Source organism: Dasypus novemcinctus, chromosome 11 (assembly GCF_030445035.2).
Source record: "Dasypus novemcinctus isolate mDasNov1 chromosome 11, mDasNov1.1.hap2, whole genome shotgun sequence".
Taxonomy (NCBI): Eukaryota; Metazoa; Chordata; class Mammalia; order Cingulata; family Dasypodidae; genus Dasypus; species Dasypus novemcinctus.
This window is the reverse complement of record NC_080683.1, coordinates 39,730,247-40,883,679: the sequence shown is the minus strand read 5'-3', so window position 1 is coordinate 40,883,679 and position 1,153,433 is coordinate 39,730,247. Positions and strand designations below refer to the sequence as shown.

Here is a 1,153,433-nt window from a genome sequence, read left to right as displayed (position 1 = left end):
CTCTTCTCTTCTCTTTTCTTTTCTTTTCTTTTCTTTTTTCTTTTCTTTTCAGGCTCTAGCATACCCTTTAGAATTTCTTGAAAATCTGGTCTCTTGGTTAAAAATTCTCTCAGTTCCTGTTTATCTCTGAATAATCTAAACTCGCCCTCATATTTGAAAGACAATCTTGCTGGATATAAGATTCTTGGCTGCAAGTTTTTCTCTTGTAGTATCTTAAATACATCACACCACTGTCTTCTTGCATTCATGGTTTCTGGTGAGAAATCAGCACTTAACTTATTGGGTATCCCTTATATGTTATGCATTGCTTTTCTCTTGCTGTTCTCAGAATTCTCTCTTTGTCTTTGGCACTTGACATTCTGATTAGTATGTGTCTCAGAGTTAGTCTATTGGGATTTTTTTGCATGGGAGTATGTTATGTTTCTTGGACATGGATATCTATGTCATTCAATAGGGTTGGGAAATTTTCTACCATTATTTCTTCAGATATTCCTTCTGCCCCTTTTCCCTTTTTTTCTCCTTCTGGGACACCCATGACACATATATTTGCATGTCTTTTGCTATCATTTAGTTCCCTGAGAACTTGTTCAATTTTTTCCATTCTTTTCTATGTTCATTTTCAGAGGCCATTTCTTCAGGCTTACCTATCTTTTCTTCTGTCTCTTCAAGTCTGCTATTATATGATTCCAAAGATTTTTAAAATTTCATTTCTGTGCCTTTCATTCCCATAAGATCTGCTATTTTTTTACATATGCTTTCAAATTCTTCTTTGTGCTCATCCAATGTCTTCTTAATATCCTTAATCTCTTTAACCAACTCACTGAATTTATTAAGGAGATTTATTTGAACATCTATGATAAGTTGTTTCAACTCCTTTATGTCATCTGGAGGCTTATATTGTTCCTTTAACTGGGTCATATCTTCCTGTTTCTTGGTGTGGATTGTGATTTTTTGTTGGTGTCTTGGCTCCTGGCTTACTAGAGTATTTATTCTGGGTGCAGTTTTCTCTTTAGTTTAGGGCTTCCTGCTATTTCTCTCTTGCTGGTTGTGCAGTAGGAACCAAGGATGTAGTTAGTGCTATAAGCTGTGGAGGCTCAAGCTGCCCTCATTACCCTAGGTACTGATAAAGCATCTCCCAACTTTCTCCTTTGCCAGGGGCAGGGATAGAGTCAAAGCTGTGTGGAATAATCTAAGTCAGGCAGGCCTAGACTGTAGTTGCCCAGAGAGACTGATGAAGTTTCATGTCCCTTTCTCCCCTGCCAGGGGTGGGGATGGAGCTGCAGGTATGGGTAGCAATCTAGGCAGTGGGGGTCCAAGATGATCATGGTTACCCCAATAGACTTCCAATTATTTAGTCTGTGGCAGCCAAATGTACCTGCAGTTACCTAGAGAGGCTGGTGCTGGGCCCACCAGCCTCCTTTCTGCCAGAGATAGGGCTGATGCCTAGGCTGGGACTGCAGGCTGATCTGGGTGAAAGAAACTGGTTCCCACCGTCACTGTGATTTTCGGTCAGCCCAGCTTCCCCACATGCTGGGGGTGGAGTCAAAATGGTGGCAACGGACCTCTTTCTGACCTGGACAAGTTCAAACTTTAGCTGTTCTAAGGATTATACTCTAGCCAGCCGAATCCACCAATCAGTAGCTGAAATCAGTGACCAACCATCTTCTCCTCCCCTGTTTTTGGGAAATGGGGCTTCCAATTCCAGGCACAGAATAGCTCCTGGGACAGCTTGTGCTGCCAAAGTAGGATGATCACTGGCCTCTGAGACTTGGCCAATAATTTCCTGGAGAGGCTGGTACAGGTCTCCGTAGCTTCTTCCCTGCTGGAGGTGGTACTGGGGCCTAAGCTAGAGCTGCAATCTGATCTGGATGGAAAGAAGCTGGTCCCCACCAGCACTGTGATTTTTCAGTCCACCCCCACTTCCCTTCTTGCCAGATGTGGAGTTAAGATGGCAGCTCCTGGTCTCTTTCTGACTTAGACAGGATCAAACTTTAGCTGTTCTCAGGATTATACTTTAGTCTGCTAAATTTACTCATCAGTAGCTGAAGTTGGTACGCAACTGTCTCTTCCTCCCCCATTTTTGGGAGGTGGAACTTTCAATTCCAGCCACAGAACAGCTCCTGAGGTGACTTGTGCCTCTAGTGGAGGATGGGCACTGGCCTCTGTGGCGTGGAGCACTCTACTTGCAAGTCTTCTCTGCAGATGGGCAGTCTCCTCCTTCCATTCCTTCAAGGATGTTGCAGGATGCTCTTCTGGTTTCCCAGAGGCCCCAAACAGGTGCTTCAGCTAGCTCCAGATAGCTCTGGGTGTTTACTAACTGCCCTGTAGCAGGAACTGACTCTAGGAGCTCCTTACTCCACTGCCATCTTGCTTGTTCTCTCATCTAATGTGTTCTTAATCTCATCCATTGTGTCTTTCTTTCCTATACGTGCTGTTATTTTTCTATTCAGATTTTCAAATTTTTCTTTGTGCTTTCCCAATGTCTCTCTGATACCATTTATCTCATATTATCTTTCAACTCATTGATTTGATTTAGGAGATGTGCATGAATCTCATTAGTTAGTTGTCTCAAATCCTGTGTCTCATTTGGGATTTTGATATATTTCTTTGCTTGGTACATATCTTTTTTTTTCTTAGTATGGCTTGTAATTTTTTTTTTATTTTTTATGTCCAGATATCTGATTATGATGGTGAGTTTACTCTGGTACTCAATTTCTTTCTCTTGCATAGGGATTTAATGGCAGGAGCCTGGGTATTACTGCTCTCCTTTGAATCTTGGTTTAGCATGTTCTAGCTCTTTAGGATTGTCCCTGTTCAGTTGTTCAAATTCAGGCCATGGGCCCAGTAATGTGTTGCAGAGCTGTTTTGAAGGGCCTTGGGAAGGGAAGCTGTAACGTTCCCCCAAAATCTCTTTTATTTATTTACTTTTATTTCCTTGCACACACTTTCTTAATCTTCCAGCAGATGACACTCTTGGGCAGACCTCTCAGCTCAAACCCTGGTCAGAATGCTTTTGCTGTAACCCCATCCAAAACAATATAACAGAAGATTCTGCCTCAGGGCTATTCTGAGCATCATAATTCAAACTTTCTCAGACATTGTCCTCCTCCCTTTGCCAGCAGCCTCCTCTCTTTTCCCAAGTAGGAAATAAATCCACTCTCCTCTGAATCCTCAACCAGTCCCAGTTAGTAGGGAGCGTGTTTGAGAGGGTTGGATCTCATTAGTCCCCTGTGGACTTCCAGGGCTAACAATGGTGTGGCCCCCTGGCCTGGAAGTGCTCATGGGACACAGCATACCAAATTTGTTGGCCAAAAGGTGAATTAGCCTTAGCCTGCATTTTTCTGTCTCCACGTTTCTCAGGAAATGGACCCCTGAGGCTCCAGAAGTGGGGGTCTCAAATCTGTCTGCTGCAAGGGTGGGGGGATTAGTGCTGGCAGGTGCAGTTTTTACTCACATATTTTTCCATTCAAGATTCTTTTTCTTTTTCCAGTCGAGATTCTTCTCTCTTATGAGTAATGTACAAGACATACAAATAAAGTCTTGGAGTGAGAAGTAAGGATTTTTGTTGCAGCCCATATAGCAAACACTCTGACTAGTTTAAGGAGAAAGGCTTAAATGGCTGAAAGAATCACTGGAAGTACTGGAGAAACAAAACTTAGGTCGAGGTTCCAGGAAACACCTAAAACCATACAGTGGAACTGGCCTGGAAAGGGGCTGCTGCCATGTGTAAGTAGCCACTGTTGTGAACCTTAAAACCGTAGAACAATTGCTGCCACTACCCCCAAACAGCACTGCTTCTCCCTGCACCCACACCAGCAAAATGGAGAAACTGTACTCATATAAGTAACTTTTGAAGCAAAGCCTCATGCAGGTGTGTTAACTGCAGAATCTGTCACAGGCCCACATCATTACAATAAATTTAAGGAGTAGCCTAGGAAGATTAATTTTAGTTGGGGGACAGCTAGAGGATAATATTGGGAATGTATAACAATGATTTTGGCAGTTGATGAGGATTGTGGTTAATTATTTAAATATAGGAGTGTTACTACAGGGTGTTAAGAATGTGGTGATACATGGGAAAAATAGAACTAATGTAATAATGTGATTTATGATCTATAGTTAACCACAACATTTAAATATTTCTGTAGGAAAAACGAAGTTGGTACTTGAATGCTAAAGGTCAAAAAAAAAAAAAAAAGGAGTATGGGGTGTTGTTTTGTGAGATATACAATTAAGTATGTTGTTCTATTCTTCGGTTTTTTCATTAATAAGGAGACCTTGACTATGACATTTAACTAATGTGTTCATCTGTGTATCTTTCTGAACACTAGAGGAAAAACTGAGTAGTTGTAATTAGATGAGATAAAAGTGCCTGGAAAGAACTTTTTAAAAGCAATGTTTCCATAACTTGTTGAGTTGCCTTTTTCTGTTATTTTAATTTTTTAGAATTTGGAATAAAGTTATTAAAAAATAAAATAAAATAAATTTAACTTTTGGAATCCCATGTTGGGAAGGAGTGATTCACACTGTGGAAAACCATTCAAATACCAACAGATTTTTCAAAAATTTTGAGCAGTTATCAATGACAATTGTCAACTTAAAAACTCAACTGCATTTGTATGGAATATTTTCCCTGAATCCTTTGCTCTTGGGACAGTATGAGGGTATTTTGCTTTAAGGAAATACTTAAGCAAACTTGAGTTTAAAATAATCATGGCATACTTTTTATCTTTCAGCAGGTACCTAAGATTAATAAACACATTCAATAAGTATAAATTAGCTACCTACTATTTGTTGTCAAGCATAACGTAGTGCTATTTAAGTCAGATTTGGTTGTAAACTGGCAAACAAAACAGTATCTACTGCCTAATATGGATACTAATATGAATCAAGGATCACATCAAAACATACAAGATTACAAGTGTGAAAGGCACAATGAAGGAGTAGTAGGTGACCCAGGGACTCCCATACCAGCTAGGAACTAGAAATGCCTTAATCAGGTAGTCCTGGGAAGACTCTGGGTGTGTAATCTGAAGGACGATAAGGTAGGTGAGGACAGTCCAGGCAGAGGGAATACCCTGAGCATATGCCGTGGTGAGGGCAGGCAGGGTGGGAGCTTGGAGTGTTTACAGAGGTGAAAGTCTGTGTGCTGGTGTGGAGGGAGGAGGGGAGGAAGCAGCCGATGTGCAGAAGTATTGGTTTACATGGCAGGAATTGTGTGGATTGGCACAAAACATGTTAGAATAGATACTAGCTCTTCCAAAGAAGAGGACTTAAAAAAATAAGATAGAAAGTAAAAAGATAAAAAGCCCATGCTGTTAAGGGGATTTGTAGATTACCTACTGGCACTTCAGATAGTTCCCCTGGATTTCATTTGAGTTTCAATTGCTTATTTTTCAGATATCCCATAAAGACAGAGGAGATGGATTGCTTAGCTATAAGTTAGATTAGATTTGGGAAGAGGAAATCAGATGTCATGTAGGGAGGACATTTCTGGGCTCAAATCCTAGAGGAAATGGACTTGGATCTATTAATTTATTCACATAAGAAACAAGTGTCACATTTGCTCCTACAGGTTTTTCTGTCAGGACATGAACTCTTGAAACTGTGTGAATATTTCATTCTCTGACTTTGGCCAGGTCTCTCTGACTGCCAGTTACCAGTGAGACAATATTCCACCAATCGAAGATCAACATCTGTTTTACCTGAGGAAAAAAAACTTTAAATTCCTTTCTCTGAGGGAAAGGGTATCAGCAGTCTGTGAAATTGCTTCTTTAAAATCAGAGAGGGAAGCAGATGTGGCTCAAACGATAGCGCCTCCACCTACCGCATGGGAGGACCGAGGTTAAATCCCTGGAACCTCCTGGTGAAAAAGAAGAGAAAGCATGTCTGCGCGGTGACCCAGTGTCCACCCAGTGAGCCAAGTGCCTGCATGGGTGCCTGTGTGGTGAGCTGAGTGCCCACACGAGTGCCTGTGCAATGAGCTGAGTGCCTGTGCAAGTGAGGCACACAGCAAGATGATGACACAACAGAAGAGAGGTGAAGGGGAGAGTCACGGAGAAGCACAGCAGAGACCAGGAACTGAGGTGGCGCAGTTGACATTGAACCTCAATCCACATCAGAGGGCCCAGGATCGAATCCCAGTGAATCCTAGAGAGAAAGACAAGAAGAGAAGACAAAAAGAAAAACAGATAAAGAAGATCACACAGCGAATGGACACAGACAGCAAAAACAGCAGAGTGGGGAGGGGGAGGGGGAGAGGGATGGGAAGGAAAAAAAATCAGAGAAAGGTTTTACTTTTTGGACCAGCTCATTGGTCCTCAGAAGTTACTGAATTCTTGAAAGTAATATTGGCTAATGTAAAATTTTACTTTTCTATGTGATTGAAGGTGGCTTATGAAAATTCTCAAATGGAAAACTTAACATTTTCATATAATTACAAAATAATATATACATATTGCATAAAAGTTAGAAAATACAGAGTACAAGGAAGATAATCACTTATAAATAAGAATGACTTATATACTGGAGATTTTATATCTATACATATATATACACACACACACACACAAAAATCTCCAGAATACATACATGTTATTCTAAGTATTTAAATCATATATTGCCTCATTTAATTTTTGTGACAACTCAATGAGGCAAATTCTCTTGTCATTTTACAGCTGAGAGTGGCTAAATGATTAGACCAAATTCTTATAGGGAAGCAGATTTGGCTCAACTGATAGAGCATCCACGTACCACATGGGAGGTCCAGGGTTCAAACCCAGGGCCTCCTGACCCATGTGGTGAGCTGGCCCATGCACAGTGCTGATGCGTGCAAGGAGTACCATGCCATGTGGGGATGTCCCCCATGTAGGGGAGCCCCACACACAAGGAGTGCACCCCACAAGGAGAGCCACCCCATGCAGAAAAATGCAGCCCACCTAAGAGGGGCACTGCACACATGGAGAGTTGATGCAGCAAGATGATGCAACAAAAAGAGACACAGATTCCCGGTGCTGCTGACAAGAATGTGAGCGGATACAGAAGAACACACAATGAATGGACACAGAGAGGAGACAATGGAGGCGGGGGGAAGGGGGAGAAATGAAAAATAAATCCTTAAAAAAAATTCGTATAGAAAGTTTTGGAATCTGAATTTGAACTCAGGGAGTGTGATTCTCAATTCTGTTCTTTTAACCACTACATTGTGTGTGTGTGGGTTTGTTGTGAGTGTGTGCATCTGTGTGCAGACATTTAAGGACATGCTGTATATACTCTGTGTTAAGCTACATTTTTCATTGATTATAAATATTTCCTGGTATCATTAAATGTTTTTTCTATGACATACTTTTTGGGTAATGCACAGTCATTCATTGTAAAGCATAATTTGTTTCTCTATTAATAAAATCTTATGTTTGTATGTTAAAGAAATTATTTTATGAATAATACTCATAAGCATAACAATTTCTGTAGAAGACATTTTTAGAAGAAAATTGCTTGGTTAGATAGTATGCATTTTTAAGGCTTTCAATATACATTGGACAAGTTTTTCTCCACAATTGTTGCAATTTTCCCTTTTTTCAGTGGATTACTCCTGATTTTTTTATTTGCCATTTTGTCTAAGAGTTCTTCATATAGTAAAGATATTTACATATTGCCTGTTTTATATTTCTCTTTGAGTCATCTTTTTAGATTATTTACAATGGATCTTGATTTACAGCAGGCTTTAGTTATTTTGGAGTGGAATCTACCAATTTTTTTTTCATTTAAGATTACTTCCTTCAGTTAAGTGATGCTTAGGAAGCCCTGTCTCACTTTGTGCTTTGTATATGTTACAGATATTTTTACCACTCTGTTTTAGAGTTTATTCATTTGTTCATTCATTTATTATTGTTAACACTTTAAATAATCTGGGATTTATTTTGGATAAGGAAATAAACTAAGGAGCTAGTTTGATATCTGGACAGTTATGTAATTATTCCTGCATCATTGATTAGGCAATCCTTTCTTTTGCTGCTTATTGAAAATTCTCCTTTAGCACATGGTAAATTTTGCTCTACATTAGAGTCTTCTTCTAACTTAGGTGATTATTGACAAATTCTGTCTTTCTCATTTTATTTACTAAATTCTTACTCTGTTTTAATTAGTGAAAAAAATCCCCTCATTACTATTTATTTATATAATATTTATTTATTTTGCCTCTTCCAACCTGTTTGTTCTTTCAGATGAATGAACTTTGGAATCACTTTTCCAAGTTTCAAAAAATCACTTGGGATTTCGATAGGATTTTCATTACAGCAATACATTAACTTGGGATCATCGAAACATTTATAATATTATCTTCCTATTTAGTCTGTATTTTTGGGTGTATGAGAAGTATTTTGTAATTTTTACAATATAGAATCTGCACATATTTTCAAATGTTTATTACTAGGTATACTCAATTTTCTTGTGTTAATAAACTTTTATCCCATTACATTTTCTAACAGGAATTGCTGATATTTTAAAAACCTTTCATTTTTGGATTAGCCATCTTTATGCATTCTCTTAATACTTTAAAGTTACTCTTCAGTTGATTCATTTGAATTTTCTAAATGGGCAGTCTTTCACACTATCATACTTGTGATTTAATCATTTTATAGCATCAGCCAGAGATTCTAGCTAGTGCCAAGTAATAGCAGAATCTGTGTGCATCCTAGTGATGCACTGCTCCTCACTTTAAAGTAATTCCTCTAATGTTCTTAGTTAAATATGAGGTTGGCTGCTGGGTTGAGATATGCTTTCTAAATCACATTAAGGGAGTTTTCTACTATTCCTATTTTACTACTGATTTTGTTGCTTAAAATCAGGAATATTTATTGAAAATTAGCAAATCTGTCAACTCAGTATTTCAATCTGACCTTTTCTATATGTTATATTACAGAGGAGAATATACTTAAAAGTCTCTAATATTAAATCATCTTTGTTTTCATGAAATAAACCCTACTAATGGTGTGGTATCATTCTTTTAATATAGTGTTAAATTTTCTCTAATAGCATTTTATTTATGATTTTTATAACTATATTTATGGTGAAATGGATTGCGATTTTATTTTTGTTTTATCCTTAATAAGTGTTGTTATTACATTTACACCAGCTTGCTATAATAAACTCAGAAGACTGCATCTTATTATTATTATTTTTTAACATTCTGGAACAGTATATATAGCATGAAAGTCACCTTAAAGTTTAATAAAACTTATCAGTAAATTCTTTGTATCTAGTGTTTTTTAGGTTGCCAATAATGCCTTAATTTTTTCCTTTGATTATTGATTTCTTACCTAACTTTTTAAAAATTAACTTAGAATGTGGATTTAGCTCAGTGGTTGAGCTTCTGCTTCACATGTACGAGGTCCCAGGTTCAATCCCCAGTACTACTAAGGAAAAAAAAAGAAGAAACGGTAAAAGGCAGGCCCAGTCAGAATATGGTGGACTGTCCTAAGAACACAGCTTGAGGAGGACAGAACTTGTATTCAGGTAAACTTTATCTCTTGTTCTCAGTACCATCCTCCTGTTCTCAATGGCCCCTGGTATCTGCCACCCTCTGCTGTACTCTTGCTGGGGAGGAAAAAGCCTCAATCTTCTGCTGGGTAGGAGAGAAGCAGTTGTTTGGTTGTGAGGAGGAAACCACTGGTCTACTTCTTAAATAGGCTTAGGATCATTTTTTTTGCATTTGTTAGTCCCATCTTCATACCCCCTGAGCACCTGCTTTTAGAGGTCCCTAGTACTGCCAATGCCTGGTGGGCCTTTGGGAGGATTCAGTACTAGCTGGCTTTACCCACTCTTGGCTTAAGATTCAGCTTTTTGGATCTGTTCAGTTTGTTACCACTCATCCATCTGCTTTCCACTTTCCCAAGTGCTGTTACTACTGCAGATATCTTTGTTCTTAGGGATTTATCCTTTTAGTGGGATTTTGTGAGACGATGAAACTAGATGCATTATTCCTTATTTTTGGTGGTTTACTCTTTTTAAACTGTTTATATTGTAAATTGCAATTGTACAGAAAAGTTTCAAGAACATGCACATAGATTCACCAATTGTTAACATTTTTATATTTGCTTTCTCTCTAATCTTGCTACATATGTATATGTACATTATTATTATTTTTTGGTGAACGATTTAAGAATAAATTGTAGGCATCATGACCCTTCACTCCTAGAAGCTTCAACAGCAATGTCCCTTATAGAAATTCAGGATCTTATACTGCATCTAGTTGTCATCGCTGTTTCGTCTTCTTTAATGTCTGTCTATTCCTTTCATTTGGAAAGCTTCCTTAGCCTTTCTCTATAAGGACATTTGCAGCTTTGAATAGTACTGGCCAGCTGTTTGTAGTGTTACTCAGTTGGGTTTATCTGATTAAAGTGACTAATTCAGGGTTAGCATTTCAGCCAAGAATGCTACGTATATGATGCTGTGTCCTTCTGAGTGTATCACATCAGGAGGCACATGCTGTCAGTTTGTCCCATTTTGGTGTGGTTAAATTTTACCACTTAGTTAAGGCAATATTAGCAAGATTTCTCTATTCCAAAGGCAATTTTATTTCCCTTTGTAATTAATAAGCAATATCTGAGGAGAGACATTAAGGTTGTATTAATGTCCTATTTCCCAAAGGACTTTCCCTAAATGGCATTAGCATCCACTGGCGATTCTTACCTGAAACTATTATTAATATGGTGATTGCAAAATGGTGATTTTCTGTGTCTGTCATTTCTTCTACCTTTAATAGTTGGCAATCTTCTATTACCTCTCTTGTTTACTCACTTCTTATTTATTTAGTCAGTATGGCCTCCAAGATACTTTGACTCAATATGTAATATTTTTTACTAATTATTTGTTTGGATGACCAAAATGTCCTAGATATACCCTGTGGCAACCCTTTCAGACTGACTCCTTACTTTCTGGTACAACAATGTGTTCCAGGTTCAACTTATATTTTCCCTACCCCATGCTTGGAATTAGCTATTTCTCCAAGGAACCAAAGTTCCTTGTAATGGTAAGCTAGTTGTGAAATTGCTGAGATTCTTTGTTGCTAGGCTATTTTGGCAGACAGAGCCAGGAAATATATATATGTTTAATAAGTAATAACTTCCTACCAATACTTCAAATTCTAACCCAGCACCATAGAGTTTTTTCCTCTCATTCCTCCATTTCAGTTTGATTTAGATTTTCTTTTGATTGCTTTGATTTGCCAATTAAATAAAAAGTGAAATCAAGATCAGATGAGCTCAAGGAGGTAAAAGAAACTGTTGGAGTTTTGGGGTAAAAGAAGATGTGAAATATAATTTAAGAGTGAAGGAGTGAATTGATTATAAGAATATAATAGAATTATGGAATATGCCTGAAGGTTCACTTAAGGTTTGGAGTAATAAACACAAAGTTGGTCTAGTCAACATATTTGTGTAGTTTTTACAAGTCAAGGTCTACAGCTCCAGAACAATCATGGAGTAAACAGAGAATTGGTTTCCTCAAGTTTGGAATTTTTAGACAAGTTTGATGAAGAAGAGCATCAAGGATGTTGAAAGTGTATGAAAGGGAGTGATCATGGAATATAAGCAACACATGGGAGGAGGTGAACTTGGAGACAGACAGTGAAAAAGTGACAGAGTAAATGGATTGGATGGTGAGAGGACAGTGGAAGCTGGCTGAAAAGGTAAATGGTGGTGATCAGAGAGGCAGACCCTTCAGACAAACCAAGGAGCTACTGCTGATATATTTTTAAAAATATTTTATTTATTTGTTTGTTTATTTATTTCTCCTCTCTCCCTCCATTGCTCTCTGTGTCCATTCACCATGTGTTCTTCTGTGTCTGCTTGTATTCTCATTAGGCAGCTCTGGGAACCAATCCTGGGACCTTCCAAAGTGAGAGAGAGGAGATCACTCTCTTGCATCACCTCAGTTCCCTGATCTGCTGCATCTCTTATTGTTTCTCCTTTGTGTCTCTTTTTGTTGCATCATCTTGTTGTGCCAGCTCTCTGCCTGGGCCAGCGCTACTGTTCGGGGCATCACTCCATGCAGGTCAGCACTCTGTGTGGGCCAGCTTGCCACACAGGCCAGTTTGCCTTCACCAGGAGGCTCTGCTGATTGAACCCTGGACCTCATATATGGTAGACAGGAGCCTGTTGTGGGAAACTGGCTTACCTGTTTCTTACTGTAAATGTTATACCTGTTCTATTGTAGATGTGGTAGTTGTTAGATGTTGCAGTTGTTCCCTACTATAGATGATGTTGCAATTCTAATAGCAACCAGCTGCTTGGTAGTTTCCTATAAATAGGAGGTGGAAACTAGGGTAGAGGCTCTCAGTTCCAGAAGCTGTGAGTCCCCTGGTTCCATCTTTATCTCCTCTCTTTCTCTCTGTCCTTTATTTCTTTAAGTTCTACATTGCCTTCCTTTCATGCAAACCCATTGTGAGCTGATTGCAGCAACTGGTGCCCAACATGGGGCATGAAGGGAAGAAGGCTCACAGCAACTGGAGGCCCAAATAGGGGCACAAAGGGAAGAAGGATCGCTTTGTAGCAAAACTAAAGTGGTTGTAACAGGGCAGAGTCCCGAGTGGTTTGGAAAGCCTTTGAAGTCCTCGAGGGTTTGCTTGTATTTCCCCAGGAGATGGAGAATGTCCTGTGTGGGTACTAGTTCATTGGATAAAGTCATACCATGAACGCCAAGAGACGAGGAAATTTCCTATAGAATCTAGAACCTCCGGGCATGCAGATGGAGTGATGGATGCTGGAAAATGTCTGGCTGGGTCTCATTCCAAAGACTAGAATGGACTTATATCAAATTATCTAAACTACAGAACATGTTCAAGCATAGCATCATAAAGCAAGTATGCCTTGGAGACAGAAAAAGATTAAGAAAGAAATTGAGAGGAGGAAAACTGGAAAAGAAATGCTGAATTATAAAAGGAAGCAATGAAGAAATTCTAGATTAACAGATTTGGAACTGCTTTTGTGTTTGTTCAATGTCAGTGTGTGTGTTGTAATTGTTTCAGTGTGGGTGAAAGAAAAAAAGAAAGGAAGACAAAAAGAAAAAGAGAAAGGAAGGCAAAAAGAAAGAGAAAGGAAGAAAAAAGAGAAAGGAAAGAAAAAAGAGAAAGGAAGGAATAAAGAGAAAGAGAAAGGAAGGAAAAAAGAGAAAGAAAGGAAGGAAAAAAGAGAAAGAAAGGAAGGAAAAAAGAAAGAGAAAGAAAAGCAAAAAAAGAAAGAGAAAGAGAAAGGAAGGAAAAAAGAAAGAGAAAGAGAAAGGAAGAAAAAAGAGAAAGAGAGAAAGGAAGGCAAAAAGAAAGAGAAAGAAAAAAGAGAGAGGGAGGAAAAAAGAGAAAGAGAAAGGAAGGAAAAGAGAAAGAGAAAGGAAGGAAAAGAGAAAGAGAAAGGAAGAAAAGAGAAAGAGAAAGGGAAAGGAAGAAAAAAGAAAGAGAAAGGGGAAAGGAAGAAAAAAGAGAAAGAGAAAGGGGAAAGGAAGAAAAAAGAGAAAGAGAAAGGGAAAGGAAGAAAAAAAGAGAAAGAAAAAGGGAAAGGAAGGAAAAAAGAAAAAGAGCAGGGTGGGTGCTAAGAACAGGGTGGGTGCCCAGAAAGAAAGAGAAAAAGAGAGAAAGAGAAAGGATAAAATGAAAGATGTAAAAGTTAAGCAAACATTGAAAATGTAAAATGTTTGTGGGAATGCTAACTGAACTTTAAGGTGTATTTTGTTTTAAAATAAAATGGTTTTATAAAATCAGAAAATGGAGATATGTGGGACAGAATTAGTATGTATATAGTAAGTTGTAAATGTGTTGTGATAATATTCAGTAAGACAATGTGTTTTGTAAAAGTAAAACAAGCCTGAATGAATACAAAAAGTGCAACAATTGTGTGAAAAGGTCAGCAGTGGAATTTTGCTCTTCTTTAAGGCTTTCTGCCCTGGCCTGATGGCAATGAATCTGGCTGCATAGGAGAAACCTGTGGCAGTGACCCTACTAAGAAACATCAGAGCAATGGTATTTTAAGGGCCTGGAATAGGCAAACAATTGGGACAAGCTTGTACAATCTACAGCAGTTATGGACTATGTATAAAATGCTTGAATACTAAACAGAACTTTCATGAAACATTTTGCATACTTAAGTGATTTGATGAACTGTGATATATAAATGTACTTGAATGTATTGAGAAAAAATTTAATGAGTATTGTTCAAACCTAAAAGTGAAAAAATCCTGCAGGAAGCTTTGTTAATCAGTGAAATGTTATTTGCATAGACTTTGCAAAAACAAAAAGGGGGAAATGTTGTGGGAAACTGGCTTACCTGTTCCTTACTGTAAATGTTACACCTGTTCTATTGTAGCTGTTGCAGTTGTTAGATGTTGCAGTGGTTCATTATTATTGTAGATGATGTTGCAGTTCTAATAGCAAACAGCAGCTTGGTGGTTTCCAATAAATAGGAGGTGGAAACTAAGGTAGAGGCTCTCAGTTCCAGAAGCTGTGAGTCCCCTGGTCCCATCTTTATTTCCTCTCTTTCTCTCTGCCCTTTATTTCTTTAAGTTCTGCATTGCCTTCCCTTTGTGCAAACCCATTGTGAGCTGATTGCAGCAGGAGCCCAATTGCTTAAGCCACAACCACTTCCCCTACTGCTGATATTGACAATGTCAAAGTTTGCCTGAGTGGGTGGATGGTTGAGGTGGACTGTAGGAAAAGATTGTTGGAAGAAAGAACATACAGGAATTGAGAGGCCAGGGTATAGAGTGGCCCATCCATCTGGGTACTGAAGTAACAAATTATCACCACAGTGGTGGTAGAAAGGAAAATCATGAAGAAGGAGCTAACACCTGAAGGCAGGCTGACTAGAGGGTTAGTAGAAGACTCCAACAGATGGCACATGCTTCAAAGAAGCCAAGATATAAGAGAAATGAGAAAGAAAATTTGTAGGTGGCACAGGGAACAAAGAGAACCCCTATCCTACCTCCAGATCTTGAAGTATGTGCAGTGTTGGAGGAAAAAATTCACTACTGAAGCAGGCTACAGGTAAAGTTCTCAGGGTAGTGCCAAATTTGAGTTTCAACAAATGAAACAAATGTTCAGTTATTTTGAGAATGAGGGAGTTTTGCTGATGCTAAGCTTTGAGTTACTGAAGTCCCAGTAGCCCAGCTTAGAAGGTTTGAGAGTAGTGGGAGATAAGGTCTCATTAGGGGGTCTACTGAACTGTGTATATGAGAACAGAGATGATGAATTCTTGGATTGAGGAAACTTCTAATGCTTTTTTAGGGGAAGAACTACACCAAGTTTACTTTTGCACCTTAGAGACTTTAAACATCGAAAACCATGTTATTTAACTTGGAATAAATATAGGTGAGAAAAATAAAACTGAATTCTGATAACATGAGATAAACTCTGACAGTGCATATTTGTGGGCAAAACACATACAAGAATCATGTCTTATATATTCTTGATTACTGAACGTTAAGCCAGTACAATTGAAATAACTTTACATGGTCTTTACAAACTGGATATTCTCTAATATGAAATGTAAGCCTTTATTATGAGCTATTATTTTAAAATGCTGTCTACTGAATTATTTCATTCAAAATAATTTGCTAAAGTAAAACTGATATGTAGTGAAATCAGATGAGGGCAACTTATAAGAATAACAGAGTAAACAAAATCACATCTAGAAACAATAGTGTCAACATTTTATTTATGGATTTAAGGAGGTATCAGAAATAATATTTAGAAACAATTTGCATTTATTTCCATAGCTTTTTTTTTTTTTTTAAGAAAACACACTCCTGTCTGTCTTATGCTTTCTTTTTGTTACCAGAGTCTGACTTTTTGACTTTTATAGCATACTGTCCTTTTAGCCTTCTTTGTAGTGTTGAGGTTTTGAGGGTTGGGACTTAGGAAAGGAAGAGGAAAATCTCATTAATAGTAATGACACAGTTTGATTGCCCCCCTAAATTTAGGAGTCCAGCACTTTGCTGATAATCTTTTACACTATAATTAGATTTACAAAAATCTTATTGTCACCTGTGAATGTCAAATATGCCTCCACACTGTTTTACATTTTGTCTTCAGAGACAGTGCATCCAGGAAACAACCAGTTTAAAGATGTGCAAATTCACACTCCTGAACTGCTGAGAAATCCTTTAGCCCTAACTGAGTAACTGTCAGAGTGAGCTATATTTGCTCTCCTCGACTGACATGTAACAGGGAGTTCAAGAAGTCACTTGTTTTTCATTCGGTTCTTACAAACGTGACTAAAAATAGAAGTCCAAGGCGGGGTTTTCACTCCTCAGCGAGGAGCACCTGCCACGTGGAGCGTGGCTAATCAGCCTGGCGGTGCCAGCTGGCCTTTCCTGGACTGCTGAGGGCATCCAGACAGCCAGTGAGGGGTCCAGGATCCCCTGAGCAGGAGAGCCTGCGGGGGAGTGCTTTCCTTTGGCTAAGAGGATTCGCTGTCCAAAGTGGGGGTGCTGGGTCGTTGCATTAGGGCAGGGTGCTCTTCTGCACAATTTTAATTTAGTTACAGTCTCCAAGGTATTTCTTCGTGGCACTGACATTTCCTGAGAGTAATTTGAGAGCGTGGAGGCATAATCAAGGAAATGAAGTATTCTACTTCTCTACTAACTTTAGAACCGTAGAGGCGATAAATGCCAACACTGAAATCTTGCAGGAAGGCTGAGTGTTCCCAGAAGAGAAGTAGTTGTCACTTGATAAGGATGAGAGAGACTGAGGAGGAGGTTATCTAACTGCAGACAGATCGCGAAATTGAGCTCAAGGTTAGGCACTCTGTTGGCCTCCCATCTACCTTCAACGTTTAGTTCAGATTTGTTTTGTGATGTGCAATGGGGCAAGAGTTTAGTCTAGGAATAAGGTAAATGTGTATGCAAACAGCTGGATCTTACAAGTTATAACTCTTAGTATGGTGACAGTTCACATCAGACAAGAAGACTCCAGCTTAAGTAATGGTGGGGAAAAGGAGCTGGTGAAGCAAAGGAGAAGAGAGCAAATGGAAAGTGGGGCCTCTGAAATAAATGTGTTTTTTTTTTCTCCTTTTTCTGAGCAGTTATATAGAATTCATGCTGTTGGATTACATGCTAAAGTAGCACCTAATAAAATGGTTCCCTCTGCTCCACCTCTCCCACCCCACTCATTCCCTTCCTCCCTTCCTTTTCTCTCTCTCTTTTTCTTTCCACCAGAGAGCATAGATTAGATTACCACATGGTGAAGTGTGGGGTCAATCTTTGGTACAGTATTACATTGGGGTCAAGCTAGTTTCATTCAGTAGATAAAGGATGTGTGTTCAGGCTTCATTTTCCATTTCTTCTACCTCATCCTCTTCCAAATGCAGAATGGCCTTTTATTTTCTTTACTTTCCACTGCTCTACAAACTTGTTCACTTTACTCATCAACAGTGACACTATTGTCTAAATCAATCTCTCTAGAACAGTCTTTTTCAAACTGCAGGTCCTGGCCTGTTAGTTGGTCTTGAAATCAATTTAGCAGGTTCCAACCAGTGGTATTAAAAAAGAAAAGGAATAGACAATATTAGAATATAGTGTACACAGGAAAGTTGAGTTTTGTTTGTATGAAATTGGATTTAGTTAAATGTGTGAGTATATACTAGATTACTGTGTAAGATACTGTCCTTAATGTGGGACACAGATAAGAAAGATTGTAGAATGCTGCAGAAGAGTGGTGGGATTCACTTTTGGCCACTGTGGGGTCTGCAGGGAGAGTGACCACAGTGTCCCACAAGCCTGCTGCCTGGAAGAGCCACTGCAGTGTCTTGTCCAGATGCTGTACCTCTGCTTCCTGACCTTCTGGGAGTTGCATTAGCTTCTGTCTGTTTTCCATACTTTCTCCTTTAAGGCAGTTTTTATGAGTGCCTAGTATCATTCCAATAAATTCTTTTGCTGCTTAAGCGAACCACAGTTGGGTTCTGTTACTTGCAAAAGTCCTTGATGGATGCTCTATTATAGAAGAGTTAAGTGTTAATCCACCTGATACTATTAGTGATACAAATCCAAAATTAATGTGGTTTCCTTCCTTTCCCCCTTTTTTCCTCCTCAGGAAATAATAATAATAATAATGAAAAAAGTCAAGTTGAGTTCACTAATTAGGGTCAAACAGATCCTCAGAGTCTCAGTATTCTGATTATTGTTAATGACATTGAGAATTTTAATGAAATGTAATATGCCATATCACCCTTAATTAACATTCTCTGAGGGCCTACTGTTATACTTGGCAATTACAGTTGGAAAGGATTGTAAAGGATAAAGTTACCAGATGAAATGGTTTCAAGAATGATAGTGTGCCTCTGTGCTGACATTTCAATAACTATATTAAACAATTATTATTGACTTAGGTTATAAACAGAGTACTGGTTAGAAGTATTACATATATTACTTTAGTTATAATGACACAAGATGAGAAACAATCTAAATATTCATCGATAGGGGATTTTAACATTTAATTGTATATCTATTGATTTTCATGCAGTAAAAAAAGAAAGTCCTCTTTTATGGACATGAAACAATCTCTGTGATGAATTAAGGGAAAGAAGAAAAATGCAGAATGATGTTTTTACTAAGGCTTATTTTGTTAAAAACAAAAGAGAAAATTACATATTTGATGCGTGTGCATCAAAATATCTGAAAAGATCCACGGGAAACTGAAACTTTAGCATGGGAAAGTGGCTTGGGGACGCAGAGGCTATTTTTCCAATTACCTTTGGAATCTTTTGAAATTTGTGTTAAAAAAATTGTTAAATTTAAAATGAAGTAGTCTGTTTTATCTAATGATCTTTAACTCTAGTTACTGTTTTTTTCTTCATTTATTTTCTCATTTCATTTTCTCTTTGCCTGAGCCTCAACACGATGGGAATTACAGACCCTAAAACTGTCTGTTTTGGGAGAGTGTGGCGCTGAGAAGGAGTAATTAGCCTTGATGAATCCTGGGTTACTAGGAATCCGACAGCTCTTAACTTTCCGGGGTGAAATCTGGCCCTCATCACTTGGACCGAGTGTGTTTTGACATACTGTGAGTGAGCAAGAACATCTGTTTTATTATTTTGCCTGAAGTATGACCACTTGTGTTTCTACAAATGGTGGGTATTTAAAATATGACACAAAGTGTGCACAGATGATAACTCTTCAGTGATGGGGACGCAATTGCTGTCATAACTTATTGGTGCTTCTGAAATTGACCCTTTTGTGGTATCCATGATATCATCTGGTAAGAGAAATTCTTGCTAGTGTGCACTTCTCATCACAGGCACTGCTAAGAATATACTTGATGAATAAATTTTTAAAAAAATTTATGACACAAATGAAACAGTCTGGTATTATATTCTAATTTTTAAAAAGGCACCATAATCTACAGTAACAATAACACTTGGATCGTGATCTTCTGATGAACCCAAGAGAAAAGAAAATAATTAAGTGGCTTTAATAGGGTACATATTTTTGTATTACTTTAATAATTAAAATGCCTATGATTACTATAAGTTCTAGTTTTCTATTTCTCCGAACCTTTCCAGTACCCAGAGTAAAATAAATCCAAGATGGCTCTCTATTTCCTGAATAAGCAAATACACTTATTCAAATATTAGCATATGATGTATAGAGATAAATATCACTATTTCATAGTATATTTCAAGAATGTCATCTTACGTTTTTAAAATATACTGTCAAAATGGGTGCATTAATAATATTGTATATGCTGCTTGGTTTTATTATTGGAGGATATTGGAAGATAAGGCCAGTTTAAACTTTCAGGTTCAACCCAATGTTATCTAATTCATTGTAGGCATTTTAAAGTGTCATGTTTTCCACTGACATAACTTGTGTGCCATCTGTCTGGTGAGGGGATATTTGAACTCATGCCAGTTGGCAGCAATGATTATTGCTGAGGCTAAAATTTGCCACTCTCCTTCTCTACCTTTACCACTTGTGCAGTCATCCATAAATAAATACACGTGAGCTACAGTGGACAGGGTTAAACAGTTCTACCACCACCCGAGTTTCCCTCCCTCCCTTACTCCCACCCTTTTCTTTCTCTTTCCCTCTCTCTTTCTCTATCTCTCACTCTCTCCCTCTCCCTGTATCTCTGAATCTCTTGTAGATAGTGGTCATGGTAGATTCTGGAGTAAAAACAAATATCCTTTCCAATGTTACCTATGAATTTTAGAATAGAAAATGTTATATTACTACAGAGTGAGATTCCAGAAGAAGGCATCAGGAGGCATAAAGCAGTAGTGTCAGGAGTAATGAAAATTCCAGGTTGAGGTACTGGTGATTCTGGACAAAATAAGAGAGGAAGGAAGAGAGAGGCAATTCGTGCAGTAACAGATGTCTTAAGACTGAAATAGATCTTGGGTTTGGCAAGAATTTATAAAAGCTTCAGCGATAACCTATGCTACCAAAGTTGACATTTTTCTTTCTTGCCCAGCAGTTGGTTGACTTCAGTTAACTTCAGCAGTATTAGCAAGATGGTCCAAAAATTTGGCGGGGAATCTTATTTAACGCAGAATACAGATATTAACTGGTAAACAGAAACACCCTTAGATTCTGTCTGGTTGCAAAATTATTTTAGATAATGCAAACAAATGAAAAATTCAAATTATGTATTGCCAACATTATTACACTTTCTTCCTGGCAATAATGCATGCTTAATCATGTTTTGTGGGTTCCGAATTCTTTCAATGGTTATTGTTTCTGGGCCTTTGGCTTCCTCATAAACTGTGCTAAATAAGACAGCAATACTAAACCAGAAAAATGGTTAGTCCTTTTCTACTGAGACATTTACATTTGTTTCTCCATTTGTGCTTTCAAACATAAAAAACTCCCATGTGGATACCATTGATTATTTCATGTAGAAAAGTGGTAAGACTATGCCCTTGATATTGATTAGGTGCAATGATATCTTGGACTAGACTCAGAGAAAACACTCTACCAGTTCCTCCATTACATACACGAAACAGGGAGTTTTCTTCAGTTTTGTTTTTGATAGTGACATACTCTGACTTATTTTTTTATGTCTATGTAGAGACACACTTCAATATCTAGAGAGTGGAGCCTAAGAATTAGAAGTATGAGCTTTGGAATAGAGTAAATATTTAGTTCCGATCTCAGCTTGCCTACTTATTGGCTCTGTGACTTTGGGCAAGTTACTTAATTTCTTCCTGAGTGTCAGTTTTTCATCTGTAAAATGGAGGAAATAATTATACCTACATCAAAGATAGTATGAAATGAGTTATGTGTAATTGATTTTTTCCTCTTGTGGTCAGTACATTTCCTTTGCTAATGTTTCACTCAACAGCTTAGTGCTTTTTTTACTGTAATTATTTTTAATAGAATGCTAATAAATCATTTTATTTGTTGTAAACACTTATCTCAAATTCTTGGTCTTGCATTTTGTTTATGATATTTTAAATGTGCAGTTTTAGAAGTTGAAAGTTGACAAACTTCTCTATGATCCTCAGAATATTTCCTCCATTGCATTTTATGTTAATAAAGTCCTTCCTTATTCAGAAACAAGACCATCCCAGATATATACATATTTTTTCTTGATTTTTATGCTTTAGTTTTGCATTTATTTATTTCTTCAATTTATTTGTAATATATTTTGAATATGATGTAAAGGGTCATCTTAAATAAATCGTTCTTCCAAATAGTTAATTTACCCAATGCCATTAATTGCATAATTCTCCCACTTTTTCATGTTCTTTAAAATCGTTTACTCAGTTCTTATTTTGCTTAGATTGGCTTCTAAGCAATTTTTCCAGTTACATTGATCTCTGTTAATTCTTCTGTCAGTTCTTCACTGTTGAGAGTTTTCTATGTTTATAGCAGGCTTTACCATCTGGTCAGGCCAGTTCTCCTTCATTAGACTTTATCAAAATCTGGCTTTTTTTTCCTCCTGTTTTTCCAGACATGCTTTACAATGCATGATATTTTGAATATTTTTATTATTATGTTTTGGAAAAGTAGTACATGTACATGGTAAAAAGACAAACAATAAAGTAAATAGTAAATATTTTTACCCAACCTTGCCTCTAGGTTTCCCTCCTCAAAGGCACTTTTAACTTAGCCATTAAAAGTACTGGCTCTGGAGTCAGAATGGCTGGGTTAAAATCACAGAAGTGTAACCTTGGGCAACTTACTTAATCTCTTTGTGCCTCAGTTTCCTCATCTGAATAATGGGGATAATAATAGTTCCTACTTCATTTAATTGATTGGAGGCTTAAGTAATATAAGGAAACCACCTAGAACAACTCCTGCCCCTTTGTAAGGGCTCAGTAAAATAGCTATTGCTCCGACAAGTTTCTTATGAATCCTTCTAGAGGTATTCTATCTAGATTAAAGGACATGTGCATTATACAAACATGGGAAGCAAACAGGACATTCTTCTATATATCTTTTTGAAATTAATAATACAGTGAAGAGATCATGAATGTATTATCTATATCTTTATATATGATATTGGTATCTATAGAACTTTCTTACTCTTTTTTGTTTGATTTTAAAAAAATTTTATCTAGTAACATTAAAACAACCTAAAACTTCCCCTTTTAACCACATTTGAATATATAATTCAGTGCTGTTAATTATGTTCACAATGTTGTGCTACCATCACCACATTTTCCATCAACCCAAATAGAAATTCTATCAGATTTAACCATTAACTATCCATTCCCTAATCTCACGCAGGCCCATGGTAACCTATATTCTAGTTTCCGATACTATGAATTTACTCACTCTAATTAATTCATATCAGTGAGATCATACAATAGTTGTCCTTTTGTATCTGGCCTCTTTTACTCAAAATGTTGTCTTCAAAGTTCGTCTATGTTGTCACACATTCCAGAACTTCGTTCCTTTTTATGGATGAATAATATTAAATTATTTGTGTATAATACTTTTTGTTTATCCATTCATCAGCTGATGGACATTTGGATTGCTTCTATCTTTTGGCAATTGTGAATAATACTATGAAAAGTAGTGTACAGATATCTGTTCCAACTTATTCACTGCTGGTGGGAATGTAGAATGGTGCAGTCATTGTGGAGGACTATTTGGCAGTTCCTCGGGAAGCTAACTATAGAACTGCCACATGATCCAGCAATTCCATCACTGGGTGTATACTCAGAAGAAATGAAAGCAGGGACAAGAACAGATAGCTGCATGCCAATGTTCACAGCGGCATTATTCTCTATTGCCAAAAGTTGGAAGCAACCCCAGTGTCTATCAACAAATGAATGGAAGAGCAAATTGTGGTATATACATACAAAGGAATATTACTCAGCTGTAAGAAGGAATGCAGCATTAACACACAGGATGATATGGATGAATCTTGAAGACCTTATGTTGAGTGAAGTAAACCAGGCACTGAAGGACAAATATTATATTACCTCACTTTTATGAATTAAGCAAATTGAGCAGACTCAGGGATCTCGAGTCTGGAAGACAGGTTTAAAGGAGACAGAAAGGGAATAGAGAGTGGTGAGCTGATACACATATGGGCAAAATCTATGATAGCGTGGAAGAGTGTAGTTGTGCAGTAGATAAGCCTGACAGTGGTGCAACGATGTGATTGGGTTCGGCAGTGCTGGTCTGTGATGGGGAGTAGGGTGGGGTGTAGGGTTGGACTATCCATAAACTGGGCGGAGGGTCAGGAGAAGGAGCATTTACTCTGGGGATTTGCACGTCTGTGGTTAAAAGTGCAATGCTGGAAATGTTCTTTTGGCAATTATGGCAGGAGAGGGTTACTGGTATAGGGTGTTGGGTATGGGGGTTATGTAAGACAGTGCATACCTGGGGCAGCCTTCTATGGGATATGGCAGTGTTCATCTTGTCATAGTGTGTTGTATCAGTAGGTGGAGACCCACACAATAAACACGAAAATATTAAACTCATATCCTGGGGAGTCCTGCTATGCTCTCAATTAGAGGGCCAAGAATCCCTTGAGAACACAGACAGTGCCTAATAAAAGAAAACAGACCGATGTGTCAAACCCTCAATATTATTGCAAGTAACTATGAACATTATTCTTTAAAAATTGAAAAGTAATGGTTACCATAGATTCTGAGGGGAGGGTAAGGGAAGAATTGAATAGATGGAACATAGGGCATTTTTAGAGCATTAGAATTATTTAGCATGATCTTGTAATAACAGATACAGGCCACTTCAAGTTACATCAAAACCTATAAAAGTGTATGATCCAAAATGTAAACCATAATGTAAACCATCAACCATAGTTAGTAGCAATGCTTCCATATTTGTACATCAGTTGTAACAAATGTACCATCCACATGTAAAATGTTATTAATAGGAGAAAGGGGAAAAGTGGAAAGATGTTGGGTAAGATTTCTTTATGTACTCTGGATATTAAATCCTTATCTGATTGCGGTTTCTGAAAATTTTCTTCCATTGTGTAAGTTGTCATTTTACTTTTATAATAAAGTCCTTTGATGTACAAAAGTTTTTAATTTTGATGAGGTCCCATTTATCTATTTTTCTTTTGTTGCTTCTGCTTTGGATGTAAAGTCTAAGAAACCATTGCCTAACACATGGTCCAGAAGATGCTTCCTTATATTTTCTTCTGGTAGTTTTATAGATATTGCTATTATAATTAGGTCATTGATCCATTTTGAGTTGATATTTGATATGGTGTGAGGTAGGGTTCCACCTTCATTCTTTTGCAAATGGCGATCCAGTTTTCCCAGTACTATTCTTTCCAAGTTAGTGGACCTGATACCCTTTTCAAATATCAGTTAGCCATAAACATTAGGATTGATTTCTGAACTCTCAATTCAGTTCTATTAGTCTGTCTTTCCTTGTCCAGTTCCATGCACTTTTGATTATTGTGGCTTTGTAATCTTTTTTTAAGATGACGTTAGCTATTTGGAGCCCTTATCCCTCCATATCACTTTGATGATTGCCATTCCCAGTTCTGAAAAGAAGCTGTTGGAATTTCAATTGGGATTGCATTGAATGTATAAATTGCTTTGGGTAGAATTGAATCTTAACAAAATTTAGTCTTCCCATCCATGAACATGGAATGTCTTTCCATTTATTTAAGTTTTCCTTGATTTCTTTTAGCAACATTTTGTAGATTTCTGTGTACAAGTCCTTTATATCCTGGATTACATTTATTATAGATATTTAATTCTTTTAGTTGTTTTTGTGAATGAAAGTTTTTCTTGATTTCTTCTTCAAATTGTACATTTTTAATGTATAGAAATACTACTGAGTTTTGCATGTTGATTTTGTACCCCATCACTTTGCTGAATTCATTTGTTAGCTCTTAGAACTTTGTTCTGGACTTTTCACAACTTTCTGTAGATAGGATCGTGTCATCTGCAAATAGAGAACATTTCACCTCTTTTCCAATTTGGATGCCTTTTTTTCTTTCTCTTGCTCAATTGCTCTAGCTAGAATTTCCAGTACAATGCTGAATAGCAGTGGTGACAGTGAGCATCCATATCTTGTTCCTGATCTTAGAGGGAAAATGTTAAGTCTTTACCATTGAGAGTATAATGTTAGCTGAAGGTTTTTCAAAAATCTGTTAATATTTTTTCATATATCATGGGGTCTACTGTTAGATGCATATATATTTATAATTGTTAGGCCTTCCTGTTGAATTGTCCCTTTTATCACTATATAATGATTTTCTTTGCTCTGTGTAACAGTTTAACAGTTTTTGTCATAAAGTTATTTTATCTGATATTAGCACAGCTATCACACCTCTCTTTTGGTTTGTAATTTTGTTTTTTCCATCCTTTCACATTCTATCACCTTCAACATACCTATGCTTTTGAATTTAAGGTGAGTTTCCTCTGAACATCATATGGTTCAGTTGTGTTTTTCTACCCATTCCTCTATTCTCTGTATTTTGACTGCAGAGTTTAATTCATTTACATTTAAAGTCATTACTAATAAATAATGCAGGAAATTTTCCTGCCATTATATTATTTTGTCTTTGTAAATCTCATTTCTTTTTTGACCCCCAATTCTTCCATCTATGCTTACTTCCATATTTGTGTTTTTGTATTGTATCATCTTGAGCCCCTTCTTTCTTTTGAATATCTTTCATGTATTTTGCTTGTGGTTACCATGGGTCTAAAATTTAACATCCTAAATCTATAACAATATTTGATTTGAGACCAACTCATCTTCAGTAGTACACATATACACTGTTCCTTGCCCCTCCCCCCATTTTTTTTTGGTACTTGTTACAAATTTTATCTTTTTATACTGTATGTACAAATCATACAATGGTCTCTTGAGGTCTGTTTTTTTTTTTACCATTACTTTTTATGCATCTGCACCTGTAAAAAAATAAAGTACAATAGTATTAGCATTTGTGATTACCCATAAGATGACCTTTACTGGAGTTTTCTAGTCTTTTATGCTGATTTGATCCACTGTCCTTGACCCACTGTCCTTTAATTAGTGCACTTTCCTTTCAGACTGAAGAACTCCCTTTAGCATTACTTGTAGGGCAGGTCTAGTTATAAAGGCCAGCTTTTATCTGGGACTGTTTTAATCTTTCCCTTGTTTTTTGAAAGAGAGTCTTGCTGGATATAAAATTATTGGTTGACAGTTGCTTTCTCTTAGTATTTCAACCTACTGGTTACTGATGAGTAATCAACACTTAATCTAATTGGGCTCTCTTGTATATAACACATTGCTTTTCTCTTGCAGCTTTCAGTTCTCTCTTCTTGTTCTTGGCATTGAACAATATGTGTCTGGGAATGGTTCTCTTTGAGTATATCCTGTTTGGGGTTTGTTGGGTTTCTGAATGTGTGCATTCTTGTCTTTCATTAAATTTGTAAAGTTTTCTGAAATTATTTCTTTTAGCATCCTTTTTGCCCCCTTTTTCTCTTTCTGGGACCCTTTCTGGGACATCTGTTGGTACAATGATGGTGTCCTGCTGGTTTCTTAGGGTCTTTTAATTATTTTTTATTGTTTTTTTCTATCTACTCCTCAGCCTGAGTAATTTCAACTGTCTTGATTTTGAGATCACTGATTCTTTTTCTTCACCCACCTTGAATCTTCTGTTGAAACCATCTAGAAAGGTAATCACTGTCACTTCTATTACGGTAGTGAGTTTAGAAGGTACTTTTCTACAGAATTGATTATGGCTGGTAGAGTGCCAAAGCCATGGGCCATGAAATAGAACTCTGGTATTAGTTATTAGAATTAATTTCTTAGTTTGCCATTATATATCAGAGACTTTCAGTAAAAGTGAAAAATCTCTTTTTAAATTTATATTTGTTATTTTATATTTTTTATATTTATATGTTTATATTACTAAATTGTCATTGTAGATGAAAAAGAGATATTTCTCACTTTGTTTATTAGAGAGTCTTTTCCAATGTATCAGTTCTAACAATGCTCTTTTTTTTTCTCTTTATTTTTTTTAAAGTGTTAAATTAAAAAAATATAAGAGGGAAGCGGACTTGGCCCAGTGGTAAGGGCATCCGTCTACCACATGGGAGGTCCATGGTTCAAACCCTGGGTCTTCTTAACCCGTATGGAGCTGGCCCAGCACAGTGCTGATGTGTGCAAGGAGTGCCGTGCCACGCAGGGGTGTCCCTGCGTAGGGGAGCCCCATGCGCAAGGAGTGCACCCTGTAAGGAGAGCCACCCAGCATGAAAGAAAGTGCAGCCTGCCCAGGAATGGCGCCACACATACGGAGAGCTGACGCAACAAGATGATGCAACAACAACAACAACAAAAAAGAAACAAGATTCCCGTGCCACTAACAACAACAGAAGCAGACAAAGAACACGCAGCGAATAGACACAGAGAACAGACAACTGGGGGAGAGGGAAAGAGAGAGAAATTTTAAAAAGAATATGAGGTCCACATATACCTCCACCCCCCTCACCCCACTCCTCCCACATCAACAACCTCTTTCATCATGGGACATTCACTGCATTTAGTGAATACATTTTGGAGCACTGCTGCACCACATGGATAATGGTTTATATTGTAGTTTACACTCTCCCCCAGTCCACACAGTGGGCCATGGTAAGACATGCAATGTCCAGCATCTGTCCCTGCAGTACCAACCAGGACAACTCCAAGTTCTGATGCCCCTACATCATATCTCTTCTTCCTTCTCTCTACTCTCAGCAGCTACCATGTCCACTTTCTTTACATCACTGCTACAATTATGAACCTGTGTGCCTGAAATATGAACTAGGCCTAGGGCTGCTGGGTGCCTAAGAGTTACCTCCTGAGAGCCTCCATGTTGCTCAAATGTGGCCACTCTCTATGCCAAACTCAGCATGTAAATGCATTACCTTCTCCCCAGCACGGGACGTGACTCCCAGGAATGAGCCTCGCTGACATTGAGGGATTACTACCAAACAGCAACTGATGATGTAACTAGAAAAAGACCTTGAATAAAAGGGTCAACTCAGACCAGCAGAATATCCCAGCTTACATGTAATATCAGGTGTTAAAAACTGCTTTTTGACCTTGAATAAAAGGGGAAAATGGAAAGGACAAATGAGTTTATATGGCTGTGAGTCTCCAAAAAAGAGTTGGGAGGTCATCAGAGGGGTCACACTTATGCATGCCTCGGCAGGGCCCTAGAGACAGCCAAAGTAGATAAAACCCCAGGTACTGGTTCTCCTGAGGGCTCCAGAGACCCAAAGGTTCTATGGTCATGCAGATGGCTCTGGAATTCAGTGCGATGTCTGTTGGCCCTACTTTGGAGTTTGTGTTCCTGTGTGTGATAGAGTTGGACTCAGATATGACCTTTCTACACATGCCTCTTCTGTCACTTTTAACAGACCTGTGGTTGGCATTGGGGTTGGTATATACTCAGGAGGCCTGAATCTCTGGACTACCCATGTGACAACCAGGCTCTGAGCCTTAGCAGACTTGCATCTCCTACTTTCTGGTTTATTGGCCAGCTAACAGGGAGGTGAAGAAGGTCAACCACCACACCAGGGAGCCAAAAGAGCCTACAACTGCAAGCAGGAGAATTGCATCCATCATCCATGTGGAATCTAAGACCCCTCTTGATATAGAGGTGGAGTGGACATAACCATCCCGAGGTCCACAGGATGGAGGAATAGAGTGTGGATTAGAGTGGACTTACTGATACTCTATTATGGGACTATTGTGATTGTGTTGTCTGCTTGCCTTACTGAAAAGGATGTTGTAAAAGAAAATATAGGGCACTTGAATGGTTTCTCTGCAGTATTGAATAAGTATATCAAGGTATAATATATATGACTTTGTATTTTCCCATAGCCCTTCTAGTTCTTTCCCCTTCTAGTCACAGCTGCATTTCATTTCTTAATAGTTACACAGCAAGCCTTGAGAAATAACTGTTTGTGAGCTCATGACTGATAAAACTTGTATGCTTATACTTCTCTAGAAACTCTAAGAATATTCTGATCTGTGAACTGCTTAACCACCTTTGTACCAGTAGATCCCTCATATAATTACTGTAAAGATATATTTCAGTCTGATCACAAACATTATAAATGCTCATTTTATGTAGTTACTGTGAAGTGTAACTCCTACCCTGCTGAGAAACCCTGTGAATGTTGGTTCCTTGATTTCTGTCCTAGGTACTGCTTTTTTTTTTTAAGGAAGTACCAGGGATTGATCCTGGGACCCTGTACTTGAGAAGCAGGTGCTCAACCACTTGAGCTACAACCACTCCCCTAGTACTACACTTTTTAATCATGATACCTTCCTCACGTGTCTTCCCCATCTGCACATAGACATGTAGTATAAAAGATCACTTTTGCTCTGTGGCAAGTGTTGCTTGAGCCTATGTACCCCATGTTCTCCGCCCACGATCACCAATAAGGATTTAGGCTATGACCAGGTTCAGTCTCTCTGTGAGAGAGGACTCTCTTCCAGACCATCGAGGGCAAGGCCCCACACAAGGTCCCTATTAAGCACTCTTTTGCTTGCCCAGCTAGACTTTTCCAAATCTTCCTTTGGTCTGTCATATTCCCCTGTTAGGTGTGAAGCTGTCATTTTACATGGCTCCTTGTTATACTTGAAACAAAGAAGATGGATTTATGTTTTTTTATACATGAATAAAGGGCTCATTACTCTATCCAAGTAGACATAATAACATAAGCATAATGCCTTTTAAAAAATTTCTTGAAAACTCTGCTCTTGGAATTGCTTCACCGGGCTTTGAGCATGATTGTCCTTATTACTGTATGGTTGGGAATTGAATCATGTCCCCCCAAAAGATAAGTTCAGGTTCCAAATCCTGGTCCTATGGATGGGAACCCATTTATAAACAGGAGATTCGAAGATGTTATTAGTTAAGGTGTGCCCACACTGAATCTCGATGGCCCTAATCCAATAAGCTTGAAGTCCTTATAAGTTAAGGAAAATGGATGCAGAAAAAGAAGCCACAAGGAGTAGCCAGTAGCTAGAAGTCAATGGAACCTGGAAGAGAAAGGAGGACACTGTCACGTACATTGCCATGTGACAGAAAGTCAAGGACCAAGGATCACCAGCTGGCAGCCCAAGAATGCTACAGCCTTTGAGGAGAAAGTATTGCCTTACTGAATCTTGATTTTGGTCTTCTCTTAGCCTCAAAATCATGAGCCAATAAAATCCTATTGTTTAAAAGAACCCATTTTTTGGTATTTGGTGTAGCAGCCAGGAAACTAAAACATGCACCCAATTTCCTTTTCTTTTACTATGAAATTTTCCTAAAACCATTCAACTTAATGAAAGCTAAACTCATTTAAAAATAATCTTAGAAAATTTGAAAATCAGAAAAAGCTCAAAGAAAATAATAAGCACTATATTGTTCAGTTATTTACCTTGGCATCTTAGCAGCTACACAGTGTTCTTTATAGTTGTCTCTTATAACCTAATTAACTATTCTCTTTCTTTTGAGTATTTAAATTATTTCCAGGATTTTACTTTTATAATCAATATGAGAGAGAACATGATTTACATATAATTTTTTTGCCTACTTGATAAATTATTTTCTTTGGACAAATTACTAAAAGGGAAAATTTTCATCAGAGAATAGGCATATTTTAAGGCCTTTGATACCTATATATATATTGTCCTGTAAGATTTGTGTAAATTGATACCAGCAGTTAATGAGAGTGCCCTTTCCTAGAGTCCCTGTTGACTCTGAATATGGACTTTTTAAAATTCTATGACAATTTGAAGGGTGAAAAAATATTCCCATTGGTGTTATAATTTGCATTTTAATGTGGTTAAAGCTATTTTCATTTGTTGCATTTCTTCTTTTAGGAAATGACTATGTACTTAAATCATATTTTATTTTGTGGTGTTTGATTTTTTATTATTTATAAGAGCTCATTATTTACTAAGGATATTAATTCTTCATCTGTCATGTAATATAGTGAATGCTCAACAATCCAAATTTGCCCCTAGTTTTTATTAATATATTTGTTATTACATACTCATATATGCATATTACATGACAATATATAAAATATGCTTTACATATATATGAACACATCAATTTTATTTTAAATGTAAGGTAAGAAATTTAGATTTTAGATTTAGATTTAGATTTTAGATAACAATGTAATTCAAAAGGATAGTAATTAACTGAGGGGTATTATTTTAAAATTTATTTTTCAAATAGTATCTTTATAGACCTCTTTGTTAATTTGTTATTTTTTAGTGTAAGTTTTAGGAGTAGTGTCCTACTAAACTTGTATTGAGGATTAAGGATTTATTTTAGGCTGAGATGAATGATTTTATTTTTATGCTTATTTTTTAATTTTTAAAAAGGTAATACATGCACATAGGATGAAATTCAAGTTTTACAGTCTAGAATCCATTGAGAATTAAATCTGTTTTCTACGCCCATTCCTAGTTTCTCAGTATCCCTCCAGAGAGTTAACACTTACTTGTAAATCCTTCCAGAGATACTCTGTGCATAGACAAGCATTTATAAACAACTAATCCTTTTTGTAGGATTAATGATGTTTTGCCTCAGTATTTCATTGTTTTCAATTATCATCAGAGTTCTAATATAGTGTTGCTTCAGATGCTTTCCTTAATTAAGAACTCAATTAAATAAGAGTTAACGTATTTTGAAGAATGCTTCTTTAGTTACTTTCAGGATGAAATTTCTCCTACCTTATGCTTAAGTACTTTATGTAGAATTTTGAAACTGAAAGATGCTTTGAAAAGGATTCTTCATATTGTGCATGTTCAATGTTCTTAAAACAAATCATTATGTTAGAAGCTTATAACTTGGTTATCTATTTCACAAAATATGCCTTATTGATCAATTTAAAGTCATTTTCCTGTCTTTATTTTTGATTCATGCCTCAAGGTTATAAGGGTCAGTTTATTAAATGTGTCTACTAGTACTTAATGTGGATTTCATACTTACACTGTGCCAGGCAGTGTTCCAAGTACTTTCTGTATATCATCATTTAGTCCTCACAAAATTCTGTGAAGTAAGTTATATTATTACCCCCAAGTTATAGAGGAGGGCATTTAGGCACAGCAGGGTGGGGTGGGGTGGAAGGATAAGTTGCCCAAGGACAGACAGCTGGAAAAGACAGGATTAGAGATACAGAAATGCAAATGAATTAGAAAATTGTATTTTTATGTAAAATCTCCAGTTTTTTTCATGTTGGCAACTGATTCAAGGAAATTTTAAATATTTGTTATCAAAATGCAGGCAAAAGATAACATATCTGCTGGCTGAATGCAGCCCATGGCTACCATTTTGTGACTTCACACTTACGGGATCCCTTGCTCATTGATATCTTTCAGGTATCTCTGTTTTTTCCCAATACCACTTCCTTTTCTGGATCTTTCTACAGGATGTTTTCATTTTTTGGTCTCTACATTATTAAATTGAGCTTGTTCACTTGTTTCTCCTCCCATTCTTGCATGTAATTGAAAAAGACAAATTTGCACATCTGACACAGAAAAGTAGAGAAATAGAAGCTTTATTCAATTGTAGTACACCGAAACAGAAAGTCTTTTGATGAAGAATTCAGGGAAATGAAAACATTCTTCTGAGGAGAATCAGGCAGTCTTCCAAAGACGCTGTTACTTTCCTCTTATCCTCATTAGAGCTCCTATGGGCCTAAATACTAGGATCCTCTACTTCATTACTAGTTGGCATTATATGTACTGTAGCTTTAGTTATTGCTTATCTCCATCCTGTTGTCTACAGCCTTCTTTATAGTTTGAAAACTCCTTGTTGAAATTCTTTCCCCATGTTCTTTCTTGTGTGACATTGGTCACAATTTTGTCCTTTTCTTTTTTTCTTGGCATATCTATTGCAAGTGGTACTGGCTTTCACACTTCAACTGTACTTTAATTGGGATATTTCATTTGAATCCTTAAGCTTGTCAGTTTTATGCTTTCTTGCTCACAACATCCAGCAGAGAAATCAGTCCCATCAGCTCTCTCTTCTCAGAGTTGACATAGTTGAAGGCAAGGGATTCTTTTATTCCAGAAATAGAGAGAAACTTCATGAACTGAAGGGCCTGTATGTGACCTGCAAAAGTGAAAATGGGACTGACTAAACTGGGACATCTCTGCCTCCTCCTGCTGCACTAAAATAGAAAATATTCAGCTGACCCCATTTGTAGTCTGTGTTTGAGTGCTCCTGTAATAAGGGATACATAATGATAGGAATAACAGCTAAAAGATCTCTAGGATTTTATATATATATTTATTTATGGAATCCCTTTAAAGAGATAATTGATGTCATATTATATTAAAATTTCCTAAAACACCATAATTTAGAATTTTTTTTTCTAGTTATAAAAAAACCTTTTTGTCTCAATTTTTGCAAAAGAGCCCTTTTGACTGCTACACAATGCTGAGCAAGCAGTTATATAATAAAAATGGTACATTTTCTTTATTTTCTAATTTTCCATTTATATTTGTTTAATATTTGGGGGATAAAAAAACTTTTATGGTCAAAATAAAGGTGTTGAGAGTGGGGCAGAAAGGAACTTATTGAATTATTTATTGTTGTCTGCAATAGCCTCTGCAAAGAGCAAATGATGAACTACCCACAAGAACCATCCCAAACAAGAATAATGATAATAATCCTAGTAATCTTAAAATGAGTAGTTGCTGTTTTCTTAATATTATGTAAAATGCAAATAAATGTGCCTTTAGAAAACGTAACTCTGTTTTTTGGTCCCAAACAATATGATATGATTAAAGCCAAAGCACTTGCCTGCAAATGCCATTTCAAAATGAGGGCCCTTAGTCCTCCCTTCTAATTAGATTACTGCTCTTTGTCACTCCTGTTTAGTGGACAAGGAAAAGTTACATTGGGTAGCTTCAGTTTTCTGAGGAAATTAGAAGATGGCTCACTGGTTAAGATTCATGAGCTAAAAAAAAAAGAGGAAAAGAAAGGAAAAGATGTCTGAAGAAGCAGTGAAAAACTGCATATAAATAAAATGAATTTGAATAATGTGATTTGTAGGTTTTCTCAGCTCTTGCTATGATATGTCACTCTTTTACTTTCTTACCAACAGTAACAATAATAATTTTTGCTACTCCCCTGAAAATTCATCCATTTAGATTGCAAACTACTATTAGGTCATGAGCTATTGCTATGATTATTTGTGTGATTTTTTTGTGTACATGGTACTATTAACCTACAATACAAGCAGAAGTATACAGCATTGAGCCACCTGGATGAATATTAATGTTCTGATGAAAGAGTATTTCAAATATAGGGTTGAGATAATGGGGTTCCTTAATTACACTGGAAAGAAGTCAAGAGCTGGGCATGACAAAGAATCTAATGTTCTAGGTAGGTTATTGCTGTTAGCGGCGATTCTGTACTGGGACCTAGATGATAATAAACTATTACCTGTCTGTCTAAGGAAGGTAATTGTTAAATCTAATGACTGCTTTAGGGAAGAATAGGATGGCAATTCTTAGGGGAAGTGATGCTTCTATTCTGATGCAGGTCTGGGACTAGGAATTTAGTGGGTGTGACAGCTCCTTTGCTGTAGAACACTGCTTATTAGCCCTGGAGTCAGGAGGTACTTGAGCGACCAGGTAACATTTGAGTTCTATTTTTTTTCAATCAGTGAGAAAGAAAATGCAACGGCTCTGTCTGGGAAGAGGACAATGTGATATAGTCAACCATGGGGGAAAAGCAATAGTAAAACAGTCAAGCCTGAAATACGAGGTATATTATATATAACGGTAAAATCTATCCCATACAAAACCCCAAAATATCCAGAGTTAGACACCAGCTTTTCTGCCTCTTGGTTATTCTCCTCATTCCAGGTGAAGTGTCCTCCCTCTGTAACTCAGGGGACCGGAATCCCTCACTGAGGATCTCACCTTTAGACCTGCATTTTGTGGGACGCTTCTAGACCTAGTATGCTTGTCTTCCTTATTGAGATCATCTGGTTTTCTTCTCACATCATGAAGTCACATTGGGGAAATAATTTTGTAAGAATTTCTCTCTAAGGTCTTAACTAAGTAACAAATGCATTACTAACCACTGTACCAGATGTTCCACATTTCTTGGCAGTTGGAGACATCTTTTATATCTGCAGTTGGGGAGTTAAAGTTGAAATGGAAAACGGGAAGTTTTGTTGAAAATCTGTTTATAGGGTCGTTAGACCCTCACCATTATCACCTCACATGTGTGCAACTATTCCAGCTAAAGACAAAAGGCTTATGTAGAAGCAGTTGACTCAGAGATCTAAACTGTGGGGGCAGAAAACACAGCTGATGGCAGGGATGAGGCACTGTAGTAAATAGTTGAATAAGTGAAAATATAAGAGTAAAATGATGAGACTACCCCAGCCACCAAAATTCTTCCTTTCTCAGCTCTCAGAATGTTGTCAACCAGGCTTTTTATATCCATCTCCATCCAGGCATGAGATTGTAGGGTTCTTCTCATTAGAACCTGTTCAGCCCAATAGAAAATATCTACAGTTTTTTTTAAACCATTAGAGATCCTCCGATGAAGAAGCTGGTTGTCAATGTCACAAGAGGCAATTCTAAGGGACCCCAAATAACTCTTCAGTGCCTCATTCTTTAAATTAAAGAAAAAAAAAAGTCTATCTCATGAAAGGCAGAGACCAAGAGAAAAGAACAAACAGAACAAGACAAAACAAAAAGAACCTGTGAAATAAACTCCAGAGACAAAGCAGGGACCAATGGAGGCTTCCACAAATTCTGTAATATCCACATAAAAATCTAAGCAGATATTGCAATAAAATAAAAAGTAACTGCAAAAAAAGAGAAATAAGAAATAAGAAAGAGGTCTCTGATATTAAAAATATGATAGTAGAAATAAAGCAAAATTAAAGATGGGCATAGACGTTTGAAAACTTTTTTCCAGAAAAAGAAACAAAAGACATAGAGATGGAAAATAGAAGAGAATAATTTTTTTTAAAATCAGAGGATCAATCCAGCTGGTCTAACATTTGATGAATAAGGGTTTCCAACAGGAAAATCAATAAATGAAAGAGAAGAGACAATGTAGAAATAACACTTGGAAATTTTCCAGACCCGAAGTAGTTTCCTTTTTGAAGGAACCAGCTAGTACCCACTCAAATTGTCAGTCAATTCTGAGGACAGAACAAAAATATTTTCATACATGCAGAATCTGAAAAAATTATCTTCTAAGTACTTAGGAAGTTACTGGAGGGAGTGTTCTACCAAAATTAGAGAGCAGACAATTCAAGAGGAAGTCATGGAATCCAAAGAAGAAAGGATCCTAACAAAGCAAAGAAGCAAGGGGAATTCTAAGCTTGAAGATGAAGAGAAGTCCCAGGATCTCAACTGGAAAGCAAGGCTGGACCTTGGGTCGAGATTAGAGAAGGAGAACAAGGCTACCAGGGTCTCTGCAAAAGACCTAATGAGCTCATGGATTACTTGATGTGTTTACACTGAGATGAATTTGAAAGGTCATTAGGAGATTTTCTTGGGTAAATTGTTATGGATACACAGTAAACAAATAACAGCAACAACAAAAGTAAATGTTGCAAATAGTCATAGTATACTCCATAAATTAACAATGTAGATCGAATACAATTTTGTTGAAAATTAATTTTGAATATCAAAAATTATGAAATAGCCATATTGTGAGAATAAGATGAGCTAAATGCATATATGTGTTTGGTGGTATAAGAGAATTAAAAGATATACTTTCATAGTAGGATGTCAATTGATAATGTCTAATGAACACTTGCGATATAATAAAATAATCCTGCTATTTAGCATTAGGAAGTAAAAGAAAAGTAAAATAAAAAGTTAATAGAGTTTAAAATGATTACCTTTTGGTAGTGGTTGTAAGTATTAAGGAAGGATGATGGGGCAGGACACGGCAGGTTTGTATGTGTGTATATTTTACAATAGTATTCAACTTTAAAAATGTATACATATATTATTTTGAAGAGAGAAATAAGGAAGGAAGAAGAGAGATAGAAGGAAAAAGTAAAAGAAAGAGGGAAAAAGAAGGAAAGAAGAAAGAAATAAAAGACAGGAAGAAATTGGCAGGGTAGTAATAGACAAATAATAGTGTGCCATGTATTTGAAACTTGTAGGATACACCAGTTATTTGTGTGTGTGTTGGGAGAGGATGTGTAGAGAGGAAGGCATGGTATGTCCTCTATTTTTTCCTATTAGGAACTACTCATTCCCAAATCCTTGTGTTTATGCCAGGGAGTTCATCATGCAGCCATATCTTCTTTGAAACAGAGGAAGCACACAACCCTAGGCTAACCGCTGTATCCCATGATCTGGACAGACAGATTATTGGCTCAAAGATATTGTTGATGTGGATAGATATGGAAACCAAAGGAGAATGTCTTATCCTTTTCTCTTCTAGCTATACCTCTGGTGTGGTTGGGTGATATCTTTGCTATCTTATGATAGAGTCTTCCTGGAATAAAGTAAACACAGAGGAAAACAGAGGGTAAAAATGTAGAAAGTTTCAGATATGTGTCGATGTACCTGGATTAAGCTATGCCTGAATCAGGTCCAAGTAATTCTGAGTGATCTGAGCCCATATAGCTCTTTTGTGTGTTAGCTAGTTAAGTTAGTTTCCGTTACTTGTCACCAAAAGACTCCTGAGTAACACAGAGGTATCTCCAGTTTTTGGCCCCTTTTCTCTTTGTCCCTGACTTGTTTGCCCCAGTAGTTTCAGGCAGTCATACAATTCCTGTATGAAAATCCACTTTCAAAACACAGCAGCCTAAACTTTATTTTGAGTGTAAATTGATAGATTATCTCACCCAGGAGCTTTTGAATATTTATATGGCATGAAATAGGAGGTAAATATTGGGGTGTTCTTTTGTATTTGATTTTATCTCTCTTAAGATAGTTTAATTGTCTGGCAGTCTAAATGATCTTTAGACAACATCATCTTTTAAATTGTAACTTTTAAAAATTGTTTATAAAATAAACAAGAGTATGTTTAATTCTTGCAAAAAAATTTAGATCAATTTAGCAAAGACTGAAGTTGGGGACAACCTGCAAGATGGTGGTGGAGTAAGGAGCTCCTAGAGTCAGCTCCTGCTGCAGGGCAGTTAGTAAACACCCAGAGCTCTCTGGAGCTAGCTGAAGCACCTGTTTGGGGACTCCACTCACTATTGCAGGGGGGTGGGAATGTAGAGAAGCATGGGAAAGATACAACTGGAGTGACCTATGAAGTGTGGGTAACAGTAATAATGTAACATTCTTTCATCTATGCCAAAGATGTACTGTTTTGAAAATGCGGGAGTATGGAAAATGTGTGCCAAGTGTACACTATGGACCTGATAATAATCTGTTGATATTATCTCATAATCTGTAACAAATGTTCCACTATGGTGTGGTGTGTTGACAGGGGGGTGTTTGGGAATCCTGCACATGTGCATGATTGTTTTGTAAGTTTACATCTTCTGTTATAAAAAAATTTGTTTAAAAAATAATATTAGGGTGGGTTGTGGGAAAATACACCAAATGTAATATAAGGACTATAATTAGTAGTAAGATTTTGACTATATTTTTTCATAGTTTGTAACAAATGTCTCACAACAATGTAAGGTTTTGGTGGTGGGTTGATGTATGTCACCTCTGTATGACATCACGTATGTTTGCTTTGTAAGTTTATAACTTTTACTGTATACTTATTGTTTATGTATGTTCATGTATAAATTATATAATAATCATAGGGTGGGTTGGGGAAAAAATACTTGGGTTAGTGGTAATATTTTGAGGATGCTCTTTAATCATTAGTTAAAAATATTTAACAACAATGTAGGGTATGGGTGGTAGGGTGAGGTATAAGAGCCCTGTATGATGTTATGTATGTTTGTTTTGCAAGTTCACAATGATTGCTATACACTTATTGTTTATGTATGTTCATGTATGAGTGATATACTTCAATAAATTAAAAAACAAAACCAAAAAAACAAAGTTGGCTTTCAAGTGGTGATGTCATGCTTATGTTTAAAAGACCACTTAATTCAGGCAGTTACTATTATTTTTTCTAGAGTAAAATCATACATCTAAAAACCTGTAAATAGCCAGATTACTTACTGATTTTTTAAAAATTCAAATATAAGGAGTGGATATAGCTCAAGCAGTTGAGCACCTGCCTCCCACATGGGAAGTCCTGGGTTCAGCTCCTAATGCCTCCTAAAGAAAACAAACAACAAGCAGACAATGAGCAAAAACAATGAGGAAACAGAGGGAAGCCAAGTCAAGGGGTGTATGTGACACAATGGTTGAGCACTGGCCTTCCACATACAAGATCCTGGGTTCAATCCCTTGTCCTGGTATATAAAAAAAAAATCAAATACATATTTTCCAAATATTTCTCTTTTCAGTCATTCTCTCACCCTTCCTATCACTGCTAAAAATTTTAAGCCAGATAAAGATTCATATTATTTTTCTCCTCATTCTCTTGTTTAGCATGAGGATCTTGATGGCAATGATGACAGGGGCTGTGAAATACATTCCTTGGCTGCTATCATGTTTGTTCAACAGATCAGTTTCTTGAATGAACATTTCTGGCTAAAAGTAAGCAGAAAGGGCACTTAATGGCATATTAACAGAAGCATTTTATGGTCTCTTAAAATAATCTGTAACAAATATTCCACCATGGTGGAACACATTAATCAAAAGGAAGTCACTGAATTGAGCTACTTTTTTTTTTTCATTTAAAGGATCTCAGAAATCAACTTTAATGTAATTCCCACTTGGAAAACGTAAAGATCAGCAAAGCTGAAAACTTTCTCTAGATCAATGTATTCAAACTTATTTTACCCATACTGAGTATAGTTGAAAAATATCTGTTACAAATATGGTGAAATTTTTTGGTGCCTTGGCATAAATGTACATGTTTACTGCTGATTGTCTTTATTTAAATTTTATAATCTCTTAAATTTAATGATTTAGGTCTGAAACATTTTCTTTTGTGAATGAGAAGTTTATCAGTTCACAAGTATAACATTTTTGTTGAGTATTATTATAACACAATCTCCTTCCTGTAATATGTAAAGGTCAAGTTCATACAGACAAAGGTCAGACTGGAACTGAGTCATCATGTACTTTATGCAGAGGTAAAATGTCAGAAACTTTATGCAGAGAATAGTGGAACTTATCCCCATGATATAGCAGTGACCCCATTACTCTTGAATGGAACTACAAATTCGTAATGAGGACACCTCTGTGTCTAATGAATGCTAATTCCCAGCATACAATATTTGTGACATATTCAATTTATGTTCTCCATATTTAAATTTTCCCAGAGTTTAAATTTAGTGATAGCTTCTCCAATCTCCTCACTCTCTGGGTGCAGTCTTGTGTCAGAATTGATCTTCAGGAGTATGAAGGAAAAAAGAAAAAGGGAAGTTCTCTTTTCATATTTAACCTACAATCGTAGAGAAATGACTTCTCTTTTCATTGCCTCAGTTTCACATCTTGCTCTCTCCACATCACATCTCTCCACATCACAGAGACTTCTAACAATAATCAAGTTAGCAAAAATAGAATCTTATGTATTATTTAATTACAAAGTTGTTATTAAGGAATAAGTTTCCCAGAGTCATTGAAAACAGAATCAAAGAATCTTAATTCTTAAGGGACCTCCTACAGGCAAACTTCTTGGACAATTTTCTCCAAAACCGTAGGACCTCAAACAGATTATCCTGCATCCTAGGCTAAGGATCCCTGAAGATGGAGATTTTATTAATTTCTACAGAAGCCTCTTTTTGAATTTTATAATCTCTACAGATAAAGCTTCCTTATCTCTAGTGCAAATCTCTTTTCAATAACTATTTAAACCCATTTTCCACTTAAGTAGCTTCTACAGCTATGGGAAAAACTGGTAAGTATCCTCTTTATTAAAAATCTTTTACATTTATAAGTAGTCATCATCTGATTACCTCCCTTTCTGCAGATTAAATAACTCCAATTTCTTTATCCTTTCTTAGGAGGTTTTATTTTATTTTCTACCCCTCCTTTTGGTCTGCTTCTCCAGAGTGCTTTTCATATTCTCCAAATTCCTCTTAAAATATGGAGACCAACATTAAGCTTATTCAAAATACAGGAGAATCATTGCCTGTTCTCATTTGGTCAACTTCCCCCAAGTATACAATTTTTAAAGAACTCATTGTTAACTTGTAATAAACTCACGGTCTGTTATCAGTTACAAAATTTTAAAATGTGGTTCTAATGTATAGTCAGTGATTTCCTTGTTTAAGGTTGAGTTTGGTTTAGGATTCAAAGGGTTTGTGGATGCCTGGTAAATTCTTTTTTTCCTGGCCTGAGATGCATGATGTACTGTACCCCCATTGGGAAACTGACAAATCTCTTCATTCTTCATTGATGAAGATGGCCCCATTAAGAACATGAAATGTTTACATATTCAAGGAAGAGAAAAGCTATTTGTCAGCCCAGATGACATTACTATATAAAGATAGTTCCTAATAAGTAGAAGTCAGTGGTTAAGTTTCACAAAAATGGTCAGCCTTAACTCTTCTCAGTTAAGATTTATTGTACAATAATTGTATAATTTGTATACAATTATATACAATTTATACAGTAATGAATTTATGATAGTAACACATATTTATGCTTATTTTGAGTGATCATGTGCTCGGCAATATTCCCGACCCCCAACACCTTGTAACATTGAAGCATGTCACAAATAGAATGTGTGTGTATAAATATAGTTACATGTATTTTAAAAAATTTTGCTTCTATATTTTTGCTTTGTTTTTAATTTTTCTTAATAAGAAAAGTCAAGTAGACATACAGAACATTGTGAAGCACATGTGTCTAAATGTGAGACATCTTACTCCTTTCCAAACTCATACTTTTTATGACATGATCTTGAATTTCAAAAAGAGTTTTAATGAAGTGGGAATGATGGTTTAGCAGATGGCAGATGGAGACTTGTTCTAGGTTTTTTGAAATAGTATAAACTATCCTGTTAAGTATCTATAGGAGAAGAGAGACAGAAGGGGAGATGAGTGGTATTTCTTGATTAGTGCATGGGAAGCAGGTGGGAAAAATGATGGAGGTGATATAGGTAGGCGGATTGAACAGAGTGACATGGACACCCAGACTGATTAACAAGCAGGTTGGAGTACTACTGAAAACCCTTGAGGAGAAAGATAAATTTTGCAGCAGCAAAAGCAGAAAAACTGTTGTTAGCTAAAAGAAGACAGAATACAGAAAGTAGGAGAGAAGTCTTGGCAGATGGTGAGCCCTCAACCCAAGAGAAATCATGCCAACATAACCCTCCCATTGTTCATTTTCTCACCCAAGAGTAGCCTCTGAACCAAATGCAATGACAAGCAAGCTTAACTGAAGAGTCTCTGCTTTTGAAAAGCACACTCGATAAGCACCCCAACCTATGTATTCTACAACACATTGCACTGTGTTTACACTGGTAAACAAAGCAATGATGGTCCAAGTTCTCAGCAATCTTCTAGTTTATTTGGGGAAGGATGAAAAAAAAAGTAAGCAAACAAGAAAATACATTACGAATTGGGAAAGATGATATAAAGGGGAAAGAGCAATGTAAAATAAGAGGGACTATCTGGAAACGTAGGTGATGAGAAAACAACTTCAGATAAAATCATGGTAATGAAAGCTTCTCTAAGGAGGTAAAATTTTTTATTAGACATGAAACTAGAGTTAGGAGTACGGGTAAGAGTGTCCAGATAGAAGGAACAGCCTTTTTGAGGACCTTAAGGAAGGAAAGAGCTCAGTGTGTTTGAAAATTTATAGAAGACAAGTATGGCCAGAACACAGGGCTTAAAAAAAGAATGATGAAAGATGAGACTGGGCTAGATCCTGAAGATCCTTTAGGACATATTAAAAATGTTTTATTTCACTCTAAGTAAAATGGGAAGCCATTGGAGGGATTTAAGTGCGATGTGGTGTTTCAGATTTGCGTTTTTAGTTTTGGCTACTCTATTAAAAATGGATAGGGGGAAGTGAATGTGGCTTAAGGGACTCAACTTCTGCCTACCACATGGGAGGTCCTGGTTCGGTTCCCGGTGCCTCTGGATAAGATGAACAAGACAGTGAGGTGGTGACACAAGACACAAAGAGGAAACACAATGAGAGAGACAACAAAGCAGGAAGTGAGGTGGCTCAATCGCGTGTCCCTCTCCCACATGGGGTTTAGTTCCCAGTGCTTCCTAAAGAGAAGACAAGCAGACACAGAGAGTACACATCAAATGGATGCAGAGAGCAGACAGGGAGCACAAAATAATGAGGTGGGTGGGTGGGTAAATAAATAAATCTTTTTAAAAAATGGATGGGGCAAAGTAAGCAGGATTATAAATTAACTGCTCTTGTAATAATTTAGGCAAGAGGTGATGATGGATTTCATTATGACAGTAGCAGTTGAGATGAAGAAAATTTAATGTGGTCAAGATAATGTTTTGTAGTTGGACTGGCAGGACTTGGAAGTGGATTAGATATGACTGATTAGAACGGAGGGATTGAAAAAAGTTCTCTGGTTTGAGAAATTAGTAAGTGTTTGACAGTGCCATCTTTGGAGATGTGGAAGTCACATGGGAAAAAATGGTGACGTTTCAGTACAGGTACATTTTTTTTTTTTAGATATATGAAATTTGAGATACCTATAAGACACCCAGCTGGAGATGTCAAATAGCTGTTTAATATGTGAAGAGATGTCTGAATTACAATATGTATTTGGAAGTTATCAGCAGATAGATGGTAAATGGAACATTTATAGGGACATATTCATACAGAATACACCTATTCTGTGGAAATGAAATATCCAGGATGAGGATGTAAAAACAAATACATTTTATTATAAAGTCAAAATTGTCATTTTTGATGTCTCGGGTCATATGGGCTTTAGATTTTATTCAGAATGAGTATTAGTACTTTGCTTAATTTTACTTAAAGAAAGTTTTGTGGAGTTCACAGGATCCATTTGAAGACAGTGCCTAATAAGTATTGAGGAATTATGGTCTGACAGCAAAAGGCGAGTGAACTCAATTAGGATTCTCCAGTGCGAAACTTGAGCCCTCATCAGTTTCTCATTTGCTTCTTTCCTTCTGCCGTTGGGCCCAGAGGATTTTTTTTTTCTTTACCCTATTCACAAATGTCTAAGGACATCTTCTCTGTTATTAAGTAACCAATTAGGATCACTGTATTATTCTTCTTCCCTCTTGGCTATTGTAATAATAATCACAATTAGCATTGTGGAGTCATCCTTTATTCCTTCAAATTGTTTTTAAAAACACTACCTAATTATTCCTCAGTACACTCTTGTGTAAAAGGAAATGGTTTTACTGACGCAAGAATGGAAGAAGAGGCAAATCAATACCATTATGACAGCTGTTGTTTATTCAAACCTTATCTGAACTTATTTGCTGGGTGAAATGTCTCAGCCAGTGAGTACCTAGCATTTTATTTTTAAAGAACAGATGTAGTGAATTACAGTCTATGTAATTTTATCACTATATCTGTATATGTGTCTATATGCTCACGCAGGCACCCCATACTTACACATATACACACATATAATACAAGTAAAGGTTGCCTCTTTATCAGATTTGGAATGCCTTAACCATTTTACATAAAATATGCTAAAATACATTTCTACCTTCTTAATCAGAACAGACTGAATATAATTTAGCCTTCTCTAGATGATTTAGCATTACCACATAAAAGCAATTATTGTACTGCCCAAGAATAAACGTTCTAGGAGCTATGGGGGTAAGATCCTCATCTCTCCACAAGAGGGCCACGGATGGCTACACTGTTCCCTTTATCCTTTTTCATTTCTCATTGCTGTCCCTGTTCCTGTCTACAGCTCTTTCTCTAACTTGTCTTTCATTTGCTTTTTTCTTATTAGTCTCATCAGACTAAGTCAATGTCTAAGGAACATTATTAAGGCAAAAATCCATGAAAATTAAGGACTTGTTAATTTATTTTGGTTACTTTTTATTATTTACTTGTTTTTTTTATTAAGCTCCTTGGCTCTGTGTAGTGAAATGAGTTTTAATAGAATAATATCAATCCATCATATTACTCACTTATATACATACAGAATGATTCTAGACTGCTATATCTAGATTCTCATTTGGACTAACCTCATGGTACCCAAACCCCTAGGTTATATAGAAAACTGTCTGGCATAGTTAATGCCATTCAGGCATGAAAGCAGATAATTTAAAATTTTGCAGAAAGTGGAGTGGCTCAAGCAATTGAGCTCCCACCTACCACATGGGAGGTCCCGGGTTTGGTTCCCAGTGCCTCCTGGAGAGATGAGCAAGACAGCAAGCTGGCATGACAGGCAGGTACGGCAAGCTGATGTAGCAAGGAGACTCAAAGAGGAAAGATAATACGAGACACAACGCAGCAGTGAGCTGAGGTGGCTCAAGTGATTGAGTGCCTCCCTCCCACATGGGGGTCTCAGGTTCGGTTCTTGGTACCTCCTAAAAAGAAGATGAGCAGACACAGAGAGCATACAGCGAATGGACTCAGAGAGCAGATAGTGAGCACAAATAATTGGGAGGGGAATTAATAAATAAAAGAGATCTTAAAAATTTTGCTCACTCTCTCTGGGTGATCTTGAGTCCAAAATCCATGGCTCCTTTATTTCATTAAATTGCCTCCATAAACCATTTAACAAATTAAAGAATAATTGATTTCAATTCTCAAGTTTTAATACCGAAGTATTTAGAGTTCAGTTGAAGAGAGAATTAGTAAATATAGGAAGTTGAATGTTTGTTATTATCAAATCTAAGAAAAGTAAATTTACTTTATAGTCCTATTTAAAATCCCTTCCATGTCTTAATTATGAAAGAGTGCTTATAAAATCTCTAGAAGCTAAAAGTTGCAAATATTCTTGCATACATCATCTCTAATGTTATCTGGATATTGGCCAAATGCAATGAATGCATTAACCATTAAATATTTGAAAACATAAATAGTTGAATCTGAAAATTATGAATTAATCTCTTTTTTTATCTTAAGTCAAAATATTTTGGTGCAGGTTGACTATTATGAGTTGATTTTTTGTGGGGGTTGTTTAAAAATAAGTATTAAGCTTGTTCCCAGAAAAAATAAACTAATAATATAATGGAGAAAATATATAAACATAGTCAGTACAATATTTTGTTATTTCTGATATCTGCATTCCAAAATATTCCATCCATTTTTGATGATGTAGTGCAAAATGTGTGACTAGAACTACACAAAGAAGGGTCATAGAGTTGAATAGCACATTTTCTGTTGTTCTGAAAGAACCAATAAAATGTTTACAAGATTCCAAAAGACTTTATTGTTCTTTTACCAATGCTCTGGTTTCTGGGTCATAAGCATTCAGTAATGTAGCTATAAAAATGAATCAATATGCAAATATTGGCCTTATACCCTGAATATAAATCACTCAAAAGGTTCAGCATTTTAATAAACTGTAAATTCAAAGAACTTTTCAGGGTACATTTCTGTCTTATGACACTGACAACCATAAGTTCAGACTAGAAGCTATATTTTCCCTTTTGTTTTGAAAATTGTCACTGTTGGTGATTTGTGGAGAATATTTAAGCCAGATGAAGTTTTGTGTATTAGTGATGAACATTATGATTTGAAAATGTTCAGTATAGCTTAGTTGCTTTATTTTGTATCCTGAAGATCATGTTGGATAAATCTGCTGTCAGGTTCAAAGGCATATAGTTAATCCCATGAGTGCTGATATGAATACTCTTATTTCTTGCCTGGATACTTTGTCTACAATTAGTGTTAACTACTCTGTAAGGCGGACTGTGTACATTATAGTAGAGATAGCCAGGATTTACCCAGGAAGACATAGATGAATTACCTTGACTGTGAGGCATACTCCTATGGGATTGCATTCCTAGATTTGGGAAACATTAGTCCAGGATTAGGAGAACTGAAGCAATCAAAGGCCTTCTTGCATTAACAGTTGGCACTGTCGAATCTGGCTTTTTCATGGTGAAGAAAAAGAGGCTTAATTTTAATTTTTACACATTGTGAGGGGATAAGCAGGGTTGGATAACTTCTAGATGCCTGGTTGTGTCTGTTAGGAGAAAAAGGTATGCATTTTGAGTTTGGGGTTTGGGTTTCAGGCCAAGGGAGTGATAGCCAAATGGGGACACTCCCCGTGCCCTCCCCCATGTCATTCAATTACCACTTAAAGCATTGGCCCTATTTTGGAATAGTAATAATAATTGGAGCTATTGCTTACTGAGCACTAATCCAGAAAACTGTGCCTTAACCTAGTTGGTTAAATGAGGTTAATTGAAGTGGACTTCTTTCAGCTTAAGATGGCTTATTTTTTACTTGTTTGTCTTGTTTTTGCATGTAGCTACGAAGCATAGGCTTGGACAAACATGGCATCAGGAAAATCATTTATGTTCATATACTATTTTACACTTGTAAAATTCTCTTGATCCTTGTACTGTTCATTCATTTATTACTCTTTTAAAATATATTTCTCATATACAAAACATAGGTAACAAATTATGAGTTACGAAGCTTAACAATAATGCAAATCACAGAGAATACACTTCCCCGCTACCAATTTAAGATCTAGAACATTACTTTGGTTCTATCTACCCATGTGATTCCCCTAACCAACCTCTTCCTTATTGCCAGAGGTAATCACTTTCCTGAATTTTGTATTTATTATTTTCCCTTTTTAATATTATAGTCTTAATAGAAATATGTATCTATATATACATGGGTGTATATACACATATTAAACTATATTTTTAAATATGTGTTCTGTAACTATATATGTATATATATATAGATGTATCTAAGACTAAATTAGATAGCTTCTACTTGTTCTTGTGTTTATAAAAGTATCATAACATGTACTCTTTTGGAACTTACTTCACTTTATATTATATTTCTAAGGTCTTTCATTCCTAATGTTGCTTAGTTTCACTTTTTGTTCATTTTCCTTGATGATTTTTGTGAAGAGTTTATCAATATTTTTTATTTTGTCCAATTAACAACTTGATTTTGTTGGTGCTTTCTTTGAATCTTTGTTTTCTACTTCATTGGCTTTGTTCTTATTTCATTATCTTATTTCCTTTACTTCATTTGGATTTATTCCGCAATTTTTCTCTAACATCTTAGTTTGGATATGTAAGCTCATTATGTTCAGTAATTTTTCTTTTCTAATTTAAATATTTAAAGCCATAAATTCCCTCAAAATAGCACCTAAACTACTTTCTCAAACTTTGATATGTAGCATTTTCATTAACATTTAGTTGAAGTATCTTTAAAATTTCCATTACAATTTTTCTTTAACCCATGAAGTATTTAGAAATGTCTTTTTTTTTTACTTTGAAAAATGATTTTTTTTCCTGTTGTCATTTTATTATTGATTTCTAACTTACTTAACACTGTGGTCAGATAATGTGGTCTGTGTGAAACAAACTCTGAATTGTGTTAGGATTTGCTTTGTGGCCAACTCTGGTCAATTTTTCATAAATGTTCCAAGCTGTTTGAAAAAAATATGGATTCTCTAATTGCAATATTCAGTTATATCCAGTATGTGTTTATATCCATTACATCAAACTTGTCTTACATTTTATGTGTGGTTGATTACTAAATGAGGGTATTATTTTAAAATCTCTTGTTAGGATAGAGGCTTATTAATTTCTTCCTGAAGATTTGTCAGTGTATTTTTTTTTTAAGATTTATTATTCTTTTAAATTTATTTCTCTCCCTCCCTTCCCGCCCCACCTCCGTTGTCTGCTCTCTGTGTCCATTTGCTGTGTGTTCTTGCATTCTTGTAGGTGGCACCGGGAATCTGTGTCTCCTTTAGTTGCATCATCTGACTGCATCAGCTCTCTGTGTGTGCGGTGCCACTCCTGGGCAGGCTGCGCTTTTATTGTGTGGGGTGGCTCTCCTTGCAGGGTATACTCCTTGCACGTGGGGCTTCCCTATGGGGGGGACACCCCTGTGTGGCATGGCACTCCTTGTATGTGGCAGCACTGCACGTGGGACAGCTCACCACATGGGTCAGGAGGCCCTGGGTACCGAACCCTGGATCTCTCATATGGTAGGTGGATGCTCTATCAGTTGAGCCACATCTGCTTCCCTGTCAGTGTATTTTGATATCATTTTATTAAACAGACAAAAGTTTAATATTGTTATAGCTTCCTGGTGAATGGTAATGTTCATTGTTTTATAATGACCCTATCTATCCTAGTCACATGTTTTTTGTCTTAAAGTACATTTTGTTTGTCAATATAATTTTTTAAAACTACCAACTACATCAGCTTTCTTTCAGTGAGTATAGGTCTCATAAACCTTTATACATGTTTTCATGTTCAGTATTTTGGTGTCCTTTTGTTTCAGATGAGGCTCTTTAAAGAGCGTAAAGCTAGATTTTTGCTTTTATTTATTCTGGCAATGTCTACCTTTTACTGGTGAAATAGTTTATTTAAAAATGTGATTTCTAATAATATCAGTAATATGTATTAGATATGTTTCTACCATATTTTTTTCTCTATGACTCACTTTTTCTATGATATTTTTCTCCATTCTTGCCCTTTTGTGGTTTACATTTTTTGTCATTATTTTTACTATTTCACTTTTTTATTTATTCTAATTTGAATTTATACACTATATTTTCTTTCAATAGTTATCTTTGAAATGTTGTTATGAATATTTATTATAAACTAGTCTAAAAGTAAATAATGTTTTAACTACTCTCCCGGAATAATAAAAGATACTGAAAAGGTTTTTCACATCTATACCCTCTCTTGAATTCCATGCAGATATTGCCTGTGTATTGTACTTCTGAGTTCATTTTCCTTCCTTCCAGAAGTATGTCCTTCAGAATTTCCTTTAGTGGGTTCTTTTTTGTGGAAAATAATTTCATTTTTGTTAATCTGAAAATATCTTGATCTTTATTCTAGTTCTAAAAAAATAATTTTGATTCCAAAATTTGTTTTCTCAACATATTGAAGATTATTTCACTGTCTTCAAGTTTCCATTGATGCTGCTGAGAAATCTGCTGATAGTGTAATTATTGTTTCTTTGTATACAGTCTCTCTGTTATCTTGGTTGCCTTTAAGATATTCTATTTGTCTTCTTTCCTGTTCTGCAAAAACATTACAATGGCTGTATGTTAGTAATTCCTTTTCATATTAGCCTAATTCTGGTCTGAAAAATCCCTATTATTGCTGGAAGTATCTCTCCCCTATGTATTTTTATTCTTTATTTCAACAATTCCAATTAGATGTATATTTGGTCTTATAGTTCAAATTCCCATATTTCTTAACTTCATTTTCACATTTTGATCTCTGTCTCTGTCTTATATGCTATATAATTTCCTTAGAGATATGCTCTAGTTCACTAATTATTTCCTTACCTTTATCTAATCTTCTATTTATTTATTTCAATCTTTTAAAACGTTGACAGTTATATATTACTAGGAGTTCCATTTGGTTCTTATTCAAAATGCCTAATAATTCCTGCAAGTGTCATGAAGATTGCATAAATGTATTTATATATATTCTATTTTCTGTATTTATTCAACAAGTATTTATTAAGCAACTACATGTCATGCATTGTCCTATGTCCTGGGACAAAACACTAAATAAAATAAAATTCTCCCTAAAGGTAGATCTCATAATTCAAAAAATTAAAAAATAAAAAGTTATATTTTATATTAGAAAGTAATGAAAAAAGAAAGCAGAAGACAGAAGTGGGTGGTGCTGGGAAGGGTACTGAAATTTTAAATAGACTTCATTTTAAATGAAGATAAGGCACACTGAGAAGGTGACATTTAAGGAAAGACTTGGAAGAGATGGCATGAGTAATCACAGAATGTTTGAAAGATAGAGGAAACTGCAAACAGTGCTAATGTGCTTGGCATTTTGAGGAACAAGAAGGTCACTGTGGTGGAATGAAGTATATGAAAAGGAGAATAGTAAGAGATTTGTGGTCAGAGAGGTAATGAGAGGGGAAGTCAATTATTATAGTTACTTATAGGTCATTGAAAAAACTTTGAATTTACTTTAAATCAGATGTGAGTCATTAGAAGTTTTCCAGCAGATATATAACATGATCTCACTTAGGGTTTAATAGCATCATTCTGGCTGCTGTGCTAAGAGCAGGGCATGGGTGGAGGGAGCAGAGAGATTTAATACAATGAGGCTATTGCAGTAATCCAGGTAAGAATAGACGATGGCTTGAACCAGGGTATTAGAAGCTGAGGTTTTGAAAAATGGGCAGATTTTGGATATTTTTTGAAGGTAAAGCAACCAAGATTTGTTGATGAGCTATGAAAAAAAAAAAAAAGAGAACAGTCAAAGAGAACTCCAAGATATTTTGCCTGAGTAATTAGAAGAGTAGAATTAGCATTAACTAAGGTAAGGAAGACTATTGGTGCCACAGTGTTTGGAGGTAAATTTCAGGAGTTTTTTGGGGGGGACAGGTTATGTTCGAGATGGTTATTGTCTTTGTTTGCCACAGGGTTGCCAATACAAAGTATCAGAAATAAGTTGGCTTTTATAATGGGAATTTTATTAGGGGAAAATCTTACAGTTCTGAGACTGTGAAATGTCCAAATCAAGGCACCATCAGAGATGATTTCTCATCAAAGTCAGCTACTAGTAATCCTGTTATCCTGTCACAAGGTGAAGCAAGATGGTGGACAATCTCTGCTGAGGTCCCTGCCTTTCCCTCCAGGATCACCGTCTCTTCAGCTTTTAGCTGTTCTGTGGGTCCAGCCTTTTGGGGGCTTCATGCTTCAACTTCAACTGCTAATGAGCCTCTAACTCTTTCTCTCACACAGGTGGGCGAAAATGTCAGAGTTCCCTTTTCTGTCTGTGTCTCTCTCTGTGTCTGCATTTATTTAAGAGGTGGAGACCCAACCTGAGTCATGCCTCACTGATGTAGTCCAATCAAAAGCAATCTAATCAAGTGATCTTCAGTGACTCTAATACAATCAAAGGGTACCACACCCACAGGAATAGATTGGTTTAAGAATATAATCTTTTGGGATTCAAAAAAATAACTTCAAAGTGTCACAGTTATTAACTATCCACCTGGAGATATAGAATTGTTAGTTGGAAATGAGGTTCCAGAGTTCAGAGGGGAATCTGGGCTACAGATAGGAATTTGGAAGTCATTGATACATAGATGGTATTTAAAGGCTAAAAGATTGGACCAGATCACAAGGCCTTGAGTGTTGAGAGAAAGCAGAAAAGGCATGAGGCCCAGGAGCTTTCCCATGTTGGGGTTGGAGACCTAAGGACAGACCAGGAAAAGAGATTTAAAATGAGCAGTTAGTAAAGCAGGAGAACTGCTAGGAGAATGCACTGTTCAAGACACCAAGTGAGCAATGTATTTCATGAAGAAAGAAATGATTGACTGTGCTGCTGATAGATCTAGTAAGAGTGGGACAGGGTATGGACATTCTGATTTAGCAATGTATAGGTTATCAATGTCCTTGACAAGAGCTACTTTGGGGGCATTTGGGGAGCAAAATCCTGATTAGAGTAGGTTTAAGAGACCAAAATCAGGAAGGGAAATAGAGGCTGTAGGCTGTATATAGAAAACCATTTTTTAAAAATAAAGGATCTTTATATAGAGGGAAGCAGAGGATGTGGGCAATTGGAAGGGTAAGCAGCATCAGAAGAATTTTTTCCTCAAGATAGGAAATTATAACACAATTTTTGTAGGCTGTTTAGAATGGTCACAAAGAGATAGAAAAGGTGTTGATGACAGGAAGAAAGTTAGGATAATAGGTGTTGACGTTGGTAGGTGACTAGATGTGTGTGGGAGTGGGGAGGCTGGCTCATGGACATTTGCTTAGTCTTCGTTTAATTTTTTCAATGAAATAGCACTAAAGTCATTGTTTGTGTCTAAGAAAAGCAATATCTTTATTTCATGGGGTTATTCAACTGTTGTTTCTCTTTTCTATTAACTTTTATTCATGGTGATGGTGAATTTTGATTGTGAGTTTATTCTTGGCCTTAATTTTGGTGTCATCTCTAAATCAGGCAGGCTTTCATCCAGGGAGGATTTGATTTACCTTTGCTTCTGAGGAGCACTGGGAACGCCACTTTACTCCTTCCTGGAGACTGAAGTTCAATGCTGGGGATGGGGAGGACATTGCTGTGCCAGGTGCACCTCACTGATGGACTTAGGTTCCGGGTTCTGACTGTGGCAGAGGGAAACGCCTCTCCTCTTGTCTACCTACCAATCACTACCTACTCTGGCTCTAGCCCCAGGCAATTTTGTTTTGTTTTCATTTTTGGAAACACCACCCCCATATTAATATTCTCTCTCTTCTCTCACTCTTTCTCTTCTTTCTCTCTGTCCCCTCACATATAGTCGGTAATACAGTAAAGTACCTTAAACAAAAAAAGATTTATTTGTTTATTTTTTCCCCCTTCACCTCTTCCCACCCTGCTGTTTTTGCTTTCTGTGTTGTCTTCTCTTCTCATTTTCTCTCCTTTAGGATTCATCAGGATTCGATCCTGGAGACCTCTGATATGAAGAGAGGTTCCCTGTCAATTGTGCCACCTCAGTTCCTGGTGAAGCTGGGCTTCACCTTGACTCTCCCCTTGTCTCTCTTTTGATGCATCATCATCATGCTGCGTGGGCGCTGGCTCACCACCCGGGCACTCATGCAGGCACTGGCTTGCCACGCGGACACGCTTTCTCTTCTTTTTTTCACCAGGAGATCCCAGGTATTGAACCCAGGTCCTCCCTTATGATAGGTGGAAGTTCTACTTGAGCCACATCTGCTTCCCAGTAAAGTGCTTTTAAAAAAAAGTATTTTGGCATAGAAGGGTCTCTTAGAACACTGAACTGACCATACTGCCAAATGCAGAAGTCTTCCCACTTGATCTTCAAAAAAAAACACCTCTGAAGCAAGGAGAGAATGTATATGTTTTTGTTCCTATTTTATTCACTAGGAAACAGAGATTCAGAAAATTAAAAAGACCTGTGCAGTCCCATGCTATAGGAAAGTGTTGGCTTAAATATCAAGCCCAGACCTTGTGATTCCATGTTCCACATTATTTGCAACACTGCTAACACTATCTATGTATCTTGTGACTGGCAGCCTTTTTCCAGACAGCATCTTTGAAAGTATATTTAATCTGGTCAGAGAAAATCCTGTGGGGCTTTGGTGGAGGAAGAAGAATTGAAATTCTGGGTGAGGGACCTTCTCTTCTTGGTGGGAATCCTTAAAGATTCTGACCAGGCAGAAGAAACTGAGAAATGGAAAAAAATCACTAGATTTTGTAGGGAGACCCACATTTTTCCTTCTTTGATGAGAGAGGAATGATTTTCCTTCTTTCGAAGAAGACACACATCTACTTCCTCTTGCTAGTTGTTTTTTTTTTTTTTTTGAAGCAAGAGCTTTGTTCATTCTTGTTTACCCACAAGTAACTTCCCATATCTTACTCTAAGATTTCTCCTTGCTTGCTTCTGTTAAATACCTCAAAGTAACAAAAATGTAATCTCAGTGTATGGCAGAACATTATGATTAAAAATAAATGTACAGTGGTTTTACCACATAGGTGTAGAATTTAGATAATTTGGTTCATTGTGCTCCAAGTGTGGACCTATCAGAAAAGAAGGGGGCAGTGTTGTTATTTATTATATTTGAAACGTGTCATTTATTATTGGCTAATTGTTGTAAACTTAGGCACATCATTTTCATTTATAGAATGAAAATAATGATGGTGCCTACTTCATTGGGTTGTTGTGACACATTTAGTACAAGGTATGGGAAGTAGTAATACACAACAGGCAGGTGATAAAATTCTTTTCTTCTTAAAATTTTAGCAAGGTTTTATTTTCACAAAGGTCCTTTCCAGAGGTCAGGGACCATATATATAGAATTTCTTGGTAAAATTCCCAATACTGCACAATGTGGCTAAAAGCTTCTGATAAATGCTGTTCGATCTTGTGACTCTGAATGAACAGGTGAGAGGGATTCAGAATTTAGGAGCTTTCTGGTGCCACCGATGAATGAGTCAGTAGAAAGTAAAGCAGTAATACATTCAAAGAATTCCATGGCATAATTTAGTAGCCTTTCAATGATCTGCTAACTGTTCTTTGATAATGGTAGTGTCTTGCCTTAAGCAAATTTACTACTGACATCAAGCAGGCATATTAAATTTCTGTGGTTATCAATATCCTAGTGCTTAGCATCAAAAGGACAGCTTTGTGTTTGGTAGGAGTGAGGTGCTGATGAAAGACCCGACAGTTTAAAAGAAGGGGTTCTCATTTTTAAGAAGACCTTCAATTGAACATGGGTTAGTGCCAGCAGCTACTCACAGGCATTTTTATTCCTGTGTTTTAAAGGTTTCTTTGCAAATACATACACAATTTCGTGCTCCTCAAAAAAAAAAAAAAAAAAAAAAGAATAAAAACCCAAATCATTGTAATAGAATGGAAGGGAAAGTCACAACCTCAATGGAAAATATTCAACTTCAGCTCTGCAGGGATAGAACACATCGATGCTATAACTGTGAGCATTTTGTAATCCTTATATAAACATAAAATCAGCATATTGTTTTATTTTTAAGTCCAGGCATCAAATACCTTTTGGATATTTTGGTCACTCTGTTTACTAAGAAACGGTGAAGTCTTACAATTAGCAAATCTACAATTTACATAGGAAAGTCTTATATTTTCTTGTGACTTCTTTAGCTATCAACCCGGATAAACTGAGATAATAGTTGTATTTACTTAGTTTTAAGGCTTTCTGTTACTCCCTGCAGGCCAAATTTTCCAAAATCATGTGCTTAATACAAAGTTTAATTTTTAACCTCAAAATGAATTTAAAATCTTTTGAGAATTTCTTAGTAGGTCCTTGAGGTTATTGTGAAGAATTACTTCTTATGACTAAAAAACAAAACAAATGAATCTTTTAAATTGCACATGCATTTAAAAATGTTAAGATTCATATTTGTGTAGCAAATTCCTATTAAAAGCAAGAAATTAATTTGGCACCAAGTATTGAATAGAAATCTTAATGTATGTGGGTTTTTAATGTTTTGGTGCCAAATCAAATCATGTATGTGTATATACAAGTCATAGAAATTCCAAATGTATTTCATATTTTTTAAAAATTCTAGTGAATAGAATGTGTATATGTGTTTGTATGTATATATATAGTTATTGTAGAATTTTTTTTTACTTTTTATTATCTTTTTTAAAAAATACATAGATCACACAAAATATTACATTAAAAAATATAAGAGTTTCCCATATACTCCACTTCCCACACCCCCCCCACTCCTCCCACATCAACAACTTCTTTTATTAGTGTGGTACATTCATTGCATTGATGAATATATTTTGGAGCCCTGCCACACAGTATGGATTAGAGTTTACATTGTAGTTTACACTCTCTCCCAGTCCATTCAGCAGATTATGGAAGGATATACAATGTCTTGCATCTGTCCCTGCAATATCATTCAGGACAATTCCAAGTCCCAAAAATGCCCTCATATCACACCTTTTTTTCCCTCTCCCTGCCTTCAGCAACTCCTGCAGCCACTGTCTTCACATCAGTGATGTAATACCTTCCATTGCTAGAGTCACAATAATTCTATAGTAGAATACCAGTAAGTCCACTCTAATCCATATTTTATTCCTCTATCCTGAGGACACTGGGATGGTGATGCCCACTGTATCTCCAAATTGAGAGGGGGCTTAGATCCTACATGGCTGATGGATGGGATTCTCCTGCTTGCAGTTGTAGACTCTCTTGGTTCCTTGGGATGGTGGTTGACCATCTTCACCTCCCTGTTAGCTAACCTGGGTAAGTCCAATGAACTGGAGAGTAGGTGTTGTAACTCTGTTGAAGCTCAGGACCTAGCTGGCACATGGACAGTGAGCAATTAAAGCTTCCTGAGCATACACCAACCCCAGGGCCAACCACAGGTTCAGTAAAAGTGACAGAAGAGGCATGTGTAGAGAAGACACATCTGAGTCCCACTCCATCACACTCGGGAGTATAAATTCCAAAGTAGGGCCCCCTGGCAAGGCACTGAACTCCAGAGCCATCTGCCATGACCATAGGACCTGGGTGTCTCCAGAGCCCTCAGGAGTACCACTACCTTGGGTTGTATCTACTTTGGCTGTCTCAGAGATCCTGCTGACATGTGTGTAAGCGCAACCCCTCTGCTGACCTTCCAACTCATTTTAAACTCTCTTAGCCATATATACTCATTTGTCTTTACCATGTCCCCCTTTTATTTAAGGTCTTTTTCTAGTTGCATCACCAGCTGGTGCTTTGTAGTAATCCCTCGGCACCAGGGAGGCTCATCCCCGGGAGTCATGTCCCATGCTGGGGGGAAGGTGATGTATTTATATGCTGAGTTTGGCTTAGATAGTGGTCACATTTCAGCAACATGGAGGTTCTCAGGAGGTAACACTTAAGCACCCTGTAGCTCTAGGCCAAATTGAAATTTAAGCACATAGGCTCATAAGCATAGTCCTCAGTATCAACGGCCCATTATTGGACCGTCCTTCTTCACTGGTCTTTGCCCTTGCACTGGGGGATTGTTGCTATTCCACTGGGGAATGAAAGAGTATTTTAAAAATTAATTAAAACAACATAACTCCAGGACTTAGAGACATACATTGTTTTAAAACATGTATTTCCTTCCAGTCTTTTTTAAAAAAGATTTCTTTTGGTTTTTTTAAAAAATGAGACCATTCTTTTTATGCTCTATTATACCTGCCCTTTTTCACTTAAAATTATATCATTGGCATGTTCCCATATCATTAAATATCCTTCCAAAATCTGATTTTAATAACTTTATGGTTGTGATCTTTTGAATTCACTGCAAGTGGTTTACCTAATTTGCAGTTGTTAGATATTTAAATGGTCTCCATCTTCTTACTAGATTAATTTTTAATCAATCTTATATACATATATAATAATTTCTTTAGAATAAATGTTTAGAAATGACATGGTCAATCATCATTTAAAAGAGCAAAAGCATTTCTAAATCTTTTGATAAATGTTTCAAATTATCTTCCAAAAGAATATTCCATTACCAATAGAGTATTTCCATTTAAAAAATATCTTATATAATTTGATTCATGAAAGGTTTCTTCTCTTTTTAAAAATAAAAAAGTACTTATTTGAATGCTAATGAAATAAAACCTTTTTGGTATGTTAGTAGTAAAAATCCTTTATTATTAGTTTATAAAAACACATTTTATACTAAGGATTTGACATTTTGTTTTGAATTTATATTGTTTTGTCTGGCATGATGCTGGCATGTCATAAGCATTCAACAAATGATTCTTGAGTGTTGACATTTTTCTTCTAATTTTTTAAAAATAACATAGGAAAAGGGTATATGAATATATATACATACATATATATATACTTGGTTTGTTCCAGTTGATAAAGAGAGGAGATATTGTGGTTTTTTGTGGGTTTTTTTGGTTGTTTATTTTTGTTTTCTGTTTTTGGATAAGTTGTTTTGGACTGTGTGCAGGACATCTAGTTGGAGTTGTCCACTACAGTAATCTTTAGAGAGGGATGTGGATACTCATTAAAGGATAAAAGGAAAACATTGGAATCTGTATGTTTTTATTTTTTAATTAAAAATAAACTATTATCTGTGTAGTGCAGCAGTGCCCCAAAATGTGTTCACTGAGTGTGAGGAGTGTGCCGCAATGATGAGGGAGGTTGTTGGTGTGGGAGGAGTGGGGGTGGGGGTGTGGGGGTATACAGGAACCTCTTTTATTTTTTAGTGTCAGTTTTTTTGTGTGATGTATATATCTTCAAAAAAATACAATTTACAAAAATGATGTGGTGGGGCGTGGGGAGTAGGTTATATGGGAACCTCTTATGTTTCTCGTTTTTATATGTTTTTTAATGTAACATTCCTTGTGACCTATTAACTTTAATTTAAAAAATAAAAATAATAAATCTAATAACAAATTAAAAAAAAATAAGCCATTAGTTTTAAGCTCTAATAATTGTCACATATGGATATTGTGTACCAGGATGGTTGAGCTATATTCAGAGAGGTTACCTGCAATAAAAGTTAGTTATGCACTGTGGGTAGCTTCCTCACTTGTCTAATCAGTGCACTGCCCACTGTAACACAATTGATAAAATGGGTTTCAAGAATTTATTCTCAAGTTTGAACTATATATACTTTAGGAAATGGGTAAGAGGCTTAAAATATTATATTTTGACAGAAATCATAGTTGAAAATGATACTGATACTATTAGCATTCATGTACCACAAGAGAGTGTTAAAGCTGCCACTTCCCCTTGGAGAAACTTATAGTCAGCCACACTGCATAGCAAAAACAATGATGATCTACTCAGATCTAATACTGTCTGCCAAAAATATCCATGTTTAGGTTTTGTATGAACAATGAGTGAGAAAATAAACTGCCTTTGTGTCATGAAGGAATATGTTGAAAATGGACATTTGGAACTCTTTTGATCATTTCAACAATAAGTGTCCCATTTATAAAGATACATATACACATTTAAGATACTTGGAACATACTTTTCTAAATGGTGTAACTTTTTTTTATGCTTTATTGGCCTTTTGAACCACTTGTTGAATATATAAATGTGCAACACTGTAATGAATTTTCAAGGACAGCTGATTGACATCAGGGAAGATGGGTATTTGTTAACTGAATATTTGCTTTAAATGACTGTCATCACCAAATGAAAGATACCTCACACAGATATAAAATAAACTGAACTTAGAATCAAATCTAGAATCCAATTGCTGTATAAAAAAGTAGTAAATGAAGATTTTAAAAATAAGGCAGCATATTCAATCACATCACACTTAAGAATATATTTCAGCAATATTACTAATTAAAATTATATTGAAGGGGAGCAGATGTGGCTCAGGCCATTGGGCACTCACCTCTATTGTATGAGGTGCTGGGTTTGGTTCCCAGTGCCTCCTGGAGGAGGCAAGCAAACAATGAGCAGACTGAGGAGACAACCATCTGGGGAAGGGGGGATAAATAAAGAAAAATAAATGTAAACAAACAATCTTTTTTAAAAATTGTATTGAAAATGTTCTTTATTTCATCTCTATTGGATTAACTGTTTAAACCTGTGTGTAAATGTTATAATATATGCAATAATTTAATTAGGATAAAATTATAAATAGATAAATTTTCATATATTCAGGCTGCGGGATCAACATTTTCTACTGACAGGAGGGCATTATATAAAAGGAAATTGGAAAAGTTAGAATGAGTTATTACTCATTTGAAGTTTATTGGGTCATTAAAGTCAGACAGGGACTACACATTGAATAAGAAAAAGACTGATCAGAAAGCTACTCTGTCCCATTATCAGAATAGAATTATAGAGTAGAAATCCATGGGAAACACAATTCCTAGAATCTATACTAGAAACCAGTATGAAAATGCAAAGGGCTCCATGTCCATCAGGCCTTAGTTTTAATTCTGCCTCCAGCATTGATTAGCTATAAAATCTGCGCATCTTATTTCTTAGGAACTCAAGCTCCATATACATAAAATGTGCATTATACCAAGTTTTTAGGATTACTGTGAACATTATCTGAGATTGTGTGTGTGGACCTTGCCTTCTGCCTGACACACAACTCAACAAATATCAGTTTCCATTATGACATTCATCAGGGCACATTTTCAGTAGCCCCTTTACTCAATGTGATATTATTGTTTGAGAAACTGAATTTCCTAATAATGATCAGATGAGGGTAAATTTCATTTGAGAATAAAAGTCACTCCCATTTCTTTTGTTATATTTTTATTACGATAGTGATGTGAGCTGGTATTTACTCTAATTTTGTGTTTTGGGATGGATGTATTCTATTCAGCTGATAAGGTTATAAAAGATTCATTTTACCTGTGGTGTGCTCCCAAAATCACTTATGTTTAATTTTATCCCTGATCCCAGTCCAACTTGCATCTTAAATCCTCTTATTAGACATCACATCCTCCTTTATTTCCCCTTCCAGTTTATTAAATCATTTTGCTTTATAAAAATATCCCCGTGCTCTCTCATCTTGCCCTCCCATCTTTCCATCCATCTCCACTGTGCTCAAGACACTACTTTTATACCATCTGTTCTTTGGGCAGAAACCTACTGCCAAACAGTGCTGCCCACCTACCAGGAAATTTTAAAAACATCTTTTGTAGGCAATCCAGTTTACCGGCAGGTGCTTAGAAATGCATACTTTATCAACCCCGAGGGTCCAAATGCTATTCAGAAAGCCCAGCCTTCAACCAAGTTTTGCAATTAATTATTGCTGTCAGTCACCTATCAGCCCAAGTGGTGTGCTTGTCTTTGGCTTTTTCATCTAAAAACCTAAGAGACTGGATGAAGACAAGCAAAACAATTAGGGCAAGGATAGTGGCAGGCTGATCTGTCTCCCCCAAGAGATCACTGGCTGTTCTCTTTGCACTCAGGTTTTTCCCATCGCCTGGTAGCATCCTCATTTCGTGGCTCCTGTGGCTGCCATCCTAGCCTGCCTCCCCCGTAGACCTGAGGTCTTCGCTGACTCCCAGCCCTCAAACCGTGATGTGGGTCAGAGGCAAACAGGAACCTGCAGCAGCAGGAATTCTCTTTTTAGGGTGGGAGAGGGTTTTAAATTCCATTTAAAAAATATTCCAAATGGAATAGTTTTACCTGTTTATTTATTTGTTAACAACTACTCGTATTATACATTATATTAATTTATATCTCCTTCCTCTAAGATCTTAGTCCAAATTCCCTAGGAGGGACTCACGAAAAAACTAGAGAGGCACTTGCATTATTATGACTGAAGTACATGGTTCCTAAGCCTGGATGCACATTAAAATCACTTTGGAAATTTTTTTGAAATTACATGTCATGGGACCCTTCCCTAAAGTTACTGAACAGGAATCTCTGGGATAGGCCCTGTGAATCCCCATCTAACATTTCACCCCTTACTGAAAATCAACATGTATTTCTGAGAAGTGTCTCAGAACCATATTTTTCTCCTATCTCAGAGCAGGTCTATTCTCCCTTATTCACCTCTACTCTTTAGAGCTTTCTGATAACTGGACTCTAAACCTCTCTTCTTTCTCATTGCACATCAATATGTTATGTAGGGAAGTGGCCTTGGCCCAATGGATAGGGTGTCCACTTAACACATGGGAGGTCCGTGGTTCAAACCCCAGGCCTCCTTGATCTGCGTGGAGCTGGCCCATGCGCAGTGCTGATGTGCTCAAGGAGTGCCCTGCCATGCAGGGGTGTCCCCTGCATAGGGGAGCCCCATGTGCAAGGAGTGCACCCCAGAAGGAGAGCCGCCCAATGTGAAAGAAAGTGCAGCCTGCCCAAGAATGGCACTGCACACACGGAGAGCTGACACAGCAAGATGATGCACCAAGAAGAGACACAGATTCCTGGTGCCGCATATAAGGATAGAAGCAGTCACAGAAGAACACACAGTGAATGGACACAGAGAGCAGACAACGGGGGGTTGGGGGGGCGGGGGAGTGAAGGAGAGAGAAATAGATAAAAAATAAATCCTAAAAAAAAATATGTAGAACAACGATACTAAAGTCAAAGTGTATGCAGTTAAAGGAGGGTTCATAAAGAAGGAAACAGTGTTTATTATAAATAAGAGAAATTTAACTGATTGGAAGAAGTGAGAAAGAGAAATATGGTGGAGTGGACATACTAGAATATCTAGGAGTAGTTAGGGCAGAAGTTTAGAGTTGATATAAGGACTATTGTGTTAAAATAAAAGCAAGATTTTCAGTTAACCAAGATAGAGGCGTAAGATGCTCCAAGGTATTGTTCCTCCAGAATCTTTGAACAATTACTGAAACTGAGAGCCATCTTCCTCATAATTCTGGAAAACAGTTACAGGGATAGGGATATAGTAACTGGATGAGTGTCAAATCCAGTAAATATCCCTTTAAAAACAGTGGGAGATATAAAATGGCCTGTATCTGCTGTGGGAATGAACATGCCACACTAACGAAGGATGTTGTTTATATGGAAAGGTGTGGAAGGTATGGGGAGTGGTGCATATGGGAACCCTTATATTTTCTGTGTAACATTAATGTAATCTAAGTATCTTTTAAAAGTAAAAATATATATATATATGTTATTAAAAAAAAATAAAGCCAAAAACAAAACAAAAAAACAGTGCGGAGAAGCTCATGGTGCTCTTGCTGGCTCCTCTCCCTGTTGGGGGTCAGTGGCCTTGTTCCAGAGGGAGCAGAGTAACCCATTTGTGCACACTGGGGTACCTGTATGTTGGGGTTAATCTATCAGATAGCATCTTGAAAGATTTGACCTGGAAACTCATCCCTGGTTTACTTCCAGAACATGCCCTATAGGCAGAAGGAGCATGCAGACAGGTAAAATAATTTAGGAAACAATCAAGTGAAAGCAGGCTGAAACAAAGAATTACCAGCTTTAAGACTTACAATGGAGCACCCTGGAAATGGGGAGCATCTATTTCAGAGGGAGTAGCAGGGATATTCCAACTTCTGTAAAGTGGGGGAATTCCTAAGGCCAGAAGCAAATACATACCCTTGACAAGAAGCAGGCTCAGAACAGACACTTAACTTTTGCCTTGGTCTAATCTTGATAGGGAGACTAAACTCTGAAGGAGAGCACCAGTCAACACAGACAATGTGCAAAGATGGTGGAAGGTGTTTTTTTGCATTGGTTGGTTTGTTTTTGTTAGCTCCTGGCACTCAGAGAAATCTCTGTCATATTACTAGCTAGATACAAATATAAGCAACAGACGCCTCAGTGACTAAATTAACAAATTGAGGCAACACATTAAAATATTGAAATATACGTGTGTAACAACAGAGTGTAAGACAAACAAAGAATCAGCAAATGATGGCCAAATCAGGAAATGTGATAAAAATTCAGAAACTATCAATGCAGAATGCCAGATTTTTGACAAACTGGACAAAGGCTTGGAAAAAAAATTTTTTTGGTATGCTCAAGGAAATAAAGGAAACCATGAAGAAAGAACTAAAGGATATCAGGAAAATGATGCATGAATGATACGAGAATTTCAATAAAGAGAAACTTAAAATGAGACCATACACAAATACTGGAGTTGAAGAACACAAAAAATGAAATGAAAAATTCCCTAAAGGATTTCAACAGGAGGTTGGACCTGGCTGAAGAATGAATTAGAGAACTCAAAGACAAGAGAATTAAAATTATTCATGCTAAGAGGCAGAGAAGAATAAGAATGCAAAAAAGTAAGCACAGCTTAAAAAATCTACTGGGATACCATCAAGCATACCAATATATACATTATGGGAATTCCTGAAGGAAAAGAGAGAAAGGTTCAGAAGACGTATTCAAAGAAATAATGGCAGAAAACTCCTCAAATTCAAGACATGAACATACATATTATCCTAAAGAGGATAAACTCCAAGAAAGCCATGCCCAGACATATAGTGGTCAAACTGTGGTATGCCAGGGACAAGGTGAGAGTTCTGGAAGCTGCAATAGAAAAGCACAATGAGATTAATGCCAATTTCTCATCAGAAGCCATGGAAGCAAGAAGGCAGTGGGATGAAATATTTAAAGTGCTGAAAGAAAACAATTCCTAACCAAGAATTTTATATCTAGAGAGGCCATCTTTCAAAAATGAGCGAGAAATAAAGACAATCCAGGATAAAATTTGAGGGAGTCAATCACACTAGACCTGGCCTATAAGCAATGCTAAAAGGACTTTTTAAAAATAAAAGGAAAGGAAAATAGAAAGTAGATCAAAGTGACCAAAGAAATAAAAATATCTGCTAAAGGTAACCATGTAGGTAATGTAATGCCAGTGTTGTTGTATTGCATTTTTTGGTATGTATCTATATTTTTTACTTCTTACAGTTCTAAAATAGAAAAGCATAAAAGATAATGATAAATCTATAGTTTGGGATATACAATGAATAAAGATATAATTTGTAACAAGTATAACAATAAGGGGGGGAATTGTAGGGCTATAGGAACATACTTTCGTTAGCTATTGAAGTTAAGTTGGCATCAAATCGAACATGATTGTAATAGATTTAGGATGTTAAATTTAAGCACCATGGTACCCACAAAAAATCTGAAAAATGTATACAGAAGGAAATGAAAAGGAACTCAAAATGGTACACTACCCAGAAATCAAATAAATGTGAAGGTAGGCATTAATGGAAGAATTGAGGGTGAGAAAAGAAGTAAGATTTATAAAGACCAAATAGTAAAATGACAGAAAAATGCCCTACATTCTACTTTAAATGTAAATTGATAAAACTCTATAGTCAACAGACAGAAATTGGCAGAAGGAATATAAAAGCATGACCAAACTATTTGCTGTTTACAAGAGATTTAACTTAAATTCAAAGACACAAGTAGGTTGAAATTGAAACGCTGGAAAAATATATACCATGCAAATAGTAACCAAAAGAGAATTGGGGTAGCTATACTAATATCAGATAAAATAGACTTGGAGTGAAAAAACTGTTATGAGGGACAAATAAGGTCACTATATACTTAAGGGGTCAATTCAACAAGAAGACATAGCAATTATAAATATATATGCATCTAACAGTGGAGCCCCAAATATGAAGCAAATATTGGCAGTTTGAAAGGAGAAATAGATGGCTCTACATTAATTATAGAAGACTTCAATGTACCACTTTCAATAATGAATATAACATCTAGGCAGAAAATCAATAAGGAAATAGAAGACTTGAACGATACTATAAACCAACTAGACTTAACAGCCATATATAGTAACATTTTATCCAGTAACAGCAGAAAGCACATTCTTCTCAAGTGCAGGTGGATAGTTCTCCAGGACATAAGTTAGGTTACAAAACAAGTCTCAAGGAATTTTAAAATATTGAAATTACACAATATACCTTTCCAACCACAAGGGAATGAAGCTAGAAATCAATAACAAAGGGATAAATGAAAATTTCAAAATTATGTAAAATTAAACAATGCACTCTGAAAAAACTAAGAGGTCAAAGAATAAGTCATAAGTTAGGAAACATTTTGAGGTAAATGAAAATTAAAACACAACATACCAAAACTTATGGGGTGTAACAAAGGAAGTGCTGAGAGGAATATTTATAGCTCCAAATGCTTACATTATGAAAGAAGAAAGATCTCAAGGATGTGGAGAAGAAATAGGAACACTCATACATTGTTGGGAGCCACTGTGGAAAACAGTTTGGCAGGTCCTCAGAAGTATAAGTACAGAGTTACCATATGACCTGACAATCCCACTTCTAGTTATATTCCCAAAAGAACTGAAAGCAGGGACTCAACAGATGTTTGCACACCAGTGTACTATTATTCATAATAATGTTACCAGTGACATTATTCATAATTGCCAAAATATGGAAGTAATCCAAGTGTCAATTCACAGTTGAATGGATAAACAATGGGATATTATTCAGACATAAAAAGGAATGCAGTTCTGATACATGTGGCAACATAGATGGACTTTGAAGACATAGTTGAGTGAATGAAGCCAGATGCAAAAGGACAAACATTGTATGATCTCAGGATATGAAATAATTAGAACTAAGCAAATTCACAGAGTCAGAAAATTAGAACACTGGTTGCTAGAGACCAACGTGGGCATAAGGAATGAAGAGTTAATTCTTCACTGACACAGAATTTCTGTTTGGGCTGATGGAAAAGTTTTGGTAATGGATGGTAGTGATGGAAGCACAACATTGTGAATGTAATTAACACCACTGAATTATGTATCTGACTGTCTTTAAAAGGGAAACTTTGGGTTTTATATTATTACTAGAATAAAATAAAATTTAAAAACCCATAGGGCTGTACAGCAGAAACAGTAAATCACATGCAAACTATGGACTACAGTTAATAGTATAATTATAATGATATTGTTTCATTAATTATAACAAGGTACCACACTAGTAAAAGTGTTGATAATACAAGCCATATATTTGTGCGAGGGGGGTGGAGTAGTTACATGGAACTTGGTATTTTCTGCATGATTTTTCTGTAAACCTACAACTTCTCTGTTAAAAAATGCATTAATTAAAAAAATAAAACACAATGCCTTTTTATTTTGCAGTAGAGGTCAGAGAGAGGAATATTCTGCAGGCTAAAACTTTCCTGGTATTGGCCAGGGCGGGGCTGAAAGCATGAAGCAAGGTAAAGGAGTAAGATTTCCTTTTCAAGCCAGGGCCCATGCAAATGATGCAAGTAGTCATAACTTAATGGCATATTCTATTTAGGAAAGAGAAAATTTCGGATAAGTACTTCAAAAAAAAAAACAACTACAAGTGACAATGAAATCAAAAGAATTTGAACAAACTGTTCAGTAAAACTGGAATAATAAGCCTTTGGAGATGAGGACAGGAACAATTTGACTAAAACAAATATAAGACTTAAGAGCCATTCTGTTCCTCTGCCATCTGACAAGTTTCTGTTTCTTCCATGATTTCACTTCCTTCTGCAGACAGGCAACCGTCTGCCTTCCGAGGGGAGGTTGGCCATAGAGCTACCTCAAATTATAAGTGCAAAGAATTGGGAGTCATCCACCTTACTGTGCTCAAAAAATCAGTTCTCTTATGTCTCTTACTCAATTCTCCCTTCAGCAGATCCTGGCAAGTGTCTATAGGTAGTCTTCTGGCTAAACAGAGAAATAAATTCATTTTAAGAATGTTCTAAGAAGACCACTGCTGTAAGCTAATATGAATTCATCAGTGTACATATCACCACACCATTTAAGGACTGCAAGTTGGGTTTATACAAATGGTCCTTCGTCTTGTGGAAAGCAAGATCTAAACTACTTCCTTCAGTTTGAGGGGGCAAACTGCCTGGATGTTGGTTCAGGAAATGTTTGAGCTCTGACACTGGAGACTTCAACAAGTCAGTGCATTCTATTTATTAGAAAAGACAAGTATAAACAGAATCTGATTTGCTTCTTTTCCCTCAGTTTAAATATATCTGTCTAATGTGATATCACTCAGGCAGAAGGTATGGCTATGTAGCTTCCAGGACCACAAGCAGTTCATAAACAACAGTGTTAAAAGAAGAACTTGAATGTAGCATTTCACTCACTTCAGTCAGAGCATGGCATGTTTGTCAAATTTACCATACAAGATGGTAATGTGCATTGTTTCATGAGGGTTTTACTAGGCAGCACATAATTGTTTGCCTAAATGTCCATCATGTACAGTTTTGAATGACTTCACGTGGGAGATATCTTCCTTGGGCTAGTTTATACATTATGATTGGAACACATTTCTGAATTTAGAGAACTGTGGGCTCATTGGAAAGTATGGCTCACTTTTGTCCAAACCAATTCAAATAAATTCATGACATATTTTTGTTACCTATAGTATGGGGACACTGTAAATAAACATACTATGAAAGAAATGATCCCAATCTTTTAAAAGTCTATATTCTCACTGGGAATCTAAGACCAAAACACTTGACTCAAAGAAAAAATAAACACAGCATTCACTCTCAGTTGTCCAAATATATTGTACCTAATTTATATTGGAAAAAATGAAGTAAAATGCTTTAGAGTGTGGCTAGAACAGCAACTGATTTGAATAATTAGTAAAATGTGGCCGAGTCAAGGAGGAGAGAGTCCAACATGAGCTAACAGTGTGAGCAAAAGAATGGAGATGGGAATAAACACAGCCAATTCAGCAAGATTTAAAGATATTGGCTTGTATGGAAGGGAAATTTCCACTTGGGAAATGTGTAAGTTAGGATTAAGTACTGTTAAAAGTGACAGAAAAATCTTAATTAACAGAAGCTAAACATAGAATTTTATTTCTTACTCTATAAAAATCCATAGGTATGTGGTCTGGGGATAGTAGAAACACTTTGATGTCTGAAATCCAGCATCTTTCTTTCTTGTTCCTCTGCCATATCCAATGTCATCTTACTGTGCAGAATGGCTTCCCCAGTTATGTTGACATCACTCTAGCTAGAAGGAAGGAGGCAAGAGTAGAAGGGCACATTTCCTTTCTTTAAGGATACTTCCTATAAGTTGCACACACAAGTTGTTGGCTGGCTACACCAAGGTACAAGGGAAGCTGAGAAATACAGTCTGTATTTCTGGCAGCCATGTGCTTAAAAAATAAATAAATAAAAGGCTTTATTACTGCACAAGAAGATAAGAATGGATATAGGGAACAACGAACCATCAGTGCCACAGAGAGTGATAAGGAATGAGGTTGTGTACTGTGAATGGGTCTAAATCAGGGGTCAGCAAACATTTTCTGTAAAGGGATAGATATTTTAGGCTCTGTGGGCCATTTGGTCCCTGCTGCAACTACTCAACTCTGTCATTATAGTGCAAAAGCAGAAATAGACAATAAATAAGCAAATGAATATAGCTTTGTTCCAATAAAACATTATTTACAAAAATAGATGGAAAACTAGAGCTGGGCCACAAGCTATAGTTTTCTGATCTCTGATCTAGATTATGAATTTAACTTGATCAATGACAGTTTTTGAAAATTTCATGAGATGGGAGAACTAAGAAGAGTTAGAAGGGACACTGAGCTATTATATGGGAAATCTCGGGGTCCAGTCTCTATCTTGTCACACTTAAATTTGCAAAATCGAGAGTCATTTGATACCACAAGATAACAGTTTTCTCAATTACCTAATGAAAGAGTTGAACCAAAACTCTCTAAAGTTATTAAAAAAGACTGTGGAGACACTGGAATTAAGAAAGCTAATTAAAAATTTTTGCAGATGTATAGTGGTGAAATGGAAATGGAAAGAAAATTTCAAATAATTTTTTTTGAAAGAAAAACTATTTTATTAAAAAAGAAGGGGGAGGGGAAGTCTGGAGGGAAATATTAGTCCATTCAAGCCTTCAGTGTCCTGGTGGTGATTTAGTCCTTCTCAATGATGTGACCAATGACTCCCATCCCTGACACGGCATCCTGGTGCACAGAATTCAGTTCAAATGCATTTTAAGGAAAGTTCAACAAAAAAAGAAAATAGTGATGAATTAGATAAAGGGGTTAAGGAACAAGAAGAGGCACAAATTGTCTGGTAGGTTTTAAGCAGGGGGGTTGAGGAGGGAATGGTGTTCCCACATCAAGAATAGAAATATGAGGCCAGATTCCATCTCCAGGAAGAATCTCATTTCTTTGGAAGGGATTCTGTTGAGGAGAAAGCATTCTCTCCCATCTAGATGCTTCCATGTCAGTGTAAAGGGATGAAACAGCAAATATTTTAAGTTTTGTGGGTCATACAATCTCTGTCACAACTACTGAAATCTGTCACTGTAATGTGAGAGCAGCCACAGATAATATGTAAACAAAAGGTGTGGCTGTGTTCCAATAAATCTTCTTATTGACATTGAAATTTGAATTTCACATAATGTTCATGTGTCACAAAACATTCTTCTTCTGATTTTTCCAATCATTAAAAAATGTCAGAACTACTCTTAGCTTGAGGGCTGGCCAACAATCAGGACTATAATTTGCCTACTCCTGTTCTATGTGGAAGCAGTTCTCTAGTAATAAGATTCTCAACTTCTGCCAATATTGTCACTCTGTTTAGAGAGAAAAACGGCATGTTAGATCTAGCCCATCCTCTTATTTATGCTAGCTGCATACTTCATTCTGCCAATTTGGGGATAATGGACTGGAAGCCTTCCTGGGCAGGGTAAGTCTGTTGATTTCTGTGATCTAGTATTGGAAGACTCACTTGCTCACAGATATAAACAATGTCCTGAAACCCAGATTTATCTGATTGATATTTTTTTTACCCCTGACATATTTGTCTTATTTGGCTCAGAATTTGGACAGGAAGAGGAAATCTATTTATCAGTCCTCCTCAAAGACCTTTGGATTTGATTTCTGTTCCCAGACACTGCAAGTTTTTATTTCAGAGACTTGGCCACAGACATTAGAGACCAGGGAAAATGCCTGTAACACATTAGTTAATGGGTGAATGAACGAATGTATAAAACTAAAGATTTGGAAGGTCTAACTTGATACAAGGAATAGGACTCTGAAATGGAGGTTGGAGGACAGAGGTAGGTTGACTCTGCCAAAGCTGGGGTTACACACATGCAGTTTTGAAACTGCCTATCAGCTGATGAGCACAGTTACCAATAGGTTTTACTCAAGCTATTAGTATTGGTAAGAAATATTGAGACAAGTGAAAACTTAATTTAAACCATTGGACCCTTTCTATTACAGAAATATTGAATTTACTTCAGAGGCAATAAACATAAGTAATATGTATTTTTTAACTCTTGAGGATCTGTTTGAAAAAATATAGTTAATTTTCTTTTAATAAAAGGTGTGCTATTGCACATTCCAGAAGCAGAGAGGGAGAGAGAAAATCCATGGGAAAAGATTTACTTGGATTCTTAATGAATGTAAATCAAGCAAGCAAATTGATAGCAATTATTGGAACTGCCATCCAGATTTAAAATGAGTACTAAAGGACTTTGCATTTTAGCTTTGTAAGCAATCTAATCTTACCTTTTCAGTCACTTCTTAAGATTTCCCTTTCTTCTAGCCTAGTTGGTCCAGAAAAGACATTGTACCTGTATCTTGCCATGGGTTTCTGTGCATAATATTTCCCTGAATTTGCACATACTCCACCTTGACTGTCCAAATCCCACCCATTCTTCAATCTGCAGCCTGATTTCTACCTCCTCTAGGATGTCTTCCCTAACTACCCTAACCCTCATTCCTTTTCACTTTCTCCATACCCTTACCGGCCTTAAATTGAATGTTATTAACATTCAAGACCTACTCCCATCAGCATAGTTAGACTTTGACTGAACTCTACAAGTATTTTCTGGGTCTTCAAACTTGTTTTGTTGCACAGTATTTATAAAACTATTTTAGATGTATTGAATAACTAATGCACCAAAAGCAATTACTCTTGGTGACATTGGACCTAATTAGGATATATCACAGATTTTCTTCCATCTCCAGGGTTTTAAGGTAATTTCATCCTTTTCTCTCCTACTTAAGAAAGCCTAGGTGAATGTAGGTAAAACCGTAGTTTATTATATGGGGTATACTCCAGTTATCTATTGATGAGTAACAAAGCATTCCAAAATTTAGTGGCTAAAAACAATGGTTTGTTGGGGGTGGGTCCACTCAGTGTCAGCTGGGGTGGTTCGATGGTCTTCGGGGTCTACTGCCCAGATGACTCACTCACACGGCTGGCAGGTTGGTGCTGGCTGATGGCTGAGCGCTAAGCCAGGGCTGTGGACTGGGGTCTCAGTTGCTTTCCATGTGTACCTCTCCATGGGCTGATTGGGCTTCCTCAGAGATAGTAACTCGTTCCTAAGAACAAATTTCCCATGAGAACGAGGCAAAAGTGCATGGCCTTTATCTGATTTTGCCTCAGGAAGGCATGGTGTCTGTGACCTATGTGAGGCAGTCACAGAAGCTTATCCAGGCTCAAGGGGAGGGGACTAACTGCTACATTCCAATAGGGAGTGATGAGATTCTGGAAGAGTATATAAGGTGGTAGATATTATGGCAGGCATCTTTAGGAAAGACAATCTACCACAGTGGGGTTTATTTTAAATGAAACTAATAACTGATTATAACATACAAGCATTTTATTTTTATTTTTTTATTTTTTAAAGATTTATTTTCATTTATTTCTCTCCCCTTCCCTCCATTGTCTGCTCTCTGTGTTGACTTGCTGTGTGTTCTTCTGTGTCCCCTTGCACTCTTGGTGGCACCGGGAAAATATGTCCTCTTGCTGCATCATCTTCTCCTTGCAGTGTGCACTCCTTGTGCATTGGGCACCCTCACACAGGTGCACTCCTGCGAGGCACGGCACTCCTTGCTCATGGCAGCTCCGTGCATGAGCCAGCTCACCACAAGGGTCAGGAGGCCCTGGGTGTCAAGCCCTGGACCCTCCTGTTTGGTAGGCAGATGCTCTATCAGCTGAGCCACATCCACTTCCCTAACACACAAGCATTTTAACCACACTTCGGTTTATAACCCAGAATTCTAGATTTACTTTTAAAATGGTCTTTAATTATTTTCTTATTGTTTGATGTGTATATACTTTATACCCCAAATGAGATTAAAGAGAAAGGACTGTTCTTATAGTTTTTAACTATCCACAATGGTTGGCAGAGCAGCAGAAAATAAGTGTTTCAGGAAATACTTGTAAGGTTAGCAAAGAAAGGTTTGTGCCATAAATTCTGTCTAAATAAAGGAGTAAGACTGGTGTTTTAAGCAAGACCTGAATTAAACACCCAATCAGTATTATCCTTCAAGGCAGCCATGGTGGGAGACGCCAAACATTTTTCCAAGTTGGTCTTGCTTGTAACACTTAAAAATTTAAAAATTTCTCATTAGTACTTGTTTCTTAGGCTCTAGTAGATGCCTGGAGATGTCTGAGGATGCAGGGTTTAGGATGCAGCATAAGGGTAGAATAACCAGTCACAACTTCGCCTACAGCCTGGCCTGGAAATACCATTTTCGGTATGTTTGGATGTGCATACAGGTAAATAGGTAGATGAAAAATAGATGATAGATAGATGACAGATACATAGATATGAGTAGCTACCTAGTCGTAGCAGAGAGTGCATGGTAGATGCTCTCTTCTCACCACATCCAGTCCTGCCCTCCTCAACCAAACCACCATCATCGCTCACCATTCCCTTCCTCACTGGTCCTTGTGTTGCCTGTCTTGCACTCTTAAGTGAGTTTATAACATAGAAACAATAATGGTATTTTAAAACTGTAAATCATATTATATGTTTTGTCATTTAAAACCTCAAATGGTTTTAAGCCTTCAGATCTCTACTCTGTTGTTCATCTTCCTGTACTCTTAGGGAAGATCTGGATCCCTTACCATGACCTGGATCTTACCGGGAGTGATCTGCTTCTGCTCACCCTCTGGCCTCTCCGCTTGCCCTGGGGGGGCCCTAGCTCCGTAGCTGGGCTGTCCTTCACATGGGTTTGTGTTGTTCCTCAGGACTCTTTCTCTTGCTGTGCCCTTGTCTGGAATGCTCATCTCCCCCAGGATTTTGCATCCCTCACACCCTTATTTCCTTCAGATCTTTGCTCAGTTGTTACCTTCACTGAGAGACATTTTCTGACACTCCTATTTACAATAGACTTTCACTACTTCATAGCTCTTTACCCCCTGCCTAGCTTTAACTTTCTTCAAAGCAATATCACTGACACCATATTATAAACGTTTTATGTTTATTTTCTGTTGCCCCAAGCAGAGTGCAAGCTCTCTAAGGTCAAGGACTTGCCTGTCTTGTTCATGACTGTATCCCCAATGCCCAGAACAGTGCTTGAATGAAGGAAGGAATAAAATAAAAACATTCCCTTATGTTTCTGTGGTACTTAAATAATTTTAAATGTTTGAAAGAATACCCTCAAAATAATTTAGGGATATATCCTCAAAATACTCCTGGGGGGTTATCAGGGATATAAAGTGTACTTTAAATAGAATCACTGGTGATATTTATGTCTAGCGCGTGTTAATACATGGTTTTAATCATTACCACCATTCCTCCTTATTGTCTGCTTACAATTTGATAGGCACTTAGGTAAGATCTTTATATGTATTATCTTATAAACTCCCTTACTATAAATGTGTAAAGTACATAAACTATTTGTATTTTAGAGATGAGAAAATTAGGCTGAAAGCATTACTTAGCTAGTGGCACTGATGTGAACCCAAATGGCTACCCTCTACATTAGTCACAAATAGATGCTAAGAAGAATGATCATGGCTATGACCTTGAATGACTAGAGGAGTTTAAAAATGTACTGATCATTATGCTTCAAACTCAGACCTATGTGCCAGATTAACATTTTGAATTAAGAACTACAGAATTCCCTGACCCCAATTTTTTCTTTTGCTTTTTCCACGCTCAGAGCTCAGAAGGAAGAAGTTATTTGAAGCCCTGAATGGATTCCTCTATTTCAAAGCAGCAACAGTAAATTGAAAAATGAACCTTACTATTGTGATTTTCAATTCCAAAACCAAACCAAACCAACCAATAAAAGAACCCCAAATCCTTGATTTGGAATACCAGGATCCACATTTATGAAATAAAGTTCATAATCAAATTAAACCATAAGCAATAAACTAGTAAAAGAATAGACAAGGAGCCTATTACTCCTCCATGGAGAAAAGGTAAGAGTTGAATTTTTGAGTTTAGGGGCAGAAAAGACTTGACCCACACACTCTCTCCCTCTCTTTCCTCCTGTTATGGGGTTTGTCTCCTAAACTATGGGAAATGTAAAGCATTGCAGAATTCGCAAAGCATTTATGATGGAGCAACAGTGCAGGCCAATCACTAATACATTTGTAATTATTAAAGCAAATCTCAATCTTAACATCTTCAAGAAAATGAAACACGCAACTCTGCTTCGGGACATAAATAACCACCCCAAATCAGGTAATCAACTGGATATATAGTTTCTCTTACAGCATACATCAGTCCTTTCCTGAAAAGTGCCCATTAATGAAAAACTACTATTGGATTGAAAAAAATAAAATGAACTGAATTTTAAAGTACTGCTTTTTCAGTATGAATTATTTCGGAGCTTAATGTACTGAGTTCCATGTTCAGGATTCTTCAGGTGTCAAGTCTTGGTAGAATCTTTCCAAAGTATTTTCTACTTTGTTTTGTTTTGTTCTGCCATTCATTGAGTGGTAAAAATTCATGTTTGACCTCAGTGATAGTCCTGTCAAACTATATTATAGGGAAATTGTCAGTTGAATAGAAAGTAGTACATGTAAGAACAAGAATGTAGATAGTTTTGGGCATAAGTCACTTGTGCTAGTGATCTCTTCTGTAGGCACCTATGCATGTATGTACGTGTGCAGTTCCCATAGCAACAAGAATCTACAATTTGCAAAAAGTTCCTTACCACTATCTTTGGAAATTCTCCCTCCAAAATCATGTGAGAGGAAATGTAAAAAAATATGGATTACCTCCAACTCCCATTAGAGAATTATAGTCCAGTGATATTAAAATGATGATCATCTGAAATGCCAGTTTCTCATTATTTTTCACAAATCTTGGCTCTCCCAATCAAAATTTTAAAATTAGGTTTTATTTGACTTCCTTTGGTTAGATGAAAGAGAGCTTCTAATGTGTAAAACTACATAAGGAGGAGTGAAAAACTTTGAAAAAGCAAGAATAAATTAGTTGTACACCTATAATGGTCTTTGCCTTGTATAAATTTTTTAAATAAATGCAGATCCTTCATCACTGAAAATATTTATTCTGTACTATTTGTGCCAGATTCATATTGTTTAACAGTCTTACCCTGTGAACTAAATATTTCCAGGGACATAACTGTTATGACTGACTTATTAAGATACCCTCACAGGAAAAATAAAAAAGAATTATTGCTCTTCATTGATGACACTTTGTTTAATGGGGCAATATTTTTCCTTGCAGACAATATTGCTTTCTGACTAAGGGTTAATGAGTATATATACAGGCAGAGCTGTATTGTGATATTAATTATTTTTAGGGTGTGAAGGGTAGGAAATTTCTTCTCAATGTCAAATGTAATTGACAGAGGGAATAAAGCTGCTACATTGGAAAGGCTTACTGTTTTCTGTTTTTGTTTTCACTGAACTAATATGAACAGTACAATATAAATCAATATGTAGAATTGGTATAAAAACATGAAGAGGATTAATAAGCCTTTTCATTACTTAGGATTAATAGACTCTTTTCCTTCAGCTCTCATAAGAAACACTAATATTCATCTTTATATGTATATAACTTATTGGGTTTATTAGTAATCATTGATTATAGAAAAGTTAGCAGATACAAATATGAAAACAAAAATGGCCCATTATCTCATTGCTCAGAGATAACTACCATACGATTTTCTGGCATAAATCTGTGTGTGTGTATGTAAACAGCTGAGCCACTTACTGTCTAATCTTAGGCAAGTGACTCAATCTATCTGTGTCTTGGTTTTCCTATCTGTAAAATGGTGATAATAATAGCATTTTTATAGGATTTTTATGAAGATAAAAATAAATTTATATACATATATGTTTGACATAAAGGGCATGATTCTTATTATATATACATAAGTCTATTCAAATTGAGGCTTATATTGTCCATATAATTTAAAAGCTGTAACAATATCTGAAAAACATTATTTCAGTTCATTAAATAGTCATATAGGATATGATTTTATTTTATTATTATTATTTTTAAAGATTTATTTATTTATTTATTTATTTCTCTCTCTTTCCCCCTCCCCACCCTGGTTGTCTGTTCTCTGTGTCTATTTGCTGCGTCTTCTTAGGCCACTTGTGTTGTTGTCAGTGGCACAGGAATCTGTGTTTCTTTTTGTTGCATTGTCTTGTGTCAGCTCTCCGTGTGTGTGGTGCCATTCTTGGGCAGGCTGTACTTTCTTTCGCGTTGGGCGGCTCTCCTTAAGGGGTACACTCCTTGCGTGTGGGGCTCCCCTACACAGGGACACCCCTGTGTGGCACGGCACTTCTTGCGCCCATCAGCACTGTGCATGGGTCAGCTCCACATGGGTCAAGGAGGCCTGGGGTTTGAACCGCGGACCTCCCATGTGGTAGACAGATGCCCTAACCACTGGGCCAAGTCCGCCACCCGGATATGATTTTAAATGACTTGATAGTATTTTGTCATAAGATGTATCACAATTTATTTAACAAATTCCTTATTATTAGATGTATCATTTTTGGCATTAAAATAATGCCATAATCAACTCTTTTTATCTCCACCTTTACCACAGATCTTTAAAATGAACATATAGAGCAGACATTCTTAGATCAAATGGCATTCATGGTATAAATATTTTAAAAATATAATAGTGCCAAATTGCTCACCAGTTTATATCTCACATGGGCAATCTGCTTTTTCCTGAATCCAAAAACAAAACAAAAAAATCCTCTCCTCTCCCTTATCCCTCAAAATACCAAAACCTAAATCAAAACCAAAGACTTAAATTTGATATGGTTATAAATAATATCTTGTTGTTTTAACTTCTATTTATTACTAGTGAAGTTGAATTTTATGTATTTATTGATCATTTCTAATTCTTTTATTTGTTTATTTTTGTTCTGGGCAGCATCTTTGAATGTCCTTGGATATAAATTTAGGGATACTGATAAAGGAAATATTTTTATATCTTTGATCAAGGACATATGGCCAATGCCACAGCAACCTGCTCTTCTGTTAAAACACAGGTAATATTAGATTCAAGAATTTTCAGCATAACTAAAAGCTGAAAATGATTAATGAATTGGTTGATGTCTGTCTGAAGTGAACAGATTCAAAAACAAAATGTAAGTGCAGGCTTTGGGCAATCTGCTTCCACATGAGGGCTTTTAATGATGCTAAACTTCATTTCTGGAGGAAAATTTCCTATTTAGAATAGATACTAACGTGAAGATTTCTGTAATAGTCAGTAATTCCATTTTGATGATTGACCTTGGCCTTTAGAAATGTTCCTCTATTCCAGATAAAATATAATGTAAAGGAAAATGTCACAGATGACATGGTTAGCTACACAGAAATTCCGAGATTCTGCAGACAAACTATAAAAACACAGAAATCAGATCAGCAAATTTGCTTGTTACCAAAATCAATACACAAAACTCAACAGCATTTCTAAACACCATCAAAACCAATTAGAATATGCAGTATACAAGCTCAGTCAATATAGCAAAAAATCTATATAGTTTCTGGAATAAATATAACAAAAATTAATCAGGTCTTTTCTGAAGAAAATCTTAAACCTTTATTGAAGTTAGATCTAAATAAATGGAGAGAAATACCATGTTAAGGGTTGAAAAATTCACCATTGTAATTATTTCTTTTTTGCCCCCATATAATCCATAAATTCAACACTATTGCAATCAAAATCCCCAAAGTACTTTTCATTGAACTTGAGAAGTTGATCCTAAAATTCAGATGGAAGAATGAAGGGCAAAATGGTCAAGACAATTTTGAAGGGGAAGAAGGAGAAAAAGGAGATGGGGAAATGTTTATCTACCCTACCAGATTCAAGGCTTGTTATTAAACTATAAATAAAACTGTGGATATTAGTACTGAATTAGACAAATGGCCCAAATTGAATTGAATTTTAAAAATCCAGAAATTGACATATGTTTATGAAAGCTAGTTAAAGGATGAGTGTGCATTATAAAATAGTGGAGAAAGATTTACTATTTACTGTAAGGTTCAGGGACAAAATTGCTATCTGGAAAAAATAAAATAACATTTCCAAATTGTACTTTATTCACACAAAAATTCCAGGTGTATTAAAACTTAAATATTAAGAAAAGCAAAATTCTAAATTTTTGAAGAAAAAAATAGGAGATGACTTTTATGACATTAAGGATAATGAAGGGTTTCTCAAATAAGACCCAAAATGCACAACCTATAAATGAAAATATTGATCAATTTCTCTAAGGCAATATTGAATGTGAAGATAACCAACATATTTGGAAAAGATAATTGCAAAGCATAGATCTCAAAAGAGATTAGTGTCCAGAATAAAGAACATCTATCCCTCCAACAAAAGCATCTATCTATTATCATCTACCTACCTATCACCTATCGTCTATATACGTATCCACCTATCTGTCTGTGAGTCACAGAGAAACGCTGAATGGCCAGCACAAATGTGAAAAGATGTTCAACTTCACTGTTTATACCAATAAGGATCCATTAAGGAGACATTAACCACATCATTTATATGAACAGGGAAAATTTAATATGCAGAATTAGATAGTAAAAAGTGGTTAACTACTAAAAGAAGTAAAACAGCATATTTAATACATTCATAATGAAACATAACTTGCAGATTGGTACTAGTAAATTGGTATGATCTAGTTGAAATAGTCAAATGAGAATTGTTTCAAGTGGTTTTGCTATTATTTACATAAATACCTATAATCAGAATTCAAGTTGTGAGACTCATTGGTGTGCATTTTTAGTTTGTTTTCCATGATATTTTGGAAGCTATTTAAGAAAACAAAACATGAGGTAGGCAAAAGTGAGGTCTAGAGATAAAAGCAAAATATTTTGAGGCAAATATTGTCTTTGTGATGAAAAAAGATAAGGGAAGGCATAAATTCAGAGAAACCAAACTTTTTAAAAAATGATTGGTTTAAATTTGAGGCATGGGCACCAAAAGCCATGCCCATATCATGAATCTGGAGGATAAGAAATTTGTTTTAATTCTTACATTTTTATGGGGATGCAGCAGTATTTCAGTTACAGAATCAAATTCATGATAGTTTTTGTTTAATCATTGTTAGTTGTATGTATTTTAAAAATACCTCGTATTGTGGTTAACAACAACAAAAAATTCTGGCTTGGGAAGTGATAAAATTCAGGCCACAGAGAGCAGTGCTCTATGAAATTGCCAAGGAGACAGTCACAGACCCATTTTCAAGTGGTTGCAGTTCCTATGTTTCTGTTACATCTGTATTGAAGGTCACGCTCCTTCTGTACAACATAATGTACTTTAACATTAAAAATGAGTAGCCTTCTTTTAATTTTAACTTACCTAACATTTTATTGCAATATCTGCGAGGGAAGTCATTTTAAAGGTGATTTCAAAAATATGACCAAACCAGAAATAGAGATCATTATCCAAAGGCTAGTGCAAGTTTAAAGAGGTCAAAAGCTCTTTAGAAGCATTAATTAAAATTTGTAGCTCTCTAGAGTATAAATAAATATTATTTTTTCTTATGGAACGGTAATCTTGACCAAGAAAAGGGTTGTGTTGGCATCAACCTTAGCACAAAGTCAAACAGTGAGTCATTTTTTAGGATGCACAAGAAACTCAGGATTCTCCTTCATATTCCCTTGCTAAGCTACTGCACCTCTAAGTTTCTAACTGCTAATTGAGGAAACAAAACAAAAAAAATCAAACAACAAAAAAGACAAATGAAATCTAGAACTAACTCTGACAATCTTCAGAATGAAGCATTTACTTATTCGAAAGGGTGTTCATCTAGTTTAACTATTATGGTCCTGTATCCCTAGTTTTATTTTTCCTGAGTATAGTTTGATGATGATGGTTATTGCTAAGTACCTTTTAGACAGTCTCAGTTTATGGCATAACACATAAAACATGTTTAGCTTTGGGGAAAAAAACTTGCTCTAGAAATATGAAGTTCATTTCAGATGATGAAGCAGATAATACATCTACCAAAATAAATTGCTCATTAAAAGCATATGTATGGTTATGTTCACACTAAAGTGAAACTATTCTTAATAAGGAAGCTTTAAAATTTACATAAACACTTGAAAAATATTGTCTTTAGAGCATTTTAAATGCAAATCATTATTATTCAGGATGAAAGGGTACTTTTTTTCAGGCTCTCTGATCTATGATCAGTATTCATTCAACAGTATTGATATTTGGTCAGATATATAATTAATCCACTGCAAAATTATAGAGTTGGCAATAAAGAACAAGGTAAATATTAACTACAGTTTGGGTTGGCGATGGAAGATTTCATAATGCTCCACTAAGTGACGATCACCTGCTAAAGTTCATGAACCAGATGAGGTAATTATTAATAAATCAAATATTAAATCAGTAGATATTGTTCAGGGCCTTCATTCAGGAGTTTATTTTCTTGAAAATGCATTAAACCAACCAATTTAAAAACTAAACATGGAATCCAATGAGTGGAGAGAGAAATCTGTTTCCTGGGAGGTAGAGGGGGCATCGAAACTGATGTTAGCAGGGGAACTCCTAAAGCCACTAGCAAGCACAAACCCAGGACAAGACGCAGGCCCAGAAAAGACAGGGAGGATCCTGCACTAAGCAATCACCTTGGGCTGACCTTCGTGATAGGAGGGCTAACCTCTGACAGAAATCACTAATACAAAGCCACTTTACAAAGACTGTGAAAAGTGATTTTTGCTTAGGTTTGCTTTTTTTTCAGCTTTTGATACTCAAGAAATTCTGTCACATCACTAGCTGGATACAAACACAAGAAACAGACATCTTGGGGAATAAACCCTAGAGTTAACATTTGTACAGTGTGCAAGAAAAGATTACAAAACAAAGAAAGAGAAAATGATTACCCATCAAAGGAAGAGGGTAAAAATCTAGAAAAAAACAATGAAGAACAAGTGGTAGGCATCCCAGACAAAGACTTTTAAAGAATGATTTTCAATATGCTCAAGGAGTTGAATGAAAATATGATGAAAGAACTAAAGAATATCAGGAAAACAATGAATGAACAATATTAGAACCTCAATAAAGAGATTAAAAAAATATAAAAGGAACCAAACAGAATTACTAGAGTTGAAGATCATAAATGAAATGAGAAAGTACCAAGAGGGTTTCAACAGCAGATTGGAGGTAGCAGAAGAAAGAATCATGAACTTGAGAGCAACAAAACAGAAATGAGCCAGGTTGGAAAACGGAAAGAAAAATCAATTATAAAAAACAAAATAGACTGAGAGACCTTTGGGACCATCATCAATTATACCAGTGTACACATTGGGAGTGCCAAAAGGAGAAGAAAGAGAGAAAGTGGCAGAAGAGTTATTCAAAGAAATAACAGAAAACTTCCCAAACTTAGAAAATGTTTGATTATGCACAATGAAGAAGACCAGAGAACACCAAACAGGATAAATTTGAAGAAAAACATGCTCTGTCGCATACCAATTATAATGTTGAAAACAAAGGACAAGGAGAGAATTTTAAAAGTTACAAGAGAAAAGCAACATTTATGTGCAAGAGAACCCCAATTAGATCATTGATTTCTCATCAGAAACAATGGAGAGAAGGCAGTGGTTGAAATATTAAAGTACTGAGTGAAAACAACTTATCAACCAAGAATTTTATATTTAGCAAGATTATTTCAAAAATTAGGGAGATATTAAGATATTCCCAAATAAAGAAAAGCTGAGGGAGTTCATTAGCACTAAATTTGTCCTAATTTAGCTAAAGGGAATTCTTCAGTCTGAAAGGAAAGAAAAATAGACTGGTTCAAAGCAGCATAAAAAAGTAAGGATCTCCAGTAAAGGGTAATAATAAATGCTAATAGTAATGAATTGTGTTTTTTTGTTATGTAACTCTACTTCTCACTTCCTACAGTTGCTAAAATGCAAATGCATAAACGTATCCTAAATCTATGGTTTTGGACACACAGATATAATTTATAACATATACACAAAAAGGTGGAGAGACAGAGGAGTATAGAAATAGAGTATATATGTTATTGAAGTCAAATTGGTATCAAATAAAATGATTGTTAAGCATTTAAGGTGTTAAATATCAACCCCTTGGCAACCACAAGGAAAATATATGAACAATATATCCAGGTAGAAAGGAGATGGTACTCAATATAGTACAATACAAAACAAACAAACAAATATGAAAGTAGGTATTAACAGAAGAAGTGAGGGAGAAAGAAGTTTTTAGGTGCACAAAAACTAAGTAGCAAAATGGCAAAAGAAATTATTACATTATCAATAATGACTGTAGGGGGCGGACTTGGCCTAGTGGTTAGGGCGTCCGTCTACCACATGGGAGGTCCGTGGTTCAAACTCCGGGCCTCCTTGACCCATGTGGAGCTGGCCCATGCGCAGTGCTAATGTGCGCAAGGAGTGCCGTGCCACGCAGGGGTGTCCCCTGCATAGGGGAGCTCCATTCGCAAGGAGTGCGCCCCGTAAGGAGAGCTGCCCAGTGCGAAAGAAAGTGCAGCCTGCCCAGGAATGTGTGTGTGCCACACACACAGAGAGCTGACACAAAAAGATGACGCAACAAAAAGAAACACAGATTCCTGTGCCGCTGACAACAGAAGCAGACAAAGAAGACGACACAGAGCAAATAGACACAAAGAACAGACAACCGAGGTGGGGGGATAAGGGGAGAGAAATAAATAAATAAATCTTTAAAAAATCACTTTAAATATAAATGGAAAGTGTGGGAGAGGTAAGGAGTGGGGCATATGGGAATCCCCTACCTTTTTTATGTAACATTTGTGTAATCTAATTTTCTTTAAATAGATAGTTAGATAGATGTTTACACTTTATCAAATATAACCATGACCTAGGCAATCTTTTGAACCTTTTTGCCCTCTGAATATTATATTGCTAAGATGCAGCCATGCTTTGAACATTGTCATTATTTATTTTTATTCTTGTGAAATATTACATTCTGTAATATACCATAGTTGATTTCATCACCCTACTATTAAAGGACCTTGGTTCCTTCCTCAAAAAAAAATATATATATACATATATACACACACACACAAATATACATGGATTAATCTCTCCAATCAAAAGGCAAATTGGCAGAATGGATAAAGAAGCATGACACAACTATATGCTACTTATAAGAGCCACACAAAACTATATATACTATGCAAGTAGTAACCAAAAGAGAGCTGGGTAGCTGTATAAATATCAGATAAAATAGACTTTAAGTCAAAAACTGTTATGAAGGGCAAAGGTGATCATTGTTTATCAATAAAAGGATCAACCCAAAAAGAAGACATAGCTATACATATAGTTGCACCTAACAGCAAAGCCCCAAAATTTATGAGGATGTACGTATAGATCTGAAGGGAGAAATTGGCTGTTCTATATCAATAGTAGTATTATTCACAATTGGAAAAATGGAAAATTCACAAACATGTGGAATTTAAGCAACATACTTTTAAACAACCAATGGAGTAAAGAGGAAATCACAAGGGAAATTAGAAAATATCTTGAGACAAATAAAAATAAAAACACAACATAATACAACTTGAGAGAAGCAGCAAAGGCAGTGCTGAGAGAAAAATTTATAGTTCTAAATGCTTACATTAAAAAAGAAGAAAGATTTCAAATCAGAGACCTAATCTCTAAACTGCAAGAACTAGGAAAAAACTAAATCCAAATTGAGCAGAAGGAAGGAAATAATAATGATTAGAGTAGAGTTAGACAATAAAAAACAATAGAGAGAATCAATAAAATTAACAAACTTTTAGCTAGACAGAAGAAGACAAAAGAAAGGAAACAAACAACTGAAAACAGAAATGAAACAGGAAATAATACTACCAGCTCCACAAAAATACAAAGGACTATGGGAGTATACTATGATCAACTGAATACAAGAAATTAGATGACCTAGATGAAATGGACAAAGTCCTGGAAACACACAAACTACCTATACTGACTCAAGAAAAAATAAAAGATCTTGACAAACAAATAACTAGAAAAGAGATTGTATCATCAATCTAAAACCTCCCAACAAGGGAAAGCTCAGAAGCAGATGGCTTCACAGGGCAAACATTCCAAGGGGAATTAACACCAATCCTGATCACACTCTTTGCAAATATTGAAGAGGAGGGAACATTCTCTAATCCATTCTATGAAACCAATATCACCTTCATATCAAAGCCAGTTGGTAAACTGGTAAAGATGCCACAAGAAAATAAAACTACAGACCAATCTCTTATGAATATGCTAGCAAACAGACTCAAACAAAATATTCAAAGAATTATGTACAGTGATCTTGTGGGATTTATCCCAGTTTGCAAAGAGTGATTCAACATAAGAAAATCACTAATGTAATACACCATATTAACAGAATGAAGGAAAAAACCACATGATCATTGCAATTGATGCAAGAAAGGCACTTCAAAAACCCAGAAACAGTTCTTAAAGTAATGCTTAGAAAACTAGGAATAAAAGGAAAATTCCTCAACAAGAAAAACCCACAGCTAACACCATACTCTCAATGTTGAAAGACTGAAAGCTTTCCCTCTTAGATCAGGAATAAGACAAGGAGGCCCACTGTGATGACTGTTGAGCAGCATTTTACTGGAAGTTCTATTCAGAGCTATTAGGCAAGAAAAAGAAATAAAAGGCATCCAAATTGGAAAGAAGAAAGTGAAACTTTTCCTATTTGCAGATGACATGATCCTATACAGAAAATTCTGAAAACTCTACAACAAAACTCCAAAAGATAATATATAAATTCAGCAAAGTGTCAGGGTACAAGATCAATGTGCAAAAGTAAGTAGAGTTTCCATACACTAGTAATTTACAACTGGAAGAAGAAATCAAGAAAAAATTTCATTCACAATAGCAACTAAAAGAATCAAATATCTATGAATATATTTAACCTAGGATGTAAAGAACTTGTGCACTGAAATCTACAAAAAGAAATCAAGGAAAACCTAAATAAATGGAAGGATATTTTGTATTCATGGATTGGAAGACTAAATTTTGTTAAGATGTCAATTTTATCCAGAGTAATTTACAGATTCAAGGTAATCTCAATAAAATATCTGATAACTTTCTTTGCAGTAATAGAAAAGGCAATCATCAAATTTATATTGAAAGGTCAGAGTCTCAAATAGACAAAGCCATCTTGAAAATGAGAAATGAAGTAGGAGGACTCATATTTCCAGATCTTAAAATTTATTACAAAACTACAGTAATCAAAACAGCATGGTACTGGCACAAGAACAGATGTATAGGCCAATTGAATTAAATTGAGAAGCCAGGAATTAATGCTTACACATGGCCAAATGATTTTTGACAAGGGGGCACAGACCATTCAATTGGGAAAGATAATCCTTCAACAAATGGTGCTGGTAAAACTAGATCTTCATATGCAAAAGAATTAAGGTGCACCTCTACATTACACCATATACAAAAATCAACTCAAATGGATCAAAGACCTAGATGTAAGAGCAGGAACTATAAAACTCCTAGAAGAAAATGTAGGGCAGCATCTTCAGGACGTTGTGTGAGGCAATGGTTTCTTAGACTTTACATCCAGAGTTCAAGCAACAAAAAAAAAAAATAGATGAATGCAACCTCATCAAAAGAAAAACTTTTGTACCTCAAAGAACTTTATCATGAAAGTAAAACAACAACCTACACAATGGGAGAAAATATTTGGAAACCACATATCTGATAATGGTTTAATACCTGCAGCATATAAAGAAATCCTTCAGCTCAACAACAAGAGAAACAACCTGATTAAAAAATGGGCAAAAGACTTGAATAGACATTTTTCTGATGATGATACACAAATAGCCAAAAAGCACATGAAAAGATGCTCAGCATCATTAATCATTAGGGCAATGCAAATCAAAATCAAAACAGGGAAGTGGGCATGGTTCAACTGATAGAACATCCATCTACCATATGGAGGGTTCAGGGTTCAATCCCCAGGGCCTCCTGACCCATGTGGTAAGCTGGCTCACATGCAGTGCTGCGGCGTGCAAGGAGTGCTGTGCCATGCAGGGGAGAGCACCCTGCAAAGGAAGCCATCATGTGAGAAAAAAGTGCAGCCCATGCAGGAGTGGCACTGCACACACAGAGAGCTGACGCAGCAAGATAACGCAAAAAAAAAAAAAAAACCAGACACAGTTTCCCGGTACCCCTAGATAACCCAAATGGATGCAGAAGAACACACAGTGAATGGACACAGAGAGCAGACAACGGGGGGTGGGGGGCAGGATGGGAGAGAAATAAATAAAAAATAAATCTTAAAAAAAAACAAAAGATACCATATCATACCCACTAGAATGACTCCTATTAACAAAAAGGAAAATTATGAGTGTTGAAGAAGATTGGCAAAATAGAAACACTCATTGATTGCTCATTTGTTGCTGCTGATGGGACTGTAAAATGATACATTTGCTGTGAAAGACAGTTTGATGGTTCCTCAGAAAGTTAAGTATTGAATTGCCATATAACTCAGCAATTCCACTACTCAGAATATACCCAAAAGAATTGAAAGCAGGGACTCAAATAAATATTTTCACACCTATATTCATAGTGGCATTATTCACAATTGCCAAAAGATGGAAGCGACCCAATTGTCCATCAACCAATGAACAGACAAATGAAATGTGTTATGCACACAATGGAATATTATTCAGCCATGAAAAGGATTGTAGTCCTGATATGTGTGACAATATGGATGGACCTGGGAGACATCATGTTGAGTGAAATAAGCGAGACACAAAAGGACATATATTGTATGATCTCACTGATATGAAATTATTGGATTAAACAAACTCAGATTCTAACTCCAGAATATAAGTTTGAGAGGACAGTGTGGGGGTAGAGAGTAAGGAGTTAAGTTTTAAAATGTGAAGAGTTTCTATTTAGGACGACAGAAAAGTTTTGGTAATTGATAGTGGTGATGGTCGCACAACATTGTGAACAACTACCAGAATCTGAATATATTTAAAGGAGGGAATTTTATGTCATATAAATGTTACTAGAATAAAAATTAAAAAAAAATATATCCATGGAACTGCACAATACAGAGAGTGAACCCTATATTAAACAGTGGGCTATATTTAACAGTACAATTATGAAGAAATGTTTTCATCAATTGAAATAAATGTACCACACCAATGTAAGGTATTAATAATAGGTTGGTATATGGAAAGCCTGTACTTTATGCATGATTTTTCTGTAAAATAAAACATTAATTCAATGGTTTGACCATGATGTTGACAATGCCTCTTCTTCCATGGTGCCAAAATTGGAATCTCATAAGCGCATCTGTCAGCTAGTTTAGAAACACTGAATGTGGGGAGTTTCCTTTTAGGCTCTGTACTGTGCACTTTCCTCTTGCTCAAGCACTTTTCCTGTTTCCTCAGCACGGTTACTTCTAAACCTATACTGGGAATAGTCTAAACCTAGACTGGGAAAGTCCCATAGTCAGTATCACAACCACAATCTTAGGTTGCTTATCTGAAACCTGGACTCAAGTGACAATAAACAATTCATGATTTTGCCACAGAATGGGGAATTTCTCACTTTTGATCTGAAGCCTCCACTTTATCTTCCTTCTTTTTGGGTGACTTTTCTGAATTTCTCTCAACCTAGACCTTTAGTAACTGGCAGAAAATGTTATTCAGTGATGAGAGGAGGCATTTCTCCTTAGCCAAACTGTAGTCTCTTTTTCCTAAAGTACTTTCCGAAGTGTTATTGGCAAATTAGGCTTTAGGATTACTCATTACCCATTACCCAAGGACAATTTAAGCCTGAACTTCTAAGAGGCCTTTAGGTTTACAAATCCATCAGCAGAATATAGGATTGGACAGAGAAGTGTCAACCTCAGCATTTCACTAATTTGTCGGTACACATGAACCTGTTCAAACTGTAGTCTATGAATGGCTGTCACAAATATGAGCATCTCTATGAACATTATGAGCTAGAATTTACAAGTATATTTTCAAAATTTATAAAACCCAGAAACATGATTCATATTTATTTTCATAACGGTGGCTGTTGCTCTGCTTCATATATCTTCTAATTCCAGCACCTACCATGAAGGGATGGTCCTGATTTGGGATATGCTGGTTTTGTGGCAAAGGGGAAAAGACAAGGCTGCTGGAGGAAAGTCATGTTGCCTTTTAAAGTTGCCAGGAGCTTCAATGTCACTTAAGAGCTTGTTAGAATACAGCCTCTCAGGCCCCACTCCTGACCTACTGAATAAGAGTCTCAATTTTTAACAGCATCTTCAGGTAATTCCTAGGCCTCCCACTATCTTGGTGAATTAGCCAGTGTTCTTTAGAGAAACAGGACTGAAAGGAAAGATTTGTAAATATTATAAGATCTTTATAAGAATTATCTCTGTGACCATGAGTATAGACAAATCCAAATGCTGTAGGACAGCCTGCAGGCTGGGAACTCTGATGAAAGTTTTCAATGAATTCTCCAGCAGAAGCTATACATAAATAAACAAATATACTCATAGAAAACAAGGAAGAAATGTTTCTAGCTATTACAGTCCTTGTTCTGAAACTGGTCACATGATTGTAGCTCATATTTATAACTACCTTTCCCCACTATTATTCCATATTCTCTTTAACCTCAGCAAGCATCTCAGGTGGCTATGTTTCTTTGGCTGGTGGGGTGACCCAAACCTTCATTCCTAACATTTCTGGGGTACTGGTAGTACCTGGATTGGGGTCTTCATTACCTTAAATAACACAGCATAGCAGTACTAAGAGACACCCAGGGGATCTCTTACACTCCAGGAAAACCCTTCTTTACCTCTGTTGTGTAGTTAAAGTCCCATTTCCCCTAATAGTCATAATCAATTACCCCAGCACAGTACAGTAATTCCCTTCTGTACCTGTTGATTCAGAGGAATGAGGATCTCAAAGTGGCCAGGTGGCAACTTAACTTCCAGTTCAATGGAATGATTGCTGTGTAACTACTCCTCCTTTTGGAGCTAAGACCTGTAGCCTAGCAGAGACTAGGATTGCAAAGAGAGGAGGCAAAATATTTTCTGGTGGATCACGAAGGGGAACAGTGAGTGATGCCACTCCCATTTCCACCCCTTGATTCCTGGACTGGTGAATCTTTGCTGTGAGAGAAATAGCACTATAGAGTGGATGCTGATTTAGAGCATATACAGCACCCCTGGAGAACATTGCTCCAGCCCTGCAAGGTATTGCCCATAGTTGGCACCATAATTGAGTCTTCAAAAGACCATTTCACTATTCCATCAATCTAGCTGTTTCAGGAAGACGTGGCCCATGGTGAGACCAGTGAATTCCATGAGCATGTGCCCATTCCCACACTTCATTTGCTATGGAGTTCCTTGATCAGATGCAACATTGTGTGAAATAGCACACCAATGAATAAGGCATTCTGTAAGTTCATGGATGGTAGTTCTGACAGAAGCATTGCACACAGGGAAGACAAACCTATATCCAGAGTATGTATTAATTCCAGTTAGAACAAAATGCTGCCCCTCCATGATGGAAGTGGTCCAATGTAATCAAATTGCCAATAGGTAGCAGGCTGATTCTGCCAGGAAATAGTGCCATATTGGGACCTGAATGTGGGACTCTGCTGCTGGCAGATTGTGCACTAATCAGTGGTGGTAGCCAGGTCAGCCTTGGGGAGAAGAAGTCCATGTTGCTGAGAGCATGCATAACCTCCATCCCTACCACCATGGATGCTTAGTTCTTGAGCCCTTGGACAATGATAGGAATAGCTGGGGAAAGAGGCTGACTGGTTTCCACAGAATGCATCATTTTATCCACTTGATTATTAACATCTTCTGCTGCTGAAATCACCCTCTGGAGAGCGGATTCAGGTGGGACATAAATATTTTCATGTTTTTTGCCCAGTCAGAAAGGTCTATCCACATACCTCTTCCCCAGACCTCTTTGTTACTAATTTTCCAATCATGTTCCTTCCAAGTCCCTAACTATCTAGCCAAACCATTGGCCACAACCCATGAATCAGTATACAAACGAACCTCTAGCCATTTCTTCTTCTAAGCAAAATGAACAACCAGGTGCACTACTCAAAGTCCCACTCACTGGGAGGATTTCCCCTCACCACTGGCCTTCAGGAATGCCATAGAAAAGGACTACAGTGCTTCAGTTTTCCACTTTAAAGTGGTATCTGTAAATCATGGAGAACCATCAGTAAACCAAGCCTGAGTTTGCTCCTTCTCAGTCAACTGATTATAAAGAACTTTGCAAAAGATCATAGCTAAATGCTGGGAAGGAAAAGGTAATGTGGCTGACATGGGACCATGGGCATTTGGGCCACTTCCTCACATAACTTACTTGTGCTTTAAGCACATGCTCAAGACTTATTTAGAGAATACTATTTCCGTTTTATGTTGGAGTGCTGATGTGCTTGGTCAAGTCTATAGTTTGGTGTGTCAGGCAACATCCAGTTCACAATAGGGAACTCAGGTCTGATGGGTACTTGGTGGGCCATGGTTAAGCATTCAATCTCTACTAAGGCCCACCAGCATGGCAAAAACTTTGAAAAAAAGAAAGTAGTTATCTGCAGTTATGGCAGGGCTTTTCTCCCAAGTCCTACAGGTCTGCATTGTGATTCTCCTATATAGGTCTGCCAAAGGCTCCGGATGGCATTTCTATTAATACTTGCCACTGACACATCCAGCACCATTAGATCTGCTGGAACGTATGGTCCAAGTGGCAGTGCAACTTTCATGGCAGCCTTGACCTGTCACAAAGCCTCTTCTTATTCTGGTCCCCATTAAAAACTAGCAGCTTTTCTGGTCATTTCAGTAAATGGGCCAGAATAGCAACCCAAGTGAGGACTATGTTGTCTCCAAAATCCAAAGAGGCCAACTAGGAATAGTACCTCTTTTTTGGTTGTAGGAGGGACCAGATGAAACAGCACATCATTCACATTAGAAGAGATATCTCCACATGCCCCACACCACCAGGCACCTCAAAATTTCACCCAAGGTAGAAGTCCCCTGAATTTGTTGGATGTATCTCCCACCCTCTGACATACAGGTGCCTTACCAATTAGTTTAGAGTAGTCGATTACATCTTGCTCACTAGATCCAACCAAAAGGATATCATCAATATAATGGACCAGTGTGATATCTTGTAGAAGGGAGATGGTCAAGGTCCCTGATGACTAAATTATGACAAAGGGTTGAAGAGTTCATATATGCTTGAGGAAGGACAGGGAAGGTGCATTGATGTCCTTGCCAGCTGAAAACAAACTGCTTCTTGTCATCTTTACTCACAGCAATTGAGGGGGAAATGTATTGTCAGATCAATAGCTGCATACCAGGAGCCAGGGGCTTTGTTAATCTGCTCAAGCAAGGATACCATATCTGGAACAGCAGCTGCAATTTGACTTACCACCTGATTGGGTTTATGATAATCCACTGTCATCCCCCAAGATCCATCTGTTTTCTGCACAAGCCAAACAGGAGAGTAGAATGGGGATATGGTGAGAATCACCACCTTTACCTTTGCATCCTTCTAGTCCTTAATGGTGGCACTAATCTCTGCATTCCCACCAGGAATCTGGTATTGTTTTTTATTTGCTATTTTGACAGGTAGGGGAATTTTAGTGACTCTCACTTGTCCTTTCCTACCATAGTAGCTCTCACTCCACATGTCCATGTGGGGATCCTACCAGTTGCTAAGTGTATCTATTCTAATTAGCATACCAGAACTGGGAAAATAATCACAGAATGGGTCTGGAGACATATTGGACCTAGTGTGAGATGGGCCTGAGCTAAAACTCCATTGATCACCTGACCTCCATAAGGCCCTATTCTCACTGGTGGATCCAGTGTCATTTTGGGTCTCCTGGAGTTAATATCACTTCTGAACCAGGGTAGGATAATCCCCAAAACATCTGATAACTTCCTAGCATACCTCCTTCTTGGTTATACTTTGCACCACACCTTTTGGGGTCTGTCAGGATTTCCGTCTAGTTATATGTCTGAAAGAAACAAGGTTGGTAAAGATGGGTTGTGACTTTTCTTGCAAGTCAACTACCTCAGGGCATTGCATTGTGGTTTCATCAGGTCAAATTGAATTAATCTCTTCAGACAGAGGAGTGAAGGCTGTTTGCTCAGAGGAAGTGGATACAAGGTTACCAGGCACAGCAGGGTTAATATCTTCAGGTGGGGCATTAGATTTCTCTGGGCAGACTGGAGGTTAGAAGGCTGGTTCATCAGGGAAGACAGGAGGTTGGGTAGTTGCTTCCCTCAGGAAGATCATTATAGGTTTATATTGCGAAGAGTAGAATCTAGGGTTTCAAAATCCCACTGCGATCATTATTAACCCATTTGTCCCCTTTCAACTTTCAGGATCCCATTTCTTTCCAGTAAATGCCCTCACTTTAACATCAGGCAACCTGCAAGGCTGGGAATTTCGTTTACATTGTAATTCAGTCACTTGCACAATGAGACTCTGGGTCTAGTATTCAGAAATGTCAAGTCTGCAGATACACAAACCAAGATTTTATTTAAAGGTATATATAGAATCTTTCACATCCTTCATGCAATACTTAAGTTGTGAATCTGAAGCCTTGAGTTGATCCTTTTTTTTTTTAATTGAATTCAGTGTATTTAGGAACAGCCAAACAACAAAACTCTTTTTAACTCCACAAACCTCTTTTTTTAGCAAATCAATTTTACTGATACATATTAATAAAATAAACAATTTTCCAACATGTACAATGAATGGTATTTGTTTTAATCACATGGTTGTGCAGTCATCACTATTAAATTCATCATTATTAAAGTGTTTTCATTATTTCAATAATAATAATAATAAGACACAAACAAGAAAATTCTTCACCTCTCAATCTCTCTCTGTTTTCCCTGCTGTACATAGCTGCTATTCCTGGCTATTCTTGAACAATTATTTAATTATTTATTTATTTAGCAGTTTTATTGAGATATATTCACATAGTATATGATCTATCTGAAGTGTTTAATCAATGGTTTTTAGTATAATCACAATGTTGTGCATTTATAAACCCAAAAAATATTAGAATTATTTCATTACTCCAAAAAGAAAAACTCCACACCCCTTAGCATACCTTCCCTAACCCAAACATAACCACTAATCAAATTTCACCTTTATAAATCGATTTATATTTATATTTTATATAAATGGAATCATACAGTATGTTACACAATATATTTAGTTCATAGTAACACAATCATACAGTATTTGTCCTTTTGTGTCTGACTTCCTTCATTCAACATAATGTTCTCCAAGTTCATCCATGTTGTTATATTTTTCACAACTTCATTTCTTATTAGAGCTGTGTAATATTTCATCATGGAAATATACCACAATTTGTTTATCCATTCATTGGTTGAAGGACACATGGGATGTTTTGAACTTTTGGCAATCATAAATAGTGTTGCTATGAACATAGGTGTGCAGATATCTATTCACATCACTGCTCTCAGTTCTTCTGGGTATGTACCCAGGAGTGGTATTGCAGGGTCATGTGGCAAATCTATATTCAACTTTAGGAATATAGTCCTCCACAGGGGCTGTACCATTCTGCATCCCCAACAGTGAATAAGTGTTCCTATGTCTCTGCATCTTCTCCAACACTTGTAACTCTCTGTCTTTTTAATAGTGGCCATTCTGATAGGTGGGAAATGATATCTCATTGTAGTTTTGAATTGTATTTCCCTAATCATTAGTGATGTTGAACATTTTTTCATGTGTTGTTTTTTTTTTGTCATTTGTATTTCTTCTTTGGACAAATGTCTATTCAAGTCTATTGCCCATTTTTTAAAAAGGTCGTTTGTCTTTTTATTATTGAGTTGTAACATCATGGATATTAAACCCTTATCAGACACATGATTTCCAAATATTTTCTCCCATTGAGTAAGCTGCCTTTTCATCCTTTTGACAAAGTCTTGGGAGGTGGAAATATGTTTAATTTTGAGGAGATCCCATTTATCTATTTTTTCTTTTGTTGTGTGTGCTTTGGGTGTAAGGTCCAAAAAACCACCACCAACCACAAGGTCTTAAAGATGTTTCCCTACATTTTTTTTCTAGTAGTTTTATGGTCCTGGCTTTTATATTTAGGTCTTTGATCCATTTTAAGTTGATTCTTGCATAGAGAGTGAGATAGGAGTCCTCTTTCATTCTTTTAGTAATAGATATCCAGTTCTCCCAGCGACATTTGGTAAAGAGACTATTTTGTTCTGTTAATATGGACTTGGTAGGTTTGTCAAAAACCAGTTGACTGTAGAGATGAAGATTTATTTCTGGGCTCTTAATTCCATTCCATTGATCAATGTGTCTATCTTTATGCCAGTACCATGCTGTTCCTCCCTGCCAGCTGTTACAAGGGAAAAGGGAGGGGGAGCCAGGAGGATTTTCTGTGAATTCAGTGAATTCAGCTAGTAGAGTCTGCTTTGAATTTTGTCTCCAGACAGACCAAAACAAAGGAAAACAGAGAGATACACCTCTGTGGAAAGGTGCACCATTGAGCATCCTGTACTGGCAGGCTTGGAAATTACATGGACAAAAACTGCTATTGGGTTTCTGAGGCCTTAACTACTTGTAGAAAGTCTGCATCTCATTAGTGAGTCCCTGGCACAACTTTGATAACTTCAGCTGGGCAATTTTAAAGACTGTAGCAGTTTGGTATGGTTATGAATTCCAAAAATAGACATTGGATTATGTTTGTAATCTGAGCTGTACCTGGGAATGATTGATTTATGATTAGGGCATTGAGTCCCCACCCACCAAGGCATGGCAAAGAACAGAGTTGGGGACTTCTGATGTTGGCGTTCTGATGTTGGAGTTTGATGCTGAAGACTTATGCTGTAGCCCTGGGAAGTTAGCACACAGAGGAAAGAGAAACAAGCCTCAAGAAGAAAGGAACCATGAACCCAGAGAAAAGCAAGCCCCAGGAACATAGGAACCCAGGAAGCCTGAACCCTCACAGACATTGGTAGCCACCTTGCTCCAAATAGACTTTGGTGAGGGAAGTAACTTATGCTTTATGGCCTGGTGTCTGTAGGCTCCTACCCCAATAAATACACTTTATAAAAACCAACCAATTTCTGGTATTTTGCATCAGCACCCTTTGACTGAGTAATACAAAGACTTAGGATAAGCTGAACCAAATATCAAAGAAGAGCTGTGAAAAAATAATAATAGGCAAGAGAGAGAAATTGGTCGTCAGAGTAAATTCACCAACATGTTCAGATGCCTAGACATCAGCAAAAGATTACAAGCCATACTGGGAAACAGGAAGAGATGGCCCATCAAAGAAATAAACCAAATATCCTGAAGAGATAAAGGACTTAAGATAATCAATGATAATCATACAAATCTCCCAAATTAATTTAAAGAATTGAAAGAGAAATATGACTCAACAGATAAAAGATATTAAGAAGACACTCAGTGAGTGTAAAGAACAAATTATAAGTATGTAAAGAAATGTGACAGAACTTTTGGAAATGAAAGACATGACAGGTGACATTAAAAATACATTTGAGTCACTAGGGGAGCAGCGACAGTCTCCCAGGTGCAGCAGCAAGGACCGGGAAGGAATGAGGGTCCAACAGTGAGCCCCTGACGCTAATGACTATGCTTGTGAGCTGATATGCCTGAAATAAAAACAAGGCCTAGGGAAGCATTGTGCCTGGGAATTTCCTCCTGACAGCCTTCACGTTACTCAAATGTGGCCAGTCTCGAAGCCAAACTCAGCATGTAAATGCAATGCCTTCCCCCCAGCGTGGGACATGACACCCGGGGATGAGCCTCCCTGGCACCGAGGGATCACTATCAACTACCAACTGATGATGCAACTGGAAAATGACCTTGAATAGAAGGTTCAATGCGGATCAGCAGAATATCCCTGTCTACATAAAATAACATGACTTTAAAATGCTGTTTGACCTAATGTAAGGGGGAAATGGAAAGGAGAAATGAGTTTATGTGGCTACGAGTCTCTAAAAAAGAGTCTGGAGGCTGTCAGAAGGATTGCCCTTATGCACAACTGAGCAGAGTCTAAGAGACAGATAAAGTAGATACAACCCCCAGGTATTGGTTCCTTTGAGGGCTAAAGGGACCCACGGGTTCTACGGTCATGGCAGATAGGGTTCACTGCCATGTCAGATGGCCCTTCTATGGAGCTGGTGTTTCTGCATGATGAAACTGGACCCAGAGGGGATCTCTTTTCATAAGACTATCATGCTACTTTACTGGAATTGTAGTTGGTATTGGGGTTTAAGATATATTTAGGGGATTGAATATTTTTACTGACAATATGATAGCCAGGCCCTGAGCCTCAACAGACTCCAGCACCTACAATCTGATTTATTGGACTCACCTCACTCAGCTAAGATGGAGTTGAAGAAGGGCAACCACCACACCATGGAGCCTAGAGTGCCTACAACTGAAAGTGGGAGGATTGCATCCAGTATCCATGTGGAATCTGAGCCTCCTCTTGACATAGAGGTGCAATGGACACAACCAATCCAATGTCCACAGAGAAAAGGTGGCTTTGGAGTGGGAAAAGTGGACATGGTGGCTAATGGGTATGGGGACTGACAGGAAGAGATGAGATGTGGAGGCATCTTTGGGACTTGGAGCTGCCCTGGATGGTGCTTCAGGGGCAATCACTGGACATTGTAAACCCTCACAGGGCCCACTGGATGTAATGGGGGAGAGTATGGGCCATGATGTGGACCATTGACCATGAGGTGCAGAGGTGCCCAGAGATGTACTTACCAAATGCAATGGATGTGTCATGATGATGGGAATGAGTGTTGTTGGGGGGGGAGTGGTGGGTGGGGGTGGTGGGGTTGAATGGGTCCTCATATATATATTTTTTAATGTAATATTTTTACAGAATTAATAATAAAAAAATAAATTATTAAAAAAAATACATTTGAGGAACATAAGAGCAGATTTTAATTACTCCATGACAGAATTAGTGATTTTGAATACAGAAAACCTGAACTGGAAAATACAGGGGAACAGAAAGAGACGAGAATGGAAAAAAATGGAACAGGGTCTCTGAGAATTGAATGAAAACATGAAATGCAAAAAATAGGCATTATAGGTGTCCCAAGAGAAGAAAAAATGGAAAAGGGGCAGAAAAAATATCTGAGGAAATAGTGACTGAAAACTTCCTTACCCTTATGAAAGACATACATATCAATATCTAAGAAGGACAATGCACACCAAATAGAACAAACCCCAATAGACCTACCCCAAGACACCTACTATTCAGAATGACAAATATCAGAGATAAAGAGAAGATTCTGAAAGCAACAAGAGAAAAGCAAAGCATCACATAGAAAGGAACTTTGGTAAGATTAAGTGCTGATCTCTCATAAGAAACCATGGAGCAGAGAAGAAGGTTGCATGATCTATTTAAGGTACTGAAAATGAAAAACTGCCAGCCAAGAATTCTGTATCTGGCAAGGCTATCCTTCAAATATGAAGGAGAATTTGAAGTCTTCACAGACAAACAAAAACTGATAGAATATGTAACCATAAGACCAAGCTTACAAGAGATACTGAAGAGTGCAGCAGCCTGAAAGGAGAAAAACAAGGGAGAGGGACTTGGAAAAGAGTGTAGAAATGAAGATTATTAGAAAGGGTAAATTAAAGGGTAAAAAGGCAATAGCACAATATGACTACATCAAAATGAAGTAAGTAATGACTGTACAGTAATAACATTGAATGTTAATGGCTTGAACTCTCCAATCAAAAGACATAGACTGATAGAATGGCCAAAAAGAAATGTGAGCTAGCTATATGTTGTATACAAGAGACTCACCTCAGACATAAGGAAGTAACCAAGTTAAAAGTGAAAGTTTGGAAAAAGACATTCCATGCAAATAGTAACCAAAGAGGAGCTGGAGTAGTGATACTAATATCAGACAAAACAGATTTTAAATGTAAAACTGTTACAAGGGATGAGGATCATTATATATTAATAAAAGGGACAAATCAACAAGAAGAAATAACTATACTAAAATGCATTTAACATCCATGCCCCAAGTTACATGAAGCACACATTGGTAAAACTGAAGGGAGAAATAGATGCCTCTACAATAATAGTTGGTGACACCACTCTCTGTCTTGGATAGAACATCTGGACAGAGGATAAAGAAACAGAGAGCTTGAATAATATGATAAATGAACTAGGCCTAACAGACATCTATAGAGAGTTGCACCCCAAAACAGCAGGATATGCATTTTTTCAAGTGCCCATGTATCTTTCTTCAAGATAGACCATATGTTGGTTCAGAAGACAAGTCTCAATAAATTTAATACAAAACACTCTCTCTGGTCATAATGGAATGAAGCTAGAAATCAATAATAGATGGAAAAAGGGAAAGTTCATAAATATATGGAGATTAAACAACACACTCTTAAATAACCAGTGGGTCAAGGAAGAAATTGCAAGAGAATTCAGCAAATAACCTGAGATGAATGAAAATAAGAACACAACATATCAAAACCTATGGGACACCACAAAGGCAGTGCTGAGAGGAAAATTTATAGCCCTCAATACTTACATTAAAAAAGATGAAAGAGCTAAAATTGAAGACCTAACTGCACACCTGGGGGAACTAGCAAAAGAACAGCAAACTAATCCAAAACCAAACTAAAGGAAATAAATAGTAAAGATCAGATCAGAAATAAATGAAATCAACAACAAAAACACAATACCTAGAGAATCAGCAAAACCAAAAGTTGGTTCTTCGAGAAGATCAACAAAACTGACAAAATTTTAGGTAGATTGACAAAGAAAAAAAAGAGAAGATACAAATAAATAAAATCAGAAATGAGAAGAAAGACATTACCACTCATCTTGCAGAAATAAAAGAAATCATAAAAGGATACTATGAACAACTGTATGCCAAAAAACTAGTAAATGCAGATGAGATGGACAAATTCCTAGAAACACACAAACCACCCATACTGATCCTAGAAGAAGTAGACCTCAACAAACCAATCATAAGTGAAGAGATTAAAACAGTCATCAACTGTTTCAACTCCCAAAGGTGAAAAGCCTGGGACCAGATGGCTTCCCAGGTGAGTTCTACCAATCATTCAAAGACAAACTAATACTGATCTTGCTTAAGCTCTTCTAAAAAACTGAACAGGAAAGAATGATACCAAGCTCATTTTATGAAGCCAATATCACCCTAATACCAAACCCAAATAAAGATATTATGAAAAAAGAAAATTACAGGCCAATATCTCTAAAGAATATAGATGCAAATATCCTCAAAAAGTACTTTGAAACAGAATTCAAAAGCACATTAAATAAATTATACATGGGTACCTAAGTGGCCCGAGAAGCAGCTGCACTGATGGCCTGCAGCTGCATCACACCCAGGTCTCCAGCATGATGGAGCTGAGACACACATAGATGGGAGAGCCTGGCACAGCACCCAAGGACAAGAATAGAGATGCCTGACTAGGGAATGATTAGAGTACCTGTAGACACCAGAGGACTTCTGATTTTCTGTGGCATTGCCCTAATGGTGGAAGAAATGGAAAAACATGTGACATCATCAGAACAGAATTGTGGGCAGAGCTTCCAGTGGACCAAGAAGTCAGAAGCAAAGGAAGATGGAGAGAGACCATTGGACAGTGAGGGTCATGCAGAACCCACTCCCCACCAACCTCTGCAGATGATACCCCAGAGGTCTTCTACAGGCCCATTGCAATTTTTCTCAAGATGGAAGAACTAGTGGGTGAGAGGCATCCTAATGATAGCCATGATTGTGTTTTTCTTCATCATCATTTCCCTGGGACTAATGGCTTTAATGTTGATCATGCTGTATGTCCAGATTAAGTGTTTCCATGAGATAATCACTATTAGCTATAATGTGTACCACTCCTATGACCTGCCCTGGTTTCAGACCTTCAGCTGGTACTTCCTCTTGTGTGTAAATTGCCATGAGATGGTGATGAATTACTTCTTCACTCTGGTCCAGAGAGAGGAACCCTTGCACATCATCAATAAATACCACCAATTCATCTCCTTCACTCTCTGCCTTACAGGATTCTTCATGTTTGTGCTCAGAGTGGTCAAGAAGCATTATTAGAGGTGGGGCAAGATGGTGTCTGAGTGAGTGCACCTCATAATCTCTCCTGCAAAGAAGCAGCTGAGTAGAGTTAGAGTCCTACTGGACTAGGCTGTTTTGAGGGCTTGCAGGCAAGAGGTGTCTGGATGTCGATTTGGTGAGACAGTGACAGAAGATATTCTTGCAAGAGGTGGAATTTTGGGCTTCTGACACAGAGGCCAGAAGTTGGGGTGGGACCCCTCCACCTAGGGCTGGTGGCCCAGCTGCGGTGATTCCTGAAAACTTTGTTGTGCTGCAGTGTTCCCAAACCCCATGTTTACTGGATACGTGGTTCCCAGGTCTGTATCCCCTAAACCCTGGTAGCCCACATTCCAGAGACTCACACACCTTGAGTCTGCAATATCACGGACTTCCCATTCCCAAATCCACTGTGCCCTGAGGTCCATCTGAGGTCCTTGATTACCCTAGCCCTCTGCATTTTTTTTTTTTCTCCTTGAGCTTGGAGAAGTATACCACTGAACTGGGGGGAGTCTGGGAAGAAAGGAGAGGCAAATTTGCTGAGGAAGTCCAATTTACCTAAATGTTCTGGGATAGGAAACTTGGTCTGGGAGAAGGTGGAGTCAGAAAATCAATTAGACCTCCCCTAGCACACCTAAGGGGAGGGACAGTAGGATATGCTATCCAAGCTTCCAATAGCATATTTGGGGTTTCTGGTGAGGTGTAGGTGCTCTCATGTGTTGAGTTGGTTCAACAAGGACCCACTTGAATCTCCTACAGGAGATTGAAAACTCCTCATGCAGTTTTCCTGCTGCCCTGGGAGAGAGAGGTGAGGAAAAGAGAAAGGGGGAATGTCAGATCCCTAAGCATTTTATTTAATTGCAAAGAGGATTCCTAGCTTGAAACTTTGGTTCTTTTTTTTTTTTTTTTTTTTTTTGTCATGGTTGCTACTGTTGCATTGTCTCTGGTTTTTTCTCCCATTTTATCACCCAAGGACCTTTTTCATTTATTTAGTTTTTTTCTCTTTTTCTTTTTCTTGATTGTCCCCCCCCTTTTATTTGCCCCCCCCTTTTTCCCTTTTTTATTTTATTTTCTTTATATAATAGGTGCTGCAGGGTGCATTCACATTTCCTGTGTTTCCTCATCCTCCACTTCCTCTTTTCTGTGTGTATTGATTTTGGCCACCTACTATTCCCTTTCCTCTACATTTTTCTATCCTCCATCATCTACTTTTTCTCTTACATTCCACCTCCCTTCCTTTGGCCCCCCAAATTGTCTGACTTTTTCTTTCTAATACCTTTGTTCTGATTTCTGTCTTTTATCCACTCTTGATATTATTGTCTTTCTTTTCTCTTTCCCTCACTCATGAAAACACTGCCCTTTTAATTCATACTATATTCCTCCCCATATTCAGTTGACTGTCTCATTATAGGAACTCTACTTACTGTTATAACTCTACACAACTTATATGAGTCTAATATCCATTCTCCTAGATCTCATGTTGTTGCTCTGTTAACATTTATTACCAATACTACTTTATACATTGTCTTTTCTTACTCATTTTTTGCTTTCCCTGGCCCTAATATTTTCCTTCAAATTGAACTTAGCCACCAACAAGAAAATGGAGTAAGAAGAACAAAGTGACAAAAAGAAGACATAACACTTACACATGAACAACAACTAATTAATCCCCAAGACTAGACAAAGAAGCTAAGGAACTGATTAAACCCATCAAGATAAAATGATGACCAGACAGCAACAAAAACTACGAACCAAACCAATGATCAGGAAAACATGGCTGAATCCAATGAACAAACTAAAAACCAGGAAGAGGAGCAGAACATCGGACAAGTAATTAAAGCTCTCAAAACATATAGTAGAGACCAACTTAATGAAGTAAAGGAAGAAATTAACAATATGAAGAAAGCACTTGGAGAGAATACAGAAGAAATTGCAGTCATACACAAAAAGATAACAGATATCATGGTGATGAACACCACAGTTCAAAAAATCAAAAATACACTCTCAGCAAATAGCAGCAGATTAAAAGAGGCAGAGGAGAGAATTAGTGACATGGAAGACAGAACATTTGAAATCAAACAAATAGTAGAACTGATCGATAAAAAGATAGAAAAAATCCAGTTGGAACTTAGGGACCTGAATGACAATGCAAAACACACAAACATATGTATTATAGGCATCCCAGAAGGAGAAGAGAAGGGAAAGGAGTCAGAAGGGGTGTTGGAGGAAATAATGGCTGTAAACATCCCAAATCTACTGAGGGAGATGGATGTACATGTCCAGGAAGCACAATGTACCCCAAACACCATAAATCCCAGCAGGCCTACCTCAAGACATATACTTGTCAAATTATCCAATGCTCAAGACAAAGAGAAAATTCTAAAAGCAGCAAGAGAAAGGAGAACCATCACATACAAGGGAGGCTCCATAAAGTTAAGTGCCGATTTTCTCATCTGAAACCATGGAACTACCATGGAAGTTCTCCAGGGCATATATCCAGGGTACATAAAACTGTTTGGATATTTTCATAGTGGTTACAATTAAAAACAACAACTGAGGGAGTGCTGAATTCCTAGCCAGGGGAGTTCTATCACAGTCCCTAAAGGAATGACAACAATCCCCCAAGTGCAACGGCAAAGACCAAAAAAGAAAGAAGGTCCAACAATGAGCCCTTGATACTAATGACTATGCTTGTGAGCCTGTGCACCTGAAATAAGAACAAGGCCTAGAGCTGCAGGGTGCCTAAGAGTTACCTCCTGAGAGCCTCTGTGTTGCTCAAATGTGGCCAGTCTCAAAGCCAAACTCAGCATGTAAATGCGTTGCCTTCCCCCCAGCATGGGATATGACTGCCGGGAATGAGCCTCCCTGGCGCTGAGGGATTACTACCAAGTACCAGCTGATGATGTAACTAGAAAATGACTTGAATAAAAGAGTCAATTCAGACCAGCAGAATATCTCGGTCTACATAAAATATCAGGAATTAAAAATGCTTTTTCACCTGAATCAAAGGGAGAAATGGAAAGGACAAATGAGTTTATATGGCTATGTGTCTCCAAAAAAAGCCAGGAGCTTATCAGAGGTGTTGCCCTTATGCACACCTGAGCAGAGTCCCAGAGAGGGATAAAGTAGATACAACCTCAGGTATTGGTTCTTCTGAGGGCTACAGAGACCCACAGGTTCTATGGTCATGGCAGATGGAGTTCAGTGCCATGTCAGTTGGCCCTACTTTGGAGTTTGTGTTTCTGCGTAATGGAGCTGGGCTCAGATGTGGTCTTTGTTCACAAGCCTCTCCTGTTACTTTTACCAGATCTGTAATTGGTGCTGGGCTTTAGTGTATACCCAGGAGACCTAAATCTCTGGACTGACCATGTGATAGCCAGACCCTGAGCTTCAACAGACTTGAACGCCTACACTCTGGTTTATTGGACTTACTCCACTCAGCTAACATGGAGGTGAAGAAGGTCAACCACCACACCAGGGAGCCAAGAGTGCCTACAACTGAAAACAGGAGAATTTCATCCAGCATCCATGTGGAATCTAAGCCCTCTCTTGATATAGATGTGGAGTGGACACAACCATTCTAAGGTCCACAGGATGAAGGAATAGAATATGGATTAGAGTGGACTTAATGATATTCTGTTCATGAACTATTGTGATTGGTAATCAAAGAAAATGTGGCATTGGTGTGGATAAAGTGGCCATGGTGGCTGCTGGGGGTAGGGAGTGGGAGGAAGAGATGTGATGGGGGGGTGCATTTTCGGGACTTGGAGTTGGCCTGGGTGGTACTGCGGAGACAGTTACCAGACATTGTATGTCCTCCCATGGCCCACTGGTTGGACTACGGGAGAGTGTGGGCTATGGTGTGGACCATTGACCATGAAGTGCAGCGGTGCTCAGAGATGTATTCACCAAGTGCAATTAATGTCTCATGGTGATGGAGGAGGTTGTTGTTATGGGGGGAGGAGTGGGATGAGGGGGTTGGAGGATATATGGGGACCTCATATTTTTTAATGTAACATTAAAAATTAAAGTGAAGGCCTAAAAAAATATACACTTGGCTGGGTCCATGTAATGTTGATGATTTTCATAACCCAGTCATACCTTGTTATTTACGACTTGTTTGAAGGAATGATCTGGTTCATTGTCCCCATCTCCTGTGTGATCTGTAACAACATCATGGACTATATGTTTGGTTTTTTCTTTAGCTCAACCCTGCTCATCAAGCTCTCTCCAAAGAAGACCTGGAAAGGTTTCATCAGGGGCTTTTTCCCCACTGTAGTGCTTGGCCTTCTACTGTCCTACATGATGTTTGGGTATAGATGCTTCATCTGTCCCATGGAGTATAGAAATGATACCAACAGCTTCACTGTGGACTGTGAGCCCTCAGACCTGTTTTGCCTGCAGGAGTACAGCATTCCAGGGGTGGTCCAGTCAGCCACTGGCTGGAAAACAGTCCAGATGTACCCATTCCAGATTCACAGCTTTCCTTTCTCCATCTTCACTTCACTCATTGGCCCTTTTGGAGGGTTCTTTGCAAGCAGATTCAAATGAGCCTTTAAAGTCAAAGACTTTGCCAACACCTTTCCTGGCCATGGAGGTATCATGGATTACTTTGACAGCCAGTACCTGATGGCCATTTTCATCAATGTCTACATCGCCACCTTTATGAGGACCCCCAAATCGAGCAAGTTGATTCATCAGCTCCTCACCTTGAGTCCAGAGCAGCAGCTCCACCTCTTCAACATGCTCAAGCCTCACCTGATGGAAAGGGATGCTCACAGCCACCACGGAGGATGAGTAGGGGTTGGGGGAGCAAGAGCAGGATTGAGCAAGGGGCAGGTTCCCTAGGTGAGCCCGGCTGCAGTGACTTAGATGATGACAAGGCTGCCACTCACTTTTTCTTTTTTCTTTTTGTAGTATTTTTTCATTGAGAGTTTTTAAAAAATCTGTACATACAGTCTGTTTGTTTATGGTTTGGGTTATGTGAGTAAACTACAGCTTTGAGTTGGAAAGATGTCACAGTTGATAAAACCATTTGGGCTTTTTAAACAAACAAGAAAATTTAACGACCCAGAAGACAGTGTTGCCTAGTGTGGGAGTTTCTGCTTGCTGGTTCTAGTCCCCCTCAAGTGAACTGTTTCTGGGTTCAACAAGGGCAGGGAGCCTGCCAGCAGGAAGGACGGGGAAGTGCACAGCTTGGCTGTCTTTGCTGCTCTGGAGAGTTGTCACCTGCCTACTTCTCTAGTAACACTTGCCTTGTTTTTTGGGAAGGTTGCCTTCTACTAGGCTGGAGGGATGAGGGCATATTAGTCATAGAAGCATTTTACCTGCACCCAAATTCTGCAAAGTAAGCCCTGCTTTATAACAACTTAGTTTCACCTTATATTATCACAGGCTGAAAGTTTCCCATTTTTAATTTTGCAAAAGCATGAAAAATTATCATTTTCTGAAAAAAAAAACCACTGTACTATTTCAAATGTATGCAATAGGCTGTACTGTAAGTGAGCTCTTTCCTACATTTTTAAGGTTCAAGTGTCCTCTGTAGGGCAGTCCAGCTGCCTATGGTGTCAAGGATGGCTGTTGAAGTGTGAGCAGCACACTTGCTGCTGCTGGCTTGTTCCTGGGAGCATTCCCAGGAGGCAGGGAGCAGAGAGAATTAGCTTCTGGTCTGTGCACTCTTTTTCCAACCCACCATTAGTTGCCATATTGCATATTTAAGGTATGTGTCTATGTATTTGTGTTTAAAAACCCCGTATTTCTTGTAGTGATTTCAATTGTACAATGATTACTTCCTTTTCACCACAAAGTCCTGCTTTAAATCTATGGAAAACCAAACTCAATCAGAAGTTTGACTGTTCTGAAGATTAAATGTATACTTTTATATTCTGTGAAAAAAATTAAGAATTATACAGCATAATCAAGTGGGTTTTATCCCAGGTTTGCAAGGGTATTTCAACACAAGAAAACCAATTAGTGTAATAAACCACATTGATACACTGAAAAAGAAAAATCACATGATCCTCTCTATTGATGTAGAAAAGGCATTTGACAAAGTACCGCATCCTTTCTTAGTGAAAACACAGCAAAAGATAGGAATAGAAGGAAACTTTCTCAATATGGTAAAGTGCATATATGAGAAACCTACATCTAGCATTGTACTCAACAGTGAAAGACTGAATGCTTTCCTGCCGAGATCAGGAGAAAAGCGAGGATGCCCACTGTCACCATTATTATTCAGTATTGTGCTAGAATTTCTAGCTAGAGAAATAAAAGGCACTTAAATAGGAAAGGAAGAAGTAAAACTTGCATTATTTGCTGATGACATGATCCTATGTCTCGAAAATCCTGAAAAATCTACAACAAAACTCCTAGAATTATTAGACAATCTCAGCAAAGTTGCAGGATACAAAATTAATATGCCAAAGGAAATGGCATTGCTAATCTTTATTATTTCTTTCCTTTTTTTGCTTTGGGAGAAGTTTGCTGTTCTTTTACAAGTTTCTCTAGTTGTTCAGTTAAATCTTTGAGTTTTAACTATTTCTTCTTTTTTAATATAGGCATTTAGGGTTATAAATTTCTCTCTCAAGACTGCCTTTGCTGTATTCCATAAGTTTTGATAAGTTGTTTTCTTGTTTTCATTTGTTTCAATATATTTACTAATTTCAACTAAAATTTCTTCTTTGACCCACTGATTATTTAGAAGTGTGTTGTTTAGCCTCCACAGATTTGTAGAATTTCCCCTTTCTTGTCTATTATTTATTTTTTAAAAGATTTGTTTTATTTATTTCATGCAGAGCAGCTCTCCTTGCAGGATTCAGTCCTTGCTCATGGGGCTCCCCTATATGGGGGACACCCCTGCATGGCACGGCACTCCTTGTGCACAGCAGCACTGCGTATGGGCCAGCTCACCACACAGGTCAGGAGGCCGTGGGTTTGAACCCTGGACCCTCCATATGGTAGGCAGATGCTCTATCAGTTGAGCCACATCTGCTTCCCTCTTGTCTATTATAGATGTCCAATTTCATTTCATTATGATCTGAGAAGGTGCTTTGAATAATTTCAATCTTTTTATACTTATTGAGACCTTCCTTATGACCCAATATATGATCTATCCTGGAGAAAGAGCCATGAGCACTTGAAAAGAATGTATAACTCATTGGTATTAGTCAGGGTTCTCTAGGGAAATAGAATCAACAAGAGATATCTGTCAAAAGTATGAGAGTCTATAAGAGTCTCTCATGCAGCCATGGGGATGCACAAGTCCAGGTTCTGCAGGCAGGCTGCAACCAGGGGCTGCAATGAAAGTCCAATGAAGGTTCTTGATGAGTTCTGGGAGATGTTGGCTGTCCAAAGATGAGCTGGGAAATTCTCTCTCAATGCTGGACTCATTTCCCCTTTTAAGGCATTCAACTGATTGGGTTAAGCATCACTCATTGCTGATGGCAATCTCCCTGATTTATGTAATTATAACCAACTATCTATGATTTGCTGTATCCTGTAAGTTTTGATAAGTTGTTTTCTTGTTTTCATTTGTCTCAATATATTTACTAATTTCAACTAAAATTTCTTCTTTGACCCACTGATTATTTAGGAGTGTGTTGTTTAGCCTCTACAGATTTGTAAAATTTCCCCTTTCTTGTCTATTATTTATTTTTAAAATATTTGTTTTATTTATTTCATCCCTTGTATGTGATGGTTTGCTTCTCCCTTACTGCTTTCAGAATTTTCTCTTTATCTTTGCCATTTGACAATCTGTGCAGCATGTGTCTTGGAATAGGTCAATTCAGACTTATTCCGATTGGGGTACAGTGCCCTTCTTGGACATGTAAGTTCATTTCTTTCATGAGAGTTGGGAAATTTGCAGCTGTTATTTCCTCAAACATTCTTTTCATTCCCTGTTCTCTTCTCTTCTTTTCTTTCTAGAACTCCCATGACATGTATGCTGTTGCATTTCACATTGTCATTCAACTCCCTGATCCCCTGCTCAATTTTTTCCGACCTTTTCTCTCTTTAATTTCAGCTGTTCTGTCTTTGGTATCACTTATTCTTCCTTCTATCATTTCGAGTCTCATGTTGTGCACCTCTAATGTGTTTTTAATCTCACTTATTGTGTCTTTCATTCCCATGAGCTCTGTTATTTACTTTTCAGGATTTCAAACTCTTCCTTATGCTAACTCAATGTCTTCTTTTTCTTTCCTCAAAGATCTATTTTTATTTATTTATTTCTCCACCCTTCCCCCTGTTGTCTGCTCTTTGTGTCCCCCCACTGTGTATTCCCCTGTGTCTGCTTATATTCTCACCAGGCAGCTCTGGGAACCAATCCTGGGACCTGCCAGAGTGGAAGAGAGTTGATCATTCTCTTGCACTACCTCAGCCCCCTGATCTGCTGTATCCTTTATTATTCCCTCCTTTGTATCTCTTTTTGTTCCATCATCTTGCCACACCAGCTCTCCACATGGGCCAGCACTCCTGTGCTAGGCTGCACTCCTGCATAGGGCAGCACTCCTGCGCAAGCAGTACTCTGTGCAGGCCAGCACTCTGCATGGGCCAAATTGCCTTCACCAGGAGGTCCTGGGCCTGAAACCCTAAACATCCTATGTTGTTTATCTCTTTAAGCATATTGTCTTTCAACTCATTAATTTGATTTTGGAAATTTGTGAGCACCTTGTTAATTAATTATCTCAAATCCTGCATCTCCACTGGGGCTTTGATATATTCCTTTTACTGGGCCATGTCCTCCATTTTCTTAGCGTGGCTAGCAATTTTTTCCTGATGTCTAGGCATCTGATTAGGATGGTAGTTTACTCAGATGCTCAATTTCCTTCTCTTTTGTAGGGATTTAGTGGTAGTAGTCTGTGTGTTAACTGCTGCTCTTTGATTCTTGTTTTAAACTGGATCATTAGAATTGTCCCTGTTAGTACTCAAAACTGGGCTCTGGACCCAGTAATGGGGTTGCACACCTACTTCCTAGGATCTGGAGAGGGACGCTACAAAGGTCAGAAAAATTCTCTTATTTACTTTTAATTTTCTCACCTGTACTTCCTTGGTCTGCCAGAAAATGGCACTCTTTGGCAACCCCCTCAGTTCAATTCCTAGTTAGAATGTGTTTGCTGCAACACAGACTCAATCAATGTGATAGAGGTTCTTGTCTGGAGGCTAAGAGCCTCGTAATTCAAACTTTTTTGCAGACAGTTCTCCAGCCTTCTTTGGCTGCCCCCTCTCTTTTACCAGGCAGGAAATAATTCCACTCCCCTCTGCATCCTCAGCAGTCAGTTCTGGTTAGTAGAGAGGAATATTGGGAGAGTAGAATCTCTTTAGTTCCTTGCTGGCTCCCAAGGCAGAAAATGGCATGGCCTCACTTGGCCTTGAAGGGTTCATGGGACACAGCAGACCAAATGTGTGGGTCAGCCTTTCATTTGTGTTCCTCTCTCTCCCCTTTCCAGAGGGGGGGTGGAGGAGAGTGGATCCCTGGAGCTCCCTTTGTCTGTAGTCTGCTCAGAGGCCTGAGAATTCTAAAAAGTCTTTAGTGTGAGGGAGAGGGCTGGCAGTAACAGCTGCTGGTTTCAATTTACAGTTCAGCCGTTGTGATTCTCCTTTTTCCTCTCTCTTTTGTGGGGTGTCCAGTCTTTGCCTTGTGTCCTAAACCCTAGAAGATCTTTTTCCAGGATAAGACTTTCTTCACTGTTGAAAGCAATCTTCAGTTGATTGTAGATCTAATCAGCCACAGATGTAATCAATTTACTGATTATTTAAATCCACAGAATATTCTCACAGTAACAGTTAGGCCATTGCTTGCTTGACCAAACAACTGGACACCAAAACCTGTGCAAGCTAACACATGAACTTAACCATTTCACTTTATATCACTGCTTTGTACCCAAGCTACTTAGGTTTGGCAACTAGAATTGAGTCTGACCCTCTAGGTATTTGCCCAGCATAGAGAAGATTGGGGCAATTTATCTTTTTTTGATCAGTATATAATACTTCCATAATCTACAATCCATTCAGTTAATAGCAATTGTATCATCCTGTTGGCTTATAGTGTGCTTGTGCCAACATCCTAGGGCTTTTTCATATAAGCTGCTGTCACACTATTGCTTTTCAATTCTCTATCCAAGCAGTTGATTATTTGAACTTGATATTAGGACTTCACATTCATTCTTATAAATTAATCTTGTAGTTTTGACTCATTCTTTTGGGACTGAATATTTTAAAACTCCAGAATCCATTCAGTTATAAATTAAATATCCCATCCAATTTTGATTTACCTATGGATATAATAATCAAGTACACATTTGGTGAAGGCCATATCCTGGTTTGGGGAGCCTGAAGCTTAATAGATAATTCTAGGGATCCTCTTTAAGAAAAAGAGCACCAAAATATCTTTTACAAATTTCATAAAAGCAACACTAGGCTTTCTCAGAAAGCTTTGAAAGTGAGCTGGGGAAGTAAAGGACCCTGAAATTTAATCATCATTAACGTTACAGTAATTCTGTTGCTGAACTTGGGATATGATATATAAGAAATTGAGGAGTTGAAGTGTCACAAAAGAAGGTCCAATAAAAATTAAAAAAAAATAAAAACTAGCTTCATAAATGACAGTATAGGAAGAAGAATATGAGAAGAGATGAGTAAAAAGTGTTACCCACAAAGCTAAAATCAGAAGCCTGGGTGAAATAAGGAGTTACAGAAGGCTTAACATCCAGTCCTTACTAAATCTTCCAGATTATGAATGAAAATTATAAACCAAACAGGGCTACTAGAAAGTTGAGTTTTTTGTTTTTTTTTAAAGATTTATTTATTTTTCCCCCTCCTACCTCACTGTCTGCTTTCTGTGTCCATTTGCTGTGTGTTCTTCTGTGTCTGCTTGTATTCTCATTCGGCATCTCTGGGAACAGATCCTGGGCCCTCCCAGAGTGGGCAAGAGGTGATCATTCTCTTGCACCACCTCAGCTCCTTGATCTGCTGTGTCTCTTATTGTATCTCCTATGTGTCTCTTTTTGTTGTGTCATCTTGCCTTGCCAGCTCTGTACATGGGCCAGCACTCCTGTGTGGGGCAGCACTCCTGTGTGGGGCAACACTCCTGCATGGGGCAGCACTCCACGCAGGCCAGCACTCCGCATGGGCCAGTTCACCACATGGGCCAGCTTGCCTTCACCAGGAGGCCTTGGGCATTGAACCCTGGACCTCCTATATGGTAGACAGGAGCCCACTTGCTTGAGCCACATCTGCTTCCCTAAAGTTAAGTGTTAAGGAGTTCATTAAGAAAATCAAGGTTCTGCTTGAAATTTTCTCTTTTCTTTCATTCTTTTATAGTCCTGTTATTTTGGTCAGCAAATTCTTTTCAAACTATTAACTGGACTTTATGCAAAGCAATCCATCCCATGCTAAAAGCCCATCTTTCTAATGACATATTTTTTTAAATCAAAAACACACATTTGTGCTTTCTTTCAGTACAATCATAATATAACTTTTTCTTTTACTATCACGATCATAAACTTGAAGAAGACTTAAAAAACATTTATATACCTAGCTTTTGTTAGCTACTCAGGACTCTGAAGTCTTGAGAACTATGTTTCATATTCATTCTTAGATTTTTATGACTCCTCATTATTGGATTGAACCCAAACTGTCACAGAGCATTTGACAAAACTCATGAAGCCCACCTTTTGAGCCATTTCTGCTGATTCATATAGGAGATACAATTTTATAACCAGCAAGTATTCTTTGATGATACATAAATCTGAGGTGATGAAGTTGATGAATCAAGATGTGGGTTGCACTAGTCTTGTCAAATGTTCTGAGACACTTGGGAGTGTCTGGGATTATCATTTTTTCTAAGATGTCAGACTACCAAATATGTAAAACCATGTAATTAATGGGAGAGATCCTGACTGCTGGAACTAATGTGACACAACATTTAATCCCTGTCCCTCATGTATGGGGAAGTTGAGGCATCAGTGTGTGAAAGTTTACCAGCGTGGATGGAAAGGCATATAAGCATAGACTTCAAAAGTACACATGCAAAAATAAATAAATTAACTAAATAATTTTTTAACAAGTTCACATGTAGGGGAGTGGATGTAACTCAAGTGGTTGAGCATCTGCTCCCCATGTTCCAGCTTTAATCCCTGATACCTCCTAAAAACAAACAAACCAACAAATAAAAAAACAATTCATTGTGGAGTAGATGTAGCTCAGTGGTTGAGTGCCTGCTTCCTATTTACGAGTTCTTGAGTTCATTCCTCAATACCTCCTGAAAAAAAAATGTACACACACAAAACCTGAAAGACACATAATGCTATAAAATACACAAATAGATTAATGTGTTTTTTTAAAAAAATTATTTATTTCTCTCCCATTTCCCCCCACCCCGGTTGTCTGTTCTCTGCGTCTATTTGCTGCGTCTTCTTTGTCCGCTTCTGTTGTCGTCAGCGGCATGGGAATCTGTGTTTCTTTTTGTTACGTCATCTTGTGTCAGCTCTCCGTGTGTGCGGCACCATTCCTGAGCAGGCTGCACTTTCTTTTGCGCTGGGTGACTCTCCTTATGGGGCGCACTCCTTGCGCGTGGGGTTCCCCTATGTGGGGGACACCCCTGCATGGCATGGCACTCCTTGCGTGCAGCAGCACTGCGCATGGGCCAGCTCCACATGGGTCAAGGAGGCCTGGGATTTGAACCATGGACCTCCCATGTGGTAGATGGACACCCTAACCACTGGGCCAAGTCTGCCGCCCAACATTTAGATTCTGGTTCTTTAGACTACGTAACGTATGGGAAAAGCCACAATAGGAGAATTTTAGCTCATGTTTTGTTCCCTACCCTGAATTTTATTAAACACCCCTAACCATCTTGATTGAATAAAAAGTTGTATGTGTACTCCAATAAATTTTGCCTAATATTTGAGAAACTGGGCCCCTTTGTTACAAGTTTCCACAACCCACCTTTCAAAATATACATGTACCACTCTCCAGCAGACAGCCACACTTGGTGGGCAATGGAGCTTCCTCCTGGACCATCAGAGCAAGTGCTCTCACCGCCAACACTTATTTTCTGCCAGGCAGCTTGTTTATTGAAATCTGGAGTTTGCTGTTGTCTGACGAATCTTCCCAATATTGTGAAACAGATCGCCAAACAGAGGGATTGCTGATCATCAAGGGAATGGTGTGAGAAAGTGGAAAGGAAATGTGCTGTGATTCACTGCCATTGGCTGCTCCTTTTCCTGATATTCAGTAGAGATGGCAAGCTTCATAACTATCCCGCAACAGAGTGTTATCAACCACCATCACTTAGCTTTTTCTTATAAGAGGAAATAAGAATCTCTGGTTAGTGCCTAAATATTTTTTCCTATAAATTCTTCAGAAGCTGCATATTTACCCTCTGCAAACTGAACCTCACACTTATTTTGTGATGGTCTCTTTTCTGCTGAATCACATTAGTTTATTCTCTGACTTTTAAAAAAGTACTATCATTCCCCTCCACAACCTCAAAATTATTTTCTTCATGAATTTCTCCCCTCAATTGCAGAACTTTCTTGTTTTTGCAGTGCACATGACCATTGACAAGGCAACTATTATTTCTAATTATTGTGATGGATTATATTAATATTAATACCATTTACCAGTGCCAGGCCCTGTACAAAGTACCTAAGATATATTACCTTGTTTAAATCTTTACATTAATCATGAGAATAGGTACTATTATCCCAATTTACAGCTGAGGCAACTGAGGTACAGAGGGGCTGAGTGAAGTGATGAATTGAAACAACATTAAAAGGGGAACTCTACAGACAATAGCAACAAGAGCAAACCTTTTCATGGACTGCTTGTTATGCTGACTGGTCCATGTCATTTGTTCTCCTCATTGTAATATCTAATTTTTGACATGACCACACTGGTATATGTCATGAGAGGAACATTCCTTTTTTTAGCTTTAAGGGCCACATTGCTTTGTGAAGAGACTCCTGGTGACCATCCATAGCCCAGATTTCAGAACTCTAAAGCAAGGATCTCTTTACAACAATGAATTCTATATCAAATCGACTCCTGTTTAATAGCTGAAAAATCACTTTCTTTGGGATTACAGGGGACAGTTTCCATTCAAAAAGAAGTTTCAGAGAGCTCTTGTTGCTTTAAAAGGGATGGAAAATATAGTTGGGTTTAAATGCTCACATAGTACTGCACTCAGTTTCAAAGACCCCCTTGCACCCTTTTGGCTGTTGCATGACTTAATCTCTAAAGCTGCCTGCAGTGTAGGGATAGTCTCTGTTACATAGTGGTTAAGTGTGCAGGCTCTCAAGTTACCTTGTACCCTCCCTTCATCACATGTGAAGCTTGAGTGGATTTCTTACCATATCTCATAAAATTGTTGCATAGATTTATTAAAATAATATATATATAAAGCATTTAGTAAAGTGCCTGACTTATCAGAAGCACTCAAAAATATTAGACTCTATCACCATCATTAGTATTAAGCATATACTTACACTCCTTGATGCAGGACACAGTGATTTAGAGAGTGGGTTCCAGAGCCGGTTCCACATTTGCTGGCTTGTGTGACTTGAAGAAAGCTCCTTAACCTGCTTGACTTTCAGCTTCCTTATCTGTATAGTGGAGACAATAAGAGTACGTACTTTATAGGGTAGTGGGAAATTATTTGAATTAGATAATATACGTAAAGCACTTGCTTAAAAACTCAATGACTATAGCTATTGTTATTCTTATCTTAAAGCTTTCCTTCCCGTATCCGTCTATGATATTTTTCTCCCATTAACGTGTAATGAGTATACCATTTATTTCAGCAAATAGCACATGTTGAGCTGCATGATTTATCTTGTTATATGTATATCTTCCCTTCTCCCCCCATCTAGGTTGTAAGTCCCTGGATGGAACTGTTTGTTAACAGTGCCTTTCACATAAACTGTCCTACACATATCTTCATCTAATAAATACTTGTATGTGATTGGTTGTGGGGTGCATATACTACATGTATAAGAACACTCAGGGACATCATCGTGTTTTATTGAATGAGTAGTAAAATCTTCGTTTATTAAACACACGTTTTAAGCACCCACTGTGTGCCAGGCACTTTTTTAGGCCCTGGAGTTATCACAGCAAACAAAGAGGATTCATTTCAAAGAATGAGGCTTTGCCTATTTCCCTTCTGTGGCACTTTGGGGTTGAGAACATGCTGGTGAAATGAAAAGTGAAAGTGGGATGATGGGGCTGAAAAATTGTTGGTGTTGAGATGGTGAGACAGAACACATGAGAGGTCAAGATGTCAATTATGTTACAGGGAAGCCTGAGGCGTTGTTCTTTCAAGTCATGAACTGCTGCATCATGTTCCCTTTAGTGTCTGAGATTTTTGATTGCCTTTCTCATTACGGCAATTCTGCCCCCCGTCCTGCCTGTCTCCTTTTCCATCAATCATCCCTACGGCACTTTTGGACTTCTCATAGTGATTCAGATGATGGCCTAAATTGTGTCTCTCCTTTGTGTTTATCTGATATTTTCATGTCATAAAAGAGAGAGAGAGAGAGAAATGGTCTAGCCATTCTTAGGATCCAAAATTATTGATCAGAGGTAATCTATAAAAGAAAGGTGAGGCTGGGGTAATTAAATCCACTGCATATGCTGTTTTAGTTCATATAATCACTATCTGTATAGTTTCTGAAGTCAAATCTATGCTTAAAGTACCAAATAAAATGCACAGTACTACATATGAATGGATCATTTGAATTCTCTTGGTATTGTTTGGTAGAGAATAGGGGTGGAGAGGATAGATTACAAGATAATGAGATGTTCTTGAAAGCAGACATGTAAGCTTCTGGACAGCCAGGGACTGAGGGGGGCTTTTCCCCAGGATCAGTGAAAAATCTGCAGAGAGATGTTCCATTTTATTCATAAGAATTTTGGGCTGACATGCTGCACAACTATAGTTCTATCATCTTCCAATTTTATCATATAATTTCTCTCATCTAGCATTATCTGTTTCCTGTTATTTTCCATTCATTTCTTTGTATCCTGAGGCATGGATTATGATATTCAAATATTTAATATTTGCTAGAAAAATTAGTAGTACTGAATAACATCCTTATTGATCCCTCTGATGTTTAATGGCATAAAGATACTGTTTCAGCTTCTACTTCCAGTTCTGATCTAGCCAGTCCCTCTATTTCCATCTCTCCCACTGCAAAAGGGATGAACCTTAGCAGTCTTCTCTTTCTTTCCCCAACCATCTCTACTCCTTCTGAATAACATACCCAAAAGGAAAAATCCAATGCCTATTTCTTTCCATAGTGCCTCAAGTACAAATGGGGCATAGTCCCTCCTAAGTACAAATGGGACATTTCCAAACATACATTATATACTCATAAAGCTGAGACTGGGCTTAATCTATAAACTTAAAATATTTCAGTGGAACTCACTGAAAACCCACAGGAAGTCAAACAGTTTACTTTAACATTAAAAAGAAGACAGATTATGAGGTTGAGTGGCTGTATATTAAACATACATTATAGCCAAGTCTAATATGTTGCCAGTCATCAGATATTTTCAGCTTGGCCAAGTCAACAAGCACATTGGAAGTCTTATAAAAAATACAGAATAAATTTAGGATGTTGGGTTTGAGGTGGCAGTGACGGGAATCCTGGAATTCTTCCCTTTTCTGTAGCTGACTTTCAGGAGTCATGACTGAGGATATTCCATCATGTCTATAAAAATCTAATTGATTCTTTAAGATTTTGGAAGATCAAATTACCCAGTGTAATGATTTATTTTTAGGCCTTGGCTGATTGCATTAGTTGTTAATGATAATCCAATAACTGATTTCTTAAAATTTGATTCATGACAGAGATTTGTATGTTTATGTTATTTTAGGGCAGCAATTTAGAACTTCATTTTTAGTATTAGAGTACAGAATATTTTAAAACAAAATGTTAAATGGAAAATTATCAAACTCATAAACAAGGGGCTACTCTCCTGCTTCCCATGACATTCCCTGGGACACATATGAAGAACCCCAGAGCTCTGTCAACAAAAGTTTCAAATTCACTATCCCAGGATTTAAATTCCTAACAGCCTACATAGACCAGTGGTCATGAGGACAAGATCTGAAGGCAGATGGATTTATTGGTCTTGTGAACTTGGGCAAGTCATTCAACATTCTATGCTTCATGTGGTAGTTTGAAGCTGTATGAACCCCAGAAAAATATGTTCTTAAGTTTCACTAATTCAATGGTTTATACCCATTGTAAATAGGATGTTTTGATGAGGTTACCTCAGGTAAGGTAAAAGGATTAAGGATATGGGGATTTTCCAGCTTCTTTCTGTTATGTACTTTCAGTTTAATGATATTGTGTTCTGACAACTTATTTTGTATGACATCTATTCTTTTTATTTTTTAAGGTGTGCTTTAGGGCCTAGAATGTAGTCTACCTCAGTGAATGTTCCATGTCAGCTTTAGAAAAATGTGTCTTCTGCTGTTGTTGAATGAAATATTCTATAAATTAGATCCACCTGATGGATGGTGCTGCATAGTTTAACTATATTCTTATGGATTTTCTATCTCCTGGTTTCACTGATTTCTGATAGAAGGATGTTGAAGTCTCTACCATGTTTTAAACTGTTTTCAATTCATTGCATTTGTTCTTTTTTTTCCTTTTTCTGTATTCCTGGTTTTAATTGAGAATTTTATATGATTTCATTTTATCTCAATTTATCAATTATACTTATTTAAACATTTTATAGTGACTGCTTAGTTTCTAATGTTCATTTTTAATTAATCTACATCAATCTTCAAATAACACCATACTGCTTCACAGTTTATATAGATATCTCAGAGTATTCTCAATTCCTTATTCCTGTCTCTTATTAAATTTCTGTCATCATTTCACTTAACCATATACTATATTTTCCCAAAGCATTGTTTTTAATGTTAATGTGCATAAGCAATTACCACAATTACTAGATCAATTAAGAATAAGAAAAATATTTTTTAACCTTCATTTATTCCTTTCCTTAAGCTCCTGCTTTCTTTATGTGGATGTTTCTGACCTGTATCACTTTCCTTATTCCTGAAGAATTCTTTTAACATTTCTTACAGGGCAGGTCTACTGACAGTGATTTTTTCCTCAGAATTTATTTGCCTATGTCTTTACATAGCCTTTACATTTGAAGGCTAAATTTGTACAAAACAGAATTGTAGGTTAGTGGGTTTTTTCTTTGAAAACTCCCAATATTTCACTACATTCTTCTTGCTTGCATGGTTTCAAATGAGATGTCTACTGCAAATCTTATCTTTGTTTTTCTATAGTTAGTGTATTATTTTTCCACCTCTTCATATCAGATTGAAAAGTTTCTATGGAAAAAATTTCAATCTCACTGATTCTACCTCTGCTGTGTTAAGTCAACTGATGAGCCTAAAAGCCTTCATTTCTGTTACAATATTTTTTTTATTTTTTGAATTTTCTTTTGATTCTTTCTTAGTGTTATACTAACTCTGCTAACATTACCCATTTTTTTTGCTTGTTATTTAAATTTGTTCTAATATAGCCCATATATATTAATCAGAGTGATTTTAAATTCCCTATCAATTTCAAAATCTGTGTTATATCTGAGTTGGGTTCTAATGTTTTTCTCTTTAGACTTTATTTTTCCACATTATTTTATGGTGCCATATAATTTTTGTAGAAAGATAGACATGATGTATGGGGTCGCAGAAACTGAGGTATATAGGCCTTTGATGTGAGGTTTTATGTTAATCTGGCTTGGAAATAGGCTGTGTTTAATGTTTTCTATAGCTATAGGTGCCAGTAATTCTGTTTCCTCTGGTGTCTTTTTTTTGTTTGTTTCTGCTGTTGTCTTTGGGTTTCCCTAAGTGCTCCTTCTTAGGGAACCCACTGTTACACCAGAGCTCTGTTGATGTGATGGTAAGGTATGGGGCAGAGAAGTGTTCTACACACTTATGATTAAATCTCAGTCTTTCTGTGGTCCTGTGTTCCTGGGCGTGACTGGGACCTTCCAAGTGAGATATAAGGCTAGGGAGGGCTGAAGTCAGAGAAATGCCTTTCCCTTAGGTCAAATAAGGATCTTTTAATATCTTTTCCCTTGTAAAGCAGCACATTGTTATGGAAGAAGCTCAGGACTTATATTTAAATGGCTACTTTTCTCCTCCTAACAGAAACAAGAGGTGATTTTCTTAGATCTTCACCATAAGAGTTCCTGGAGGAAAAATTCATGAATATTTGGAGGGCCCCCTTAAGACTGGACCCCCACAGGTGTTCTCACTTTCAAACTAGCCCTTAGTCAGCCTGCAGCAACTTGCCAAAATTACCATTTAAGTGTTCCTACCAGTTTATGACTTCAATAGTTTATGATTCATGTTAGCTAGTCTCAGCAGTGATTCCCTGTATTTGGCATTCTCTTCAAATTTCAGAGTGGTGGTTTGCCTTCTTACTTCAATTCTCTGATATGTCTATGAAAAGTCATCGGTTTTCAGTTTGTTCAGCTTTTTCTTATAAGGATGTCAGTGTTAGGGCTATACCTAGAACAGGGGTTCTGAACTAGGGGTCCATGAGCTTGAGTTGAAATTCAAAAAACCATTATTCTTGTGGGGACATGTTGGTGTGTGTATGATATATTTATTAAATAATACACAGAATAGCTTGGACTTAGTAAGAGGTGTGTGGTTTTCACCTGACTGGCAAAGGGGTCCATGGAACAAAAAAGGTTAAGAATCCCTGACCTAGAAGTTTGAATATATTTTTTATAAATTAAAAAAAATAAGCCTTTTTCTTTTCTTCAATATTGTTACTAATATAAATTATTCATAGTCTTAATCATGAAGATTTGTGGAGAGAGCAGATCAGCTGAGCCCTGAGAGAATCAAGCCCAGGGAGAGAGATGAGACTTATCCCAGCCTACAGCTGATATTGTAAGAAGTTGGGTCCATGGAGATTTAAGAGGAAGAGAAACCCTGAACTCTTGCAAGTATGGGCAGCCATATTGTTCCAATATGAGGCCACAGGCTTTGGTAAGGAAAGTAACTTACACTTTATGGCCTGGTCACTGTAAACTTCTACCCCAAATAAATACACTTTCTAAAAACTAACTGATTTCTAGTATTTTGCATCAGCACCCCTTTAGTTGACTAATACAAACCATTTCTGTTACAATTTGATTCCACTAAGAAGAGTTATACATTAACATCTGGGATGCTGTCAGTTCCTATGAGTTATATCATCAGATTTTTAAATTTTTTCCTGTTGATTACCAAGTGATATCCTTGAAGCTTACTCTTTTGTCTGAAGAGATTAGTATAAGCTAATTTGAAAAGCAAATAAAATGCTTCCATAAACATTAATGGTTAATTGACACTATAGTTCTGTGGATCACATTGATAAGAAATTCAAGTATCATCATTCCAAGCAATTTTTAAAAATTCTCTATGTGTTAGTTATCTATTGCTGCATTTGAAAACACCAAAATTTAGTAGCTTAAAATGGCAATGATCATTTCTTATCTCTCATGGTTTCTGCAGGTCAGGAATTTGGGAAGGGCTTAGCCAGGCAATTCTTTTTAGTGTCTCTCATGCAGCTGTAGTCTCAAAGCTTGCCTGGGGATGGAGGATCTTTTGTAAGGTGACTTACTAACATGGTGGCATGTTGGTCAGAAACCTCAGCTCCTTGCACCTGAGGTTCTCCATGGGGTATCTTGAGCATCCTCATGGCATAATGGCTAGCTTCCCCCACAGTAAGTGAATCAAATACCCAAAGCCCAAGTTGGAAACTGCAATGTCTTTTATAACCTACCCTTGAAACTTATGGTAACTTCCACTGCATTCTATTAATCAAAGGTGTCAGCCTTGATTCAAATGGGAGAGCTCTTGCAAGGAAATAAATAGCAGGAGGCATGGATCATTAGGGTTCAACTTGGAGGCTGACTACCACTCATATATCCTTTTCTTACTTTTAGAGAGGTATATAATATCTTTCAATACAAAAAAAAAGTTTATTTTCCATGAATCGCATTTCCCTTCACAACAATTCCTTAGAAGTAATCCGATCTCTATTGTTCAACATTTTTTTTAAATTTTTAATTATTTTATCTTTCTATAGTACCAATAGCCTAATGGTTTAAATTATATGGTTTTTCTCTCTTTAATATTTTTCCTAAAATTTAAGTGGAAAAAGGTCTCTCTGTAATAGTGATGAAAATCTAGTCAGAGTCATCTACTCAAACTCAGTCTGTGTCTTCAAGAATACAGTCTTTGGCTGTATTTCCCAAGGGATTATATTCTGTGCAAAAAGTTCCAAGGTCACAAACAGTTGTGATATTTTGTCTTTACAAAGTTAAACATGCTTTTTTGTTTTCTGGCTGTCTATTTTCACAGCCTTAGCCTTTAATATACTATGGTCACTACTGTCTCCAAGAGGAGTATAGAATATGCAGTTTCCCAAACTTTTTGGAATATGGAACATTTTGCCTTCGGGACATTTTCCACTGGTATTTCATGAAACATACTTTAGGAAGTGCTAAATATTTTATTTCATCCACATCTTCTCTGTTTAGTATTACCAGCAGTGTTGAGGTCTAAACCAACCCCAGCATCCACCAAGGCCCCCTGCAATTCAAGGATTCCTCTTTCCTACAGCCAGGATGTTATTTTTTAAATGCAAATCTGATTCTATCACCTAGATACTTATTATCTTCAAATAGCCTTTCAGTTTTTCTTACAAACCAGTCTCCTTAATTAGACGTTGCATGGTCCTCTCATGTCTCACTAGCCTTATACCTTGCACCCCTTTCTCACTCTCTCTGCACTCGGGCACAGTAGCCATCTCTCAATATCTACTACTTGTCATGCTACTGTCACCACAAGGATTTTCCATTTGGTCTACCATCTGGCCAGAAGCTTCTTCTGAAGCTTCCTTCTTTATCTGGCTAATTCTAACTCATCCTTCAGATCAAGTGTTAGTTGAAGTTGTCCCTCACCAGTCTGACTGTGTCAAACCCTGCAATTATAATTATGAAATCCTCTTTGAAGCACTTATAATATTTGAGTTTGGTATGAATTTGTATGATTATTTAATTACACTAAGTTCTAAGATACACCTATTAGATGCTCCATGAATACATTCAATTCTCATTATTCATGATAGTTATGTTCTATAAAGTTGCCATGAACACTGTATTTGCAAACACTGAGCCATTGCTCATAGGGAAAAAAGGTTAGGTTCCTCTGAGCCTTTGGTCACTACATTTTCATCAACCAGTCAATATATAACCTAAACTTACAGTTATTTCTGTTTAAAGACACCTTATTTAATATATAATGTTGATTCATTAACAATGAATTCATGTTAGCACTATAATCCTGCCTGAATTAAGCTTATTTAATACACATACTTTGTCTACAAGGCACATCACAGACTTTTTGCACTAGGGAACAGTAGACAGAACTTCAGGACTATGCTTAAGAGTCTTTTTAAACAGCAAAATTACCAACAAAAAAACATAAAGAAATGAGACATGTAGCATTAAATGTACTATGAAAAGGATACCTGTTTGTAGTGTGAGAGCTGAAACAAGAAGACAGAGCATGGCCTTATTGGACTTTCCTGGGAACGTGAATGTTGGGCCACTCAATTTTTGCCACTATATTTATATCTGTGAATGACTGTGAAAGCACAATGAGTATTGGTTTTGGGTTGCAAGTAAGTTTTAGCAAATAGGAAAATTAGCAAATGTGGAATCTGAGAATGAGGAAGATCTGCTGAACTTCATAAATAAATAAATTATTAACTGCCCTTAGGGAGTCCACTGTGCTCTCTGTCAACACCCGGGCTCAGGTCTTCATCACTTCATCTTTTCATTGCTGCTGTCATCTCCTAACAGATTTCTTTCATTCCAGTTTATCTACTTTCTAGTTCTTCATAAACACCATAGCCAGACCCCTTTTCTGAAACCACTATATTCTACATGTTATTCTACTCCAATGCTTTAAACAGCCTCCCACTATTCAGAGCAGGAATTGCAAACCCAAATGATGAGACTAAAAGAGGGAAACATTTGTAGCTGGTGAGGCACACAGGCCCCCTGTGACTGATTTAGATTATATATGCATAGTGTGTCTCAGTTCCTTAGTTTTGTACTCAAGACGCTTTTAGATCTGGATTTAACTTGAATTTCCAGTTCTAATTTTTTCAACTTGTGTGTCAACCCAATTTACTAAAAATTGGCCACTCTGATCTCCTGAACAGCTAATTACTTTCACCTTAACTCTTGGGAATCTAAGTCTCTGATACCCACATTCTTTTTACCTATAAGCCTTTTCTTCTAAACCTATACTCTCAGATATAGTTTCCTATATCCCAAATCACCATGCCAGCTAATAGTGATCTCTGTCCCCTAGTTGCTGTACAAAGATATTTTGTACAAAGATATTTGTTGGACAAAGATATTGAGGGATAATGTGGTTTTATATATTTACAATTTACAACAAAAATTATTACTATTATTTGCATATCTTATTACCCAAAATATGCCTGTCATTTAGTAAATGCATAATAAATATTTGTTGATTGCTTTCTTTAACAATCAGTAGCTACTGTCACCAGATGAAAAGGTAGAGAAAGCTCTTGGAGATATATGTTAGACTGAAACCGATCTTGAGATGAATAACTTGTCTTTTATACTTGGGGTTCTCTTACTCGGTGGAGCTGTCAAAGCCATCTTCTTTAATTTCCCCATTATAAATACAAATACATATTCCTTCCATTAACCGCATTAGGAAGTTGAAGAGTTACATAAAATTTTTAAAAGTTTTAAAATAAAACAGCAAAGAGTGCTGCCATCCCATCCATGGAAAACAATGGAGAAATTACTTATATTATTTTTGATGGTCCTAGGAAAAAGAATGTTAGAAATGATTCTGAGGTAGAAGATTGTAAATGATGATTGTCTGGGATATGTGGGAAATACTGGACAGATTAACAAACCTATTTCCAAAGAATGTGCCAAAAGGACCCTGGAAATAATCCAGTGGTAAAACATTGTGAGCTGTGCTGGCAGTTCCATCAGTGATTGAATGGAATCTGAGAGGACTGGTGTGGAAGAAAATGCAGCAATAGCAGAGAGTAATATCAAGTCAGTATTTGGAGTTACTGTTGGATCCTGGGATCATTGAACTATAAAACCTGTCCTGAGGAAATGAATAAAATATTTGCCCACTTTCACTTTATATGCTCTTTCTGAGCTTGGTTTTGAACAACTACAATCTCAACTTAGAGCAGAGTCACCTCATGGATAGAGGTACTTAGAATTTATCGATCGCTGTGCCTGTGGCATTGAGCCAGTCATTCTGAATGTCTAGGCCTTTATTTCACGCACTGAAGTAAGCACATAGCAACTGTTCATCAAAGTGTCTTCCTTTGCCAGGCTTCTCTGATAAATACACACATAATGGTTGGGCTTAACAGGAACTTATTGGCTCACAGTTTGGAAGGTTAGAAGTCCAAAATCAAGGTGTCAGCAAGGCAATTCTTTGTCCCCAAAATCTGTAGCCTTCTGGCACTGGCTTGTCACAATTCTTGGGGTTCTTGACCTGCACCTCTACCTCCTGTCATATGCCATTCTCTCCTGGGTCTGCTCTCCTGGTTTCTGCTCACTTCTAGCTTCTTCCCGCAGCCTTCTCTGAATCAGTTGGGCTATACCATAATTAAAAATAACACCTTCAAAAGGTCCTATTTGTAAATGGGTTCACATCCATAGGAATGCAGATTAAAATTAAGGGCATGTCTTTTGAGGGGCTACATAATTCGATCTATCACAAAAAGTTCTTAAAATCCTGTGAGATTTTGAAGTGGAAATTTTATATATCGCTTTTGTGAATGGAGACAGCAAGACCAGCATTTATATTTATACGGGACCTATCAAATCTAACATCGTGCTTCTATAGCTCACAGAAGTTGTAGCTGTTATATACTATTTACAAGAACAAGTATGATTAATAAATAGCTCATTTCTATGCTCTACTTTCATTTTTGGTTTTTGCCTGAAAACAATCTTGAAATTTGTTGTTGTTGGAAAGAAAAAGTTTTGTTTTATAAATACCGTACTTGTTTAAACCTCTTTCCATTAGTAGGTATCCATTAAAAAATAAAAATAAAACATGTTTTATTGTTTGCAATATATGCATACTATTTTATTGATTTTTGCATCTGAAGTCAGTTTGCTTATTTTCTTACACTGATGCTGAGTAAATTATGATGAATTTCTACCACCTTTTCTTCTTGCTAAAATCTAGTTATTATTCCACTCTGGTGGCATATCAACCAGATTGGTCTAAGCTCAGTACATTCTACCCCTCTTCTATTTGGCCTCCCTGTACTACAGAAATTGGCCAACTACAAATTACATTTTGAGACTGCCTTATAACTGGGGTTCTGCATATCTTTAGGATCTTCCAAGCAGATACATCTACAGAAAACCTGGAGGAAGAAGTGAGCAATGAGAAGGGTGGTACCACAAGAGAAGAGGCAATAGAGGCAAGCAACAAGGACAATGTGCTGGGGCATGACAAAGAAGGGGATTTGAATAGGAGAACAGGTTGGGGAAGGAATGGATAGACATATTCTTCTGGTCCTGATAAGTGATTTTAAAGCATCTGGTACTTATTTTGAGTGAGATTGGAAACCACTGGAAGAATCTGAACAGACAGATATCATCAACTTTGCATTTTAAAGGGATTGCTTTGTCTCTCTGTTAGGTTGAAAAGAGATTGTAAAATGGCAAGGGTAAAAGCAGGGAAGCCAGTCATCGCAATAATCCAAAATAGAGGTGACTGGAACTCCAACTGGACGTGAACAATGGTGATGGCAGATATAGTGAGATCCTGGATATATTTTGAAAGCAATTCCAAGGCATTTCCTAGGTTGGATGTGGTAGAGTGGAGTTGCCATAAATCAAGTGTTTCAAGGAAGAGAGTGTGCTCACCCATGTCAAATGCTGCCCATAAACTGAAGAGGGTGAGGAATAGAATTGTATATTGGATTATGCAATTTGGAAGTCATAGGTGAACTAGATAAGAGCAGTTTGGTAAAGTTTGGTATAAAAGTGATCCTGGAGTGTGTGTAAAAAGCCTGGGAAGAGAGTAATTGGAGATCATGATTATACTCAACAATTTCAACAAGTTTTGTTCTAGGGGAACAGAAAAATCAATTGGTCCCCTGGCAGGGGATAGAGTAAGGAAAGACATATATATACATATAACTTAGGAGAAATACAGTCCATTTGTATGCTAATGAGTCTAGTAGAGAAAAAGACCCATGTCTCCATATAAGAGACAGGAGAGAGTTACTAGAATGGTGTCGTTGGTAGGAAAGGAGGGATGGGATCCAGTGCTCAAGTGGTGGTCTGGCTTTAGATAGGTGCTGGGATAGTTCACTTCTAGTAACAGGCAAAGCCAAAGTGTGTGAGTGTAGATGCAGGCAGGGAAATAAATATGGTAGTAGAACTGTGGAAGTTCTCTAATGTCATCAATTTCATGAGAAAATTAAGAACACTGGAAGTTCTCTAATGTCATCAATTTCATGAGAAAATTAAGACCCAAGTCCAAAAGCTGAAAATGAGTGTGGGGTGTTTAATGGATCAGTGAATAATCAGGCAGGTAGTGATGTTAGCAATTTTACTGAGAGGATATAGGTAAGAACTAGGAAGGGCAACAGGACCCCAGTCAAGAAAACTGTGGCTCAAGGTAGGCACTGATTACAGCAGTGGGTGGAATCTGGGAAACAGAAAATCAAGCCATGAGGAATAACAAGGGAGAGGACTCAGCTCAGCATGTAGGGTGTAGAGAACCCATCCCCATTAGAGCCAGGTACCAGCAGAAACACCAGCTCCAGACATTAGTTCTGATTCTAGGAGGTCTGAGCCCACCTGTGGAAGCCCTTTGTTGCTTAGAGCTTGATACTGTTAGGATGGACAGAAAATTATAGAATCCAGCTTGTTTTTAGATCTGTCTACATAATGCCAAATCATGGAATACTAATAATTACATTAATGTTTTGTCCACACAAGCATATTAGTTTGACCAAATAAGTGCATATTGGTTTTTTTCCAACATGGTCTCCTGATATCTCAAAATGAGGTAGTAATTATTAAATGAAGCAGAGAACAAAATGTTGTGATAGTGTGTTTCTTTTAAACAATTCAAAATGCTTATATACATTATAACATGTTATTCTATGAGATAAATGCCATATTATTATATGAGAACACTATGTGATAGAAAAGCAAAATATCCAAGATCGTTAAGTAGTGAATGGCAGACTCAGAACTCAATTCTGATTTTGATTCAATGAGCACTTAGTTGCTGTGTGGCAGTCAAATGGCAGAGTATTTTGCCTTCGCTCTAAAAAAAGAAAAATCCTATAAAATTTTGATCACTAAAAAATTACTTTTTTCTTTATACTAACCAATATGAAATAATGCTCATGCCCTATGTTTATCAATATATTCCCATTATTTTCACTAATCAGTGATTTCAACATAAATCTGCAAGTATTTTGTGATGAGCTAGAACCACTTATCCTGCAGAATTCTACTACCCATGTTCCAATATTTCATTTTAAAATATCGTCTTCTAGAAGAGTCTTTTATAAAACAAAGACTATTTTCAATTTGTTTGTCAAAGAAGTAAAGTGTTGGTGTTGTTGGTGGTAAGACAATTAATACCAGGGAATTCATGTCCTAGCATTTCTCCAATGAAAAATGTTTTGTTTTGTTTTTTTACATTTAAAAAAATTTATTGAAGTATATCACTCATACATAAAAACATAATAATAACTGTATAATAATAATAAGTGTATAATAATAGTTGTGAACTTACAAAACATATATAACATCATACAGGACTCTCATAACTCATCCTATCACCAATGCCTTGCATTGCTGTTAAACCTGTTTAACAATGATTAAAAAGCATTGTCAAAATATTACTACTAACCAAAGTATTTTCCCCCAATGCATCCTATTATTATCTTTATATCATTTATATATGAACATACATAAACAATAACTGTATAGTAGAAGTTGTGAACTTAAAAATCAAACATGCATAACGTCATACATGGGTCCCATATATCAACCCTCCACCAACACCTTGCATTGTTGTGAGAAGTCTGTTACAAATTATGAAAGAATATTGTCAAAATCTTACCACTAATTATAGTCCTTATCTTATGTTGGTGTGTTTTTCCCCCAACTCACCCTATTATTTTTTAAATACATTTTTTATGACAGAAGTTGTAAACTTAAAAAACAATCATGCACATGTGCGGAATTCCCTAACAATGCCCCTCTATCAAAACAACACATTGTGGTGGAACATTTGTTACAGATAAGATAATGTCATCTGATTGTTACCACGTCCATAGTGTACATTTGGCTAACATTTTCCACACTGCCTCATTATCAACACGGTACATCTTTCGCATAAATGCAAGGCTATTATATTATTACTGCTAACCACAGTCCATAGGTAACCCAGCTGTATTTTCCCCATGCTTCTCCACATTCCCACCACCCTGCAATAGTGATGTACATTTGCTCTAGCTCACAAAGGACACTCTTGCATCTGTACCATCAGCCACAATTCTCATCCACCTCTTGCTTTACTGTTCTTTTCAGTTCCTAGATTATTCTCTAGCATTCTGTCAATTGGCATTTACATCCCTAAACTACTAGTTTCAGCCACATCGCCATGTATAAAATAGCTGTTACTCAATAGTAGTTACCATCTACTCTATACATTTCCACACTTTTACAGTAAAGCTAATTACAACTTCTACATACATTAAACACCAGTAGTCCACTCAGTCCTTCTCTTATCTCCTTTAAGAATCCACCACCTACCACCAGATCTTGAAGATATTTTCCAATAGTTTCTTCTAGAAGTTTCATGGTTCTTGCTTTTATTTTTAAGTTTTTTATCCATTTTGAGTTAATTTTTGGATAAGGTGTGAGATAGGGGTCCTCTTTCCTTCTTTCAGCTACGGATGTCCAATTTTTTCAGCACCATTTATTGAATGGACTTTTCTGCCCCAGCTGTGTGGGTTTGACAAGTTAGTAAAAATCACTTGACCATACATGTGAGGGTCTGTTTCTGAACCATTAGTTTGGTTCCATTGGTCTATATATCTGTTTTTATGTCAGTATAATGCTCTTTTTATCACTATAGCTAGGTACTATGCTTTAAAGTCTGGAAATGAGGGTTTGTCTTTCCTTTTTACAATGTTTCTGGCACTTCAGGGACTCTTACTCTTCCAAATAATTTTGGTAATAGTGTTTTTAATTTTTTAAAAAAGCTTGTGGAATTTTTATCGGGATTGCATTGAATCTGTATATCAATTTGAGAAGAATTGACATCTTAATGATATTTAGTCTTCCAATCCATGAGCATGGAATGTTCTTCCATTTATTTAGGCCTTTTTAAAATTTCTTTCAACATTGAGTTGCCATTTTCTGAATAAAAGTGCTTTACATCATTGATTAAGTTTATTCCTGACTATTTGAGTTTTATCCATCATGTTTTATTTTTACCACTCTTTTGACACATTTAGTTACTTTTATTGATATAATCTTCATTTCTAGACTCTCTTCCAGGCCTCTCCCTCCTGTGTTTTCTTTTCAGGATCTAGCACACCCTTTAATATTTCCTGAAAACCTGGTTTTTGCTTAGAAATTCTCTCAGTTTCTGTTTATCTGTGAATGTTCTAATCTCACCCTCATTTTTGAAAGACAGTCTTGCTGGATATAAGATTCTTGGCTGGAAGTTTTTCTCTTGTAGTATCTTAAATATATCAGACCACCATCTTCTTGTCTCCATGGTTTCTGGTTGGAAATTAGCTCCTAAACTTATTGGGTATCCCTTATATGTTATGCATTGCTTTTCTTGTGCTGTTCTCAGAATTCTCTCCTTATCTTTGGCATTTGACATTTTGATTAGCATGTGTCTCGAGTTTGTCTATTTGGATTTTTTCGGATAGGGTACATTGTGTTTCTTGGACATGGATATCTATGTCATTCAATAGGGTTGGGAAATTTTCTACCATTATTTTTTCAATTATTCTTTCTGCCCCTTTTCCCTTCTCTTCTTCTGGGACACCCATGACTCATATGTTTGAATGCCTTTTGCTGTCATTTAGTTCCTTTAGACCTTGTTCAATGTTTCCCCTTCTTTTCTTCATCTGTTCTTTTGTATGTTTACTTTCAGAGACCATTTCTTTAAGCTCACCAATCCTTTCTTCTGCCTCCTCAAATCTGCTATTATATGAGTCCAATGTTTTTAAAATTTCATTTATTGTACCTTTCATTTCCATAAGATCTGCTATTTTTCTATGTATCCTTTCAAATTCTTCTTTTTGTTCATCCAGTGTCTTCTTAATATCCTTAATCTCTTTAGCCATCTCATTGAATTGATTTGTTTAAACATCTATGATTAGTTGTCTCAACTCCTTTATGTCATCTGGAGGCTTATCTTGTTCCTTTATCTGGGTCACATCTTCCTGTTTCTTGGTGTGGATTGTAATTTTTTTGTTGGTGTCTTGGCATCTGGCTTACTAGAGTATTTATTCTTGGTGCAATTTTTGTCTTTAGTTTAAGACTTCCTGCCATTTCTCCCTTGCTGGTTGTGCAGTAGGAACCAAGGATGTAGTTGGTGCTATAAACTGTGAAGGCTCAAGCTCCCCTCATTGATGAAACTTTTCCCAACTTTCTCCTTTGCCAGGGGTAGGAACAGAGTCACAGCTGTGTGGAGAAATCCAAGTCATGCAGGCCTAGACTGTGGTTGCTCAGAAAGACTGATGAAGCTTCACACCGTTTTCTCCCTTGCTTGGGGTGGGGATGGAGCTGCCAGTGTAGGCAGTAATCTATGCAGTGTAGGTCCAAGACGACCGCAGTTGCCCAGATAGATTTCTGATTATTCAGTCTGCACCAGCCAAAGGAGTTACTTGGATAGGGTGGTACAGGTCCTGCCAGCCTCCTTCCTGCCAGAGGTGGGGTGAAGCATAGACTAAGGCTGCGGGCAATTTGGGTGAAAGAATCCGGTTCCTATCGTCACTGTGATTTTCGGTCAGCCTGGCTTCCCCTCATGCTGAGGGTGGAGGGTGGGGGTGGAGGCAAATGGCAGCCACTGGCCTCTTTCAGACTTGGATGGATTCACACCCTAGCTGTTCTTAGGGTCATACCTTAGCAAGCAGAGTCTACTAATCAGTAGCCGAAATTGGTGGCTAGCCATTTCCTCCTCCCCTGTTTTTGGGAAATGGAGGTTCCAATTCCAGCCACAGAATAGCTCCTGGGGCAGCTTGGCTGCCAGAGTGGGATAATCACTGGCCTCCGCGACTTGGCTGATAATTTCCCGGAGAGGCTGGCGCAGGTCCCCACAGCTTCCTCCCTGTCGGAGGTGGGGCTGTGGCCTAGGCTAGAGCTGCAATCTGGCCTGGATGGAAATAAGCTGGTCCCCAACAGCACTGGGATTTTCAGTCCACCCCACTTGCCTTCGTGCCAGGCGTGGAATTAAGATGGTGGCTACCCACCTCTTTCTGACCTGGACAGGCTCAAACTTAAGCAGTTCTTAGGGTTTATACTTTAGCCCACTGAATTTACTAATCAGTAGCTGAAGTTGGTGCCCAACTGTCTCTTCTTCCCCAGTTTTTGGGAAGTGGAGCTCTCAGTTCCAGTCGCAAAACAGCTCGCAAGGCACCTTCTCTGCCTCCTCTGGAGAATGGGCACTGTCCTCCGTGGTGTGAATGGTGCTACTTATGAATCTTCTCTGCAGAAGGGCAGTCTCCTCCTTTCATTCTTTCAAGGATGTGGCAGGATGCTCTTCTTGTCTCATGGGGTCCCCAAACAGGTGCTTCAGCTAACTCCAGAGAGCTCTGGGTGTTTGCTAACTGCCCTGTGGCAGGAGCCAACTCTAGGAGCTCCTTATTCCACTGCCATCTTGCTGGCTGTCTTCCAGTGAATACTGTTTTTTTCTGCAGACCAGTGAAGCATAACAGAAAAATAGGAGGTGGTGAAAAAAACGGTGCCACTTTTGCCCATGCATTCATCTTGTAGGCAGGTGTTTATAGCCATTTTAAATGATATTCGGATAATATGGTAGGTACACTTTGTCATCACTATGCCGGAGCAAGAAATCAGACTCAGGAAAGAGATCTGAGCTTAAAGAAATCTGTTGATAAGTTGACAAAGTTGAACCCTATAAAGGGCTAACAGGCTTGACTGTTTAAGTGCTTGCTTGGGAGAGCATTATGAAGACAAAATTTCAAACAATGCCACTGGCAGTGTAGGACTAAAGCTTCAGTTATTTACTGTACTAGTATTTTAAGATCAATATTCCTTTGATTTCTACAGCTTACAAACCAAGATGGGACTTTATGCTCAGTAGTTCACCCTACCATCTGGAGAAAGTTATTTTTTAAGAATGTAATTCCTTTTGTACATTCCATTATGATATCTGAAACCTGGCATGGCTGATAATGAAACATATATATTAAAAGTCTCTCTTTAGGGAACATGGGACCATAAATGTGTACACTTGTTATATTCTAAGTGTATTGATCAAGATCTCTGATTTCCCTTTGCCTAACCTTGTTGCTTTTCTGAAACCTGAATGGCTTCTTAATAGAACAGTACAAGTACCAAAAGGCATAGTTACTTTAATAAAAAGCTCACACATTAGAGAGAATCCCAAAGGAATTTTCAGAGATCCTTATTTTAAACTGTTTTTTAGTTCAAAAACCTAAACAAACTGAACTGAATGACCAATCTATTCTAACGCTAAAGAAGATAATTCCCTTTGCTTAAAAAAAAAAAAAAAAACAAGTAGTTTCTCCTGGGCCTCCCACACTGTCAGTGTGCCTGCCTCATTCCTTTAAAATTTTATACTGTTTGGGAAGCAGATGTGGCTTAAATGATTGGGCTCCCGCCTACCACATGGGAGGTCCATAGTTGGGTTCTCAGTGCCTCTTAAAGAAGAAAGTGAGCTGGAGCAACAGGCAGGCATGGCAAGCTGACAAACGAAGATGACACAACAAGAGACACATGAAGAAAAACATAATGAGAGACACAACAAAGCAGGGAGAAGAGGTTCTGGTGCCTCCTAAAGACGAAGAGCAGGACAGTGAGCTGGTGCAATGGGCAGGCATGGTGAGCTGATGCAACAAGGAGATGCAACAAGAGACACAAGATGAAAAACATAATGAATGAGAGACATAACAAAGCAGGGAATGGAGGTGGCTTAAGTGATTAGGTGCCTGCTTCTCACATTGGAGGTCCCAAGTTCAGTTTCCAGTGCCTCTTGCAGAAACAAAAGAAGACGAACTGACACAGCAAGTGCAAACAAGGACGGGGGTATAGAGAAATAAATAAATAAAATAAAATAAAAATTTTATACTGTTTTAACTTCATTCACACTTTCAATGAATATTTTCACTGGGTTCAAACATCAAAAAAATAGAGGGATACATTGAGAAGTTTTGTTCCTACCCATCCTTGCCCTCTTTCCTTCCATTTTCTAATATTTTATTCTTTTTCTTGTGTATCCTTTCAGTGTTTTAATGCAAACACCATCAAATATTAATATAGATGTTTAATTCCTCATCTACTTTCTTACTCTGCCCTGAATCTTGAGTTTTTCAATGAATTTATTCTGGAGGTATTTCCACATCAGTCTGTAGAGGGTTTCATCATTTTTTTGTAGCTGTATAGCATTTCACTACATGGGTAGAGCATAATGTCTTTATTATTATTATTATTATTATTAAACAAACCAATTTAATAATCTTTTGTGATGGTTAGGCTCATGTGTCAACTTGGCCAGGTAATAGTGCCCTGTTGTTTGGTCAATAAAGTATGGGTCTAATTGTACTATGAGGACATTTCATGGACTGAATTCAGTAAGTTGATTGAACATATGGCTGATTATATCCACTATCAACTGAGGAGATTTCCTTGGCTGATTATATCCACAATCAACTGAGGAGATTTCCTTCAGTTATGACAGACTCTCATCTAATCAATTGAAGACCTTAATAGGAGAAATGATTTCAGCAGTCAGAGAAAGAATTCCCATCATCTACTTCAGACAGACAGCTTCTCCTGGGGAGATCATCAAGAACCTTCATCAGAGTTCCTGGCTAGTAGCCTTCCTTATGAAATCTGGACATCTGCATCCGCATGGTCACATGTGGAAATTTTATAAAATTGTATAATATTTACAGATATCTCTTGCCAGTTCTATTTCCCTAGAGAACCCTGACTAACATAGCTTGGTACCGGGAGTGGTTCTTGAGAAATAGAACCTTGAAAATGGATTTCTCAATTTGTTCTGGGGTTTTTAAAATTGATTCTTTACTCTGATTAGATTCAAAGACACTAATAACTATGTTTTCAATAATCAAGAGGCCATTGATAATCCATGGAGTGAGTTGGCAATAGAGATATGCAAAATATTCCCACTGGATATGGCTTCACACATATATGTAAGAGACAAAGCTCTGTGTGAGAGTATTTTTGACACTTTGATAGAGATTTTTGGAGTTAAAAGGTACAAGGATGTTGACTGGTTGCTCCTAAATACACTGGCTAGACTTAAATAAAGAGATGAGCTGAAGGCTTCAAAATTTGCAACTTAAGCATTGCATGAATGATGTGAAAGTTTCTATGTATGCCCTGAAAGAAAATCTTGTTTCATGCAACCACAGACTTGAGGTGTCTGAAAACCAGACCCAGAGTCTCACTGTGTGAGTAGCAGAGTTACAAGGGAAACTAAAATCTCAACCTTGCAGAATGTCTGCTGTTAAAGTAAGGGCATTGATTAGAAAGGAATGGGATGCTCAAAATTGGGATGGGGACATATGGGATGATAATGATGATAGTGGAGACAATGACCCTAAATTCTGATAGTTTTTGCCAGATAAACCTAAAATGGTCTACCCTGAGGAAGAATCTTCCTGACCTCCAGTCTGCCCCGAGGGAACAGCCACCTGACCTCCATTCTGTCCCAAAGAGTCTGCCATCCAAACTCCACCAGAAGAAATTAATCTTGTCTCAACAGATGAAACTGCAGTGGAATACCTCGAGGAAATTGGCTTGCAAGATACTTCTAATCCTTCTCCTTATCACCCCCACCACTTCTCTCTTTACTTATAACTAGACTAAAGTTACAAAAAGCCCCTAAAGGTGAAGTGCAAAGTGTGATGCATGAGGAAGTGTACTATACTCCAAAAGAACTGCATGAGTTCCCCAATTTATATAGACTGATATCAGGGAATATGTGTGCGAGTGGATATTAAGAGGGTGGGATAATGGTGGTAGGAATATAAAGTTGTATCAAGCTCTCTTTCTTGATATGGGCCCACAAAACAAAGATTCTGGATTTAATGTTATAGCTCAAGGGGTTAGAAAGGGCTCTAATAGTTTGTTAGGGTGGCTGGCTGAAACATGGATCAAAAGATGGCCAACATATTCTAAGGTTGAAACGCCAGAACTGCCTGGTATACTTTAGATGAAGTGAAAAAAATCTTGGAGAGATTGGAATATCAGAATAGATGTATCGTCTAAGACTGCCCACTTACCCCAAGAATGTGCAGAGGACACACCATTCACCAGCACCATGGTGAATAAATTCATGAGAATAGCTCCATCTTCCCTAAAGAACTATGCGGTTGCCCTTCTCTAAAGGTCAGGAACTGTTGTCCCTCAACTGGGATCCTTAGGTACTATGGGTTGGCAGAAGCCAAGTGGCAGCACTTAATCATGGAAGACAAGATGGGCATGGCTACCACAGTGAAAAACAGACTCAAAGCAGCAATCAAAATAATATGAGTCACAGATACCTATGGGGTTGGCTAACAGATCATGGAATACCTAGAAGTTAGATGAGCAGACTACTAAATTCCTACTTGATCTGTATAAGCAGAAGCATTCTATATCAAGTGAACAAAAGTTTACCTTGATTACAGAAACAGGCCAGGGGCCCTTACGCAGTTCCCAGACATGAGACAGTTTACAGACCCAGACCCAGAGCCCCTTGAATGAAGGGAAGGCTGGGTCCCTCTGGGGAAGGACCCTGTTACACTGCCAAAAATTTATACTGTTAAAACTCTTCCCAGCCTTCCCCAATGAGACTTATGGCCTTTTACCAGGGTTAACATGCATTGGGGAAAAGGAAAAATTATTAGACACTAGCTCAGATGTGACATTAATTCCAGGAGAACAAATCGTCACTGTGGTTCACCAGTCAGAGTAGGGGCTTATAGAGGTCAGGTCATTGATGGCGTTTTAGCTGAGGTCTGTCTCCAGTGTGGGTCCAGTGGGTCCCCAGACCTATTCTGTGGTTATTTCTAGTTCTGGAACACATAATTGGAAGACACAAACTCAACTGGCAGATTCCCCACATTGGCTCCTTGACTTGTGGAGTGAGGGTTATTATGGTAGGAAAGACCAAGTGGAAGCCACTAGAACAGCCCCATCCTAGCAAAACAGTAAATCAAGTGCAATAACAGATTCCTGGAGGGACTGCAGAAGTCAGTGCCACAATCAAGGACTTGAGAAGGATGCAGGGGCAGTGATTCCCACCACATACCCATTCAACTCTCCTATTTGTTCTGTGTAGAAAACAGGTAGATCTTGGAAGATGACATGGATTATTATAAACTCAACCAAGTGGTGACTCCAATTGCAGCTGCTATTTCAGATAGGGTATCAATGCTTGAGCAATCAACATATGCCCTGGTTCCAGGCATGCAACTATTGATCTGGCAAATGCTTTTTCTCAGTTGGCATTAGTAAGGACCACCAGAGTTTGCTTTCAGCTGGCAAGGCCATAGTATCACTGTCCTGCCTCAAGGGTATATCAACTCTCCAACCCTGTCACAATGTTGTCGACAGGTTTCTTTACTGTTTCTACCTTCATAGGACATCACACTGGTCCATTACATTAATGATATTATGTTGATTGGACCTAACGAGCAAGAAGTAACAACTATTGTAGACTTATTGGTAAGGCATTTGCGTGGCAGAGGATGGATGATAAATCCAATAAAAATACAGGGACCTTCAACCTTGGTGAAATTTCTAGGTGTCCAGTGGTGTGGGGCATATCAAGATATCCCTTCTGATGTGAATGATAAGCTGTTGCATCTGGACCCTCCTATGACCAAAAACAGAAGCACAATGCCTAACTGGCCTCTTTGCATTTTGATGACAGCATATTCCTCATTTGACTGTACTACTCTAGTCAATTTACTGAAATGACCAGAAAAGCTTCAAATTTTGAATGGGGACCAGAACAAGAGGAGGCTCTGTGACAGGTCAAGGCCACCGTGAAAGTTGCACTACCACTTGGGCCATATGATCCAGCAGATCCAATGGTGTTGGAAGTGTCAGGGGCAAGTAGAGATGCCATCTGGAGCCTTTGGCAGTCCCCTATTGGAGAATCACAATGCAGACCCTTAGGATTTTGGAGCAAAGCCCTGCAATCCCCTGCAGATAACTACTCTCCTTTTGAGAGACAGCTTTTGCCATGCTATTTGGACTTAGTAGAGACTGAACACTTAACCATGGGCCACTAAGTTACCATGAGACCCAGATTGCCTATGATGAGCTGTGTGTTTTCTGACCTTCCAAACCATAAAGTTTGGCTTGCATGGCAGCAATCCATCATAAAGTGGAAGAGGATTCTACTAAATAGGCATGGAGTGGGTCCTGAAGGCACAAATAATTTATATGAAAAAGAGGCACAGATGCCCATGGTCCACATTCCTGCCACATTACCTTCTCTTTCTCAGCCCATAGCTATCACCTCTTGGGGAGTTCCTAACAACCAATTGACTGAGGAGGAGAAAACTCAGGCCTGGTTTACAGATGGTTCTCCATGATTTATAGGTACCACATGAAAGTAAATGACTACTGCCCTATAGCCCCTTTCTGTGACATCCCTGAAGGACAGTGGTAAGGGGAAATCCTTGCAGGTGCTGGTACTTTGAGCAGAGCACTTGGTTTTTCATTTTGCTTGGTAGAGAAATGGCCAGAGGTGTGTTTGTACACTGATTCATGGGCTGTCACCACATTTGGCAGGACGGTCAGGAACTTGATTGGAAAATTGGTGACAAAGAGGCCTGGGGCAAAGTATGTGAATAGACCTTTCTGACTGGGCAAAAAACATAAAGATATTTGTGTCCCATCTGAATGCTCACCAAAGGGCGACTTCAGCAGAGGAAGACTTTAATAATCGAATGTATACGATGACGCATTCTGTGGATACCAGTTAGCCTCTTTCCTCAGCCTTTTCTGTCATTACCCGAAGGACTCATGAACAAAGTGGTCATGGAGGTAGGGATAGAGTTATGCATGGACTCAGAAAAGTGAGCTTCCCCTCCCCAAGTCTGACCTAGCTATTGCCACTGCTGTCTGCCCAATCTGCCAGCAGCAGGGACATTCAGGCCCTGATATGGCACCATTCCCTGAGGTGATCAACCTGCTACCTGGTGGCAGGTTACTCACAGTATTGCACTTCTATCATGGAATAAGCAGTGATTTGTTCTCTCTGGAATAGACACGTATTCCAGATATGGATTTGCCTTCTCTGAACTTAATACTTCTTCCAAAACTACCATCCATAGACTCACCAAATGTCTTATCCATGGCCATTTTCTTGCACACAGCACAGCATTGCTTTTGACAAAGGAACCCACTTCACTACAAATGAAGTGTAGGAATGGGCTTATGGAATTCACTGGCCTCCCCATATTCTCCATCATCCTGAAGTAACTGGATTGATAGAATAGTGGAATGGCCTTTGAAGACTCAATTATGGAGTTAACCAGGTGGCAATACTTTGCAGGGCTGGGACAATGTTCTCCAAGAGGCTAAATATGCTTAAATCAGCATCCTCTCTATGGTGCAATTTCTCCCACACCAAGATTCACAAGACCAGGAATCAAGGACTGGAAATTAGAGTAGCACCATTCACTATTACCCCTAGAGATCCACTTGGAAAATTTTTGCCTCCTGTCCCTGCAAACCTAATCTCTGCTGGTCTCCATGTCTTAGGTACAAAGGAAGAGTACTGAAAATTTGAGCATTTTTTGACAGGTGTGAAAAAATATCTAAATAAAAACAGTAAAAGACATATAAGTAGGGTTTAAGGTGATGCATATGGCTGCCAAGTTGACAAGGGATGACAGTGATGGTTAGGCTCATGTGTCCACTTGGTCAAGTAATGGTGCCCAGTTCTTTGATCAAGCCAGCACTGGACTGACTGACCGTCCTGTAAGAATATTTCATGGACTTAAGTCAGTGAGTTGATTGAACTTAGGCTGAGGAGATTGCCTTCAGCAATGAGAGATATCTGATCCAATTGATTGAAGGCCTTAAAAGGGGAATTGATTTCAGCAGAAACAGAATTCCTATCTCTGCTTCAGACAGCCGACTTTTCAATTCTTCAAGAACCTTCATTGGAGTTCCTGCCTTGCAGGCTCCCCTACAGAATTTGGACCAATGCGTTCCCATGTTTGCATGAGATAATTTTATAAAGTCGCTTAATAGTTATAGATATCCCCCATCAGGTCTGTTTCCCTAGAAAACCTTGACTAATACATCTATTTTTTTTTTTTAATTTTTTAATTTTTTATTGACTTTGTAATAATATTACATTAAAAATATATATGTGAGGTCCCATTCAATTCCACCCCCCCACCCCCCCTCTGTCCCCCCCCCAACAACACTCGTTCCCATCATCATGACACATCCATTGGATTTGGTAAGTACATCTTTGGGCACCTCTGCACCTCATATACATTGGTTCACATCATGGCCCATACTCTCCTCTATTCCATCATGTAGGCCCTGTGAGGATTTACAATGTCCGGTGATTACCTCTGAAGCACCATCCAGGGCAGCTCCATGTCCCGAAGATGCCTCCACCTCTCATCTCTTCCTGCCTTTCCCCATACCCTTTGTCCATTATGTCCACTTTTCCCAATCCAATGCCACCTCTTCTATGTGGACACTGGATTGGTTGTGTCCATTGCACCTTTATGTCAAGAGGAGGCTCAGATTCCACCTGGATGCTGGATGCAATCCTCCCATTTTCAGTTGTAATCACTCTAGGCTCCATGGTGTGGTGGTTGTCCTTCTTCACCTCCATCTTAGCTGAGTGTGGTAAGTCCAATAAATCAGATTGTAGGTGCTGGAGTCTGTTGAGGCTCAGGATCTAGCTATCACATTGTCAGTCCAGAGATTCAAATCCCCTAAATATATCTTAAACCCCAACATTAACTGCACCTCCAGCACATTAGCATGAAAGTCTTATGAAGGGAGATCCCATCTGAGTCCAGATTCATCACACATAAACACCATTTCCAAAGAGGGGCCATCTGCCCTGGTAGTTAACCCCATCTGCCATGACCATAACTCCCATGGGTCTCTTTAGCCCTCAAAGGAACCAATATCTGGGGGTTGTATCTGCTTTATCTGTCTCTCTGACTCTGCTCAGTTGTGCATGAGGGCAAACCTTCTGCCAGCCTCCAGACTCTTTTTTAGAAACTCGTAGCCATATAAACTCATTTCTCCTTTCCATTTCCCCCTTACTTTAGGTCAAACAGCATTTTAAAGTCATGGTATTTTATGTAGACATGGATATTCTGCTGATCCGCATTGAACCTTCCGTATAAGGTCATTTTCCAGTTGCATCATCAGTTGGTAGTTGATAGTGGTCCCTCGTTGCCAGGGAGGCTCATCCCCGGGTGTCATGTCCCACGCTGGGGGGAAGGCATTGCATTTACATGCTGAGTTTGGCTTCGAGACTGGCCACATTTGAGTAACATGAAGGCTGACAGAAGGAAATTCCCAGGCACAAAGTTGCTCTAGGCCTTGTTATTATTTTGGGTTTATCAGCTCACAAGCATAGTCATTAGTATCAGGGGCTCACTGTTGAACCCTCACTCCCTCCCGGTCCCCACCACTGTATCTGGGAGACTGTCGCTGCTCCCCTAGGGACCACGACAGAGCACCACTGGCCAGGAACCCAGTACCCCCCCTACTGTGGTTTTTAATTGTTGCCACTATGAGTATATCCAAACATTACCATGCACCCTGGACATATGCTCTGTACAGCTCCCTGTCAGTCATATATCACCTGTCATTGGTATCCCATACCAGTATCCCTCCATTGCCATTGTTGAAACACTCTGTGATCCAGAACTCCCCGAAATTTGAAGCCCAATATAATGTCATGGTCCCTTACTAGGGAATGGCATATAGCGATGAGTTTAAAGGATAGATAAAGAACTTGGATAAAGTTAGATAAAGAACTTAGATAAAGAATGTTGACTTGAAAAAATTCCACATCCTATTTTTTTCTTTTTTTTTTTTTTCTTTTCCCCCCCCCCCCCTAATTATTCAGCTTTTCTTCACAGGAGTCCTAGACCACAGCAATGTATATATATAATATACAGCACTCCCACACATCCACCAGAAAACCTTTTCCCTTCCATAGTGATACTCTTACGCCCTATTCATATCATATTTACTTAAAGTGATGTACAGAGTCTGAGACATTAGCTTTCTAACAAGGTGATATCTGTGTTTACATTATGGTGCATACTTTAGGATACACAGTTCTTTACATTTTTAGTTATCCTATGTTTTACATTATGGTTTACATTATCAGTCTGTCATCTCCTATATGTTATGGTGTAATATTACATGTTTTATATCCATCCTTGTGTACTCTCAAGAAACTCCTCTCTTACCCCCCATTTACTTTGGTTCCACACATTTAACGTCCATTTTCCCTTCCATCTTGGTGCCCTCAGTGATAGCCAACCTCCGTTTCCTGAGGAGCCACTTCCAGAGATAGATGGAATAGTGTTCAGGGCCTAACTTGCTCAACTGCCCCAATGCCCTGGGAGCCACCCTTTCTCTCGAGGGATACAGTTCCCTCTATTGGATGGCATTAGTCCTCCCCAGGATGTGGGTCCACCCCCACTCTCACTACTTGGGTTTCTACCCCATGGTGTCACCCACTCTGGCAGAATGAGCATTTAGACATTCCCCAGGAGCCCGTCCTGCATCAGACCCTCCCCTCCGAGCATTCTAAACAGGTAACCCTCTTTATTATATTTTGATATGATTTTCTCAGCATTTTACTCTCCACCAACACCTGACCCTCTCCTGGTTCGTATGCTACCCCTCCCTCCCCCCACTTTTGGGCAACGTTACCCACCCGTCCCTCCCCAGCCACCCTCAAACCCGCAAAGCCCCAAGCAAAGGCAACCCCTTGCCCCCCTTTTATCTCTTCTTTGTGTTCATACTTACCACCATCTCGTCTTAAATTCCACCCCTGCAGACATCGGCTCATATCCTTCCTCCACCCTCCGATTTCCTGCAAGCCTATCGTTCAGTCTCTTGCTATCTAGGGCAGCTTGTTTATTTCATATCATTGAGGTCATGTAGTATTTGTCCTTCAATGTCTGGGTTGCTTCACTCAACATAAGGTTCTCAAGATTCATCCATGTTATCACATGTGTTTGTAGTGTGTTTGTTCTTACAGCCGAGTAGTATTCCATTGTGTGTATATACCACATTTTATTGATCCACTCGTCTGTTGATGGGCATTTGGGTTGATTCCAACTTTTGGCAATAGTGAACAATGCTGCTATGAACATTGGTGTACATATATTGGTTTGTGTTCTTGTTTTCAGTTCTGCTGGGTATATTCCCAGCAGTGGTATTGCTGGGTCATATGGCAAATCTATGGCTAGTTTTTTGAGAAACCGCCATACTGTTCTCCAGAATGGTTGGATCCTTCTGCATTCCCACCAGCAGTGGATGAGTGTTCCCCTTCCTTCACATCCTCTCCAGCACTTGTATTCTTCTGTTTTTTTCATAGCTGCCAATCTTATGGGTGTAAGATGGTATCTCATTGTGGTTTTGATTTGCATTTCCCTGATAGCTAGAGATTTGGAACATTTTTTCATGTGCTTTCTTGCCATTTGTATTTCTTCTTTGGAGAAGTGTCTGTTTAAGTCTTTTTCCCATTTTTTAAATGGATTGTTTATCTTTTTATTTTCAAGATGTAGGAGTTCTTTATATATGCAAGTTATAAGTTTCTTATCAGATATATGATTGCCAAATATTTTCTCCCACTGTGTGGGCTCCCTTTTTACTTTCTTGACAAACTCCTTTGAGGTGCAGAAGGCTTTAATTTTGAGGAAGTCCCATTTATCTATTAGTTCTTTTGCTGCTCGTGCTTTTGGTGAGATATTCATAAATCCATTACCTATTACAAGGTCCTGTAGATGTTTCCCTACACTGCTTTCTAAGGTTTTTATGGTCTTGGCTCTTATATTTAGGTCTTTGATCCATCTTGAGTTGATCTTTGTATAAGGTGTGAGATGGTAATCCTCTTTCATTCTTCTACATATGGCTATCCAGTTCTCCAGACACCATTTGTTGAATAGGCCACTCTCTCCCAGTTGAGAGGGTTTGGTGGCTTTATCGAATATTATGTGGTTGTATATGTGAGGTTCTATATCAGAGCTTTCAATTCGATTCCATTGGTCTATATGTCTCTCCTTATGCCAATACCATGCTGTTTTCACCACCGTAGCTTTATAGTATGTTTTGAAGTCAGGTAGTGTGATTCCTCCAATTTCGTTTTTCTTTTTCAGTATGTCTTTGGCTATTCGGGGTCTCTTTCCTTTCCAAATAAATTTCATAGTTAGTTTTTCTAGTTCCTTAAAGAAGGCTGCATTGATTTTTATTGGGATTGCATTGAATGTGTAGATCAATTTTGGTAGGATAGACATCTTAATAATGTTCAGTCTTCCTATCCATGAACAAGGAATAGTCTTCCATTTATTTAGGTCTTCTTTGATTTCCTTGAACAATCTTGTATAGTTCTCAGTGTATAAGTTCTTTACCTCTTTAGTTAAATTTATTCCTAAGTATTTGATTTTTTTATTTACTATTGTGAATGGTATTTGTTTCTTGATTTCCTCCTGATCTTGCTCATTATTGGTGTACAGAAATGCTACTGATTTTTGCGCATTGATCTTATAACCTGCGACTTTACTAAACTCATTTATGAGTTCTAGAATCTTCGTTGTAGATCTCTCAGGGTTTTCTATGTATAGGATCATGTCATCTGCAAATAATGAAATTTTGACTTCTTCCTTTCCAATTTGAATGCCTTTTATTTCTGGTTCTTGCCTCAGTGCTCGAGCAAGTACTTCTAAGACAATGTTAAATAGGAGCGGCGACAGTGGGCATCCTTGTCTTGTTCCTGAGTTTAGAGGGAAGGAGTCTAGGATTTCTCCATTGTAAACAATATTGGCTTTAGGTTTTTCATATATACTCTTTATCATGTTCAAAAAATTTCCTTGTATTCCAATCATTTGGAGTGTTTTTATCAAGAAAGGGTGCTGTATTTTGTCAAATGCTTTTTCTGCATCAATAGATATAATCATGTGATTTTTTTCCTTCAATCTGTTTATATGGTGTATTACGTTGATTGATTTTCTTATGTTGAACCATCCTTGCATACCTGGGATGAATCCCACTTGGTCGTGGTGTATAATTCGTTTAATGTGTTGTTGAATACGATTAGCAAGTATTTTGTTAAGTATTTTTGCGTCTAGGTTCATTAGAGAAATTGGTCTGTAATTTTCCTTTCTTGTGATGTCTTTGTTTGGCTTTGGTACTAGGGTAATGTTGGCATCATAGAAGGAGTTGGGTAATGTTCTTTCTGTTTCGATGGTTTGGAATAGTTTCAGCAGTATTGGTGTCAGTTCTTTCCGGAATGTTTTATAGAATTCACCTGTGAAGCCATCTGTCCCTGGGCTCTTCTTAGTTGGGAGATTTTTAATAACTGATTCTATCTCTCTGCTTGTGATTGGTTTGTTAAGATCATCAATTTCTTCTTTTGTCAATATGGGCTGTTTATGTGTTTCTAGGAATTTGTCCATTTCCTCTAGATTGTCATTTTTGTTGGAATATAGTTTTTCAAAATATCCTCTTATGATAGTCTTTATTTCTGTGGGGTCAGTGGTGATATCGCCTTTCTCATTTCTTATTTTGTGTATTTGCATCTTCTCTCTTTTTTTCTTTGTTAGTGTTGCTAAAGGTTTGTCAATTTTGTTAATCTTCTCAAAAAACCAGCTCTTGGTCTTGTTTATCTGTTCAAGTGCTTTCTTATTTTCTATTTCATTTAGTTCTGCTCTTATCTTTGTTATTTCCTTCCTTCTTCTTCCTGTTGGGTTACTTTGTTGTTGTTTTTCTAATTCCTTCAAATGTGCAGTTGGTTCTTCGATTTTTGCTCTTTCTTCTTTTTTGATATATGAATTTATGGCTATAAACTTCCCTCTCAGTACTGCTTTTGCTGCATCCCATAAATTTTGGTATGTTGTGTTATCATTATCATTTGTTTCAAGGTAGTCATTGATTTCTTTTGAGATTTCCTCTTTGACCCACTGTTTTTCTAAGAGTGTGCTGTTTAATTTCCAAATCTTGGTGTGAAATCTGGGCTTCTGTCCCTTGCAAATCTCCAGCTTGACTCCACTGTGGTCAGAGATAATGTTTTGTATGATTTCAATCTTTCTGAATTCGTTCAGCCTTTCTTTGTGGCCTAGCATATGATCTATCTTGGAGAATGATCCATGTGCGCTTGAGAAAAATGTATATCCTGCTGTGTTTGGGTGTAGCGATCTATATATGTCTATTAGATCGAGCTCCTCTAATATACTATTCAGATGTTTTGTTTCTTTGGTGATTCTCTTTTGAGATGTTCTGTCCAGAGTTGATAGTGGTGTATTAAAATCCCCCACTATAATTGTAGATGTATCTATTCTTTCACTTAGTTTTTCCAGCGTTTGCCTGACGTATTTAGAGGCACCCTTGTTAGGGGCATAGATATTTATGATTGTTCGATCTTCTTGACAGATTTTCCCTTTGACTAAAATGTAGTATCCTTCTTTGTCTCTCACAATTGTTTCACATTTAAAGTCTATTTTGTCTGATATTAATATAGCTACTCCTGCCTTTTTTTGGTTATTGTTAGCTTGTATGATTGTTTTCCAGCCATTCACTTTCAATCTCCATGCGTCTCTGGGTCTAAGATGTGTCTCTTGTAGACAGCATATGGATGGGTCATATTTCCTTATCCAGTGTCCCAGTCTGAATCTTTTGATAGGTGAGTTTAATCCATTGACATTCAGTGTTATTACTATCAAGGAATTATTTGTGTTAGCCATATTTTGATTGGATTTGTGTTTGTCATATTTTGTTTGTATATATTTTTTTGTCTTTTTTGTTGTTGTTGTTGTTCTTATACTCTCCTCCAACTTTGCCTTTCCTGTTTTTTCCTTTCTTCCTGCAGAACTCCCTTTAGAATTTCTTGAAGGGGAGGTTTCTTGTTGGTATACTCTTTCAGTTTCTGTTTGTCTGCGAATATTTTGAACTCTCCATCATGTTTGAATGCTAGTTTAGCTGGATAGAGTATTCTTGGTTGGAAATTTTTTTCCTTTAGTACCTTGACTATATCATACCACTGTCTTCTTGCCTCCATGGTTTCAGAAGAGAAATCAGCACTTAATCTAATTGAGCTTCCCTTGTATGTGATGGTTTTCTTTTCTCTTGCTGCTTTTAGGATTTTCTCTTTGTCTTGAGCATTGGATAATTTGACAAGTATATGTCTTGGGGTGGGCCTGTTGGGGTTTATGACTTGTGGAGTGCGCTGTGCTTCTTGGATATGTACATCTGTCTCTTTCAGTAGATTTGGGAAGTTTTCAGCCATTATTTCCTGCAACACTCTTTCTGACCCCTTTCCCTTCTCTTCACCTTCTGGAATGCCTATAATACGTATGTTTGAGCGTTTTGCATTGTCATTCAGGTCCCTAAATCCTAATTGGATTTTTTCTATCTTCTTATTGACCCCTTCTACTATCTGTTTGATTTCTGATGTACTGTCTTCCACATCACTAATTCTCTGCTCTGTCTCTTCTAGTCTGCTGATATTTGCTGCAAGTGTATTTTTAATTTCTTGAACTGTGGTGTTCATTCCCATCATATCTGTTATGTTTTTGCGTATGTCTGCAATTTCCCCTCCAAGTGATGTCTTCATGTTGTTAACCTCTTTCATTACTGCATCAAATTTGTCGGTGATAAATGTTCTGAGATCTTTCATTGCTTGTGCCAAGTTTTGCTCCCCTTCGTGATTATTGGTTTGTTGATTGGATTCAGCCATGTTTTCCTGATTATTGGTTTGGTTCGTAGATTTTTGTTGCTTTCTGGTCATCTCTTTATTTTGACGAATTTAATCAGTTCCTTAGCTTCTTTGTCTGCTCTTGGAGGTTAATTAGTTGTTATTTTTGCACAGGTGTTATATCTTCTCTTTGTCACTTTTTTCTTCTTATTCTAGTTACTTGTTGTTGGTTAAGTTCACTTTAGAGGAAAGTATTAGTGTTGGGGAAAGGCAATTGTGTAAGCAAGGAAAAAGTGTAAAGTTGTATTGGTGATGTATGTTAATAAAGCAGGAATATGAGATCTGGAAGGATGGAGGTTAGATTCATGTAGATTGTATAGAGTTATAGCTGTAGGTAGAGTACCTTTTATGAAGTTGATGACTGAATTTGGGAGGAATATGGTATGAACTACACAGCTATTGTTTTCATGAGAGAGGGAAAAAGAAAAGAAAGGTAATAGTTTCAAGAGTGGATAATAGACAGAAAACAGAACAAAGGTATTAGAAATTAAGAGTTAGACACTTTGTGGATCAAAGAACGGGAGGTGGGGGGTGGAATATAGGAGAGACAGTAGATGATAGTGGATATCAAGATGCTGGGGAAGGGGGATAGTGTAGGTAGCCTAAATCAGTTCACACAGAAATGAGGCAGTGGAGGATGGGAAAACCCAGCAAATGTGAGGTGTTCCCTGTAGCACCTATTGTATACTTGAGTTAAAGTAAAAATAAGTGGAAGATGAGGGACAAGAGGGAAAGAGAAAACCGAAAAAAAAAAAAAAAAACTAATTATAATAAAGAAAAACGAAAGGCAAGAAGAACGGAAGAAAGAAAAAGAGGATGGGCAAACGGTGGGGAACGGATAGGGAGAAGAGAGATACAGGTACACACGTGTCACAATTGCAACACTATCTAAAACAACAACTTCCCCCCGCTTTGCCCTAAAATCCCCCCGTCTGTCTGCCCAAATGGGTCTGCAAGCACCTCCCTTCCCACAAACCCCCAATAGGCCGCCCAGGGCCCACGAACTCCCCAGTACTGCAGATGCTCAAAAAAAAAAAAAAAAAAATTAAGTAAAATTAAAAAAAAAACAAAAAAACAAAAACGGAGGCTTGGACCGGCTCTGCCCGGCTCCTCACGCCGCCTTGGCCTGGCCTGGCTCCGCCCAGCTCCGCTCGCTACATCGGCCCAGCCGGCTCCGGCGTCCACCTCCCGCCACCGCGGCCTGGACCGGCCCTGCCCGGCTCCGTACCCGCCGCGGCCTGACCCGGGCCCGCCCGGCTCCAAACGCTACCGCGGCCCGCAGCCGGGGCCTGCACCGGCCCCGCCCGGCTCCAAGCGCTACCGCGGCCCGCAGCCGGGGCCTCCACCGGCCCCGCCCGGCTCCAAGCGCTACCGCGGCCCGCCGCCGGGGCCTGCACCGGCCCCGCCCGGCTCCAAGCGCTACCGCGGCCCGCAGCCGGGGCCTCCACCGGCCCCGCCCGGCTCCAAGCGCTACCGCGGCCCGCCGCCGGGGCCTGCACCGGCCCCGCCCGGCTCCAAGCGCTACCGCGGCCCGCCGCCGGGGCCTGCACCGGCCCCGCCCGGCTCCAAGCGCTACCGCGGCCCGCTGCCGGGGCCTGCACCGGCCCCGCCCGGCTCCAAGCGCTACCGCGGCCCGCAGCCGGGGCCTGCAGCGGCCCCGCCCGGCTCCAAACGCTACCGCGGCCCGGCTCGGCCTGGCTCAGCCTCACCGAGCGGGGCTAGATGCCTCGTCTCCGCCTACCCAAGAAGGGAATCCTCTACAGGTAGCTGGGATCTCCGTGTATATTTCACAGACGAATCCTCTCTGTTACTTTCCCTCCAAATCGATGTCCAGACACCTCCGGACCAGCAAAAATCCCGAAACAATCCGGTCCCAAAGAGTCTCCAACGCCGCCCAGCCGATTCCCTGCAGAAGACTCTAACAGGGATGTTCACTCAGCCGCCATCTTGCCCCCTCCCCTAATACATCTATTAATGAACATTTGGGTTGTTTCCATTTTTCAATCTTATAAACAAAGTTACAATGTATAAATGCTTGTTATATCACTTTGTATTGTGCAAATATATCTATGATAAATTCCAAGAAACCTAGTCCCTTTCTAACTTGCTGCTTCCAGTCAGTCTGTGGAGGAATCAGTAATCAGAAAACCATCAAATAATGAGGCAACTGAGTTTAAAAAGTAATATATTACCTGTGAGCCAATTATTTAAGCTGATGAAGGTGATTTAAACTCATATATATAAGTATTCTCACACCCCAACTGTCAGTTAAATTGTGAAGGAAATATAAAAAGCCATTGAAAAACATCAGAGTAGGCACTGGAAAACAGGAAAGTATACCATGAACAAGCCATCTCTCTTCAAGATGTGGTACAGAGAGGGCCAGATTGAAGAAAACTAACAGCCACAATGAAACACATTTGAAGGAAAATCCAGCTTGAGTATAAGAAAATTTTATCTCTAGCAGTAATCACAAAACCTCTCCTAGGTTAGAGGCAGTGGCTGAGGAGAAGAGGAGATCAGGGAGCGAAAGCAAGGAAGTAGGGGTCTTGCCAGTAAACACAAGTCCAATTAAGTCATTCCCTTCTTTAAAACTCTTCTCTGGCTTCCCACTGCTCTTGGAATAATATAAAGATCTTTAACATGGCAGACAAGATGCTGTCTACCTCTCTAGTCTCTTGAGTCATTCTCCCCTTTACTTATTCCCATTATCCAATATACATGTTCCTTCCATACAAGAGGCTCCTTATCTTTCAGTTCTCATCTTAAGTGTCACTTCCCTAGACAAACCTTTTCTGTCCCCCCAGGTAACTGGGTCAGATATGATTTTAAATACTTTTAATGTCTGCTGGAACTTTCCTGTATTGTGTTCATCATAACCAGATTAGGTAGTTATTTGCTTAATTTCTATCTTCCTCTCAAGACTGTAAACTTCAGGAGGTCAGGGAAACGGGTTTATTTTACTGGTATAACCCCAGTATCTTGTGATGTGGCATGTATCTGTGTACTTCAACAAGGTTCAACTTAATAAAGATTTATACAATTGCTACTCATTGAAACAATTAGCAAGGACATTCATAATTTACTTGGCTTCACCTGGAACGGAACCTCTTTGAGAAAGATTGCAGCACTGCTAGATAAGTTAGAGATACACAACAAATATTACCACTAAGAGAAAAAAGTTTTTCTTCGCAGCTGTTCCTTGCTGTCATCGAAGTGCCCTTTTTTTACTGCTCAAGAAAAACCACAAAAAATGTAAAGTTTTCCCTTTCCTTCCTTTTGTTTGAGTAACAACATGGACATATCTCCAATAGTGGAAAAGTATGCCTCTCTAAGGATTTGTAAATACAACAAAATCACTGCATAATGTGAAATGATTCAACAGTTCAAAGCCAGAACACAACTCAGAGAAAATGGCCCCTTTGGAGCTGATTTAAAAGGAAAAAAAAAAAAAAGATAGTTTTAAAAAACCCCAATGTGTCTACTAAACAAGATTCAAGGTGACATTGTATTTATATAATTTTAAAAATCTGAAACTAGGAAAGATTTATTTCAGAAGATTCATGATTACTGAATCTGAAAAAGCAATAGAATCACTGAACAGCAGGTTAGATAACACTAAAAATAGAATCAGTGGATACGGAGCTCAAGAAATTGTCTGAAAACTCAGAGGAAGAAAATAAAGGAGTTATTACAGGGAACTGAGCATTAAAAACAGGGAGGACGGGTCCAGAAATCCAATATAGGTATAATGAGAAATCCATCAAACTATTTCCCAAACTTGCCTGAGTATAATAGGGGCCCAGAATCTTGTTTAAAATTGTGATTTCTGGTGTCCCTTGCTTAGAGATGATGGTTCACTAAGTCTGAGACTGGACCTAAGTATCTATATTTTTCAAAATAAGTACTTTAAGTGATGTTAGTTATATAGCAACTTTGGGAAATTACCACAAAGGAAAAAAAAACCCAAGAAGACAAAGAAATCTTAAAAATATATATAAAATAAAAGATAATTTCCAAGAATGTTAAAAAGGCTTGGTCTTCTTATTAAAAGGGCCCATAAAATACCAATCAAAATTAAAAGAGATATAGTTTAGCAAATTGAATTTCAGGAAGAAAGGGGAAATCTTTCAAGCACCCAGTCAGAAAAACTTAAAAAGGACAAAATAGAAGAGGTCCCAAATCAAATATCGGCAAGGCTTGCTTTCTTCCAGAAGACTGTAGTATTGTCATACTTCTCTGCAAAACTAAGTGTTAGAAAATGAAGAAATGTCAACTGAGTTACAGCAGAAAATAATGATATTCCCTGGCAAGTTCTTGTTTAATGCAGGAGAAACAGAGAGGAGGTTCTAGACAAGCAACAGCTCAAAAAAAGGATTTTATCTACTTACTGTACTGAATTATTGCCTAAAGAAGTATGCTAATTAAAAATTTTAAATGGAGAAAATGTGACAAAATGCTGTTAACCTAAACTTAATGTCAAAAATATTTATTGAAATAGAAGATACATGATATATAAAAAGAAAAGGTTAATAATTAAAATGTAGATTTTTAAAAACATATTTCAATGAACTTGAAGAGGGGAAGAAAGGGAACTGAAAGTGTATTAATCTTTCACTTTACATGTGAATATCCATAAACATTGTTTATTTTTGACATTGATAGAAAAATATATGTTAAAATATAATTAAAATTTGAAGGTGACTATCAGGCAGCTGAATACCTGGCACCTGGGATAAAAACTATATTTTCCAGGCTTTGCTGCAGCTAGCTGTAGCCATGTTGCCAGAATCTGAGGGGAAAATTTCCTTGAAAGGGAAGTGTCTTAATTTGCCAGAACTACTATCACAAATACCACAAACTGATTTGGGCCTAACAAAAGGAATTTATTGGCTTATGGCTTTGAGGCTAGAAGAGGTCCTGAATCAAATATCAGCAAGGCTTGCTTTCTTCCAGAAGACTGTAGTATTCTCTGCTGGTTACTGGCAATCCTTGGGAGTTCCTTGTTTTTTTCTCTGCTTCCCACGATGACTCTTTCTTTCTGCTGCTCTTTCTGTTTCCACTGACTTCCAGCTTCTGCCTTCTCCCATGGCTTTCTCTTTATTAAGACCTCCAGTTCCAGATGAAGGCTGACCTTCATTCAGGTGGGCTACACCTTAACTCAAAATATCATGTTCAAAAGGTCCTATTTACAATGAGTTCACACCCACAGGGGCATGGATTAAGATTAAGAACATAAAACAAAAACAACAGCAACAAAAAGATTAAGAACGTGTGTTTGTTAGGGTAGTTAATTCAACCTTCCACAGTGAGAAGACATACAGAGGCAGAAGCCTCAAATCTGGCACAAATTCTCCTCAAATCATTGTCTGACTCCAGCACTGCACTAGCATGGAACTAGTGTCCAAGGCAGCCAGAGGAAAACAGCAGCTAGAAAGCTAAAAAAGAGGCGCAGAGATTTTAGCAGTTGCCTAAATGCTGGGAAGATGGAGCGTGAAGTTAAGTTACCACCAATTTAGAGGTATTTGGAAAACACCTCAGGCTTTCCAAAGAACACAAGGGGCCATTGTTTGGGAATAAGAACCATGTCTCAGGAGTAAAGGCAAAACAGAAATGGACCTGCCTTAACAAAGCCTGGAACCACGAGTCTGTAATAGCAAGGTGATCCTCCACTAATTTAATTGTCTGCTGGAACAAAAATACTCTTTAAAGGAAGATTGCTCTTGAATTGGGGGCCAAATAGGCAACTAGATCAATATGATGCAATCATTGAAAAACAAATTCAAGTAAACATTTTGCATTAGGTAGTACTAGCTTCAGCTGCATTTAAGAATAAAAAAACCTTAAAATTACATGGATTTAAACAACTCTACAATTTTAGTAGATAGCAAAGAAATTTCTAGTTATATGAAGAGGGGAAAATGTGACTCATAATAAAAATATATATAGTTAACAGAAACAGAACAAAAGCTGGTCTAGATGATGAAGTTAGCAGACAAGGACTTTATTATTTTTTTCAAAGATTTATTTATTTTATTTATTTCTCTCCCCTTCCCACCCCCCGCCCCAGCTGTTTGTTCTCTTCGTCTATTTGCTGTGTGTTCTTCTTTGTCAACTTCTGTTGTCAGTGGCATGGGAATCTGTGTCTATTTTTGTTGCGTCATCTTGTTGTGTCAGCTCTCCGTGCGTGCAGTGCCATTCTTGGGCAGGCTGCACTTTCTTTCGCGCTGGGCAACTCTCCTTACGGGGTGCACTCCTTGCGCGTGGGGCTCCCCTACGCAGGGACACCCCTGCGTGGCATGCACTCCTTGTGCGCATCAGCACTGTGCATGGGCCAGCTCCACACGGGTCAAGGAGGCCCGGAGTTTGAACTGTGGACCTCCCATATGGTAGACGGGCCAAGTCGGCTTCCCGACAAGGACTTTAAAATAGCTATGATTAACAAGTTAATAAATGTATAGGAAAAATGGAAGTAATACAAAGAAACTGGGGAATTTCAGGAGCGATATATAAAGTCTAAAGAGGACCAGATGCAAATGGGAATCCTAGAACTTTTAAAAAAAATACAATATCTGAAAAAAATTAGTATGCTATTAGTGAATAGAAGGAATGACTGGTTAATTGTTTGAGAAAAAATAACATTAGACTTCTACCGGACACCTTAGAGCAGATTTAAATGTAAAAACATGTCTATTTAAAATATTTATAGTAATATCATTAAATATTAGACAGAAATGTAGGTGATATTTATATTAAGTTGAGGTGAAGAAGGTCATTCTAAACATGGCACTGAATGTAGAAACTATTTTAACAGGAGGGAAAGATTTGATGAATTTTTAAATTTTTATATTAAAAATGATACCCACAACATTGCGGATGTGGCTCAAGTGATAGAACTTCTGCCTACCATATAGGAGGACCCAGGTTCAATCCCTGGGGCCTCCTGGTGAAAAAGAAGAGAAAGCATGCCTGTGTGGCAAGCCAGTGCCCATGCAAGTACCTGCGTGGTGAGCCGGTGCCAGCATAATGCCTGCATGAGTACCCACATGGTGAGCCAGTGCCCTGTGCAAGTGAGTCACACAGCAAGATGATGATGCATCAAAAAGAGAGACAAGGGGAGAGTCAAGGTGAAGCAGAGCAGAAACCAGGAACTGAGGTGGTGCAATTAACAGGGAAACTCTCTCCCCATCAGAGGTCTCCAGGATTGAATCCCGGTGAATCCTAGAGGAGAGAAAATGAGAAGAAAAGACAACAGAGACAGGAAAAAACAGTAGGGTGGGAGGAGAGGAAGGGGGGAAATAAATAAATCTTTAAAAAAATTAAAACATTTACAATATGAATTATAAAAAATGAAAAATGTTTGTAGCATATATATATTGCTGTTTGTAATATAAAAATCAATTAATGTAAAAGTCAAAGTTCTAATAGCAAAATTGGCAAAGGAAACTTGAAAATAAAGAAATACAAATGGTCAGAAATGCAGAAAATGTTCAGTTTCAGCAACAGTAAACAATGTAACTGAAAATAAATGAGATGCCATTGTTTGCCTATTAGAATAAAGTTTACAAAGTGTAAAAAATAAGTTGACAGCGACCTGGGGAACTTTAATGCAGTTAAAAACAAGGTAGTACAGCCTTTCTGAAAGGCATTTTGTGAGGATGTATATCAATATCATTGCAAGGGCAAAAGGCATTCCCTTTGACGTAAAAGTTGAATTCTAGAAATTTATCCAAAGGAAACAAGTACATAAAAACAGATATTCAAGGATATATGTATACTTAAAATTGAAGAAAAAAGAAATGATCTAAATGTTCTAAAATAAAGGTAGATATATATTTCTTGAATTGAATCTATAATACATTAAATGAAGAAAAGCAGGTTTCAAAACAAAATGCATAGTATAATCATACTTTTGTAAAAATACACGTATACACATGCATTTATATATGCTTCCACAGAAAAAGTCTCAAATAACATGCATTACAATGTTAAATAGTTATACATGACTGGCGTTATTGCAAGTGATGTCTGCCTTGTTAATCTGGGTTTCCTAATCAAAACAGTACAGGTTAAAGAAAGAATCGGTGGTATTTTTATAACCCTCCTGTGTTTTGTCTACATTCCCTGTTGTGATAAATCTTTAGAAAAATGAAGTGTTACCACCTGTTAAGCTGTACTCTGGGTTAAATAGGTCTCTGTGGGCTGGCCTTTCCACCTTGTATAATGCTGAGAGTAGGAGAAAGGTATTTGGGGTTCAACCAATATTCTCTGGAATAAAACATATTAAAGGATGGAGACTTCTTGTTCTGTTCTAGTCACTCTGCCCCTTTGTTAATCATTTGGTCTTTTGGGCCATCATAAGTCTTTGAATAAACAAGAGACCATCTGAGTTTATACTCTTGAGAGGCAAGTTTAATTCAGACTATCTGCACATTTGAGGGAAAGATTCCATCAACTCCCTCCATGCTCTTTTTACCTTCAAGTTGGCCAAAGCTCTTCCAGTCGTTCCACAGCCATGGTTTGACTCAAATGTGTGTACATAAAGTTCTCTTGGCACAGTTTATCCAATGAGAATCCAATGGAACTCAGTCAACTGTAAGCCCTTGAAAGCTCTTTTTAGAATCACATCTCTGGTTTCCTGGGAGATGTAGACATCTGCACTCATGTGACAACAATACACAACTTTATTACCAGAAGGGTAAGCTACTTGAGTTCTGTACAGGAAGGAAGAAAATCAGAACCTGCACAGTATTTAGATTAAGTTTCCAGAAGAAAATTGTGGGGAATAAACTGAGAAAATATTATCTTGTGTAGAAATATTAAGATTGAATGTCCATGGAGGCCGTGTAATCAAATCCCAATGCACGAGTAAAGTTCTTTCTCTCCAGTTTGCAAATAGACCCCTAGTGGAAAACTACAGCTATTGGTATGGGAAAAAATATCTTGTTAATACAGGCAGTCCTTGCTTTCTATGGCAGTGTGAAAACACAGCAATGTCTTGCAAACTGAAACCATATACAGCAAACTTAATAATGAATGGGAAATAGTATGATTGTTCCATGACTTTTAGAAATTTTAAATGCATACTGTTGGTTTTAAGTGCATAGGGAAATAAAAAACAGTAAACCAAATATTTATTTAGTACACTGTAATTTAAAATATTAGTAACATTGTTAGAGTGTTTTATTTCTTTGTATAAATTTTATCAAGAGTAGTCAATAGTGCTTGCCTTCCTCTCAAAGTATAACTTGTGATGTGGAGTGGCAAACTTTCTTATTTCTTTCTAAGTATGGGTCAACTTCCAATATTTTATCCTTTGAGATTTCAAAATTGTGAAGTATCTCTGAGAGTTCCTTTAATGTGAAGTTTTTTTGCCAATGTCACTTCCTCTGGGACACTATCTTTTTCATCACAACCACTTTCCTTACATATGTCGATAGATAGGTTTACTTTAGTGTGTTCTTCTGGCTGTGTATAAGAGTCCCTCCAGTGGTGGCAGTGTCAACATTCCCATGATCAGCTCTTTCTTCTATAACTCCATTTACATTCAATTCAGATTTCACTCCCAATGCTATCATTTTCGGTTTCTTTACTGCACTTTCACCTTTGTAGGCCAATTCCCTCTTTTGAGTATCCATTTATTGTGTGTGAAATGTCACATGGGGTTAAAACTGGGAGACAAGGAAGCAACATAAGCTCATGCCTGTTTACTGCTTGTGTATGAAGTGACAAGGAGATACATAGTGACCAATCATCACAAACAAATTTTGAGAGAAGAGACATGATTGGTCACTGAGCATGATGTGCACCTGTTACTTAGTGATTTGTGGACTGAAGAGCTAGCAAAGTTTGTACTTTATATAATTATTCACAGCTATTCAGTATTATGTTTACTGAAATTTGAACTGCATTTTGGGGGAGACGTGTTATTTATTTAATTGAACTGTGCTTACTGAAATTCATGCAGTGAGGACTGTCTACAAGGAATCCAGTTCATACCCTCGAAACTTAGATGTTAGGGCACAAAGCTCTGAGAGAAAAACCAGGGCTGTTTTTCAACTTCTAGTGGCACAACTTTTCTGAACTATTTTATCTGTATTTGAACCAGTCCATTTTGATGATAGCACAATTGAAAAGACTCAGTTGCATTAAATGAATTGATATACATATGGACTGCAGCTGATGAGGAGGACTGAAACTAACACTGAGTGGGTTTATTGGCAGTTTTGAGGAAATAGGAAAGAGTTGGTTGTCTGTTGGTAATCAGAGGGAAAGAAGGAAAATACTTGGAAAAATTGTTCAGTGGTTCTAAACATGACAAGAAAAGTAGAGATACTCTGATTTCAACCAGTTTTTTAACAAGAGTTTTCCTACAGGGGTCGTCAATAAGTGGGCTGATCATATTAACATTTTCTTTCATAGCTTATGTTTTCCTTATGGCACAGTGAATTCTTTTCCCAAGGTCAGAAAATCATGCCAAAATATAATATATTTGTTAAAAATTAAGTGGAAAACAATATCTAGATGACTAGAGTAACACTCGAAAGAAGTTTATTTATAAAAATGGCAAGATTGTGTAGTGACCATGGGGACTTATTAAGTGTGTTATGCTTGTTTAAATCAATTAGCAAATACATTTATTATTTCAGAGTATGAAAGGATTTGTTAAAATAGCTTTTAGGAAAATAACAAGAATGCTCAAGAATACTTTAAATAGAATTAAGAGATCAGATCCATGTTTTAATACATTTTGTGAATCAATTTTAGAAATAATGAAAGGGAAAAACTCCATGCTGCATAGAATTGTTATCTGCGGTTTCATGAAAGGTAAGTAAACATGTGAACCTAATATTAGAAGAAAATTATAGAAAAATCTATACATATAGAAGCAATAAGTAAAGTGATTATATTATGAGAAAAGAAGAATAAATTTTATTTCATCTTCAATTTTTTCTTTCATTCTCAGTGGTATTAGTAATATATAGAAGGTGGCTCTGCACCTGACGTTTGCTTGAATAACTTTTAGCATATCTTGTGAATTGGACTTATTTCCCAAACTGTGTTTACCAGGCTTGAAGAAGAGCAGTTGGGGATATTGCAATCTGGCTGATGAACCAGAGCCTGATGATAAATATGAGTAGGTCCAGTTGTAGGTGGGAAGTTGCTGGTGGGGAGCCTCAGTAGTTGCTATTAGATAGGATCATAATTAGCATTTTTATTATGGAACCTGAATAAGAAGTAAACATCAAATTAATGAAGCAGCTAAAAAATGAACTAGAAACATTAGTTTACAGCAGTGGGAATGTAATAAAATACAGGTAATAGAAAATGAAGATGTATAGTGAGGAAAAGAAAAGGAATGAAAAGGAAAGGAAGGGCAGGGCAGGGAAGAGAATGGGAAGGAAACAGGAATACAATTTAGTAAAATGATGAATCATTTCCACAAGGATTTTAATCTAAAACTGAAGTATAAAGTGCTCTGAAATTGTATAACAACAACTAAGTTGCCTACATAGAATGTAAACTTGGGTATTTTAAGTTGTGATTGGAGTTCTGCCATCCCAATAACTTGTTCTGCTTGCCTAAGCCTCTATCTCATCTATAGTAAGTCAATGCTGTAAAGGAATCCCTGGATTGGAGGCTTTGGGCCAGAATATTATATTTATTCTCTCTCTCTCCCCCTCTCCCTTTCTTCCTCCACTTCCTTCTCCTCCTTCTCTCTCTCTCTGTCTAACACACACATGCACAAATAAGTGTCAACAAAGTGAGCATGTTAAAAAATTCTATCAATTATGAAGTAGTACTGGACTCCCTTTTTCTAGCCACAAATGTAGTAAATAACCATAGTTTCATTCTAATGCAGAGATGTCTAGAGACACATAGCTGAAAAAGGTTTGATGAGCTCACATTCAGCCAGCTGTGCCTCACTCAGCTAGCTCCCTTCGTTTACATTTTTGTTAACTACCTACTTAAGACTTTAAAGACCTATCTCATTAAATTTTTTTCTTTTTTTATTAGAGAGATTATAGGTTTACAGAAAAATCATGCAGAAAATGCAGAGTTCCTATATACCAGCCCCATTATTAATACCTGCATTAGTATGGTGTATTTGTTACAAATGATGAAAGAATATTATTATAATTGCATTATTAACTACAGTCCAGGGTTTGCATTGGGATTCACTGTCTGATGGTGTTTTAAAAAAATTGTTTTGTTCTAGTAACATATATGCAACCTAAAATTTCCCCCTTTAAACCACATTCAAATATATAATCCAGTGCTATTAATTACATTCACAATGTCATGCTACCATCACCACCATCTATTACCAAAGGTTTTCATCAGCCCAATTAGAAACTCTGTGCAATTTAAGCATTAACTCAAGAGACAATGTAATCTTAATTAGGACTGAAAGAAATGAGGTTCAGTGATTCAAAAGGTTCACTGGCAATTCTGAGTAGGACTCTGCACTGCTAGGTGAAACTCGGAGTTGATTCTGTTTTCAACCTTCTAGTTGTGCTCTAATCTCATACACCACTGGATGCATATTTATATGGCATTGCCTAAGCTCTGCAGAGTAAACAATTGGATAGGGGTCTGTTTAGTGGGCAGATTTATGTTAAAATATGATTGACAGAAAGGTCTTTGGCATTCTTGCACCTGGAAGAAAGAGGTCAACTGATTGAAGACCTTAATACATACCCTAAATCTTTTTGCCATGTAAAGTAATTATCAGGAGTATGATATCGTATACTATTCACAGTCCTGCCCACACTCAAAGGGAGGTATGTAAACCAAGGGGCAGAATCTTTGGGGTTAGAATTCTGCCTATCACAGGGAAGGAGAAACTCCCATGAAATTATTATTGCTTCATGTGTAATGGAAAAAAAATCCTGATGGCTACGTCTGTAGACTGACAATGTTGAACCTTATCTGGGCCTTGTGATCCTGGAAAACAGCTCTGGTTAAGAAATCCCCCCACCATTTTGTGTAATGGGAAACACTTACTGCAAAGAACCACCTTCCCCTTACGACTTAGATAACTAATGGATGCTTCCCTTGTTTAGCTATGACAAGGCCAGACACAGAACTTCCAAATTCCCATTTTTGCCTCAAAATGATTACCTGAACTGTTGTGTTCCCATTGATCACTTGGAACAAAACTCTTGTCATTCAAACTTTGGTTAAGATTTTCTTTTTCCCCCAGGCTCCTGAATTTTGGGGCACTCTCACACTGAGCCAGCAAAAATCCTTCCCTAGAGTAGGCTGACATTCTTTGATCACCGTGCAATCACAGCTCACCATCCCCCCCCCCCAAACACACACTCCCTCATTCCATTCATTCTTCTTCCCGATACCAGGTTCCCTCCAGCCACTTCAGTGCCTAATTTATAGACATTTGCTAATCTTACAAGTTAAAGCATTCTCCCTATGCAATAGTCCCTTAACCCCTCAAGCAACAATCCTTTCAAATAAAGTCTCTCCTTACTTTAGTCCAGGTTTGTTTTCGATTTGACACATCTGTGTACTATAATGCACTGACTCGTGAAATAATTTTTAAAACCTTTGCTGCAAAGACAGAACAATTAGCCCTCCATCTTTGCTGCTGGGCATGGAGACAGTGACCCAAGTGAGTGGTGTAGAAATCTCCATACAGCCATAGTTTTCTTTCTATGGAACAGTTAATTAAATTACTCCTCTCAGACTCCAGTGGATTTACTCTGGATAGTTTAAATTAACACTGAACTAAAATTAAATCGTTAAATTTTTGGCAAAGATAACTTCAAGGAAAGGTCAAAATAGTTTTATAGTAATATTCCTATAAATGTTGCAGCATGGTAAAACTACTTTTATTTAGAGTCCAGATCAGGATGAAAGATATCCTTAATCCTATAATTTGGTTGTGCCCTGGGAATCATAGGAAGTTAAGCAAAACTCACTAAATCCATGGGCTTCTATAGAAATTATTAGTCGCACTACTTATTCATTTGGGACTTTTTATAGTCCTGATAAACAAAGATCTGAAATTATAACTGGGTTTTAATACTTTCTTCATTATAAACTAAGCATTTTACCTTTCCCCCACACTAACAGTCCTTTGCTTGGTTGTTACTACATTATTTAATCATCAACCCTCCTATGAGTCACAAGCAGAAGATATCTTAGTTAAAGTTTAAAGGGAACTAACTTATTTTGTTTTAATGTTAGGTGGGCTCAAGTTTTTCATTATTTTATTAATTCAAGTTTGAATTAATAAAACTCTGGGTTATTGAGAAAATTTAAACTTTGCTTTTCAAAGGGTAAACATTCTGATCAGATTTTAAATGTTCCATGTCTATCCAAGAGAGTCCATTTGCCAGAGTTAGAGATTTAAAAAGCAAAACAGGATTGGAGCTTAGAATTTATGGATGAAAGCAAATTTTAAAATCCCTACTGGCTTGAATTATTAGTATACAAACACTAGATTTTAGGTTTGAACAATGTCAGTATTTGATCTGTTTTGGTTTCCCACCTATTAAAACAAATACCATGCAATAAGTTGGCCTAAACCACAGGAATTTTTTGGATCACAGTTTGAGGCCAGGAGCAGTTCAAAATCAAGGTGTCATGAAGTGTTTTCTCCCAGAAAACTGTGGCATTCTGGGCTGGCTGCCAGTGATCCTTGCTCCTTGGCTTCTCTGTCACATGGCAATGCACATGGCAGCTTGTCTTGACTTCTCTCTTCTCTTCTGGGTTCTGTTGACTGTCAGCTTCTGCCTCCTCCCTGTGACTTTCTCTCCCTCTTTGATCTTCCCTATAAGGCCTTCATTAATATGATTTAAGACCAAGCCTGATTACTCTGGGCCACACCTTAACTGAAGGCGCCTCATCAAAAGGTCCTATTTACAAGTGTTCACATCCACAGGAATGGATTAAGTTTAAGAATGTATTTTTCTGGGGTACAGAGCTCCAAGCCACCACAATATCTATATTCTAGTTTAGAAGTAGAAAAGAAAAATAAAAATAAATTACCTAATGTATGTGTGGTTTCTCTAGCCAAAAGCAATCTACTTGGAAATCTACTCAGTTTAACATGTGTCTTACCACATTTTAACATAATCCTAATGGTAATTTGATAAAGGTTGTTTTATAGGGAATCCACATTTAATGGCGATTAAATATGTGTGTCAGTTCAGGCTATTACAATCTTCATCCATTTTTTCTTTTCTAGCTCAGAACCAATGTTTGAAGACAATAAAAACACTCAATCTGTAAGGTGATATGATGACTTAATTGTAAGAGGTTCCCCCTTACAAGGTTTGCAATGATTAACAGGTCATAAGACCGTGCTGTGACTCAATTCCCACCCCACCCCCCACATAAATTGATGAAAGGCGACCTCCAACCATAACCAATTGAGCAGGTCATAGCCTATGGACTAGGAGGTCACCCATCCCCTCCCAAGAATGAACGAAGTGGAGCACATAAGGGCCTTCACCCCTTCTGGGCCCAGGCATCCCCAACCCCTCCCACATTCCAAAACACTCTACCTCCTAGTCCGCTGCCCAGTCGCCATTTGGCCTCAGGCTGTACTCGGTTTCCACCTATTAATGTGCTGTATAAGGTCACATCCACCACTGTCCAGGGGTGGGCTGAAGGCTATTCTTCAGAACCCCTCTGTTGGGGGAGCTTCCCAATAAACTTTCTGCCACTAATCATCAATCTCCGTGTCCCAGTGAGCATAGCTTTTCTCCAACATTAATACTGAATTATTTGGGTACATACATATTTGAACAGTTCTATACTCTCTAAATTTCATTAGCCCTGCATATCAGATGACAATTTTGTGGATTAAAAAAAAAAGGAAATACACAAGCATAGTGATATTTTTGATACACTAGGACTAGAAAAATAAAGCCAAATTTGTTTCTAAAATGCAATATTTCAGATAACGTTTCAGAAAGAACAGTGAAAGGAATCGACCTGTTTAAACATTTCCAAATATTAGAAATATCAGTATTTTCTTTTAATATTAAACCTGTGGATCTGTTACCATGATCCAGCATGGTGCTATGCTGATGTCTATAGCATCATTGCTTGGTGTCAGGTACAGCCAGGTCCATCAGCATTTCACGTTGTCTGCTCTTAGCTGGACCCACATACATTCAGCAATCCTTTCTTCACCTTTAAATGTCCATTGCACTCATTTCCCATTTTTACTTGGTAATTTTCTATTTTCCTCCAAACTCAATCACATTCCTATCTTCTTCACTCTTTGCAAATTATGCTCTGATTTGAATTTCTATTTTTCTTAAAGAAACTCATTTACATTTTATATTTAAGGTCTCAGCTTTGCAATTTACAGAGATAATACACCTGAGTCTTAGTAAATAAAAATGAATGAGCATCACTAACACATTTTGTTACCAGTTTTCTCCCTCTTCTGGGAGAAATCCTTGGTGTTAGTTTGAACAAGTCATTAAACACAGGGAAGGAAAAAGTCACAGTCTCCATATTTGGCTCTATACAACTTATTTTGTGATGAAAAATGATGTTGCAGCAAATTAGCTGTTTGGAAGTCTGATGATTACAGGACAAAGACCTGCCTGAAAGAGAAGAAAAGGATCAGATGAATGGATGCTGGATTTCCCAAATTTAAAGTGGCAAGATGATCGATCAGTTGAGTGTTACCAAAAAAGAACAATGACCATATAAATCAGGGATTCTTAACCAGGGGTCCACGGACCCCCAAGAAGTCTGCGGAAAAATTTTGGGGGGTGGGAAGCATATGCGACTCAAGTGATAGGCCTCTGCCTACCAAATCAGAGGACTGGGGTTCGATCCCTGGGGTTTCCTGGTGAAAAAAAGAAGAGAAAGTGTGTTTGCATGGCAAGCCAGTACATGCATGGAGAGCCAAGTGCCTGCGTGGTGAGCCAAGTATCTGCATGGTGAGCCAAGTGCCTGCATGGGTGCCTGTTCAGTGAGCTGAGTGCCCGTGCAGTGAGCGGAGTGCCCATGCTAGTGCCCGCATGGTGAGCCGAGTGCCCGTGTGGCGAGCCAGTTCCTTTGCGATGAGCCAGGGCCCATGTGACAAGCTGAGTGCCTGCACAGCAAAGCAGAGTGCCCTCACAGTGATGCAGTGCCTGTGCAAGTGAGTCATGCAGCAAGATGATGACACAACAAAAGAGAGACGAAGGGGAGAGTCAAGGTGAAGCACAGCAGAGACCAGGAACTGAGGTGGCACAATCGACAGGGAATCTCTCTCCACATCAGAGGTCCCCAGGATTGAATCCCAGTGAATCCTCGAGGAGACAGATGAGAAGATGAAAAGAGAAATAGATGCAGAAGATCACACAATGAACAGACACAGACAGTAAAAACAGCAGGGCAGGGAAGGAGAAAAAAAATTTCAGGGGGTCCGTGAACTTGAATATTAAAAAAATCAACTTACTGTCTTTATTTTCTCTGACCTCCGATGTTGAGTGTCATCAAATGATCTGCTGCTACATTCTGAGAAGGGGTCCATGGTTTTCACCTGACTGACAGTGGGATGTGTAGAACAAAAAAAGGTTAAGAACTTCTGCTGAAAAGGAAATATAGTTTCTTTTAATGTCATAGTCACATGTAATATGGTCTCCTGAAGAGTTACATAGGACAACATTGATTATTTATTTATTTATTTATTCAAGAAGTATTTATTGAGCACCTTTTCTGTGCCATGCACTATTCTAGGCACTAGGTATACAATGATTAAACAAGGCACACAAAGCACTTGCCTATATGAGGCTCACATTCTCTAAAGGACAGCAATATATTTGGACTTCAGGATATGGCTGTTTTTCAGGCTCACAAATGGTGCTTATAAAAATGATTACCATCTCTCTGTGCATGTAGCAGTACGTATGGTCTAAGAGAAAGTGGTGTTTACTCGGCAAATTTTACTGCAGAAGCAAGATCGTGTGGGTTTCTATTGCATATATATCTATTTTCGCAGAAGCATTGAGGCCTGGTCATACGGGGTGGGCTCACCAGCCTTTTTTCTTCTGTCCAAAGAGGAATTATAAAATTTATTTTCCAAATTCAGAAGCCTTGGAAGGTGAAAGGAGACACAATATTAGTAATTATGCCGGGACAACAAGTATGAAGAGGGACTGCTCTTGGCAAAACAGAATACAGTGATCCTATCTCGCTGCTCTAAGTCTGCCCTGTGCCCATTACCTCTGACCACCACATTAGCCCTTCTCTCCAGGTCACTTATCCCTGTCAGCTAATTCTGTAATCCGGTGCCACTTGGCAAGACCCCTGAGTTTCAAAAAAGCTAGCTGAGACAAAAGAGGCTCAGGTTTTAACTTTTCCCGTTCATAGAACTAGACAAAACTGTCAGTACGGAATTCTTGATATTTTGACAGCCTCGTCCCCAGTTCCACGAAGGAGATGTTCTCTCTAAAGTAAAGGCCAATCTTTCTTGCCTTATGAGCTTCAAAGGATGAAGGACATGTTTGAGTTCTTGGATCTTGGGGTCCTGGAAGTTAAGGGTGAATTGTGTGAGCTCCCTATCGCACCCCTGCTGGACAATCAAGCACATCTGCAAAATCCCCTAGGTGGCCACTCCACCACGAGATTATGATTTATAATCATAATCATAATCTTTCTATTTCTAATTTTTATGATGTAATATGTAATGCTTTATAAACGTGACACTTTTACAAGTTCTTATAATAAAACATGTAATCATTTTCCTTGACAAATGTTGGTGCAGATTAACGGCTTCTGAATGTGTTATTATTTATTATTATTTAACCTTAATTGATTTCCAATAGTATGGCTATTCATAAGACACATTTCATGTGCTTTAAGAAACACCTGTGATGTGATTTTAAACTCACGTGCACCTATGTAGAAGTTTGGGGGCTGGGACAGGGTGGGGGAGATACAGGGAGAATTTTGCTTTATTTGGAGCTAAACATATTAATTTTAATTCATCTATGAATTAACCTACATTCCCTTTGACTGTGCTTGATTGGGCCTCTTTCTGGGCACTTTTCCCCAGGAAATCTATATTCCTCGTCACTGGGCTTTAGACATTTCCTAGAATATCCTGGAAGACCTTTTCTGTCTTGTTCCCTATTGAAGCCCCAAAACCTTGTCCAGCTCATGACACACTTGTTACCTGATGCATAAACAAACAAAATTTTTAGTAATTATATGGGCTGATAAAGTGTGGGACGTTATCAACATTGAAACACAGGAGTTGCCAAAATATGATCTATAATCTGGGAAATTATCTGAACACACTGTTTTCGTAGAGGTATGTACAATTTCATTTAACAAGTCGCTTTCTTCTATACATTGAGATTTAATTGAGGTATGTCTAGCAAACATCTCTAAAGCATCAACCTTAATCTGTTATTTTGGTTTGTTTTAAAATGAAGGATTTTCTTCAGGAGTACCTCATTAAATTGCAAATAAATCTGTGGCTGTCAATAATTCCCATGACTGAGATTAGATCCCCAGGGAGTATGAGCCAGGAAAGGGAAGGTGTCCACTGCACTGTTTGCCTGGGGTTTGCCAGACAATGGTCCCAAAAGCAACATTTTTATATAGGTTCCACAATACTTGAAAATTTGTAGCTTTGTGGGGAAAAGACTCTCAAATTAATCAATATAAAACATATTCAAGATTACAGAACTTGCTAAATAGCAACCACAGTCATTTGTTTTTCTTTTATGAATCTACAGCTGTGTAGGGGATAACAACCATGGATCAAAGGGAGGAAAGGATTTAGTTCTTCTTTCAAATTAAGAGAATCATCATCAGTTTTTAGAAAAACTATACATGGCAGTATCTGTACTATATTGGAGTTTTGTGCTTTTAATTTGTCTCTTTAATTTTCTTGGTGACTTTATTTAGATAGTGAAGATGAGGTTTTGATACTGGGATGAGGAGTTGTTTATGCCCTTGGAAAATATGTTTACTTTTCAGGCATTCAAATTTCTCATGGTAACATTGATAATTTGGAGAAAGTTAGGAGTTCTCAAGTTAGGTTCTCCGTTACATGAGTGAAGAACAGAAGGTAGAGTCTGGGACCATCAGATTTTCCTGTCTGCTTATGGAAACAGTTGCCACTTGAATCTATAATTCAATTGCTTTGCTTAATTAGGAAAGTGCTGTTGGAGATGTGTCTCCTCTAAGCCCATGGTGAATACATTGTCTAAAACTAAACTACTTTAATATATACTATTGATTAATGGACATATTAAAATGAAAATGAAATATTGAATCAAGAAATTACAAAGGCATTATAAAGCACCTAGTGGAGGATGGTTTATAAAGAGTTTAGAAAATTTCTGATGACATGGACAATGTACCAAGGGTAAAGGAAAGTCACAAAATTAAAATTATGAATCACCCTTTTCACATAAATTAATTGAGCTAATTAACATTATGATATCTTTTGCATTTTATACATTGACAGGAATGATGTACAACTATTTTCACCTAAGGCATTACCACTGTTGCCATTTCGACATTTTTCCTTGTATTCTGCTTGCCTCTACAACATTTCCCAAGCCCACACATTCGATTTTCATCCAAATGTAATGGAGCCAAAAATACGTCACCTGACTTAGAAGAATGTCAGCCCTGAGTTCATCTCATCTTCCTCTCTAGTGGTGAATTTCTTATGTCCTGTGAAAAGAAGATAAGCTTACATCTGAAATTATTGGGTGGTGATATGACAAACCACCTAATAAAGTAAAGCATAATTCTGGTCTATTTATTAAGATGAAAGATAAAGCAACATGAAAAGCAATTATGTGAAATGTAAAATAAAGTCCCTGTTCCATTTTAGTTTATGGACCATTCCTTAAATAAAATCTTACTATTCTTCTGGCTCTAAGAGAAGGGTTTTAGCTTTTATTTTATTTTTGAAACATATGCATGCCTCAGTTACTCTTCAATCTGTTTTCTCCTTGAATTACCATATCATGGAAAAGGGGATGCCAAGGATATGCTAAGGCCATGCCCACTCAATGTGGTATTCTAAAATACATATAAAAATAACTCTTAAGAAACTGCAGAAGAAAGGAATTCTGGATCTTGGAGCAAAAACAGAGTCTTCTGTCACTTTTCTACCACTTGTCTCTTCCGGGCTTGTGTAAAATATAGAATGAATTTGGAATTTTTGTACAATATAATAGTAGAGCTTCAGAAATAAATGGATGAACTGAACCAGAGAGATTTGATTTCAATGATCTCTTTTTCCATACCGTGTTCTTCTTTGGGATTGAATTTATTTTTTATCCCCAGCACTTAGCAAGGTGTTTTGGGTACATAAAAAGTAGGAATTCAAAAAATGTTCAGATGAAAGAATACATAAATATGTAGAGATTTTAATTAATAAGAATGACTGAGACTAGGAAAAGTGTAGGTGACAAGCAAAGGAGCCAGCCAAAGTTGCAACTCTTTACTAACATACCTCTTAAACGTGAGTCTGTGAGTGTCCTTAACAGGAAAGTTTTGGCCCCCAGGTTTTCTGTCTTCTGCTTTTTATCTTTATGGAAAAACAAAGCACCTTTGCTTCAGTCTTGTTTTTGCCAGTTGTCTGCTGCCTGGAGGCTCAGACTCCTGTTCCAAAAGAAAGTGTATTCATCTGCTTTTGTTTTTTTCCCCCAGAAGGACCGTTCTTCCTAAGGTATATCACAATTACCTTGACTCTGACCTGCATGCAATAGGTTCTTGCGATGATGACTTAGGAGAGATTATGAACGTAATATTACTAAACAAATCTAATTTTGCTCAAGTGTTTTCAGTGATCTATTTCCAGCTAAAGTCCTGCAGGTAATGCTGTTTTTCCCCATATACTTTTTATCGGCGTACTAGCAGAGAATCACAACTTTGGTTTTTCTGCTTCCGTGGAGAATTTCATGATGAGAGCATCATCTTGAATACCTTACATTTAACAGCTATTTCCTCGAGAAAGCTGTGTCATAAGTGGGTTTTTTTGTTCACATTTCATGATTTTTTTTCTTTACAACTTTATTGAGGTATAATTGGGATACAATCACTGTATACCTATTTAAAGTATACATTTGGTGAAGTTTTGACTTACGCATATATAGTGAGACCATCACCATAATCAAGATAATGAACATGTCCATCACTCCCAAATTGTTTTTTGGTTTCCAGGTCTATTCTCTTTCAGGGACTGGGACCATTTCAGAAAGAAGTGAGGTAAAGGAGTGCACACAATTTTTGTTATTCTGCCTGCCTTTTTCCATTCCTGGAGTGTTACTATAACTTAGAAAAGGACTGTCCTTTATACAGTTTAGTATAATTTTATTATTTCTTCTATGCAACACTGCTGAGAATCATTCTGGGTTTTTCTTAATGCAAAGACAGCTAGTTGTTCCCCAAAACCCACTATTACTTTAGTAATAGATACCCTGAGTTTTAGCTGGATACATGACCTCCCATCTCACAGACACATTTTCCAGCCCCCTCGCAGCTAGATGTGACCAAGATCTGTCCAATGTGTCATGAGCAGATGTGATCAGTACAACTACCAGTTGCTCCCTTAGTTCCTTTAAGGGAAGCAGTGTTTATGTATTTCCCTTCTCCCCTTCTGATTGGTTGGAATGCAGTTGGAATGATTGGAGCTGGAGCACCCATTTTAGTCCACAAGGTAGAACCTGCATGTGGAACACGGCAAAGTTAAAAAACAGAAGGTACGATATCAACCCTGGACTTCTTATACTTAGGCTGTTATATGGGAGAGAAAGAACTTTATATATTGTTTAAGACATTGTTACTTGGGGTTTTTGGTTACTACATCCAAACCTAAATTCTAATTAATAGACTCCTATTCTGAAAAATAGGGACAATTTGGACATAAGTGAACAAAACCATGATTTGAGCCCTTATATTATAATGATTATTTGCTTCTTTAAAAATAACCTCAAGGATAGAGAGCAGGCATTTGAAAGTGTTTCCAACGAATGTTATAGAATCTCAGACATTTATTTAGGAAAATGTTTTAGCAAGGTTGGCAACCTGCAATACTTCCATACTTGCTTCTGTTCAATCTTAAATGTAGTTCCATACAAGTCTGCTCTTATTTATTGCATCCAGAATATTAATATTATTCTATTTTCTAGAATAGAAAATATTGCAATTTTACCTTCATTGTAGTGGCAGTTAGAAACTTTCCTGGATTGATAACAAGACTTGATTTGATGTCATCAAGTAAGTAGTTCTGGCACGATGCTTTTTCAGGGCTCTGCCAGGAAGGATTGAGTGTTAAATATGTCATTATTTTATGTCTTTTTTATATGCAGAAAGCCTAATTTAACATTATCACAGTGCCACAGCTGCATTGATTTTCCTAGTTACCTTCACACCCCTCAACATTTGGAGCTCCTTTATTATAATGGCAGATATTATGTAATGAAGGTAGTCCAAAAAGGCAATAACACAGAAGTTTACTGCTACTGAATTGAAATATCAGGCTCAGCAGATGAACATGTTGCCTAGCAACTGATACTGCAAGCTCGAGCGACTGCTCATGCCCACTGAGATTGACACGGGAGCCATCACTGGCTGCCTGCGCCTTCCTATTTAGCAATTCTGACAGGGAAACAAAAACTCCCAAAAGGGGGGAGGGATGAAATATTAACATGTAAAGAGAGAATACATACACCTATATATATAATATAGTTAAAAACTTTGCTTAGAGAAATGCTGTATCAATTTCAAAAGAGAGAGGGGAAGTAGAAAAAAATAGGACTTGAAAAAGAGCAAGATGGAAAATGGACCTACTGCGGTCTTTGGCTTTCCATTTCATATTGAGATGCAGTTTATTTTGGCTGAAAAGCATGTTTAGTACATGCATGACTAGACATGTCCAGAAAAATTTTTCTTAGCTTTTAACAACCATGACATGACTTTTGAATATCTAAGCATGTGGAGCTTCACGTTTCCATATATTATTTTATATGCAATCAGACTTATTATGTGTTGTATTCAAATTGTCGAACATTACTAACAGGCTGTTTTAGCAGTACAGGTTTTCATCCACTGGGAATGAGATTTTATTATTTTTACAGTCTAAATAATTAACTCTTACGGAGCATTCCTTTGCTGCACTGTTTCACAGATTGCATTTATTTTCTGGGATTTGTGAAATATGTAAACATGAAGCACCATTCAAAATGTACCACTTTAAAATAAATTTGGGTGTCTATTGTTCATGGCTATCCTTTAGTGAAATATTCAAGGAAGGAATTTCAACCTCTTTTGCTTCAGTAAGAATGAAAGAATTCATTTTAAGACCCTTCATACTTTGGAGGCAAAAAATTAAATTATATCTCTTCTCCCATTTGAAATAAAATTAACTTGATGTTTTGTTATAAATTACATCTAGAAATTAATCAATTTGTTTTCATGGATTTAAAGGTCATGGCCCAGCTAGCATATTTTAAAAATACATATCCCTTCTGACCTAGTAATTCCACTAGTAGGAATTTATATTAGAAAAGGCTCCTGCTGCATGGAAATATGTAGTTTCAAGGACACTCATTGCAATAATGATTTTAAGAGCACAAGCCTGGTAGCAACCTAAATGCCCATTAATAGGGTATGGGTGACAAGAATTACATACAGCCATAAAATGGAATACCAGGTACCCATCAAAAATAAACAGATGTGTGTTTTGCAGGAAATATATCCAAGATATATTGTTAAGTAGGCAAAATTTGAAAAAGACAATGTGTAGAAATATCCTAATTTTTTCCAAAAAATCCAGAATACATGTTTATATATGGATACTTTTGGGAAACAGGGTTAGGATATATTGGGAAGTGGGGCAGGGAAGAGGGTTTTGCTGCTTACCATATACCCTTTAGCCCTTTTAAAAAATCACAATGTATTACATTTAAAATTTAAAACACTAAAGCATGTTCCTTCAGACCAGTGCTATGCAATATATTATTTCATTTCTGCTTTGTGCAGACGTACATGAACTGAAAACAAGTTTTTCGCATCACTTTAGAATTATCTTGTCTTCAACAATCCAGTTAGGAAAAAGATTACAGATGGAGTCCCCAGGTCTTCTCTGGGTCTTACGTGTGTTTCTAGGGTCTTAAGTAAATTAACTCTTGAACTCTTTGAATTACAGGCAAATATCTATTGGAAAATCCTGAGAAGAGTTAGGGGATTAAAAGGAACAAAGGTAATACTGATCCCTTTCTTTCTTTTCTTCTTTGAAGCTCCAAAGCCCCAATAATATAATTATCTTCTATGAAGTCCACTTCATCCTCCAGTAAAATAATGAAGCAAATATTAATGAAGTTGAGTTATTATATGTCTTGTATAATCTGAAATGCAAAGAGTATTCATGCATTGATCTATAGAATAAATATTCTGTTTTGTGGGAAAATGATTGCTTGCCTTGCAATGCTTTCCATCAGACTTTTCCAATGGAAACAGCACTTACGTGTTTATTAGAGAAAGTGATGACTTGGTTGCTAGGAAGTTGAGAGTTTAAGAGACTAGATTAAATTTATGATGGTTTCATAACCCTGTTTCAAAAAGACAAATCAAATACAATCAGTTTGGATTTTTAATAATGATAAGAGGGGCAGGCTTCTGTTTACCAAAGGTTTTCTGAGAAGAAGGTTAAAATATAGAGGCCCCTGAAGTAACTGTGGTAGCGAATTCATAGAAGAGCTAAAGAGAAACTTGTCAGTTACTTAAAAACCTGCGCATTGCCAATGCCAACCAAATACATTGCCTTTGAAAAATGGATTCAATTCCACCTTCTTGCTTCCTATACAAATGACCTGGGTTTTTGTCCTGTTTTTTTTTTTTGCCCCAGCCATTAAGATCTGATAGCTCCAGACATCCCTACCCGAAAGCAAATGCTCTTGCAACACAACCTGCACTAAGTAACCCTGAGCATCTCACTCCAGAAAGCTTATGAAGCATATAACTTAAAGAATCCTTAATCACTCTGGGTCTTGTCCTTTTCTCTTTCCCTCACCATGTGGCTGAGCAGTGCTGCTCATTATAATAATATCATAAAGGAGGAAGAATATGCAATGTTTGCAAGTCTTTGTTTCATTCCTGTATTTACTATTAAGGCACTGAACTTTAAAAGAGCCATGATCTAAGGCACTTTGGCCAAGACTTGACGAAATCACTTAAGCTTGGTTCAACTGTCTCCTCTGTTGTCTTGGTCTTGACCACACTCTTCCCAAGGACACAGGTTTTGAAGCCAGAAAGATTTGGGTTTAAGCTTTGACTTTCAATTTATGGGGATAATAACAAAAATGTCATTGGACTCTTCTGAGAATTAAATAACACTTGTTAAAGTGCACCAGCACAGTGGTTAGTAGACATTAGGCAACTGTACTTTCTCCTTCCTTGAGAAAATACTTTTGTTTTTCCAAAAGGAAGAAAAGCAAGCTAAGCAAAGCTATTTTACATTATCTTGACTATTTTTAAAATATTGATGTTGTTTATTTTACAATGTTTGTAACTGGCAGTGAGTTTGGCTCCCCATGACCAGTTCTCTAAATGGCCAAATTTGACTCCCACTGCTGGGCATTTTTTGCGTTCTCCAGTTCAGCAAGCCTCCTGACTCCCACGTCCTTGAGCACATCTCTTCCTCTATGCCTTTGTTCATGCTATTTTTCCCTCCCACAGTAACCATCTCCTTTTCTTTCAACCCCTCAGATCCTTATTCATTCTAAAGGTCCAGGCCAGGTTTCACTTTTTCCATGAAACCTTCTTGGTAGACTAGCAATGAAATTCATCTCTACTTCTTTTACTCCTATAGAAGAAAAGAGCAGGGCTTTGCCTCCTCATTCTGCTCCACTTCTTGCAGTGCTGCTAGAGTTCTCTTGGCATAACCTCCTTGTTTCCCCTACACAGAAACCAATGTACCCAGAAACGAACCAGGCTCCCATTTCATAATTCCTTTGTCTTTGCCTCATGTATTTATTTTGCTTAGAATGTCCTTTATTTCTGTTTCTACCTGGAAAAAAAATCATTCTTCAAGGTTTCAGTGACAACTTCTATGTGACTGTTTCTTTCCCTTGCCATGGCAGACCTGCCCTCGTAGTCTCGTGGTTCCATCATATTTTGTTCATATCTCTGCTATAGCACTTGCATCACTATAACATGGCACTTTACCCGACTGCACATGTATGATGTGAGCCCCTCATAGGCAGGGTCTGTGTGTCATTCTTTTTTTTTTTCTTTTTATCTCTGGGGCTTGCTCCTCAGGATAGAATAGATGCATTTGGCTTTCAGGGTTCTTTGATTAATTGTGATGTGTACTCGACCCATCTCTGAAAGATTCTTGACAGCAGGATCCAAATCCAAGACCATCACACTATCTAGCATGAGATGGCACATAGTAGGCATTCAATAAACACTTGCAGGTGTATTATCAATTACTACCATCTAGTGCTAGCTGCACATCTAGAGTAATTACTGTTTACTTGTTTTTCTCCAGTAGAGGTGCATGGAATCCAGAGAGAACTTCACATCTTTGATAACATTATCCCCTAGGCCTTGGCCCACAGGAGCTAGCAGCACTTAGGGACCTGGCTTTCTTGTTTACAGGAAACCACATTTTTACTTTAACTTATTAATTTAAAGAAAAGAAGCACTAGACTGTGGCAACATGCATTTATTAAACAAGAGGATAAAACTATAAAGGGCAAAATCTGCTTAGAAATTGCTATTTATTATGTATGTTTAAGGATTACACATAATGGACTATAATTTTCCTAAAGTGGTAAAAGTTATTATCTACTTGAAAATCTATGGCACGAGAATAAAAAGAATGCCTTAATTTCTGTTGCCAATTTTAGAAATAGCTTGGGGCAGTTTTTATACAGCACAGGTGCCAGCCTCACATACTATCTCATATTCCTTTGCAATATCCAGGTTGTCCCATGTACATTTACATCTGTAGCTGAGCGTGAGGGTTTCGACCTTGCTCAGGCCCAAGAGTCGGGGGGGCTTGCTCCTGCCAGGCAGCCGGCGGGGGGTGCTCCGAAAGGAAGCACCGGTTCTCCAGGCGTGGGGGACGCGCGGTTGGGAAAAAACCACGGAGACCGCTTGAGCGCAAGAACAGGTCTGCTTTATTACAGAAGTACACTTAGTTATATAGGATTGGGTAGAGGGAGGGGCGTGATGAAGGGAGGGCTGGCTAAGGGGCAGCTGTGGACAGGCTGAAGCTGATGGATAGACCTGAGGTAAGCAGTTACTGGGGCAGAGGGCGGATTGTAAGTTGGCAATATGGGCGGGACTGGCGGGAAGGACGGCGGGGGCTGAAAGGGGAGGAGGGGTGGAGAAAGGCGGTAACAATTGCTCCTTTTGTTTTAAAAAGAAATAGAAGCAACAAGTTTTGGTGCGCACAGTGGGTGTGAATGACTCGGTGTGCGCAGCAACAAAAGACAAGGATTATGAAGAGGAGGAGGAGGAAAAAGAGGTCATAGGGACGGGCATTAGGATAAGACGAGGGGTGGGGGGAGACCACGAGGACCGGCGGTCGTGAGCGGACAACATAGCATCTGGCCAGGATGCATGTGCCCGCCATTAGGGTCGGCGCACGCCGGCGCCTGGCGTGCGCCGAGCCTTGCCAGCGAAACGGGCCTGTGATGCCCCTGTACCCCTCGCCTGAGGGGGAGGAGTAGTTGGGGAGAAGTAAGGAGAGGAAGACAAGAAGCTATAGGCGTGCGGTCTGGAGTAGGTGGAGAAACCTGTGGCAGCGGGGTTGTGTCCCCCCCACTCATAAGACGGAAGGTTCGTGCGTCCAGTGAGGTTGGCGACATCAGTAGTGAAAGAGGGGGCGGAGGCGGTTACGTTCGAGGCAAGGAGCCTTTTTTGTTGCCAGAGGGAGAGGGTCCAATTGAAGGGCTGGTGACTCGGGTTGGCAGCGGCTGGGAGAGCGAGGGAAGCCAGGACGAAGAGAACGGCTGCGAGGCTGTGTAGAGGCATCATCTGACGGTGCGGCATCTGTGGAGAAAACTCCTCGCTCTCCACACTTGGCGAGCGGGCAGCATGAGGGGGGTAAGGAGAGCGGGGTAAGGGTCTGAAACGTTTTAAGAAGGGGCGTTCCTTGATGATGGCTGGTGCTGGTGGTGAACGGGGCGACCTCTGGGCCGTATCCACTGTCAATGTTATCTCCTCACCGAAGGCATAGGGTGCTGATCGTTCGGTGGAACTAATGGGTCAGTGGCGGGCCGAATGCAACGCCCAGGAACCCAGAGCGGCTGCGGCTCAGAATCTGGAAAGGCGCAAGCAAAGCCCCTCCCCTGTGCTAGGAGGGGAGCTGGATCTTGCCAACGATTTGTGGCAGGGTCTTTCCAATGGACAAGGGGAACTTGCGAGGGCTGCCACATGGGTCCCCAGTGCTTATGGGTAGGGGAGAGTCCACGGTCATCGAAGGTTAGGAGATTGTGATGAATGAGGCAGGCAGTCACGACGTTGGCGGGGGCCTTGTGGGGAGAGGAGGCCCTTTCTTTTTGAATGAGTAGCTTGAGCTGTTGGTGAGTGCGCTCGACGATTCCTTGCCCCTGTGGATTGTATGGAATGCCAAAATGATGCGTGATGTGATACATCTGCACGAAGCTGGCGAAGGCGGCACTGCGATATGCTGGTCCGTTGTCCGTTTTGAGATCCCATGGAATTCCCATGAACAAAATAGCTTGGCGAAGCGCTTGGACGCAGTGTTTAGCACTTTCCCCCGCAAGAGGGACTGCATAGCACAGATGCGAGAAGGTGTCAATTGCTACATGAAGATATTTGAGGCGGCCAAATGCACTGACATGAGTGACAATCTAATTGCCACCTTGAGTTCGGGCGGAGGCCGCGGGGGTTAACACCTTGAGGCTGCAAAGGTCCAAGTGGCAGCAAGGGCACGCAAGTTCGGCACGCACGCACAAGGTGCTTGCAAGTCTCAATGGGTATGTCTGGAAAGAGCTTTTGGATGGACCGCGCAGAGAAATGAAATTGGGAATGTAAGAGCTTAGCTTGATTGACAAAGTCCCCAAGCCGCCGCCTGTCGGCAGGGCTTTCATGGAGGAGGACTGGGTTTACCTGGCGGCTTGACACAGAAGCATCAGTGAGGTCATTCCTTAGAGCCAGTGGTCCTGGTAGGCCAGAATGGCTTCTGATATGAGCAATGAACCAGGGCTGCTGCCTCGCCTCAAGCAGTCACTGTACGAAGGCGAGTGCCCGATCGATGTTTGAGTCACCTGGTAGGAAAGTAGCAAGCGGGAGGCTGCGACACACCTGAAGAGTGTATAGGCTGTCAGTAAAGATGTTGAGAGGCTGGTCTGGGTGGAGATTGAGGACTGCAGCGACAGCTAGAAGCTCGCCCACTTGAACAGAAAAGTCATTTGCGAACAGCAGTTGCCGTGGCTCAGGATTCTCAGGAGTGTATATGATGGCAGCAAACGCCGTTTTTGAGGCATCTGTGAAGGCGTGATGGCTGAAGGGATCGGGTTCCGTGCGGGCAATGGCCGGAACGGGTTGGAAAACGCCAATTGAGACATTCCCTGCAGCAATCGGTGATGAGGATAGTGGTTGTCAAAGGAGCCGCGAAAGAGCTCTACCAGGCTCTGCATTTGGGCATTGTTCATGATGAGGGAGGTAACTTCCTTGGCATCTAAAGGCCAGACAATGGTGTGTGGCGGAATACCATACGTCTGTATGGAGAGAAGTACTAAATCAGTGGCCAGCGCGATCCAGGCCCTTATGAAAGGGCAGATTTTTGGGAGCTTGCTTTTTGACGTATGAAGAAAGAGGAGGGGGCCATCTTGCCATAAGAGACCCGTGGGAGTGACCGGCGTTGGCAGAACTAAAGCCAAAATTGGGAGGTCAGGGGAGAACCGCTCTAGGCGGCATTGCTGCAGAGCGGCGCTGACCTGTTGGACGGCTTCTCAGGCAGCGGGGGTGATGGTGATGCTGCGAGTGACTGCAGTTGGTGGGCTATCCTTGGTCTGCAAGAGCTCGAAGAGGGGCTGCATTTGCGCTGTTGTGATGGGAAGCGCCGAGCGAAGCCAATTGATTTGCCCGCAAAGTTGCTGGAGCTCGGTTAGCGTCATCTTATCAGAAAGGTGGATTTTTGGGCTTGCGGGTTGGATGAACCGATGAAAATGAAAGCCTAGGAATTGAAAAGGAGGCTGGAGGTTTATTTTGTCAGACTGCACAGTAAGCCCGAGGCTGGAGAGGTTTGTTATTATCGCCGAGAGCAGATCATTGAGGAGCGCACTGGAGCTCGCTGCTTAAAGGAGGTCATCCATGTAGTGGAGGATGTATGTGTGCTCCGGATTGAACTTGGAGCGCAGCGGCTCAACAGCATGGTTGACATACAGTTGGCACATAGTCGGGCTGTTGCGCATGCCTTGAGGCAATACTCGCCGCTGATATCGTTGAGCTGCGCCTTGGTTGTTGATGCGTGGAACTGTGAACGCGAATCGTGGACAGTCCCGGGGGTGAAGAGGAATAGAGAAAAAGCAGTTCTTGATGTCAATGGTTGCTGCATGAAAATGCTGGGGGACTGCAGTGGGGTGCGGGCATACTGGCTGAGGTGACCCCACTGGCTTGATATGCTTGTTGATTTCGCGGAGATCGTGGAAAAGGCGGTATTTGCCGGTGCTCTTTTTACTGATGACAAAAACTGGTGAATTGTAGGGACTAGTGGATGACTCTATATGCCCCGCCTGTAGCTGCTCTTGGACGAGGGCGGAGAGAGCTTGTAATTTGTGAGCTGGTAAGGGCCACTGCTCGACCCAGATGGGCTCCTCTGTGTCCCATTCCAGAGGGATAGGGTCAGGTTTTGAGATGGGAGCAGTGGCCCCTAGTGGGGGGGGCAGCGCAGCTGAGAAGTCCTCTGTGGTAATTCGGGCTTTTAACTGGCTGAGAACATCTCTCCCCCACAAGATGGTTTGGACAGATGAAAGGACGAGTGGGCAAATTTGGCCTTCGTGGCCTTCTCGGTCGCTCCAATGCAGAGGCTGGGACGTTTTCCAGGAGGTAGCGGCTCCTGTGGCGCCGATGACTTGAGGGCCGGTCTCTAGGGGCCAGTGATTGAACGCAGCGACTTTGAAGGAGACTTCAGCGCCAGAATACAGGAGCCCATCGAGCCATTGCCCATCGATTTTAAGCTCTAATGAGGGTCTCTGGCGGCGCGTGATGGGCATCGTCCACATTATGGCTTGGGAATTCTCCTGGGGGCCTCTTGAGGGTGGGGCTGAGGCCTGCCCCGCTGGGAGTTTAAAGGCTGCTGGGAACTCTGAACGGCACGGCAGTCGCGGGCCCAGTGATATCCTTTCCCACAACGTGGACATGGTGTAGGAGGGCCCCTTGGTCGTCGCAACGGCGGGTCTGAGCGGGGCGCTGGGCCTGGCTGGGAGCACTCGTGGACGAAGTGGCCGGGCTGGCCGCATCGAAAGCAGACAGGAGTGGGGGCGGATGAAACAGCCATGGCAGAGGCAAAGGCAGCGGTGAGTGTTTTGACTTGTGGGTCGACATCACGGCAAGCAAGGACCCATTCGTGCAGAGCTTTGTCGCGTATGGGAAGGATTACGGCCCGGAACGGCGCAAGGCACCCGTCAATGACTAACTCTTTGGCTAACGCAAACTGGGCATTCTCATCAGAAATTTTTCGCTGACAAGCCTCGAGGACGCGGGCGACAAACGCTGGGAAGGTCTCGCTAGAGTCTTGAAGCAGCTGCACGAGCTTAGTGGGCTGCTTGGTGGAAACTAGAGAGAATGACCGCTGGACGAGGACTTTTACCCGGTGCCAAAACCCTGGGTCAATTTGGAGATAAGAACGAGGGTCTGCATAGTTGTTGGTCCCCGTGTATGCATCGGAGGGATCGAGGACGCCAGCTTGGGCATTCTCCACAATTTGCCGGTCAACAGCCGCTTGGTAATGGGCGCGCCATTCAATAAATTGACCCGGCATCAGGATGGCACGGGCTAGTGCAATCCAGTCATATGGGAGAACAAGTTGGGTCCCCAACTCCTCAAGTAGTTGCTGCACATAAGGGCTGCCAATTCCGTCTTCCTTTACAGCTTTGCGGAGGGTCCTGACCTCTTCTGCTGTAAAGGGTAGCCAAGTTTGGGGTCGCTGCGGCATGGGCTGCGGATTTAGTGGATACAGCTGGGGGGTTTGAGAAGACGTGGCACCGGGGACTGATGGAGCAGCCAAGGCAGGTGAAGGACTATTGCCGTACGGCGGCGGCAAGGGATAAGCGGAACACGGGTGAGAAAATGGCGGCTTAGCGGCTTCCGGGCGACAACAAAATGGCGGCGGGACCCTTCCGGGCGCCGGCGAAGATGGCGGAGCAGCGACATCCGGCAGCGGACAAGATGGCGCGAGGGGCGCTTCCAGTTTAGTGGAAGATGGCAACCATGCAGTTTCCGGGCCCGAACCGGATGCTGACTGGGCAGGAAGAGGCGGGTAGAGGCGGGAGGAGGACACCGGCGAAGAAGAAGCCGGATGCGCGCCATCTTGGGCAGAAGTGGGGGAAGAAGGCGGAAGTCCGCCATCTTGGGGAGCGGCAGGAGTGGTTTCTGTCTGCTGCGGGGAGCTCGGGCAGGGAGGTTCGCACTCGAGAGCAGCAGCAAGTTGGTTAGACAAAGAGTCAGTGTCGGCGGACTCATCGGGATCACAGTCTAGAGGCTGTTTGGGAGAAGCTTCATAAACGGCTTCGGTCGGAGCGCCAAGGAGACAAGCGCGAATGGCCACGAGAACGGGTAAGAGGCCTGCTGGGAAGGTGCGTTTCTCGTGCTCCATGGCGGAGGTGACTCGATCTATGAGTCGCGAGTATGTGTCCGGGCTCCAGAGTTGGCAGGTGGAGAGCCACGGATTAAAAGGGAGCAAGAGATCCCAGTACTTTTGGAGCTGCCGCAAGGAGACGCGGACTCCATTGGCATTGAGCAGGGCAGCGAGGGCCCTGACTTGCGGCACCTGACGCAATGACAAAGAGGCGCCCATGACGGGATAGGGACGGGACGATGGCGAGGGGTCCCTTGGGGCTCGTCCGGGCGAGGGGTCCCTACCTGGAGAGGAGGACGATCACAGCAGCAGCAGCAGCAGAGAGGGGCCGGGGGAGGAGCCGCCACGTTGGGCGCCAGTTGTAGCTGAGCGTGAGGGTTTCAACCTTGCTCAGGCCCAAGAGTCGGGGGGGCTTGCTCCTGACAGGCAGCTGGCGGGGGGTGCTCCGAAAGGAAGCACCGGTTCTCCAGGCGTGGGGGACGCGCGGTTGGGAAAAAACCACGGAGACTGCTTGAGTGCAAGAACAGGTCTGCTTTATTACGGAAGTACACTTAGTTATATAGGGTTGGGTAGAGGGAAGGGTGTGATGAAGGGAGGGCTGGCTAAGGGGCGGCTGTGGATAGGCTGAAGCTGATGGACAGACCTGAGGTAAGCAGTTACTGGGGAAGAGGGCGGATTGTAAGTTGGCAATATGGGCGGGACTGGCGGGAAGGACGGCGGGGGCTGAAAGGGGAGGAGGGGTGGAGAAAGGCGGTAACATACATCTATCAATATAAAATGAATGAATAATGTAGTTTAAATTTTCCAGTACAATACTGATACTGGAGCCTGCCTTAAAGTACTCTGAGGTTTCTCAAGCATGGAAAGGTCTACAGTAAACCACGTGCCTTGTAGAAGGTTTGTTCCCACTCTGTCTGCACCTTCTTAATATATAGCATATATGGCCTTTCTGAGGTTTCCCCATACAGATCTAACACTTTTCTTTATAAACATAAACAAGGTAAGCTTTTGTTATTCTATCTTGGTTATCATTGCTACGTAACAAACTCCTCCAAAACTTCAACAACAGCCATTTTTAATTGTACTCAGAGAGTCTGTGGGTCAAGACATTGGACAGGTCACAGTAGGGATGGCTTGTCTTTGCTCCCTGAAGCCTGGGATCTCAGCTGAGAGGACTCAAAGGTTGGAGATGACTCACTGGCTGGGCGCTAGATTCATTAGGAAGCTCCTTCACTCACATGTCTGGGCTGGGGTGACTCAAAGACTAAAACTGACAACTAGAATGTCAATAACAGACCTTTCCATGTGACTTGGCTTCCTCCCAACATGGTGGCTTGAGAGTGGTTAGACTCTGGGCTCTAAATGCAAGACTTCAAGCATACAGGCAGAAGCTTTACATCACTTCTTATGAGCCAGCCTCACAGTGTCACCTTGCTTTATTTTATTTTATCATACATTTTTTTAAAGATTTATTTTATTTATTTATTTCTCTCCCCTCCCCCCCCACCCCAGCTGTCTGTTCTGTGTCTATTTGCTGCATCTTCTTTGTCCACTTCTGTTGTTGTCAGTGGCACGAGAATCTGTGTCTCTTTTGTTGCATCGTCTTGTTGTGTCAACTCTCCGTGTGGGCGGCACCATTCCTGGGCAGGCTGCACTTTCTTTCGCATTGGGTGGCTCTCCTTACGGGGCGCACTCCTTGCGCATGGGGTTCCCCTACGCGGGGGACACCATGCAGGGCACTCCTTGTGCGCATCAGCACTGCGCATGGGCCAGCTCCACACAGGTCAAGGAGGCCCGGAGTTTGAACTGCAGACCTCCCATGTGGTAGACGGACACCCTAACCACTGGGCCAAGTCTGCTTCCCATTGCTGTACTTTATTATTCCATGTAGACACAGCCTGCATAGATTCTAGGTGTTGGGACATAGATCATAACGATCAATCCAAGGAGTGTCAAGTAATTCTAAGGCCACATTTCATTACATTCTCACCTATAGAAACACATTAATACATCATATTGGCCGATGGAAGTCTCTGAACATAAAGTAATCTCATCCATAATCAGACCATGTATCTCGCCCACAGGGCAGATAGCCTAAGTGGAGCCACTGGTGCCCTTCTCTGAAATGAGTGATGAGCAGATTTCCTGGGAGGAAGGGGGGTTTGGGAGGGGTAGGGTGGTTTCTTTGCAGTGAGTTTAGCCAGCTGGGCCACCCTTGAATATCAGAAAGGATCCCGAGTCGACAGGGAAAGGGGAGGGCATCTCTTCAGGCAGGTTGTCATGCCCAGCCATCTAGGAAAAGAGAGGAATTACATTAGAGAGGAGGCAGAGGCCGTGACTGATCAGGACTATGGCAGACTTCAGGGAATCTAATCTGCCTGAGGGAAAAGGGGCAGATAGCCTTCCAAAAGGATAATCGCTGTAAGAAGAGAGATAACCTCAGTGGAAAAATTCCTTCCTCGCATGTGTACGATGTTCCTTGTTTGATTCCTGGCTCTTCTTAGAACACTGAGCCATCAGATTATCAAGCATCCAGCTGAAAATTTATGAAAGGGGACTTAGACATTCTCTTTGTTATTAGCTTTTTCGGATCTCCAGCTTTTTTTAAAGATTCCTTTTAAAATTTTCCTTATTTTACTCACTAAAACCCAGTTCAAAACCTGCAGAGGTCAGGCTGCAGAACGATTGATAGATAGCAGCCTGGGAAGATCTTTAGGGGTCAAGAAAGAACACTGTTTTTCTGTCTTTATTTTCGGTTTTTGGACTTTTTTTCCCCTCTCTTCTTCTTTTTTAAAATGAGTTGCTTCTGTCTTCTTTATTGTTTGTTGTGCTTCCCCTTCCTTTATTTCTGTTTAGTTTTTTTTTCTTTTTTCTTTCATTTACCATTTTCTCTAACTATGCTATTTCTTTTCTCTCCATCATCTATGTATCTTCTGTTTTCTGTTGTTGTTCTTTCATTCCACCTCTTTTTGTTTGGTCATCAACTTTTCTTGCTTTTGTTTTTCTCTCTCTTTTTTGTCTGTTATCTTTCTTTTTTACTTTTTTCTTTCTTTCTTTTCTTTTGTCTTTTCCCTTCTTATCACTCTGGCCTTGTAATTCATTCTACATATATTTCTCTATTCTGTCTCTTGTTTCATTGTTTCTATTCCAGTTATAAACTTAATTCTCTGCACTTCTTACTCATGTTAATTTTTCAATTTTTTCTAGGTCTTAGAGAGTTCCTCTCCTACTTTCTACTGTAATTATCACTATTATTCTTTTTCTTTTCCAATCTCTTTCCTTTTCTAGGGCCCTAATTTTTTTTTAGGGATCATAGACCACAACAAGGAAATAGAATATGAGGAATGAAGTGTCAAAGTGAAAACTTACCACACATACAAAAACAACAGCAACAAAATAAAACCATAGAATAGAGAGAGAAGCTAATCAACTGAATAAACCCATCAGGATAACCTGATGCTTAGACATCAACAAAAAATTACAAGTCATACTAAGAAACAGGAAGACATGGCCCAGTCCAATGAAAAAACTGAAAACCAGGAGAAGATGCAGAATATGGAACAACTAATCAGAGATGTCCAAACAAGTATCATGAATCGTCTTAATGAAGTGAAGGAAGAGATTAAGGATATTTAGAGACACTGGGAGAACATGCTGAAGAAATTGTAAATATACATAAAAAGATAGCAGATATGATGGTGATGAATAGCACAATCCAAGAGATCAAAATACACTGGAAGCACATAACAGCAGGTTTGAACAAGCAGAGGAAATAATCAGTGATGTGGAAGACAGCACATCTGAAATCAAATAGACAATAAAACAAATAGATAAAAAGATAGAAAAAATCAAGCAGGGACTTAGGAATTTGAATGACAACACAAAACACACAAACATACTTATTATAGCCATCCCAGGGGATGAAGAGAAGGGAAAGGGGACAGAAGGATTAGTGGAGGAAATAATGACTGAAAACTTTCCATCCTTAATGAGGGAGATGGATATACATATCCAGGAAGTGCAGCATACCCCAAACAATATAAATCCTAATAGACCTACTCCAAGACATATACTTGTCAAATTGTCCAATGCTCAAGACAAATAGAGAATATTAAAAGCAGCAAGAAAAAAAGAGATCCATACATACAAGAGAAGTTCAATTAGATTAACTGCTGATTTCTCATCTGAAACCATGGAGGCAAGAAAGCAGTGGCATGACACAGTTAAGGTGCTAAAAGAAAAAAAAAACAAAAACTTCCAGGTAAGAACTCTTTCTTGCAAAGCTGGCATTCAAAAATGAGTGAGAGTTCAAAATATTCATAGATAAACAGAAATTAAGAGAGTATGCCAATAAGAAACTTGCCCTTCAAGAAATCCTAAAGGGATTCTGTAGATTAAAAGGAAAAAACAGGTGAGAGAGAGTTGTAGGTGAGTGTAAGAACAACTAAAAAGATAAAAAGAAATAAAAATAACATATAGCATACAAAAACCTAAAGAAAATATGACTAATGTAAGTAATTCCTTGACAGTAATAGCATTGACTGTTAGTGGATTAAACTGACCAGTGAAGAGACACAGATTGGCAGAATGTATAAGGAAATATGACCCAGGCTGAAAGTGAATGGTTGGAAAACAATTTTAAAAGCCAACAATAAACAAAAGTGTGTGGGAATAGCTATATTGATATTGGACAAAATAGACCTTACATACAAAACTACAGTAAGAGACAAAGAAGTACACTATATATTAATAAAATGGGTAATTTACCAAGAAGAAAGAACAATTATAAACATTACGCACCTAATCAGGGCACCTCAAAATACATGAGGCAAACACTGAATAAAACTGTGGAGATATAGATGCCTCTACAATTATAGTGGGGGACTTTAATACACCATTATCACAATTAATCAGAACATTATGACAGAGAATCAAAAAAGATACAAAGACTTTGAATAGCATATTAGAGGACCTGGACCTAATAGACATATACAAAACATTACACCCAAACACAGTGGGATACACATTCTTCTCGAGTGTATGCGGAGCATCCTCCAGAATATACCACATGCTAGGCCAGAGAACAAAACTCAATGAATTGAGAAAGATTGAAATTATACAAAGTAATGTCTCTGACAACAATGGAATGAAGCTGGAAATCAGTAAGGGACAGAGAACCAGATTAGGCACAAAGATATGGAAGTTAAACAACACACTTAAACAAACAGGGGGTCAAGGAGGAACTCTCAAAGGAAACCAGTAGCTACCTTGAAATGAATGAAAATGACAGCACAACGTATCAAAACCTATGGGATGCAGCAAAAGCTGAACTGAGAGGGAATTCATAGCCATAAAGGCCTATATTTAAAAAAAAGAAGAAAGAACTAAAATCAAAGATCTAATAACACATCTAGAAGAATTAGAAAAAGAACAACAAAATCCCAAAGGAAGTAGAAGGAAAGAAATAACAAAGATTAGAGCAGACTAAATGACATTGAAAATAAGAAAGCACTAAAAAAAGTAAAAACAAAAGCTGGTTCTTCAAGAAGACTAATAAAATTGACAAACCCTTAGCTAGACTAACAAAGAATAAAAGAGAAAAGATGCAAATACATAAAATAAGAACTGAGGAAGGGGATATAACCACTGACCACAAAGAAATAGAGTGTCATAAGAGGATACTTTGAAAAAATTATATGCCAACAAGATGGATAATTTAGAGGAAATAGACAAATTCCTAGAAACACACAAGCAGCCTACCTTGTCAAAAGAAGAAATGGATAAACTCAACAGACCAAGCACTAGTAAAGAGATAGAATTAGTCATCCAAATCCTCCCAACTAAGAAGAACCCAGGACCAAATGTTTTCACAGGAGAATTCTACCAAACATTTCAGAAAGAACTAACACCAATCCTATTTAAACTATTCTGAAAAATATAGGTGAAGGGAACATGGTCTAACTCATTTTATGATACCAACATCACCCTAATACCAAAACCAAACAAAGATGCCACAAGAAAGGAAAACTATAGACCAATCCCTCAAATGACCCTAGATGCTAAAATCCTCAACAAAATACTTGCTAATCATATTCAACAGCACATCAAATGAATTATACACCATGACCAAGTGGGTTTCATCCTTAGTATGCAAGGATAGTTCAACATAAAAAAATTAATCAATAACGTCACATAAACATATCAAAAGAATAAAAACACATAATCATCTCTATAGACACAGAAAAGACATTAGACAAAATACAGTACCCTTTCTTGATGAAAACACTACAAAAGATAGGAATAGAAGAAAACTTCCTCAACCTGATAAAGGGTATATATGAAAAACCCACAGCTAACATCATATTCAACAGTGAAATCCTAAAAGCTTCTCTTTAAGATCAGGAACAAGACAAGGAGGCCCACTGTTACAGTTATTACTTAACATTGTGTTAGAAGTACTTGTTCGAGCACTTAGGCAATAAAAAGATATAAAAGGCACCCAGATTGGAAAGGAAGAAGTAAAAATTTCACTATTTGCAGATGACATGATCCTATACACAGAAAATCCTGAGAAAAGCTTCTAGAGCTTATAAATGAGTTCAGTAAAGTCACTGGTTATAACTTCGATATGCAAAAATCAGTAGCATTTCTGTATACCAATAATGAGCAATCTGAGGATGAAATCAAGAAAAAAATCCCACTTAAAACAGCAACTAAAAGAATCAAATACCTAGGAATAAATTTAACTAAAGATGTAAATGACTTATATGCAAAAAACTACATAACACTGTTAAAGGAAATCAAAGACAGCTTAAATGGAAGAATATTCCCTGTTCATGGATAGGAAGACTAAACATTATTAAGATATCCATCCTACCCAAACTGATCCACAGATTTAATGCAATCCCAATAGAAATCACCACAGCATTTTTTTACTGAATTGGAAAAACAAACTATTTGTAAGGGCAAGAAGCCCTGAATAGCCAAAGACATATTGAAAAAGAAAAGTAAAATTGGGAGAATCACACTACCTGACTTTAAAACATACTACAGTGGTCAAAATTTCATGATATTGGCACAAGGAAAGACTTACTGACCAATGGAATTGAATAGAGACTTCTGATATAAATCCTCACATATACTGTCATCTGATATTCGACAAGACCACCAAGCCATTCAGTGGCCTCTTCGACAAATGGCACTTGAAGAACTGGATATCCATGTCAAAAAGAATGGAGAGAGAAACACCAGCTCATACCTTATACAAAAATTAACTCAAGATGGATCAAAGATCTAAATATAAGAGCTGAAACCATAAAGATCTTGGAAGAAATGTACGGAAGCATTTACAGGATCTTGTGTAGGAAATAGTTTCATGGACTTTACACCTAAAGCAAGAACAATGAAAGAAAAAATAGATAAATGGGACCTTCTCAAAATTAAAACCTTTTGCACCACAAAGGAGTTTGTCAAGAAGGTGAAAAGGCAGCCTAGTTAATGGGAGAAAATACTTGGTAACCATAAGAGCCTAATATCCAGCATATATAAAGAAATCTTACACCTCAAAAATAAAAAGACAAACAACCCACATAAAAAATGACCAAGTGATTTGAATAGATACTTCTTCAAAGAAAAAATACAAATAACTAAAAAGCACTTGAAGATCTAGATGCTCAACATCACTAGCTATTAGGGAAATGCAAATCAAAACTACAATGAGAGGGAAGCGGATTTGGCTCAACTGAAAGAGCGTTCACCTACCATATGGGAGATCAAGTGTTCAAACCCAGGGCTTCCTGATCCATGTAGTGAGCTGGCCCATGTGCAGTGCTGATGCGCACAAGGAGTGCCATGCTACACAGGGGTGTCCCCCACATAGGGATGTCCCACATGCAAGGAGTGTGCCCCATAAGGAGAGCGCCCCATGTGAAAAAAGCACAGCCTGCCTAAGAATGGCACTGCACACATGAAGTGACGCAGCAAGATGATGCAACAAAAAGAGACACAGGTTCTTGGTGCCACTGACAAGAATGCAAGCAGACAATGAAGAACACACAGCAACTGGACACAGAGAGCAGACAATGGGGGCGGGGAGGGGAAAGGAGAGAGAAATAAATAAAAAATAAATATTTAACAAAAAAAACTACAATGAGATATCATCATAAAGCCATTAGACTGATGGCTATTAAAAAACACAGGACTATAAGTATTGGAGAAGTTGGGGAGGAATGGGAACCCTCATCCACTACTGGTGGGACTGTAGAATGGTGCAGCCATTGTGGAGCACAGAATAGTGGTTCCTCAGAAAACTAACTATAGAACTGCCATATGATCCAGCAATTTCACTGCTGAATATATAGCCAGAAGAACTGAAAGCAAGGACAAGAACAGATATATGCACACTAATGTTCATAGCAGCATTATTTACTATTGTGAAAAGTTGGAATCAACCCTAATGCCAATCAACAGATGAATGTATAAATAAATTGTGGTATAGACACAAGATGGACTATTACTTGAGTGTAAGAAGGAATATAGTACTAACACACAGGATAACATGGATGAATCTTGAGGACCTTACATTGAGTGAAGCAAGCCAGGCACTGAAGGACAAATATTACATGACCTCACTGATATGAATTAAGCAAATTGAGCAGACTCACAGAGCTAGAGTCTGGAAGATAGGTTTACAGGAGACAAACATGGAGAAGAAGGTTGTGAGCCAATGTTCATACAGACAAAATCTATGATAAGGTAGAAGTATGTAGTTGTGTAGTGGAAGAGCATGACAGTGGTGCAGTGATACTATTGGGTTAGATGGTGCTGGTTTTTTAGGGGGTTGGGTGGGGAGGGTGGATTGGACTGTCCATGGAACTGTGAGAAGGGTTGGGGGAGAGAACAGGTGAACACTGGGGATTGGTGGGTATGTGGCTGAAACTACAGTGTTGGAAATGCTCTTTTGGCAATATAGCAAGTGAGGGTTACTGGTTTAGGGTGTTGGATGTAGGGCCATTCAGGAGAGGGCACACCTGGGACAAGTTTCTAGGGAGTGTGTGAGTGTTTGTCTTACTATAGTGTGTTATATTAGTGAGTGGAGATGCATATAATGAGTGGGAAGTTAGTGGACTCCCATCCTGGAGAGTTCTCAAATAAAGGGGCAAGTGTCCCTCAAGAGCATGGACAGGGAAGCGGGCTTGGCTGAGTGGTTAGGGCATCTGTCTACCACATGGGAGGTCCATGGTTCAACCCCAGGTCTCCTTGACCCATGTGGAGCTGGCCCATGCACAATGCTGATGCACACAAGGAGTGCCCTGCCATGCAGGGGTGTCCCCGCATAGGGGAGCTCTGTGCACATGGAGTATGCCCCGTAAGGAGAGGCACCCAGTGCAAAAGAAAGTTTAGCCTGCCCAAGAATGGTGCTGCACACACGGAGAGTTGACACAACCAGATGACGCAACAAAAAGAGAACATAGATTCCTGTGCCACTGACAACAACAGAAGTGGACAAAGAAGAACATGCAGCAAATAGACACAGAGAACAGACAACTGGGGTGGAGAGGGGGTGGAGGTGAAATAAAATAAAATAAATAAATCTTAAAAAATAAAAGAGCATGGACAGTGCCTAATAGGGGAGGATAGACCAGTGTGCCAAGCCCTCAGTGTTGTTCCCAGTAACAATGAATCTTGTCTTTCAAGGACAGAAGCCTAGTGGTTGCCATGGGTCCCAAGGGGAGGGGGAGGGTGGAATGGAATAAATGGAATGTAGGGCATTTTGGGGGCAATGGAAGTGTTCTACATGATCTTGCTATGATGGATACAGGCCACGTTGAATTTCATCAAAATTTGTTGAAGTGTATAAACCTAAATGTAAACCATAATGTAAACCACTGATCATGGCTAATTGCTATGTTTCAGTAGTTGTACATCAGTTGTAAAAAACATACCATCCACTTATACAATGTTATTAATAGGGGAAGGGGGAGAAATGGGAGGATATTGGGTATATGGGAGTCCCCTGTACTCAGTATATGACTTTTCTGCAACTAAAACTTCTCTGAAGACAAAATGAAAAAAGTAAGACACTGGGGGGAAAAAATGGAAGAAAATGTCACTGTACATGCAGGACAACAGATCTTACCAAGATAAAAGGCAAAATGTCAAAAAAAAAACTATCATTATTTTTTATTATCCCAAAATTTCTTCTTCACTTTTATCTTTTTAAGTTTTTTTGCATTTTATTTTTTATTTTTGAAACTATCACTATTATTTCATTCTCTTATTAATTGTATTTGGCGATTTTATGGGCTTCATTTTTGAAGAGGTTCCGGATCAAAGAAGGGTTACAACTGTGGCAGGGGAGAATCATTAGTGCAGGGTGTCAGTGATGGGAGATGAGAGGAAGCTAACCTGGTAATACATATAAGGCATATAAATGTGTTCAAATGTTCATGGGGCATGTCACAGTGTGTAGAGATTCACACAATAACATAAAGAATATTGAATTCCTATCCTGGGGAGCTCTGCCATATTCTCTAATGCAACACAAAGAATCCCCTGAATACAGGGGTAATGGCTAGTGAAGGAGGAAGGTCCATTGGACAGGCCCTTGATATTCATGACCATGCTTATGAACCTTTACTCTTGAAATTGAAACATAGTCTAGTATCGTAGAGTACCTAAGAATTACCTTCTGAGAGTCTCCTTGTTGCTCAAATGTGGCCTCTCTCTAAGCTGAACTCGGCATATAAATACATTCCCTTCCCTCTAGCATGGGACATGACTCCTGGGGATGAGCCTTCCTGGCACTGAGAGATTACTACCAAGTACCAACTAGCAATGCAACTGGAAAAAGACTTTGGCCAAAAGGGGGAAAATATAAAGACAAATGAATTTATATGGCTAAGAGACTTCAAAGTGAGTCAGGAGGTCATACCAGAGGTTACACTTATGCACATCTCAGCAGAATCTCATTGACTGCCAAAGTAGATACTAACTCCAAATAGCAGGACTCCTGAGGCTCTGGAGATATCCAGACATTATAGTCAGGACAGACAGCTCAGGAGTTAGGTGCCTCGCCAGTGTACCTTACTTTGGAATTTATGTTCCCCAGTGTGATAGAGTTGGACTCAGTTGTGGTTTCCCTACACATGGCTTTTCCATCCTTCTATTTGAAACTATAATTAGTACTAGAGTTGTTGGTGTATGTCCAAGAGACTTAAATCTTTGGGTTGTCCATGTACCAACTGGGCCCTGAATCTCAACAGAGTTGCAACACCTACTCTCCAGTTCATTGGTCTCACCCAGGGCAACCAAAAAGGAGGTGATGATGGACAACCACCATACCAAGTAACCAAGAGAGTCTACAACTGCAAGCAAGAGAGTCCCATCCACCTGTCCTATAGGATTGAAGCCCCCTTCAAATAGAAGTGGGGTGGACATCATCATCCCAGAATTCTCTGGATTGGCAAATGAAATATGGACTAAAGTAGACTTACAGGTATTCTTCTATAGACTTACTTTGATTCTAGCAATGAAAGAAATGATATTATTGATGTGGAGGTAGTGACATTGCAATGACAGATACAGGCCATTATATATCTTGCCATAACCTATAGAACTGGGTGGCAGAGAGTGTAAATTACAATGTAAACTGTAATCCATGCTTAGCAGCAATTATCCAAAATGTGTTCATCAATTGCAATCAATGCAGCACACTAATGAGGGATGTTCTCAATGTGGGAAAGTATGGGAGATGTGGGGAGCAGTACATATGGGAATCCCCCATATTTTTAATGTAACATTTATGTAATCTAAATATCTTTTTAAAAATTAAAATTAAAAAAAGAAAATATAGGGGATTCCCATATGCCCCAACTCTGCACACCCTCTCCCCTATTAATAATATCTTATATGAGTATGGTGCAGTTGTTACAATTGGTGTACAAATATTGAAGCACTACTACTAACCAGGGTTGATGATTTACATTATGGTTTATATTTTGCACTGTACACTTACAGGTTTTGACAAAATATAGAGTGGCCTGTATCCATCATTGCAAGATCACGCAGATCAGTTCCAAAACACTACAAATGCCCTATGTTCCATCTATTCTATTTTTCCTTCCCTCTTCCCTTTGAAACTATGTTAACCACTAAGTTTCATTTTTTGAAGAATAAGGTTCATAGTTACATGCAATAATATTGAGGGCTTGACATAATGGTCTGTTTTATTAGGCACTGCCTATGTTCTCAAGCAGTTATTGCCTCTCTGATGGAGAACATAGTAGGACCCTCCAGGTTGGGAGTTTAATATTCTGTTTATTGTGTGGGTCTCCACCCACTGACATAACACACTATGACAAGATGAACATTTTCATATTCCATAGAAGCATGCCCCAGGTGTACCCTATCCTGCATATCTCCCCACCACAAATGCCCCGCACCAGTAACCCTCCTCTGCCATATTTGCCGAAAGAACATTTCCATCTTTATAGATTTAACCACAGACATACAAAGGTTCCAGAACTGAATTCATCACCCCACATTTGGGTTGGTTAGTGTGTAATCAACCAACTTAAAAATTACTTCCTTCGACCTGGACAATACATTTCTATTAATTAGCCCAAGATTGCATTTGCTATTTCAGTCAGTCTTATCCTACAACTGGCTCAGCATTGTTCATATTAGAAGCATTGCCTAGTGATTTATTGTGTGGCTTCAGAGGCCAGGTGACTTGGTTTCAAATCCTGGATCCATCACTTCTAGAGGTTTGACTTTAGACTAAAAACTCTATGCCTCAGTTTTCTCATCTGTAAAATGAGGATGTTAATGGTATTGCTGTGAGTGCAAAATAGTGACACTGCATATAAAGCATTCGACACTCTACCTGGCACAGAATCTATAGTTGTTCAGTAATAGTTATTTTACTCAACTAAATTCACACAAACGGATATTAAATCAGATCCCTCCTTGTACTCTCCTCTTGACACTTGTACTAGTCAGTGTTTTTACCATTAACTGCCTATCTTCAAATTATTCCTGTATATTCCACTGGGTTAGATGGAAATCAAACGTACTGATAAATTTTTTTTTTTTTCTTATTCTACCTTAGGTATTTCAGAATAGATCTGGCACATAGCAGTCACTTGAAAAAGAACTGAACCAGCACTGCAATCGAAGTACTATGGAAACACAAAGGAGACCGTTATTAGTTTGGCCTTTGGGAATCTAGGAAGACTTCTCAGAGGTGGCAATATTTGAGCTGAGCCTAAGAATTAAGGTGTTACAGGTGGTGTTGGTGTGTGTAAAAACAGTAATTCCAGATCCAGAGGGAATCCCCTATGCTAGGGCTCTGAAAGAGTAAGTGTTTAGTGTTTGTATTTATTTAGGAAAGTTAGCTTGGGTGATTGAAGCACAGGGAGTGAGTGAGTGTGCTTCTGTCTGTGGAAGGAGGGAGCTGGGTGGGGGGGGTGGATAATAAGTCACTAGAAATATAGCAAACGGGGTAGGAGAAAAGGCTGGAAAAGTAGAACTCAATTCTTAAGGGCTTTGAAAGCTTTTTTAAAAAGGTGACTTTCACTCCATAGGCAGAGTGGAAACAGGGAAGATTTTCTAAAGTATGGTAGTGACATAATTAGATTTTTGTTTTGGAAAGATAACTGCAGACAAGAACAGATAGGGGACTTAACTAGAGCAGTGGCAGAGGGGAAGGAGATAATGGGATTGACTGATTCGAAAGAATTTTGGAAGTGACTAACTGAGGCATCTAGCTTGATTAGACTGATGGTTGAAGATGATGATATCACTGAATAGGGTAGGGTAGTGGGTGTTGGGAAAGACAAGGTTTTCAATTTTATTCCCAGTGATTCTGAGATAGTCATGCATAGTAGGCAGATAGAAATGTAATCAGGAGCTCAGAGTGGGGCAGGAGTACATCTTTTAAAGGAGTTCATAGTAACCAGCACAGATGGGAGGAGCCTGAAAACGTAGCATTCTGCGGTGTGTGCTGTTTCCCTGGCTTGCTCATGGCAGCAGAATCTTAACTACAGTCATCAAGATGTCTTCTCCTAAAACCACACCTAAGGGGATATTTCCTCAGGATTTTAGGAAGAAAATAGAAGCAGAAATAGAAAATAACTGAATTGGGAGTCGGACTTGGCCCAGTGGTTAGGGCGTTCGTCTACCACATGGGAGGTCCGCGGTTCAAGCCCCGGGCCTCCTTGACCCGTGTGGAGCTGACCCATGTGCAGTGCTGATGTGCGCAAGGAGTGCCCTGCCACGCAGGGGTGTCCCCCGCGTAGGGGAGCCCCACGCACAAGGAGTGTGCCCCGTAAGGAGAGCCGCCCAGCGCGAAACCAGGAATGGCGCCACCCACACGGAGAGCTGACACAATAAGATGACGCAGCCAAAAGAAACACAGATTCCCATGCTGCTGACAACAGAAGCAGACAAAGAAGAAAGACGCAGCAAATAGACACAGAGAACAGACAACCAGGGCGGGGGTGGGGGAAAAGGGGAGAGAAATAAATAATTAATCTTAAAAAAAAAAAACTGAATCTACACCAAGTAATAAGAACTAAATGCAGTTCATTTCAACGTAATCTCATGAGCAGTCTCTAAATAATAAGCTTGAACTGTGATGTACAAGCATATCCAAGTCTAGGTTTTTCTCATGAAAAAAACAGGTGAAAACCTTCAGCAGATGTGGTGAAGGTAGTGATTTGTCTTCCTGCAGGCTCTCTTGGTCCTGTTCTCATATGTTCCGTGTTGTTTTTTGTGCCACGCTGTAAGTACTACCCATAAATTCCTCTGTAATTTCTCAAAGCTCACTTTCAGAACAGGGCCGTTATTATAATATTGATAGATTTTTTTTTTTCAAATACTTTCTGCTAAATATCTGCTCCTAGTTATTATTAGTCCCAGAATTGCTTCTTTTTCTACGTCACTGGTTTGCTCCTATCTCTTTCTGCCACTTAACTACCGTTTGTTTTGTCCTTGTGTGTGATGGCTCTGTATTCAGTTCCAAGGGCAGTGTGTTGAGAGACAGAGTTGCTAAGAAATATTGGGTGGGGAAGAGAGAAGTGTCTCCCCCCTCTACACAGGCAGATTAACTTCCCAATTAACCTACCACTTTCTAAATTGGAAAAGGTTACCTCCCTGGTCTGATATTTGCACACTATAATGCTTCCTGCATTACTGTATTAAAATTCTTCTCTATCTCTTGTACTTTAGGGATTTTTTTTTTTTAATCATCTCGTTGGCCATCCTTGAGTAGTTGCAGTTAAAGCCATGAATGCATATGAGATATCCTTGTTGAGGAGAATGTAGAGTGAGCAGAGGATCTTGATTATGGAATCCTGGTAAAAACCAAGACTTAAGAAAGAAGAACTGGCAGGTGAGAGTAAGTAGTAATGTACAGCATTCCATTCTGGTACTTGGAGGTCATCAATTGGCCTCTGCCCTTTTTTTCTAAAATGTTCATTTGTCATTGATTTAATAATCCATTCTAGAATTTTGCTGGAGATAATGTTCAGTTCACCAATCTACAGTTTCTGGAATTTCTGAGAATTCTGGAATACTGTCTGCCCATAGCACTCCTGGCACATCTCCAGGCGGAGATATTTCTCAGTGATTACATTGAAAGGCTCTGAGTTCTCAGAATTTCTAAGCATCATGCATCTGTTACCTGAGACTGGTGTCCATTTAAAGGACTGGGTGCTCTATCACTATTCTCTCACCTCTCTTCTTCTGAAATCTAAATTCTGAATTTTCTTAAAACTGTAGAAGCTATTCTAACTCTGTATAAATGATATGTTAGGAAAAAGTGAGAAGTTTTAAAACTCTATTGAAAACAAATAAAATGGGACATGAAACACAAAAGTTATTTGGTCTACTCATATTAAATTTAACACTACAGAGTTGACTAATTTTACAGAGAATAAAATCTTTCCTCGTTTCCATTTTATTTAATGTTCTTTTACAATATTATTCTTTTAAACTATCAATTACCATTATCCTTCTTCACCCTTAACATCTCACCTGGATTTTACTCTGCCATAAATCCTTCTCAGGCCTTCTTAGGACTGGGCCCAGCTACATATTTATCTACTGGACTAAAAACCCATCAAGACAATAGCTTAAATCCAGACATTTATATTTTCACAAGTGAAAGAAGCCCAGTGGCAGAAGGGGACTCCCATGGTGGCTCTACAGTCATCAGAGCCTCAGGTGCCTTATCTCTTACTGTTTCTTTCTTCTTTTTTGGGGGGGTAAAATATATTTTCGCCTGCTTTATGTCTTGGCACTGTTGATATATGCATAGATTACCTGTCCACCACTTTCCTGCCTTAAAAGACACCAAATCACTGAACATGTTTGCTGAATGATTATTTTCATACTTGAAAAATGATATGCTTCACATCAATACAATTATTTTCATTTAAAAAAAGTATCTAAGATGCAGCTTACATATATGACAATTCTGCATTATCCCTAAAAGTAGATTATACAACAGTTTTAGGAAACACATTGGTTACTTTCAAACAGCAAAATGACAATGATCTACAGCTACAGTTTTAAGGCATATCAGCATATTTTAAAATTAAGAAATAGACAAAAATTCTAATGCTCTTCACAGCTTAATTTTCAATTTATTTAAAAAATTCCCTCCATACCTATATGCAATCTAAACTTTGTAGGTCAAAATATCCACTAAAGAGTCATCACATACGTGTCCTGTCAATGGAACCAGGACTTTTGGAAGCTGAAACTTGACAATCTCAGATGGTTGCAAAAGGCAAAACAAAGGGATCTAAATGCACAGTTTTGGTAGGACCACACAGAGACAGTATGATGTGAGTTGGTAAACAGCTGAAAAACCTGACTCAGCAGTTTGTATGTGAACGATTTGTTCCTTTATTCTTTTTTTTTTTTAAGAATTTATTTTTATTTATTTCTCTCCTCTCCCCCCCCACCCCCACCCAGCTGTCTGTTCTCTGTGTCCATTTGCTGCATGTTCTTCTTTGTCCGCTTCTATAGTCAGTTGCAGGGGAATCTGTGTCTCTTTTTGTTGCATCACCTTGCATCAGTTCTCCGTGTGTAGGGTGCCATTCCTGGGCAGGCTGTACTTTCTTTCGTGCTGGGTGGCTCTCCTTACAGGGCACACTCCTTGCATGTGGGGCTCCCCTACATGGGGGACACCCCTGGGTGGCACGGCACTCCTTGTGCACATCAGCACTGTGCGTGGGCCAGCTCCACACGGGTCAAGGGGGCCCGGGGTTTGAACCACGGATCTCTCATGTGGTAGGCAGATTCCCTATCCATTGGGCCAAGTCTGCCTCCTTTATTCTTAACATTTAGTTTCATGGCCTATAATGGCTGCTTCAGTGTCAGCTTTCAAGTTTATGTCCCAACTAAAAGGAAAGGGGAAAGAATGACACTCTCTTACTTTCAGGAGACTTTCTAGAAGTCTCTATGCAATATAGTACTTATACTCCCATCTCATGCCAAAGTTTAGTCACATGGTCACATATTGCTGTAAGAGAGGCTAAAAAAAATGTAGTTCTTTAACTGGATGACATTGTAATCAATTAAAAAGCTAGGCTTTATTTGAGAAAGAAAAGGAGAATAGATATATATCTTTGCCACATTATCTTTCTTGAATTCATTTTATTCTTAACATTTATTTAAGACTTATTTTAATCAGGCTTGAAGTTTTGGTTATTTTTTACATACAGACAAGTTATCTCTTGAACTTGATCATAACTCTTCTATTGAAAATCTTAAACTGCCTTTTATTTTTTTTTTTTGAGCTATCAGGGAAGGAGGCACTTAATTGCTTGAGCCATGTCTGCTCCCAAGTCTTATACTTCTTTACACAAGATGTCCAGGGTCAAAACTGCTTCTTAGCTCAGTACAGAATGTTTGTGGATATGTGAATCCCAACTATTTGCATCACTGTTCATCAATCTTTTATTGGAGTCAGAAACACTGATTCTTATTTAAGGTATCCAAGGACAAAACGGAATATTTAATCTCTTTGAGTGGCAAAATATTCCTATTTGGACTTGGCAAACACTGGAGGACAAGCCATTAAAGAAAAGTAACATTTTTCATCTCCCACAGATTTTATTCTATTCCATAAAATCTGAACCATTACTAATGTGAAAATATGCTGGACGTTGTTTCCCCTCTTCTGATAAAATATGGTGTTGCCACAGCATCCTATTTTCCCTTTCTGCTTTGGCTATTGTACCTCTGAAGCTATTATGGCTCTCTGTCTTCTATCTTGTCATTACATGCCAGAGATCATAGTTCCTAAGAACTTTTCTCTCCAGAGTCTACTCTCTGGGAGATGGCATTTAGTCTACAGATTCAATCACCACCCTTGAGTAGATGGCTTACATCTGTATTTCTCCAGTGTAAACTGATCTGTAAACTGAGTACTGATCTCCCTACCTGGCATCTTCTTTTGAATATCCCAAAGACACTCCAACTCTAACAAGGTCAGTTGAACTCATCATCTCCAGCCCTTCATTCCTATCCCTTCACCCTGAAACCATCTTTAGATGTTGTCCATTCAGTGATTACCACCCCCATCCATGTGGGTGCCAAAGCTAGACATCAAGTAGTCACCTTTGACACGTCCCTTTTCTTCCCTCCACATATCTAATCCATCCTAACGTCTGTTCATCTTACCACCTGAGTATAACTTAAATTTATCATTTCTCTCCATCTTTGTGGCCACCATCTTATTTCAGGTGATGGACACCTTTCACCTACTCCCAGCTTCCTCACTTGACTTTCTCATTTACCTCTTCCCCCTCAGCCCATTCTCAATAATACAACCCGAATGATGTTTTCAAAGGGCAGATCAGATCACTCACTCCCCTACTAAAATATTTCAAAGCTTTCTTATTTTCCCTTTGAATGAAGACAAAGCCCATAATATGACCTACAATGTGCCATTTGGTCTGGCTATTGCTGAGACTCACATCCTTCTCTTGACACTTCATCCTCGGTCTGCCTCTCCCATCACAAGACCTTTGTACATGGTCTTCTTTGCGTGTCTTCGAGCTCTGCTCAGTCATCATTGTTTATGGACGTATTCCTCAAGTGCAAACCTCTCTCTTAGGTGCTTTCGCGGCACTGTGTCATAGTACTTCTCTCCTTCATAGCACTTACTTATCTCAGGAATCCCTGATGAGCAGCGATCCTCACCACTAACCCATATAACTCATAAGGTCTGGGACCACACATGTTGCCACATATCCTGTGTTGCCAGTCTCAGAACAGCTCCTGGCACATAGGAGGCATTCAATACCTATTCAGTGAATGACTGAATGAATGAACATTCTAATAACTATGATAAATCCTTTCATCCTTTTTGATGATGTGGATGAGGTTAAAGCAAATCTCCTAAATCTAGTGAAGCAGTGTTGGTTTGTACGTGTGTGGGCTGGGCTTTGTATGTACCAGCAGGCAACAGCACGGCTATTATGGCTTCTAATTGTCCATAGACAGATGACAAGTAAGCAGAGTTGATGCTAAGACAAATTGTGAAGCTTTTTTGTGCCCTGTGTCCTTTCACAGCCTCTGTTTCAGGCCCTTTTAGCCTCCTCTTGTAAAACTCCTTCCCTTCTATTAAAACAGAAAAGCACCAGATAGTTAAACTTATTTTCATTGTCAGTTTTCACTTTCTATACCATTTTTTTCCTTTAGGTATTGATCCTGTGTCTTTTCACCTGCAGTCCTTCTCATTTTTATTATCTGTCTCCTATTAAAACAGGTATGATTCTGATATTGGCCATTTTCACACTGCCTTTCTTTTTTTCTGATCTCTGTTCTAGAAGGGAACTGGGAGACGGCTGGGCTAAGTCTGCTGGAAACTCATTTTCTGGGCATCTGGAGGTCTTTCTCAAACTACGAATTGTTCTCTCCCTCGGATCATGTCCTTCTTTCTCTCATTCTTTCCCTCTCAACCCCAAAATTCATGTTTTCTACCAATTTTCACACTACTTTTATATTTATATTTTAAAAATTTATATTTTATTTAATTTATAGTTCCTTATATTTCTTTCTAGAAATTTGCATTTTATTCTTATGAACATGATGCATGCCCAGAATTGAAGTCAAACGGTTCTACAAGTCAAACGATTTCTACAAAGAGAAAAGGCAGACTCTTGCCGTGACGCCTCCACAGTTTCCTGCTCCCCATTCAAACATATATTCAGTACATATTTATTAAGCATCTTCTATATGCCACGTGCTGCTGAGGTGCTTGGGATACATCAGGGAATAAAGTCAACACAAATCTCTGTCCGTGTGGAATTTATATACCAGCAGAGTGAGGCGGCATAGACAAAAAACAACAAGCATAATAAACAAGTGGATTATATAATGTGAGAATGTGATAGAAACTGTGTGTGGGGGGGGGGGGCAGGGGGACAGAGCAAGGTGGGGGGAATCTTGAGTACAGGAAGGAGGTTCAGAGAGAGTACTCACATGAGCCTCACTGAGAAAGTCCTGAGTTAAGGAGAGTTAGCGATGAAGATTTCTGGGCATGCGTGGTCCAGACCGAGGCTCTAAGCAGGGACGAATGCCTGGTATGATGCACAGGAAACCTAATTAGCCAGTGGGGCTGGAGCGGTGACAACAAAAGGGAGAAGAAGAGATGAGCCCAGATAAGTGAGGCAGGAGGAAATCATGTAGAGCACTGTCAGTTAGAATAACAACTTTCAACTCTTGTAGCAGTTTCTTTTGCAATTTACCACCGTTTGTGAAGTAAAATTATTATATTCCTTGACTATTTTTAGTTTTAAATTTTAGTTATTACTTTATTTCTCATTTAAGATGATAAGGGTTTAACTCTTTCACCTTTCCACATCCACATAGTGATATTGTAATTTCATTTAGATTTTAATAGAAATGATTCCATTACTAGAACCATGTAAATGCTATCCACAGTTGAGCTGTGTAGTATATTTTCTCTCTGTCATTTGATTTTTATGGAAGTTTTGCTATCCCAGTAGTTTTCAAGGGGGTGGTACCTTGAATCTTGAGAATCCCCAAGGCCTTTTCAGGGGGTCTACAAAGTCAAAACTGCTTTTGCAATAACACTAAGTCATCATTTGCCTTTTTCACTGTGTACATCTTTGCACTAATGGTATAAAAACAACAGTGGCATAATTTCTGGTGCTTTTAGTGTGTACCAAAGCAATGACATCAAACTGTACTGTAAGTCACCGTGGTGTTCTTTAGTTCCAGACACTCTCGATAGCAAAACAAAATCAAAAGATGAAACAGTAAAATACCCAGTTTCACATGGGAACACCATTAATGAAGCAGTAAAAATTAGTAACTGTTAAATCTCAATCTTTAAGTACATGTCCTTTTAGTATTCTTGTGGGGAGCCACCGCTGTGAGACCTATTTACAACCTGCCACAACATGGCGGATCTCACAACATGGCGGAGTTCACAAATCTGCCCTGTCATTTCCTTGTTCTTCTTCCTCTTTGTTTCTTTGTTCTCCCCTTCCCGCCGCAATTCTTTTTGTTTCTTTGTTCTCCCCTTCCCGCCGCAACTCTGGTGACCACAGCAATACGCATGCGCAAGGCCGAGATTCCGCAGACCCCACGCGACTGTCCGCCAATCCCCTCCTTGGACATCTGCCACCCACAAAACCAGCCTATCACCTATGTACACGTTCCCTTCCCTCCCTATAAATTCCCGTGTTTTAACCCCAATAAACGAGACTTGATCAGAATCCTGTCTTGTCTCCATTCTTCTCTCGACTCCTGCCCCACCCTGCTTCTTTCCACAGGTCCCTGAATTTGCCCCCACCGGCTGGAGCATATTCCGTGTCAAGAAATGAGGAGTATGCATAAAGCACTTCTGAGGCCTGCAGCAGTATGTACTATGCTTATCCCAAGAAATAAATACTTTGTGATTGAGTTGCAAGATGACTTAGCTACTTTTTTTATGGAGTAACATATTTACTTAAAAGAATAAATGATAAACAAATGTTCCCTTTGGGTATTTGGGAGACATTTTCTTGAAACTGAACCAAGTGAGCCTGCCACTTCAAGGAAACCAATAGGAAGTATTTGTTGCCAATGATAAAATTCATGCTTTCAAATGAAAATTAGAATTTTGGATAACTTGTACGGGTCTCTACCATCATGAGTTTGACAGCTTCCCCAATATTTAAGGACTTTTCTGACAATTAATGAATGTGCTATTTTTTTATATTATATAAGTGAAATGTTTTAATACTTGGAAGATCTGAATAACTCAAACCAATATTTTCCAAATGATCAAGTCATGATATTACAAAATTATGTGGGGTATGAGATCCATACATAGTACAGGATAGACCTGTACTATGTAACAGAGTATGAAAGTCTTTTTCATGTGGTATTCATGTAACAGAGTATGAAAATCTTATAAATATGACTTCAGAGTCCCACATTTCAACCAACTTTTAAGAACGTTTGATTGCTGAGTTTTAGTGTAGAATCAAAGAGCAATGTCCAAAATTATCTTAAAAGCTATTAAAAGACTTCTTCCTTTCCCAATTACATATCTGTGTGAGGCCTGATTTTCATTATATACTTCAACCAAACGAACATATCACAAAGCATTGAATACAGAAGCAGATAAGAGAACCCATCTGTCTTCTATTAAGCCAGACAGTCAAGAGATTTGCAAAAATGTAAAATAATGCTGTTCTCACTGAATATTTTTTCTGTTTTAGAAAACAGGTTATTTTGGTTCCTTAAAATATGGTTTTTATTTTAACAGGTAATAGGAACATTATTATAATTTTAAAATAAATTGATATATATTTTTAAATTATCCTTTTCAAGTTCTAATATCTACATTTAAAATATTTTAATAAACAAAATCTTTTTGGGGTGTTCAATAATTTTTAAGAGTATAAAGGTTCCCTTAGCCCAAGAACAGTTTGAGAACCACTGTGGTACAGGATGCCTTGGGGGTGGATGACCTCTCTGCACACACTTGCAACACTTCCCTCCTTCTACCCTCTGAGAAATAAGTATACAGCATATTGGCTCTCTCGGAGCTGTAAAAGGAAGAGGTACTTAAAGCTTCTTAGAGATTGTTGGACTTTTTGATTATTAAAAAACCTGGGGAAGCGGCTGTGGCTCAATCAGTTGGACTCCCATCTACAATATGAGAGGCCCTGGATTCGCGTCCCGGGGCCTCCTTGTGAAGGCAGGCTCACCCACACGCTGCTGAGAGCCGACTGAGCAAGGTGACACAACAAAAGAGGGAGACAAGCAAAAACGCAGAAGAACGCGCAGCAAATGGACACAGAAAGCAGACAGCAAGCAAAAAAAGGTGCAAGGGGGTAGGGGGTGGATAAAAAAAAACAAAAACCTGAAAATGATTTGCGAATTGGGCAGAATCATGACCTGAGTCCCCGCCACTCCCTGAGTTCTATTTGGTTGTGCTTCATATGGAACACAAGCATGTACTACTTCCACAGCTAAAGAGAAGCAGAAATGTGAATCAATTTGCCATAAACTGTTTCTACCTTTAATTATCCTTTAATTGTTTTCCTAAATATCTCTTTCATTAGAACATAATTTAGAATCAATTTTCTTATCAGTATGCTTTCTTATTTTATTTTTTCAAATACTTGCATGATGAAGGTGGGAGGTGGGATACATGCTATGGAAAGTTTTTGTTCTAGCATAATTTGTACTGGTATCATTTTGAGTTTAATGAAAATATTTTCTTTCAGAAATTGGAAAAATAAAGTTGGGACTACACTTGTCATAAAATTGTGGTGAAATAATCTCTCAAGCCCTAACTTCAAGCATTTGATGAAAAGCAAGTTGCCAAATGAAAACTACATTTTGTGATGGGTACATCTTCCTAAAGGTTCTGCTAGAGAATGCAGGGGCAAACATAAATCAAAAGAGGCTTAATTATCCCTTTTGAAAATAAGGGAAGTGGCCCCATCCCCTTTTCTTTCAATTTTTTCTTTAGAATACTTGTAATTATAAGTTCCTTCTCTGTCTCTTTGAAATATATGTAAATCTTTTTAAAGGTCTCTTTTTTTTAAAAAGCTTCTTGCAAATTTCACAATTTACAATTGATTTACAATTGGACCTGGGAGCCATTTCTTTGAAATGTAATAATTTAGGAAGGATAGAGTTGATTTCCCAGTTCTAAGAGAGCAGATGAGCCAGATACTTGACTCCAAGTCACAAACCTACCTCCACTGTAAAGACATAAACAATTAATAATGGTTTATCTTAAGAACATGTATGTAATGGGATGTATCCACTTAGCTACATAAAATGGTTGAGATTTCTTTCTGTCTTACCATCTCTTTAATGGATTGCTTCTCATATATATCACATTCTCGTTTTATGCTGATTCAATATTAAAATTGGTTTCTTTCTCTTCTGCCTTTGTGAAGAGGTTTTTCTGGATTTGCAGGAGATTTTGTTTTTAATTATAATTCCCCAAGAAGAACTAAATTGTTTTGTGGGAATGCTTATCTATTCTTACTAACTCCATGTCCTTGACAGTGACATTATAGGCAGAGTACCTGAATATAAGCTGTGCTCTATTTTAATAATTTAAAGAATTCAAGTACCTCTCTTTTATGTAAAGTTAAAACATAATTTAGGGTAAAAAAAAAAAAGCAAAATTATTATCTGAAAATCTTTCAAAGTGTTCAAAAAGGTCTAGTCTGCAGGAAAAGAAGTGTTCTAGTATTGAGTTTTTTTGTTTTTTTTTTTTTGTTTTTTACATGGAAGAAGAGACATTGAAGCTATTTCAATACTTTTTATTATTAGACTGTGTCATGGTTAAGTTCATGTGTCAACTTGGCCAGGTTTTGGCATCCTGGAGTTTGGTCAAGCAAGCACTGGCCTGACTGCTACCTTGGGGATATTTCACGAATCTAAATCATCAATAAATTGATTGCATCAGTGGCTGATTGCATTTACAATCAATTAAGAAGATTGCTTCCAACAATGAGGGAAATCTCATCCAATCAGTTGAAGGCCTTAAAGGGAGAACTGATGATTTCTTTTTTTTTTTTAAAGATTTATTTATTTATTTAATTCTCCCCCCCCCCCTCCCCCGGTTGTCTGTTCTCTGTGTCTATTTGCTGCGTCTTGTTTCTTTTTCCGCTTCTGTTGTCATCAGCGGCACAGGAAGTGTGGGCGGCGCCATTCCTGGGCAGGCTGCACTTTCTTTCGCGCTGGGCGGCTCTCCTTACGGGGCCCAATCCTTGCGCATGGGGCTCCCCTATGCGCGGGACACCCCTGCGTGGCAGGGCACTCCTTGCGCGCATCAGCACTGCACATGGGCCAGCTCCACATGGGTCAAGGAGGCCCGGGGTTTGAACCGCGGGCCTCCCATGTGGTAGACGGATGCCCTAACCACTGGGCCAAGTCCGTTTCACAGAACTGATGATTTCAGCAGTCAGAAGGAAGAGTGTCCATTTCTACATCAAACAGCCAGCTTCTGGGGAATTCATCAAACACTTCCATAGGAATTCTCAGCCTGGGGATGCCTTAAGGAATTTGGTCTTGCCCATTCCCACAGTCACATGGGCCAATTCCTATAATAAGTCCTAATAATATTTACATTATATATATTTCTGTAGGTTTTGTTTCCCTTAGAGAATTCTAATATGGATTGTTACATAACATTCTTAAAGGCCAGCACCTTCAAACATTTCTTACAGCACTGTGGGAATAACTGAGTAACTGAGGGAATTCTGTGCATTACTGTGTAGTTCAAGGTCCAACAAGCCTATCTATAGGTGTATTTTCAACTGAACATTAACAAGTATTGTTTTAGTCCCATGTTCTTTTGGGAATAAGAGATCCTTTGGCTTCTTTTAGAAATAACAGAGCAAACTCTGAAGTCAGCAAAACAGGAATGATTGCTTGTGTAGTTTGCAAATGTTCCATTGTGAGAGGAACCTGGGGTTAGTCAGGCACTAGAGAAGCTATTCTAGAATGTTCCCAATGTTGGTATAATAGTCAAGGTGGGGTCAGTCAAGGTCTGAGAATTGCACCTATGTCCTGCTGAGTCTCACAACTTTTCAGAAGAGGAGAAAGCAAGGGTAAGCAAGCCTCAACTCACCAGGAGTTGACTTTAGGCTGAAAAAAAAATCACTTACACTGAACACTACCAATTTGCTTTAGGAAAATTGATATGAGAAGCCAGGTTCAACTTGGAATCATGCTGAGAAACAGCTTTTTACAGATAGGGCAGAGTAAATGAACATGCCTGATGTTTTAGTTTGCCAAAGGGCTGCCAGTGCAAAGTACCAGAAATGTGTTGGCTTTCATAAAGGGTAGTTATTTGTAGTAGAAGCTCCCAGTTCCAAGGCCATGAAAAGTCCAGCTCAAGGCAGCTTAAGAGGTTCTTTCTCATCAAAATTAGCTACAGTTGATCCTGGCGTTGTTGCCTCATGGTGAAGCAAGACGGCTGTCAATCTCTGTGGTGTTCTATGCTTCCCCCCACCAGAATCTACTGTCTCTTGGAGCTCAACTTTGAGCAATCAGGCATAGGACTTGTTTATTTCTGGGCCTCCTATATCAGTCTCAGCTGTTCTGCTCTTTTCTCAAGTTCAGCTGTAAGCTATCGTGCATATAGCAGGGCTAGTCTACTCTTGAGCTGTTCTGTGAGCCCAGCCTCTTGGGGTCTTTGTGCTTAAGCAGTCCTCTCTTACACAATGCAGAACCAAATATGCTGGCTCCCTTTTTCCTCTCTCCTTTTATATCAGATCCAGCAAGAGGGGGGAGATGCAACACGAATCAGTGGTATAATCCAGTCAAAGGGTACTACACCTAGAGGAATAGACTAGTTTACAAACTTTTAATCTTTCTCTTTTTGGGATTCATAAAATAATCTCAAACTGCCATGCCTGACAAGGGCTTTGTTTTGTTTTGTTTTTAGCATCCTGTTATCAACCAATATTAGAGATATGCGGCTTTCTTTTCAAATTCTTTCTCATTGACATCCCAAGCTGGCCTTTCAGTTTTTCTGATTGCATCAGGAAATGACTCTTAGCTGATAATCTTCTTCTTAATTCCTTAATTCTTTATTTTTATTTTTAGCAGCATACACTAGGTATATGAAATCTGTCATAGCCATATACCGTGCCTATGAGTTATTTTTGTCTCTTTTGTTAGGAAAACATCATCCATATCTTCTACCTACCAAGTGACCTGTAGCACACTCTTCAAAGTAAATACATTTCCTCTTATTACTGCCTTAGTTCTTAATTGCTTTAGTTACCCTATTCAGAAAGGAAAACATTTTTTAAAATTATTATTCTCAGTAAAAGGAGTAAATGTTGCTGCTGCTTACCAGTGAGTATACTGGGCCAGATGAATCTTAGCATAAATTTCAATATCTTCTTAGTCTTCATAGAGAAAGTATTTTTATATGGTACTTCCTATAAGATAAATTAACCAGGTAGTGTTACTAAAGCAGCAATGGACTGTGTGCTGTTTCCTGTAATGGGATGATGTGCAATGATGACTACAAACTGATAACTTTTTTCTCTCTCCTTTCAGAAGAATTTGGAAGCATTCATTGTTTCACTTTCATTTTTTAAAAAATGACTAAAAGAAAAAAAAAAGAGAATGTTGTAAATTTTCAAAAGTCCTGCCAAATAGGAAATGAGGCATGCCTCATGAACTTTCCCCTAAGGACAAATACTTGGGACACTTTTGTGACACTTACAAACCAGGGGCTGATGAACAGATGGCATTCCAATGGAGAAGATTTATGGTCCAGAAACTACTGCTGTGGAATACAGAATCAGATAGCTTCTTTATTGACATACGTTTCCCTAATATTATCTATATATACTTTGTTAATATGACTAATCTTATAGTTTATAAATTTTCTAGGTCAAAATCCTTCATAAGAATCATACTCTTTAAGTTAGAGAAGACCTCGGGAGATGATCAAATTCAACAGTCTTTTAGATAATATTTATTGTTAGCCCTATTTTGCTGTCCTACTTCCTATATAACCAGAAAATAATTATGACCATGAATAAATGGCCCATCCTGTTTTCCTTATCCTTATTGTTTCTCTTTCCCTCTGCCACATATTTTCTCCTCCCACAGATTCTTTTCATCTCTTACACACAAGAAATCAGAGCAACTGTTCCTTTGGGCCACTGGGAATAGAGTGCTTGTTTTTATAACAAGTCAAAAATTCAGGCTGAGTGAACTCCTAATCCTAATCTTGATCAGCACTTTGGCAAAATACAAAAATGCACTTCAAGCACATTGAAAAACACAGATATTTTCTCAAGATAGTCACAATATTTCTATGATACCATAAATATGTTTCCTCAAGGAATTTATGCTATCTACTAGAGAACCAATTTTCCCTAGACACATAGGTGAAAAATCTTTAATAGAAAGAAATTAAGAAATCTTATTCATTATTGATAGAAACAACTGGCTGCCAGCAGGAAAACCACTGGAAACCAGCCTTTACACAAGGCAACTTACAGCGGAATAACCTTGTCATACCTCTGCATCTCCGTTACCTGCTGCTTTTCTTACCTTTTCAGTGGCCTGTCATGCCTTACCATTCACTACATTTACAATGCCTTCTGCCCTTTCTTTTTATACAATGTTTGCACCAAAGACTAGATGCTTTGTAATCACCATGAGTCTTAACTTGCTTTTGGCTAGTAGAGATGCACATATTTGTATTCTTGTCCCCGAATCATTTTCTGCATGTCTTTTATATTTCTCTCAATTTAGCTGTCAAGTCTTTCTCATTCTCTCTACCTTCCTCCCTCCCTCTGACTCTGTTTATCTCTCCTTCTTCTCATCCACTAGACCCTAAAAATAATGATCATGTTTTTAAAAACATGTTGCTGAAAGAGAAAAAAACAATCACCAGGCAGAATGGTATGCTGATTTTCATTCTTTATATTTTTTTGGAAATTTCTTTTCTACCTGTAACTTTTAAAAAAATTAACAGCAGAAAAATTTCTTATATGTATAAATTTGAAATACATAGCCTTATGTAAGCATAACTTGATGTTTAGGAGAATGGGAGCCATTTTTCAATAACATTTTATCCACCATATGTGGCTGTGGGCAAGAAGTGGAATGTATTGTTCAATATCCTTTACTTTCAACATAGCAAATATTTCTGGGCCAGTTTTTGCTTAATCAGAGAACATGTAAACATACTTTTTTTTTTTTTTTTTTGCAGGAATATGATCGAAAGCTAGGTAGGTGCCTGCATATGCTGATTAACTTTTCTTGGCTGCCTAGTTAAAGAAAGCAATGTTAAATCAGGATGATTTCTTCCAATGATGAAGTAATTTTCAGAGATTTTCTCTTTGAGTCTCAAGTGATAAATTCTGAAAAATCTGCCATGCTAGAACTATAACTTTGGATGTTAATTATACTAATTAAAATAGGGTCTGGAAGGTCTCTGCACAGCTGTGGTGAAGTGAAGCATTTGAAATTGTGGACATGGGCTAGCATCCTGCTATATAAACACATGGTTGTCATAATGTCGATGTCAACAGAAAGATGTGCAACCTCAGCTCAGAACTGCCCCAGAAAACATGTCGGGTAAACCCTCAAGTAGAGAGTCTGCGCTTCGTTTTCTTAGTAATCTGTATTTTATGTGGTTATTAATAATTTCTTGACTAATACACAATAGCACTTATCCCATACAATTACCTTTTTGTTTTCAATATACAGAACACTCTCTAGGATAAGATGCATTTTTGAAGCCTTGAAAAAAATAAAAAAATAAAAACCCACAACCCTAGTTATAGTTCAAGTATTTTTAATACCCTAATTAAATTTTTTCATCAGATAAATGATCTGCTGCTCAATCAAAGAAATGGTGCTGATGACAAATGCCTGGTCCCTGTTCAGGAGGCCACAGAACGGATTTCTATGAAGTGCTCTCTAATCCACTGCCAAACTTGGCAGGGAAAGAGGTTTGTTTTGGCCTCTCATTCCCTGCTTTTCTGTGGCAAGAGAAAAGTGCTTGGCCCATGCTTGAGGCTGGTGCTTCATCCACAAGCACCACTCTATCTGAGTCAAATAACCCAGTATGGTTTCATATGCTGCCTCACATTTTCCTTTTTTAGTGCAGCCTAGTAAATGAGCTTCCCAGCAAATGATACAGAGGTCAGTAAAATTGGGAGAATGTGACCACGATGGAGAGCCTCAATTGAAAGCAAGGTAAGTGAGGAAGAGAGGGTCCTGTTCTCACCATCTTATCAATGACCCAGGGTAATGATTTCTCCAAAGCCTCCCATCAGATGGGCTAGTTCATATTCCTGGTCGATGGGTCTAAGGACTTCTGGAAATGAAAGGAAAGAGATCGTTGCCTCAGTGCTGGCCACCACCCAATACCCTAAAACAAAGAGCAAAGAGATGTCCCAGGCAGAGTGGCATCATGAAGAGGCTGATTGCTCAGTGATCTGTGGACCATCCCTGTTCTTAGGAAAGTTTGGCAGCCAAATCTGTCTGCCACAGTGATGAGAGGGTTAGATTCTGAGGGAAGAGTAGGCACTGCTATGAATTTGCTCCATTATTTATTCTGCTTTTCTGATCTTGGGTACCTGGGATAGAATGGCCCTTCCAGTTGCTTCTACTTCTCAGTTTCCCTCTGCTCCCATGAAGGGAGGAGCCACGTGAAAGCCCTGGGCCATCCCCACTGCAGGTTGAGTCTTGAGAGCCACCAGGCACGTCCTTAGCTGTTCTTTCTTATTAAAGGCATCAGATGGCTAGAGTCTGTGCAGAAATATATCTAAGGGTGTGTAACTCGGAGGTCAACCATGTATCAAAAGTGTATCAAAGACTCAGAGGAGTGGCGTCATCAAGACGGAAGCGGCGTAAGACACATGGTGGCCGCTTCCCCTTAGAACCAGCAATAAAAAGGGCAGAATCAGCGATCTCGAAACTCTGGAAGATGATCGAAATTACAGAGCAACTCAAAGAACGTTGAGTGGGAGCAAACTTTACGGGTCCGGGCCCCTCCCGCACGCTCGGATCCCCGCGGCAGTTTCCACGCTCCACAGAGGCTTGGAGGCCCCAGAGCAAGCTAAGGGGGTCCCTCGGGTCTGACTGACATTCAGCGGCGGGAGGGTGTTGCGGGTGCATTTCCAGCGCGAGTCCTGAGGCTTGACCCACGCACAATGTGACCGCCAGCCCCTGCGTTCCTGCGCAATCCCGGAGGCTCACCCGCTCAGCTGGGTTTGCTGCCTGCAGGCATTCCCAGTCCAGGTCCCTGGAGCCTGATTACAGGTGCCCTCAAAGTTAAAAACTGGGTGTCTTTGTATATCGACCCAACGACTGGCTCGGTGGAAGACAGGCGAGGAGCTGTATCCCCTAACCCTGAGGTTACCACCGGGGTGTTAAAGGCAGAGAAAGAGAAGCTGAACTGAGGAACTGCATCCGCAGTGCTGAAAGCTAGAGAGAAAGGCAGGCAACAGGACAGGAAGCAAAGCAGAACAGATAGCAACTGCTGGGAGGAGAAACTAATAGAAACGAAACAGCACAGCTCTAGGCCCCAGGAGGAGAAGCTGGGGAGAGGAACTCCTGTCTTGGAGGGGACCCGGTCACACATACTAATTCTTACTGTACAAGACACAGGCTCAGAGAGACCTGAGGTTTTTTCACCTACTACCAATCATAGACTGTTCTGTAGATTCAGTATAAACTAGGCTAAGCATCTAAGGCAGTCTCAGCACACAGTCAGTCTACACTGAAACCTCAGGTAAGAGGGAGAATGATTTCCAGAGTTACCACATCAAAATAATCAAATGCCAAACTTCAACGGAAGATCACAAGAACATACAAAGAAACATGAAGAGGCCCACTCAAAGGAACAAAATAAAAACAGAGGAAGCACAGACATTGGAATAAATAATCAAATGTTCAGTCATTTGATTCGAACTAAGTAAGTTCGAGCTAAAGGAAATCAAGAAGATGATTCATGAACAAAGGGGGGATTAGAAATTTAAAAAGAAATTTGTACAAAACTTCATCTGTAAATATACCTAGCAAGTTTGGCATTGGTATTCTCAGATTTAATATTAGACCTGCCAGTGTCTAATGTTGAAGAAAGCTATTGCATAATGGTAAAATCATTCTTCTTCCCCACCCCCCCCCCTTTTTTTTTTTTGGACAACTTGCTACTCTGCCTAAAATTAGAACTATTAATTGAGAGGTTTTTTTTTTATCAGAAACACATGGCAGACAACCAGCAAGGTGGTGGTGGAGTAAGGAGCTCCTAGAGTCAGCTCCTTCTACAGGGCAGTTAGTAAACACCCAGAGCTCTCTGGAGCTAGCTGAAGCACCTGTCTGGGGGGTCCAGGAGACCAGAAGAACATCCTGCAACGTCTTTGATGGAGTGGGAGATGCCCGTCTGCAGAGAAGACTCATAAGTAGAGTGCTCCAAGCCACGGAGGCCAGTGCCCATCCTCCACTGGAGGCACAAGCCACCTCGGGAGCTGTTCCTCGGCTGGAATGGAAAGCTCCACTTCCCCAAAACGAGGGAGGAAGAGACGGTTGGGCACCAATTTCAGCTATTGATGAGGAAATTCAGTGGACTACAGTATAATCCTGAAAACAGCTAAAGCTTGAGCCTGTTCAAGCCAGAAAGAGGCCAGGAGCCGCCATCTTAACTCCGCGCCTGGCACAAGGGGAAGTGGGGCGTACTGGAAATCCAGTGCTGGTGGGGACCGGCTTCTTCCCATCCAGATCATATTATAGGTCTATCCTATGGTCCCAGTGCCACCTCCAGCAGGGAGGAAGCTGCGGGGACCTGTGCCAGCCCCTCCGGAAATTACCAGGCAAGCTGTGGAGGCCACTAATTATTTAACTCTGACGGTAGAAGTCGCCCCAGGAGCTGTTCTGTGACGGGAATTGGAAGCTCCATTTCTCAGAAACGGGAGGAGACGGTTGGCTGCTGATTCTGGCTACTGATTGGTAGACTTGGCTGGCTAGGAGATAACCCTGGGAAAATGGGGTGAGAACCAGCCCAAGTCAGAAAGGGGCCAGTAGCCATGATTCTGACTCTACCCCCAGCCTAAGGGGAAGCCAGGCTGACTGAAACTCTCAGTGTTGGCAGGCACCAGTTTCTTTCACTCAGATGAGCCTGCAGCCTGACTAGGCTTCAGCCCCGCCTCTGGTGAGTAGGAGGCTGAGGAACCCTGCACCAGCCTATATAGGTAACTGCAGGTAACTTTGGCTGCCATAGACTGAAAATCAGAAATCTACCAGGGCAACTGTGGTCATCTTGGACCCGCACTGCATAGACTGCTGCTCACACCTGCAGCCCCATCCCTGCCCCGGGCAGGGGAGAAAGGAATGTGAAGCTTCATCAGTCTCTCTGGGCATCTAGAGTCTAGGCCTGCAGGTGGATTATCCCACATAGCTGTGACTCTGTTCCTACCCCTGGCAAAGGAGAAAGTTGGAAGAAGCATCAATGGTCCCTGGTGCAATGAGGGCAGCTTGAGCCTCCACAGCTTATAGCACCACCTACATGCTTGGCTCCTACTGAACAACCACAAGGGAGAAATGATAGGAAGCTCTAAACTAAAGAGAAAAACTGCACCCAAAATAAGTACTCTAGGAAGCCAGATGCAAAGACACCAACAAACAATTACAATCCACACCAAGAAACAGGAAGCTATGGTCCAGTTAAAGGAAAAAGATAAGCCTCCAGATGACATAAAGGAGTTGAGACAACTAATTATAGATGTTCAAACAAATCTCTTTAATAAATTTAATGAGATGACTAAAGAGATTAAGGATATTAAGAAGACACTGGATGAGCACAAAGAAGAATTTGAAAGCATACATAGAAAAATAGCAGATCTTATGGGAATGAAAGACACAACAAATGAAATTAGAAAAACATTGGAATCATGCAATTGCAGATTTGAGGAAGCAGAAGAAAGGATTGGTGAGCTTGAAGAAATGGCTTCTGAAAGTGAACATACAAAAGAACAGATGAAGAAAAGAATGAAAAAATTGAACAAGGTCTCAGGGAACTAAATGACAGCCAGAGATGTGCAAACATGCATGTCATGGGTGTCCCAGAAGGAGAAGAGAAGGGAAAAGGGGCAGAAGGTGTATTTAAAGAAATAATATTAGAAAATTTCCCAACCCAACTGAAGGATATAGATATTGTTGTCCAAGAAGCACAACGTACTCCCATCCGAAAAAATCCAAATAGACCAACTCCAAGACATATACTCATCAGAATGTCAAAGGCCAAAGACAAAGAGAGAATTCAGAGAACAGCAAGAGGAAAGCAATGCATAACATACAAGGGATATCCAATAAGATCAAGTGCTGATTTCTCACCAGAAACCATGGAGGCAAGAAGACAGTGGTCTGATATATTTAAGATACTACAAGAGAAAAACTTCCAGCCAAGAATCTTATATCCAGCAAGACTCTCTTTCAAAAATGAGGGCGAAATTAGAATATTCACAGATAAACAGAAACAGAGAGTTTCTAAGCAAGAGACCAGATTTTCAGGAAATACTAAAGGGTGTGCTAGAGCCTGAGAAGAAAAGACAGGAGAGAGGGGCCTGGAAGAGAGTCTAGAAATGAAGATTATATCAATAAAAGTAACTAAAAGTGTCAAAAGAGTGGGGAAAATAAAATATGACAGATAAAACTCAAATAGTCAGGAATAAACTTAACCAATGATGTAAAGCACTTGTATTCAGAAAACTGCAACTCAGTGTTAAAACAAATTTAAAAAGCCCTAAATAACTGGAAGAACATTCCGTGCTCATGGATTGGAAGACTAAATATCATTAAAATGTCAATTCTACTCAAACTAATATACAGATTTAGTGCAACCCCAGTAAGAATAACACAAGCATTGAAGAAAAAATTGAAAACATGATCATTAAATTTATTTGGAAGGGTAAGGAGTCCTGAATAGCCAGAAACATCATAAAAAGGAAAAGTGAACCCTCATCTCCAGACTTTAAATCGTAATGCCTACCTATAGTGGTAAAAACAACATAGTACTAGCCTAAAGACAGACACAATAGACTAGTGGAATCAAATTTATGGTTCAGAAACAGACCCTCACAGGTATGGTCAAGTGATTTTTGACTAGCCTGTCAAACTCACACAACTCAGGCAAAACAATCCATTCAACAAATGGTGCTGAAAAAATTGGACATCCACAGCTGAAAGAAGGAAAGAGGACCCCTCTCTCACACCTTTTCCAAAAATTAACTCAAAATGGATCAAAAAACTGAAAATAAAAGCAAGAACCTTAAAACTTCTAGAAGAAATTATTGGAAAATATCTTCAAGACCTGGTGGTAGGTGGTGGATTCTTAAAGGAGATAAGAGGAGAACTGAGTGGACTGCTGACGTTTAATGTATGTAGAAGTTTTAATTAGCTTACTGTAAAATTGTGGAAATGTATGGAGTAGATGGTAATACACAGTGAGTAACAGCTAGTTACTGTTGTAACTAGTGGGGATGTGACTGAAAATGGTAGTCTAGTTATGTAAATACCAATTGATAAAATGCTTGAGAATAATCTGGGACCTGGATAGCACAGTAAACCAAGAGGTCAGTGAGAATTGTGGCTGATGGCACAGATGCAAGAGCAGCCTTTGTTAGCTAGAACAAATGTATATCACTACTGCAGGGTGGTGGGAATGTGAAGAAGCTTGGGAAAAATACAGCTGGAGTGACCTATGGACTGTGGTTAGTAGTAATAATATACTATTCTTGTGTCTATGCAAAAGATGTACTGTGTTGATACTGAGGCAGTATGGAAAATGTGAGCCAAGTGTACACTATGGACATGGTAACAATCAGATATTATTTTAACTGTAGCAAATGATGCGCTGTATTGTGGTGTGTTGAAGGAGGGATGTTGTTTGGGAATTCTGCACATGTGCATGATTGTTTTGTAAGTTTACAATTCTGTCATAAAAAAATATATTTAAAAAATAATAATAGGGTGGGTTGGGGGGAAAACACACCAAATGTAAGATAAGGACTATGATTAGTAGTAAGATTTTGACAGCGTTCTTTCATAGTTTGTAACAAATATCTCATGACAATGCAAGGTGTTGGTGGAGGGTTGATGTGTGGGACCCTTGTATGATATTTTGCATGTTTGCTTTGTAAGTTCACCCTTTTACTGTACACTTAATTGTGTTTTTTTTTAAAGATTTATTTTTATTTTTTTAATTTATTTCTCTCCCCTCACCCCCCCCCCCACCCCCCAAGTTGTCTGTTGTCTGTGTCCATTTACTGTATGTTCTTCTTTTGGTCTGCTTCTGTTGTCAGTGGCACTGGGAATCTGTGTTTCTTTTTGTTGCATCATCTTGTGTCAGCTCTCTGTGTGTGTGGTGCCATTCCTGGGCAGGCTGCACTTTCTTTCACACTGGGCGACTCTCCTTACGGGGCACACTCCTTGCACGAGGGGCTCCCCTACACGGGGGCACCCCCGCATGGCAGGACACTCCTTGCGTGCATCAGCACTGCACGTGGGCCAGCTCCACACGGGTCAAGGAGGCCCGGGGTTTGAACTGTGGACCTCCCATGTGGTAGACGGACGCCCTAACCACTGGGCCAAGTCTGCTTCCCACACTTAATTGTTTATGTATGTTCATATATAAATGATATAAAGATAATAACAACTGGATTGGTTAGGGGAAAACTTATTTAGTAGTAATATTTTGACAATGCTCTTTAATCATTAATTTAAAATTTTAAAAACAATGCAAGATATTGGTGGTGGGTGAGATGTTATATATGTTTATTTGATGTTATATATGTTTGGTTTGTAAGTTCCCAACTAATTATTTATGTATGAGTGATATATTTCAATAAATTTTTTAAAAAAGGAAAAACAAACAAAAACAATGGCAGATTCCGTGAGGAAAAAAAATAACAAGTCTGGGATTCTGGGGCCGATATTCAACTTGAAATACTTTTGAGCTCTGGATATCCAGTTCATCCTCCTGACTTTCAGCTCTTTTTCACTTGATGGAAATTAATATGAGGGTAAAATAAATCTGAGACTATCTGCAGTTTTTATTCACCTTTCTCTGAATAACTCAAGTTAAGGAATATAAACTCTATATGATTCACTGGCTAATGATGTTATACATAACCTATGTCTTAACTCTACCTTGAGAGTCAGGGTTTAAGAAATAGTCCCCTCACAAGTCCAATAATTCACAATGGGACAAAACTGAGCATCCTAGGTCTTCTTAATATCAATCACTTGGTACCACTTCTTCATGAACCAGGTATGTTACCATCGGCAATGGTTTGAAACTGTATATATCCCAAGAAAATCACGCTTTTAAAGCTAATCTATTCCTGTGGGTGTAAACATATTTTAAGTAGGGTCTTTTGGTTGGGTTACTTTATGTAAGCATGGCCCAGAGTGGGTTTTAATCCTCTTACTGGTGTCATTTTATAAATGGGATGAACATAAAAAAGAGAGAGGGAGAGATCCAAGGGAAGGAAGAAGCTGAAAGCAAGGAAATGCAGAAGAGAAGGGAAAGACCAGCAGATGCCTTCAAGTGCCTTGCCATGTGACAGAAGTGACCAGGATTCCTGGCAGCCAGTCTTTGGGAAGAAAGCATTGCCTGATGATGCCTTGCTTTGGACATTTTCTCATCCTCAAAACTGTAAACTTGTAAGCTAATAAATTCGTATCATTAAAGCCAACACATTTCATGGGTATCTGCTTTGAGCAGCTTGGCAAATTAAAACACTGTCGTCTCTCCCTCTACTCTCCAATTTACAGAACAGAAAGAGATAAAGTCTCCTGTAATACACATCTCCCCCTTTATTACATGAATTTTTGATCATGACATAATACAGCATTGATAGATATCTGGTCCTCCATTGTAATCATTACCTGCAAGCATCATTTAATATTTACCATTGTCATTGTCAAGAAATATCTAATTGACTAATTAATAGTAATTAATAATTTGGATTGTATTTTGCAACCACTTTATCCTAAAATGGTCAGTGGAAAATTAAGTCACTTAAAGTTAGATGTTCTATGGATACTCTTTTTAATAAGAACGCTTTTTATGAACAGAACATGCTTTAATAAACTGATGATAATATTCTCTAAGCAAGTCATTTCAACATTACCATTTCAACTTTGGCTTCTCAGTCTCTCACATGCTCTTGGGTTGAGCCAAACTCAGATTTGTCTGAGGAAGTTCTTGGAGTCTTCTTCATCAGCACTCTCCTGCGTGGAGGGGGAGTGGCTTTCTGGATATCTGCTTGATTCTGCAGACTCTAGAGCTTACAGATCTGCCCCTATTCCATCCCAAATGCCTGCCAGAGAATTTAACTCTGAACTTTCTGCTGCCTATAAATTATTCAGCTTTCAGCAGAATGATTGGGACTTAGATGCTGAGTGTTATAGCTATCAAATTTTGTGTGTGTGCTGCCTTGGCATCTATCTCATGTTGGCGTAGCCACTTGCCCTAACACTGGCCTTTGGTCTAGTTAAAAAAAAAGCTTTCCATCCCCAATGCATAAACTCCCCCAGAGCCTAAACGTGTATCAGCAACCACAACCCAAAACACCTACACACTTCACCCCAAACCCACAGTTGATCCCAAATGATGAGCTAATCATCTCCATCCCCCACGAACCCCCACTGCATGTGCTTTAAACTGAACAATCTTTGACTTCCCCAGCAAATCTACTAAATTCCACTCCTGGACCACAATAAAGGCACGAGCCCATGGGTCCTACCTGCTCTGCCTGTGTGCTCCAACTTGCTCATGGAACCTCCTGAGCTGGTGGGGCTTCCTGTTGACCTTTCATGGCATCCCTCTCTCTCTCTGGGATCTGTGAGTAATAAATTATCTTTTCTCATGCATTATGGCCCTGGTTTTCCATTGTGTTGCATCTGGCCTTTACCCAGACCCAAATTTAAGTCCATCTTAACTAATTTGGAGCACTGAGGCTAAACTATGAGGCTTAATTCTGGCTCTGCCATTATCTTGTGTGTCATTAGAGAAATTATGTTCCTCAGTTTATTTATTTAAAATGACAATAAAGATAGAATTTGCTTCATAGGTCTATTTGGAGGATTAAATAACTGTTTATACACAAAGTATTCATAAGCACCCAAAAAGAGTTTAGAATTATCACCAAAAGCTTGATTGTTAGAAATCATATCTGTGGGTGAATTCCTGAAGTAGAATGGATGATCTAGTTGCTTTGTTTTGGGGTTTTTTTTTGTTTTTGTTTTTTGGTAGGAAAAAAGGCAGGTAATGGGAGAGATTTGTGTTTAAAGCAAATAATTTTGGCCCTGTGAAAACCAACTTTTGGTGACTGCATGTAGGTCAACCTTCAAGAACAGACCTAAGATTTATCTCTATAAAACTCATGGAATTTATAAGGTTGCTTTTCATATAGAATTTATCAGGTAATTAAGTATGAAGTTCACAGGAGGCATTTCTTGGTTTTTCTGCTTCCACAGAGGAAATGTTTGATTTTACCTTCAGGGCACTGTGAACTACACAACTAATTATAGTTTCTATGTTTGCACTGGTTGCTAGGATGCTCAGAGCCATCATGTGATACAGTTTCAGAAAGCAAGTTGAAAACCTGGCATACACTTTAGCTGCTAAATTAGCCTCTTTATCACCTTGTTTATTTTTCCTCCTATTTTTAAATGACATATATATTATTGCCTTTTCCAAGTGTTCCCCTAGCATACCATTTTAGTTTTCCACAGAAGTCCATCAAGTTATTAAAATTCTGTTTCTTGGTCTGATGTGTTCCCAAAGATGGTAAATCCCTTGAGAATAGGGACTGGGTTTTTTTCACTTTTGAATCACCAGATCCTAACACAGCACCTGGACTGCAACTGGTTCTAAATAAATACTTGTTGAATGCATGAATTAATGTATATATCTTTACAACCTACCTTGTCTACTTAAGAATAAAAAAACATATTTACTAAATAAAATTATATTTTGGTTTATACATAATATCCTTTATGAATTTTAGAAGTGGAATTCCAGATTTGAGAGATACAGAAAAAGAGAGGAAGCTAGGTAATGCTAGGCATTCATCTGAAAAGTTGATAGAAACTTTGAGCTGGGAAAAACAAAAGAATAGAAATTGAATTGCTGGTCCTCAAATTAACCTTTGTCATTCTTTTGGTGATAATCACTTATTAAAGGAGAGCTGACCCCTCTTCCTGGAGGTTTTTTTATTTTTATTTAAATTTTTTATGAGGAGGGAAGTATAGAACTCCTCAATTGGATTTTAGGACTCTCATTTACATCGGTAGTTACAATGAATTATCTTGATATAAGGGTAAAAATTGAGAAATGTTTCTGGCTGGATGCTTTGAGGTGAGGGCACTTCAGTGGCTTAAGCTCATGGAAGGGTCTGTTTTCACTTGCCACTCTACTAGTTTATCTGGGGGTCAGGTCTATGGACACTGATTTGTGTTAGTAACATTTAGTGACTGATATATGAACCAAAGAGCCAAATTTTATATTTTAGAAGGATAAATATTTTTGAACCAGCATCTAAATATTGGCAAATTGTATGTCATAATGGTACTAGCAGGAGCCCAAATCAGGAGATGTATAGTAAACTCAGAATTAAAGAAAATAAGATGTTCTTTCATAGCTTGTAGTATTTACCACTTTTCACTTTGGAATGATTTCTGTTTACAAAACCCTGACTATTTGTTTAATATGAGAAAATCTTTTCCCTTAGTTATTTCTGGCTGAACACTGGCAAATTTTGAGAAAAACAAAACAAAACACACAAAAAAACCCCACTTCTCATTCCATGGGCTTTGCTTCTTCACCTGTAATAATGCTGAACTTTACCTGGGTCCTGTGTTCCTGAAAAACAGCATCCATCAAGAAATACCCCACCCTTTTATGTTCTGGGAAATTGCTTACTGCAAAGAAGCACCCTTCTCCATATGACTTAGATAAGACTCATGGATGAACCTGTTGTTTATCTGTAAGAGCAGACCCAGAGCCTCCAAATTCCAATACAGTCTCATAATTGACAGGCTAAACTGTTTGCCCCTTTGGCCAATCTAGACCAAACTTCAATCTGGCTTCCCTCTTTCCCCTCAGTCCCCTGAATTTCAGCCCACGCTTGAGTTAATACAGAACAACCTTCCTTAAGTTCCCCTTTTAAGAATGGCCTGACTCTGAAGAAAGATATTTCCTGCTCAGCTACCTGATAATGACACCTGCTCACCCCACTCACCTAAACCTGGCTCTCTTCATAGCCCTTTTTCCTCTGTCCTATAAAAGAAACCCTTTTGTGTCTGACCTCTGCTATGCTTAGAGACCTTACAGTCCTTCTTTCTATTGCAAGAGTCTTTTCAAATATAGTCTTTCCTTACCTAAGTCTGATTTTTTTTTACTTGACACCTGAAAATGATCATTTCATTAATTGCTGAGGTTTCTACTATCTCTAACATTCTATGGTTCTTAGCTCTTATATCTCTTTTCTGCTGTATTACCCTAGTTACAAATTTTATTACAGAAGTGTTCCAGAAGGCAAGATGATTTTGCTGCTGTGGAAAACTTTGTGTAGCAACGTACTAGAGACATATGTGTTTCATATTCTTCTATGAAGTACTACAAAATTGTAGCGTTTAATTGAAGCTTTGCTAAGCTGACGATGATTCAAAGTTTATAAACTAAACTTTCTGAAACAAAGTTTTGTTGACTGTGATGTCTTTCATTGTATCTTTATGCTTATACTTTAAATAGTGTCTGAAACCAATATGAAAATTTAGGTTAGCTTTTCTCTTCCATCTCCTTTAATGTGTGTTCAGGTAATAACGAAATTAGCAAAATATTAACTACATTTAAAGTGAATCTGAAAAGTAAAGCAGGTGCACATAGACCCACACAATGGACTACAGAACCAAATATATTTAAAATCACCTATTACTTTGGATCAGCCATAGTTTTTGCTACAATCAGGTACGGAAATCACCACCCCCATGACAGCTGATGCATGTGTCCCATTTTATGGCTCTTCTCCCTCACCTGAGAATTTCTTCTTGGAACTTGTCATTATTTGATTTGGAGGCTTTAATAATCTAGAAGGAGCATGTGGAAACACATGGTATCATGGTAGTGATCAGAGTAGGAATCTTAAAACCCAGGCTTTCACTTATTTGTGATGATCTTGGTTAGGTCACATAACCTCCATTCCTTTAGGATTATTCATTACTACCTCATGCAATAGTCTTAAGGACAAAAAAGAGATAATGCGGGATAATAAAATACTAAAGATTTATTCATATTTAAATATTATTTACTTATTTTACATGTATATCTTATATCCTCAATAGATTGTGAGCTACCTAAAACAGAGGGCCTTCAGTCCCGACTGTCTAGCATAGCAATAAACACATATTAGCTGTGCAGCAAACACTTTTGTGTGTGTCACTTGATATGGAAGATTGCAAACAATACTAAAATAAATTCCATGAATACATTTATTCTGTTGACATTACTGTGCTAGATCTCTTAAGAAATACAAAAATCAATCAAACACGAATCCTGCTCTCCAGGCACTTACAGTCCATCAGAGGATATCAGAAATGTGTATAAATAACAAGCTGAAATATTTTTAAAAGATCCTAAGAGACGTACAGTTTTCATAATTGGGGATTTATGAGCCACTTTGTGAAGATGAAAAATAAGCTGAACTTTGAAGCTTAAGTAAAATTTGGATGTGGGGGAGGGGAAGGACTTTCAGCCCGAGGGCAGAAGACTCCAACAGATCAGGAGCACAATGGGCTGGGAAGGAGACAGTCTGCTGGAGAAGAGTCAAACTCAGGTTGGCTGAGAGGGAGAGGGAGGGGGAGAAGCATGTGGGTGTGTTTATGTGCAGTGGAAATTTTAAAGGAGTGAACCAGCAGAAGACTTCCTAAAAAATCACCATTCCTTGGTACTTACCCTTCTTTATTCTTTTCTTGTAGATTAAAAAACAGATGAAAAAATACCACCACTATAATTTGGCATCATTCTTATACTAACCAAAAACTTGTCCCTGACATTTTGAAGTATAAAATTTTTGGTTAACCTAATATTGAGTTGCTAGAACTAAAAGAAAAATGGAAGTGAAACAATGTGAGATTTTATTTTAGTATAGTGAATACTACACAGTTTTAGAAGAAATATTAGTTTAATGTATAGAATTATATGCTTTAAAAACATACTGAATTATATGTTTTTTGAACATATGCTTAGGGTGGGTTTTTTTCCACCAAGGTTTTACAATTTGGAATGGGTGACTTCATATATGAGCTGTATTCACAACTATAATTTACTGAGATGGTGCTGGGCTTTATGATTTTACACATACAGACACACACACAGTGAGAGTGAGCATAAGAGAGATTTTCCAAATATTATTCCTATCACCAGAAAGTCATCTTATAGATTTAATATTTTAAAATTACATAAACAATCATTTATTTTGATGAAAAATCAAACCTTATTTTGTTAAACTTTTTTTTGCATAATGATGGCACTTTAATTTTTTTAATTCCATTTTAAAAAAATACTTTTAACATCTTTTCACTGAGAACTTGTTAAGTATCTGGCAGGAGTTAAGCCTGAGTTGTGTGGCTTTTAAGGCTGTAGTTTGTGGCACACTTGAGTGCTGAAGCACCTTTGCCTCTGTCTCATTACCCAAGGTCAAGGTCGTGGGGAGCAGGAGCTCACTCAATTTCTGGCAGACTACAGAAGACCCTGCAGCTCAGGTTTAACCACAAACTCATGCAAACAAACACTGGAACTTTGAAGACTCCAATCTCCCCCTCACCCTCCCTTCGCATCATTCAGACTTAAAAATAGAATCTCAAATCACCAAAAGGATAACAGAATTGCTGCATTTCTTCCCACCGTCTTCCCTTTAATGAGGATCTGAAGGACGGAGAGACATCACCAGTGTGGCTTTAACACAAGAAAGAATACAAGGGACCGTTTGTGCAGTCTGCTTACCCCTGTTTTCCCACTTTTCAAACCAGAGATAAACTCCCCCTTTCTGAATGCTAGAGAATATATATAAGGTTTTCAAAGATCCTGAATAAGTTCAATTTTTGTATGCTGTGAAGAACTGCAGTACAAGTATTTTCTTTTGTGAAACATGCATCAAACTTCATTAGTTAAAATAAACATTTTCCCTGTATATTTTTTTGTATGGTAACTTACTGTTTTCTACTAGTTGCCTTTTTTTTGGTCAAAAGATAGAAAAACATAGTATTTATGTAAGAGAATGATGGCAGCAGACTTCTGACAAGTCCCATTTACATGGTACATTGTTCCAAAGAGTGTCTGAGTAGAAAATACAGAAGCACTATACAAACCTACTATTACATTTGAGAAATCATTAGCCTCAAAGGAATAATATTAGTATGCTATTAAAACTGTGAATACATTTCAGTATCTGCATTAAAATAAACTTTATAAATATGTGAATTCCTGTTCAACAAATCCAAAATAAATTGCACTAAAACACTGTTATGTAGACAAAAGTTTATTTACACCATACAACATTTTAAATATTTTATACACAGCTGCAGCAGAGAAAGCTACTCAGAGCTTTCTAGAGAAAACTGCAATAATAAAGATGTGAAATATATTATTCATATAAAAGTGAGATTATTACTTTATTGCATTTAAAGCAATGAAGAATGTAGCTCAACAAACATTCATTTAATGACAAAAACTTTGCTTTTATATTATAAAGTAAAAAGTGTAGTAATGGCCAAACAGACTGTTATAAACTTTAAAAACTGCATAAATATATACATTGTGCTTCATGGTGAAGTTTTTGAAAACTAAACCATATGAAGCGGTTACAACATGAATCGTTGCTTGAGGTTTATCTATAAAGATTACCTTACAAATCCATTCCACGGGTACTTACAACACAGGATGGTCAGAACTGTACACCTGGTCCTCTCTCACTAGCCTGACCAGTGAGAAGTTACCATACGAAAACACCACTGACGTTTGGCACATGAAGGTCCTGACATGGGATAGTCACACCGTCCAGATAGAGCTGTCAGGCTTCCCCAGTCATAAGTGTCAGTGCAATAAATTGTTTTGTCTCCCCCTCAATCCTTTTTGATTTTGTTAAACTTCTGTTTGAAAGTCACCCTCTTGCACATCCAGGGGCAAATTCAGACACTTCTCCCACTCTGCTGGCCTTAGTTCCAGAGCATCCTTTGCCTCTGTATCTAAGACATTGATTGTGGTATAATGTTGGTATTCACTGGGGTTTTTGAAAGTGTCCCATGGATTCTTGTTTGGTGTTGGGTTTTCCTATTGGGGAGAAAAAGAAGAGAGCCATTTATTTGATGACTAAGATCTCTGGTTGGAGTTTTCAGGAGGAGAATATGTTTGTAAGTGTTATCCAGTCTATGTGATTACAGAGATGATTTGAAATTGTAGCCAGCTGCAGGAAATAGCCTGGATTTTAGTTTTCTTTCATTGAACCAACTGATGAACACCTTCTCCAAGTTATCCTAAATGTTCCCAGGAATCAAAGAAAGTGAATAATATTATAAAACATAAAGTAGATCATATTTTGTTGGGTGGACATCATGTTAAATGTCAGTATGGCTGTACATTCATGTGGGAGGGACAGTATAAGTCACTGCTAAAATTAAATGTAGAAAATTTAAATATTGTGGCATAATTTTGGTAGGAGAAATAGAATTTGAGAATATTTAATGGTTCAGTTACTTAATAAGTAAATAATTATCCAAACTGGCAGGATTTTTGCAAAACAGAATTTTAGGTCACTATTTTGCTCAATTTTTCTTAATAAATTACACTTTTTGGAGTCTATAATACTTCTCTATTCCCTTGATTGGTGATGTATTTTTTATGCTATACATTCCCCATAATTTTCTATATATTTTAGTGGCACACCAATTTAGCAAAAATTCTTCCCTCAAAGCCCATGTTTGTTTGTTATTGTTGTTGTTTTGGCATACATACCCAGCAATACAAGAGGGTCTTTGAAACTATCCACAAACTGTCATTCCTTACTATGGTTCACTGCACATGCCTTACTATTATTTAAGTTTCAAGATTTGCCTAATCACGACCCCACTTAGACCAGACATCTTGTAAATATGGGTAGACTCCATTTGAGGTTTCTATAACCTGATATTTTGCCAAGATTTAGCAGGGGCTTTGCTTTATTTTAAATAAATGTTTACAGATTTTTGTAAAGTGAAAAAATGTGAATGGGATAGATTAAACTGAGTATCATCAAAGAATGAGAATGAAATAATAACTGAAAGCTTCTTGGAAAAAAGAAGTATACACCAAAACAACCAGTGGGTGACAGATGGGTTCAAAATTATGAAAAGGGTTGATTAAAACTGAATTTATTTATTTTTGTAAAGGGAAAGACTGAGTAGAAACTGCCATTTTCCCACTGGTCTGGGTTCTAAGTTCAATAAGTTAATCGTTATTCATGAATAAGAAAATTGAACTCCATTTCTCTTAATAATGTTTCTACTTTTAATTTTATTCCAAGAAAATCTAGCAATCTTTAAAGGGGGGTTTCTCTTGAAAAACACTACATTTTAATTTCTATTAGCTCTTGATTTTCATCCTTTCAGATTATTAAAATGGTTAAAAAACCTAATATTTCTTTTTTTATCATCATTTCTCATGCTAGAATGTTAGGTTTAGTAAGACTACTATATTTGTTGAATGTTCGCTTCCCCACTAAACCTGGCATTTAACTGTTTATAATCAGCAGGCGAAACATACAACAGGTTCTTGAATTGTTTTCTGGGTCCTACTCAGTATATTAAATATGATCTCAAGATAAGTTTGTTAAAAAAAACAGCTATGGGTAAGCAAAGAAGAAAAATCTATAGAAATACCTATTATAGTTAGACATTAAATTACTAAAATCCTCAATATAGTATATGTTCTCACCATTTATTAGCCTTAATCATGAAGGGGCACTCAAAAGAAAAAAAATAAGAAGTTAACTTTTAGGATATGAGCAGATTAATTCTGCTTTAGTCTAATAAATTCTCATGAATCATTTTGTATTATCATGAACTAACTCTTTCTCTCCATTCTTTTTTCATTCTCTCTTTACTTGCCTCCCTTATAGCAATATTTATTTATGTGTTCCTTTGTGCTGGATGCTGTATTCAGCCTCAGTGAGACAAAGTGATAAATCAAATATGGAAATCAGAGTTGTCCACTAAAAAGCATAGATTAAAGCCTGATTTGAATCCCAGTTCCTTCACTTCATAAGAATGTGACTTTGAACAATTTAATTAATTTCTCTGAACCTCAACTTTAATATCTGCAAAACAGGGATATGCTTTGTATTATGGGCCAAAAGAGTTGGCAAATGATGCAGATCGATATTTTCCTTGTGGGGTTGCAAAAATTAAAAAATGTGGAGTAGCCTAGCATAGTGCCTGGAATTTAATAATTGCTCACCATGTAGTAATCATACTATGTAAGGTGCTTCTAGTTAATAGAACATATAAGATTTATTTATTTATCTCATCTATATAACTATTTATGATCAAGGAAAAGTGCTAAGGGAGTTACAGGATGGAGGGATGACTCTTTTGTGGGAAGCACATAAACCTTTCTAAGAAAAGTGATATTGGACTAGCATAGGATGGGCTTGATCTAGTAGCTGCACAGAGAAGGAGGTAAAAATCCAGATAGTATGGGGCTGGAAAACTTTGGGAAGAATAGCCAATTTATGTTAGTTGGAGTGAAAAATCATAACAGAAAAAACAGATGGAAGGTGAACTGGAATCTGATCATAAGAGGCTCTGAATGCCAGGCTACTACTTAATTTGGAATTTATTTTGTAGGCAAGAGGGAATTGTTGAATGTTTTGGGTCACTACAGTGACCTGGATCATCAATCATCAAATGAACGTTTCACTGGTGTGACCTCTGCTGAATCATGTCCATACAGTGATCTTATCCATCTTAGACAAGGGCTGTGTCTAAAGGAAATTTCTGGGAATCCTTAATTTGACAGAAAAGTTCAATTAGTTCAACCCTAAAAGGATTCAAAAGTCATGTAAAGGATAGTTCATTTACTTGAAAAAGGGGCTCCTGAATTTCTAAGATCAAGCTCCATGGATACATGAACTCAAATGGCTACTTTTAAATTGTCAGAATTATCTTAGATCTTAATTCAAAGAATATTATTCAATTAGTAAATGAAATGACTGCATTTCTGAGAGAGTCTAATAGCAGTAATAAATTAATTCAGATAAGGTTGGCTTCATTGTTGATCTTCTATGGCATCCCATTCCCAGATGAACTGTGGTTCTCGCCATTGTTCAGAAATGTGTGGGCACCCGTGTGGGCAGAGGACCCAGCTTCTTTAGTGAAGAACTACTGCATCCAGCAATTGGAGTGGGAGCGGGAACTGTAGGTGGTCAGTGGAGGGTGCCCACAAGCCACTGATCTTCCTGTCAGGTTGGGTGTGACATGAAAGGAGCCTGCAGACTCTCCTGTAGAAAAGTGTAACATTTTCCAATGATCCAAATGAATGGTAAACGGTGGAAGGGCCCAAAGGTTCACTGCACTTAAAAGTGAGAGCTATAGAGGCTGGAAAAGACTTCAACGGAGGCCTGAATCTTATGATTAAAAAATAAGTATAAATTTCTGAATTTGTACAATTGTTTTTTGTTTGTTTATTTTTTGAACTCTTGTACAGAATAGAGGAAATATAGCTAAAGTGAAGCATGTGTGATAAAGTCCTAATAAATTATAAATTCAAGATAAGCCAACACATTATGAGGTCTCCAAAAATGCAAATATGATGATCTTAAACTTGCATCAGCAGCAATAGAATATTCAGATGAAGTGTTAGCTAAATATGAAAATTCAGAGCCACCCCAAATATGGCAAGGCTGCCTAAGCATTTCCCATAGCTGTCTTCTGATAGACAAAACCCCCTTTCATTGCCCTCTTTTTCTTCCTCTTTCTTTCCCTTTCGTTGTTCTCCCCTCCCTCCCTTCTTTCCTTACTTTCTTCTTCCACCTACTAATATTTGGAGACAAAGCAAAAGAGAATGGATTTATTAAAAAATAGCAAGCTGTTCAGGGGAAAGAAGTCTGATCTGGGAATGGTTTGTGAGGTATACTCAAAGTAATAGAGCTCTTTCTCTGGATATTGTTAAATGATGCCTTTCTTCTACAGTGTAACTTAAAAATGCTGTCCTGCCTAGAAACAGGGTAATGGGCTAAATAGTCTCTTGGTTTTCCTTCAGTTCCTGAAATTCTATTATACTACATAATTACTATCATTTGTAGGGCTAGGCAGGTGTTGTGATTTAGTAGCCAGTAAAAAAAGGGAAAACACTTTGAGGTGTTTTTTTTTAATCATTCTCCATTCAATTTTGCAATTTTTCATTAGCAAAATGCCACTACAAATTATGTGACTGAATTAAGGATAATGAACTCACTCACATGGTCATTAATAATCAAAATTGAATAAAGGACTCCTGTTTTGTTTTGTTTTTTCTGTTCTCAGATATTTAGGATAAGTCAAGCAGCAATGACAACTCTATCCTCCCCAGTGGTAAATATTTACAAATCTTTTCTAGAAAAGGCATGCTGCTGCAGAGATGTAGTATAATTAGTAGACTATTTAGGTTGCCAGGAAACTGTGATACAGATATTTGTACCATTAATGATTTAATACCCAGACCATACAACAAGGGGAAATTACAATCATATTATTACAGACAGCCAGATGAATCTGTTGCATAAGCCTTTCTGATTTGTATACAAAACCTCCCTCTATCTTCAAACAAATGAAGTTTCTTCAATTTATTTCAACGTTAGCTTTTGATATTCTAAAATGAGTAGCTGGTGCGTTCAGGTCTAATCTCAATAGTGTAATTCTCATTTGCTTGTGAGGTGGAAATTAATGACAATATTTGGAGGAGTAGCTGGGAAAGAATTCCTTGCTCACATTTGAAGGGTCTTTATATGCCCAGCATTGTTTCTGTGATAGAAATAATGCATGATCCTGCTTCAAGGAAGAAAATAGACTGGTCTATACATGGACTATTTACAGACCAATTAAGAGTTAAACTGTATAGAATTTCTTATAACCTTCATTTAACCAATACTGGTTGAACCATATCCAGCATTATATTAGTACTGAGAGGAATAAAAGAAAAACACAAAGATATAACAATTCTTGCTATTCGTAAGCTAATGTCACTGATCAGGAAGCTAGGCTAAGATTTGTAAGACACATAGGGAAGAATCACTAGAGTTAGAATGTGATCAAATATCACGTACTGGAGAGCAGTGTGTGTGTGTATGCGCGCGCGTGTGTGTGTGTGTCAGTGCTCTAGATGTTGAGTGGAGGGGCAGGAGAAAAAGGTTGCAGAGTGTATGAGGCAAAGAAAGAGCACCAGATTTGGAATGAAGATTTGGAGTTGGATGACTGCAGAGTCCACTTCTTAGTGCTGAGCTTCAGCTTCCTAACCTGTGAAGTTCCCTATCTGCTTCTGAAAGTATTGTGAGGACCAAAAGATGCATATTAATTAGTTTTGTGTACTCAAATTAGGAGGATGAAATTGAAGTTTAGATATGTATACCTAAACTCTTAACACAAAATATGTGATTCTCCTGGAGACACAAACATACTCCTCTGGTTTTAGGTAGCAACTTAATATACATAAAATAACTACGTTTTATGGCTTTACATGCCAGGCATTCAAGTAAACACAAGAAAATTGGTCAACTATTTGAACATTTGAATGGACTGAATTTTAACTTTGATGCTAAAATGGCCAGATGAAGGTAACACATTTTTAATATACAATTACTTCTAATTAAAGTTTATAAATGCAGACATCTGGAGTATGAAGAAAAATGTTTTAAGAGTCTATCATTCCTAATTTGTGTTCCTTACCAGCCATTCCCAAATGCATTTTGTAGGGTTTATTATTTTTTCTATGTGTGAGAGTCTTGAGTTACCAAGATGATTAGGAGCTCCTGGAGGGCAGGGATAACACCCAGTAACACATACCAGCGAGCGTGGCACCAGGCACTAATGAAGCAAAGCATACTTACCATACTGCTTGTATTTGGTATATCCCGAAATCTGTCCAAAGTTTGAAATTTCTGATTTAGTTCCTGAAACAGTTCCATATGCCTTTTTCTTGTATGCATGACCTTCTGCAAAAGAGAACGGGATGGTTTTCACTCCTAATTTGATTTATGCACTAAAAAAAGAGATTTAATACTTTTACTTTACTAATAAAGGAAATCAAGTATGGCAGGAACCAGAAGGTCCCAGAAGATGCCATAAATGCAAATGAGGTGCACTACTCCTTGTCTCATATTCAGCACTTCTTGGAAATGAAGAATTGGTTTTTTTCTTTGACTTACAAGATTACCAAAAAAATAGTTTTCTCTTGTGGTTGCATTAAAATGTAGCAGTCATCCTTGGGTAAGATTTTCATCATTCAAAAGTTAAAGCTGCTTTACAAAATTGTTGCAATAAAAAAAATGTTTAAAATTTGGACTTGTAAACCACCCAAGTTCCTTAATGTTCATCATGGGAAATATTACTTTTTTATGTTTTATTTCTATAAACACTAAAATCCTAGCTGGTTGTACTAAAGTGGGAGCAAAATCCCGGACACTGCCATTAAGACTGACTCAAAGCACCCAAGTGTCTTAAATATATGTGGGATCTAAAACCTTGCACTTTCCATGTGAATAATGATTGACTTTCAAAGAAGGAAAATCTGACCCATAGGTTTCATATATTTGTTTACTAGATGGTACAGATTCTTAACAATTAGGGTTCAGGGCATAGATTGTGAAGTAGATGAGCTTCTAAAATCACAGATACAAATATATTAATGCCGTTCATCCCTGGTTAAACTCTTCACTCCCAACTCCATCATAATGCAAAAGTCATAAATAAAAATCACCTTGGATAAGTATCACAGACTGAATCTTTTTCTATTATAGAACATTTAAAAGAGTGCTAACAAAGAATTAGATCAGTACTCTGGATATACAAGTGTTATTTTAAAGGAGAAAACATCTTTAGATTTAGATTTTTAAAAATTAAAAATCAGTATTTCAGTTATTACCCAAGACTGTGGTTTCATGCTTGTGTAAGATTTTATAGCATTTTTAAGCATATGCTTCATAAGACACTGCTCATGTGGACTGTAACGGTTAATTATATCCATGTCTAAATTGTGATTTGAATGCTTAGTCCATTCTTTTAATTACCAAATAGTTCTAAATGTAGGGTTTGTTTTGAAAAAGAAATATATCTTTGGGGGATCTATTATATCTACTTTTCTTCTAAAAAGACACTTGTGGTGAATACATAACTCTTTGAGAAAAAATATAAAGGTCAAAAAAGAAATGCACATTTAATCTTTAGCATATTAACAAAGGCTTACTCTCTTCTATGCTAACTTTAATTTCCTATATTCAATGAGTTTATATCTAGGCAGTAATTTGTTTAGCTAATTTCTTCTATTTTCATTAATTTACTTTTATATGAGATAAAACTGCCATTTTAAGTCTTGCATAATCAGATTACTCCCATCTTTGCTCTCCTAGCTCTAGGAATTGCCTGTGGAAGAATCAGGTGTTTGAGGACTAGAATGTGGCCACATTACTCATGATAGGGGCAAGAAACATAGCATGCAATTATAGAGTGATTAACTCCCCATCAGTTTTGGGGCGAGTACAGGAAACAGATCTGCAGGATTTACAGAGAAACACCAGGCAAACATAATTTGACTAGGGATGGTTGGTGGAGATTTATGAGAGGGAGGATTTGCATAAGTAACTCAATGGAGGGATTCTGAGGACCATGCAGCTGGCAAGCATAATGCAGTGCAGTCTATCCTTGAAGAAACAAATACTCCCATATAGGACCAAGTCCTAAGAAGATACCAATTAAAATATAGCCTTGTGTCACAAGGGGTAATTTTCTTTATATTTATAATAGAACAGTGACTCTGGCTCTAATCCACAAAATGTGTTTTTCATAGTTCTGTGCCTTTCATAGTATGCATTTTTCTTAGTTACAAATGGAGTTACTTTCTTCTGGGGTACACTAGGAATGATACTGTAACACTGATAATTCTTTAGGAATATTTCATTCTGTCATTTAATACATATTGTTGAGCCCCACATATTGTGCTTGATACTGGGGTAACAAAGTTGCACATTTTCTGCTAACTCCCTGCCCTCTTATAGTTTAAGGACAAATTGAGGACAGAGGAAGTAATCGAATAATAACTCAAATAAATGCAAAATTATAACTGTGATGAGGAAAACCAATAGTGCTCCTATGAGAACAAGTAAAAGGAGTATTTGTTAAGATAAGTCCAAGTGAGCTGGAGCCCCAACTTTTTACATAGTCATATTTGAGTTGAAAATTCTCAAATCAGTTATTCTCCTGATCTTATTTATTTTCTTTCTTCCTTTTTCTAGAATCCAGACAATTTCTAGTTCAATTTTCAACCCTATACCTGAACCTATTCTCCATAATGAGATCTTTCCTTTTCGAAAACAAGAAACTTACTCTCTTCGAAGGTAGCTGATACCATTGGCACAGCTCACTTGTTTTGAGGTAGGCATCTGATGCTTTTGTCTATGCAACCTCAATTTACCCTTCATCATATGAGAAGACCCCAGGTTTGCTTTGGGGAGGTATAGTTTCCTAAGTTATTGGAACTGGCAAACAAGTTCCCTACCATCCCCTTCCCAAGAGGTGACTTATTCTATTTCCTTCCAACAAAAATCTCTTTTGTTTGACAGTCAAAGTCACTCTGTGTCTCTTGCAACCAAATACCTCTATTAGATAAAGGACATTTAAAGAAGCAAGCCAAATGTCACTTATGTCCTATGGAAAAGAAGATATACCTACTGGTTGGAATTTTTTAATCATATTCTTAGCGAATGGGTAGCCCTGATTCTGAACTGAGTTGATTGTATTTTGAGGAGTTGGATTGCTAGGATATACTAAGAAATATACAAGTTAATATAAAGTTATGGTGCACACTGATCTTATACAACAAAAACACGTTCTGCAAGATTCTACATAGGTTCATGAAAGCTATTTTGAAAAATAAAGTTCAAGGATTCTGAAATGAATGTGGAAGTGGATGAAAAAATTGGATGCTGAAATTTGGGGCCTTTCCTACTTAAAAACATTAATTGCAGATACATCGTCATGCCAGATAGTCATTCTAATTTGAAATTGCCACATTGACACAGCCAAAAATCACCATAGTAATGATAGCCTGGTGGTTCTGGCAGAAGTGTCACATTAGAGCTGCCAACCGACAGCCTGCAAATCTGTCATGGGTTCAGTTTGATTTTCCATGTAGGATTCCTTCTTCCTAGACTCGAATAATACTTCTTCCAGCCTTTACAGCGGGGAAGGTTCCATCAACCAGAAAGTCAACATCACAGCAAGCACTGAGGAGTTTCTAACCCAGCAATGTTCTGGGATCAAAGCTTAGCCAAAGTTGTGTTGGTAATTATTAATTTGCAGCGTTTCTTCCTTTGATAGTCTTAACTACCTAATTAGAAGTTTTCATGCTTATAAACTTTATTGGTTCACTTCAATGGCTATTTATGTATCTTTATTGACACTTGGGTTTATGCTTTTCACTTTTTTGTGACTTGAAGAACCTGACTCCTGTGAAGAACTCAATTAAGAACTCAGATTTCTAAAATCTTATCAAGATGATAAAACTCTTAACTCCTGGGAATTCTCTGTTTTAAAAATCTAAGTTATATTCTGATAGGTGATCTCCATAAAATTGAGGTGCCTGTCAAATATTAGTCATTTTTACAATAAAGATAAATGCTTGGTAATGTTCCCTCCTATTTAGATTAATATCATTCAAAATTTTTGAAGCTGTGTATGAAACCTCAACCTGAGAGGATCATCAGTCTGCACAGAAATATACTCTTTTGTATGGCTTATTTCAAAATATGACCCTTGTCTTTCATTTTATACTGTAGTAACTCAAGGGAGACAGTCTTTGCAATACTTAATTTGTAGATAGAGAAAAAGTGACAAGTTGTGAAGCGCTTTCATGATATTTCAGATGTTTTTGATAAAAACGAGGATGCAAAGAAACGTGTACACCTTGAGCATCTATTGTATCCCAGGTACTCTCCTAGACACTTTATGTAAAGGGAGCACATCTGGATCTGGACCAACTTGGGTTTCAAGCTCAATTCTATTACCTGCAAGTTACATGGTTTGAGGCAAGGAAGTCAATCTCCTACTAGTCCCAGTTTCAGCAATCAGATTTGCCTTGCATGATGGTTTTGAAGATTTAAAAAGGGATGCAGAGCAGATAAGAGCCACTTAAGAAATGGTTTTCTTAATCCTCATGGGAAATGTGGGAGGTAAGAAGCATTATCTCCACTGTACTGACTGGGAAATTGAAGCTCAAGGAAGTTAAGTAAGTTTCCCAAACTTATAGATTTGGTAAGAGACCTAGATTTTTTTTCTGAATCAAAAGTCAATTTTCTTTGCCTGCATTGATCTTAGGTGTATCCCATCAATCAAGCTATTATACTGGCTCCCCAGATTCAGGGAACATCCTCTTTTAGACTATTCAAGTTTGTGATTATGCCTTGTTCAGATGGAAGAGGAGACGGAATAAATCAGGGGGAGTAAGTGCCTTCAGGAGTGAACTTGGATAGCTTTGGCTAGTGACCTGTAACCATCCCATAATACTGAAATTATCTTTTTCAGGTCTGGTCTTCATACCTTGTCTCTGAATACCTCAGTGGCAGGGACTTAATTGTCTTTGTATCCCCAACATCTAGTGTAATGTTTGCCAATTGGCAGGTGCTCAATAAATGTTTACTGAATGAATGAATGAATGAATAAATGAATGAAATGGCATAGGTATATAGACCAAGGAAAATGCCTACAACGTGAAAGGACATCAAAAATATTGTTTTCCCTCCTACACAAGAGGTCTCCCCACTAGAAGGAAATTTCAATTTAATGTCCCAAAACTGGTGTGCTTTATAATTCTTCCATCTCCTTTAGTGCCTGCTTTCCTTCTATGATTTTATGGAACTCTCTTCTTTTTTAATACAACTGTTTTATAAAGGGTCAATGGGTGGGCATAGAATAACTGTTTCCCTAACTCTGGGAAGGTTTTCACTTCTAAATTCTGCAGTATGTGTGAACCACAGAGTTGGGTTTTCTTTAAGTCTGAATTCTAGATAAACGAGGCTTTACCATATGCAGACTTTTAGAAATGGAGAAATTATTAGAGAAAATTGGGGAATCTCCTGACCATAAACTTTAGCGTATGTGTCCTGAAAATTGTGTTGATGAGGAATTAGAAACCACTCTGCCTGAATTACCTTTTCCAGCCTCAGAATTTTTTGCACCTATACTGCCATTGTTCATATTCAGTGGGATAAAACCGTGGTCATTTTTTCCCTCTTTACTGCTTTCCATATGTGTCCTCTCTCCAGAGTGGCCTGTTCAGTGCTAGCCTGAAGTATGTATCAAAGTTTGTATTAAGAAAGCAATGCACAATATGGGAATTAATCTTAATTCCTAAAGACCTATTGTAGGAGGGGAATAATTTCAGTACCCAGTCTTGGTCAGAGTCCCACTGTCTCCATAAGACAGACATGTAGCTCCCAAGAAGGTTGTCTGACATTACAGTGTCTATTTAACTTTCAAATACATTTCTATTTGAATAAATAAGTACCCACTGCTTACGAGAAACTAGAAAAGGGGTCTGAGAAAATGGAATGAGATACATATTTTTATTTTGTCATGTCATTCAAGAGTATACTTGGTTGCAAATACGTAATTTTTTCAGCTGTTTAACTTCAGTAATACAGAAAAGATGGATATAGCCTAAGATTGGGTTGCTCGAATTTTCCTCCCAAAGTGCCCTGAATGCCTAAAGAGTGCTGCAGTCTGTGAACAAAGCAGGAAGGGGCCTATTGTGAATGAGTCTAAGGGTTTATATTTAGAAATTAATACAATTTTTTATCTTTTATGTCCTAATTTAGCTGTGTTTGTAGTAATATAAAATTTATATAAAATAACATTTTATATGACTTTACTATGCTCCTCCAAATATTCCAATAAAAACTCAAGTTCCCAGACAACTGGACCAAGATTATGCTGAGTCTGTATTTTCTTGTGTACCTTCTTTCCTCCATAACCCCACTACACACATACACATCTGAGAAGCATGGGTTTAATAGATACTTGGGGCTCATCAATAACTTCAAAGAAACATTCTAAAATGTGAAGAGACTACATGGTTCTTAGGCGTTGGGGATTGAATCATGTCCACATGGTCCTGTGGGTGTGAACCCATTTATAAATGGGACCTTGAAGGTGTTATTGAAGTGTGCCCAAACCAAACGAAGGTGTTCCTTAATCCAATATTGCTGAAATCCTGTAAGAAAAGGAAATTGGATACAGAGAGAGAGAGAGAAGCCACGGGAGATGCAAGCAGCTGGAAGTCAGTGGAACCCAGACGAGAAAGAGGATCATACCATGGCATTGCCATGTGACAGAGAAGCCAAAGAACATCAATTATTGCCAGTCAGACAGAAGATACCAATCCCTGGAGGAGGTAAGCTTTCTAAACTCTGAAACTGTGAGCCAGTAAATTCGCTATGTTGAGCCAATCTGTTGTATATTTGTTTTAGCAGCTAGGAAACTATAGCACCATGAAGAAATGAGACAAGGTTTATCCCCATGTTTTTTGAAGAGTGGGTAAAAATAAATACCACTCTTTCCATATATTTTTTTAATATGGAATAGATAATATATTTTAGTTTCAGAATGAATGTCTGTGATTACTTTCCTAGGAATTCCTTGAGTTTTCTCATCAACCAAAACAGACAATTTAACCTATCTCCTCATATTTCAGTTGTAATCTCATCTCATAATAGGCAATTTAAACTCCCAAGTATGAAAATGGAACTCATCCTTATCAATGCCTCCTTGATCTCCCTGGTTCTGTTAATGGTACTAGCAGAAACTCAGGCTCAGCACTGCAGTCATCTTTTTCTGCTCCCTTACCCTTTCACCCTATGTTCAGTTAAGAAACAAATCCCATAGATGACTCTGCAATGTCCCTTTCTTCCCTTTCTTTCCCTACAGAAGTGGGTCCTCTTTACTACTTTCCTAGACTAGTGCCTACTAATTAGTCTTTCAACTTCCTCTTTCATCCTCCTACAATCAATCCTTTCTATTACTGTCAAATTCCTCTTTCTAAATCCCAGGAAAAATCATTCCTTACTAAAAACAAACAAAATAAAACACAACAGAAAATCTTTAGCAACTTTTAGTAAATTAGGTAAAAACTCCTCCCTGTGGGTTTCTAAATTACCTACAACGTCTCTCCTTTCTTTCACAGACCTCATGTTTCAGTGAAGTTTGACTTCCTTCCTGTTTCTTAAATATACCACACATTAGCAAATCTCCATGCCTTTTCCTCTTTCTGGAATTTCCACCTACGATGTCCACTTCCTTTACCAGCATATCTTTGAAGAATCACCTCCACAGTTGTCCATTTTTCTATGCTAGTCTCTGTCCCAACTCAGATAGAGTGTTCTTTAATTTTGTCAAAGTAAACCAGATAGAAAAATAATTCAATATTTTATCATTCATTCAACAAAAATACATTGAACACTTATTGTACACTAGGATCTCTTATTGGAACTGAGAATACAAATTCAGTAAGGGATCTGATCATGGAATATAGGAATATCACTATGGTATACTTTCTAGAAAGCAAAAAGTATTGTTTCTTCATTTCATGACTAGTCAGCCATTTGCTCTATATGTTTCAGGAATGCAATATTGTCTTGGAGATTGGCTACATGGAAAGGTATGTTCCAGAAATATAATATTAACTATATGCAAGGTTTCTAAAGACATATCAGTTGGCAGAATATTATTGTGTACAGACTCTATGAAGTATGGTGAGGCTAATGCCTGAAGGGAAGATGCTTCCAGGAATCCAAGAAACAATGTTTGCCAGTGGTAAGTTGTCTAAATTGAAGGCGATTGAGGTATGTGTATGCCGGGAAGCTTGATGTAAGCTAAAGTAATTCAGATTCTTCCTCAAGGACCATCCGCAAAGTGCAACTTGATCGTATTGAAATTCACTAGTGTTTAAATCTGGCAATATTTTTTTTTTGGACACAACCCATGAGATATCTGCCATGTAAATGTAGTTGCCCATGAGATGAAGGGGAGTAGCACTAAGCTGTTCCTGAAGAAGAAATAGTACCTCGAAGTAGCCCCCACATCAAATTTTAACACCTAAAACAATCATGAAATAAATATAGTAATTAAAGAGAAAAATGCTCAAGGTTTTTAATGTGTAACTCCTTTCCATTACCAGAAAACATTTTGATAATACTCTGGTTATATGTGTGCAACAGTAAGTGTGAGAAGAAGTACCAGCTGAAGGAAACTCGCTACTAGTTACCATAGAGAATATATAAAAAAAGAACAGTTTTCTAATGCTCCAAATGACACAGTATGATTAGAAATCTTTTCAGTGCTTGTGATTACGTAACTGTGGATGGCTGCACTGAGGCTTAATTTTAGATCTAGGTTTTTACTATATTTTGTCACTGATGCCTAGGGAGTAATTCCTGCTTCCTTTCCTTTGTGTTAATATAACAACTTACTGATTTCAAGACAACAAAAATATACAGCATTTTCCCCCATTTTGGGCTACCTGAAGAATTAATAGAAGAAAAAACTAAATAATCACTGAAAAGTTACTAAAGGATCTAAAGATTGCTGAACATTTTCTATTAGAATTTTTAAGCTAAAAGTTACGATATAATGAAATTTTTATCTCATATCAGGTTGCTACAATTAAGGCTGCATCTTTATTAAAACTTGCTACATAATCATCTAGGCCAGGTTCTTTATCATTAATTTGTATCTTGGCGTCTGAAATATAACTGAGTACAACCAATTCTCTTTAGACCCTGTTCAGGGTAAAACCACAGCTTGTTCACTATTGTAGTACATAAAATCCAAAAAGCCTCAATTCTGAGAGATGATATACACTGCCAAGATATAATATCCATCTATATAATGAAATGATTAAATTATGAGTTTTCACATTCTGGGAGGCTCCTGTTATTTTAGAAATATCAACTAAGAGTACTGAGTTCCATGCAGGCATCACAAGGGTACAAAAATGCTAGAGAAATTTATAATGTATTATATTCAATTATGTCAGCAGGCTATGAATCAAAGCCAATTATGAAGATGCATAAGTACATTTTATGTGACGCTCAAACATCATTAATTCTGTGCTTAGCATAAGCTGCTCAAATGGCATGATTTCAGTAATTTCCAGCATCAACATTACAGCATCAATATAATTTCAACATAAATTGGAAAAATGAATATCTTTATCTTGTTCATATCTTTGAAAAGACATTTACTAAACACAGGAGCACAGTGAAGCAACACTTGCTATTGGAATAAGGAATCAGAATGTACCACAGAGAATGTAAATAATAGGATTCGGGAAACAAGGCAACTAAGTCCCCAAGAAATCCTAGCCAACCAGACAAAGAAGCATCACAAGACCACAAGTTCTCCTTAGCTGCCACCTAATAGTAGGTGTCACTGAAGTAAAAATAAGATAATTGTTTTAAATGTGAAAAATCAGGGAATCAACATTTCCACCTCCCCACAAACTGAATGGACCAAGTTCAACTCCTATCATAAACTGCCCACTTGTTTTACTGTTTATAAAATAGATTCCTACTTGTCCTGAAAAATCTCATACAGTTTAGTATACAGTTAAAGCAACTGGAACTTTAAAATTTTTGTCTACAACTAGTTATGCAGCATGAATTTTAACTGAAAAAATGTTTGACTTCTCATTTAATTTTTAAAAGTAGTATCCCTACATAGCTGCAGAAAGCAATATGTTTACATGATTATATATTGGTGTTGAATTCCAGTAATTAAGATTATAAAATAATTCACAGTGACTTACCTCAAAGTCAAGGTCTGAATATCGTGATTTTCTTCTCTATGAGATGTATTTAAAAAGGAAAAAGAAAAATGAATAAATTTGTTTAGTCATTCAAACATTTTCAATAGATAATCCTGCCTCTCTCTGTGTTACACATATTTCCCTCACATAAGAGCATGTGGAAATTTTTATGATTTCAAAATATTCTACTCTCATTACTGGACTTTCTTAAGTTGAAGAATATAAAAATACAAAATATTTCTCATCTTGACCTCTTAACTCTAATTTCTAAGTGAGAAGAGATTTTTTTTCTATGAAAATTCACACAATACTTTCAATCTTGAAAGAGACTTTAAGGCTATCAAAGCAAAACTACAAAAACAGAGGCTTGAAGGTTGCATAGAAAAAATAAGGAAGCCACCTCAAGACCTTCCCACCAACCAACTCTTTGCATTCTTTTCTACCAAATTTTGTTTGTCCCTCTAAGTCCCAAAATTTTATGTGTCTCACCCATAAATGTATGGTCTTTGGTAGTCCTCTATGAAGGGAAAGCCCTTCTAATTGCTTGTTCTTAGGAACTAAAATATTTATCCTAACTCAGTAAAACAAACAACAAATATTCCACATCCCAGCAAAATGCAATGTACCTGTAAATGTCTTGTGTTGTTTCCTCTATGGCTACACTCTGTACACAGTTTCTGAATCTATTTACAGATAACCATGCATTAATAAAATAAAATAATTAGCAGAAGGGCTAATAAAATCAGGAAACATGATTAAAATGAAATGAATGTAATTTCCTGTCAATGATATTAGTGTTGGGAAGGTATTCTTAGAATCTGTTCCACCAGGTCATTGGGTTCTTACACAGTTTAAATATGAAGGGAGAGGTCCAGTAAATGTGGGAAGAGTACTTCAGAATTTTAGAGAATAAAGTCAGTTTCCAATGTAGATTTTTTCCCCCCTCAATTTGACTTTTGTGGTTTGTGTATGGGGGAGGAGTGTAGTGGAAAGAACTTAAAAAATATTAAAAACAAGTCATATATGAGCAGTTGGAAAAGAACATGTAAATCTTTGGGCAAATTTCTTCTGCCTGACTTTTCTTCTTCTGCCATTCTAATACCTATAATCTTAACTGCAATAACCTAAAAGGGAATCACAACCAAGACAGACCGCAGACTCCATTGTAATTGCTGAAAGTTAGGGGAGAAGGAAAGGCAATAATGTAGTTTACTGAAAAATATGACTAAGTTTCAGCAGCTAGAGTCAAAGTTGTCATTATAAAAGCAGAACCTCCCTGTAATTAATCAAATCGCCATAGCATGTTTCAGTAGATACAAGGTAATATATGAAAAGGTTTTCTTTTTTAAAAAAAAGTAACTGAAGGAAAAATTGTGAAATTATTTTGGTGGAGGTGTTTAAGATTGAGAGCCCAGCCTCCAAGAACAGTCAAGGAGAGGGCTGAGGATACTTCTCTATTAAATAGAAACCTTAATCTTGTTTTTTGCTCCTTGTCTCCAACATCACCCAAGGGTAGCCCTAGAGACATCCCAGAAGAAGAAAGGTGTGTGGGAAGACATTTAACCCAGCCCCCTTTCCCAAGTCCCTGCCACTATTGTTATCTATCTGTGCTATATAAAAATTAGGCTTCAACGTACTGCACCACACTTTGCTGCCATATGTTAGACAAAATGTCACTGTTTCCATTCTGTTCTTGGATGCTTCCCCTTTCTGGCACAGTGACTCAGCAGGACATTTTTGTAAGTATATGTTAAGCAAAATTCTTTCCTAATGCAGAAAAATTCAAGCATGGAAACATTTAGTTTTAAGCAATTATTATAGAACATTAGTCATGAGCTTTGCATCCCATTTGAAAATGAAATAGCGAAATCTTTTGAGAAATGTTCTGCTAAATAGAAGAGTAAGAGATCCTTCTGCTGGGGTGCTGAAGGGTTCTCTGTTGCCAAAGGTCATAACAGCCACGAGTTGCCCTGTTGTTTCTGAATTCAAAGCTGTGTTGCCTAAGAAGTGGAAATGTTGATGTATTTGTGTGGCTAAAGGTATCTATCTCAGGAGTAGTAAAATATGGGAACCCAGAAAAACCAGGGACAGATTCTGCTTCTGAGAGACTCTCACCTATATCATTGTGAAATAGGGAAAAGAAAATGGATACACTCCTACAAATAGATCTTTCTCTCTCTTCTATTCAATTTCATTAAAATTAAATTCTAAAACAGGGGTTCTTGCCCTTTTTTGTTCCATGGACCCCTTTGCCAGATAAGAAACCCTTACTAAGTCCACACTATACTGTGTATTATTTAATAAATATATCACATCTGCACTAACACATCCCCACAAGAATAATATTTTTTTGAATTTCAGTTCAAGCTCATGGACCCCTTGTTAAGAACCCCTGTTCTAAAATAAGGGTGTAGCAGAAATGGCAGCCTTGAAGGATAAGAGTAAGGAATAAACACATGAAGAAAACAGATTTTAATTAAAAGAGCCTAAAGATGGGGGCTAAAAAATCAAGCAGGGAAGATTTAAAAAGAGAAAAGTGAAAAAAAAAATTGAGGCAAAAATGAGAGTCCAAGGAAGTAAAAATCTGTTTAACACTGTTAATGTCCCCATTATACTGACCAAGTGTTCTAACCCTTTATAGATTTCAAAGTGCTTTCACATTTGAACATGGTGGCTGCTCTGTGCTATGGTCAAGGGAATATTATTTATCATCCCTATTTTATGAATGAGGAAAATTGAGGACTAGTGGAGTTAAAGTAACTTGGCCACTTCGCCTACTTAATAAGCAAATGAACTGGCATCCAAATCTAGGTCTTTTGACCCCAAACCCAGTGTTTTTTTCACTACAAGATGGAGGGATATTTTGCTGATTGTTACTAGAACTCAGCAAGAATAACATTAAATGACCCAGCCAAAGACTGATGCAGTGGGACTAATATGCTTTTTAAATATAAAGCAAGGCTTTTAAATATAAAGCTTTTACTTATCAATTGAATTTTAAAGGAGAAAAAAGTATCAATATGATAATAATACTAATTTGAGAGAAAATCTGATGTCAATAAAGAATAATCTGTTTGGAGTAAAACAATTTTTAAAACATTGTAATATAGGACAGGTTATAGACAATCTTCACCTCCATGATGTGATACTCCCATTGCAAATCCTAGTATATCTTAAAGAAGTATCTGATGCTGGGAAATGGGTAGTGTAAGGGAAGAAACAGAATTTTCAATTCTGTTCAGTTACTTTATTCCTTCCTTTGTGATGCCACACTCCCCTGGCTTTCTTCTTACTTTGCTGCAGCAACTTCTCCAGACTCCTATGTTGAGTTCCTGAGTTCTTTTATTTTTCATATTCTCTACTGGATGACATAATTCACTACCATGGTTTTAAAGACCACTTCTTAAATCCCATACACACTTTTCTTCTACAAGTCATTTCCATCACAGAAAACGTTAGATTATCTAGTTGGTGAAGTCAGAGACTCAGGAGTTATCCTTGGTACTGCCCTATCCCTTATTTTACACATCAAATCCACCAGTAAATATGCCTGTCCTACCACTGAAACACATCTCAATCCATTCACTCTTCTCCATCTCCACTTTCACTTCTATAGTCAGACACTCTCATCTCTTTACTGGTTTACTTCCTTAGCCTCCCAACCTCTAGCTTTCTGCCACACTCCCTCTCCCACTACCACTGGCCCTAAATATTTTCTTTTTCAAAATTCCCTAACCCCTATGGATGGAAAGAAGGAAACAAGGGAGCAAGGAAGGAAAGAAAGATAGAGAAATGATCATGACAATCTTTTGTTTAAAAGTCTTTATTTGCATTCATAGTTCTATAAATTCCACCAAATCTGGTCTATTTTTCCTAATCCAACTCTATTTTAGGACTTCTCCCCCTTGCAACACAGGTATTCTGATTCTATGAGAATGTGCCAAGCTCCTTCATAGATTAGGATCTCTGTATTTCCAGTTTCCTTTGCCTGAAAGATCATCTTACCCTCAGCTCTTTACGAGCCATGTTCCTTCTCAACTTTTACTTCCTAAGCTCTATATCACTTCAGAAGGATCCAAGAACACCTTATCTAAAGAAGTTTCTCTTTTATTTTCCACAGTTACTGTCTACTACAGGATAGTATATTAGATTATGTGCTCATCTCTCTTTCCCATAGAGTTTATTCTCCATGGAGTGAAGAACCATGACTGTCTTGCTCACTTTCACATTACCAGCATCTAGCAGAGGACCTGGCACAACAGTAGACATCAAAAAAATATAGATGAGTGAATAATGAGCTGCAATAGCACAGCCAACCAAATCCCAAAAGATGTGATTTTTGTTTTTGTTTTGCTTTGTTGTTGTTTCATGAGAATGCTCTGGGAGAATTTGTATAAACAGGTAGATGAGGTGCACAAAGAGAACCATTAAGAGGGACCAACTGGCAGCCAAGGGGTTAAAGACATTTTACAGGAATGCATGTTTATCACTAATAGAAGGAAAAAATTCTTTAGCATGATTTAAGAGTAAGAAAATACATGATGGTAAGAAGCTATTCAGAATAACAGAGTGTATGCATAGAGGTGTCTCTCCATATTTAAGTCTTGTAGAATGATGAATAATTTCTCAAAGGGAATACTTCATTGTTTGTGTCACTGCAAATTAAGCTAGACAAGACACTAGAAGTTTCAAAATAAGGAATAAATTCCACTAACTAATGAACGGCAATGTGATGCCATTAAAAATTTCTGTTGCTGTGTGAGCAAAAAACCCACTCAGAAAGAGAAAGCTTTGATACCAAATACATGCAAAATATCTATGGAAATGAAATCTGAAAATAATTAATTTTTTAAAATGACTTTTGTTTGAGCTACTTTTGTTTGTATGCTGGCATAAAAGACAAAATTCCCCAATCAAGGAACAAAAACAAAGGAGTAAGGAAGGGCACATCTTCATTTCAGGAGAGTTACACAAGAAAGAAATTGAAAAACAAAACAAAACTTTGTTTGCACACAATGGTCAGTTCCATAACAGCTTTTGGGAGTGAGGAAGTTTCCTAGTTCCCAACTGAGGTCATAACATTTTGTCTAATATCCTGACTAATGATTTAGTACAGCATTCAACAGAAATTGAAGGCATCACAATAATGAATTAATAATAATATAACCTTATGTGTGAAGTTATCCTTAAAAATTTTCAAAGGGTTTTCACATACATTATCTAATTTGATCCTAATGACAACTGTAAAGGAGGCAGCTATGATGTGACATTGCAGCTAAAACATTTTACCTTTAAAAACCATTACTCTCAGAGCTCTAAATTTCATGTCCAGAGGAAATCAGGCACACAAAATTTAGCCTAGAATGGTGGCCCTTTCCACTGAGTTACACACTGAGAGAGATTAATTTGAGTATGTCATCATATACAGGTCAGTTTATGCTTAGTCAGAAAAGCTGGAGCAACAAATCTTTCTGTTTTTCATAAAACAATTTTGTAATCTTATATCTAACTCCTTCAGTGATTAAGGCATTTTTTATTAATATGAAAAACATAAGTCAAAATTTGTCTGGGGAATTACAAACCACTTACTGTGTTTACATTTCAGCAAATTGTTTTTACAATAATTCTAGCAATAGAGAAGTAGAGTAACCCTTTAGGTAGCATGAGTTACCCAGGAACTAGCAGGAGAGGAAGCTACTGTTCTCACGCTGGAGGGAGAAAGGGAGATGGTCGGGGGACCTCGACTCCAAGTGGGGGTTAAGGGGATTGGAACCTGGCAGAGCAGGAAGCAGGACAGGAGCTGTAGCTAAAGAGACACAGGATGCAGCCCAAAGCAGAATGGGTGAGAAAGAAATATCTTGGCTTCTTATTTCTACCCTCCAATCTCCTACCATACAGAAGCCTGGATAATTTAGCTTGCAGGAATCAACACTGAGTGGTACAGGATAAAAGGACAAAGCCTGGATCATGTACCAACCTCAAGAGCTTGAGAACGATACCAATTTTCCCCCTTTTGCTCCATGGCCTCTAGTGTTTTATTTTGTTTCTCCAAAACTTGTCATGCACGCAACACATTTTGCTCATTAATTGAAACTTGAATGACTTAGGTGCTAGTGACAACTTCATTGTTTTTAGCCTTAAGCAAAGTAGTTAGAAGACATTTAAGATCTAGAGTCATTGTTGTGAACATTCTACCACATTAATATTGTAATTATCCCATAATTATGGAAACTCTCCATCTGAAAACTTTAGAATTGCTTATTAAGTCACTCTGGAAATGGCAACAGTTTTGAAGATAATATATTATAGGAAAAAAAGAAAGTTTGGGTAGGCTTTTATGCCAAGAATCTTCATACACTTATTCAACTTTTTACACCCAAACTGGTGGTTAACAGAAAAGATTTCCCTGGAGGCTGCAGCCTTTTCTGTATTACTGTTTTCAGGGCTGGGAAGCCTCCCTATTTCTTTGTTGCCTCCTGCCTATTTGAATAAACACTTCTACCCACTCACCGCTCAATTCTCTTTGGCTTCCCTTTCCTCCCCTTCCCTGTTAAGTCAAGCTTACCTGAGGAAATAACCTATCTAATACTCAGATAAAACACTTTAAGTCCTTTTGCATAAAAGCACCGTTTGACTCCCCACTCTTCTTTCCTCTGTATAAAAGGGACCCAAAAATTCTATTTGGGACTCGGTTTTTATTAGAACAGGAGTCTGCTGTGTCCGTGTCTGGGCAGTCGAAATAAACCATCTTCCTTCTCAGAGTTCTCATGTCCTGGCCTTCAATACCACGTACACCTACCTGGCTTCTCTGCACTACATCCCTTCAACCCTTGATTTTCCTGGCTTGTACCATATTCTGTGTGAAAATGGGTAGCTCTTATCCTCTTCTTTCTTTCCTCCATTACTTTCCACCTTGACAAGTTGTGAAAGCCCATTCCTTTATAGGCAACTTCCTGAATTAATATGCATCTTTACATTTTATCCTTGAAAGGAAAATTAGGTACCTGACCTACCTCTGTTGCCCCAGCTCCCCAGGTTGGATGCTCCTGTGGCTCTAACTTCTTTCTCCACTCAGAGGGGGAATAGACTCACATTGTCCCATGACTTAGGCCTCATGTCAAACGTGCCTTCACTCACTTTAATCAATCTCCACATTATCCACTAAGACTCAAGATACCTCCTGGCCATTGTTGATGGCTACTCTCCATGTAGATACTCAAGTCATCTCACTGCTTCCTTATTATTGTCAGAATATCATTTTCCCCACTGGTTAACTCTGCGGATACATTCTGGCAGAGTTGATAACTCCAGCTGACAATGCAGCTATCTGCTCAAAGAGAATGCTATATCATGGACTTTTTCTTCTTGATCCACAGTTCTCACTTAGAAATTTGTTGGTAGTATGCCTTAGAGGACAAGGACTTTATCCATTTTATTTCTTTATTTACCATGAGGCAAAATGTCTGTCAGGGGTTAAAAGGAACTTTAAAGTTACCTTCATGCTCATTATTTTTCTTCCAGAATTGGCAAAAAATTGATCAGGACAGAAAAGATTCTATTCTTAGATTTGCTATGCACTTGCTCTGTAACCTTGTACAAATGACTTTACTTTGAGGATTATAACAAGTTATCCATTGCACAGGGGTGTTGTGAAGATTAATTAATTCATACTTTTAAGGTGATTCGAGGATCTGCTAATGAAAGATGTTATATAAATGCTAATTTTTATTATTCATTCCCATATCTATATATTCTCTTTCAGCTGTCTCCTAAAATGATCACCCCAAGCAATTATTAACTATTAAACTCTTATAAAGAATGAAAATGAAGAACTGGAATTTCATTCTGAATCCTGAATTTCCTTCCTTTTCAAGATGTAAGGCTTGTGATCTCTAAGTCATTTAAATGCAGATCTTTTGGTTGAATTGCAGTTAAATATGATGCTTATACTTAATCAGGATATGGAAATTTAGAAAAAAATACAAACTGAACAAAGCAGCACTTGGAAATGCAGTCTATTGTTCAAACACAGACAACCTGTACTATGTCAAGTCAAGCAAGGCTCTCAGGCTTTTAACTGTAAGGCATTTCTATAAGAACCAAAATATTTTAATGCAGTTCTTTTCAAGCCTCTTTAGCATATCTTAAAAAGTCTTTCAACATAGAAAACTCATATGGCCATTATAATTACTTATGATGTTATGTTATTATATGTACACATTGAAAATCCTTTTAAGGGAAACGGACTTTGGCCCAGTGGTTAGGGCGTCCGTCTACCATATGGGAGGTCCGCGGTTCAAACCCTGGGCCTCCTTGACCCGTGTGGAGCTGGCCATGCGCAGTGCTGATGCACGCAAGGAGTGCCCTGCCACGCAGGGTGTCCCCCGCGTAGGGGAGCCCCACGCGCAAGGAGTGCACCCATACGGAGAGGCGCCCAGCGCAAAAGAAAGTGCAGCCTGCCCAGGAATGGCACCGCCCACACTTCCCGTGCCGCTGACGACAACAGAAGCGGACAAAGAAACAAGACGCAGCAAATAGACACTGAGAACAGACAACCAGGGGAGGGGGGGGAAATTAAATAAATAAAATAAATCTTTAAAAAAAAAACAGAAAAAAAAATAATACCACAAGAAAAGAAAAAAAAAAAGAAAATCCTTTTAAAAATCTCTGTGATTTTGTATAAACAGTATGTAGTTTGTGCTTATATGGTCATTATTGTAGTAGATCTGCTAGTCTCCTGGATATGCAAGTTACACTTGGGGAAAAGCAGCTATTCTGCTAAGTTAAAATGAATAAATGCTTTTGTCCAGATGGATGCTCTGTCTACTCCGGAGTGAATTTGGCATCACTGCCCCTACGGCTTTGGTTCTGAGGGATTGTTTTAATTGCTAATTGTCCTCAGAAACCCTTTTTTATTTGAGGCTGACCCAAAATTTAGGAATCTCTTCTAGATCCTATCTATGTTCCCATTGCATCCAGAATTTCCTTGATCCAGTTGGGAAAATCTCAAAATGACACCATTCGCCAAGTTACTTTAGCCTCTCAGGGTCACTCTCTGTTTTGACCTAGTAGCAAGCACGATTTTGTGAGGTGGGGGGTGTACAGATGTCTCAGAGCACTTTTAAACAGTGGACCAAACAATTGCCAGCATGCTTTTGATGGAAAGAATAGGCAATCAACCACTGTGTCTTCTCCTAAATAGTGTTTTCTACAATAATCTATTATATCAAAACTGGCAATGCATATAAAATAGTGCATGTATTATATTCCATACTGAATATATACAATATTTTAGAGGTGGCTTTAGAGTAAAATCTCATGGTAAAGGATATAAAATCTACATCCAAATCAGTAACAGCATATATATCAAAAGAAAGTAAGACATGATATTCTCTAGATCTTACTTGATCAGTTCTAATACAACATGAATGGTAGCTGTTGGCTAAACTCTACTTTACTTCCAGTGTACAAAAGAAAGCTGAGGGCAATTTATTTTTTACTTCTGCTGGTCTTATGAAGCAGCATAGCATGGTGGTTGGACCCCAGAGTCCTGACACAGCCTGCTCAATTTACATCCCTCCTAACAATTCATAGTTGAAACCCCCAAATGTTAGTGGCTTTCATTCTGTAAGAGCTAAGAGCAAGGCATTTATTCTGAAAGATAGTCATCAAGTGTAATAGTAATAAGAGTTTATAATCAGTGTAACAGTGAAACTCTGAGAAAGATTCACATTTTGCTATTTTAATGGCAGCCCTCACAGAAAATTCAGATCTCATCTAAGATTTATAATGCCATCCAATAACTAGTTTGCATACCAAAAGGACCTCTGGTACGAGAAACACAAAAAAATCTTCTGTTTGTAATGTGTGTTTTAATTAATTCCCATTTTGACAGAATTATGAGTGATACTTTCTTTTTTTTTTTTAAATGTAGAGGTCTCCATTTTTAGCATCCTCTTAGATAAGGGGTTGCTGATATATCACTGGAAAAACCATATGCCCAGAATCTTAATGTCAACATGTCGAAAATTCCAATATGGTCTATAACTACAAAAGCTCATGTGAATCTTTTCTCCCAACACCCAGTGTCATGTGAGTCAATCTATATTTATTTCAAATACCAAGGAACTGGTTCTTCTTCTGTTGCTCACCTCTAAGGAACTCATTGATATTGTTGATCCAGTTTCACTTCTTGATAGCCCTGCATTATCATCCAGCTCAGAAGCCATGAAATTCTTCACAGCTGTGCGAGGCTCAAAGGGCAAATTCTGCATATGTTCCTGGGGTGCAAGATGTTGATCTAAGTTCATATTGAACTGGTCCATTACAGGGGGATTCATGTTGAATTCAGGATTCACTTTGTAGTGCAATAGCCTTTCGTGTGGCAAGGTTTCCATGCCAATATTCATTTTGCTTTCCTCTTTCATTGATGGCTGGGTATTTACAGAACTTCTGGGCATCACAATATAGTCACTTTCCATCATTCTCTCTTGAGGATGGACTATGTCCATGTCAGCCCCTCTCAAGTTATCATCTGTACATAAATACACAGTTCTCCGCAATTCACTGTTCTCTTTTTTTAAACATTGATTGCTCAGCTCATTCATACCCATGGGCATGTGCAGACCTGTGGGTTGCTGGATGATGACCTTGGAAATGACATTTCCAGGCAGTGTGGAATAGCTTAGCCCTTCCGGGTTTGTCCCCTTTTCTTCTTCGTCATCATTTAGAGAAATCCTAGAGAGTGTTCCTGTTATCGTTGCTGCTCGGCAAGGGCCAATATCCTTATGCAGAACTGTGAATTGGAATATAAAAGACCATAAAAGGAAATTAATGTATTCTTATTATTTTTCATTATTGTATCTATTGACTTTCTTCTTTGACAAAAAAAAAAAACAAAAACGTTTAAAAAGTTACATATTTGTTCGTACATGGTCCCAAAACTAGACCCAGGTGACTCAATCACTCTTTATGGATCCGATATATATTCATAGATATCAGGTAGCCCACAGCTAAAACATACCTGAAAGTTGCTGAATGGCCTTTCAACTACCTCAGTGCCCTGCTCTTAAACAATCTACATAACTTTTCAGGGGAAAAGTAGATTACCAGGGAAGATCTCTCCAACAATCTATTCCAAAGGGCTTTTGTAATACTATCGATGTATTCATTCAACTGTAACATTCTCTTACAGGCTTTCCCCCTAAAGTATTCTACTAGTCTTATTCATTAAAATTTTTTTTGGTATACATATAATGGAGTATCATTCAGCTGGTAGAAGGAATGAAGTTCTGGTACATAAGACAACATGGAAGAATCCTGAAGGCATCATGTTGAGGGCAATGAGCCAGACACAAAATGACAAATACTGTGTGATCTCATTGATATGAAATAATTTGAATGAGCAAACTCATAGAGTCAGAATCTAGAATATAGATTACTAGAGGAAAGGATGGTGTAGGGAAAAAGGGTTACAGATTAAATTATATAGAGCTTCTATTTGGGGTGATGGGAAAGTTTTGGTAATGAGATGGTGATTGTAGCACAACATTGTGAACACAATTAATAGCACTGAATTATATATTCAAATGTGGTTAAAAGGGGGAAAATTTTAGGTTGTATATATGTTACCAGAATAAAAATTTTTTAAAAATCCATGGAACTGTACAACACAGTGAATCCTAAAGTAAACAATGGATTAGAGTTAGTAGTACAATTATAAAAATGTGCTTTCATCAATTGTAACAAATATACTATATTAATGCAAGGTGTTAATAACAGGATATATATGGGTAGCCTATATTTTATGCATGATTTTTCTGTAAACCCACAACTACTTTAATAAAAATAAATTCATCTTAAAGGAGGTAATCAATGAGAACTTCATTCTACTCCATCAGAAATCTCTAAAAACATATGCATTTTGAAAATTAATGAACATTTATCTATTGAAGTCCATATGGTTAAGGTAGATAAAAGGTTCAAGAGTATTTAACATTTCAGTTCCAGTCAAAAAAAAAAGAGTTTTTAACAAGACAAATCCATATGCTCAAATATTCCTGAGGAGGTATTACAATTGCCAGCTGAGTTTAAGCAAAAAAAAAGGTATGAACCTCTGAAACTTCCCTTCCAGTTTAAGCCTGAAAAATAGTGATTTAGAAAAAGAAATTAAAAGTGCATAATAACTTGTGGTACAAGAGGGAATAAAATGAAAACACAAAGTAAACCAAACAAAAACAAACTGATTAACAAAAGACTTCAGAATTCTTTATTAAAATATATATTGGGGTTTTTTTTTTTTTTGTGTGTGTGTGTGTGTGTGTTTTTTTATCCTCTACATAAAAAGAAAGCTGTGTTTTATGGCCAGGAGAAACAGAATGACTCAAATCATGGTTAGCTGTGAAAAACTGTCAGTTTTGAAGTATACAAAAATAAAATTCTGAAGAAATAGTCTTGGTAACTCTGGTCTATGAAAGAACACAGAATAGCACTGTGGGTGTTTAGCTCAGCATGTGCTCCAAATCCTACCCTATTACAAGCAGGCAACTGCTATTTAAATTTTAATTAGGCATGGATAAATATTTGGTTTATTGTCTCCTCATAAAAAGTTGCAGATATATTGAATTTCACCCATTATTATCCAATTTTCAAAGAGAATCATAACTTTTATGCTTTAAACAGAGGTTGAAAAATAGATTATGAATATCTTTCCCCATTACAACCTATTAGAAAGAGCCTTTAAAAATTTCTCAAAACAACATCATTCATCTAGTATATTTTATCTTCATAAATACTGAATCTAGTTATTGTGTTAGGTCTCTTTGTTTTGTGACTTTTTGTATTTATCTATTATATGAAAGAGTGGAATAATTCCGTTTTAAAAAGTTCTTTCCAAACCTCTTAAAATAATAGATCCATAATAAATTGTGGTTGCCAGGAGAAATTACACATGAAAAATATTAAAAAGCATATATTTGAAATTATTTGGTTTAATGAAATTCTAAATAAAATTCTTAGAAAACATCAGAGAAACCCTAACAGCTCCTATGAAAAATCTTAGGGGTTTTAGTTGACCATAAATTCAATGACAGCTAGGCCATAACAGCAGCTATGAAATCAGATGCAAATGTAGATAACATTAATATGAATAAAGAGCCAACTGTGATGAATACTGGACTTGTACTAACCAGATGAATGTTGGGTAAGTGTGTATGCCTTTGGGAACTATAATTTAAAATTATTGATAAAACAGAGTGTCTGGGGCAACAGGTCTGAGAGGATGAAATGAGGAAGGAATGATGAAACATCGTTTGTTTAGTCTGGGGAAAAAAGACTTGATTGGGCAATATAAGAATAATTGCTTCCAAATATTTGGAGCATTGTCATCTTTAAGATGACATAAAGATCCACTCGTTCCAGAAGGCAGCAATAAAACCATTTTATCAAAAAGGTAAAATAAGTAAATTCTGCCCCAATATAATGGAGCATTTTCCCACAACTGGGACTATACAAAAAATGTTACACATAGTCTCTTTTAAAACTCCTGAGCCATTTTCTCTGGTGAGGGTTTAGCCACAGGCAAGTGGACAACTGTGAGGACACTGTCGATGGGATTTAAAGCAGGAAATGTGGCACAGTCTCCCCTAGACCCCTCTAACAATAAAGTAACAACAACTCATACACACACAATGCAGGCACATATAAATATAAATAATACTTCTATTTCATCCTAATAACAGCCCATATTTCATAGATGATGAAACTGAGGCACAGAGCAGCTAAATTGCCCGGCCTTACACCAGACAGCAATAATTGATGGAATGAGAGTCTCCATCTCCAAATTGTTGTTTTCCTGCTCTGCCACAGTTGTTCCCACCTTAATCACTGTGAGTTTAATTCTCTCTGTTCATCCCTCTCTCTCTTGTTCTTTCTCTGCACATGCACACAAACACACACACACAAAACACAAATATTTCTGCTATGTTTCCCACTGAAAGATTCTATTTACCCATCTATATGAATATGTGATGTGTAAACCACAGAATTTTTTCAAAAATAAAAATTCATAGAAATAATATAACATCCCTAACAATTATGTTTTCAGAATCCAAATATTCTTACCTGATCGGCAAGCAATGTCTACATCCTTTTCAAAATCTGTCTGTAATGATAAGGCATAGAACCATCATTAAATTAACACCCCGAGTGACTTTTACTAATCAAATTATCTTGAATTTACAGGTATCTGACTTGACAGAAAGTCAATGAATCTTTATCCTCATTTGTGTGCAAGGATGAAAATGCTCTGCTATATTGCATAGGATCCCCATACTCCACACCCCAGGGGCCAATATAGATCCTGGACTCCCAAGAAATCCAGATGAAATACTTACCTGGTGTCAGATTTCTACGAGCCTTTTAATGAACTGAAGCCAAACTCATTCAAATTGGGACTTTGGTACTAAAGTCATTAGTTTATTCCTTTGCAAAATCACAACTTAGTTAACAATCAAAGGGAAAATAAAAGCTCACCATGATTTGAGCATGCCCATTAGGAAAAGAACTTGAAGAATCAGCATTGATTGGATCCTGACAGTTTCTCAATCGGCATCTAAATGCATCCTGAACCTATGAAAGAAAAGACATACACTTTTTTTTGTCTTGATAATGATCAGATACTGTCTATATTAGCAATCAACTATGAGAAAGGAATTATCACTGCTCTGATGATCCAATATTCATTTTGTTTACTTCATAATACAAATACCAGTATTATGTGGACTTTGTGCTATGACAAGGAAATTTATCACTTGCCATAATCTATAGAGGGAAGTGCTGGGAACTCCTTTACTATCAAAGCGGCTGTATCTGGCTCAACACTAATAATTCTCGCCTGAAGGCAGATTTATTTCTACTGTTACAAACAATATGTGTGTCTTTCATGGGGGATTTACTATTTGTTATGGTATAATCTTCAGAACAGCTTTAAGTATTGTGAAAAATGAGATTACTCTATGTTCTTTTAACTGGAATTGATTCGGGATTTTCTTTTTATGACTTACGTAAGGGCTCTTTGGGGAGAATATCTCGTCTGCCTGCAGTGTTTTGTGTTCTGATATATAAACAAAACAAAATTAAGCAAAAGGAAAATAAAAAAGCTCTGTTTCTGGTTGATTGGGGAAAATAAGGTCACTTTGCAAAGCCAAACTTTCTTAATATCCATTCACAATTGGAGTCTGAGTAAAGAACAAGCATATCACAAGGAACTGTTAAATAACATAAAATCCTTTATTAAAAAGCAAATCAACAGCCATGAATAGTTGATTAGCAAATATACAAGGCAATTAATAGATATTCTGATAATATGATACCTCAGAATTAACATGTTCATTCCACTTTCTGGGGCTCATTAGGCTCCTAAGAAGCTGTTGGTAGATATCTTTACAAGGAACTACTTTTTTCAAGTCAGTGATAAGATCATTTTACTAATACCTTGTTTTTCCTACTTCACATTATTGATATTCCCTTTCTCATTTATTGTAATCTGTTTTATTGAATTAAAAAAGCATAGAAATGTTACATTTCCCCTATTAAAATGAAGCAACATTATAGAGACTGCCAAAATAATTACCTTTCTTTTTGAAAAACCCTGATATAAAAATCCCCATCACCATTTTGAGGTGAGATGTGTATCATTGATATGTTGGCCAGAAAAAAAAAAGGGGGGGCCTGTTAAGTTGTTTATTGTTTCCTCCTAATTTTCTTCCCTTTTTCAGAGTCATTAGTGCCTCTTTCCCAAATTGCAGGATTTAGAAGTAATATAGAATTTAGTCATCACCACAGAGTCCTGTCCAACCAATCCACTAATGAGATCTTTGTCCACTTGCATTTTCATTTATCCACCTGAGGGTTTAATCCAGGTGATATGACAATTACAGCTGTGAAATAAGGCAGTGAAAGAATGCACTTAATGTTTTCTGAACTCTCTTGTATTCTATGATTCTAATATTTCTAAACCCAGGATTTCCTTGAAAAAAAAGAATGATTTCTTATATCCTCTTTCATACATTTCAATAAAAGTTACACCATCAGTGAAATTTAGCCTTATCATCTTTTCCTGAAGAACTGGATAAATATTTAGGACTAAAATAATCCAGATTCTCCCTGTGAAGAAGACACTATCAGAAAAAATTTACACTCTAGATGTGAATGCTTTCAGGCTCCTCCATCTTAGGTTACAAAGGCATAGCTATAGGTTATAAGATAGCACATTAAGAATTAAAAATGCTAATGAATATAGTGTTTGCAAGATCATTACTTTTTCTATCATGCAGAAATATGAACTGGGGACACCACTAAGAAAAATTAAAAGAATCAATGTCAGAAAAGTAGGTACAGGTTAATTTTCTATTTGTGCCCTGGGGCAACTGACAAAGAAGCACAATTATAAAGGAAGATAAACAATGTGATAGAACTAGTGCCTTCCAGAAGCTTGTCACATGAAGGGTTTTTTTTTCCAAATCTTTTTCTAAATACTAGCATATATAATGTATGAAAGGTGGCACTTGGTCATACCAAATATTAATTTAACAGGTCTTCACTAACCACACTCTTATTTTCAGACGTTCAAAGTATGGTTGTCATGATATTTTGGGCTGACAATGAAATATGGAGAAGCAACTTTTGCAAATTCTTCTTCCAAATCCACTCTCTGATTGCTTGAAGGAAGTGTAAAAGAAACCTAACTTTCTTCAGAACATATACACAAAATCAATAGCTTAAATTACTAAACTTCCAAATATGACAATGATCTAAGGGCATTTCTAGACGGGAGAATGATGTCATCTTCATGAATCAGTCAAAGCTGCTCAGAAGAAACATAAAAGAGAAAAGAATAGAAATTCTCCAGGAAATTCAAGGTCATTTTTTATGGGTAAATAAATGTCATAATCTAAATGTTAGATTCCCTGACACTTTAGTGGCTCTAATTTGGAAAGATTGGCAATAGAAATTCCATGTGATTATAAATGCTTCCATATGATTTTAAAAATCCTAAAAATGCATAGGGGCTATCTAGATGAATTAACCTTAAATATTTGTTCAACACTGCCAGAAAAAAATGATTAGACTAGATTTCACACTGCCTATTACTTCTTTTTTTTTTTTTTTTTTTTTGTTTGTTTGTTTAATTTTTTTATTTTTTATTGACTTTGTAATAATATTACATTAAAAATATATATGTGAGGTCCCATTCAACCCCACCCCCCCACCCCCCCTCTCCCCCCCCCCCAACAACACTCGTTCCCATCATCATGACACATCCATTGGATTTGGTAAGTACATCTTTGGGCACCTCTGCACCTCATATACATTGGTTCACATCATGGCCCATACTCTCCTCTATTCCATCATGTAGGCCCTGTGAGGATTTACAATGTCCGGTGATTACCTCTGAAGCACTTCTGACAGAAGAGAGTGCCTCAGGTAAGACAATACCTAGAAAATGAATCTGCAGCTATTTGGAAAGATTTTGATGTTTAAATGAATTTTCTATTAGGTAAACAAATAGACTTTTGTCTTTGGTGAATCAATGTGAATAATACTGATGAAGAACAACTGGTATTTTTTAAAAAGTAAGCCTATAAGGACCTTAATCCTGGACAAGGAGAAAGCATAAAGAAACCAAAATGAAGCAAAACAGAATCTAGATCTGGTTCATCCCATCCAAAAATTAAAACATCCTGCCCCACTAGTCATTTTTACAACACAGGACAACAGTCTTGGCATCTTCCTTGCCTTGTAATTAAGACTTAAGAAAAACAATTATTTAAGAAATTCAAATGTTTGCTATTGAAGTTCTTTAAGCTGACTTACTATTTGTAGAGAATAAGTCAATTATTTTAGGTAGCACTTAATTTACTTTTAGAAATTAAAATCATTGTAACTCTGAGTTCTTGCAAAATTACCCATTTTTAAACTTTAAGGAAACCTGATGTTATGTTGTGAAATGAGAAAAGAATAGCAAGAAAAACATCTTCAAAAATAAGGTAAGGTGAGAACAAAAACTATCAAGGTTGTTCTGAAAGTATCCAACTAAGATGCAACCTAAGTTGTCCTGACTGGTTCCTGCTGGGCACTGCTCTAAAAACTCATGAAAAAAAGCTATAAGCCTTTCTTATTGTGGATGGATTCTTGGATGAGACAAGAGTTCAAAGAGGTTTGCAGGGGTGTGTCTTGCTCCTGTCACTCCCCCACAGAGAGAGCCATTCGGTTAGTCACAGCAGCAGCAAGCAGAGAGCTTCAGAGCTTCTCCATTGGTCCTCTTTCCGAAGGCAGCTGGCAGAGTTTCACTGTGAAAGTTGGTGCCAAATTTAGAGATTGCTCAGGAAGAGCACCGAGGAATGTTTGGCAGCGTTGCAATTTAGAAACACCTCACAAGAAAGAGCTGCACAGTTTGAAATGCACCCTGTGTTTAGCTATGGAGCAACTCAAACCCCAAATCTTCACCTTTTAAGAGACAGATTTGCCTCCAGTTATTCTTCTTGACTTCCTATTCCACATAATCAGTTGAAGCCAGGAAAGGAAATAAGTTGCATACTTATAATTGTTTGAGATTGTTATCTTTGGTGGGAGTAGAGAATTTCTCGTGTGTTCTGCTTTTTCTGAATCTTAGTCCTACTATTCTTTCATATTTGAACAAATATCTTAGCTCTTTTTAATTATATTAAATTTGATATAATTTGCTCTTTAAAAAGAATGAGTAAGACTCTTCTCAATCTCACATGTATTATGCTTTTCAACATAAGCAACATTAATGATATCGTATTACTAAAATGTTACCTGACTTCTCTGGTGTCAAAGAAAATAAAACATTTAAACGTTTGTCATTTGCTATGCAATGAAGGAAAAATACGGGCCCACATTTTGTTCCTTATGACTTTTTTTGGAATCCTCCAAAACTTGAAATTATTACTTACTCTCTAAAATTGTTGTAGATTTTTTATCTTCAAATAACTTTTTTGAATCAGAGTTTTAGGGTTATATAAGCTTCTCTAGACCACTTTTCACATACATGATCTGAATATAATGTAGCAGCATTTATTTGGCATGCAAATAAGAAAGGAAGGAAAGGAAATTATTTGCCAGACATCATGGCCTGTGGCTTCACATATGAAATTTCATTTCAGCCTCAGGCCATCCTCTTTGAGGCAGGCATTATCCCAGTGTCGTAGATGAGGACCCTGGAGCTTAGAGAGCTTAAGATTTGCTCAAAATAAGTGGTAGAGATGGCAGTGGGCCACTAGTCTTGAAAGCTAGCCTCCTTTGCATCACACCACTCTCCTTCTGCCCTCACTGCCTTGATGAACAAAGAATAAGAAATTTAAATGAAGGATCGAGCTAAAACAATTAATCACAAACTGGTCAAAAATGAAGTTGTTATACCATAATCATCCATCTTTTATGATTAACAAAAATATAAGAGGTGATGACATAGACATTAGTTTTAAATTGTTATTCCAGACATATTTAACTTCCTGAGACCAGTTTAACAATATTGAAAGAGGGAACTCTGTGGATCTGAATGAGATGGAGATAGGACTTGTGCATCCATAGGTTCCCCTTCCGATTATGGGGCAGAAGCAACCATGCCACTACCCAGAGTGAGGAACAGCTGGGAGGGAGGTATGAGGCTCCTGTAGAAGAATTTTGGGTAATAGCAGGTCACAGTTGGCTGTTGGATATACTGGGCAGATATGCCAGAGTTGACCAGTCTCCATCATAAACTCTACCCCTCTGAATTTGTTCATTTCTATCATCTTACTCAATCAATACAATGATCTTGTTAACCTCTTAAACCTCTACATGGACTTGGAGAACCACATGTGTAGATTAAGACTGACTGATAGAAATATTCATGACATAATTGCAATTAAGCTCTAATCAGAAAAACCCAATCTGGAAGGAGAGGCAAGGGTTATGTTCCTTGCCTAAGAAACACTTTGGCTATTGGATGAAGTCAGGCTGGTGATTTCTGGAAAAAGTACCTAAGAATATGAATAAATTGTTCTTTTGCCTTGCTTAGGGTATGCCCCATGTCTCTGTTTAAAGGTAGTCTTTGTATTCCCCCCTCTCTCTTTATCAATAATATCTAGCTTTGCCGCTACCTTTAGCCATTCTCCCACTTTGGGATACACATTCTATTAAAATCAAAATGAACAAACAAAAAAATCATTAAATGTACTTTTTTTTTCTGAACCTCCAACTCAACCCGACAAAGATAGTAAAAACCTACCATCATCCTCTTTAAATCTTGTACATACACACCTTCTGAGTACCTTAAAAGTATTAGGATCGATACCTTGGCCCTCCCCAACCAGGGCCACTTGTTCACTCTCTAGAATCTACCTAAATTTCTTCATGATACAACCCACAGAGACTTCTTATCATACCCACTGATAACACTGACCAGAAAACTCTGAAATGCCACTTAATCAGTGCTATGCCCTTGAAGGTTGTCATTTGAAAATTGTTATCTTCTCGGTGTTGCAGTCATGGCCACTGTAAAAAAATCACTCATGTCTCCATGATCACATCGCTTTACACCTGCATGGGCTCTATGTGAACCCAGAGAGGAATCAAACCGTCTACCATTCACCAGAGGCACGGTTCCATGGAAACCATCTGTCCTACTGCAACTTTCGCATCTTCCTGTGCCTGAAACCCTCATTTCTGTTATCCTCCAACCCCATTTTTATCTTAGGGCCCTGTTAAGTTCTGAAGTCTCCTAACACCCATTGCTTCGTTTTCTAAGACCAATTGAAACCTCTGCCCAACTTCTCATTAAGGGAGGGCACAAATATGTTCTTGCATACTAACGGGCCATATCTGATTTCCTTGGGAATAGCGAGCTTGAGATTCACACAATTCTTCATCTGAACTATATTAGACACAGTATGGGCCTTTTCAAATTGCTGTCTAGTTATTTCATTACTACTGGCTTGATTTATTTTTTAAAATGGCTTATTTGGGGAAAATGTGGTTTTAGATTAGACAGATAAGCAAGGATGCTTGTCTGAGGTGCATATTCACTGCTGTATGTTTGGAAATAATTCTATTTATCTGCATTCTTTATGGAAAAATGAGACTTAATGGGAAACTGACCAAAAAATAGGTAAAGGGGAGTGGAAGAAAGAAGAAAGGAAGGAAAGGGAAAATAGGAAAAGAAAGCAAGCAAGGAAAATTGTTCATGAATATTTTAAGCACTTTGCTACAAAATTGCTTTTGCCAGGTTTGGAGGAAGATTTTGGGGACCTCATCTGGTGCAGCCCAGACCTCCTGCCAGTGCTTGGGAAAGATACAAAGGGAGTCTGGCCCTGTTACCTCTGACTCTTACAGAACAGCCACAGGATCCTCACACACTGATAACAACAAAATTATGCATTGTAGCACTTTCTTTTTTTCCTTCCATTTAGTGAAAGGGTTATACTGTGGCTTACTTGGTATCACAATCCTGTTATTTTCCCCCTCTAACATGGAACTGTAAGATTGTTTTAGAACCAGGCACAGCCAGAAACAGATGAGAAGAATGTGCAGGCACCAAGAAAGGGTATCCTAGCAACAGTAACTATTTCAAAGGTTTCATAACTCTGGGGTAGTTTAGAATTTCCATAGCAATGTGGAATAGTAAATAGTATATGTTGCTATCTGCTTAATCCAAATGAATTCTAATCAACAAATCATGGAAAAATGAAGGAAGAATCTGTATGTGTTTTCCTAGACTCTATTTTATTAGGTATTATACATATTAGAGTCTAAGAGCTGGGTTTTGTGGCTGAAAATAATATGATAAATCAGATGGTTTAATTCTTTTTTCATTCTTATTTCCTTTTTTCTTTTCACATCTTTTAGAGCCATTTCTTACAGCACTTCAAAAGAGAAAGACGCTCCAGAAGAAGAAATTGTATTTTCATATTTTATGAATTTTTTATATTTTATGAAATTAAAACATTATGAAATTTAATTATTAAGAAGCCATCTCTGGCGATCACAACATATTGTTATCTAAATAATTACTTTGGTTCATTTTTTTTAAGTGGAAGATAGTTGGCATTATCAGACTGATCATTTCTCCCTTCACCCCTGATTCGATATGATTTTAGTTTTAAAATTGGACCTGATGACACTTATAAAACAAGCTATGTCCCATTCACATTACATGTAAAATGCCATGGTATATCTTTTATTTTCTCCTTCTTAACCTGTAAGGCTATATTATATTACCCCCTTGTGTATTTCCACCTTCTTCATAGTAAGTTTGCAAAACTAAATATGTGTAAAGACTTTTGATTTCACACTGGGAAAAATCGTTAAAGACTAAACTCTACTAAATTCGGTGAGTCCATGCCAAAAATACATTAGAAATAGCAATATGTATAGATGTATCAACCTATCTCTATATAAAAAATATTTCTTAAATTGCTTATACATATTTAAGAAAGAAAAATCTATGTGAATTATCTTGAGATACCATGAAGGAAATGTTTTAAAGTGAAATATCAGCAGAGATAAACCTATATTCCCAGATCTACTATCAGATTATCAAGTAGATTAAGAGATATGAGTCATTACCCAATAGTTGACAAGTAGCTATGTATTCCATTTTTCTTTTGCATATTTTTATAGAACTTTGTTCACAGGAGACATAGAGGATATGGAAAGATGTTTCAGAATTATTCTCTCAAACTATGTTAATGTTAGGGCAATGAGATAACAAATAATTAGAGGTAGACTCATTAGTAGTTTCAGGTTATATACATTTAGAAGGTCAAAAGAATTTCTGAGAGAACGACAGGCCTCCTTATGATGTGGTCTTGGGATCTGAAAAACTCTTTTAAACAAAGTTCTTTAGGTTTTTCAATAATAACTTCCTTTAAGGAATTCTGAAAGAGATTTGCTCTATACCTGAAATCTGCTCTGTGTATTTATAGAAATGTTATAGGATATTTTTAAGCATCGATGCAAATGTCATTTCAGTGTTGGGACTACAGGGAGTTCTGACACTCTGCTATTAATTTATGAGCTATAAAATTATTCAATTTGAACTAATCATTTATAATGCAATAATAACAGAGCCAATATCCACATATTTATTCCCCATTAAGAGAGAAAACATATTTATAACACCTACTTTAGCAGAAGCAATTACATGGTTTGATTATTTATCCTTATATCATGACTGACAGTTAATAGACTAATTAGCAAGTATGGACAAGTTCTGATGGAAATATATATATTTTTTACCAAATATTTTTCATGTAAGCAGAAAAAAATTTGATAATAAGCCATTATAATAATATCTGCCACTTAAAAACCTGCATATTTTACCATAGCTAAAGGTAATCTGGAAAGCTTATTTCTGAAGAAAAGGAGAGACTTATTTAGAGAAGGGCACTTTCCCTCTTTTTCTACTCTTTAACATATGGGGTATTAGTGTCTTTTAAAACTGAGCGTAGGTATATCACATATTTTGCTTAAAACCCATTCCTAATTGTTAACCAATAAGGCATTGTATGTCTACTTACTAAGAACAATTTTGTTTCTGAAATACATTTAAGATAATTTTAATATAGAAGAGCCTCAAGATACATATGGTTGGAGAAGAATATAATCCTAAATTACTATTCAATTTTCTTTTGACTTTTATTCATCTTGATGTATTAGTTTCTTAGCTGCTAAAACAAATACCATACAATAGGTTGATTTAACAACAGGGATTTATGGGCTACAGTTTCAGAGGCTAGAAAGTTTGCCTCCTCCAGAACTGGTCTCTTCTGTCTGGCCAGCTGTCTTTGGCTTTCCTTGACTTTCTGTCATATACACATGGCAATGTCTTCTCCTTTCTCCTCCAGGTTCCTTTGACTTCTGGCTTCTGGCTGCTCCCTGTGACCTCTCTTTCCATATCCAATTTCTTTTGCTTATAAGGACTGCAGCATATTGGATAAAGATCCAGCCTCATCATTTTGGGCACCTCTTAAATAGTAACATCTTCAAAGGTCCTATTTATAAATGAGTCCACACCCACAGGGCCAGGGGTTAGATCTGAACATGATTTTGGTGGGGGACATGATTCAATCCCTAACTTGGTATATAAAGAATTTAGTACTTGGAAGGTTTTTATTCCTGACATTCTAGGTAGAAATCTGTGATGAGGGACTAGTAAGACTTTGCACCTGTAAGCCAAATCAGAGATTTAAAATGATGACATACCCCCAAATCCCTTTGCAATGTGAATTCACTCTTCATCTATTTTCATTGCTTTTCATCATATAATGTTTTAGGACACATTGCTGACATCTGTATTTAATTGAAGTTGTCAGAAATACTGTTCTCTCCACCTAGCAAGCCAGCTACAGGCCTTTGGTTACTTGACACATCACTTTAAAACTATGTGGCGTGTACTCATATGTATATGTATCTTTTTGCAATGTGCACATCAGATAATAAAGTTCTCATACAAGCTAGAAAATATGAAATAACAGAGTATAATGTTCTCTCAAAACCACCAGCAAGGCGCAATGTCTTGAGTTCTAATCACTACTCATCCACAGAGTAAATGCTAAAATAAACCTTGTAAGTACTGTGGCAGTGCTATAACCACTCAGAGTAATTTTCCCACAGGTTGGAAAGTAATAATTTATTTCTAAACAATTCAAGTCTGAAATCTATCACTATTCTGGATAGGGCTGGCACAGTTTAGTATGAAAGATGACTTTTTCCTTCCCTCACTGTTGACAATAAACCTCAAATACAATCTGAGAAATGCATGCAATTTATTTAGATTATATGTAGATTATAGGTCTACAGTTCTTTGGGACAAATACTGTCTACTTGCCCGTATATACATTTATTCTTATGTTCTGAACATAAATATCTGTATTAACATCATTAAACTTTTGTATACTTTGCCATAATTTCGTTTAGAAACAAAAGAACTGTTCATTAGTCTTCAACATGTTCTATCTAAAATGAAACTAATTAAGTATAAAGAATGAGGATATGCTGTGTGTAGAAGCACAAGTTAGGAAATGGGTTTAAGAACTATCATTATATTATTCTTTAAATTATACCATTAAAAAATGTACCACCCTATTCTCTTAGTCACCAGTTTTTCTAATAGAATACACCAATCACTCCATTATAATCTCTCTTGAATCCACGCTCCCTGATTCTCGGCACATGGAGCTGTGTTCTCCCTTGTGTAGTCTCATCTGTTTTAATCTGTAATGCTCAGAGTCCCAAGGTTCCTTTTGAACTATGCCTTAAAGCTTCCCTTTAGCTTGGATTCCTTCAGCACTGACTCCTTTACAGAAGGTCAATTTTAATCTGAAGATCATAATATTAAAATATATACATATAAACATACATCACACTTGTTAGCAAGAAAGAGACCTTCCCACACAAGAATACTTCTTACCTCCCTCCGAAGAATGCAGTGGACCATGACAATAACAAAGCCTTGCAATGAATCAAACACAGCGAACAGTATTTGAAACAAGATGGAGCGTTTATCTGTCATAGCCAGAACTGCAGACATCCATGTCAGAGCCAGAAGCGGCAGCACCACACAGGAGCTCCAAAGAGATGCCCTGTTGAAATCAGAGAAAGGAACATTACGTAGCTGCATGTCACACCCAGGCAATAACTGAACCCCCATTCAACAAAGCAATTTTATGTGTGGCACCAAGGCCATTTCATTAACTTGGACACCACAAAGCATATAACATTTGAGAGTTTTACTTATTTTTTAATAGATTAGCCCACAATAGTTAGAAAGGCAGTTGACAATTATAAATATTTTAAAATATGTTCTTAGTCTAGTATTAGCAATTACAACTTTTTTCAATCATAGCATTTTCTTACATGCACTGTAAAAGAATTGTAACAAGAAGATGTAAATGATTGGGACTAACATGGCGTTACTGGCGGTGGTGGCTGACAAAGCTGTTGTTGAAACTACTCCACACTTGGCACATTTGAGCGTCAAACCGCTATGAGGCTCACTCATCTGACTGCAAACAAACAGAACACCCACAAAAAGAACAAAATGTTGAATTGTCACCAAAAAAAAAGTGCTGCTGCAAGTTAGCTTTTAAATACGATTTCATGCAGAAAATAAGTATACTTATCAAAGATGAATGCTTTAGGCTGTTTTAAAGATGCATTTATACTACATATTTTGCAACATTTACTTTTTAACAATATGGGCCTTTGTTGCATGGGAAACATATTTCTGTCATTTAGACCATAGATGGCCCTTGTGTCTACAGATCAAAGTTGCTTATTACATTGAGTTAAACATAAGCATGGGCTTGTATAGACATACGGTGAAAACCCTTTATTCAGACCTCTAATAATCAAACATATCAAGACTCCTAGCTTCAGGAATTTTCATTGCAATTTCAGAAGGTACACAGTATCAGTTAAAACCTTCTGAAACGTAAACATATTTTTCAGAAGTTTAATATAAGAAGATAGATATTTTAAGAGTTTTCATTTATGGAAGATGTAGCTTCTACTTCAACAGACTAATATTTTGAAAATATCTTATAACATCAATGTATTAAATATATTTTAGGATGATCTGAATATAAGGGGTGATGAAATTTGATGAATTATTAGTTGATAATAAAAAGGGTGATTGTTCTCTATTTTAATACAACACATTTAACATAATAAATATCTTTTTTGAATCTTTTGAGATAAATGCCAATCTCACAGCATTTATATGCTCTATTGTGTTATGAGGATTTTGCAGATAAAGTCAGATTCACCTAATTCAGATTCAGTTTACTGCATCACGGAAGTAAAGTCACACTATTTAGAAAATTTTATATATTCTACTTCAGAAAATAATCCCCTGAAAATGACTGGTTCATTAGAACATGATACTCTTAGGAAAATAAAAAAGAAATTGCATGAATCAAAATTCAAAACACCTTAAAGTAATATTTTGTGGTGTGTTTCTCTTTTCCATCCCTAAATAGCGATTATGTCTAGAAGATAAGTTTTTCCTGTAGGTTTCCTATAATATAATATAGAAGTTGCATAACTATGTGTATAAAAAAATAGCAGAAGAGAGAGAGAATTGTAAGACGTTCATAATTGAGGATTTAGGTTTCTTTTAAATAACATTCTCATTTGTGAAAGGTGCTTGGATGAGGTAATAAGTCTAAGAGCTATTAAATAAGTAGATTGATCAGTACAGGTCGTGAGAAAAAATTAAAGCTTTCAGACTTGGGTGTCGGTGTTGGGAATATCATACTAAATCATTTACTTTACTGCTCTAACCGAGGGCATATTACCAGTCACATATGTCCAAAATAATATGTTTCAAAATAATATGTAACCAATAGTCTACCTCCTTTAGTTCATGAATGTCTCAATGGCCATGCCAAATGTGTTAGAAACAACTCTCAAAGAGGTACCTCCACACTGGCTGCATAACTGGCCTCAACTCAAATACTGTAATTCAATGGGACCCAGACATCTAAGCTTCATTAATTATACTTATGAAAAAGCAGAGTTGAGCATCACTGACTTAACTAATATATGTATACATATTTATATATATTAATATTTCGATCTTGTTAAGTCCCATTGGGTTAATATTCAAGAGGCATGTCTTATTTATTGTTTCCTTTTTCACAAAATATAGGCTAGTTGGCATCTGTGCTTTGGACACAACTATCTTTGATTATTTTAGGATAATTTGGCTCTAGGCTCTGAAACAAGATTGAAATGCTCAGGATTAATTTTAAAACGAACAAACAAACACACACTCACAAAACGAAAACAATTTTAAGTGCACAATGTAAGCAAGGAGTTTGACCCTGAAAAACTTTAATTTAATCTAAATATGGGTTTTTCTGAAAATAAATTGTAAACCAGTATTCAAAATACTCACAGCTCTTTATCTGAAATTATTCTGAGACTAACTAAAAGGCCTGTATATAGTGCCCTTAGCCAAAGCTGACTGTTGAAAACCATGCTTAATGCAAACTGATTATACACCCTTGGATTTCTCATGATTAGATATCAATTGAGCAGAGGAAAGATAGGTTACCTAGACAGATATAATACTTTTTCCTACTTTGCATGACCACTATTAAAATTAATATAATATAAAGAACATATATTCTAAGATTTCATGCTAAATTGAGTTACTGCAATGAAAAATAAAATATTTTTTGTTATAGAGGAATTTTTGCATTTATAAAATAAGAAGTGCTAACAGTTAAAAAATAATTGAATTGCCTATAACTTTAAATACACTGAATACCCACCAGGGCCAGGGTAGGAACACGGATCATTTTACAACAGCCTCTCCAGATAGTTCTGTCTATTCCTGCAGTTACTATGAGCCTTAAAGTCTCCAGTCTGTAGTTCCCTTTCCAATTTTCTTTTCTTTAGGAAAAAAAAAATATATCTTTTTTGTCTGGTAGACTTGTTATTATACTGTGCAAACTTCCCTGGACAGAAAATGTAACCTTCCTTGGAAAACTCTCCTGAGAGTTTTATAAAGGATCCTGTTAAATTAGTTTCCTTAATTTCAGGTAGATAAGAAAACAGTAGACAAGAAAGGTCCATTGTAGAAAATGAGAGTAAATTAAATTTTCCATTTAAGATGTTCAAAAAAGACACATGCTATTTTATCTTGTTTTCTGACTTTTCCAATGACCATTTTATATGTGTTGATATTTGCAATAAATCTCCTTGTGGTATATATATGTTTTACGTGTCAAAAGAATTTAATCTAGTTTGAGTGTTATGAAATTTGTTAAGCTACTGTATTATCTATTAAATATTAATTAAGTCAATCCTTTATAAATATTTATTGAACACAAACTATATGCCTGGCAGTTTCTAATAATTGACTACAAAAGTAAAAATGAGAACAAAGGGACAGAGAAAATGGGAGAAGAAACTTCTTGGCACCTTACCGAACTCTAAATAATAAACAGTTTCAAAAGAAACTCTTTCTATATATATTTGAAAAACCAGAAATGGTCAATTTCTACAATACCAGAGATGATTTAAGTCAATCAATTAGACTCCTGCTCAATGTTTCTTTAGTTAATTCTTATTATTTGTAATTCATTGAAGTCTTCCTTATAACTGTCCTCACTTCTCTGTGCACTAATATTAGCCTTAACTACCCTTATTTTCTAAAAAATTCCCTTCATTCACACCCTGGAATAGAAAGCAAAGCTCAGTCTATTAAGCTAAATATAGCATTTACATAATAGAAATCTGGGGGGAAAAAGCAAAAATCTAGAGCCAGTAATTTGTTAATAGTGTCTTCTACTTTGACAGTAACCAACATTCTGCTTTTATAATAAATATTAACAACATTTCTGTTTCTTCAGCAATGGCCTTTGGATCAGAAAAACACTGTTTGACTCAGTTATGCCAGTGAAGCATACGTAACTTCTAAGAATACTTTTAGAACTGTGAGATTGATGCGCTTTCTACTGTGATAATGAGCCATCTTACTTTTAGAATTAAAGGTTTAAGAATTGTCTTTGTTAATGCATAGCTTAAAACGGATAATTTCCAAATTAATAATATGACAATATTGTTATTTCTCCTAAACTTATATTTTTTGCAAAGACCTGTGTGGATCAAGCCAGACATTACATATAAAATAATTAAACAAGAAAAATACTGACTGTGCATTTAATAAATCCTCAGCATAGTACTCCTTCTGATCTCTTTTTATCTGCACTCAATGTCATGAATGGTGGACTCATGGACCCTTGATTGATATAGAGGCAGGTACCCCTGAAAACAACCTATCTGGTGTGTCCTCCTCATTTCATTGATCATAAGAATAGTCATTGGTTGAGTGAGTGCTTGCTACTTGCTAGAACTTCTAATGAATGGCTTTATAAACAAGGTGCTTCATAAACTATATGAGGTAAGAGTTGTTACCCCCATTTAAAAAGTAAGGAAACAGAGTCAGAAAAAAATTAAGTATCATGCCCCAAAACACACAGCTAGTAAATTGATATTGAGTGTGGCTTTGTTTGATTTCAAAGCTTTATCCTAACTATTAAAACCCCAAGAACTTAAAAGAATAAAACTTATACAAGTTTACACCTGTATGACCAGAGCTGTGATTTTATACCCTGTGCACTGTATGATCAGTTATTCTTACATGATTAATCTGAAAAGAAATAACTGAAAAAGTTATTACTGCAACTCAGACCATTTCAGCAGTCTAATGAGTAATGGCATGAAAGTGTCATTCCAAATATATAGAAAGCTCAGTTTCTGTACTAAATTGAAGCAAGTCTATTTGAGGATTTTATGGTAACGCATCTGAAGTGAAAAATATCTATCCTAAATGGCAAGTGATACCTCCTGCCCCAGGAAAGACTCTTCAATGTGTTTTTTTTTTAAATCAAACAATTGCAGTACTAATGTTTGAGATGAATGGTACCAAATTCTTGTATTTAGGGTCACAGACTTAGTCCTTTACTAGGGGGAAAAATTCCCAGACTATTTCATTCTATAAATCATTATATAAATTATAAAAACACAAAGGTCTTTTAAAATTTTCACCAGTAGGTGATCATATATTACAGTTATCAAATAGTAACATAAATTATTAAAGAAAAGAGAAGAATAATTGCAAGGTGAGTTTTGAACTAAGGTACGATTTAACAGAAAGAAGAAAGCTATGAACTTTTTATAGGAAAAGATACCAAATGACCATTAATATTTCATTCAAGTTTTTACAAATTGGTATATGAGGTGACAATATAACCTTTAAAAGTTGTCATCAATCTGCATATGAAATGTCTTCATTAAGTCATTAGACTTGATGATATTACAGTAACAAAATTAAGGGAGATGTTTTTCTAAAATTTTTTCTATATTTTGTAATGTGGTTAAAATATGCAAGCAAAAATTTGAATGACTCTTGCTAGCAAGGTATAGTCAAAACGTCATAAAGAATGAAAATATACAAGAATAGTGCTTGATAAGTGATTAAAGTGAAGAACTTTGCTGATATATACAATAATCAATAAATCATTGAAAATACAGTCATTTCACCCTATTTAGGTTTGCTTGTCCCCTTTCTGTTCTGTCACATGCCTGCATTGTATTCAATCTACCTTCCTGTCCTGTGTGACCAAAACTAGGAAAGCTTTGAAAACCCTTACCTGAGGGCTACTATTTTAAGTTTAGCCTTAATATTTAATCTTCTTGCTTTATAAGTAGGCCATATGCACAAATCAACCTAGATTTTCTTAATGGTCTCTTTTATTATTTTTAGATTTTGGTCACTTTACTTAAGAATAGTACATTGAATATTTTTGAACGGCCGAATCTACAGACACATCGGTATATCAAGAACAAAATTCAAGACACAGTCAAAATGTAATCAATGATGAACTGGAATTGGAGTATGGGATTTACTGGTAAAGAACCTTCAAAATCCACCAATTGCAGCTTACCCGGCTCTGTGTTTGAGCTTTTTATCTAGGATCCCATCTCTGGAAACAAGTTTATTAAATACCAAAATGCCAATCACCATGTTGACCTGTCAAACAGAAACAAAGGTTGACCTTTCAATGAAATTGGAGGGAATCAGGTCCCTGTTTTTCTTGAAAAAAAAAAATCTTTTACCAATGTATAACCACCAAAAAATCATAAGCTCACAATAGTAGTGACATGAAGCATTCCTCAAATATTTTATAAGTACATAAAGGAATATGGATCAACTGAATAGTGGTGTGTTATTCTAAAAGTTTAAGTATAGTTAATTTCTAGGCTTTGCAGTTAACACAGGGGAAATTAGCATTTAATTGCCTAACTTTTAAATTGTACCATGCTATGCCAAACTGGCATTCTTCTCTCTTTCTGAGTCACTTTTGAATAAAATCATTTGGCTAAATGATTTTTACTCTATGACTGAGCGCCAAAAGATTCTTAGAGTGTGAGGCTAGGGTGAGCCCTGGAAGCCAAAGGTACTAAAGATGTGACATTGCCCCAGCAGGGAGGATGGGATGCCTAAATTCCTCATGCTGTGGGGCTAGTATCACCTGTGGGGGTGGGTGGGTGAGGGTGCATTTTTATACACTATTTTTTTCCAGGCAAAAGAGAAAGCCTTTAAGAAATGGACACTCAAGGTACTGTACTGAACACATGATTTTTTCTAAGATTCACTTGCTCTCACTTAAAAGGTCTTTTGCATAGTACTGGTGAAATGAAATTGCACATTTTTCTTTCTCAAATGAAATTGCAGAAAGCTGTAAAGATAGCTGTGATCTATTTGTAGCAGCTTGTAATAATGAGGTCCCATGGTTTTCTAACCTACTAATGATAAAGTAATTCCATCCAATGCTGAAACCAAAATAACCATTGAAAAATACATCCTTCTTTTTGTCGTCCTCATCCCTTACCCTTCGTGATCCCTGGGAAACAGAATCTTGGTGAGCCCCAGGGCAAATATGAAACCTTTACATTGAAACTATTAGTTCATATACATCTGTTTTAAATTAAGCAGGATAACTAGTTAAGAGGAAAGAAAAAAAAAAAAACTACTGCCTTCAATACACCCTGGCCAGATGAAATATATAGGTGAAATCTCTGTAACTGTTGTATAAGGACAATCCCAATGGATAGGGCATCCGCCTACCACATGGGAGGTCCGCGGTTCAAACCCCGGGCCTCCTTGACCTGTGTGGAGCTGGCCCATGCACAGTGCTGATGTGCACAAGGAGTGCTGAGCCACACAAGGGTGTCCCTCGCATAGGGAAGCCCCACGCACAAGGTGTGCACCCCATAAGGAGAGCCGCCCAGCATGAAAGAAAATGCAGCCTACCCAAGAATGGCACCACACACGTGGAGAGCTGACACAAGATGATGCAACAAAAAGAAACACAGATTCCTGGTGCCACTGATAAGGATAGAAGCAGTCACAGAAGAACACACAGCAAATGGACACAGAGAGCAGACTACTGGGGGTGGGGGGGTGGGGGGAAGATGAGAGAAATAAATAATAAATAAATAAATCTTTTTTAAAAAAGTGTCATTCTTCATAGTTTGCTTCCTGACATGATACCATTTAATAAAGAGAAAGACTTACTCTTTTTCAGACTTCTAATTATTTGAACTAAGAAAAAAAAAATGTATTCCATGGATTCTATTAATCTACTACTTAAACATGAGGGAATTCATCTCCACTTCAAAGACCTTACTTTCATATTTCAATTATACATGTATTCTTTGTTCTTTTTTTCATTTCAGAGTTAGATGCATATTAGCTTAGTACTTGAAGGAAATAATTCAATTGATTAAATAAAAATTCAATGCAGAAGACAAATTGTGTCTAATACCTCCGATTTCTGTATGCTCTTTTCTAACACTACTGCCTAGATTTTATTTTTCTTATGTACCATGGATAATTCCTGCTTCATGCTACAGTTTAGAGGAGGAAGAACAAACACAAAAGGAAGAAAAAGTTACATGGAGTTATTATGAAAGATGTTTCCAACTTATTGAAGGAATCAGTCAAGGCACCAAAAAGTAATTTTCTAATTAGAAATCTAATTGAATAGTGATATGGATCTTTGTATTTAATTCAGATCATTTCTTTCCTCCTCTATTTCCAAAGATTCATGGGATAAGAAAGATTGGTTATCAATAAATTCAGAGAGGCAAAGACAAGTAGGTAGGAAATGTTATATGGTAACATAATTTTAAAGGTTAAGGAATATCTCTGTGATTACATGAAGAAAAAATTTAAACCCCTACGCCTAACCTTCTCAAGCAGGTATGATTTTAACCCTCAGGGGACATTGGGCAATGCCTAGAGACATTTTTGATTGCCACAACCTGGGGGTTTACTGGGCGGTAAGCAGTGGCCAGGAAAGCTACTAAACATCCCACCATGCGCAGGACAGCCCCCTGCAACAAGGAAATATTCAGTCCAAAATGTCAGTAGCACCAAGGGGTAGAAAACTCTGACGTATGGTTAGAAAATTTTTAGCTGGAGCCTTCAAGTTATCTTCCTATTAAGAACTATGTAAATTGTTCAGAGGAGTGTAAATGTGAAATGATATTAAATGACATTCTACACATTAAAGAGAAAGAATTTATTCAAGTGAACTCAAACTTTTTCATAAATTACTGTACGAAGAATTACTCTGAAGTTTAATATTCTTCAGTATTCACAAGATTATTTCACAGTATTAAATGACTTAACAGGAATTGATATTCAAATTAAATAGTCCACTGAACTTTGAAATTTCTGCACAGCAAAAACAATACAACCAAAACTGTCACCTGGCTTGAATTGGAACAAATCATTTTTTCTTTGCTAAAATAACAAAGTAATCGATTTTTGTGTTTACCAGGACAACAGCGGCTGCAGGTCCAACAAAAGCGTAGAGTAGTCCACCTTCAAGAGAGAGCCAGCAGCTGCAAAAAACATTCAATAAAAACTAACAAAAATTAGTGATAAGTGTTAAACCATGGAAGTGTGACACAAACAACTTAGACTCTGCATTGAGTGCTGGAATTTTTGCACATTTTAAAGGTGTATAATTTTAAAATATTCTTAGAAGCTATGGAAAAGGCATTTTATGTGTGAACAACGGTATAGTTCTCGCTGAAAAACTATGAGGCCTTACTTAAGGCAGTTAAAACATTTTAGACAAATTACTTTTTCCATGGGATTTCTATATTTCCTTTCAGTACAAAGGTGACTATTACGTTTTATAAAAATGCTGCTTTAGATACATTATGGAGTTTTTCTAATATACATTTAAGCAAGAACAGTGTGTTGTTGGAGTCTTACGTATGCCCTTTACCTGTTCATCCTTGAGGCTATTGAGATACTGGAAGAAACTGGATTAAAACTTACTGCAGGGAATGGATAATCTACGTTTTGCATGCTTATTTACTTCTTATTTTCTTTTCTTTTTCCCCAGACCACTAAGAAAATTCACTGAGGATAAGCTTTTGCATAAAAGTAAGTGTGGCTGTGTTTATTTCAATCATTAAATTAACCAGGAAAGGTGAGATTGAATTGAGAGAGACACAGTAATCCATTTAAGTAAAAACATTCCTTCCCTCACAGCAGAGGGGGTGAAGGGAACAGGGGGCTTGTCACTGGAGGCCTTGAAAGGAAGCATGCCTTGCAGGCACAATCCAGGAAAGGCATCATGAGGGGAGTGAGGGAGCTATGTCATCATTGCTGGGGCAAGTAGGCATCCCCTTAATATTTGACCCTTTCAGTATCTGACCCTTTCAGTATTTCTTCTCATGCTGCCCTTAAAATCACCAGCAGTAAACAATAATTGTTCTATATCTGTGCTAACTTACTGACCTATTGTCAGTTTGTGGTGGTGGTCGCATCACTCTATGCATTTATCAAAACTCACAAAAGTGTATACGAAATAGAGACTACTACCCTATGTAGATTATACCTTAATTACAGTTTTAAACCTAGTAATTATGTCTACATGTATACATAATACATATATCTACATATACAAACACAAATGTGTGTGTATCCAAAGTCTGCATTAGTTATTGTTCTTGCAATAGTAGTGGACAGATAAAATCCACTTTTCCACTTTAGGAAATCCAATTTAACACTGATTTTCTTTGAAAAGACCCTTATTCTGATAAAGGCTTTAGTTTGGTGTTTCTGAAATGACACTAAATTTCTACTGAATTTTTCTTTAAACTAATCTTCAAACTGACAGTTATTGCTCCATTTGTTCTATTTTGCTTTATAGATAAGCTACTTGAAAGTAGGAACCATATCATTTATAATCCTTCCTATTTACACATTCTCAAGAAAATACTTTTCAAATACAAGATTTACACCAAGAATAGTTAAGATTTTACAAAAAGTAATAAAAAATAACAGTTCCATAGTAAGCACTACAATACAATATTTGGTATCAGATAATTTTAGATTATATAGATTGCATGAGGAAAATAAATATTCTGATGGCATGAATTCTTTAAGTCCTTTGAGAGTGTCTTTTGGATGGGCAGGTGATATCTCTTGGCATACTTCCAAATTGGATGAACCCACCAGATGGCCTAATTAGCAGTGATTCCTACTTCAATCCTGATGACAATTAAGTAGAACTACACATAGCACTTTAAACATTATGCCTAATAAAATGAGCATCTCTTTCCCAATTTCTCAATTATTTTTCAGTTTTAAAGAGATGAAGCAAAATATGAAAATGCATTGTTTTAAATTGGAAATATTAAATATAAACTTTTCTTGTAAATTCTTTCATAGAATTTATCAGTATTACAGTTATGATTAAGATTGACTGATGCCATACTCCATTTTCTCCATTTTAATTTCTTCCACAACCCAGGCATTTTCTAAGGTGGAATCTATTGATTATCCTGATGTATAATTTTTAGTATGTATTACTGTAACAGCAACAATACTTTAACTAACATGACAAAACTTGGCTGATGCCAATATGCAGTATCATCCATTAAATTAAAAGCTCAGCTCAGAATTGCATTATAAAAGCTCAATATGTCAAGGTTTATACAGTTCTAAAAAAAGTATTTGACGATGAACATGCAAAGTAAACAGTAAACACTGAAATATTTAAAAAGTCAAAGACACTGATCTCATTTAAAAATGCAAAATTGAAACAAGGATTCTGAACAGTGCTATAGCATTTAGTTTATAATCGTTGTGCATTTAAGCTGGCTTACATTATTCCCAACTAATGCAATTTCTACCATTGTTAATGACTCACTGACAAAATGCAACCCTTCAGCAGTGCCAACTAAGGCTGATGAAACCGAGTTGATGATTTGCTTAATTAAAAACATGATTTATCGCTGTGGATGGACTTACTAGTGATCAGTGCCATATCCTTTCGTCCTGGTGAAGCCTACTGATGTGGCCACTACCAATGCTGGTAAACCTGTAAAAAAAGCATTGCTACGTTTCATACTCAGCTATAACCACTGTGCATACTGGCCCAAGAAAAGGTAGGGCTTTTCATATGTCTAAATCAGAACAACTACCCTTGGAAGAATCATTCCAGAAAATATCTTTCCATTAAAAGGTTGCTTTCAAGTACAAAATTATGAGAGCGACAGCTGGGTTAACTCAGTGCATTTCTCTGATGTTGCTAGGATACCATCACATTTGACATAGGTTTAAAGGGAACTAATAAGAGAGATTTAGTATATCTTTTAAGATATTTTTTCTTAGGAGATTTATACTGTTCTAAAGGAAATATAGAATTATAGTCAGAAAGTGAAAAAAAAAAGGATGCTCTGGTGTGATGGATGATCACAGAAGATGAACATTTGGTCTGTCATATATTGATCCACATCAGGTTGTACTTATGAAATAAATGTGAAATATTTTTTTATGAAAAAAAATAAATCTTATCAGTTCTTTCTTCATAATTTACTTAAAATAACAAGAATGTAGGAACAGGGTCAAGGGGACCTACGGGAATGGTTTTTGGGCTTCCTGGTCATCTTTCTTTAACAATCCTGGATGAAGGTCAGAACTATCTCCGTTTCTCTTCACGGACACTTAGATATGCATTACTCCATGCATTGCCCAGTCCCTCTCTGAATTCAATTACCTGCTTATCTGCACCAATTCTCACATACCATCTTTTAGTTTATTTTATGTGAATCACACTTGGCTCATTCAAGTTCAGTGGAACTCTGTGTGTTTTGACGAATAAAGCTCAGGCTAATCTACACTGTTAATTTTCTTTCCTGTATCTTCCTTTCATGTTTACCTTTTTAGGCTGAAAAATCCATCATCTAATCACTTTCTTGCTTCCCAACACACACATCTACCTTCTATCTTTCTACTATTTCCCCTCCTTCCTGCTATTCTCTTTCCACTGTGAACTTTATCTAGTGTCATCACATTCCTTTATGAGGCTCAATGACAAGAACTATGGAAAGCATCTCAGGAGGGGCACGCCATATTTTTGAACAAATACTAAGGTGTGTATATATATATATATACACCTTAGTCTTCATTTTCTTTTTCTTCATGTAGGCATGTCATTTGTTGACTCTGGGTTTTAGTGGTATTCTAGACCAAGTTCATTAGAAAAAAATTCTCTTGGGTCATAACTGAATACTTCATAGTCTTCATTCCCTACAATTTTTTTTTTTTTAAATCTTTCTAAATTCATTATGTTGCACTTTCCCATAATGAAAATTATACCATTTTTCTGCCCACTCATAGACTTTCTAACAGTCTGGTGCCATGAATTTGACTTTTGCTACACCAAATAGTTTAATATTCACTGTAAACCTGAAGACTAGCTGTGATCCCTCCTCAAGATATTTGATAACAATGTTAAATTAAGAGAGATGCTAGTCCTGCAAATTGCTACTCTTTATACTTCATCAAGAAAAGTGTTCATTTACCTGAATCCTATTTTTCTTGGATTTATAGTACTAACTCATGACCAAAAAAAATCTGATTATTAGCTCAACTTCAAAAATCACTGCCATGGAAAGTTGTATGAAAGTCTAAGTAGAATGCATTTTCCAATGTCATCTTAACTGTTTTCCCTTTTGTCTTGGCAAAGAGTCCTAATATATCAGTCAGACATGATAGACTCTTCCTAAAATCTAGACGATAATTTTGTGTTCATGATTCTATTTTTCCAGAATGAATTATTCTGTTATTACAATAAGTACATTTATTTGCAATTTCCTACATTCCCTCAAGAATGCTACTTTATGGTCTTTTAATACACCAGGGTTTAATCTATATTTTGACCTAAAATTCCCCCATTTTTCAGTGGAGGCAGTTTAAAACTCAAAGTCAAACATGACAAAATCCTGTGTGTTTTTCTAACCTAGGTTCTTAAATTTATTAGACTATCATTACAATTGGCCCTATGAAATGTATAGATCTTCAAGATGTCCACAGCATGAGACAATTTGAGAAAAATTTTACATAATAAAGACAGGCAAAGAATTAATTCTCAGTCTCTCAAAAATTCTATTTTTTCACTTTAAGAAACCCTCTGAAACAGTGAAGTTTCATTCATTCCCTAAATGGCTTTCTCCTTTCATATAAATAGCATTAGTCTTTAATTTTTTTGAGGACTCTTTGAATGAGAGCCTCAAAGTTTTCTTGGGGGGAGGGGAGCGCATGCCTACTTGACCATCTCGCTTTGGACCCTGAACATTTTACATTTTCAGAAGTTATTGACAGAGAGCAATTTTGCTTTTCTGCTTGTAGAAATCTCAAGTCTCATCTCATATCATGTAGCTCTGACTAGCCACATGGCCATTAAATACTTATAAAGTTCCAAATGACCAATAAGTGTTAGAAAATGACTATGTCCATATATTTCAAATTCCATACATCAAGTTGGTCACAAAGAAAAGTAGCATGGCAATACTCACTGTCTACTACTTCACAATGTAAGTGTTAAAGGTAAAAGTATATGAATATGCTTACCCCATCCTAGGCACAAAAAGCGTTTCCTTATAAGCCGAGTTCTAATTTTTCCAGTTACAGCCATATATGACTGCCACGCCTCAGTCAAAACCCAACAGAATGAAGCCAGGAAGAAAAAGTGCAAAAATGCAGTGGTGGTTGTACAGATGCTCTGTGGAAATAGCAAAGACTTACAATGAATATGGGGGAACAAATCATTTCTTCTTCAGAAGACTGTTAATCTCCAACAATGCTTTTCGTTCAAATATCTACTACACCTCTGTGACAGAAATCAGAAACCATGCAGTCTTTATGTTGTATAGAGCAGCAATGATAGAAAAAATATGCCCTGATTCCACTGATGCATTCGATTTTTAATAAGGAGAACATAAATTTATATTCAAGAGAGATTAAAATTACTGCTGTAATTTTAATTGTTTTTTCCTTGAATTATAATTACAGGAATGGTCCTTTCTTTGGTTTAATTTAAGTTACAGACATCTCACATAATTATTTTGGCTACAATCTTTACATCCTTTCTTTTTAACTGAGAATTCTTCTTTGTTGTTTTCTCTAATGTTGATATTAATATTACATTTACAAGCACAACAGTCTTTCTAAAGGAAAAATGTCCACCATTACTTTATTTTTATACAAGTGTGATATTTGAGGTATAAGAGCAAAGTATAAAATGAGGTTTGGCTAATAGCCTAGCACAAAAAAATAACGTATGTATTTTAAAGCTTAATATATTGATTCTGTTTTATTACATTGCAATGTGTGTCCTAATCAAATCATGTTGAAAAGTGAAATCAAGTCACTGGCAGCACACAGCTATGATTTCACAGATGTTTCTTTTTTAAGGAAATTTAATCAGTCTGAACATATCCACCATTAGTTACTTGTGGCTTGTCTACTAGAGGTCTACAGCTTCATTTTGGTAAAAGCTACTACTTATTTCACTTTTGGTATAATATCTTTGTTTAAATCTTGTTAGAATACAGGTCTTTGTAATCCAGAACAACAACCATAACTAACTGGATAGCAACAAAACAAAGAGAGTGGGACTAAAAACAAAACAAAACAAAAATCATAGAAAAAGGAAATCACAAACCGAAAAATAAAAATACAACCTCATCCTCCCACCTCCATCTTATTCTATAGCTAAAGCAGAATCTCTTTTAAAATTTTTTATATGCTGGACAAAATTATTCATATTTGTTCATTAGTGTTGACATTCATGAGATGTTAACTTAGCTTTTCACTTCTTTTAATTCTATAAAAAGAACTTTATTACGTTTGCTTCACTCAGTTGTTGCGATGATGAGAGAAGGTATGGAAACTGCTTAGCACTGTGCTAGGCCCATAGTAGGTTCTCAAACAATACTGGCTATTACCATCATTACTACAAATAGTACCATAAAAGCTGTTACCCTTTTTCAGCACTTGATTCCGTATCTCATGTAGTACACAAATCTACTTCATACTTAAATTTATGCTCATAAAAGTGGCAACTTTGAGTATGATGAAGTAATGGTTTCTTGAATACTTTTTTCTACCTTTTTTCCTGTCTCAGGCATACCTTAGTAACCATTAACCAACTGTGATTCCTTTCATCACTTGAAACATTGAGACTTCTTTTTCCAAGTGAATGTTAAAATACTTGTGTGCTAACTTGTCTCATTCTTGATATGCAGTACCTGATCTCAATTTGAATTTCAAAGACAACTCTTCCATTAAATACCTTGAGACTAGTTAACACTTTCTAATTCACATTTCATTTCTTTCCATGATTTTATTTCATCTCAATTGTGTTATGTGCTAGCACAGCTATTCCTTCCCCATTTTTAAATCATCAACATCAGGCTATATCAAACAATGTGAAAATGGCTTGAAACTTTAGACTCTATGAGCTTGGTGCACAAAATTTTATGGGAAATAAGAATATGATGTTCAATATTTGCTTTTAATTTGCTCTCTCTATATTATGCCTGTTACTTTGGGATTTCCTGATACTTTAAATCTAATATAAATTAAGGTACATGTAATTTTGGGCTACTAACATTACTTTAATAATTCATGTTTTCTTGAACAAAAATATGGCCACAACTTTTGTGGGTAAATGTATTGTAATTACAGAAATGAGGCATATGCCTATAGGCAATAGCATTCTCCTATTGTCTGGTGAATATTAAAATATGCCTGGAAAATGCTCCATGTTTGGAGATAAGGTGTCTGAACCACAGAAAAGAGAAAGAAAGAGAGAAAAAGAGAAAGAGGGAGAGGCAGAGAGAGAGGAAGAGGGAGAGGGAGCGTGTATATGTGTGTGTGGATTAAAGACATCAAAAATCACAACACTAATATTGTATGAAGAGTGTAGCAAAATCTATGAGGCCAGGAAATAGAGAAAGGGCACTACATTTTACTTATCATCATGTGAGGAATCAGCATAAAATTGGGATACTCCACATGAAACACACACACTAATTTTCTACTGATGTTTTATTTGCTAAGTTGTAATAATGCAAATAGACTTTTTTACAATACAATTTTTGCAAATAGCAATATTCAGATGAACTTCATTATTTACCTCAAGTGCATTATTACTATCCACAAAGGTGGCTATTCCAATGTTCTGGTCTCAGGATTCTTTGATCTCTGATTAGATATAACCTAAATTTCACATCAGTAACCCCCACCACTCAACCATTCCTTGGATTCCCTGAGTATGGGGAATTTTTCCACTTACAAAGTGCCAGTTCTCATTTTCCTTATCTATATACAGTTTAATATTTTTGAATTATGTCCCCTACGAAAGGCACTTTCAAATACCAATTCCTGGTTCTGTGGGTGTGAACCCATTTATAAAGAGGGTCTTCAAGATGTTAGTAGATAAGGTATGCCCAAACTGAATGAGGGTGGGCCCTAATCCAATATGATTCAAGTCTTTATAAGCAAAGGAAATTGGACAAGGAAGGAGAAGCCACTGGCAGAAGCAAGAAGCTACAAGTCAATGGAACACGGAAGAGAAAGGAGAAGATATGACTACCCTGTGCACTGCCATGTGATAGAAAAGCCAAGGATCCCCAAAGATTGCTGTCCAGTAAGAAGGTACCAGACCCAGAAGAAAGCATGCCTTGTAGCCTCTGAAATTATGAGCCAATAAATTCCTGTTATTAAACCAACCCATTTTATGTTATTTGTTGTAGTAACTAGAAAACTAAGAGTTTATTGGTACTAGAAAGTGGGGTACTATTATGATAAATAGCTCAAAAATGTGGAAATAGTTTTGGAATTGAGGAATGAATGGGTAAAGGCTGGAAGAAGTGTGAGGTTCTTGATAGATTGCTTTAAAGAGACTGTTGGTAGAAATATGGGTCAATATTTCTGACGAGGGCTTAGAAGGAAAAGAATAAGTTACTGGAAACTGGAGAAAGGCGATCTTTGGCAGAAGAACTTGGCAAAAATATATTCTGATGTTGAATGGAAGGCAGAACTCGAAAATGATGAACTTGAATATTTAGCTGAGCAGACTTCCATGCTAAGTGTGGGTACAGCTTGGTTTTTCCTTGCAGCTTATAGTAAAATGAGAGAGGAAAGAGATAAACTGAGGATTGATCTGTTGAGCACAAAGTAACTTAGAATTAACGGTTTGGAAAATTCTCAGTCTATTCAGATATTGTGCTCTGCAACTAGGATCAGAAATGGCTCTATCAGGGACCTTCCTGAGTTTTCAGGAAGTAAGTCCTCAGAGGATAGGGCTCATGAGGGTTTAAGTGAACAACTCTTTTGCTAAAGAAGATATGGCTGAACATGGATCCAATCAGCAATTTCACTGGATGTCAAGATTTGAAATGCAAGTATTCAGGAAGGATCTTCTGAATCCTAGAAATGCATGCAAAGCTGATGAGGTTTCTGCAAAATTTGTCTGAGTAGAACCACTGCCAGCATGTATTGAAAGGGACAGACTTCAAGGGCCGAACAATGGAAGGAAATGTCTGGATCAAATATATCTCCTCAGGCCAATAGAGTGGGTCCACTCATGTTTATGGAAAAGAAGGGCCCAGCCCTGTGTTTGGAGGAGTCAGGCTATCTTCCCCAGTACTTGGAGAAGGTGGGGCCTACACCCCAGTATCCAGGGGGGGAATGGCCCTTGGCCCTTGTGCAAAGGCAGGAAGGGGTGGGACTGCCATTCCAACATGCCTGAAGGACAAAACATCAACCCACAGGTGGCTCTCAGAACTTGAGATCTAATGGTGTTTGCCCTGCTAGGTTTCAACAAGTTGGGGCCTGTGACCCTGGGTTTCCTTCAATTTATCTCTTCTGGAATGGAAAGTTATCCTATACTTGTTGTGGCAGTTTGGGACTATTTATGAATCCCAAAAAGAGAAAGATCATGTTTTTAAACGAATCTATTTTGGGTGTGATACCCTTTGATTATATTGGATTCCATTCAGGGACCCTTGATTAAATTGCCTGTTAAGATTAGTGCTTTGATTTGACTATGTCAGTAAGGCATGACTCAGGTTGAGTCCCCACCACCTTGGTGGACTTATATAAATGAACACTCACTCAAGAAGACACACAGAAGAGAGAGAACTCTGTCAAAAGACACAAGCCCTAACCAGGAGAAAGAGAGGACTGGAAACCTGGAGAAAAAGGAGAGACCAGGCAAAGATCAGTGCCATCTTTCTTCCACATGTGGCAACTGACTCTGGTGAGAAAGCAACCTTGAGTTGGATTCTTTAAGGCCTTGTAACTGTAAGCTTTCACTCCAAATAAATAACCTTTATGAAAGCCAACAGATTTTTGGTACTTTGTATCAGAACCCCTTTGGCAGACTAATACACCTGTCACACCATTGTATATTGGGAGCAGATTACTTGTTTTCTAGATTTTATAGGGCTATTGGAGATTAATTTTGTCCCAAATGTACCACACCCATAAGTGATTCTGATAAGGTTTTATACTTAGCATTGTTATGGAAATGATTTAAGGCTTTTGATATGTTGTGATGGAAGGAATGTATTTTGCACTTGAAAACATTTTTGGGGATCTAGAGTGCAGACTATTGGGGATTGGCTCATACCCACAAAAGGCATGTTCAAGTCCCAACCCATAGTCCTGAGGGTGTGAACCTATTTGTAAACAGAGTCTTTGAAGATTTTATTCATTAAAGAGTGTCTAAACTGAATAAGGGTGGGCCTTGATCCAATATAGCTGAAGGAAGATATGGACAGAAAAGCAATGGAGAAGCAAGAAGTTGGAAGTCAATGGAACTCCAAAGAGAAATGAGAAGACACTGTCATGTGAATTGCCATGTGATAGTAAAGCCAAGGTGCCCAAAAAAATTCCATCCAGCTACAAGATACTAGTCCCTAGGGGGAAGCAAGTGTGTTAGTCTCTGAAACAATGAGCCAATAAATTCCTTTTGTTAAGTCAACCCATTTTATGTTGTTATAGCAGCTAGGAAACTAAAAACACACCTGTTCAATTATCACTACCAATTTTACAGCTTCTCCTTATTCAGACTCATTGTGAGTATCCTTGACTCTCATGATAGTAGGGACCTCACAGTTCACTATTCCAAATATTAGACTAACTAGCACCCACATGTTCTTCATCCAATTTTTTTGTTATACCTGCCTTACCAAACCCCACCCAATCTGGTCTTGCTTCAGAGCTGATGAGTGTTGTTGACAAACATTTCAGAATTTGAAAAAGGATTTCATTTGGTAAACTGAGACCCATTTATACCTGTCATCCTGAAGTATACCCTCACCCCAAATCCCTTGAAACAAAAAGATATTTCTTAAAATGGTTGCTTTTAATAAAAAAATAAGAAGTATAAACTTGGTGGACTAGAAATTATGAGAAATCCCTGAAAAACAGAAATCAGATAAGAGTAGACGTTGCTGATAAAGGTAGGATTTAGTTTTACTGGAACTAGATATTGGGAGTAGGTATGAAGACATGAAAAGCATTAAAGAGTTATGTTTTAAGGGTAGACTCAGAAGTTCTAATGTCTGCCTAAAAGTAATTCCAGAAGGAGGAAATAAGAGAAAATTGGGAGAAAAGTCAGCATTTAAAAATTTATTGTGGTAGATTCTTTCCTAACTGCAGGATAAATTAAAGAGATAAACACACATACAGGCACAGACACACACACACACGGCTAGACACATTGTGATGAAATTTATGAACATCAAGAACAAAGAAAAAATACTTAAAAGCTGTCAGAATGAAAAGACAGATGACTTCCAAAGAAATGAGTCAGACAGACATCAGACTCCTTGCAAGCAACCCAGGATACAAGAAGACAGTGGAATAATATCCTTGCTATTTTAAGACAAAATAACTTTGAAGGCAGAATTCTACACCCAGTAAAACTATTATTCAAGTAAGAGTCAGAAATAAAGATATTTTTAGAATTTAAAGGAACTTTGAAGTTTACTACTTCAAGATCCTCTCTCAAAGAATTATGACAATATAAACCAATAAGAAGAAAAAGAAATACAAGAAGAGGGAATGAGATAAGAGAAGCAGTATATAGCAAAGAAAGTAATAAGATATAAAGTCTAAATAAATTCTTATTTTAAATTAAAAAAAAATCACCTGGATATAAAATTCTAAATAATACTGATGAAAGTTAAAAGGTGGAAGGGGTAAGAGTTACAAAAGAGCAGAGGGAAATAAAAGTATGCTAAGCATCTTTTGTTTAAAAGTATACTTAGAATATCACAAATACTCATTTATTCTAGATGACAGAAAAATATGAACATTTATATTAAGAATGTTATGGTAACCACAATAAAGTAGAAACAAATAAAATACTTGTAAACTAGTAAAGGAAAAATAGAACCAAGAGATATCTATCGTCCAATAAAAGATAGCCAAAGGAAAAGCAAAAACTAAAATAACCTGATAAATACAAAAAACAATTAAGAGGGAAGAACTAATTCCAAATATATCAGAAATAACAATAAATAAGAATGCTTTAAATTCACTGATTAATAGTTAAGAATTCTAAAATGGATTAAAAGGATCAGTGCCCATTAATACTAGAAGACATACCTCAAAAACCCAATGGCACAGGAAGATTGAGAAGGGAAGATGATAAAAGATACATTATTAAGCAAATGCCAAAATGCAAAAATTAGGTAACAGAATGTTAATATTGGGAAGAGCATTATGAGATGAGCAAGGGTTTTTTTCATACTGATATAAGGAGGACGCCATGAAGAAGATTCAGAAGTAATACCTCTATGAAACTAATAATACTTTTCCAGTATATATGAGGGCAAAAATTGAGATATTGTCAAACTAAGATTATAAGGAAAGCCATAGAAAAACTGCAAAAATAATAATAATAATAATATGGAAGATTTGACTAATGCAATAAAAATAAACTGAGCTAATTTCTCTTTCTTTAGAATATTATCCCTAAGAAACAGCATACACAGTTCTTTAAAATAAAAATGGAACATTTACAGAAACTAGGCTTAGGTCACACAGGACCTTTTCATAGACCACAGTGTAATAAAATTAGAAATCAAAATTAAAATTCTCTAACACTGGAAATGAAAAAAAAAACCCTTTTAAATATTCATGAAGCAAAGGAGAATTAAAATCCTCAATTACAAACCATTTAGAACTGATTACCAATGAAGGTAGTATATAGGACAATATTTGGGACATTTATAACCTTACACAGATAGAAAATAAGAGAAAATGAAAACTGGGCTACCTAAAGAAATCAGAAGGAAGGATTTAATAAAGGTAAAAATAGAAATTAAGAAAACTGAAAATAAGAGTAATATTAATCCATGAAAGCTAAGCTGACTCTAAAGGTATGATGAAACAGCTAAACATTTGATAACTGCATTTTTTTTTTAAAGTTGTGGGGAGAAAGTAAATTAAATAACATTAGAAATGAAAAAGCCTATTAAAAGCATGGAAGAATAGCATGTATTATATGTACATAAAAGTGAAAACCTACAGAAAATAGGCATTCTTCGAGAAAACATAAATTATCAAAATTGTCCCAAGAAACCAAACTAATAATTGTATACAAAATTGAATGGTAATAAAAGAAGTAACCCTTCAAAAAAGACAAACATGTTCAGAAAAATTTACAGGCAAATTCTTACAAACTTAAGGAACATAATTGCCATTTCATAATTTTTTCCAGGACAATGAAAAAGATTAAAAGCATCCAACTCATTTTGAAAGGCCAGCATAACACTGATACTAAAATGAGTGCAAGGGAAGCAGATTTGGTTCAACTGATAGAGTGCCCATCTACCACATAGGCAGTCCAGGGTTCAAATCCAGGGCCTCCCCGTCCATGTGGTGAACTGGCTCATGTGCAGTGCTGATGCACGCAAGAAGTGCCATGCCACGCAGGGGTGTACCCTGTGTATGGGAGCCCATGTGCAAGGAGTGCACCCCTCAAGGAGAGCTGCCCCATGTGAAAAAGCACAGCCTTCCCAGGAGTGGCGCCGCACACACGGAGAGCTGATGCAACAGAAAGACACAGATTCCCAGTGCAGCATGACAAGAATGCAAGGCAGACATAGAACAGAAGAACGCAAAGTGAATGGACACAGAAAGCAGACATGGGGGGGGTGGGGGGACAAGGGGAGAGAAATAAATCTTTAAAAATAAATAAATAAAATGAGTGCAAAAAAACCCCTATAAGCCACTCTCACTTCTCAACATAAATGTAAAAGTAGTAAATAAAAGACGAAAACCAGAAATACAGCAAAAGGATAATAAATCACTATCAAATAAGAATGTGTCCATTAATACAAGATGACTCAACATTAAAAAGGACCTATATATTTTTTATTATATTAGCAGATTAAATAAAGTGAAACCATGTGACCATATCAATAAATGTAAAAGCATTTGATAAAACTCAATTCCCAACTATCATTTTTTTAGATTTTCCAAATTCATTTTATTAGTACAGTATCATTCAAATGATAATAATATTACAATTTATTTACCTATTCTATTTATAGGCATTTATATTTATATATTTTATATATATATATATATTTTAATCTCTCTCGCTCTGGGAAACCAATTAATTTTTTCCTACCCAGAGGATGGGAGTACAGTGCTTTACTTGGTGAATTATTGTGTTTTCTCAGATTTCTTGTGGGTTAAAGATTTTTTTTACAGTTTTTTAAATTAGAGAAGTTGTAGGTTTACAGAAAAATAATGCATAAAATGTAGAGTTCCCATATACTATGCTATAATTAACACATTATATCAATGCATTACATTTGTTAAAATTCATGGAAGAACATTTTTGTAACTGTATTATTAACTATAGTTCAAGGTTTACATTAGGGTTCACTGTGTTGGACTGTCCTTTGCTCATTTTTCTTTTTTTAGTTTTATTTTAGTAACATATATACAACCTAAAATTTCTCCTTTTAACCACATTCAAATATATAATTTAGTGCTGTTTATTACATTCACAATGTTGTGCTATCATCACTATCATTCATTCCCAAAACTTTTCCATTGCCCCAAATAGAAACTCCATACAATTTAAGCATTAAATCCCCACTCCCTACTCCCACCCTGGCCCTTGGTAACCTATAATCTAGTTTCTGACTCCATTAATTTGCTTATTCTAATTATTTCATATAGTGAGATCATACAGTATTTGTATGATCCTTTTGCAGTGGGCTTATTTCACTCAGCATGATGGCTTCAAGGTTCATCCACATTGTCACAGGTATCAGAACTCTGCCCTTTTCCATTGTAGGTATATATAGCACATTTTGTTTATCTTTTAATCGGTTGATGGGCAGTTAGATTAGTTACATCTTTTGGTAACTGTGAATAATAACGTTATGAAAACTGGTGTGCAAATATCTGTTTGAGTCCCTGCTTTCAGTTCTTTGGGGTACATACCTAGAAGTGGGATTGCTGGGTTATATGGTAATTCTCTACTTAACTTTCTGAGGAACTGCCAAACTGTTTTACACCACAGTTGCACCATTTTGCATACCCACCAACAATGGACGAGGGTTCCTATTTCTCTATCCTTGTCAACACTTATTTCCATTTTCTAAAATAATGGCAATTATATATACATATTTTAAATCTTTCCAAATTATGAATAGAAAAAAATTCTCTTGCTTATTAAAGGTTCTCTCTCCAAAACCTATAATGAAAATCATATTTATTAGCGAAATATTAGAAACATTCTCATCATTCATGAATAGAGAAGTATGACCACTGTCACCTCTACTATTCTAAACGGTACTGTCAGCAAAACAATACAAGAAATAGAAACAGATAGGAAGAGACATTCCATTATTGCAGAGAATCTGTCTCCTTATTAGAAAATCCAAGAGAATTAAGTTTTAAACTATTAGAAATGAAATAAGAATAAACATGATTGCTGGATATAAGATCAGTATGCAAAAATTATATTTACTGTACATTGACTTATACACAAAACGAATTTCCCTATTCTCCAACAATATCAGTTGGAAAATATAATATAGAATTTCTAATTAAACCTGGAAGATACGGCTTTCTTCTCTGTCCCAAACCATGCTAAATGATAAAGTTACTAATCCACAAGGAAAAAGATAATAGGCAGTAGATAACAGTGAACTCAAGATGTTGACAAATTTGGAAGCCTTTGAGAGAATGCTCAATTGACTTAGAGATGAAGCCTATGTTCCTTTGAAGGGTGGTGGGTAGTTATGGAAAAACTGATTATAATGGAGCCAATTCACTCCACAGACCTTCTGAAGAGTTGAATACTTAGAAACAGGATCAGGACAAAATATTGAATGGGGCTGAAAATTGGGGATGGTTGAAAAATCTACATACAGAATGGTTGGAATTCTGTTGCCTCCCCCGCTGAACACAGCCAAGCAGTGTCACAGGGAGGTTTAGTCTCTGGAGAAATCGAAAGCGTTGGAGTTTCGATTCATGTACTAGGCACACTAGTGCATAGGTATGCAGGGCGGGGGAAAGTTTAAGTATCAAAACATGAGGTCCTCCATTCCTTTCTCCCCTTTATTCCAGGAATGCCAGCAGGCCAGAGATCAAAATTATCTCCCAGAGGGAAAAAATCCTCAGACACCACCTCATCCTTTATTAACCTACTGTAAAACCAAAGTTTTGATAAGCCCACTCACCCAAAACCACACCAAGCTTCAAGACACTTTTTAGAGTCTTGCTCTTATATATCAATAGACAACCAAGAAAGAGAAAACATACAAGAGGAAACAGAAAACATACAAGAGGAAGAAAGAGACAATGGAGGTAAAAACCAAAAAACCTAAAAAACTTCAAAGAGAGTAAATATGAGCTCTTTAGGAACTGAGAGGAAAAATTGTTTAACACTAAAGTACTAGGGGAAACATCCTATAAAAGAAAAGATTATACTCATAATAAAAACAAAAAAAAAACTATAAAGTACCTTGAAATAAATTTAATAAAAATGTTCAGGAACTTCATGTAGAAGTTTCAATTAAAACATAATTGAAAGACATAAAAGAAGACCTGAGTAAATGGAAAATATACCATGTACATGAGTCAGTAGACAGGATACCATATATAAATATCAATTGTTCCCATATTAAATAAAATAGTCAATGCAATTCCAACCAAACCCTAATCATATTTTTTTCAGTTTGATAAGCCTATTCTAAAATTCATTTTAAAAAATTCAAAGAATAGTTCTGAAAATCCGAAAAGAAGAAGAAAGCAGGATAGAGTGTTCTCTAATGATAACAGCAGAGTAGTAATATGTTATCATTAGAGGCTAAGTAACTTGGCCAATTTTACATGGTTAAGAAATGGGAAGCAAAAGTCGAAACATGCTCTGACTCCAGAGTTTGACTACTTCCTTAACTACCTCACAACGTCATTTGATATTTTTTACTCCTTGTGTATTCTAATCCCCACAATCATTTTCAACCTTCTCAAACTCCAATTTTCCTCCTTTCTCCCTAATATCAGATGGCCTTGCTTTCTATATCCTGAGGGGGTACAAACCATCCATGTTATCAATATCTTTGTAAGCCTTCTTTCGTTCTCACTTGAAATTTCCCCTTCATCCATTCCTCCTCCTTCCCCAAGCAGACTCCTCCTCTAACAGGAAATGGTGTAATAGGTACGTGTCATTTTCTTCACTACCTGCTCATCTCTTTTCTTGCCATCTAGCATCTCCCTTGCATTGCCCTCCCAAAGGAATCACCTATGGCCCCTTAATTTCCAAAGTTAATGAATAAGAATTTCTGCTTGCCATATAAAAATTGGGCCTCAACATTATCACTTTTACTATAAGGTCCTTAAAGGCTTTTCTAGCTCTAACATTCTATAATACAGTGAATTCTCCTTAATTAAAGATTTCATCAGGTTATTAATTTCTTCTGGAATGAAATTTGGCAATTTATATTCTCCCAGGAAATTATCCATTTCAATTATATTTCCCAAGGTATTACTATATGATTGTATATACTATTCTAAATTTTAAGAAATATTATTTTCTACTTCTGAAGTGGTCTGCCTGTTTTGTTTCTTATTAGATTTATCAGAAATGCTGTTTTCCTATTTTTTCAAACTTTAATAATTCATTACTTCTACCTTGAAAAAATATTGCATTACTATAGTGAGAAGTTTCTTAGAATGTTAATATAACCATTTACTGCTTTCATTTGACAGGTTATCAAGAATTCTAAAAGCAAAATAAAGAATATTATGTTTACATTATTCCTAACATTCAAATGAATCAAAGAAAGTGTATTTGCATGTAAAAAATGAGCAAACTTGATACCTAATCTGTAAGCATTTCAAAAACTAAAAGAGAAAATGTTTTCTATGAGACATCTGATGTAAGAAACTTCCATGGAATATATTAATACAATGTGGAAAAGCTTGCATTTGGTAGGAAAACAAAAAAGCAGAATATTGAGATAAAGCTCTTCAATGGAATGTGTAGAAATTCTCAAATTATACCAGTATCAATACTTGCAGTTTTATGTAGAAATCAAGTTATTTGCAGCTATCTCAGCATTTCAATACTCACAAACTAAAACAATTCCTCCACATGAAGCAATTTTTATTTGAATTATTTAGATAATTTCCTCCGTTCACACACTTTGTTTTTATAATAAATTAGCATTACATATATTTTGCTACTCACATGAAATAAAAACACATATATAGCATATATGATAAAATACCGGTGACACTAGTAACTCTTTACAGACCAAGCCTTGGAAAGCAATTCTAGTTCATCATCACAATGATTTCAAAGCCAGTCCTTTAATGGCTTCACTGTATTAATTGCACATTTACATTATTCAGAAGGAGGAGGTTCTTAAGGATAAAAAATGAGTTATTATAAGTATTAAATGGATAATGAATTAAAAAGTGCTTTGCGCAAAGGTCAAGCATAACATCATATGCTGTAAGCATTCAATAAAAAATAGCTTTTTAAAATATTGCAATTAAAAGCTTAGTCAAATATATGAAGTGATTTTTTTATCTGGCCAAATAAATGTATTTGGAAATATTTACCAAGCATTACTCTGTCTTAAACATCAATTTCAAAGCAATGCTACAGGGCAAAGATTTTATAAAGGAGAAAATGAAACTGCTTTGTGTTGTCTTGTGTTATAAAGGACCCCAGTTTAGCTACTATTTATTTTTACATGGTTATATTTTCATATTTAAGTCACTTCAAATTATTTTTGAAATACAGTGTATAGATGATAATTAGATATTATAATTTAAAAAACATGATAAATCTTTACTTTTCAAATTGCGACCAACTAAAACAGAAAAATGCACCATTTCCAAATATATTTTTGTTTATTTAGAGGCAATCAACAATGTGAAAATGTACTTTGATGTTATCTGGACAGAGTATCTGAATCTCATTGAGATAAATCATTAAAATCATAAGCAGACATCATGACCACAAGCTTCACAATTTCATAAAATTAAATTAAAACCTCTATGGTATTAAGGATTCAATCAGAAGCTTTTTGTTAACGTAACTTTATTCAATCTCTCTTATTCCATAGCTGTTGTTAAATGCTACACTGATGGCAATTCCATTTTTAGGCAGTTGACAAATACACCCAAATATGTAGCCTATACATTCTTCCCATTAACTATAGTGGAAAATATCAGGAGAAGATATATTATGGGCTTTAGTTTTTTTCTAGAAACTTTTGGTCCACCATTAAACACAAGTTACAGGAAGCAGATTTGGCCCAATGGATAGGGCATCCACCTACCACATGGGAGGTCCAAGGTTCAAACCTAGGACCTCCTGACCCATGTCGAACTGGCCCATGTGCAGTGCTGATGTGCGCAAGGAGTGCTGTGCCACACAGGGGTTTCCCCCACGTAGGGGAGCCCCGCGCGCAAGGAATGTGCCCTGTAAGGAGAGCCTCCCCGTGTGAAAAAAGTGCAGCCTGCCCAGGAATGGCGCCATACACATGGAGAGCTCACACAGCAAGATGATGCAACAAAGAGAGACACAGTTTCTGTGTGCTGCTCAGAAGAACAGGGGGAAGGAGAGAGAAATTAAAAAAAAAAAAAAAAATCTTTAAAAAAAAAAACAAAACAAAACCAAAAACACAAGTTATAATACTTGCTTAAAAGCTATGACCCAACCTATGACAGGGAAACATATTCTCTCTTCAACTCATCTTTCTGAAAATGCTCGGGCTGGTTATTTTCTGCATAATTAAAATCTCTTAACACAAGGCAGACTCTAATAAACAGAAGAATGTGCCAATATAAAGATTTTTATGATAAGAAATAATTAGAGTGAAGAAACAATAAAATCAGTTGTAAATATAAGTACTCAAACGATTGCAACTTGAATTTGCTAGATTTTTATAATGTCATTAAAATAATGCAGCACTATTAAAAAAAATAATAAATGCTAGATAGATGTCAGTGGAGATAAAAATCTGCTCCACAGATGTTAAAACTATGTATCTTGCAAAAAACATGTTCATAATTTGAAGACCTGGGAAAGTTTATCACACATAGGAAAATCTGAGTTTTTTGAAATGTGTCCTTTGGAAATCCAAACATTTGTACGTTAAAAACAGCAGATGCTTCATTTAGATACTGTTATCTCCAGGTATGGGAAAATAATAAATTTATTCACAATGAAATATAATTAAGTCACTTGCTAAATAAGACCAAGAGTTCAAGTTAACTCTTTACTAAGGATTTAGAAACTTCAACATGTCTTATAAGTTCTAACGTACCTACAGGAACTCATCTACACTGTGTTTTATATCTGTAGAGGAAATTATTTGTCAGTAGGTTTATACCTTCTGGGGTGTGTTCAGATATCCCTTCCCAGCTTGCAAGCACCATATTAGATGACTCAAAACAGATGTAAAATGGTAATGTAAACATAAAGTTGCCTTTAACTTGTGACAAACAAAGCAAACAAAACCCTGTAGCTTGGTTGTGGGTATTTCTAGGCTTTGAAAATCTTTCTTTGAATATTTTAGAAGGCAGAGGAAGATAACATTTTCTACCAGGATGATATTAATTTATACTCTTTATCAAGTTTAATGAAGGGTCCTATTGGAGTCACAAGATTGTTTAAATGCGGAATGAAAACAAGTTTTGAATCAGAAGCAGCATGGTATAAAAAGGTCCTAGGTTTTAGATATGGGCCAGTGTTTCTCCAACCTTGGCTGCACACTGATATCACCTGGGGAGCTCCGAAAACTACGGCTCCATTAGTGCTATCCCCCCAAGGTTCTGCTATAATTGGTCTGGATTGCAGACTGGGCATTGGAATTGTTATGACTCCCCAGGTAATTTTAATGTGCATTCAGGGCTCAGAATCAGCAACTTAGAAATGGACTGACTCTTGGAAGCTAAATCTACCAAATGTGTGTTCTTGGACAAATTAACCAACTTCTCACAGCTCCGTCTTTTAACTGTATGATTATTCAGAATTACTGTAAGAAATACATATAAATGTAAAGTGACTTGTTCTTTGTATTAACCATAATAACTATTCATGCATACTCTCAGTCATGATAGTAACTTACCCTAAAGCTCTACAAAGAATTGGGGAAAAAAGAGGAGACTTTCAGGAAGATAGAGGGCTAGAGAGGCAGAGGGATCACTTATCTTCTAGAAAAACTAGCTAGAAGACAGGCAGAGTGTGTCCGGGGGACTGCTCTAGGGCTTAGAACACCAGGGGATGGGATATGCCACCCAGAAGAGAGAGGAGCAAAGGAAAGGAGTTTCAGCTGGCTGGAAAAATCTAGTACCTAAAGCTGCAGCAGCAGCTAGTGGTGCTGATCCCCCCCACCCTTGGAGCAAACAGCAATCTACAGATTGCAGAGGATGTGGACTGCAGCAACTGCAGACTGAGGGTGTTGCAGGGGTCCTCTTACCCAGGAGACTGGAGAGGGAAAGACAAAGCCCATAACAAATTTAGAGTTTGGCCAGCAAACTTGTTCTGCTGCACTGGAGGGGTTGCATACTTCCAGGCAGGGTGGGGCTATGACATTGTTTGCCTTGAGAGCTTACAGGGAACTAAAGATAATTTGCCTGCTCAAAGAACCTCCCTACTGCCCTGGGCAAGTTGCTAGGGTGGAAGAGGATGCGAGGTTGCAGCCTGCCCTCCAGTGAGTTACACTGAATGCCTTTCCCACCAGCATCTGGGGTCTGAGCTGAGAGGTCTGCCAAAGAGTATCATAAGCTGGCAAAAGTACATGGAAAAAAAGGGGAAATAATAGTAAACAAATAAAAGAGGTAATTACATGCCTTTACTGCTTCCCTCTCCAAGACCCTTGGAAACTGGCCTGCACCCCATTCCTGGGTTCTTACCCCTGGATTAGGCAGTTAAACAAGGGCAATCTAAATATCTAAAACAAGTTGAATCAAGATTCAAAGAACAATGGTAGCACACAGACACTTAACAGTAAATCCTTAGGCAAGAGAGAGAAACTGAACATCAAAGTAAACTCAGCACTAGAATCAGATGCCTAGACACCAACAAAAAATTAAAGTCATATGAAGAAAAAGGAAGAGATAACTCAGGAAAAGGAAGAAATTAAAGCTCCAGATGAGATGCAGGACTTGAAACAACTAATCAATGAGGTACATACAAATCTCCTAAATCAAATCATGGAGTTGAAGGACAGCATGGCTAAATAAATAAAAGACATTAAGAAGACACTTAAGAATTGTGGAGGATGGCATCAGATTAGACAAACAAGGCTAAGCTCTCTCCCAAAAATAACAGAGAAAGAGACAAAAGCTGCCTGAGTGATCTGCTTTGGGGGTTAGGAGACCAGGACATCAGCGCCCAGGAGGGTGAGGGGCAGAGAGATGAAGAACCCAAAACAACAAACTGTGAGTTACTAAACTTCCCAGCCATCAGGAAGGGCTCCTTTCCCCCACCCCCAAGATATTAAGTTGAGGTAAAACCCCTGGCTCATTGTAGCTGACTGAGAGGGGAGCAGACATCTTCCTCCCTGTGAGCTGTTACAAGGGAAAACAGATGGGAAGTTGGGAGGCTTTTCTTCAATAAATTTGGTCAGCAGAGCCCACTTTGTATTTCAGCTCAGGCCAGACCAAAACAAAGAGAAACCAAGAGAGACACCTCTGAGGAAAGGTGTGTCAGTGAGTGCCATCTGTTGGATGGTCTATAAATTGCATGGACAAAACTGCAATTGGGTCTCTCTGTTCCCTAACTTCTGGGAGAAAATCTAAGCCCCATTCGTTAGTCCCTGGAATGATTCTGATAACTTAAACTGGGAAATTTTAAAGACTTAGGATAAGTTGAACCAAATATCAAAAAAGAGCTGTGAAAAAAATAATAGCAATAGGCAAGAGAGAGAAAATTCACCAACATATTCAGATGCCTAGATATCAGCAAAAAATTACAAGCCATACTAGGAAACAAGAGAGAGATGGTCCAGCTAAAGGAACAAACCAAATACCCTGAAGAGATATAGGATTTAAGACAATTAATCAAAGATAATCACACAACTCTACTAAATCAATTTAAAGAAATAAAGGAAAACATGACTAAAGAGATAAAGGATATTAAGAAGACACGGAGGGTGGTATAAAGAACAATTTAAAAGCTTTCAAAGAAAAGTAATAGACCTTATGGGAATGAAAGACACAATGGAGAGATTAAAAATGCATTTGAGGCACATAAGAGCAGATTTGAATTGTTCAAAGACAGAATTAGTGATTTTGAAAACTGGACATCTGAATGGAAAATAAAGGAGAACAGAAAAAGAGAATGGAAAAAATGGAACAGGTAGTTAGGGAAGTGGATGACAATGCAAAACACAAAAACATTGGCATTATTGGCGTCTCAGAACAAGAAGAGAATGGAAAAGGGGCAGAAAGAATATTTGAGGAAATAATGACTGAAAACTTCCCTACCCTTAAAAAAGACACGAATATAGATATTCAAGAAGGAACAATACACCCCAAACAGAATAAATCTGAATAGACCTACCCTGAGACACCTACTATTCAGAGTGACAAAATCAGAGATAAACGATTCTGAAACAGCAAGAGAAAAACATACATCACATAAAAGGGAAACTCGATATTATTAAGTGCGAACCACTTAACCATGGAGAAGAGAAGAAAGTGGTATGATGTATTTAAGGTACTGAAAGAGAAAATGCCAGCCAAGAATTCTGTATTGGGCAAAACTCTCCTTCAAAAATGAAGGAAGGGAGGGTCTGTCTCAAGAGCATGGGTGGCTCCCGATGGGGGACAGCAAACTAGTGTGTCAAGCCCTCAGCATTGTTGCAGATATCTATGAATCTTGTCCTTCAAGTAGTGAAGCTTGAGTGTCACTGTGGGCCCCAAGAGGAGGGGGAGAGAGGAATACAATAGATGGAAGAGGGGGTGACTGGGGGGCATTGGAAGTGTTCCGCATGATTGTGCAATGATGGATACAGGCAATGTTAAATTTCAGCAAAAATTTATAAAAGTATATAGTCTAAAATGTAAACCATAATGCAAACAAAAATTTATGAAAGTGTGTAATCTAAAATGTAAACCATAATGTAAACCATAATGGAACCATGGTTAGTAGCTATGTTTCAATATTTGTACATCAGCTGTAGCAAATGTAATATCCACATGTAAAAAGATCAGTGCTGGGAAAGGGGGAAAAGGGGTAGGATGTTGGGTATATGGGAGTCCCCTATATTCTATGTGTGACTTTCCTATGACCTAAAAATTTTGAAGACATAATTAACAACAACAACAAAAAAGTAAGACACTGAGAAAAAATGGAGGAGATTGCCTTGCCACTGTACATACAGGACACCTATGACAGTGATAAAAGGCAAAATGTCAAAAAAATTTTATGATATTTTTCATTGTTTTAATACCTCTATTTTTTATTTATTTTAGTTTTTCTAAATTATTATTATTTTATTTCTAATCTTTAAACCTATCATTATTATTTCATTTTCCTATTAATTGAATTTGGCAATATATTAGGCTTTATTTTCATTTTGACCACTTTCAGATTACAAAATGGTTCAATGATGGCAGGGGAGGAGCATTGGTGTGGGGTGTCATTGATGGGAGATGCGTGGGTGGAGGGAGTTTGCCAGGGCATGCATATAGAATATATAGATATGTTCATTGGTTCACTGGGTATTGACATAGTGGGTAGAGTTTCACAAGATAACTGAGGGACTGCTGAGTTCCCATCCTAGGGAACTCTGTTGCATTCCCCAATGGAATAGCAACAATCCCTCAGTGCAAGGGCAAAGATCAGTGAAGGATGGTCCAATGATGATGGACCCTTGATACTGATAACTATGCCTATGAGCCTGTGTGCTTGAAATTTCAACTTGGCCAAGAGCTGTAGGGTGCCTAAGAGTTACCTCCTGAGAGCCCCCATGTTGCTCAAATGTGATCACTATCTAAGCCAAACTTGGCATATAAATGCACTACCTTCCCCCCAGCATGGGACATGACTCCTGGGGATGAGCCTCCCTGACATCAAGGGATTACTACCAAGTACCAGCTGGTGATGCAACTAGAAAAAGACCTTGAATAAAAGAAAAATGGTAAAGACAAATGAGTTTATATGGCAAAATGAGTTGGGAGGTCATCAGAGAGGTTGCCCTTATGCACGACTTGGCAGGATCTCAGAGACAGTCAAAGTAGATACAACTCCAGGTAGTGGTGTTCCTGAGGGCTATGGAGACACCCAGGTCCTATGGTCATGGCAGATGGCTCTGGAGTTCAGTGCCTTGGCAGTGAGTCCTATTTTGGAATTTATGCTCCTGAGTATAATGGAGTTGGACTCAGATATGACTTCTCTACACGTGCCTCTTTTGTCACTTTTACTGAACCTGTGGTTGGCGCTGGGATTGGTGTATGCCCAGGAGACTTGAATCTCTGAACTGTCCATATGCCAGCTGGGTCCTGAGCCTCAGCAGAGTTACAATACCTACTCTCTGGTTCACTGGACTTACCCAGGTCAGTTAACAGGCTGGTGAGGATGGTCAACCACCACACCAGGGAACTGAGAGAGCCTACAACTGCAAGCAGGAGAATCCCATCCATCAGCCATGTGGGATCTAAGCCCCCCTCTCAATTTAGAGGTGGAGTGGGCATAACCATCCCAGGATGCTCAGGATAGAGGAATAAAATATGGATTAGAGTGGACTTACTGGTATTCTAGTATAGACTTATTGTGACTCAACAATGGAAGAAGTTATATCATTGATGTAGAGACAGTGGCCACAGGAGTTGCTGAAGGCAGGGAGAGGGAGAAAGAGGTGTGATACCGGGGGGGCGGGGGGGGGGGGGGTGGTTTATTTTCAGGACTTGGAGTCATCCTGAATGATACTGCAGGGACAGATCCAGGACATTATATATTATATATCCTGCCACAACCCAGTGAATGGGATGGATATGTAAACTATAATCCATGCTATGTAGCAGTGCTCCAAAATGTATTCATCAAATGCAATGAATGTACCACACTAATGAAAGAAATTGTTCATGTAGGAGGAGTGCGGGGTGTGGGGAGTGGGGTATATGGGAACCTCTTATATTTTTTAATGTAACATTTTGTGTGATCTATGTATCTTTTAAAAAGTTAATAAATAAAATGGTGAAAAGAGAAAAAGAAATGAAGGGGAGTTCAGAGTCTTCACAGACAAACAAAAATCTGATAGAATATGTTACCAAAAGACCAGAATTACTAAAGGCAGTGCTGCAGCCTGAATGGAAAAAACAAGGGTGAGAGACATGGAGAAGAGTTTAGAAGTAAAGATTATTAGAAGGGGTAAATTAAAGGGTAAAAAGCTAGACAATAGTATGATATGACAATAGAAAGCAAAAGGTTAAAATGGATGAAGTAAATAATGCCTTTACAGTAATAACATTGAATGTGAATGGAGTGAACTCCCAATCAAAAGACATAGATCAGTAGAGGTGATAAAAAAAAATGAGTCGTCTATATGCTGTTTACAAGAGACTCATCTCAGACATAAGGGCACAACCAGATTAAAGGTGAAAGGTTGGAAAAAGATAATCCATACAAATAATACCCAAAAAAGAGCTGGAGTAGTGATGCTAATATGGGACAAAATAGATTTCAAATGTAAAACTGTTATAAGGGATGAAGAAGGCCATTATATATTAATAAAAGTGGCAATTCACCTAATTCATCAAGAAGAAATACTAAGTATTTATTCACCTAACCTCAGGGTCCCAAGACACATGAGGCACACACTGGCAAAGCTGAAGGGAGAAATAGATGACTCTAAAATAATAGTTAGAAACTTCAATATACCACTTTCAGTATTGGATAGAACATCTGGACAGAAGATAAATAAAGAAACAGAGAGCTTGACTAATACAATAAATGAACTAGACTTAACAGACATCTATGGAAGACTGCATCCCAAAACAGCAGGATATACATCTTTTTATTTATTTTTTTAAAGATTTATTTTTATTTCTCTCCCCTCACCCCCCCCCCCCGCCCCAGTTGTCTGTTCTCTGTGTCTATTTGCTGCATGTTCTTCTTTGTCCGCTTCTGTTGTTGTCAGCAGCACAGGAATCTGTGTCTCTTTTTGTTGTGTCATCTTGCTGTGTCAACTCTCCGTGTGTGTGGTGCCATTCTTGTGCAGGCGGAACTTCTTTTGCGCGGGGACGCTCTCCTTATAGGGTGCACTCCTTGCATGTGGGGTTCCCCTACACCTGTGTGGCATGGCACTCCTTGCGTGCATCAGCACTGCAAGTGAGCCAGCTCCACACAGGTCAAGGAGACCCAGGTTTGAACCATGGACCTCCCATGTGGTAGATGGATGCCCTATCCACTGGGTCAAGTCCACTTCCCTCTACATTCTTTTTAAGTGCTCATGGATCCTTATCCGAAATAGATCATTTGTTGGGTCACAAGACAATTCTCAATAAATTTAAAAAGATTGAAATTATACAAAATATTTTCTCTAATCATAATGGAATGAAGGTAGAAATCAATAATGAATAGGAAAAAAAGATTCACAAATATATGGAGATTAAACAACATACTCTTAAATAACAAATGGGTCAAAAAGGAAATTGTAAGAGAATTCAGTACATTGAGATGGATGAAAAGGAGAACACAACATATCAAAACCAATGGGACATCACAAAGGCAGTACTGAGAGGGAAATTTATAGCCATCAATGCTCATATTAAAAAAGAAGAAAGAGTTAAAATGAAGACCCAACTACACACCTGGAGCAACTAGAAAAAGAACAGCAAACTAATCCCAAACCAAGCCAAAGGAAAGAAATAGTAAAGATCAGAGCAAAAACAAAAGAAATCACAAACAAAAAAATAACAGAATCAACAAAACCAAGAATTGGTTCTTTGAGAAGATCAACAAAATAAAAAAAAAAAAAACCTTAAGTAGACTGACAAAGAAAAAAAAAAGAGAGAAGACACAAATAAGTAAAATAAAAAATGAGAGGGGGGACGTCACCGCCAAACCCATCGAAATGAAAGATTATAAGAAGATACTATGAACAACTGTATGCCAAAAAAACCTAGAAAATGTAGATGAGATGGACAAATTCCTAGAAACACATAGACTACTTACATTGACCCTAGAAGAAATAGAAGACCTCAACAAATCAATCACAAGTGAAGAGACTAAATCAGTCACCAAAACCCCCCAAAAAATGAAAAGCCCAGAACCAGGTGGCTTCACAGGTGAATTCTACCAGTCATTCAAAGACAATCTAATACCGATCTTGCTCAAGCTCTTCCAAAACATTGACCAGGAAAAATGCTACCAAACTCATTCTATGAAGCCAACATCACCCTAATACCAAAACCAGATAAAGATACCACAAAAAAGAAAATTACAGACCAATATCTCTAATGAATATAGATATAAAAATCCTCAACAAAATATTTGCAAACAGAATCCAAAAGCATATTGAAAGAATTATATACCATGATCAAGTGGGTTTTATCCCAGGTATGAAAGGGTGGTTCAAGGCAAGAATATCAATTAGAGTAATAAATCACATTGAAAATTGAAGAAAATCTCATGATCCTCTCTATTGATGCAGAAAAGGCATTTAACAAAATACAGACCCTTTATTGATAAAAACACTCCAACAGATAGGAATAGAAGGAAGCTTTCTCAATATGGGAAATTGCATATATGAAAAACTATTATTATTCAATATTGTGCTAGAAGTTCTATCTAGAGCAATTAGGCTAGACAAAGAAATAAAAGGCACTCAACAGAAAAGGAAGAAGTGAAACTTTCACTATTCACTGATATTAAATGAAAAGCATAAATGAAAATCCTATAGCCAACATCATACTCAATGGAGAGAGGTTGAAAACTTTTCCACTGAGATCAGGAACAAGACAAAGATGCCCATTGTCACCATTACTATTCAACACTGTGCTAGAACTTCTAGCTAGGGCAGTTTGGCTAGACAAAGAAATAAAAGGCACCCAAATAAAAAAGGAAGAAGTAAAACTTGCACTATTCACTGATGACATGATCCTGTATTTAGAAAATCCTGAAAAATCCACAAACAAAGCTACTAGAATTAATAGACAAGTTCAGCAAAGTGGCAGGAAACAAGATTAATACACAAAAATCAAGTGTTTCTATACAATACTGATGTGCAATCTGAAGAGTAAAATCAGGAAAAAATCTCCATTTATAATAGCAACTAAAACAATCAAATATTTAGGGAGAAACTTAACCAAGGATATAAAGGATCCGTATTCAGAAAACTAAAAAACAATGCTAAAAGCAACCAAAGGAGACTTAAATAAATGGAAAGACATTCCGTGTTCATGTACTGGGAGACTAAATATCATTAAGATGTCAATTCTACCCAAACTGACTTACAGATTCAATGCAATTCCAATAAAAATCCCAAGAGCATTTTTTTGTGTGTGTGCAGAAATTGAAAAGCCAATAATCAAATTTACTTAGAAGTCCTAAGGAAGTTAGATATAGATCTAACATGTGACCCAGCAACCCCCTATAAGATATATCCCCAGAAGATCTGAGAGCAGTGATACGAACAGACATCTACACACTGATGTTCACAGAAGCATTATCCACGATTGCCAAAAGTTGGAAACAGCCCAGGTGTCCATCAATCGATGAATGGATAAACAAACTATGGTGTATATATATGATGGAATATTATTCAGTTGAAAAAAGAAATGAAGTCATGAAGCCTATGAATATATGGATGAACCTGGAGGACAACATGTTGAGTGAAGCAAGTTGGGCACAAAAGGATAGAGATTGTATGATTTTGGTATTATGAACTGAACATATTGAGCAAACTCATGGAGTTAATAGTGAGAATATAAGTACTAGAGAATAGAATGTGGCTTCAGAGAATGGAAAGCTAAGGTTTAACCTGTGTAGATTTGGTAAAAAAGTTGTTTGCAAATGTTTTGAAATGAATAGAAATGGTGAAAACATATAATAAGATTTGTAATTAGTAGCACTAACTTATGGATATGATAGTGGTTTATTTTCTGTTGTTTGTCTTTTTTTGGAGTAATGAAAATGCTCTACTATTGATTGAAGTGATGAATGCACAACTCTTTGATTATACCAAATGCCACTGATTGCACACATTAGATAAATTGCATGTTTATGAAAAAAAAAATAGTGTGTGTGTTAGAAGAAAAATACACCAAATGTAAGATATAGGCTATAGTTAATAGTAATACTTTGATGATGCTCTCTCATAATTTGTTACAAACGTTTCACAACAAATTAAGGTATTTGTGATAGAGTGATATATGGGAGCCCTGTATGATGTTATGCATATTTAATTTGTAAGTTCACAACTTTTACTATTTAGTTGTTCTTTATGTTTATTCATAAATGAATGCTATTCTTCAATAATTTTTTTAAATGTAGAAAGGAGCTTTCTGCTATGCATTCATGTTTTCATTTAGAACACCACTGAATTGACAGACTTCTGCGTAGAGACTGCTATGAAAACAGAATCAAATGGCTAATATTTGGAAGAATTTTCTAACAACAAAAGGTGTTTAAAAAACAAAAAAGAACAAATGCAGAGTAACACTGTCTCTGGCCATGTTCATGAAGAAGGCAGGCTATCATTTGCTCCTGCCCTGTAGCCTGGTCCAGACATCGGAGAGAATAAGCCTGCTGTTGCTGAACAACCACCATAGTTAGATTTTCCTAAATGCTGTCACTGGATTATGGAGTTAAGAGAGGAAACCTTTGTAAAGATCTCAAAGAAAATCTCCAAAATATCATTTTGAAACCTCAGATTGGTTATAATATTTGTGTCAACTTTTTAAATCCCTACCTGCAAATTTCTGAGTCACCTTACCTCAGATGTTTCAAACCCAACATATTGAAAATAAACACTTCAGCTCTCCCTTTAAGCCAGTTCCACTTTCTGTGTTTGCAATCAATGAAAGAACACAGTCATTCCCAACCAGGAATCTGGATGTCTTCCTGTAATACTCCCATATCCAAACACTTACCAATTCCTATTTGATTTTATCTACTAATCTCATCTGGCAGAACCATTGCTCACCCTCTCCTGGATCATAGTGGACAGGTGACATTCCTGTGGGGAGACTACCCCTCACCTGGTTCCACCTCCATTGGCAGGAGTGAAGGGGATGCTCCAGAGGTAGGCATGCTCCTGGTGAGACCCCCTGCTCTGTCTCCTCATACTCAAAGATAACTGGAGACATTGGTACTAATTCTTTAATTCTGTGTAAATCAGTTACCAGGAAATTCCACAGTCATCCATTATTACCTAGATTCTAGTATATGGCCCTTTGTTAGACAGAATCTCGGTGTGATCATCTTGACTAAGCCTTGAAAAGCCTGGGAATCAAACTGACCATAACCTATACCCCCTACTTCAAGAAGAATGAATTCCTCTCTCCATCCTCTGCTGATCCGCTCTTTGGCACAATGTAAATATCAAGAAATATTTATGAAGTTAATGTGGTCTTTTCACTTTGCTGGTGTGATAGCAGGCAAAGACTTGTCCTCTTTGCCTCAGTTTCTTAATCTGTAAAATGGGGATAATAATACAACCTACCTCATAGGGTTATTGTAAGAATTAAACAAGTAATAAAAAGTAAGGTCTTGGGAAATGGGGGAGGCTCGACCAGTTGGGCAGCTGCCCACTGCATGGGAGGTCCAGGATTCAGGTTCTAGTGCCTCCTAAAGAAGACAAGCAGATGCTGTACCTGCCACAATGAGCTAGACACTGCACCCATCACAAAGAACAGGCACCTAAATGAGCAGACCCTGCAGCCCAGTATCACCGGACACTTGCCTCCCATGTGGGAGGTCCTGGGTTCAGTTCCTGGTGCCTCCTGGAGAAGGTGAGCAAACAACCACCAGACAGATTAGAGAACCATCTAGGGGAGGGCAAGGATAAAAATAAACAAATAAATAAAGAAGTAAATGAATCTTAAACACATACACATAAAGGAAGCTGTCTTTTTGATCCTCCATGTGAGGGAAAGGAGAGAGGACTCCAGTTTCATTTACTGCTGCAGAAAGGCCTAGAAGCCCCAAGAGGCTAAGAGAGGCCCCAGAGACTGTAATCATCAGAGGACAGAGGCACAGAGGGAGGCCACAGATGGAATGGATAGATGGAGCAGTTCAAGGCTGAGGAAATGTGCCTGATCACTACGTGGTAAGAGGCCAAGATTACCAGTTGCTAACTTTGGTGAGAAAACATCTTATATTAATATAAGGTAATATTCATTAGTTCTTGGATTAGGACATGGACATTTATGAGCAATTCTTATCAAGCCTGCCACTCCAGGGGACCCAACATCTATAGCATCAACTCCTGGGAAAAGGCCATCTTTCTCCATCCTGTAAGTGATGAGGCAGCAGCTCTCTGACACACTGTGTGGTACTCAATTTGAAAGGCACTTTTGAAACCAGGCAGGCACTCAGACCTGAGTTCAAATCCTGATCCACTTGTTAGCTCCGTACCTGTACACATGTTAAATGTACAATTTCTAATCCTCAGTTCCCTTAGCTATAAAATGAAGACAGTAACATACTCTGCACACTTATGGAGAGATTGAAGATAAAGTATATAGCACTGTGGCCAGCAAATAGTAACTGGTGCTTAATACATGAAGATTTGGAAGATTTCTAGGGAGCTTCATGTAAGTGGAAGTGGTACTGTTCCCCAGCCTTGTGTGCAGGTTGGGTGGTGTCTTGAAGGGTACTTATCGGGTTATTAAAAAATAAACAATATTGCAAACTATGGACTATAGTAAATAGTACAATGATAATATTCTTTCATCTATTTTGAGAAAAGTACCACACTAATATAAAATGTTAATAATGAGGGCAGGATATGGCAATTCTGTATTTGCTGCCTGACTTTTCTGTAAATCTGTATTTCAAAAAAAATAATAAATAAAAAGTTCTCCATATAAAAAATAAATGAATAAATCTTAAAAAAGATAAAGAAAGGTCTTAGGATATGCCTGGCATACATTAAGTGATATGAGTTGCAATTATCAGTATTTTAAAGTTATTTAAAGTGGATAATGGGTACAGGTCTTTTTTATAATAGGAAATATTAGAGTATTATTAAATATCAAGTGAAGAGTCAAATAGAGACAGAAACTAATGAATCAGGAGTAAGAGAGAACAATTGCTGACATCAAATTCTGAAGAAGTCTGATAGAAAGGAAATAGAAAGAACATGAGGAGGACTGGCCTTAAAAAAGAGGAAAGTTTTCTCTTCAATTGAAACAAGGAGGAAGGAAGACTGGGTGAGACACAGATAAGTTAGTGTACAAGTGGTGGTAAGTTGAAAGCGTTCCTGTCTGTGATAGCTACCAAATTCTTTGTGGAATAAAAGTGTGTCAGATGCTAAAGCTAAAGAGTCGGAAAGAGAACAGAGGTTCAGTAGATACGAACAAGTTGGAAATTGTCTTTGTTGAGAACTGGAAAGCCAGATAACACTGAATCACAAGGCTGCACTGAGGGCTCTTTTGAACTGACTGATTATACAATTCTCAGCTAATTATCACTGGAAAACCAAAAGACCTCTAGTATAGACCCAGTCTAACTCGGAAACCATGGATTCCAGTCCTCTGAAAAGTAGGAAAGCATTGGCTTTGTTGTTTTACTCTTTAAGATCTTCTCTTGGTTCCTCTTTTAATGGACCATCCCAATGCTTGTTTCCATTACCTTCCCCCTTTGACTTCTGGTGCATTTACTTACGCCTGCTTTGTGGAAACAATTCAAGCAATCGGCAGGAATGCATCAAGGTTTCAGTCCATTCATTAGCAAATGTCTAAATCACACTTTAGCAAATCTTTTATTCTGAACAAGATGGAAGGCGTGTCTCAAGATGCTCCTTATCTTTTTAAATAAATGATTACTTTTGAAAGTTTGGAACCCTACCAGGCTAGGTTCTCTGTTTGCTAATATGAGGGAAAGACAGCTATGGTAAGGATACTGAAGTCCAGACTGGACAAAAATAACAAATGGAAAAATGAACTATTTCTAGTGCACTATTTTAGAAATAATGACTATGAATACCTTTTGGAAGATATCCATATATCAGGAAATAAAAACTCAGAACAAACGAACTCTTGGTGATCTTTTTCTTTATCAAGTCTTAATGGGTCTTAATTAGGAATTCAGGGTCACAATATTTATTGAGTATTCAATGCATGGAAAACCTTATATTTGGCAAATTTTAAAGGTTTTAGCAAAAAAAAAAGATAATTGTAAAAACATATCTGCAACCAATTAAGACACACACATGCTTTCAGAATGCATTAGTGGAATGACTAAGGTCAAGAAGATAAGGATACTTAAAATTCTGAATTTATATTGAGAGCTTTTTTGCATGAAATGGTCAGATACCTAAAATTATTATACTTAATTTCTTTCTCTTATCAATACAGAATACAGCTGAGTTTTATTAATACAACTCACATCTAAATCTGTAGCTTAAAAGGGGCTAACAGAAAGTTTGACTGAAAAGAGGGAGGAAGTAAACCATCATTTTACTTATTTTTAGAACATGAAAAAATTAGTAGTGTATTTCACAAAAATCCCTTAGTTTGTTTGGAAGTGATGACAACTGAATCACAATGTTTCTGGATTGAGCCAAAGCTTTATTGTTAAGCTCCTCTGGCTTCAATAAGACATGTCATGCATTATATTGTTTCCTCCTATCATATTTTAAATCTTTACTTTAAGCCAAAATAGGAAAAAGTGTCAACAAGGAGAAAGAAGCAAAATCCAAAAGACCATTAAGTCAAAAATAGATCTTACCAAATATTTTAAGTATAGTCTTTTATTCTTATATCGACTGTAAATTATATAGTTTAAAGTAATGTGGATGAGATGAGAAACTCCCTCCATTTTTACACACAAACATAAAAGTAGAGTAGGGAGAGAAAGAAAAATCTGAGCCCAAAGTTGAGAAGGAGAGGGTGGAGAGGGGTGGAGAACGAGGTGAAATGTGTTCCCGGTCTTCTCCTGAGAGCTATAATTTTATTCCCTTCATTTTAAGTGGGTGAAAACTGTTCCTCTCACCCACCTCCAACCTTGCCTACCAGTCTTTTTCATACATTTTTCCCTTCTGAGGAGAGGCGTGACTGTAGTCAGAGCTGGTACTGGAACAGGAAAGAGCAGAAAGAGAAACTATTTGCAAGCATCTGCCCTCCTAATTTGACCCTAATACCTTAATGCCAGAATTCCACAAGACAGAAAGCCTTACTGAAGAATCTATTTGATGTAAAAATGGACCAAACTCTGTATAAATAATTAAATCAATTCAAATCAAGCTAATATTATGTGAACAATATCTGTCTTTGTCTAAGTACCTATTTATCTCCCTTATTCAATTCAACTTGAATATACCAAGTTTATATTTCTAAGAGAAATCAGATTATTATTCCTATTCAGTTCTCAGTTACATTCTCTCACAGTATGAAATAGCCTCTTATAGTAAATGTGGCTCTTTGAGAAGAAGACACATTCTTTCAGGTTTCTAGGTTGCCATTTAATGTGTAACTATAGCCAATATGACAGCACCTCAGAATAATATAACATTTTCCTTGCCTTCTGTGATTTAAAAAACACTTTCTCTTGTAGCACCATATTATCCATTGGAAATGGTTATGCTCATTTTTGCTTATTTTATGTTCATTTCACAGATTATAGCTGGATCTATGAATAGATAAATGTGTTTTCACCTTTTGATGTCCAGTGGAATATCTGGTACATTGTTTGTACCCAGTAAATATCTGTTGTATGAAAATTTAAGAAAACAGCTTTATTATCAACAATTTCAGAGGAGGCTTTGGTCTGAATATTCATGATCTTTCCTACTGGTCAATAAGTGAGAAAGAGCTCTAAAATTATTGCTGTTGTGGAGATGGCTAGCTTCCCCCAATATTTGTTCTCTCCTTTTTTCCTCATAACAGAATCTTAAAAAAAACAACAACAACACCTGGTCACATGGTCCCCAGGATAAAAACTGAACTGCCCCTCTTCTCTTTCAGTTAAGTTCATATGATTAGATTCTTGCCAATGGGAGGCAAGCAGGAATAGTATGAGCAACTTTGGAGGTACCTTTCTCTTTCCTCTTCCTCCTTGCCTTCAGATGCAATGTGAACATGATTGGAGGTGGACCTTGAGGTGGAAATGGAATGCTTCCTATGGCAAAACTAACAGTTAGAAAGAAATGGATCCCTAATGATCACAGAGCTGCCAAAATGTGAGAATGAAATAAACTTTTATCAATTTTTATGTCACTCTTGAGTTGTTACATAACTCAGAGCCAAAATTTAACCCTAAATATTATATTTCATATCAATACAGAGAAAATAGAAACATACCATAAAGTTCTTAATTGATAAAATATTATATAGTATAAAAGCAATCTGTGAACCAAAACCTGGTATAAGTTACACTAATTTGTCAAACTCTGAACTCAATCCAAATATTTAGACTTCATTTAATAAAGTATTCAATGAATCATATTTTCTTCACATCTACTAAATTCCCTTCTCTTATAAATAGTGATATCTATAAAGTATGGCAGGGTTTACATCATATTTTAATACTCGTTCATTTGATTGTTATGCTCAACAAGAAAGGTAGGTATGATTCCTTTTATTTTTACTTTACTGATGAATGAAACATTTTCATTGATTAAATGATTTTCTCAAGATGAGGAACAAGGGCAGAGTCAGGATCCAACTTTATGCCTTTTGATTTATTTCAGGTCTCTTTGGCTTTCCTTTACACTAGTTGAATTGGTAATGACTTAGCTCTTCTAAAATTATTAAATTGGAATAGATACAGACTTTCAAAACTTCTAGCTAAACTAAATTTTCACTTTGTTCCTTATTGTTGCTGTTCAACATTGCAACCCCAGAATTGAGCCATGAGCCTGTCTTGTGTTAAGAAATAAAAACATAGTTGCTGAATGAATGAGTGAGTGAACCAGTGAATTACTGGATGAAGGGGCACTTTCCGTCTTTGCATTTCAATATTTATAGTTATCGATGTGCCTGGCTTTTCTCCCTTAAAGTAACCTTCCTGGGGAGCAGGTGTAGCTCAGCGGTTGAGCCCTGCTTCCCATGTGCAAGGTTCTGGGTTCAATCCAGCTACCTCCTAAAAATAATTTTTTAAAAAAAAAAAAAAGCTCTATGAGTTACATCATTAAAAAAAATAATAAAGTAAACTTCCTGATAAAGTTCTATTTCCAATTCATTTCTCTATATGTTACCATGCCTAACACACAGGTTTCTACACTAATGTTTGTGAATTTAAAGAATGCATGAAAATGCAATAGTATTCTTTTTTTTTTTTTCCTTCTCTCCATTAATGAGAAGAGGCAACATGTTAGTCTATGTATGATTGAGATTGGAGACTGGATTAAAGGCAAAGCATGATAAATGTAAGTGGTCTTGATTTTAAAGAGAAATTATGTATTGAATGGGAATACATCAGGACATCAGTTGAACTTTGTAGTTAATAATATGATGGTGTCAGATAATTCATTGATACACTCTAAAGTTTTGGGTTATAAAAGATTCATGGCAATTTACTACTTCATACTCTTGTCTCAATACCAAAATATATTCCAAATCAATGTTAGCACAATATTAGAAAGCCTGAAAAATAAGAGAGAGCTCTTTGGTCAAGGAAATACCCCACTGCAAATTATTGACATAAGTCTGAGGCCAACAAGTTAGCTAGAGTCACGCAAATGTGGCCAAGGCTGTAGGTATGATTCCCACATGGTTTTGTTTCCCTTCCCCCAGGCTTTAAATGCTGACTCACTAATCTTAATTGTCCCCAGGGTAAGTGGGAAGGAGCCTATGTGTAGAAAGGTAAATTTCTAACTTTAGCTCTAGAAAAGAGATTTAAAATTAGTTAGGAACATCACTTTTATATCTGAAAGGAAGCAATTTGCAAATGTGAAAGATGATCTTACAATTCTAAGAAGGAACTCACATTCAATCAATCAGGAATCATTGTTAACCAGCAATGTAAATTTTGTGAGAATAATAATAATCACGGTGGGTAATAATGGTTTCATGGCACTATCACAATTTGAATGCCTTATGATAAACAATCAGAGAAGGCTTGCATGATGTCTTTTTGTTTTAGGATTAAGAATATTAAGAATAAGTATAATTTAAGAAAATTGTATTTTCAATGTCAATCAAAATCCCTGGGTGCTTTTTGTTTGTTTGTTTTTAATTTGTTTTGTTTTGAATGACTGCTATTGTCAGGCATTGTGCTAGGGATTTTGCCTGCATTATTTTCAGTTTTTACAATAGCCTTTCCAGGAGGTAATGCTGTTTGTTATTATTACCACTACACAGATAAGGTTCAGATAGATTAAGAATTATGATCAAGGCTTGGTAAAATGTAACAAGCCATGCTGGGATTCAAACTCAGGCCTATCTAACTGTTCAGTCCATACTAACTATATGACCCTCTACCCTCTCTTGTATAGTTGAAAATTATTGATTCATATATGGTCTACAGAAGATTTGGAGAACAGAACGTGCTAGAGTCAGAACCCTTCATTCTCAAACAATTGTAGAAAATAGACTAGATCATGGCTTCAAAACTGAGAATGCTTATAGAAAACTCTCACCTTTCTTTTGAGGCAGATAAAGTGAGACAAATGAAGAAATGTTGTGCTTATGAAGACATGACAAGTCAGAGAGGGTGTCAAAGCTAGATTCATTGCTAAGTTCTGCACAGTTAACTGCTGCATTCAATATGGTAAAAACAAAGCAGTAAAAGAAACAATTGGTCATATAATTTTGAACATATAACTTTGACAAAACCTAACTGTCATGGAAGCAAAACTAAAACTATTACATGTGTTTAATATAGCTAAGATTCCAAATCAATATAGCTAAAATATAAAGAAGACAGAAAGTTATAGTGTCTAAGATATTTAGTTTCATTTTAATTAAGATTTAGTATCTCTAATGTTTCTACACTCCACTCCCACCTCTAGTAGGAAAAGACTCTAAGAGATATATTATCCAGGAAAAGAGAGACTATGTAAATTCATTTGTAAAATATATCTTTAAATATATATGTTTATTTTATGTGGATGCCATATTTTTGTTCTTATTTGAAGGCTGTAGAAAATAAATGGGGTTTTCCATGATGATTTAATTATTCATTCAAAATAATTGAGAAGAAAGTCTACAACTTCAACAACGAAAGGATAAAAAAATTGTCTTGCTTTGCTATTCTGTTATATAAACCAAGGGTGGTAAGAATTTGGTTCAACTTGGAAATTAGAATTAAGTGTATAACCTTGATTTTTAAAAACTTTAAAAAAAGTTTCTGCTTGGCGGCGGACTTGGCCCAATGGTTAGGGCATCCGTCTACCACATGGGAGGTCCGCGGTTCAGACCCCGGGCCTCCTTGACCTGTGTGTAGCTGGCCCACGCGTAGTGCTGATGCATGCAAGGAGTGCCTTGCCACAAAGGGGTGTCCCCCGCGTAGGGGAGCCCCACGCGCAAGGAGTACACCCTGGAAGGAGAGCTGCCCAGCGCGAAAGAAAGTGCAGCCTGCCCAGGAATGGTGTCGCACACATGGAGAGCTGACACAAGATGATGCAGCAAAAAGAAACTGTGCTGCTGACAACAACAGAAGCGGACAAAGAAGCCGCAGCAAAACAGACACGGAGAACAACAACAGGGATGGGGGAGAGGGGAGAGAAATAAATAAATAAATAAATATTTTTTAAAAAAAGTTTCTGCTTAGAATAAGATTTTGGAGGAAGAAAAGCATAGAAAGCTGTTTTAATTTCCTAACTGCTAACACAGATACCGTACAATGGGTTGGCTTATCAACAGGAATGTATTGGCTCATGGTCTCAGAGACTAGAAGGCTAGATTTCTTCAGGGGTTGCTACCTTCTGGCTGGCCAGCAATTTTGGGGGTTCCTTGGCTTTTCAGTCACATGGCAATGCACCTGGAGGTGTCTTGTTCCACTGACTTCCAGCTTCTGGCTGCTCCCATGTCTTCTCTCTCTGTGCCCTTCCTTTTGAGGTCTCCAGAACTAGGGCTGAAAGCATCCTAATTTAGTTGGGCCACACCTTATCTGAAGCAACCTCATCAAAAGCTCTACTTACAATGGGTTCACACCCACAGTAATGGATTAAGACTAAGAACATGTTTTTTTCTGGAGTACATAATTCAAAGCTACCATAAAAGGAAAGTGAAAGCAGATGAAAGTCTAAGGTGAACCCACAATAGTGTAAGATCCCTGACTACTTGGAGAGGCTCTGAGGCTTAAAAAGTAGTCTAGGTCAAAGAAAATATCTTCCAGAAAAGGATTATCATTTACAGGAGGTAATTATTAGTAAACAAAAATGGTGTATTAATTTATGATGTAGCCAAATTCCAAATTTTTGATAAATAAAAGCTACTCTTCCCAGGCCTTCTATTAAACAAAGAATCCTTTAGAGGTAGGTACTTTTCTGTTTGTCTTTTTGCTTTTTTAAAGATTTATTTTTATTTATTTCTCTCCCCTTTCCCCCCATTGTCTGCTGTCTTGTGTCCATTGGCTGTGTGCTCTTCTGCATTCGCTTGCACTGTCAGACGGCACTGGGAAACCACATCTCTTTTTTGTTATGTCATCTTGTTACATCAGCTCTCTGTGTGTGCGGTGCCACTCCTGGGCAGGCTATGTTTTTTTTTTTCACACAGGGCAGCTCTCCTTGCAGGGTACACTCTTTGTGTGTGGGGTACCCCTTCACGGGGGTACCCCTGTATGGCATTGCACTCTTTGTACATGGCAGCATTGTGCATGGGCCAGCTTACCACACAGGTCAGGAGGCCCTGAGTATTAAACTCTGGATCCTCTATATGGTAGGTGGACACTCTACCAGGTGAGTCATGTTCACTTCCTGAGACAGGTAAGTTTTAAGTACAATTTTTAAATAATGCAGGGAAAATATGTCTGCCATTATGTAAGAGGGAAGAGCCACAGTAAAAATGAGCAGAAAAGAAAGAAAAGCTTGAGATGAGATAGAATACAAAGGATTCAAATGATATAAGAGGAACTAAATAAAGGTCGAAATTTTGTGAGAGGGAAGCATGTTGAATGTGAGGGACCACTGGCCATGCATGGTGTATTAGTCAGCCAAAATTGTGCTGATGCAAAATACCAGAAATCTGCTGGCTGTTATAAAGGGTATTTCTTTGGGGTAGGAACTTACAGTTACTAGGCCATAAAGCATAAGTTACTTCCCTCACCAAAGCCTATTTCCATGTGTTGGAGCAAGATGGCTACCAATGTCTGCAAGGGTTCAGGCTTCCTGGGTTACTCTGGGCTCAGCTCCTCTGTTTTCTCCACAAGGTCAGCTGTAGACTATGAGCCTCTCTAGACTTTGCGTCTCTCTACAAGGTCAGCTATAGACTATCAGATGAACAGCACTGTCTCTCTCCCTGGGTTTCTGCCATTTCTAAGGAGCTGTCTCCATTCTTCTGTGTTCTTCTCCTGGCTCAGGGCCTCTCTTCCCAGGGCTTGCTTCTCTTTCCTCTGTGTGCTTACTTCCTGGGGCTCCAGCTTAAGACTTCAGCATCAAACTCCAACACTGAAACTCCAGCATCAAAACTCCAACATCAACAACCCTCCAACTCTGTCTTTTGCCATGCTTTTTGTCTGTGAGTCCCCACCCACCAAGGGGTGGGTCTAAACATCTTAATGACATGGCCCAATCAAAGCCTGGATCATAACTTAATCATGCCCAGGTACAGGCCAGATTACAAACACAATCCAATATCTATTTTTGGAATTCACAACTATATCAAACTGCTACACATGGCACAGTCAGCGGAAGGGGAAGGGGCTTAGTATTACTGAGTGCCTAAATGTTTGGTCATGAGTGATTGTCATACTAGGTCCACAAAGGAGTAAGGACACATAAAGTTCCAGGGGCCATAAAGCAAAAGTAAATATACTTGGAAAGTGGTGGAGAATCTGAGGGGCCTTGTAGGAAAAGTAAATATACTTGGAAAGTGGTAGAAAAGCAATTCAAACCATGAGCTCTCTCTGCTAAGTAAAGATCTTTCTATTTTCTTTATATAAGGGGGGAAAAAACTAGTGACAGAAATGATTCATGTAAAATATGCAATTTGACAGACATCTATTTTTTTAAATGTATATTTTTCTTATTAAAATAGGCATGCATCATAAACAAAAGTGAATTTTCTATTTTGAGTCCAACTGTATGTATTTTTATTATTAACTTGCTTGGTTACTTCTCCCATTTTTAGGAGTTCTAATATAACAAATGATGCTCTTCTTTCTCAGTGCATCTTGTATGACTTGCAAACCATTGCAGCAGTTTGATATTATTGATGAATTCCAAAAAGAAATATTGGATTATGTTTGTACACTGGTCTTTTCCTCCTGGGCATTTTAGAGTGTATTAAACTCAGAGGTTTTACTTTTACTTCGTTAAAACAATGATGAAGGCTTTGATTGGGCCACATCAGTGGGATGTTGCATCCCTGCCCCCTAGGTGGGCAGGGACTCACAGAGAAACTGTACTTCAGAGAAGGGGGGTTGGACTTTTGAGCTGGAACCCCAGGAAGTAAGCACACAGCAGAGCCAAAGAGCTGAGCCTGGAAAGAATCAAGCCCCAGAGAGAGACAGAACCAGTTACTTGATAGTCTACAGCTGGCCTTTTGGAGAGAGGCAAAGCCTAGAGAGCCTCATAGTCTACAGCTGACCTTGTGGAGAAAACAGCAGCTGAGCCTGGAGAGAAATACAGGCTCATGAAGAGAGGAACCCAGGAAGCCTGAACCCTGGCTAACATCGACAGTCATCTTGCTCCGGCACATGGAAATAGATTTTGGTGAGGGAAGTAAGTTATGCTTTATGGCCTGGTAACTGTAAGCTCCTACCCCAAATAAACATCCTTTATAAAAACCAACTGATTTCTGATATTTTGCATCAGCACTCCTTTGGCTGACTAACACAACCACCATTTGAAATTGTTCCATTTTCCTTTCATTTAAAGTCTATGATATGTAACTTTTTTTTTTTCCAGCTTCAGCAACCTGATTGCTTAGGGTGAAAAGTTCAGAACTATTATCACTTTTGCTTCCCTTATACCTTAATGATAGGAAACGAGGGTACTTTTAGGAAGCTGTACATCAAAAAGCATCCTCTAAGCATGTTTCCTTAAGTTCTTCTATTTGGTCTGTAGTATGGAATGAACAGAAAGTATGAAATAATTTACATAGCAAACTTCCTTTAGCATTTATTGGGTTGGTATATAGTGATTCTATTAGCTTTATACCTTGACAATCTCCCTCCACTGCAAACAACCATGACCTCCACTATCATCACAACTCAAAGCACCAAGGGTTCTGACCATATGCTTCAGTTTCTTCTTGATGAAAGTCAGAGAGATGGGAGTTAGAACAAATGTTGTTTCAATGTGGCAAGACTATTAATATAACCAAACCCTGATTTTAGCTTCTTGACACACACTTTTGCTTCCTTCTTGTCCATCTTTTTAAGATGGGCAAGAAATTTTCAGAGAAGAACAATGTCTATACACAGATCAGTGTTAAACCTCTTGGGGAATCAAAGATCCATGGGATACCTTGAAGGTGAAGATGACAAGTTCAGAGGATCGATTCAGATTTTTCTGCAGTGGGCCCTATAAAGCATCGTCACTCAGTCTCTTATCTCCCTCATAGGAATGGTATGAAGAAAACATGGCATAATTCAAGCATCTAGATATTGAAGTACAAGCTTAGTAAATAAGGAAAATAATTTTTTTAAGGAAAATTATTTATTTACCAGGAAAATGACTGTCCATTTCCTAAAAACTCAGCAAGAACATGACTATTCACTTCACATGTAGTAATTTTCAAATAATATGTTTCTATCACCTCCTGCACTGGAACATTACTTGAGCGGAAAGACCCTCTGTCTCATAATTATCTGGCATGTGTAGGGCTCAGATTTCCAAGGAAGACATCAGTTCATATTAACATTTGAAAAATGTTGCCATGTCCCAAAATGGGAATGTGGGAGATAGGGAGAAGTGGGATAAGCAAACAAAACTAAAATAAGTGAGTAAATAATGATGAGATAGAAACACTGCTGAGTCTTTTGTTTGCATTGCAATGTGGCTAGGAAATAACTATTCATACTCATTATTCATCATGATTAACTTTCATGGGTCTATTTAATTCCTTGAAATTTATAATGCAATTCTGTCAATTGTACTTAGTATAGCCATTAAAATAATAAGTCTCTCTTACTTTGGATTTTCATCAATTTAGTTAATATAGATTTTATGACAAAACATTCCAGGTTTGGTGGCAGTCACCAACAAAGCACATTGTTTAAAATTCACTGTTTACAAAATTCATTGTTTAGCCTGGATGAAAATAGAAGCAGTATGAGTAACAAGTAAACAAACTAGCTGGAAGGTATTGCAAACTATTTTATATTTACACACAGGATGTGACTAGTCCATAAAGTGGGATATATGTACTCTCTGATTTTTCCCCAAGATGTCAACAAGATTTCTAGTTATAGACATTGTCTAGTGTGTTCCCTCCCCCCACTTGTGACGAAGTGCACCATGTCAACATTTGGAATAGAGCAAACAATTAGAGACCATAAATATAAACAATCAACTCTTCATGGCATTGGGGTTGATTATATGGTTTGCAGTTTATTGACTTTCCTTCACTGACTCCATTGAGATTGGTCCAGCTACTGCCAAAAGGGCAAGTAGAATGTTGCAGATCTTTAATAGCTCAGGTGTGATTGTTTGAATGTGGGAATTTCTGTTAACAGGATGGAGAAGCTTTGTCATAACACCTGCAGTCCTTCTAGTCACCTCTTAGTCTTTTTCCCTTTCCTCCCACTATTGATTGTAAGGTGTTAAATATTACTGTTTCCAGGTAGCCTGCCCTTTTTATCAGTCTTTGAATCAATTTGCCCATTCTCCCCTTGATACTCTATGCAAGTCTGCTCCTGTTGTGAGAAGGCTCAAGATTTTCCAGCTGCTCTTTCTGCATTGTCTGGGAGATGAAGTTCAATTTGGAGATGGTGGGGGAAGCAGGATGCCCAATTATTTAGAACTGAAGGCCAGATTCCTCAATCCAGCTCTACAGCCACAATCTTGATCTAAGGATTAAATCTGTTTTTCATTTGGAGGCAATATGATGACTACCTTAGAAATGCTGGCTTAAAATCACAAGAAAAGCAACTATTGATCACATCAGAAGCTCTATTATTTTGTTTCTGTTGTTGCCTTGTTATATACAGATTAGATCAGGATTTCAGAGATCCCTGTGTCTACTGACTTGGATAATTGAAAATTGGCTGTAGTTTTTAGTAACATTAGACAGTAAAGTTGATTACTTTCTTATTCCCTCTATGACCAAATCTTGGCAGTGTCTGCTAGGTCCAGTCAGTGAGCAGGATTGCTGCAGGGAGAGAGCATTACAAGCAAACACACAAGGCAGGAGTGGGAGAACATCACCAAATAGACCCTTTGTTTCTCTCGGTAACAGCTCTCGGTGATGAGCTGGACAGGTGATATAAAATATGTTGTTTCGTCACTCAAATCAAGGATTATTTTTTAAAACATAAACTTATTTGCTAGAAGAAAGAATCAAGGAACAGATGTCAGCTATATAGCAGGTACTTTTGCATTCCAGGAAAAAACCAACCAACCAACCAAACCTAGGAATTGAATTGTTATATAATGCAGGCAGTATTTCCCCTCAAGCATTATCAAGAGACCAATTGTGAACATTTCCAGCCCCACTGCATGGGTTTTATCTTCATTATATAAGTACCATATGTGTAAATCTTATTTTAAGAGTTAGCAGTGCACTGCCCTAGTAGAATGACACGTGAAAAAGATCCAATGTGGGAAGTGTCAGAGATGATTGTAGAGAACCCAAAGGCTGCAGCTTGCCATCAAAGACTATATTAGGTAAGACACAGCATTTAGTTGAATCACTATCACTTTCCTGCCCCTCTGCCTGGTGTGATGAAATATTCCACTTCTATTTTTCTCCATCTGTCCTATTTACCTTGTAATTCCACATGCAAATTTAGGTACAGCTAAATATATAATGCCTTTTGAAATATGACTTATGAAATATGCACGTGTTAGGAAAAGATTTAGATTGTCAGAAAACATTTTATACTTCTGAATCTATCTTTGTAATGGGACATATTCTCTTTAGTTCAGATCAATGTGGCCAAAATTATACTGAACATATCACTGCAATCCAATGCTTTTAAAAAACTTTTTAAACAAGCTATATCAATCAGAGTACAGTCAGGGAAACAGATACCTCTCTAGGTGTTTTATTTGAGGGAATTTAAAACAGGGAATTGGTCAAAGAGGTGATAGAAGAGAGAAGACAAATGGGACAGTGATATAACTCAGAGATTGACAATAGTAGGAAAATGCTACCTCTATTATCCTGGCAAGATCCCTTCAAATCTTTAGACTTGGGTCCCCTGCTCATGCTTTAGATGGCCCCACGGTGGTCTCCCCAACAGAAAGAAACTTCTGGGTCAGGATGATATACCCACCCATATTCCATAGCCCATGCTCCAGGTGTATAAGTCCTTAGTCTTTAGACAGAAGTCTCTAGACTTCACCCACTTGAGTAGGGGCTTTCCCCTCAGGGGCTTTCTCCTGCGTCTATCTTCCCTTCAGCAGCATAGATCTCTAGGACTAACAGGTGGCCAAAGAGGGGCAGCTGTTTGGGGTAGTGGGTACAACCTAGACCAGCTGGAGTAAGGAAAACATCTTGGTTTCTCCATTCAGAAGATTCTCAGTTCCTGGACCACAAGGATAGGAAGGACTGATAGGTGGGTAAGAAGCCAAGCACTGGGTGTGAGAAATATTGAGCCCCCACTCTACTCATAAAGAGGGAGAGAAAATGGGTGATTATTCTATGGTTTTCCCAAACAAGTGATTAAAAATTTTTTTTTTTTTTGTCATTGTGGAGGTGTATTTGTCTAGGTAGGAAAATGGAAACTATTTTAGTGGTTTGATAATTTGATTTACAAGTTTTAAATATTGGATATAAACGTGTGGGCCCTTTTGTACTCTTGCCCTGGGCCCTATAAATGTTGGGGCAGCTGCGGCCAGCTAATGGAGCTAGACCCATGGAGGGGAGCTGCCAGGAGAAATATGGGACCACGACAGAAGGGGCAGCTCAACAGGAGTCAGAATCAGAGGAGATATAGCCACTCTAAGCATAGAAAAAGGTTGAGAGAAATATCCTAATGTGACACCTGCTTCTCCTTCTAGTTTTCCTCAGTGCTTTCCACTGGTGAAATATGCACAGAAGCCAGAGTCCTAGGAAGTCTGAGAAATTCAATTCCTTATGACCCGGAGCATAGTAAAAGGGTTGGGAGTGGAAGTGAGGATAGACAAAAGATGCCATGTGAAACAAAGAAATTAATGAATTCTTTTGTAGGCTCCTCAATTTGGTTCAGAGTTCAGAGATTCTCTGAGTGCAAAGAATACATACTATGAGTGCTGGTTTGCCTTTTGTGGACCCCATACCTGTGCCTGTAAACACAGCATTGATGGGATCTTTTGATTAGATTCTGTTAAGGAGCATTGATTAAATCACTTGATTAAATGGCTTTAGGACCTTCGATTGGACTATGTCAGTGAGGTATGACTCAGGTTGGGTCCCCACCCTCTTGCTAGGGTCTTCTATAAACTGAACACAGGAAGCAGAAATATACAGAGAAAGATAATTACCATTTTGGTCCTGTCATGGGAGAAAGAAGGCAGAGACAGGCCGCCATCTTGCCTTGCCACATGATGGGACTCCAGGATCTACCAGCAGCCAACCTTTGCTGAAACAGCATTTCTGATGATGCCTTGGTCTGGACATTTTCATAACCTCAGAACTGCAATTTTTTTATCCTAATAAATTCCCTTTATAAAAGCTAACCTAGTTCTGGTAATTCTACATTGACAACCTTAGTAGACCAAGACACTATGCCTTTCTTTGTCTTAACCATCACTTGTTTTCTGAATATAGGAAGGAGAATTGGGGTGATCTGGAGAAAAATTTGCAACATCTTACTGAACCTCTTGTTAACAGTTATTTATTCCACCATCTCTGTAAATGTTTGTCACGAGGTTAGGGACAGCTACAGACCTAACTCACTGAAAAAAAACACAATAAATGCAAGGCTGGGCAGCTTCTCTAAAGTGGGCTTCAGGTTAAGGACTACAGAAAATATTGTTGTGAGTAATCCTATTCTGAATATTAAAAATAAATTCAGTTACTGGGAAGTGGATGTGGCTCAACCAGTTGGGCCTACCACATGGGAGGTCCTGCGTTCTGGTCCCAGTACCTCCTAAAGAAGATGAGCAGATGCCCCACCTGCGGCAATGAGCTAGACATGGCAACTGGCTGCAAGCCACTGCAACAAGCTAGACACTGCACCCACAGCAAAGAGCAGGATGCCGCAACCCACTACAACAAGCTAGGAGCTGCACCTGCCCAAACAAATTAGATGCCAGAAGCTAGCAGATGCCACAGCCTGCAGAGAGCAGATGTGGTTCAGGCTGCTGGGCACTTGCCTCCCATGAGAGAGGTTCTGAGTTCAGATTCCAGTGCTTCCTGGAGAAGATGAGCAGACACAGCAAGCAAAGAAAAAGCAGACAGACAAGCGAACCATGGGGGAGGGAGGGACGTTAAATAAAATAAAATAGAAAAATAAATAAATAAATTAATTAATTAATGCAGTTACCTAGTGCTGACATTATTATAAAAGTTGGAATTGATCATCAACATTATCACGTAACTCAGAAGCAGCTGGATGTTGTGGAAAAACCCTGGATTTCTACATTCGAATCTTAGTTCTCTCACTTGTTAATGATTATTGTATTTCAGGAATTACTAAACCTACTTGAGCCTCAGTTCTCTCTTTCAAATAAGGAAAATAACTTTAACTTTATTTAGTTGTGAGCTATCATTAATACATGTAAATACCCTAGCACATCTCTGTCATTTGGTAGATGCTCAGTTAAAGCTTAATAGTAAAGGTGATGGTGTTAATCACAGTAATAATAAAATGAGCATTGGTGGAATCTTAAGCCTTATATGAAGGAAGGCACATACCTAAAGGGCTAAAATAGTCCACAGTTCTTTTTTCCAGCAAAGCAAATTAAGACAATCTCAGAAAAATTAATCTAAGGAACATTAAGAAGAGGATGAGGTTTCCTTTAGAAACCCATTTCAAGTTTTAAATATTTTATTCCTCATTACTAATCTTAATGCTTGACTCAGACTTTTTCTCTCTGTACAATCTGATATGACTGAAAGTGAAAGGTGAACATGAATGGAATATGTATGATTATCAGATATCATTATAGTTTTGGACAAGAATTATAATAAGAAAAGAATACCAGACATTCAGAAAACCTATTTTAAGTAAAGATCAGCCGTATTATGTAGTTCTTTGAGATGTTGTCAAGTGTTAACTTAAACTTTAATGTATCTTTAAAAAATAGTAATAATAGTTATTATCATTATTTCCTTAGGAAGTGTAATAACAGTACCTGGGGTACTGTTCTATATGGTAGACACAATGGTTAGAAAATTCATTAAGCAGGGCTTATTTAAACTTTACTAAGAAATTTACTTGTTTAAAATACTCTGCTAGAGTGTTTACTAGAGTATTTCATGTTTGTTAGAGAAAAATAATGAGGTAGACATGTATATGGATATTTGCAAATCACCCATTCTGAATTAAGAAGGCATATGCATATACTGATAAGTACAATTACAGACTTAGAATCTGACTCAGGATCATAAGCAGTTAGCTTTCATTACAGCAGAGCCAGAACTTGAATGGAAATCACAAGTGACCTATATTTGGGTTGCTGTATGGTTTCTCTCTCTTCCTCTCTCAGCCTTCCTCACCTCCAGCCCTCAAAGGTTAATGTTTTGGCAACTCCACCTCAGCCCTGGTTACTAATTATTCTAGAACTACCACTGCAGCAAGTTCTGCTTGGTGTGATTGTTGCTTTCCTGTTTCTGTCACTCCCTTCTGTAATTAACCTTGCTATTCTTAGCTACAAAGCACATATCTTGTGCCAGGAGTCTTCAGGATTGTATTTTATATTTCAATGGCCAGTTACTGTCTGATTTTCTCCTGGGAAAGGGTCTATAATTACTCAGTTATATTAATGATGAGGATGACTCAATCCTTCTTCATGGCTCCCCTTTCATTCTGATAATATTCAGTGCAATTAATCCTCCAAGTTTAGCAAGTTGAATTGAATTTGTGGTCTGACCTACTGCAACTCTGGTCCTGAGGTGTGTGTGCATCAGTACCCAGTCAAAATTAAAGCTTCCACTAAGAATATCCAGTGTTTCTGTGGATTTTTAACAGGTTTCTTTCCTCACAATTTGGAAGCCACGTGCATGCCTGAGAAGATGAGTTGACTCTCACCTTGCCCCACACCTACGTACATCACTGTGGCTTGCCAATTGTGCATGGTACTCGGCAAATAAGATGTGGCGGGACATGGTGCGATTTGTCAGTGGTGGACATGACTGAAAAAGCACAGCTGAAAGCCAGAGACACTCTGCTTTCTGGTCTCAGGCTGTTTAGGCACCTATTTGTAGCGGATGTGAAAGTGCCTGGCCAAGGGCATTTATGGGGACAAGAAAGCGCTGGTTTGCCCCAGATCAAATGCATTGGGCCTGACTTGTCATTTCCAGGCACACCTAACTAAAGCTCTCCTTGGTGCCACAGGCATGCAAGTGTCAATGAGGCATCAATAGGACTGTACAGTTGAGTGGACAGGTCTGGCTATAAGAAAAGTCTATGTCAGAACTAAAAGGAATTCACCTAAATCTCTGTAAGCCTGAAATAAAATCTATTCTTACTGAATTGTGAAAGGGCAGGGGAAATGAAAAAAATCCTCCCTTTTTTATTGGGTGGGGAGCAAGGGTCAGAGTTTTATTTAAGTGCTGAAATGGGTTTCTTGGTTGTTTTGGTAAGCTGGGCTTTTACTGAGGTACACATCTTCTCCAGTGGTCAATGTTTGAGTTAGGGCCTCCAGTATTCCAAAATTATCTCTTTATTCATTGCTGTGCTGCCTATCACCTTCGCACTTGATTTAAGATTCACACTGTTCATACTACTGCCTTGATAGAAAACGGAACTCTGTCAGAAAGACACTTCTGAAATGTCCCGACTCTCTCCTCTCCAATTATTTTATTATTTCATTAGCTTTCTTTTTTTCTTGAAAGTAAAGGAACTACATATAAGACAAAGACATTTTATGTTGGGAGGTAGGGGGTGTGCATGCAAATGCAATGTCATGGAAAAGGAAGTTTTGAGTTCAAAGGGGGACTGTATTCCTTTGAATGAGAGTTGGCTCTGCTTGTACCAATAGTGCCACCTTGACGTATAGAGGGAACGAATTAACTAGAGATTCTCCTTTCCCTATAATTCCACATTTAGAATTGCCACTGATAGCAACAGACATTTTGCCATAGACCTGAAGGTAGGCTCTTCTATTAAAAATAAATAAATAAACAACTGCACTGGGACAGCTAAAATCAATCACTTGCCCAGAAAGTATACCGGTGTTTAAACTGATAACTCCCTTGGGGACACATATGTGCAAGAATTACCATTGGATTGTTGAACCTTAAACTAGTCTATTAAGTATAACAATGTAAAAAGATCTGAGTGAGATTTTGTTTTCAGTTCCTAGAGAATGTAAGTAGTGAATTCTAAGGAAAGAAAACTGCTTCAATTGCAGTATCATAGGCACTGTCAGAGACCAAGTTTTATTGCTTGTTTTAGCCACCCAGATAAGAGAACACACTGAGAATTCAAATCTCCATATTTTTTTTAAAAGTAGGTTTCTAGCAATTCCTATATATTTTAAAATAATTTTCTCTGAACTAGAGAAAACAAGAATCACTAGTATTGAAATGCCTGGATCTATCATATCTTGACTAGATTTTAAATTCATAGAAAAGATTCGAATCAAAATTCAGGAAATAACACAAGTCATTTTCATCCACAAGACCAGTTTGATTTGACACCATTAGAAGAGAAATTGAGGCAAACTACTATTTAAAGAAATGTCTATAGTTAACATTGACTCTGTCGTTTATTAGCTCTGTGACCTTGACCTTCATGATCCTAGTTTCCTCAATTGTAAAATATGGGGACAATTATACTCTCACTCTGTCGTTGTGAAGTTCCAATATATCAACATTTTTTAGGGCACTGGGCTTAATGCTGGCTACATAATAGGATCAGTTTTTACTTTCTTACTACAATAATTTCTTCCATGAGAATTAGAATTCACATAGTAAATTTTCTTCTTTTGTTTCCCCACCCCAGAGGAAACCTCAATTCATTTGGGGACTGAAGGAGTTCTGCCACTTCCTTTTCACTTACAGTCATTCCCTGCTCTTGAGATTAAGTATTAAAAAGCAGACACAGAATGCCCTCAGAAGTTGAAAAACAAGCAACATAATTTTGGAAGAGAGGTAAAATGTGCACGCATACAAACAATATGCACACCAAACACAAATACTCAAAAACTTTTCTTTTCAAACTATTTCCTTCATTTCCTTTAAAGCCACATTATAATTTTCATACAGTGCAAAATACTGTATGATGTGAGTGTAGGAGCTGCAAGCTTTGAAATTGCTGCTTATATGGAGTGGTTCAATAGACTCTACAGAACTGCATGCATTAGAAGAGCGTAATAATTATTAGATTGAAGAAAATCAGCAGTGCAACTAGTCACATTAAGCCTAATCTTATCAGAGAAGGTAACATAGTTGATCATTGACATAAAACATATTTAATAGTACAGGTATTAGACAGTAATTTAATCCCTAACAGAATGTGAAGCTTTCAAAAGAACGTGATATATTTCCTTTCTTTTAAGAATTAGAATCTTGATTATCTTTCCTTATATATGCTGATCTCAAACTGAGAGATGAATTTTAAACATGGTGAATTTTTAAATATTGTATTTATCCAAGTTTCCAGTTTTGAAAAGACTCCAACACATTTCCTCTGCAGTCTAATATTTGTGATGGCAAAAGCTGCATTCTCTACTTGGATCCAGAGTCATTTTTTGGCAGGCCGTCCTCTGGACCTGGGTATGTGCTTCTCATTCTTGCCTCAGCCTGCCAGTCTAGTCTCGTTACACCTAGATGTCTGGCACACATCACCTTTGGTGATAGCACAGTTAGAAAGGGCCAGATTAATAGCACCTCTTCTGTAAATTGGGGCTGCCACATTGCTGCCAGGAATGAGTAACTGAAAGTAGGAAATAAGAGGCTCCAGAGTAAATGGAGAAGGAAAGAGGAGGGACAAACAGGAAGAGGAACATATTAAAACATGGGATTAAGACAGAAGGAGAGAGGGGTAAATTAGATGATGGAGAAAAGGATTAAGTAAATGTTAAAGAGAGGTGAGAAAACACAAGATTTAGAAATGAAGGATTTATTTCTGAAAAGTGTCTGGAACCAGGGAAGAAAAAGAGAGAGATGAAGATAGTATGAGGACTGGCATGAAAAGGTAGCTGATGGCAGACTTGGCCTAGACAAATAGTTTCTTGTTTCTTCAGCAGCCTGTTTCAGAGAAGCAGGAGTGGAACAGAAATTGGCAAAGGTAACTGGATGCCCAAGGTTTAGATGTGAGATACTAAGTGTGGACAGGAGGAACAGAGGGAAGCAGAGTCCCATCTCCTTTGACTCCTTTCACCAGGGAAGCATTTTAATGAAGGTAAAACTCTTGTTCTTACCTAGACCTGAAAGACCTATACTGGTCTTCTCAGAGGTAATGGCTGAAAAGAGATGTCAGACTCAAGCAGGTCTGTGTTGGAAGGATGTGAACTTGGATAGGGGTGTAGAGTGGAGAGATTATACAGAATCTTAACATTCAGTTAGAGGGCTGGAACTTGCTGCTGCAAGTAGCGCTTGAGTAACAAACTGTCACAAGGAAAATATTATCTTCAGAAGATTACTGCAAGAATCAGGTGGAAGATGATTTGGGAGTAGATGCAAATAAGAGACTTTTGCAGCAAGCCAGCCTTGCATGGATGGAGGTGAGGAGAACTAGACTACAAATACACTTATCAAGAGGCTGGTCATAGACCAGTTAATGTTCACTTTCCTACCTAGTCAGTCTATAGGAACAAAGTCATTTCTGTTCTGTTCAGCAGACCCTCACTTTAGAATTCTTGATAATAGGAGCTGGTACCACTACCTCGAACCCTATGGATTATTTAAACATTTATGTCTTTCGGGCAATAAAACCTAAAGTAAGACATAAATTCTAAAGTTTTCTTTGAGCATCTTACTACTCCCCAAAGGTATATATGGGCTTTTTTTTTATTGTCAACTTTAAACATGTTTTCATTTTCTATGAATAACTGTATTCTTAATGCTTTTTCTCTGCAGTTTCTTGTCAATTTCATTTGTTAAATCAAACTCTATTTTATTTCTTTAGTGTTTTCTTTTACTTCTCAATCCTCCCTGCTGATTTTCTGTACCTACTCTAAAGCCCATTATAATGATTCATTTTTCTTTCCCTCTATGTTTTTAATGGAGAAATTTTAAATAGGAGCTCAAAAAAAATTAGTTACATGCTAATGACTTAGACATTTCAGGAAGCACCTTTAGCAGTTTGTCAGGTTAAGTGGCGATGTTAAAATGTATCTAAATAAACACAGTTATTTTTGAGGGCAAGATATATAATGTCGAGAGAGAAAGTCCTGCTCCAATTTGCATTTCTATTCCTTTTAGAAAGATTCAGAGAAAAGGCCAGGTGTTGAAAAGCAATAACCTGGGCTCCTTGCCCCATCTGATATGATGTCTATAAATCTTTGCTGTGGGCCTGGCCAAGCTTCAAGTCTTAATTCTGACCGTTGGGCCCTTTCATGTGGCCAGGGTGGGAATCACGATGCTGGTAGGGAAACAGATCAAGTCAACTGATAGGATTCTATTCTGACCTTTACCAAGAATACAACAGGGATCAATTATTTTCATTGCCCAGTGGAGTCCAGAGAAAAGCTAGACTACAAACGTAGTGGGGAAAAATATGATGAATGTGCAAAGTATGGGCATAAAGACAGTTTGCCAGAGAGAAGAGATGAAAGGTGGGCAAGTGGGCAGGAGGATAAGGGCAACAGAGACAAACTCAGGAATCTGTTTCAGGCCAGTGCTGCCAAGAAAGGTGAATGGTGACAGTTGAGCAATCCTACTCTCCTTTTATTCTATGGGAATCCTGTATTTTATGCACTATTGTTTTGTATACTCATAATTTATTTCTCTAAAAAAGAAAAATATATAAGTAAGTAAATAAATAAATAAGAATAATGGAGATTGAGGCTCCCTCTTCACCTATATAGAACAGAAGCAAAAATCATTTTGGGTAAAAGAAAGAGGCACTGTTCCAGCACCCCTTAAGTGGAATAACCAGGAGTCCACAAATGGTTGTGTGGTATTTTTTTTTTTTTTCTCTTTTTAGGGAAGGGATTACAGATTATAGTAACTGTCTCATGCTGCTGCATTTTAATGGGGGGTGATAAGTACAGAGCTCAGGCTTTCACTTGCCACCACCTTGCCTAAACATGCTTTGTTTGACCTAGTAATGTCACAGTTGAAAAAGCTAATACCTTTATCTGCTTGTGCTGAAAACTTCTTTCAGATTATTGGTGAATCTATTTGATTGTACATCAAATAACGTAGAGAACACATTGGTTTATTGAAAAGAATGTTTATGAATCCAAAGTCAACTTAATGTCCCTATAACTCCTATTTGTAATTATAGCTACAGGATTATTGCTCTTTCACCAGGTGCCAGGGAATGTGGTAAGCTTTCATCACAACAAAAGAAGAAAACTGAGGTGTGAAGAGGGCAGGCAACTTGTCCAAATTCACAAAGTCACAATTTGAATATAAGTCATACCACAAGGTACCAAAACAGTGTCCAACTTCTCCAGAAAGAGAGAAGGTGTAAAGAAGCCCTACCTCCCACCTGACCAAGGTCAGAGAATCTCCCCCACAATATGGCAACTTATACACAGTCAGTGGGCAGGCAGGGAGCTTTGTCTGTCACCCCTAAGAAAGAAGGTGGAGTGTGAAATTGTCTGGGGGCCCCCAGGCTTGGCTGCTTTCTGGGTTCTCCTCTGTATATCAGTTTTACTTGATTTTCCATTACAATCTAATCTCTTTGCTGAAACATTTTCTAATTGTGTCACTACCCTGTGGCAAAACAAAAGCAAAAACAGCTATTTTTAAAGATATATTTCAGCTTCCCTGGCAATTTCCTAGAGAATAAATTTCCAATTATTTTTCCAGGCTTATCTCCCTTGGCTCCACTTCTGACATCTCGTGCTTGGACTACTGAACTGCTTAAAATCACTTTCTTGGCTTCCTGCCTTTGCACCATTGCTTCTCATTGACTTACCTGTATCTTTGCCCCCACCCATTCTTTCCATACTAGGGCAAATGTCCTTGATGCATCATCACCCTTTACTTGTACTCTCACAGAATTTTTCCTAAACTCCTATCATCTGTGTATCTTACAGTGCTTTGAATCATAAGATTTATGGTCATGACTTCCCTTCAAAATTGTAAGCTACTAAAGGGAAAGAATTGTGCTATGCTCACTTTTGTATCTCTTACACAGTATTCAACTAACCTAGTGACTGATTATTAATGTAATGATCTTATTTGCTATATTCCCACCTCACGGAGACTAATTTAGTTCTATGCAACTATGACCACCCAATAAATGATCAATTCTAAACTCAAAAGTCCCATTAGTAATCCTTTTACATATTTCTAACCCCTGTCTTCTATTTAAAATACAAGACAATCTTTATCATAACTCTGACTTAAGCCTTTGAAGATACTTTTTGAAATCAAGAGGTTTTTGAAAATCAAATTTCTAAGAAGCATATTACTTCAATAGAGCAGCCTAAGTACATTTAAATTCACATTTACAAAAGTATTGTCTCCCCAGTGCTGTCATTAAGTTTCTCTTTTTTCTTTTTTGAAATTTATTTTTATTAACTTGTAGCTATGCAAGGGTTAGGGCATTTTTAGTGCTTCTTTATGCTGGTGTCTATTATTCTTTCTGTTTCACAAAGTCTATCTCATTTTTAGTTTTGGGGGCTAAATATCAAGAGTCTTATGCCTTCTGAAAGCTGTGGGTGGGTTTCCAAGTAGGGAGTTTTTTAAATCAGGTGTTCAAATTCTGATACTCATGCTCTTTGTCAAATGATTCTCATTGGGAGACACTTCTCTTGAGAACATTGTGTGGATGGTAGAAGCAAGACACTTTGTGGGGACTGAGAGCATGAACAGCTTTCCATCCTAAGATCTAGGTACATAATAATAATATAAGAGAACTCTTTGGAGAGAACACAAGGGGAGCCACACTTTACTCTTTGTGAGCCTTGCATGCTAGACTATGGATAATGGGAAATGTCCTTACTGATGTTTTGCTCTTTCTCCTTCCCATTATCGTGCCTGAATTAGGATGCCACTAATTTCTTAAAGAAGTTAGCTTAGCTTGGCCATCAAGGAATTCATGTTTTCTTTCAGTGACAAGACATGCCGTGCTAAATTTAATAAAACTTTATTTCACTCCTTACCATAGCTATCCATTATGTAGTTTCAATTGGCACCCAACACAGAGAAAGGCTTTTGTATTTGCCTAAAAGAGTGGTTTCTCCCCAAATGAGCTCTTTTTCAGTAGGTTCAGCTATCTAATCCTTCTTGGACCTTGGCAGAATGGGATCTGCTGTAATCCAGAAGTTTTGCCAGTGCTGTGAGAGAACTTAGAGCAGTGCGGGCTGGGATGTGGCAAGTGCAGTTGGGCTGAAGGTATTCCAGAATGGTAGAGACCCTCCCTGCCTACCTGAGCCAGGCCTATGAGGTTTGCAAAGAGAGGAGGAGTAGCTCTATGCTGGGTGCATTTCTTCTAAGCTAGTTTTCTACAAGCACCAAAACATTCATACATGGGTGAAAAACTGTTTAAGGATCTCTCTCAACACCAAAGGTTTCCTCTAGTTTCCCTCTAACTCAATTGAATTTTCCTGGAAAGTCAGTGAAAGTGCTAACGTTCTATGAATCAGTATTTGTGTCTGAAGACAGGCTCAAATTCTTTAATAAATATGGGCAAGAGCCTTGTAGTACAGCTCTGTGGTATCCACTGTGTGGGTGGAGCATGCTTTTTTCTACTTCAGAATACTTTTGACCAGCAGAAAAGACCTGAATCAGACAACACGCTCCAGTGGAGATGTATGCTCTAAATTACCAAACAAAGTTGTTCCTTGCTCTGTGGCTTAATTAAATGCTGTGAGGCTGACTGTATTGCTCAGTTCTCCAGGTAGCATTGTCCTTTTGACTAAGCTTTCATACTAATTAATTGGCCTGCTGCTGTATTTCAGGAGGGGATTCATAAAGATTGGTTACTAGGACATTTTAGTCTGATAGAAAGGAGATCCCACTGAGATTCAGTTTTCCTGTCACAGATAGTTTTTTTGCCATTTTTCCCCCATGATACTTCTCATACTTTTGTGTATGTGTGTAGTTACAGAAGCATACAATTTTCTTCTGCCACGGAAGCCTGCCTGGGGTATTTGCCATTTAGAGTCATTGAATAGCTTTGTCTTTGAGAACTAGATTAGATATTCATATTATGTGCCAGGCATTGTGTTGGGTTCTTGAGATTAGAGAAATTGATAAAAATCTGTTCTTTACCCCCAAGAAATAAAAGCAAATCCCTGGATGGCACTTACTACACACCAGGCACTCTTATCAGTGCTTTACATATATTAACTCATTTAATCTTCATATCACCATGGGTTGAATACTATTATTAAGATTTCCATTTTACAGATGAGGTAAGTAGGTACAGAGAGTTTAAAACACCTGCCCAAGGTCACACAGCAAAGCAGTGATGCAGGCAAAACTGCCTCTCAGGAAGCCATAGATTAGAAACAAATATCTATACTGCAGTGAGGTAGTGAGATAGGTTCTCCAACAGTGGTTGGGGTTACAAAACTGTTATGAGTTCAATTCTACCTGGCGAGATCAGGGAAAGATTTAGGACTGGTTAACCTCAAATGCCGAGAGTTTTATAGTTGCCTCAGCCAGTGTATAGCAGAATAGAGGGCAAACTTGAAAACCAGGCACATAATATTTTTAAAGTCTCACTGCCTTGCCCTCCCTCACTGCTCTGGCTGTCATCTCCCTCCTGGAATGCATCTCCTACCATCACTGGGAAGCCTGACCATGGACATGAGCACAACTAGGGGAAGTCACTGATTATAGCAGCTAAACATGGTAGGAGGCTATCTCTGATATATATATTTTCCCCCTTGGAGATTTTTGTTGAAGAGAAGCTACAAAGAGGGAGTACTGGCTGCCTAGTGTACAAGAATGAAACATAAATGTAGTTTCAGTTGAGTATTAGTGAACAGGTTCTTCCCTGATTCTTCCATTTGTTCCCTCCTTCATTTCTAGGTTGAGAAAAAAGTTAGTGTCTCTCCTTAGATGGGCTGGATTCCATAGACATTGGGAATATACAAGCAGGCCAGTTGGGGTCTATATTTTAATTAAATTAGATAAGGAAGCAGATATTGACCTGGAAATTGGTGATGTCAGAGTGAAGTATATATCTTCAAAATTTGAAAAGTAGACACTCTAGGTGGTCCCACAAAATAAAATAATAAACAAACCCATAATATGTATATGTATAGGCACACACATAATTAATATCTGATGGATCAGAATCAGCTAGAGTCAATTTTTAAAATGTAGGTGTGAAGGCATCGTGATTTAAGAAATAGCTAGGTACATATATATATTTCAAAGTGCCATGAGGCATCATGTCATTCAAAGTTTCAAGGGGCATGTGAAGTGAATTAATAGAATTCTGAAGATCACAACATTAAAATTATTTTAAATTTTCTTTTCCAACTATACACTAAATTCCTGGTATTAATGATATTAAAATATAATGGGCACTTTCTTTGTGCCAGGGACTGCTAAGTGTTTTTATATATCCTTTCTTTTTTACATTTAATCCTTACTGAAACCCTCTAAAACAGGTCTATTATTACTCCCAGTTTATAGATGAGGAATCTGAGGCCAAATTAGATTCAGTAAGAAGGCAAGGACAGAGGAATTTGAACCCTGAATCCAACCTCTTTACCAGGACACTCTTTTGGTACCTAGAGCAGACAATGAATACATGCTTACTGATCTTTCAGTAAATCTAGTTGTCATTTCCTCGGTCCAAGAGATACACAGGTACAGGAGGGTTAATAAAGAATTTATTGCACTGGTGCTTATGATTACCTATCCATGCTATTCATCAAAAAAACAGATCAGGAAAGGAGAAGAGAGTTGGTAATATAATGAACAATGAAGAGAGTAATTTATGAGATAATAGGAGAATTCTAATATTTCTATTGTCATACTGAATTAATTCATCACTAATATACTACTGCTATGCATCACAAGGAATTTATCAGAGTTCACTAAATTATAACCTCTGATGAATAACCCTTTTTTTTTTTTTAATGCCTGGATGAAAGGAGGAAGATGTTATAGCAAATTGTTGCCTTCTCATAAAAGCAATTGATCAAAATGTAGGAATACTTTTGTTGAATGAATAAATTAAATCTTTTTTTCCAGGATGCCACACTGTATGGAAAATGCTAAAGACCAGACATTTTAAAAATATTTCTATGGAAAATGCATATTGGAAATCTGTGACTGTGGTTATGAATTCTATATCTAAAAACACTATTCTTTGAGGAAACATACTATTTTCCCTCAAAAACACATTCACAAAGCATCAGTAAGGAAAAGGAAACCTTGTGTGCCAATCAGTACAAATGTCTCCAAGGCACACAACATGGTTCCTAATATGTGATGCAATAATGAAATAGCAGTAACAATAATAGCTAACATCTAACAAATTCTCACCAGATGTTACTTTTTAAGCACTTCACCTGTATTGTCTCATTTAATCTTTACAACAGTGCTGTGAAGTAGGTACTGTTAATATCTCCATTTCACAGATTCTAAAACTGAAGCACAAAAGTGACCAATTTCCCTGAAGTTTCAGAGCAAGTGGCGGAACCAGGGAACCATGTTTCAGAGCGTGTGCTCTAAAATACCATTTGTTCTGTTTCCTAATAAAGATGATGATAACAATGGTGACAGTAATAGTAATTAATAATATTGGTAGACCAACTCTATAGAAATCATTTACAACAAATCACAACTTTGAAATGAGGTTAATGGTGCTCCCTGAAAGTTGACATCATGGCAATTTATGAAGTGACTGCCAAACCCTTAGGTGTCTTTTGGGAAAGCTTACTCTACATACCCTCGGCTCCTCCTTGAGCCAGCCAACTCCATGACTGCTCTATGTAATCCAGTATCTTGAATTTACCAGTGGATCAAAGGTGCTGATGCTGGATACATATGTAACAAAGGACTCTGCTCCCCAGAGCTGTGGTGACTGGTGTAGATCAATGTTACACAAGTCAATGCTTAAGTGTGGATGGGTGGAGTAGGATTTTAAGGCTGAAATAAAGATTTTGTGGACTTAAATCACCCTGTGAACAGGCAGGCCCAAAAAGCCAAACGTCCTCAGGGAGACAATCTGTGTGAGATGAAGCAGTGAAGGGGGCTAATTTACCACTGCATGTGTTCTGGCTATTTATTCTTTCTCAGAAAAGCCCCCCAGATCCTCCCTAATGGTTTATATGAAAGTGGAAATCCCTCTCGGGCCCCAGAAGAAGAAGGGTTAAAATTAGAAGCCTTACCACAATATTGTATATGTTTATTATTATATTTTAAGTCCTTGATAGGAGCTTCTTCAAACATTTCTCTTACAGGGGACTTCCTTCCTCCCACCTGTCCTGAGGAATTTTGCTTTCCTTTTTTAAATTTCAGAGTGATGCAGATTTGGAATGACATACTTGAGAAGCTGTTTACTTATTTCTTTTTCAAAACTCATTTGAATGTCCCCTGACCTCAGCCTGGATTTGTAAGGTTGCTTATTTTAAATTTTTTCTTCCTTATTTGCCCTTTCATTAACATCTAGATACTTAGTATCACTTGTGAATATTAAAAAAATGGTTCCAATTTTCCTCTTCCCAGTGGTGTCCACTCAGACTGCCTAAGCATAAATGAAGACATTTTACAGAAATAGGTAAATACTCAGAGTAATCCATCATTATTCAATTTTTGTACAGTTCTGTCTGCCTTTTTTGCTTTGTGGGGACCAATATCTTTGCCAAATTTAAATGAAGTGAAAATTTTATTATTTTTAATATCTGCATTTAATACCATGCAAACAACTACAATAAGATGCTGAGTTACCATGGAGGTACTGCAATTTTAATTAAAAGGAAAAATGGGTAGAATTGGTAGGTCTTACTTGGATCTGATGACATTGAAAGAAACTTTACTGCACGTGTGTTGACTATGACATTTCTCTTATTTTTTATGAATTCTCCTATCTTCCATAAAGGACTGGCCCTTGAAACTCAGGGACAGTCATTCCATTAACCTTAAAATAATCAGAGGACACCATAAATAAGTAATTTCATCTAATCCCACTTACTGAGAAAATGCTAAATTTTATAGAATTATACCTAGCCTTATTTTTATTATTTGACATATTATTCCCAATTTTAAGTAACACAGGAAAGAATCACTTCATGTCTGTCTTAGGAAAAGGTTTTCTGAATACGTAACAGTGATGCCATGGTCATATATAACAATCTCAATTACTCCCCCATATTAAGAAAAAAAGTTAAAAATATGCCCTGCATGGAGTTCATATTTGAGATTGCTAGACCAATGAAGAATATTTATTAGTACAGTAATATTTTCCGTCTCTCTCTCTTGTCTTCCCTTTCATCTTTCCTTCCTTCCCTCCTTTCTTTTTTTACTTTTTAAAAAAGAAGAGCAGTTTTTCTAAAGAATTTCAGTTGAAGTAAAGATATAAGGGGAGACTATAAAGTAAAGCTCTGAAGCACTTTTGAGATTTTACACAAAGAATTCAAGCTATTCAGTGTAGTCAGACTGTGAGATTCTAGGGAGGTAATAGCCATCAGGTTTCAGTGCTCTTGGCATGCCACTCCTATATCGCAAAACTGGGAAGCATAAGAGAGGCATAGGGTGTTCAGACTCAAAGAATCTATAATATCCCCAGGGGTCCACAATCCTTTTCAAAATCAGTGAGGAGTGGGTAATAGTTAATAATAGAGTCCACCAAAGGAAGAATGCAAAATGGGAATGTTTCTAGGACTTGATTTCATTTCTTGGCCAAAGTTTCCATTGATGTTTTACAGCTGATCTGCCCAGACTCTCCTTCAGTGAGAGTAGATAAGAAGAGAGCACAAAGGGCAATTAAGCACCTTACTGTAGCCTGACTCATTTCTTTCAGTTCACAGCCTCATCTTTCTTACTGTATTCAACATTCTATATTGGCAAGATAAAAAAGAGAGAAAGAAAAACAAAAACAGACTGCAACCACCACAATGAAAGACAGCCTCTTTCTCAGTGTAAGTTATATCCCACACTACTGAGTTCTGCTTCTACAATGAGCTCTAAAGTGCTTTGCTTCTTCGTGTGAACACTGCTGGTCAGGTAAAAATATTTAGCTCTTTGTGACCTTAGGATTGAAGGGTAAAACTCACAAAATTGGTTTGACTTAGAAACCAAAGAGTTTACCTATAGGTGAAAGGTTTGAATACCTGTGCAGCAAGCGCTGATTTTTGTTTTTTCCCTTCTCCGACATTTTAAAGTGCAACATGGAACTGTGAACACTTCTGTGTTTGGATAATCTTTCCATCTATATGACCTTGTTTTGCTCAAAATGCCTATCTCAGTTCCTTAGGTTCAAACAGAGATTTGTTGACTCAAGATGTTGCTATTCACATTTTTACCCCACCCCCTGAATATATTCACCACCACAACAGCCCCACTCCAATTCCTATATATACAACTTAGCTTTCAGAGTTGCCTTTAATTTCCAGTACAGTGTATCATCTATATTCTAGGTGGCTGGTGACTGGTGACTGGTGAGAATTTGCTCCCAGTGATACATTGCTTTCCACAATCATAGTCCATATGGTGGAAATACAGAGATGAAACTCAATAAACCACAGGTCTCCTTCACAATGGTAGAACCACTTTGCACCTGAGATACCCACATCCCATCCACAACTACTCAAGGTTGTCTTGTTTTCCCTTGTATTAGTGGTTCAGTAGAGATACACGAAGAAACTCAAAAGCTGCCACATTATTTTTTTTTAGCATGTAACATTCTCAAAATGGACCTATAAAGAAAATGATTGAAAACAAGAGAAGAGAATGCTTTTAATTCTTGTCGTTCCTTACCCTAATTCACTGCTTTACCGTCTACATACTAGCTCCAATTGCTGTCATGATGTTTAAAAAAATTCTTGAATATTACAAACAGCCAACACAAAGACCTTCCAGGTTTATAACACAATCCACAGGCAACCAAATTTTTCCTTTTTCTAGATTGCACACATTTACATTTTTTGCTATGTTGTATGTCATCAGAACATTTGCTATTCTGAAGTGGCCTCATACACCTTTTCAGAGAACTCAAAGTGATAAATTTAATTTACCTTTCTTTCCATATGAAAACAATAAACTTTGATTAGCAGAACCTAACTAAACCCAAACCTTCACAGAAATAGATTTTTATGTATGAGCATTTTGTTTAAACAGGATAATAAGGCAAATAGTTATCAGGAATATTAAAGAGGAGGAATTTTCAGACTCACTCAATAATTAAAAAAATAATTGTCAGCCCAGCTCATACTGTGGAATAGCTGAAAGTGCTGTTCTCTTTACCGCACAACCACCAATCTCTTTATGGTTGCTCTAGTTGGTAACTGGCTCTCACCCGTCTGTTCTAACAGACTTGTACTTCATTTCCCCATCTTCAGTCTCTCCTCATTTTAAAGCATCCCTTACACTGCAGCCAGCTTTGTTTCTCTAAAGCACAGTTCTCATCCAACATCCTTACCATGGCATTTAAGGCCTATCCCAGTCTAGTTCCACGTTTCCCCTTCTTTCCCTATATACTATGTTGTAATTGTACCAAAATGCTAGTTATTGTCTACCCCAAGTCCTTCTCCATATGCTTTTCTCACTTGGGCAAATCCTTATTTATACATCAATTGCTTTCCCAATTTCATGATCTCTATGGAGCTTTGCCTAATGTTTCCTCTTGAGTCTCACATTCATCATGCAAAATTATTTCCTTCCTTCTTGCTTGATCTGGGCAATTACCATGCTGTGTCCTAATTATCTGCTGCCCTGCCTGTCTTTTCCAGGGTAGGGACTAACATCCATTTGTCTCTGCAGCCCAAGCACCTCACGGTGGAGGGGAGATGAAAGAAAGAGGGGCTACAACAATAAATCTCAGAACTTATTCCAAATTTAGATTAGAATTCCAAAAGCTAAGCGGTGCAAATTCCTACATCTTATCTACTGGCCAGGATTGTGTGTGTGTGAGCATGTGTGTACATGTACTTTTGCTGTTTTGTTTTTCATGGGCTTTTACTTCTTGGCTATTTATTAATTTTGTTCTTAATGTATTTCAGAATTTTTTGTGAGCTGATTTTTAGCTTCAGATAAGTAAATACGTTTGGTGTACACACAACCATGCACACAAATACATTATCCAACAATAAGAAATGGTATGTTTAAGAACTGTAATTTTAACAATAGCAAGGAAAGAGTCAGGTGCTTTTAATATTCTGTAGGAATACTGCAGGAAACATAACTGAAGCAGAAAGTCTTTCTGGTTAATCAGAAACGCTGGAGAGATCTGCTAATGACACAATTTGTAGCTGTCCCTAGTTGATTCAACTTCCTTGTTACCTTTATGGTAACTGATTGTTTGAAGGAGAAAGTTGTCAATTGCTCTGAAACCAAACACCAGAAAACTGTCATGCTACCAATTTACTGGACTGCCTGAAAAAAAAAATGACTGTATCGTACAATTTTTTATTTAAAATATTGTTAGGTACATATACTATAAGAATAGTATAAGAAAACAAAAATAAATATTTAGAAATTAATTTAAGTTTACACTGTCACTGACTTAATCTGTGTATTATATCAAATGAACCTGGGAAAAAGCCATTCTTAACCCAATAATGGGACAGTGAGATCAATTTGAGATCCCAGTCCCTTTCCTCTCTATGATTTGTAGTATGACTATGGAATATGAATTCAAAGTGTTACTAAAAGGGACCTGTGTATTTGATTGACTCAAATTAACTAATGGATTAGGGGGTTTTTTCAGTATGCTTTAATTTTTCTCTCAGTAATATGAATATAATCATCTCTATTTCCCATAAAAGAACATTGTGATTACTTTGAAATTCTTAAAGATTCCTTCCAAATAATATTTATAGTTATTTTCTTTTATCAACATCAAGATTGAATATAATGACGGACTTATTGTGAAAATATTTATAATTTCATTTTTTTCATGTCCACAATCTACTCTTAAAACTAAGTCCTATAAATTCACATGAGAGAAACTTTTTTTAAAAAAAAAAAGAGTGGATTTTTAAAAAGAGCAAGAAAGTATTCTAAATCCGAAAGTTTATCTCTCTGACTGCCTTTCTTCTTATTGCTGTGTTACCAACAATATGCTCATTTACAATTATTCATTTAACTGATGAATGCACTTGACATTATGTATGTAAAGTTCTAATCATGGAGAGCCTAGTGATCTAAAGTCCATCTTTGACAAGAATTCACCGCTGGAAGTCTAATATCAAAATGTCAGCCATAGTGGTGGAACCATGCTCCTTAAGTGTAATAAATCCATCACAGACTCCAAAAACTACCATAACCATGCATGTAACTCTGATAAGCCAACATGTAAAGATGAGAAACACAGTGTTTTATACATTTGTGTTATAGAAGACCGACCCTTAATTAACAAAATAGCTCTCAAATGTTTAATTTTAATCTTTACTAGTGTGTTAATACTACAAATGATTTTCTAATATGGGGTTAAAAGATGATTCTATACGACTGTGAAGTGCAATTTAGCTTCTACAGTACTTAATTTATTTTAGATTTTAAAAAGAAAGTTATTATAAAGGCAATCCTATTTGAAAAACCAAGAGTAACAAGAATATGATATGCAAACTAAATGAAAACATGTATTAATATAAATTTTACTTTTTAAACCATTTCTTGGCACTCTTTTCAAATCATACGTTACTACAAAATGACCGTTTCTCTGGGCACACCAGTTTTGATATCCCATGATTTTGATTTGAAATGTAAAAGATCTGGGAAGCAGACTTGGCCCAGTGGTTAGGGTGTCCGTCTACCACATGGGAGGTCCGCTGTTCAAACCCCCAGCCTCCTTGACCTGTGTGGAGCTGGCCCATGCGCAGTGCTGATGCGCACAAGGAGTGCCCTGCCAAGCAGGGGTGTCCCCGCGTAGGGGAGCCTCACGCACAAGGAGTGCGTCCTCTAAGGAGAGCCGCCCAGTGCGAAAGAAAGTACAGCCTGCCTAAGAATGACGCCACCCACAGGGAGAGCTGACGCAACAAAAAGAAACAAAAAGAAATAGAGATTCCTGTGCCGCTGACAACAACAGAATTGGACAAAGAAGATTTGCAGTAAATAGACATAAAGAACAGACAACCAGGGTGGGGGAAGGGTAAATAAATAAATAAATCTTTAAAAAAAAAAGAAATGTAAAAGATAAAAGATCTAGTGCTAGTACTGACTCTTTTAGAAATACTGAGGCTTAATTTAATGCTAATTAAAGATATACAAAATCATTTGATAGATACATATTTTATGCAATTCAAACTCTGATTAAGGAGAAACACTTGAAGTAAAACTAATGTAAAATGCACAATTAGAATTGTAAACAACTTTGTCAAAAAGTACATATCATCTTAGTTTCAAATGACAGAAGTAACTATCAATTTAAGATGAATTTTTTTTACATTTAAAACATGTTTAAATCATCAGGGATTTTTAATGTTTTTTAAAACTCTTCAAATTGACTGTCAAGAACACCTATATTTACTGAAGACAATTTTTAATACATCATTTTTTTTCCTTCTGAATAAATAAATACCTCTTGTATTCTGTTGCAGCTAAGAATATTGTTTATAGAATCAGACATACTTAAGTTCAATATTCGGTTCTGCCTTGTACCAGCTGTGTGACGTTGGATAAGATATTTAACATTTATAAGCTTCAGCTTTCTCATTTCCAAAGTGGGGAAAAATAAAAGAATCTATATTATTAATGAGGAGTAAATGTGAGAAGTTATATAAATTGGTTAGTATACTGTCTCACAGAAGGTAAATACTCAATAAATGTTGGGTATGATATACTTATGATGATCACCATAAGTAATAGGAATAGCAGGAGTAGTAGTCCAAATTGCCCAAGAGAATCAGAAAAAGTCTGTGGATATCTATTCACCTATAAAAGGAAAAAAATGAGGCCCAGATAGCTCCAGGGACATCCTCAGGTCCTACAGCTCTTTCAGTCCCTGTAAAGATACCCACCCTGCCCCCAGTCCCTCCCAACCCATTTTAGGAGTGGATAACACAGGAGAAGTAGTGCTAATGTCAAGGTGAAAAGAGGCTTTTCTCTAATGAACAGAGAGAAATCATGCATGACGGGAAGAGCAAAATTAAATCACTCCATTGATTCCTCAGAAAATCGATATGACGTTTCTATCCAAAAGCGGCTTCCATGCTGAGAGCAAGAGGTCTCAAGGCTAGGAATAAAGGGCACAAGCCCCCAGGACAGGATGTGTCAATATTTGTGTGCACAGGCTCACAATGCCCTCCAGTAGTCTGAAAATGTTAGTGGGGTCATCCTGTCAAAACCGTGATGCTTAGAGAGAAGTCTAATAGCAGAAGCAATACATTCAACTGAATTTAATGTCATAACTGCTTAATGTAAAACACTGGAAATGATTTTAACTCACCCCAAAAGCAGTAGGCTTTTTGAGAGGACTCAGTTTAATAATAAGGTAAAAAAATAAGATACAATTATTTCTTAGCTTTCAAATAATTACACAGTTAATTTGGAATTTAATTGTAAAATTGCACCATATTGGAAAAAATGTATGATGAATCTCCAGTTACATTTCTGAATTTACATTATTTTTATTATTTTTAATATGATTTATGAAGTATAAAAATAATACAAACACATATAATGTATTTCTTAAAAGATTCTAAATGATCTTTTAAGGTCAGTAAAAAAAAAGAACCTTAAAATCTTCATCATTTACAAATTGGTATAAAAATTATTTGGAATTGAGTAGTATGCTTTGTGTTTACAAATAATATAGTCCAGATTCATGTGTATCTTAATATAAATCAGAAATACACAACTGTAGTGAAACAGATTTACTTATAGATGAATCAACCATTATTCTTACCCTCATGCCATAATTTCCAGAGCTGCACTTAAGATTTTACAGTTGTCAAAGTGACTGATGGCAACAGTGCCAATGGATTTACCATCCAATGGTCAGACAGTAAACATCAAACACTTTTGTCAGGATGACATGAATCCAAATTAGTTAGAAATTGCTTAATTTAAATCTCATTGAAAATTAAATGAAACTACAATAAATTTTCAATTCAGTTTTAAAAAACACTCTTTATTGTGTTATAGCAATATTTTTATGCCTTAAGTGGCTTCTGTGTAAACGAAGGATTTTATTTGATATATCCCAATATATGTTTTTGATATATATATAAAATATGGCTTCTAAAAATGATCTAATATGAAAAAATTATTAGATATATTACTAAAATGCAACACTGAAATTGATTAATAGATTAATGCCCTGACAATTACAAACGACTTTTATGTTCTATCTGTCATAATAAATCTTTTGTAGACTGGGATTTACCTTTTGTGCCAAGATCTCGAGAGATAGTAATATTCATTGGCCTTCAAGGGGAAATACTCTATCTACATCTAACTAAAGCCTATAGAGAGTTTGGGCTGTTCTTTTCACTGTTATGAAGTGTTCCAAACACTGAAAATCTAAAAGAAGTACCCTGATAATAATAATAAAAACCATAAAAATATATCCAAGTATTTTTTTAAACATTGCTCTGACAAGAGATAATTAACACCCTACATAGTCCTTTGAAGATAAGTACACAAATTTCTAATTATTCTGTAAATATTTCATGTCAGTAGCTCTGAGCCATATCTTTCTTTTCCTTTTTAAAAATTTTCACACAGTAAAAAAATGAAAAAGAAAACTTGCTGGCATAAAACACTGTCCTTTCAAAAAAATAAAAAATAAAAAAATATATCCGCAAACTCCCCTTTACCTTAATATACTTTCTGAAAGGATCCAAGTAATTTGAAGCACTTCTGTAAGTTTTTTATGTTATTAAACATGCAAATAATCAGCCATGGAATGAAATAGGAACTGAGGTAAACAAACTACAATTTCCCCGGAGGAGTCATTTCTCTTTGGTAGATGAGCAAGGAAGTACCAAAAGGATACCTCAGTCTACCGAGATTTGGGTCAAGTTAATTGAAAATGTGTTTCAGGACACACAACGAGATAGTATTTGGGGGAAAACAGAATGATAGAAAGAAAATGACCAGGAGAAATTTTTATTTTAGGAATTAACCAATGTCTCAGGTTTTTTAGGTTACTAGAATTAACAAGTACTCATCACTATATTACATTTTACTATTAATGGAACCTGGCAATATATTGGGCTTCACTTTTGAAGCAGTTTTGGATCACAGAGAGGTTCAACAATGGAGGGGAGGAATACTGGTGTGGGATGTTATTGACAGGGGACACATGGTTGGTAGGGAGTTCTACAGGGCATATATCCAGGGTACATAAAAATGTTTGGATATTTTCATAGTGGTTACAATTAAAAACAACAACTGAGGGAGTGCTGAATTCTTACCCAGGGGAGCTCCATCACAGTCCCTAAAGGAACAGCAACAATCCCCCAAGTGCAACAGCAAAGACCAAAAAAGAATGAGGGTAAAACAATGCGCCCTTGATACTAATGACTTTGCTTGTGAGCCTGTGCACTTGAAATAAGAACAAGGACTAGAGCTGCAGGGTGTCTAAGAGTTACCTCCTGAGAGCCTCCATGTTGCTCAAATGTGGCCAGTTTCAAAGCCAAACTCAGCATGTAAATGTGTTGCCTTCCCCTAGCATGGGACATGACTCCCAGGGATGAGCCTCCCTGGAGCCGAGGGATTACTACCAAGCCAACTGATGATGTAACTAGAAAATGACCGTGAATAAAAGGGTCAACTCGGACCAGCAGAATATCTCAATCTACATATAATACCAGGAGTTGAAAATGCTTTTTGATCTGAAGAAAAGGGATAAATGGAAAGGACAAATGAGTTTATATGGCTATGAGTCTCCAAAAAGGGCCGGGAGTTTATCAGAAGGAATGCCCTTATGCACACCTCAGCAGAGTCTCAGAGACAGATAAAGTAGATACAACCCCAGGTATTGGTTCTGCTGAGGGCTACAGAGACCCACAGGTTGTTCTATGGTCATGGCAGATGGAGTTCAGTGCCTTCTCAGTTGGCCCTACTTTGGAATGTGTGTTTCTGTGCGATGGAGCTGGACTCAGATGTGATCTTTGTCCACAAGTTTCTCCTTTTACTTTTATTGGAACTGTAGTTGGTGCTGGGATTTGGTGTATACCCAGGGGACCTGAATCTCTGGACTGACCATGTGATAGTCAGGCCCTGAGCCTCAACAGACTTGCAACTCCACACTCTGGTTTATTGGACATACCCCACTCATCTAACATGGAGGTGAAGAAGGTCAACCACCACACCAGGGAGCCAAGACTGCCTGCAACTGAAAGCAGGATAATTGCATCCGGCATCCATCTGGAATCTAAGCCCCTTCTTGATATAGATGTGGAGTGGACACAACCATTCTAAGGTCCACAGGATGAAGGAATAGATTATGGATTAGAGTGGACTTAATGATATTCTATTCATGAACTATTGTGATTAGTAATCGAAGAAAATGTGGCATTGGTGTGGAGAAAGTAGAAATGGTGGCTGCTGGGGGTAGGGAGTGGGAGGAAGAGATGAGATGTGGAGGCATTTTTAGGACTTGGAGTTGTCCTGTGTGGTGCTGCAGGGACAGTTACCGGACATTGTATGTCCTCCCGTGGCCCACTGGGTGGAATGTGGGAGAGTGTGGGCTATGATGTGGACCATTGACCATGAGGTACAGTGGTGCTCAGAGATGTATTCACCAAATGTAATGAATGTCTCATGATGATGGAGGAGATTGTTGTTACAGTGGGAGGAGTGGGGTGAGGGGAGTGGGGGGCATATGGGGACCTCATATTTTTTTAATGTAATATTAAAAAAATAAATAAAGATGGGATGTTTTACAAACTTGGACCAAAACTTTTTATTTTCTTGGAACATGTAATTTGATAATTTTCAATCTAAATCAGATTAAAGATGCTTTCATAATTAAATTAAATCATTAAATTTTATATTTACTTAAAAAAATCACTACATAACTTTGGGGGGAGGATATGTAAAGATATTTACATTTTATCCTATGACAGCTGACCAATTATTCCATCTAAGTCAAACCATACTGTCACCTTATAAAGTCTCTTCTAGATAGCAGTGGATAAGCTTTGTGGCTTACCTGGTTGCACATCAACCACTTGTGATGCTTCTTACAAGTGTAATTCCCTGACCTCAACCTCAGAGGTTCTAAAACACTCAATTTCATTACTGAGTCAAGGATGTCTAGCTTTAACAAGATCTATGGGTGATCCTAATAACCAAGCAGAGTTGAGAACCACACTGTATGGCAATGCTCCAGTTTATTTGCTCCTCGTTAAAGGCTATCATGAGTGCTTCAATAAGAAACAGAAAAAGGGGGAAAGGTAGAGAGAAAAAGAAGGCTAATTATATTTTGGACAATAAAATTACTAGGAGAGAAACCAATAGGACCATGTTTCTTAAACAGCAATTCAGGTTTCCCAGAAATTTAATGCCTCAGTGAAATAAAACAATGAAGAAGACCCTGAGACTACTGTAGGACAGCTAGTTTAGAAACAAATAGTTTCCTGGCAACTATGTAAAGATATTTCTTTTTACTGTTGAAAAGAGCTTTTCTTACAATTTGTTGTTTTCTTATAGGGTAGTTTGGTGGGTGTGCAGAGGGAGTGTTTGATGAGGGCCATTCAAAGGCACATTTGTGAGAAGAAGCTCTCCAGTGAGAATGTAAGTAAGACTGTCCAAGCAGGATAATGAGATAGGACCTGCAGCACCAAAATGGCTTTGGTAGCAAAATACTCAAGTTATAGCATGAACAAATGAGAGAAAGAGAGAGAGACAGAGAGAAGATATGCATCTTAAGTGAGAAAAATGTTTGCAGTACAAAGAAGAATAAAAATCAGGCAGGGGGTGGGGCTGTGGATAAATGTTAAAGTAAAGAAGATACAGCACTGAAACCTGAAGAGAAGTGAGAAACAGATTTTTACGACTAGCAATTCAAGTTAAGACTGATCATGCTGATAGTTTTTCATGTAGGAAAGCAAAACCCTGCTGGGCCCAAATAGCTGTGCTGGTTTCTAGGTATAATTCTCCTTAGTCTATAGATCACATATACCCTAATTGTATTTAACTTTTGCATTTCAAGTAAAATAAATCTCCCTAGAGAGATTCTTCCTCACTTTGTAAAGTGGCTTTTCCTAAGTAAGGAGAACTTTTAATTGGATGTAGTTTTCTTATCATGTTTATCTTTGACCTGGTAACTAACAGGGTTGAGCTGTGAATAAGGATAGCAATATATAACCCCATTTATGGGTGAGAGCATTTCTGAGCACAGGAACGCTGTCCCTGCAGCCTTTGACAAATTTGACTTGTGTATCATCTCTTCAAAGAGCCAGCTCTGAATTTTAAGGATTTATATAAAATAAAGGAATATTTTATTTATCAGATATCTAAATGAGGTTCACTTGAGCATCAAATAGCCCAAGAAAGGAGAGTTCTTGTTCCAGCTCTGCTAATCATTTTCTTTAATCAGTTCTCTCAGTCTCAGTTTCTTCATCTATAAAGTGAGGGGTTTGAATGAAATTAATCATTAAGACTTTTCAAACACAATATTGTATGAATTCCTATGACACACCATATTTATCTCGCTGACCATTAAATATGCCTGAAATTTCACTTTCTCCATGAAGTGAAATTAACTAAAGAAAAGCAGACAACTGGTCGACCCACATTTCAAGATGGACTTAAAAAAAAAAAAAAAATTCCACGCTGCACCTTAAAACTTGAGCTTCAATTTTTAAACATAAAATTAAAATATGCTGGACTTAAACATGAGGCATGAGGCAAATAGGACACATGTGCTCCTGCTAGATCATTGTGGATTCCTGAGGGTTGTGCTCAACACTAGGTTCTTAGGAAACATGAAAGCTGCTTGACAGAAACAATACTAATACAGAGTGTTAATAACAAGAGGGTTTGAGGAAAAAGCACACCAAATGGAAGATATGGGTTATAGTTAGTAGTAATATTTTCGTGATGCTGTTTCATAGTTTGTAACAAATGTTTCCCAACAATGCAAGGTTTTGGTGGTAGGATGGGAACCCTGTGTGGTGATATTGTTGTGTAAGTTCACAAAATTTATTATACACTTATTGTTTATGTATGTTCACGTATGAATGACATACTTCAATAAAATTTTGTTTAAAACAATAAGACCAAAGGGAGCAAGGATAAGGAAAAAATGAAAATTACTCCTCAAAAGCATATGCCTTTCATATACTTTCATGCCTATTTATCTTTTCTCCTAAAGGACTTCCAGTTTCTCAAGTGCTAAAAATTTAAATATGTCTAGAGAAAATGCGATGAAGAGTTAAGAATAAGCAGGCAAATAAAATTATCCTTGTTTCTTTAAGATAGGTACTTTATGCATCACAATGAAACTCTAAATACTGTTTTCTGTAGCACAAACCAGACTTCAGTAAAAGGTCCATGAATCTTGGACCCCATCCAAGGTGTGATAACTTAAAGACAAAAGAGGGCTGACTATTTCTAGCCTTAAGTGAAACATCAAGTTACTGTTTTTCCTATAAACATATTTGTGTTTTCATAGGAGACATATAATGCAGTAAACTCAAGATAGGCGAACACTGATTGTAAATGCTTATAACCTGTTAAAAAACCAGACCTTTTAATTTGATCTAAATTGCTTTCATAAAACATTCTCTAATTTTGTATGTATTCTAGTACTAAAAAACACATATGGAATTCACAACTAACCTTTAGTTATTCCAATTCTGGTCATATTTATGTACACTATACAGTTATATTTAACTGATAAGTGTAAAAATATTTTGGCCTTCACTAGAAATTTTCAATTTAGTTAGTTGAAGTAAATGCTATATAACATAACCCAAAAATTTACAGCAAAGGCTCAAATGTTAAGTATAACTGTACATAATGGCTTAGAAGATAATTCCAACTCAAGAAACAGATTCACATATATAAACATGTTTATTCATTTAGGGCTTTCTCAATTTACAGTTTTTGAATAAAAGTATAAAAAGGGCTTCTTGAAAAATACTTGAACGATTTTACCAGAGTGCTACAATTTTCAACTAAATGAAATCAAATATAGAAATCAGTCTGTTTTATAACAATTCTGATTATATTCAGCACACCCTGGACACAACTTGTTTGACTTGGGGTCAAACCTATTATTTTCAGTTTCAACAACTGTTGACTCTTCATTCTAGATGAACTTTGAAGCCAAAGGAATATCCGAAAGACGTTTTTTCATTCTGCATATAAAACCTATACATCTATTGTAGGCTAAGTTTAAGGCATTTCTGAAATTCTATCAGTTTTAACAGCTTGAGACCTTTTTCTTACAAAAACATGCATTTCTCTGTAGCATTCTGAAAAGTTTTCTAGCAACACTCATTAAGAAAGGCCACAGTTGTAGATTAGCTTTGCTGCTACCATTCCCTTGTAAAGTATTTTTTGGTGACAATTTTCTATTAGTACAACTGCATGTAATTATTCAAATACACAAAAGCCTGTTGTAAAAGAAGGTGGAGATAATGGTAAAAACACCCAAATGCAAAATAACTGCTATGACTTTAGACACAATTTTGTTCTTCACTGTATTTACTGACAATTACCATTAGGAAGGATCTTTGTGTAGGAAACCGAGGGCAGATTTGGTCCGTTTGCAGGGAGATAGTGTTCCTAAATACATTTTAGACCGGTTCAGATATATAGTAAACAAAATAATTCTAATCTTTAGCATATTGGCGTCGCATTGTTAAATTGTTGGGAAAAAATACAATAGAAATTGCTAATGCCCATACTTTTATACAAGGATATAGGGAAATTTGAGCATATTGATAAAAATAGATGCTGGTAAAAAAATATATATATACTTGTATAGGATAGAATTTATGGAAATTACAATAGAAATACTGGAAAAGAAAGAAAATCTTTTTTAAAAATTTTCTAGCCAAGTATCCTAGAATGTTGGTGCTATAAGGAAATTAAAGGTTTGTATTTATCCCCTCCCAGCAGTCCATCCTTCTCATACTCTACCTCAACCACCCACCCTCCACCAACATATACATTCATATTAGAAAATTAGTGTTGAGATAGGCTGAGTGAGTTGCTCAAGATCATCTCCTGGTTGGTGATAGTGTTAACATTTGAGACCAGAACTCTTTTGTTATGCTGAGTTAACTCTGAAACAGTATCTAGAAGGAAGTTTGGATTCTAGGACAGAGAGTATCAGTTTATTTCTGCTCTCAATGAGAGTGCCACTCTCCTGTCCCTTGCACTGCTCAAAGAAAGACAAATGCACTTATAGCATAGGGCCTATTAACTACATGTATCTGAATTTACTATTGGAAGATAGGACACTAAAGCCTAATGAAACACGTGAAAGTACATAGTTTCACCACATAACAAATGGACACAAAATATTTTCCCCAAAAGCTTTATCCAGCTTGGCCTACTGTAAAGTAAAAGGAGATAATACATTAAAAAATTGTCTGATGTTTAATATGTCACTCTCTCACATCCTCTCTCACATCTCATAAAATGAGGATTATGAATACAAAAAATCCATAACTGAGTATAAATCACATTACACACACAAGTTTTTGTGTACAATTAAAGAACAGACTTTAGGAAGTAGATGTGGCTCAAGCTATTGAGCTCCTGTCTACCACATGGGGGGTCCCGGGTTCAGTTCCCGGGGCCTTCTGGAGAAAACAAGCAAGACACCAAGTTGGCATGATGGGCTGGCATGATGGTCTGGCAAGACAGGCTGGTGTGGTGACCTGACACTACAAGATGACGCAATAAGGAGAAACAAAGAAGAAACACAGTGAGAGATACAACAAAACAGGGAGCAGAAGTGGTTCAAGCATTTGAGCACCTCTCTCCCACATGAGAGCTCACAGGTTCAGTTCCCAGTACCCTAAAAAAAGAGAAGATGAGCAGACACAGAGAGCACAGAGCAAATGGACACAGACAGCAGACAATGAATGCAAAACAATGAGAGAGGGGGACTAAATAAATAAAAATAAAAAATCTTTTTTTTAAAAAAGAACAGGCTTTTTACAAGGCATCTGTATGCAAGAGATGGTTTTTGAGAATGTGAATTTGAGTTAAACAAGATCTTTTTTAACCCCAGTTAACTCTTTTCTGCTGTTGCTAATTGTAATTTCATAGTTGGGAAAATATGGCTATTTACAACCCAAAAGGAAAACTTTTCTAGTTTAAAGAACTCCATCTTTTGTTATTAATCTATGATAGAGCAAAGCTTTCCATGTATCCATGCAAACAATATTTGCTGGATTACACTCCAAGATGTTATTGCTAATAGAGAAGAGGGGGAAAAACTATTAATATCTTCTTGTTTAACCTTTCCAAGGTTAAAACTGGCCATATGTTCTTGAACACAAGCACAGGAGGGAACATTAAAGTAATGCCGTAGGAGGGCTTATAAAATTGGCTGCAACAAGGTTAGTCATTGAAGACTTATAAGCTATCTATTACTTAAAATTATTCTCCTTGTAGGCCCAGCTTTTTGTTGAATCTCATCTGCTTGGAGCTGAGAACTTGCATTAATTTACACTGTACTGACTCATTTTGTTATTAAGTAAATTTGAAATGATATGATATTTTTGGCTTTGCCAGATTCCTTTTTCTTAATATCTCATGTTTTTCTCTGGAAAGTTCAAAGAATTTAATATTAATTTTCATAACATTGCTTTATTATGTTCTAGCCTTTACTTGACATACATTAAAACTGAGGTATGCAGAAGATTACATGGAATAGGCTGACACAGGTAAAAAGAGTACTGCCAGCTGTACTTCAGCCTTCTCTTTCTTAAGCAGGTTCCCATTTTCTGCTTCAAACTCTGATAGGAGTGGTTCTAAACTGGGAAAGCTATCAGAATCACTGTGTAGCAATTTCAATCTATTCATATTATTCCCAAGGGCATAGGAGAATTTGGATAGGATGGGAGCATATGGATTGAAAACTCAGTGGTTCTAAATGCCCCATCTCCTTTACTGAAGTTGCGAACCACTATCATTTAGTATAGTTTCCTAATTTATGCACTCTAGTTCTCAGTTATATTTCCTTTTATAAATCATCTCCTTTAAAATGCTTGTTCCATTATAGCAAAAGAATAATTCCTACTTTGGGACACTGGCCTATGCACTCTTTAATCTTTAGAAAAATGGCTGTAAGCACTAAAATTTTTTGACAAAGTTAATTCATTTCTTTAAAATCTTTGTAGTTTCCCACTTTGCTGACTGTATTAACTTTACATAATGCTTTCTAATCAGGACAATTCACAACTGATCTTCACTTCTACATACATGTGAATTCAATATGCAGACATTTTTCATGTAGACAAGTAATTCCCTTTTATCAGTTTTCTATGAAAAGGAAACCAACAAAATACAACACAATACATTCCTTCCAAGGGCCAAGGGAAAGAAAAAATCATGACGGGATGGGATTTTAAGAGTATAAAAATCAACTCCTTCTTACCAACATTCTTTTCAACTCTGTAACTTTCTAGTTTTCCTTTAATCCTCAAGAATTCCTTTTGGGTTTTCTTAGAATTCTCCCTACCAGTAGAAATAATTGTTTGTTTTTATCTTTTTCTGTGAATATAATTCCTTTGCTGAAAATGGAGCTTTAGTATTCTCTTCTATAAATTGCTAGCTGCAGAGATTTCATTCAAATTTCCCTTTCCCAACAAATGGGCTCTGGAAGCTTAACAAGGATCCTCTTTATAACTGGACATGAGTCTAGGGAAGCAGCAAATATACTCTAGCAGTTTCCGCTACAGAATAACAACCATACTTCTACAAATAGATCTGTCAACAAGCATTACAGGTACAGTGATGAGCTATCCTGCATGATACCCTGAAGAATCAAGTTTTCCTTTGATGTACACAGCTAAGCTCTATTATCACCAAAAGAAATTTCAAATGAGTGAGTATCAAGGGGAGATGTACTCAGAAAAAGTGCACTTCTCTCACAAAATTCATACCTTTCTACTTTGAGACACTCATGCTGACCAATCAATTAAATCTTTAACTGATCAGTATTAAATGTTACCCCATCTGTGTAACTCATTTTTCTATTTGTTTTCAATTACATTTATCACCACTTCCTACCAGTAGAAATAAATAAACAGCATTTTGTTACTTCAGAAGGCAAATGTTTTTGTTGCTATTTTTTTCTTTTTTTCTTACAACAAATAGCTAATGCGGTCAAATGAGAGAGGGCTCCACTGGGTGAAAGATGGAATACAAAGTGTTCCAGGAAAAAAACAGCCCGTATTAAATATGGGAAATCATTCAATAAAGTAAATCTGGGAAATAATTGCAAAATGAATGGTTTCAGGATTTAAAGACAAATAATAAAATACATCACTTTTTCTTAATAATATAGAAAGTAAAAGAAAAAAGACAACTAATTTAGAAATAGTTATGTAAAACAACATTTCCCTATCACTGAAAAACTTTCCCAGGGAAAATCATAAGCTCTCTAATAGTAAAATACAATTCATACACTACAAGATACTTTCTAGTATTTGGAAAAAATAGGTATTCTCATGTTGTTACTTTTAAGTAAGTAAGGCTAGGTTCTATTAATGACTCATGGGTAACGATCTTATTTTACCTTTTGAAAAACAACATTCATTATGTTTCCATTAATAGGCAAAAGAACAGCTGTTTTCAGATATTTGGATGCTGAGCAGTTTAAAAGTCAGATACAGAATCTAGCATGTGCGTTTTTAAATCCTAGTCAGTGAAATTTAAAACCTAAATGATTTCTAGACTGAACATTCACTAATGGGTTTGAAAATGAGTTCTCATTCATTGGAAATGAAGTCAAAGGGTTTGGTTTAAGTTCTGGTCTTTCTACTCTTTTTTTTTTCCTCCTTAATTTGAGAAATTTTTTTGCTCCCATGCAAGGAGTGTGCCACCTGCCTCCAACTACCTGCAGGGGAACACTGTTGCCCACTGAACTGTCTATAAATACTCTTTGAGGCCTCATCATAAAGGGCATGCCTTCCTACAAGCCTAAAGAGAAAAGTGGCCCATAAGTTTCTAATCTCAGAAATGCTTTTGCCTGCAGTTGGTAGATAAGAAGTTCTAGAAATACAAAGAAAATAAATTCAGTTCCTAATTGCATCATATGTTTTGAAGAAAATACTTTTAGGTGGTAATCAAGAGGTCTCCACTGAAAAATCCAAAAAGAGCAAGGGATTGAAAGGACAAGACCAAATAAACTATTGCTTAGAGCAGGATATTTCACCTCGAGAAGGATTTAGCTCCTCCTACAGACTCCTGATTTTCCCTTGACTGTTTCTCCAGTTTAGAACATGAGCATCATGTCCCAAAGGAATACTGCAATATGTGATGTCCCCTTCTTTCTTTGCATCATCATCCACTAGCCATAAAACTTAATGATTATATTTCATGAAGTCAAACCATATCAAGTACCACTGTCAATAACTTAATAATAGTAATAACAACAACAATATACATCAGTTCTTTCCCAAATTTACCTTTGGTTTCAATGCAATCCCAACAACATTCTAAGAGACTTTTTGTAGAAAGTGACAAGTAGATTTTAAAATTTATTTGTATACCAGAAGGACCTAGAGTAGATAAAATAATCTTAAAAAAAAAAGAAGAAGAAGAATGAAGTTAAAAATACTCACACTCTTTGATTTCCAGATTTACTATAAAGCAACAGTAATAAAGATTGTGGTGTTGGTTTATAAGGATAGACATTTACATCAACAAAACAGAATCCCAAAAAAGTCCCACACATATATACCCAATTTATTTTTGACAAAGGTACAGAGGCAATTCAATGGGAAAAGGAAAGTCTTTTCAACACAAGGTGTCAGGACAACTGGATAGCCATATGGAATAAAATGAACCCTTCTCCCACCTCATATCACACACAAAAATTAATTTGAGATGGATCATAGAACTACATAGAAGATAAAACTACAAGTCTTATGGAAGAAAAAATAAAAGAATATCTTTGTGAACTGGAGGAGTAGGCAAAGATCTCTTACAGAGGATTCAAAAAACACAAACTATAAAAGAAAAATAGGATAAATTGGACTTCAAAATTTGCCATCGAAAAGGCAAACCACAGTGTGAGAGAAAATATTCATAAAGGGCTTGTACCCAGAATATAAAACCCTCTTACAAAGCATTACTAAAAAGACAAACAACCCAATTAAAAAGGGGGGAAAGATGTAAACAGACATTTCACAACATTAAGATATAAAATGACCAATGAGCACATGAAGAGGTACTAAACCTCATTAGGGAAAAGTATATTGAAATCTTAATTAGAACCTACTTTAAATCTACTAGAATGACTGACAACACTATGCTGGCAAGAATGTGGAACAACTAAAACTATCACAGATTGCTGGTAAGAGTATAAAATGATACAACCATTTGGGAAAAACTTTAGCATTTTTCTAAAGTTATAAATGCATCTACTTTTCCATTAATCCAGCATACCTACTCCTAGCTATTTACCCAAGAGAAATGAAAACCTGTGTCCCCACAAAAGATTTGTACAAGAAGTATAAGCAACTTATTCATAAGCACAAAATAATGGAAGAAAACCCAAATGTCTATCAATTGGAGAATGGATAAACAAATTGTGGCATAGTTATACAATTATGCAATAATACCTCGCAATGTAAAAAGCATAAAGTATTTATACATGCAATAATATGGTTGCATCACAAAAACAGTATGTTGCCTATAAAAGGCCAGAACAACAAAGTGTTCACTTCTATGATTCTATTTATAAGAAATTCAGAACCAGAGAAAACTAATGTATAGAGACAGAAATCAGAACAATGGTTTCCAATGGGATGGGGATTGACTGGAAGAGAATAAGAGGGGATTGTCAAGGGTGATGGCAAAGTTCCATATCTTAATTGGGGTTTGGGTTACCCAGATATAATTGGGCAAAACTCACTGAATTATTCATTTAAGAGCTGAACATTTAATGATAAGTAAATTTTACTTCAATTTTTAAAAGACCTATTAAAAAACCCATTATGGTGTGAGAGACACTGTTCTAGCTGAAATATCTTACTTGATATTCTTAACAACTACCTACCCACCCCCTTTCTCTACTAAATAACAGTGACAACTACTACTGAGGCTTAGACAATTTGTTCATTTAAAAATATTTAATGCTATGTGTCAGGCACTGCACCAGGCACTGGGTATACAGTGTAAATCAAACAGATAATACTCCTTCCCATCTGAGCTTAAAGATACAAATTAAAGTAATGGCTATGATGGAAACAAAAACAAACCCTCGGGTTTCTTCAGAAAGAATGATGGAGAAAGTATTACAGTATTCTTTTTTTGTTTGTGGGAATGGGGTTTAGTGAAGGCCTCTCTGAGGAAATGATATTTGAATGGCAGTGCATGTATTAGTGAACTAGGCTAGGCTAAGAATGGAAAAAGACTCTAGTAGTGGTGGACAGAGGAAAGCATGAGAAAAACCTAAGCCCATGAAGAAAAAAGCTATATGCCAGGCAAAGTATAAAATTGATGGGACCCTTTCAAAAGTGTCCCTGTTAATTATCCCAAGAGGACAACAGGGGCAAATGAAGAGGACATTTGGTCACCTGGTGATGGCATGTTGGCTACTCCTACAGTATCTCTGATGGAAGGCCAGCATGACAGGAATATAATTAAAGAAAGGAAAAGTCATGCAGATGAGGTGGTAAGGTGGTAGAAGTAGGGGCCAGGTCCTCTTGGGGCTTGTGGGCCATGTTATAGAGTTTGCATGTCATTCCAGGTATAATGGAAGCATCACTTATTCCAACCCAAGCTTTTTAAGCAGACAGCAATTGTCATTATCTGATTAACAATTTTAAAAGATCATTAGGCTGGTGTGTGGGAATGGTTAAGTATCTGGACAAAGGGCACACATTTGCCATTAAGCAGCAGAACTTAAAACCCCTCATTTAAAATTAGTGCAGCTTTCAACACACCTGGAATGATCAGTAACCTTACCATGGATCCTCTACCCCAATCAAGTCTTCAAATAACTACGGCTCAGATGCATCTAGACTGCAGCTTCGTGAGAAACTCTGAACCAGAACTGCCCAACTAGATTGCTCCCAAATTCCTGGCTTACAGAAACTGTGAGTATAGTAAATATTGAACGTTGTGGGTTTTTTTTAAAGATTTATTTTTATTTATTTCTCTCCCCTTCTCCCCGGCCCCCCAGTTGTCTGTTCTCTGTGTCCATTTGCTGCGTGTTCTTCTTTGTCCGCTTCTGTTGTTGTCAGCGGCACAGGAATCTCTGTTTCTTTTTCGTTGCATCATCTTGCTGTGTCAGCTCTCCATGTGTGCAGCGCCATTCCTGGGCAGGCTGCACTTTCTTTTGTGCTGGGCGGCTCTCCTTACGGTGTGCACTCCTTGCGTGTGGGGCTCCCGCACGGCACTCCTTGTGCGCATCAGCACTGCGCATGGGCCAGCTCCACACAGGTCAAGTAGGCCTGGGGTTTGAACTGCGGACCTCCCATGTGGTGGACAGACGCCCTATCCATTTGGCCAAGTCCGCTTTCCTGAACATTGTTTTAACCTACTAAGATTTGAGGTAATGTTTTATGCAGCAAAGAATAACTAATAAAGATTATTCTTTTCAGCTCTATAAAGACAGCTCTTCTTTAAGTATCCAGGTTCACTTTTTAACTTTATTTTGGAGGTTAGGAAAATATAAAACAAAAATTTTAAACCAAAAAATAGATGCTCTTATTTCTAATAAAAAGAAAACAGCAAAAATAAGTACAGGAGAAAGAAAACCAGAAAACTAGGACTAATTTATATTTTGTAAAAGCAATATACATCATTCCTACTCATTAGGAAAAATCACTTAAAAAATACAAAAATAGAATGTAATTAGCAATAGGAATGTAAAATAGGTAACAAATAAGATTCATTTAAAAAATCCTTTGTAGTTCTAATTGTGTGTATAAAATGATGTATTATCTATCCACTCACAAAGACACATGGAGATATATATAAAACTCTGGATATTGTAGTTGAACATAGAACTTTTGTATAGGCCCTCATCCTGAATTAAGCTTCTGTTTCTATTCTGTTGTTAATCATTTCTTCTTTAAATTACAATTGAAACCTTAATCTTTGATTCAGTTCACTAGTGGTCTAGGATAAGGATAAGTATTTGATTTTAACTCCCTTTGAATGTGAATTTCACACATCTTAAATTTCACAGTTAAGACCTAGACTCAACTCAATCACATGCCTACTTCTTTCTTCAAGGCTTAAGATTTAAAATTAACTGACTAGTCTTTGCAAAAGAAGTGAAAAACAGTCTTTAGTCTGCAAACATGTCTTTTTCACCCTGATAATAGGCATTTGTGTTTGGTCATTAGTTTGAAGATTTGCCATAGCAATTCTTATAATCCTATATACATAATAATAATCCAACTTTTAGAATAGAGTAAGGACAGAGGCAGAGAAGAAAAAAGAGGACTTTGTTTTGGCTGAATTTAGTTGGGCATTAGCTGGGCTCTGCAGTCCCTATTTTCAGCTTCAGAAGTTATTTCTTTGCCCAAAACAGTGAGATGAGAGCTTTTCTACAACAGGGGCTTTACTATTTATTGCGATACTTTAAGAAGTTTTCTTCCACAAAGAGATCCTATTTGTTGTCTCATGCATTGGACATTTGTTAGCTTCTTTTAGCTTCTTCAATTCATAAAAGGCTTTGCTTAGTCATGAGTGATTTGATTAATGTTTTTATCTTTTTTAAATACTGGCAACTGATAGTCACCATAAAGGAAGAAGTTCTAAAGAAAGAATTCAAAGTGCTTTGTACCCCATTTTAACTCTGCAGAAGACTTTTCAAAAACTTTCAAAGTTCCTCTATTCCAGTTCTGCAAGGCTACACAGGCCAAATCTTGGCTACACACTTCAAGACTGGGGGTCCTTTTTACAAAAAGTATTATAGCCAAAGAGCATTTACAGGGTGATCCTTTTGTTTGTGTGTACATTTGATTTGATTGATTCTAGAAAATCCAGAATGCCCCAGTGTAGTAGGTTGCATAAAGTCCCCCCCAAATTCATGTCCATCCAGAACCCTGGAATAAGACCTTACTTGGAAATAGGGTTCTTGCAGATCTAATCAGTTAATCATAGTGGAGTAGAAATGGTTCCTATCCAATAACTGGTGTCCTTATAAGAAAACAAAACAGAGACACAGAAGGACATACAGAGAGGAGAATGCCGTGTAAGGAGAGTTAAAGAGATCTGAGTGAGAGTTACAGAGATTTGGAGGGATGCGTCTATAAGCCAAGGAACACCAGAGATTGGCAGCAACACCAGAAGCTCCAGAGTCATGAAACAAGTTCTCTCTCGGAGCCTCAGAAGGCAACAACTGTTGATACCTTGATTTCAGATTTCTAGTCTCCAGAACCGTGAGAGAATAAATTTCTACTGTTTTAAGCTATCTAGCTTGTGGCGCTTTGTTGCAGCAGTCCTAGAAAACTAATACTCAGGTTTGGCAAACTACAGCTCCAGGCCACACCCATTCCTTTATTTCTAGGGTTGCTTTCAAGCTACAAAAGTAGAGTTCAGTAGTTGCAACAAAGACCATATGGCCCTCAAAGCCTAAAATGTTTACCACATGGCCCTTTAACCAAAACGCTTGCCAATCTCTGAATTAGATTATGTAGTATTTCTGAAAAGAGTTCTCTTCTATATTGTCCACCCCATCCCAATCTCCCACAAAGACAAATTTTGCCTTTGTCAAATGATCTTTAGTGATCAATTTAGATTCTAGCTTATTCATCTTACACTTCACCCCACAGAAGTATAGCCTTAAAGCTAGAAAAGTGGCCATTGAAAACCCATTTATAATCTCATCTCAAGGACCTTTCGTTTTTGTGAGAATATCTGTAAATTAAAATAATTCACCTTATGTGTGTTTATTTAGAGCTTCTGTACTTCACAGTGTATTAAGGATTCTCATAAACATTATCATCCATAATTACCTACAATGTGGCTCCTTTGTTGACATGAGCCAAACATCTGACCAGTTCATATTATTTATCGACTTCCAGGGGAGGAAAACAGATCTTCAGCCTTTCTGTAAAATACTTAGAGAACCACTCAACCTCTCAAATTCTCTTTTAGATATTCCTGTACCTAGATAAAATATGACTTAACCATATCTTATCAAAGGAAGGTCTCAAAAGTATTCTTAAAATCTACAGTGTTGTCCTCAACCCCCTTCTCTCATCATAAAACAATAATAAAAATCTGAAATTCTCATTTAGATATTTCTGCCACTAGATAAAATCTGTCTTAAGTCAACCATATCTCATCAAAAGAGGATCTCAAATGTATTCTTAAAATCTAAAGTGTTTTTCTCAACCCCCTTTTCTCATTATAAAACAATAATAAAAAAATTGACCTGAGTTGCATTATTCCAGGTGATTTCCAATGGGAAGTGACTGAACTCCTATTTTATATCCCTCATTTCATGGCTAGAGCTACAACCTCATTCATTTACTAATTCATTTACTATTTATTGATTTCCATATGATGTATAAAATTAATACTGGTATGAGTAGAAACAAGACAAAAAACATCATCCTTGAAAATTACACTACCTTGGGCAAGGTTGATCAGCAAATGAGCTGTTATAAAATGATGGGAAAAACAAAATTATGTTATTGGTGCTAACATAAGGGTATATACCACGTGCTATGGAAGCAGAAAGGAATATTGAAGATGCTTCACTAAGAGGATTTACAAAAAACTACATTGTAATTTATAATCCACACTTAGTGGCGATGCTACAAAATATGTTCATCCACTATAAAAAAATGTACCACACTAGTGAATGATGTTGTTAAGGTGGGAAAATGTGTGTGGGGGGGTAGGAAGCAGGGCATAAGGGAATCCCCTATATTTTTTATGTAACATTTATGTAATCTAAGTATCATTTTTTTAAATTAAAAATTATATTACAAAAAAAGATGATTTACAAAAGCCAATTCTGAAAGTATGGATAGGAGTTTATCAGGCAAATGAGGAGCAAAGACAAAAGCACAGAGGAAAGTGTTACTCTGTGGACATAGAAAGCACAGAGACAAGCCCCAGCAGGGTGCAGAAAGGAGAGGCTGAAACCCAGCACTTATTGCCAAGCCAGAAGACCCACAATATCAGCCTGAAGGAAGGGAAGTATTTTTATAATTAATCCACCCACAAAGAGTGTCTTGTGTCCTAGAGGGAGCTCTGAATGTGAGTGATGTTCAGGACATGAAACAAATCTCATGCATCCTGCAGACCCATTGTAAAGTTTTAAGCAGGTAAAAGACATAATCAAGTTTTTTAAAAGATCTTTTTCAAAGTAATGTGAAAGATGTAGAAGATAGGCTAATGCACACAAAAGGCTAAAAGAAGCAGACAAACGTTAGAGAAAGATGTCATAATAGTTCAGCTGAGAAATAATAAAGGCCATATTGAAAGCAGGAGTGATGGGGATGGAGCATGTGCATTAAGTCAAGTCTAGGAAGTCTTCTAAGAAGGATTCTCTTTCCATTGCCTTAAGGACACTTTTGTACAGTTACCTAGGAATAAATGAACACAAGGTAATCAGGGTTGAGAGGGTGGATAATTCAAAACAATGATCAGCATATGAGACTGAGACTGTGTTCCACTTCTCCTCTGGGAGCTACGCCCAGCTTAGAGGGTGGACCCAAGAACACTCGCTGACCACCCAAACTAGCCTTCTTAGCCCTCAAGATTATTTGGCTCCTCATTTCTTAGCCATTTTAGTAACTCCTTATTCTAGTAATTCTACTCTCCTTTATCTCAAACTCACCCTTCATATTAATCTTTTATCTTATTTTTAAAATTGACTCAATAATGTGGGCTCTGGATCCCACCACAACAAACTGGAGATGTAGTCAGGGACTACAAGGTTACAGTGGGCCAAGGGCGTCTCTCCACCACCACCATCTCTCACCTTGCTAAACCCATACCAACAGAAAAAGATAATCCTTCATTGCCTGGAGCCGGGGGAAATAAAAAAACTAAACAACCATTTGGTTCCCTGGTTTAATAAAGGTTTTCAGGTATACAGAAGAACCCTGGCAGAGTTAGGAAGGTATCTCAAAATGGACTTAAATGAATCACACATAAGCTTATTACATTTAAATCCTTTTATAGACATCACAGCCAGTCAATAAATTAGATTTTAATAAATCTCAATAGGAGACTTAGCTTTAGCCTTTGAATCACACACAGATTTGAGGTATAATAAACACATTTTTAAATAAAAAATAAATAAACACATTTGAGACATCATTGGCCTGGATATTACTTTTATGAGAGGAAATTTAAACAAGCATATTTCTTTTGAAGGTTATAAACATTATTTTTGTGAGTTATCAAGTGAGAAGATTTACATTTTTTAGGTTTCAGGGTCTCTTTAACTAAAATCCAGGAACCGGATCACCTTTAAAGAACACCAGAGCTTAAATGAGGCCTCAGGAAATTAGTCTTTATCACCATAATGCCTTAGACCTTGTCTGGAAGGAGGGACCCTAATCCTTATAAAACTAACTCCTGCTGTTATTCCCACATGTATAAACCTAAATGATGGATTACAATAGATTTACTCATTGAAAAACATTTATTAAATGCTTACTATACTATACACAGGTAATATGCTGGGCAATGAGATTACAAATGAATTTAATATAGCCCTGCACTAAGAAATGTACAGTCTGTTTGGGAATAGGTGATATAAGACAGTATATATGCACTGGCAGTCATGGAACCCCAGAGCAAGTGTGCTTAAGGGTGGAAGATGCAGGAAGAAGATGAAGAAAGACATTACGGATGGTTCTTAGAGTTCTAGCTTGAGTAACTGGGTCAGAAGTTGCAGGTGATGCATTCAGTGTATACATAATATGTTGGCATGGAGGTGGGGCAGGAATACAAGTGGTAAATTTGTGAGCAGGAATCTGGACAGGTGGGACTTGGAGGTCAGCAAAAAAGGTGGAATCAGATGTACATCTGGGAGTCATCATTATCATCATCACCATAATCTCAGTTACTATTTATGGAGTGCTTAAAGAGTGCTGGGCTCTGGGCTAAATGCTTTATATGTACTATCTGACATAACTTTGACAACAGCATTGTAAGGGGGATATTATTCTGCTTAATCCTATTCATACAACTAGGAAGCAGCAGACTTAGGATGCTTAGGTCTATGTGGCTCAAAACCTCTGCTCTTCACCATCACCTCCTCAGGGATTGATATCTGTTAGGGAACAGCATAGGTCATAGAATCTCAAGGTAGAGGGCAGATCGTTTCAGAGAGTATAATGAGGTCAGAAGGGAAAACATATATCCAATATTTCTTCTTAGAAGTTGAAAATACATATAGTTTCAGAGGTCAGGCACGCAAATCAATGTGTGAAGTAACTGGGTGTATGGCAAAAGAAAGGTATGAGGGAACTAGGCAAATTAGAGAGTGCTTGGCTCAAGTCAAAGTATTCAAATTTAAGGCTTTCTTTTCTTTGTAAACACAATTCTGCCAAAACAAAAAGCAGCCTCCATTAAGTTGACCACAACCTTCTAAATATGGCCCACCTTCATTAAGTATCTCTAAACTAATTGCGGAACAAAAACATGACAGCATCCTTACAAAGGTAAGTAAACACAAGGTGAAGTAAGACAATTTTGTAGGTATGTGAGTTTTAAAAAGTGCTCCAAGACAAAAAATAGTGATGAGTACTAATATTTAATGACAAGCTATGGAAGAAGAGTTCTACAAAGAGACCAAAAATAATGGATGGAGAGGAATAAATACATTCCAAGGAGTAAGTGCCTCAAAAGTGAAAAACCTAGAGACTAACAAGGATTAAGAAGTGAGCAAACCATAAGAAAAAGACTGAAAATAAAATGGAAAAGAACGTATTCCCTTTGGATTTGGTAATATAGAAGTCATTGGAGGTGTGAAGGGAGTCGTAGAGGGAAGGGCTATCAAGCAGAAGCTAGACTGCCTCAGGAAGCAGAACCTACAGAAAGCAGGGGAGTGAGGCATTCACATAACAAATCTTTGTTATGACACCTGATATTTGAGAATGACAGTCTAATCCTCTCTACCCTCCAGACAGCTGGGGTGGGGGTGGGGGTGGGATTCTGGAGAGGCCTTGTCCATTTACCTTTGCATGCATACAAATAAACACAGTTTCTATGAATGCCAGGCTATAAAGAAGGCTGACAGGCCTAAGCTAAGAGACATTGTACTTCTTTCTGTAACTTAGTTTTCAGTGGTTCTCAACCAGGAGTCTACTAACTGTGCGGAATACAGCATATAGGATTGAAACAGTAACTGGGTCAGGTGTCAGGGATGTTAACCATCCTGGAACATATCAGACAGTCCCACACATCACAGTGTCTAACCTCATATGCAACGAGTGTCCAATGTTGAAAAACACTGGCCCATCATCAGGGAGCAGCAAACCTTTTTTTTTACTCTTCTCAAAAACACTTCCAGCAAATTGAGCTATCATTATGGTGATTATAAGAAAACCACTTTGAAGAATAGTTTTGCTCCTTTTGCAAGACTAGATTAAACAACATAGTCCATTAGGTAACTCAGTGCGCTATACATAAAGATCCATGAGATAAATTCCTCACAAATAGTGCTAAGGAAATATTCGCACATCTTGAGGAATTTGGAAGCATATCTATCACTGAGGACTTTTGCTGGAACTTCTATGTTTTTTAGGACTAAATTTAATGTCTGTGTCCTCAGATTTGTTTCCATTACTTTTCAGAATATTTAATTTTATGTGCTTGTTAGGATGTCTGTAATTTACCTTACAATATGCAGGTATTCTCATGTGCCAGATAGTTCTAACTTTTAATTCTTGGAGAGGTCTAGGAATGCACAGATTGGGTTGGTCAACTGGCATTAATTAGAGATGGTGACTATAAGTTCTGATTTAGGTGTACCTATCCATAAAAAACACTACTCATTAACAATGAATTTCAAAGATGTATCTTAATTGGTGAAGTAATGTCTAGTTAATTATTATGATGGATGTACTAATGTGTTCTTTTTGGTGAAAGTAAGGTCATTGAGGATATGTGGCTTGGCTAATATATTAAACATTTCTTACTCTTGAAAGAACTGTATATAAGATTCCACTGAGGCTTATATCTTGTACTTCTTATATTTAGGGCCCATGATTTTATCCCTAACCATTTGTGTCCAGCCATTGGTGTAGGAGGATTTCTAATAGAACGATACTGACTAAAGAGCTAAGAATCCTCCTGTGACCACAAAAGTGTATGTTGCATTCAGAATGTGGTCAAAATATCTAAAGGGACAAAGAGCTAAGATTCCATTGAGCTTACACAACACGTTTTCCCCCTGATTTGCTAATGGGTGTCTATCTAATAAACATCTAATAAATAAGTGACAGAATTTGGACTTAGGCTTGCCTTCATTATAACCTGATGGTAAAGCTGTAGGTGAGAAGCTAACTTTCAACATTTACAACTTTTTGACTGGCCGCCATTATCTAACCTTTACAACCAAGAGTTTTGTCACATTTAACTCCAGTTAATTAAAAAGATGCTTTGCATTCCTTAATAAAATAAAGCGCCCCAAAGCCTTTTGGGGAGAAACAGATATATATATATTTATATGATAATAAAATACTATTCTCTAATTTTATCTGTTTCCAATTATAATCATTGCTTTCTGTAAACCAGTAGTACCAGAAATGGCCTACACATCACAACAAAAGACATGCACATACTTTAAGGTACAAAGAAAACTCTTCACAAATAAGCAATATTTAAGAAATACTTGAATACCCTGGTTAAAATTTTCAGTGCACAAAGAGATCAATGGGAATAGTACTTTATAAAAAAGTTCAAAATATAATAAAGTGGGTTATAATTAAATTTTACAACTGCATTTTAAGAAGAGATATATGAAATTGCATTTGATTTCTTTCTTTGCTGCCAGCAATTGAATCTACAGTTTAAAGGTTTGAATATATCATATTCTAAACAATGGGTTATTTCAGATTATTTCTATCCAAACTCAAAAAGAAGCAGAGACACTCAGTAGTGAGACAACCAGGTCAATTATATTTCCACTAGCAATTCAGAGAAAAATCCCAGTCTGATACTTCAAAACTATTCTGGATATCAGCATCAAATACCAGTTTTCACAGAAGCTATCCATGGCAAATCTCAGAGGCTGTACTAAAAAACTCATCCATCAATAAACTCTCTCTGATGTTTCCATTTTTTCAAGTACGGAATACTAAAGTATAAATCAAAACTTATCAGGAATCTGATTAATTACAAAATGCCCACAGCAGCAAAAGGGTCCTACATACAAACTAAATCAAATATAGTAGTCACTGATCTATATTTTACATTTTTAAAATATGCTTTCTTGGAACAGTCTTCATAAGTTTACACAAAGATCATGCATTCCTTATTTTTTCCCTTCCATTTTTTTTTCTGAGAAATCATTAATCCCAAGTACAGTAAAAGAGATGTAACCTTTCACACAACAAAATCTCACATATAAAATGAAATAGGGTCAATTTAATTCAATTCAGCACATATATCATAATAGAAAAATGATTTCCCCCTTTGGAAACTTGATATTGCTGAGAATGACTAAGAATAAAAACCCAGTGTTTTGTAGGCTTAGACACTCTTAGTGAATTGTTCTTGCCTTGCAAGATCACCTTCTCAGAGCTGGTAGAACAAAACTAACATAGCATGAGAGAAAACCAACAATTTTTCATTTTCCTCATCATCTCTGTTACACACCATCCATCCCTCCATCCATCCACCAGCATCAATAACTGAAGGGAACAGATCCATTATGGTTCTAAAACCATGAGGAATCTGTTCTGCAATTAGCTATCGAGGGAGAAACCAAATTAAACCAAACTTTTTTTTTTCTTTTTAAATAAGCACATACCAGCCATTCCTCATAATTAGAAATGAAAAGTAAAACTAAACTTGTCTTATCTTGCCTTTGGTAATCATAATATTCACAGATATCAAAAAGACATTTTCATGAAAAATCAGGACACTGAAACTTGAGGAAAGCAAAAATGGGTAAGCCAAATGTAATTTCTTAAGACTATTTTAGTTCTTGAATATAGTTACCATTTAGATCTGTGCTGTCCAATATGGTAGTTACTAGCTGCATTTAGCTACTGAACACTTGAAATGTGACTAGTCCAAATGGAGATGTAAGTATAAAAATCATTCCAGATTCCAGAGGCTTAATTTTTTTAAAAAAAGTGATTATATGTTGAAATAGTAGTAGTTGGATAAATTAAACTAAATAAAATATATTAATTAAATATAATTTTTAACATAGGACTTTTTACTGTTTTTCATTTGGCTACTAGAAAGCTTAAAATTACATATGTAGCTTACACTTATGGCTTGCATTATATTTCTATTGGACAGTGCAGATTTAGACAATAATCGCTATAATAGATAGTATAACCTTATGGAGAATCCTACTATTCTACCATTTGAGTCAGAACTTGTAAAAATTTGTGCCATATAGCATGAGACAGTTTTCAAAAGAGAATTTCCAACTGAAGATCATGCAGTTTCCATAATCTAATGACGGGCATAACTCAAGGGTGTTAGGTGGGTAAAAATGACAGAAAGGAAGATTTTGGTGGGACAAACTTCAACTTTAGGCTCAAACTGACTCTAGATTTGATTTCTTCTGGTACCCAGACCCGATAAATAATTCCTGCTTTAAAGGGAAGCTCTCCTTTTCTGGGTGGAGATTTAAGGATAAACAGTTAAAGAATTATGAATAGACATGAATTAGAAAATGAACATTTCTAAGGGTCTAAAGCTCAGTCCAAGTGAACAACCAAAAGTGGAGGGATGACATGAGTAATTTAATAACTTCTCAGGACCTGGAGTCTAGTTTTCTCTCCTTCATCTCCCCCTTCCCACTCACTTGCGCCTTGTTCCCAGCTCCTGCCCATGCTCACAGCATGTTGTCTCCACTGCTTATTCTGCAATTTTCTTTTTCTTCTTTCCCAAATCAAACTGGTATCTCCCTCACCTTTGTTCCTTTTCCTATATCCCTGTTTTTCCTTTTCTGATGTGCTTCTTTTTAAAATTAGTATAAAATGTTCATAACATGGCCTGGAGCATATTTTAATAGACTTTATATTCTCTCACCTTCTTTCCTTAAGAAGAAAAGAGGAAAGAAATGAGAATAACAAAACAAATCAGCCCAAGCATTCAAATCATTAAATTATTTTTACTTTACTGGTCTGTTTTAGTTTTGGCCTTAAGGATTAGTGGCCTGTCCCCATGTTTCCTCACGATGGCCTCGGACAATGTGGTTCAAGAAGAAACCTTCATGGGAATCACTTAAACAGCTTGCCAGGCCCAACCCAGAACCAGAATCAGATACGTTAGGTGAAAATCACCAATGTCAGGAATGCAGCTTTGCAAAATAAATAGAATGTCCAAAATTATTGAGGTTAATATCTAATATATTAAAAGTACCCACTGAAAACTGCATGTGATTTTTTAAAAAGGGAAAGTTGTTTAAAAGAAGAAACATTAATTATTGGATTTAGTATTTAGAAAAACAAGTTGATAAAAGAATAGGCCTGAAACTATACAACTGATTGACAAATAAATTTTCAAAGGAGTATAACAATCCCTTCATGACTGAGGTAAATTCAAGATTGCTATTATGGGTTTCTTGGAATGTATTTCAGAATAGTTTGGTAAAAAAGACTTGACAGTCATTTCTGGAAAAAGACATGAGCATTCAACCAAACCTAATTCATAAAAATAGGATGTATACTTTTATTCCACTATAAGTACTATGGCATTAAATTACTGCCACATTGGCCAAATATGAAATACTTTGTGGTTAACTACAATTTTTTGGAAGGCATGAAATCTAGAATAGCTTTCACCTAGTAGTCTTTTCCATTAGCATGATATTTTTGGGGTGGATTTTGAAAAGTGATGTTATAAGCAATTGAGAGCTGTCTTTTAAGATCAGCATGTTAATAAATTTTACCCAAACATAGGCAATCCTATTGCAACAGGATAATGAGTTCGAATTTCTTTGTGCTTTTGATTTCCCAAGGTTCAAAAGCAACTCACAGAGCTTTCATATAACGTTCCACAAACACGTATTTTTAAAAATTAAAAACAACCTCTTAACCTCCAAGAAACTAAGTCAAGAGAATGTATTCCTGGACTAAAATCGGTAAGACTTTTATCCAGAAATCAATAAAAAAATTTTGTTCTTAAAAATAATTTTATCAGAAGGTCTCCATTTTATCTAGAGTTAATGTTTAAATTCTCAATAACAAACTTTACTTCAAAGCATAAACACACAAAGAGAATTAGAATAATTACCAGTCATACCTTATTATGAGTCTGAGTCTGTCCGACCAGTATAAGGATGTTGGATGAGATGATAGACAGGCAGAAGTTAATTAGAATTATGGACCGCTCAGAACGTATATACCTAACCAGAGAGAGAAAGAATGTACAACTTTAGAATTAGATGGAAAGATGCAGAATTCTGTTTTGTGCAAATTGGTGGAATTTATCCAAAAAAAGAAACAAACACTAAAACAGAGTCTTTACAGAAGACAAAATATGAAAAACAGTTTTTCTAGAGACCGATTGTATAGTCATATGACATATGCCAGAGTTTTTCTTATATATTTATGTACTCAACATGGTATTTCTTTAGAGTCCAAGTTGCACATTTGTTTTCAGTATAATTTTTTACTAGAAATATGAATTTCTGGGAAATATATTAGTATAGTATACCTTTATATAGATACCTGTGTATAATATAGTAATAATTATGATATAAATCAACCAGTAGAGACTTTGAAAACCAAAAACCAAAACAAAATCCACACTAATTCTGAAACATTACCCTCAACTATTAGAAGGAAGCCATACTTTCATGGAACCATGAATATTTTTTTCATCCCTCATTCCATACACTCAAGCATTTTTATGTAGTCAGGCTGTTATTTTTTATAGTTTTCTTTTCTTGAATAATTGTTCCAAAAAATAAAATAAATCTTTATCTCTAAAAACTAACACAATTCATAAATGGCATTTTTACTATTAGCCTGGAAAATTACATGGTGCCTGCCATATTTTACCCTCATGCAGAAGTGCTTATATATAGTTCTGTTATATAATTTTTTAGTGCACCAAGATTGTGAGCCATTGAGTAAATTACTCAGGATCAGATGTTCTACTACCTGAAAGGGTAACAGCTATTTTGCTGTGGCAAATCATTGAGTGACAATAACAAAAAGACATGCTTGTCCTTGCTGTGTGTTTAAGCCTACTCAATTTGTTTTAGAACATGGAATCACTTTCCACAGTAGGCATGGGCTCTCCTGTGCAGTGTGAGATACCACAAAAAGCCAGAGATCTGGAGGCACTCCTTGGTAAGTAAATTCTATCACAGTATTCTGTCTTTCTTTGAGGAATATTTAGGCAGAAACCCCACATTCCATTGAGTCATTCAGGAGAGAAAGGAAAACAAAAAACAACAGCAACAATAAAATACGAAAGGCAGTTTTTGTAATACAAAAGAAATTTCTTTTTTTCTTCATAAAACAAACCCAAACAACCTAGACTGATTCTCAGCAAAAAATGGCCTCAGGAGTTGTTTAACCTTGCCCCTGCAGTATCAATAACTAAAAATACAATAAACCACTCACTGGGACACACTAGGATCCTGAAGACATCAACGAATATTAAATTGTTCCCTTTTTGGGGGTGGAGGGGATACAACATAAAAAGTTTAAGGTCTGTGCCACATAAGGAGATTGACTCCTTATGTGATTTTAATGGCTTTCACGACATCACAAGCACAGAAATGACATTATTAAAAGGGTTTCAGTCATATTACTGTTTCATAAATGAAGAAAATCATAGTAATAGAAGACCCAGAACTAACCATCCTGAGATGACTTTAGCTGTTTCCATTTCATCAATATTGAGTTATATTGTTCCCTAAAACATTACTATAAGATGTCTCAATTTTTAAAACTTTTTAGACCACATTTGATGTTTAAAACAAAATTTATAAATGCATAATTTCAAATACACTGATTAAAAGGGCATGCTCAATCGCTTTTTTGTAATAATAAACTTTATTTTTAGAGAAGTTTTAGATTACAGAAGAGTTGTGTCAAAAGTATAGGAAATTCCCATATAACCCACTTCCCTCCCTTCCTGCATTTTCACCTTTTAATAACAATTAAAATCAATCGCTTTTTGATGTAACAAGATAACTCTACAAAGCAACACTGGAGATGAAGAGAATAGCACAAAATAATTCTGACACTTATCATTTTACAAATCATTAGAAAATCAAAAGTTTTGTACTTTTTAATTGGAAAAAAGAGAAGGTTCCTAAAATACTTATTATTATAAAGTAATGCTACAGGTATATTTGGCATTTATAAAATGCACTGGATTCATCAAGATTCATTTAATAACTCATGCCACTTGATGTGTCCATCAAACTATTAATACTACTTCAATTATTTTATTTTATCAGACACACACATTTGGACAACATGTAAAACAGGCAATAAATCTATGATGACTAATTCTTAGGAACTCATATTTCTGTTGTTTCTTGGTACCCTCATCTATACTTCTCAATTTGATGTCAAATTTTGATAGCTCTTTTAAGGCATCTTGGTAATTCCTAGAAAACTATTATAATAGGTGATTTTCCTGGATTTCCTGGATTAAAAAACTTTATTATGGACTAAATAATTCTGTATTTCTTTGTCAATTTTATCTGTCATTTATACTGGCAGTGTTGTTCTTGATTTAGCTACATGTATTCGGGGATGAGGAGGAAGAGGACTTCATGATGCCTGATCCCTAAGTGCTGAGAAATGGAATTTTGTTATAAATACTTCAGTGAGTATAAATTATGATGATATTGTGATTATCTAAATCCTGACCCATGCACATTGCTTCATTTTTCAAGAAGTGCCATTCGGGTAATTGTAAGAGAGAGAGTTGTCTTTTTCTACACTTAATCCATTTCATTCTTGCATTACCAAGATAACACCTGTTTCCATATGTCCGGAACCCAGGATTCTGTTGCCTATAATGCCCTGTATAGGCTAACTAAATACGTCTTTCATTTCCTGGGATTGGCCATGTTTTATCAGATTGCCCCACTTTATCAGGGTTTCACCACCAGATAAGACCTCTGTAGAAAAGCAGAATTTCTGTTAAGTACCTATGCCAATGGATCAAGAATTTGTACATATTTTGTTTGAAGTATGAAACATATTAATAGCTTTGACAACTTAAATATCCCTGATCAATGAATTCTTGTCCTCAAGATAGGAAAATTGTAATGGAGAACAATGCTTAAAAAAAAAAAAAGATGCTTAATCAAATGGCCTTTCCTTATTAAATTCTAATTACTTTTTCAATTGAATTGTTTTTATCTTAATTTTTGACTTACTAGGACTGGGAGATCTCTGCAGGAATAACATCTACTTTTACAAATTTAATATGCAAACATTCAGGAAATAGTGGGTAATTATATATCTACTAAGATAGTAACTATGTTTCTAGACCATTTATAATAACAAAAATATTAAATATTAAATAAAAATTTTAAAATCCATTAGGAAATTAAGACCACATGGTATATGTACTTGTTCTCATCATGTGGAATTATAATAAACCTTGCAGTTATAATTCTTATTAATAAAATGTACCTAAGAAATACTAAATTTTTGTTTAAAATCAAGTGGATGAAATTTTAAATCCTGTAGAACAAATTTTTTAAATCATTTTCCCTTGTCTAAGTATTTTTCTGACTTCCTCTAATCAATATGTCAAAATCTGATTTATTGGAAGCCCTCAACCCAAAGGCCTTTTCTAGAGCATTATGGTATTATGATGGTGCTTTAATCTTACAGAAGGTTTTGCTCGTTGCCTTTGACATACTGAAAGCATGTGTTTGAAACTTAAGAATTAGAGAACCATATTTCTGTAACAGAGAAATTAATTTGACTTTACCAATTAAATTATCAGCCTCAATAGCAATCAGAATAAATAGGAACTACACACAGACCTGAAGTTAGGGTAAGAATATGAGGGTTGGAGGTAAGCAACATGTTGAAGTCTGGCATCATATGAATAGAAAATAAAAGTGCATGTGTGTTTTATTTATTTTCTCACCACAGGACATACAGGCAGGAAAATTAGGTAAAAACATCTCATTTATTATAGCTCAATCACAATTATAACTCTGTTGTGAAAATATTGCTTTCAGTAAATTAAGAAGACAGGAAACATATAAGGGTTATCACACTCTCTAATTTTAACTCCAAACACCTGAACATTCCAAGTGTATCAACTGGCTACATACCTCCATAATGCTGCATAGACAACTGCTAGTGTGACCAAGGCCAAGCAAGAAAGTCCACTGCCTACTATGAGGGTGACTGAAGGTGCACCAGAGGATTCCATGATCTGTAAATTAAACAGAAAAAAGAAAAAAAAAAAGAGAGAAAAAATTTATATATTAAAATGATTACTTCTAAACTCATCAAAACTAACCTATCCCTCAAAAATAGCCAATACAGTTGTGGTAGTTACCAGATATTTACTCGTGGAAACATTTTGTTTCCATATACTCAAGCTCTAAAATGGCTCATTATAGTTCTCCCCTCTCTTTCACTCTGAAATAGTAAAGGCCTTAGAGTTTTAATTGCTTGATTAGTTATATTGCTTACTTAATGCTTTCTAAAATAAAAATCGAAATTATAACTTAGTGAACATTTATGTTAAATTGTTCTCCAGCTGAAATTTGAAGCAGCATTCAATTTTCTTTAAGTATATCCATTTTAGTCACTTCACAGTATTATATTTTTGTAAAATTTATCTTAATCCTCCCATTTACAACTCATTATGTTACTCAAATCTGGTATACACACATGGAAAAATTTCCAAACTTTCTGACTCTTGACAACTTTGTCCAAAGTCAAGTATTCTCTCATTTAATCTTGGCCTCTAAGGATATAGAAGAAAATCTAATTTTAAATGCAAGACTTTAGAAAGTATTTTATTATTTTTTCTATGACCAAATATGTAGAAATAGTTTTCACAATTCAGTATCATTCTCCAAATACATGACCTTGAAAAATAAGCTTATATTTTACAAACATATATCAAGATCATAAGCATTCACTGATCTGATGTTTTAAACACTAATATGCCATTAACTAAGAGTGTGTTCTTTTGCATATTTTAAATATTTTAAGCTTGAAGGAAAACACTTTGAGATCAAGTGTGTCTAAATCCTTAGTATGCACATCAAATTATATTAGATTATTCTTTTATCATCAAAATAAGTGAGAAGAGTGAGGCACATTTAGGCCAAATTTAGGCAGAAAGTCACATTTATCCTCCTAATTGTTTTTCAGTACTTCAATTTTTGAAGTAATTTCTCAAAATACACTTAATGTGGGCATTATTTTTCTTTTAGATAGTTCTATACAGCTGCCTCTTCAGAAACTATTTTTACAAGCCTATAATAATTTTACAGTTTCTGACAGTCCATGCTTTCATGAAAACTTGATTTATATATATATATCCAAGGACATCCCAGAAAACCCGTACTGAAAATATCCAATGCAGATATGCAATGTGTTTGGCTAAAGTGTCTGGGGTCCACATTCTATGGCCAACAGAATCCTCACAAATTCTCCCAGAACAGCATTCCAGCTGTAAAATAAAGGTTAATTTGGCAATTATTTTTATTTGAAAGTTGGCAGCATATTACTAATATGACTAGAGAACATCCTCGAAACTATATTGCAGAAATTTCAAGTTAGAAGACATAAAATTGAGTAGAATTTAGTTATACCAAACCAACTACAATTCGTTTCACTAAGCTACTGTAGCTAACTAAGGAGAGACGAACCCAATTTTGCCACCCTGCAACATTTTCCATTTCCCCATTTAAAATGCAGTTCCCTAGAGAAACACTCGCCACAAAGTCCCTGCCTTTGCATTAAAGCCGTGTTTTCCCTTTGTTACTTACTATTTCTCTAGGTTGCTGAGCCAAAATGGCGAAGGTAGAGAGACGATCACATAAGCATTTCGTATGGGATGCATCGGTAAGCACAGTTTTACATCCCTGGGTGGACCACGTTCCCAAAGACTCGTTCCTGCAAAGGGGGTGGGGGGAATCGGGATAAATACGCCTGTCGGCCAAATTCGTAAAGAAGAAAATGCAGTTTAATTGAGAGAATCGTCTACTGTAATTCCCGTACAGGAAAAAAAAAATCTACTTGTTGTTGAACAGGATGTAATTTAGATGCATCTCCAGTAAGGCAAAGCTAGAGTGGGAAAAAGCAAGCAGGCAGCGGTGCGGCGTGCAGAGAGCTGTCCAGCGCCGGAGGTGCTGAAACCGGGACAAGCTCTGTCCAGCCCTCTGCGAGGAACGGCGGCGGCGGCGGTGGCGGCGGCAGCACCGCCAGAGCGTTGGCAGCCACTTCCTATGCTCATCGGATCATTTCAAACACTCAGGGTGTAAAGAGGCTTTTCATATTTTCATACCAGCTCTGATTCCCGTCCCGTATTTTGGACCGTGAATGCTGGTTTTTAAAATGCGGATTTCCCTGAAAATCTGCCTAAAAGGTTACATAGCTTGGTCGGGGGGATAGGATCTTCTCCGCTGCTGGTTAGGGATTTTTCCTCCCTTTAGAATTAGCTGCTGTGAAAATTTCACCGTGGAAACGGGAAGCAGCAGCAGCGGCATCAGCTGGTTCCGACTCTCACTGCCTTTGCCTGGTATCTGGGAGGGTGGGGGGTGGGTGGGTTTCAGACACAAGCTTCCTGCTCCACACTTCACTCAGCCCAACTCGCCTCTGAAGCCCCTGACATTTCCTCCCTTTACTCCCCTCTTTGCTTGCCCCAGGGCATCAGCATTAAGTTAATCCCAAATCAGCTAGAACATTTGGAGGAATAACCTAACCCACAAAGTCCAGTGGGAAAGGGGAAAGAGGCCCTGGTTTAATTTTCTATTTGGCTTAACCTTTCAAAATGATAAAATATACAGTTTATATCCCACACCAGAAGGACAATAAAAATTTTATCAACCTATGTTTTCTGAATGGGGGTCCAGGGTGGGGGAGAACACTTTTATCCCAGCTGAACAGGAAGAGGAAGAAAAGGGGGAAAAAAAGCCATACAGTTCAGCCAATCAACTTAATTATCATTACATGTGTTATCAACTGAATGCACCAATTGCCATCCCCCCTCCTCCCAGACAGGGAAACTTCCAGCTAGCAAACCTTTGTTTATGTGTCTTTAAATTCCAAACCAAGTTATTATCTGTGTTTAAAAACTGAACCTAAAACTTGAAGAAGAGAAAAACACACAGTTTGATGTCAATTTTTATTTCCCCTCCTCCATCTCTGAATACCTAAAGCTATTGGGTTAAATACATATGCAGTCTGTTTCTGAGAGATTTCCATGAGAGGGGCTTCTCTATAACAGTTGGACTTCCAAATTGAGCTACAGAATATAATTCATCCTATTGTCTTTTGATATTTAGAAGCAATATATTTTAACATTCATCATTCAATATATTTAATATTCATGATACAAAATACTCTCAATTAAAGCTTGTTTTAAGAAGGAATACTGAATTTGGGGAGAGCTACGAAAAGTTACATCCAAGTTCAAAACTTGATAGGTCTCTTTTCTTTTCCATGTCACACATTTCTGCAACACCAATAAAATTCCAATTCAATATAACCATAGCAGGACATCAATTTACTTCATTAGTTGTCTGTGTCTTATCTCCTTGTGGCAAACAGTTAAAGTCAAATGAAAAACATTTATCTCAGCTGGTTAAAGTTTAAAAAAATATATACACATAAGAGAAACTGACATGTTTTAAAACATAACATCTGCATTATTTATACTGGATGGCGACTTTAAGGTAGTTTTGTGCTTTCAAAATGTAGTCCAGTACTTACACTTTTAACATAATGCTGTTATGACCAATAAACCAATTCAATGTCTTAATAAGGAAAAAAACCTTCCTGTAAATAAGAATCATTTGAGACAAATTTTCATATTTATATCCATGTAGTGAGAATTTATTTATTTGAGACAATGGAGCATTGCTAAACTTTGGCTAAGTGCCAGCTATAAAGTCCATGTTCAATAAAATAATGTTGATAAACTCTGAAGATCATGTGAATTTTATATGACATCCTTAGAAAAGTAGGTGACTTTACCTTATTTTGGACAGTGATTACATTGCTGACCTGACCTAGTCCCAAGGAAAACAGTGAAGTCACTCTAGTCTTTAATAATGCCTCTTTGGCCCATGTTTTAGTCCTTCATTTCCCTTTTCCATGTGTAACTTTTTCTTGGGTCTCTATCATAGCTCTCTTTACTTTTCATTGACTTTATATGATGAAGTTGGTCTATGAGTTAGAGTGTACAGCTTGATGTGCTCTTACAAGTTTAAAGATGTATAAGCACAAAAGCATGCATTGATAGAAGAACATGAGATTCTATAGCAGGTGAGTAGAAGAGATGATTTTGGAAGGTAAGGGAGATAAACACCAACTTCTGCATTTGACCATCCACAAGAGTTGTGTAATAAGAACTGAGATGCCACTGTGATGCAAAGTTTACCTTGTTTTATGAACTCTCTTGATAGCTTAAAATCATATAAGACTCTCGTAAGTAGTTTTTTAAAAATCACAAGCACAACACATATCTCATTTTTACAACTCTTCCAAATTTTTCATAGCTTATTCCTACTGTAAAAAGTTCTTTAAAATCATAGTACATGTGCCTGATTGATTTCCGGGAAAGTGTGTAAAGCATACTGCTCTGTGGTAGAGTTAATGTGAAGCAAAACAGGTCTCTACCTGCACAGAATAAAGTTTTTAAACATGGATCATTCCAGCATTCACACTATTCTTCCAAATGTCATGGTTTTGCACACTCTAATAATGGTTTATCTGTGAATTATTCTTAGTCATTAGGTCTAGATTGTCATCAATAGGCAAACAAATACAGTGAAATAGGAATGAAAATTGCTGATATACTAAGAATAAATGATGATATCAGAAGCAAAACACAGAAAGATGATACAGACATAAACATTAAGCTGTAAATCACATATTTACTTTTCTTCATGTCTTTTCTGGGCTTTAAGTCATTTTTTCAAATACTTTTCAAAAATAACTAGGCCTGCAGAAATTCCATACAACCAGCACATTCTTTGTTGGCTACACCTACATTCACCCATGTTTGCTGTTAGCTGTCATCTCTACCTCTTTTCTTTCTCCCTATTATTAGACTGGCTAAAAGAAGGAAAGCAATTGCCTGTCCCAAGTATTCAAAAGTACATACCACCAAACACAGAATTCTTTAAAAATATAAGCCACAAAATCTGTTATTTTCCAGCTTAATATTTATTTGAGGACTTCCCTCAATTTTCTAAAGTCTACACAATTGCTTTTTGTATCTGAGTATGGTGTTCACTTCTTTTTATTTCATGGCACCTTTAAATAATATAGCATGTGACTATATTTCTCTAGTATTTAAAATTAAAGGGAAAATTATCTGTTAGTTCCAATGAAATACTGTTCAGTAAAAAAATGAAAGCAAAAATTTATGGTGACACATTTCAAAACTGTTTTAAGAAATCAAACATTTATCTTCTGATATACCAATACTACTAAATATTCTACTTGAATCAGTGTTTTATAAAACTATCTATTCTACTTCATAATAAATTGGTGTATAAATTATTTATTAAGAATAAGAGGGAGGCAGATGTGGCTCAACTGATAGAGCATCTGCCTACCATATAGGAGATCCAGGGTTCAAACCCAGGGCCTCCTGGCTTGTGTGGTGAGTTGGGCCACGTGCAGTGCTGTCGCGTGCAAGGAGTGCCATGCCTCACAGGGGAGTCCCCCACATAGGGGAGCCCACGTGCAAGGAGTGCGCCCCACAAGGAGAGTCACCCCATTTGAAAAAGTCACAGCCCACCCAGGAGTGGCACCGCACACATTCACAGAGAGCTGATGGAGCAAAATGACACAACAAAAAGAGACACAGATTTCCGGTTAGCCAAACACAGTGAATGGATACAAGAGAGCAGACAATAGTGGGGGGAGGAGGGGGGGAGGCAAGAAATAAATAAAATAAATCTTTAAAAATAAAAAGAATAAGGCATACACTTTAGGAAGTCTATTAACATTAAAGATACTAAATGTTCATTTATTTAAAATCAAAGTAGCTACAAGAGCAAATTTTTAAAGCATTTTACACATAAATTCTGAGCACACTGTCTTTATAGTTTATGCACACTGTTCTGAGAGTATTTGCTTCCTAATCATAACCATTGCTCATTTCTAAGAAATAGGTGAATCGATGTTATTGTTTAAATCACGTCACACCCAAATGAATGATGTATATTTGACTCTTGTAGATTATTCTCAAAATACAAAAAAAAAAAAAAATTGAAATGCAGATGAGAAAAATGTCCCCAATTGTGAGTAGAAACAATCTTTGGCGGTAATTTCTAGTTTCAGGATATTGCAAAAACTGAGAACACTGTTAATCGCTAGCAACTGTTACTGTGTCAAAACACAGTGAATCATAAAATTAGAGAGTTTTACTAGAAGTAACCTTTGTTACTAGCCCACTGGTTTTCAATTCTTTTTGTACATTAGAATTATCTTAAGAGCTTTAAAAATTAAACCCTAGGGTGGGGACTGGGCATTATTACCTTTTTTTTTTTTAACACTCTCCAGGTGATTCTAGTGTGCAGCCAGGGTTGAGAACTACTGATCTATTCCAACCACTTGGTTTAATAGAAGAGGAAAGTGAAGTGCAGTGAATTTTAAAAATCCATTCTAAGCCGCAGGGTCAGAAGCAAAGATATAACTCCCAGGGACTCATTCCCAGACTAGAGATATTTTGTTGCTAAAATTTTATTGTAATCTGTTTTGAAACAAAATGCAATGTATGTGTCCTATGAAGTTTAAAGAAGATTTGTGTGTGAGACTTATTTAAACTCACAAACAATGGAAACCAGTGTCATAGTTTTATTAAAGAACCAATGGATAAAATTAGCTAAAAATAGTCTGATCATGTTCTTTCATAATCTGTAACAAATGTTCCACAACAATGAAAGGTGTTTGGTGGAAGGGTGATGTGCGGGAATTCTGCACATTATGAATGATTGTAAGCTCACAACTTCTCTAATTTTAAAAAATGAAAAAAATTAAAGATGTTTTGCCATACATTTTGGTTTACATGCTGTTTTTTAAAGTGGTATACCCTATGATATACTAAAGAAATAAACTGATTTTAACCCAACTTTTTATGATAAAAAGCACCTCCCATTTCTTTGGTGAGGTCATTTACTACTTGAGATGATACAAGTCTTTAAATTTCAAATTTTGTAAACCTGATAATGGATTAAAGTTATAAGTTCTTTATTCCATTTAAAAACTATATGCTCTGTATTTTAATTCAAAGGAAGATCATGATTCAAAGTTATATTTATATAATCCACATCTGTATATATTATTTATATTACTATGGATATGTTATCATAAAAGGAGTAACACCAACACAAAGCATGTATCTTTCACTTATTGGGACAAGATTTACAAAAGGGTACTTTCCTACCACCATAGAAAACACTTTTTATCCACTATGTTGCTGGGATGGATTTAACAGTGGCCCCTCCATATCATAACAACAGAGTTCCAATTTGTTATCCGGAAATGAACTAGTTTCATGAGCAGTCTAAAAATGTCTCCATTTTCCTCTGAGCCTATTAATACTTTCTATCTTATACTAGAATGTTAGTTGATCAATGTGCTCTGTTTTCCTCGTTTATAAAGTTAACATTAGGATATTAGGGTTCTTTAGGAGAACTGTATCTTGCTTGAATTTGAATCCTCAATATTCCTCTTTAAATTTTTTTTTTTTATTTAGGAGGCACTTAATGATAAATGCCTTTCCAGTTAGTTGAATAATTATTTACAGTTTAAGTGATAGCTTTTAATACTGAGTTTGATCCAGACAGTTTCTTCTAGCTCTAATTCATTTGCTGTCCTTCAGCATATAGCAGTAATGCAACCTGAAGATTATCAATGGATTTCTGGCTCACTGACCCAATACTCTACTAGCTTTTGGTATTCAACTGTCATTTGATGATAAACTCTGAAAAGACTCAGTATCCTATGTGGATTAAGTTCAGTCCAGAAGTTAGGCCTTAGTCTTCACCAATCAGTTGATAAGTATTAAGGAAGTGAGAATAAAAAATATGTAAAAAATGCCAAGTGAGGATAAAAAATATGTAAAAAATAAATAAATAAATAAATAAATAAATAAATAAAAACATAAATTCTTTTTTAGAGAAGCTGACAATCTGGTTGGGAAGAACAAACAATACAAGATCCAGGAGTATTTTCTACCTTGTCAAGTCTACAAATTATTCCAGAAAACACTGTCATTTCTACCCTCCTTTTCAAGCTACCATCACCTCTTGCTTAGATTATTGCAGTAGTCTCCTCATGGGGTACCTTGCTTCTGTTTTGCCACTTATTCTGAAATTCACTTTCCACACAATAGTCAGAGGGGTCCTTTTAGCATACATATCAGATCATGTCACTCTTTAAAATTTCTCCAATAGCTATTTCTATTCCACTCAGAATAAGAGACAAAGCCTTTACAGTGGTCTACAAAACTCTACACTACCTAATCCCTCACTACCTCTCTACCTTCACCTCCCATCACACTTGTCTTTAGACCACCGTTTCCAACCACACTGGCCTCCTTGTTTGCATGCCTTGGCAATTTTGTGCTGGCTCTCCTTCAACCCAGCATGCATGCATCCCAGATACCCATACTGCTTGCTCCCTCACATCATGCTGTCTGCAATAACTATCTAATATAAGATGGTAGCTTCCCATCTGTAGTTGGCTAAAAATGGCTATAAATTTTATACAACTGTTCTCATCAAGTGGTGGAATCTATTTCCCCTTCTTCTGAATCTAGGTAAGACTTGTGACTTTATTCGATCAGAAGAATGTAATGGAAGTGACACTATATGACTTCTGGTCTTAGGCCTCAAAGAGGTCTTGCAGCTTCCACTCTTATCATGCTATGACATGAAGTAGTACAGGCTAGCCTCATTGAGGATGAGCTATTTGCACCAACCACCAGACCTGAGAGAGGTATCTTAGTCCATGTAGACCCAGCTGAACTGCTAGATGACTGTTGCCTCATGAATGACCCCAGATGAGATTAGCAGAAGAACCAACCAGCTGAGCCCAACTCAAAGAGCTGGCACACAGAACTGTGGGCAAATGAATGGTTGTGGTTTTAAGCCACTACAATTTGAGGTGGTATGCTATAAAGTAATTGATATACTATCTATGTACTTTCCACTTGCCCTTTGCTCTTATCCTGATCTGTTGTTGCCCACATAGCACTTACACATTGATAAATAAATATTTTTAAAATTTTATTGCCTGTCTTTCCTCATTAGAATGTAAGTTTGATGAGGACCACGAGAGAGTTATGCTTACTTTGGTATTCTCATACTCTAAAACAGTCCTTGGCACACAGTAAGTGTTCAATGAATATTTGTTGAATAGATGCCCAGTATGGAATTTGACCTGAAATAAGTGGGCTCTCCTGCATCATTAATTGATTTATTTATTCAACAAACAGCTTTTCAGCATCAAATATGAGACAGGCATCATGTTAGGCTATTTTTTTGGCCATAGCAGAGTTCTCCTTTGCATTTGGAAGCTTGAGAGCATCAATGGAAATTATTTTACAGGTGTAGTGTCACTGCTTCTTTGTCATAAAATGCACATTAAACAAAGGATCTGTCACTTTTGGGGTCACTGTATATCATTTACAAGAATAGAAACACAGTTTTATTGCCAATAACATTTTTTATTTCTCTTTCTTTCTCCTTTCTTATTTTTATTTGGGGGGGGTGGTTGTTTTTTAAATTGGGGATAATGAGAGTAGAAAAAATATAGGAAAGAATAACATTAAGGAAGCTTATTCACAGGGCTATAAATATGTATGACTATCTTCATCATGATTTATTAATAATTAAAGGTTAAAATATGCTAGCTGCCATCATTAATTAGTCAATAGGCAAATAATAATAATGACACTAATGAAAATAACAGCTAACATTTATGGGGTGTCTACTCAATGTAGATGCTTTGGTAGATACTTTAAACACATTTTTTAAAACAACCTTAAACTAAATTTCAAGGTAGATGCTATTACTATTTTCTCAGATAAAAAATCTGAACCAAAATGAACTCCTGCCTCCATCTAGGATCCTGAACACCCTAGAGATGATAGAACCTGGAGCTGGAAGTTGTCCTGGTATCTGTGTAATCACCATGCAAGCCCTGCAATGTTTATCTTTGACATTATTATTTTGTTTAAAAAATCAGTGGAGCCAAGAGTTTGGGATTTTTCAAAGGTGATCAAGCTGGTAAAGGGCTGAGTCAGGAATTGAGCCCATGTAATTGACTCAAAAGCAGATTCCCCTACCTCTGTTCTCTTAGTGAGGGGAACCCAACTAAGCAACATGCAGGAGAGCACTCAGAAAGGGTGATAGAGCATGGGAACTAAAATCTCACAGCAAATAAGTGGGGAGAATTTAAAGTAAAAGTGATTGGTCAACAAGTCAAATATGCAAGAGAACAAAAGGATGTGGCTAGCAGGTCAAATATGCTAGAGAACAAAAGGCCGTGGCTTGAGTATGCCCATTCAATTTGGCAGGGAAGAGGCCACTGAGGACCTTTGTGAGAATAATTTTAGTAGAGGGTTCAGAAGAGAATTTGATTGCCAGAAGTTAAAAAATCAAAGAAATCAAAGAGTTTAGCAACAAAAGGAAAATCAAATGCCTGTGAGTTGAGAGCAGAGATAAACTATTGTCAAGTATGATTTTATTTTGAGGTGGGGCTTAATCCCCTAACATTTTTCAATGTAGACCTAAAACAATTCACAGAGAGAACTTATGACAGGATATAGTAATCATTAGACAAAACCATGATTTGATTAATTGAGTAATGACAAGGGTGTTTAATAATATTAGGACGAAGGAGAGAAAAAGAAAACTTCTATTAGTACTAAAATTGCAAGGGGAAAGCATTATTTCTCTCAAGAATAAGTAAGAAAATCGAAGCTTCATTTATATGTCACCTTAAGCCTTTTTTCCCCAGAAATTTTCCAAAAATTCATGTAGATCACTTAAAAATAAATAAATAAATAAATAAATAAATAAATAAATAAATAAATAAATAAATAAGCAGAGTCTGGTGTGGGCAGAGAAAGGACAGTTTGGGGATATGGAAATAGAATTTTGAATGGAACTGAAGAGGACATCTCCTATATACTTCAGCTAATTGCTGAATTACTGGCAGGTATGTCTAATAAAATGGCAAAATAAATTGCAGTTTTGTACATAACTAGGTTAAGAAAGTTTTCCAAAGTCATAAAAGGTAGGGGTAGGTCATAAACTATTTCTCTTCTTTTCAAAGGACTTTAAAATACCTTAAAATTGGAGTATTTGTTAGTCAAACCTAACAAAGTAATTCATTCAGTTTGGAAAGTTTCTCCCTTAAAAAACTGTTTATCTGAGCTAGAAACCAATTTTTAGTCCAATAGAATTCACAACAGCTAAGATGCACAACTCTGGAAGAGTAGAATTATTGACATAATATGCGACAAATTTATACATCTGTTACTTTCTACACTAGTTCTCAAATATTCTGGACAAAAAATCAGTCCTGGGATATGATTGGAACACTGAAAAATTTACAAAATAGTACTGTGCATCCAAGATCTCATTTTTTTAATTAAATTTTTTAAATTTTTTAAATTTAAAATCAACTTGCTAATTTCCTGAGACTAATGGCTTTTGTTTTACATTCCTTTTGAAGAGAACTAATTCCCAAGATATGAAATACACCTAGAAAAAAGATTGCAAAGAGACTTGGCAAGATAATTAACAGTAATTGTTTCTGAGTGTTGTGTTATGGGTATTATTTTCCTGTTTCTTAAAAATTTTTCTACCTTTCAGTTTTCCAATGTAACTATGTTACCTTTATTATCAGAAAAATTTTTCTATTGAGATCCAAAATTAATATTTTATGAAATAATATGAAGCTAACATAATTCTATGAGACTAATTCTTTAATAGTCTGTATTTATAGGAGATGATTATTTCTTTTTAAGTACTTTCATAACTTGATCTAAAATTATCTGCTTACCAGATATCAATGAGATATCTTTATGGAAAATATGTATATACTTAGGAATAAAATAGAGTTTCATTTTCAAATGGATTCTCTTAGTCTTTCATTCTTGGATATCAAGAGCTATTTTGTAACATATAAATATTTTCTCTTAAACTATAATAACATTATGGTGCATTGAATTGAATTAATGATATGTGGGCTCATAGATTGATATTGATTTTATTACCTTCCACTATTCAGCAAGGAGTTATAATCTTATGTAATCTTTTGCTAAATGTTATATAAATAATATATCCAGATTTATGCCAATAAGGCAGACTTTACAAATTGATAATTAACCACTCACTTTTCTTTTAAGCTTTAACCATTACTTTGCAGAAAACCCAGCAAAAGGACAACTTACAGCAATTATAGGCCTGCAAGTCAAGGTCAACTGTTTCTTCTAAGGTTTTAAACCATACAGCTTGGGAGGAGCATACGAAAGAGTTGTGGAATATTCCATAGTTCCAAACAACTTTACGTCAAATCACTATAACATTAAACATTTTCTACCAAAAATGTTTCCTATAATATTTTACTTAGATTGTAAAAGGGGTATCTATGATGCACAGCAGTCTTCTATAGTTGGCGCAAATATTTCAACCACAGAATCACTGCATAAGCCTGTTTAACATCTATTTGTATTTCACAACCAGTTTCTCCCTTTCCATTTGCGGTTATAATTATGGTGTGGCTTGGTTGGAAACTGATATAATCATACTTTTGGCTCTAGGTTAGAGGTTAGCTGTTTTCTAAGTTAATACTTTTGAGTATAAGCCAGCAATGTTACCCCAAACTGGAAGAATAGTTCTCAACTATTTAATGGACAGAAATATCAACTAGGGGTGAAGCTTAATTTGCTCAATATTCTGATGCAGTAGTTCTAGGATGGGGCCAGGAATATGTCATTTTGGTACCAGAGTTATTAGTTTCAAGAATTAGAATTTATAAATCCTGAATTAATCATACTTCAAAAAATATGATTAGTCATTGCCTGCATAGAAAATGCAAAAATTAGGGAGCATTGGACACTTACATAGCTTAAATAACTGTTTAGATGACATGATATTCTTAGAACTCTGAAAAAGGCAGTGTTGAGTACAGCAAGGATGGTTCTGTGATCAGTTCCTCAGTGTATTATTTGCAATCTGGGAAACTGGATACCAACAGAGAGGAAATAGGGATGACTGGAGTGGTTGAACAAAGTATTATTATATACAAATATATAGAAAGGAAATAGAGTGATATCTTCCTATAGGAAAAAAGTGAATCAATGAAAACATAAACCAAGAAAACAATCTTTCACCTGAAACCAAGTGGTTCATAGTCATATGTTCATTCAACTGACATATCAGTTTGATACCAGCCCCAATATCACTCATTTGCAACAACCGAATTATTTAAAAACTAATCAATTTCCCAGCACTGCAGTTTTTAAAGCAAGAGCCATGCTGGAAATATTGTGTGCCTACTTGATGGCAGAGATATAAGTACACCCACCAAATCACACTTCATTATAATGGCTTCAGCGAAAGTAGGGAAAATTTTTTTCCATTTTTTTCTTCTAATTAAAATTACACTTTGGGCTCTCTTGTGATCAATTTCAAAAGAGCTTGCCAATTTTCTTCCCTTTCAAATCAACTGTAAAATCTGTGTGAAAACAAGTATCTTGTCCTCCATATATAGTTTTATTTTCTTTTATTTTAAGTCATAGATAAGGCAACGGTAAACTTGGCTTCCTGTTTCAGCTGTACCACCAGAATGCTGTCATTTGGTGTAAATCACCAACCTAACCTCAGACTCAGTTAAAATTAAACATGCTCTACCTATCTTATAGGAATACAATGTTAATAAAAATAAAGATAATGAAAATCCTTACCAATTATTTATTGAATGCTTATTGTGGGTCCCACATTTCGTGGGAATGGAAATACTCGTACTAAAAGTTGGGTTTTACATAGATGCAATATATTATCATGATGATCATATGTATCATTTTATTGACAAACACTTGTCAGAGGGGTCAAGTGACATCAACAAGATTATCAAAGGTCATCTCTCTTGCAGTGGCACCATAACATTTCCAGGTTTGAGAGGGGGAATTCCAGATTCCAGGTTTGGAAAACCTCAAATTAAAAGAGCTAAAGTAATTGACATCCCTGATGAAGAAGAAAAGAAATAATGTAAGTTGATTTTTTATCATAAATTTTCTTGTGCCCTATAAAGATTTTAAGAAATAGAAACAAAGCTCCAGATCTCTTTGGCATTGCACAGTCACACAGCGAACTGCTAAAGCCTGTACTTCTTTAAGCCATGGATAGCCAGCAAAATATCAAGAGAAAAATTAAATACTCCCAGGAGAAGAATCCATGTCATAACCTGTCATGAAATGCAAAGAATGTAAACTTTCTATTTCTTAAATATTTTCATTACCAAAAAACTATCAATGAACACCTTCCATTCAAAATACTCTCTTTGGAACCTAGGAGTATTTTAAAGTAAATGCCTTGAAAGTATGTTCAAGAACAGGGTACAAAATTAAATAAATGTATTGATTTCTATAAACTTCTGGCTCTTTAGCGAGAGATTGAAGATATTCTCTTTTCTGGGAAACTGTTATTTGCCCCTTACAGAACAAAAAGATATGAAGTAAGTGAGTGTAGAGAGCTGGCACCTTGTTTAACGTCCCAAAATACCCTGTACTGCCTATCTGGCCAGCCAGCGAATTGCCATGCTATGTGCTTTTGCCTACACAGCAACTAATGATGGAAGCAGTGATTAATTCCTCGATAGTAACACATGAAGAAAAAGTAATAAAGAGACAGGAGTGTCTTTAGATGAATTATGCAGCATGGCAGTATAAGTTCAGTCAAGTTGATTTTTAAAATTCTGATATAAAATTCTTAAGAGCAGTGTTTTCAGTGAATTTATGGGTAGGTGAAATTAAAGTTTTTTAGGTCTGATTTAGCTACCCCTAAACACTGACTCTCATAATTTAGAGAATATATTTTTAAATTTATATAAAATATTTTAGTGCCTTTTTGTATTAGGCACAGTACTAGGCATGGTCCTAGGCACTGAGTTTTCAAAGAGTAAAAATTTCTTTTTGGAGTAATGGAATTTTCTAAAATTTTTATGGTGATGAATAGGCAACATTGTGATGATATTAAAAGCCATTGATTATATACTTTGGTAGCTCATATGGTACATGAATATATCTCAATAAAACAAGAAAGAGAGGAGAGAGAGAGAGGAGAGAGAGGGGGGAGAAAGAGAGAGAGAAAGAGAGGGGGGAGGGAGGGAGAGAAGGAGGGAGGGAGGGAGGGAGGGAGAGAGAGAAAACGAAAGAATGAATTGTATAAGAATAGCAAGAAATAGCAGTTATGTATAGCAGGGGAAGCATAGACAGATTGAGAGGTAAAAATTTTCTTGTTTGTTTTTCGTTCATTATTATTATTGAAATAATGAAAATGTTCTAATAGTGACTGAAGTGATAAATGCACAACAGATGATTACACCAAATACCATTGATTGTACACTCTGGATGAACTGTATGCTCTATTAATATGTATCAGTAAAAATGATTTGTTAAAAAAACAAAAGTAAAAGCAGTCCTTGTCCTCAAGTATAATGTGGAGACAAATATACAGTGTACCACCACACTCCTGATTTTTTAAAAAACAACAAAATTTATAATCCAATTAGTAATTGTAGGGGTGTGGCTGGTGCTGGGATTACAAAGGGAAAGAAGTGCTTAAGTGCGTTTCTCAAAAAGCTTGGCATTTAAAGAAATTTGCATTGGCCTGTATTTAACTAAATGTGCATTGTATTTTCCTATCCTATAGTTGCTCCTTTGCTACCATGGCTTCTTAATACGATAATAAGGCAAGCTGTGAAAATTCCTGGCTGAAGGGCACCTCAGAAACCTCAATGGCATAATTAACATTTTAATGAGCAGTCAAGGCCTTTCCTATTTTGGATCTCAACCGTGTGTCTCCTGAGTGGATCTCAATCTGCTGAGCTCAGAGAATGAGGTGCTTCTCTTAGTGAGATTTTAAACAAAAGTAGATCACCATCGCTTAGGCCAGTGTTTCAGCTTGCTGCTGTGCTACTGATCCTTCCTTTTTTAACAAAGTTCACTTACAATCAGATGTGTCTTGTCTAAGTTCAACAAGTAGTTTTCAGCTCTGGTTTCTTTGTAGCAGATCCTAAAACTGTACTCATAACAGTCAGTTCACAATCTAGACGTGGTTAATTTAAAGCAGCTGACCAACTAATAATTGCAATTTACCTCATTTACAAGGTGAGGTGGGCTAACTGCCATTCAGACACCATTATTTGTAGAAGAAGCATGGGGTAATGCTTGTATTTTAATTATTTGAAATCAAACTTTGCCTAATGTACTACTTTATTGGAGAGAAGTTTGAAGGTCATTAAAAAGCTGCTTGTTTTGAGCTTTCAGAAAATAAAGTACCTGAAAAAATACTCTAATGGATAGAAAAACATTTTTATTCCCAGGCAAAATCTTTCAAAAACATTAAAAACCAATCTCATTATTTTCATTACTTGGCAAAAACAAAAACAAAAAAAAAAAACGTCTTGAGAAAAATTCCTGTGGAAGAGTTTCAAGTATCTTGAAAATGAGGCTTATAATGGAAAGACCTTCTCTGTCATAATTAGTATAGCATCACTGATAGTCTGGGCCTTTTCCCATCTTTATATCTCATTTCTCACTGCTACAGTTATCTAGCTATAATGTAGCTTGCCCATATAATACAATATATGTTATCTTATTATTAGGTAAAAGCTGCAGAATTTCAGGGAATTTTGACACTTATTTCTTGATGACAAGAAAGCATAGCTCAAATTATCTCTAAAGAGAGATGTTAGCATTAATAATCCATATGCATATAGAAGTAGTCAACCGCTACTTTAAATTTTGCTTACTGATTCAGTCATAAAACCAAGGACACCACGCACATTTACTTATGAGTTACATAATTCTTTAGCAAAGTTGCAAATTCCAGTTGTGTTCCTAGTGTCCTTCAATTCTCTTGTTTCTGTCTTAACCACTGTCAAAAAGAAAAAAAGCTTAGAAATGTTTGCCATTATTAGTTGATTGATTATATGAAGTATACTTGTCACATGGTATCTGTCACTGATGTAAATTTCATTTGGAGAAGAGGACTCCAAGTTCCCAGAGAGAATCAGACATCCACATAGTGTTCCACAATATAAACATCTTATTTTTTTATAGTCAACTATCTAGGATAAATTCGAAAACCATGGGAGGTCAGAAATTTTCCTTATCAAGGACACATTTGGTATGACTGGAATGAAGATTATTTCTTCTCAGAGTGGCACATAAAATTTACTTTGCTAATAATACAATTTCCAACTTCACAATTTCAAGACTTAGGCCATTAAAAGTATTTTCATTGTCCTAGAATTTAATTGTGGTCATTCCTGTGGATAGACTCAGGTTAAATAAGTGTAATAACTACAGTCTGGGGCAGTAGTTTTGTACTACTAAGTGGCTTTCATACTTTTTAATTCATGAGTGAAATACTGTTAGAAATCCATAGTGATGATATTTTATGAATGAACTTAACTTTGTGAAAATAAGATTAAGTACTCAGTAGATATACAGAAAATCCATTGTATTCTTATTTGGCTTAAACTTTGTCTAGTGACCTCAATTTTCCTTCACTTCTTGAACTTTCCTCACCTACTTATACAACTTTTGCTACCAGACTTGCAGAACAAAGCAGCCTATCAAAGCATAGATTGTCTATGGAAAGTCCAGAACAAAAGAACAGAAGAGGAGGAAGAATTTGCTTCTTTAGTCCCCTGCCGAAATTCTACTGGTTCATTATTTCTTTTAGGTCCTCGGTACACATGCACTTACAGTAGTTTATTTATTCATATCCTTTTGAATTAGGGTATTTTTTCATTCATATCTTACAAGACAACACAGATACACTATTGTTCAGTGTCATACAGCTATTCGCCCTCTTGTCCATTTTCCCAGAGAGCCAAATTACAGACAGAAGTGACTTTTCTATATATGTCTATACAAGGACATAAACTGCAGAGGGCCACAGTTTATATGGATTCCTGATAATAATGGGATAATTATAGATTTAAAAATATTACTAATGATTGCTAAGACCAGGCTCTGGTTTCATATAGGAGTAACATCTTTTGGTACCTGAATTGGTGCTGACATTATGGGGTTCCACATATTCAACTGCCAAGTACTAATGGATCACTTTGGGTGAAAGGTTTCATATAAATATAAAAATGACTTCTTCAGTTTGCTATGTAGTATTTGAAGGGCGTTGATTTTTTTCTCTTTTTTTTTCACATGGAGGGAAGGTTTTATATGTGCACTGCAAAAAGAACTCACTAAAGACCATCTCTTGGCGGTAAGAAGGTATTGCATTCCTCTGTAAGAGTGGTTTCTCTGAGCTAAACGCTCCATCATCGACATCATACCCTTTTCACTTTTTAGAAAAGTAACTACCTATCTAGCTCCAAAGATGTAAGGAAAAAAAAAAAAAAGACTATAGCCACATTCTTCTTAATTCCACTGGGTTCAAATCTTACTGTCAGATACACCTCAACAAGGATTCAAGGACGGAATGCTTTCTGCCGGACAGTTGAGGGGACTGTGTAGAGAAGCGAATCACGGTTTTGATCATCACCCCAGCACAAAGGCAAGAATGTGCTAACACCAAATCATCCATCTCCCACTGCATCTTTCAGCCAAATTGAAGGCCCTGCCAGAGCTGAGATATGCTGCAGCCTAGAGGACCCTGGGTGACACAATGCTTCCTTCCCCTTGTAGCCAGGCCACCTTGACTAAGGCACTGCATTGCTGCTGTATCACATAGTCTTCCTTATCAGACATGCTACTGAACTATAGATAATTTATGTCTGCACTGCTCAGAAAAAAGGGAATGGAAAAGCAGATACTCAAGGCTGGGTTTTGCCAGTTTTATTTTGTTTGCTGCCTATTATTTCATTTTTTTTCCTCCTCCAGACAAGTTTTAATTGCAATCATTGTATATATGTGTCTTAAAACTGTCAGTATCTCAGAACTTGCCTTCAGCACAAGAACTGATAAGCCCCCTTAGCTTCTTGATGACTGCTGTCAGGACTCGGCCTGGCCTTCAGAGGCCTGGCCTTCACAAGGTCCTCACAAGGACCACACTGCTGCCATGTCTCCAGAGGCATCTCTAGTAAGGCCGCCTCCTGGATAGGCCTTTGCATCATTCACTCAGGACTCAGGGAAGTTGAGTATCCCCTCTTCTCAGAGCCATTTGGTTGTACTAGATCTAAAGAGACTGAAATGAGGTGCTGTGATTTACATATCCCCATGGGTTCAGGAATAAAAATCACACCCCTTAAGTGCCTTTTTCCTTTTTCTTCAATACCCCACAGTTTCAGGACAAGGCAGGCTGCAGGTGGAGGTGAGGGCAGGAGTGGGATTTGGGCCAGCAACTCTGCATGCTCTTCATCTTCAAACCTAAAGGCATGCAGGCCTTTACCCAGATTGACAGCTGATTTCATTATCCCACTGAAGACCATAATTTAAACAACAAAGCCACTAGGGTCCCCTGAAATCTGATCACTTTCATTCCAAGGCCAATGGACAGGCTCCCTCTCCTTATCCTGTCGGAGCAGATTCTTTCTTCTTCGGGAATCCACAAGCTCCTTCTAGGACTCCCTAGGCTGTTTTTCTGTTTCTGCAGAACTCACTTCCTCAGGAGGTTCATTTTATGTATTCTTGGAATGGTCCTGCTCAGGGGCTCTATAGGCAGTGTTTTCTCTCTCTTCAAGCCTGTCCCCATGGATTCCACAGTCGTAGACTTTTATGCAGTCCAAGCCTTACTCATAGGTATTACTTACATTTGTGTTCTTTGCTTAGACTGGTGGTATCAGGAGCACCCACCAATAATCCCAACAAGGCCCAGGATGTCACTTTCTTTAACAAGGTATTAAAAGCCCTTCAAATTACTTAGTTTCTCTATGGGAACCTTGATCCAAAATCAGTCTTAAGCAAATTTTCTCACTAATTCTGGGTATTCAAATGCAAATGACTCCGGGCACTATAGTCTTTGGAGATAGAAAGCAGTTTGTTTAGACCCATTAGGGTTTCTCAATCAGCTAAATCCTCTAGCCTTGAGCTTTCTATCCAATCACTTAATAAATTAAGTGCCTACTATTGTCAAGCCTTTATTAGGTACTTGAGATAAAAAAGATATTGGGTGGTTGAATCCATCATAGTATTTAAAATAAGGTCCGTATTTAGTAGCAGCCTAAAAAATAATGCTGGGCAGAATACACATTTATTTGGATTATAATCTCCTATTTAAATAGAAGTTTATGAAATTAATCTGTATTTCAGAAAGTGGTCAAGGAGATAAATCAGTTCAGGAGATTTGAATTCATTTTAACAACCTGGATCAACTGTTAAAAAAAGATTAAAGGGGTTAGCAGTGTTCTGCTTGAGGATTATCAGGATCTAAGAAATTTTTTGTTTTTCATTGTGTGAAAGGGCCACCCACGTGTCACCCCTCTAACAAGAAATTTTGTTATAACTGTGGGAGGAGACCTTTAAAAGAGCCAAAGAATGTTATTATCAGAGAATGGGCAAAGCCACCACTAATAACCTCTGGAATGTTTTGGTTTTCTTTCCTTAAAATCTTTAAAATGTCTGTGATGAGAAATGTGGATATAGGCTAAATCAGGCCTCTTATAAGTCTTATAACCCTTTATTCTAGCAAAAAGGCTTGAGTTTATTTTCCTGAAAAGAAAATGTCTCATTTTTTAAAACAATGGCCATTTCATAAGATGGGAAGATGGAATGATACATATTCATATCTATATCTATAGATATGTATCTATATCTCTATCTATGCACAAGGATGTAGGTATATGTTTCTATTCATTTTGTGGACCTTTTCTTTTGATTTACATTAGTAAAACTGGCTAGTAAGATAGGGAATCAATAGATGGATCTGAAACCTGGCAAGAAGTCCACATGGACATTTATAACCCCAAGATGGCTGCTGGAAGACCTCTCATCCCAAGATTCTGCCATTTAGAACAATATTTCCTCTGGAAACCAGGAGAAGCCCCAGATATTCCCCAAGGACTTTATTATTGGGTCCTTGTGGGGGATTGATGGGTGGGGTAATCAATCAAAACAGTAAATAGCTGGGACTCCTCCTATGCCATTAGCAAAGGGGTGGAATAATTAACAGTTCAAAAATCAGGCATGAGGCCTGAAATTGCTCTTGCCTTTGGACCCCAATTCTGGCCACCTTCTCTCCTTGCTAGGATCATTACACAAGTAAACTTGGGGATTTATAATCTATAATGAGAAACTGTAGTCTGTAAATCAGTCCTCTTCATCACTTTTCAGCCCCATCCTCTTCACCTGAGACCCATGATCTGTTATTTTCTCCCATTTCTCTTTCCTCCCTACCTGAGTAAATTACTGGCCTAACTCAGCTGATGTGCTCTTGAAATTCATTTCTGCAGCATAGTCAAGAACCTAGACAAAATTCACTAACATTTGGTGAGCCAGCCAGGAGCTTATTAGTGAGTGAAACTATGGCCTACTGTGTTCAATGCCTTCCTTTGGTTCTCCATTTTAAACTGGTTTGCCTACGAGCCCCCACAGGATATAATTCCAGGAGGGAAGAAGCTGGGGCACAGGAATTCTCTGCTTCTGTGCTGCACACCCAGCCTTGTTAGATCTGACCCCAGCTGGGATGGCTGGGGCATAGTACAGTGACTCGAATCATGGCCCTGCCAGGACAGAGGCTCCCCAGTAGAACATTAGGCACTGCAAACCTTTTTCAAGCCCTTTTTGGAGCCACCGGCTTTGCCCTTGGGCCTGCCTGCCATTGCCTTCTCCAGCCCTCTCCCTTCAGCAGCAGCATGGCAGTGGCAGAGTGCTGGGGGCTTGCTCCTTCCGGGGGGTCATCACCTTTGCAAGTGGTCTTCCTATCTGACCACACCCAGCTAGCTGGGGGATGAAATGGGAAGGAGGTAGGCAGAGCCAAAACGGATGCCTTGGGAGTTCCCTTCCCCAGAGGTCACAGGCCAGGATACCCTTGCATAATTAACTTTCACCCATGTTTTGTCTTCCCACTTCTTGCTGATGAATTTCTCATTAAAGGTTTGTGTTAAAATGCTTTAGAATGCCTTAAAAACCATAAAACCAAAAATGTCTTTGCTAGCTAGGAAGTGATTACCTCAGGGCCCCAAGGCTTGTTAGCTAAAATGATTAATCTCTAATCACTTAATGGCCTTTTGATGGCTGGTCTAACTGGGGAACTCCTAGACAGTAAAGTCATAAAACTAAAATGGCTTTAAAAACCTCTGAAAAATAGGAATAAGCAGTTTTTTTGCACCTTCTCCAAGGAGGAGCCATATTCAGCTTGGCAGCCTCAGGTTAAAATCTATTGGACCCTGAGACTTATTTGGCCTGTCTCTCAAGTCCAGAACAGCCCCAGAAATGTCCAGCAGTAAGGTCTCTCTGATTCCTGGGGTGGCAGGCATTAGAGAGCAGCCAAACATTTCTTGAGATTTCTCTTTGGGTAACAGTACTTTCAGTCTCAGACCCTGGAATGTCAGGGATGCCAAAAACCAGAGCAGTAAACTCTGAATGGCCTCCATTCCTTGGGCCCTTCCATTCAGAGGACAGCCAAATATTCCCTGAGACTTATCACAGGCACCAGGATTTGGGGTAACTGCTCAGAACATCTCCCATAAGCTTGATTGGGTTCATTCGTCTGAGTTCAGGAATTTAATCAGACATCCCCCCAAACCTAGGTCACTCAGAGGGATGCCTATAAGCCAGGTTGTGAAATTTAAAATTGTTAGAATGCTGAGAACAGAGCATCAGCTCCAAATTATGTGGAGTGGTCAACGTTTTAGTCAGATGAGGACTCTGGGATGCCAGATCAGTCAACTAAAAAGTGCTTCATTCTTCCTAGAAGAATGTAGGCTTGAGCATACCAGTAAACTCCCCATAGGAGTATCTTCTCAAGAATCAGGAAAATCTGCCTACTACTGGTCCACATGGCCACAGCACAGCCAAAAGCAGCAGCGGTATGAAACCCTGAATTCCAGTTAAACCAGTGTAGGAAAAGAGTAAAGATAGATCTGAGACCCAGAAACCTCATGTCGTGTCTCCTTAAGGAAATAAGGAAATATACCTCAAACTTCCATCAGTTTAAACTCATTTGTGCCTATAAAAGGTGTGAATATAAATCAAGATCCAGACTGGTTACTAAACCTCTCTTGGAAAGTAAGAAACTGCATGTGCCATCAATTAAAATCAGAGTTCCTAGAAATGCTGAGTATAAAATTTTGTCTTCTGTTTTAATCTGTGCTTAACTTTGTGTTCAACTTTGATATCTGTGTTTAACTTTGTTAATTTGCTTGAACCTAGAAAATCAGATTTAGGGTTCACCTGTTACAAATTGAATAACAGTTAAAGGTAACCTAAAAATGAATCTTTAAATGTCAATGTCAATACTGTCTTGTGAGTGGATTTAATGTATAAATCACAAGTAGAATTTATTCAATTGCTAGAAAATGAGAGAAATGTCGCAAAGTTGCTCAAGAGGTAGACTTCAGCATTGTCAAACTCTCTTGTGCATTCAAACCAGGTCTTGAATATACTGCAGGTTATCTCTCCATATAAGTTATTGGCTAGGTTAGTCACTAATCCCTAAAAAATAAAGGTATCTATTACTTCTCTGGTTGTGCTCCTAAAGTCAATGGAGACTACATTGCAATTTAAAACTCCTACAGCAGCCAACAATGGCTCAATAAAACCAAATGTACAATGTATATCGCCTCCAGACTGGCACTGTTTCTTAGTGTTAAAGGGTGTTATACACCAGGCTGGTGGAATACAGGAGCCTACCTTCCTACCTACTCTCTAGAGTTAATGGTACTGCAGTTTGCTGGCTGTGTGAGGAACATACGAAGTGGAGCATTGATCACCAGAGTACTATGAGTAGAACTTAAACACAACTGGCATTATGGCCTGCTCCCATGGAGAGATACATGTAAGGTATTGCAAACCTGGAACTTAAATCTATTGTAGCTCAAAGAGAAACTTATGCATTGCGTAGTGCATTAATTAGTATTAAGTACTATACCTATATCCTATTATAGATATATGTCTAACGGTTATGGTGATATCTTCTTTCTATTTTAAACAATATGCAGAGAAATATTAAGCATGTTAAAAGTCCTGGTAAACTTTATTTTCTAAATAGTTAATAAACATGTCTATAAAATTAAGAAATAGCCACCTTGCCTAAGAACAGTGAGAGCAACAGCTCTTTTAATTAAAAAAAAAAATGACCAAATTAATTTGGGACCAATCTCTCAGTCTTCACCCCACACAGGGTGGAAGACATACTTAGTCCAAGTCTCCCATCTACCCTTATTTCAAAACATGTCACACTCATATCCTGGGGAGAACTGGCAGATCCACATGTCATCCTACCAGGGCTAAGCATTTTCCACCAGAAGGAAAATGGCAAACGAAGTGGTTGGGACCCACATCAGCTTAGGCCCTTTGAAATGGTCCATGGGCAATCTTTCCTCATTCAGAACCTACAAACCAGGTTCTAATCAAAACTTGGCAAGAAAATGAGCCTCACTCTCAATTAGAGCCAAAGTGGGAAAAACTTTGTAGTTCTGATCACTCCCATAGCTATTAAAGTTAAACAGTTTTTCAGCTGGGTGTACTAATCCTGAGTGAAGCCAGCTGCCCAAGAAATGCCAGTTCACCAGAAGCACCTGATGGGATGTACGAATGCCAGTCATTGAATGGCCAGAAATACCTCTTCAAGAGGAAAATCTAAGTAGTGTCTATGTCAAAGTCTGCTGTTCCCTCTAACTCTAGCCCAAATGTATATTGTTAGGGGGAGGGCAAACCAGATATCCCTTTAAGAGATCTTGATCTTGTCTGTTTTCATTTTCTATAACCTAACTAGAAAGGGCAATGCCTCTTCTCATTCCTCTCCTTTACCATAGGAACAAGGATTGGCAATTTATACAAAGCCCCATTATCTATTGCAATCTCTCTCTCCAGAATTAACCAACAGCATGAAATAACTCAAGGAAGAATATTTGCCCACCAACTTTGGAAAAATGCAGTGTTTGCAGGCACATGACCTTTTCTACTTTTGTGGTCCAGTATCCTCTTAGTGGAACCATATATTCTTAAAATTCTAATCAAGTTTATTTCTTCCAAAATCAACTAACATCTTGTTAGCCGTATAAAGACTTCATCCAGCTTCACCCAAGATGCCAGATCCATCTTTCTCCAACTGAGATAGACTAGCAGGAGAGTTTTACATCTTGTCAGGTAGGGCCTACTGCACCTAACCAGCAGGAAGTAGCTACAAAAGAAGGATAATCTTCCTTTAGCACCCCTTTAAGAATAAAGATGTAAACCCTCTGTGAGGGGAGTAAAGCCAGCTAGTAAGATGGGAAATCAATAGATAGATCTGGAGTCTGGCAAAAAGTCCAGAGAGAACTCAATAGTCCCAAGATGGCTGCTGAAAAACCTTCCCCAAGATTCTGCCATTCTGCCATTATCACTGGGCCCTCATGGGGGATTAATGGGTAGAATAATCAATCAAAACAGCAAACAGCTGGAACTCCTCCCCTGTCATTAACAAAGGGGTGGAGCAATTAATGGTTCAAAAAGCAGGCACAAGGTCTGAACTTGTGCTCTCTTTCCCCTTTGAGCCCCCCAGCTGCTTTCTCCCCAACATGGATCAAAACACAAGTAAAACCTGTGCATTTATAATCTACAATGGGAAATTGTAGTCTGTAAATCAGCCCACTTTATCACTTTTCAGTCCTTTCCTCTCTACCTGGAACCCATGAACTGTTATTTTCTCCCATTTCTCTTACTTCCCTACCTTAATAAATTACTAACCTAACTCACCTGATGTGCTCTTGAAATTAATTTCTGCAGCATAGTCAAAAACCTAAACAAAATCCAGTACCATTATGACAAAGAAGATAAAAATAGAAATGGCAAAGGGCCATGATTAATATTTTCTCTATTTTTTTAAACTTTTTATTTTGAAATAGACTTGTAAAAGTTTCAAAACAGTGCACAGAATTCCTGTATACTCATCACTCCACTTACACTAAAATTAAGATCTGGCATAAGCATAGTAAAATTAATCTAAGTCACGAAATTAACCTTGGCACTTATTAGTAACTAATTTACAAACTTCATCCAAAATCTACTAGTTGTGCCTGTAATGTCCTTGTTGTGATACAACTTCCAATCTAGGAACCTGCACTGCATTTATTTACCAAAGCTTCCTTAGTCTCCTCCAATCTGGGACAGTTTCTCAGTTTTTGTCTTTCATGACCTTGACAATATTTGACTACTATCTTTTTTGTAGACTGTCCCTCAATTTAGGTCTGTCTGATGTTTTCTCAAGAGTAGGTTGAGGTTATGCACTTTTTGTCAGGAATAACACAGACTTGATGGCTTGCTTTTCTTGTTGCATCATACCAGGAAGTACAGGAATTCCATATGTCTTATTACTGGTGGTGTTAATAATAACTACTGGCTAAAGCTGCACCTGCCAGGGGTTTCTATGCTTTTTTCCTTTGCAATGAACAAGTATTTTGTGAGGAGACATATTTTCTTTTGAGGATATGAGCTCTGCTGAGACTAGCTCAGCAACAGGTTTGCATGAAGGGAAGGCGACGCAGAACTGAAGAAATAAAAGGACAGAAAGAAAGACACAAGAGAGGAATCAAAGATGGGACCAGGGAACTTCACAGCTTTTGAAACTGAGAGCTTTAATTTTAGTTTCTCCATGTATTTATTTAAAAGATAACAAGCAGCTGTGGGCTACAAGAAGCAACTTGCAACATCTACAATAAGGTAATTTACACTAACAAGAGGCAACTCAGAACATCTTGTACCATAACAAAAAACAACTAATAGGTAAGCCAGTTTCCCACAACAAGAGGTCTTTTCAGGCATGGGTGATTCTGGGGGGACCTCTTATAAATATGATAGGAAGGTTCTTATTTTCTCTGGGAAACTTGGCATGCTTCAGGGCCATCTGCCCCCCACGCCCCTTCGTGGAAAGTGCTCATCTTAATTTTAAAGCTAAGCAGATTTTAGGAGTCAAGTTTATACAGTTACTGTCACCAGCTTGGCTGCTGTTTTAGACACTTTTTCTGGTTGATATTTACCAGAATTTGCTGCTAGTAATATAGTATAGCTCTTGAATACAAAGCTTGCTCCAATAATATAAAGGCAGGGTTTTTTTTGCCTAGCAGAAATAATGGATCTGAATTACATCATGAATGGAGGCTGCTTTAGCTCAGTACCTAGTCAAAGTAGTACTGAGTGAAAACCCGTACAGGGTACCATACATAGTCATTTATCACTAACCCGATGCCCTGATGGGATACCACTGCAAACTGACAACTGGAAGACAAAGGGAATGAAAGACTTTCAAATTCATCCGTACATTCATGTCTCTCTGTGCATTTACTAAGGCTATTCCCCTCCCTGGCCTTCACCCTCCTTTTTGCGTTGTCCTTCCCCAGCGCAGGTCAAATATCATCTCCTCTGTGAAACTTTAATATCTCATACCCCAAGGCTGTCCAAGGCCCTTGGAGCTCTGTCAAAATTCTTTATACTTTGCATATTGCAAATAGTATATCATACAATTGTTAATTGTGGTAGTTCCTTCCCTACTCAATTTTCAGCAACATAATGTCAAAGTATATTATTCTACTTGCAGTCTTAATATATATCTTTAAACATATTGGGTTGTAATTTGTGATCTCTGGGTAAAAACTACAAAATTCAAAAATATTAGAACATTAAATGCTGCATAACTTTCTATTGATCCATTTATCATAAGGAGAGTCTTAAATAAAGACAATCAAAGCTAAAAGCAATAGTAAACAAAAAGAGATATGAAAAAGTAAGGAGCCAAGAGTATATCAAGTGAAATGCATGTTATAATATCCTGAAATTTCTTAGAAGATGGGCTCCCAATTAAGACTTATGATAAATGTGAAAAAATAGTTCTAAAAATGCCATGAAACCCACTTAACCATGCTGTGTAGCCACAAAATGTTCTGTGTGAAGATTTCTTTACTCAAAAGTCAATATATGAGAAATATTAAATTTCTGAAGACAAAACACAGCAATAATCATGAACTAGGCAAAAGCATTTAGAGATTGCAAGGCAAGGTTGAAGCAGTATATATACTTGTCTCTTGTTTGCATCAGCGTTTGTGATTTTAGAACAAAGCACTCTGGGAGCCCATAAGGTAAATGCAATGAGAGAATTCAGTACAAATTTTTATCATTTCTAGAACTGATTTATAGGGAAGAAATTTATATCCATTTGGAAGCTTTTTCAAGAGGTAGAGTGAGGAGAATGAGATATGAACATATAGCTGAATTTTTTCATGTGCACGGACTTTAATTTTGTGACAAGTATTCATATTCATCAGAAAGCAGAGTGAATTCTTGTGACACAAATGCCTTCTCTATAGCTCGCACCTACTCTTGTATCTCATTAGATTAGTGGGTTACACTGAAACATTTGATCATATTACAGAAACACTTTTGCCAAGCTATGCATCAGCTTTGTTACACAAGATAATATCATTTTTTTCTTCTCACTCCTTTATAAATTTAAGACTAAAATAAGATCTGCTACCTCCTACCATCTATCTACTGTTGTAAAGAGAGGCATCTCAGGCCCACAAATCAACGAGAAAATTCTAAAAAAAGCAAGATGAAAAGCTGGTTCTGACTTGCTGATAAAGGTTACATAAAAAGATCCTTAATCAAACACTATCCATTCTTCTTTTCTAACACATTAAATTTTCTTGCCAAACGAGTAGTTTCATTGTCTGCACTGGGATTTGAAGTAGGAATAACTGGTCAATTAAATATTTCAAATATTCTGCCTATCAAATCAAGGAAGGAGCAGGATAATCAAGGAGTGTTATTTTATGAATGTTCATTAGTCTGGAAGAATAAAAGAAAAGGATATATTTCAGTTTCTACTCGGATTTTTTTTCCCTTTTTTTTTAAAAAAAAGGAAAATAAAATAATCACTCCTAACCTTAAGTCAATTTAGAAAATGCTGTAAATTAGCTTTGTTAAGTCATTTTTTGAGAAATTCTATGCTCTACATAGAATAGGAAGCCAAATAGTGTCATCTGAATTACTCTAAAATAAAATGTCTTAAATTTCTTCTATTTCAGGCTGAATGGACTTGTGTGTCCATTTAATTTTTTAAAATATATCTGCATGTGATTTATATTTTCATCAATTCAGCAATGCTATTTAGAAGGCAGTATTAGAAAAGTAATCATAAAACACATTTCATAGGCAAATAAGCAACAAGGAGAATAGTTCTGATGCTTTAAAAATGCTTTATTGTTCTTAGATTACAGGAACCTTATTTGATTTCCTGCAAATTTTTAGGTTCACTACATTAGTCCTGGAAATGAATGGCACTCCTATATCTGAATTTATAGAGACCAGAAAATATTAAACTTCTTTTATATCTGAGAATAAAATCAAGTCCATTAAATAGACTAATAAAGAATATTATTGAACTTGACTCTTGTTAAATTTTTTTGGATTATGCAATTTCTAAATATTTACCCTATAACTGAAAAAAATACTAGAATATATATAAAATACATACAACCAAGTTGAAATCCATACAGAACTGCTATAGAAGATGAAATAGTAGATAGAAATATAATTTGGTGGTTAATGGTATTGTTTTTGTAGTTATTGACCCATTTTTTCAACAAATACTACCCCATGCCCAGTTCTCTCTTCTGAGGATATGGCAGTGAAAAAAGCAAAATCCATATCAAAAAGCAGATCAAATGATGCAATATACAATTAGATGCACTCAAAAGGTATTAAAGATTTACAGCCAAATAATATTCTCTCTCAGATAAAATCTGAAGGAAGGTGTCCCCGGGCTGGTATGAGGTTCCTCTGTGTCAGGGACCCATGTGCTCCTCTTTTATTGCTTTACATGCTTGGCCTCCAGTTCAATAGTTACCTCAACCCCAAGACCCAAAATGGTTCCACCTCTGGGCATCACATATGCATTTCAACTAGCAAGAAAAAGTTAATGGAAGGAGAACTCCCCCCTTTCTTAAGGTTACTTACTAAAAGTCACATATACCATGTGATATTGTAGTGCTATATGTACTCCCAGAAAAACATGGTCTTAAACTTAATCCATTCCCGTGGATGTGAACCCAATGTAAGTAGGAACTTTTGATGAGGTTACTTCAGTTAAGGAGTGACCCACAATCAGGAAGCATCTTAATACTATTACTAGAGTCCTTTATAGTGGCATGAAATTGACAGAGACAGAGAAAGCCAGAGGGAGCAGCCAGAAGCTGAACATCAATGGAACCACGAAGAGAAAGGTGAGACGATGCAATGCTGCCACATGTCTAGCTATGTGACAAAATAAGGACCAAAGATCACCAGCAGCCAGTCCCAGAATGCCAGTCTTCAGGGAGAAAACATCACCTTGATGATGCCTTAATTTGTCCTTTTTCCTAACCTTAATACCATGAGTGAATACATTCCCATTGTTTAGCTTGACCCATTACATGGTATTTGCTTGACCAACCAAGGAAACTAAAACATTCTACTTCTGTTTTTATCTCATTGAGTAAAACATGGTCATACAGCCAAGTTTAGGTGAAAGGAAGGCTAGGAAATGTTTTCCTCCCTTTAAACCATGATCTTACGATTCCAGCTAAAAAAGTAAGGCGGTCTCTTACTATAGAGCAAAGAGAGGATATTAGTGGATAATTAGCTATCTCGGCCTGAGATATAGGGGTCAGCATAATTGGGGAGGTTTATTTTATTTTATTTTATTTTATTTTATTTTATTTTATTTATTTATTTATTAAGATTTATTTTTGTTTCTCTCCTCTCCCCCAACCCCTGTCGTTGTCCGCTCTGTGTCCATTTGCTATGTGTTCTTCTGTGTTCACTTGCATTCTCAGTGGCACTGGGAATCTGTGTCTCTGTTGCATCATCTTGCTGTGTCAGCTCTCTGTCTGTGTGTGGCGTCATCCCTGGGTGGGCTGCACTTTTTTCACATAGGGCAGCTCTCCTTGCGGGGTGCGCTCCTTGCATATGGGGTTCCCCTACATGAGAGACACACACATGTGGCATGGCACTCCTTGTGTGCATCAGCACTGTGAGTGGGCCAGCTCACAGGTCAGGAGGCCCTGGGTTTGAACCCTAGACCTCCTATATGGTAGGCAGATGCTCTATCAGTTGAGCCACATCTGCTTCCCAGAGGTTTATTTTAATGAAGAACCTCAAGCAAGAAGAATCTCTAAATGTGCTTTGAAACTCTCCTAATACCTTCTTGGAGGGTGGGAAAGATGTTGCAGATGACTTGAGTTAGATAAAACTTTCATGTATTGAGAGGATATTAGCTGACTATTTGAATCAATATTTAGATGGTATGAATGAGTGCTAAGAAATATCTTGTTCTACTTACACACTTCTGTCTTAATGAGACTTATTTCTGGCTGGGTTTGCTATATGGTAAAATGTACACAATATTTTTTAGCATTTATGAGGTGATGTTGCAACTGAATAAAATATTACATATTACATGAAAAGACTTTTTAACCTAATATAAAATGAATACTGTTTTACTGAACTAGGTTTTGCTGAAATTACATTTGGAACATGTTAATAAGCACACCATGGTTTTTAGAAATTGAAAATTCTATTAAAGTACACATAACCTATGATCTAGTTTAGGTTCATCCATTAGTATTGAGGCTGGAAGGGATACTAGAGATAATTTAAAACAATTCTCTAATTTTAAAGTCTTGGAAACTGGGGACTCAGGGAGGTTGGAGGATTTGTTCAAGGAAAAACAAAATGGTGACAAATAGAAGATAAGTGTTCTGATTTCTAGATAAGTTGCCTTATAAAAAACAAAAATTGGGCATCTCTCCCCTCAAGAAAATGAAACTAAGTGGATGAATTTATGAACCCAGCTCTTCTTACCATCAAATTTAGAAAATGTAAATCAGGAGAAGGGGACATATAAGACATTCAGATACCATAATGGTATGTATCTGCCTCAATTTTTAATAAATTGTTCATTATGGTGAATAGCTACTTTGAATTTTTTTGTAATTAAGAATTTAGTCATTGTCATTACTGTTACAGGAAAAAGAAAAATGATTTAAGTGTCAACTGAAAATATAATGTCCAATGAAAACACATTTGCCTCATGGAATAGGGAACATTATTATTATGTTTTTAAAGATTTATTTATTTAATTAATTCTACCCACCCCCGACCCCCCCCCCCCCCCGCCGTTGTCTGTTCTCTGTGTCTATTTGCTGCGTCTTGTTTCTTTGTCCGCTTCTGTTGTCGTCAGCGGCACGGGAAGTGTGGGCAGCGCCATTCCTGGGCAGGCTGCACTTTCTTTCGCGCTGGGCGGCTCTCTTTACAGGGCGCAGTCCTTGCGCATGGGGCTCCCCTACACGGGGGACACCCCTGCGTGGCAGGGCACTCCTTGCGTGCATCAGCACTGCGTGTGGGCCAGCTGCACCCGGGGTTTGAACCGCGGACCTCCCATGTGGTAGACAGACGCCCTAACCACTGGGCCAAGTCCGTTTCCCCAGGGAAAATTATTTTGAGGCTCTGGTGTTTTATATTTCACATAGAACATTAAGGTTTGAAAGTCATGCCAAATATAAGAAAAGCTTTGAAGTTTAAATTAAATTAATGTGTCCAGAATAAAGGTTAGTGCTTACTCTTACTGCACCACCAGTGAGCCAGTCGGTCGGTCAATATCACTTACTGAAAACTGTTTAAGCTTTGGAAATGTTAAAAAATAAATGGTATCTCTGATTCTCATATCAGAACTACTAATCACCTTCAGAATTACATAAAAAAGTGCACACATGCAAAAGTTGACATGGAATAAAACAAATATAAACAAAACTAGTGACAGCCCTCTTGGCTTCTGTACATTATAACAGAAGGATCTTTGCAGATACACAGAGTCAAAACTTTGATAGCAAATTGAAGGAAGGTAACCATGAGATTGAAATTGCTGCATTCTTTTAGAAGAGATTTCCAGGTCTTCAGAACAGCATCTAATGATGCTCAGTTTTCGTGGGTTATGTATGACAATGCTGATAAGTTTGCTAACTTAGTAAAAAGAAAAAGCCATAATGAAAAGTCAGAGTAATAAAATGCTGCAGAAAATAATGTATGAGGTAGACAGACTGTGGCTAGAGAAACTATCCAGTGGCAATTACTGAAAGAACTTAAGGGTCACATTTCCAAGATTGGTTTTTATCTCATAGGTGATGCAAAAACAGTGAAAGATATTAAGGGATAGTGACATGACTTCTACCAACTCCAGTAATTCCTAGCATGTCTACAATCATACTATAGTTAAGAAAGGGGAAAATGGAGAGCGAAAATTAGAAGGAATAAAGGAAGCACAAGAGAAAGGGCTCTGTTATTTTTTGTCCCTAAAATCAAGATCTCTACACATTCCTAACAATGGAAGATGGCTTATAACAAGGTGTAATTGCTCAAAAACTACTCAATAATAATTCAACAGTAATGATAAATTATGGCAATGATGATCTGATGATCTGATAATGCCCTTATACTTTCCAAGATTAAGGTATAATATAAAATGTTTTTCACAACCTCTTTGAAAACGCTGTGCTAATTTTATAAATGCTTTTTTTTTTTTTAAATCAAATCTCAGTAGTTTTAACTGAGCTCCTCTCGGGCACCAGTACCCTATCTTTTAATAGCTGTGATCAATATGTTATGTTATCATGATTACTATCTGTCACGGTGTTAATCTTCCCGTAGTATTTGCTGTTATGATTATGCATTAGCAGCTGGGAAGGCTAATTTATTACTTGGTTATTATCATTGAAGGTCATGTAACTCCAATGTCCTATTAAAGCATTTGATCACATCTTGCATGCTCTGCCAGAGAAAGACTCTCTTCTGGCAACTCTACAGGCTGCTGTGGAATTTATCACTTTTCCAACCAGCAATGTTGAAGTGAATAGCTACTTACTTATAGTGGCTGTCAATAGTATTTGATTTCTCAAATGCTATCTGTTCTCATATCCATATTTTCTTAATTCAGTAGTTGTAATAAATGGTGTTCATGAAAATTCAGTTTCCTACATACTCAGTCCTCAAATATCAGCTGTAGACTAATTTAAGTTCTAAACATTACCTTTAAATTTAAGTTCTAAATATTACCTTTAAATCTCAAACACAAAGAAGTATTATTTTAGGTACATAGAAAAAAACTTTCAGTTCTACCTATGAAAAAGCCTATTATTCTGTCTATGTAGCTATATATGTAGTTATCTATCATCTCTCTGTATATGAGTAAATAAATGGAGAGGACAGTTTGGATTGAGTTGTTGTAGAATATAAGATAAATAGGATAAAGCAACTGGTTAAGGGTTTATGCCTAGATCTGAGAGAAAAGAGAGTCAACATCTACTAAGTATATAGAAAAGTATATACTTTTGGTATTGATGGATACTGTAGATAACTTTTCAATTAGATATTAGGTCAATCTCAGAATTATTCTTAACATTGAAAGGCAAACTGGAAACCTAAAGCATCAATTTAATGAAACAACATGTCGTCATTAGAATCGTTATAACTAAAACATAGCCTCACTTGATTAAACATTTGTGCATTAACAGAGAAAATATATCCGCAAGACAAGCCCAAGTTCACCTTCTGTGTTGTAGAAGACTCTTGGAAAACAGAAAATCACAGTGGAAGATCAAGTTGGCAGGCAGTAACTGCATCCTACTGACATACTCAGAACAGAGTTCAAAATACAAACAGCTCAAAACAGAGCTCAGTTTTTCCTGGATAAGACTTTGAAGTGATGATGACTATGCCTTACTTCTGGAGACCTTATTTGTGTAATTGCAGTCATAAGGGTAGACAGTAGAAGATAAATTGTGTTTGATGAATGACAGACTGGATTAGAGAGTGGTGGGAATATCTTGTAAAAGGATAAAATAGTCTATTCAGGAAAAGAATTATATTCCAGATAGAAACTTTGGTATATGAGAATTTCGGAAAAAGAGATACAGGTTAGGACATACTTAATGTCAATGACACCTCTGTTTAAAATTCTGGAATGGATAGGAAAATGATGATGCTGATAATGATGAAGTTAAGAACCTAGGAATATAAGATAAAAGTGTCCACTTCTGATATTTTAAATCAATAAAGGAGAAAATTTATAGAAGATAATAAAACCCCAAGAAAAGAACTCTAGGAAATGCCCATTTTAGGAGTTAGAGAATTGAAGGACCAAAGAAATTAAGAAAGGTGGAGAAGTCAGAGAGAAAAATAAGAATGAGGCAAGATAAGAAAAGAAAAGGAGGTTGGAGAAATCAGTACAGAATTTCAAGAAATGGGTAGTCAATAGTACAAAATGTCACAGAGAGAAGTCCAGGAAGAAACAGCTAAGACCAAGTCCTGGGAACTGGAAACTTTAAGATGCCAGAGGAATAAGTCAGACCCAGACTGGTAAAGTGGATTAATAGGCAGTGAGTGCAGACAATCGTGTGAAAATTTTTTTCAGTAAAGCACTTCAAGAAATAAGATTGCATTTTAGGAGAAATACGGGACATATTTTAAGAGCAGGGATAAAAATCAGGTTTGTGTTTTTGTTTCTTCAGAAGGAAAGAAACTGGAATGGTGTGCCTGAAGAAATAGAGGAAGTAGATGATTTATGGGGCAAAGTCCCACAAGGGAAGACAAAGAATGGAACAACAGTAGTTGATTTCTGTGTTAAGGCTATGAAGTCATAGGCTCAGTGAAGAATTTCTGTCAATGTATGTTACTTACTAAATAAAATTGTTTGCATTCTTTATAAAATCAATAATGGTGGAAAATGTGCTCTAAGACCTTCTGAACTGCACAAGCAATGGTTACTAGCTTTGGTTTAGTAAAACTTCTTTGCCATTTCACCTTTTATTTCTGTTTTTGAAATTCCAACTTTAGGGATCCAGGAATTGGCTCCTTCTAGTTTTCCAAAAGCCACATGCTTGTTGATTCTTGGTTAGTTTTTGTCTATAGTACAGCTTATTAAAGCCGTGTGTTTCTCCAAGGCAATGCAGTGGAGTAGCCTTGCAGAAGCCTTGACGATCTCACAACTGCTTCCATCAGATCATAATGGACACTTGCTTTTCTACAGCAAATCAGATTCCTGATATTTTATTTTTTGTCAGAACCTTCAGTTGAATAAAAATTGCATGCACACAACACCATGTAGGTGGCTCAGACTGACACTCACCATTTGTCTGAAGTGTCACCAGGGTTTATGTTCTCCGGCCTCTGCCCCTTTCTGATCCACTCATTTCTCCTTTTAGTAATCTCATCTGTCAATGTGGGTTTAATTTCATTTGTATACTGATGACAACAGATTGATGATATAAAATTAGCCTTAATGTTCTCTCTGCCACATCTGTGCTATATGCTTGCCAAACTAACGTCAAGGATAGGGTATCCAGAGATTTTCTTTAAGTTACCACTACCAAATAGTTGTACTTTGAAATGCAGGCACCACTCAGTTGTTTAATTTTTTCTCCCTTAGTTTATTTAAATTTCATCATATTGTAAACCCACATCTTGAATAAGAGACTACCAGGTCCAACAAAGTCTCCTCTATTTTTCTAATTAAAAATTCCTTTGTGATTTAAAAAATAAAAGTGTATGTAAACCAGAAAGTAAATAACATCAAGTTCTAACAATCTAAATTGAGAAAGAATGCTTTATTTCTACTTCAGAAAACAAATGCCAGAACTATGGGTCTGATCATTTTAAGAAACATTCTCTTTTTAAAAAATCATTTTACGAAACTTGAGAGAACTCTTTCTCCAGAATACTATTGCAGTATCCAAGGTAGTGTTAGCAGATATGTGCTGAGTAATGAAAAAGAAAAGTGAGGGAAATAAGGTTTTCAGAGCAAGTCGATCTACTTTAGAGATATTTACTGCCACATACATAGTTGCTTGGTAGTGCATCAACCGTTGGCACATTTCTGCTTCACTTCTACCAGTGCCCTCTTGTCCACTTTGGCGGGACCGAGTAATGAATCTGTATTTAGTTGCATACTCACTCAGTTGTCTCTAAGTCTTCATCATTTGCTCCAATGGGCCCAGTCCTTGAGCTAGATTCATATTAAATGATCTGATTTCTTTTAGATTTTGATAGATGGTGTGATTAGGATGTAGAAAATGATATTATAACAATTAATCAGTTAATTGCTCCTAAATAAATGTACTTGGATCATACCATATTTAGGACCATCAACTCACTGATTCACTTTTTCATTCATTCACTGGAATCCAAACATATCCAAAACAAAACCCAAATTCTTTTCAGATACTTACAATGTCCTACATCATCTGGCCCCTATTGATTATTCTACAATTGTCTTACCAATTTCCCCTGTGGTTCTTGATTTGCTTTCTTTCTGTTAAACATGCCAAATTTATTCCTGTCTTAGAGCCTTTGCAATTGCTGCTACCATTGCCAGAATGACTACCGCTTCAGAATCCTCAGATGCCTACTCCATCACTTGGTTTAGGTATCAGCTCAAGTATCACTTCTTCCCAGAGGCCCTTCTCATCACCTTTCCTCTAATGCCATCCCACTCTATCCCTTCACTTTGCTTTATCTCCATACTGTGTGTCCTAATTGATAAATAGATAAAGAGTGTGGACATATATTTTATTCCCATTTGTCCACACTAGAATATAAACTCGTGATAGTAGGGCCTATGTCAGTCTCAATTACCTCTTTATCATCAGCGCTCTGGAGAGGGCTTGGCTTACTTTAGGTGCTCATCTTGAGTGCCTAGTTTATTCCAGGCACTACTCTAGATCCTGGATTACAGTTATGAGAATGAACATGACCAACAAAGTCCTGTTCTCATGGTGCTTATATTCTAGTAGAGAAGATGAATAATAAATTATTTTAATATGCCAGAAGATAATGAATTAAATAACTGAATACTTATAATACATAGCACTATTAAGAGGTTCAGAAATACAGAAGTAGTAGTAAATATCATTGCTATCCTGAATTACTTAAAATTGTTAATATAATCACAAAGGAATCAAATGGTAAGAAAAGGAAGATAAATTAATGATTAGGAAGGAGTAAGGGTGTTAGGGAATCAGAGGTGGTAAATGTTGAATTAAGTAAGGGAAGATATGGTGGGTGGGTGGAAGGGTAGAGGGAGAAAAAGCTCCATGAACATCACATAAATATTTTTCAGAGTAATTTATAAAACTTTAACTGTTTCAGATTGTCTAATTTTCTCCCCGTTTTAAATTGCTTTGCCACTTACCACTGATTGACATTATACCCACTTCAATAAAATGCTTTACACATGATATTATTTGTAAACTAAAGGTTTAATTTATACATGACCCCATAATTTTTCTGTGCCTCAGCTGTAGAACACGAATTACATGACAGAAAGGATCTGGAGCCCCACATTTAGACTATGTAAAGTTGTAAAAATCAGTAGAGGTGAGGTGGGGCAAAATGGCAGCTAGTAAGAAGCTCCAAGAGTTAGCTCCTGCTATAGGGCAGTTAGTAAATACCCAGAGCTATCTAAAGCACCTGACTGGGGGGGCCCAGGAGACCAGAAAAGCATCCTGCAACATTTTTGAAAGAAAAGAAGGAGGAAACTACCCAACTGCAGTGAAGTTGTGTGATTAGAGCACCCAACGCCATGGAGGCCAGTCCCCACCCTTCCCTGGCGGAGAAATCCACCTCTGGTGCTATTCCCTGGTTGGAGTTGGAGGCTCCATTTCACAAAAACGGGGGAGGAAGAGACAGTTGGCCACAGAGTTCACTTACTGATTAGTAAATTCAGCAGGCTAATGTATACTCATATGAACAACTAAAGTTTGAACCTGTCTAAGTCAGAAAAAGGCCGGTAGCCATCATTTTAACTCCACCCCTGGCATGAGAGGAAGTAGGACTGATTGAAAATCACGGTGAAGGTAGGAATCGGCTTCTTTCTGCCCAGACTGTATTGCAGCCCTAGCTGAGGCTCCAGCCTCACCACCAGGAAGAAGCTGGGGGGCCTGCACCAGCCTCTACAGGTGACTGAAGATGCATTCAGCTTGCATATACTGAATAATCAGATACATGCACCCCAATAGGATAAGAGAGGAGCTGTGTTTCCTTGGTCTCTCTGGGCAACTGCAGGAGCTTTCAACCTGTACAGACTGGATATACAAGACACTTGCACCTGCATCCTGGTCCCCTAATAGGATAGGAGGGGAGCTGTGTTTCCCTAGCCTCTCGGGGCAACTGTAAGCACTTTCAGTCCATAGGAAATGATTTATTAAAGAACTTTGCTCCATCTCCATCTTGGCCCTCTTATAGGATAGGAGGGGGATGGTATTTTTCCTCAGCCTCTCAGGACAAGTGCAGGCACTTTTGGCTTGCACAAATTCAACTATTGAATGCTTATGGCTCTACACCCACTCCTGATGGGACAAGAGGGGGTGATGTATCCTCAGCCTTTCTGCATAACTGCAGGTGCTTTTGGCCCACAAAGATTGCCTAATTGGATGCCTATAGCTCCATCCCCATCCCCAAGTAGGATAGGAGGGGAGCTGTGTTTCTTTAGCCTTTCCAGGCAAAGACAGGTACTTTTGGCTGGCACAGACTGGACTGTTGAGTACCTGGGAATCCACCACTATCTCCCAATAGGTTAGGAGGGGGCTAGTGTTTTTTAGCTTTTCAGGCAGGCACTTTCAGTCTACATGGACTGAATTGTTGGGCGCCTGTGGGTCCATCCTCCACCCTCAACCCCCAATAAGATGGGGAGGGGGGCTGTGTTTTCTCAGCCTCTCCAGGCAACAGCAGGCACTTTTGACCTACATGGACTGAACTGTTGGGCACTTGTGGTTCCACCCCCAACTCCTAAAGGGCAGAAGGCACATTATTCTCTCAGCCTCTAAGGACAACTGCAGGCATATTCACCCACACAGATTAGACTGATGGACACTCTAGAGGGACCAACCACACCTCTGGCAGGGGAGAAGGGGGCCAGTACTATGTTAGTCTACCTGGGCATGGTCACTTTGGACCCACATGGCATAGATTGCTGCCCACACTTGCAGGTTCATCTCCACCTCAGGCAGGGGAAGAAGGGATATGAAGCTTCATCAATCTTTCTAAGCAACTACAGATGATCTTGGCCTGCACAATTTGGATTATTACACATGGCTGCAGCTCTATCCTACCTCTGGCAGAAGAGAATGGTGGGAGAAGCTTCACTGATTCCTGGGGCAAAGTAGGCAGCTTTAGCTTGTACAGCTTACAGTACTAACTACATCCTTGGCACCTACTACCCAACCAACAAGGGAGAAAGAACAAGGAAACTTTAAACTAAAGAGAGAAACTGTGCCCAGAATAAATACATTTAGTAAGCCATACCAAGAAAGAGGAAGATCCATACTAAGAAAGAGGAAGATATGGGGAAGTGGATGTGGCTTGAGTGATAAGACCTCCACTTACCATATGGGAGGACCTGGGTTCAATCCCTGGGGCCTCCTGGTGAAAAAGAAGAAGAGAAAGTGTGCCAGCATGATGAGTCAGTGCCTGCATAGTGAGCTGAGTGGTTGTGTGGTGAGCCAAGTGCCCACTTGGTGAGCCAAGTGCCTGTGTGGTGAACTGAGTGCCCATGTGAGTGTCCCATGGCAAGCTGAGTGCCCATGTGGTGAGCCGAGTGCCTATGTGAGTGTCTGTGTGGCAAGCTGGGTGCTCATGTGGTGAGCTGAGTGCCTGCGTCAATGCCTGTGTGGTGAACCAGTGCCTGCGTGGTGACTCAAGTATACATGCAGCAAGCTGAGTGCCCATGTGGTGAGCCAGTGCCCACATGAGTGAGTCAAGCAGCAAGATGATGATGCAACGAAAGAGAGACAAAGGGGGGAATCAAGGGGAAGTGCATCAGAGACCAGGAATTGAGGTGTTGCAACTGTCAGGGAACATCTCTCCACAATGGAGGTTCCCAGGATAGAATACTGGTGAATCCTAGAGGAGAAAAACAAGAAGAGAAGACAAAAAAAAAAAAAAGAAAGAGAGAGATAGATACAGAAGATCACAGCAAATGGACATAGACAGCAAAAACAGCAGGGCAGGGGAAGGGGAGGGAAAAAAAAAACAGGAAGAAATGGCCTGGTCAAAGGAACAGGAGAAGCCTCCAGATGACAAAAGGAGTTGAGAAAACTAATCATAGATATTCAAACAAATTTCCTTAGTAAATTCAATGAGATGGCTAAAGAGATCAAGGATATTAAGAAGGCACTGGGTGAGGGAGTGGATGTGACTCAGTTGGGTGCCTGCCTCCCACATGGGGGTCCCAAGTTTGGTTCTTGGTGCCTCCTGTAGAAGACAAGCAGAGACAGCAAGAAGACACAACAAGTGGAGATTTTTTTAAAGAAGACACTGGGTGAGCACAAAGAAGAATTTGAAAGAATACACAGAAAAATAGCAGAACTTATGGGAATGAAAGGTACAATAAATGAAATTACAAATATACTGGAAGCATATAACGACAGATTTGAAGAAGAAGAAAGGACAGTGAGCTTGAAGACATGGCCTCTGAAAGTGAACATACTAAAGAATAGATGAAGAAAGGAAAAAAAAATTGAACAGGGTCTCAGGGAACTAAATGACAGCAAGAGTCATGCAAACACACATGTCATGTGTGTCCCAGAAGGAGAAGAGAAGGAATACGGGGCAGAAGAGTTATTTGAAGATATAATGGTAGAAAATTTCCCAACCCTATTGAAGAACATAGATATACATGTCCAAGAAGAACAAAATACTTCCATCTGAATAAATCTGAATAGACCAACTCCAAGACAGATATTAAACAGAATGTCAAATGCCAAAGAAAAAGAGAGAATTCTGAGAGTAGCAAGAAAAAGTGATGCATAACATATAAGGAATAGACAATAAGATTAAATGCTGATTTCTTGTGAGAAACCATGGAGGCAAGAGGGCAATGGTATGGCATATTTAAGATACTGCAAGAGAAAAACTTCCAGCCAAGAATCTTATATCGAGCATGATTGTCTTTCAAAAATGAGGGTAAATTTAAAATATTCACAGATAAAAAAGAGACCAGCTTTGCGGGAAATACTAAATGGAGTACTACACCTTGAAAAGAAAAGACAAGAGAAAGAGGCTTGGAAGAGAGACTAGAAATGAAGATTATATCAGTAAAATTAACTAAAAGTGTAAAAAGAGTGTTGAAAATAAAATATGGCAGATAAAACCCAAAGATCAAAATGGGTGAATAAGAACTGCCTTTACAATAATAACATTGAATGTTATTGGATCAAAAGAATCAGACTGGCAGAATGGATAAGAAAATATGAGCCATCTTTATGCTGTCTACTAGAGACTCACCTTATATACAAGGATAACAATAGATTTCAAGTGAAAGGCTGGAAAAAGATATTCCATGCATGTAGTAACTAAAAAAAAAAAAAAAAAAAAGCCAGAGTAGCTATACTTATATCAGATGAAATAGACTTTAAAAGCAGAACTGTTATTAGAGATAAGAAAAGACATTATATATTAATAAAAAGGACAAGTCACCAGAGAGAAATAACAATCATAAATGTATATGCACCTAACAGCATGCTCCAAGATACATGAGGCAAACACAGGCAAAACTGAGGGAAAAAATAGGTATCTCTACAATAATAGTTGGTTACTTCAATATACCACTCTCAGTGTTGGAGAGAACATCTGGGCGGAGGATCAATAAAGAAAGAGAACATTGCACACCCAAACAGCAGGATATTCATTCTTTTCAAGTGCTCATGGATCTTTCTCCAGGATAGACCATATATTGGGTCACAAAACAGATTTCAATATATTCAACAAGATAAAAATTATACAAAGCACTTTCTCTGATCATAATGGAATAAAGTTAGAACTCAATAAGAGGTGGAAAAAGGAAAACTCAGAAATATATGGAGATTAAACAATATACTTTTAAATAATCAAACAACACATTCTTGAATAATCAGTGGGTCAAAGAAGAAATTGTGAGAGAAATCAATGAATATCTTGAGATGAATGAAAATGAGAACACACGATATCATAACCTATGGGATGAAGCAAAGGCGGTGCTGAGAGGAAAATTCATAGCCCTCAGTGCTTACATTAAAAAAGAAGAAAGATCCACAATCAATGACTTAAATACATAGATGGAGGTACTAGAAAAGGCATAGTAAACTATTCCCAAAGCAAGTAGAAGGAATGAAATAAAAATAAAAGAGCAGAAATAAATGGAATTAAGAACAAAAAGAAATGGAGAATTAATAAAATCAAAAGTTGGTTCTTTGAGAAGTTGAACAAAATTGGCAAACCCTTAGCTAGATGGACAAAGAAAATAAGAGAGAATATATAAATAAATGAAATCAGAAATGAGAGGGGGCACATTACTACTGACCCCACAGAAATAAGAGATCATAAGAGGATATATGAAAACTGAATGTGAAAAAACTAGACAATTGAGATAAAATTGAAAAATTCTTAGGAACCTATGAATAACCTACAATGACCCTAGAAGAAATAGAAGACCTCAACAAACCAATCACAAGAGATTGAAGCAGTAATCAAACAACTCCCCAAAATGAAAAGTCCAGGACCAGATGGTCTCACAGGAGAGTTCTACCAAGCATTCAAAGATGATTTAATACCAATCTTAATGAAGCCCTTCCAAAAAATTGAACAAGAAGGAATACTACCAAACTCAATCTATGAAGCTAAAATCATCTAAATACCAAAGCCAGGTAAGATATTATGAAAAAAGAAAATTAACGACCCATTTCCCTAATGAATAAAGATGCAAAAATCCTCAGGTTTTTAATCAAATCCAACAACACATTACAAAAATTCATCATTCCCAGAGACAGCCAAAGTTTATACAACCCCAGGTAGTGGTGCTCCTGAGAGTTACAGAGACACGCATGTTCTATGGTCATGGCAGATGACTCTGGAGTTCAGTGCCTTGCCAGTGGGCCCTACTTTGGAATTTGTGCTCCTGAGTGTGATGGAGTTGGACTCAGATGTGACCTCTCTACACATGCCTCTTCTGTCACTTTTACTGAACCTGTGGTTGGTGCTGGAGTTGGTGTATGCATGGGAGACTTATATCTCTGGACTGTCCATGTGCCAGCTGGGCCCTTAGCCTCAGCAGAGTTGCGACACCTGCTCTGCAGTTCGTTGGACTTACCCAAGTCAACTAACAGGGAGGTGAGGATGGTCAACCACCACACCAGGGAACCGAGAGATTCTACAACTCCAAGCAGGAGAATCACATCCATCTGTCATGTGGGATCTAAGCCCCCTCTCGATTTAAAGGTGCAGTGGATATTACCACCCCAGGGTCCACAGGAAGGAGGAGTAAAATATTTATTTGGGTGAACTGACTGGTATTCTACTATAGAACTATTGTGACTCTAGCAATGGAAGAAATTGGATCATTAATGTGGAGACAGTGGCCACGGGAGTTGCTGAGGGCAGGGAGAGGGAAGAAGAGGTGTGATGTGGGGGCGTTTTCAGGACTTGAAGTTGTCCTGAATGATATTGCAGGGACAGATGCAGGACATTATATATCCTGCTATAACCCACTGAATGGACTGGTGGGGAGTGTAAACTACAATATAAACTATATCCTTGTGGTGTAGCAGGGTCCAAAATATATTCATCAAATGCAATGAATGTGCCACACTGATGAAGGAAGTTGTTGAATGGAGTGGTGTGGGTGGGGAGTGGGGTAGATGGAAACCTCATGTTTTTTAATGTAACATCTTGTGTGATCTATGTATCTTGAAAAAAAAGACAATAAAAAATAAAAAAAAACAACAACAAAGAACTCATCATGATCAAGTGGTTTTAGACCAGGCATGCAAGGGTGGTTCAACACAAGAAAATCAATCATGTAATATACCACATTAATAAATCAAAGAAGAAAAATCACATGCTCTTACCTATTGATGCAGAAAAGACTTTTGACAAAATACAGCATTCTTTCTTGATGAAAATACTACAAAAGATAGGAACTGAAGGAAACTTTCTCAGCAGGATAAAGGCCATGTATGAAAAGCCCAAAGCCAACATTACACCCAGTGGTGGAAGACTGAAACCTTTCCCATTGAATTCAGGAACAAGATAAGAATGTTCACTTTCACCACTGTTGTTCAATATAGTACTAGAGGTTCTAGCTAGAGCAATCATGCAAGTAAAAGAAATAAAAGGCATCTAAATCAGAAAGGAAAAACTTTCACTGTTCACATGTGATATGATCCTATACCTAGAAAGCCTTGAAAAATCTACAACAAAGGTGCTAGAGGTGATAAGTGATTTCAGTAGAGTTTCAGTAAACAAGATCAACATGCAAAAATCAGTGGTGTTTCTATGCACTAGTAATTCGCAATATGAGGAGGAAATCGGGGGAAAAATCCATTTACAATAGTGACTAAAAGAATCAGATATTTAGGAAAAAACTTAACCAATGATGTAAAGCACTTGTATGCAGAAAACTACAATGCATTGTTAAAAGAAATAAAAAAGACCTAAATAATTGGAAGAACATTCCATGCTCATGGATTGGAAGACTAAATATCATTAAGATGTCATTTCTACCCAAATTGATACACAAATTGATGCAAACCTGATAAAAATTCCACCAGCCTTTTTTTTAACAAATGGAGAACAGAATTACCAAAATTATTTGGAAGGTTATGAGGCCCCAAATAGCCAGAAACATCTTAAAACAAAAAGGCAAAGTTAGAGGACTCCCGCTTCCAGACTTTAAATCATATTACCTAACTACAGTGGTAAAAACAGCATGGTACTGGCTGACAAATGATAGACAAAAGATAGACACATAGACGAATGTAACCAAAGTGATGATTCAGAAACAGACCCTCACATCTTACAGTCAAGTGATCTTTGACAAGCCTGTCAAACCCACCCAGCTGGGGCAGAACAGTCTATTCAAGAAATGGTGCTGGGAGAACTGGATATCCATAGCCAAAAGAAAGAAAGAGGACCCCTTTCAAACACAATACACAAAAATTAACTCAAAATGAATCAAAGACTGAAAGATAAAAAACTAGAACCATAAAGCTCCTAGAAGAAAATGTAGGAAAAATCTTCAAGACCTGGTGGTAGCTGGTAGATTCTTAAACCTTATACTAAAAGCATGAGCAACAAAAGAAAATATGGATAAATGGGACCTCCTCAAAATTAAACACTTACGTGATTCAAAGTACTTTGTCAAGAAGGTGAAATGGCAGCCCTCTCAATGGGAGAAAATATTTGGAAACCATATATCTGATATATTTCCATTCTATATAAAGAGATCATACAATTCAACAATAAAAGAGCAAGTAATCTAGTTCTTTTAAAAAAGAGCAAGCAATCCAATTAAAAATGGGCAAAAGACTTAAATAGATGTTTTTCTAAAGAGATAATACAAATAGCCAAAAGGCACATGAAAAGTGCTCAACATCACTAGCTATTAGGAAATTGCAAATCAAAATGACAATGAGATATTGTCTTACACTGCACAGAACAGCCATGATTAGTAAAAGAGAAAACAAAATGTGCCGGAGAGGGTGTGGAAAAATAGGAGCACTACTTCACTGTTAGTGAGAAATGGTGCAGTCTCCTGGAATACAATTTGGCAGTTCCTCAGGAAGCTAAATATTGAACTGCCATACATTTCCACAATTCCTCTATTAGGAATGTATTCAGAAGAACTGAAATCTGTGACACAAACAGATAGTTTCACAGATTTTCATAGTGGCATTATTAATTGCCAGAAGATGGAAACAACCGAAGTGTCCACTAACCAATGAATGAATAAACAAAATATTATATATACATACAATGGAATACTATACTGCAGTGGAAGGAAGTGAAATTAAAACACATATGATAATATGGATGAATTTTGAAGGCATGCTAAGTGAACACAAAAGGATAAATATTGGTCTCACTACTCAAATATACACAAATATGGTCTTACTACTATGAACTAAACATGAAGAATAAATGCATGTAGTTAAAATCTAAAGAATAGGTTATTAGGAGATAAGAGGAACATTCTGACGCTTAATGTATGTAGAAGTTTTAATTAATTTGATATAAAAGTGTGGAAATGGATAGAGTTATGGTAACATGGTAGAGTGAATAGCAGCTGGTATATAAACGGATTGTGGCTGAACACAATAGCCTAGAGATGTAAATGTCAATTCAAAGAAAGCTAGAGAATTATTCAGGGGCTGAATAACACATTGAGCCCAGAGGTGGATGATGATTGTGGTTAATAGTACAAATGCAAGAATGTCCTTCTGTGAATTAGAATGGATCTATGTCATTATTGCAGGGTGGGAGAATGTGGAGAAGCATGGGAAAAATACAATTAATGTAACCTAGGACTATAGTTAACAGTAATACCGTAATATTCTTGCATCAATGCCAAAAATGTACTGGGTTAGTAATACGGGGGCATGAAAAAATATGCCAGAATATCCTATGGACCATAGTTAGTGGCAATAGTATGATGATACTATCTCACAATTTTAACACTACAATGGTGTGGTATGTTGGTGAAGGGGTGCTGTATGGGTATTCTACACATATGCATGATCATTTTGTAAGTTCATAACTTCTGTAATAAATATATATTTTTTAAAAATCAGTGGAGGTAACAAATGAATATCCTTGTTTATAGGAAATGTACATGGAAGTATTACGTTCAAGGACTATAATGTGTACAACCTGCTCTTAAATGTTCAGATAGGTAGATAAACAGACACATAGACCTATAGATAGTATCATATGGCAAAGGTGTAAACATGTGGGATCTAAAGGGATGAGGATATGTTGGAGTTCTCTGGATGAGGTTTGTATTATTTTTGCAACTAATTATTTCAAAATAAAAAGTTAAAAAAAAAATCATTGGACATTAAATTGAATGTGGCATGTTTGAGTTGTTTCCATGCACTAGCATGTCCAAGAATATATGTACTTGTGCACATTTTCATATTCTGAAGTCCTGACATGAGTTAAAGTTTTATCATAGTTTTTCACTTAAGTGTGTAGGTGGGTATGGTGGTTTGAAGCTGGATGGACCCCAGAAGATGATGTTCTTAAAGTTAATCCATTCCTGCGGGTATGGACCTATTGTAGGTAGGACTTTTTGATTAGGTTACTTCAGTTAAAAAAGTTTTTATTAGGTAGCTTCGATTAAGTCCAGGGTGGGTCTTAATCCTCTTGCTGGAGAAATTTATAAATGGGAAAAATTACAGAGAGAGACAGAGAGAGAAGGCCACAGAAGCTGAGAAAGAGAAAGCCATGGAACCAAGAACCTGAAAGCAATGAAACCCAAAACCCAGGAGGGAAGAGAGAGACCAGCAAATACCATCATTGCCTTGCCATGCAACAATGGGGTCCAGGATTGCAGCAGCCAGTCTTTGGGGAGATGTGTTGCCTGATGATGCCTTGATTTGGACATTTTCACAGCCTCAGAACTATAAGCTTGTAAGCAAAGAAATCCCCATTGTAAAAGCCAGCCCATTTCTGGTATATTGCATTTTGGCAGCCTAGCAAATGAAAAATGGGTGACTGGAAAAATCCAGTATTGGTCTTCAGACCAATGATCATAAAATACTTTGCTCTCAAAATTTAGGCCAAAACATAAATCCACTTGGACAATATAACATAAGTGTATGTACATGGAACATGATAAGTAATCATTGCAAGTAAAATACATAAATTTTAAAATAAAAATGCTAATTTTTTTTAGAAAACCAGGAATGCACTAGGTGAATACTAACACCATTAAATAAGAAAACAGAGTATTTAGTAGACTAGTAAAATTTCAATTTAGACTAAAATATACTAGTAGAATTTTTATCTTTTATCTTCTAGCTTGTACTTAGGAGACAGTAGTATATATAACGTTAATATTAACAATATAGGGAAATGGACTTGGCCCAGTGGTTAGGGCGTCCGTCTACCACATGGGAGGTCCCCGGTTCAAACCCCGGGCCTCCTTGACCCGTGTGGAGCTGGCCCATGCGCAGTGCTGATGCGCGCAGGGAGTGCCGTGCCATGCAGGGGTGTCCCCCGCGTAGGGGAGCCCCACGCACAAGGAGTGCGCCCCGTAAGGAGAGCCGCCCAGCGTGAAAGAAAGTGCAGCCTGCCCAGGAATGGCACCGCCCACACTTCCCATGCCGCTGATGACAATGACAACAGAAGCGGACTAAGAAACAAGACGAAGCAAACAGACACAGAGAACAGACCTCCGGGGGAGGAGAAGGGAGGGGTGATTAAATAAATAAATAAATTAAACAAAAAAAGAAAGACTCTGGAACCTTTGATTCCAGTTAGTTCTTTAAAAAAAAAAAATTAACAATATAATTAGACAAACATCTACATATTGTTGGCAGAGTGCTAAGTGCAATTATTTCCAGTTCTCATAACAACCCATCGAGCTAGGAGTATCTCTATGTTCCATATGAAAAAATTGGGTTCTGAGATTAAAGTAACTTGTTTGCAACAATGCATACAAACTCAGCTCTGCCTGACCTTAAAGCCTGTGCCCCTTCCACTAGACCATACTGCCTCTCAGTAGATGACAAATCATCCTTTGTCAAAGAATTATCTCTTTAAATAAAAATAAAACAAGATGTGTGTAGTGGATGTGACTCAAGTGATAGAGCTTCTGCCTACCATATGGGAGGACCTGGGTTCAATTCCTGGGGCCTCCTGGTGAAAAAGAAGAAGAGAAAGCGTGCCTGTGTGGCGAGCCAGCACCTGCCAGCGCCTGTGGAAGTGCCTGCATGGTGAGCCAGCACCTATGTGAATGCCCGCATGGTGAGTGCAAGTGCCTATGTGGTGAGTGCAAGTGCCCATGTGGTGGTGCAAGTGCCCGTTGGTGATTCAGTGCCCTGAGCAAGTGAGTCACACAGCAATATAATGACACTACAAAAGAGAGACAAGGGGACAGTCAAGGGGAAGTGCAGCAGAGACCAGGAACTGAGGTGCTGCAATTGACAGGGAACCTCTCTCCACATCAGGAGCTCCAGGATCAAATCCTGGTGAATCCTAGAGGGGAGAAACTGAGAAGAGAAAACAACAAAGACAGCAAAAACAGCGGGGAGTGGGGGGGAGGGGAAGGGAAGGGGGGGGAATCTTTAAGAACAAAACAAAACAAAATACAAAAACAAGATGATAACAGAGCCCTTATTTGCTCTGCTCTCTTGTCCTGTAAAGTTGACCAGTTTGCCATTGTATGAAGACTGACAGGATGAATTTACAGGGAACTCCAGTTAGCACTTTAATTCACATGGAATTGGCAAGGGAGAAAATTTCTATAATGCAAAAGTTTATGAGTTTAGGCTATTTTCTTTCCACCATCTTGGAGCCTGTGGAACAGGACATCTAAAACAGTAAATGTGGCTGGAAGGCTGTGGTGCAAAGCCACTTCTGGTGGCTATAAGAGGGCGGGGGCTCCGGAACCACAGGGAGCACACAGCTTTTAAAATTGAAGGTGTTTATACCCGAGATGAAATGGAATTCTGTTTTGGCAAAAGATGTGTTTATGTGTACAAAGCAAACAAACAAACAAACAAATACAACTCCTGGAGGCAAACCTAATAAAACCAGAGTAATCTGGGGAAAGTTAACTCATGCCCATGGAAATAGTGGCATGGTTTGTGCTAAATTCCAAAGCAACCTTCCTGCTAAGGTCACTGGACAACAAATCTGTGTGATGCTGTACCTCTCAAGGATTTAAACTTATTGAAGAGTAAATAAATAAAATTGTGGATTTTTCTCTTGTAAAAAAACAATTTATGAGTTTACACACCTGTGCATTACATTATAACCATCATAAGATTAATGGAAACTTTGTTAAGAAATAATTTGAGAATCTCTGGGCAGTATACAACTTTTATCAATAGAATATTAATTTTTCCTTTAAAATAAATAGCTGTTTCTCAAACTCCAAAAGATAAATAAGGCCTTGTTATATATGACATTTATGGCTTGGTGAAGCATAAAAAAAAAGGAGTTGATTTAAATTGTTTAGAAAGGGCATGGACCAGATAGGGATTGTGGTTACCACCAGGACTCTGCTTAGTTTGGTCTTGAGTAGCCTTGTCTATATAAAATCTCTTTGTATATTGGGTTTTCCAAACAGAAAACCAATATTTGAACACCTGACTTCCCTCAAGGGGAGGGAAAAGAAGATATGGAGGAAGAGTGAAAGAATAATGGGTGAAATCGGTCTTTCTATTACTGATCTATCAGCCAGTCTCTGAAACTTTGAAGAGCAGTCTCTGCAATTTTTGCAGCTTTGAAGTAGTTTTATTAATGTAACTCTGAATTCCTAGAAAGGGTTCAAATCTGAGGTTTCCAATAAGGGCCAAGTGAGAAGTAATAACGTCATCTTAATTTGTGCTATGCCTCATAGTTCACATAGCACTTTTGCCTTGCTTCCTAGAACAATCCTATGACATACTCTGAGTAGGTTATTATTTTACTTTATAAGTGTGAAAATTGAGATTCAAAGGTATAAGTAGTATTTCAAAGGTCACACAGCTAATTAGTGGCAGAGTTCAGGTGTTCTAACTACAAACTGTTCTTTCTACTACTCTGCAATGTACTTTCCTTGTTTTCTTTTTCTTTTTTTTTGTCTGCAATATAGCTTTATGAAATGCAGTGTCATAGTGTCAGGAAAGGTGAAATACATCTTAGTCCTCAACATCTTGGTGTCTCCATCTCTGTCTGTCTCTCTGCCTCTCTCTCTTTCTCCTGATTTTGCATGAAATTGACATGATAACAGATGCCTAAGAAAAGTACAAACACAAAGGCACATCCACTAATAGATATGTATTTCCTCTCATAAAATTATGTTCTGATCAAGATAATGAATATGAAGAAGGCTCAAAGGATCACAGAAAATAGTTTTTGTTTCAGTGGCAAGTACCAGCAATCTAATCATCACTTTGTCTCATATCACTCATGTTTAATGCCTGAGAAGAAGAGGGGAGATGAGCAGAAGACGGAATGCTGAGTTTGTGGAAGACAGCTAGATCTGGGAGGGTGAAATTGGTTGTGGGATGGGATGGGATGAATATGAAAGCTAGAAGCAGGAAGTCTTGATGACTATCTGGCAGAGGGTATTCCACACAAGAAGTTCAGAGAGTAAATTCAAGTCTTGACTTAAAAGCAGAAAAGTTATCTATTTTAAGATACCTTAAATTGATGGTTTAGAAATCATGTTATCAGAAAGTAAGAGAAAGAATAACCATCAACTTCAGTTCCTCCATGTAAGTTCTAGGAAAATAGTAACTTAGCCAAGTCTATGCTTCCCCCAAAACTAACTTTCTTAAGAAAATGCTGTATTCATCAGTGAAAAATTATGATTAATAGATGTAGGTAAAAACTCTAAGTGGGGCAAGGACGTTTTTGTCTTGTTTATTATTGTATCCATTCCATGTCCTTTAGTGTAGAATATAATAGGCCTCAAAAATTTCTGTTTAATGAATAAAAGACTACAAAGTAAAAAATAGATAAGTCTTATAATTCTCACAGTATAAGTAAGATCTCTTAAAAAAAGAGCAGCACTATAGACACCCAGAAATTTGATTACCCAACTCGGTCTACTTTCAAATGAGAAAAATAAATAATTAATAAACTCAAAGTTTTAGACCTATTTTACCATTCTGTACTGTAGATTAGAGAAAACTCCTAGGCCAAAACTCATCAGACTAAATATTAGACCACCAGAACCTTGCCTGCCAAGTTGTCCTTCTCTTACTTGCCACCAACCTAGTTTTTAATTCCCTACTCTAGACTTAAAGAAACATTCACTCCTAATTGTCCCAGAAGTATGTGCAGCCTGCTTCTAACCTGCACCTCTTATACTTTCAAATCATAACACTCATCATATTGCATTGTCATTATTTCTTTACTTGTTTAATTGTCTTCTTCCTCAGCCCCCTACTTAAGCTTTTTGTCCCAGGTAGGACTGTGTCTTGCTTATTCACAGCTCTATCTCCAGCACATAGTAAGTTGATTGGCACATAGTAGGCCCTCAACAAATATTTATTGAGTGAATTAAAATGTATTTCAAAGATGCTTCTCTTGCTGGACTTTGGGATTCCCAAAACTTCCTTCATCAGCTATGCATTGTATCATAAGGAAAAATGAGCACAAAGTAATTACTTAGGGTAACCTATTGTGATGCTTAAGTTCAGGTGTCAACTTACCAAGATTATGGTATCTGGTGTTTTGTTTAGCAAGCACTGGTCTGATTGTTACTGTGAATATATTTCATGGACTTAAATAATAAGTAGATTGCAGCTATGGCTGATTATATCTCCAGTCAACTGAGGAGACTATCTTCAACAATAAGAAAAGTCTCATCCAATCAATTAAAATGTCTTAAAAGGAGAAATGGTCCAAGGTGACACATGAACTTAACCATCACTGTCCACCCCTTGAACAGTGTGTGACATCCACACACCTCACTTTAAACTATATTTAAATCCTTAAATAAAAAGAATAACAGTCTTATTTTTGCCTAATAATACTTAACTGTCCTTCATACAATGGAAAAATGCACTAACTCTCCTTAGAAGAGAGTGTAAGTCCTTGGGTAACAGTCATTCAATCTTAATATCCTGTAACTTAAGTACTATGATAAAATTGCTACAACTTATGTTGTATGATAAGATGATAAGATAGGGAAGAAAGCAAAGATATTTGCCTATGTATATATACAAATACATACTCATATCGAGAGAAGGAAAAATATTCATAACCATTATAGACATCATTTCTGTAACTGGTAATGTGGTCATAGCTCATATTTGTAACTACCTTCTTCCACTACATATTCAAGATTCCCTTAATCTTGAGCAAGCACCTCAGTTGGCTGTGGTTCTTTGCCTACTAGATCTTCGTTCCTGAAGTTTGTGGGCCATTAGTAGTCCTTCCTGGATTAGGTTGTTACATTTTTTCCCTTGACTTTAATCACAGGGCATAGTAGTACTAAGAAAAGCCTGAGGGGATCTCCTGTATTCCAGGCATACTTATCTTTACCTCCATTGTATAGTACAGTCCTATTTTCCCTTGAAAACCAGACCAATCACATCAGCTAGTACAGTGATTTCTTTTTTACCTGTTGATTCAGAGGCATGAGAAGCCCAAAGTGGCCAGGTGGCAGTCTTTACTTCCAGTTCAGTAGAATAATTGTTGTGTCTCTTGGTGGGAACACACCTGCTCTTGCAACAAAGAGATGTACACCAGAAGAGCTTATAGTTCCAGGGGCAGGAAGCAAAAATTTTCTAATGGATCACTAGGGATAATAGTGAGTGGTACTATTCTCCTGTCTACCGTTTGATTCCTGTGTCCATGAATCCTGGTTCTGGGAGAAACAGTACCATTGAGTGGATACTGACTCAGAAGAGTACATTAAGCCTCCTGGAGAAAATTGCCCCCATACTGCAAAGTATTTCCCCCCAGTTGGTGCCATAATTGAGTCTTCAAAAGACCATTCCACTGTTCTATTAATTCAGCTGCTTCAGAATTATGGAGAACATGGTAAAATCAGTGAATTCCATAAGCAAGTACCCATTCCTGCACTTCATTTCCATGAATTGGGTTCTTTGAGCAAAAGCAATGCTGTGTGGAATACCGTGATCGGGCAAAAAGTATTCTGTAAGTCCATGGATTGTAATTTTGGCAGAAGTATTACATGCAGGAAAGGCAAAACCATATCCAGACTATGTGCATATTTCAGTTAGAAGAAAATGTTCTCCCTTCCATGATGGAAGTGGTCCAATATAATCAACTTGCCACCAAGCAGCAGGCTGATTACCTTGGGGAATGGTGCCATATTGGATGCTGAGTGTTGGTCTCTCCTACTGGCAGATTGGACACTCAGTAGTGACTGAGGCCAGGTTGGCCTCGGTGAGTGGAAGTCTATGTTGTTGAACCCATGCATAACCTCCATCCCTGGCAACAAGGTTACTTTGTTCATGAGCCCATTGGGCAATAACAGGAGTGGCTGGGGAAAGAAACTGACTGGCATCCACAGACCAGGTCATCCTATCTACTTGATTTTTTTTTTAAGATTTATTTTATTTATTTATTCTCCCCTCTCCCCTTGTTATTTGTGTTCACCGTCTACTCTCTGTGTCCATTTGCTGTGTGTTCTGTCTGTCTGCTTGTTTTCTCTTTAGGAGGGACCAGGAACTGAACCTGGGACCTCCCATGTGGGAGAGAGATGCTCAATCACTTGAGCCACCTTAGCTCCCTGGTTCGTTGTGTCTCCCATTGTCTTTCTTCTTTGTGTATCTTTGTTGTGTCATCTTATTGCTTCAGCTCACCATGCTTGCCCATTGCGCCAGCTCACTGTCTTGCTCATCTTCTCCAGGAGGCACTGGAAAGCGAACCTGGGACTCCCATGTGGTAGGTTGGAGCTCAGTTGCTTGAGCCACATCTGCTTCTCCAACTTGATTATTAAAATCTTTCTTTCCTGATGTCTGGTGAGCATTCACATGAGACACAGATATCTTTATGCTTTTTGCTCACATACCTCCGCAACAGATCTCTTTGTCACCAATTTTCTAATCATGTTCCTTCCAAGTACCTGATCACCCAGCCAAACCCTTGGTCACAGTCTATGAATCAGTTTATTTACATAATATGTATATATAGATATAGATAAATAGATACAGTTATCTTCTGTCAGTTCTATTTCCCTAGAGAACTAATACATATATTAAAGTTTATTTATTATGCAAACATAGGTATAAATAATACTATTACTATTATTATGAGTCATATGAAAGTAACATTTGAATAACATATCAGCATTAATAATTTTATAAAAATGCTAAGCAAAGAATCAATGACTATATTGAAATATTTGCCAAAAATATATATATTAGTTTGTGATTTTCATTATTTTCCTGGATTTTAGATAAAGGCCACAACTTTCAAAACATTCTTTTAGAAATAAATCCCTTCATACCTGAAAAAAGCTCTAATTATTATTACATTTGGAATTGTTATAACTGACCACAAGTAGAAGTAGCAAGGTGGAGTGGAAAAAACATTGAACCAGGAGTCAGAAGCTATGGGTACCAGTCTTAGAGTCACCATTACTAACTGTATGATCTCAAAGAAAATTTATAATATTTGGAGACAAGTATTTAACTTTTAGAAGGTAATAATATTTGTTGAGAGGAAAAGATGGGATTAAGTACATGAAAGCATTTGGTAAACTCAACAGAACTATACAAATATAAGTCATTATTATGGTTACAGTCTGCAAAAGACTTTTCTATCTTAAAATAAGGTTACCCTATATTAGCAAATAAAATTAAAAATGCTGTATAGATCTTACAAAGTAAAGAGACTAGAATTTTATTGATGAGCAAGCTAAGGTCAACTGCTGACTCACTTTAGCAGAAATTGGCCTAAAAGATAATAGATGTGACTATTTATTATTCTGAAAGGTTCCCTAAGGAGAATCATATTGAACTAGATGGTATTTTTACCAGACAGGGTTCTTTCCCACAGAAATGAATGTGAATATTATTATGTGCATGACTTTGGTTATAGTTAACATAAATAGTTCCATAATATTCCTAACAAAGCAATAATGAAAGAAGTTTACTTCCTTTCTTGTGCTGAGTCAATAGTAAATCTTGAAATCTTTCATTGCTGATGCAAAATCTTTAATATGGAACAGTGGTAAGAATTCTTAGTATGGAAAGTGCTATGTAAATATAAACATCAAAATACAATTCAACTGATAATAATTCCTAGGTGAATAGTTCCCAAATGAAGTGACCACAGAAGTACTGGATCAAATACTGATATACCATTCAAGTCTCTGTTCTGTTTCCACTATAGAGAAGATGTTGTTATTAATAAATCTAAGTCTGACATTTTTATGTTATCCCCAGATTGTGGAACTGTATTTTTTTTGTCTTTGTTTTATTTTAATGTTATATTTTAAAAAATGAGGTCCCCATATACCTCCCACCCCTTCACCCCACTCCTCCCATATCAACAATCATGGGACATTCATTGCATTTGGTGAATACATTTTTGAGCACTGCTGTACCACATCGATAATGGTTTACATTATAGCTTACACTTCCCCTTAGTCCACCCAGTGGGCCATGGCAGGACATACGATGTCCAGCAGCTATCCCTGCAGTACCACCCAGGACAACTCCAAGTCCTGAAAATGCCCCCACATCATATCTCTTCTTCCTTCTCCCTACCTTCAGCAGCTAACAAGGCCACTTTCTCCACATCAATGCTACATTTTCTTTCATTACTAATCACAGTAGTTCCAGAATAGAAGTAAGTCCACTCTAATCTGTACTCTATTCCTCCATCCTGTGGACCCTGGGATGGTTATGTCCATTCCACCTCTATATCGAGAGGGGGCTTAGATTCCATATGGATGATGGATGCAATTCTCCTGCTTGCAGTTGTAGGCACTCTTGGCTCCCTGGTGTGATGGTTGATCTTCTTCACCTGTTAGAAGGTCTGGGGTAAATCCAATAAACCAGAGGGTAGGAGTTGAAAGTCTGTTGAGGCTCAGGGCCTGGCTATCACATGGACGGTCCAGAGATACAGGTCCCCTCAGTATACATCAAACCCCAGCACCAAACACAGGTCTGGTAAAAGTGACAGGAGAGGCTTGTGAACAAAGATTACATCTGAGTCCAACTCCATCACACTCAGGAACACAAACTCCAATGTAGGACCAGCTGACATGGCACTGAACTCCATTGGCCATGACCAGAGAACATGTGGGTCTCTGTAGCCCTCAGAAGAACCAATACCTGGGCTTGTATCTACTTTGGCTGTCTCTGGGACCCTGCTGAGGCATGAGTAAGAGCGACCCCTTTGATGACCTCCCGACTCTTTTTTGGGGACTCGTAACAATTTTTTGCTTCCATTTCTAAGTGTTTTTAAAGTACATGCAGGGTTCCAGAAGAAATGATGTTAAATTCAATGGCTATCATCTCAGAAAGGGACTACAAAGAGAAAGAACATACAGATACTTCCTGTACAATTAACTTTTAAAGTTTACTTTAAAATTTACTCTTGTAAAATACAAGAGAGCATTTGTGACACTATTTTATCTTACTGTGGCTACTTAACTTTACTATGCAGGAAGAAGCACTTATAATCAAATCTCATGGTTATTTGTGAAGTCCAAGACAGATACATGGAGACAAATGGTTTCTCTAGATACACATATGCCAAACAAATTACCCTGTTATAATTCAAATATTTAAAATTATTAATACCATTCACATAGATATTTTTAATGAGTTTTGTGTTTTTTCTTTTCTTTACTATTAAGATCTTGGACAAGTGATGGTTCATAAAAATGAATCTGTTGTAGAAAGTCATGAAATACAAACCAGAATCTATAATAAGGTGGATCAGAGAGATTGTTTGTGACAATGGTAATGGTGGTACAGTGATGTGAGTGGGATTGTAGATGCTGGAGTGTGAGAGTGAGAAGAGTTAGAGGTGGGTGGTTTGGGCTATCCACAGAGCTAGGGGGAAGGCTGGAGGGAGAAACAGGTGAACTTTGGGGAGGTTGAGGACTGTAGTTGAGAATACAATTTTGGGAGTGTTATTTTGGCAACTGTGGCAGGGGAGGTTTCACTGGTACAGGGTGTCAGTGGTTGGGAGATAAATGGGGAAAAGTGCACCTGGGGCATGCCTCTATGGAATATAAATGTGTTCATTTCAGCATAGGGAGTTATCTCATTGGGTGGAGAACCACACAATAACCAACAAAATATTAAATTCTCATCCTGGGAAGTCCAACTGCATTCTCTAATAGAGAGGCAAGAATCTTTAGAGTACATAGGCACTTCCTAATAAAAGAACACACACCAATATGCCAAGCCCTTGATATTAATGGTGGTACTTATGAAGCTTATTCTTATAAAATTGAAACTTAGCCTAATAATATCTATACCTAATAATATGCCTCAGATTACCTTCTGAAAACCTTGTTATTCAAATGTGGCCTCTCTCTATGCCATACTCAGCAAATAAACTCACTATCTTCCTCTTCCCCGCTCCCTCCCTCCCCCAGCATGTGACATGACTCCTGGGGATGAGACTCCCTGGCACAGAGGGATTAATACCAAGCACCAACCAGCAATGCATTTGGAAAAAGACCTTGCCCAAAAGGAGGAAATGTTAAATACAAGAGAGTTTTTATGGCTAAGAGATTTCAAAGTGAGTCAACAGGAGGTCATTTGAGAGGTTACACATACACATGTCTCAGGAGGATCTCACTAACTGCACCCTCAAACAGCGGTGATCCCGAGGTCTCTAGAGGCACCTGGACACTATAGGCAAGGCATAAAACTCCATGAAATCAGCATCCCATCAGTGGGCCTTACCTTGAAATATATGATAATCTATTTCCCCAATGTAAAAGAGTGAGACTCATTTATTTATAAGTTCTCTACACATGATTCTTCTATACCTTTTATTTGAACCTATAATTAATACTATCCCCATTAAATATATGTCCTAGAAACTTAAATCTTCATTCTGTTCATATTCTGGTTGAGCCCTGAATCTCAGCAGAGTTGTAGCCAACACTTACTCTCCAGTTCATTGGACTCACCCAGGACAACTAACAAAATGATAGTGATGGACAACCTTCAACCCCAAAAGCAAAGAGTATCTACAAATGCAAGCAACACAGTTCCTTTCATCTGCCCCATAAGATCTAAGCCCCTCTCAATCTGAAGCATAGTGAGCATCACCATCCCCAAACCCTCAAAACTGAGGAATAAAAAACATACAGGGGGAATGCAATCACAGGTCAAAGTAGATTTATTATTATTGTAGTAACAGAAGAACTTACAACCTTGTTATAAAGATAGTGGTGACCGGAGGTTCTGAGGGGAGGGAGAGTAATGAAGAGTTGGAACACAGGGCATTGGATTTGCTCTGCATGATATTACAATGATGGACACAGGCCACTATTCATTTTGTCAAAAACTATAAAATTGTATGGTGCAAAGTGTAAACCATAATGTAAACTAAAGACCATGGTTAGTAGCAATGCTTCAATATCTGTTCATCAATTGAAACACATGACCATGCTAATGTAAGATATTATTAATAGGGAAAATGTGAGAGGGAGAGGGGTGGGATATAATGGAATCCCTTATATCTCTGATGTAAGTTTTCTGTAATATACAATTTCTTTAAAAATAAAGTTAAAAAAGAAAAAGAAACTCAGGAGAGTAGCATAGGGAAAATAGTCTTAGAATATTTCTTAGACTTTAATTTCCAGGAAAAATAAAAGACATTTATAGAGTAAGGCAGTATTAATCACATAATAGCTATAAGAGGATAGAATTTGAGAGAAAAAGACCTGTTATCACAGAAAATATCTTGACATGAGTTCTGCAAAGAACTACGATCTATAGTTTACCACCAGTTTAAAGGAACTTGGCAGCCTGCAGGTCCTTTTCCATATTTGCTGATCTCAGGACTCTCTGGACAAGCAGAACTTGGAGACCAGCCAGTGCTTGGCTCACACAGCATCTCTAGTTGTTTTTTCCCTTCACATCCACCATACTTCCAATCTCATTTCAAGAGCCAGTTCTGTCAAAACCTGGGAAAGCTTCATAGAAAGATGGGCTCTTAAAAGTACCTATATGTAGAATATCTACCTAAAAATGTCCTTCTTTGATTTGTGTTGAACTTAAAGTAACTGATTGCTACTCTGCTTTTAAATTTTTTAAATTGGCTAAGCTCCAGGAAACAAAACTCAGGAAGTAACACACTCAAAAAACATGAATAGTGCTATATGAAATTATCATCGATGGTACATTACTGCCTGAATTTGAATATTTCCTGAGCCACATAATTTCACTTTAAACATGAAAACATCCTTCAGTAGAGACTTAATATAATACAAGTTATTGTCCATTAGGACTGTAAGATATCATCATTATACAGATGTGCAATTGCAATTTTAGCACATCACTAGGCAGCCTTGTACAAATGAGTGGATTTTATTACCCTAAGCCTGATATCTGGTTACAATCTTATTTCTGGCCCTAAGGCTTCAGATTCAACATTATGGGTAAATATCTTAAATTTTTATTTCACAATTCTTACTTAAATTAATTACTTAGCAGAATTTCAAAAGCAAAAATGATTTTGTTCTGTCTTTTTTAACTCTCCATGTATTAATACATGCACAGACTGCATAACACAAAGCAATATACTATTAAAAAGTAAATATTGTTTTTGAATTCCTTATTATTTCAGAAGAGAATGGGATAAAATCAGAGAGAAAAAAAACACATTTCAAATGTTTAACTTACCATCCTAATTTATTATTGTCTCACAGGTGAACCTAGATATTGAAGAATCAATTGGGCTACATATTTTCTTTAAAAAAATCTTGCTATGAGGCTATGTGTGATTAGAGGCCTAAGCAATTTGTAACAGAACAAACTAGTTGAAAGGAAAATGTATGCACACATACATCCTCAGACATGTATCAAGAACTGGCTTTTCATATTTTACAGACTGAAATTCAGTTTGGTTCTAGTATAGTCCTGAAAGGCAGATTCAAGGAAACAGTGTTGGTCAAGGCCATCTCTTATTAAGAAGCCCATTTTTATGCAATAACTTGGAGATTCTAGCTTATTTTGTTTAATTCTTCATATATTCAAACCATTCATTTAAAAATAGCTCTTATTATGTGCCAGGTATTATTTAAGGTAGTAGGGATATAATGATCAATGCTGCCTTCTAATATTGCTTCTATGAAAAAGATGAATAAAATGTGGTAAGACCTATTAGTCATAATATAAGAGTCATGGGGTCTGATTGTCTAGTAAGGACAAAGATAAAGATAACATATAAAGTTCTACTTCATTAGTAAAGGATTGTGAGCCAGTTACCAGTTTCATTTGTTTGTTTGTTTGCTATTCCATTTGTAGTCATATTTGATCAGTTACTTGAACGTCCAATGGAGGATACCCAGCTTCTTTTATGCTTCCAAGCAGACTTTGCCCAATTTCCATGTTCAAGATCAAACCTATAACAGTGCAAACTGATTCCCTACCCTCTACCCCAAACCTCATATATTTATAAGTCTAGAGTTCTAATTTATTTCCTTTTACTCAGTTCTATCACATTGGTCCTTTTGCTTATCCTGACATGATGGGTTTTCTACTAAAAAAGGGACTTTTTACTACACAGATATTTTATTGGAAATATCAATTCAAAATGCATTAGATACAGATTTTTTTTGTATAAGGTTGTCATTTAACATTTGGTAATTCACAATAAGCTAATTGCTTCTCAGAACATACAGAAGTCATCATGTATTCTTTGCAACTTAAAATTCAATGATAAGTAGTTTCTGCCTTTGAAAGATAAGACACCTACATATATTTTATTTCCTTCAATTACATGAATTGAGACCTAAATAGAATCTCCTGAAATAAAAATCTACCTATGTCCCTTGTAAAAGAAATGGTAAGAATGAAAGAGGGCCTTTAAGAATTCAGAAAGCATTTCACTATTCAGAGGGCATATAGTCTGAACGGCAGTAGATAAAACGAAAGCAAAGATTCTAAGAGAAAGAACTCTAGTACTTGATACCAATATGCCATGCTCTGTTCTGTGCTGAAAAGGTTCCTGGATCTGCCTAATCTGGTACTTCAGTAATGTAGTAGCTTTCCTTTCTTGAAAGATATTGGAGGATTTTTACACTCTCCTAACAGTGAGAGGCTAAGAGGAGCTAGTCAAAATTTAAAAATAAATACATCATGAATAATAAGAGTGCAAATCTACAGGAAGGGTTTTCATGCTATAGCTCCTCTGTTCCAGCTAGATCATGTGCATTTTACGAATAATAGAATTAGATGAGGCACATTATATATACAACTATAGGTTTTGAATTTGCCTTAGATTTCTCTCCTGAAATGGTTAATACAAGTAAAGATATACTTATTACCCAGGTTCTTTCATACACAAATCATTTTCCTATAAGGAAGAATTTAATGGCTAATCCCAGTATAGAAAATTAGAAAAGAATTTATGCAATATTAAAAATGAAAAAATGAATTAAGGATATGAACTCTTTGATAAGTCTAATTCTATGTGTATATAATGCATGGATGGTTTCTTGTGTTTAATTTACAAAAATCACTGTCATACAGAGAATATCCTTTTCCTTCCATTGCATTTGAAAAAAAAGTTCAAAACTTCAAAGTAAGACATTTAAAAAACAAATTCTCAAACAGTCTGGAAGTTTTAGGGCATATTACATACTACCTCAACATATATGCCCCATGAAAACTGTGAATTTACGACAAGGATATTCCTCAGCACATTTTCATTTACAGTATTTATGTTTCCATTAGGAGTTCTTCTTCTGGGTTTATATCAAAATATCTCTTATCCTTTAATAGATACATGTGCTTTTGTTTTTTTAAAAGAAACCAGTAAGATAAAATATCTTTAAAAGTCAAATTTCTCCAATAAAGCAATAATGTCATACCAGTTAACAATTTTAAAAATAAATTTAATGCTGCCTTTGGATTTTTTTGTGCTTTAGAATTGTAAATTATGTGTGTGACAGAAAATTACAAAATTCCACATACAACTTAGTACATGCACAATTAGTTAATATATTCTGCCTATTTTTAAAAAAATTATTTTTAACAAACTTTTTTTTGGTTGTGATAGTAGCACTGGTTTGTGTGGTTTGATTTTTATTGTATTTGGAGGCAAGGAAAATTACATTTTTACATTTTTTTCCAAGTCATATTTGTGAAGACAAACCATCATATTCATGTGTTTCTTATGAAACTTAGGACACATGTATACCAAGTGACAGAAATGGTATTAGAAACTGGCAAATAGGAATTTACTTCTTTGTAAAGAATGCACCTACTGATTAAAGACACTGATTTCAATCCATGACTTGCTAGAGCCATGAGGAGGTATGGGTACCTTGAAATTAATGAATCCATTTTTTTATGGGACAAACATAAAATGTCATAGCAACCAGACTCAATTGTTATTTGACTTAAGAAGATTTAAAATTTTTTACTATCTCTTTTGCCTACATACATTAACATGTTCTAGAGTTATTATACTTGAGTTTTACAAACCTATTTTATTCCAGCTGGAATAAACCAACTGTGTTAATAAATTTTAAATTAATAATAACTATTGCTATAATATAAGGAAGATTAAGGATACTATTTATTTATATTGTCTACATCCATGAAGTAGTAGATATAATTTTAAGGAGTGCTTCTTTCATAAAGGTGAGGTTTTTTTTTTCATACCTATTCAATTTATTTTCATTCATGTCTTTTCAAGTAGTGTTTTAGAAAGTCTGCTATAAATCTATATATTTTAAATGATTTAAAATTTAAGGATATGAATTAATATTTAAGAATAAAATATGGACCAGGCTTTATTCTTTAATGTTTAATTCTTTCATGCAATGTTTCATGTAATGTTTAATTCTTTCATGTAAGTTCTTAACTGCAGATACAGAAGAAAAATAGAATCAGTAATCTGGCCTTGTCCTCTGAAGATTAGTTGAAGGATTTTTAATGTTTTAGAAGTATTCTGGCAAGGAGCTTTGTACGAGAATCTTGAGTCTACAGCATTCAGCAATTTAAAGTTACTGGAGCACTTCACAAATTGGAATCTCAATTTGAAAGAATGAATGTGTCCTAAAAATCTGAAGCACTTCAATAATTTTAAATTATTTTCTACTTTGTAAGTTGAGAGTCCCTAATACTTATAAAGAGAGACACTTACATCAAAAAGGAAAGTACCACAATAATTTCAAATCTCCATGTATAGTGCAGGGCAATTTTAAGGCGCTGGACTACTTATAGCTTTTCCTATTTCATTAGAAGGTTTTCAATTTGACAGTAAGTCAAGAAACATCTATAATGTAACAACTCAGAGCATATTGAGTGATTTCAAATTTAACAAAAACTATGGCAAAATAAAGTGCATATAGTTAGAAAAATATATAACACATAAAATAATGTGTATCTACTAAAACATAAAAGTTAAACTGAGCAACCAGCAAGATGGTGGCAGAGAGAGGAGCTCCTAGAGTTAGTTCCTGCTATCAGGCAGTTAGTAATCATCCTGAGCTATCTAAAGCACCTGTTTGGGAGTTCTGGGAGACCAGAAGAGCATACTGGAATATCCTTGAAAGAATGGAAAGATGAGACTGCTATCTGCAGTGAAGATTTATAAGTAGAGCACCCCACTCCATGGAGGCTGATACCCACCCTCCATTGGCAGCACAAGGTGCCCTGGGAGCTATTCCATGGCTGGAACTGGAAGCTCCATTTCCCAAAAAATGGGGGAGTAAGAGTGGTTGGGCACAAACTTCAGCTACTGATCAGTAAATTTGGTGGGCTAACGTATAATCTTAAGAACAGTTAAAATTTGAACCTGCCCAATTCAGAAAGCACCTGGTAGCCACCATTTTAACTCCACATCTGGCATGAGGGGAAGCAGGGAGGACTGAAAAGCACAGTGAAAGTAGGGACTGGATTCTTTCCATCCAGATCAGATTGCAACTCTAGCCTAAGTCCAGACCCATTTCTGGCCAGGAAGGACGCTGGAGACCTAAAGCAGCCTCTCTGGGAAAATACAGGTCATGCTGCAGAGGCTGGTGATAACCTACTCTGGCGGCACAAGCCACCTCAGAAGCTATTCTGTGGCTGGAGTTGGAAGCTCCATGTCCCAAAAACAGGGAAGAAAGAGATGATTGGTCACTGACTTCAGCGACTGGTTAGTAAATTCAGCTGGCTAAAGTAAAACCCTAAAAACAGTTAAAATTTGAACCTGTCCAATTCAGAAAGAGGCTAGTAGCTGTCATTTTGACTTTGACCCTGGCATGAGGGGGAGCCAGGCTGATTGAAAATCACAGTGATGGTAGGGACCAGCTTCTTTCCCCCCATTTCTTACTGCAGCCTGAATCTAGACTCCAGTCCCACTTCTGGCAGGGAAGAAGCTGGTGAGACCTGCACCAGTCTCTCTGGTTAACTGCAGGTACATTCAATTGGCACAGATTAAAAAGTCAGAAATCTACTGGGGCAAATGTGGTCATTTTGGATCTGTATGGCATAGACTGATGCCCATACTTGACAGCTCCATCCCCATCTCAGGAAGGCGAGGAAGGGATGTGAAGCTTCATCAGTCTCTCTGAGCAACTACAGTCTAGGCTTCACAACTTGGATTATTATACATGGCTGTGGCCCTGTCCTTACCATGGGCAAAGGAAAAAGGTAGGAGAAGCTTCACTGGTTTCTGGGGTAAGGCAGACACCTGGTGCCTCCACAACTTATAGTACCGACAACATCCTTGACTCCTACTACATAATCAGCAAGGGAGAAAGGGCAAGAAAGCCCTAAACTAAATAGGGAAACTGCACACAGAATAAATATATCTAGTAAGCCAGATGCCAAGACACCAACAAAAAATTATAATCCATACGAACAAAAATGTAGATATGGCCCAGTTAAAGGAAAAAGATAAGCTTCCAGATGACGTAAAGGAGTTGAGACAACTAATAATAGATATTCATACAACTCTTCTTAATAGGGAAACGGACTGGGCCCAGTGGTTAGGGTGTCCGTCTACCACCTGGGAGGTCCGCGGTTCAAACCCCGGGCCTCCTTGGCCCGTGTGGAGCTGGCCCATGCACAGTGTTGATGTGCACAAGGAGTGCCGTGCCACGCAGGGGTGTCCCCTGCGTAGGGGAGCCCCACGCGCAAGGAGTGCATCCCGTAAGGAGAGCCGCCCAGCACGAAAGAAAGTGCAGCCTGCCCAGGAATGACACTGCCCATACTTCCCATGCCGCTGACAACAACAGAAGCGGACAAAGAAACAAGACGCAGCAAGTAGACACAGAGAACAGACAACCGGGGGAGGGGGGGATTAAATAAATAAATAAATCTTTAAAAAAAAAACTTCTTAATAAATTCAGTGAGATGGCTAAAGAGATTAAGGGTATTAAGAAGATACCTTAATACCCTTGAACACAAAGAAGAATTTGAAAGCATACATAGAAAAATAGCAGATCTTATGGGAATGAAAGGTGCAATAAATGAAATTAAAAATACACTGGGGGGAAGTGACTGTGGCTCAATCAGTTGGGCTCCTGTCTACCATATGGAAGGCCCTGGGTTTGTGTTCTGGGGCCTCCTTGTGAAGGCAGGCTCACCTGCACACTACGGAAAGTCACCGGCCCAGGTGCCATGTAGTGCTGCTGTCCCGCAAGCGCCGTGGAGTGCTGCAGCCCACAAGTACTGCAGAGAGTCAATTCAGCAAGATGATGCAACAGAAAGGGAGACAAGCAAAAACGTGGAAGAACACGCAACAAATGGACACAGAGAGCAGACAGCAAGCAAGCCACAAAGGGGGGGGGGAGTAAATAAATAAAAATAAATACAGACACAGAAGAACGTACAGTGAATGGACACAGAAAGCAGACAGCAAGCAAAAAAGCAGTGGGGGTGGGGGGTAGGAATAAAAAAAATACACTGGAATCCTGTAACATCAGATTTGAGGAGGGAGAAGAAAGGATTGGTAAGTGTGAAGAAATGGTCCTTGTAAGTGAACATAGGAAAGAACAGGTGACGGAAAGAATGGAAAAAATTGAACAAGGTCTCAGGGAACTAAGTGACAGCAAGAGATTGCAAACATGTCATGGATGTCCCAGAAGGAGAAGAGAAGGGAAGAGGGGCAGAAGGAATATTTGAAGAAATAATGGTAGAAAATTTCTCAATACCATTGAAGGACATAGATATCTGCATCCATGAAGCACAACATACTCCCATCCATATAAATCCTAATAGACAAACTCTGAGAAACATACTAATTAGAATGTCAAATGCCAAAGTCAAAGAAAGAATTCTGGAGCAGCAAGAGAAAAGCAATGCATAATATATAAAGGATATCCAATAAGATTAAGTGCCAATTTCTCATCAGAAACCATGGAGGCAAGAAGACAGTGGTATGATATATTTAAGATACTGCAATAGAAAGAGTTCCAGCCAAAAAGCTTATATCCAGCAAGATTGTCTTTCAAAAATGAGAGTTAGTTTAAAATATTCACTGATAAACAGAAATAGAGAGTTTGTAACCAAGAGACTTACTTTGCAGGAAATACTAACGGGTGTCCTACAGTCTGAAAAGAAAAGACAGGAAATAGAGGCTGAGAAGAGAGTCTAGAAATGAAGATTATATCAATAAAAGTAACTAAAAATCTCAAGAATGTTGAAAATAAGATATGACAGATAAAACCCAAAGGCCAATGGGTGAAAAAAGACCTGCCTTTATCATAATAACACTGAATGTTAATGGATTAAACTTCTCAATCAAAAGACAAGGCCTGACAGTATGGATAAGAAAATATGAGCCCCCTATATGCTGCCTGAAACAGACTCACCCTACATCCAAAGATACCCATAGATTGAAAGTGAAAGGCTAGAAAAAGATATTCCATGCATTCAGTAACCAAAAAAACCCCACAAAAACAAAAACAAAAAACAAATGGGTGTAGCTATATTTATATCAGATGAAAAGACTTTAAAAGGCAAGTAATGTGCAATCTGAGGAGGAAGGCAGGGAAAAAAGTCCATTTACAATAGTGACTAGAAAACTCAAATATTTAGGAACAGACTTAACCAATGATACAAAGCACTTGTATTCAGAAAACTACAATGTGCTGTTAAAATAAATAAAAAAAGACCTAAATAATTGGAAGAACATTCCATGCTCATGGATTGGAAGACTAAATATCATTAAGCTGTCAATTCTCCCCAAATTGCTTTACAGATTCAATGCAATCCCAATAAAAATTCCACCAGCATTTTAAAAATAAATGGAACACATAATTATCAAATTTATTTGGAAGGGCAAGGGGTCCTGAATAGCCATAAACATTTTATAAAGGAGAAATGAAGCTGAGGGCTCTCACTTCTGGACTTTATTATCATATTACCTAGCTATAGTCATAAAAACAGCATGTCACTGGCATAAAGACACATAGATCAATGGAACAAAACAGATGGTCTAGAGACAGACCCTACCATGTATGGTCAAGTGATTTTTGACAATCTTGTCAAACTCACCCAGCTTGGGCAGAATAGTCCATTCAATAAATGATGTTAGGAGAACTGGATGGATATCCATAGCCAAAAATACAAAGAGGACTCCTATCTCACACTTTATGGAAAAATTAACTCTATATGGATATTTTTAAAAAACCTAAATATAAAAGAAAGAACTATAAAGCTTCTAGAAGAAAATGTAAGAAAACATCTTCAAGACCTGGTGGTAGGTGGTGGATTCTTAAAGGAGATAAGAGGAGGACTGAGATGGACTACTGAAGCTTAATGTATATAGAATTTTCAATTAGCTTTACTGTAAAAGGGTGAAAATGTATAGAGTGGATTGTAATACATTATAGTAAGTAACAGCTGGTTTATAAATTGGAATGTGGCTTGAAAGGGTAGTCTAGGGATGTAAATGTCAATTGAAAGAGAGCTAGAGAATAATCTAGGGAGTAAATAATACTGTAAACCCAGAGGTGGATGAGAATTGTTGCTGATGGTTAAGATGCCAAGTGTCTTTTGTGAGCTAAAGTAGATGTACATCACTATTGCAGGGTGAATGTGGAGAAGCAGGGGAAAAGTATGACTGAAGAAACCTATGGACTGTGCTTAACATTAGTACTATAATATTCATGCTTCTATGCCAAAATATACTGCATTGATAATGGGGAGTATGGAAAAAGTGTCCAAATGTACTCTATGGACTATAGTTAGTGGTAATATTCTGATATTATCTCATATTCTGTAACAAATGTTCCACCATAGTGTGTTGTGTTGAGAGAGGACTGTTGTATGGGAATTTTGCACATGAAGAGATTGCTTTGTAAGTTCACAACCTCTGTAATAAAAATACATTAAGTTTTTTTCATTATACTGCATAGCTGGTTACTGTTTCACTGATTTTTCCACACTACATTATACCAATTTCCCTTAGTCCAGCCTCAGTAGCAATTTTCTTCATTGTGTTTCCAGCCTTCATTAGTTGACTTACTAACTTTGCATCCTCTGCCTGATCCCAAATCCATTGTTTTAAGTTTTTGTTGCAGCAGCATTCCTTTTCCAACTTCTGTTTCAGTTTTGTAATGCTGTATAACAAACGACCCTTTTCTTATTTAAGTAACTTTAAACAATAATTTATTTTTTCTCCTGATTCCATAGGTTTGGCATTCTGAATGGTTCTACTGGTCATACTGAGGCAGGGTAGACTAGGGAGAGGGGGGCTCAAGGAGGAAGGGAAGATGGGGAGGAGGTAGAAAAACACAGGTAACCAACTGAGCAAAGAGAGTAGGGCATTCTGCATGATGAAAATTAGTTGCTCAGAACAAAACAAAAGGAGCAAAACACCTTGACCGGCCTATCTGAGAAACAATCTGGGTACAAGGGAAACTATAGGAATGTGCTAAGCAGACCCTACCTCCTAAGTCCTGTTTGCCCTCCCTCAGGGGTGCCTCTTCCCTTAGAGGTACCCACAGTATCTGTGCTGTGCTTAATAAATGCTTTAAAATATATATAAATATATATACACACACACATATATATTAAAAAAATAATAGGGAAAACTATACCAAATATAAGATATGGTCTATAGTTAATAGTAAGATTTTCACAATATTCTTTCATAATTTGTAACAATTGTATCACAACAATGCAAGGTGTTGGTGGTGTGTTGATGCATGGGACACCCATATGATGTTATTCATGTTTGTTGTGTACGTTCACAACTTTTACTATACACTTATTGGTTAGTTATGTTAGTGTATAAATGATATAAAAAGTAATAATGGGGTGGGTTGGGGGAAAATACACCAAATGTAAGATTAAAAAAAGGAAATTAAATTGTCCTATAAATTGTTTAGTTGGTATAAAATGGTGGGATGGGAGTAGGAGGGTAACATCCATATGACAGTAATATATTTCTAAAGTAATAACTCAAAGTAACTTGACTTTTATAATGAAGGACTTAAAAAGTAACAAGAGCTACACCTAAAGATTAATATTTCATTTACTGGTAGGTTGGAGCTGTTTCATACTAGCTCAGGGGAGTCGACTGTACACATCTTTATAGTTCTGCATTGTTCTATAACATTTCGGTACTTTGAAATCAGCTATGGTGAGAGTATTTATACCATGGAAACTGACAATGCACAAAGCAGGTCTCCCCTCTTCCATCCTCCTCAGTTAAACATTTATCAGCATACAACTGGTTATTTAAATTTTGTTTCTACGCTAGTCTCTTTCATTTGTAAGCAATCATGACTCACTCAGGTTACCTCAAATAATGGGAGGGAAAAGAGAATATTGGTGGTACTGGGAAAAATAAGGGAAAAAAAGAAAAGACTCTTAGCTACAAGACCATAGAGTCCGGATTTTGAGGCTTAGTGGGAAGAGCAGGAATCAAATCCAGTAGGGTACCAGTGAAATGTGAAAACAAAGATCAGAGGTTCAGAATCCAAGGCAGCTCTAGGTTCCTCAGCAGGGGGATCTTAGGATTCCGTAGCTAGATTTCTGCTTACGTATGCACCTTTCTGCTTATTTTTATACTATTAACTGGCTTCTTCATACTCTACTCTGAAACTGTTCTCCATTTTAAAGTTTATGCTTACTTATGGATTTTGAATCACTCACATCTTCATTTTATATATGTTTCTTTAAATACATTTTCTATCTCACGTGTGCCTCTTCTCACTTTCAGCCCTTGCTACCAAATAGTTGATTTATTCCATATTTCTAAGTCAAAACTATTGAGCTTGGTAAATCTGGTGAACTCATCTCTATTGGTCCTGGTTTTTGGTGCTAACCACTCAGTCCATGGGTGGGCTGTTATTAACTAATAGACTCATCCCTGATCAAATCAGCTAAGGTCCAGGGGACAGTGGGTCACATGGTACAGAACACATACCTAGGATGTCTCCTCAAGTGAAGAAATGCTTAGGAGGTATTTCTCCTAAGAAAGAAACTGTGATTATGGCAGACACTAAGATTGTCTAGGAGAGTTGTCAATTTCTGTGATGCACATTTGCCATGCACGTTTTCTTATTGGGATCATTGAATTTTATGCAATTTAACAATTTATTGAATACCTACTGTAGATATTCCTGGAAATAGAATGCTAAGTAAGATGATCCCTAAACACAAGAATCTATCAAACTAGTTGACTATAAAAAATTCTAGTTGATCAAATGACTATAGTAAAAAATGGAATAAAATAAGCACAATAGAAGTGGTACAAACATAGTGTTATGAATATTCAAAGGGAGAATATATTTCTGGTGGCCATGTGATTAAGGAGAGTATAAAAGTGAAGAGTTTTAAATGGCCTTCACAGATGGATACCTATTGATAAAACAAACATAAAAAGGACAATCTAGGCAGAGGGAAGAACTTGAAAGCTGTTGGGAACCAACTCGGGTGCAAATGAAAGGCATGCTCACTGTCCACTATAATAGTTTTGGGTTCTCTTGTAACACAACTTCCTGTGATTACAGCTATTATCTGACCCTCTTCAAGCCAACCTGTGTGAAGTGGGGCTTAAGAAACAGGCATAAAAATGATGAGACTCTGCTACTGCTTTTGTAGTGAGTAAAAACTGTTTTTCATCTTTGACTTAGGAGTCTCATGTATTCTACCAGCATCTATAAACTGTAGCAGGCTAACTTGTTAGACTTCGGGTAGGGGAAAATCTGAGACTCATTTCTTGACAGAAGGGAGCCACAACAGGTCCTTTTGTACATATAGGCTGGGATGGGATATGGGGGACTTATAGGGAATACTGGGAAATATATCTACCATGATCCACTTAGGCTTTGATTGTCAGGATAAGGCATTTGTACCGAATTAAGTGGTCAGTGCTGAGCCACCGGGAGGTTGTTTGAGTGGAGAAGTGGTATCAGAGACATACTGGAGAAAGAATAGTCTGACAATAATGTGTGTATAGGACTGATTTGAGTGGGGAGAGGAGGAATTAGGGAGTCTAGAGAGTCTACTGATGGAATTACGAATTATAGGTAATTTAGGCCTCAAGTTGGGTAGTGGCTGAAGGAATGAAGAGACAGGGCTAAACGTGAGACTCAGGGCAGAAATGAGATTTACAGGATTAAGCTATTAGCCAAATTTAAGAAGGGAAGAAATAAAACAAAGACAGGGTCAAGAAAAATTAAAAAAAAAGACTTTAAAAAGCCACACTTTTGACTCAATAAATATGCTTTTGGGAATGAAAACGAAGGAAACAATCTTGATAGGGAGACAGTTTTTTCCACAAAGATGGTTATCACAACATTATTTTTATAGTAAAAATTTTTTTAAAGTAAAAATTCAAGATTTAAGAAGTCAATAATACAACTATCCAGTAGCTATGCAACTATAAAAAATATTATCCACCATAAAATTCTGTCAATGAAAATACTTTAAAAATATATGACTATGTTTATTTGATAATGATATGAAATTAAAGCAAAACCAAATTTTTAGAAATGGCATGATCTCAGTTGTATAAAAATATTTAAAGGTAAATTCAAAGAAAATTTTGCCAAAGGGTTTGCCACTAAGTAATGGAATTATGGTTATGTTCAACTTTGACATCTTAAGGACTTAAAAATATTTTTATAATGCATATGTAGTACTTTATAATAATTTAAGAATTATTTAAACAAAATGATGAGTATATGAATTCAACCTATGTGACTGGCAGAATGTAGTACTATTAAAAAACACACACAAAGCATAAGAACATTATGAGGAAGAGTAAATGTGAAGTCTATATATTCTCAATAAAACATCAATAAAAGTAAATGAGCCATTTCATTTAAAATAATGAGAGTTTTATTACTTACAAGTAAGTGATAGAAGAAGATCCTTTTCTCTAGCTATCTCAACCTTGATTTTATCAGCTAAATTATTTTGTCCAACTTGGCTTGCTCAAAATTCTGATTCTTCCTTTTCTGCATTGAATTTCTTTTGTTTCTGCCCAGTCATAAAACCCTGTGGAGTGCTCTTACTGTTGTTTCATTTTCTCAGCATCCTCTGGATGTCTCTTAGCTGCCCTGAATCTTCTTACATAATGTTCCATTCTCTAACCCTTTTTCCTCCACTTACCATTATAAATCCATCATTTTTCCCACTCCCTCCAGGCCTTGTTCTTTGCTCGATGAGGACAGAGAGTAGTAATGGCTTACAATCAGATAAAAAAATCAATGCCACAAGATTAATTAACTATTGTAATGTCCCTTCCATTTACCCAGTGCTTTAATTGCATAAAAATGGATGTGTCCATCTTTGTCTTCACTGCTATCATCTTAATCTAAGTTACTATTATTTTTTAACTAGGCTACTGCAAGTAATTTTCTTGCTCCTGTCTTATTTAGTAAGTGATCCATAATAATATAAATTTGTAAGTAAATAAAAGAAAAAATAAACCAGACCTTTTATTCTCCTGTTTAAAAAACATATCCAGTGGTTTTCCAGTCCCTTAGAAAAGAATCCAAATTACTCTCCTGGCCTGAAGAGCCTTACATGATCAAGACCATATTTGGATCTTCTCTTTATCACTCCTTATCACTCAGGGCATTCTAGGCATACTAGTCTTTTTTCACATTCCCCAAACAAGCCATGCTGCATCTATCTAGTTCTTTTTGCTCTGGCTGCTCTCTAAGTTTGGTGGGCTTGGCCCTGATCTTTATTTGCTAGGCCCTTTCTTGTCCTGTTTGCTACAGCTCCAATGTCTGCTCCTCAAGGAGGCCTCCCCTGACTGCCAAAAGTAGATCTTCTCATTGATCCCACCTTAATCAGAAAGTATCTCTTCTGCTTGTTTAGTTGTTGTTGTTTCTCTTTAGAAAAACAACATTAGAAGAGATATTTCCTGAGAGCAGGGAACTTGTTTGTATTGGTCACTGCTAACACCCACAGAAGTAGGGCATGATTAGGCTTGGCTGTTCTATACCATAAAGGACTCAAAATATCAATGGCTGTGGAAAAAGTTTTAATGTGACTAATAGAAAATTAAAAACTATATATGTGGCTTCCATTTTATTTGTACTGAATGTACTGATCAAAGAAATATTCATCTCCTAAGGTATTGCCTTATGTGAACTCCTCACCTTGATTGCCTTTCCATTTAAGCAAAACTGAACAATTTCCAACTGACATGCTCTAATTTCATATCTGAATTCCCTATTCCTACTTACTTTTCAAGATTATGTTCCAATGCCATCTCTTCCATGAAGCCTTGCCATGATTCATTCCCAGTTGGCTGCCACATCTTCCCGTTCTCTGACTACCATACAACTTTATCTGAGCATTTTTTATGGCAAATATCACCCTTTGCTTTATGTTACAGTGAGTTGTTTAGATGTTTTAACACCTTAATTAGACTTCATACTTTTTTTTTCTGGGCAGAGATTATGCTTCTAAATCTTTCCTTAACCCCTTAGCTGTGATAAGAGCTTAACAAAATAAATACTGGAGGATGAGAGAAAAAAATAGTGCTGTTGTGAGAAAGAAAAGAGACCAATAGGTATATTCTGGGGGGGGGGGGGGGGGGGAACCTAAAAAACAGAAATTAGAGTAAGTAGTAGAGAAAGAGCCAGGGCTCTGAGGGCTTTTGAAAGTGATGAAATAGTAACTGTGTGGGGTAAAGAAAAGAATACTTTTCATGAAAGCTAAAAGTATGTAGAGGAGAATGCCCATCATTCAAACAACCTAGATAGAGGGGCTTTTTACCAAAATACTATGCATTTTCAACAAACACTTGAATGGAAATGGTCCATGGGAAAAAAGCCTTAGACTTCGAACTCATTGTAGAAATTTGGAAAATTACTTCTGAGCATTTCATAGCAATTCAGTCTAAAATAACTAGTAAAATGTTCACAACACTTCAGTGTTCTTGAGTTCCTTGAGAGCAAGGGCAATGAAAATTCATCTAAAGCTTCTCTTTAAGGTCAACTTTCCCTCATCAGAAGTGCTCTGAACAAAGAGCGCTTCCTGGAGCCTGGATAGTCTTGAGCTGACGTCTTGGTGGAATTACTAGGTACCAAGTATCCACTAGAGAACTTTCTCAGCCAATTCTAAGTTTTTTTTCAGTCACCTGGCCATGGATCTCAAGGCTACTTAGATAGAACAGAGGCTGTGCATAATAATCTAATTCAAGGTCAAGCTAAACTATCAAGCAGTTACTAGGAGAAGTTCATGAGCTGCTGATTAGAAAAGGTTGAACACTTAATTGAAATGAATAGCTATAGAATATTTTCCTTCTCTGTTTTTGCTCAGAAAATCTTGTTTATATTTAAGGTCAAAACTATTACCATCAGCAGAGATTCATACTTGCAGAGTTTTTGTTTTGTTTTTCCAAGATACTCAATACCTATAGTATTCGATTAATGTATTCCATATTTTTAAACTAAAGTGTTTTGAGATGGTTTATAAATAAGCAAATAAGATTGTAAGACAATCTAAATTTTTAAAAAAAGAAATAGGCAAAGAAAATAAAGATGGGTGAGTAAACCGTAGTACAAAGTTACACTGAGCACGGTGTACATGCCATGAAGTCCTGTGCACTTACTAGATGTGGGCCATATATTTGAAAATAAGCTACATTTCTAGTAGCAAGTTGTAAAATGGTATAATGAGGATTTTATTTTTTCATCCATCTCTGTGGTCTCTTTTAAGGTATATTTGTCCCTGGACTAAATGACTAGTGAAGAGCTGTCTTTCGGTTTGCATTAACTTTCATATGATTTCTTTAATATAGCAGATTCCCATTATGTTACTGGAAAAAGTAAAGTGAAAGTCAATCCCTTTAAAATAGGTCAAATTTTCTTAGAAAATATTTTAAAAAAAATTAATTTTGGGGGAAGCTGATGTGGCTCAACCAGCTGGGCACCTGCTTACCACATGGGAGGTCTGGGGCTTGGGTCCCATTGCCTCCTAAAAGAAGACGAGCAGATGTCATCCCCACAGCACATGAGCTGGACGCTGTCCCATATCAAATGAGCTGGATGCTGTCCCAGCTGCATCAAGCTGGACGCTGCCCCTGCTGCAATGATTAGAGGCCACAAGCCAGTGGATGCCACAGCCCACCGGGAGCAGATGTGACTCAGGCTGTTGGGCACTCACCTCTCATGTGGGAGGTCCCGGGTTCAGTTCCCAGTGCCTCCTGGAGAAGGTGAGCACACAATGAGCAATAAGCAAACAATGAGCAGACAGATGAGAGAACCATCTGGGGGAGGGGGGATAAAGAAAAAAAAAGTAAATAAATAAATCTTTAAAAAACAAAAAAAAATTAATTTTGATTGTTATTTTAAAGTAAAGGATTCAACTTAGGATACTTTTATACTGTATTTAATAAAGTTTATGGTTCAACTATGCATTAATTCTTGCAACTGTAGATTGAATCAAATGCTGATTTTTTTCCAACAAAAATTTACAAAATGGTGAACTGTCAATGGTTTTGTATGATATGACTAATCCTATGACATTAATTAAAGAAACGTCATGAAATCTTACCTTGCAAATTTCAAATTTTCAATTTGGAATTAATTTGCATTAAAACTGAATTTTAAGTTGGATAGTACTATGAGCTGTAATCAGAGAGAAACTGACTAATAAAAACTTTGACTGACCTATTGGGATGAATACTACTGTGAATTGAGTGGGGTGTTTACTGAGGACTAGCTTAAGGGAATATTAAGTTTACTAGAGAAAACTTTCCCTTTTAAAAAACCTTTGGATCTCTATCAACATCATGACATGGGTACTCAGATACTGATTATTTGGAAAATCATCATATCTCTATAGTAACTAGTCAATTAACTTATTTGTTCTTTCTCCATAAATTTGCTTTCCCATGTCAGAATTTTACTTTTAATTCACTTTAAATTATTGAGATAACTACATCCATATTAGCCTAAAACTACTTTATAGCTGATGAAGTTGAACCTGGCATATTCACTGTTCTCACCTACTTGGTGGCAAAGTATAATCTACTGATTAAACAACAACTTTCCTTGATAGTCACTGACTCTCAAAATTTATTGGATTTTAAACTAAGCAGCAGACTAGAATTTCAGGTCACAAAGTTAAGAATAGATGATGTGTAAACTGGCAATCAAGAATTCTATGAGACTTAGTCCCTCTTAGTTCTATGAGGCTTAGTCCCTCTGCCTGTCTGTAATACATGCTGACCAGCCATTCTGTGCTGGAATCTCCATGCCTTGCTGGAAAGCAGAAGAATTCTGGGACAGACTCTTTTTCTGGACTTTTCTCAGAAATGTGACATATGTCCCTTCTGTTCTTAGATTCTTAAACATATCAGGGAAGTATGTTATTCCTGCATTGAGGAAGACAGTATTTAGCATTGGTGTGAGTCCAACTCTATCACACTCAGAAACAGAAATTCTGGTTCGTTGTACTTACCCAGGTCAACTAACGGGAGGCGAAGATGGTCAACCCCACACCAGGGAACCGAGAGTGCCTAAAACTGCAAGCAGGAGAATTGCATCCATCATCCATATGGGATCTAAGCCCTCATGGAGTGGACATCATCATCCCAGGGTCCACAGGATGGAGGAATAAACTATAGATCAGAGTGGAATTACTGATATTCTACTACAGAACTATTGTGACTAATAATGGAAGAAATTGTAGCATTGATGTGGAGAAAGTGGCCACGGTAGTTGCTGAAGGCAGGGAAAGAGAAGAAGAGGTGTGATGTGAGGGCATTTTTGGGACTTGGAGTTGTCCTAAATGTTATTGCAGGGACAGATGCTGGACATTATATATCCTGCCATAACCCACTGAATGGACTTGGGGAGAGTGTAAACTACAATGCAAACTATTGTTCATGTGGTGCAGCAGTGTTCCAAAATGTATTCACCAAAATGCAATGAATGTGCCACAATGATGAAAGACGTTGTTGATGTGGGAGGAGTGTGGTGGGAGGGGGAATATGGGAACCTCTTGTATTTTTTAATATGACATTTTCTGTGACCTATGTATCTTCAAAAAAATACAATAAAAAAATTGATGTGGGTGGGGGGTGTGGAGAGTGGGGTATACGGGAACCTCATGTTTTTAATGTAACATTTTGTGTGATCTACTAACTTTAAAAAAAGGATAATTAAAAAATAAAATAAAATTAAAAAAAAAAGGAAAAGAAAGTTTATTTGTTGTACACTTGAGTTTTTGTCTGGAAATCTCTACCTTCTAAAAATATTTACCTGATTATGCCACTTCTTGTGCTAAAGAATGTTTGACTTCCTAATAAATACAGAATAAAGTTCATACTCCTCCTATTGATCTTCAAAATCCACCTGGCTTGGCTCCAAGCTACATTTTTAGGCCACTCCTAGACTATAAACTGCAAGCTGCAAACACAATGCTCTATTTGCCAATTTGTGAATATGTACTAGGGCATACCTCTACTCAAACTGCCCTCTATAGGTGTTAAATGGGACTGGCAATGAAATGCCCAAGAACTTGGGAAGAGAGAAGTAAGGCTGCATGCTTTCTTAAGAGTTAAACTCTAAATAAACATGCAGAACAGAGAAGGTATGCAAAATTTTCTTAAAGGGACAGAATGTCATCAGACCAAGACAAATAATGCAATTGTTGAAATGAACATCATCAAAAATTTCTTAAATCTAAAGATTTATCCCTAGAGTATTGACAGAGAAGGGATACTGACTCAGATTCACAGTACTACTCAAGGCAGGGAGGGCCAATCACTATCAGCATATGACAGGGTTGCCCCTATAATGCAGATAGATGGGTGGACCTACCAGGACTAATGATTCTATGTGCTCCCAGCAATCTTTTAATTATGATGTAGCATCTCATACAGATTTGACAACATGGAGTGAATGATAAATGAATAAAGTAGCATGCTAATTTTTATATATTGGTTTCTTATGAATTTATTTAAATTGAAAGAAACTTCTAAAAACTGATGGCCCCTAGAGGCACTATATTCAAATTTGAACATCTTCAGAGCTCAGATTTTGTGTACTTGGGGATCTTTCTGAGAGGCCAAGTCATCTCCCCTAGATGATTCCTGCTGCATTGTATACTTTCTCCAAGCTATGGACCCTCTCACTTCCATCATATTCGCACATAGACAAGTCCCTCCCAGAAGTCTTCCCATGGCTACCCTCATCTGCAGTCATATTTTGCAGAAATGTTGAAAGGTTTAAAGGGATTAAATAGAGGGGCTGCTTCCCCTCTGTTAAAAGAGAAAACTAACAGCCATCTTACTGAACTGTGGTGAATATTAGTAATAATATACTGTAAAATTCCAAGCACACAGTAAGGTTAGCAGCACAGCAAATGGTCACTATCATAAGTATTTTTTGGTAGCTTGGATTTTAACCAGGGTTTCTTAATTTGCAGTTCCTATATCTCTATAGGGCTTAGAAAATGTGCTTCAGGAAAAACATATACTCCTAGAAATCAGATACAAAATTTTTTGTGCATATGTACTTTATGTGGGGACACATTCCATGGTTTTCATCAGATTTTCAAAAGGATGTGTGTCCCAAAATTGAAGTACCATTGTCAGTCATTGAGGTTGATATTAAAGGATTTTATGCAGGATTGGATTTAGTTTTAAAAGGGTCCCTCTAGTGGCAGTGTGGAAGAAGACAGTCTGGAAGAGATTTGGAAAGAGGCTTTAGGATCCTTTGCAAAGGTGGGCAGAGATGACAGTCTGAGGGAGGAGGGACAGTGGGCATGAAAAGGAGAGATGACCACTCTCCACTTGGTATTAGAGTGATTCATTCATTGTCCAAGGATATGTTGAATGCCTACTATATGTCTGGCTGTGCTGGGTGCTGTGGATGGGGAATCCTGACCTTTCACGGAGCTTTGAAACTAAAAGAGAAAAGAAATGGAAAATTATCTGATTATAATTGTGATGAAACCAAAGCGTCCCCCTAAAGTGGAAGTTTTCAGAGTTCAGGGACTATGGCATTCAGCATTAGGCAAAAAGGAAGGGCTCAGCGAATGCCTAGTGGAATAAATTGTGCCTCATTTTGTGATGCTGTGAGCTATTATCTGTCCTGACAGTAGACAACTATACAGGCTGCAGGGCTGGCATTAATGCTTATAAAACCCCTTTTCCTTTATTTATCTTTTAACAACAAGGTCATGTTCTGAGAGACCAATCCTATGTTAACCTAAAGTTTGCAAGTTGCAAAATAATGTATCAATTTCTTCAGGTTGTTCAGGAATCATTTTAAGGTCTGGCATACATGACTACATCTTTTTGCTTCTAGTTCTACATATATATTTTTTATTCCCCCCCTCCTTTGTTGCTTGCTTGCTCTCTACTCTCTGGGTCGATTCACTGTGTGTTCTTCTGTGTCTGCTTGTCTCCCTTTGTTGCGTCATCTTGCTGCATCAGCTCTCCAATGGCATGGGCTGACAGTTCTCTGCTGCCGTGGGCCAGCTTGCCTTCACAAGGAGGCCCTGGGATGTGAACCCAGGGCCTTCCATATGGTAGATGGGAGCCCAACTGATTGAGCCACAGGTGCTTCCCTGATTCTTCATATTTTTATTCATCTAGTCATTTTCTTTGTGAGTTTTATTACAGGAGAAGGAAAATAACGTGTGTCTGATTTGTCCTCTTTCTCCTTTGGTCTTCCCCTCTCTCTTCATTCAGCAAATACCATTTAGTTACAGTCATAACCCAGCACTGTGCTTGGTTCAGGGGAAAAAAAGATAAAGAGTACCCAGGACCTACCCACAAGCAGTCCTTGCCTTAGGTGGTGAGGACAAAGATATACATGGACAAGTAATTATGAAAAAAAGAAGTGTGAGAACAGAGGAAGAGTAAGGTGATTGTTTCCAGGGAAGAAGGGAAAAAATATTGGTGATACAAACCTGAATTAGAAACTACCTTCCCTTAAAGTCTCACAACAAGATGGATGATTTCTTCTTTAAGAGAGGTAGGGACTACTAAAAGAGGAGCAGGTTCATACCTGAAAGGTATCTCACTAGGCAATTAAAAATTAGACCTGGAATTTAGGAGAAAGTCATGGTTGAATGTAGAAATGGTTCAAATAATGCAATATTTAAAGGAGCTTACTCTGAACACAGTATGAAAAGTTTTAAAAAGGCAATTAGCATTTCAAATGATCAGTGGATTTTCCCTGTAGAATTAAAGCAAGATAATTCTGTATGAAGTATTAGTTGTTAATTATTTTTTAATTTAGTACTGCAGAAACTATAGCCAGCCTCTTCCCTGAAAGTGTTACACTGTATCTACAATTCAACTAGCTAATTTATCTATCCTCAAGCAATCCTGATGAGCACCTACCTGCCCATTATTTCACCTGGGCTTTGTCTCATTTGGAAGTAGTTTGTTTTATATCTACGATTCCCTAGCTGAACTGATTAGCAATGGTTAGGCCAACTTGAAAATGTACCTTGTTTCTGCCTCTTTGAGGTTTTTTCATATGATTTGCACTCATTTTCTGAGTAGTAGCTTAAACTTTTCAAAATTGTGTGCATTTTTACTTTGTTGAACATTAATCATTTATTCCATGGTAATATTGGCAGGGAGGAGGATGGTACCTGGTTGAAGTAAAGGTGGAGAAAAATTACTTTGCTTAAGTAAAGAATCAGGTCTTTGATGTACTTTGGATGCATTAGCTAACTTTTCCATTGCTGTTGCTACTGCAGTGAGCCGCTGAAGTAGTGCTGAGGAAATTGATGACCTGAAGCCTGTCTTGGTCTGATGTGATGGGGAATGGTTAGGGCTTCTCTGCTCGCTTCTCTTTCTTTGAGATGATTAAGAGAATTGATAACAGGTAGAACTAAATGTCAGCCAAAATCAATAAATGAGAGGTGAAGTGAATTGACTTCAGACAAATAAGTAGACCAAGGGAACAGATTTCTCAATCAGAGAGACTAAGCTGTCCCCTGGTGCTGCAAAAGATAATTTAAAACTTTCAGTTGGAAGTAGATAACACTGACTCCAGAGTCTAGGTGGGAACTGTTGACGAGGTCAAGCAGGGTCATATGACAGCTTCTTGACGGAGAGTCTCAGCTGGACTCTCAAGAGTTTGAAAAAATATAATTAGGGCACTGTATTCCCATGCAAAAATATCCCTATTAAAATAATGTCCTGATCTACTTAGACATTTTCCCATAGTTTTAAAACCATTTACTTCTGCCTTGATTTAAATTCATTTTCACCTCATTTGATGAAATTATTATCCAGTTTTTATGTTGATTTTTCTAGCAACTTTAATAGTTTATTGTGTCCTTGATTATATTATTAACTTGCCGGATAGTCTAGTTTTCAGAGCGAGAGAGGGGTGTGTTTGAATGACTGTGCTTATGTGATTAGAGCCATCAGTTGCCTTCAGCCTAGAATGTTGTTAGTGGACAAGCCCAAAGTATCTTTCCTGATGATACATCAGGTCTCCACGCTTCAGAATCTCTTGATTTAAATGTGTGCCTAATGGTAAATAAAGGGACAAAATGGTATTGAAATCATTGATGGAGCTTAGCTCTACACAGTTATTTTTATTATCAAATTTCTCTTGTATAGATGAGCTTTATAAAAAATGAATAAGTATAGTTCTTTAAATGTTGATTAAAAGTATTAATTTTCTGGGAAGTGGATGTGGCTCAACTGATAGAGCTTTTGCCTACCATATAGGAGGTCCAGGATTCAATACCCAGGGCCTCCTGGCCTGTGTGGCAAGTTGGACCACGTGGAGGGCTGCCGCATGCAAGGAGTGTTGCCACACACAGGGGTGCCCCCCATGCAAGGAGTGCCCCCCCATGCAAGGAATGTAGTCCTGCACAGGAGGGCAGACCATGTAGGAGTGGTGCCACCCACACAGAGAGCTGACGCAGCAAGATGATGCAACAAAAATGAGACACAGAGAAGAGACAATATGAGGCACAGTCAACTAGGGAGTTGAGATGGAGCAAGAGAATGATTGCCTCTCTCACTCTGGAAGGTCCCAGGGTGGGTTCCTGGAGATGCTAATGAGAACACAACAGACTCAGAAGAACACACAGTGAATGGACACAGAGAGCAGACAACAGAGAGGGGGGAAGGGAGAGAAATAAGAAAAAATAAATAAAAGTATTAATTTTCTAAACATAAAAGAATATTAATAAATGTCATTGTATAGATGACCACAGCAGCTTCCTAAATAGTCTCATCTCTATTTTCAGTGCCACTTGATATAGGTTTCATCCATGCTATCACCTGCTCAAAACCCCCCAAACCAGCAGGACCACCATGATCTTGACCACCAATAATTTCCACCACTAGTATAATTCTTGAGCTGGATTTAGTGACTCATTTCTCCCAAACAATGTGGCAGATCTAATGGGAAGTCACTTCTAAGATTAGTTACAAAAAGACTGTGGTATTCATTTTGGAGGCTCTTTCTTGTTCTTCTGCTTTTTCAGTTCTTCAGCTGCCATGTTGTGAGTTGCCCTACGAAGAGGCCATGTGTTGAGGAACTGACAGAACTCTTCAACTAAATTCCAGCACGGAATTGAGGCCTTCAGTCCAACAGCTTGAGAGGAATTGAATTCTGCCCCAAAATTTATAGGTGAATTTGGAAACTATCCTCCTCAAGTTGAGCCTTCAGATGAGACCAGAGCCCACCTTGACTTCCTGATTGCAAACTGCACATGGGTTCTTGACTCACAAAATCTGTGAGATAACAAACATCTATTGATTTAAGCCAGCAAGTTTTGAAGTCATTTGTTATCCAGCAATGGATAATGAATATACCTGGAAACTTGTTAGAAGTGCAAATTCTGAAGATCTACCCAGTCCTACTGATCAGAAACTTTAGGGGTGGTTCCAAACAATTTGTAGTTAAACAAGTCCTCCAGGTGATTCTGATATATGCTCGAGTTTGAGAACTACTGCTTTACAGGATAAAGTTTAAACCATTTAGCTAAGTATACAAGGTCTTTTCTATGGCTTTCTCTTTTTTTTTTTTACCTTTGTTCCTTCATCTTGTGCAATTCATCCCTAAGCATTTTACATTCCAACCAATTTCAACAGTAATGGCTGCAACTAAAGAAGCTTTAGCATTTACCAACTGTATTACTGGCTGCCAAAACTATGTTAAGTAAATGATTTATATATTATTTCATTTATTAATAATTATTATAATGAAATTAATGATCGGTACCACTATTATAACCACTCTCTATGCCGTGTTTCACAAGATTTCTGTAACTGTATTCTATGAGTTTGATATTATTATTAATATCTTTTCCATTTTACAACTGAGGAAAACAAATTTCAGAGAGATAAAGTAACCTGCCCGAGATCACTTGGTCAGTAACTGGCGGAGCCTAGATCTGACCTCAGTCCAACTGCAGAGTTGACATTAAGTTGATAGATCATACTACCTCCTAGGATGCATAGTTTACCTTTCCTTGAGCTTCTTATGCTCTCTCAAGTCTCAAGACCTCTTGTTCAGAGTGAGTTCAGAGGCAACTGACTTTATGAAACTTTCCTTGACTCTCTGGCAGAGATATATACTCATTCATTTATTCAACAGATAGTTACTGAATGCTTATTATATGCCTGGCAACATTCCAGATGCCATAAATATAGCAGTGGAAGAAATAAAGAAACTACAGACATTGCTTTGGAGCTTACATTCTAGTGAGGGTGGGGATAACCTAAAAATAAATGATTGATAAAAAATAATTATTCTAGACAATAACGAAATGGTGTAAAATAAAGCAAGGAAGGGTTTCAGAGAATCTGGTCATGGTGGTGGGAGGGAGTGCCAGTATGAAATATAGTGGTCAGGAAGGTGCTCATGAAAGAAAGATTTATGCAAAGTCCTCAGAGGGAAGCTAGTTTGTGGCTTGGGTAGTGTAATACCACAAGTGGAGATAAGCAAGTACAAAGGTACTGAGGTGGGAGAGTGCCTGCCATGTTGGAGGAACATCAAGAGGATATTTGCGTCTGGGATACAGTGAGTTAAAGGGCAAGTGGCAGGAATTGAGATCAGAGATGCAAGGGAGGAGCAGGGAGATATGAAGGGCTATGTAATATATTGAAAGTAATCTGGGTTTATCTCTGCATGGGAAGGAATGACATGGAAGGGTCTGATGTATATTTCAACACATCACTCCGGTGGATTAGTTGAGAATAGACTCTAGGGGCAAGGGTGAAAATCAGAAGTCCAATTAGTACACTTACAAGCCATTTCAATAACCTAGGGTCTAGATCATTGATCATGATTGCTTGTGCCATGATGATAGCAGTGGAAGTGGTGAGAAGTGGTTAAACTCTGGATACATTTTAAAGGCACAGCTGGCAGTATTTATTAAAAGATTTGATATGGCACAGTATGAAAGAGAGAAGTCAACTTTTTTTTGCATGAGCCACTGGAAAAGATGAAGTTGTCTTGCTGAGATAGGGCAGAATGTGTGAGCTGTAGGTTTTATGGAATTGTTTGGGAATTTGGGTTTGGGTTTGGGTCTGTGATGTTAAGTTTTTGAAATATATTAGATGTGCAAGTGAAAATGCACAAGTAGAAATCAGATATATGGAAAAATTCAGAAGAGTAGTTGAGGCCAAACAGTTTAAAACCATGAGACTGAATGGGATGATCAAGGAAATGAGTATAAGTAGATGAGTATATAGATTAATACCTTGGGATTCCTTGAACAAATATGTGTGCTCAGTTATATCCCTTTCTAACCCCTTTGTTTCCTTAAACTTTTATAGGTATCTATTACATGACTGGCAACCAGCTAGACCTGGTTTGTTTGCTTCTCTGTCTCCCCAACTAGAGTGAGAGCCCATTGTGTCTGCGATTGCTTATGTTCACCTTTGAATTCCAGGTGACTGGCATTCAAGGGTTTTTAATCCATGTTTTTGAACAATCTATTAACTGCATTCAACTCTGCTAATACTTGAGGTAAGAAGAATAAAACACAGAAATCAGAAAATCAATAATAGCCCATATATAATTTGATGACCACGGTTAAAATGCCAATGGAGTGTAAGAAAAAGTCCTCCGTTTTACTTTGGAACTCCTAAATTCTACTTAATCATGAAAGACTCTTTGGGATATGGTACTTAAAAGTCTGGTAGGAAGGCAAGCCAGTATATGGAAAGAATTTCAAGAATAAAATTAAGAAATGCATTTGAGGGAGTTGGGAAATAGGCCTAGTTATTTATAAGTGTCCACATTTCAGATTCCATGTAGGAATCCAAAGGATGTCTTGAAACTTCAGATATTAGACTAAAGTCATACTTTCTCATTGTTCTGTACCTGATAAAATCTGAGAAGAATTACATAAGACATGGCAGAGAGGAGGAAGTTTGGAACCTGGGAGAAATAAGAGAAGATGAATTATGCTATAAGAAAACTATGGAATTAGGAGCTCAATTCTGCCTTATTCAGATGTTCAAAAAGATTGAAAAATTGTAATAATCAAATGATATTATAGTCTGCATTACTATATTCTTTTCTTCAGAGTTGAGAGAAGACCAGTTCACTCTAGAAAGTGCTCTTATGCTCACTTTGAAGTAGATGAGAAAAAGCTGAGTGGAAACAAATGAAGAAAATAATATCTTCAAGCTGTTTTCAGAGAAATCTGTCACAATACATTAGCTATGGTGAAAGACTTAGGGTAGAGGAATATTGCCCCCACCCATACACAATATCCTGTAATGAGAAGTTTCAATTAGGAAACTTTATCAATATTGTAAATTAAAAATAAGTTTTTTTTCCCTTTTCCCTTTTTTTTATGAGGTTATATTTAATCTGAGTGAAGCATAACTCTTGGCCAGGATGTGTTTTGATGGGAGCAATATTCATCTATTCATATTAATTCTGAGATTGCTCAGGTCTTATTTTGAATTGCTTTCTTTTACTGAACTTTAGCTGAGGATGAGAAAATAATTAATGTAATATGTGTTTTGCAATCTAAGGATAATTATCTTAGGTCATATGGAATTAGAGTTATAAGAGATGGGGGAAGAAAGAGTCAATTATCCAAACTTATTCAATACAATTCAATAAACATTAATCAAGTTAATTTAGTACTCAGGGAAATTCAGCAAATGTTGTTAGGGGAAGAGGAGGAAACAAGTAAAAAACAAGCCCTGATATCAAATTATTTACAATCTAGTAGGTTTCACAGTAAAGAAAAGCATCATAAAATGCCATTAGGGTTCAGATATCTTTTGCTTATATAATAACATTAAGCCAGAGATCTAGCATTAGAGAGATCTAATTAATATATTAATATTTGTTGAAAAAATGAGTGATCAAGGAGAGGGTATCAAACAGTATGACCCTACTGCATTTCTAAAAGAGGCTTAAATAAGAAGCATTTTAAAATAAATTTCACTTAAAATGAACTGTAGAGTAGGTAGTTCCATGGCTGGATAATTCAATAGCTCAACTATTTTAGGTGTCCAGTTACTCTGTAATACACATGTACTTTTTCTCATGATCACAACATGGCTATCACTGTTCCAACCATCAAATCTTCTTACAGAAATATCCAAAATAACGATGGGGCAAAGAGAATCTTCTCAGAAGTATTCCTTTTTTATTAAAGAGGTAATCAGTAGTTTGTCCCCCATTCTCCACCACCCTCCCTGACTCCATATACATATGTTACACTAGAGTCTTTTGCCAGAATTAGATGTTCAAGTCCAGAAATGAAACCTGGGAAAGAATGTATGTGGCATTTGTGCTTCTGCACGTATGTGTGATATGAGCTCTAAATGAAAGCAGAAGGAAGAGAAATGGCTGTTGGGTAGGAAGAAAAAAGCAGATGTACCCAGGAATGTCATCATCAAATAATTTCTTTGAGCAATGTACAGTTTTCATAGGTCCTACTCCTGGACATGCCCTCCCAAATGCTACAATGTAGCTACAGTTTCTTGACACATGGTGCTTGCAATATTTGTCGCCTCTGTGCTTCAGTGGTCTACTCTTAAGGTATTTAGTAAACATTTTATAGTACTTAGGTATTCTGAATACATTACAAATATTAACTCATGTAGTTCTCATATAAAACCTATAAGGCAGGTATTATCATCATGTCTGCTTAAAGATAAGAAAACGGAGGCCCAGAGAGGTTAAATAATTTGTTCACAGGTACCCAGCCAGTAAAGCAAAAAACAGGTAATTTGGATCCTGGATCCAGAGTCGTACCTTTATCACTTTGTTGTGCTATGTCCTCAATGACTGATAGAAACTTGGTGTTTTTTCTGACTTGCAAACTCAGCGCTCCCAGAAGGTGGGCTGTGTAATAGACATTGTTAGTATTCAAATTGCTTCTCTCACATGATTTCGCGTTTGAAGCTTCCAAATGAAGAAAAATACATTCCATTTCACTGAATAACATATATCTTTTTCAAGAAGCAGATGAAATTTATGTATTTTGTAGAAACAAGGTAGCCTATGGAAAAGTTTTCAAAATGACAGAGATTATTTGTACCCTGTGGTCTGCTTTAGAAATAACTCCAATACTTGATGGCAACAGTTAGATTGACTGAATGGGATTGATGGTGGTAGCTGGCTGTTCTGAATTCTCTATCCTGAGATGATGTCAACATCTAATAAGTCTTTAAAGATACCATTGACTGAATTTTGTAAAAATCTAGAGTATATAATATGCTTTTGATTAAGAGAAAAGTGTATTCACTGCTGTTGGCGATGATGTAATGTCATATTTTGTATTTTCTTGGAATCTCTTTTCTTTGATTTTCTTGGAAGTAAACAAAACATTGTGAATAGGGAACAAGCACACACAACCTGCTTGGTGGCCTATACCACCAAACATCATAAAATCATAAACATCATAAAAATGTTGATATCTATCTTGTCTCAAAATTTAATGGAGTTAATGGAGGTGATATTTTGGGAGATGTGGTTAGGAAGGGCAAACATTACCAAATTATGAGATACTCAGTTTGTTCCTACTTCTCCTCTTATTAGATAGATTGGACATCTCCACATGAAGTAATTTGTCATACTAGATTATTAGCAGTATGAGAATTAGCTATCAAATCCAACTTAATAAATCAGGTCTTAGATTTTAGAATACTTGTAAAGGCTATTAAGATTTTCAGTGCTACTTAAATAACCAGATGTGGGCAAATGCCTTTTTAAAGTTCTCTGTTCAATTTATCATGTTTAAAGTACCAAAGCTACTGCAATTTTAAAACTTGTAAGCTGATCATTCTTTAGTTAAAAGAAAATGCTCTCTCAGCAAGCAAGGCCTTGGTAAATATAGTACCTGTTGTTTGAATGAATCAGTGGATTGATGGGTAAATTTATTGTGGCAGACTCAGGTAAACTGTGCAATTCAGCTCAAAATACCTTTAATATGCATCCATTTTGAACTAGGCACTATGCTAGGCCCTGGGGAAATCAAGTTGAAAGGGCAAGGCTCCAATCTTTAGACCTTTACTCTGGTGGGAGAATGCCACTAATACAGAAGCTCATTACCAGATGCTATGAGCTAAGTTTTAAAGGTAGACAAAGGCTGCTTTGGGAAAAGAGAGAGTAGGGCCAGGAGTCATGACCTAAATTTGTCAGACAAAGTGAAAGGATCTGGAGAGGACTATTCTAGTCAGATGGAACAGAATGAAGAAAGGTGTGAAATCCTGCAGCATGTTGGGGAAACTAAAAATGGCAGTAGTTTCTGGAATGAGAAGACAGACTTGCTGAAGAGGAAGAGAAAATAATGGGAGATGAGACTGCAAGTCATTGAGGGCCTCATAAATCATGCTGAGGAGCCTGGGCTTTATCTACAAAGATGAGGGAGAAAGTATTCTGGTAGAAAATGGAAGACAGAGCCAAGAAGACAATGAGGGAGTCAAATCATGTCTCCTACTACAATTATTGATGATAAAGGTAGGTCTTTCATCACAACATGAAAACCAAGAGCCATCCTTATACCCACACATTGTTCTATTACAGAATTAATAAGCAAAGCAATGTGGACAAAGAAAGGGAATATAAAAAAATGAAGTAACAAGGGACCAGTTTTGATGCGTGGTTCCAGGAGCCAGGCTCATTATGGCATATTACTGCTCATTTTGTTTTATTAAAATTATGCTAGGCCCACTTTTGAAACTACATCTTCAATGTAATTTAAGTACTCTTATCATCAAATTCTAATAATGAACTTTTTTAAAGGTGGAAGGGGCTTTTTGGAGATAAGTCAAATAAGATTTATCTGATGGATTCCATCTGAAATTTTCCACATTTAAAAATTTTACGTGACATTAAATGTAGCTAAATCTTCCTTAATACAAGCCTATCATGTTACACCTTGTTGAAAAAGAGCTTTCCATTTCTATGAAAGACTGCATTTTGGTGCTTAAAGAGTGTTACCCTCTGTCATACTTTCTGGTTTTCTCCACTTACTTTTCAGTCTATTCTTTTACAATGCTTCTGCTGCTTTCTCCCCTGCTCTTCAAAATCCCTTTCCTATTTATTCCATCTGTTTATGTGTCTCTAAGTCTTTAGGTGTATCTTGAAAAAAGGCCACAAGGCAACTCCATGGATCTCAAAGGCATGAAGAAGGGGGGAAAGCTTCGTGAGTCTTTAAGGGAACTTTATTATAGTCCTCCCTCTTGTCATCTGCCATGGGTAAATTCTACCTGTCCCCCTGCCCCTGCCAATAATATTCTCTCTCCATCCTCCCTCTTGCTTTTATTTAACTTTCTACCTTTTTAAAAGAGTTTAGAATTGAAAATCACAGTCTTAATTCAGGGTTCCAATAAGGTTTCTCAAATGTCCTACATTTTAGAGATTTTCCGCTTAATTCCTAGGCAGACACTGCATGAGGAATATACTTCAACAACAACCTACTATGGGTTGGGACTCTAAGCTCAGCACCTGACAAGTTTTATAATCTTTTCCTTAACACTATGACTCAAGTATTTCTTAGGAAATAAGTGAAATAATAAACAAAGTACCTTAAAACAGTACTGGGTCCCTCATTTTAGCCAGAGAGATATAAATGACCCCTTTTATAACTTATTCAGGTATTTCCCTTACTGTTATGATTGGTATAAAAGAAACATGCAAACACAATTTCTCTGCTTGCTCCACCAGCTTTATGGACATTCAACCAAATACTTTTGTAAAATAAGATCAGTTTCATTGTGCCACCAAAACATTTCTTAAATTCATGTTTCTGTTAAGGGTCAACTTTGATATTTATAAAACGAAAACACATACCAGTTCTGCTTATGAATTCAGGTACTTAATCCACTTGTGGATTTAAAATTTGTGTAGGCAACACAACTGCCCCTAAGAATGACTTGGTATGCAAAGAATTAGCTATTTGTCTCCTTACTGGGGCAACATCTGTAATTAACCACCTGCTCACCTAATTACAGACACGCAGATTAGATATTCTGGAAAGCAATTGGCTTTCCACATTTCAGATTAAAGACACAGATTTACATAATAGGAGAACATTTATTCCATTAATGGCTTCTAATAAATTCACACTCAATTTGCATTAAGGAAAGTCACATTTGGGACCAGAATTTAAACAGTAACTTTTCAAGATTCTCTTTGCTTGCTGTGGAAGCAACAAGAAGCATTGGCCCCACAAGATAAATCCATTTTGAGGGAATATTTAGGGAATAATGTATGTATTCTTGACAAATAAGAACTTTGCTTAGAGCTTGAATGAAATGAGATTATTCTTTCCTTACTCCAAACACTGGCTTTAAAAAACAAAAATAGAATGCACTAGTGTGATTTTGTTGGGTTCTTTGGAATAATATAACTCATCAAACTGTTCATGGTATGAGAAAGACATAGACAGGAGTCCCTAGGCAGGATTGCTAAGACAAAGATAAATTTCATTCACCAAACATTTAATGAGCACCTACTCTGTGCCAGGCATTGCTTTAGATGTGTCAGTGAATAAAAAAGACATAAATCCCTCCCCTAATGGAGCTTGCCTTGAGGTAGTAAAGTAATAATCAGAATAAATAAGTAAAATATATAGTATTTGGACAGTAATTGCTAAGAGAAATAAATAAAGCAGAAAAGAGATATGAAAATTCAGAGTGGGGGACTGGGGTTAAATTTCAGTGGGGATGGCCAGAGTATGCCTCTCTGAGAAGATGATACTTGAGTAGAGATAACCCAAAATGAGAAAGCAATCCACACAGGTATCTGGAGAGAAAACTTTCCAGTCAGTACAAAGACACTATTTGAGACAGTGCTTGGTACATGGAAAGATAATCAAAGAAGCCAGAGTGATGTGGAGAGCAAAGCCATAAGAAAGCAAATAAGAGAGGTAACTAGAAAGGAGGCAGTTTATGGAAAACCTTGAAAATCACAGCACAGACATGATGTTTACTTTGGGTGAACAGTCTTAGGGGACTTAGTAGCATAGTGTCTTAGTTTTCCAAAACCGTTATCATAAGTACCACAGACTGGTTTGACTTCATGGGAATTTATAGGCTCGTGTTTTTGAGGCTAGGAGAAGTCCAAAATTGAGGAATCAGCAAAGCAATGCCTTCTCCCACAATCTGTAACATTCTGGTTCTGGCTGCTGGCAGGGGAGCTCCTTGGCTTGGAGCCCTGCCCTTTGGTTAACTTGGTGACATACTCTCTCTTTCAGTTTCCACTGACAACCAGTTTCTGGCTCCTCCCTGTGGCTTTCTCTGACCATGTCTGAAATTTTTTTCCTGCTTATAAAGGACTCCAGTAACCCAGATTAAGGCCCATTCTCCCTCAACTGGGTCACAACATCACTAAAATAGCATCTTTAAGAGGTCCCACTAAAATGGGTTTACACCCATAGGAATGTGTATTAAGATTAAGAACATGTCTAAACTTGGGTACATAATTCAACCTACCCCACATAGGCAAATAAATGATAGGCTGTGAATTTTTAGGAATTTAGAAATTGAGGTATCTTAGTTATGACCACTGTAAGTAGTCCATTTTAAAACGAGAAAATCAAAACCCATAGCAGCTGGGATTTGCCCAGGTGTAGCTGGTAAGGAGCCGAGTTGGGACTCGAAGCAAATTCCTTAATTCAATCAGTTATATTGACTCAAAGTTTCATGAACAAGATTTAGGAAGAAGTGTGTCTTAGCTTCAAGGAGACCAGAGATTGATTCTGATGAGTTTAGAATACCTGACCCTAAGCGGAACAACCACATTAACAAAGTGTTGGGGAGAAATGGAATTCCCTAACATTGTGTTTTGATCTTGATTTTCGCCAGTATTTCATTTATTGAAAGTCTTTATTCAGAGCATGTTCCATGAGCAAGAGTTCAAGTGGTTAAATTGATGTGTACTTACATTTTCTTTTTGGAGATTAATTTAGGATTGTCTGTAAAATTGGTTTAGGGAACATATAATACTCTTCTGAGATTTGCCTATATGAAGTGCATCTGTATTTTGCTTTTGTGGTGTATGAGTTTAAGCACAGGCCGGGCTTCAGGGCAAAAATGTTCTATGGCCATTTAGTTTAGGCAGGTAAGGCTTGAAACTAATTAAGTTGAGAGCATGAGTTCCTCCCCATATGGGCTTGCACCTTGGCCTCATCTGAGCTGCGGAATGCATCCCAAACTCTGGCCAACTGTCTTGGGAATGCATGCTGTTAGTCATAAAAAGGGCAGAGCCCCACAAATCAGTTGCTGCTGGTGGAAAAAAATTGTTCAGAGCACATGCTGTACTAACAGTGGGTCAGCAGCAACCACTTAATACTCATGGGAAACCCATCGATTAGTCTCACATTGGGGTGCATCTGGTTATTTCCCTGGCTCATGGCAACAAAGGCAGATGAAGAGCAATTTTGTTTTTTGGTGTGAGTGTCTCTTTATGTTTGCGGGGGCCTCTGCTGAGAGTTTCTCTCTTTGTGTGGGAGTATGCACATGCTCTAATCTAGGATGTGATCGAAAAAGACTTCTTTTTTTGTTGTTTGTTTTTCCTCTGTGCTGTTCTTGAAAGGCTGAGTCCAGCACAATTCTCATGAATTGCCCTATTCACTCTATTAGGCATTAGAGCTTTTGAATTTGGAGCATAAACTTAAACGCTATAATATTGACAATCAGTATGTTGTTATTAAGTTTAGAGTCTACACATTTGCCAAGACACTATGCTTCGTTTCATGCTGAAAGGACAAATTTTGAGAGACCAGTTCTAAAATGGCATAATCGATGAATCATCTAGGCTACAGAATAGGAGGCAGTATGTTGTAGAGGCAAGGCAAGAATACTCACTCTAGCTCTAGTTTCTGTTATGCTGCTAACCAGTTAGGTTACCTTGAAGATTGAGTTTCATTTCGGTAATAACTGCTTTAGGCAAGGTGTTTCCTTCAAAATCTAAAAAGTTTCTAATTTGTTTACTTCATATTGAGTATCAAAATGAAAATACGTATTTGAAGTCAGGATAGGTGAGTTGTGGTTAAAACAATGGGCGTTGACCCCTGACAGAACTGTATTCTAAGCTTGTCTGCCCACTTATTGTGTTGTTGGGTGAGCTTGTGTAATTTACGTATCTTTAAACCCATCTTCTCGTTTGTAAAGCAAGGATGAAAATAGATAAACTATTTTTGGGAGGACTAATTTAGGTAACATATACTTAGGTGAATGACACATAATGTGTAGTCTAAAATGTTAACTATCATTATTTAAATATCTACCCATTTATATGATTCTATTACTGTCCATTCTATTAGTATTGTAAAAATAACTGCAAAATGTTCTTCACATAAAAAGTAAATCTTCCAAAAAGAAATATGTCATACTTTGAGAGACAATAAAGATACACCCATAATGAAATAGCTCCTTCACTGATGCAGAATGCCTGAAATTCTTGCATCAGCAGGTACCTTTTGCACTAACAGGACACTGAAGAAACGATCCTAATATCAGAGAGTCACACAAGCATTGTTTGCTCCATTGCCTGTAGGAAGCAAGGTCTTGGGGGACTGTGATCAGGCCAGGTAAGTGTTGAACAGAGGAGAGGTGAGTAGGTGAGTACAGAGAAGCAGTACGGAACCCAGGTTGGAAGGGAAAGACCTGGCAAAGCACCATCTTGGGGAAGTTGTACACTGTCAGCTATAGCCAGGTATATGATGTGGGGAGGGATGAGGAGTAGAGACACATAAAGATGGGTGAACAACTCCAAAAATACCAAGGTCACTGAAGGCCAAGTAACATGTGATAATGCACCTGCTTCCTTAGCAATAGCCACGCATAGATGGGAGTAGCAGTTATCTCGGGTTGAGTCATTTTTCTCAGTAATGGTCAGTTTTGAAAAACAGAAATTCTTGGACTTAGAATAAACTCAGAAACCAGGATCTGCTCATTCTGAATAGAATCATGCACTTGTTAATTTTAAAGTCAAATAATATTTTCCTCTAGGGTTTTTTGATGGGCATAAAGCAATTTTTCTCACATTATCATTTTTCCTCTTATAACCTTTGCATTTCCTTGAATTATAATGTGAATTTCATCATACAGCTCTCTCTTTCAGTCTTAATGGCAGCTTTACAATAGAACATTCTTATTGCTTATTATAATTCATTAACTTAGCATTTTATAAACATAATATTGTAAATATTAATTTGGAATTCAGGGAAGGAAAAAATAGCAATCTCCCATAAAAAATAATTCATGGCATCTGATAACTCATTTTAACCACTGAAGAACCTGACACTGAATCAGCCTCCTTCCCCAAGAAGAGAACTTATAAAAGAATCAAATAACTGATCCGTGGATGTGTGGAGGGTGGAGGTTATTAAAGCTTGTTTTAAATCTCACTCTCATCTTGGCCTATTTGCACAGCATCAGTAAGCTTGGATTCTGGCAGCCACAAAATAAGTGTATCAGTAACTTATGATAAAATGATGGTACTGTATCAGGACCATGAGTAGGTATGCTGAGAGTCCCAAATCAACTATGAAAATTGGTATCTGAATATATATCTGGCACACCTAAGACCTTAAGATAGTTAACCACAAACTGCTATAGCGAGTGCCTCCCTATCCCTATTCTGGGTCAATATTTTTGAATAAAGTCGATGTGACAGAGTGTTAGTTGTTCTCCAAAAATGTGTTTCTTTTTCTTCTTCTCCTGAGAACACAGTACATGATATGTTTCAGTTGGGTATGACCATGTGATGCAGTTTAAGCCAATGGTAGGTTCATAGAACTCAATTAATACCATTTCCAAGTCTGGGCCATTAAAATCTGTCTACACTTGCTCTTTTATGTTACTCATCCCTTTCTACTGGCTGGAATGAACCTTACCCTAAAGCAAACTGGGAAAATAAGGTGGAAGAGTTTTCATCATTCTAAGTCACTGAATGAAAGCTTGGAAGAAGGCTCCTCTGCCAACCTCTTCACCTATTTGTTCTGCTAATGTGAGGAAAATAAATTTATTTATTGTGTTTGAGCCATTATACATTAACTGGCTTTTTTTTCCCTACAGCAGTTGACATATCTGAAGTAGTACAGTGAATATTGCAGGTTGAAAAATACCGTGTTCCTCTATGAAAGACCCTCAATGGCCAACTTGTTACAGGGAAGATCCTGAACACAAGGACAGGGCCTCATGTTGATCCAAGAAGCATTGGAACATGAAAAAAGAAATTAGCCACTGCTTAACAAAATCTATCCAAACTTGTTCCCTGGAAATGTATTTTCCAGGGAACAAGCTACAGAAAATGTATTTTCATAAGTTCACTTGATCATTTTGTGAATTGAGGGGATTTTTAACAGAGGAGGAAATCACTGAAAATATATACAAATAGAATCTGCTGGGGAAAGTGTAACATAGTTATTTAAGAGAAAAACAAGTATGCAGAGACAAGGGGAAAGAATATTAGACATGTATGTACTTTTGTATTAGGATTCCATACCACACACTCTCAGAATTGCAGGGATTGTAAAGGACAACATTGGTCATCTAGTTTAATTTCATATTTGAGGTTCAAAATAAGTATACAATAAAGAAGCTATTACATCAGTAGGGTGAGGGAGGGATTTTTCTAATGACAAAATATATCTTTTAAAAAGAAACAAAGGAAAAAGAATAAAGTTCTAACAGTGAAGATTAAAATCTGTTCTGTACTCATTTAAATCATTGGCTTTATAGAAGATATTATTTATTCATTGGAGATAATGTGTTTATACAACCAGCACATGCCATGAAAAGCTAAGCATTATTCAAAATAGAAAGAGATATTCTTTTTTAGATGGACACCATCATTGTTATAGTCTTTTACTGAAGTTCTGAGTTCTATATATTGTTATGGCTAATAAAGGAAATTAAGAAGTTACAGAGAAGACGACCTAAAATGATGAAAGGATAAACAGGTAAACACTGAAGAAACACACACACACACATACACACATGTATATTCATACTCTCTAATGGCATATTTCTGAAACATTTTTTTTTCATTAAAGAGTATGCTAGAAAAGAGAGATCATGACTTATTTCTTAATATCTGATTTCTACCCCCTTCCTCAGTGGAGTCTAAATCAAACCTGTATTTTCTTGCATTTCATTTCAATTGCACAGGGAATCTGTTGTAGAGGGAACATTTTCTGTTTTACTTTCTGTTTATTGCCACAGACTTAACCTGTTATGACTTTTCCAAATTTAACACTTGGCATTTTGTTCTTCTCCTAATTGTCCCTGTAGTCTCTTTGGCTGGATATTATGGACCTTATATCCTCAGGCATATTTCTGATAATCATTAGTCAAAAAACATGAGTTGCTGAATTTTCCAAGTCAGAGTGAAACCTAGTCCTTTGGTATCATTTAGACAGAAGAAACTGCAAATTCCTAGTAATTAATATGCTCTAACTTGAGCTAAGAGGAGAATCTTTTTTAAGTAATGATATAAAAAGTATAAATACGGTGTTGACTATATTTACAAAATTTATATGTAGGAATTAACTTTTCTTTTCCCTTGCCTAATATGGTATACATTTCATTTTTTTTAAATTAAGATAATATCTTTTTAAAAGATAAGTACATTTATCTGGGCATTTAATCAGTTTTTAGAGGACATTTTATGGGCCCTATTAAAATCAATGTCACCAGTTGAAAATATGAAAATACTCCATTAAAAGAGGACTAATGAAATGTGTACAAATCCTTACTAAATAAAAGGTAGTTGTGATTTTTGCTGAATAGTACCTGTATCTCCTAAGCAACTTCCAGAACAAAACAGAAGAAATCTGTAATGGACAACAAATGTTGTGATTTAGCGTGATCAGTTCCCTTACTTATTTGAAACACAAAGCTGCTGCTTCTTTTTTTTTAACATTAATATGGGGAGGTGGTCCTTCATGTTTCCTGGGATTATCCAGGGTTCTTCTAAAATGAAATTCTGATTGTACTGTAATTTACACCCCTCAGAAAATACTGTGAAAATAGGTACTCTTTACAGAAAACTAAAAAGAACATCATCAGTCTGGGCTTTTTGTACACCAAAGGTGAACTGTACACTTAGAAAAAATGCAAATGAAACTAGTACCTTTGTAGTCAACCTTCTCTGACTTAATGTATTCAGTAGAGAAGTTACTCTTCAAATTGTTTTCGTAATCTAGCGGTCTAGCTTGTATTTCCTTATTGTCGATATGCTTGTGTAGGATCTTAAAACTGTTTTCCTATCATTTTAGGTGTATATGTGTCTATGCCTCTCAATCAGAAAACCTTCCTAAGTTCATGAAAGCAGAAACTGTTTTTTCCGTTTCCTCATACCCTCCTGTACTCCTGCTCTTTTGAGTTGCATATTTATTACTGTTGGACAAAGAAACTGGTAAAAAAAAAAAAAGTGTGTTCAGTGCAGCACACAAGGAGCCATGGGGGTTACAAAGAAGTAAAAGTCATAGACCTTCATCTGAAAAATTGTCTCTGGTGGCGGACTTGGCCTAGTGGTTAGGGCGTCTGTCTACCATATGGGAGGTTCCCGGTTCAAACCCCAGGCCTCCTTGACCCATGTGGAGCTTTGCCATGCGCAATGCTGATGCATGCAAGGAGTGCCCTGCCACGCAGGGGTGTCCCCCATGTAGGGGAGCCCCCCAAGCGCAAGGAGTGCACCCCGTAAGGAGAGCTGCCCAGAGCGAAAGAAAGAGCAGCCTGCCCAGGAATGGCACCAAACACACGGAGAGCTGACACAAGATGATGCAACAAAAAGAAACACAGATTCCCATGCCACTGACAACAACAGAAGCGGACAAAGAAGACGCAGCAAATAGACACAGAGAACAGACAACTGGGGTGGGGGGGGAAGGGGAGAGAAATAAATAAATCTTAAAAAAAAATTGTCTCATATGAAAAGTTAGCTGATGCAACAATGTAGTATGTGATGGACAGTATAAAAAATAGATGCTATGGTCAACTTTCTCCCACTCCCACTCCAGAAGGTCCCAGGATAGTTTCCCAATGCCTCCTAATGAGAATACAACAGACACCGAAGAACACACAGCGAATGGACACAGAGAGCAGACAATAGGGGGAACAGGGGAACGGCAGGTAGAAATGAAGAAAAAAGGCTAAAAAAAATAGATGCTATATCAGATACAGGACATTATGGTGACTAGAAAAAGCTTTCAGGAGTAAACGGACTTGATCTGATCCCATACACTCTCAATATAAGAAGTGAATTGGTAAAGAAAAGTAGAGAAAGAACAAATGGTGACATCAAAGGGCAAGGACTGGTGAGAATGGTTTGTAGGAGAGGGCTTTTTTTTTTTTTAAGCATATGTGTCAGTAACAATTTTCAGAGTCCCTGTTAAATCCTCTTGGTTGAACTCTGAAGACATACATGGAAACATGCTCCTTCAGATAATACATCATGGATTGGCAAAACTGAACTTAAAAAACTACTTTCTTCAGTGGTACTTGATGCTAAACATAATGAGAATTTTCACTATCATCTTTCTACCCCATTTTATTTGAACATACTTTCCTACTTTCCAATATTAGTTTTCAGGATTATACCATTTGACTTCCATGATTTCTAATTAAAGGTGTTATACTTAATGGATATTGAGCTAAAAACTCTTTTTCTAATTTATAACTTTTTAATACATCTTGATCTTGAAATAATTAATGGCTATCTCCCAACACTTGAAATCCATGGCCTCTTTTCAAAACATCTTTCTATTTTCCTGGTTCTTAAGTCTTGTCTGGAGATTTCATTTTCATAGGAAAATACAATTAAAATTTTGGGGAAAATTAGCCAAAAAAAACCCACCCCAAAATAAAACAAAACAAAACCCATGTCCTGCATCATTCAACAGTGAATATAGAATAAAACCAACATGGCAAAGAGACAGCTATAGTAGTTAACTGATTGGAAGAACAATTAAAGCATGTATTTCAAGAAGAAATAGGAAAGAGTGAAACTCAGAAAGGAGTGAGGAGCAAAGAATTTGTTAATCATGTGCAGATTTAAAAATAATGGCTAACTACACTCTGAGAAAACAGAAGAAAGGAATATATAACTTTTAAAACTAGAAAAGGGGGAAAAATCAAAATGTCTCAAATAACTCAAAAATTTTTTAAAAATTTAAAAAAGAGAGAAAGGAGAAAAGAAGCATGGGAGGATAAAGCTCTTCCAAATCTACTTTACTCCTTCCATATTCAGAATACCACCTTCATTTCAAATTCAGAATATCACCTTTTCCTCCCTTGGAAGGATACTTGTGTTCCTGAGAGATACTGCGCATATGGGACAAATATGTTTTGGGATTAAAAATTTGTTCTGAATTGGACATGTGAAGGTGATCAAAACAGTGGGATAGTTCAATCGCCCTCTAGGGACTTATGAATGGAGTTTAAATGAGAAGTCAGAGATGAGTTATGGGAATCATCAGCACAGAGAATGAAAGTAGAAGTTGTGAGATTTCATAAGCATCCTGATATGGTGTATACAAGGAAAAAAAAACTTGCATGGTCAAATCTTGAGGCATGCTTATAATGAGGGAATAAAGATAAATGAAAAAGTTAGAAATAAGCTAAGAAAAAAGCCAGAGAACCATCAAATTTCTGATTGTGAGATAAAAAGACAAAGTTTTAAAATGAATAGGGGGATCAGTACCAAATATATCAGAGAATCATAAAGGAATAAAACGTCATAGGATTTGCTGAAAAAGTCAATGTGGTTGGGTAATTTGTCCCTGAAATTCAACTGTTTCAATAATTTATCTTTCCTAATGACTAGAGATGAAGCTATTGTTGAATATTTTCATTTTGACTAAAAATTACTACAAATAGCAAAGAATAGGCAAGTAAAGAGATTTCAGTTACTTGTTAGGTGGTAAATAGGTAAGAAACAAAATATAAACACATTTTGGGTCTCACAACCTCAAAAATAATATGCATTTCATTAGAATGAAATAGAAATAAAACCAAAAACACCCCACAGGGTTTGCTATTAGAAAATTTGAATTACAGAGACCTGTGCTCTATCCCAGCTATGAAATTGGGAAAGTTCCTTAATTTATCTGAACCTTGCAGGTAAAAAAGAACCTAACTTACAGAACTTTTGTGTGTTTTAAATGAGATGAAAGTTGAAGATTACATGGGTAAACTGAAAAATGCAAATATATGCTAATTTATATGATCAAGGGGAGGACTTGTAAATGATAATACACAGAAGGAGGTAAGAGGCATGTTTACTAGAACTTTGTGTGATACAAAAAATAACCAGGGCTCTCCCATCATCTCTGTGACCAACCAGACATTTCTAAAACTTTCTACAGAAATTGGTCTCAAATAATTAAAGCAGATTTATTGGGAAGGGAAATCTGGTAATGAGACAGAGTTTGGGAAATAAATTCAAAGGGAGTATTGATAGTGTGTTTCTGTACCAAAAAGAATCCTTCGATTACATTTCTTTTTCAGATTTTGTACAATGTGAAGATTCTGAGAATAGTAAAAAGACATCAACAGCTGTAGTCCAATAAAATGTTTCCACCTTTTATCTGACCCCAACAGGCATCTGATGTTAATTCACATGGGACCAAAACTAGGAGACTGAGGAGTGGGTGTAACCTGGGAAGCAATCAATTAACAGCAAGTACATAGCTCTTTTAAGAATAAAACTTTATTTTATGCTCTTCAATTTGTAATACTTTTTCAGCTCATCAATAATGATTTCTCAGGCATTTTCTGTTCAATATGCTCTTCTTCCACTGATCTTTTCTTTTTCTTTTTCAAGCACACTCTTTTTTTTTTTAACTCTTTTCACCTACATTTACCAGTAATCCTTTCATTTGTGCTAATTTCCTTCTTCACTATTTCTTTCTTTCTTTTTTCTTTTTTTATCTCGCCATCCCCTTGTCACCTGCACGTGCTCTGTCTGCTCTCTATCCACTCTATCCACTGCATGCTCTTCTGTGTCTACTTGTCTTCTCATCTTCTCTTTAGGAGGCACCGGGAACCAATCCTCAGAACTCTGACGTGGGAGAGTCACTCAGTCGCTTAAGCCACCTCAGCTCCCTGGTCTGTGGCGTCTCTCACAGTCTTTCCTCTGCATCTTCCTTTGTTGTGTTATCTTGCTGCACCAGCTCAGCTCTCCTCAGGGCAGGTTGCCAGCTCTCCTTGTTGCACCAGCTTGCCTTCACCAGGAGGCTCCGGGAATGGAACTGGGGAGCTCCCATATGGTAGATGAGAGCCTAATCACTTGAGCCACATCTACTTCCCTTCCTGTTTCTTAATCCCCCTTCTTTCTTTCATGCTGTTCTTGGACTTCCTTATTCTACATCATTCTCTTTCACTTTTTTGTTTTCATCTGCATCACCTACAATTTTGAAAAGTGCCATTAGGATATACAGGAGCTTATTTAATTCCATATACATACACTAAATTCCTACCCACCACTGGTAGGCAGGGTTTAAATTTTTGTTCTTTCATATATTTATTGTGTGGTTTTGGCCAAGTTACTCACTTTCTCTATGCTTCAGTCTACTCATCTGTAAAATGAAGATAATTCCTACCTCTTAAATTAGGATATAAATTAGTATATATATAATATATATAATAAATGAATATATATTAATTTATAATTAATAATAGATAACATCTATAATTCCCTTTGTTTTTGTTATCTATTATTAAATGCTCCAGGCACTTTGTTGGGGAGAATTTGAAATCTAGTAGTGTCCCTGAAAGGTTAATCATTTACCATAAGAATAGGCTAAATGAAATGCAGACCACATGGAGATGGAATTCATAACTCATAGCAGGAAGACTTAGATGGACCTAACTGACTGCTAATTTAGCAACCAGGAGTGGGAAGATATCTCAGGTTGATCTTTAGATGTTTATAAAGGCCAAGTATTCTGATGCTAAAAGAAACATATAGTTATAATTAATGTGAAATTGGGGTATGAAGGCCCCAAATTGGAATAACTAAGTTCGCTGAAGGTGGTACAAAAATAAACAATTTAAACAGTACCAAACTTATGCTGTGAAAAAAACAGTCTGGGGAGAACATAACACCATTCCATTTACATTTTTATTGTGTGGCTGGTTGAGAAACTACTAAGAATAGATTGCTTGGCTTCAAGCCTAGATCAATGATTCCTGGAGGGTTTTGGTGTTGTTGTTTTTTTTTCACTTTTCCTTTAGTGGAGGTTTGGGTTGGGGGTGAGTCTATATCTACTATATGATTCACCACGTGGCAGAAAAAAGATTTTAGATAAAAGTTCTATGATTACAGTTACTATACATTAAAGGCAGGAAAGGACACTTAAAATTACCAGTATTATTCCTGCAGAATAAATACTTGTCTTCAAATCATGGACCACAGCTCTCTTCACTTAAACTGAGGCTTTAAATTTTAATAAATGACTCTGAGCTGTGGATTTTGTCATTTTGGCTTCGGGGCATCAAGTCTTTAAGTAAAATTGATATGGCGTAGATACAGAAATCCATTTTACTTTCAAATAATGGGAAGGCTCTTGGATACTTTTTCTTATGAACAGACAAGTGACAGTGAGCCAAAGATGTGTCTTAAATACTGATAAGAAGCACAGAGAGCTCACAGTCATCCTGTACTTTTTATAGACAGAGTATACCTTACCTACAATTTCTCACTGGAAATGGAATAACCAGGATTTTTAAAAATTGAGATTTTATCCATATATGAACACATTCTGGTGACTCTTAGCATTCAATTTCTTTTTTCTGTAGGGAGACAACTCCAGTACCCCTTCTGGAATCAGCGTGTGGTGATGATGGTGGTTGTTTATGTAGGAGACCTTCAAATGCATCTGTGTCCAAATGCCATGCCAGAAGGACCACCTATAATCTTGGCTATAGCTCTGCTCTGTGGATCCTGCCTCATACAAAGCCTCAGGCCATTGGAGGACTCACATCAGCAAAGCTTTAAAATTCACAGTGAGAAAATCTGATTCTCACCTTGGTACTAAGGTGTTCTAAATATCAAGAATTTTTGAAAAACATTACACCTAAATAAAAGCTTGATCTTCTTTTCTGGATTAAAGCTAGATTTTCTACAGTAACATAAAAGAGAAGAAGGAAGGTTAAGTTTTTTGAATACTAACATGACCCAACTGATTTTAGTACACTGAATTTAATGTACTTTGAGTGGTTAGTACTATTATCTTCATTTTTATAGCAGAGAATAGTAACACACAGAAAGGTCAAATGACATGTTTGAAAGTCATTGGATTAGAGGCTGTTTGTCCGACTTCAAATCCTATTTTCCTCACTCTGCAACATTATGGGCTAGTGGCTCTTTTAATCCATTTATTCATGTTCCACAGAATATTCTTCCACCTTATTGTAAATTCTATGTTGGCAAAGGCTGAACCTTAAACTTTTTCTGTGCTCTCCATTGAGGGTACATTAAGAAGTCATGAATTAAGATTTGTTTGGGGCAGCGGACTTGGCCCAGTGGTTAGGGCGTCCGTCTACCACATGGGAGGTCTGCGGTTCAAACCCCGGGCCTCCTTGACCCAAGTGGAGCTGGCCCACGCGCAGTGCTGATGCGTGCAAGGAGTGCCGTGCCACGCAGGGGTGTCCCCACGTAGGGGAGCCACACGCACAAGGAGTGTACCTGAGAGGAGAGCTGCCCAGCGTGAAAGAAAGTGCAACCTGCTCAGGAATGGTGCCGCACACACGGAGAGCTGATGCAACAAGATGATGCAACAAAAAGAAACACAGATTCTCATGCTGCTGACAACCACAGAAGTGGGCAAAGGAGATGCAGCAAAAATAGACACAGAGAACAGACAACCAGGGTGAGGGGGGGAGGGGAGAGAAATAAATAAATAAATCTTAAAAAAAAAACATGGATTGCTTAAAAAAAAAAAAGATTTGTTTCGTTATTGAAAGTATGGGGTAATGGTTTGGATGCCACATATTCACTCTCTAAACACCCTGCTTAAAAGTCACTTCTGTTGCTTCATCACTCAAGCTGAAAACAATATCTTATTCTTTTTGAACTTCCCTTCTGGCCCTTGTCATTTTCTACCTAGCACTATAATGATTTCTATGGGGAAAACAGAACTTTTCTCTCCTTCCTGAATGTAAAGAAGAGGAAAAGAATATGCTGTAAAACCTTTTTGATCTGTCAAATCAAGGCCTCAAGTAAACTCTAGTTTAATGCCAGCAGTGAACTTTAAAATGACCTAGTCTCTTCTCTTGAAATTTAAATATTTTTAAAATGACATTCATCTTACTAGGCTGGACATTTAAAAAGTCACAATGCCAAATTAAAATCTCAGGTCTAACTATTTCCATTCTCAGTCTACATTCCATGTTTTCTCCAGTTCTACCCTCCCCGCCCCCATGTATTTCTTCCCTCCATTTTATAATTTTTCAGATACTGATTTCCCCCATTACAAGATACTTGATGAAGAGTCAATTTTTTATTCTAGTTTAGTGTTTTCCATATAGTAAGACTCAAAAATGCGACATTAGCAAAATTAAATATTTGTAGTTTCAAACCAAGAGAAATAACCAGTCCATATGGTTATATAACCTGTACCATCATCTTATGGCAAATAGTCTGATTTAGCCAAATGTTCCCGAGTGGCATAAACTGTTGTTTAACCTGACTTATTTCATGGTATTTGCTTAAGGGATCTAGGAACCTAAAACAGTGACTCATCTAATGTCTGTATTTCCCTGCTTTCCTTGCTGCTAGTTGTGACCAACTGACTTAAGTTCTGGCCAATGGGAGATGAGTGGAAATGATGTGGGAAAACCTCTAGTTGTTGTCATTCAAGAGAGTAACATGCCCTCCTCTTCCCTTTTCTATCTTTTCAGTAGCTACTGAAAAGGTGATGGTGGGTCTCAGAGCACTCACTTGGGAACCATGTGATGGCAGTCACATGTTGCAGGTGACAGAACAAAACATCAAAGAAAGCCTAATACCATGGTGATTGTGAAGCTTCCATTCTAGCCTTTGATTTTTATGAGAAAAAAATTTTAGCCCTATCTTTTACGAGAAAGGAAAATAAATGTTGCTCTTATTAAATTACTACTTTGGTGTAGGCTCTGTTACAGGCTGCTGATAAATATAAGGAAACAAAGTAATATCCCTCCTACCAACTCACCCCCCCTCAAAAAAAAATTATACATCGAAGAGAAGGGATTCCTTACCAAAGAAACTGGTTCTCAACAAGCAAAACACTGACTTAAATAAAGCAGTCTATTCTTAGCATGGCAGTCAAAGTGATGTTTCAGAATATTTGATTACATCCTTTTTCTGCTCTAAAGAATGGCTTTCCATTCTACTCTAAGAAAAACACCCTTACAATGGTAATAAGGCCCAACAAGATCTGGCTCCTTGGTACCAATCTGAATTCATCTCTGGCTGTTCTTCTCCATGCCCACTCGGCTCTGACTACATTTGCCACCTTCTGTGGACAGGCAGGATATGCTTCTCCTCAGAGCCTGTGCAGTTTCTGCCTAGAAGGCTCTTTCCTGAAACATGCCCCAAACATTTCCTACAAATCTTTGCTCAAATGGGAGTTTCTCTTTGAGGTCTACCCTAACCATCTTATTTAATAGTAGAAATTTCTCTCTACCTTCAGCACTTCTTATTGCCCTTTTCCTGCTCTGCTTTTTTTTTTTCCCCCTTACAGCATCATCATTTTCTAGCATACTAAATATAATTCACTTATTTATTATAAGTGCTTATTTTCTGTTCCCCTAATAGACGTCATCATCATCATCATCATCATCATTGTGAATATGTATTTTATAATTACTTATGACTAAATTAAGGTTTTCACTATAAACTACTTCATTTAATGCTTGCTATTACTTCATAGAGAAGAAGATTTCTGGATAGCTTAATGGAAGACGAAAGAGTCACTGAAGGTATGTGATTTGTTTGCTGTTACTCAGCTGTCAAGTGACAGAGCTAAGGGGTGAAATGCATCCTTTCCTATCCCAGGTAACCTCTGTTCTCCATCTGAAAGAGAATGATAATGTATAGAGCAAATAAGAGTGTGGACAACTGATGCTTATGATTCTTCTTGAATTTGTAATTCACACTTGTCTAGACATAAGGTGAAAATATGGCTGGGGAAGACTTGTGAACTCTCTAGGCAAGCACATCTTCACTTGGTGGCTAAAGAAAGGGTTACTTTGACTGACTGCATGTATTTAAGACACAGGGAAAATTTCCCACACAGGAGGCTCAGCCTGTGTTTGTGAATGTGAAACCAGAGAAGCATACATAAATGACAAATGACTTGAGTTTTACAAGAGCAGTTATTTCCTTTAGGCTACGGAAAAAAATAAATATTATGGAAGAAAGTCTCCATTTAAGAGTAGAGAAAAGAATATGGTTATTTCTCTTTTAGTATTTTTAAAGTAAGAGAATCTATCAAGACTTGACTATGATTATAAAGGGCATAATTATTATCTGTGGAACAAAAAGCATGAGGGAAATTTTTATTACAGATTTAGACATTATGTGATATTAAGGCTTCAAACCTCAAAAACAATTTTGTGTAGTTTATGGGTCAGACTGACCTGTACAGGATCAACTTTAATAAGAGTCAGAGATCAGAAATAGACTTAAAAAGAGAAAAAGAATACAGCTCAGGAACTGTCATGATAGAAATAAACATGTAATTTTGAACCAAAAAGAAATTTGCATAAAGTGCTATTCACTTCTTTCTTCATACAACAGATGGTGAAAAATCTAGTTTGGGAATTACAATTTAGGAATACCATCTTCGATGACAAATGCTCAGATACAAAGGCAAGAAATGCAAAGTTTGACTTATTTCAAATTCAAGTCAGTTGATCTATGTGCAAATACCAACTAATAGTAGGATGTCAAGCAGGAAATGATCCTGTATTGCTTTACCTTTCCCTTCCAGTATTGAATCAACTAAGATTTCCTGATTTCCTGAAATATGCTAAGGCAAAACCTGGCCAAAATGTGAACTAGAGTAATAATAAATAAAATATGTATTGAGGGTTCATAGTGAATTATTTTAATGCCCCTTTAGAACCTCATTTTTAGGAATGAAATGGGAAAAGGAAGCTCACATTTTAATCTCCCTTTCAATTTTTAAAGGTATGAGATAAAGTGTTTAGGGCATATCATGAATGATGTTTGACCAGTCCATGTGATAACTATACCTGGCCTGAGAGGTTGCTAGAAAATTTATTAATTGCCATGATAATGCCTAATTCCCAATTCAGTGGGAGACACATTTGTAAATTTTCTCTCTTAGCATTGAAACACAATATACTATTAAGTTAATGATAAATAGGTATTTTAATTCAGAAAAACATTTTAAAATCTCCCTACTGCAATGCATATCAATCTGGATACTAAAAGAACAAATTATATACTCTACACTCAAATATGGAGAACATGAAACTTCTTTATGTATATATTTTAGAATTGTGCTTATTTTCTTTGCATTGTCTCAATCCTAATCAATAGTAGTTTTCAGTAAGAAAGTCAAATTCATTTTATTCTTATAAATAAATAAATGTACTTCAGCCCTATAATTGTTTCAGTCTCTTCAAAATTAAAATTTAGTGACCTTTGGGTAATTATTCAGTCATATTTAAACATTCCTTTGATCTCTCTCTCAAAACTTCCTTTCCTTCTATTCTTACCTGATCAAAATCTTTCAGGTTGGAATTCAGGGTATGCACACAAGGGGAGCTAGGTCACATTCTTCATTTGTTGAAAACCTGAAGGTCATAAGTCTGGTTCTGGCTAATTCTCAGTTGGTTTCAGCTGCTGGCTTCTTCACTTCATCTGGCCCATGAGTACATTCAGCTTCTGGCTCTGTGCCCTATTTGATGATTTGGGGGCATAAATCTGAGCACTGTCTACAGCTTCCTGATACTATGTGTTCTCCTGAAGCATGTCCATGACCTGTCCCCACCCTTGATGGGCAGTCTACCCCCTTGCCTGTATGGAGTTCCTTTGCATCACTGGGCAGCACCTTGGTGTCCCAGCTTGCACCTTCACTATCTCAGGCCCAAAGAATATTCAGAATCTGCATCATGTTCATTTTGACTTTTCAGGAAACTGGGGAAAAGGCGATTTTTAACCTTTATCAATTTATTTTTCCAATCTCTAATTTCCCTAAGGTCATTTAATGAACTTTCAAGGTGTTGTGGGAACAGATTTGGAAGTGTTTGCAACCGGTAAATTCTAGCAATGCTAATCCCCCAAGTTCCTGAAAATCTGAAATGTGCCAGGCAGACATGTCCAACACATATTCTCATGAATGGAAACAGGGAAGTTTAACTTATCTTAATTTGCTCCTCATCTACTGTTTTCAAAAGTTTCTCTTCTCTCTCTATCCTCCAACCCAATCCCACTTCTCTATACTCTCATTTTTTCCCAGGGGCAAACCTCAGTAAATCAGTTCTGCCTCATATTTAACCAGTGAAGAGAACAGTCAGACTGGAAAAAAGGTTCTTTAATTTATAGCTGAAGAATTTAACCCTTATTATTTTCAACCTGGACATCACTTTACAGCAATCCAGCACACATGCCCTAGAGTTTGAAGGGCCAAACTCTAAGGGCAGAGGAGAAAGGGAATTTCCCAATGATATGTACCTCTTCATGTTTGTAAGGCCTTAGAACTCAGCCAGTCTTATTTCATATTTAGATATAGTGGCTGAGACAAACAGCATAGGGAAATACAAATGAAAAGAGGTGGACTTGATTTTGGCTCAAAATAGTAGTCACAACACAAGTTTCTTCATCCCTTCATTGCACCTCCAAATCACTGAAATGACATGTACTGGGAAGCAGACTTGGCCCAGTGGATACGGTGTCTGTCTATCACATGGGAGGTCCATGGTTCAAACCCTGGGCCTTCCTGGCCTGTGTGGAGTGGGCCCACGCACAGTGCTGATGTGCTCAAGGAGTGCTCTGCCATGCCAGTGTGCTCCCCCAATAGGAGTGCCCCACGCACAAGGAGTGCGCCCCCTAAGGAGAGCTGCCCAGCGTGAAAGAAAGTGCAGCCTGCCCAGGAATGGCACCACACACACGGAGAGCTGACACAACAAGATGATGCAACAACAAGAAAGACAGATTCCCATGCCGCTGACAACAGAAGCGGACAAAAAGAACACACCGCAAATGGACACAGAGAACAGACAACTGGGGCGGGGTGGGGGAGGGTAGGGAAGGGAAGAGAAAAAAAAATAACGGATCCTAAGTGCCAAGTAGAAATTTTGAGGACATATACAACTGCAAATAGGATGATGGAAAAACCAGAACAGCACAAACCGCCTTCTAAGAGAGAAGTATTTTTGATTTTAAAGTGCAGAGAAATTCTAGAGTCATTAAAAAAAATTAAAAGATTGTTGCCCATCTTCCTCTTTCGACATATATAAAGTAATCCAGTTAAGGCCTGAGAAGTCTCTAAAGAAAGTGCATGATTTGTTTGGGAAGGACTCTTTGTATGAGTTTGGTTGCTGAAGAGAGAATTGAAGCGGGGGCTATGGGAAACTTATACTTCCACAAATTACATAGAAGAAAGACACAGACAAAGAAATGTAGTATGTTCAAGAGAGACATTAGCTTGGTAATTGTGTGCTTTGTCTGCTTGTTCTTGCCTATGTACCCCTGAAGAAGGCTGCCTGTTAACACTTCTGTCTGGTTACACAAATAATACAGTCAGCCTTCTTCCCGGAGGCTCTAACTGGAGGAGAAACAGACCTGCATCATACAAAGGAATCCCTACTGTCAGCTGTCAACATACTAAAAAACACATCCTTCACCCATCAGTATGTACTAACAACAGAGGATAGCAAGGCATTTGGAGAAAGATATTGGCAAAAAAGAAACACACCAAGAAATAGATAGAGTGACAGAAGCTAGAGGAAATAGAAGTAATTAATTTAAGGGAAACAAAAAACTTCAAATTCTTCTACTAATTGTTTTCTTCAGGAAAATTTGATGGCATAACTGCAGAAATGAAAAAAAGGAATAAGCTGCTATGTAGAAGGAATGAGTCAAAAAGTGATAAAACATTCTTGAAATTTGAAATTATAATTGTCTTAAATGTAAAAAATAACACATGATCTTCCCAATAAGAGAATGGAGATAACTGAACACTGAATTAGTGATCTGGAGGATAAATACCTAAAAATAATTTATTGCTTAATATGAAGTCCTTTAAACTTCACACCATCCCTAGATTGTAGTTATTATTATTCTCACTTTCTAGATGAAGAAACACAGACACAAGAGATTAAGTAACTAGTCCAAGGTCATAGAACAAGTAAGTGGTCGATAAAGAATTCTGACTTGTCAATGTAATATAAAAAGGATCAAAATTTGGAATTAGGAAAGGGAAAATTAGACAAATGGAAAGATCCAGAGTACTTCAAATATCGTACAGGAATATTAGGGAGTATGAGAAAATGAGGGTAACAGTCAAAGAAATAATAGAAGAAATATTCATTGGGTTGAAAAAAGATCAAAATCTTTAGCTACTTGGGAGTTATTATTAGAAAATTGAAAAAAAAAGACCCACCTGGATATATATTTCCAAAATTCAAAGATAATGAGAAATTCTAAAAGATTGTGGAGAGTTAAAAATACCTCCAAAGTTTATAGGGAACACAATTTAACCCTAGAAGTTTATATTCAGGAAGTATTGGATGAAAATGCAAAAGAAAGAGCCCTTAGATGGAAACTAGCACTTCCAAGTCCTCTCTGTCCAAAATCCTCCAGAGGTCCCTATTTTACTCCAAGAAAAACCTAAAGTCTTACAAACTCCCACAAGGCTCTCAACACTTTAGATCTTATTGTTCTCATATACTAAATTTCTTTTTTATCACTCCACTCTGCTCATACTGGCCACTGACCTACTCTAAGAAAATGCCAGAGACTTCCATTTTAGACCTTTGCAGTCCCTCTTCCTGGAACTGTCTCCCCAGCTATGCACATCACTCACTTCTGTGAGATATAGACTCAGGTCACTTTCTCGGTGATTCCTTCCTTAGCCACTTTATTTATTTTTAAAAGATTTATTATTTATTTATTTATCTCACCACCCCCTCCCCCTGAGTTGTCTGTTCTCTGTGTCCATTCCCTTTGTGTTCTTCTGTGACCGCTTCTATCCTTATCAGCAGCCCTGGGAATCTGTGTTTCTTTTTGTTGCGTCATCTTGTTGTGTCAGCTCTCCGTGTGTGTGGCACCATTCTTGGGCAGGCTGCACTTTCTTTCGTGCTGGGCGGCTCTCCTTACGGGGCGTGCTCCTTGCGCGTGGGTCTCCCCTATGCGGGGGACACCCCTGCATGGCATGGTGCACACATCAGCACTGCGCATGGGCCAGCTCCACACAGGTCAAGGAGGCCAGGGGTTTGAACCGCGGACCTCCCATGTGGTAGGTGGATGCCCTATCCATTGGGCCAAGCCGGCTTCCCTCACCAATTTATTTAAATTGCCCTCCTTCATTATTAATATCCCTCCTGCCTACTTTGTCTTTCTCCATAGCATTGATTATATATCAGATCAAGCATATTTTATAATTTATTGATCCTGTTAATTGTTTGCCTCTATCCATTGGAATGTGTTATGTAAGGGTAGTTTTTAAAATCTATTTACTTCACTGTTATATCCCCAGCAGCTAGAATGGTGCCAGGCACATACTAGATGCTCACTATATATTTGCTGAATAAAGTTACACAATCTGTGACACTATGATTGATTTGATAATTTCAGAGCAGAAAGTAAAGGTTTCCAAACTGGGTAAATAAGATTTGTCTTAAGTTGCACTGATATGAAATGAAACTTTTTTAACACTGTTATTTGGTTATATATATGTGTGTGTATGTGTTTACTTATGTCCATACATACATACATATGTATATATAACCTTGATTCTCTACTGAATGTACAAAAATTCAAAATAGTTAATTTATAATTTCCCAGCACAGTGATGTTGGTCCATAGTATGCAAATTTATTCATTTATATGTAGCACATAATAGCTTTCCTAATCAGAAATCTAGAATAATGAAGATCAGCATGGCTAACTATTAGCTGAACACTTCATCAGAAGTCAGTATGGCAGAATCAAGTTGGTTTCAAATGTATTTTTTGTTAAAACAAGACCAGAGGAGAGGCTTTTTATTGGCCTTAAATATAAAAACCCATATAATAAGCCCTGCAAGTCTTAAAATATTGCTTTGCCACCATATAGGCTTGGTCTGATCAAATAGCCTGAATATATTTTCTTATAGCAAAATGACAAACTAATGCATTTTCCTGGGAAAATACTTCCAAGACTTCATCTCCCCTTTATTTTGACTTTATCTGCAGACTTCTACAAAGCTCATAGTGTACTACAAAGCTACTTCTTTGTGAAGTAGGAAATACAAACCTGAAGACTGCAAACCAAATTTAAGCAGATGTACAAAGATATAATAACTGAATAAACGTAGATAATTAAATTTATATTGAAACCACTTTTCCTTATTATAGTCAAAAGTACAGATTTCTCTTTCCTTTCTATGCTCAAGTAAAGAAATTATTAAATACACGCAGTCACATTTCTACCAAATCACACAAGAACGCCATCAACCTGCTCATCGATAAAGTCATCTTTATTACTTATGTATTAAAGTCTAGCAAAACTCTGATTTTCCATGTAATTATTATTGTTCCTTCTTGAAAACAAGAGAGCATTAGATACAAATTCTGTTGTATTATGCTCATCTCCAGTCTTGCATCTCCCATCAAAAGGAAGGTTGTTAACCTACTTTGTTTTATCTGGCTCCTCATGTCAATCCTTACCATTACCATTGACCATAAAAAGATAAAGAAAAGATGCAGGTAGAGTGACTGCCTTGCCCCAAGTCCATCACAGTCTGAATCCAGGTCTTCTAACTATAGCACATGATGTTCCTACTCACCATGTATCCCTAGCCCTTAGCAGGGATACGTAGTGGTTCTCAAACTTCAGTGCACATCAGAATCACCTGGTGGGTTGGTTAAAGCACAGATTGCCGGGTCCCATTCCCAGAGTTTGGGAATCAGAAATGTAAATTCTTGGACCCCATCAGGCTGGGATGGGGTCCAAGAATTTACATTTCTAACAAGTTCTCAAATGATGCTGATGTTGCTAGTCCAGGGGTCACACTTTGAGAAGCACTGCAATATACAACCATATATATACCAGCCTTTAGCAAAATAATGCTGAACTTCCATTTCTGCCTCCAAACCCTCATTCTACTTGCAGCTTTCTCTAGCTCACTTAATAGCAATTCTACTCTTTCAGGAATCACACCAAAGTCGTTGAAGCCATTCTTAAACCCCCATTTCCCTTACACTCTATATCCAATCCTTCTAGCTACATCCAGAATCTGATTCCTTTTCACTATTTGGTGTAGCCACCACGATGGTGACACTGTTATCTCTTACACTGAATCCTGTCTGGTCTCCTTGCTTCTGTCCCTCCCTACCTACAGCCTGTTGTCAATACAGCAGCTGCTGCAAGATTCTTTCAAAATGTCAGTGTGTATATCTCCTCTGCTCAAAATTCTGAAGTTACTCCCCATTTATTCAGCATCAAATTCCAGGTCCTGATACTGGCATAGGAGACCCTTTAGGATCTAGGCTTCTGAGCGCTCTTGAGGTCTTCTCCTTAGAGTCTTCCACTGCTCCCTGCACCCTGGCCATACCTGTCTCCTTGCTCTTCCTGGAGCAAGCCAATGATGCCCTCATAGCGCTTTGCATCACAGCTGTTCCCTCTGCCTGGAATGCTCCCCTCCAGGTGTTGACTCATTTCTTACAAGTCTTTGCTCAAATTGCCTTTCTCAGTGAGGACTTTGAGGACCACCCCCCACCGCACCCCCCGCCCCACATCACCTTGCTCTCCTTTTAATTTTTTCTTAGTGTATATTACTTTCTCTGATGTAAATTGCTTATTATTATGTTTCTTGCTTATTGTCACTCTCTCCCTTCTAGAATATAGGCGTCAAAAGGATAAGATTCTTTGTTTATTTTGCTCATGGATATATTCCAAACTTCTACTATGTGCCTATAGTACACACAAATAAGTGTGTACTATTTGCTGATGAATGAATGGATAATTCTTCCTATTCAGCTAATATTTTCCTAGACTGATAAATTCCATGCTAATGATTTGCTCTTAGAGTCAGACATAATGCTGTCTCTGAAATAACTTTATAGCTAAGTTAGAAACAAAAAATATAATTATCAATAATTTCTGAATTCTCTGGAAATCAGACAGTTCTATGACAGTAACTAACTGATAGAGTATTATTTATATAGTGGCATGTGGACTCAAAATGCTATTAACAACAAGCATTGGCTTAGAGAAGTCTATAATGTAAAGCTCCAGTATAAGCGCATCACAACAGCAGCTCTAATTCTTTTTGCGTGGAATAGCATATGAACAAAATTACAGCTTAACTCATATTTTTAGGGCATATTTATCATACACTCTTCATTTCAAAGAAAAATGATATTTAGAATATTACTACCAAAAGCAAATATAAATCTGATTATTAACCATTAAATAATCACATTCAAGATTTTATACAGTAATGTGTTCCCTTGTAAAATAAGTATATGTATTTACTAAAACCTGAAAGCATATTTCTTTAATAAAGCAGTGGCTTATTTATGGCTTTCTGGTACCAATCTGATTCTGAGATTGTCTGGAGCAGATACTGTGATCTGACACTCTCATCTAAAGCAATCTTTTGTCTACTACTGTAGAGGATGGAGATCTAAAATGTGACATATCCTAAAGGCCCTTTGCAGTTAGGGTTCCAAATGTGACTTAGGTTTCACCAACCAGGTGCACCCAGTTGAGGCCTGTATCTGCAACTGATATAAATGAGGAGAGAGGGAGGGCACCAGGTATCCAATTTATGGGTGCAGATTGTATCTGGGTTTTTACTCTGCTAGTCTGTGACTTTTTCTCTGTGTACGTAGCCCCTTAACTGTAGCAGGAGCAGCACTGATGAGGTGGTGGCCAAGTTCTATGTTGAGGTTTTGGGAGTCCTTTTATAAGTTAAGCCCAGTTGACTCAATAAGCCATTCTGTATCCTATTAATTTATTATTGAACATGAATTGTTTCTTGGCAATTTGACTCTGACCAGTACAGAATCCCAAGACTTGCACTCAGTCACCAATGCATGAGCTAAAAGAAACAGCTTCTAGTCTCCAAGGAGGAGGGCTTTAGAATTATACCTTATCTGGAAGGATTTCAACACTTATTTCGTTCAACCACTTCATTTTATAGGTGATAAAACTGGGAACCAATGACTGCCAAGTTTACTGATAAGAGAGCCATATCTAGGTTCTAGGTGCCCTTGACTAGCTATACAGGTTAATTTTGTTGCTATATCATCATACATCCAGACCTAAAAATGTTAATTGCCCAGTTATCTTTGTGACTTTAGAAAATGCATAAATTGGTAGAAAAGTAAGAAAAACTAGGGAGGAAAATTTGTATGTTGTAATCAGACAATACTTTTCTCATTTTTATGTTTTGAGATAGTCATTTTAGAAATGACTTTACATTTCTAGAAATAAATTTATAATACGGACGTTAGCAATTCATAAAACAGGCAATAGTGAAGAAAAAGTATGTTCTTTGGAGACTACTGCATAATAATCTCCCAAACTTAATTTTAATATAATTCAATAAAACACATAACATGCAGACACAAGAAGACAAGACAATATTAAGAGGGCACTGAAAACTTTGCTTGGATTTCTGGTCTGCTGCCTTAACACTCATAATAATGAAACATTTCCAAACAGGCTGTCCTTGAATCATCACTCTTCTTTCTGAACTTGTTGAGATAATACAATTTTTAAACTAATGTTTACTCTTGCAGTATTAACTATTGCCTCTAAGCATGTGCACCAGTAACTGTGGTGTAATTACAGGTACATTCATGCATACATACATATCCATATTTTTTGCTTACCTTTTTTTCTAAATTTTATTCAGGGAATATGTATTACATTTGCAATAAAAAACATATTCAGTAGTTGGAGGTAGAGAATTATCTCCAGAGCTTTCACTTCTGAAGTCAGCAAGGCTCAGCAGGAAAGCAGGGGCATGTGAGGAAGCAGGCTGTATAGAGGCCCCCCAGCAAAGGACCACGACTGCACTGCCGAGTCCCACTTGGAAGGCACTAACGAGGCCCGCATATCGGTGAGGCCCATCTGTAGGCCCAGCATGCCCACTGCCATAACGTGCTTTCAAAAAGCTCTACCCCAGGCAATGAGGACCTGCCCAAGAATTGTCAGTTTGTTAATGGAAGTTTTCAACCGAATATCATATACCTTCATCTCACCCCAGCAGTGTTAACCTTAAAGAAGGCACAGCTATTGATTAATACTATTCTTTTCAGAAAGTACACCATCTTAATACCATCTGGGGCAAGAAATTGCATTCGGGTTTACTGCAGTCAGGAGAAATAAGCATTCACAATCCCTTATTTTTCTTGATTCATCCTATGGCTTAGATGGACATTATCAAAGACAATCTTATTTCTCACAACTTTGCTTTATGTTTATGTATTAAAAAATAATTTTTATGTCCAGCCTTCTCATAGTCCTATGCAAGTTGAGAGAAGCCTGAAGATGGTTTCTCTAATTGAATTTTAGTTTGTGTCCTTATTGCATAAAAAGATTGGTTAGGGGTGAAAGCAGGTGTGTAAGGGTGGAATTTGAAAATCTTCTTTTATCTAGATGTAAGCAAGGATTCTGTAATTTTCAAGAGTTTTGGAATCCGACAAAGGAGGGGGGAAACTTGGTCCTGCCTTGCACTTTACATTTTCACACCTCGTTTCCTATCTGTAAAATGATGATAATAGCACTTACTTTAGGCCTGTTTTAAGGATTAAATGTGCAGCACTTAGAACAGTGCTTGAGACAGGGTGAGTACTCAGGGAAAAGTAGATTAAAGAAAAAACCTGTTATGTCAAGCTGCTATTGGGATAATCCATTTTTCCTCTCAGAATGTCATTGTAATGGGCCTTTCTCTGGGTCTAGAAACTCCACAGGGCTCATACCCTAGCAATACCTTGGGAACACGGGAGATCAGATAATGCAATCTCTCTTTTTACGTGCACATGGAAGAGAACTACTAACTCTTTATAAGCTCTGCACCCAGGCTGACTCAGGTACTGTGATTAATGGCTGTCTAAACAGACCTAAAGTAATAATCACTCAATTATTTGAAACTGAAAACATTATTAGGAAAAGTCATAAAGATAAAAACTAAGCCCACTATTGCTCACAAATAGGCTTTGAATAAATCCCTTCCCCGAAGCAAAATAATTGACTGATTGTCTCTACTATGTAAGTTTTATCCTTCCTGCATTTTCAGGCCAGAAAATGTAACAAATAATATAAATTTCTGAACTTAGGTAATATGGTGTTATACTTGGTAGTTTTGTACAAATATTTATAATCTACTGAGATGAAAATTTGCTCTTCCCACTTAATTTACCAAGAATTATAAATGGACTGCTATTATGCATTCTATTGTGGTTATTAATTGTAATTGTATTTTATATTTTAGAGCTCGAATTTAGGTTAATTTGTAAAGTCACATGAGGATTCAAACAAGCAGGAATTCTATAGAGAGTAACTGCAGGGAGATGTGTATGTATAAATACACACAGATATGGTTATGGAGATATATGTACATACGAGAAGAATATTTTCTTGTATTTATGTTATGGAAGCATGAAGTATGCTTGCATTGCATACTCAAGTTGTCCCCAAAATATGCTCTCATCTCTTTATTATCAGTCTCCTAAAGAGTTTTGGCCAAAGACTACTTTCCCCAGCCTTTATTGCAATCGGGTGGATCATGTAATTTTGACTAAGTTTTGGTCAATGGGATGCAAGTGGACGCAATGTGAACAGCTACCAAATCACAATTTATACAGAAAATTGCATACTCTTCACTTCCTTTCTTTCCCCTTCTCTGCTGGCTGGGAAAGGTTGACAAATGGAGCATCTGCCTTGGATCTAGAGCCAGAACTTCCATGGTACAGGATGGCAAAGTTGCACTGCCAGCTGGGGGAACCTCGGTGACTTTGTGGACCAGAGCCATTGCCTCTCTCAAAACTGCCCATTTCCCCAGGGACTGTTGACGAGGGAAGAGGAAACATCTTCCTTGCTGAGCCCCTGCATTTTTAGATCGGTTTATTACAGACACTTAATCTATTTCCTAAATATTACAGAGTCCATTGCAATCAGGAGATTTGTGTCCTCAAATGATTTGATAGGTTTTGCCCATGAAAGGATTTCAAACCAATGGAACTATAAATGATCATTTCATGTCAATAGAAAATGACCCATACTCCAACACATACCCAATGTGCCACCAACTGGAAATGATTCTTTCACAATTTCTTTCAAAGTTATTATACAATGGTTTTTGATCCAGATGGCTTACATGTGCTCAACTGTTTTTGTTTATTCTGCTTTTCACAAGTCTGAGGTGAAATGACATTTTCATTAAAAATAGTTAACAGTATCAATTCCAATGATCTTGGCTTCACGTCACAGAAAACTCAACTCAAACTGACTAACAATTAAAGGAACATGCTGGCTTACTTAACTGAAGAATTCAGAGATAGTGCTAATTTTAAGTGTGGCTTGAGACAGAAACTCCACAGGGTTCCAAGGATGTGATTTCCTTCTATATGTCCATGTGCGTTCCCTACTTGGTAGTTGCAGACTAATGCTGCTTACCCCAAGATCCCAAGATGGCTGCAGGCAGCAACAAAGCTATATGCTGTCTTATTCATGGCCACTACAAAGGGAGATCTGCTGTCCCAGAAAAAGTCATAAGGTATGATTTGATAAGACTGATTCAGGTCATATGCCTACCCAAACAAATTGTATGGCCCAGGCAATGGGTTTAAGCAAGTCGGTATAGCTCATCTTTTGGGTTAGGGATGGGGTCAATATCGCACAAATCACATGACTTTATATGGAAGGATGAGTGGTTTTGCTAAGGACAGTTGTGCTATTCTTTCCAGAAGGAATGGGAATATATGCTGGGCAGCAATATATTTCAATCACAGTTTATATGGAAAGCCCCTAAGTAATTTTAATGTGTGTAAATGGGATATGAGTCTAATAATGTTTCTGAGCATATAAACTGTTGATAAATGCTAGAATATTTTAACACAGTATTTAATTAAAAGCTAAATTATTAAAAAGCAACCAAATCCATTTGACATTCTGAATAAAAATGAAAAACAAACATTTATTTTCAAAGAAAATTTTCTAAATGTATTCTCTAATTTTGTGAGGTTGAATGTTTCCACAAATGAAAAGGTTAATCATGCATATCCCACTGAAAAGCAAAAGAACTAGATTTCAAAATGTTTACCATATGTAAAATGAAGATAACCAATATCAACATTAAGAAGGGTGTTCATCTTGCTTTCTTTATAAGCCTTGGATACTATCAACAGCCTGAAATATATATACTAAATGCTTATATGTCACCATTTTTGATGGACATTGTATCATTAAATAAAACAGGTGTTCCTCTCCCCCATGATTGTTGCTTTTTAAAATAAATTCTTATCTTCTAGCACTCTAATCAGGAAAAGGAGAAAGATAAGGATGAAACAAGTTTCAGGAGGAATGTGAAGGCCTTGATTGTATACTTATTACTCAAAAAAAATTCTACAATGCTCAATGGGACTTCACCAAATAAGAGACTTTTAAACTTCTTTATAGTAGGTTCTATTCGTCAGTTATTTCTTAACCAACTAATGATGGCTTTTTTTTCTCTTTTTTTGACAAAATTAGAGTGACTAGGTAATCATAAATTGCTCACTACTGTTAGGGATATTATGTCCAAAATATTACGGCCTATTCCATCTTTAACTCAACACATGGAATATTATAAATTCCATTATATTAAGCATGGGAGCTATTTCAGCATTAAAACACAGCCTTAAAAATCCAGCAGTAGTTCATCTGATAAAATATAATGCAATTATAATGTCACTATGCAATATCCATTATATAATGTGTTTAATAGCTATAAATAATAATGACAATGCCACCTCAAAATAACCAAAGTCTCTTATAACACCATTTACTACCTCATGGAATTGGCCTTAGAAACAAGACTAGGTAGGCTAATCTCATCAAATAGTAGTCAGTCTTATCCACCTTTCAACCCTCTTTCTGTACTACCAAAATGTAGTTCTGAATAGTCACTATTCTGCCATGCCCAGTATATGGATTTGGAGCAGGGACTCTGCCATCACATGATGAGGGGATGAATTTCAATTCTTTATTAACTAGTTTTGTAAAATTGGGCAAGTCATCTAACCCCTACAAGCCTCATTTTTTTCATCTGTAAAATAAGATTAATAATACCTACCTCATAGTTTGAGAACTAAGTAAGATAATGAATCTTATGGCATGCTTTCTGGCACACAGTAAGTACTCAATATTATTATTAGTAGTAGTATTTTTTATGGAGCCTTGTGGGGAGTAGTAGAACCACATACTCAGGTACAAAGGAACAAAGAAAATGCAGTATTTGAAGGGGTAGGGCTGGTAGACACTTGATTTTATGCTGCTCACTTCGCCTAGATAACTGGTTTTGGAAGCACAACCCAAGAGCAGGCAGCAATAAAAAACTCGCGCATCCCTTCACAAGGTTCAAAAAGTACTGTGTTGCTGTCCTTGTGGAAAACTCTTAGCATATTTGCTAAATGTAGTTTTTAACTGTATTATAATGTATATCTGATATATTTAAATAACATGTGTTTGAAAGTGATCCTTAAACATACATCAGTGCACTAAAAAATAAATTTGTTAATTTAGGAAACCCAGATTTTAAAAAATCCCAAGGCCATATATCTAAGAAGAAATGCACTTAAGGTTTTTGCTATTAAAAACAAGCCTAATTAATAAGAAAGCATACTTACACACACCATGTAATTTTCTTACAGAAGCTTAACAAAGATTAGTCATAGAGTCTATTGTTTTGCTATTTAGAAAGAACATCACAGATTTATTTAGATATCCTTGGGGAAGAAAATTATTGAACAGATTTATGCATAATAGTGGTATAGACATCCCAGATGAAGTTAGGCAAATTTTCAGACTCTAGAATTTGGCAAGATTTATGTTGAAGGGAGCTAGCATGACTGGCCCAAAATTTCTTCCATCTTGGTTTTGGAAGGTCTAGAGTTCTACTGTGATGCTCCCCTAGTGGAAGACTCTAAGCATATTTAAATCCTGAGGAGATTTGCCTTCAGCTACTTAGACATTCAGTTTGTCTTTTACATGATCATTAGCACACTGGTCATTTCTAAACTACCAGGTAGTGCAGGTGGGAACAAATAATTCATGATGATTTTTTTGCCTGAAACAAGGTCCTTAAATTCCCTTGAGGAAAGTGCCTTTTCTAATTTGACCATATAGAACACCACTAAAGACTCTAGATAACTGCAGAATCCACTGAGTTCTCATGGCCAAAGCATGGCTCTAAACAGGGATGGTAATTGAAATGAGCCTGAGTGGGGAAAAAAACACTTTCACTTACTCAGATACTCTTCAAAGGGAGGAGAGGAAATGATACTTAATCACGTTTTCTCACATTTTAAGTACTAGTTGGAATAGGAATAGGAAAAATAAGTCTGTATAAAAGTGGTAGGTGGCAGAGGTAAAACTTCAATGTGAGGCTCTGCTCACCACCATTCAGGGCAAGGCTCGGAAGGTAACCAAGTATCATTGGGATACACGTTATTAGGAAACTGGCACAAGACAGTGCCCAAATCTGGGCTGTGCCAGTTACTAGTGGTATGGCCTTGGCATGTACTCAATCTGTCTTATCCTTATTTTTCCATCCATAAAAGGGTGATAAATAGTAGTATCGCTATCATAGGATTTAGCATTGACTGGGTTTTCTTTGATAAAAAGTCCAAATTCACAGAGGAAGAATACTAGACCCAGAAAGTAAGGGACTGGGAGTGGGTGAAAGACATGAAGATATGAAAGAGGGAGGGTGGGAGAAGCTTTCTCAAGACTAGGAAGGAGGTAGAGGCCCTGTAGGCATGGGCAGTGCTCCCTCACATCAATACTGAAAGAGGGCAAGAAGTTAGGTCAATGGCTGTGTGGTACATAAGTAGGCCTGGACCCAGAACTGGGAAGGATTTCCATGCCAAGGAGGCAAAGGAAGCAGCAGGGACCCTTGATGAAATCATTCCAGTGGAAGACTCCAAAAGCTTCCATTTCACTTTAGAGGCTGGGATGAGCAGGTGGGTGAGGTGGGAGAAAGAAAAGTGCAGTGCAATAACAGAGGATTGAATTTCCAGAGACCCCAGCAGAATAGGGCCCTGGAATAAGTTTACATTTTATTTTGAGAAAATGAATGATGAGACATTTCTTGCAATCCAGAGTTTGTGGAGCAGAAGTTATATCCACTATATATATACAGAAACATTCCTATATCTCTACCTACCATTACTGACTATCTTCCTATCTCAATGATTTGAAGATCTATTTTTAAGCCATTTGATAAAAACTGATGCTTAAGTAAGCTCAAATTTCAAAGGTTACCAAAAACATGAGAAAGTCATATATTAATTGTGATATTGCAGGCTCTCAATAATATAATATTTTAAAAGAAAGAGATCATTTGGTTGAAAATGACAGATATGAGAAAATAAAACAGAATAGACATATTTACTTAAACTTCTTTGAAGCAGGCAAATTAGTATGAATATGAATTTTTCCTAGAAATTTCCAAGCAAATGAGTTACCAGAAAATTGGAAGATAAAATAGTGAAATATTGAATTATCAAGCAAATAGTGAAATATTAAATTATCAAGCAATGTTATTTGTGGCTTCCTTACTTAAAAAGTTGTTGGTTAGGAGTTTCTACCCTTTCCCTTATTATATTATAGAAAAGTAAAGCATATTCTTTCACTAATATTTCATTATTTTTATATATTTTATCAAAAGAGTGAAAACAATCTAATAAAGACAAAAAATGTCCCATACTATAATTTAAAAACAAGCAGAACTTATGTCCTGTCCTACACCTTGAGCACATTAAACAGGAAGTCAGGGAATCTAAGATATGAGCAAAAATTCCAGCTTCATGATACATTATTATTCAGTTTCTCACATTCTCAAGTATAATTTAAATATTAATAACAGCACCCATGAAGTCTTCTGAAAGAGAGGGCCTAATTGTTAATTAGTTTGCCTATAAGTTCTCCCACTGTCACTACCTGATAATTCTTATATGTGAGTGCTTCTGCCTTTTATTTGCTACTTGATAATTACACATATATTTTGCATAAACTCACATGGATGCATAGATGACCAACCGAGCTTTCTTGCACACAGATGTGAAAGGAGTCATACAATTATCTTCTTCATTGCTTTTTTTTTTTAAAAGATTTATTTATTTACTTATTTAATTCCCCCCTTGTGGCTTGTTCCTTTCTTTGCTGTCTCTTCTCTGTGTCCATTTGCTGCGTATTTTTCCTGTATCTGCGTGTCTCCCTTTGTTGTGTCATCTTGTTGCGCCAGCTCTCTGTGGCACATGGGCCGTTAGCTCTCTGCAGTGCATGGGCCGTCAGCTCTCCGTGGTTCATGGGCCAGCTTGCCTTCACAAGGAGGCCCCAGGACATGCCAGGGCCTCCCATATGAGAGACGGGAGCCCAACTGATTGAGCCACAGCCGCTTCCCCTTCTTCATTACTTTTGCAATTCACTACAGGATGGTATTAAGGATGACAGGCACAGAAAAGACTACTTAAACCTTTAAGACATTTTAAGAGATAACATTAATAGAAAGATTTTTTTAATTGGCTAAAAGCCATGGCTTTGTCATAATTACTAAATAACTAAAGGCTTATTGCCAAATGAGACATATTTTTTGTGTGTAACCAATATATTAAGTAAATATGCTTATGGAGATTGAAGGTGAGAGCCTTGTACTAGACTGACAATTGGCACATACTAGTTATGACAGGTATAACTAAATCTATAAAAACAACTTGTTAATATAGTCTTTTAAGCAGAAATATATAAAATAGTTTTCCCAATACTTACTTTGCCCAATAGAAATGAGTTTTTCTTTATAAATTGGTCTGATCCAAATTCTATTTCAGCAAAAACTGTAACAATTGCTGTGTTATGGCTCACTTATTTTAACTGACTATAGGAGGATTTCAATATACTAGAAATATTTGAGCACTTCCTAAAGATGAGTATAGCTGGAATTTCTTGTGTACATGCCCCAACAAGGGCTATCATCAACAGTTGTTTTTTCATTTGTTTTTTTTTTAAGATTTATTTATTCCCCCCTTTTCCCCCATCCCACTGTCTGTTTTCTGTGTCCATTTGCTGTGTGTTCTTCTATCTGCTTGTATTTTCATTAGGCAGCTCCAGGAACCAATCCTGGGACCTTCCAGAGTGGGAGAGAGGCAATCATTCTCTTGCATCCCCTCAGCTCCCTGAGCTGCTGTGGCTCTCCTCTGTGTTTCTTTTTGTTGCATCATCTTGCCACGCCAGCTCTTAGCATGGGCCAGCACTCCTGCGTGGGGCAGTACTCCATGCGGGCCAGCACTCTGTGCAGGCCAGCACTCTGTGTGGGCCAAATTGCCACACAGGCCAGCTTGCCTCCACCAAGAGGTCCTGGGCATCGAACACTGGACCTCCTATATAGTAAACGGGAGCTCAATTGCTTGAGCCACATCCACTTCCCTTTTATTTTGAGTTCAATATCTAAAAACTTTGAAAGTTTTATATTAAAAATACCATGAAAATGAGTTCATTCAGACATTTTTCTAGTTAGAACTGTTGTCATGAGAATGAATATACAATATAACAAATGCCTTCATTTATTTGTTTATTTAGACAATATAGCAGGAAAGGAGGAAGAAATGAATGAAATAAATTACCATCTGGACTTATGGTTTCCTGTCCTTTATGAAGAAATTTGAATAAATCTAAACATTTTAAGAATGAGCTCCAGGATAATACGAAAAACTGCATAGCGATAATTTATTCATAAGCCCACACATGAAATACATCAAAAAAGGTTGTGAATCCTTTTGAAAGAGGTCAGTTATATCTGAACTCTCATTATAAGTCCAATCTGTTCTATAAATCAGATGTGGCACCAGGTAGACTCTTTTCTACCAAGTAATCAGTATGAAATTACTGAAGCTCTCTTTTCCATTTGGGCTCCACTAGTCTTACCTTGGCAGTCCTGCTGCTCACTGATGCGTACCTTGACATCAGCTTATATTCATGGTGACATGAGTGCTTCTGCTCCTGGTTAGCCCAGGGAACGTGACCTCAATCACAATGTCAGTGACCTCGAATCCCTAATGTCATGTGTTTAAAAGGCTGCTTCTTAATAGCTGAACTATATAGAACAAATTGATCTTTCTTGAATAAACTTCTAGTTGTACATGAAAAACATGAAAAATGCACAAAAATAGAAATATCTGAAATATCTTTGAAGACTTATTCTAGGTGCTCTCCATATTAATTTTTGTTCTATTTCAATATATTCAAGTAAGGTGATTCTCTGCTGTTTGGGAATCACTTTTCTAAATTCATAACAGCAAATTAAAATGATTTCAATATGAAGGCCTTAAACCCACTGCCAATGTAAATTTTTTATTGAATATTTTTGAAATAGAGATTCTTAATATACTATCTTAGGGGGCAAAACAGTATGCATGCTGGCATGTCTGAGTTCAAATCCCAATCTACTCTCACTAACTTGGTTACCGAACAAGTTTTTGCCTCTTGGGCTTCATTTCCCATTATGTAAAATGGGGATGATTCGCTCATGTAAAGTTTCATGAGATGAAATATATTTATACATGAAGAATTCTGGGAACAATACCCTGCAAAAGTAAGTATCATGCAAATTTTTCTTATATAGTATGGGTCAACAAATAAATACTTTAGGAATTTAAAAAATATTTAAAAATTATGTTTAGTCTACTTTTTAAAGAAAATTCAATGTCAAATAACACCCCCCCAAACAAACAAACAAACAAACAAAAAAAAACAGCTAAGCAACTTGCAGGATTTGTCTGTTCAGTGCCAATTCAACTCAGACTCCAGTATTTTCTATGTTTGCCCACTGTTCTGTAGTAATTGTACATTATACTTAAGGTAATATTTTCACTGATGATCCTTAGGGTCCTCTCATTACCAAAATAATCTTCTGAGTAAAAACAAAGAGATAAAATTGTTTTTTAAAAAATTTAGGCAAAATTTCATATTTCTGTCTTATAGACCTTTGAAGTTCATCAGTCCATGCATGCGATAGACATAACCACAATATTCATTTAAGCAGAGATTTTCACTATGCAAGTATTTTGGATTACTTGGGGGAGTTGCTACATATCACAGAAACTACTGTAAGGTGACCAGATCCAAGTTGCCTTGGAAATGAGGTAGGAAAGGAAATCTCATTTAGAAATTCAGGGAATGTTTTACCTCCTGTTTCCATGATCAAAATAGCAGCAAATCAATGTTCTCTAAGTGTCTGGGATGCCCATACAGGTCACAAACTGCAGCCGGGGACTACCAGGTCTGTCCTTCCACTCTTCCTCCTTCCCTTCCTGCCCCTTTCCCTCCCCCCTTTCTTTTCTTCCAGCAGTAATATTTCTGGAATTATTATATATACTTTAAGGTACATTTTGGAAAAGTTCTAGCAATTGGAATAGTATTTTAGACAAGAAGCCAGTATGTAATTTCAGACAGGTCTGTTTATATTCCTATTGACCTGTACAGCCAAAAAGCATTTAATACAAGAGAAAGTCAACTCTCATTTAAGTAAAAACTGTCCAGTTTCTAATTACAAAATTGGAGAATTTAGTTTTTGCCTTTATCCCTCCATCTACCTCTTCTTCTCTCCTGAAACAAAAGCAACTTGTTATAGGGAGCTGAGTCAGAGAGAAAAACGATTAGTCGAGAGAAGTATGCATTTCTCATCTTTTATGCTGGGTGCTGAGATTCATAGCTATGAACTCCATTTTCTCTATAGCTATTGCTCTAAGCATAGAGATCCTGAAAGATACTGCGCTAAATTGGATGCACCTCTCAATTGTACAAAAAAATAAACAGAAGGATAAAATTTGTTGGAGGTTATTTATTTCTCAGAGTATAAATAAATTTTGGGATTCATTTTCAAGACACTGTTTTCCCAATGAACATTTTATGGATCAAAACAAATATTTTTTGGTTTTTATTTTTAAGCAATTCTGTATTCATTTATAACACTCCAGGTGAATAATAAATAATATGTGTGTTTCACAGAATGTAAAGAAAAAAACAATCAAAACTAGTAAGGAAGATTAATAAAGTTAATATATGCAATATATTAAAAATTATAGATATATAAAGAATGATTTACAGGGAATTCCACACTATAACTCAGAGAAACACATTCACATATATTCCTCTGCAAGTATGTACTGTCATAAAAGTTAAACTAATATCTGAGAGAGGCCAGTAGGTGTTGTTTTTCATAGAAAGTACTATTTTTTAATGTATTCAAGTATAAATCACTGATGTGTCCAAGTCTAAAGAAAGGTTTATAAAATAGACTTAAAAATATTTTCTATAACTGTAGTTACTCCACATTTTCCTAACTTGTTCTTTACATATTTTTATGCCAAACCACAAATAATCATATAAATAAATGAAGAACTGTAAAATATTGCATATTCCATACACAAATCCCTATGCTGTGATTTCATTAAGCCTAATTTACTTAGTACAGCTTCCAGGTACTAGGCAAGAAATGGTTAAGCAGACTTAGAACTTGAACAGTTTTCCGCAGGGTATGGAATAACACTTAACTGGTGATCAAGAACACATTTCTGCCCTGTGGGAGTGAAGGATATCTATCTTCAGTTCAGATTCCAATTTAGTAAACACAAATGTAGTTAGAGTACATACTGTAGAGAATTAATCACTAAACACTTAGTAGTTAAAAAGACTGCACAGCGGAGAGAGGGAGGTCACCATTTTGTAGATCATATTGGAAGGAGGTAAAGTCTCCCTAGGATACCATGGATAAGGTTTTACTTAAAAGGAACCTTGGGCTTTCTGGTAATAATATGTGTCCTTAAAACACGTAATTTCCATAGATAATTAAATATATAGTAGACACCAAATGTTTTAGTAGAAAACTTAGTAGAACTTGAAAGCCCAGAAATTTAGGCTTAATTAGAAAAGAAGCTGTTATTCTCCTAGACAATTTTACTATATGGTGTTACCAGTTCCTTAGGGTAAATTTTAAAAAGGGTTTAAATGCATTTCTCAGCCTCATCACTATTGCCATTTTCAACTGGACAATTCTTTTCTGTTGGGGGACTATACTGTGCATTGCAGGCTTTTTAGCAGTACCCCTGGCCTTATGCACTACATGCCAGCAGCAACCCCTCCAGTTGTGACAATGAAAAATGTTTCCAGACATTGCCAGATGTCCACTGGGTGGACAAAATCTACTGGAAGGCGCTTCATATATTAATATCAAACTTGGAGAATTCATAGTTTATAGTGTGTTATTTATTTTTGAAATAGATTTATTAGTTTTCTCTCTTCATAGGGTCCAATTTAATAATGCTTATACTAGATGGTCTGTTTCAGCTATGAATTTGGTGTCCAAAGGAGTAAAACTTGGTAAGTTGTACCTCTGCATGTGTGAAGTATCACAGAAGAAAAGAGAGGAAAGTTGAGGCAGTTTATTTAGTCAGATGTTATTCCCAGTGTAATTCAAGAAAATAACCTATTTTCACCTACATAATCTAAATTACAACTGTGTAAATTAAGCCACAGAAAATCTGGTTTTATTAATGCTGGCACAATTATGTTTATACCATTTTCTTTTTGTATGGATTACTACAACTCTTCCATTTAAAATAACTCATAGATGTTTAAATTAAAGATTTTTATCTGTTTCTTAGTTCTCTGGAGGGAAGACTATGCAGCTATGGCGAGTATATTCGCATATTTAAAATTATGGGAAATACTTGCAAAGTGCTTAGGATATCTAGATTTTTCCAGCATCGGCAGCAATCTACAGTATGTGTGTGTGTAAATCATAATCATTTTGTAATGCAATAGCTCCTTACCATGGCCAAGAAAGGTAGAATCTATTCAGACAAATTATCTCAAGCACATGGATAGGATAGGTGTCTGGGAATATTGCAATTGGCTATGCAGGAAATGCTGTTTATTTAACAATTCTAAACAAGTTATAGTCCTCAAAGATCACCAAAAATGCAATGTGCCCTTACCAAAAGATTAATTAATTCATCTATGATCTAGTGGTTATTTAAAAAAATACTTTCTTTTAGTGAAATATTTGTCTTGAAGCTGTTTATTTAGTAATATTGTCATTCATTTGAAATGTTTAAATCCAGAGGTATATTTGTATTATTTATATTAAGCTGGTCATCAGGTATAACTTAATCTGAATCACAGATATTCTAATCTTGTAAAGAAGTAAGTGGCATCGGCATGACCTATTTTTAAAAATTATAGAATATTTCCAAAGATAAAATTAAACAGATTGTAATATTTATCTCTCATTACCAATTCACCCAATTCATAGCTTTTAAAGTGAAATTGCTTTCTTAGCATCCTCTTTTACTCGAATGATAGAGGACATCAGGGTCAATTGCTAGTATTTATATAAGGCAGGAATTCAAATAGCCTAACTTAGAGAGAATGTGAGTTCACTTTCTTTCAAAGACTCAGTGCAAATTCCATTTGAATTCTTGAGAGACCTTGCAATTCACTTCACATTTCACTTGAAATGAAGTGTGTGGTATGCTCAAAATACTGTAGAACACAAGTTCTTGGAGCCTTAACTGTTCTCTAAGATTAAGTGAGGCACTTATAGAGGTTAAAAAGGTATTGTCATCTTCCATGGCGAAGTTGAGACTTAATATTTTTGGACAGGATGTGCCAGTGGCGTTTAAAATTAGCAGCTCAATCTATGAGAGCAGGGTCATATGAGCAGAAAGGACTAGAAGCTAAGATTTTGAAAAGATAAAAAGTTAAGCACAAACTATAAGCAAAATTATGGTGACGTTACCATAAAATCAGTTCAGGCAAATATCAGATTTTAAGTTAAAAAACTACAAGCTTAGTATTTAAAATAAGATAATGGAAAAAAAAATAAGATAATGGGGGAGCTAATTTTAGAGAGACTTTTTTTATTAATAAATGTTTTAGTCATCAAATAGTATAATTATTAATGCTTTTCTTGCTTTTAGGGAAAATCTGAATGTGCATAATAGATGCATATAATAGATAACACATTTAATAGTAATGAACAAGGAAAGGAAAGAAATCCTCTCCTCTCTTTCTAGAACAGAATAAAATTGTCTTCAATTAAAGTAGGTTCACATAGCTTTGGGACTTGGGTTTGTTTTATATACTGCTGCCTGGCCTTCCCATATTAAAATGGTAAATTAAATTTTAAACTTTTGACTATAACAGTTTGTATTGAAAAATTAGGAAAGCTAAAATATTCATTTATCACCAAAAGGGATTTTCAGACTTTGTCATACTAGAAACATTGTGGCTGGGGTATTTTAAAAGTTCCAGGAAGAAATGGAAAACATCACTAAAAAATGCAATATGAATTACAGAAATCTGAGGTTAAACAGTGAATGTGTGCTGATTTATTTTTATTTTTATTTTTTATTTAATTTTTATTGAAGTATAGGTTATAAGGAGATAAGAGGAGAATTGAGAAGAACTATGGATGCTTAATATATGTAGAAGTTTTAATTAACCTGAGTGTAAAAGTGTGGAGATGGATAGAGTTGCTGAATACATTATAGTGAGTAACAACTGGCTTATAAAAGGGATAGTGACTGAAAAAGGTAGTCTGGGGTGTAAATGTCAATAGCAAGAAAGCTAAAGAATAATCTAGGGACTGAATAGCACAGCCAGCCCAGAGGCGGTTGAGAATTGTGGTTAAGGATACAAATGCAAGAGAGTCCTTCTGTGAGCTAGAGCAGATGAACATCACTATTGCGGAGTGATGGAAATATGAAGAAACATGGGAAAACTACAATTGGTGTGACTTATACACTGTGGTTAACAGCAATACTATAATATCCTTGCATTAATGCCAAGCTATATTGTATTGATAATGGAAGTGTATAGAAAAAGTGTGCCAAATGTATGCTATGGACCATGATTAGTGGTAATAGTCTGATGATATTATCTCATAATCTGTAACAAATGTTCCACCAGGGAGTGGAGTTATATGTGTTGATTTTTAATTGTCTTTTATAGGTATTTTAGGCATCTGATCTTCCATTAGAAAACTTATTTACATATGCTCTGTGTCAATTCAACATTAACAAAGAAATAGTCAAAGATTTTGTGATAGTGCTAGGACATATAGGGATAAATATAATTCTAAATGAACAGTACAAACAAGTCAAGTAAATGTATGTATGTGTGTGTATGAATGGTATACTATCCCATGATATTAAAGCAATAAATTTCAATAGGCCTCTCGCTTTGCTTAGTTCAGGAAACCACTTTGCAACTACTTTGTGACTTAAATACATATCTTTCATGTGCCTAGAACTCATGAACTAAAAGATAAAGAACCAAAGATAAAACCCTTAAAAAACAAAGTATTGAACTTTCCTCAAGAGAGACAAAGCTAGTAAAACATCTAGGCAAATTGGAAAATCTAATTGTTAAATCCAATTTTCTCAGCCTGGATATTAATATTGTTCACCAATCAGACTTCCCTGCCTAATCAGCCTAATATTCATTTTTTTCATTAACTAAATATATTGGTTATACTTATGAACAAATTTTCTGTTCCTCCCTCAATATGCCCCTTCAATTATGCCTTCCAGCTTCCTCTCTATTTGTGCTGATATAGAGTACTCTAACCTCCCAAAATCTAGTTCAGAACTCTTCTTTGCTGAGAGTCCACTGTGAACAAATTTCCCTAGTCTGTCTGCAATTTTAAAACAATTAGAATAACTGCAAAAACAATTCAGTAAATCTTCAGTTCTTCTACTTATTCATGCCAGATTCTTAAATGTTAGAACAGCCTGTGGGCATATGTGAAAAGCAGACTGTAGAAAATAAAAGGGCCATTCAAAGTCTCTGGGTTTATTAGTTCTGACTGGGACTAATTAGAACAAAGGAATATACCCCCAAGAAGGAGTTATGGAGTATTTCTGCACTTAACAGAGTCCTAAAATCTACATGCCATATTAGGGCCTTCTAAAAGAGTCATAGATTTTGCTGCCTTCATGTATATTGTGATTCCCATCATTTTAAGCCCTCTTAGAAATGTGCTGATACTTGAATTTTGAAATGCTCTAAAAAGTTCTTCTGCCTCAGAGAGGGTAAGTCTAGTATCTTTCTGCAAATGGGAAAGCATAAAAATAAAGATTTTATCCTGTATTATCTGACTATAGATTTAGATTTTCATTTCATCTGAGCCATTTAATTAAAAAACTTTAACTTATGTTCTATATGGATAGCTAACGTGAAGATTTTAATGACATATGAGAATGAAAATAAGTTCCATAGAATAATGAAAGCAAATATCTGATAACCACAGTTATAAACACACCAAGGCACATACCCTTCAGCAACAGCTGAATCGATTCAATCTTTTGTTTCCTGAGTACCAATTTAATTGGGATATTCGTATAAATTTACATTTTGGTCAGGGTACTATTTGTGGGAAGTTAGAGTTTGGCATTATAAGCATCACTGCCAACAACTTTGTTAGGAAACACAGTAGCAACCAGTAAATGAATAGTTCTGGAAGAACTTTTACCTGTAATCATTTCAAAAATTATTAGATTCTTGGTTAAAGCATAAGAAAGTCATTAATTTTGATATCTCATCAAAAGACATCTACTGAATTTCTTCCAAAAATAGAATGAGTCACCAAAAAAGAGGTTGTATAATTCCTCATTAGAACATTATATGGGCCTCCCTGAGAGCAACCCTTGTCTCTTCTCCCTTCCTCTGTCCCATGTCCAGTCAGTCACCAAGTTCTGTTGGTTTTCTGTCATGGACACCTCTCAAATCTGACCATATCTCTCCATCTTCACCACCACTGCCTAAACCACTTAATACTAGGGACTTCTGGTACCATTCTGAGCAGTCTCCTTACCTCCAGTCTAATTCCTCTGGTCCAGTCTCCATCCCTACCTGTTTTTGCTTTTAAAAAATACATTTCCCTGCTTTAAATAATTGTAGTGGCTTTCCATAATCTTTAGGAAAAATTGCAAACTCCCTAGCAATGGAAACATAGTTCTATTTCCGGTCCCATCTACCTTTACCTCTTAGGTCTACTCACGACGTCCAGCCATTGAACTAAGGCTCCAAGGCATTTGCAACAAGTTCTGTACTCTAACAAGATCCTCGGTAACAACACACATGATGACTTTTCTGCCTTGAAAGTTTCCCCTCCCCTTGATCCCCTGTCTATTCAATGGGATAACACTTCAGGAATCAATTCAGACATCATGTCTTTTGAGGGATCTTCCCTGGTTCCCATAATCTGATAGGTTCTAACCTATGTGCACTCTTGCTTATCAACTATATTCATCTCTTTACTTTCCTGTTTTCACCACTCACTATAAATTCTTAAGGGAATGATCGTTGTCTATTAATTTATATGTTCTCATTTCTCAGAGGAACTAAGGACTAAAGTAAACTTATTATTACTCTAGCAATGGAAGGTCTTATAATATTAATATAAAGGCAGTGGTCATGAGAGGTTCTGAAGGGAGGGTGAGGGAAGAATAGGTATAACATGGGGCATTTTTGGGACATTGGAATTGTTCTGAATGACATTGCAATGACAGATTCAGGCCATTATATATTTTGTCAAAACCTATGAAAAATATGTGGTGCAAAGTGTGAACTATAATGTAACTATTGACCATGACTAGTTTCAATATGTGTTCATCAATTGTAAAAAATGTACCATGCTAATAAAAGATGTTGTTAATGGGGGAAAGTGTGGGAGCAGGAGGGGGTGGGGTATAGGGGAATCTCCTATATTTTCAATGTATCATCTATGTAACCTAAAGCTTCTTTAAAAATAGTATAAAATAAATAAAAAAGGCAAGTCATTGGCTTTGAAGTAGAGTAGATAGAACAGGACAGATAACTCAAGTCTGGAGGATGGCTACAAAATTTAAATAGGCTAAAAGAAGTTTATTTATTTTAGAGGTAAAATGAACTTGAGGAGCTTTTCTGGCAAAGGGGGAAATCTAGTGGGTAGAGCAAGGCTGCAGAAACAGGAGAGGGAGGGCATTCCTGCTAGCAGAAGGCCCTGAGAGAAACTGGAGGAAGGGAATCCAGGGCCCAGGAGAAGAGGCTCCTCCCAGGGACTGCTTAAAAGGAAATAGGCTACAGACAGCAACTTAAACAAATGGGTTCTTCCATGATTATTTTCTACTTTCCTAATTAAAAGTTAATTTATTTTTGTATTTTCTAATTTTATCCAAAATACCCCAAATTTTTAACATAATGATTTTTTATTTGAAACAAATCTAATCATCAGAATCTTTTTTGATTTTTACCATGTGCAAAGGTAGGTGCAGGTGTGGGGCGGAGGCCAGAGGTGGATAGTAAATGTTATTTTTATACATCCTTTTGCCTCTAGAATTAAACCATTATGTTAATTTAATTCAATTTCAGGGAAATTTCTTCTCCCTAATAGCAAGAATACAGGAAACATGTTTATAGTACTGTTTATCTAATATCCCCTACAGTGTTGATTGTGACCAGGGCAAACATTAGGTACCAAATTATCATTTCTGGACAATCAGGTTCTATCTCTTTTGCCAAACAGTTGAGCTGCTAATTAACCTCCTGTAGCTGGCTATCTCAGTTGCAATCCATTGCTAATGAAGATCATGATCTTATTCCTCAAGCAGGCTTTACTGATTTTGTGAACACATCGCTAATGTTTCCCCTGTAGATTAAAAGTTCTATATCTTGCTTACTATTTGTGTTCCCCACCCCTCCATGCCCACAATTAACAGAGTGCTTGACATATCATAGCTGTTCAATAAATAGTTCTTGATTAAATGAATGCAGGAATGCATTAAATAAATTAATAACTGGATAAATGAGGGAGTGAGTGAATGGGCGAATAAATGGAAGTTATACTCCATCCATCAGGACTGCTATTTATTTGATCAGATGGAGAAAATTTGTCAAAGTACTGAAAGGAAAAACAAAAGTGCACTTCCATCCAGAGGGTATTCTGTCCAGTGTTCTCATCCATAACCTTGAAATAGACATCACAATTTAGCCAAATTTCACTTTGGTCTGGCTTCCTAACAGGCTCAGCCACAGCTTACAGTCCAAAGGTACTGAGGAAATTCACTATTTCAAGACTATGCACGTGGAGGAGAGGTATTGAGTAACTCACAGAATCAACAGGGGGTTAGAAATATGTGTAAAATTAAGGTTAGAGAGTCACTATGGCTATTTGGTTTTGTACAATGGCAACAGAAGTTCAGGAAATGAATCAATTAAACTGATTCTCAAATTTAGTGTGTGTTAGACCTATTTGGGAAGTTTAACATTCTACAAAAGCACATAGTATTGACATGGCCCCCAGAGGTTGTGATTCAATAGTTCTGAGTTGGAGACCAGAATCTGCTTTAAAACTTCTCCTATATCAACAATTTTAGACTGGGTACAATTTTGACGCATCCACCCCTCCCCCCCCCCCCCCCAGGGCACATTTGGCAATGTCTGGAGACATTTTTGGTTGTCACAACTGGGAGGTGGCGCTACTGACATCTATGGATAGAGGCCAGGGATGCTGCTCAACCTCCTACAATGCTGAAGTTGAGAGACACAGGGCAGCTCTGCTACCTCAACATGGGCCATGGTCTTGGTACTGATGTATGGAAGTGAAGTGCATCCTAGAATGTTTTAGAGTAAATGAGTGAGAATGCAAAATATAAAAGAGATAAGCTTTGCTTAACTGGAAATGTCTTTACCAGGGTACTTCATTCCTCAGTGATGCAGGATAAATGAGGCATCAATGAATCACTAATTTACCTAACTTTAGCAATAGAGGCTCAGAAGAATTAGTGATATTCTCAGGTGTCCTGCACGGGAGATCTGGCTCAGAAAAAAATGACATAAATGTTCATTCACTTCTAAATATTCCTTTTAATATACATTTATGGAGCACCTAATTTCCATGTATCAGAAAAAAATCTGGAATATTACACTTTCCTTATGACATCAATGATTAAACCTATATTCAAAGTAGGTCTCAATAAATATATATTCATATTCACATTTTTTGGCAATTTTTACTATAGTTTGAACTGGTTTTCTGTCTGCTTATATCTTGCAGTACTCCTCATTCAAAAATACTATTGTCTACTATAAATAATAGTAGAAATCTGTAAATGACTTTAACGAGCATGTTAAATATCAAAAAGCAATAAGATACTTGCCCTTCAGAGTTACAAAGGAATTCCACTAATTGACCCTTTGTCTCCTTAAAATTAAATTATCACTTCCTAGCATTTCAAACAACTGTAAGCCTCCTTTACTAAATTTGTAATATCAACACATAAGAATTGCTTCTTTTACCAACAGTGGTTGATTTACCATTTAGCAGAACAAATTAAGAACTTATCAGTAATTATGAAAATAATTTCCTTCTTTTATTGAAATACTTTGCAGGCACTGCAGCTTAGCACATTATTATTCTGGGTGGCGTAGGTGTTGTTGAAAGGCAGTGTGAAAATAAGAGCCTGAATTATGAATTCCTCCCATGAACATTGAATCACTTTGTATTTTCTGCAGTAAAAAGAACTTATTTCTCTCTTGAAAAAAAAGGAAGAATAAGAACATCTTAATTTTCAGGAACATATAAGATCGCTATTCAATTTATACTGAACCAGATGACCTCTCAACCCTGAAATACTATTTTATTCTTTATTTATATCTACCCATAAAACTTAACATTTTTTTGTGGAACATATGCAATGAGACCAACAAGAAAATAAAATACATAAATTTACTATAATACTGAATGAGTCATTCAGATTCAATTAAGCAAGTATTTATGAAATACCTACTCTGTTCCAGGAACCATGCTAGGTGTCAGAGAAAACAAAATGGGGTTATAAAGTAAGGAATCCAGGGATGAAGGGAGGCCTCCCTGAGAAATACAGTAAAATTCAAGATAATCCATAATTTCTGAACAGTAAAACATATATTTTTGTGTTTAAGTTTAAAAGGGGATCTTATTTTTCAGCAACTCATGATCTGTGCTCAGGTCAGACTGAAAAGATCACTCATTGAGCTGAGGCATCAATATTTTTTATTATAAAAACTATTCAAAGGATAGTTGATCATCTGTGACATAGATTGGTGCATGGTTTGAGGTCTTTCTGAACAAAGACATCGTATTTCATTTAGCTTCAAAACAGCCTGTTGGCTATAAGCTATTTTCCAGTTCGTTCTACCTAAACCTTTTGCATAAAGTTTCTTCTGACTTTCCAACATCCATTCTATATGTAACAGTAGTTTGGAAACCAGGTATTCTTTTATTTTCTTCATGGTCCTAGCTTAGGAGAGATGGAGGTGACCAATTTGGAAAAGTATTGATGAACTCTCTACCTCCTAAGTCTCAGTGAACTCTCCCTGAAACTTGAAGTCAATAAAAATTACAAAATAAATGAGAGTCCCTCTTTAGGTCAGGGGAATGGAGATGGTCCTTCTTTTGACTTCCAATTGTAGCCTAGGCGCATGTTACAAAATGTAAAAGATCCATGTATGTGTATGATTCCAGAAAAGAAGCTCACCTGTTGTCAATGTTGGTAAGTAGTACATTGTTGGAAATACTTGTCTATGTGATACAATATTACAACTGTGTTTTTAATAAAATAGCTCAGGCTCTGTACAAAGTGTTTCTTGCAGACCAGAGAACATTTTTTTGTATGTTGCTGAGTTAATAAGAGTTCAGAATCTTCTTAGTTGAATGTATATTTCAAATACACAAACATCCACATACAGCAATTCCTGGGTAGCTGCCATTATGATGCTTGAAAATGGTTAAAAATACAATTGGTTGGAAGACTTTCTTCAATGCCACTCCTATTTCCCCTTTTCCCTCTCCAAATAGACCAACCAAACAAAACAAAAACCTTGGCACCAGGTTTCAAGTGCCTGGCTGGATTCTTAAATAGAGTTTCATAAAATCTGGTAAACAAAACTGCACTTTTATAAAACATAACCAGAATCTACTAGTGATACAAAACAGTGCCATCCACTTTGCACAGTATCTTGGCATAGTACTGGCTTAGGAATATTCTGGGCAACAAATATAGCTTTTAAAAAAATATTGTGGTTATAGTTTTCCCTTGATTCACAACGTCCTTATGTCCATTATATGTTTGTTTATTTAAACAAATGAAAAGGATTAAATAGCAGTTTTTTAAAAAATTAAGTTAATTACTACTACAGCATTGTTGTCCTGTTGCATTTCCTTAATGACTCCTGAAAGTTGGATCTGTTACCTATGTATTTACTACCAAAGTTTAAAATATTTTTTTACATTTATCTTGCACTTACTAATGTTATTCAATTCTATATTTGAAATAACTTAGGTAATATTAGTAAGGGATTCAAGATATATTTACAAATATACACTGGATTGTTTGGTTAACAGTGTCTAAGAGGTGATGTTAGCTACCTTTAATTACTGAGTATCTTTAACACCAAAGCTGTAAAATAGTTATTTACTATGGCACAAGTGGACACTTTTGAGGCTTAAAATAAGAAAATGAAATAATAAATTAAATATTAAGAAAAATGTCCAGTCTATTGTTTATAGGATATATAAGAGGGAGAAATTTTAGCCTGAGTCATTCAAAAGACTGAAAAAACACAGTTCTAAAATTACCAGATATGATTTGTTATCAATTTGAAGCCTAGACATTTTTGGAAGTAAAAGCACAGCCATTAGCAAATTAAGAGAGGTTCACGAGGGGCCTGTCATTGTCAGCCAGCAGTAGGCTGCTCTTAATAAAACAATATCCATCAATATTTTAACATAATTTTAAAAATCCTTTAAAAAGGGTCTCTTAGAATTATCCCTAAGCGTCTATTAACAATATAAATTCTTGAGGAATACAGGATGAATTCCCAGTTCTGTTATTTTTGATTTTTAAAATATTACTTTAAGTAAACATTTTGAATTTACTTTCAATTACTTTCTGGGAATGAGAGGGAAAAAGAGGGTAGATGGGACAAGGTGCAGAGCACACATTTCACACGGCATAGACACTGAGGAGAGCTTTCTCAGGCACCTACAAGTCTCCTGGCTCTATTTCTTGGCCTTACTTTATCCAGGTTTGTTTGTTTGTTTGTTTGTTTTTCCTTTCCACTCTCATAATCTGTGTAAGATGTCTAACACATTTAAAAAATGACTTTCCCAGATAGATGAAGCCCACTGTTCAGTCAAGGGGATATGAATGGCTATCCTTCCCTTTTGGAATTTCCCACTAACTGAACCAGACAACCACCTATTCCCACAAACCTTTACTGAGCACCTGCCATGTGTAGTCACTGGACCAAGCATTGTTAGAATGCTTTTTCTGTTGTTCTTCATGACCACCCTGTGCGATAGGCAATATAAGGCCCATTTTAATTTTTAAGAAATCCAAAGCTTAAAGTAATTTGATATGTTGCAGTTACTTTTATTATCACATTTTTTCCACTTTACTGGCTAGAAAGTGGAAGCTAATTTTCAGCCATATCCTCAAATAGATAGGTAGGATTTACTGGCAAGTTGGGAGCCTTATCTCACACAATATTTTCATTGAACTATATAGAGAAATATTGGACATATTTTTTCAAAAATTGTTAAGTTTCCATATCGTTTTTCATATGGAAAATGGTTAACTAAAAAAGCAGAAATCTAGAAATCATTGATAATATTTTAGATTTAGAAATATATATTAAGAAGATAAGAGGCTTTCTACTTTAGAATTTTAATAGTATGCTTAAGAATGAAAATTAGAGAGTGGATTTTGTCTCTTTAGTTTTTTTTTTTTTAATAGACATGGCTTCTTGATTTTATAAACCCTTTCTTTTATATAAAAAATATCTTTTGGCAAGAATTACTAGAATTCTTAATTGTTTTCATTTTAAAACATTTAGCATTCATGTCAAATGTTTTATCTACCACTTATCAGGCATTACACAATTTAATAGCATGATTGGGATGATAACACCTGTGAGGCCAGAGGGACAGACGTTTAGACCACAGACAGAGTAAGGATGAAGATGGAGGGCCAAACACTTGAGGAAAACTAAGTGGAATGGACAGAGAACTAGCCAGCTAGTTACATGGCTTAGGAAAGCAAAGATCAAAAACACGAGGAACCAGAGATGGATCCTGAGCTGATACTTCACACATTTTTGGAAAAAAATGAATGTTGCAATCTTGGAATAAGGCAAGCATAGGCATACAATTGAATAAGTCAACTTTAATGGCATTCTCCGTTCTCTTTACCTTGATCCCAACCCTAATCAAATTTTGACCTTTTTTTCACACTATATAATTTAGATTTCTATTATATTTATATTTTTATCATATTCCCATTCCCCATCCCCCCTCCTAAGCTCCATAAGCATGTATTCTTGTCTCTTCACCAATATTTGAGCCTGGCACCAACAACAGCAGAGCAAATAATAGGTTCTCAAAAAATAATTGTCAAATAAATGAATAATTTACTAGCTAATTGCAAAACTCTTTGTTAAGCATAGCAGAATTTACAAAGATGAATGTGAGACATTTCCAGTCCTGAAGGTTCTTAAGTCTACAGGGGAATATCAAATTGTTATACTAGAAGACAGAAAATAGAAGGGTGATGAAAGATATGTTCAAAAGTTGCTTTAGGGCAGCACCTCCCAATAGGTATGCTGTGGCACCAATGGCATGCTATTAAAGGCTTACAAGTCTGAGGAAATATTTCCATATCTAGGGATGACAATTTATTTTTTTTTCAGATAACTTTCCCATTTAAATACTGATAGAAATAAGGAACCTATGTGAAAAAAAAAAGTTTTACAACAATCTAGCCCCCATGTTCATTTGCAGCCTGGGTTCACATAACCTGGGTGGCTTAGGAAACTTCTAGACTGACCCTAGTTAGGGACCCTCATTTAATTAATAGTCTTGTGTGCATATCTGTCTTGCCAGGAAGTATATTTATTCTAGACCTCGAAGAATTCTCATAAATATTTTTTTGATGACAATTATGAGAGAGAATTCAAAGAAATAAAAGAAAGCAGAAATAGACCCACAATTATTTCCAATACTGAAATTATCAGGCACAGATTATAAAACAATTATGCTTACTAGATTGAAAAAATAAAACATAATCTCAAATATGTCTACATAAAGTAGGAAATTCTAAAAAACAAACTTAGTAGATTAAAAAACTAACAAATGGCAAACCTAGAAATGAAAATAATATAATAATAACTGAAATCTAAGATAAATTTAATAGCAGGTTTAGACACAATGAAAAAAGAATCCATAAACTTAAGGACAGGTTAAAAAAAATAACCAAAATGTGTCACTGGGAAAGAAAAGAGCAGAAAATGTGGAAGACAGGTTATGACACAAGAAGGCTAGGGAACCACTTTCATTAGAGTTCCAAATGAAGATGAGAGAGATTATGGGTAAGAATCAATGACGGAAATACTATTTTGGATAAGAATTGTTCTTTTTCCTGTAAATGACCAGATAGTAAATGTTTTAGGCTTTGTGGGACATTACAGTCTCTGTTGCAACAACTCAACTCTGCAGTTACATCACAAAAGCAGCCACAGACAATACATAAACAAAAAGGTGCACAGCATTCTAGCATTCTGATACAACTTGACTTCTGCAAAACTTGCAGCAGGCTGGACTTGTTCCACAGCCTGTAACTTGCCAACCCCTACTTTAGGGGATCAAGAGAAACATTCAAAATAAAATTAAATAAAAATAGTGGTGCCATTTTGCTCCAAATGTTAGCCCTCAGCAGACATGTGGAAGGAATAATGTAATGTTTCTTGAACTTTACATGCTCACTTTAATGGACATAATAGGTTGTTAATAGTATTAGAGATTCTTATGTAAACCTTATCAGTTCAAAAGAAATAGTTTATATGCCAACTAATCCAGGAATACAGCTTCAGGAAACTAGGAACTTAAGATGCAATTCCAGGGAAGCGGATTTGGCTCAACTGATAGAGCGTCCGCCTACCACATGGGACATCCAGGGTTCAAACCCAGGGCCTCCTGACCCATGTGGTGAGCTGGCCCACAAGCAATGCTGATGCGCTCAAGGAGTGCCATGTCACACAGGGGTGTCCCCCGCTTAGGGGAGTCCCACGCACAAGGAATGTGCCCCACAGGGAGAGCCACCCTGTGCAGTGAAAGCACAGCCTGCCCAGGAGTGGTGCCACACACATGGAGAGCTGACTCAGCAAGATAACACAACAAAAAAAGAGACACAGATTCCTGGTGCAGCTGACAAGAATGCAAGTAGACACAGAACACACAGCAAATGGACATAGCAGACAATGGGGGGGAGGGGAGAAGGGGAGAGAAATAAATAAATAAATATATTTCTTTAAAAAAGATACAATTCCATAAAATATTCCAAGTAAAATTTAAAGCATTTTAAGGGATAAAAAAGAAAATTTTCCCTAAAGAAAGGTAAAACAAGGTCATTCTGAATTATAAAGTTTTATTAGAAAACAATTGTGGATAAAACAAAACTTTAAAAAGTAAGGCAGAAAAGCAAACATTAAAGAAAGCTTCATTTAGCTCTTACCAAAGAATCCTTAATCATATTGCTATTTTCTTAGGAAATTAAGATTTTTTTCTCTTGAATTTTGTAGAATTTTTTTTATAAACCATGTTTCTTTTGCAAACAGAAGCAAAAATTCAATCAACAATAAATCTGAAAAACAATAACTGGTCGAAATTTGGGCATTATTATTTTTGTCTATGATTAAGACTTGATGTTTTGGAGATTGGGTAAATTTTACTTTAACTTACAAGGACTAGTGTTTTGGTAATTTAAAGATCTAATGTTCTCATTTCTGTCAGCATGAATATAATCAAGAGACAAGAAGCATAAAATAGTATTATATAATTTGAGAATTGACCATTGGACCTGAATGGATAGGGGAAATTCCTTGGAATCCTGCCATCTTACATGAAAACTACAAATATTTAACCTTGTGCTTCTGCAGTTGAATTTATGCTGGACATACTGAACATCCCCACTGAGGCAGGATTACACAAGTGTTAGCCAGAAATAGTTATTTCTTACCACTCAAATTACAGAAAAGCAAACATGACCTAAGGCACCAGCCAATAAAAATGAACATGAGATTATATGTTGAACATATTAGAAGTTGCACATACTGTTAATTTGGATGCTTGGACATCATATTCTTGTCATATTATCATGTAATTTCTTTCCAAGGAATTGAATATTGTGATATAGTCACTTACATTTGAATATATTTTAAACACATCAATCTGTGCAATAAAAGTAACATTATTTGAAGTTAAATAATTGTTTACTATTTAACAATCACTAAGAAATTCCAGGAATAGTGATCTATTAGAAACATAACTAATAGTATCCTGAATATTTTGAATATAGACTTATTTATATTTTTCATTGCTGCCCAAGAAAAGGCTGCATTTGGTAACTGCAGGTATATAAAGAATGCTTCCATATTTGCTGAAGAAAACAATGACTCTCATATAACTTCTCTACATAGTTAATTGTTCTTTGTCCATTTACTTTCTTAACTATTATATAAACTAAGTCAACAACAATATCTCTTCCTTGATTTTTTTTCCTTTACTATAATTTTAAGAAAATAAAGTTCTGTCTGTATCAGTTAGCTCCCAGTCTAGCATAAGGTGAATAGAGCCTTATAAAAGACCTTTATAATTTGGTTATTACTTGGAGAAGAAAGGCTGGCTATCCAATAATGGTAAAGCTTTGTATAATTGCTTTGAACTTCTAAGACCTAACAGACCTTTCCTAGAGTGTATGTTGCTAAAAGTACAATATTGAGTCTCCTTAATGGTATTGATTATGTCAGTCCCTGAAGAGCAAAGTAGTAGCGCAAACTCCCAGAGTAATGGAATGAGACTGGGGTGTTAGTTTTATATTTGCTAGGACTCATACTGTGAGGGAAATGAAATGGTGGCTACCAATATGAACAAAAAAGAAGAAGTTGTTCAGAGTATGGAGAAATAAGGACAACAGGAGCACAGCAGAGGGATCACTGCAACTCATTATCTGACTCTGAGATAAACAAGCCTGTGTCAATGTCTGTTAAGATATGACTTTTGCTACTCTCAACTCCAATAAATCAACTTGATATGTAGAAAAATCCCAATTCTTAGGAGCTGTTCTTTTCAATGGCAGGATAGACAAATAAATAACAAGTGGCTTGAAAAACTGTTTAGCATGCAGTGAAAACCCTGAAACATCTTCTGAAAACAAACATGATCCTTCGCAGACATGAAGACATCATCTAATGTTATCGAGACATAGAGAAAGACCACCTGTTTATTTAAGTGAAAGATTATAGGTCTTTCAGGAATGTAGTCACTTGTGATCTACTCAAAATCCAAATTTAGAGTAACACAAAGAAGGTGAAAATTATCAATTACTCAAATGAAAACTGTAAGAAGACACTTTTAAAAAGGAAACAGTCCTCCTACCTAAAATGGGCTTGATTTTGAAGTGAGGAAATTATTTTCAATTTATTTCATGAGTCAGCTGTGATGAAGCATTTTCTTGATCCTCTTAATTAGTTAGCCAAAGCAAGATCAAAATATGTTATTAAAAACGCCTGGAACTGTTGTGTCTAATGAGAATAGAATAGAATGCCTTTGTTTTGGATCATCAGGGCTAATAGATTACCTTTAGAAATTAAATTAGTTGTTTATAAAAGAACACAATATCCTAAATGGTTGAAACATTCTCCCTTAAACTTCCAGTATCAGGTCTAATAATTAATAGATATATGTAAGTCAACTGATAAAATGAAACAGAAATGGAATGATTCCTAAATAGAAAGGGCACCTGAGGAACATATAAAACATTCTTGCAAAAAACTAACCAATAAATATTTGTTGAATGCTTCTATGTGCAGCTGTTGTACTAGGCACTGAGAGTACAGTGGTAGAAAAGAAAGTGGTAAATAAATATGACACTTGTGTTCTAGTGGGAGAAATAGACAATAAACAAAAAGAACCATAAATAAGAAAGTAGACATGCATACCATGAAGAATATTAAATAAGGTGGCATAAAGAGAATGACACTTTGGATGGCACCTTGGGTGGCATGGTCAGGGAAATTCTCAAGAAGGGATGTGCAAGGAAATACACAGAAGCACAGTTAATGAAATAAATTAATTGGAAACCATGTCAATGGTCATCAATATAGGAATACCAGATAAATTATGACATAATTTATACATTGCAGAAGGCACAAGAAAGAGGCTATAGATAGTATAGTATACAAAGAGGATATAGATAGTATAGATTACAAAGTGTTACAAACAGTATGATAACATTTATACAAAAATAATATTGGTTTCTAGGGATACATACATAAATCAATGCAGAGATGGATGGATGAAAATATACACCATAAAATGTTATTAGAGATGACCCTGGAGAGGCAGGTAGGTGAAAAGACCGGAAGTGGTAATGATCAATGGGGTCCCTGGCCTTAGCAGCAATGTTTTAAAGCATGCAAAAAACCAAGAAAGTAATGCTTTAAAGTAGCGATATCTCTTAACTATTCTCTATTTCTGAAGGACTTATATTCAAAATTAAAATTATTGCATTAGTTTGAACATGTTCAAAACAGAAGAGATATGAGGAGCATTAATAAAGTTGTCGTAATCTTCATTGTTTAAAAACACACCCCAAAACAATTTTAATGACAAAACAATTTAGAAAAAAAGTGTGATGGGACAGAAGTTCTCTCATGGTGCAAAGATTTTTTTTAATCACTTTTCAGATACATCAAGGAATATGAACGACACCGATATCTTGAGGTAATCTACTTTGAAAGGCTGCTAAGTATACCTCCTTCTCTCTCTAAATAGTTTTCTTCAAGGACAGCTTAGAAGTTGAATTTTGTAAAGTAAGATGTGCTTTTTGTGACTTATAAGAGACACATTATCTGCAGATGTTAGGAAAAGTAGAGTGTGATTGATTCTTAAGGTTAATTCTGATTTCATATAATAACATTTCAAATAAAACTCAACACCTTATACTGTCCCAGAAAGGAAAACAAGAGGAGACATGTAATAGGGGAATGGTATCTCTTCTTGCAGTGTCCTTTTAACAGTCCTAAAGAGTTCTGGGAGGAAAACGGACTTTGGCCCAGTGGTTAGGGCGTCCGTCTACCCGCGGTTCAAGCCCCGGGCCTCCTTGACCCGTGTGGAGCTGGCCCATGCGCAGCGCTGATGCGCGCAAGGAGTGCCGGTGCCACGAAGGGGTGTCCCCGGCGTAGGGGAGCCCCATGCGCAAGGAGTGCACCCGTAAGGAGAGCCGCCCAGCACAAAGGAGGGAGCAGCCTGCCGAGGAATGGCGCCGCCCACACTTCCCGTGCCGCTGACGACAACAGAAGCGGACAAAGAAACAAGACAACCAGGGGAGAGGAGGGGAATTAAATAAATAAAAAATAAATCTTTAAAAAAAAAAGAGTTCTGGGAATTAGTAATTCTGTCCTCTGCTTGGATCAGCATAGAAGCAAATAGTACCCACTAAAAGATAATAAACATATACATTTGGTTATTATTTGTGAATATATGTAAATATAATAGCTATAATCTAGTATTCAAGAAAGCATATTTCTCTTGAGCAGAAAACATTCAATTAGATTTTTATAGCATTTTAGTTTCTCTTGGTTATATAACATACTAAGCAATGTCTTAGAATATATACCAGAGTCTTCTCTGGATATTGTTAGAGAGAGGGAAGTTCACAAAAATTTTATGAACATAAGTTTCTTTATGTGATTCCATGGGAATTTCAAAGATAGAAAATAATAATGACATCAGAGATGGTGTGTAAATTATATTATCAACAGGCAAAATTGGAATTCTCCTTATGATACAAGGATTCCTAGAAGAGAATTCCTAGAATATCAGGACCTTTAGCAGAACATATGCTTAATAGCATTGAATGTCACCCACATAAAGATATTTGTAGCTTAAATTATATTACTATCCTAGGACTGAGCAAATTGCCTGTGGATTTACTCCTTTTTTAGAAATTCTAAGAATGTTCCTTGTTTAGATTCTCCAATTGTTTAAAAGCACACCCCAAGACAATTTTAGTGACAAAACAATCTAGAAAAAAGGTGCAGTGGGACAGAAGTTCTCTCATCATGGGACGTTCTTTGATCATTTTTAAGATACATCAAGGAACATGAATGACACTGATCTCTTGAGATAATCTAGTTTGAAAGGCTGCTAAATACGCCTCCTCCTCTCTCCGGATAGTTTTCATCAAGAACAGTGAAGCCCTTGGTGAGACACAATTAACATCATAAAAACTCAGATGTGGACCATATTTAGCGTGAAGAACGGTGGGAGAATTCTTAAAAATATATCAAACTCAATAACATGGTGCCTTATCTGACAGTATGCACATAGTTGTGTTAGTTTATAAGACTGATATTTCTCTCCCTTTCATCCAAAAAAAAAAAAAAATTGCAGCACCTAACTATATCACTGAAATAAACCTTATATGATTATTTAGCATATAGAAGTTTAATTAAGACCTTACCAAGGATACTCTGCTCTTTAAGATACTAAAGTCTCACAGAAGTATCAATGAAATGAAATTGCTTTGACCAAATATATTGCAATTACTTGCATAAATAAAGGGATATATGCAAGAGTTCCTCATCCTTATTAAATGCAATTATCTTTTCGTCTTCATTAATTCATATACACAAATGCAAACAATTAAATGTCACTCAAAGTCTTTATAACAAAATAAGTTGGAAAAGCCATATTAATATTACATTACACTCATAATAGATTCAAGGTCATGCAAATAATGTATTGGTCAAATTACCACAGAAATTGATATTTTAATCTGCAATGCAAAGCTGAATTACTAGGGCAAGATGTTGAAATACCATTTGAGCTCCTATAATTTTAAAATATCAGAGCTTTTGAAAAATTTTCATGGAATCTGCATTGCAATGTGCCTTACACATTCAGTAATACAGTCCTATCTTGGGATGTAACCTGATGGCACCACACAAACACATTCATCATGCTGTCCAGCAGATTCAAAAAAAGAGAATGTTTCTCTCAAAGTGTAATTCACATCCCACTGATCTATCATATAACTGTTGACTAGGCAGCTGAAATAACTTAATGTGCTTTGAATATTTAGTCCAAAGAAATGTAAGAAAACATCTGTCACTTACGTTCTTGAGTCATCCCACAACACACAATAGGGATTCAAAGTACCCTAAAAATAAGCAGAGAAAGAATGAATACATCTTGAATGCATACACAAACAATTCAGTGATTATGTGAAAAGCAAACAGAATGGGGGATTTCTTATTTTGCAGTAAGATAATTTAAAGATTCTTTCTTGATTTTTTTCTGCATAAGAAATTTACATTTCCTCTCTCACAGATTCAGGGCTCCATTTTATGAAATCCCAGTCATGAAAACAAGATATTTATTCCAAATGTCAAAAATCAAAAGTAAAGCTCTCATATGCTATGAGATAGGTATTTTGGGTGATTTCTATTTCACTGTTCTTTTTTCTAAACTATTAATGGCTGGATTGCTTTAAGAAGACCAAAGTATTCACAATATTTAAATCACAGTGAAACATCCTGTATTTTGCATATGTATAGCCACTATCACTACCCCCTTCTCTGTCTCTAGTTGGTAAGTTTACTAGAGGTAAGAGATGGTTTCATTAACTGTCAATTTCCAGAGAGCATGTTGACTTGTGATATCTTCTTAATCAACAAATCATATCTTATAAAACTGTAAGAAAAAGTGCTAAATTTTCATTTGGTTCAAGTAGTTATATATTTATTACTGTTAGAGCTCTCCTCTCACTAGATTTACAATAATTAACAAGCTGTGACTCAGTTCCCCCTGACATGCATTGAAGAAAGACAAGCCTCCCTCCCCCCATAAGCCTATGTGTCTGAAAGCATGGCACTTTCCCAAAGGTTAAACAAATAAACCGCATGGCAACAAGAGTAAAGGGAGATAGAGACCTTCACTCCCTGCAGATCAAAATAACACCTGCTCCTCCAGCATTCCAAGAAAACATAACTCCCTAGCCCACTACCCTCTAGCCATTCAAGGGAAAATTTTCACCTCTAGGGCTTTCTATTGGCCCCTGCACTTCCCTCAGACCCTCAACCACCCTCCTACGCTATCATTTCTCTGCCTAGGAATGTACTGTACAAATTCAAATCCCCCCTTTCCAGAAGTGTGCTGAAGTCTCTCTTCAGACCCCCACCATGCCGGCAGGGAGGCTGAAGTCTTTCCAATAAACTTTCCCAGTGAGTGCCCTCCTTTTCTCCAACAATCACCCATCATGACATTCAGAAAAACACGTTTTCCACACTGGGCTATTGAAGGAAGTACTTTTTGTTTTGAGAAATATTAATTTTTAGAAAGTTGTTTTCTTTCTGTCTGTTTACATTGCATGGGCCTTATTTTGCCCTTTGAAACTAACCAAATAATTCTTCCTTTAAGGGATTTCTTTAGAAATCTACAGAGTCTATCATATACCTGAACAGTCTTTTCTTCTCCATTAAATACACTTTGTGGTCTATCTTCAATGTCACTCATTTCCTGAAGCACACACTTTAAAACTGTGTTTGGTGAAATCATACACTTGTGTCTGATAAGTGGAGAGCAATGTGGTACTATTGCATCTCTAATTTAGGTTCCATATTCCTAATCTTGCAAGCTATGGTTGAATCAGATATTTTGGTAGTTTATTGCAGAACTTGACATGTATTACTCATACATTCCAATCTCTGGGGAGTTTATGAATCCTGATTTTGGCATTCCACACATTTACTATTGTATATAAGCTTTGCGTCATTTGAGGATTAAGAAACGAACATGTATCACTGTCTTCATCCAACCAAGTCATTGATGAAAAATGATGGATATAACAAGTCAAACAGAGGAGAGAATTCTGAAACAGGTCACTGGCTCCCTCAACAGACTGACATTCTCTCTTAGTGACAGTTAGCCTTGACCTGCTTCTCATGCCTCTATCTTGTCTATAAGTTGTTAATCACTGGGGTATATCTGGAAAAGCAACATCTTTGAGAGTCTAGGAGGGTTTGTTTTTGTTAGGCATGTGTTTCAGATGTTGTTTGCTTAAGTTCATTCTAGAATTTGGCTAGAAATAAAAATTAATCTCACTTACTCTAAAATTTGTGAAATCTACCCCACCCTTATTTATTATTTTTATTTTAATTAGGACAGTTGATAAATTACAATACTGTAGCAACCTTACCATTTTTCAAAATTCTTCAAAGACCACATATCTAAAATATCTTACATTGTAGCATATCCTCACACTCCTAAACTATGCTGGTTAGAGCATAAAAACACCCCCTTCCCTGAAAAGGGTTATAATCTTACAGAGGTAGATGAGGAACACATATATGAAATGTTTGTAAAAAAATCAGGAAGTGCTCATATAAATGTCACTGGTCATACTTTAATATAAGGGACAAACGAGGAACAGAGCATCATGGCCTATGCTGGTCAGAATAAGTTTCAGGGAAGAAGCGGGTCCATATCTAGTTCTTACAGGAAGCATAGATCAGGGTGTTCAGGGCATGGGGTGGAGAATAGTGTTTCAAACTGGTTTCTTACTCAACCCTATGAAGCTCCATCTGGTTTAACTGGCTTTTCATTCAGCTTGTGACTTTCTGAGAATGTCTCAGCACTCCTACAATGTTGTATCTTAAAATTATGCTATCCTTATCTAGGGGTTTGTTCTAAGAAGCCCAGAGCACTTTATAAACAGAAATTTATCCTTGAAATACCACAATTAAAGATTTGGGAGAATGCATTTCATGGATATAGAAGCCAAGTGTAGATAAGAAAGCTGAGATAACAGCCTCTAAATGAGTTCACTCCTTTTAGGAATTTATGAATTAGATTAAAATAATCTCTATATAAACCAAAGGCAAGCCACTGATGCCAGAATTAATAATTCATCATTACTGTTTAACAGGTTATAATAAAATAAAATAATATTAGAAAATAAATAGAGTATGAACTTTGATGTCTAGGTACTTTTCTTTTCTTTTTTGTTTCCACTTTCAATGAATAAATATAAAAATGCTTCCTTTACTTTAATCCCAAGTCTATGTCAACACTTAGTTTTACCCTCTACCTTCCCCATACCTCCTTCATTTCTTAGACCTTACCACATGCTTCTCTCTCTTTCTTTCTGACTTTGAGAAAATTTGAACAGCATTCATGTGAGAATAATTGAGTTCCAAACTCAACACCCAATCTTGTGTTTCACCATATATTTCAAGAAGTCCAAAGAGACAGCCAGCCATTTGTGAGCATTTATTTTAGTATAGTCACAAATTTATATACAAGAGCTGTCACACATTTCAGGTTTAGATAAATAAGCACAACAAGCTATTTAAAATAATCTTAGTATCTGGATGAACTAGTCACTTAAGGAGTAAGTATGTGAGATGGGAAACATAAAGTAAAAAACCAAAAGATGAATTAACTCTAAAGTTTGTTGTTTTTTTTTTAACTGGCTGAAACATTCTGCTGAGAAACCACTTGTAAAATATTTTTTTATAATTTTCAGATTCTTTTTCCAAAGGGACCCTGCTACAAGATATGTTATGAGGAACTTACAGGAAATCAATAGCAGGAAATGCTGAGACCAACAGAAAGAGGTAACAAAAAAGGCAGACAGAAAATGAGCTAGCTGTGAATTAACCTTTAGAAGCAGACCTAAGAAATGCATTGAATTAAGAATATACAGATTGTCAGGTAAATGAGACAGATAGGCTAAAAAAAGATTAATTTACCAAGCTATCAATATAATTGGACATAAAGATATTAAAACTGAATGTATTTGAAAAATTTTAGAAAGTGTATGCCATCTTTGACAAAAAAATTTTGGCAACAACAACAAAAAAAATCTGTCTCTCTTGACTCTATTCAAAATAGCAGTTGAACATGCTCTTTCCTAAAAATTTAACATTAGTACTCACACATTTTTAGGCATTTAAAAAATGTACCATGATCCAAATTTCCTAATTACCATAGATGTTCTACAATCACTTTCAAGTGATTTAATAGTCTTTTCAAGTATATTTAATACTTTGCTATTTTTCAACCAAACCAATATATCTATTTAGTAGTAGACTACATCACTAGCTTTGTCAATAAATTCTTATCTTTGGTTCCCTATTCTCCCCTGGTCTGTATAATTCTTATGTTATAAATAAGGAAGCAGACATATTATGACATTCATTCTAGCCCCAGATATCAATGATTCTGGAATTACAGTCATAAGTGAATCCTTTTTCTTCTTTTGAAACTCTCTTCCGCATCTTTTTTTCCTGCGGAATATTTCAAAAAATAAACTTGAATACTGCATAGTACTCTTGCAAAGCTTAGAAATCAGAAAAAAAGAGCCAGGAAGATGATCAAAACAAATTTATCTATTTTTTCATTCATTCACTCATGCTAAAATCATTTAGTGAATGCCTATTACATCCACTCTTCAAGGCACTGGGGATATATTATTGAATTTGTGGAACTAAGACTATGTTGAAGGGGACAGGGAGATAGACAAAAACACACAAGGGCATAAATACATAATATGTCAGGTGGTAACATATGTTGTGGTGAAAAGTAAATCACTGTGAGTGGGAAACACTTAGGAAGTGGCCTGGATTGCAATTTTTTATACTAGGAAGTCCTCACCAATGCAATGATATATGAGCAGTGATATGAAGGACGTTAGTTATAGTCAAGATAACATTAAATTCACAATGAAAATGAATGATTACCAAGTTTCTCTAGTTTTTTTGGTTGCCTTTAGGTTAATGAATAAACTCAACTTACATGCTGTCTTAATTACACTCTTGATATCTCAATCATTTGTTTCAAAGTACGGTCTGGGTGTACTGTAGAATTCTCTGGATGCTTATTAAAAATGTAGATACCTGGATTCCATAAATCTTGAGATTAGGGCTAGACACAGGAATCTGCATTTCAGTAACTCTTCCCTTCTACTCACCATAATTTTTATGCACAAGAAAGTGAGAATCACTGCTTAAGATGCACACAACAGAAATAACATGTTTCCTTTATTCTGTTTTTCCTCAGATTTTCTTGTGCATAGTGCTAATCTAGAAACATCTCAATAATCTTGTACCTTTCCTAGCTCTCTTAAAATAAGAATAACCTCTTGTCTGTAGAGGCAAAACAAGCACATAAAAAAGGAACTAAGGGTGGCAGACTTGGCCCAGTGGTTAGGGCGTCCGTCTACCACATGGCAGGTCCACGGTTCAAACACCGGGCCTCCTTGACCCATATGGAGCTGGCCCATGCGCAGTGCTGATGCACGCAAGGAATGCTGTGCCATGCAGAGGTGTCCCCCCATAGGGTAGCTGCACGTGCAAGGAGTGCGCCCCGTAAGGAGAGCCGCCCAGCATGAAAGAAAGTGCAGCCTGCCCAGGAATGGCGCCGCACACATGGAGAGCTGACACAACAAGATGACGCAAGAAAAAGAAATACAGATTCCCGTGCCACTGAGAACAACAGAAGCAGACAAAGAAGACGCAGCAAATAGACACAGAGAACAGACAACTGGGGTGGTGGGGGAAGGGGAGAGAAATAAATAAATCTTTAAAAAAAAAAAACTAAGGTCAGAAAAAGGGCAGTAATTTCGCCATAACTATTTAAACATTTCCAGTGCTCTGAGTCAGATGTTTCTGGATGATTCTCTGTTTCATCTTCAAGTGAACTGGACATTGAGTCCTTGAGTGTGAATGGGAGAAAGACTACTCTGCTGACATTAAATGTCCCTCTTTCATTTCTTAATTCTTAGATGTCAAGGAATTACATAAAAATAACCTAGATTTTGCTGAGTTTATCCCTCTTTCTTTCCCCACCAAAGTTTAAACATTATTATACGTAATTACACAAAGAGATTTAAAGGATTCCTTAAGAACAAATCCAACATGAATGGCCTGACCGGCTAAAGACTAATTCTTAGCCTGCATACAATTCTAGTACTACATAAGAAAGTGCACATTAAAATATCTTTGGAATGAATGCACTTAGTAAATAGATGTTATAAATTAATTCCATAGTCAGATTTATGATGGGTTACTAAAACCTGGTCAGCGGAGGGAATCCTTTCAGGTTATATCTTCTAAGACATAAATAGCTAAATAGTTCCTGAAAGTGGGAATGATATAGTTGAAACTCAACAGAAGGAAATAGTCTGTTTCCAATCCTCTTCCCATAGTTATGGTAAATACTGTTCCTTACTTTAATATTTCAGAAGAAACTTAAAAAGATCTAAATTCTATCTGGTTCTTTTTTTTTTTTTTTTTTTTTTGAAGGGGGAGATGGTATGTATGTACCTGATAGAACCTCGTTGAGAAACTGAGAATAAACTGCAGTCTTATTAAATAAGAGTATGGAGAGATGGAATTTTTGAATGGGCTAAAAATGGTTCTATATAAAGCATTGCATCAAGAACAAGTCAAATCTAGGAGATAGAAAATGAAGAGTTGGCTTTAGCTAAAGCAGAATGATATAAAGTTTCACTGAAGCAAGAACTGCTGAGTATTGTTTTATCAAGAGGGATTGCACTCATGTTACATGGCTCTTTTTAGGGAATTGGCTATGATTTAACTGGAACACAAGAGGACATATATTTAATTCATCTCCTGCTATAGGGCTACTTGGTAGGCCACGTTAAGCAGATGACACTGTTTTGATGGATGTGATTTAAGCTTGATTCTCTAATTTCTGAGATATATCATTAACTAGATTGTACACTATTTTCTGATGAACACTTTCTGTTTGACAAACGGGAAGCAGTATAACACAGAACCACCATCAGGAGGTTTTTATATGTGTATCTTTCAAAGAAAGTCCTTGCTGCCACATATTGCCTTAGAGTGCCTTATTCATACATGATCGCATCATTTCCAACAAGGGGCATGGGTGCACCTCTCAACTACAAATGGGTTAAAAATGGAAGTATTACCTACAAGTTGAAGTGACAATTTAATATACAAATGTTTAAGTAACTGGAATCCATAGAGATAAAGTACATGCCTTAAAGCTTTTCTCTTCACATTCAGTAAGACAGGATAATGTTTCATAAAAATAATGTGGGGGTTGTAGCAAGGAATGGGCAGGGAGAGGTGTTTTCCACTGCTTCAGTCGATAAGCTGCCAGAAAAAAATTTCACTAAGCTGTTTCAACAGCATCAATATATGCAAACATCAGAGTCACGTTTGACATCCATCACCTGGTTTCATGTGGTCCTTCTTGTGGCTGCCTAAATGGTGATCTACTGTGGAACTCCTCCAATTTTCCCTGTATCCCAACTACCTCTTTATAATGGCCATTCTCACTCTTTGGTAATTCTTTTAATTGTGTTCAGAAAGTGCTGGTATATAAATTTCCATAACAATATGTACCCTCTAGTTGCTAATTGATATTCACTGAACAATGTTGCAAGTATTAGAGTGTATCTGATTCAAAATGGCACTATATTTTCATCATTTAAGGCTGGATTTAACAATGCTTCAAAGCAAGGTATATTAGTTTTCTATTGCTATTGTAACAAATTACCACAAATTTTGCAGCTTAAAACACACAAATTTATCTCACAGTTTCTGTAGAATAGAAGTCCAGTGGGCTTGACTGGGTCTCTGCTTAGAGTTTGAAAAGGCTATACTCAGTATTGGCAAGGCTGTACTCCTTTCTGGAAGCTCTAGGGATGAATCTGCTTCCAGGATCTTTCAGATTGTTGTCAGAATTGTTTCTTGAAACTGTGGGACTGATGTTCCCATTTCCTTATGGTCTGGCAACTCAGGGTTTTTCTTAGCTTTTAGAAGCCACCCACATTTTGACTTGTAGTCTCTCTTATTCCTCCTTCTTCAAAGCCAGCAATGACAGGTCAAGTACTCCTCATACTGCATCTTTCTAACAATAACCAGAAAACATTCTCCTCTTTGCTCAGGTGATTACTTACAGGATAAACTCCCTATCTCAGGATACCTCCCCATCTCAAGTTTCTTTCTCTTAATCATATCTGCAAAGTCCATTTTGCCAGGTAATGTAACATATTCATATGTTCCAGGGATGAAGATGTGGGAGAGTGCATTATTCTGTCTACAATACAGGAGTTGGCAAATTATTGCCCATAGGCTACCACCCGTATTTGTAAATAAAATTTTATTGGAGCACAGTCATCCACATTTGTTTCCATTGTGTCTATGGTGCTGTCAAACTACAACAGAAGGGTTGAGTAGATGCAACAGAGAGCATTACGGCTTGCAAAACTCAAATATTTACAACCTGCCTCTTTACACAAAAAGTTTGCTAACCCCTGCTTTAACAGACAGCACAATTATTCTAAAATATTTTTGAAGGGCATCGATTATGTATTATGAACAAAAATCATCTGAATTTGAAGTGCAAGTGGGAAGGATGGTTAGTCAAGCTTAGGAATTCAGGATATAACAAAAATGTAGCCAGGGAACAATTTCTATCTCAGTTTCAGCATTGGCAGAGCCATTAATCTGCTTGTCTAGTGAGCATTTCAATGCTTTCCCATAAACATTACCAAGAGCTTTAAGCAGGCAAACTGTCTAAAATCTCCTCCAAATTGACAAAAGTTAGGGTAGAAAAGTACTTAAGAAGTAAAAGGATACAAACACCCCTTTGTAGAAATTATGGATGCATAGATTGGACTTCTTTAAGCTTTGCCAACTAATTTTTAATTCCTTAGGTTGCTATTAGCCTTTGATATTCATGAAAATGACCACTGATGAATGCTGGAATCTCTTTTTATTGTTTCTCATGCTAATCTAATTGTAGTAAGCATATTCATTAGTCTTCCACTGTGTTTTCCACTATATTTACAATGGCCATGGCTTATAATTAATTTTAGTTTAAATCCATGAAACAAACTCCTTAATTTGTTAGCTTGATCCTGTTAGTATGCGTGACAAACAAGGCAAAGTAAACAAAACCCACAAGCCCAAATTCCCCTGAGATTCTTCAGGTATATGGTCAATTTGAGAAGTACAAATAAACCTGGCCGGTTTTCCTCAACCCTGAAAGACAGCATTACTAATGCCCTACCTAGACCACTACAGTTACTGCCCAGAGAAAGAAATAAAAGAAAGCCAGACAAGACTGCAGGCCAGCATGTCCCAATTTGTCTTTCCACTCGAAACAGAACTACACAAAGACTTTTTGTTTGGAAAAAGAATATCATTCCAGGCTGGCAAAATTGATAGAGCATGAAGTAACTGAAATGCACTTATTTCCCTCTTCTTCTAATACAACTTTGAAGATAAGGATGTTATTTGGGTCAAATCTGTAAGGTCCAAGGCACTGTAATACTGTAGTATGCGGTCACCCCTCGGGCTGAAGTGTGGTTTGCTGGCCTGGCGGGGGAGCAGCCGCGGCAGGCCAAGCCGCTGCCCCCATAATAGGGTGGCTGGTCGGACTCACCGCCACCCCTGAAGGGAGCTCGGCATGGGCGCAGAGTGCCCTCGGGTCTCCCCTTCTCGGCAGCCATGCTTCCGCGGCCGCCCCTCCTCCCGGATGGCGCCACACGATGCCTGTAGGGCGGCACCCTTCTTCTTCTTTCTCCCTGCGCAGGCGCAGGGCGGAAAATTCCAGTCTGCCCTTTTCCCCTCCCCCGACAGCAGCAACAGCCAGGCGTGGGCGGGAAACTCCAGTCTGCCCTCCACCCCAGCAACAGCAGCCACCAATCCCTAAACCCTGCCCCTTCCCCCAGCAACAGCGACGGCCAATCCCTAACCACCACTCCTCCCCCGTCCGGTACCGCCCACTGACCTTTCGCTGGCAACCAATCAGAACAGGGCGTGGCTTCGACCAATCAGCCTTCCCCAGCCCCTATAAAACTGTTGCCTCTCCCTCAGTAAAGTGGACTTGCGTGTTTACCTTGTCTCCGCGGTAGTTTTTCTGCCGTGCGCCCTCCAGTCCTGAGAGCCCCCGACAAGGGCCTGGCCTCCCTTGTCCCCAGTTCGTCGCCTGCTTCTCCGGGCGACCCCTTCGTCGCCGGCTTTGCCGGGCGACCCCGTCAGCCGAACCGCGCAACCCCTTGTGAGACCGATCCCTCGTCTGCTGCCGGACCGACCCCTCGTCCCAAGTGGGACTGACCCCTCGTCCCAAGCGGGACCGACCCCTCGTCCAGAGCTGGACCGACCCCTCGTCCGCAGCCAGACCCCACCTCTACCGACCGAGCAAGCCGCCGCAGTAGTACATGCATGTGTGTGCACACATGTGCATGTTGTATGCGTGGACACATACAGATCCATTCTAGTGTACTTACTTGTCAAGAATTACTCTCAATTGAATCATTAGTTTTCTGTATGTATCACTGAGTACAGAAACGTTGATAAGTATAAATGATTCACAGAAGAAACTAAGTAATATAAAAATGAAACTCTATTGCTTTACCAAAGTGCTAAGGACCAAAAGCCATGCCTTTATAGGCTATAACAATGAAGCCATAAGCCCCCCAAAACTGAACAAATAACAGTAATTTACTCATAAGTGACTTATGAGCTCGTTAAAACTACAACTGGCTTTGCTAAATGCAATTTGGAGTTTCAAGCTTCCACATTCTATTATGTGTTCCTATTAATTCCCAAGGGCCTAATTATATTTAACAAATTGTAACTGCTATTCATTAAAAAGCTTTAAAAAAACACACACATTTTGGCTAGAAAATGTTAACAGGTTTCCCCCTTCACTCACTGTAACTGTTAATTCCCAGTTCTCATTTTATCTACATGGTATATGAAACAGACATAATTTGCAAGGTATTATTCTTTTTGAGTTTCAGGAAAGTGCAGAAGACACTTTTGATATAAGAAAATAGGCAAACACAGAATTCATATTAGTTATATGTCACATCTAAAATAGTTCAATGTTTAAGGCAATAGTAATGGTTAAAAAATTTCAGGTTGTGCTAATCAATTTCAATCTTCATATTTAAGAATATCTTTTCTTCACATTTTCGGATTGCTATATTTATTGCTCTATTAGTATTGTTATACTTCAGTGGAGGCTTTTTTGGTTATCTCCTTGGTGGAAAATAACCTAATACCAGTATATAGAACATATCTTTATAAAAGTAGTATAGTATACAATACTAAGATACTCAATAAATCAGCCACCTATTCCTTCAGTGCATAATAAAGTTTTTAAAAAATATATCATTTATGTGATAAAATAAATACAAATATAACAAGCATTAGAAATTCAAAACAGCCAGGCATGAAGGACTGTAAACATTGTATAGATAACAAATATGATTGGTAATTAAATTAAAAGGAAGCTCTATGGGCTAGAGCAGTACAGAGAGGCCCCACTGTGAGCTGGGAACTGGGGTGGCCTCTGAGGACAGGAACAGGTGGATGCTACAAGTGAGGGGAGAAATGGAATGAATGAAAGCACTTTCCAGTTATTTCTTCTCCAGCCTAAATTTTTCTTCTTTTCCTCCCCTCATCCCTTTACGATAACAGATTTGTCTATATTCTCAGTTCTGGGCTTTCAAAGTAGAGATAGTATTCTTTTGAGGGACTGGTCAATTCACTCACACAAAATATTAAAAGGAATGGAATTAATTCAAATGACTTAGGATAGTTATTTCACTATTCCCATATGCTTTCATTGCCACCACGGTTATCTGATGCTTCATAACATTTGTTAGTTTTTTTATATTGATGTCTATATGTAGAAAAAATATGTTTGTGCACAGTTTAACTCTTTGGTAAATTAGCTGACACTTTTGTAAAGAAAAGTTTGACTCAAAGATACATATGTTTATTTCAAGTATTTTTATTGAATTAACACTATATTTATTAACACTATTTTTGAGACTACCCTTTTTCAACTTATCAAAATTTTTTCTTTTAATTAATATGTCATTTAAAGTTTAAATAATGATTTTATTTCTACTTAAGAAGCTTTTATGAATGTTCACTTATAGAAGAGTCTTCCCTATAAGGAACATAGCACACATTATGACACTGTATTGCTTTTCCAGTAATTCTATAATTTTGATGCTGAGAATTAATGTTTCTTACTGTTGTCCCCAATGCTTGTAACTGGATAACATCACCAAGAAGAGCATTTTTTAAAAAATCAAATAAATAAATAAACATTTTTAAAACAAAGTTTTGAGCAAACAAATAAATAAATTTCTTATTCAGAAAGAATATAAAAGTACTCCCCATTTTCAGAGTAGTGAAGAGTTTAAGTCTATGCTAAGGTTTGAGGAGGTGGATACTATTGATGTTAGCTAGAGCCAGTGTGGTCACATCTCAGCAAAAGTAGGAAAACACCTAGGTAGTTTAAGTATTATTGGTGAAGTTTGAAAGTTATTGCTGAGAGATTTGCAGTTTTCATTAAATAATCTGGAAAGCCTGAGGCATCTTAGTAAAAACTGGTTCAGAGGGAAGATCAATGACATTTTTTAAAAAACCATGGTTGATTTCTTTGGGAAACCAGTAACTATACAAGAGCAGAAAACACACTGGCTTTGTAGCCTAAGGATATGAGTATAAATTCTGTTATGCCTTTTAATAACTATATGAACTTAGGAAGATACCTTAATCACTTTATCCTTAAATTTTCTTGTATATAAAGGTCAACATCTGGAAATTTTGCAAGGAATGAACAAATATGTACCTGTGAAGCACAAGACTGGTTTATTTCAATACAAGTTTTAATAAGAATCACCTTCCTTGCCCTTGCCCAACAATGATCTAAGTATTTAAAAAGAACATATAAATGATAAGGATATTTTAAATTTTTATATAGGAATGAGCAAGATCCAAAGAATTTCTATTGCAACTGAATGGATTTAAGAAAGAATTCTTGTCATTGTGGATTGAAGGTTTAGATTTAGGTCACCTGTACACCCACGTATATATCAGGAGCTTTTTTAGTACTTTTACATGCCGGCCACTTGCCCACCCTCCTGTTAATCAATTCCCCTTCTTATGTTTATAATTTCTATTGCCACATGTATCTTAAATTATGTTTTACTTGCCAGTCTTCCCCACCACCTAGTGATGCTGATTCATTCATCTTGTTCTTCCCCAGTGGCTAGCACAGATATGTCTCTCTATGTGTATATGTATGTGTATGTGTATGTGTATGTGTATGTGTATGTGTATGTCTATGTCTATGTCTATGTCTATGTCTATGTCTATGTCCATCCACATCCACATCCACATCCATATCCATATATATGTATAAATATATCTACAACCCTGAATACATTGAAGGTAGTTTTATAATGAAAAAAAGCATAGAATTATATGACATTCTGTTTCTATATAATATAGACTCATAACAAATTAATTAATCTGTAATTACAAAAATTCTAAACAAAAATGTGTCCTGGTCTTATAGGTCAAAGAATGATTGTTAATGTTCCTTAAAAAATATATTCTAAAAGCAGCTCAATGCCAGGTGGATGATACTTACATTAGCCAAATGTGCAAGTTCTATCTCCAGGAACGAATCAGTTGTTTTGGGTTCAGGCCTTATTGTGACCACGATGATTTTGGAATTAATGACAGTATAATTTCTGAAACAGATTAAGTATATTTTAAAAAGAGAAAGGACTGATATAAAATATGAATTATTACTGTCCAATATATGTTGGAATGACATGTTAAATAAATGCATCTTACAGAAAAATACAGACAGTTTAGACAAGTATATTTAAAAGGTAATACCAATATCACAGTATTTTCCATGGAGGTACTTTACATTTATTGTTACAAACAAACCCAGTCAGGAACTAGAAAACTTGGGGAAAAAAGCTATTGCTAAATGTTACCATTTTAGATGCAGGAAAGATAAAAAAGCAACAGCACTGACAAGCTTTCAATTACATAAATCTGATTCTTCTACAAGAGAGATGGATTGTAATTTCAAACCTTCAGGCAATGTTTAAATGAATATAATTCATTTATCTCAAGGTGGACCTAAGGGTTTGGTTCTCTAGGAAAACAAATATTCTTACAAAGTACTATCATGGCACTTTTTAGACTAGTTCTAAAATATATTAAGATGAATGATTGCTTTGGGGTATAGCAGGAAATCAAATAGCATTTAAAAATAAATAAATGCTATCACTAATTATTGATTTTCATTCATTACATCAATATTTACAGGCCACTGCTTTCTCTAAATATATTCAGTGTGAGGAACACATTGACCTTTTGAAATATCTTACCAAGTAGAGTTGACTCACAAAGAAGTTTTAATCGTATTTATAAGCTACAAAAATTATCCATAAATGTAATTTAACATATAAAACTTCATCAACTCTGTACTGCACATGTAAGTGGGTGTATAAAGCACTCCAGATGCTATTATTTAGGGATATAAAGATATACTTGTACTATTTGAAGAATATATTCATCTCCCTTTTTTGATTCAAAATAAATCAACTGTTCTTCCTTAGGGCATGTACTATTGTGGGGAATTCATATCAGGTATGAAATATAGGGTCATTTAACTTTTCTTCTTTTTTGTCTATTAAAGTATCATTTACAGATAATAAAATTCACCAATTTTAAGTGTGTGGGTTTAATGCTTTTTATAATTGTGTACAACTATTCACCACCACAATCAAGGCAGAGAATCAATTCCTTACCCTAAATAGTTTTCCCTTGAGTCACTTTGTACTCAATGCGTTCCCCGCATCTGTGTTTCCAGGTAACCATGGATATGCTGTCAAAAAATTTGCCTTTTCTGGAATTTCATGTAAATGGAATCATAAACTACACAGACTTTTTTGTTTGAATTCTGTGGTAGATTGAACTATGTACCCCAGAAAGGAGGGATAAATTTTTTATCTTGATCCATCCCTGTAGGTGTGAACCCATTGTAAATAGGAACTTTTGAAGATGATATTTTTAGTTAAGGTGTGGCCAACTGAATCAGTACACATCTTAATTCTCTTACTTGAGGCCTTTTAGAGAAGGTCACAGGGAAGAAACCACAGTGAGGAGCAGGAAGCTGGAAGTCAATGAAACCAGGAAGAGACAAGGGAAGATATCACCATGTGAGGGGAAAGCTACGGAATCCTAGGATTGCCTGCCAGCCAAAACTGTGGCTAACCTCTGGGGGAAGCCCGTGCTTTGACTTCTGTTGTGTGGTATTTGTCATATGGCTAGGAAACAGAAACAACTTCATTTACTTAGTGTAATGGTTCATTTTATTTATTTTTATTGTAATATTCCATGGTACTGACATACCACAATTTGTTGATCTATTCACTATTTAATGAATATAATTCCCTATAAAGAATAATTTTATGTAGACATATATTTTCATACATCCTGGGTAAATATTGAGGAGTGGAATTGCTGGGTCATGTAGAAAAGGCATGTTTAATACTGTAATTTACTGTCATACTATTTTCTAATGTGGCTGCACCATTGAATTCATTTAATTTTTATTTCATAGACAGTGTTGAATCTCACATTCTTTGTGATAATGTTTTCTATAATGGAATGGTCTTCAGAGGAAGATTTCAATAGTAAAGAATGCTGAGGTATGAAAACTCATTGCTGTAATTGTGGGAATTTACTGCATTCAATAAACTGCAATGGTAAACTATAGTAAACTAGATTCAGGAACTATAAACATTTTGAGTGGGATTAAAATTTTTAAAAACATTTTTATGTTTTTGCTTTAATACTGTCAAATAATAATTATTAAACACTAAGGAAACTGTGTGGTATTCAGTCTAATAGTAAATAGTAAAAAACAAAGCAAAAATGTGTTTGTGTTTTCCTTAGGGAGAAGGTAATTGCACACAGGAGCAGGTTAACTATCCTTTGTTTTACTTAATAGTAAATGAGTTAATTGAAGGTAAGCTGCTTTGAGAAGGATATAAAACTAAATCCTAAATACCAAGCTCTTTTTGCCAACTTATTCTTCCTTGTTTCTCTATTGAGTAAAAGAGATCAGGGGATCAAAGGAAGATAGGAATGAACACATCTGGGAGGTGAGAATGGGTACCTGATTCTACAGGTAGAGCTGACAGGGATCCCAAGAATGACAAGATATATGTGCCTTGGAATTGGAGAGAATACCTTCCTATCTCCACCAAAAAATTATGGAGGTTTATCCCAGAAAATAATAGCTCCTGAACACACAAATGCAAGCGACTTTTTCAGATTGACCTGAAAATATTTGATTTCTGGTTTGGTTACTTGAAACAAAAATATTTACATATCACCCAAATTCCATCTGCTCCTTTCTTCTCGTATTGTTTAATCCCATTTCCATGCTACAAATAAAACTCAATGGGGAACTGGATTTGGCTCAATGGATAGAGCATCTGCCTACCACATGGGAGGTCCAGGGTTCAAACCCTGTGATGAACTGGCCCACGTGCACTGCTGATGTGCACAAGGAGTGCCATGCCACACAGGGGTGTCCCCCGTGTAGGGGAGCCCCACATGCAAGGAGTACACCCCGTAAGGAGAGCTGCCAAGCATGAAAGAATTGCAGCCTGCCCAGGAGCGGTGCCGTGCACAAGGAGAGCTGACACAGCAAGATGATGCAACAAAAAGAAACACAGATTCCTGGTGCTGTGGACAAGAATACAAGCAGATGCAGAAGAACACACAACGAAGGGGCAGAGAGCAGACAACTGGGGGGAGGGCAATGGGCAGGGAAGGGGAGGGAAATAAAAAAATAAATCTTTAAAAAAAAGTAAGTCAATGACTGATAATTTTGATTAACAATTATTAGGTAACTTTGATAGCATACAAAAGTGTAAAGTTTATTGGAAAATACTGATGTGGATATTCTATACACAGTTTTGTTTTACTTTGTCAAAGATTTATTAAGTTCTTTTTGTGTGTTTGGCTTTGTGGAGATTTTGGTCCAGATCATCTGGCAAGCAAAATAGCTAAGATATGCAGCCCTCTGCAGGGTAGGTTATATGGTCTCAGATTCATCAACTACTCACCCGGTCCAGTGGAAAAACGTTCTTAGGGGACGTAGTCTACCATATGGCATTTGTTGTGTGTGCATGTATGTGTGTGTGTTTAGGGTGTACATGTTTGGAATACAATTAGGAAGGGATATGTTTAAATGCATTTACATAAATGATCTGCTTATCTCATTAGAGTGTGAGTACTCTCCCCTTTCTGTCACAACACAGTATCATGTGTTTTTCTCTACCACAGCATCCAGCAGGACTGTATTTCCTTCTACAATATTGTAAGCTCAATGAGGGCAAGATTTGTATCTATCATTTATTACCTCTCCATTCACATAAAACTTGCCACATTTTAGTTCTCAATACATGTTTGAATGGCTTGCTAAGTAATTACATACTAAAAAATATATTGAAACTTTGTTATTTTAAAATTTAATGTCAACATTATGATATTAAGATGCTTAATAAAGGAAATGAAAGCAAACTTGCGCTATGCAACAGCTTTCATTTAAAAAGTGTACAGTGTACAAAATTATCTTTAATTTATTCCATCAATTTATTCTAATTTGTATAAGTGAAAAGCTGGCTTCTAATGTGCCATGCATCTACTAATGCTTCCTGGCTTGGTATACGTTTGTATTCACGGCTAGGAAAGCAGAACTTATAGCCAAATGCATTTCATGACTAAAGTAATTAAGTTCTTTCTTGTCCTTGAAATTTGTGCTAACATTTAATATATGTGAGTTGTTCATTCAAAGGAGATGCTGCTTTTCTTCACAATTTTTGCAGTGGTAAGTTGCATAGGATACATGAACTCTCTCACAAAGAGTAAAAAAATGATTACAAAATGCAATCCACTGTTATAGACCATACATCAGTGGAGGGGACTATGGCACTAATAGTACAAATAAAGTATAGTCAGATAAGGTACAGAAAAATGACTTAATGATTTACTGAAAATTATTCAAATTACAGTAATTTCTTTTCATCTTTAGAATTATAGTTTTTATAACTTAAAAATTGAGAGTTTTTGAAAAGTTCCCCAACTTAAATAAAACCAGAATAAAATAATTTCATATAGTCTGGAAAGTAGGGGACTTCATCAAAATTAAGTATTTGCTCTTAAAACTAAAATCAGCTGATGGCTGCCAAGGTGCAGTATTGGTCTGACTCAGAGCTTTGAAAATTAATTTGACTTTTAGGTCACGTTTGCTAAGATTAGAACCTAATACAACAAAAACACTAAGTGATCAGAAATTTAAATTCACTTTCAAAAGCTGTGGCCAATTTAGGCTCAGATTCTTATAAATAATATGCTGATTATTATATACCTACATAATAATATACTATTTTAATAATATTACTTATGCAAATTTGTTATTTCCAAGGATAATGGATAATTTTAATTTCTAATGTCATCATTATAGGACACTATGAAAAGTTATAGAATGTCACAAAACAACAACATCTCTTTGCAAGCAAGATCTAAAGTTTAGGTCTTGAAGCTAAAGAACATGGCATTTAGAGAGAGCTGACTACTTCAGGCCAATTGCCTTCAGAGAGCAATGGTTTAATAGTAATTCTGTCTTCGTTTTTCTATTATTTCCAATATTATTTAGTTCAATTGCTTATCCCATTTGATTTTAATTCCTATAATATTAGGAACTCAAATGAGTTCATTTCCCAAATATGAAGAAATTTCAGCATCATTTATCTTTATTAGGTTGGTACGTTTGACAGCAAATTCATGTGATTTTGCATTATTGAAATTTGTTCCATTTTTAGAAAACAATTTTTGAACTACAATTGGCTTATGAGAAGGTTGGAGTTTTTCATTCATCTGTATATTTCCTGGCATTTTAATACTAAAGGGGAATTGGAATATGATCTTAGTTAGATTCTTTATAACATTTTGAATATTAATAGCTACATTAAATTGCCTTTTTTACAGGGCTACATTTTCATATGTATTATCAAGAAAATTACACATTGCTCACATATTCAGATATAAGACAGCTTTCCCCATAAAACTAGAACCTGCATTTATTAAAGAAATCAGAGAATGGATTGCTTACAACAGATTTTTGAGCCCTTGGCTTGAGTGTATGCTAGGGGACACTATTTTTTAGAGAACTAATTTCTTTAAGATAAATTCTTAGAAACGAAATTGTTGTGTCAATGACAATGCATTCTTAAGCCTCTTAATATTGTCAAATTAGTCTCAGTAAAGGTTATTCTTGTTAAAATTCTCACCAGCAGTTTATGAACTTGCCAGGCTGTGGGTATGCATGAATTACTTAATGTGAATATGGCCTGTCTTTAGGTAGCCTCACTTCCCCAAAGGACCCACTGGTCTGGGCAGGATCTCCACGATGGGAAGCACTTCCCTTGGACAGCCTTCATCTCTCAGGTCCCAAAATCATGAGGGTGTAAAGGAAGAGTGACAGCTTTAGGCCTTGGCCTCAACAGCCTGAGCTGGGGCCACTGGGCAGACCCTAGGACTCTCTGAATATACCCAGGCTTGGCCACCTGGTCACCTCCTTTCAATATTTTCTGTAGAAGATATGTGTGTATTCATTTACTAACTGTGGTAGTTTGAAGCTGTATGTATCCAGGAAAAACATGTTCTTAAACCCAATCCATTCCTATGGGTGTGACTGTATGGTAAGTAGGAAGATATGATGACGTTACAGCAGTTAAAGTGTGGCCCACCCACCTCAGACACCATGGGTCTTCATCTTGTTACTGGAGTCCTTCATAAGCAGAATGAAATCTATACATAGAGAGAGAAAGCCATAGAGGGAATAGCCAGAAGCTAAAACCAGTGGAACCCGGAGGGATAGGTAGAGCTCAGAAGAGGCTGCCCGGTTCCTTGCCATGTGACAAGTAATGGGCCCAGCCCTAGAAGGCCAATTTTCAGGGGAGAAAGCATTGCCTTGATGATGCCCTGATTTTGACTTTCTCTTAGCCTCAAAACATAAGCAAATAAATTATCACTGCATAAGCCAAACTATTGCATGGTATTTGCTTGAGCAGTTCAGGAAACTAAAACACTAACGAAGAAGGGCATGGTTTGCGTTGCTTAAAAGAATCAGGATCAGCTGCCATAGAGATAGGGAAATATAGAGGAAGATTCCTGCTTTAGGCAGACAGAAGACTTGAGTTACATTAGAACCCCATCACCTACTAACCCTATAACCTTAGGCCAGTTACTTAAATAATACAAATTTCAGTTTTCTCATTTCTAAAATGAGAATTCTGCATGAAACATACCTTTAAAGTGCCTTAGAGCACTGATATACTGTTTATAATTCTATATATACTGATATAATTTTTAATCTTAAGAGATTATTCTGAAGAAGAATAAAAGTGGGAGGCTGAGAATAGCACAGAGAATAGCCTTGAAAAGAGTTAATATCTTTTAATTAAAGGGCCAATTTGATCTTAATTGGAAGAAAGAAGACAGTGAAACAGTAAAATAAAAATGGTGGCTTGAAGTATAGTTGAATGCATTTTAGGGCAATAGAAGAAAAAGAATCTAAAAAGAGAATCAACATGCAGTTATTTTTGTTTTTTGTATGAAGGGAAATTTCTAATTTATATCTTTTCAAAACATTACATCAAATTCTCCTTCATAGTCCCCGTGAGGAAAATTTGCAAAATATTGTTTTAAAATGATGATATCAAAACATCACATTTCTGGAAACCTAACAGCAAACTTAAGATTTTTCTCTATATGGAAACTTGGCTTCAGAATCTCATCAGATAATTAGGAAGATGATTGCTGAGGAAAATATTTCACTAAAATTTGGTACATAATAACTAGCCATAAAGAACAAATCTATAATTTTTGTTTCTGTGTTGGATAAGGAGATATTTCTTTTTCTATTGGGTTCAGTTCACATAGTAAAACACATACTACAAAATGAATGAAATAAATGAATTTTATTAATCTGCTCCTGAATTTTTTTTATAGTATCAAAACCCTTTTTTTTTTTTTCAGCTTTTATGTACCTTATTCTTAAAAATGGTTTATAAAGGATATTCTTTCAGGATAGAAAACTTTTTTCCAAATACAGTATATAGTACTTTCTCGAAGAAATTTTTTAAAATGAGAAAATCAAGCCCAAGAGTGTTTGGTGGGTACATTGTTTATGCTCTATGAAAAAAGAAAAAGAAAAATGAGAAAAAAAAAAAAAATGAGAAGCAAAAGCTAGTATTTCACCTTTCTAAAAGTACAAACAAATATTTCATCCTCAGTATTTTATTGTCATCATTTCTGGTTAATGAGTCTAAAGGCGAATATAGTTTTCCTAGGAAGAGCTATTTTCAACTGTAATCATTTACCCAATTACTTTATACATAGGAAGAAAAGGTATACATGTTATAATTTTCATATATAAATTACAAGGGCCTCAGTCTGAAGAATATGTCAGAAACCACAATTTCACTACAATAAAGATAGGCACTGTTTGAAGTTGGAAAGAACCTTTGTGTTCATGCCCTACATTTTACATATAAAGGAAGTCAATGACTTGCCCAAGGGTTGATCTGAGTCCATTTGTGTCACAGAAGAGATTTGAATTTACTTCTCCCAATTATTCCCTGCTGTGTCCAGTAAATCATGGCGCTACTTTCTACCTACAAGGGGCAGTGGCCACTGCTTCTGCCAAGATTTTAAAAAAAAAGGACTGAACCACTACAAGGCTAATATTCCTAGATACAATGCCAGTTTCCTTGACTGCATCACTTCATGCACCTTGGAAATCCTGACTTCCTTTGTAAAGGTGAATGAGTTCTGTGGTTTAATATAAAACCAATTAATCATAATGCAACATTGTTGGAAAACTAGGAGGGTAACTAATTCACAATCTAAAGCATTTTATGTCGAATATTTCATTTGCATTTACTATATTCCTCAGCAGTTAACAGGGTGAACATAAATGTGCTTCTATTTTAAAGCTGAACTGGAGGCAGAAAATTCCTGAGTGACCTCGGTAAGTGGATAAAACTCTCATCACTTTAAAATTGAAATTAAAACCTGTCATCTGATTTTAAGCTAACATCTAGTCTAGAATTCTAAAAAGATAAGTTTTACACAAACAAGACCCCTTTAGAAATAAGCGTTTAAATTTGAGTATCTGGGAACTTTTACATTTAGCACACCTCTCCTCACATGAACATCATAAGCTAAGGCAATGCAACTATACATTGACTTTATCTGTGAGTTACTGTATATATCATCGTATTTTAATAGAAAGCTTTGGAAAAGTTCAAGTGAAGTCATTAGATTTAAAAAAAAATTATATTAATAAACAGACATAAACCAGTCTAAATTCAGGAAGACTAAATTCCATTGAGAGGAGAAGGAAATTAAGGAAAAGGCTACACTCTCCCTTGGTTCTCTCTGGTTAAAGGAGAACCTGTTTTGCGTCATGGATTTTCAATGACTCATCAACTATATAAAGTGATTCACAAAGAAGGATTTTCTCCAAAGAATTGTGACTACTCCCTGTAATTGCACAAAATGTTGCTGCTTCCTTGGGAGACATTTTCCTGCTGGACTGAATTCTAATTGTTTTTATTTATTAGACTATTTGTTATGCCCTGGTATAACTCTGCACATCATTCAGTCTCTCCTCTCTAATATCTTGAAGCTTTAAAGATTCATGAGGGCATAAGACTCTGCAAACATGGCTGTATTTAAGGAGGATGCAACTTTGTCTCAGGACTCCAAGATGAGGTGTGAAGGAAACAGGTAGTTGTCAATGACACTGTTGTTCAAATAGATGTGAATGATGTTCTCTGTGAGACTTGGTAAAATAGCAGACAGTAAATAAAATAAATTAATGTTGATAGAATTACTATTTGTAATTGTTTCTGTTATGGTCTGGTAGGAAAGAAATCAATGGATTTCTTCCAAAAAGAGTCCCCTAATTGAACAATAGCATTTTCTTCTTAATGTAGTTGTCATTGAAAATTTATTTAGAAGCAAATTGAGATCTTGTGTAAATGAAGAACAAAAGCATGTATTCCCAGTCATTGTGACAGTGCTTTAATTTTGTGTAATGTTGATAAAGAGTAACATTAAGTATAAATAGAGAAGACAAATTAATTTTACAATGACCCATTCTATTATAGAGACTCAGAGTTTTTCTTTTTTCTTTTTTCAATCTTAAGGCAAGTCATGATTAGTTACAAAAGAATCGCAGGGCTATAATCAGACACCAAAATTGTCTTATCTAGTTGTTTTGAAATGCATAATATGCTAACGACCTGTTCATTAAATTGGTGTTTTCTATTTCATTTCAGATAAATCCCTTTGTCTTAGGAAAGCTTATTTGACTGTTTTCATAGAATGAGTTAAAATCACATTTTTAGAATAATTTTTAAAAGATTACAACAATTTATTACTTTGTAGCTTACCTCAACGTGGGCAAAATAAGATCTAAGTTTTTGTATAGCACTGCTCCAAGTACAAACACAGATGATTCATCTAATTCTAGAAAGAAGAAAATGTTTTAAAAATTAGCAAAAAAAAAAATACTATGTCTTAAAAAACTTTAATCTGTTAATTATAAGGGATTCCAGTACTTGCTGATGCAAAACTGAAGCCAGGTAGAAGAAATGCCTTCCTAATCACGCAAGGGCAACGTTAGCCCACACACCCCATATACCCTGCACATTAATGGCTCTGGAAGATGAGTTCTCAGTGGTCTGCATCATGAAGTAGCTTTCTTCCACCAGGATGAGACCAGAAGCTGCTTTAGTTGCAGCTAAAGAGTTCAAATTTCCAGTGATATGGGGGAGGGAGTCAATTATCTTCTGGAGCATGGCCAAAATCTCTAAGGTGAGAATTAGCTCACAGTGTTCCTTTGAAAAAGCCAAATAATTTTAAAGATGATTGAAGATGTTCTTAATGATTTTTTTCTTAAATTTACTTGTGCACACCAAAATTGCATCCACAAATCAAAGTAAATTTTAATGAGGCAGAGATAAAAATGATTTGCATGGAAGATGTATCACTTTGATACCTAAAGTTAAAATATAAGTGCTTTGCACTGGAATAAGATTGTCAACACTGGAACTTGACCACGTCAAGCTTAGGTCTATAATTTGTATTTATATTCTGATTTTTTATTTTATTTTTTACCATTTTAATAGGCCCTTTCTGGTAGTAAATCTAGAAGTTTAAAGATCAGTTCTCTATATTTCTAAAATTAGCTTGGAATCATGATTTCAAACCATGACTAAATTATTTGATGTATGGCATTTATAGCTAGTTTCTTATTAAATAACCTTATCATAAAATATTTTGTACAAAGCTCAACTTATTTTATATATTTACCTTTTGATGACACTGGAGTGAAGATACTTTTTGGAATCACTACTCTATCTTCTGAGTTTCTTGCCCAGTCAACCATTCCTTTCCGTCCTTTCATTGGGAAGTTGATGTCTGTTAGAACAGAGGCTGCAGGTAGCTTCTGAATGCTAGCCACTAATAAAAGGAAAAAGAAAAACACAGTCATATAAAATCTTGCTTTCTTTTTCAGTGTAATAACAATAAGACAAATTAAACTTTAAGGTATACATAAAATAATATTTCAATTCAAAATTATGGTTGGCACAGTCACAAGGTCGACCTCTTTCTTTTTATTAAAGATCAGTTTTAGATTTCCATTCCAATTGCTAGCAGATCATAATGTATTTTGTTCATTACCACACCTGACTAATAGATTGAAATTTGCATTTAAATCTGAACTTTTTCTTCTGAACACATTTTCTGCATTTACATTTGAATGTTGTCTTTGGAACAATTTTTAACCAATTAGATGGAGCACCATGAAGACATGGAGAATAAAGACATACTGCTCTAGGAGACAAAACTGTCAGAATCCATATAAGGAAGCACAAATAATGCCATAACCACTGAGTCAATATTATGTGGTAATATTCATCAAATAGGTTAATAATAAAAAACAATTCTTAAAACTTGCCCTTACAACCAAATGTAAGAAATGTATATGTGTCAGTGGAGAACCATGTCTTTACTAAAAATAAAGATTTTAACATGCATTGAGAAAACTCGTGGATGATATATGTTTTGGTGACGTCTGAATATATATTTTAATGTATATTAGTTATATATTATATGTAATAATATATAATAAAACTATATGATACTACTTCAGCATTTATAGATAATATATATTTTCAATTAAGAAAGATAATTTGTAAAACTTTTACGTACTTACGCTACATTAATGTTTACAAATGCCTGATGGAGGATTTAAATAAAAAGGTGATGGGGAAAACTATAAAAGCCATCACAATAGGAAAGTTAAAGTAGGAAACAATTAGCCTTCTCATAAGTGGATTTTATTTTTGAAGGTACTTGTAATTTAAATCAAGAGAGGATGAAAATTAAGAATTTAACAATATTATATGTTTAAATATATTACTGTACCACTAGCTTAATTCCAAATTAAATTGGTTATGTATTACGGTGTCACATTAATGAAATCTGAAATCGTATTTTGTTGAAGCTCTTCCAGGCTATTATACACAGCCATTATCAGCACAGGAAGGAATTTCATTTGGCTTCTAATTTGACATACTAAGCTTAAAAGAGGATTTTGTAACGGAAAATTGAAGGAAAAAGCGTTCTGGGTACCAAAGAAGAATGTTAAATGCTGCTTTGGGATAACAGCTCTAATTATTTTAGTTCCTTTAACTTTTGAAAAAATATGCTCCTTGCTGTCCATAATTAGCTCACTCATGTGTCCCCAAAGAGCCTAAATCCCCACTCACTTAGTGGACAGATCAGCACATGGGTGGCACATCCTTTCTTAACAGCCCCAATGTAAAAAACTAAGTTCATCCACTTTGAAATTCCTTAACTCTAACCTTGGTTGCCTTGTGAGCTAGAAATTTATTTCAGCTCACTGATGTGAAAACTGAGGAAAAGAAAGGGAAGTTTTCTGGATTGTCACATAAATATATTCTATTATAAAGTAAAATAAACATGGGATAAATTGTCAGGTCCTGATGTCTACTAATTTCTCTCTTTCTACACACATTGGATACAAAGCAAGCAAACAAACAAAAAGCGATTAACAAATGGAGGAAGCATATTTCTATACTAACTATTCATCACTTTCTCCTGAGCTAGTCTAATATGCTACATTAAATCTATAAAAATGTTATCGTTATATATGCATTAACTCACTTAATGAAATGCCATCTATACTTCAATTAGTTGTTCACTGGCCTTTAAATTATGACTGCATAGATTAGATTGTACCTGTAAACATAGTCTTGATTAAAAAAAAATATAAATCAATTAGAATCACTTGAATTTGTTCAACATAGTCCTTTAAATTACATACTACTAAGAATATTACATGTGTTTTATTTGCACAAAAACACACATTCATTCATTCATTATTCTAGGAATGCAATCCTTAAAGTGAGATTAAATTTTCAGTAATTCCATTATAAAAAGGGATATGACATCATAGACCGATGGGATTCAAATACTTGCCTTCAAGTTACCAATATACATGTTTTTAAATATCTGAAGTATTTAAAATTATAAATCTTTACCCCAAACCTGCATAGGCAGAAGCCTAGAACCACACCATGGTTCTTCATGACCAAGTGATTAATGAGAAAATGTATTTCCATATAATAAACGTAACTTAAAGATGATTTTTATTTCTTCTTTCCTTTAGTTCCTATACTAGACTCTTAGACCAATCCCCAATCTCTTCCCTTCTTTGCTGAGTTTAATTGTTCAAAATCCTTAGGTAAAAGTTAGATACAGTTAGAGTTAAGGCTTATATAGTAAGTGAATACCAAATAGGTAAGTTTCCAAAATTAATGCTTTTAACTATATTTAGACTATATATATGTCATGTCCAGTGCTGACAAAGGAACATAAATGCAAAATGTAAGTGTACAATCTACATATGTAGTTTCTGCATAACTGATGCATTAAAACCAATTACTGTGGGAATTTAGATGATGAGGCATCTTTCCTCAAAAACTGAGAAAATATCTCTTTTTTTTAAAGAAGAGTACAAAAGCACTTAGAAAAAAACTCAAAGGACACCGTGTCCCTGAACAAATAGGCACATCTGGAATGCTCCAAGAATTATTCTAAATTCACTGTATCGTGTTTTCACTATAACACTAGATTTGATTTCTTATGCAATAAAAACAGGTGATTCATCATTGATAAACCTTGGAACAAAAGCAGCTTCACTTCCATTTTGCAATTTTAATACTTTCATTTTGAATTTGGATTCACAATGAAAAAATTCATTTGAAAACATCATGACTGTTATTGGTCAATCTCTTACAGGATTCAGATTCGGTATTGATATTTGCTCAACAGAGAGCAGAAGGGAAATTTTACAAATGGGGCTAAAAGCTCATGAAACACTTTACATGGGAACCCCTAAGCCTCTCCCCTTTGGCTCATCAAAGCAAGCGGGTACTACTAATCTTGTTCCTGAGGGAAATCATGAGGTTTTTGCCCTTATTGAACTCCTGGATGGTGGGGACTCTGTCTTATTCATCCTTGTATGAAAAGCTACACATAGAAGTTAAAGTTTGTTAATTTGATACTTCAGCTGAATAATGGGCAGGAATGGAAGGTAAAGACTAGAGAACAAGCAAGCAAGAGGACATAGGTGAATACTGTGGGGATGAGTGAAATAAATGGACCGATAGAGGCCAATAGAGGAAAATGGCAGGATACAAGAGTGGCTTATGTGTGACTCTGGATTTGGAGACTGGATTCATATCCCTGAATTTTTAAGGTAACCATATATCATAGTTTTCATGAGCCAAGTCCCCATTTATCCCAGCTGTTTTGCATAATTATCAATAGCATCCTCTTTCATTCTCAAAATTCTCTCTTTAGAAGATAAATTATTCATTCAGCTTAAAAACGGTGGCCCCAGGCAAGTTGCCTCTCCTCTTTGTGCCTCAGTTTCCTCTTCTGTAACATGAGAATAATAATATTATCTATCTCCTTGGGGCTGTTAGCAGATTAACTATTTCGTTTTCAGTATGTGGGTAATCTCATTCCTAAGGTCACTAACTTTAACACAATATGGAACATACACTGAGGTGGCTCAAATGGACCTGAATATGGGAAAACCTGTTCTAATAACAATAGCCAACACTTACCCAGCACTGCCCATGTACAAGCACCTCACATTCTGTAGCACTCAATTAAAATGATTAGAGAAAATACAAGGGCAACAGTGCCTCATACCATAAACAAAGGTGTTGGGAGATATAAAAGAAATTTAAAGGCTGCTTCAAAACTTCACTTTTTATTGTTTCCTTATATTGATGTTCTTGATATATTTAAAGTTCGCATCATTTTTCATATGGATTCAGAAGGAACAAGTTACAATCTGAGTCTAGATTCATTAATATTAGAAAATTGCCCAGTCATCAAAAAGGAATTGTTAGTGGAGGGCATCACTTAACATCACTAGATGGTCAACTGCACAGTTTGAAATCTAGTAAGAAAAATCTAGAGGGGGATATGATACACTGTCCCAGTGGATCAAAAGCAACTATTAGTTTTATTTGTGTACCCAAAGAAAGCACATGGGGTTGTGCCAGTCATACATGCAGTGTAACCCTTTGGAATTTGATAGTTTAAAAACCCATGATTTTTGTATTTATATGTCATTATCGAATGCCTCATAAAATACTAGAAGCATTTGGGAGGGAAAGAAGGAATAGTGGATATTTACTGAGCAGATGCCTTGACCTTAACACTCTTCACTCATTCCTTAATTCAATCAATAAGAATTGATCAAATGCCTCCCTCCTCTATGCCAGGCCATGTTCTTAGCACAGAACTTGGCCAGGTGCTTTACCTAGGATATCTTATATGATATTCAAAAAAAACTCCACGAGACATTGTTATTATCAATATCCTCATTGTAATCAGTACCTTCAGGAAAAATCAGGAAGCAGAGACTTTGTTTAAGTCACTTCCCCAAAGTCATGCAGGTCATAAGGTATAACACTGTGATTCAAACCCCAGCTGGCCTGGGATTTGTCCAGGAGCCTGGATTCATATCCTTGATATTTTAGGGGAACCACACATCTTAGTTTTCATGGGCTAGTCCCCTTTCACCCCTGCTGTTTTGTAGAGTTGTAATAATACCCTCTTTCACTCTCAAAATTCTCTCTTTAGAACATAAATTATACATTCAGCTAATAGGTTGCATGACTCTGGGCTAGTTGCCTAAACCTCATTGTGCCTCAGTTTCTTCTTCTATAACATAATAATAATAATATTATCTATCTTATTGGACTGTTCTTTTCAGTGTGAAAATAAAAAAATCATATACACTATTTGTGGAATACCAACTTCAAATTCTGTTCTTTAGTTTTTTAATCCCTCAGTCATGACTCTGGGCAGCAGGTCATATTCTAATTTCTGTTCATTGTCTTTCTGGCAGATTTATAGTGCTTTCTATGGAGGACTTCCTCGACTTCCTCTCAGGTGAATCTCCTACCTCCCCACCATGTACTAAAGCCCTACACATGGCTCTTGCTCAAGCTGAACTGCCCTGTACAGGGGTTGGCGAACTACAACTCACAGTCCAAATCTATCCCACAGGGTATTTTTGTTTTTTGTTTGTTTGGTTTGTAAATTAAGAATGGTTTTCACATTTTTAAATGATTGAAAAAATTAAAAAAAATATTATTTCTTGACATGTGAAAGTTATGTGAAAGTCAAATTTTAGTGTCCATAAATAAAAATTTTTTTGGAGTACAGCCACACTTTTTGTTTCCTTACTGGCTATGGCTACTTTTGTGTTACAATGGAAGAGTCAAATAGTTGCAGCAGAGACTGTATGGCCACTGGTAAGGTGGGATTTATGCAAATCCTAAAGTATTTACTACCTGTCCTTTTACAGAAAAAGTTTGCTGATGCCTGTTCTAACCATACTTTAGATAAGGTATTTTTGAATATGATAATTTTTCTTTAAAGAAAAATATATTATAAAAGCATCTCATTTTCTGCATTTATTCTTTTATCTATTGCATGTTCTTTGTATTGCCTTATTTTTTCTATGCTTCACAGTACAGAGCAGGGAAATTTAAGCTGATTACACCAATTTCCTTTTGATTTTCCAAAAGGGCATGTTTTATGGCTTTTCAGAAACAGGCACTTATGAATGTTAATCTTCTCTACACAGGTAGGTCATGATTTTTGCTTCTAACATGAATAAAATATAAAATGTGATACAGGAAGTAGCAAAAGTAAAAAGTCAATATTGAAAATGCTTTTGGAAATAACTTGTCCCTACCTCCCATTATCTGACCAATGGAATTAAGGAAAGAAGTCCTGCAGTAAGGAACATCAAGTGATAATCAACCAACTATTTTTAAAAATGAGAGTTTTTAATGCAGAATTTTTGACTGTAGATATATGAAGTTATTATATGCTATACCATTTCTGAGGTTTAAGGATGCTTAAATCTTATTAGAATAACAAGTTAGGGACATATGAAGAATTAGTTACCCAAAAGACAGAAATCAACAAGGGAAGGCAACAAGATAAAGGGCTTCTCAAAGTAGTGAATGAGCCCCTTCTAGAACAGGAGCAATGGCAAGTTCTATGACTTGACAAGAGAAAAGAGATCATTCATCCAGTAAATTTTTATTGACCCTTTAGATTATTCTAAGCACAATGCTAGTATCTGAGAATTTAACAATTGAACAATAGAAACAAAGTCTTTAACCTTAAAAAGCTCATAGTCTAGTGGGGAAAAAACTATTGGTAGGTAAATAAACAATTCAGACAATTCTAGATATGCGATGGTTGCCATAAAGGAAATGATGAGATGGAGCCCTGGCTGGGCCAAGAGAGGCCTCTCTGAGGAGGTATCATCTGGCCTTATATCTGAGGAGAAGTATGAAGTGTGGGAGGAGGAAACAGCCTAGGAGATCCATATTATGTTCCTAAAGAATCTGAATAGCTAAGAGAATGGAAAAGGCATCCAGGTAGAAGGATGGGCATGGGCAAAGGCCCCAGACCAGGAAGCTTAAGGTAACTTGAGGAAATAGCTAGAAACCTTTTTTTTCAAAGGCAAAAAAATTAGGTAGAGAAGAAGCAGAATAAAAGGCTAAGAATACTATTATAGACTAAATCATCTGAAAATCAATCACACTTAAATTGGGTGTCTTCTAATTAGAAGTAATAGTTGATAATGTAGATATAGATATGTTCTCCTAAACACAGAAGTCAATGGACAGATTCATTCATTAAACACACATTAATTAACCCCCAATACATGCCAGTCACAGTTCTAGGCACTGCGAATACACCAGTGAACAAAACAAAGTCCCTGTCCTCTTGGAGCTGACATGCTATTTGAGGATCTCTAATAAACAAAACCAGATAGAATATCAGTAACAATAAATGAGGTGATAAATAATGAAGGATGGGGTTTGGAAGCTACATTAAAGAGGAAAGCTATCAGTAAGGTGGGACTTAGGCAGACATCAGAATGAAGTGAGGTGGTGAGCTAGGCAGATATAGAGATGGCAGCAAAAAGACGAGAAGTGAAGATTAGGAAAGGTCCACTTTTAGAGGATGAAGAGAAATAAACAGGGAAAGAGAAAATAAATGATCAGAGAAAGAGTGAAGACAATCCAGGAATGGAGAGATGTATTTTAATAATGAGAGAATAATCACAAGAACCAATAGAGATTATGGAGAATGAAGAAAGGACACTGTACTTAAAAAAGATGAAGACCATACACTAAAATTAGTTTGAAGCTATGCTATAAACAGAAGTCAGCAAAATTTTTCTATAAAGGATAAAAAAGTAAATATTTTCAGCTTTGCAGGCCACTTGAGCCCATTCGTTACCATGTACCTCCACCATCATGGTGTGACAGCAGCTATAGACAATATGTAATGAATAATCAAGGTAAGGAAATGTAACATTTAATCATATAAAAAATTGCATTACATGGCCAATATTAAGTGCTTCTATAGCAACATTTGAGCAAATGTTTACTGGGAAGAATCCTTGATTTCCCCCACCAATGCATTTTCTTACCTAGTCTCCTTCATTTTACTGGAAGGGGTCACCACCTGTGCAGATCTTCAAACAAAAATCTGGGAGTTATTCTTAACTAGTGGCTTTCCCTCAATCTGTCAAACCATCTTCTCAGTACTATTCCTAAAATGTGCCCTAAGTCACCGTTCTTCCCTTCATCTCCATCCCACAATGTCCTGGAAGCCATCAGCATCTCTTACCTGGAGTAATTCAAGAGGTACTTGACTGGCCTTCTTGATTTCTACACGTCCCCTTAATTCCTTCTTCTCTCAGAAACCAGAGTGACCTTCTAAGCATGTAAATCAGATGATGTTGTTCCCTGACTTGAAACAATTCTGTCTTGTTTAGTAACTTTTAGTAACTCTGATCATACTATGCAGGTCTTTTCATTCTTACCACAGGATTTTTACCCTCTGTCTAGAACATTATTTACTTATTATCCTCAGGGCCCTGCTTCATTAATTCCTTAGCCTGGGCTTCCCTATACATCCCAGCTAAAGAGATCCAATTTCTCAGTTCTGTTATTTCTTCCTGTTTACAGTTAGTATTGTCCAGTTTATGTATACTTGCTTATTATCTGCCTCCCACTCTAGACTTCGGTTCCAAAACGGCAGGCATTTTCCCCTTATATTTTTGCATGCTATATGCATCTTAGCATATAGTCAGTGTGACATAAAACTGCACATCTTTTTAGGATGTGACCTACCAAAGGCCCAATAGGAGGCAGAAGGTTGTGTTTTAGGTGATAACTTTATACCCTGGACTCAAACAGGCCTAGATTTCCATTTACTTTATGAGGTTTGGCAAATCATTTAATTGCTCTTTTGTTTATCCATCTACAAAAATAGAAGATTAAGCCTAATGCAGTTTAGCTCTCTCCCTATACTCAGTAGGGCCTAATAACTTGCCAATTTGCTTCTATTCTTCATCTCAACCCTTCTCTGCCTCGTGTAATATACTGTGAAAGATCCAAAGTTAAAGAGAAAGTGTTTTTACATGGAAAGAGATTACAATCTAATCAAAGAACTATTTTACACAAATATCATCAGAATGAGCAAAACTGGTAAAGGAGTTTTTCTTCTGATCTCCAGACCTGTCTGCCTGACCTTTCAATTGAGTGTCTTCAACCTCAACCACAGCATATTCAAAGAATAACTGTTTATTTCCACTTATCCTTCATCAAACTGTGCATGACCTATGCAATTTTTACCATGTCTTTAAAGAGTACCTCCATCTACCCTCTTTCAAGACAGCACCTACAGGTTATCTGTGACAAGTCCACATGCTCACCCACTGAATCTTATTCATCACTCTGCTTGCCATTTCTGCTCCTGAACTATATCATAAAGTTGTTTTTAATTTCCGTCATCACTGCTTCACATTTGTCCATCAAATCTTGTGTCAATTAAAAAAACTCTGTATGTTCTCTGCTTCCATTTTTGTTCCTTTTCCATCCACTCTCCAAAATGCAGTCAGAATAATTTTAAATCATAACTTGAATGATGTTATTCTCCAATGGTTTCCTGTCACATTTGTTTATGATACAAAATCCTTTCCATGTCCTGGCACTTGACTTCTTCAATGTTAGTTCATGACTTTTTCCTTTAACAACTATCTTCTAATTCATATTTGCCTTCTTTTATTCCATACCAACTAGTTTCCAGCTAATTCTTACTTAACTTTCAGAGTCTTGGCTTCAAGATATTGGGTAGTAGTTGCAACCAGTTTTGTAGCTAGTGCCACAAAGTTCACTGTAATTAAGTTAGAATTCTTGGTTGGTATCTCATATCATTTATCACAATTTTAATTGTATCTATGTATCTATTTATCTATCTATATGTATTTTAGATTAAGTTCTTTTTCTTCATATCAGCACAATGTTAATTATTTGAATTATTTATTCATTTATCTATATCAATTTTTGCATTTAATAGTTTAATATCTGTCTTCCCCACCAGAGCATGAGCTCTATCAGGGCAGAGATTGGGCCTATTCAGTTCATCACTTTGCTCTCAGAGCTTAGTTGGTACATGGCGGGTATTTAATATATACTGGTTAAATATAATGAATGAAAAAAAATGAAAAGCAGAAGATAGGGGAAGGAAATTGAGCATGGTTCAGTCCATGATCTATGGGGAAAGATTATGAAAATAAGATCAGGGAGGTGATTTTGGGTTGTTCCTACAATTTAAGCCATTTCTTGTCACCAAAAAGAAACAGTGAGCTTTATGCATTTTTCAAAATAGGGAGAATCAGGTCAGGTACATGTGCCATTGTAATTTTCTGAAGAAAGAGGAGGGGGAAAAAGCAGTAACAGAAGTACCATTTACTTAATATGTCAGCACCAAGCACGAGTGCTTGACCTCATTTGATCCCATAGCACTCTCTGAACCAAGCACAGCTAACTGTATTTCATAGATTATTTTTTTTAAATCATTATGCTACATATTTTAGATCCTAATTATATGATAGAAGAGATCCATGAGTTTCAAGCTAGAATTAAAAACAAACCAAAAAATGACTATTGAAAAAATTATTACATCTACTCTATATTTGTAAACATCATTTCTTTCCCATCTCAGTGAACAATCTCATTAAGGTAACTGAAGATCAGAAAATAGTTTTTGGTTTTTAATTACCAAACCAAAAATACCCCCCCCCACAAAAAAAATGGTTTACCCACCCCTCACAAACATATAAAAACACACCCTCAAAGATTAAATTGAATGCTCTGTTACACTAAAAATAAATTATACTAACTTAAAAAGGGCATTTCACCCGATTACAATTTTGCTTCAGCTATATAATCTATATTATAGTACACAATAATACATGTTTACTTTTCTATTAAGAAATTGTTATTTTCAAAATATCCCATAATACTACGATGGTGTATTCTAAAAAATAAAAAAGATTTTCAGAATGAACTTTAAAGGCGTTAGAAGTTATTATAATTAGTAGAATGTTATTCTTCTTTAAGGACAAGGACAAGGAAAGAATTTGGCAGAGTTAAGAAAAGCTAGAAAAGAAATAATAAGGCAGTGAGTTTGGAGAAAGTAAAAGGAAACTACATAGAAAAAAAACTGAGAGTGGAGTTAAGGCTCTCAAATAATGGAGACAGATTCTTCAAAAGGAGGAAGGTTCCTATTTCAAAGAGGAATAATGTAGCCCAAATGGATATTGAAGATGACTATTAAAGGTTTTCTTTCATAATGGCAAAGAAAATGCTTTGGTATCTTAGTCTCAATTATTTCCCTATGTACCCCTACTGCAATTTAGAACTCTATTAACTTCAATGAATCAGGTTTTGTTTGAATTCAGACTATATATTTGGAAAAATAACCTATTTATCCACTGTAAATCATTCCCTTATGAACCATTCAGTCCCAACAACTATAATATTCTATTTTATAGTATACTCAGCTATTCCTTGAATATAATACTGCCCAGCATATAAAATATACACTTAAAAGCTTATTATTTTTAGATTTTTAATTCCATTTACTTTTAATTTAAAAGCATCTTCCTTTTTAACATAACTTTAAAATGTATCTTAATTTTCCCCTAAATACAAAGTATGAGTTTTAATGGTATTAAAACAACTGTATTCCAGGTTCAAACACTGATAGATATTCTAGAAAAGACACACACAAACACATATACACATGCTTACATATGCTCTATCACTCAAGAGATACATTTTTCACAGACAAAAACAAAGACCAAATTAAAGGAAACACTTTAAACTCACTATGTAAATAACTGTTTTGTAACTGTGGTTAATAACCACATTTGATGGATTACATGTTAATAAGCAGAAATTATAAAATTAAAGTAAAAAAGATTCATCTCAATGAATCATTCAAGGTAGCTAGGATATGATTAATGGTAAGTAAATACACAGAAGAGGGAAGTAGCTTCTAAAGGAAGCAAAATGTCAAATATCATAACCAAATTTTTTTGGTGAGCCTTCAGGGTTATTATACCACAAACGGCACTGGTGTACTATATTCTTTTTAAAATATAGAGACAGACATACATGGTTTTCTATCTCTAGTTATATTATCTTCCAAGAACTCTGGAATACTCTGCTTTGTGACATAAATATTAAGGATAAAATTGACACACAAATACCCATAGGGTATCAAATTTAAATAGTAATTTTAAAAACTCCTTAGAGGAGACGACTGTGGTCCAAGAGACTGAGTTACTTGACCAAAGTCACACACCCAATCAGGAACAGATATAACCCTGTGTATTTCCACTACCAATTATTGAGGATCTGTTATGTGCCAGATGCTAAATATTATCTCCAATCTTTAACAAAACTTTAGAGGGGAGATTTTATTATCTCTAGAGATGAGCAAATTGAGGAAATAAGAGATGAAATAACTTGCAGAATGGAAGTTAATTATGAAATAGTTAAAGTCTGCAACCAGATATACCATACAAAATGGTACCCTGCTTACACTGACATAGACTACCAGTCTTTAATTTGAGTCTGCTTTTCTATTTGTCAAAATTTATATTTATTTTGAAGGGCAAATTTAATTTAATTTTTTTCAATGGCAAAATTAATTTCATTTCTACTTGAAATTTAGTGAAGGATGCATTGGAGAAGAGGATTAATTTTGCATAGAATTCTTGGTATAATAAAATAAAATAAGAGTTTTTTAAAAAAGCAAAACCATAAAAATAGAAAAATGAAATAAAGTTGATAAATTTTTAAAAAAAGACGCAGTTCCTCTTTTCTTACACTGGTTATTGTTATAAAGGCAGACTACTATTGCCATAGAGATAAGCAATTATTACCATAGAGACAGTTGAAATGGAAAATTTTTTTTCTTATTCACATATTTTCACTATAAAATCTTTCCAAATCAGCTCATAGCAAATTGGAAAGGACATTCAGTATACATACCAATTTTAGTCATTCCAAAGACTTATCTCTTATACCACAGAGATCAGAGATAATATTCTACAAAATTCAAAATTAATTTTCATTTGACTTTAGATTTTATTTTTGCATTTACAGATATGCCTGAGTCTATTGGGGAAAAAAAAAAGATGTAGTCAAGACCTATTTTCAAGTTCCAAGGTCTATAGGGATCTAAGAAGCCTGTAAATTTCCCATATGGTCCTCAGGCTCAATCCCCTCTGTGAAAGCCTTTCTCTAGTTAGAACCCTCTGCCAGTTCTCTTGAACTGTAGAAAGCACTTATGCTCACTTGCTCTTCAAATCTTCCCTTAAGCATAGAAGTAATCAACACCTTCTGTGAAGAAATTCAGGTTCTTTATAGAGAATAATTAAAGAAAACTTGAACCCAAAATGTCTGTGGCTAAGCCTATGTGTCAACATGTGAAAAACCTAAGAATTTTGGCCTCTATTCTTACCAGTAATTCCAATATTTGAAAACTATGGTTTTTGATTTGAGGACAGCTTTCACAGTCCACATCCAATACACCAAGATGTACCAGCAAAATGTGAATCTTTACCATCTCTTCTATATTCATCTCATCCTTTAGGCCTTAAATTACTTTCTCATGGGCATGCACAGCTATGGTGGACATCAACTTTTACTCTGCTTTTCTTAATTATATTACCAATGCTGAATTATTGTGCATTCTATACATGGTACAATTTTCTTTGAGTTTTGTGTGGCCTCTGTAAGGTTTTCTACCCCATGAGCACTTTCCCCAGTAAATACAAAATAATGCAAAAGAAATGATGTGGCTCGGAGACAAAGATTTGTTCTTCTCTCTTGGCATTCTACATTAGATGATAATGAAGGGAAAGGGCCTGGATAAATAACAAGTTCACAAAAGTTCATGTCTAAGATTTCCTGAAAGGTATATATATCCTTTAAAATGTGTAATTAGCCAGAAAAAAACAATTTTAAATTTCCTATTATGTAGGCATACATGAAGAATATTACAACAAAAGCAAAAATGGTCAGGAGTTATTTTACCTTGATATAGAGATACAGAATATAAGAGAAAGATCTCCCTAGAGTCACACAAAAAAACTACACTGAAGTTCTTTATAAAACAGAAGTAGGTTAAAGCGTGGTTGGCTGAGCAAGATAATGAAACAAATCTTTAACTTTCAATTACTAAAGCCCAAAGGGGGGGAAATGCATCCACTCTGAATGAGAATCACTGACATAGGAAAAATTGCGAGAGTGACCTTAAAACTCAGGCGTCAAGGTTGTTAGGAGTAAATGGTATTGTGAATTCATGATAGCATTAATTTGGAGAATGTGATATAATATGCTGGTCAGATACAAGGGATACTTTACCAAAACCTTTTCTTGGAAAACTTGAAGAATAAAAGGAAGAAAAAAAAAACAAAACATTTTTCCATACATTGTACTTAAAAGCCACTACTGGCAAGAGTTTCTTAGCATGATAGCTAGTGTCTGATACTAGAGAATTTTCATTAAAATATATAATCAAATAAAGTACCCATAAGGTACTGCAAGAAAGAAGGCTCTCCAAAGTAAAAATATGTAGATTCTATTCTTTCTTACTGATAAGTTAAACCAGGATTTAAAAAGTAAAAGCTGTTAAAACAAGATCTGGAGCCTATTTAAAAGATTCACAGCAGAGGAGTTGTTAGGATTAGACTAGAATTGTGGATAATATAGGAAAAGTTTAGGGCATTGGGTTATTCAAAATGAAGAAGAATGTTTCTAGTTTGGAAGAATTTTTCAAGGACAGGATATATTATTTAATGATTCCATGAATGCTTGTGTACTTGAATATCTAATTCCTATAAAACAGATTTGATAAACCTGGAAATATTTATATAACTTTTTTTCTCACCCCAGTTAACTTCTAAAAGAAAACAGGCTTGCTGATAATTTGAAACACCATAATAAGATTAGTGTTTTTTAACAAGAATTAAGGTCAAGGGATATAACTAAGGTAGTAGTACTTTTATAAGTAACACCCTTTTAAAGCTATAAAATAAAGATGCCTTGCAAAGACCTTTTCAATATAGATAATACAGTTTGTTTTTAAAAAATTCAAAGCAGTTTAAGAAAGTAGAATGGAGCTGTCTGGTTTATGGTTAGACTTGGATGACTCTTAAGATTTCACCCATTTTTGAGGCTCCGTGACTTTACAAATAGAAGAGAAACAAAAAACTGGTAGGGAAAATAGGACCTATTTCATTTAATTGGCAGCTCAAGCTGAGTTAAATCTTTACAAAGTAGTTTTGATGAAAAATTTTATTCTAGCCTCAGCACAAGGTTTTGGATGGTAGAATGGTGACAGGATTCTGACAGTGTCTAAGGATAAACTGTTCCACCTCACTGAGACAGTTAAAAATGAAATTGGCTTAACTGTAAGAGCAAGGATTTGTGTTGGACTCAGGACAAAGAACAAATAAAAAAACATGAAAACAAGCTTGCTTTTAACTTTAGAAACATTTAAGTCATTGCCAAAGCAAGTCTTTGGTATTTGTTTCTGGTATGGCTTTCACACACTGTCCTATGTATGAAGCTGAGTTCTTAGAGATGCAGTAGAGACGTTTCCTTGAATCCTCTCTTACACTATTTCTCCTAGTGAACCCTGTTAGATCAACCATCAAAGAACATCCAGCATCTGCCCTCTTCTTAACATTTCCACTGCCACCTAGTCTCTCACCTGGCTCATTGATACAAACTCCTCTCTGGTCTTTCTGTATCCACTCGTGCTCCCTACAGTATTATTCCTACTCAGTAGTCAGAATTATACTTTCAGAACATAAATCAGATATTTCACTTTTCTGTTCAAGTCCTCCAGTGTCTTTGCCTCCCATTCAGACCTATAGAAGAAGGCCCTCCACCATCTGAATTCTCACTCCTTCTCTGACTTTCTATCCTTCCTCTGTCCCTCCAGTACCACTGGCTTCCTCTGGTTCCCCCAATATATCAAGCACATGGATGCATGACAGCCTTTGTACTTTCTATTTCTTCTCCTTGCGGGGTCCTGACATATCACTCTGTCTCATGTTTTCAAGGCATCCAAGTATATATTCAAATATCACTTCTCAGATGAGAGGCTTTCCCTGACTATTCTATCTAAATTAGCACTTCTCTCTTCAATCTCCAACTCCTTATTTCTCTTTATAGCTCTTATAATTGCTGGATATGTTAGATTGCATTTGTTTGATGTGTGTCTCTGCACTATAGAATGTAAGTTTCACAAGAGTGAAAGATTTGTCGTTTTTTTTTTTTTTTTTTTACTGCTAAACCCTCAGAACATAGTGCATAGTTGTGAAAGAATGTCTGAGATCTCATAAAGACAATTTAATTCACGAATCATTCTCAATATATTATACTGACATTAGGGGCCATTTAAAACTAGGGTTCTAAAATGAATGGAAGAGAGACAATCCACATTCCCTCAAAAGTATGCTTCACTTGCCACTAGCAGAATCTGATATGGCCTTTCACAGCAATCTACCCAGTGTCTCCACCTCCAACATTTTGGAATATGTGGGCCACAGAAAATACAATGAGATAATTCCTATTAAATGAGAAATAATTGAAGAACTCATGGTGCAGCATACCATTCCAGGTCATAATTTAAAACTATGCTTAAACTACTTATTGTCTCAAGGGAGTCAGCATGTTAGCACCACAGAGGAACAGGTATTTTTAGTTTTCTCTTTTTGACCTACAGAAAAACATGCCACTTTCTTCACGTGTCTAGCAAGAGTGGTAGAAAGGCAATAGGTGGAGGTAGAACTTGATACTTTCAAATGCAAGTCTAGCTGACTGAACAGACGTCAGGTGCTACAAATAAACCAAAAAGATGTTAAATCATGTATTTCTCAGTCTTGGTGTAAACTGATTACAAGTGTCTTATTTTTAAAAGAAAGAAAGTTAAACAAGTGATGGAGATGTGTGAACCACAAAACTAAGCAGTAAAAAAAAGGAAAATAAGCCTGGAAAGAGAAGCAACTTTATTTTATAATTACATCATCATATTGAAGGTTGGTTTCTCTATTGAAGAACAAGATATTTACTCAAAGAAATGATTAAATTTTACCAGTGGATGTAAGAAGTCACATAGATTTGATGTTGACGAGAAGGCATTGTGCAGCCAGTGGAGATGTCAAAATTGTATTATACCTTTTCTTCAGATTAAATTTGGATTCAATTTTAGAAAATATCAGGTATGAATGTTTATTTGGAAAAGCCCATTATTTCATATTTCTAAACCAAGAATCAACAGTGATATTTAGCTAGGCAAAGAAAAATATCTTAACCCTAATGTTTTCAAGGCACCAGCCTTATTCGATTACTAGAGAAGAAATGAACCTATATATTTCAGAATCTTATGTTTGTTAAGGCTTATACATACCAGCAATTTTTGAAATTTCTTATAGCTAATAATTATATCGTTTTGTACATGGGGATATTATTAGCTCACAAACATTCATTTTTTGTCTGATATTGTTAACTTTGAATAATTCCTATGGAACAGTTGTCAGATAGCAGTAAGTTGGTAAAGCAACATTAATCCAAGCAAATTAAAATCTTAGAAATAAATGTATAAAAATGTTAACAGTGAGATTATTGAAACTGCCTAAAGAGCTCTGAAATTTAGGTCTCATTCACTTGGGTTTGCACTTTTCCTAGAGAACTTTCATGTTATACCAGCAGCTGTCACACAAGATTTTACTCAATTTTAACACTCTTTCATTAGCATTAATATTGACCCCAGTATTCATTTTTAAATTTTCCCTCCCTCCTTTTAATTACATGACACTGATCTTGTACTGCCTTGTTCTGGCTAGGCCTGATCATTCTTACTCTGTCACCTGCCCTGATACTTTTTTTAATGTAGGCATTGAAATATGTCTCTTCTCTCTAATTACTGTCTTGATAATCTAAAGCACTTTTATGGCTTCAAATATTACTTGTATGCATTGATTCTCAATTGTGCATCCATAAATATGACTTCTCTACTAAAGTCCAAGAACTCATTTTCTTTCTCACTTGGAGGTTACATATGCATCTACATATCAATTTATGGAAGATGCTCTCATGTTAATCAAATACATATAACCTCAGCTCCTTTCTAACACCCAATTAGTTTGGGAATTCTATCAATTCTACCCTCAAACGAAGTCTCAAATTCATACCTACATTTTGGTTTCTACTGTTATTACTACTAATTCAAGCCTTCATAACCTTTTGTAGAGATTACTGTAAAAAGTTTTCTAACTAGTGTCCATATTTAGAGTCTTCTCAATTCTCAATAAATTCTATAGTCTGCTACAACATGGCCTACCATAATACAACTCTAATCAATCCAAGTTTCAGTAATTCTATATTGTCTTAGAATTCAGAACCATACCCACCATGTTTCAACATGCCTCTCCAATTTTATGTCACTTCTGTACATTTGTGTTTCAATTAAGATAGACTACTTATCATCACCCAAATACAATGCCTACTTTGACATCTCTATACCATCTTTGCTAAAAGAATATCCTGGAATATAGCTCATTTCTTTCCACTCACTGCCCTTTGTTTTTAATTGTCAAAAATTCAGCCATCCTTCAAAGTCTACATTAAATACCTCATTTCTTAATAAGTTTTTCTATACTCACACAGAAAAACATCTCTTGTAATGAATCTCCATAACATTTGGTTTATATGACACATGCCAAATTTAACATGATTATTTTATTTGTGTTATTCTTTTATTTTCACAACTAGTCTGCAAACTCCTTGCAGACCAGGAGATTATGCATTTATTTTTATATCCTGAATCACTTAGAAAAGTCTACATTTAGTGGAAGATAATTCTTTTTTTTAATCGAACATAGTCAGTGGACTTGCAATATGCAACACATCACTGATGTTCTTTGAATTTGATTTGATGAATGCAATTCAAGTTCTAAGTCAAACACTAAAATAATTTCTAAAGAATAAGTCATTCTCATTAATAAATAAAGCAAATATAACATGCCACATGAAATTATTGTGGAAGATGGATGACTTAAAAACAACAACAACAACAACAAAACATTCTATTGCAACTTTAAACAAATCTTTAGAACAATGGAGATTCACACATGTGCTCTGTCATTCCACTCATGTAGGATCTCATTCATTCTATTCTGGTTTTGGAACTGCAAACAGCTGGGCCACAAGAAATGTACATTTTTCCATTTTCATTGCTTCATGTCCTTTGTTTTATGTTACTGGCTCCAAAAGATTCAAATATGTATCAGTAATGGGTCTAATTTTTATCCTTTTAATCTTAGTATATAATAATACAATGGACAGTTTCAAGAAGTTGAGACTGGTTAAACAAGGCACAGAAGACTTGTAAGGGAATGGAGAAAATATTTTTGGTGGAAATAGAAAGTTTGAATAATTCTTTAAGGAATATTTTTGTTGAAGAAAAAGAACTTTAATTCAAATAATAGTATCATGTGGTTCTCCCTGACCTAATTGACAGTACTTTAAAAAATATATATTAATACATTGAACTATGCACATTATTTACTAAAATATAAAACACTGTACTTGGACAGCTAGCAAATTTAGAACACTTAGAATACAATTTTAAAATGAAATGACTCATATTTTGAAACTTGAAATCTCTCTGTAGATATCAATTTTCATATTCATTCATTCATGCATTCATTCACTTAGTAATTACATAAAATATTTAGCAATATTTAGTCCTTACTAACTTTTTTAATTTTTAAATTTTTTTTATTTCTCTCCCCTTCCCCTCCTCCCCACCATTGTCTGTTCTCTGTATCTATTTGCTGCGTCTTCTTTTTAGTCCACTTCTGTTGTTGTCAGCGGCACGGGAATCTGTGTTTCTTTTTGTTGCATCATCTTGTTGTGTCAGCTCTCTGTGTGTGCAGCACCATTCCTGGGTAGGCTGCACTTTCTTTCGCACTGGGCGGCTCTCCTTACAGGGTGCATTCCTTGCGCGTGGGGCTCTCCTATGCAGGGGAACCCTTGCATGGCAGGGCACTCCTTGCGCGCATCAGCACTGCACATGGGCCAGCTCCACACTGGTCAAGGAGGTCCGGGGTTTGAACCACGGACCTCCCATGTGGTAGACGGACTCCCTAACCACTGGGCCAAGTCCACCGCCCTTACTAAGTTTTGATTAATATACTTATGATAAATATCATATGCCTATTTTAATGTAATAGTCATATTTGAATATGAAAAACATGACTGAATATCAATAATTTTATAAATGCATTGGCATGTTTAACATCTTTGTTAGTAGAAATAGTTTATCCAAGTCTTGGTTATGCTAGCTTTATCTCAATCAAGAATTGGAAATCAGAAATGTTGAAACTATATTTAAAGTTAAAATAAAATAAATAGGACATCAGCAAGGTTCTGAGACTCTGTATTTAAATTGTATGGGCTTTATATTTATTTTTTGACTGTTAACTCTCTTTCTCCTGGAACTTATTATCCACATTCCAGAAAAGTGAGGTGGCTATACAAATAGACTCTATGAAAAAAAGTCATTTATAATCTCTCTAAAAGAAATGAATATGTTTGCATTTCTTTAAGCAATCTCAATACAACACCCTCTGAAGAAAATGGCCATAAAGAAAAGCAATCTTTCTTAGTTTCCCATCTCTATTCATCATTCACATGTTGCATGCACATGTGTGTGTGTGTGTGTATTCACTAGAATGATCTCAAAAACAGGTAATTACTACCGTAAAATGTTCTCAATGCACATCCTTGTTCGAAACTATTGGAAATATCAGACAATACAGTATATTCATGTTCTATATATCCTAACAACCAATTGGACAACATGAAGAATATGAATAGTAAGTTATTATTAATATTATTCAGTTTTACACTAATGGGTATACTTTGTAAAATTCCTAAATATTACAGAGAGCAACCTTCCATTCCAGTCATTAAAGTACTATATATCAGATTCTGGACTTGTATTAGGAGAAATCAACAATAAATAAAATCTCTTTTGAGTTGCCAGTAAACTGTTTTGGGATTTTATTCATGGAACATGACCCCTTTATATAGATAAATTGTGGTATATTCACAATCAGAAGGCTGAACAATCACATTGTCCTTGCACAAGGTTGAAGACAAAATGATAATATAGGAAAATACTACTGTATTTGCACCATTAAATTGTTTTGAGTTATTGTGCTTAACAGACTTCTTAAAGTTTAGTGATAATAAAGGAATTAGGCAAATCTGGATAATCTTAATGCGAAAAATAGTACACACATTTTCCAAATACATAATCTTGGTAAATCAAAAGAAAGGTAAAGAGGAATAAATGTTTGCAAGTTTTAAAAGACATTTATAGAATTAATACAGCAAATGATACTAAGTATAGAGAATTTGATATGTTCTTTTCATCCTGAAGCAGCCTAGTTTAAGTCCAAGTTTAACTTTATTAGACCATAGATTGATTTTGCATTTTATAGTATTTTCCAAACTCATTCTGAACAAATGCCATGTATTGATCTGATAATATTTTTAAATAGCAATGCCGTTTAGAATTAGATGTTAACATTTACAAGAAGAACAAGAAAACAATAGTTCTTTGTTTTTTCTATCCCATTTTACTTGTAAATTTGTCAACTGTTCAATATGGGACAGTAAGGACTCTTCTTAACTCCCTTCTCACCCACCAGAGAAGGCACAAGAACCTTAGGAGGTGCTTCCAGTTTAACTGACCAGCATCCCCAGAATCTCTCTAGGTTCTCTCTCCCATGTTCCTTAAAACCTGTAGCTCACTGTGTTAATCCTTTCCTTCAGATTTTGTTTTCCTCTCATTGTGCAGTGCTTTTGGAATGGACAATTGATTGGATTTTCTCTAATTTCTGAATCCATCCTCCAGCAAAGATACTTTCTTTGGTCCCTTTTCTTCCTCATCATCCTGTAGGAAGGAGCAACTCACTCCATTCTGCTTAAGCCAGAATAAACTCCTGAAGAGCCAGTCAGGGAAGAGGTCTGGGTCCTCACACTGGCTCAGAAGGGGAATTAAGACATCGATCTATTCATGTCGCATGAAGAGGGTATGTGGGCAGGAAATCTCTGTTACACAGACTTTCCTCAATTGAAGACTATTACTGGTCATTAGCAATAACCCATTACAACCTGAGGTCACCCTAGTGGAACATATTCTAGGATCAAATGACTCCTTGTAGTACTGAAGGACATTCAGAAGAAATCAAGTGTAAAATAAGCCACCAAAAGCCTTAATCATAAAAAAAGAGTTATGCTCTGTAACACCCTCATCCCCCTACAAGTTAATATTTCCACCAAGGTAAGTCTCTTCCTGATCCAGAAACTAAAGCTTAAACATCCTGTGAATAGAAGAGGTAAAATAAATTTATTTAAATGCATTAGTCGCTATAGTTCAGTGGCCTTTATGTGAAGACTACTAAAACAAGACAAATGAAAGAAAATCTTTTTGAGCCTCAGTAACATTATGAGAGGAAGCTTTAAAGAAATGAGAAAACTATAAACCTATCTCAATTCATTATGAATAATATTTAAAAAGACCATTCTTTTGCTCTGGTCATTTCTTCAACTACAAAGAGAAATGTGTAATTTGATTAATATAATTGTTATTACCTCAATGTAATTGTGACAGTGTGTAAAAGGGTGCTTCCTGTGTAATTTCTCCTTATTGTAACTGAGTGTTAAAGGCAAATAATGAAGAAGTAAGTTTTCACTTTATGTGAACTTGTCTTATGGAATCTATTACAGAGGGATCTGAGAGATCCACCGTGTCCTTGAAGCTACTCAGGAGAACTTCAGTGGTAGTATGGGCTCCACCATCATGACTCTTAAAGCACTGTAAACTGTTCTGTTACACACACAGATTCAGCACTTGCTTGGGACACCTCACAAAAATGTAATGGCATCTTTATAAACAATGTGTGGAAGACTGTCAGGACTTATTTTTTTCAAGCAAAGTAGTATACACATATTCAAATGAGGTTGAATAGCAATAAGCATTTGATAAACAGAAAAGAAGCATATATTCTCCCTTACATATGCATATGCTGATACACAGGAATAGGCCTACATCTATTTACAAAAATGTATGCAGATGCATAATATATGTGTATATGGATATGCATATATGAATATGTGTGTGTGTCTGTGTGTGTTTGTAATGTATAAGTGGTTGGGCTTATCTAAAAATCAGATGCTAAATATAATGTTTACTTATATCCTTGAAAATATGAACAATAGATATTACATATATAAATGTACAAGATAAATACTTGCAATTTTTTAATTTCAGAAAAATTTTGGGAAAAAAAAATCCTATTTCTTACCTACATTTCCAGTCATTAAGTATGAATTCTGAAAGTCCATCATTCCCATTCCAACAATGTGTATAAAATCTTCAATCACCTGCATTAACTCTACTGAACCTGGATAAATCTACAAAAGTAAGCAAAGTTTAGATGGAATAAAAAGTATCTCAAAACTATATAATAAGGTAACAAATGACCTCCTGTGTGTCTTAAGAAACTTCTGCCAACAGCAGTGCTTTTTGAATTACTAGTTGAGAAAGGTATCATACAGCAAGAACTCTGGGGTGGAATGACTTAGTGATTAATCTTCAGTAATTCTGAGGGATTATCTACCCAAAAATATGACTTTACTTTTGATGGGCTCCTTCCATCACTTACATGTAACATAAAACAAACAATGAAATCAGGCTCTTTACATTCACTGTCACCATGATAATACTTATAAAAAATTAATCAATTGCATAATATATTGAGAGAAATATCTATTGTTTAATTATTATAATAACCACCATGTGAAGAAGAAGCAGAAATGCAAGGAGGTTAAATAGTACACCTAGACCATACAGTTTTACTGATGGCTGGAGCAGGATCCAAATATAGGGCTTATTCAAATATAGTGCTGTCTGCCTCAATGGCCCAAGTGTTTTTACCATCAACATGCCACCTCATGCAGTGCAAATCAATGAAATGTTTTCTTGACCTGTGTCTGGCAATAAATAGCTCACAGTGTGTGTGTAACATTAAGGTCATTTACAAGGCCACATGAATTTTAGCATGTTTAAGCCATAAAGCTTATAGTCAGCTTGCATTATATGGCCACATTGGAGCAGAAAGTCTTTTGAAATTAGGTTAATTTCTTTTACCCACTCAGCACCACTGCAGCTTCAAGCCATAAAAAAAAATAAGTGGATTAGAGAGTTCTAGCTGCTTTGTATATTCAAAGGCTAGTGCAAAAGGGGGAAAAGAAACTGATCTGCAAGAAAGTACCCAGTAAGATCTAGCAGGAAAGTACACAGGAAGATCTGGAAAAAGACTGGAATAGGAGGAAGAAGGGTTGAGCTTGGCAGGTAGCAGGCACAGTGTGGGTATTTTACAGCGGCTTGTGCTAATTAAAAATCAGACTGAGTATTCAAAGATATTCACATATAACAATGGGTATTACCTTAGAAATGTGTGGCATAGATACTTGCAATTTTAATTTCAGAAAAAGCTTTTTGGGAAAAAGTCCTATTTCTTTTCTACATTTCATTCATTAAGTATCAATTTTGAAAGTCCGACATTGCTTTTCCAGCAATGTGTATAACATTTCCTTTGGCTCCAAACTTTCTGCTACTACTGTTTTGTTTCTATTTTTCCTTCTTCTATTTTGTGTGTGTGTGTGTATGTGTGTGTAGGTGTATGCGTACATGAATCTGTGTAGGCAAATGTTCTAGAGCAGGGGTTGGCAAACTTTATGTAAAGGACCAAATAATAAATTATTTTCAGCTTTGCAGGTCCTGTGGTCTGTTGGAATTACTCAACTCTGCAATCATGGGCAATATGTAAATGAATTACTGTGGCTATATTTCAAAATTTTATTTACAAGACAGGTGGAGGGCTCCATGTGGTTCACTGGCTGCAGATTGCTGACCCTTGCTCTAGGGACACATGAATTCTCAGTATTACTTGAAATAGAGAACATAAGATCATGACTGAAATAGCTAATGACTTATCAACTCTAACCACTGTGGTATTATATAAAATAGTGCTATATAGACTGTAACTCTTTTTTTTCATTTTAATATAGTATGAATTTAGTAGGATGCTTTATCTGAGCATAGTTTGACCCTTTATAACTGGAGCTGATGGATAGCTTCAAAATTTGGAAATGAACTTTTATTGGTTCAAAAGTGTAAATTTTCTTTGCACAAACTTTCTGACGTCAGTATTCAGCACTTTACTCAGCTAGCATTCTAAATGCACACAGAGCTATGTTTTATTTTGTTCAAGCTACTCCTCTAAAATAAGATAAGGAGACCCGTAAGAGATTATCTTTGGCAGATTTTAAGTATCCCTCATTTCTGGGAAATTCATATGAACTATGGATTCAGGGGTTCCTATTGACTTCACGAAATTATGCCACCATTCATTATTTGTTCAAATTGGACTTCACAGTAAATAATGCCTTCTGATGAAGTGCAGTCCTATTTTAATAAGGTATTATACATTTGTTCTAAATATATCCATAATTAATAGTATCCAGCATCCTAGAAAGATGTGCTTACTTAGCCTCTGCAGCTGGATACTAAGGAAAGACGCCATTTTTTTTTTTTTTTTTTTTACAGTGAGTGAATAAGGCTCTCCTCTAGAAGAATGCCAAGGACAAATATCTAATTCAAACAAATTGAGAAAGATACATTCAGATCTCAAACTAAGGGGTTATTTTGTTCTTGCAATCATAAGAAGCACAGAATTTGTACCTGATAATAAGGTGGCCATATAATGAACTATTTCTAGGTCCTCAATCATAATAGGAATAAAGGGCATGGCTTACTCCTGAAGGTCCAGAACAGGTTTGTGAAGGGAAAAAGAACTAAACCAAAATAAATATTCACTGTTTTTTTTTTCAGGATTGCATTGTTCTCTTGGAATTTTTTACAAGTCAAGCAGAAAATTCAAAGAACCTGGTACATTTAGTTAAATTGAATTTAGATGGGATTTTTAAAAAAACTTGTTTATTCTCCCTTCCTTAACACCTCTGATCTACTTTCTATGCAATTAAGAAAAAATATTACTATCCATATGTCAATCATTATAGCATAAATGGCTGTGCAAGGCATTTAAAAGAATAACTAAATTAATAAGACCACTTGCATGGCAGAAAGAAAAAAATCAGAGCAGATTTTTTTTATGACAATTCTTGGCATTGAATAAAAATGTACACTAGTAGATAAAATACAGGTTATACATAGTATTGTAGCAAATCCAAATGATTTTGCTATTCAATACCCCTTAGTTTGATTTGAAATATTTTGTTTAAGAATTGCTGTTCCCCATAGTCTGTCAAAAGGAATGAAAGTGATCAATAAAGCATACAGTTTTTGTGAATTAATTCCTTTAGGTAATTAAGAAATCACTGCTCATTTTTTTCACATTTATAAATGTCATTCATTTCATATACTGATTTGGTAAAAAGGATTATTGTTTTCTTGAAAATCATTAAACAATATAATCTAGAATGACTCTTTGAAATCTTCTTTATGTTCTTGGAATAGTAGGAAATTAATTTCTACATATATTTTTTAAGTGTACTGAGCCATCTTCAATTTATGTTCTGAAATAATCCAAATCTTACCTGTTGTGCGTCTTCCCATTTTTCCTTGTTTTCTTCATCTAGAAGGTTGCTAACTATTTGAAAGAAGTTCTGTAAATTAAATTAGATAAAAGATTTAATATTACATGAGAGAATGTACTTTTCAACAACATGCATTTGGGTAAATTAGGTGGGAAGGCTATAAACAGTTTGCAATATTGCTTTATGAATCTAATATATTAGTTTGGAAGATCTCTGAGGACTCATTTTCAGCACCATAATTCCAGGAGTTCTACATAACACCACACCTCAGAAGAAATCAGAATAGATAACTATATTTTCATTTGCAATTATTTGTCCCATTGCAGTCTCTATATTCTATTGTCATACCATCATATAATTATTCCTTACAAATATATTGTATTCCTTCTGTAATGAAACTCACACATTTGTCTTCTTACAAATTACCCTGCTAATTACTAACAATGGCTGCCACTTATACTGTTGTTTTGTAAGAGCATTACAGTGAAGACAAGGCCATGGACCTTGGGGAAAGCTGAGGCAGGGACAGGCTCCCTCATTTGGAATCCTGACTCTGCACTTCCTGGCTATTTTACTCTCTCTTAGCTTCAGTTTCCTCATCTACAAAATGGTGCTAATAGAACTACCTGTTGCAAGACGAAATGAAATTTTCTAAGTACCTGACATATAGCATATGGTAAATGCCCAATAAAATTTCAGGCATTTTAGATCTCAGGGTTTTTAAAGGATTCTCATACTCTCCCCTGTCCTTTGCCAGTAAGCACAATGAAGGAATGAATAGGCACGCAAATAATTTCCTACCAAATCTCCAAATCCTTGCCATCACCTTCCTCCCTAACTAACTGCTGGGAACCTAAAGTTTTTTGCTTGGTGTAGCAGTACCACAATGAATTTTTGGCTCTCCCTTCTTTGCAGACAGCACATTTTGGTGTTTGTTCTTCATTTACCATGTACATGTTGACAGAGAGTGGAACTGAACTCAGCCCGGTAAGTGATTGTTTGACACATGAGGTATTTTCACTGTTCTCTTTCACCGCACTGTGATATCAAAACACATGAGCCAGGAAAGGAAAGCCAGTTGGCTTGCTGAAGATGAATGTTGAATTTAGGGTCGTAAGAGACCCAAGAAGTGCAGCATAAAGCCATGGCCTGACATCTGTTTAAGTTGTGCAGGCACTGCTTGCTAGACTGTGGCCTCAGAGCCCATCTCTTCTAAGTGGTCTATACAGAATTTAGCAGGAGCATAGCATTGTACAGAAAAATTAGATTAGGACAAGATTCTCTTGAGGGCAAAAATAATGATGATTTTCAGTCTCATCAGTCTTCCTGCCTATCTAGCTTTTTCAAAACAGGCCTTTGTTCTATTTCAAATAAATTCACCTGGGTGTTTTTGAAGACAAACAAAGTGCTTCATTTCCTCTACTCTTGTGTCTTGAAGCTGTTAGTGTCTATATTTAATTGCCCTATTTGTGCTATTTATTTTTAATAGTTCCTGGCAATCATACGGTTGACAACATGTTTCAAGTCATAACTTCTATAAAAGTTACAGAATATTTTATGCAACTTTTGAAAAAAATTGCAAGTCTGTTTTAGGCCCCTTTTCAATTGGTATAACCTTTTTGTATGACCAACCATTTTCCCCACTTAAAATTTCCTGATTGGAATGATAACATTTTAAAGGCTCAGTTCATTGAGCTGTTACTCTACCTATGGGCAGAAAGAATTAACCTTCAGAGTTCTCCAATTGCCTATGGCTGGTTAACTCAGCCAGAGACATGGTGTTAATGAGGCAAAAGTTGCGGATTTCATCCTTGAACATGCTGGTTAGCTGTGCTGAGGCCACGTCTGTGTTCTGCACCCTAAGCCCTGCCAGCTTTCATACAAAATACATGCTGCTGCTAACAAGAGACATCAAGAAAAAGGGAAGCAATGTGTGCAAATATTTCTCCATTTCTGGGAAAGCATCTCACAATGCCTGTTTTATTGGCAGTGGGTCAGTGACCCAATGCTATATATGAAGACCAGAGCACACACACAATTCCTTAATAAAAATGATAAATTCAGAGATAAGTTTTTAAAAATCACCAAAGGGCAAACATAAAAGCCACACATTACTACAATATCCACTTAAAGAACCAAACATAGTACATACAAATACTTAGTACCATTCTCCAAGGCCAATAAATTTGGCTTTATAAAATCAATAGCAAAGCAGGCACACAATAAAGATTATGCCACAGAACATGTTCTCCTTTCATCTTACTGTCAGTAGGATTCAGGAACCATCAGCAGTAATGCTATAATGAGGGCCACAAAAGGGTATAGTGAGCTAAGCTCGAATATCTCTGGGGGATGGTACATGAGAAGAGGACGTCTTTCTTGTTCACCAGTGTATCCTCAGCACATACAATGCCTGGTTCATATCAGGTATTTAATAAAGTTCTAAGTTAAAGGCTATAATAAAGTTATAATGTCAATACTTCAGGTTTTCAAAGAATGCCCTAGCACCATTCCTCTGAGCTGACACTGCTCTCACAAGCACTGAAAAAACTTGATTATATATATGCTAACACATCCATACACACACCTCAATTCACTTTGACATTTGTTTGTAGATCTGACAGACAGATAGAATAGAACAGAACCAAACAGAAGATGATTTTGAAGAGGGGACTCAGAACACTTGTCTGAATTTTTGAAGAAAGTATAAAGGAGCTTCCACAGCAGCAGAACTTGCTTAGAGTTCTTTAAGAATGCTGTTAATGGTGGTAATAGCTTTCTTCTTCTGATTTATGGATCAGGTCATTAATGTCAACTTCTGAAATGCACCATTTTTTCCCATCAGCCCTGGTGCCAATGGTCTTGCCTAATTTGAAAAATAAAGTGTCCTTGGCAAGTCTCAGGCTAGAGCTTGAACTAGGCAGACCTGGTTTAAAGTTATCTCCACTATTTGTTAACTGTAAGGTCCTGGGCAAAGGTTGCCCACTTACGCCTTATTTCTCTAACCTCTGAGATAGGAGTGATAATAGCTGCCTTGCAGAGTTGATGTAAAGCTTGGAGGTAATCTTTAGCATAGTACCTGACACATAGTAAGTGCTCAATATATGGTGGCTTTATGGTTTTATTCCCTTTGTGTTGCCTATTTTATGACTGGCAGCATGATTTGTATTTACTGCCACATTCTAGCAAATATGCACCTATAATGTTGATATAGCTGTTCACAACCAGTGACACACTCTTCTATCCCCTTTTACTGTCTTTTCCCCTTTAGGCAATATGGAGAGCACAGAAATGATTCATTTCTACCATTAGACCTTTAGTTCATACAGCAGAAAACTCTCCTTCCTAGGAATATGCTCTTCTGGGAGGGGTTTTCAGTGTAGTTATTATCAGAAACCTACTATGAGAGGTGCTATATTAAATCTTCGATATAAAGGTCAAAGAGGCATGACTCATTGCTTTTTCTTTGCAGGAAGAATTATGAAAATCAGTGCAGTAAAAGTATGTCACAAAGAGAGGGATAAATACCTCTGCTACACATTAAATGCAGATCCTAGATTTTGCCATACAAGACAAATGTATACTCTAATTTATAGAAGGCAGTAAAGAATTCTTTGTTCTACTTTGGATTGGATGACAGATTCCATATGGATTACAGCCAACTTTTTATAAATATACTGAAGCATGTCTTAGAGTTTAACTTTTGCTGAATTCCTCATGGAAATAGGACTGCAGATTTGGCTAAAGATTTGGGATAGTAGAGCCACAGGAAATGTGTCCCTCTACTAATCCAGCAGCAAAATGTCTGGACATTCAGAGACAAAAAGAAGCCCTAAGGAATAAGATTAAACAATACAGAGCTGAAAGTTTGAAATAATCATGGTGATTCTGACTGGAAATATAGGGTAGACCATAGCAAAGGCATAATAGCTAAAGAAGGAGGTAGGAAGACAAGCCACATGGACAAGGATTCATAGCATAGGATAGATAATGGATTCCCAATCTAAACATCAGTTTATGACTACAAGGCCATGCATGATCTAGCTTCTTCTTATCTATCTTTATTCTTATGCTATTCTGCCTCGTACTCTCTATATTCCAGAATTACTGGCCTTCCTAAATATCCCAAATTCTTTCCTGCCCAGCCCCAGAGGCGCACACACACACACACACACATACACACTGTTGGCTTTCCACTGGACGGCTGTGCTATCCAAGCTTTAATCAGATAACCTTTTTTTATCCTGTGTGTCTAAGTTTATATGCCATTTCCTTAACAGGCTTTTGCCAGACCACCACTACCTCTCCCTTAGCTATACAAGGTCTTCCTAATTTTTTTCTTCTTGTTGCATTATGTAACTCTTTTAAAGAATATCATAATTTAAATTATAATTTACTTGTATGATATTTGTGCATGACTTGCTCCTCTGTCAGCCTATAATCTAGCAGGAATTATTTCCATTTTATTCAGTTGTACCCCCAGGGCACAGCATAAGGCAGAATAAAATGTGAAGATTCCAATATTTAAAATTGATTGACTGAGTGCCTATAGTATATAAGGCAATGGGATAATCATTAAATAAAGTAAAAAAAAAAGTAACAATAATAATAAATGGTCCACTCCTACTTTAAAGGAAACTCTAAGTCAGGATTCTCAAAACTGTAAACACAGAGATCTTCAAAGGAAACCTGTCTCCAGACTGTGTGACATAAGAATGGTGAGGAATTCCTCTAGCTTATTTTACAAACTTCACAGCCATGGCCACACATGTCACAAGCCAACCATCTAACTTGCTAACTTCTCTCCACATTAGCAGCCTCTCCTGCTGTACCCAATGCCACCATATTATTGCTACATACAGAAAAGGAGATACAATATTTTCACAAGTAAGAAAACTGATTATCTTAATCAAACAGGGGATCAAGATCTTCCAATTTTAAATGGCATTCTGAAGTCTCAGGACAATCCTTGAGCACAGGTACATACATTTGAGAAGGTGCAGGGCCTATTAGTGGAGAAGAAGTGGTTGTAAATGCTCATTGCTGGCCCTCAGGTGACACAGCAGCAATCATGGTAGGGGTCTCTTCCTCTATAAGCTTAGCACATTCTTTGCCACACAGCCAACTCTATCTCTGCACCACTACCATTACCCCACCCTTGCTAGAATGTATATGGTGGTAGGAATTCTGCTTCATTCAGCAAAAGAATGGCATCAGGATAGACATAAAATTATAACTCATATAAAATGGAAGGGGCTTTGGCATGGATGAAGATTGGAGAAAGAAATGCCATGGAAGCTTTCTCAATAGACTCTGGTAGATATTCTAAAGGCCTGAACCAGAGCAGAGGAAGGGGAAATGGAAAGGTAGGACAGATATGGAGAATACCTGAGAAGCATAAATGCACTGACACTGTTCTAAGTTTTGGGGATACAACAGTGAAGAAGACACCAAAGAGGGTTCTTGCCCTCACGGAGTTTCCATTCTAGTGCATGAAGTTAGGCAATAAGTAAGTAAAATAAATGAAAGAAAAAGATGATTTCAGATCATGATATAAAAATAAAATAATTATAGAGATACAAAGTGACTGGGTCAGGAGGTATGTTTATATGTGTATGTGTGTAAGACTATAGAGTCGGTGATCAGTTGGAAAGATCTTTCTAAGAAGGTGACATTTGAACTGAGACCAAAAGAATAAAAAGGAGGCAGTTTTGGGAAGACCTGAGGAAGATATTTCCAGAAAAAAAATGAGAAAGTACAAAGTCCTTGTGTAGAGGACCATCTTGACAAAATGTGAAGAATAGAAAGAAGGCCAGTGTAGCTTCAGGGCTCTTGACTAGAGGGCTGAATAGGAAGGAGGAGGAGAATATTAATACAGGGTTAATAAGAGAGGCAGGGACCAGACCATTTGGAACCTTGATCCCACAATGGTTAAATGACATGAGTTTCATTAAAAATAAAAAGTAACTTTGACTGCTGAGTGAAGAAGAGAGTCTAGAGAAGTAAGAGTGAAAACAGGTAGATCAAAAAGTAGTCTGCCTTAATTATTTAGGTGACAGATGATGGTACCTTTGTTTTGGAAAATAAAATGACATAGTGACAGATTGGGCAGGTGGGAAAGTGGAGAATCAAGAATCAGACTTTGCTTTCTGGCTTAGGTGCTTTAGGGTCATGATGCAGTTAGCCATGCTGCAGGCCTCACAGGATTGAAAAGGGAAATACTGACTTAGTGTTGTTGTTTTTTTTCCCAGGTGAATATGAGGAATCTACTAGCTAGGGAAAGAGTCCCCTTTGGTGGGTTTAAGGAGCCTGAAGGTCAAAAGTTACAAATTTGTGAATCAACAGTCCTGGTTGAAAACTGGGGGAAAGGATTACTAGGAATAAAAGTGGATGGAAAGAAGTCAATGATAAAGTACAATGGAACACGGAGAGCCTAAGGGAAAAAAAAAGAAGTAAGAGAGATGAGGAGGAAGGAAGAGAACCAGGAATGACAAGCACCTAAAATGAATTCAGAAAGAAGATACTCCACCACAGAGAAAATAATCCAGAGAAGATAGACCAGGCATCTAACGACGTAAAAATCCAAAGAGAGCTCAAGATATAGTGCAGGAGGTCTCCTGTATTTTTTTAGTCTCTATGCACATGGTCAATGACATTTACATGTATCATATACAAAACCATGGGCACACCCTGATTACAGATGAAGGCTTAGATAACAGGGGTCCAATTCCCTATGTGCTGGCTGTGATTCGATTCTTAGTCTCCTGTTGAAGAAAATATGTAGGAATGAAATTGAGTAGGAACAGCATCATTATCAAATAGTCTTATGTTCTAATGTATTTTTTTTTAAAAACAAATAATCTCTAAATAGCACTTTAAATATTTTTTTATAACAGTTGAATAGGCAACATTACTTGATCAAGACAAAAATTATGATGCTATGGGTTAGACCACTTATCAAGAATATCTATAAAGGCAATGGATCAATTGCCCTAATAGAAACAATTAGGGCATCATCAAAGATTCCAAAAGGCAGGAGATTAAAATCCAAGAAGGCCCCTAACAGGTATCAGAGAACAAAACATACTGATGATATGACTCAGAGACAAGAAACTTAGCTATTAGAAAACTGAGGGTCAAAGGGCAGGAGTTGATCTGTAGGATGGGGGTACCCAGGTGGGCAGTGGGACCTGCAGCAAACTAGACAACCTGACATGGAAAGCTACCATCAGAAGGTGTCTCCCAAGACTGTCCAAGCTGGACCCATGCAAGCTGTAGGACCTGGAGGAATATGAGGACAGATTACTGAATGGAATGTCTCCTATTATTCCACAGTTTTAGCAAAAACCCGGAGTCTTTAAAAGCTTCTTTTTCTTTTAGCCACAAATCTCATAGAAACTCTGACTCAATTTGAAAATGACATAGAAATTGTTCCAGGAATCACTATTTTTCACACTAATCTCATTGCTCTGCCATTGTGTAAGACAGTTTGAGCTGTGGAGTTTCTGAATAACTTGGACGGACAACTTTTTATATAAATCTTTCAGACTCTTCAAGCTAAATTTTGGATCAAGGACTTCATAAAGAGGCAGAAGAGTGAGGTGCAGTAATGACAACTGGCAAAAGAAACATCATCCAATTTTCCATGCTATGGGCATGAGATTTGCAGCCATTGCTTTGAAATGAAAAATAAAATGGTAGTGACACTAATATGATAAAATATACTGGATGATTATTCCCCCAGAGCCAGGTTGGTAGAGCCACCAAAATTATACAAAAGTACTAACCCCGAAGGACAAACTCATCCTCCAGCTCAGACAGGGGGGTGCTTCTTAAGCAAGGAATGGAGATAATGATCCCCAACTTTGGGCAGGCCTAGCTGAGATACCTAAGGGCCACTGTTAGAGGTTTGCAGTAATTAACAAGCTGTAGCTCAGTTCCTTCTGATATGCACTGTGGAAAGGCAACCCCCCTCCCCCACGTGTCTGAGGGCATGGCACTTCCCCAAAGGTTGAACAAAGAAACCACATAGAGATGGGAGTAAAGGAAGATGGAGACCTTCACTATCTGCATATCAAAGAGAGATGGAAACCTTCACTACCTGCATATCAAAGAGAGAGAAAAAAACATTTACTCCCTACAGATTAAAGGAACGGGCTCTTCCAGCATTCCAAGAAAACCTAGCTCCCTAACCCACTACCCTCTAGCCACACAAGGGAAAATTTTCACCTCTAGAGCTTCCTATTGGCCCCTGCACCTCACTCAGACCCTCAACCCCCTCCCACTGACTACTATCATTTCCCAGCCTAGAAAAATTCTGTATAAATTCAAATTCCCCCCTTCCGGGAGTGGGTTGAAGTCTCTCTTCAGCCCCCTGTGCTGGTGTGGGGGTGTGGGGGTGCTGAAGTCTGTTTTTCAGACCCCTTCCATTGGGAAAGCTTCCCAATATACTTTCTGCCTGCAATCAGTCTCCGTGTCCCAGTGAGCACCATTTTTCTCCAACAGCCACCATGTGAGAGAGGCACACAAACATTACAGATTTACCTGCTAGGACACTGGCAGCAACTACAATAGGTCCTGTCCTGGGGGAAGGTATCTGGTACACTCCTCTTCCTTAAAGGGCAAATCTCACAGCCCTTCATGATGCCTCAATTTATTTTAACAGAAAAATTTTGATAATAAGTAGAGACACAACAGAAAACTACTTGTACGTTTTGCTAATGTAAATCTCATTATTTTCTTGACTCTGAAGGAAATAAAGAGGGATTCTAATAGATGAACATATCTATTAGAAGTTTGGTTGTATTTTTTTTTTTACTTAAGCAAAATAATATATACGACATGACATTTACTAGTTGAGCATTGTACACATTTTTAAAAATTTCTTTGACCCCATTCCCCCTTTTAGTTGACTGTTGTACACACGTTATACTCTCCTGCGGAGATTTTAGTTCCTTGCAGCCTGTAGCCATTGTCTAACTTTTGTTCATGCTAGGATTTAATCATGTTGATTTGTGAAACAGGTGTGGTTGCTTAACATACCACCCATTTAAGGAAGTTATTTGATGTTGAATTTCTTATTTTCACCTCTGTAAGGGCAAGGTTTAAATAATACCAAGAAAGGAATAGTTATGTGAGGCTCCTTCTCTCACAGAGAAACCATAGGGAATCCTCTCAGGCTATTTAGCATTGAAAACATCCAGCATTTATGACTTAAGGAAGTGATTGTCAGCTGGGAGTTATGGTCCACGTTTTAGTTGCTTAGGCTGTTTAAAGCAGACACCATGAAATGGGTTGGATTAAACAATGGGAATTTATTAGCTTGCAGTTTGAAGCCAAGAAAATGTTCAAATCAAGGCATCATCAAGGCAATGCTTTCTTCTCAATCACTGGTTGCTGGGGATCCTTGGCTCCTGTGCCACATGGTAAGGTAGATGGTAGCATCTACTCTTCTCTCCCTTCTCTTCCAGGTATCATTGTTTTCAGCAACTTCTTCCCTGGTTTCTCTCCTTTTGTCTGAATTTCATTGTCTTGTAAAGGATCCCAGTAATAGGATTAAGACACATTCTGAATGAGGTGGATCACACCTTAACTGAAGTAGCCTCATCAAAAAGTCCTACATACAATGGGTCCACAGGCACAGGAATGGATTAAATTTAAGAATATAATTTTCTGGGGTATGTACAGCTCCAAACCAAAACAGTTGTACAAGACTTGGTTCCCACTGAGCCAGGAAACCCCAATATTGAGTTAAGCAATTTTCCTCAATCACTTGCTGTTTAACTTTACAGTAACTCTGCAGTGTCAGCTGTAAGGACTAACCCTTCTTTTCTGTTTTCCATTTTTGCAGACATTTCCTGCCCTACTCCATACTAAAAAAAGAGTGAGAGAGAGAGAGTCAGTGTCTTATTCCTTAGGTAGTGCCACGAGAAATATCTGACCCTGCTTTCTCAGCAGGAGAGACACCAAAATATACATTTGCACTGGCAATAGCTACTTTTGGTTCAGAAGCTCTTTAGGTTTTGCTCCATCAGAATCTTAACTTCCCAGAGAGTGAGAGTCTCTACATTTATTGAGCTCTTACTATGTACCAGATACTCATGTACCGGATACTGCATGTGTTTTAATGGATAATTTAATCCTCACATCAACCCTATACATAGGTACTATTATCCCCTTTTTATGTTTGAGAAAACTGAGACACAGTTAGACGGAGTAATTTATCTAGGTTCACATACCTAGCAAGTGGAAAAGTTACAATCTGAAGCTAGGATTCTGCTTACAGAATAAGAACTCTTAATCATCATACTTCATTGCTTTCCATATCTCCACTACTTATATTTGAGAAAATTATTAATTTTTCTGCAGAGGATCCTCCTTAAACAGAGGATCTCAAGGCATCAGGTTGTGTCCTGAATACTAGAGGTATACTACAATTCCAAACCTAAAGAGCCATTGCCAGATCTTAAGTGTCAATAAAATTAGATGAAGATGTAGTTTATAATTGTATGATAGTCTTATATTATTGTATTATATTATTGTGGTTAACACCTGCTCCCACATTCATCAACCTATGTTTTTGTAAGCAAAAAGTAAAAGTATCTGGCACTGAAATCACAGAAGAAATAATATGCAAGGATCCTCACCGGCTGACTGACACTGTTGATGATAAAGTTCCACAGAGCAACATAGACACTTGCTCATCAATTGTTTTCAGACAGAAGATGCTTGACTTACCTGAAATCACTACTTTGATATCCATTTAATTCCTTGATCCCTTTACTTTGAAACATTTATTGAATACAGGCTACAATTAAGAATGAAATTGTAAACTGAGGTTTGAAATTTCCTGCTAAATCCCAGCTAGTGGTAATAAATTTCCCAGCCCGAGGAAATGTGTCAGCTAAACAAGTATTTTTCAAATGTTGAGTGGTAAACTGTTCAAGGGTCAACTTTTCTTAATGAAGTAGAAAAGAATAGAAAAATCAGACTTCTTTACATATAGTAAGGATAAATATTTTGTGAAACTCAGTTTTCCATTATAAATTGTTATAAATTGTGTTTCTTACAATTGGCACAGTCAAAAAAGGTTTGCAAAACAGTGAGTTAGACTAACAGAAGTTTTGACAGGGAACAGGACATCTGAGTAGAAACTGGTCCTTGCATTCAGCTGAGTGGTGTGGAAATGTTTCAGTACACAGCACACTAAAATCCCTGTGGATGCATCCCTTTCGAATTCTTTCCACATTTTCTTTCTTTACCCCCAAGAACAAACTGTTTCAGTGGCCTGCCTTTCATGTCAATGAGAGGTTTCCCCTTCTTTTCTGACCCACTGTCAGTAAAACATGCTTTCTTCTTTTCTCACTCCTGGACTACTGCCGTAGCCTCTCTGTGGGCTTCCCTCCTCCAATATCCCTTCACTCACCAAACTTTGTCTCTAGCTCTCTCAGATCATCTTTCCAAAAACACCACTTGCATTCAGTAACTTTTTCATAGAATTAAGCCTAAACTTTTCTCTTTTACCTAGACCCTCCTGTCTTCATGATCTGTGCTTACTTCCCAACTTGCCTTTGATTCCTGTTTGGCTATTTATTGTTTCTATGCTACTCTTTCTTCTCAAATTCTATCTCAAGTCCTAACTCTTCATGAATCATTTTCTTACTGCTGCAGTTCAACCCTCTATATTTCTAGAATTCCTACAAGTAAGACATATTGTAATTATAATCTCTCTACCTTATTATTACAATCTAGTCTCATGCATGTCAATTTTTTCTCAATGGTACTAAAGCAACTTGAGAGCAAGGCCAATTTTTAACTTGTATGTTGAGTAATGATATTAACAAAATTCAGGTAAATAACAATTATTAAGTATCTATGTGCCAGGTAAATAACAATTATAAAATATATATGTACTATGTTATTAACATATATTATTTCTAAGTTGTTTTTTCAGAACAACCCTGAATTATAATCTCTTTTTTTATTTTTCTTTAAAGATGAAGAAATAAATTGGGAAAAGACTAATGTGCTCAAAGTAACCAAGATAGTTACTGGACAAGCTGTAATTTGAACTTAACCTAGATCTGATTCACCCTATTCAAGTGGCATGGCTCCTTGTGCACGAGCTACAAACTCTTTTCTCTATTGGTAGAATGAGAGCCCTACGAATTTTTCTAGCATTAAAAAAGGCAAATGGACAAGTGTTCTCTCTCTCTTTTTCCCCCTCCCCCTCTCTGATTTGAATGTTCACAGAGTAGTTTTCTTTTTTTGAGAAACATTTTGAGTTCCACATCATCACTATATTACATATATTTGTTCATTAATTACTCCAACAAATATTTAAGTTTCTCCTGTGCTTCAAGTGCCAGGCCAAGCCCTAGAGACAAAGGCATAATTTTCTTTGAGGAGTTTCTAATTTACTGCTGCAGGAAGACCTAGGAGCATGATCATAATGTTGTGTGTGAGAAGCGTTATAGTAGGAATATTTACAAGGTTTCTAAAGGTCATAGAAGTAGAAAAATACTAATTATGTCTGGGATTTGGTGAGAAGATTTTTGAGAAGAAATTATTTTTGAGCTGGATCTTGAAGGAACATGTGAAAGATTGGAAAAGGAAAGGATATTTCTTATAGAGAATATTATGAGCATAGTCTTAGAGATATAACAAAGCCCCAAAGTCTGGAAAGGAATTTCTGTTCTACCAGTTTCAACAACAACAAAAACATCAAACTATTACTAGTTTGCCTCATCATTCTAAGACACAAAACCACACTTCAATTTTTTTCTTCAGAAATCAGGATGGGATCTAAAATCAACAGCATCTTAGCATTGTGTTATAGTTACATGCAGTAGTTTTTCTCTCTTAGAGGGTCATAAAATGAGAGTGTGTATTTGTATTATAGTTGATAGTATCTAAGAAGCGATAAAACACAATTTCACAATCATACACAGAGATGGGTCCTTTCAGGTTAGAAGAATACAACTTTATGAACTACATTTTATGACCTAGCAGCTGAATATGGCAAAACCAGCATACACATACAGCTAGCTCTGCAGGGATACAGTTGGCACATGCTGCATTAAATTCTCCTCTTAGAAATATAGTGATGGCTAGCTTATATTAGTGATAATCTTGCAATTTATTTCCTTTGTTTCCTCTGTTTCTTTTGACTTTACTTTTTCTATTTCAAATTTTTGGCATTAAAATAAACCACAGGTATCATCTGTATGCTTTGATGGGAGGCATAATCTTAATATGTAACATCTGCCATAGAGTTAAATGCCTGCAAGTAGACTGTAATAAACTGCCATGCTTTGTAGTTAACCCATGTTACTTACTGAAGTAATTTTGCACATTTTAACGGACTTTGGGATTAATTTAGCAAAGTGATACTTAGGGGCTCAGCCATGCATTCTTCAATGAAATCACAGCAATTGCGTTTTTTGTTTATTTGTAAGAATTCACACTAAAAGAGTTAATAGATAAGGAAAGCTATACACTACCTGATTTTAAAAAATGGGCGGGTTATATTTTCTGCTTCTTATTTCTTAGTTGTCAATGAAAGTAAATTATTTTTCTTAAATAATAAAAGAGGACATCTATTCCAAGAACTTAAAATTCAGGACATGTAATTATAATTGTAACAGTAATGATAATGCTGTCCTTCATTAAGGTGAATAACCTGGGGAATTTTAATTTCATAATTTTACGGACTCCTTAAGCTGAAAATAGTACTCTTATTTATGAAGTTGTCAGTCCACACTTGTTAAAATTAAATAAAAAGAAAGTAAAAACAAAAAGTAACAAAGACTTACTACATTTGAGAAAAAAACAAACAGATGTCCTGTGAGGTGATTTGGGAGAAGGCAGCAATAATGGTTTATAGGCTGTTTCATTACAAGAGTAAAGTTCTACAGTTTGTTCATTTTAAAAAATGAAAGAATAAAATGTAGGATATATGAGGAATGACTTGGTGAGATTTAGAAGCCTTGCTAAAAAAAAATTTCTGAGGATAGATTTTATCCAAAGACAAAAACAAAAACAAAACAAGACAAAAACTTGCCTTCTGGAAATAAAAAGGGTAATTACACAGAAGATATTTGAGTAAACAGAAGGACTTCATATATGGGGATGGACCATGCCAGTCCACATGCTCTTAATTTATAGTATTATCAAAACCACCTAAATGCCTTCAAAATTTCCCAAGGTCTTCACAGTTTAACATAACTTATTTCTAATAGAAAAGTATACATATTTCTAGTTATCAATAATCTATCTATATGTATGTATATATGTACATGTATGTATATATATGCACATATAAAATGACCATTTAAAATGGAAGTTGTGGCTATTCTATCTCTCCATCATTAATGTAACAAATCAATCTTTTATTGAATCTAGCAGTACTAGGTATCCCCCCCTTTGCAACTTGTTTGCTGTCTGCTCTCTATGTCCATTTGCTGTGCAATCTTCTGTGTCTGTATTTATTTTTTATTTTATTTTCCCTCCCCCCCACCTTGCAGCTTGCTTGCTGTCTGCTCTCTGTGTTAATTCACTGCACACTCTTCTGTGTTTTCACTTGTCTCCCTTTGTGTTGCATCACCTTGCTAAGTCTACTCTCCATGGTGCTTGCGGGCTGGCGGCACTCTGTGGCATGTGGACAAGCCTGTCTTCACAAGGAGGCCCTGAGACATGAACCCAGTGCCTCCCATACGTTAGACAGGAGCCCCACTGATTGAGCCACAGATGCTTCCCAGTACTATGCATTTTAAATAAAATGTCTTTCACATTATTTTTAAAAGAATGTATTCTTTAAACATTTTTATTTAATTTTTCTTCAATTTTTGTGCATTTCACAATAAAAAAAGGATGAAGAAAGCTCAGTGGTACCTACATAATTATTAATTTTCTTGTTAATTAATCTATTCAACAAACATTTGTTAAAAATTCTTCATAGTAAAGACTCTGTAGTAAATTTTGCTGAGGGGTGGGAAAATAGACCTGGGCCAGGGTTCAAAGATGGATCAGGAAAAGTTCTTCCTTTTCAAGACTTACTAACATGTGCTATAATGCAAGATATAAACAAATGTAAAAGTGAAAGTGCTATGAGAGTTCAGAGGCTGAAAAGACCAAAAGATTATTTTGGAAGACTGGGACAAATCAAGCCAGGCTGAACATACAGAGGGAGCAAAGATCCAGAGCTTAGAACATATGGGGCATTCAGAAATCAGCAAACTGTTTGGTCTGTGGAGAGGAAGAGAAATGGATGCATGCAGGAAGTAATGTACAAATTGTGGTGAGCACTAGAAGTCATTCTAAGGACTTTGTGTTGTCATTCAGGAGGACTGTCTTGGGACAACTAATAGGAACTCAGAGTATAAGGTAGTTGAAGGTATAGGTAAAGATGTAAGGGAAGATTAAAGGAAAGAGTTCATGGAAATCATGCAGGCTGAGATAATTAAAGACTGAATTGTGATAATGGCAGAGGGAATAAAGAAGTAAGAGTAGATGGAAGAGGGGAGCAGATGTGATGAAGCTCAGTGGCTGCTTCCTATGTGTTAGGTCCTGGGTTCAATCCCTGGTACCTCCTAAAAAAAATTAGAAAAGACAGAAAAATGAAAGAGACATTGCACAGGCAGATCCAAAAGGAAAAATTTGAGATGACATTAATTACAGTTCTAGCCTGGGAACTAATAATTCTACAAACAGAAGTAGAAAATGTAAGAAAATTTGATATTCAAGATGATTTTTGTTTATTCCATATTAAACCAGGAGTGCTAATCAATCAGAAATGTCTAAAGCCTTTGAAAATAGAGGATTGAAGTTTACTTAAGGTATAGGGAATTTTGAGTAAGGTAATAAAAACAGAGTGTAATCAAATCAAGAAGACAATAAATTCCTGCAAATCATTTGTATTAAATTGTTTGTGGAAAGAATTATAGGAGTACAAATTTCTCTGGGATTTCAACGGAGAAAAAGATAATTTTCAGATGGAGTTGGGGGCCTCAATAGTCTGGCATTCAAAGACTTGCTAGGGTTGGGCAAGGATTTTAGCAGGCAGAGATGGAAGAAGAAGGAATTCCAGGAGAAGAGGGCATCCCAGATACCCAAAAAGGCACCAGTAAGGACAACGGAATAAGAAAATGTGGTTACTACTTGGGAGGGAATGGCAAATTCACCAATGTGCTTGGAACTCTCCATATGTAGAGGACTGGGACTGGGTAAGACAATAGGCTGGAAATGGAGTGAACCTATACCTGACTATGCCAAAAATACAACGAAATAGTCATCCAAATTGTTCTTTAAGTCAAACTAGTTAATGTCCATGATTAAGTACTCAAACTAATTGTTCATAAGGCAATGTACTCTAATGAGTAGCTCAATCAAAATATGTTCCCATTGTAACTTGGAATCTTAATTTCTTGAACTTCAGCACCGAAAAATCTCAAAGCACTATGCCCTTGAGAGCTGGAGATCCTAGAGATTATTTAGAGCAACATTCTGCCTGATATTTGAACTGTAAACACAGTATTAGAAGTTATTTTGAAAATACAACTTGTATCAAGGGCTTCAACTGCTATTTTTGATAGAAATGCTAATGATAAAAGTATTCCATAACTGCAAGAAAAACTTATTTTGCTTATTGCATTAACTTTTTTTAAAAAGATTTATTTATTTATTTCTCTCCCCTTCCCCACCCTACCACCCCAGTTATCTGTTCTCTTTGTCTATTTGCTGTGTGTTCTTTGTCCACTTCTGTTGTTGTCAGCAGCACGGGAATCTGTGTCTCTTTTTGTTGCGTCATCTTGCTGGGTCAGCTCTCCATGTGTGTGGCACCATTCCTGGGCAGGGTGCACTTTCTTTCACACTGGGAGGCTCTCCTTATGGGGCACACTCCTTGTGCATGGGGCTCCCCTATGTGGGGGACACCCCTGGGTGGCACGGCACTTCTTGCGCGCATCAGCACTGCACATGGGCCAGCTCCACACGGGTCAAGGAGGCCAGGGGTTTGAACCAGGGACTTCCCATGTGGTAGATGGACTTTCTAACCACTGAGCCAAGTCCACTTCCCTGCATTAACTTTCTAAAATGTGAAAACTTTTTTATTCTTTATGAGGGCAAAAAGCATCTCTGAAATGCTCACATGAGGATAATCTTTTTTCTTCCCCTAAATTTAAACAATTAAAAAGATATTCTCGGACACTAGTGATATAATGTAAAATTCAGGATCAAGAATTCTCAAAGCCATTACTTTCAGCAGTGTATGTATATAATTGCAGTAAAAATGTATCTCTGCACACAAATTAGGGCAATGCTATTATTTATGAATGATTCCATGCTTCCAAAAAGGCTTCTTTTCCTATTTCTCTCAATAAATGATTAAACAAAACAAAACCAAAAACCAAAATCAAACAACAATAACAACAACAAAACCCATATTCTCAAAAAAAAAAAAAAGAAAATGCAAATAAAACTCCCAAATGTGGGTAAACTGAAAGAAAACAATACCTGATCTGGGAGTTTTGCCAAACCTTTATTTTAATGAACTTTATTCAGAGATACAGGAAGAACATTATGCTAGAAATGCAGAAATCAAGTCAGCATTCTTGGCAGGAGTGAATTTTAGCCTACAGCACAAGAAGTAATCTGAAATGCAAATTAGAGTTCCATTAAATATATGCTGTTTGCCATTCAACAAGCTTTGTTTCAATGGCAAAGGCAATACTGAAATTGGGTGAGTACTTAAATTTTATTGTGGAAATAAATGATGTTCCTCTAGAAGTCTTTCTTGACAAGAAAAGTACTCTGTGAGGAGTTATTGGATTTCCCATTTTTCTATCCAGAACAATTCTCCATTTGCCCTATATTTTCAAGAAATGGTTCTGATGTAGGCTATGGGGGGGGAGGGGGGCTATTCATCTCTTCATAAATACTCTGAGCTGTATGTGTCCTGAGCTGTGCATGTGGGACAGTGAGAGCTGCAGCCCTGCCCTTGGCAACCATGACAACAACTCCAGTTCCAGAAAAACAGTATAGCAATGCAAACTCTATAAACTTTAAATATTCAGGGGAAATGCAAATGAATTGTGTTAAAAGCTTACATGGAATGTATGAAGTCCATGCTAAAAGCTTACACAGGACTTGGAAGATACATGTTAGTTCCAGCTTACTGAGCACTGAAACAAAGAACCATTTGGCCCTTCCTCTGTACAAAAAGAACTCGAAAATCTTGTTTGGGGCTTGGATTTTGAATGAGAAGTTCCGAGCCCAGCCAGTCATAAATAAATCTTTTTTTCCTTCCCAAAATTATTCCAGAGTCCTGGTCTTTCTATATGCAAATAACTGAACCTCTCTTGACTTCTACAACATTTGGGGGGGCTCTCCCGGGATTTGCAAGTGAAGGTCAGATAAGGTAGCATTTTGCTACCCCTTCTGGATCCCTGAGGAAGGTGGGAGGACTCAGGTGAACCCTAATCTGGGTGCTCCTGGATTATATTTAATCCAGAAAAGATGTGGGCTCCACCAGAATCTTCCTGATGAAAATCAAGGGCAATGGAAGGTCTGAAAGAAAAAAAATTCTGGGAATGAAAAAGACTCCAAACACAGAAGAAGGTAAAATTCCCCGGGAAGCATAGTCAGGAAAACCCTAGCTTTAATTGCTGGGAAGGGGAGCCTGATCACCTCCAGAGAGAGAGCACCAGTACCTCCAGAAATTTGGGGGGAAGCTGTTCTCTCTAGGTCTGAAAAAAGCAAAAGAGAAAAAAGGGGAAAAGTCTGGTATTTGGGGTTTGACTAACTGCATGTTAGCATGTGGTACTGGTCTTGTCTCCATTGAGGTAGTGAAGGCTTGATTATAACAGGAAGGGATGCTTATAGGTTTGAGTCCTAATGTTCTGGAAATTGGTCTGGATTTTGAAAAACTTGGCTATAGGAGAATGAATTGGCTTCCTAGGGAAGTTTGGTCTGGGTGTAAAGTTAAACAGTGAGAAAAGTTTAGCTGGGAGTTTTTTATCTTGATGCTGATTGCAGATAAATTTGCTTTGTAAACAGCCAGGGTAAACAGAAAATCCAGTTAAATTTTAGTATTGAAAGTTCTGCAGTGTCTGGAAAATATAGAGATTGTGAGTCAGATTGATAAATCTTGTGCTTCTGTCTGTGCTCAAATGCTGGTGTTGAATTGCGTAATTACGTAAAGTGGTAACTTTTGGATAAGCTGGAACCCTCCCTTGCCATTGGCAAAGGAGTGAATTGATTATAAGGCAAAACTACAGAATCTAAATATTTGTGCATGTTCTGCTGTCTCATCTCTGGGTCTCCCCCTTTACCGGAGCTTGGGGGCTGCCCATATCTGCACAGTGCAACCAGGTTTATTGAAACTAGCCCCAGCCAGGATGGCTGGTGGAGCCAGTGACTTGAATCAGCCCTGCCAGGACCGGGGGTTCCGGAAAAAGCGCTGAAATTGAGAAGTTCTTTCAAGTCATTTTAATAGCCTGGAACTTGCTACCACCACCTTATCTCCCCTCCTCCCTTTGGGAGGACACATAATAAAAGCAGAGAGCTGGGAAGGGGGAGTGGCTTGCCCCTTTCCAGTGAATCCACACCTTCTTTTCATAAGCCACATGCCTATCAAATCACTGATCAACCTGAAAGGAGGGAGGTAAAGGACTCCTCTCTCTCTGTAAGTCTATGTAGAAATGCTTTGAAATGTTTAAAGCTGTAAACTGGTAAAATACCTTGGTCTAAAGGAAAGAGGCTATTGCTTGAAAACAATAAACCTTTGATCACTTGATAGCCCTTGTAATAATTTGTCTGGGAACAGTGAGCAGTAAGAGTCATGAGATACTGCAGAAAAAAACAGGAAAACAATGCAGGGTTATTACTAACAATGTTCTTGTAACTTAATTAATAAAGGTATTCAATTCATCTTAAGGTAAAAACATACTAAAAACTGTAGCTAAGAATTAGAATCATTGTATAAGTACCCTTATGCATATATATATATATAGCTGGGCTATTGCAATGGAGTAAATGTAGCCTGGATTTCAACTATTGTGATGGTAATTTTAGACTGCATTTACTGCGATTCTTGGAAATCTGCGCCCTCCCCCCTTAACAAGTCAACTTAATAATTAAACTTTAAAAACTTATAGTTAAATTAGAAAAAACATCTATGCATATCACTTTTGTGCCATTCTAAATATTTTTTTGGTCTTCTCATTTCCTTTTTACCCTTTTAAAGGAAAAACTGTCTTTCTTCAACTTTTAAAATAATATAAATTAATTCTGATTAGCCATCTCTGCCAGAAATCAGAAATAACTCTTGCCAGGTTTTCCAAAATAAACAATAGTCTTCCTAGAGTACCAGGCCTTACTAAGCAACCTCCCATTGTTCAGGCCATCTCAGAGAAAAGAAAATTAGTGTAAGCTACCCGGTTTCTTTCCAGTCTAAACAGAAGCCCAAATGCTTGCCAGATTCTCTCCAAAGAGTAATTTTGTCAGGTTTTGTTACTACCTCCACCCCATTCCCAACCCCATTGCCTGCATTAGTACCTGGTACAAAATAAATGCTCAATAAATAAATTGATGTGTTTAAAACCTCATGGAGGGAAGCGGACTTGGCGTCCGCATACCACATGGGAGGTTCACGGTTCAAATCCTGGGCCTCCTAGACCCGTGTGGAGCTGGCCCATGTGCAGTGCTGATGCGTGCAAGGAGTGCCGTGCCACACAGGCGTGTCCCCCGCATAGGGGAGCCCCACGCGCAAGGAGTGCGCCGCATAAGGAGAGCTGCTCAGCGCGAAAGGAAGTGCAGCCTGCCCAAGAATGGTGCCGCACACACGGAGAGCTGACACAAGATGATGCAACAAAAAGAAACACAGATTCCCGGTGCTGCTGATAAGGACAGAAGCAGTCACAGAAGAACACAGAACAAACAGTGAATGGACACAGAGAGGAGACAGCTGGGGAGAGAAGGGGGAAGGGGAGAGAAATAAATAAAAAATTAAAAAAACAAACAAACAAAAAAACCTCATGGGGAAATTATTATAAAGCATTGCCTCTAATTGTTGTCTTAACTCATTCATGTGTATATGTGTGTATATATATACCATCTATACTAATGTAATGTTGCCTGTCATATTAAAGGGTTTATAGCTGGGTACACCAGTGGTCAGACTGAAGATATAAAATATTATAGTCCTTGATCATATATATACATATACAAACATATATATTTTTTCTCCATGTTTGTAACTCTTTAATTATAAACAGAGAAGTAAAAAGGGAGGTTTTAAATAACAAATTGATATTTCTGTATCGAACTACTCATGTCTATTTGCTCAATTTATTAAAATTAAATATGCAGTTATATAAGTAAGTATATATGTTTCTAAAACCCAAATTAAACTAACAGTATAAAAGGTCAGGTAAAATCTAAATAGACAGATCTGTTAAAAGGCTATAAAATCCTCATTAAATTATAATATAAACAAGTTAAATAATTACTTTATATTCTAGAACCTAAAAGTTGATATGCTTTTGAAATTATTCAGTTTTAAAATTATCAAAAATAGAAGGTTTTATGCCCCTGTAGAAAGGAAAACAAGATTCTTTATTTAATCAATAACAATTTCAACTTGTTTGGCTTAAGTATTATCTTTTAGGTTTATAAAATACCAGATTGGTAAGTTAACATTGTTTGTGTTGAATCTTTAGAATAAAGGAAATTGTAAACTCGTGTTTCATGAAATTAAATTAAATGTAAACTGCTCTCTCTCTCTCTTAGATACATAAAGTAAATTCCATTGGTTACTAATTGTAATCTAAAGTAAATTAGCTAGTCTGTGATTGTGGTCAATTATAAAGAGTTTGTAAAAGCGTCTTCTAAACTGAAGCATTTAAACGGTTCTAGTTCTAGAAGCCATTGTTAACTAAAAACCTGGATTGGTATTGATGTCAAAGAATAACTTTGTCATAATAAAACCTGTCTGATTTTCACTGCAAGGTGCATATTTAAGTAAATGGTAATGAAAAATTACCTTAATTCTATTGGGAATCTTCTGTTTTCATTTTAACAATGAAAAATAGTTTTTTTTTCCTTCTACTAAGATAAAATGCCTACTAGTATCTTCATGATAAAAGTGTAAAAAATAAATAAAGTCATTGGATATATATAATATGTTGCATTAAAAATGTTTAAAAATATATAAAACAAGGGATAAATTTTAACATTGTCCAACTCTCTTGTGCATTCAAACCAGGCCTTGAATACATTACAGGTTGCCTCTCCATGTGAGTTATTGGCTAGGCTGGCCACTGACCCCTCAAATTGAAATGTTTGCTATACCATGACTCTGGTTGTGCTCCTGAAGTTGAAGGAAACTACACTGCAGTTTCAAGCCCCTGCAGCAGCCAATGATGGCTCGGTACAGCCAAGCGTACAATGGATATCGCCTCCAGACTGGCACTCTTCCATAGTGCGAGGGAGCACTGTGCACCAGGCTAGTAAAATACTGGAAACTCTCTCTAGGATCAACGATGCTGCGACTTGCTCACTGTGCGAAGAACAAGCTAAGTGGAGCCATGATTACCAGGATAAGTAAAACTTAAACACAATTGGCATTATGGCCTGCTCCTATGGAGAGATAACATGTAAAGTATTACAAACCTGAAACTTAAAACTATTAATTGCAACTCAGAATCCTTATGCATTAAGTAATACATTAATTAATATTAAGTGCTGTACTTTTATTCTGTTCTAAATATATGCCTAATAATTTTAATATTATCTTTTTTATTCTGGATCAGGTACAAAAATACATTAGACATGTTAAATTCTTGGTAACTTCATTTTCTCAATAGTTAATAAACATGTCTATAAAATAAGGTGGCAGTCTTAGCTGAAAACAATGGGGCCACCAGTGGCTAGCAGGTAGCTGGTTAATTGGTGCCAGGCTCAGCTACTCTACTACTCTACTCTACTGTACTGTGTAGCAAGACGAGGCTTGCTTGCTAGTGATGGGTCACCTATTGAACAGTAAAATTACCAGAAATTATTTAATTAAAACCAAAATATAAAAAAACTTTATTCTGTAGTTCTGATCCCTCCCACAGCTAAAAACTAAGGGAATTTCCAAATTGGTGCACTAATCCTGAATGAAACCAACTGCCCAAAAAGTGCCAATTCACCAGAAGCACCTGACATAGCACGAGTGCTAAGTACCTAATATTGTTATCTATTACAATTTCTCTCTAAAAATAAATAACTTTAAAAAAATATATATATATATACTGTTCTCTACTAACTTTTAAAAGGGGTGCCATCTCTATAGGCACCTAACCTTATCTATCTCTGTAATCCAATGTCCTCTTTTTTTAAAAAACAAAACAAGTATTCCAAAATTTTAATTAAGTTTGTTTCTTTCAGAATGAACATCTTCTTAACCATATTAAAACTTTGTCCAGCTTCGTACAGAATGCCAGATCCATCTTCCTCCAGCTGAAATAAAATAACAAAGTTTTTACACCTTATTAGGTAAGGACTACAACCCATGGCCAGCAGGAAGTAGTTAGAGAAAAGAGATCGTCTCCCTTCAGCACCCCTTTAAGATTGAAGGTGTAGATGCTCTAAGAGTAAAATAAGATTAATAGATGAATCTGGAACTTAGCAAAAAATCCATGTAAGCACCAGTAACTCCCAGGATGACTGCTGGGGGGCCCCACCCCCAGGATTCTACTGTCCAAGAAGAAAACTTCTTCTGAAAACGTGATAAACCCCAGATGTTTCCCAGGAACTTTGTATTTGGGCCCTCACTGGGAAATTGATAAGTGGGAGAATTAATCCAAACAATGAACAGACACCCACCTCGCAACTCCAACAATAATTACGCCAAAATTTAGCATGATAAGCTGGCATAAAGGGGGGAAATGATGAAGGCTATGGGTGGGGGTCTGTTCATCTCTTTGTAAATAACCTGAGCTGTATGTGTCCTGAGTTGTGCATGTGGGACAGCGAGAGCTGCAGCCCTGCCCTTGGTAACCATGACAACAACTCCAGTCCCGGAAAAACAGTATAGCAATGCAAACTCTATAAACTTTAAATATTCAGGGGAAATGCAAATGAATTGTGTTAAAAGCTTACATGGAATGTATGAAGTCCATGCTAAAAGCTTACCTAGGACTTGGAAGATACATGTTAGTTTCAGCTTACTGAGCACTGAAAAGAAGAACCATTTGGCCCTTCCTCTGTACAAAAAGAACTCGAAAATCTTGTTTGGGGCTTGGATTTTGAATGAGAAGTTCCGAGCCCAGCCAGTCATAAATAAATCTTTTTTTTCTTCCCAAAATTATTCCAGAGTCCTGGCCTTTCTATATGCAAATAATTGAACTTCTCTTGACTTCTACAACAGTTCCATAAAATTAAATATGGTTTTGCCCCTTCTAATAGCAGATCACCCAAAACAAACCTTAAACTACGTCTTATTTGCATGTTATGTTTAATGTGCTTTCATTAGGCTTAAAGTACTTTAATAACCTCCTTTGGCAAGATGGTGAAGTAAATGTGAGAATAAAACATCCATGATACCACCTGGAAGTTGTATAGTGCCTTTTATCTGTGGGCTCGAAGCACTTCACACACATTCTCATTCTTAATATAACTTGAGGTGTATTATTTGTGTTTTATGGTTGAGGACACTGAAGTGCAGAATGACGAATGGAAATGAGGTCAATTTCAGAGATCAGACTCAGCACAGCCCAATGTCTCCCCTGCAGAAGTAAGCACTCTCTCCCTCCAGTCCAGGCTGCCTCCAAGATGGCTGCACTGGTTGTTGGGGCCAAAAGTTTATTTCAAATTCACTGGTCTTTTCCTTCATGTGATTGTCTCCCTTACCTGGACTCCATCAGATGCTGGGATGTAACTTGCCCTTTTAAACGTGTCTGTCACATTTCTGAGGATTTCCACAGACATCAGAAGATCGCCTGCATAGAAATTTTTCCTCTGAGTTAAATCCAACAGTGTCTTGGTCACCTGGGACATCCCATCACCTGCCAGCATTCGCTGCCCCTTAGCAAGGTGTTCTTTAATCTGTGATGAACAAAAGAACAGAATAAATATCAGAATCTTCATTACTATTTCTCTACTTATCTTGATCAAGGAAATGTATTTAAAATTGTTCAGTCAACTTTAAAATAGGCTTGTAATACCTGGGAAGATTTCAAAACTCTAAATTATATGAATCCCACACTCAGATGGATAAACACCCCAGATGTAAAAATTAATAAGTGTATGCACTTTGGGAGGCTTGATGGACTTGCCATTTCAAATTCTCCGAAGCCACAGTTCAACACATTGGGTGAAACGTGTATTAATATAAGTTTAAATTGAAGTAAAAGAAAAAGTATTTTTGCATGTGGTAAACATGGGAGATTTTTCAGAAAGATGTGATCAGAGATGAGAGAAATATCCATTTTTTAATAGGCTAAGCTTAATAACTTTCGCCTTCTCTCTTAAAATAAACACATCTTTATATGGCATTCTGTGCTTCACGAGGACAATTTTAACCTAAGATCTTCAAATTTTAGAGGACTGCTGTGACATGATTAAAAGGTAGAATATTTTAGCTTTGTTTTAAAAATAAATAAACAATAGCAACAACAAAACGTTCAACTAGGTCTTTAGCAACTGAACAGATCATTAAGATGCAAGGCTTAAATTCATTTGATAGCCAGAGAAATCTGCTCTCATTTCTCATATGTGCTTATCTTACAGTTCAACAAATGAAAAACAAATAACATGCCAACAAATCCTTTCATGAATGGTAATTAATCTGAAGCAACCAAAAAGATTAGAAATTTTAAAAAAGCATTTTAAAAAGGTTTATTTTAGCACTTGAAATATTTTACTTTTCTGTAGCCTCTGTCTAAAATTCTGTCTCAAAGTCTTTAAAACTCTTCAGAGACACTATTTCTACTGTGCTATGCTAAAAATGTAACATATTTAGACAGTTTATTAGGCCTTGCTTTCTCCTTTTGATTTCTTGTTTGACTCTTCTCGGTGGCAGCCATCAGCCAGTGACTAAGCCCAACCTATTAGCAAGGCATCATTGATCTAGCCCCTTCCTATCTCTTTAGTCTCAATGTCCATTCAGCCATAGCACTGGCTAATAAGAAAGAAAACTGGCCTACCTGAGTAGAGGTCAGCTGGTTTGCCACAATGGTGGGTACCACAGACTCCAGCCCTGCTCCTAAACTATAGATAACTATTTGCAATTTTCTATCAGTTCATGTGCTCCAGGACTTTGTATTTTATACTAGAGATCCCTCCCTCCTAACTTCCATTACTTCATGTTTAAAATCTCCCAGATTTTGTCCTAGTTTTTCTAAATATCTAAACACAGTTAATCAATTTTATTTCTGTGTCCTTATACATAAATGGCTCTTATCACACTGAATTATATTTATTATTACAGTCTGTCTTTTGCTCCAATATTCTTTCCAATCCTTGAAAACAAGTTATTTGCTTTATTCACAGTCTTATTACATAGCACAGTAAATGTTTGTTAGAGTGAATTCAGTTGAACTGTGTCCAAACTATACCTTTATGGTATAATAGAATGAAATAGACTTTGGAGTCAGGAGTACCTGGGTTTGAACTTCAACTTTGCAACTTCTTAGCTATGTAACTTAGTCCCCAGAGATTGAGTTGAAAGCTAATCCTAGAATTGGAAAAACATATTCATGTGGTAAAAAACAAAAAAAAACCACACGCCTAAAAAATAGCACAAACTACTGCATAGGTAAAAATTTCTTGCCTTACCATGGTCTGTGTGTCCTACATGACTTAGTTCTTAGGGACTTCTAACACCCACCTCCACTATCACTCTGGTCTTTTTGCTCTTCCTCAAAAACATTAAGTACACGACTACTTCAGGGCCTTTGTATTTGCTTTTTCTTTTGCCTGGAGTAGTTTTCTGATAGCTTCTCATGCTTCAGGTTTCTGCTTAAATGTCACCTCTTTCAGAGAGGTCTTACCTGCTCCGTATCTAAAATGGTATCCTGGTCATTCTCAATCATCTTTATCTAATTCATCCTTCTTAACTTTAGTTGACATTGTGCATCAGTCTCTCGGCTTATTTGTTTTTCTGCCTCCTCCATTAGAGTATAAGCCTTGGGGAATTTGTCAATTTATATTCCCAGCATTTTAGTAATTACTCAATATATCGAATACTTGAATAAAATAAATGAATTAATAAGTCAACACCCTGCTATACCCACATTAGGGCCTAGGATTAAATTAGGCACACCTGAAAGCTGTTTTAACTCACTAATCAACATAGAAGACAGCAAACACTGTTAGCAAATGGCATTAGATAAATAAGCTATCTGCTTTAAAGAGACAGTATACTTTCTAAGTTGAAAGTGTCTGGTTCAGTAAATAGAGTATAAAGAAAGTTTTGAAGAGAAATGAACCTGTGGTGGCTAATTTCAGGTGTCAAGGTGGCTAGGTTATGGTGTTTAGTTGTTTGGTAAAGATAGCACTGGACCGATTGTTACTGTGAGAGTATTTTATGGATTTAAATCATTAGCCAGTTGATTGAATCTATGACTGGTTACATCTACAATGAATGAAGGAGATTGCCTTCAGCAATGAGAGAATTTTCCTTGAATCTATGACTGGTTACATCTACAATGAATGAAGGAGATTGCCTTCAGCAATGAGAGAATTTTCCTCATCGAATCAGTCCAAGGCATTTTAGGGAGAATTGATGATTTCAGCAATCAGAAATAAGGATTTCTATCTCTATCAAGACAGACAGCTTCTCCTGGGGAATTCAATGTTGCCTTCCTCAAATTTCCAATTTGTAGCCAGCCCTACGGAATTCAGACTTGTCAATCCCCACAGTTGCATGAGGCAATTTCTCTAATAAGCCTCTTGATATTTACATACATCTATCCTGTCAGTTCTATTTCTCCAGAGAACTGTACTAATATAGAAGCTATGGGGTTTAACATAAACAGTTTCATAAACTCAGTCTTCAGTTTTGTGCTGGAGATACAAACTGCAGCTATGACACTCAAAACTACAAAGGGATTTCATTGTTTTCATTAGAACAGTAGTTTTTTTTTGTTTGTTTGGCAAGGTAAACAACGTCTGAGTGCCTTAAGTCATGCTTTTCTATTATTTTGGCAACGCATATCTGTGCCTGTGAGAGATCTAACTCATACAGATCCATTTTCTCATTCCCGTCAAATGAAAGCATCAGAACATTGACTTGAATCTTGAGGAAAAAAACATGGAGACATGTTTTCTGTTTGTAATAAAATGGTTACAGAAGGCACTAGATGGCTCAACTAATCAAAGATAGGAAAGCCAGCCTTCCACCTCTGGGTCATTATCAAATGCAGCCAGAGTCAGAAGTAAATTAACATCATTGCTATCTGACAGCTGCTTAGCAGGAATATATGGGATGAGTTGTTCTCAATTCAGCTCTTAGCAGACAGGTGTCCAGATCACACCAGCCCTCACAATTGGCGCTAATCAGCATCCTTCCTGGCATCATCAGTGGAAAGCACCCAGAATAAACACATCACAATCTTTTCACACATTGTTGTATACTACTAGTAGCATTCAGAAAGGGAGGAGTGGATAAGACAGCTGTCCATCTATAACATATTTAACTGAAAGACAATTTCCAGTTTTGCGATCCTCTGTCCACAATCCAGGCATACTGTGAAACATTCTGTCCTTACCTCATGTCACCCTTTTGCTGCATTTATCCTGATTGACAAATCTCTGTGTTATCTGTGGGACTGTTTTTCACTTTTCTGTATTAGGAAGAAGTTAAGTCTAACTTGGGTTTGTTCACCTTACGTTTTCTTCATTTCAAACTGTCATTTACTTGCCTTTTACCTCTTTTCCTTTGTTTTAACTTAAAGAAAAAAAAGTCCCCTTTTACATTAGGATAGCCCCCTCCTAAGAGTGGAAACGAAGGATTATCAAAATTTATGGGATACAGCGAAGGCAGTGATGAGAAGGAAAATTATAGCCCTGAATGCCTATATTAAAAAAGAAGAAAGAGTTAGAATCAAAGACCTATCTGAACACCTGGCAGAACCAGCAAAAGAACAGCAAACTAATCCCGAAGCAAGCAGAAAGAAAGAAATAAAAAAGATTAGAGCAGAAGTAAATGAAATTGAGAACAAAAAAACAATAGAGGAAATCAACAAAGCCAAAAGTTTTTTCTTTGAGAAGATCAGTAAAATTGACAAACCCTTAGGTAGACTAACAATGAGAAAAAATACAGAAGTTGCAAAGAAACAAAACCAGGAATCAAAGGGGGAACACTATGACCAATCCCAGAAATAAAAAAATCGTAAGAAGATATTTTGAGAAACTATATGCAAATTAAACAATCTATATGAAATTGACAAATTCCTAGAAATGCAAAAATAACCTATAATGACTCTACAAGAAATACAAAAACTCAACAAACGAATCACAAATAGAGATTGAATCAGTCATTAAAATCTTCCAACAAAGAAAAATCCAAGACTGGATTGCTTCACAGGTGAATTGTGAGTATAATTAATACTAATCCTGTTTAAACTCTTCCAAAAATTGAAGAAAGGGGAAAATTACCCAGCACATTTTATGAAGCCAATATCACCCTAATACCAAAGTCAGATAAAGATACTACCAGAAAATTACAGACCAATCTCTCTAACGAATATAAATGCAAAAATTCTCACCAAAATACTTACAAATCAAATCCAACAGCATTTTAAAAGAATTATATACTATGATCAAGTGGATTTTATTCCTGGTATGCAAGGGCAGTCCAGAACAAGAAAATCAATTAATGTTATACACCGCATTAACAAACTGAATGGAAAAAACACATGATCATCTCAAGTGACAGAGAAAAGACATTTGACAAAATCCAGCATCCTTTCTTGATAAAAACACTTTGAAAGATAGGAATAAAAGGAAAATTCTGCCTATGATTTTGAATCCAATACCTTCTTCCACATTTTCCTTTCTCAAAAATTTGTCCTGACGGCATAATGCTCTCCATAATCCCATGCCCCTATTTGTTCTCTGATCTGTGTTTCTCTCCAATTTCAGTGAAAGAAAAGTATGTAATCTGATTTTTATCCCACGACTCTTTACTCAATGGTATTTTTTTTTTTCAGGAGGTACTAGGGATTGAACCCGGGGTCTTGTACATGGGAAGCAGGCATTCAACCACCAAGTTACATTCGCTCCCCAATCCCACAATGTTTTAAAAGGTGCAAATTAAACTTGCCATTACCTACAAAACATTTTCCCTGTACATCTTGCTAGTATGTCAGGTTTAAAGAACATCTGGAGTCATAAAACTTGGGTTTAAATTGTGGACCTATGTACTTCTCTTCTAGGATCATTTGATTCATCTGTACGATGATAATAGTTTGGTGGTTATGATGGGCCGATATAAGGGTAGAAGCTAAAGCACTGGGTAGAAACCTGGGGGCCATTTAGTAAATGTTCCCCCCTTTTTTTCTTCACCATTCTCAATTTCCAGTTTCTCTAAATACTAGCTCTGTAATGCTTCTCATATCCATCCTTTTTACCTATGGACATGAGATGGATCCTGGTCCAGGTCATCAAACCATTTCATCTTACACATTAAAACAGTCTCCAAAATTGTCTCACTGAGTCTTTCCACATGTCAAACAATCTTATTGAAAAGGACATGTCTGAACATGTCCCTTCTTTGTTCAAAAAAACATAAAAATCCCTTCAATTTTGAATAAAATCCGATATAGTCTCTGTAGTCTGATTTATAAGGCCCTAAAATGTGGTCCCAAATTACAATTAAAATATTTTATCTCATAACCTCTCTTTACCCAGTCCCACTAGTTTCTCTAACTATGGTTATTCGGTTAGTGTTAATTTGATCTTACACTTCCATCTTCATTGCTATTTAGCATTTAATACATCATAGTTAAAACGCCTCAAAATAGGCCTTACTATTATTATTGCTTTTTAAACTAGTTATATTTTTAACCAGTTTCTTGATTCACTATTGCTTCTTAGCTATTGCTTCTTTTATTCTACTCCTTCTTTCAAGGTGTATTTTAATTTTTTCTCAAATATTTTAGTAATTATTTTAGTAAGGTTCTGTGAATAGTCACTCTCAGTCTTTTATTTCTTTTAAAAAATTACACTCACTTTTAGCAATCTGTAAGCTAAGTATGTTTTTGTTTTCCTATAAGTACTTTGAAAATGTTATTTTATTGCCTCTTTTATTGCTGGTACCAAGTTTGCTGTGTGTCAAACAGTTATTTATTTTGGTAGGTTATCAGCCCTTTCTACTCAAGATTTTTCTTTTTGTCTGGTAAAATGCAGATTAAGTTCACATGGATCTGCTTGTGTTTATTCACCTTGGGACCTGTGGAAATTTTTCAATCTGAACATCTCATCTGTCTTCAACTTTGGAAAATTTTCATGTAGTAACTCATAGAACATTGTTCTCTTTCAATCACCTTACAGTCTCTTTCTAGAATTTTTATTAAATATATGCTACTATTTCACATTCTATTCCTCATTTTCTAAATTCTTTTATATTTTTATTTCTTTATCTATTTTAGTTTCTGAATGATCTTTTTTCATGACAATGTTCAAATCACTAACTCTTCAACTGTGTCTAATTGGCTAATTATTCTATTCATTAATATCAGTGACTATATTTTTCACTTAAAGAAGTTCTATTTAATCCCATTTATATTCCTCCATTCTTTAATTATGCTCTCTTCATTCTTGTATCTCAAATTAGTTTAAACAAATTCTTTCTAGTTTCATATTTTCTATTATTTTCACAACTTGCATAGCTAGTTCTCCTGATTGCTGCATTTACTGATTCTCCTCCAATGTGTTTTGCGTCATGATACTTGAAATTATTGTAAATTAGTATTCAGAAGGATTTATTTAACTTTTGGGAGTCCCAGGTCCCTGGTTTATGAAAACATTACTACAGATTAGTTTTGAATATGTTGGGGGGTGAAGGGTAAGAAATTTCAAAGGTCCTGGTCCATTTTATGCTAATTTTTAATGTTTCATTCCTTCTGCCTATATTTCAGTCTAGGAGTTTCAGTTTCTAAAAGGCAATTTCTTTCCTCCCCTTCTGGGAAGCTTTGAATTGGATCACCAATTTCTTAAATACATCTTAGACCTGAGGATATGAAGGGTTTTTCCAGTCCATGAGGGCAGTGCTGCAAGATGGTACTTGGATTGTTGCAGTGGCTCTAGATATAACATCACCACCTGTGTGGGAGGAAGCCTTATCAGCATGATCAAGTGGGCTTTTAGAATCTTAGTTTGTAGTACACAGATGATCTGAAACTCTCACAGGCTGCTGAACCATAAGCTTTCCTGGCTTTCTCTCCTTCCCCCCTTCATTTCTGGTATTCAAGGATTTATCTTTCTTTTGGGCTCAGTTATTATTCAGTATTTGAAAATATATATTTGCTCCAGTATTCATGGATTTCTCTATTTTTCTTTTGGGCTCAGCGCTTACTCAGTATTTGAAAATACATACTTGCTGCACTTTATCTAGAACTGTAATGATTTATTAGGTGTCAGCTAGGTCCACCTCACTGATCCGCTACTGCTGTAGATACCCAAATACCAGCTAGACTGAAATACTTGCCATTTCTCAAAGAAATGCCATGGATCCTGGTCTTCGGTCACTCACTTATGCTCTTCTATAGCTTTGGATGTGCTCCCAAAGGAAGTCCTTTTGTTAAATTATTATCCTTCCTTTTTCCTTCATGAATTGTTTTCAGATAACTGTAATCATGATATGAGGTCTACCTTCAAACCCCAGAGAAGTAATAGTGCTTTATCTTATATTATTACAGTGTTTGTGTTCTTATCTTACCCATTTTACTAGACCATAAACTCCTAAAGGGCCTGTACTTTCTTATTCATCTTTGTTTCTCCTGCAATCTAGAGCATATTGTCAGACACACAATAGGTACTTGTCCAAAGTGCTTGATAAATTGAATTGAAACTATCGAACATTTCTTTTTCCTTAAGAAAATATAATCTTCAAAGCTTAACAAGGTAAAAACATAGCAGTCCATGATTATCTAAAATAAACAAGTAATAGCTGCAGAATTTTCACACTTCTGGAGAAAACTGCCTTTTAAAAGCCACCAATTAATAGAAACAGGCAAAGAATTTCAAAAATTTTAGATATCTGCAGCTACAGTTATATAATCATTACCTGTAAAAATAATAACAATAAAAATATAGCATGTATCTATTATATGGAAAGCATGGGAATAAGTACTTTACATGAGTTACCTCATTTGGTTTTAAAACAACCCTTTGAAGTGCCATAATTATTCATATCTTACAGGTAAGAGAGCAGAGGCTTAATGAAAGTACTTGCATTTTTCTGGATCACATAGTTCATCAGTAGAGATGTACCAACACTTAAGCCCAGGCAGTTTCATGTGTCCTTAACCATTCCACTCTTAACACAGGGTTTTAAAGTGTTTTTGTTAGAAACTGTCAAAATGCTTAAATATTTAAGAACCGTTTCAACCATGTTTGCTTTAAGAACACAAATTTTTTCACATGAAGAAAGAGTACAAGAGCAAGAGATCTGAAGCTACTTGTCAGACTCTTGAAGTACTGTCTTTTATTCAACTAGCATTCATTATTTTGGAGTTTAATGATTAAAAGTTTGCAAAACCATTTGCCAATATCTAGAAAAGATTTTATAGGTAGTTTCATTCAAATGGAGAGGAAATTCCGCTAGCATATACTAAAGATACTATATTCATTGGACTGTATTTTGAAAATCCTTTTAATTTAGTCACTGGAAGTCATTCAGAATAGTTTCATAATTTTAATATTCCCTTTTGAAATTATTATTATCAGAGATTATGCCTACCCACATTGCAACACTCTGTAAACATAGTAGCTCCAAGGATGAGTCTTCAAATTTCTATCATTCACATTTAATACTGGTTGACAAGATCAACAGTTGAAAGGGGGTAAAACTGGGATCTAAAAATAACTTGCTTTTTTATAGTTCTGGACTAAGTCTTTTTGCTTTTCACATAGAGAGAAGTGGTGAGGGTCATGGTTTAAAGAGTAGGTGTATTTCTTAAATAATCTTATTCTTTTCACTTTATGCCTCCTACCACCAGCCACAATTGTCTCCATTGTGTGAATCCTAAAAAAAGGTTTATCATAGTTGCTCTGTGCAAATGACACACTTTAACCATCATATATTTATATATCATTTTCAGCATCAACTCCTACAGTCCATCTGTAAGGTATATTAAAGGTTCTCACAGTTTTAAGTGGCTTCAATTAAAAGATAATTATACAAGATGCTCATTTTCATAAAGCAATGATCTAAATATACATCTTGTGCTTCAGTTAATAATCGTCATTTTTTTATGCCAAAGTCACTCCTGAATGATAGCATTAAATTATTCACAGATCTTCCTAGAGTCTTTAGGAAAGACAGAGATAGACCTTCATGGAAAAGAAGTCACTTTTTTTTTTCAGGGAATGAATAGTTCTTAATTTTTCCTATATTTGATACAAAGAGCTTGCATTCATCTTAGAGTTTTTCTAGGGCAAGAGGTGCAAATTTGAAAAGATTACTTTTGCTTAGGGACAACCTAGAAGGTTAGATTTAGATGAGAATTTCCCAGAGAAGTTACACGTGTGGCACAAAACCCAGGATTGTGGCTTGAATAGCATTTGACCATAGGGACATTGTATACCCTAATTTCCTCTCCCAGGAATACCTGCAGTGAAAAAGCTGATGTCATAAATTTGAGGATTGCATGATTTTGCTATGAGAATAAATTGTCCTACCTTAATGAAGAAAACATGCAGGTATACACTTTTCATATTTCCCTTTAAAGCCTGTGCATCTCCAAAATAAGAATGAGGGCACTGTATTTGCCTACCCTGTAGAACTCAAGTATAAGCTTTCATTTCAGAGAGTTTGTTAGAATTTACCAAAAATACAATTCTTGTGCAAAGTGTATAGGTAAATGAGATTTCTTTTCCTAAAACCAAACTTCTAGAAGCTGTTATTAATATTCTGTGCCAGAGGATAGAACTAGAGCCTTATGCATGTTCCATGAGAACAAAACAGTGTGATGGTCACAGACTAGGTCCCAAACTTTCAGGAACTTCCCCAATAAGGCAAAGACCTAAGTCAAAAGCTTTCCAAATTTTATTTCCATTTGTTTTTTGGAGTCTAGGGATATTGCACCAGTCACAATATGCTAAGTGATGATGCAATAACAAGTAATTTCAAAATCTTAGTGCCTAAAAATAACAAAGATTTATTTCACATTCACTCTACATATATTACTCAGGTAAGCAGGGAGGATATATTCATCATAGTCATTCAGGGGCTTGGGTGTTTGGAAGATGAAAGATTTTGCATTGGCAATTACATCCTCAGGCCTGGAGTGACACAGCTCACCTCCATATGCACACAACTGGCCTAAATTCAAAGGGGTAGGGCAGTATAATTCTACCATGTAGCCAAGAGAGTAAACCAGATATCAAATATCACATAATAAGGTATATCTTATGATGTTTATAGAGATAATTGTCATTTTATTTCTTTGTCCCTCTCTTACTCCATTGCATTCCCCTACCAAACTTCAACCCTAGGTAGAATCTACCTCAGTGCTTCTCAAACTGTAATGTGCATACAGGAATACCTCAGTTTATTGCACTGTGCAGATATTGCATGTTTTATGAATTGAAGGTTTGTGGCAACCCTGCATTGAGCAAGTTTATTGTTGCCATTTTTTCCAAATGTGCTCACTTCCTGTTCCTGTATCACGTATCGGAATTTGCACAATATTTCAAGATTTTTCATTATTATTTTATCTGTTATGGTAGTCTGTGATCTGTGATTTTGATGTTACTATTGTAATTGGGGTTTCATGAACTGTTTCCATTACAAGATAGTGAACTTAATTGGTCAATGCTCCACCAACTGACTGTTCCCCATTTCTCTTCCTCTCCTCAGGCCACCCTATTTCCTGAGACACAGCAACATTGAAATTAGGCCAATTAATAACCCTACAATCACCGCTAAGTACTCCAGTGAAAGGAAAGGTTGCATATATCTCACTTTAAATCAAAAGCTAGAAATGATTAAGCTTAGTGTGGAAGTCATGTCAAAAGCTGAGATAAGCTGAAAGCCAGTTCTCTTGTGCCAAACAGTTATCCAAGTTGTGAAGGCAAAGGAAAGTCTTTGGAAGGAAACAATGTGCTAGTTCAGTGAACACATGAATGACGATAAAGCAAAACAGCCCCACTGATAATATGGGGAAAGTTTTAGTGTTCTGGATAGAAGAACAAATAGCCACAACATTCCCTGCAAGCCAAAGCTTCACCCAGAGCAAGGCCCTAACTCTCTTCAACTCTATGAAGACTGAGAGAATTGAGAAAACTACAGAAGAAAAGCTTGAAACTAGCAGAGGTTAGTTAATGAGGTTTAAGGAAAGTAGTTGTCTCTAACATAAAAGGGTAAGGCAAAGCAGGAAGTGCTGATATAGAAGCTGTAGCAAGTTATCAATGTCTAGCTAAGATAACTGATGAAGGTGGCTACAACAGCTTTTCAATGTAGATAAAATGGCCTTATGTTGGAAGATGATGCCATCTAGCCTTTCATAGCTAGAGTTGAAGTCAATATCAGGCTTCAAATTTTTAAAGGACAGGCTGACTCTCTCATTAGAGGCTAATGCAGTTGGTGACTTTAAGTTGAAGTCAATGCTCATTTACCATTCTGAACATCCTAGAGCCCTAAAGTATTATGCTAAATCTACTCTGTCTGTGCTCTATAAATGGAACAACAAAGCCTGTATGACAGCACATCTGTTTACAACATGGTTTACTGAATATTTTAAGCCCACTATTGAGACCTACTGCTCAGAAAAAAAGATTCCTTTCAAAACATTACTGCTCATTTACAATGCACCTGATCACCCAAGAGCTCTGATGGAGATGTACAACAAAATTAATGTTGTATGGCTCACTGAAGGCTCAGGTTTTTTTTGAAATAAAGTGTTTTTGAAATAAGTTATATATTGATTTTTAGACATAATGCTACTATACACTTCGACTACAGTATAAACATAACTTTTATATGCACTAGGCTTAGAGTAATATGTTTATTGCTATATTCCATTTATTGCAATGGTCAGGATGCAAACCTCCAATGTCTCTGAGGTATGCCTGTATAAATCACAAAGGGAACTTTTTTTTTTTTTTAAAAGAAAACAGACTTTATTGCTCAGAAATTAATAATGTAAGTTTTAAACTGAGATAAGGTTATCAACATCAAACTAATTTTCTCCATCTGCTTCTATTCATCTGTCTTCTTGGCCAATTCATTTTTCCTTCCCAAGATTGTTGCATGCCACACTTGAGGCTAAGAAGAATTTCTGAATACCACGGCTATGGACCTGAACATTGATCTGCAGCTACCTATATGTTGTAACTTTAGGTACCTCTTATAGCTGTTTTTTTTTAGCCATCTTTTTTTGGAAAAACATTTAGTATTATCATCTTCATAGTTCTTTAAAACTCAGGCTTTGTGGCATCGCGTCACGGTGTCCCCGGGCCGCCCGCCCTCACGGCTGACAGGCCCACGCGCACCTTCCTCGCTCGGCGGCCCGGAGCAAAAGCAAAGGGAACTTTTAAAATGCAGATTCTGATTAAGTATGTATGGGTCTGGGTCTGAGATCCTACATTTCTAACAAGTTTCCAGGTGCTGCTGCTGCTTGTCCTCAGAAAACATTTTGAATATCAAGATTCTACAAAATGCCTTCTCTGCACTGCCTCTAAGTAGTTCAACTTTGTTGGTGAAAAATAACAACTAAACTGACTAGGTTGTATTCTAAATTTTTTACTTCAGACTGTACTCAATACAGCCTGGTAATCTTATTTTATTTCTCTAAAAGGGTTTAATTCTTTCTCCTGGAAATTATAATATCATACATTTTCATCTCTTCTTATGTCCCACATCTCCCCTTAAATGTTTGTTCTTAGCTAATGATCTTGCCTTACAATTAATGGAGAAAAGAGAATCCTGTTATGCTCACTTCACTGCACTCATCTTCCCCAACGTCTTTCCTCCAGTTATAATGGAGCAAGTGTCACTTATAACAAATCCAATGCTTTAACTGTGGCTTTAGGTCTCAGCTCCTTGTGCCTTCTTGGATTTTCCTTGATTTTCTTATCTCTCTCCTAAATCCTTATTATTTCCCTTTTTATTGAATCTCCTCTTTTAATGTACAAAAATGTTCAATATATCCCATTTAAAATAAAGCAGAACTATACAAAAAACCTTCCTGGACCTCATATTTCCTTCCAAGTACTACTCCATTCTTCTGCTCATTCATGATAAAAATCTAGCAAATTGTCATATGCTATTCCCGCTACATGAAATGTGCTTTCATTCCCTGCCAAACTTACTCTTTCCAATTTTGCATGTTCTAATCTAACTCATTTTTCGGTCAGTGTTAAATACATCTCATAGCGACCTCACTGGCTCTCTTATCTAAAATAGTGCCCAACCATTATTCCCTATGTAGCACCTTACAAGTATCCTTCAAAACACCACGGTTTATAATTATTTTATCCTTTCATATCTACTTTATTATCTCTGGATTGTGCATGTCACATTCATGCTGCATCCCCAGGCTTTACACTGTACTTGGCACACAGTTGGAGCTAAGTGAATATTTATAGAATTAATTAATAGACAGATGAATGGATGGATAGATGGTTAAATAATAAGGTCTAGATTCCCTTATATTTTTTCCTTGATATTAGCCTAAATACTGTTTTCTGTACAAGTATGTTCTATTAAATCATTTTATGAAAAAGTTTCAATTTATTGAAATTCAATATCTAAAATTCACCCTTCCATTTCTTCCCCAAGTCATATTAAATCCATACTCTGAGAGAAGCTCAAAAATCTACCGAGTTTTTAATGATATAATATGTTGTGAGGTTACAAAAAGAAGAGGAAAAATGAGTATATATTTTAGAATTTCTTCAAATTCCCTAGGAAACACTATCATAAATGCCTAAATACTTTTTATCTTTTTGTACTACAATGGAAATTTACTTGTTTGGTAGGGTATACTAGTTTATGTAAGGCCAATGTTTTTGCCACCACAATTAGAAAAGTCCATTTCAATTACAAAAGGCATCAGAGAGCTATGGAAACAATGAGTCTAAAAGAATTAAATTTCCAGAAAGGGGGAAACCTTTCTAAGATAATCCAATAATTTCCACCTATTATTTTTTTTTCTCCTTTAAGGATTTGCTAAATATGGGCAATAAGTGAGGCATGGGCAAGACTCAGTCACAGGGCCTCTGAGGAATAAAGAGAATTTGAAGTTGCTTTTGAAGAAAGCTGGAGCACTGTGCTAGAAACCTTTGAAGGACATAGCTGAATATCCCAATTTCTCAAGGTTGAGGTTATAGAAACCCATAAGGCTCTCTATGCGAAGCCAAAAAAGCCTTGCTGAAGAAGGGGAGTTCTAAGCAAAGATAGTCTTACTAAAACTACAAACCAGACAACGAGATCAATTCCTGACTGCATTAAGATATTCACCCCTCACTGATTTTGCCTAACCAAGAACAGGGAGTTTCTTTCTGGTAAATGAACCAGAAACAGGGAGTTTCTTTCTGGTAAATGAATTTTAACACGATATCCAGCATTCAATAAAAAATTACTAGATATGTAAAGAGATCAGAATATATGATTGACAATTAAGAGAGTAGGAAAAAAGGCAGATTTATGAAATATCTAGACATTAGTTGGAACTTGAAAATAACTACAGTTAAAATATTAAAGAAAGTGGAAGAAAAAGTATAGATTAAATGATGGAGAATTCCAAAAGAGTTGGACTCTTTAGAAAAAGAATAAAATGTATATTCTAGAGTAAGAATATGCCAAATATAGCCCCACCACCTGTAATTGTAGATAAAATTTTATTGGAACCCAACCATACCTGTTTATTTATTGCTCATGGCTGCTTTCATATTTTATATCAGAATTAAATAATTACAACAGAGATTATATAACCCATAAAGTCTAAAACACTTATTATCTGGTATCTAATAGAAAATGCGTGAAATTAATACAATTGAAAAACTTTCATAGGAATAGTGGGAAACTCATCAGAAATTTATGAAATATGCTGTGAATATGACTTGTTTAGAACATGTGAACTGTTTAAATACCTACTTCTAAATACATATTTTTTATCAGCTCCTTCAAGGAAGAGAAAGCTCAGTAAATGTAGGCTATTAATATTTAGTGAATACCTAGTGGAGCCAAATTTTATTCAGGACCATGTGTTAAGAACTTCAGAATTATGGAGGTGAACTCAGATTCCCAAACTTTAACATGCAGTTCTGAATAAATGTAAGAGATTTGGAAATTTTAAAGGAAGCAATGTTCTTCAACTTTTCCTTGGCATTATTGAATTTTACAATGATTATCTGACTTGCGTGGGTGAGGGCTCTGTTTATTTTGGGGTTTGGTGACAGGAATGAAAAAACCTGCCTGGTGCTATGTCTTTAATACTTAGAACAAAGGTGTCCACATTGTTCAAGAGTATTTAGAAATATATGTATGTGGATGCTGAATCAATGCTGTAATTAGTAATAATAACAAATCATATTTATTGAATGCTTTTTATGGAATGGTAACGATCCCATTTATTTGGTCTTGGGTGTCTTTCCCACTTCCAATTGGTATTTTTCAAAAATCTCATGTGATTACAATGTTCAGCCAGGATTTGTAACTACTGATCAAGCTCCTCCCTGCTTTCCCTATCACTTGCCATGTTCCAGCCATATTGTACTACATAAAGCTCTCAGAAGAAATCACTCCTGTCTCTAAGGCTCACTCACCTCTACTTAACTGCTGCATATTTGAAAATTAAAACCATCTGCTAGTTCTTCTGTCTGTCCTGCCCAGACATAGTTCATTTAATTGTTCACTGAAGAAACAATGAAGGATCTATAATTGTTTCACTCAAAAAACCAAAGCTATGATAGTTATTGTTGTCTTTCTTTCCCCTTGATAAGCTACAGTAGAAAAGGTTATTAAGCAATGTGTCAAGCATTTATGCAATGAGGTGGTGGCCACAAAAGTGTGATGTATGAGAAATTTTGTTGCAATGGAGCAAAATTCTTCTGAAAATTAGGGAAAAATAAAGCATCTCTCTCTCTCTCTTTCTCTCTCTCTCTTCTCTCTATCATCTAATAACCCATAAAAGTATAGTAAAATAGGAAAAGCTAAATCCTTAAATGAGGATTCAAGTTCTTTGACACATTTCTTCACACAAAGTCTACATTTTGATGACTAGTGACATCATTGTTCTAATTCTGTTTTTGTTTGTTTAATGAAAGTTTGAAGAATAGAAAGAGAAGTGTTAAGGAGCAAAAACTTGAAGGGTTTATTTATACCCAACTGTTCATATATTAATATAGAGAAAATTCCATTAGAGCAGTATTTCCTTTCTTGCCTTCCCACCACTCCTCCTCAGCAAAGGAGGAAAGACTCATCTGCTTGATGAATTTAGGGGAAAGCACTGATATGCTTGGTTCAACATCTTTTGCTTTAGATCTGTCTACTTTCAGAGAGCATGCATTATGTGTGCAAATGTGTTTGTGTGTGGGCAAGAGAAAGACAAAGACAGAGAGAGACAGAGCTAGAGATAGCAATGGAGAGAGAGAGACAGAGAGAGAGACAGAGGTTGGCTGTGATTGACCAAATGTACCAGTGACAAGGTGGCCCACTGCCACAATATTCAGCTATTTCCTCCAAATAGCTATTTCAGTAATAAGAGATGACATTTTTAATTTGCCTTACTCCTGTGCCTATCTCTCAACAGGTTGTGCAATTATTTATATCTTGCATGGTGTAAAAATGAGAAAATACTTAAAAGCCCAAGATAATGAAAATTGAAATAGTTACATATGGAAAAAATGAAATTTCCAAGAATCCCAAAACGATTAGTATTTTGATCCTCAATCTCTTTCCTTGTGTGTAGGTGTTTGTGTCTGTTTGCTTATTTTTAAAGAATATTTGGATCACAGTGTTTGATTTTGTATCTTATATGTTTTCCAAACACAATTCTCTAGTGCTTATTGAAACAGATCAAAATGACTAAATGATTTCATAAATTGATGTCAATTACATCAATTTCTAGCTACATTGGGGCAGGAACACTGCACATGAGAGATAATATACATAATTTTCATGTGTTTAAAATTCATGAACACTAAGTCTGCAGTATCACCTCGGAGCTCTCTGGCTCCCTCTGACACAAGCACTTCCAATAAACCCCTACTGGTAAGAAAAAAATGGAGTAATTCATTACATAAACATTTATGGAATATCTAGTATATGATTAGAAAGGAAGATTTAAAAAGTTTAAGTTTCTTGCCTTCAAAGAATTCAAGTTAAATGGTTAAAATGACAGATTAATAATTTTACATATTAAACTGATTACCCCATTCTCTCTAACTCAACTGGTTTATGATTATGAGAGTTCATAGGATGTGCTCAACTAAAGTTTATGGATGACAAAGTTCCATTTCAAAGGTATTCTGTTGTTACCTATTTATGGAACAGGTATTGTTCTGGTCTGTTGTTCTGGGAGAGCTTTGTCACCCTGGGCTACAGAGAGGGTGGAGCAAATTCCTCAAGGATTGGGGAGAGTGAGGTCAACACCCCAATGCTCTGAGAGGGGTGTACTTATTTCCCATAGGTCAGGGAAACTGTGGCCATCACCCCAATTTTCTTGGAGGATGAGGTCCCAGTTCAGTCACCACACCCCATGCTTGATAAGAGTGGAACCAAGAAAAAGGCCGTTGGGCAAGCCTGTGGAAAGGGTGGGCTGTCATGAGGTTGCAAGGGTGAGAAGAAGTCATCATCTTAAGAATGACTCTCAGATTTTGAAATCTAAGGAAGTATGCCCTGCAGGTTTTCAGAACTGTAGGGGACAGATGACTCATGTTTCCTTCCCAAATTCTTTTTGTGGTAATGCCAATGTTTATCCTTTGTCTGCGCCTCTATTTTTGGAAGCAGATAAATGGTTTCATTGGTTTCACAGGTCTACAGCCAGAGGGGACTTTGCCCCAAGATAAACTATATTCCTATAGATGATATGATTTTATCCTTAGTATTGCTAACTGAAATGATTTAGGATTTCTTTGAATATTTTAATTTCTTTTTTGGAATTCAGAGGGTAGAGTGGGGCAGTTTGATATCATTTATGAATTCCAGAGATACTGCTTATGCTTGTAAGCTGGTCTGTTCCTCTGGGCATGATACTCTTGAATGATTTAAATTCAAAAGCTTTATGTTCACTTGATTAAATCAAGATTAGGGCTTTGATTCAACCACCTCATTAGGGCATGCAGAGTTGAGTGCCCACCCCCTCAGTGAGCTAAACAGATACTCAATCAAGAACACAGAAGTAGACCCACAGAGAGTATACATAGGCGAAGGAAGCTCCATAGACATGGAAGAGGATCCTGCTGCCCTGGGAAGAGAGATGAGCCATTTGTTAATAGTTTACAGCTGACCTTGTGAAGAGACAGAACAGCTGAGCCTGGAAAGAAACAAGCCATCCAGCCTAGGTTTGAGATTGGAAGGAGCTGGGACCATGGAGCCTTAAGAGGAAAGAGGAAGGCTGAATCCTTACAGATATTGGCAGCCATCTTGCTTCAACACTTGGCAACAGACATTTGGTAAAAAAGTACCTCTTAAGGTACCTTGAGTAGGATTTTTCAGGGCCTTGTAACTGTAAGCTTCTACCCCAAATTAATACCCCTTATAAAGGCCAACAGATTTCTGGTACTTTGCATCAACATCCCTTTGGCTAACTAATATATGTGTGTACATATATTGTAACCTATATGCTAAAAAGGTGGAAAACACAGTTTAAAACCTATTTTAAATAATTGCAGTAAATGCCATTTAATATTTGATCAACTTGATGGTGTAAACTCTATAAAAGGAGAAAATACAAAGTTTCCAAAGTGATTTAAAAAACTGTGGGAACCAGGACTGTTCAATATTACAGTACCATCTAGTCTTGTTTTTTCAAATAAAGCATGGCATAGAGAAACTACAGAAGGAATGAGAGGATGAAGAGAAGATGATCTCATTTCCATCTCCCATTGACTTTGTAGAGTAGAGATGATGAGGTTGAAGCCTTAGGTAAGTATCACATCATGTAAGTGATAAATTGGTTTTACATTTCCCTGAACATATAAAGGTGAAGATCATGATAGTTAGGTAAGCACTAGATGTGTACATGTATTTTTGGACTTGTATCTAAACATAATTTATGTGCCAGAACACACATAATAGCTGTCCATCATCTATCTCTTTCTTTCTCTATCTCTAGCTCTCTCTTCTCTATAATCTGTCTATATATCTAACTAGTAAATGTATATATTTCTCTCAAGCTATATCATTCATATGTATCTCTCAAGTTAATAAAATGCTGAGTTCTAAAATTTCATTCTTGCAATTATTTTTTGTAACTCAGAATGCATTTTCTGTACACAAAGATATTAATACTTCATAGTAATATAGCACTATTCCAATTTGCAAACATTTTTATATATGATACTCATCTTCTCTCCCTCCATACCCCATGAAATGCTAAGATGGTGATACCAATTTTACTCTGCAGAAGGGAAGCTGAGACTCAAGTGAGGACACATAGCTTTTCCCAAGGACACAACCATAAAATTGTGCTCCCAGCACCAGAGTCTAAGACCATTTCAAATCAAAGCTCAGAAGGTAGTACGGCCTTGAGAACAGAGATTAGACTTTTGAACATTTATACCTATGGCATAATTTTTACTCTTTGTCTCACTTAAGTAAATTGCTCCAGGGAAAATCTTCAGTTTATTTCTATGCAAACTGAGTCAGAAACTTTCAAGTCCTTATGAGAATTGGAGTTAATTTTATAAAAGTGCCTCATAGTTTTTAGGAGCTGAATAAATAGAGGCTGCTGTTTATTTTACGTATCAATGTGGGCATATATATATTGGCTGTCAAATTACTGATGAATAATTTCTAGCTGATTCACAATTCAAGATTTCATTTCTTCTACTTCATGGTGTGCTTCCTCTATTATCAGATGGCCCACACTCAAAGAAAACAAATTCACTCATTTAAATATAAATGTACAAAATACTGAATTTGGAAAGTAAATATTTTCTGCAAAAAAAGCAATATTGTTCATTCTTAACGAATGTGTAAGGGTTGGCTTAGATTATGATTTTCTTTATCCATGCAACTGTTCCCATCCATGACTGTTACTAAAATAACTGATTATGGATATAATTCAGATTAAATTAAACAAAGTTTAGTGTCTAAAAGTAGGGAAAATAAAATTCATTAAAAATTAAATTCATAAGAGAATTTTTGCTTACACTTTATTCTGACATATAATGGTATGAGTTATTAATAAAATAAGCTTTATATTTCATGATCTGACATTTCATAACTAACCTATGTATTAGATATAAATGACAATAATAAGGTTCTATATAGCTGAGAAATCAATTCAATTTTTTATTTGGTTTGTAAACATGTATGAAAGTGTTTGGTTTTCAGATTTAAATAATAATTCACTTTGTTTCAGATAATCAAATAAATATAAATTCTATTAATTGTTTAAGCAGTGTTATTGAACAAATTACTTCTCCATCCACAAACAAGAATGTTCCACATATATTTTTTTATTGTGTGTATTTGTGAGTGACAGAACATTTAAAGAAAACATAAGCACAACAAAACTTAAAGGCTCTAAACTAAACATCTTTCCTGCCAGAGTTCAACTTTTCAGTTGGTTTGTGCTTACGTTCCATTCTATATCCCACAGTGTTTATTCGTGTATGCATTTCCTTCTGATTGTCATGATGAAATGACAACAGTCTCCAAGCAGAATTTAATTGTGCTTAAATGATTCATACATCATACTTTGTGAATAATTCAATGATGTGTGGGAAAAGAGGGAATATATTGAGAAAATTTGGTCCATGTGATCTTTTGAAAGTAAGTTTCTCTGGTGCAATAGCATCATGTTTTCATATCTTAATCTCAAACTGCTGTGAGAAATTTGATACGTAAATGATGCAATGTTATTATTCCCCAGCTACTGAAAAGTTAGTGAAGTTGATTTTAAAATATAAGGTATATGGAAATTAGCATTATTTACTATTGAACAGACTTGTATCAATCATGATATAAGCTTTAACTCTTATAAATTAAATCTGAGTAGCCAACTTTATTCAAGTTGTTCCCACACTAGACAAGCAATACTTTCACTTAAATAGCAGGCTTTATAAAACCCCAAATCCTAGGAACAAAACAATTTAGCATTGACTTCTAAAAATTAGCTTCCCTTTTTCCTTCAGGCATTTTTCACAGATTTTTACCTATTTGATTGTACAGCAGAAGGTTAAATTCTCACATGGCTATCATTAGCAAAACATAAACAGAGCAAGTACTAAAGCTGGCTTTGCACCTACTGAATGCTGCAAGTGTCTGTACTCATTTGATATGCATCTTGCAAAACTCGGCTGTTCCCAGAAGGCCACTCCATGAAGACTGAGAGAGCAGCGTCTGCTAGTGGTGCCTGTGTGTCACAAAAACAGAGAGAAGTTTTATAACAGGAATGCTAGAAGGCATCATATAATTGGGATTCAGGGTAAAAATGGGATTTGCTTTTTTTTTTTAAACATGCATATGAATTTATTTTGATTGTTATTATAATGCTTGTTAGTCACACTGAAAAGCTATTTCATCAGCAATTTTCTAGGTCTCAACATTAGATCCACGTTTGAAATTCCTTACTAAAATTGTTTCCTTAATTGCTAGCTGGACAGATTTACTTATGGGTATAGGACAAAAACATGACTTCATCAGTGGGTGTAGCATGCTAGTCTTGGAGGATAATCATCATTTGGTTTGGATGGATCATCCTACTGTACCTGTGGCATTCAGAGGGCACTGATTGAATGCTAAATCGCCTGCTGGAGTCCTTTTCCACACCATTGACATGAGATAATCCTCTGGGCATATTTCATAAGGCGCTGCAATTTAAAACAGAGGGACTTGAATGCCAGCAGTGTTTATTTTTTTAAAATATTTGCAATAAACAATCCTCAAATGGGCCTCTAAACACAGAGTTCTTCCATTTTCTTTAAAATGCACGGTTTAGGGAAAAGCCCAAAACATCTTCATAAACAAAAATCACCAGTTTTCATTTTATTATATACAAAATCTTTGGAGACATGTACCTTCTTTTCAAAGTGCTTACTATGTAGGCTTTTTAAAAAGTGATTCAGATTTGCCTATATATTTAAAATTCAAAGTATATAAATAAAAAATCTTTCCAATATTCATAATGTTTTGAGGTGCTATACAATAAAGTGATTTTCAATCGATAGAAAGCCATATTAGAATTATTAACTGTAAATGTTGAATAAACAAACATGAGGGGCAAAAATATGTAGCTTTATTTCTTCCCCCAATAACAGTCATGCCAGTTACATGGCATTATATAAAAGTAAACTGATTTGATCTTTCTGTGTTAGTACATTCAAAAGCAAGAGATCTAAAGGGGATTTCAAGAATAACAAATGTATATCAGAAATAATTTAATGAAAAGCCAAAGAATTTGAGAAAGAATGATGTCTATATTGTGTTAAATCTGACGCTCTATTCCCAGATCAAAGAAGGTATCTCCTCTAGACACACCTACTGTTGCACTTGTCACACAGCACTGTCATTTATATGTTCATAAATTTGTCTTCGTGGCCTGCCTGGGATCTTGTTTAGGTCTTCTCATCTTGGTATCACTTGCACCTAATAGTGTGTCTGGCACTCAGAAGTTGCTCAAATTGAAAGAATAGACTAGTGAATACATAAATATATGATTATATAATTACCTAAATAATTAAATACCTAAAAACTAAGTAAATACCTAAATAAATAAATGTATGACTTCCTGGGAGATATTTCTTCTTTCTGGTGAAACTATACCATTTACCTATGATAGCCATAATTCTAAAGATATTAATTTTACCTCAGAATTTATAAAGTCATTAGAATATGTTATAGTTAGTAGTAGGTGAAGGATGTGATTTGGGGCATTACAATCTTGATATAATGAATTATTTATAATTACCAAAGATAAGATGAATGGTCTAAAAATGTGGGCATTTTAGAGCCAAAAGTGGCAATGAAGATAATCTGTTCATCTACTTCCTCTTTAGCGTTCAGGGCATCAAGGCCCCATAACAAGAGGCTTGTCTAAGATGATGGAGGCATGGGAATGGTTGGCAGTATCAGCAAGACAGAAACCTAGAACCCTTGACTCCTCGTAGCCTTAGTTTTGGCTTCCTGTATATCTTCTTTGCTACCTTGAATTGTGCAAGATAGTCTCTTTCTCATTCTGAGTTAAAGTACATATTTTATTTTGTTCAAGTATATAATTCATATATGAACATATATAAACAATAAGTGTATAGTAAAAGTTGTGAACTTACAAAATAAATGAGTGTAACATCATACAGGGGTCCCATATATCACTCCACCACCAACACCTTGTATTGTTGTGAAACATTTGTTACAAACTATGCAAGAGCATCATCAAAATAGTACGATTAACTATAGTTCATATCTTACATTTGATATATTTTCTCCCCAACACACCCTATTATTTTTTAATATATATTTTTATTACAGAGGTTGTGAACTTACAAAACAATTTTGCATATGTGGAATTCTCATATAACACCCCTTCACAAACACACCACATCAAGTTAATGTTTAACTTTTTCTAACTTACAAAAACTTTTTATTGGTGCTTGGTTTAGCAGTTGATTCTACCTTCACCAGCCCCATTTTCATAAAATATCTTCTACTCACATCACCAGTGATCACTCATAAGGGCCAAACTTAAGGTGCTTATTTCAGTCGTTACTCATTGGATAGTTTGACTTCTCCCTCCTTCTTTAAAAGACTTTCCTTAGGGTCTTGGAAAGCCATTCTCTCTCACACCATCTCCAAGCACTCAGACTATTCTTTTACGGTCTCATTCCCTGCATCCTCCTTTGCAGGCTCATCCTAGCCTTCCTTCTGCCTTATCTTTACTGCCAACCATTTTAAACATGTTCATAATAATAATAATCATATTAAGATTCACTGAGCCCTTATTGAGAGTCTTGCATTCATGTACTCATTTAATCTCCCTGACAATCTTATGAGGTAGAGACTACTACAGCCTGTTTACCAGATGGGAAAGCAGAGACACAGGAGGTGAATTAACTTTCCAAAGGTCAAACTGTTAGTAAATGATGGAGCCGTAATAAGAATGCAGGTAGTTTGACTTCTGATCCCACACTCTCCATTGTAATGCCACAGTCATGTTTTTAACACATGCTCTCTGCCAATATACTGCCCTCTATCTATTGTGTTTCTCTGGTTCAGCTGTCTTTCTGGAGATTTAGATTGGTGTATCCAACTGTTGAGTGGCATTTTTACTTGGATATTCCAAAGAATTCTCACAAGTTAACCTGACCACACCTCAACTCCCATTGTTTTCCCCCATAAAGTTGCTTGCTCCTTCCTATGTATTTCCTATCCCTACATGGTACCTTAACTAAAACCATCAGATCAGTTTTTTACTCATTCCTCTCCTCTTAACTCTCAAAGATTCTACCTTCACTGCCTTAGTGCTGGCATTCATTCTAACCCTTCTGAATTACGAGAACAACTTCATTGGTCATTCAGGCTTTTACCCACCACATACTAGGCAGATTTGGCCTCATGGAGCTCTCAGGCAAAATGAGGAGGCAGAGATCAAATAATTATGATACTTGATTGCAACTATTGTAAGTATTTCCAAGGGAAAGTACAGGGTGCTATTTTAATCTAAAATCTGAAGAATCAAAGAAATTCTTCTAGAGGAAATGATATTTAATTGCCAACGGCTGTGTGAGGTATAGGAAGCATGACAGAGAGAGGCACAAAGGTCTTGAAGAGGGGAGGAGCTTGTTAAATTGAGGCCTAGTATGGCTGAAGGGAGAGAGCAAGGAAGAGAGTAGAGTAATGGGCTAGAGAGACAGGCCCAGGTCAGAGCCAGCAGGGCTTTTGCAGGCAGCCACTGAAGGGCTCTAAACAAAGACGTGTTGTGATTCCATTTTTAATTTGAAGAAGATCAGCTGATGTTCCCTGAGCAGAAGGAATGGGGGAGTAAAAGATTGAGCAAGACATCTGAGGAAGCTAAAGCCGTGCTTCAGGTCTGAAACGAAGGTGGCTTCAGGAGGGTGGTTGGATTAAATGCAAAGGAAAGGCAAATTTAGGAGGTAGATTGAATGATGTGGGGAATGAGGAGACAGAGAGGTCAAGGATGATGCCTGCTTTTAGACTTGAAGAACTTGGTATAAAGTGGTACCATTCTCTAAGATCTTCTCCCTTTAACCCAATTGTCATGCCACATCTATAGAATAATCTCTAAAATGACATTTACTCCCAGAATTAGCTACTTAAAACCCCTTTATAGTTTTCCAGTATTTACAGGATAAAGATAACTGTGCTCAGTGTGATGAAAAAGTCCCTCCCAGCAAGTTCCAAGTAGCATTCTAGGCTCAGCTAATATTTATTTTCCTCTGCAACAGCCACACAGAATTAAATGGCATCCTCCAAAGATTCAAAGCCAATTCACACATCCTTGTCTGTGCACAAGCTATGTCCTCTACTTAATATGCTCTTTCCCCTTCTTATTTCTTGGTAAAATACCTATTTATTTTGAAACACAGCTTTAACAAAGAATACCCGAGTCACTGAATATTCAAATATTATAGTTCTTTTCACACTGGACTGATAATATTCGCTTGTGTGCGAATCTCCACAAATTCTAAACTTTGCCCCTTAGGAGAGTAATTAAGCTTTATTTTATTATTTTAATTTCCTGTAACAAATTGCCACAGTATCTAGCTTTTAGTAGCTGTCCAAAACATGTTTGTTAAGAAATCCCTTTTACTGAAGAAATAATGTAATAGACTGGTACTATACCATAAACTTTCTACAATTTTGGAAATGTTCTACATTGCACTGTCTAATATGATAGCCACTAGCCAAATGTACCTATTGATCACTTGAAATGTGTCTAGGGTAACTAAGTGAATTTTAAATTTTATTTCATTTTAACTCATGTAAATTTAAATTTAGTTACAGTGTTGGACAGCACTGTAATAGATAATTGTGTTTCTGTAAATGTCATGCAAAATTATTAGTACTCTTATTCTTTTTGTTCCATTTATATACCCCACGTTTGTTCATTATCTTCCTATTCTTTCATTTATAATCTTTTCAGTTTTCAGTGTTTCCAAACTAGTAAAATTAGAAATACATTTCATAAAACCTGTTGCTATAGCTTCTAGTTTTTCTGATTCAGTCTTGATATAAATCAATGAAGAAACAATTTACAGTGGACTTCCCATCCTTGTGGTGGTTTCGGAAAGCTTTTCACAGTTAGTGTTATTCAGGCAAAAGGCTTGCCCTGCGTCCCTCACCCACACTGTTTGACTCTGATAAGACTATTTTGCAACATCAAACCACTAGATGGCACTGGTGGGCCAAAAGGGTGAAATGTTTTCCGGGCAGCAGCTGAAACTCAGGAGGTTCAAAATCAGAGCAGGCATTTATATAAAATGTAAATATAAATCAATTTATAAAGATAAAATTAGATTAGTGGTTATGTAGGGCTGAGGAAGGAATGCTAAGGGGTGTGGAGTCTTTCTTTTTGGAGTAATGAAATTGTTCAAAAGTTTTTCAGGTGATGAAGTTACAATATTGTGATTATACTAAAAGCCACTGATTATACATTTTGGATAGATCATATGGTATGTGTCTATATCTCAGTAAAGCTGCTTAAGAAGTAAATAATTGTTCAGGAATAGCCAGAAATAGTAGCCATGTACAGCAGGGAAACAGAGATTTAGAGGTGAGGAATTTTCTTGTTTGTTTTTTGTTTATTATTGTTACTATTGAAATAGTAAAATGCTTTAATCATATTAGTGATAAAAGCACAACTATATGATTATACAAATACCATTGACTGTATATTTTTGGTAAATTGTATGCTTTATTAATCTGTATCAATGAAATTGATTTTTTTTTAAAGGTAAAAAAAATCAAAGTGGGCAGAAATAGTAACTGTCTGCATGGAAATATGGGTCAATGCTTGATTTTTGGTAAAAGTATATACTACATGGGAAAATAAATGTCTTCATATACATAAGATAGTTAACAAGTAAACCATCCTCAGTCACAAAGCCCCTCAATCTGGTCTTTTGCTTCAGCTCCCACCTCCTCATCATCACTGTCTTCTTCCCAGCCACACTGGCCCCCTTGCTGCTCCCACCCTAAAGTTTGTGCACCTCTTCTTTCTGTCCAGGATATCCCACCCCCCATTCCTCCAAACATCTATCCGCATGGTTCCTGCCTTCACCACTTTCAAGCTTTACTCAGATGTCGCCTTTGCTGAGACTCCTTGACCTCAGCTCTCACCTATTCCTGCTTTATTATTCTCCAAAGGACTTGTCGCCTTGCAACTTCTACATGTTTTTCTAACTTATCTTTTGCATTACCCTGTTAGACTATGAGCACCAACCATGACGATGGGGATTTTTCTGCTTTATTTCACGCCTATATCCCTAGAAGTCATAGCAGTACCCAGCACAAGGTAAGTGCTCAATAATTTGCTGAATGAATGAATTAAAATAGAGTTCATGTGGGAAATCTCATTCTGAGGTGACTGAAAGTACCCTATCAGTCTGCCTTCTTATTTGTCACCTTGAACAGACAGAGGGTTCTTGTTCCAACACAAACTAGTTTCAGTAGTGAAGTCAGGTCACCTATAACTCTTTGAAAACCTCAAGGAAGGCCATTTTAGTATACTCACAGCTTCTAAAAGAATTTGAGTTTGGTAAATGAGGGTATGTGATGTCTTAAGCAATGGGAGTTAACAAGGTTAGAATTTTATAAATATGGATCACTTACAAGTCTAACTAGTATTCATGGTAGGTAGATACACACACATACACCTTTATCCAAACATTTAGAAGATGTATTTTTCAATTACCCAATTCTTAATATCACAAAGAATGAAGATACCAGATATATCAATTGGGGGTTGATTCTGCAAAGTGCTGAGAACATTATGTGTGTGTGTGTGTGTGTGTGTGTGTATATGTATGTTTGGGAGGTAAATGGGCTGGCAATAGGTAGTAATGCCCACTTAGGAGCACCAGAAAATTTTTTGTCAAATATTTGTCAAAATTAGCCAAAATGGTTTTCCAAAGGCCCAGGTGTTGGCTATGAAGGGTTGTGTCTAACGTGGTAAGAGACAATGGGAGTTTGTTCATAATCCTCTGTTTACTCTATATGCATCCCAGATCTGGATAAGGAAGAAGATGATTAAACACCCGGTGTCCTTTTTCCAGACACAGCACTCACTTACTGACTTCTATTTACCTAGTGACTTATCCATCTAGTTTAAACTATAGCAAGACAAAAAAGGGGTAAAAGGTAACTTTTAAAAAATCTACAGTGTTAAACAAATGTTAATTCTGCTCTATTATGACACTCAGGAAGCCTGAAACTTGGATTCGTTATGCTTCTTGGAGACAGAGATTCAGTACATGAATGGTAAGAAAAAAAATAAGGATGATGGCAGGGGAATCAAAGATTCAAAGATGCAAACTGGTCTAGGATCTTCAGCTTTTTAGAAGTAATGTCAAATCTCAGAGCTACTTTCAATATTTCATCAAAGGTCCTTTTTAAAGATTATATCTTAAATATATTTCAGAAAATAGTTCTACTTATGTTTATACCAAAAAGAATACAGTCCAGACATTAAAACAAAAATTTGTTGTCCACTATCTTAGATTTATGAAATTCCCCCACCAAAGTGAGAATCTTTCTGGGCTGTCATCATTAGCATTATGGAATTCATTCATTCAAGAATTACCTACTGAGCACCCATAACGACCCAGTCAGCCTGTTAAATAAGGTACATAAGAAGGATGAAGAAGAATAGTTGTGGTCTCTTGATTCTTAAGTTGCTTAGGAAGATAATGAATGGAGAAACTTTAGGGGAGAGCATGTCAGTGGAGAATTTCTAGAAGCCGTGTCCAACCTGAGGTTTAAAGAAAAGGTAGGAGTTACCTAATGGGGAAGTGGAAAATATGCCATGGTGAACTACATATAGGAAGACCCAAAGGCAAAGAAAATCCGGTAAATCCACGAAAATGGGGAAGTCTCAGAAAGGCTAGAGCAGAGATTCTTAACCAGGGGTCCACAGATCACTTGGGGATCTGTGGAAAGGTTTCAAGGGGTCCATTGAGCTTGAATTGAAAAAAAATCAACTTACTATCTTTATTTTTTCTGACCTCCCACTGAAATCTAGTATTTCCTTCACTTATGAATGCATGCAATAAATTTACAGTAGTATTCATTTCACCTAACTGGCAAAGGGAATGAGGAACAAAAAAGATTAAGAACCCCTGGGCTAGAGAGTCAAGTTTGGGATAAGTAGAGGTAAATGATTGTAGGGGAAAGAGGTTAACAGGAAATTATAAGGGAGGTTATGAGTTTGAATTTATTTTTAGGCAAGGGGAATTTAGTATATTTTAAATGCTATACCTAGAGTTTAGCGAATTGATTGAAGGTGAGAATGAAGGAAGGGATACCTGTGACAATCTTTATGACACACTTGGGGTAAAGGAGGAATCAAAGGTAAGTGCAAAGGGAAGTGATGGATTCACAGTTTAGTTCAGAGGTAGAATCTACTCCAGGGCTGATGGGATGTAGGAGCTGAAGATGAGGGAGAAATAGAAGATGAAGCTCGGGTTTCCAGCTATCATGTCTATTATGCGATACCCTGATCTATAACACAAGAGAAAGTGGTGGTCTGGGAGAGAAGATGCTGAAAAAAGCTTTGTGTTTGAGGTAACTGAGCACATCAACATTGTCTTATGCATCTGAAATTGAGGAGAGAAACATCAACTAGAGACAGAGATTTGTATTAATTTTTTTCTGCTTAATGCTACTTATATGTATTTTGTAAAATGGAAAATACATAATTAGCTGAGTCCACTCTCTGTGCTCAAAATAAGGATATATTATGTGCATAATATGAAGGGTTCTTGTTTTTTAATGCCATACAAAAGGGAATAGCAAATCCCATCTGCTGAAAGATTTCACAAACTATCACTAGTGCAAAGATATAAAAACTCATTTGTAAGATACAACTTTACTTGAAGTCACAAGTATGTAGTTAGCTTGCTGACTTAAAACAAGGTAGCAATTACCTAGTGATTAGCTGTTAATCTGTCTATTCAAACTGATTTTCTGTCTCTTAAAAATAGCAAAAATTATACAGGGCTTAAATCAATTTGATGTGGAAAATTAGTTTTCACCCCATATGTTAGAATTTCAGCATTAAAGAGAAATTGATTCTAAACTGTAGAACCAGCATGGAGAAAAAAGAAAAGCATGCCCTACACGTGAGCCCATATTTCAAACATCTCTTGCTGGCAATTCATTAATTCTTATGTTTGGGGAATTCCATGTAATGTGGTGGGTGCAGAGGTAAATGAGATAGTCTCTGTGCTTGAACATTTTACAGATCCAATTTCAGAGGTGGAACCTACTCATACAAAGGAGCCATGGTGCAGTCAAGGTCTGAGGGAAAAAGAAGGATGTTCATAACAGCATTCAAGTATAGGAAATAGTACTTATAAATCTCACTTTGAAGGAGCATACAGTTATATCAGCAATGTTTATATTGATATATCACTGAGTCAGGCACTTTTCTGAGTGCATTATGTATTATAATTCTTCTAACTCTCACAATAACCATATGAAGTGGATGCAACTATTATCCCCATTTTAAACATGAGGAAAACCAAGGTGGAGGGAAGTAGCTGGCCTGAGAGCCCTCAGCTAGAGGTGGTGAACTTAATCAAACAGATGTCTAAATCCATTCTCAGAGAATGTTACACCATTGCTAAGCATAGGAGAACTTCTTGTTATTTTAAATGAGTTATTTATATATTATGTAAAACATAGGTCTGGAAGTCAGCAAACCATAAACTTCAAACTTACTAGCAAACCATTTGTATTGCAGATTGCCTGTTTGAGTGCCTGATCAGGAGAATGTTTTATATATACAAACCCAAGTGAATTCTGTATTATTTTTAAATCTATATTTCAACTTAGCATACAAGGTCACTCTAGTTCCAAACTGATGAAAAGTTCATAAGTAATAATCTAAGTAACTATTTACTAATTTTTAGCTAGACTAAGTTTTACATTAGGGTACACGCAAAATTGTTGCTGGAGTTGTTTTTACTTACCTTTTTATATTATCTTAGGAACTGCTAAGGGTAGCAGTGCTTTTCAGCCTTTTCCACATGTAGAAAATATAACATTTGTAGGCACACTGGGGTAAACATAAGGCTGCTCAATGGTGGAGGCTCCTGGTCACAGCCTCCTGCCTTGCCAGCTGTCCTGAGGCCTAGTAAATCAAGATTTGGGAACACCTGGGGCCATTCCCATATTGACAAGGGACTGTGGGATTTCCATGGAAACTCTGGCCTAAAAGAATAAGCTGGGCTGAGAGGTGGGGAAACTGAGTATCTTGCTATAGAAACTTACATATTTTTCTTAATTCCAATATCTTAGTATTTATTTTAAAATAAAGAAGGCTCACACCATAAACTGTACCTACAAGATAAAAATAGTAGATGTGATAAAAATGTCCATCTAATCAATTCCAATTAAGTAAACTTAAGTAGAGCATTTTAAAGGTATAAGGGAAGTTCATAAAATCTAAGGCTTTAATGTGATAGCCATTGCAAGCTGTTTATCCACATGTTTATTTACAGATGTTTTCATTGGTCCAGTCATAGGCTTTATGATATAGAATAAAATCTTTCAAAGTAGCATGTATTTTGTGGCCTACTATGGTCAAGATGTGGTCATAGGTTCAATCCAGAGTAGAAGCTTTGGGAAGCTGTAAATTGATACCCATCTTCAACGAGCTGGACTTCCAGCCCGGAGAAACAAGCTACAATATAATAAGAGAAACCTAAAGTAAGTTTTATAGGGACACAAACAAGAAAGAGCACCCATGAGATTGTGGGAGTAAAAGAATGATTAAGAGAGGAGATAGCATTTAATGAATGGACTTTTAAAGATGCTCCCGTTTAAGCAAGTGAGGATGGAGGGAGTTGAAAACATTAAGGGAGTCCAGGAGAACAACACAAGCAACATCATAAAGAGAGAACAGGCCCCTGCCCTCATATCTAGGAACCAGAGACTGGATCAGTACTTTATATAAAAATATAAATGAACAGAGGTGATAACTTTGAAATGCTAGTAGAGCTGATACACGGGGATCCTAGAATCCTGGGGATACTAGAGTCCCAAGAAATCTATTTAATTTGACAAGTACTAAGTAGCCATGGAAAATTTTTGAGCATTTGAGTTATATATAATGAGGGCCATGAATGAGGGTGAGTAATCAGATAAACTTGTGTAGAAGAGATTACAGAAGGGGTTGTTGCAATAATATTGGTAATGGGCAAGGAGGGCTTAACCTGTCCTTTAATAATCCAAATTAGCTACAATATTTTTTTATCATTTAATCCTTGAAACAATCCTCTGAGGTACATACCATTATCCCAATTTTATAAAGAGGTTAAGTAACTTAGTGATAAGTCAAAATTCAAACCCAACTTTAAATCCCTGGCTCTTTATGCTGCACTACCCCTGTCCCTTTAGTAGGCAGTGACAGGGAGAAGAGAAGGTAGGGCCACCCAGGAAAGAAACTTGGTAGATGTGGAATTCATCACTTGGAAAGAGAGTAGTAAGCATGAGGAACTACTCAGGATGGCACACAGAGTATAAGTTAACATCAGGCTTTTGGAAAGGTATATCAAGAATTTCTAATATATCTTCTGATATAAAGACCTGGATTTCTGGGTGCCCCTCACAGAGGCGGTAGTTGAAAAGTGAGATTACAGCAATCAAAGAGAAGAGTGCCAAGGGCCATGTCACTGACATATGTAAATGAATAAGGGGAGATGGAAATAAGTGAGGATGAGAGACCTCAATGACTAACATTCAGGTCGAGTGTCTTAGTAAAACACTGAAGCCAAAAAGGAATTTTACTAATTGGACTCATTTTAATTTTATTAATTTAAAAATTACTAAGTGGTTACTAAAATTTATGCTTATTTTTACTATAAAAATAACCTTGGATGAAAGAAAGAAAAAAAATTGTCAAAAATTGCTGCTTAAGTTTTCAGTTTTAATTTGAGGATTATCAGTGTGTTGCAAAACATTTCTAAATTGCACAACGTAGAAAAATACAAGATTAGAACGAATTGCTTTTTCAGTTTCTGTCATGGCATAAGCTGTGAGTGTTTTCCTAAAGTCTTATCTGATGAACAATTTTATCAGACAAATCATAATAATAATTATCCCTATAACAACAGGTTTTAACATTGGACATGTAGTAATTTCTGGTATACACACTGATTCTTTTAGATCTCTGTGATTCTTCCTTAATTCTGCTTCTCAAATTTAGCTACAGGCTCTAGAACTGTAGATCAGGATAGCAATAAAATCCATGATTTTTCAGAGAATTGGATGTTATCTTAGTTATTTATTAATAGGTGGTCTTTCTTACCTATGAGGTATCTTCGAGTTCTTTTTTATTTCCATATATATATATGTGTGTGTGTGTGTGTATATATATATATATATTTAGACTGTATCCAAGGTGACTTGGCCAGAACAAATAGAACATTTAAGATGAAAGTTCATTACTTAGTGCCACTCACTGTCAACAATGAACTCGGTGGTTTGTTTCAGGTCAACAACTGGTACAAACACTTGAGTTTGACATTATTTGTTTACAACCAGAAAAAGTCAGTGAAAACGTTTGCTTTAACCTTTCTAACAACTGAATAGATAATATAATTACTTAAAGTGTCAGAAGGTATGCACATAACATTTGATAGCATAAAATAATAGAGATTCTACTAGAATAGGAGCTTTATAAAATTACTATTTATGATTAATTAACCCTGTGGTTTGAAACGAAAAAAGTAAAGCAGGTGCCAAATAGTATATGAAAATTCCAAAGTAGAATATTATAATTGTCTTCCCTGTAGAAAAAAATTTTAAATTCCACATGACATATTCAGGTTTCTCATAAACGATTGTTTATTTTGCCTTAAAATGGAGTGGTTTACACAATTTAGAAAATGAGCTAGAATTATTAAATTTATTTGTGTTTAACAAAGACAGTATCTGTACCAATAGTAATTTATTCACCACTGCCTTAACTGGGACCTGAGGAGAAAATTAGGCAATGTACAATAAAACCTCATCCTACCCTTTTCTCTCCCCTCCTCCCACTACTAAATATGATATACTTGTAGATGTATATAGTATCTAATTGCCTTGGGGGAGAAGAGAAAGTGAAAATGTACTCCTGTTCAGGAAGAAAGCTGCTAGGATGGCAGGACTACAGATGATCTGTGTTCTGACACTGGGTAGCTTTATACTAAACTTCTCCAAATGATACCCCTATTTTTTCTCCTGCCCTACATGGGACAGGAAAAAATAGGAACTCAACAATTGAATTGATGCCCAAGAAAAGCAGCTACCCCTGAATCTGTTATAAGCCACCTCACTCCCTGAACTCTAGTTGTTTCTTACACTGAAAACTGAGAAATGGATTATGAATAAACCATCCTTCTTTGTCTGCAACAACTAGTTAATAGCCCTATTTGTCTTTAAGTGACTGCTGTAAAGATATCTTATTTTGGTTGAAATGTCAGTTGGCAAGGAAGACTTGAAATAGGGGACTGTATTTTCCATATCCACTGATTTCAGAAACAACCTTTCATCATTTTTTGAATCTTAGCATGAATAAAATAAAATTTTGTCATCTTATTGAAGATAAATCTCAACTTTCATGAATGGAGCTGAAGCAGAGGGTTCTTTTCCACTGCTTTGTTAGCCGATAACCTTGTTTTACTGTAGGCCAGTCGAATCCATAGTGTGAACCCCAGACCAGCTTCACCAGCATCACCTAGGAGCTTGTTAGAAATGTCAATTCTCAGGCCCACTGATTCCTGAATCAGAATCTCTTGGTGTCTGGCTCAAGACTCTGTGTTTTAACAAGCTCTCTGGGTAATTACTATGTATTCTAAAGTCTGAAAAGTACAACTTTGGACAATGAGGAGAGGCACTCAAAAAAGGAACAGTTCAAAGTAAGCCTGCACGGTGATTCCTTCTTCCTATAGAAGTCAAGTTAAAAGGAAATTACACAGAAACCAAATGAAAGTCTCTCAAGAAGACGCGATCCTGTTGGAAAGCAAACTTTACAGACATAACGAACAGTCACTTCTAAAACGACATTTCTCTTAAAAGAGGGCGCTCATAGTGGTTTCATTATATTATAAGGCAACAAATGTTAATATAAAATGCATTATGAGACAAATTTTGGATTACGAACTCTACTATTCTTCTCTTTTGTTATGAATATTTGGAGTTGAATATCACAATAAATGCCATATCCCTGGTCTAAATTGCTATTATTGTGTATGTGTATGATATAAATACGTTATTTCAGAAATTTTTCTGATACATTCAACCTGCAGACTTGACTCACTATTTATAAAGTAACTGCTGCTCTGAGAAAAAAAAAACGTATGAATTAGGTTTAACATCTACCAGTGAATGGTAGATTCCAACTTATCAGTTAATGTCTAGAGAGTAACATTTCCTAGGATTGGAGTAATAGGAATAGCCAGGTCTTCCCTGGGGAACAGAGGCCTGAGGATACTCCATGAGACTGTGATCACTAATATCCTTTTTTGGTGAACTTGACCAGTTTAAGAATTGGACAGCTTAATTATCTCCTCAGATACTACTCTGTTTCCCAGGTAGCAGTATTATTTTAAAACAATACCATTTTTTTGCCCCTTCAATTCTCTTTTCTTATGAAGACCAAAGCAATATCTTATTTTTGGTGAATGATGCTCTTTTACATTCCTATTTTTTGCGAATAAGTAAATACCCTAATCTTAATAGGAAAATGTTTTTCTTTCCTATTTTCCATTTTTAGTAGACATCATAGAAGCTTTTGATTAAATCCAGTTGATTGATCATTATTTTCATTAACTATCCACACAAAGATGTATGTATATTACATTTCTCCTTCCTGATAATGTAGGGGTTTTTGGCAAACTTCATTAATTTGTTTTACATCTGAATTAACTGAAGCATAAAAATAAATATAGCTGTTTACAGTAACCTGACAAAAAATTAAGAATGAACAATACTAAAAATAATCCAAGAAAAAATATACTGTTTAAAAAGAAACATTTGTTGAGGCTTTGTTATTGGTAAAAAGTAAAAAGGCTTAGTGATTGTTATAGTTGTTTGCAAGTTTTCTCAATTTATATTGTCATCGTGTAAGTTTGGAGCAATATAATGTCTGAAATAAACACAAAATCATAAAATAATACATATTGACCATGGAGAGTCAGTTGAGCAGAGTTTGAACTCCATTATACAAATGAAATCCACTATGGAAAACTGATTTATGTAATAATCCTACTTTCTTGATAAAATAATCTGGGGATGAAATGACTGCACATAAAAGAGCTAAGGGACAAATATAAAAGAAATTCCTCTTTTATTTTGATAGAGAAAACATATCTACAGAGGCCTATTTTAAAGTAATACTCATGGAAAATTCTTGATCAATAATGCAATTTGTGCTTATATAAAGGGACAAGATTAGGATATATTCAAAAGCTGCTGCTAAATAGTTATATTTAATTTTCTGCTGTGTATAAGCACTAATTTGAATATTATTTAACTGGCCAGTTCATTATAATTAAGAAAATGTTATTTATTTCTGTGAAAATGATTTGGGGTATTTTTCCAGTCATATTATTGAAAAGAGTGAAATGAAAATGTTAAGGTCAATATTTTAAAAAATGTATAATGTAATACAAATAGTACAATAATTTTTAGTTTTATATAATTTTTCAAAGCATCTATTATTTCAGACTGCCTAAAATCATGAAAGCCAATAAACAAACCTACCAATTAAGGTGTAATATCTTTCTTGTAAATAGATTTGTAAAATGTTTTCCAAACAGCAGGTGGCAATCTTTGTAAATTTGATTGCAGCAGCAAAATCTTACCTCTGTATATACAGATGAAAAAAACAGTTTTAAAAGACCATTAAGAATCTTGGTATACGCAGATTGGTTTAGATAACTTCAAATACTAAAAGAGTCTTATTTATCCATGCCTACTGTTCTTAGGAAATTTCTCCTTGGGCAAAATAAATGTTTGTGTTCAATACTTCTTAATTCTCATGCAGCACAGGAGGAATTTCAGGGTGCTAATCTGCATATGGATCTTCTTCAACAAAGTCCTGTTGGCTGATTACATCATTCTGAATTCATGTGGCTTTACACAATAACAAAACTAATTTTAGATCTTTTTTTAAGTTCTAAAACACCCCACCAACATATTGTCACTCATAAAGTCCATTTTCTATTGCTATTCTTAGTGTTAAAGCGTGGTAAGTCTTTAGAATTCTAACTATGAAAAATCAGAAAGTTGTGTGTCCTAGATGGCTCTGTGAGTTTCTTGATTTTTCCCTAAGTTACAATAATCATATTGGATAGAGAAAGAAATTAATAGATTTCTTAACTGAAAAGGACCCTTAGAAATCCCCCATGCCCTACTCATTGCAGACATGAATCAGGTTGCCAGCAAGATTACCTAGCTTGCCCACCAAGTGTTCCTAGCAGAGATAAGATTCTACTTGGGTCTTAAAATTTTCCAAATTCAGTGCTCTCCTCTATACCGCATTGCAAAATTTTACAATTTCATTTTGCCACTCTTGCTAGTGGGTTTATAACAATTTTGCATATGATGTTTAAAAACCCTGATCTTTACTTATTTATTGAGTCCTAAATGTGCCAATAATATTTTAGGGTGTGTATACCGGATTAAGAAGGAATTTGTATTTTATTTGTATTTTAAATGTTCTTTTAAAATATGATATTTTCTACTCTCAATGTCTGCTATTTCATTCCTTTTTGTTTGCATGTAAATTCCTCTAATGTAGGATCTCTTCCATTCTTTATTAAACATGCTTTCATTTTAAAAGTTGTTCTTCATAGAACTTTCCTTTTTACAGTGGAAAATGGGGCAGGGTCAAGTAAACAGAGATGTCCAAGACATACATCAAGGTGAGATTAATTAGGAGTAGAACTTAAAAGCTTCTGAATTGCAATATCATCTCCTTAAAGTCTCATAGCCCTGAAACTTAGGTCTCTATATTTCTACTATGTATGCTCTACAGCAACTTCAGTAAGCAAATATTTCATAAAAATGGTGAAAAAAATAGGACTTCCATTAATTTTAAACCATGTTCAGGCTTGCTACTGTTCAGTATAGCTACCTTTATATTATCATATCTTTCAATGTCATTTTCAGCAAATAATTAACAAACCTATAGCAGAAATATTCTATGACACATAAACAAAGGGGGACCCTTACATTAATAAAACAAGTAAATTGTCACTTATCAATAATAGTAATCCTTCAATTGAGTCAGTACTGCCCATAACCAATGACAATATTTTTTAAGCCTTATTTTTCAGGTCACAAAATGTTTCCAAAGAGATTATTTCAGTTCATTCTCACCAGGGCATCGCTGCTCACTACATTTTCTCACTTCTTCACCTGTCCCATCGCATTGCTGCCCAGTTGTCGCTACACCCTGGCAAGTCCTTATTCGCCTTTCCCAGCCACCATCACAGGATTTGGAACATCCACTCCAGTGACCCCACTGATTCCACTGACCATTGGCTGAAAGAAATATGTCAGAGTCAATGGCAGCAGTCTAACATACTTTGTTTTAGGAATGTTTAAATCTGAGGACAATGCTGTCCCTTCATTTTTATTATGCTACCACCAAGAATAAACTTAATGCAAATATTTGACTTACTGGGCAAACACAGAACATTGTGATTAACAAAAGTCTATATAGTCTTGTCAGACTTTTCAAGTGGATGTTGAACCTTCCTTGTAAAGAGCACAAGTTGAATGCTAAACTTCACCAACTTTATCATTATTTAATCTGAGTATCCTGAATTTTTTATTTATTAACATGATTTACAGTAGAGTGAACCCTGGATAATTGGCTTCATTAACTAGAAATACATAGTTATTATTTGATTATCCCACAACCCTCTGCAATGCTTCTGTCATGTTTTTTTAAATGGCAGCCCCCTTCAGGTACAACAATCAGGCCTTACCTGTACACTCAGGGTTATAGCACTCTCTGCTTTCTGCCCATGGTCCTCTGCATTCAGAGCCCCCGTGAGCAGCTGCAGTGCACTGCCTGCTTCTCTGCTGGGTCCCATTGGAGCACGTCACTGAGCACTGGCTCCACGAACTCCACTCCTGCCACTGTCCATCAACTATCAAAGCAGAAAGAGAGAATGTGTAAAGATATCTTCCAGTAGGAAAGGCTATACAGAAAGTAATATACTTGGTAACATGAAGTTTGACCCTGAGACCAAATCAATTCACTCTGAACGAATACATTGGAAGCCCACTACAAGAAAGGGCTACAAATATCATATCTTACTGTCTCTCTTTCCTTTTATGCTGTATCTGTTTAGATTCACTTATTCCTTCAAAAATAGTTATTCATCACTCAGAAATGCCAGGCCTTGTGCATAGAGAAATGAACAAAACAAAAATGGTGGTTAATACTTTATAGAGATCATACTCTAGGGAAGGAACCTCCCTAGATAGTAGTTAAACAATCAATACTGTATTACAAAATGTTTAATTACAACCACTGCTACAATAGAGAATTTAGGGCAGTATGAGCTAAGAGCATAGAGGGCTTAGGGAGTCTTCTCTGGAAAAGTGAAGTTTCAGGTAAGCATTGAAAGAAATGAGAAAATATCTAGGACACTTATATCCTAGACAGCTGTTATAGAAACAGAAATAAAAGAATATGGATTCCACTCCCATAAATCTTATAATTGAGTAGAATTATGTATGTAAATAAGTAAATAAGAGTTTAAAAGCCAGTCATACCTCAACATGGTACATAGTGTGTTTAGTCTGTCAGACAGATCACATCTACTTGGGAAGTTATCATGTTAGATTAGTATGGTAACATTTGGATAAATCAGACAAAAGAGATAGTATTGACTAAGGCATAATCCTGTAGGCCAAAATAAACTGGGCAAAGGAACCAAACGAAAATATTTAACAGAATGGAAAGTACAAATAGTGTATAAATGTATTAATGCACCAGCAGTTTGCATTTATTTTTTCCAATATCACTGCATGGTTCTTGGCCAATTTCATTTCAGGTGAAAGAAAATTCACCATAAATCCATAGTTTTGACATAAAATAATGTTGCTGTGAAAACCCATTCAAACAAATGAGAAAGCTGGGCAGGATATGAATAAGTGCTTTCAACCTAATTTCAGGACTTGCATGTAGCCATTAAAAATGAGGTTGCTGACAATGCAAGGTGTTGGTGGAGGGTTGATGTATGGGACCCTTGTATGTTATGCACGTTTGCTTTGTAAGTTTGTAACTTTTACTATACACTTAGTTGTTTATGTATGTTCATATATAAATGATATAAAGATAATTAAATAGGATTGGTTGGAGGAAAATACTTTATTAGTAGTAATATCTTGACAATGCTCTTTAATCATTAGTTAAAAAGGTTTAACAACAAAGCAAGTTATTGATGGTAGGGTGAGTTATGAGAGTCCTGTATGCTGTTATATACATTTGCTTTGTAAGTTCACAACTATTATTATACACTTATTGTTTATGTATGTTTATGTATGAGTGATATACTTCAATAAATTAAAAACAATTAAAAAAGATAAAAATGAGGTTGTTTTATAGGTATTAGCTGTACTTAATAAACTCTTTGTAAGATTAAAAAATCACAAAATGTCCATTTAATCATCCCATTCATTAAATTGTAGCCTCTCATTTTATTAAAAGCATCTGATTCAATCTTATTAGCTATGTAATCTACTGGCTAAACAAAAATGAAAATTCTAGTGAATCAAAAGACATTATAAGTTATCCATTTCCCCTCTTTTTGGCTTTAAATTAAGCATGCTTTTCATTTAAGAATTTTGATTTTCAAATATAATACTTATTGCCCTTTCCTTATGAACTAAGTCATCTGAGAAAGGATAAGAATGAGATTCACACTCTGTATCTTACAATCTACAGGAGAAAAGAATGTAAATATTCATAAATTATTTAGACAATTCAAAAAGCAACACATAAACAAAGATAAATGAGGCCCACCTAATTCAAGAACTGAATTACTTGAAGAAAGTAGCATGTGATGTCCTTAAGGATTCTGTTTTGAGGTTAATTTTGAGAATGAGTTTTTATGAATGCAATAGCTATACACTCAGTGGCAAAGAAGGGAGGATATGTCTTCCCATCTAACAGGATATGGAATCAGGTATGAACAAGTCAGATGTTGAATTCAGAGAGAAAATTAATTTGACAGGGGGTAGAATTTTCTGTGAGGACAAGAAAAGATCTTGCTGGAAAGAGATTTGGAAGAATGAGAATATCTATTGTGAAGTGTTCTGCTCATCAGACTTGTCATGCAAGACTTATGCATCAGGATTAGAAAATTTTAAAAAAATATTTTAAATACCTACATAAATAGTATTAGTTTTGCAGTCCTTTGCCCTTGTTCACACTCCACGTTTTGGCTAAATATCAAGAATGAATTAATATTAGTCATTTTAAGAGGTCATTCAAGGTTCACTGTTACCCTGAACATCAACAGAACATGTATTTTAGATATGAAGAGTTTTGTTTACAAAGTCAGTTACAGAAAAGAAATAACAATAAAATCAAAGATGTATCAAATGGCTGTGTTTTGCTATTTTACTTTATACTAAGAAATGGAAGTTCCTTTTATTGAACATTAACTGCGCCATTATCAAAGAATTGACCTGACAAAGCAACAGAATGGATATAATAAACAAAAGAGGAAAACCCAGTATTTCCTCAGTGTGTCAAATCCGTTTTACTGAGAAAATGGAAAATTGAGAAGTCAGAAAGGAGAGGGTATATATGAATTTAATTTAAAGGATTAGATATCTAATGGAGAGGGATATAGAATTTCAATTCAAAGGATTAGATGACAGACAAATGAAAACATATACATTCAAGAATTTCTTTATATGTCAAATGTGAGACATTGCTGTACTTTTAGGTTTTTTTTCAGATTAATATTCTTGAAAAATATTAATAAAAAATAAATTCATTAATTGCTGTCTTTTCTTTGGGACATGAGTCCCAACACTTCAGGAAATTCAAGTCATTTTACTGTGTGGGCAAGAATGAAGGAAAGAATGGTTTTTGGGAGATGGAAGTTAAGAGTGTTTTTTCGGACATGTTAGTCATGACAGCCTATTGGATATTCAAGTGCATTATGTGTATTATATTTCAGGGATAAATGTTGATAATTTTCAAAATAAAAATGACATATTATATTCCTAGTGTTTTTTTTTATAACCACCCAAATAGGGATTACAAGAAGTAAAGGAATGCTTTTTTCTTTATATATGATGCTCAAATGAGAAACCAGTATTGATATAGTAGCTTCTCCTTTAGCCCTACATTCAGGTTTCAGTTTTCCCCTTACCTTGGGGAAAGTGATGATAAAGACCTACTAAACTCAGCTCTCAAGGAACATTCAGTATAGTCTGGGTGGCTGTGTAAATAAGCAAGAGTTTCAGCTAGAGGTGTTATGAAGACACTGTGATAAAAGGTGATGTGATAGAGAAGGTCTTGATGAGGTCTCTGAAGGGATATCAGAGCTGGGTCCTGAACCACTAAAAGGAACCAGTCATGTGAAGCCTTCCCTACAAGTCCAGTCTTGAGATCAAGCAAGCATTGTTATATTCAGGATCAGAGAAAAGGTTGTAGCTCACAAAGATCATGGAAAGGGAGAATTTATTTCAGGAAATGGGTACAGATAGCATGCAGAAGCCAGATTCTGTAGGTCCCATAGGTGGTGTGATTAAGTAAAATGGGAAGCCACAAGAGGAGTTTAAAATAGGAAATTTAATTATTTACATTTTAAAAGTTAATTTTGCTACTGTATGGAGAAAGGTTTGTAGAAGAGCAAGAATAGGTACAGGGACTCCACTGTAATGCAGACAGAGGTGACAGTGGGGAGAAGCTGGGGGCAGAAGAATTCTGGACCATGGCTTTGAAGTTATCTGATTTAGTGACTGTAGAGTTGGAGAGTTCAGATTTGCATGGACTTGGAACTACACAGGGAACTGGCAAGATGCCTTTAGAGTCTAAGACTGAAAGAAAATGTAAAAGAGCTCAACCTCCCTCTCTTTGGGCAAATGCTAAAGAGCATAAACCTCTGCTTTCTGCTTATTTTATTTTAAAGTAAAAGGCAATTTTAAAATACAATATAATTTTTAAAAATTAAAATAAATACTAGAAGCTAATGAAGCTCAGAAGGGTAAAAAAAAGTTGGTAAAGAAGTTAAGAAAAAGTTTAAATGGAAAAAGTATTAAATATAATAGTAAAGAAAGAAAGCCAAGGCTAATAAACACACAATTAATTTAAAATATTATAACCTAAGAACTGAAGATCACCAGGATAATGCTAAAAACCTAAAATAACACAAAACTAACAATAATAGCCACACAATAGACTAGAAGGCTAAGAATGTAAAATCCAAATCAATTAAAGAACAGGTTAATGAGGCAGCATATGAGTTTCAAATTATATCACCCTCATGCAGAGACCATCAGACACCTTTGAACCAAGGTCAGAGCAAATGCTTAGTATCTTCCCACTAACTGTCCTCAGAAAAGACTCCCTGCAGAGGGACCACTGCAGGTCAGCTTATGCTCCTACAGAGGCTGAATGATCAGAATTTTAGGTCCACAAAACCTGAAGCCTCCTGCTCTAGGTAACAGAGATGTTTGGGTCTGGCTGTATTTCTGAGGGCCTCTTCTTGGGTGATTTTTTCCCCTGGTTTTTAAGGATCCTATGAGAATGTAAATATGCCCTGTGCTGGAGGCTACAAACTAGCAGCATCCTCTCTGATAGTGCTGACTTGACAGGAATATATGTCTTAAGTGCAGGACTGACCCACATGACATTGTTCAGCCCCAAACATTGACACAAGCCAAAAATACTTCTCTCCAGTACAAACCTGGGAGAAGAAATCTTGAGTCTATCATTAAGACTATAGATAAGAAATAGAGCTTAAATGCTATCAAAATATCTTTAGATTATTTGACCTATTTACTCCAAAATCCCTTACTTTCAAAGTAATATCCATATAGAAGGAATGAGAAATATCCTGAAATTTACTTAAGGTTTTATACTTTTCAAGGTACTTCCACTTAATTTTAATCACATATCAAGTCTATGATATGATAGCATAATTAATATTGACTTCATTTTATAAATGAGAAAACGAGGAATAGGCAAGGTAAATAACTTGCCTACATGCATATATCTAATCAAGGATTATGGCTGCCCTTTAATCCATGTCTCCTGAGTTATGGGCCTCTTATTTCCCGCTGAATCACATAACTAAATTAATTTATACTTATTTCAGTATGGAATTTCAAAGTTACTTATATCCCAATAATAGATCTTTCATTTGTTTTAGTTTTTAATTTGTCAATTATTATTATTTTTTCTATGTGTACTCCATTGTATAAGTATTTATCAGACTGATAATTTCCAAAACTGAAATCAAAAGGAAGAACAAGACTTAATATTAATCACTGGCTCCTTCAGTTTCCAACTACTGATGGAGGGGAAAAAGTAATTACTATAATGTTAATTACTAGAAAGTAAATTACTATAAAGCTTGAGACTTTGAATTAAGAACTTAAGTTTTTATTTCTCCCAAAGTATTTAAATTTTTTGGTTACATATCTATATAAATTTGCTGGAAAGCCCATTTGGAAAATGCAAATATTCCATTATATCTGAGACTATTCTCCAGTTAAGTATGAAGAAAAATCAAAACTATTAAAAACAGAAGCATCTAAAATGATCAAATCATCTTAAAGGAGGAATGACCTTTAAGGTTACATCCAGGACTGGCCTGACACTTAAAGCTAGGCCTCAGTGTTGTTTGCAGCTTGACTGGCACTCACAATTAGGCCATCTGTTTCCCTGTTGGAATTAAATTATCTCTGAGAATATCAAACAAGGTCACTCTGAGACAAAGATAAAGTGAGATGAAGCAAGGCCATTTCATAGACAAGAACAACCCACAAAATACCAAACATTCCCCTTTTTGAGCTAACTAGTGGCTGCTACTTCCTTACCAATTACTGCTTAGCTTTGCTCTAGTCTTCCCTCCTCCTAGATAAGATTTATTAAGACAATCGTAGAATTTCTCCCCATGTCTGACAGATTCCAATGTAGGGCAAAGCTCCACTTCTATAAATCCTCCCCCAAATCATATAACATAAGCCTAAATCCCTTACTAAGACTTTTCTAACACCTTATGACTGAGATGACTTACAGTTCCTTATGTTGGATTTCCCTCATTGACATGTAAAAAACTCAACTTGTTCAACTACAGGTTTGATCTGCATGGACATTAGCTGGAGGGCATTGACATCAAAATATTAGTACTTGTAAACTATTTTGCTATTTACCAAATTTTTTTCTCTTACAGCATCTCGAACTTGCCTCTTACTATATTGTGATGAGGGTTTTACTATGTCCCCATTTTACAGATGGAGAAACTAAGGATCAGAAAAATGACACAGATAAAGAAAGGTTAAATCTAAATTTAAATGTGTTCTCTCATAAGAGTCAAAGATCTTTTCACTATACCACATTACTGTATTAATTAATAGTCATAAATGTCTTATAAAGAAAATTTAGATGAGTATTGGAAATTTGGATATGTGTATGACAGGGAATTACAATCAATAGTTACTTTAGGGATACTACCAAGTACAAGCTGCATGGAGAAAGAAATGAGAAATGGAAATGAAGTTCCTTGTACTCAATTATCTTAATGACTACTTTGCTCAATTACTGACAGCAGTAAAATTTCAGAGAAAATAGAAAACATAGGCTAGACTGCTAGAAGCTTTGAGTTTGGCGAGATGAAACAGACCACAAAGACAAATGAATACACACATGTACACAATCTTACATAATCTCACATTTAATTATTAGTATAGATAAGAGAATAAAAGGACAAGGGATCAGTTTATGAAGCAGTGAATGAATCGTAGTTAATTCCTTTTGCTGCTCTATGGCATCTGCCTGCTCACTTTCCCCTACCAACAGCAGGCTCTGCTCTTTGACATGGAACACAAATTAGTAAATTAATAACTTAAACTAAGAACTAGCATCTATCTACCTGTTGCAATTTGAGATTATTTTTAAATCCCCAAAAGAGAGATTATGTTTGTATACTGGTCTGTTTTTCTGGGTATGATACCCTTTGATTGTATTAAATTCAAAGGTTTTAAGTTTACGTGATTAAATCAATTCAGGGCATTTGATTCCACCATGTCGGTAGGGTGTAACAGGTCTAAGTCCTCACTCCCTTGGTGGGCTGATATAAATGGCCACTTGCAGGAAAAAAAACACTGGAAGAGAGAGAGCTCCACAGTCACGGGAGAGGAGAGAACCTTGTTCCTGCAGGCCTGGGAAGAGAGATGAGTCATTCGCCTTAAAGATCATGGCTGAGGAAGCCCAGAAAGAAAGAAGTCCTATGCCAGGTTGTAGGTGAGAGACAGGAAGGTAAACCCTTACAGAGATCTTCCACCATCTTGCTTCAACACGTGGCAGCTGACTTTAGTGATAAAGTAGCCTTGAGTTGAACTCTTTAGGACCTTGTAACTGTAAGCTTTTGCCCCAAATAAATACCCTTCATAAAAGCCAACAGATTTCTGGTACTTTGTACCAGCATCTTTGGCTGGTTAATACATTGCCCTTTCTTTTCTTTCTTCTCTCCTTATCTGGATACTCATGGTATGGCCTATTTTCAACTCAAACAAAGTGGGAGAAAATTAAACATCAACTATAGAAAGTATGTGATAAAAATAGGATATCATCTCTTTATAGATAGATAATAAAATCTTCATAAAGAAAATACATTTGATTATTTTATGTGAAAGATACATGCCATTCTTATATAACACCCATTTCAATATGGTAATCAGGCATGTTTCTTAAAAGCTGGGTGCTGGAATCCTGTTTGGGCATAAGCCCATACTGAAATCTCACTGCCCATTACCACAATCAACATGGTCAAGTCTTGCAAAGGTGGTGAGTAGTTAGAGACTCAATTTGTGGATCTGAATGTTCCTTCTGGCCCTATCCTCCTCTGGTCTGCCCTTCACTTTCTTCATTTCTGATGCACTTTCTGTCTCAGCAAGGCTAGAAGAAATGTACACTGAAGCCACTGAATACTCAAACTACTACCTTTCATCAAAAAGTTAGAGTATGTATATGTGTTTTCTAAAACTGCACTCAACTTTTCACATGCATATGCCTCTGAATAGGTTAAAAATTTCTTGAGATCAGGGGAAATGTTTCCAAATGTTTGCATCAAGTAAATCTTACATATTTTAAAATCATACTGCCAAACTTTTTGGTAGAGTAAAAAAACATTTTTTATTTTAGTCATAGCTATTAGAGTTCCCTTTCAGATACTAAGTAAATTAAGGTATGATACGGTAAGAATTTTAAATCTTTTACAATGCAACTGAATTCAAGAATGGAAATATCAGAAGTCAGAAATAACAACACATGATGCATTTATTAAGAATTTAAGGATGGCGCAATACTCAATTATGAGAGAATATGAATAGGTTTAGAGTCATAAATAATATAAACTTAACTTCCAAAAATTAAGGACCTACACAAAACAAAGTCATGTGATCTTAGTGGTCTTAGGGTTATTCTAGTGATAGTGTAAGGATATTAAAAAAACATGGGGAGCAGATGTAGATCAGTGTTGAGTGCCTGCTTCCAATGTATGAGGTCCTGAATTCAATCCCCAGAACCTCCTAAAAAACAAACAAACAAAAAAACAATTAGCTTGAAAGCGCGTACAGTTTACTCCTATGAAGTTTCATGGATAGAAGACTTGAGAAACCTGGTACATAACATTTGAACCAATCAATGTCATTATTGTCTTTCTACATACAGGGACTAAGTAAGGTAGAATAACAAAAATTAACATGTTCATTAAAAGAAATTCAATAATTAGCTATTCTATTTTGCTCTTCCATGAGTTTAAAACTCATTTTATGGACCGATATGAGGAACTTATATCTGATTTTCTGTAAATGTCAAAATGCACTCTTAAAAAGATTCTTAAATTTATATAAGCATACCCAAACCTTTGGAAAAAGAGCATAAATACATATGTGTGGGCCTGTGTTTGTATGCTTATAGAAAGAAATAAGACTGAATATAATTTATCTCAAAACTGTACTTTCTAAGAGTGATTTACAAATAAGTTACCATGGTTTTGACTTTCTAATATTCATAATAACATGAATATTAAATTTTATTAATTATACTAATAATTCATAGACTCCATAAATTATAGGTGGTAATAGATTATAATACTATCATTTATAGTATGATAGATGATTTTTTATACACAATAAAACTACTATGTCCCCCTAAGTATAGGAACCTATAAATCCTTTGTTAGGAGTCCTTTGAACTAAAAGGGAACCAATATGCTTGTTAGATGATTTTTGCAGATCTGCTGGATGTTTTATTTATATTCTTCAGATGTTTTAGATACTTAAAATTTCCATAACTAAGAAGCATTGCCTCCAAATAGAGGATGTTAACTTAGGGGATTTTGTGTGCAAATCAGACTGATTGTGAATTGGATAAAATGTTAGTAGTTTTGTAGCTAAGTTTCTTTCATGCAGAATCTGTGACTAAATAAGCCAATGAGAAAATCTTCCAAGGAGAAGATAAGCAATGATTTACTTTGGTTTTGACATCATTGTTAGCCTTTGCCACCTGCCATTTGTGTGTGCCTAGCTCCTCTAAAATGTGCTTTACTATCCTGGGAACTTCTGTCATTTACCTGTGTGTATTTCCATCTGTAAATTGTCAGTCCATGATTCACATTGTAGGTAGTTGTTTTGTGTTTAAACATTTGAATAGCATACACAGCAGCATTATGAAAACCTCTCTGGAATTATGATTGAAGTTAATTATCAAGAGATAATTATCAAGAGATAAAAGAGAAGTGAAACATTTTAAATTCTATTTAAATTTTAAAATTGAAATGTGAAGGAAAGAAAAATTTAAATAGCAAAAATACACTCTAAGAACAAAACAGACCACAGTCTTCATAATCACATGAAGATTACATATGATCTAACCATTTTATGAAAATAGAAGGTGAACTAGAAAATCTGATTTCTTAGAAAATATCTGGTCATTTTTACACATTTTTATAAAAGTAAAGACACATTCCTATTCCTTTTTTGAATAAGTGTGAGAGAAGAACATGAGAAGGACTGCCTTTAAACAAGTTGTTCTGAATTACAATATGAAGGCAATATTTAATCTTAATTTTTTGAGACTCCTTGTAATTTGCCCATCAGGGAAATTCAAGCATAGCTAAAATCTTAGTGGAAGGTAAGCATTGATTGCTACTCAGCCAAGAAATATCACACCATTGTATATGATAGTATCAAGGGAAAAAAACCCAAACAACAGCTATAGGCAAGAAATAATGACCAGAAGACCCAATTTCCAATGTGACTGAATAAAGGTTGTACTCTTAATATTTCCTATGTTTTTATACTCAGGGCCATAAATTGAAGTACACGAATGAAAAGTTCACGAAATGTGGAACTAGCTCACCTGGGCAGAGAGCAATATTACAAGGCTTATGATGGGTTTCAGGTCCTTCACATGGCCTTCCTCCATACTGAGGAGGTGTACATGACCTTGTTCTCGTTCTTTGGCCTCGACCACATGTAAATGAACATAAGCTCCATGGAGACCACTCCTCCCAAACTCCATGTACTGTAATAAAGCAAAGAAGCTTCAGCAACAAAAGCAGAGAGGTAAAGGCAATTTTTTTTTCTTTTTAATCAAGAAAAACTCATCAAATAGACAAGTATGATATTTTCAAAACTCAGCTAACATTCTTATTTGATATAAAATCTGAAAATTATTTTAAAAATTTATTAAAATAATGGAGAAATGCATGTGCTTTTTCTGCATTGAAACACAATTATTCCTGTCATAGACTTTAAAGTTTCCCTTTTTTGAACGGAACCATAGCACGACTACCCCTGCGGTAAAATAGTCATGGCTTGTTTTTAAGTCAAAGTAATATCATCAAAGTTAGTACAGAAAACTAAATTTCTTAGAGCAGAGATGATTTTCTGGAATTATTTCAAAAGGTAAGGGCCAACTTAATTCTTCCAAAACATAAAATTTTGAGATTAATGGTTACCATAATGTCAGAAAATTTAAAAATTCTGAAAATTAATGGTACATATTTTTAAAAGATTTTAAACCTCACATTGTGGAAAATAAATGTATTTTTATTATTAAAAAATTTGGGTGGGTTAAAGTACTCTTTCTCTGAATAAAAGGGAAATTCAAACTATCTACTGGCAAAAGACCCTACTCTTGGAAAATATGAAGAGGTCTTTCTAGTGGGCATAAACTAGAAGATGAATTTCTTAGTTGACGGAACTGGAAATTTTCTTAAGATAAACTAAATTTGTGCCACTACACGAAATTCAAATGTCATCAGAAGTACTAACATTATTGGTATTCCTCCATAATAACCAGTGTGAATAAATATTGACATGTTTTGCAAAAGTTGATCAGGGTTCAAAGTTTAGATTCCTTCTCTGCATTATCAACTCACCACCCTCATCCTGATTCTTATTATTAGGGGCAGCAAGTAATAGCACCTTGTGGATAATACAATGAAAAAGAAGTCTGGCAAAATTGCTCTTTGGTTCAAAAGCTCCTGCCTTGATGTTGAAACTCTGATCTTATTACCATGCTTTAGATGAGCAAGAATTCAGATATTTGGTATGATACCCACCGGGGTGGCTAGAGGGACTGGACTTTAAGATGATGAAAAAAGATCAATTTGTCCTTAACATTGGCAGAGACAAGAAGAAGTGTATTTGAAGTGGTAGCAAAGTTATGCAAATAAATACAGTATACCTGGAAAGTTTTTCAGGATTTTGATGACCAACTTGTTACTTTAAAAACACATATAGGATGCCTCAATTGTGAGATACTCCAATCACCTATGTTACTGGATTCTCATAAATGGTTGTGAAAATATACTTAAATATTGAAAAAAGTTAGACAAATTTGATTAATATTTGATGAAATTTTATTTAAAATTCTGTAAAACTTGATGAAAAATCTTTTAAAAATAAAATATAGAAAAAGAACACGAGTGCAAGAGAAATAAGGTTGTTCTCATTTTTCCCATGAAAGTCAATTTGTGTTGATGGTATAAGAATAAACAGCAAATATTTATTAGTAAATATGCATTTAAGTCTAAGGAAAAATTATATAAGAGCAATTCCTCTATATATTTTTAAATACCTCATACTAATATATTTGTCACGCAAATTTTACAGTTATCTATCTACATATTAATTTCCAGTTACCAGACTTCTCCATTTAAAAAATCAACTTTTCCTCTCCTATTTTCCATATGAAGTGCTCATGATACCATATAATATTCATATTAATTTTCTCTTATATCTGACCACACTGCCCTATATGTATTGCACAATACCAAGTGGGCGAAAGTTGCTAAATTGGCAAAGTTTTCTCTATTAATGTAAAAAATGTTGATTAATCTTGCTGGCTTAGTTATAGGAAACTCAAGTCCTATGAAAATTAATAAGTTACCTAGTACTTTTTCTATTCTTTATTGCTCCATGGTAAAATTTTTTGACTCATTCGTATCATTTTTAAAAGATAGACCACAAAAACTTGTTCTCATTTGGAATTTTAAATCAAATAATATAAAATATTTCCTCTGTTTAAAAAGGGATACACCTTTATTAACAATTTGTTATTTTAGATATCATTGAAATTCATAGGAAATATTAAGACAAATCCTATAATGTTTATGAATGTTATTCCTAAGATTTATGTTAAAGATTAAATATTTTTATTTTAATGGAAAGTTGTTATATAAATTCTCTTATTTTTCAGTGAAATATGGATATCTATAGGTGAGCTAGTCAATTAAAATCTAATAAAAGTAAAAATTAAAATTAAATGAATCTATTTTATAGTTTTGCGCTTTAACTTAAGAGCTAGCTTTTTGTCGTATCTCAACTGTGCATTCTAGATATGAAGTAAGGAATGCACAACACACAAAATACATTACTACCAGATTCTGAAATAAACATATTGAGAATTCTCATGTAATTTGATTTAGCTGTAAAAAAATAACTCCTTTAAGCAAAAGGGCTTTTTTCCTTAAGAAATAAATGGATGTAGAAAATCTGACATTTACGAAAAAAAAGAAAAAAGAATATCCAAACGCTTCCTTAACCCAAGTAAATTTCATCTAGAGGATTAACATACACAGAGCAGACCTGTGATTCTCAACATGGGACAATTTTGACCCTATCAGGAGACATTTAGCAATGTCTGGAGGTATTTCGGTTCTTACAACTCTGGGCATAGGTTTACAACTGGCGTGTTTATTAGGGTAGAGGCCAGAGATTCTGCTAAACATCCAACAATGACCATGATAGCCCCCCACAACAGAAACTTATCCAGGCCAAAATGTTAAAAGTGCCATGGTTCAGAAACCATGGAGTCTCCCAAGAAACCAGGACAGTTAATATACAATTTAATATAACTCTCTACTTTCCTCAGTTACTTTCTGTGTATCTGCATCATTTTATTTTCTGAGTAATGAGAGCTACTGAAGCAAGTATAATGTCAAATCATCAATTCTGAAAAAGACTGGGTATTCTAGGATCTATATTAGAAGTAATTTATTATTATGCAACTTAGTTAAGAAAATCCTTTTGACATTTGGAAAGTATGGGTGAAAGGTAACTAATTTATAAAATGACTGATTAGCCTTTTATAGTGCAAATAAATATAAGCTTTAACTCTATCATCTCACATATTTTGTGGAAAGTGACTTAAATATTCAGTTCTTCCTTTCCTTGAATAATTTTCATTAATTAAATGCCAAATACATTTAAGTACCCACAATGTGACAAGTTGGTTACTAATTCTGAGCTATTTTTCTTCTTGTGAATTTAAAGTATTATTTTAGAAAGATGTTTACATTGCTTAAAATACTATTTAATTTTTAAAATTCACTGTTTTCAGTATATAATAGATCAAAAAAGAAGTATATATTTACCAGCCTGGCAAACACCTAAACAAAATATTGAATGCAAAATATTCCATAACAAATACAATAACCATATGAAAGAAATTCCAATTTCCTATACTGGGATGCTTATTTTACATCTTAAAATAATGAAATTACTAAAGTGTAGAATATTCTTCATGTTTAGAAAATAAAAAATAAGTCCACAAAAGTATTTTCATTCTTCTTAGTTAATGACATGCACCACAACAAAGATGAAAAGAGTATTTTTATTATCATCAGTATTATATAACCAAATTCAGAAAGAAAGAAAAACTAAATATGTATTATGGTGAAGAGGAGGAACTAGTAATTGTTATGTACTTTTTCCATAAGTATAAGAATAGGAGGTTTAAGAAATTGAGGAAAACCTTTATAATCATGGCATATTATTCAGTTTTCTGGAGAAGTACGCTGTTTCCATCACATGTGCTCTCTGTGTGCCATGAATGATTTAATTAGTGGCCTCTGGCAGAACAGTGGAGGCCATATCAGGTCTATGAATGTGCATAACAGAGGCAGGAAGGTAAGCTACAGAGAAAGAATCGTGAAGAACACTTCAGCACCACCTAAACTCCCATTTGGCATTTGGGGTTCTATTGGCATTAGATTTTATCCTTGTATGTTGAAATATTCTTGACTATTCAAATAGATGCTGACAATAGATAGGTTTATGTATCTAGTATAGCTGAAATCTCTACTGACACTTTTCTCATTGCCAAAGACAGGGCTCTTGACCTTGCAATTCCTGCTGTAAGTAAGGAATAGTTTTAAGCATTCAACCTGGCAACCCACTCTACCCACACCCAAATTAAAATCCACAAGCCATTTATCCTTGTAAATCTTCAACTCCTTACTTTTCATTTGTCTTCTCTGGCCTAATCTACCTAGAATGTTTGCTCTATAACCCCTGTTTTATCATCTGTTTATCACCCCTGTTTTCACTGTTGCCAACATTGCCTTTCTCTTTTCCATCAACTCCTTAGACATTTCCCCCCACTCTGGATCTTTTCATTTTCTATTTCACTTATTTTTGTGTGTTTGAGTCTCACTGACCCTCAATGATTTTTCTTGTTTTCAGTATTGCTCTTTGCCTGCTAATTCTACCTTCCTTTCCTCATAGCCTTCGGTTTTCTGCCCCATTTAGCCTTTAATTCAACCTTCATCTACTGCTTTGTTCCCGCCCAAATCTGTTATGAGACCTATTATCTCATTATACCATTCCTCTTCCACTTTCTTCCCACTACTTCCTTTACCTTTCATTTCCTCAGACTATCTTTTAATGGATCTCCCTTACCTATTCTGCTGTGAAATTGGGATTACCCCAGCCCTTTCCAACACCACCCACTCTCTACTCTGGCATTTAAAAACTGTGGAATCAGCCATCTGTGGAAAGGAAATTCAAAAGGAAACCTTTAAGCACAATTTAGCAGCAGACAGGCTGCTGCAGTGCCAGCCCCTCTCTTTATGCCCAGTCCTTTCTGGAGATTTCCAGAGAGGCTGTGAATCTACACCCAGTGTCAAATGCAGTGGTTGAAAAGGTCACAGTCAACCACCTACCAAGTGGTTGGACAAAAATATAAACCTAGAGATCTACAACATCATGTGCTATGGACTTATTGAAAGGAAGTCTGTATTTCTTTTCTTTTCTTTTTTAAATTTTTTTTTTTTAATTTCTCTTCCCTTGCTCCTCCTCCCCCCAGTTGTCTGCTCTCTGCGTGCATTCACTGTGTGTACTTCTGTGATCGCTTCTATCCTTATCAGCAGCACCGGGAATCTGTGTTTCTTTTTGTTGCATCATCATGTTGCGTCAGCTCTCCGTGTGTACGGCACCATTCCTGGGCAGGCTGCACTTTCTTTCATGCTGGGGAGGCTCTCCTTACAGGGAGCACTCCTTGCGTGTGGGGCTCCCCTATGCGGGGGACACCCCTGCGTGGCAGGGCACTCCTTGCGCGCATCAGCACTGTGCATGGGCCAGCTCCACACGGGTCAAAGATGCCCAGGGTTTGAACCGTGGACCTCCCATGTGGTAGGCGGATGCCCTATCCATTGGGAGGAGGCTGCTTCCCTGTATTTCTTTTCACACTTATTTTTACATGAAAGTGTGTGGTCTGAGAGGGAGAAAAGCCTGAAATATGTATGTGTGTATCAACTGAAACAAAATTTTGATTTAACAGGGAAAGTCTTACCCTAAGTGGCAAGCTATGTTCCAATTAACATTAAAAATATTTTTCCTTTTTCATTAATGACTTAAAATTTATAAAGCAATGGATGGATCTTAAGAATATAGCCACCTGAATGAAATAAAATAACAAAAAGTCCTTTGTCCAAGGACTCTTTTTTCTTGACAGGGTCCAATGTGGTAGGAAAATAGCAAGACTGCCTTAAAGACTATCAAACAATTCTTAAACACTGGATGCATATCTTATTTCCAGCATGGCAGAATATTACACATTATTCCCAAATCATTTGTTTAGACAAATTCCTCATCTAAAATAGAGGAAAGGTATTTTAAATATAAATACTGTTAGAAACCAGATGCAGAAATTTGAAGCTAATACTTGCTGGGGAGAGGGGATCACTTATGTAATTTCTTGACTGCTCCCAAAGCAAAAATAAAAACATACATAATGAAATTTCACAGTTGAATAACATGCATCCACTCTAATTAAAATATCTAGACCCAGATCATATGAAAACAACAAATTGTTCCAAATGCGTAGCATGACATAATTCAATAACATCCATAGTTGAAGTTGCTGCTAACACTACCTGGACAGAGGGCAGTGTTATTGCAAACCCTTGATTCTCTTAATGGGCCGCTGCAGTGTGTCCCGTAAGGTGATACACAAGTTCTGGTTCGCACCTGCGACCCTTGACCACAAGTAACTGAGCATGTGCTCCACTGGGACCACTCTTCCACACCAGATTCACCTGTGTACAAAACAACAAATAAACATGAAATACTGCCTTGAATATTCATTTAGCAAACATTATCCCAAACTGACATTGTGACATGCAAGAATAATTTAAATGTAAAAAAATACAACAATATATCAAAAGGTACAAGAAAACATTTCAGAGAAAAAGAAATTTTATGTTGGGATGCATATAATGCCAAGGCAAGGACTGAGTTTGCTATAACATTATTAGCAAAACTGCTCTTCACAAATTTCACTATGCTATAGGCACTTTGAAGGAACTAGTCAGCATTTTCAATAAGGATGGTTTTTTAAGTGATCTGCTACAAGCCAGTCTGAGGTTTTTGTGTGTGATGGGAAAAGAAGCAAAATGGATTCCTTAATTTACTGTCTTTGTTGAGCGAAAACAGAGTGCTGAGTGTTGATGTATTCTTCATCAGTCTTTTACTGCAGAGGCCCCTTTCTAATGCTGGATGAGGTAGAACCCTGGGAGTTAGGCACAACTCATTTTTATTGTTTTGAACATTGACATTCACTTATAATTTATTGCTAGTGTGACTCCTACTTTATTTTGTGACAATTCATTAAAAACTTTCAGTTCAAATTTTTCCCACAACATCCAGTAAAGAAATCATTTTTACTTGAAAGAAAGGAGAATTCCTCTAAACTTCCTATTAACTTAATATGGAACTAAGGTTTACTGAGAAGTAGGGTCTGAAAAAGTCAATGAATGTCTGCATTTATTAATTTCCTCAAATTAATATCACATTGAAACTATGCCTAATTTCTATTGCTATCTAGAGTCAGGTCCCAAGGAGACATGAAGTCAAGAATTTCTAAGACCATCAGAGTAGGCTTTTAATTTTATCCTGGCATTGTGCTCAGCAAAAAAATTTAAAACTATTCCAAAACTTGTCAGTTTCTTTGCTCTAAATATAAAATGGGGTCATTGACATGCTAGCAGTAACTATTCAAGTTAACCACTTGATTATCGAAAACCTTTACAGGTGAGGTGTTTCTGAAAACTGTATTACTGATTATGTAGATCAAGGAGATATTTAGTTATATTTTATAGTTTCTATTTAGAATTCATCTTTGGAATAGAATTCAAAGGACAGAATAAAAAGTGTACTTGATGAGGTAGTTGATTTACCTTTGGCACAAGCTTCTCATCTCTTTGAGGGTCCATAACAACCAGTTCTCAGATCAGCACTTGTTCACAGACTTACTCTTACACTTTGGTCTGCACAATGCACCTGGAGGTGCAGATGATAATGCATCCGTAAGTAGTACATATCAAAAGGGCACAGAGAGTGGTGACTTGGATGATATGTTACTTTAAATAGGAATATATTTCTGCATTGTGTTTGCCCTGGAGGTACTGTACAGATCATCTTTACTCTTTTCAGTATTTTTTTGCCTTCAGAAAGCTATGTATAATTTTAATATCATAAAAATGTTCTTGATTGACTAAATATTTAAAGCTGTGCCTCATAATTTGTTCTTTTACATGTAAAGAATATAAAGATTGAAAATATTATTCTATAAACCCCAAAATATGACAATAATTTTAAAATATCCACACATATATGTATACCTGCACATATGCCTGTGGCAATGAAAAATCTAAGTTTAAGGTTAGGGACAATGTTATGCATTTCCCTTCCTTTTTCTATTCCAACTTGTGTTAGTGATGGGATTAAGTAGAATGGAAATATTATGGTTGCCTGTTATTATTAATACTCAAAAGCCAGAAAACCGAAAATAATATGAGTATATAAGTGAAATAATAAAGGTTATGAATAAAATTAGTTATGTTTTGCCACAAAAGCAGTTCTTATCTTACCCTTTATTGTTATAATGGCAGAAAAATTGTTTTGATTAAGCTGGGCAACTAACCAGGATAACCTACCTTTAATGCAGCTATATATTTCTGTCAGCTATTTAAAAATTTGAGTTGCTTCTGAACGTATTATACTGCAATGATATTGGATAGGCTCAGCAGTGGTACCTGGATCATGGGATATTGATAATGAATGCTCAAAATCGAACTTTTTCACTCTCCCTCAAACTGATGATTCATTTCATTGATCAAAAACAAAATAAACAGATAAAACACATATTGGCTTTCAAATTTGGAATCAAATTTTGACACTACAACACTGGCCCACCTACCAAAATATTTTCTTACAGCTCAAATGCTATAGTTGCAACTTATATTATCACTAATCACTTAATATTTCTTTGTTGCAGCTTCCTTATTCTAAATGTGTGAAGTCTACTCTAGTCCAGCACATTGAGTCATTGTGAGAAAGAACTCATATACTTTCCAAGCAAAGCATTTCTTAAAAAACTTAATGACATTAAGAAAGTAAAAAGCATACTCTTTTTAATATATGTATCTTGGGAGATAGCACAAACTAACTAGTACCTTAACTTGTAAATGAGAAGGCATATTAAAGGTCATGTAGAAATCTTCAGTACTAGAAGACACTATTATGGCTCTTTTTCCTAGCACACAAAAAAAGGAAAGGGAACAGGAAAAGCATGGCAATTAAAATCAGAAGATCTGGTTTTGATGGAAAGCTACTTTCTCTGTGTCCTTGAGAAAGTCTCTTTATTTCTAGGAACCTCTTCAATAAAATGAGCAACATATCTCTCAAATTCTATTTGTGAAGATTAGTTGAGATAACTTTTGAGTGCATTTTAAAATAGAAGTAATGTATTAATATAAGATTGCACCAGTATGTTAAAATCATGAAATTAGAAAACCCCTTAATTTTCACTTTCTATTTAGATAACATGTCACCTATTCCGAGGCTATCTTCCTCACTGTAATAAAACACCATTTTTCTAAATATGTTTATAAAATTATTTGATAAGTTAAGATGTCTTAAGCCATCTTATTGGATATTTAATGTAGATGTCACTACTATTAAGTGTCTAATTCTGTGCCTAATACTTCATTTCATTTCTCTTTATCATAAATATAAATTTTGTCCTCAACTATTAGAGTATCATCCATCTATGTTCAGACTTGCTTATCTCAGTTATTAAACTGACCATGCCATAGCAAGTTATTTTCATGAACTGATGTTAATTTACCTGATGTCATTCATTTTGTTAAAATAAATTCTACTCACATTCTCATTTTATAGGAAACTTTATTTTTAAATTTATAGTATAATGATCATATTGATTGAAGAGGCCAGGTTACTCATTTTGAGTAATTAATTCATTAAGTTTTAAAGTCTGATGGCTTTGGTTTGTTTTTCTTCAGAATAATACAAAATATATTATATTACTTTTACTATTTAATTTTACATCTATTGCATTATTTTTGTTCTCAAATTAATGTTAACAATATTTATAATTATTTATATAGAACATTGATTTCTTGGTTTGAAAGACAAGTATAAAAAAATAAGTTTATAAATAAAACATAGTATTTGTAAAATTTCATTGTGTGACACTTACCTGTATTGATTTGGACTACCTTAACAACTAATGAAAGTATAATCCATAATATATTTTAAAAATTCTTCAGTTTAGGTTTATAATTGCCTAGTTAAAAATTATTACAACTTTTTTTGCTTTTAAAAACTATTCAAAACAATGCAGTTTTCCAGTCTTAAATCAATATTGTATTTTAATTTAAATATAAATATGAAATACTTGTGTTTATATTAACTATACTTTCTTTGATTTAAAATGAAATAATAAATATTTATTACTTATCAATTCAAGTATCCAATCAGGTTTTTTATTCTATATATTGTTATTGCAAACACCATGGGAAATGGTTTTAAAGTTCTCCATGGATCTATTTAAGAAGTGTTTCATGTATTTTACCAAATAACATGTTACTTTATATTACATACAAAACAATGCCTAGAAAAGAATAAGTAAATGAAAAAACAGATAATAGCAATTTCTCACTAAGAAAGCACAATGTTTCTTGTGATCCGAATTTGCAAAAAAAAAGGGTTTTGGCTGAAAATTGTGACTTTCCTTGGTATATGTAGGCAAATTGAAAACTGAATTTATATCAAAACTCCTGGCCAGATTGCCTATTTATGCATAAACTAAATGTACATGCATTATTTGAAATCTAAAATTATGGTTCTCCTTTTCACTCCCCACCTGACTTCAATTCTTAGGAACATCAGGTGTGTCACCTATTTTGCTCAAAGGAGTGGCACCTCCTCTAATCTTGCAGAAATGTCTCAGTGAGATAGAATCTTAGAGAGGTTGAGTTTTCAGTCCATGTCCTATGCTTTTGTTAAGAACCAAACATTCCCTAATCCCTGGCCAATGGTGGAGACTTTTTGCTATCTGAAAGAAGAAAAATACATTTAGAAATTTGGAAATTTGCCTGTACTTGGTAATGTACTTTTGGACTTGTTCAAGCAAGAAACACAAATATAAATGGCTTTTTATTAAATAAGAAGGTGCACCAAAAACCATTTAGGCGAACAAGTTTTCTTCATTGCTGGATTTTATGCAACATGTATCTCTTAAAAACTATAAATGTGCCCTTATTATTGAATTTATTATAAACATCCTTCCTGTTCTGAGAATTCTAACTTTGACTTACTTGCCACTAACATATTAAAATCTACTACTCACCCATTACCAATATTCATTGAGTATTTGCATCTTTAGGTTGTAGATTCAGATCTAGTATTCTGAATAAATATTATACTGAGAACATATGAACTGAAAGAAATATTCATTTTTCAAGAGAATTTCATCAAAATCAGTCTGAAATTTAAAGTCAGTCCAGAGAGGTTGGCATGTACTTGAAACTTCTGTCGTAATGATAAAATAAATCATCTAGATTGGAATGTATAAAACTTTATACAGACAGATGAATTATTAGTTTTCAATTTCCCAAAATAAAGATGGTAGCTGAAATGTTCACAGCACGGTTTGAATACTTTTCTTCCAAGGATGTACCACATGCAATGTAACCAGATGGAATTTTAGCACAATTATAATGATAAGTCAAAATTTTAATGTATTTATTTGTTCAGACTATATGATCTAAAAATAAATGTTTAGGTATAAATTACATACATTCAGAATATACATATTTTTTGGGGAATGGTATATTTAAAATAATCTAATGAATTTAGAATTTAAAAATTTTATAAACCAGAAAGTCATTTTTGTTGATATTTAGTTATTTGGAGTATATTATATTTTACAATTAAAGACTGTCTATTTTTTACTATTCAGTTTATTTTAAAAACACTGTTTTCAATTTAAGAATATTAAACTCTTAAAAATCTTTCCAGCTAATTCTACTCATTTTAACAATCAATATTTATATATAAAGTATGAAATTTGAAGAAATATTCAGTATATTCAATTTTGTTAAATTAAATTATCTAAAGTCCTATTTAAAATTCTAATTCTGAAAAGTCCTAAATCAATCATTGAAGAAATAACTTTGTTGACTTTCTTTGAAAGTTTCATGATACAATTTAGTTTATTAACATAAATAAATGAACATGAATATGTAAATCTTAAATGTCCAATACTGAATACAAAATAATTTTTACCACACATTTTTTGTGCACTTTTCAATTCACAGCTACTTTATTTATGGACTTTAACTGGTGACAAAAAAATGGCTCAAAAAAGATCAGCTCAAAAAAATTGACAAATGTGCAGCAAAAGATTATGAAAACATGCAGTGGTTTCATTAAATTAACGACAATAAATAGAAAAATGTAACTAACGTATTACCAGTTTGTGCCATAAATTTAGCAGCATCAGCTTGTTCCTGAGGGACCCTTTTTTCATGAACAGATCGAGGTCGCTGACTTTTAATTGTATGATCTCCCATCATTCCAAATTCTAAAGACAGAATAAAGGTATATGAAAGCTTGTGTGTAGACATTTCTCACAAATTACATTATTGTCTCATGCAATATGTTCCTACACATATCTAGAGGTTACTGACTAAATTCACAATTCCTGAATTTGTTAAACTGAGATCAGCTCAACTTTGGAATATCTTTAAACTCTGGTCAGAAAATCTATAATAAACATGAACAAGGTTTCAAGAAACAATAACAGTCAATGAAATGACACATTAGATTTCATGTTAGCTCAATTGACAGAACTATTCTACTCCTTTCTGATAATGTTTCAAAGTAATACATAAGAAAAAATACAACCACGGTGTTAACTATTGTTTTTCAGGGATGGCATCCTGAGTAGCTAACAGCTGCTTCTTTACTGACCGCTAAGCACCCCCACAAGCTTTTCAGCAGTTTTCTTGAGGAATAAAGAATCCGGTATCCTAAGTCTCCTACGGTAAGCAATCACTTAACGGACTATTTTTCTAAAGATGACGTTGCCCATGGTATCCTCAAAGGCTAATGGAAAGTTGTAGCCATAGTACTCTCAGCCTCTCGTGCCTTGCCCCAAAATAATTCCTCACCCCTTTCCTAGCCACAAGTAAGAGTTTTTCCTCTTTTAAAAATTATATGTTTCATTTAAAAATATAATGACTCCTTTATTTTTATTTCGTCCTTTGATAATATAGCTCTTAGAAAAAGCAAAAAATCTGGGTTTAGTTCAGAGGGAAATCGGGAGGGAAATGATAAATTGGACAAAAGAATCGTTTCCATGTAACATGTTTCTAAAAATTCATTTACCTGGAATTCTGCAAGAGTGTCCTACTTACTGCACTGTTACCGTAAGATAATTTTAATAAAACCAAAGCTTAATACATGGAATAGTTGTTGGTTCAGCCTTCCAGGAGTGGTGGGAGCGGAAGGGAACTCCTGAGGGGCAAGAAACTGTGGTGCATTCTGTTACATCAAGAAAATTACTGGGCCCTTATGACAGAGATGACTGGATTCATGTTCTAATGAAAGTGCAAATATATCGGCAGAACTAATTGTGTCAATGATTTGGGAATGGATAATTTCACCAGAGTATTTTTAGCTTTTTATCATAAATTTTTAAGTAATCGCTGCTAACTATTACAACTTATTGTATACAATTACGCAGTACATTTTATAAGTACTAATTCTACCAACTCCTTATGTAGGGAGAAAAGACTAGCACACTTTCAGTCCATGCAGGCAAATTCCCACAGAAAAAGTAAAGTATGGCACCTAACAGACTGATTGGCAGAAATTCTTCCTAGATATTCCACCCAAGTGAATAGTCTCTGAGAAATTCGAGAAATCTAAATATGTGCTTGTTGTCAGCTTAGCTAAAAACCAAGACAGGAATTGGAAATTTTCAAAAAAATGTCAGTTCATTTTATCTTGTAAAATCCACCACAGTTTTCCATTATGGTCAATACTCTTCGATTCCATTCATGTATACAGTATATGCTATCTAAACGATGTTTACACCAGGCTAAGAGGAAGTATCTAATCACATGTCATTTAATGATTTGGAAATTGACTACTTAGAAAGAAAGCTTATATCTAGACTCTTAGGTACTATCCAGGATTTTAAATTATTGCCTATATTGAATTTTTTCTGGATTTGAAATGGCAAAATAAATATAGGAGTGATGCTTATTAATAGTATGCCTCATCTTCTGTCCTCCTGAACGTATAAAGCAAATTGTATATATGAGTGTTCAGTGTACATGTGTCTATAAATTAGGGCATGTAAGTCAGAGTATATGTTTTACATAAATAAGCAGTGAGTTCTGGTGCTCACTCAAAAGTAGTTTTGATGCTGGGAGGTCAAAGGGTGGCCCCCCTCAATTATTCTGTGCCTAAAACTTCTCAACTACCTATTAGTATATAACTTTATAACCTGTTTTAGTAGACTATTTTTAAATTCAATGGCATCATAATAACCTGTAATCTGTTTTTTAAGGAAAAATAGTTTATTTGTCCAGGGAACTATGATCATGGAATTTAGGGGTATAAGTGTGTCTGTGGACACTCTGAGATCATTTTTCAAGTGTTTTAATTTTAATAATTCCTGAAGTTTAAACTCAGGGAAAGTATTTATTTTTAAAAAGATACCAGAATTTGAGCATCAAATAGTATTATCTGGATTATAATTTAGAGAATATGTCTAAAACATAAAAAATTTCAATATTCACTATTTCAGTCACTTCTGCTTACCATAATGGATATAATACAAGGGTTAATGTTGATACTTTATCATGGATCACAGTATTTAAGATAAGAAATACTTCAATAATTTGATAAACTTGATTACAGACTTCTTATATAATCGAAAGTTTTAAGTGAAATTGTTGATTATTGACTTGACTATAATTTATTTGAAAAATATTTTGAAAAAGTAGACGTTCATTTTGAGGACCTGGTATTAGCAAATTGCCTAGATGACAGTCGACACATTGATATTTTATATTTCTTTTCCTCTGGTGTCAAAACAACACTATGGTAGGATTTTTTGATTATTCCATATCTGAAGAAAAGCATTGCAATTCAAATTTGTAAATGAAATATGTAAACTATCATCTAAGCAAGTGAGTTTCTTTTGCCAATGTTTATATGCCAGGAGTTTCAAAATAAAATTCTTTTTAGTGAGTATGAGGTCAACTGGATTATCCAAACTTAGAGCAAAAAGACACTGTTAATTTTTCTCTTGTTCTTTTATATGACGAATGTGAGTTCAGTTAAAAATTTAAGCTTATTATCCCCTCTGAGTAGTGTAAATTATTCATGGGTGGTTGATTCATATTCAAACAATTCTGAGTTTGGCAAAGATAATATACTACATTAGTTACACAAGAAAAATAACAGAGCCAAATAAAAAGATGATCTGCTTTGGTGAAAGCAATGAAAACCAACTTATGAAATCAAATGAAATAATGTACAGCATAATATTGTACATGTACATATGGTCCATGACTTATGAAAATGCAGAATTATTTCCTACATCTTTATGTTGGTGGTAAAAATGAAGTATATAAAACCCAACTGACTGAAGATAACTTCCATATTTAGGTGAATTTTTCCCAAGCACTCTTTCACTTTGCTTCTTTCTAAAGAGCAATAGTCTCTGGAAGTCAGATACAATCTTTTCTTTCCCCAGCCAGGATAATCTAAGTAGATCATTAAGAAACAAATAGGCTTGAAACCTGACTTTTGATAGTCAATTGACAGGAAGTTTTTGTGTGCAAATCTAGTATTACAATAATATGGAATTCAAGTAATTAAAAAGTTAAAGCACTACACACACCCATCAGTTATTTTACCATGTGTTTACTTGTCAATGTAGAGACAAGCAAAACATCAGATGAGTAGATAAGTTATTACTGCCATTGATTTTCCTATGTAATTATTAACTTCCTTCACAATGTTAGCGAATTTTCCTTTTCATTTCCACAGAAACCATTATAGACCAGGCCATTAATATAACTTTTCAACGTACTCTTACAGTTAAGTTCTTCTGTGGGCCTACATCTGTGGTCAAACTACCTACATCATAGAAATGGGCACTGCTGCACTCTTTTCTCCAACGGAAACACCAGCTCTTCTAGCAATGCCTGCAGATAAATCCCCTTTTCAAGCCCAATTCCAATGGCACTACCTCCACGAATTATTTTCTCATTCACCTATCAGAGGTGGCTTCTGCCCTCCATACCTTCTATTTTACTTTTTCTCAATAAAGGACTTTCATTTTAATTATTAGATTGTGTCTTATTCCTGCTAGATTATTATGAGTCCTAAAAGCACCCCCTGCTTTGCACATAGCTGGAATTCAAAATTCATTTACCAAAAAAATTAATTTTATGTTAAGAATCGTTTCTTGATAATGCAAGTTTCCAGATGTCTAGCATCATTGCTTTAACTTGCTTGGTTACACTTTGATGGGGGAACATAAAATTCCCAGAGAAGTACTTGAATATTATTTATGTATGGTTATGATGATCAACATTTCTGTTGTCAGCAAGGTTTACTAAACATAATTGCATTCAAATTATTAAAGTAAGTGAAATAATGTTATAAAGTAAATATTATCACACTGCCCTAAAACAAAGTTTTATTTTTAATAAACATTTATTAAGTATTTAATGTGTTAGTTACAGAAGTTAGAAAGATGAATTAAAAATGATCTCTGATATTCCAAAGTTAACAGCCCACATAAAACCATTAATGAAACATGGCCTGATTCTTTGAAATGTGTACAATGGCTTATTTTGGTAAAAATGTAATTAAGCTACACTTGAGACACATTTTTTACATTAAGTTCCTAAATAACAGACTATCCTTAACTGCAATAACTTTCTAATATGTCTCCAAGAGAGAATACATATTTAAACATGCAACTGTACATTTGAAGTGACATCTGGCTTGTCATACCTGAAAACAAGGAATATTAAATATATAACTTATTAGCAGAAAAAAGATTCATCATCTGTCTGGGTTAATATGGAATAGAAAAGTTAATTCTGTTAGGAAAAATGCAGATATTTTAGAAAATAAGGTTATTAGAGTTAATGCATTCAAGGTTCATACTTAGGCAAGAATGTGTCATTGTGTTTGTTAATTTATTTCTGCAAGTATAAAAAACAGAGTTGGTGCAATAATATAGTTGAGAGATATTTAGATAAATGAAGGGCAATCCAGAACATCAATCATTATGATACCTTTTAGATTTCTGAGATTTTGTTTAGACTTCTATATTTTTTGCAATGTGTTCTCTCACTCAAAAAGCATTTGTTGAATGCCCATTTGGCAGGTACTTCATAAAAGAATAAACTTATAGGGGAAATGACTGGAATCTATATAATCCAAGGCATGTCGAAAACTAGCACAGACTTTTAGAGACCTAGAATTCTAAAAGTATTTAACCGAAATTTAAAGGACATTGATTAAAATCCTTTTCACTATGAATTGCACTAATTTCATTTTCCCAAAGAATCAAACAAGTAGGGAGTAAATGGCTGGAAGATAGTTCCCAAAAAATTCAAGAAGTATAGTTATGTAATAAATTGAGAAATATTCAATAAGATAAATATTAAGACAATAAAAAGTAATATTAAAATATTAAACAAAATAAAGAAATAAGAGGAATATGAGAAATCCATTATTAAAATTCAAGAGGTCAACTGACATTCTTTCCCTCAAATTATATTTTGGTTCTGTTGTCATGGTAGGTAGATATTTGGATATAGGGACCAAGATTTTATTACTTAAAATGAAAACAAAACAGAATCTTGCCTTTCAAAATACTGCCACAGGCATGATTTTACTAGATAGTTGATCATAACTCTGTTAGTAATTTTATGCCACTTCTACAAATAGACAAACATGGAATAGTTAAAGGGCAGTATCATGGCTAATACGTATTTTGAATAGTTAAAAATGTTCAGGAACTTTCAATCAAGCCATTAAATTTTGAGATTAGAAAATATTTTATAGAAGTGATTATCAAATATGTTTTGTATATATACGTTTAGATAATTTTGCTATATTTTTAATTCATCTTTATTCTACTTAAGAAATCTGAAATAAGTATACATAATGATGATTTTTTAAAAACACCTCAAACATGTTTTGAAAATTATATTATTAATCATCTTCTCTAGAACGATTCCAGGAAATTTGGGGTATAATCCCTTAAATCACAATTTTTACATGCATTTTGTCTGCCTTTTAGGAAATCTTTATAAACTGGATGCACTGTTCCACCTAAGAAATCATCAGTACAGATAATCATATTGGAATTATTTCTTATAGTATCATGCAATTGTATTTTATGATCTCATCTCTTTTTGGAACAACCACTGAATTCAGATAAACTATCAGTAATGGTTTACTTGAAAATATTTTTATTTGTTCGTGGTGAGGGAAATAAATGTAGAAGCAGCACATAATAAATGTGATCCTATTTCCAAAAGCAAATGCACAAATATCTTTTCTTGTTGAATTGTATAAGAATACAACACATTACTACATCAATGGCACAATAAGATCTATTTATTTAAGATTTATTTAAGAACTAGCGCTAAACTCTAAAGGCTTAAAATTTGAATATCCTTATTGTTAAGGTCACCTTATAAAATCTTCAGGAATCATTAATACTAGAAAGTAAACTGAATTGTGCCTAGATGAAGTATTTTTATAGTTTCCTTACTAGAAAAGGGCTTGGTTACTTTCCTGTCAACTGTGACATTCAGAGGATACTCTGTGTGCCGAGGAGACTTTAGAAGGGCTTCCTAACAGAGGACACTGTTATGGGAGTGACAACAGACTTGTCTTTCAGGCTTCCTTGGAAGCACAAAAAGAGTATCACCAGTGATGGGAAGCCAAGTTTTTCTGAGAGAAAATGATAGGCATCAATAGTGACACACCAACTAAAAAAATGTGTGATCAGAAGATATGGAGATTTTAAACAGCATGTTCTTCAGGGTTGGATGCACAAATTGCTGATTAGTACTTGAATATAAAGTGGGAAGAGAAGATGACAAGAGATGGGGGTCCTGGAAGAGGAGGCCATATCACAGAAAGCCTCTTATGGCTCCCTAAGAACCTTGGAATTTATTTGTGAAAACTTTGAGGTTTTTTAAGCTTGATGAAGAATCATGGTTAATTTTAGATGCATTGCTCTAATTGAAGAATAGAGAATAGACTAGAAGAAAACACAATTGGAGGTAGAATAAACTTTTGTGAGGCTATTGCAATAATCCACAGAAGGCTATTTGTGACTGGGTGAGATTTCACAGACAATTTAGTGATTGCTCCTAAGTGTGTAACTAGGTAGACATAAGGGATTTCTGCTAGATAAAAATCATAACCACATGAAAAATTGCTGGCTGGTCCCAACTAAAGGCAGGTTGAGGCTGTCTTTGGATCATTAAATTGTTTGCAACAAGAGCAAATTTTAGTACCATAAAGGTTTAGAGATAAAGGGTTTTATAAGGGCATATATGCTTGAAGAAATTATACTTCTTGGTCTTATATTTTTAAACTAATGTAGCTTTGTATATAATATAGCAATATGTATAAAAATATGTAATTTTTAATAATATGATTATTCTATGATTTTTATTAAGGTTTATAATTATGATACTTTAAAACTTGTTAAAGCTCATTCTACTTTATTGTAACAATTTATTACAGATTAATTTAACTTAAATTAATGCAGTATCATTGTATACACATTTACTAAGAGAAATAATTTAATAATATACATCATAGATACAATTAATAAATTCTACACTACTTGGAGATTTAAAAAAATAGGAAATCATTGTGTGACCAAAAATATTTTGATATTTAAACTGTGGGTTATCCATGAAATGTCCACTTTTTTCCTAAAACACTGGTATCTGGCTAATTCTCACATATCTTTATCGCTCTTGAATTATATTCAATTGAATGACATGATCTCAAGGTTTAATCTTTGTGCCTGTAGGTATGAGAGAAGACTTTCTTCGGTTCATACAGAAATATAGAAACAACTTTTTAAAAAGAGAATCTAGAAATATTAAAGTAATAATTCTGACCATGTTTTTCCATTTATCTACTGCTACATTCCCACAGTTTGTTTTAACTGGAAGAAGTATCACTATATATTTATTTACTGAAATTTAAAAAACTGACTTTCTTAAGGAAAATGATTTAAGTAAAACATACATATAGTATTTATAGTTCTAAAAATTAGTATAACACCATTTCAACTATTCCCTTTACATTTTGGCTTATTTCTCAGAGGCAAATTGATATATACATAAGTATTTTCAGTCTTTTTCTATGATATAAATTAACTTTATAATCATTAAACATATATTCAAACTTTGTTTCCATAAATTATTACAAGTTCCGAAACTCAAGTGATATCCTATAGAGAACTAAAAAATGATTAGCCTCTCCAAACACTGTTTCGTATACCTAAAGACATTAAAGACCATTTTAAATAATATGTATGCTAAGGCTCAATGTGGAAGGTGGTAAAAGTAAATGGCAGCCAGGAGATGCAGCTCAAATTTCAAAACACCATGTCTTAAATTCTTTGCACCTCTTTTCTCTCCTTGCAAGCAGGTTTGCTGAGAACCTAATCTCTAAGGTTTTTATAAGCTCTAAAGTTACATTAGTCTCTCAGTTCAGAAATTGATCCATGAATATGTGGGCTACCTCTCCAGAGACCAAGAAGCCTTGAGAACCTGACCAATATCAATTATTGGCTTTGTGCACAGATATGTATATACATATACACTCACAAATCTGAGTAAAATAAAGAGTTTTATTATTTGCTTCTACACATTTTCTCAAGTCAATAAAAATACTGAATTTTCAACATGGTCTAAGCACCAAGAGTCAAGCCATACATTGCATGTGAGACTGCAGATTGCCTAATAATTATTTAAGTGTGTTTAATCTATGATGTACAGCACATTGGAGAGGTAATTTTTTAAAAGACAGTATGCTTTAAACAAAGGCGTCTTGGAATAATTGAATTTAATTGATTCAATGAACATTAAATGAGCATATATAATGTGCTGGGCAAGAATCTAGGTACTGGAGATAAAGCATTTAACAGATCAGATAAAACTAGTTTTTGTGAGAGAAAACATTACAGTTATTCTTAGTCTGAAATGCTTACAAGATCTTAAATGAATATTAAATGTATTAGGCAGCCCTCTGGTCAGTTTAATAATAAAGATATGCACATTTGTCAGATTAGTAACTTTTAATTTCATTCTTTCATTTAACAAGTATATATCTGATTATAGACCACTTCAGATAAAGCTAGTATAAATACATATCCATATTATTTGACAGAAATAGTTTATGAGGACCATTTAAATGAAAAACATCAACTTAAAAGCCATGTTACCATGGCCTAAGTAATATTGTGATCTTATTGTTCTCTCTCACATTGTCTTCAGAATTTTCTTTCCTTTTAATTTTAATTGATTTTGTATACACCCATATACTCTTTATATCTTAAAAGAGAAAATTTGTTTCTCTCATTCCATGTTGTTATTGTCTTATTATACTTTTTAAACATTTTTGTTTTTGAAAATTATCCAAGAAGATATATATATGTTTTCATTACACCATTCCTCCAGACTCTCCTATCGCTAGGTATTTATGCTGCCTACAGTGGTTTGCTACCAGAAGCAGTACTATCGGGAGCATTATTTCACCTTGTGTTCATGCCCAAGTGTTCTCTAGGAGAGAATCTTAGAAGTGGTTTCCCTCTGAGAAAGCAATGCACAATTTAAATTTTAATAGATATTACTACATTTCCTGCCCAGATGGCTGTCCTGATATGCTTCATCACAAGTAGAGTAGGAAGGGAAAATTTATGATCTTCTTGGTCTTTTTAATTCTTATCAACATACAATATTTCTCTTGGTCCTGATTTGTATTTTCCATGTTGACTTTAATTTTGTCTGATACTAAAGTTATAAATCCCTGTTTTGTTGATACAATTGTCTGCTACATATTTTTCTCTATTTTATTTTCAGGCCCTTGGTGTCAAATCAATTGTAAGCATGTATCAAATATACAACACATATAGCTGGGGTCAAAAAAAGCTGATCTGATCCTCTTCCTTTTCATAGGGAATTAAATCCATTGGAATTTATTACCTGTATTAAAATATCAAAATTATTTCTTCCATTTTATACTAGGGTTTCCTCTTTAGCATGAATTCTTGTTATTTCTTTATTTCCTACCTTTCCTAATATTTTTGGTTTGAGAGGAATAGTCATCAAGTTTTTTTCTCTAGATATCCTATTTTATTTTTCAAGTGTCATACACTAGTCTTATCATACATACTGAAGAGTGTTTTTAATCAATAAACATATCAAGATAATCAGCATTAATACTCTTCCCCAAACCATGGCATGAATTTGAATATGCTATCCTTCACTTTCTGACCTCTTTCCAGATTGTTATATCTGTATATTTTTGTATCTTCAATAATAAAAGCAACGCTTAGTTGTATTAGTTTGTTTATATTCTTTCTTCAATTCATTTTTCATCTTAGTACATCTTTGAAGAGCAGAGAGATTTAAATTTCAAATATTTTGTTCTCTAATATGTTAGTTTGGGTAGGCCCACAAATTTAGGGTAAGGAAGTTTGTTTCTCACAGAAATTTGAATATAGTTTTACACTGTATCCTAGTATCCAGTGTTGCCTATGAGAAATCTTCTTATAAAATAACCTGCTTTTTTTTCCGGAATTTTTATAAGATATTTCTTTTCATCCTTGGAGTTCAAAAATTTTACTGGTTTATATATAGATACTGGTCTTTTTAATTCAGCTTACTTGCTACTATATATTCCCTTTCAATACAAGGACTCATACTTTAGCCCACCACAAAGAATGTGTTTTTCACCTGAAAAAATTTCTTTTTTTGTTGATTTCCTTCCATGTCTGTTGTGGAGGTACTTAGTTACCCGAAGCTGTACTATGATTCCTTCCCAGTCCTCTATACTCTCATTTGGAATCTTCTCTGGGAAAATTCTGCCCTGTTTTCTGATTATGTAAAGGTGAGTGCAAATCATACTACTTGCCATTTCATTTTCTGAGCAATTCTTTTCCTGACTTAGAGATATACCTTTCGAAATGTTTCCTCACTTCCCACTCAGTCAATAATCCCAGACAATCTGACTTCAAAGTTCCTTTCTTGAATGAAACTGCACTCTTGTAAGTCATTTGCCTCTCAGACTATCTGTCATATTCATCTTGTTTCCTCCAGCATTTGACAACTTCACACCTTCCCTCATCCCACATTCCTTCTTCAAATGCTCCTACTTCTTGGTTCTCAAAGCTGACAGGATATAGATTCTCTTCTTCCTCCTGACTGCTTTTCTGCCTTCTTCATTGCATCAGTGATCTTCAGACACTGAATGTGCATTTGGCTCCGGGTTCTGCATCAACCTCCTCTCCCTCAGAAATTCCACCCACTTCTATGGATTCAAGTATGGCTCTCAGGTAAACAACTGCCAGTCTTTATCTTACTCCTATAGGCCAATCCACCATTGACAGTACAGTGCCATCTAGGTATTTTGCAAGCAAACAGCATTTTTCCAGTTAACTTTAATCTCTCTTCAAATCTCTTTATTCTGCACACTGTCATACTTTTGCTAGAATATCTTAGCAGGGATACATCTGGCTTAAACAAAGCTATTTTGAAATGGATGTACTTGTCTTTTGATGACTTACAGTTAGATGTATCAACATTGTAACATAGCTCTACCAAACCTCAATTTAAATTTTGGTTTCTTTTTTTGAAGTATGGAATTCAGAACTTTTAGAATTTAGGTGAGGTTTTCACTTTTAAAAAAGCAATATTAATAAAGCAAATTAGGTGCCAAGATGGGTGCTCAGAATGGTAAAATGATGAGAAGACAAGTGATTACTGTCTCAGCATTTATAGTTTAGGGTATGTGAACTACAGGGTAAATGCTTTTTTTTTAACTTTTTAAAAGTAGTTTTATTGAAATATATTCATTCACAGTGTTGTGCATTCATCATCATAAAAATTTTTAGAACAATTCCATTACCCCAAAAAGAAAATCTCCACACACCTCTCAATCCTATGCTTCCCCAGCTACAGGGTAAACTATTATCCATGTGGTACAGCAGTGCTCCAAAATATGTTCACTGAGTGTGATGAGTATGCTACAATGATGGGGGATTTGTTGTGGGAAGAGTGGGGTGGGGAGGTGGGGGGTATATGGGAACCTCATGTGTTTTAATGTTATATTTTTTGAGATGTATGTATCTTCAAAAAAATACAATTTACAAAAATGATGGGGGTGTGGGGGTGGGGAGTGGGTTATATGGGAACCTCTTGTATTTTTCTTTGTGATCTATTAATTGTAATTTCTTAAAAAGTGTTAAAAAATTATAGTTTAGTGTCAGCCTTACTTAGGAAATAAACTTTTGAGTGCCTTTAAATAAAAGACACTTTAGAGAATAAAATCTAGTAATAAAGCTAGGACGAATTCAAGTAATCAAATTTCAATATAGAATTATATATACTATAAGTGCCACACAAATAGATTCTTAATAGAGTCAAGAACTAAGGCTATTAGGCTTTGTGATAATAAATTCCATGTGTCGATGTGGCTAGGTTATGTTTTTCTATTGTTTGTTTGTGCAAACACTAGCTTGACTGTTACTGTGAGAATATTCCATAGACGGATCGATGTCTATAATCAGTTGATGCCATCCATGACTTATTGCATCTACAATCAACAAAGGAGTTTGTCCTCAGCAATGTGCTGAGTCTTCTTATCCACTGGAAGTGTTAACATTGGGGATATTAAAATCCATAATTGAGGATTTCAGAAGAAGAAAGAATTCCTGCCTCTAATTCAGCCAGCCAGGTTCTCCCGGTAATTCAACTTCTTCTTTATGGGAATTTGAGTTTGCATCCTGCCCCATGGAGTTTGAACTTGCCAAAATGCAGGACCATCTTTAGTGGAGTTTCCAGCTTGTGGCCAGCCCTTATGGAATTCAGACTTGGCAGCTACCACAGCTGCATGAGATATTTTCTATAATGAATCTATTTATCTACCTAACGACCTATCATCTCTTGTTGATTCTGTTTTTCTGAAGAAACTGTCAAATACAGTTTGAAAAAAGGAAAATCTCACCTGCACCAAATTTTGTGGTAGCTGTCTTAGAATATGTGGAAATGTCAGGGGCAAAAGAATTAGAAGTTAATTAACTATGGTCTTTATTAAGAAAGGACCAAGGAAAAAAGGGTCAAATCCCTATTTTAGCTCAATATACAGAACTTTCTAACAATTTTTGATCAACTGAAGTACTCAAGCAGTTGATAAGTGACTATAATGAACACTGCAGAGTCAATTCCTACATGAAATTATCTCCGATTCCAAGGAATTGACCATGATTCTTCTCTTCTCCCTTCTCCTCCATTTCCTATCATTTTTCAACTGCAGTCATAGCTCCATCCAAATCATGTTCCAAATCTGTCAACATCCCACCATCTCCACCACTAACACCCTAGTCCACACCATTAGCCTTTACAACTTGGACTATTGCAATAGTTTCGTAACTGGTTTCTCCTTCTCCCCCATTTCTCTTGCTTTCACTCCAGTCTCCATACAGCAGACAGACAGATACTTCAAAAGGTAAAACAGATCTCCTTCTTAAAGTCTTCTATGGCTTCTCAACTCTTAGAATAAAATTAGATTCCTTATCCTGGCTCTTATAAAGAGCCCTGCATAATCTGACCTTGGCCTACATCTTCAACAGTATCTCATCTCCTCGTATAACTCACTATGCTCCAGCAACTCTGGTATTCTTTTAGTTCTTCAAACATACATCATTTATTTATTCTTTGCACTAAGTGATTCCTCTACCTGGGATACTCTTCTGATCTTCACATAGCTGATTCCTTCCTGTTATTCTTATGTAAGCTAAAATTTTGCCTCCTTTTAGAGGCCTTCCCTAACCATTAAATATAAAGTACCTATATGGTCATTCCCTAAGATCCCAGTTTAATTCTCTGCACGAATTTATCACTACATCACTACATATGTAGTGTTTGTTATTTGTTTAATATCTGTATCCACCAACCTACTAAAATGTGAGCTCCATAAGAGTAGGAGTCTTCTCATCTTGTTCATCACTGTATCCAGTGCCTTGCAAGTGACTGAAAACTATGTTGAAAGGAAGGGAGGGAGAGGGGAAAGAGAGAGAATAAGTGGAGAGGTTATTGAAAAATATCAGCATCTTAATATGAAAAATGTGCAGCACTTTACTGCATTTTGGTTTACTTCCTCAGACCTATCTTCCAATTCACAAACTTTTCTTTGGACAGTGTCTGAATTAGCATTTAACACATCTGCTGAATTTTTTATTTCAGTGACAACATGTTTTGTAGTAGTTGTATTTCTTCCATATCTGCCCATTTTCTTTCAGGTTATTCTATTTTTTAAAATATCACATATCTCTTTTATAGCTTAATTCATGATTTTCTATTTCTTCCCCCAAGTTCTTGATGTACTCTTGTGTTATGTCTTATAATTCTTATGCAAGGTCTTTTTACATCCAATAGTTTATTTTAATTATTTTATTATTTTTAAGTTTAATTTTATCAATTTAAATATTTATTTAATCTCTGATGAGCTCTTCCTCAATTTTTTTTCCACTGTGAAACTCCTATAAGGCATTAATGTAAAAGTGTCTTTCCATTGTGGTACACTTCTTACCTTGAGGTTGCTGCACCACAGAAGTATAAATTCATACCTGACACATTTATGGTATATGCTAGTGTTTGGATTTTTCCTGGGTGCCTTTTTTTTCTCCCACCTAAGTTACATTACAAGGCTCCCCCTCATTGTTTTACTGAATCATTGGATAAAATTTTCCTAGTCTCCCTCCTTATAGAAGAGACAGTTGAGACTAATGTAGTTGGATTAATTTTAGTTCCCCAGACCTACAGAGGCTGAGTACATGCTCCTGTTCACACAGCAGCACAACTCCCAATTCTTAGCCATATACAACTTATAACTCTCTGAACAGTTAAAAGTTCTCAGCCTCCCCTTAATATTTTTTCTCTTTCAATTTTATTTGCTACCGTGCTTTTTCGTTATAAATTTCTCTTTCTTTTGTGCTTGACTTATTTTGCTGTCATTACTCTTTATCCAGCATTTCTATGAGTTTCTAGTAGGTCTGGGTTCCGAACACATCAGCTCATTCTGCCATGTTGATAGAATTATTTCCAATGAGTTAGACACTATTAAGTATTTTCTTTCCAATGAGCTATTACTAGTCCCATTTTAGAAATAGAGGCAATGAGGTTTCAAGAGGGTATTTTGTTGTTCATCATTACATAGCTAATAGATATTGGGTCTGTGATTCAAAATATCACATCTAATTCATGCCCCAAGCACAATCTCAAGTATAAGGCAAAATAGTTAATAGGCCCACTAGGATCCCTTTCAAAAAAATTAAGTTGATATCCTTGCTCTTTGCATGGTTTACTTTAATTGTAGCATGCAGTATCATGGTGTTAATCATCGTGCATAGACCAAAATATGATTAATATAGAATCATGCTAATGTATGCTCAGGGTTTTTATAATCTCAGCTGTATGTCTCATCCAACTGTTTTGTAGGTTTTACTTAATACTCCATGGGAAGCAAAATATGCTAACTTAAGAGCCTCACAATGTGAATTGTTATTAAGATACCCTAAAAAAAGTGCAATCTTACAGTGTCATTAACATGAGTTTGGATATCATGGAAATATTTTAATGATAAATAACATACTGCTCTTTCCTTAATGTTTCAACCCTTGGCAACCAGATGCCTTACTAATTTTTCCCTTACGAAAGTTTCATTTACTGAGCATAAACAGAAAATGGATTTATATTTTCAATGAGGCCTTTAAAAGCATGAGTACTAGGCCACAATAGATTCACTGTGGAAGAGGCACATAAAAAAAAAAAAATCAGAGAAATTTATGTACTTCATCCCATAAATTACTGAGACTGAAAAAGCACTAATTTTGGTTTCCTGTACAGACCTTAAAAATTTTCTGGCTCCAGTTTTTAAAAAAGAACAAAATTCTCATAACAGTACTCAATTCTTCTTAGTAAATGGCTGAGAAAGAGCTGAACTCCTTTACAAGGCAAGCAATCTGTTAATTACTCAAAAAGGTCACAACTGAATCATACAAAAACTGAATTTTTCTGTGTTATAGTGCTCTGTTTTTCTCAAACCTTATATTTTCAGAGAACCAGTATTTCCCACTATCCAAAACACTAGATTGACCTCAAAAAACAAGTCCAGAAAAATATCCTTCTAGATATTAAAAATGAAACATGATGTTTCAATGCCAAATGATGTTTGACATTTAAGAATGATTTTTGTGTAGCAAAAAAGGGTCATTGTCCAAAAAGCCAATATTCAAACTTTCCCAGAAACAAATTCACAAATGAAAAGACATCACCAGCTAAAACAGTAATTACTATTCATAAACTTTTTTGCAAACACCACTGAAATTAGTGAAGTTAAATGGCCAGATTAAGCAGAAATGCTTCATCAATTCTCATTTCACTTTTCCATCACTGCTGAATCAGGTTTGATCGCTCTGCAAATGTACATTTTCTCTTTAACTGCTAAACCTCCCTTTCTGGCAGCCTCCTCTAAAGAAAGAAAGCATCTTATGAATGTACTCAGAGCGTTTCACAGAATTTAGTGACTTAGGCATTTAAATATAATTTTTAAATTTTTTTAAAAAGATACTTAGATTACATAAATGATACATAAAAAATACAGGGGATTCCCATATGCCCTGCCTCCAACCCATTCCACATTTTCTCACATTGACAACAGCCTTCATTAGTGTGGTGCATTTGTTAAAATTGATGAACACACTTTGGAGCATTGTCACTAATTGTGGATTATAGTTTACATTGTATTTTGCACTTTCTCCTGTGCAATTTTGCAAGTTATGACAAGATATATAGTGGCTTGTATCTGTCATTGCAATGTCAATCAGGACAATTCCCAAGTCCCGAAAATGTCCCCATATTACCCCTGTTTTTCTGGACTAGAGTAGACTTACTGCTATTCTAGTATAGACTTATTGTGATTCTAGCAATGAAAGAACTTTTATCATTGATGTGGAGGCAGTGGCCACTGGAGGTTCTGATTTAGGCATTTAAAGTAGGTTAGTTACTCCTTGTATTGGCCTCAGCCCTCTAATTCTCATGCTGATTCTACAAAAGCGGTTTCCAAGCTCCAAGCAGCAGATTGTTTGGAAAAGGGTTTTCAAAAGTATTTAAGTTCCACCCTGAGATTAACTAGTAAGATATCAAAAGCACAGGGCTGAGTTACCATGAAATGATCATATGAACATAAACTGAGAACTCACAGAAATGTGTCATTTTCTTCTTTCTGCTCTTAAGTGGGGACACCAATATTTTTTAAGTCCCTACTGTACCACTATCCTTTGCTAGAATGATGGCATTTGTTACCTTATTTATACTTGGGGGAAATAAGAGTTCTTAAATGCCTCATCCCTAATGTAGAGGCAAAAAAGTGAAACATAAAATATAGTGTCTAGTTTTATGATAAATTAGGGAATTGGAATGCAAAATCAGGTTTGTCTGTATTCAAGGCCCATATTCTTTGTTCTTCCATACTAAAAGCCAACACATAAAGGCAGGGTATTCTTCCCCCATGTAAAAGTAATCCATGTTCATTTTAGAAAATATAGGATGCTAGAAAAAAAAATTAAATGTATTCCCACTCCACTACCAAAAAACTTTTACTAACCATTTGGTATATTATATTCCAAGTTTTGTATTTTCTGTGGGTGGGGGAAAAAGATCTATGCAATAGAATGCTATGAGGTACTTTTGAGAACTTGTACCAGGAGTCTACCTAGTAGTGCAAAAATTTCACCACTAAAAACAAGTACTGAATTAAAGTGTCAAATTTCTCCCAGAAACAAAAGAGGCAACTTTTACCCTTGAGAGTCATCCCAAGCTACGGTTATTGACAGACTGTCTTTTCCAAAAGAATAAATAGAAGAGGACACAGGAGAGTCACCTTTAAAGTTAGGGAAGACTGAAACATTTCCTGACTGGATGTCTGATTAATCACCTGGCTTGTTTGCCAGCTCAGGTTTTGTCAGATGGAGAGGGAAGGGTGCAGACAGCAGATGCTTGGATAATGTGATCATGTGAAGTACAAATACAGGAGTGAGTTAGTTTCTGCAGGGAGGAAAAGATGAGGATACTGGTAACTTTGAGAGAAAGGGATTTAGAAGTATTAAAAATGATATACTCTCTCAGCAATCAGGAAGTCACAACAGGGAATTACTTTCACAAGTTTATGACTGTTCTTTGAATTTAAGGTGAGAGTAAAACATCATCATGGAAATGTTCACCAAGGAGTTAGAAATATGGACTAAGTATGTCTAGAGGATGACATATGCTTACCTGAGTTTTACTGTGATGGAGGAAATAAGGTTTCTTATTTCCTATAAAGGAAATAAGAATCACAAGCAGCTGATGCATGTTCTTCACAAAAGCCATGATCAGGTCCCAACCCCTGGTCCTATGGGTGTTAAATCATTGGTAAATAGGCCTTTTCAAGATGTGTTAGTTAAGGTGTGCCTAAATTGAATGAGGGTGGGCCTTAATGAAGTCCTTATAAGCAAAGCGAACTGGACATGGAAGGAGAAAAGCCACAGGGACCAGTCACGAGTTGGAAGTCAAAGTACTGCCATATGTACTGCCATTAGATGAAAAGCCAAAGAATCCCAAAGATTGCAGGCCAGCCAGAAGATAGCAACCCTCAGGGGAACCCATCTTCTACCCTTGGAAAACTTAAGCCAATAAATTTCTATTGTTAAACCAACTCATTGTATGGTATTGATTTTTATCAGCTAGACACATAAAATAGTGCACATTTGGGGTTGGTAGGGGAAAGAGAAAATTTGAAATAAGACACAACAGGAACTGCAAAAGTAGACAGAGAGGGCCAGCCAAGACACATTCAACAAATGAAGGAATGATTTTGGGAGTTCAGATGGTTACTAGACTTGGAAATTAGTTAATCATTGGTGATCCTCAAGTAGCAAAAGGATAAATGAAGAAATTGTTACAAACAGAAAGACCTTATAATTGATCACAGAGAAAGCCAATAGATGTTTCTTTGTAAAGATGACTGGAAAACTCTAGAAAATTCAAGTAAGAGCTAAAAATAAATGTAAACATTAAAAGATCAATAGATAATTACATGTTTTAGTTATTTATTATTGAAGAGATTACATTTGTACAAATAATATCTCATTGAAATGAATAATTTTCAGAAAAAATGACAAATAGTAATTCAAGAAGTAGAGAACTAATTAACCAATAAACAAAGAAGAAAAATGTTATTAATGAACTAATGTGAGGACCAGATTCTATGACTTAAACATTCATAGTGTAGATTTTTGCTGATATATACATGTTATAGATCTTGAATAAGATGAAAATTACACAATTTTTCATGAAATTAAAATAACATGGGTAACAAATCTGGCAAAGATGGTTAGAAATGAAAATCAAAAAGCAACATTATTTATATGGAAACCCTAAATATAATACAAGGGTGAAATTAAGGGTGCTTGAGAAAAAAAATCTCTCATAATGAAGTAGTACCCATTTGAGGAATTCAGATTTGTTCTTAATATTGAGAAACCAATGGGGAAAATATCATTTCAGTAGATCTAGAAAAGTCTGAAATGTATTAACCATTTGTAATTAAAATTATTTTCAAATCAGGAAATGTCAATAAGATTAGGAATGACAACAAAACAACAAAAGTCTCAAACCATTATTATACTTAGTGATGAAACTTTAGAGGCATTCTCATAAGAAAAAGTAGGAAACCAGGATGTCCATGATAACAATGATTATTCAACACTGTTTTAGAAGTAGATATGTGTATTTAAGGGGAGAGTAGGTGGCAAGAAAATAGAAACAGTGTCAAATTCTTTAACTCTGTAATTTTGACTGTGAAAAGGAAGGAGGAAATTAGGAAAATAGCTAGAGGAAAGAGTGTGAATATTTGGGAAACTTTTCAACCCAATTTACCAAACTCATTTATAGCTTGAAGACAATCAAGGAACTGCTGGGAAGCAAGGAGACAGGGATGATCATCACTTCTGCTCAGTGCTATGGAATGACAAGTCTGAAGATGGAGGTCATGGGCCAGCCTGCAGCAGGTAGGCTCTGAAGTAGGACACGGGTAATTGTCTGCCTGACCAGCCAAGCCGAAAAGGAAGACTGCTGGAGTTGCTGTCACTGCTATTGTAATTATAATAGATTACAGCATAATTTGCTGTGAAATAAATCTATTCCCAAGTAATTTTATACTTTAATCCACAAAAAGCAAGTGATGGGGAGGAATAAAGAGATGCGTCATATAATAGGGAATATAATTAACTTATTATTAATTGTTCTTAATGCCAGAGGCTCAGGAAAAGGCTTTGTGGAGTTCATGACAGCTGGAGAAAGGATGAAATAATGTGCTTTACATCATTAACAAAACAAACCTGAGAATTAATTAGAAGATGCTCCTATGTGAACACTAAATATTTGTTTTTCATCTTTAGGAACAGAGTGTTAATAAACTGCAACATGGCTTTGGACCTGCTACATGGGACTATTAATAAAGCTATAAATACTTACCCAATGATGCTGTAGGTTGGCTAGATAATGTAAGATACAGGAGACAGCACCAAAGACCTAAATATACAGTTTCTTCTTTATGATTTCCTCCAATATGAGCCAAAGTTGGCTGTCTACACACAAAGATCATGACTATCTTGATAAATGAAGTGAAATTCAATTCTCTTGCAACATCTTCAGTTTTACAAACCTGCCTCATTTTAAATTAGGAATCCTAAATTATGGAAAGAATGACTTTGGGGACTTAGTTTCAGTAACTGAAACAGGATCATTGAGAAGAGATGTGAAAAGCAGAAAGTCAAAAGTGGTTGGTGCTGGGATCGGTGTATGCTCTGGAGACTTGAATCTCTGGATTGTCTATGTGCCAGCTGGGCCCCGAGACTCAGTAGAGTTGCAACACCTACTGTCCGATTCATTGGACTTACCAGGTCAGCTAACAGGGGGCTGAGGATGGTCAACAACCATACGAGGGAACTGATTAAGTCTACAATACAAGCAGGAGAAATCCATCCATCAGCCACGTGGGATCTAAGCCCCCTCTTGATTTAGAGGTGGAGTGGACTTCACAATCCCCGGGTCCTCAGGATAGAGGAATAAAATATGTATTAGGGTGGACTTACTGGTATTCTACTATAGAAATATCGTGACTCTAGCAATGGAATAAATTATATCATTGATGAGGAGACAATGGTCATGGGATTTGCTGAAAGCAGGGAGAGGGAAAAGGAGGTGTGCTATGGGGACATTTTTAGGACTTGGAGTTGTCCTGAATGATATTGAAGGGACAGGTCCAGGACATTATGTATCCTTCCATAACCCACCAAATAAACTGGAATAGAGTATAAAGCCACACCATAAACTATAATTCATGCTGTGTAGCAGTGGTCCAAAAGGTACTCATCAAATGCAATGAATGTACCACAGTAAAGAAAGAAGTTGTTGATTTGGGAGGAGTGGGGCTGTGGGGAGAGGGTTATATGGGAACCTCTTTTCTTTTTTAATGTAACATTTTGTTTGTTCTATGTATCTTTTTAAAAAAATGTTTCTGGATTTCCAGGGTGGAAGCATATCCATGGAAACCCTAAATGTCTAGGAATAAGCAAAAATTAATTTAGGATTCAGCCAAAATAGAGTATTATGCAAACATTAAAATATGAAGCATATTTGTGTGTTTTGACTTGGAAGGCTCTCCAAGATATATTAGTAAGTGAAAAAAGAAAGCATCAGATAAGTGTACATGATTCCATTTATTCAAAACCTTCACCAAACATGTGGACATGTGATTTAGAAATATTTCAGGTCAATTACAGCAAATGTTAACATTGCCTACCTCTTTTTAGTGAAGACAGGCAGGTACGTAGTTAATACATTCTTGAACTTCTTGGGGCTTTTACAATGAACATGTATCCATTATTAGCTTAGGTAATAAAAATAAATGCCTGGCATGTAATATTTTTAAAAAGTCTATGGGGAAACGGACTTTGGCCCAGTGGTTAGGGCGTCCGTCTACCATATGGGAGGTCCGCGGTTCAAACCCCGGGCCTCCTTGACCCGTGTGGAGCTGGCCATGCGCAGTGCTGATGCGCGCAAGGAGTGCCGTGCCACGCAAGGGTGTCCCCCGCGTGGGGGAGCCCCACGCGCAAGGAGTGCGCCCATGAGGAAAGCCGCCCAGCGTGAAAAGAAAGAGCAACCTGCCCAGGAATGGTGCCGCCCACACTTCCCGTGCCGCTGATGACAACAGAAGCGGACAAAGAAACAAGACCCAGCAAACACCAAGACAGACAACCAGGGGAGGGGGGGAAATTAAATAAATAAATAAATCTTAAAAAAAAAAAAAAATACAAAGTCTATGGATTACAAACAAAAAAGTTTAGTCAATGCCAGGAAGATTAAGAAGGGTCCTCATCCTTGTAAATCTACATAAATGTATTAGAGGATTATGTGCTTTAAAAGCAACTTTAAACTTTAAGTTGCTTTGAACTTGGAACATACAGGGAAATGATTAAAAGATGTGCTTTAACTGAAGAGAGAAGTTCTTACAATAGGAGACTTGCATTCCCACTGTTCATCTCATAATACTTCCTTGGCTTTGTGTACAGTGTAGACATTTATTTGAATCACAGCTAATTCGATTTTGCAATCAAAATATGATAAAATGCTGGTCAGTTGAGTCCCATGTGATGTCCACAGGCATTGCCATTTGCATTATTCTGTTTCTAACATAGTATTTGTCCCTAGAGTGATATATTCACACAACTTTTTTTGAAATGTCACATAAAAAATTAATACTCTCATGTTTGGATGGTATCTTTCTTTAGTTTTAATAATTAGAAAGTATCACATGTGGTCTAAGGAGAGCAGTAGGCACAGAGAGCCTGGCTTGTGGCTAAGTTGTGTGTGATGCTGAAAATACAAAACTAGAAACCTGATGTTTTCACAGAAGAATGATACTCCAATAATGCCAGCCAATAAGTCCTGCCACTTAACCTTTGCCCTATTTCTTACTTCCTTTCATTTTCAAAATTTTAGAATGTTGTATGCCAATATTTCCAAAACTTTAGTTTGCATAAGAAATTCTTGGTCATTTTTTTTTTTTAAAGGATACCAGGATTCAGACTTGTTGAGTCAGAATCTATGGGAGATGGCCCCAGGAATACACATTTTAACAGGAGCCAGGTGTTTATACAGCAGACCTCTATCTATTTCTTACCTCCCATTGCACAGTTACCCCTCCTCAAAAGCATGTGTCAACCAGCATAAACAGTTCACAGAAGTATTTGGTTTGGCTTGCACCACATCTTAAAGATCATGAAATTTCATTGATATCTACATTTCTGACCTTCCTTTAAATATCTGAAGATCTGGCAATGGAAGACAGCCTTCTTGTATGGAAATAAAATAGCTTTAGACTAGTCATACACTCTCCATTTCATCATTGCTCCTTCCCCCCCCCCCCCACACTAATCCTTAAACACTTTTCTTAACACTTTCACTAATTAATTTTAAGCTTTGGGATTTCTTTTGCCTACATTTAATCGAGTTATCTCATCTCATAACATAAATCTAATAATGACTTTCAGACTGAAATTCTGCAAAGTACTCCTTAAATATATCATTATGTGCTACATATGCTAAGTAAATTACTTAGTTTGATTCATTACAATGTTATTGAAAGTTCAGTAAAATTTCTTTAGGTTGAATAAGCAGGATATTTAACTACTACTTTTAGGGTTCTGTACTTGATGTTATCAGTTGATAGTATTACTATTATTTCAAGTTCAAAATAGCAGTAGTTTGATTGCAGCCATCCTAATTAAGTAGAATTTCTTTTAAAAATTCATAATGGGTTATTAGGTTATTAGCTTTTATATGTTTAAATCTGATCCCTGGAACTATAAATATATACTAAGGCAAATAAATAATGTCTTAGATTATAATGCTTTCAAATATTATCATTAAATCTGTAATCTTGTTCTATTCATTAAGAAATATGTTGTCAGTACTTTCATGGTGATTTTTCATTAAAAGAGAGATCATTTCGACCATTTCTTGATTGGAAGTAATAAGACATTTAGATAAACAATAGTGTGTAATCTTTTTTTTTTAAATCCTGAAACTTTAATTTTGGGCTGTCATATCTGTTATGTGCTGTCATCATTTATCATTGTACATTTCTTACAAAGTTGCTCCTTGCCTCCCCTAATAATTTAACTTCTTTTCAAAAAAGATTTACTTTATGATTAGATCACTGTGTCTGTTGCTAATGGGCTCAAGTCAGAAGTGTAAATTACGGCCTGGCTATTTATTAAAAATCTCAGTCCTATAGTAAATAAATTTAAATATCCATACTTTGTCAGAAGATGTGAAGTGGTATTTGCTTTCATATTGCATCTTCAGAGACCCTTCCCATAAATCAGAGATTTGATAATGGGATGCTCCTTCCTATTAATTTAAAAATTATGTAAAAAGCATATGATATAAGGTTTGAGAATTGACAGTGGTAGTTGCAAGATCATTAGGTAGAATTTTTTTCAGTTTATCATTCAGTAGAATAAGACTGACTGGTGTGATTATATCTAGTGAGTAGTTTTTCTCCCCACTTTTACAGCATGTAATATTCTCCCTCAAGGTCTTATTTGAACAAGATTTCAGGCTCTAACATGGCTTCTTTCAAGATGATCATACAACTAAGCATATAATCACAAATTTGGCATTGAAATCCAATCAAACAGGATTTTAGGCAGTTTTAAAATTTTTCATTATTAATTTTTTGTATTTTCTTCTTTCTAACACATTAAACCTTAGAAAAGTACTCTACTGAGATGTAATACCTAGTATTATTATTGCTATATTTATTATTCATATTTAACTCTTTAGTCCATGTCATCTACAGTTTGGTATAGAGTTACTATAATAACTATATAAGAATGACAGAAGTATATTATCTAAGGGATAATTTTATTTTTCACAATTTATTTTTAGAAAGTTTCCTAAAATTAAGTCATGGGTAGCTGTCACTTAATTTTTTCAAACACTTTTTATCTTAGATTAGTTTTAGACTTACAGAAAGATTAGGAAGATAATACAGACCATTCTCACATGCTCACACCCAGGTTCCTCTATTGTAAATACCTCACAGAATGGCACATTTGACACCATAATGAACCAATATTGATACAATATTATTAACTAAAGTCCAAATTTTATTCAGATTTCCTTCAGTTTTTCCAATGTCTTATTTCTGTTTCAGGATCCCAACCAGGGTTTATATTCCATTTAGACATGATGGCTCCTTAGGCTCCTCTAGGCCATCACAGTTTATCAGACTTTCCTTGATTTAAAAAAAATATATATATATATATTTTTATTTTTTAAAAAGATACTTAGATTACACAAAATGTTACACACAAAAATATAAGGGATTCCCATATACTCCATTCCCCATACCTCCCACCCTTCCCCACATTAACAACTTCTTTCCTTAGTGTGGTACATTCACTGTAATTGTTGAACACATGTGGAGTATTGCCACACAACATGGATTATAGTTTAGTTTAGTATAGTTTAGTATAGATTGTAGTTTACACACTCTCCCATTCAATTCTATACGTTATTGCAGAATATATAATGCCCCATCAGTCACTGCAATGCCATTCAGGACAATTCCAAGTCCCAAAATGCCCCTATATTATACTTCCTTTTCCCTCTTTCTGCCTTCAGCACCTCCAGTGGCCACTGTCTCCACATCAATGATATAATTTCTTCCATTGCTAGAATCCCAATAATTCTACAGTAGAATACCAGTAAGTTCACTCTAGTCCATGGTTTATTTCCCAATCCTGAGGATTCCAGGATGGTGATGCCCACTCCACCTCTAATTGAGGGGGGGGGCCTCAATCCCATATGGCTTATGGATGGGACTTTCTAGCTTGCAGTTGTAGATTCTCTTGGTTCCTTGGTATTTGAACCTATATTTTGCTTGAGTTGGTAGGTGTATATCCAAGAGACTAGACTCTATGGGTTGTCTATATGTCAGCTTCTCCCTGAGACTCAGTGAAGTTGCAACACCTATTTTCCTTGATTTTTATGACCTTGACAGTTTGGAGGAGTCCTGCTCAGCTATTTGTAGAAAGTTCCTCATTTGTCATTGTCTAATATTTTTCTTATGATTAGACCTGGGTTATGAGATTGGTGAGAAAGACCACAGTGATAAAGGGCCATTTTCATAACACTGAAGCAAGGGTATAAACTATCAACATGATTCATCACTGTTGATGTTTAACCTTGATCATCTGGCTGAAAAAAGGTTTGATTCATTTCTCCAATGTATTCTTTTTTTCCTCTTTCCATACTGTGTTCTCAGGAAGAAAGTCGCAAGCCCAACCCACACTTTCAGGTTGGGTTTTATGTTCCACCTCCATGAAGACAGATCAATCAATTTATAAAGTTGTGCCTGAAATAACTTTTCTCTTAAAGCAAACTCTGTAGCTTTGCTATAATGCATTTCTCAGCATTTCTCATATTAGACAGACTAAATATGAAATACTGTTGTTTCACAATAAAATCTTCAATTCCTCTTCTTCCTTCAATCCTTTTTCCACTTTAAAATACTTAGTAAGAGATCCGATGTTCAACTGCTATTTCCATTCTTATCCCTCTTCCTAATTCTTCCTTTGCCCACAAAGTTTATGCTTGCCAGGCAAGAAACGTGTTGGTGTCAGTGAAACTTAACATACGTACTTGATTTTACTGTTGCTTAATTAAGGCAGGAAGGTTACAGTTTGGAAAAGATATAGTCAATTAAAAAGAGAAGAAATGGTGTTTGAGTAAAGAAAAATTCTCAGCATTTTCTGCTTCCTGTGGTAACATTGAAATTGTGACTTTTGAAAGTTCTTCAGTTAATTATTTTTCTCTGTTTTTGTACAATAGGAGAGCAATCTCAAGCAGAGCAAGGAGCAGAGAAATATTTGCACTACTTTATGACAATGTCTCTGACCACGGTCCCGAAGTCATTTGGATATTTCACTTGGTCTTCCAGGGAAATGGTGTAGATCAGGACATATAGGGCATTTAGAAAGGAGTTTTTTTATATTTTGTGAAAACTCTGTGATTATTAGCCATCAAGTTAAGAAGTTCTAAGACAAATACAGCTATCAAAGATTACTTGTACTACTGTTCTCCTATTCATTTTTAAATGTATATGTTCCTCTTAAGGAAAGCTACAAGTTCCATTAATCTTTTAAATCCACAAGAAGGACATATTAACCTTGTTTTTGGCTCTTGTTCTTACATCAGAAATTTAAGTTCTCCCTGTGATATTGCCCATACAAAGAAATCCCACAACAATTTGTTTTTCCTCCTGCCCTCTGCTCCATTAGTTTTTTTTTAAGTGGTTTTGTTGAGATATAATCACAGACCATACAATCTATGCAAAGTGTACAATCAGTGGCTCTCAGTATAATCAGAGTTGTGCATTCACCACCACAATATTTTTAAAAACATTTTCATTATTCCAGAAAGGAAAACCCCTACACTTTAGCAGTCACCTGTCAATCTCTCGATCTTTCCCCAGCCTTATATAATCAATAATATAATTCTGTTTCTAAAGATTTATTTACATTAAAATATTAATTTACATTAATATAATTTATTTACATTAATATATTATACAAATGGAATTACACCATATGTGGAACTTTGTGTCTGATTTCTTTCACTTAGCAAAGTGTGTTTTTTTAATTATTGTATTTTTTTAATTAGAGAAGATGTAGGTTTATATAAAAGCCATATTAGAAATATAACATTCTCATATACCAATGCATGATTGTTTAGTAAACACACAAATGATGTCAACCTAACTTTTCTTAATTAAAAACAAAGACACTTAGCCTTGTGTGGTACCTTTGTTATAAATGATGAAAGACTACTAAAATATTACTTTTATCTACAGTCCACAGATTACATTAGGTATATTTTCTCCCATACGCTACGCTATTGTTAAAACCTTGTAATAGTGATATACATTTTTTAGATTTTCTGAGAAAACATTCCAATATTTATAATATTATCCACAGTCATTATCCACAACAGGGTTCACTGTGTGTTGTATAGCCCCATGTTTTATCTTCTGCTTTACTTCTAATGACATGCAGGATCCTAAACATCGCCTTTCAAACACATGCACATGTATTAGTCTCCAGTTAATTACTCACAATAACGTCCTCCCATCACCTCTATCTATTTCCAAACATTTACAGCCAAAAGAATTAGATATTTTGCACAAATTAAGCATCAGCTCCCCATTCCCTACTTCATTCTATCTCCTGGTAACCAATATTCTAGATTCTAACTCCATTAATTTGCTTTTTTAATTAGGTCATATTAGTGAGATCATATAATATTTGTCCTTTTGTGTTTGGCTCAACATAAGGTCCTCAAGGTTCACCCATGTTGTTGCATACATCAGGACTTCATTCCTTCTTACAGCTGAGTAATATTCCATCATTTGTATATACCACATTTTGTTCATCCATTTATTGGTTGATGGATACTTGGGTTACTTCATCTTTTAGCAATTGTGAATATTGCTGGTAGGAACATAGGTGTGCAAATGTTTGTTTGATTTCCTGTTTTCAGTTCTTCTGGGTATATACCTAGCAGTAGGATTTCTGGATCATATGGCAATTCTGTACTTAGCTTCCTGAGTAAGAGCCAAACTGTCTTCCATATAGGCTGCTCCATTTTACATTTTCACCAGCATTGCTCCATAAAGTGTTTTTTTTTTTAGGTACAGGGATCCGGGATTGAATCCAGGACCTCATATGTGGAAAGCCAGCGTTCAACCATAGAGTCACCTTGGTTTCACTGAGTTGGGTTTTTTTGTTTGTTTTGCTTGTTGTTTGTCTTTTTTTTTCAGGAGGCACTGGGAAACTATCCCGGGAACCCCCCTCCATGTAGCAGGTGGGTGCTCAACTGAGCCACATCTGTTCCCTCCATACATTTTTAATAATAATCATATATTTTTGTACAACATATTAATTTGATTTTTTAGGTCATGTCTGCAAGTGCAGATCAGTTATGTGAATAAAATGAAATGCAAAAATATGTACAATGTTTACCATTCAGGAGAAAAATGATGTCACCTAAATTCATAGGCCCCAACCCTAGGCCTTCTGATTCTATGGATTTGTTAAAGGTCTTGGTATATGTTTTGTTTTAACAAGTTCTTTAGGTGACTCTGTTCATCAGGAAACACTGGGAACTACTAATCTTAATAATAGGCACACTAATACAGATATCCCTTACTAAAATCAAGTTTTGAGATAGCCTAAACTGATATTTACATATTAGAGTTTTAAGATATAAACAATTTTCATATCTGAAGGGTTCAGTTTATAACACTTAACCAAGAACACCCAACAAATACTCTTCCTCTTCCACAGACACATGGGCAGATATATGAAATAATAAACAAGCGAGATCTGTTCAATTTAACTCTCTTGGTGAAACACCAAGATCCAGAAAGATGTCCTTTTAAACATTACACTTTGCAAAAAAAATCATGTATGTTAAATATACATTTATCAGGATTTGAAAAAATAAATAAAAGGGAAATTCAAGTAAAAATTACATTATATTTCAAGTCAGTAAGAGTTGTTTCAAAGATTTGAAAAGGAGGCATAATCTGCATTAACATTGAATTCAGAAAAAAAAATCAGTCTCAGCAGACTGAGCAGATTGTGAAGCCAAGGGAATAATTCTTGTATGACTGAAAAAGGGATTCCCGAGAAGAGTCACTTCTCGAACAGAATTATTATGCTAATGAGTATGGTCTAGTTCAGAAGACTATGCCTTCTAGAATTGTTGTTTACTCTCTTTAAAAATATATATGTTTTTTCCATTAACTTCCTCCGTCTATGTGATCTTGATTTTGACAATAGCAGATTTTTCCCAGACATGATGCGTTTCAATAACCTAAAACCTATATTTGGTTAGGGATTACCACATGATAATTGGATCCAGTGTGATTATACACACTGAACACTGAAAAAATATGTTAATCCACAGAGCTAGTAGATTAATAGTTATGTGAAGTAATAAATTAAGCTTGTATTTTAACTCTTACAATTTGAAGTGAAATGTTTATGCCAAAATTACTGGGGCACACCACGTTCCTTATAGCCATTTGAATTCTGAGATCAGAATGAGTTAGTGGGGAAGCAGACTTGGCCCAGTGGATAGGGCATCCACCTACCCAAACCCCGGGCCTCCTTGACCTGTGTGCAGCTGGCCCATGCACACTGCTGATGCATGCAAGGAGTGCCCTGCCACGCAGGGGTGTTCCCCACGTAGGGGTGTCCCCCGTGTAGGGGCATCCCCCGTATAGGGGAGGCCCAAGTGCACGGAGTGTGCCCTGCAAGGAGAGCCACCCAGTGCAAAAGAAAGTGCAGCCTGCCCAAGAATGGTGCCGCACACAAGGAGAGCCCATGCGACAAAAAGAAGCACAGATTCCTGGTGCCGCTGGTAAGGATAGAAGTGGTCACAGAAGAACACACAGAGAATGGACACAGAGAGCAGACAACAGGGGGAGAAGGCGGGGGGGGGGGGGGGAGAGAAGAGAAGTAATTAAAAAATAAATCTTTGAAAAAAAAAGATTGAGTTAGTGTTTTGACTGTGCTATATAAATAATTACTTCATCTGCATTTCACGGTCCATTAATGTCATTTTTTTTTCATTCCAACCAATCCATCTGTGTATACAACATGAGTTCACAAGGTAATTATTTACTTTCTAACACGCCCTTTTGGGAAAGGGAGGCAGATGAAGGAAAGACATGTTGTCTTTTGAAGACTCATGGCACAGTTTTTGCCACGTGGGAGGCATCTGTAATTTTTTCTTCAATTCTCTACCCAGGAAGGTATAGCCTAGCAGCAAAATAATGACATAAACATTGTAACTCAGTACAGGAGTCCTTCTCCAAGGTAGACCTTCTGAAAGTATGACATTTATGCCAGAAAAACCTTACATAGTTCATACACGTCCCACATTTTATGTCCCAAGGCATCATTCAGAACTCTAAAACACATTATCCAGGAAACAATGTATTTCTACATGGGGAAGTTTTGGTGTTATCAAATTTAATAGACACCACCTGCTAAGCAATGGAGCTATCTGTTGTATATGATCTATTCCCATTTAAGAACTTGTACAATTTTAAAACTGACTTCTGGTGTCACTTAGTCGGATATGGACTAAAGTTCTGAGGAAGGAAGATATATAAGTAGTTGAAAAGAGTTAGAATTAGAATCTTCTGTTTAAATTCCAACTTTATTTCCCAGGCCTTTGATATTTATGAAGACTACACATAGGTATAAAAATTAAGTACATGAAATTTAATATTTTAACCTAGATTGGAAATAAACCGAGCATTTATTAACCTCATACTTTTACCTGAGATAAAGCCTGCGTGATTCATACTAGCATATTCTACTACAGTATTTCTTTCGTTTTTCTTTCCTTTCTTCCTTCTTTCCTGTTCTTTCCTTTTCCTTTATTTTATTTTTTATTTTAAAAACATTCATAGCAATAGAATAGGAAACACACCACTGAAAAATATAACTGGTTGTCCAAAAGATGGTTTTTCTTTATCAATAGATAATCATCCTCATTTTAAATGCTAATGAAAAACACTGGCTTTCATATATGCATTTCTTTTTAATGTGTATTTTTAAAGATATATCTGGTTTTAATATACAGAGACCTTTTCTATTAAAAATTAACACTCCTAGTGAAATAAAATTTCATTAAAACCATTATTCTCCAGTTAAGCAATGAAAGCAGTTCAACAGAACACCTGCTTTATTTTGCTGATACAATGAAAGTAACAACTTTTTTTCTGGGTAATTAATTGGTGATTATTTCTCATTTATATATTTCTAAGCAATAGCAGATTCTTTCTTTTTCTCTAGTAAACTGCCAGTCAGAGAAACAGAGGTTTTATTTTATTTTGTTTTCTACACGCTAATCATCATGCTTTCTACCTTCCATTAAATGACAATTGCAAAAAATACCATGAGCAAAAAATTTTTCTATGCTTTCAAGGGTTCTAGAAGCTCAAAGAACTCAGAGGCAAACGTTGGAGGAGTAGCTAAGAAACAAAACTTTCCTCTAGTCTAAGAAGAAGCTGAGAGGAACTATACAGGCTGAAAACTCTACATGTGAGGCTATTTTATAAAGTACAAAAATTATGGACTTTCTTCCTCACTAAATACCATGTAAATTGTGTCTTTCAACTGACAGTTTTTAATTTCTTCTGTTTTAATGGATTTTTTCAGATATATGTTTCACCAATCAATTTGTACAGTTTCTCTGTGTAATTGCCAAAATGTACTAATTTAAACAACAACAAAAATATCTTTATGGAAACTCCTGATTAGCCATGACATATTCTTTGCTCAACTGGTATTTTTGGTATTTGATCAAAACCCAATAAATACTTATCGTGTACAAGTCATATGTAAGGTATTTTGACAGATATGAGAAATATATGATGCAAGGATCCCTGCCCTTAGGGAATTTATAATCCAGTAAAGGAGGCTAAAGGAAACAGTAAACAAAGACAAATTATAATCTGTGGCCTAAAGGAAACAAATTGGGTGATGAGTTGAGTAATTATAAGGGTGTCCTGTTTCATTGGGAAAAGGAATGCACAGGAAGATCTTTTAAGGAGAGTTCTGAAAGATGAAAAGAAGTGAACACTGTAAAGAGCAGGGAGAATGGAGGAAAGCATTAGAAAAAGAAGAACAAAGGCCTTGGCCAGGAAAACATTCAATTTTTTTTTGCAAATCAGAGGTTCATGTGGCTAGGGCTTAGGCATTCAGTAAGAGTGAGCTTGGTGACACCACATTATTGACAGCGAAAAGTTCCTGCAGAATTTCAAAAGGAACAAGAACATATTCCAGTTTATATTTTGGTGATTAAGTGGAAAAGCGATTACAGTGAGACAAAATGTTTTCAAAATCTTTGTAACTAAACTGATCAATACAGTAGCCACTGATGACATGTGGCTATTAAAATTTAAATTAATTAAAATTAAATAAATCACAAAATTCTGTTTCTCAATAGCCATGCATGGCTGCTTGACTCTAACTGGACAGCACAGGTAGAGACCATTTCCATAGTGCAGGGACAGTGTCCCGGGCAGTATTGATCTGGAATATCACCCATATCTTCTTGGCCACCTCTCTTCAGATCCTCCACCTTTCTGCAGATTCTGCCTGCAGTAAGATCATCCGTGGCTTCCTCTTCCTCATTCGTAGCCTTCCTCACTCTTCTGCCTCTTTCCCTAGCAGCTCCTGCTTTTCTTCCTCCTCTCCAGACACAGTTTTCCAACAGCCTGTTGTACAACTTCATAGAGCTCTTACAACAGCAACTTAAACTCAAGACAACCAAAAGTGTTTTTGTTTTAGCCATGACCAGTAACTGCTCCCTGAACCCTCTACTTCTATTATTGGCACTACCAATCTGTTAGGCAGTCACCTGGGCTCCTTCCTTCTCATTCAGGCAGGTATTCAATCAGTTACTTAATCATACAGAATCTATCTTTATGCTTCTTACATCATTTTCATTTCCAATATTGCCTAATTAATTTTTGTCTAGGTTATTTTTACAATTTATCTAATAAAATTCATCCCAAATCAGCAATGATTGGTAAATTAGTCTTCTTAAACTAGTCAAGCACCACAAAGATACATATTGCTTTGTCAGTACTGCTCTATAAAAAATGTTAGATTTCCAATTTTATTGTTTCTTACTATTTTTTCATAGCTTGTCGACAGTTTCAGGAACCTGTCTCATCCTTTTCCACCCTCAAACTTTGCTTATACTATTCTTTTCTAATCTGCTCAAATTCTAATTTCCATTTACACCTTTGGAAAATCTCTTTAAAGACACTTCATAAATGTTAGTTGCTTTACGAGGTCATTCCTTAGATTCAAAACTAGATTTTCTCTTTTACTAATTCCCAGGGTGTTTTTTTAAGTAATTTTTTTGGGAATTTACAATTTTCCACTCTGAATTACCATGTTTATTAATGTTGTAAACCCAGCAATCTCTGAGAGCAAGAATAGTGTATACACACGTGAATATACTTGAATTCATGGTGGCCTCTAACATATTTATTTAATTGATTTAATCACAACACACAATGGCCTCCCACAATTAATTATAGATTTTATTGAAGCTTTGAAGAAAAACTCTGCCTTGATTTATCTAAATATCAAAATAAGTCTAATGTCCTTGGAAACATTGCTCATGACAACGTTCCTTTAAGAAAATTTGGGAATAATAACTGGTGTCTTTGGTCGCTTTGGAGTCACTAAGATGGAATGCTCTTACCTCTGATAAAAAGCATAAAATGTTCTGTTTTGCCAGGGCAAAAGTATTTCCTAAGGATAAATTGTCAAATTATTTAGCCAAAGATGAATGCCTGAGAATGTAATAGTTGTGGTTTGCTCTCAGCTACTTAGCACAGTTCTCTTGATGAGCTGTATACACAATGAAGAGCAGATAGCTGACAGCTTGATGAGCTGACTTATAGTTTCCTTGTATCTTTATTGAAAGAAGGAAATACCTTCATCTCTTAAATCATAAAATGTACAGAAAATATCAATGAAGTTTTTTATTATTTGCATATACACTGGGGAAATCACTTGAAGTATGTGAAATTCATAATTATTTGATGGTCATGTTATACTTTTGCAACAGCACATATTACTATTGATATCTCCATATAACTGTGTATCTAACATACACATGGAGACCTAAAGGTATATGGAATTTGAACTTCATAATTTGGGTTAATCATGCAAATGCTATTGACAAGTCCCATGCTCCATGGTTACTTAGGTGGCAGGAAGATTTACTTGACATCAGATTGGAGCAACAAATAGGATATGGTCTAAAATATGGAAATTATATAAATGGTTCTATTAGGTGCCCTTGCACAGTATATAGTCTCAGGTTCATTTGCCATAATTAAAATCCAGGAACCTAATATGAAAGAGTTATGGTTCTAAGATACTATTCTTTTTTTTTTTTTTTTTTAGCTGTAACCAGATCATGGAAAGTAAGCTGTTGAGTTGAAGTCTCAGTTCTAGTATTTGTAATAAGCAGAACAATGCTAATTTATTTAATCATTGTTACAGGCCATTGATAATACCACTCAAATGTGTTGGTAAACAACTATATCTACTTACAAATCACACACTTTTCTCCATTATCCTACCTTCCCTAGTCCAGCTTACCTTTCCTCTTCTACCTGTACTAACTTTGTTTTTCGGTTCTTTCTAACAAAATAAATAAATAAACCAGTGTGCTCAAAATAAATATATTCATGAACTTGACTTTTATGCTTCCTATTATCTGTCATCTGAGTCCCTTAACCTGTATGCATGTTAACTGTGAAAAAAATTAATTCAGTAAGCAAATGAGGATGAAATATAGAGTTTAAAATGACCCTTGAATATGATGAGAACCATAAACATGATTGTCTCAGGATCTCCCCACTGTTCCTTCAGCTTATAATGCTGTTACTCCAGATGTCTGCAGAGTTCCCCAGGATCAAAGTCATTTCCTCAAAGTGATATTCACTGACCTTCCTGTGTAACAGTTGAGGCCTCCAGTTCTCTCTGTACCCTCACCATGCTTTATTTTTCTTCAGAGAACTTATCATTGTTCCTCATTATATTCTATATCTATTTAGTTTAACATTTGTGTTCTCTCTTTTTTTATTATAAGGTAAGAAGAGGAGGGAAGGAACTTTGTCTTCTATTGCATATTCAGCATCAAAGAAATGTGTCTGGCAAATGCTAATGATGACGATGAACTAAATAAATGAATTTGACCAAAATATTAAATTTATCCTATTGGACAATTCTATTCTGAATGACCAAATGCATAAAAACCCATCATCTACCACTTCCATAATCATATAGAAAAATTGTCCATGAATGAATTGAAGTGTTAATTATGGAATTAATCATTTCATACAATCACCATATTTTTACTATTATAACATGAAAATATGTAATAAATCCACATCAATAAGCCATTTTGTCTTTGCTCTCCCATCGGTATTTGAGAAATGTGGTTGTCAATGCTTTGCAGGACTTTCCTCTTACCCATTCCTGATGCCTCCGTTCTCACCCGATTGGCCCATTAGTACCATTATAATCTTTTCTCCAACTGTCAATGTCAAATTCTTTCTCCACCCACAAATTCCCACCTAAGTCTCTAGCTGTGATGAAGATTTTCTTACTTTTAAGTAATGAGGATTTTGTTTCAGAAATCCAAAGGTGTTGTTTTGACAGACAATAAACTCATTGCTTGGGAAGGCTTACCAATAGAAAAAGAGTAAAAACCCATTATATGTGTGAGCAGGGATTTCAATTTTCAGGATTATTTATGATGACTAACTGAGATTTTACATATTATGCTATCTGCCCAGATACTGGGGAAAATAAGATTTATTTTTTATTTTTTTATTTTTATTTTTTTAAAGATTTATTTATTTATTTCTCTCCCCTTTCCCCCCAACCCCGGTTGTCTGTCCTCTGTGTCTATTTGCTGCGTCTTCTTTGTCTGTTTTTGTTGTTGTCAGTGGCACGGGAATCTGTGTTTCTTTTCGTTGTGTAATCTTGTTGTGTCAGCTCTCCGTGTGTGCAGCGCCATTCCTGGGCAGGCTGCACTTTCTTTCGTGCTGGGCAGCTCTCCTTACGGGGCGCACTCCTTGTGCGTGGGGTTCCCCTACGCAGGGGACACCCCTGCGTGGCGCAGCACTCCTTGCATGCATCAGCACTGCGCATGGGCCAGCTCCACACGGGTCAAGGAGGCCCGGGGTTTGAACCACGGACCTTTCATGTAGTAGACGGACGCCCTAACCACTGGGCCAAATCCACCACCAATGTTTACCTTTTAGTGGCAGTGCAGGGCAATCACTTATCTTTTCGGTTTTGCAAGAAATATTTTTCTTTTAAACATTTCTCTTTTGATATATTTTACGTATTTCTAGGAACATAACCCCCATAAAAGAATAGCATAAGCTAATGTTGGTAAAAATTGCCACTTTTATTCATTTTAATTAAAACAGATATTGAATAAGCCATTTAGTAAAATTAACACTATGAATATAGTTAAGCAATACTAGGTGTTTAACATCTTGACATTTTTGCCATGGCACAGAAAATTATTTGCAATATAGGGGCAGATATAACAAATCTAAGTTTTAAAATAAGCTTTTAAAACCTGTTGTGTTGGATGATGCTCAGAAAAGAATATTAAAAAAGATATTTTGACACTCTGGATTAAAATGGGCAAGAACTATAAACAGACAGTTCAAAATGGAGAAATACAAATGACCAATAAACAGAAGAATAAAATATTCACCAAAACTAACCCCTAAAATGCAAGTTAAACCCTAAGATATCATTTTTCACCAATAATATTGCAATGATGAGAATGAGTGATAAGGCCCATTGTTTTGTTGTTGAAATTGTGAAAGAATGTCTATTTACACAATGTGCAGGTGGCAGGAAGAAAAATTGATTTCTGTAAGGTAGTTAGAAGCATGTGCCAAAAGTTTTAACAATTACGTAACTTTGACCCAACAGTGTCACTTTTAGATATTTACTCTTAGGAAATAAGCAAGTGAGAGTATGATGCTGTAATAAAATATTTGTATATACTTATACATGTATATATGAATATTTTTATGACAAAAGTGTGTATAGTTGAAAATAGTGAGAATATTCAAACATTCAAAAATAGAAGCGTGCTTAAATAAAACATAGTGAGGATGCTGTTTTATGAATATTCATTGAAAAGATGTTTACAAAAGTGTTAATTGAGAAAAGCAGGTCACAGAAGAGTACATTTTTAGTACACAGAATATGATAACAAAATTATACGGTCTGTGTACCTTTATGTCAGTACCACACTTTTTTACCACTGTACTAGGTAATATGCTTTATTTTATTTTATTTTTAAATTTTTATTTCTGTCCTTCCCCCCCCCGCCCCAGTTGTCTGTTCTCTGTGTCCATTTGCTGCATGTTCTTTTTTGTCTGCCTCTGTTGTCAGCAGCACGGGAATCTGTGTCTCTTTAGTTGCATCATCTCGCTGTGTCAGTTCTCCATGTGTGCGGTGCCATTCCTGGGCCGGCTAAACTTTCTTTTGTGTTGGGCGGCTCTCCTTATGGGGCGCACTCGTTGTGCGTGAGGCTCCCCTACGCGGGGGACACCCCTGCGTGGCAGGGCACTCCTTGCGCGCATCAGCACTGCGCATGGGCCAGCGCCACACGGGTCAAGGAGGCCTGGGGTTTGAACGAAGGACCTCCCATGTGGTAGACGGATGCCCTAACCACTGGGCCAAGTCTGCTTCCTGGTAACATGCTTTAAAGTCTCAAATTTTGTTCTTCTTTTTAAAGATATTTTTGACTATTCGGGGACCCTTACCCTTCCAGATAAATTTGATCATTGGCTTTTCCAATTCTACGAAGAAAGATAATTCTACGAAGAAAGATATTGGAGTTTTTATCAGGATTGCATTAAATATGCAGATTAGTTTGGTAGAACTGACATCTTAATGTTATCTAAATATCAGTCCTCTAACCCAAGAACATAGAATATCCTGCCATTTATTTGGATATTCATTGGGTTCTTTTAGCAATGTTTTACAGTTTTCTAAAGGAAAGTCCTTGGCAAGCGGGTTGTCCCCTGCGTAGGGGAGCCCCACGCGCAAGGAGTGCACACTGTAAGGAGACCGCCCAGCATGAAAGAAAGTGCAACTTGCCCAAGAATGGGGCCGCACACACAGAGAGCTGACACAAGATGACACAACAAAAAGAAACACAGATTCCTGGTGCTGCTGATAAGGATAGAAGCGGTCACAGAAGAACATGCAGCAAATGGACACAGAGAGCAGACAACTCGGGGAGGCGGGGAGAGAAATAAATAAAAGTCCTTTATGTCCTTGTTTAAATTTATTCCTAAATATTTGATTCCTTTAGTCACTACTGTAAATGGAATTTTTTTTCTGACTTCCTCTTCAGATTGCTCATTAGTAGTATATAGAAATGTTACTGCTTTTTGCATATTGACCTTGTATTCTGCCATTTTGTTGAAATCGTCTGTAACTTCTCTAATAGTTTTGTTGTGGGTTTTTCGAGTTATCTAAGTATAGCATCATATTGTCAGCGAAAATTAAAGTTTTACTTCTTCCTTCCCTATTTGGTCGCTTTTATCTCTTTTTCTTGAATAATTGCTCTAGCTAGAACTTCTAGCACAATATCAAATAACAGGGGGGAAAGTGGGCATCCTTGTATTGTTCCTGATCTCAGTGGGAAAGCTTGCCGTCTTTCACCATTAAGTACAATGTTAGCTGTAGGCTTTCCATATATGCACTTTATCATATTGAGAAAGTTTCCTTCCATTACTATCCTTTGGAATGTTTTTATCAAAAAAGGATGTTGTATTTTGTCAAATTCCTCTTTTTCATGAATTGAAATGATCATGTGATTTTTATTATTCAATTTATTAATGTAGTATATTGCACTGATTGATTTTCTTATGTTGAACCCTTGTATACCTGGTATAAAACTCACTTAATCATATTATCTTTCTTTGGCTTTAGTACTAGGATGATGTTTGCGTCATAGAATGAGTTTGGTAGTATTCATTTCTGTCCAATTTTTTGGAAGAGTTTGAGCAAGAGTGATATTATGCCTCCTTTAAATGACTGGTAGAATTCACCTGTGAAACCATCTGGTCCTGGACTTTTCATTTTGGGAAGGTTTTTGATGATTGTTTCATTTTCTTTACTTTGTGGTTGGTTTGTTAAGTTCTATTTCTTATAAAGTCAGTGTGGTTTGTTTATATGTTTCCAGACATTTGTCCATTTAATCAATGTTGTTTAGTTTGTTGGCATACAGTTGTTCATAATATCCTCTTATGAACTCTTTTATTTCTGCAGGGTCAGTGGTAATGTCACCCACAAGTTATATTTAATGTATGTGCTGAGAAAACAAGCCTGAAGGATTATGCCAAATAATAACAGTGGTTATTTCTGGATGGTGGGATTATAGGTGATTTTAATTTTAATTATTTTTGTTATTCAGAGTTTTCTTAATTGCTAGGTTAATTGTATTAAACATTTAAGAAAAATTCTGGAAAATTGCCTACAAAATAAACAAGATGATATTTGGTTGTAGAAAGAAGGTTTATTAAACTATTACTCATTGTTCAACAATAATTGTGATTAGCTCTAACTATGATTTGGGGAATCCATTAATAAATTAAAAAGTGTATATGTGAGACAGTCTATATGATTAATGTTTCAGTTCTAGTTACTGGACAGAAAAAGTTACAGCATTAAAAGCTGAGCTTGTTGGAAGAGAACCACATGGAGGGATTTAATCACAGCAGTTCGGCCACTAAATTATTAGTATTGCCTTATAGGTTTATGGAAAATAATAGCAAGGGATAAGTAAATAATGTCAAATAACATCAATTCTACCTTGTTACACCAGCAGATCTAAATACCAGACTTCAATTACAGAGGAGATCCAAGTGATGTCAGTTCCTAGGTTTGAAATTTGCACTGACACACCTACTATTGTCAAAGCAAAAAATTAAAGTATAGAGTAAGAATAGATAGCATTTCAAATTATATTTAAGCTATATATTTTGGAAATATTGTTGTGATTCATTTACTAAATTCATCAAACATTCCAGTTGCTTAAAAATTGACCCTCTCTCTGGAAGTGGCTGTAGCTCAATGGATTGGGCTCCCGTCTACCATATGGGAGGTCCTGGGTTTACATCCTAAGGCCTCCTTGTGAAGGCAAGCTGGCTCACACCCATGCACAGCTGACCGCCCGTGCCAGCAGAGAGCTGATGGCCCACGTCCGTGGAGAGCTGGCACAGCAAGATGACACAACAAAGGGAGACAAGCAGACACAGAAAAACGCACAGCAAAAGGACAGATAGAGTAGACAGCAAGCAAGCTGCAAGGGGGTGGGGGGCGTGGAATAAATAAATAATAAATCTTAAAAAAAAAAAAAAAGGGAAAGGGCCATTTAAAAAAAAAAATTGACGCTATCTCAAAATCCATTCCCAAAGTCTGTTAAGTACAAATTTCTATTTTCTACGACTCCTCACTTTTCCTTGAATTCCACATCCAAAAAGATCTAGTCCTGTCTCTTTGGTTTTTGATTTTTGGTTTTACTTTTATTTCTCTCTCAAAATACTTTTCTTTTACATTTTCATTTCCATCAGGTGAGTTCTACTCTAGGCATCTGAACAGTCTTTCCTCCTTCTAATCTCTTTGTCAGGCTCTCACTATATACTTCTCACATGTCAATTTGATCCCAGCATTTCCTTACTCCAAAATGTACAGTGGATTCCTATGACCTATATTGCGAAGTATACATTCTTAATTCTGTCATTCCACATGTTTGCAGTCTGGCTCAGACTGCCTGACTTCATCACACCTGTACTTATAGTCTTCCTCAGAATACCTTCCAATTCCCCTCTCTATTTTCTCCACTGCTGTTTGTCTTGGGATGTTGTAGATACTGTTTTCGGTCCACTCAGATTCTCCCAGTTTTTCAAGAACCCAAGAAAATTCCCTGACCACTGCAGGACTCTGACAAATTATTATGTGCAAAATTGACCAAGCAATTACTCATGGTTTGCTTATAACAGTTCCCCCACTACTTTTCTTTTATGTTATTTGAATCTTTTATGACTAATTCATTTTTCTTGCGTGTTGCAGTTTGATATGGTTTATGAATTCCAAAAGTAAATACTGGATTATGTTTGTAGATTGGTCTGTCCCACTGGGCATATTAGAGTATGAGGATTCAGAGGTTTTGCTTTTATTTGATTGAATAATGATTGGAGCTTTGGTTGGGCAATGTCAGTGGGGCATGGAGTTCCCACCCCTTCGGTGGGCAGGGACTCACAGAGGAACCTCACCACAGAGAAGGGAGTTGGAGCCTTGAGCTGGAGACCCAGGAAGTAAGCACACAGAGGAGCTTGATCATGAGGAAAGAAAGAAGGACCCTGGAAGAGAAATAAGCCATTCACCTAATAGTCCACAGCTGGCCTTATGGAAAAAACAAAGCAGCTGAGCCTGGAGAGAGGCAAGCCCCAGGAAGAAGAGAGGAACCCAGGAAGCCTGAACCCTTACAGACATTGGCATGTCATTTTGCCCCAACACATGGCAATACACTTTGGTGAGGAAGGTAACTTATGTTTATGGCCTGGTAACTGTAAGCTTCTACCCCAAATAAATACCCTTTATAAAAACCAACCAATTTCTGGTATTTTGCATCAGCACCCCTTTGGCTGACTAATACATTGTTCTTATGCCTTTTCTATCTGACAAACTCTCTGAGATCAGGTACTGGGTGTTGTATCAGTGGTCTTCAATTGGGGTATGAGTATTCCTTGATAAGTGAAGCCTTTCTATGAAACAATTTCGGATCCTCATATTCCATGTATACTCTTGTCTGAAAATATCTGAGAATCCAGTCTTTTCAAAAAAGTCAAACCTTTACCAAAAAAAAAAAAAAAAAGGCAAACCTCTCACCTAGCCAGAATCTTATAATTTGTGCACTGCACACAACTCCCTTCCATAGTGGATGCCATCTTTCCCTCTTAACTATCTCTCTAAATGGTTATTCATTTTCAATGAAATGTGTTTTCATTGTATTTAGGATGAATGTCCCTATCCTGGTCTCAGACTACCAATGGTATACCAGTGGTATAGTTCCTGCAGTTCTCTCCAACCTCATTACAGATCTCTGTTCTGTACTCTGGGTAATTTCATGCCTCAGGGCTTATCTGTAAATTCCTCTGCCAGGACTGCTAGGCCCTAATTCATTCTTCACCTGACTAATTCTTTCTCACCCTTCAGGTTTCAGCTTCAAACTCTTACTCTCTCAGAAAGACATGTGCTGACTCTCAATCTAATTTAGGTTCAATTTATTAGTCTCTCTTGAAACCAGTACATTTCCTTTGTAGCACTATGATTTCTGTTTGCATATTTACTGGTGAAATTGTGTAGTGTTTGTCTCCCTCAGAACCTGAACTCTATGAGGGCAGGAAATACATCCATTTTTCCCACTATCCCATCCCTGTGCCTAGTAGAGAGCCTGGCATGGGTAAGTGCTCAGAAAATATCTGCCTAATAGTGAAAGAGTATTTTAAAGTCTATGTCATTTCCAGAAATTTAAATCTATCTGAGAATTAGAATGAGACGATAGAAACCAAAAAAGTGATCTCATTTTATAGCTGGAGTGACCTGGGTCCCAAATTTAGTAAAGGACAAAGCTGGGACTAGAACAAAACACTTTTGAGTTTTAGTCAAATTCTTGATTCATTCCTCCATTCTTATTTGCAATACATATCCACTGAATGAACAGAAATCTGGCCAGAATGCTTAACTTCCTAACTCTGTTGAATTCTCATTAATTCTAATTTTAATTAAATAAATTAAGGGCTATCATTTTAAGGCTGTCTCACCTCAGTATTTCCATCTGTACAATATAATGGTTTTTCACAAAGGCAGATTAGAAAATTAAATGAGAAGAAACATTTTACAATATCTGATTTTAACACTTCAAGAGGAAGAAGCTTGATTTTTCTTTAAATAATTTTCCTAAAAGACAGATAAAGCTTATAACACGGTCAATTAAGAATAAGGATAATGGAATACTTAAGAAAATTCATTCCTTTTTAAGTGTCAAATACTATTCTATGTGAGCAGTTTCATAGAGCAACTCAGAAACACAAAATTGCCCTGATAAATATATTTTTAAGCTCTATAGGCAGCTCCTCATATCTGATTTACAAACCGAATAATAGAAGTGGGAGCTAATGAGACTGTGTGCTTACCTTGTTGGTCTTTCAGGGAAATAGGAGGTTTCTTTCATACCAAAGTAGCAACTATTTCAAAAAGCTTTTCTAGGTATTGTATATACCTGTTCACAGTAAAGCAGGGAAGAGGAGGAAATCTACATCACTACATAGAATTTCCTGAAATTATTTATATCAGTCACCATAGTGGAGACCTTGTATCTCACAGGGAAAGGGAGGATTCTAAGAGCCACTGAAAAAGAAAGAAGACAATCCCATTCACAGAGTAAACTTCAATTTAGAGAGCTAACTATATAGGATATTAACTGAAAGACTAAGGTGATACAATATGAAGAAAGCCTAGAATTCTTTTCACTCTTTTAAATATAAATTTTAAAAATCACATTAAAGCATTATTATTCCATAGTACATTTAATATAATAAAATGAAAATCTATAACTCTTCAGATAGAAAAGCAATAGTGTATTTCCATGGGAAAAAACTCCAGCAGGAAATGAGAACTTTAGTATCCTGTGGCTGAAATGTTATACATGAAAGTATAATAACTGTTATTTGTATGCAAAGTACATACATTAGCAATATTGAATCACTACTCAAAAGATTTTTTGTAATACCTGGAGACTATACAATTGAAACATATTTTTCCTTGTGGTAATAGAGCAATTACTGGTAATATCCATAATTTTCTGTGGAAATAAGACCTATATGATGTCCCAGGTTTAGAAAAGGCATTAGAGAAATATTTATGAAATGAATGAGAATGTAACATTTCTATATCAAAATCAAATAATCTTTAAGAGATGATTAAAGGTTACTAATAGATCTAGTTTATCAACAGCTAGGATGACAAATTAGTGTACAAAAGGATCCAAAGATTTCACACTAGCAATTAAGAATGGATTATTATAATTACAAACTTACATACATAAACTCTAGATGTAACTTGTCTAACAAAATTAAAAACCATAACACCTAAATATACCTCAAATATTTTGTTGACTTCTGTATGGAACAGATGAATATGATAACTGTTTTACTACTTTCACCTGATGTACAAGCATAAAAAGAAACAATGCTATGTTTTATTCACTTATCAAAAAAAAATCATTAAAACCTAGCTATTAAAAGAGAGAGTGACCTTCAAATCACTATTCAAAGTGTTACACAATTAACTCCCATCTCCCAGAGAATCCATGATCTATGATCTCTGAGACCAATTCCTCATAAACAGTCATTCACGACTGTCTTTGTCTTGCATATATTGTCTTATATTAACAATTTGTGCCATAACTTATCCCCAAACACCTATGCATACTAAATGGAAAACTACATGAACAGGACAGTATTTGGGCATCCATGTATTGCCTGGTACAGTGCCTTGCACATCAATGCTCACTCAGCAAGTATACTGAATTGAACCCATTCACCCTTTCAACATATTCTGAGCACCTACTATGTGCTAGCATTGAGCTAAGCACTGAAAAAAGCAAACACAGTCCTTGCCCTCACAGAACTAAGCATTTGAAAGTAAGCAACAAAGCAATTCAGAGGTACTCTGAAACAGAAAAGAGGGAGCAATGGGATGCCGGGGGTGCTGTACCAAAGCAGGCAGTCAGGGAAGACATTACAGCAAAGCATGCAAGCTCTAATGAAAGAAAAGGACCAAGAGAGGTAAAGGTGAATGCTTAATAAGAATGATATCATGCTGTATTAGGGAAAGTAAAGGAACTAAAAAAGTAGCAACATATGAGTTTGAGAAGAATAGGATCTCAGATTAGTCTAGAGGGATGCGTCTGGATTAAATCTTATAAAGAGCCTTGCAGCACATGCTAATAAATCTGTCTAAAGATATTGAAGGTTGAAAAGCAGGAAAGGGGCATAATACATAGGTTGCTTTTCAGAGAACTCTGGATGATACAAGTAGGCAAGATTTGTGTTCAAAACTGTGAATTTGATGCTAAATATGTAAAAATATCCAATATATATTTTAGTACTCCTCTTAAGTAACTATATAAGAAATACTAGCTAAAAATAATGGGTCTGAGGTGGGGTTAAGACACTTGCCCCAGATCCCTTCACCAGGCACTAGACCACCGTCCCATTAGCCCTCCCAGTGATATAGCAACTCCCTGACAAAGGGAGAAAAATTGTTTCTGCTCATAGTTTCCAACCCATTAAAGACAAAAATGAAAAGGGGAGTAGGTATTGCTTAAAATTTCAACTTGGCCTAGAGCTGCAGGGTGCCTAAGAGCTACCTCCTGAGAGCCTCCATGTTGTTCAAATGTGGCCACTCTCTAAGCCAAACTCAGCATATAAATGCATTACCTTCCCCCAAGCATGAGGCATGACTCTTGGGGATGAGCCTGCCTGGTGCTGAGGGATTACAACCAAGCACTGGCTGGGTATGCAACTAGAAAAAGATCTTGAATAAAGGGGGAAATGGTAAACATAAATGAGTTTATATGGCTAAGACACTTTAAAATGAGTTGGGATGTTATCAGAGGTGTTGTGCTTACACACGTCTCAGCAGGAACTCAGAGACAGCCAAAGTAGATACAACCCCAGGTAATGGTGCTCTTGAGGGCCACAGAGACACCCAGGTCCTACAGTCATGGCAGATAGTTCTGGAGTTCAGGGCCTTGCCAATGGGCCCTAATTTGGAATTTGTGCTCCTGAGTGTGATTGAGTTGGACTCAGATGTCACTTCTCTACACATGCCTCTTCTGTCACTTTTACTGAACTCTGTGGCTGGTGCTGGGGTTGGTGTGTTCCCAGGAGACTTGAATCTCTGGGCTCTCCAGGTGCCACTTGGGCCCTGAGCCTCAGCAAAGTTGCAACAATTCGTTGGACTTACCCAGGTCAGCTAACAAGGAGGTGAGGATAGTCAACCACCACACCAAAGAACTGAGAGAGTCTACAGTTGCAAGCAGGAGAATTCCATCTACCAGTCACGTGGGATCTAAGCCCCTTCTCAGTTTAGAGGTGGAGTGGGCATTGCCATCCCAGGATCCTCAGGATGGAGGAATAAAATATGTATTAGGGTGGACTTACTGGTATTCTACTATAGAATTATTGTGACTCTAGCAATGGAAGAAATTGTATCATTGATGAGGAAACAGTGGCCATGGGATTTGCTGAAGGCAGGGAGAGGGAAAAAGAGGTGTGATATGGGGGCATTTTTGGGGACTTGTAGTTGTCCTGATGATATTACAGGAACAGAGGCAGGACATTATATATCCTGCCATAACCCACTGAATGGAGTGGGAGAGAGTGTGAACTATAGCATAAACTATAATCCATGCTGTGTAGCAGTGATCCAAAATGAATGTACCACACTAATGAAAGAAATTGTTGATGTGGGAAGAGTGGGGCTGTGGGTACTGGGGTATAAGGGAAACTCTTTTATTTTTTAATGTAATATTTTTTGTGATCTAAGTATCTTTTATAAGTAAGATAAAAAATGAAAAGAAAAAATTTAAAAGATAATCTTTTAAACTCAATTCAATGAAAGTTTTGGCTGTGTAAGAATTTTTACATGTAAGGGAAGAAATCAATTAACTTGTGTAAAGTGATACAGCATGTAATGGTACAGGGAACAGGACAATGTCCATGTGAAACAGATAACATAGGCCATATTTGATGCTTGAACTAGTTGCCTTAAATGCAAGAATTATTATCAGATAGTTGCAGCCTGTACTTCTGATTCAACATCATGTTGAGCTATCAGCCCATTCTCAATAATACTCTTCCTTCATCCCTAGGCAGTGGCTGTGCTTGTCTCAAGTCAAATGTCAGGATCTTTGGAACACCAAACCTTATGATAATATAGCTATCTCCTGATTTAGGATTCTTTCCACTTTCAACAGTATTGAAGTAACTTTTACATACCTACTTACTTTACCAAGGTGTTATGACACACAGAGAATTCCATTTTATTGAAATTGGTTTACATCTATCAATTTAAAAGACTGTTGTGTACAGATTGAATACAATTAAGTTGGGTCAAAGTGCCAACAAGAAGAATTGGAAAGTCTTAATATTTGTTTTGGATCATTCTTTCAGACTTTTACTGAATATATAGATCAACTGATGCCTCCAAATAACTTGGGCAGAACATGAGCTAAAATGGACATCAAGATCTGGTCTCGGTTTTAATGCATAGAAATGATGCATGTTGAAATGTTGATTAATTTTCTCATTCATTCTGCTAATATTTTTCATTGACTATTTATATAAAGTATTTCCTAAAACCAAAGGAATACAAAAATCTTTAAAATTTGGATTCTACTGATGTGGTCATTGAGAAAGAGGCACAGCCCTCCCATCCCTCATTCTCTCTCAACTTCCCCCTCCCTTTTAATCTCAAATTTATTTTAAGCAAGTCAAAGGCAAGAAAAAAACTCACAAATTTAATTTAGATGAACTTAAAAGTCCTTACAGATTTACTTTGTAAAAAATATAATGAATCTTAATTTAACCCTGTTTTTAAAACTATACATAAAACGTTTAGTTTTCTATAAGTACAACTCCTAGAAGGTAAGTCTAGTAATTTTAATAATCTTTATTATAAAAATGTTATTTGTATCATGACCATTAAATGAAGATGCTATATATGTTCTCACATCTAATTTAATTCTTATACAAATCAGCTTATTATTATATCCCCATCTTACTAACTAGGATTTTAGTGGAGCCAGGTTTTACACCAAACACTATAGCTCTATGGCAATTACAGTTAAAGTGGATCCGAAGAAAATGGGTGTATTTTACTGGTTGATTGTCTTAAATTACCGCAATTTAGAGGACACTCGCCTCTGCTATCATTTCACTTTTACATCAATTACATGTGCAGGGATTTTTCATATGATAAATTCTTTCAAATAACAATCTGAGCTGTCTTTTATTGTGTCAACACATAGGGTTGATTACTGTTTTAAAGATAAAGATAGTAGAAAAAATGTTTGGATAGATTTTTAAGTAATAAAGAAATATATGTGAAAATGAGCATTATATTTCAAATAGGTTTGATTTCAGTTAAATGAATTATTTGTGTAACTGACATTAAGTCATCAATATTTAACTTATAAATAAGCTATGTGATCATAAGGAGATCCAAGGACAGTTAATCCATTCATTAATCCCCACCAACCCCCAGATGGCTCTGCATCTGTTTGCTTGTTTTTGCTCATTGTTTGTGCTAATTGTCTGCTCATTGTTTTGCTCATTGTCTCCTCCTTGTCTTTTTTTGCTTTAGGAGGTACTGGTAACTGAACCTGGGAGCTGCCATGTGGCAGGCAGGTGCTCAACTGCTTGAGCCACATCTGCTCCTCCATTCATTTATTTTTCTCAGTCACTGTCCTCTCTTAGTCTCTCTCTCTCTCTGTCTGTTTCTTTCTCTCTCTTCCAAATTCTCTCATGGAATAAAGTAGTCTAATTTTTAAAAATAACTTTATTTCAAATTTAAAAAATGATTCTAATTCTGTCTCCTTGGTGGGCATACTTCTTCCTGATGATAAGTGCAGGAATGAAAATATGATTCAGGTTGACACAATGAAGGTACTCCCTGGAACTTTCACTGAGGCCACTTGAAATTTCTACAATTATGCTTTTTCTGCTAGGAGTGCTAGTCAGAAGTGGTGATGACTTTTTTTTTGCTACCAGTTGGAGAAAGATCTGAGAATGAAGCCAACAGAAAGGAATGTAGAGAAGAGAGCCAGAGAGAAACATTATTTCTGGCATTATCATCTGAGCACCTGGATCCAGTCATTTATACCCTTGGAAATTTCAGTTAATTGAATCAATGAATTACTTTTTCTTGCTTAAGCCATTTTAAGTTGGTTATGTGCCTCATACAGATGAAAGTGAAGGAATCATGATAAGAGTTGATACAGTCACAGTGTATATACACTTTGCATTCTGCATGAATCTGGACTGCATACATCTCAGATGATACATTAATGAATTATTTATTCCCCCATGTTTGCATTTTTATGTAACTTACAAATTTTCATTAATATAAATAGACTGAAATGGACAACTAAAACACGAAGCATTTTCTATAGTTCGGATTATGTCCAAAAATACAATTTTTAAGATAATTGCTGCATGAGAATTTTTTTTTAATCAGTGGAAGTCTTTGCAAACACTTCACCCTCACCAAAACCATTTAATTTTTCTAAAGGCTATAATAAACACATGTACATGACTTTAAGTTGTTTGATATTTTATATTTCTCTTATAATAATGAAATAAGCACTTAATGAAATCCTCTGAATTTATATCAAGATGGAAATATTGGAACATTTTCCAATTAATAAAAGGACCAAAGAAAAATATACTATTATTTCTAAAAATCACCCTAAAAGATATTCTTGAATATATTAAAATCCATAAAAGAAAGTAATTTGGGGTTTTAATATAAAGAAAAAGTTATCATATAATTACAAGAATTATTGACATTGTGAATAGTTGGCATGAACCTCCGTAAAAAAATAAACCCTAAAATTCCACTTAATATCAGAGATCTTAGTTATTACATTATTTCTTAAAGAATTTAGTCATATATATAGGCTTGATATTGAGTAAGTACTTGGAAAATGAACCAAATTGGTTGCTCCTCAATTTTTAAAGAAACAAACAAAATTGGAATGATAGGTCAGATTAACTGATCATCAATTATTCAACAGAAATTAACTTTTCTGATGATTATTCTAGTTAACAGCTAAGAAAAACTATTAACTAGTGTGTTTGATATAAATTATTTTTAATTGTATTTTCCACCTTTTATCTCTCACTATATAAATCAATGTAAAGTATTTGTTAAACAATGAATTGCAAGAAGAAAGTATGTATTTTAATCTTCAGTACATAAAAGAAGGAATTTCAGGTATTTCTAGCCAAGATTCCTTAATTTGAGAATATGCTGGGGACAAAGTTCACTTAGGAATATCCATTTGGGAGACTCCTGCCTTTCATGAAAACATAGACAATGAAAAATGGCAGTATAAAAGAAGATAGGCTATTTATTGGAATAAAGTAGCTTTATTTTGGTATGAAAGTACTTTTTAGCATTGCATATTATGAGGCTTGATAAATGATTATCTTGAAACTAAAGAAAAATAATGATAAATCCTAAATCCTTTCTTTTCAATACCCTTGCTATTCTTCATCGTATTTTTCTAAATGGTGGCAACTATCTATAATTGTTCTCAAATGCTGCCACCTAAAGGTTAAAATTGGTTATAGGTTAATAATACTAGTAACAAAAAAGTACAGCACCTGAGGATTTCCAAAAAATCTAATCATCTCATTATGCCCCCAAATTAATTCAAATATTAATTCATTTCTTTTAATGTTCTATGAAGAGATAAATGGAGAGAAATTATTAAATTATTAATGAATATATTATCTATCAACAACCTTAGCAAAGAAAATCAAGAGTGACTTAAATGTGCATCAAAAATAATAACAGTTTTAAAAAGTTGTGTGTAAGACAGTTTCCAAAGTGAAATGTTTGAAATATTTTTTGCTCATCTAGACATTTAAGATTAAGATATAGTCACATGAACTCCATTTTTTCTCAACACATTATAAGCTGAGTACAAAATAATATTTCTAAATTTGAGAAAAGATCAATTAAAGTCCATTTAAACTAGTGCAAACTAGTGGAAACCTGCAATAAAAATCAGACTTGTCCATTTTCAAAAATATCGAACACTCTTCAGAGTCTGTAAATATTTTGCTGAAGGTAAATGCCCAGGACTAATTAAATGTTTCGGGTATATCCAGAGAAAGCAATAATGAAATATAACTCAACCTACTCAAATTTTTGTAATGGTGTTTTGGTAACCAACAAGAAAATGCACAAAAAGAATTTTGTTATTGCCCATAAAGGCTAACAATATCTGGAAAATAAAGTATTTTGGTCACCAAAAAGATTTTAAGAATAGACTTGAGCTAATTCTCTGGAACCAAAGCTTTCTATTAATAATTTAAATCCATGACACTTAGCAAGGCAATACATAGTATCGTCTTTCATAGATTAATAAAATATTGCTTTGATTTCTGCATCCTTCTTATATAAGGTTAATTAAAATGAGTCTGTTTATCAAAGCCTGAACAAAGACTGATAGAGTTGAGGTTCAGAACTCACAAAGAAGGCTCTACTTACCCCCACATACACAGTTCATGTAGGGATTCCTTTACAAAGCTAAGCTTCACCTTTGCTTGACATTATTTTAGCTGTAATTCATCATATGTTTTACAATAATCTCTTTACAGGAAGCTCCTCGAGGGCAGAGCGTGTGTCTGTCTGGTTCATTCAGTCTTTAGCTTAAAACTTGATATACTCAATACATATTTATTGAATGAACAAATGAATTATTTCTATTTAAAAGTTAAGATTATATCATTGTTTGTTAAATTATGTATGAATACAAATACATTTCAAGTATAATAAACTATTATTTTAACCTAAGATGATAACAATCTTCATTCTAGTTTATGCTTTAAAAACATTACAGAGATAACACTAAAAAATTCATTTTCAACAAACAGGGTAGACAATAAAGCATTTGTTATTTTTGGGGCAAATATGGTACATATTTTATAAAACTGCTTCTTCTATTCTTCCAGCAGTCACTTATTTGAAATCTGGTCATTAGTTTTTCTTTTTTAATATGATTAAAACACTAACAACATAGTTAACATTTAAAATACTCTAACACTTTAGAGCCAACAAGCCCTGGATTCAAATTTCAAGTCTGAATATTTTAATAAGACACTTGGTTTCCTGATGTTTAAAATTGGAATAAAATAACAAAAAAATTAAAAATTGCAATAAAAATTTATACAGGATTATGTGCCAGCACAATGACTGAAACAAAATGAAAGCTTAATAAATGATAGATATACCTCAGGATGGAGAAGAGTGTCTGACTAACTGAAATTGAGCTATTTCTGATAGTTCTAACTGGACATTCATTGCTAAAAATGTGATCTTAAGACCATGTCCTTAACTAGAGGAACCAGTTATTTCTGTGCAATGGCTCAAGTTCACATGCCAGATTAACCCTATCAAATATATCAGCTGAGATTTCAGCAAGTATTGAAAAGAGAGATAAGACTCAATCTTATCTTTTATCTTTTTGTTTTGTGAAAAGGGAGGGAGAGAGGGAGAAAAGAAGGGACAGAGAAAGGAGGGAGGGAGGAAGGACTCCATTTCCCCACAATGACACTAGAGGCAGGTTGTGATATAAAGTTTCCAAAGGAAGGAAGGGGAAGGGCCTGCTACCTGCATCCAGAATATTTATTCCAACAAATAGGTTTTCACATGCAACATTAGGCATTATAAGGTCCAGCTTACTTTTAGTTTATATTTTTGCTCTATAGAGTATAATGTTTGGTCATCATCATATTTTGTTCATTACTTTAAATTCAGATTTCTGAAAAGAAAACACCAAAAAAAAAAAATGTACTGTGAATCATGATCAAAAAGTTACAGGGACATAGTCACAGATGGACTGCTTAATTGAACTATTTGGTTCCAAATTCCATGGAAGTAGCTAATAGTTCATTTAAAACACAGAGCAATTAATGCAAATAGTTAAATAATAAGGGATTTATTTGAATTTTATGTATGCATTTCTGACAGGATCTGGCTTAAATAAATTTGGGATATTAAAATATTAATATTGGATCTTCTCAATCATCCTAAAATCATGTTATTTTTTTTCTAGCTAAGCTATGTAAATAGCATTTAAAAGCCCGTCTAAATGCATTTTAAATAATCTTATTGACCATAATTGTAAAAAATCTTAATATATTGATTCTTATCTAGTTAATTTAGAAAACAATGAAAATTTTATTTATTATTATAAATAATACAATGAGAGGTCAGTATGTCATCCAGGCAAATTGCTCTTTGAGGTAGGAATTTTTAAGTGTTTTTAAGAATCTAAAGTTCATAATTCACCATCCATAATCCATAATTCATAGTTATGAAGAATTTATAGGTATAACAGTTAAGCTTAGAAACTTGAGGTGTTACCTAGAAATGGAATAATAAATCTCAAGAGCATAACATGATATTTCCCAGAAGATCATGTTTTGAGAAAACAATTATAGTACTAATAGTTATGTGAAATCATATATTCTTATGCTTGCCAAAAGCACATTTATAAATGGTAGCATTTATTATGGAGAATATTATTCAATCATATTAGAAATCACTAACACTATTACCAATATGCCAGCATTTCTGAAAGTCAAATTTCAGAGTCAGTGCACACTACAATGTGTGGAATATTAGCATCCAGAGATTTCATCATTATAATTGTACTGTTTAAGCAATATAATTTTAGAGTTTCATTTATTATTTAGGATTTTCTGAGTTATATTAACTTAGAGACAAGAGAGAAAACATGCTTTTTATTTTTCAAAAATATCCTTCCAAACATACTGAGTTACCTTTAGAGAAATATAAGCATTTTGAATATTTTATATGAATTCCTATTATAATGAAGTTATAATTTTACTTTCTCCTTTTCCCTCCTGTCTCTAAGTGAATATTTTATTAATATTGCTCCTTTGGTGAAGAAACTTAGTTTCTGTAATGATAACCTATACTCCTCACTGTTGGAATTCCTAGCCAAAACTTTAATGGTTAAATCATGTATTATTACTTAAATTATTAAAGTAACAATTGAAGATGTTGGTTCATCACAAAATTTCCCTTAAGGGCAAGCGAGTCTTTCCTCTGCATTTATCCATTTTCCTTATTTAATCCTTGTTGCTAATGCACAGACTCCTGTTTTATCACTAGCACTTATATTAATCATATCTGTTATACAAAATATTGTCCCAGTTATTTCCTCTCACAGGATTAATTGCATTACATCCAGGGGAGTTTCATTAGCTTACAGAAAGTAAATACATGAAATATAACCCTAATCCAAATTATAATCTCATACAAGGTATCCAAACCTAAAACTGGAATATATTTACCTGCTGTAGAAATGATTTTCATCCATTTACTTTCCTAACACTGGTTCGGAATAACACAGAGGTAATACATTTATCATATTACATATTATTACCACCCATTTAAAGCCATCTTGAAGGATTTGTTGTTCAAAGGTAAACAAAACTTGGGCTTTCTTAAAAGGAATCTTTAATAATGCAACACAGAAATAAACTAGGGGCACAAGGGAAACTCTCTTATGTGAACCTAAGTTTGGAAGTAGTTTTCTCCTTGACAAAAGCTGTTCTGCCTAAGTTTAGTTCCTTAGGCTGAGACAGGACAGGTAAGAAGCTACATATGGGAGCAAGTTCACCACACACAGTTAACTAAAACATCAGTGAGAATTTGTAGATTCTCTATGAATATCTTTGCCCAAAAGGAGAGGTAAAGACCTGGTTGGGAGAGGCTCAGGTCTGTGGTTGAAGGAATGGAAAAACACAATAAAACTGGGTCAAGTGTCAAGCCAGAAAGGCAAGCAATAAAAGTATAGAGAGAAGTGTGTTCTGTAGTTGAAGAGTTGGAGTGGGATATGGAGTGGATAAGACTATGTTCAAATGTGACTGCTATACATGCCTTTTTTGTCACTTTTACTGAACCTGTGATGGCGCTGAGGTTTGTGTATGCTCTGGTGACTTGAATCTATGGACTGTCCATGTGCCAGCAGGGCCCTGAGCCTCAGCAGAATTGCAACACCTACTCTTCACTTTGTTGGACTTACACAGGTCAGCTGATGAGGAGGTGAGAAAGGTCAACCACCACACCAGGGAACCAAGAGTGTCTACAACTGCCAGCAAGAGAATCATATCCATCAGCCATGTGGGATCTAAGCCCCTGCTCGACTTAGAGGTAGAGTGGACATCACCATCCCAGGGTCCACAGGATGGAGAAATACAATATGGATTGGAATGGACTTGTTGGTATTCTACTGTAAAACTTTTGTGGCTCTAGCAATTGAAGAAATTGTATCATTGATATGCAGAGGGTGGCCACAGGAGTCACTGAGGGCAGAAAGAAGGAGCAAGAGGTGTGATATGGGGCATTTTTCGGATTCGGAGTTGTCCTGAATGACATTGCAGGGACACATGCAGGACATTGTATATCCTGCCATTACTCACTGAATGGACTGGGGGAAAGTGTGAACTACAACGTAAACTATGGTCCATGTGGTCCATGCGGTGTGGCAGTGCTCCACATCACCAAATGCAATGACTGTGCCTCACTGATGAAAGGGAATGTTGATGTGGGAGGAGCAGGAGTGGGGTGTGGAGGGGGTATATGGGAACCTCTTATGTTTTTTTAATGTAACCTTTTATGTGATCTATTTATCTCTTAAAAAAAAGACAATTAAAAAAAAAGACCTGGTTCAATTTCTAAATCTGTAAAATGCTGAAATGGACAGGGAATTCTTTTTCTCTGGAGCCAATCCTTTGCCAGGATAATGGGAGTTCCTTACACCCTGATCACCCCTTTGTATTGCCCAGCACAGTTTCAAAAGCAGAGCTTCTGAACCTGCAAAGATGCAATGTAAATAAAGAGAAGCTATTTCCAGAAAACTAGCAGTCCTAAATAGGCCTGAGTCAAAAAAATTCCATTTACACACATAAGGTTAAGAGTTTATTCTAACATTACTTTGGGTTGCCTTTTTCAAGTTTCAAGTTAGGAAAGCCTCTTCAGTTACTAAGAAGCAAAAATATTTGAAAGAGGTAGATCTGAAATTGACAAACACAAAGAATATTCCCAAAATGGTCAGATAAATATTGCTGCACCCCTTATAGAGCTATGTTTATCAAAGAGTGTCCTTTACAATTACATTTTTAAATAAAATTAACACATATATTAATATTTAAGATTTTAGTTGCTTTTCCCAACTCATATGTCTTTTCTCTGTGTAACGACCTTTTAGATTTCATATTTTCACCAATAGTGAAAACATTTTTCTTTTGCTTAGAAATATTAGAATCAGTACAGAATGAAAAATACCTTTAAATGCTTTGCCAAAAAATGAATAAATCACTCATTCATTTCAAACCTATGGTTATTAAACATTAAGCTTAAAATCTTTTGAAAACGATGCAGGGTATGAAATCTCCACTCAATTGTAACATGTTAATTGCTTTTTTCCCCAAATGCATTTATCTTTATATTTACTCTGGGCATTTTCTGTCAATTATGATTGTACACAAAGACATGTCATAATTTGTTATGCTTTGGCTTGCCGTGATTGCATAGGATATTAAAGATTTATCCATGGGTAACATAAATTATATATACTAATGAATAACAGTTCCATCAGAAAAAGAAATCTGGACTTTAGAAAGCATACAATGCAAACTACACACTATTTCTGGGGTGAATTTAAGTACCAAACTTGGTCAAAATGATCAAATCTGCACTGACAAAATTGCTGTGGCTGAGCAGTACACATAGCTTATCATTTAATACTCCAGTCACACAGGTGACATGATACCATTCCTGGCATTTTAGTCCACTGAGTATAAAGAAGTAACTCATTATTCTACACTCAAAGCCAACAGTTTCTACTTGAGACACAATTCCAACAAAATTAATGTGAGCTGAGTAGAGAATTAATTCAATTTCAAGCTAAATTAGTTATCTAGTATTTGACAGCATGCATTGTTACAACGTGCAGTGTTGAAGGCAGTTTTTTAAAGAAAAAAACAGGGTGAGGACTTAAAAGACAAATAGAATATGCCAATGTAGCATTTTTGCAGATGGTTCCTATTAAAGATGTCAATGATGATACTGCCATAAAACCTATTATGCGGATATTTTTCATCAAAAATTTTAATGAAGACAAAATGCTTTTTTTAACCACTGAAAGAAAGCAATTATAGGTGGCCTTTATGACTTTTGACAATAACTAAAATGTTTATCTATAATCTTTAAAGACATAAGTTATTGGATATACCTAATACATTTTCTATTATTTATATGAAGTATTTTGTGCCTTTTTATCAGAGATCCAATGTCTTATTTATTTTATTTTTTATATTAATTTAATAGATTCAATGTATACTAATTTAGCTATTTATACACTCTTGAGCCTCTTTACAAAAGCTTTTTATCTGTGGAGTCCTTTATAATTAAGAATGAAAGACATGAAGTACAAATATGATTTTTTTACAGGGTCCAAGGTTACAATAAAACTAACTAGACAAATCTAGACAGTCGTGACTAGAGCACATTTATAAGTACACGAAGTTCTCAATATATAATTTTTAATCTCTAGTATTTAAAAATAAAGTGAAAATATGAATTAGTTTATTTGGGAAGTAGCACACTAATGACTGGATTAAAGTAGAAGGAGTTAAAAAGCATAATACAATACATGAAAATAACCAATGTTGAAATGAATAATTCATAAAGATTTTAAAAATATGCTTTGTCTTGTCCATCTAAGAATAGAACCCATGATTTATTGCACAATACAAATAAATTGCTTATCTTTTTGTCAATCAGTTAAAAGTATCAAAAAGGAATAAAATGTCTCCACGAAAACCCTATATTTTAATGCGACTTGTATTTACTATGCTGAAACTCTCCAGTCATTTTACTTGCTTGAAATAATTAGAAGAAAATCCAGGGATATATCTAAAGATTATCTCAATACTATATGATAAACTTTCTGACATTAATGAAGGTCAATTATTAAAATGCAAGATATTTTAAATGCCACAGTTCATTCAACATAACTGTCTCAGAAATAAAATGATTATATAAAAATTGATAGAAAATCAAATGCATAGCCATCGCCACTATAGCTTTGAAGGAAAAACTAACTGGTTTCATACACAGTGGAAAGAGAATGAAAAAGTCACCCACATCCTACCAGAGCAGATAGAAATTCTCTACAGAACTTGTAACATGAGCAAAGAAAGACCAACTGTCCAATAGAGAAGAAAAATGACCTCAGGGAACAGAATGGAATTCCTCACAATTATTTAATATCATAAAAGAATATACTGATAGTGTGAATTCTACACAAATGAGCTCAAAGATGGAATGATGATACAACTACATGAAATAAAATGGATATTGTAGACTCAGTAACACAAACTGAGTATCTAAACTACACTAGTATAGAACTAAACACAATTTAGAAACAATAGAAACAAAATAGACTCAACTGAAAATCAAACATCTGACACTGAGGAAAACTTGATGATTTTTATAGAGAATTCTGATTTTGAAAATGTGAAGCAGATTGAAATAATTAGAGAAATCAAGTCAAAATGGAAATAAGACAAAGAGAATCTAACATAAAGATAATTAGTGTCCATGAAGTACAGAACCCAACAAATGCAACAGAAGGTACATTTTAAATCTATAATATAAGAGAATTTCCCCAAAGAAAGAAAGAATTGCATCTGAACATTAAAAGAACATATTTTTCTAGTAAGTTTGGTGTTGAATAGTCAATGCCAAAACCTGGCCTAGTCAAACTATTGACTATCCATATTCCCCTTTCTATCCCAAAAGAAGTAATCTAATAGGAGGAAAAACATTAGGATAGCAGCAGACAGTTTCAACATTCAAAACAAGATATAAGAAAGCAATGTTTACAATATCCTAGAATAACAAAATTGTAACCCAGGAATTCTACACCCAGCCAAGGTATTATTTTTATATATAGGCAATAGGCAGTTATTCTCAAACATAAACAAATTTAGATAAGACAATGCCCTGAGAACCTTCTTGAGAAAAAGAAAAAAGGAAGCTTAACCATGTAATACTTAAAGTTAAGAGATGAAAATAAACACTAAGGAATTGAGAATCATGGTAAAATCACTGATGAAGAACCCTGAATAAAGATAAATAGTTATTAATAACAAACCACTGCACCTGTGGTTACAAAACAAAATATGAATGCCATAAACATGGGGAATATAAAAAAATAATATGAAATTAAAATTAGGAGATATAACAGTGCTAATAAATTTGTTTTTTAAAACAGGAATTCAATAGAAAGATAACAGAAACAGAAGTTTAAAAATGACTATCAGAAATATTTTTATAATCTTTATTTCTCCCTTTTTCTCCACTTCTTTTCTCTCTCTTCACCTACTCTCTCTTCACTCTTTCTTTAACCTTAGAGGATATTTTAGGAAATACTATATTGTAGTGAAGAATCACTTCTTTCACATCAAATAATTCCTTTGTTTCCATATCAGTTTCTTTTCTGCTATGAAATTGAAGTGAAAATAAAATACTTTTTGATTAAAATAACATCTATACTAGGATTCCCATAGTATAAAATATCTCTATCTAGGTATTCACCCATCTGCACATGAATCAAAATTTCTATCTTTATTTCCACATAGAGAGATGAATGGAATTACTGCATTGAGAGATGGTGCTCAGCTAATTTTAAAAATGGTAACTTTTGAGTGGCAGAATTTGAATTTTTATCTTTGGACTTTCAATATTAATTCCATTCTTTAGTATATATAATTTTGCTCCTCCAGATCCAAGCATTTTTTTCTTTAAAAAATGGAAAGAAATTAGTAAACAAAAGCTTAATATTCTAACTTTCAGTAGTTGAACCATAATTGAAGATTAGTCAAAGGCTTGATTGAATACTTTGGATGTTTAAAACTTATATAGATGCAGCTTACCTATTCATCCCATGATATTTCCTCTTCTAAGTAAGAGATCGTTAAAAATGTTGAGTGAATCTTTTAAAAATTCAGAGAATCTTTAAAAAATTATAATTTTGAATTTTAAATGAATGTGTAATCTAGATGCCAGTCCCTACATTTTGGTTATTTCTCAGACTCTCCTCTAAAACCTCTGAACAATCACAGATGAAAAAATAATGTTAATAAAAATATATTATGACCTACTTCCAATGGGAGCAATTTAATCTATTGAAGGCCACTGATATTTTCTAAAGCCTCTTTTAATGATTCAAGAACTATTTCTCACCTAGAGTTCAAAGCAAATATTATTCCTTTTCAATATGTCCCTGATAACTCAAACATCTCAGCACCACCAGAGTCTGAGTGAGCATTTAATTTTTAATTTATATTTTAATTAATCAACCTTGTAAAGCAATCTTCTGTATTTTCCTCTTTCTCTCTAAAAAATCTCAGATGTGACCTTTTTTCTTTACTGGAAGATTTATCGAAATGGGACTATTTTGAATTCCAGCATTCATGAATCAACTGAAAATTCACAAGATGCTAATACCATTGCAGGAAAAGTTCTAAATGTCATTATATACGAAATGATTATTAAGTTTTATTAAATTTTTATAGGATTGATTAGTGAGCAAATAACTTTTAAGGAGAAACACATTTTGATAGAGCAAGTGAACGATCAAAATAATCACTGTTTGCATTAATTCTGTTCTTCAGTTTTAGTTTTCCTTTACCCTGTCGATTTTGAAACTGTGGTTTAAAAAATGATATAGAAAAACCTGAAGTATTTTAGTAGAGTGATATAAAGCATGGCAGACGTAAAATGCTATGGGTCTGAGAAAACGACCCTTTAGAATATGATAAATGGAATACTTGACCTCTAGTTTCTTAGATAAGAGCAAAAAAACAGCCACTATGATTTTACTCTCAAAGGTCCATATATTTTCAGGAAGAGCTATTTTTAAAGAAAAACATTTAAAAATATTTTTCTGCCTTCCTACTAAATACGTTTTAAGAGTAAGGGTTAGCATTTTTGCCTCTAATTTTTAAATTAAAGATTGTTACTGTTGCAGTTCTTGATAGGAATAATAAAATGGTAGTATTTATGTTAAGACATGCAAGATAAAGTAAAAAGATCATTGGACTAATATATAGTATTCAGATTTTTTTTTTTACTCTTACCTCTTTTTGTTATTTAAATGTTGCTTTTTCATACTCGCCATTCCTTAATTTTTATATTTAAAATTCTTGAATCCTTTTAAATTTATAAACTTCTTTCATTTTAATAGCTTATTTAATTTTACCATATAATTAACAAATTTTAGCTTTTCCTCATTTACGTCTCAGACTTTTAAAAATATTTTTCATTGTCTTTCTTTTGTGTCTCAATTTCTCTTTTGTGTGAAAGGTTATTAAATTTTACTTTGTTAATACCGCTTTATTTTTTAGCAAGAGCCTTTTTGAACTTACCTTTTAGATTTTAGTTACTCCTTTTGATTTCATTTGCTTTTATACTGGCCAATGAGAATCAGAATTGTAAGGCTGCCAATTGACACGGTTCACACTGCCAAGAAAAACTTGGAGTTTTCTCCTTGGTTCAAAAAAATTTCTTATACCTGGATATGTTGGAGAATGACAGAACAAAATTTCCCAGGACAATTTATACTATCCACAAAGAAATGATAACTCGATCCTTTGAAATGGTGTTGCTTTTTGACATTTTACAAAATCAAGTCATCATAAAAGAAGCTGTTCTGAAGTTCATGGCTTTTGAGGAGGTTTGACTAAAATATGCTGCAATACCAAAGCAGCAAGAAGGCAGGAGAATACAACTTTGCCTGACTTTCATGAGAAGCCAGACTATGCTGAAATTCCTAAGAGAATATTACAGGAAGAGGCACCTGCCTTTCTGCAGCAGCATACAAATATAAACCATATTTCTTATATTCACCACTCCTTTCAAAGCTGGTTATAGGAAGGTATATTAGTCAGCCAAAGGGGTGCTGATGCAAAATACCATAAATCTTTTGGCTTTTGGAAAGGGTATTTATTTGAGGTAGAAGTTTACAGTTACCAGGCCATAAAGTGTAAGTTACTTCCTTCACCAAAGTCTGTTGCCACGTGTTGGAGCAAATGGCTACTGACATCTTAAGGTTCCTCTTAAGGCTCTGTGAACCTAGCTTCTTCCAACATCAGATGGAGGCTGGGATAAATCTCGTCTCTCTCCCGAGGCTCATTTCTCTCTGGGCTCTGCTCTGCTGTCTCCACAAGCCCAATTGTGAACTATCAGGCAAACAGCTCATCTGTCTTCCTAGGGCTGTGTCTAATGGAGCCTTCTGTCTTTCCTCAGGTATCTGCTACTCTATATATTTACTTCCTGGGGCTCTAGCATCAAAAATCCAAACTTCTCCTCTACCATGTTGTCTTCTCTGTGAGTCCCCACTCATTCAAGGGGGTACAGACTTAACATCCTACTGATGTAGTCCAATCAAAGCCCTAATTGTAATTTAATCAAGTAAGAGTAAAACCTTTGAATTTGATACAATGTAAGGGCATCATTAGCCCAAAGGAACAGACCAGTTTACAAACATAATCAGTATTTCTTTTAGGAATTCATCAATAATATCAAAATACCACAAGGTATCATCTGAGTCTGTATAGCTGTGTCCTGCCTTCTTCCTGCCCTATCAGATAGAACATGAAAAAGCTGGCTAGAGCTGGGGATATTCTTAACAGGGTTTTAAAAGATGTGTCCATTTTGCCTTTGCAGGGTGGGCCCTTTACTGTCAGGACATTCCCTGGGCCTTTTGGGTAAACTCAGACTATCAGAGCTCACTGACTTAAGTAATGACCACCCATCAGCATCTCTTGGAGAAGGCTCTTGCGATAGAAAAAGGGTCCCTGAATTCTTGATCTAAGCACCCCAATTGCCATTGAGAAGTTAGGGATCAAGGGAAGTGAGGTGGAGTGAGTTTTAAAATTCAATTAAGATATATTGGTTATTTCAAGGACTTAGAAACTCAGCATTATATCACGAGTGCTACCTTTATGCAAACCCAGGGTGGATTCTGTCAATCTAAGACTAAGATTAGGGAGAAGAATATGCATACATGTTAGCTTTTATATGCATATGTACTGTGTCTCCATGTGTATTTGTCTATCAGATGTTGTGAGTCACATAATCAGTCTGACTTTTCTTTCTGTGTTGACTTCTAGGAACTGAAAGAAGATTTGGTCAGACCTTTAGTTCAGCCTTTGTCTTGACTTACTTTTTTTTTTTTAAGATTTTTTTATTTATTTCTCTCACCTTCTCAGCCCTCCCCCCCCCCCCCACCCAGTTGTCTGCTCTCTGTGTCCATTCGCTGTGTGTTCTTCTGTTACTGCTTCTATCCTTATCAGTGGCACCAGGAATCTGTGTTTCTCTTTGTTGCGTCACCTTGGTGTCAGCTCTCCATGTGTGCGGCGCCATTCTTGGGCAGACTGCACTTTCTTTCCCACTGGGCAGCTCTCCTTATGGGGTGCACTCCTTGCGCGTGGGGCTCCCCTACACGGGGGACACTCCTGCATGGCATGGCACTCCTTGCGTGCATCAGCACTTTGCATGGGCCAGCTCCACACGGGTCATGGAGGCCCAGGGTTTGAACTGTGGACTTCCCATGTGGTAGGCAGACACCCTATCCATTGGGCCAAGTCCGCTTCCCTTGACTTACTTTTGTTTCAATTATCCATTTGTATTATACATCCATAGGCCACTTCAAATATTGAAATGAGGCGGGGTGACAAAAATAAATACATAGAGACACATGAAAAAAAATCTCCCCCAAAAATCCTTTAAATTAATTGAAACAGCATATTCACTTTGCATATCAATATATCGGCCAGAGAAAGGTGAAACAAATTGCAAAACAAACCAGTAAATAGGTAACAAATTTAGGATTCTGAACACAGGATGCTGACTCCTGCTTAACCAAATGTTCTTTCTATTATCTCATTTGGCTATGTTACAACAATTTAATTTTTAAAAAGAAATAAATAAAGCAGTTTACCAAATAAAATGATTTTGTTATTGCCTGATGTCACATAAAATATCAACTGATAGTATTTTGAAAAACGGGTAATTGTGGAGAAAAAAAAAAAAGGGAAATTAAATCTGGTTCAGTTCAGGAAGAGAAGCATTTTGTTGTTTCTTCTAATGTTGTGTTAGAAGAGAGAAAAGAAACTAAGGCAAACTGTAGCATATACACTCAGAAATTGTATTTTTGCCAGTGCTGTGGTCAGTAGATGAACTACAAGGGGAAGAGGGCTCAAGGGAGCTGATAGAGTTAGTTTGGGGTGTCCTTTAGATCTGTTTCTGTGAAGAAATTATCATGGATAGGGCAAATGTTAATTCATTTATTTTGAGGAGACACTGGAAAATGAGTCCTGGTAATGGAAGAAAATTCTGGAAATCCATTTTTACTGTAAGCATCTACCAACTTTAGTATCTGAATCTGGGATCGTGCATCCTGGTAGAAGTGTGCAGAGTTCTCGCCATTCCTTTATCTGTGCTTTTGCAGCTGGTATTTGCTTTTACATGTTTTCTTTCTGAATACTGCTTTTTTCCTTCTGATTATATTTTCACATAAAAGTGAAACCTGAGGCGTTAACATTTCAAGATCCAGAGCCAATTACATCAGAATAGCCTTGGAAGTTAATTTTGATGGGCTTTCCCACAGCTCAGCTGGAGATGATACTGTTTGGTAGCTGCTAGTACAGATAGTTTTAAAACCCAGTTAAATCCTCGAATAGCAGCATGCTCCTTGAAAAGACTTAGTGGGAGTCCAAGTACATGGGTGACTCTAAATGATAAATCCACTTAGAGGGAAGCTTGGCCTTCAGAAGCCTCGCAATAGTTCCCCCCAGGTCACCAAATCAATTTTTCAAATGAGAAAGGCTATAATCCCAGTCTGGAAGGGCCATCTTTAAGCCCATATCTATTTCTTTAGCTATGGTCATAAACTATTGCTGAATGATACAACCCAGCTTCTATTCTATTTCAAGCCTGGAAAACAAAGAGCAAATGAAAAATCTTATTGATAATTCCTTCCTTTTTCTTTATAAGACATGCACTATACAGAAATTCTTATACTTTTCTACCTTATATCACAAATTTCAGATTCATTTTACCATATTATCCATGAGGATATTTGAATAGTTGCACAAATAACAATTACATTTCTAAGCATAATAAATATATAAAGTAAATCTTAAGATACAGAAGTTAACTTAATCCAAGAATATTTCAATTTTTCTACTTTTTGTTTTTATTTCTATAGTTTGTATTATTAGCACCTTTATTCTTATATTATCATGCATCTCTATGGTAGAGTAAGCATCAAAAGGATCAAACCTAAGAGTCAAAGCTGTTCATCAGTCCTTGTACCCCAGGAAAGCCTAACAGTAGATTAGTCAGTTACAGATAAACACACAAAATCACCTGAAGAACGTTTTTCATGCCATTTCTGGTTTTTGTTGTATATGAGTCTACAAAGTTATTGATTATCTTCCTATCAAAGGTTTTCAGCAGGAAAGCTCTGATGAGGAGGGGCAGTGGTTGGACTGATGGATAGGGAGTTTTAAAGGGGAAAAGCTAAACAACTTTTCAATTTCTCTAAATTAGGATGCTTTAAAGGGAGATCAGTTTTTAAAGACATATGAACTTTTAATACCTTGAATTCATAATCAAAGAAAAGTGAATTTTGAAATCACTTGCACCATATTTTCATATATTATTTCCTTCCACACTCATTCTACACATCCTTTTTTCACTGACATTTTTAAAATAAGGTATATGGAGGTAAGGTAAGAAATTATACATTGTTGTTCTCTTGCAAAAACTGGTAAAATCATTTCTTCATGGCAAATCGAATGTCTGTCAGTATGTGCATCAGGAAGCTCATAATTTCAAGGTACACTAACCATATTTAAATGTAATCTGTAGTTTCCGGTAAAGATGTTATAGTATGGTTCTCTTTGCCTGAGACTCCTCTCTGAAACTAACCAACAAGAACACAAACACAGGAAAGAAAATGTCGTTTTGGGTGAAATTTTAAAATGGCAACATTCCTGAACCACAGTCTAGGAAGACAGGCTGCCAATGCAGTAAAAATTGAACCTGGTCCAGGGAAGAAGGAAAGAGTGAGCCCAATCCCTTGCAGTTCTCAGGCAGTGTGTACCCTTAAGTGCCAAACCAGTGTTCCCTTGCCTAGAAATACAAGATCTATGTGTATGAACAGGTATGTACAAGATCCTTAGCCTCTCACCAAGGAGTGACAAAGGGAATGGCAGAAGATGAGAAAATACAACTTCACCGACTCTCTGACAGAACTTTGACTTCTGTTTGTCGGATGGAGCAGAAAGAGTTCCCTCTATACCTGTATTTTGGTGTATCAGAGAAAATTGAAGTGCAATGCATGGGGCTGGTAATATGTAATGCATCACTGCTTATCTGGCAGACCAGCTCCCCAAGAGAAGAGGCAGTTTCCTTGCAAAGCGGAAGGCTAGATAGGTCCCAACCCTGTGTCAATCAGCTTATCCCCCACCAGCCCATCTGGTGAATTGTACTTAAAAAATAGCTGGCCCAGGAAAAAGAAAGAGCCTCCATTATAAGATGAGTGGTATTCAGGAAGTAAAGAGCTTCTAACCAAAATAAAAACAAAACAAAAAACAAGTCACAAGGAACAAAGAGGAAAGGGCATGAAAAGCTAAAGGCAGATGAAGACTCTACTACAGAAAAGCAATTCTGTAAAGCAGATGAAAACTATAAACAGACTCATTCATGGAATCTAAGAAAGGTGTGACCTCTACAACCTAAGAGTTCTAAAAAAGCATGCAAGGGCTCAAAAAAGAAAAGAAATCAGGAGATGAAATGCCAGAAGGGATAGCCTGGCTAAAAAACGAAAAAAGATTAAAAAAAGATAGTAAGATCATAGTTCATGGTTATATGGTTTGGGTATAATTTGGCTCCTTACTAACTTATCTAGATTATTTTCGTTTACATTTCAGATAGTTATTTTTTCTAAGATAACTGAAAATTAAACATGCATGCATCCTTTTCTAATAAAAATTAAAAAATACAAAGAAGCACCATACTCATCATTTGCATACATTTTGTCTAACTACAAACTCCCCAGAAAAACAAAGATGATCAGTGATCTAAATTCAAGCTGAATCAGGAAAATAGGGTTTGTTCATGATGAACAGGGGAAATGCTTAGCCCTTCTGTGCAGCTCTGTAAGTGCTCTCCACCATAAAGCCAACGGTAGGTGTTTAAATAATACCTCTTCATTTCAGCAAACCTAATAGCAACCATCTTATCTTGAATTTACACTGCATATGGTCAGAGTTTAAGTATTTTGATGTGGCTAAAACTTTTGTACTTTCTCCAAAAATTCTCCTCTTATATGGTGTGTCAAATATTTTTAGGAGGAGTAGTATATGAATAAATAGGGTAAATGGTTTTTATATCACCTAGATACTTAGGTTCCTGAATTTATGTATTCAATTTGACTAAGTAGTAATTTTTAGCTTGAGAAAAAATATATATATTTATTCCTGATTTTTCCAAGAATTAAAGGCTTGGGGTCTGACCCAGATTTTTCAAAGCAAAATCTTGACCTTTATTTAATAAACACAGTATTTCACATGCCCTGCTGTATTCAGGGATGATCCCAGTACTTCCTTGCTTTAATGACTTATTAGACTGGAGTTAGAGGCTGCCCATAAATATATTCTTCCAAAGTTTCTCTGCACTGAACAGATGAAATATCCTTGTAAAAACATAGCAAACCTAAATCAGAATTTAAAGGGCTGGGGAAAACCAGTTTTAAGTATTCTCCTTAAGAGAACTTGACAACAATCTTGTAGGTTTCTGCTTCTTCATATAAAGTGGTTCTTTTTATATAACTTTTAATTCAGTTCAATAGCCACAGTAGAGAATCATCAAACTACATTAAACCATCTTTTGTTTTAGAATTTTAAAAGTAAATTATATATGCACACATAAAATTTAAGCACAGAACTATAATTATTTTAATACTACTCTATTTTCTGAATTAAAACAATATTGGCCCTTACTCAGGAGACCATGAACTTTGAGTAACTGTTCTTTCAGGGTTATTAACTTTGCCTTGAGATACACGTACCTTCATCTTATGCAAATTTTTGACCCCTGTATGATTAAGAATCAAAGGAAGCAAAGTCCTGGCAATCTCAAAACACTGATATGATGGCACACTATGCTGAGTATTATATAGACTGGAAAATTGCTCAGTTGAACAGTGATACCAAAGATACTTTAGTCTAGGTTTGCACATTGTCTTTGTTTGTATAGCATAATTATGTTGATTTATAAATAGAAATTGTTTTCCAGATGATCAGATCCATTTTCATTCATTTCATAATTCCTATTAATTTCCCTATATAAGTATTACTCTTAGTAATAAGCATATAGAAATGAGCAAAGTGGACCAAACCTCTGCCTGTATGGAGCTTATACTCTTTTAATAGGATCTGTTAACACACATTCACATTTCCTTTTTCTTTTTTTTTTTCTAATTCCAGAAAAATATTTGCTTAAATCTTTTCTGTTGTAATGACTACAAGTGTTTCCTCAATAATGCTAGCTAAATAATATGTGAGATATGAATTAATTTTAGTAGAATGAATCCTTGAGAAAATATTTTTTCTCTCTTTTAGGTACATTTTCAATAATATTAATGAAATACTATTATTTTAGTAAGTTAAATTACATTTGGGAATTAATATACTGATTTCTGAATTCAATGATTTTTTTCTTATACTTTAAGGTAAGAACACTTGTATGGTTAAAATAAGAAAATTGATTTCTCTTTTACCTATTTGATAATATGAACAGTGTAATAGCAATTTCATCTTTGGTTCATTGATTAGATTTTCAACTTTTAGAATTGACCAAAGCCACAACTGAAAGACTTGATATATTGTGCTCCTTTGACACTATGAGGTCTTTATTATAAGAATATTATAATTTATTACAAGATTATAAAGTGAATAACTTTTAATAATAAAATTCTGCTCTCTCAACCTCATTCAAATTTTAGATATGCATGCTACTTTTTAAAAGTAATTCTTTTAATGAGGGAATTTTCCATTCCACTTTCAATGAAGTAATTTGCTTCATTTATAAAATAAATATTCTTAAAATAATTCAGCATGCAAAGTTACCCGTGTGAAATTGAACCAAATAGATTAGAGTATCCGTTTTTTCAATTGCCAACAAATGACCTTACCTGATAAAAATGGAGAAAGCTATTTTAGTTTAAAATCATAGGCCACTGAAATAAATATTTCTTTCTAAAGTTCTCCAGAGACAGGGCTATATTCTGTAAGTATGTGCTAATGGGATCTCTCAGCACTCTACCCTTAACAGCAAGCAAGAAGTTACTCAGTGGGTAGATTCAAATGAATCAATAAAGGAGGATCATCACTATGGGAGGTTTAGATCTCAGGGCAGAATGAAGAAAATGTGCTGTTCTATTAAGAACGAGCAGGCTACCAACCCAGGAAAAAATTGATAATGTTTACTAAACTTATTTTGCAGGGATACAAATGGATTCGTAATGATTTGTCTACTTCCTCCACACACACTACCCCCCTGCACCAACACACACACAGTTTATTTTTTTTTCTACCCCTGTAAGTCCTCAGTGCCTTTCTATTTTTTTCTTTAAATCCCTACCAGTATTGTACAGTTGAAAATTGGACGAAGATTAAATGTGAATTTGTGGCTGTGGGAAAGACAGCTAAAAGTGCCATTCAGAATTCAAATGACTAATTGATCTTATTGGTACCATAAACGAACAAATCTAATAACTAGCCAATGATATAACAAGAAAACTGGATTACATAAAATCATCTGAAGAGCTGTTACTATTGGAGAAGTAGCAAAAAAATTAACTTTATCATACAAGATATATGGTATACAATTTTTGTTGATTTATTGGGAAAATATTTCACCATATTTCTAACTTGGGTCTTTAGATTTAGATGCAAAGCAGTATGGGAACCTCAGGGATGAATGAGGCATGAGTCCTCTCACAAGGGAATTAAAGAGTTTAGTTGAGGAAGTAAAATGACTAGTAAAACAATTATATGCCAAAGTAAAAAAAAATTATGTCTTTACTAAAAATATAATGCTATAATCTTTTAAATAAATATGAATATAATAAACACTATACCTTATATTTATAGAAGAATACAAAATTATTTTGATAATTGAGCTAGATAAATGTCACAGCATTATTTTAAAATACCTTCTAAATATCTTCAAATGTTCATGTGAAATAGCCTTAAGAATTTTTGTTAATTTTGCTTAAACCACAAAATTTTGTTTAATTTAGATATAAAATCCAATTAAAATATATGCTTTAAAATATGTATAGCTAAATAAAATGAAATACTGTGATGCTGGTAATTAAAAGATATTTGTTAAGTTCATATATAATCATTGCATATGATCCTGTTAGTCTATTTGGACTCAAACTGTTGTAGTGGGAGTCAATAGTTTAGGAGTGATGTGAAAGAGACTTTGGCACTCTAATCATTGATAGATAAAAATACTATTTGAGGTCCAGTATGTAATTTATAATGACAAAATGTTCAGAATTTAAACAAGGACAATTCTCAGAACCAGAATGTATGTTGTGCTAACAACAAATAAAAACTATATCTACAGTTCAGTTTATGCCTCCACAGTTGCTATTTTCTCCCATGTCTCCAGTTATGTCCTAATCCCCAAATCTTTGGAACACAACTAATTTCTCATTTCATTTGACTTCCTGAGGAATCTGATCCTTTTGACTATTTCCCTTTTGACTTCCAAGTCACCTTAATGATTCTTTCCCTGTCTCTCTGATGACTTCTCTCTGCTAATGTTTTTCCTGATTCCACATTTGATTATTGTATTTCTTCAGTACTCAGGTTTCATCTGGAGGATCTCATTCACTACACTTGTTCAATACTATCTAACTTCATATGCTCTGAAACCATAACAAGAAATATTTGCATATTCCACAGACAGGAAAAATCTTGGTTTTGAGCAACTTTCTCTTTTGGGCTCTATGCTCATTTTCTCTACTGCTTAATGACATCCCCCCAAAATGGCTCAAAAAAATCTGAAATACTTAAAATTCAACATGTCCTGGTTCATTAAGACCCGTCTCTCCTTATTTCTTTTTCACCTTAACATTCACCTTTTGCCCTCTGCCTAAGTGAGAAGTCTTGTCATCTTTCATACCTGTACTCTCTCTTAATCTCATATCTAGTTTATCCCTTTGTTTTTTATTCCATCATTACATTTTTCTCCAAGCCTGTGCTTTTTCTATATTTCTCTTGTCTCTCTCACAGTTCAGTTATTTGCAGTCCTTCTCACAAATAACATCAACAGTTTCCCAACTTGTCTCTAAGTGACCAGATTTCCCATCTCAATCAATTCACCTTTTATAGTGCCATTAAAATTAATGGAGTTAAGTATAAATCAGATCTGGTCCTTCCCATTCTTCGAGTTCTTCAGTTGTTCCCTACCAATTTTACAATAACATCCAAATTCATTATTATGACAGGAGAGGAAAAAAAAAAGAAAACACTTCAAAAATTTAGAACCAGTTCAAGTCTTCAGGATCATCTCTTGTTGCCTTCCCCAGTCTCCAGTTCATGCTCCAGAGTACAGAATTACCACCCTCAGTATACCAAGATCTTTTGCCTTCCATGCACTTTCACAAACAGCTAAAATAAAACTCCATTAATTTTTTTATTATTATCAACTCAGTTTTCACTTCTTCATAACCTTGATATTTTCTGTTAGGTTATCAATTCCTGACAGTTTCAGTTCTATGGTATTTTTAAATATATACTTTCTGGTTACCATGGTACAAAAAAAATGTCCCTGAAATTAAGAAAAATTCAGAAAAGTAACTGTCTTCACTTTAAAAATGTTAGTGTACCAGTTGCTTTTAAACTGAAAGGTATGATTGCTGAGTCTCTTAAAGTAAGTAGCATGTAGAGTAGATAAGTAGGACAGAAGTTTCAAATTCTATATATTGCTTCTTAGACACTGAATTTGTAGTTCAAATTGAGATATCTAGGTAATGGAAAAAGTTGGTTCACATTATAAATTCCAATTCTGATTATGAACCTTTGCTTACTTTGAATGTTTCTACCTTTCCCCCTTTATCTAGCATTTTAATGTCCATGTGACAATAAAGGGCAAGGTATTTCCACTTCTATCTGATGCATTCATAGACATGAAAATGTCAAAAATAATACTTGCTAATGGAGACTGTTAACTGACTTTGATTATGGAAATATTTATGAATCATAAGAAATAAAGACTTTTCTTAAAATGAGCCTCCTCTACCACTATTCTTCCTTTGAAGGTGAAAGTTTAGAAACCTTATATTATATCTGCTTTTATAGTAAGATCTTAGCTGTTTATCACTCCTTTTATACAAGGTATAATTCTATGCACTGATAATGTTTTTAAAGTTAGCATGTCTGAACATCAGATGAAGCTATCTATTTCAAATAATCATTATTATCATTATATTCTATCTGATGAGCTAATTTTATTTTGTCTTCTAATAATAGTAAATTCCATTCAGAATATTATTTTCCACTTTAATTAAAGTGCAAATTTGGGATTTTGTTACATATAGTCATTTAAATATGAATGTAGAAAAATTAATAACAATTAACTTGAATAACCTGACTTTTAAGTGAACTCTTAATTATGTTTAAATTTAAAAACAGTGTCAAAAAAGAGATGTACCTGAAATTACTAAATATATTTGTCAACAAACACTTCTCCTATTTTATATTCATCACTAAAGACATTGGGTATTAAGACGGCTCTAGTCCTCATGGTTCATTAATTTTTTTTCAAATAAGGAGTTATGAATAAGCATAATTTTGAAATTTTGATGTTCTTCACTTTGAAACAACATAGGTGAAAGACTCAAACCAGGCACATGGTCCACCACAACATTTAATTTTCCAAAATTAATTCATTTTACAAAAAATAAATTTATTACAAAAATTTAAACTACTGTTATATCTCTCATTCTTTAAGTAGGAGAATATCTACTACCCTCTCATGCCCCCACCATGCTTCTTTAATGCTAAAATGAAGCATTAAGGATTCAAAGTAATTAATTTTTTATTAGAGAAGTTGTAAGTTTACAGATCACGCAAAAAATATAGGATTCACTTTTACTACCCTCTTATTAACATCTTGCATTGGTATGGTACATTTGTTACAACTGATGAATGCATATTACTATAATTATACTATTAACCATAGTCCATGGGTTAATAGGGTTCACTGTTTGTGCAGTGCAGTTCCGTGGATTTTGTAAAAATTTTTATTCTATTACCACATATACATCCTAACATTTCCCCTTTTAACCACATTTGGATATATATTTCAATGCTGTTAATTACATTCACAATGTTGTGCTACAATCACTACCATCCATTTTCAAAACATTTCCATTGTTCCAAATAAGAACTTGAAATTTTAAGCCTTAACACCCTATTCCATATCCTCATCCCATCCCATGGTAATCTATATTCTATATTATGACTCTATGGCTTTGTTTATTCTAATTATTTCATACCAGTGAAAATACACAATATTTTTCTTTTTGAGTTAGGATTGTTTCATTCAACAGCATGTCTTCAAGTTTTATCGATGCTACCTCACATATCAGAAATTCATGACCTTTAATTTTACATATAACACTTCATTCAATCACAAATCCTTCATTCCTTTGAGTTTGCATAAGAAAGTTCCCTACTTATGTCAGAAACTTTTAGGGATGAATTTTGCTTTGGCACTGCAGCAATAGTCTAATAGCATAACCGTTATTTGAAAGGTACATTAACAAAAAATTTGTCTGTTCTTCCTTAGTATTTATGGAATACTTAGACATCAACTACAGGGATTAAATGAGCCAAGAGGCTGTACATTTACTGATAGGGAATTTTAAAAATTACAGGTTAATATCAGGGAATCTCTTTCTGTGGAAACTAAAAGTTTTACATTACATTTTTTTTTCTATCTTGTGTATTTCAGTCATATGGTGGGCATGTGAAGAAGAATGCTGCACATCTCCATCCCATCATCCAACAGTTGTGAAATTAAGGTCCATGTTACCTAAAAATCTGTTGCTAATAATAAAAGTATCAAGAATCTTGACAAAGACACTCATTTTATTTAATCCCTGATTTAATGCCATAGCTCATGTTACCAGATTTTATTAGTATTGAAAGTCTCTTTTTTGAGAGTTGATAAAGTATTAACCAACCATATTGTTTCACTCTTCATGTTATTTTTATTTACATTTAGATCCACATGAAACTATAGATTCTATTTATTTTATTCATAATTTTGATATCCAGTCTACAGTTCCCAAAGCCTTTTACAACCTAAAGCTTCAATATCCACATGTTCCCCTAAGATGTGCTTTCAGAAATCAGTGAACATTTTATTTTAGTGAGTTAATATTACAAATATTTAAGGCAGTGCTGTCTCTAGATTAGAGAATGACAGCTAGAGGTTCTGAAATTTAAGTTTAGTTTGGGATGTCTAAATATTTTCTTTTCGAATACATTTTATTCTTGTTGAACAAAGTACTAGAACATATTCTTCCAACGTAAAACTATTTGCTGACTTATTGAGATGGCACTTTACTCACCAAAATATGTCATACAGACAGCACAAAAGTAAGTGCAATTACTGCAATGATTTATTTAATCTATATGCCATTTAAGCAGCCAAACTGAACAACAAGAGGCACCAGCATTTTTACTTTCTACCATACAGTTATAAAAAATAAATGTAATAATTCACAGTATGCCTGTCAATCAATAAATAGTTTGCTACTCAGTATGCTATGTGTATTTTATTCACTTTAAGAGACATGGTCTCCACCTAATGGTAAAGAAAGGCATTAATCAAATGAGCACTTAAATCAATGGACAGTCACATCTTTAGAAAGTGCTGCGAAGTCCTACATTAAATCAGGAAGTGGGCACCAGTGGAGGCAGCTATAGTAGCATGTGCAAAGGCCCAGTGGGGTGCAGGAACATGAGACTTTTCAGGAACGAAAGTCCACTGTGATTGGACAATATAGAAGGAGGGAGCAATTTGTGCAAATATAAGGCAATTCTGATAATCCTATAGATTATATAACAAAAAATAAAACCCCACAAAAAACAAAAAAAAAAATCCTTTATCTAGGAAATACCTTAAAGCAAACATGCTTTAAAATGCAAACTCTCTGGACAGTTAGCATATTCCAGACCCTATATTTAGGCTGCATTAAATTTCATCCCTTCTCATCTAGGCAGAATAAGGCCCCAAGCAGTCTTAAAATTTTCTATTCTTCTTTCTTTCCCTCTGCAGAAACACTGTTATTTCTATCACATGAAAAATACCCTCTTTTCCCCCCACTTCCCTTTCTGGTTATTGTTCCATTCTTAACCTTTATAAAAAATAAAGAGTATATTTCCTTCCCTCTCATTTTCTTTTCAACCTGCCCTACCAATTATTAGCACTATGGTCAAATCACATTCCTCATCTTAATAGCTTACACAGAGATTTTAGCAAACTTGATCATTCCATCATTTACATTCTTGCTTACAAGCCAACACACTCACCTGATTTTCATTCTAACTCAAAAGCTGTGAAAATTCAGTTTACTTCTTGGGTTTCTCTTCACCTACCAAACCTCACAACATAGAGCTCCTCAGGATTCAATCCCCATAATTTATCTTTTTTCTATCCTCACACACTGCAATTAGGGATCCCACACAATCTCATGGCTTTAAATAATATCTACATATTGAAAACTCCATTAGGATGTCAAATAAGTATTTCCAACCTAACATATCCAGAACTGATCTTCTCTCCAAATTCTTGTCATCTTGTACTTTTTCCCATCTCAGAAAGTGGTAAATCTATCCTAGTAATTGTATAGACACCAAAACCTTGTAGTCCTTCTTGACTCCTCTTTCACATCCTACATCCAATCTATCAACAACTATTATAGACTCAACCTTAAAAATACCTCCATCAACTGACTACTTCTCACCATCTCCACTGCTATCATACAATTCAAACAATTGCAATTTGTCATTTGGTTACTACAGTAGACTCCCAGTGGGACTTCTGATTTCATCATTGACCATTACAGACTATAGCAACACAGGAACCAGATAGGCCATTTTAAAAAATATGTCAAGAGGAGCAGATGTAGTCAAGTGGTTGAGCCCCTACTTCCCATATACAAGATCCCAGGTTCATTCTCTGGTACCTCCTAAAAACAAACAAATGAAAAAACCAATTCTTATTGGGGAGCAGCTATAGCTCAGTGCCTTCTTCCCATGTATAAGGTTCAATCCCTGGTACCTCCTAAAAATAAAATAAAATAAAATAACATAAGTCAGAACACATCATTTCTCCTCCTTAAATCCTCCAAAGGCTACTGCTTTTTTTTTGGAGTAAAAGGCAGTATCTTCCAAAGTCTATATGGTCTGGCCCCATGTAACAGCTTTGAACTCATCTCCTACATCTTTCCCCACGATCACTCTGTTCAAGCCAAGCTGACTCACCTGCTTTTCCTTGTATGTGCCAGGAATACTACCACTTTGTCTCAGTTTGCCAGAATGTTGTAACAAAGAACCACAGATATCAAGAGGGTTATGCTGCTTCGTAAAGGGGGAGAATTCCTTCTGTGCCTTCTCCTGGAGACTGGTGTGTGGGTAGCAATCCAGGCATTCAATAGCTGGAGGCATAACTAAATTTCTGCCTCCATTCATAGGGCCATCTTTCTTTCTGTGTCTTTCTGTCTGTGTCTAATTCTCCCCTCCTTATAAGGACATCTGTCATATCACTGCCTCATCCTATTTGTTCTCAACTTATCAAAACTTCAATGATCCCATTTACAAATCAGTCCACATTCACAAGACTGGGAGTTGGGACTCCAACATGTCTTTCTGTGGGACACAATTCAAGGCTTTTGTTTTTACCATTCCCTCTACCTGGTCTACTCTTCTTCCACATATCTTGGTTGCTCATTTCCTCATCTTCCTCAGGCATGTCTTCTCAGTGAGGCCCTCCCCTCTCACTTTTTAAAAGTATAATTTCCATCTTCACCAACACACTCTATATTCTTTACTTAATTTATTCCTCCAAATTATTTATATCTATTCAGTATACTATATGTTTTACTTATTCCTTTTAATTATTTTTTGTCCTACTAGAATGTAAACTATCTAAGGGCAAGGGTTTTTGTCTGTTTTGCTGAATCCTGTGTTCCCAGCACTTAGAATAGTGTCTGGCACATGTTGGGCATTCAGTAAATGCCTAATAAATATATAAATAAATGAATGATTAGATGGTATAATAAGAATAAATTCTGGTACAAAAATGGGGAGGAAAGTGAACACACCAGAGTTGATATGTTGATATTCAGGTCCTGATAAGTTATTATAAAAAGTGGTCATATAAATTTCTGTTTCTAGTTCTGTGGGGTAGGAAAACAGGTACTAATTTATTATGTTTTATTTCTTTTTTACGTATATGTGTGTGTTTATGTGTTCTCTTATAAATATGATAATTATGTTTACTATGAATTATCTATATGTGAAATATTATACAATAAAGTCATCTTGGATACCTATGGGGTATGGAGCAAAAGCACACGATAGAGGACAACCAGCAAGATGGTGGCAGAGTAAGGAGCTCCTAAAGTCAGATCCTGCTACAGGGCAGTTAGTAATAACCCAGAGATGTCTGTAGCTAACTGAAGCACGTGTTTGGGGACTCTAAGAGACCAGAAGAGTATCCTGCAACATCCTTGAAGGAATGGAATGAGGAGACTGCCCATCTCCAGAGAAGATTCTTAAGCAGAGTGCTCCATGCAATGGAGGCCGGTTCTCATCCTCCACTGGAGGCATACGCCACTTGAGACCTGTTCTGCAGCTGGAATTGAAGGCTCCACTTCCCAAAAACAGGGGAGGAAGAGATGGTTGGGCACCAACTTCAGCTACTGATGAGTAAATTCAGGGGGCTAAGTGTAATCCTAAGAACAATTAATGTTTGACCCTGTCCAGGTCAGAAAGAGGCCAGTAACTGCCATCTTAACTCTGAGCCAGACAATAGGGAAAGTTGGGTGGACTGAAAATCACAATGCTGGTAGAGACTGGCTTCTTCCCATGCATGCCAGATGGCAGCTCTAGCATAAGCCCCAGCCCCACCTCTGTCAGGGAGGAAGCCCTGGGGATCTACCTGCACAAGTCTCTCCAGAAAACTACAGGCCAAGCCGTGGATGCCAGTGATTATCCTACTCTGGCAGTACAAGCTGCCCCAGAAGCTATTCTGTGGCTGGAATTGGAAACTCCATTTCCCAAAAACAGGGGAGGAGGAGACGGTTGGTCACCGATTTCAGCTACTGATTAGTAGACTCAGCAGGCTAAGTTATAACCCTAGGAACAGCTAGGGTGTGAATCTGTCCAAGTCAGAAAGAGGCTGATGGCCACCATTTTGCCTCTGCCCCCAGCATGAGGGGAAGCCAGGCTGACCTAAAATTGCTGTGACGGTAGGACGAGGTTCTTTCATCTGGATCGGCCTGCAGTCCTAGCCTAGGCTTCAGCCATACCTCTGGCAGGGAGGAGGCTGGCAGGACCTGCACCAGCCTATCCAGGTAACTGCAGGTACCTCTGGCTGGCATAGACTGAATAATTGGAAGTCTACGGGGGCAACTGCAGTCATCTTGGACCTGTACTGCATAGATTGCTGCCCATACCTGCAGCTCCATCCCCACCCCAGGTACAGGGGAAAGAGGCTTGAAACTTCCTCTTTCTCTCTGGGCAATTACAGTCTAGGCCTGCATGACATGGATTATTCCACACAGCTGTGGTTCTTTCCCTACCCTGGCAAAGGAGAAGGTTAGGAGGTGCTTCATTGGTCCCTGGGGCAATTAGGGCAGCTTGAGCCTTCACAGCTTATAACACCAACTACATCCTTGACCCCTGCACAACCAGCAAGGGAGAAACTAAATTAAAAAGAAAAACTTTACCCAGAATAAATACTCCAGTGATACCAATGCCAAGACACCAACAAAAATTATAATCCACACCAAGAAACAGGAATATATGGCCCAGTTAAAGGAACAAGATAAGCCTCCAGATGACTTGAAGGAGTTGAGACAACTAATCATAGATGTTCAAACAAATATCCTTAATAAATTCAATGAGATGGCTAAAGAGATTAAGGATATTAAGAAGACACTAGTTTTGAATATAACATTAAAAAAACAAATAAAGACAAAAAAAGAAAGAAGACACTGGATGAGCACAAAGAAGAATTTGAAAACATCCATAGAAAATAGCAGATCTTATGGGAATGAAAGGCACAATAAATGAAATTTAAAAAACATTGGGACCATGTAATTAGCAGATTTGAGGAGGCAGAAGAAAGGATTGGTGAGCTTAAAGAAATGGTTTCTGAAAATGAACATACAAAAGAAAAGATGAAGAAAAGAAGGGGAAAAAATTGAACAAAGTCTCATGGAACTAAATGACAGCAAAAAATATGCAAACATACATATCATGGGCATCCCAGAAGGAGAAGAGAAGGGAAGATGGTAAGAAGGAATATTTGAAGAAATAATAGTAGAAAATTTCCCAACCCTATTGAAGGACATAGATATCCATATCCAAGAAGCACAACATACTCCCACCTGAAAAAATCTGAATAAGCTAACTCTGAGACACATACTCATCAGAACGTCAAATGCCAAAGAAAAAGAGAATTCTGAGAACAGCAAGAGAAAAGCAATGCATAACACATAAGGGATACTTAATAAGATTAAGTGCTGACTTCTCACCAAAAACTGCGGAGGCAAGAAGACAGTGGTCTGATATATTTAAGATACTACAAGAGAAAGTCTTCCAGCCAAGAATCTTATATCCAGCAAGACTGTCTTTCAAAAATGAGGGCGAGATTAGAATATTCACAGATGAACAAAAACTGAGAGAATTTCGAAGCAAGAGACCAGATTTTCAGGAAATACTAAACGGTGTGCTAGAGCCTGAAAAGAAAAGACAGGAGAGAGAGGCCTGGAAGAGAGTCTAGAAATGAAGGTTATATCAATAAAAGTAACAGAAAGTGTCAAAAGAGTGGTGAAAATAAATATGACAGAACTCAAATAGTCAGGAATAAACTTAACCAACTATGTAAAGCACTTGTATTCAGAAAATTGCAATTCAGTGTTAAAAGAATACTCAGGAGACCTGAATCTCTGGACTGTCCATGTGACGGCCAGGCCCTGGGCCTCAGCAGACTTGTGGCTCCTACCCTCTGGTTTGTTGGACTTACCCTGGCCAGCTGACAGGGAGGTGAAGAGGTTCAACCACCACACCAGGGAGCCAAGTGTGCCTATAGCTGCAAGCAGGAGAATTGCATCCATCATTCATGTGCAATATAAGGCCCCTCTTGATGTAGAGGGGCACTGGACATAAACATCCCAGGGTCCACAGGATGGAGGAATAGAGTACGGATTAGAGTGGACTTATTGGTGTTCTGCAGGGGAACTATTGTGATTAGTAAGGGAAGAAATTGCAATAGTGATGTGGAGAGGGTAGCCACGGTGACTGCTGATGGTAGGGAGATGAAAGAAGGGCTATGGTGTGGGGGCATTTTCAGGATTTGGAATTGTCCTGGGTGGTGCTACAGGGACAGATGCTGGGTGTTGTGTGTCCTGCCATGGCCCATTGGGTGGACTGGGGGAGAGTGTGGACTACAATGTGGACCATTGTCCATCTGGTGCAGCGGTGCTCCAGAAATGTATTCGCCAGGTGTAGTGGATGTGCTGCGGTGATGGAAGAGGTTGTTGATGTGGGAGGGGTGGGGTGGCTGGAGTGGGGGGTATATAGGGACCTGATATTTTTTGAATGTAACATTTAAAAGAAAATAAAAAAGAAGAAGAAATAACTGGAGGAACATTCCATTCTCATGGATTGGAAGACTAAATATCATTAAGATGTAAATTCTACTGAAATTGATATACAGATTCAATGCAATCCCAATAAAATTTCCACCAGCAATTTTTTTAAATTGAAAACATGATTATCAAATTTATTTCGAAAGGTAAGGGGTCCCAAATAGCCAGAAAGTCTTAAAAAGGAACCCCTATCTCCAGGCTTTAAGTCCTATTACCTAGCTTTAGTGGTAAAAACAGCATGGTACTGGCATAAGGACAGACACATAGACCAATGAAGCTAAATTTATGGTTCAGAGACAGACCTTCGCATGTATGGTCAAGTGATTTTTGACTAGCCTGTCAAACCCACACGGCTTGGGCAGAACAATCCATTCAACAAAACATGCTGAGAGAACTGGATATCCATAACCAAAAGAAGAAAAGAAGACCCCTACATCACACTTAATCCAAAAATTCACTCAAATGGATCAAAAAACCTAAAAATTAAGCAAGAACCATAAAGCTTCTAGAAGAAATTGTAGGAAATATCTTCAAGACCTGGTGGTAGTTGGTGGATTCTTAAAGGAGATAAGAATAGGACAGAGATGGACTACTGGTGTTTAATGTATGCAGAAGTTTAATTAGTTTTACTGTAAAAGTGTGAAAATGTATAGAGTGGATGGTAACAAATAATAACAGACAGTTTATAAATGGGGATGTGACTGAAAGTGGTAGTTTAGGTATGTAAATGCCAATTGACAGAATGCTAGAAATAATCTAGGAACTGAATAGCACAGTAAACCAAGAGGTGGTTGATGGTACAGATACAAAAGTGTTCATTGTGAGCTAGAGCAAATGTACATCACTACTGCTGGGTAGTGGGAATGTAGAGAAGCACAGGAAAAATACAGCTGGAATGATCTTTGCACTGTGGTTAGAAGTAATAATATAATATTCTTGCATCTATGCCAAAGATGTACTGTGTTAATAATGAGGCAGTACAGAAAATGTGTGCCAAATGTACACTATGGACATGGTAACAATTAGGTGATATTATCTTATCTGTAACAAATTTTCCACTAAAGAGTAGTGTATTGATAGATGGGTGTTGTTTGGGAATTCTGCACAGGTGCATGATTGTTTTATAAGTTTACAACTTCTGTCATAAAATATTAAAAAAAAATAATAATAGGGTGGGTTCAGGGAAAAATACACCAAATGTAAGATAAGGACTAAAATTAGTAGTAAGATTTTGACAATTTTCTCTCATAATTTGTAATTAACATCTCATGACAATGCAAGGTATTGATGGAGGGTTGATGTATGGGACTCCTGTATGATGTTATGCATGTTTGCTTTGTAAGTTCACAACTTCTACTATACATTTATTGTTTATGTATGTTCATATATAAATGATATAAAGATAATAATAATAGGGTGGGTTGGGGAAAATACTTTGATTAGTAGTAGTAGTATTTTGACAATGCTATTTAAGAATGAGTTAAAAATGTTTAATGACAATGCAAGGCATTGGTTGTAGGGTGAGTTATGAGATTCCTGTATAATTTTATATGTTTGTTTTGTAAGTTTACAACTATTACTATACACTTGTTTATGTATGTTTATGAATGAGTGCTATATTTCAATAAATTTTTTTTTAAAAAAGCATATGATAATCTTCTCTTGTGGAATATACCCACAATAAAGATCCTACAGAATTCTCAAAGATAAAAATGTGCAAAAATAGGCACTCACAGTCCAAATTTACAACACATACTAGAAGAAAAGCCACCATGAGCATAACGCAGTAAAGACAATACCAAACTAATGAACAAAAAAGCAAAACATAATTTTACCATCCAAAAATTCAGATTAGTGAATTATTGGATGCATATCATAAAACAAATATGTTTAAAAGATTAAAGACATAAATAATTAAAAGAAAAGACATAAATGAAGCAAGGTACTATAAAAAAAGAGGATACATATTTGGAGAAGATCCAAAAATAAATGATAGGAAAGTTTTCTGTCATGATTGTTGTGGTGTTATTAAGACTATAAATAAATATATAAACATATTCATATATTTATACCTACATTATATATAAATATATTTATTCATACCCAATGAAGAGTACATTTGAAATTAGTAAATTACCTTTATGTAAATTTTATCACAATGAATGTCAGAATTTAAAGAAATGAACATTTTAGTCATTGAAAATAAAAATGCAATGAATGTGGTAAATAGTGGGTTAAACCTGAGAGTGGAAAGTGGCGAACTAAAAGATAAACCTGAAGAAATTACTGAAAATTCTTCACAGAGAGAAAAAGAAATGAAAATATAAAAGAGTAGTTAAGAGACATGGAGAATAGAATTAGTTCCATCTAGATCTAATATGATTTCCACAATGGGAAAGTTGCTACAATGCAATACAGGCAATATTCAAAGTGAAAATGGATAAAAATTTCCCAGAACTGATAAAAGACAGAAAACATTAGATTCAAGAAGCCCGGCCTATACCAATTGAGGAAAACTATAAAGAATTCCACAAGTAGATACATAACAATAAAACTTTAGCACACCAGGGCAATGTGAAAAATATTAAAATCCATGAAAGAGAAAATACTATAAAGGATAACTAGTAGACAAGACACAACAATGAAAATCAAATAAGGGAATAAAATTTTCTGTTTTCAGAGAAAATAAAATAAATTTTCTACCCAACTAAATTACCACACAAGAATAAGGGAATTACTGACATTTTTAAACAAAACCTGAGAAAGTTTATCATAACAGAAACTCACTGAAGGAAATTCTAACTTGAAGGATGATTGCCTTACAAGAAGCAATGCTTATTTACATTAAACACAATTCCATATTCCAAATATCATTTTAAATTTCTACTTTCATCATCTATCACAGTTCTTAACCTTTTTTGTTCTATGGTCCCCTTGGCCAGTCAGGTAAAAACCATGTATCCCTTAACTGAGTCCACACTATACTGTGTATTATTTAATAAACATATCACTCCTGCACCAACAAGTCACCACAGAATAATGGTTTTTTTTGAATTTCAGTTCAAGCTCATGGACCTCTTATTAAGAACCCTTGATCCAACAGAACACATCAAGCATGAAAAGTTTTGCCTCATTAAGATTGCTAGTCACTAACTTGATTATTAACCAAAATATGAATAGTTCTAAGAAAAAAAATCTTCCCATGAATAACTGTCAACAATACCTATAACTGAAAAAAATCCTAATCACTATTTATCACCAAGAGTTTCTGCATTACCTTAACAACTAATAAGCATTTACACTGCTCAATTAAATCATAGAATATTACTAGCTAGCTAGCTGCCAGGCAGACAGACAGACATTTATTATTTAATCTTGCAGCTCCTACAGAATTAGATTGGAAATGTTGCAATGACATTTTTGAGGTAAATTTCACTTTTTTTTCTCATAAAGGCAATATCTTCTTATTCAATATGTAAAATACAGAAACACATTAAAAAAAACACTATTTGCCTAGCTCCATTTTTCTACGAAGTGTTTTAGAGTCATGATTATATTAACAATATAATTTTGTGCTCTGAATATTTCAACTAAAATTATTAGCATCTTCAGTACCTTTTATTAGCTACATAATATTCCACTGTGCAGCACAGAAGACATGCCTTCCTTTCCTCCTGTTCTGGACCTCTTTATTTGCTGAGTTCTTTGACACTTAACAATCAACTTTGTGCTTAAACCTTTTTGTGTACTTATGTTTACTTCTTCCAGTTAGAGTCCTAGAAGTGGAATGTCATATCTTTTAGCTTGGAAACTAACATAGTTTTCTTGTAGGATGAAAAAGGAAAAAATGCTTCTAAAGACTGTGAACTGTTGGGAGCAGAGCCTATGTAATTGTCACTAACTTTAAAAACCAAAGAGTTGTTAATATGGAGTCCAAAATGAAGTGCTCCATAAAATGCTCAGGTGACAGTTTCTATTTCTCAAGATCTTCATGACATTTCTTCAGCTATAGGCCAAGCCTCTAAAACTGAAACTTTACAGAAAAAAAAAAAAGCATTTCCTTTTGTATTGGCATTGTGAACTATACAGTATGAGAAATGGTTGTTCAAATATACATCAGATGGACCTTGAATGCCAACTTTAGAATTTTAAAAGAAAAACTGCAACAGCAGAAATACTGATTTTGTAAGAAAGTTTTTAAACTACTCTTATTATGACAAGGTAGCTCAGCTATTTTAAAGAATACATATTCTGAGTGGGACAAAGTATGAGAAAATTAGGGAATAGGAACATAGGCAAAAAGAACCAGATTCTCTTATAGGAGGAAGATCTCACTAGACTGTGTTCTGACAAAATCTAGAATTGTATTCATTAACTTATAAATACTTAATTCACTTTTCTGCAAATTTTCTATTTTTATGCATTCTCCTTAATTTTATTATTCATCACTAGTGGGATCGTGTGACTAACTACATTAAAGCTGTCTATGAAGTTGTGTTTAGCATGATTTAGGAACCTATTTGAAATTAGGCTCTCTTACCTCTATTTTCTCAAAAGCCATTGGCTTTCCTTTTCTCATCCAACAGGCACATATATATCTATGAGCGGCATCAGAGGAACATACTTAAGCACATAGATGCTGGGGGAAGACTGACTGGATTCAATTGTAGCATTTGTTACCTACTAGCTGCGTGGCGTTAGACAATTTATGTAATCTCCACGTGCCTCAGTTGCTTCATCTATAAATGGGAATACTAATGTAGCTTGCCTTCTACGGCCATTGGGAAAATTTAAACGGGTCAATATTTGTCTTAAAAATATTAACAATGTCAGACTTACTAAGTATAATATATATTTTGGCTATTATCTCTATATTTTTAAATGCCCCAAACAATAATCGAATGTAATATCTTAATAAGATACATAACAGAAAGTTATATAAATAACTTCACTAATGCAGTACAAGTTTAAATAAAACAATGAATGCAGCTTGGCTATCATAAGAATTTATTAAAATTAGCAATTTTCTAAACCCTTTAAATTCATATAATACTATACTAGATTTAGTAAAGAATTAAAAAGTAAGAAACATTGTATCCATGGTTCATTTCACTCAACACTTGAAATTTTTTTGAAACAAAAATAAACAGGTGAGGTCACTAACTTATACCCACTGTAAACTATTTTATCTAGGGATAAAATGACAAAACTGTCAATATACAACAACAGCAACATTACTTATACTAGATAACAAATATATTAATGAAGAGGTAAAGGTAGCTTTGAATGCATATTGTTTATTTAATTCGATAAATACTTTAGTAATCTACTTGCTTTGCAGGATAGAAAAATAAGGAAAATGCAGGCTTGACTTTTTGGTGCTCACAGACTTAAGGGAGGATAAAATAAATATACAAATACACTTACACTAAGGCACTGAAAGATAAGTGCTACAAGACAAGGTGAAAGCAAAGAACTAGGAGCATCACTCATTCATTCATTTGAAAAATAATAGAATACTCCCTAAGGGTGCTTAGAAGATTGCAATTTAACAACTGGGAAAAGTCCTTGCCTTCCTAAGGCATACATTCTTATTGAGGAACAAAGTTAACTTCTGGCCTGAATGATTGGAAAGGGCTTCATGAAGAAGGTGGTATCTAAAGGGAACCTGGAACAACAGCCCAGGCCTATAAAGGAGAGTTCAACACTCTTTTCTGCACTTCATCTTCATAGTACTGACCATGGTCTATGTGGCCATTCAAGTATGATCCGTCTCTTTGTCTACATCATAAAAGGCAATAGGGCATGGCCTTGTTTTGTTCCAATATTGTTTCCCAGTTTTCAGAACTGTGCGAGGCACACAATGGCTGCTTATACATTTTTTTTAAATAAATAGATGAATGAATAAATAAAAGTATGGGTGGATGAATTGAAAAATATAAAGAAAGAGTGGGAGAAAGGAAATAAGGAAGTTGGGAAATAAGAAGAGATGGAGGGAGGAAGTTATTTTGATAAACTGATAATGGGAAGGAAGGAAGGAAAGTTTTTATAAAAAGAGAAAATGAGCAAAGGTTATCAATAGCTGTGACAGAAGTAATTGGGCTAAATACAAGTAACATGAAACTGAGTAAGGGATCTAAGTAGATAGGAGACTTTCCATGTAGAACCTTAAGCATCTGGTCAATGCAGAAGGCAACAGAAGCTATAATAAAGGAGAATATAATCAATGCCAATATTCAGTAAGGCTAAACTGGCAGAGAAGTAGAATGAATTGGGATAGGAAAAAAATGACACGGACAGGACACTAATGCTGAATCTATTACAATAACTCGGGCTAAGAGCAATTAAAGTTTGCACTAGGTTGGTGATAGTGGAAAACAAAAGAAGCAATGAACTTGTAAATAATCCGGGAGGGAAATTGCATGAGAGAAGGCAACCAAGAAACAGAAGAAAAAGAAAGTGAAAGCTTACTTTGTTATTTCAACCTTGGTATCTATTAACAGGAATAAGAAAAAGAGGGGCAATAAATTTCCATAAGGAACAGTTTTGCCTTTGGAATTTACTTTGAGGTGTCTTGGGTAACCTCCATGCAGAAATGCCCAGGAGCAGTTGGATATATATAGAAGATGTCAGCACTACATTCAGAGATTTAGTAGTTATATCCCTAGAGATACTAACTAAACTCAATTTAGAGAGTGAATGAATACACCAAGAAAGAGAATTATACAGAAAGCAGCCACCTGAAGATTTAGTAGCAGACAGGAGAAGGCAGGCAAGCTAAACATGGCATGGAGAGAGAATGTAGGGTAGTGCAGAGAAGTTAAAGGGAGTGTGCACGGTGGAAGATGGCCAGAGAAAGGACCAAACGGTGCAGAGAGATTAAGAAGAGACATGAGAAATGGTTAGGCAATTAGATGGTCATTGCAATAGGAGAAAGTAGTTTTAATAGAGCAAAAAGAGTAAAAACCAGAATATAATGAAGAAATGATTGAGTAAGAGAGAGCCTATCTAATAAGCAGCTAGTTACAAATGAAGATAGACATGTGGCATTGCTTTTGGATACAAAGGTGAGAAAAGTGAAAAATGTATCTAAATACTAAAGGCTGGACAATTTCCTTAGTGGAATAAACAATATTCCACTCATTTAACGATCATTGCTGCAACAGATAACAGCTGTGAAATTTCAAGATAAAGAAGCATATGTCATGTACATTATTCCTTTCAATTCAAATGTTTTATATATTGAAGCATGTACTTTTCAATTGTTTATAGAAATACTGAAGATCTCTTTGAAACTTAACTCTCCTCACAGAGCTGGGTTTCTTTAAGGATTTGAAAGAGAAGTCTGAAAGATTAAATAAAAAATGGAGAGGCTTTCTTGTCCTTGAATTTTTTGCATTTAAAATTTTTATATTGGCAAAATATAATAACATTTCTTTTGGTCTATCTGCCTGAGGATAAGAGGACTTGATGGTTCATTTTGGAACTGTAGATAATTAGAGCTGCAAGTGATAAATAATTAAATCTCCATTTTATGGGAAGAAAATAAAACCCAGAGAAGTTTTCAGGCCTCAAGTTTATACACTTAGTGAGGACAAAGCCAGGAAACAAAGCTTTTTTTTTTTTTTTCCTTTCCAATAAAGACTTTATGCTAGTTAAGCCACACTGAGTCTAGACCATGATTTCCCCTCTTAGTAATTCCCATTATACCAAGCTGTTTCATTTCTCTGGTAGTGTTTTTCACCCATCACAACAGATTGGATGAAGGACTGGAAAAGGAGAGAGCAGGAAGAAAGGAGGAAGGACTTGATAATCTACTGTGTGCCATGCATGGTGCTTGATACTTATCAGTCATGGGCTCTGTAGCAGTTTGATATGGTTATGAATTCCAAAAATAGATATTGGATTATGCTTGTAATCTGATCTGTACCTGGGCATGACTGAGTTATGATTAGGGCGTTGAGTCCCTATCCCTTGGTGGGTAGGGACTCACAGGTAAAAGGCATGGCAAAGAACAGAGTTGAGGGGTTTTTAATGTTTTGATGTTGGAGTTTGATGCTGAAGCTGGAGCCCCAGGGAGAGAGACAGAGCTGTTCCACCTGATAGTCTACAGCTGACCCTGTGGAGAAAATAGGAGTTGAGCCCAGAAGGAACCCAGGAAGCCTGAACCCTCACAGATGTCGGCAGCCATCTTGCTCCAACATGCAAAAATAGACTTTGATGAGGGAACTAACTTATGCTTTATGGCCTGGTATCTGTAAGCTCTACCCCAAGTAAATATCCTTTATAAAAACCAACCAATTTCTGGTATTTTGCATCAGTACCCCTTTGGCTGACTAATATAGGCTCTTTTTATGCTCATTAATGGAGGTAACTGACCAACCAAGATCCTTGTTTGACTTAAAGGCATAGTAACATTAAAGTTATTAACGAGATAGCCCCGCTTGTTTCCACTCATACTGCAAGAAGAATGTGCAGATGAAGAAACTGAGGGCACAGAGAGGCATGATTGTGGCTTGTATTCATTCTCTAAAAACCTGTGGTCTGTGAGCCTCTCAGCTAATAGCTGAAATAGCAAAGGAGAAGGAATTATTCCAAGGTATAAGAACAGAGAGCTACTCATTTTTGGAGATTTGGTGGCTTAAAAAAGGTCATTCATTTACTCACTTTCTTTTCTAATTTCTTCCACCTCCAGTCAAAGGTGTATTTCTAAGTCTTTTGGGTTAGATGCATATAAAATGATGCATATCATGACATTAAACATTTCAACTAAGAGCACGTTTATTTCAGAGTAATGAGGTAGATGGCAAAACAAACAGCAAAATCAGACTACAAATTTTATTTTTTCTGTCAGTCCTATACACTTTATAACCACTCTCCTTAATTGACCCTCTGCTACTCACAAATGCATTAGACTTGAAAATCAGCACCAAGTACAATAAAGCTACAATTTATTGAGAGCTTACCACAGGTCCTAGGCACTATGCCAGATACTTGTTATACTAAACTTCACAACCAACTTAAGGGTTGTTAGTAGACCCATCTTTCCAAGGGCATTTTGGGTGTTTATGAGTGTTTTTTTTAATTTGAGTTTTTACTATCTTATACAGTCCCATGTAACAGTTTTAACTTTCCTTCTATTAATATATATGACTTTAGACTTTCCTTTTCCATCATTGTCATACCCATATAATAGCACTGCTAGTTACAAACATTACGATATACTTTAAACATTTCTATTAACTTCCAAAGATTTACAAACAAACCTTTTACCAATTCTGTACAAGAAGTGACTATACTAAATATTTATGCAACCTAATTGGAATGCCCAAAGATACATTAGGCACACACTGGCAAAGCTGAAGGGAGAAATACACCTCTCTACAATAATAGTTGGAGACTTCCATATACCATTCTCAGTATTGGGCAGAACATCTGGGCAGGGGATAATAAAGAAACAGACAGCTTGAATAATATGACAAATAAACTAGACCTAACAGACATCTATATAGCATTATATCCCAAAACTGCAGGATATTCTTTCTTTTCAAGTGCTCATGGATCCTTTCTCCAAGGTAGATCATATATTGGGTCATAAGACAAATCTCAATAAATTTTACAAGTTTGAAATTATACAAAGAGCAGTTTCTCTGATCATAACAGAATGAAGCTGGAAATCAATAATGGACAGAAAAAGGGAAAATTCATAAATATATGGAGATTAAACAACATACTCTTAAATAATCAGTGGGTCAAAGAAGAACTTGCAAGGGAATTCAGTAAATAATTTGAGATAAATGAAAATGAGAGCACAACATATCAAAACCCATGGACCACTGAAAAGGCAGTTCTGAGAAGGAAATTTATAGCCTGCCATGCTTAAAAAAGAAGAAAGTTAAAATTGAAGATCTAACTGCAAACCTGGAGGAACTAGAAAAAGAACAGCAAACTAACCCAAAACTAAGCTGAAGGAAAGAAACAGTAAAGATCAGAGCAGAAATAAATGAAATCAAGAACAAACAATACATAATAGAATCAACAAAATCAAAAGTTGGTTCTTTGAGATCAACAAAATTGGCAAACCCTAAGCTAGACTGACAAAGAAAAAAGAGAAAAGATACAAATAAATACAGTAAAATCAGAAATGAGAGGGGGCATTACAACCAACCTCACAGAAATAAGAGACATCATAAGAGTATACTATGAACAACTGTATACCAAAAAGCTAGACAATGTGGAAGAGAGAGAGACAAATTCCTAGAAACACACAAACCACCTACAATGAACCTAGAAGAAACAGAAGACCTCAAAAAAACAATCACAAGTGAAGAGATTGAAGCAGTCACCAAAAACCTTCCAAAGTTGGGAAGTGGATGTGGCTCAAGTTATTGGGCTCCCATCTACCATATAGGAGGTCCAGGGTTCAATTCTGGGGCCTCCTCATAAAGGCAAGCTGCTTTGCATGGTGAGCTGGCCCAGGCAAAGTGCTGGTCCGCATGGAGTGCTGGCCTGCACAGAGAGGTGGTGCAGCAAGATGACGCAACTAAATGAGTCACAGAAGAGAGACAATAAGAGACACAGCAGACCAGTGAGTTGAAATGGCACAAGAGATTAAGCAACTCTCTCCTACTCTGGAAGATCCCAGGATGGTTCCCGTGGCTGCCTAAAGAGAAGACAAGCAGACACAGAAGAACACACAGTGAATGGACACAAAAAGCAGACAGTAAGCACAAAAACAATGGGGGAGAGGGGGAATAAATAAATCTTTTTTAAAAAGTTTACAGTGATTTAAAAAAAAAAAAACTCCCAAAGATGAAAAGCCTGGCACCAGATGGTTTCACAGGTGAATTTTACCAATCATTCAAGACAATCTAATATCAATCAGCTCAGGCTCTTCCCAAAAAAAAAAAATTGAACAGGAAGGAACACTACCAAACTCATTCTATGAAGTCAACATCACCCTAATACCAAAACCAGATAAAGATACCACCAAAAAAAAAAATTACAGACCAATATCTCTAGTGAATATAGATGTGAAAATACTCAGCAAAATACTTGCAAAAAGAATCCAAAAGTACATTAAAAGAATTATACACTGAGATCAAGTGAGTTTTATCCCAGGTGTGCAAAGGTGGTTCAACACAAGAAAAGCAATGAGTGTAATAAACCACATTGATAAATTGAAGAAGAAAAATCACATGATCCTCTCAATTGATGCAGAAAAGTAGTTGACAAATATAGCACCCTTTCTTGATAAAAACACTCCAAAACATAGGAACAGAAGGAAGCTTTCCCAATATGGTAAATTGCATATATGAAAAACCTATAGCTAGCACAGTACTCAGTGATGAAAGATTGAACGCTTTCCTGCTGAGATCAAGAACAAAGTAAAGATGTCCACTGTCACCACTGTTATTCAATACTGTGCTAAAAGTTCTAGCTAGAGTAATTAGGCTAGTTAAAAAATAAAAGGCACCCAAATGGGAAAGGAAGAAGTAAAACTTTCACTGTTTGCTGATGGTATGATTCTATATCTAGAATCTCTTAAAAAAACCACAACAAAGCTACTATAACTAATAGACAAGTTCAGCAAGAGGGCAGGATATAAGATTAATACACAAAAATCAATAGCATTTCTATAAACTACTGATGTTAATCTGAGGAGGATATCAGAAAAAAATAAAGCAACTAAAACAATCAAATATTTAGGAGTAAATTTCACCAAGGACGAAAAAGATCTATATACAGAAAACTAAAAAGCATTGCTAAAAGAAACCGAAGAAGACTTAAATAAATAGAAGGAAATTCCATATTCATAGATTGGGAGACTAAATATAGTTAAGATGTCAATTCTACCCAAATTGATATACAGATTCAATGCAATCCCAATAAAAATCCCAACAGCCATTTTTGCAGAAGTAGAAAAACCAATTATCAAATTTATTTGCAAGGGTAAGTGTCCCTGAATAGCCAGAAAGATCTTTAAAAAGTAGAACAAAGTTGGAGAACTTCACACCTGGACTTTAAAACATCCTACCTAGCTACAGTAGTAAAAAACAGCATGGTAATGGCATATAGGAAGACACCTTGACCAATGGTGCCAAACTGATAACTCAGAAACAGACCCTCACATCTATTGTCAACTGGTTTTTAGGTGGTCAAGTCTTCCTAACTGGGCCAAAAGAGTATACTCAACAAATGGTGCAGGGAAAACTGAATATCCATATGCAAAAAAAGAAAAGAAATAAGACTCCTATGTCACATCTTTTACAAAAATTAACTCACAATAGATCAAGGACCAAAATATAAAAGCAATAACCAAAAAACTCCTAGAAGAAAATGTAGGAAAATATTTTCAAGATCTTATGGATGGCAATAGTTTCTGAGTCTTTTATTAGATATGTTCTGTACATGAGAATTTCTATAGATTTACTTTAAAATTACTCTTTTTGCATTCTAGTAGCATACTACTACATTAAACATTTAGGTTTTTTATACAGTGCAGGGGTACCAGCTGGAAAGGTGTGCACATAGTGGGAAAAAATTGGTAGAAGAATAAAACTAATGCTTTAAAGAAAGAAATGTGAAATGTAGAGTCACAAATTTTATACATATAAAGACAAATAGGAAGAATAAGTACCCTTTCATTATTTGTTATCTAAGAATTGATTAAATAACTCTGAGATCACTGACATTTATATTAAACTAGATACTTGGTTTTTTTCCTACTCATTCACTTAACAAACATTTATAAAATGCTGACATTGGCTTAGCACATGACACTAGTGCTGGGTTAGCTTCTGAAGGAAACAGAGATGTATAAAACAGATATTCTTACATCCAGGGATTTTAACTTAGAAAGGAAGACATGTAAGAAAGACAAGTATATATTATAAAAGATAATATATGCCTGTCTTATCTGGGTGTTGCAAAGATTAAAGCTGAGAGTCATCTAACCAAACCTGTTTGAGTTAGGAAATTTTCTGTACATATTTCCCAAAGAGTAGAATAACAATTAGCATATTCATATTAGAATAGCAGGTTGCTGCTCAAAAATGTAGAGAGATAATGGAATGGAATCCAACAGAGTCAAGTTTTGATGGGGAAATAGGAGTCATAAGAAGCCACAGCCCAGGCACTGGCAGAGGTGGGGTGTGGAACACATGGTACAGATGCAGTCAGGGCAGCCTGAAGACTCCTGACATCTGAAGAGCATCAGAACACATGGCTAAAGGGAAAAAAAGAAGCACGGAACACCAAAGTTTTCTAATTCGCAAATTTATTTAGGGTTAGCTCTGGTTTTTTGTTTTTCTCATTAGTCATAAATTTTGTGTAATTCTATTAAATCTTTAAGGAAAAGTAAGGAGAAGAAAATCAAACCTTTCATACAGTAGAAAAGGTGGCTTGGGAGCCATAGGCATTTAAATAATATATTTATTTAAGATAAATAATGTATTTATTTAAGATAAATAATAAATTTGTTTATTATAAATAATATATTTGTATATTATAATAATATATTATTATATATATAAGATATAATAATATATTATTATAATATATATAATAATATATAAGATAAATAATATATTTGTTTCAGAAACAGGAATTTGTAAACCAAACTAATTAGAGCAAGGAGAAAAAAAGCCTTCCTCTTTAATCTGGTTGTCATTAATACTGCAGGAATTATTTTTGCACTCCTGTAGGGCTAATTACAAATCAATTTCATATAATTAGATATTAATATTCTGTTATGTTTTCTAATAACTCTCCATTTAGCAGTGTCATAACTCAGTACAGATTCTTAATCATGTTCATGAAAATAAATAATCATAACTTTTATTCCAGTAAGCATTGGCTACTTATTCCAAACTAAATATTTCTAGTAGCTTTATTTCAGATTCAATATATTTCAGTATCTTAATGAGTGTTTATATTAGTTATTCAAAGCCACTTTTATTTAGTTTGCTAATAGGAAATTAATGAAATAAGATTATTTCCCTCTCATTTAATATCAAGTACTTTGTGTACTTTCCAGCATCTCCCACTATATATTTAGTTTTCTTTGGTCTTCAGCTTGATTCCTCTCTTTCTCATGGAGTTCTTTGGGACCTTTCAAAGCTAATCACAGAAGAAAGGATGTTCAAAGATTCCATCTCCTTATCTGCCTACACTATTAAGGGTTTTCTTTAAAGATACACAGTTTTCTTAAAACCAACTAAAACCAAAACTGCCTATGCTTCAACACACAGAAAAAGAACCTGAAGTGTACGAAATAAATTTTAAACGTTTCTTTACTTTATTAGATAACTGCAATATCAAAAGGCCGTTTTCTCTTATAATATTCTTCTCAGAAATTTTTCTTCCAAAGTATCTTTATAGTCTATAACTATGACATTTTGGGCTATTATTATTTCAGAGCAAATGCAAAAGGCTTTGGAAGTTTTTCATACTAAACTTTGCAAATGAAAAGTTTAATAATGCTCTAAAAGACAATATATAAAATAATTTTAAGTGTCTGGTAAATAAATCTATAAATTTGAATATAATGGAAATCATGTGCATGATTCTGAATTTTTAAAAAGTATGTCAAATATAGTATACATACATATGTCAACCAAATAATTCCATACTTTTTTATATATAAATTTATAAAACAATCAAACATTAGAAATTACATCAAATATAATTGACAGTGTATATTTAACATACATCTGAATTTCAAATATATTTTTCATAATTTTTATGCAAATATGTTTAAAGTTAATGATTGTTTTTGATGAATTGCCTAATTCAGAAAGTTTTCATAGAACTATTATATTAAATAGGAACTACGTGTATGTATGATAATTAAATTAAACCTATACGAGCATCTTCAAAGTTGAGTGTTCACTATTTCTGTATTAACAAAAATTATATTAAGAAAACAAAATTTCTTTTTGAAGGTTGAAAAGGGTCTCCTAACAAATATAACTGAATAAAATTACCCAGAATACTGCTGTGTGTATTTACTTGTATCAATAAAGCAATTCTTTTAAAAAAGTAAAATAAAGGCCTGGTCAGTATCTGGCAAACTGGCAAACAGTAAATGCTCAATAAATGGTAAAAGTTATCTTATTACACAGGGGACTAAGACACAACAGGCACTTTATAAATAATGTTTATTTGATACAGTAAAGCCACTCCTAACTTATGAACCCTAAGGGGTCTCCAATTTGTCATTCTTCCTAAGGTTCTAATCACCCTTGGCGATAATCCGGGCAGAATACGAAAGCACGAATCCTAATGAATGGGGTCGATTTTCTCAGCAGTCCTCTTTCCATGTTAAAAAAAAAAAAAAAAAAGAGAATACTGCTATTTGGCTTTTTTTCAGATATTAGATGAGTAGAGGTCACTTTGATAAATGTATCCTATTGGCTAATTAATTAGGCCAATGCTATAACTATCTTATAAAGATGATTCAAAACTAAATGGGGGCCATTGCCCATGATTCAGTATTTAGCCTGGGAGTAAATAAAAGAAGAAAGTAAGAACTGCAATCTAAATTCTAATGTAAACTCCATATTGAGCATGAACACTCAAAGCATCTGAACAAAGGGACCTAAAGGATTGGCCAACTGATGTAAAATAAAGTACTCAATTATTCATAGCCGGTTAAATTATTTTCCCTGTCTAATTTCTGCATGTCTACCATTAACATTAGCCTGGAAACCTGCTATGGTACATAAAGTAACTATTATTTTTGGAAGCCAGGTTGTTACCATTACTATTTAAGGTATCTAGATGACACTACCAAGCTCAATTTAGCCCAGTGGGCAGAAACGTAGTGTGCCATATTAAGGATTCTAAGAGTATTTAGATTATCCAGGCTCAATTTTTAAACAACCCCTAAATAGCAATCTTTGTACACTGTCTGACTGGAACAACATTCAAATTAAGCACCAAATAAGTGACTCATTGTGAGGAGAATAAGCCTTCATGTTTTACACAGGCCACTGACATGTATAGTCATTCCCACAGTGGTTGGCCCCATTGGAAAGGCACAGTATACAAATAACTATGAACATGTTACTATTATATGTAAAGTACTTTTAAAGCACATAAAATTCTTCTATTATCTTTGGCAATTAATATAATCTAATATAGATTTAAATAAACTCTGAAATATACTATTCATAAAGGAGATTTTCTTTTTTTTACAGTTTGCTCAGAAATAAGATCAAAGATAGGTGAAGCCATCCTCAAGCATTATCAGCAATGTAAATATTTCAGTAGCACCCATATCCAGCAGCTCTCTACTGCCCACAAGATAATCTCAAAGTCTCTTAGCCTGGAGCTTAAGGTTCTTTATAATTGGGTCCCACCTGCATCCACTGCTACTCCCAAGAGGTTTCTGCAACAACCAGTTAATCTAACTATTCAGTCTTCCTCAAGAACACTTTATGCATCACTAACTTGTGTCTCTAATCACATCATTCCTCCATATGAAATGAACTCCCTCTCTGTAACTGTTTCAACCACATGATCCACAAAGTCCCTGGGCCAAAATTCTAATTACTCTGCTATTATCTTTTTAAAAATCTGATAGAACTAGAAATGATCCATACCACTAAATAGAATATTCACTAACATACTTGTTCAGTTATTTACATTTTTAAAAATCATCAGTTGTGCATATGACTCTCTCTATATGTATATAAATATATAAATCTTTATAAATGTCTTTCAATATATCATATTTTTCCTATTGCATACAGAATAGTGTCATATTCAAGCATTCATTTTGATTATCTATAAATGTTGAAAAAAAATTGGCTTGGAATGTTTGAATGATTCAATACTTTAAGTAACAAAAATAAATCTCCAAAAACAAAACATAAAATACAAATCCTATTATAACCTATGTATATTACAACCTATGTTTATGTCACATATAAACTTATATAAACTTAGGTGCTTTTGTTTGTTTATATACAAATGTAGAAAACTCAACAGGTTTCCAATATACATAAAATGAAAATGCCTAGAAAGCAAAATATTCTTACCCCTAAATTATTACTATAGAAATAAAAGAATGTAATTTAAAAGAATATAAGTAGAAATATTAACTTACTAATGTAGGGTATAGTAATATGTTCATAAATCTTAAATCTGTGACTATATGAAGAAAAAGATAGTTTTTAAAATCAGGTTTGTCTGATTATCTTCATATTTAAAATAGCCCTTATAACACGAACACTGTGAAAAACTACAAAATGAATCCATATTTTGTTATTTTTGTTGAATAACAAAAAATTGTGGTTAGTATTCTCATAAGAGGATGTGTTGAAAAATTTCTCTTAAAATAGTATTTTATTAATTTGCTTTCTAACTATTCATCTTATATACAAGATTAGAAAATAATACTGCAATGTACAAATATTGCTACTTAGGGCTTCTTTAAAAATTGAGACTGAGGAATCTAAATTTCTTCTTTCTACCTGATCCCAGTATATACATTTTTTTTGGTGTTTTCAACTTTATTTATTAGTTTATTTTTATTAAAGAAGTTGTTAGTTGATAAAATAATCATGGATTCCATACAGAATTCCCATATACCACCCCAACAACAACAACTTGCATTGTTTTGGAACATTTGTTACAAATGATGAAAGAACATCACCAAAATATCACTACTAAACATAGTCTATATCTTACATTTGGTGTATTTTTCCCACAAACCACCCTATTATAACACCATGTATTAGTGTTGTGTATTTGTTATAGTTCAAGAGAGAACATACTCTTAGTTGTACTGTTAACCAGTTAAAGTCCAGTATCAACACGGGATTTGCTGTGTTATACAGTCCCATGCCTTGTATAATTCCTCCAAAGTGTACACTTAGTGGCTCTCAGTTTCATCACAGAGTTCTGCTGTCATCACCTTAAATGCAGAATGCTTTCATTATCACAAGAAAAAAATCCCATAACCCCCTATACCACCCTATTTTTGTCCCTTAGAACTGATGTATCTACTTTGCCAGTGCTCCAAAAATATTACACTAACTGTTGTCCATAAGTTATACGAGTTGTAATTTTCTCATGTATCACGATATTCTTAACACTTGGTAAAAGAAGAACATTCTTATATTTATATTATTATAACCACAATTTTCATCCTGATATTTCCATTCTTGAGTTCAACTGCATTGTAAAACAGGTAAAACTCTTACCATAACGTACCTCAATTTAGGTAACTATTAATACAAGTCTTGCCCTTGTTGGCAGTGTTCAAAGCAATGACCATCAACGAGACTACATGCAGGGTTGACTGCAATCTGAAGCATCTGTGTGATATTACTCATTACAGATTATTTTATTCCACTCCACATTTAGGATTCTGATATGCCCCACTCCCCAAAGAAATCACAGCCTCCCATCACAGCCTAAATTAAATCCTAAATTAATTAATTTGGGAATCATTGATCATTGAGACATAAAATAAAAAAACGAAAATATTAACATCTTTGGTCTATCCAGGAAGAAGTTAAAAACTTTTAACCATATGGTATAATCAGGCACCTACACAATTTTCTTACTCCAAAGCTGAGGGCACTTTTACAGAAAAATAAAAATGAACTTTTCACTAAATAATATATGCTAAAATATGTATTTTTTGACATTATATTTTCAGTGCTTTGGAAGAATTGTCTTGATTTGCATATGCTTGTATTGCAATTCACCTTCAAACATTGGATGGAAAAAAGGCAATGTCTAATGCATTTTAAGTACAGATTAAAATGCACATGCAAAAATGTGCTTTATAGAAAAATGTCTTTTTTCCTTAAATAATCAATTTTAAACATTTATATTGGTAAATTTTTTAATGGAGAAAATAACATTAGTTATTTGAATTGATCTTTTACTTTTTTTACACTAGATTTTTTTTCCTAGGTAAAAAAAAAATTTATCATGTAAATAGAGAAATAGGTTTATAATTCAAAAGTCTTAATTAAGAAATGCCCCTAAATGCATCTTTTTTAATTTAAGAAAAATCACTATTAAAAATAATCAGCCACCATTACTGTTATTTAAATTGCATCTAAAATATTTTTCTGGGCAAAACATGTTCCAACATCAATCAATTTGTAGTGAAGGATGTTGTCATGAAAACAGCATTTGTATTCAAATTCTTAAAGTAAATTCTAATCTTTAGTAAATGAAAGAGAGGTTATACCTAAGCAAGCTAAGTTATTTTGTACCTTGGACATTAATCACACTCATCACTTAGGATATTTTCTGAAAATTTTCTTCTCCTGTTGGAAGGATGCTCCTTCCAAAAGTAGTGAATAAGTCTTCATTAGTCTTTACTTTCCAATGTGTTATAATAAAGTTCATTTTCTTAGAATGTTCTGTGTGTTTAAACTCTTCTCAATACTTAAGGACAAAATATAACTTCTGAATAGATGTTCTAAGAAAATAAGCTTTTTAAAATATCAGATCATAGATCAGAATTTTCAATTAACTTTACTTAAGTTTAATAGATCTCAGACTTTAGTGGGCACAAGATTCATCTTTGGTGCTTATTAAAAACTCAGATTGTTGAGCCCCATTCCAAAGGAATTTTATTCAGTAGAAATTGATAGTGTGTAGGAAGACCTACTTTTAAAAAACATACAGTGTCACTTTGATTGGAAAGATTTTCCACAACACTTTCAAAAGTAGGGAGCAGATATGGCTCAAGCAATTCATCACTCCCATATGGGAGGTCCAGATTCAGTTCCAGGTGCCTCCGGAATAAAACAAAAAACAATAAGCAAAACTAACTATAAAACCAACTCAGGGAAGCTGATGTGGCTTAGTGGTTGTGTGCCAGCTTCCCACATATGAGGTCCTGGGTTCAATGTCCAGCCCCTATACCTCAAAAAAAAAGAAAAAAGAAAAAAAAAAAAGCACTGCCTTAGTTAATTCTCTGATTCTGCTTCCTATGAAATCACATTCATTATTTGCCCTCCTCTTCCATTTCTTCTGCTTCCCTCCCCTCCCCCTCTCCTCTTTCTCCTTCCCTTCATCCTTCATCTTGATGATACCTATCACTGAATGCACAAAATGTAATTTATAAGAGTGGAATTACCTTGCATAGTTTCTTTTAGCTGTTAATGCATTCTGAGAAATATTATGGAATATATAGTAAATATTCCTGAAGTTGAATTTGATATTTCCATTTTATCCTTAAATATCATACACTACTAATGGAAAAAAAGACAGTCTGGAAAAAGATACAATCTTAATAGTATTAAAAATGGATTAGATTAAAAACACTTAACTGTACCCATGTATAGTTAGGGGTGACAAAAGAAAAGTCTTGAAATGCTAGATTTTCTCTCTCACTAGGATATGCAGATAATAAGCCTGTGAGACTGAAAACCGTTCTAATGACATTATCTGAAATAGAAGCCAAATCTATTTTATATCGATCTGACAAGGTGATGGATGATATTACCAAAATAAACATTTCTCCCTTTGATTGTACTTTTGACACCATTAAATGTTAGGTCAGAAACAATCATATAGGAATTCAGGGGGCCTGATTTAATTTTATTGGGCTATATTTTTCCATACATGAAAAGGAAATTAGATCCATTTGGATTTGAAATATTCTTATTGAGCTAATTTTACAAATATTTTAGAACTTTCCTAAAAGCACAGGAAAGTTATTGTGAGTAGGTATTAAAGACAGGAAAACCAAATGGGAATATGCATAATTAATAAATGCTTTTACAATTCTCAGCCCATAAATTCTTGCAATTATTAAGTAATGATAAATTTCACCAACTAAGCTGATTTCAGTAGCTTCAATTATAAAGTACTACAGAATTTCCTAGAAAACAACTCTAATTTTTGAGTTTTTCTTATTAATATATCATGGATTTCTGTACCCAAAAAGTGTAATACACAAATGTTTTTTTATCAGAGAACTTGCAGGTTTAAAGAAAAATCATGAATAAAATATAGAGTTCCTATGTATCACCCTATTATTAGCAATTGCATTATTATGGTGCATTTGTTACAATAAATAAAGGAACATTTTTATAACTGTACTATTAACTATAGTCAATGATTTCTTTAGGGTTCACTGTTTGTACTGTAAAGTCATTTGGATTTTTAAAAATTTTTATTCAGGTAACATACACCCAACCTAAAAGTCCCCCTTTTAACAACATACAAATATATAGTTCAGTTAATTATTTTCACAATATTGTGCTACCATCATCACCAGTCATTACCAAAACTTTTCCATCATGCCAAATAGAAACTCTGTACAATTTAAGAATTACCTCCCCATTTCTTAACCCCACCTTAACCCCTGATAACCTAAATTCTACTTTCTGATTCTATGAATATGCTGATTCTAATTATTTCATATCGGTAAGCTCATACAATTTTTAAAAATTAATTTATTGAAATATATCACCCACATACAAACATGCATAAACAATAAATGTATAAAAATAGTTGTGAACTTACAAAACAAATATATTTAACATCATAATTTGTCCTCTTTGTGTCTGGCTTATTTTACTCTATATTTTGTCTTCATGGTTCATCCATTTTATCTCATGTATCAGACTTTCATTAATTTTTACGGCTGAATAATATTCCATTGTCTGTATACACCACATTTTGTTTATCCTTTCATTGGTTGATGACCATTTGAGTTCCCATCTTTTGGCAATTGTGAGTAATGCCACTATGAGCAGCAGTGTGCAAATATCTGTATGAGCCCCTGCTTTCAATTCTTTGGTGTATATATCTAGAGGTGGATTACCAGGTCACACTGCAATTCCATATTTAACTTTCCAAGGAACTGCCAAACTGTCTTCCACAGGGGCTGCACCATTCACATTTACCCAAATAAAGAATGAGAGTTCTGGCTGCTCCACATCCTCTCCAACACTTGTAATTTCCCATTGTTTTTTTTAAAAAAGACATTCTAGTGGGTGCAAAATTGTATTTGTGGTTTTGATTTGCATTTCCCTAATGGCTAATCATGTTGAACATCTTTTCATGTGCTTTTAGGCCACTTGGATATCCTCTTTAGAGAAATGTCTAGTCAAGACTTTTGTCTATTCTAGTGGGTGCAAAATTGTATTTGTGGTTTTGATTTGCATTTCCCTAATGGCTAATCATGTTGAACATCTTTCATGTGCTTTTAGGCCACTTGGATATCCTCTTCAGAGAAATGTCTAGTCAAGTCTTTTGTCTATTTTTAAGTTGGGCTGTTTGTCTTTTGGTTGTTGAGTTGAAGGATTATTTTATGTATTCTGGATATTAAACACAGGATATGAGATTTCCAAATATTTTCTCCCAATGTGTAGCTTGTCATTTGACTTTCAAGATAAAGTCCTTTACTGCACAAAAGTTTTAATTTTGTTGAGGTTGCATTTATCTATTTTTCCTTTTGTTGCTTGTGCTTAGGGTGCAAAGTCTAAGAAACCATTGCCTAACACAAGGTCCTGAAGATGCTTTCATAGGATTTCTTCCAGGAATTTTATAATAATGGTTCTTATATTTAGGATTTTATCCATTTTGATTTGATTTTTGTATATGGTGTGAGGTAAGCGTCCACCTTCATTTTTTTTAACATTTGGAGATCCAGTTTTTCCAGCATTTGATAAAAAGACTATTATTTCCCAATTGAATGGATTTGGCACCCTTGTAAAAAATCACTTTGTGGGTTGATTTTTGAACTCTCAGTTCCATTCTGTTGCTCTATATATCTGTCTTTGTGCCAGTACCATGCTGTTAGATTATTGTAATGAGTTTTAGGATGAAAAAGTGTGAGTCTTTCAATTTTGTTCTTTTTAATATACATTTAATTATTGGCATTTTCATTTCTGCAAAGAAAGCTGTTGGAGTTTTAATTGACATTGTGTTGAATTTGTAAATGGCTTTGGGTAAAATTGACATGTTTTGTCTATCAATAAATGAACACAGAAAGTCCTTCCATATATTGTCTTCTTTGATTTCTTTTTGCAAAATTTTGTAGTTTTCTGCTACAGAAAACTTAGATTTATATCCTTAGTTAGATTTATTGGTAGGTATTTGTTTTCTTTTAGTTAATATTAGAGTTGGAATTTTTTTATTGATTTCTTTTTCAGATTGTCCATTATTAATGAATAGGAATATTACTAATTTGGGGGAGTTGATCTTCTACACTGACACTTTGCTGAATTAATTCATTAACTCCAGGAGCTTTCATGTATCATTTTCAGGATTTTCTGTATATTGGATCATATCATCTGCAAATAGGGAAAGTTTTACTCTGTAAGCTGCCCCAGAGCTGTTCTGTGGCTGGAATTGGAAGCACCATTTCCCAAAAACAGGGAGGAGGAGATGGTCGACTACCAATTTCAGCTATTGATTGGTAGACTTGACTGGCTAAGATACAACCCTGAGAATAGCTGGAGTGTGAATCTGCCCAAGTCTGAAAGAGTCTGGTGGCTGCCGTTTTGGCTCCACTCTGAGCCTGAGGGGAAGCCAGGCTGACTGAAAATCACAGCGACCTTGGAAACTGGTTTCTTTCACCCAGATCAGCCTGCAGCCCTAGCATAGGCTTCAGCCCTGCCTCTGGCAGGGAGGAGGCTGGCGGGCCCTGCACCAGCCTATCCAGGTTACTGTGGGTACCTTTGACTGGCACAAACTGAATAATCGGAAGTGTACTGGGGCAACTGTGGTCATCTTGGACCCGCACTGCGTAGATTGCTGCCCACACCTGCACCTCCATCCCCACCCCAGGCAGGGGAAAAGGAGCATGAAACTTCATCAATGTCTCTGGGTAACTACAGTCTAGGCCTGCACTACTTGGATCATTCCACACAGCTGTAACTCTGTCCTTACCTCTGGGAAAGGAGAAAGTTGGGAGAAGCTTCACTGGTCCCTGGGACAATGAGAGAAACGTGAGCCACCACAGCTTATAGCACCAATTACATCCTTGGCTCCTACTGCACAACCAGCAAGGGAGAAAGGGCAGGAAGCCCTAAACTAAAGAGAGAAACTGCACCCAGAATAAATACTCTAGGAAGCCAGATGCCAAGACATCAACAAAAAATTACAATCCACACCAAGAAACAGGAAGCTATGGCCTAGTTAAAGGAACAAGAAAAGCCTCCAGATGACATAAAGGAGTTGAGAAAGCTAATCATAGGGGCTCAAACAAATCTCCTTAATAGATTCAATGAGATAGCTAAAGCGATTAAAGATATTAAGAAGACAATGGATGAGCACAAAGAAGAATTTGAAAGCATACATAGAAAAAGAGTAGACCTTATGGGAATGAAAGGTACAATAAATGAAATTTAAAAAACACTGGAATCATATTATAGCAGATTTAAGTAGGCACAAGAAAGGATTGGTGGGAAGTGGACTTGCCCCAGTGGATAAGGTGTCCATCTACCACATGGGAGGTCCGCGGTTCAAACCCCGGGCCTCCTTGACCCATGTGGAGCTGGCCCATGTGCAGTGCTGATGCGCACAAGGAGTGCCGTGCCACACAGGGGTGCCTCCCATGTAGGGGAGCCCCACGCGCAAGGAGTGCACCCCGTAAAGAGAGCCTCCCAGTGCGAAAGAAAGTGCAGCCTGCCCAAGAATGGTGCTGCACATACGGAGAGCTGACACAACAAGATGATGCAACAAAAAGAAACACAGATTCTCGTGCTGCTGACAATAAAAGCGGACAAAGAAGATGACACAGCAAATAGGCACAGAGAACAGACAACTGGGGTGGGGGAGAGTGGAGAGAAATAAATAAATAAATCTTTAAAAAAAATAAAGAATTGGTGATCTTGAAGAAATGGCCTCTGAAAGTGAACATACAAAAGAACAGATGAAGAAAAGAATGGAAAATATTGAACAAGGTCTCAGGGAACTAAATGAGAGCAAAAGGCATGCAAACATACATGTCATGGGTATCCCAGAAGGAGAAGAGACAGGAAAAGGGGCAGAAGGAATATTTGAAGAACTAATGGTAGAAAATTTCTCAACCCTATTAAAGGACATAGATATCCATGTCCTAGAATTACAACATACTCCCATGCAAAAAAATCCGAATAGACCAACTCCAAGACACATACTCATCAGAATGCCAAATGCTAAAGACAAAGAGAGAATTCTGAGAACAGCAAGAGAAAAGCAATAAAATATAAGGAATACCTAATAACATTAAGTGCTGATTTCTCACCAGAAACTGTGGAAGCAAGAAGACAGTGGTCTGATATTCTTAAGATACTACAAGAGAAAGTCTTCCAGCCAAGAATCTTATATCCAGCAAGACTGTCTTTCAAAAATGAGGGCATGGGAAGTGGATTTGACTTAATGGATAGAGCATCTGCCTACCACATGGGAGGTCCAAAGTTCAAACCCAGGGCCTCCTGACCTGTGTGGTGAAGCTGGCCCTTGTGTAGTGCTGATGCGTACAAGGAGTGCCGGGCCACACAGGGTTGTGTTCCCCACGTAGGGGAGCCCCATGTGCAAGTAGTGCACCCCGTAAAGAGAGCTTCCCAGGGCGAAAAAAGTGCAGCCTGCCCAGGAGTGGGGCTGCACACACGGAAAGCTGATGCAGCAAGATGATGCAACAGAAGGAGACACAGATTCCTGGTGCCACTGACAAGAATACAAGCAGACAAAGAAAACCCAAAGCAAATGGACACAGAAAGCAGACAACTGGGGTGGAGGGTGGGGGATGGAGAGAAATAAATATAAAATAAATCTTAAAAAAAAATGATGGTGAGATTAGAATATTCACAGATAAACAGAAACAGAGAATTTCTAAGCAAAAGACCAGATTTTCAGGAAATATCAAAGGCTGTGCTAGAGCCTGAAAAGAAGACAGGAGAGAGAGGCCTGGAAGAGAGTCTAGAAATCAAGATTATATCAATAGAAGTAACTAAAAGTGTCAAAAGAATGTTGAAAATAAAATATGACAGATAAAACTCAAATAGTCAGGAATAAACTTAACCAACAATTTAAAACACTTGTATTCAGAAAACTGTAACCCAAAGTTAAAAGAAATTTAAAAAGTCCTAAATAACTGGAAGAACATTCCATGCTCATGGATTGGAAAACTAAATATCATTAAGATGTCAAGTCTACTCAAATTGACATACAGATTCAATGCAACCCTGATAAAAATTCCACCAGCATTAAAAAAAAAATTGAAAACACAATTACCAAATTTATTTGGAAGGGTAAGGGGTCCGGAATAGCCAGAAACATCATAAAAAGGAAAAGTGAACCCTCATCTCCAGACTTTATGTCATATTTCCTAGCTGTAGTGGCAAAAACAGCATGGTACTGCATAAAGAGAGACACGTAGACCAATGGAACCAAACTGATGGTTCAGAAACAGACTGTCAGAAGTATGGTCAAGTGATTTTTGACTAGCTTGTCAAACCCACACAGCTAGGGCAGAAGAGTCCATTCAGCAAAACGGTGCTGAAAGAACTGAATATCCATAGCCAAATGAAGGAAAGAGGACCTCTATCTCACACCTTATCCAAAATTAACTCAAAATGGATCAAAAACCTAAAAATTAAAACAAGAACCATTAAACTCCTAGAAGAAATTGTAGGAAAATATCTTCAAGACCTGGTGGTAGGTGGTGGATTTTTAAAGGTGATAAGAGAAGGTCTGAGATGGACTACTGATATTTAATGTAAGTAGAAGTTTTAATTAAGCTTTACTATAAAAGTGTGGAAATGTATAGAATGGATTTTAACAGTGAGTAATAGGTAGTTTATAAATGGGGATGTGGCTGGAAACGGTAGTCTAGGGAAGTAAATGTCAATTGACAGAATGCTAGAGAATAATAGTACTGAATAGTACAGTAAACCAAGAGGTGGATGAGAATTGTGGTTAATGGCACAGATGCAAGAGTGTCCTTTGTGAGCTTGAGCAAATGTCCATCACTACTGCAGGACGTTGGGAACACATGGGAAAAATACAACCAGAGTGACCTATGGACTGTGGTTAGCAGTAATAACATAATATTCTTGTATCTATGCCAAAGATTTATTGTGTTGATAGTGGGGCAGTAAGGAAAATGTGAGCCAAATATATATTATGGATGTGGTAACAATCAGATGGTATTATCTTATCTGTAACAAATGTTCCATCATAGCATAGTGTGTTGATAGAGGGGTGTTGTTTGGGAACACTGCACATGTGCATGATTATTTTATAAGTTTACAACTTCTGTCATAAAAAATATATTTAAAAAATTATAATAGGGTGGGTTGGGGGAAAAACACACCAACTGTAAGACAAGAATTATAATTAATAGTAAGATTTTGACAATATTCTTTCATAATTTGTAACAAATGTCTCACAGCAATGCAAGGTATTGGCGGAGGGTTGATGTATGTGACCCCTGTATGATGTTATGCATGCTTGCTTTGTAAGTTCACAACTTTTATTATACACTTAACTGTTTATGTATGTTCATATAAAAATGATATAAAAATAACAATAGGGAGGGTTGGGGGAAAATACTTTGGTTAGTAGTAATATTTTGACAATGCTCTTTAATCATGAGTTAAAAAGGTTTAACAACCATGTAAGGTATTGGTGGTAGGGTGAGTTATCAGAGTCCTGTATGATGTTATACTTGTTTGTTTTGTAAGTTCACAACTATTACTATACATTAATTGTTTATGTATGTTTGTGGTGGGTGATATATTTCAATAAATTAATGTAAAAATTGATCAAAGAAATATGGCAAATTGTAATAATTGTTATATCCAAGTGCTGTTGATGTAGATGTTCACCATACTATTCTCTATATTATTTCCCATAATAAAAAGTAAATAGAAGGGTGTATTTTTAAAAATTGCCCTGTGAAGTCATCTGGTCCTGGGGTTTCTTTGTTGGGAGGTATGAGATTACTAATTTTTCTAGTTTGCTAAGCTGCTCAAGCAGATACCATAAAATGGGTTGACTTTGACAATTACAAGCTTAGTCTTAGTGTTGAGACTGAGAAAAATGTCCAAATCAAGGCATCACTAGGTGATGCTTTCTTCCCAAATACTGGCTGCTGGCAATCCTAGACTCCTCTGTTACATGGCAATGCACAAGAAGACAACTGCTGATTTCTCCCTTCTCTTCCAGATTTCCTTGCTTTTGGCTTCTTGCTTCCATGGCTTTCTCTCCTCAGTCTTAATTGCATTCTCTTATAAAGCAGTCCAGTAAGAGGATTATGACCCACCCTAATTGAGATGGATTACATCTTAAATTAAGGTCCCACTCACCAAAGCATCCTACTTACAATGGGTCATTCCCACAGGAATGGACTAACTTTAAGAACATACTTTTCTGTGGTCCATAAAGCTTTAAACCATCACACTGATTTAATCTCTTTTGTAGTTAAGGTTTTATTGAGAATTTCTATTTCTTCTTGAGTCAATGTATGTAGTTTGTGTGTTTCTAGGAATTTGTCTATTTCATCTAGTTTAAATAACTTTTTTTGCATACAGTTATTCATAGTATCTTCTGATAGTCGATTTTATTTCTGTGGTATTAGTAAAATGTCCCTTTTCATTTGAGTTTAGTCATTTGTGTCCTCCTCCTTTTTCTTTTTGAAAGTCTAGCTAAAAGTTTGTCAATTTTACTGACCTTTTCAAAGAACTAACTTGTGGTTTTGTTGATTCTCTCAGGTGGTTATTTTTCCTCTATTTCATTTATCTCAGTTCCAGTATTTGTTATTTCCTTCTATTTACTTGGGCTTTAGTTTGCTCTTCTTTTTTACAGATTCTCCAGTTTTGAGATTAGGTCTCTGATATGCAATCTTTCTTCTTTTTGAACTTAAGCATTTAGAGCTATAAATTTCCCACTCAGCACTGCTTTTTCTGTATCCTGTAAGCTTTGTTATGATACGGATGTTTTCATTTTCATATGTCACAAGGAATTTCCAAATTTCCTTTGTGATTTCTTCCATGACATATTGGTTGTTTAAGATTACACTGTTTAATTTCCAGATATTTGTGAATTTTCCAATTCTTCCTTTGTTATTGCTTCCTAGTTTCATTCCATTGTAGCCAAAGAAGACCCACTGTATGATTTCAATATCTTTAAATTTATTGTGACATATTTTGTGACCTAACATATGGTCTATCCTGATGAATGATCTATGCACACTATAAAGGAATATGTATTCTTCTGCTGTTAGATGAAATATTCTACATATGTTTGTTAGGTCTTGTTGGTTTAGAGTATCATTTAAGTTTCCTATTTCCTTATTGATCTTTTTTATATATGTTCTATTCATTATTGAAAGTAGTGCATTCAAGTCTCCTACTATTAATAAAGAACTATTTCTGTCTTTAAAGCTGTCAATATTTGCTTCATATATTTTGGGGCTCTACTGTTAGTTAGGTGCTTATATATTTATAATTTTTGTTTCTTCTCATTGAATTAACTCCTTTATCAGTATATAGTGCTCTTTTTTGTCCTTCGTAACAGTTTTTGACTTAAGGTCAATTGTCTTCCTACTATTAGCATACTAACTACCTCTCTTTCGGTTACTAATTGCATGTTATAAATTTTTCCATACTTTTACTTTCAACCTACTTATGTCTTCAAATTTAAGAATTTAAAAAAAAACTTTTCTACACACATATAGTTGCATTGTACCTTTCATCCATTCTGGAAGTCACTGCCTTTTGACTGGACAGTTTAAACCATTTACATTTAAAGTAATCACTGATAATGCAGGACTTTATTCTTCCATTTTGCTATTTAATCTTTGTAAGTCTTATACATTTTTTGATCCTCAAATCTTCTTTTAATGCCTGGCTGCATTTTTTTTTTTTTTTTTTTTGGTATGGTACCATAATGAGTTCCTTCTTATTTCTGTCTAAATATGTTTTTCACATATTTTATTTGTGATTACATGGGACTAAAAATTAGCATTCTAAATATAAAACAATCATTTCTTATTTGACATGAAATTAACTTCAATTTCATACATATACACTGTTTCCATACACTCTGTTCCCTCACCCTTTTGTTGCTCATTAAAATTATACATTTCTGCATTTTATGTTCAAAACAAAAAAATTATTACATTTATGTATTTGCATTTTAGACCATGTAAGAAGTAAGAAATGAAGTTGCATACCAAAAAATAGAATACAATGTTAGGGGCACTTATAATTAACCCATGTGATTACCTTTACTAGAGGCTTTATTTCTTTATGATGCTTTGAACTAATGTCTGGTATCCTTTCTTTTCACTGATGATCTCCATTTAGCATTTGTTATAGGGCAGATTTAGTGGTAATGAACTCCCTCAGTTTTTGTTTATCTCAGAATCTTTTAATCTGTACCTCATTTTTTAAAGAAAGTCTTGTCAGATTTAAGATTCTTGGTTGGAAATTATTGTCTTTCATCACTTTAAATATTTTAGCCTTATTGTCTCCATGATTTCTGATGAGAAACTGACACTTAATCTAACTGGGACCTCCTTATATATTGTTTTTCTCTTGTAGCTTTCAGAACTCTCTCCTTGTCCTTTATTCAATACTTTGATCAATTTTTGGTGTGTCTGGTGTTTGCTGGGCTACTTGGATGTACATTTTCACATATTTTGCTAAGTTGGAAAGTTTTCTTTCATTATTTCTTTGAATATTCCATCTGTTCTTTGCTTTCCTTATATCTCTGGTACTCCTATGATGTGTTTATCTGTATGCTTAATGAGGTACTACAGGTCTTTTAAACTGTTTTAACTTTTGCTAATTATTTTTCTTCCTGCTTCTCAGCCTGACTCAGTTCAAGAATCCTGTTTCTTCTGTTCTTTTCAGAAGAACCAGCTCACTGATTCTTTCTTCTGAAAGCTCTAGTCTGCTTTTGAAACATTCCTGGGAGTTTAATATGTCAGTTATTGTGGTCTTCAACTCCAGTAGTTTTGTTGGGTTCCTTCTCAAAATCTCTATTTCTTTAAGATTCTCATAATGTTCACTCACTGTTTTCTTAATATCCTTTATTTCTTTCTCTGCATTTTCCTTCATCTCACTAAGCATATTTGAAGATCATTTTTTATATGTCTTTATTCAGTATGTCCACAATCTAGTCTTCTTCATTGCTTTTTTCTGGATTTGTATCCATCCTTTAGGTGGACCATCATTTCCTGTTTCTTTTCCTTGTAATCTTTTTTATGATTCCTCTTTTATGTCAGATTTTGGCGATTCTTATTGTTTTCTATCCCTTCTTTTAGGTTGTCAATAGGTTATTCTTGTCATACTATTAGTTTTGCCTATGTATTTTGACACACTGTTGTTAGGTACACTAACATTTATGATTGTTGTGTCTTCTTGCAGAATTGACCAGCTTTTCATTATGTAATGCCCCACTTTTTTCCTAAAAATCTTCTTTTTTATTTTTTTTGTCTTTATTTAATTTTTTAATGTTACATTAAAAAAATATGAGGTTCCCATATACCTCCCACCCCCCTTACCTGACTCCTCCCCCCATAACAAGAACCTCCTCAATCATCAGGAGACATTCATTGCATTTGGTGAATACATCTTTAGTTTCATGCTCTACATTTTAATACCTTAAAATGTTAACTCTGAGATTTGGTCCTTTAGCTGTTTCTTGAGTTTGTAAAAAGCTAGTGATGTGAAAGAGATTTTCTTGAGTGCCAGTAGCTAACCAACCCAAACAAACCAATGCAAATACATCTTTCAGTCTTTGCAAACTGGTTTTGTGTTGGCTGGTGCTCTCCTTCAGAAGTCACCCCCCCTAGCAAGAAGGTCAGTCCAAGGCAACTGCAAAGTCCTACTTGTATTTTTCTGAGCCTTTGTCTTTCTAGGGCTTGTGCTTGCTTGTGTCCCGTTTACAGGAATCTGAATGCCAACTCTCCTTCCAAGAAAACAGACCTTCCCCCGCTTCCAGATGGTCCACCACAAGGCATAATGCAGTTATGCCATTACCCTAGACCACCTGACTTAATTGTTTCTTACACTGCTTTTAGTGTCCCAGGCTGTCTTTGCTTGGAGGGAAGATTCTGAGGGGTGAAGGGGGTTAAGGTTAGCTGGAAGAGAGGAGCCGAAGGAGACCAGGGTCCCATAGAGGTTGTGCTGGCTGGCTCCACACTGCCCTTGGGAGGGTGAGAGATTGGGGCCAGCAAGGTGCCAGAAGCTTCTTTTATGGCTGTGCTTTCTTGATTTGGTATTTGCCCAGTAAATGCAGTCCTTTAACTGTTTTCCATAGTTTTGAAAAAGAGTACTGTTTATAAGACTCCTCCACTATTTTTTTCTGAGGTAAATTGGAACAATGGACATCCTTAGTCCAGGCCCCCAGCAATCTGCAGTAGCTGATCAAAAGCAGTGATCAGCAATTGAACTGCCCACATTTGGATCTTTGGGGAACCAGGCTTTTATAACTCACCCTGACACCAGAAAGCTGCACCAGGAGCAGGAGTTGTGGATTTCCTTGCTGCCTGCTGAGAGGTTGGGGGATAAGGGATGGCAGTCACTGCACATGCAGTGAAATTCACTGGTATATACTGCAATTTACCAGCGTCTTCCTCCTACTCTTCCTTGGATACTTCACAATGTTCTACTAGACCTGAGAGTTTCAAAATAGTTGATTCAGATAATTCTCACCTCTTAATAATTTTTCTAGTGTTTAGACTGATTCCTGGAACTTCCTATTCTGCCATCTTCCCACAATCTTCTTAAACATTTTTTAAATGCTGAATTTGAAACTGTCTATAAGCTACTGAGATATAGAATGCCATTGTCTGTGCATCATTATCATGGTGTTTCTATTTATATTTTGGAATATATGAATAAATGGCAAATGGAGAAGATATCGCTAGTCATGCCATGTTAAGGAAATTTAATACCTATTTCAATGTGATATGGAAGCAATATATTCACTATAACAATTAACTAATATTATATATAACTAAAACAGGGTTTTACTCAAGATATTTTGCAATGTGCTTGTTATAGATTGAATTTTACATCTATCCCCCAAAAGCTATGTTGTAGTTCTAATTACCAGTAATTATTATATGACCTTATTTAGAAAAAGGATGGTTACAGATGGAATTGGGCAGGTTAAATTGAGGTCATACTGATGTAGGGTGGGCAATTAATAAAATATGCCTAGAAGAGGACATTTGGACACAGACAGAGGAGAGAACACCATGGGATAATGGAGGCAGAGAACACTATGGATTGTTGGCAAGCTACCACCAGAAGCAAGTAAAAAAGCATGGGACAGATTCTCCCTACAGATTTTAGGGAAAGCAAGGCCCTACTGACACCTTGATTTCAGACATCAAACCTCCAAATCCCCGAGAGATAATGTTTCTGTTGCTTTAAGCCCCAGTTTTTGGTACTTTGTTAGAGAAGTCATTGGAAACTACAACAGTGTTTAAGTAAATTCAGCAATTCATGCTCAACAGCACTTTTTAAATGTTCAAAATGCTAAGTTGTGTTACTTCCAAAGACTGTAACTTTGCATTACCTTTTATTGACATTAGCTAGTCCATATATTTCAAAAGTCTTAAAAAAATACTCCGACCTTTTGTCCAATTTTAGGAATGTATTTTATGTAACTAATCAGACACATGTATAGTGAGATGGATGCTCACTATAGCATTTTTCAAAATATCAACAAATTAAATACATTCTAAAATTGCAATAATAGGGACTACTTTAAAACTGTGATATAATGTTAAAAGGAAATACCATAGAGGTAATTCTGATTTATAGATATAAAAAGCAGGCACAATATACTATTAACATTATGGTTATAAAATATATAATCTGATTATGTATATTGTAGTCACATTTAAAAAATACATATTTTTATACTTATATGCACATTTGTATAGATAATTAGAATCATAGCTACATATTTAAAATATTCAAGATATATTCCTACATATTATTAAATTATTATTCCTGTGAAGAAGAATTAAAATAGTTTTTCTTTTCTAATTAGGCTGCTTTCTGATTCATATTCCTACAATAATGTTGGGAGTTTTGGGTGGTTTTGTAAAAATAAGCAAGCAAATAAAAATGAGAGTGCTATGTAAATTTTAGAATATCAAATCTGTAGAATATAATGTATCCATTAAAATAATAATTTAAAGGATTAGCAATACGTGAACACATGGAATACAGAATTGTATGCATGGTAACATTCCAACTTAGAGTTATAGAAGTGATTTGGAATGGAACATGGAAAATTAATGCTAGTGATTTATTACATTCTGGAATTGCAAGGTTTTTAAAAACATTTTAAATGTTGATACTGTATTAAAACTGTTGGAACAAAATTAATTTTGAACTCAGGTGTGCAAATCTAAAGTCATCATCTATGAATATTAAAAGACTTGCCTGGAGTTTACTCATTCATTATTTATATATAGTTGAGCATCTGGTAAATGGATGAGGCCCCAATTATCTAAAAGGATAATAGTTGTTGTCATTATATGAGCCACAGTGGTCAGATTATAAGTTTAAATAATATGGTCATATGGATGTCTTACTTATATCACACTTTAGCCAATGGCAGGACATCTCTAGACCTTTATAAAAGACAAAAGCAAATCTCTGGGAGTCAAAAAAAAATAACCCATCTTAACCTTGAATACTTGATGCTGAGTCAAGTCCTAAACACTGAATTTTCAAACACTCTTATAATCCTAAAACTAGGTAAGAAATATAATCACTGTACTATGATATTATAAAAGTTTATGCATGGAGAATAAATACTATGGACATCATCCATTCCTTTACAAGCACAGTAATGTAAGTCATGGTCCCTGCTGATTGAACTGTATGATGTGGTTGATAAGGGAGGCTCTAAACATCTTCCACAGTTCAGTGGTCATAGTGTGAACTATGGCCTCAAGGTCTTCAGTAGATGAAAAGAATTTCAGAATGTCCCTTAAGGCATGGGAAGCTCTTTCATTCATGGAATAAGGTAAAATAGAACATAATTTGAACTTGGTAAACTACTCAATTACAGTCACTAGCAGGGTGAAGTGTAATAAAGTAAATAAAATAAACCTGGACTGAAAAAAGAAATGAGTTACCAGATGAGCAATCAAAAATAGTTGGGAGAAAAAGAATTTTTAAATGCTCATATTCTATTTTGTAGACCTTCAGAGTATAGAATCATTTTAAGATGGCATTTTTTCAAAACTTTGGTCAACATATCTTAATAGAATTTGAGAAAGCGGAGAGAAAAAAATAGATGAGATAAAAAATTGGAACTATGGGAAACGGACTTTGGCCCAGTGGTTAGGGCGTCCGTCTACCATATGGGAGGTCCGCGGTTCAAACCCCGGGCCTCCTTGACCCGTGTGGAGCTGGCCCACGTGCAGTGCTGATGCGCGCAAGGAGTGCCATGCCACGCAAGGGTGTCCCCCGCGTGGGGGAGCCCCACGCGCAAGGAGTGCGCCCGTGAGGAAAGCCGCCCAGCGTGAAAAGAAAGAGCAGCCTGCCCAGGAATGGCGCGGCCCACACTTCCCGTGCCGCTGACGACAACAGAAGCGGACAAAGAAACAAGACGCAGCAAATAGACACCAAGAACAGACAACCAGGGGAGGGGGGGGAATTAAATAAATAAATAAATCTTTAAAAAAAAAAAAAATTGGAACTATACTAGTATGTATGGCCTGTAAAATAAGTACCGAAGAATTATATTTTAAAGTATTGATTTTAAGAAACTTAATTATATTTTAGTAATTACAAGAAAAGCCAACTCTTCCTCCTATTTACAGCAAATTCATTATTAAAATTGCAGAAAATATTTTAAAATTCAATTTCTTTCTTAATTGCTTTTAAGAGATATGTGATATGGAGGAAAATTACAGAATTTTCCCCACTAAAAAGCTTTGATGGAAGACAGACTGTCATTTTCAAATAAATCAATATTTAGTAATTACTTAAACTGTGCTAAGTGAAGTGAATGCAAAGAATAATTAACTTAGAACCTTATCTAATTGAGCAAATAGTATAATGGATGCAAAGATAAAGAAAGAAAAGAAAAAAAACTTTCAATTTATGACATGTACTGTCATTAAAAATTTCCAAGGCATGTAGAAAGTGCTAAAGCAACAGAGAGGCAGTTGCTAATCATCCATGTAACAATCAGGGAAGGCAAGAAGCAGAGTGAGGATGACATTTAGGTGATAGTTTGCAAGAAGTTTGCAAGATAAGCATGATTTTCTCAAATTGAGAAATGTTAAAGAGCTTTCTAGGCTGAAGGCAACAGCATAATTCAAAGCTTTAAGGTATGAATGTGCATGACATTTTGGAGGCCTTCTAGTGTGAACATTACAAAGGTTGTGTGGAACTTAGGCTGCGATAAGCCTTCAAAGGGCCACAAAGTTTATTCTGTAGGCAATGGGGAACCACTGACTATATTTTACTTGGTAGTGAAAAGATCAGATCTCTCCTTCAGCTAGACCTAGAGCTCCTAACTGAAAGAAAATAAGCCAGAAAAGAGAAGATCCTGGATGATCCACATCCTAAAACTACAAGTGGACAATATTTAATGAAGGAACAGATGTTCAATGGTATTGAATGCTAGATAAAAGTGAAATAGAATAAGAACGAGGAAGAAAAAGACCACTGATTAGGACAAAGAAGTCATTGATTTGCACTTCAGAACCCAATGGAGCAGTGGACGTTGACACCTGAGTACATGGAATTGAAGAATGATGGAAGAAAGCAAGGGCATGCATATTGACTAGCATTTCCATGCATTTGTCCAGAAAGGGGAAAAAAAAGCAAGCCATAAGCATGTGGCATTAGTTTGAGGAAAAGGCCTACATATGGGAAAACACTGCTTCTTAAATGAAAAAATAAAAGGATATAGTAGGAAGGAGATAGTACAAAAGAAGATATTGAAGATATGAGAGAAATATATGGCAAAATCCTAATGGGAGAAGAAATGTGAGCAAAAGCACAAGTGGAGGATTTGAACGATTTCTGTTTTGGTGGAAGGGAAGGAAGCCAGAGTGAAGATACAGATATATTTGGAGGTCAAGGAATAGAATTTGGTGGGGCCATTTTAGGCTAGTTTCTCAGTGAGTTAGAATACATGTTTTTCTTTTGAATGAGAGATACAGTAGCAGGACTGGAGGGTTGAAAAGAGTGGTGACGTGTGAATTGACTGCTTTGGAGAATTCAAAACGTAGGCAACTATGGATAGGAAAAAGGATGTCTGAGTAGTCAGGAAGGCACTGTGAATGTGGAAATTATATATTGTAATAGAGTTGTTTATAGATTGACATAAGACCCCCCAAAAGATATTCTGAAATTCTAATCCCTAGGATGGATTTTAATCCAAATGACTGGTACCCTTATAAGAGATGAAATATGCACAAGACAGAGGCAGACTGAAGAACTGCAGGCAAATCACCAGAAGACACAAGAGACCAAGGGCAACTCACACTGCAGTATGCCTGGGGTCCATGCCTTGGACCATGTACTTTTCTTATTTTCTTATATCTTAATAAACTCTTTATTCCCTTGCTACCCCCCACCCAACACCACCCCCCCAAAAAAAGAAGAAGAAAGGCACGGAACAGATTCTTCCCTAGAGACACCAGAGGGAGTATGATCCTTCAGTCACTGTTTTGACTTCTAGCCTCCAGAACTGTAAGACAATTTTTTTGTTTGTCTTAAACCATCACGTTTATGACACTTTATTATGGCAGCCCTAGGAAACTGGGACAAGAACAAATCAGCAGTTATTATGTACTCGGATTAGGTAATTTTTGAAGAAGTCATGAGCTTTCAACCAATAGAGAAGGACTGGAAGGGCATTACAAGAAAGGAGATCAAAATAAGCAAAGGCCCAGGGGTGAGAAAGTTTGTAGTGCATCCAAGCAAAAGAAATTTGGGGTAGGTTCCTCAGTAAAAGGTAGAATATCAGAAGGAAAGGGTAGCAAGGAAAAAGAATGAAGATGGTGACAATGCTGAGATGATAAATTGAAGTGAATGCTGAGAACTCCCATTGCCATATAAAAGAGTTTGAAATTTATTCTGTGGGAAATAGGGTGTTGTCAAAAATTTCCAACAAGGGAAATTTAAAAAGGTAACTCCGGCAATAATAAGGAACCCGTTATTGGATATATAGACTGTATTACGTAACCACCTACCTGGGTAATCTAATTCCCAGCCATTTACACAAATAATTTCTAAAAAGTCTGACATGGCTTTATCTCTATGAGGCCATCAGGTACAACTGATTAAGTTGATTAATCAATAAAATGATTAGTTCAATTATATTTGCATTTCGACTGACCAGATATTTCAGTAAACACATCACTTTGAATATTTTGTTGTGCCAAGGTATTCTCCAACAGATTTATGAACATTCCAAAATTAAATATTGATATTATACATTTCTTGTCAAAATTAATGAAGTTCCCCATCCTCTAAGCTGGTACATTCTAAATCAGGGGTTCTTATCCAGGGGTTCACAGACCCCCAAGTTGTCCATGGAAAGACTTAAGGGGGTCTGTGATCTTGAACTGAAAATTAAAAAAAAAAAAAACACTCTTCTTGTAGGGACATGTTGGTCCAGATGTGATATACTTATTAAATAATACCCAGTATAGTTGGACTTAGTAAGGGATCCATGATTTTCACCTGACTGGCAAAGGGGTCTGTGAAACAAAAAAGATTAAGACCCCCTGTTCCAAATCACTGCTCCTACAATGCAACAAATGAATACAGCTTGAAGCCTGAACACAAACAGAAGTTAGCTGAACATTGTACTTTTCTTGTTACACAGCCATCGTTTCATTGTGACACATCCACCTATTACAGTGTTCATGGCCCATATGAAATAGTGCTCTTGTTTCCAAGAGTACAATAAAATTAATCCACCTACTCCACGGAAGGAATTAGACTGTATTCAAAATTCAGTTCCTGTGACATTTACAGATATAATTTTTCAGTGTATTGGAAAAAGCTAGCCTGGAGTTTGGGAGACTTAAGTTCATTTCTGAGTTTCTATAAACTTGAACTTTGTGTACTTAGAGGTATCCATTCAATTTATTGCATTACAACTTTCTCATGTACAAAATAGAAGAGATGGATTATTTCCTTTCCTCATCTAAGGCTCTAAAATATCTTTTTTCTTTCTGGTCCCTTTCATTGCTCTGCTTTCATTTCCTCTTATGCCCATAGTCTATGTGGCAAATACTTCAGCTTATCTTGGGCTGTGTGCTCTGATGTGTCTCAGGCATGTCTGGACACATATGGCAAGCTGGTGGGACAGACTAGAAAAGAGATCCTTTATGCATTCTTTGAGAATTTTTTTTCTTCTTTTTGCTTAAGAAAGAAAGAGCAAGAATTATGCACTTAATGCCTGGGCATGGGGGTCAAGTGTTGGGGGGACCAAAAATGGAAAGGACAGGATTGAGATCCTCTCTGATGAGTTTGAAGTCTATAGCAAATAAACTGTAATTCCACATTGAAGGACAGTGTTGACTAGAACTTAAAAAGAAAAGTGTGACTAGGGTAGAGAAATATTTCTGCTAAGTACAGAGCATTTGATGAACCCATGCACTGCAAAATCCTAAAAATAACACAGAACAGGGAGGAGGGCAAAGTTTTCCATTATAAACATGGGGGAAAGCAAGTGAAATAATGAAATTAACGCTATGCACATTAATTAAGCCTATTAACATAGGTCTATGGAGTCTGAGGAAATGGAAATTATATTTGGTCATCTCATCATTAGCCTTGAGTCTCTTTCCTTTATATCTGAGAACAAAGTGTTTATATCACACAGCCTATGATACATAAGCAGGCCAACTTGTATAACCCTCAAAACACTTCTGACTCTGAAGCTGGCTGCTTATTTACCCTATTCTTTCTTATGCCACCCCCTCCTCTCATTTAGACAGACAGGCCTCTTTCTCTGCTTCAAAACAATTCTTTGCACCTGTTTAAAATTAATAATACTTTTTTTACTTTTTGCATGATAATGTTACATGCACAAATCCTAGTTCCTAAATTATGAGCTACTCCATAAAGAGGCTGAATCTAGTTAATTTGTAAAACTCTGCAACATCTCAATATTCAATATAATCTCTCAGCAGCAATTAACACAGTTGAACATACACTCTTTTAAGTAAAATTTTTATGACTTAAATTCACATATAAGATTGTTTTCCCAAAAGCCTTTGCTTTCTTCTCATTCTCCTTTGCTAGTGCCCTCCTCTTCCTGAGGTTTTTTTTTAGTTTGTCCATAGGCTCAATGTCTCTCTGCCCCTTATCCATCTGCTTTTCTCCTCTCATCTAGATGATGTTATACAACACACATGCTGCTGATTCCCAAGTTTATATCTCCAGTCTGAACTCTCTCATGACTAGGAGAAAATATCCAACCACCTACCACATATAAATACCTAAAAGGCCTTGCAAGCCTAACACATCTATGGACAAACTCTTAATTTTCTCCCCAAAAGTTTGCTTTTAATAACTCAGGTCAAAATTATAGTATTCCTCCTTGACTCTTCTTTTATTGCAAATTAATCCATCATCAAAGCCATCCCACTAAAATATCAACATGTATACTGAATCCAACCACTCTTCCATTCCTCACCATCTCCCTCATCCATGACACCATCGTATTGCACATCTATTGCTACAGCAGCTTTCTAATCAGTCTCTGCTTCCACTCTTAACTACTATAATCACTTCTCTATACTCAACAAGCAGCATGATCTTTGAAAAACAAATGTGGTCTTGTCAGTCTGATGGTCAAACTCTTCAGGATTTCCATTTCACACAGCATAAAATCCAAGCTCCTTTCAATTTCAAGGCCACTGCCCTATCACTCTGAAACAAATTTCCTAATACTCCTTTGCCCTCTCTTCCCCACTTTGGTTCTCTCCACTCCAGCCATACTAGCTTTCTTCCTGCTTTTCAACCATGCCAAGATTATTCCTATTTCATAAGGTAGGTAGGCACTGTTTTAGTTTTCTAGGCTGCTATGACAACTACCAAACAAAAGGTTGGCTTCAACAATAGGAATTTATGGGTCATGGTTTTGAAATGAGGAGACATCCGAAATCAAGATGCTAGCAGGACAATGCTTTCTACTAAAAGCCTGTAGCATTCTGGTGCTGGCTGCCTGCTCTACTGGGGGTTCCTTGGCTTTCCCATCATGTGGCCATGTCCTCTCCTTTCTCTGCCAGCTTCTTTCTGACTTCCTATTTCTTACTTCTTCCAATGGCTTTCTCTTTACAAGGCCTTCAGTAATCCAGATTAAAACCCACATTGCTGCCATTGGACCCACCTTAGCTAAAATAGCATCCCCAATAGGTACCAGCTACAATGGGTTCATACCCACGGGGATAAGGATTAAAATTAAATTGCAGTACAAAATTCAATATGCTACACTATTCTTTCACTTAGAATGATGTTTTCCAAGATCATCACATGGGTGGCTGCTTTATTCCTTTATCTGATTAAATGTCATGTTCTCAGAGAAGCCTTTTTATATCAGTCTTACCTATAATGATATTCCCAGCCTGGGGCCACTGTTTATTTTCTTATCTGCTTTAGTTTTCTCCATAGCAATTACCACTATCTGGAAGTGCATGATATATTCTTCATGTATGCTATCTGTTTTCCCTATAGAATAGGGACCAGGAAATCTGTCTGTTTTATTTTTTTGTATATGCAGCCCTTAAAACAATGTTGGTACAGTTCAGTATATGAAATGGATGAATGCCAGTTATACCCAAAACCTCGTTCTTCTTTATTCCCTGGTTTTTTAAGTGGAACCACATTTTATTCTGCTTCCAAGGCATGAAATCTGGATGTAATCTTGATCTCAGGCTTCCTTACTACCCAGATGCAATGGCACTAATTTAGGATATTTCTCTCTCCTTCCTTCCCTAAAGCACATTCTCAGTGTTATGGTGTCTATATTTTTCAGTTCATGTGTTTATGTGTTTTCCATATTTTATCATTTTTTGGATTTTACAACAATTTTCTTAATAGTTTCCACATTTTTAGATTTGCCAAAAATGTCCCCTCTCTCTACTCATCAATCTATTCTTTAAACTGAAAAATAATTATTTTCTTATTATGTGCATTTTCGTATATGCTTTAAAACCTTCACTGTCCTCCCACTGCTCAGAGAATGAAGTTGAAGGCCTCAGGTGCATTACCACCAGGGCGTTCACGTATACCTTTCACATGTCCTTTCACACTTGGTGCTTCCCTATGGCTTATAGCCTTAACTTTCCTGAGATACTCATGGTGTTTTGCTACTCAAAATCTTTACACAGAATGTTCTCTATACTGTTAGTTACTCTCCCCCACTGGCTTGCTCCTCCAGCAAACACCTCTGCAGTTTTGAAAACACAATTTGATATTCCTTTCTCCAGGATACTTTCCCTTATATGTAACAATAGAAGCACATTTAAAATGCAAAGAAAACACTGACAAGCTAGTGCTTCATCTAGATGTATTCAGTATTCTAACTCATTTGCCTACATTTTTGCCTCTCTTACAAACCTGAGAGGCTGCTGAAAGTGAGGACAGTAGGTTATTCATCTCCTAATCTTCTGGATGAAGGCCTAGAACAGACTTGGAGCCTGGGCCTTTTGAATACATGGATATTTGTCAAACTGAATTAAAACATACTTCGTAAGTTTATGTCATGTATAGGCTAGTTGTTTTTTCAATTAACTATCCATTTTAATGAGTTCATTTTAATTTTATTTAAACATTTCAACTTCTGACTTGCAAGATAAGTCTTGCTGTGAAGAAGTAGCAGGAAGACATGCCTTAATTTTAAATTGCCTCTTATACAGAATTACTTCAAATTAGATATTAGAACAATAGGAATGTCACAATAAGTGGGGGGGGGGAATGCATGAAAAGAATATAAAAGGTACACGATGCATTCATTGGCAACTGATTAGAATCAGTCAAGTGAAATACTTTTATTTATTTATTTTTTAAAGATTTCTTTATCCCCCCACCCCCTTTTCTTCTCCTCCACCCTGCTGTTTCTGCTGTCTGTGTCCATTAGCTGTGTGATCTTCTGTATCTATTTCTCTTTTTGTCTTCTCTTCTCATTTTTTCTCCTCTAGGATTCACTGGGATTTGATCCTGGGGACCTCTGATGTGGAAAGAGGTTCCTTGTCAGCTGCGCCATCTCAGTTACTGGTTTCTGCTGCATTTCACCTTGACACTTTCCCTTTTGTCTTTCTTTTATTGCATCATCATCTTGCTGTGTGACTCACTTACATGGGTACTGGCTCACCATGTGGGTACTTGGCTTACTGTGCAGGCACTGGGCTCCCCACTTAGGCATTCAGCTCACCGTGAGGGCACTTGCATGGGCATTCACCTAATTACATGAGCACTTGGCTCACTGTGCGGGCACTTGGCTTACCATGCAGGCACTCATGCAGGCACTCGGCTCACTGCAAGGCATTGGCGTATGCCGTGCGGGCATGCTTTCTTTTCTTTTTCACCAGGAGGCCCCAGGGATAGAACCCGGGTCTTCCCATATGATAGGCAGAAGCTCTATCACTTGAGCCACATCCGCTTCCCTGAAATACTTATAAACGGCTTACTAATAAAACAAAGAACATATTATTGTATCAATTCAGCTTCCTTGTTTAATGTAAAGTGTCCAACAGGGGTAATAATTAAACATGAGTGATAAGAAAAAATAAAAATTCAAGGAGCACGATTTGATGAAGGGGTAGTTGATTCATCTCTAAATATCTAAATTAAGCAGAAGCATTTGGGAAGGTGGCAAAATCAACAGACCAGGAGCTGGAATCCTTCAGTTCAAGATCAGTGGGTTAATTTATTAAATAGGAGCTGCTGGGCAAGCCATTTATTACTCTGAATCCCCAGTCTCACGTCTATGAAACAGAAAAATGACTCCTGACCTCCCTACTTCCAAAAGATGTAGTGCCAAGTAAGAAGCACTCTACCCTCCAGCCAGTCCAAAGGGTTTACAAGTTTCAGTGGGTGCCAGGACCTCTCTGACCACTTCAGCTTCACAAGTACAGCTCCTTCTGCTTGAAATGCCCTACCTCACAGAAAACATTCCCTTAAACTCCAGAGAGGCACAAAAATTTCTGCACACAGTTTTATTTCAAAAAATTATTTGTTCATAAGTCTGTCTCCTCTCACCAGACAATACATTGTTGGAGGGCAAGAGCTTTGTTCTTTTCCTTTCTCTACTAGGTGCTATATTCTCTTCCTTTCTGTATCTTTTTGAGTTTGATCTCTGCGAGACACATAATGCATGAATGTGGAATGAATGAATGCAGAAATGACACATATAAGGGATTATATTCATGGCTCACTCATTTATGAGTCATGGATAAGGAGAAGAGGTCATTCTAGCCATTGAATCTGCCCCAAACCACCCCCTGAAAATCCCTAGCAAATGAGACAACTAATATTCTTTATATCTCAAGAAATATTTTTTCAAATAGATTTTACCATTACTTGTGAGATTCTTTTCTCTTGACTTTGCAAAAGGGGATATATAGCAGAGATATGAGTATACATAAGTACTACATTTTTTGCTTCTACACTGATTCTTTTCCATAGAGGCTACCTCTAAGTAGGTGCCTAAGAAGTTTCACCCATGATCTGCCAAAAACATTCTGTTTTCATTTACAGAAAGAATTTTGCCTAACTTGTTATGATTGGGGAAGGTATTCCCTGGAATGACTAGTAGCTACAGAAGCAAATATTGCATTTCACAGTTTTCTGAATTTGTGTCACAATAGTAGCATTTTCACCAGGACAATGCAGACCTAAGTGGTGAACCTCAAAGATGAAGCAAACATATTCCCAAAAGACCTGCATTCAGTAAGTGCTTAAATGAAGCTTTCAGACAAAATAGGAATTCTCAGAAATCACTTGGAAAGACGGGTGGCAGAATAACTGTAGACATGTGACATAAATATGAATATTTCTATCTCAAAAGAATGGCAAGGATAATGAAAAAACTTGTATCCCTAGAATATTAGGAAAGAGTTGAACTGTCTGGAAAAGAAGGTTTAACTTGCAATATATGACTGCAAGACTTTAAAGATAGAAATGTTATGGGAAAATTATATCTGAGAATATTCCAGTCAATAAGGTAGATGGAAGAATATTTTGATAAAGTCATAAAACAGAGAATGGAGTATCTCAGAATATTATGGAGCTCTATTAAGATGCCAAGTGGTTTGCATATATTATTCTCATTTAATTTACTACAACCTTATGATATCATTATTAAAGGGAAGGAATGAGGAAACTTACTTTATTAATTAGTTAATGCAGATTATCATGCATATTAATCAATTAATGCACACTAATTAACATATACATTAATACATAATTAGTATTATTACAGGGAAGAAATGATGAAACTATTAAGATGCCAAGTGGTTTGCATATATTATTATCATTTAATATACTACAACCCTATGATAGCATTATTACAGGGAAGGAATGAGGAAACTCAGAAAGCTTATTAAATAAATGAATAAAAATCATAAAAGAACAACAGAATACTAATTTAAAAATAAAATATAAAAATTAAAAATTAAAAAATTTTCATTGTGTCTTTCATTGCCATATCTTTTATGTACAGTGACAATTTCTTCTGCACATTCCCCCAATGTCTTTTTTTTTCACTTTATTTTGAAAGAAGCTTTAGGTTACAGAAAAGTCAGATAGAAAATATAGGGTATTTCCCTATATCCCACCCCATCCCTTCTCACATTTTCTGCTACTGATAACATCTTATATGAGTATGGTATATTTTTTGCAATTGATGAACAAATATTGAAGCATTGCTACTAACCAGTGTCTATGGTTTACCTTACAGATTGCATTTTGCACCATACACTTTTATAGGTTTTGACAAAATGTAAAATGGCCTGTATCCATCATTGCAAGATCATGTAGAACAATTCCAATGCCCTAAAAATGCCCTATGTTCCATCTATTCTATTCTTCCCTCCTCCTTCCCTCAGAACCTATGGTAATCACTAAGTTTCAGTTTTTGAAGAGTAAGGTTAATATTTACGTACATTAATATTGAGGGTTTGACATATTGGTCTGTTTTCTTTTTTTAGTCACTGCTTACATTCTCAAGAGATTCTTGTCTCTCTAATTGATAACATAACAGGAATCCTCTGGATGGGAGTTTAATATTTCCTTGTTTATTGTGCAGGACTTGACTGAGGTAACACACTATGACAAGATATACAGTTTCATATTCCATGGAGGCGTGCCCCTATATGGGCAGGATAGGTGTGCCCTATCCTGCATATGCCCCCCTCCCATCGCCCTGCACCACTAACCCTCCCCTGTCATGTCTGTTAAAAAAACATTCTCACCATTGTCATTTTAACCACAGATCTACAAAATCCTAGAGTTCAACTGTTCCTTCCTCCAACCTTTCCATGGTTAGCATCAATAGTGGTCATCAATTATAACAAATGTACCACATTAATGCAAGAAGATGTTAATGGGAAAAAGTGTGGGAGGGGGAAGAGTGCAGTATATGGGAATCTGCCTATATTTTTGATGCATCATTTTTGGAATCTAAAGCTTCTTTAAAAATAAAAAAATAAAAAAGCCTATTAAACATGACCAAGTAGCAGAGAAAGATTTGAACTCAAATCTACTTGGCTCTAAAGGTTATTTTCTCCATTCATGCCAGTGATTACTAAGCACAGAATTATGATTTGCTTGGGAGCAAAAACAGAAGAGATTCAATGAAGATGGAATTTGAAATTCTATGACTATGCTTCCATTACTTTATATAAATTCAATAAGACACTAAAACACATTCAGTCTGCAAATCGGTCGAGTCAATGGACAGGTTAAAAAAATTGACTAAAAAGAAAAAGAAAAAGAAAAAGAAAAATCCTGTTCCAGGGCGATAGTTATCAAGAGCTTTGGAACGCCTTTGAAATCTGATGAAAGGTAAAAACTTAATCTCCAGAATAAATGGACTTAAATTCATATCCACAATGCTTTTCACTCTAATTCAGGATGTTTGCGGATACCTTCAAGCCCATACATGAATGTTCATGTTTACTTCTTACTTAGTTTAACCTTTATTCAAGGACTTCTGACAATTTCAGCTTTTAGTTTCCCCATAAATATTCAACCTTTAAAAATTAAAACTTAACTGAGGAAAATTCTGATGTTTTGATTTGAGGGAAAACATTGATTTGACCTCTAGCTAGCAAAGAGCACCATAAAATTTGCATCTTTATCTCTCTGTATTTTTGAATATGATTATTTTAAGAAGAAATTTATAATTATACCTGAGGTTTTCATAACAACGTTTAGCTTCTTAAAAGTCTAACCAATCTTTATTTTAAAAACTTTATCTTATCCATATCCTTATAGTCTATATTATTTTTTTAATTTCAAGATATATTTTTTCCTTTCAGATAATTAATTTCATTTACCTGGAGCTTTTCAAAGATAACTTTACATTTTCTATATTTATCTAACTCCTTTTGAAATGCTATTGACTGATTATAAGATTGAAGCTTTATGATTGCTAAAGTGATGTATTTCCAATGGCATATGCATGAAAGACCAGTTTAACAGTTAATATCGACTACGTCTGAAAAATTGGGAGGCACGGGTTTCTATATGTTATATATATGTTCAATTTCATGGAACTTTTACTAACATGTCCCAATACTTGGTTTCACCTACATAACCTATTGCTTTAGTCAATATTTGCATAATTTCAGAATTGACAAAAATAATTATGGTTAAAAATGATAGTCAGATATTTTGAAATTTTTCATAGAATCTCCTCCAGGAAATCCATCAAGAAAATTATTGTTCATTTATGTGACTAGAAAGAGGAAATATAATAGTCTGCCCTCTTGAGTAATCCACCAGTATCTATTATTGAAAATTTTAAATCATCTGAGCACAGTTAGTCCTACACAGAACAAGATCAAGCTGGACTTAACCCATAGAACTCTAATACCTCTGTGAACCCTTCTCTACATCAACCTCTCTCAGAGAGGATTAATTGCCAGGGAAAAACTTCCAGTCCCTGAATCAGTCCTTACTGAATTGTATTCCTAATAGGCATATGGTTCATCACTGTAGCTCTAATTTCCTTCTAAACTACAAAGCATATAAAGCCACTAAAATAGACCACCCAACTGCAAATTCACTAATTGCCACATCTTGGGTAAATTATGTAGTTCCTTTAAGCTTCACCTTATATGTAAATTGGGAATAATGATAATAATACTTTACAGGGTTTTTATGAATATTAAATAAGGTATGCATATAAAATGGCACATGATCTGAGTTTAGTATGCTATAGATATTACCACAGCATTAATTTCTTCCCCACATTGCATCTCATTTTGCAGAAGAGTAAAATGAATTGGCTTGCATTTCAAACTAACTTTAGTTAGTACAATATTTTATTGCTCTAACTGTGGAGATTTGTATGAATTTTAGACACAATGTTATCAAAACATTAAGGGAGGTTAACTAACATAGCTCTCCCTGAAGGGATTATATTTTGACTTCCATACTTGCTCTGGTTATCACTTTGGATCACTTCCAAATTGAAAGACTACAAAAAATTGGCTAAGATATATAAGCAATTTATCCATCTAGAAAGACCAATGTTGATTTGAATATATTTTAGAAAGTAAGAAACAGGATATTAGAGCTATAATACTCTTTCTCACATACAAGTCCCAGGCACAGGAGATTTTTAACACTAAGAGTTCTAATGAGACAGCTTTAAAATGCATCTTGACAAAGCAGCAGAGGGAAAGAAGTCTCTGTCACAGATGTTAGGCCAGTAAATAATGCACTAATTGTAACAGTTTACAGATTTAAAATATAAAGGTTTCTACCAGGATGAATAGGATTGCACCTAAAATAAATTTATCTTTAAATAGGGTGATGAGTATATCCAATTAAAATTTTTAAAATACAAAGTAAAACCCTGAAAAAAATTATGAATGCCCTAAAATCAAATTACTAAACAGAAATAAAAAGTTAATTCAATTGGTCTAGGTAGATAAAAGGCTAATCTATGGTTGTAAAATTTATATATAATTATAAATACAAACACATACACATATGTAAAGAATGCAAAAGATATACACTAGTTTTACTTGGTAAAATACTGACTATATAGATAAAATGTGTAATTTGTAGGTTGTGGGAATCAAGCAGCAAATTTTAAAGATCAAAATTCACCTGTCAGCCCACAGAACTGGAATGAATACTTAGTGTTAACTCTGACATATCCAATGGTCTAGAAGATATGGTATACACGCACTTGTGATAATCCCCTTCTGTTTAATTATATGTCTATAACGTTAAACATTTTGGCTGTCATTAATAACACTGAAAAATCACCAGAAATAATTTTGATTGCTTGATGACATGAAATGAGGGAAAACAATGAAAAAGCAGCAGCCATTCTAAAATGGCCAAAAATGTGCTTCAAGGTGGTGAACAATTGCATTTGTACAAGTGTTCCTTTGCTGGATAACAACTTAACAACTTAAGCAAGATACTAAGCATTAAAGGCCGTGAAACAAGATTGGGCATCCCAGCTTCTGGGACAGCAGCAGTACTGGACATTTACTTATAAGGGTCTTGAATGACCAGAACTCAGAGAGGAGAACATAGATGGAGTCAGAACCTATAAACTATGTTCAGGTGACATTACGGAGAGTGGGTTTAGTCATCCATTCCCACAAATACATTCACCTTCATAAATTCTTGAGTGAAATAATCTTTAGAGACTTACCTTGTATGCACCCTATATAAATCTTCTAGTGAGAATTCTGGGGCGTGAGGCAGTAAATGGAAAGCAGAATTTTTCAAATTCTTTCTGAAAAAAGATTATTTTTCCATAAAAGCTACATGTTATACTAACATTGCTCTGTCTGGCAATTCGTTCAACCCTGCATTGATTTTATTGGACTTTGGACACTGATGCCATTCTGTATTTTGTATTTCCAGGGTTTCCAACCCATTACTTAGATTTTCCCACAAATATAATTGCTTTGGATCGGCTAAAATGTATATTCTCACAATGAAACTGACTTCTATTTTACCTGATTTAAATATAAAAATAATTTCAAATATGTAATTTTAATAATATCTTTACATTGCTTATCAAAGTTTCTTGAGGGTTACATTTTAATATATCTTGAAGAAAATCATTTAAGCCTAGAAAGAAATAGTAACACATTCATTTATATGGAAAATGAGGACATTTCCTCAAAGTCAGCCAGGTAACTAATTCCACAATAGGAAGTGAAATTCAAGTCTTCTTAGAAAATCTGCAGGGTCTATACACTACCCTGCATTAAAATATTCCCAATAGATAAATGAATTTTCCTAAACAGTAAATGTTGATAGAAATAACAAAAAGAGTAAAAAGTATGAATAAAACTCAACTGATTTTCTCTGGATTTTTATATTGCATATATATGCACATATACACACTTTAAATTTTATTGAAAGCAACATTTTCAAAACTTCACCTGCAAAGTCGTGATGTACTTTGTGTGTGGAAGTACATAAGAGTATTCCTCTTACATTCAAGACAATTTTAACTATTTTCTCTGAAAAAAGTTTTATTGACATACTGAAGTAGAGAAGTTGTCACTTATTGACCTAAGATTTTTTCTTTTATCAGTCAGAAATAAACCAATTTCCATATAAGCTTATTAATACTAAATAATTATTTTGCTAAATAAGTAATGTGATGAAGTTCTATGAGAATCAGAGGTCCTTTCACCCTTCATCATATGGTTATTAAACATTACACTCAGTCAATTCCCTACTCTACTCCATTCACCTAAATTGCTTTATTCACAAAACATGACAGTAAACTACAGAATTTTGACATTTCAAAGAAATGAAATTAACACTATCAAACTGTGCAAAGGAGAAGGAGATAGGGAAATGGACTATTCCATAATAAGAATTCTTTTTGCTTCGCTGATATTAACTTACCCTCAATTTTAACATACATGGCATATAACTCAAATGAGTGCTTATAAAAAACTTAAAATCAAAAAAGACAAAGATAATTTTTCATCTATTAATAGTTGCATTGTGTTTCATTGCAACATAATGAAAACCAGGTGAAGCTAGGTTTAAAGCCCAGATAAAAATATTAAGTGGTTTTCTATTTAGTAAGAAGTTGATATACTTGACAAGTGACATTTCTAAGATATAGAAGATCACCAGTGGACAAAACTAAATCCATTAGACAATTCATTACTGAGAAGGAATAAATATGTATGTGGATATAAACAGAAAACACAATATAAAGAAAAATTCAAAGGTAATCATATAGAAATTTAATTTATTTAAATAAATATATACATAATTAGGATACAATCATGATAATAATTTGAATCAGATTAAGATGATCCATGAACACAATGCAAAAGTAATACTGGATTTACATAAAAAGGCCCAACTGATTAGCTTGGCTCTTCTAGTCAGTCCACAGCAATAGTTTCATCTTTCTGCTGATCACTTCCCTCATCTTTAAATTGTAACTAATACATGACTGAACTCACAGGGTTATTTAAGGATCATATATGAAAATATATGCACATTTTTCATGACAATGCTTAAAATTATATAGCTATGTTTATTCAGAAATAATTGCTTTAATATTGAATGAAATTAATAAAGGGCCTAGTGAAGCCTTCTCTTAGAAACTGGCAATCTCTTATCAAGAATATTGATTTTCAATGACTGGAGGTTGAGACAGAATGGTAAAAATTCAGATGGAGCTGGTTGCAGTAGCAGAACATTTAAACTCAAGTCCGCATTTTCAGTACATCTTTCTGACACACCCAGTGCCTTCAACAAAGACCATGTATGTGCTATATTATCGTGTCAAAATAGCCCCTCAACTCTGCAGGCAGAACAATCTTTTTTTTTTTTTAAGTTGGTATTTTCTTAATTTGAGAAGTTGTGACATTACAAAACAATCATGCATAATATGCAAAATTCCTGTACATAGACCCTCCACCAAATTCTTACATTGTTGTGGAACATTTGTTACAGATTATGAAAGAACGTGATCAGACTATTAACCCTTAACTATGGTCCATAGAGTACACTTGGTATATTTTTTCTAAACACCCCCTAATATTAACACCTTGTATCAGTAGTCTGTATTTGCTATAGTTCATGAGAGAAAACACTCATATTTGTACTGCTAACCACAGTCCATCTTCCACCACATGGTTCATTGTGTTATACAGTCCCTTGCCTTGTACATTCTATCCAAAGTTTACACTCCAAGGCTCTGACTTTCATCACAGAGTTTTGAAGTTATTGCCCCAGTAAACTTCTGAACATTTTTCTTAGCCCAAAAGAAAAAAATCCAAAAATCCCATACCCCTTTATTATTGACCCTTAGCATTGATATAGTACCTTCTTTGATACTGATGCAAGAATACTACAATATTTATGTTAACTATACTCCATAAGTTACATTGTGTTTTCCCATGCATCACTATATACTTACCACCTTGTAATACTGACATACATTTGTTCTAGTTCATAGAAGAACACTCTCGTATTTGTACTATTGACCACAATCCTCATCCGCCATAGAGTAGTATTTCTGAAATAAGACTGGAGGACTGCACAACACACAACCATCAACTTTCCACTTTCTCCAGTGTGAAGTGTCTCCTGAGTATGCCATGGCACCCAGTGTGGCTCCTGACTGTCTTCCTAACTTTCACTCTTAGCAAAACCCCACTTTCTACACTGTGCTCCAACAGTTCGAATTACTTGCAGGGAGCCAAGATTACCAGCCTCCAAAAAAACGTTTTGCAGTGCTGATTCTGCTGTTCTTCCCTGACTGCCCTTCCCTTCCTTGTTTACCCAGAGAAATCCTCACTCATATTTCAAGTTCAACTTCAGTATATTCTCTCTTCTGAAGTCCCTCCTTCCCTGCATTTCTTCCTTTGTGCCTAAACTATACCCTGGACACAGAAGTAATTCTAGAAGTTCTAATAGTTTAAAATACTTAGAAAAGCAACCTGGGGTAGGTCTAGGAACTTGGATTTTAGAGTTAGATGGTCTATGTCAGAATCTTGGCTACCCAGTCTTGTGACCTGGGGCAGTATATTTAACCTCTCAAAGCTTTCATTTTATCATCTGTGAAATGGGGATAGTAATAAACAGTACACAAAGGGTTAAATGAGAAAATATATGTAAATAATTTATCACAATTCCTGGCATATAAGTAGTAGTCAATGAAGGTTAACTTGTAATAATAATAAAAGTTAACAGCAATAATCAAGACAATAGTTTTGTTGTTTACATGACAGTCTCTTCTTAAAAGTCTGCAAATTTCACACAACAGAGATAAAGTCCATTTAATCTCTATCTTTGATGGGCAACATGCCATCAAATGATATGCCTATAAAAAAATAAGTATGCTTAGGACAACAATATTTGGCACATTTGCACTCAAATCAATTCCCCACACTACCAAGGGGCAGGATAGAAGTAGCTGAAACTCTGTTTCCTAGACACCTTTCACAACATGCTTCCAGCTAGATTTGGTGGGTGGCCCCAGTCTAGTGAGGTACCTCTGCTTCCTGGGATCTAGAGAAACCACCTCTTCTTCTTCTCCCTCCAGATCCAGCCATGTTGGCAGCTTCTCGTGGTTGTTAACCTTGGATTTGCCTCATCTTCCACTGGTTGTTCTTTTAGCTTTCCTATATAATTCTAATCGTTCATATTAAATAATCCATACCTCTACTGATTTATATGACATAAATATGTCTCCTTGAGTAAACCACATTTTTTCAAGGAATGAATGTAACCTTTAGTCTTAGAAACCACAAAGCTTTAGTGAAGATAAAAAATATTTGCTCTGCCAATTTCACAGGGTTGTTGTGTAGGATCAAGGAAAATTCTGTATGTGAGAGCATTTTGAAACTATAAATTGTTACACAAATATAACTTTTTGCTCCTAATGTTTTTCATTGCAAATGACCAACCTAGCTTGATTTATAATAACAGTGTTCTAAAAGATACTGTCTTTTAATGATACTACCCTGCAACTTACATGGTAGAATAAAAGGGTGCACAATGTTGAAGAGACCACTGAGTATGGCAGAAAAGACATTTTATGTGCTCATAAGTTAGAAGACCTGACAGAAACTGTGAAAATTATGATTTTACCAAAGATGAGAAACCACTTGGATGACAGCCACCTTAGACTTTGTTACAAGTCTTAATTTTGCAGATCAGCAGTCACATTAATCTCTACAAAAATTTATACAATGGCAGGTTATATTATCCATTTATTTGAGAGCAACACAAATGAAAACAAAAGCAAAACATAAAAGATGATAGCAAGGCTTTGATTAAGAAATTTAATTTTCAAGTAAATTTTAAAATTCTGAATTAATTAAGATGTATTACAAAGCTCCTACCTGGAGCACAGAATAATTAAGCATGACAGTGATTGTTAAGAAGTGTTAAATTATGTTTTTTTAAAACTGTATAATTGTTAAATCTGAATAAGCCCTATAATTTAGTTATAGTAGTGTACCAATGTCAATTTCCTTATTTTAATAATGTACAGTAGTTATGTAAGATATTATCATCGGGGGAAACTGGACAAAGAATACATGGGAACTCTCTGTACTATTTTTGCTGCTTCTTACAAATCTAAAATTGTTTCAAAATAAAAGTTAAAAAAAATAGTGCTTAATAAGCCAAAGGGATGTATATAATACATCAAGAAGAACCCTTAAAATGTTGAAATGCAAGAGTTGCAGACATTAAAAGGCTATCTACATGAAATTAGAAATACTGTTTGTATTCTTCATAACAAATATACTCATGCATTCTTTGTATCACTGAACAAACATGTACTGTGAGGGCATTAAGCAAAGGATGTGCTGCCATTTCCTGCTGATTTTCTTTGCCATTTGTGAGATATTCTATCTTCTTTTCTGATCCATCCTTCATTTGGCCATGGGTTTCAAGTAATTTAAACTCCTCTGACCCCAGGTTTAGTCATTCCGCCATGAATATCCAAGGGCACTGGTCACCAATTCCTCAAAATGACAAAAAGACCATGTACCTATGAGTCAAACACACGATTCTGGTCAATTTCCCATAATATCTACCTCTTGGTCTACATATATGGTTCTTTAAAGATTTGGCAGAGAAGAACAATTTGGTCATATAGTGTAGTTCCATTCTTAATTATGAAGAAACTTAGGGAAGTACCTGTAGACATCATAGGGATTACATCCCAAGTCTAGATATCCCTGTTACTCAGCCCCTACTCCAGCTCTAACAGTGGCTAAGTATTATGCAATTTCACGCAACCAACCAGATTCCTCCAGATGTTTCAAGTTGAAAGATTATTTCTAGGAAACTGACATGCTCTTAGGAAAACTGCATTACAGGATAAGCAAATGTTTTTCTTGTTATTTTATCTCCTTACAAAATGTTATTCCTACACACAGTTCAAAAAAGAAATAGGAAGTAAGAGGTCAGTGGATTCTCCATCTCTTATTTCCTCACTCATGGGTAAAAATGTAGCATACAAGAATACTACTGTATGACTGACAAAGTTCTTAGCCTCTTAGTGTTTCCTAGTAAAAATAATACTACCTTATGTTTCTGAATATGGTTAGTTTACATAAATTTGGTTGAGTGTTTGGCATGTGAAAAAGACAGTTTATTCTAGAAATCTGGGATGCCAGAGGCAGGCATATTATTAGAGAGAGCTGGACACTGGTTCTTCTCCCTACTTATTAGTGATACTGATTTTGATTCAAGACCAGATATGACAAATGCTGAGAAAAATTCCCTCAAGCAGCAGCTCATCATTTATCAGTGTAAGTCTGTTGCAGTGGTGACATGAGTCTGAGGTAATAGTATGTAGTACAGTATGCATTGAGTCTTCCAGATCTGTTAACTCCATGTTGCTAAGCTAACATCATATGGGCAGTGTGTGCCCCTGTTAGGAACATTAGGGAGTGGCATGAGAGTGTGTGCTTATATGGGCAAAGGTAGTTCTGTTGTATTTGCTGTAGCTTTTGAGGCCCTTTGTCCATTGTAATTTACTTTGGCTAATTCATATTTCTGTCAGTCTGTCTCTCTAACTGTCTATACTTAAATCCACCTATTTTTTTATCTTGACTAATAAAACTGAGTGTGTGGTTTCTTATTGCTAATTCATCACCCACTGCCTTGCTAGTCTGTAAGTATGATCATTATCATTGTCTCCTTTTAGGCTGGGTAGACTCATTTCCATTTGCAAACTAAGTCATGATTACCAATTGCTATAATGATCCTTCAGAAAACAGAAACAATCACACCATTTTGGTTAAGCCCAAACCAGAAGTGCAGCCTCTGTTCCACCAGGTGGCAGTCCAGTATCAGGACAGACTAGGACAATGGGGGTCAGGAGGGGTATTTTGGATACAGTAGCATATAATATTGGTATTTTCTGAAAAGGGAAAAATATGACAAATAGGCAGGTTAGTTCAGTAAGAAGTGAAGTTTAGATGTTTTGTACAAACTCATCACAAGTGTTCTGCAGAAATTAAAATGCAAAGAAATGGAACTGACTGAATTAAAAAATATGTGTGTGTGTGTGTGTGTGTGTATGTGACTAACCTAAGTTTTAACTACATGACACAGCAAGAATTAAAAACATATCTACTAAACTAGAACATGTTCATGTTTGTGGTTAGTCACTTTCTGCATTTGGTAAAATGTACCTATGTTCCATAAGCCTATGCTAAATATACCCATGCTTCATAGCTAAAATTGTCTCAACTATTTCATTTGAAGAATGGGCATGACAACTCACAGGTGGAAGAAGTGAGAACATGTTCATATACTTGAGCAAGCTCTAAGGAATTGTCTTTCTGTGGTATAAAGGGAATCTAAAAATCTAACTTTGCCCAAAAATATGGTGCATATGAAGTTTTTCCATCTCTCTCACAGCAGCTTTCACCATGCACTGAAGTAGATCACTTTCACCCATTCCCTGGGGAAATCCAGTCCAGCATCTTAAACACATTTCTCATGCCAGTAGTCTGGCTCTGCTTCAAGACTGTAACACTTGCTGGCAGCGATGCTGATGAAATAGCATCTACTTCAAAATGCCTGATGTGATGTCTGCGACAGGCCATAGAGCCCGTTCCAAAGAGAAGAAAGGGTAGAGCCAATGTTGGTAGTCTTTTACTTATTGCAACTTAATGCTGCATAGGCATCAACAGGCTTTGTTGGTTTTACTGTTTCAAGGTCATTCTAAATTACTAGGTGCAGATGATTTTGTTTTACTTTGCTTATTGAAATAGCATTTTTCAGCTTATTCAAGACATCGGCTAAACTGAAGGGGTTATTAACAAGGGATCTGTGAGCTTGAATGGAAATTCAAAAAAAACTTTATTCTTGTGGGGCCATTTTGGTGCAGGTATGATATATTTATTAAGTAATACACAGTGTAGTGTGGACTTACTCAAGGATCCATGGTTTTCACCTGACTGGGAAAGGGGTTGTAGAACAAAAAAGGTTAACAACCCCTTAGCTAAAGCAAAATCTGTGTTTCTGCTTTTTTTCCTTCTTTTTTTTTTAAATTTAATATATTTTTATTTACTTTTTAAAGATACATGAATCATACAAAATGTTACACTAAAAAATATAGGAGGTTCCCATATAACCCACTCCACACACACCTTCACTTTTTCTACATGAACGTCTTTCATTATTGTGGTACATTCATTGCATTTGATGAATACATTTTGGACCACTGCTACACAGCATGGATTAGAGTTTACATTGTAGTTTATACTCTTTCACAGTCCATTTAGTGGGTTATGGCAAGACATATTATGTCCTGCATCTGTCCTTGTAATATCACTGAAGGTGACTCCAAGGCTCGCAAATGGCCCCATATCACACCTCCTTTTCCCTCTTCCTGCCTTCAGCAACTCCCATGGCCATTGTCTCCACATCAGTGATATAATTTAATCCATTGCTGGAGTCACAATAATTCTATAGTAGAATATAGTAAGTCCACTCTAATCCATATTTTATTCCTCCATTCTGAGGACCCTCGTATGGCACTGCCCACTCCACCTCTCAATTGAGAGCAGGATTTGATCCCAAATGACTGATGGATGGGACTCTTGTGCCCATAGCTGTATACTTTCTTGGTTCCTTGGTGTGGTGGTTGTCAATCCTCACCTCCCTGTCAGCTGACCAAGGTAAGTCAAACAAACTAGAGACTAGGTGTTGCAACACCACTGAGGCTCAGGGCCCAGCTGACACATGGGCAGACCAAAAATTCAAGTCTCCTGGGCATATATCAACCCCCGTGCCAACCACAGATTGAATAAAAGGGACGGAAGAGGTATGTGTAGAGAAGTCACATCTAAGTCCAATTCCATCACACTCAAGAGCACAAATTTCAAAGTAGGACTCACTAGCAAGCCACTGAATTCCAGAGCCATCTGCTATGACCATAGGACCTGGGTATCTCCATAGACACCATTACCTGGGATTGTATCTACTTTGGCTGTCTCTGAGATCCTGCTGAGATGTGTGTAAGCATAAGCCCTCTGATGCCTTCCTGACTCATTTTGAAGTTTCTTAGCCATGTAACCTCATTTGTCTTTACCATTTTCTCCTTTTATGCAAGGCCTTTTCTAGTTGCATTACCAGCTGGTGCTTGGTAGTAATCCCTTGGCACCAGGGAGGCTCATCCCTGGGAGTCATGTCCCATGCTGGTGGGAAAGTAATGCATTTATATGCTGGGTTTTGATTAGAGAGTGGCCACACTTGAGCAACATGGAGGCTCTCAGGAGGTAACTCTTAGGCACCCTGCAGCTCTAGGACAAATTGAAATTTCAAGCACAACAGGCTCATAAGCATAGTCTTCAGTATCAAGGACCCATCATTGGACCATCCTTCTTCACTGGTCATTCCCTTGTACTTGGAGGATTGTTGCTGTTCCACTGGAGAATGCAACAGAGCTCCCCAGGATGGGAACCCAGCACTCCCTCAGTTGTCTTGTGAATCTCTACCTACTGTGTCAATATCCAATGAACATCCGAACATATCTATATACCCTATATGCATACCCAGGCAAATGCCCTCCCATGCATCTGCCATCAATGACACCCCACACCAATGCTCCTCCCCTGCCATAGCTGAATCCCTCTGTGATCCAAAACTTATTAAAAAATGAAGCCTAATATATTGCCAAATTCCATTAATAGGAAAATGAAATAGTAATAATAGGTTTGCAGCAGACCTGTGGACATGTCAGCGTACAAATAACTTTACTTTCTTTCCTTGACAATAGGAGTGAGCTGTAAACACTTCTGAGGCATGATTCAGAATCTTTTTTCTTGGGTATATATTAGCATAAAATGCTTATCTTTACTCGTTTTCTTAGTCCCAGAAGACAGATTCCTGCTGCTCCCTGTATTTTTTGGTTCCTTTCAGTTTTACAGTATTAAAGAAGAGTGTGTTTCTTTTTTAGCCATTCCCCATCAAAATCCATGCATCCAAAGTAATTTTCCCCTTGCTCTTTGCCTTCTTTCATAAATCATTCTGGTTATTACTGGTAGGTAACACAAATTTGTATTTAGACTTTCTAATATAAAATTACCTTGTATAACTGAAGTACAGAGACATTCAAGGCAAGAAAATTACTTGGAAAAAAATATTTCTTCATTCCTTCAAGAGCTTTGAGTAAACATATTTTTCTGTTTAGGAATACAATTAAATGTTGATATACATAGATATTTGTCAATTGCATCATTGTGCAAGTGAATTAAAGACAGTTAATTTTATACTAATTTGTCAACAATGGTAAAAGTACTACAACAGTATGCTATTCAAGATAAATATGAGAACACAAACTCTTCTATCAGAGAGCTGGTGGATGATGTCTTTGATATCCCCTGCACGCACATAGGGGAAGGTACCATAATGCAACTTACTTTATCAAATATCTTGCATTTTATGACAGTAGGACTGCATTATTGCACAAAAACAAGATGTCATATATTATGGATTCAAACTTAGCAAAAAATGTAGGTCTGCTAGGCTGTTTTGCAATACTTTGTATAATTAATTAAGTAGCCAAATGGGTCACAGAATAATATGCATTTTTTGTAACTCAAAGGCCACGTAGAAATTTGACTTAATTAAAGTTCAGTAAAGAGCTTTTAAAGTTTTTTCACTACTGTGTAGTTTGCTTAATTATTAAGTAAAGTTTGAGGATATCTTTTTATTATTTTATATGAAAATTTTCAAATAATGCAAAGTAGATTAATAGCTTTCAAAGCTTTAGAAAGGTGACACTTAAGGACTATAGCTTTTCATTGTGAATACTCACTGCAATCTGCAATATCATTTTTCTTAGCTTTGTTTACTTTCCATTACTCATAATTTCTTCTTTTAATTGGACCAAGCTAGCTTCATTTAGACTTCCCTTGAGAGTGATGTTGGCAGAAATGATTGACATTTCTCTCTCCCACACAGTGCCATTCTAAAATTGCAAATGTCACTTAACAAGCTTCTCTCTCCAATGTTTCAGAGTGGGAGTCTGCATTTAGCACAACCTAGTCTGGGTACACATATTTATGAATAAATGCATGTGAAATCGTGCACTCAAATAATGGAATCAAGGGACTACTCCATGCAACAGACTTCAGGTTCCTAGTCTACTTCTCCACCCTTCTGGTCAGGTAAAATTATAAACTACTTTGGAAGATCGTTATATGTAACCACTCCTCAATTGCCTACAGTAAAAAAGCTAGAAAGAGCATCGCTAACAAATTTGAAAGCACTTTTTTTTTCATGACATTTTACACTAAGGCTTTTTGTCAGAATATCTGACCATGAATAGAAGTGACAAGACTAAGTCCCTTACCTCATACCCAATTAAAATTGGGGTGCTCCTAAGCAGTGAAATTGTCAATGACTAGGGAAAATGGCAGAGAAACAGAATCAATTGCAGTAGCAGAGTCTGTGTCTGTCTGAATCATGACTGAGTATGCATTTTACATGCACTAAAGCATATAAAGAAAATCTGAGCCCCATTAATGTATACATTGTCCCTCAAATTCTTATCTGTATACCACCAAAAACAACAAAAGAGCAATATATTATTTAATGAGTATTCTCTTTGTGAGAATTCTCTTTATGAGAAATCTGCTGGGCATTTCTTTTAAAAAAAGAAATAGAAAAAAAAATTTTTTTTGGAAACCAGGGTGTCTGGATTTAAAATGAATTGAGGAACAGAAGAAGCTTCTCAAGGTTAGGTCATAACAGGCAGTAACCAAAGCAGAGAAATTTTGTGACTCCAGCACATAAAAGGCAATGTAAGGCACAAAATGGAGACTTGCTCTTCTTATCTGTTATTTTTGAAATCACAGAGCAGAAAGAAGTCATAATTACTTATTTTATTTTATTTGGAACAGTTAACTAGTCCCCACTATTTGCTTTATAAATTTTAACTCAGTCTTGGACAACAGGGATAAGTCTGAGACCTGTGGGCTGCTGTTAAAGTATATGGCCTCCCAAACTTTTCTCACCATCTGTTGTCCTAAGGGCATCCATCTGTGCAAAGGAATTAAGTTCCTGCTTATCCTTACTGTCTTTTCCCTGAAAGAAGGGACTTTCCAGCTCTCACTCCCCACAGATATCTCCACAGTTATCTGATGCACAGAGGCAGCCACATTCCCTACTCCTGGGCCAACAGGTAGGATTTTCTAATCAATATTGTATGGTCTTACTGATACAGACTAAAAATGATGAGCACACTTACAGAGTTAAAAGTATCAAGTATAGATTAGTAGGAGACAGAATGTGCGTTGAAAAAGTGGAGCTGATACTGAATGTATGTAGAATGTTATAATAAGGTCGGTTGTAAATATGTGGTAATGGATAGAGTTGATGGTAATACATTATAATGAGTATAAAAAACACTGCTGATTATAAATGTGATTGTGGCTGAAAAAGGTAATCGAGGGAGGTTGATGTTAATTGAAAGACAGCTAGAGGATAATCTAGGGACTTTAAAACAGTGATTTTGGTGGTAGATGAGGATTGTGGCTCATAATATGAATACAAGAATGTTCTTAGGCTAAAAGGTGTTAAGACTATGGTGATACATGGGAAGATACAACTAATGTAAATTAAAGACTAATTTACAGTAATATTGTAATATTTTTGCATCAAAAGGAAAAAAAGGTACTATATCAATATTAAAGGTCAACAAAAAGAATATGGGGTTTAACTTTCTGAGATAAGAATATAATTAAGATTTTTTTCTTCATTTTCTTCACTAACAATGAGACCTTGGTCATGTCATTTAACCAGTCTGTGCTCATTTGTGTATTTTTCTGAACACTGGAGAAACAACTGAGTTTGCTTTTAGGATTAAATGAGATAAATATGCCTGGACAGAATTTTTTAGAGTAATGCTTCCATAATTTGTTAATCTGCCTTTTGCCTGTTGTTTTATTTTTTGAAGTTGAAGTATTAATAAAATTTACTTTAAAAAAAAAAAAAAGAAAATGCAAGAAGGCACTAATTTCTCCTGCCTGGGCCCTCATTCGTCTTGACTCCTATTAATCTCCCACCCAGTAAAGAGCCACAGGGACATGTAGACTGGAGTTGAAATGGGTGGAAACAGCAAAACTTTTTATTTTGAGCAAGTAGCTTTTGAGATCTATAGACACAAGGGGTTCATAGAATTTATATTTAATCCTCACAAGAGAGTTTCTTGTTATTCCTATTTTAAAGGTGAGACCACAGCCATGACCCTTTCACCATCCCCTATACCTACCTATCTCTTGCCCAAATTACTTTGTTAAACAACAGAAATCCATCTCATTCCTATTTTTTTTTTTAATCTCCTAGAACTTCTCCTTTTGGACAGAATACCTGATATCTCAGAATTGAATCCTGGTAAGTAATTAATTCCTGACACCATTTGTTTGTTTGTTTCTTGGTTTTTAATCTCATAACCCAGATATGCCTTTTTTAATGCTAAATATATTCAATCCCTATCTGCAATGAATTTCAAACTTCCTTCCACAATTAGTCTAGTTGCCTGAGACTTCTGTATATTTCAAGTTAAGAGCACTATCCGGGGGAAGCAGACTTGGCTCAAGGGATACAGCATCCACCTACCACATGGGAGGTCCACAGTTGAAACCCAGGGCCTCCTGACCCATGTGGTAAGCTGGCCCATGCACAGTACTGATGGGTGCAAGGAGTGCCATGCCACACTGGGGTGTCCTCCGCGTAGGGGAGCCCCATGCACAAGGAGTGCGCCCCATAAGGAGAGCCGTCCAATGCGAAAGAAAGTTCAGCCTGCCCAGGAGTGGTGCCGCACACACAGAGAGGTGACAAAGCAAGATGACACAACAAAAAGAAATACAGATTACCAGTGCTGCTGACAAGAATACAAGCAGACACAGAAGAACACACAGCGAATGCACACAGAGAACAGACAACTGGAGCAGGCGGATGTGGAGAGAGATAAATAAAAAATAAATTTAAAAAAAAAGAGCATTATCCATATTTCAAAAGCCCAAATCTGAAATTACCTGTCCCAACCCCAGATGCATGAACTGCCATCTACCTTCCAGATTTCCCCTAATGAGCTCACCAGCCCCTCAATTCAGAAGCAGCTTCCACCACCTTCCCTTGCACACACAATTTCAGTTTCATATCTGCAAATCTTTACAGCAGTCTTCTGCATTGCTATCTTACTTCTCATTTGTCTGACTTATTATTATAGCTTCCTAACAGATTTACCTTATACAAGTTCTTTGCAACTCGAATTCTTACTACAGAGTACCAGTGGAGCAGTATTCCATTCGTAAAGTACAGCTCTCCTCAGAGTAGTCTTCTGCTTATAAATAGAAACAAGCAATAAGCATAGCTGTTAATGATTTCCCACTGCCTCAGAAGGCCATACTCCTTAGCAAATGCTCAAAACCCCTGCAGTCTGATCACCACTGTGCTAGAAAAACAACTTCTTTTCCCTTATTTCCATTTATTTTTATTGGCCTTCTGCAGGCCAATCAGAAGATATCATCGCTTCTGATGGCCTGTTCCCTTTATCTACATCATCTCCCCAATATGAAACACAGCTACCTCATTTCAATTTTTCCAAAGTTTACTTATCTTCATTGCTTCGATGACTGGTTTACATGCTCACAAACACACAACTTAAAACAAGCAAATCTTCCCAATATTCCCTGTCAGAATGGATAATGCCTCCCACGGCAATGGTCATGTAATGATGTTGTACCTTTATTATCATCTGTAAATCACAAACGTTTCTTCTCTGGACCATAGCAAGAGCCTCCTAACTGCTCCATTTGCTTCCACCCTTGTTCCTCTATAGATTACACTCCACACAGTAGTAAGAGTGTTCCTTTTAAAATTAAATTGATCTCAAGCCTTTCACGCTAAAGCTTTTTTTTTGCATTTATACAATCAAATTAAAAGTCTTTATCATGACACCCGTGGCCTTAGATGATCCAGCCCATGGTCAGCTCTTGAATATGTCTCTTATCAATCTGCTTTCTCTCAATTCCAGTTTCATTAGCTTCCCTGCTGACCTTAGACTATGCCATGGGTGTTCTTGTCATAAGACTTTTGCAATCACTGTTCCTTCTTCCTGGAATTGTGCTTTCAAAGATATTCACTCAACTGGGTTCACTTCATTCATTTTCCACTTTCATGCAAAATGGTTAGGGAAGCCTTACCTGATGTATTCTGATGCAGCACCTCTGGGACATGCCATTCTCTATCTCCTTTGTTTTAGTTTCCTAGGACTGACTTAACAAATTACCAAAAACTGGGTGGCTTGAAATAACAGAAATTTATTGTTTCACAGATCTGGAAGTCCAAAACAGGTGTGTCTGCAGGGTACATCTAAAGAGAGACTCCAGTAGGGGAGAATCCCTCCTTGCCCCTTCTAGCTATTAGTATTACCAGCAATCCTCGATGCTCTTTGGCTTTCCAGATGCGACGCTTTGATCTCTGCATGCATCGTCATACAGAATTCTCCCTTCTGTGGGCCCAATTTTCCTCTGTAATAAGGACACCATCTTATCCCATTTTGGCCTCATCTTAACTAACCACATCTTGAAAGACTAATTCCAAATAAGGTCACACTCCTGAGACAAGGGGTTAGGACTTGAATATATCTTTTTTGAGAACACAATCCCAACCATAATATCCTTATTCTGCTATATTTTTCTTCATAGCATTTAAAACTACATGATACTATTAATTTGTTTGCTTGTTTTTTATTGTTGTTGCTAAATATCTTTATTAGAGAAGTTGTGGTTTAATGTCTTATTCATTCATTTACTGTTTGTCTTACCTTGTTAGAAGGTACGCTCACTGAGCACAGAGACTTAGTTTCAATCACTGTTACATTCTCAGTACCTAGAGCAACATAACCAGGATAGGTGCTCCATAGACATTTACTAAATGCATGGATGAATGAATGGATAAATGTGGTTATTATCATATTGAACTTCCAAATACAATCAGTTACATATATCTAATTCTCTTCAGTTGGAATGTGACCTATATGTGAACTTAGAAACATATCTTGTTTATATCCCCTAAAGCACCTAGCATGGTCTCTGACACATTACAGATTGAATTATGTACATAACTTGGATACTAGGTATTTTCTTTTATTACTGCTTACTTTTCAATCCCTTAAGGGAAAAAATCTTCTGAGTTCAATTATTTTGTTTTCAAAGACACCAAAATCTGACATGTGGAAATGGAAACATTTCCATAATCAAATCAAAGATTAAGCAGCAAAATTTAAAATGAATATTAAAACAATTTATCACAATACACTAATGGCTGTACTCTTCTCTTGATAAAAGCAAATGAATCTTTACATAGGATTCCTGGACTAAGAGAAAGAGCTGCATTTATTGACTACTGAACATGCAGATAGGCTCATTGCCCATTTCAACTCTCTAAATTTAGAACAATGCTGAGAGGTTGCCCAAAGAGATCAACTAACTTTTCAGTGCCTAATAATAAACTTGTATATAAATATTTGCTGAATGAGTGAATGAATTCCCAATGTCACAAAGCAGAGGATCAAGGATGTGCAACCAGATGTAGCTGGTCCTTCCCAAGAAGTCACTATCTCATGTCACTTGTCAGAAACCACAAAACGGTTTCCAGCACTAGCTCCACCTAGAACATCAACTTCCTGGAACTTCAGTTTCTATGTACGTATGATTAATGGGTTGGTAATACCTGATAAGAAATATTCTAGTTATAATAAAATGAGATCTAAAAATAATTTTAAAAACATACCGAGGGTATGTCTGAATGATAGAATGCAAAGAACTTCAGTCCTCTTTATAAATAATCACCAGTTCATTTGAGTAAAAAGCTATCTGAATAAAGAGAAAATTAATTTTTTCATCTAGATTGCTAGTGGTATGGTGTTAACAATTGTGGATCATGTAAAAAACAGGAAAGTTCCCTAAGTATTCTGTCAAAGGTTTAGTTCCCTTTGTTTCCGGTACACACTAGATTTTGAGTCCTAATGAAAGACAAAAAGGCAAAAGATAATGAGTAGAGTGATGAGAAGAGGGTCGCCATATTCCCAACCTTATAACTTGAGACAGAGATGTGCATTACCCAAATTACAACATCAGTAGTTTTGGCAACCACTTATAGGACAGTGTTGCTTCCTCAATGTATTCCTTCCAGAGTGCCTGTGTTACTGTCCAAATAATCAGTAGGCATCCTGGGATAAAAACAAGAATGGAATATAAGAACCAAATTACTGAGGTTTGCCTATAAAAATAGATAAAGTATGCAGATATTTTTGTTCATGTCATTAGGATGATAAAGATAGTGGTTGTCAGTTGAAAATAACAGCCAGATTAAATCAAAATATTGAAAGGATAAAGATATGCTATGCTATGTTTTTATAATTGAGTTTCAATTACTATATATATATAGGAAGTCATTTGAATGTTAGGACATTCTCTTGTGGTTCTTAAAATGGGAAGTAGGGGAATACTCAGCTTTCATCACCATGGGTAAGAAGAGGAAGAGTTTAGAACTGAGTTTTTACCTGATTGTTTTTATTTAAAAATTATAAAAGAAGGGGAGATATCAATATGAAACCCTTTTATTCAGAATTTCATTTACTAAATTAGATACAGCTGGAGGAAATACTATCATATATCCAATTTATTTTATTAAAATATAGATGAACCTTACTTTCAAATATTTATTATTTTTAAGAAAAATAACATTCTAATTATATAGTTCAAAATTAATATAAATATAATTAAAATGTTTATGATGTTTTATTCCAGAGTATTTAATATAGACTTTGAAGTATCTTCAATAGGTTTATTTTTGCTATAATTTAAGGAACTTTACTTTCTTTACAAAGAGTTACAAAAAGAATAACTCAAATGAATTATTTGAAATATTATAGAATAAATTTAATTATTTCTCTAAAAATGGAATTTTACTGTGAGGAAGACATTCTAAAATATAACATGAAAGATACTTTAATACAGATTCTTATATTCAATATTATGTGTTTCACAATAGAATTGTTGTATTTACTAATATTCTCCAATTTTATTTCCTTTTCTTTAATGTCAATGTCTAAAATATACAGTCATATAAGATAAAACAGCACTGATATTTTACTATAGCTTTTGTAGGTAGAAATATTTAAGCTTACTATATTTATTTATTTTTAAGATTTATTTTTTATTTATTTCTCACCCCTTCTCCCCCCGCTCCAAATGTCTGCTGTCTGTATCCATTTGCTGTGTGTTCTTCTGTGACAGCTTCTATCCTTATCAGCGGCACTGGGAATCTGTGTTTCTTTTTGTTGCATCATCTTGTTGTGTCAGCGCTCCCTGTGTGGCACCGTTCTCGGGCAGGCTGCACTTTCTTTCGCACTGGGTGGCTCTCCTTAGGGGTCGTACTCCTTGCGCGTGGGGCTCCCCTATGGGGGGACACCCCTGCGAGGCATGGCACTCCTTGCGCACATCAGCACTGCCCATGGGTCAGCTCCACACGGGTCAAGGAGGCTGGGGGTTTGAAGCACGGACCTCCCATGTGGTAGGTAGACGCCCTATCCATTGGGCTAAATCCGCTTCCAGATTTTTAAAGAACCTCACTTTTTATAGTAAAGAGTTCTATTACTCTAGTTTTTTAAGGGAGAAATTATGTGTATCTTTGCCCTTGAAATATTTTGAATTGCAACTTCCTGCTTTGGAAGTACATCAGTGTTGTAATGTTATTTATTCTAATTAGTTTATTCATAATACTTAAAATATGAGCCAGGCATACTGTGATTATATCTGCATCAGTGATAGGTAAATAGTAAAATACATAATTGATGCCCCTAGAAGCACACAATTCAGGAGCTAAAAATAAGGGGCCTTAAAAATTTTATTTTAAAGAAAGTCTGGACTTTATAGAAAACACATAGAAAATTTACTTAATCTGGTATGAGAAAATAAGACATAGTCAAAATGGATATCAGAAAACCAAAGGAAATTTGCTGATACACTTTTTCTTGGGGACCAAATAAACCAGTATTTTAAAAAAATCAGTTGTTGTGATTTCATAACTGGATTTCATTGTATTAATCTCTACAATACTATTTGATTTTTATACTAATTGTTAAAGCACACTAAATATTTGCAGCATGAATAAGCTATAGCATTTTTTCTTTAAGATGAATTTTCAATAGTTACATCTCCTTTGGAGATAGTTCAAGTGGGATTATAAAATATCTAAAAAAGGGTATAAAAAGAAAGCCAACAAGGTTTTTAAATGATTACCAATTAGAAACATTTAGTGTACTTATAATAATAGTCTTTAAAGCAAATAGTTTACTAAAATAATGCAGAAAACATAAATCAATTCATGCACTTTTAGATGTAGAGCTGCTGTGTATAAATCGGCATAACCTCTGTAAAACAATAGTCAATATGTGATATGGTCCTTAAAAGTTTTCATACTACGTATGAAGCAGCTACATTTCACCTCCAGGGAAATGTAGTCTCAAAGATCATTTGATAAAAAAAATGAAAAATGAAAAATAAGTGAGGTGAGCTTTCAGCTTCATAAGCTAAAAAATAATCACAAGAAATACATGGCAAACAAATGATTAGTATAGAGAGGAAATAAATGAAATAAAAATCAACAACAATCATTCAATATAACTGAGATGGTCAACAAAATTAATTTCATGTTTTTTGAAAAATAACAAGAAAATATTTAGCAAGACCAAACAATAATAAAAGACAAGTCACACGTAAAATAAAACTATAAAATGAATATAACTACATATAAGTTTTCAGTTTTAAAATTCATATGGTATTATTAGCATGTTGATAATTTTGAAAACCTAAATGAAACATTTTTCTAGAAAAGTGTAAATATATATAAATATATAAAAATAAAATTGACCAAAGGATAAAAAGAACAAGTGAGTAGACCATAAAGTATTGTAAAACGTCTCTCTCCTCCATGGATGCCTAGTCTAGTTTTGCAGGGCTTTTTTTCCTCATAATTTCAAGAAACAATTAATCCCTATCTTACACATACTGTTCCATAGTAGAGAAAAAGAGGCACAGGTATCCAATTTTATGTAACTGGTATAGACTTGTTGGTAGGAGCAGACAAATCATCATATGGAAAGAAAATTATAAGCTTGTCAAACTTAAAAATACCATTAATTAAATAAGACGACCTTGCAGGAATCAATAATGGCAGCACTCTATGTACCATGAAACATAATTAACTCAACACTTTGCTCCATGGGTATTTTTCAAACCAATTTTATCACAGACAAGAAGGATTTTTCCAGCGACGACGGTTCTTTTCCAAGAAGGGTTTTAACCAGTGTTAATCTCATTACATAAGTAATTTAAAGGATGTAAAATACAATCTATATTAAAAGATGCAGAAAATTCATGTGATAAATGCCAATGCCTATTCATGACTTCAGAAATTATTTTTAAGAGAATAGGAATAGAAAGTAAGTTCCTTAACCTATGGGAAATAGTAACCTCCCTCCAAAGGGAAGGTAAGAGTCAAGGCATGAATACCTAACACCTGCTTTCATTTCTGCTACTTAACATTATACTAAAGGCCCAGCCAGGAGAAAAAGATAATAAAAGTAAAGAAGGGGTATCAGAATTGTAAAGCAGAGTAAAATTTGTCACATTTTACAGAAAATAGACATGTATGAGCTTCAAGTAAACTCTTAGAATTTATAGAAAAGTTCAAGAAATTGATAGTCATTAGGTTACCAAGCTAAATTTAACATCCCTTAATCTTATCAGTAATCAAATAGAAACTTTAGTTAAAAATGAAGATTAAAATTTTTAAAAAATTATCCCTGAATAGTCTTTACCAAAATGTGGACTATTTTCAGATGAAATTATGTATATTATTACCAGGCCCAAAAGAAGACATGAATACATTAGGCAATGCACCTGGTTAAACTATTTAGAGAGGTAATTGACAAAATTGATCAGTGAATTCAATTCAATTCTAGCAAAACCCTAGCAGGGGAAGAGATGGGGTTGAGTGCCCCCCTCCCACATTGGAGGTCCTGGGCTCAGTTCCTGTGCCTCCTAAAAAAACAACAATAAGCAACAAACAGAAATACCAACTCAGGGGAGCCAATGTGGCTCAATGGGTGAGTGCTGGCCTCCTCAATTGTTGAGTGCCAGCCTCCCACATACGAGGTACCAGGTTCAATCCCTGGTCCTGGTACCTTAAAAAAACAAAAACCCTAGCAGGAATATTTGGAGAATCTTTTTATATACAAAGGTAACTTCATTAAAGCAAATAATGGATCATAATTTTAAATGGCATTTTTCAAAGGACTTTACCTCCATCATCTCTCCTTCTAATTTCATTTCACTGAGATTAAGTTAACTTTTTCTAGTGCTGTTGTTTGAGTAATAGTAATAATTAAATCCTCATTTCTGACTCTGGTTTTGGTACTACATGATCATTTTCAGAGTCAGCCTCAGCAGCCCACTGCCTTCTGTTCACCCTAGCTGAAGTTGTCTCACATCTCCATCCTCTGTTAATCTTTTGCTGAGTGTTTTTGGTGCTTGGGTTGCTTTTACATTCCTGAGAGGAGTAATTAATACTTCTTTATTCTTGCGTCTTCGTTTTGAGTAATAGCAGTTGTTGTTTTTGCATCATATGCTGCTACAGCTTGGTCATCAGATTCTTTATTTCCTTTTCCTAACTGAACCTTGATTTTCTCCAAAGCCCTCAAACATGTCCTATCTTTTACTTGTTTTAGAATCTCATGCAGCAGAACCAGATCTTTTGCAAGATAGCCTTTGGAATAACACTAAATACTGATTCTAAAAATGATGTAAGAGAATAATTGTGCAAAAAATTTGATAAAAAATGAAAACTATGTTCAGTCATTTCTAAAAATATTTTTTAAAAGAATAGAAAATATCTTCTCCTGCTAAGTAAAATTAGCTTTTCCTCTTTCAAAAACAAACAAATCTAAAGTGAGCATAATCCTTAATGGAGGGAAGCGGACTTGGCCCAATGGATAGGGCATCCGCCTACCACATGGGAAGTCCACGGTTCAAAGCCTGGGCCTCCTTGACCCATGTGGAGCTGGCCCATGCACAGTGCTGTTGTGCGCAAGGACTGCCCTGCCACGAAGGGGTGTCCCCTGCATAAGGGAACCCCACACGCAAGGAGTGCGCCCCATAAGGAGAGTCGCCCAGCACGAAAGAAAGTGCAGCCTGCCCAAGAATGTCACCGCACACATGGAGAGCTGACACAACACAATGATGTAACAAAAAGAAACACAGATTCCCAGTGCCACTGATAAGGATAGAAGTGGTTACAGAAGAACACGGAGCAAATGCACACAGAGAGCAGACAACTGGGGGGGGGGAGGTGAGGGGGAAGAAAAAAAAATAGTATAAAAAAAATCCTTAATGGAGAAACTTAAAATACATTCATATTAAAGTCAGAAACAAGATATGAATATCTACTATCACTTCTGATATCACTTCTAGTCAACATTTAAAATGTGCTTTCCCTATCATCCAGTAAGTGTACTGGAAGAAAGAAACTCTTCATCATGTACAAAAAGATATGTATATGAAAATAATCATGCTAACTTAGTTGTAATAGGGAAAATCATAAGCAATATACATTCCAACCAATAAGGTATTTATTGAATAAAATAGGAGTGGTCTATTCTTATGATGGGTACATACGATGGTTAAAAGTAGATTTCTCTCCTAAATGTGTGTGTGTAACATGAAGATCATTTTAGTGTAATAATATTAATTAACTGAAACAACCTAGATGGTCATATGAAGTTGAGTATTTAATAAGTGTATGGAGTCACATCAAGGTTTGTATTACCCTTAAATTAGCAAGTTACTTGAAATTTCTATTTCCCTCACCTGAAGACTATGGAGATTAAAATATATATGTTCATGGAAATTAAATGTCATAACATAAGTAAATCACTTAGCCACGTTCCTGAGACAATGTATAGTTTCAGGTTTCCATAAATAGTTTGGGGAACTATTATTATTATAATTATTATTTTTTTAATTATAACTATGAGCCTAACTGCCAATTTTATATGGTTCTACTTATCAATTACTATATGATAATACTATTACTTGTATCATATAATATTTAAGTGTATACATATTTTTATGATTTACATTGCTTTTATGTTTACTGAAAGGTTAGAGTACAAATTTTCTTTTATTTTTTAAATAATTATTTTATAAGTCCCACTCAGCAATTCTTTCATTCATCAATGATTTCTTTGGTCACATCAATCACTCAGTATATTTTTATTTATACTTGGGTTAATGAGGAGTGGATTTATTTTGCCCTATTTTAATGCTTCTATCTATACATGCCAATTTAATTACTGTGAGTTCAGCATAAGGTTTAGCACTCATATGTGCTTATAGAAAAAGGGAGACTGAGGAAGAGAAAGAAGAAAGGAGAAGGGTCAAGAAGGGGAAGAAAGAAAGCATTTTGAGTAAGATAAAAGGAAGACAAGGAGAAGGAGAAAGAAGAAGAGGGAATCTTAAAAATACTGTATTAAACCTATTAAGTAATTTGGTTACCATCCAGGAATATGTTACTATCTCTCCAATATGTAAATATTTTTATCTATTAACTAGGTGGATTTTTTTTTACATTAAGGTAAATTTTAAATATGATGTCATGATTTAAATCATTACATATGCAAATCTGCCATTCTTATAAAATATTAGGCAATATAATGTTCATATATAATATCTCTCAGGTAAATACAAACTTGAAAAATATTATCTAACAGGTCTCATAATAACATTTTACATTTTCAATTATCATTTCAGAAGCCAGGAGAGTATAATGATGCAGAAAAACTGACAGTAAAATACACTAGCATTTTCATGTTCAAAAAACTTAAGACATTCTGAGGAAAAATAGGTTTGACACAACAACAACAACGAAAAAAACAGAACCTAAAGAAAAGGACAATATGAAAACAGATCAATTTAATACCAACAAAAGCCTACATGATAAAATAGAAAAATGTCTAGCTACTGCGTAATTTGACTCACAGCAGCATATGCTATATGCTCATGAGTGAAAACCAACTAAAGACTGAACAAGTTACTAACCAAGCCTTCTGAGGACACCAAAGCACAAGCCAGGCTAAAGTGGCACATTTAATAAGAAATATCAGTGAATGTACAAGCTCAGACTAGCCAGCAAAAGACCAACTAGGGTGCCAGAGACCACAAGAGGTACCAAGTGAAAATGTGGAGACAAAAGGTATCAACATAAGGAGGTTTGGGGCATTTGCATACATATGTAATTCCAAGAATGCTTAGAGCACTGACTACCTTTTTTTTTTTTTTTTAGATTTTATTTCTCTCCCCTTTCCCCCCCACACCGGTTGTCTGTTCTCTGTGTCTATTTGCTGCATCTTCTTCTTCGTCTGCTTCTGTTGTTGTCAGCGACACGGGAATCTGTGTTTCTTTTTGCTGCGTCATCTTATTGTGTCAGCTTTCCGTGTGGGTGGTGCCATTCCTGGGCAGGCTGCACTTTCTTTCGCGCTGGGCGGCTCTCCTTACAGGGCACAATCCTTGCGCGTGGGGCTCCCCTATGCGGGGCCACCCCTGCGTGGCACGACACTCCTTGCGTGCATCAGCACTGCACATGGCCCAGCTCCACACGGGTCAAGGAGGCCCAGGGTTTGAACCATGGACCTCCCATATGGTAGACGGACGCCCTAACCACTGGGCCAAGTCCACCGCCTGACCACCTCTTATTTCTCCCTCTCTCCCTGCTGCCTCTCACCTGGAGAATGGGAGATGGCAGATTCACTGCCTCAGCAAAAAAACACTTCTTTGAAATTTTATGTCCAAAGTGATTTGTTCAAAGCAATCTTTGATATATTATGAATTACTTGGCTCACTTTAATATGATTTAACATGGAAAATTAACCTCTCTATATATTCCTGATTTATGTAATGAATTGTAACTTCTGTGGTAGGAAAGTTTGTTTTTTAAGGTTTTTACTTTTTTCTATTTCTTAAACACAATATATATAAATGTGTATTTATATATTTTATAAAAATTTTGTGGGGTAGGATGGAGTGGGGGGTGGTTGGTGAATTGGAAATCATACCACAGTTTACTGCTATAAGCAACTGTCCTGTCCCTTAGGGCCACCAAAGAGATGTTAGACTACCACTGTAGGAGGTGGAAGGACAAGACAACCATAGAATTGATTCTGTTTTTCCAGGACTGAAATAAACACAAGCTATTTAGATAGAAGGAAAGGTTTAAAATAATGCTGATATATTTTAGAAATTTTAAGTTTAGCAAATAACAAATTATAGTAGTTGATTATTTCACTCCTTGTTTTCCACTCTATGCCATATATCTAAATCACACATTGAATGCAGCTGACAAATGTATACGGAGAACAGGATGTGCTGCTATTATACTGTTCTATGGTAGGTTCAGTAATTGGACATTGAATATAGCTAGAATTCATACCAAGTTATGTTTCGCTGAGGGACAATTTATCTTGGCAAACGGCGTGATTTTCTCTAGCTAGAATACTAAAAGGAACTTAGTCCACCTGCGTGGACAGCTGCTACTTCACAGAATCTTTGCCAGCAGCCACTATTTAAAATAGTTGTGTGGAAGTTATGCTACTGACAAAAAGCAAGCTGAATCTGACTTTGTACTTTAACTTCCTTTCATAGCTTATGTAATTTATTAGGAAACAATACTTGGTGTTGTCTTGTTTTGGTTCTATCCAAAGCAACCCTTTGATACTTTATGAATTACTTATCTCACCTAAAAAAAACTCAACATGGAAAATTAAACTCTTATACATTTCTAATTAGTCTTTAGTGTCCTTGTTAGGAAACTATTTTCCAGCTAACTACTAGGATTACAATCTTCATTACTGAAGTATAAGACAACTACTGATATGAAAGAAATGCCTTAAAGGGTATATGTGTTTGTGTGTGTGTGCCTAACTGCCATTCTCAGAAATAATTCAAATACTTCCCAATTTTTTACCTTCACATTTAAGAGCATAAGGATCTAGCCTCATTTGGAAATAATAAATTACTCATTACAATACTGAGCAGTTACACACTGCTCAGATATACTGAATTGCTTGCTTCTGCTTATATCTTATGCTTTTAATCAAGATAATAATAGAAAATAGTGGGACTTAGTAGCAAATTATGTAATTAAATATAATTTGCCATGTTAAGGATACAGTGATCAGAATGAAACCAAAGGTAGAGTATTGGCCCCAAACTGAAATAAAAGAAACGACTTCAATTAAATTTAGTTAATGAACAAAAGTCTATGTGATTTTTCTTAGGCTAAATTTTATAATATATTACAATGTTAATAAAGAATTTGTGCTATTATCAGCCATTTTCTTCAATAATAGCTCTCAATTTTCATCTTTCAATTGACCTACTTTGTTTGGACTTTCTGGAAAGAAAAGTTTCTTTTTACATATTGAGGGGCTTTTATTAATATAAAAATTTGTATTTGAATTTATTTTTTTTTAAGATTTTATTTATTTATTTATTTCTCTCCCCATCTTCCCCGCCCCCGGCCACACCCCCACCCAAGTTGTCTGTTCTCTCAGTCTATTTGCTGCGTGTCCTTTGTCCGCTTCTGCTGTCAGCGGCACAGGAATCTGTGTTTCTTTTTGTTGCGTCATCTTGCTGAGTCAGCTCTCCATGTGTGCGGCACCATTCCTGGGCAGGCTGAACCTTCTTTTGCGCTGGGCGGCTCTCCTTGCGCGGGGGGCTCCCTCATGCAGGGACACCCCTGCGTGCGTGGTAAGGCACTCCTTGCGTACATCAGTAGTGCACATGGGCCAGTTCCACATGGGTCAAGGAGGCCTGGGGTTTGAACCATGGACCTCCCATGTGGTAGATGGACGCCCTAACCACTGGGCCAAGTTCGCTTCCCTGTATTTGAATTTAAAAAATATACTCATTAAATACATTCTTTTATGGAAAGATTTTGGATAAAAAGAAATAATTTAATATAAAAATGAAATTACCATCATTTTATATGTGCTTAAGTTATGTCAGAATACAAGATCAGTTCTAGAAAAAGGGAAAGCAATGGCCAGACACTGCAGGTAGATAGTGTTTATACTGACATTAAAAAGAGGTCAGAATTGCAATTAATACAGTCAGCTCAAACAAGAGGAATATGAAATATATATATATATAGTTGATGAAAAGAACACATTTTGTTAGACAAGAATATGTGAATTATCTTTTGAGCACCAAATAAAACCAAAAAAAAAATGTACACCGGAATATTTGATTAGTAAATAAACTTAACATATTTTAGAACAGATCAATTGTATTTTCTTTTCTTTATGCCTCAAATATATGGAAAAATAAATGTTTGTTTATTGGCTGTGAACAATTACGCATTATACATATTAATATAAACAGGCCATAAACCATAAAAACACATTTTTAAACAACCCAAATTATCTATAATTCAGTATCAGTTTCTTAGCAGGTAAGAAAACTGTCAAGCAGGTTGCCTGTTAACACTTTATCATGGTTAGCCTCTTCAGAGAGTATATTTTAAGGTTTTTCAAGTCCACAAAATTTCATGTCCCAACATTTCATATTCTGGGTACTTGCTATATTTAAATGTCCTTGAAATTGTGTATGTTTGTATTGCATGTATGTGTAAAAACTATCAGTCTCAGATATCACCCATCTGAGGTACCAAGGTGGTTGTGAGTAATTCAAATATAATCAAACACTCTGGTTACCTTCAAGCAGCTTTCAGGCTCAAAGGAAAGGTAGTGAGACAGATATATAAGCAACATGTTATACTACAAATCAGAATAACCAAATGCCATAAAACCAAAAAGTGCTGAACAAAATAAGAGCAACATTTAATCCTTCATTTCTACCGGAGGTGTAAATAACTTGAAATAAATAATAATTCAGCTGGACTACAAGAGCAGAAAAGCATAGGGAAATAACATTTTGGGCAGACAGCACATGAACTAAGGTGTGGAAATTTCAAGTGTGGCTTAAACATGGGAGACATGAAGGAATACATGAGAAGATAAGAGTGAAAATCAAGGATGACAAAAATAATGTACTAAGAGAAAATGGGTTACAAGTTTTAAGTTTTTCAGAAAGGCATACAATAAAATTCTGTCTTTCAATGCTGTTTGTTATAGTTGTATTAATCTTTTTTTTTCTATTTTTTAATATATTTTTATTACAGAAGTTGTGAGCTTACAAAACAATCATGCACATTTATGAAATTCCCTGTTGTATGAATCTTAACAGAAGCAGATGAGATTCAGAGAGAGGGAAGAGAGCAAAAGAAATAGAATCTCAATGATCCTATAATTAAAGTGATAATGATGATGATGATGGACATGGGTATGATGACGGTGATAATGGAGTTGGTGATATTAGAATTGACGTTCAGTGATTATTTATTGAGTTCATCACATGTAACAAGATCTTATGAAATGTTAATATCCATTACCTCTAATCTTAATAAATAGTAAGGACAATTTATCCTCCTCATAATGAGTACCTCAGCATTAGAAGACTCTAATAGCTCCTCTAAACTTTCATATTATCAGAAACCAGAATGGGAAAGTAGGTCAGTAAAGCTCCAAAGCCCATGTATTTAGACTCATTAGTGATAGGAAGGGAAACCCTGCTAAATAAAAGCAGCAAATATAATGTGGAGTTTCTGATCAAAGTTAAATAAGAATTATGTAACAAGGAGTATAAATACTATGAATACTGAACTTGATAAATTTAGAGGTCCCTGGTGATGCTAGACAAGTTTTCATAAGTGATAACCATGACTGACAGACTGCAAGGGACTGAAAAATTGGTGGTGAAGCAGATGATTTAGTGAAAGTCATTAGTCTCCAGGAGTTTTCTAGGTAGACAGAGATATAAAATGGTGATTTGTAAGAGGAAGGCTAAATAAAAGTAAGTTTATTATTTTATATGTATTTATTTCTTACTGTTTTGCTTATTAAGATAGGAAGATTCAAGCATCTTCAGGTCTTGAGAAAGAGCCTGTATAGGGTTGAGAAGAAAATTTCAGGAGAAATTAAGGGCACAGTTGTGGAGAAATGAAACTGTATGTGTTTAAAAGCACTGTTTGATAGTCAGCCAAGGCTACAGATTCAAAGGCTAAAGGTGTTTTCTTTTCGAATTAATGATGTAGTAAAGAATGACTTTTCCACCAAGAATTAGTTTGATTAATGGGGTGGAGAGAAGGGAACTGCCAAGATTCAGGCACTGACTTCAGAGCTTACCAAAAACAGCACAGTGTCCAAAAATGAAATCAACTCTTTTTCAAAGTACAAGCAGATGGGGAGCCCATATAAAGTTGAGGGAGATGTTAGTTGGTGAGCAGAACACAGCAACAGATACTTATCTGGACAAGTGATAGAACCAGGACCTTAAATTCGAAATAGGGTTCTGGTCTAAAATGGATATGTTCAGAATGGGGTCAGGTACTTCTGAAAGAAAATAGAAAGGAAGGGAAGAATATACAGAAATATGTAACTGAATTGGAAGGAACTTGAAGTAATTCTCAACTGTTTGCAACTTCTCAGAGAAAAAGAAACCTGGAGTGTGGTGAATAGAGTGTGAAGGTGTGAGAAACACCAATGATATAACAGTCATTTTGAAGGAAAGTACCGAAGACCCGAGAAATGCAGCTGGTTAACAGCACCATGAACATGGCTGAATGCTATATCATATTTCACAAATGGAAGGCATATGTTATGTGATTAAATATCCATTATTACACCATGAGAAACACTATACTCAATTTTATTCACATCATGAATGTAAAAAGTGTTGTGTGTGGAAGCAGAATATTGGCAAATATTAAATTTTTGCTAAGGGATTAGGAATTAAACAGTCTCTGTACCTTGCAGCAACTTCCTCAGTCATTACAGGCCATATGATAAACAAAACAACCCAAGCTCCTATTTGGTCTCTGTGGAGCACTGGAAGCCCATGTATACTCTGAGTGGGTGTTTGGTATTGAATATGACCTTAATAAAGTGAGCACCTGCACTAGAGAAAAATAATCCATCACCACTGATCATGAAAGAATTTCAAAAACAGTGATACTGTGCTTTTGTTTGCTACTCCATGTTTCTACTTAGGCAACTGCTTTCTTCCACAAGCCTAGCTTTCTATATTACCTCTGTGCACATGATGTCCCTTGGATTTAAAGTGTTCTGTTATAGAAAGGAAGTACTGTATGCACTTGAAATATTACCTCATTAAATTGTTTTAGTTCTTAACTCTCATACCCATGGGGTAGATAGGAAGGAAGCAGTGTTATTCAATTATAAAGTAACTCTCTCCTTAACCAAATGCTTTAAATTAAACCAAGGCAATTTTTTCATTGGTGGCATTTAAATGGAAGTTAATATACAACCATCTCCTGGGGCATTAGTTCTCTGTCCTCTACCCTTAATTTGACCTGAAGAGATTTCCCAGAGCTGACTTAGCCAGCAGGTGAAGGAAGCGGAAACATGCCAACAGGCCCATTAATCGAAACCCTAGTCATAGAGAACACATATATCAACATTTTCTAAAAGCTTCTTCTGGCTGAGCCTTGAAAAAGGCAGAAGGATTTTTACTTTACCTGAGAATTATCCTCCTTAAAGAAATAATTAAAAAAAAAATGTTTTAGGGTAAAGCTAAACCAGTGGACCATATCTACATAAGGTGAACACAAAACAACAAAGCAGCATTTATCAGAAAATATAAAGTCTTAGAAGCAATGTTTCAAAGCAAATGTCCTCAGTAAATTCTTGAGAAAATATCTCCCCTGGTCTGAAACCTCTCCCCTTACTGACAACAAAGGTATTTAGCACCTTTTCTCCTCTCTTCTATCACAAATATTTTGAATCATTCCCACCACCCTTGTTTAGTTTCTTCTCCTATTCCTTCAAATACTGAGTGTCCCACTTTCCCTGTGTTGATCTTTGGCTCCCTTCAAACTCCCATCATCTTTATTCTTTTTTTATTGATCTTCTCCCACAGGGTGGCTGGTCTTGAATGACCTTTCTTTCAGATCTACAGCAACCTCATTCTTGGCAGGTTGCCTTACTTCCTGACTTGCCACAAAAAATGCAGATAGACCATCTAATCTATCCTAAGTACACTCCTAGATCTACTCTCCATTTCAATCATCATCCCTACTCATCTTATCCTTCTCTCCAATGTCAAAAATTAGAGGAACCTTGCCTATTGAGTAAGGCCAGACTTCTGCCCAGTCATTAACCTCAAACCTCCTCCTTTAGACATATCCTTTAGCATCCTTGACAATAGCAGCATATTTGCCATCTTGTTTTCTGGCTCCTTCCTTTTTATCTTCAAACATAATCTTATCAACAAATATCCAAGAGGAAAGAAATATTCCTGTTCCCTCCAAATTTATAAGTTTCTACTCATTCACATAGCCATTTCAGGACCTTCACTACTACTATGACTGGACCTTCCATCTGGCTTCTGCTCCCACACCTTTGTGCAAAATGTAACTGTATTTATAGATCAGTTCAACCACAAGCACAAGCAAGCACACACACTTGTGAACACACACTCATACAGACAGGCAGACACACATCCCATGTTCTCAGTATTCTCTTTCCATTTTTTAAAAAGATTGATTGATTGATTGATTGATTGATTTCCACCCCCATCCTCCTCCCCCGACCCAGCCCTGCTGTTTTTGCTTTCTGTTTCCATTCAACTGTGTGATCTTCTGTATCTATTTCTCTTTTTGGTCTTCTCTTCTCATTTTTTCTCTCTAGGATTCACCGGGATTCGATCCTGGGGACCACTGATGTGCAGAGAGGTTCCCTGTCAATTGCACCACCTCTGTTCCTGGTTTCTGTTGTGCTTCACCTTGTCTCTCCCCTTCGCCTCTCTTTTGTTGCATCATCATCATGCTGCGTGACTCACTTGCGCAGGCACTGGCTCACCATACAGACACTCGGCTTGCAGCAGGGGCACACTTTCTCTTCTTCTTTTTCACCAGGAGGCCCCAGGGATCAAATCCGGGTCCTCCCATATGGTAGGCAGAAGCCCTATCACTTGAGCCACATCCACTTCCTTCTCTTTCCATTTTGACTGTTAGATTCTATTTGTCTAGTTTTCTTCCAACAGCTTAATTCTTTGTTGACTTTTTTCGTTCATGGTGTCGCTCCTCATCTTCCTTCTCCTCCCATGCCCCTGCCATTGAAGAATATTTCTCAAGGCTTAAACTTCAGTAGTCTCCTCTTCTTTCTTTGCATTCTCAGTGAGAGAATCAATGTTCATATCTTCAACCTTTAAACGGTGATTTTTCAAATTACCCTCTACATCTTTAACATAACTTTCACACACAAGTACTCTCATTGAATGAAGAAATTGTCATTCAGATTGAGTTTATGAATCATTTGAGTTCAGGAAGTTTATTTTATATTTTATACACTTCCTATTCCCCGGTTCTCCTGGAACAATACTTTGCAATAGTAAGCATTAAATAAAAATTACTGAGCACAATCAGATGCCACGTTAAACACTGATTAGAACAGAATACCAGTAAGATAGAGTGTGTGCTCCCAGAGTTCCACAGCATAGATGAAACAATGAAAGTACAAAGCTACTATTTGTATAGTAGCTATAAGCACAGCCCATGAGGAGAATGAACAGGTGAGAGGATCCTTCTTCATCTTCTTAGTTCTCAGGTACACTTGATGATCAGCATTCTCCAAACTCCATGCCCCTCTGACGTTTTGATATCTAAGATTCCTCTCCTCTCACCAGAGGGCTCACAGGAAGAGAAAGTTATGAGACTAGCAAAAATCTAATTTTCTTAGTCCAACATGGGAACAACACTGCTCTACCTATCTCATGATTAATACAATACTAAAATATGCATTGTACTTGAAAGCAGTTTGTAAATTTTTTTTTCCTTAGTTTTAATCTCTGATTTCTGGTCACCCCTTGCTTTCTAACTACATGAGTGACCCAGATCACAATTTAACACTATACTCTTCATGCAAAGACCCACTCTTTTACAGAACTCATACACCCTCTGGTTTTATATTCATTTCTTATTTCCAGCTGTTATCTCAGGCATATAATATAGCCTCTCTGCATCCCCAAATCCTTTTCTTTAAAGTGATTTAATTCCTGAAATCCCTTGCTTTAGTGATCTCATGCTTTCAAAAACTCTAATAGTTTATCTCTAATAGTTTATCAAACCTTTAAAACAGTACCCTTCCATGGCTTCAAAATTTGCCATATTATCTTAGGGCTATCCCACTCACTCTCTTCCAACCAGTACCAGGCTACTTTGTTGTAATGATACATCTTCTCAAAAACACACAGATTAGGAAAAATTATTTTTTTACTTTCTTCTTTCCCACTTCCAGTCATTGGTACTAATTAAAAAAAATAATAATAATGTCTCTTATTCTGCCCGATCCTTTATCTCCTTTATGCCCTTCTCACCACTGAGGAACTCACTTAGACTATTACAATTATACAGTACTGGTTCTGCCTTTCTTCAGTTTCAACCTTCCAGTCAAATAACACAACCTTAATCATATCTCCTCAAACAACTGTTTTCACATCACCCTTATATTTAACTTCCCATAGGCATTCCTTTCCAGAAAGATGAATTCCAAATTATTGTGTCTACCTTGCCAATCTGATGTCCGATTACTCCTCTGCACAAATCCTGTTGTTATCCAACTGCAGACACCCAGGAGACTTACATAACTTACTGTCTACAGTTCTTCCTCCTTCTCTCTAACTCTACCTTAAAGGCTAATCTCAAGTCCAATTTTATCCAAAAGGCATTCTAATCAACCTCCCATGGTAAACGTGTCCAAAGTTGGCAATTATTTGACAAATGAAACCTTATGAGAGCAGTATTTTTGAATATAGTTTCTCTCTCCCTGTCAGGCATGGATCCTTATTAGACTTCTCTGTATTTTTAGCACTGAGGGTAGTGCCTTTTCCATAGTAATTTTTCTTATTTAGGACGACAAATCTGATGATATTTTGTCATCTATTCAGGCTCATGACATTATCTTCTACAGTTGTACCTCTTGTCTTAGTTGGCCAGGCAGCTATGGCAAATACCACACAATGGGTTGGCTTAAACAATAGAAATGTACTGGTTCACAATATTGAGGCATCAGCAAGGTGATGCTTTCACCCCAAAGACTATAACATACTGGTGCTAGCTACCTGTGATCCTTGAGTTCCTTGGCGTGTGTCCCTGCCTTATGTCACAGGATAGCTTCTCATTTCTCTTCTTGGTTCTGTTGACTTTTGGCTTCTGGCTCCTCCTGGTGTCTTTTTCTTACTCTGGCTTTTGATTTCTTTCTCTCCATATGGCCTCCAGTAAACTATGAAAACCCAACCACATTTATTTGGGCCACACCTTAATTCAATATAACATCTTCAAGAGAGCCTGTTTACAGTGGATTCACAACTTCAGGAATGTGGTTTAAAATTAAGAACAGTTTAAATCTGAATATACATTTCAGTCTAACACACCTGTACTTTTTACATATCCTACTTAAATGTCATCTCTGTTAAAACTTAACAAATTTTCTTTTCTTTCCATCCTCAGCTTCTTGATTTTCAGGGCTAATACCATTTTCTCATGGCCCACGGCTTGTTAAATCTTTGAAGTTAGCCTGCTTCCAATTTCTCCTATCACTTAAATATTTAGGAAATCTATGTGAGATATATCCTCATTAATCAACTAACCAATCAAATATATAATGTATGTGACTGTACTCCCTGGAGCAATAACTTTGACGCTTCTTGAACAGAACCAAGCAACCTGAACAGAACCAAGCAACCTGAACAGAACCAAGCACCCATCTTCTCATTACAAATGCTTATCTTTATTCAGCTTGTATATTTCTCAGGCTTACTAATGAATACCAACATATTTTAGATATATCCTCCCGTAACTGAAAAAAAAATTACCTTTCCTAGGTCCAGCCAATTCCTTAATTTCTTCATAAACTAATTCTATACTCCCATTTTGATTTCATATAATACTTATAGTACATTATCTTGCATATACTTATATCTTATCTTACAAACCACCTCAAACTGTTTTATAGCTTCTTAAAAAAACTGGAAACCTTTATTCTACAGGTTCTTTAATGTCTGTATTTACCACAGTATCTGGCATGGTGATAAGGCAAGAATAGTCAACTGATGATAATTGAACTTAATTAATACAGAATTTAAGGAAATAGGTAATGAATTTCCAATTATCCAGATAACTACATTACATCCTTAGGGTACTTCATATTATATTAAGAGAATTTACAGTGGTGGCACAAACAAAGTTTGTGATCAATAAATCATGTATATACTTAATAATTCAAATATTCGCAACAGGTCTTTTTCAATTTATGTTCTTCCTACACGTGAATCAGGATTTTCTAGTACAAAATGGACTACAGCTTTTATAGGGAGTGAGGATAGGATACATTTCTTTTTAAAACAGTCAGCATTTCTTATTTTCTACAGGTTGTGTTTGTTTTGTATGCCCCTCCTTGCTGCTTTTTTTTTTTTGCGTCATGTCTGCTCCGTGTCCATTCACTGTGCATTCTTCTGTGTCTGTATTTATTTATTTTTAAATTTTTATTGAAGTATTATCATTCATACATAAACACACATAAACAATAAGTTTATGCGAACTTACAAAATAAACATACATAACGTCACACGGGTCTCATACATCACCCTTCCACCAAAACTTTGCACTGGTGTGAAACATTTGTTACAAACTATGCAAGAGCATCGTCAAAATATTACTAACAACTAAATCCTTATCTTACATTTGGTGCATTTTTCCCCCAACCCATACTATTTTTTTTTAATATATTTTTTCTTACAGATATTATGAACTTGCAAAACAATCATATAGATGTGTAGATTTCCCATACAACTCCAAACCCTGGTGAAATATTTGCTACAAATTATAAGATAATATCATTAGACTATTACCACCAAACATGGCCCATAGCATACATTTGGCACACTTTTTCCATACATCTCCATTATCAACACAGTACAGCTTGACATTGATGCAAGCATATTATAGTATTGCTGTTAACCACATTCTATAGGTCACACCAATTGTAGTTTTCCCATGTTTCTCCATAATCCCATCACACAGCAATAATGATGTACATCTTCTCTAGCTCACAGAAGACTCTCTTGCATTTGTACCCTTCACCACAATTCTCAACCACCTCTGTGTTCACTGTGTTATTGTATTTATTTTTATTTATTCCCCTCCCCCCCCCCCCCGCTTTGCGGCTTGTTTGCTGTCTGCTCTCTGTGTCTGTTCACTGCTCATTCTTCTGTATTTTTGCTTGTCTCCCTGTTCGTTGTGTCACCTTGCTAAGACAGCACTTGTGGGCCAGGTGGCACTCCACGGCTCCTAGGCCAGAGGGTCTCCGCAGTGTGCAGGCGAGCCTGCCTTTACAAGGAGGCCCTGGGACGTGAACCCAGGGACTCCCATATGGTAGACAGGAGCCCAACTGATTGAGCCACAGCCACTTCCCTACAGGTTGCATTTTGAACTATTTGAAAACTAAATGTTTCTTTGATATGGGGGAAACTGAATAAGGCTTTTGGTTATGTAAATGTATTACAATAACCAAGAGACAACTATTTTGAATAATATATTTTTGAAAGGTTTCTTCCTTCCTCCATGAACTCACAACTCCACTTTATTTTGTTATTTTTCTTGTTGTTTTTTACCATGAAAGCTGGGCTGTGACTGGGCAAGAAGGAAATGAGGTGGAATCTTTTTTTCCCATCCATGGCTTAGTTATATGAGAGGCAGTGAGGCAGGTGTGGAGGCTGAGGAAGGAGGACGGTGGACCTAAACTCTGGTTTGAAGTTGGAAGGGAGACAAACTGGAACTCTGAAACGTAGCAGAAGACCAAACAATGCAGGCTCAGCAAAGGATCCAGCTAAGAGTCTTATCTTATGGATCCAGAGAGCAGTTATTTCTAGTATTGCTTTGTAGTTCTTCTTGCCTCTGTTTTTGGCCTTTTGTTAGACGGTAGAGCCTGGACTTAACTACTTTCAGGGAGACACAGGGTCGTCTGTGTCCATGCCTGTAGGAGCAGAAGTACAGGTAGAGTAACAGCATTCTGGAAGCAGAAAGCCGCAGATGAGGAGCAAGAGATCATTTCCAGAAAAATGCAAGTGCTTTAAAACTGTGCACTTTTTCTGGCTTATATTACACATATTCTGCCAACCCACAAGCCCTCCCTCCCCTCACTGGTCATTGGTAGGTTTCACAAGAGACAGCAAAAGAGGTTGTTAAAAATAAGACAGAGGTGGAAGAGAGGCTTTGAGTCTTTAAGGGAGTATAAAGAAACTTCTCTTAAAGGTCAGAATAAAAACTGTTTATGAAATATTTATAAGTAAAGATAAAAGGGAAAATGAATTGACCAGTTTCTTGCTAACATTTTGCTGTAGTGCAAATATATAAAATTATATTTGATAACATGGAAAAATAAGGGCTAATGTATTCAATTTATCAATTCATTTATACAAGATCTCCAAATGATGGGAACTCAAAAACCCTGGCCTTGTGGCAGTCAATAGTATATATGAAAAAAAAAAAGTCTAAGAAAAAAAGTATATATGCCCTATATTTATTCACCCTCTTCGCCAAATCCACCCTGTCCTCCAAGCCACATATATTTAAACTGTGCTCGATATTAAGTAGTCTAGAAGTATATAAAAGCTTGCATAACAATTCAGTCATCACAAGAAAACAAAAATTTTAAGATCCTTGATTTAATACTAACTTAAATATAAAATATTTTTAGAGTAATACTATATTATTCTTACCAAAAAACATGTGAATACTGATAGTAGTGACAATTATGTTAAGTGTTGAATATACCACATTTCAGTAGCTGCTAAAATTATAATATAATTTTTCTCCAATTCTCCAGTATGGTTCATGAAATGGATGCTAATAAATCAAATACACTTGTTAAATAGAGATGCTGTACACTTATCCAAAAATTAGAATACATTAAAATAATTAAAATTCATTAACCAATTATGATAATTTAATTTTTTATTGACTGAAATTTTGCTTCAGAGCTTGGTTATTTCAGGGTCATCATATATATAGAAATGTTGCCTGATATGTCAGGCTTTACTCTAAGTTTAACCGTTTTGACTAACTTGTCAATATTCACAACCCTTGATTTAGAATGCCGTGCATACATTTTTATGTATACAAAAATCTTAGAATAGGAAATCATAGTGATTAAACCATGATGATTGATGAAATTTAATAACACGTTTTTTCTTGACAGTTAGTGGTCTTGAACAGATTTCACACTAACATAAAATTGATTCATGATATAGTTATTTGAAACCACTTTTATTCAACATTACAATATGGAACTAATTTACATGCAATATTGCCACTGAAATACTGATAGCGCTAATGGCAATTTTTGCCAAATGGTAACAAGAAGGCTGTGGGAATTTCGTTGCCAAGAACACTTTCAAGTAGATAATTCTGTTTCTAGATTTCATAATCTGCCATAAACTATTGAAAGATTTTCCCATTTCACACTTTCATATTAACCTTCTTCCCTACTCTATGTTCTGAGCCAAATTTGCAAATGCAATTGGCTGAAATGATTCCACTTAAAGTACTTAGATGAATTATGCTAAAGTATATGGAAATAGAATATTTCGATTCTGAATCAATTCTAGGAGATTCCTTCTGTTGCTTGAGAACATTCAATAGGTTTCATGGCAACAAAGAGGTCTTAATCAATTAGTCTATTGCTATGACCTCTCCCATAAGTATGAACATTCTTAGTTGCTTGTTTTTGGAGTGATTTCACTACCCTCCTGGATTATTCATTGCTCTCTGAGAAGCATCACAAAGGCCTACATGCACATGATTCTGTTCTTGAGCACCTAGGTACAGTCTTTGTCAGAGAGGCTAAAAATCTAAGGAAAATGTTTATAGTCTGATTCATTTTTTTTTCATTTATTGAAATATATCACTCATACATAAACATATATAAACAAAAAATGTGTAATAGTTGTGAACTTACAAAACAAACATATATAACATCATACAAACATTTATAACAACTCACCTTACCACCAATAACTTGTATTGTTTTTAAAACTTATTAACTAATGATTAAAAGCATTGTCAAAACATTACTACTAAACAAAGTATTTTTCCCCTAACCAATCCAACTATTATCTTTATATCATTTACATATGAACATGTATAAACAATTAAGTGTATAATAAAAGTTGTGAACCTACAAAGCAAACATGCATAACATCATACAGAGGTCCCATATATCAACCCTCCACCAACACCCTGCATTGTCATGAGACGTTTGCTACAAATTATGAAAGAACACTGTCAAAATCTTACTACTAGTCATAGTTCTTTTCTTATATTTGGTGTTTTTTTTCCCCCAACACATCTTATTATTATTTTTTAAATACATATTTTTATGACAGAAGTTGTAAACTTATAAAACAATCATGCACATGTGCAGAATTCCCAAACAACACCCCTCCATTAACACACCACAATATAGTATGTCATTTGCTACAAATAAAATAATAATATCTGATTATTGCATGTTCACAGTGTACATTTGGCTCACATTTTCCATACTGCCTCAGTGTCAACACAGGACATGTTTTGCATAGATGCAAGAATATTATATTATTACTACTAACCACAGTCCATAGGTCACTCCAGCTGTATATTTTCCACGCTTCTCCACATTCCCATCACTCTGCAGTAGTGATATACATTTGTTCTAGCTAACAAAGGACACTCTTGCATCTGTATCATCAAACACAATTCTCACCCACCTCTTGGTTTACTGTGCTATCCAGTTCCTATATTATTCTCAAGCATTCTGTCCATTGGCATTTACATACTTAGACTACCATTTTCAGTCAAATCCCCATTTATAAACTAGCTGTTACTCACTGTGTGTTACCATCCACTCTATACGTTACCACACTTTTACAGTAAAGCTAATTAAAACTTCTACATACATTAAACATCAGTAGTCCACTCAGTCCTTCTCTTATCTCCTTTAAGAATCCACCACCTACCACCAGGTCTTGAAGATATTTTCCAATAAATTCTTCTGGAAGTTTTATGATTCTTGCTTTTATTTTTAGTTTTTTGATCCATTTTAAATTAGTTTTTGGATAAGGTGTGAGATAGGAGTCCTCTTTCCTTCTTTCAGCTATGGATGTCCAATTCTTTCAGCACCATTTGTTCAATGGATTGTTCTGCCTGAGCTGTGTAACTTTGACAGGCTAGTCAAAAACCACTTGACCATACCTGTGAGAATCTGTTTCTGAACCATAAATTTGGTTCACTTGGTCTACTGTTTCTGTCTTTAGAGCAGTACCATGCTGTTTTTACCACTATAGCTTGGTAGTATGATTTAAAGTCTGGAGATGGGGGTTCACTTTTCCTTTTTTATGATGTTTCTGGCCATTCAGGACTCCTTACACTTCCAAAAAATTTAAAGATTGTGTTTTCAATATTTTCTTTAATGCTGGTAGAATTTTTATTGGGATTGCATTGAATCTGTATATCAGTTTGAGTAGAATTGACATCTTAATAATATTTAGTCTTCCAATCCATGAGCATGGAAAGTTCTTCCAGTTATTTAGGTTTTTTTTAAAAAAATTTTTTTAACATTGAGTTGCAGTTTTCTGAATACAAGTGCTTTATATCATTGGTTAAGTTTATTCCTGACTATTTGAGTTTTATCTGTCATATTTTATTTTCACCACTCTTTTGACACTTTCAGTTACTTTTATTGATATAATCATCTTCATTTCTAGACTCTCTTCCAGGTCACTCTCTCCTGTCTTTTCTTTTCATGCTCTAGCACACCATTTAGTATTTCCTGAAAATCTGGTCTTTTGCTTAGAAATTCTCTCGGTTTCTGCTTATCTGTGAATATTCTAATATCATTTTTGAAAGACAGTCTTGCTGGATATAAGGTTCTTGGCTGGAAGTTTTTCTTTTGTAGTATCTTAAATATATCAGACCACTGTCTTCTTGCCTCCATGGCTTCTGGTGAGAAATCAGCACTTAATGTTATTGGATATTCCTTATGTGCTATGCATTGCTTTTCTCTTGCTGTTCTCAGAATTCTCTCTTTGCCTTCGGCCTTTGACATTCTGATGAGTATGTGTCTTGGAGTTGGCCTATTTGGATTTTTTTGGATGGGAGTACATTGTGCTTCTTGGACACGGATATCTATGTCCTTCAACAGGGTTGGGAAATTTTCTACAATTATTTCTTAAATATTCCTTCTGTCCCCTTTCCCTTCTTTTGCCCTTCTGGGACACCCATGCCACATATGTTTGCATGCCTTTTGCTGTCATTTAGTTCCCTGAGATTGTTCAATATTTTCCATTCTTTTCTTCATCTATTCTTTTGTATGTTCACTTTCAGAGGCTATTTCTTCAAGCTCACCAATCCTTTCTATTTTTTTTTTAATGGGCTTTTCTGCCTTTTTTTTTTTAAGATTTATTTATTTATTTATTTCTCTCCCCTTCTCCCCCCAATCCACCCTAGTTGTCTGTTCTCTGTGTCTATTTGCTGCATGTTCTTTGTCCACTTCTGTTGTTGTCAGCGGCATGGGAATCTGTGTTTCTTTTTGTTGAGTCATTTTGTTGTGTCAGCTCTCTGTGTGTGCAGTGCCATTCCTGGGCAGGCTGAAATTTCTTTCGCACTGGGCGGTTCTCCTTATGGGGCGCACTCCTTGAGCATGAGGCTCCCCTGCACGGGGACACCCCTGTGTGGCACGGCACTCCTTGCACGCATCAGCACTGCACACGGGCCAGCTCCACATGGATCAAGGAGGCCCGGGGTTTGAACCGTGGACCTCCCATGTGGTAGACGGATGGCCTAACCACTGGGCCAATTCCGCTTCTCCAATCCTTTCTTTTGCCTCCTCAAATCTGCTGTTATATGATTCCAATGCTTTTTTAATTTCATTGATTGCACCTTTCATTCCCATAAGATCTGCTATTTTTCTATGTATGCTTTCAAATTCTTCTTTGTGCTTATCCAATGTCTTCTTAATATCCTTAATCTCTTTAGCCATCTCATTGAATTTATTAAGGAAATTTGTTTGAACATCTATAATTAGTTGTCTCAACTCCTTTATATCATTTGGAGGCTTATCTTGTTCCTTTCACTGGGCCATAGCTTTCTGTTTCTTTGTGTGGATTGTAATTTTTTTGGTGTCTTCGCATCTGGCTTACTAGAGTATTTATTCTGGGTGTGGTTTTTCTCTCTAATTTAGGGTTTTCTATTCTTACTCCCTTGCTGGTTATGCAGTAGGAGCCAAGCATGTAGTTGGTGCTGTAAGCTTTGGAGGCTAAAGCTGCCCTCATTGCACCAGGGACCAATGAAGCTTCTTCCAACTTTCTCCTTTGCCAGGGTAAGGACAGAGTCATAACTATGTGGAATAATCCACATGCATGCCTAGACTGTAGTTGTCCAGAGAGAGTGATAGAGCTTCACATCCTTTTCTCCCCTACCTGGGGCAGGGATGGAGGTGCAGGCGTGGGCAGCAATCTATGCAGTGCGGGCCTAAGATGACCGCAGTTGCCCTGGCAGACTTTTGATTTTCAGTCTATGCCAGCCAAAGTTCCCTGCAGTTACCTGTATAGGCTTGTGCAGGACTCCTCAGCCTCCTCACTGCCAGAGGTGAGGCTGAAGCCTAGGCAGGCTGCAGGCTATTCTGCGTGAAAGAAATTGTCAGCCTGGCTTCCCCTCAGGCTGGGGGTAGAGTCAGAATGGTGGCCTCAGGCCTCTTTCTAACTTGGGCTGGTTCTCACCCAAACTGTTCCCAGGGTTATTGCTTAGCAAGCCAAGTCTCCCAATCAGTAGCTGAAATTGGCAGCCAATCATCTCCTCCTCCCCTGTTTCTGGGAAATGGAGCTTTCAATTCCCATCACAGAGCAGGTCCTGGGGCGGCTTGTGCCACCAGAGTAGGACAATCACCGGCCTCTGTGGCTTGGCCAGTAATTTCCCAGAGAGGCTGGTGCAGGTCCCTGCAGCTTCCTTCCTGCTGGAGGTGGCACTGGAGCCTAGGCTAGACCTGCAATACAATCTGGATGGGAAGAAGCCAGTCCCCACCAGCACTGGGATTTTCAGTCTGCCCTGCTACCCCTCGTACCAGGCATGGAGTTAAGAAGGTGGACTCTCAGCCTCTTTCTGACCTGCATAGGCTCAAACCTCAGCTGTTCTCAGGATCATGCTGTAGCCCACTGAATTTCCTCATTATAGCTGAAATTGGTGCCCATCTGTCTCTTCCTCCCCCGTTTTGAGTAGTGGAGCTTTCAATTCCAGCCACGAAAGAGCTCCTGAGGCGGCTTGTGCCTCTGGTGGAGGATGGGCACTGGCCTCTGTGGCGTGGAACACTCTATTTACAAGTTTTCCCTGCAGATGGGCAGTCTCCTCCTTCACTCTCCCAAGGATGTTACAGGATGCTCTTCTGGCCTCCTGGAGTCCCCAAACAGGTGCTTCAGCTAGCTCCAGAGAGCTCTGGGTGTTTGCTAACAGCCCTGTAGCAGGAGCTGACTCTAGGAGCTCCTTACTCTGCCGCCATCTTGCTGGTTTCCCCCTAATTCACTTTTGTTTCAAGGAAATATTTTTTATACCTAATATATTTACATGCATTACATGTACTTATATAATTTGATTCACTGAAGGGAGTTTTATATCCTAGTTTTCATGGTGCTCACTGTCTCTTGTAATGCTCACCAAATCCTTGTATAAGCTGTCAGTTGTGCATGCTGCTTTAACAAGGTAGTGACTTAAGAAAGCTCTAAGATGACTCTAAGCCTGCTGTTTTTATGGGTGATGTATTCTTGTCAAAAAGACATAATAATACAATAACTGAGCAAATCCAACAATATACAAAGGAAAGCAACTGGACTGTTGGACTAAGAACATGGAATAAAATATTACATAGGATGGGAAAATCAGAATATCTGCAAGAATATCATGTAAAATTAAAACGTTACTTTAAAAGGATTACAGTATATAAAAAATATCATTCAAGAAATTAAGTGAATGCTTTTGGAGAGTCTGAAAAAAATGATGGAAACCCAAAATAAAAGAAAAAGAAAGCCCAAGAATAACAAATAAAATGTGCTAAAGAAAGGATGAGTAAAAAATGAGAGTGTTTTTTACAACCAAAGAAAGTGAAAGCTAAAAGGCCACTGAGAGATAATCTATATCACAAGGCACAACAGGATGAGCTCTATTAAGATGGGTAAATAGGCTTCTAATTACAGAGCACCATCATATATACTATAAAGCAAATTCTAGTTTATCTGATTATATAAAAATTACTAGCATTTCTATAGTGATTTTATTTTTAAATAAAGTTACAGAAAGAGTTTTTGAAAATCATTAAGAAAAAAAAAACACAATAAAAAAGGAGAAAGGGGCTAAGGATATGAACAAGAAGTACCCAGAAAAGAAACAAATCACTAATAAACACAAGAAAAGATTCCCGTCTCACTAGTAATCAAGGAAGGACAAGTTAAAATGATGACATGACACCTTAAAATTACTTAGCAAACATATTAAAGTTTTTAGATAAAATATTTAAATTTATATTTGTCAGTGTTGGCAAGAGTACACAAGAAAGGATATTTTCAAACTCTCTGGAAGGTAATTTGACAGAACTAACTTTAAAAATGCCACAAATGTAATTGTTTTTATCTTTCATCCACAATACTACTCCTAGAAATGCATCTGTAAGAATATCTGTACAGACAAAATTTCAGTATTTTTTGCAATAAACATGCCCATCAATAATAGAAGAATGACAGTGCCTGGCAAATACTATGTCACCAATAAAGGTAAAGCTATCATCATCAACATCATCATTATTATACACTGGAATTAACATACACAGAATGAGAGCCGTGTTGTATCATGAAGTGCAAGATCATATCTGGGAGCAAACAGGAACCAGGTATTTGTGCGGTGTATGTGCAGGGGTGGGTAAGGTATACGGGTATGCTCTAAATGCATTGCTAAAAATGACACAGAGAGAGACAGAGAGAGACAAAGAGATATAGTAGATAGATGGTTTAGAGTGAGATGGAGAGATAGAAAGATATTCATTTGGATTTATGTATAAAATATATAACAGATATATATGTAATTCACAAAAATCCTATGGAAGGATAGAAGGATACATCCTGGTTTTTAAATAATGTAAGTCTTGGGCTATGAGAATGGAGGGGTAGGGCATCCTTCCCTTTTTATTTGATAGTTGTGTATTTAAATACATATATACACATATAAATATATATTTTTAATGAGAATGTTTGACTTTTTGCAATAAAAAGTAGCAAAAAAGAAAGAAGACTCCAAAATAATAGGCATCCTTTCTTCTTTCCCTTGTACCTTAACTCTGCTCTCCCCATCTCCATCTACCACTACTTGTTAAGTCACATAAAAATCCGCATCCTTTATCCATAGCAACAACCCTTATATGTATTTTTTCCCATGCTTATAAGGTCCTATACAAGCATATAAACAGATATTCAAGTACGCAGTTTTTAAACTGTACAAGTTTTAAAACTTTAAGACATCCCTATTGCTACACAAAAATAACCCATAAAAATTATCATTCCCATCAGCACTTTAAAAGCATTCTCATTTTCCAATGCTGTGGTTCTTAATTTCTGCCAGCCTGTTTGGATAAAGTAAGAACTCATTTATTTTGCATTTCCTTGGCACATTCTGAGTATCAGGGTCTTTCATTTCAGAGCACTTGCATTTCTTCTTTAGTGAAGCTGCCCATGTCTCCTGTCATCTCAACAACCTGACCGCTGCTCACTAAAACAGACACGTACATCACATACAGACATATGAGGACACCCACAGAGATACACACACAGACACACATACATTCAAACACACCCCAACACACACATCCAGCAGCTAATAGAAAATGGAAGATAAACCAAACAAATAGAACACATGTCTGATTAAACTGAACTTCTGTGAGAGGCCGGAAACACTTTGAAAAGAAAAAATAGTCAGAGTACTTAAAGATTTCCAAATGCACCACTGAAAAACACTTATGGATCTCTAGAAACAGTAAACAAGAATATTTCTTACCCAAAGAAATCAAGAGGTAAATTGAAGGTGAGGATAGTCACTGCTGAAACCTAAATCAGTAGCCTGAAAGTTCTATAAGTAAGGGAAAACATGACGGAAAAGATAAGTCGTAATTTGGCAGAAAGATCGAGATGAACTAATATTCAAGAAGCAGAAATTCCAGAAAAAGAAGAAACAGGGAGAGAAAGCCATAACTGAACAAACAATTAAAACAAATTCTTCTGATCTAAAGAAATATGTAATTTTATAGAAAGAAAGGACACACAAATTTCAGTCTTGATATACCAGAAAACACACACAATATGTGCCATACCGTATACTACTCTAGATGTACTCTACTCTAAGAATTAGCATGAAAGTCCTACATAAGTATAGACAAGAAAATTTTAAAACTTACTTAACAACAAACAATGCATCTTTATTATTTAAAATGTGGATAAATGTAGAAGATCAAATGGAAAAGATAAAAATCAGTGCAACTGCAACACATGAAATAACTTTTTAATTCTAAAAGCATTAAATTGAGTTTATTATATGAGGGAAACAATAAAGAATTAGAATTAGAAATTTATATGGCTGTTTTATGACCACATAATGTGTCATGATTTCAATTAATATTTTAGAACAACTTAGCGTTTACTTATTGCCTGTTGTGTGACAAGTATTACACTAAAAATTTCACAACTCCTTTACTTCAGCCTTCACAGAAATCTGATTCTAAGCCTGGTCTGTTTCAACTAATATCAACTCATCTTTTTTAAATGTTTATCAATGTCTTTTAAAATTTTTTAAAAATATGTTTTATTTTTAAAGGAGCTCAAGATTACATAAATGCTACAGAAAAAATACAGGGATTTCCATATGCCCCACTCTCTCCACCTCCCACACCTTCCTATATTAACAACATCTTTTATCAGTGTGGTACTTTTGTTACAATTGATGAACTCATATTGAAGCAATGCTACTATCCATGGATTATAGTTTACATCATAGTTTACACTCTGATCCACACAATTTTATAGGTTTTGAAAATATATAATGGCCCAAATCCATCATTGCAATGTCATACAGGACAATTTCAATATCCCCAAAATGCCCCATGTTACATCTATTCCTCCCTCTCCCTTTCCTCAGAATCTCTGGTTATATATCAGTGATATGTTATTCCATTGCTAGAATAATAAATCTATAATAGAATAATTATAAGTCTACTTTAGTCCATTGTTCATTCCCCTGTCTTGAGGATTTGGGGATGGTGATGCCCACTCTGTTTCTAATTGAGAGGGGCATAGATTCCATGGGGCAGATAGACAGGAACTGTCTTGCTTGCAGATGCATACATTCTCTGCTCCTTGGGATCAGCATTGTCCATTATCTCGTTAGTTGTCCTGGTTGAGTCCAATGAACTACAGAGTAGGTGTTGCAACTTGGCTGAAATTTAGGGTTCAACCAGAACATGAAGAGATTTGAGTCTCTGGGATATACTTTTAACAAGCATTGTGCTAATTATAGGTTCAAATAAAAGGGACAGAAGAGCCATGTTTCGGGAAACTATAAATGAGTCTAACTCTGTTATACTGGGGAGCATAAATTCCAAAGTAAGGCCCACTTATAGGGTGCCAAATTCCTAAGCGTGTCTGCCCTGCTTATAGTGTCTAATTTTCTCTAGAGCCCTCAGGAGCTGGGCTATTTGAGCACTGTTTACTGAGGCAGTAAGTGAGAGCCTGCTGAGAAATGCATGAGCATAACCTCTGGAATGACCAACTGAATCACTTTGAAATCTCTTAGCAATAAAAACTCATTTGTATTTAATGTTTACCCTTTTTGGTGAAGGTCTTTTTCCAGATGCATTGCTAGTTGGCACTTGGTAATAATCCCTCAGTGCCAGGGAGGCTCATCCCCAGGAGTCACTTCCCACACTGGGCAGGGAGCGGGGGGAAGGAAGGTAGTACATTTATATGCTGAGTTTGGCTTAGAGAGAGGCCACATTTGAGCAACAAGGAGGCTTTAGGGAAGTAACTCTTAGACAATAGATAATACTTCACTAGAAAAGGTTCAAAAGTACAATCATTGACATCAATGGCCTGGCATAATGGTGTGTCTTCCTTCACTAGGCATTGCCCATGTACTCTGGGGATTCTTGCTGCTCTATTAGTGAACATAGCAGGACTTCCCAGGATAGGAATTCAATATTCTTTCAGTTATTGTGTGGGTCTCCACCCACCGAGACAATACCCCATGAACACTTGAACAAATACTTATGCCTTAGATGCATGCCCCAGGTGCACCCCTCCCCACACATCTCCCATCACCAACACCCTGCATTAGTGATCCTCCTCTGCCACAGCTGTGACCCTTCTGTGATCCAAAATGAAGACAAAAACTAAGCCAAAATAACCAAATAAAAATACAATAAAAATTTTAAAAATAAAAAATTCAAAAAAAAAAGAAATTAAGACATTTTTATACTTTATGTCTTTCATCACTCTAAGATGTGTTATCTCACATGTACAGAGACAATTTCTTCCATATGTTCCCCCAGTGCCTTATTTGTTTCATTTTTTCTTCAAAGAAGCTTTAAGTTACAGAAAAGCCACATAGAAAATAGAGGGGATTCTCATATACCCAATGCCTTCCCCCTCTTCCACTCTCCCATTTTAATAACATTTTACATGTGAATGGTACATTTGCTACAATTGATGTAAAAATATTGAAGCATTGCTACTAATCATGGTCAGTGGTTTACATTATGGTTTGCATTTTGCACCACATACTTTTGAAAAAAATAAATTTATTGAAATATCACTCACACACAAACACACATAAACAATAAATGTATAGTAATAGTTGTGAACTTTCAAAACAAACATATGACATCATACAGGACTCTCATAACTCATCCTACCACCAACACCTTACATTGTTGTTAAACCTTTTTAACTAATGATTAAAAAGCACTGTCAAAATATTGGTGTGGATTGTAATTTTTGGTTGGTATTTTGGCATCTGGATTACTCGAGTATTTATTCTAGGTGCAGTTTTTCTCTTTAGTTTAGGGCATCCTGCCCGTTGTCCCTTGCTGTTTGTGCAGTTGAAGCCAAGGATGTAATTGGTGCTGTAAACCGTGGAGGTTCAAGCTGCCCTCATTGCCCCAGGGATGGATGAAGCTTCTCCCAACTTTCTCCTTTCCCAGATGTAGGGACAGAGTCACAGTTGTGTGGAATAATCCAAGTTGTGCAGGCCTAGACTGTAGTTGCCCAGAGTGACTGAGGAAGCTTCACGCCCCTTTCTCCCCTGCCTGGGGCATGGGTGGAGCTTCAAGTGAGGGCAGCAATCTATGCAGTGCAGGTCCAACATGACCACTGTTTCTCCAGTAGACTTTTAATTTTCAGTTTGTGTCAGCCAAAGTTACCCTCAGTTACCTGGATAGACTGGTCCTGAGCTAGCCAGCCTCCTCCCTGCTGGAGGTGGGACTGAAGCCTAGGCTAGGGCTGCAGGCAGATCCAGTTGAAAGAAACCAGTTCCTACTGTCACTGTGATTTTAGGTCAGCCCAGCTTCCCCTCAGGCTGGGGGATGGAGTCAAAATGGCAGCCACAGGCCTTTTTCCCTACTTGGACAAATTTACATCCCAGCTATTCCTAGGGTTATTCCTTAGCTATCCCAGTCTACCAATCAGTAGCTGAAATAGGCAGCCAACTGTCTCCTCCTCCCCTGTTTTTGGGAAATGGAGCTTCCGATTCCAGTTACAGAATAGCTCCTGGAGCAGCTTGTGCCACCAGAGTAGGATATCACTGGCAATTTCTCCGAGAGACTGGTGCAGGTCCCTGCAGCTTCCTCCCTGCTGGAGGTGGTGCTGGGTCTTAGGCTAGACCTGCAATCTGATCTAGATGAGAAGAAGCAGTCCCCACCAGCACTGGGATTTTCAGTCCGCCCCACTTCCCCTCGTGCCAGGCACAGAGTTAAGATGGCAGCTCCCGGCCTCTTTCTGACTTGGACAGGCTCAAATTTTAGCTGTTCTCAGGATAATACTTTAGCCTGCTGAATTTACTCATCAGTAGTTGAAGTTGGTGTGCAACCATCTCTTCCTACCCCGTTTTTGGCAAGTGGGACTTTCAATTCCTGCCACGGAACAGTTCCTGAGGTGGCTTGTGCCTCCAGTGGAGGATGGGCACAGGCCTCTGGGGCATGGAGCTCTACTTGCGAATCTTCTCTGTAGATGGGCAGTCTCCTCCTTCCACTCATTCAAGGACATTACAGGATGCTCTTCTGGCCTCCTGAAGCCCCCAAACAGGTGCTTCAGCTAGCTTCAGAGAGTTCTGGGTGTGTACTAACTGTCCTGTAGCAGGAGATGACTCTGGGAGCTCCTTACTCTGTTGCCATCTTGCTGTAATCTCTTGCACCATATACTTTTAGAGGTTTTGACAATATTTAAAATGACCTGTAACTGTTATTGCAAGACCATGCAGAATGATTCTAATGTCCTAAAATGCTTAATTTGGAGAAAGAAGGGTAGTCATAATGTTTATATCTTTCTCTTTCCCCTTCTCTCAAATCCAAAAGGAAGTAGAAAAACTATCGTTTTGTTTCTGTTTTTGTTTTTTAAATATATATGAGTTGTCACTGGAAAGGTCTGAATTTTCATTCAGGCACTTATGTTGAGATAGAATACATGAACAATATGCTTAATAAGAATATGGAGTGTCTACAGTTTATGCTGAATTTGAAACTATTTTCCCATTATGAAGAATCTACTCAGTAATGATTCATGGTAAGATGTGGAGGTGGGGAACAATTTTATTTTCCAATTGTAGTCAGTGACAGACTGCTGAAATATTATCATTATTATTATTTATATTTCACAGAAGGTGTTTCTGTGTTATTTTTTTTTACTTTTTAAAGTTAAATTCTTCATATGAGAGACATATGCATGTTCAGAACGTTGACAGATCAATAGAAGATTAGGGCTCATATTTTTTGTGAACTTTCTCATATTCTCTTTACCAAAGCTGCATGTTTTCATTTGTGAATAATAGTAAGAAAATTTCATATTTAGCTAAAATAAGTTAAGAAATAGTCTAAAAGAAAGATAGTGATGCTCTTTTTCTTAAAGAAAATTCATCGGAAGCAAATTATTTTTAGGCTTTAAGGAACTAAGAACAGGAAATCAAAATACTGTCTCAATAACCGATTTGATTACTTTCCTATATGTATAAAAGACAACCTGATAGTGCTTAAGAGAACCAGACTGTTTGTGTTCACATAACAGCTCTGCCACTTCCTAGTTTTGTGAATTTTAGGGAGGTTATTTTATCTCCTTACCCTTGGTTTCACAATCTGTACAATGTGGATAAAATAGCACTAGCTGTTGAATAGTCATGAAAATTTTATGTGTTAAATGTAAAACCCTTAAAGCAGTCTTAGCACACAGGAAGCCCTGTATAGATGGTAGATTTCACTAGTTTGCATGTATTTCCTTTATTTTTTCTCTAAGATAAAGTAATAAATGGTTTTCCACCAATTTAGCAGACATGTTTCAATGTTTTAAAACCATGTTTATTTAAAAACCTCTCAAACGCACCCTTCTATTCTTCTACTTCTTTCTTTCCTTAGGAAACTAAAGTATTTCATTTTTGTAATCATTCAGATCATCTTCCTAATTCCCTCAGCTAAAATACAGACCATGCTCTGTACCACAGAGAAAAGGGTTAAGTCACTAACACAGACTGACATGTTTAACCACCTTTTCCCTCCAATTATGTTCCCATATTTGTTAAGCGAGTAGGAGAAATAGAAGAAAAGGGCATGTCCCATTTTAAATTCTACAAATAATTACTGAAATCCTTTTACAGATAAATTAACATTAGTTTTACAAAAAGCATGGGAAAGTTGTCTTACTAACTCATAATATGAGTTGCAACTATTGTATACATGCTTTTTAAATAAAGGAATATATAAAAATTAATGTTGATTAGTGGCACACATAACATCATGCCTTTTTATAAAATGTATGTTTCATTCTCACTAGCCGAATGGGATGTTTTGAAAATAGTTGCATCTAGTACAAAACCTACCTTTCTGTCCTGTTCACCCTAGGTTAATCATACAAGTTTATTTTTTAAAGATTTTTGTAAGTATCCATAAGAATATTTTTGTTTCATTGTTGGTATTTGTTTCCTATTTATCACTTTATGGATTATTATAACCAGAGGCCTTTTAAAAGACTATATAAACTCATAACACCATGTGATTATAAGCAGTACAGTCTTTCACTCACTAAAGTATACTGAAATTTGTTTTGAATGGACTTTTTACTGATGAGCAGGAAGCAGTAGAATCAAAAACGTTATATGGACTCAATCGAGTATTGAGTCCATTACAAGTGTCAAATTACAAGTGTCAAAAAGCTGTATGAAATGACTTCCTGTAAATAATTGACATTATTCACTTATATTTTTACTTCTTGTTGATGTATCATTATGCACTTGAAAACATTAAACAAAAACCTCCCTTAACAAGATACAACCTTTTGCTACCAGTAGTACAGAAAGTTAAACAAAAGCATAGAAAGTTAATTAAAGCCAAACAAGTCAGATAATGAAACTAAATGACTACTGATAGCTTAAATTCTACAATGAATTACACGGTTGGCTTATTGTCTGTTAATAATTAACCAACAACAATTTGAATATGTAAACATTGTGTGGATTGTATTTAATACCACGATAGGTTTTTTGTTTTGTGATGATGTCATTGTTTTAAAAAAAGAAATCAGAGTTAAGGAAAGCAAATTCACTTTCAGATCGACTATTCCATATTTTGTCCTCTCCACCCAGATCTTGAAAGCATTCTCCCATCCTCTGTCTCAGCTGATGACCTTGCTTTCTGTTTCACTCACAAAACATAAATAAGCAGAAAAGAGCTTCTAAGGGTTCTCACCTTATCCTCCACCTACCTGCATCTGTACCTACACATTCTGGGTTCCCACTTCTCCCAGCACCGTCCTCTCTGAAGAAAAATCCCTTCAATGGTGCACAAGGATCCATCCCTTCTTACCTATTTAAGGACAAACTTGTATCCTCTTGTTTCTTATGTCATCTTTTCCTCACTATGGAATCACTCTCCTCAGCATATAATAACATGCCAAACTTTTTCCTACCTTAAAAACAAAACAAGCAACCAAAAAAGTCTCTTACTGGACCAAACATACTTTGCTAATATCTAACTCATTTTTGTCTGCTCCCCTTTCCAACAAAGCTCCTAGAAAGACCTGTCTACACTTATTGCTTCCAATACCTTTCTTCTTTTTCAATCTTAAACCAAATCCAATTAAGTTATTCTGGTTTCTTTCAAAACTGGACCAAAAGTGAAATAATCTTGAAAGGTCACCAATGTTCATCATTTTGGTCATTTGGTAGTCAATGAACTGTTCTTGCTTTACTTCACCAATAGCATCATTTGAAACATCTGCTCACAAACCCACTCTCTTTTCTTTACCTGGTGTGCAGGAGACTACATTTTCAGTTTTCTAACTTGCTGACCAGCCCGGCTCCTTTGCTGAATCCTCCTCAGGTCCCTATTCTTCATATGTTGGAGTGCAACAGGTCATAGTCCTCAGAACTCTATTTACAATCACTCTCTTGTTAAGATCATACAATTTCCTTACATTAAGTATCACAGATCCACTGACAACTTTCGTTTTCTTATGCCTTCTTGCACCTTTCTGAACTCTAGATTTGTGTATCTAATGGCCTATTCGACAATCCTATTTAAATGTGAAACACACATCTCAGATTTATTATTGCCCAAACCAAATTAGTAATCTTCCTGCAAAATTGTTTCTCCCACAGTCCTCTTAATTTCAGTAAATGGTAACTCCATGCTTATATTTTCTCAGCCCTCAAACCTCATAGTCATTCTTGATTAGTCTCTCGCTCTCATATTCCACATCTAATCAGTCAGGATATCCTGTTGGCTCGATCTTCAAAATATAGCCAGACTCTAACAATTTATCATCATCTCCATTGTGCTAACTCTGCTTCTCTATCTTCACAATTAATTCCCTGGTTCAGTCCACCATTAATTTTCACCAGGGTTTTGGGAATATCTTCCTAACTGGTCTCCCTGCTTTTACCTTAGCACCCCCTCTCCCAACTATTCTCAACCAAGAGGCTGAAGTCATCCACTTAACACATATGCTAGATAACATCACACCTCTACATGAAATCCTCCACTGGTTCCTCCATTTCACTCAGATAAATGGCCTTTCTTCAGAGTAGCCTGTAATATACTACAGGTGTGGGCCTCTTTACCACTCAGACCTCATCTGCTACTACTCACTTCCCTTACTCAGTCCCCACAAGCTATTTCTCCAAAATGCCAGCAATCATCTCTTTTTTTTTCCTGTCTTTGCACTTGACATTTCTTCTGGTGGGAACCCTTTACCCCAAAATATCAGCATGGCTTCTCCCATTTCTCTTTAATATCTTTGTTCAAAAAGCAAGTAAGTCACACCACTGTAATAAAAGTTATATTCCTTCTCCCCAGAAGCCTATTCCTATTATTTTTTCTTTTTTTCTTTTATTTCTTCTTCATAGGACATATTGCCAAATGGCAAACTATGAATTTAATTGATGAATGTATTAACTTATTTTTGGCCCATGATACTAAAATGCCAACTCCCATAGGGGCAATATGTCATCTATTTTGTATACTCTTGTATCCATAGCCACTAAAGTGGTGCCCGATCAATGGGAAGTATTCAATACTTATTTCTTAACGAATTTGTTGAAAAGAAGACCTCCAGTTTTACATGTCTTGACTGTGGTTTGAAACAATCTTTTATAGAGAACTGAGCTGATATCTCACCACTGACAATTACTGGATTACAAGCTCATCTAGGGCAATGAGATGATCTGTTTGAACCCTCTTATTGAATACATCTTGGATCCTCAGAGTTCTTCTCATCCTTCTTCTCACCTTTTATTCCCTAGTGCTTGATAATAATGTTAGTATTGTATAGGGGGTCCAGTAGCAAGAATGACATGAATTGAAACCCTGGTTCTATATATATATAAGGAGCTAGAAGACATACTGGCTATTATTGAGATACAAGTTCTCTATCGTTAAAAATGGAGATTTATAAGCCCTAATAGAAACAACAAAAATAACCTTCAAATGATCTATAAGTGTCTCTTAAACATATTAGTATTACTATTAACAAAATCAATGCACAACAGCACAAGATAGCATTTTTTTCAAACTAAATAACAAATTACAAAAGACTGTGTTATGAAGGATGTGGGGAAGTGGCTCCTGGTTGATGGAAGATTAGTTGATACAAGTCTGATAATTCATTCATAACTCAATACAATACAGTAGTTCTATTTGCAAACAATAATAATCGGAGGTACACATAAAGATTTGAATATGAAGATGTTCACTGTCATATTTGTTATTACACTGAAGTATTTAAAATAATGAGCAGTAAAGAAATGTATTTTTTCACAGACCAGAGTATAACCTAGCCATATGTAATATTGCCTATTACATTGGAAAATGCTTACCATATATAATTAAGGGAAAGGATTATTATTGAAAGAAATAGGATATAAAAATGTTAAACATGACTAACTTAAGCAGGTAAAAGTATGTACAAAGAGACTGACAGAAAATATAATGAACTATGGGCAGTGAATTCCTCTGGGTATTAGGATTACTTTTCAGTATTAAAGAAGTGAAAATAATTTTAAAATATTTGCATAGCTTCCACAGGACTGTAGATAAATTCAAAGATGCTGTATTAATTAAGTTACTGAAATTATTTATTTGCTATCCAGTATTTTTACACAGTTCAATCTTTATTCTCTTTTGGTCATTGATAAATGCATAGCTCCTCTAAAAAGAATCCCAGGCCTGTTTCAGGAACTTCAAAAGGACTCTCTGCCCAAACCCTTGTCTGTTAGTTATCCACCCAGAGGTTTTTATCATAGGGCCCTTATTTAAATCTTACCAGTGTTTTCACAGAACACTAATACATCTGCATTTAATTAAGTCCAATTAACAGAGCCACTCAAATTGTGGGAAAACAAATCTTGCTGTCAATTAACACCATCAATTGCAGATAAGTGGAGATTAAATTAATATAGTTTAATATATTTTTCTTTTCATGGAGATACTCAATATTTTTTACATTTATATCTTTTAAAAAGTTATTTTCCAACTTCCTGTACTCTGATAAGGACAATAATGATTCCAGTATTTCAAATTTAAATAGGCCCATTTCATCATACAACATTGGTAAGCTGTTTAAGGGCACATCACCCTACAGCAACTAATGTAAAATTCAAAGCAAATTATTGCAATAATAAATTTTTAAGGAAAGAGGAGAATTCAGTGATTTAGAGGTTATGAAAAGTACAAAAGTTATTCGCTAATCCTTTCACTAAAACTGAAGCTTTCAACTATTTTAAGACAGAAGGAAAAAACCAGGTTTCTAGAGTTTGCCCCTAATATGGCTTTCTGCAGTTTCTAGTTCATTTTCTCCATAAATTAAATTTCATCTAATGCCTTAAGCATTCACTGAATAACTATCTCATGCAGGCATGGTAATAGGATAACCCCAAGTATCCAGGGTAGAAGCCTTTCCAGGGAATAAATTTGAAGATGGAAATTAACTCTCTTAATTTTTGTTATAACCTCAAAACCAAGAATACTAAAAAGTTCATTTTTTAATCAACATAATTATTCAAATCTATAATTTCCAATATATCTAAGAACAGGAGGAGTCATGATGGTAAATTATCATAACCTTCCTGCTGCTTTACAAACATTTGCACAATAAATTAACAGATATATTTTCTATCTCTAATTTATAATCCCACGTTTTGCTTTTTTATTCTGTTACATACATTTACACAGTCTATAGTTGTAACGCAGTTTAAATCCTCTCAAATTCCATCTAAACTCATTTCTTAAGAAATGCTTTTTTATTAATAAAAAGTCATTACAGCATCCATGGTAGAAAAGTAAAAATATGTTAGACAGCTGGAGTACAGAACAGGCTTTCAGAAACTGGGATAAGCATATTTTTCAAGCCATTCGTGTCTTAGATTCAACTATATTTTAGATTCTAATTTATATACTTCCTAGAATTTAACGTGGCTATTCATTCAATCACTTAATATATTCGACCATGTATCATAAACTAGAATCCACATATATCAGTGAATAAGGCAACCTAATTGCTTCTTGGAGGTAGCAGTCTAGAATGGGGGACAAAATAACGTTGAGCAAATAACCACAAGTATATGTATGGTGAGTTCAATGAAAGAAATGGGCATGGGGTTCATAATCTGTGACCCTAGCCAGACAAAGAAGGCTTAGGACAGAGCAAGAGTAGGTAGTATTCAAGGCAGAACAAACAACACATGCAAGACTATGAGGCAGCAAAGATCCAGGTGCATTCTCAGCAACTAAAATGAGTTCCAGAAGACATGAGTGTGGAAAATTAAATAAAATAGTAAACACATATAAAATAGTAAAATAGTAAATAAGTAAAATGAGTTTAGTAAGATGAGGATACAGATAAAAAGATGGATAATTTATTATGAACAATGGAAAACAGGATTTTAAATTTTAGGAGTGATGTGGTCAATGATATAATCCTTGACAATTTTTGAAAATTTTCTTTAACTTTTATATCAGTATTACTCATTTCATAATCACATTTGACATCTATATTTTTATTACTGTGCTTTACTCACTCAAGTCCTACCACCTATCAGAGTCCCACATTAGACCACGTCAAGAAGGAGTAACTATCCCCAAATCCTGAAGACTGAGGAATGAATAAACATAAAGAGTGCATGTAACTATGAACCAATGTAGATTTATTATTATTCTAGTAATGGAAGAACTTGTAACACTGATATAAAGAAAGTGGTCACTAGAGGTTCTAAGGGGAGGGAGAGGGAAGAATAGGTTTAACAAGGGGCATTTTGGGGACACTGGAATTGTTCTTCATGATGTTGCAATGACAGGTACAGGCCATTATACCTTTTGTCAAAACCTAAAAAATTGTGTGGCACAAAGTATAAACCATAAAATAAACTATATAACATGGTTAGTAGCAATGACTCAATATACACCACACTCATGAAAGATGTTATTAATGGAGGAAAGTGTGGGAGAGGAAGGGGGTATATGGGAATCCCCTATACTTTTGACGTAACATTTATATAGTCTAAAACTTCTTTAAAAACTGAAAAAAAAAAAAAAAAAAAAAAGAGAGAGAGAGAGCGAGAATGAGAGGCTTTACAGGAGGCCCAATATACTGACCTCTAACATTTCCTTAAAACACCTTATTCTTAGCGGAACCCAAACTTGGATTTTCTCTCTCCCATATCATATTGCTTTAACTCTTTCAAGTTTAAGTTTCTTATTCTCCCAAATATTTTATTAAAAGGACAGCCAGCATCGTCTTCCTTCTTTCTTGTTGCCTCTAATTGGTAGATTAATCCATCTAACTAGATCGTCTGGTAGAGAGAAACCATCTAACTAATTTGCCTAGTAGCTTCCTTCTCCTTGAATGTCCTTGTCAACTGTTTAAATCTTCCTCTACCCATTTTTATTACCATCCTTCAATATTCCAGAGACTGCTCAATAGTCTTCAAAAATTTATTTTTCATGGACTCACTCCTCTTCTATATAAATACATATGGATGACCCTTTCAAAGTTACATGACATCAAATTCAATTTTTTCCCTATATTTTCTCCTTCTGTATATGCCCAAGACTTGAACCACATCATTATAAGAGGTAGAACTTCCTCTTGCCATAACATTTCATTTTTCATTAGAGAAGTTGTGGGTTTACAGAATATAATCATGGATAAAATACAGGATTCCTGTATACCACTCCACCAATAACTTTCACTGGTGTGGAACATTTGTTACAATCAATGATAGTACATTTTAATAACTGTACTATTAACTATAGTCAATGGTTTAACTTAGGGTTTACTGTTTAAGTAATGCAATTTCATAGATTCTTTAAAATTTTTTATTCTGTTATTGTATATACAAATTAATATTTACCCTTTTAATCACATGCAGATATATATTTGAATGCTGTTAATTATGTTCACAATGTTGTCCTACCATAACCACCAACCATTACCTAAGCATTTCCATTATTCCATATATTTTAAACCTGACTTCCCTTTCCCTATCCCCATACCAACCACTGGTAACTTATATTCTAGCATCTAACTCTAGGAGTTTGCTTATTCTAATTATTTCAAATAGTGAGATGACATAATTTTTCTCCTTTTCTGTCTGGAATATTTCACTCAACATGGTATCTTCAAAGTTCATTTATGTTGCTGCATGTATCAAGATCCCATTCCTTTTCACAGCTGAATAATATTCCATTGTATGTCTATACCACATTTTCTTTATCCATTCATTGGATGATGGGCATTTGGGTTGCTTCCATCTTTTGGCAATTGTGAATAATGCCACTATGAAAATTGGTGGTCATACATCTGTTGGGGTCTCTGCTTTCAATACTGGGGATATATACCTAGTAATGGGATTGACAGACTTATCTTTCTGAGGAACCAATAAGTTGTCTTCACATTGGCTACATCATTTTACATTGTCATCAGCAATGAATGAATGTTCTTACTCTGTCGAACATTTGCTATTTTCTGTTTTCTTTAATAGCAGTTAATATGCTAGATTTTTTCAAATAATTTTTTTTTTGCATAAATTGAGTTGATCATGTGATTTTTCCTTCATTCTGTTAATGCAGTTTATTAAATTAACTGATTTTCTTACACTGAACTAACCTTGCATATGAGGGAATACTCCTACTTGATCATAATATATAATTCTTTTTATATCCTATTGTATTCAGTTCGCTAATATTTTTTTGAGGATTTTCTATCTATATTCATGAGAGAATTTGGTCTATAGTATTCTTGAGGTATATTCATCTGGCTTTGGTATGAGGGTGATGTTGGGTCACAGAATGAAATAGAAATGTTCCCTCCTCTTCAATTTTTCAGAAGAGTATGAGTAGTATTGGAGTTAAGTCTTCTTGGAATGTTTGGTAGAATTTCCCTGTGAAGTCACCTGGTCATGGCTTTCTTCATTGGGAGACTTTTTAAAATTACTGATTCAAACTCTTTACTAGTTTTTGCTTTGTTTATATCTTCTATTTTCTTTTTAATCAATATAGGCAGTTTGAGTGTTTCTAAGGAATCATCCATTTTATCTTGGTTATCTAATTTATTGGTGTAAAGTTGTTCATAGCATCCTTTAAATATCCTTTTTATTTCAGGGGAGGCAGTGGTAATGTCTTCTTTTTAATTTTTGATTGTAGTCATTTGTGTCCTCTCTTTTTTTTTTTTTTTTTTTTTTTGTTGGTCAATTTTATTGATCTTTTCAAAGAACCAACTTGGGTTTTTTTTTATTCTATTTTTCTCTATTTCATTTATCTTGGCTTGAATCTTTATTATTTCCTTCTTTCTGCTTGCTCAGGGTTTAATTTGTTTGTCTTTGTCTAGTTCTTCCACTTTTGAAGTTTGGTCTCTGATTTGAGGTATTTCTTCTTTTCGAAAGTAAGCATTTAAAGGCATAAATTTCCCTCTCAGTACAGCCATTTCTGCATCCTGAAAGTTCTGGTGTGTTATGTATGTTTTCATTTTCATTTGCCTCAAGATATTTCCAAATTTCCCTTGTGATTTCTTCTTTAATCCATTGGTTATTAAACAGCATGTTGTTTAATTTTCATACATTTGCAAATTTTCCCTTTCTCTGTGTTTTGATATCTAGCTTCTTTTGATTGTGAGTGGAGAATACACATTGTATGATTTCTATATATTTGAATTTGCTATGACTTCTTTTGTGATCCATCATATATGCTATCCTGGAAAATGATCCATGTGCACTCAAGAGGAATGCATATTCTGACTTTGTTTGGTGCAGTGTTTGATATGTCTGTTAAGTCTAGTTGGTTGAGCACATCATTTGGATCCTTTACTTCTTTATTGATCTTCTGACTAGATCATCTATCCATTATTGTTAGTGGTGTATTAAAGCCTCCTACTATAATTGTAAAACCATCAATTTCTCCCTTCAAGTCTGTCAATATTTCCTTCATATATTTTGGAGCTCTGCTGTTTGGTGCATATATACTTACAACTGTTACGTCTTCTTGTTAAATTGTCCACTTAGCCATATATAATGAGGTCTTTTTTCCTCATAACAATTTTTCATGTAAGCCCCTTTTATCTGATATTAATACAGCTACCCCAGCTCTCTTTTAGTTACTAGTGTATGTTATGATTTTATCCCCATCCCTTCACTTTCAACCTTGAAGACTGCATATATTTGGGTCATGCTTCTTTATCCATTCTGCCCATCTCTGCCTTTTGACTGGAGTTTAATATATTTACATTTAAAGTCATTGCTGATAATGCAGGACTTTTTTCTGCCATTTTGTTATTTAGCCTTTTATGTCTTATACCTTTTTGTCCTTCAGTAATTCCATTTATACCCTCTTTTATTTTTATGTGATTTTTGTGTTGTACCAAATTGAGTGGTACAACTCAATTAGGAGTGAGTGCCTTCTCTGTCTTATCCGTTATATTTTTCATCTATTTTCCTTGTGGTTACCATCAGGTTAAACTATAACATCCTAAATATATAGTAATCTTATTTGGTTTGATACCAACTTTACCTCAATAGCATACACATAAACTTTTCCTATAGTCCTCTCTCCCCTCACCATTTTTGCTCCTTTTACCACTTATATCTTCATACATTGTATGTCCAAACCACAGGTATATCACTACTTTTTATGCATTCCCATTTTAGCACCTGTAGGAAGTAAATACACTACAATAATACTGGAATTTATAATTACCCAAATGATTACTTTTAACACAGGTCTTTATTTATGCCACTTTGAACCACACTCTGATGTCCTTTCCTTTCAATCTGAAGAACTCCCTTTAGCATCACTTGTAGGGCAGGTCTGAACTCTCTCAGCTTTTATTTATCTGGGAATGTCTTAAGTTCTCCCTTATTTTTGAAAGGAAGTCTCACCAGATATAAACTTCTTGGTTGGCAATTGTTTTCTTTCAGCACTTTAAGTATTTCATCCGAATGCTTTCTTTCTTCAGTAGTTTCAGATGAGAAATTGGCACTCGGTCTAATTGGGACTCCCTTGTACATAACACATTCCTTTTCTCTTTCAATTTTCAGAATTCTCTCCTTGTCCTTTGTCTTCAACAGTTTGATCAATATATGACAGGGTATACTTTTCTTCATGTTCATCCTGCATGGTGGTCTCTGGTTTTCTTGGATGTGCATATTCACATCTTTTGCTAAGTTAGGAAAGTTCTCTGCCATTATTTCTTTGAATATTCCTTCTGCCCTCTCTTTCTTTTCTTTCTATGACTCCCAAAATGTGTATATTGGTACACCTCATGTTGTCTCAGAAGTTTCTTAGGCTACTTTTGCTATTTATGATACTTTTATCTTTCAGCTCCTCAGCCAGATTCATTTCATCTATCTTGTCGAATTTACTAATTCTTTCTTCTGCTTGATCCTATCTGTTCTTTAAACCCTCCATGGAGCTTTTCTTTGTAGTTATTGTGATCTTCAACTCCAGTAGTGCAGTTTTGTTCCTTTGTAAAATTTCTATCTCTTTACTAAGATTCTTATACTTCTCATTCCTTGTTTTCCTGATATCATTTGGTTCTTTATCAGTATTTTCCTGAAAAAACTACTACTAATAACTAATAAACTTTTACTTTTTTCAAAGGATATCCCAAGTATTGGAAAACCACAGTCAAGTTAAAGTTGCAAGATGCTAGTATTTGAGTGGGAAGGCCTAAGTATGATTAGGGAGTAAGAACCTGACAGAATATATCTGTAGGTTCTCAGGGCTAAGAAAGGAAAAACAGTTAGCATTATGGATTATATCCTAATGTCACAGTTTGAAGACTTAGCCTATTGTAATTTTTGTATGACTAGTCTGTACAAGCCTTGACATCTGGAAATGCAGCTAAAATGTTATTAAATTAAAACCACATCACAAAAAATGAAATGTTCAATTTCACCCCATGTTGGAGAAGGTTGTAATACTTACTCCTTTCTATCTGTATTCAATACTCTTCCAACATATGACATCAGTGATAGTGTCTTCTTTCTCATATTTTAGTTTTTCCCCACGAGGAATTTGTCCTCATCCTGTTTTGCTAAACTATTTTCCACTAAAAAAACATTTCTATGAACTTTGCTTTATTTTCAAATTTCTGCTTTTACATATTTATGTAATTATGACTCCACCTTCTTCCAAGAAGGATTTGAGACAGTACTGTATTACCGAATAGAACTTCTTTGAAACTCTAAAGTAAAATTCTCATAAGGATAGCTGAGTAGTGGTTCTCAGAGTATGGTTCCAAGGTCAATAGAATCACCATTACCTGGAATGATGTTAGAAATACAGCCCCAGACCCAGGGAATAAGAAACTCCAGAGTTGGGACCCGGCCACCTAGTAACCTCTAGGTGATTTTGTTACTCAAAATGTGTGAGAATCATTAATAATTTTTCTTAACTCTAGCGTCACATTAAAAATACCTAGGAGTTTTTAAAAAAATACCCCTGCCCAGGACTCACCACAGAGTCCAACTATCTGGGTGGGAATCAAAGGTTCCACAAGGATTCTAACCCATGGTGAGGATGAAGACTCCCAGTCTCCTTCACAAGTATCTGGCTCCTAAACCTGACTCCAGTGCACATTCAGCTGAACACTCTATAAAGTTACCCTGAACTTATTTTTTTCCATTTCCTCTGATTATTCTCAGTCCTTATTACTCACCATCTCCTCAGTAGTATGCCACAATTTTAACAATGGCCACACAATATTCAGTTATGGGGTTTTATTTTCTTTAATCATTTCTAACTTTCAAATTTATGGCTTTTATAATCAGAAACAACTTTCTTTTTAAAACGGTTCAATACTAAAATCTTTTAAATAATTTCAACAAAAACTTTAAAGACTAGTAAATTGTTTAAATAACCAACCATTAATAATAAATAATTTTTTATCATTACAAGAAGTAATAATAAAATTATCAATTTATTCAAAATAAATTATAATCATGAGTAGATAATATACCCAAGTAGGTATATTACTTGCTTTTTTTTACCCCATTAGCAATAATATCATAGAAAAACAACAAAAATCTGAAAGCAATGAAATATATGTTTTTTTTTACATAGTCGCAATGTGATCTACATTGCTATAAATTATTTATATCCAAATACAATTCATTACTTTCTCATCCTTGAAATTAAAAGGCATGCTATATTGAAGATTAAATGTTTCATTGTTTGACTGTAAATGAAAATAGTTTGGTTTAGGCATATGTTAGTATTTTTAGAATAATCTAAAAAGTGTATGGAAATTATAAAACAGGAGTTTGAACATTAGTGATATATTATATTATTAGAAAATTCAAAAATTTTAGTTGAACTATATCATCTTTTAAATCATTTATCTCCTAAATTTTAAACTTTTTCAAAAAAGTATCAGTATTGTGGATTATATTCTAATGTTATAGTATAAATTTTAGGCTTTTATTTTCTTCAGTATCTTTTTCATATGACTAGTCTGCAATATTCTTGACATCTGGAAATGTAGCTTACATAATGCAACATTATAACTATACTATAGTTTATATTACTGTTTTAAAGGATGATGCATATATATTGTAAAAGAATCAAATAGAAATAAAAATTTAAATCATACCCTCATGTATTTAAGTTTTTTTAGAAATAAAGTACTATATACATATACATTTTTTAAATTTTTATTGAAGTATATCATTCATACATGAATACACATAAACAATAAGTACATAGTAAAGATTGGGAACTTACAAAATAAACATACATAACATCACACAGGGGTCTTATACATTATCTCTCCACCAACTCTTTGCATTGGTGTAAAACATTTGTTATAAACTATGCAAGAGTATCATCAAAATATTACTACCAACTATATTCCTTATATTACATTTGGAGTATTATTTTTCCTCCAACCCATACTATTTTTTCTTTAAATATATTTTTGTTACAGATATTGTGAACTTGCAAAACAATCATACAGATGTGTAGATTTCCCATACAACTCCACACCCTGGTGGAATATTTGTCATAGATTATGAGATAATATCATCAGACTATTACCACCAATCATGGTCCATAGCATATATATGGCACACTTTTTCCATACACCTCCATTATCAACACAGTATAGTTTGGCATTGGTGCAAAAATATTATAGTATTGCTGTTAACCACAGTCTATAGGTCACACTAATTGTAGTTTCCCCATGTTTCTCCATATTCCCATTACCCATTACCCAGCAATAGTGATGTACATCTGCTCTAGCTCACAGAAGACTCTCTTGCATTTGTACCCTTAACCACAATTCTCAAGCACCTCTGGGTTCACTGTGTTATTCATTCCCTAAATTATTCTTCAGCTTTCTTTTATTGACATTTACTTCCCCAGACTACCTTTTTCAGTCACAATCCCATTTATAAACCAGTTGCTACTCACTATAATGTGTTACTATCAACTCTATTCATCTCCACACTTTTACAGTCAAGTTAATTAAAACTTCTATGTACATTAAGCATCCATAGTTCTTTTCAACCATCCTCTTATCTCCTTATAACCTATACTCTAGGTTTCAATTCCATGTGTTTATTATTTGTATTTAGCTCACATTAATAAGACAACGCAATATATGTCCTTTTGTGTCTGACTTACTTTACTTAGTATTATTGTCTGGATTAAGATAAACAGGAAAACACTTTTCAAGAGAAAAGAAACATTAGTATATTTGTTTCTTTGGTGCTAAAACAAATACCAGGAGAGGGATTGACTTAACCAGAGGAATTTATTGGCATACGATTTCAGACACTAGATGGTTTGCATCCTCTCTGGGTTGGTGTCTTCTGGCTAGCTGGCAATCTTTGGGGCTACTTGGCTTTTCTGTCACATGCAATGCATATGGAAGTATCTTCTTTCTCTTCAGGGTTCCACTGACTTCCAACTTGTGGCTGCTCCCTGTGGCTTCCTCTCTGTGTCCAATTTCCTTTGTTTATAAGGACTTCAGCCATATTGGATCATGGTCTATCCTTATTCAGTTTGGGCACACCTTAACTAATAATATCTCCCAAGATCATATTTGCAAATGGGTTCTTCCATCTTTCATGTTTGTTCCCTGTAGTTTCTTAAATAACACATTTGACTTTCTTGGCTGTAGTTCAAGAAAAATCATTTAATTCCTTCTTGTTTTCTCCTGAAAGAAGCTTTTCCTTGCCTTTCTGAATAATTAAGTTTTTCCCTGCCTTTCTGAATGTAATTCTGAAAGCCTGTGATTGATCTATCAAAGCAAGTAGCAGTGTTAGAGAGCAGCACTAGAGATGTTAGCATTAGCATCAGGAATCAAAGCTAACTACAGATTTATGGCTAATTGAAAACAAGGATACTCATGTGTAAATGAAAGCTACATATAATTTAAAAGTCTCATTTAATCAATTAATTTCAGTGTCACCCACTACTATTTCTCCTTATAACTGAGTTGTTGAAAATTATGGCATTGACTCTCTTGTTACCTCATTTAGCTTCCTTCTTTCCTACTCAACCTGCAAGAGTGAACCCAGCAATGACCAATATCAAGAAATAAAATGGACAGAAATGAAAGAGGATGTTATAATTCATAGTTCTTAAGTATATGAAAGTCAATTGTGTGTGGATTTCTACCATGTGGATCACTTCAATATTTATTTGTCCATATTTTCTAATTATTTCTTCTGGCCCCATTGTGTCTGTGTCATCATCTATATTGTATTTTTGGTGTGTGTGCTATAATTCCATCCTAACATGCAAATTTCTGAAGGAAAGTGTCTTTATGAGTTTTTAGATTCTGTACAGCTTTACAGGCATTTAAAAATATTACACACTCAACAAAATATTACACCTCTTATGGAATTAATTTCATTCTGTCTCATGATGATTTATCAACCTCATGTTGATTCTAAAAATTCAAAGAATGGAAATGATGTGTGAGGTTACATGGCTAATAAATTTTATTACTTTTTAATATGCCTTTTAAATATGAATTTAAATTTGAATATAAGCATTTAGGTATTCACCTGGTTCAATTTTGGAAAGAACTCTGCTAGACACTGGAAATAAAAGACAGATAAGCAGGCTCTGTTTTCCAATATTTCACTATTCAGTGTTGGAAGCAGCAAGTAAACAGAATAAGATACAGCCTTATAAGATACAGTATGCTTTTGCTCAAGATTGTAAAGTTCTCTAAGGTAAAGGCAGTTTCTTATTCACCTCTATATTCCTAGAGCTAAAAAGATTGCTTTACTAGTTTATAACTTGACACAATAGATTTTTGGCTTCTAGAGCTAGGAGCTACACTGTAAGCATATAGAAAAATGTGTATTTGAAAATGGAGAATCAATAAAGCAAAGAAGAAAAGCCATTATCTGACTATGCTTCCTTCAGTCCAGCACTGATGTTAACTCTTTTGAAAAGTGCCACCATAATAACAACAGTAATTGCAACAACCATATAATAATAATTGAAACTTTGGTCCTGATTCCGTAAGTGGCCATCATGGGAAAGAGATTCTCAGGGATTCTGCCTGACCCCAAGCTGCCTCACTGCCTTTAGATGCCTGCCCTAGAGCATAAGAACCTATACAAAACTCAAGCCCAGATTTTTAGGAGCATAAGAAATTCCTTCAGGTTCTGCTCGGCCTGGTCATTTGAAATCCTCTTGCTCTGGCCTTTTACCCACAGTGTCCGCCATACTCTTAAGCACTAGTTTCCTGCCCTCTCTGCCTGATTCCTTCAGGCTGGTATGTATTTCTGCTTATCTGGAGGAGAGATCAAGTGGCATATAATTTCCTTAATATGATCAAGGCTGCTAAAGATATTAAGATATGGAAAGTCTTAAAATAAATTAAACCTGCTTTTCAATACCTAGATATTTATTTTTATGGCAAATTGAGCATTTAGAAAAGAACTTCATTTTAAGCCCAGGATTAGACTTTCCAAAGGCATCGTATTTTCCTGATTACTTTCTCAGAGACATTCCTGGTACTGACTTCCAATTTAGCATCAGTAACACCAGGAGCGCTAACAAGGCAAGGAGAATTTCACGGTAGCTCTGCCATCTAAGAGCACGTTACAGAGCAGGGCAACTAGGCAGGACTCCCCTGGGATATGATTAATACCACCCTGTAAACTCTGTTCTTTTTAACCTGATTACAATGTAAAAAACGTTTTTGCTAACTTACTAGTTTAATGTTTGTATTACATTATCACTTAAACCCTCCAAATTCTTTGCCTACATCAGAGAATCTTAGCTTAGTTTGTTACTTACAAGTGGGAAAGGGAGAGATATATGCAGAACTCTTAATAAAAAAAATTAATAGTTCCTCACAGATTTTTGGCTTGTGTAAGAAATTGTGATAATTTTACTGTCTGACTGGAAACCACACTCCTAAATTATAATTTACCCTTTTAGTTGAGATTGCATAGGTACATGGACCCTGAAGCCAACCTTCCTTGTTAAATGCTGGTTCTGCCTCTTGCTTTCTGCATGACCTTAGGTAACCTCTGTGGTGAGCTTCAGTTTCCTTATCTGTAAAACATGGCTAATATGATAGTAGTCACTATAACATAGGATGCTATCAAGAGCAGATGTATATATATATATACATGTGTGTGTTCAATTATATTATATATATATGCACAGACACATTTACAATGAGGAGAGAGAGAGAGAGTGTGTGTGTGTGTGTGTGTGTGTGTATAAAACCACTTAGAAGATTACCTGGTACATAGAGCTACACAAGTATTTATGTTTGTGTGTGTGTATTTGTAGGGTAAAATATTTTGTGAAGCAAATTAGATTCTTAGTGTGATCTGAATGCTTCAATGGGTGTGGAAAAGATTCCTTCATGGTTTCAGAAAGCACATTTTTTTTTGGTCCCACATTGGTAGATTGAGAGATGAGGTTTTGCAGTATCCAGAGTCTGCCAAGAACTTAATTTGCATACGTAAATCTAGATACAGAAAGATGTGTACTGCAACATTGTCAAATCTCATCTGGACATGTTGTGGAAAGTATGGCTTAGGGAGCTACTGAACATCAGTAAATATGTTATCAAGCTGCAAAGGAAATCAAAATGCACTTTAAAATGTCCATTTTGTGTACTGTCAATATTTTATTTTTCCAAGTACATAGCCTATCTTCTAGGAATTTCATTAATGTGTTAAACCATCAAGATGTCAATTTGAGTGAAACTTACAAGTAAAAACCAGTCTCATAGAAAACATAGAAAAATCAAGTCAAGTAAAATGCAGTAAAAATACCCAGATAAAATAAAACAGAAGAATTATATATGTATGATGTTTCTGACAAATAAATGTTTATTTTATTTTCTGAAACTATTAAAAGTTCAACATTTTCTGTGAAAGAATTCAGTTGGGCTCTGAGAATTGTTTTATGTCATCTGACTGACATGACAACCATTTTATTATCCAAAATGATTTGCTGTCAACTGGCTGGGTGCAGTAAACTGCAGTGCATTCACACAAATAACTTCTAGCATCAATTTTCTAGTTTTTCAGGTGATATTTGGACTTGCAAGGAATGCCCTGAAAACATAAAGCCCCAGTGTTCCATATGTAAGATAAATCTTAAGAGCTCTTTAAAATTAAATCAAGGAAGTCCCAGTGAAAGAAAAAAAAAATGTAGTGAATTCTTAGAATGATGAATGTCTTAATCCAAAAAGAGACCTTTCAAGAAAAAGGATATTAAATTATAATGTAACACCACAGATTTCTTGTTTTACATCTGCTGTAGTTGGTATTGTGCCCCCTCAAAAGATATATTGAAGGCCTAATCCCAAGTAACTCAGATTAGGACTTTTTATTTGGAAATATGGCCTTTACAGATAAAATTAGGCAAGTCAAGATGAGTGCCGGCTAGAGTAGGGTAGGCCTTTAATCCAATGACTAGTATCTTGATAAGAAGGGGAGAGGAGACAGAGAGACACAGTGGGGAAGAATGCCATGTAAGAAGACAGACACTCAGGGAAGAGAGCCATGTGATGGAGGCAGAGACCAAGCTATGATGCCACAATCCAAGTAATACCAAGGATTGCCAGCTACTGCCAGAAATGAGGAGACAGGCATGGAACAGATCCTTCCTGACAGACTAGAGAGGGAACATAGTCCTAAAACCGTGATTTCAGACTTCTGGTCTCCAGAACCATGAAACAACACATTTCTGGTACTTTGTTAAAGGAGCCTAGAGAAACTAAAACAATATCTTTTGCTTCTTGTCAAAATTTGATAGAATAATACTGAAAGTAATTTGAAAAGGGTGTTTAAATACAGTCATCAAGGAAGAGCATCCTATTGATCGTATCTTGGTGTAATTCTTCTGATAAAATTTGTAATTTCCCTAATTACATCCAATGGCATTTGTTTCTTAAACTGAAAAGATTCCTAATTTTTATTCAATTACAGAAAACAATAAGCCTAGAAAATAGTTCCAGTTATATTTGCCTTCTTTTGCATAGATAGAGGTTAGGAACTTTGCTTCAACAGTGTCAACCCAATTAATCAATACTTTGAAAACTTGGGCCCACAGAGCTAATAACTCTGAATACTTTCATTATAGAACTTTTTGAATGACAAAGCCGAGAGTGAACTATACATCAGAGATGACAAATTCAAATGCTTACCGAGGCCAGGACATGGCTATGGTAACAAGAGGATTTAGGGTAACCTAGGGAGAACATTCCTGTTTTTTTTAAGGCATTCAAATTTCAAAAGCTGTGTGTAATTAATCAAAAAAGTCTGCAAGGGTCTTCAAAAAACATCCAGTTTTAAATCCTGATGTAGTCCAATAACTTCACTTTGTTGATAGGGCTGAGGAACATATACTATGATATGTTCAGAGGCACATAGTTACGGGCAGAGTTGGACTCAAAATTACCCAATTTCCATCCTAGTACTATGTCTGCTCAATAATGTTCTATCTTTCAAAGCAATGCTTATAATTATATTCTAACTACATATATATAAACATTACAAACATATACCCACACACACACGTAATACAGTAGGTCTAACAAGAAAACATAGAAGTCCAGAATCTCACAAAACAGTAAATGAAAGCCAGACCTCAAAAGTTCCAGAGGCTATTTTTTTGACATCAAAATTTTTTATCTCCCATCTTCCATATATGGATATAATTGAACCCTCCAACAAAAGATTTTCCTTGGTCTGCCTACATGGCCCATCTAAATGCAGCTCAGCAATCTCAATTCCTGGGAGTTCAGCCTGAGCTTCAAGACAGATGGCAACAAACCATGCAGAACATTTCTGCAATGACACAGATCATTTGTTTTTCTCTGCATAGAAATGACCTCTATCTTTCTTTTCATGGAGTAATGGATAATGTACCAGACCAGGAGTCAGGAGACCAATCCCAGACTTGGTTTTGTGACTGACAATGTGCACATATTGAGCAAGACACTTAACCTTTGTTATTCTAATTTCCTCCTCTCTAAATTGAGTGGGCAGAGTAAAGTAATCTCTATAGTTCTGTGGAGATACACACACATACACATAATAAACACACCTTTGGATGAAGAAAGAATTCAGTCAGATGATAACAACAACAGCAAAAAGATATTGGAAGAAAAACTTCCTGGAATATAGTGTTTGCTAAAAAATTTTCACCACAACTAATCTAAAATAAATAGCAATTTTCTAAGACTTACCCAAAAACATACAATCTGTCTTGTCTCCACAAATATTATGGAAAAATTGATCATCAATAATATTAATAACTTCCCAGTTGACAAATTCAAAGGCCTTTTTCATAGTCTTTGTTTTTTGATGTCTTTTCTACAAAATTTAACACTGATGTTCATCCTCTTCCTTTATTTCCATCCTGACTATTTTGGCAACATTCTCCCTGGAATCTCTATTTCTTTAATTTAACTTAATTTAATTTAATTTAATTCAATTTTAGACTCTTGGATCCCTTTCCTCAACCCTTCCTTCAACTTCTGCCAAACATTCCCCTTTTGCACTGTGTTCTCTCCTAGTGCTGACTCATTCCCTCCCAGAATTAGAACTACCACCCTGTAGTTGCTGATGATTCACAAATCCTGATTTCCCACCCTAATCTGTCTCCTGAGATCAGAGAAGCCATTCTAACTGCTTCCTAAATGCTGCACAGACAGCTAAAAACCACCTTTTGTCTCAAAAGTTCTTTATCCCTCATTCTCCATGTCTCTCAAACTAAAATCTTGCAATCATCTTCAAATTCTTATTTTTCCTTATTTCTGACAACTAATTGATCTTCGATTTCTCTCCATTTGTGGTAAAAATATTGTTTGAATATACCACCTTCTTGGTAATACCACCTCTCTGCTTAATCCATATACATCTAACCCACCAAACCAACTACTATCAGAATTATCTTTCCAAATAAAAAATCTGATCATGTCATTCCCACTACTTTAAAACTCTAAGAATCAAAATTGCCTATGGAATAAAGCCTAAAATTCTCAATATATCCTCTAATATCTTTCAAATTATGGACTGAGCCCCCAAATTTATCTCCCATTTACAAACTCATAGAGGAAGACAGGTTTATTGTTTATGAAATGTGTGATGCCCTTGAATACTGCATCCTTGCTCTCTGGAATATCCCAGCCCCTTCTTCTTATTTTCTCTCTTTGCCAATATGACTAAAATTTATGCTTCAGAAGTTATGTGAAGGTTCTTTGGGTGATGAAGCAATAACACGGAGAGCCAGCCACCCAAGAATATATGAAAGGGCATCTTTATTAGATCAAAGTGTCTGTAGGAGAAGGGATAACAAGGGTTGTGGAGGGGCCCTGTTTTACCTAACCTAGGCTCCTACAAGGATCCGTGGAGGATAGGGTGAAGAGCCCGTGAGTGCTGGGCTTTTGCCTTTATTGTGGCACAGCGGGGAAGGGCAGGATTTTCCCCTGGATAATGGGGATTGGAGGTTTCAAACTATATGGCCCTTTGAAGAAGGTGAGGGCAGTTTCCTATCATGCAAGCCATCTGCAAGTACCTGACCTTCTAATAAAATGTGTGGTACTAAAGGGTAGAATGAGCCTTTAGAAAGGAAGTGGCAAGGGCCTTTCAGAGAAGCTAGGGGTCGCCTTCATCATCACAAACCATATAAAGTACAGACTTTACTAATTGCCATTATGCCCAGAACAGGGCTAACTGGGGTGGTGGTTTCGAAGGGAAACTTACGACTAGCCAGGCAGGATAATGAGGCCTAGTCATAAGTTTCCCTTCTAAGGGAAATATAATTTATTTCATGCCATTACAACTTATTCTTTAAGATGACCTCAAATGTCACCTTAACTATGAAGACTTGTTATGCTCCCCAAAGTGAGAGATGGCATCATTCCTCTGTCTCACAGTAGCACAGATACAAGGCCTGACAAATAGAAATGTATTTATGGAGATGACAGGTCAGATTAAACATTAAGACAGCTCTAGAAATTCTGGTATGTATGGTTGCTGCATGCAAACCTTAGTTATTATATTTGTAACTATCCTTCTGTCAAATGTACAGGCCATGTCTTGCGCTTACTTACATTTCTAGTACCTAATAATATGCTTAAGCTTTTTCTCGATGAATTAACTAAATGGTTCTTGGATTGCTTTTCCCAATGACAAAAGTTAAAAAAATAGAGGACAATGGAAAAAGCTCTTCATAAGAATTCATCAAGAAAATTATGTTTTTATAGACAACTCACTTTTGTTTCATATTTGCACTGGCTTGTTATATGTGATAGCCTGGATATGCCAGGATCATAACTATTAAGAACAAAGGGACAGTGAAAAACAAGGAGACATAAAAAGTCAGTAAGGATTCTCTTGTTTTGGCATATAGAGATTCAGATTAAATTTTATTTTTTTTCTCATTTCTAATACAAGGATTTTAAAGATATATTGTTAGTATCCATAAAATAGAAAAACTTATTCATGACCATAAACAAGGCTTTATCATATTAGATACTTCCTAGGACATAAACTATTGAGATTTAGAAAATTGACCTACAGGACAATAAACTATTGAGATTTAGAAAATTGACCTACAGTTGACCTGGTTTTTGACCATTCCCAAAAGTCAATAAAAGTCCATTGAACCTGTAATTTAATTTCACATTCTCCATGTTGCAATTAAACTCTGTTTCTAGTTAGAATTTTGGAGTCTGTGCAATAAATGAGGAATCAATATAGAAAACCTGGACTTCCTAATATGGTAACATGACATCTGTATCACTATAGAAAGTACTCATCAGGACTTCAGCATTTCCTGGACCAGTACATCATAAGCACCATACAAAATAAATATTAACTGGATAAAAACACCATTTCACCTAAGGCTGTTTCCTTAATACTTCATGTATACTTTTGTGAGAGACCCTACCATATCACACTAAAATTTGTTAACATTTGTCCTAACATGTAGGCCAAGGTTTCTCAACCTTGGCACAATTGATATTTTGTGCAGGGTATCTCTTTTACATTGGGCATCCGTCCTGTACATTGAAGAATGTTTAGCAACATCCCTACCCATCTCTAGATGACACTAGATGTCAATTCCCTATCCAATCCCAATGTGACAACTAAAACTGACTCCAAACATTGCCAGATGTCCCCTAGGGGGCAAAATCATCTCTGGTTGAGAACCAATGCTTTCAATGGTAAGCAGCTTGGTTTATACTTATTTATATGGTACTACATAGAACAGCATAGTTGAGTATTTAATATATATTTCCTGAAAAAAAATAGTGAGTACTAGTATTTGAAATTATATGGCATACTCTGTCTCAGCAGTCCTACAAATATATGTCTAAGCCATAAGGTATATCTCCAAGCAATAAGACCTGATGGAGGATGATCAAGACTCCCTACTCCTTGGAAAACTTACAGCATCTGAATTCCTTGTATATAGTAAATAGCATGATCTTTCATGAAAGGCAGAATGCAATTTGCAATCATTTTTCTTCAGTGATTATAGGCTCCTGGTGAATGTGGGAAATAAGATTGCCCTCTGTGAGTTTAAACTGTCAAATTGTCACCTAGTGGATCAGACAGAGATAATAAAAAGTCATCTTAAAGAGGCCAAATGTCTCCCCAGTTGGCAGACCTTGGCTGTAACTACACTAAATGTATTAACATCTGAAAAGAAAAGAAGTCCGTTAAAGGAGAGTTGCTAGAACCTGGGAAAACAGAATGGAAGATTACAGAAACAAATGGCGGGTTTAGTTAATCTAAGGATTGACTGCATGTAGCATATTTATTAGCTTTTCACAGGTCACAGTTTCATATCTCTTTTCATAAGTAAACTACATGGGAAGTCAAATTATCATAAGTTTGCTCGCTGAGCATGAAATCAGAACAAGAGAAACTGGATATATTATAAATGTTTAGTATCTTCAAACACTGCTATCTGAGTACAGCCAAATCCACTAAAAACTTCTCCAAAGGAATGCCACCATATGAGGTCCTTGGGGGAATCTCTGGGTCACTCTCCTAGACCACTATGCTCACAGAGGCTTTTCCCGTGCACATTTTTTCCTCCTTAGAATTTCTGCCATTTTTTTCTTTGCTTTTTTTTTTTTAAAGATTTATTTTTATTTATTTAATTCCCCTCCCCTCCCCGGTTGTCTGTTTTCTGTGTCTTTTTGCTGCGTCTTGTTTCTTTGTCCGCTTCTGTTGTCGTCAGCGGCACGGGAAGTTGTCACATTTCTGCATAAATATCACCAAATGTAATAACTGAATATATAGACAATACCAGGTCCTCACTCTACAATAAGACTTAGAGAAAAAGGAATTGATTAATATTTGAGTCTTCCACAGTATCTTATATTATGGGGTAATCTATAACCACATTGTTTTAAAAAAAATGAAGTGCTCTTGGAGAGTACACGTCAGCCTGACATGACCTCGACCACTACCAGTATGGGAAGCTTACAGAAGTAACATGAGGTTCAGTTAAAAAAAGGAGAGAAAGGGGTTAACATAGATTGTCATTATTCAAGGCAGTATAACCTTACCTTTTAAACTTCAGTGAAGTTTTGTGGCTCCCATGAATACTCAGGATCAATTTTTGAATCTCACATATAAATGAATGTTTATAGATTGAAGTAAAAACATGCATAGATTAAATAAATGCTGAACATAAAATATTTGGTAGGAAGTGATGATATTGTAACTCTGCTTGATAATTCAAAAAAATTACCTTGGTGATGATGTAAGCGCTGCTGCAGATGCAGACAAAAGGCGAAGACATCTTTTGCCGAAGTCAAAAGAATGAAGAAAACAATTTTTAAAAATGTGAATGAAAGAAAAAAAAATCAGTGTTTGTTAATAAATGTTACTATGTATCTACATTAATCAAAGATTAAAAGGATGTTTAATATACATTTCTAAATTTCATTCAAGTTGTCCTATTCTCCCCTCCACCATTTAAAGATCTTCGCATGGAAATGGAGAATTCACCTGTCAATAGGGTTTCCCACTTTTCAGGCACACAAACCTATTTAAAGTATGGCCTTCCTGTCCTATGGCAAGACAATTTAGAAGAGAACAGAGCACTTCATTTTAAATCTATCCATCTGTCTACCTAATCAATCAACTGGAACTATCACTGGAATACTGAATTGGAATGACAAGTTAGGTGGACATCTCACCTGTTTGGAGGAGCAGGAAACTCTCAGAAAGCTTGAACACCATATTAAAATGCCCAGTTTAGGCAAAGATCATTACCATTTTGCTAAAGTAGGCTTTGTCTACACAGGTTGGTAACACTGTGTGAAACAGAACTCTGTGAAAAAAAAATATTCTCTAAGTGTTTTATTGCTTATCAGATACTACAAGGTCATATCACAAAAGCTACCTCTCTTCAGCATATGAAGGCCAGGCAAATATTCCCAATGTGTGCAATGGGATTCTTATGAGAGTAGGGAGTGGTGGAAGCTGTGGGAAAGGGAAGATGTAAGGCACCAAAGAAGATAAGGATATTTCTTTACGTTCTTTTTAATTTTAGATACTATACTGGATAAAGGATGCACTTGGTTTTATAAATGGAAATAGGCTCAAGATTCTAACACACTAGTCTGTCACCTTGCGAAAAGAAACCATATTAACATAATCAATTAATCTCACTTGTAACTTTGATAGGTCATACTTCCTTTCCAGAGGTTACTGTGTGCAGTGTAAATCTCATTGAGTACTTGCCTCCTCAACATTTTTATTCAACTCTAATAAGGTTAAAAAAAAATCCTAGGATAGTCTTTTAGAAAAGCATAGTCATTAGGGAATATAGAGGTCTGAGGGTGGTTGTGGAGATTGGGGAAGGTATGTGAAGGATTTATGCCAGGCATATGATTCTGGGTTTTCTTAGTAATTGATATTAAAAGAAGCACCTCTCCTTACTGGGTCACAGTCTGGTTTAACAGCTTAGACACCCTCAAAATCAGCCTCCAGAATAACTGCTCCATTTGACCATAAGCTAAATAGGTCTCTATCCTGCCCCAGAGCAGGTTTATGGGTTTAAACAAATTTAAGTCTCATTGACTCATTGAATTTCACTTTCAAGAGCTGTAGAATTCTTATCCAGTAAATATGTTCATGTGTGCAAGGCAGTTAATGAAAGTTCAGTAAGCAAAGCAGAGCAACAATAATTACATAAGCAATTTGGGGAAACAGGAAAGCCATCCACTTCACTACCAGTGAAAATGCACTCCAAAGCCCCCAATCAGTCTCCTCTTCCCTTCTCTTTCCCTTCTTGCTACTCCATGCCTAACCCCAGCACATACTCATGCCTAATTTATGCGTGAATCTTTAGAGGTGTTTAAACATCTCTCTATTGCTTTCATCTTAGCACCATTTCTCTTTGTGTGGATGCCAATATCATTCATGCAAATGCTGAACAACAATAAAAAGAATGGTTTTGTGCTGCTTATATGTATTTCATGCAGACTCAGGAGAAATAATAAATGGAAATCTCGGGAGATGTTTTATATATGGAAGAATTTAGTACAATTTTTAGAATCTGTTTTGAAATTTTCACACCCACACCTTAGAATACTTACCAAAATACTAGGGATCACATCTCTCTCCAGAGGCATCAGATTTCTCTAATAGATTATATAACATGACAAATTAAATTAATTTATTCCTCCCTTTCTCTCTCATTGCATATTGTTTGTCCCTCTATACTTAATATAGACTGTCTTTAGTGAAATTATTTATAAATCAGTCTATTTTTTTCATCTATTTGCATTGTGAAATAAGGTAGCCAATAACTACAATAAAATTAAATAAGCTTTCTCAGTAGCACTAGTCAAATGTCAAATGCCTATAGCCACATGTGCTTAGTGGCCACTGAACTGGGCAGAAGAAAATAGAATACTTTCAATCATCACAGAAAATTCTATTGGACAGCACTGCATAATGAGTTAATCAAGGACAGGGACACAAAAACCAACTAAGGTAGGTTTGTCAACACAGTTTAAATATCCTATTTTGGTGTGATAAACATATTTAACAATCCTTCCTTTTTTCACCAACTAGTTTATATAACTTAGTATTAAATCTCTATAAGACATTCTGTTAAATGCTAATATTTAATTAATACAAAATACAGCACACATTCTAGGTCAGGAATTGGCAAACTTTAAGGAACCAGATGGTAAATATTTTAGAATTGAGAACCATATGTTTCTGTCACCACTGCTCTACTCAGCCATTATAGCACAAAAGCAACCTTAGACAATATGCAACAAATAGAATTGGCTGTATTCTCATAAAACATTATTTACAAAACAGGCAGTAGAACAGATTTTGCCAAAGACCACAATTTGCCAACCCATATTCTGGATGATAGATAAGCATTTACTTAATATGTAAAGAATTCTATGTAGAAACAAGATACACTATGATAAATGCTACAGTATGTTCAATGTCTCATGGAAACACAGGGCTCAAAGACACACTTTGACTGGGAAGTGGAAGATTTCCCAGAGGAAGTGAGATATAAAATGAGTTTTGAAAGATGAATATGATCTCAATAAGAAAATAAGGAGAGAAGGGAATTTCAACAAGAGAGAACAATTTAAGGAACCACAAAAAACTTAACAGCACAAGACTCATTCAATGTATCAGGGATAGATCATTATAACTGGAGCTGACAAATGCACCAAAACATGTATTAGTAGGAGAGTAATATATATTAGGATGTTCTTTCCTAACATCAACTAAAGGCAGTGTTTCTCTAAGTGGTCCATGGCTCAACTACATCATCTATGACATTTATTAAAATTTAGATTCCTAGGATCCAAATACCAGAGATTTCAATTCAGCAAATTTGTGGAAGGGCTTAGAAATCTCCATTTTAAATAAGAATTGCTACAATTCTGAGGCACATTAACATTTGAGAACCACTGACATAAACAGCTGGTAGACCATCAACTACATTCGTTTAATCTTTTTAAAAGCCTTAACATTTTGAATATTTAAAAAGATTTGAACAGTTAAGACAGGTTGACTAGTCTTAGAATTTTTTTTGAGCCTGTTTCTAGCCTCATCTATCCCCTCTTCAAGTAAGTTTCCAGATATTACCATACACTGTTTGAAGAGCTTTAAAGAAGTTCCTCCTCATTCAAATTTATTTCAATTCATTGGAAGTTTCACCATATAAATTCCAATGAATTCATCATTCAAAGATGAATTTTTATACTTCAGCTATTTACTTTTCAAGGCCTCAGTTTTGGAATGAAATACATATATCTTCTTTTAATTATTCTGACTCACATCCCTTTCCTCACATTTTTTTGATCAAATCAACTGTCCTATGGAATTTCTCCTTATTTGTGTATTGAGATATGACACTGACACTTTATTATTTTAAAAATCAGAGGAAAAAAATGAGTTTATCTGTAAATTATCATTAATATTGCTAGTGATTTAAGGACTTCTCTATTCTACAGAAGAACATCAAATTCTTGAAAATAAAAATATCTGGTTGTTTTCAGTCCTTTCCCAGTATGTGAGCTCTCTTGGAGTCAGTAGCTATGAGTAAAATCTTTTCTTCCTAAATGCATTACCTTGTTCTTATCTACACTTAAACTCATTTGCTTTTTTTACCCATTCAGGAAGGCTTTCTATATAGTTAATTTTACTTTCATGATTCTAGATAACCAAGACATTAGTAGAACAAAATTTGTTATGGTGTAGTATTCCAAATATATGTAATTTTAATACTAAGGATTTCACTGAGTGGAGATATTAGCATCTATAATGGGGCTCTAAATGTGGAATTATTATAAAATGCTATTAATTATGTTTTGCTATAAGAATCTACTTAAGAGCTGTGCATCATTAACAATTAAAGCTGTTGATATGGCAGAAGCAAAAATTTCCCTTAAGATTTTCCTTTATTGAAAGGCTTGTCAAGGTAAATTGAAGAAATTTACTTCTAAATATGTTATAAAATAGTGGCACTTTTTGGTAAAGAGGGCTCACTTCAAAGAAGACATCCTTGGGTAGCACTTCAACACTGCTGAATATCCTAGGTGGAAAGACAAGCACCTAAGTATGAATGAAATGAAGAAATGAAATGAAATGAAATGAAGAAAACCAGTTTTATCACAAGGTCTCTTCACAGAATAAAGAACATGAGAAAAATTGATAAATAAAGAAAAATATCTTAATTTCAAATTTACAGACTCAGATCACTTCCACGAGTCAGGGCTTATCTCTAAGGAACAGTAGAGTGAGTTACTTTGCTTAGATACAGACTATTTACAAATCTCAAATATGCCAGCAGGCTTGCTAGTAAAAGTTAAGAGCAATAATAAACTGGAAAAGTTTCACAACTGGTTCTACCAGGGCAAGGGGATAAGGGGATAAAGCTAGAGAAAGTTCTTATTTGTAGAGTTTCCCAATTTCTATGGTACAAATCCTCTCATCATGGCCAATATAAAACTACCAAATGGATTTCACTGAGAGTGGAGTTGGAAAGAAATTGGGAGTTAGTATAACCTGACTAGAAAGAGACCAAAATAAGCTATGATAAAATTTTAATATATACAAATACATATGAAAAATAAAATCTGTACTACATGACCAGTAAAACATGGGTCCATTATTTTAGGAGAATCTTACTATCTTCAGGCTTCTTTGTGAGCAGAGGCATTCTAATAAATCTTCCCAACTAGAGTTTATATAATTCCTAGAAACAAAAATATATCTCCACACAAATTGAGCAAGTAAAAATCTACCCTATAGTTTAACTGAAGCAGACAAAAGTATCAACTGCAGGTATTGCCAAGGCTTTTACATGGAAGTACGGTGTGATCACCAGAACAAAAGCACTTATTTCAAAATCTGAAAACCTTGGATTTGAATACTCAATTTGCCAACTTTGATCTATATAACCTTGGATAACACATTTGACCTATCTGAACCTCATTTTCATTTTTTGCTTACTCTAGATAGCAATACTCTCTTAGTTTAACTGAGGTATCACATGATGGGTTGGTCTAAACAGTAAGAATTTATTGGCTCACAGTTTTGAGTTCAGGAGAAGTTCAAAACTGAGGTGTCAGCAAGGCAATCATTTCCCCCAAGTTCTGTAAATTCTGGGGCTGGGTGCTGGCTGCGAGTAATCCTTGGAGTTCCTTGGTTTGTATCACTGCCTTCAGTCACATGGCAACATCCTTTCTTTTTTATTCTGGGTTCTATTGACTTTTGGCTTCTTGCTCCTTCCTGTAGCTTTCTCATACTCTGTTTTCTGGTTTCTTATTCTTTTTCTTGTAGATGGTATTTAGATGGCTCATATTTTTTTAATATGATTCTGTCTTTTGATTGGAAAATTCAATCTACTCATCCAATATTATTGCTGTAAAGATATTACTGTCTTGATTATTTTACCCTTTGGCTATCCATTGTCATATCTTACTATTGTCTGTCTTTTTACCCTCTAATTTATCCTTGCTAATAATCTTCTTTTCTATACTCTTCTCCAAATCCTTTGCCCTTGTTTTTTTCCTTTCAAGCTGTAGCACTCCCATTAATATCTCTTGTAAATCAGGTCTTTTAGTAACATATTCTCTCTGTTTTTGTTTGTCTGTGAAGACTTTGAACTCATCCCCATTTTTGAAGGACAGTTTTTCCTGGTAAATAATTGTTTGTTGGCAGTTTTTCTCTTTCAGTACCTTAACTATATCATACCACTTTCTTCTCTCCTCCATGGTTTCTAATAACAGATCAGCACTTAGTCTTATTGAGGTTCCTTTGTATGGGATGCATTGCTTTTTCACTTACTGCTTTCAGAATCCTCTCTTTATTTCTGATATTTGTCATTCTGAATACTAGAAGTCTCTAGTAGGTCTATTCAGATTTATTCTCTTTGGGGTATATTGTCCTTCTTGGATATTGATGTTTATGTCTTTCATAAGCATTAGGAAGTTTTGGTCATTAATTCCTCAAAAATTCTTTCTGTCCCTTCTCCGGTTTCTTCCCCTTCTGGGACACTGATAACACATATGTTTGTGCATTTCACATTGTCATTCAATTCCCTGAGACTCTGTTCTAATTTTCCACTCTTTTCTCTTTCTGTTCTCCAGTCTTTTCCAGTTCAGATGCTCTGTTTTCAAAATCACTAATTGTGTCTTCAAGCAATTCAAATCTGCTCTTATGTGCCTCTAATGTATTTTTAATCTCATTCAGTGTGTCTTTCATTCCCATAAGATATGTTATTTTCTTAGTATGCTTTCAAAGTGTTCTTTATGTTCACGCAGAGTCTTCATATATCCTTTATCTCTTTACATATTTTCCTTCAACTGCACCAATTGATTTAGGAGATTTGTGTAATTATCATTGATTAGTTGTCTTAAATCCTGTGTCTTATCAGGATTTTTGGTTGGCTCCATTGATGGGTCATATCTTCTTGTTTCTAAGTATGGCTTGTAATTTTTTGCTGATGTCTAGGCATCTGAAACATCTGAAAATGTTGGTGAATTTACTCTGAAGGTCAATTTCTCTCTCTTGTCTAGTGGTTTTGTTTAACGATTCTTCTTTGATTTTTGGTTCAACTTATTTTGTCTTTAAATTTTTCAGCTTAAATTATTAAAATGAGACCAAGAACTCACTAACAGGGCTTAGATCCTCCCAGGAGTTTGGGACAAGAGAGACTTAAAAGCAGTTTTTCACCTTGCAGTTGCCCAACTGGTCAGCAGATGGCACTTGTTGGCAAGGCTTTCCATAGAGGTATATCTTTCAACCTCCACTTGCCAGTGATTCTGGTCTGACCAGAGCAGAAATTCAAAGCAGGCTCTGCTAGCCAAATTCACTGAAGAGAACCCACTCTCCGCCCTCCTCTATGCCCTCTCTCTTTCCGGGGAGGAAGACATCTGTTCTCTCAGTTGGCTGTCGTGAGCCAAGGGTTTTATCCAGGCTGTTCTCCTTGAAAATAGGGGGATGGGTGCCATTTTCAGCGGTGGGCCTAGGTTTTGATTTTGGCTTCTTTATCTCTCTGTCCCTCCCTCCCCTGGGGATTTTGCAACACTCTCCTGGTCTGAAGCTCCCCACAGCATGTCCCTGGGACAACTTTTTGCTCTTCCTCTGTTGTTTTTATAAAGGTGTTGAGCTCTGCATACCTATTTTGAAGCCATCTTCCCAGAAATATGTATTTCTTTTTTTAAGACCTTCAATAAGATGATAAAGACCCAATCTCAGTTAAATGGGCCACACCTTAACTAAAAATAATATCTTCAAGAGGTCCTGTTAATAGGTTCACACCCACATCAATGTGAATTAAGATTAAGAACATGTTTAAATTGGGGTACATAATTCAATTTATCACAAATACCAACCCTGCTGGGATAATATAAGTTAAATGCTTGGCACTTAGTAGGAGTTCATAGAGATTAAAATCCTAAACTCTCAACATTGTCCTCGCAGATATACTATACCAACATGCACGTCATGAAAAAGTATAGTTGATCCTGCTGGCTGTCAATCCAGTGGTGAATGCTCTTTTTTTTTTTATTAGAGACGTTGTGAGTTTATTAAACAATCATGCATAAAATACAGGATTAGGATTCCTGTACACCATGTCACCACCAATATTTTGCGTTGGTAGAGATCATTTGTTACAATTGATAGCACATTTTTTATAACTGTACTTTTTTAAAACAGTAATTACCTTTGCTACAATTGATAAAAGATTATTAAAATAGTTCTATTGTTTATTATATATATATTAGGGGCATTTTTCCTATATACTACCCTGTTATTACTACCTTGTATTAGTATCATACATTTGTTATAATCCATGAAAGAACATTCTTATACTTGTACTATCAACTATAGTCCATCATTTACAATAGGGCTCACTGTATTGTGAAGTTCTATGTTTTATCTTTTAATTTTGATTCTAGTAATATAAGCATCCTAAAATTTCCTCTTTTAACTTCATTCACCTATACAGTTCAGTGCTATTGATTATACTCACAATAATTTGCTACTATCACCACCATCCTTTTCCAAACCTTTACCATCAGACAAGTTAAGCATCAACTCCCCATTCTCTAACTCCAGTCTATCACCTGGTAACCCATATTTTAGATTCTAACTCAATGAGTTTGCTTATTATAATTAATGCATAACAATAAGCTTATATAATATTTGTCCTTTTTTATCTGATTTATTTCACTCAACATCATGTCCTCAAGGTTCATTCCTGTTGTTGCATGAATCAGGACTTCATTCCTCTATATGGCTGAATAATATTCCATTGCACATAGATACCACAGTTTGTTTATCCATTCATTGGTTGATAGACACTTAGGCTGTTTCCATCTTTTGGTAACTGTGGATAATGCCACCATTAACACTGGTGTGAAAATACCTGTTTGAGTCCCTGCTTTCAATTCTTTTGGGTATATACCTAGTAGCAGGATTGCCAGATCATATGTTAATTCTATAATTTGCTTCCCGAGGAACTGCCAAATGGCCTTCCACAGCAGCTGCACCATTTTACATTCCCACCAGCAATGAATGTTCCTATTTCTCCACATCATCTCCAACACTTGTAGTTTTGTTTGCTTTTTTTTTAATAGCAGCAATTATAATGGGTATGAAATGGTATCCTATTGTGATTTTGATTTGTATTCCCCTAATAGCTAGTGATGAGCATCTTTTCATATGCTTTTTAGCAATTTGTATTTCCTGTTTGGAGAAATGACTACTCAAGTCTTTTGCCCATTTTTTAATTGTGTTGTTTATCTTGTTGTGTTGTAGGATTTCTTTATATATTCTGGATCTTAAACTTTATCAGATATGTGGTTTCCAAATATTTTCTTCCATTGAATAGGCTGTCTTTCCACTTTCTTAACAAAGTCCTTTAATGTACCTTAACTTTGGATACCTCCCTGAGTGAAAAACACAGTTTCCTTTTTTTTATTACACCATTTTTGTTTGATGATTTTCTGTTACTTGTAGCCACTTGTGTCCAAATTAATAGCAATGGAAATAAAATGACTGATTTGCAGGTCACGATAAGAATTGATCAAGACTATGTTTTCTTTCTCTTGACTGGCTACCAGCTTACCTCTCTTGGACCCCTATCCCTGGTCCTGATGACCTTAAAACTAATCTTGCAGCTGTGGGACTACAGAAAAAAACAACTCAGAACTGCAGAAAAGAATAAAGTAAAATAAGGAGAAAGGACAACTTCAGATCCTAACTTTTATAAATATCAATCTCACCCTATCTCTCCCCTTCCTTCACCCTCTCACCCTAGCTACCCAGGTTCAGAGACTAATTCCTTATTTCCTGTGTCACTTTACAAACTCCTGGTAGCCTAATTACCACAAAAGAAAACATTCTGAACCATGTGGTCCTATTTGCAATTTAAGAAAATACCTCAGCCTTCTCAGGGGAATCAAAATATCCTAATTGCACCTCAGTATATCACTCACCCACCCCAGTATTGATCCCTTACCTCCCTCCAGGGCTTTTTCTCCAACCCACTCCCAGTCCTTAAAATGTCAATCATCCTTTGTTTCAAGGGAGTTGGGTTCTAATCTCTCCACCCTGTTATAGCATTCCTGGGGCAAAGTCTTCCTTGCTTGTTTAACACTGGTGTGGTTTTTTCTTTGACAGAATTAATATTATAAATGTAAAGTTCCTGACAAAAGGCATAAAAGAAAGCACGCATTTCAAAATAATTATTTCCTTCATGGAAAATCTGTGGGATCATAATCTATGTAATAAGAAAACCTTAGCTCCAGTGCAGGCTGAACTACATGTCTGTGGGAAAGTTATTAACTTTTCCAAACCTCAGTTGTTCATTTGTTAAAAAGAAACTAATATTACCCACTGTAAAATACTAGTGTGAGGAATAAGCAAGAAAAATTAAGGGAAAAGATCTCACAGATAATTGGTGCTTAATAAATATCAGTGGACTTTTTCTTCTTCACAAGCCCCTAAAATAGGAAGGGTATAGCGACAAGATGTATGTTGAAGAATCTGCAGTGGTATCAGCTGAATGGAACTAGAGGCTTATAGAAACTATTACATGCATCAAGTCTCTGATGCAATTTTAAGTCATAGAACTGTAATGGTTAGTAATATTAAAGTACTTTCCAATTATTTTCTTATCAGGCTACAATTTTGCCTACGACCTAAATATATGCTGTGAAGGAAATAGTCTCAAGGTCTTTTATGCCAATTCTTTAACATAAAACTTCAATGATGATAAAGATAAATTACATCTATTGAACATTTATTTTGGATCAGGCAATGTGTTAATTCACTTTGCATACATTAGCTCATTTGATTACCCCCCACAAGCTCAAAGGTGACATGGGTCATATTAATTTTATTTTACAGATAAGAATACTAAATCTTTATTCAATCTTTCTTAAGTCATTCTCCAGAGATCACAAAGCTGGAAGTGTCAGGAAAGAAACAGGAATTTAGATCTTATCCCAAATCTATACTTTTTAAAACTTTACTACGTTAATATAGAAGACATTTTAAGAAAAAAATGTTTTTCTTTTAAATGACTCATTTTACTTCCAAGACATACTATATGTCATCAAAGTATTAAATTCATTCCTCCACAAGCCTGCTGTTTTATAAACTCTTGAGTATTTCCCTTTTTTATCTGCATTACCTGAACATTCTAAGTTGTAATCACTTTCACCACAATTTTCCAACATGACATTTGTATGTGGTACACAAAGCATTCAATCAAGCTGTTTTTTTCTACCTCATCTGCATTTTTCATCATTATTTTCCAGATTGGCTATTACATAAAATAAATAAATGGGCCTAAGTGGGGTTAGCGCACACCTGCACATCAACAATCCCACTACCACCATATGGTGATAAAAGTTTTGTAAACACTGACAACAGTGCCATATGACTTGAGCAGAAAGAAAAATACCATTTGTAAAATAACCTTTTGACAAAAAAAATCTTTGCATTATTGAAAATCTACTGAGCATTGTTTAGATATGTTCCCTCTCATATATGTTTGGTTTTTGGAATTAAAGATGTTGCTCAGGTTATCAACAGACAATACTGCTAAAAGCTCCACAAAGCTTGAAAATAATGAATGATTAACAGTTATTTTCTCTTTTTCCTGTAATTCAAAAGATTGTACCACAAACTACCAAAGAGCTCAACTATTTTACAGAAATCCTCAATCAATTTCCAGTTTAAATTTTATAAGTAAAAATAACTGTACAAAGTGCTTAGATTTTTGACAAAAAAATTGTATTTAAAACATCAGCTAGCACGCATTTACTGACCTTTTAATGAATAGAAATATTCTAAATTTTTCTGTCTATATGTGCTATATATACCTGTTTTAGAGGGATAATATGTAAATATTATATAAACAATCAATAATATAAATACTAGTTAATTAAATTAGTATAATATAAATTTAATAATAAATATCAGTACTTGCATACTAATTATATATCAATAAATATATGGATAGATGATCAATCAATAGATGACAGAGAGAGCAGGCAGATAAACAGGCAGACAACTTCCTAGTTGAAAAAATAAAAATTTAATTTGAACTTAGAAATAGAGAGATATGTGAATAACTGAAAAAAGAGGAGCTGGCTTTTGCTACTCTTGGAAAATTCTGTCTGAAGAAAATATACTGGACAAGGAAGTTATAGAGGCAAAGAGAAGGCAATCTGTGTTAACAAGGATGGTAGCAACAGAGAAGGCATAATGGGAAATGAAAGAAGTGAAGTTTGACAAAGTTAATGAAAAAGTTGAAGTAGAATTCAGTAATGTCCATATGATTCTTAAGCAACAGATAGTCACTGAGAGAGACAGAGCGAGAGGAAGAATTTCTGAGTAAGAAAGAGAAAAAATGAGAGGCAGATACAGAGACAGAGAACAAGACTTAGTGAACAGTATGGTTCCAATGGTCATACTGGGAATGATTTTGCTCTTATATAAAATATTCCAAAGAATCCAAAAGCATGACCTTGAGGAAACCAGTAAATAAGTAAATGGGAATCTCCAGATAGGAGGTAAGCAATGTGTTTGCAGTGAGAGCAGGCAAATGAATCGTAGGGACTCTTTTTATCTAATTCAGAATAACAACATTCTCTGAACGATTTACTCACAAAAGTTGATAAAGGAAAAGTGACTAATCCATTTACTTCTGTGCCTTTTTCTTCCCATCAAGGAGCCATTTGCTTATTGTCCATACCATTTGTTATCCCTAATTAGACTGTGAACCTGAGTTTCATTTGAAAAACAAGGCTGAGAAGTTAGAAATATATGCTGATTCAAAGTATAACCTTCGGGTATTTTAGTAAAAGTCAGCCTTAATAATCTAGAAAAAAATAAAAAGAATATAGCTTTCTTTCTGCCAGTATTGAATATCAAAAAGGCATTTATAATGAACTGACCAACATCTTTAAAGTTCCAAAATGAATTTCTAAACAAAAAAAATGTTCCTTCATTCATTAGCAATACTATCAGTAATCAATAAGTTAAGATTTGTTTTTAAAATATCAAAACTTTGAACTCTAAAGATTAAAGCCGGCAAGCTACTTCCAGGGAAAAAAGGATTCTTCTTAACTGTTATCGACTGAGTATTCTAAATTGTAGTGATAGAATTTGAGAATGTTTATCATCCAAATTAATGGTAAAAAGCAAAATTCATTCAGGTTGGCCTAAACATACAAGGTCATTATTTACTGAACTGTTCTCTCATATTTTTTTCTCTATTTTCTACACATTGCTCCTATATTCTCTTTCTCTTTATCCCCCCTTTTCCACAAGATTCTTTCTCTTAATATGCTCTCATTTTTATCCATATATTCTTTCTCTCCTGATTTGTTAAAATAAGGCTAATATTATATGAATGTAGATTCCTAGTGATTTTGACAAGGTAAGCATAAATTATGCTAGAGGCAAAAATTCACATTTGCATTCTAGTGTTAGAAGCAGAGCTATTAAAATGAAAAAATATGGGTTTAAAATGAATTTGAAATAGTATATTAAAATGACTGTGGTGCAGAGCAAGACCAAAATTGCTCATATAGTTACGCCCTTTGCCTTCTCATTCATAGTCACCAAAAATTGCTGCCTTCTTATTTATGAAAGGATTTTTATCTCTGCGGAACTCAGATAAGTTGCAAACTGATGATGTTCCACATAAATTAAGCCTCTGTTTCATAAAAATGTTAGTGTACTTTGGAAGTTAATAAATTTATTAATATTTTCTGCTTCAGTCATTATTTTCAAAGTCCTAATTCTTAAGAACATTTACTTCAGAGTTATTTTTTTATTCCATAACATAGTATTTCAAACTATATATTAAGAACAGACAGGATTTTAAGATGCAGTCACATTGAAATTGTGTGTTCTCCACAAAATACTTTCCCCTAACAGCAACTCCTCCCCATTTTACCTCATTATTTAAGGTATTTTCATAGCCACAGTTCTCAAGAAATTTTTCTGCTTATTAGGCTTAACCTACCAATGGGAGGACATATGTTTCTTTGGGTCTTGTACAGATATAAGTTGTGCTGGTGACTGAAGCCATGAGTGTGAATGAATCAATCAAAAAGTCTATACAGACTGAAAAGTTAAGTGGGCCAGCAAGCACTCTCTGGAAAGGACGTGATCAGAACAGATGCAGCTGTCACTTTTCCTGGGCTTAAAATCTCAACAGCTTTTCTGGACAAGCTGACTCCCCGCACAGCACACCCCTCAGATAGGAACCAGATGCTGCGAGGGGACTACTAATGAAGAAATACAAAATAGGCCCAGTTGGGGGGAGTATTAGAAAGCATACTTAGGCCCCATTCTTTTTGAATTAAGGCTTCTTAAAACTGTGGCTCATATTTACAAATTTTCTGTCATTTTCCACAACTCTTTGTTATACGCTACTTTTATAAATTCTGTTCGATTGCCTATGAGTAGTAGCCATAAAAACTCATTCAAAATAGAAATCCTTTTTTGTGCTATTTTGGAAAATTGCATTGTAAAGGAAGAAGAAGAGGGATTGGAAGAATTTACAAATAGTTTACCAGTGTTCTAGAGGAAAAAGGAATCCAAGACAAAGAAAATGTCATATAGTCGTACAAGAGAAAAAGACAAGCAGGTAACATCCTTTGCAGGAGTAAAGAAATAAGGTCTTGAGTTGTGGGTCTGGAGTGGAGAAAGGCAAAGATACAATCGTCCTTGTTCCATGGGAGCAGATACCTGGCAAGAAGAGATCTGGCCTGACTAGGAAAACAAAGACTGTATAGGCATGTCATGGAGAACATTGGGGTTATTTTCACAGCAGAACCTGAGGGAAGAAAGGGATAAAGGGAGCTGGATTAGTTAACTTTCCATAACCCAAGTCTTTGGATCATTTCAAGAAATGAAGGAGAAGGAAGAAGGCCCCTCCCCATCCTACCCCCACCCGCAAAAATAAGCCACTGTGGGAAGTAAGCCCTGGTGGAGATTTAAAACTATCAAGGAACATCTCCAGGAGTTTGAATTCTATGGAAACTAGCCAGCTGAACTAAGGTAAGGAAATGAAGGGAAACATTGAGTTAATAGTTAACCCCAAGCCTAAGACTCTGAAACTATGTCAAAAGCCAGAACTGCCCCGTATTCATCACAGGTTTCTGCAGAGGGATCCTCTTGAAAAAGGGCAGAGTGGGATGCCTCTGCTCCCTGCAGGGACCAGGGAGGTGTACTTGTTCTGTTTCCAATTTATCCCCTAAAGGTCCTTGCAGCATGTGAGAAGAAGGGTATGCCTTAAACAAGAAATACTATAATATAGTACAGATGAAAGAAACTGAAGTTGATTCTTTAAAGTTTCAGCAAAAGCACATCAGCACCAGATAAGCCCAAATAACAGATGGCAGCAGTCATTGAGGAATGCCAACCTCAATACAAAAGTCCATGATGAGGTCAGGCGCAGAAGACTGAAAACCACCCAGAGTAAAAGTTGCAGCAGTACAGGTGGGGCTTGGAGGCAGAGGGCAAGAAAGTGGAAACCCATCACAGGAGCAGAAGGATTTAGTAACATTCAAAGAGAATCAGGGGAAAAAAGAGGCTTCCAGGGAATGTGTTTTCCCTGATTCTTCTGTTAAATGCAGGTTAAAGATTATATTCAGAACCTTTTACATAAAAAGTACCTACATATTTTATTAAATTCTTCTCCTAGTTTCCACCCTGCAGTCCCTTGTTGCCTCCTGATTGGTGTGGGGGAGCTCAGAGAATGAGCTCTGGAGCAATTTACCGTCTACTTTATAGCTGCATGACCTCAGGTAGGCTACTCTACTACCAGTGCTGCTGATTTTTGCTTAGAAAATGTGAATAATACAGGAACCCATTTTACACGTTTGTTGTGAGAACTGAGAGACATCTTTCAAGGCAATAAGCACAGTGTATGGCACCCAGTAAATACTCAATAAGTGTTAGCTGAACATTATTATTATTATTATCATCATCATCATTATTTAATGTTATTAAAGTAAGATTTAAAAATAAAGCAAAGGGAAGCCGATGTAGCTTTAGTGGTTGAGTGCTTGCCACCCATGTACAAAGATGCTGGGTTCAATCTCCGGCACTTCTTTACAAAAAAAAAGGGAAGAGAGGAGCAATAAGGAATGATGTGGGCAAAGAATAAAAAGAGGGGCAAGCAAGAACATAGCTATTTCTGCTTCTTAAGAAATCAAAAAGTATAATGATCTTCACCAAAGAAGGAATCAATCCATCTAAAGTTGTTCTTCAAGAGAAATATTTTGTCATTTTTATAAACAGAAATTTCCTTGTATATATAGTTTGACACAAAAAATGTATCCAAGTTTAATATTTTAATATAGGAGCTATGTCCTTTAGGAAATCATATTCCAACCCACCCACCACCCTCCCACTCCCCAAAAAAAGAGAACCGTACTATCAGTACAGCCATGCATACATCTAACCACATCTACAGGCTCAGTACCTCTAGCTGAAATGTTCAAGGACATTTTTAAATACTGGAAGTTTCTGAAGCTTAAGGAAGCTAATAAAAAGCCCACTGATTCCACAAGCAAATCCATTAGTGAAAAAACGTGCACTTAGTATTCTGGTAATCTTATTGTTATGTTAAATTATTTTCTTAAATCTGATACATTTTTGTATGGGATGAAAGCATCACGTCATATAATTATCATAATTTCTGGAAAGTTAAATTCATTTGAAATAGTATGATAGAGCTTAGTACACATTTTACCTCTTGTAAAAAGCATTAGAATACAATTAGTATGCAGTACTCTATCTCAACTGGAAAGGAAAGAAATCAGTGTGACCAATAGAAATGTTATTTCCTATTAACTAGCTCAAACAACAGCAGGTCTAAAGTATTTGCATCTCATTTTGGATTTAATTATTGCAATAACATCTCATTTTCTTCAAGGTATTACAATTATCTTCTGTTTTAAATTGAAAGGTATTTTAGAATGAATGCAGTTAATGAAGCAAAAGGTTCAAAATGTCCAGAGCACTGAGCTTTAAAGTAGAACAACCTACGTTTTAAACAACCCTTAGCCAAAGAGTGCATGTGAAATGTATTTCCTTTCATCAAAATCCCAGTGTATGTGCCAACGAGTGAGTTATAATAATTTTTCCTGATTTCAATGATATTAAATGATAAAAATGACATTAGCTCCAGATTCATAATAGGCATTGACATTAATCAGGCTCTAAAAAACAGGCTCACTTTCAGAATTTCATAAGATACCATTTGCAATTATGAAATGTTCACTTAATTTTCTGTAAGATAAAATTATTTTAAAAAGAAATCAAATGAAGCTTCAAAGTTGATATGTATTAAAAGTAAGACATCATCTTGTTCTTAATCATCTATCCTTGAAATAATTCAAGCAGAACAGGAATGCACTCAAAGAAGCCCACGTCAGGCAGACAGTCATGTGAACACAAGGGGCATGGCATCTAGGGTTCATAATATGTTCAGGGACACATGCAAATGCTTTTATTTCCTGAAAAATCAGAAGGAAAGAAATGAATATAGTACAGTCTGGATTATATTTTATAATATTTGTTTTTCCACTAATACAGTGGAAAATATAAATTTTACTTTTAACAATGTTTAATGGAGGAGAAGCGCCTTGAACAAGAAAGTTGTAATTTGGCCCTGGCTCAAGGACAAAAAGAGTTTGTTACACCAAAATCTCATGGAGCCGAAGTGCAGAAACCACCACTGTGTCTCAGATAAACTAGAAAATCTCCAGATATCTCTGCCTCTTTGTACCTTTCTCTCTTGGAAGTTGGCTGGGCTCTAGTGTCTGCTCCTCTCAGAGACTTGAGTTCATTCTACCCCTGAGGCTGCCTGACCTTCCTATTCAGCTCTCTAAAACTAACTGATTTTATTTTATCATCCTACCTGTGTCAGCCAGAATAGGCCATGGCCTGGGGTCAAGCAGGGTAACAGGGTATATTTGCCACAGTCCAGAGTGCCTGAGCAGGCCCTGAGTTTCCTAATCAGGGTGAAAGCTGGGTGGGAAGTGGGGGGAGCAGGGGAATGGGGAATAGAGAGGAACAACTGATCTCTTAAGGTCCTTAAACAGCAAGGATTCTGTTTGAAAATAATTCATCCAATTTTATTCTTCTATTTGCTAGTTAATTCAATTAAACTAATTGAATTTATTTTGTATTAGGAAAAAATTATTTCTCAAAAATGTATAATTATAATTATGCAATGTATCTTATGCATATGTGAAATTACAATTTTACCTTTAGTCTATATGATTGGATCACATTAACTGAACAAGTTAACTGGAAACAACTAATACATAGTTAATAATAAACTCAGCTGTCTTTTAGGGAGTATTCTTTTAATGCTAAACTGATATATATAGTTTCTCTTCTTCCAAATAGACGTATGCACAAACATATGCATACCTATACATATGCACAAATGACTTTTTACATAGCTATAACTAAATATTTAACTAGGAGTTTATAAGGTATGTGAACATATAACACATACATGCTAGCAAGAAAAAAATCTTCAAAGCACAACCAATCCAACAAAAAGTGATTTAAACTCTTTTTCACAAATTTTTGCTTTTATGATCAATTTCAATATAATCTATCTGATAATCAGTTCAAATAGGCCACACTATAACAAAAAGGGGACTTTTTAATCCTTTCTTATCACTGACTGGTATAGTCAACAGCAAATCCTTTCCACAAAGCAATCTTAAGTATAATTGACCATCTTTGGGTAGATATATAATACATACATTGAAAATAAAACAAGTTATTTCTATACCTATGTAACAATTCTAACATTTGATGAGTTATGTCCCAGAACTTGTTCCCAGCACTTCTTTGTCCAATTATATTCTGCAACAATCCTCTATCATCCCCATTATAGAGATGGGGAAAATAAAAAGCAGAATTATTAAGTAACTTGACCAGGGCCACAAAGCTAGCAAATGGCAAGGCCAGAGTAGGAACACAGGCAGCCTGGCTCCAAGCCCATGCCCAAAGAATGCTACCATAAACATACATATATATATATATGTGTGTGCTTTTATATCAGTTGCCTCCATTATTTATAACAAGCTTCTCTTTCTTATAGGCTGGATATAGTGAAATTTTACTTTCAACATAGTAAAATTGTTCTGTTTTAATCATATTGCCATACCTATTGCTGCTGTAGCCCCATTCTTGATGTACTCACCTTATCTCTTAATTTTCAAATCAGAAGAAAGTTCAAAGCTTAGGAACCTGGGAGATTGAAATATTTACATCCATAATCAAAAAATCAAGAACAGGAAGGACTAGAGATTAATGTATGCTAAATGATATATATCTTTAATCTCTTTGAATACCATACCTACCTAATGAGTTAGGTTTTTACCATTCACATTGTATTGATGAGAAAATAAATTTATTTTAATAAATATTCAGTAATCATTTCCATGCCAATAAGAGGATGTGCTGGTTATTCCCCAGTGGCCCGTCCTGATCCATTCTTTGCCCTTTCCTGCCTTGCTCCACGCCCAGGAGGTTTCTCTATAAACTTGGGCTCCCTTGCTCACTGCTCTCCTGATGGGTTGGCCAAATGAGTTATTTGTTCTTCACTGCCCAGTCATCCACTCACCCAGTGGCTACATTCTTCTGAGCCTTAGCTTTTGTAATGTCTCTTGCCCTTGGGGCATCAGTTACAGAGTGGTACTAGCTTCTCCCTGTTGCTAGTCCTAGGGTGCTTTTCACCCAGGTTAGTCCCCTTAAACTTGCCAAAACCTCTAAATATTTCCTTCTAGAAACTCTTCAATTAAACTCTTCACATTTCCATTTCCAGTGGCTTCCTGGAGAGCCAATGATTGATAGAAGGAGCTCCGTAGTTATAAACCTAGAATGACAACATCCTGATTCTTCAAACATACACACTCACAAGTATGAGAAATCTTATGAGTCCCTTGTCAAGGGACCCTGAAATTAGTTTCCTCCCTTTCAAGATCACCAAAATGCTGATTGACATTAGAATGGCCCTTAGAGAGGAAACATTCAGGGCACAAACAACTATTCTGCACAGTACATGGGGAGATACAAATAGCAATATATAAGCACTGAAAAATCATAATCCCTGCCCTCTTTGAGCTTGTATTCTAGTGGAGAAAAATATACAAGTAAACACTGTAGTAAGTACTACACAGTGCTATATTTGAGGAAAAAAGACAAGTAGCTAATCCAGTTTTTAAATACAGGGAAAGTGTCCTAGAGGACATGACTATTAAGATGGTACCTAAAAGTAAGGAATAGCTGGACAAGTAAAAGAAGAGTCAGAACATTCCAGATAAAGTGAAGATACGGTGATCTATTCCAGGGATGATGTTTTTAAAATGTAGCATTCTTTTGTCTAAGAATTATTCTTAAGCGCATCTGTGATCTCAAAAATATTTTACAGTATCTAAAAAATATAACAAATTTATACTAATATAATTATAGTAGTAAGTACATAAAATATAGTGTTTGTGTTATAGCTAAATTACTAACCAACTGTTGTAGCTCTTAAGGCTTTTTTAAAATTTAAACTTGAGACACATATCCAATACTACAGAATTTTGATTTTTAATGGAATATTAAACTTTTACTTTTAAAAGGAGTGCTTTGCCATAAAGCAAGGTTTTCATATGGTAAAAATACTTGTAGCCTTTTGTTGAATCAAAGCATAGTTATATATACTAGAGGACTCCTGCTTAAACTGAACATTTGATTTTTTTATTTAGAACAAACCTGTATACTCTGCCTCTTTTTTTAGGCTGTTCTTGAAGGGAAAATTTTGGTTCTCATGAATTCAGTCAGAAAGCAAAAATGACAGGTCATTGGGATAGAAGACTATGAACTGTGACCTCAATAGATTTATAATCTCAATGTTATTAATAGAAATATTTTCTAAATACAGTGAAAAGGTTTAAAGTAGGTGAATTCAAATTTGGTGCTGTTAAAAATAGCTGCTTCTTAGAGCATGCTGTTCTCTTTCTTAACTTTTAATGAACTCTTGAAAGCTCACTTGAGAATGGTAATCAGGTTGGCATTATTCTCTAAGTGCCCCAAAACTAAAAAACAGAGCAAAACTTTTAAAACAACCCTTAATATATATAAAAGTTGGCATTACTAAGCCTCTAGGCTTCAATAATACCACAGTTACTTCCATTTTCCAAGGGGTCTCTTTCTTGTATTTTATAATAAACTTGAACAGCTTTTAAAAATTAGTTGTTCATATGCTATTCATAGGTAAAATAAAGATGATTAAATAGGTTATGAAAGTTTATTAGAAGCACATGCTGACAATATTCCACTTGGAAATTTCATGCTAAGTCCCCTATTAAATGAAATATTTCAATGGCAATATGCTAATTTCAATGAAGAGGATCCTTATATTTAATATTTTACACATTTTGTAAAAATGTCAATTAAATCTTAGAAACAAGAAAGGTCTCCAAAGATAGGTATAACTGGTATAGAAAATTAGTAAAGTGAGTAATATTTTAAATCTCACTTTCTGACTGTGAAATGATGCAACCAAAAATGTGAAGTTATAGTCCTTTTTTTTTTAATTTATTTCTCTCCCCTTCCCCACCTCACCTCCCCCCCCCCCCCCCCAGTTGTCTGCTCTCTGTGTTGATTTGCTGTGTACTCTTATGTGTCTGCTTGTGTTCTTGTCAGAGGTACGAGGAATTTGTGCCTCGTTTTGTTGCATCATCTTGCTGCCTCAGCTCTCCGTGTGTGCCGTGCTACTTCTGGCCAGGCAGAACTTTTTTTCACACCATGTGGCTCTCCTTATGGAGCACACTCCTTGCGTGTGGGGCTCCCCTACACCAGGGGACACCCCTGTGTGGCACGGCACTCATTGCACGCATCAGCACTGCACGTGGCACACCTCACCACACAGGTCAGGACGCCCTGGGTTTGAACCTTGGACATCCCATGTTGTAGGTGGATGCCCTATCAGTTATAGTCCTTTGATGAACCACAAAATAGCGATAGTTTTGGGGAGATACTGTAAAAATTATATTTGAGTTTTCCAAAAGTATTGACTATGGGCTCTAAATCCTTGACTCCCAAGTATCAAAAAATAGATGAATTGGTCCAGAATCCACAAAATTGGATTTTTTCAATATTTTACTATTAAAAATTTCAAAGATATGGCAAAGTTGAAAGAACTTTATAGTAAACAGCTATACTATCTTTATTGTAATAACATTTTACTCTAGTTATTTTATTTACATATCTATCCATCTAAATCTTTTTTCGATCCATCAATTTATTTTGATGCATTTCAAAGTAAATTGACTATACTGAATATTAAATAAAATCTTTGAATTATTTTTAAAATACTCATGATTACTAAATAGCTTCTTAATAACATTGCTAAAATCCCAAGTTCAAAATATTTTAAGATATTATAGATCTATCTTAAATACAAGTGAAATAATGGCCAAAATATGAATGAATATATCTTAGTTTTCCAGGGCTGCTGTGACAAATACCTCAACCAGCTTGGCTTAAATGATGAGAAATTATTGTCTCATGGTGGAGGCTTACAGCCCAAAATAAAGGCTTCAACAAGCCATGCTTTCTGCTGGAGTCTGCAGTATTTTGTTGCTGGCTTGCCATATTCTTTGGGGTTCTTTGGCTTGCTTCTCTGCCTCCATCACATGGATTCTTTTTTGGCTTCTTCTTCTCCTGCTGTGTCATCTGCTTTTCCTCTTCTTAAAAGACTCCAGTCAATGGACTAAGGTCCACCCAGATTCAATGTGGCCTTCTCTGATAGCATTTTCATAGAATTTATTCACAAATGAGTCCACACATTAACAATATATCAAAGGACCTGTTTACAAATGAGTTCACATCCTCAAGAACTAAAGATTAAGACTTGAACATGATTCAATCCCCAACAATATATAAGTTCTTAAGCACATATAAATGTATCCAGAACATAAAAGGAAATCTTATATAGTTTATATTTAACAGTGAAATGAGGAACAGCCTAGCTCCAATCTGGAAAATGGAAACCAGTCTGAGTGCTTTTAAATTAAAAACATCATCATGAGATCTTTATTGATTCTTTATTGATCTTAGCTTAATGTAGATTTTCTTAGTTTTACTTGCATTCTCATTAACAGAACTGAAATATTAAGAAGCTCTAACATTTGGAAGGAAGAGATTTATTTGGCACACTGAGTCCTGTGCCTTCTGGGTCTCAGATTCTTTTCTGGCCCTTCTCCTGTTCTGCTCTGTAAAACAGAGAACTGGCCCCTGCAGGCTGCCCTGATGCTCTCAAGGCCGTAGGCTGTAAAATAATTTGATGAATTGAACAAATGCAAAGACAATTTTGCAGACTCTGAAACAATGAATCTATTCTTTCAAACCAGATTCAATTGGCCCTGTAACATCTCTTTTGCCTCCTCTAGTTTGGAAAAAAGTCAAAACAAACTAATAACCTTACATATGTATGAACACCATTTCTATCTTTAAAGAGTGACTGGAGCAATGGGTGAATGTAAAAAGGATTTTCCGTGTGCCATATGGTTTTGGCATTTGATCTGGGAAACTTCTGATTTTCTTTTTAGAGGCAGAGCAATAATAATGAAGAGCCTATTTAAATGACTTTCAAAGCACAGGAGAAAAATGAACCTGCTTTGATTCTGTTGTTTTTGTAAGATGTCAATCAAAAGAGCTCTGAACTAAGATGTGATGAAAATGAGACCCTTAAGTTAAAGAAGAAAATTTTCAAGAAGATGTTCTGTTAATTTGAAATAAGAGGCAGAAAATATTCATAGGCAAAACACCATGCAAATAAAAAAGTCTTTTTCTCCCCTCTGATTATATTATCTTATGACAATATATACTAACCCTGGGGGGGGGGGGTTAAATCGGTTTCACCTTATATGTCAACTTTGATTAATTGGCAGTGATGGTCTGGAGCACTGCATTAAGTGTAACTGTGGTCTAAAAGAAAGCCCTAGCCCTGACTGATATCTGCCAATGAAAAAGATGGAGGGTACTAGCTGCTATTCCCATTTATCTGTCATCCCTGTCTCTGAAATCACTTTATAGTCACTGTGCAATATGTAGGTAATATAATTGTTTGATTTTAATATTGTACTTCTTTTAGCATTGTAAGATTTAGTCAAAGGCCATTTTCTTGCTGACAGAAACAGCAGGTTCATATTGGCAAGTTTCACTGGTTATTCAAATCACTTCAGAATGCTTTTCATGATTTGGCATTATGTTTACTCTTAATTCTGTATAGTATTAAATGGTTATATTAAAGAGTATTTAAGCCTCTTTTGGAATCACTGCACTAAATCAGAACTATGTTACAAATTATATTAGTTATAAAGAAGGAACACAAACATTTTCAGTGCCATGGTAACTAACATGTAAAAGTTACTTCTATTTGTTTCTTTTGCTGAAACTGTTTAGATGTTGGTGGGTAGAGGAAAAAAACCTCACATTTTAAAAAGACTTAAAATAACATTGAATATAGTTCTTTGTTTTAATGGCAAGAGTTAGAGTAGAAATATTGTACTTGATCGCTTTTATACTTTACAAATTTGCTATCCTATGATTGGGAAATGCTAAATTGAATCCAACTCAGCATAGATTTTCTTTTTAATCTCTTCTATGGACTGCAGTAAGTAGGAAAAAAATAGAGACTTCAAAAGTAAAATATATCTACTTAGGAAAAAACATGTATTGTTGGTCTTTAAGGAGTGCTAATATTTGGTAATATAATTACAGAGTCCTACTTGAAAGTCTGGGGTAAGCATAGTTCTTTTGAATTTGGAACATATCCCCTATCTCCACATTACCAAGTCACATTCATGACACTCCTATCTCCCTCCTCCCAGGCACACACAACTGTGTGTTTTTTGCCTTTTTTGTATAAATATTTGACTCTGCATTAGGATGGGGATAATACAGTGTTCATAGTGACGCTTTGCCCCTCTACTTCCTGGTGTGTGTATGTGTGCAGCCCTGTTTCACAGATTTCCTAGTAACGGACAGTAAACATCTTCACTAGGAAATGATGAAAGTATAATTAGAACCATAGAGCTAATAGTGGAGATGCCTTTGAAAACAGGACTCACTCGCACATTAGAAGTATTGAAGACTGCCCCCTGCTGAAATTGCTAACTTCAACTCCCTCTGGGAAGGTCGGCTCAGTTGTCTTTTAATTGTCCAAACTGCTTAAAGCTGAGCCCAGGGCAAAAGATTCCTAGGACTGCCCATGATAGGCATCCGCTGTCATGCTGTCCTGTTCAACTGCCTTGGGTGGTGCTGTGCAATCTTCTTTCCATGTCTTATTTTTTCACAAAGTAAACTATAGGATGTTAAAGGAAGAGGTTGTGTGAGGAGAAACAAATGTAATCAATCTAACACCACCAGCTACTCACAGTTATTCATTTTGAGTTTCTCCTAAATACATCACAAAATATTTACAACTTTTGTCAGCCAAACTATGATGGTTTCTCCCCTTCAGGCAGGATTCAAAATTAATTACCACATTTCAAGAATTATATCTATTGGATTTTTATAAAAGTTTGAAATATTGATCTCTGAAAATTTCTAGGCAGAAAATTAGCTTTATTCTTTAGAATTACTACCTTTAGGTGGATGATTTTCTCTAAATAGCAGTAACTTAACACAAGTAGGCTTGCCAATCTGGTCAGATTTATTGTCCTAAAGTATCAGCAGAATTTAAAGTGCGTATTCAAAGAATATTCATAGTATTTAAATAAGGAAGAGTTTATGTTCATTCAGATTGCAGGACAGGATGTTTCAGGATTTGGGATTCAAATAGGTAGAGTTTAAGAAAACTGTTTTCATTATAAATAAATGTTTTCTTTTTAGACAATATTTTTCATATTCATTTTACTATTTTTGGGGGGGAAAATTATAAAAATTTAGAGACTTCAGTGTTGAAGTGAAAAAGCTCTAGAGAGACATCAGAATCATCTGGGAATCTTTTTCACAAATTATACACATGCCTAGTCTACCTCTTAAAGATTTTAAGTTAACAGGTCTGAGGCAACACCTTTTGTCATGCTATCACCCATGTCTGTTACCTATGCCTTCCTGACTTTCCTAACCTCAAAGTCACAAAGGAAGATCACATCATCCTCTATTCAGGGTATCTTCTCTGAATCCATAGGTTGGATTAAACTCCTCTCCTCTTTTTTTCCTAACTATATGTAGCTCAGAAAAGTAAAATTAATTATTTTGGGTCTCTGATATGATAGACAATGATGTCAGTTGACAAGAATTAAACAAAAAGATTGAAAAATATGAATAAAATAAATACTCTAAAATAAATGAGATAAATTAACAGAACAAAGTAATTAGTAGACAATCCCGTCTATGATGCAAGGGTTTTTCCTATTTATTGTTAACAACTCATTCCAAGTCTACAACTTTTGATTAAAGCTCTTTATTTTTTGGTCCTTACTCACTGGTTTCCATTCTTTATATTATAATATTTCATATTCTTAAGTGATTAATGTCTCATTTAAACTTTTTCTAAAACTTGCTTTTCTCTTCTTCGCCAACACTCCCAGTTTTGCTCTTGACCAATCACATAAAAATACACTCAACTCAAAAATGTTCCTTGGGGAAGTAACTGTGGCTCAAGCAATTGAGCTCCCATTTACCATATGGAGGACCTGGGTTTGATCCCCAGGATCTCTCAAAAAAAAAAGAAAAAAGGCATCCCAGACCTGCAAGGAGAGGTGGAGAGGCGTGCCCCCATGCAGTGAAGAGACACACCAAAAGACAATGACACAACCAGATAGAAAAAAAAAAAGTGTTCCTTGGAAGACAATTCAGTGAAATTGAAATAAAATTGGTTTGTAACAAATCCTATACAAACAGCAATAGTTATGATATTTTCAATTTACTTAGTACCCGATACAGTGCTAAGTAATCTTTTCAATATCTATATTCATATTCATATTTATATACCAAACTATGAATTCATTTAATCCTTACATTAACTCTAAGTGGTAGATACTATTAATACAATTTTACAGATGAAGAAACTCAACTTCATATATAGTAAATAACTTCTGCAAAGTAATTTGAATATTGACTGGTGGAGACAGAATTCAACCTCAAGTCCCTCTGGGTACAAATCCTATAGGCTTTGAAAATCTTCAGTAGCAAAGAACTAGTCATGTATGTATCTGGGAATCAGGGCAATATGGAATATGTTAAAAGATATCTGTTTTACCAAATGTGAAATATTAAAAGACAGATGACAAGCAATATTACCCATTAGTAGAAAGAACTACATTGCTGTCTAGTTTGTCAAGGCTGAGAATGGTGGAATCCCTGCTTCCTAAATGATGATCTCTATCAATGCTAACCAACTAACTAGGCCATTCCATTACAATAACTGAAATTATCAATAAACTGACGAGTGTTGATTAATACCAAAGAAAGTTATTATAGAAAGCTTAGCCTACTACAAGGAAGACAAATGAAAGAAAAAGAAAACCACCAGAGAAAGGCATTCTATGTACTTGAAAAGAACACATATATTAAAAAGACTTGCTAGTTTACATACTCAAAGAGAAAAAGTCAATCATTTGCTACTTAGACTAATTAATATTACCAAGAGTATAAAGAAAGATGTTAAAAATCAGACTGTATGTAAAAGATTTTAACTTTGAAAATATTAGAAGCATCTTACTTTAAAAAGGCTCATCCTGAAATTAGCCTCAAGGCAACAGGTTAATTAAAATGTAACAGTAACAAGTTTGGGGAGCGGACATGGCTCAACTGATAGAGCATCATCCTACCACATGCGAGGTCCAGGGGTTGAACCCAGCGCCTCCTGGCCCATGTGGTGAGATGGCTCACACGCAGTGCTGCCACATACAAGGAGTGCTGTGTCCCCTGCATAGGGGAATCCCACGCACAAGGAGTATGCCCTGCACTGAGCTGCCCCATGAGAAAAAAAGCACAGCCTGCCCAGGAGCTGATACAGCAAGATGACACAACAAAAAGAGACACAGATTCCTGGTGCTGCTAAGAATGCAAGCAGACACAGAAGAACACATAGCTAATAGACACAGAGAGCAGACAACAGTGGGGCGGGGAGAGGAGAGAAAAATAAATAAATCTTAAAAAAAAAAAGTAACAAATTTATCCTTGTTAAAATAATGCAAAACTGATGCTCCAACAAAACTTAAAAAATTATATGAAACTTATTTTCAAGTAGAAATATTAAAAAATATCTTTTTCTTTCCTTCTTTTTTTTACATAAAATCAGCATCGAAGATTTTCATCTAAAAGTTTAATCCATCCCACACATAGGTCCTCAGAGAATGTTTTCATAGGATTCTTTTTGATCCCCTGATGTCTTTTTATTATTCTGCACTAACTGATCTCACTGAACAGCATGGGCAATAATTCCTTTAGAGTAAGAAGTACCACTACAAAAGATAAACACAATGGAATCAATTCACAAAAGAAGGAAAAGTCCTTTAATTACATCAAAGCAATCTAGGACTTTAGAGACTTCTTTAAAAGAAAATACTTTACAAAGTTAACTACAATTTAGCTAAATTTACTTCATATTGACCTTCTCTGTATATAAAAACAAATGGCTTAATTTCCTTGATTGAGGGACCTATACATTTTATGATCTCTAAAACAGTTGACTGGCCAACTATTTGGAGACAGATTGGAAACAGCCATCTCATTAGGACAGAAATTACATAAATTTATGACTCAAAATTTCTTATAAAATTTGAAAAATTTTATTCCTGTTATCTTAAAATTTAGACATTTTGAAAAATCATTTATGAGGAAATTTTGCTCTTTGTCAGAACAATAATATATCAAGTTCAGGATTATCCTTATCCAAACACATTCATTAATCCAGTTATGATTTTTAATTTACTTTTAAATGAGGTTGTATGAAGTCTCATAATTTCTTCTTTAAGGCTGTTGTTGTTGTATTAGGATACAAAAGTGGACAGTGGTTATTTTTTTTTAATGACAGGAAATTATTAAAAACTTAAAATCCCATTAACATTATTGTATATGCCCTTTGAATTTTTAATGCAGGGAAACAAAGAGAAAAAGTAAATATTCAGCTTTGAATTTCCAAAACAGCCATTTGATTCAACAATGACAAAAATAATCTTGAAAGTCAGGCTTTGCTGAAAGAGAAAATGAGAAATTCCAGAGGTTCTCATAAAATATTAAGATTCAAGTTTGGCCAACTCAGATCATAAAAGCTTATAGTACTTATAGGAAAATTTAAGAGAACTTATATCCAAACAGGAATGCCTTCAGAGGAAAGAAGAGGAGATTCAGAAAGACAGAACCTAAAAAGAGACTACCCTTCTGGGCCTCAGGCAAATACAGGAAAGGAGGGTAGAAATCCACAAAAGAAATATTAGATGGACAAATGGGAAATCCAAGAACATCTGAGCTTGCAGTTCTTTTTCCCCACCAGGTTTAATGTGGCAGAGGGAGTTATTTTGCCTATGTAGGACCCAAAGCACTAGGAAATTATGCAGACTATCTACCTGACCTCTCAGAGATCCTTATATGTGCTGTATGATAGGGCCAGTAGTTGTTAGATCCCATCAACTCGCAGGCCAGATTGGAAAAGTACACCAAAAACCAGGGTCATCAAGTACAGACCAGGCAGCTCACCTGCTATGGACTATAAGAGCAACCTATAGGAAATCAAGAGTCTGGCATGGAATCCTGGGATCCCTTTCCTATCACCAGAAGACAAATTCATGGACTTTCTTTCACATCCTGATGCTACCTTGGAAAGAGAGTGAGTTCTCGGGAATACTGAGAATTTACCCAGAAAATATCTTTAGCTGAAACTTTAAGTATGTTACCCACTGCCTTCCCTGCCACCCATCTCCACCCATTATTCATGGATTGAGAGCATAAGAAGAAATTCCAATTATCTATTAGTAAATGAAGTAGGGACAATGTTTTTGTAAAGCAATCTGAGTAGCATTGAGTAAAAATTCAACTTTGATATGCTCTGTGATAGTGCCCAGATATGCTTTCGGGGCTAGATGATATTTTACAATTATACCTATGTTTTTAAAGCCTCATATTTCTTCCCTTTGCCATTTCCCCACATCCAACCAACTACCTGTGCTTTTCAATAAGGCAACCACTAATCACACGTGGCAATTTAAACTTAAATTAATTAAATTATAAAAATTCAGTTTCTAAGTTACACTAGCCACATTTCAAGTCTTTTGATACCTGAAAAATATGTGGCTATTAACTTCCATATTTGACCACACTGATAAAGAATATTTCCATTAGAACAACAAGTTCTATTGAATAGCATTTACCATAGAATACGCAAGAGGAGAAAAAAATAGCCCCAAACAGAAAAGAAGTAAGTATTCCTGATTTAGGTTTCTGAAAGTCTAAACCCATAGAGATAGAGAGGACTCTAAGGCATAATCACTATGTTTATTAGAATTTGGATTAAGCAGACTGGAGCTTTATCCAGAGACAGGAAGGAACATTGGCCTGGGGAGCAAGAGAGAATAGTTCAGGTATAATGGAGGTTCCATACTCTGCTTCCTGGAGCAGAGCCAGCATAGACAGTTGCTGACATTGTGGAAAGCTCTAAGTTTATCCACTTCCTTTCTCTAGTGTAGCCTGGAAATAAAATGATTGCCAACCTCAAAAAGGGAGAGAGTATCAGAACTCAAGTGGTAAGGCTGACAGGAGCACAGCATGTCTCTGAGGTTAACCTATAAGAAAAATAATTGAGGGCCATATGGGATGACAGACATCTCAACAGGCATCTGTGTTCATGGGTAAAAGACTTGAGAACATGATGAATTAGCATTGCCACACACATTTCTTCCAGGACCACTTCCTTGCCATTGCCTTGATAGTATTTACCCCCAGAACTTGGATAAATCTCAGTAAATTGAGGGAGTGAGGATAGTGTCAGAATTGGATTGAAATTAGTTTTCTGCTATACTAACGGCATGGTGATCCCAAATGGAAAATAATTTATTATAGGAATATTTATATGTCTTACTACCCAGGATGGGAAGTGATAATCATTTCCTTTAAACTTGCTCATAAAAAGGTTTCAACATGTCGATTTGCCAGGCCCCTAGCATGGTACATTGTGCACTAAAAAACTGCCCATTTTGTCAAAAGTCCCAAATTTGCAAATGATACTTTTGAGTGCCTTCCAAATTTGGGGGTAGATGACATGTGTTCCTGGTGATTAATATGCATCTAATTTGTCAATTAGTATAGAATATCCAGTCCTGGTAATATAAAGGCTTTGGATAAAAACTGTTTTGGGAACCATAGGCAAAAAAATCAAAGAATGATATGCTAGAGAACAGGAACCCTAAGAGTATAAGACATCATATACTACTTAAATTTAGCTAACTCCCAAATTCTTCCTAAGGAATCAGAGGAATGTGATATACCATGTTCCAGTTAAGTGATTTATATTTCACAATATGGAAGATTCTAGCAATATTTTTCCAATAATTTGTAAATTTCTTAAATGTGGAAAAGCATCTCCACAAAATATCACAAAGAAATGTTCTATTCACTATATTCATGATATACCTGAGTATGTTTCAATGAATGGCCACAACCTAGACCTGACAATTCAATTCATTGAACTCTCTGTGTTATGCAATTAATTTTCAGAAGCCCAAGACCATGGTTGGAATTTTAGAGACGTATGAGTAAAATGTCATCAATGAACTGTATCACACACTGAACTCACAAAAACGTAGACGTTATTATTAAGAAAAATTTGACTTCAAGTATTTTTCCATTATTAATTCCTTCATTAAATTCAGTTATCTTTAAAATGTGAACATACACTGTTTTCAGTTGGTAAGTTTCTTTAAATTTATTCTCTAGAGCTAAGTAGAGGCATAGAAATTCCAAAGACATCCTTTTTTCAGTATATGTTTTTAAGTGTGAGGTTTTAGGGTCCTTTTGACATTATTTCATTGTTGACACTTTTAAATGTCTATACTGTAGTCACCACTTTCATTTCTCTTTACAACTCCCTTTGTAGTAGGAAAAATCATTTTCCACATCTCAAAATAATAGTGAGAGTCAAAAGGCAAACTTTTTAAAACAGTAATATCGAGTTTCAAAATTCTATCAATTTCAAAATTACAGTAACCACAGAGCAATGAAATGTTCAATAACTCCAGTAAGCAATATTAGTCTCAAACAACCACTTCAAAATATCCCTAAGGCTTCCCTTGCTGGTTTGATTTTAGCATTAGTTAAAGACCATTGCTGGCAAATGTGTGTTTCATGGGCTTTTGAGTAGTAGAATACAGGTTTAAAGTAACCCCAGGTATATTTTACTAAAGTTTTTCTTGTTTTGTTTTTAAACCAAGGTGCAGAAATGGTGTAATATACAGAAAATTTTATTGTACTGCCACACTTCTTAAAATTAGAAAAAAGTAACAGGAGTTCAAAAAGTATAGTAAATGTATTTTGAGCAGTATGGCTTATCTTCATTCACTTTCCTGGATGGCTGTATCCTTCCTTTTTTATCTCTTTGTAACTTTAAATGTAGAAGGACGCAGATTTCATTACTTTAAACACAATATAACTAGGGAAAAATCAAAGTAGTTATTCCATAGGTAAACAGCATTTCAAATGACATCAAATTAGTGGACTCTAAAATCTGATTTCAAAAGATTTTGTACAGTTACTTCAAATTTTAGTAAAAATTTAACCTATTTTACATTTTTCTGGGAATACCTTTGAAATTATTAGAAATAAATGTTAAACGTCTCATTCATAATTATAATGTGATCTAAATATTACAATCAAGTCTTTAGAGTTTTTGCATATTTGAGTATATATATACACAGTAGAATAACTTACATAAATATGGCCTTCTTTTGTCAACCCATTATATATTAAAAATTTGCTTAAAAACTAAGATTTAACTTATTTCATTGAATTCATTATTACCTGTTAGAAAAAAGATATTGAGTTTGAAATTTATAAAAGCAATCAAAATATGCATTTTAATGGAGGTTCTATTTACTTAAATGTATACAAATTCTGATCTTTTTAATTAAAGCTTAGAATAGTACTCACTCATACAGAGCAGAAATAGGGATTGGCACTTTAAAAAATGCTAACTATTATAACTTAATAGTCAATAATAGGACCTATTTTAGCTAGCTATGTACTGCCTCTGTAATCTGATATACATACTTACAAATTAATTTTAATCGTGAAAAAATAAATTAAATAAAATAAACATTATTATGAATGTCTCTACAATGGCTTCCATCACACCTAAAATTTTTGAATAAGAGAACTAAAGAATTGGTGTATTTAAAATCAGTCACAGTTAGGCAGCTGCAAGATAATTTGTATATTTAAATACACTGTCCTCAATCTGAGGAGGCCACTAAACAAAATACTTGGTTAAACAGATGCTTCAAACAGTGTATGTAAGTTGCTATGAGCCATAGCTATAACAATTTAAAATGTCTCTGAGAGGGATGAAATTCAGAAACTGCACATTCACCTATCAATCGACCAAATGCCAGGTCCTTATTTTAGCTTCTGAATGTTTATGTAGCTGTGACTTAGTGCTCTTAGAAACTCAACAGCTATTTCCAGAGAGAAGAAAGAAAACATGATGAGAAATCTCCTGTAATGTCTACAACAATTCAGGCATTTAATTAAGAAATAAAATGTTATGTACTATACAAAGCACATTCAGTTTGGTTAAGACACATGCAAAAAATATTCTACTGATGTCCCAGAAGTAAAATGGACAAATAAATACTTATAGCTAAGCCTATTTGTATTTTACCCTATTTTGTCATAAAGTCTACAGTAATAACAAATGAATTTAAATCATGAATAGTATTTTATTTTTGATAAACATTTACTGAGTCCTTAACATGTATAAAATAATGTGGAATTTGCTGGATAAATTAGTTATTTGCCTGGGGAAAAACTCCAAGTTATTTTAGGAAATGATGATTATTGTTTGTTTGGTTTTTAAAATTCTTTATGTATGTTCTTCCTTTGTTTAAGAAAAGCATAACCCATAGTGGTTCTTATGAAATAAATAGGAAAGTAAACATGAAATAATAAAGCATATTGTTTCAAGGAGAAACACTGAAAGAAAAGAACTGTTATATTTGGCATACCTACGTTATGCTAGTTACCAAATTAGAAGTTTTAACTGTATAACTGTATTTAATCCTTACAGTAGATAGCTATTATTCAGTCTCATTTTATGGATGAGGAAAGGTAAGCCTAGAGGTTAAGCTCAATTTCATAAAATTAGTAAAGTGAAGCAAACCCAAGATTTTCTAAATGAAAGTCTGTATTCTCTCCATAACCACATGAGAACTGATAATGTAAATTACTCAGGGCCTAGAAATGCAAAATTTTCTCCCTCAAATTTCTGTATTTCTTAAATATAAAATAATTTTATAGTGTTCATGGAGAACATGCAAATGGACAGAAAAGCATATTCTGACAACAGCAAACTATTTTTAAGTCACACTAAAAGGAGTTATTCCTTTTGTGATTTAAATTTTGAGAAGGAAACATGTACTTATCAAACCCCTAAATATATTTTAAACTATGCTTCAATACCTTAAAAACACACGCAATAACAGTTACATTGTAATATTTTCATGTCTTTTTAGAGACAAACCTCCTACACAGTAAACAGAGAAGCAGTTAGTCCTAAAAGTGGTTCCCAGCAGTTCACTAGTACATAAAAGCTAAGCTTTGTATCCACATTAATCACTCACTTCCTAGAGCACTGCACATGCAGTGAGCAAAGACAAAGGAAAGGCACAGCTCCTTCTCATGCACTGCCTGCCTGAGACTACCCTGGGAGCTACAATCCAGGAGTTGAGAAAAGAGCTTCACTTTCACACCCACTTAAACCTATCACCATGGACACAATGGACAAGGACAGTGCTATGAAGTCTAAAGAGAATGGTTTCTAGGAAGTTACTGATGCAGGAGTTCTAAGTATAATGACTAAGAATGGCAAAATACATGAAGAGGCAGACAAAACATTCTCAGCAGGATTGCAAATGTTGAGACATGGGTACTTCTTGAACTTTTGTTTGCAGAATAATTTATTTCTGTTTAAACTACAGTTCACTGGCCCTTGATAATATGTACTCTTCACAAACATGTTTAGCAATAATTCCCTAAATATTAGTGATTGCATAAATTCACCTCCTTATGATCTTTATTATTTTTGTTTTTATTATTGTTTCTTTTAGGTCCCATCATTACAAAAGAGAAAAATAAAAAAGAAACCCTGCTTCTTTTTCTTTGCCATAGTTGTTTTTTTAAACACATTTTATTAAAGTTAATAGATAACACAGAAAATTACATTAAAAAACATAACAAGTTCCCATATAACCCACTCCCCATCCCCCCACCCCCACCATTTTTGTAAATTGTATTTTTTTGAAGATGCATACATCATAAAAAAATGTTACATTAAAAAAACATAAGAGCTTCCCATATATCCCCCACCACCTCACCCCACTCCTGCCACACCAACAACCTCCCCCATTATTGTGGCATATTCATCAAACTCAGCAAACGCATTTTGGAGCACAGCTGCAGTACTGGATAATAGCTTACCCAGTAGTTCATGCTCTCCCCAGTACATTCAGTCGGTTATGGCAGCATATATAATGTCCAGCATCTGACCCTGCAGTATCATGTAGGACAACTCCAAGTTCCAAAAATGTCCCCACATCACATCTCTTCTTCCCTCTCCCTGCCCTCAGGGACTGAGCAACTACTGTGGCCACTTTCTCCACTTCAGTGCTACAATTTCTTCTATTACTAGTCACAATAGTCTTATAATAGAATATCAGTAAGTTGATTCTAATCCATATTTTATTCCTTCATTCTGGGGACCCTGGGTTGGTGATGTCCACTCCACCTCTATATCACAAGGGAGCTTAGATTCCACATGGATAATGATGCAGTTCTGCTTGCGGTTACAGGTACTCTTGGTTCCTTGGGTGTGGTGTGATCATCTTCACCTCCCTGTTAGCTGACCTGGGTGAGTCCAACGAACCAGAGAGTAGGAGTTGCAACTCTGCTGAGGCTCAGGGCCCACCTGGCACATGGGCAGTCCAGAGACTCAAGTTCCCTGAGTATACACCATCCCTAGTGCCTACCACAGGTTCAGTAAAAGTGACAGAAGATACATGTGTAGAAAGGTCACATCTGAATCCAGCTCCATCACTCTCAGGAGCACAAATTCCAAAGTAGGGCCCATTGACATGGGACAAAACTCCAAATCCATCTGCCATGACCATATACACTGTGGGTCTCCATAACCTTCAGGAGAACCAGTACCTAGGGTTGTATCTACTTTGGCTGTTTCTGGGGTCCTGCTGAGGCGTGCATAAGTGCAACCCCTCTGATGACCTCCTGACTCTTTTTTGAAGACTCTTAGCCATATAAACTCATTTGTCTTTGCCATTTCCCCCTTTTATTCAAGGTCAAGAAGCAGTTTTTAACACTTGATCCAATATGTAGGCTGAGATATTCTGCTGGTCTGAGTTGTCCCTTTTATTCAAGGTCTCTTTCTAGTTGCATCATGTTATTGATTGGAAGTAATCCCTCAGCTCCAGGGAGGACATGACTGTCCCATGCAGGGGGGAAGGTAATGCATTTACATGCTGAGTTTGGCTTAGAGAGTGGCCACATTGAAGCAACATGGAGGCTCTCAGGAGGTAACTCTTAGGCATCCTGCAGCTCTAGGCCTAGTTCATATTTCAGGCACACACGCTCATAAGCATAGTCATCAGTATCAAGGGCTCATCATTGGACCATCCTTCCTTGTTGGTCTTTGCCATTGCACTTAGGGGATTATTGCTGTTCCACTGGGGAATGTGACAGAGCTCCCATGAGTAGGAACTCAGCACTCGCTCAGCTGTCATTTGTAAGTAACTACGAAGAAAATACCCAACATATATCAAAACATTTTTATGTTCCCTATATACATGTCCTGGAAAACTCCCTCCCAACCATGTGCCCCCCATATAACACTCACACCTGTATTCCTCCCGTGATAGTTGAACCTCTCTGTGGTCCAAAAGTTCTTCAACAATGAAGCTAATATATTGCCAAATTCAATTAATAGGAAAACGAAATATAGTGATGGGTTTAAAGTTTAGAAATAGAATACATACTAATTTAGAAATACTAAAATAAAGTAAAAATTGGTGTATTTTAAAAAATGAAAAATATTAGAAAGATTTGTTTTTAACGTTTTGCCTTTCTTCACTGTAATAGGTGTTGCCCTGTATGTACAGTGGCAAGGCTCTTTCTTTCATTTCTTCCTCAGTGTCTACATCCTTTCTTTTTGTTTTTTTGTTTTTTCTAATCTTTAATTTTGTCTTCAAAAAAGTTTTAGATCACAGTAATGCACATATACAATATAGGGTACTCCCATATATCCAACATCAAACCCTTTTCCCCCTTCCCCAGCAATGATCTTTTTACATGTTCATGTTATATTTGCTGCAGCTGATGTGCAGATTTTGAAACATAGCTTTCAAACATGGTTCCATTTTGGCTTACATTATGGTTTATATTTTAGACTGGACAAACTTCTAAATTTTTAGTTTCCTAATATTTTACATTATGCTTTACATTTTAGCTTATAGACTTTTATATATTTTTGGTGTAAGTTAACATGTCCTATATCCATTGTTACATGATCTTGTGGAGCACTTCCATTGCCCCCCAGTTACCCTGGTTCCATCTATTCTATACTTCTCCCCGCCTCCCCTCAGGGCCCACAGTGACAATCAATCTTCACTACTAGGGACCAGATTTACGGATACTTGCAACAATGCTGAGGGCTTGACATACTAGATTGCCTTAACCCATTGAGAGCCACCAGTTCTCTCAAGGGACACAATTCCCTCTGAGAACATCAGGTCTCCGCAGGATGTGGGTATACCTTCACACTCATTGTATGGTCTCTACCCAATGATTTAGCACACTCTGGCAAAATGAGCACTCACACTCCCTAGAAGCCTACCCCTGTGCCAGATGCCGCCCCCCTTAAGAACCTTAAACATGTAATCCTTCCTTATTACATTTTCTAAAGAGTTTTCTCAACATTATAGTTTTAACCATATACCTGATAATCTCCCATCTTCAACTCTTCCCCCTGCACCTCCCCCCAATTCCTTGGGCCATCTGACCCATCCTCCCAACCCTAGCCCCCTCAAGCCCGCAAAGCCCCACCCAAAGTTATCCCTATACCCCCATCCCTGTACAAATACTTATCTCCAGCTTATCATAGACTTCACCCATGTAGGTGTCAGCTTGCAATATTCCTCTCCCCCGCTTTAAGCCTATCTTCCAGTCTCTAGCTCTCTGAGACAGCTTGGTTTGTTTATTTCATATCAGAGAAGTCATGTAGCATTTGTCCTTCAATGCCTGTCTTGCTTCATTTAGCATTAGGTCCTCAAGATTCATCATTTAGTGCACAAACCTGGAGCAATACTACAAACAGCAAGTTCGTTTTGTGCAGTTACATATTTTATTCATGTAACAAAATACATGCTAGAGGGAAGATTGAATTAGCTTTCTATTTTCTTTAGAGGGAAAAAAGCATAAAATTGATGCCTTATGAAGAGGTGATTAAAAGTATGTAGTAAAAAATTAGAGAAAATATTTAAAGAGCTGTGTAATTCAGTCAACTAATAAAATTATTAAATTACTGTTCTGGATTTCATTATGTCAGTGGCATTTGTAAGTTTTTAAAATTTGCATTTTGTTATGAATTTCCTTCTTCATCTTAAATGAATACTCACTTTCCAACAAAATTATGTATTGACTTTCATTAAAAGGAACCTCAAAACTGAGTAAGTCTTCACAACACAAGTGCCCATCAACTGGTAACAGAATATGCCTAAAAAGGACTATTATTCAACACAAAAAGAAATGAAGTTCTGAGACAGGGGACAACATGGATGAACTGCGAAGACATCATTTGAGTGAAATAAGCCAGACACAAAAGGAAAAATATTACATGATCTCACTGATACGAAATGAATAAAATAAGAAAATTCATAGAGACAGGAACTATAATACAGGCTACCAGGAACTGGGGTGGGGTAGGGAAGTGGGGAGTTAAGGATTAACTTTTACAGAGTTTGTGTTTGGGCTGATGGAAAAGTGTTGGTAATGAAGAGTGGTGATGGTAGCACGACCTTATGAATGTAATTAACAGCACTGAATTATAATATTTGACTGTGGTTTAAAGTGGAAATTTTAGGGTATATATGTGTTACCAGAATAAAATAAATTTAAAAAACAAACAATTACTGGACTTTACAACACAAGCATAAACATGGACTATAGTTAATAGTACAATTATAATAATACTCTTTCATCAATTGTAACATGTACCACACTAATGCAAGCTGTTAATAATGGGGGGGGGGGGGGAGTATTATGCAGAAGCTGTATTTTCTGCATGATTTTTCTATAAGCCTACAACTTCTCTAATTAAAAAAAAATTAAATAAGGTTTCAGATCCCAAAAAACCTGATTTGTATTGTTTTGTCTTTCCTTGTTAATGGCCAAAGTAAATTATCACCAACTAGATTTACATTATCCATAACATTAAAAAAATCCTTTTGTTAAAAGACAGTATACTAGTTCCTGATACTAATGTATAAAGCACAATTATCAATGGTATGGTAATAAAGGAATATAAAACTCAGATCAGTGGCATCACCATGTTTTTTAAAAATGTAAGGAATAAATACATAATCCTGGAAGAGAAAAAGAAAGTTTAAAAAAAATCAAGAGAGAAATAAAAGATTCATTTCCATAATCATATTGTAGAGCATGTGGTTGCATAAAAATCAGTGGAAAGGATAATATAAGCTATAAACTTAAGTGAGTATGAAATATCTTTGCATTTTTGAAAGAACAAACTAGAGTGGAAGAAAGTGTCTCTCTCTCAACAGAAATTCTAACATGAGAAAAAAGGTTAATTCCTGATTCAGACTAGCACTAAGCCTAGATACCTAAGGAATTTTACCTTTTCTAGATCTTTGATACTTAAGTGAATACCAAGTACTTAACCCAATTAAGCTTAGGAAGATAGAGGAAAATCATAACCACTTACAATGGAATATTTGTATTTGAATTGTAAGTAAAATCTTTAAAAATTAGATTTAATCTAAGATTAAATTTACTCATTATGGCTTAAGCTCATGAAGTGGAGAGAACAGGGTGCTTAGAATCATGTCACCTTCAGCACTTTTGTGACAGTGGGCAATTTTCTTGACTTAAATTTTATCATCTGCAAAGGGATGCATTGGCCTTCAAGTTCTTAGGTTCTTTATCTATAAGCCAACCTTGACAACTTGGTCTTATGAATAATACCTGGAAGTAAGACTCCATGCTTTCATGACTTAATTTTCTTTTACAAGTTACTCAGTCTCCACTTGACTGGTTTTCCCAAAGGCCAAATAGAGATTACAATATATTTCTCTCTTTCTGAATCTACTTGACAGGAATGGTGAAAAATTACCCTGTTTTTACATTCCAACTTAGTGTACCTTAGTTGCTATTGTAACTCAGAGAAGTCACTTTATAAATGCTAGAATTTGGGGCAAAAATAAGCTTGGGAATTTTATGTATTTTATACATGAAAACTAAGCATTTACAGTAACTTTTCATTCTCAATGTACTCTCTTCTCCCCTCACAGAATTTATCGAAATTGCTAGTTGTATATTTATTTGTATGAATTACTTATTCAATGTTTTCTTTCCTGAAAGATAAAGTTCATAGTTAGTGACATATGATAAATTCACAAAGTGATGTTTTACTGCTAATGAATCAATGAATGAAAACTGTTAGTTACATGCCTAATTCCCGTATGGATATCAAAACAAGCATGGCTGTTCAATATCACAAGAAGTCCTCTGCTTGTTTCCACGTTTTAGGCAGGATTTTTAAAGCAAAATACCTGGTTGAGAATGAAAAATATCTACAGAAAGAGGAATTCCACAATCTTCCACAATAATCCATTTGAACACAAAATGTTTTCTTTAAATTCTTTTCTTTATATTTTGGGGCACAGAAATATTGTGATTCCATCTTGTATATAATTATTCTCACATATTTGAACAACAACTTTAAGCTTATCCACTTCCATCACTAATGTAATTTTTAATGACATCTGGATTTTTCTACTAAATAGTCACTAAAGTTGTGCTTAATACACATCAAGTTTACTCATTTATTCGGTTCCAATTTTCATAAACTATTTGTAGCTTGCAGAAGAACTACAGACAATATATCCCCTCATTAAAAAGATTCTAGTTATCAGGAAGATATTACCTGACAACCTAAAAAACTATCTCCACAAATTAAAAACTATTTTTAAAAATATGCTTTCTGAAACATTAAATGTATTCAGTGACATCTAGTAGTTTGTGATTGTAAATATGTTTATACTCAGTAACACTAGCGTTACATTGAGGAAATACCCATTTTTGTGACAAGATTTCTAATGTATAACTACATGAAAAATTCCTAAATATCAGGTTTTTGGGGGTTCGCTTTTTTTTAAGAGATATATTTTATTTATTTATCTCCCTTTCCCTACTCCCCTTCTCCCCCTATGTCTGCCCTCTGTGTCTGTCTGCACCCTCAGCAGCACCAGGAAACTGCGTCTTGCTGCATCAGCTCTCTGTGTGTGCAGCTCCACTCCTGGGCAGGCTGGGCTTTTTTCACTTAGAGCGACTCTCCTTGCAGGACACACTCCATGCGCTTGGGGCACTCCCACGCGGGGGCACCCCTGTGTGGCACGGCACTCCTTGTGCATGGCAGCTCTGCTTGTAGACCAGCACACCACACGGATCAGGAGTCCCTGGGTATCAAACCCTGGACCCTCCCATATGGTAGGTGGACACTTTATCAGTTGAGCCACGTCCACTTCCCACAAATATCAGTTTTGATTCAAAGGATTCTATCATTAGTGTGATGGAGAAAGACATTTAAATTTCACATTACATATTTTTCTTTTGAAATTTTATGCATCTGTATGTGTATATAATATATATACAAGAAACTTATTGTTTTGAGTCAGCTGGTACTAAAGTGTAAAATAACATAGAATTTGCCTTCCATTTAAGTAGCTTGCTATTATAATTAGTCTTAAGGAATAAAAAAGAACTCTCTTTAAATATTCCAGTGGTAATATTTTTTGAAGCAGAAAAAACAGATACCTTCCAAAGCGCATGGGCAGTAATATATTGCCAAATTTTTACCCAAATTCTTCCCTAATAGACACTGCAGATGTATGGATAAATAAGGTAAATTCTCTAATCTCTAGGGTCTCACAATCTAGTAGGCTAGATATGCACACAGAGAAGCCATGTAAATATGTTCAATATTATAAAGACAATCTTTAATGAATTAGCAAATATATTGAAAAAGAGATGAGGAATTACTAATTATTAATTTGCTTCTGGATTGGAAAAAGTAATAAAAATCACATTTGAGACATATCTAAAAATTTTAAGTAGGAATTCTGAACATTTTTAGAATGTTGAAATACATGGGATATCCTTTTTCTCTCAGAACCATCCCTTCTTGGACCTTGTCTGAACTGTTTACTCACGAGGCTTGTGGAATGGTTTACTATGTAGGACTTGCCTTTACAATTACTTGGGCATCTGAATCCCACATCTTTGTCTTTCTTAATTTACACCTCTTTTTTTGCTGCATATCACCTAGAAATTTCCTAAGCAAAAATAATGGGAGGCAAGTTTTGGTCATTTTTGTAGAATTAAGATGTCTATACTCTATAGTCAACCTTCATGTTAGATTAATTATTTAGGTGGGTATAGAATTAGATGGGTGAAAAATAATTTTACCTGAAACTTTTGAAGGAATTGATCTATCTTCTAGCTTAAAATTTTGCCATCGAATGGCATTCTAACTCCCTATTACCCAATTGTTTGCATGCTACAAGTTGTTTTTATTTTTATTTTTTCTGGAAACTTTTAAGACCTTGCCTTTATTTCCAAATTTCAAATACTAATAATAATGCTCCTCATTCTTTGGCCACCCCCACCCCCACCACCAACTCACTGTGTTGAGTACTGGGGCCCAAATCTGCGCACTCGCTTTCTTCACTTAACATTTCTGAAAACTTTAATTACTTCATTACTTTATTGCTTGTGGTAGTTTGAGACATTTGTGGTCTCCAAAAGATTATGTTCTTAACATTAATCCATTCCTGCAGGTATGGACCTATTGTAGGTGGGACCCTTTGATTAGATTACTTCAATAAGGTGTAGCCCAAGGTGAGTCCTAATCCTCTTACTGGTGTCCTTTATAAACAGGATGAATATACAGAAGAAAAAAAAAAGGCTGCAGACACAGAGAAAAACTCCCAGAAGCTGAGAGAGGAAGCCCCAGAAGCCAGAAGCTGAAATCAATGGAAGTAGAAGAGAGAAAAGAGTCAGTATCTCAGAAAGGAACCCATAGAAGCTGATAGAGAAAACCAGGAGAGCAAGAAGCTGAAATCAATGGAAACCAGGAAAGAGAAAACCACAGAAGGAGCAGCCAGAAGCTGAAAGCAGTGGAACCTGGAGAAGTCAGAGAATGGCAGGGACCAGCAGGCACACCATGTGCCCTCTCATGTGAGAGAAAAGTTCAGGATTGCCTGCAGACTGTGGTCTTTGGGGAGGAGTGTCAGTGATGCCTTGATTTGGACATTTTCCCAAGTCCCGCAATTGTAAGTTTACACGTTAAATAAATCCCCATTGTAAAAGTCAATCAATTTCTGGTATATTGCCTTGGCAGCCCTTAGCAAACTAAAACATTGCTTTATGCCTTAATTAATTAAACATTGTATTTTTCTACTTTCAGACCCTATTAGTCTATTGGGCCCTTGATAGTGATGACTGTACTTATGAACATTTACTTTTAAAACTGAAACTTAGCCTAGTATTATAGGGTACCTAAGAGTTACCTCCTGAGAGCCTCCTTATTGCTCAAATGTGGCTTCTCTCTAAGCCAAATGTAGCATATACATGCATTACTTTCCCCCCAGTGTGGGACATGATTCCAGAGGATGAGCCACCCTGGAACCGAGGAAATATTACCAAGCACCAACCAGCAATGCAACTGGAAAAAGACCTTGACCAAAAGGAGGAAAGGATACAGAAAATACGTTTATATGGCTAAGAGACTTCAAAGTGAGTTGGGAGGTCATTCCACAGGTTACGCTATGCACATCTCAGCAGGATCTCATTGACTGCCAAAGTAAATATTGCTCAAATAGCAGGGCTCCTGAGGGCTCTGGAGAAACCCAGACACTATAGTCAGGGCAGCCAGCTCAGTGGTTTTGGCACCCTGCCAGGTGCCCTACTTTGGAATTTATGCTCCCCAGTGTGAAAGAGTTGGGCTCCATTGTGGTTTCCCTACACATGGCCCTTCTGCCCTTTCTATTTGAACCTATAGTTGGTACTAGAGTTGATAGGTGTATGTCCAAGACACAGGATCTATACATTTCTAATTCTTTTGTTTTCCATTGTCTATCTTTGTACTTTTTCTACTTTCTGAATAATATCATTAACTTGATATTACAACCTCACATACAAACCTTTTATTTTGGCTCTCATATTTTCATTTTCCAGAGTTCTTTTCTGTTCTGTGATTATTATTTTCATATAATTATTTTTGTTTCAGAAATGAAATGTAAATTTTGTTTCTCCCAGGATAATAACGTATAGGTTCTTTGAAATTTTCTTTTGTCCCTAAAGGCCTCCACTTCCTCCAAGTTTCCTTTTCTCCCCTTTTGTTTGGATTCTTAATATTAGAGGTTTTCCTTAACTTAGCAGTAAAGAACTGAGTAAGCTGATTGGAAACTCTGTGCAGGGTGTGTCCAGTCAATGGATTTCACAGAAATGCAAACAAGTGGCCATTTAGCTGTTTACTAAGGACAGTCAACATTCAAATATATGAAGGTCTTTTTCTGGATTGGTTCAGCATCTGGTTTGTCTTTCCATGAAGGACAAAACTGGTACCAATGTTTGGGGTTGAGTGGGATAAGAGGGTGAAGAGTAGTTTCAGCTTTTTATTCAGGTATTTTCATCCCCTGAGTTTTATCCAGTAAATGTAACCACTCCAAGGTTCTGGAATACCAAGTCCAAACACTTCTGGTTCCAAAGAGTTATATTTTTTAAATATACAAAAGTATAGGCTCCTATTTAAAAAGACTAATAAAAATTGGGTATCTTATGATGATATTAATGATTACTAATAATTTAAAATTTAAATTATATGGTTATATGGTATACAGTGCCAGTTCCACTCCAAGAGGTCATTTGCTTACATTATTAATTTATGTATAGCTAGGGTATTGTAAACACATCCTCAAAATTTTTCTAGAAAATTTTCCTTAAATTTACATTAGACTCCCATAATAGCAATTTATATATATATTCCTTTCTTTTTTCTCCCAGTGGAAATCAAGTCCCACTTACTAAAGGTTATATTAAAAGGGAAGGCCTAATTAAAAGTAGGCCAAACATCTCAATTCAGATTTCAATGACCCCATTATAAAATGTAAGATTAAATCTCAAAGAAGTGACCATATTCTGTATTTCTTAAATACTGATGTTCTAAAAAATACATCTTTTCTAACTCTTTTGCCTCTGAGCTATTTTTACTATTAAAGAAAAAGATGAAATTGAGCAATCCTTAAAACTTACCTAGAATGGATCAATGCAATAGAATGAAACCAAGGAGCAAATCTCCAGGAAAAACATTGTGGTCTCAGGAAAAAACTAGATCAATAAATAAGATGGACGAAGAAAATAAATTGAGTGGATTAAATCCACAGTGACAGAGAAAACTGGAGGACAGATGTGAGAGCTTTCAAGAACAGAAACAATACCACGACATTTAAAATTATTACTGGACACTATGGATCAGATGACAGAGACTAACAAATATTCCAGAGCTAAATTTATAACACTTTTTTGTGTTGTCACATATGTGGCAAAATTTTAAATTCACCTGAAAATCTAGATTTCCATCTTTTCTTGGTAACTTATTTGATGAGATAACACTTGCCCTCATTTCTAAATGACAGCAATCATGCAGAGCTGGGAAGTGGATAACCTCTAGAATTTATTAGTGTCCCCACCACAAATGCAGTGTAGGCATGAATGCACTATTGTATATCTGGTTCCCTTTACCCATTTATGTACCTGCTGGTCCACATAGGTCATTACATTTGTTATACCTTTTATGAGGTATTTGCACAAACAGGGTAACACTGCCTTAAAGGTTAAATGAAGGAAACTGCTAGCAGCTATTTGGAACAAAAGTCAGAATATATCACTCATCTACTCTCAACTCTCCATTGATTCCTTATCTTACTACAAATGGAAGCCAAAGGCTTTACAAATTTGGCACAACTCCAGCTATCAGGACACAAAATTCATCTTGGTTCCAGCGACCCAATATTCTTTCTATAAAGATTTCCTTAATATAAAGCAATGCATACTCACTGTAGAAAGCTTGAAAAATATAATCCATGTAAAGGGAAAACATACTCATAATTCCATAGTCAAAGATAAAACTATACTGATTGATCTACATGTATCATTTTGAGAATCTGCTTTTTAAAATTTAATAATAGTAATTATGCAAATGAATGTACCATATCAGTAAAAATTTTTGGAATCATGTCATGTTTTATAGCTGAATCATGTTGACTTGTGTAATATATTGTATCCTTAATTACCAGGATAAAAATAGTGGTTTTCAAAAGTACTACTGTCATGCAGATCTTTACTCTGTTTTGTTAGAATTTGGGAAGTAGAATTATGTACTAAATTATTAAAATAAAAAAAAGGCAAAACCAATTACAAGCTGTCAGCACTGTTTGCCTTATCTTAACCTAACCAGCCTTGGCTAATATTATTTTTAAACATTTAATTATTGAAATTAAATCAACTACTTAAGTGTCATCTGTTACTTATTGGATTTATGGTATTCTGGTATACAACATTTTTCATTTTGTGCATCAAACATTTTTATCTATTTCTTTAAGCTTTCTTCCTTTGCTTTTTTTTTTTTTAAAGATTTATTTATTTATATCTCTCCCCTCCCCCCGTCCCCCTCCCCCTCCCCCCCCCCACCCCGGTTGTCTGTTCTCTGTGTCTCTTTGCTGCATTTTCTTTGTCCACTTCTGTTGTTCTCAGCGGCACAGGAATCTGTGTTTCTTTTTTTTGCGTCATCTTGTGTCAGCTCTCCACGTGAGCAGCTCCATTCTTGGGCAGACTGCACTTTCTTTCGCGGTGGGTGGCTCTCCTTACGGGGCGCACTCCTTGTGCGTGGGGCTCCCCGATGCGGGAGACACCCCTGCATGGCAGGGCACTCCTTGCGCGCATCAGCACTGCGCATGGGCCAGCTCCACACGGATCAAGGAGGCCCAGGGTTTGAACCGCGGACCTCCCAGGGTTTGAACCGCGGACCTCCCATGTGGTAGACGGACGCCCCTTGATTTTTTACATTTTACATTTTACATTTTACAGTTGAAAGTAAGGAAAGTTATCAAAGCAAAGAAAACTATTAAAGGATTTAATTGTTCTGAATTTCTTTTCTTAGATTGGATTCCAATCTCCGGGCTAACCTGATCATCTTCTTTTATCCAACAATTTGTATTTAAATAGCAAATTCACTATATTTGTGTAAAACAAACCAAGACAATGACCTCAAGTAAACCCAAATGCATTAATTATACATTTGAAGTATTTCTTTTTCATCAAAGAGTCTGAGATACCAAGTGATTCTTGTAGAAGATGGTCAAGAGCCAGTTGGGCATATCTGACCTATAGTGGGTTCAGGCAATAGACCCAACTGCAACTGGTTTCCCAAACACAGGGCACAGTATTTTCTTCCTTGGATCCTTGGTTTTATTGTCACACTTACAATAAAACCTGCTTTGCTTGGTTCACTAAAACTGTCAGTAATCTCATAGTATTTGCCCTACTTTCTTCTCACAGCTTTTTCTTCATACTGTTGGTACCTATTTCCTACTCCCCTAGAAACATTTTAAAGCAGATGTCACACCACATAGGGTAAACACACAGGCTCTTCGGGCAAGTTTAAAAATATGGATACTCAACATTATCTAATTTGATATAGACAACTACTGAATCTCCCTTAGAATAAAGGAAATAAACTCTAAAGTATACCCAAAAGGTCTAGTTCAATCAATTGCAGCCTAACTTTTGTTGTTACTATAGTCATTACTATTTACTTGCCTATGAGTCTATCTGAATCTAGTCTATTTCTAAACTGAATTTTTGAATTAGCAGTTCAAAAATAAAAATAAAAGAGAAATTTAAAATCTGGAGAAAGATAATAGTTTTAAATTAAAAATCAGAGGTAGATATAAAGCAATCTATACTGCTTTTTCTTTAAAAAGTGGTTAATTTAGGTAAGAACATATATGACAGCTGCTAAGTGAGGATTTAATACTGTTCTGCAGCTATATTAGATTAATAATGACTCCAAAGCCAGTTTTGATGCAGATTTTCCTAGGAATGAATACTGACACAATATGAAAAAAATACAACCAAAATAAAATATGTAGTTGTTTTCTTTGTTTCTATAAGAGATTCCTTGATTCTGTTATGTAAATACAGCAGTCAGGAAATGTGCTTTTTAAATAAATGTTCAGTGAAACTGGAATTTTCCCATTTAAATGTGAGTAGATTGCATTTAATTTGAAATATGTTTTCCAATAAGTTCTTTGAAAAAGATTTCTTCCCTTTTAAAAATTAAGTATACAAAATATATCAAAGATATTTCTTACTTAGAGTTACCATTTTATCCATGCAATATTGAACTTAATTTTAATTTGACCCCCTTGTTCTGAGGCTAAGGATTAGAGTGGTGTCACAGGAAGAGTTTTAGGTTCAAAGAATAACTCCACCTGTATAATCTGGGAAGTCACCTAATTTCTTGTGAAACTGTTCTCCCATCAGAAATATGGAAATAGCATTATGCCTAAAGTGTAGGGTGATCAGATTTTAGATACTATCTAGGCAGCAACTATTACATTATATAGGACTATTATTAACATTACAATGTCTTTATCACCTCTCATATGAAAAATAAGATTGCCAAGATTATTAATTTTTTTTGGAAATTAAAAGTTAATTAATACTCAAAGAAGCTTGAAAGTACCTTCTGGTAAATGGAAGCATCTTTAGTAGCAACCACTGTGATCATTACTACAGCCCAAAAATGAAACTTTTTTTCCTTCATCCAAATTTCCAGATGTTAAAAGGATTGACATGATTTTAAATCTGACCTCATTAGAAGAAAGATATTAACTTCAGTTATTCCATCTCAACAATTTAGAAGAGGTTTGCTATTTTAAAATGACACAATTCACTTAAGAGATTATGTCTTAAAGAAAAAAAGGTATAGATTTAAAAATACCCTAATGTTTCCAACTTCATTATCCTGATACCTGATGTTTAACTGCTGGTAAAATAATGTCATAGACAGAATTTGAATAGAACTTATGTGTTATTAAGCTAATAGGGAAAGAAAGAAGCAAGACTAAAACAGTCCTACTCCTTGTTATAGTTTAGAGATTTCAAAGTATATTTAACTCATTTAAACTATTAATACTACAGATAAGTAAGAACTTCAAAGACCTTATGAATAAGAAAACAAAAGCATGTATCCCATAGCTGTGAATCTTTCTTTCTCTTTCAGATGATTCTAAAACATCCCATTGAAATCACACTTACCATATTAGTGATAAACTCATCTCTTGCGTTCAGTAAATTATGGGATATGAGGTCTGAGTCCTCCAATGGTAACCTTAAAATTCCACAACTTTGAAATTGGAAATACATTTAGCAATATTTGGTTTAATTTCCAAGTTGCAAAAAAATCACAGTTCTTTTTGTTTTTGTTATTCACCTATTAATGGTTATTTCAACGTATGCCTCAAAGAAGGGTGAATCAACTTTGAAATGGACTGGGATTAATTTCATTTAGTTCTTCTGGTTGCTGATCCTTAGATTTAGAAATTAATTTCTACCCTGTTGGGCTACTCTAGTTATTTCATTCAAAGTGGGGCCTCAAAGGCCTTAGGATTAAAGGAGTTGAGGAGTTCTCAGCAAGGTTAACCAGCTCAACCACATTTTAAATACACTAAGAGTCCAGAATGATCTAGAGCCCTTTATCAAAGTATATAACTGGGCATACCCTCCAGCCCACAATTCAAAACTTGACTTTCTCTAACTTGTCCACTGTTGGTCTGGTTCATTCTCCCTCCTGCTTAGTTTGTAAAGATCTATTTTTATTACCTCTATTTTTTATTCCTTCTTTGTGTTTATTTTTTCTATACCCTGATTTATTTTTTTTCCTTTCTGTTGCATTCCTCTCTCCTCTTTCTAGCCTTATTTGACAACAAAATAGACCAGAAGTGTATTTTGCATTATATATTATTGTATTTTTTTAAGTATTTATGTTTACTGTTCTTTACTCTACATTAAAAAAAAATAACTAAATTGTTTTTAGATGCCTTCATTTTGAATATGGCACTCAGGTTGCTGGTGTTTGTTTGCTTTGGCTTAAAACAATTGAAATGTATTATCTTCATCATTCTGGAGGCCAAAAGTCCAAAATCATAATGTAAGCATGTCTGTAGAAAGTAATCTGCTCTATGCCTTTTTCCTGGGCAGTGCTTTCCAGCAATCCATGGTGTTCTCCTCTGTGTCTGTCTTTCTGTATCCAATTCTCTCCTTCTTATAAAGACAACAGTCATTGTGCCAATTTGAGATTATTTTACAAATCCCAAAAATGAAAGATTATGTTTATAAACTAATCTATTCCTCCGGGTGTGGTATCCTTTGGTTGCATCAAATTCAGCTGAGGGGTCTTTGATTAGATTTCTTGAAAAGATTGCTTTAAGGCATTTGATTGTACTACTTCAGTGAGTGTGACTCAGGTTGAGTCCCCACCCCCTTGCTGGGTCTGATATAAATGGAATCAGGGACAGAAAAGGGAGCCAGCACATTTGATTCTGCAATGTGAGAGAAAGAAGACAGAGCAAGGACAAAGCCCCCAAGAGGAGACCAGCTCTCTTGTATGCTTGATAGCTTAGAGCTGAACTTGGGAAGATGGTGGAACAACCAAGGCTGATATAGGAGGCCTGGAAAAAGACAAGCCCTATGCCTGGTTGGTCAAAGTTGAGTTCCAAGAGACAGTGGATTCTGGAGGGGAAGGTAGAAACCTCCCCAGAGACCGGGAGCCATCTTGCTTCACCATGTGGTGACAACACCAGGATCAACAGTAGCTGACTTTGGTGACAAAGCTCCTCTATGGTACCCTGAGTTGGACTTTTCATGGCCTTGGAACTGTGAGCTTTTACCCGAAATAAATACCCTTTCTAAAAGACAAAAAATTTCTAGTACTTTACATTGGCACCCTTTTGGCAAACTAACACAGTCATATTGTATTTAGGGCCTGCCTAATACAGTCTGGCCTCATGTGAACAAATGGCATCCTCAAAGACTTTATTTCCAAATAAGGTCACATTCACAGGACTAGGAGTTACGATTTAAACATGTCTTTTTTAAAGATTGTATTAACTGATATAAAGCACAAAATTTCCCCATTTAACCATATTCAAGTATACAATTCAGTTTTATTAATTCTACCCACACTATTTGCTACCATCACCTACATCCATTATCCCTCCTTTCTATCACCTCATCTCTCTCTTCCTACCCCTCCCCCAGTGCCCTTGGTAACCTACAAACCACCAAATGAAACCTATGAAGTTTGCTTCTTCTTGGTATTTTACATAATCAACATCATACACCATTTCTCTTTTTTTTGCATCTGGTTTATTTCACTCAACATGAAGTCCTCAAGGTTTATCCATGTTGCAGCATGCATAGGAACTTCATTTCTTTCTACAGCTGAATAATATTCCATTGTATGTATATGCCGCTTTTGTTTATCCATTCATCTGCTGATGGTCATTTGGGTTGTTTCTATCTTTTGGCTATTGTGAATAATGTTGCTATAAACATTGGTGTACAATGTTTATACAATCTGTTCAAGCCTCTGTTTGCAATTCTTTTGAGTTTATACCAAGAAGGAGGATTGCCAGGTCATAGGGTAATTCTATTTACAATTTTTATTCAGGTTTACTTTTGTTTGTGTCTGAAACTGAAAATAATGCTTACCTCCCTACCTATGAGAGGTACTATGGTGAATATAGACTTTCAAGTGGAATGTTTCATTCACACTGGCAGATATTGCTGCCTGTGGCAGGTGGCATGCTGTCCATCTAAATTTGCACCTCTCCATTGCAAATTGTTCCTGGAAAGCAGCTGCTTAGCCAGGGACTATATTTCTCAACATTTCTTGTATCTTGGTGTGGTCACGTAAGCAATTTTCGCCAACAGAAACGTAAGGGGAAGTAGCATTTCTGAACCATAAGCAAGTGTGCTTTTCCTATAAGCTTTTACTTTCTCTATTTGCATGCAAAATCTTCCATGTGCCTAGAGGATACAGAGCCACAAGAATGAAGGAATCTGAATCCTTGGATCGCGCCATGAAGGAAAGTCACCCACAAGCCCAGAATACATTTTTGAACTATTACCACAGCAAGAAATAAAGTTCCACTGTGTTCATGCATTAAAACCTTTAGTTTATTACAGCAGCAAACATTACCCAAGAAAAATAACAGAAAATAGAAAATATAAACTATTCATTAGAGTGGGATTGGAAATTTTAAAATAATCACATTAATCACATCCAAGTGCATTACTCGAAAAACATACCAGGGGAGTACTTGGACAACTTGAAATAATATACTTTGTTGAAATATTTTATTATTATCATAATGAGTTATCATTGTTAGCATTATTATTTTAATTGGCAGATTATAGAGTTTAACTGAATACTGGAATTAACTATTAAGATTTTTATAATACTAACAATCTTATATATTAAAAATCCCAATAAAATGAATACGAGCAACTCACGAAAAGCATAGATACAAACCTGTCAGATTCAACAAGCAGAAATTCTTAAAATCATGATCTGAACCTGAATATACTACAGACTTTCAGATTTTTTACTTCATTCACACATCCTCTAATCGCATCCACTTTCCAAATATATTCAACTTTATTCCCCCCACAACTTTCATTCTATTTACTTTCTTTTTATATGTGCTAAAGCATGGATCACAAATTCAAAAGTTTACAGGAGGTGGGAGGGTGGCCCACATCTATGAGTTATGCATATCATGAGGCATGGAGGTTGTGACGAAATGCACGAAGCTGAGCCTCCTCTAATGGGAGAAGATATTATAGTCTCCGTTGCCCTGTGGAAATGCTCAGCTAGTACTTTCAGATCTTCCCAATTTTCAGAGAAATTAAAAATCTAGAGATGCATGTGAAATTCCTAAGTTTTGAAATACTGGAGAGAAAACAAAAGGGACAGAAATGTGGCTTCTCTTTTGAAGATTCTACCTATATGTAAACAGTTAAGAGAACATTAAAAATTTGGTGAGAAAAATAAAGAGCAAAGAACATTTTTGGAAAAAAGATACATTGGTCTCTCTTTTGATTTACATGATGGCATTTTCTATGATGGTTTAAAATAAATTGGTATTACTGTTTTGTTTTTTTGTTTTGTTTTGTTTTCAGAATTATGACTCACACCCTCACTTTTTAAAATTATTTTCATATAAGGAAATAAGGAAAATGGGAGGAAATTTGACTCATCTGTTATGTAGCCTCATTTAAATTTTTACATTTAGATTGGGGAAAAGACAATACTGCAGGGCAAAGTAGTAACATCCCATGAAAATAATAATGAGGTAGAGTTTGTAGTGCCAAGAAGAAATAAGAAATATTAAGTAAGAGTTAATCAAAGGTTGCATTGAGTCAGGGCCACTTTGAAATGCATTCAGGGCAAATCCTCTACTATTTAATAAAAGAAATCGTATACAGCATGAAGAATAAATTTTCAGTTTTACATAATACACATTTTGTTTTGGTTTGTTGTGAGGCTTTTAAGAAACACAAATATCTGAATAAAAGAAACAACAGAATCTTGCCAATAAAAAGTTAGTATTCTAGCCAAAAATTAATATATAAAGTATTTACTCTTTATGTATATTGCTTGCCAAAAAGAAAAGATGTGCACTAAAAAGGATTAATTTAAGATTTCTAAAATGAACTAGCAAAATGCAATTTGAATAAAGAATATTCTGAAATGACTGGCTCCTGGATAACTGCATCATATTTTGCAAATTGAATTAGGGACTATTGGAATTTATGAAAAACTTATCTGGTAAGAAAGCTATTTTCATTTAAGTGCAAGTTTACCAGAATCAAAACCCTCGATAATTTATAGATATCCCATGGCTCAAGTTACATGCACATTAAAAACTGTATCATTAATTCAAAACACATTCATTAAAAAGTACATTTTTCTAAGCAGCATCGAGAGCTATGGAGGGCATAAAAATAGTCAAATATGCGCCTGTTCTGGGGGATTTTACGGCATAGAACAAAATGTAAAACCATAGAAATATTAGAAAACAAAAGTAGTACATAATAACATAGCTTGGAAGAGAGTCACAACATTGATAGATGCTTCAACAGCAGTCCTTTGGCTATAAATTAGGTTTATTACAGTTTCTTTACTGCATCAGCATTCTAGAAGGATAACAATATACATATAAATGGCACACTTTCATTTAGGTAACACAAACACACAAAAATATTCAAAGAGAATTAAATTTTCCCTTTAAAAGGAAATTAAAATTTAAGTCAAAACATTCTGAATAAATATGTACAAAGTTTGATTTACTTTTTGGGCTATGAAGCTGTCCTTTGTTTTATAGTATAGAGAATCAAATTATTTAAAATTTTCCTTCCAAGGGAACTATAATTTGGTAACTATTCTAAGGCACAGGTGGTAGAAAGCTCCTTCACACTTGTTTAGAGAATAAAGATTTGCCATAGGCCTGCCTCAATGAAATATGCAAATATGAGTCCTGCTCCAGAGGAATTAGGCACCAAGACTGAAAGCAAGGAAACAAAATTCTTCCAAGTGACAAGAAAAAAGAACCTGGAGAAATAAGAATTTTTTTAAGCTGGAAAAATTGCTGTGTCATCTCTGCAGTAGCAGAGACTGCTAGTAAAAACCCAAGTTAGTCATATTTTTTATCCATTGCCATCCCTTGCTCCCTCCCAAAGACTCCCTTATTTCAGAAACACACTGTCTTCTCTGGCTAATCAAGGGTCCCTTGCCAATTCCTTGCAACAATAGCTGGCAGCCAGATAATCTAAGAAGGGCAAAGGGCTTGAAGACTAACATAACTGGGTTTTCAGTATGGCTCCATTCTTTACATTTCTATATATCTTAGCCTTTTTGGGACTAGGCTGTTCTCTGGTTAAATGCCAATAATATTACCACTTTCCAGGGTTCCAAGGGAACTAAAATAGTAGAGATCCCAGTAAATTTCTTGCACTTGGTAGGTTAGTTCCCTCACTTCCCTCCATTCCATTACTCCAATGTACCAGGCAGATGACTCCGTTCCAATGCAAGCTCAATCCACAAACCTCCTACCCTTGCCAACCAGTCAGCTTGTGTCCTTTGCTACCAGATAGGATGATTCAAATTCCTGGAAACACAAAAGGCCTCGTCCATTCATTGAACTAAATTTTATTAGTGCTAGTCCCTTTGCTGGGCATTTCCCTTCTAAAATTAATTTACCCATCCCTTTTCACCTGACCCTAAGGAAGGTATGTACAGTATTATGGCAGTAAGTAACAGGAAGTGATATTTAGGCTGGGACATGATAGATGTCCAACTAGACCTGGAGGTTGGGAGAAAGGAAACTAGAAAACCTAGTAGAAATATTAGCTTCTATGTGACTTCTGTGGGTCATGAAGCATAAAGGAACTTCGTAACTGTGAGCTAGGCAGGAGATAGGGATAAAGACTGAATAAGGAACTTTCTCTACCATTCCAAACTAAAGAAAATGACGGGGAACTGTGGTCCTAGGGAAAAAGCATTATGCTTCTTGGTATGGAAGTTCTTAGTTATAAATTTGAAGACAGAATATATCCTTTTCTATATAAAGAAAATAATATAAGTTTGACACTGCTTTACCAAACTGTATAGAATTATACTATCAAAATTCACAAAAAGGAAAACAATTATCAATAGAAAAGAAACAAAAACTATGCTGACTCTAGTAGATACAGTGGATTGGTACTCCACATCTATTATGCCTTTTTTACTATTTCCACCAATCTTTAAAACCCACTGGGCACAACAATACAAATACAGAAGGCAAAACTCTTCATTTTCCACAGACTCCTGAAAGACCAACTGTAGAGAACCCCATCAAATATTGTGAAATAGGGAGTACTGATACAGAGATACTTCTTTCTCCCCACCTTGAGCAGAATAAAGTTCCCTAAAGTAGCCTGGTCAGTAGAGAAGGCTGAAGGTGACTGTCTGGTAAAGGTGGAAAATATAATCTGAGCCATACTGGGCACATGAAAACCAGAAACTGGGAGATGTACCCTCAACCAACCATCAAAAGGAAAAGAAAGATTTAGTAAGAATGAGTCTAAGATTCTAAAATCTAACGGAAGCTGCTCCAATTTACTCACTTGCAACCACTACACCACCAAAATAAATATGGAAATAAATAAATAAATAAATCCATCAATCACTTGTTCTCCCTCTCTGAACTGTTCTACCAAATATTTGGAGCTAGTACAGTGTAGTGGTTAAGGGTACATAAACTGGAGACAGAATGCCTTTGTTCAAATTACTTTTCTGCAGTTGTCAGTCCTTGGGTAAGACCCTTGTTCTCTCCTTTTCAATTTCCCCACTTAGGTCAGAACAACATGTAAACTATCAGAACAACAGAAGATATGTTACCCCAAATATCAAAAACACCTCAGAGTCTTTGTATTACTAAAAAAATAGTTTTTGAGAATGATGCCCTTTGGGCTTTCTGTAGCTACAGTATTGTAAAATATAAAAAAATGGTGTTTAAAGATTTTCCATTAGATTTTTACAAATGTAGTATATGGTAGGGGAAATAAAAGCAAATTAGGGCAAATGAGAATACTGATAATTAGCAAAATAAATATCATTCAGCAGTTTTGCTCTAGTTTAAAAAATATATTTATCTCATAAATGCAATTTCTATGTTCAAATTTTGCTGACAGTACAATATTCCTATCAACTCTCATGCTTTTAGTGAAAATTAAATTGCAGAGAAACTGCCACACTCAGACGTTTTATTTAGGCTACTTATAATTTATAGACAATGTAACTCTAAAGATCACAATCTGTAATATACTAAAATACTTGAATCATATTTAGCATTAACATATTTAATATGAAGTTCCTAGATGAAAAAGAAACAGCAAAAGCACATGTACTCTGTTCAGCTCTTCTTATTTAACCATGTTGACATCAAGGCAACATGCTCACTGATAGCTAAAGAATTTCTGATATTTCAAAATTATTTCTATTCAAAGCTATAAATGGCTTCAAAGAATGAAGATAAAAGATTTCAAGGAGGAAATTCTGATGCCTAGCTTCTTTAAGTAAAATATTCCTTGTATAATAACTCTGAATGTCTACAAAGGATTGCCTTCTATATGCAGAACACACACGGATACTAATGGCAGATTTAAGCAAACAGATAATTTAAAAGAAGACACAAAATTAGATGCAAAGACTTAGATGTATAAACAATTTTATCCTATCAATCTCAAGTTTCAAATTCCTAAAATTACTCATAAAGATGTTTTTCCATATAGTAAAAAGAAAATGTTTTTTGGCCTTTACAGATAATTTATTCCACAAATTTTTGGTAAATTATACATTTTTTTAAGTCTAAGAAAAAAAATGATTCAAAACCAAGGAACTATTTCCAGAAGCTTTGCAAAACAGAACTGATGGGGGAAAGTAGTCACAGTTCAATGCAGAAATTATATAATAAAGACAAACTATAATTTATTATTTACAAAATGCAATCAAAAGAGTTTCTCAAAAATTTCAACATATTCTTCCTATTTATTTATGATGCTTTAGAAAATAAAGTGGAATAACATAAATTGAAAGAAAATTCAAGTTGTTTAAATTATTTTCCTATCAATTTCGTTTTTATAATTTCATATAACATTATTGGAAAGCTGATGTAATGGTTTTCATGGAAATTTAATGTTTGACACACAAGATTCTAAAATACCTGAAAAGAAACTTAAAATAAAGTTAATTCTTTAAACGTCAATAGTTAATTTTTTGCTCTTTTAATTTTCTTCTATAACCGAACAGTCTAGAAAAGTAAATTTGCTGTTAATTTGAAAAATAACATCGACAAAAGAAGGAACCAAGAGAATTTTCATGAATTCTCTTGTGATAACATTACTGTATATGCATACATGATTTTTATCAAAGTTAAAATTGATATTTTCATATATGGTACAGTATGACCTAAAATTTCTCTAATGAGTAGATTTTATATTATCACATTTAAAAACATTCATTTGCCATTTCTGTGTACAGAGACATTAGAATAAAACTTTAATCTTTAACTTAACTAAATGACCCCTTTAAAAAAACAGCATTTAAGAAATATTAAAGGAAAGAAACAACTTTATATTTGATATATTTCTGGCTCTCTTTTGCCTCACATTGTGCTATTTTGATTTTGTATATTAGATTTTACAATGCTTTGAGAAACATGACTTATAAAATGAATATTCTGTGACCAGAGCTTTTAACTCCTTAACAAACATTCTTTATGAAAGACTGAGGATCCTGTTTTTTGTCCCCTAGCCCCTTCACTGAGTTTTTGAGGGCAGCAAATGGCTTTGCCCTATCCTGCAGACTTCACTTCAATGTGCTGTCTTAGATTACTATTTTTGATGATATTGAATCTGAAACTAATTCATCTTTTCCAATTGCTTCTTATTTTCCCCTAAATTATTAAGTATCAACTACACAAAGGGAACTATTCTAAGTTCCTTAGGTTTATATAATTACTTAGGTTAAGTAAGTCCCACTGTTATTAAGGGACAGAGCTATAATTTGAAAGTCTGTCTTTTCATAGGGCATTGCCAATTTAATTATCTGCCAAAACTTCACTCATGATTTCTGAAATATACTTGCCTCAATTTGAAGTAACTCCCCTTTGCAAATTCCTAACTTGTGCCAATGCTGCAATCATCAAAACCTAGACCTTTTCCTTCCCTCTGTTGCCTCACTTGAAAAATGTATAAACCTTTCACATTTAAAACTTCTCAAACTGACCCATACTCATCCTTCCTTTAGAGTTAACACTGTTTTAGTCACATTACTTTTGGATTACTGCAGAAACCCCATCACTGTCCCCTTATGGTGCCTGGTACCTTATATCCCTTCACAGAGAGTCTAGTTTTTCTGTCTTAAACTTCATTGAACTTTGACCTTCTTCATGAAAACCTCTTGCCTGTCTGCCATCATTTCATAATCGAGTTCCTTTGAAAGCTCCCCTCTGCCTTCAAATCAAAATCAAAATTGTCTAGCCTAAATAAAAGACTGATCCATCACACCTAAGTCTATGCAAACCTAAAACTTTTGCAGTCCAGTCTCTTCACTATTCAAGAATAGTTAATAAACATTCACATAAGAATATCCTCTTTTAAAGCTGTTTCTTTCACCCAAAATTATGTTCTTGCCATCTTTGGAAGTCCAATCCAACCCCCAATGGTTATGGGCCACACTGTCTTTTTCTTCTTTGACCACCTATAAGTTTTCCTTCTTCTCAAGAGTGACAAAAATCTTACTCTTCTCATTTGTGTGGTGTATTATAAATACATTTCTTATTTATATTCCATGACCTTGACTTCAAGGTCAAGAACATAATAAATGTAATAAATACCTGTTTGCCATTAGTCTTTCATGTAATACCTGGAGATATTTCTTGAAAAATGAAGTTTTTAAACAAATATTTTTGTTTATAAAATCATTAAATTACCCTGAGAGGCCATGTATATACCAATAATTATATATTTGCTAACTATTATATACAAATGTCATATTTTTTGCAAAATATTAGACTAAGAAAAAGGAAGGAATATCAATTTGAGTAACTAAGTGATTTGTAGGTTGAAAGAACAAGTCACATACCTACTTCTGTTATTTCCCACAGGGTAATGGAGAATATAAAAATTATTAATTTCTAAAATTCAATTAGAATATTAACTGTTTTTCACTGGTACCTGAGCATGTATGTTCATTTAACATTCTTAACTGAAAGCCCCCAATATTATGAATATAGTACATTAAAACAAAAGAAGTTATAAACTAAAATCAATTTAGTTGAAAAGGTAAAACCTGCAGTACTGAAATACATTATTGGTACTTCTTACATACTATACATCGCACAATTTGTGATCTAAAAAATATATTAAACATCTGAGAAAGTGTGTATTCAGTACTTATTGACTAATCAATTTAACTTAGAAGTTCTGCTAAATATGATATTGGCTATTGCTGTAATATTGTTTATTGCCTTAAATATGGTTACATGAAGTTCAAGGAGCCAGATAAATATTTGTGCCAACAATTTAGGGTTAACTTTCTTTTTTGAATTGATATTAATGAAGTTGCAATCTGATTTTAATCAGTGTTATTCACATTTTGCAAATGAATTCAGCTGACAAGCTAGAGTTAAGAATTCTCAAATTTTCTTTTCCTTTGTAAAGCAAATCCCTATGGCAAAAGAAAGCAAGAATTACTAGTAGTTAATCCCTCCTAGTGTTTGTGTGTGCACGGGGGATCAGTGTAAAAGATGGTTACCGCTGTGTAAACTTCCATTACCCCAGCTGCTAACCAGATGTTCAAAACAAGCAAATTGCCCTGAAAAGGTTTTCTAAATTCATCTTCTATTCTGTTAAATTATGCTAGAATATTTTTAATCAGGTACATGAAATTCTACATAATTATGATATAAGAATTCTGGAATAATTTGGACATAATTTAATGTTTGAAATGATGAAGTATAAAAATAATTGTATTGGGTTTGACAGGAAAAATATTTGTGTTGTAATAAAAGATGTAATCTGTACAAAACACACAGAAAATCAAATTTAAAAACACAGAGATGTGGTCTAACAGATAGAGCAACCGCCTATCATATGGGAGGTCCAGGGTTCAAACCCCGGGCCTCCTGGCATGTGTGATGAGCTGTTCCATGTGCAGTGCTGCCACGCACAAGGAGTGCGGTGCCATGCAGGGTGCCCCAGGTAGGGGAGCCCAATGTGCAAGGGGTGCGCCCCGCAAGGAGAGCTGCCACGCACGAAAAGCGCAGCCCACCCAGGAGTGGCGCCGCACAAAAGGACACACACATGGAAAGCTCACGCAGCAAGATGACACAATAAAAAAGGGACAAATTCCTGTGCCGCCTGATGAGAATGCAAACAGACACAGAAGAATGTGCAGTGAGTGGACACAGAAAACAGACAATGGGGCGGGGGGAAGACGAGAGAAAGAAATCTTTAAAAAAAAGTATATTTATGGACATATAGCACATATAAATGTGAAAGAATTCAAGAAAATTGAGAAAATGAAAACTAAACCTTAAATCTTCTGGTGTTTGTGAACATTTCAGATATTCATTTTAAATTTTCTTTTCTCATTTGTTTTATTTTGACTGACGTTGACTTACAGAAGATCTCTGAAATGTCCTTCTTAGGATAAATGGAGTAGCTGTTCCTTTTTTGAAGAAAAATAGTTTTCTTTTTTTTTCTTATTTATTTTTTATTTATTTCTCTCCCCTTCCCACCCACCCCCCCACACACTGCCTGCTCTCTGTGTCCATTTGCTGTGTGTTCTTCTATGTCCGCTTACATTCTCATTAGTGGCACCAGGAATCTGTGTCTCTTTTTGTCGCGTTATCTTGCTGCATCAGCTCTCCATGTGTGCGGCGCCACCCCTGGGTGGGCTGCACTTTTTTCGCGTGGGGTGGCTCTCCTCCCAGGTACACTCCTTGTGCGTGGGGCTCCCCTATGCAGGGGACACCCCTGTGTGGCATGGTATTCCTTGTGCACATCAGCACTGCATGTGGGCCAGCTCACCACACAGATCAGGAGGCCCTGGATTTAGGCCCTGGGTTTGAACCTTGGACCTCGCATGTGGTAGGTGGATGCTCTATCAGTTGACCCAAATCTGCTTTTCCTAGTTTTCTTTTGATTACTTCCTCTCAGGAAAACCTTATATACCCAAAACTCAGAATCACTAACACTTGAAAAGAAAGGTTTGCATCAACTTGATTATCAGTAATTGAGTGTTACCAGAGTTACAAAAATTCCACGAAGTATGATTTTAGTCAGAATGGTCAGGATTTATTCTTTTTCCTAAAGAATAGTATTCATTTTCAGTGACCAGGAAAAAAAAAAACAACATGAGAATTATAAAACAACTTATTAAAATTATTTTTATGGACAAAAATTAAAGTATTCCCTGAGCTAGTGAATGAACTTTTTACCTCTGTTTCTTTTTATATGTATCCTATATTTCTAGTATTAGAGATGCTTAATATAACTATAAACCATTTTTGTCTAATACATATTACATTTTACCAGTGTAAAATCATTAACTTGTACAGGAAAAAGATAATTATAAATCTAGTTTTATTTTGATCTTCAATGATCATAATTACAGACAAGATTAAGCATCTCATTGTGTTAATGTGGTGCTAAGTGAAGTTCAAGGTAATTAAACTGCAAAGTTTTTACCATCTATACCCTTGTAAACTTATAATCCAAGACATACTTCTATAAAACAAAGTATTAAAAACTGACTATACCTATATCTAAATAAATATTAACATTAATTGCAAATATAAAAAATTAAGAATTTAATATTAAGCAGCAAAAAAACACTGCATGTCTCACAGAAGATAAAAATCAATACCCCTATTTAATCATTGGGAGAAGGTTTCCTGGGGATGTGAAATTGAAGAGTTATTTGAATAATGGACATGGTTAAAGAAGAAAGCTCCTTTATTAGTGCAGATAGATTCAGGCTACTGTTGGAGAAAGGCTAACTAAGCATTGGAAGTAGTATCAGATCAGAGGCTACTAAGCATATATGAGGACATGTGCTTTGGAGAGTTTAAAATAAAACTTTAACCTATTTTGAAACATCCTATGGCTACAGAGATTGCATGAGGAAGTACCTTTTTTAATCTTTTAAAATATTAGGCATTTATCTACACAGAATGGCATTATAGTCTAAGGGATAAAAGCATGGACTCTAATTAAGTTCTGTCCTTCTTAATGTGTATTGGGCAATCTACTTAACCTCTCTGTCCCTCAGTTTGCTCATCTAGAAAAGGGGATAATAACACTAGATAATGCATTGGGTTCTTATGAAGATTAAAAGAGTTAATATAGGTAACATACCTAAAACTGCACCTGCCACATAGTAAGGAATTCATTAGGATTTGTGATGATAAGATAAACAAACAAGCATACAAACAAATAAAGTAAAAGTATAAGCTTAATGGTTCATATTGTTCTTTTTGGATTCTGTTCAAAATAGCTGCCATAGATGGTAAATTTCTGTTAATGGATTACTAAATTAGTCATTCCCCACAGATGTCAGGTTAACAGAATTCTGGAGTAATAATGTTAGAAGCTAATGTATAATGGCCAGTATTCATCATTGCAATGTCATGCAGGACAATTCCAATGTCCAAATAATGCCCCATGTGACACCTATTCTTTCTTCCTCCTCCACTCAGAACCAAAGCTGAGTGTTTTTTTTAAAGAGCATTTGCTGAGCTCTAGGTTTGCCAAAACTCTTCACAAGTTTACTATGAATTTTAACTAGAAAGTAACAAACAGTTTACGGTAACAAACGGATTACTCAATTTCCTGACTAATCCCATCAAAATAATAGCATGACTGACTAATTGATGACATTTGTCCTCTGAAATATTCCTATGAACTGCAGAGGAGAACAAATTCCAATCTATAGTATTCTGAGGACTGATACAAATGATCCAAGAAATTATAAAACTTTAGTCACAATTTGCCATATTTTAGTCTGTTTCAAAATTTATACTAATGCAAAATTTACCTAATATTCATCCCTTAAAGATTAACACATTTAATTTTTAATTACTTAATATGACCCTTGTTTATTTAGATATATGCTTTAACTTCTGGAAAAAATATATATTCCATAAAATTATAATTTATCCCAGGCAGTTTTACACTTAGGACAAGTATTTGGTATGTATTCATCTGTACTCATTTTACTTTATGGCTAACTCTTGACTTTCCAAGGAGCAAAAAAGAAGAAAAGTATGTGTTTATTTCAAGGTGCTTGTTGATTGTAAGAGTGTAAGTTGGTTATGAAATGGTTCATTATATTTCTGATCTTCACATACAGATGAGGAAAGCTGGAATTGAATAAAATTGAAGCCAATGTACTTGAATTTATTCTGAGAAACCTAAAATTTAAGGTTTTATGATTATTTAAAATACCCAATTTAGAATTATTTGCATATAATCTCAGTGCTGTTTTTGGTTAGAATAGCTTTAAAAAACAGTACAGAGATATTCCTTATGTTAGAGAAACAGACCATGAGGTTTATACATATGAAGCAAATTTCAAGGTAGCAAAGCTGGTGGATAACAGGGCAGAGAATCAAACTCTGAAACATATGAATATGGAGCCCAAACTCTTAATGTTTTCATTGGTATACAAAAGAAAATAGAAAAATCAAGAAATAAGTGTGTGTTCACCAAGGACAGGTGAGAATATTAACCAAAAACTTGGAGCCTAGGAATCCATCTAATAGATTGTGATATTTATCATCATAGGACATGACCATTATTTCATATACATACATATCAATGAATTAAACTAATAAAACTTAATCAGTTTATAAATTTATGTTGGCAATAATAATAATAACATTTTTGGGTGCCACTTTCCATTTTCTAAATGGCTTTCATGCATATTGAGTTTTATTCTCCATACAATCCTGTGAATTACATATGAACACTCATGTTTTATAACTGAGCAATCTGCAGCTCTCCCTGAGGGACTGGCCTGAAATTACTCAAGTCATAACAGCAAAATCTCATCCAGAAGCCAGTTCAGACTTCTAAACCAAGTGTCATTCCTAATGCAAAGAACCATACAGAGTCAAAAATCTAAAATAGCATTGCTAACTTTTGTTTATAATGTCCAAATATATGCGTTATAGAAAACTGAAAATAAAAAGGTATGATCTTTTGAAAGTAGAATATGGATTTATATTGTATTGCTCTTTTCTCATATTAAGCTTAAGAACAAACATTAAAAAGGAAGCATCAAGCAAGATATTCAAAGGAAAGTGACTCTGCTCATAAGGAAAAAGAAATTATAACTTGCTTCATTTAAACAGGAATACCAAATCAGAATACAGATTTTAACTGACTTAGTTAATAAATTGTGACCATTCAAACTGTAAGCTTATTAAGAAAGGACTAGACCAAAGGGACATAAATATTTTCAAGAAAATATCCAGAAGACGAAGTGACTTAGACAGCCAAACTACAATAGTTGCTGCTCTAGGTTTAGAAGGAGACTAGGTCTTCAGGGCAATTGCCCTTTGCCAAACAAACTGTGAATATCACCAACTAGTCAGCTGTAAAAGGAAAAATCATGATGTTGTAAAGGGAGTAGTTCTTTTTTTGAAATGAGGAGTAAAGGAGAACAGATATGGCAGCTTAACTCAGATTGTTTTTCTCATGAACATGATTATTTAGAGGAAACAAAAAAATTTAAATGTAGTACATTTCTGTAGACTGAACAATCCAGGAGGCATTCTAATTTCCCTGAAGTAAATAAACTGATTACTTTTTATTATCAATCAAAATTGCATTTGATTTATTAAGAAAATTCCAATGCAGTAAAGGATTTCAAAGATATCCAATTAATGAAAATTAGCATTTACTGAACCTGCACTATATAGTCCAGGCACTATGCTAAGTACTTTACATGAATTTCATCATTCAATCTTCTAGTTACCTCACTAAAATCATCCCCTCTTCACAGATAAAGAAACTGAGGTTCTAAAGTTTAGAGAGGTATATGTGAGTTTCCCAAGGCCACAGAGCTAGAAGTAAAGAAATTAGAATCTGAACCGAAGAAGTTTGACTCTTAACCTCTATGACATGTGTCTTTTGCAGCAATTTATGTTTTAGATGAAAATTATCTTCTACAAAGAAATATCTAAAATCTAGAACTGAATTTATAGCTGTGAAACCTGACCCATAAAAAAGATCCAAGGGAAGAAAACATAAATAATTAAAGAGAATTTAAAAGAATGTTAAGTGGTCATAACATTACATATTTTTTTCAGAAATTTCTTTTGAAACAAACTTGTTTCCAACTTAAAAAATTATTTGGAAAAGTACTCTTAAATCCTAAGTAAACCTTTAATTTCTAATATCCAGGGTCCACAGAATACTGTTTTACATGTATTAGTTAAAAAGATTCCAAGTGAATTTTCAAGCAAAACAATTTGAAGTTTAAAGTCTCTATGGCAAAGGTAGACTTTGCCATTTTTATGGCCTTCTAATAAGTCACTCCCGTTAAATTTATATTTATATAAATGTTTAGTTAGTAAATGTAGTTTGACAGGGATATCTTCTCAAACTATTGGAAAATATTTATTATATGCAAATTAAATAAGCATATAATACCTATGAGCATTTAATGGTACTTGTTTACCTCTAAGTATATATGTACATGTGCGTGTCTTCTTTATGAGATAAAAATGTGGGAAATTAATTGGCAATTCACTCCATCCCTGTAGTTTTTCTATTTTATTTTAATTTCTCATTTGTTCAATGGCCTAAATATTCTTTTTTGTAGTTTGTCTCATAATTAATGAGCGTATCATAATCCAAACTTCTTGAGAATAGCAAAGCTAAGGAAATAAATGGAAGGCACCGCCCAGTAGAGCAAAGCTTGCCAGTGTACCACAAACACTGTGAAGAAGCATTCACTTCCCACTAAGTAACTCACAGAGGCAGGGCTTCAAATTCGCAGCAACCCACTCAACCTCCCACCTCTCATGGGAGGTAAGAATACTTCTCATTATGACAAAAGCCCACCTACTCAAAGAGGAGGTTAATTAATGCTACATAATTAACCTCACAAGAAAATTGTTAAGATTAATGAAGCACTGCTTACTAATGATTACAAGCTCCCCCATGAATTACCATAGAAATAGTTGTTTACAAAAAAACCTATGTATATTAATAATAGATTCTGCTTAAATTACTGTAATATGTAATCTACAGACCATCATTTCTAAAGTTAACCATCACCTGTATATTTGAAAAAAATAGTAATAAATAAGGAAAGAAGAAGGAAAGGAGGGAGAGAGGGCAGGAAGGAAAGAAGAAAAGAAGAAAAAGGGAGAAAGGAAGGAAATAAGGAATGAACAAAAAAAGCAAGAGAAGGAAGATGGGAAGGAAAGAACTGCAAGGTAGTTCACCATGAACTACCATGCTAAAATCAATGTTTAAACTTAGTTCTGTGACATTCATGATATTCATGCCTCAGCAAAAGATCATAATAATATCCTCTCTAATATGGGTACATTTGGAAAATATAGAAAAATCCAGTAACTTTTTGAATAAATGTTAATGGTCTCTTTAACAGAAATATAAAATTAATGCAGTTATTTTTAATATTATTATTTTAATTGGGCAAAAGCATAGCATATTGATAAAAAAATTATAATACCTAAAAAGAGTTCCCAAGTGTTGCTAGCAATAAACTCAAATATAGTTACCCCAGAGTACACTGTGGTATATATGAATTCCTTCCACCAAAATATCACATGACAGGGTTATTACCTTATCACAGTTAAACTACAGAATTTAATCCCTAGTGTGCCTGATCATCTCTTAGTATCAATACCACAACTACTCCACTATGTTCCCCAAGCAGACACTGTATCAGCCACAATAGATTAGGTTAGGCTGTAGCAACAAACACAAAACAAAAATTCCCAGTGTCTTAAAACAGGAAAACTTATTCACTGCTCCCACCACATGATCATCAGAGGTTGGCAGGGGATGGGGCAGGGGACTAGTCCTTTATAACCTAGGCATTCAAGGACTCAGGCTGAACGATGAGCCCTTTCTCTTCAGTTGCATGTCTTGGTACCAGAGGTAAAGAGACCTACAGGATCTTACTCCAGCAATGAAATGCTCCATCTTAGAAGTGAAGAATGTCACTTTTGCTCACAACTCATTGGCCACAGCTAGTCACATGACTCCATCCAACCATAAGCCAGGAACACAAATCTTACATATGCCCAAAATGACAGCGAGTTGGAATTGGTGAATAGCATTGATGACAGCTACTTATGGAGTCGTATCTGTGAGATGCAGTGCTAATAAGCCTTTTGTTGTTGTTATAACAAGCTGTCTTCAATTGTGGATGTCCATTATGAAAAAACAAAGAAACTCAAAATCATCATTGCCCTCAAAATATTACTTTCAAAAAAACAGAGTTTGCAACTGAACTTACTGGAGATTAACAAAACAGTAAAGGAGGGAGTCAAAATAAATACCACCCAAAGGAGTGTACCACATTTATGGTGCCTGAATAATTGGATCTAAAAGAGATAAAATGATTCCTAACTAAGATTCATGTGTATCTAGGTAAATAGGTATATGAGCAAGAAGAATGATTGGCAAAAACTAATTTGCAGGAGGGCTTTTTGTTCGGGAACTCAGGGTAGAAAAGGTTTAGAATCCTGATGGGAGAAATGAATTGTGGAGCTCACCATCAAGCCCCACAGAGAACCTCAGGGCAAGATGGCACCAGATAAGACTCTCTAGGAACTGTTCAAACAACAGGTACTTAAGGTGAGTCATGAGGAAGCCTCTTAACTGACAAGTGCGACTGAGAATAGAGGCGAGGGGGTCTCTTACCTCTTGCCTGAACACAATATGGCTTCATTCCACTAATATCTCTACAAAGCAAAGGCAGAGGCACTGGTGCCTGGCAGGAGACAGCAGATGCCCACTAGAGAGATTGAGATATGGCAGAATGTGACAGAGAACACTTACGAGTCATCTTCCCGAAGAGGCCTGGGGGACACAATACAGAAGGCTGAAGGTTTGCATGAGGGTACAGGAGTTAGTCAATCAAACTTGATTATTTTACTGGGTGTGGAAGAGCGGAAAAATTAACACCAATCCATGGGCCATAGACTCCTAGACAAATTATTAATTTTATTCTGAGCTAAATGCAATTAAAAAACAAAATAGATTTTAAACATTCTTGGTAAACATGACATTCAAAATATTAGTTCCTGAGAGGAAGAAAAGGTGCTAACATTAATTTCTCATATGTGGCTTCATACAGAGGCTCTAAGATTTATAGTTTTGCAGTGGTTTTTCAAGCAGAATTGCCTCTGGGACCAACAGAAGAAAATGAGAGACTGATTAGGCAGGGCTCTAAGCCTCATGCCCTTTTCAACCACAGGAGTGTTATTCTTTTAAAAACTCATATATATATAAGTTTTATTTAGAAATAAAGGTTACGCTGGTAAGAAAAAAAAGTTGTATTAAATCACACCTCACCTGCTATGGGTTAAAATGTGCCCTCTAAAAATGGTATGTTCAACTCCTAAACCCTTGTACCTATGAGTCTGGCCTTATTTGAAAATAGGGTCTTTGCAGATGTAATCAAGTTAAAATGTGGTCATGTTGGATTAGAGTAAGCCCTAAATCAAACGTGATTAGTGGCCTTATAAGAGATGGAGACACACAGGGAAAAGAAGACCATTTGAAATGAGGCAGAGATTGAAATTATGCCACAGCAAGCCAAGGAACACCTGGGGCCACCAGAAGCTGGAAGAGACAGGACTCTTTCTTAGAAACTTTGGAGGGAGCACTCCCTTGCTAACACTTGATTTTGGATTTTTAGCTTCTAGTACTGTGACAGAATAATTTCGGTTGTTTTCAGCTACCCAATTGTGGTAAATCATGACAGCAGCCCTAGGAAGCTCATACCTATTTTTTTCAGGTCTTACTATTCAGGAGACCAACTTATATCTTGCTTCCAAACTCCTATTGCTCCTTTCCTGTGGTTTCTGTGGTCTCAGAATACAGAGCAGAGGCAACCACACTTAATATTTATTATGCCTACATCTAATTTATGTCCTTATAAACTACTCAACACCTAAATATTGCCATCAGAAAATGTCAGGGAAACCATCAAATAGAAGCCGTACGTTTTTAAGAGAATTTTAATTAAAATATATTAAAAATGAAGTTGTTAAAGTGTTCTATCTTGTACAAATTGAACAATCGTGTTCCATAGCTACCTACTTCATCAAATTTAAAAGTAAAGGCAATTTTATAAAATGAAGAGTTCACTGTAATTGGTTAATTCATTTGGGACCACTTACAAAATATACAGAGTTTGCCGTATAAATTACAAAACCAAGGAAAACCAAAGAGAGCTGACCACAGGCTGATCTATCTCTAAAAGAAGTTGACCTCTCTGGGAAGCCAAAATAAACTGAAATTTCTCTATCTACAGGGCAGAAGCAGGCATTTGAAAGTTTCTCAGATTTATATGGAAAGATTATATAGGGTAAAATATTTTGTCTTTTCAAGGTACCTTCTTTCCAAATTACAATTATTATGCATAGTGAATGTGAGAAATATTCCCAAAGCATCTAGTGTACTAAATATTGCTATGTATTAGCTATTCAGAAAAATCCTAAAGCAAGGTATTTCAACAGAAGTTCAGAAAATTTTTAAAAATTAAACTTTTTTATTTTGGCAGTTACATCTCCTTCACCTCTAAGACTTCTTTCTTGATACAAAGAGCAACAAACAGAAAAGCATGGAGAAAAAGTAAAAAAAAATAAAAAATAAAAATAACCTGTAATTTTCCTTACAAAACTATAATGGAAAAATCAGCTACTATGATTCCTTTTTAGGCATGAGATGAAGAACAAGAGAAGAATATTTTGTGAATGTGGTTTGTTTTTGTTTGCTTGGAGAAGGAGAGTGCGATCAACAGAAAAAAGGAAACTTTGATTAACAATTGAAATTCCACATTCATTTTATTTTTTCTGGTACTACAATGATATAAAATTAAAACTATAATCTTTGTAAGGAATGGTTATGCTTGTAAAGCCTTGAAGCTATTTTATTTATTTATTTATAGTTACCAGGGATTGAACCCAGGACCTCATACATGGGAAGAAGGCACTCAAGCACTTGAGCTACAACTATGCCCCTATGTTTTTTCTTAATTATCAAGTCACAAAAATTACTTTGGATGTCCTTGGCCCGTTCAAATGATCCAGGGTCATATAAAAAAATCCATATTTATATGTACATTAATGAATATTATTTTATTTAAAAACAAAGTACACAATGAATGAAATAACAAATATGAAAGAAAACTTGAAGGGCCTAAACACAATAGATTTATTAAGATAAACATACATAATTATTATATAAGACTCTTAGCCCATTAAATGGGAGGATCAATATTTAAAATGTTGATTTCAAATCAGTCTCCTATACAATCTCAACTATACACCCCTTTACTAGTCAGGGTCCCAGTAAGAAACAGACACTGTCCTCAAATGAGGTAATTTGAGAAAGGGATGCACACCTGGAAGTCCTTGGAGAAAGAAGATACTAGATTTCCAAGGGCTAGAAACAGAGGTAGCAATTACTACCTATGGGCCTAAAGGTGAGAGAGGAGAGAGTGGTTACCATAACTTCAAATAGGGAGCTGAATGCAGAGGCCCACCTAACTAAAATTTTGACCTTCACTAGACAGCGGTAGCCAACCCAAAGGGGAGTACAACAGGAGAACAGAATCCTGACCTCACTTCTCCTGTCCTCCAATCCCTTTCCCATATTTGCTCATAAGAAGTCAGATGACAAGGATGTCTCTTAGGCAGGGTGGAGAAGGATAGAGAATGTATCTGGAGGGAAGAACGAAAGATCCCACCCAATCACTTAGAGTAAGTTTACATAAGTTTATATACATATGTGTGTGTGTGTGTGTATGTATGTATATATGTATTTAGATGCCCTATACATGTTGTAATACTACAATCAAAGTTAGTTATTTTGTTTGGGAGGTTGCTGTTTCAGGTATTTTTTTAAACTTTTTTTTTCCTGTTGCCTAATATCTACTATAGCACAAATGTCATTTTTACATTGAACTAATATTAGCAAATCACACAGAAGACAAAGATGAAGCAACATCTTCACTGAAATCCTCAAGAGTATTTCTCAATATATCATAAGATAACTAAAAAATGTAAGATGTTATTTTTCCAAAAAGATTCCCAAACAAATGGTAATGAAATGAAAATCCAAGATAGATCCTGCTAAACCATCTTAGTAAATCTAGATCTTTGAGCTTGAACTACATTGCTCTTTAGAGTTAATGAGATTAGAATGAAAATCAATAGTTTTTCTGAGACCCACACCACTTTTTTCAGTAATATATACAAAATAGAACAAAAATCTAATGAATAAAAGTCTTAGTTTATAGATATTAATCTACATTAAATAGTAGAGCAAAATATAGTCTTCAATCTGATTACTGGCTTAGCCAGATATCAGATAATTTTTTTAATGATTAGTTTTATCAAACAGTCCTAAATGCCTGTACTCTTTTATATTATAGAGATACTATTGAATGTAAATTGAGTAAGAGTTATGTTCTTTTGAAATAATGATACGCTCATATGTACACAGATTGGGATTCTATTAGTCAGGTAAGGTTTGGACTAGAAAGTGACCAAAGTCCCTTATATTAGTAAATCTGAGAACTTGTAATTCAGATTCAATTGCTCTAGAAACAGAGGGAATGAGAAAATCCACAGCTCTGAAATATTCTAATTTTTCATTTGAAGCTATTTGAATTAAAATTTTTAGAGACAGGAAAATCATGGTTTTTAGGTATTCTACATAATCAGCACATATCAACTGGAGCCAAAAAATCCTCATATTGGGGAGTAACTCTCCCCAAATTAAACAATATAATATATGCAATAGAGCTATAAAAACTGGAATGCACTTCCTAAATGTTAGGTCATTATATTCTTTTAATGGTTATTTAAACACTTTCCTTCTTTATCTTAGGAGTCATATGTAGATGATAGAGTCTCTCTAAATTGTGTTTAATGGAAGTGTAGAAATTAGCTTAAAAGATTGCAAAATTAAAAAAAAATAATCAGCCTGAAAGAGAGGAACCAACAATAGAAATATCATGAAATGAATACTGTGTACTACTTACCTAGCATAACTCGCCCAGAAAAGCAGATTTTTCTGTGACCTTAACATATTTATTGAAAAAGAATAATTTCACTGTGTCATCTTATCTGGTTGACTCCACAATTTTCTTAATGCCTTTTATAATGTCTGAGTGCATTTAAGTTCCATTCCAAATATTTTAATCCGTTTCTATCAATTAAGTTCTAAAGTATTTTCCATGCACATATTTGTTCTGTTTTCCCAAACAACCCTCAATCCCCAAGAAACCTGGTTATCTAGAAAAAATGATTTGAGAATATAATATCCAGGATTAGGTTAGCAGAGAAGTTATTTCATTTAATATGGTAGTAACCAAATCATAACCATTTTACCTCCATCTTTAATAAATTTCAAGAATAATGTCTGGGTGATAGCAATTTGGGATTGGGAAGAATGTACACGAAGCAAATTTTTCAGAAAATAAGACTCCTGTTCACTCAATTTTGAGATAAACAGTTGCATGTGCTGTTTGCTATGTATTTGCTATGCATTTGTTACTCACTGCACTTTCTGTACAAAATAGAAATATTTTACTTATTAACCTTTAGCAGCTATGTTACTAAGTCATTTTCTGCAAGTGAGCAAAATTCCTAGATTTTAGTGGAAAGGTAATCAAATACAGATATGTATCATTTTATGGAGTCTTGTGGATGGCATTTTATAACTTTGAATTAAATGAGTATTAACAAAAGTGTTTTGCTTTTGTTTTCTTTTCAATACCTGAATACTTAAGCCTTAGCAGGAAACTTGGGGCTAATTGTTCTGTAACAACTGATCACAATTCAGTGAAAAAAAATTCCAACAAAGTCATAAATTTTCCAAACAGTTCAATATGGACTGCTTTTAAAATCAGAATAATTATTATTCAAAATAGGTCTCTCAATTTTGAAGTTTCATTTTGCATCATTCAACAAAGATTAAAATATTTGGAAACTGTTTAACTTAAATGGCTTTGCAGTCTATCAGCAATGATATTCAAAGGACAGCTTCCCAAGCTTGAGATGACTCACGCAGCACCAGCTTGATGTATTTTGATGCATTAGTCATGCCTTCATCAACACAAAGGTACTGAGATGCCACCTTTTCTTTATCTAATACAAAATAGACATGCATGCAAAATGCTTATGATCCTCTAAGTGCCCTAAAAATTTCTAGACAAGTTCAAATAAACAACAATCTACATCATTACTGATTATCAAGTCCCTCAGTTTATAGTCAAAAGAAAAGGATAAAAAAGATTTCAAAAACTGGATTTGAAAAGAATCTTTTACAATGAAGTAAAATAATAAAATTTATAACCTGGTAAAGTCAACTGGATACACTAAATATCCATATGATCATACATAAGAAATGAGAGAAATATGCAGGACAGTCTTAACTATTGCAACTGAAAAGAATACACTTAAATAAATTCTTGCTTCATACACACAAAATTTTAGCAGTTTAAGCTTAGCAAAACATACTTCAATGATAATTCATTTCACCTATAATGGATAGAATTTTAAGAGTATTTCATTCTTAAAGTTATGGATCTACAGATTCTCAATATTGGAGAGGTACTATACCTTAACTCCAAACAACTTGCACAGAAATAGCATTCTTTTGTTCAAATTTTGCTTTGGTTATTCAGATTTTTAATCATATACACATTTTAAAAATAATAGAAAACTTTCTTAAAATGTCTAAACCAAATTCCCATGCCTGTCCCCCAGGTTTACATTCATAAAGAAAAGCTTTCCACACACAAACTGTCACCACCAGGACCAAGAACTCAGCAGGCTGTTAATCATTAAATAAATAAATAATTGTATAATAAGAAATTCACCAGAGAAAAAATGCCTTTAACCAATGATATTACCCACATTCTTCCCACAACACGCACACACATACACACAGACTCCAAAAATTAAATCAAGGTAGCTTTTATCCATCAAAAGGCTAGGGCGTTGTTGGGGGAAAAGAAGGGGTACTGACCTTTCCTCAGGGCCTAATCTGTCTTGAGAAAGTATATGATCTCCTTTAATACAACACTCCACTATAGCAGGTATTGTTCCCATTTTGTTGATAAGCCAAGTCCAGTAACTAGCCAAAGGTACTACTAGGTGATCTCTAGGGACCCCAGCCTAGCTGACGCCAAAACACACTTTCCATTTCAATGAAATGGTATACCTAGAAATATGGAATACATCTCTTATTTCTTACTAGATATCTGAACAGGCACCAATGAACTAAAATACTCCAAACCATTCATTTTTATTATGTTTCTTTTCATACATGATGTCATTTCTTATTCTCCATCCTGAGTAATGAAGCATTACTAACATAATCTAAAAACAGGAAAGTAGTAATACAGAGTAACACAGTTATAATGTGGAGGAGTGAGTATTAAAACTCAGGTCTATTTGCTTCATTTTAAAATCCAGTGCATCATATTTTGAATTCAGTAAAAGATAGCACATTTTTCATGAATATTTACTTCTGATCCAAGGTCCAATGGCGTTTATGGATAATATATACCAGAATGACCCTGACGAAAACTATGTTTTATAAAAGTAGCTATCTACAAAATAAATTTTTCCATTAAACAGAAAATTGCTTCTATTAGGAAATGAAGCATATAAAGGCACACATGAAGCTGGATTCTAAGCAAGATGAAATGAGATTCACTGGTGCAGGTTGTCAGTGATGGGGAAGGTACACCTGGGGCATGACTCTTTGGAATATGAATGTGCTCAGGGAGGCACAGAGTACTGTTTTAGTGGGTGGAGACCTACACAATAACCAACAAAATATTAAATTCCCATCCTTGGGAGTCCTGCTATATTCTCTAATAGAGTGGCAAGAATTTCTTGAGTACATAGGCAGTGCCTAATAGAATACAGACCAAAAGGGCAAGCCCTTGATAGTAATGTGTGTACTTATGAAATTTATTCTTGTAAAATAGAAACTTAGCCTAATAATATCTATTACCTAAGAGTTACCTTCTGAAAACCTCCTTGTTAGTCACGTATGGCCTCTCTCTAAGCCAAACTCAGCAAATAAATTCACAACATTCTCCCTGGCATGGGACATGACTCCCAGGGATGAGCCTTCCTGGCACCAAGGGGTGATTACCAAGCACCAACCAGCAATGCATTTGGAAAAAGACATTGACCAAAGGGGGAAAATTAAATACAAAAGAGTTTTTGCCACTAAGAGATTTCAAAGTGAGTCAGGATGTCTTTTCAGAAGTTATACTTATGCACTTCTCAGAGGGATCTCCTTACAAACTGCTATAGTAAACATAGCTTCAAACACGGATTTCTAAGGGCTCTAGAAACACCTGAACACTACAGGTAGCAAAAAATCCCATGAAATCAGCACCCTGTTAATAGGCCTTATCTTGGAATATATGATAAACTATTTCCCCAATGCAACAGTTAGACTCATTTATAATCTCCCTGCACATGATTCTTCTACTCCTTTTTTGAACCTATAATTAGCAATATACCCATTAAATATTTGTCCCAGACACTTAAATCTTCAGTCTGTTCATATGCCCATTGAGCCCTGAATCTCAGCAGAATTGCCTACAACTCCTACTCTCCAGTTCATCAAATTCACCCAGTACAACTAACAAAATGACTATCAAGCCCTATCCCCAAAAGCAAAGAATATCTCCAATTACAAGCAAAACAGTTCCTTCCATCTGCCCCATAAGATCTAAGCCCCCTCTCACTCTAAAGCAGAGGGAGCATCACCATCCCAAAATCCTCGAGATTGAGGAATGAACAAACATAAGGGGGAACGCAACCATGGACCAAAGCAGACATATTGTTATTATATTACTGGAAGAACTTGTAACATTGATATAAAGGTAGTGGTTACCAGAGGTTCTGAGAGGATAGAGGGAAGAATAGGTAGAACATAGAGCATTTTGGGGGCACTGGAATTGTTCTGCATAAAATTGCAATGACAGATACAAACCATTATACATTTTGTCAAGACCTATAAAATTGTATGGTGCCAAGTGTAAACTATAATGTTAACTATAGACCAAGGTTAGTAGCAATGCTTCAATATTAATCAATTTTAACAAATGTACTATACTAATGTAAGATGTTATTAATAGGGGAAAATGTGAGATGGGGAGGGGTTGGGGTACATGGGAATCCCCTATATTTCAGGTGTAACTTTTCTGTAATCTAAAACTTTAATAATAAAGTTATTAAAATTCCCATCTCAATTTTGGAGAAAAACTAACCTGCAGTACATTTATCTACAGCTCTAAATCAAACCTCTTAAACTAAATGTCTTGGCATGTGTGCATGCATACACACACTTGCACACACATTTACAATGAAATTAAGTTTTCATGTTCTAATAATTTTATTTATTGTCTAAAATATTATGTTGTCATGCAATGGATTTTATTTCATTAAACACTCCCTAAGTCGATTGACAACATTTTAAAATGGTAAAAAGAAAAACTACACCATTTTACATGACCAAGCCTACAATTTTAATAATACTCTATCAGTATTTTTTAATAATATTCTATCAGCACTATATTTATAGATCATAACGAGGAATGAATAACAGAAGCATTGGACTTGACACACAAATATTCTTTTCCTCCTTCTTGGAAAGAAATTTCACCCAACTGTAAAAGAAAAAAACCTGTGAAATGGCATTACTGTAGTTGAAGTAATGATAGGGTCACAATAGAGAAATTAAGAGTTAAACCAATAGAAATTGGCAAATTTTCTTGACATTTTTCAGATGCACACGTGTAGCAAGTTATATTTATAAATAATCCCTTGAAATAACTATATATGAAATTAAGAATATTTCTCAATGACTCCATTCTTCTCATTCTTTTTAAAATGTTATTGAGTAACACCTTGGTGATAAGAAGCTGGCATGAATAATATATTAATGGAAATAGAAATGATAGCTATCTTACTCTAAAAAAAAAGGAAATTTAAAAGTGGCTGCTTTCCCAAAGTGATGTATTTTTACTCTTTTTGTTATAATCAATTTATTTCTGTCTTTCCTACTGAGATTTTATTTGTTTTGTTCATTTAACATTCATTTCAATCAATATTTACTGAAGGCCTGTGTAGACTGTGCTAGACAATTCAAGTCCCTGGACTTCATCACTGTGATTGAGGAATTTGAAAAGGTAAGTGGAAAATCAACCACAAAGTGATAAATGCCACAAACAGAAATACAATGTGTGCATAGGGCAATGGGATCTAGCAAAGGGGCAGGGCAAACTGTCAGGCTCTGTTTCCTCAAGGAACAATAAATTCCGTGTATCTTCCTCACTTTGATAGAGAGTATATGATTACGGAAATAATTTATAAAGGAAGTAAAACCAAAGAATATAAAGAAGGTGAAAGGTGGCTGAAAAAGGTGAGGGAAAAGAAGAACAAAGGTTGAACAAAATAAAGATAGTCAAACTGACAGAGATACATATTGCTCTAGATTGCAAATGTGTGCCTGAAACTGCGCACAGGCACACAAAGCTGGACTAGATTTGATATATGCACTTATTGAGGTTTCCCTTGGTTGGTAGTTTATCAAGGATTAGCAGAGGAAGAGTGGAAGGACAAGTGAGTGTGTGTGTACAGATTTCCTGGAATCCCAATTTCATTTCACATAAGCAGCACCATTGATGTTAGTTGGAAACAGAGATTCTATTAGGGCTTCTAAGTGATTTAGATATCTTGGTGTGGAATTTTTCTGTTTGAACTGTTTTAATTATTTATTTTAAATGGAAGCTGGTAAAAAGTAAGTTCTTAGGTCACATATCTTAGACATACAGTCCAGAATCATCTTTGCTAAGAGTCCTTTAAAAAGTAGTAAAAACCCTAGGAAAATTTAAGATGACCTCATGAATAAATACCAATATATCCCCAGACTGGTCATATCTGAAAACCAGATAAACAACAATAGTATTCGAGTTTCCTTAAAATAAAGTTATACCCACTATATGTAGATTGTTTCTTTGGAACAACTGCCTGGAAGAAATATAATTATTTTTTAAAACGGAAGGCTCATTTTCTTGATTGACTTGGCTTTCACAAAAATCTCACAAATATTAGAGAGAATGACCACAAAATTTCTATAATCATGTACCACCCAAAGTATGTAAGATATGATCTTAAATAAAAAGGTAGTTAAATATACTAAAATTTCAGGTCTTTACTGAAGCAATAGTCCAATAATTTACTTGATGATGTATTCAAGATAATATTTGTAATTGTTGATATTGTCACTACTAATAGTGATAGCTTTATTTTTGCTGTTTTCTGGTTATGAAATCCTTCAATATGTGAATGTATTAAAGAATGTTCTAGTAGAAATCCTATCTCAAAATAGATATCCCATTCTGGAGAGCCCACTGTTTTCTCAAATGGTATCTAATTATGACTTTGTAATTCAAATGGACACATTCACAATACTCAATATTTGGCATACCTTGTCCATCACCATCAGTGTCACACAAAACAATCTAGAATCACGTCTATGAAATGTAAGGAATCTTCTAATCGGTCAAGTTTGTACCATTTCTATAATGTAAATGTTGGAAACATTTCTATTTGAGGCTTTCTGAATTAGTACTTATCATAGTAAATAAAAGGAGAGTTGATAATTATTGACAGTAATCTTGTATTTATTTACAGGATACTTTGGCTAATTTTCAACAGAAAATGAAATTCATCAAGTAATATAAAATATAAGTGGACTTACAAAAATCTTACTTTAAAAGATAGGGTTACATGTTACAATATAACGTGAAGACACTTTGGAGTAAAATTAGATGTAAGTACCACAAGTACATAATTATAAACTTTAAAAGCTCCACGAAGAGCATTACATGACAGTTTATTTGAAATGGTATAAAATAATTGTTTTCTAGCATTTTACATATCATTTATACCAAATATTTAGGAGTTAATACACTTTGAATAAATTTGACTAAATTAAGAATCTGTAGATTTTCAGATTCCTTTCCAAAAATGCAGCATAGCCAAAAAGGTCTTCTTTGAATAAGGTAAGGAGTGCTGTATATATTTTACATACCATTACTTCCAAAATGTATCAGCTATATTATGTTATCCTTACCTTTCTGACCCAGAATATCTAAACAATTAAAGAGCACAAATTCACAATACAGAAAATAAGGACTGTTCAATTTTACTGATACAGGATATATTTGTTCCCATATTATATAAAATTTTCCTAGTTCAGCTGTATTATTGTGTTAATCAGTTTAATATAATCATTTATTTGCCTGTAAAGGTGTTCCTTTTTCATTTTGCCAGCTAGTCAGTTGCAAGAAATATAAATTCTCCCACTTGATTTATACATCTAATGTCTAAATCACTAATTCTTTAACAAAAGCATGACAGTCTAGCACAGCTTCCACAAATCTCAACACAGTCTTAACCTGTATCTTATGATCATAACCAGCAAAATCTTTGAAAATCACATTTAGTGTGCACACAGCAACTTGGTTCTTGCCACTTGCTACCTTTCAGAGAAAAGGGCTGTGAAACTGAATTCACTTTCCACCATCACCAGCAGCCAATTTGAAAAAAAACAGAATTTTAACACAGAAGATATGGATTTTTCTTTTAAATTTTATTATAACAAGCAAAAACAACAACAAAACTAGTTGCTGGGGTTGTTTTATTAGTCAGCATGTAACATCACGTTTTCTGCCTGTACTGTAGCTTCTTCTTATTCTAGGAGACACTAATTAGTTTTAAAGGGTGTTAAATACCATCCCTGCAGTTGCAAGTGCTTCTCTGGGATTTTTACTAGAGAAAAGAACTCATGTAATTTAAAACCACTTTTTTTTCTTCAGTCACAGCCTTTAGTGAAACACTGACCTGTAGAAATCTCAAACGGGTATCACTCCCCTCTCACTGCCATGAGTATGCATTTATTTTCTAACATATCTTTTCCCCTTGCACCATTGTTCTTCCATAATTCCCATCCCCCCAACTGCAACCAGCACAGAAATAGCTTAAACTAGTTTAAGCCCTTCTCTCTCTCTTATCCCTCTTACAAATCCTTGGCTACCCTTAAAGAAAATTCTCCAACAACGTGTCAATTTTATATTGACCACAAAGACAACTTCTGTTAGGGGAGGGAGGAGGAAAGAGGGACTGGAGCTTGGCTGTCCCTTTCGACAAACAGGGATCTTTGTGGTGATCAGAAAACATTTCCTGCATAAAAAATCAACACACTCCCTGGTTGCAGGGTTGGGAAGCAAGAGCAAGACTGCATCAGCCCTGTCCTCACAGGAATGAGACATCCATTAACCTTCCAAACAGGAAAGTCATTTTCTCAAAATGTGTCATGCTTTTTTGCATTACTAAATATAATCCACAACCACAAATGCTCTCCTAGCTCCCCCACTGTGGATTGGTGGAAAGCTACAAATCATTTCTGTACTTTCTTTTTCTCCTCTGCATTTCCATTGGACTGGTTTTGTTCTTTTTGCTTTATTTTGTTTTGTTCTAACATATAGCTTATCTTTGACAAGATCCTGTTTCATTCATATACATCAACAGGGCACGAAGAGGATGAGAGTAAAAATCACTTGCAAGAGGCCCACCAGGTCCTAAAGGATCTGCTTTTATGCACAAGGCCTGCATCATCAGCTCTATTAACTCAATCCCACTAGACTAGAGAGAATATCAAATTAAGCGTTTTCATTCTTGGGCATCCCCCTCTTGCCTGCATGTGACTTCACAACCAATCCAGACCCTTATAGTTTTTCCTTCTAGTTTGGTCTCACGTGGGGTTTTCTCAATCCACAAGAAAGAGCAAGTACACAAGGATTATAGTATAAAGCATTTCAAACAAAATCCTGGGTCTGAAAGGGTCTGGAAGAGGGGGCTGTCTTCATGTATCAGGAAGTCATTTGCTACCAAACAGGCTTGCTGTTGAGTTTGTCACTTTTTGGTCCTGTTACCCCAGCTCAAATCTGGAATGGGTTTAGGGCCAGAGGGAGAAACGGAGAGGGAACAGAGAAGTGAAGGGGATCAAGTGTTGGGCTGGAGTAGAGGGAATGGTAAATGTTTGTGTGTAGATCGCCTCCAGAGGCTGCAGCCTGAATAAAAGTGCAACTCCCCCCACCCCCCGACCCCCACCCCTGGTGCCCTTATGTCTGCACAGGCTGGCCTATGGTTTCTGCATCTCTTTTCTCCTGAATATTACACCTGTACTTGTGGGGCATGTTGCTGAGCTAAGCAGTTCACAATCTTCCATCTCTAAAATCTTGAAACGTCAAACTAGCTTAAGGAACCTTCCTCTATCACTGAAAATCACAAATTAAATGAATCCAAAGATGATAGAATAAAGGAGCATCGATTAGGCCTGTGTATTGCAATAGCACGCTTTAACTCCATCTCCCAAAGGGCCCACCCCTGCAATCTCCCACACCCATCTCCCACTCTCCTTTGGGCACTTACCTTCTTTGGGCGGTCGCTTGGCCTCCCTTGTAAGATTGCAGACCTGGGTAGTTTGCAGCTCCTGGGTCAGGCAGCCCTCGGTCTGCTCATTCAAGGGTAACACCACGTTATTTAACAAAACCAATGATTGGTCATCGATCCCCCACTCTCCCAAATGCTGAGGGCAGGTACATTTTGTATACATGATCCCACATGATTCTGTTCTCCCATTTTCCGATTTTAAGCAGCTCTCCAACCAAGTGCATAATACATGGCAACCAAACTGACTTGGGCTCACCTTGTTCAATACCAAAAACTCAAAAAAAGATTTCTGATCTTCTTCCCCTTTTTTCTGTAATCCTGGGAAATCGGTTGGAAACACACGACGTATTTGAATAAAATTTTTATCATATTGTAGAAAAACGAAAGCATTCTTGGAATTGCAGAGTTGCATTATAGAGTGATTCTTTCTTAAAAGATCCTTTATTTTTTCATGAGAAAAATGATCAAACTGATAAGCCAGGAGAGAAAAGTTAGAGCAGCTAAGGTCCTTTTTGGAAAATTTCAAATAAATGCTATATTTGGTTGGATCTGGATTTTCCAGCGTCCAAGTGCAGTTTGTAAAGTTTTTGGGAAACATTTCACTTACAGAATACGATCCATAAATGACTCCCTTCACCAAAGTTGAACACCAGAAGTCTTGGGCAGCATTAAATCCAAACATAACCAGGAGATAGGTGGAAAATATGTAAATCAGCAGGTTACGAACAGCCTTCATCCTATGTCATTTGGCCTGTAAAAATGACAATGAAAGTAAAATGCAAGTAGGAATCTACGCGCACTGAAAAACAAAACTCCTTCCAATAATACGACCAGCTGTTTTTAAGATTTCAGTAAAAATCCTGTTTTAAAGAAGGGCAGGTAATTTTTATTTTATGTTGAGAAGTTATCTGTTGCTGTGTGAACAGCGCCCTCACGTGGTCATCCAAAATAGCCAAATTCTCTACATTCAATTTAAAAATAACATTTCATAGAAGATTAATAGGAATGCCCTAACTTATCTAGCGGAATTTCCTCCAAGAGCATTATGATTGTATTGAGTGAAGTAGGGGTTTATATAGCATAACCTAAATGTTCATTGTTAAAATATTTTTAACCAATCTCTACAACCTTTTATCTCCCTTATGCCTCTGCCTGCAGTAAACATCATCACACAAAATCTAATCTGATAATCTAGGAACAGCTGTCATCATATTATTTCTTTTCTCCTAAATGTGAAAGGTAATTATGATAAATTATAACCACAACTGTAAAAGCACAAATTATAATTTCTTGCAGATGGAATATCATCTCCCAAATGCCCCTACTTGTCTTTGCAGGGCCACCACGGATACTGATGAGAAATTCCTCTGCAAAAACACAGCATCCCTGTGGATTAATAGAATTTAAAATCATCATCTGGGAGTGGGGATAGATGGGTAAATACATAGTGAGGACTTGTTGTTCAACATCACCATTGAGAACTAGGTTTTAAGGCAATCATTTCAAAGTGACATGCCCTCTTGGGATATATAAAGTGGATCACTGTATTAGTATCTGTATCCAAAGGCGATATCAGTGAAAAATCTCAGGACTGCAGTAATTGATCTGGCTTCAGTCTTTCAATTTTTTTTAAAAATTAGGGCTATTTTATCTAAAGTTAGCTACTGTAATTTAAGATTTATACATGGTAGATAAAAGATATTAGCACCTTCTTTCCCAGCAGATTTCAATTATTGAACTGCTCCCTTTCCAACAACAGCTCCAGAGCTCCTTTTCTTTTCTTTTTTACCCTACTTTTGCATAATAAAGGAATCCTTGGTTATATTTACCTCTGTAAGTTGTTATCCAAAAATAACTTGAAATTTTTCAGCTTTAACCTTTAAGAAGTTATTTCTTAGAATAAATGACACTGCTTTTTGTTTAGCTTTTGAGCTGAGAAAAGTGATGCCAAGTTAATTTTAAAAGTCTTTAGGCTGCAGTCTCTTCCACTGTTCTGTAAACAGAGACAGACATACAGACAGATAGATAGTTAAGAGTTTTCATGTCTTTGCCTGGGTTCTCTCTGAACCAAAAGATAAAACCCTCTTCCTTCCCATTGCATAACACACACTAACCATGCACACCACATCCAGTCCCCAAAGACAGAGCTGCACTTTCCAGATTATAATTCAGATTCTATGCCTTGTGATAGGCAAAAACAGCTCCAACTCCAAATCTCTATATGGCAGCAATTTAAAATAACATCAGAACTGCTGGGACTATCAAAACAGTGTTCTCTGTTCTCAAGCATACAGCTCAATGAATAATGCATTTTCTTCTTGAGAAAATAAAACCAACGAGCATATAAAGGTTAAAGAATAGAGAAAGTTGTAAGAAATTCTGGAAATAATTTCCTCTTTTTTTTTTTGCTGTAGCACTTTGCAGGCAATGCAGGTCTGCGCAGTGTTCTTCAGGATAGAGTGTAGGCGTTGAAAGCCAATGTGACAGTAAGTCTCTAAATTAGGAATTCCATCCATGAAAGGGGGCTTCATTTTATAATCGGCAACTCAAAAAGAGGTCGTTAGTTCTTTTCCTAATGAAATCCTGTACTTTTGCTTCCATTTATTTGACAATGTATTTCTGCAATGCTGTGCTCATCAAGGATTATAAAGAGTGAGGAAATATCTCCGATTACACTTTCATGCCTGCTCAAGAGAGCCCCCCCACAATATAAAGCTTTTCATATTTAATCAGGGTTGATGTAGAGAGCTTTGTTTTATCCTAAAAATTTTTAAAAATTAATCATCCACTTCCTCCCCCCCAGGACTGCAGGACCAGTTCGAACAAATGTATTTCCCTCTTTAAGAAAGAAACAATAGGGGGAGGGGGCAGTCTAAGGGCTGGCTACTGAGGCATCCAGGATGTTGTGTTTGTTTGTTTGTTTGTTTATTTATTTCCTGGTGAGAAGCAAACGGACATTTAGTTTAGCTATTCTCAAAACCGATTCTGGGTGACACTTTAGTTTAGTCGAACATAGACGGCGCCATCACTCCACTGAATTTTCTCCCCCATAGAAGACCCAATGCCTCCCCTTATCTTAACTTCCTATTAACCTACCTCCCCCCCCCCCCCCCCATAAAATTACCTCAATCACAAACAACGGCCAGATTTTCTTGGTCTCCCTGCCTATTCCTTCCGCTCCAACACATTTCTGGAAAACCAGACTTCTCTAACTTTTCAACTGCGGCGTTTAAGTAAATGCAGACAGTAGGATTTGCTCCCAGCCCCGTCATCCGCCAGCAACAGCCTTTCCCTTCCTTGTCCAACCTGCCCAGTCGCCAAGCCGACAGCTCCTCGGGGAGCGACCCCGGAAGAGGGAAGGTGACCCCTGGACCCCTTCCTTACCTTCCACTCCGAAAGCTCTGGGAGGCTCTTGCTCTAAGACACCAGCACAGGCACGCGTCCCAGCAACAGTGACGGAGAGACTCCCCTTCGGTCCCAATCACCGTTGCCCATTTTCCTCGGCTCAGCTTCGAAAATCAGGATTTATTTTTTTAAATGCACACATACGAGAAGCAATTCACGGGGAAAAAAATATATAGGGTGCGGGGGTGTGGAAGAAAAAAGCCTCCAGGATCTCGGAGCCTGGCGCCGTATTCAGCTGAATCCAACTGGGGAAGGTGGGAGCCCCCCGAAGAGGATTCTGAGGAACCAAAAAAAAAAAAGGAAGTGGCTTAACAGCGAGGATTTGTTTTACCAAATCTGCCCCTCACCAACAAACGACTAGCCAAGAAGCAAAGAAAGCGCTGAGACGAGAAGTGACCGGCGGCGGCAGCGGCTGCTAAGGGCAGATTTGTTGGGGCGGTGGGCTTATTACAGGAGTATTCGTGGTCGGGTCCGAGGCTGAAGCTTATGCTTTTTCCTCTTTGCGCTTTCCTCCCTCCTCCTTCTCCTCCCCCCAGCAGGTACTGATGGACGCACGGCGACTAAGGAGAGGGGGGCAAAAAATCCTTGGCTGGTGATGTCGGAAAGCTGTTTGAATGCCCAGCGAGGAGGGAGGCGCGCGAGAGAGCGAGATAGTAAAGCTCTGTCTCGGGTGTGCGCGACGACGCGCGGCGCTCGCTCTCCCAGAGGCGCGCGTGCCCGGCCAGCAAGCTCCCCCCGCAGCGTGCTCGTGAGCGCGCGCGTCCCCGTGCGCTGCGCGCCGCGCGCCCCGAGCCCGCCCGGGTTCGCCCGCTGGCCGTCGGGAGACTCGCGCGGCTCGGCGGCCGCGCCGACCCGGAGTTCTGCCTCCCGAGGGCGCGGGCGGTGTGTGGGAAAAGGCGGGAGGAGCGGCGGGATGGGGGAGGAGGGAGGCCGAGCGGGAGGGCGAGAGAAGGGCGGGCGGAGGGGGTCTCTGCGGAGCCCCAGCCAGGGCCGCGGTGAGCCGGCACGTCACGGCTACTCAAAACCAAGCACGTCCCGAAAGCGGTATTTTCTGCGTCTGGGAGGTTTTTGCCTCCTCCGTTCCCACCGTGGAGCTGGCGGCAACCAACTGTAAGAGAAACTACTCGGCGGCGAGGCGGGGTTGCGCGGGGGTCTGTGTGAGAAGCACCGGCCGGCGACTTTGAAGGGTGGGAAGTAAATGGGGGACTTGATGGTCTTTCTCTTTCTGCCTTTCAGCACAGACCTGTCGCCGCTGGAGAGCTGTCATTTCAGCACCGGGATTCGGAGGAATTGATCCAGTCCGTAGCGGAGGGGCCACCTCTCAGCTCTAGAACTGGCTGGAACAATAGTAGTTTTTTGTTTCCTTTTTTTTTTTTTTTTTTCCCAGCGAGGCTTAACATCTTATTTGTTCTGGCTAAATACAAGCTTTGTCAAGACCGCGGTGCGGCGACCAAGGTTGGGCATCTTGCATTGCTTTCTGCCTGGCAATGGGATCGTGATTGTGGGGTCTGAACTTTTTTCGTCGTTGTTGTTTTTGCAATGTATCCGATTCTTTTTCAAGTTTCCCTGGTAACAGGTTTGGGGATGGGGTGAGAAGGACCGAAGAAAAGGAGAAGCTATCAGATCCTCAAGAGGAGAGGAGGGAGGGGGGAAGGAGATAAATCACACACCTCCTTTAATTATTTTCTCCTCCTGGACAATTGAAATATTTGATGAACTAGTTCCAGATACATACCGCAAAGGTCATTCGCCTCCTGATTATGTCTCTACTTGTAAATGCAGTCTGTGGTGTACAAAACAAGTGCTAAAATAGTGCAGTGATGTGGTGGGAGGAGACCATAACGGGTATTTCAAGTGAAGTGTCGAAGTCTTCCTAAGGGCGAGTTGCTTGAGCGGCAGGTGGAGTTGAATAAAAGCAATTTTCCATCATTTTCCCTCTGTACTCTTTCTGCATTTTTTTCTCCCTCTTGTCGTTCCTCTCTCCTAGGGCGAATGGATAGCCAAGAATAATACCATTTTGAAAGAGGATGATAGTGAAAACAGGAAGGTGCCGGTGATCTTTTATTCCCTGGAGTTGTTTGAAATATTAAAAATGGCCCTTTACTTTTTGATACATATTAATAGGTAACCCCCTGCAAGGATCTCTTCTAGGACGAGTATTCGGAAAAATACCCTGTAAGGGAAACAGTTAATCATTTTCTATCCAGTAGGCTTTAACCATGTTCCCAAGAACAAATCGCTGGCTGGAAGAGCAGCCTGAGTGGCGTTTTAATTTTGTGTCATTTAGTTCATTATACTATTTTTTTTTATTCATTTAAGAGAATGTGAAAGGGAAATAAGGAATAAGGTTTATGTGCAGTGAGTAACCCAAAACACATTTCTTAAGCAAATAAATTTTCTTTTTAGAAACAAACGACTTTCAGCAATAAAAGAGAAAAACATTTCGTTTATTTCAGGTTCCATAGAGGATGTGATTTTGACATTTGAAAATATTGTGGTCAGTTCTATTATTTTACTGGAGCAAAAATAAAGAGATTAATTGCAGACGCTAACAAAGGGGGGGAAAGGCTTTGCATGATTTGTACATAAAAAGGAAGGGAAAGAAACACTAGATGCTCTATTTCCCATCTAGTGATTTCTCATACTTTCTTTGTACACTGTGATCTTGATGTTTCTTAGAAATTCTTAAAATCATGGCACGGTGACTTAAGAACAACAACCTAACCGGACAATTTATAAAGCCTTAATCCTAAATGGAAGGAGCACTCATTTATATTCAAGTAGAATGCAGGGTTGGTTCAGAGAAGAAAGCCACCCTTAATAAAGTGTTTCACCCTTCACACTGTTTCCCATAACCTTCATAAATTGCAGGCTACTGAGCTGGCCTGCTGATGATCCTGCTGAGGTATATTTATAGCACATGATTTGTGGATGATAAATATGCCAACCAAGACACTGTCTCCTGTAACCCCAGGCTGATCTTACTTCCTAGGGGGGTCGTAATCAAGAATAAAGAAAAGAACCATATATGGAAATTCTGGTCTCTGGACCCTGACAACAGCACAATCCAAAGGCAAACCAAGGAGGAACTACCTTGTTTCGTGTCTGCACTAGGTTCCACGTGAAAGCACTCCTGACATTATTGACCCACCCACAAAAAGAAAGCAGTTTACGTAACCTAAGAATGCTGTGCCTTTTCCATTCAGATTGGTCCATTTTTATGCTTTAATATAATTCTTAATCACAATTTCAAATTATAAGTATCACTTTTCACACACACAAGACTGTGTGTGTGTCTGTGGATCTGTGTATGTAAGTATACATACACCTATGTACACATTGTACATAGACATGCACTCGTGTATATATGTATTTTAGATATGCCTAAGTATATTATAGATATACAAAAATGTACATATGTATTTTAATTTGTACACATATATTTGTTGGGAGATTTGTTGGGACCATCATCCACCACATTCATCATACATATATTAATAAAAATAACATAAACCAAACAAAAATACTCTCATAATACAATAATAGGATGATTTCACTACATTGCTTTATATTTCTCTTTGATAAAACAAAGAATTCTCATCCCAAACTGCCAAATTAGGTGTATAAACTGATTGCTAGTTAGGTTTCCTTGCCAAATTTCAAAAGGACTATTTCAAAATCAAGTTATATCAAAATGTGGACAGGTAATGCATTTTTAAATGGTCCTAGTATGTAAAGTTAATTTTATGGGAAATATATCTCTCCCCGTATTTATACATTTTATTTAAGATCACTTGAGTGAAATAAAATTTTTAAGAATAATGTACTAAGTGTAATTTATCTCTCTCTTTCTTCTATTGCTTTTTGTCCCTTGCGAAGTTTAGTCCCTCTACATGTGAGAATAGCTCATCCTCAAGGATCATTGCTTAAAATTCAGTATCACCTGCACACTTCCCAGACTTGAAGAATAAGAATATATTAAGAATATGTTTTTTAGAATATGTTTACTCAATTTTAGAAAATGTTCTCTCTCTTTATATAGATATATAATTACTCATTTCTATAATTTGTCTTTTTCAGCAAAACTTTAAGAAACATATTAATAGGTTCTAGTTTATTCCTTGTTAAACATGCTTCAATTTTTCAATACTTAATGTCTTCAGAATATATGAAAAAGTCTTTTGGAAACCACTAATTAAAAAAGAATTTACTATTACATCTTCAGAGATATGAACCTTAATTATCTAATTATTTAATATTATCAAGAAATTCTTTAATATATCCTCTGGTAATAAAATTCCCTGAAATATTACATGATTAAATTTTATGGGTATTTCCTTTATGCTGGAAATTAGCATTAGCATATTTACTAGGAATTAAAACATCTTTCTTATTATCATTATTATTATCGCTATGTAATAATGAAGTCTCTCAGGAAGCAAGCTAGATTCCATTCAGTCTTTGCCTAGGCCATTTTCTACTTGAATATCCCAGAATGCAAAGTACCTGACAAAAGTTACCAGAAAGAACAAGATAGAGTAGGGTGAAGGGAGACAAGATAGGATGATTATTTTGAGTTTGTTCAAGTTGCAATCCAACCCATGCCACGGACCACCAGAGTTGCCTTTAGCCCCAAGAGCTCACATGCATCAGATTTTCATTTTATCAGATTTTCCTATACTATGAAACACATAAAAAACTTAATTTGATAGAAGTTTTAACCCACCAATTCTCAAGGTTTGGTTTGTGGCTCTTGGGAAATGCCACGAGTAGACAAAACATAATGTCACATTTGTGTTGCAGGAGCATGTTGGGAAAATGAACTCCAAAAGCTCAAAATATGTCTTTGCAGTTATATACCAATTCATCCAAAATTCCCCTATCAATTATTTTGTTTGTCTGCTTTGCTGCCTACCATATGTATACCACTATCAGTAGTCGCTGGAATTTCAAATGAACTGGAAAACTTGAGTCTCTATTTTTACCCCTCTCTTGGACACTAATTATCTGCCTGGTTATGGGCCAGTTTCCTCACAAAGAGGCCTTGACTGGACAATTTCTGTGGCTCTTTCTGTCTCCAAATAAAATAAAGTATCTCACATAAAGGGAGGAAGTGAGAGAAAAGGGAAACAAAATCCTAGCCTAGGAAGAATCACAATTGTTTCAATAAAACATTGGAAATATCCCCACTCTATCAAAGTTCTGAAAACCTTGTTTTATTAGCTCAATCCTTTCCTCCTACTGTCACATGTGCACTTCCAGATAACTTTTTTCTTTTTTATTCAACCCCTACTGAATCTTTCTTAGATTGATGTGCCACCTCAGTGACAAGAACTAAAGTCATCAAAATTAGCAAAGTTTGTTGACATTATTCAGTACTGGAAATTGAGTTCTATTTGGTCACTCATGACCATGCCTCTGAACTCTGAACTCTCAAGGCTCTCCAACTTTGTCCCACTCAACTCTCATTCATTTTTCTGCCAAATTCTTCCCATTACCCCTTTCACCCTGCATCTCCTTGATCTCATATACCAACAAACCACTTCACAGAATATTCCTTTTACACCTTTGAGTGACTGAATCCTGATATCCTATAAGAACACGGCATTTCTTGCAACGAGGTCAAGTAAGGTTGATATACCTCTGATGTAGAGCAGTGAAAGTGTATTGCTGGACTTGTCAACCAAAAGAAAATTGATTCTTTATTTATAGGAATCCAGAAAAAGCATTTGTCAGAGCAATACATATGGTTCCCTTCCAACTTCATTCTGTGTCCCAACTCTGCTCACTTATGATGCCCAAGTTACATTAGCCTCCTTTCAGTGTCTCAAAAACACCAAGTTTGTTCCTTTCTTTCAACCTTTCTAGATAATCCCTATACTTGGAATGATTTTCCCTTCCTCCACTGCTGGGAGAACACTCAAAAGTCTGTTTCTTTCTCATCCTTTTATATCTCAGCTTGAAAGTCCCCTCCTCAGAGAATCTTTTTTTTTACCGCCAAATCTGTGTTGGTCTATTCCTGGGTGCACTTTCAAGTTATTTATTTGTCTTTTTTTAGTACTTACTAATCTATAATTATTTGTTATTTATTTGCTTTCCCCATTAGCTAGTAAGTTAAATCATTATATACTCCTTTCTAATATAGTTTAAGACACACAGTAAGTGTTTAATAGATATTTGGTGAATGAATGAGTTCATATTTTCAATATTAGAAATTCAGTTGATTGGTATTAGTACTAATTAGATATTAGATAGCAATATCTATCCTAGAGTTCTGTATAACAACTCTGTATAATATATCTAGAGTTCTGTATAACAACTCTATTTCAGGACACACCTAGAATTTTCTTTTCTCTGGATCAAAGGACTTTATTTCCTTTAGTTGATTCCTATGTGACATGGTCTCCAGACTCTCTATCATCATGACTAGCTTCAACTGAATTTATCTTAGTTTGTCAAGGTTATTTGTCCTCAGGATTAAACAAAAAAACTGCAGGTTTTAGCTGACAAGTGTGGCTACAATAAATCTATTTGCTCATTCTGGATAAATAAAAGATACTAAGCATCTACTTAGCTAAACTCTGCAGGTATCATGATGATCCATGCAAGGAGAATAAAGCTTTCAACTTACTGAAATTCCTTTATTTAACATATAATTACTGAGAACATACTACATAAAAGGTATTTTGTAAGATGTTTGGGAAAAAAAGTCAAAAGACAAAGTCCTTGACATTGCATGATTGTCCTCTATTGGTAGAGAAAACTAATAAACAGCAAGCAGCCCCCTGAAAATAAATTAAAAGTGTGTCTTAGAGGAGAAAGATTTATGTTATTAGAAGTGTGGGGAGTATTCGTGTGGGGAGGGGAAGGGATTACTGACCCAGTGTGGAAGGGCAGAGAAAATTTACCTAAAGAAGTCACATTTGATCAAAGATCTGAAGGACAATATGAGATTACTAATTAGTTCATGCAGAAGAAACAAAATGTGCAAAGATTCCAAGTCAGAAAGCAGCAGAACACATTCTAGGAAAAGAAGATCAAGTTGAGAAGACAAAGGAGACAGTTGCCAGTAGTCAAATTGTTAAGATCAGTGGTTCTTTATCCTAATAGAAATTTGTAGTGAAGGACAATAAATGATGAAATAACTTACTCATATTTACACTTTTAACAGTTCATTCTGACTTGACTATAAAGAAGAATGTAAGGGACATAAGAGTGGATATGAAAAACAAGTTATAAGTCTACTGCATGGCAGTGGACTAGGGTAGTGTCAGTAGAGATGAGCAAGAGAAGTAAGTAGTCAAGAGATATCTGGAGATAAAATCAATAGAATTTGTCATTGATCAGACATGGAAAGAGTTCCTGGATCTTGGTAAGGGCTTCTGTTGTTTTGGGTCATACTAAAATTATTGTCAGAATGGAGGAGGAAAGTGGCACCAAGGTGGGTAGCAGAGTCTGACCCTCTAGCAACAAAGCAGCAGAGAGAGGGCAGAAACCTATCTAAAGAAGCTGCTTTGGTTATATAGAGAAAGGGAATGTGCTCTGAGTCATCTAGGAGGATACTGCAAAGATAAAGAAAAGAGGAAAACTGTGAGTTGCAGCCCCTGTGGATAGAAGTGGCACATGTACCTGCCCTCAGGGCAAATAGCCTAGGTGGAGCCCCAGGCTGTGAGGGGGCATTCTCTGTGAGGAAGAGGGGTCTAGGAGGCTGGAGGTGGTTTCTTTGTGGTGAGTTTAGCCAGCTGAGTCTCCTTGGCATCACAGAAGGGACCCTGACCCAAAAGGGAGAGGGGAGGGTCATCGCCTCAGATAAGCTGTTACCCAGCTAACCAGGTAAAGAAAGGATTAATTATATTAGAGAGGGGGCAGAAACAGACAGGCACCTAATCAACAAGACTGGCAAACTGCTAGGAATCTAACCTGCCCAAGGGAAAGGGGGTGGATAGATTTCTGAAAGGTGAACTAAACTAAGGAGATAGTCTAGTTCAGTGGAGGAATTCTTGGCTTGCATATATCAGGTTCTTGGTTTGATTCCTGGCTCTTCTTAAAGAAGTGCTTCACTGGGTTATCAGTTGTCCAGCTGATGCTTTATGACAAGGAACATATAGACATTCTTTTTGTATTAGCTTTCCTTGGATCTCTTATTTTTGAAAAAACTTTTTTTCCCTTCCTTTTATTACTTGCTAAAACCCAGTTCAAAACCTGCAGAGGGCAGGCTACAGGGTGATTGATTGATGAACACCTGCAGCCTGGGAAGCTCCTTAGGAGCCTGAGAGGGAAGGCTGTCTTTCCTTGTTTTGTTGTTGTTTTCTTTCTCCTGTTTTTTAATTAGTTGCTGCTGTCTTGCTTTTTGTTTGCTGTGTTTCCCCTTTCTGTTTCCCTTTTTTTTTTCTTTTACTGATCTTTTCTGCCTACACTATTTCTTTACTTTCCTTCATTTGTCTATCTTATGTTTTTTGGTTTTTGTTTGTTTTTCTTTCATTCCACCTCTTTTTTTTGTCTTCAATTTTTTCTGTTTTTATCTCACTCTATTTTTCATTTTTTCTTTTTTAATTTTTTTCTTTTTCTCTTTTCTTTCTTTGTTTCCTCTCCTCTCATCACTCCACCTTTTAATTCATTTTATATATTTTTATCTATTATGTTTCTCATTTTGTTGTTCTAGTCCATGTTTTTATTTTTATTCCTCTGTGCTTTCTACTCATATTAATTATTCATTTTCCTAGGTCTTGTATGGTTCTTTTTCTACCTTTTACTATTATTATTACTATGTTCTTTTTTCCTTTCCTTTCCTCTGTGTCCTAATTTTTTTTCTAAAGGGAACATAGACAACAGCAAGGAATTAGAATAAGAGGAACAAAGAGTCAAAGTGAAACCTTACCATGCCCACAAAAACAACAGTAAAATAAAACCTTAGAGTAGAAAGAGAAGCTAACCAACTGAATAAACCCATCAAGATAAACAGATGCCTAGATACCAACAAAAAAATTACAAGCCATAATAAGAAAAAGGAAGACATGGTCTCATCCAATGACTAACTGAAATACAGGAGGAGGTGCAGAACATGGACAACTAATCCAAGATGTCCAAACACATATCATGAATCAACTTAATGAAATGAAGGTAGAGATTAAGGATATTAAGAAGATGCTAGGAGTACATACTGAAGAAATTGTAAACATACATAAAATGATAATGGACGTGATGGTGATGAAAGGCACAATGCAAGAAATCAAAAATACACTGGAAGGGAGAAAATCGATCAGGGACTTAGATATTTGAATGACAACATGAAACATGCAAACATATGAAATATAGGCATCCCAGAGGGAGAAGAGAAGGGAAAAGGGTCAGAAGGTTTGTTGAAGGAAATAATGACTGAAAAATTACCAACTCTATTGAGGGATATGGGTGTACATGTCCAGGAAGTGAAGCACACCCCAAACAGTATAAATCCTAAAAGGCATACTCTCAAGACATATACTTGTCAAACTGGCCAGTGCTCAAGATGAAGAGAGAATACTGAGGGCAGCAAGAGAAAAGACATCCATCACATACAAGGAAAGCTTAATAAGGTTAAGTTCTGATTTCTCTTCTGAAACCATGGAGGCAAGAAGGCAGTGATATGACATAGTTAAGGTGATAAAAGAAAAACACTTGAAGCCAAGAATTCTCTATCCAGCAAAGCTTGTATTTAGAAATGAGGGAAAGTTCAAAATATTCACCAAAAATCAGAAATTAAGAGAGTTTGTCAATAGGCAAACTACCCTTCAAGGAATAGTAAAGGGAGTGCTGAAGGTCAAAAGGAAATAATAAGTGAGAGAGAGTTGGAGGAAAGTGTAAGAATAACTAAAATGAAAAAAGAAAAACAACATATGGCATACATAAACCTAAAGAAAATATTGTTAATGTAAGTAACTCCTTGACATTAATAACATTGAATGTTAATGAATTCAACTCTGCAGTCAAGAGACACAGATTGGCAGAGTGGACAAGGGAATATGATGCATCTCTATGCCGTCTATAAGAAACCCACCTTGGACCCAGGGATGCAAGAAGGCTGAAAGTGAATGACTGGAAAACAATTTAACATGCAAACAATAATGGAGAAAAGGCAAGAGTAGCTATACCAATATCAGACAAAATAGACTTTAAATGTAAAAGTATTGTAAGAGATAAAAAAAGGGCACTATATATTAATAAAAGGGATAATCAAGAAGGAGGAATAATCACAAACATTTCTGCACCTTAACCAGGGTGCCTCAAAATATATGAGGCAGATATTGGTTAAACTAACAGGAGAAACAGATGCCTTCCCAATTATAATGGGGGACTTTAATACAGCATTATCACCATTACTCAGAACATCTCAACAGAAAATCAATAAAGAAACAAAGACCTTGAATACCACATTACAGGATCTGGACCTACGAGACATATATAGAATATTATATCCAAACACAGCAGAATATACATTGTTCTCAAGTGCACATGGCTCATTCTCCAGGATAAAGCACATGCTAGGTCACAGAACAACTCTCAATGGATTCAGAAAGATTGAACTTATACAAAGTATTAGTAATTTCTCTGACCACAATGGAATGAAGCTAGAAATCAGTAGTGGGCAGAGAAGCAGATTAGGCACAAAGATATGGAAGTTAAACAACATACTTATAGCAAAACAGTGGGTCAAGGAGGAAATTGCTAAAGAAATTAGTAACTACATTGAAATGAATGAAAATGAAAACACAATGTATCAAAACTATGGGATGCAGCAAAAACTGTAAGAAGAAGGAAATTCATAGCCATAAATGCCTTAAATTAAAAAAGAAGAAAGAGCTAAAATCAAAGACCTAATAGCACACCTGGAGAAATTAGAAAATGAGCAACAAACTAACCTCAAACAAGTAGAAAGAAGGAAATAACAAAGATTAGAGCAGAGTTAAATGAAATTGAAAATAAGAAAGCAATAAATAGAAAAAAATAAACAAAACCCAAAGAAGATTATTTGAAAAGAGTAATAAAATTGACAAACCTTTAACTAGACTAACAAAGAAAAAAAAGAGATAAGATGCAAATACATAAAATAAGAAACAAGAAAGGAGATATCACCATTGACCACACAAAAATAAAGCATATCATAAGAGGATACTTTGAAAAAGTGTGTGCCAACAGGATGGATAATATAGAGGAGATGGAAAAATTCTTAGAAACACACAAGCAGCCTAAATTGACAAAAGAAGAAATTGATGAACTCACCAGAAAAACCACAAGTAATGAGATTGAATTAGTCATCAAAAACCTCCCAACCAGGAAATACCCAGGGCTATATGGCTTCACAGGTGAATGGAAAGAACTAACATCAATCCTGCTGAAAATCTTCCAAAAAATTGAAGTGGAGGGAATATTGCCTAACTCATTCTATGATGCCAATATCACTCCAATATCAAAGCCAAACAAAGCTACCACAGGAAAGAAAAACTGTAGACCAATCTCTCTAATGAACCTAGATGCTAAAATCCTCAAAAAAAAAATACCTGCTAATCATATTCAAAAACACATAAAACAAATTATACACCATGACCAAGTAGTTTTCTTCCCTGGTATGCAAGGATGTTTCAAAATGAGAAAATCAATCAATGTAATACACCACATTAACAGATTATATTTAAAAACCACATGATCATCTCTATATATGCAGAAAAATATTTGAGAAAATACAACACTCTTCCCTGATAAAAACACTTCAAAATGTAGGAAGAGAAGGGAACTTCCTCAACATGATAAAGCGTATATATGAAAAACCCACAGCTAACATCATAGTCAATGGTGAAACCCTATAAGCTTTCCCTCTAAGATCTGAAACAAGACAAGAATGGCTGGTTATAAGATAAATGTGCAAAAAATCAGTAGAATTTCTGTACACCAATAATAAGCAAACTGGGAAAGAACTCAAGAAAAATATTCATTTACAAAAGCAACTAAAAAAATCAAATACCTAAGGAATAAATCTAACTAATGATGTGAATGACTTGTACACAGAAAAGTATGCAATACTCTTAAAGAAAATCAAAGAAGGCCTAAATAAATGGAAGGATATTCCCTGTTCATGGCTAGGAAGATTGAACATCTTTAAGAGTCTAGCCTAATCAAACTGATTTACAAATTTAATGCAATTCCAGTAAAAATCACCAGAGCATTATTTATTAAATTGGAAAGGCTATGAAATTTATTTGTTTCTTTTTTTTTAGATTTATTTATTTATTTCTCTCCCCTCCTCCCCTCCCCCCCCCCCCCCCCCCCCGCCTTCAGTTGTCTGTTCTCTGTGTCCATTTGCTGTGTGTTTTTTTGTGACTGTTTCTATCCTTCTCAGCAGCACTGGGAATCTGTGTTTCTTTTGGTTGCATCACCTTGTTGTGTCAGCTCTCCATGTGTGCGGCACTATTCTTGGGCAAGCTTCATTTTCTTTCGTGCTGGGTGGCTCTCCTTATGGGGCACACTCCTTGCACATGGGGCTCTCTTACGTGGGGGACACTCCTGCATGGCACAGGACTCCTTGTGCACATCAGCACTGCGCATGGGCCATCTTCACATGGGTCAAGGAGGCCCTGGGTTTGAACCACGGACCTCCCATGTGGTAGGCGGATGCCCTATCCATTGGGCCAAGTCTGCTTCCTGCTATGAAATTTATTTGGATGAGTAAGGGGTCCCAACAGCCAAAGACATATTGAAATAGAAAAATGAAATCAGAGGAATCACATTACCTGACTTTAAAATTTACTACAAAGCTACTGTGATCAAAACTGCATGATATTGGCATGAGGATGCCATACCAACCAATGGAACTGAATTGAGAGTTCTGATATATATCCTTGCATATACAATCCACTGATATTTGTCAATGCCACCAAGTCCACTCAACTGGGAGAGAATGACCTCCTCAACAAATGGTCCTTGGAGAACTGGATATCCATATTCAAAAGAATGAGAGAGGAACACCATCTTACACCATATATAAAAATTAAATCAAGATGGATCAAAGATCTAAATATAAGAGCCAAGATCATAATGATCTTGGACGATAATGTAGGGAAGCATCTAAAAGATCTTGTAGTAGGAAATGGTTTCATAAACTTTATACCCAAAGCATGATCAATGAAAGAAAAAATAGATAAATGGGACTTCCTCAAAATTAAAAACTTTTGACCTCAAAGGAGTTTGTCAAGAAAGTGAAAAAACAGCAGTCAATGGGAGAAAATATTTGGTAACCATATATATGATAGAGACCTAATATCCAGCATATATAAAGAAATCCTACACCTTGAAAATTAAAAGACAAACATCCCATTTAAAAAATGGACAAGTGATTTGAATAGAAACTTTTCCAAAGAAGAAATACAAATACAAATGTCTAAAATACACATGAAAAGATGCTCAACATCACTTGCCATTAGGGAAATGCAAATAAAAACCACAATGAGATCTCATTTACACCCATTAGACTGGTGGCTATTAAAAAACAAAGGACTACAAGTATTGGAGAGTAAGTGGAGGAATGGGAACCCTGATCCACTGATGGATGGAATGTAGAATGGTGCAGTCATTATGGAGGACAATTTGCCAGTTCCTCAGGAAGCTACATATACAACTGCCATATGATCTAGCAATCCGACTGCTGGGTATACACCCAGAAGAATTGAAAGGAGGGACACAAACAAGTGATAACATGGATGAATCTTGAAGATCTCATATTGAATGAAGCAAGCCAGGCAGTAAGGAAAACTGTTATATGACCTCACTGATATGAACTAAGCAAATTGAGCAGATTCACAGAGCTAGAGTCTGGAAGACAAGTTTACAGGAGACTGAAATGGAGAAGAAGGTTGTGAATAAATTCCCATATGGGCAAAATCTATGAGAAGGTGGAAGGGCATAGTTGTGCAGTGTATAGGCATAGCAGTGGTGCAGTGATGCTACTAGGTGGGGTGGTGCTGGTCTTCAAGGAGGGTAGTGAGGGGAGGGTGGGTTGGACTGTTCATGGAACTGGGACAAGGGTTGGGGGAAGAAGCAGGTGAACTATGGGGATTTGCGGGTATGTGGTTGAAACTACAACATTGGGAATGTTCTTTTGGCAAACATGGCAGGGGAGGGTTACTGGTTTAGGGTGTTGAATGTGGGGAGCATGTGAGACAGGACATGCCTGGGATAGGCTTCTAGGAAGTATGTAGTGTTCATCTGTGAATAATGTGTTTTATCAGTGGGTGGAGAACCACCTCATCTCCTCTGAGGTGCAAATGATCAGAAAGGTGTTGGACTCCCATTCTGGGGAATCCTGCTATATTCTCAAAGAGAGGGTTGGGAATCTCTTGAGAGCACAGGTAGTACATAAATGGGAAGGACAGATCAGTTTGTCAAGCCCTCAATGTTGTTACAAGTAACTATGAATCTTATCCTTCAATGAGTTAATCTTGGTGGTTACCATGGGCCCCAAGGGGAGGAGGAGGGAGGAATAGAATAAATGGAATATGGGGTATTTTAGGGGTGATGGAATTGTTCTATAGGTTATTACAAATATGGATACAGACCATGTTAAATATCCTCAAAATTTATAAAAGTGTATGGTCCAAATGTAAACCATAATGCAAATCATTGATCTTGGTTAGTAGCAGTGTTTCAGTATTTGTACATCAACTGTTAAAAATGTACCATCCACAGGTAAAATGTTATTATTAGGGGAAAGGGGAAAGGGGGGAGGATGTTGGGTATATGGGAATCACTTATATTCTGTACAGGACTTTTCTGTAACCTAAAACTTCTTTGAAGATAAAATGAAAAAAGAATACAGGGTGAAAAAACAGAAAAAAAAGTCACTGTTCACACAAGACAATAGATCTTACAATGATGAAAGATATAATGTCAATTTTTTTTTAATTTTAAAAAAATTATATACTTTTATTTTTTATTCTTTCAAAATTTAAAAAAATTTGTATTTATTTGTTATTTTTAAAACTGCCATTATTATTTCATTTTCTTATTAATTATATTTGGTTATATTGTTGGCTTCATTTTTTAAGTTTTGGATCACAGAAGGGTAACAACTGGGGCGGGGGTGATCATTGGTGTGGAGTGTCAGAGATGGGAAATGAATGGGAGAAGATTCACCTGGGGTATACTTATAAGATATACAAAAGTGTTCAAATGTTCATGGGGCATAATCATGCTGGGTGGAAATTCACACTATAACCCTAAGAATATCGAGTTCCCATTCTGGGGAGATCTGCCATGTCCTCTATTGGGACAGCAATAATCCCCCAAGTACAGGGGCAGTGACTAGTGGAGGAGGATGGACCATTGATGGGCCCTTGATATTGATGACTGTACTTTGAAACTTTACTTTTGAAAATGAAACTTATCCTTGTATTATAGGGTGCATAAGAGTTACCTCCTGACTGCCTTCTTGTTGCTCAAATGTGACCTCACTCTAAGAAGCAGAACTCAGCATATAAATGCATTACCATCCCCGCAGCATGGGACATGACTCCTGGGGATGGGCCTCCCTGAAACTGAGGAATTATTTTCAAGCACCAACTAGCAATGCAACTGGAAAAAGATCTTGACCAAAGGGGGGAAAGGGTAAAGACAAATGAGTTTATATGGCTAAGAGTCCCCAAAGTGAGTTGGTAGGTCATTCCAGAGGTTATGCTTATGCACATCTCTGCAAGATCTCATTGACTGCCAAAGTAAATGTTGCCTCAAATAGTGGGACTCCTGAGGGCTCTGAAGAAACCCAGACACTATAGTTAGAGCAACCAGCTCAGTGGTTTTGGCACCCTGCCAGTATGCCCTACTTTGGAATTTATGCTCCCCAGTGTGACAGAGTTGGACTCAGCTGTGGTTTCCCTTCACATTGTTCTTCTGCCCCTTCTATTTGAACCTATAGTTAGTACTAGAGTTGATAGGTGTACTTCCAAGAGACTTAAAAAGTCTTTGAACTGTCCATGTGCCAGTTGGGCCCTGAATCTCAACAGTGTTGCAACACCTACTGTCCACATATTGGACTCACCCAGGAAAACAAACAAGGAGAAGATGATGGGCAACAACCATCTCAGGGACTGAAAGAATCTGCAACTGCAAGCAAGAGAGTCGCATTCATCTGCCTTATGGGATCTAAGACCCCTCTCAGAGGTGGAATGGGTATCATCATCCCAGTGTATTCAGGATTGGAGACTGAACGATGGACTAGAGTAGACTTACTGATATTCTACTATAGCCTTATCATGATTCTAGCATGATAATTTTGAAGAACTTTTATCATTGATGTGGAGGCAGTGGCCACTGGAGATTCTGAGGGAATGAAGAGGGAAAAATACGTGTAATTTGGGGGCAGTTTAGGGACTTGGGAATTGTCTTGAATTACATTGCAATGACAGCTACAGGACATTATATATAATATCTTATCATAACTTAAAAAAACTGTGTAAGACAGAATGTAAACTACAATGTAAACTATTAATATAATCCATGCTTAGCGGCAATGCTCTGAATGTGTTCATCAATGTTAAAAATGTACCACATTAATGAAGGATGTTGTTAATGTAGTAAAATGTGGGAGGGTTAGGTTGTGGGGCATATGGGAATTCCCCATATTTTTATGTAACATTTATGTAATCTAAGTATCTTTTTTTAAAAAATTAAAAAGTATATTAAAATAAATAAATAAAATTATAGTTAAAACAGCTTGATAAATTGATTGTTTCATTAATTTAAATATTTATAGAATTGGCTAAAGAAAATGTGGTGGCTTAAAATAACAATCATTCATCATTTGTTTTTCTTGTGAAAATACAACTTGTGGAGGGCTCTGCAGATGAGACTGATTGCCTCTCCCTCTTGAAAGTCCAACTGGGATAGTTCAACTGCATCCAGGATTTCCACTGTGAAGATGGCTAACTCATATGACAGGCTTTTTGTGCTGGCTGTTCAGCAGGAGCTGTTGGCAGGTGGTGTCAGTTTTTCTTCACATGGGCCTCTCTATAGCGCTGCTTGGTCTTCCTCACAACATTGTGTCTGTCTTTCATGAATCAGTGTTCCAAAATATAGGAGAAGACAGCTACCAGCATCTTAAAGCATATGTCTGGAAATCGGTATAGCTTCACATTCTATGTTATTCCTAAAGCAGTCACTAGACTTATCCAGTTTCAAGGTCTTGGGGAAGAGCAGGGAGGAGAGGACTCACTAGCTACTAATGTAATCATCTATTTGGATGTGAGGAATGTTAAAGAATGTGTAATGTCTTGTGCACATTCTATCTATTGACCTTCATGATTCAAAACATTAGGTATCATTCCATAGTCAATGGTATCTGCATATCTCATGTTCTTATTCAAGTTAATGTTCAATATTGAACAGGTCAGATTCAATATAATGTCAAGAAATACATCTCTAGATGTTCTTTCCATTAGAATATAAATTTCTAGAGGGCAGGGATATTGTCTTTACCACAATGTTATCAGCCTTTGGTAAAGTACTGACTGGCTCACTGATTGAGATTTTTTCAGTTGTTAAAGAACGCTTTTAAATATCCAACCCATGTTTGTCTTTCCTCTCTTCAGGAATATAATAGAATATGCCAAATTCCTTGTAATGAGAAGCATGATTTACGCTTATAATATTCTCCTCTTGAAATAGCTCTCACAGTAACTATTAGATCAGTGGAATCGTTTCTAGGTGTTTCAGGCTGGTTCCTGCTTATCACCATTCTTTTATTTATTTATTTATTTATTTTATTTAATTCCCCCCCTCCCCCGGTTGTCTGTTCTCTGTGTCTATTTGCTGTGTCTTGTTTCTTTGTCCTCTTCCGTTGTTGTCAGCAGCACGGGAAGTGTGGGCAGCGCCATTCCTAGGCAGTCTGCAGTTTCTTTCACGCTGGGCGGCTCTCCTTACGGGTGCACTCCTTGTGCATGGGGCTCCCCTACGCAGGGAACACCTCTGCATGGTGGGACACTCCTTGCGCGCATCAGCACTGCGCATGAGCCAGCTCCACACGGGTGAAGGAGGCCCCGGGTTTGAACCGCGGACCTCCCATGTGGTAGACCGACGCCCTATCCACTGGGCCAAGTCCGTTTCCCTGCTTATCACCATTCTGTTTTCTATATATTCACAAATTATCCATTCAATAATTTATTTGAGAATTTTTTCCAGGGATCAATATTGAATTAATTTAATAATGATTTCTAAAAATCAGTCCTTTCTCCCTTTTAAAATACAGTCAGTATTTACCACCTAATCCTGTCTCTTTCCTGTATCCACCTGTTTTACATTTTTCAAAGGTAACTAAAAATGGTTTTACAGGAAAAACATTCTTTAAGTATACTGTGGACATTTTTAAAGTATACTGTGATGCAATTATTACACACTAGAAAATTTAAACTAATATGTATTATTGAAGTATCCTTTTACAATTTTCTTGATTTATTAGGCATTATTTCACTCTTACATATTGTTCCATACTTTCAAGGTAAAATATCATTGTCTTTTCAGAAGAAAGTGGGATCAAAGTAGGAATTGAGTAACATTCTTTCTCTGTCTTCTATTATCATTAAACATTCTGTGCTATGTAGTCAAAATCTTTTTCAGTTTTTCTGTTACTGTCCATTTGAGGTTTCCCCCCTTCATTATATGACCTCCTTTCTCTCTTTCTAACATCCCTATAAATAGTGTGAGTGCTCCTAGTGATGCAACTGATACTCAAAATTATTTTGGTCTTAATTAGTAGGAGCTATATATTGCCATTTTCAGCAGTTTACTTTCTTAATATTTTTTAAAATTTGCTTTGAAGATAGAATGATCAATTTAAAATTTCAAGTCTTTTGGAGGCAATCTGAATGCTAAAATCTCTTGTTTATATTTTGCATTGTAGTTCTAGGGAAAATAGGTTATTTTTTATTATGCTATTAGAAATTAAATATCAAGCAGATTTCCCATTTCCATATCAACTCTGCTTTTCCCTGATTTTGGTTGTTTCTATTAAAGGGAAAAATTAGTAGACAACTAATCAGAAATATCTTTTGAAACCTACCTAACTTCCCTACTTGACTTCTTCAACATCAACGCCTGAAATAATTTCTCTGTATCCCAGGCCCTGGTCAATATTACTGTGGAATTGCTGTTACCTAGGTTGTAGGCACAGCACTCAGGAGACATCTTAATTCATTCGACAGTAAGTATGAAGCAATTTTTCAGTTACTTAAAAAGAAAAGCATACTGGCAATTTGATATTGATTATCTAAATGTGTCTTCATATTTCCTTTATAGAGAAAGGAAAGGGATTCTACATGGATTTTATTAATCCTTTTCCCACTGAGCCTCTCTTGAATCAAACTGAATAAGAAATAGTAAAAGACTCCACTTTAATTTACCATGAAGATTTAAAAATGCAGTACCACATCAAGTTATTCAGTAACCCCATAGACTGAAAGTGAAGTAGTCTCACTGAACAATTGTTAACAATCTGAATAACTGAAGACGTAAAACATAGGAAGAATTTCATGATACACACATGCAATTTTATATTTATTTGACTCAAAATTTCATTCTGCCTCCTGTATTCATTCCAGCGTCTCCAGTAATAATGGAAAATAAACTGATACTAAATTTTATTTTTTTCAAGAAAGTGACATAACCTGGAAAAAACCGAGATTTAATCCATATATTGGCAATGATAAATTATCGTGTTTATCTACTCTCCATTCTTCTACATACATCTTCATCTCTGAATTACATAAAAGGAATATGGGTTTTCATGTCAATAAGCAATGCAAGCAAAAGTTTATGCCTGTGTTTCTCAAACATATCCATCATCAGAGTCAACTGGAGGGCTCATTAAAATACAATACACACCGCTTCCCACCGCCCAAACTCCTTCCACAGAGATTCTGATTTTCAGGCTTATATTTTTAACAAGGACTTAAGTGATTCTCGTGATCAAACAAGGCTGGAAAATGATGATGCAGTTCATGGTCTTCATTTTACACATAAGAAAACTGAGACGGAGACACCAGTCTAATGAACCTAGCCAAGTGACGGCAGAGCTGGGACAAGCCGCTACAATTTTATGGCCTGTTGCTCTTTCTATCCAAACCCATTTCTATTTTGATCCTTTATGTTGATTCCTGAGCAAGATAATTATACATTGTCTTCTCTGGAATAGATGTGTTCATCATTATATTAGATTATTTGAATAAAAATCCATGGCAGTGCTTTTTCTTTCTTGATAATAGGATATAGGCACTGTTTACCTTTCTCTACTGAGTCCAACATTTTAGCTACTGCAAGTAGGAACCCTTCACATGGTGTGATGTCACCTGCTGACCCCATTTTATCTGGGTCTGTGTAAACAGTTGATCAAACATCTTTTAACTACTGAGAGCTTTGATGGGTGAACTGGAGGATTCAGGGATGCAAGATAACACCTTCGAAATTAATCAATTAAAATTCCAGATGAACTTATGAAAGTAAGAACTATTAATAGAACTAATGAAATTTTATTAATGCCCCATTTATGATTTTTCTTGTCTTTTTTCCAGTGATACATATACTGTATTTGAAATAAAGCAAAGGAGATTATCATGGTCTACAGTGAAAAGATGACCACAACACATTAATGAAGCAATTTTACCTTTTGAGACAGACTGAAAGGTTTGAATGAATTCTGACCTTGTTTCCTAATCAAGATGAAGGGAAGGTCTGCTCTGGACCACTGTAGATAGTGCTGAACAGGGTGGAGGAAAAGCAGCCCCTCGGCTAACATAGTAACTGAAGTCTGCTTATATTTACATGAGAAATTACTTGCTTTTTTCAAATATTCTAAGCACTCAGCAGAGAAAGTTTTGAAAAAAGCTAATATACGTAACCATTCTATATTAGAATTTAACTATTAATTATTTAAGCTTATTTGGTTAGACATATTCTATAAAAAGCAAAATTAAACCCATATTTAGAAAATTTAGAATTAATCAGTTTTCCAGAGGTAAAAATTTCATGCCATAAACCAAACAGTTCATCAGTAAATTTTGAACATGTTTAAACTGTTTTCAAAATATTATTTGTATGATAGGATCTGAATTATGTTTTTATAAGTAGCAAGTATCTGTAATATAAAACTATCCTCATTTGTGAATATAACACTTAAATATTAACAAAATATAAAAGCAGCATTGAGTTATACCCCTAATTATATTAAATAACTTTATTTAACAAGATGTTAGTTTATGACTCAGGGACAAAGGTTAGCATTTCAAAATTCAAATATATTTTTCTTTCTATGAAAATAAAAGCTAATAAACTATCAAATATTAAATTCTAAATTAAATATCAAATTTCCCCTACTTCTCAGCAATAGTATTGGAATCTTTAAGGCTCCTCATCATTAAGTGATCATCTTAATTTTTAAGGGTTATATAAGAACGAATTGAGGACATGTGATAAGTGTAACAATTTTCCATTTTGCCAATCTACAGGATTAAAAAGTTTGCTGGAAGAGGCATTGAATGTAAAATTTTATTCCAAGAGGAACATTTTTAGCTAATGTCAAATTACTTGTAACCTTCTGAAAATCACTCAGAGTATATGACTTTGGCAGCATAATTGAATACTTCCATAATAAAGCTCAGGTAATTGGAAAATTAAATTTCTGTCCAGTGCTTACAGTGAAAAGCAGTTTGTAATGAATTATTGGAAACTTAGTTTATATGAATAAAATTTAAGGTTACACTCCAGCTGTTATTAGGTATTGAAGGTTTTGAAAGGTGTTAAATGGTATAAGTTGACATGAAAACCCATAATCCTATTATGTAATTCAGGGATGAAGATTTACGTAGAAGAATGGAGAGTAGATATACTGGAGTAGATATCTAGAGAGTAGATAAAATGGATAATTAAATTATTAAGTGACTGAATTGCAATCTTCATCTCAAGCTATTACTAGGTGTAAGAGTTAATTTGATATATTTTAATTTTCTAAACTTGTTAAGTTTATCAATTACTTTAATGGAAAAAAAGAAAAGGACTCATGAAAACATTTGAAGAGAACATTATATCCATGCTCATACTCCTTGATTAAGAAAATGTTTTGTTTTCCTGGGATATGTAATTCAACTTACCACAATCACTAGGTAAGAAAGACAAAATCCATAAATTAATGCCTATAAAGTTCATAAAACTATGTAATTCCACTGAAATTCAATAGGAAGCTTAGAATCGGATCAGTCCCCTTATTATTTAAAGAAAACTGATGTTGAGTGTTGAACAGCAAACCAGAACAAGTAGAATATATCAAGTGAATTTTCATTCCTTTTTGCATACTCTGCTCATCATGTCTGTTGGACTGTGGAATGGAACAAGATTTTGGGTTTGACAAGCTTAAATTTTCATTAAATTCCAGCACCTTCTATTCAATACCTTAGATACTTTAATGTGTATTATTTCATTTAACCTAGGTATTTCATTTCTATTTTTTCTCAACCTTGTCAGTTACAAATTTACATGAGAATTGGAGTTATTGATAAGAATAAGAAAACATTCAAAATGAGTATATGATAAAGAATTATTTGATGGAAACCCATAGTGATAAGAATGAGCCAAATCAATTTCTAGTGAAAGAGTTGCTCAAGCACTAAGACCAAATGAAGTAACAAGTTTGACAAGTTAGAAAGTGTGAGCGAGAGGGCCAATGATATGTCAGAGTCAGTGGACAGTGGCTATATAAGTCATAGTTAGGAGCCATAGGAAGTCGAGGTATGGTCTGACCAAGGGATCACAATATGATTGATGTTTTTGAAAAGATTTTGTATGGAGAAAGGATTTGTAGCAGGGATAAGATAGAGATCAAGGAGATAAATCAGGCATCCTTAGCAAGTGAGAAATAACAGTGGCTTAAATGGTTATTGCAGTGGAAATGGTGAAAGTCCTTTTAGATTTGGAATAAGCTTTAGAATTAGCATCCACAGGATGTACCAAGAGATTGAATGTTGGGTGTGTGGTAGAGAAAGGAATCCAGGATGATATCTAGGATTGTGCTTGAGTGAGTAGTTGTACCATTTCCCAAGATATGGGAAGAATAAAGGTGGTCAAATTTGGGGTGCTAAGGAATCAAAAGCCTTGTTTGGGGCATATTAAATTTTAAGATGCCAATTAGAAAAAAATATGGAGATGCCAAACAGTTGTTGATGCTTTAGCCATGAAATCATAGCGTGGTTTCGCTTGCTTGTATATATTTAGAAATAAGTAGCATTGGAAGCTTGCAACTTGAGCTTATCTTGGAGAAAAAGTATGGATAAAGAAACAAAAATATAAAACTTGAAAGTACATGGAAGAGGGTGAGAGGGGATATAGAAAAGCATACGAAATTTTAAATCAGCAGAAAGATTTTGATACAGTTCATTCTTATAATGAAAATGATTAAAATATATATATTTTTAAAGATTTATTTCTTTTTCCTCCCTCCCTTCATTGTCTGCTAGATGTATTCATTCATTGTGTGTTCTTCTGTGCCTGCTTGTATTCTTATTAGGCGGCCTCAGGAAGCAATCCTGGGACCTTCTGGAGTGGGAGAGAGGTGATTATTCTCTTGCACCACCTCAGCTCCCTGATCTGCTGCATCTCTTATTGTTTCTCCTCTGTGTCTCTTTTTGTTGCATTATCTTGCTGTGTCAGCTCTCTATGTGGGCTGGCACTCCTGCACAAGGCAGAACTCCTGCATGGGGCACCACTACTCGTGGGCCAGTTCACCATACAGGTGAGCTTGCCTTTACTAGGAGGCCCTGGGTATCGAACCATGGATCTCCCATATGGTAGAGGGAAGCCCAATTGCTTGAGCCACATCTGCTTCCCAAAATACACCTTTTAAACTTAGAGATAAATAGGAAATATATCTTACAAATCCCTAGGGGGAAAAAAAAACTTGGTCAATATAATGAGAGATAGAGGAAAAAATTTAAATAGCACATAAGGAAAAACTGAGAAATATATGGTTACAAGTAGGAAAAAATATATCCATTAACAGAAAAAATATAAATTGGTTATATGCTTCTATAAAAGCCAAGAATCCTTAGATTAGGTGAAAAATAACACTATTTACTAAGATACAATCAGTACCAACTATCACAGAAATGTGAAAAATTTTAAAAAGGACAATATGTATCATGGGACCCCAACCACAAATAAAGTATAAATGGTAGCATTAACATAAAAAGAAAAATAGTAAAATTCGTGGTCTGGAGGGAAAAATCAGGGAAAGAGGGTGATTTTGAAGGTACAAAACACATAATCTACAAAACAACTATTTAATATTATACATTCCAGCATTGAATATTATACTCAACAGATTTTACAGAAGAATAAAGAGCTTAGTTAATTTGGTAAGATAAAGTGGTTCTTTGTTATGACACCCTAGACTAGAGATTAGATAGACAGATGACATTTAGATAGATAGATCCATCTGATGTCATTAGGAGTCTTTCAGTTCTTCGTAAGCTCCTTAGAAGAGTACCTTAATAACCCATTTTACACTTATGGAATGATCACATCACAAACCACCCAGGACAGAATTTGACATTGTGCATTAGATACTCATATTCCTAAAATTCCCTTCAATTGTATAGCCATCTCCCTCTTCTGTCTTCTTTCTCTCCAATTTCTTCTCCTCCTGTCCAGGAACAATGAACAAAGAATTACCTTATTTTCTCTAATGTTCTTAAACCCCCGTATTAAAGTCTTATCTCCAAGCAGCTTGTCAATGTATTCTTCCAAAGACATTTCCTTCCTGAGAAATGGTTTTGTTGTGCCTATGAAGACAATGAATTTAACTCTTATATTCTATACATACATCAATATCAACACCAATATTGTTATTTCTGTTTGCTTTGCCTATTTTATTGATTTTGAGTGTGGATTCTGAAATCACAATATTCAGCTTAATTATTACTTCAACCACTTACTCAATAAGTGAACTTAAATGAATTTATTAACTTCTCTGAACCTCCATTTCTTCATCAGGAAAATGGATGACAGTATTGCTCACCTTATTGTGTTGTATGCAGATTAATAGTAAAGAATGTTAAGTACTGATTACTATGCCTATTCTATCAAAGGTACTCAGTTTCCTCAAATACAAAATAAAAAAATAATAGTACCTGCTTCATAAAGTTATTGTGAGTGAGGTCTAAGTGAGAAAATGCAAATACTCAGTAAAGTAATGGCACATAGTAGGTGAGCAACATATTTTACTGTGACTACTATTAGTGGAGGCAACATTATTTCTCTATATACAATATCTGTTTACTATATCTATCAACTAGTTATAACAATAAGCACTCATTGTTTATATTATGTCAATAAGGTTAGTTTTATTTTTATTTACTTATTTACTTTATTTATTTTAAAGCATTTGGAAACTTCCAACTTTCTTTTTTTTAAAAAAGATTAATTTCTTATTTTATTTTTTATTTCTTTCCCCTTTCCCCCAAGTTGTCTGCTCTCTGTGTCCATTCGCTGTGTATTCTTCTGTGACTGCTTCTATCCTTACCAGCAGCACCAGGAATCTGTGTTTCTTTTTGTTGTGTCAGCTCTCCATGTCTGCGTCGCCATTCTTGGGCAGGCTGCACTTTATTTCGCGCTGGGTGACTTTCCTTACAGGGAGCACTCCTTGCATGTGGGGCTTCCCTACACCGGGAATACCCCTGCATGGCACACAGCACTCCTTGCGCGCATTCAGCACTGTGCATGGGCCAGCTCATCACATGGGTCAAGAGGCCCTGGGTTTGAACCCTGGACCTCCCATGTGGCAGGCAGATGCTCTATCCATTGATCCAAATCTGTTTCCCAAGGTTAGTTTTATAGATGGCAGTAAGCCAGTAAGTTTACTAGTGTCCATCCTAGAGCTAAACCTTTCTATTAGGTCTACTTTGATTAGGTCTACTACACTCAAGAGTAACCATTTATCTAATAAAAAAAATTAAAATATCTAGAAGACATGGATATCTTCCATTTCACAGTCTTTAATGTCCAAATTTTTAATTAGTGGTAAATTTCACAATAAGAAGAAAGATAATCTGTAGCTGCATTCTCTACTTATCAAAATATTTATAATAAAATGACAGTCTTCTGGGGACAGACTTCATAGCTTATATGTTATGTATAAGGCTAATATAAGGGTCAGTTGGATAGAAAAAGAAATAAATACTGACATTAAACTAAATTAAAACAATTAATTTAGGAAAATAGTGATTTTTAATGGATCATACAGAAAGATTAGGGTACGTATGCCTAGCATTTGTTAAGTTGTAATCAGAAGAGAGTAACTTCAGTGGTGTAAAAACGAATCCTAAGTAAATATTTTCATTACATTCATACTAAGTTTCTTAGTTCAGCTTTTGAAGCAGTGACTTGGAAATGATTCCTCAAGGTCCTTCCTTATTAAAAATTATTTGCTATTATAACAATAACAATCTCATTCTAGATAGCATCTGAAAGTATCAGTGCAATCATCCACCTCCAAGTCTAGATTTCTTTCTTTTTTATGCATAGCTGTATTCTCCTGGCTAAATTCACATCCTCTTGGTTTTAAGCCAATTTTTAATTGAATTCAGTTAGTTTAATTGCTCCTCAGAGATGTCCATAAAATGTACTCTCCCAGATTTCTTAGCACAAGTGCCATTGTTTCTGCTCAGCATTCCCAAGCAGACAGCAAAACTGCCATCAAGCTCTGTCTTGCTCAACAATGACTCTGTAATGTGGTCATCTCATGTGCTTTGTATTTGAATTACAATTGAGAACAAATTAAAATCTGTTTAAATGGATAGCATCACCTCTTAGTACTCTTGATGGAAAGCCATTTCAGAACATTCTATCTCTTTAAGGTACCACAGTAAAAAAGTTCGAAAGTTCATCATATTTTACAACCTTAAATTTGTCATCAATTTTATTTCCCCTTATAATTTAATCCTACATTTTTGTTGATGTTCATTAATTAAATAAATAAAATACTGTGATGTGTTCCTGTCATACACACTTCATAGATGAATCATAAAGTATTTGACACAAATATATTATAAAAAGCAGGAATTTTGTATTTCAATATTATATATCAGATTTTGGAATCAGGCAGTTCATGGAAGAGAGGAAAGTAATTTGCTGTGGTGTTGAAAGATCATGTAACGATTCAATAACAGTATCTCATAGAATGAGTTCTAAAGCTATAAAATCATTAATAATAATTAACATCTTGTAAAAGTATAGCATTTCCATGCTTATGAAGTCCATTCTCATTTTTGTTCACTTACATAAACCCAGGAAAAGAGCCAGGAATGCTATTATTATTCCCATTTTGCAGTGCAGGGGTCAACAAATTATGCCCATGGGCCAAATCTGGCTAATGTTGTTTTTGTAAATAAAATTTTATTGGACGATAGGCATGCCCGTTCATTTATGTATTGTTTATCACTGCTTTCGCCCTACAAAGGCAGTGTTAAGTAGTTGTGACAGAGATTATATAGCCCAAAGGCACAAAACATTTACTATCTGCCCCTTCACAGAAAAAAGTTTTCCCAATCCTGTTATAAATGACTAAATTGAAAATGAGAAAGTGTGGTTAATGCATGGTATCTATCTATCTAGTCTGAAGTACTATATAGTATATCCAACATGTGGGATTGCCTGAATGCAAATCCAAGTGTTTGAATCCAAGTCCTGGGTTATTTTCCCTTTAACATTGTATGAATATTGGTGGGGAAACACCTGTGTCAACAATGGAAAGCCTTTCAAGTATATTTTCATTTGAAGCCATTACAAATACTTATCTGAAATTTGTAAGTGTAGAGGGAATGTAAGGAGGAATACAGAGGTATATTTCATAGCCCGGAAATGAGTCTTAAAGAGACAGCAGCACAAGAGTTTTAACAACTTTAACCAGATTAAAGTCTTTGGGGGAAGCCAAGATACAAGAACAAGATGATAAAAGGTATGGACTTGCAGACTGCAATACTTTGGATTCAAAGCAGTTTGCAAACTTGCACAGTGAATTCAACACCTTTGGCAATCTGAAACTCAACTTCATCAGCCATCAAGACTTCCATGTATTTCTAGGTTACACCGGTTTATAGGCAAATGGCTCAGATGGACAGTGACAGAGATATTCCATAAGGATTTTAGAATTTCTTTTTCCTTCTTTTCTGACAAGTTATGTTTACTTGACCCTTTAAATAGTGAATTCTGTTAGACATATTTTCAGTATAATCTGAGGAAATTTTATCATTGCTGTACCTACCAAACAAGTCCTTTGGCCTGATTCCTCATTTGCAAAATGCACATAATGATAACGATATTTACAAGAAGATTTGGAGCAGCATTTACATTTGGGGTAGGTAAACCAGACCATTAAAATTTTTCTGTTGCTACAATCTATTCTCTAATCCTTGTTCAAATTCTCATTCTCTTAAGACCTGACTCTACCTTATACTTAATTTATTCTTATCTATTTGCAGTTTCACATTAGAAGGTTTTGCCCAATTTATAAATCCTCTCAAGAATATAAAATGGAAAATGCAATTTTTAATGTTTCATAGTTGGAAGGTAGGTCCAAAATTAAGGACAAATTTTAAGTGGCCCTATTATACTCTTAATTAGTATTAGATAATTAAAACTTCTGAAGAAGCATTAATAGGGAAGAATAGATAAGAACTCTGAGAAAAACAAGTCGTTTTAGCATGGGACTTAAGGATAGGATCCAAATAGCCTGAAGTCTAATTTAGGACTGAGTGCACTTTATGATGCTTTATATATTCACTTGATAATATTTGTTGAGCATCCTCTATGTTACAGGCACTATTCTTGGTTCCAGGGATACGGAAGTGAACACAGTAATATGTTACCTATACCCCAGATGCTCATGTGATCTGGTGATAAGTGCAATGATTGAGAATGAACTTGTGTGGAGTAGACAGTGATCAGGGTTGTGGGGGCACTGTGTTTTACAGTGGTCAGGGAATACTTCTATGCTCTTTGAGGAGAAATCAAAAGATAACGAGGAAGTGAGTCAGCGGGATATCTGAAGCTGGAGATGTTTCTGATGGTGGAAATATGAAGAGCCAAGTTATAAAGTAGGAATGCCCTTATTTTGTTCTTAGAAGAAGGTAGCACAAGTGAAAAGGGGAGTTGGTGGAAGGATGAGGTTAGAGAGAACTGTGTGGCATAACACTGAAGTATCCAAATTTGAAAAAAAAAAAGGCCTAGACTTCCAGGTTACAGCTTGTGCCTTCTTCTCCAACAGCTGCTTTGTAGATTTCTTGACTTCTTAAAGGCTTTCCTCTGGCATTGCATTAGGTTTTACCATTACTAATAATAAGTACTTGAGATTTTATCATAGAATTCACTGTGTTATTTCAACAAATGACATGATAATTAAACAATTCTACTTTCTTATTCCAATCTCTGTGCATGTCTTGACACTTTCAAACTATTTTTTAAACTTATTCATAAAGTTCAGGTTTTTAATGTCATATTTTCTTGACTCTAAATTAGATATTGGGAAGCGGATTTGGCTCAATGGGTAGAGCATCTGCCTACCACCTGGGAGGTCCAGGGTTCAAACCCAGGGCCTCCTGACCCATGTGATGAGCTGGCCCATGCGCAGTGCTGATGCATGCAAGGAGTGCCGTGTGATTCAGGGGTGTCCCCTTCGTAGGGGAGCCCCACGTGCAAGGAGTGCATCCTGGAAGGAGAGCCACCCAGCGCAAAAGGAAGTGCAGCTTGCCCAAGAATGGCGCCGCACACACAGAAAGCTGACACAACAAGATGATGCAACAAAAAGAAACACAGATTCCTGGTGCCGCTGATAAGGATAGAAACGTTTCCAGAAGAACACGCAGGGAATGGACACAGAGAGCAGACAACTGGGGGGAAAGGGGAAAGAAATAAATAAAAAATAAATCTTTAAAAAAATTAAATTAAATTTAATAATAATAATAAATATTTTCACTGAGCACATACTCCATATACGACCTTGTGAAAGATACTAAGATTAATCAAATGCTGTCCTCACTGCTATATATAATGTCTTTTACATAGCAGATGCTGAGATGATATAAAAGATAATTAATAAATAAATAAATAAATAAATAAATGGTGACATTATAGAAACCTTTATTCCTTTCCCTTTGTCCCTTGATTTTTGAAAAAGAGTTAATGCAACATGATTAATTTCTTCCGTGTAATCTTCCTTCAAATATTTTAACACTTAGTAGTTTCTTTCTTTCATTGTCCTCATGGTCTATACTCCTTGCTACTGAAAGTGTGATACTAAAAGTGTGATCCTGATACCAGAGCATCAGCTTCACCTGAAATTTATTAGCTTCTGAATCCCACAGTGGATATTACAGATTTGGTAGATAATAGGTCCTAAGTAAATGTTTGTTTATTGATTACAATCAGACATAGATAACCTTCAATTATTCATAAACAATTGTATTATATTTAATAAACGATACTCAGTAATGAAAGCAAATATAGTCATATAAGTCCACCATAGTAACTGGAAGAAAATATTTAACATTGATACAGTAATCATGGTGGTATTCAGATGAGATTTTTTTTAGCAAGAATATTAAAGAGACAATGTGTCTTTCTCAGTGTGTCATAGCAGGAGGCACAAAATGTCTGTTCCATTATTGAAAATTGTTAATTTTGAAGGATTGATTGGGGTGTCTGACAGATTTCTTCATTGTTAAGGTATACATTTTAATTAATAAATGATATATTTAAAGATAATCTTTCAAATTGTGAATATCCAGTTCCCCTCAAATTTTCCACCCAATAGTTTTAGCAACAACTAATGATCTTATCAATTAATATTTTAGTGTTTGAAAAAAGATGATTTTTCTTCTACTTTTCCTTCTACATTTATTATTTGCATTCTTCTGTAAAGAACAGCTTTGCCTATCACTCCACTTTATCTTTTAGTATCTCTAATGACTCAGTTAAAACATACACATGTACACATATACACATTCGAAGTACAACACTCCTTTACTGTCATTCTTTCAGAAGTTCAAAGTATTCTAAATTGACTCATCAGGAGGAACTCCTTCAAGCTTGCTTCCTCTTCAGTTGTTGAGAACTTCTTTACTTTCAGCTTAGGAAAGATGTTCTAGGCTTCTCTTTTCCATGACCTAGTTCTGGAATCAGTCATTTCTCCAGGATTTTTTTTGTGCTTAAAAGTATTTAGTAACCAAAATATGTGCACTAGATCTGTTCATTGTTATTGAGGTTTCATTGCTTCTAGACCCGCTCTGTGATCAGTTAGGAAATTCCTGCATCCATATTAATACTTCCCTGAACCCGGCGATACACTTGGCTTCCTGCACTTCATATTTATATCTCTTCACTCACACTGAAAACCCTGGGTGTCACCAATATCAATATATTTATTCATTTATTCAAATTTCATTACAAGAAAAATGGTTGTGGAATTAAAACACTGTTACCCACACACCAAGTATGGTTCAGATGTTTCCACAGTTCTTTATATCCTTCGGCAAGTTCTCATGTAGGTGTTCAGTAAGAGTACTATGCCTCAAATTACTTGAAATAATTTGTTTTTCCTCCTGTGTTATGTTAACTTTATATGCAGTTAGGTTCACTTGTTTGTTTATATTAAGTTTTAAAAGATTTCCCATCCTATTGACTTTATTTACTCAGTGTGATTAAAAAGTCACTATATAATTAGGCAAACGCAGAGAATTCGCATCGTCTTTCCTGTCTCTTTTAGTTTGCCAGAGCTGCTATGGCAAACACCACACACTGGTTGGCTTTAACAACAGGAATTTATTAGGGGGTGGGGTGAGGTGTTTGGGGCCAGAAGTACAAAATCTAATAGGCCATGCTTTCTCCCAGGGTCTGTTAGCACTCTGATGCTGGCTTGCCATAATCCTTGGGGTTCCTTAGCTTTTATCTCTGCCTCTCTCAAATGGTGATGTGCCTCCTTAGTCTCCTGTGACTTTCTCTGACTTCAGCTTCTACTAACTTCTGGCATCTACTTCTCAGTCATCTGTATCATATAAATAGATTTTGTCTGTTTATATGGTCTCCAGTCATATGAATCCTGAATCAATTTGGAATTACCTAAATAAGTTCTTCAATGATTCTATTCACAAATGGATACATACCAACAGGAGCATGAATTAAACTTGAACATATCCAACACTGTTCCTTCTATCCCATTCTTACCAACTCCCTCTAGTTAAACAATTACATTTGTTACAGGTTTATCCTTGCTGTATTTCTTTTATAAATAAAGCAAATGTGGGTACTATTCTCATCGCCCTTTTTGCTATGCAAAAGATAGGATATTGTATAGGATTTTTTTTAACCTAACATATCATGGAAATCACTCCATATCAGTTAATAGGGCTGTTCCTAATTCCTCATTTTTTGACATCTCCATATTTAATCACTTACTTATATGTGGCTATTTAGATTTTTTCCAGTATTTTGCTGTTATAAATAATGAACAATCCTGAGCAGTGGTTTTTTGAAAGAACATAGAGGTATATTTTCAGGGTAAATTCATAAAGGTGGGGTTATTGGGTTAAAGGATAATTGCATATACGGTTTTAATAGGCATTGCCAAATCCCTTCATAGAGATTATAGGATTTTGTATTCATGCCAACAATGCACAACAAGTTTGTTTCCCTGTGTACTTTTACTAATAGAGTCAATATGAAAAGTAGTATCTCAGTGTAGTATTCATTTTCATTTTTTTTTATTATGAGTGAAGTTAAGCATCTTTTCATGTTTATGAGCTATTTATGTGTAAATGTACAAACTCATTCCAGATTAACACAGTCATCAATATTTTTCTTCTTTTTTACATCATTTCATTTCTAATTATATGATTTTACTTTTTACACATAAATTACTTTATCCATTTAGAGTTATTGTATCTTAATTTTAATATAAAATTATTATAAAGATTCTTTATGGGAGAACACTTATTCATGATTATTATTAATTAACTGAATACAAAATCTGAGGGGTATTTTGATATCTGAATTTAATTTTTGTTTGTTTATTCCTTTACATATTCAGATATTTGTCGATTCATCTATGCTATGTGTAATAAATCCTTAATAAAGTACTATCCTAAGTAGTTTTGAAGCATTAAGTTTCACAGCAACCTTATGAGGTGGATCCTATTGTAAATCCTATTATACTGTTAAAAATGGTTTAGTGATTTGGTCACTGTTACAGAACTAGGAAATGGCAAAACCAGGACCAAAATCCTGGTATCCTTACTCCGAACTCAGGTATGCCAGGAATAATGGTAGGTGCAGAAATATACATTAAGTCAGACACACCCTCTGTTCTCAGATTGTTCTTTGTATAAGAAGACAGATATATGAAGAAGTATTTATAATGTTACATATTTAAAATAGCAAATGATTAATTCTGCTTATCATGTATGCTAAAATAACAAATATATCTAATAAACAATAAAGTATATATCTTTCAACATAAAAAGTGACATGGTAGAATGTGATTTTCAGAAAACAGTTTTTAGCAGCAGTATGGAAGATGAGCTGGGATAGGAGAGATGTTACTGATCCATACAGTATAGACAGTATTACAAGGGTTTTGTAAATTATACTTGAGGACAAGTTATAAAGCCTTTATATTACTTTAGTAAGAGTTCGTGATGATACTAATGCTATGGCAGTGGGAAGGGAAAAATGGAATTTACATGGAAGATACTGAAACAGAAAAGAGATTTTAGATGTGAAGAATATGGATGAAAGGGTAGTATAGATGCCACTGAATATTAGTTTCAAAAAGTATTTGTATTGGGAATTTCTGGGGAAGATAGCAGAGTAGGGATCTCATGACACAGTTCTTCCACCCAAGCAACTATGAAACAGGCAACAACTGTCTAAAACAACTATTTTGAAATTCAAGAGGCCAGAAGAGGGGAGTGGATGTGACTCTAGTGGTTAAGTGCTTGCTTCCCACATGGAAAGTCCTGAGTTTGGTCCCTGGTGCCTCCTAAAAACTGAAAAACAAATACCATACAAAAAAAGAAAAAAACAACTCAGGGGAAGAGCTGACATGGCTCAGTGGTTGAGGGCCATCTTCCCACATATGAGGTCCCAGTCCCAGTTCAATCCCCTGCCCCAATACCTAAAAAAAAGAAAAAAAAAATACGGTCCAACATCCAAGAAAGAGTGGGAGGAATAGGCTGATAAATAAAATATGGTAAAGCATTGTAAACTGCTCTCTTTGGACAGTGGCTACTAGAACCCATCCCCCAAGCTCAGGGCAGCATATCAGGCCACGTTGGGGGTCAGTTCCTAGCTAGCTGCTGCTACCAGAAAGGGATATAAAAATCTTTCACACCAAGAAAAAGGGTGGGCATGGCTGATTACTGATAATGGCTTTTGATTTGCAAATTTGGATCACTTCTGCCCTCCTGTGATAAAGCTATTGCCTCAATCCACCTTAAACAAAGGCAGTGGCAGTCACTCTTTCAACCCTCCCCAGACAGGTTGGAGGTGTTAGAGATTTAAAGACTCAGTGCTTACTCAGGGCTGGGCACACTTAGATGAAGGGCTGCACTTGCTGGGCAGGGCAGGGAAGATCAGTTTTGGGGACCCATCAGAGAATATTTTGGCACTCTTCCTGATCCCTACCTCACCTACTCTGGAGCCAGTCTGAGCCCTCTTCCTGGGTCCCTGCCCTAATTTGGCTGGGAATGAATGACTTGAAGAAAGTCCTTTCCCAAGTGACTTTCCCACAAATTTTGACCATCGGTAAAAGCAGTACAAGACAATGAAAGAATTATAAAAACTAGAAAGGCAGACAGTATGGGTCTGGGGCAAAAGCCTGCTGGCATCAAACACATAGGAGAGGGAGGTCTGTCTCCTAGAAAACAGAGGAGATTACCAAATTCCAGTAAAGAGTGGAACTTCAAAACAACTAACAAGCAAGAGCCCAGAACCAGACATAAGCCCAGAAAGACAAGGAAAGCCCTGCAGACATCATTCATGCTGGGGAGACCTTCTTGATAGAAGGGCTGAAGCTCAAGAAAAATCTCTGTATTATCACCAGCTGGTTACAAAATCAAGAAGTAGACCCACCAGGGAGTAAATCACAGAATTAATATTTAAAAGTATTAAAATGTACAGAGTGCAACAGAAGAAGAAATGACAAATAAAGAAATAGGAAATGATGGCACATCCAAAGGAAGAGGATAAAAATACAAAAACACCAAAGAAGAAGACCAGAATATGGACATACCAAAAAAGCCTTTAAAAAAGAACATTAATATTGCTCAAGGACAGTTCTAGGAAGATGGCATCGGAGTAGGCAGGCAGACTGTCCCAGAAGGAGAAAAGAATGGAAAAAGGGCAGAAAGAATATTTGAGGAAATAATGACCAAAAATTTCCCAACCCTTATGAAAGACATAACTATCAATAGCTAAGAAGGACAATGAACACCAAACAGAATGAATCTGAATAAACCCCTAGGCACCTACTATTCAGAATGGCAAATATCAGATATAAAGAGAGGATTCTGAAAGCAGCAAGAAAAAAGCAAAGCATAATATACAAGGGAAGCTTGATAAGATAGAGTGCTGACCTCTCATCAGAAACCATGGAGGTCAGAAGAAAGTGGTATGATGTATTGAAGGAGCTGAAAGAGAAAAACTGTCAGTCAAGAATTCTGTATCCAGCCAAACTGTCCTTCAAAAATGAGGATGAGTTAAGTCTTCATAGACAAACAAAAATTGATAAAATATGTTACCAAAAGACTAGAATTACAAGAGATACTAAAGGAAATGTTGCAGCCTGAAAGGAAAAAAAAAAGGGTGAGAAACTTGGTCAAGAGTGTAGAAATGAAGATTATTAAGAAGGATAAAATAAAGGGTAAAAGACAGACAATTTTAAGATATGATAATGGAAAACCAAAGGACAAATGGGTGAAGTAACTTTACAGTAATAAAACTGAATGCTATTGGCTTGAAATTCCCAATCAAAAGACAAAGACTGATGGAATGGATTAAGAAGATGAGCCATCTATATGCTGTCTACAAGAGACTCACCTCAGACATAAGAACCCAACCAGATTAAAAGTAAATGCTTGGAAAAAGATATTCCATGCAAATAGTAACCAAAAAGAGTTAGAGTAGTGATACCAATATTGGAAAATATAGACTTCAAATGCAAAACTATTATAAAGGATGAAGAAGGTCATAATATATTAAGGTCATAATATATTAATAAAAGTAGCAGTTCATCAAGAAAAAATAACTATATTCAATTTTTATGCACCTAACTTGAGTGTCCCAAGATACATGATGAATACATTGGAAAAACGAGGGAAGAAATAGATATATCTACAACAATAATTGGAGACTTCAATACACCACTCTTAGAATTGAATAGAATATCTGGACAGAGGATAAATAGAAAGCTTGACTAATATGATAAATGAAGTAGACCTAACAGACATCTCTAGATCATTGTACACCAAAACAGCAGGCTTTACATTCTTTTCAAACACTCATGGATCCTTTCCCAGGATAGACCATATGTTGGGGCACAAGACAAGACTAAATAAATTTTAGCAATTGAAATTATGCAAAACATTTTCTTTGATCATAACAGAGTGAAAGTGGAAATCAATAATGATTAGAAAAATGGAAAGTCATAAATATATGGAATTTAAACAACATACTCTTAAGTAATGCATCAAAGAAGAAACTGCAAGAGAATTCAGCAAATATTTTGAGACAAATGGAAATGAGAACACTGCATATCAAAACCTATGGGACACCACAAAGGCAGTGAGGAGAGGGAAATTTATAGCCTATAATGTTTACATTAAAAAGAAGAAAGAGCTAAAATTGAAGATCTAACTGCACACTGGAGGAACTAGAAAGAGAACAACAAACTAACCTAAATCAAACTGACAGAAAGACATGGTAAATATCAGAGGAGAAATAGATAAAATAGAGAACAACAACAACAAAACGACAATAATAGAATCAACAAAACCAAAAGTTGGTTCTTTGAAGAGATCAATGAAATTGGCAAACCCTTAGCTAGACTGACAAAGAAAATAAAGAGAAGATGTAAATAAAGAAAATCAGATACGAGAGGGGGGACATTACTACTGATGCTACAGAAATAAAGGAGATCATAAGAAGATACTATGAACAATTGTATGATTAAAAAATAGAATGAAGAGGAGAAGGACAAATTTCTAGGAAAACATGAACCACTTACACTGACCCTCAAAGAAATAGAAGACGTCAACAAACCAATCACAAGTGAAGAGATCGAAATAGTCATAAAAAATAAAAAACAAACAAACCTCCCATCAAACCCAGGTTCTCCTGGCCCATGTGGTGAGCTGGCCCACATGTAATGCTGATGCACGCAAGGAGTTCTGTGCGGCACAGTGGTGTCCCCTGCATAGGGGAGCCCCACGTGCAAGGAATGTGCCCTGAATTGAACTGCTCCATGCAAAAAAATAGCACAGCCGCCCAGGAGTGGCACCGCACACATAGAGAGCTGATGCAGAAAGATGACGCAACAAAAAGAGACACAGATTCCTGGTGCCGCTGAAAATGCAAGCTGACACAGAAGAACACACAGTGAATGGACACAGAGAGCAGACAATTGGGGGGTGGGGGAAGCAAGAGAAAGAAATAATAAAATAAATCTTTAAGAAAACAAAAACAAAACCTCCCAAAGATGAAAAGCCTGGGACCAGAAGCCTTCACTGGTGAATTCTACCCATCATTCAAAGATGATCTAATAACAATATTGCTCAAACTCTTCAAAAAATTGAATGGGAAATGATGCTTCCAAACTCATTTTATGAAGTCAACATCACAGTAATACCAAAACCAGATAAAGATATTATGAAAAAATAAAATCACAGAACAATGTCTAATGAATATAAATGCAAAAATCCTCAACAAAATACTTGCAAACAGACTCCAAAAACAAATTAAAAGAGTTATAATATGTCAAGTGGGTGGTTTTATCCTAAACATGCATGTGCACGGGTGATTCAACACAAGAAAATCAATTACTGTAATAAACCACTTTGATAAATTGAAGAAGAGAAATCACATGATCCTCTCAATTGATGAAGAAAAGACATTTGACAAAATACAGCACCCTTTCTTGATAAAAACACTCCAAAAGATAGGAATAGAAGGATGCTTTCTCTACATGGTAAAGTGCATATATGAAAAACCTACAGCTAGTATTGTTATCAACAGTGAAAGACTGAAAGTATTTCCACTGAGATCAGAAACAAGTCAAGGATGCCCTGCCCACTGTCACCATTGCTATTCAATGGCTAGATAAAGAAATAAAGGCACTCAAATAGGAAAGGAAAAAGTAAAACTTGCACTATTCACTGATCATATGATACTGTATGTAGAAAATCCTGAAAAGTCTACAATAAAGCTACTAGAAGTAATAGACGAGTTCAGCTAAGTGATGGGATACAAGATTAATATGCAAAATCAATAGAATTTCTATACCTTACTGATATGCAATCTGAGGAGGAAATCAGGAAAAAAACTCCTTTTTATAATAGTGACTAAAAGAATCAAATACTTAGGAGTAAACTTAACCATAAAAGTACTGTATTCAGAAAACTACAGATTCTACTAAAAGAAATCGAAAAAGGCTTAAATAAATTGAAGGACATTTGTGTTCATGGATTGGAAAACTAAATATCATTAAGATGTCAATTTACCCAACCTGATTTACAGATTCAATGCACTCCCTCCCAATAGAAACCCCAAGAGTCTTTTATGCAGAAATGGAAAAGCCAATAATCAAAATATTTGAAAGAATAATGGACCCTAAATAGCCAGAAATGTCTTTAAGAAGAACGAAGTTGGATGGCTCTCACTTCCTGACTTTAAAGCACATTACTTAGCTACAGTGATAAAAAAACAAACAAACAAACAAACAACATGGTACTGGCATAAAGACAGACAGATTGACCAATGGAATCAAATTGAGAACTTCAGAAATAGACCCTCACATCTTCCATTAAGTGATTTTTGACAAGGCTGTCAAGTTTTCCCTGCTGGGCCAGAAAAGTCTATTCAACAAATGGTACTGGATAGCCATATGCAAAAGAAAGGAAGAGGGCCTCTGTATCATGCTTACACAAAAAGTAACTCAAAATGGATCAAGGACCTATATAAAAGCAACAACCATAAAAATTCTAGAATAAAATGTAGAAAAACAACTTCAAGATCTTCTGATATGTGGCAGTTTCTTAAACCTTACATCCAAAGTATGAGCAACAAAATAAACCATAGATAAATGGGACCTCCTCAAAATTAAACACTTTTGCACCTCAAAGGAATTTGTCAAAAGGATGAAAACACATCTGATTCAATGGGAGAAAACATTTTGACATCACATATCCAATAAGGGTTTAATATCCATGATATATAAAGAGATCATACAACTTAACAATAAAAAGAGAAACTCCCAGTAAAAAATTTGACAAACGACTTGAAAAGAAAATTGTCCAAAGAAATACAAATGAAGGAGCACATGAAAAAATGTTCAACATCACTAGAGTTTAGGGAAATGCAATTTAAAACTACAGTGAGATATAATTTCATACCTATTAGTCTAGTTGCTATTGAAAAGTTGGAAAACTGTAAATGTTGGAGAGGATGTGGAGAGATAAGAATGGTTGTTCATTGTTGGTGCAAATGTAGAATGGTACAGCCACTGTTGGGGACTGTTTGGCAGTTCCTTGGGATGTTGAACATAGACTCGCCATACTGGCAATACTATTACTAGGCATTTACCCAAAGAACTGAGAACAGTGACACAAAGAGACATCTGCACACTGATGTTCATAACAGTGTTAATTACAATTGCCAAAAGTTGGAAACAACCCAGGTGTCCATCAACTGATGAATGGATGAACAAATTGTGGTGTGTACACATGATAGACTATTATGCAGGAATAAAAAGAAATGAAGTTGTGAAGCATTTGACAAAATGGACCAACCTGAGGGACATTATGTTGAGTGAAGCAAGCCAGAGCCATTATTAACTAAATGTATTATGTAAACTTGTGGAGTTAATAATTAGAATATATTAATAGGTGACCAGAAAATAGAAGGAGAGTAGAGAATGGAAAAGTAAGTGTTAATTTGTGCAGACTTGGTCAAAATGTTGTTTGTAAATAGCAAAATATATGTATATGTGGATCCATGAAGCTCAGCAAAAGCCAAGTAGGCAAACATGAAGAAAAACACAGTCCATTGTATATGGATCACACTATCAAATGCAAAGGACAAGTAGTGGGTTCAGAAAGCTGGAAGAGAAAAGCAACATGTTACATACAAGGAAGTACCAATTAGACTGACTGATGATTTCTCATGGAAAACCAAGGAGGCAAGAAGGCAGTGGGGGGAAATATTAATACCTAAGTTACTGAGGAAAACAGCTGTCAGTCAAGAATTTTATATTCGGCTAATATTCTCTTTCAAAAATATTGGTGCAATTGAGACATATTCAGAGAAACAAAAGCTGAGAGAACTCATCACCACTAGATCTGCCCTATAAGAAATGATAAAGGGAGTTTTTCAGACTGAAAGGAAAGGACAGTAGACAGTAGTTCAAAGCATTATGAAGAAATTAAGACCTGTGGTAAAGGTAACTTTGTAGATAATTTAAAATGCCAGTATTTTGTACGGTTATTTTTTGGTATGTAATTCCTTTTCTTATTTCCTGAAGTGTTAAAATGCAAATGCATAAAAATAATGATAAATATAGATTTTGGTCATACAGTATACAAAGATATGAGTGGTAACAAGAACAAAAAATAGTGGGAGGACAGAGCAGAATGTAAAACATGCATATGCATGCTATTGAAGTTAAGTTGGATCAAACCATTTGTGGTTGTTATGTATTTAGGAAGTTAAATTTTAACCCCATGGAAACCACAAGGAAAATAGATGAAAAATATAATCAGATAGAAATGAGAAGACACTCAATGTGGTATAACACATAAAAGCAAATAAATATAAAGTAGGATATAATGGAATAAGATTTACAAAGGCTAAATAGCAAAATGGCAGAATAAAGTCCTGTATTATCAGTAAAGACTTTAAATATAAATGAATTAAACTTTCCAATTAATAGGCAGAGATTGGCAGAATGAATAAAAAAGCATGACCCAAACATATACTGTCTGTAATAAACTAATCTTAAATTCATAGGTACTAGTAGGTTGAGGGAGAAAAGGTGGAAAAAAATATATACTATGTAAGGGTTAACCAAAAGGTAGATGGGATAGCTATAACAAAACTGCATAAAATAGACTTTCAGTAAAAAAGTCACAAGGGACATAGATGTTCATTACATACTGTTAAATGGGCCAATTCAACAGGAAGATGTAACAATTATAAAGGTATATGCATGTAAAGCAGAGCCCCAAAATATATGATGCAAATACTGACATATTTGAAGACAGAAATTGATGGCTCTACATTAATAGTAGGAGACTTTAACACAGTACTCTCAACAATGAATAGAGCATCTAGTTAACAGATAAATGAGGAAGTATAAGACTTCTATGATACACTAAAGCAACTAGACCTAACAGATATATATAGAACATTACGCCCAACAAAAAAAGAATACATATTCTTCTCCAGTGTACATGGACAATTTTCTAGGACAGACTATATGTTGGGTTACCATTCAAGTTTCAGTAAATTCAAATATATTGCAATCATATAATGTATATTCTCTGATCACAGTGGAATAAAGTTAGAAATCAATAGCAGAGGGAGAAATGGGACATTCACAAATGTGTGTAGGTTAAATAGCTTACTCTTAAACAACAATGGGTTAAAGAAGAAATTTCCCTCTAAGATCAGCAACAAGAAAAGGATGTCCACTCTTACCACTCTCACCATTGTACTGAAACATTTTTCCAGAGCAATTAGGCAAGAAAAGGTAATAAATTAGAAAGGAAGTGGTAAAACCTTCCCTATTTGCTGATGACATGGTTCTATATACAGAAATTCCTGAAAAATCCACAACAAAGCCATTAGGGCTAATAAATTTATTTGGCAAAATGGCAGGGTACAAGATCAATACCTCCAAATCAGTAGTATATCTATACACAAGCAGTGAACAATCCAAACAATAAATCCAGGAAAAAGTATTCTATGGCTAGAGTAATTTAGAAAGTTCAAGAGGATATATAGCCTTTCAAATAAAATATACTATCCATTTATTGTCTACAAGATTTACTGAAATCTTCTTGCGCAAGATACTGAGACAAACATTTTGTTCTTTGTACTCTGCCTTCTCATTCAAATTGAGAAATATTGTTTATCAGAAGATATTCTGCTATTTTACTAGAACAATAATAAGTCTATTTAGTCCATACTTGCAATACCCCATTATGTTTCTTCTTTCCTCAATCTTGAGGATTTTGGGATGGTGATTTCCACTCTGCTTCTGATTGAGAGGGGGCTTAGATCCTATGGGTAAGACTTGTGGAACTGTCTTGCTTGTAGTTGTAGATATTCTCTGATTTTTTGGGATGGGCATTGTCCATCATCATCCTTTTATTAGTTATCCTGTGTGAGCCTGATGAAAATGGAGGGTAGCTGTTGGCTGCCACTCTGCTGAGATTCGGAACTCAACCAGCATATGAATAGCAAGAAGATTGAAGTCTCTGGGACTTATATTTATTGGGTATAGTGTTTATTATAGGTTCAAATAAAAGGGGCATAAGAACTATGTGTAGGAAAATTATAAATGAGTCCAATTCCAATACATTGGGTGAATAGGTTATCATACATTCCAAAGTAAGGCCTTTGACAGGATGCAGAATTCCTGGGGTTGTCTGCCCTGTATATAGTGTCCAGATGTTTATAGGTCTCTCAGGAGGCCTGTTTGAGGCACTGTTTACTGCAGCAGTGAGATTCTCTTAAGCCATGCATAAGGATAATCTCTGGAATGACTTCTTAACTCATTTTGAAATCTCTCAAACACAAAAACTCATTTGTATTTAATATTTTCCCTTTTTGGTCAAGGTCTTTTCCCAAATGCACTGCTAATTGGTGCTTGGTAATAATCCCTCAGTACTAGGGAGGCTCATCCCTGGGAGTTATATCCCATGCTGGAGGAAGGTATTGGTTTATATGCTGAGTTTGGTTTAGAGAGAGGCCATATTACAACAACAAGGAGATTTTCAGGAGGTAACTCGTAGGTAATATATAATTGTAGGCTAAGTTTTAATCTCAAGAGAACAAGGTTCATAAGTACAAGCATCAATATCAAGGACCTAATGTATTGATCTGTCCCACTTCGCTATGCACTGCCCATATACTTTAGGGATTCTTGCCACTGTTTTACAGAATATAGTAGGATTCCCCAAGATGGGGATTCAATATTCTTTTGGTTATTGTGTGGATCACCACCCACAAAGACAATATCCCTTGTCTACTGGACCACATTCATATTCCATAGAATATGGAGTCATGCTCCAGGTGCACCCTTCCCCATTTATCCCTCCATCACTAACACCATGTACTGATCACCCCTTGACACGGCTGCAACTCTTCTGCAAACCAAAATCTCCCCAAAATCAAAGCCATAAATAAATAAAAATAATACAAAATACAAAATAATATATGTATATGAAATTTTAAAAAATCTTATCAACTACAAATTCCATATCAGGAATTCTCAAAATTTAAACAGAAAGACACTAAGGAACATATCAGTCAATAATCAATTATAGAATTCCTTTATTTCATTTATATTTTGATTTTTTTGGTCAGGGAATTATTATAGGCAATAGATTTAAGAAGGTGGGAAAATACCATGTTTATTCTGCTTCTTATTGTTTATCAAGTGCCTATCACATAATAGTCTACAATAAAATATGCTAAATTAAGAATAAATACAAGATTTTAATATTGGTGACTTTCAACAATTTTTTGAAGCAGGTGCTCTAAAATTCCCAAAGATGGTCATATCTTAATCCTCAGAAATTGTGATTCTGTTAGGTTCAAATGACAAAGTGGAATCAAGGTTGTAAATAGAATTGAGCATGCTAATTAGCTACCACTGAGATAGGAGGATTATCCTGGATCCAGATGCATTCAATGTAATCAGAAGTGTCCTGAAGAGTGGAAGAGAGAAGCAGAGAGAAATTCAGAGGGAGATATAATTAAGGAAGAGTGATGTGATATGAGAAGGATTTGGCTCACTTTTGCTAACTTTGAAGGTGGAGGAAAGGAAGCCCAAGCCAATGATTTTGAGTGGCTTGTAGAGACTGGAAAAAGCAAGGAAATGAATTTACTCAGAACTCAATCCTGATGGTATCTTGATTTTAGCTTGGTGAGACCTGCGTTAGACTTTAACTCCAGGACTGTAAGATAATACATTTATGTTGTTGAAGTACCAAATTTTTGGTAATATTTTACAGCAACATTAGGAAATGAATACAGCCAGGAATTTGATATATTTTGTTTTATCTGATTTCTGAAGCAGACATTTTTTCTTGCATTTACTTAGAACTTCTACCAAGGAATTGCAACTGTGTTTATTCCCATGACGGAGAAGTTAAGTCTGCCTCTTTTTGCAAAGACCACACTCTTTGACAAAATGCTTAGCTTGAGAACAAAGAAATACACATGAAGCTGTGATTGCAGGCAGGCAAATATCCATAAAAATCTATAGGAGTCATGCTATAGTCACACTGAGCATCAAATGAGAGCTTTGCCCCCCATAATGCTGGATGTGTCTTGGGCTTGTGAAAAAGCTAATGAATAGGATAAAGGTATGTCTCTTCATTTTTAAAGGGACTGGGAGGATGATTCAAAGTTTGTAAGAAATTCACAGACACACTCAACTATGGGGTACTTGTGCTTACAGAAACCTATAAAACAAAAATACAAATAAGAAATTATCATTCATTCAAGTGGTAATTCCTTTGGCTAATAAAAATATGAATCCTTCATATTAAGAAATAAGCATAAAATCATAAAAAGTGTTTCAAAAAACCTGGTATGCAAGAAATGAATTGGGATTAGAGATTAAAATTACATAAATTAACGTTTAGTTTGCATTTTAAAATTTAAAGAAATAAATGTAGATACAAATATTATAAATATTTCATTCCTAAAGAATATCCTTTACATATTCCGTGCTTACAAAGCTTTGTAAACTGTTCCTCCTAAATTATATATGAAAAAAATAAAATAGGAGTAAAAATTATATGCCTAGTTACTATAACTTGCTCATATGTGTTTTCACATTTTGAAATTTAATTTAAAATTGGGGGAATATATTTTCCTTCGAAATAGTTTCAGCTAAAATTACTTAAAAGTATCTTACAACTTTCAACACTCATAATGATTATCAGTGTTTCCTTCCCACATGTACAAAATAATGTTATACTTGGAATATTTGAAGGTACATGAGTTCACTTTTAATAAAATAACTTAATGAAGTTATTTTGATATATTTGGCATATATTTTATTTAGCTAGTCAAAGAAATGCTTAAAACTCAAATTGTTATAGAAGAATTATATAGTATTACTAATTCCTCATTCATATTAAAGGTATATACCATAGTGTTGGGTGACATAGAGTCTTGGTCCTTGCTGTACCAAGAAATAAGTATTTTCCTCTAATAATGAATCAGCTTTCTATATAGTATTGCAACCACAATACTGGTTGAAATCTATTTGAATTAATATGTACTTCTGTGCAAAGTGTCTTAACCCTGAATTTGTTTTAGATTGTATCTGAAAATCTGAAAATAAACTTACTTTAGAAAGTGAAATTGTTAAAAAGAATTCTCTCAGCAATTTGTTTTCTAACCATGAATATATTTTCTTGTCAGTCATTATAACTTGCTCCTAAACCTTTTTTTTTTTCAATCTCTGTCAAAAAATTGCCAATGCTGACTATATTTCAAGTAGTCATGGTGTAGTGTTGAATGGGAAAGTGTTCAATTAACAATAATCCCACCTTGAATAAACTTCATCAGCTTTGAAATAGCCACTGTACAAACCTTTTTATACTTTCTTAATGCTCTATTAACAGCTTTACATCTATCTCTTTTTTTGAGACAATTGAGACAAGCATGTGTGTACACTGTATAATAAAGACAAAATTATTCATGCACAGGAGATAGCTTGAAGATCTGTATGTGCAATATAGAACTGAAGAATTAATAGAGAAAAATGCAGGAAAATAGCTTTGCGATCAAGGTATTGGAAAATAATTTAGCAATTTTCACAGGCACACATCATAGCGCAAAGATTTAACTATAGGGATTAGGTAAATATTGAGGATTTTTTTAAGTAAAAAGTTTATATTGTGAATGTAATTAACAGCATTGAATTATGTATTTGAATGTGGTTAAAAGTGGAAAGTTCAAGTTGTATATATGTTACTAGAATAATTTTTTTAAAAATCCATGAAACTACACAACACAGCGAACCCTAAATTAATCCATGGACTGTAGTTGAAATTATAAAAATAAGTTTTCATCAATGGCAACAAATGTACCACACCAAAGCAAAGTGCTAACAATAAGGTGGCACATGGGAATCCAGTACTTTATGATTGACTGTTCTGTAAACCTACAGCTTCTCTAATAAAAAAGAGTATAGACAATAGAATGGGAGAAGATACATGTTATAACACAAAGTCTGGATTATTATCTTGAATACCCAAGAGGTATCTGTGACTAAAATGAAGAAAGAATCCAAAATAGAAAATGAGCAAATGATAATGAGAAGCAATGATAAAAAATAGTAAACCCGAAATCTATCCAGCATATGAAGAAATTTTCAAATGGATTATAATCATATAAATGCAAATTAAAACAATTTACTATACCAGACCTTAACCTGATCCACAAATAACCTAGCTGATGGGATTGTAGTTTGGGACAGCCATTCCTGAGAAAAGTATACTACTACTTAGTCATCAGTTGCCCTCCTGAATATGACTCCCAGAATAATTTTTATACAGATCATAGGGAAATATACATGTATCCACAGGGGAATACATATACACACATATACACAAACACACATATACATATGTTCATACATATATGTATACATGCATAAACACATATACACATGCATATAGTCCTTACAGGCAAGTTATTTGTGGAAGTGAGGAGAGAGGAGATGGAAGCATTCTACTCACTATTTGGTTGTGAATAGGTAATATAAGCTGGATATTATAATACCACATTGTACTGTAGTTAGAAGCAATTTATTCAAGATTCACACCATAACATGGGCAGGTCTTAAAAATGGAGTGCCAGGAATGAGAATCAGCAATCAAAAAAGCTAGCTTTTTTGAATATTTAAAATACGAGCAAACAAGTGCTAGAGAGAATGTGGAGAAATAGGAACACTCCTTCACTGTTGGTGGGATTGTAAAATGGTGCAGCCTCTGTGGAAGACAGTTTGGTGGTTCCTCAGGAAGCTAAATATAGAACTGCCATATGATCCAGCAATTAATCTACTAGGAATATATCCAGAAGAACTAAAAACTATGACACGAACAGACATCTGTACACCAATGTTCATGGAGGCCTTGTTCACCATTGCCAAAAGATGGAAACAACCCAAGTGTCCATCCAACAATGAATGTATAAACAAAATGTGGTATATATGTATGATGGAATTCTATGCTGCAATAAGAAGAAATGAAATTAGGACATATGTGATAATGTGGATGAGTCTTGAAGACATTATACTAAGCGAAGTAAGCCAGACACAAAAGTAAAAATATTGCATGGTTCCATTAATATGAATTAAATACAAATAATAAACACGTGGAATTAAAACCTAGAGTATAGGTTATAAGGAGATAAAAGGAGGGATGAGAAGAATTATGGATGTTTTTATATACATAGAAGTTTTAATTAACTTAAATGTAAAAGTGTGGAGGTCGATATAGTAACACATTATAGTGAGTAACAACTGGTTTATAAATGTGATTGTGACTGAAAAAAGGTAGTCTGGGGAAGGAAATGTCAATACAAAGAAAGCTAAAGGGTAATCTAGGGACTGAATAACACAGTGAACCCAGAGGCAGTTGAGAATTGTGGTTAAGGGTACAAATGCAAGAGAGTCCTTCTGTGAGCTAGAAAAGATGTACATCACTATTGCAGGGTGATGGGAATATAGAGAAACATGGGAAAACTACAAATAGTGTGACCTATAGACTGTGGTTAACAGCAATACTATAATATTCTTGCATTAATGCCAAGCTATACTGTGTTGATAATAGAGGTATATGGAAAAAGTGTGCCAAATGTATACTATGGACCATGATTGGTGGTAATAATCTGCTGATATTATTTCATAATCCATAACAAATGTTCCACCAGGGTGTGGAGTTGTATGGGAAATCTACACATCTGTATGATTGCTTTGCAAGTTCACAATATCTGAAACAAAAATACATTAAAAAATAGTATAGGTTGGGGGAAAAATACACCAAATATAAGATAAGGAATATAGTTGGTAGTAATATTTTGACAATGCTCTTGCATAGTTTGTAACAAATGTTTCACACCAATGCAAAGAGTTGGTGGAGAGATGATGTATAAAACCCCTGTGTGATGTTATATATGTTTATTTTGTAAGTTCACAATCTTTACTATACACTTATTGTTTATGTGTGTTCATGTATGAATGATATACTTCAACAAAAAAAAAGAAAAAAAATACAGGCACACATAACAATAAAATACAATTTGCAAGATTATATGCCAAAAAAAAGAAAAGATTTTTACTATAGTTCCCTGAACAGTGGGGATAGAAGAAAATAAATGAACAAAGTAAGAAATGTAGCAAAACAAGAATCCCCATATTGACATCTTTGGTTTACTTTGAACCTTAATGATTGTTCCTGAAACACCAAGAAAGAAATGTTTTCAATAACAAAGTGTGCCATAAACACAATGCCCAAATTAAATGAGAGTAAATAGGTGATTATCAGATAGCCTTTATAAAATAGAATGGAATCTTAAATATGAGGGATTAAGTTACTCTGCTTGGTACAATTGTAAACCAAGACAAGATCCGTCAAGATATTTTTAAGATTTTTCTTTAAACAGGAACTAAAACATCCCACATAAGGAACAGAAATCTCCAGGGTTTATTAGCTGGTGAATGTGCTGCTCAGAACAACTGAGATAAGTTATTGAGTGTGAGAGAATCAGTCTCCTATAAGAAGACAAAGCAAGGATCTATGTTTGACATGAAAGTGCATTTCCCCGAAAGGAAGTCTGAACAAGTGGAGAGAGCATCTTGTAGGTGGAATATCTGGTTTTTTCTTTTCTTTTTTTTAAACTTTATGTGTCATATCAAGGGATGGTATTATTATTACTTAAGATTGTCCCCATGGCTATAAAATATCCTTTAATAGATGTGAGAGTATTTTCATTATTATTTGAATACTCACTGAAGGGGAATATGATGGAGGAATTTTATTAATAATTTCCTGGGCACAGCAAAAAAAAAATAATTGAGCTTTCATCATAGAGTTCTAAGCAGTATGTCTCTTCCTGTCTAGTTAGTCCATCTTCGATGCCATCTTACTAATATACATTTAGCTTTTAATTTAAAATACTTATTTTTTGTTAGCTTTCCATGGCAAGCAGAGTTAATAGGTGCTACCTTGTTTGGAAGTTTTGTACTAATTTATAGAAATAATAAAAATATATAATAATATTCACTTCAGAACTGCAAACCAATTAGCAATGTCTTTTAGTTTTAAAGCATGCCTTGGTGATGGAAGCAACTACATCATTAAATATTTGTTTTAGTATTCTGGCCTTATTAAGAGCCAATTTGGATTTAACAAGGCCAGTATACAATCACTTGTGTGACCATGGCATGTTAATAAAAACAAAAGAATAATTAATAACCAATTTTGTGACACAGGAAATTTAAGCCTATGCTGGAAATAATTAGATAAAGATGAAAATCCTCTGTTTGACCTAATGTACTACTTTTCCATTTAGACATGAAACTCTCAAAAATATACAACTGCCCAATTGTCCAGTTTCTCCTAGAATTCCTGTTGGTTTAGGCTTGTTGATTTTGAATTAAGGCAAAGGAAGTAGGTCAGGTTACATAGGCAGTACTATTCTCTCCTCAAGCTAAGATGAGCACTGGATGGTCTTTAAAGCTAGTAGAAGAAAAGGAAATTCTAAGATCTCCAGGACATTTTTGTCTTTTCCTTAGGATTTAACAAACTGAAATAACTGTACTCTTATATCTTACCTCCCACACAGGGATGAGGAGGGCCGATATAGGCAGATTTCTGAATGTTTGAATTGGTTAGTAAAACCAATGTCTTCCATTAAGAGATGAGTTGCTTTTAAGATTATATAAATGTCTAAAACAAAGTGTTTGACTTAGAGCCATTTCTTTGAAAAATAGAGTAGCATCAACCTTTAAATATTTTAAAGTAATTCTAGAATTATTATATTCCACATAATTAGTCCTTATGTTACAGTGCTTTACATTACTCCCATGAAATTCAGGTAAATGAAAGGTGATAAAATAGGTATCTGATCTCATTGAAGACCTTCCTTTCTCTTTCACTCCCCCTCCTTCCCTCCCCTCTCCCTTCCCCTCTTCTTCCCTCCCTCTCTTCCTTCCTTCCTTCCTTCCTTCCTTCCTTCCTTCCTTCCTTCCTTCCTTCCTTCCTTTTTCCCTTCCCACTCTCTTTCTTTCTCATTAAAGCTGAATTATATGCTGTACTGCAATTTCAATTATCAACCATACAATTTAAGATGGTAGGTATTTAGGATTATCTTGAGTCCTTTGCAGTATAGCAAACTCTAACTCACTGTCCAGAGTGAAAAATAATTTATTCTGGACATGTACAGTAATAGTGGTAGTTTGTCATGTTCCAAATGTCAGAATTTACTCTATTATAACCTTTGAAAGAAACGCTCTTAGAGGTGTCCATATTTTGTGGCTGAAAACTGAAACACAGTAGGTATGAACAGTTTCTTCAGAAAAATAGAGTTAAATGTCGCCACCAGACTCTAGGCTACTTAGGCAGCAAAAGATGTACTTACCTCAAAAGAGCAGGAAACTCAATCAAGAAAGTCAGCACATACTTTGGGCATGGGCAGAGTGACTGAAATCAATTTAGTCTTAAGTGGCAAGCAATGGAACAACAGTCAAGTTTTACTGCCATTATAAGCATAGGATGGACAAGATAATGTTGATATATAAACTCGGGTCTGGAGTACTATCTTGCATATTAAAACCTTTGGACTGATAGCAAGATATGAAGGCTTGATATAATGGTCTGTTGGAAAGAACTGTGCCAGACAGTAGATTACTGGTCTTTCCACATGATGATGACAATGATGATGATGATATTGCCTAATATAATTTTACAATATGCAAATATTTTATCTCTTGCAAATATAACCCAACTAACTTTGGTACAAAGGAGAACAACTGATTATTGAGTTGAAAGTGAAGAGTAAAAATTCGGGAGACTGTCTACTTCACAATTTTACATAGGCCAAAGTAGGATAAAGAAAGGTCAATGGTTGTGCTGTTGACTGAGATGAAAATTAATCTTTGTATTTAATATTATAGAAATTGTGCATCATTCAGTTTTACAGATAATTATTTTGTTTTAAAGCAGCATTTTTTAATGCTCTCACTTTTTTCCCTTTTAAAATGATCATTTAAAATGCATTTTACTGTGTCCATTTTTCATTTCTTCCTTTTCTTGTTCTTTTTATGCTATAGTGCCTGTTATCTGTAGATGTGGATAACCTTGTTTTCTGTGTAGATAGAATTCATTTTTACACATATCTCAGCTTTGCCAGGAGAGCAATGATGGATGTTAGTCCACGAATACACTCTTTTCTATTCAGTCTCCACAGGAAATAACCATTTTGGAGGGAGTAGTATTACAGAGGATTTTGTAACTGAATTCTGGTTAAGTATTTTAAAAATAAAAACAAAACACTCATCCTTGATGTTGTTTCCAAAATATTCTACTATCTTGCTCTCTTTCCTTTTCTGCCCTAAATTCTACTGCTTCTACTCAACTTTTTGCCATGCTGTTCACTCAGCATCTCAAACCTCCTTCTTGGCATCGCTGTCTATACTCCACCTGTTTACCTACTTGTTTCATCGTCACCTGCTTATGCTTATTTATGCTAATAGAGTTCCCTGGAATCCTAAACCCGTTACAAATGGCCTAGATCTACCAGGTAGACCTACTCACTCATTCTAACACTTCCCCTGGCCGCACTTTTATTTATTCTATGCAGGGCCCATGGATAGCTGCTTCCCTGAGATCACCATAAGAAGAAGGAATGAATCAGAGTTGATTATCTATCAGAGGGGATGTTAACAAAGGAGAAAATTACTGATAATAGTATGGTTGGGCTCTGGCACAGGGAGCAAGATGGTGAGGCTTGCCAGCTTTGTTTGCGTCATTATTCCTTTGTGCTATAATTTCCTGAGAATTTTTATTCAAATATTCAACCCACGCAATTATTCATGAGGTAAATATTATTGTCTCCATTTTAAGGTGAGGAAACTGTGTTAAGAAAGAGTAAGTAATTTAAACAATAATATTGCCGAGATTCAAATCTACATTTACCTCACTCAGAACATGCCCTTTTTTTTTCTCACAATTTTATGTATGAGCAATTTCTTATTATTTTATAGTTGACTACAAAAATATTTCTAAACCACAGAGGAGTTGTTGATCCTCTTCAATGCAGATGGAATTACATTTGAAAAATATAGGCTTCATACAAAGGCTTCTTAAGCACAACACCATCAACAAAGCTCCCATGAGTTTTCCTCCACATTTTTTTTAACCTTGATCTAGGATTTGGGAGGGGAGGATTGGGGAATTTGTAAAAATTCCCCTTATAATAATTTCCCCCTGCTAATAATTTACCATCTTCCTGAGTCTTTATCATTTCACTTATACCCTTTCTTCTGTGGATTTATTCACTGCCTCTTCCCAACTCCCCCCCCCCCATTATTTAATTCATTCTTTATTCTTTTTTTCTTTTCTCACAGTACAAGATTTTGTTTCATTAGAGGGCATTTATTAGCAGTAATCATTTTTATTATTTACTTGAACTATTTTCCAGTGCCTTTGTATTTTTAATTCTGTAAAGCTTAGAGAATGAGAGAGGCTCTATGACTATAGGGAGATACTTGATATCTCCCTTCACTTTGAATCTTTCTAGCTCATAAAAATGTTATCTGTTGTGTTCGTCTGCTAGTCTGCAATTTTTTTGATGGATATAGCATGTTTCTTCCATCTACCCCATGAGAGAGTGAAATGGTACTTGGATCACAGATAAAACTCCCCACAAAGCCCTTAGTAAACAAATAATTAAAAACAAAATGTGCCTGTTTGAAAACAAGAAGACATATAGCAGTTATTGGATACAGTTATTTGAGGAAAAAGCATTAAATTATAATTGCTTGGGTGAGAAACAAATTACGTTTTCCCTAGACATGTTGGAAACATACACTGTGGAATTTGCCATATAAGATCTCTCCAGCTTACCTCTCATAAAGGAAAAATGATTCAAATACTCATATATGAAAGAATTGTGTAAATCAAAAAATGAAAACTTATTGTGCTGTAAGGGATCAGCCTATACTAAAGAAAAGTTTTGTTTCAAGTGCAATACAAAACATGTTGAAGACAAGGACATGATTTAAAATCATTGTGCAATTCAAAATATAGGATTTCATCAAGTTGGAGCATACAATGTGACTCAATCCAAAGTAAGATGCTTAGCCTTTCTGAGGCTCAGTATTTAATGTATCTAAAATGGAGATAATTTTACCCACCTTGCTGGTTGGTGTGGGAGGGGGATTGAAAAAATGAAATACTTTATGTAAAACACATTGCATAGTGCCTAGTAAGTCAGATCCCATGTGCTAGGCAAGCTATTGCTATTATCATCATTTTGTGGAAATTGTATGATTGGAATAAAAACTCTGATTTGTAAATGACAATCAGTATTTAGATGTTATAAGATTTGCATACAAACTAATTGTTTAGACAGTTAATGTTTTACTATATTTCAAAAATTTTATATCACTTTGAGTGAAAATTAAAGCATATTTTTTAACTGCAGCTTTGCTCTCTAAAAGAGAAAGTATATAATTTGCAACCATCTGGAAATCAGAGTAGAAATGGGATCTCTTATATGATAGCCAGTTTTGGAGTGGTTTCACACCATTACCTTCAAGGGTTATGAGTCTTTCACATGTCCATTAGCACACTTGCCAAAGACAAAACAAAGAATTATCTCTATAGTTCATTAAATGGTGGGTGACAGCTCACAGGGACTTACAGATGGAATGTCATGATTATGCTGGAGGACAAATAAAGTTTGGTTTTGAGCATTTAAAAACTATAAGGAGAGAAAACAGTTGGTAACCCATAATACTTATAGAATCTCTAATTCTAGAAAATATGAGTAAACTCTGAGTTAGTGTCTAGCAAGATGGAGATAGTTATAAATCCTAGGAATTGTATACACTTGGAGATCTATTGGAAGTCTCTAGTTTCTAAACATTTGTTTATTGGTCTCTACTGTTGTTACAGAGCTGTAAAGTCAAATCTCCAATTTAAAAATAACAAGATTTTTATAATAGAAATCAAGCAAACAAGCAATCCATTACAGAGCAGATCACACTGTAAGTGATGTTAATGAGAGCATAATCCTGTAGATATGTAAGCTCTGTAAATGCACCAAATTTGAATGATACTGCTGCATTTTTTCAACATTCTTTCCATTTTGTTCTTTAAAACTTTTATAAATAAAGATAGTAACATTGATATACTTTATTTTGGTTTTTGGTTTTAGCAGTGGTAGAGGAAACGTTTTTCAGAAATCTTCAAATTTATATTCACATTCTACTTTCTACATTTGTGTATGTTCTCCCAAGTTGTCATCGCTTTTCCTTGTAATTAAGTTAGGAAATGCATGTCATGTTACTATGTAACTTAAGTAGCTGTACTGCACTGTACTGTGCAATATTGCAACAAACTCAAATCGCCCCAGGAATGTTTCTGGGGCAAAACGCCAGGCTTTGCCAAAAAAAGAAATCTTATCACATGTAGGTTTGGTCACTGTGAATTTTCATTACTTTAATGAATAATTTTGGGGGGACTCCTTTTTCCACCCCAGGGAGGAACTCATCAGAATGCCTGGATGACTGTGGTGAGTTAAGACTTTGGCCCAGTGGTTAGGGCGTCCGTCTACCACATGGGAGGTCTGCGGTTCAAGCCCCGGACCTCCTTGACCCGTGTGGAGCTGGCCATGCGCAGTGCTGATGCGCGCAAGGAGTGCCGTACTACACAGGGGTGTCCCTCGCGTAGGGGAGCCCTACACGCAAGGAGTGCACCCGTAAGGAGAGCCGCCCAGCGTGAAGGAGGGAGCAGCCTGCCGAGGAATGGCGCTGCCCACACTTCCCATGCCGCTGACGACAACAGAAGCAGACAAAGAAACAAGACGCAGCAAAAAGACACAGAAAACAGACAACCCGGGGAGGGAAGGGGAATTAAAAAAAAAAAAAAAAAAGAGCATGTGTATTCTTTAAAAAAAAAAAAGAATGCATAATGGGTGAGGGACAGTCTTATTAACGTTTCTTGCCTTTAGCAAAGTTGTGTGTGAAAAAGAGGCAGGAGGTGTATGAGTCAGTTCCAGAGTGGGAATAGGGTTTGTGTGAGAGACTCAAATTGAAACATACTATGGATCATGGCGGGACTGTGTAAATCATCATCTCCTAAATCTTCCTCTGCAGGATGCTGATGAAGTGGAAACTATGAGGAATGAAACAACTGTATGCAAAGAAATGTGACAGCCATGTGAGGATGAGGATAATTTTTTGCCTACTTGTGTAGGTCACAGTGCCATCTTTCTCCTTTATTTCCTTATCCTTTATTTCCTGTTCTCTCTTTAAGAATTCTGACTTTTATTATTAACTTCAGTAAAGTTCCCATCTTATTATCCCTTGAATCTTTACATTCTCAGGCAGAGCACTAAAATCTTACAACTGGGATTATATTTTTGGAAGGTAAATATATGTTTGCAAATCTCGCCACATGGTTACCTTGTAGAAATTGTTTGTCACATCAGATTCCCAGCTTCTAATGAGCTTAGAGTCTTTTAAAATTTTGAACAATTCTTAGCATAGATCCATGCATTCAGTGTTCCAAATGGCTGGTGATTTAAATTTAACATCACACCATTACAGGACATGCACTAATTGATAATTTTCTTTACTTGTTCCAAAAATTATAAAGCTTCATTCTTACAATTTGATTAGCTCTTTTTTACAAGGTGAAAAGTAATATTGACTTTAAAGTAAGTTAAAGATAAAGGGTATTTCTTTTTACATGTATTAAAAATATGAAAACAAAATTAGCTCTTTATTGTTATAAATAATTCTCTTTTTTTTCTTTTTAAATAACAACCATTTTGTTAGAGCTGGGCTAACTAAAAGTTTTTGCTTTAGAATAAATAAAAAACAATTTCAATATAAAAAGCATAATTGAGTAATTAAGATACAATTTAGATATCAATGCCTCCTCTTCTTGTATTAAATGTTATCAATACATATAAAAATATGAGTATGAACTGTTGTCACCTCTTTATTGCATAATGGTAATAAAGGGTTAGAAAAACACAAGTAAATTGGGGAAAAAAAAGTATCAGCAAAGGCTAGGATCTCCATTGACTCACCGGGGATTTGAACAAACTGTATATGAAAAAAGGTGCTGTTTTTCCTTCAGGCTAATGTCACCCTATGCCAGGGCCCACAGTTTCAAGTACAGAGCATGAGTGGATTTCAACTGCAATCACCTTTGGATAGGTATTCTCACACAGGATGCAACCTGCATGCAAACTCAAGGCATCCCTCATGAAACTTGTAGATAACCACCATGCATTTCAGAAGGGTTAAAGAATCTTAGAAGTATTCCCTCTTTACCTTCACATTCCAGCTTCATGTTCACATGCAGATATTTTTGTAAAATATGAAATTTTATTCATGGTAATAATTCCTATTTATGCAGTATAATACTGTAGCAGCTTGATATGATTATAAATTTCAAAAATAGATTATGTTTGTAATCTGATCTGTACCTGAGCATGATTGAGTTATGATTAGGGCGTTGAGTCCCCACCCCTTGGTGGACAGGGACTCACACATAAAAGGAATGGCAAAGAACAGAGTTGAGGGTTTCTGATGTTGGAGTTTTGACATTGAAGTTTGATGCTGAAGATAAGCTGGAGCCCTGGGAAGTAAGCTCAAAGAGGAAAGAGAAGCCAGCTCCAGGAAGAAAGGAACCTGGCACCCAGAAAGAAGCAAGCCCCTGGAAGGGAAGAACCCAGGAAGCCTGAACCTTCACAGATGTTGGCAGCCATCTTGCTCTAACACGTGAAAATAGACTTTCGTGAGGGAAATAACTTATGCTTTATGTTCTGCTATCTGTAGGCTCCTACCCCAAATGAATACCTTTTATAAAAACCAACCAATTTCTGGTATTTTGCATCAGCACCCCTTTGGCTGACTAATAAAGAATTTGGTACTGAGGAGTGGGGAAGTGCTTTTGCAATTACCAAAATGCTGGAAAGGTTTTATAAGTGGGTAAGGTGTATTTTTTGGAGTAATTGTGAGATGCTTGGAAGAAAAGACCTACAGTGCTTTGAAGAGACTGTTAATAGCGAGATGGATGCTAAAGACACTTTTTATGATGCTTTAGAAGTAAATGATGAATTATTATTGGAAACTGGAGGAAAGGTGATCCATGTTTTAAAGTTGCAAAGAACTTAGCAAGATTAATTCCTGGTGTTTTATGGAAGGTAGAATTTGAAAATGGTGAGTCTGGGCATTTAGCTCAAGAAATTTCCAAAGTAAACCTAGAGAATGTGGCTTGGCTTCTGCTTGCATCTTATAGCAAAATGCTAGATGAGAGAGAGAAACTGAAGATTGAGCTTTCAGGCACAAAGAAACTAGAAAATGATTCTGGAAATTCCAAGCCTCTGGAAATCAAGCCCCCAGATAAAAGTACCCCACTGGAGGACTTAACTAAACTTGGAACTTGTAAATCAGGATTAAAGATACAGTTATGTCAGAAAGACTTGTGGAAAGTCTTACTGTCTGATGGCTTGAACCCCTGCTTCCTGCATGCTAAACCAACAGACTTTTTGAGAGAGCTGTATGAACAAAACCACTGTCAGTCTGAAATAAAAGGGACATGGAAAACAGAGATTAAAGGGGAAATGACTTCAAGAGGAAAATCATGGAAGCTGAGATCTGGAATTAAGACATCACCTTGGGTCAAGAGAAGAACCCTACCCATGTATACAGAGAGGGCAAGTTTGCCCCAGCAGCTGAAGAGGGTGGATATTCTTGCCCAATGTTCTGAGAGAGTTTTGCCATCCCAGGGTACATAGAAAGTGGAGCACATTCCCCAAGGATTAGGGCAGTTAAAGTCAGTATCCCATAGGTCTGAGAGGGGTGGACCTGTCCCCCAAAGGTTAGGGAAGGCCAGGTGGTCTAATCATTGCTCTGAGAGCACTGAGCCTGTATGCCATAGGTGAGGGAAGGCCAAGTGTCAACTCATTGCTCTGAGAGGGTTGAGCCTGTATGCCAAATTTTAGGGGGAGAATTGCCTTCACCTCGCTATACTGGGGGAGGGTAAGACTCTAACCCAAAGATTGGGTGAGGTGTGACAATCACCCCATCACTCTTGGAGGGAGAGGTCTAGAGCATGTCAACACCCAAATGCTTGATGAGGGTGGAACCATGAAAATGACCATTGGGCAAGACTGTGGAGACAGTGGGTCCCCATATGGGCCCAAGTAGAAGAAACCATCATCTTAAGAATGACTCTTAGACTGAAATTGAATGGAGGCTGCCCTGCAGGCTTACTGAACTTTAGAGAACCCGTGATTCATATTTCCCTCCCAATTTCTCCTTACCATAATGAAAATGTTTACCCTATGTCTGTCCATTTGTGTAGTAGAAACAGATAAATTGTTTTATAAGTTTCAGACATCTATAGCAGACAGGACTTTGCCCCAAGACAAACTGTATTTCTTTAAATTGATTTTGATATGATTTAGTACTTGCATTGTTACTGATTTAAGGTTTTTTTGAATATTGTAATGTCTTTTTGGAATTCAGAGGGTGGAGTGTGGCAGTTTGATATGGTTATGAATTTCAAAAATAGATATTGGATTATGTTTGTCATCTGATCTGTACCTGCGCATGATTGAGTTATGATTAGGGCATTGAGTCTCCACCCCTTGGTGGACAGGGACTCACACATAAAAGGAATGGCAAAGAACAGAGTTGAGGGTTTCTGATGTTGGAGTTTTGATGTTGGAGTTTGATGCTGAAGATAAGCTGGAGCCCTGGGAAGTAAGCTCACAGAGGAAAGAGAAGCCAGCCCCAGGAAGAAAGGAACCTGGAACCCAGAAAGAAGCAAGACCCTGGAAGGGAGGAATCCAGGAAGCCTGAATCCTCACAGCTGTTGGCAACCATCTTGTTCCAATCATGAAAAGAATACGTCACCCTTTCTATGCTATCCCTGTCCCCAAATGTATAGCCCAAATCTATCAAGGACATGTTAGGCAAACTCTAATTGAGAGAACTCCTACAAAATAACCTGCCTGTCATGTAAAAAAAAAAGTCAAGGTCACGAAAGTCTAGAAAAGACAGAGGCTAAAGGAGCAAACTTCAGGGTAAGAAGTGTGTCATATACTACTGTATTCATCATTATAAATGGCAAAGTGTGGGCCGTAGAGTGTTTAATAAATTTCTATTGAATTTCATAGACATTTTCTAGATTACAGTTTCACATTGGTTTCAGAAGTCCAAAAGTGACAGCTAGTGATTTGGTAGAAACCCTAAAATAGATATATATATGTTGTACCCTGAAGAAAATAAAAGTGGAACCCTACCTTAAAATACCTGGCATCGGGGAGTGGGTATAGCTCACTGGTTGAGTGCCTGCTCCCATGTATGAGGACCTGGGTTCATTTCCTGGTACCTCCTTTAGAAAAAAAAAATATATACTTAGCACCCTGGAAATCTCTTAGGCTATAAATTCTAAATTAGTTACACCTTTTGTTTTAAGGTTAGGATGAATTTCCTCACCCTAAGGGACGTGTGTGTGTACTTGTGTATGTGTGTATAGTTACATATATGCATATAACTGTAGATAGAGAATGTATTGAGATATATATATTTTTTATATGATTGGGAAATATATACATATATATAAGCTAATTGACTATAGACTATTTACTAGTTTGCATCTGCATACAAAAAATATGGTCATGGAGAAAACTATTCTTCTCAATCTTAAAGAGTATACAAGAGTATTATGTAGATAAATGACTTGGAACTTAAACAGGAAACAGTATCTAAGCCATAGGAGTGAATACAGGATCACTTTATGTTACCTTTTTATGGAAAGGGGGGAAAAAAGAATGATATGGGCTGTGAAGGTAGGAGGTAAGAAAAGATAGGAATCGGGAGTTTAGAGAAAGACATGGGAACAATATTAATTTATTATACCTTCCGGTCGAACCGACTAATTAGCCGAGCTAGGAAAATCTTAACACCATGCTTTATTTATTTCCATGAAAACCATAGAATCCGAAACACTTGCCTTGATTTTAAGGATCAATTTAATTTTAACCATTGCTACTTTAAATGTGTATTTTCCTGGAAGTCATTTCACTGACATATTACTTCACTACCTCACATAGTTTAGAAGGTTTTAAGACGCTAAATAGGCTATCAACAGCTATCAGGCACTTTGGAATGCAACTAAAAGCAAGGAAATGCCCTGCAAGTTATGCTTGAAATGAGCAAAAAGTCTATAGTATGGGCCGCTACTCTTTACCGGTGACAATTTTTACATGAAATATTATTATGGTGTCACTACTTTTTAAACTAGAATTATAATACTTAACGTTGTTATCACAACCAGGATAAGCAATTGCTTAAAGAAATGGGGGGGGATCCTCCTTCTCTGGGCTACAGTGCTGAATTAGTCATGCAGAACTAATTTCCTGGCGGCCTCTGAATGCACATAAAGCTGCTCTGTAGCTGCTGCTGACAATGAACTAGTGACTGGAAAAAGGAATCTTAAACACAGTCACATCTCCTGACTGTTAAAATCCTGTTCACAAGGCACACTGATCTAATACGCTGCACAAGATTAGCATTTTTTAAAATGAGTAAACAGTATACAAAGTTTCTTATCTTCTATTTTTAAGTGTTGCTAGGCAACCAAATAAGTTTGCATACATTCCTCGGAGTACAAAAATTCTATTTTGGATGTTTTTTTCCCATGAAGAATTAAATGTTTAAAAGTTTGCTAGATACATGATTTTATAGTAAATATTTGTCACGACATCGTAAATGAGGCAATTGTTTACATTTCCAATGACCACGTGTAAAAAATAGTCCTAAAACAATTCGAGTAGCATTTTACAGTAAACATGTTAATATCTGATACTTAAAATTGAATATACCACTTTAACCGATTTGTAAAATAATTGAAATTGTTGGCATGCTAATTAGTGTTTATTGATTGGATTGGATTGATTGGGTTTTGTTTAAAGTGCAAATATTAGAACCAAATTGATTCCCCTGATAGACTTTACTACTTGGCAGAAAATAAAGCCCAAAGTTACAGAATACTGTACTTCTTGTAGTTTTGCAAAGGACTAATTATACTGGCATCTCCTGAGTGTACAAGATTTTACTGCCCTCTAGTAGTAACAGTGCTTGCCAAGTTCGTTTGGGAAGTTAATTGTACTTAAGAATTTTGAGGTTTCTGAGATAAAAATAGCATCAATAAGAATAAAGAAGGAATACTTTAAATGTGTAAAAAGTTGGAGATAGTATTTCTCCATCCTCATCCTAATTAATCACTACTATGCAATTAAATTGATTAAAGTAGATTTGATTAAGTTCAAAACAATCTTTTAGCATTTTTATTACTGTATTGGTCATTAATTTTAAACATGAATAAACAATTCTTTCACATAATTTAGAACTAATGAGGCTTATTACCTTAATATATTCATATTAATGTTTTCAACTCACAGAATCTTAGAAACTTGGAGTTTGAAGAGATATTTTATCTCATCTGGTAGTAAATACTGGAGAACTTTTAAATTTACAAGTGTTTAGAATGTTTTTATGTAAATGTTTGTTATTAGTTTCTAATTCTATCCAGTATAATTTATGTTTTGGAAATGTAGAGAAATTTTGTGTATTTCAGTTTATGATCAATTTCTGAAAGTATTTCATTGATAATTGAAGTAAAGATGTATTTTCAATTTTAGGGTAAAAGTTAAAAAAGTATATCAACATTTCTCCATATTGATTATGCTGCACAATCTTCTGTTTTCATAGTTATACTTGATCTGACATAGAATGAGTACTGTTTTTAGGTCTTATACCATTTGTATTTCTCTCAGTTTCTCCCTATTTCCCTAGCAATTTTCTATCTATCTATTTTTGCTATATTACTAAACTCATAGAAACTGTAAATGTTGTATTTTCTTTATGCATTTAACCTTCACCAGTGTAAGTGGGATTTTTGATCCATTAATGATTTTTTCTTCATTAGTGATTTTTATTTGAATTTTCCTGATTTTAATATTGTGAGTTTATATTGTTCATTTTTCTTTACATATTTTTGCTCATCATTTTTATGCTTTTAACTTTTATATCATTTTGATACTCTTGTCAGCTTATGTATTGGACCTCTTTTAATATTTTTACTTGCCCGTCATCACTTTCTTTTATGGCATATGATCCACATACCTTGCTACAGTTCAGAAATGGGTTTGTGGCCCCAGGGGACCTTTCTTTTACCTGGGATTACTCATAACTAAGCATTTTTATATCTCCAGTTTCAGCTAGTTTCCATCTTGGTGGCCATGTGGGGAGAGTTTCCTGGGAGTGGAGTCAACACAAGACAAAAGGTGAGGGACAGAATAATAGGGCATCTTGAACCACTGACTACTGTCACATCTGAAACCAGTTACATCACTTTTACTTTGCAATTTCATATGCCAATAAATTTTATTTCTTGAGCTAGGTTTCTGTTACTACTAACCAAAAGAATCTTGACTCTAACAGAAATATGCAGTCATATATAATATTTTTTATCCCAATTTGATACTCTATTATTAGGAAGTTAAAAGTATTTTATACCTATGTTTTAATTGTAACTTGTTTAATCTTTTAAGATGCCTAAAAATAAGTTTAGATGGCATGGCATAGTGGTTAATTGCCCATCTTCTGGAGCCAGGTTGCTAATTTCAAATCTTGGCTTTACCATTTCTGGGCTGTGTAAAGAGAGGCAATCACTTAATCCACTTCTGCATGCAAGGAGAATAATAATACTGGCCTCATAGGTGGTTTAAGAATTAAATAAAATTATAGGGAAAACACTTGGCAAATAATAAGGCACATAATAATGAATATCCATATTAGCTAATTTTTATTATGCCTTTTGATTTTTTCTTATTAAAGAGTTGTTTTGAGCTCCATCTACCTCTCTCTCTTGCTCTCTCTCTCTCTCTCTTTAAAAATTCCACTTGTGGTTTACATGCAAGTTCTTAAAAGAAAACATATTATTTCTGTAAAACCTGTGTATGAGCTTATTTTGTTTCTTTTCCTATAATATTATGAGTAGAAAGAAGCAGATAGATTATCTTCCAGAGGAACATTTAAAAATTATTATACTTAATAATCCTTATTTCCTTTTGGCTAGTTCTCATTTCTTCTTCAGCAGCACCTAAATTCATGGCTTGGGTCTCCTTTCTCTGTCCTTATTTATCATCCATTTCACTTTTATCAGTATTTCATTTTCCTTGGATTCTTAGGAAACTTTTTCATTTTGTTACGCATTTACTTCTCGGTAGTACTGGTTCTCCTTTTTATGGATTCATTCACTGAGGAACTTAATTCTAATACTGCATTTTAGTTACTTTGATTCTTTTCCTGTCTTTAGCAGAATCCCTTTTTATTTCTGTACCCTGAGCCCCTCAGCCCATCGTATTTTAATCTCATCTTGTATCACATGTTTCATAGCAGCCACAATGTCTTGCCTTATAACTGTGTAAAGTAGATGCTTTCCAAACATCTACTCTATCTCCTAAGGAGGGGGAAAACATTTAGAAATGTACAATTTGTGGATCTTTAGGGAAATTCTCCCTTTCTCTAATTCTGCAGAATTTCCTCACCTTATCTCTGCAGCTGCTAATGATTTATTCATCTTAAACAGGGGTAGTTCAATGTAGGAGAGATGTTTGCCAGCGTGTAAAATATGAGTTCCTTTTCATGCACATTAATATCTGACTGGTCATGAACAAAATCCTTCTTCTCAGTTTTAAATTGTACAGTCTACAGGAGTCCACACCTTCAACCAATTCCCATGACCTTCATATTTTGTGTAGAATGGATTTGGTGACTAGGTGGAACTCCTACTCTCACTGTCTGGTTTTCTCTACAGAGAATAATTTATTCCTGTGTAGTAAAATGGAGTTTGTACTTCTTCTTTGACCAAAAGTAATATGTAGAAAACACCACAATCAGCAAACTAAACCATTCCAGAGCACTGTAAGACTTCTGCTCTCATACTAGCTTTTTATTCTGAGATACAGAAGAAAGGAAGCACCCCTTATCTCCTAGGCTTATTCAATTCATGATTTACTACAATCCTGGGAGCTGTGTCTTTAAGTGGTTGAGGGATAAGGGTAACAATGACGACTGGGTATTTGTAAGAACTGGCAAGGTCAGTGAGGGGTGAGGGGAAGAAGAGCGGACTGACCTGAGAGAGGGATTCCCAGGGAGTATGGAGTGACTCTTGAGTTTCTGAGTGGATCATTGCAGAGATTCTGTAGAAGTGAACTTTGGAGAGTTGAATCAAATCTTATTCCAACATGTTCCTTGTTTAACACCATTAATCTGGTTAAAAAGTCAAGGCATCCATTGAACACTGGTAATTTCTCAATCTGCTTACTCTTTTAAAGTATGCTAATCACATTCTCACATTTCAGTGCTGTTATTTTTGTGACTTTTTGTGAGTCTTCTTGGCTATTCAAGTTGATGTTAACTGCTGTTTTATTCTGAAAGCAATAGTGTACCTGAAATTTTTGACAGATTTCTTGTTCCAGCAATCTATCAAAATAAACTGAAAAAGTTGCTATTACAAAATACGGAAAAGTGCTGGATAAAAAATTTTTAAATGTCCACTAGAGCTTTCAAGAAAGCAAGGGAAATTCTAAATTGAAGGTGGAACTGAACTGAAATCACAGCATTTGAGTGCCTGAACTTATTCTAAGACCATTCTGGAGGGTTTCCAGTTTGATAACTAAAGGGCTAGGTTTTTAACATCCCCCTGGGAAGTTAGGACAAGACCCTACTTGGACCTGTAAAAGATTATGAGATAGAACCAAAGTTCTGGATACAACCAAGAAATAATACACCATTACTAGCACAACAAAGTTTCCATCCCAACCCCTTCTATTTAGGTTAATCAGGAAAATACCTTAGTTAAGAATGTATAACCAAGGATTTAGATCATAAGTATGCTTAGATTTCAAAATTTTACTACCTGTGTGGGAAAGAAGCACCAGCCTGAGAAATTATGATGAAAGTTTATCCCAAGATAAGAGGCACCAAATAAAATTAAATGTAAAAATGCTCTCAGGAGAGACAGAGTCAATTCAGTTCTCACAGGATTTCTACAGAAAAACTTTATTTAAACAAAGCTCAGGAATGTATGTTTCCATTAATGGTGAACTGTGTTAACCTGACAAATACTCTGCCTCACAACAAATGTAAAAGTGGGATAAATCTAGACATAGACCTAGATATCAATATAGACATATCTACGTGTGGACATATAAGAAATAATAATGTAGTGAAGAACTAGTGGGCCAATATCTGGGGGGTTTGCTTTTACTCTAGAGTCATTTGTTCATTCTGGAGGGGACTAATAATCTGAAAAGTTGAGGAATAATTTTCACAATCACACATGGCTGGGGGCTCAGAGGTTGAACATAAGATCATGTCATGTGGCATATGCCAAGGAACATTCTATCTGTAGGTTGAAACGAAGAGAGGCTGCACCCTGAACCAAAGTATGAAAGATCTAACAGAGACTGTGGCTGAGCTTTGGATAATCTCAGTCCCTGAAGTGGATTATAGTTCTCCCAGAATGATTTGCCCCAGTCACTTGGTGATGCGAACAAATTTCTGGGGATGAAATAACATCATTCTAGCCCTGAAATTATTCCCACAATTTTTATATTCAATATCCATCAATCAGTCAAAACTAACCAGACACACAAAGAAATGACAATGGGATTCTAACCATAACAAATAATAGATAATTGAAACAGAACCACAGGGAATCTAGATAATGGAATGGCCATAAAAAGACCTTAAAATAACCATGATTAATATGCACAAGGAAATACAGGCAATGTTGAGATTTTCAGCAGATAATTGGAAATTATAATAATATCCAAACAGGAATTCTAGAACTGAAATAAAAGCAATAAACAATATTCAGAAAAGGAAAGAAGTTGTATCTTTCATGCATACTGTTGACTCTCTTTCCCTCCAACAGCGGCTCTCTCAGTTTAGGGAAAATTCTAGGCTTCAAACTAATTCTTCTTTTACTTTCATGCATGCAATGCTTTGTGAGTTGACCCAGGGTGATTTTATTTTTATTACTCTTGTAAATACATAATGATTCCATTTGCAATGTATCTTATGGAAATTTATATATATGTGTGTGTGTATACATATATATCCCATACCTAATATACATATATTCCCTCATTTTTCACATACTTTTATCTTGTAAGTGGACATCTAAAATGGTTTCATTTAGACCTCTGTACTGAATTTAGTCTTCATGAATACTTTAATAAAAAGTTGGATATAAAAGGAAGCATTGGGGAAGCGGACATGGCTCAAATGATAGAGCATCCGCCTACCACATGGGAGTTCCAGGGTTCCATGCAGGGCCTCCTGGCCCATGTGTGGAGCTGGCCCATGCGCAGTGCTACCACGCAAAAGGAGAGCTGTGCCACGCAGGGGTGTCCCCTGTGTAGGAGAGCCCCATGAACAAGGAATGTGCCCCTCATTACTCCGTCCCGCATGAAAAAAGGTGCAGCCCGCCCAGGAGTGGCACTGCACACACGGAGAGCTGACGCAGCAAGATGATGCAAAAAAAAAAAAGAGACACAGATTCCCAGTGCTGCGGAGAATGCAAGCGGACACAGACGAACACATAGTGAATGGACACAGAAAGCAGACAATGGACACAGATAGCAGACAAGTGCTATCATCAGGGGGGTAGGAAGGGAAGAGAAATAAATAAAATAATAAATCTTTAAAAAATGCTTAAATAAAAGGAAGCATTGATTCTATCTGCACCTTAAACTTGAAATATTTATAACTCATTCTATCATTTAACCTTTTATGATTGTTTCTCTTTTGCTTCAGTCAAGCAGCACCAGGTGTTGAAGATCTGGTGATGAACAAGAAAAGGACCCTTTCCTCAGAGAGCACAGAGAGCATATGTTCTAATGAAGAGATGGTTAAGTAAATAGACAATTACTACTAAGTGTAATTAGTTCTATACTAGAAATAAGTACAAGATGGGGACTAATAGAATGATCTTCTAGCCAGTTCTGGAAAGAACAGAAAAAGCTTCTTGATGGAGTTGCATTTCCATAAACCTGAACATTGAGTATTGGGGGACTGTGGAGCAATATTATTTCAAATCAGAATGGTAAGAGAGTTTAAAACGTCTTGGAGGAAGATTCCAAGGGCAAAGGGATAAGTGCCAATAGTTTGGGAAAGAGTCAAATCTGCATGTAATCATGAAGGGTATTATGCCCCTTATAAAGAACTTCATTTGCAACATGAGACCATTCAACAAAATTTTAAAGGGGAAAAGCTGTAAGTATTATGTCTTTCAAAAATTCCATTAAGGTAGAACGTGTTCAAAACATTTCTGTGCCCCTGTCTAGAAGAGGCCAAGGTGATATTTGTAGCAGTAAACCAGAGCATCGTTTATGGGGCTCGATGATAGCATTAATGAGGTTAAAGGGAAGAATATGCCTTTAAGAAACATGAAATAGGTAGAATGGACAGGATCTGGCAACTCGTTGAATATAGAGAAGAATGAGAAATAAGTCTCAAGAATGCTGCTGCGATTGCTTGAGATAAGGTGTTCTAGAGGTGGAACTGATTTTGAGGGAAATGTTCTAGACTCAATTTCAGTCACCTTGGATTTGAGGTGTAAGTAATGCATTCTAGAGTATTTATAATATGGAATAAGTTATGAGTTTGGGTCTGGAAGAGAGATCTTCTCAAGGGATACAAATTTGTTTTCAATCAGCTTATAGATAAAATTGATTCCACTGCAATGGGTAAAAAAACAGCTAAATAGTGATTTCAAATTGTGGAAAAAGACCTCGTTGTGGGTTTTGAAGTAAATTTAGAGGGGACAACTACTTCATTAAAAAAATGAAATAAAATAGCAATGAATACAAGATATCAGAATGCACTGCACATATTTTGGTAAATATTTCATAAAACTTTCATTTCAATTATGTATACATCCATATTTATGATCTAGATTGCAATGTAAAATATATTTTCAATTGTGGGTAAAAGTTTTGTGGTCATTGATCTAGAGAGAGTGTAAAATTAAAAAGAGGGAGGCTTAGATCTGTGATCTCATACAGCACAATATTTATAGGTGTAGTATAAGAGTAGCTAGTGAAAGAGACTGAGAAATAGAAAGAAATAGCCAGAGATAGGAAAGGTGTTGTCTTGAAGTCATGTAATCACAGAGAATGTGGCAAACCTTGTGACACATTGCTGAGTGCTCAAGTGAAAGGCATGTTAAAAAAAAAAAAAGATTGAATATAGCAATGAGTGATTACTACTGGCTCCAATGTCCTTTTGGTTATTCACTGGAGAAACCTATGAGTCATAATTGGCAGCTCCTTCTTTCTCATCTCCACAACCACTTCATCAAATCCTGTTGATTTAACTTCCAAATATCTTGAGAATCTTTCCCTTTCTCTCCATCACCACCACCAACTAGTCCTAGAAAGCTCTAATACTGCTGTAATTTTTAACTGTCCTCCTCATGTGTACTCTTCATTCCTCCAAATTCTATCCATGTAGCACCCAAAATAATCTTTTCAAAATGCACATCTGATTCACCCACCACCCTCAGATTGATCAAGTATACTAATTCTGCTACATTGTTTTTCTATTGTATCTGCTTTTTTATAATTGCATGCCTGGTTATATATATTTTATATTTTATGCTTATGTATTGATATATATTTTATTTAATGTTCATATATTTTATATATAGGAAATTATGCATGGTTATGACTACTCTAAGTATTTGAATTTTATGAAATTGTAGTAATCCTCCAAGAGAAATTTATATCCTACTTTCCTCACTTGTATGTTTGTACTGAGAATTTATTTCATATCATTACATATCTTCCAAAAGTGAGATTTTTAATGGGCCCATAACATTACAGCTTTTAGACATACTCATTTTAATTATTACATTATAAGGGACTAAATTGTTTCCAATTTAACAACATTTTAAAAATGATTGTGTATACATTTCTGTATATATTTCTTTTACCATATTTATTACTTATTTAGAAGCGATTATTAGAATTTATATCATATTATATGATGATTTATTTAGTATAGAACCATATAAATTCAACTATTTCTACATAAGGAGAATATCTTTTCGAGTCTTGAAAAATATTGAATAAGTCTTCCTTGAAAAAATTACCAATTTATATCTCCACCAAGAGAGTGTAGGTATACTCTACTCTTCTACATTTTCTCTTTCTTTTTAGGAACCTTGTTGACCATAGTTCTCTTATCTTTTTCCTCACTTTAAGACATACTTAAAAAAATATACTATTAACTGCTTGCATTTCCCAAATCTATAAATAAGTTTTCAAAAATCTGTAAGCCTTTTTTTTTTTGGCCACCAGCTACAAGCCTATTTTCTTTTTATTCATTGCCAAACTAACTGAACCAGTTAACTAGATTCACTTCTTCAATTCCCATTACTCAATGTGCTCCAATAGCAACCCCCATCACACGACTGACATGGCCTTTGCAAAGATCACCAATTGCCAAAGAAATGGTTTCAGCCTTCATTCTCTTTAACCTTTCCAATGATGTCTCTTTCTTCCTTTTGAAATTCTCCTCTCTGCTGGATGTAGTGACACCACTGCCTCTATCCCACACTTTCCTCCAGAGTTCCAGACTCAGTATACCAATCTTCCACTATCCCTTCACTTGAAAGCCCCACAATATTTAAAACCCAATATAATCTAAAACCAACTGTATTATAACTCTCTTCCACCTTTAAACCTACTTCATCTTTTATATCCACCTATATTTAATGATAAAATTTGTCAGCCTTTGCCTGATACCTTTTGTCCCTACCCACCCTCTCTTCTTAGAACCAGGTCTACTGATTCCTCCCACCAGCAGATTCTGCCCTGTGTTTCTTTGTAAACTAATTCTAATTGAGGCAAGGAAACTATCGATAGCCTCAGAAGCACATTTATAAAGTTCAAACTTAAGTTACTTCCTCACATTGGGGATCCTGTGGTATAATCATCCCGTTTCCTGATTCCCTGTTAAACTCTCTGTGTTGATCTTGTTCATAAAAGTGAGCATCTATTTTTATCAATTACTGAAGTTTTTCTAGGCTCCCTTCCAAGAACCTTTCCCACTCCATTCTGACATTCTCACTGAATCCATAGAAACTTTCTAAATAATAAATTCTGCCACGTTATTATTCATCCACTTAAAAACTTTACAAAGTTACTTATTTCCTGGTGCCAATATATGACTAAGAAGCTCAACAACTTAATTGTCATATAACCCTTCAGTAATCTGACTTCCTAAAACAATATTTTCGGACAGCTAATATATAGTAGGCACTGTGTACATTTTGTTCATTTGGGTGGTTAAAATCCCTGTCATAGGCATTTCAGGGAACACAAATATTAAGAAAAATATGCCCCCCTCATAAAATTTCTGGTTGCCTATAGTCAGCCCTAGGAGTAGGCTCTTATTTAAAATCTTGCAGGTCATAATATGGGACTGTGTTAAGCATGCCTGGCTTATTAGACACTGGCATAGGCAGGGCATTTTCCCAATGGCCAGTATAGAAGGCAAGTTCAGTTTAACATGTAAGCACTTACATTTAAAGTTTATAGCAAAAGCAGGTCCATGTCTAAACATAGAGCTGATATGAGAAAATCAGGGAACTCTGTTAGGGGCCTAAGTGAGTCAACGGGGTAATTTAACTCTAGCTACAGGGAGAGGGGAGGTACTGATCACAGGAAGGAGGTGTAATGTGCAAGTCTGGGTATTGTCCATGAATTGAAAATAAGAAGCACAGCAGAGACCTAATTAGTTGGTAAAGATACTGTTAGGACAGTTAAGGAGCAGAATCTGATGAAACTCTGTGGGCTAGTGCTCATGATTCAATTTAACCTTTGCAAATCATCGTCATGTCCACAGGGGTAGGGAAGAAATCTAATGAGAACTGCTAAAGTCGGCTTTACAGGAGATTAATGGCTAGAGCTTAATTTATAAAAATGAGCTAGTTCAAGATACTACTTTTCTTTTGGAAGAATACCAACTTTTAAAAAAATAGTGAAATCTATTTTAGTTTGTGAAATATAAAAAAGTTTATAACATTAAGTTCTCCCTGAAATAAGCCTGAAATGCAAGGTGAATCTATGTAATTAATAATTCCTAAATTCTATGATGTTGAAATAAACATGTAAATGTGCACTTAAATGGTGTTCAGCAGAAAGCACATTTACAACCATATATTTCTCTCAAAATTGTCTGTCACCTGAACTTTTTCACATTATAAAAATTGTTTGGTATATTTTTATTGTTGCCAAAGAATAAACATTATTGAGTTTGACCCTATCTAAATGAACATGTTAACTGTTCTAGAGTATTTAAGCAAGGGCCTCTTTGAGGCAAAAGGGGAACTCTTTAATTGGAAGAAATTGTATTGCACATTTAAAAAACAGCAGCTGTGTTATCTTTTACAGGGGCAGGGATTAAATCTCCTTCAATGGCTAAAATTTTAACAGGCAGATTTCCTCTCCTAAATCATCCATTAGTGACTCCCTACTTATTATGGCATATTCAGTCTTCTTACGGCTACATTAATATCTGGGTTTTAAAATGTCATGTGGATTAATAAAGAATGTGTTTAATCACATGGAATTGTAAAGAATATGTTTAGAGTACTAAATACAAATGTTGGAAATTTCTTCACACACACAAAATACTTATTATATTTTAAAGTTATGGGCAGCTGGAAATAGATATACTTCTTGCTATTTGTATATGTATTGCCATCAAACACTGATTTTTAAAACTTCTAGACTGATATACATATACACAAAGAGGAGACAATTGTAATATGACAAATATGGCTTGTCACTATCTTAACTATGGTATTTATTTTAGGCTGCCAGCATAAAAGAAAAGTGCAATAAGGGAAATATAAATGACAAACAGCAAAAAGTTTAAAAATATATAATATTTCCAACACTTACTAAATTTTCTTTATAACTTTTCATAATACCTGAACAATTAATTATATTGTATAGGAAAGATAGTGTTTTCAAGATTAAATAGCACAAAACAAATACTTCTTTTAAAAGAATTGTTTCAGACCTTCTAGGACACCTGACAAAGGAAGAATATCAGATCAAATACTTTACATAAACTAAAACAAAGTTCAGAAAAGCTCATAAATATTTCACCTATTTTTTCATTATTTTACTAAAACTAATTAAATGAGTGATTATGAAGATAAGAATCTTGAAAAACACATATCATGAAACTCCACATCTCTCAGACTCTTTTTTTCTTATAAAATCCAGGTTTAATAATTCTTTATAAGTATTTGTAATCATTATTACAACCAGCTTTTGTATAGTACTTTGTAGTACACAAAACACTTTCACATTTATTATTTGACTAAACATATCTAATTCCTGATTTGTCACTGAAATGAAAGCTTAATTCAGTGCAACCTTTTTTACTCTGGCTTTAGAAGGTATCCTAAGGGAAGGAATTTATACATTTGTTTAATTTTTTTAGTTATTTTTAAAGAGATGTAAGAAAGTATTCATAGACAAGCAAAGAGAAACCATGAAGTCATGAGTTCTGTGACAATAAGTTCTTCATTTATGTCTACAATCTTTCTGCCAAATGTAGACAACCAAAGTCATGGGCCAAATACACCTTGATATTCAATCTACCTTAAAACTTGTTTAACACTAGATTAAGACAAGGAAAAAGATATGTATGTAAATTATATATCATAGTATTAAAAGTTTTTAAAACCATTTTGGAATATTTTAAAAATGCTTTCAATGTGTGAAAAATAATGAGGAAAATATTATAGTATTATAAGATAACTTAGATACCTTTCCTTCTTTAAGCCCACCAGTTGCTTTGGTCCCAGCGGGTTTCAGAGAATTCAGTCTCTTATCACTTTATAGCATGTCCCAGACCTTCTCTTGCCCAGACTTCAGAGAAGGAGTAGCGTTATGTAATCTGATAAGATGGAAATACACGCATGCACACACGCACACAAATATTGTTCATACATACAAAGCACAGAGCAATTCAAGACCTTTCATTATTAAATGAAAAAGGATGACAAAAACACTATTTCCTGCAATAACTAGAGATAACTTTCTGGGAAGATTAGTAATTATCAGTTAATAAAATAATGCAAATAGTTGTAATAGATGTAATCTATTCCATTTAATGTCTTCCTAGTTATGACCTATAAACACTCCAGCAGGGTGTTCTTCCATTTGAGTGATGGAAAATCAAACATTTCTGGTCTGCTTGGAGGAGACAAGTTCTTTTGTTCAAAGTTTCTTAAAAACAACAAAATTTATCCAGTTAGTCAGATTATTGTAGAATTCATTTTCCCTATATTATTTCTCATAGATTGAATATATAGAGAAGAAATTTGCATGGCTAAGAAAATGTGTACTAATATATTTTACCTATCCTTTCTAAAACCTTGTCTGTGGACTGAAAATAGAGATTGTCTTGGGAAAGCAGACACATGCGGGGAGATTGTGCATCATGCAGGGGGATGAAGTAAATTAATATCTGAAAGATGTGAAGACAGTGTGGTGATGTGTGCTAATTTCTTTTTATGAAAATCAGTTGAAAATATTGCATTGACACTCTAGATCCAAAATTGACGTTTTCCATTTTTAAGATATTTGGTTGTCCTTGGGTCACCTTCAGAGAGGCTCAAACCCAGTGACAAACAAACCCTCAAAAGGAAAGGTTTGTTTTTCAATTATTTTTGTTTTTCAATTGTAAGTATTTTCTTATATTTATATATATAAATATTTTTTTAAATCTCTTTTTCTAATAAAATAATTTTCCTTAGTGTCTCATTGGATTTGAATTATTGGATATAATCACTGAAATGTAGTCATAGTCATGTCTAAAAGGTAAGACATATTTCTTGTAACAGGAGGCACAGAAACATACCATTTCTCTTTCAGTAGTTTCCCTTCTGAATATTTGGCATGGGCAACTAGGGAGGGAGGGAGTTTTACAGAGTAAATTATACATTTTCACATTGCACATGAAATGAGTATGCAAATATTAAGCAACATTTATTTCCTTACAACTCTTATTCTTAGGAATAAGACCTTGAATTGAATATCGTATGATTAAATATCAAGAGATTTCACTCCTACTTTTAAGTCTCTTTGTCTTAAAATTTATTTAAGTCTTATGTATTGAGATGATACTTTACTCAGTTGGGCTGAACACCATGTAAAATTAATGAGATAAATGAATGGAGGCATTTTCTGTAATTGTCTTTATATGTTTGATAAAAGAGAACTGCAATTTGGACAAAAGGATGGATGAAGTGTTAATAGAGTTTATCAGTGGCTGATAGGAATAGTAGCTGAGGGAGAGCATCCTTAAAACCAAGCCCCTTGAAGGCAGCTATTTGAAAAATCTAATTTCTTCAGGAATTCATTTGAGATATGAAGGTTAAGGAGTTTAGTTGTATATTAAGGTAACTATCATTATTTATCCATTATTTAATAAACATTTATTGAATACCAATTATGTATATAGTTTCAATTTGGCTATTATATAATATATAGAGAAATATAAATATGCTTTTTGTTACAAAGAAACCTTGAGAATTATTTGATTAACGCCTACAGAGATCTTTGACTTAAAAACTGTTTTAAAGAATTGCATATAAAAACCCAAAATATGAAAATAAAGTTGAAAACAGTATGTCATTCAATCTCACAAATTTTAATTACATCTGTTAGTTCAAAAGCAGAACAATATTTATAGATGTCTAATAATTTCTTTTTGAATTAGCATATAATTTTAAAGTGAATTGTGTCATTTTCTGCTGCCTTTCCTCCTTTGTTCCTAATGTACTTGACAGAATACTGAGAACAATTTCTCATCATAAAAAGACATTTATTATTTAATTCTAATTGTTCCCACTGAAAGAATTTAGATTTCATTAGTGTATTTGTATTGATTGAGTGGTCAGCTGATTATATTTTAGATTATATTCTTTCAGTTAATTAAAACATAATGTTAATTATAAGAGGGGAAGTTCTATTGGTTATTTCAGGTATTCTGACTACCATTTAGTAAGTTGGTGCTTCAGGCCTTTGGCTTGAAAGAATTAACCATTTTGCCAGTGTGACATATCCTGGAAATGTTTGAGGAGAATTCAACTCAAAATGACTGAACAACATGGTGCTGAATGGTTTTTCTCTTTCACAATTTGAGTTGGTATTCATATGGATAGCATTGTGGTATCTGTGTTAAAACTGAACAGAAAATTAATTCTTACAAGACAAAAAATATTATCAGATCCTGTTTGCCATGTTGAGTAAAGGAGATTGAGTTTGATGAATAGACAGGCTGCACTGCAAAGTTGAAATCTGAGCAAAGTCTGAGAAAAAGCTAAATAAGGAAAGAGCATTCCAGGTAGAGGGAATAGATAGAGCCAAGTTCCCAAGGATGGAAACACATCTGACATACTTGAGGGCAGCTAGGAAACCAGTGTGGCTGGAATACAGTGAATGAGAGAGGATAGTGGGAGAGGAGGGCCTAGAAGTAATGAGAGGACTAGATCAAACAGGACCTTTTGTAAAGACATTGTGTTTACAATGAGTGAAATGGAGAACCACTGCATGGAGTGACTTGATCTTATTTATGTTTTTAAACGATAATTTAAACTATTCTGAAGTAACCAGAGAAGAGCAAGGAAAGAAGCAGGAGGAGCTGCAAGATATTTTGATAATCCCAGTGCTAGATCATGGTGACTTGAATGAATTTAGTGGTAATGGTGGTGGACTTGTAACAAGTGGTCAGGTTCTGAATATAGAAGATAAGCTTAGAAGATTCCACAGCACATGGGGGATGTTAAGTAATGAGGAGAATATAATAGTTTAGGATGTTAATAATAAGTTTGGCTCAAGTAACTGGAATGATGGATTCGATAACAGTGGGGATGGGAAAGTCTGTGGAAGGGAAAAGTTCAGTTTTGGACACACTGAGATTTTTGAAGGGGTATGTCAGGTTGGCAAATGAACATGGCAGTTTAAATTCAAGAGAGAGGCCTGGGCTGGTGATTAAAAAACAAAATAGCAACAAAAAAACTAACAAAGTTATATTCTGAATAGAATATGGATAAGAGCACTGTATTAGGTTTTTCCTGATGCTGTAACAATATACCAAAATCTTGGTGCCTTAAAACAATGGAAATTCATGCTGTCACAGTTCTGGGGGCTAGAATCCAAGATCAGTTTCATTAGGAGGGTATCAAGGAGTCAATAGGGCAGCGCTTTCTCTAGCGGAAAATCTGTTCCTTGTCTCTCCTAGCCTCTGATGGCTATTGGCATTCTTTAACTTGAGGCGGCATCAGTTCCATCTCTGGCTCTGTGTTCTTATTACCTCCTCTTCTATGCCAAATCGCCCTCTGCCTCCCTCTTATAAGGGTGTATGTGATTGCCTAACTAGATAATACAGGGTAATCTCCCCTTTTCAAGATGCTTAACTTACTCTCATCAGCAAAGACCCTTTTTCCAAATACAGTAACATTCCCAGGTTGCAGGATTAGGATCTGATATCTTTGGGGCCCTTAGTCAGCCTCTATAATCACCAAGGAAAGGAGTAGAGATCTATATGGTGGAAAAAGTCAGAAACACTCATTGCCTTTTATTGTTTATAATTTATGGAGCCATAATTGATATATAATAGACTGTTCATTCACGAACTGTAATGTAATGAATGTTGTATACACACACACAAAACACATATACCCATGGAACTATTAAAATTAAGATAAACATTTCCATCACTCTGAAAAGTTTCCTTGTATGCATTTGTAATCTATCCTTCATCCCTCTCCCATTCTAATCTAAACAGTGATCTACTTTCTGGCACTATAGTTTTTTTTGCATTTTCTAGAATTTTAATTAAATGAAATAGAGGAATATGTACTCTTTTTTGGGGGGGCTGGGGGAGGTGTGCATCAGTAGTCTGGCTTCTTTAACTCAGCATACTTATTTTGAATTTCATCCCATGTCGTTGTATGCATCATTACTTTGTTCCTTTGCATTGGGGAATATTATTCCATTGTATAGCTATTACAAAATACTTTTATAATTCACCTTTTGATGAATTAGGTTATTTCTAGTTTTTGGCTCTTACAAATAAAGATGCAATGAGCCACATACAAGATCTCCTGTAGGGATATGCTTTAATTTCTTTTATTTCACATAGGAATGAAATGACTAGGTCATGTACTAACATTTCCTTTTAATAAAATTATAAATTTTAAATAGTTTTAGGTTTATAAAAATGTAAATATAGTGGAGAGGTTTCCTGTATACCTTACACAGAGATTCCCCTATTGTTAACATCTTACATTAGTATGGCATATTTGTCAAAGTGAATGAACAAATATTGATATGTCATTTAAGGAAACTCAATTCTTTATTTAGATTTCCTTAGTTTTTTTTTCTTTTAACCTAAGGTTCTTTTTCTGTCCCAGGATTGCATCTGGTTCACAACATTACATTAATCATCATGCCTCCTTTATGCTTCTCTAGATTGTGACAATTTTCAGACTTTTCTTGCTTTTGATGACCTTTACAGTTTTGAGGAGTATTTGTTAAGAATTTTGTAGATTGTCACTTAATTTGAGTTTGTCTCGTGTTTTACTTATGATTAGATTGGTGTGACACATTCTTGGGAGGGATATCACTAAAGGAAAATGTCATTCTTGTCACATCATACCAAGAATATGTGCTATTAATATGACTTTTCACTGATAAGATTGGTCGTATGGCAGAGATAGTGCTTGTCCACTGTAAAGCTACTACTTTCCTCCCTCATGTGGTAACTTTTTAAGTAATTGTCAAACTGTTTCCCAAAGTGGTTGCAACATATTGCATACTTACTATGAGAGATCCAGTTTCTTCAAATTCTTGTCAACACTTGGTATGGACAGACTCAAATTTTAGTCATTCTGGTGGGTGTGTAGTGGTTTATTATAATGGTTTTCACTTGTATTTTCTCTGCATTTCCCTAGTGGCAAGTTGTATTTATCTCTCTCTATGTACCCATTTGACATCTATAATGTGTTGAATGATGCTCTCTCCTGCAAAAAAAGATGTGTCTACCTGGAGCCTGTGAATGTGACCTAATTTGGAAAAAGGTCACATATGTACTTAAGTTAAGGTTCATGAAGATAACATCATCCTATATTAGCATGGGTCCCAAATTCTATGAGTATTGTCCTTAGGAAAAAGAGAATGGTAGAAAATATGGAAGATAAAGTGATGAGAAGATGGCGGGAGAGATTTAACTGATGTATCTACAAGCCAGAGAATGCCAAGGATAACTGGCAATCACCAGAGGTTTGGAGGGGCAAAGAAGAGCCTTTGGAGGGAGAATGGTCCAGCTGACACCTCAATTTCAGACTTAGACTCCAGAACAGGGAGAGAATAAATTTCTGTATTTTAAATCATCAGATTGGTGGTAATTTGTTACAGCAGCACAAGGAATCTATTATGCCATCTTTATATCTTCTTTGTTAAATGCTTTTTAAAGTCTTTTGCCCATTTTAAAAATAAGGCTGTTTGTCTTTTATAGTTGAATTGTATGCTTTCTTTATATAGTCCAAATACAAACTTTTATTCAGGAATATATTTTGAAAATATTTTCTCCTAATTTGTGGCTTAACTTTTATTAAAACTGGCATTTGAAGAGCAAAAATTATTAATTTTCATCAAAGCTAATTTATAAAAATTTTGTTTTAAGGATTATAGATGTGTTTTTATATACAGAAATCAATGCATAACATGAGATCAAGATTTTTCCCTATGTTTTCTTTTAGAAGTTTAGTAGCTTTAGCACTACACACATGTACACATAATTTGAGAGTTAAGAGGTGAGATTCTTTTTTTTGAATAGCCAATTATTGTTCTCTCTTCATAGGATTATCTTGACACCTTTATTGAAAACCATTTCTGTGTGGGCTTATTTATTTCTGGATTCTTGACCTTGTCTCATTATTTCATATGTCTATTTTACACAAATACCATACTTTCTTGGTTATTGCACTTTTATACTAGGTCTTGAAATCAATTACTGTAAACATTCCAAATTAGTTTCATTTTACCACATGAAGTACTCTTTGTATTTGCATATAGACCTCATAATTTCCACATATTATTTCTACCAATTATTTTGTGGATTGTTATCACAAGAGATGAACTTGTCCTTTAAAAATAAAGGCAAGTTATCATATACATTTTATATCTTTTTCTTGTCTCATTGCACTGGCTAAGACCTCCATTAAAATTGTGAATAAAAGTTTTGAACTTGCATATCATTTCTTGTTTCTGATTGCAGAAGGAAGGCGTTGAGCCTTTCATCATTAAGTGTGATGTTGGTTGTAGGCTGTTAGCCAATGGCCTTTATCAGGCTGAGAAAGTTCCCATTTCTTTCCTGTTTTCTGAGAGTTTTTCTTAGTTTGCTAATTTGTAAATTACAATTATTTATTTGGACTATTAAACCAACCTCTTGGGATAAACCCGATTTGGTTCTGATATAATATCCTTTTTATGTATTGTTAGATCCAAATTGCTAATATTTTGTTAATATTTGTGTTCATGTTTATGAGGGCTATTTGTATGTAGTTTTCTTTGCTTATAAGATCTCTTTCTGGTTTTGCTTAGGGAAATAAAAGCCTTGTGGAATTAGTTGGAAATGTTTCTTTGACATTTTATTTTCTGGAAGAATTTGTGTTTAGTAGGTATTTTATGTACCTGACATGTTTGGTAGAATTTACCAATGAGTCCATATGGCCCAGAAGTTTTCTTTGTTGGAAGAATTTTTAAATACAAATTCTATTTCTTTAAATTACACAGATTCACGCAGATTTTCTTTTCCTTCTTGGATGGGTTTTAGTAGTGTTTATCTTTCAAGGAGATTTTATATTTTAACTAAACTGTCATGTTTATTTGTATACACTTATTTCCCACACTCCATTATCATGTATTAATGTCTGAAGCATCTTTATTAAGGTCCATTCTTGTTCTTCTTTTGATAATTTGTGCCTTCTCTTCTTTCTTGATAAGTCTGGCTAGAGGTTTATCAATTTTACCAAACATTTTGAAGAATGAATTATTTGCTTTATTAATGTTCTCTAAAGCTTTTCTGCCTTTTATTTCAGTTATTTCTGCTTCTATTGTCATTTATTTCATTAATTTTTCTCACTTTGTGTTTAATATGGACTTCTTTTCCAAAAATCTACTAAAACTGGAGAAAGAATCCTTTAAAAGGAGCAGATGACATATTCCCCAGGTTGAACAGGAACAGTTTGTGCCTCAACCAGGAGAGTAGAGATATTTCCTAATCCACAGGGTATCAAATAGAGTATTCAGAAGGATATTGCCTTAGTGAGCCAAAACTTGTCCTAGATTAAAGGAAGTACTGGATGGCCTAAAAAGAGTTTTAAAAGCAATCATTGAAAAGAATCAACTTATTTACAAACCATATTACTGCATACCAGAACAAAGCTCCCAAACATTTATAGGAATTTTAAAAAACCGTACCATCCCTAAACATAAAATTCAAAATTTCTCACATCTAATAAAATTATCAACATTGAAGGAAACAGGAATCTATGACACATAATGAGGAGAAAAATAAATCATAAAAAGACACTAAAATAATATAAATACAATCATATTTTTATTAACAGACTCCTTATTTCTTGAGGGTAGAGGAAATCATATGCAAAGAAATATGAACAATATAAAATCTGAATTAAAATTCTAGAGATGAGCAATATTTAGTCTGAAATGAAAAATACCCAGGATGAGCTTAATATCAGCTAAGGCATAAAAAAAAAATAGTAAACATGAAAATATAGCAAGAGAAACTATTCAAAATAAAATACAGAGCATTTTCATTATTCCAATAATACTAATAACAAACAAAAAACAAGCAAACAAAACTCATTACCCCTCAGTCTTTCTATGCTCTCATAATAAAAGTGTTCAAAGAATGAAGTGATGAATGTGCTTACACCGAATACCATTCACTGTACACTTTGGATGAATTTATGCTTTATTAATATGTATTGATAAAGTTGATTTGTTAAAATTAAAAAAGCAGATAGAAAATTAAGAGAAATATGAGCTGAGTATTAATTAGTCATGGGACATCAAGCTGCCTAACACACATGTAATTAGAATCACAGAATGGCAAGGCAGAGAAGGGTGTGGGGACAGAAAGTGTATAGAAAGAATGATGCCCAACTTTTCCAAATATGATGAAATCTATAAACCCACAAATCCAATAAGTTCAACAAAATGCAAGCACAGAAAACATGACGAAAAGTACACCAAAAACATCATATTCAAATTGTTTAAACCAATGATAAGGAGTTCCTTGTAAAATCAAAGAGGAAAATAGGTACATAAGGTACAGTAGAAAAAAAAAAGAGAAGGATGGGAAACGGACTTTGGCCCAGTGGTTAGGGCGTCTGTCTACCACATGGGAGGTCCCGCAGTTCAAGCCCCGGGCCTCCTTGACCGGTGTGGAGCTGGCCATGCGCAGTGCTCACGTGCACAAGGAGTGCTGTGCCACGCAAGGGTGTCCCCCGCGTAGGGGAGCCCCACGCGCAAGGAGTGCACCCATAAGGACAGACGCCCAGCGAAAAGGAGGGAGCAGCCTGCCCAGGAATGGCGCCGCCCACACTTCCCGTGCCGCTGAGGACAACAAAAGCGGACAAAGAAACAAGACGCAGCAAAAAGACACAGAAAACAGACAACCGGGGGAGGGGAGGGGAATTAAATAAATAAAAATAAATCTTTAAAAAAAAAAAAAAAAGAGAAGGATGGCAGAAGATTCAGTATACTGGAAGAAATCATCTGTCAGTTTGAAATTCTATACCCGTTAAAAATATCTTTCAAAAGCAAAGACAAAATAAATAATATATACAAAAGCTGAAAGAAGTCACCACCATTACAAGACATATTAAAGGAAGTTCTATTAAAAAGGTTATGATTATAGATAGAAATTGGGATTTACACAAATAAATGAAAATACCGTAAATGGTGAATATGTTGGTCAATATAAAGGACATTTTTCTTATTTTTAAAACACTTTAAAAGAATTTGCAGTTCATAGAAAAATAATAATGTTTTATTTATAAAATATAGGCTCTCAATAGTACATTGTAAGATATATGATAATACAAAAAATACAAATATTCTACTGCAATATTCTTCTGCTATATTGAAGATTGTGCTAAGTTAAAGAGGCAGAGTTTAAACCCTAAAGTAACCACAAAAATTACAAAACAGTGAAAATAGCTACTCAATATAATACAAAAAATATCATAACTCAATCCAAAATCCAGTAGAAAAAGTGAATAAATAAACACAAATACCAAGAAGGTAGATATAAATGCAAATACATAAATAATTATAAAAAATGTAAGCAAACACCCCAAAGAAAAGACAGAAATTATCTGTTTGAAGAAAAAGAAGATTCATATATATTGTCTACAATAATACAATTTAAAGCATAAAGGTGTAGGTTGCTTATAAGAAAAAGTTTGGATAATGATATAAGATATAAACACTATTCACAAGAAAGCACTGCAGTCTTGATACTCTATTGAGGCGATAGGCTAGGATAATTAAAAGACTTACCTTGTTTGTTCCTCTTCTCTCAAGGATCCCTTTCCTGTATTGATTGTTATTCAATATCCGAAAATGGTTGTTTCATATGTTTAAGTTAATCAGTGCTTAAGATGGGGGATAAGATAGGGGTAGGGAAGCAGACTTGGCTCAATAAATAGAGTGACCACCTACCATATGGGAGGTCCGCCGTTCAAACCCAGGACCTCCTTGACCTGTGGAGCTGGCCCACGTGCAGTGCTGATGCGCGCAAGGAGCGCGAGTGCCATGCAGGGGTGTCCCCCGTGTAGGAGAGTCCCACCCGCAAGGAGTGTGTCCCGTAAGGAGAGCCGACCAGTGCGAAAAAATGTCCAGCCTGCCCAGGAGTGGCACTGCATACACCGAGAGCTGATGCAGCAAGATGATGCAATGAAAAGAGACACAGATTCCTGGGCTGCTGACAAGAACAGAAGCGGACACAAAAGAAGGAAAACACAAGTGAATGGACACAGAGAGCAGACAACTGGGGGAGGGGGGAGGGGACAAGTAAATAAAAAAATCTTTAAAAAAAAGGATGGAGGGTAAATCTTGCTTCTTTTACAACATCATGAGCAGAAGTGGAAATTCAGAACTTATTGACTCTTATCTGTACATGTTCTTATTTTCGGCTTTTACATTATTTCTTGTGACCAAGGCCACACTTACCCTATAGCTCAGAGGTTCTTAACCAGGGTTAAGCCCAAGAGTTCACGGAAAGATTTCACAGTGTCTGTGAGCCTGAATTGGAAAAAAGCCAGCTTATCTTTCCCTTCTCCAACCTCTAACTGAAATCTAACACTCCCTTCACTTATGAATGTAAGTAATAAATAAATTACAGTAGTAGTCATTTCATCTGACTGACAAAAGGGGTCCATGGAACAAAAAAAGTTTAAGATTCCATTTAAGCTCCCTCAGGCCTAAGTGCTCCAGTTATTCCAGAGACTGGAATTCTGCTTTTGCTCTCACCATTTGTCCTGTGCTAAGCTATTTCTTTTTTTTTTTTTTTTTAAAGATTTATTTATTTATTTAATTCCCCTCCCCTCCCCTGGTTGTCTGTTTTCTGTGTCTTTTTGCTGCGTCTTGTTTTCTTTTGTCCGCTTCTGTTGTCGTCAGCAGCACGGGAAGTGTGGGCGGCGCCATTCCTGGGCAGGCTGCTCCCTCCTTTTCGCTGGGCGGCTGTCCTTATGGGTGCACTCCTTGCGCGTGGGGCTCCCCTACGCGGGGGACACCCTTGCGTGGCACAGCACTCCTTGTGCACGTGAGCACTGCGCATGGCCAGCTCCACACGGGTCAAGGAGGCCCGGAGCTTGAACCGCGGACCTCCCATGTGGTAGACGGACGCCCTAACCACTCGGCCAAAGTCCATTTCCCCTAAGCTATTTCTTAGTCTCTAAGTTTGTGCTAAACACTTTGTGTGTGTAAGTATTGCTTAATTCTTAAATGTTTAATTTTGAAATAATTTAAAACTTGCAAAACAATGGTAAAAACAATGCAAGCCTTTAAAAGGAGTACCCCAACAAACCCTTTCCCCTTGAAGATACCTGGGAATACAAATTTTAACATTTCGACACATTTGCCATACCATACTATTATATCCCTGTTTCTCTCAATCAGTCTATTTATCCATCCATCCGTTCATCTCTCTTCTGAACATTAAACAGTAAGTTAAATGATCCTTGATCATTTTTATGATCCTTGAAAACTTCATACTTCCACATATATTGACTAAGAAAAGTTTTTCCCTTTTTTAGTCACCCTAAATGCTGTAATCAAGTTTGAGAAATTGTGCATTAACACCTCATTTTCGCTACCTCCCACTCCTGGTAATCTGTATTCTACTTTCTGTCTGTATGAGCTTGCTTATTCTCTACATCTGTAACAGTATCACTTGGTTTGACACCAACATAAATTAAATAGCTTACCAAAACTGTTACATAGTTCTTGTCACAACTTAAATATTTATATATTAAGATTCCAAAACGATTGATTTATCATTTTGTATGCATTTGCCTTTTAGCTCCTGTAGGAATTAAAAGTGGTGATTCAAACCAAAAGTACAATAGTGCTGGTATTTATATATACTCATCTCATTACCTTTATTGGAGTTTTTTTTTTTCTTTATGTGGCTTTAATCTATTGTCTATTGTCCTTTCCTTTCAACCTGTGGAACTCCCTTTACCATGTCTAGTAGGGCTAGTCTAGTGGGGACAATGTCCCTCTGATTCTATTTGTCTGAGAATATCTTAAATTTGCCCTCATTTTTAAAAGATATTTTTGCCAGATATAGTACTCTAACTATAGTAGTATAATACACACTAAGGTATATTATTTTTTTTTACCATATACCACTTTATTAAAAGCCCATTGCATTAGTATAGTATCTTTCCTCTAAGTCATGAAAGAACATTTTTGTAAGTGTTCTATAAACTATGCCCATAATTAACAATAGGGTTCACTATATTGTACAGTCCTAGGTTTTTCTTTTAATTTGTATTCTAATAATGTATATATGACCTAAAAGTTCCCCTTTTAACCACACTCACATATATAATTCAGTGATGTTAATTACCTTCACAATGTTGTGCTACCATCACCACCACCCATTTCCAAAACTTTAAATTCACCCCAAATAGAAATTCTATAAAATTTAAGCATCAAGTATCCATTCTCTATCCCCAATAAACCCCCTGCTAATCTGTATTCTAAATTCTCATCCATATATTTACTTATTCTAATGATTTTATATCAGTGAGATCATACAATATTTGTTTTTATGTCTGACTTATTTCACTCAACATGATATCTTCAAGGTTCATCTATGGTGTCACATGAGTCACAACTTCATTTCTTTTTAATGCTGAATAATATTCCATTGTATGCATATACCACATTTTGTTTATCCATTCACTGTTTGATGGCCACATGATTTGCTTCCCTCTTTGGTAATTGCTTATAATACTGTCATGAATATCAGTGTGCAAATATTAGGGTCTGTTCTCTTTGGAGTATCTCTTTTGTGCTTCTTGGACAGAACATGTTGTTCATAAGAGTAGGGAAATTTTTAACTATTATTTCTTCAAATCTTATTTCTGCTCCTTTACATTTCTGTTCTACTTCTGGGATTCCCATGATGTGTATATTTGTGTGCTTCATGCTGTCACTCAAGTCCCTGGGACACTTTTTCATTATCTTTTCTGCCTGTATGATTTTAGTTATTTCTTCTGCCTGTTCAAATCTGCTGTTGTATGCTCCAGTGTATTTTTTTAAATTAATTTATTGAAGTATATCACTCATACATAAACATACATATATAATAAGTGTGTAATAGTTGGGAACTTACAAAACAAACATAAATAACATCATACAGAAATCTCATAACTCACCCTACCACCAATAACTTGCATTGTTTTAAAACTTTTTAATTAATGATTAAAGAGCACTATCAAAATATTACTACTAACAAAAACATTTTTCCCCAACCAACCCTATTATCATTATTTTTATATCATTTATGTATAAACATACATAAGCAAGTGTATAATAAAAGTTGTGAACTTACAAAGCAAACATGTATAATATCATACAGGGGTCCCATACATCAACCCTTCATCAACACCTTGCATTGTTGTGCAACATTTGTTACAAATTATGAAAGAATATTGTCAAAATCTTACTATTAATCATAGTTATTATCTTACATTTAGTGTGTTTTTCCCGCAACCCACCCTATTATTATTTTTTAAATTTATTTTTTAGGACAGAAGTCATAAACTTATAAAACAATCATGCACATGAGCAGAATTCCCAAACAACATCCCTCCATCAACACACCACACTGTGGTGGAGCATTTGCTGCAGATAGAATAATATCATCTGGTTGTTACCATGTCCCTGGTATACATTTGGCTTACATTTTCCATACTGTCTCATTATCAACACAGTACATCTTTTGCATAGATGTAAGAATATTATAGTATTACTGTTAACCACAGTCCATAGGTCACTCCAGCTGTATTGTTCTCATGCTTCTCCACATTCCCACCACCCTGCAGTAGTGATGTACATTTGCTCTAGCTCACAAGGGACACTCTCGCATCTGTACTATCAACCACAATTCTCATCCATCTCTTGGTTTACTGTGCTTTTTCAGTTCCTAGATTATTTGCTAGCATTCTGTCAATTGGCATTTACATCCCTGGACTACCATTTTCAGCCACATCCCCATTTATAAACTAGCTTTTACTCACTATGTGTTACCATCCACTCTATACATTTCCACATTTTTACAGTAAAGCTAATTAAAACTTCTAGATACATTAAACATCAGTAGTCCATCTCAGTCCTCCTTTTATCTCCTTTAAGAATCCGCCACCTACTACCAGGTCTTGAAGATATTTTCCTACAATTTCTTCTAGAAGTTTTATGGTTCTTGATTTTACTTTTAGGTTTTTGATCCATTTTGAGTTAATTTTTGGATAAGGTGTGAGATAGTGGTCCTCTTTCCTTCTTTTGGGTATGGATAGCCAATTCTTTTAACACCATTTGTTGAATGCACTGTTCTGCATGAGCTGTGAGGGTTTGACAGGCTAGACAAAAATCACTTGACCATACATGTGAGGGTCTGTTTCTGAATCATACATTTGGTTCCATTGGTCTATGTGTCTCTCTTTATGGCAGTACCCTGCTGTTTTATCACTATAGCTATGCATTATGATTTAAATCTGGAGGAGAGGGTTTGCTTTTCCTTTTTGTGACGTGTCTGGCTATTCAGGACTCCTTACCCTTCCAAATAAATTTGATGATCATGTTTTCAATTTTTTTTAATGCTGGTGGATTTTTTATTGGGATTACATTGAATCTGTATATCAATTTGAATAGAATTGACATCTTAATGATATTTAGTCTTCCAATCCATAAGTATGGAATGTTCTTACAGTTATTTAGGGCTTTTTGTTTTCTTTTGACACTGAGTTGCAGTTTTCTGAATACAAGTGCTTTACTTTGTTGGTTAGGTTTATTCCTGACTATATGAGTTTTATCTGATAAATACTATTTTCACGACTCTTTTGACACTTTTAGTTACTTTTATTAATATGATATTCATTTCTAGACTCTCCTCCAAGCTTCTCACTCTTGTCTTTTCTTTCAAGGCTCTAGCACAGCCTTTAGTATTTCCTGAAAATCTGGTCTCTTGCTTAGAAATTATCTCAGTTTCTGTTTATCTGTGAATATTCTAAATTAGTCCTCATCTTTGAAAGACAATCTTGCCAGATATAAGATTCTTGGCTGGATGTTTTTCTCTTGTAGTGTCTTAAATATGTCATACCACTGTCTTCTTGCCTCCATGGTTTGTGATGAGAAATCAGCACTTAATCTTATTGGGTATCCCTTATATGTTATGCTTTGCTTTTCTCTTGCTATTCTCAGAATTCTCTCTTTGTCTTTGGCATTTGACATTCTGATTAGTATGTGTCTCACAGTTAGTCTGTTCAGAGTTTTTCAGATGGGAGTACTTTGTGCTTCTTGAACATGAATATCCATGTCCTAAAATAGGGTTGGGAAATTTTCTACCACTATTTCTTCAAATATTCCTTCTGCCCTTTTCCCTTCTCTTCTCTGGGATACCTATGACACATATGTTTGCCCATCTTTTGCTTTCATTTAGTTCCCTGAGACCTTGTTCAATTTTTTCCCTTTGTTCCTTCATCTGTCCTTTTGTGTGCTCACCTTCAGTGGTCATTTCGTCAAGCTCACCAATCCTTTTTCTGTCTCCTCAAATCTCTTATTATCTGATTCCAATGTTTTTAAAATGTCATTCATTATGCCTTTCATTCCCAAAAGATCTGCTATTTTTCTATATATGCATTCAAATTTTTCTTTGTGCTCATCCAGTGTCTTCTTATCCTTAAACTATTTAGCTATATCATTGAATTTATTAAGGAGATTTGTTTGAACATATATGCTTAGTTGTCTCAACTCCTTTATGTCAGCTGGAGGCTTTTCTTGGTTCTTTAACTGGGTCATATCTTCCTGTTTTTTGGTGTGGATTATAGTATTTTGTTGGTGTCCTGGCATCAGGCTTACTAGACTATTTATTCTGGGTACAGTTTTTCTCTTTAATTTAGGGTTTCCTGCCCTTTCTCATTTGCTGGTTGTGCAGTAGTTTCTGAGGATGTAGTTGGTACTCAAAGCTGTGAAGGCTGAAGCAGCCCCAGGGACCGATAAAGCTTCTCCCAACTTTCTCCTTTGCCAGGGGTAGGGACAGAGTCACAGCTGTATGGAATAATCCAAGCTGTGCAGGCCTAGACTGTAGTTTCCTAGAGAAACTGATGAAGCTTCATGACTCTTTCTCCCCTGCCTTGGTTGGGGATAGAGCTGCAGGTGTGGACAGCAATTTATGCTGTATGGGTCCAAGAGACCAACTTGCCCTTGTAGACTTCTGATTATTCAGTCTGTGCCAGCCAAATGTAACTGCAGTTACATGGATAGGCTGGTGCAAGTCCTCCAGCCTCATCCCTGCGAGAGGTGGGGCTGAAGCCTAAGCTAGGGCTGTAGACTGATCTGGGTGAAAGAAACTGGTCTCTATAATCGCTGTGATTTTCAGTCAGCCCAGCTTCCCTTAATGCTGGGGGTTAGTTAAAGTGGTGGCCACCAGCCTCTTTCTGACTTGTACAGGTTCATACTGTAGCTATTCTAGGATTATACTTCAGCCAGTTGAATTTATTAATCAGTAACTGAAATCAGTGGCCAACTGTCTCTTCCTTCCCTGTGTTTGGGAAGTGAGGCTTCCAATTCCAGCCTCAGAATAGCTCCTGGGGTGGCCTATTCTGTCAAAGTAGGATAATCACTGGCCTCCACTGCTTGGCTGGTAATTTCCTGGAGAGGCTGGTGCAGGTCCCCACAGCTTCCTCCCTGTTGGATGTGGGGCTGGGGCCAAGGCTAGATTTGTAATTTGATCTTTATGGAAAGAAGCCGGTCCCACTAGTACTGTGATTTTCAGTCCACCTGCTTCCCCTTGTGCCAGGCTTGTGCCTCCAGTGGAGGGTGGGCACCAGCCTCTGTGGCATAGAGCACTCTACTTACTAATCTTCTCTGCAGATGGGCAGTCTCCTCCTTCCATTCCTTCAAGGATGTTGCAGGATGCTCTTCTGGTCTCCTGGAGCCCCCAAACAGGTGTGTCAATTAGCTCTAGATAGCTCTGGAGCAGGAGCTGACTCTAGGAGATCTTTACTCCACCATCTTGTTGGTTTTCTCCTCCAGTGTATTTTTAATCTCCATTATTGTGTCTTTCATCCCCATAATTTCTTTTACATTTCTTTTAAAATTTTCATATTCTTCTGTATGCTCACACATTGTCATTTTAATTTTCCTTTAGCTCTATATCCACCATTAGTTTATTTCTATTCATATTATCTTTCATCTTTGAATTGGTTTAGGATATTTGCTTGACCTTTAATTATTTGCTCCAATACTTGTGTCTTTTGTGAAGTTTAAACTTGCCCCCTTGACTGAGGCATATCTCCCCATTTCTTAGTATGACTTCTCATTTTTTGCCTGATGTCTGAGCATCTGATTATTTTGATGTGTTAACTGTGAAAGTCAGTTTCTCCCTCTTGCTTAGAGTTTATTTATTAGTTGTTTGGTTTGTTTGACTCTCTATTAAGGCTGTTCTTTGATGTTTGGTCCAACTTATTCTGGACTTTTTGAGTAGCCAGTGTTTAATTTTTCAAGTTTTCTCAGCTCTTCTGCACCTGCTTTTTGTCATGGATATGTAGTACAATTTTTAAGTTTCATTTTTGTGTCCAATTGTCTCACCTCCAGGAGAAAGCTTCCTTTCCTTCTCTGGGAATCTTGCTCTGTTCTACTTGTATTTGTTTAGAACTTTCTGCCTAGCTCCTATAATTTGCTTAGATTCTCTCTTTCACTCAGTGCCCTTTTTCCTTTTTTCATTGCACTTTTCAGTTCTGGGACCCATTCTGTTTTACAGCAGTTCAGTTTCTCCCTCTTCTTTTCTGTGAGGCCTTTCTGCTTCAAGTACTTCCCCATTTGGGTATCCTGCCCCGGGGAGCCCGATGAGTTCAATCCAGAAAGTTATATTTTACATTTAGGTGGTCCATCAAAAGAGCCTGCATTGAGTGTGTGCACCTCTTGCCAACAGTTTTGCCATGGTCTCTTTTTGCCCATGGGTACACTTTTGAATGTGACATTCCTCAGTCACTTGTGCTCCACCCTCATTCTCTGTGGACTTGTATCAATGTGTTTGCATAGGTGCATGTTTTTATCTTGCTGCTGTACATAGCTCTATTGTCTACAGCCACGACAGGAAAAAACTGGCCATGTGGCCCCTGTGTGGTTCCTAAACTGTGTAGGACTTACTGAGGGAGAGGGGTCTAGACTCATAGGTTTGGGACCTATATCTTCTACCTGATTTTGGTGTTTATTTTTCTTTTTATTTGACTCAGAATTTGTGGAGTCCTTCCCCAGTTTCCATTGTATTCCACACTTCCAAGTAAGTGGGATTTGTCCTTAGCTGATTCTGAAGGGAGACTTTTCCAAAGAATGTCTTATATTGCCAAGTTGATTATGCCAATTCTCTAATGTTTTTATATTTTTTTTCCTGGGCCTTCATTTCCTTTTTTTCTGTGTGATTTATAATCCTTTGTTTAAACCTGTATATTTTGTTATTTTAATGTTATCAGTGGGATTTAGGCTCTGAGGCATCTGTTCTTTAAGCTCTTATCCCCCTAGCATTATGAGAGATCTTTTCTTGTGTGCCAGGAGCCAACAAAGAAGAAGAATGAGGAGGAGGATTTGGAGAAGGAGGAGAAACATCTTTGCAGGTGACCTGTGCAAGTGCTCTACTGCAGAGCTTATCTATACAGTGAGTTTAGAGAATAGCTCAAGGTGAAAGCATATGGTTCTCCCCTGTCCTTTCTGCTCATGTGTCTTGTCCTGGGCATGCGTGTATGACCCCAGGAGTTCCCCCTTATACAGGGATCTGAATGTCCTCTCTTCCCTATAAAATAGTGCTTCTTCATAGAACTGGGCACTGCACTGTATGATCCACAGCCAGAAATCTTTGACCCAGATAGTTACAATTTGATTGTTCTCCTACAGTGTTTTGTAGGAGAACTCTGTGGGCTTTCTGTACAGGCAGATAAAGTTATAGGGGGTTACAAACCTGCAACAAGTATCCTGGCTCAGTCCTTCCTGCTACCACGAGAGATACTAGCACAGCCATTTGTGTGCCCAGTATGTGCATGAGGGTTACCCTGCTACTTCTGGAATTGGGACCAGGGACCTGCACTGGGAACATAATCCAGCTTTTCACCAAGATGGTGAGTGGATTGTGTGATACATAAAGCATCTCCTCCCTGAAAAGAATTGAACTCCCTGTTGCCCTCCTTCTCAGACATCCCTTCCATTGCTCCTTGAAAGCATGCTGAACATTCACTGATGTAACCTTTAGTTCAGCCCTCCCCGAGTGCATTTTGATTTGAAAAAGAGCACATATCAAGATGTTTTCCCAATAATTGCATGCAAACCCCTGGTACTTAGTCCCTTAGTTCCTCAACCATACATAATCTATAGTGTTTGCCATGGGTCCAGAAATATTCGAGTGAATTTCTTGCCATCTCATCATCCATCATGAGATATATAAGTTCAACTAATAAGTGCAGCAAGAGGGATAGGAGAGGGACCAACCAGGGCAACACCTTTAAAACAGACTGATTTTTTTTTTTCCTTGACCACACTGCTAACCTTACTCCTCATATGCCCCTACTTCTCCCTCCTCTATCCTGCCTAGTCATATTCAAGCTCTTCCCCAGACCTGAGCTGTTCAGGTATCTCAGAGACTACTAACTAGGCATTCCTCTTCTGCCTCCTCCTCTCCTCTGGCCCTGACATACTCCTTGTGGCCTAGTTACTGCAAAGGAAATCATTCAGAATGCAGTAGCCCTAATTTCTAATCATAACCTTGGTTAATTCCTTACCCATTTTGGTGGAACGCAACCACTTTAAGGGCAACCTCGGTAAATCCCTCGCCCACCCCATTGTCAACTCCTTACTAAATTCCATTGCTTTTCCTCTTACCCATTCCCAGTTAGCTGTCCTTTGTTTCAAAGGAGTTGATTTCTACTCTCTCTTCTTCTATAGCAGTCACCTGAATAAAGTTATTCTTGCCTGTTTAACATTGTACTGTGAAGTTTTTTTTCTTTGACAGTTAGTGGCGTCATGACTCAGAGAGTGTTGGAACATCTCCTGGACCCAGGGCATCTTAAACAGATGGACACAGGTACACAATAGACATTATGTTCTCTATATGGTTGACTGCCTGTTGCAGGGGAGTGTCTGATACAGTGCTCTGGACAGTTTGTACATTGAAGCTTGATAAGGACTTGGCTTTGATTCTTTGAGACTACTCTTTTGTAGGTTGGGCTCTCACTGAGTGGGGATTCACTTCCTGACTCTTTTGTTTTGAATGAGGACCTCTCTGGACAGAGTTCTTCTTGGCACCTTTGAATGGAAATTTATTCATGACTTTTTCCACCAAGTAGGACTCTTCCTGGCTTCTTTCTCCTTGACCTATTCTGTGTAACAGGATTTTTCCTGACTCTTTCTTATGTCTTCTGTGTTGTTTGTTGAGATCTCATTTGAACTTTTGATTGTCCTCATTTGTTAGAATCTTAACTTTTACTTATTTTGGTGCTCTCATTCAATATGGAACATTCTCAATCTTCTGGCACTCAGCAGATTATATGAGTGCTGATTATATTTCTGCCACTATTGGGTTAACTCTTCCATTTTATTTCTCCATGGCATAAACTCACTAAGGACTCCCAAGAACTCCCATGGCATCTTTGGGAAGTTTGCCATATCTCAAACTGATTGATCCCAGATTGCTCCCTTCTCTGGTGTCCTTCCTCCTTCTTTTTACCACTTCCAACCTTACCTTTAGTTCTATTGAATACTCTCCCTTCTCACTCCAGCCTTCAACTCTCTTTAGTCACTGGAACTTCATGTCCCTTCTCCCTTTTGGGGGCTCTCTAGGGACTTAAGAAAGCTAAGGAGCAGACTGGATTTTATCTACTCAGATAAAAATTGGAGACACCCAGATAACTGGTTGGTCTTTCCTCAGTCTCTTGTCCAAATTGTAGTTCACGGAATCCCTAAGATTACATATCAGGGAAAATAAAATCTTTAAAGTCTCTTCCACAAATACAGATGGAGAACTTTAGTCCTCCATCTTTAGTCCTCATATTAAGCAAGAAACCTCTACCTGTCCCATCTTCTAGGAATGTAACTCTGATAATATACATATATACATACATATATATATATATATATATATATATATATATATGGGCAAAGATTAAAGCCAGTTCTTTTATATAAACTAGGATTTTTTATTTCTGTGTTTATGTCTGACTCATGGTTGATATTTTTAGAAATGATGCTATAAGTTCTCTGTGTATGTCTGTTTATATATGTATGGTATTTGTTTATCTCTGGTTGTAAACAAGCTCTGTTCAGTGGGCTTAGAGGTAAGTAAGCATTTACAGAAGTTAAATACTACTAAAATCCCAGAGATCAAAAAAACTAAGCTTGTAAACTTTTAATTTTTAAGTATTCTTATAAAAACTAACCCCAAATGTTTAAAAAGTTTAAGTTCACACAATTTAGGCAAGCATTTGGCAAATGAAACTACTTTGTTGGTTTAATAAAAACAACCATGTCTTCTGAGTTTTTAGTGTTAGGTATAATACAAACATATATTTTTATTCTACAGTTTAGTGACTAATAAGGTAATATTATATCTACTAGTTAAACATGATAAAAAATGTAATTTGTGTTTAACCAAATTGAGACATTATTCTGAAAAACTTTATTTCAACAGTAATTGTGTTTTGTAGGATATCAACTTGACGATAAATTCCAAGATCTTTGACAACTTAAAACCTGAGGCTTATTTTAAGTCATGTATGAAATATATGCAGGAAGTATTTTTGTTAAGAAAATGAGAATAGTTCTGTACTAAAGTAAAATGATTTATGGCAGAATTAGAAAGAGAAAAGTATAGGATAAAATGTCAATGGATATAAAAAATTACAGAAAATTTGTGAAAAAGGAATGTTATTTCTTATGGTCAAAACTAGATAAAATTTAATGAATGTATTTATAAGAATTTTGAAAGAGCTTTAGTGTCAATATACTGATGCAAAATTAGAATTTTATTTATTCTTTGTTAAAATGACAAAATTTTCTTGAATTATTGGTCTCCTCTTAATATGAGATTGTAAAAGTGTTTCTTTACTTTCTGAGAAATTTGCCTAAAAAGCATCAATTTTGTGTCATATTGGAATAATTTCCCTTACCTTATGTTGACTTTACCATGTACTTGATTATTTAAGAGAATCAAACCTTATCATTTTTAAAAGAATTAAGGCCACCTATGCTTACTTTTTAAATTAAAAAAAAATTTTTATTAAAGTATATCATTCATACATGAACACACATCAACAGTAAGTGTATAGTAAAAGTTGTGAAATTACAAAAAAAAAACATGCAGAACATCATTCAGAGGTCCCGTCTTCAACCCACCAGTAACATCTTGCATTTGAAACACCTATATTTCCTTTTTTTTTTTTTAAGGTACCAGTGTTAGGAATTGAGCCTGGAAACTACTTTGTGAGAAGCTGGTGCTCAACCACTGAGTCACATCGGTTTCCTTGAGTTGGGAACCAAAATTGGGACCTCACATATGGGGAGAAGGCACCCAACCGCTTGAGCCACATCTGCTCCCCTATACTTACTTTTAAAATCCTTTATTGCCACTTTGGTTAAAGAGAGGGACAAGTATTGTTTCACAGTCGTCCATGATCCTATTTAACCAAATGTTCAAATCTACTGACAACTTTTGACATTCTGTTTTCCAAGAATCAAATCCTAAATATTTTCTTGATCTTAAAACTGTTTTTTTGATTTCCAGAAGGCCCTGGAAAATCACAAGAGTTTGTTTTTTTCACCTTGTAAGATGAGAAGTGCTAAAAAGAATTAAGATTGCTTGATATGTTCTAAATTACATAGGATATGTTGTCAAATTAAAACAAATGTTTAACCTTCCATTAGTTAAATTTATATAGATAAAATGTTATTAATATGAATCTTTCAGAAATTTTATAAAGTTTCAAGAGATTTGTCAATGTCCTTACTGTCCATGATATGTACTGATACAAGTTTCCTGATATTTGACAATAATATTATAATGGTTGTTGGTTATAAGTTCAATTATTTGTAAAAATGTTACATGCCATGGAAACAACCAAATTTCCTGGAGAGTTGCATTGTTTTATAATGGAGAGCTTTCAGTTTTGTAAAAGCCATAATAAGTGAACCCCTGCCACGTTAATCTTTGCCATTCACTGGTAGTTGTTTGTTTAGTTTGATACTACCCTAAAGGAGCTTTCAATCCCTTACTTGTCAGAATGCTTGTCTTTGACTATCTCACAGACACAGGAAAGGACTATGCCAGGTACTAATGGCATTATTAGAGGCACAGGATTCTAATGGCATTGCTTAAATAACTGGACAGAGTCAAATTTTCCAGAACTCTGGTGGAAAACCTGAAGGTTTTGTGAGATTGCTACATGAGACTGAGTGGAGCAAGAATCAATCATATGATAAAGGATGATTGTGGGTTTTGTTTGAAATATACTAATATTTTAATGTTCCAGTTTCTCAATATAGGGAACCCCTTTCTGTTTTATCTTAAGCTATCTATAATTCAGAACAATTTTGTAGGCCACACTTTTGTAAGCAAAAATAAAACATTTCTATTTTCATTCTTGCTTGATTCTTCCAGAATTCAGAAATTCCTAAGTGTTCTTATTTTCATGGCAATAAGGTTATTTGCTTAGGTTCAATAAGAATCTGTTTTCTGTTAACAAGATATATTAGTAATTGGAACATTGGCTATATAACCATGACCTTTAAGGAAATATGACACTTTTAAGAAACCAAGATAAGCCAGTGCTTACAAAGCCCTCTTGGAAAAGCCAGCCTGCAACCTGGTCTTAGCCTTACAGGTGAATAAGTAAGGTCACTTCCCGGCAGGCCCAGACCATAGGATATTGTGGGACTTCGAGGAGGCAGGAATGCATACAAATCTATAGGTACTGCAGGTGAATTCTAGCAGTGAATTTTTGGTTTGAATTTTTATTTTGGATAGACTTTTAAAAGTCTGATCTGAGATTCCTTATAAAAATTTTGAACAAAGCAAGCTTAGAAAGGCCTATATAGTCAATTACCATTCTTGCTGCATTCATGCAAGTAATCAGACCAAATCTAATAAAAGGAACTTTATTTTATCATCAAGAATAACTTTCTTTGGGATTATCTTTGATCAAAAGGAGGATGACTGCAAAAAGAAATTTTGTGTTTCAGCAGAAAACAATAGCACCCTCATCTGGGTTATCAGACTCCGTTCCTGTTCATTGTCTTAGAGCTAGTTTGCACTCCCTTGTAAACTTCGGGTAACTGCATGGTTTTGGTTATTTGTACCTGTAAATTGCACTGGATCTTGTCATCTTGTGTATATTATCAACCTTTACCAATTTCCCAACTCTTGCAGTTTTCTGTAATATCTGGTTACAATTTTCCAAACTAATTTTTCAGTTTTCCTTCCACTTCTGATGTCATGAAAAAGTAAAATCTGATTGCTCAACTCCTTAATTGAGACACTAGGCTGATCTTCTCCCCAGGGCCTAATGGATCACTATGAACTAAGGCCTGGTGACTTGATAAACCCCTCAAATGACTCATCACTGCAGCAGACCGGGCCTGGGCTAAATTTCTCCCTGGACAAGCTGCTTCTGGTTCTCTAAAGAATTCTGGTAAAATGTTCAAGTCTTACATGCCCTTACATGAGAAATAATATCTCCAAGAATTTCTACATCTGGTCTTTAGGAAATGTAAGGAGCTGTGCTACATAATAGAAGGATTTTCATCCATTGACCTCTTATACTTTAATATATCTTTTTATATTAATATTTCTCTTTTTCCTTTTAGACATCCCTTTCTTCACTTACCTTAGACATCCCTTCACTTCACTTAGCCAAAACAACTGACCTTTTGCCACCACCTCTCAACAAGTGGTTCAACTTGTCCTCCACCAAGCAAACACATCCAAACAAGAGACAACCAAGTTGTTCAATTAAAAAACTTGATGTTTTTCTTGATCAAAAGGAGGGACTGACAAAGACTGGTTTTCTTTCTCTTGACCAAGTTGCCAGCTTATTCCTTATGCACTGCTCCCTCCCCTGCCTTGTCTACCTGGAAACCAATCTTGCAGCTGTGGGACAACAACTCAAACTGCAGGGAAAACAGGAAAAAAGACAATTTCATACCCTAACTATTCTAAATATAAGCATCACCCCAGAGATTCCTGTTTTCTATAAAGCTTACCATTTTGGGGGTAGGGGGAGGGATCATATCCTTTGAATTTTTGGAGAATTTTATTTACTTGTTACAAAGTAAGCAAATTGACTCTGAAGGTTAGCACTAAGTCTTATCAGTTACTATTTTGGAAGAAATTAGTTTCTTGGTTAACTTTCTGGTTATGACTGAAAATTATGAGAAAGGCCTTGTAGGAAAAGAATGAAGTGATATTCAGGGATGGAAGGGAAAGCAAAGCTCTGACAGGTGGATAGGTGGGGGCTATAGAAAACTATCTATTTTGCAATTTTACCTAGATTTGGTCCTCTTGTAGCATGGAAATTAGTGTGGTTATCTGTAGCCATGTGGCTGAATAAATAGACAATGATCACAAAAGTCCACTATCAAGTAATATATCCAAAACAGAACTTATTTACCTAGTCATCTACATCACTATGTCTTTCTCAGGGAGGAAAGGACAAGTTGTTCTAAAAGTAAACATCAATTTTAAGTATGTTTCCCTTCTGGAAAGGGTTCCATTTCAGCTTATATTTTAGCAAAGCTGACTATCTGATGTTTCACATCCTTATAAATTGTTGGAGTAAGGAAGTTCTTGTCCTAATATGGCCTGTGTATAAATTCACACCTATTATATACCCAAGTATGCCTAGTTCCCGAAAAGCCAATTAAGTGATATAGGCTCTATAAGTTTTGAATATTCAGGGAGAATGTAGATTGCGTTAATTCAAGCTTACCTGGAATGTGGGGGATATGTGTTAATTCAAGACCTATCTGATACTCAGACAACGAAAGTCCTTTTGCATAAAAACACCATTTGATCCCTCCTCCTACATCCTCTGTATAAAAGGGACCCAAAAATTCTATTTGGGGCTCAGGTTTTATTAGGACAGAAGTCTGCTGAGTCCAGCCAGCTGTTAATAAATCTTCCTTCTCAGATTCTTCCATCCAGCCTTCAATACCATAAACACCCGATTTCTCTCTGCCACAACTTCTCTGGGGGCTCATCCAGGATTCACTGAGGAGGCCAGAGCAGCAACAGTTGATTGCCCCCCTTGGACGCCTCTGAGAGGGCAGGGAGGGCCTGGGCAAACCCCAGCCCTGGGCACCCCTGGACTCCCTTTAGTCCAGAAAGAGGTTGTGGACTCCACCAGAACCCTCCCAGAGAAACCAGAGGCACCAGAGGGTTCAAAAGAGACCCTAAGAACAAAACAAGGAGATCTGCATACCAGATGGGTAAGATCCCCCAGGGGCATAGTGCAGGAAAAGCCTAATTCTGAAAAACAACGAGGGTAGCCTGATCAACTGAGGTTGAAAAAGACTGTAGTACTCCTGAGGAGAAGGGAGAAAGCCATTTTCTCTAGGTCTGAAAAAGAAAAGGAAGAAGGGTGGTTGTGTGCATGTGATTGTGGAGACTGAGTGAGATACTGAGACACATTTCTGCAGGGTGAGTGTGGAGTCCCAATCCATCGTTCTGTGGTGACCTCATCTGGTCAAAGGCAGTTTGGAAGACCTCCCTGCAAAGGGACCCTCTTCCAGATCAGGGGCTTATACCAACCCACTAAGACTAAGAGGCACCGTAAGCTCCCATGAGGGATGCAGCTGGAAATGGATGAAATGAAAGGCTAAGGGAGTGTTGTGCAGCATTGGCACAGGGTGGAAACGTAAGAAACACACAAAGTAGGACCCCATTAAGTTATATGATGAAAAACTTTCTCTGAGCATTCCATTAAGATGTATATGGCATAAAGTTTCAGCCAGGAAAGTTTAGGATGCTTTGTGAATTAGAATGGCTGACTTTCAGCATGACCTGGCCCCAGAAGGGCACCTTTGACCCCTGGACCATCTAAATTCCATGACATAGTAACTGGAAAACCAGGGTTCCTTGACCAGTTCCCCTACATCGATGCCTGGTAGCATGTCCTCGCCACCTTCGCAACTGCTATCTCTGCCAATCTTGGCCCCTGGCAGCATAGTGCCAACCATCAGTCAGGAAGGAGTCCCTGAAAGATGACAACTCAAACCACTGGGAACCCCAGGGACAGGTGGAGCAGGGAGAAGGGCCACCCTACAGCTACCTCTCCATGAAGCCCAAGCTCCAATTTATTATGATGCAGATGGCTAGATTCAAGGAGGAAACTGAACATTCATATGACAAAACTTCACTACCACTGACCTCTTTAACTGGAAAAGTCACACCCCACCATACTTGGAGATGCCTCAGGGCATGATGGACCTCTTCCAGTCCATCATACAGACTGACAAACCCACCTGGGCTGACTGTAAACAACTCTTCATGACCATACTCAACTTTGAGGAGAGAACATGAATCACACAAGGGCTCTACCTGGCTCAAAGAGCACCTACCTGAGGGAACCCTGGACAGTGACCAATATGCCTGCACACAGTTCCAGATGAGGACCCCCAAGGGATACAATGACATGACTGGGCTCAACCCAATAGAAACTTTTCATAAGGCCTTAGTTGAAGGGTTCAGAGCTGGGAGTTAAAAAGGTGTAGACATGGCAAAGACCACCCAAGTCCTACAGACTCTCAATCAAAGTCTAGCTCAGTTCTATGAGAGGCATTTCATGTACACACCCTTTAACCCAGATGCACTCAAAAGTCAAACAATGGTTAATGCAGCATTCATTGCCCAATCACAGGCTGAAATCTGAAGAAATCTACAGAAGTTAGATGGGTTCACTGGTATGACTATTTCCCAACTCATGGAGGTAGCCACCAGGGTTTACATCAACTGTGATGCAGAAACTAGGAGAGAGGAAAACCAGAGAATGAAAAAGAAAGCAGACCTTCTCACAACAGTAATATTCAAAAGAAGAAATTCTGTGTCAAGGAAAGTAAACTGGGAAGCCCCTGCCCCAAGGAAGGGGGGCCCACCCCTAGAGCAAAATTAGTATGTGTACTGCAAGGAGGAAGGATGCTGGAAACAGGAGTGCCCCAACAGGCTACTTGACCCCGTTACCCCCAAGAAAGAGGCCAAAGCATTAGCTAGGAAAGCAAGAGGAATGACACAAACTAAACCCTGAGTTTGCAAAAATTCAGAAGGAAAACCTGCAAATCGGCTCATCAGCCTTGTGAGAATACAGGGCTTTGATGAAGATTATTAGGACAGACCCGGCTCCTATTCGCTTGACCCCACAGAGCCGATGGTTGGAGTCCAAATTGGGGGTTACACCATACATATGATGGTCGATACTGGGGCTCAACACTCTGTAACGACCAGGACAGTCAGGCCATTATCAAAAAGACAAGCCACTCTCATAGGGGCAACTGGTAAAAGCACCCAGTGGCCCTTCCTCCAAGCCAGGACCTGTAACATTGAGGGTAAAGAAGTCATTCATGAGTTCCTGTACTCCCAGAATGCCCAGTCCCTCTCCTGGGTCCGAGAGCCTGTCTAAACTACAGGCTCAAATTACCATTAATGACACTTGCAATCCACATTAACACTGGGACCACCAAACCCTCTGCTACCTTGCTACCCTGCTACCTATAGAGCCAAGGGTTCCAACCCATAACTGCCTGGAGACATTGCAACAGGTTATTCCAGCAGGCTAGACCTCCAAGACCAGTCATTACCAAATCCCAATATGGAATTCTTCACGAATGGGGGTAGTTTTGTTCAGGGCAGTGATTGGTGAGTGGGATATGCTGTGGTGAGCTCCGAAACCACAGTGGAGGCCCAGCATCTCCCAGACAACACATCAGCACAAAAAATTGAACTCATTGTCCTCAACGGAGCCCTACAGCTTGTAGCTGGGGCCAAGGTTAACAGCTACACAAACTCCAAATATGCCTTCCTTACCTTGCATGCTCATGGAGCTTTATACACACAAAAAGGACTCATTAACTCAGGAGGAAAGAGAATTAAATATGGCACACATGTTCTGGAACTACTAGAAGCAGTTTGGGAACCCATCAAAGTGGCCATGATGCACTGCAAGGGACACAAGACAAGCCACAGCCCCATCGTTCAAGGAAATCAGAGGGCAGATACTGAAGCAAAAAGAGTGGCACAGGAAGGGTCCCTATTTGAACACCTGGCTACTACCCTCATTCCTCAACATTTTAATTATCAGAAACTCCAATATACACTGCTTGCTCTTGTCCTGCATCCTCTAAATCACCAGGAACCATAATATACTCAAGCTAAGAGGAAATGGATACTCTCTGAGAGTGGGACACAAGGAACAAATGGGTGGTGGACATTGCCCAATCACAGAGTAGTCATGCCTCAAATATTAGCGGCAACATAGTTCAGGACTACCATGAAAACACACACTTGGGAAAAACCCACCTTAAAGAAGTGTTAGAAAGATTCTTCTACATCCTAAGTCTAGCAGCTATCATCCCTGCTGTATGCCAGTGGTGCATGACATGTGCAAAGAACAACCCTTACCAGGACCCACAGGAGCCCCAGCAGTTCAAATAATTGGCAATATGCCTCTAAAAGATCTAGTAGATTTCACCAAAATGCTGATGTGGGCTATGGGTGGAAGGCTCTTTGTCTCTTCAGAGATAACTAAGTTGTTTGACTTGTGGGTGTGGAACGGTAAGAGGCTGCAGTCCTGCCCTTAGGGACAGTGGCAGTGGCTCCAGTCCCAGGAAACAGTTTAACAATGCAAGGGCTATAAACTTTAAGTATTTAGGGGAAATGCAAAAAGTAAATATGCTAAAAGCTTATCTAGAATATCTGGAGTCCATGCTAAAAGCTTACCTAAGATGTGGAAGAGATATATGCTAATTGAAGCCTATTGAGAACTGAAACAAAGGGACCATTTGGCCTTTCCTCTCTGTGTAAAAGACGTTTGAAAATCTTGTTCGGGGCTCGGGATTCAAACAGAAAGCTCCCGAGTCCGGCTGGCCATCAATAAACCATTTTTCCTTCTCAAAATCATTCCTGAGTCCTGGCCTCTCTATACTCAAATAATTGAACTTCTCTCTAATTCCACAACAATGCCACTATTTGGAAACTACAAATACCTCCTAGTCTTCATTTGCATGTTTCCCACTCAGACTGAAAAGACTGAAGAAGTGGTAGAAGTTCTCCTTAGGGAAATCATTCCTCGATATGGGCTACCCCTCTCAAATGGTTCTGACAACAGACCACCTTCGTCTCCAAAATCACTCAAAAGATTGCCCAAACACTGTGCATCTGATGGAAACTGCACATTGCTTATTGTCCTCAAAGTTCAGGAAAAGTAGAGGAAATGAACTGCACAATAACAACTTATATTGCCAAGATTTGCCAAGAAACTGGGCTAACATGGGTGCAAGTAATCCCAAGTGCCCTCCTCTAAGTTCGAGCCAGTCCATGCTGAAAGCTAAGCCTAACCACTTAGGAAATCGTCTTTGGGGGCCCCCACCCCAATCTGAAATATAGAAGGGGATCTCAGAGAAAGGGGAAACTTATCAATAGCTCAGCATGTGATCAGCTTAGGAAAAACCCTACAAAACCTGCATCACTGGGTCCAAGAAAAGGCCCACATTAGCTTAAGCAGCTCCATACACCTGTACAAGCGGGGAGATGTCATTTGGGTCAAAGACCGGAAATCAGTTCCGCTAACCCCATGATGGTGAGGACCCTAGCTTGTCATTTTATCCAACCCCAGTGAGTTAAAGTAGCTGAAGTCACTCCGTGGATACATCATAGCCAGGTCAAGCGAGCTGCCCCAGAGTCCTGGACCTGTGTTCCAGATACCCACAACTCAACCAAACTCATGCTGTGAGAGAACGAAATGCCGAGCCCTTCTCCAATCACACCCCAGAAGCTGACTGGTCCAGGCATGGCCAAAGGTTAAGGAAGGAACACTGAGCTCTGCTCCGACCACACCCTGGAAGCTGATTGGTCTAAGCATAGCCGAAGAGTAGGAATCTGGTTTAATTCGAGATAAAATGCCTCTTTGTTTATTTTCCCTACTCCCAGGCTGAACCTCCCCTGGTCCCAAGTCGGCACCGCAGAGTGTAAGCCATGTACCCAAGAAGTGCAAACGGGGCCCATGTCAATACCACATTAATATATTATAACCATTACACCCGCAAGGGCCATATAACCACCTGCCAGTTTCAGGGAATCTCCTATAGTGTCTGTAACGTATTCGGCCAAATAACCTGCTATGACCCCAAGCCCCCAACAATCTCCCATTAATGGGAAATAAGAGCATTTAATCAACATGGGGAGCTACTTAATTCCACCCCAGTCATCCTATTTGATGCATTTCAGGTTATAGACTCTGGGATACTATGGAGCACTAACTGTGGAGGGCTCATCTGGGAGCAGGAATACACTCATAATAATAAGTATTTGTGCGCTCCAGAAGAGAAAAGTGCAGCCCGAGGAGGGGGCTTCTGGTGCAAATACATAGGCAGCAGTATTACTGCCTCCTCTGGTCCTGTGTCATCTGGGCCACCTGGAACACAGACACAGCTAAACAGTCATCCTCATCAAAGGAATGACCCCAAGTAACTGTCTATGTGGTCAATATAATCCCTTAAACCTCACCATCCTTAACCCTGAAACCTGGCAGACTCAGGGAGTCCAAATGGGCTTCTACACTGATGGTAAAGGAATAGATTCAGGAGCCTACATCTGGGTTGGGTATCAGGAACACTCAGTCACAAGTAAAACCCACTCTGTGTTCCACTCCTTTTATGAAAAAATGGAAAAACCCTCTTCCATTCTGCAAGTAACAAAACACCTCTTTATAAACCTAGCTGAAGTAGTAGGGGCAGCCTTAAATGTCTCCTCCTGCTATGTATGTGGAGACCAATGGCCCCAAGGAACTAGAAAATACAATTACAGCCAACCATATATTGAAACTGGCCTCCCGGCCATCCCCCAAGATAGTATGTGGCTCTTGCAAACTTCTGTCATAGGAAAATATTGTGCTTCAAGAGCCTGCCTAAACTCCTCTATATCTGTTGGAAACTTAACATGTATGGGTGGAAAATTCTAAAATTACACCACTGATACGATACAGCCTTGGGGAACATGGAATAAATCTGACCTCATTCTCATAAATCGTATTTTCCCCAAACAACCATGGTGTGAAAATCCACAAAAAGGGCCCTTTTACTGCCCCAAACAGTCTCTACTGGATTTGTGGAAAAGTTGCATTCCAAGAACTTCCCTGAAACAGATGTGGTATTGTATGCTTGGTACAATAAAATCCTCCTTCTTCCTCATTTTCATAATAGAAGGGAAAGAGCTAAGCCAACAAGTATATCAAAACATAAGAGAAAAAAGGGCTGTCATTACCTGGGGAGGTGAAGAATGGCTCCCTGAGCATATAATCCAGTACTATGGGCCAGCTACTTGGGCAGAGGATGACATGTGGCATTATAAAACCCCTATTTATATGCTAAACCAAAGCATCCACTTACAAGCTGTAGAAATAAAAACTAATGAAATAGCCCATGCTCTAAACTTACTAGCCCAACAGCAAACTAAATTCAGAAAAGCTATCTATCAAAACTGTCTTGCCCTAGATTATCTCCTGGCAGCTGAAGGGGGAGTTTGTGGAAAATTCAATTTCTCTAATTGCCACCTTGAACTAGACAAGCACTGGAAAGGTTATAGATGAAATTACAAACAAAATGGTAAAAAATCACTCATGTTCCAGTGCAGGCCTGGAATGGTTAGAATTTAAGTAATCCCTTTGGAAACTGTCAGTCAATAGTAGACAATTTCAAGTTTCTGGTGGGAATAATTGCCTTTCTCATAGGAGGATGCATCATACTTCCTTGACTCTTCCCTTTCATTGTAAGCAGGATACACACCCTAATAAATGGTATAGTAAAGACATAGACAGCTGTCCATCTCATGACTCTATATACATACCAGTCAGTCCAGAGAGATTCTGACAATAGTGATGCTGAAGCTTAACAAACTTAAGCAGGCATCAAAAGAGGGAAGTAATATGACCTGTGCATGAATTCAAGCCTATTCTATATCCAAGTATGCCTAGTTCCCAGAAAGCCAATAAAATTATATAGGTTCTATAGGCTTTGGATATTCAGGGGGGATGCAGACTAAATGTGTTAATTCAAGCTCACCTGGAATGTGAGGGATATGTCTTAATTCAAGACCTATCTAATACTCAAAGAAAATCATTTTGCATAAAAACACTGTTTGACTCCCCACTTCCACATCCTCTGTATAAAAGGGACCCAGAAATCCTATGTGGGACTTGGTTTTTATTAGGACAGAAGTCCACCAAGACTGAGCAGCTGTTAATAAATCTTCCTTCTCAGATTCCCATGTCCTGGCCTTCAATACCATGAACCCCTGACTTCTCTGTGCCACAACAGTCTAAGAAATGACATCATCTCAAGATGCTCTGTTTTCCTTGGAAAAGGGTCTTCAAACTAAAATTGAGACACTTAAGAAAGGTTTTGGTCTCACCTGACCTCTTATATCTGAAAGGTGTTGGGGAAGGAGAGAAGGAGGCTAAAAACAATAGCATGATACACCTGCCCTAAATAGCAATCATTTTAATAGCAGAACAAGACTTTCCTGGCAGGGCTTTTCAGGGAAGCATATGCTACCTAAATCTGTTCAGGTCTAGAGAACACAGGCTTCTTCATGACGACTGCTAAAGCTACAAAGTGGAAATGTCTATTTCCCTTTTTTGTAACAAAACCTGGTTTCTATGGCTAAAAGTTCTGTTTTTGACAGTTTCAGTTCTTTAAAAAGACCACTAGATTAAAACAAGAGAAGCAATGAAGAAGAAATTTCATTATAAAAACTGAATATTTCATTTAGATAGAAAAGTCCCATTTTCTCCATGACGATCTTAATCACTCAAAAACTCATTAGTTATGAGTATTGACATTTTGAAAATATGTATTGAGCTTGGGTGGTACTAGCTTTTTTCTATTTTCTGTTTTAAATGTTTATCTCTTTAAGGCCACTTGAAACTTGAAGACTGATAATTAGAAAGAAAACATTTGGTAAATCCTTTTACTAATCTGAATGAAACAAAGAGAAATTTAATCCAAAATTGCTTCAAATAAATCTCCTTATATTTATTCTCTGCTCTAAACTCAAACTAGCCACAGTCGAGGAGCTATACCTCTAACTGCCTAATGACCCCTCTGAGCTTTCATTAATGTTTTTGTACAATGTGATACTGCTGCTTAGTCCATAGGTCTAAATCCTTTCCATTCATTCTACTGTCTTTTACTGCCATAACTCCTCAGCTCCAGCAGAAGTTCCTGGAGAAATTCTAGAGTCAGTCTTTGAAATTTGAAAAACCTTCCAGAATTCTGCCCCACGATCCTCTTGTGCTGGGTATTATTTCTGGAATTGTTGGATGTACTGAAAGCCAAAAACACTGTGTCTTAAAACTACTACTTTAGTGAATTATATGCAGTTGCTAAAAGTTTCAACCATCAGGCACAGTCTTTACCATTTAAAGTGCCAAAACAAAAACACCCACATGAGCATTGTGTTTATTTTCTATCACCTATTTGTCTAGGATAGTAGTAAGTTGTCATGCAGAAGAAGCAAAGGTTTTGGAACAATGGTCCATTGAAACAATTGTTTCAATGGTCATTGAAACAATAGATACCTCTGGGGTAACTTTATTTCAAAGCTTAGTCATATACAACTATGGGAATGCAAATGGAGCAAAACGATTAACACAGAACATCAGCAGGGCCCCAACCCCTAAACCATTCTCCTGCCTAAATGGTACCCAGGTTATATACATAAGCACTACACATAATACGAAAGTGATTTTTTTCATGTGTAATGTAACACAGGATGTTTAAATGCTAAGCACATATAAAATTTTTCATACAACCTTGACAAATGTTGACAATATGAATAGGAAGAGAATTGTGTAATAAAATTATATTTATATAATACATTATGATTTGTACAACGTTTTACATTCATCTCATTTGATCTCCATAGCAAAACTGTCAAGAAAAGTCAAATATCTAACTGGTATGATCTTCTCCATGAATTCTAGGTATATTTATTGTGTATCATTTTTATATTTTTATAAAATACTAGGAAATTCCACCTGCTGAATTAATAGTCAATCTAGCTCGCCATTTTTTTTCAGTTTCTCCATTGCTTTTCCCTCTATTGCTAGGAAATTACAAGGGGTACTTCTGACTGCCATACCAAATGATGGAGCAAGAATGCAGGCATTTCTGTAAACTTTATTTCCACAGATGCAAGCTCTGGAATGTTGGTGCCTCCCATATTGTTTGATACTGCTGCTCTTTTGTGAAGTGGTGCCTATTAATCCAGGCTGCAGAAGAGGCCAAGGAAGTCCTGTGAGGGAGATTAATTCTCCCTTCCTTCGCTGGCAAATTGACCCAGCTTATTCTAAGATTAGAGTCTTCAGTGTCCAACCATGTGTCCAGCGATTGTCCTCAGGGCCACAAGATTTACTTTAGAGTGAGAATGCATGGCTTAGGAGGCTTAACCATCCCTCTGTGCTAACTGCCTTTGGCCTTTATGTAGAGCTATGGTTCACATCATAGAAGACCTGTAGTTTTAAGTTAGTTTTAGAAGACTCATTGCCTTTTTCTTATACTGGGTCTTGGGCCAACTTGGTCTGCATTAACAGATCTTATTTTCAAATCCCAGAAGCCGGGGGTTAGGATAACTTTCCCAAGAGTCCCTGGACCCCTTAAAGGCTTCTGCAGTCATCAGCTTTTAGCATGGACTATGAATCCTCATGGCATAGACCACCCATGCCTGCCACATTATTCTTTTCTTCTTGGGCATATAGATGGGCAACATTTCCTAGCTTCCCTTCCAGTAAGATGTGGCCACATAACTCAATCTTGATATATGGGATGCAAATGAAATTTTGTGCCCTAGATCTAGGCTTGACACTTTACAAGCCATGCAAGGGCAATATTTGCTTATTTGCTCTGACAGGCTGAATGAAGAGAACTACTAGAATCTGAAGGAGGGCAGAATACATGATGAAAGTGCCTGGATCCCTAGATAACTGCATGGAACAGAAGTAGAGCCCCCAACCACTCCAATTCTTGCAGCCTACACCTGTTATAGCAGTCAGCCTATTCTCATTAATAAATCATCCATCCTATAGTTAAATATAAATGAAGATCACTCCTATAATATTTCTGTCTTGCTTCCTCAGGGAAATTTGCTTCTTGATATATAACCACAAAGTAAAACTAATTTGTTTTAAACTCACAATTTCAGTCTTACGTGACTTCTTTTCATTTTTGGTTTCTTGTAAAAACTATTTTGCCTTATTTTGAAGGCCAGTTGCCTCCAAAATAAATAAGAGAATGCCATTCCTTTATTTAAATCCATGTTAGGAAATACTCATTGAAGTCAAGAGCTGTATCTTTAAAACCACAACCTAGAATAGTACAATTATGATAGCACTAAGGATGCTTTAAGTTGGATATTTGTTGGATGACCTTACACGAATCCAGAGAAATTTGGCTAAATTATGAAGTATATTTAATTATCAATGAGGAGTCTGGCTCCTGGCAGAAATTCTTTGTGCGATATTTTGGGCTAGACCATAGGCAATTACAAAGGCTGAACCTGGCAGATTCACTGGGCAAAGCTGACCTTTCCACAGGGTTTAGGTGCACAACTAGTGCATTGCAAACTCTGAAGGGAGTTGCAGCCCCCTAGGCTGGGCATGCCCTTACCCAAATCTGCATTCTTAACCAAAGGCCTTCCCCAGGCACCTGTGCTGAGACCTACTAAGTAAGAGTGAGGAGCGGGAGAGTTTGAAGACATTTTTCATTACTCTGACTCAGTACTTTGCCAGTCTTAGTTCCTCTGCCTTCCTTAGCCTCTAGGTCTGTAAAACCCCACGTTCCTTTTTTCCCCCCAGGCTTCCTCAGCAGTAAAATGGCCCCACATCTGCACATTCCCATTTCACCCTTGCCCAGTATAGAAGTTTGATATAATTGATGAATTCCAGAAAGAAATATTGGATTATGCTTGTAATCTGATCTGTACCTGGGCATGACTGAGTTAGGATTAGGGCATTGAGTCCCCACCCCTTGGTGGGTATGATAAAGGGCATGGTGAAGAGCAGAGTTGGGGATTTCTGATGTTAAAGTTTGATGCTGAAGACCCAGGAAGTCAGCACCCAGAGGAAAGAGAAGCCAGCACCAGGAAAGAAGGAGACTTGAAGCTAGAGTAAAGCAAGCCCCAGGTAGGTAGGAACCCAGGAAGCCTGAACCATCACAGACATCGACAGCCATCTTGGTCCAAATAGACTTTGGTGAGGGAAGTAATTTATGCTCTATGGCCTGGTATCTGTAAGCTCCCACCCAAAACAAATACCCTTTATAAAACCAGTTTCTGGTATTTTGCATCAGCACACCTTTGGCTGACTAATACACCCAGTGACCTCAATCCATGGGGGGAAAACAGAACAGAGGGAGAAGCTGATTTTTCTAGCGGTTAAACTCTTGCTTTTACCACTGCAATAAATGATTAAAGGCTTTACTTTTGACACCTGGCAGCTCAGCTCAGCCCTCTCTCAGGTCAACTCTTGACAATAAATATTTACAGTATATAAAAATGACCAACTATAACACAACTTAAAAAATTGACAGTTCTTTTAATAAATTAATAGACTATTTTAAAATGAGACATTCAAGACATGACATAAATGGAAGGTTTTGAAGGTGTGTCTTCTGAGTAGGTATTAAATTGCCTTTTTAAATATAACTATGTTTGTATACCTAGATGCCATGTTTCCAATTTAGAGGTGGGGGCATAACAAAAAAAACCTATTACCTAGGAATCATATCTACTAATGGTTTTGTATAAGGAACTTTTAAAGACTATTTTAAAATAAACTTCATTTTCATATTTCTGCAGTTAATAATTATAGAATATTCCACATCCTTAAAAATAATTTCATCTAAACTATTCGAACATTTTACATGAAGGATCTCCGGCAGCTGTAACACACTGAGAAATACATTAGTAGAGTGCCCATTTTTCAGATGATGAGGAGTTATGTGCAGTTGGAGAGGCCCTTTTGCCCATGTCACACGACTAATAACTCATGAAAACAGAGTTTGATCAAAGCTTCTTGAATCCACAGTCTGCACAAATAATCATTATGGCCTAGTTTCTAAACATGCCATGCTATGAAAAACTGGGATTCAACATCATGATTTTATGTAGAAATGATTTATATATCGAGAGTTGAAAAAGTAAACATTTGTGTCCAGATGTTATATTTTTCATAGGCAAAATTATGTTCCTACTGCAGAGTACGGGTAACACTTCCTGTTTTCAGTGTTCTAGACCCAGGGAAAGCAAGATTACCTTGCATCAAAATGAACCAGCAGCTTATAAATTACAACACAATAAGTATCCAGTATAAATGTGTAACATCTCTTCTATCAAATTAGATGAGTGATATAAGATTGATCACTTTACTATCTCCCCCCCAAGAAGAGATAATAGTTACAAAATTTTCTGTGATATTACAAGCTTGATTTTTACACTCAGAGTCTAGTCAGAAAATATTGCTTTTAATAAATTAGTTGCAGAAAAATTACATCAGAGTCATATGTTACGAGATGGAGCTGCAGATAACATTTTACCTAGAGTTTATGGGGTCCAAAAGGATTTAACATATGTAAAAATTTACTACCACTTTGACAATGTTCAAGTTGTAGAATCTTAGAATGGTAAGGGACATCAAAGATCTTTAAATTCTCAGCTTAGAAATATTTTTCCTACAATAGTTTTGACATTGGCAACGTCTAGACTTTGTTCTAACACCTTAATTAAGCCATTTGTTCAATACTCCACCTACAATTTCCAAAGTACTATAATTATTTTCAATTTCTTCTGTATTTTGCAGTTAAATATATTTTCTGTAGTATCTATTCCTTATTACTATATTTATAGCTATGTAGAATAAGTCTAACACCTCAAATATTTGAAAACAGTTATGTGTCATTAATTGTTCTCTCTCTTTTTTTTTTTAAAGATTTATTTATTTATTTAATTCCCCCCCCTCCCCTGGTTGTCTGTTCTTGGTGTCCATTTGCTGCGTCTTGTTTCTTTGTCCGCTTCTGTTGTTGTCAGCGGCACGGGAAGTGTGGGCGGCGCCATTCCTGGGCAGGCTGCACCCTCTCTTCACGCTGGGCGGCTCTCCTCACGGGCGCACTCCCTGCGCGTGGGGCTCCCCCCACGCGGGGGACACCCTTGCGTGGCACGGCACGTCTTGCGTGCATCAGCACTGCGCATGGCCAGCTCCACACGGGTCAAGGAGGCCCGGGGTTTGAACCGCGGACCTCCCATGTGGTAGACGGACGCCCTAACCACTGGGCCAAAGTCCGTTTCCCTAATTGTTCTCTTGTTCAAGGTAAACATCCCTTGAACTCTTGGGTGTTACATAGATATCTCCCTATTAGTCAATATCCTTCATCAAAGGTGACCCACAGAAGGTAACAAATAACAGTTATTCTTGTTTTATCTTATTAAAATATGAAAGTAATTTAATGAGCATTAAAAATGTTTTGAAAACCGAGTTTCTGAAATATTTCCCTTCCTTTAACAATTCTAACAATTTGATTTGGGTTGTTTGCCCCATTTATAGGTCAGTGTTTCTTAATTTGGCATATTATATACAGACAGGCAAACTGATTTTAATGACCAGTAGAATTCATAAATGATGACAAAATCTTTTATAAGCATAATAATTTTATGCTCAGAATGTTTGACATTTTTATTACCTATTTCAGTTCAAGTAAAAAAATATGAAAAGGATTTCAAATCTCCCCACAAATGACAATATTTTCACATTTTGTGCAAAAGTTAGAGAAGTGGGTACTAATTTTTATTTAGCTAGAAGGTGAGAGTAAAGAATTAGTTTCAATTATTTAAGTTCTAACATTGCTAATTAATTGTATCTGGCAGCTTTCCAATGTGCTTTCTAGCTCTTATTTTAAAGATTAACCATCTTCGAGGAAAAAAAAAAGCTGTCCGAATAGACAAGTTTTTCAACAGTTTTACTTTTTGGATATTCCCAAACCCATGGAAAGTTATGTTACACAACAACTGGCTCTGCTCTTCCCTTACTGTTTACCTAATCAATCTTTGAAAAATTGACGATGTATTTTCGTAGTGAAATACTCTCCAGGATATATAGAATGAATGGTACAAAATAAAAATCAGCATGCCCTATCCTTAGGGAGAGGTACTATAATTTCTGCTAGTGAAAATATTGAGATGGATTGTATAAGAGAAATTAGAAAAAATGGATTTCCTATGAAAGTGGGATGATAACAATTAGAATATAATGACAAAAATATTTTACAGTTTATTACAAAGCTTACATATTAAATTCATTATCCAGATAGAAAGGTATGTAAGAAACAATGAATGTGTTTATATCCATATAAAAAACCATTTATATTTTAGATTATATATGGTTATAATTTGAACTTATTTTATGCTTGCTATGCAGAATGTATTTTATTTAATTTTAAAAAGATATGCTATATCTCCTTATATGAATAGAGAATCTATTTCTGGTGATAGAAAATTATGATAAAAATCACCATTTAATTACACATCAGCTGAGTTCTCATAAATAACAGAATAAATTTTCATTGAGGTTAGAAATTTGAAAGAGTTAGTGTGTTGACATGATCATTAAAATGTCACAGATTGGGAAACGGACTTGGCCCAGTGGTTAGGGCGTCCGTCTACCACATGGGAGGTCCGAGGTTCAAACCCCGGGCCTCCTTGACCTGTGTGGAGCTGGCCCATGCGCAGTGCTGATGCGCGCAAGGAGTGCCCTGCCACGTAGGGGTGTCCCCCACGTAGGGGAGCCCCACGCGCAAGGAGTGCGCCCGTAAGGAGAGCTGCCCAGTGTGAAAGAAAGTGCAGCCTGCCCAGGAGTGGCGCTGTCCACACTTCCCATGCCGCTGACGACAACAGAAGCGGACAAAGAAACAAGACGCAGCAAATAGACACAGAGAACAGACAACCCAGGGGGGTGGGGGGGGGGGTGGAGTGGATTAAATAAATAAATAAATCTTTTTTTAAAAAGTCACAGATTTGAATAATTCCTCATAACTCTCATATCACATAATCTAAGTGTGTTCCTTTGAACAATGTTTTCCAGTATCTTAATAGTCCTAGATGAAAATAATTCTGTGCTCAAAAGGCTCAAAAAATACTGGTTTACACAATACTAAAGAGGAATGCTTAATTTTCATAAGCTTCAACACTTCAGTGTGCACCGTAATGTGTAAGAGAAACATTGCAAAACATTTTCCCAACTCATTTTAAAATGGAATATATAATCACGAAGTATCTTTTGGGATGTTTGTTGTAGAGCAGTGCTTTCAAATTATCTGGAGTAGAGGAATTTTTAAAAACATTTCTATTCTTTTGTGGACTGATACTTTTATAAAATAAAATAAAATAGATAGGTATGAAAATAAAATACAGACATGCAAAATATGAGCCCCTAATTTTTAAACTTAAATCCAAAGACAGCATTGACCCTAATTGCTATCCATCTTCCTATATACTTACTTGTATTGTTTGTCTTTTTCATCAGGTCTAGAAATACACAACTTGTTAACTTGCAACAGTGCATAGATGACACTGAGAAACAATGAGTTTCCAAAACACACTTTGTTAAACGTGGGCTCTGTGGTAAATCTTCATTTGCTTCTTTCACTCCCTTAATGACAAATCAGAAAAATCATCAGACAGCTTCTTCTTGCATCTTTTTGTTGAGGGATAACTAAGTAATTCAGATTATCCTATTTGTCTTTCAGTTTTTTTGGACAGCAATAATAATACATTATTAAATAAACCTTTATCTGAACCTATAATAAGCAAAAGGCAATGCAAAGCTCCATACCAGACACTGTGGGGAATACAAACTAAATAATACAATAATGTATTTATTCTTCCATCACAAAATTGGTATTTGCACAAATATTTTATGAATTGTATAAATGCAATAATGTCACAAGGGGATATCAAATAATGTGTTATGGGAATTCAGAAAACACTCTATTTTTGGAACTAATATTTGTCTTTATAGTTTTATGCATTTGTGTTATTAATGCCTTCAACAGAACTAAAACAGAATGTCTAATATCTCTTCAACTTGAATATATTTGAAGATAGCTAACATTCCTATACAATTTTTAAAAAAATGTGTACTCCATATCCATCTGATATACAGTTCACTTTCCATATTCCTTCTGTCCCCTAGTGACAACTAATCTACTAACTGTCTCTGCAGATTTGCTATTTCATGATGTCTCTTATAAGTGACTTAATACAATATTTGTCCTGATATGTCTTGCTTATTTCATTGCATGTACTATTTCAGTGTTCTTACATGTGGCAGATTGTCTCAGAGTTTCATTTTTTTTCTTATGACAGAAAAAGTTCTGTCATTGTATCTATGTGCCACATTTTGTTTATGCATTTATTTGTTGATGGATGCTTGCTTTGTTTCCACATTTTAATTGATGGATAATGTTGCTATAAATGAACAACGCTGTTTTAAACATTGCTGTACAAATATCTGTTTAAGGCCCTTCTTTCACTTTCTTTGGGTATATACCCCAAAACGGAATTGCCATGAAATAAGGTAATTCTATATTTAACATTTGGGGGAAACTCCATATTACTTTCACAGTGGCTGCACTACTTTATATTCACAACAACAATGACTAGGGTTTCTATTTCTCCACATCCTCTTCAACACTTATTTTCTATTATCATTATATTTTTAATTATAGCCATCTTTGTGGATGTGAAGCGGTATCTCATTGTGATTTTGATTTGCATTTCCCTAATTGATAATGATGTTGACAATCTTCTCATATAATTCTTGGCCATTTGTATATCTTCTTCAGGAAAAATGTCTGTACAAGTCCTTTACCCATTTTATAATTGGGTTGTTTGTCTGTTGTTAAAGTTCTTTACATAGTCTGAATATTAAGCCCTTGTCTGACATACAGTTTGAAACTATTTTCTCCAATTCTGTAATTTGTCTCTTCACTTTCTTGATAATATCCTTTGATATGCAAAAATTTTCAAGTATAACAAAATAGAATTTATCTGTTCTTTCCTTTGTTGCTCATGCTTTTGATATCTAAGATTTCATTACTGAATCACAGATAATGAAGATTTGCACCTATGTTATTATCTAAGAAGTTTATAGTTTTACCTTTTATATTTAGATCCTTGGGCAATTTTGTGTTACTTTTTGTATGTGGTGTGAGGTAGGGATCTAACTTCATTGATTTATAAATGGATATCCAGTTTTCCTTACACCATTTGTTGAAGAGAATATTGTTTACCCATTGCATGTACTCAGCACCTTTGTTGAAAATTAGTTGGTAATAGATCTGTGGCTCTATTTCTGGATTTTCAATTTGGTTAACTTTGGTATATATGTCTATCAATGTTAGTACTACAATGTTTTGATTACTGTAGCTTTATAGTACAATTTGAATTGGCAACTGTGAGTCCTCCAACTTTGATCTTTTTTTTCAAAATTGTTTTGGCTATTCTGAGCCCCTTGTGTTTCCATATAAATTTGAAGATTGGTTTTTCCATTTCTGTGGACCAGACTACTGAATTTTTCATAGGGGTTGTATTGAATTTGTAGATCTCTTTAGGTAATATTGACATCTTAACAATTTTACATTTTTCAATTGATGAACAGTTGGTGTTTTGACTTTTATATAGGCCTTCTTTAATTTATTTAAGCAATGATTTGTACTTTTCACTTTAAATGTCTTTTGTATCTTTGGTTAAATTTATTTGTAGATATTTTATTCTTTTAGATATTATAAATGGAATGGTTTTCTTAATTTCCTTTCTGGATTTTTTATTTCCATCATATAGAAATACGATTGATTTTTGCACATTGTTCTTTTACTGTGCTACTTTGCTGAATTCATTTATTAGCTCTAGTTGTTTTATTGTGGATTCCTTTAGGTTTTCTATATATAGGATCATGTCATCTGAGAATAGAAATAGTGATTTCTTCCTTTCTAATTTGTACATTTTTAAATATCTTTTCTTGCCTAATTGCTCTGGTTAGAATTTCTAGCACAACATCAAGTTGCAGTGGTAAAACTGGGCATCCTCATCTTGTTCCTGGTTATAAAGGGAAGCTTTAAGTCCTTCACCACTGAGTATGATGTTAGCTGTGGATTTTTCTGAATGACCATTATCATGTTGAATAGTTACTTCCTATGCCTAGTTTACTGAGTGTTTTTTTTTTTTTTTGAACCAGGAAAGGTGCTGGATTTTTGCTTTCAGACTTTATATTGAGTGCTGTTCTGTAGATCATAGCCAGCACAAAAAAGGCAAGAAAAAGAAATAAGATGAAATTAATGGCAGAGAGTTTATGAAGAAAACATTAAAAGTAGTTTTATCTATATAAAACATGACTGTTTTACATAAAGAATTCTAAAAATATAATTAAGAATAATGAAATTAATAAATGAATTTTCAAACTTGGAAAATACAAAGTCATTAAAAAATGAATTGTATTTCATTATATTAGCAAAAAAATTGAAAATAAAATTACATAATACTTTTTACAAATACATCATATATACAAAGTACATGCAAGTAAATTTAACATAGATGCACAAGATGTCTACACTGAAATATACAACATAGAGTAAACATAAATTAAAGACAACCTGAATAGACTTCTGGGATGATGTCATTGGAGTACTTAGGCAGAATTCAACTCTTTCACAAAAACAACAGAGGAAGGGCAAAGAGCTGCCTAAAGAAGCTGCTTTGGGGATCTGCAGACCAGGAGATGCTGCATATCATCCAGGACAGAGATGGACAGAGCAACAAAGAGGCCAAATGATAAACATGAGTTACTTGCCCTGGTGGCTGGGAACAGCACTTATTCTTCACCTTCAAGGCAAATAGCCTCAGTAAAATCCCTGGCTCACTGTAGCTGAGAGGAGAAAAAAATAGTCTTCCTCCCTGGGAGAAAGAGGGGTCTGGAGGTGGGCAGAGAGTGGTTTCACTGCAGTCAGTTTAGCCAGCTGAGTGCACTTTGAATCTTGGCTATAGCCAGCCCAGCAAGTGGAGGTTGAAGTGACCCATGTATGGGGGAACTGAAGGTCAGATAAGTGTGGGACAGGCACCCAGCAAACTCAGATAGACATATAAGAGAGAGGGGAGATAAGAAAGGCAGGAACAGAGGGGGAAAAAAAAGACCCTAGCCAGTGCTGAAATGGACCCAGGGAGAGAGGAGGGGGGACTGGATCAAGCAAGCTGTCACTGTCACCTCCCTGGGAGAGAAAGAAACTACATTAGTGAGGGGATAGGCTGATAGCCGTGGAGAGAAGGAAGCCAGGAGACATAGCTGGCAAACTATTAGAAACCTAACTTACCTGAGGGGATAGAGGGTAGGGAAAGGCAGATAAACTTTCAGAAGCTACATGGATTTTAGCTCAGTGATGAATGACTGCCTCATATAACTGGGTCCTGGTTCAATCCCCAGTAGTGCTTAAGAGGAGTGATCTAGTAGGTTGTCAGGTACCCAGCTGGCACCTTGAGACAGGAAACTTATAGACTGTGATTTTATTTTAGTTTTTTTGTCTGTTACTTTGTATTTATTATTTTTTAAATTTTTAAATTTATTTTTTAAATTTATTCTTTATTTTATTCTTTAAAACCAGGTATCTTACCTGTGGAAGGTGGGCTACAGGGTCATTAATTGATGAGCAATGGCAACCTGAGATAGTTTGTAGTGGCCTAAGAGGGAAGCCTGTTTTTCCTGGGTTGTTTTTTGTTTTGTTTTCTTTTTTTTGTATTTCCCTTTCTATGTTTCCTTTTTTTTTTCTTTATTTTTTCTCCTTGCTTATTTATTCCTTTTCTTTCTCTTCTTTTCCCCTTCTCTAGTTCTTTTCTTTCCACCTTCTCTTGTTTGGTCTTCTTTTATTTTCTCTTCTCATCTTTCTGGCCTTCTGTATTAATCTTTTTTTCTAGTTTCATTTTTTACTTCCCCGTTTTATATTCTTAAACTTTTGAACGTTTTATAAATTTTCATTCCTATTAGTTTTTTATATTATTACTTTTATTCTTTCTCTCTTCTTCTATCCTTCCATTTCTATGGTCTTAAATTTTTTTTCAGGGAAACAGACAACTACAAGGATACAGAATAAGGAGAATCATGTGTGAAAGAGGAACCAACACAAAACAAACTAAAAAACAGGAGGAGGTGCAGAACATGGAGCAAATAATCAAGATGTCCAAATAAATACCATAAATCAATTTAATGAGGTGAAGGAAGAGATAAAACATATTAAAAAGACACTGGGGAAACATATAGAAGAAATTCTAAGCATACATAAAAAGATAAAGGTCTGATGGTGATGAATGGCACAATGCAAGAAATAAAAAATATGCTTGAAGCACATATTAGCAGATTTGAAAAAGCAGAGGAAAGAATTAGTGACATTGAAGATAATACATGTGAAATCACACAGATAGTAGAACAGATAGATAAAAAAGATAGAAAAAATTCATCAGGGACTCTGAATTGGATGATCACAAAAAACACACAAACATGCACATTATAGGCATCCCAGAGGAAGAAGAGATGTGAAAGGGGGCAGATGGATGTTGGAGAAAATAATGGCTGAAAATTTCCCAACTGTTTTGAGGGGTTTGGATGTACATGTCCAAAAAACACAGAGCACTCCAAAGAGTATAAAACCTAAGATGTCTACCCCAAGACACATAGGAAACAAATTGTCCAATGCTCAAGACAAAGAGAGAATATTGAAAGTAGCAAGATGAAAAGATCTATCACATACAAGGGAAGCAGGAAAAGATAAAGTGTTGATTTCTCATCTGAAACCATGGAGGTGAGAAGGCAGCAGTATGACATAGCTAAGGTGCTAAAAGAAAACAAAAACAAAAAACTGCCAGCCAAGAATTCTCTATCCAGCAAAGCTGGCATTCAAAAATGAGGGAGAATTCAAAATATTCACAGATAAATAGATATTAAGAGAGTTTGCCAATGAGAAACCTGCCCTTCAAGAAATAATAATTAAAGTTCTGCAAGTTGAAAGGAAAAAAAAAAAAAAAAGCAGGAGAGAGTGGGTTAGAAGGGAGTGTAGAAAGGAAAATTATTAGTAAGAATCACTAAAAAGTTAAAAAGAGAAATAAAAACAAAATATGACATATACAAAACTAAAGAAAAAATGGCTAATGTAAATATTGCCTTAACAGTAATAACATTGAATGTTAATTTTTTAAGCTCCCCAATATTGGCAGAATGGATAAGGGAATATGATCCATTAAAATGCTGTCTACAAGACATTCACCTTAGACTCAGGGACTCAAGGAAGTTGCAAGTGAATGGTTGGAAAATTATTTAAAAACAATATTCAAAAAAAATGGGATAGCTATACTAGTGCATTAGTCAGCCAAAGGGGTGTTGATAAAAAATACCAGAAATCTGTTGGCTTTTATAAAAGGGCATTTATGTGGGGTAGAAGCTACAGTCACCAGGGTATAAAGAACAAGTAACTTCTCTTATCAAAGCCTGTTGCCACATATTGGTGCAAGATGGATGCCAACATCTGCAAGGTTTCAGGCTTCCTCTTCCCCTTAAGGGTCCATGGTTCCAGCTTCTTCCAATATCAGCTGTAGGCTAGGTTATGTCTCATCTCTGTCCTGGGGCTCATTTCTCTCAAGGATCAGTTGATCTGCTTTCTCCACAAGATAAGCTGTAAACTATCAGGTGAATGGCTCATCTCTCTTCCTGGGGCCCCTGCTGTGTCTAATGGAGCCTTCTCTCTTTCCTCAAGTATCTACTTCTCTGTGTTCTTCTCATGTGTGTTTACTTCCTGGGCTCCAGCTCCAAAACACCATCCTATCTTTTCTGAGGTGCAGTTTCTTTGGGAGTCCCTGCCCACCAAGGGGGCAAGGACTCAATGTTCTACTTACCTGACCAATCAAAGCCTTAATCATTATTTAATCAAGTAAAAGTGAAAACTCTGAATCCAATATCATCTAATATGCCCAGAGGAACAGACCAGTTTACAAACATAATCCAGTATCTATTTTTAGAATTAATAAACAATATCAAACTGCTACACCTAAAATTAGACAAAATAGATTTTAAATTCAAAACTACTGTAATAGACAGAGAAGGACACTATGTATTAATAAAAGAGGTAATCTATCAAGAAGAAGGAACAATCATAAACATATAGTCACCTAACTAAGGTGCCCCAAAATATATGAGCCAAACATTAGAAAAACTAAGGGGAGAAATAGATGCCTCTACTTAGAGTGGGAGACTTTAATACAATATTATCACTATTAGAACATCCAACAGAGGTGTAATAAAGAAACAGAGACCTTGAATAATATGTTAGAGGATCTAGATGTAACAGACATATACAGAAATTTACACCCCCATACAGCAGGATATACATTCTTCTTGAGTGTACATGGATCATTCTCCAAGATAGACCACGTGCTAGGCCACAGAATAAGTATCAATGAATTCAGAGAGATTGAAATTATACAACTTAATTTCTCAGTACACAATGGAATGAAGGTGGAAATTAATAAGGGTCAGAGAAACAGAATAGGCACAAAGATATGGAAGTTAGAACACTCTTAGATAATCAGTGGGTCAAGGGGGAAATTGCAAAAGAAATCAGAAATTACCATGAAGCAAATGAAAATAAGAACACAGCATATCAAAAACTATGGGCTGAAGCAAAAACAGTGCTGAGAGAGAAATTTATAGCCATAAATGCTTATATTAAAAGAGAAGAAAGTCTAAAATCAAAGGCTTAACTGCACAACTGGAGAAACTTGAAAAACAACAAACTAATCCCAAAGCAAGCAGAAAGAAGGAAATATCAAAGATTAGAGCAGAATTAAATGGAATTGAGAATAAAACATCACTAGAAAAAAATCAATAAGTTGAAAAGCTGGTACTTTTAGAAGATTAATGAAATTAACAGACTAACAAAGAAAAAGAGAAAGAAAATGCAAATACATAAAATAAAAAATGAGGACGGGTATATCACCACTGATCCCACAGAAATAAAGAACATTGTAAGAGGATACTTTGAAAAATTCATATATGAAATAGACAAATTTCTAGAAACACACAAGCAAGCTATGCTGACAAAAGAAGAAATTGACGGGTGGTAAATTAGTCATCAAAAACCTTGCAACTAAGTAAAGCCCAGGACCAGATGACTTCACAGGTGAACTCTACCAGTCATTCCAGAAGGAACTAACACCAATCCTCCTTAAACTCTTCCAAAAATTAGAAGTGGAGGAAACATTTCCTAACTCTTTTTATGGCACTAACATCATACTAATACCCAAGCCAGATAAAGATGCCACAAAAAAAGAAAATTACAGACCAATCTCTGTAATGAATCTGGATAAAATCCTCAACAAAACACTTGTTACTCATATCCAACAGCACATCAAACAAATTATACAACATGATCAAGTGGGTTTCATCCCTGGTAGGCAGCGATGCTTTAACATAAGAAAATCAATCAATAACAGATTGAAAGCATTAACAGACCAAAAGAAAAAATTCACATGATCTTCTCTATTAATGCAGGAAAAGCATTTTTACAAAATACAGCATCCTTTCTTGATAAAATGCACTTCAAAAGATAGGACTGGAAGGAAACTTCATCAACATGATAATAGGTATTTATGAAAAACCCACAACTGACAACATATTCAATGGTGAAATGTTAAAGACTTTCCTTCTTAGATCTGGAACAAAACAAGGATGCCCACTTCACTACTCATATTTAACATTGTATTATAATGTTAATTATAATGTAGAAAGCATTGAAAAATCTAAAACAAACTTCTAGAGCTGATAAACGTGTTCAGTAAAGTAGAGGGATATAAGATCAACATGCAAAAGTCCGCAGCATTCCTATATACCAAAAATGAGCAATCTGAGGAAGAAATCAAGAAAAAATTTCAATTACAATAGCAACCAAAAGAATCAAATACTAGGAATAAAATTAATTATAGATGTAAAGGAGTTTTTCACAGAAAATTACACACATTGTTAAAGGAAATCAAGGAAGATTTTAATAAATGGAAGAATATTCCTTTTTCACGGATTGGAAGACTAAGTATCATTAAGATATCTGTTCTACTCAAATTGATTTACAGAGTTAATGCAATCCCAATAAAAATTACAATAGCACTTTTTACTGAATTGGAAAAGTGAATTATGAAATTTATTTGGAAGGGCAAGGGACCCTGAACAGCCAAAAACATATTGAAAAAGAAAAACAATATTGGAAGAATCACACTATCTGACTTTATTTTTTTTAAAATATATTTTAAACATTTTTAAAAAGATACTTAGATTACACAAAATGTTACACAAAAAATTATAAGGGATTCCTATATGCCCCACTCCCCCCACCTCCCACCCTTCATCACATTAGCAACATCCTTCATTAGTGTGGTACATTCATTGCAATTGATGAATACGTGTGGAGCATTGCCACTAAGTATAGGTTATAGTTTACATTGTAGGTTACACTCTCTCCCCTTCATTTCTGTAGGTTATGGCAGGATATATAAAAGTCAGTATCTGTCATTGTAATTGGGGGATTGTTGTTGTCCCACTGATGTGGCAGAGCTCCCCAGGTTGGGGATTCAATATTCTTTCAGTTATTGTATCTCTACCCTGTGACAATGCCCCATGAACATTTGAACACATTTATGTATCTTATATGTATGCCCAGGTAAACTTTCTCCCATGTATCCCCCATCACTGACACCCCACACCAATGATCTCCCCTGCCACAGTTGTAACCCTTCTGTGATCCAAAACTTCTTAAAAAATGAAGCTAAGCATTTCACCAAATACAATTAATAGGAAAATGCCATATTAACGATAGGTTTAAATATAAGAAATAAAATACATAATAACGTCTTTCCACTCATTATATGGGTCTTATTTCACTGATACAACACACTATGACAATATGATCACTTGCACATTCTCTAGAATTTCAGACTGCCCCAGTTGTGCCCTGTTCTAAATGCCATGCCATCCAGCACTCTAAACCAGTAAGCCTTCCTTTTCATATTGCCAAAAGAGCCTTCCCAATTTTGTAGTTTCAACCACATACCCGCCAATCCCCAGTGTTTACCTGTTCCCTCCCCCAACCCTACTCCAGTTCCATGGTGGGTTGGATGGTACATGGAACTATTGGAATTTAAAGCATACTACAAATCTATGAGGGGAGGGGAAGAGAATAGAATAGATGGAACATAGGGCCTTGGAATTTTTCTGAATGATCTTGCAATGACAGATACAGGCCTTTATAAATTTTCTCAAAATGTGTAAAAATGTATGGTGCAAAATGTAACCCAAAAGGTAACCGTTTACCATGGTTGGTAGTAATGCTTCAATATTTGTTCATTAGCTGTGGCAGGTGTACCAAACTAATTTAAGATGTTATCAATAGGGGAGAATGTGAGAAGGGGAGGGGGTGGTATATAGAGGAATACTCTATATTTTCTATGTGAATTTTCTGTAACCTAAAGCTTCTTTGAAAATAAAGTGAAAAAAAAATGAGACACTGGGAAAACATACAGAAGAATATAACCGAGATAGACTCATTTATAATTTCCCTATACATGGCTCTATGCTTCTTTTATTTGAACCTATAATTAACATTTTACATGCTAATTATATGTCCCAGAGACTTAAATCTTCAGTCTGTTCATATGCTGGTTGAGCCTTGATTCTCAGCAGTGCTGCAACACCTACTCTCCAGATCATCAGAAGCACCCAGTTCAACTAACAAAAGGATAATGATAGACGATGCCCAACCCAATAAACATTGTATCTACAACTGCAAGCAAAGCAGTTCTACCCATCTGCCCCATGGGATTTATGCCACCTCTCATTCAGAAACAGAATGGGCACCACCATCCTGAAATCCTCAAGATTGAGGAATGAACAAACATATGGGGGGAATGCAACTATGGTCTAAAGTATGCTTATTATTATTCTAGCACTGGAAGAACTTGTAACATTGATATAAAGGCAGAGGTTCTGAGGGGAGGGAGAGAGAAAAATAGGTGTAACTTGGGGAATTTTGGGAATGTTCTGAGTGACAGTGCAATGATAGATAAAGGCCATTATACATTTTGTCAAAAACTTAAGAAAACATGCGGTGCAAAGTATAAACTACAAGGTAAACTCTTGACCATGGATAGTTTCAATGCTTCAATATGTGTTCATCAATTGTTAACAAATGTACCACACTAATGAAAGATGTTAATGGGGAAAAGTGTGGAAGGAGAAGGGGATGGGGATATGGAATCCCTCTATATTTTCAATAGATTCATGTATGGAATCTAAAACTTCTTTAAAAATGAAATAAAAAATGACTTACAGAATTCCCTGGTAAAATGGGCAGAAATTCTATGTTTATGTATAGGAAAGGTCAATATTATTATATTAGCAGTTATCTCTAGAATGATCTATAAATTTAATACAATTATCTCAATGAAAATACCAGAGGGATTTTTTTTTGTACAAATATTTCTTAAATTCATTTAGGAATGCAAAGGATCTATAACAGCAAAAATAATTCAAAAAAAGTAAAAAAAAATTGTTTGACTATTTACATTACCTGCTTTCAAGAATTATGCTAAAATTATAGTTATCAATCTAGTATCATTTTGGCATAAAGATAGAGAAATAGATCAATAAAACAGAATCAAGGGTCCAGAAATAGACTCACATATAACATAAGAAAAATTAAAAAAAGAAGTATAACTTTTTAATGTATATTGATATTATATTAGTAAACATGTCAGAAAATAAAAGAGAAATCCATTATTGTTTTACATCTAATTTATATTGAAGAGGGGTTTGCTATTTCAAGTAAGATAAAAACTTAAGCACAAATGTTTAAATTTCTCCTTTTGAAATCCTTCCAGAAATCATAAAAGGATTATAAAATCAGAATTTCCTGTAATTTAATTCCAAAAAAAAGGAAACACAATCTACATGTTATATTTTACAAAATATTTCTGACAAAGAGGGCAAATAGGACAAAATTTAAGCATATTAGAGGGAAGTTTCAGAAATTCACCTTCTGAAAACAAGACATATGGTGTCATTTTAGGTAAATAGAAGAAATTCTGGCATAATTCCATCACTCATTTTATGAAGAGCAATAAAGTTTGCAGATGACAGAGCTATGAAAGCTATGGAGAGTTTTTCCACTTGAACCAAATTCATTACTGCATATCAAGAAAGCTCAAAAGCACCTACCTTGGTTGAACCAAGAACAAGTATAAACACACAACATGGAAGAGAAATTTAACATTATAATTTATGAAATACACAGCAAGTTTAGTGAACCAAAGGAAGCCTTGGACTTATGAATCCACAATTTCAAGACATGCCAGCTAATGACTAGTCAATCCATCGTGATTTGTTTTATAATACTAAAGATAGCATCTTACAAATCACTGACAAAAAAAAAAAATTAAATTTACAAGGAAAGAAAGAAAAACCTTAGAATAATTCCATAATAAAGGACAACAGAAAATAATGAGTTGTAATGGTTTTGTTAATTAAAAAAGTTGTCATTCTGCAAGAAAAACAATTAGACATGACCATCAATTCTCTGATACCAGGGAATTCTTTAAGTCCTAACACTATCATACATAAGCAATATCTTACTGGCTTCAGCCAAGTTCTATAAGAGAAGATCTTCCACCAAAATAAGTCATTTGAAAGCAGAGGTAAAAGAATTGTTATGTGCAATATCCAGAAAAGTTGTGTAAAGGGAGCCAACTCATTTAGGAGAGCCTTCCTTTGTCCCATCTTTGTTCTGGCCTGCAATACTTTCATTTGATGACTAGATCTCTAGCATCCACCTTGGCTTATGAGCTGGTCTTGAGAATAGAAACCATACCCTCATAAGTAGAGCAGAAAGTTAAATATTTTAGTTATTGATGGACTAGTACTACCTGCCTTTTGGACTGCACCTCTCAAGCCTTTCTTTATTCAAGGCAGAAATAAATTATCTTGTCTAAGCTTTTGCTTTGTGTTGTGTTTTGTTTTGCTATATACACTCAAAACCATTTCTAACTTATAAAAGTGGGTATAGTAGTTCAGAAATGAAAATTTTGTCCAGATGCTTGGTTACCAACATCAAAGAAACATTTCACAACTTAGCTATGTAAATTGCTATGCAAATTAATGCTTATTGGAAGATCAAAGAATCATGGATTTTCACTAATTAAAACACTAACGCTTAATCACTGGGGAGTTATACATTAAATCCCTGAGTAGTAGAACACTGATCTAAGCATCTATTTTTTTACATGAATTTTTACATACTTTGTCTTTGCTAGGTTGTAGTAATTTCTGGGATGGTCAGAACATTTAAAAATACACGTTAAAAATACCTCCCATAACCACTGGAAGATGTTGCCAAGGAAATTTGCCATGGAATTAAAAAAAAAAAGGCTTCCTTCCAACTGATAGGAAATGAGTCATATTAGCTCAGTGCAAACTTTTGTCTTGTAAAAAAGTTGGCATCTGCCTCACAAATAGCATCGGAACTTGTTGGAAACATTGCTTTCTCATTCATTCATTTAAAGACTGCTGCATTTTCCCAAAAGTAAGGTTTTTTTTCTCTTAATGTTCTTTATTAAAAAAAAAAAATGAAAGTAGATTACATAAATCTTTAAAATTTTTTAAATTTTTTTAAAGATACATAAATCACACAAAATGTTACATTAAAAAAATATGAGGTTTCCATATACCCCACTCTCCATAGCCCCCACTCCTCCCACACTGACAGCTTCTTTTATTAGTGTGGTACATTCATTGCATTTAATGAGTACAGCTTGGATTATAGTATATGTTCTGGTTTACACTCTCTCCCAGTCCATTCAGTGGGTTATGGCAGGATATACAATGTCCTGCATCTGTCCCTGCAATATCATTCAGGACAACTCCAAGTCCCAAAAATGCCCCAATATCACACCTTTTTCCCTCTACCTGCTTTCAGCAACTACCGTGGCACTGTCTCCACATCATTGATATGATTTCTTCTATAACTAGAGTCATAATAATTCTATAGTAGAATACCAGTAGGTCTACTCTAATTCATATTTTATTCCTCCTTTCCTGAGGATCCTGGGATGGTGATGCCCACTCCACCTCTAATTCAAGAGGGGTCTTAGATCCCACATGGCTGATGGATGGAATTCTCCTGCTTGCAGCTGTAGACTCTCTTGGTTCCCTGGTGTGGTGGTTGACTATCCTCACCTCCCTGTTAGCTGACTGGATAAGTCCAATGAACTAGAGAGTAGGTGTTGCAACTCTGCTGAGGCTCAGGGCCCAGTTGGCACATGAACAGTCCAGAGACTCAAGTCTCCTAAGCATACACTATCCCCAGCACCAACCACAGGGTTCAGTAAAAGTGACAGAAGAGGCATGTGTAGAAAGGTCCCATCTGAGTCCAACCCCATCACTCTCAGGAGCACAAATTCCAAAGTACGGCCCACTGGCAAGGCACTAAACCCAGAGCCATCTGTCATGATGGTACCTGGGTGTCTCTGTAGCCCTCAGGAGCACCACCACCTGGGGTTGTATATACTTTGGCTGTCTCTGAGATCCTGCCGAGATGTGCATAAGCATGACTCCTCTGAAGACCTCCCGACTCATTTTGAAGTCCCTTAGCCATATAAACTCATTTGTCATTACCATTTCCCCCTTTTATTCAAGGTCTTTTCTAGCTGCATCACCAGCTGGTGCTTGGTAGTAATCTCTCAGCAACAGAGGCTCATTGCTGGGAGTCATGCCCCATGCTGGGGAGAAGGTAATGCACTTATATGCTGAGTTTGGCTTAAAGAGTGGCCACATTTGAGCAGCATGGAGCTTCTCAGGAGGTAACTCTTAGGCACTCTGCAGCTCTAGGTCTAGTTGGAACTTTTTTTTTAAAGTTTTATTTTTTATTTATTTCTCTCCCCTTCTCAACACCCCCAGTTGTCTTCTCTCTGTGTCCATTCACTGTGTGTTCTTCTGTGACCACTTCTATCCTTATCAGCAGCACTGGGAATTGTGTTTCTTTTTGTTGCATCATCTTGTTGTGCCAGGTCTCCATGTATGTGACACCATTCTTGGGCAGGCTGCACTTTCTTTTGTGCTGGGCGGCTTTCCTTACAGGGCGCACTCCTTGCGTGTGGGGCTCCCCTATGCGGGGGGACACCTCTGCGTGGCAGGGCAATCCTTCCGCTCATCAGCACTGTGCATGGACCAGCTCCACATGGGTCAAGGAGGCCCGGGGTTTGAACCACGGACTTCCCATATGGTAGGCAGATGCCCTATCCATTGGACCAAGTTCTCTCATAAGCGTAGTCATCAGTATTAAGGACCCATCATTGGACCATCTTTCTTTACTGGTCTTTGCCATGTACATGGGGGATTGTTGCTACTCCATTGGGGAATGCAAAAGAGTTTCCTGGAATGGGAACTAAGCACTCCCTCAGTTGTCATGTGAAACTCTAACCCTTTGTCAATACCCAATGAACATCTGAAAATATCTATATACCCTATATGCATGCCCTGGAGAACTCCCTCCCACCTATGCACCTCCCATCAATGACACCCCACATCAGTGCTCCTGCCCTACCATGGTTGAAACCCTCTGTGATCCAAAACTATTTAAAAAATGAAATCTAATATATTGCCAAATTCAATTAATAGAAAAATGAAATAATAATGATAAATTTAAAGATTAGAAATAGAATACATAATAATTTAGAAAAACTAAAATAAAGTTAAAAATTGGGGTATTAAAACAATGAAAAATTATAAATTTTTTTTTGATGTTTTGCCTATCATCACTGTAATAGATGTTGCCCTGTACATGCAGTGGCAAGGCAATTTCTTCCATTTCTTCCTCAGTGTCCTTTTTTTAAATTATGTCTTCAAAAAAGTTTTAGGTCACAGTAAAGTCACATATAGAATATAGAGAACTCCCATATACCCAATATCAAACCCTTTTCCCCTTGCCAGCAATGATCTTTTTACATGTGGATGTTCCATTTGCTGCAACTGATGTACAGATATTAAAAGATAGGTACTAACAATGGTTCCATTATGGTTTACATTATCATTTACATTTTAGACTGTATACTTTTATAAATTTTTAGTTACATTATAGTTTACATTATGGTTTACATTTTCACTGCACACCTTTATAAATTTTTGGTGATGTTTAATGTGACCTGTATCCTTCATGGCAGGATCATATAGAACACTTCCATTGCCCCCCAGTTACCCCCTCTTCCAATTATTTTATTCCTTTCTCCCCCTCCCCTCAGGGCCCACAGTGACAACCAAGTTTCACTACTCGAAGGACAAGATTCATAGATACTTGCAACAATGCTGAGGGCTTGACACAATAGTCTATCCTCTCTCATTGGGAGCCAACCGTACTCTAAAAAGATACCCTCCCCTCTGTTTGAGAACACCAGGCCTCCCCAGGATGAGGGCATAAGACCTTTCATTCTGTGGGTTTCCACCCATGCTATAACACCATGACAAGATGAACAATCACACACTCCCTAGAAGAATGCCTCAGGTGCACTCTGTTCCAGATGCCCCCTATCAAACACCTTAAACCAGTAACCATTCCTTATTATATTTTTAAAAGAGTTTTCTCAACATTATAGTTTCAACCACATATCCAACAATCTCCTGTGTTCACTTGCACCACCCAGCCCTCTCCCCAATTCCTTGGACCATCCCACCCATCCTCCCTACACTGGCTCCCCTCAAGCCTGCTAAGTCCAACCCAATAGTATCCTTATGTCCCTGTCTTATTCTTACACTGCACAACTACTTAGCTCCATTTTATCCTAGATTTTGCCCATGTTGGAATTGGCTACAGCCTTCCTCTCCCTCCCCCATTTTCTATAATCCTATCTTCCAGTCTTTAGTTCTCTTAGCTTGATTTGCTTAATTTATGTCAGAGAGGTCATGTAGTATTTGTCCGTTGATCAATATCTGGCTTGCATCACTCAACATAAGGGCCTCAAGATTCATCCATGTTATCCCATGTGTTAGTACTATATTTCTTCTTACAGCTGAGTAGTAGTCCATTGTATGTATATACCACATTTTGTTTATCCATTCATCTGTTGATGGGCCTTTGCATTGATTCCAACTTTTGGAAATACTGAATAATGCCACTATGAAAGTTGGTGTGAATATATCACTTCATGTTCTTGTTTTCACTTTTTCTGGGTATATACCCAGCAGTGGAATTGCTAGGTCATATGGCAAATCTATAGTTGTCCTCCAGAATGGTTGGATTCTTCTACATTACCACCAGCAGTGCATGAGTTTTCCCATTCCTCCACATCCTCTCCAACACTTGTTGTCCTCTGTTTTTTAATAGCCACCAGTCTAGTGGGTGTAAGATGGTATCTCACTGTAGTTTTGATTTGCATTTCCCTAATAGCTAGTGATGGTGAGCATCTTTTCATTTGCTATTTAGCAATTTTTATTTCTTCTTTGGAGAAGCATCTGTTCATATCTCTTGCCTATATTTTAAATGGATTGTTTGTCTTTTTATTTTCAAGATATAGGAGTTCTTTATATATGCTGGCTATTAGGCTCCTAGCAGATATATGGTTACCAAATATTTTCACCCATTGGGTACACTGTCTTTTCACTTGCTTGCTAAACTCACTTGAGGTGCAAAATGCTTTAATTTTGAGGAAATTCCATTTATCTATTTTTTCTTTCACTGTTCATGCTTTGGGTGTGAAGTTCATGAAGCTATTTCCTATTACAAGACCCTGTAGATGCTTCCCTACATTGTCTTTCAAGGTCTTTATGGTCTTGGCTCTTATATTTAGATCTTTGATACACCTTGAGTTGATTTTTGTATAAGGTGTGAGATGGTAATCCTGTCTCATTCTTTTGCATATGTATATCCAATTCTCCAAGCACCATTTTTTGAAGAGGCCATTCTCTTCCAGTTGAGTGGACTTGGTGGCTTGTAGAATGTCAGATGACTGTATATGTGAGGATCTATATCAGAACTCTCAATTTGGTTCCATCGGTCAATATGTCTATCCTTGTGCCAATGCTATTCTATTTTGACCACTACACCTTTGTAGTATATTTTCAAGTCAGGTAGTGTGATTCCTCCAATTTCATTTTTGTTTTTCAAAATGTCTTTGGCTATTTGGGGCCCCTTTCCCCCATATCAATTTCATAGTTAGTTTTTCCAGTTCATTAAAAAATGCTGTGTTCATTTTTATTGGGATTGCTTTAACTCTGCAGATCGGTTTGGGTAGGATAGACATGTTAATGATATTTAGTCTTCCTATCCATGAACAGGGAATATTCTTTCATTTATTTATTCTTTGATTCTTTTAACAGTGTTGTATAATTTTCTGTGTATGAGTCTTTTACATCTTTAGTTAAATTTATTCCTAGGTATTTGATTTTTTTAGTTACTATTATAAATGGTATTTTTAAAAATTTCCTCCTCAGATTGCTCATTATTAGTGTACAAAATGATACTGATTTTTATGCATTGATCTTATAACCTGAGACTTTACTGAACACATTTGTAAGTTCTAGAAGCTTTGTTGTAGATTTCTCAGGGCTTTCTAGGTATAAATCATGTCATCTGCAAAAGGTGAAATTTTGACTTCTCCTTTTCAATTTGGATGCTTTTATATGTTTCTTGCCCCAGTTCTTGAGCAAGTACTTCTAACACAATGTTAGATAGGAGGGGTGATAGTGGACATCCTTATCTCGTTCCTGATCTTAGAGAGAAAGATTTTAGTATTTCACCATTGTAAATGATGTTAGCTGTGGGTTTTTCATATATACCCTTTATCATTTTCAGAAAGATTTCTTCTATTCATATCTTTTGCAGTGTTTTCATCAGGAAAGCGTGCTGTATTTTGTCATATGCTTTTACTGCATCTATAGATATGATCATGTGATTTTTTTCCTTTGATCTGTTTATATGGTGTATTACATTGATTGATTTTCTTATGTTGAGCTATCCTTGCATACCAGGGATGAAACCCACTTGGTCATGTTGTATAGTTCATTTGATGTGTTGGTGAATACAATTAGCAAGTATTTAGTTGAGAATTTTGGCATCTAGGTTCATTAGAGATTGGTCTGTAATTTCCCTTTCTTGTGGTGTCTTTGTTTGGTTTTAGTATTAGAGTAATGTTGGCATCATAGAATGAGTTAAGCAATGTTCCTTCTATTTCAATTTTTTGAAAGAGTTTAAGCAAGATTGGTGTTAGTTCTTTCTGCAGTGTTTGGTAGAATTCACCTGTGAAGCTGTCTGGCCTGGGATTTTTCTTAGTTGGGAGCTTTTTAATTACTGATTCTATCTCTTTACTTGTGATAGGTTTGTTGAGATCATCAATTTCTTCTTTTATCAATGTAGGCCAGTTTTGTGTTTTTAGGAATTTGTCCATTTCCTCTAAATTGTCCTTCTTGTTGGCATATAGGTTTTCACACTATACGTTTATGATGCTTTTTATTTCTGTGAGGTCCATGGTCATATCCCCTTTCTCATTTCTTGTTAAAAAAATACACCCCTGCATCTGTACCATCAACCACAATTCTCATTCACCTCTTGGTGTACTGTGCTATTTAGTTCCTAAATCATTCTCCAAAATTCTGTCAGTTGGCATTTACATACCTAGAGTATCATTTTCAGCCATATCCCATTTTATAAACTAGCGGTTACTCACTATGTGTTACCATCCACTCTACACATTTCCACACTTTTACAGTAAAGCTAATTAAAATTTCTAGATACATTAAACATCAGTAGTCCATTTCAGTCCTCCTCTTATCTCCTTTAAGAATCTAACACCTACTACCAGGTCTTGAAGATATTTTATTATTTTATTTTCACCACTCTTTTGACACCTTTAGTTGGTTTTATTGATAAAATCTTGATTTCTAGACTCTCTTCCAGGCCTCTCTCTCCTGTCTTTTCTTTTCAGGCTCTAGTATACCCTTTATTTTTTTTTTATTTTTATTTTTAAAAAATATTTATTTATTATTATTATTTTTTAATTACATTAAAAAAAATATATGAGGTCCCATTCAACCCCACCGCCCCCGCCCCCTACTCCCCCCACAGCAACACTCTCTCCCATCATCGTGATACATCCATTGCACCTGGTAAGTTCATCTCTGAGCATCACTGCACCCCATAGTCAATGGTCCACATCATAGCCCAGATTCTCTCACGTTCCATCCAGTGGGCCCTGGGGGGATCTACAGTGTCCCGTAATTGTCCGTGAAGCACTATCCAGGACAACTCCACGTCCCGAAAACGCCTCCACATCTCATCTCTTCCTCCCGTTCCCCACACCCAGCAGCCCCCATGGCTACTGTTCCCACACCCATTTCACATTTTCTCTGTGGACGTTGGATTGGTTGTGTCCATTGCACACCTATGTCAAGTGAGGGCTTAGATTCCACATGGGTACTGGATGCACTCTTCCCGCTTCTAGTTGTAGACACTCTAGGCTCCATGTTGTGGTGGTTGACCTTCTTCAACTCCATGTTAGCTGAGTGGAGTAAGTCCAATAAGTCAAAGTGTAGGAGCTGAAGTCTGTTGAGGCTCTGGGCCTGGGTGTCATATTATCAGTCCAGAGATTCAAATCCCCTACATATATCTTAAACTCAGCACCAACTACAATTCCAATAAAGTAGCATGGAAGTCTTGTGAAAAGAGATCCCCTCTGAGTCCATTTCCATCACGCAGAAACACCAGCTCCAAAGAAGGGCCATCTGTCATGGCAGTGAACCCCTTCTGCCATGACCATAAAACCCGTGGGTCTCTTTATCCCTCAAAAGAACCAATACCTGGGGTTGTATCTACCTTATCTGTCTCTTAGACTCTGTTCAGTTGTACATAGGGGTATTCCTTCTGACAACCTCCAGACTCTTTTTTAGAGACTCACAGCCTTATAATCTCATTTCTCCTTTCCATTTCCCCCTTACATTAGGTCAAACCGCTTCCCGAAGTCATGTTATTATATGTAGACAGGTATATTCTGCTGTTCCGCATTGAATCTTTAGTTCAAGGTCATTTTCTAGTTGCTTCTTCAGCTGGTATGTGGTAGTGATCCCTCGGTGCCAGGGAGGCTCATCCCCAGGTGTCGTGTCCCACGCTGGGGGGAATGCATCACATCTACACGCTGAATTTGGCTGTGAGAGTGGCCACATTTGAGTAACATGAAGGCTGTCAGGAGGAAACCCCCAGGCACAATGCTACTCTAGGCCTTGTTCTTATTGCAGGTGCATAGGCTCAAAAGTGTAGCCATTAGTATCAAGATAGTATACCCTTTAGTATTTCCTGAAAATCTGGTCTCTTGCTTAGAAATTCTCTCAGTTTCTGTTTATCTATGAATAGTCTAATATCACCCTCATCTTTGACAGACAATCTTGTCAGATATAAGATTCTTGCCTGGACATTTTCCTGTTGTGGTATCTTAAATGTATCATACCTCTGTCTTCTTGCCTCCATGATTTGTGATAAGAAATCAGCATTTAATCTTATTTGGTATCCCTTATATGTTATGCTTTGCTTTTTTCTTGCTATTCTCAGAATTCTCTCTTTGTCTTTGGCATTTGCCAATCTGATTAGTATGTGTGTCAGAGTTGGTCTATTCAAAATTTTTTCAGGTGGGAGTACTTTGTGCTTCTTGGACATGGATATCCATGTTCTTTAATAGGGTTGGGAAATTTTCTATCATTATTTCTTCAAATATTCCTTCTGCCCTTTTCCCTTCTCTTCTCCTTCTGGGACACCCATGACACATTTGTTTGCCCATCTTTTGCTTTCATTTAGTTCCCTGAGACCTTGTTCAATTTTTCCCCTTCTTTCCTTCATCTGTTCTTTTGTATGCTCACTTTCAGAGGCCATTTCTTCAATCTCACCAATCCTTTCTTCTTTCTCCTCAAATCTGCTATTATTTGATTCCAATGTTTTTAAAATTTCATTTATTGTGCCTTTCATTACCCAAAAGTCTGCTATTTTTCCATGTATGCATTCAAATTTTTCTTTGTGTTCATCCAATATCTTCTTATCTTTAAATTCTTTAGCCATATCATTGAACTTATTAAGGAGATTTGTTTGAACACCTATGATTAGTTGTCTCAAATCCTTTATGTCAGCTGGAGACTTATCTTTGTCCTTTAACTGGGCCATATCTTCCTGTTTTTTGGTGTGTATTGTAATTTTTCTTGGTGTCTTGGCATCTGGCTTACTAGACTATTGATTCTGGGTACAGTTTTTCTCTTTAATTTAGGGCTTCCTGCCCTTTCTCCTTTGCTAGTTTTGCAGTAGTTTCTGAGGATGTAGTTGGTGCTCAAAGCTGTGGAGGCTGAAGCTGCCCTCATTGTCCCAGTGACCAATGAAGCTTCTCCCAACTTTCTCCTTTGCCAGGGGTAGGGACAGAGTCACAGCTGTGTGGAATAATCCAAGTTGTGCAGGCCTAGAGTGTAGTTTCCTAGAGAAACTGATGAAGCTTCATGACCCTTTCTCCCCTGCCTTGGGTGAGGATAGAGCTGCATGTGTGGACAGAAATCTATGCTGTATGGGTCCAAGAGACCAAGTTGCCCTTGTAGACTTCTGATTATTTAGTCTGTGCCAGCCAAATGTACCTGCAGTTACATGGATAGACTGGTGCAAGCCTGCCACCTCATCCCTGCCAGAGGTGGGGCTGAAGCTTAAGCTAGGGCTGTAGGCTGATCTGGGTGAAAGAAACTGTTCTCTACAATCACTGTGATATTCAGTCAGCCCAGCCTCCCCTCATGCTGGGGTTGAGTCAAAGTGGTGGCCACCATCCTCTTTCTGACATATACAGGTTCATATTGTAGCCATTCTAAGATTATACTTCAGCCAGTTGAATTTACTAATCAGTAGCTGAAATCGGTGGCCAACATCTTTTCTGCCCCTGTTTTTGTGAAGTGAGGCTTCCAATTCCAGCCACAGAATAGCTCCTGGGGTGGCCTGTGCTGTTAAAGTAGGGTAATCACTGGCCTCTGCTGCTTGGCTGGTAATTTCCCAGAGAGGCTGGTGCAGGTACTTGCAGCTTCCCCCTTGTTGGATGTGGGGCTGTGGCCCAAGCTAGAGCTATAATCCAATCTGGATGGAAAGAAACCGGTCCCACCAGCACCGTGATTTTCAGTCTGCCCGCTTCCATTCATGCCAGGTGCAGAGTTAAGATGGCAGCTATCAGCCTCTTTCTGACTTAGATTCAAAGTTTACCTATTTTAAGATTATACTTTTTCCTGTGAATTTACTCATTAGTAGCTGAAGTTGGTATCCAACCATCTCTTCCTACCCTGTTTTTGGGAAGGGGAGCTTTCAATTCCAGCCACGGAACAATTCCTGAGGGGACTTGTACCTCCAGTGGAGGATGGGCACCAGCCTCTGTGGTGTAGAGTGCTCTATTCACCAATCTTCTCTAGATGGTCTAGATGGTAGATGGGCAGTCTCCTCCTTCCAGTCCTTCAAGGATGTTACAGAATGCTCTTCTGATCTCCTGGAGCCCCCAAACAGGTGCTTCAGCTATAGCTCCAGATAGCTCTGGGTGTTTGCTAACTGCCCTATAGCAGATGCTAACTCTAGAAACTCCTTACTCCATTGCCATCTTGCTGGTTGTCCTCTTTAATAGATTTTAGAAATGAAATATCAACAAGAGCATCATCAAAAGTTTAGCAAAATTCTTTAACAGCCTTAAATTGTTTGTATTTTAAATTATAGAAAAAGTACTTTTTTCATATTCGCTGCTTACATGAAAGATTACTAGTGTAAAAAATTTAGTTTATTGACACAATACCAGTCAAATCATCTAAAATGCCAAGATACATATCACTGAAATATTTTTAAAAGTAAATTATAGTAATATGGACCCTGGACACTATTTTATGGTGGAATATTTGAAATCCAGCATCTTTCTCTTTATCAGAAAACATACAGTCATCTTATATTTTAAGTTTACATCTTCTGTTGAGTACATTATTTGGAGTCATCAAATACAACTTTGGTACATACTACGTTTTAACATTAATAGTGTAATGATGACAGGCAGGGGGACAATATGCAGTATTTCAGTGATAGGGATGTTGGAGCTCATCTGCTCTAAGGCCCTTAATGTGTAGAATAGGGAACTGTCTTAGTTTACAAGAGTGGCTATGACAATTACCTCACATTCATTGACTTAAGAAGAATTTATTACCTCACAGTTTTGAAGGCTAGAAGTCAAAAATCAAGATGTCTGCTAGGCCATACTTTCTATTAGTTGGTAATGTTCTATTGCCGGCCGTCCTCCATCACATGGCACTCTCCTCTCTGTCTGCTTCTCACTTCTTGCTTCTTCCTGTGGCTTGCTCTGATTGACTGCATCTACATATCCTCTCTTTAAAGGCTTCCAGTCATATGATTAAGATTCATCCTCATTCAATTTTGTTGTAGTTTAATGAGATATGCAAAAGATCCTATTTACAAATGGATTCACACCCACAGGAATTCAGATTAAAATTTGAAAATGTCTATTGTGGGCACATGATTCAATCCCAAACAGAAACTGATTGGCAGAGATTAATTGCATCAAAAAAGCACTATTTAGTTGATGATCTAACACTGTACCATAATTCTCCTATTTTCCAATCCAATGGTCTTATTAAAACATTTTTTTCAGTTACTTTTACTTATTACAAGATTTTGCCTTCTCCCAGATTGTCATTTTTACATTCTTTTAAACTGCACATTCTTTCATTACTAGTAGAATTAAAATACAAATTCTCTTTATACAAAATTTGCATACAAAAGTGTCCAAATAAAATGTACCAGAATATTTATTTTTATTTTATTTTTAAATTATCTTTTTTTTAAAGTAAATAGATCACACAAAACATTACATTAAAAAACACAAGAGGTTCCCTTATAACTCTCTCCCCATTCCCCCATCACTTTTAATTGTATATTTTTTGAAGATTTATTTATTTATTTATTTCTCTCCCTTTCCCCCCAACCCTGGTTGTCTGTTCTCTCTGTCTCTTTGCTGCTTCTTCTTCTTTGTCCGCTTCTGTTGTTGTCAGTGGCATGGGAATCTGTGTTTCTTTTTGTTATGTCATCTTGCTGCGTCAGCTCTCCGTGTGAGTGGCACCATTCCTGGGTAGGCTGCACTTCCTTTTGCGCTGGGCAGCTCTCATTACGGAGGGCACTCCTTGTGCATGGGGCTCCCCTACACAGGGGATACCCCTGCATGGCACGGCACTCCTTGCGCGCATCAGCACTGCGCATGGGCCAGCTGTACACAGATCAAGGAGGCCCCGGGTTTGAACTACGAACCTCCCATGTGGTAGACGGACGCCCTAACCACTGGGCCAAGTCCGCCGCCTTTAATTGTATTTTTTGAAGATACATAGGTCACAAAAAATGTTACATTAAAAAATATGAGATTCCTATATACCTCCCATCCCCCTACCCCATTCATCCCACATCAACAACCTCTTTCATTATTGTGCCACATTCATTGCATTTGATGAATACATTTTGGAGCACTGCTGCACCACATGGATAATAGTTTACATTGTAGTTTACACTCCCCCCTCCCCCCAGTATATTCAGTGGGTTATGGAAGGATATGTAATGTCCAGCATCTGTCCCTGCAATATCATTTCGGACAATTCCAAGTCCCAAAAAATGCCCCCACGTCACATTTCTTCTTCCCTCTCCCTGCCCTCAGCAACTATCATAGCCACTTTCTCAACATCAGTGCTACAATTTCTTCCATTACTAGTCACAATAGTTCTATAGTAGAATGCCAGTAAGTCCACTGTAATCCATATTTTATTTCTCCATCCTCTGGACCCTGGAATGGTTATGTCCACTCCACCTCTATATCGAGAGGGGGCTTAGATCCCACATGGGTGATGTATGCAATTCTCCTGCTTGTAGTTGTAGGCACTCTTGTTTTCCTGGTGTGGTGGTTGAACGTCTTCACCTCCCTGTTAGCTGACCTGGGTAAATCCAATGAACCAGTGAGTAGGAGTTGCAACTCTGCTGAGGCTCAGGGCCCAGTTGGCATATGGACAGTCCAGAGATTCAAGTCTCCTGATTATACACCAAACCTACCACCAACCACAGGTTCAGTAAAAGTGACAGAAGAAACATGTGTAGAAAGGACACATCTGAGTCCAACTCCATTACACTCAGGAATACAGATTTCAAAGTAGGGCCAACTGACTGTGGCACTGAACTCCAGAGCCATCTGCCAATGACCATAGAATCTGTGGGTCTCCATAGCCCTCCGGAGAACCAGTACCGGGTTGTATCTACTTTGGCTGTCTCTGGGGTCCTGCTGAGGTGTGCATAAACGTGTCCCCTCTGTTAACCTCCTGACTCTTTTTTGAAGACTCTTAGCCATATAAACTCATTCATTTTTGCCATTTCCCCCTTTTATTCAAGGTCAAAAAGCAGTTTTTAACACGTGATCCTACATGTAGGCTGAGCTATTCTGCTGGTGTACCAGAATATTTATTCTCCTTATTATACCTATCAGACTTAGAAATCTTTAACATATTGGTTTGCACGCCGCCCCCAAAAGGAGGAAAGGGCCCACTTTCTCTCTTAATACTTGGATATATATTTGCCTATCATATCACCACAAGCATATATTAAAATGTATTCTCAATATCTTCACTTTTTTGACATGCACTTTCCAGCTTTTCAATCCTGCTATACTCAATGCTATCATTGGAACTGTCATATATTTTATGACCCTGGACACTGTCAGTGGGGCCATGGGTATGTACATGAAAGCAGACCGAAGAGATCCTTCCCTGGGTCTTTTGTAATTAGTACCAGAGAAAGCATCAATAGTAAATATCACCAGTTAGTGAAGTCATAATATTTAGAATTTGGTAATTCAGGAACCCATGTTTTAAAAAATGGAGATAGTCAATCTATATTTTGAAAATGATGTCCAAATTCAGAAAACAAACAAAAATAAATCCTCCTCTACTACAACAACAACAAAAAAAGAAAAAGAAAGAAAAAAAGAAAAAAGAAGAGAGATGGTGAAACAGCCCTAGAAGGCTTTTCTACTTCTAAGCAATCTTGTATATTAGTTGCATTTCCATCCATCAAAGAGCTTCATTATTTAACCTTTCTTGGTATTTCAGGAGTAAATGCATTTCCCCTTTAGCCTGAGTTAAGTCTTTGTCATTTGCATTTGAGAGAAAGTATTTATGAGATGGAGAGTGTCTGGAGGGGGCAAGTACCCTGTTGACTGCACTGAAGAGTAAATAGTCATTTTTATACTTGAGTATAGGTTAAATAAGCTTTTGGGCACATGATTTGAGCTCCAACAGATAGCTAGCTTTGGGAGATGTGTTGAGAAAATGTCAGCACATTGGAATTACGCAGCCCCCAGCAAAAGGTTATAAAACAATTTATAATACTCTGTGAAAAGTGATACGGAAAATCAGTGCAATATATAAGCTTTTTTAAAAAGAAATTTATTGAGTTATAATTTATATATTATAAATCCATCCATTTTAAGTGCATTTCAATGTGTTTCAACAGGTATATTCACAATTGCACTCACAATTACAAACGAGATTAAGAAAATCTGAAATCCATTACCTTCAAAAGTTCCCTCCTGTTGTTGTGTTTTAACTCCCCCTCCTGCCCAAGGCAAACACTAAACTACTTTACATTATTATAGATTAGTTATTTGTTGCTCAAGAATCATGCAGTGAATGCTTTATTGTGTCTGTCTTCTTTTATACAGCCTAATGTTTTTGAGATTCCTCCATGTTATTACATATAACAGTTTATTCTTCTTGGAAAAGTCATACATTTTTTTTTTATAGACATTCCATTTATTTTAGTTTATCTTGGATCTGTTATTTTTTTCTTTCCTTTTATTTTTTGCTTCTTTTTTCCTCTTTTTTTGTCTTTAATTTTTTAATATTACGGTAAAAAAATATGAGGTCCCCGTATACCCCCACACCCCTCACTCCACTCCTATCCCCATAACAACAATCTCCTCCAAATTTTTTTATCCATTCACATGTTAATGGACTTTGGGGGCTCTTGGGGTTTGGAATTATTATAACATGCTGTTATAAATATTCTTATATAATTTTTGTTTCCTGTCTTTAAACTTGATTTTTCCAACATTTTATTATGGAAATTTTCAGATATGAAAATGTTGGTAGAATTTTACAGTGAACACCCATTCACCCACCAATTAGATTCTACTATTAAAATTTTGCTATAATTGGGGGTTGGATGTGGCTCAAGCAGTTGAGCACCTGCTTCCCAAATGGGAGGCCGTGGGTTCAGTACCTGGTGCCTCCCAAAAAACAAACAACAAGCAAAATAAACGAACAAACCAACTAAGGGGAGTCAATGTAACCCAGTAGCTGAGTGCCAGCTTCCCAACAATGGGGTCCTGGGTTCAACCCCCAGCCCCCATACCTCAAAAAAATTGAAATTCATTTATCCCTTGACTATTTATTCTTTCTTTTAACCATTAATTAATTCACCTTATTATTCTTGATGAATTTCAAAGTGTTGCAAGATCAGTAAACTTCCCCATAAATATTTAGGCAGGCATGTCAATAAGAATGTTCAATATTAATGGTTCTAATTTTTTCTTTTGAGGTAAAATTTACATAAAGCTAAATGCTAAAAATGTTATATTAAGTTTACCATTTGATAAGTTCTGACAATAACATATAGTAACCCAATCCTTTGTAAATATTACCTTCATTCAAAATGTTATCCCCTACCCAGTTAATCCCTGCCCCTACCTCCAAAAAGTAACTGCTTTTCTGATTTTTGTCAATTAAATATTAGTTCTTCTTATTCAAGAACTTAGAGTTAATGGCATCATACAGGATCGATATATATGACTTTTTACTCAACACCGTGTTTTTGATATTTATACATGCTACTGCATGTATGTGTAGTTCATTATTTTTGTTAATATTACTGAATAGTATTACATGGTATGGATGTATCAGAGTTAGTTTATTCTCCTAAAGATGTATACCTGACATGTTTTTATTTTTGAGCTATTATGAATAATTTTTGTGTACATTTTTGTGGACGTATGTGTTAGTTCCTCTTAGATAATAATCTAGAATTAAAATTTCTGATTCACAGGTAAGTGCATATTTAGTTTTATAACAAATTGCCAGATATTTTTCCACAAAGGCTGTACATTTTTACATGCCCAACAATTCTGAGTTCTGGTTCCTATAATTTCTTGCCAACATTTGGTGTTGTACATGTTTTTAATTTATGGTCCTCTGGTAATGGACACGCCTTTGAAATCTGTCCTTCTTTTCAGGAATCTCCTTTTTTTTGTTAATCCTTTTGCATTTCCATATTAATTTTAGAATCAGTTTGGTATTACCTACAAAAAAATCTCCTGCAGGGATTATGGTTGGGATTGCTTTGAACCTATAATTAATTTGGGAAGAACTTAATTCTTCAAATTACAGAGTCTTTTCATTCATTCCATGAGCATGATGTGCCTTATTTTAGTTCTTATTGTCATCAATGATTTGTGGATTTCAGAATATAGATCTTACACATCTTGTTAAAATTATTTATAAGTATATTATTGTCTATGGTGCTCTTGGAAATGAACTTTTTTTTTTAGGGCTACCAGTGATTGACTCTAGGACCTTATACATGGGAAGCAGGTGCTCAACCACTGAGCTACATTCACTGTCCTATGAGAGTTAGAGTTTTGTTTGTTTTATTTATTATTTTTGTTTTTATCAGGAGGTACTGGGGATGGGACCTAGGACCTTGTACATGGAAGTAGATGCTCAATCACTTGAGCTATAAATGCACTTTTGAAATGTAATTTTCTGATTGATTGTTCAAATAATTTAAACATTTTTATTAATTTTTTTCCTTATTGTTGAGTTTGGGAATTTATGCTTCTGGATATAAGTCTTTAATAAGTTAAAATTTGGAAAATATTCTTAATTCATGACTTGTGTTTTCATTCTCCTAACGTCTTTCAAGGAGCAGAAGTTCTTAATTTTGATGAAGTCCAATTTAACAATTTATTCTTTATGGATTTTGCTTTTGGCATCATATCTAGGAAATCTTTGTCTAATGATTTCAAAGATTTGTATGTTTTTTTTTCCCCAAGAAATTTCATAGTTTTAGCTTTCATTTTTAGGTTTATGATAATTTGTGTATAGTATAAGGGTCAAGTTTCTTTATTTTGTATTTTTTTTCTCATGGATATTCAGTTATTTTCTATCATTTGTTGAATAATGGTTGATATTTTCCCCTTGGATTTCTAGCTCACCTTTGTTGAAACCATTTAAACTTATAGGTGCATCTATCCTAGTATCGGGACCTCACTTGAAAACTCTATCTTTATGTAGGACTTGTTCTTCTTTTTCAAATTTGTTTTGGCAATTCTTGTTCCTTTGATTTTACATGAAAAGTTTGTCAATTTTCCAAATCTACTGAAATTTTTTTTTGTGAAATTGGTGGATAAACAAATTTAGAAAGAATAGACATCTTAAGAGTGTCTTTCTATCTATAGAGTCTTTCTGTCTATAAATATGTACATCTTTCTCTTCACTTAGGTCTTATTTATTTTGTTTCAGCAATTTATTTTAGTTTTCAATGTACATGTCTTGTACATATTATGTTAAATTTTCTTTTAGCAATTTATATTTTTGTTACTCTTTTAATGGAATTGTTTTAAATTTTTTTTCCTAATAGTTTGTTCCTGATCTGCTTTTCCAATATTACATTAAAGATTTTTGAATCTATATTCATGAAAAATATTAGTCTTTCTCTGCAGTGTCTTTGTCTGGATTCTGTAATTTCTCTCTCTCTCTCTCTTTTTTTTTTTTTTTGGTAGTGCTTTTGTAATGTTTTGGTTGTTAGGGTTTTGCTGGGCTTTTAAACTAGTTTGGAAATATTTCATCCCTTTTTCTTCTGAAAGGGCTTTATTTATTGGGTGATATTGCTGTCTTAAATATTTTATAGAATTCACAGATTTATCAGTAAAGACTTCTTGGCATGGAGTTTTATTATGGAAAGTTTCTATTTAAGAATTAAATTTCTTTCATATGTATATTGAGTATTCATATTTATACTTTTCCTTCTATTGGTCCTGGTCATTTTTTAGATTCTATATTTTTAATTTCACCAAATTAGTTAAATGTACTGGCACAAAGGTTTTGATGACATTTCTTTCTTAGTTTTTTATTGTTTATAGCATCTGAGAAAATGTTGTTTCTCACTTCTGGTCTTGGAAATTTTTTGCTGTTTTTCTAAGTTCATATAGCTAGATATTTATCAATTTAATCAACTTTTTTAGATAATCAGTTTTCATTTCATTGATGTTATGAATTCTGTTTTCTAGTTTATCAATTTCTGCCCTTATCTTTATTATTATCCAGTATCAGGAATTAAAGAGGCAACTTATTCAGGTTTTAATATAATTGTACTGCCAGAGAAACTTCAATCCTGGTCAAGTGAGACCATTAAGTCAATTTCTAGGCCTAAGCATATATGTCAACTAAAATTGGATTGTCAGGGTATTACAGTACCAAGAATCAAGGAAACACTTTTCAGATGTGGGGGACGAACATTTGATAAGTTAAACCTTTCCAGTGTGAACTGTCTGATAATGGAAATCACCACACTGCCAGGGTAGTAAGTCAACACAGATACATGCTTAAACATTTTATGTCACAAATGATACATTTATCACTAACCCTATAGGTTGCAATGACCATAAAAGGCTATATTCAGAAACTCAGAGGAATGAATAACAGCCAGTGGTACTGTGTCTGGACTTGAATGAGTTTGTTAATCATGCTTTGGGTTTGTTTCATTTAGGGAAGGAGTGAATGTGTTCATATTTTGATATGCTTCATCCAAAATAATATCTCTAAAATACATTTTGGGTGAGGCAGTTTTTTTAACAAATCAATTTTATTGGTACATGTTAATAAAGCATACATCCATTCAAACTGTACAATCAATAGTATATGGTATAATCACATATGTGTGCATTTATTACTTTAATCATACTTAGAACACTTTCATTATTCCAATAATAATAAAAACAAACAAAACTCATCACCTCTCAATCACTCTATGCTTCTCCTGCCATAATAGCTGTTATTCTTCTTTCTTCTCTGCAACATATTTGTAGTTATAATTTGCAAAACCAGTCTTATGTATGCAATATCACCCATATTTGTGTTTTATATGAGGTTTACTGTCATACAGAGTACCATGTTACAGTTTTTAGATTTCCTTCTAGTAAAATGCATTACCTTAGACTTTCTTTTTCCACCACTGTCACACCCATGCATTAGCACTACTAATTACAAACACCATGATATGCTTTCACCATTTCTATTCATTTCCAAAGATTTAAAACCTTTTTTCCAGTTCTGCACAGATTAAACCTCAGCTTTCTATTCTCTAATCTCATTCTATTTTCTAGTGACCTATATTCTATTTATTAACTCCATGACTTTACACAATATATTTAGTTCATAATAATGCAATCATACTGTATTTATTATTTTGTGTCTGGCTTGCTTAACTCAACATAATGTCCTCCAGGTTCATCCATGTTGTCATATGCTTCACAACTTCATTTTTTTCTTACTGCTGCACAATATTCCATCATTTGTATACACCACAATTTGTTTATCCATTTTTCAGTTTATGGACATTTGGGTGTTATTTCCAACTTGTGGCAATTATGAATAATGCCCCTATGATCATTGGTGTGCAGATGTCTATTCATGTCTCTGCTCTCAGTTCTTCTGTATATAAACCTAGGAATGGTATTGTTAGGTCGCATGGCAAGTTTATATTCTATTTCATTAGGATCTGCCAAACAGTTCTCCACAGTTTCTGTACCACTCTACATTCTGAGTGGGGCAGTTTTTGCACTGTAAATTTTGGAAGACAGGAGTAATAAGAAGCCAAGGAAGTGATTATAGAGGACAATTATGATATTATCTGTCTACTAGGATAGATAATTTTCCTGGACTCTTTCCCTTTTTAGTGCTTCTCTAGAGAACTTCTGTGTTTTCTTAAAACTCTGTTCCCTTGGCCAATGATCCAAATTGTGACAAAACCGCCTCCCTCTTTTTGAAATTGGGGATCAGATAGAGTTAGCATACATAATGGGTGTCTTATTGATTGCTAACAGAGCCTGCTTCCAATTATGGGGGACTGGACATGATGGGAACTTCATTTTCCCACATTTGTAGTTGAGAGATGAGCATGTGACTCAATCCTGTCTATCTGAACTGGATTGGAGACCTCTGGAAGTTTCTAGAAATGGTTTTCTCACCATTGAAAATGACACATGAAAAGAAATGGCCTTCCTTCCCTTAGATACTATTGCCTGAGAAAGGATGCCTGGGTCCTTATCAAGCATGTTGCAATAAAAGCCTATATCAGACTGTGTAGAAAAGTCAACATGGTAAAGGTGGAAGAGAAGAAAGATGCACTTAAATTTTGGCATCAAATTAAGTAATCCTGGAAACCTTCATCAACAATAAAAAGTTCCCAAGTAAAGAGGTTGGGTGTTCTGCTACAGAAACCACCTTATGGACTTATGGACATAAAGAAATTCGTATCAATCTCTTTTTGGTGGGTAAAAGACTAAGACTTACAACGCTTAGGGAGCAATCATTACAGATTAGAAAAAAAAAAGTCCTGGGTACATTCATGTATTGTATTGCAAATTTCCTGAGGCTTAGCGATGGTCCTACCTAACTATTATTTCAATTATATGACTCACCTCCTTTTTGTGACTTGTTTATTCTTAAGTTTCTGACACTAGCAACCAGACTCTTAACTAACATACCAATAATCTTTTATACAATATCAAAATCTCTAGAAATCTGTCCATAATAATGAATGTGAATCAAAGATACATAGGCTTTTGTGAAGCTTACTAAAGTAAAAGTACAACTGAGAGAAGAATTATTGGGAATCTATATTAAAATTTTCTGGAATATCTAGCGTGACTTTGGGTAACAGTAAGAGCTCAGGACATTTCCTTTTTTTAAAAGATTTATTTATTTATTTCTCTCCCCTTCACCCACCTCCCCCACCCCAGTTGTCTGTTCTCTGTGTCTATTTGCTGCATCTTCTTTGTCCGTTTCTGTTGTTGTCAGCAGCACGGGAATCTGTGTTTCTTTTTGTTGTGTCATCTTGCTGGGCCAGCTCTCTGTGTGTGCCGTGCCATTCCTGCGTGGGCTGCACTTTTTTTTGCGCTGGGCGACTCTCTTTACGGGGCGCACTCCTTGCACGTTGGGCTCCCCTACGCAGGGGACACCCCTGCGTGGCAGGGCACTCCTTGGACGCATCAGCACTGTGCATGGGCCAGCTGCACATGGGTCAAGGAGGCCCAGGGTTTCAACTGCGGACCTCCCATGTGGTAGACAGACGCCCTAACCACTGGGCCAAGTCCACCACTAGGACATTTTCATTCAATATCAGAGAAAGGGAATTGGGGAAAGGGCACATTATATATTGGAAAGAATAGATATTGAATTACTATAGCTAATTTTCTCTAATCGCATAAAATTAAGAGGACTTACATATTATGTTTATACTTTCTTTTTAGATTTTCACATTTCTTTAACTGAAAATAACTTCACTACATAATAAGTGATAATATATAATATTACACTATCAGTGAATTAAGAGGAGATGTATTTTTTTACCTATGTTATTTTGTTCCTTTATGTGTCCTGAGAGACCATATACGTTAAACAGGTACATTATTTGGACAATAAATCTAAATTTGTTTGATGTCTAGAGCATACAAAACATTGTAAAATAAGATGAATATAGGCCAGTTTTTCTGTTTGAAATCTTCCTGAAGATATTAAACATGCAAAATGAGGAGATCCCTCAATATTGTGTTTTAAAATGTATAGTAAATCAGTATTATCATAAAATGTATAGTAAATCAGTGTCATTACTCTAGAATCATGTCTGAGTTGTGATTTTGCAACATTTAGTGGTAGTATTCAGAACAACATAGAGTAGCATTTAACTGTTTTATCTGAAACTCTAATGAGCCCAGTTTCCTCAGATCAATCAAGATTTAGTTTTAATGCAGAGAGAAAACAGATTTAGACTTTCAGTTTGTGATCAGAGTTTGTGCTCAAAGGATCATGTCCACTAAGCATGTTTGTTAGGAGTTCCTTTGTGTAACAGAAATAAAGAGAATAAAGACACAGGAACAGGGTAAATACCTGAGAATGGAATGACTGGATAGAATGATTAGTTGCATGCTTTGCTTTTCAAGAAACTGTCAAACTGCTTTTCAACATGGTTGTAACATTTTACATTCAGAAGCATGTAAGAGAATTCTAGTACCTCCACCTCCTTGCCAATATTTGTTATAGTTCATGTAGCAGTTTGGCTTTGTTTATGAATTCCAAAAATAGATATTGGATTATGTTTGTAAACTGGTCTGCTTCTCTGGGTGTGATTAAATTATGATTAGGTCTTTGACTGGGCCACATCAGTAGGATGTTGAGTCCCTGCTCCGTTGGTGGGTGGAGACTCACGGAGAAAACAACATGGCAGAGGAGAAAGTTGGAGTTTTGATCCTGAAGCCTGGGAGGTAAGCACACAGAGAAGCAAATATATGAGGAGAGAAGGTTCCATTACATACCGCAGAGGCCCTGGGAAGAGAGACGAGCCATTCGCTTGAAAGTCTACAGCTGGTCTGGTGGAGAGAGCAGAGCAGCTGAACCTGGAGAGAAACAAGCCCTTGGAAAGAGACGAGACTTATCCCAGCTTACAGCTGATATTGGTAGAAGCTGGGACCAGGGAACCCTAAGAGGAAGAGGATGCCTGAACCCTTGCAGGCTTTGGTAGCCATCTTGCTCCAACACGAGGCAAAAGACTTTGGTGAAGGAAGTAGCTTACACTTTATGGCCTGGTAACTGTAAGCTTCTATTCCAAATAAATACCCTTTATAAAACCAATTTCCGGTACTTTGCTTCAGCACCGCTTTGGCTGACTAATACAGTCTGACTTTTGAATTTTAAACATTTGAAAAACTGTGTAATGATATCATATTGTCATTTTAATGTTCTTTTCTTTAAAGACACATGATGTTGAGTATCTTTTCACGTGGCCATTTGCCATTTATATAATATATCTTCTTTGGTGAAATGTTCAAATATTTTGCCCATTTAAAAATTTTGGTTGTTTGACTTTTTATTATTGTCTTTTGAGAATTCTTTTAAAATTCTGTATACAAGTCCTTTGTCTGATATATGATTTTCAAATATTTTCTTTCAGTCTGTGGCTTTTCATTTCATTCTCTGAATAGTGTCTTTTGAAGAGCAGCTGTTTTTTATTTTGAGATTAAATTTATCAACTTTTTCTTTGTGGATTGTACTTTTGCTATAATATCTAAATAATTTTTGTCTCATTCAATGTCAGAGATTTTCTCCTAGGTGTCCCTCCAGAAGTTTTAAAGATTTCAGAGGTTTTATGTTTAGGAGTATGAGCCATTGTGATTTATTTTTTGGTATATAATGAGGGGTACAGATCTGAGTTTTTTGTTTATTTGTTTTTGGAGATGAATATCCAACCATTCCAGAAATATTTGATGAAAAGACTATGCTTCTCCACTGAATTGCCTTTATAACTTTATGCCTTTAAGTTGATAAAGTTTCTATAAATGTGTGGGTCTATTTTTTCATTCTTTTTGTTCCATTGTTTTATTTGTCAGCATTTTTGACAATATCACACTGGCTTGATTACTGTTAGCCTTTCAAATTTGTTTTTCTTTATCAAAGCTGTTTTGATCCTTTGCATTTCCTTATAGCTTTAGAATCATCTTGTCAAATTCTACCAAAAAAAATAGTTATGCTGGTATTTTGATTGGGAAGGCATTGAATAAACAGGTCAATTTGGATAAAATAGATATTTTAAGAATGAGTCTCTAATCCATTAAAAAAGAAATATCTCTCAATTTATTTAGGTCATCTTCAATTTGTCTCAGCAGTGCTTTGTCATTTTCATTGTGCTGGTCTTCATGAGTGAGCTTTGGAATTTGTTTGCTGCATCAAAGATCAAAATGGTTGTATTTATTGTCATGGTATTTCCTTATTATCCTTTTAATATTGTAGAATCTAAGATAATATTACCTCTCTTGTTTCTGAAAGGATAATTGGTTTTTCCTCCTGTTCTTTTGCTATCTTTTCCTGATCTGGCCAAAGGCTTATCAGTTTTGTTCATCTCGAAAAGCCAGAATTTATCTCATTTATTTTTCTTTGTTTTTTTTTTTGTTTCCTATTTTATTGTTTTATTCGCTGATCTTTATTATTTCCTTTGTTCTACTTACTTGGGTTTAATTAGTGTTTCTTTTTCAAGTTTCTTAAGGTGGAATCTGAGGTGACTGGCTTAATATATTTCATCTTTCCTTATATACTCATTTAGTGTGATAAATTTCACCCTAATAATGCTTTGCAGGATTTTACAAAATCTGATATGTTGTACTTTCTTCGTAATTAAGTTCAAAATACTTTATATGCTTCCTTGGGTGTCACTTTTGATCCAAGTGTTTTAGAAGTGTTAATAAATTTTAAAATATTTTGAGGTTTACCAGATATCTTTTTGTTATTGATTTCTTATTCAATCCCATTATGGCCACAGAATATGTGATTATTAATTGAATTCCTTTAACAATATTGAAATTGTTTAATAGCACAGGATATGGATTATCTTGGTGAAATGTTCTTTGTGTACTTGAAAATAATATGTATTCTGCTTTTGTTGGTGAGGTATTCCATAAGTGTTAATTAGGTCAAGGTATTAAATAATGTTATTCAAGTCTTCTATAATCATTGTTTTATTGTCTAATTCTATAAGTTATTGAGAGGGGATTTTTGAGATCTCCAATTATAGTTGTGGATTTTTCCATTTCTCCTTGCAGTTTTGTTTTTCCTTCACATATTTTGAAACTGTTATTAGCTGCATCTCATTTAGGGTTGTTATACCTTCTTGACAAATAGACCTATTTTCATTGTGAAATAATCTTTTTTATATAAAGTAATATTTTCTCTGAATACTACTTTTATGATATAATGCAGTCATTTCACAATTATTTCACTTGAGTTAGCCTGGAATGTCTTTTTTTATCATATTATTTTTAATTTATTTATGACTTTGTATTTAAAATGGCTGTTTAATTGAAAACATATATAATTGGGTTTTGTTCTTTCACAATAAAAACTATCTGGAATTTTTAGATCATTTATGTTTAATTGTTGATATCTTTCAGTTTAAATCCATCTTCTTGCTGGTTCTTCTCTATTGTCTTCTGTGTACTTTGTTACATTTTCCCTCTTTTTCTTCCCTCTTTTGGACTGTGTATTTTTTATTTCAATTGGGCTTTTTTTTTTTTGTATTATTAGCAAAAACTCATTTTTTAAAAAATGTTAGTTATTGGTTTAAGATGGATAATACACATCTTTACCTCATCACAGTCTTCCCTAATGTGATTTTATACCATTCTATATGTAGTATGAAAACCATATGATAGTATACTTCCATTTGTCCTCTCTTGGTTTTTGTATTATTGTCACATACACTTCATTTAATATTTCTAAGAGCATAGAGCTCCTGTTCATGAACTCTTTCAGCTTTTGTATCTGAAAACATCTGTATTTCCTCCTCATATTAAAAGATGTTTTCACTGGGTATAAATTATAGGCTGACAAGTTTTTTTTTTCTTTCAATATTCTAATTATGTTGCTCCACAGTCTTATTGCTTACATTGTTTACAATGAGAAGGATGATGTTAATTTTGTTGTTTCTCTGTAAATAATAAGACATTTTTCTCTGGCTGCTTTTAAGATCTTCTCTTTTCCACAGATTTTGAGCAATTTGACTATGTGTCTTGATGTAATCTTCTCTTTCTTGTGTTTCTTGGTCTTAGGTTTTATTGACTTCTCAGATATCTGTGTTTAATTTTTAATCAGCTTTATAAAATATTTTGGCCATTATTTCTTCAAATATTATGTCTATCTTAGGCCACTTTTGTTTTCCATAGTTCAGTGATGCTCTTTTAAAATTCTGTTTTATTACTGCTACATTGATGTGATTTATTTTGAATAATTTTTAGGGTTGGTTTTCCTGTTTACTGACCATTAATGAAGGATAAAGGTAGACAGAGAGGATAAATGTAGGTGTCAACATCTTAGACTCTCATGCAATCCAAAGAAGATTTGATAATACTGTTTGGGAGTATTTGAGTCAATGTCAACTGTTAGAGTAGAAACCTGTCTCAAAAAACACCCGAAACAGTTCTGCCTTAGAATCACTTAGTCACTGACTGGGAGCAGCCCATGGGAAGTGCAACCCCTAAATATGACAATTGATTCCAAAATTTATTAGCTGGGTCCTATTTCAATCACACATTTGCATCGCTGCCATATATTGTTTAGCAGTTCTGAAAATACTTTATGAAGATGCCAGAATTGAACAAATAATTAAATGTTTAGGATCCCAGTTTCCCACATCAATGAAAAAACTTATAAAGGTAGAAGCAGAGATTGTATTCTGTAATTGCTTTTGATTGGAGTTATCATTATGAATTCATGTTGTTTAATATAGGTTTATATAAGTATAGAAATATATAGAAATATTCATGCATGTGAATTTATCCAGATAGATAAATAGATAGGTATAATTCATAGATAGAACGATCGCTCTTAACATGATTTTGGTTTCTAAATATTATTGCCCACAAAAAGGACCTAGAGCTACTTGGGTATATGGTTTACTCCAGGACTGGGGTTGAGAAAGTTCAGTATGAACCGTGAATATCTTTTGGGCCAGAATGTAAGAAAGGGCTCAAATAATGATGCATAGGCATTGAATGGACAAAGAGTCAGATTAAACAGGCCCACATAGGCCAAACCTAGGAGAAATTGAATACCAAATATCTAATAATAATAATAATAATAATAATAATGAATTATAACCTATTGATAAAACTGGAATCTTTGTGTCCATATTAACATAATTGACTGAATAACTGAATGAACAACTGGAGGAATGAATAATTCCATTCTTAGAGTAGGAAACCAATAATTAAGTGTAGAAGAAATGGTCAGATTAGAAATCTACCACCTGAAACCTTCAAAATAATACATGACTTAAGTATGAATGATCAAAGGATGCTATGACTATCATGTAAGATTGTTCAGTATCAGGATATTGTCTGATACAGAGATAAGTGGAAAGCATCTTTCCACAAATTTAAATATTTCAAAAGAAATCATTGTAACTGTTCAGTGGTATAGCCTGGGGGAAGCCACATCATTACTCATCATCAAATTAATCTCACCAGCACTGGGACAAAATTGAAACTATGTGTCATTTGATAGAATGCAAGGAGGAAAATAAAATTTCTCTGATATTTCTGTCAAACATGCAAAATCTTAATCTATTAATGGGGAACATTGAATAAATCCGAATCTAAAAATCAATGGTCCATTGTTTTAGTTTGCTAAAAGCTGCCGGAAATAATATACCAGAAATGAGTTAGCTTTTACAAAAGTGTTTATTGGCCTGCAAGCTTACACTAATGAGCCTGTGAAAGTGTCCAAATCAAGGCTTCATCAGATAATGTTCTCTTCCAAAAGTCTGGCTGCCAACAATTCTGAACTCCACTGTCAAATTGGAAGGCACATGGCAGCATCTCCCTTCTCCTTTGGGTCTCCTTGTCTTCAGCTTCTTGATTTCCATGGCATCCTCTCTCAGCTTCTGTGGGTTTCTCTATGTGTTTCTGTGTTCCTTGATTTCAGCTTGTGGGAGTTTATCTCTGTTTCTGAGGTTCCCTTTCTCCATATTCATCACCTTTATAGAGGACTCCAATAAGAGGATTAAGACCCCTCCTAGGTCAGATTTGATTTGAAGTAATCTAATCAAAAGGGCCCTAACTGAAGTGGCCTATCAAAAGTTCCCATCTATTAATACAATAGGTTCACACTCACAGGAACAGATTAATTCTAAGGACATTATTTCTTTTAGTCCATCCTGCATCAACCTGTCACTTCTACACTATTAAAAAATAGCAAATTCATGAAAAACAAGGATTGAGTAGCTGTTAGAGATTTAGGAAAATAGATAAACATGAAATTGAGTGCAATTCATAACAGATTTATTTTACTATACAGGATATTACAAATACAATTGCCAAAACTGAATGCTTTGTGGATTCGAGGTTATTATTATATCTATATTAATTTCCTGATATGATAAATATATTCTGGATATATAAGAGAATATCCTTGTTTTTAGGAAAAACACATTGATGGATTTCGGGCTAAGAAAATATATATACTTTTTAATCTCAAATGATTCAGAAAAAATTTTAGATGTAGCACTAATAAAGCAAATCTGATAAAATGTTAACCAGTTGGGGATTCTGAAAGCTTCATTTCTTGTATTAATCTCAGTAGTATTTTTTAAAAACTTTTTTTGTAAATCTTTAAGTCAATATAAAAAATTTTAAAAAGTAAACATAAAGTGGGATATGCTTTGAATTTGCCAATATCATCTAAATTATAGGAATAAAGGGGGCATCTTATACAATCAGAAAAGAAGTCAAATAAAAGAAGAAAGAAGACAGTTCTACTGGATTCCACTTAAGTCATTGAAAATTTATTGAGTACATACCATGTGCTGGACAGTATGCTGAAAGTTTGGAAATCAAAGGTAAATAAGACCAGAGCTCAGAACCTATGACAACCACTAAGTTCAAGCTTTGAAGAATAAGTTTCACAGTTACATGCGTTAATATTATGGGCTTGACATACTTGTCTATTTTCTTTTATTAGGTACTCCCTATGTGCTCAATAATATTTGTTAATTATTCATACTATTAAGTACTTATCATGTAGCAGGTTCTGTTTTAGAATATGCACTAATAGGAAAATATCTAGAATAACTGAAAATTCACAACATAAGCTTTAAAAAGTTTACATTGAAAGTGTCTTATCTTTGTTATTAAAATAGATAGCAAATAAAGTGTTGCAATCTGTCTAGACTGAAAAGAATACCTTGGCTTTACTTTTACTAGAGGTGTTATATAAGGTAGTACATTATATTAACAAAATGTAATGGTGGGAAACGGACTTTGCCCAGTGGTTAGGGCGTCCGTCTACCACATGGGAGGTCCAGGGTTCAAACCTCGGGCCTCCTTGACCCGTGTGGAGCTGGCCCATGCGCAGTGCTGATGCGCGCAAGGAGTGCCCTGCCACGCAGGGGTGTCCCCCACGTAGGGGAGCCCCACACGCAAGGAGTATGCCCCGTAAGGAGAGCCGCCCAGCGCGAAGGAAAGTGCAGCCTGCCCAGGAATGGTGCCGCCCACACTTCCCCTGCCGCTGACGACAACAGAAGCGGAAAAAGAAACAAGACAAGATGCAGCAAATAGACACAGAGAACAGACAACCGGGGAGGGAGGGGGGATTTAAATAAATGAATCTTTAAAAAAAAAATTGTAATGGTTAAATTATAATTGGATTTAAAGATTTTGTGAGTACCATTTACATGCCAGAGTTGTATAAGCTTGAGTTTTATAAGCTTCTGTTGTATAAAATGTGTTTTCCTTGATAAAGAATAAGTACTTTTCAATATAGCTGCCTTCTTTTTTTTCTTGTGGTTCAGCAAATTAAGAGACAGACTTTTTTGGGGAATTAGATGAATTGATTTTAATTCTAATTTAAAATATTCTATCATTTAGTTCTACTAAGTACATGTATCAAATATAGAATTCTGATTTTTAGTTAACCAATACAATCACCACAATTTTTATTTTAACAGATGAGATATGAGAAAAAAGAGGTTGGGGAGTGTATACTGAGTTGTGTTAATAATTACTTGCATATTTCTGCATAATATCTATTTTTCTGGAAATTCAAATGGGCAGAAAGAAACACTTGTTTTCAATGACAGAGAAAAGTCAAGACAATAGATAGAGATATTCAATAATCATTTAATCATTAAACTAATATTTACTGATTGCTTAGTATAGGCCAAGAACTTCCATATTTGTTTTTTTTTTTAAGATATATTATTTATTTATTTCTCTCCCCTTCCTCCTGCCCCCATTGTCTGCTTTCTGTGTCCATTCACTGTGTGTTCTTCTTTGTCCTCTTGCATTCTTGTCAGTAGCACCAGAAATCTGTGTCTCTTTTTTTTGCATCATCTTGCTGCATCAGCTCTCCATGTGTGTGGTGCCACTCCTGGGCAGGCTGTGTTTTTTTCACACGGGGTGGCTCTCCATGCAGGGTGCACTCCTTGTGCGTGGGGCTCCCCTACATGGGGGACACCCCTGCAGGCACTCCTCACATGCATCAGCATTGCACATGGGTCGGCTCACCACATGGATCAGGAGGCCCTAGGTTTGAACCCTGGACCTCCCATATGGTAGACGGATGCTCTATCAGTTAAGCCAAATCTGCTTCCCATAGAACTTGCATATTTGTAAAATTATGAAGGTTGATATCTGAAGCCAAGTGTATATAAGAAATTGCCAAATAAATTATAATGCTGAATGAGAGAACGATCTGACCAAAGACTGATCCTTTTAAAGTAACAAGACATGTAATATGAATGGAGGAAATAGTGTGATAGGTGAATACAGGTAATTTCCAGAGAAATGGAGGGAAATGAAGGAGGAACAAAGAATAAAGAATTCCCTACCCATGGATACCTTAATGTGGGAGTCCTTGACAGCATAGAATATCTCATAAAGCCCTAATAGGGACTGAAAAGTGTGGGTTCTAAAAATAGGCTAATATATTTGCCAAATAGTAGTAGTTCAATTAGTGACTTTGAAAATCCCAGTAGAGTGCTGGAACTGATGCTAAGTTTCAAAGACTCAAGGAAGAAAAATATGGTTGAAGAGTAGGGAATTGAGAATAAATTGTTCTTTAAAGATATTTAGCAAGGAAGGAAAGGACAAAGGTTACAGTAATTTAAGAGGAAAGGGTCAAAGAAAGAAGATAAGAAATTGATTGATGAGGAATGATTCATGAGGAATATATTACAATGGCAACAGCTTTGTATGTATTTATTGGTTTACAAGTATAAGAGAGAAGTGAATTTTCAGAGAAAGCTGGTGCATTTGGAGAGACAGGAGGATATATTTCATGCCCTACAATGCCCAACATATAAGCTGGGCAATCTTTATTTGTCCAAGAAAAAAATGGAAAAACAAAACAAAACATAGAGCATAAAAAAACTACAAATTTCTGTCATCAAAGCATACCATAAGAAAATTGTGAGAAGGTATTTTATAACTCAGCTGATCAGTTTATTGTCTAAAATATTGAAAAATTTTCTTAAAAAAACATTAAAAATTAGATAAAGAAACCAAACTTTATCCAACCAAAATTGGATAATAAAAAAGGATAAAAGACATAAACAGACATTTCACAGTAAATAAAATATTTACTGGGCAGTAAAAGTATGAAAATCTGCTGAGCATCCTTTGTAACCATGAAAATGTAAAATAAAGTCACACTAAACTAATAATATATTAACCCCATAAGATTAGCAAACATTAGAAAATCTGATAATATCAATTTTTGTTGAATATTGGAATAATAGGGATGCTTATCTGCTATTAATTGGAAGATAAAATTGGTTAAATTACTTTGGGAACAAGTTGACAGTTCTTCAAAAAGTTGGAAATCGATATACTTAGAACCCAGCATTTTTACCGCAAGATATGTAATTGGATATATAATTGAGAGCCTTTTCCACATTTGCACCAGGAGAATTTCAAAAACATTTATAGCACATTGTTTTGAATTACCACACACAGGCAAATTGAAAGTGACCTACTAAGAGGAGACTGATTAAATTGTGGTATATTAGAATACAATGTGAAGTGCAGCAATGTGCATCAACAGGTCTTAATCTAAGGAAAGCAATTTTGAACAAATAAAGCAATTATGAAAAGAAACATACAGTGCTATTCCATTTATATGTGTCAGTTTTACATACCTACCCAAAATATTACTTAGAAATAGATGCATAATCGGTAAATCTATAAAGGAAGGAAAGGGAATAATAAAAATTAAATTGAGAAAAACAGTCAGCTCTATGCAGGGAGAGATTGAGACTTCTTCAGAGGACAGCACATAAAAGGATTTTCAAAGGTACTGGCAATGTTCCATTCTTAATCTCAATGATAGATAACTTGTTCTTTAGTCGATATTCATTTCATTGTGCATTTTTATTATACATACTCTTTTCAAGTATGATTTGATATATTTCATAGAATTAATTTTGAAAAGACACTGGACAGAGGAAACTAGAATGTATCTATAAGCCTTCATACATTTCAAAGCAGCCTTTTTGTAAGCTGACACTTTCACCTCATAAACTTGTCACCTTTTCTAATGACTCTCAGACTTCAGAGCTATACATATCTGTCAATATTATTTTCAAATAATGTGATGGTAGCTATATTGAATAATTTTTTTCTGTCTGAAAACACAATTAAGATGTAGGTATCATGCCGGAAAACAGCCACTACTTATAAATACAAAAACTTTATTGGAACCAACTATGAGGCAACTTGTTATACTAAAAATATGAATAATAAGGAACTGGACAATCTGGGTCTCATACTGGTTGCTATGTCTTTAGAGAATTTCCTCTCATTCTTGGTTTTCAGTTTGCTGATATATAATATGAAGTCAGCAAGAGCAGTACCACATGGATGTGTACCTTTGCCTTCAAAATAGGTGGCAAAGGTCCAACATCTGTCAAGAGGTGGAAGAGTAGTAGAGAAAATACATATAGAACATTAAAAACGTGGCTTCTGAGCATGAGTGATTTCTAAAGTAAACAAAAAAAAATCAATGGTATTTTAAAATACTCATGATAAACGACCAAAATATGTATTTTTGTTTCTGATTTAAAATTTGTCCTTAAATGTTAAAACATGTAATGTTACAAGAAAAGAAGAGAATGAATATTTTCTAGAGAACTTTAAGGGACTTTAAAAGCATTTAGTATCATACACTGTAATTCTTTTCACATGAGGAATGAATCATCTCTATTTTGCTACTTACAAGCTTACCAGTCACAGAAAATGAGAGTACTTCAGGTTTACCAAAACCAAATAAAATATTTCACAATATTTGACATATAGAAACTACCCAAAAGGTAGACTAGACTGCACATAATCATAAAATGTTTTGGCCTCAGGAAATATACTTTTTAGAATGATAGTAAAAAGGCAGTATTTTAATGTTAAACTGAAAGCAAAATACATGGTACAGCTTTAGAAAAAAATATACATTTATGAAATGGAAAGAAAGAAATAAAATGAAAACAGTTCCAAATTAGATTTACTTTGTTGGGTAAAGCTCTGTTTTCTTAAACAGTTTATTTTAACATTAGAATGCTTTCTTAAAACAAATCTTGCTTGAAGTCTCAAATAAAGAGCAGATCAAGATGGATCAACTTTTACTGAAAGTGTGAGTGAGAAGTAGGAGTTCCTTCCCTGAACCCTCAATCCCCCATACCTGTCGAGTATCTTTTCATAAAATTTGGAAAAATGAAGATGAAAGCATTGATTCTTCAGGATATCTTCTTGTTCAAATAATATTTTCTTTTTTGGAAAGATTAAGTCATGGAAACAAAAACTCAGATGTTCAGATTAGTTACAATTTTAGCAGGGATTAACTAACTAAACGAAAAATGTATCAAAAATATAGGTTGGGATGTTGAAAGTTTGATGGTTCAGTTTGGACTGTAGATAGAGCTCAAGAAATAAATGGGTTAATACACTTATAGGGAAGCTGGGACTAGAGGAAAGTGGCAATAAAATTGAGATAAAGAGGAAACACCATTCAACCCCATCCCCTATTTATAAATGGAGCTAGTCTAGAAATGAAGTATAATTATCTACTGCAGCAGCCTCCAAAACTTTTTATAATATGAATCCCTATCAGCTAAATCTTTTCAGTGTATACTGAAACAAATGTATAATATTTATGAATTTTATATGTATACTGCATTACTAAGTTTTAAAAATTATAAAACAAATAAAAACAGGATTTAAAAGAGGAAGAAATGAAAATAAATAAATATATGTTAAACATGTTTCTTCCACATTACATTTTGGAGACAACTGTTTAGGTTCTTCATGTCATTTTGTGTTCTCTCCTTTGCAACAACTGTAAAAGAAATTGTTTGGAATATGACAAACGTAAGTAGTAGATTTCAGTTTTATATCCTAGAATAAATACATGCATAATATTGTAGTAGGAATATTATAAGATATATAAAAGATATTATACTATAATAGTGTTCATGGGTCTTGCATGCATTTGCTAAAATTAGGTGGTATGTTTAGGCGGGAGATTCAAGCTCTACTCATTAAAATTGCCTTCAAGTGACTTTGAACTGAGTCAATTAAGATAGAATTTTTCCAAGATCTTCATTTTATTTTATTTTAGGTTAGTTTAGTTTTCATCAGTATCATCTTATGATCACTGAAAATAAAATTAGAGGTATTTGTATGACATTTGAGAATGAGTTGAAAAGCAAGTCAGTTAAGACTTCCAGGAGTTAAATATTAAACTCCTGGAAATCATAATGTATTTCCTTAGGGTTAAGCAACTAGAAATTATAAAAACTAATTACATTTTTATCATATTCAACAACACATCAGATGAATTATATACCATGACAAAGTGGGTTTCATCCCAGGTATGAAAGGATGGTTCAACATAAGGAAATCAATTAATGTAATATACCCTACAAACAGATCAAATGAAAAAATCATAAGATCATCTCTATAGACACAGAAAAAGCATTTGACAAAATACAGCACCCTTTCCTGATAAAAACACTGCAAAAGATGGGAAGAGAAGGAAACTTTCTGAACATGATAAAGGGTATATATGAAAAACCCACAGCTAACATCATATGCAATGGTGAAATCCTAAAAGCTTTCCCTCTAAGATCGGGAACAAGACAAGGATGTCCACTATCACTGCTCCTATTTAACAATGTGTTAGAAGTACTTGCTTGAGCACTAAGGCAAGAAAAAGATATAAAAGGCATTCAAATTGGAAAGAAAGAAATAAAAATTTCACTATTTGCAGATATGATCCTATCCGCAAAGCCCTGAGAAATCTTCAACAAAGCTTCTAGAACTTATAAATGTGTTTGGTAAAGTCACAGGTTATAAGTTCAATAAGCAAAAATCAGTAGCATTCCTGTACACCAATAATGAGCAATCTGAGGAGAAAATCAAGAAAAAATATCTTTTGCAACAGTAACTAAAAAAATCAAATATCTAGGAATAAATTTAACTAAAGATGTGAATGACTTATACACAGAAAACTATTAAACACTGTTAAAGGAAATCAAAGAAGACTTAAATAAATGGAAGAATATTCCCTGTTCATGGATAGGAAGACTAAATATCATTAAGATGTCTATCCTACCCAAACTGATCTACAGATTTAATGCAATTCCAATAAAAATCAACACAACATTTTTTACTGAATTGGAAAAACTTAACTATGAAATTTATTCAGAAGGGCAAGGGGTCCCAAATAGTCAAAGACATATTGAAAAAGAAAAATTAAATTGGAGGAATCATACTACCTGACTTGAAAGCATACTACAAACTAAAGTGGTCAAAACTACATGGTATGGGCACAAGATTAGACATACCGACTAATGGAACTGAATTGAGAGTTCTGATATAGATCCTCACATATACAATCATCTGATACTTGACAATGCCATCAAGCTCACTCAAATGGGAGAGAATGGCATCTTTAACAAATGGTGCTTGGAGAACTGGATATCCATGTCCAAAAGTATGGAAGAGGAACACCCTCTTATACCCTTATGCAAAATTCAATTTATGATGAATCAAAGATCTAAATATAAGAGTCAAGACCAAAAAAACTTAGAAGATAATGCACGGAAGCATCAACAGGACCTTGTAAGAGGAAATGGCTTCATGAACTTCACACCCAAAGCAGCAAAAGAAAAAATAGATAAATGAGGCCTCCTCAAAATCAAAGCCTTTTGCATCTCAAAGGTGCTTGTCAAAAGAGTTAAAAGACAGCCTACCCAATGGGAGAAAATATTTGGTAACCATATATCTGATAGGAACCTAATATCCAACATATATAAGGAAATCTTATATCTCACATATAAAAACAAGCCATTTAAAAAATGGGCAAGTGATTTGAACAGACACTTCTCCAAGGAAACCACCAAACTGTCCTCTGCAATGGCTAGACCATTCTATATTCCCACCAGCACTGGATGAGGTATCCCATTTCTTCACATCCTCTCCAACAATTGTAGTCCTCTGTTTGTTTAATGGCAACCAGTCTAATGGGCATAAGATGGCATCTCATTGTAGTTTTGATTTGCATTTCTCTAATAGCTAGTGATGTTGAGCATCTTTTCATGAGCTTTTTAGCTGTTTATATTTCCCTGAAGTCAGGGAAAGAGAATAAAAGGCAAAATATGAGAGCATTTTCGGGACTTGGAATTGTCCTGAATGACATTTCAACAACTGATACAGGTCATTATATATCCTGCTATAATCTACAGATTGAGTGGAAGAGAATGTAAACTACAATGTAAACTATAATCCACGCTGAGTGGTAATGCTCCAAAATATGTTCATCAATTGCAGTGAATGTACCACACTAATAAAAGAAGTTGTTAGTATGGGGGAAAGTGGGAGGTATGGGGAGTGGAGCATATGGGAATCCCTTATATATTAAGTAGTTTAAGTATCTTTTTCAAATAAATAAAAAATATATTTAAAAATAAAAAACTAATTTCTTTTTTAAAGTTTGTTCTTGTCACATATAACCCAAACTGTAAAACTCTTCAAATAGTCATTGTTGTTCTCTCCGTGTGGTGTTAATTTCCCTTTGAAGTTGAGCTAAGACCAAGTAATATAAATAGTGGATGCTACAGTTAATCTCCAACTTTTACTGAAGAGCTCTCAAACCTCATTTGGTCACTCTTCTTGTGATAACCTTATAAGAGCCATTCTGCATTAACACCAGGCAATTGAGCATCCAGAAGATTATTGGACATTAATGTACAAATAAACAGAACTGTCCTACTATTTTTAAATGTAAAGTAAAATTTGCCTTGTCACTGCTCACATTTTTTTCATGTATAGTCAACATAGATATGCGTTAGATTTTGGAAGGTAAATTTTTCCAACTGTTTATGGGGTATGAGATCCACCTTCTAAATTTGAAAGAGTGGGGGGTATTTCTACGTAGGCAGAGGAGAATGGCTGTGCCAGGTTTAGACAAAGAGAAATATATTCCAAAGGAAAAAAGAAAGCAAACAGAGCTATTGAAGCTAATGATGATAATTGGATAATAATAGATGATAGTTAGATGAATAGATTTCTAAAGCAAAAGGAAGGTGAAACAATACAGGCACCCAGTGATTCTAATTTTTTTCCCCTAGTTTCCCTCAAACCTCCATGTTTCCTTGGTTTTAAAATGTTTAGGAGAGTTAATTTCTTATAATCAGTTGTGTTTTGTGATAAGAACATAGGAGAGATCATCTTAATAACAGATACTGTCTCTACTATTGAAAATTCCTCTTTTTGCCAAAAACAGACCATTGAGATAACAATCATAACAACTGGCATTTGTTGAGTGTTAGCAGACTAAGGACTATAAATGAATCATCTTATTGAATCTCATGACAATCTGTGAGTTAGAGACAAATATTTCCATTGTTTAAAATGAAGAAATTAAGTTTAGAGAGAGGTTAACTAACTTGCTTAAGTTTACACATTTGGTTAGTATTGGAGCAATGGACCTCAGTGCTATTATCAAACTAATTTGGTTACATCACCATCAATATCCACATTATTACAAAACTTTACCTTTGGGATTTTGAGTCCACGTTCAATTATGTTTGAAAGATTCTTTGGAGAATACAGATGAATATAAAAGCTCAAAATAATGCTACACATTTTTGCTCTTGATGAAGTAGAAAGAACCAGTTGCTGTAAAATGTGCATGGTCCATACACTGGAAAATATTTCACACCAGTTTGGATGTATTAGCTTTAGGAAGCTAATAGCAAAATATTCTGAGGGGAATAACTGTGCCTTTAAAAAACTTGACCTATTGTACCTAGAATATATTATACATCTAGATGCTTAATGTTTTTAATGTTATAATCTTATGCAGCCTATGTATACTATAATATTATTTTTCCTGAGTGGAATGAATGAATATTTTTATCTATGAATTATATTTCCTTATATAATGTAAGCACATTAGCAACACAGATTTTTCAGAAGCATGTACTATTTCATTTCTACTCATAGCAATATACAGCTATCACCAGCAGACGTCAGTTGAGAATGCTGTCTTCATTGTCATATCACTACATTATAGTATCTCATATATCTCTGATGATCTATAAGTATTTCATGAACTGGTGAATGAAATACTGTGAAATTAGATAATGAAAGGTTTCCTTCTTTGAATATACTATTCATTGTCACAGCTGTTTGGCATGTATTACATGGTTCTTTCTGCTTCAAAGGCTATTTTTTATGTTTTCCTTAAGAAAAACTTATTTCCTTTAGTAGACTTTCCAATATCTCCTCTTATCTGCTCCCCCCAAATTAGTTATTCTTACAACATCTATATCCATACTCATGGATATTTTATGAGAAGTCCCTGAGATTTTCATTTTATGAATATTACTCTTTTGCCATCTTTCCAGTTATATTAAAAATTTTATTTAACATAAAATATTACCTGGTATATGCTATTCTATATGTGACTTATATTGTGCACATGTATAAAATATTTGAAGCTTAGATGCATATAAATACAGAATATTTCAAGGTAAGCTCAATCCTTAAACCTGATTCATTTTATTTGGAATAATTTTCACAATTTCTCAACCCTTGGCTACAATGTGAAATCTAAGAGTGCCCTTGTTTCTCTGATCATATTACATGGCTTCATGCCTCTTCTCATCTTCCTTCCTCATGCTAAATTCTGTGTTCTGGAACAAAGAGTATATATTCCCCGGTTGCAACTTTTTTTTAGACTAGTTCCTATTCAGATTACATTGAGTGCTCTGTAGTTGGAAGGATAACACTCCAAGTGAATTTCAGCTTCAGTCCAATCTCCATTTTCACTATTATAAAATCAGCAAATATTCATTGAGTATCCACTTTGTGCCAACTATCTCTGTTCTAGACCTTGGGGTATGTCAGTGAACAAAACAGACAATTGTTCCTGTCCTGGTGTCTATATTCAGAATAATATAGAATAAATATAAACAGAAAACATTTGTAATTTATATTGGCTATTAGATAATAAATGGTATTAAAAAAGAAAATTATAGACCAGAATAAGAGTGTTTGGAGATATGGGTGGTGGTACAGTTGCAGTTTTAACAAGGTTGTCAGGACAGGCATCAAGGAGTGGATAAGAGCTAAGCAAAGTTGGGTAAGGATGTGGGGGAGTTAACTTTGTATTCGTCTGGTAAAAGAAGAATCCAGGAAGAAGGACTAGCCAGTTCAAAAGTCCTAATGCATAGTAAAATAACTCTAAGAAAGGCTAAGTTGAGGGGGCAAATAGGAAGACACTAGGTCTGACAGCTCTCAGGATTGATTCCGTAGGGCCTTGTAGGCCATTTTACTCTGAATGAAATAGGATGTAATTGCATGGTTTAGGCAGAGTAGTGACATCATCTAAATTTTGTTTTAAAAGCCTAACTCTGGCTGTAATCTTTGTTATTTCTTTCCTTCTTCTTGCTTTGGGTTTAGTTAGTTGTTTTTTTTCTAGTTTCTCCAGGTATGCAGTTACGTTTTTGATTGATTGATTAATTGATTTTTATTAGAGAAGTAGTGAACAATCATGTATAATGTTCAGGATTCTCCTACATCAGACCTCCATCAACACCTTACATTGTTGTGAAATATTTTTTACAGATTATGGAAGAACATGATCAGACTATTAATACTATGGTTCATAACATACAAAAACTTGGTGTATTTTTCCATATATCCCCCTATTATAAACACTATGTATTAGTATTGTACTTTTGTTATAGTTCATGAGAGAACACTCTCATATTTGTTCTGTTACCACAGTCCAACCTCCACCACATGGTTTACCATGTTATACAGTCTCATGCCTTCTCCTTGCTATCCAAAGTGTATGCTGAGTGTCTCTCACTTTCATCATGGAGTGTATAGTCATCACCCCAGTAAACCTTTGAACATTTTCCTTAGCTCAAAAGAAAAAAATCCCATATCCCCCTATTATTGAACCTTAGCATTGACACTGATGCAAGAATATTATGATATTGCTGTTTACTCTGGTCCATAGGTTACATTAATTGCATTTTTCCCATGTATCACTATATTCTTACCACCTTGTAATAATGACATACATTTATTCTAAATCACAGAAGAACATTCTTGTATTTGTACTAATAACGGCAATCCTTATCCCCCTCCAGGATGAGGTTCATTATGTTAAATCCCTAGATTATTTTCTAGCTTTCTTTCCATTGACATTTACATCCCTAGACTATCTCTTTCACTCAAAATCCCATTTATAAACCAGTTGTGTTAACTCTACTCACTATAATGTGTTATTATCAACTCTATCCATTTCCACATTTTTACACTCAAGCTAATTGAAAATTCTACATACATGAAGCATCAGCACCCATTCTCAGGCCTCGACCTATCTCCTAGTAACCAACACTCTAAATTTTAATTCCATGCATTTATTCTTTGTATTTAGTTCATATTAATGAGACCATAACTATTTGTCCTTTTGGGTCTGGCTTATTTCACTTAGCATAATGTTCTCAAGGTCTATCCATGTTAACATGTGTTCCAATTTCATTTCTTCTATAGCAGTATAGTGTTCCATTGTATTATTTTGTTTATCCATTTATTGGTTGATTGGCACTTGGGTTTTTTCCATCTTTTGGCAGTTGTGAATAAGATTGCTCTGAACATTGATGTGCAAATGTTTGTTTGTGTTACTGTTTTCAGATTTTCTCGATATATACCTATTAGAGGGATTGCCAGATCATAATGCAGTTCTATATTTAGCATCCTGAGGAAACTCCAAACTGTCTTGTGCAGAGGCTGCACCATTTTATATTCCCACCAACAGTGAAGAAGTGTATCTGTTTCTCCACACCTCTCTAGCACTTGTTTTCAATATCAAGGGCCCATCAATGCTCCATCCTCCTTCACTAGTCATCACTGCCCCTGTACTCAGGGGTTTCTTGCTGTCCCATTAAAGAACGTGGCAGAGCTCCTCAGGATGGGAACTTAATATTCTTTTGGTTATTGTGTGACTCTCCACCCACCGTAACAATACCCCAAGAACTCTTGAACACATTCATATGCCATATAGCTATGCCCCAGGTGAGTCTCCTCCTATGCATCCCTCATCACTGACATGCCACACCAATGATACTTCCTGCCCCAGTTGTAAATCTTTCGTGACCCAAAACTTCTTCAAAATGAAACCAACAGAATAACCAAATGCAATTAAGAAGAAAATGAAATAATAATGATAGCTGTATAAAAATAACAGAGAAATACAAAATTTTTAAAAATTTTAGAATAATTAAAAATGTAAAATTAAAAATTGTTTTGACATTATGTCTTTAATCACTGTAAGATCTGGTTTCTTGAATGTACAGTGACATTTTCTTCTATTTATTCCCCCCGTATCTTACTTTTTCATGATGTCTTCAAAGAAGGTTAATGTTACAAAAAAGTGACAGAATATGGAGGATTCCAATATACCTAACATCCTACCCCTCCCTTTTCCTCTTTCTCCTATTAATAACATTTTACATCTGGGTGGTATATTTGTTATAATTGATGTGCAAATACTGAAACATTGCTACTAACTATGGTCAATGATTTACATTATGGTTTACTTTTTGGACCATACACTTTTATAAATTTTGATGAAATTTCACATGGCCTGTATCCATCATTGCAAGGTAATATAGAACACTTCTACCACTCCCAAAATGCCTCATATTCCTTCTATTCTATTTCTCCATCCCTCTCTCCTTGGGATCTATGGCAATCCCCAAGATTCACTCCTTGAAGAATAAGAGTCAGTTACTTGCAGCAACAACGAAGGCTTGAAATACTGGCCTGTCCTCCCCTATCAGGCACTGTCTGTGCTCTCAAGAGACTCTAGCCCTTCTATTTGAGAACATAGCAGGACTTGCCAGGATGGGAGTCCAACAGCTTCCTGGTCATTATGTGGGTCTCCATCCACTGATAAAACACATTATGACAAGATGAACACTTACACATTCCCTAGATGCTTGCCCCATGTATGCCCTGTTACGCATGCCCTCCACATCTAATACCCTAAACCAGTAACCCTCCCTGTATTAGTCAGCCAATGGAGTGCTGGTACAAAGTACCAGAAATTTGTTGGATTTTATAAGAGGTGTTTATTTGGGGTAGAAGCTTATATTTACCAGGGTATAAAGCAAATGTTACTTTCCTCACCAAAGTCTGATGCCACGTCTTGGAGCAAGGTGACTGCCAATGTTTGCATGGGTTCGGGCTCCCACTTCATCTCTTGTCTCAGTGGTCCCAGCTTCTTCCAAAAGTAGCTGTAGGCTGGGATAAGTCTTGTCTCTCTCCCAGGCTTGTTCTTCTCAAGGTACAGCTGCTCTGTTCTCTCACAAGGTCAGCTGTAGACTATCAGGCGAATGGCTCTTCTCTCTTCCCAGGCCTTCTGCCATATCTAACATATCTGTTTCTCTGTTCCTGGTGCCCTAATATCAAAACTCCAACTACTTCCTGTTTCTTGTTGTTTTCTCTGTGAGTCCCTGTCCACCAAGGGGGAAGGAACTCAACATCCTACTGATGTGGCCCAATCAAAACCTCAATCATTATTTAATCAAGTAAAAATGAAACATCTGAATCCAATACAATCTAATAAGTCCTGACCAGTTCATAAACATAATCCAATATCTATTTTTGGAATTCATAAACAATATCAAACTGCTACAGTTCCCTGCTATATTTGCCAAAAGAATATTACCAACGTTGTAGTTTCAACCACAAACCCGCAAATCCCCGGAGTTCACTTGTTCCCTTCCCCAACCCTCCCCCAGTTCCTTGCATAGCTCAACCCACCCACTCCCACTCCCCCCCCTCACAAACCAGCACTGCCCAACCTAATAGCCTCCCTGAACCACCGTCATGCCCATCCACTGCACAATTACACCCTTCCACCTTTTCATAGATTTCCCAAATGGGTATTGGCTCACAAACTTCTCCCTTTCTGTTTCCTGTAAACCTATCTTCCAGACTCTAGCAATATGAGTTTGCTCATTTTGCCTAATTCACATCAGTAAGGTCATGTAATATTTGTCCTTCAGTTCCTGACTTGCTTCACTCAACATAAGGTCTTCAAGATTCATCCGTGTTATCTTGTGTGTTAATACTGCATTCCTTCTTATAGCTGAGTAATATTCCATAGTGTTTATATACCACAATTTGTTATCCATTCATCTGTTGATGGACATTTTGGTTGTTTCCAACTTTTAGCAATAGTGAATAATGCCATGAACATTGGTGTGTATATATTTGTTTGTGTCCCTGCTTTCAATTCTTCTAGGTATATACCCAGTAGTCAGATTGCTGAATCATATAGCAGTTCTAGAGTTAACTTTCTGAGGAACTGCCGAACTGTCTTTCACAACGGCTGTACCATAATACATCCCACCAGCAGTCCATAAGGATTCCCATTCCTGCACATCCTCTCCAACAATCATAGTCCTCTATTTTTCTAATAGCTGCAAGTCTAATAGGTGTAAGATTATATCTCATTGTGTATTTGATTAGCCTGTCACTAATAGCTAGTGCTGTCGAGCATTTTTCATGTGCTTTTTCGCCATTTCCATTTTTTCTTTGGAGAAGTGTCTATTCAAATCACTTGCCCATTTTTCAAATGGTGTGCTTGTCTTTTTATTTTTGAAGTATATGATTTCTTTATATATGCTGGATATTAGACCCCTATCAGATATATGGTTACCAAATATTTTCTCCCATTGAGCAGGGTGCCTTTTCACTTCCTTGATAAACTCTTTTCAGGTGCAAAAGTTTTTAGTTCCGAGGAGGTCACATTTATCTAGTTTTTCTTTCATTGCTTATGCTTTGGGTGAAAAGTTCATGAAACCATATCCTAATAATACAATGTCCTGTAGATGCTTCCCTACATTTTCTTCCAAGATCTTTATGATCTTGGCTCTTTTTTTTTAAGATTTATATTCAATTGATTTCTCCCCCCTTCCCCCACCCAGTTGTCTGCTCTCTGTTCATTTGCTGTGTGTTCTTCTATGTCTGCTTGTATTCTTGTTGGTGGCACTGGGAATCTGTGTCTCTTTTTTGTTGCGTCATCTTGCTGCATCAGCTCTCCATGTGTGCAGCACCACTCCTGGGAAGGTTGCACTTTTTTTCATGTGGGGTGGCTCTCTTTAGGTGGTGCACTCCTTGCACATGGGTCTCCCCTACACGGGGGACACCCCTGTATGGGATGGCACTTCTTTGTGCCAGCTTCACTACACGGGTCAGGAGGCTCTGGGTTTGAACCTTGGTAACCTTGATCCCATATGGTAAGTGGATGGTCTATCCATTAAGCCAAATCTACTTCCCATGATCTTGGCTCTTATATTTAGATCTTTGATCCACCTTGAGCTAATTTTTGTATGAGGGGTGAGATGGTGTTCCTCTCTCATTATTTTGGAAATCAGTATCCAGTTGTCCAAGTACCATGTTTTGAAGAGACCATTCTCTCCCAGTCGATTGGGTTGGTGGCCTTGTCAAAATCATTTGACTCTATATGTGAGGATATATATCAGAACTCTCATTTCAGTTCCTTTGGTCAGTATATCTATCCTTGTGTCAATACCATGCAGTTTTGACCACTGTAGCTTTGTACTACATTTTAAAGTCAGATAGTATGATTCCTCCAACTTTGTTTTTATTTTTCAATATGTCTTTGGTTATTGAGTGCCTCTTGCACTTCCAAATAAATTTTATAGTTAGCTTTTCCAATTCAGTAAAAGATGCTGTGGTGATTTTTATTTGGAATTGTGTTAAGTCTGTAAATCAGTTTGGGTAGGATAGACTTCCTAATGATGTGTAGCCTTCCTCTCCATGAACAGGGAATATTCTTCCATTTATTTAGGTCTTCTTTGATTTCCTTTAACAGTGTTGTCCAGTTTTCTGGTGCAAATCATTTACATCTTTAGTTAAATTTACTCTTAGGTATTTGATTCTTTTAGTTGCTATTGTAAATGGGAATTTTCCCCTTGATTTCAACCTCAGATTGCTCATTATTGATGTGCAGAAATGCTACTGATTTTTGCTCTTTGATCTTATAACCTGCCACTTTACTGAACTCATTTATAAGCTCTAGAAGCTTTGTTGTAGATTTCTCAGGGCTTTTGATGTATAGAATTATGTAATTGACAAATAGTGACATTTTTACTTCTTCCTTTCCAATTTGGATGCCTTTTATATCCTTTTCTTGCTTCTGTGCTCAAACAAGTACTTCTAACACAATATAAATACGAGGTGGCAGAGGACATCCTTGTCTTGTTCCAGATCTTAGAGGGAAACTCTTTAGGGTTTCACCATTGTAAATGATGTTATCTGTGGGTCTTTCATTTATACCCTTTATCATGTTAAGGAATTTTCCTTCTATTTCTATCTTTTGAAGTGTTTTTTATCAGGAAAGGGTGCTGTATTTTGTCAAATGCTTTTACAGCGTCTACAGAGATGATAATGTGATTTTTTCCTTTCAATCCATTTATGTGGTGTATTACATCATTTGATTTTCTTGTGTTGAACCATCTTTTCATACCTGCAATGAAACACACTTGGTCATGGTGTATAATTTGTTTGATGTGTGGTTGAATATGATGAACAAGTATTTTTTTGAGGAATTTAGTGTCTAGTTTCATTAGAGATTGGTCTATAGTTTTCCTTTCCTGTAGCATCTTTGTTTGGCTTTGATTTTAGACTGATGTTGACATCATAGAATGAGTTAGGCAATGTTCCCTCCACTTCAGTTTTTGGAAAAGTTTAAGCAGGATTAGTGTTAGTTCTTTCCAGAATGTTTGGTAGAATTCACCTGTGAAATTGTCTGGTCATGGGCTCTTCTTAGTTGGGATGTTTTTGATGACTAATTCTATCTTGTTACATGTGATTGGTCTGTTGAGTTCATCAATATCTTCTTTCATCAATGTTAGCTGCTTGTGTGTTTTTGGGAATCTGCCCATTTCCTCTAAATTATCCATTATGTTGGCATACACTTTTTCAAAATATCCTTTTATGATACTCTTTATTTCTGTGGGGTTAGTGGTGATATGCCCTTCCTTGTTTCCTATTTTATGTATTTCCATCTTTTTTTCTTTGTTAGTCTAGCTAAGGGTTTGTGAATTTTATTAATCTTCTCAAAGAAACATATCTTTGTTTTATTTTTTCTAGTGCTTTCTTATTTTCAATTTCATTTCTAATTTTTGTTTATACCTTCTTTCTATTTGTTGTGGGTTTAGTTTGTTGCTCTTTTTCTAATTCCTCCAGGTGTGTAGTAGGTTTTTGGTTTTAGCTTTTTCTTCTTTTATAATGTAGGCATTTAGGGCTATGAATTTCCCTCTCAGCACAGCTTTTGCTGAATCACATACAATTTGATATGTTGTATGTCACTTTCATTTGTTTTAAGGTAGTTACTGATTTCTTTTGCAGTTTCCTCCTTGACCCATGAGTTTGTTGTTTAAATTCCATATCTTTGTGCCTAATCTGTTTCTCTGCTCTTTAACTGATTTCCAGCTTCATTCCATTTTGACCAGAGAAATTAATTTATAATTTCAATCTTTCTGAATTTAGTGAGAATTTTTTATGACTTAGCATGTAGTCTATCCTTGAAAATGATCCATGTACAATCAAGAAGAAAGAATATTCTGCTGTATTTTGGGTGTAATGCTCTGTATATGTCTATTAGGTCAAGATCCTCTCATGTATTATTGAAGGTCTTTGTTTCTTTATTGATCCTCTTTCTAGATGTTCTGTCTTATGGTGATAATATTAAATTCCCCCACTATAATTGTAGAGGCATCTATTTTCCAATGTTTGCCTTATGTATTTTGAGGTGCCCTGGTTAGGTGAAAAATGTTTATGATTGTTCTTTTATAAATATATAGTGTTCTTCTTTGTCTCTTAGAATAGTTTTACAATTAAATTATTTTTGTCCAATATTACTATACCTACTCCTGAACTTTTCTGATTATTGTCTATATGTAAAATTGTTTCCGACCATTCACTTTCAACCATATAGACAGCATATAGATGTGTCACATTTCCTTATACATTCTGCTAATCTGTGTCTCTTAATTGGAGAGTTTAATCCATTAACATTCAGTGTTATTTCTGTCAAAGAATTACCTACATTTGCTGAATTCCTTTAGGCTTATTATGCCATATGTTGTTTTTATTTCTCTTTTTATCTTTTTTGTTGTTATTACACTCTCTTCCAACTCTCTCCCATGTTTTTTCCTTTCAACCTACACAACTTCCTTTAGTATTTCTTGAAGGGCAGGTTTCTTATCAATAAACTCTCTTAATTTCTGTTTATCTGTGAATATTCCAAATTATACCTCATTTTTGAATGCCAGCTTTGCTTGATAGAGAATTCTTGACTGTAAGTTTTCTTTTAGCACCTCAAGTATGTCACACCATTGCCTTCTTGCCTCCATGCTTTCAGATGAGAAATCAGCACCTAATCATATTGAGCTTTGCTTGTATGTAATAGATGTATTTTCTCTTGCTGCTTTCAACATTCTCTCTTCATCTTGAGAATTGGACAACTTGACAAGTATATGTCTTAGAGTAGGCCTTTTAGGATTTATGTTTTGGGGGTGTGCTGCATTTCCTGGACATGTATATCTATGTCCCACAGTAGAGTTGGCACATTTTTGGCCATTATTTCCTTCAATACTCCTTCTGCCCCCTTTCACTTCTCTTCTCCCTCTATTATGCCTATAATGCATATGTTTATACATTTTGTGTTGTCATTCAAATCCCTAAGTCTCTGCTGGATTTTTTTTCTTTTTATCGATCTGTTCTACTATCTTTCTGATTTCATTTGTACAGTCTTTCATATCATTGATTCTTTTCTCTGACTGTTTAAATCTGCTATTATGTGCTTCCAGTGTATTTTTGATTTATTGGCATTGTGCCATTCATCACATCAGGTCCATTATCTTTTTATATATGTTTATAGCTTCTTCAGTATATTCCTTCTGTGTCCTCTTAGTATCCTTGATCTCTTCCTTGACTTTGTTAAGTTGATTAATAATATGAATATGTTTATCTTGATGGACTTATTTGGTTGGTTAGCTTCTCTTTCTACTCTAGGGTTTTATTTTGTTGCTTCTCTATGTGTAGTAAAGTTAATTTTTGATACTTGGTACCTCTTATTATACATCTTTGCAGTTGTCTGTGTTTCCATGGAAAAAAAATTATGACCAGAGAAAAAGAAAGGATAAGAAGAAATAAAGTATAACAGTAATAAATATACAAAAAAAGATAGAAGAGGAACTATGAAAGAACTAGAAAACTAAGTAATATGAGTAAAAAATCAAAACAAAACAAAAAAACCAACACAAAGGAATAAGAATAAAAAAGGTGGAATAGAAAAAATAAAACAGGAAGCAAAATAGAGATAAAAATACAATGAATTGAAACTCTGGACAGATGAGAAGAGAATAGAAGGAAAGAAAAATATTTAAAGAGGAGAGAAAGAGAAAAAGAAAAAATGAAGACCGAACAAGTGGTAAATGAAAGAAAAGAACAGAAGTCAGAAGACAGAAAAATGAAGGAAAGAAGAGCAATAAAATAAATAAAAGTAAAAAAAGGAAACAAAAAAGCAAAACAACAAACAAAGAAACAATACAGTAACAAAGAAACAAACAATAGTAAAGAAACAACCCAGCAAAAACAGCCTTCCCTGTTATGCCCCTAGGGAACTTATCAGGCTGCTGATGCTCATCAATTAATCACCATGCAGCCTGCCCTCCATAGATGATGTATCCAATTTTAGAGAATAAAATAATGGAAAAAGAAAAGAAAAAAATCCAAAAAACTGTAAAACACAACGGTAGAAATTCATTCCATAAGTTCCCTATCACCAGGTGCTAGCTGTGTGCCTAATCACTCCCTGGATCCCTTCTTTTAGGAGGTATCTGGCCTCTAACCATTGACCTTCTACATACAAGGCAAGAATTTCCCCATTGTACTATAGACTAAATAGGCTTTTTAAAGCTTATTGGGCTCTTCCTGTCCCCATTTCCCTTAGGGGAGTTGGACTTCTAACAGTTTTCAGGGTCCAGGATAGTTAGGTGCCTGCTTCTGTCCACTTCATGAACAAGTTCCACTCTCATAGGCTGTTTGGGTGTGACAGCCTGCCTGAGCAGGTTTCCTCCTCCCCTCTTCCCAGGGCCACCTCAGTGCTGGCTGGTATTCTCCCTAAGATTCAGAGGGGCCTCAGGTGGACAAACCCACAGAAAGGAAACCATTTTCCACCATTCACCAGACCTTCTTCTTCCCAGGGAATTCTTCCTCCAAATCAGCTGGCTGGTAAAAACCAGGGGATCCATTGAGGCTTATCTGCCCACCATATCCAGCCACAGAGGTGAATAACTCACAGTTCTCCCTAGAGCTCTTTATCTCTTTGTCCAGCTCCTTCCAGAATGATGTCCTTCAGCCTCCTGTACTGTGGATTCCCAAAACAGCCACTCAGGTAAGATTTTGCCACTTCTCTGTCATTTTTTGTGAAAGAGCTTAGTAGTTCCTACCTACATTGATGCCATTTTCCTGGAACTGGTAATATAAAGTCTGAAACTGAGAATCTTCCAACTTCCTTCTTCCTTTTTAAGGTGTTTTTAGTTATTCAGGTCCCTTCCCTTCCAAATAAATTTGATAACTGGGTTTTCCCTTTCTTTAACAAAGGCTGTTGGGATTTTTATTGAGATTGCATTGACTCTGATTATCAATTTCGGTAGAGTTGACATCTCATTGATATTAGATCTTCCCATCCATGAACATGGAATGTTCTTCCATTTATTTAAGTCTTCATTGATTTCTTTTAGCAGTACATTTTATTTTCCTGAATACAACTGAAAAATATGGACTGCTTCCTGTATTTTCATGTCATCCTTGCGTAAAGGCCATGCTAACCTTTTCTGTGTTGTTTCAGTTTAATTTGTGTGCTGCTGAAAAGACCACTAGGTCTTAGAACTTTGTCTCTTCTTTTTAAATATGAGCATTTATTCTATAAATTTCCGTCTAAGCACTGCCTTCACTGCAGTTCCTGCGTCTTGATACGTTGTATTTTTATTTTTCATTTGTCTTCAAGTATTTATCAATTTCCTTTGCAATTTCTTCTTTGACCCTTTGGATGTTTAAGAGAGTGTTATTTACCTTCTATATATTCATGGATTTTCCCATTCTCTGCCAGTTTTTTATTTCCCACTTCATTCCATTAGGGTCAGAGAGGATGCTTCATAGATTTTGGTCTTTCTAAATTATTTAGAAGAGTTTTGTGACCCAACATGTGGTCTATTCTGAAGAATGATCCATGAACACTTGAGAAGAATGTATAACTTGCTTTTGGGGTATAGTGTTTTGCATATGCATGTTAGGGCTTGTTCATTTATCATATTATTCAAGTGCCCTGTTTCCTTATTGATCTTCTGTCTGGATATTCTATGTATTGTTGAGAGTAGCATATTGAGCTATTATTGTCGAGGTGTTTATTTCTCCCTTTGGTTTTGCCAGTGTTTGCCTCAGGTATCTTGGGGCATCATAGATTGGTGGATAAATATTTATGATTTTTATTTCTTCTTGTTGGATTGCCCTTTTTATTAATATACAGTGTCCTTCTTTGTCTCATAACAGCTTTTGACTTAAAGTCCATTTTGACCTATATTAGTACAACTACCCAATGCTCTTGCATGGAATATCTTTTTCTGTCCTTTCACTTTCAACCTATTTGTGTTTTGGGGTCTAAGGTGAGTCTCTTGTAGATAACATAGATTTGAAACATGCTTTTTTATTCATTCTGCCAACCTGTGTCTTTTGATTGGGGAGTTTAATCCATTAACATTCTGTGTTATTCATGTAATGGCAGTACTTAACCCAGTCATTTTGTTCTTTGGTTTTTATATCTCATATCTTTCTTTGTTTTGGTCTTTCTTTACCTTTATTGCAACCTCCTTTTCTGAATAGTTGATTTTTGTGATGTATCTGTCCGATCCCTATCTCATTTCTATTTCTTCATAATTTTAAAATATACTTTTTGTGGTTACCCAAGGGTTTGTATTATAAAATTTACATATATAACCTACTAATTTGAAGTTACCAATTTATCTTAAATAGAATGCATGTTCTCTGCTCCCATATCTCTCTGTCTCACCATTTTATGTCCTTTTTGCCTCACTTTATATTTTGCCAGTCCTTTATCAGGAAATATTATTTTCTTTCTTCAATTGTATTCTGATTCTTATATGACTTAAAGAGTAGAGCTGTATATTGAGGATATAGTAACTATTGGGTTTTGCATTTACACTTTTATTTATCTTTACTGAAGATCTTCATTTCTCATACTCTCCAAAGGCACTCTCCTCTCACTACCTTTCAATCTGCAGAACTCCCTTTAGTAATTCTTGTGGAGTCCAGAATTTCATTAATGAATTATCTCAGTTTCTGTTTATTTGTTAATATATTAAACTTGCCCTAGTTTTTTTTTTAAACAAATCAATATTATTGATGCATATTAAGGAAGCATAAAAACATCTAAAGTATACAATCAATGGTATTTGGTATAATCACATAGCTGTGCATTCATCACTTCAATCATTTTTGGGTATTTTCATTATTCCAGTAACAATAATAATAAAACAAAAACCCTCAAAAACAAAAAACAAAATTCACCACGTCTCAAACTCCCCATGCTTCCCCTGCCGTAAATGACTGCTGTTCTGTTTACTTCACTCTAGTATATTGGTACTTATATTTTGTAAAAAGTCTTATAAGTGCAATATACATATTTTACATGGAGTTTCATATATACAGTACCATGTGCATTTTGGGACTTTCCATCTAGGAATATACCAGACCTTAGACTTATCTTTACAACTACTGTCATTCCTATAGAATAGCTCTGCTAGATACAACACTATGATGTGCTTTCCCCATGTATATTGGTACTTATATTTTGTAAAAAGTCTTATAAGTGCAATATACTATTTTACATGGAGTTTCATATATACAGTACCATGTGCATTTTGGGACTTTCCATCTAGGAATATACCAGACCTTAGACTTACCTTTACAACTACTGTCATTCCTATAGAATAGCTCTGCTAGATAAAACACTATGATGTGCTTTCCCCATTTCTATTAATTTGCAAAGATTTACAACCAGTATTTTTGCAAGTTCTGCACAGATTAAACCTCAGCTTTCCATTCTCTACCTTCATTCTATTTTCTGTTGACCTATATTCTAATTATTAACTTCATGAGTTTATATATTTCATTCATAATAGCACAATCATACAGTATTTGTCCTTTGTGTCTGCCTTGCTTCACTCAACATAATGTGGGCCAGGTTCATCCATGTTGTCATATGCATAATGATTTAATTTGTTATTCCTGCTGCATAATATTTGATCATGTGTATACACCATAATGTGTTTATCCATTCATCAGTTGGTGGACACCAGGTGTGTTTCCAACTTTTGACAATGTGCATAACACCACTATGAACATCGTTGTGCACATGTCTATTCATATCACTGCTCTCAGGTCTTCTGGGTATATACCTAGTAAAGATATTGCTAGGTCACATGCCATACAGTCCTCCACAGTGACTGTAAAATTCTATGTTCTGACCAACTGTGAATAACTATCCCTATCTCTCTACAACCTCTCCAAAATTTAGTTTTCTGACTTCTTACTAGTGGCCAGTCTAATAGGTGGGAAATGATATCTCATCGTAGTTTTGATTTGCATTCCCTATACACTAGTGATGTTGAACATTTTATCATGTGTTTTTTCGCCATTTGTATTTCTGCTCCGGACAGTTGTCTTTTGCCGTTTTGTAATACGGTAGATTGTTTTTTAGTTGTTGAGTTGATTTATCTCTTCGTATATCATGGATTTTAAAATCTTACCAGATTTGTGATTACCAAATATTTTCTCCCATTGCATCAGCTGCCTTTACATCCTTTTGACAAAGTCCTTTGTGGTACAAAAGTGTTTAATTTTGAGGGGGTCCCATTATCCCTTTTTTCTTTTGTTGCTTGTGCTCTGGGTGTAAGGTTTAAGAAACTACCACCTACCACAAGATGTTGAAGATGTTTTCCTATGTTTTCTTCTAGGAATTTTAGGGTTGTTGCTTTTACATCTAGTTCCTGGATCCATTTTGAGTTAATTTTTTATTGAAGTGTGAGATAGGGAATTTCTTTCTTTCGGGTATGGCTGTCCAGTTCTCCCCACACCATTTGTTGAATAGACTCTTCTGGCCCGGCTGAGAGGGCTTGACAGCCTTGTAAAAAATCACTTGATGGAAGATGTGAGGGCCTATTTCTAAGTTCTCTAATTTTGTTCCATTGGTCAATTTGTCTTTTTGACAGTACCATGCTATTTTTTGTACTGTAGCTAAGTAATATGTCAGAAAGTGAGAATCCTTCAACTTTGTTTTTCTTTTTAAAGATTTTTTTGGCTATTTGAGGTGACTGACCCTTCCAAATAAATTTGATAATAAACTTTTCCATTTCTGCAAACAGGTTCTTGGGATTTTTATCAGAATTACACTGAATCTCTAAATCATTTTGGGTGCAATTGACATCTTAACAATATTTAATCTTCCAATCCATGAATGTGGAATGTCTTCCATTTATTTGTCTTCTTTGGTTTCTTTTAGCAATGTTTTGTTGTTTTCTCAAAACAGGACCTTTATGTCCTCGGTTAGGATTATTCCTAAATTTTTTATTGCTTTATTTGCTTTTCTAAATGGAATTTTAATTTCCATTTCCTACTCAGATTGCACATCAGTAATGTATAGAAATGCTATTGATTTTTGCTTACTAATCTTACATCTCACCACTTTGCTGAACTTGTCTATTAGTTTCAGAAGTTTTGCTGTGGATTTTTAAAGGAATTTCTAGATATAGGATCATATCACCAGTGAATAGTGCAAGTTTTACTTCTTCCTTTCTTATTTGGGTGCTTTTCATTTCTTTATCTAGCCTAATTGCACTAGCTAGAAATTCTAGCACAATATTGAATAACAATGGTGACACTGGGCCTCCTTTTTCTTGTTCCTGATCTCAATGCTACCTGTAGGTTTTTCTTATATGATCTTTACCATACTAAGAAAGCATTCTTCTATTCCTATCTTTTGGAGTTTTTTTTTTTTTAATCAAGAAATTGTGCTATATTTTGTCAAATGCCTTTTCTGCATCAACTGAGGATCAGGTGACTTTTTCTTCTTCAGTTTATAAATGTGGTTTATTACACTAATTGATTTTTTTTGTGTTGAACCACCTTCCCATACCTGGGATAAAGTCCATCTAATTGTGGTGTATAATACTTTTAATGTGCTTTTAGATTCTGTTTGCAAGTATTTTGTTGTGGATTTTCACATCTAAATTCATTAGAGATACTGGTCTGTAATTTTTTCTTGTAGTATCTTTATCTGGTTTTGGTATTAGGGTTATGTTGGTTTCAATTAATGAGCTTGGTAACATTCTTTCCTGTTCAATTTTTTGGAAGAGCCTGAGCAAGATTGGAATTAGATTGTCTTTGAATGATGGTTAGAATTCATCTGTGAAACCACCTGGTCCCAGGCTTTTCATCTTTGGGAGGTTTTTGATGACTGTTTCAATCTCTTCCGTTGTGATTGGTTTGCTGAGGTCTTCATTTCTTCTAATCATTTCAGGTGGTTTGTGTTCTAGAAATCTGTCCATCTACTCAACATTGTATAGTTGTTTTGTCATATAGTTCTTCATAGTGTCCTCTTATGATCTCTCTTATTTCTGTGGGATCAGAGGTAATGTCCCCCTTCCCATTTCTGATTTTTTAAACTTGCATTTCTCTCTTTTTTCTTTCTCAGTCTAGCTAAGGGTTTGTCAATTTTGTTAATCTTGTCAAAATCAACTTCTGGTTTTGTTGATGCTATTATTTTTGTTCTTGATTTCATTTATTTGCTCTGACTTTACCATTTCTTTCCTTCAGTAAGGTTTGGGATTAGTTATGAGTTCTTTTTCTAGGTCCTTCAGATGTGCAGTTAGATCCTCAATTTTAGCTTTTTCCTTTTTAAATGTAAGCATTTATGACTAAAAATTTCCCTCTCTACATTGCCTTTGTGGCATCCCATAGGTTTTGATATGTTGTGTTTTCTATTTCATTCAGCCAAGACATTTTCTGAATTCTCTTCCACTTTCTTCTTTGACCCACTTATTATTAGAGTGTCATTTAATCTCCATATATTTATGAATTTTCCCTTTTTCCTTCCACTATTGATTTCCAGCTCCATTCCACTATGATCAGAGAATGTGTTTTGTATGATTGCAATCTGTTTAAATTTATGGAGTCGTGTTTTGTGACCCACCATATGGTCTATCCTGGAGAAGGATCCGTAAGCACTTGAAAAGAATGTATCAACTACTGTTTTGGGGTACAATGCTTTATAGGTGTCTGTTAGGTCTAGTTCATTTATCATATTATTCAAGCTCTCTGTTTCTTTATTCTCTGTCCAGATCTTCTATCTAATATTGAGAGTGGCATATTGAAGTCTCCAACTATTATTGTAGAGAAATCTATTGTTCTCTTTGTTTTGCTGGTGTGTACCTCATGTGTCTTTGGGCACTCATTTTAGGTGAATACATATTTAATATAGTTATTTCTTCTTTGTGAGTTCCCTTTTATTGATATATAATGACTTCTTCACCCCTCATAACAGTTTTGCATTTAAAATCTATTTTGTTTGATATCAGTATCATTACTCCAGCTCTTTTGAAGCTACAATTTGCATGGAAAATCTTTTTCCAACCTTTCGTTTTTAACTGGATTGTATCCTTATGTCTGAGCTGAGTCTCTTGTAGAACATGTAGATGGTTGATTTTAAAAAATACATTCTATCAGTCAATGCCTTTTGATTGCAGAGTTCAAGCCATTTACACTTAATTTATTACTGTAAAGTCTTTACATACTTCATCCATTTTCACTTTTGACTTTCTGTTGTTATATCATACTATTGTCTGTCTTTATACTGCTTAATTTATGCTTCTTAATAATCATTTCTACAGCCTTCTTAAAGTCCCTTGCCCCTGTTTTTCTTTTTAGACTGCAATACTCCCTTTAGAATCTCTTGTAATTCTGGTCTTTTGGTAACATTTTCTATCAGTTTCATTTGTCTGTGAAGACTGAATTCACCCTTATTTCTGAAGGAAAGTTTTGCCAGATTCACAATTCTTGACTGCAAGTTTTTCTCTTTCAGTATCTTAACTACATTATTCTTGTCTCCATGGTTTCCAATGAGAGGTTGGCGTTCAGTCTTATTAATGTTCTCTTGTATGTGATGCTTTGTTTTTCAATTGCTGCTTTCATAATCCTCTCTTTATCTCTGATATTTGTCATTCTGAATAGTAGGTGTCTTGGTGTATGTCTATTCAGATTTGTTCAGTTTGGGGTGCATTGTCCTTCTTGGATACTGATATTTATGTCTTCCTGAAGTCTTGGGACATTTTGTTTTTTTCCTGGTATGGCTTTTAATTTTTTTGCTTATGTCTAGACATCTAAATATGTTGGAGAATTGCTGTGATGACCAATTTCCCTCTCTTTCCAATGTTTCTTTTTTTTTTATTGCTCTTCTTTGACATTTGGTCTAACTTATTCCAAAATTTTAGATTTCCCAGCTTATGCTGTTAATATTGGGCCAGGGACTCACTAAGAGGCATAGATATTTTTCCCCCAGGAGCCTTGGTTAAGAGAGACCTTTAAAAGTAGTTTTTCTCCATGAAGCTTCCAGACTGACCAGGGGATGGTGCACACCTGCTCACCTTTCCATGGAGTCTTTCTTCTAATCATTGCTTTCATGTGTTTTGGTCTGGCCCAAGCCAAAATTTAAATTTAAAGCAGGCTCTTCTGGCCAAATTCACTGAAGAGAAACTCCCTGACCCACCACCCCACTTTCCTTGTAACAGCTTCAGGGAGGAAGATGCCTGTTCCCTCTCAGTCAGCTGCAGTGAGCCAGTGGTTTTGCCCCAGCTTAACTTTTGGGATGGGGGAGGGCAGCCCTTCTTGGCCACCACAGGGTTTGGTAAGTTATGTTTGTTGTTCCTGGTGTTCGCTCTGTCTCTCACTCTCCTGGGAGTGATATAGCACTGTCCTGGTCTGCTGACACCCAAAACAGTTCCCTCAGATAACTTTTGGCCCTTCCTCCATTGTTTTGGTGAAAAAGTTGAACTTGTTTGCCTACTCCTACACCATCTTCCCAGAATTTCCCTTGCCCTCATTGTTGAAGGACACTTTTGCTGGATAAAGAATTTTTGGCTGGCTGTTTTTTGCTTTCAGCACCTTAAATGTATTATCTACTGCCTTCTCACCTCTGTGGATTCTGATGGAAAATTGGCACTTAACCTAATTGAGGATTCCTTGTATGTGACTGTGGCAGTTTGATATTATTTATGAATTCCAAAAAGAGATATTTGATTTTGTTTGTAAACAGTTTGTTCTTCTGTGCTTGATAACCCTTTAATTGTATTAGATTCAGCTGAGATGTCTGATTAAATTATGCTAAGATTAGGTCTTTGATTCTAACATGTCATTAGAGTATGACTCCATGTTAAGTCCCAGCCCCTTTGGGCTGATAAAACAGACTTTCACATGGAAGTAGACACACAGAGAAGAACACAGAGAAAGAGAGACAGCTCATTAGACATGGCAGAAGCCCCAGGAAGAGAGATGAGTCTGATAATCTACAGCTGATCTTGCAAAGAGAACAGAGCAGCTGAACTCAGAAAGAACCTCGAGCCTGAGGTAGAGACATAAGCTTTATGCCAGCCTACAGATGAGATTGAAAGAAGCTGGGCCCACAGAGCCTTAAGAGGAAGAATGAAGGCTGAACCCTTGCAGACATTGCCCATTATCTTGCTTCACAGGTGAGTGAGAAAGTACCTCTTATGGTTCTTTGATTTGGACTCTTTAGAGCCTTGTAAGCTTCTAACCCAAATAAATCCCCTTAATAAACCCTACATAGTTCTGGTACTTTGCATCAGCACCCCTTCTAGTTAACTAATATAGTGCCCAATCAATGCTCTTTTGCTGCTTTCAGAATTCTGTCTTTATCTTTGGCATTTGAGATTGTGATTAGTATGAGCCTTCAAGTAAGTCTAATAAGGTATATACTGTTTCAAGCATGTTGCACTTCTTGGACATGTATATTTTTGTCTTTCATAAGATTTGGGAAATTTTTGGCCATTATTTCCTCAAATATTCTTTCTGTCCCTTTCCTTTCTCTTCTTCTGGGACATTCATGACACATATGTTCATTTTGTCACTCAATTCATTAAGACACTGCTCAATTTTTCCATTTGTTTTCTGTCTGTTCTTCTGATTGTATCTTTTCAATTTTCCTGTCTTTTAGATCACTGATTATTTCTTCTGCCTGTTCAAATTTGCTGTTGTATGCCTCTAGTTTATTTTTTGGCAGTATTAATTTTTTTGTCTTTATTTTTTTAATATTACATTAAAAATATGAGGTCCCCATATACTCCCCACCCCCCTCACCCCACTCCTCCCATAATATCCCCATGATTTGTTTTGTGATTTTCATACTTTCAAATTCTTCTTTACACACGTACATTGTCTTCCTAATATTATCTATCTCTTTATGCCTATTTTCCTTCTCCTTGAATTGATTTAAGAGATTTGTGTGAACATCTTTGATTATTTCTTCCAATGTGACTCTCCTGTGAAGTTTTAGTTTTTTCCCTTTCCTGGGCCACGTCTTCCTGTTTTTTATATGATTTGTAATTTTTTTGTTCATATCTAGACATCTGTTTATCTTGATGTGTTAACTCAGAAGTCCATCTCTTCCTGTCATCTAAGGTTTTATTGTTGATTGACGTTGTGTTAAGTTTCTTCCTTGACACTTGTTCTGACTTATTCTAGATCTTTAGAATAGCCTGTTTATAACTCTTCAGATTTTCTCAGCTGTACTTCATCTGATTCTTGCTTTGGATATGCAGTTCAATTTTTAACTGCACATTTTGTGCAATTGTTTCACCTCCAGGAGAGACCTTCCTTTCCCCTGTTTTGTTTTGTTTTTTTCCTACTCTGGGAATCTTGATCTGTTGTGTTTGTTTTTGTGCAGACTTTTCTTTCAAGCTCCTATAATTTGTTTAAATGTCCTCCTTCAGTCAGTGCTATGTTTTCCTTACACTTTTCAGTTCTGGAAATTCTTTTATCTTACAGCAGTTCAATTGAACACCCCTTCCTTTTTTTTTTTTTCCCTGTGACACATTTTTGCTTATGGTTTCTTCCCCATTAGGGCATCCCACCCTGAGGAGCCAGATGGGGTCAAGTCAGAAATGTGGGGCACTTCAGAAAAGTCCATACTGCTGTTAGGTACCCTCTGACTGAAGCTGGATTCGTAAGGGCACAAAGTTCTTATCAGCCTGTTAATTGTGATCGCTCTCTTTCTCCCTTTTCTCTCCCTGGGGGCCCTTTTGGCACAGCACTTCTCCTCAGTGACTTTTCTTCTGCCTTAGGTCTCTCCCAACTTAGGTCCCTGTGCCTGGATATGCTTAGAGTTCTATCTCATTACTTTAGTGATTTCTCTAGTCTCAGTTTGCTGTGGGATAGGCCCAGGCTATGCTGCCTCTTTGTGACTTGCACTGTGCAGGACTGAGTGAGGAGAAGAATGGAACTGACTGGCATATGGAATGGAATCCCCCTCCTGAGATTTTTCTGTATCTTGGACTCAGCAATTGTGGAGTCCTCTAGTCTACTCTCCTCCAGGATTCTAAGAAAGTGAAATTTGTCCTTTTCTCTGACAAATCTCTGTGGAGGGTTTCTCAAGGAGACCTTATAGAACCATATCATTGATGCCATTCTTTTTCCCTTTCTTGATAATTTCATTCAATGCATGAAAGTTTATAATTTTCATCCAATTTATCTATTGTTTCTTTTTCTGTTCATTTTTTTGGTCACATCTAAGAATCCATTGCCAAATCCTAGGTCATGAAGATCTGTTCCTATATTATCTAACATTTTAACAGTTTTACCTCTTATTCTTAGCCCTTTGATCCCTTTGGAGTTGATTTTTGGATAGTGTGTGTAGGGGTGTAATTTCCTTCATCTACATGTGAATATTCAGTTTTCTCTTTTGGAGTTGATTTTGTATACTGTGTGAGGAAGGGGTGTAATTTCATTCATCCACATGTGAATATCCAGTTTTCTCAACACCATTTGTTGAAGAGAATATTCTTTCCCCAGTGCATATACTTAGCACCCTTGTCAAAAATCAATTGGCCATATATGTGTAGGTCTATTTCTGGACTTTTAATTATGTTCCACTGATTTATTTGTCTATTTTTGTGCAGTAACACACTGTTTTGATTACTGTCACTTTGTAATGCAATTTGCAATTGGGAAGTGTGAGTCTGCCAACCCTGTTCTTTTTCAAGATTGTTTTTGCTATTCAGGGTCTCTTGCAATTTGCATATATAGCTGAGGATGGGTTTTTCCATTTCTGCCATCTATGTGTTTATTTAGATATTCTTTAACTTCTTTCAGCAATATTTTGTAGTTTTCAGTATAAAGGTGTTTTGTATCCTTGTTTAATATTCCTAGATAGTTTATTATTTTAGATGCTATTGTAAATGAAATAGTCATCTTAATTTCTTGTTTGGGTTGTCCATTTCTAGTGTATAGGTCCAAGTTGATCTCATATCTTATCATTTTGCTGAATTTATTTACTAGGTCTAATAGTCTAGTGGTTTTCTTGACTCATTTTTGTTTTCTCTATATAAGATCATATTGTCAGCAAAGAGGTAGCTTTACTTTTTCCTTTCCAATTTGTATATGCATTATTTCTTTTTCTTGTTTAATTGCTCTGGAAACAACTTTTTTTAATAATATTTTTCCATTAAAGTTAATAGATCACAAGGAAAGTTACCTTGAAGAACATAAAAATAAAAACAAAAAACCTAAGAGGTTCCCATATAACCCATTCCCCCCTACCTCATCATTTTTGCAAATTGTACATTTTGAAGATATATACCTCACAAAAAATTACATTAAAAAATATGAGGTTCCCGTATACCCCCCCACCCCCCTCCCCATTCCTCCCACACCAACAACCTCCCCATCATTGTGGCACACTCATTGCACTTGGTGAACACATTTTGGGGCACTGCTGCACTACACAGATAATAGTTCACCCTGTAGTTCACACTCTCCCCCAGTACATTCAGTGGGTTATGGCAGGATATAGAAAGTCCAGCTTCTGACCCTACAATATCATTTAGGACAACTCAAAATCCCCCAAATGCTCCCACATCACATCTCTTTTTCCCTTTCCCTATCCTCAGCAACTACTGTGGCCAATTTCTCCACCTCAGTGCTAAAATTTCTTCTATTACTAGTCACAATAGTTTTATAGTAGAGTATCAGTAAGTCCACTCTAGACCAGTTTTTATTCCTCCGTTCTGTGGACCCTGGGATGGTGATGTCCTCTCCACCTCTAGGTTAAGAGGGGGCTTAGATTCTACATGGATGATGGATGCAATTCCTCTGCTTGTAGTTATAGGCACTCTTGTTTCCCTGGTGTGGTGGTTGACCGTCTTCATCTCCCTGTTAGCTGGCCTGGGTAAAACCAACAAACCAGAGAGTAGGAGTCACCACTCTGCTGAGGCTCAGGCCCCAGCTGGCATATGGGCAGTACAGAGATTCAAGTCTCCTAAGTATGCACCATCCCTAGTGCCAGCCACAGGCTTAGTAAAAGTGTCAGAAAAGGCATGTGTAGAAAAGTCACATCTGAGTCCAGCTCCATCACACTCAGGAGCACAAATTCCAAAGTAGGACCCTCTGACATGGTTCAGAACTTCAAATCGATCTGTTATGACCATATACTCTGTGGATCTCCTTAGCCTTCAGGAGAACCAGTATCTAGGGTTGTATTTAGTTTGGCTTTTTCTGTGGTCCTGTTGAGGTGTGCATAAGTGTGACCCCTCTGATGACCTCCTGGATCATTTTGGAAGACTCTTAGCCATATAAACTCATTTGTTTTTGCCATTTCCCCTCTTATTCAAGGTAAAAAAGCAGTTTTTAACACTTGATCCAACATGTAGGTCGAGATATTCTGCTGGTCTGAGTTGACCCTTTTATTCGAGGTCTCTTTCTAGTTGCTTCACCAGTTAGTGGATGGTAGTAATCCCTTGGTGCAGAAATGCTCATTCCCAGGAGTCATGTCCCACACTGAGGGGAAGGTAATGCATTTATATGCT

General features: G+C 36.1%; 1 protein-coding gene, 1 long non-coding RNA gene, 1 other non-coding gene and 1 pseudogene across 10 annotated transcripts; 2 read left to right on the top strand and 2 right to left on the bottom strand.

Moving 5' to 3' along the window:
- Nucleotides 1–101,232: 101,232 nt before the first annotated feature.
- On the top strand, nt 101,233–106,600 carry LOC101443622 (phosphatidate cytidylyltransferase 2 pseudogene; annotated as a pseudogene).
- A 120,881-nt stretch (nt 106,601–227,481) lies between these two features.
- On the bottom strand, nt 227,482–963,435 carry ADGRB3 (adhesion G protein-coupled receptor B3). Of its 8 annotated transcripts, XM_023592015.3 has the most exons (32): nt 962,523–963,435; nt 960,968–961,131; nt 959,118–959,889; nt 668,290–668,400; nt 662,387–662,548; nt 656,083–656,247; nt 645,452–645,616; nt 644,838–645,002; nt 628,001–628,102; nt 627,539–627,645; nt 605,801–605,995; nt 580,910–580,978; nt 577,594–577,702; nt 554,505–554,654; nt 553,583–553,658; nt 543,673–543,775; nt 530,328–530,371; nt 380,541–380,667; nt 378,864–378,967; nt 374,840–374,942; nt 283,562–283,712; nt 280,958–281,027; nt 278,463–278,529; nt 275,562–275,647; nt 270,009–270,107; nt 269,513–269,684; nt 258,571–258,666; nt 258,160–258,199; nt 254,190–254,833; nt 244,039–244,074; nt 234,074–234,178; nt 227,482–228,288 (listed from the first exon to the last, which is right to left on the bottom strand). In XM_023592015.3, the coding sequence occupies exons 3-32, from the start codon at nt 959,872–959,874 to the stop codon at nt 228,100–228,102; spliced, it is 4,569 nt and encodes a 1,522-aa protein (XP_023447783.1). In that variant the 5' UTR covers nt 959,875–959,889; nt 960,968–961,131; nt 962,523–963,435; the 3' UTR covers nt 227,482–228,099. The 8 variants fall into 8 exon arrangements, with proteins under 8 accessions (XP_023447783.1, XP_058162919.1, XP_004469546.1 ...); XM_058306936.1 differs by lacking the exon at nt 270,009–270,107 and having other exon boundaries at nt 962,523–963,431; XM_004469489.3 differs by lacking the exon at nt 960,968–961,131 and having other exon boundaries at nt 962,523–963,431.
- A 32-nt stretch (nt 963,436–963,467) lies between these two features.
- LOC131280399 (uncharacterized) lies at nt 963,468–964,475 on the top strand. Its single transcript, XR_009187941.1, has 2 exons — nt 963,468–963,653; nt 963,780–964,475. It is a non-coding gene; the product is annotated as an uncharacterized lncRNA (long non-coding RNA).
- Nucleotides 964,476–1,141,037: 176,562 nt separating this feature from the next.
- Nucleotides 1,141,038–1,141,143, bottom strand: LOC111766803 (U6 spliceosomal RNA). Its single transcript, XR_002798768.1, has one exon. It is a non-coding gene; the product is annotated as a U6 spliceosomal RNA (small nuclear RNA).
- Nucleotides 1,141,144–1,153,433: the final 12,290 nt, after the last annotated feature.

Bases quoted from the DNA above. Each gene is read 5' to 3' on its own strand.
- ADGRB3 (XM_023592015.3), bottom strand. From the start codon at position 959,874: ATGAAGGCTGTTCGTAACCTGCTGATTTACATATTTTCCACCTATCTC. The intron at 628,103-644,837 runs GTGAGAATGAAC...TTTAAATTGCAG, and splicing joins TAGTGAGCAGCGATGCCCTG to CGCCTTATGAAATATGCCCA. The intron at 554,655-577,593 runs GTAAGAAATAGG...TCCTTTTATTAG, and splicing joins CTTAATGACTGGAAATGTAG to TGGCTAGCATTCAGAAGCTA.